The sequence below is a fragment of the Chiloscyllium plagiosum genome, unplaced genomic scaffold (assembly GCF_037043375.1).
Source record: "Chiloscyllium plagiosum isolate Xiang-an unplaced genomic scaffold, Cpla_swu_hap1 HiC_scaffold_5, whole genome shotgun sequence".
NCBI classification, from domain to species: Eukaryota; Metazoa; Chordata; class Chondrichthyes; order Orectolobiformes; family Hemiscylliidae; genus Chiloscyllium; species Chiloscyllium plagiosum.
The window spans coordinates 86,445,685-87,455,047 of NW_028270143.1; the positions used below are offsets into that span (position 1 = coordinate 86,445,685).

The window sequence follows — 1,009,363 nt, forward strand, 5'->3', positions numbered from 1 at the left end:
TCTTGATGAAGGGCTCTTGCCTGAAACATCAATTCTCCTGCTCCTCGGATGCTGCCTGACCTGCTGTGCTTTTCCAGCACCCCACTCTCGACTGTGATCTTCAGCATCTGCAATCCTCACTTTCTCCATTGCTCATGCAGAGCAAGTTAATGGATAAACAATTGGAAATTTATGCTTCAGTGTCTGAGGAGGTTTGTCGGGTTTGTGATGCAGTGAAGAAAACTATATTGGTTGCATTTCAGTTAGTGCATGAGGCTTATAGGTAAAGGTTTTGGAATTTATGAATACGCCTCAGCAAAGCTATATTAAACTCAAAGTGTTAAGCAAAGTAATATTGACAAATGGATTAGAGCATTACAAAGTGAAATCATTTATGAAACCCTTAGAGAGGTTATTCTCGTACAATTTTTAAAAAAAATTACTTCCTTTTGTAGAAAGAATACATGTTGAGGACCAAAGGTTTGTAACTAGTGGCTGATGATCATGAGCTAATCCATAGGACTAAAGATTTTTTCCATGACCCTTATAAATTCAAAAGGAACAGAAAATGGAAGAGTGAAAGGAGGGTAAGTCACCAAGGTAAAGAATGGATACTGGGAATTCCTGAAAGTCTCCTCAGATCAGCAGTCAAATTACTGAAGTTGGAGGTGAAAATTGATGGCAAGGTCTTTCCATTCTAACAAGGTGGGACACATTTGTTTGGAATGCTGCATGTTGAAAGGGAAATCATAGGAGCTTTTGGAGTTTGCAAAAATGAGTCTGAAAAGGAAATTCACAAGGAAATGCCAACAGATCAGATTATAGCTTTAAGACTATAAGACTGTAAGATGTAGGAACATAAGTAAGTCATTCAACATGATTCTATTCCACCATTCAACGAGATCATGGATGATCTGATAAGCCTGAATTCCAATTTCCTTCCTTCTCTCCATAACCCTTGATTCCATTAAGGATTAAAAGTCTGCCAGAGCCTTAAATATACTCAATGCTGCAGGCCTCAGAATCCATATGTTCAATAAGGTCGCCTCTCATTCCTCCAAATTTGAACGAGTACCGGGCCAACGTAGTCAACCTTGCCTCATAAGACAATCCCTCAACCTGGTATGAGTTGAATGACCCATCTCTGACTGCATCCAATGCCAGTATGCCTGTCCTTAGATAAGGGGCCCAAAACTGATCACATTATTCTTGTAGTCTGACTAGTGCCTTGTATAGATTTAGCAAAACCTTCTCACTTTCATTTTCCATTCTCTTTGAAATAAAGACCAACATTTGATTTGCTTTCCCTACCAACTTAGAAGCTAGCTTTTTGTAACTCATGGACGATGATTCAAATCTTTCTGCAGCTTTCTGCAGTTTCTCTATTTAAATAACATTCAGCTCCTCTATTCTTACTGTCAAAGTGCATAAACTCACATTTTTCAATAGTATATTCCATCTGCCAAGTACTTGCTCATTTGCTTAACCTGGCAGTGTCCCTCTGTATTCTTTGTGCCATCCTCACCACTTACTTTCCTACATATTTTTGTCATTTGCAAACTTGGTTATTGTACATTCACTTTCCTCATCAAAATCATTGATAAAATTGTAACTAACTGTGGACTCATCACTGACTCCTGCGGCATACCACTAGTAATGGGTTGCTATCCTGAAAATGTGTCCCTTATTCCAACTCTCTGTCTTCTATTAGTTAGACAATTCTCTATCCATGCTACCTCCTCCAACATTAATGTGTGTTATATCCTGTACAGAATGAGCAGAACAAATCCAACCCAGACAATTACACCTCATCAATTGACTCTTGATCATCAGTAAGTGATGGAAAATGTCATCAACAGCACAACCAATCTACACTTGTTTAGCAATAACCTGCTCACCCAGTTTGGATTCTGCCAGGACTAGTCAGTTCCTGATCTCATTACAGCCTTAGTTCAAAAATGGATAAAAGAGCTGAATTCCAGAGGTGAGATGAGAACGACTGCCATTGACATCACAGCTGCATTTGACTGAGTGTGGCATCGAAGCGCTTGAGCAGAAAATGGGCAGACAGGTGGTAGATAATTTCAATATGTAAAAATGCGAAGTGATTCATTTTGATTGGAAGAACATTGAGAGACAATTTAAAACTAAAGAACACAATTCTAAAAGTGAGTGCAGGAGCTGAGGGACTTGGGTGTATATGTACATTGGTCATCAAAGGTGGCAAGATAGATTGTGTTTCCTGATAAAGGGCTTTTGCCCGAAACAACGATTTTCCTGCTCCTAGGATGCTGCCTGACTTTCTGTGCTTTTCCAGCACCACTCTAATCTAGACTCTGATTTCCAGCATCTGCAGTCCTAACTTTTGCCTAGATTGCGAGAACAGGCAATAAAGCAAACAGTATCTAAGGCATTATTAATAGGGCACAGACAACAAGTAGGAGATTATGCTGAATTTATATAGGATACCAACCACAGCCAGTGTGTTACGTTCAGTTCTGGGAGCTGCAGTTGAAGGATGTGAAATCATTGGACAGAGTTCAGAAAAGATTCACAAGAATGCTTCGACAGATTAAGAACTTCAACTATGAGGACAGTTTGGACTGTTTCTCTTGGAGGAAAGCAGGCTGAGGAGATCTGATTGAGATATACAAAATTGTGAGGGGGCAGGACAGAACAGATAGATAAGGACATTCTATCCCCAATTGTGAACAGATCAATAGAGAGAAGGCACAGATTTAAAGTAATTAGAAAAAGCACTAAATAGTATATGAGAAAAATAATTTTCACACCACTACTGCTGCAGTGAGAGTGGTGTGGGGGTACTTTCAATTGAAGCATTCAAGAGAGTTAGACACTTATTTGAAGACTTTGGAGAGCTTGAGAAAGAAAGTGAGAAAAGGGCAATATGCAAATTGCTCATTTAAAGATTTGGTGTAGACACAATGGGCTAAATGACCTTCTGCATTGTAACAATTCTGTTGTCTATGAAGACTCTGTGGAATAGCACATCTCTGAGGAGAAAACATAATTAGTCTGACATTCTCAGCCACCAGCTCACCAGCATAGAAATTAAAATCTGCACTTGGTCAAACACAAGGAATAAGTGTGCTACAAACATGCAAGGGAGAAGGATAATTTGTGTGACAGTTCACTGGAGGACAAGGTTGTCTATGCGTTCTATTGCAGAGGACTCAGCTGAGAACTGTAATGCCATGTTTGACAAGATGATACTGATAGATAGGCAAACCAAAATGCTCAGTGCACTGCAATCCTGGCACAGAGCCTGTTATTACCATGAAGCATCATGGAGGAGACCAGCTGCAACTTGGCACAGGGATATGCACAGAGTTCAAAGTCTGTCCTTTCCTAGTTAGAATTCATGGCCACTTCCATATGACTATGTGAGAACCCATATGTAATTCAACATCTCATGTCCAATGTTTGTATTTCAGCACAGGCAGAGACCACCCAATAACTAAGTCCTGCAGACTGAGGTTATGACGTTTCTTCTCTTTATAATACAATTAGAGCCATGAAAGCTCAAATTGCAGCCATCTTGACTGTGGATACCAATGCTGGTAGGGGATAATACAGTGCAACAGCAGATGAAGAGGATTGCTGGAACACTACCCTGGAGGAGTGGTTGTGATTTCATTGATTTTTCTCGGACTTACAGCATTAGTGACTTTGCAGTTGCCTGTTTGTTTCCAGTCACCCACACCACTGCCACACATGCTGAAATCTGAAGGCATACTCCCAAGGTTCAGATTGCATGAGGGTTTCCTGCAAGGTAACCTTCAGTCTCTTCCATTGAAAATCAGCAGCCTTCTACCAGTGCCGTTGCAGTAATTGAAGTAGCTTTGGAGCACTGGATCTGATAAAGGCACAAAGGAAAACTGGCAAACTATGGTGCCACAATGCTAAATTTTGGAGTCTTATATTGTAAGAAATGGAAAAATCAGATTGTGCATTAACAAAATAAATAATTTTTAAAAACTTGTGCAAGTTAACGATTTAGTAATACAAACCTCAAATCCAGCATTCATCTTTGCTACTTCATTAGCAAGTTGCTGTTTAAAACTATTACGAAGGACTTCAATTCTCTGCAAAAATTAAAACAAACTAGTTAATTCAAAGAGCAATTCTGCAACAGTACTTTCCTTCCTATTGAGCTCAGGTTGGGACCTCTGGCAGTGGGGCAGTGATGGGGAGTGTGGGGGTGGTCTGGTGCAGCTGTAGGAAGAGAGTGAGGCAGGTTTGGTAGTGGGTAGGGTGAGATTATAAGACTAGGCAGCAAATAAATGCAGGATTGGGTTGGGTCCTGTGGTGTGGCTGGAATTGAGATTGCAACTGGTTGAAACTATATAAAAGAAAACAGTGCCATTAGAGCTCAATCTTGACAATTCCAGTCATGTAGGCCAATTAAGTTGAAGCAAACATGGCTAGACTTAGAAGCTGTGAATAGACAAGCATACAGTTGCCACAGCTGCTTCTGTTACTCAGAGATAATGTTAGTAGATCTGCATCATGCAAGAGATTGTAGGCAATGTTGAGGATGTCCAGCAGCCTATGGATTGGCCATCATTGCAGTGGCCATCGTTGAGTGTTTGGGTCAGTTCCACTAGTGAGCGAGGGAACTTAGGGGCAGTGCAGGGAAGGGAAAACTTAAAAAAGTCAGTAGCATGGTGGCACAGTGGTTAGCACTGCTGCCACACAGCACCAGGGACCTGGGTTCAATTCCAGCCTCGGGCGACTGTCTATATGCAGTCCTTAGATATGCAGGTTAGGTGCAACTGGCCATGCAAAATTGTTCAGAGTGTTGAGGGATGTGCAGGCCACATGGATTTGGCATAGGAAATGCAGTGTTACATGGATAGGGTAGGGGAGGTTGGTCTGGGTGGGACGCTCTTCAGAGGGCCAGTGTAGACTTGATGGGCTGAATGGCCTGCTTCTACATTGTAGGGATTCTATGGTACTGAATGCTACATCAAGTATATGACAGTATCTTGCATTTTTTCTTCTATTCAAGTTTTGTAACAAAAAAAAATCAATGCACATTGGCTCAACATACAGCCATAGACCTATGACAGATGAAAACTAATCACCCCAGTGGAAACAAAGACTTCAGTCAACCATTGCCAGGATATGATCATCTCTATTGCCAAGTGTTCCTGTAGTTTGAGGAAGCAATACTCTCAGAGGTGCAGGTTAACAATAACACTTTTTGTCGTGCATATTAGAACCACAACTTAATTTGCAACAGTTAAGCAAATGGAATAAAGAACTCTCTGTCCTGTTTTCCATTTCATCCTCATCCTTTTAGCCTAAGAAACAGCGCCAACAGTGCCACTAAACAAATGCAACATCAACCTCATCACAGTGTCCTTCAAAATTGTGTCCTTCACAAAGAAGTTCTTCTTCTAGGATTTAGCCTGGAGCCCAACCAACATCAGTGCACAATCAACCTGAGTGCCACAAGCACAGGCTTCACCAAAAATCCACAGGCCTGCATAACCTCCTCAACACTGCCTACAATGTCTTGCATGGTGTAGATCTACCAACATTATCTCCAAGTGACAGAAGCAGCTATAGCAACTGTATGCTTGTCTATTCATAGCTTTTGGGTTGAGCCTATGTTTGCTTCAACTTACCTAACCGATATAACTGGAATCATCAAGATTGAGCTCTTATGGCACTGTGTTCTTTTATATGGTTTCAACCAGTAGCAATCTCAATTTCAGCCTAAGTTTCCTCAGAAACTAGAAGGCTCAATTTTCTTTTAATATTTCCTTTTATAATTATGATATGTCAAAAAAAAGCTTTGAAACCCAGATTCAAATAAACCATAAATTAATCAATAAATTGATCCACATCAAACTTGTAGTTGGTCTGCAGAAATTGACCAAGCCTCCTCAGACATCATCTTTCCAACCCAGCACCACCTGTAAGTCCCATTTCAAGGACTCACTGTCCAGACTTGAGTATATCGCCTCTATTTCAGTGTCACTGAGTTAAAATCCTGAAATTCCATTCTTAATGGCTTTGTGGGTTCACCTAAACAAAACTGACGACAGTGCATCAAGAAGGTAACACTCCACTACCTGCTCTTGGGTCAGGCATTGGTGGCCAGACGTCTCTTGAATAAATTTAGAAAAATTGCTTTATGCACAGAATGAGTTGGGCTTTCATAATAAATGATCACTTCCATAGCCATATCTGTTTTAGTGCAATAATTAATCCATGCATCACTAACAGCTAAAATAAAGACTCAGCATGATTTATGGTGAAACCAATAAACCTCCGAGTTCTACTTGCCCTGACCATATAAATACATAGGAGGGCTTATGCCCGAAACGTCGATTCTCCTGTTCCCTAGATGCTGCCTGACCTGCTGCGCTTTTCCAGCAACACATTTTCAGCATATAAATACATAATACTCCAATATATTTATAACAAACTAACAAAGGAAATCAAATGTAAGTGTTACCTGTAGATACATATCTTGAAGATATGAAGTGTAGTCATTAATTCTATTATATAGGTCTAAAGATTGCTGCTTCATTTTCTTTTCGTAGTCTGCTTTTAGGAGCAATGTTTTGGATTGTAAACCTCTTTTAAGAATGGTAACATCCTGAGTAAGATACAAAGTATTACACATATTAGCATAATACTTTATCACATTAAATTAATTAGTATAAAAAAGGTTTATGACAAATTTCATAATGACCATGCTTCAGGAGGAAACTGGAAATGGGATTCATGAGAATGGCAAAGAGCTAGTACGAGAAAAATTAGTAAGTAGTGTAAAAGGGTTTTCAAAATATAAATAAGGTATAATTCAGAGATGAAGAGAAATTACTTCTCTCAAATGGTTGTGAATATGTGAATTTCACTACCGCAGAGTGTGGTGGTTGTTGGAATATTGAGTACATTTAAGGAGGACATTGCCAGATTTTTAATTACTAATGGTTGAAGGGTTATGGAGATCAGGCAGGAAAATGGAGTTGAGACCAAGTTGAGATCAGGCGAAATTAAATTGAATGATGGAGCAGGCTTGAGGGGCTGAATTGCTTACTCCTGCTCCTAGTTTTTTTTTCAATTCACGCACAAGATGTGCTGGTTAGGGCAGCATTTATTGCCCATCCATTATTGCTGCAAGCACAGTTAAGTGTCAACCACATTGTTGTGGTCTGGAGTCACATATAAGCCAGAGCAGGTAAGGATGACAAATTTCCACCCCGAAAAGACATTAGTCAACCACATGGGTTTTTTTTCCTGACAATCAAAAATGGGCCTGATTAGACCTTTAATTCCAGATTCTTTATTAAATTCAAATTCCACTATCTACCATGGCATGATTTGAACCTTGGTCCCCAGAACATTAGCTGAGTTCCTGGATTAATAGCCTGGCGATAATATCACTGGGCCACTGCCTCCCTCCAAGTCCTAATGCTCTTATTTTATGTCCTAGCTAGCCTGATCCTGACTTCGTGTCATTGTAGAAGTAAAGGGTTAGCTGGCAGTACAACTGTTTCTTAATATCTGCTATACATTGCTGAGACTTAGGGAGACTCATGTCAGAATCTTTTAGGGGTCTGAGAGCATGGATTATGATGACCTATATGTTAGAATTGAGCGATAAGTGTAGTTAGGCCCATGTCAGCACTAAGATTATCTTGATCTATCTTTAATGCTTTCCATAAGCAGCATGACAAGATTATTGCTCAGCAGTATTGATTGTTAAGTGCCTTACTAATGATACAACTCATTACATTAATATTCAGATTCTTACCAAATTTGCTAAACAAGCTAGCCATTGAGTAAACTCGACCAGGAAACCAGAGTGAGCACCTGGCAGATAAAGTTTATGACTTACTCTCAATGACCTCCATGTTGGAAATAGGCACCAACATCACCAGGCATGACCACACATACCCATATCCACAGATGTTGACATCTGCCATGTCACGGCCTTTATAAACTTATTGCAGGATGCACAGGAAACTATCAATATAAGGCTGCAGCAAGCTTAAATACATACTCTCAGCTTATTGACTGGACCTGACTGCATTACCTGGTTATCCATTTGCTTTCATAGCTTACCTGGATGCTCCAGCATTTTCAATTCCTTGCCTTTTTGTACTTTGACCCCCTTATCCAGAGATAACTCATGTTACTGTTATTTTGCTTTGCTGTTTAGCACAGACATAAAGCCAGGAAACTTGTCATAGTTGCCAACAGGCCTCAATCAAGTCAAGGAGAGTAGTCTTCACTCAGGGGTTCCCAGCACAGTAAGTCAAGGGCAGTCCAGGCCTTCTTCCAGGGAGTGGGGAGCGGGGTCACAATCAGGATTCTCACCTCAAAGGTAATACTGAATTACTACTGCCTAAGCTACAGGCAAACAAGAAAAGAAACAAGTCAAGGAATTAAATGCACAGCTCAAAGATTTGTGTGAGTAAAATGAATTTTAGTTAATGGGGCACTAGTACCAGCATTGGGGTAGACAGGAGATGCTCCAATGGGACAAGCTTCAGTTTACAGAGTGTTGTGCTGGAAAAGCACAGCCAGTCAGACAGCATCCGAGGAGCAGGGGAATTGATGTTTCAAGCAGAAGCTCTCTATCAGGAATTAGGGAGTAGCCCAAGGGGCTGAGAGATAAATGGGAGGGTGGTGGGCCTGGGGGTAAGGTAGCTGAGAATGTGATAGGTAGATGAAGTTGGGAGTGAAGTTGTTAGGTCAGAGAGGAGTATGGAGTGAATAGGTGGGAAGGAAGATGGACAGGTAGGACAGGTCAAAAGAGTGGTGCTCAGTTGGAAGGTTGGATCTGGGATAAGGTGGGGGAGAAGAAATGAGGAAACTGATGAAATCCACATTGATCCCATGTGGTTGGAGTCCCCAAGATGGAAGATGAGACATTCATTCTCCAGGCGTCGAGTGGTAAGGGTTTGGCGGTCGAGGAAGCCTAGGACTTGCCAATCTCTGGATACATTGCATTATCCTCTGCCATTTCCACCACTTACAAACAAACCCCACCACCAGGAATATATTTCCCTCCCTAACCCTATCTGCATTCCATACAGACCATTCCCTCCATGACTCCCTTGTTAAATCCATGCACCTCGACCAACGCACCCTCCCCTCCTGGCACCTTCCCCTGCCACCGCAGGAATTGCAAACCTGCGCCAATACAACCCCCCCCCCCACCCACGGGCCAAAGGAGCCTTCCACATCCATCAGAGATTTACCTGCATTTCCACACATGTTATCTACTGTATCCATTGCTCCCCATGTGGTCTCCTCTACATTGAGGAGACAGGATACCTACTTGTTGAACGCTTCATAGAACATCTCCGGGACCCATGCAAGAAACAACCTCACTGCCCTATGGTCAGACACTTTAACACCCCCTCACACTTGGCCAAGGACATGCACCGCAAAATCCTTACCACCCCTGGAGGAAGAAAGCCTCATCTTCCACCTTGGGCCTGCCAATTACATGGGATCGATGTGGATTTCACCGGTTTCCTCATTTCTCCTCACCCCATCATGATCCCAGATCCAACGTTCTAACTTTGCAATGCCCTCTTGACCTGTCCTACCTTTCTATCTTCCTTCCCACCTATCCACTCCACACTCCTCTCTGACCTATCACCTTCACCCCCAACTTCATCTATCTATCGCATTCTCAATTACCTTCCCCCAAACCCCACCACTCTCCTATTTATCGTTCAGCCCCCTTGGGCCACCCCCTCATTCCTGATGAAGAGCTTATGATCAAAATGTCAATTCTCCTCGGATGCTGCCTGACCGGCTGTGCTTTTCCAGCACAATACTCTTCGACTCTGATCTCCAGCATCTGCAGTACTCACTTTCTCCAAGCTTCAGTTTAACTGTGTTAGGACGAGTGACCTGGTAAATCAAATAATTAAGGTTGTGGATAGGGCTTTAAATTAGTTAAATAGGAGAGGGCTTTGGAGAGAAGAAATAGAGGCTTACAAACAAAAGGATTTGGCAGTATACAGGGTATCTATTTGAATAACAATACCGAGAGTGGGACTGGAAGGCATAGAGTGTACAAAAATTGAAAAACAGTAGTAAACAGGGCAATAAAGGGGAAAAATGGTGAAAAGACAAAGGTAATGGCGCTTTACTTGAAAACATACAGTATTTGGAACAAAATAAATGAACTAATGGCACAAATACAGGTTAATGGGTATTACCTTATAGCTATTATGGTTAGATGGAAACATAGAAAACAGGTGCACGAATAGATAGACCATTTAACCTCTTGAGTCCATACCACCATTCAACATGATCATGACTGATGAGGCAATTTCAGAATCCCACTCCTGCTTTCTCTCCATACCCCTTGATCCCTTTAGCTGTGAGGGTCATGTCCAGGTCCTCTTGAATATATATATATAACAAACTGGCCCCAACAACTTTCTGTGGTAGAGAATTCCATAGGTTCAGAACTCTCTGAGAGAAGAAACCTTCCTATTCTCAGTCCAGATTGGCCGATCTCTTATTCTTAGAACAGGAATATAGTGTTGAGATTGAGGAACAGCCATAATCATGATGACTGGCAGAGTCAGTTTGTTGGGGCAAGTAGCCTACCTTTGTTCTTATTTTCCATGTTTCTATTCTGGCCTTCTTTAAAGATCTACAAATCCAGCCCATGGTTTCAGAATAAGCAGTCAGTCGTGAAGCACTGACATAAGGTGAAATTACTTCACTCAAAGGATTGTCTCTCTGAAATTCTCTATCCCAGAGAGTTGTGGATGTTCAGCCATTGAGTTTATGCAAGGTGGAAATCACGAATTAAGTTGAATGGAGATTGTACAAGTATAGAAACTTACAGTTATATGGAACATTAATAAATGCATCTGGCACTTTACAAGCTGTAGTAATTGTAAAAAGGTCATCCAACTGGACCTCACAGAATATGAAATCTGAGATTGGAGCTGTTAATCTGGTCTAATCAGGGAGACCTGGCTGACGTAAAAGAATTAATGGAAGGTATATTGTTCCCCAAATGCCTTACTCATTGAGAGGCAGTGCTATTGTCAAAGGCTATGTATTTGTAAATAAAGGGTGATTAGTGATGTAATGCCTGCCTCTGAAGAGTTATTTCACAAGCATTACTAAACAAAAGTTGATAGTACAAGAAAATGTAGGTAAGGTGGATCAGCTGAGACTGGTAGTCTCTTGTGTTGCAGTGGTACTATCCCCACCTCTGAGCCAGAAGGTGTGTGTTCAAGTCCCACATGCTCCAGAGATGAATAATAATATCACTGAATAAGTTGATTAGAAAATTGACTGGTAGAGCAAGGACTTTTGTAATGTAGTGGTAGTGTCCTACTTCTGAGCCAGGAGGCCTAAATTCAAGTCTTATCTTCTCCAGAGGTATGTAATAACATATCTAAGCAAGTTGGTTAGAAAATACCTTGAGTGGTAGAGCTCGCTCAAAAGGATGACTGGCTTACTCATACTGAAGTTTAATTTGCTATCTTCTGGTACTATGGATCATTAAATTGCAACAATCGAGTAGTTATACACTTTGAGGCACAATATTATTGTTTTTTGAGAAGATCTGTAGCTCAGGTTGATGATAAGTATGTAAGTTAGCTCGCTGACCTGGAAGGTTTGTTTTCAGAATTTTGTCGCCATGATTAGGTAACATCATCAGTGACAGTCTCTGGTGAAGCGCCGGTGATATGTTCCACCTCTCTATTTATAGGTCTTAGTTTCTTGAGGTGGGAAGGTAGATGGGATCTGAGTTGATGTGCTTATTGATGGAGTTCTGGTTAGAATGCCATGCTTCTAAGAATTCTCATGCATGTCTTTGTTTCACCTGTCCTAGGATGTGTGTATTGTCCCAGTCAAATTGATGTCCTTCTTTGTCTGTATGTATGGAAACTAGTGATAGTGGGTTGTGGCTTTTTGTGGCTATTTGTTGGTGTTCATGTATCCGAGGGGAAAGTCTTCTGCTTGTTGATGTAGCCACCAAAAGATACACACATCTAAGGACAGGCGAAACAAAGATACGCATGAGAATTCTTAAAGGCACGGCATTCTTATCAGAACTCCAGCAATAAACACTTTGACTTAGATCCAAACTATCTTCCCTTGAAAAAAGAACCGGAAATGATATCACCCACATTAAGAAACCAATAAATGGAGAAGTGGGACATACCACCAGCACTTTACCAGATACTCTCATTGATGATGATACCTAATCATGGTGACGAAATATCTGAAAACAAACCTTCCAGCTCAGCGAGCTAACTTTCATATGCAAATATTATTTTCACTCTCAACTACCTAATTCTTTATTATCAAATAAGTGAATTATCTGAGCACATGCATTAAAAAACACAACTACAATCACTTTTTCATGTTCAAAACTTCGCCTTCCATGCTTTCTGTCCTTTTACTAATTTTGTACCCATGCTGTTGTTCGTTTACTACCATCTTATAGCACTATATTCTTTTATTGAAATATTAAACACTCCAGTCTCAAGGCTTAATACAATATTGAGTACCTTTACAAGTGACTCAACATCATTACTCATTTTCTTTAGTTCCAATATGTCACTGTCATCGGTTTGAGTGGCACGATCTGTTTTAAAGAAGCCAACCTTCAAATGATTTGATGGGCCAGAGCTGGAATGAAAGAGATAAAACATGTAACAGAAGCAATACTAAAATATTGCAACTTATCCATTCATGGGATGTACAGCTCACTGCCTAGACCAGTATTCATTGTTCATCCTTAATTGCCTAGTGGTGGTGAGCTACCTTCTGGAATCACTACAGACCTAATGCTGTAGTGTAGGTGCACCCACAAAGCTGTTAGGAAAGCAGCAACTGAATGTAGAACCCAAGGCAGTGAGGAAGCAGCAATGTAATTGGAAATCAAGATGGTGTGTGGTTTGGAGAGGAACTTGGAGGTTATGCCGTTCCTATGTAGCTGCTTTGAGCTGGTACAGGTCATGGGTTTGGAAGCTCTAAACCCAAGAGAGGCTTGGCGAATTCATGCAATACATCTTGTTGATGGCATACATTGCTGCCTCTGTGCATTAATAATGATAGGAGTTAACACTGAAGGTGTTGGATGGGGTGGCAAACAATCAGGCTGCTTTAACCTAAATGGTGTCAAACTTCTTGTGAGTTGTTAGGGCTGAACCCATCTGAACAAGTGGGGAATATTTTACCAGACTTGTGCCTTCTAAATGTTGAACAGGAAGTTAGTTATTGCAGCACAATTCCTAACGTTTTACCTGTTCTTGTAGACAATAGTTTGCATATTGCTGGCCCAGTCTGATAAGCAGAATGTTTTTAGTCAGGGACTCAACAATGGAAAGGGTGTTGAATGTCAATGGGATACATTTGGATTCTCACTTGTAGGTGATGATCATTGTCTGGCACTTGTGATGCAAACATTACTTGTGACACAAATGGTATTTAGCAATAATCAGCGCAAGCCTAGATGCTGTCCAAGTATTGCTGCTTATGGACATGGGCTATTTACTTATCTGAGTTGTGAATGGTGCTGAACATTGTACAATCATCAGTGAATATCCCCACTTTTGACATTATGATGGAAGGAAGGTCATTGATAAAGCAGCTATAGATAGTTGGGACTAGGATACCAGTTTAAGTAACTCCTGCAGTGTCGTCTTGGGATTGAGATAATCAGCCTCTAACATACATAACTATCTTCTGTTTTGCCAATTATGACTCCAATCAGTGGAGTCTTCTCCTGATTCCCACTGAGGCCAGTTTTCTTAGCGCTCCTTGATGTCATCCTCAGCCAACTATTGCCTTGATATCAAGGTCAGTCACTCTCAATTCATGTCTAGAATTTAGCCCTTTTGTTCATGTTTTCGGCCAAAACTGCAATGAGATCAGGTGATGAGTGGTCCAGATGGATCAAAACTGAGCATTGGTGAAAATATTATTACTGAATAAGTGCTGCTTGATAGCACTATTTATAACTCTTTCCATTATTTAGCCAAGAATCATGAGCAGACTGAATGGGATATAATGCATTAGTTGGATTTATCTTGCTTTTTCGTGTGCAGGGAATATTTGGGCAATTTTCCTCATTGCGGTTTAAATACTAGTATTGTCACTGAACTGGAACAGCTTTGCTAAGGCAAACCAGGGTTATAATCTTTGCAGTATCTGTTGGCTTTATTAATTTCTTAATATTACGTGAAGTAGTTAAAATATCTTTACAATAGTTGTCATTCAATCACAGCACAGACAATGCTGTTAAACCAAATAAATAAATTGGCAGTTTTCTAGGCATTACATAATTAATAGAATATGGGATCCTTCCAAAGAAAAGAAAACACAAAGAACTTACATTGTTCAAATGTCAGAGAAGATGGAAGTTAGGAAATGGAGTAAGGAAGGAGTAGGTTAGAAAATGAAAATTTAGAATGCTAAATGCAGAGAGAAGCACATTTCAGGTGACGCTGAAGACTTTCTCAGTTTAATCCCAAGCAAATTTAATTCATACTGAGTAGGTTTAATTAGGATAAATAATTTAACATAAAAAGTCTTAATTGCACGATAAGTGAAATGAATACTCAGTACGGGTTCTGATGCATTTTTTGGGTGGAGGGCATTAGGAGGGGAGCAGAGAAACTTTACGATATAAGCTTATGTTTTCCCACTATCTAGAAGTGTTTCCATCCCCTTGCATTGTTCCAATATAGATCTCACCCTGACTAACCAATACATGCATGATTAAAAGGTAATTAAGGTTTATTATCAAGGTCATTAGACATTTTGAAAGGTTGTGAAATTTCATCAGCAGTATATGAAATCTTGTCTTTTTTTGATTCATTCATGGGATATGGGTGTCATTGGCTATTGTCATCATTTAATGCCCATTCCTAATCACTATTGAGAAGGTGGTGGTAAACTACATTCATGAACAACTGCAGTCCACATTTTGTAGGCAAACCCACAAGACAGTCTGGGAAGAAGTTCCAGGATTTTAATATGGAAACTTCTATATTTCAATATTTCAAAGTTTAGGTAGTGAGTGGCACGGAGGGAAATGTGCAGATGGTGATGCTCTATGGTAGTGGTCATTGTTTTAGAAGTTATTAAGCAAATTGGTGAATTTCAGCAGTGCATCTCCTAGGTAGTACACTCTGCTGCTATTGAATGTCAGTGGTGGAGAGAATGGATGATCATGGCTGTTTTGAGCTGGATGGTGTCAAACTGCATATGCATTCTATCACACTCCTGATTTGTGCCTTGCAGATAATGGACAGGTTCTGGAGATAAGTTATTCATTGCAGGATTCCTAGCCTCTGACCTGCAAACATTATATGACTGGTCCAATTCAAGATGTTGATAGTGATGGATTCAGTGGTGCTACTGCCATTGAATGTCACAGGGCAATAGTTAGATTCAATCTTATTGGAGATGATCATTGCCTGACACCCTATAGCATGAATGTATTCAAAGAGACTTCTGACCACGAGAAAGAGCAAGTGTCATTGATGAAGCTGCTGGAGATGGTTGGGTCTAGGACAGTAAGTTGAGGAGCTGCTAGGGGCTTTTGTGGTGCAGCTGTAGTGTACCTACCTCTTGACCAGAAACCTTGAGTTCAAGTCTCACTTGCTCCAGGTGTGTGTAATAGCATCTCTGAACAGGCTGAATAGAAAATATCTAACCTGATAGAACTACTGCTGGCATGACTGATCTCCAACAACCACAACTACCTTCCTTTGTGCCAGGTATGTTTCCAATCAGCAGAGAGTGTTACTCCTGATTTGCATTGACTCGAGATTTGCTTCGACCCCTTGATTCTACACTCGGTCAAATGAAGACTTGAAGTCAGGAGCAGTCATTCTCCCCTTACATCCGGAATTCAGCTTTGTCCATGTTTGAACTAAGGTTGTTATGAGGTCAGGAGCTGAGTGGCCCTTGTAGAACCCAAACTTTCTGCACGTCATTGAATCATGAGTACCAAAGAATTCACATCCCTGGTCACTTTTAAAGAGCAACATGGACAAACATAGAGCAAAGGCTTCGAACTGTTTGCTTTTCACCTGTTTATGGAGCGATTGGATGGTGCTGGGCATGTCAACTAGCTGCTGCTGAGCTACCGTGGTTCGTTCTCCATACATTTGAGCTAGTCTGCTGGGCGCCTTCCAATTCAACTGCTCTAAATGGTCCTTCCAGGCTGTCATACTTGCACTTCACCGGGCATCCCAACCTGTGGACTGTTTCAGAGATAGCCTTTTAACTGAGGACCCCCGGGAAAATCGCACCCAACGTCTCGCTTGGTCATGACCTGAAATCAGCCGGACAGCGGCGAGAACGGGAAAATTCAGCTCATTGATCAATTTCGAGAATCCTCACCACATGGTATATAGTTGCAGGTACTGTTTCTGTAATGCTCACTGTAATGTATAACCTGCACTGAACTGTCAAGGTGTATATATGACCAAAAGACAGTTGAATTGTAACATTCCAGCGAGTGCCAACTACATTTCATTACAGCATGAAGACAATCAGCAATTTCGACGGGGGATGGGGAATCTGACAAGTGGCAAAAGGAAATGCGAACAGAAGGAACAAATATCAATTCTTCAATAGCTTTTTTTTGCTAAAGGACATAATTTTGACAGCAGCTTACACACACAGTGAGCGTTCAGGGGAGGAGGATCGAGGCTAACACAACTAAAAACAGCTCTGAAGAGTCACTGGACCCGAAACTTCAACTCTGCTTTTTCTCCACCGCTGCTGCTCGACCTGCTGAGTCTTCTCAGCAATTTCTATTTTTTGTTTAAAAACAGTTCTCCCGTCCGCGGACCATAACAAATCAGAACCGCCTTTACCCAGTGAAACGGTTGGTTCCGGACGAATAAGACAATAAGAGGACCAAGTCCTGATCATTGCTGTGCACTGACTGCAGAGGTGCATGAGCTGCATCAGTCGCCATTTCGCAACCAGCCGCTTCATTTGCTGCGGCTGTCACCATGGTAACCCTCCAGGGCGGCTGGAAGGCCCCCCCAATCCAAGACAGAGGTGTCCTTGAATATGCCTGAGCGAGAAATCACAGGCACAGAATACGCATGCGCAGTGAACGTTGGCGTCTTGTTGCTGAGCGACTGCAATCCGAGCTGGTCGATGTGTAAATAGAAATATTGTCGGTGCTCACTGCGCATTTGGGTTGTATCGAGTTTCCGACGTTCCGCTTTCATGAGATCAGAGTGGTTACAACACCAGACATGTTAACCTACAAAACCAGCGTACAACTGAAAAGTTGACCCAGCTGGTTGCGTCCCAAGGTGACGGAATACCTGCAATTCCTTTAGATTTCATGATGGCAGGTATTGTTCCCGAATCACATTTCAAAACGCAATCTGTTTTTAAACTGAAATGATATCTCTCACTGATGTATGACATACAAAGAGATGGAGGCACATTAGGAGGACCAAAGTGCTGGGATACAACTTGTATTATAAAAACAAAATGGTCTCAAGTTCAATCTTTGGGGTGTTTGAAGTAATGAGTGAGCTCTGAAGCAATATACCAGAACTTGAAATCACATTTTTGAGAATATGACGAATTATTACCTGCTTTTGGATGGTTTGAATCAATCCTGTCAGATATTATTACACACCTCTGAGACTTGAATATAGGCTTGCTGGTTTGAGGAAGAGACACTACTACCGCACCACAAGAGACCCCAACATATGTTCATTTTATTTAATATCTGAAAGTGTTATTACACCAAAGCACTACTTTTATTTTCAGGCACCACCAATAAAACACTTGTACAGACAATTGGATATTTAGATGTAAGCCCACTACAGGCAATGCAATCCATCAAAAATGAGGAAGGGATTAGCATACATTCTCAATTTGTTATTAACTAATTTTTCCAAATCAATCTCTTTAGTGATGTTATTACACACATCTGGAGCAGGTGGGACATGAACCCTGGCTTCCTTAGACAGGGAGGAAACTTTACCACTGCACCACAAGAGGACCCTGGCATATGCTTTCAGTATAGAGGGCTGAATCGGTGACACCTGCTCTTAAATCCTGAGTTCCTATATTTAAAGCATATGAACTGCATGGGAAAATGTGGAGAATTATGAGGTCATCCTCTTTGAATCTGAGAAAGACAATATGTTCATATTGTGGTGAGAGATTAAGAGCTGTGACAGAGCAAAGGGATTAAGTGTCCATATGCACATTACTGACAGCTACTGCACAGATACAAAAATAGAATGTTACAGCACAGCCTATGGCAGCTATTTGAAGGAGGTGAGCTATTCAGTCCCACAACCCAATTTTTCCAAATCACCCTGCAAATGAAACCTCCTTAAATACATGTATTTGAAAGCAGTTATGTAATCTGATTCCACACTCTTGTCAAGTGTATATTTTGGATCTTAAGAACTTTCTGCGTGAAAAGATTTCTCTTCATTGTTCCTCTGTATTTCTAGGAAAAATGCTGGAGATCAGAGTCAAGGGTGTAGTGCTGGAAAAGCACAGCATGTCAAGCAGCATCCAAGGAGCAGGAGAATTGACGTTTCAGGCATAAGCCCTTCATCAGGAATAAGGCTTATGGGCCAACGGGCAGAGAGATAAATGGGAAGTGGGGGTGGAGCTGGGGTGAAGGTAGCTGAGAATGCAATAGGTAGATGAAGGTGGGGGAGAAGCTGATAGGTTGGAAAGAAGGGTGGAGCGGATAGATGAGAAAAGCGATGGACAGGTCAAGAGGGCGGTGCCAAGTTGGAGGCTTGGCACTGGGATAAGGGGGGGGAAGGGGAATTAGGAAATTGGCGAAATCCACATTAATCCTGTGTGTTTGCAGGATTGCAACTCGGAAGACGAGGCGTTCTTCCTCCAGGCATCGAGTGGTTAGGGTTTGGCGATGGAGGAGGCCCAGGACCTGCATGTCCTTGGTGGAGTGGGAGGGGGAGTTGAAGTGTTCAGCCAGGGGGCAGTGGGTTGGTTGGTGTGGATGTCCCAGAGATGTTCGGTGAAATGATCTGCAAGTTGGCGTCCTGTCTCCCCAATGTAGAGAAGACCACATCGGGTGCAAAAGAGACAGTAGATGATATGGAGGTACAGATAAATTTCTGTCGGATGTGGAAGGATCCTTTGGGGCCTAGGTTGGAGGTGAGGTGGGAGGTGGGGGCGCAGGTTTTGCACTTCCTGTGGTGGCAAGGGAATGTGCTGGGCGTTGAGTGAGGGCTGGCGGGGGTGGCGTGGATCTGACAAGGGAGTCGCGGAGAGAATGGTCTCTGAAACATTGATAGGGTGGGGAGGGAGGGAAATATATCCCTCGTGATGGGGTCTGTTTATAGGTGGCAGAAGTGGCAGAGGATGATGCGATGTGCCATAGTGTTAAGGGTTTAGATGGAGAGGAATTTGTTAAGTGTGTACAAGAAAATTTTCTGATTCAGTATGTAGATGTACCTACTAGAGAAGGTGCAAAGCTTGATCTACTCTTGGGAAATAAGGCAGGGCAGGTGACTGAGGTGTCAGTGGGGGGGCACTTTGGGGCTAGCCACCATAATTCTATCAGATTTAAAATAGTGATGGAAAAGGATATACCAGATCTAAAAGTTGAAGTTCTAAATTGGAGAAAGGCCAAATTTGACGGTATTAGGCAAGAACTTTCAAAAGCTGATTGGGGGCAAATGTTCGCAGGTAAAGAAATGGCTGGAAAATGCGAAGCCTTCAGAAATGAGATAATGAGAATTCAGGGAAAGTATATTCCTGTTACGGTGAAAGGAAAGGCTGGTAGGTATAGGGAATGCTGGATAACTAAAGAAATTGAGGGTTTGGTTAAGAAAAAGAAGGAAGCATGTGTAAGGTACAGGCAGGATAGATCGAGTGAATCCTGAGGCAAAAGTGAAGACTGCAGATGCTGGAAAACAGAGTTTAGATGAGAGTGATGCTGGAAAAGCACAGCAGGTCAAGCAGCATCTGAGGAGCAGGAAAATCGACGTTTCAGGCAAAAGCCCTTCATCAGGAATCAGTGAATCCTTAGAAGAGTTTAAGGCATTAGGAGTATACTTAAGAGGGAAATCAGGAGGGCAAAAAGGGGACATGAAATAGCTTTGGCAAATAGAGTTAAGGAGAATCCAAAGGGATTTCACAAATATATTAAGGACAAAAGAGTAACTAGGGAGAGAATAGCGTTCTTCAAAGATCAGCAAGGCGGCCTTTGTGTGGAGCTGCAGAAAATGGGGGAGATACTAAACGAGTATTTTGCATCAGTATTTACTGTGGAAAAGGATATGGAAGATATAGAAAGGAGCGAAATAGATGGTGACACCTTGCAAAATGTCCAGATTACAGAGGAGGAAGTGCTGGATGTCTTGAAACGCATAACAGTGAATAAATCCCCAGGACCTGATCAGGTGTATCCTAGAACTCTGTGGGAAGCTAGAGAAGTGATTGCTGGGCCTCTTGCTGAGATATTTGTATCATCGATAGTCACAGGTGAGGTGCCGGAAGACTGGACGTTTGCAAACGTGGTGCCACTGTATAAGAAGGGTGGTAAAGACAAGTCAGGGAATATAGACCGGTGAACCTGACCTCGGTGGTGGGCAAGTTGTTGGAGGGAATCCTGAGGGACAGGATATACATGTATTTGGAAAGGCAAGGACTGATTAGGGATAGTCAACATGACTTTGTGCATGGGAAATCATGTCTCACAAACTTGATTGAGTTCTTTGAAGAAGTACCAAAGAGGATTGGTGAGGGCAGAGCGGTAGATGTGATCTGTATGGAGGTCAGTAAGGTATTCAACAAGGTTCCCATGGGAAACTGGTTAGCAAGGTTAGAAGATCTCACAGAAAAAGGGAGAATTAGCCATTTGGATACAGAATTGGCTCAAAGGTAGAAGACAGAGGGTGGTGGCAGAGGGTTGTTTTTCAGACTGGAGGCCTGTAACCAGTGGAGTGCCACAAGGATCGTTGCTGGGTCCTCTACTTTTTATAATTTACATAAATGATTTGGATGTGAGCATAAGAGGTAGTTAGTAAGATGACACCAAATTTGGAGGTGTAGTGGACAGCGAAAAAGGTTACCTCAGATTACAACAGGATTTTGACCAGATGAACCAATGGGCTGAGAAGTGGCAGATGGAGTTCAATTCAGATAAATGCGAGGTGCTGCATTTTGGGAAAGCAAATCTTAGCAGGACTTATACACTTAATGGTAAGGTCCTAGGCAGTGTTGCTGAACAAAGAGACCTTGGAGTGCAAGTTCATAGCTCATGGAAAGTGGAGTCGCAGGTAGATAGGATAGTGAAGAAGGCGTTTGGTATGCTTTCTTTTATTGGTCAGAGTATTGAGTACAGGAGTTGGGAGGTTATGTTGCAGCCACTGCCACTGATTAGGCCACTGTTGGAATATTGCATGCAATTCTGGTCTCCTTCCTATCGGAAAGATGTTGTGAAACCTGAAAGGGTTCAGAAAATATTTACAAGGATGTTGCCAGGTTTGGAGGATTTGAGCTATGGGAAAAGGCTGAACAGGCTGGGGCTGTTTTCCCTGGAGCATCAGAGGCTGATGGGTGACCTTATAGAGGTTTACAAAATTATGAGGGGCATGGATAGGATAAACAGACAAAGTCTTTTTCCTGGGGTCAGGGAGTCCAGAACTAGACGGTATAGGTTAGGATGAGAGGGGAAAGATATAAAAGGGACCTAAGGGGCAACTTTTTCACGCAGAGAGTTGTACGTGTATGGAATGAGCTGCCAGAGGATGTGGTGGAGGCTGGTACAATTGCATCATTTTGGAGGCATTTGGATAGGTATATGAATAGGAAGGGTTTGGAGGGATATGGGCCGGGTGCTAGCAGGTGGGACTAGATTGGGTTGGGATATCTGGTCAGCGTGGACAAGTTGGACCGAAGGGTCTGTTTCCATGCTGTACATCTCTATGACTCTGTGTATGGAGGTTGGGGGGGGTGGAAGGTGAGGACCAAGGGGGTTCTGTCCTTGTTGCTTTGGGAAGGTGAGATTCAAGGGCAAAGGGCAGAGGAGATGCGCTGGAGAGCATTGTTGACCATGTGGGAGGAGAAATTGTGCTCTTTGAAGAAGGAGGCCACCTGGGATTTTCTGTAGTGGAACTGGTCATCCTGGGAACAATTGCAGTGAAGATGAAGGAGCTGGGAATAATGGATGGCATTTTTATAGGAGACAGGGTGGGAGGAGATGTAGTTTAGTTTGCTGTGGGAGTCCATGAGTTTGTAGTAGATGTCTGTACTTAGTCAGTCGCTGGAGATGGAGAGTTCCGGAAGGGATGGGACATATCGGTCCAGATGAATTTGAGGTCAGGGCGAAAGGTGTTAATGAAGTTGATGAACTGTTCCATCTAAACGTGGGAGCACGAGATAGCACCGATACAGTCCTCGATATAGCGGAAGAAAAGGTGGGTGATGGTTCCGGTGTTGCTGCGAAAGATGGACTGTTCCACATACCTGACTAAGAGGTAGGCATAGCTGGGGCCCATATGGGTGCCCATGGCTACCCCTTTGGTTTGGAGAAAGGAGGAGGATTGGAAGGAGAAGTTGTTAAGGGTGAGGACCAGTTCTGCCAGGTGGATGAGGAGGTCAGTGGAAGGGTACTGGTTGGGATTGCATGAGAGAAAGAAAGGGAGGGCTTGGAGGCTTTTGTCTTGGCGGACAGATGTGTACAGGGACTGGATGTCCATGGTGAAGATAAGGCGTAGAGTGCCAGGGAAATGAAAATCTTGGAGGAGGTGAAGGGAATGTAGGTGGGGAGTTGCTGGACTAAGGGGGAAAGGACGGTGTCGAGGTTTGCAGGGATGGGACAATGGGACAGGAGCAGGCTGAGACATTGGGTCAACTGGGGAAGTCAAGTTTGCGAATCTTTGGTAGGATAGAATCGGGCGGTGCGTTGCACCCGATGTGGTCTCCTCTATATCGGGGAGACAGGACACCAACTTGCAGATCATTTCAGAGAACATCTCTGGGACACTCACACCAACCAACCCCACCACCCTGTGGCTGAGCACTTAACTGCCCCTCCCACTCCACCAAGGACATGCAGGTCATAGGCCTCTTCCATCACCAAACCCTTACCACCCAACGCCTGGAGGAAGAACGTTTCATCTTCTGTGTTGGGATCCTATAACCACACGGGATTAATGTGGATTTCACCAGTTTCTTCATTTCTCCTCCCCCCACCTTATCCCAGTCCCAAGCCTCCAACTCGGCACCGCCCTCTTGACCTGTCCATCGTCTTTCCCATCTGTCTGCTCCACCCTCCTCTCCAATCAATCACCTTCTCCCCCACTTTCATCAGCTTAGTGCTTTTCCAGCAGCACATTCTCGACTCCTCTGTATCTCTGAAGAGAAAATGAGGTCTGCAGATGCTGGAGATCAGAGATGGAAATGTGTTGCTGGAGAAGCACAGCAGGTCAGGCAGCATCTAGGGAACAGGAGAATCGACGTTTCGGGCATTAGCCTGAAGAAGGGCTAATGCCCGAAACGTCGATTCTCCTGTTCCCTAGATGCTGCCTGACCTGCTGCGCTTCTCCAGCAACACATTTCCATCCTCTGTATCTCTGTCAATTCTTATAGATCAATGAAATATGGTTAACAATCCACTTGCTGAGGAAACAATTTCTCTTTACTGTAAATGCCTAAGCAAATTCTTCAAAATATGGAGTAAGTCTGTTAGAGCTATCCTTAACTTTCACTGACGGAAGATCAATTCCAGTTTGTCTAATCTCTTGACCTGACAGAAATCTCTCATTCCTTGATGCCATCTGGTAGAACTCCTCTGTACTCTTTTCAGAGTCTTGATATCCCTATTAATATCTAGTGCCAAATTATATAAAATGGCAGGATTTTTGACCTCAGATATTTTTTTGAGTTGGAATAGTTGCCAGCAGGGCCAGCAGTTTCCACAAAGTGAGTATTCAACTGGCCTTATAAACATCATTTAAAGGAGGTTGACAGAATTTTCAATGGTCTCCAGTTTCGCACATCAGACTATGAAGCAGTCATCCATCAGCAGCTTCAGGCTGGCCTAGTGTTGTGCTTGCTGAGGTGTTTGAGCAACCACAAGCCACAATGTAGGTGGAATTGCCAGGTTCATTCCCACTGATTGCTGAATTTATTTAATAATTATAAATACAAAATGTCAAAGCAAGTGTGCTCCTTGTTGAAATTCCCTCTCTGTTACTTACCTGCCAATAGTGACTGCTGCTCCTCAAATTGGAAGGGCTCAGATTGGCCCTTTAGCTTCGAAACCACCTATATACTTCCCCTCTCCCAAACTGAAATCTGAAACAGGAATTGCTCAAGAAACTCAGTAGGTCTGGCAGCCTTTGTGGAAAGAAAGAGCTGAAAATGTGTTGCTGGAAAAGCGCTACTGCGCTTTTCCAGCAACATATTTTCAGCTCTGATTTCCAGCATCTGCAGTCCTCACTTTCTCCTTTGTGGAAAGAAAGCAGAGTTAACGTTTTGAGTCATAGAGTCATAGAGATATACAACATGGAAACAGACCCTTCGGTCCAACCTGTCCACGCCGACCAGATGTCCCAACCCAATCTAGTCCCACCTGCCAGCACCCGGCCCATATCCCTCCAAACCATTCCTATTCATATACCTATCCAAATGCCTCTTAAATGTTGCAATTGTACCAGCCTCCACCACATCCTCTGGCAGCTCTTCCATACACGTACCACCCTCTGCATGAAAAAGTTGCCCCTTAGGTCTCTTTTATATCTTTCCCCTCTCACCCTAAACCTATGCCCTCTAGTTCTGGTCTCCCCGACCCCAGGGAAAAGACTTTGCCTATTTATCCTATCTATGCCCCTCATAATTTTGTAAACCTCAATAAGGTCACCCCTCAGCCTCCAAAGCTCCTGGGAAAACAACCCCAGCCTGTTCAGCCTCTCCCTGCAGCTCAAATCCTCCAACTCTGACCCTTGTAAATCTTTTATGAATCCTTTCAAGTTTCATAACATTTTTTCGATAGGAAGGAGACCAGAATTGCACGCAATATTCCAACAATGGCCTAATCAATGTCCTGTACAGCTGCAACATGACCTCCCAACTCCTGTACTCAATACTCTGACCAATAAAGAAAAGCATACCAAACGCCTCTTCACTATCCTATCTACCTGCGACTCCACTTTCCATGAGCTATGAACTTGCACTCCAAGGTCTTTTTTTTCAGCAACACTCCCTCAGACCTTACCATTAAGTGTATAAGTCCTGCTAAGATTTGCTTTCTCAAAATGCAGCACCTTGCAATTATCTGAATTGAACTCCATCTGCCACTTCTCAGCCCATTGGCCCATCTGGTCCAGATCCAGTTGTAATCTGAGGTAACCCTCTTTGCTGTCCACTACACCTCCAATTTTGGTGTCATCTGCAAACTTACTAACTGTACCTCTTATGCTCGCATCCAAATCATTTATGTAAATGACAAAAAATAGAGGGCCCAGCACCGATCCTTTTGGCACTTCAATCTGAAAAACAACCCTCCACCACTACCCTCTGTCTTCTACCTTTGAACCAGTTCTGTATCCAAATGGCTGGTTCTCCCTTTATTCCATGAGATCTAACCTTGCTAAGCAGTCTCCCATGGGGAACCTTGTCGAACGCCTTACTGAAGTCCATATAGATCACATCTACTGCTCTGCCCTCATCAATCTTTTTTGTTACTTCTTCAAAGAACTCAATCATGTTTGTGAGATATGATTTCCCACGCACAAAGCCATGTTGACTATCCCTAATCAGTCCTTGCCTTTCCAAATACATGTACAAGAGGCAAGAGGCCCAGCAAACACTTCTCTAACTTCCCACAGAGTTCTAGGGTACACCTGATCAGGTCCTGGGGATTTATCCATCTTTAACCATTTCAAGACATCTAGCACTTCCTCCTCTGTAATCTGGACATTTTGCAAGATGTCACCATCTATTTCCCTACAGTCTATATCTTTCCCACAGTACATACTGATGCAAAATATTCATTTAGTATCTCCCCGATTTTCTGTGGCTCCACACAAAGGCCGCCTTGCTGATCTTTGAGGGGCCCTATTCTCTCCCTAGTAATCCTTTTGTCCTTAATATATTTGTAAAAACCCTTTGGATTCTCTTTAACCCTATTTGCCAAAGCTATCTCATGTCCCCTTTTTGCCTTCCTGATTTCCCTCTTAAGTATACTCCTACTTCCTTTATACTCTTCTAAGGATTCACTCGATCTATCCTGTCTATACCTGACATATGCTTCCTTCTTTTTCTTAACCAAACCCTCAATTTCTTTAGTCATCCAGCATTCCCTATACCTACCAGCCTTCCCTTTCAACCTGACAGGAATATACTTTCTCTGGATTCTTGTTATCTCATTTCTGAAGGCTTCCCATTTTCCAGCCGTCCCTTTACCTGCGAACATCTGCCTCCAATCAGTTTTTGAAAGTTCTTGCCTAATACCATCAAAATTAGCCTTTCTCCAATTTAGAACTTCAACTCTTAGGTCTGGTATATCCTTTTCAATCACGATTTAAAAACAAATAGAATTATGGTCGCTGGCCCCAAAGTGCTCCCTCACTGACGCCTCAGTCACCTACCCTGCCTTATTTCCCAAGAGTAGGTCAAGTTTTGCACCTTCTCTAGTAGGTACATCTGCATACTGAATCAGAAAATTGTCTTGTACGCACTTCAGAAATTCCTCTCCATCTAAACCTTTAACACTATGGCAGTCCCAGTCGATGTCTGGAAAGTTAAAATCCCCTCCCATAACTACCCTATTATTCTTACAGATCGCTGAGATCTCCTTACAAGTTTGTTTCTCAATTTCCCTCTGACTATTAGGGGGTCTATAATACAATCCCAATGAGGTGATCATCCCTTTCTTATTTCTCCAGCGACCCTTCTTCAGCAAAATTGTAGTTTATCCCTCTTCCCATTGTGGAACAGCAGAAATATGAAAAGTAGATCTTGCATTTCAATATTGCCTTTCATGATTATTAGACATCCAAAATCATTTTAAAGGAAATGAGGTACTTTGTAAGTATAATCAATAATGTCATGGACGAAATGCAGGAGCTACTTTGCATGCAGCAGGTTCTGACAGACAGCAATGTGATGATGACCAGATAATCTGTTTCTATGTTGTTGACTGAGGCATAAATATTGTGCAGAACACTGAGGATAACTCCTCTGATGTTCTGCAAGGTAGTCCCAAAGAACCTCTTGCATTCAGCTGAGAGGAGAGGACAAGAGATGCAGAGAATCAGTTTAGGGATAAATGGGTCATTTTCAGATTGGCAAAGAATAACTTGGAATGTCACGAGGATTAGTCGTGTGCCCTCAAGTACTTACAATCTATATCAATTACTTGGATAACGAGACCAACTATATGGTAGCTAAATTTGTTGATAACAGAGGACAGGTACAAAAAGAAAGTTGTCAAGAATACATGAACAGTTTACAAAGGAATTTAGAAAGATGAAGTAAGTATGTCAAACAATTGGCAAATGGAGTATCATGTAGGATAATGTAAATTTGTTCGCTGGGAGAAAGAAAGTAAAAGCAATATATTGAGACAGACGTCAGTATTTTTTGGCGCAGAGAGATCTATGATGCCCCCCTGTGTCACAATTGAAAATATAGGTTGGAACATTTGCAGTCTTCCTGTTCTCTGGCACCTGTCTGACCTTAAAGTAGCATTTAAGTATTGTGATGAGAGCTTCTGCTATTACAATGATAGATTCCCTCTGCATCCTAAACTGCATACCAGCTAGATTGAATAGTGTTTTGCCTTTGTATTAAGGAGGTTGGAATTTAAAAATTAAAAAAAAACGAAGCTTCTCTAATCAGCCCATGCAATTGGGATTGTATTATAGAGCCCCCTAAGAGTCAGAAGGAAATTGAGAAACAAACTTGTAAGGAGATCTCAGCTATATTCCCTTCAATATGGAACTTTGAAGAATAATATAATAGTAGTATGTAAAATAGTTAAGAGAATTGATAGTCAGGTGTACAGTAGTTCTGTCGTAGAACTGCTAACTCAGGGGCTTGGCGTAATAATCCAGAGAATGTGAGTTTAAATCCCACTATAGGAATTTGAAAAACAAAATTCTGTTTGAAGAAAACAGTGTTTAAGAAAAGCTGGCGATGGAACTGTTGAATTGTTATTAAAAGCTCAACAGGTTCACTGACTTTCTTTAAGGCTAGAAGTCTGTTATCCTTAACCAATTTGATTTATGTGTGAGTCCAGTTCTTCATCAAGAGGATTAATTCTTACCTGCCCTCTGCAGTTGATATTGTACCAAAGTGCTACTCAGTTGTTAAGAAGTAGGCTAACTAGCAATGCACAATAACTGCAAGTCTTGCCAGTAATGCTCACATCCCAAGTATGAATATTTTAAAAATACAGAGACATTTTTCTTCTGATGAAGAATTTTGGAACAAAAATCTAAATGTCTAAAAGTTAGAACTAAACTGAAAAGAAGTGAAATCAAAAAGCATGTTTTCACACAAAGGTTAGTGAAAATCTAAAACTTATACCTCAAAAATATCTATAGAAATTAGATTTTTAATTTGTTAAGTATGAAGAGATATTGAGCAAAGACAGATAACTGGAGTTCATCTTCGAATTAGCTGTGATTTAATTAAATGGTGCAACAGGCTCAAGGAGCTGCATTCAGTTTTACTCTGCTCTATCAATAGAAACAAGGCAGAGCATTATAATTTTTCAGATTAGCAGGAATCCTAGAAGTCCAAGAATAAAAGATTTCTATTTTCCAATAATAGCAGTATCCATTTCATAGGAGATGAGTCCACCTATTCATCTCATTAGCCAGGTGAATGATCACCTCCCAGTTGTAAAAACATTTTCATTTTAAGCTAGTATAGACTAGCATTATTTTGTACCTAAAGGCAAATACCTGAACTTGTGCACAAGCAGACTATCCTCATCATTGCTGGCATACATTGATTCTTTGTCTCAATGCATTAAATTTAAAATCTTCCTTGTTTCAGAGTTCTCCATACATTCATCCCACTCTAACCTCACAACCATTTCCAGTCATATATCCTTCCAGAATCATGGAAGCAGTCTAAGGATACAGGCTACATCATTTAGGTTTGAGATGAGACCACATTTCTTCACCCAGAGAATGAATTCTGTGTCACAGAAAGCAGTTCAGGCCAAAACAGAAAGAGTTAGATATTGTTCTTAGGCTAAAGGGATCAAAGGATATGTGTAGAAAGCAGAAATTGGGTAATTAGCCGAGATCATATTGAATGGTGGAGTAAGCTCAGGCCTACTCCTGCTCCGACTTTCTATGTTCACTTAGACCTATGACTTCAGTCTTCTGCAAATGACCCTTTCCTTGTTCTGCCATTGATGGAAATACCTTCAGGAGACGCAATAGCCTACTGGTATTATTGCTCGACAATTAATTCAGAAACTCGGTAATGCTCTGGGACCCAGATTCAAATTTTGCCATGTATGATCATGGAATTTGAATATATTAAAGAATCTGGAATTAAGGGTCTAATGATGACCATGAAGCCATCGTCAACTGTCAGAAAAATCAATCTTGTTCACTAATATCTTTTTAGGAAGGAAATCTGTCATTCTTACTTGATCTGGCCTGCATGTGGCTCCAGACTCTCAGCAATGTGGTTGATTCTTAATTGCCAGATGGGCAATTAGGGATGGGCAATAAATGCTGGCCTAGCCAGAGATGCCCACATTCGTGAATGAATGAAAAAAAAAAAGAGTCCTTGACTTTCCTCATTAAGAAATCCTCCTTAAAGGTATTTGCCTCTCCATTATTCTCTCCATTTTGAATGGCTTCTCTCATCACTTTCAATTACCCAGCTTTGAATCCCTCCTAATCTCATGTTCCATAGTTCAGGGTCTGTTATCTCATTGATTTCTATTTTAAAATGTCTTGGGATGTTTTGTATTTAAATGGGTCTGTGTTAATGCAAACTATTATTGTTTATTCGACTCCTTCTTCTTGATGTTTGGTAATGGGAAACCATAATATGGATTATAGCTAATCTCTGACCTTGCTGAGTTAAAGACATTAAACATTTTAGTAAATAATTGAACTTAATTTAATTCCATTAAAACAACACAAAAATTATGCTGTGCTGACAATGGCCAAACAGAGGAGTATACATATTCAAAGCTTTGTCCAGACAAAACCTTTGGACTGTAAATATTCTCAAGTAAGTACCAGCTACCTAAACAGCTAGTCATGGTTTATTGTCTAAGACAGCTTCAGACTGTCTAAAGTATAAAAGATCTGACATCTGTTTACTGACATCAACGTTTATTAACACAGTAGAAAAACTCTGGACATGGATCAACTTAAGCTATTTCCTGTGACTTTTTTTCACTAGCAAGCAATGAAATAAAATAGTATAATTGCATATACCTAAACATAAACATGCAAAACAGTGATAGCATATAAAAAAATGTATTTACTGAGAAAATGAACTTCATGTTTCAGTGCTGTAATCACCAAGCTGCCTGACCTGCTGCGCTTTTCCAGCAACACATTTTCAGCTCTGATCTCCAGCATCTGCAGTCCTCACTTTCTCCTGTAATCACCAACAACCATGAAACGGCTGCAGCCCAAGTATTTTAAGTGAATTTGATGTTTTTCAAGAGTGTTGTTTAAAAAGGTACAGAATTTGAAAGAACATGATGCAATATAATAATGTAATTTCTTTACAGAATAAAATGGGACTTTTTAAAGAAATGACAAATAGGCTTATTTTCAGTAAGAAAAAGAAGAAACCATTACTGGATCTGGTATTATGTAATAGAGTGGATACAACAGAGCTTGGACAAATGTGAATTAATTATTATGTGGAAGTGCTGGTGTTGGATTGGGGTGGACAAGGTTAAAAATCACACAACACTAGATTATAGTCCCAACAAGTTTATTTGGAAGTACTAGTTTACGGAATGCTACTCCTTCATTGTCTAAGATGATATGTCATCTTGTTTTATAAAACCTTAAGTTATCTCGTGAATGTGACTTAAAAGAAGTTCTGGGATTTACATATTAATGAACCAAAACCTGCAACCCATTCTAAAAGATGAAAGACTTAACAGCAATCTAGGTTTGTTCAATATATCATTTCAGTTGCATGACAATGTGATCTTTTGCTATAAATTCTGTGTCTTGTCATTCCTGCTCCACAGCTACCTGATGAAGGAGCAGCACTCCAAAAGCTAGTACTGTACTTCCAACTAAACCTGTTGGACTATAACCTGGTATTGTGTGATTTTTAACTGAATTAATTATTGGAAGCCAGCAGTTATTTCTTAAAGGCAAATCGTGTTTTACTAATTTGATTAGCTTCTTTGATGAATGGAGAGGATTCACAAGGGCAATGTGGTTGATGTGGTATACATAGAAGTACTAAAGGCAGTTAATAAAATGCCATTTGGACAGGAGGAAGATATATTGTGAAATTTTCCAGTAATCAGTACCAAGATCTTGATATACATTAATGACCTAGGCCTCACTATAACATTTGCAAATTTGCAGATGTCACAAAACTTGCAAGCATTATGAACTGTGGTGGGAAAATCTATTCCACAGTTGAACTGAGCTTTCGAAATTGGCACTACCTAGCCTTTTGTCCTTCACTCACCACAACATTTCTGCACCTGTTGGTTTACTTGCCTGCACCCTCACTCTCATATTTGTTAAACTAATCCTCAACAAGCTGTTAGTCTGTCTTTCCTAGGCCAGTTCCTTGTCCCCTACCCCACCATCACCACCACCACCACCACTACACCCCTCATCTCCACCCCCTTAAGTCTATGGAACGCAGGCTTAAAATGATATGATGTACAATTGATTTAGCCATCAACAACCAAGTAGAAACACTGAAATATAGAAAATAGGAGCAGAACAGACCATTTAGCCCATTGAACTTGTTCCACCATTCAATACATGCATAGCTAATCCTTTATCTCAATGCCATAAGCTTTCCACCACCAATGCACAGTGACAGAAGTGTGTATTCTTTATAAAATGCACTGCAGCAATTTGTCAAGGCTCCTTCAACAGCCCCTTCCAAACTGCAACCTCTACCACAAAAGGAAATGGACAGCAGATGCATGGGAACACCAGTTGAAGTTTTCACCACTGAAGTTCTCAGCCAGGCTATATATCTTTGACTTGGAACAATTGCTATTCCTTCACTGTTGCTGGGTGAAAACACAGGAACATTTCCTAACAGCACAATGGGAATACATACCTACACCACATAAATTGCAGTAGTTCGAGAAAGTAGGTCTGCATTACTTTTTTCTATTTTTAGGATTGGGAAATAAATTCTGGTCTTGACAGTGGAGTTCAAATCCTAAGGTGTTCTTATTATCATTCTACCAAGGGGAGCAGATTTTCCCTACCTCTTCTGTCTAGTCTCTTCTTGATTTTGAATTTCAGTATTAGATTTCCTCTTAACCTTCTCCTTTAAGGATAACAGTCTCAGCTTTTCCCACAAGCCTGGAACCATTCTCAAAACCATATCCACAAACTCCCTAAAACCTTCATGTCAATCCATGTGTGGATTTGTTGTTTTGTTTAGATGGTCTTGGGCTTCTTGTGCACTGTTGGAGCTGAATGAGCTCAATCCTGATGAAGGGATCTTGCCCGAAACATCGATTCTCCTGCACCTCGGATGCTCCCTGACCTGCTGTGCTTTTCCAGCACCCCACTCTCGACTCTGATCTCCAGCATCTGCAGTCCTCATCTTCTCTACATAAATATATTTGTTCCTTTCAAGGGAGCTAGTGGTGATGTACTAATATCACTGGATGAACAATCCAGAACTCCAGCCTAATGTTTTGGGAACGTGAGTTCAGATCCAACTATAGCAGATGGTGAAATTTGAAATCAATAGAATTATGGCATTAAAAAGCTAGTCTAACAAATTTCTAATCATTATCTATTGTCCTTAAAAGCCCATCTGGTTCAATTATGTCATTTAGAGAAGGAAATCTGCCATCCTCAACTAGTCTGGCTTACATTTGACTCCAGACCAAAGCCTTAATTGCCGTGGACAATTAGGAATGAGTAATAAATGTTAGACTTGCCAACAATGCCCACATCCCATGAACAAATAAATAATCAATAACTTCTGGGTTGACATTCAAAATTACAGAAGACAAAAATAAATATAACTTTTACCCCTTTTTACTTGCTTAAAGCTTGTTTAAGAAAAGGTCATGCACTTGAAATGTCTATTATTTCCCTCACCAAAGATACTGCTTGATCTGTTGAATATTTCCAGTTGAATACTTTCTCTTTTATTATATATGTAATACTGTCCTGGTACTCAAAGCATTTCAGGATGAAGTCCAAATAGGATGAAAACCTATTTCTGCTGAATATGATAGGTACAGAAATTGCGTAAAATTCAGCAAATTGTTTTTTTGTAGACCCTTAAATGCTTGCAGCACAGAAGGAGGACATTCAGCCCATTATATCTGTGCTCGTCAACAAGTATCTAAGTACACAAATCCAATTTTCCAACTCTTGGCCCATAGCTCTTGAAGCAACAACAATGCAAGTGAATATCTAAATACTTCTTAAATGCTGCAAGTCTTAATGACTCAATCAAACTTTCTGGCAATGAGGTCCAAACTCCCACCATATTCTGGGTGAAAATAAATTCTCCTCAACTGTCCTCCTGGCCTTCTACCTCATACCTTAAATCCCCCTAGCTATTGACCACTTAATGATTGGAAAAAGTGCTTTCCTTTTACTCTATCTATGCCCCTTATAATCTTATACACCTCTATCAGGTCCTGAGCCTTTGCTGCTCTAAAGAAACAAAAAACAGCCTGTCCAATCATTTCTTAGAGCTCAGAACCAACAGCCCTCGGAGCACCTTGGTAAATTTTCTCTGCATCCTCTTTAGTGCATCATGATATGATGAGCAGAACTGCACACAGTACTCCAGTTGTGGCCAAACCTGCATCTTACATAGTTTTAGTTTCAGTATAACCACCCTGTTCTTGTAGTTTCTGTTTAAGCTAATAAAGGCAAATATCCAATATGCTTTCTTGATCTTTTTATCTAACTGTACGGCTATCTTCAGGGATCATTAGGTATACACACCAAGGTCCCTCTGATCTTCAGTATTTTCTAGGGTCCTATCATTCAAAGCCTAAAACCTTGCCTTGTTAGTACTCCCCAAGTGCATTGCCTCACACTGTTCAGGACAGTTCTGCCCTGTTAATATTCTCCTGCATTTAACAGCTATTCTCTTTATTATTCACTACCATTTTTAATTTCATCTGCAAACATCTTGATCATATTCCCTAGTCCCTACATTTAAGTCTAAGTCATTAATGTACACCAAATAGCAAGGGTCCCAGCACCAAGCCCTGTGGAACCCCAATGGAAACAGACCTCCAGTTATAAAAGCATCCTTCCTTTTAAAGAGGAAAAGTTAAAATAATTAACCTTAAAATAGGGTTTGTTCACTGAATTAAATTATTCAATATTTTACTACTAAACCATCTGATTACACTATAAATATATACATATTTCATTTTATTGTTCGAGAAGTTAACATTTTAGTTAAACACTATCTAATTGTTCTGAAATCCATAATTAATATTTTAAACTATGATGTTCATCAAATTAAATATTGTATTATTATGCATTGTACATTTTATTTTCCATTAGGATCTTAGGTATCTCTAGGTACTGAGTTGTTTGTAATGGAAGTTGGACTGCTATGTCTGATAAGATTTTCTCTGTTGTTTTTCTTGAAGTATGGGCCAGGAACTGGTGGAAGGCAAGGGAATAATGTATGCTATCCGAGTTTGACCTTAATATTCAAATAGGATGATGAGTCTCTATTATGTCACTGCCAATAAAAGGTCTTTAGTCAGGCTTAGATAGTCTGGTCAAATTTGGCAGGATTACAAAACATTAATACATGCAAGATTTCCACTGTGAAAGGTGATGCACAATGATTACTTACAATCAGGTTATTTGTGATGCCTTTTAAATATTTGAAGTTTCAAAACTTATTCACTTGTCAAAAGCTGGCATTTCAAGCATTACATTGCTGAAAGGCATAATTGATTGAAAACATGTCTGCCTGCCTGTTGAGAAAGGACTTTTTTGATCTCACATGCAGGAAACTATCACTCCAGTTATAATAATTGCTGTGTTTTGCCTTATACAGTATTTAGATCATTCAGTTTAACCATAGTTCCAGCTGATTATGGCAAGGCAGAACTTTGTGACTGGATGGGTGTGCAGTGTGCAGAAGAAGCTTATCAAACTTCTCAATTTATAGGATTCTGATAAGTAAAAAAAATTCTATTTTGATAGCAGTGAATGATTTAAATTGTCAGAACCAGGTTTAAATCACCAAAATGTGCCATTTCATATGCTGGTTTCAATAGTTTGTATGTATATTTCTTTTTAATCATCAAGTTGAGCCTTTATAATGATCTGTAACAAAATGTTTTTCTGTTTATCAGATAAATTGCAGCTCAGTGTTTCCAGGTTTTTTTAGTGCAGGTGATGATAGGATGAATTGCAACTCTGGTGCATGTTACTCTCAGTTACATCATATATTATAGAGAAAACTTCTGGAATGAAATATTACTATTATGAAATAAGTATTCACATACTAATTTCTACAATTTTTAAAAATGGCAAAAATGTGAGAAGACAAGCTTTGGAAAGGGAATGTCTTGGTTCTAATTTTACATTATCTCCACAGTTTCTTTGTATCTTGAATAAAAAAAAAACTGGGAACCCTCCAACCGCAGGGGATGAACTTGGACTTCACCAGTTTCTTCATCCCCCCTCCCCCCACCTTGTCTCAGCCGGATCCCTCCAGCCCGGCACCGCCTTCCTGACCTGCAGTCTTCTTCTTGACCTCTCCGCCTCCATCCTACTCCGACCTATCACCCTCACCTTGACCTCTTTCCACCTATCACATTTCCAACGCCCCTCCTCCAAGTCCCTCCTCCCTACCTTTTATCTTCTCCTGCTGAACACTCTCTGCTCATTCCTGAAGAAGGGCCTGTCCCCGAAACGTCGAATCTCCTGTTCCCTGGATGCTGCCTGACCTGCTGTGCTGTTCCAGCAATAAAGTTTCAACTTTGATCTCCAGCATCTGCAGACCTCACTTTCTCCCCTAAAAAAAACAGGCAAAATAAGTAATATTTTATTTGGTAGCTATAAAATCTCAATCCATTTCTTAGTCATTATTGTGCCACAACACAAAATTCCAAATAGTTGGGCAAACATCAACAGCGAGTTACAATACTTTTTAATAAGGGCATAAGATATAGGAGCCAAATTAATCCATTTGGCACATCAAGTCTGCTCCACCATTTGATCATGCTCGATACATTTCTCAACCCAATTCTCCTGCCAGCTCTCTGTAAACTTTGATGCTTTTCTTAAACAGTAACATATAGACAATAGACAATAGGTGCATGAGTGGGCCATTCAGCCCTTCAAGCCTGCACCGCCATTCAATATAATCATGGCTGATCATTCCTAATCAGTATCCTCTTCCTGCCTTATCTCCATAACCCTTGATTCTACTACCTTTGAGAGCTCTATCCAACTCTTTCTTAAATGAATCCAGAGACTGGGCCTCCACTGCCCTCTGGGGCAGAGCATTCCACACAGCCACCACTCTCTGGGTGAAGACATTTCTCCTCATCTCTGTCCTAAATGGTCTACCCCGTATTTTTAAGCTGTGTCCTCTGGTTCGGCACTCACCCATCAGCGGAAACATGTTTCCTGCTGTCCAATCCTTTCATAATCTTATATGTCTCAATCAGATCCCCTCTCAGTCTTCTAAACTCAAGGGTATACAAGCCCAGTCGCTTCAGTCTTTCAGAGTAAGGTAATCCCACCATTCCAGGAATTGACCTCGTGAACCTACGCTGCACTCCCTCAATAGCCAGAATGTCTTTCATCAAATTTGGAGACCAGAACTGCACACAGTACTCCAGGTGTGGTCTCACCAGGGCCCTGTACAGCTGCAGAAGCACCTCTTTGCTTCTATACTCAATTCCTCTTGTTATGAAGGCCAGCATGCTATTAGCCTTCTTCACTACCTGCTGTACCTGCATGCTTGACTTCATTGACTGGTGTACAAGAACACCCAGATCTCTCTGTACAGCCCCTTTACCTAAATTGATTCCATTGAGGTAATAATCTGCCTTCCTGTTCTTGCCACCAAAGTGGATAACCATACATTTATCCACATTAAACTGCATCTGCCTTGCATCTGCCCACTCACCTAACTTGTCCAGGTCACCCTGTAATCTCCTAACATCCTCCTCACATTTCACCCTGCCACATAGCTTTGTATCATCAGCAAATTTGCTAATGTTATTGCTGATACCATCTTCTATATCATTAACATATATTGTAAAAAGCTGCGGTCCCAGCACGGATCCCTGCGGTACCCCACTGATCACTGCCTGCCATTCTGAAATGGAGCAGTTTATCACTATCCAATCTATAACTTTGCCCCCAATATCATGCGCCCTAATTTTACTCACTAACCTCCTGTGTGGGACTTTATTAAAAGCTTTCTGAAAGTCCAGGTACACTACATCTACTGGATCTTCCTCGTCCATCTTCAGAGTTACATCCTCAAAAAATTCCAGAAGATTAGTCAAGCATGATTTCCCCTTCATAAATCCATGCTGATTCTGTCCTATCCTGTTACTACTATCCAGATGTGCCGTAATTTCATCCTTTATAATAGACTCCAGCATCTTTCCCACCACTGAGGTCAGACTAACTGGTCTATAATTTCCTGCTTTCTCTCTCCCACCTTTCTTAAAAAGTGGTATAACATTAGCCACCCTCCAATCCTCAGGAACCGACCCCGAATCTATTGAACTCTGGAAAATAATTACCAACGCATCCACAATTTCCCGAGCCACCTCCTTCAGTACCCTGGCATGTAGACCATCAGGCCCCGGAGACTTATCAACCTTCAGACCTAACAGTCTCTCCAACACCAAAACCTGCAAATATAAATTCCCTTAAGTTCAGGTCCTTCAGCCACTGTTACCTCAGGGAGATTGCTTGTGTCTTCCCCAGTGAACACAGATCTGAAGTACCCATTTAATTCTTCTGCCAATTCTTTGTTCCCCGTAATATATTCCCCTGTTTCTGTCTTCAAGGGCCCAATTTTAGTCCTAACCATTTTTTGCCTTGCACATACCTAAAAAAGCTTTTACTATCCTCCTTTATATTATTGGCCAGTTTACCTTCGTACCTCATTTTTCCTCTGCATATTTCCTTCTTAGTAATCCTCTGTTGCTCTTTAAAAGCTTCCCAGTCCTCAGTTTTCCCACTTATCTTTGCTATGTTATACTTTTTCTCTTTTAACTTTATATGTTTCTTAACTTCCCTCGTCAGCCACGGCCGCCCATGCCTCCTCCTGGGATCTTTCTTCCTTTTAGGAATGAACTGATCCTGCAACTTCTGCATTATACACAGAAATATCCACCATTGTTCCTCCACGGTCATCCCTGCTAAGGTATTGCACCATTGATCTCTGGCCAGCTCCTCCCTCATAGCTCCATAGTTCCCTTTATTCAACAGAAGTATTGTCACTTCCGACTGTACCCTCTCCCTCTCAAATTGCAGATTGAAGCTTAATGTATTATGGTCACTACTGCCCAATGGCTCCTTCACTTCGAGGTCTCTGACCAATTCTGGTTCGTTACACAATACCAGATCCAGAATTGCCTTCTCCCTGGTCGGCCCCAGCACCATCTGCTGTAAGAATCCATCTCTGAGGCACTCCACAAAGTCTCTTTCTTGAGGTCCAATACCATCCTGATTCTCCCAGTCTACCTGCATGTTAAAATCCCCCATAACAACTGTAGTAACATCTTTGCGACAGGCCAATTTCAGCTCCTGATTCAACTTACATCCGACATTCAGACTACTGTTTGGGGGCCTGTAGATGACTCCCAAGAGGGTTTTTTTACCCTTAGTATTTCGCAGCTCTATCCACACTGACTCTACATCCCCTGACTCTAAGTCCCCCTGCGCAAGGGACTGAATATCCTCCCTTACCAACAAGGCCACCCCACCCCCTCTGCCCGTCATTCTGTCCTTGCGATAGCACGTGTAGCCTTGAATATTCATTTCCCAGGCCCTGTCCACTTGAAGCCACGTCTCAGTTATCCCCACAATATTGTATCTGCCAATTTCCAAAAGAGCCTCAAGCTCATCCATCTTATGTCTAATGCTTCGTGCATTCATGTATAGTATTTTTAATTTGTTACTGCTCTCACCCTTCCCATCAACCTCTATTTCAGTCAACCTTACAGCATGATCCCTTTCCGAGTTTTCTGCCTCATTGATACAGTTGTCTTTCTTGACTTCCCTTGTTCTAACTTTCCCTTCAATTTCCTTTTTAAACATCCAGTTTGTCCCCTCCCCCCCGCTACTTAGTTTAAATGTAGCGGTGTTGCAGTAGAAAACCTGCCTGCCAGAATGCTGGTCCCTAACCTATTAAGGTGCAAACCGTCTCTCTTGTAGAATTTATGCTTACCACAAAATATACCCCAGTGATCCAAGAACTTAAATCCTTGTTTCCTGCACTAGTTTCCCAACCACACGTTCAAGTCCAATATCTCCCTGTTTCTGGCCACACCAGCCCGAGGAACTGGAAGCAAACCAGAGATAACCACCTTGGACGTCCTGCTTTTCAGCCTTCTTCCTATATAGCTCTGTCTTGAATAAACTTAATGACGTGACCCCCACAGGCTTCTGTGGCATTGAGTTTCACAAAATCACCACCATTCTGGCTGAAAATATTCTTTCCCATTTCAGTTCTAAAGAGTTATTTCTTCACTCTCGTGCTGTACACTCTGGTCCTAGTCTGTCCTATGAGTGGAAATATCTTCTCCACGGTCCCTCTATCCAGACCTCTCAGTATTTTGTAATGTTTCAATGAGATCCCCCCTTATCCTTCAAAACTCCATGGAGACCCAGAATCTTTAACTGCTGTTCATCCCTTCATCGTCAGATCATTCTTGTAAATCTCCTTTGGTCCCCCTCCAAGGCCAGCACAACTTTCCTTAGATCAGAAGCCCAAAACTACTCACAAAACTCTAAATGTGGTCTGACCAGAGCCTTATACAGCCTCAGCAGTATATCCCTTCTCTTGTATTCTAGCCCTTTCAAAATGAATGCAAAATTGCACTTGCCTCCCTAACTGCCATCTGCATGTTAACCATAAGTGAATCCTGAACTAGAATTCCTATGACCCCTTATGCTTCAGATTTCTGACGCCTTTCCCTGTTTAGAATATAGTTTATGCCTCTATTCTTCCTCCCAAAATGCATAACCTCATACTTTCCCATATTGTATTCCATCTGCCAGTTTTTGCCCACTCTCCTAGCCTGTCCAAGTCCTTCTGCAGCCTTCTCGCTTCCTCAATGCTGTCTTTCCTTCCACTTTCATTGAGTCATCTACAAACTTAGCAACAATTCCCTCAGTTCCATCGTCCAGATCATAAATGAATAACATGAATGGTTATTGTCCCAACATGGACTGCTGCAGAAGTCCACTAGTCACTAGCTGCCATCCTGATAAAGACCCATTTATCCCCACTCTCTCTCTCCTGTCAGATAGTCAATCCTTTAGCTAGTTCTTGCATCGAACATCATGGACTCTTGTCTTATTTAGCAGCCTGTTATGTGGCAGTTGTCAAAGTCCTTCTGGAAATTCAAATAGATTAAGTCCACTGGTTCTCTGCTGTCTAACTGACTTCTTGCCTCCTCAAACAATTATAATGGATTTAACAAAGCCATAGTAACTTGGCCCTTTTTTACCATGCAATTTCAAGTAATCCGCAATCTCATCCTTAATAATAGACTCTAAAATCTTATCAATGACCAAGGTGGGGCTAATCGGCCTATAGTTTCCTATATACTGTGACCCTCTCTTCTTAAACAGATGTGTTATATTAGCCATGTTCTCGTCCTTTTGGACTCTCCCCGACTCGATTGATTTCTGAAATATCACAGCCAATGCTTCTACAATTTCCTCAGCAATCTCCTTTGGAAAGCTGTGCTGTAGTCCATCTGGTTCAGATTATTTCTCCACCTTTCAGCTTCCTTGGCACCTTCTCCTTAGTGATGGCTATTGCACTCACCTCTTTCCCCTGACTCTGTTCAAGTTCTGGTATGCTACTGGTGTCTTCCACTATGAAGTTTGATACAAAGTGCTTTTCAGTTCCTCGATCATTTCTTTGTTCCTATTACTCTTTCTCCAGCCTAATTTTCCAGCAATCCAATGTCCGATCTTGCCCCTCTTCTATCTTTTGATATCTAAAAATAGTCTTTCAATATTCTTATATTACTAGCTAGACTACCCTCATATTTCATCCACCTCCCCCCCCCCCCCCCCCCCCCCTCCCCACCACCACCACCTCCACATTGCATTTTTAAATTATCCTTTGCTGGTTTTTATAGGCTTCCCAATCCTCTGGCTTCCAATTAATCTTAACTGCATTGTATCTTCTTTATTTTGCTTTAATGCTGGCCCTAACTTCTCTTATCACCCATGGTTGTCTCATACTCCCCTCAATATGTTTCTTATTCATTGGAATGAATTTCTGCCTCCTGAACTACCCCTAGAAACCACTTCCATTGCTGCTTCAATGTCTTCTTCGCTAGGCTCCCTTTCCAATCAACTCTGGCCAGCTTATTCCTCACATCTTTGTCATTACCATTACTCAATTGAAATACAGGGTGAATTCTGTCATGTAACTGTACCTTAAGCTCCCTAATCAAGTCTGCCTCATTACATATCAGCAATTCCAGAATTATGTGTTCTCCAGTGGGCTCAACTACAAGCTACTCCAAAAAACCATCTCAGAGACATTTCACAAATTCCTTTTATTGAGATCCACTATCAACCTGGTTTTACTAGTTCACTAGGATATTGAAGTCCCCATGACTAATGTAATAATGCCTTTCTTGCATGCTTTTTCTATATCCTGATTTACTTTCTGCCCCACATCCTGACTACTGCAAAGAGACCTGTACACAACTCATCAGGGTCCTTTTTTCTCTGTTTGGTTCCTCAACTCTACCCACACAGAGCTGTTTGCATTAAATTGGGCAATGCAAATGAGGCACAACAGCAAGATGGAAAAATATCAAAAGATAAAAGCTGAGATTGATCCCTCTGTAACAACATAGTGCAAAACCAGGAATTTGGATCTATTTGAAGCTCTCAGCATTTCTGATTCTATCATCAAAACCTTATGAAAAGAATAACGGTTGCATAATATTGAATATTGACAATTACTTATACCACAATTATCTTGAGAAGAAATTTTGCAGAATACCTTTTTAAACTACAAATGTGCAATGATATAGTTGAGGTTGTGCTTGATATTTTGAATTATATTATTATAATGGCAAAATTTTCTACATATTGAAAGCAAGTTAATAATTGAAATTGTTTCTGTTCAAATATATTTTCACAGGTGAAGTGAGCAAAAGATAAACTAGTCATGGATTATTTAGTAAATCTGCATCAAAGGTCATGTCTTGAGATAGGAACTTGCAGTATTAATCTTCTAATTGCTGCATTACTTAGTTGATTCAGTTATAATTTCTACTTCATCTGTTCGTTAATCCACCATATAATTGTGTACTTATATGTCAGAAGAGTTTATAATGTGTGGTAAGCTAGTAAGGAAAGGAAACAATACGATTGGTTTCCTTGTCGTTTAATGAGATAGTGAGGTGAGAAAATCTTTAGCCATTTTGCAGATCATCCTGCTACTTATCACAATACTATGTTCATTTCAGTTTGCAATTTAGCTGATAATTTGACATGGATTTTCACAGAAGAGTATTAAAAATATAGAAAACAGATAAAATAGAAAAATGTGTACAGGGACCAGAATATCACCATACATTTATTAAGACAAAAATGTCTCTGGAGAGAGTAATTTTGATTGTAATGTGGGACCTTTCCTATGGTCTTCCCAATACTTACCTTTATTGGTCAGTGCATTGAGTATTGAGAGGTCATGTCGTGGCTGTACAGGACAATGATTAGGCACTTTTGGAATACTGTGTTCGATTCTGGTCTCCCTGCTATAAGAAGAATGTTATGAAACTTGAAAGGGTTCAGAAAAGAATTACAAGGATATTACCAGGCTGGAAGGATTTGAGGTACAGGGAGAGGCTGAATAGGCTAGGGCTATAGGGCTATTTTCCTTGGAGCGTCGGAGGCTGAGAGATGATTTTAGAAAATCATGAAGGGATTGGGTAGGGTATACAGAGTTAAAAATCACACAACACCAGGTTATATCCTTGAGTACTTCCAGGTGTCCATCACGTTCCTCCTCATCTGAACACACAGACGCGCACACAGACATTCACACACACCCTTACAGACACACACACTCCCACACTCACACATGCACCCCCTCACAAACTTAAGACACTCTGCACTCACTACACACACACACACACACATACACTTTCTCACACTCACAACCCACAATCCAGACAGACACACACAAAGACCCACATGCACACATATATTTTGTGGGGTGAATTTGTACTTTCAGGGTTACATTGTACTTTGCTCAAAAACTGCATACATTCATGTAGAACTCTGAGCTCAAAAACTGCATGAATTTATGTAAAACTCCGTTATCTCACTTTTTAGATTAGAATCAATCTAAACATCATGGCATACACAGAGAACACAGGGGGCCAACACCTTCAACATATTGTCTAGCTATCACCATTGTTAACAGCTAACCCGAGAATGCAACTTTTTAAAAAAAAGGTTTTGTGATTTACACATGAAAGAACTGAAACTATCACTGTATTCTAACAGATGAAAGGCTTAACAATCAATTTTTCAATGTATAATTTCAGTTACATCACACTGTAAATTTTTGCTATAAATTCTGTGTTAGGATTGAGCCCTCCATTATCACCTGATGAAGGAGCATCGCTCCGAAAGGTAGTGTGCTTCCAATTAAACCTGTCGGACTACAACCTGGTGTTGTGTGATTTTTAACTTTGTACACTCCAGTCCAACACCGGCATCTCCAAATCTTGGATAGGGTAAATAGCAAGGTCTTTTCCCCGAGGTAGGGGAGTCCAAAACCAGAGGGCATCATGTAATTTAAAAGGAGTTCTCGAATTTACATAATAAAGAACCTAAACCAGCAGATCCCATCCTAAATTGCGAAACGTAATCTAAGTTTGTTTAATATATCATTAACTCTGTGACACGGTAACCTTTTTGCTATAAATTCTGTATCTTCTGGTCCTGCCCCACAACCGCCTGATGAAGAGGCAACGCCTGGAAAGCGTGTGCTTCAAATAAACCTGTTGGACTATAACCTGGTGTTGTGTGATTTTTAACTTTGTCCACACCAGTCCAACACCGGTACCTCCAAATCATGTCTGAAGTTAGCATTAGAGAGTTGTTCTGGTAATGTCCCTAACACCGAACTATGAGGCCGGAGTTTAAGTCCCACATGCTCCCGAGGGGTACAATGACATCTCTGAATAGGTTGCTTAGAAAATATTTAGAAAATAGCTTCAGACCAGCAACTTGTGAGCTGAAGATATATTTCAGAACCTTTTCTAAAATCGGTTCCCGATCGTTTGCAAAACAAGCCTAATTTTAAACATCGCAGGAAGCTGCCAGAGAGAAAAATGTTTCACAGACTTAAGTGACAACAATTTCCTGTCAAAACACGTATTCAAACAAACAGACTTGACTGAATAACAATTATAACTCCGATTTTTGTAATTCTGAAGTGTAATATTATCTGGATTCATATTTAGACAAATATGAGGAAATTATTTCCTCTGCTGCTCTGCTGCTGTAGTAGCCTGATCCCGGGAAGAACGGCGCTGCTGGCAAATAGAAGAACCCAGCGGCATTTCCGTCAATTTTTTTATAAACAAGGGCTTGTGCCAACATTGGTACATCTTTCGACAAACTAGCTGAACAGAAATTAAAATCAAACACTGGGTAGCTACTGTATATCCAAGCCCAATATTTGAATACAATAGAATCTGCTTTTTAGAGGAGACTGAAATTCATAACGGAGAAGTTTTTTTGTCAGGTGCCTTCGAAGCCGGCATTTTACTTTCCTCATTGTCATTCTCTCACTAGCGTCCAGTACAACCATGATCGATGTGATTCGAAACAACACTTCAGATCATTCAATGAAATATTTCGTATTTGTTTAGGAAAAGGAACAACAGCCCATTTGGGGGTTGGGGCCAGAGATCTGCTAAGAACGTGACATATTGTGTGGGAAAAATGATTGTTGCCTCTTCTTGAACTGCAAGGCTGCTTTACGATCCAGTAATCTTCTCCCATTGACAATTGCTCTCGATCTATATGTTTGGCATTCCTTCATTCATTAACATCGCGATATTGGAAAAGTAAAAGTAGGAGCTGACATTCGGAAGCGAGGGCTAAAGTCATATCCCGTGACTAAATCAGAAAGGCTGGATTCTTAAAAGGATGTAAGCGCCACATTCAAACGTAGACTGTGAGCATCAGTATACCTGTATTTTTCTTCTTAACACAGGGAAGCACCAGGGTTAGGCATAGTATTAATAACAAGTATGGTCAATGAATATAATGAAATCCACGTCATATGAAGTTTTTTTTGTATGTGAGACGATGCTTGGAGGGCAGTTTGCTGCGGCATCAGCTCCTTGCCCCCTCAAGCAGACTTCCTTTCAGCAGGGATGGTATACTGGATATGATTTGCTGGGGTCTCAATTTAGTCAGAGATCCCAATGGATCCAGTCGTCAAATTGTTACTTTCTTCAAGCAAACATGTGATTCAGAAAAGACATCGAAATTGGTATTAGGCACAATGTGGGGGTATTCATTGTCATTTAACAAAAACATTACAGTTAATACAATAATAAGAAATGGTTCGGAAATAGGCCATTCAAACAATCGAGCCTCTCCCCAATTCGTGGCTGATCTGATTGTGGCTTTAACTTCACTTTGCTACCTGTCCACTATAACCCTTGGACCAGTGTTGATTAAAAAAAAGTATGTCTAACTCATTCTTCAGTATATTCAATGACCCAGCCTCCACTGCTGGCTGGGGAAGAGGATCCCAAACACTAAGGGTTCTCTAAACATGGATCATAGAATCCCTACAGTGTGGAAGCAGGCCATTCAGCTCATCAAGTCCACACTGACCCTCCGAAGAGCATCCCAGCCAGACCCAATCTCTACCCTTTAGCCTTGTATATCCCATAGCTAACCCACCTAGCCTGCACCCCTGGACACTTTAACATGGCCAATCCATTTAATTGTGTATTTTTGGACTGTAAGAGGAAACTGGAGCACCCAGATGAAATCCATGCTGACACCCACGCAAACTCCATACAGTCACCTGAGGGTGGAATTGAACCTGGGTCCCTGGCACTGTGAGGTAGCAGTGCTGACCACTGAACAACTATGCCCAAGATATTCTACCTCATCTTCATTTTAAATTGTACCCCACTAGTTCTAGGTTCCCCTGGGGAGGAAACATCCAGCTGCCAAGCCCACTCAGAAGTTCGCCTTATGTTTCAATAAGATCACCCCTCATCCAATCAATATAGACTCGTAACCTTTTCTCATAAGTCACCCTTCATCTCAGGAATCAGCTTGGTGAACCATATCTGAACTGTTTCCAATGGAAGTATATCCCTTCCTAAGTAAGGAGACCAAAAATGTATAAAATACTTGGCATGTGATGTTGCCAATGCCCCATGTACGTTTGTAGCGAGAAGCATCTATGCTTACAGTCCATTGCCTTTGCAAAAAAGCCAACATTCCATTTGCCTTCCTAAATACTTGCTGTACCTGTATGCTAACTTCTTGTGGTTCAGGATACACAGATTAAAGTGTACTGCAGCATTCTGTGTTCTCTCTCCATTTAAAAACATTCTGCTGTACTATTCTTCCTGCAAAAGTGGACAACCTCATGTTTTCTCATATTATACTCCAAATGGCAATAAGTTTGCCCACCGAATTACCTATCTAAATCCTTTTGCACGTCTTTTTATTCTCCTTAAAACTTGCTTTCCTACCAATCTTTGTACCATTAACACATTTGGCTACAATAAACTCTGCCCCTTCATCAAAGTCACTAATAGAGATAATAAATAAATCAAAATGTAGCATTGATTCCTGCAACACTTCACTAGTTACAGTTTGCAAAACTGAAAATGAGCCATTTATTCTTAGTCTCTGTTTCATATAGGTTACCCAATTCTCTGTTGTTATTAAATCAGTCCCAACAGCATGGGCATCTATCTTGTGCAGTAACTATTTTGTATCACACCCTATTAAATGTCTTTTGGAAATTCAAGCACATAACATGTTCTAATTTTGTTAAATTCACCTTGCTTATTGAAAGAATTGAAATGAATTTGTTAAACACAATTTCCTTTTCAGAAAACCAAGTTGACTTGACCTGATTATATTGCATTACAATTCTTCAATGTCCTGCTAAGACTTAATAGTATATTCCAGCAGTTTTCTGGAAATGACAGATGATAGATTCATTCACCTAAAAGTAATTAAACTCAGTCCAACTGTGTCAATGTACAGGCACCTAACTAAGGCTAACCTCAACATCACAGACAAGACATGCAATCACATTTCATTCCCACCTCATGCTCTCAAACTATTAACCCTTTCCTGGGTACTGCAGTTCTTACACACTAACAGGGATGCCTGTGAATAGATATACATACTTACAAAGTTATTCTGCACTCAATCTCTTTATCTCAATGCAGGATATGTAGCCATACCTTTGTCGTGGGTAGAGGGCCAAGATCAGCAGAGTGCCAAACACCAGGATCTTCATCTGATTCAAGGAATAGCCGATGTAGTTGGCTGAGGAAGACCAGAACTGTACCTATAGTGATTGGGAGAAATAAATGTGCCAGGACCCAGTCAGCAACATTGCACTCTGCTCTTCTTGGATGTGCATAAAGGTAAGCACTGGTCTGCTTAAGCTAATCAGCTTCTACACAAAGTATTTTTTCTCTTCAATTCTGCAGGCACAACCAGCACAGTATTAGGCCCAGCCAAGAGGCCACAGCTTGAACCCCTTTGCACCAGCACATCTCTGTGGAGGAAACCTTTGAATCCCATGGACTCACAGACAAAGCATACACTTGCCCTCTCCATTAGCATGGAGAAAGTCACCTCACTGGCCAAAGTAGCCTGAGTAGATTCTAGGATACAATCTGATGAGCACATCACTGTCATGTGTTTGCAACTGGTGAGGTAAGAAACACCTGAGGTCACTGAAACTGAGAACTTCTGGAGAGCTGACACCTGCTGAGCTCCAGAAGAAATGCCCCTCTACTTGACCGTAACTGCCATGCTCAATCTGCAAAGGCGAGCAGGGGAACATTGGCAAGTATGCCAGAGACACTCAGAGGATTAGTGTGAAAAATAGAAGATTCCATCCACATGTTCACTACTGTGGAGGCTGCAGCATACAAGCACTTGGCTACCTCTTGGAAAGTATGGCAGCCACCGTGAAATTGAGATCCAACAGAATGCTCATTTCCTGCCCAGACCTGCGCTCAGTTACTCTAGGCAGGTGCTCAGTAGCAATGGCAAGGTGATAGGGAGACAAGAAACTTTGACCTCACTCCAGGTGCTCCTTCTTCTCAAGCTAGCAGGGAGGAGAAAATATAGGCAAGAACACCATAGATTCCTCTAAGGACATTCCACATGTTCCCTCCCCCATCACCTCCCCTTGACCAGTGACCCTATTGTCTCCAGCAGCTGAAGCCAAGGAGATGTACCTGCACCTGTGCAGGATACATTCAATAGGCTGTTAGGTACATCTCAAAGTCTTCAAAGTCAACAGAGTGTACCTGTCAGCAGGCTTCCTATGGAGCTGTGAAAGATGCATCTGCACCTAGATGTAGTGGGAGAAAGAGGAGAAAAAACTGTTTGAGGGCACATCATTGGCATAGTGGTTCAATCATTGTTTATAATCAGCAGCTTTGAAAATATATATTTACATGCACTCTGTTAATATCTGTTCTAATCCAATTTTACCAGTAAGAGATAAAAAGATTCTCTTAAATTAAAAATGTGAAGCATCTTCCCCGAGAAAGAGGATGTGTTGCATTTCAATTGTGGTAGTGCTATTTCTTTAACAAAGTTATGTTGTCCTTGGGTTTTTTTCAGAGAGGTCTTAAAAGACACAGACTTTGAAAAGTCTAAGTTTGAAGGGTTTTGGGGCCAGATTGATTATAGTGAACAGATACTGCCTTAGGAAAAAGGCTTTTGAGTTAAAAAAAACTTGTACAATAAAAGGGGAGTGGCCAGTTCTCCCAGCTCAGCTTTTCTCTGGTTTGATTTGTCTTTTGACAGTTTGGCTATTCATTGAAAGGAGTCAGGCAGTTGTGAAGCTGCTGGACCCAAGAGAAGCAACTGGGTCCATGCTGACCCCCTCCCTCTCTGACCTCTCTCCTTTAAGAACGTGTGTGTTTGATTTTACCTTTTGTGCTAAGGGATGTTTATGAGGATTGTTGCAAGTATTTGGAACAGCATTACTAAGTTGGGATGATCTGTTGGGATTTTGGATAGTTAAGTTATTCGGTATTTTGTTCTGTTTTGTTTCTGTTTCATTCAGTAATCTTGTTAATAAATACTGTTTTGTTTAAAACTAAGTGGTTTGACCAGCTGCATCTCTCCTTGGAATATCCATTGTACACCTGTTTAAAACCACTAGCAAAGTTGGGGTCTGGGCTATTTTCTTGAAATGTTTTGAGGGGATCTGGCCTGGTCAATAACACAATCACCACACCTTGGTATCATCAGCAAAATGGGTGACTCAAGATTGCCTTATTCATTAGGGAATCACACATCTTCACTTTGGGGATTTGAGTCAGGGTACTACAGATTACTCTTGGTTGCACTCAGGGTGACAGTAACATCTAGAGGAGGAACCAGGACCAGGTATGACCACACATACACCTTATCGGAGTGGTGCCAGTGTCTGTCATATAGCTATATGCTCCAGGAGAGGAAGATTTGCCCCAAGTATGATGTTCTCAAAGCTACACTAAAACATATAAGGCTGTGAGATGAGCAAAGGCCAAATAATATGTACTGCAGCCAAATGTAGGGAACAGATCCAAAATTTGTGGCCGAAAGTAATTAAAGTGTTGTTAGTGATGATGCTGAGACATGACAAGGGTACAGAGAATTGCATTGTGCAGATTGAAGGGATAGAGAAGGTATAAGGCACATAGGGAGCAGCAACAGGATGTGGCATGACACCGTAGTATTCACAAAGGAGTAAAATTAATATGACACAAAAATCTTTAGTGCAAGGAACATTTTAGTGCAACAGTCAAGAGATGCATGATCAAAGAAGTGCTCAATATATCACAGTTATTTTAGAGCTACCATTAATCCAGGGCATAGTTGCATATTCTCTTTTGCTGTCACAGAGGTGAAGAGATCAGCACTATAGGTGAAAGGAACGTCAACATTTTATGTTGTAGTTAAATGAAAAAAAACTTTAAGGAATATGTCTTACATCATGCAGTGGGCTGACAGCCAACTGTGCAAATGAAATTCTCACATGAACAGAAAGCTTCTAGCCACCTCAGCCACACTGGAAGTGGGCTACTACAAGACTTTCTCTAGCTTGGTCACCTTTGATATGAAGGAGCCGGTGTTGAACTGGGGTAGACAAAGTTAAAAATCACACAACACCAGGTTATAGTCCAACAGGTTTATTTGGAAGCACTAGCTTTTGAAGCGCTACTCCTTCATCAGATACCTGTGGAACAGGGTCATAAGACATAGAATTTATAGCAAAAGATTACAGTGTAATGCAACTGAAATGATATATTGAATAAACCTGGATTGCTGTTAAGTCTTTCATCTTTTAGAATGGGTTGCAGGTTTCAGTTCATTAATATGTAAATTCTAGAACTTCTTTGAAGTCACATTCTCAAGATAACTTAAGGTTTTATAATAAAATATGACATCTCAGCTCAGACAGTGCATTAAAGGTGTGAGGTTAGCATCTGTCTGTATCACAATCTTGAGTCAGACTCGTTCCATTCCCAAAATAGGAATTTATAACATATTACATGGATTGACTGTCTGCAGGTTGTGCACTTTTTGAGCAAAATAGAATTTATCTGCAAATATAATTCTGCAAATGCAAATTCACTCCATAGACTTATGTGTGTGTGTGCATGCATGAGAGTGCGGGAGAGTGAGTGTGTGCATGTGACTGTGTGCGTGTGAGGATGAATGCATGTGAGAGAGTGTGTGTTTGTGTGTGCGCATGCTTGGTAAAGTGTGTGTGTGTGCGCGTGTGATGGAGTATAAGAGTGAGAGAGCGCGCGTGTGTGTGTATGGGGAGTGTATATGTGTGTGTATGAGAGAGAGAGAGCACGCGTGTGTAGTAGAGAGGGTCTGCGTGAGTGTGTATGGGAGAGTGTATAGTGTGGTAGGGGCACCTGTAGTGTGACATGAACTCAAGGTCCCAGTTGAGGACCGAATTTGATTACCAGCCTCTGCTCGGCCACTCTGCGTTGTTGCGTATCACGAAGTTCGCCTTCAAGGATGGTCACCTGAAGATCTGAGGCTAAATGTCCCTGACCACTGAAGTATTCCTCGACAGTGGTCACCTTTGCCATCTTTTTAATGGTAATCCTGGCCCATCCCAGGATTCTGACCCTCATCTTTCTCCTTTGATGTTTCTATTCACTCCCACTTCACCTCATCAATGACACAATCTCCCATTGGCAAGTTCAGTAGTGGAGGGCGCAGCACATCACTATAATGCAGGACAACCCCTTTGAAGTTTAGAACATAGAATATTACATCACAGTACAAGCACTTTGGCTCTCGATGTTGTGCCAAGCTGTGAACCCAATCTGAAGCCCATCTAACCCACACTATGCCATTCTCATCCATATGCCTATCCAATGACCATTTAAATGCCCTTAAAGTTGGCAACTCAAGAGTGTGTGGTGCTGGAAAAGCACAGCAGGTTATGCAGCATCTGAGGAGCAGGAGAATCGACATTTTGGGCAGGGGCCCTTCATCAGGAATGAAATCACTTTTTCCTTAAAGTTGGCGAGTCTGCTACTGTTGCAGGCAGTGTATTCCACACCCCTCCTACTCTCTAAGTAAAGAAACTATCTCTGACATCTGTCCTATATCTATCATCCTTCAATTTAAAGCTATGTCCCTTCGTGCCAGCCATCACCATCCAAGGAAAAAGGCTCTCACTATCCAACCTATCTAATCCTCTGATAATCTTATATGTCTCAATTAAGTCACCTCTCAACCTTCTTCTCTCTAACAAAAACAGCCTAAATCCCTCAGCCTTTCCTCATAAGACCTTCCCTCCATACCAGGCAACATCCAAGTAAAGCTCCTCTGAACCTTTCCAAAGCTTCCACATCCTTCCTATAATGCGGTGACCAGAACTATATGCAATACTCCATGGCAGCTACCTGGATATCTAGCTCAGACCTACAATATCTGGCTATTTTGATCACAAATTAGTTGAACATGCATAGTGCATCATTCTTTTCTATTGATGAGAGTTGCTGCTTCATTATTGGGTGCTATGATTGTTATGCAGATGCAATCGATTGCACCCTGAAACGGTGGGAAATTGGTGATGGAGAGTCCTAATGCCTTAGCTTTTTGATTTCCTTACATCAAGAAGCAAAGACATGCATTGCTGAACTCTTGTAAAGATCAGTGGCATCCTGAATGCACTAATGAGTTGAGGACTATGAAATGTGACAAAAGTTCCCAGTGGCTTGCTGAAGTGATCTGTTGACAAAGAAATTAAAAACAGCTTTAATATCAGGGCTGCTCAGAGGTGATTGCTACCCTAGCCTTGGAACCTCAGCTCATTGTCCAGCTGCTGGCATTGGTGTGTCAGGGTACCTTCGGAGTCATCTTCAGCAATGGCTGTCACTCACCTGCAGATATTTGTACATAAGCTTATAGATTCTGTTTCACTCAAGAGTTTTATGTGATGGTTTATGTCCTGTTGCTTCTCCCTCTGCAGGTTGTAGAGCAGCTTGTGCTCATTGCTGTTTGCTGCTGCTGTTCCTTTCCAGTTGAGGGAATGCAAGAAGAACTGGATCATCTCTGCCCTGGCTTTTCACTTTCAGTGAATAGTGAACTCTGTCAACAGTAAGTGAAAGCACATAGTTTTAGTGAAGAAGAGTTTTAGCTCTGACATTATTTTCTTGAGAAAATCCAGATTATGCTCTCACTGAAGTTGCTCTCGCACTTGGCCAAGGCCCCAGCCAAGAAATGTGATTCTGCATTGCTGTGTGACTTAAGAGGCCAACTCCTTGCCATCAATATTACAAGAGCTTGGAGGCATCTACTATTGATGTAATATCTACTAGCTGTACAATACACAATACCTATTAATGTGCAGAATTGTAATCCTGATTTCATCTAAGATGGCCCAAGGAAGTGTCAGTGTGACTTGACATGAAGCAACTGCCAGAAATGCCCTGGCAACTTCACCCCATACCCCCAACCAAACCTAACCAAAGACTTCTTCTAGCACCCTTTGTCTTTTGAATGAAGATATGCAATTGCAGTGTGATGATGTAGTGCAAATGACTAGGGGATCACTCGTGGAGAAGGTGAGGTTTTGAGTGATGCTTCTTGCTTCATTGACTCTTATTGATCTGAGAGATCAGAAGATCCCAATCAGGCCATAATATAATTTTGTTTTGCAGCAGAGAGAGGCGGGAGCTGGGTGGAAGTGAAGTTGGAGCGCAGAGGCTGTTAGGAAGGTGGGTGAGTGTTATTTAAGTACTTACCTCGAAGCCAGCAGCCTTTTTGCAGCAGAGAGCGGCAAGAGCTGGGCGGAAGTGAATCGGAGAGCAGAGGCTGTTGGGAAGGTGGGTGAGTGTTATTTAAGTACTTGCCTCAAAGCCAGCAGTCTTTTTGCAGCAGAGAGCGGCAGGAGCTGGGTGGAAGTGAAGTCGGAGTGCAATGGTGTTGGGAAGGTGGGTGAGTGTTATTTAAGTAGGTGTGTTCTAGGCCCCAGGTCCTACACAGTAGGGCCTCCCTCCCACCCTCCTCCTCTAACCTAAATTAAAAGTCCACAGATTTGCAACAAAACACGGGGCGAGGGAAGTTTCTGTTGAAAAAAGAGCGAGTCTTTGGCTCAGGAGTCTTTGACAAAGAAGTTGAGAGAAGTGATTACACCACAGTTGAAGAGGGTGAAGACATGACTGCCAAGCTGATTCAGTGTACTGCGTGCATGATGTGGGAGGTCAGGGATTCTGGTGTAGCTGGCTCATATAACTGTGGAAAGTGTGTACACGTTCAGCTTCTGACAGAGCATATTGCAGCACTGAACACTCACCCACCTCAGGCTCAGCCGAGAGAAGGAGATCCTTTCTGGACAGGACCTTCAGCGATGCTATTAAACCGAGCATACCAGAAGAGAGTAGAAGGGAGAAGATGATGAGGAAGGCAGAGATGAGACAATTGCAAGAGACCCCAGGGGAAGTACCTGTCAGGCGGTACTTGGAAACCGTAGAGACAGACGTCACTGCCAGTCCGAGAGGCAGTCAGGTCTGCCAATCAGAAATTGGTGTGGAGGCAGAGCCGAGGAGTCAGCCATCACACAGAGCCATGGTAATCGGGGACTCCATAGTGACAGGGACTGAAAGGGGTTTCTGTAGCAACAGGCGGGACTTGAGGATGGTGTGTTGCCTTCCTGGTGCCAGGATTAAGGACATCGCAGACAGAATGCAGGAAATCCACAAGGGTGAAGAGCCAGACGTGATGGTGCATGTCAGCACAAATGACGTTAGGAAGAAGAGGAGGGACATTCTACAGCGGGACTTTGGAGAACTCGGAAGAAGGCTGAAAAGCAGGACATCCAGGATGGTTATCTCCGGTTTGCTTCCAGTTCCTCGGGCTGGGGAGGACAGGAACAGGGAGATAATGGACTTGAATGTGTGGCTGGGGAACTGGTGCAGGAAGCAAGGATTTAAATTCTTGGATCACTGGAGTATGTTTAGCGGTAAGGATAAATTGTACAAGAGGGACAGGTTGCACCTTAATAGGTGGAAGACCAGCATTCTGGCAGGTAGGTTTGCCACTGCAACACTGCTGCATTTAAACTAAATAGCAGGCTGGGGGGGGGTGGAGGAGGGGACAAACTGGAAGTTTAAGAAGGAAGTTAAAGGGAAAGTTAGAACAAGAGAAGTCAAGAAAGACAATGAAATCAATGGAACAGAAAACTCAAAAAAGGATCATGCCGTAAGGTCAAGTGAAATAGGGATTGATAGGAAGGGTGAGGGGAGTAGCAAATTAAAAATATTATAAATGAATGCACGAAGCATTAGAAATAAGGTGGATGAGCTTGATGCTCATTTGGAAATTGGCAGTTATGATGTTGTGGGGATAACTGAGATGTGGCTTCAAGTGGACAGGGCCTGGGAAATGACCATATAAAGAGAAAAAGGGAAAAAATATAACATAGCAAAGACAAATGGGAAATCGGAGGATTGGGAAGCTTTTAAAGAACAACAGAGGATAACTAAAAAGGAAATACGCAAAGAGAAAATAAGTTACGAAGGTAAACTGGCCAAAAATATAAAGGAGGATAGTAAAGGCTTTTTTAGGTATGTGAAAAGAAAAAAAAATGGTTAAGACTAAAATTGGGCCCTTGAAGACAGAAACGGGTGAACTTATTATGGGGAACAAAGAAATGGCAGAAGAGTTGAATTGGTACTTTAGATCTGTCTTCACTGGGGAAGACACAAGCAATCTCCCAGATGTAACAGTGGCTGAAGGACCTGAACTGAAGGGAATTTATATTAGGCAGGAAATGGTGTTGGAGAGACTGTTAGGTCTGAAGGCTGATAAGTCCCCGGGACCTGATGGTCCGCATCCCAGGGTACTGAAGAAGGTGGCTCTAGAAATCGTGGATGCATTGGTGATCATTTTCCAATGTTCTATAGATTAAGGATCAGTTTCTGCAGATTGGAGGGTGGCTAATGTTGTCCCACTTTTTAAGAAAGGAGGGAGAGAGAAAACAGAGAATTATAGACCAGTTAGTCTGACCTCAGTGGTGGGAAAAATGATTGGAGTCAATTATAAAAGACGAAAATACGATACATCTGGATAGCAGTAACAGGATAGGTCAGAGTCAGCATGGATTTATGAAGGGGAAATCATGCTTGACTAATCTTCTGGAATTTTTTGAGGATGTAACTCTGAAGATGGACAAGGGAGATCCAGTGGATGTAGTATACCTGGACTTTCAGAAGGCCTTTGATAAAGTTCCACATAGGAGGTTAGTGAGCAAAATTAGGGCACATGGTATTAGGGGCAAAATACTGACATGGATTGAAAATTGGTTGGCTGACAGGAAACAAAGAGTAGTGATAAACAGCTCCCTTTCAGAATGGCAGGCGGTGACCAGTGGTGTGCCGCAGGGATCAGTGCTGGGACCGCAGCTTTTTACAATGTACATTAGTGATATAGATGAAGGTAGTAAAAGTAATATTAGCAAATTTGCTGATGACACGGTGAAATGTGAGGAGGATGTTAGGAGAATACAGGGTGACCTGGACAGGCTAGGTGAGTGGATGGATAAATGTGTGATTATCCACTTTGGTGGCAAGAACAGGAAGGCAGATTACTACCTAATTGGAGTCAAGTTAGGTAAAGGGGTAATACAACGAGATTGAGGTGGTCTTGTACATCAGTCAATGAAAGCAAGCATGCAGGTACAGCAGGCAGTGAAGAAAGCGAATAGCATGCTGGCCTTCATAACAGGAATTGAGTATAGAAGCAAAGAGGTTCTTCTGCAGCTGTACAGGGCTCTGGTGAGACTGCACCTGGAATATTGTGCGCAGTTTTGGTCTCCAAATTTGAGGAAAGACATTCTGGCTATTGAGGGAGTGCATCGTAGGTTCACGAGGTCAATTCCCGGAATGGCGGGACTATCTGACGCTGAAAGATTGAAGTGACTGGGCTTGGAATTTAGAAGGCTGAGAGGGGATCTGATTGAGACGTATAAGATTATTAAAGGATTGGACACTCTGGAAGCAGGAAGCATGTTTCCGCTGATGGGTGAGTCCCGAACCAGAGGACACAGTTTAAAAATAAGGGGTAGGCCTCTTAGATAAGAGTTGAGGAGAAACTTCTTCACCCAAAGAGAGTGGTGGGTGTATGGAATGCTCTGCCCCAGAAGGCTGTGGAGACCAAGTCTCTGGATACTTTCAAGAAAGAGTTGGATAGAGCTCTTAAGGATAGTGGAATCAAGGGTTATGGGGATAAGGCAGGAACAGGATACTGATTGAGAATGATCAGCCATGATCATAATGAATGGTGGTGCTGGCTCGACGGGTAGAATGGCCTACTCCTGCATCTATTGTCTATTTTCAGTCCTTCATGAAATCAGCTCAGAATTGGATGAAATTAGTTGAAACAAATTAAACTGATTGGAATCAAATTCAAGGATAACAGCCCAGGAGCACTGTAACAAAAATCAAATGTTCAAGTTAAACTAAAAAAAATTTACTTAAATTTTAGATGAAGGGTCACACTCAATCCTTCACAGTGCCAACTGACTGCAGAAGGCCTCAACTATTCTGGTGGCCATTACATGCTTTGGATTGTATGATGTACTCTTTTGAAGACCCACTGTAACAAAAGTGAAATGTTCAAATGACAAAATTTAAATTAAAATGCGCGGAGATAGTGTACTCCTGCCCCTACTGGTCAATAAGGCCTCAGTGGTTTTAGTGGGCACTATGTGATTTCAATGGTTGAGATATTTATTTCTTCAAATAACCTGTTTAGACATGTTATGACATGTATCCAGAGTAGGGGGACTTGAATCTGCTTCTTCTGGACAAGACGTAAGGGCATTGCCACTATACCACAAGACCCTTGCATTTTATGAGATTAAAGAAAAGTCAACCTATTCTGCAGTAAGTAAGACTTTGAACCCAAATCTTCTAGCCCAAAGGTGAGTACACCTCTAGGCTGCCACAAGACTCTTGGATGGTTTCAGGTAACAAAAAATGATCTTGAATGAATTTGTTTGGAGGTGTTATAACATAGGGACAGACCATAAGACTATTCAAAATAGGAACAGGAATAGGCCCCTTTCCCCAGAACCCTTGATTCCCTGTTGATCAAGAACAGGCCACTTTTGGAGTACTGTGTAGTGTTCTGATCACCCTGTTATAGGAAGGACATAATTAAATTGGAGAGAGTGCAGAAAAGATTTATAAGGATATTGCCAGGACTGGAGTGTTTGAGTTATAAGGAGAGGCTGGTGTGAGATCATTTTCAATAGTGACCGAGATCAGTGATTGGCAAAAATAGCCCCGTTATTGAGCATCCACAAGGGCACAGTTCGAGGCAGAGATGGAATCCAAAGTACAGCTTTACAGTAGCCTCTTTTATACACAGTTTTTACATACATTGAAACTTTAGCACCAAGGTGTCATATGGTTGTATCTATTGTACACAGGTTTGCGTGACATCTGTGCTGGGGAAGCACGAGACAGTTTAATGCTGGCAGTTACTCCTGATGGGATTAGAGTGTCTGTCCTGTCTGAGCTTGCATAATTAAGAGGTGTTAGTCCTTTTGTCTTTAAAATTAGTAATGTTAGTAGAAAAACTAGATCTATATGATCTAAATAAGTGAGAAATTATGTGTGCACTAAATAAAAGTATAGAGGAAATTAAAACTGATTTCCTGCAGTTGGATCATGAGATTTCATCTACCATTGCCGGTTTTTGACAATTCTTACTCATTCATTCATGCAGTTTCACAGAAGTGCTGTTTTGATAGTAAGTTTCTGAAAGGAGGTAGCAGCCTTATTTATTATGTTTATAAGTATAAATTTATACATTAATACAAGTCGATAGTCCTAAATAAAAGTTAGAAATAGATAGTACAGTATTATAGAAATAGGTTGTGTGTAAGGAAATTTCAAAGAAATAAAAATCAGCAAACTATAGGTTTGATGTCCTGCAGCCTATTCAGGTCCTGAGAGATGATTACTAAGGACTAATTAATATTATAATCTTTCTATGGTTTCGATGAGGTTATGGAGATACATAGTGAGCTGGCATTGTTCTGAGTAGATTACAGTGTTAACACTTATTTAGGGTAGCCTTTGATACAGAAAGAGGTCTAAACACTGCTTGCAGCATGGGGCTGTTAAGAATTGAAAGGTGTAAAGAAACAGTAATGGGTTGGCAGCTAGGAAGGAATGTTTAATTTAATTTATCTTTTGGAGCTGCTGGTGTTGGACTGGGGTCTACAAAGTTAAAAATCACACCAGGTTATAGTCCAACAGGTTTAATTGGAAGCACTAGCTTTTGGAGCACTGCTTCTTATCAGGTGGCTGCCACAACCACCTGAAGGAGCAGCACTCTGAAAGCTAGTGCTTCCAATTAAACCTGTTGGACTATAATCTGGTGTTCTGTGATTTTTAACTTTGTTTATCTTGTAGGAGTAAAATGTACTACAAAAATGCGGTTTTATGAATGAATGAATGAAATTGTGGTATAGTAAACTTAGACTGCTTGTGAGTGAGTTAGTAAAGAGAATCATAATACAATATCTCACACTGCATACGCTGGGACTTTTTTCACTGGAGTTTAGAAGGTTGGTGAATGACTTAATAGATGTTTATAAAATCATGAAAGGCATAGATAAGGTGACTGAGCAAAGGTCTTTTCCTTAGGGTGGGGGAATTAAAAACTAGGGGGCATATTTTTAAGAGCAAAAATATTTAAAAGGGACCTGATAATGCAAGTTTATCACACAGAGGGTGGTTCAGTATATGGAATGAACAGCTAGAGGAAGTGGTAGATGCAGGTACAGTCACAACATTTAAAAGACATTTGAACAAGTACATGAATAGGAAGGGTTTAGAGAGATATGGGCCAAACACAGGCAAGTGGGAGTAGTTTAGTTTGGGAAACTTGGTTGGCATGGATGAGTTGGACCAAAGAATCTTTTTCCATGCTGTGACTCTATGGCTCTAATCTATCCATCACAGCAATTAATATATACAAGGATTCTGCTCTATAGCTCACTGTGGCAAGATAGGGAATTCCAAAGACTCACAACACTTTGAGAGAAGAAATTCTTCCTCATCTTGGTGTTAAATGAGCACCTCTTTATTCTGAGACTAGACCCTCTTGTCCTGACTGTTCATTATGTGTATATAGCAGACAAATGGTTAGGATTGACTAATCACTAAAGTTCTGATTATTAGAATAGCACTCTAGGTGGCCTCATATTTCAATCATGAGCTCTGTTCCCATTTTGTTTCATGCCTGAATTTACAGAAGAAGAGGCAAAGAGATATTTTCTCTTGTTTAAGAAGTTGCTAGTTGAAACTTTATTGCTGGAACAGCACAGCAGGTCAGGCAGCATCCAGGGAACAGGAGATTCGACGTTTCGGGCACAGGCCCTTCTTCAGGAATGAGCAGAGAGTGTTCAGCAGGAGAAGATAAAAGGTAGGGAGGAGGGACTTGGAGGAGGGGCGTTGGAATCACATTTCCTATCACATTTCCAACGCCCCTCCTCCAAGTCCCTCCTCCCTACCTTTTATCTTCTCCTGCTGAACACTCTCTGCTCATTCCTGAAGAAGGGCCTGTGCCCGAAACGTCGAATCTCCTGTTCCCTGGATGATGCCTGACCTGCTGTGCTGTTCCAGCAATAAAGTTTCAACTTTGATCTCCAGCATCTGCAGACCTCACTTTCTCCCCTAAGAAGTTGCTAAACAACTAAAATGACCAAATAATGCATTGACTCATGTCTTCCAAAGTGAACTGACAAGTAAAGTAATGGATTTTTTTTCTACTCTTTCAGAAAATCAATAGTCAGATAACATGGCAGTTAAAACTGTTCCTGAAGTTTACCAATTAAGGTTTAGGACAGTAAAGCTGAAACCCAGTCAGACCTTTGTTGAATTCACTGAGGAAAAAGAAATCCCATGGGATCGATAGTTTTGCTAATTGAAGTTAGAGCAATCACTTGAAAATGTAATGGAAATCATGATTATGGAAGAATTGTGGAATAGCATTCCAAAAGGAATTAAAGACCGGAGTGTCAGGTACCAAAGATCAAAGAGGCCAACAGCTCTGGCAGATGTATATGACATTTTTCAGGCAGATAAATGTTCATATATTGTCATATTAACTGGAGGAGTAGACAAGAATTCGTTTTCAGAAAGAAGGCAGAAGTTATGCTAGTCAAAAAGATGAATCCTTACATGGGATTTGTGGGCCAGTCACAGGGACCATATGGACCGTCACAGCCCAGCTGATTTGACAAGATTAAAATGGACTTCATAATGGGCTATGCAGTTGGTATGGGCAGCAGGTGCACTTTTTGGCAGTTTCTCAAGCCTCGGTTTGGGACTGAGAGGCTGAGAACTGCTGGGTGATGTTGGGAAGAGTGGAGGCGCATTTGGAACCTTCATGGTGATTGGAATTAGATACTTCCTCTCTGTTGAAATAACGTATCAACTGGCTCTGTCCCCTTGATTATAAGCTGTATAATAATGGAGATTAAAGTGTATAATTTACAGTGTGAAGCCAATATGTTCTCATGCCAGTAGACAATGGGCAGCACACTGGTTCAGTGGGTAGCACTGCTGTCTCACAGCGCCATGACCCCGAGTCTATTTCCCACCTTAGGCGACTGTCTGTGTGGAGTTTGCACATTCTCCCCATGTTTGCGTGGGTTTCCTCCAGGTGCTCCGGTTTCCTCCCACAATCCAAAGATGTGCAGGTCAGGTGAATTGGTCATGCTAAATTGCCTATAGTGTTAGCCGCTTTGGTCAGGGGTAAATATAGGGTAGGGGAATGAGTGTGGGTGGGTTACTCTTTGGAGGGTCTGTGTGGACCTGTTGGGCCAAATGGCCTGTTTCATACTTAGGGAATCTAATTATTGTTAATACAGGGTATGTGAAAGTAAATTGTTGGAAGCAGAATAGTAAAACTGTGGCATTAAGACCAATGCTTAAGTCATCTTTTGAAAAGACAGTGCCACTAAAGGAAATGTTAAGCCAGTGGCACTGATGCAAATAACAGGAATTTCCACAAAGAGACTGAAAACAGTGAAACTTAGAATATACCCTTCGTGTCTCATGTTTTTAGAATGAGAATAGTTAGGGTTGCCAAGGATTATGAAGTGTTTTATATTTGAAGGAGAAGTCACCTCATAAGGTGTCCAAGAGCCTAAAGTGATTCCTATCCTGAGCGATGCTGGTTCAGCTCAGAACCTATTATTAGGAAAGGATTTAGATCTTTCTTCAGAGCATTTACTGAATTAAAATGTATTATTATGCAGTATTGATTTAAAGTATGTGTCTTTCCCTTTTCATATTGATTAGATTAGATTAGATTATCTACAGTGTGGAAACAGGCCCTTCGGCCCAACAAGTCCACACCGACCTGCCGAAGCGCAACCCATCCAGACCCATTCCCCTACATTTACCTCTTCATCTAACACTACGGGCAATTTAACTTGGCCAATTCACCTAACCTGCACATTTTTGGACTGTTGGAGGAAACTGGAGCACCTGGAGGAAACCCACGCAGACACGGGGAGAATGTGCAAACTCCACACAGAGAGTTGCCTGAGGCGGGAATTGAACCCGGGTCTCTGGCGCTGTGAGGCCAGAGATTGAAAGTATGTCTTTCCCTTTTCATATTAAATTATGCTTTGATAAAGGGATGATGGGTGATGGGAATTGTTCCTAAATTGCAATTTAAAAATATAGATGTTAAATTGGGAAATTATGCAGTTATCAGTATAGTTTTTCCACCATTTGTGAAGGTGTGCCAAAATTTTGAAGTTTTTCTGTGAATATAAATTATTTGCCTATTTGTAATTCAGTTCAAGAAATAACTAATTTAAGCAGAAGCTGTGTGATAAAGTTTACTGTTGTCTATTCAATAAAACGGGAGAAAGTGAGGTCTGCAGATGCTGGAGAGCAGAGCTGGAAATGTGTTGCTGGAAAAGCGCAGCAGGTCAGACAGCATCCAGGGAACAGGAGAATCGACGTTTCGGGCATAAGCCCTTCCTGAAGAAGGGCTTATGCCCGAAACGTCGATTCTCCTGTTCCCTGGATGCTGTCTGACCTGCTGCGCTTTTCCAGCAACACATTTCCAGCGCTATTCAATAAAACCCCTAGATCTCACACTAGTCAACTTTGAAAATAAAAGCTACAGGTCCTTGGCCAGATTGTAATGTAAATTTGACAAGCAAAAGTGAGGACTGCAGATGTTAGAGATTAGAGTCAACATTAGAGTGGTGCTGGAAATGCACAGCAGGTCAGGCAGCATCCGAGGAGCAGGAAAATCAATGTTTCGGGCAGGAGCCCTTCATCACGAAGGAGGCTGGAAGCCTCGGGGGTGGAGAGATAAATGGGAGGGAGTGGGGCTGGGGAGAAGGTAGCTGGGAGTGCAATAGGTGGGATGGTGGAAGGGGTAAAGGTGATAGGTGGGAGAGGAGGGTGGAGCGGATAGGTGGGAAGGAAGATGACAGGTGGCACAGGTGCTGGAACTGGGGTAAGGTGGGGGGAGGGGAAATGAGGAAACTGGTGAAGGCTGCATTGATGCCCTGGGGTTGAAGTGTTCCGAGGCAGAAGATGAGGCGTTCTTCCTCCAAGTGTTGGGTGGTGAGGGAGTGGTGGTGGAGGAGGCCCAGTACCTGCATGTCCTTGGCAGAGTGGGAGGGGGAGTTGAAATGTTCAGCCATGGGGCGGAGTGGGTGTCACGGAGATGTTCCCTGACTGCGAGAAGGCGTCCAGTCTCCCCAATGTAAAGGAGACCACATTGTGAGCAATGGATGCAATAAATGCATCACTTTTGCCTAGTTGATTTTAACCTTCCTGTGAATCCTCTTGCATGGATGCCTACCTTGAAGAAGTTCTCCTCATCTCTCTACAAAGATCTCAGTGAGTCTCTCTCTCTCTCTCTCTCACACACTGCAACCCCCAGGTCATCTCTTCTGTCTTGAAGTCCTCCACAACTACCTGGTCAGGTCCACGCCCCACCAACAGCCCACCCTCCCCTCCCGGCACCTTCCCCTGCCACTGCAGGAATTGCAAAACCTGCAACCACACCTCCCCCCCTCACCTCCATCCAAGGCTCAAAAGGAGCCTTCCACATCCATCAAAGTTTCACCTGCACTTCCACCAATGTCATTTATTGCATCTGTTGCTCCCGATGCGGTCTCCTCTACAATGGGGAGACTGGACGCCTTCGCGCAGAGCACTTCAGGGAAGATCTCCATGACACCCACACCAATCAACCCCACCGCCCCGTGGCCGAACAGTTCTACTCCCCCTCCCACTCTGCCGAGGACATGCAGGTCTTGGGCTTCCTCCACCACCACTCTCTTACCACCCAATGGCTGGAGGAAGAACGCCTCATCTTCCGCCTCTGATGTCCTCAGATTGAAGGGTTCTATGTGGACTTTACCAGTTTCCTTATTTCCCATTCCCCCTCCTTACCCCAGTTCCAAACTTCCAGCTCAGCCTCATGACCTGTCCCACCTGTCATCTTCCTTCCCACCTGTCCGCTCCCCCTTCCTCTCCAACCTATTACCTTTACCCCTTTCCTCCATCTACCTCTTGCACTCCCAGCTACCTTCTCTCCAGCCTAACCCCCTCCCATTTATCTATCCACCCCGAGGCTCCCTGCCTCATTCCTGATGAAGGGCTCTTGCCCGAAACGTTGATTTTCCTGCTCCATGTAAATTTGACAGTCTAGTCCAGGATTGTGAAACAAAAGCTGCTGCTTGACCCTGTCTACTAAAGTACCATCTGTGAGACAAAACTGCTGGCTGACTTTGTCACTGTTCCTTCAGTATTGCTGAATGAAAATCCTGGAACTCACTCCCTCATGGCATTGAAGGGGAACTACAGCAAGCGATTCATGAAAGGAGCTCATATCCATCTTCTCAAGGGCAACTAGGGAAGGGCAATAAATGCTACACTAGCCAGTGATGCCCACACCTCAGGAGTGATTTCTGTTTATAAAAAAGCATGCTTCACTTATGCAGTTGAGTTTCTGAAGCATCGAGTATGTCAATTGGGCAGAAGTTCATTGGGAAGTAGAAATTAATTCCAGCAACAAAAATGTATACAAATAGACTCCTTGGTACCTAATGTTGAGGAACTCATCTTGCCACCTAAGGCAGGAGGAATTAGTTACAAAAGTTTATGTTGACTGCAAGATCCTGATTTTCCGACTCTTGACAGATTAAGACACACACATCATTATTCTTACCACCTCAAGGAGTTGCAGATTGCACTCCTTAACTCTTTCTTTTTCGATCCATGCTCTTAGATTTTGACTTTTCCAACATTTTCTAATTTCATTGCAAAAAAATAACTGCATTTAAATAAAACAATTTGCAATCTTCCCAGTTGCAGCTATCGGAGAAGTTTGTATTATTGTTTCCAGCAGTACACTGAAACAATCCTGTCGTTTTTCATATTGATACTTATTGACACTGTGCCACCGTGGGCGGCACGGTGGCACAGTGGTTAGCACTGCTGCCTCACAGCGCCAGAGACCCGGGTTCAATTCCCGCCTCAGGCGACTGACTGTGTGGAGTTTGCACATTCTCCCCGTGTCTGCGTGGGTTTCCTTCGGGTGCTCCGGTTTCCTCCCACAGTCCAAAGATGTGCAGGGTCAGGTGAATTGGCTATGCTAAATTGTCCGTAGTGTTAGGTAAGGGGTAAATGTAGGGGTATGGGTGGGTTTCGCTTCGGCGGGTCGGTGTGGACTTGTTGGGCCGAAGGGCCTGTTTCCACACTGTAATCTAATCTAATCTAATCTAATTATATTCCCAATTATTCTCTCCCTTCCTGAAGATATGGACCTTGCTATGGTATGTTTCAGAGCCCAGTCAATCTATGGTAATTTTTCACATACCTAATATTCCAACTCTCGAGTCGTATCCAGTGCTGTTACTGGAAATTATTTCTGTTTCAGTGATCATGTAGTTGAACAACCACGACACTTACAGACCATGTCCGTAATGAACCCTATTGTGGGTTCTATGACAGAAGTGTGATACTCAAAAGATTTCCTGCCATTGATTGAAATTGCATAAAGGCAACTTGCGGAATATATGCAAAGTTGCAAAGATGAGAAAAGGTTTTTTTCTAATTGCTTTAATCAAAGCTGTCGTATGAAAGTGGACATTAAAATTTTAAGAAATATTTTCTGGCTTGACAAATAATAAAAGTGTAACTTCCATCTGTTTTGTACAAACCACAAAACATAAGTCAGGTTCTGTTTACTGGGGCAACGTTTAGTTCTCTATCTATATTTTTGCACCACTTAAGGGCAGGCAGACCATCCATCTTGTGTCTCAACTATCTGATCATGGTGGTGTCAGTTGCAGCTTGCTGGGAACAGTTTTACCTCCGCATTTGAAGGTTTAACATTCCCAATAGGAATGGAGCACAAAAATCAAACCTACATTCCAATGCAATGTTGTCGTTTTGGATAAGATAGTGAAGTGTGGGAGAAGGGAAACCATTTTGACTCTAGAAGCCATTTCCCCTAGCTAAATTACTGAAGCCATTCACAGGAACTGGCTGTGACAGCCATTTCCCTGAACAGAGGAAACACGTTAGTTGTGACCCAGAAATTCTCTCACTGACAATGCTGTTGTACCTCTGCACCCACCCTGAGGGGTCTCTCTCTCCATGGGAGCTCCAGCTGAAACAATACTCCTACAGACAAGATGTCACCAAACTATTTAATATTGATAGCTACTGACCTTTACCACTATGAACAGGATGCTACTCGATCAGTTTCAATTGTTCAACTACTGATCCAGAATCTGGTTTCCAGCATCTGCAGTCATTGTTTTTACCTAATTAACGTTCGAGACTAGTAATATTGCCAGCGACCTATTACCATTGTTCAATTAATCAATGTTGTTAGACCAGTATTGTTCTCAATAAATAATCAGCCGTTTGTAACCCTTTATAAACTGTATACAGTACACCTGAAGCTGAGCGGAGCGGTTATGACTCATCTGTGCTGAGCAGTCATTCTGAGCTGAGTGGTCATTGACCTCTTCCCACGATATCGGGAAATAAACAAATGTGCAAATTTCACAAGGTCTGCATAGAAGATTTATTGGAAACAGGACATTTCTCCGACAGTTTGGCGTAAGTCGTCAGGACCCCTTGCTTACAACGGGGCTCCAGAGCGAACCAAAGTTTTTAAAATTCGGCCAATTGCATGATCTTGACCTGAGTCGGAGGGTGCGGGGCAGATCCTAAGTTATGGACAGATGGTACGGCAAGATGGAAGAACAGAAAGATCGCCTCTCTAAATTTCTAAAAATTTTTGCCTAAAATTCAGCTGACTGCGTGATCCCATCCTGAGCCAACAGGCTGATCCTAAGTTGGGGAGAGACGCTAAGGCAAGTCGGGACCCGGGAAAGACGGCTGTTGAGCAATAATTCAAGTTCAAAATAGGGAAACCTTGAGAAATTGACCAGGGAGGCCTGTGTTTGTCTTGTTCGTTTGTCTTACCTGTTTGTCCTGTCAGTGTTCGTATTGTTGTCTGTTCTTTGCTTCCCGCACAACCGTTCACAGGTAAATGGGGTTGCAGAACTCGAAATCCTCGGGAGAAGGACTGACCCCCGGGGACGAGGCTACCTCGTCCCGCTGACACAGGGCGGTCCGCGCCCACAAAGAACACAGAAACGCCACGGTAAATATGTTTGCTAGAAGAACAAGGTAGGAAATCCTCTGGTAACACCAGGGTCACCGGTTGGCCCGGTATGGAAGGAAATGGGTGACAATAGATCGGTCATTCCCTTTACCTCCGATTTATATGGGTGGTCCCATGGAAATTGGCCATATGGAGGCTCCTTTAAATTGGAGAAAATGGAGGGCGGGTAAGGAGTCCGCTCTTGGGACACTGACTGTAGGATTCAATGCCTAGAAAAGTGGAAGGAAGTCGTGTAAGGGCACCAGCTCCCTAAAACTAAAAGCTGCTGTCAACTTTCAGACACGCTTGCATCTTCCGTTTCCACGCCCACTGCCGTATACCCCTCAATATCCTGAAGTTCCTTTCCCAACTCTGGAGCCAAACCCACTAGTAAGCAAGGTTGCTGCATTTGTTGACACACCACATCACCCACCCACTACTGCAAATTAAGGGGTCTCAGAGGCATCTGTTGTAGGGAGCATTTCAGGGACAGGACACTGAGATAAAGCAGAAACCAATCCCGCCTCCAACACCAGACTTACTCGCAGTATGGCCACAGCCTTGAAGCCCCAGACCCCCTGATAACCAGCACAGCCCCATTATGATAGGCACTACGCTCTCGACAAGCCCTGGACTCAGGCTGAGGTCCGAAGCATGCTCCAGGATGCCCCCAGCCGCTAAAACGCCCGGTACCATACCTCAATTGGCTACTACAAATATGTGAGCAGGTTATAGTCCAACAGGTTTAATTGGAAGGACACTAGCTTTCGGAGCGTCGCTCCTTCATCAGGTGGTAGTCCGAAAGCTAGTGCGCTTCCAATTAAACCTGTTGGACTACAACCTGGTGTTGTGTGATTTTTAACTTTGTACACCCCAGTCCAACACCGGCATCTCCAAATCATGACAAATATGTGATATCTAATACTGCTTACCGCAGGACTTCCAGGCTTTACTGTGGTTACGGGACTCACTGGGCCACTCTGAAGACTTCTACTGAATTCCCCGCCGAGCCATGGGTTAATGCAAGCGCAGCCTCCACCTGGCTTGGGAATAGCATTAAAGATGCCAACATGGCAGCTGCAAGGCAACAGGCAGACTTCGGGGAAGTTACTCATTGCCTGCAAAAAGCTAATAAGCCCAGCCTTGATTTCATTGCCCACTTCAAAAGACATTTGGGAGTTCTCAGCGGGCATCTCTTTGCCAGAGAATAAGTTAGCAGGACAGACCCTTGTGAATTGACACCTTCTTACAGAGCGCTTTAGGGAGCATCTCCGGGACACCCGCACCAATCAACCCTACTGCCCCGTGGCCCAACATTTCAATCCCCCTCCCACTCTCCGAGAACATGCACTGCCACTCCCTCACCACCTGACGCCTGGAGGAAGAATGCCTCATCTTCCACCTCGAAACACTTCAATCCCAGGGCACCAATGTGGATTTCACCAGTTTCCTCATTGCCCACCTTATCCCAGTTTCAACCTTCTAGATCAGCACTATCTTCATGACCTGTCCTACCTGCCAATCTTCCTTCCCACCTATCTGCTCCACCCTCCTCTCTGACCTATCACCTCCATCCACCTATTGTGCTCTTGACTACCTTCTCCCCAGCCCCCCTCTTCCACCCTGGAGGCACCCTGCCTTCATTCCTGATGAAGGGCTTTTGCCCGAAACGTCAATTTTCCTGCTCCTCGGATCCTGCCTGACCTGCTGTGCTTTTCCAGCACCACTCTAATCTATACTCTGATCTGTAGACCTCACTTTTGCCTTGTGTATTGAATCCCTCCCTGACATGCTCACGTCTACAAGTCCCACAACCTAACATGGCAAACAGCTGAGTGGGGAGATATACTCACCACTCTCAACAATTTAGACTGATAGGGACTGTTTGAGTGTAAGAGAGAGAAGGAGGCATACCCTTGGCTCATGCAGCCATGAAATCAGGAAAACCCATGGCCAAACACAGCAGCGTCAGGACTAAAGTAGGGATAAATGCAGGGCATGCGGCAAACTGGGTCACTGGGAAAGAGATTGTTGGTTAGTGGCCCCTCAACAGACAAAGGTTTCCACCCATACACCATCTTCACTTTCCCAATGAAACCATACTCCTCCTCAGAGACAGCCTAAGTGGACCGCCAATACTATGGATGACCTATGTTCCTGTGCCCCAGGAGCCCAGGGCTGCCACGGGAGGGAGGTTTTGCAGGTTTTCACACTCCCAGTCTGAAAATGCTATGGTGGATGTGGAAGTGGGGTGTCAGCTCATTTCAGTTTTGGGGGACTCCGGAGCCACACACTCATCTGCACCTCCCTCTGTGGACCTTCCCCTCCGTTCCAGTACTGTCTGCGCTATTGGTGTTTCCGGAGTACCCATAATAGAACCACTTTCTAATCCAGTGCCTTTTAGCATCGGACACAGCTATAATTTCCTCATCCTGTCCAGTGGCCCTCTTGGATCAACAAATCTTTTGTAAATTAAACGCTTCTATTCACTGCCCTCCCTGGGGTCTCACCTTAGAAATCCCTGATTCCCATTACTCTATGGTGCAGACTGCGATGACCACACTTCCACACTTGTCTTCCCCTTTTGAGACTGCCTACAGTTGGTCATGCCAGTCTAGACCTATCCGTGCCTTTCTTGACCCCTTCCTTTCCCTTTTGCTGAATGCCCATTTGTACCCTGTGACCTTCTTCCTGTGCTGGGTGGTTCAGACAAGCTGTTTCCTACACTAATTTCACCGTACTGTGTCCTTCCCACGTGAACCAGGGTCACCCTACTCTGCTCTTTCCGATCCCCACCTCACTGTGCCCTCTCAGCTAGCACTGACTGGCCTGTGTTTCATTGGTCCTGAGGGAGGAGCTGCAGAGGTTCTGCTCATTGCTGAGCAGACATCACTGTTTCACCACGACCCTGCCTCAGTTCCCCATGTTCCCTTTTCATTAAAGGTACCCTGGCATCCCAAGGACTTGGTAATCCATGGTAACCAGATTACAACAGTCGCCTCAGCACTTTGCACCCCCTTGACTCTGGAAAGACCTGGTCAGTTGCTTGTCTAGGGTTGGAAGAACTTTGTGCGCACTGCCCTCCCAATCCGTGGGGGTCGCCTTTACTATGCATTCCCCCATGCCAACCCTTTCCTATGAAAAAACCCTACTATTGGTTGACCTGCCAGCCTCACTGTGGGCACAGCATGCGGGCCTGGTCCTCTCTACCCTGCCACATACAGTCATGGTGAAGCAGGGAGCTGTTCTGCTGTCAATACGGCAGTACACTATCGCCAGCCACAACAGAGGATATCAAACCTGCTATCGACTTCCTCCTACAAGGTGGCATTTTGGTACTTATCACCAGCCCCTATACTTTCAATCCCAAAACCAGGGAGACCGGGAAGATGGTGTTTCGTCCAGGACCTAAAGGCTCTCCAGTAGTACCAGACACCAATGCCATTCTTACTAGTCTTCCTGCCTCTGCCACTTGCTTTTCTATAATTGATCTCTGTTCAGCCTTTTTCTCCATCAAATTGTCCCCTGACAGCCAGTACCTTTTCATCTTTACTTAGGGCGGTCACCAATATATATGGACCCGGCTTCCCCAAGGGTATACTGAGAGCCCCACGATGTGCGCCTCCGCAGTAGACTGGATGCTCAGAGCCCTCCAGCTGCCATGTGAAAGCATCTTGCTTCAATATGCTGATGATTTATTAGTGACCTCCACCTCCACTGATGCTTGCATGAAAGACACTGTCACCCTGCTCCACTGTCTGGCGCGGGATGGACACAAAGTTTCCATACAGAAAATGCAACTTTGCCAGAGAACAGTACACTACTTTGGCTACACACGTTCGCACAGCCTCAGAACACTGTCTCCAGATTGCATTGCAGCCACCACTAAGCTCTCCCCACCCACCACACGAACTGAGCTTTTAATCTTCTTTGGTATGGTCAACTACTGTAGACTCTGGATACCTGACCATTGTGCTTTGATGCATCTCTTCGTGAGGCGTCCCCCCAAAACAGCCAACAAATGTGCAATGGACACCTGAGATAGAACAAGCCTTCAAAGAACTGAAACAGTGTTTAATCTCCACTCCTGCTCTTGGTATCCCTGACTATACATGGCCACTTCAGCTCTGTGTGACTGAGAAAAAAAGGGATATGCATCCAGAATTCTCACACAGATGCATGGGGATCTTCAGCGCCTTGTAGCTTACAATTGCCACCTGTTGCAAGGGGAATGCCGGCCTGTTTACGAGTTATGGCGGTCACCACTGTAATGGTAGAAAAGTCCACCCCCATTGTGCTGGATTATCCATGCACTCTTTTTGTCCCACATTCAGTTGCCCTCCTGCTTAATTCAGCAGAAACTCAACATTTTACAGCATCCAGAAGAACAGGCTATGAGGTCATATTACCATCTCGTTCCAACCTTTCCCTTCAACGTGTTCCCGCTTTAAACTCCATCACCCTTCTTTCTGTCATTCAAGATCCCAGACAGAAAACCATGATTGTTTATATTTAATTCAGCATGTTGTAACCCTGCACCCGACCTCTCCAAAAACCATTGTAAAACCCTGACCTGATCCTCTTCACTGATGGATCCTCTTATAGGTCCTCAGATCATCAGATGTTAGTGGGCTATGCAGTCTGTACCCCTTTTGAAACACTCAAATCTGCCTTGCTGCCAGAAGGTACTTCTACACAGAATGTCGAGCTGTTTGCCCTCACTAGGGCCTGCATTCTTGCCAGCGGTAAATCAGCCAATATTTATAAAGACTCCAGATGCACCTTTGGGGTTGTCCATGATTTTGGTACTCTCTGGAAACAGAGGTTTCATTACCTTTTCTGGGAGACCCCTACAACATGCCCTCCCCATTGACAATCTGTTGGAGGCTATTCTTCTAACCTCTGCTATAGCCATTGAAAAAGCACTGCTCATACCACTGCAAACGATCCTGTAGCCCGCAGCAATATTTGCGCTGACCGAACTGCTTGACAGGCTGCCTTGACTCCCATCAGATGTGTGTTGCAAGCTCCCAGACTACAGAAGCTCCTGCAGCCCCTGATCTCTGAGGGAGTGCGGGCTGCACAGCATGCTGCTTCCCAGGTCGAGAAGGACAGTTGGGTTAGCATCGGTGCTAAGGGGTCCTCTACTCTATGACTGCTCATGCACCCTGATGGATGTATCATTTGCCCCAGTACCACTTGCATGTCCTGGCACTGGCTGCCCATGGAGTCGTCCATGCCAGTAAAAGGGGAATGATACAGGCTGCTGCCCAAGCGCTGGTCTCGAACTGTTTAAAATGCCTGCAAAACAATGACAGTAAGCCCATGGTCAGGTATGACCATTTGCCAATCCCAGCAGGACCCTTCACTCAGCTGCAAATTGACTTTGCGAAAGTGAGGATACCAGATGCTGGAGATACATTCCTCATGGAGGGCTCCTGCCTGAAACATCGATTTTCCTGTTCCTCGAATGCTGCGTGACCTGCTGTGCTTTTCCAGCACAACTCTAATCTTGACTGATGAATGGCACACTTAAAACTACCCTGATTAAAATTACCTAAGAAATGGGTCTGGCATGTCCCATGCGCCCTATACGCCTAATGTAGCTAGGTTAACCGAACTACGTGACTGACTCCCTTTGAGATCCTGATCGGAGACAATACCTATGGGGGCCAGACCCCCAAATTCACTGTGGATGTAGCATCTGACACTGTGGATGTAGCTGCTTACACAGGAGGCCCTGCTGGATTATACAGAAGTGGTTACTGCAGATGCTAGAGATCAGAATCAAGATTAGAGTGGCAAGGCCCATTCCTCGTACTCCTGACAAGATTAGAGTGGTACTGGAAAAGCACTGCAGGTCAGGCGGCATCAGAAGAGCAGGAAAAATCGACGTTTCAGGCAAAACCTTTCCTGATGAAGGGCTTTTGCCCAAAATGTCAATTTTCCTGCTCCTCGGATACTGCCTGACCTGCTGTGCTTTTCCAGCACCACTTTAATCTTGACCCTGCTGGACTATGTCCAAACACTCAACAAAATGATTACTCGCAATCATGATTTAGTAAAAGAAGCCATTCCCACACCTAAAAGTGGGCCTCTGCATCCTTTCCAACCTGGGGACTATGTCATGATAAAATAGTTTGAAACTAATTCTTCCTCTCCTAGGTGACAAGGCCCGTTCCTCGTACTCCTGACAACCTGAAAGGCTGTGAAGGTAGAAGGAAGGCCCAACTGGATGCATGGGACCAGATTCAAAAGAGCACTGCCCCAGAGAGAACCTGATATGCTGGAAATTAGTGCCTCGGTACAATCTCTCTCATGAACCCCCGGCTTTGCTCCTTACTGACACGACTAGAGGAGGTACACCCATAGGGTCCATCTGCTTGAGAAGCAACCATTCATCAGGATGGGATACTGGCATCAGCAGGTGTGCTCATTCCCTGCTTCTCACTGCGGCTGTGATTCAGACCAAACCAGATGGGAGCATACTTAACCTTAAAGTTCTCAAAAGAACAGCCAAAAACACCACATTCACTACCTTTTGGACTGGACTAAGACTGACCGTTTGAGAACCTATCATGGCACTGACTTCATTTGCGGCCACAAGGCCTACCCCTGGCTGCTGCTCCCCTGTATTGGGAACTGCTGTGTGGGGTATGTGGTCCTGTTTGGTTCCCATTCATACTCCCTTCAAGAAGCCATGGGCTCGCAGCAAGAGAGCAATTACCATGCTTGATCAGGTTCTTGCTATACTCCTCCCCTCTTATGTGGCTGACCGGAAGGAGATAGAGAGCCGGCGGATGACCACTACCCTGGAGAAAGTGGCAAACACCACAGAAACAGCCCTGGGCCAGCTTAACATAGAAGCGGTTGCCATTCGCACTGTTGCCTTGCAAAACAGGCTGGCCTTTGATTATTTGCTAGCCAAAAAAAGGGGGCACATGCACCCTCATCAGGCTCCAACTACTGTGCCTACATCCCCGACCCCAGTGAGCATATTACCAACCTCGCCCAACACATTCAACAGGCAGCCTCTGCGTTCCCAGTGGGACTTGTGTAGTGGGATGGGCTCCTGGCTCAGATCCTGAGGCAGTGCCCTGCTACAAGTATTTATTGTCCTTGTTACCTTTGTCCTTCTCACGTTCCTCATTATGTTCATTAAGTGGTGTTGTGCACACTTGTGTTCACTACTGCTGCCTTCTGTACTACTGACGATCCAGTTGACAAAAATTCACTTCACTGAAAGCTCCTGCGATGATGCAGAACCTCCGGACCCAGAACTCATTGAGTCTGACCACTCCAATTCTGAGGGCTACCCATCCGATTCCAAGCCTCCCCCACCAGACGACCACCCCCCCCCCCCCCCCCCCCCCGGCTCGGGCTACATTCCCCTTTTAGCCGAAGATCCCTTCCTGCTCCATTGATGGTGAAAAGAAATAAAGAGGCGATTGTGGAAGAAGGGAAACAATTTTGACTCTGGAAACCATTTTCCTGCTTAGAAGAGACGTGCTAGCTAAATTGCTGAAGCCATTCACAAGAACTGGCTATGACAGGATGCTACTCGATCAGTTTCAAGTGTTCAACTAATTAACGTTCTTAGTAATATTGCCAGCCTCCTGTTACAGTTGTTCAATTAATCAATGTTGTTAGACCAGTAGTATTGTTAGACTTTTCATATTGTTAAACGATCTAGCAGTCCTCACTTTCTCCTATCTATCGGAGTTAGACCTGTATTGTTCTGTAATCAACAATTAGCCACTTGTAACCCTTTATAAACTGTATATGTCTGTAGCTGAGCAGAGAGGTTATGACTCATCAGTGGTCAATCCAAACTGAATGGTCATTGACCTCTTCCCACAATATTGTGAAATAAATGTGTCAATTTCACAAGGTTTATTGGAAATGAAACATTTCTCTGACATGAAGGACGCCTCCATCTTCTCTCAAGTGGATGTAAAAGCATTATCTAATTGGGGATGATTGTATAGTAGTAATATTATTGGACTAATAACTCAAAGATCAGCATTGTCTTGAAATATCAGTGTAAGTTCCACATAATAGCTCTGATGCAATGATAGACATTGATTAATAGTTTAATGCCTACTGCACAATTCATCTATTGCCTGGTATGTTCTGTTCAGTTTATTGATTTGTTGCTGTGTCTCTAATTATAGTAATTACTGCTACTGTCACTCCACTAAGTAATTGATTTGTAGGCAGGTTTCCTGTTCATTGTAAGATGTTAGCTTTGAGGGAAAAGGGAAAAAGGTGTATGGCCACATGGGTTTAGGACTACGACTCACATGACGAACAAATATGAATTGAAATCTGTTGGGATGAATGGCCTGTTTCCATATTGCTTAGATGATATGGAGTTGGGGACCACATGTAGGGGTGTCAAAGTTTGCAGATGACACTAACATGAGTGCCAGAGCAAATGTGCACAGGACTGTGAAACTTTGCAGAGGAACACAGATACATTGAGTGAGTGGGCCAAGGTCTGGCAGATGGAATACAGTGTTAATAAATGTGAAGTCAGTCATTTTGGTAGGAGTAATAGTCAAAAAGGATTATTACCTGAATGGTAAAAAGTTGCAGCATGCTGCTATGCAGAGGGACCTGGGCATCCTTGTGCATGAATCATAAAAGAATGGTCTGTAGATACAACAAGTAATTAGGAAGGCAAATTGTCCTTCATTGCTAAAAGGATGGAGTATAAAAGCAGAGATCTCTTCCCTCGATCTCTTCATAGCCAACTGCCGCTGCGACATTAACTGCCTCAACCTCTCCACTCCTCTCACCCACTCCAACCTCTCACCCTCGGAACGTGCAGCCCTCCACTCCCTCCGTTCCAACCCCAACCTCACTATCAAACCAGCAGACAAGGGAGGCGCGGTAGTAGTTTGGCGCACTGAGCTTTACACTGCTGAGGCTAAACGCCAGCTCGCGGACACCTCCTTCTACTGCCCCCTTGACCATGACCCCACCTCCCACCACCAAACCATTATCTCCCAGTCCATCCATAACCTCATCACTTCAGGGGATCTCCCATCCACCGCCTCCAACCTCATAGTCCCACAACCCCGCACCACTCGCTTCTACCTCCTGCCCAAAATCCACAAACCTGACTGCCCCGGCCGACACATTGTCTCAGCCTGCTCCTGCCCCACCGAACTCATCTCTGCATACCTCGACACTGTCCTGTCCCCCTTAGTCCAAGATCTCCCCACCTACGTTTGGGACACCACACACGCCCTCCACCTCCTCCATGATTTGCGCTTCCGCAGTCCCCAACGCCTTATCTTCACCATGGACATCCAGTCCCTGTACACCCCCATCACGAAGGATTCAAAGCCCTCTGCTTCTTCCTTTCCCACCGTACCAACCAGTACCCTTCCACTGACACCCTCCGACTGACTGAGCTGGTCCTCACCCTGAACAACTTCTCTTTCCAATCCTCCCACTTCCTCCAAACCAAAGGAGTAACCATGGGCACCCGCATGGGCCCCAGCTATGCCTGCCTCTTCATAGGATATGTGGAACAGTCCATCTTCCACAGCTACACTGGCACCACCCCCCACCTTTTCCTCTGCTACATTGATGACTGTGTCGGCGCTGCCTCGTGCTCCCATAAGGAGATTGAACAGTTCATCCACTTTACCAACACCTTCCACCCCGACCTCAAATTTACCTGGACCGTCTCAGACTCCTCCCTCCCCTTCCTAGACCTCTCCATTTCTATCTCGGGCGACCGAATCAACACGGACATTTACTATAAACCGACCGACTCCCACAGCTACCAAGACTACACCTCCTCCCACCCTGCCCCCTGTAAAAACGCCATCCCATATTCCCAATTCCTTCGACTCCGCCGCATCTGCTCCCAGGAGGACCAGTTCCAATACCGTACAACCCAGATGGCCTCCTTCTTCAAAGACCGCAATTTCCTCCCAGACATGGTCGACGATGCCCTCCACCACATCTCCTCCACTTCCCGCTCCTCCACCCTTAAGCCCCGCCCCTCCAACCGCCACCAGGACAGAACCCCACTGGTTCTCACCTACCACCCCACCAACATCCATATACAGCGTATCATCCGCCGTCATTTGCGCCACCTCCAAACGGACCCCACCACCAGGGATATATTTCCCTCCCCTCCCCTATCAGCATTCCAAAAAGACCACTTCCTCCGTGACTCCCTCGTCAGGTCCACACCCCCCACCAACCCAACCTCCACTCCCGGCACCTTCCCCTGCAACCGCAAGAAATGCAAAACTTGCGCCCACATCTCCCCCCTTACTTCCCTCCAAGGTCCCAAGTGATACTTCCATATCTGCTACAAATTCACCTGCACCTCCACACACATCATTTATTGCATCCGCTGCACCCGATGTGGCCTCCTCTATATTGGGGAGACAGGCCGCCTACTTGCGGAACGTTGGCCTCTCCCCTCGACGGCCTGTCAACGTACTGAGTTAGGAAACCCTCCTGAACACACCTTACAAAAACAGCTCCAGAGCTGAAAATGTGTTGCTGGAAAAGCGCAGGTCAGGCAGCAATATAGAGGGAGACAGGCTGCCTACTTGCGGAACGTTTCAGAGTACACCTCTGGGACACCCGGACCAACCACCCCGTGGCTCAACACTTCAACTCCCCCTCCCACTCCACCAAGGACATGCAGGTCCTTGGACTCCTCCATTGCCAGGCCATAGCAACACAACGGCTGGAGGAAGAGTGCCTCATCTTCCGCCTAGGAACCCTCCAACAACAAGGGATGAACTCAGATTTCTCCAGTTTCCTCATTTCCCCTCCCCCCACCTTGTCTCAGTCCCAACCCTCGAACTCAGCAACACCTTCCTAACCTCTCCGCCCCCACCCCCACTCCGGCCTATCACCCTCACCTTGACCTCTTTCCACCTATCGCATTTCCAACGCCCCTCCCCCAAGTCCCTCCTCCCTATCTTTTATCTTAGCCTGCTGGACACACTTTCCTCATTCCTGAAGAAGGGCTTATGCCCGAAACATCGATTCTCCTGTTCCTTGGATGCTGCCTGACCTGCTGCGCTTTTCCAGCAACACATTTTTAGCTCTGATCTCCAGCATCTGCAGTCCTCACTTTTTCCTATAAAAGCAGAGAGGTCATGTTGAAGCTGTACAGCATGCTGGTGAGGCCACAGCTGGAGTACTGTGTGCAGTTCTGGTCTCCTTACTTGAGAAAGGATGTACGGGCACTGGAGTGGGTGCAGAAGAGGTTCACTTGGTTGATTCCAGAGTTGGGGTGGTTAGCTTATGAGGAGAGACTGAGTAGATTGGGATTATATTCATTGGAATTCAGAAGATTGAGGGGCGATCTTATAGAAACATAAAATTCTGAAGGGAATAGATAAGACAAAAATAGAGAGGATGTTTCCACTGGCAGATGAAGCTAGGACAAGAGTGCATAGCCTCAAGATTAGAGGGTGCAGATTTAGGACTGAATTGAGATGGCTGTTAATCTATGGAATTCCTTGCTCAGTGAAGGAGTTGATGCTACATCAGTAAATGTTTTAAAGCTAAGGTCGCTTTTTTTGAACAATAAAAGGAATTAATGGATACGATGAGAGCACGGGTAAGTAGATCTGAGTCCACAAAAAGATCAGCAATGATCTCATTAAGTGGCAGAGCAGGCTCAAAGGGCCAGGCGGCCTACTCCTGCTACTAGTTCTTATGTTCTTATGTAATTGCTATATCATTCTGTATTCCTATGACAATGCATTTTTGCTTGCTGCTCAACTGGTCTGTCGGTGCGCTCACTACAGCAACAACTAACAATGAATATAGCACATTTAACTGTTTCAAGGCACTTCACAGGAGCATTATAAATCAAAGCATGACCATGAGCCACATGAATATCTATTGGCTCACATTATTAAACTTCGTAAAAATAATGTGGAAATCTAAAATAAAAATAAAAAATAGTGCTGGCGAGTTTGAGCAGAGGAAATGCAAGAATGAGAGGAGATAGAGAGAAATTTCAGACCACTAGGCCAAGGAACTATTGCCACAAATGACAGTGCAATTAAGATTGGGCATGCATAAGAGGCCAGAATTACAGGCACAGATATCTCACTGGATTGTGGGATTTAAGAGATTACAGAAATAGGTTAATGCAAGCCCATGGATTAATTTCAAAAGAAGGCTGAGAATTTTGAAATCAGTTGATCAGGCACTTGGATGGTGCAAATGTTCAGGTCTTGTGCATTTGGGTATAGACTTTAATATAGAACAGATTGTGAATGGTGTTGCATGTTGTGCAATCATCAGCAGGTGTTTTCACTTTTGACCTTATAAAAGACAAAGGTCATTGATGAAGCAAATGAAGATGGTTGGGAACTACTCTTACACGGGGAGATGGGGGGATGGGGGGAGGGTTCTTGTGTGCAGTGATACATGGGCGGCACGGTGGCACAGTGGTTAGCACTGCTGCCTCACAGCGCCAGAGACCCGGGTTCAATTCCCGCCTCAGGCCACTGACTGCGTGGAGTTTGCACGTTCTCCCCGTGTCCACGTGGGTTTCCTCCCACAGTCCAAAGATGTGCAGGGTCAGGTGAATTGGCCATACTAAATTGCCCGTAGTGTTAGGTAAGGGGTATGGGTAGGTTTCGCTTCGGCGGGTCGGTGTGGACTTGTTGGGACGAAGGGCCTGTTTCCACACTGTAATGTAATCTAATCTAATCCCTATCTCTGACTAGTAAGCCTACATTTCAGGGTAGGCAACAGTCTGAACACTTCAACCCCAGGGCATCAATGTGGACTTCACCAGTTTCCTCATTTCCCCTTCCCCCACCTTACCTTAGTTCCAATCTTCCAGCTCAGCACTGTCCTACCTGCCAATCTCCCTTCCCACTTATCCACTCCACCCTCCCCCCGATCTATCACCTCCATCCCCATCCACATTCACCTATTGTACTCTTTGCTACCTGCTCCCCAGCACCCGCACCCCCCCCAACCATTTATCTCTCCACTCTGGAGACTTTCTGCCTCTATTCCTGATGAAGGGCTTTTGCCCAAAACATCGATTTTCCTGCTCCTTGGATGCTGCCTGACCTGCTGTGCTTTTCCAGCACCACTCTGATCTAAAGCCTGCATTTCAGTCCCACCTGCTCCAGAGGTGTGTCATAACATGTCTGAATAGGGCGATTAAAAATATCTACACTGAGGAATGCCTGCAGAGTGGTCCTGGAGCTGGGATAATTAACCTCTGACAACTACATTCATTTTCATGATAGATATAATTCCAAAGAATGAGGTATAACACTCAGTTTTGCTAGTGCCCTACTAGGGCAAATGCTGCTGTGGTGTCAATTGAATTTACTCCATCTTCAGCTCTTGAGTTCAGCTCTTTTGACCATGATTGGACAAGGCTATTTTAAGGTCAGGAATTGATTGTCCCTAGTGGAACCAAAATTGAGCTTCAGTGAATTGATTATTTCTGAGTCCACAACACCTTCCATCATTTTGATCATGATTGAGAATGAACTGATAGGGTGGTAACTGGTTAGTTGGATTGTCCTGCTTTTTGCAAATAGACATATCTGGACAACTTTCTATTTTGTCTGGATCATGGCATCATTATAGCTACACTGGAATAGCTTATCGAAGGGTATAGCTAGTTCTGAAGTTCTAGTTTTTGTTACTACCTCCAGATCAGATCCCTGTGGAACACCACTGGTCACCAAGCTCCAGGATGACTACTTCCCATCTACCACCACCCTCTGTTTTCTATGGGCCAGCCAATTCTGTATCTAGACAGCCAAATTTCCCTATATCCCATACCTCCTTACTTTCTGAATGAGCCTACCATGGAGAACCTTATCAAACACCTTGCTAAAATCCATATATACCACATCCACTGCCCTACCTTCATCAATGTGGTTTGTCACATCCTCAAAGAATTCAATAAAGCTTGAGGTATGACCTGCTCCTCATAAAGCCATGCTGATTATCTCTAATCAAACTATACTTTTCCAAATAATCATAAATCCTGTCTCTCAGATTTCTCTCCAATAATTTGCCCAATGTAAGACTAACTGCTCTATAATTCCCAGAGTTATCCCTATTCCCTTTCTTGAACAAGAGAATATTTGCCACCCTCCAATCATCTGGTGCTACTCCAGTGGACAGTGAGGATGCAAAGATCATCGCCAAAGGTGCAGCAATCTCTTCCTTCGTTTCCAGTAGTAACCTGGGGTATATCCCATCAGGCCCAGGGGACTTATCCATCCGAAGGTTTTGCAAAATTTCCAGCACATCCTCCCTCTTAATATCAACCTGTTAGAATGTATCAGCCTGTTTCACGCTGTCCTCAAAACAACAAGGTCCCTCTTATTAAGGAGTACCGAAGCAAGGTATTAAGGACTTCCCCTATCTTCTCCAAGTCCAGGCATAAGTTCCTTCCACTATCCCTGATCGGCCCTACTCTCACTCTGGCCATCCTCTTGATCTTCACACAAGTGTAAAATGCCAAGCAGTTTTCCTTAAGCCTACCGACCAAGGCTTTTTCATGTCCCTTCTAGCTCTCCTAAGTTCATTCTTCAGTTTCTTCCTGGCTACCTTGTGACTGTCTAGAGCCCTGTCTGATCCTTGCTTCCTCAACCTTAAGTAAGCTTCCTTCTTTCTCTTGACTTGATGTTCCACATCTCTTGTCATCCAAGTTTCCTTCATCCTACCATTCCTTCTTTGCCTCAGTAGGACAAATCTATCCAGCACTCACAGCAAGTGCTCCCTAAACATTTCTGTTGTGTATTTCCCTGAAAATATCTGATCCCAATTTATGCTCCACAGTTCCTGCCTAATAATTCGTACTCCCCCAATTACTTTCCCATACCATCTGCTCCTATCCCTCTCCTTGATTATACTAAAGGTCTGGGAGTAGTGATCACTATCACCAAATGCTCCCCCACTGAGAGACCGGAGAGCTGACCTGGTCTGTTGCCAAGCACCAAATCCAATATGGCCATCCTTCTAGTTGGCCCATCACATATTGAGGTAGGAAGTCTTCCTGTACACACCTGAAAAAAATTTGCTCTATCTAAACTAACATTCTTAACATTTTCCTGCAACTTGGATACTAAGTCTGTCCACTGGCATGATAACTGACCAAGGCTTCCTTTAATCTATAACAGGAGAAAGTGAGGACTGCAGATGCTGGAGACCAGAGTTGAAAAGTGTGGTGCTGGAAAAGCGCAGCAGGCCAGGCAGCATCAGAGGAGCAGTAGAATTGACGTTTCGGGCACAAGCCCTTCTTCAGGAATAAGGCTGGTGTGCCAAGCGGGCTGAGATAAAGTGGGGGGGGGGGGCTGGAAATACGATAGGTGGAAGGAGGTGAGGGTGAGGGTGATAGGCCGGAGAGGGGGTGGAGATTAGATTAGATTAGATTAGATTACATTACATTACAGTGTGGAAACAGGCCCTTCGGCCCAACATGTCCACACCGACCCGCCAAAGCGCAACCCATCCATACCCCAATCCCTACATTTACATTTACCCCTTACCTATCACTACGGGCAATTTAGCATGGCCAATTCACCTGACCTGCACATCTTTGGACTGTGGGAGGAAACCGGAGCACCCGGAGGAAACCCACGCAGACACGGGGAGAATGTGCAAACTCCACACAGTCAGTCGCCTGAGTCGGGAATTGAACCCGGGTCTCTGGCGCTGTGAGGCAGCAGTGCTAACCACTGTGCCACCGTGCCACCCACAATGAGATGTCGGGAAGAAGATTGCAGGTCAAGAGGGCAGTGCTGAATCCAGGGGTTGGGACTGAGATAAGGTAGGGGGAGGGGAAATGAGGAAGCTGGAGAAATCTACATTCATCCTGTGTGGTTGTAGGGTTCCCAGTCAGAAGATGAGGCACTCTTCCTCCAGGTGTCGTGTGGCCAGGGTCTGGCGATGGAGGGGGCCAAGGACCTGCATGTCCTTGGCAGAGTGGGAGGGGGAGTTAAAGTGTTCAGCCACGGAGCGGTTGGGTTGGTTGGTGCAGGTGTCCCAGAGGTGTTCCCTGAAACGTTCCACAAGTAGGCAGCCTGTCTCCCCAGTGTAGAGGAGACCACATCGGGTGCAGCGGATACAGTAAATGAGGTGTGTGGAGGTGCAGGTGAATTTGCAACGGAAATGGAAGGATCCATTGGGGCCTTGGGGGGGGGGGGAGGGAGGTGTGGGTGCACGTTTTGCACTATAACAGCCCTATCACCCACACCTGTCAGCCACATTTCAGCACAGGTCACATAACCCATTCATTTTTACCCTATTTTACACAATATCCCAAAACATTGTAATCTTGTAAACCTCATTATTAATATGTTTTAATTCCTTAGTATCTTTCCCTGACCTATTTGAAGTTATGAACAATAATTTCAATGATTTTGGACCAAAGAACTGAGTGCTATATACTGTTGATTTTTTTTGAGTAGGATTGGTAACAATTCTAAAATATTTAGAAGTGACAGAGTTCCAAGGAAGAGTCATATTGAACTTAAAATGTTGATTAGTTTCTCTCTCCACAGATGCTATCACACCTGCTGAGTTTATCCAGAGCTTTCTGTTTGATTTCAGATCTTCAGCATCCATAGTAGTTTGCTTGAATTTTATAGAAGCAACAAATATGTAAAGGCAGAAATCAGCTCATCCTCTTGCAGCTCTATTTCTGTTAGATTTGCTTTAGCCATCTGTGGGATTCATCTACTTGAGACAATTTTTTTCTAAGTGCTGCTCCAGCACAAATAAAATTAGTAATTCTCTACCAATGAAATAGCAATGCAGTAAAAGCAGCTCTTTCATAACCAGAGTCTCAACACATTTTCATATGACTCTTCCATTCTTCTGTAATTTCATAATAGCCCATTGAAAACTGGCTTAATGGCCAGTTTTAACATGTATGCCTTCTCCCCAGAAGTTCTATATAAGGCAAAGAATACCATTTGGAATGGATTATGCCATTTAATACTGGGAAGCAGTTGCTGCTTCCCATTACCGAATGGAGTTATGACAAATTTGCATAATGCACACAATGAGCAAATAGGCTGTGGTGAGATACCCCATGAATGGCAAATCATCTCAAATTGCTTAATGAAAGCAACATCTCGCACTTACACAATTGACTTTATAAGGTTACTGGATTTGCACATTAAACTCAGTACAGAAAGACATATGTACCATTTTAATGATTGGCAATCAACCTCTGACCTATAAATTAACAATAAAATATGTGGAACCTCATTACTCAGGAATTTCTCCAATTGCTGTTGTTTAAAATAGTCTGAAAATAATCTTACTTTTCCTGTCTCTCATTTCTCTGTCCGTTCAGTTTTCCTTCTTCTGGATTTCTTTCTTTTTATATGGGGACACTACATTTTTTTGTCCACAAAGCACCAATGTGGCCAATTGAATATTTAGAAGTAAAGCCTGTTAAAGGCAATGCTAACATCAAAAAGTGAAAGGGCTTTAGGGAGAGGAAGAGGGGATTACATTCAAATGGAATTGGAGGAGGATATAAAGCACTGTGTCCCACGTGGTACATGGATTTCTCTTTCTGTATCTGAATTGACACTGAATTCACCTAGGTTCAGTCCTTCCTGTTTGTTTCTCAATCCTTTAATCCTGTTGGTTATGGTGATACATTATTGGTCCCACATTACCCATTACCTCTGCTGTGAACTGAACAATTTTCGGACAAAAATTAAACAAACATGCCTAAGTCTGAGCACTTCAGGGATGGTGAGTGGGGGCTCTGGAGGAAAAGGGGAGAATTATCAGGGATAAGGTGGAGAACAGGTGAGGTAGAATGCTGGAAAAGGTGTGGAGACATTGCAAAAATGCATTGGGTGCTGGGCTGGAGAGATCTTTTGGGAAAGGAGTGGTGAGGGACTGGAGGAGAGGAGAGGGAGTTAGGGATGAGATGGAGTTGGGGAGGAGGTATTAGTGGAGAGACCAGTGCTGGGGTAGGGTGAGAATGGGGAGGTGACAACATTTGGCAGGATGCAAAAGGATCAGGTCAGGAAGCTGGATAAGGGGTGAATGGGGAGGAGACTGCAAAAAAAGTGAGGCAGACTGGACAAATGGGTGGTAATTAATAGAAGAGAGAGAGCATGGGGAGAAGGGTGAGTTTTAGAGGCAAGAGGCAGTAAGGGTGGATGTTAGAGGCTGGAAAAGGGATAGGAATGGAGGGACTTAGCGACTGCAAAAAAAGTCAGGGAGGGGCTTAGAGGGCAGAAAAGGGCGTGGAAATGGGAGAGGAAGGGAAAGATTAAGAAAGGGAGTATTGAAGGGGAAGAGAAGTAGCAGTGAAGACACCTGGAGAGGAGAAGAGACTCGGAGGTGGAGGTGAGGAAGAGACTGGAGGGTGGCAGCGAGAGGGGAAAGAGATTTGGGTTTGGCGGTGTTGGGGTGTGGGCAGGTGGTTAGTGAGGCGGAGGACGGTTTTACCAAAAGCCCTGGGGGTGCGGAGCTCACATTCCAACACGGTGGCAGTAAACAAGGTGAAGCCGCCCAAAAGGGGAGGACCGGGGCGGGGAACCGGAGCAGGAACCGAGTGTTTTCCAGAAAGGTCTCGGCCGAGACGATGTACCTTTGATGTGGAGAAACCTCTGGTCTTCAGTGGAGCGGCGCTGACGTAATGGGGATAAAGTTAGGCCCGAGTGTCGCAGTTGGAATTAGAGCGAGCAGGCGGGAGTGAGTGAACGAGGGGGATCCGATCGGATCCCATCGCCATCTTCTATCCACCGGTTCGGGCTGTTCCGGGAGCTGGTGATGACAGCGGCTATTTTTAACCGCCATCGTCAGCCGGAGGCCGCTATAAAAGGGGCCGCAGCTGCGACATGCACCTTTACAGCAGCGTGTTAACGCACTACCCCGGCGCCGCCTTCAAAGTGCCCACTGCAGGGGTAGAGAAAGCGCCTGCTGAGAACCCGAGTGTCGGAGTGAAGACTGAGCCCGCCTCTGCCGCCGCTTCCTCCTCTGCTGCCGCCGCCATGCCCGCCTTCTCGTCATGCGAACTGCTGCCCCCGGGCCCGGCTCCATCATCTGCATCCCCGGCCTCCCTCATCTACACTTCCACCGCCAGGATCCCCCTGCGGCCGCTCGAGAGGATGGTGCCGATCCAGATCCTGAGCGAGAGAGCGCAAGCCGAGCTACCGGCTCCAGCCCATCAGGGACGGGGCGCCTGGGCGGAGGACATCCTGGCGGAAGGATCGCGGAAAGTTTCAGCCTGGCCCCAGGATCGGATCCCGGGCGACGGCCTGCAGCGGCGGGCAGAGACGAACTTGCAGGCGGCCTCGGAAGGGCCGGAGACCGCCTTCGACCTGTCGGACGGTGAGAGCACCGAGCGGGGGTACCAGGACTGGGTCGGGCCTGGGACTGGGCCTGAGTGCCGGGCTCCGGAGGCCGATGAACAGCAGAGTAGCCGCCCCTGGCAACTCGACGGTGGCTTCAGGACGGTGGACCTGGTGGTGGAGAACAGGGCGGAGAAAAACGACAAGGTGGCGCGTTACCTGGCAGAGGTGGAGAAGCAGAACAGTTACCTGCGGGAGCGACAGAAGTACAGGTTCCATATTATTCCAGACGGCAACTGTTTGTACAGGGCCGTCAGTAAAGCTGTGTACGGCGACCAGAACATGCACAAGGAGCTGAGAGAGCAGACAGTCCATCACATCGCAGATCACTTGGACGAGTTTAACCCCATCATCGAAGGGGACGTTGGGGAGTTTTTAATCAACGCTGCCCAGGATGGGGCCTGGGCTGGTTACCCAGAGCTACTTACTATGAGTCAAATGCTGAACGTTAATATATACTTGACGACAGGAGGTAGCCTGGAAAGCCCAACCGTTTCCACCATGGTGCACTGTCTCGGCCCAGAAGATCAATCAAAATCCAGCATATGGTTGAGTTGGTTAAGCAATGGACACTACGATGCTGTGTTTGATCAGTCTCTACCCAACCCAGAGTATGAAACCTGGTGCACGCAAACACATGTTCAGAGGAAACGAGACGAGGAGTTAGCGAAGTCCATGGCAGCTTCTCTTTCAAAAATGTACATTGAGCAAAATGGATGTTTTTAAGTGATTTTTTTTCCTCCCTAATACTACTATTGAAAAAAGGTTCCGTTCAGAACCTAAGACTTTGTGCATAAGCTGATGAAACTGATATGAGCAAGCCTAGTAAGAAGTAGAAATGTAAAGGTTGTTAATATGGTTCTTATTTATATTTATATGCTTACACATTGATTGGGCTAACAGCACTTTAAAACGGATCATAAAATCAACTCTAAGTAACGCCTTAATTAAATGTGTGAATTCCTAAATGTTTTACCAAATGTTTGAGCTCAAACTAATGAAGGTTGCGGGGCACCTGAATTTTTAATCAGGTTTATTGGAAATAAGAGACCATAGGATTGAATGGGACTGCATTGTCTCATTAGGCAAGTTTTTTTAAAAAAAAATTTAAACTTCTGATGTTTGGAAACAACTGATGTTTAATCTCTGCTTTGGAGAGTTTTTTTCTGAAGAATGCTTTTTTTAAGAGACTTTTTATTGCAATTTTTTTTGCAATTGCTGGTTTGTTACTGTCATACCTCCTTCATTACGTTCTGTATTTGGTATTCGGGCAGGTGGCTGGTTGCCACTAAATTGCCACCTTGATTTTATAATTGGTTAGATAAGAGATTTCTGATCTTTATAGTTTAGCTATCATTACTAACATTTGTTACCATCTGTTTCTTACCATTTCACTGACTTTTTTTATATGCTGTCCAAGATGTATTGACTTCCTAAAGTGGTTTGCAGGGTCAAACTTGTAACCAGTTTGCAATTACTGTATTTGTATTGATTGTAAAGTTATTAATCAACATGGAATGAATAAAAGTTATGTAACATTTCTCAAGCAGTTATTAGTGTGAAATATTTATTCTCTCATTAGAAACAGAGGGCTTTTGCTATGACACTCCACTAAAACTTAATTTTAATATAGATTGAACTTTGTGGAAGAATATAAATAAAATCTCCAGTTTAAGATTCTAATTTCAACACTGGTAAAAGTGTTAGATTATTCAAACCAGAAGACCTTCAGTAATGTTAAGTTATATTGTTTTCTGTTCTACATTGGGTGATTGATTACTGATTTTTGAACAGTTCAGTATTAGTAAACCTAAAGAATGGAGGAAACATGTTCAGCTTATATGTGGATCTGTACTATATGGAGCAGCTATTTTAAAATTGGAGTAATTTTTCTGTACATGCTACATAATATGAAGCTATTTAAATTAATGCTTCAGCTATCAGTCTGGTATTTTGTACAGAGTACAGTGATAACCTCTACAAATGTTTAGCAAATATACTACACTCTGAATATCACATACTTTGTCATTAACTAAAAGAGTGACTTGCAATAAATAGCATTAGATGTACCATGTTATGATTTTAAAGGCACTCCCTGAAAGCATATGGAAGCAGATTCAGTTGTACGTATAAATGGGAAATGGATGCATGCTTGTAAAGCAGAGTGTTGCAAGCTAGGAGAAAGTGCAGGCAAATGAAATTCATTGGATAGCTCTTAGAGCTGGTTCAAGTCTTCTTTGCTGCATTATATTATATCTTTTTTTCAAAATAATTGAAATGAATTAATGTAAATAGTTTACGCCAGTAGAGGTTTCCCATCATATGCAAGTGTATTAGTTATGTTTTCATCTTCTAAAGATTTTTCTTTAATTCTTCAAGGCGATTACACCAAAAACTGGTTAGTGATGTAATGCTTGTGACTCATTTGTCAAGTGGCTGTTAACCACCTTTTGGAGATGGTAAAACAGTAACACTTCTATCTGGGCAACATGTACTCCATTGAAATGTCGATCAATCTTGTAATAAATTCTGGAGTCTCTGGCCAAAGGGATAAAACTGTCATGAGTAATATAGTAGTGGCTCTGTATTGCTTTGTGTAGTGTTATTAGCCATAAAACCAATTCAAGCAGAATAGCTCAACTCCTCATCTCACTGCAAGGCAGGTACCACTAAAATCATACAAGTGATCCCACAAATGTTTGTTAAATGGTAATTACAGCCTAAGGTGAATTTCTGAGGCTACTGACTATTGAAGTCTGTGAATATCATATGATCTTTCTCAAGGGTCTCTCACTCATGCATTAAGAACAAATTGAAGTAACAAAATGTCAAAGGCAAATAAAGTTATGAAAACCAGCCCTTGCAAGCTTAAAAAGATCGGCAGTCCTTCAGAATCTCTCAAGTTAGCTATTTATTTCTTCAACCACACAAACTGCTATATGTCACTTTTTCAAAATTCATACAAGTTATATAAATAGGGTTTTCATATATCAACCTTTATTACAAGTTGAGATAAGGCAAATGTAAGTCTATTAATGGGAGGGAAGTATATACTCATGTATGAAACATTTAATGATTATGATCTGTATTTCACTTAGGAAATAATGTTTTTAAAATAAAGGAAGCCTTATTTGAAGAGAAGTACAAATCAGTCTATCTCTTCTCCCTGCTTGGGCTATAATAATTTTGGAGTGGGAGGGAGGATTTGGTTGCATGGAAACTTACGGCAAAAGTTAAATGGGGAGGACCAAGAACAAGTAATAGGACATAGATTCCTGACCCTTTCCATACTAACTTCAGCCACAATGGATAAGGGAACAACTGTGAGAAAAGGGCAGGCAATGCAGAACTGAGGGTGTTGTACTTAAATGCAATAAGTATATGATAAAAGGTAATTAAGTTTGTAATGCAGATTCAAATCGGTAGGTCCGATGTTGCTGAAAGGGGATCTATAAAGGAAAACATGATGGAAATTGAGTACAATACTCCTAGAGAAATCAGGATGTGAGTAAGTAAATAAATCTGGAATAGAAAAAGCATGTAAGAACATCATTTCCATAATCATGGGGTCTTGGTGTGCAGTGTGACTGAAAATCAGGTTGGTAGTGGATCTCAAGAAAATAAATTTTTGAAATGCCTACGAAATGGATTTTGAAGTAGCTTGTGGTACACTCCACTAGGGAACGTATTCTGGATTTGGTGGTGTGTGAAGAGGCAGACTTGATTAGGGAGCTTAAGGTGAAGGAACCCCTAGAGGGCAGAGACCATATGAGTTCACCCTGCAATTTGAAAAGGACAAGCTGGAATCAGCTATAACATCATTACAACTGAGCAAAGATAACTACAAAGATGTAAGGGAGGAGCTGTCCTGGGTTGATTGGATGGGGAGCTGAAGAGGGAAGACAGTGAAGCAGCATTGGCAAGAGTGTCTGAGGGTTATTTGAACAAATTGCACAACAGGAATTCATCCGAAGCAAGCAGAATCATACAAAGTGGAGCATGAGGTAACCATGGGTGACAAGGGAAGTCAGAAACAGCATAAAAACAAAAGAAAGCATACAATGTGGTGAAAATTAATGGGAAGCCTTTAAAAACCAGCAAAGAATTAAAAAAAAGAAATAAGGTTGGAGAAGATGAAAGTTGAGAGCCAGCTAGTAATATAAAAGAGTTTTTTAGATATATAAAAGGTGGGAGAGGCAAGAGCAGACATTGGAATGCTGGAAAATTAGGCAGGAGAACAAGTAATGAGGAACATAGAAATGAACGAGAAATTGAATGAGTATTTTGCATCAGTTTTCACAATGGAAGATTGTGAAGCATACCAGAACATGAAGAGAGGCAGAGGTGAGTGTAGTGGTCATCAATAAGGAGATTTTGGCGATGCTGAAAGGTCTGAAAGTGGATAATATGGATCATATGGAATACTCTCTACCCCCATCCCCAACCCTCCAAAGAGTTCTGAAGCTCAAGGCTGAGAAGATTTAGAGATGTTGGTGATGATCTTGCAGGAATGACTGGAATCAGAGAGGGTCCCAGTGGATTGGAACACGGCTAATGTAACACTCCTATTTAAGAATGGAGGGAGACAGAAGGGAAACTCGGCCGGTTAGCCTGATCTTGGTAACTGGTAATATTTTCAAATTCATTATTATGGATGAGACTGCAGAGTGCTTGGAAGTCCTTGGTAAAATAGATCTGAGTCAGTGTGGCTTCATCAATGAAGGTCATGCCTGACAAATCTGCCAGAATTCTCTGAGGCGGTATCGAGTCAGTTACAGAACTGAGAGTCAGTGGACATAATTTATTCATATTTTTAAAGACCTTTGACGATGCTGCACAGGAGACTGCTAAACAAGATAAGAGTCCAAGATTTTAGGGGCAAGATAATGGCATGGATACAGGATTGGCTGACTGGCAGAAGTCAGGGAGTAGGGATAAAGGTGGCTTTTTCAGGATGGCAGTTGGTGACTAGTTTTGCAGGAGTCCATGTCATGAGTGCATCTCTTCAGATTATATATTTACAATCTGGACAAAGGAACTGAGGGCATTGTTGCTATGTTTGCAGATGACAAAAGAAAGTTGGAGGGGCAGGTAATGCTGAGGAAACTGGGGGTACTACAAAAAGATTTGGACAGGCTAGGGGAATGAGGGGCAAAGATGTGGCAGATGGAATACACTGTGGGAAAGTGTGAGGTTATGCACTTTGATAGAAAGAATAGAGACACAGACTGTTTTCTGAACGGGGAAAGACTTCAGAAATATGAAGCACAAAGGGACTTGGGAGTCCGAGTTCAAGATTCTCTTCAAGGTTAGTATGCAGATTCAGGTGGCAGGAAGGCACAAGCAGTTTCACATTCATTTCAAGTGGGTTGGAAGACAAGAGAAAGAATGTACAGCTATGGCTGTACAAGGTTCTGGTCAGACCGTGTTTGGAATTTGGAACACCTTTGTGCCCCAAATCTAAATAAGATGTGCTGGCATTGGAGGGAGTTCAGAGGAAGTTTACAAGAATGATCCCAGAGATGAAGGGCTTGTCACATGAGGAGCATTTGAGGACTCTCGGTCTGTACTTGATGGAGTTTAGAAGAATGAGGGGGAAATTTAATTGAAACTTACAGATTACTGAGTGGCTTTGATAGAGTGGATGTACACTGTATATCTCTGGCGTAAGAGTAAAACAGGGAAGGTGGTACAATGATGGCTAACAAGAGAATTAAGGGATGGTGTAAAAGCCAAAGAGAAGGTATATAAATTGGCCAGAAAATCTGAGGACTGGAAGAAATTTAAAATTCAGCATAGGAGGACATCTGGTTTCATTTGGAAGGGGAAAATCGAATATGAGAGTGAGCTTATAGAAAATATAAAAACTAACTGCAAAAGCTTCTGTAAAAAGAAAATGACTGATGAAGACAAATGTAGATCCCTTACAGAGGTTAGAATCAGGTGAATTCATAAAAACAACAAAGAGTTGGCAGACTAGTTGAATTACTTCGGATCTGTCTTCACTAAGGAGGATATAGGGGGAATGCTCGGGGACAGAGGGTCAAACATGTAGGAGGAACTGAAGGAAATCCTTATTAGTTAAGAAATGGTTTTGGGGATTTTGATGGCATTAAAACCTGAGAAATCCCCTGGGCTTGATGCCTTGCATCCCACAGTAATTGAGGAAGTGGACTTGGAAATAGCAGACACATTGATCAATTTCCAGCATTCTGTAGACTCTGGAAGACTTCTAATGGACTGGAGGGTAGCTAATGTAATTCCACTTTTTAAAAGAGAGAGAAGATGGGGAATTATAGGCCAGTTAGCCTGACATCAGTGGTGAAAATACTGGAGTCAATTATAATGAATGTAATAACTGAGCATTTAGAATGCAGTGATAGGATCGGTCCAAGTCAGCATGGATTCACTACAGGAAAATCATGCTTGACAAAGCTACTGCAACGTTTTGATGATGTGACCAGAGAGTGGACAAGGGTGAATTAGGGGATGTTGTATATCTGGAGTTTCAAAAGGCTTTTGACAAGGTCACATACAAATTGAAAGCTCATGGTATCGGAGGTATTGTATTAACACAGATAGAGATTTGGTTGGCAGATAGGAAGCAGGGAGTTGGAATAAATAGGTCCCTTTCAGAGCAATAGGCAGGGATGAGTAGGATTCAGTGTTCACAACATGCTTCCCACATCTAGCCTGTCCAGTCTTATCAGGATTTTATATGTTTCCAAATCTGCAGATGACACTAAGCTGGGTGACAGTGTGTTCTGTGAGGAGGAGTAACTTGGATAGGCTGAGTGAGTGGGCAAATGCTTGGTAAAGGCAATATAATGTGGATAAATGTGAGGTTATAAGTTTTGGTGGCAAAAATAGGAAGGCAGAATATTACCAGAATGGTGCCAGTTTAGAGAAAGGTGAGGTGCAATGAGACCTGACTGTCATGGTGGAACAGTCACTGAAGGTTGGCATGCAGGTGTAGCAGGCAGTGAGGATAGCTAATGGCATGCTAGCCTTCACAGTGGGAGGATTTCAGTATAGGAGTAGGAATGTCTTGCTGCAGTTTACGTCGCCTTGATGAGGCCACAAACCTTGAGTATTGTGTGCAGTTTTGGTCTCCTAGTCTGAGGAAGGACATTCTTGCTATTGAGGGAGTCCTACTATCGTTCACCAAACTGATTCCCCAGGATGGCATAATTGACATTTGAAGAAAGACTGCATTGACTGGGCTTGTACTCACTGGAACGTAGAAGGATGAGGGGGACATCTTATAGAAACATATAAAATCCTGATGAGACTGGACAGGCTAGATGTGGGAAGCATGTTCCCGCTGTTGGAGAGGTTCTGAACTAGGGGTCACAGTCTAAGAATAAGGGGTAAGCCGTTCAGGACTGAGATGAGAAAGAGTTTCTTCACTCACAGAGTTGTGAACCTGTGAAATTCACTACTACAGTGTTGTTGTGGTCAGTTCATTAGATATATTCAAGCGGGAGTTGGACATGGCCCTCACAGCTAAAGGGATCAAGGGGTATGGAGAGAAAGTGGGACTGGGACAGTGAGATTGCATAATCATCCATTATCATATTGAATTGTGGTGCAGGCTGAAAGGGTTAAATGGGCTACTTCTGCACCTATTTTCTAAATTTCTATGGTTTCAATAATAGGAGAGATGAGAACTCGAAGGTACCACTTCAGAGTGAAGGTATATGCCTTTAGAGCTGAGATGAGGAGGAATTTCTTCAGCCAGGATGGTTAATCTGTGGAATTTGTTACCGCAGAAGGCTGTGGAGGCTAAGTCAATGAGTTTATTTAACACTGAGATAGATAAGTTCTTGTTTGATAAAGGAATCAGGGTTACAGAGAGAAGGCAGGAGAATGGAGTTGAGAAGCATATCAGCCATGATCAAATGGCAAAACAGATCTGATGGGCCAAATAGCCTAACTCTGCTCCTGTATCTTATGGTTTCTTACGGTCAATTAAAAACAACATGCTTTGAAATTTGAAACTATTCAAGATACGAAGATCTGCTTGCGCAAAAAAAAACTATACATTTTTATCGTCTGTGAAACTGATTTTCTAAACACCGTATCTACAGGACGTGATCATATAATGTATTTATAGTCATAGAATCATAGAGATGTACAGCATGGAAACAGACCCTTCGGTCCAACCTGTCCACGCCGACCAGGTATCCCATCCCAATCTAGTCCCACCTGCCAGCACCTGGCCCATATCCCTCCAAAACCTTCCTATTCATATACACATCCAAATGCCTCTAAAATGTTGCAATTGTACCAGCCTCCACCACATCCTCTGGCAGCTCATTCCATACACGTACCACCCTCTGCGAGAAACAATTGCCCCTTAGGTCTCTTTTATATCTTTCCCTCTCTCACCCTAAACCTATGCCCTCTAGTTCTGGACTCCCCAATCCCAGGGAAAAGACTTTGTCTATTTATCCTATCCATGCACCTCATAATTTTGTAAACCTCTATAAGGTCACCCCTCAGCCTCCGACGCTCCAGGGAAAACATCCTCAGCCTGTTCAGCCTCTCCCTGTAGCTCAAATCCTCCAACCTTGGCAACATCCTTGTAAATCTTTTCTGAACCCTTTCAAGTTTCACAACATCTTTCTGATAGGAAGGAGACCAGAATTGCACGCAATATTCCAACAGTGGCCTAACCAATGTCCTGTACAGCCACAACATGACCTTCCAACTCCTGTACTCAATACTCTGACCAATAAAAGAAAGCATACCAAAAGCCTTCTTCACTATCCTATCCACCTGCGACTCCACTTTCAAGGAGCTATGAACCTGCACTCCAAGGTCTCTTTGTTCAGCAACACTCCCTAGGACCTTACCATTAAGTCCTGCTAAGATTTGCTTTCCCAAAATGAATTTAAATTCACCAACTGCTGTTGTGAGACTTGAATTTATACCTCACTAGCATTAGTCCAGGTTTCTGAAATACTAATCCACTAATTTGTTGATGGATTAGTATTTCAGAAACCTGGACTAATGCTAGTGAGGTATAAATTTAAGTCTCACAACAGCAGTTGGTGAATTTAAATTCATTAAATAAACCTGGAATAAAAGTCTAGTAGCATCAAAGCTCCACCAAGGAAATTACCAGATTGTTGTTAAATTATGTCCTTTAGGAAAAGAAATCAGCATACTCACTAGGTAATGTTTGAACAATAGTGATTAAATCATGCTTTACAGCAAATGCCCCATACCCCTCCAACATTATCCCTGGAGGTGTCAGCACTGTGGTATACAATTGAGAGCGAGTTACCCTGGTAGACTTCAATGATAACTCCAGACCCAATGAAGACCTCTTCAGCAAATAAGACCATAAGACATAGGAGTGGAAGTAAGGCCATTCGGCCCATCGAGTCCACTCCGCCATTCAATCATGGCTGATGCGCATTTCAGCTCCACTTACCAGCGTTCTCCCCGTAGCCCTTAATTCCTCTAGACAACAAGAATCTATCAATCTTGGCCTTGAAGACATTTAGCGTCCCGGCTTCCACTGCACTCCGTGGCAATGAATTCCACAGGCCCACCACTCTCTGGCTGAAGAAATGTCTCCGCATTTCTGTTCTGAAATGACCCCCTCTAATTCTAAGGCTGTGTCCACGGGTCCTAGTCTCCTCGTCTAACTGAAACAATTTCCTAGCATCCACCTTTTCCAAGCCATGTATTATTTTGTACGTCTCTATTAAGTCTCCCCTCAATCTTCTAAACTCCAACGAATACAATCCCAGTATCCTCAGCCGTTCCTCATATGTTAGACCCGTCATTCCAGGGATCATCCGTGTGAATCTCCGCTGGACACGTTCCAGTGCCAGTATGTCCTTCCTGAGGTGTGGGGACCAAAACTGGACACAGTACTCCAAATGGGGCCTAACCAGAGCTTTATAAAGTCTTAGTAGTACATCTCTGCTTTTGTATTCCAACCCTCTTGAGATAAGAGACAACATTGCATTCGCTTTCTTAATCACGGACTCGACCTGCATGTTTACCTTTAGAGAATCCTCGACTAGCACTCCCAGATCCCTTTGTGCTTTGGCTTTATTAATTTTCTCACCATTTAGAAAGTAGTCTATGCTTTTATTCTTTTTGCCAAAGTGCAAGACCTCGCACTTGCTCACGTTAAATTCCATCAGCCATTTCCTGGACCACTCTCCCAACCTGTCTAGATCCTTCTGTAGCCTCCCCACTTCCTCAGTACTACCTGCCTGTCCACCTAACTTCGTATCATCGGCAAACTTCGCTAGAATGCCCCCGGTTCCCTCATCCAAATCATTAATATATAATGCGAACAGCTGTGGCCCCAGCACCGAACCCTGCGGGACACCGCTCGTCACCGGCTGCCATTCTGAAAAAGAACCTTTTATCCCAACTCTCTGCCTTCTGTTAGACAGCCAATCCTCAATCCATCCCAGCACCTCACCTCGAACACCATGGGCCCTCACCTTGCTCAGCAGCCTCCCGTGTGGCACCTTATCAAAGGCCTTTTGAAAGTCTAGATAGACCACATCCACTGGGTTTCCCTGGTCTAACCTACTTGTTACCTCTTCAAAAAATTCCAACAGGTTTGTCAGGCATGACCTCCCTTTACTAAATCCATGTTGACTTGTTCTAATCAGACTCTGCTCTTCCAAGAATTTAGAAACCCCATCCTTAATGATGGATTCTAGAATTTTACCAACAACCGAGGTTAAGCTGATTGGCCTATAATTTTCCATCTTTTGCCTTGATCCTTTCTTGAACAAGGGGGTTACAACAGCCATCTTCCAATCATCCGGGACCTTTCCTGACTCCAGTGACTCTTGAAAGATCTCAACCAATGCCTCTGCTATTTCCTCAGCCACCTCTCTCAGAACTCTAGGGTGTATCCCATCGGGGCCAGGAGATTTATCAATTTTAAGACTTTTTAACTTTTCTAGCACTATCTCTTTCGTAATGGCAACCATACTCAACTCAGCCCCGTGACACCCTTTAATTTTTGGGATATTACTCATGTCTTCCACTGTGAATACTGACGCAAAGTACTTGTTAAGTTCTCCTGCTATTTCCTTATCTCCCATCACTAGGCTTCCTGCATCAGTTTGAAGTGGCCCAATGTCTACTTTTGCCTGTCGTTTGTTTTTTATGTACTGAAAGAAACTTTTACTATTATTTCTAATATTACTGGCTAGCCTACCTTCATATTTGATCCTCTCATTTCTTATTACACTCTTTGTTATCCTCTGTTTGCTTTTGTATCCTTCCCAATCTTCTGATTTCCCACTGTTCTTAGCCACTTTATAGGATCTCTCTTTTTCTTTAATACATTTCCTGACTTCCTTTGTCAGCCAAGGTTGTCTAATCCCTCCCCGGTTAATCTTTCTTTTCTTGGGAATGAACCTCTGTGCAGTGTCCTCAATTATACCTACAAACTCCTGCCATTTTTGCTCTACTGTCTTCCCGGTTAGCCTCTCCTTCCAGTCTATTTTAGTCAGTTCCTCTCTCATGCCCTCATAATTACCTTTATTCAACTGTAACACCATTACATCCGATTTTGCCTTCTCCCTTTCAAACTCCAGACTGAACTCTATCATATTATGGTTGCTACTTCCTAAGGGTTCCCTTACTTTAAGATCTTTTATAGAGTCTGGTTCATTGCAAAGCACTAGGTCCAGAATAGCCTGCTCTCTTGTGGGCTCCATGACAAGCTGTTCCAAAAAGCCATCCTGTAAGCATTCCATGAATTCCCTTTCTTTAGATCCACTAGCAACATTATTTACCCAGTCCAACTGCATATTGAAGTCTCCCATGATCAATGTAACCTTGCCTTTCTGACATGCCTTCTCTATTTCCCGGTACATGTTGCGTCCCTGGTCCTGACCACTGTTAGGAGGTCTATAGACAACTCCAATTATGTTTTTTTTGCCTTTGTGGTTCCTCAATTCCACCCACACAGACTCCACATCATCCGACGCTATGTCATTCAATACCATAGATTTAATTTTGTTCTTAACTAACAAGGCAACCCCACCCCCTCTGCCCACCTCTCTGTCTTTTCGATAAGTTGAAAAACCATGGAGGTTTAACTGCCAGTCCTGACCCCCCTGTAACCAAGTCTCTGTGATGCCTACTACATCATAATCATTCACTATTATCTGTGCCATTAGTTCATCGGCTTTGTTATGAATGCTACGAGCATTCAGGTAAAGTGCCTTAATGCTAACTTCCTTATCATTAGAGATGTTGGAAGTCATATGTCCTAAGTTATCCTTGCTTTTTACTGCATTCTCAGTCTGCCTCAATTTTAAATCCGGCTGGAAACATGCTATCCTGCTGCTTATCTTGCCATTTACCTCCATACTCCCTGTCGCTTTCACTTTCCCTTCCCCCCAACTCAGAAGTTTAAAGTCCTACTGACCACCCTATTTATCCTCTTCGCTAGAACATTGGTACCTGATCGGTTCAGGTGGAGACCGTCCCAACGGTACAGATCCCCCCTGTTCCAAAACTGATGCCAATGCCCCATGAAGTGGAATCCCTCTTTCCCACACCAATCCCTTAGCCACGTGTTTACTTGCCTAATTTTCTTGTCCCTATGCCAATTGGCACGTGGCTCGGGCAGTAATCCGGAGATCATGACCCTTGAGGACCTGTGCTTCAATTTCCTGCCTAGTGCTTCGTAATGCCCAAACAGGTCCTCCACCCTAGTCTTGCCTATGTTGTTGGTACCAACGTGGACGACAACAACTGGATCCTCCCCCTCCCGCTCCAATATCCTTTCAAGCCGGTCGGAGATGTTTCGCACCCTGGCACCGGGCAGGCAACACACCATGTGAGACTCCCGATCCGGCTTGCAAAGGATACTATCTGTCCCCCTAATTATAGAATCCCCTATAACCACTACTTGTCTATTAGCTCCCCCCTCTTGAATGGCCTTCTGGACCATGGTGCCTTGGTCAGTTGGCTCATTCTGTCCAGAGCCCTTTTCCTCATCCGAACAGGGAGCAAGAATCTCGTACCTGTTGGACAAGGTCAAGGGCTGAGGCTCCTCCACTCCTGAACTCCGGTTCCCCCTACCTGCCTCACTTACAGTCACACTCTTTTGTGTCTGATCACTAGCTGAATGTGAATTACTTAATCTCCCAGGTGTGACTGCCTCCTGAAACAAAGCGTCCAGGTAACTCTCCCCCTCCCGGATGTGCCGCAGTGTTTGAAGCTCAGATTCCAGATCATCAACTCTGATCCGGAGTTCTTCCAGCAACCAACACTTGCTGCAGATGTGGTCACTGCCGTTCACAATGGGATCAGCCAGCTCCCACATCGTACAGCAACAACACATCATCTGCCCAGCCATAGAGTTAAGAAGAATCCAAAGGGATTTTACAAATACATCAAGGACAAAAAAGTAACTAGGGAGAGAACACTCTGCAAGGCCACCTATAGGTGGAACAACAGGAGATGGAAGAGATACTAAATGAGTATTTTGCATCAGTGTTTACAGTGGAGAAGGACATGGAAGATAGAGAACATGGGAAAATAAATAGCGACATCTTGAAAAATCTCCATTTTACAGGAGAGGTGGTGCTGGATGTCGTGAAATGCATAAAAGTGGATAATTCCCCAGAACCTGATCAGGTATACCCGAGAACTCTGTGGGAAGCTAGGGAAGTGATTGCCGGACCCCTTGCTGAAATATTTGTATCATCGATAGCCACATGTGAGGTACCGGAAGATTGGAGGGTGGCAAACATGGTGCCACTATTTAAGAAACGTGGTAAGGAAAAGCCAGGGCACTATAAAGCAGTGAGCCTAACATTGGTGGTAGGCAGGTTATTGGAAGGAATTCTGATGGACAGAATTTGCATATTTTTGGAAAGGCAAGGACTGATTAGGGATAGTCAACATGACTATATGCTTGGGAAATAGTGTCTCGCTAACTTGATTGTGTTTTTTGAGGAAGTAACGGAGAGGATTGACGGCAGAGCAGTGGATATGATCTATATGGACTTCAGGAAAGCATTTGACAAGGTTCCTCATGTTAGACTGATTAGTAAGGTTATATCATATGGAATACAGGGAGAAGTAGCCATTTAGATACAGAACTGGCTTGAAGGTAGAAGGTAATGGTGGAGGGTTGTTTTCAGACGGGAGGCCTGTGCCCAGCAGTGTGCCGCAAGAATCGGTGCTGGGTCCACTACTTTTTGTCATTTATGTAAATGATTTGGATGTGAACATAGAGGTACAGTTAGTAAGTTTGCAGATGACACCAAAATTGGAGGTGTAATAGACTGCAAAAATTGTTATCTCAGAGTACAACGGGACCTTGATCAGGTGGGCCAATGGGCTGAGGAGTGGCAGCTGGAGTTTAATTTAGATAATTGTGAGGTGATGCATTTTGGAAATGCAAATTAGGGCAGGACTTGTGCACTTAATAGTAAGGTCCTGGGGAGTGTTGCTGAACAAAGAGGCTTTGGAGTGCAGGTTCATATTTCCTTGAAAGTGGAGTCACAGGTAGAGAGGATAGTGAAGAAGGTGTTTGGTATGTTTGCCTTTGTTGGTCAGTGCATTGAGTGTAGGAATTGGGTGGTCATATTGCGGCTGTACAGAACAGACTGTTTTTGGAATACTGCGAGCAATTCTGGTCTCTTTCCTATTGGAAGGATGTTGTGAAACTTGAAAGGGTTCTGAAAGATTTATAGGGATGTTGCCAAGGTTGAAAGGCTTGAGCTATAGAGAGAGGCTGAATAGGGAGCGACAGTTATTCCTGAAGCGTCAGAGGCTGAGGGGTGATATTATAGAGGTTTATAAAATTGTGAGGAGCATGGATTAGATAAATAGGCAAGTATTTTCCCTGGGATCGGGGAGTCCAGAACCAGATGGCATAGGTTTAGGGCGAGAGGGGAAAGATTTAAAAGGGACAACTTTTTCCAGCAGACAATGGTGCATGTATGCCAGCGGAAGTGCTGGAGGCTGATACAATTACAACATTTAAAGTCATTTGGATGGGTATATGAATAGGAAGGCTTTGGAAGGATATGGGCCAAGTGCTAAAAAATGGAATTAGATTAATTTAGGATATCTAGTCAGCATGGATGAGTTGGACCGAAGGGTCTGTTTCCATTCTGTACAGTTCTATGATTCTATGACTAAGAGGCAACCTCTTCTTAACCTCCATGTTAAACACCATTTGGAAGAATATTTGAATCAAGCAAGGGCACATAATCCCTTCTGTATAGGGGATTTCAAAGTCCATCAGAGAGTGCTTGAATGGAACTGTTACTGGTTGAGTTGCAAGCCCTGAGGGACATGTCTGCCACAGACCTGCAGCAGGTGATAAGTGAATCAAAATGAGGGAAAAATATGCTCATTTCACCAACCTACTTGATGCAAATGCAACTATCCTTGGCACTGTTGGTTTAAGTGACCACTACACAATCCTTGGTGCTTCGGAACAGGAGTAGGCCATTCTGCCCATCAAGCCTTCTCCACCATTCATTCTGGTTATGGCTGATCAAACTGTAAATGCCTTTTACACACTTGTACATCTCCATAACTGTGCATGCTGGTAATCAATAATATATCAGTGTCTACCTTAAACATACTCAGTGATTGAGCTTCTGTAGCCTTCCGTTGTAGAGAATTTCAAGGTACACAACCATCTGAATAAGACCATAAAACGTAGGAACAGAAGTAGGCCATTCAGCTCAGTGAGTCTGCTTTGCCATTCAAGGAAATTGTAGCTGATCTGATAATCCATTAAAAAAAACTGCAGATGCTGAAAATCTGAAGAAAAATTATAAATTGCTGGAGAAACTCGACAGGTCTGGCAGCATCTGTGGAGAGAATGCAGAGTAATGTTTCAACTCCAGTGACCCTTCATCAGAAGTCCTAGATATAACAGGAGGTAATGAGGGCAAATAACAAAGATAGTACATCAATCATGGATGACTTTAATATGTCACATGTATACCAGAATTAAGACTTCTAATATAGTCATAGAGTCCTGGAGATGGACAGCATGGAAACAGACCCTTCGGTCCAACCTGTCCATGCCGACCAGTTATCTCAACCCAATCTAGTTCCACCTGCCAGCACCCGGCCCATATCCCCCTAAACCCTTCCTATTCATATACCCATCCAAATGCCTCTTAGATGTTGCAATTGTACCAGCCTCTACCACATCCTCTGGCAGCTCATTCCATATACGTATCACCCTCTGCGTGAAAAAGTTGCCCCTTAGGTCTCTTTTATATCTTTCCCCTCTCGCCCTAAACCTATGCCCTCTAGTTCTGGACTCCCCGACCCCAGGGAAAAGACTTTGTCTATTTACCCTATCCATGCCCCTCATAATTTTATAAACCACTATAAGGTCACCCCTTAGCCTCCGTCGCTTCAGCCTCTCCCTGTAGCTCAGATACTCCAACCCTGGAAACATCCTTGTAAATCTTTTCTGAACCCTTTCAAGTTTCACAACATCTTTCCGAGAGGAAGGAGACCAGAATTGCACGCAATATTCCAACAGTGGCCGAACCAATGTCCTGTACAGCCACAACATGACCTTCCAATTCCTGTACTTAATACTCTGACCAATAAAGGAAAGCATACCAAATGCCTTCTTTACTATCCTATCTACCTGTGACTCCACTTTCAAGGAGCTATGAACTTGAACTCCAAGGTGTCTTTGTTCAGCAACACTCTCTAGGACTTTACCATTAAGTGTATAAGTCCTGCTAAGATTTGCTTTCCCAAAATGCAGCACCTCACATTTATTGAATTAAACTCCATTTGCCACTTCTCAGCCCATTGGTTCATCTGGTCCAGATCCTGTTGTAATCTGAGGTAACCCTCTTCGCTGTCCACTACACCTCCAATTTTGGTGTCACCCGCAAAATTACTAACTGTACCTCTTATGCTTGCATCCAAATCATTTATGTAAATGACAAAAAGTAGAGGGCCCAGCACCGATCCTTGTGGCACTCCACTGGTCACAGGCCTCCAGTCTACAAAACAACCCTCCACCATCACCCTCTGTCTTCTACCTTTGAGCCAGTTCTGTATCCAAATGGCTAGTTCTCCCTGTATTCCATGAGATCTAACCTTGCTAAGCAGTCTCCCATGGGGAACCTTGTCGAACGTCTTACTGAAGTCCATATAGATCACATCTACTGCTCTGCCCTTATAAATCTTCTTTGTTACTTCTTCAAAAAACTCAATCAAGTTTGTGAGACATGATTTCCCATGCACAAAGCCATGTTGACTATCCCGAATCAGTCAAATTGGATTCAGTCTCTCTTCATATATCAGTCCTTCCCTCCAAAGAATTAGTCTGGTAAACATTCATTGCTCTCCCTGCTTAGCCAGAACATCTTTCCAGAGACAAGGAGGCCAGTTCCCTGACATGGATAGAGAACCAGTTGACGGACAGAAAACATAGAGTAGGAATAAATAGGTCTTTTTCCGAATGGCAGGGAATGACTAATGGGGTAGCACAGGGATCAGTGCTTGAACATTATTTATTCACAATAATATCTCCATGTTTACAGAGGACACAAAGCTAGATGGGAGGGTGAATGATGAAGAGGATGCAGAGATGCTTTGGTGTGATTTGGAAAAGCTGACTGTGTGGGAAAATTCATGGCAAATAAAGTATAATGTGGATAAATGTGAGATTATTCACTTTGGTAGCAAAAATAAAAAGGTAGGTTATTATCTAAATTACGATGGTTTGGGAAAGGGGAGATTCAGTGAGAAGCTGGGTGTCCTCAAAATTAAGCATATAGGTGCAGCGGGTGGTGAAGAAGACAAATTGGCCTTCACAGTGAGAGGATTTGGGTGTAGGAGCAGAGGCTTGTTGTAATTCTGTAGGAACTGAGTGCAACCACACTGGAGTATTGTGTGCAGTTTTAGTCTCCTTATCTGAGGAAGGATGTTCTGGCTATGGAGGGAGTTCAATACGCGTTTACCAGACTGATTCCTAGGATGGCAGGACTGACATTTGAGGAGAAGTTGAAGGTTAGGATTATAGTTGCTTGAGATTAGGAAAATGTAAGGGTTATGGAGAGGGATATTCATAGAAACCTATAAAATTCTAACTACCAACAAGGTGGATGCAGGAAGGATATTCCCAATGGTGGATGAATCCAGAAGCAGAGGTCGTGCTCTAAGGATAGGAGGCAAACCATTTAAGACTGAGATGACGAGCGATTTCTTTACCGAGACAGTGGTAATACTATGGAATCGACTCCCATAAAAGATAGCTGATGCCAAAACAAGGTATGATTTCCAGAAGGAGTTGAATATAACACTGGGGGCTAAAGGTCTCAAAGAGTATGACGAGAAAGTGGAAACAGCTGGTTGATCAGCCATGATCATTGTGAATGATAGTGTAGGCTCAGAGGACCAAATAGCATATTCCTGCTCCTATTTTCTATGTTTCTAAAACATTTTTTTTGGCACAAGAACAAATATTGGAAGATGGAAGATTATTAAGATACCTGACAGAGATTTATTATGCTGGATCGCAGAGCCAGACCTGAGCATTCCAATTAAAACCATCTACGATACTACTTACTAAACCTTAGTCCCTCTAGTCACAACCAGCACAATGTGCAAAAAAGGGTGTGTCACCAGTCCAGTCCATCACAATCCCTTTCACTCTAGCCCAGGTGCTGTTCTGCTCTTGAAGTCCTCCTTAAATTGCTTCACCAGGTCACTGACTCAGAAAGTTATTATGTTCCTGAAATCTTGATTAAAGCTGCAAACATATCAATAAACTGAACTAAAAATATAATCTATTCAATAGAATAGCTATTTAAATCCGCAAATTTCTCAGCTATATATTGTCTAATTTAAAGTCACCTTGCTGATTTCATGTCAATCTTGATATTGAGTATAGTATCAACTTGAATTAGGTAGCATCCAACTGAGTTTTGTGACATACTTAAGTTGCCTGACAGTTGGGAAATAAAGAACATCTCCTGGTTAAATTGAGGACTAATACATTGTTGTCAACCATAAAAAGCAAGTCCGACATTCATAGGCAGAAATGCATACTGGGTTCTAGTACATTATTGAGTTGTCAGTTATGAGTGATGACTCGGGAATCTCATGATGCAAAACTGAGAATGTGATCATTTTGGAGGAAAAGATGGAAAGGCAAATATGAGGATAAGATTAGAGTGGTGCTGGAAAAGCAAAGTAGGTCATGCAGCATCCGAGGAGCAGGAAAATTGACGTGTTGGATGGGAGCCCTTCATCAGGAAGGGCTCCTGCCCGAAACATCGATTTTCCTGCATCTCAGATGCTGCCTGACCTACGTGCTTTTCCAGCACCACTCTAATGTCGACTTTGATCTCCAGCACCTGCAGTCCTCACTTTCACCAAGTATGAGGATAAGTCCAACAAAAAGTATGGCACAACATGTATGAGTCTAATGGCCTTTTTCTGACCCCAGTGTCAGGCTTCCCACAATGAATATTAAATCAGCCAGCAAACACTTCATTTCTCTCAATCAGATACTGATTTCTCCAGGGATTGTATGTATTTTAAAGTAGAATACAACTGGAACTGGCTTTCCGAGAATGCAAAGCACTCCAAATGTAAGGCAGCTGGCACCCAAATGGCTCCTTGTTACCTTTATCAATGAAAGGCTTCCATTCATTCAGTCTGCAAGTTGTGTTTGGCCATCATGGTCATTCTGCATGTCAGTTTCCATGGAGCATAATTGTCATCTTAATTTTCCAGCAGTCTTCAGAGCATATTTTTTGTAGTTGCTATAAATGGCAGCAAAGTTTGTAAATATTTGTTAAAACATGGAAGGATTACTCACTTTGAAGGAACACAGGGCCCTGTCCAGCAAGCAAGGGCACAAAAACAAAAACAGAAATTGTCAATCTCAACAGGTCTGGCAGCATCTATGGAGAGAAACCAGAGTTAACATTTTGGGTTGAGTGACCCTTCGTTAGAACACCTCAGTACAGGCAGGTTGTTGTGCATTCCCAAGAGACTGCAGGATCTATATATCTTCAGAATTATTAGGGTGGGAGAAAGAAACAGGTAGGATTAGCATCTAACATAATGAATGAGTGCTGAACATTGCTAAGTTTGCAGCTTCAGCAGTTTTTGTACAATAAAATGTGAGCAGCGCCTGGAATTGGTAATTTACCTGTAAAAGGGCCATTCACCAAACCAGCAGGAAAAGCTATATTTTTAACAAATGAAGTTAATATGTGTGGCATCCCTATTTATATATATTTATATCTCAGCATATGTTTGGGTGAATTGCAGCTTCATAAACTTATGCTTAAAGAACTATTGATCATGTAGAATGGATAATAAGTAAATCAGATCAGGAAACAGATACACAAAGAAGTATTTTAACAGCATAGCCACCGATAATGAGATTAACCCAAACAATGCAGTTGCTCTGCACAGGATTATTGATTCACACTACTGCACAAGACTTCTGTACGTTTTGGGAAATATAGGGAATGTGCATCACTGAATATAAACAGTATTATTGAATAATCAGGCAGTCTAGAACAATTTTCTTGGATTTTTGGCAGATTCTTAAGATAGCAACATAAAATCCTTTGAAGAAGATCACAGCAAATCTTCTGTCATGAATTTGTTTACAGAACTGGTCTCCTAAATGCAAATGAAATTATTTCAACATGGAATGTTTGGACTGGTTTATGTTCAAAATTGTAGATACACCCACATGCCAAACTATTTTAATTCACATTAATTTGCATGTACTTTGTTTAGGTACATTTTGGCTACACATATTCTGTATTTTGTTAGCATGATTATACTAATGTTTACAAATTACTCATTTGAATTTTTTAAAAATTCTACTTCTGCATTCATTTCCTCAATTGAGTTATAATTCCATCAATGCTAGCAGAATTCTAATAGCTTGTTTAGATCCGCAATCTTTACAGGTAGCAAGCAAGCACTTTCAAGTATCCATCAGGTCATACTTACATGTAATCTTAGTGCTTACCATGATTAAGTTGCAGAGAGTAAAACAGCTGTTGAACCTCCATACTTTGAACTGGTGGAACAAAGAATCATAGGAATGGTGGGAGTTTGGCGGTCAAAAGAATGATTGCATTACACTTGAACATTTTATTGTGAGTTGCACTGTTTGCTATAATTCTTATACAAAAATCTTATGACTTATTATATTTATCTGCACATAACTCACTTAATGAAAAACTTAACAGATCGCCCTTATGATTGGCCATTAATAAACAATGGATGTTTACAAACTCTAGGAGGTAAAAGGATTTGATGCTTTTTGCTTCTATATAAAGAGCAACTGTTCTCAAGATTGTCTCTGCTTTGCTTCTCTATGCATTTATTAAAGTGTATCTATTATTACTTGTCCCCAATTACATACAGAACACCATTCAAATTCATGAGGCTATTTGGTCAGATGATTCACTCCTCATCAAGAATTGTTGCTCAATGATTTTGACCCCAACTGCTCTTCCATCCACTTCTATCATATTCAATCTCTCCCCTTGTCTTATTGCAGGAAAAAGTAGCCAACCATTCTGATTGGTGTATTCACAGCTGTGGATAGGTTTGAGATTTCCCCATGAGTGAATAGGAAGCACAAAGGGCCAGAACATTACTCTTGGAGGATGACTTGATGAGAGTTGTAGAGTGGACATGATATATGCAATACTTAGTGTTGCAGTGCATTGACCTTTGTGCAATGAGTGTGCAATTGCAGAGTTCAATGAGTGCAGGCTTGTGAGTGTAAGGTAACATAGAGAAGATGGTGGCACTAACTATTGTGGAATGCAGAATATCATAGACCATTTTCCTGCACTGTTGGATATTCCTTTTAATCTAGGACACAACACTGACCCGGCTGCTAATCTGGGTCCAAGCTGACTGTGTCTGGTGGCCTCTTTGGCAATCTGCAGGAATAAGTACTCATTTCCTCTCCATCACTCAATCTACCAGCTGGACCAGGAACAAGACTTGACTTAAAGACTTTAGAATGCTGAATCTGTTGGCCTCTGATTGGTTGGCAGTTTCTGATGACCGAGACAATGCCGCGGTATGTAATATAGTAACATATTTGGTGTCACTTGCCTATCAGCTATTAATGAGCTGATTGGTAGTGAGTCAGGTGAGTTATCTTGCTGGTGGGCGTGGCATGGTAATCACTACCTAAACATTCTCACCCCACATTTAAAAACAAAGTCCACTGCTAGTTCTCTAATGGGCCATTGACGCCTACAGAAACTGTAAAGTTTTCCCCAAATTGCATGGGCCATAACTACTATTAAAATGTTGCACCAAGTGTTTCATAGACTTCAGTAATCTTTTGAGAAGAATGGAAAGAAAGATTTGCTTTTGGAAACAATTCAATTAAGTAAATTGACCTCCATGAGCCAGCTGGAGTGAATTCCCACCAGTCAGATTAGTATTCGCATCATCTTAGAGGCATAAAGATCAGTGTTGAAATTTTGTAGTGTTTGGTTTTGTGTGGATCATAGAACCATTCTCTGATTTATTTGTTTGAAAAATTGGTCTGACATATGTTGCTATTCTGAGTGATTGTATTTTAGAGATGTGAGTCTTGGTAGTTTGGTCTTTGCCATCCTCTTCATCATCACATATCTCCTGTTGTGTCATCTATTTCTGTAGTACACTTGCAGAAAGCAAGAGTTTAAAACAATAACGTTGAATCCCCTTAGGATTAAGGAGACAGAGATGACAGTATCTCTGTGGTGAATTAGAGATAACAGTGCGAGTGCTCAGTCAGTAATCTACCACTGTCTTTGCTTCCTTGCCTGACAGGGGGAATTCATCAAAGTCTTCTTCCTCCATATGCTATTCTTTTCCTTTTGAGCATTGGGCAACATGCAGTATGCTACCAAATCACCAGAATTTTCTGTACTATGTTGTACTGAAGCAAGTCCTTCGTCCAATCCTGACATTAAACTGTTGCTTCAAGATATATGTTTGTCAATTATCCAAATGGCCCTATGACTCTGGTTTTACCATAGGTATGAAGTTATGTTGGATTCATAATCCCTTGTTCCTTAGTATCCACTGTTTCCTGAACAAGTAATAGGGCAGAGAGTGTGAAAAGAGTCAGGAATCTAACTTCAGGCACAACAGATGAGGGAACAACTTTGAGAAGATGGGTAGTCAAAGCAGGACTGAGGGTGTTGCCCTTAAATGCATGCAGTATATGAATCAAGGTAAAGGAGCTTGTAGCACAGATTGAAACTGGTGTATACTGGCTGCAAAAGGATCAGTGCTGGGTACTAAATATCCAGGGATACCTGTGGTATTGAAAGTACAGGCAAATGGGCAGAGGAAACAGGATTGCCTTGTTAGTAAGAAATGAAATTAAATCAATAGAAAGAAGTGATATAGGTTGGGAAGGCATAGAATCTGTGTGAGTATAGTTGAGGAACCAAAAAGGAACTCCCTGATGGGAGTTGATTAGAGGTCTCATGGAAATTGTCAGGATGTGCTAATGAAAGTAAAGAAAATAAGGAGATAGAAAGGGCATGCAAAAAATGAATTGTTATAATAATTATGAGGACTTTGATATGCAGTTGGACTGGGAAAATCAAGAAGGATCTCTCAAGAAACGGAATTAGAGGAATATCTATGAGATTTGTTTTTGCAGAAGCTTATGGTACAGCACACGAATTCTGGAATTGCTGATATGTAATGAGACAGACTTATGGAGTTTAAGGTGCAGTGACTATAACATGATAGAATTCACCCTGCACTTTAGGAGGGAGAAGCTGGAATCAGATATAATTGGTATTCCAATGGATTAAAGACATGAGGGAGGAGCTAGTCAAAGTTGATTAGAAGAGGAGCCTAGCAGGAAAAACAGTGGAGCAGCAATGGTAGGAGTTTCTGTGGGTAACTTGGGAGGCACAGCAGAGATTCATCCCAAGCAAGATGAATCATACTAAGGGGAGAATGAGGCAACTATGGATGGCAAGGGAAGTCAGAGACAGCTTAAAAGCAAAAGAAAAAGCATAAGACGTGGTGAAGATTACTGGGAAGCAAAAGGATTGGGAAGACTTTAAAAACCAGCAAAGATTAACTAAAAAAGCAATAAGGGTGTAGAAGATGAAATTTGTGAGTAAGCCAGCTAGTAAGGAATAGTAGAGTAGTAGGTGGAAGAGAGGCAAGAGTGGACTTTGGACCACTGGAAAATGAGATTGTGAAGTAGTAATGGGGAGCAGAAAAATGGCGGAGGAACTGAACAGGTATTTTGCATTTCACAGAGGAAGATACCAGCAGTATACAAGCATTTCAAGAGAGTCGGGGGCAGAGGTGAATGTAATAGCAGTCACTTAGGAGAAGATGCTAGGGATGCTGAAAATTCCAAAGGTGGATTAATCCCCCAGACCAGATGGACTGCACACCAGACGTCTGAAGGAGATAGCTCAGGAGATTTGGAGGCGTTGTGATCTTTCAGGAATCAGTGGAGTCAGGAAGGATCCCAGAGAACTAGGAAATGGCTAATGAAACTGTTTAAGAAGGGAGGGAGACAGAAGATGGAAAACTGTAGGCCTGACCTTGGTTATTGTTAAGATTTTCGAGTCTATCATTAAGAATGAGATTGCAGAGTATTTGGAAATGCATGGTGAAATAGAGTTGAGTCAGCATGGCTTCATCAAGGGAGGTCATGCCTGACAAATCTGTTAGAATTCCTTGAGGAGGTAATGAGCAAGTTAGACATAGGAGGGCCATTGGATGTTATCTATTTGGATTTCCAGAAGTCTTTTGACAAGCTGCTGCACAGAAGATTGCTCAATAAGATAAAAGTCCATATTGTTAGTGCCAAGCGACTGGCATGGATAGAAGATTGGTTCACTTGCAGAAGGAAGGGAGTCTTTTTCAGGATGGCAGTCAGTGACTAATGGTGTTCTACGGGGATACAAGTTGGGACCAAAGCTATTCAGGTTATATGTTTATGATCTGGATGAATGAACTGAGGGCATTGTTGCTACGTTTGAAGATGACACAAAGATAGGTGAAAGGGCAGGTAGTGTTGAGGCAGGTGGCTGCAGAAGGATTTAGACAGGCTAGGAGAGTGGGCAAAGAAGTGGTAAATAGAGTACTACATAGTAAAGTGTGAGCTTATGCGCTTTGGTGGAAATAAACTATTTTCCAAATGCCGAAAGGTTTCAGAAATCAGAAGCAAAAGTGGACTTGGAAGTCCTAGTTCAAGATTCTCTTAAGTTAACATACAGGTTCAGTTGGTAGTTAGAAAGGCAAATACAATTTTGCATTAATTTCAAGAGGGCTAGAATACAAGAGCAGAGATGTACTGCTGAGGTTGTATAAGCCTCTGGTCAGACCACATTTGGAATATTATAAGCAGTTTTGGGCCTATGTCTAATGAAGGATATGACGACATTGGATGGGATCTAGAGGAAATTTACAAGGATGATCCTGAAAATAAAAGGCTTGTCATATGAGGAATGGAGAGGTCTCTGGGTCAGTACTCGATGCAGTTTCGAATTATGGGGGGCTTGGGGGTGGGGGGCGCGGGGGATGATCAAATTAAAACTTGCAGAATACTGAAAGGTCTGGATAGAATGGATATCTAGAAGATGTTACTGCTAGTAGGAGAGACTAGGAACTGAGGGAACAGCCTCAGAGTGAAGAGAGGGCCCTTTAGAACTGAGATAAGGAGAATATCTTCAGCCAAAGGGTGGTTAATTTGTAGAACTCAATGCTGCAAAAGGATGCGGAGGCCCGAGTTATTGAGTATATTTAAGACATTTGAGTACAGAGGAACCTCAATTAACCGAAGGGCACGGGCAGGGAGTATTTCGTTCGGTTAATTGAATGCTGGATAATCAATGCTGGATGACATAGTTAGCCACTCAGCGGGATCTTGCACTCTTGGTCAGATAATCTGAAATTCAGTTATTGAATGCAGGATAATTGAGTTTCCTCTGTATATAGGTTCTGGATTGCTAAAGGGTTACGGAGAGAGGGCAGGAGAATGGAACTAAGAAATGTATCAGCTCTGATCGAATGGTGGAGCAGACACAATAGTCTGAATGGCCTAATACTGCTCCTATGACTTATGGTCTTAAGGTCTCACTGGTTGACTCATATAGAATGAAGGAATTCTGACAACCAGCTGAGAAACTGACATTAACATTCCATTATTTTGTAGGAGTATCTTTGAGCAACTGCACATTCATTGAACAAAGTATTTTCCGAGTAACAAATGCACCTGTCTGATTCTGTTAGCTCCATATTTGCCCTTGTGCATGTAAGGAAAGCCAGCCACTACAGAGAACTCCAAAGCTCTGATAAATGCGAGGTGCTGCATTTTGGGAAAGCAAATCTTAGCAGGACTTATATACTTAATGGTAAGGTCCTAGCAAGTGTTGCTGAACAAAGAGACCTTGGAGTGCAGGTTCATAACTTCTTGAAAGTGGAGTTTCAGGTAGATAGGATAGTGAAGAAGTCGTTTGGTATGCTTTCTTTTCTTCGTCAGAGTATTGAGTACAGGAGTTGGGAGGTCATGTTATGGCTGTACAGGACCTTGGTTAGGCCACGGTTGGAATATTGCGCGCAATTCTGGTCTCCTTCCTCTCGGAAAGATGTTGTGAAACTTGAAAGGGTTCAGAAAAGATTTACAAGAATGTTGCCAGTGTTGGAGGATTTGAACTATAGGGAGAGGCTGAACATGCTGGGGCTGTTTTCCATGGAGCGTCGGAGGCTGAGGGGTAACCATATAGAGGTTTACAAAATTATGAGGGGCATGGATAGGATAAATAGACAAAGTCTTTTCCCTGGGGTTGGGGAACTAGAGGGCATAGGTTTAGGGTGAGAGGGGAAAGATATGAAAGAGACTTAAGGGGCAACTTTTTCACACAGAGGGTGGTACGTGTATGGAATGAGCTGCCAGAGGAAGTGGTGGAGGCTGGTACAATTGCAATATTTAAGAGGCTTTTGGATGGGTATATGAATAGGAAGGGTTTGGAGGGATATGGGCCGGGTGCTGGCAGGTGGAACTAGATTAGGTTGGGATATCTGTTCGGCATGGACGAGATGAACCAAAGGGTCTGTTTCCTTGCTGTACATCTGTATGACTCTATGATTCTGATAGCAGGCTATAGAATTGTCGACCGTATCAAAGAGGGATTTGCATTTATAACTATCAGACTAATATTGAGTAACATTCTCTACAGCATCCTGGAATGAACCTATGGCAAAAGTATTAAGGGGGATATTGACTTTCTTCATCACAGATAAGCCATGACCTGGTAGTCAGTAGATCTGTGATGAAGAAGACTGCAGAGATCTAAGACAACCTACTTAGAGAATTACAGGTTCATTATGTACTTTTGTATAGACATCTCAAGAAACTCATTTCAGGTCTATATATTCTCCCTCTCCATTTATTGTCTCCTGCTGCTCTTGTTCAGCACCATTTATGACTCCTTAGATACTGAAGCAGTTCATATCCAAATGTAACAGGATCTGGACAATATCCAGGCTTGGGTTAAATGGTGGCAAATAATATTTACATCAAACAAATTCTAGGCAATGACCATTTCCAACAAGAGACAATTTAACCCCTTGACATTCAATGGCATTACCATCACTGAATTCCCCACTATCAACATCCTGAAGTTGACACTGACTAGAATCTGAACGGGGCTTGTGATATACAGTAAATACAATGGTTCCAAGAGCAGGAGAGAGACCAGGAATACTGCAGCAAGTAACTCACCTCTGAGTCCTCAAAGCCTGTCCAACATCTACAAGACACAAGTCAGGCATGTGATAGAATACTCCCCACTTGCCTGGATAGGTGTGCATCTTCCACAGTGTTCAAGAAGTTTGACAGTATCCAGGAGAAAGCAGCTTGCTTGATTGGTGCCACAACCACAAACATAAATAATTAGTCTATAGTAACAAATAAACAGATTGAAATCATTAGCACATTACACTCCTAAACCTCTAGTCCTCTCATAAATTGTCCCTTGCACACACACATAAACATGTACACATTGACAAAGAAAAGAAAAACAGGTTATTGGCAGAGGTAGAAAAAAAATGGCAAGTAAGTTCAGTTATCTTTGCTTCACGGTGCCAATGCTGAGATGATCCTATTTTGGCTAGCCAGGCCCTTGGTGGTCAATTGTTTTCCTGGGGAAGCTTCCATTGGTTTGTAGGAAGTACAGAGATTGGAAAATGCCTCTGATTTATCACTGAAAAGTCACAGCTCACAATTCACAGCAAATGCTGCAAGAAAGTGTAAACTGAGTTATTTTACTGCAGAGAACAGGCAGCTTCTGCTGGGCAGAACAATAGTACACCCTTCTGTGTATTTCTCTCTGTGTCTGTGCATCTATAATGTTTTTCCAATTTCACCTGCTCAATTAGCTGAGAACCAATCAGCTTACTTGTAAACAACTTCTTCACTCCTGGTCATCTGCACACTGCTGGAACTAAAGAGAAACAGTTCTTTCACTTTGCCATTCATACTTTTTTAAATACATAAATAAAAAGAAAAGGTTCTTATATGCCTTTGACCTTAAGGGGATGAAACACTATTTTAAAAATGCATTTCATAACAAACATATAATACACAACAACAAACCAAATCAGTAGGGGGATGGGAACCCAAATTGTAGTTCGACGATAGAGGAGGTTGAAATTAGGGAGGTCCGAAATAAGGTTTCAGGGTCGCAAGAGAACACCAGCAAGCAAGAAGTTGATTTGAAGTGTGTCAATTTCAAAGCCAGGAGCATCTGGAATATGGTAGGTGAACTTGCAGCATGGATTGGTACCTGGGATTTCGATGTTGTGGCCATTTCAGACACATGGATAAAGCAGGGACAGGAATAGTTGTTACAGGTTCTGGGATTTAGATGTTTCAGTAAGAACAGAGAAGATGGTGAAAGAGGTGGGGGTGTGGCATTGTTAGTCAAGGACAGTACTATGGCAGCAGAAAGGATGTTTGAGGACTCATCAATTGAGGTAGTATGGGCTGAAATTAGAAACAGGAAAGGAGTGGTCACTCTGTTGGAAGTTTTCTATAGGCCTCCGAATAGTTCCAGAGATTTAGAGGAAAGGATAGCAAAGATGATTTTCGATAGAAGCAAGAGTGACAGGGTAGTTGTCATGGGGGACTTTAGTATTCCCAGTCAAAATTTGGAAAGTTTAGGTATGTTAGATGGGTCAGTTTTTGTCCATTGTGTGTAGGAGAGTTTTCTGACACAGTATATAGATAAACCACAAAGGGCGAGGGCGCATTAGATTTGGTACTGGGTAATGAACCAGGCCAGGTATTAGATTTAAAAGTAGGTGAGCACTTTGGGAATAGTGACCACAATTCAGTTATGTTTACTTTAGTGATGGAAAGGGATAGGTATACACCAGAGGGCAAGAGCTACCGCTGGGGGAAAGGCAATTAGGATGTGATTAGACAAGATTTAGGATGCCTAAGATAGGAAAGGAAACTGCAGGGGTTGGGCACAATAGAAATGTGGAGCTTATTCAAGGAACAGCTACTGTGTGTCCTTGGTAAGTATGTACCTGTCAGACAGGGAGTAAGTTGTCGAACACAGGAGCCATGGTTTACTAAGGAAGTTGAATCTCTTGTCAAGAGAAAGAAGGCATATGTTAGGATGAGATGTGAAGGCTCAGTTAGGGTGATTGAGAGTTACAAGATAGCCAGGAAAGACCTAAAGAGAGAGTTAAAATGAGCGAGGAGGGGACATGAGAAGTTGTTGGCAGATAGGATCGGGAAAACCCTAAAGCTTTCTATAGGTATATAAGGGATAAAAGAATGATTAGAGTAAGATTAGGGCCAATCAAGGACAGTGGAGGGAAGTTGTGCATGGAGTTAAAGGAGATAGGGGAAGTGCTAAATGAATATTTTTCATCAGCATTCACACTGGAAAAAGACAGTGTTGTCAAGAAGAATACTGAGAAACTGGCTACTAGACAAGATGGGATTAAGATTCTCAAGGAGGAGGTGCTAGAAAGTTTGGAAAGTGTGAAAATAGATAAATCCCCTGGGATGGATGGGATTTATGCTAGGATTCTCTGGGAAGCCAGGGTGCAGATTGCCAAGCCTTTGGCTTTGATCTTTATGTCATCATTTCTACAGGAATAGTACCAGAAGACTGGAGGATAGCAAATGTTGTTCCCTTGTTCAAGGAGGGGAGTAGAGACAACCCTGGTAATTATAGAGCCTTACTTCAGTTGTTGGTAATGTGTTCGAAAAGGTTATAAGACATAGGATTTATAATCATCTCAAAAGGAATAAGTTGATTAGGGATAGTCAACATGGTTTTATGAAGGATAGTCATGCCTCACAAACCTTACTAAGTTCTTTGAGAAGGTGACCAAACAGGTGGACGAGGGTAAAGTCATTGATGTGGTATATATGGATTTCAGTAAGGCATTTGATAAGGTTTCCCATGGTAGGCTACTGAACAAAATATGGCGACATGGGATTGAGGGTGATTCAGTGGTTTGGATCAGAAATTGGCTAGCTGAAAAAAGACAGAGGGTGATGGTTGATGGGAAACATTCATCCTTGAGTTCAATTACTAGTGGTGTACCACAAGAATCTGTTTTGGGTTCACTGCTATTTGTCATTTTTATAAACAACCTAGATGAGGGCATAGAAGGATGGGTTGGTAAATTTGCAATGACACTAAGGTGGGTACAGTTGTGGATAATGCTGAAGGATGTTGTAGTTTCTGTATCTGGTAGGACTTGAATCCAGGCTACCTCACTGACAGGTAAGGATTCTACCACTGCACCACAAGAACCCTCATATGTGCTGTTAGATTATCTTTGCATTAATAGATAAGCTGCAGAGCTGGGCTGAGAGGTGGCAAGTGGAGTTTAATGCAGAAAAGTGTGAGGTGATTCACTTTGGAAGGAGTAATGGGTGAAGGAATGGAGAGTACTGGGTGAATGGTAAGATTCTTGGCAGTGTAGATGAGCAGAGAGATCTCTGTGTTCATGTACATAGATCCTTGAAAGTTGCCACCCAGATTGATAAGGTTGTTAAGAAGGAATACGGTGTGTTAGCTTTTATTAGTAGAGGGATTGAGTTTCGGAACCATGAGGTCATGCTGCAGCTGTACAAAACTCTGGTGCAGCCACACTTGAAATACTGCATGCAGTTCTACTTATAGGAAGGCTGTGGAAGCTTTGGAAAGGGTTCAGAGGAGATTTATTAGGATGTAGCCTGGTATGGAGGGAAGGTCTTATGTGGAAAAGGTTGAGGGACTTGAGGCTGTTTTCATTAGAAGATGGTTGAGAGGTGACTTCATTGAGGCATACATGATAATCAGAGAGTTAGATCAGGTGGACAGCGAGAGCCTTTTTCTGAGGATAGTGATAGCTAGCATGAGAGGACATAGCTTTAAATTGAGGGATGATAGATATAGGACAGATGTAAGAGGTAGTTTCTTTACTCAGAGAGTAGTAGGGGCGTGGAACACACTGCCTGCAACAGTAGTGGACTATCCAACTTTACACACATTTAAACAGTCATTGGATAGGCATATGGACAAGAGTGGAATAGTGTAGATTAGATGGGCTTCAGATTGGTTTTGCAGAGTGGTGCAATATCGAGGGCCAAAGGGCCTGTTCTGCACTGTAATGTTCCAACAAGGTAAACTTAAATTAGATTAGATTAGATTAGATTAGATTACAGTGTGGAAACAGGCCCTTCGGCCCAACAAGTCCACACCGACCCGCCGAAGCGAAACCCTCCCATACCCCTACATTTACCCCTTACCTAACACTATGGGCAATTTAGTATGGCCAATTCACCTGAACCTGCACATCTTTGGACTGTGGGAGGAAACCGGAGCACCCGGAGGAAACCCACGCAGACACGGGGAGAACGTGCAAACTCCACACAGTCAGTCGCCTGAGGCGGGAATTGAACCCGGGTCTCTGGCGCTGTGAGGCAGCAGTGCTAACCACTGTGCCACCGTGCTGCCCACGAAATCTATTCATTCTTCTCCCCCTTTATACAATTCTAGAATTTCTCAAATTGTAGCCTGTTCTAACGAATTATATTTGGAAATAACATATCCTCAACTAGAAACTTTTTAATCAACCTGTTCAGAGACATTATTACACACTCTGGATCTGGTGGGACTTGAACCCAGGCTACCTAGCTGAGAGGAAGGGATTCTACCACTGCACCACAAGAACCCTCATATGTGCTGTTAGATTATCTTTGCATTAATATGAATGACTTTTACATTAAGTGGTTGCAACTAAAGTGTCCATCTGAATGAATGATTGTGCATTCTAATTTTTAAACTTCAGCAAAGATGAGTGGATTGTGATCATATAAATTAGTGTTTCCTTGTTTCCATGTCAGGTATAAACGGCAAAGTGCTGAAGAACTAACAACAATCCCAAATTCTTTTTTTTTCTGTGGAAGAGTACTCCTTCTGGTATTGGATGAGTTTCTTGGAGAAGTACTCCACTAGCTCTCTATCCCTGTAGCAACACCATACCCACCCCAAATCATTGGAGTCAACTACCACTCTGTAAGGTTTGGAAAAATCAAGGATGGCCAGTACTGGTTCATTTACGAAGCTTGTCTTCAGCTACTCAAATGCTGCTTCATATTCTGCTGATCATATTACTTCTGTTTGTTTCTTTGACAGACTTGTACAGCAATCATGCTAAAATTATGCACACATTTTTGGTAAATCCACACATTCCTAAAAACCTCTCAATTTCTTATTTAGTTTTAGGAACTGGGAATTCTGTGAAAACCTTGCAAACACCTGTCCTTGTCTAACCACATGTCTTAAGTAGGTCACTCTTGCTTTCAAAAATTAACTTTTTGCTAAACTTATCCCAAAACAAGTCAACCGTAATTGCTTAAACAGGTCTTGTCTTAAATGCTCTTCACTCACCTCACAATTTCGAAATCTAACTGTGACCTGATTTATAAGCCTCTGAAATGTTGCTGGGTCATTCCTTAATTGATCGACATCATCCAACATTGGTGTAATACATTTGGTATGACAAAGGTAGAAATTTCTTTAACTGTTAATGGTGCTTGTTAGTATCCCTTCAATAGATCAATCTTAGAAAGGAAAGAGGCACTGCCAATTCAATCAACACAATCTTCCGCTTGTGGAATTAGCACAAATCTATTTTAATGGCCACATTACCTTTCTATTACTAAGACAAAATCGGGTTGATCCACCTGGTTTAGGAACCTACACTATTGGTGAAAATTGCTTTGTCTAAGTTCAAACAACTGGTTTTTTGGCATACACTGAACTTTTGTTTCCTCATGAGTTTGATTTTCTGGGCTCAGCCAATAAGGATGTCCTTTTTATTGGCCCTAACTCTCCTATATCCACATCATGCAGGTGTACCATTACAGGTTAACTCGGACTTTCTTAGTAGACTTACAATGTCTTCCAACTGTCCTTTCTCTAAATATGAGAATACAATGTCTAACTCAGTCGGTATTTCCATTTTAACTGGTCAAATTGCAGGAGATTCACTTTGAGAACTGTCTACTCCCCCTTCTTTCAATTTCATTTGAGAGACTTTTAAAAGTTCCTGTGCTATCCTACATGCTCCTGCAAGTCTTTCTAGAAACATGGACATGTGATCCAACATTGATGATTCGTCTTTCTCACTCAAGAACTTCTCCCTAATCAATTTTAATGGACCCATAAACTCATGACTATAAGGCCATAAGATATAGGAGCAGAATTAGACCATTCAGCCCATCAGGTCCTCTCTGCCATTTGATCATGGCTGAAATGGTTCTCAATCCCATTCCCATGCCTTCTCGTCGTAATCCTTGATCTCATTAATTAAGAACCTATCTATCTCAGACTTAAAGACACTCAATGACTTGGCTTTCACAGCACTCTGCAACAATGAGTTACACAGATTTACCACTCTCTGGCTGAAGCTAAAGCATTGTTCCTTCAATATAAGGCTGTGCCCTCATGTCCTAGTTGCTCCTACTAATGGAAACATCTTCTACACATTCTCTCTATGCAGGCCTCTCAATATTCTGTAAGTTTCAATGAGATCCCCCTCATCCTTCTAAACTCAGTGAAGTACAGATCTAGAGACCTCAACAGCTCTTCACATGATGAGCCTTTCATCCTTGGGATCATTCTTGTGAACATCTTCTGTACTCCCTCCAAGGCCAACACATGCTTCCTTTATTATGGGGTTGAAACTGCTCACAGTATTCCAAATGCAGTCTGCCCAGAGCCTTATACAGCCTCAGCAGTATATCCTTACTCTTGCATTCTAGCCCTCTCAAAACAAATAATCATAAATCAATTCAAATGGACTAAATCCAGTAAATACACTTGGAATCTCTGGTAGTAAATCATAAAAGAAATATCCCAATCCAGTGGATATTTATGACAGTATGCCTTAAGCATGGTTTAGTGAGTTTGATTGTTACCTCTCCAGAGCTTCCTGTGTTTCCAGTCGACTTTTATTCCTAACTTGCTAATGATCTCCTGGAAAATTTTAGACATGAAGTTAGAACATTGATTAGAACACTGTACCTCAGTTGGTAGTCCATCATGATTAGATAGCTGCATGTCCTTTCCGTTACTATCCTCGAAGTAATCCTTCTTACAGGAATACCCGCTGGGCATTGAGTTGACATGTCCATATTGACAGGACATACTGAAGGCATGTTTTATTTTTGGTAGAGTTTCTACACAATCTAATAACATTTGGCTAAGAGGTTCTTCAAAACTTCATATCAGTATCAAAGGTGCTGGTCTGATTACATATTGAGGTTTTCCTACCACTTGACATGTGTGATATGTCTACAGAACTGCACCACATCATTATGATGTCCTAGCTATGGGAAATACCTGTTTGTAGATACCTGCTTTTTCAATATTCCTATACACTTTGCCATAGCAATCTCATGTTCAATTCACAATATCTCCTGACAATATCCTAGAGGTACCACTGTCTGATGAACAGCTATCAATTCTTCATCTGCAGATCTGAGAGTTCCACTTCCTCCACTGGCACACAAAACTGCCAAAGACATGGGTAACTGCTCAGCCCCAGGAAGAAGAGTATCCCATGGTCTTTGCCATTAATAATTGAATTCAAACATATAATCAGACTCAGAAATAGCAAATTGGATTTGTCAAAAACTCTTGGTAAAGTGGATTAAATTCTGAAGGAGTCCACCAATGTTATCTGTGCAGAGCTGTTTCTGGCATCTGTATAGTTGGTTTTCTCAATGGACAAGTTGATGATTGTCATGGAGACCCAGGTCCAGCACACTCAGTACCTGCTGGATACGTACACAGACCTGCACATCAATACTCTAGCTTTTAGTTCAGCACTAACTGCAAGGCAATAAAGGGGGACAAGGGACCTTGACCTCACCTGAAGTGCACCAATCAGTACCCTGTCAGAGTAGAAAACACACACAGGCCCCCCAGAAGTCTTTTCTCAGGACATTCCAAATGTGCCCAGACACTCCACTTCCACCCTGCCTACAATGCCCAACCCTGTGAGAGTTTAGGTTGAGAAGGATGAACTAGCATTAGGCCAGATGATTTCAGCATGCCTGGGCTCTCTGTCAACAACTGCTCCAGGATCATCCACTCAGAAGCCTAAAGGCCACAGTCTCCACCATAGGGCAGGCTTTCTCTACATCTCAGCTGGTTTGGGGGTAGTATACTGACACAGATAGAGGGCCTGTTGGCAGGTCTTTTAACAAAATAAAACTATGTATTCGAATTAATTTTGTAAAGTTTATAATTGTATGATCCTTTACACTCAAGATTGTGTAATGAAGAATATTTCACTATTCCACTCAATTTGCTCTGTATAGATTTTATAGTCCTCTTAGAACTTTATGATCTTCTTTATCTTTTTGTTATTAAAGTATAAAGGGTAAGATAAACTATTTCTCAGCTTTCAAACACATCAGAAACAAAAGAAAAACAAACATCAGATGACTGTAAGGAAAAGCAAATGGTCAGTGATATGTGTCTGATTAAATGGGAACTTCACCAATTAAGCAAACATTGAAACATGAGCTTAAGAATATCAATCATTAAGTTCCAATGGCATGTGTCTCCTTTTTTCTTCAGCAAAAAAGTAAAACAGTTTCAATACTTTTTTCATTGTAAAAATCATAAAGTGACAACAGCAAACTTATTAAATAGAAAGGACGCATGTATAGTTTACAACTTAAGGATCCAGTCAGGAGACAGTGGGAGGTGACATCAGTCAGCATCCATAACCCTTAAGTCAATTAGAGATTGATCATATGTCCCTTAAAATAATTAGCACAAAGTCTCATGTAAACTAAGACATTAAGAATGTAATGATATCAATGATCGTGATGTGGACTATGGCCTGCAAAGAAAAGTGACAGTTTACAGTGACCATGGCCTGAGAAGTTTGAAAGTTGAATCATCCAATGGGAAGTGGAAGGCCCTTGAAGCATTGGAAAGAGACCAGAGGCCAACTGTTAACTTGCTCTCTAAGCTGAATCTGAAAGCAAAAGCAGTAGTATAACTAGAGAAGTCACGGGGAGAAAGTGAGGACTGCAGATGCTGGGGATCAGAGTCAAAAAGTGCGGAGCTAGAAAAGCGGAGCAGGAGAGACAATGTTTCATGCATAAGCCCGTCATCAGGAATTGGGGGGTGGGGAGCAAAGATGCTGAGGGATAAATAGAAGGGAGGAGGGGGAAGGTGGGGTGGGGTGGGGCAGGGCTGGGGGGGTAGATAGCTTGGAAGGTGATAGGTAGATACAGGGGGGTGATGGTGATAGGTCAGAGCGGAAGGTGGAACAGATAGGTGGGAAGGAAGATAAACAGGTGGAACAGTGCAAGAGCTGACTTCCTTTAATAGGTATTATTTATAACCAAAGTAAAATTTCTTGATCGACTACACTAGATTGATTTTTACCATCTTATTGTTTTAAATGTCAAATAAAGAAATTTAATGTTGGGAATATACAGGATGTGTGTGACCCTGAACCCTCCAGTCATCAGGCAGCCGGACACGGATAATCATACCAATGTTGTTGCATCAGTTGCTGGAGGGAACATTAGGAAACAGTTCAGCAGGGAGTTGCTTGAAGTCAGAAATTTGGTGGATTCTGGAGGCAAGCAGCTCATTCAGTGGTATTGCAGAACTTGACAGGTTGGTGTGTGATGGTTTGAGCGAAATGGAATTGAACAGTAATGTGAAATACTGAAGTTACATGTGTGTTGGTTTGTCTAGGGAGTGCATCTACTGCAGGGAAGCCACAGCTGTCCTGGAAAATGGCACACAGGACCTGGCAGCAACCAGAAACTGAAGCAACAAGTGCCATTGATCATATGACAAGAGCCCTGACTGACCTCGATCCGACAGTGGGTGACCCATCACAGAACTCGGAGCTCTAAAAGGTACTAGTACAGATAAAAAGCAAAGAAAGTATTCTGAAGCAAATCCTGGACATCACCCAATACTTACCATTTGCCCAGATCAGTGGTGTAAGAAGAGAACACTGCCATTAATGTGGACTCGAGCATTCTAGTCATTGTTGTGCAATTGAATATACTAATCAAACAAGCACTTCACTTTCAGTCACCTTGTACTGTTTGTGGTTGCTGAGATGGCAAGTTTTAAGCATGGAAATTTGGAACTGGACCTCCAAGAGCACATAGCAACAGTGATGAAGGGCACTGAGAAAGGAGCTGAGCAATTCTCTGGGACTTCGGGCAGTACATGATGGCAGTGAGGAAGGGCAGCTGGAGAAGACAAATGGACTCTCATTAGAAAAAGATGCCCGAAACACAGAGGGAGTTAATGGGAAGTGAGAGGAGACAGACAAATGGAATTCCTCAGCTCAATATAACCCAGATATTCATGCTATGACTGTTGTGTAGATAGTTCTAGTTTATTCTAATTTATCATCCTGTTTATAATGGCCTGAGGCAGTAGAATAAGAATCCTTGCCTCATGATCTTTGTGCTGTCTGTGTTCTCAAGTCTTACATTATGGCACTGTTGAAAGAAGACAGAAGGAGGACTTTAATCAACAGAAAATAAGAAGAAAAGCAACCTAGTCAGCTGGAATTTGAAAGCCAGTATGCCATCGCAAATCAACCAGGTCCACAGTCTTATTAAGTGTCAATTCCTTTATGCTCACTTTGATAAACTTTGTGAAATTCTATGAAACTTGTGAAACCATCAGCCTATAATTAAACCCCAAATTTTACAGTAAGAGTGTCAATAAAGAGATTGAAGTTCCTTTTCACAGCAAGAAATTGCGTACCAGCCTTCTCTGCTTTAATTCGCCAAATATAGTTCCCAGCTAATAGACTCACTCTTGGTTGGGCCTTTAATCACCACTTCAACTGACAATTTTGGACACTTATCCATTCCTCACAATGCTGCTGTGAGGTGCAAGCTTAACCTTTCCTTTTCTATTCCTTTCTGCCCTCATATTTGTGAACTTCTTGGCAATGAAAATCCCACTGGAAGCCTGCTTTAACATCAGAATAAATCCAAAATCAGAGAAGCAGGATGGCGTTGGGAGCATGTCTGGAAGGCCAGATAGAAATCCTAACTCTTTAGCAGGCTTCCCCGGCAGCTATTCTTTCCAACATGAGAACCCTGCGTAGTGCTCAGCCTGTCACTCGATTGTTTGAACCTGGTTCAGTTTCACGCATTGATATTGGGACAGTTGGCACCTAATTTATAGAAATTCACTTCAATGTGGGCCCCCATGTATGTCTCTTCTTGTCCTACAGACAGAATGAATAGTGTGACTGGGAGATGGGGTGGATTTCATGGTTCTTTAGTAGAAGTGACTCCGTGGGATGCCGCTGATCAGGTTGGGATTCAAAATCAGGCTAGACCCAATGCTAGATATGAGGGAGCAGAGAAAACGTGAAGCACTTACAGCCCCCTGGATGGGCCATGGTCTGTCAATGGTTGAATCCCAACATTGATAAGAGGTAACACTTAAGTGGCCATCAACTGGTGATCTAAGGGTTTCAACTGAGTGATAGCCAGGTAAGTCTCCCAATATCTCCACCTGCACTGATAAAATTGCCGCAGGAATAGTGACTTTGATAGAGTGCACAATTTCATGGTTTCCTCTATGTCTACCATCTTGACCCAGGTAGAGGGAATAAAATTTAACTGCACATATTAAAAGTTATTGTTTTACTTTCTTCTGCTGCATGACCAAGATCAGTACAAAGAAAAATCACTAAAATAAACTGTCTCAATGATACACTGAAGTTCAGCCAAATGTTGCATGTTGTGTGGGATTCCAAGTGTATTCTTTGTCTTAATTTCAAAGCTGGCATATCAGTTGTTGCTATTTTTGGGTTGGGAAAAACTGGGGATTTAAGATTGCTCTTGGGAAGCAACGGAGTGTTGGAGGCATGCCTCAAATATTGGCAGACAGGTAGTGATTGGTTTTGAAGAGTGAATGTTGGGGAAGATTGTTAAACACCACAGGTTAAAGGTTGGGTAGACCAAGCCGAGGCATTTATAGTTCTAGTCAGAGTTTTGTTTCAACCTGCATATGACAAAACTCCAATGCCCTGATAATTTGCTCTCCAAGGAGCAATTGGGTAAATGGGCTGAGGACTGGCAGACGGAGTTTAGAGTCATAGAGATGTACAGCATGGAAACAGATGCTTCGGTCCAACCCGTCCATGCCGAACAGATATCTCAACCCAATCTAGTCCCTCCTGCCAGCACCCGGCCCATATCCCTCCAAACCCTTCCTATTCATATACCCATCCAAATGCCTCTTAAATGTTGCAATTGTACCAGTTTCCACCACTTCCTCTGGTAGCTCATTCCATACACGTACCACCCTCTGTGTGAAAAGGTTGCCCTATAAGTCTCTTTTATATTTTTCCCCTCTCACCCTAAACCTATGCCCTCTAGTTCTGGACTCCCCGATCACAGGGAAAAGACTTTGCCTATTTACCCTATCCATGCCCCTCATATTCCAACAGTGGCCTAACCAATGTCCTATACAGCCATAACATGACCTCCCAACTCCTGTACTCAATACTCTGACCAATAAAAGAAAGCATACCAAAAGCCCTCTTCACTATCCTATCTACCTGTGACTCCACTTTCAAGGAGCTATGAACCTGCACTCCAAGGTCTCTTTGTTCAGCAACACTCCCTTGGACCTTACCATTAAGTGTATAAGTCCTGCTAAGATTTGCTTTCCCAAAATGCAGCACCTCGCAATTATCTGAATTAAACTCCATCTGCCACTTCTTAGCCCATTGGCCCATCTGGTCCAGATCCTGTTGTAATCTGAGGTAATCCTTTTCACTGTCCACAACACCTCCAATTTTGGTGCCATCTGCAAACTTACTAACTGTACCTCTTATGCTCGCATCCAAATAATTTATGTAAATGACAAGAAGTAGCAGATCCTGCACCGATCCTTGTGGCCCTCCACTGGTCACAGGGCTCCAGTCTGAAAAACAACCCTCCACTACCACCCTCCGTCTTCTAACTTTGAGCCAGTTCTGTATCCAAATGGCTAGTTCTCCCTGTATTCCTTGAGATCTAAACTTGCTAATCAGTCTCCAATGGGGAACCTTGTCGAATACCTTACTGAACTCCATATAGGTCACATCTACCGCTCTGCCCTCATCAATCCCCTTTGTTACTTCCTCAAAAAACTCAATTAAGTTTGTGAGACATGATTTCCCACGCACAAAGCCATGTTGATTATCCCTAATCATTCCTAATCAGTCCTTGCCTTTCCAAATACATAATTTAGATGAATGAGAGGTATTGCATTTTGGTAATGCAAACAAGGACAGGACTTATACAATTAATGGTAGGGCTCAGGGTAGTGTTGCGGACAGAAAGACCGAGGGATTCCAGTACATAATTCTTTGAAATTTGCACATCAGATAGACAGGGTGATTAAAAAGTCTTCCCTTCATTGCTCAGACCTTTGAATATAGGAGTTGGGACATTATGTTGAGGTCGTTAGTGAGGCCTCTCCTGGAATACTGTGTGTAGTTCTGGTCGCCCTATTATAAGGCGGATATTATTAAACTGAAGGGGATACAGAAAAGATTTACCAGAATGTTGCCAGGAATGGAGGGTTTGACATATAAAAATAGACTAAAAAGGCTGGAATGTTTTTCACTGGAGTGTAAGAGGTTAAGGGATGACATTATTGAGGTTTGTAAAATTGTGAGGGGCAAAGCTAAGGTGAATGACAAGGGCTTTTTCTCTAAGGTTGAAGAGTCAAAAATATTTTTAAGGTGAGAGGAGAAAAATTTAAAAAGAACACGAGGGGCAGGCTTTTTACACAGTGGTTTTTTGTGGAATGAACTGCCAGAGCAAGTGGTGGATGCAGTTACAACATTTTAAAAGACATGTAGATAAGTTCATGATTAGGAAAGATTTGATGGGATATGGGCCAAATGCAGGCAGTTGGGACGAGTTTAGTTCTGGAACATGATTGGCGTGTACTGGTTGGAGAGAAGGGTTTGTTTCCATGCTGTATGGCTCTATGAATCCATAAGCTTTCACCCAATTATCCTTTAATTAACACATAGCTATTAAATATATTCTAGTTCCATGTGGTCTCAGACATTCCCCCCGTGCCCTGCTAAATAATAACAAGCATGGACTCACATAGCAGGGCTGATGGATCTGGCATTTTGTGTGCAAACGCAGACCTGCAGTCTGTCAAAAAGAGAATATGGGCACCAAGGCAAAATTGAGACTGGTGTGAGAGACACCCATAAAAACTGGGGACATTTACTAAGGAACTGGAATTTATATTGGTAGCCAGGTGATTACTAATAAATACTAATAACACATGGTTACCACAAACTAAGCAGATCACTAAAGTTTGAATCAGACTGATGCTACCAAATGAATATTGTTATATTAACTCCTTCTAACATCTTACTTTCTGATTTCTTTAAAATTGTGTACATGCAAAATGCAATTTCTCAGTATGTTGGTTTCACTTCAAGGAAACAGTTATTGCCTTGTTTTTGCCTTTCTGCTTATGCTGAAGTCATGTGCGCCAGCATACTAGCTGTATCAGAGTGAACCCTCAGGCTGCTTGTTGAGAACCCCCACTACATCCAAACAATGGGCCATCTGCAGTCAGAAACAATGTCCTGTATTATGTGTGAGCATTTGCAGTTCATATTCCAGCTCTGTGCATCACACTGGCATCCCAGTCTGACATAAGACATGGAAATCCAATGCAAATTGAAAAAAACAACAATTAATAGATTTTTCTTTAAAAAGTTAAGTCTCAGAAGTGTTAATGGGGTGGCAATAAAGACAAAACAAAATCAACATGAATTCTCTACTGTTAATACATTTCAAACAGCATACACCCATGCATATATTCTTCAAAAAAAGTCACTGAAAACATTTAAGTTATGAGAAAAGCCTAACCTGATACTTTAATAGTAACAACGTTTTCACTCAGTAGCATTTCTTATTCGAGATAACATATTCTTGTCTGGTACAAGAAGTACTGCACTCTACCTATTGAAATGAATAAAAGAACTCAAGACAAGAAAAACATACTGTTTGTGTTAGATTAATTTCATAGGTCAAAGCATTTCAATGGTGGGCCATGGCTGTTGAAAACCAAGTGGTCACACAGAAAGTTTATTCAGTAAGGCCAGAGGAGGTCGTAGGCTACACAAGGAATTGCATTTTTCCCATCCAGACTTATTGCTGAAGACAAAACAGGAGTCACAGCAACCGGAAAAGTCCGTAAACTTTTAACTTCAGGAACACATCTCAGGCGTTCTGGGCTTCAAAGACTCTGTTAAGAACAAAAATGCCATCAGACACAAAGCGCCTGTTTAAACCAATGATTGGGACCAATTCCTTTACTGAGAGATCAGAAAACACACTCAGGATTACGGCCCCTTTTTTCTTATGCATCAGTAAAATTGCTTTAACTAGCTGTCACACTAAATTTAATTGTCAGTCATGACTGACAAACAAATCAGACTGATGTTGAATCATTGAAATCTGTAGTGAGTAAAAGGGATAATTGCAAAATTAGTTTTGTTAATTAAGAAAACATGAGAAAATGTCAGTCATGGTCACTTATTCTTTTAATCATCAGATGTCTTTCATTAAAAGGATATTAGAATTAGGATATTTATTGTCACAAGTCCTCACATGAGAACAGTGAAAAGTTTACAAGTCGCCAGTTACAGCGCCATGTTAGGTACAAATGTACCTAGGTACAGATTCTTGAGTACAAATTCTTAGGAAAAAATGAGAAAAATAAAGAAATAAAAAATCCAGCATTACAAACCTTCATGCCAGCTTGGGAACAAAAGTACAACATCACAGGAATAAATTAGAAAAATAAAAAGTTCAGAATAACAGTCCTTCCAACCCAGTCCACACAAGCACCTAGCCTTCAGTCCTTGCCGGTCCTCGCCTCCAGACCGTGCCATGTATATGTAGTGAGTACATGCACAAACGTTGATTGTAATTGACAGAAGCAGCTAAATTTGCAAATACAATCTGACAACCAAGTCACTTGAAAGGTATTTGTTGCTCACAATTTCTAAATTGTCAATAGTTCACACCAGTAAAACATAATGTCATTCATTTTGTGTCAATTATTTAAAATGATTTTATATAACTGCAAAACATCTTCTCGAACAACAATTACTAATTAAATTTTCTCTTTGTGCATGTAGCATGGGCATAAAAGACTGCATAGCAGTTAGTTACACATGTGATTGATGGACTATATTGCTTTGATTATTCACTCTTCCAAACATTGCACTTAAATAGAAAGCTATATAGAAGCAATTCTAATTTACAAACACTTGAGCCATCTAGTGGCCATGTGGCTATCTGAATATGAAGACCCAATTTCCTTACTTTTCAGTTTGACCAGCTTAAAAATTCAGCCACTATATCAAAAGAGCCTTAGCTTAATTTTACTTTCAATACAACATAATACTTTTAAAAATTTATTCTTTTTGTTGTACATCAACCATGCACAAGAATTATTTCACTAAAACTTGCTTCACTCCCAGTGCCTCATTGATGTACATATTCACTAAAACTTTAATTTCTCTCTTTATTGCTTGTCAGTACCATATTGGCCATTTCCTGATTTTCACCTTAAATGCTTTACAAGTTATGCTAATTCTCTTGAGTGGGTGTTCCTCTCACCTTTTGTTCTGTTGCTTAATTTTTGAAAATCTTCCACTTGTAATTTCTTCCAACTCTGATAATACATGCTGTACCTAAAACATTTTGTTTATCTATTGTCTCCACAATTGATGACTGACCTGCTAAGCCTCTCTAACATTTCTGTTTTTATCTCCAAGAAGTGAGGTTTAGGCACCATTCTAGAGTAGCTTAAACTAATCAGAACACTTCTGTGCTTGGATCAAATATAACAAGATTATCATTCATGAAATTCATTAGAAATGACAATACAACAAGGTATTCGGCACAACAAATCCATATTGATGTTTACCCCCAACTCAAGAGACAGCACTAATTCCAAATAGTTGTTCAGTTCTCAGACACCAACATTCACTTTTCCTTCAGCCACCTATCTGATCTTTTTTTAATCTATTTCTTAACTGTGGCTATGATCTCTCATGAAATCTCTAAGTCCAGTATTATTTTTCCTAACTCCACAAACTTCTTTAGAAAAAAATCCTGTTTTCATTTTATATCTCTTACATGGTCTTGACCCTCTTCATCGTTGCAAAAATGTTTATATTAAATTTATTCCATCCTTCAGTTTTCAACCCTTCAAATAAATCTCTTCTGTTCTGATAGGATATTTCAACGATTTTATTTTGGTTTTAGTAAACTCACAATTATGTACTTAGTCATCATCTGAACATTGCAGATTGACTGACTGCCAAGATGAGGAATCCAGAAAATTTAAGCCCTCGCAACATTCATGCGAATCGACAAACTTTTGATAATACAAAGCTTAATACCATAAAGTACTGTCAGATCTTAATGACCTCTAGTCGAAGCAATGGATTTTGCTAAAGATTCAGGTTGTTGTTATTTTAGTGAATGCCCCTCCTAATACTGGGATTAGAAATTTTAATCTGAATATTTTGGTTATGGTTGTGGTCAATGAATCAATAATTGAGTCAACATTAAAATAAAAAAAAACATGAAAGCACAATAATTCTGTAAGCAAGAGAGGGTGAAGAGCAGCCACAGAGGAATGAGGCCAGAATTTAGGATACAATGGGATTTTACTACTTTTATCCATTGCTTGATATTCCAGTATGAGGAGACGGAGAAAAAATTGAATTAATTCTTGCCAACCTAATTCTAATTTAGATTAACAAAAACAATAGCCACATCACACTTTATTTTGCAAGATGAAAACAGAGTGACCTAAATCAGCACTGTGAGGTTTGTCTGCTGCTGAAGAAAAATCATTAATATATTTTAAAAAAGCAATGTTAATAATTCAACATAAAGTGATAATAGTTAGCAAGAGATGCAATGATGTTCATGCAACACAGTGGCACTTTTTTGTGTAGATTGTGGTACTCCATAATGTATGGCAACAACACTAAAAAAAGCTTTGCCAAGTACATTAACATGTCAAGAAACCTGTCACTTTGTTCCCTTTGGTTTTTTTCTCTTCCCCCACCCCCCCACACCAACACGCTCTCCCTTTTCCACAGAATTGTTGATTCCCTGCTGTGGTATAGTTCGACAAGCAAAGTTGTCTTCTGTCACTTCTCTCAAGTAGCCATTATTAACACATGAGCCTTGGCAGTGGGCTTAGTCAGGTTTTTCTACTATGGAAAGGGAGCAGCACTAACATTGAGCCCAATGCTAACATCCACATACGCCCACTTCTAGCAGGGGTCACTGCACAGCAATCAGGATCAGTAGCATGGTCAATTATAACTGCTCCCTATCCTAGGAAAGGTCAGACCAATTGTAACGTCTCTAGTGTAGCTCCAGTTAAGAAGAATTGACTGTGTGCTTTACTAATTTATAGAGTGAAACACTTGAACCAGCCAAAGTAATACTTTATTCAAAGATCCTCACAAAAATTATGACTTTTAGCATTAACCTAGCATAAGGTTTCACGTTATTGCTAAAATGTGATGACAATAGGAATAGAACTGGTCTGGTCTATTTTCAGACCTGAAAGCATAGATCAGCCCTGAGTAAGACTTATTTGGAATGCTCAGTGTTGAGATTAAACCTGGAGCCTCATTTCAATAATCTAGCTGAGCTGTTGGTACCATCATGGTACTTTAAGAAGTTAATCATTGCAGAAGATGAATTTTAGGCCACTGACCTCACTGATAGCTGGCTTCAGCTGCGTACAGTGGACAAGAGAGTGGGAGCTGTAGGAACTGGCTAATAGCACTGAATTTGAAAAGAAATGTCATTATTTAGGAGTAGCAAGCTGGGAATATCAGACATCAGCCCAAAATGTTGTTAGACAGCCATCCAAAATGCCCAAAAATTGTTTGAGACCAATATAAGATGTTTCTCACCTATACTTGAAGCATATGGCACAGCTCTGCAAAACTAGTCATTTGTGCTTCTGTTTTGCACCTGGAAAATATGTACAATGCAAAATAATTTCTTCACAAACCATTTCCAGAACAGAAATGTGCATGATTTTTTTCTGTATCAACATGATTTGTTGTTATCAAAGCAAGAATATTGCAAATGCTAGGTGTTGGGAATATAAACATGAAAATGTTAGAAATACTCAGCATATCTGAGTATGTTTATCAGAAGTTTTGATCACTAACGCACACACATGCACACACACACTGAGCAGCATGGCAGGATTCTCACAAGGCAACAGTGAGTTGCCAATTGTATGAGGCTGCATATCGGAGCTGCTTGCTGGTTCTTATAGCATTTGCTCACTTACCATCCATCTGCATTTTTGCATTATGTGTGCTTTGAATTGCCGTGCCATGGCTGTTCGTGTGTTGGTTCCATGGGGTTAGGGAGGCATATCTCAATGTATTGCACATTGAGTCATCAATCTAACACTTACACCATGTACCATGTCATTACGCAACAAACTCACTGCATGTTCATTCAACAAAAGGAAAGGTGGGATAGCACCGTCAGCTAGGGAATTCCAGTATTGTCAGTCACAGACAAATAAACACACCGTCCAGTGGTTTAGTCATGGTCAGTCATTCACTTGGTGTGTATTGTATATAGCCAGGGGGTCTGTCCCAGTACACTGGGAGATGTTCAGCAGTCAGTGTTGTCAGGCCAACACACAGACAAGGGAATTGCAGACTGTCAATCAGGAAGCTTCAAACACAGCGTCAATGGTCTGATCAGTCATGTCTAGGGGCTGCTCATCACAGTCAGTCAGAGGTCTGGAGCAAATTCACTCTTGTCTGTCGATCTTTCAGGAGGGTTCAAGGGAGTGTGTGTAAGGCAATGGTGGGATCACTGCAAGAAGATGTGGGGGAGTCAAGACTGAAGGTGGGAAAGCAGAGGCATTTATAGATGTGGGGACAAAGATGATGAAGGGGACAAACTCAAGTTGATTGGGTAAGTATGCAGACTAGCATCAGAGGGCATAGTAGGCTACAGGAGGGCAGTGGCAGTGACCATCACTGTGGCCTCCACAGAGGGAGCTTGAGGAGCAGAGAAGGCATAATTAAAGTGTAATGCTGGGGTTCGGGGAGGGAGGCCAAGTATGGGTGAAGTCATACTAGAAAATTGTTGAGACAATGCCAAGTGTGGATGGTGTAAATGCCAATTTGGTGGACAAAAGTGCAGGATCCATGTTTGATGGATGCTAGGACATTGTAGCAAAAAACAATTAAGCAACTGTTTGCAAAGCCTAATTGCATTTACTTTGCATCATTTAATCATCCATTTTCTATACATACAGAATGAAGGTGCTTAGTGGTCAAATATTTGTCAAAGGCAATATGCAACATGCAATTTGTGCTTGTAAACTCAACTTGGACCTCTCACTGATGTTGAAGTTAGCATCAATGAACTCTATAAAAGACCAGAGCTAGTAAAGGGGAAGTATTCTTCATGCAACTTCCAAGAATGTGCCCCATAATCTTGACATGCTGTGCTCTGCGCCATTGGAGCAGACAGTGAGGCAGTGTGTAGATTCTGAAGAACTTGGAGAATGGGTCAGCCTTCTACATAGAACATAGAGCACAGAAAAGTACAGCACAGAACAGGCCCTTTGGTTCATGATGTTGTGCTGAGGATTATTCCTAATCTAAAATAAAATAACCTAACCGCCGCACACCTCAATTCACTGCTGTCCATGTGCATGTCCAGCAAGCACTTAAGTGTTCCTAGTGACTCTGTTTCCACCACCACAGCTGGCAACGCATTCCATGCATTCACAACTCTCTGTGTAAAGAACCTACCTCTGACGTCTCCTCTATACCTTCCTCCTAATATCTTAAAACTATGACCCCTCATGCCAGTCAATCCTGCCGTGGGGAAAAGTCTCTGGCTATTACTCTATCCATGCCTCTCATTTCCTTGTATACCTTGATCAGGTCACCTCTATTCCTCCTACTCTCCAGAGAGAAAAGTCCGAGCTTAGTCAACCTCTTTTCATAAGACAAGCCCTCCAGGCCAGGCAGCATCCTGGCAAACCTTCTTTGCACCTTCTCCAAAGCTTCTGCATCTTTCCTATAATAGGGCGACCAGAACTGGACACAATATTCCAAGTGTGGTCACCAGGGTCTTGTAGAGCTGCAGTAAAACCTCGTGGCTGTTAAACTCGATCCCCCAGCTAATGAAAGCCAAAACACCATATGCTTTCTTAACAACCCTATCCATTTGGGTAGCAATTTTAAGGGATCTATGCACTTGAACACAAAGATCCCTCTGTTCCTCCACACTTCCAAGAATCCTGTCTTTAATCCTATATTCAGCATTCAAGTTTGACCTTCCAAAATGCCACACTTCACATTTATTCAGGTTGAATTCAGTGGGCGGCACGGTGGCACAGTGGTTAGCACTGTTGCCTCACAGCGCCAGAGACCAGCGTTCAATTCCCACCTCAGGCGACTCTCTGTGTGGAGTTTGCACATTCTCCCAGTGTCTGCGTGGCTTTCCTGCGGGTGCTCCGGTTTCCTCCCACAGTCCAAAAATATGCAAGTTAGGTTTATTGGCCATGCTAAATTGCCCGTAGTGTTGGGTGAAGGGGTAAATGTAAGGGAATGGGTCTGGGTGGATTGCGCTTCGGCGGGTCGGTGTGGACTTGTTGGGCTGAAGGGCCTGTTTCCACACTGTAAGTAATCTAATCTAATCTAAACTCCGTCTGCCATTTCTCAGCCCAGCTCTGCATCCTGTCTATGTCACGCTGCAGCCTGCAGTAACCCTTGATTAATCGACGGCAGCTCCAACCTTTGTGTCATCGGCAAATTTACTAACCCACCCCTCAACCTCCTCATCCAAGTCATTTATAAAAAACTGCGGGACCCCACTCACCATTGACCTCCAGGCAGAATACTTTCCATCTACAACCACTCTCTGCCTTCTGTCAGTCAATCAGCTCTGAATCCAGACATCAAAATCTCCCTGTATCCCATATCTCCTGACTTTATGAGTGAACATACCATGGGGAAAACTTATCAAGTGCCTTGCTGAAGTCCATATACACCACATCCATTGCTCAACCTTCATCAACCTTTCTCGTTACCTCCTCAAAGAACTCAGTAAGATTTGTGAGGCATGACCTGCCCCTCACAAAGCCATGCTGACTGCCTTTAACAACACTATGCTTTTCCAAATAGTCATAGATCCTATCCCTCAGAATTCTTTCCAAAATCTTGCTGACCACAGACATAAGACTAACTGCTCTGTACTTGCCAGGGATTTCCCTATTCCCCTTCTTGAAAAGAGAAACAACATTCGCCTCCCTTCAATCTTCCGGTATGACTCCCATGGAGAGTGAGGAAGAAAAGATCTTCGCCAGCGGCTTAGCAACCTCCTTTCTTGCTTCCTGGAACAACTTAGGACAAATCTGGTCTGGCACTGGGGACTTATCAATCTTAATGTTTGCCAAAATTTCCAGCATATCAATTTCATCAGTCTTAATCTGTGCAAGCCTGTTTCCCAGCTCCTCAAAGTTCTCATTCACAACAAAGTCCCTTTCCTTCATGAAAACCAAAGCAAAAAAATCATTTAGGGCCTCCCCTACCTGCTCAGATTCCATGCACAAGTTCCCTACACTATTCCTGACCAGCTCTACCTTCTCCCTGATCATTCGCTTATTCCTCACATATGAGTAAAATGCTTTTGAGGCCTCCATAATCCTCCCTGCCAAGCCTTTCTCATGCCCCTTCCTGACTCTCCTCAGTCCATTTCTGAGCTCCTTTCTATTAAGCCTGTGATTCTCTAAAGCTGTGCTCGATCCTTGCTTCCTCCATCTTATGTAAGCTGCTTTCTTCCTTTTGATGAGAAGCTCCTCTGTTCTCATCATCCAAGACTCCTTAATCTTACCCCTTCTTGCCTGTCTCAGAGGAACAAATTTGTGCATCACTCACAACAACTGCTCCTTAAACAGTCTCTACATGTCTGCTGTGCCCTTTCTGTGGAACCATTACTCCCAATCTGTACTTCCCAACTTCTGTCTGATAGCGTCATAATTTCCTTTTCCCCAATTAAATGTCTTCCCTTGGTAACTGCTCCTTTCCCTCTTCAAGGCTATGGTAAATGTGAGGCAGTTGTGGTCACTGTCACTAAAGTGTTCTCCCACCACGAGATCTGACACCTGTCCTGGCTCATTACGGAGCACCAAATCCAAAATGGCATCTCCCCTCATCAGCCTGTCCACATACTGAGTAAGGAAACCCTCCTGAACACACCTGACAAAACGGCTACATCCAAACCATCTGCACTAAGAAGGTTCCATGGAAATTGGGAAAGTTGAAGTCACCCATAACAATAACTCTGCTACATCTGCATTTTGCTAAAATCTGCCGGCCTATGAGTTCTTCAATCTCCCTACTGCTCTTAGGGGGTCTTTAGAAAACCCCCAGTGGGGTGGCTGCTCCCTTGCTGTTCCTAACTTCCACCCATACTGACTCAGTAGACAAACCTTCCTCAACAACCTTTGTTTCTGTAGCTGTGATAGACTCTCTGATTAGTAATGCTGCACCCCCTCCTATTTTTCCACCCTCACTATTCTTTTTAAATGTTCTAAACCCTGGAACATCTAGCAACCATTCCTGCCCATGTGAAACCCACATCTCCATTATGGCCACAACATCATAGTGCCAAGTACTGATCCATGCTCTAAGTTCATCACTCTTATTTCTGACACTCCTTGCGTTAAAACAAACACATTTTAACTGATCTATTTGTTCCATCTCATGAAAAACCTTCCCAATAGATGACTACATCCTGTAATTGCCCCATATCTAACTATTCCCCCTCTCAGATATGTAGCTCTGGTTCCCACCCCCCGGCCAAGCTAAATTAAACCCTCCTAAACCATGAGCAAATCTCAGACCCAGGACATTTGTGCCCCTCCAGTTCAGGTGCAACCTGTCCTTCATGTACAGGTCCCACCTTCCCCAGAAGGCATCCCAATGGTCTAAATACCTGAAGCTCTCCCTCCTGCACCAAGTGTGCAGCCATGTGTTAAGCTGCACTCGCTGTCTGTTCCTCACCTCACTATCTCATGGCACCGGTAGCAAACCTGAGATCACTATTCTACTCGTCCTGCTCTTCAGCTTCCAACCTAGCTCTCTGTAGTCACTTTTCAGATCCTCAATTCCTTTTCCTGGATACATCATTAGTGCCAATATGTACCACGATTTTTGGCTGCTCACCCTCCCCCTTCAGAATCCTGTAAACCCGATCGGCGACATCCCAGATCCTGGCACCGGGGAGACCATACCTTCCGGTAGTCCCATTCCCGACCACAAAATCTCCTGTCAATCCGTCTAACTATTGAATCCCCTACCACTAGCCACTTCTAAGGAGGAGGACAAGGCCATGGGATAGGACAAAGATGTCATTGTCCATGACAAAGCTCACCTGTTTCAGAGGCTACAAGCTGGACAGAACTTCATTAAGATCTGCTTCCAATAGTGGAGAGCTTAGTGCAGCAGATCACCTTGAATTGTAAGGTAGTCTTTATCATGATGCCGAAATTTGGTTTTGATTGTTAGAGCTAACTTCAGTCTCTAGTGGTTTTATTTGTTTTTGTTTTTGCTTTCTCAAAGTAAAAGCACATGTTTGGATTGGTCTGTTCCTTCCATGAATGTGATGTTCTCCTACTGGACAATGGCAACCTTTAAGTCTGCAGGTGGGCATTGGAAAAGTGTTGACTTAGAGGCTGTTCAGACAGGATTTAGCTATGGACTGGTAAAGCGTGTGGTGTGGTGGTTTAACTGGGTTGGCAATGAGAGAAATGCAATGTGGGCAGTATGACTTTGGGGCTGCTGTGCCTTGATATTGCCATTGAGGGGCAACATTGGATTGCTAGTGCTTGCCCAGGTGCACAGCAGACTTTCAAAGATGGCATGGGTGGAAGGAGCTTTTGCACCTTCATTCTCCTCTGATGGTAAGTTGTTCTGGGAACTGTGCCTAGTGATCTGGGGCTGGAATCAAATATCAAGGACACTATAGTGTTAGGTTAGGTAGTTAGTGCAACAAAATATGGTGTGCAAACTTGATAGGCCTCACAGCAGAAATTCCTATAAAAATTCAATACAGCTTTAACCAATCCTTGGATAAGCACATGGATGATGATGGGATAGTGTAGGGGGACGAGCTGAGAATAGTTCACAGGTCGGCGCAACATCGAGGGCCGAATGGCCTATTCTGTGCTGTATTGTTCTATGTTATATGTTCTATGTTCTAACTCTAACTAGCCCAAAAATGCATAAGACTTGGCTCATTTAGCTGAAAGATAGCTTTGAGCATAATTCCTGGAGTGAATTTTTCTGTTGCTCTTAATACATTTTAAAATATAGAGTGACATTATTGTTTTAAAAGCTAACTGATCTTTATTTTCTCTAATCCTAACTACCTCCATTTACAAAATAAGTATTGTGAAAATGTCAGCGCACACAGTAGAATAGAAACTGAAGATGGGGATGTAATTGATTGGAACACTGTCCTTTCATGTCTGAAATGTAATCCAGCCCAGATGAATGTTTATTCACTAATTGATAATCTTTCTCTAAGGAACCATAAGGATTTTTGATGTGGTAACTGGGTGTCCCAGCTTGTTAACACTAAGCGTTAATCAAAGGGCAGTGTGCCAATCTGTTTCACATGGTATTGTTTGCCTTAAGGAATATGTTAACAACCTTATTAGTTTGAACTATCAACATTTTATTTTAACCATCACTGTTATTGATTTCTTTTACCCATTAAATGCATTATCAGGATTTATACATGGCCTCCTGTAAAGCTGCATTAATTTGGTTATCAAGCAAAGCTGACTGACAGTATTTAGTAGTACCCTTTGTTTGCAATAGTGTTTTCATATTTTTTCTGTACTCAAATTCAAATGTTGAAGAAAATGTTTACCTAAGCACCAACATAATATGATTAAGTTAACATTAACTGATGAGAATATAAATTGAGTGGTTATGTATCAGCTGCCCTTTAAACACCTGGCCATTTTGCCTTTCTATGCCCTCTGAAATTAAATTTCCACGTACCTCTTAATTTTCCATTTCCTGCCAATGACTTAGAAGGGTGCTTGAATATGTTGTGGACTGTTGTTAGACACAATTTGGTGAGTTACGTTGAACTCTAAATATGGTGGTCAGTGTCTCAACAACTATTGTACTAGTGGCACCTTTGGTTTATCACACGAAAGAGAATTTGGTGAAATAGTCAGTTACCGGAATAAAATTGTATCATTAAACAAAGAAAATGTCAGTCAAAATGTGCCCCATATCGTGAAAGAAATTTCTTGTCGAAGAAAATGTTTTCTTGATTGTTGAGTTTAATGGATTTGATGTTCCACATGACTTGATTAGTTGAATCACTATTGACGCTGAGCCAATCGATAGATTTGCTAGGCTTTAGTGGTGCAGCGACAGTGTCCTTCCCTCTAACCCAGAAGATGTAGATTCAGGTACCACCTGCTCCAGAAGTGCGGAATAAAATCTCCAGATAGATTGCTTAGAAAATATTGGTTATGGATCTAAGCATTAAAACTCTTGCATTTTCTCCTGTGCCAATGTGTCATAGAGTCATAGAGTTGTGCAGCACAGAAACAGACCCTTTGGTACAAGTCACCTATGCTGACCAAGTTTTCCAAAGTAAATTAATCCCACTTGCCTGCATTTGGGCCATATCTCTCCAAACCTTTCCTACTCATGTACCTATGCAAATACCTTTTAAAGGTTGTAAATGTACTGCATGTATCACTTCCTCTGGCAGTTCATTCCACATATGATCTCTGTGAAAAAGGTGCCCCCCAAATCTCTTTTAAAACTTTCTCCTCTCATTTTAAAAGTATTTCCCCTAGTTTTGAATTCCCCCACCCTAGTGAATAGACCGTTGCTATTCACCTTATCTATGCCCCCATGATTTTATAGACCTCAATAAGGTCACCCCTTGCTCTCCTATGCTCCAATGAAGAAGTCCCAGCCTATCTCACCTCCTTATAACTCAAGCCCTCCAGTGCTGGCAACATCTAGTAAATCTTTTCTGAACCCTCTCCAATTTAATAATTTCCTTCCTATAGCAGGACGATCAGAACTGTACTCCAAAAGTGGCCTCTCCAAAGTCCTGCACAATCTCAACATGATGTCCCAATTCCTATGCTCAATGATCTGTGCAATGAAGGCAAGCATGCTAAATGCCTTCTTAACCACCCTGTCTATCTGTGATGCTGCTTTCAAAGAATTAAGGAGTTCAAAGAATTATATACAGTCAAACTTAAAAATCACACAACACCAGGTTATAGTCCAACAAGTTTATTTGAAAGCACTAGCTTTCGGAGCGCTGCTTCTTCATCAGGTAGCTGTGCTTCCACATAAACCTGTTGGACTATAACCTGGTGTTGTGTGATTTTTAACTTAGTCCACCCCAGTCCAGCACCAGCTCCTCCACATCATATGTACAGTCAGTTCTGCTTTAATGCAGTAGTTTCATTCTTGTACAATCACGTGTTATAAGAAAATCATGTAATAGCAGCACCATTTAAACTAATGGGGTCAGAATCACTTTATAACTGTGGGATTGTGTTCAAATAACGACTGAAATTAGTGAGTGGTGAAAATAACCTCTTTTATTCAGCAATCACAGCACAAGTTTGAAGCGGCAATAGAATCCCAAAATACAGGTCTTACAAGAGCCCCTTTATAGACAGTTCTTACATATATTAAAATTCCATTACTATGGTGGTACATTTTTTATCTCAAGTACACAAAGGTTTGAAGGGCTTCTGTCCTGGGAGACAGAAGATGAGTTAAAACATGTGCTGGCTGCTACTTCTGATGCTACTTCTGATTTGATGTGTGTCTGGTCTGCTTGCATAATTCGGAGGTTTTGTCTTTCAAGTTATCAAGTATTAGTAAACATACTAGGCCTTTTTGCTCTAAATAAATTAAAAATTGTACCTATGCTTAATAAAAGAAGAAAGAATATTAAACTGATTACTGCAGCTGGGTTATGAGATTTATTTACTATTTGCCGATATGAGTTTCAGTCATTCATGCAATTTCATGGAAGCGCTGTTTTGTCAGTTTGCGTTATAAAGGGACATTAGCCCAATTAAAAGGTATTTAACAGGTACATAATCTATTCAGATCCTGGATATGGTTGGCAAGGTTTAATTAATATAAGGTTTTGTGGAAACTTGACGGGGATGGTATTGTTCTGTATGCTACACTAATTCAGATGTACACACTGCTTGTAGCAAGGACTGCTAAGGTGTGAAAATGCAGTAATGGGTTCGAAAGGATTGGTTTTAAAATTTGGACACTACAGAACTGCAGTTTTATGAATGAATGAATGAAACCATATTATAGTAAATAACGGGTGAGTAAAAGGTTATGTATGAATGAACGGGAAACCGGTATTAATGAATATAGTGAGCTGGTGAGTGAGTTAATAAAGATAGTCTATAACACAATATCTCACATAATCAATACACGCTTTAATACTTCACGCTTTAGAAACAGTATCCCCAATTTGCCAATTATGTTATAGCAAATTTGTGTTAACGAAGCGTGTGTTATAGCAGAACAACCCGTATCTGAACCCTTAGGTCTCTCTGTTCGACAACACTACCCAGAGCCCTACCATTAGCTGTATAAGTCCTGACCTTGTTTGTTTTCACCAGAACACAACACTTTGTCCTTTATCCAAATTAAACTCCATTTGCCACTCCTCAGCCCATTGATCAAGACCCCTTGGTAATATTAGATAACCTTTTTTACTATTGACTGTACCACCAATTTTGGTGTCATTTGCAAACTTATTAACAATGACTCTTAAATCCTCATCCAAATCATTTATATAAACGACAAACGAAAGTGAACCCAGCTCTGATCCCTGCTGATCAGAGGTCACAGGACCCCAGTCCAAAAAACAACCCTCCACCACTAAACTCTGTCTCCTACCGTCAAGCCAACTTTATATCTAATTGGCAAGCTCTCCCTGAATCCCATATGATTTTATTTTACTAATTAGTCTACCAGGCAGAACTTTGTCAAAGGTCCATGTAGACAACATCTACCACTCTTCCCTCATCAGTCTTTTTGGTTACATCCTCAAAATACTCAAATCACATTTGTAAGACACAATTTCCCTCGCACAAAACCATGCTGACTATCCATAATCAGTCCTTGCCTTGCCTCTCCAAATGCACATAAATCTTTTCTCTCAGAATCTCCTCCAACAACTTACCCACCACTGACATCAGATGCATTGGTCTATAGTTCCCTTTCTTAAATAAAGACACAACGTTTGCCACCCTTCAGTCTTCTGATGCCCCACCTATGGCTGTAGATGATAAGAATATCTCGGTTAGGGGCCTTGCAATTTCTTCTCTAAATTCCCACAATGTTCTGGGATACACTTGAATAGCTTACATATATCATTACATACTGGAGACTATCTTGGCTGGTGAGACAAGCCACACTTCATACAACATTTGGTTGCTCCATTGGACCCACTGACAGTTGCAAGAGTTTTTCAGGTGCCAAACACTTGCAGATGCTGTTGACAGTTTGATATAACTGAATCAAACTTGCATTCTTCTTCCAGTAGAACATCAATGTTGTATTCTTTGAGTTGTCCAAAATAGCATTTCTGAAGGACTTGATGGGCATAGAGGCAAATGACCATTCCTATAAGCCTTCCAGCTAAATTAGGTTCTCTGAAATCACATTCTGTCCCTCTGTGTCAAAACGTGCCTACAAATTGGTCAACTGTTTCACCTAGATACTGGTGCTATTAACAGTATAAGAAGTCATAACAATATAAGAACATAAGATATAAGAGCATAATTAGGCCATTCGATCATGGCTAATATGTTTTTCAACTCCATTCTCCTGCCTTCTCCTTGTGACTCTTGAACCCCTCACTAACCAAGAACCTATCTATCTCTGTCTTAAATGCACTCAATGACTTGGCCTCTACAGCTTTCTGTGACAATGTATTCCACAGATTCAGTACCTACTGGCTAAAGAAATTCTTCCTCATTTTAGTTTGGATAAGTCATCCTTTTATTCTAAGGCTGTGTCAATAGACAATAGACAATAGGTGCAGGAGTAGGCCTTTCAGCCCTTCGAGCCTGCACCGCCATTCAATATAATCATGGCTGATCATTCCTAATCAGTATCCTCTTCCTGCCTTATCTCCATAACCCTTGATTCCACTATCTTTGAGAGCTCTATCCAACTCTTTCTTAAATGAATCCAGAGAGTGGGCCTCCACTGCCCTCTGGGGCAGAGCATTCCACACAGCCACCACTCTCTGGGTGAAGAAGTTTCTCCTGAGCTCTGTCCTAAATGGTCTACCCCATATTTTTAAGCTGTGTCCTCTGGTATGGCACTCACCCATCAGTGGAAATATGTTTCCTACTGCCAGAGTGTCATAATCTTATACGTCTCAATCAGATCCCCTCTCAGTCTTCGAAACTCAAGGGTATACAAGCCCAGTCGCTTCAGTCTTTCAGTGTAAGGTAATCCTGCCATTCCAGGAATTGACCTCGTGAATCTACGCTGCACTCCCTCAATAGCCAGAATGTCTTTTCTCAAATTTGGAGACCAGAACTGCACACAGTACTCCAGGTGTGGTCTCACCAGGGCCCTGTACAGCTGCAGAAGCACCTCTTTGCTTCTATACTCAATTCCTCTTGTTATGAAGGCCAGCATGCTATTAGCCTTCTTCACTACCTGCTGTACCTGCATGCTTGCCTTCATTGACTGGTGTACAAGAACACCCAGATCTCTCTGTACTGCCCCTTTACATAAATTGATTCCATTGAGGTAGTAGTCTGCCTTCCTGTTCTTGCCACCAAAGTGGATAACCATACATTTATCCACATTAAACTGCATCTGCCATGCATCTGCTCACTCACTTAACTTGACCAGGTCACCCTGTAATCTCCTAACATCCTCATCACATTTCACCCTGCCACCCAGCTTTGTATCATCAGCAAATTTGCTAATGTTATTGCTGATACCATCTTCTATATCATTAACATATATTGTAAAAAGCTGCGGTCCCAGCACGGATCCCTGCGCTATCCCACTGGTCACTGCCTGCCATTCCGAAATGGAGCCGTTTATCACTACCCTTTGTTTCCTATTAGCCAACCAATTTTCAATCCAATCTAGTACTTTGCCCCAATACCATGCACCCTAATTTTACTCACTAACCTCCTGTGTGGGACTTTATCAAAAGCTTTCTGAAAGTCCAGGTACACTACATCTACTGGATCTCCCTCGTCCAACTTCAGAGTTACATCCTCAAAAAATTCAAGAAGATTAGTCAAGCATGATTTCCCCTTCATAAATCCATGCTGACTCTGTCCTATCCTGTTACTACTATCCAGATGTGTCGTAATTTCATCCTTTATAATAGACTCCAGCATCTTTCCCACCACTGAGGTCAGACTACCTGGTCTATAATTTCCTGCTTTCTCTCGCCCACCTTTCTTAAAAAGTGGTATAACATTAGCCACCCTCCAATCCTCAGGAACCGACCCCAAATCTATTGAACTCTGGAAGATAATCACCAACGCATCCACGATTTCCCGAGCCACCTCCTTCAGTACCCTGGGATGCAGACCATCAGGCCCCGGAGACTTATCAACCTTCAGACCTAACACCAAATCCTGGCAAATATAAATTCCCTTAAGTTCAGGTCCTTCAGCCACTGTTACCTCAGGGAGATTGCTTGTGTCTTCCCCAGTGAACACAGATCTGAAGTACCCATTTAATTCCTCTGCCATTTCTTTGTTCCTAGTAGTATATTCCCCTGTTTCTGTCTTCAAGGGCCCAATTTTTGTCTTAACCATTTTTTTGCCTTGCACATACCTAAAAAAGCTTTTACTATCCTCCTTAATATTCTTGGCCAGTTTACCTTCGTACCTCATTTTTCCTCTGCGTATTTCCTTCTTAGTAATCCTCTGTTGCTCTTTAAAAGCTTCCCAGTCCTCAGTTTTCCCATTTATCTTAGCTATGTTATACTTTTTCTCTTTTAACTTTATATGTTTCTTTACTTCCCTCGTCAGCCACGGCCGCCCATGCCTTCTCCTGGGATCTTTCTTCCTTTTAGGAATGAACTGATCCTGCAACTTCTGCATTATACACAGAAATATCCGCCATTGTTCCTCCACGGTCATCCCTGCTAAGGTATTGCACCATTGAACTTTGGCCAGCTCCTCCCTCATAACTCCATAGTTCCCTTTATTCAACAGAAGTACTGTCACTTCCGACTGTACCCTCTCCCTCTCAAATTGCAGATTGAAGCTTATTGTATTATGGTCACTACTTCCCAATGGCTCCTTCACTCTTCTCTATGTCCACAGTATCCAAACCTGTCAATATTCTATAAGTTTCAATGAGATCAGCCTTTCCCTGCCCCCCCCCCCACCCCGCCCCACCCTCCGCTTCCAAATTCCATTGTGTAGAAACACAGAGTCCTCAAACACTCCTCATATGATAAGCTCAATCAAGCCTGCGCATCCTGAAAGTGAATTGCACTTTACGTTGGTCCTCTAAAATCTGAAAACTTGTGTGAGGACCCTCACAGTCATAATTAGAAAAACCAAAGGAATTTATTCTTCTTGAGCCTTCAGTATCTAAAGTAAGAAGTTTGACTCCTGTTGTTTTTTTGGCGAGTTATCTACTGATCGGTAAAATAAATATTGATTCTTTATTTAAATAACTAATATTCTGACAGAATATCAATGAATCACTAATTCATTTTTTTTGTTTACTTTCCATCTTTCTATTGTGTAGCTTCCTGTTTTTAAGAACTGAAAGTAAAATTCAAAATTGCAATATAATGCTTTTCCTGTTATTTATTTATATGTTAACTTTTCTTTACTGTATTACTAAATGCTGCTGCCCCATTGAAAATTGCAATTTTTTTATTTTATAGGCCATTTTTCTGCCAAAACAAAAGCAATAATGATATCACACACATCTTTTAAGATACTTCTGTGCAGTTTGAGTAAAGAAATGGCAGAATCGACTAATATCTGGACACAAGAAAGGCCTTTTTAGTACTTTTCTCTCTCTTGTTTGAAACTGTGTTTTGCTGTAGCATTAGTTTCTTAGATTTGAATTCTCCATTCAGCATATTTTAAACTGCTTTTTTCATTAGAGAAAGGGGTAGGGTTCCCACTGTACATTAGTGTTGGTTGTAGCTCTTTAATCTTGGTTATAGTTGTAACTTCAATTCTGAATATTGACAGACTGATGGGTGACTGCTACAACTACCACCCTTTTCAGCATTTTGTGTCAACTTACTGTCACTAATTCACTGTCATCAATGGCTTTTAATGCCCATAGACTGGCACCATGTCGTTTTTTTATATGTTACCCTGGATAACATATACCGCAGAGAGTTAAGTTCGTATTGAAAAAGATATCTTGAAATTTACTTACAACACTAACCATTTACATAGCTATAATGTCACAGACTTACACACAGAGTTGCGTTCTGCTCTTATTGATGTTGTATGTTACATGCACACATAGCTGACTGACTGGAAATAATATGCTGAATTGAAGATACAAAGAATGCGACTGAGGTGAAATGGGTATCTTGATACTGGAGAATGACATACCATGATGTGTTAAATGTTCAGGCCCATCTCTAAATGTGCTCTTATACAACAGTAGCAATAGAAAATTCTGGAAATACTCTGCTGATCGGTCTGCACTCCTGGATTGAAAGAACGGAGTTAACAGACTAAACTTCTCTCTGGATGCTGAGAGTCTAACATCAGGACCATAGTGGGTTCTTAGCCCTTGTCAAGGCTCCCCACTGCAATGCAGGTTCCTAGCTGATGATCAACCCACTTGTCATTCTTTTTTGTTAATGCATTTATGAGATGCCAATGACCTTAGTTGCCTGATTATAATTGAGATGGTGGTCGTGAGGTGAGCCTTAGGAACAGTGTACCTGAGACAGGAAACTCAATGTGAAAGCACGGAGCTCTGGATGGATTGCAATCTCACTGGAACAGGTAGGTGTGACTGAAGCAGAAATGCCAATTTGACACACCTCAAAAAGGAGGCTTTCTTGTAAATCTATTGGAAGTTTAAAATTAAAGAAACCCCACAATTTTTATGGCCATCTGTGTGGGTGGAAACTGCTCTACTTGAATGGTTTTGGCTGGCATTTTCACATTTGTGATTTATCCTAAATACCAATGAGAGAAGCACCGATAACCCACTGGGAGATTGCCTCCAAGTTATTGCTGACCATTTGACTCTGCAGGGAACAGGGCTTACTTTTTTTATCATTCTATTCTGACATGTAATGGCACACATCGTAAGATTGAACTCAGGCCTTCTAGACCAGAGATAGAGACACAATCACTGTGCCACAAGATCCCATCAACAAGACCACAGTTTTATTATCAACTTGTTCATACATGTTTTGACACAGCTCTGGAATAGATGGGACAGGAACTGGTCTTATGTTGGGAAATACCAGAGGTTCTGAAAATGGGCATTAAGTAGGGCATTAATAGGTCTCCATAATGTAGGCTGTCAATTCTCTTGGGATACTCAACACAGGGAAACACATCCAGAGATTGAACTGCATCAAAGAGCTGTTATGGCATAGCTATATTAGATTAGATTAGATTAGATTAGATTAGATTACTTACAGTGTGGAAACAGGCCCTTCGGCCCAACAAGTCCACACCGCCGAAGCGCAACCCACCCATACCCCTACATTTACCCCTTACCTAACACTACGGGCAATTTAGCATAGCCAATTCACCTGACCTGCACATCTTTGGACTGTGGGAGGAAACCGGAGCACCCGGAGGAAACCCACACAAACACGGGGAGAACGTGCAAACTCCACACAGTCAGTCGCCTGAGGCGGAAATTGAACCCGGGTCTCTGGCGCTGTGAGGCAGCAGTGCTAACCACTGTGCCACCATGCCGCCCACAAATATGAATTTCTCCACCCAGCTGACTCCAGCCATGTGTGACAAACTTCTACATAATGCTTTGTACTTGATGTCAATGACCTTTTGATTCTATTCTCCTTCACAGATGCTACATGGATGGCATATTTTGTTTTTAATTTTGATTTCCAGCATCTGTAGTATTTGGCTTATGATTTATCGATAACCAGTCTTATACATCTAAACATTTACAGTCACTTCTTCAATAACACAATGGTTGTGTTCTTGTGCAACCCTGCGTTAGCGAATTAATTTAAAAATGAAGACCAGAAATATCTCTTTTGTCAACAATGGTGTGTTATACAGAGAAGAAGCTGGTAAAAAGATAATTCCATAATCTTATATAGGTCGTTCTGTTATAAGGTGTGTTTTGTCGACGCAAGTTTGTTGTAACGTGACTGATGAACTGGGGCGCTGTTTCTGCAGCAAAAATGTTTAAAACATGTGTTGGCTGTACTGTGATTACAGTGCCAACTCTTTAAACGCTGCTTCTAAAGTGTGATTTTTCTCTAACGCGGGGTTGCACAAGAACACAACCATCGTGTTATTGAAGAAGTGACTGTAAATGTTTAGATGTATAAGGCTGGTTATAGATAAATCATAAAGTTTGCAGCATTGGTTTGAAGAATTACATGGCTTTCAGTCTGTGTTAAAAACAATCTAGCATGCAAATGAAAATGGAAGAAAGAGGATAGAATGAAATTAGCACAATTCCGTTACCCGATTACTTTGATTATTTCACTTCCACTAAAATTGCTTTAAAATGCTGTACTATTATTATTGATATTCATTTTTATCACCTTAGCCCTTACAAAGCGGAAAGTAATCTAAACAGCTACTAACACATGAGAATTCAATTAAAAATTAATTGTTCTTATGCTTCATTTCCAATTTCTTTATCTGATGGACTCATTATGGCACTTTACTCAGCAAATTAGGTCAGCAATCTGCTTGACAGGATCTCTGTCGCTGCAGAAGATGCAACAGCTTCTGGGAACTGTGCCAAAATGTCATTCACATTCCAAATGTTTAACTTAATTGACAAACATAAAATTCACTTTATAGAGCAAAAATGTTTCCTCGAACTATTATTTGAACTTAACAATTTTGCTGATAACGCAAAGGGATGGATGTTGGAAGGCAGTCGTGTACTGGTAATGTCTCTGGACTAGCAATCCTGAATCCCAGGATAATGCTGTGAGGGCGTGGGCTTGAATCCTACTACAGCAGATGGTGAAAGCTAATTCAGTTTTTTTAAAATCTGAAATTAATTACTAGGGCAATGGCAACCAGATAACCATTGTCAATTGTTATAAATGCCCACCTGATTTACTTTTAGGAAGGAAGTCTGCTATCCTCCTAGATCTACATAGATAGAACATACATAGAATATTACAGCGCAGTACAGGCCCTTCGGCCCTCGATGTTGCGCCGACCTGTCATACCAATCTGAAGCCCATCTAACCTACACGATTCCATGTACGTCCATATGCTTGTCCAATGACGACTTAAATGTACTTATGGACGGCACGGTGGCACAGTGGTTAGCACTGTTACCTCACAGCTCCAGAGACCTGAGTTCAATTCCCGCCACAGGTGACTCTCTGTGTGGAGTTTGCACATTCTCCCGTGTCTGCATGGGTTTCCTCTGGGTGCTCTGGTTTCCTCCCACAGTCCAAAAATGTGCAGGTTAGGTGAATTGGCCATGCTAAATTGCCCTTAGTGTTAGGTGAAGGGGTAAGTGTAGGGGAATGGGTCTGGGTGGGTTTCGCTTCGGCTAGTCGGTGTGGACTTGTTGGGCCGAAGGGCAACTGTAAGTAATCTAATCTTAAAGTTGGCGAATCTACTACCATTGCAGGCAAATCATTCCATATCCTTACTACTCTCTGAGTAAAGAAACTACCTCTGACATCTGTCCTATATCTATCACCCCTCAATTTAAAACTATGCCCACTCGTACTCGCCGTTACCATACTTGAAAAAAGGCTCTCCCTGTCCACCCTATCTAACCCTCTGATGTGACTCCAGAACTACATGTGACTCCAGAACTACAGACAATTGTTTGACTCTTAGCTGCCTTTGAGATGACAGTTGATTAGATTGGTGCTGCAAATGCACAGCAGGTCAGGCAGCATCCAAGGAACAGGAAAATCGACATTTTGAGCAGGAGCCCTTCATGAGGAATTCCTGATGAAGGTCTCCTGCCCAAAACATCGATTTTCCTGCTGCTTAGATGCTGCCTGACCTGCTGTACATTTCCAGCACCACTCTAATCTTGACACTAATCTCCAGCATCTGCAATCCTCACTTTTGCCTAGTTCAAGAGGTTTGCTAGCGTAGTTAGGGATGGGCAAAAACTGCTGATCCATGCTCATAATGCATGATTGAATAGAAAACAATTATTTACCAGAGTTCTGGAACTGTTGAGTGTTCCCTGATGGCTGAGCCTTTGAAAGATGACATGAGCAATCCATGGTTATGTTTGAATTAGTTGCTTTCGTGAGAACATTACTGTTAGTTCAGTGACCTTGTGTGAGGAAGAGGAAAGTCAGTCAGATTTCCTACTACTCATCATTATGCTGCAACTCCAGGTGGAAATGTCTTTGTCTTGGTGGAGATTGGAATTGTGACAGTGGCCTGAGCAAAAGATGCAATTAACAGTTGAGCATGAGATTTGATTCATAGTGATTCACCCACACCAGAAGAGCCTGTCAATATAGTTAAAACTCTCTGGTGGATGAACAGTGTTTATGAGACCAGACTCCATGAGTCAACATTCTTTTCCCTATCCTCACTAGTATAATTTATGGTTCCTTCTAAAACGTAAACTGTTTTTCTCCTTTTCAAAACTGTGTTATCACCCTCTCCTAAAATCCCAACCTCAATCTTTGTTCTTAAGCTCCCTTTCCTCCAGCTAATTACATGTTCACCTCTCTATGGAAACCTTCTGCTGAGTCTCAGGGCCATGATCTTTCTAGTGAAAATTACCCATTACATCATTTGTGATTTCATGTAAGGCAAGTTATGTCTTCTTCTCTGGATTGTTCAAGTCCATGGCATCACTTCTTCCTGCACAATTTCTCCTCAATGGCTCAGTTTTCACTTAGTTCCACCCCAATATGTCCCTGTATAGCTGGACAGATTTCCAACATGGCTTTTCTCTCCCATTTCTGGGAGTAATCACTGCTGAGCTCATTGTCCAGTCCCTTTAGCATTAAAAGTAATATCAACATTTGGCTAGTTGCCAAAAGTAGAGAATGTTGCAATTTCTAAATGCTGTTGTACATTGACACATTTCAGAAGTTATGACCCATGCCCAAGCAGTTTAAACTTCTGATGGGCAGATTGGCATCACGCAATCCCGCCAAGAATGTCTGTGACACTGACCTCGGTGTGGAGACTTGTGTTTGGAAATACACTGTTAATTTCTGGTGTAGATCAATGAGTAACCAAGTGTCTCTTCCATCTCCTATGCAGCCATCAGACACCTCACACCCACAGATATCACCTCCTGATTAGCCACTCCCCAATCATCCACCCCCTAACTACCTGCCATCTCATTACTCACACTCTGACCACCCATCCCCAAACTGGCTACCCCCCACCCAATGTAACCCTGACTATCTTTGCTTCCCAATTCGACTGCTCACTCACTCATTCACTCCACTAAAAGCCTTAAAACTTTCAACCTTGACCTGAATTGGTAGCTGGTGTCAAAATGAGGTCATGGTGTCTCTGCTACTTCTCTTCACCATTATTCTTGATGGATAGCTGTGCAGAAAGATCACCGCTGAAGCCTCGACAGGAAGACACAGCTGTAAAGATGGAAAAAGATAGAACCATAAGCATTGACAGTGTCATTGACTGAAAGATCTGATCTTGCTTCCTTGCCTCTGTTTTCTTTCCTGGTCAGAATTCTGCACTTTCTTCTACCCACTAGCCATGTATCTATTCCAAATTGTTTCTGGCCAGAGCCTACTGCTTTCTGTTTGCTACTCTGATTGCCATGATATGGAGGTGCTAGTGTTGGACTGGGATGGACAAAGTTAAAAATCACACAATACCAGGTTATAGTCCAACAGGTTTATTTGAAGGAGCAGCCCTCCAAAAGCTTGCATTTTCAAATCTACCTGTTGGACTATAGCCTAGCGTTGTGCGATTTTCAATCTGATTGCTAAGCCCTCTTTGAATCTATCTGTAGTCCACTGCCTATTATTTGGTCCTAGCCTTCCTGACACCTTCCATGATTGACCAAAATTATGACCTTTGTCAGTAAATCAGTGCATTAGCAATATCTTACATTATATCTTGCCTTTAATGCAGCAAAAAACATTTTAAGGCTTTTCACAGAAAGCACTATCAAGCTCTTGATATTTTAATATGTATAAATCTATCAACCTCAGTATTGAACAAACTCAATTACTGAGCCTCCACAGCTCTCAGTGGCAGAGAATCCTAAACATTCACCAACTTCTGAGTGAAAAATATTCTCATCTCTGTTCTAGATGGCTTGCCTCTTATTCGCAGTGCATCCCTTAGTCCTAGACCAACTCCAAACCAAGGAAAACATCCTTCCCCAATCTACTCTGTCAATGTATGTGAATTTTATATGCTTGAATGAGACCATGTCTCATTCTTCCAGACTGAAGAGAATATTGGCCCAGTCCATAATCTTTACTCAGGGGACCATCCCTCGATCCCAGGAATCAGCCTGGTGAGCCTTCATTGCCTACAGTCTAGAATATTTTTCCTTAGGTTAGGAGACCAAAACCGTACACCTTACCCCAAGCATGGTTTCACCAAGATACTATGTAATTGCAATAAGGCACCTTTGCTTCTACACTTACGTTCTCCTGTAAAAATACGATTGCCTTCTTAATTGCTTGCAGTACCTGCATGTTAAATTTTGTGGACTCATGACCAAGGACAGACAAGTCCCTTTGAAACTCAACAATTCCGGGCATATTCACCATTTAAAAAACAGCATTTCTGTCTTTCCTGCCAAGATGAATAACATGTTTCTCAACTTTGTATTCCATCTCTCAAATATTTGCCCACTCCCTTGAGAAATCAATAACTTACATTCTTATCTAAATTTGTACCTACCAACTTAGAAATACATTTAATCCCCATCTCTAAATCATTCGTATGCTAAATCATTGTGAATTGCTGGAATCCAAATCCAGATTCTCGCAGGACCACAATAGCTACAACATACCAACCTGAAAATGTTTCATTTATTTCTACTCATTATTTTTCATCTGGAGAGAGAGAGATAGAGGAGAGGAAAGATTTAGGAAGGAAATTTCAGAGATTAGGGCCAATTGAACTGAAACCACAGCTGCCACTGAGGAATTTATTAAATTTGGGGATGTGCAAGAGGACAGAATTGAAGGGTACATATAGCTTGTTACCTTACAGGATCATCGGTCTCAGTACCGTTTAAAAGGGCACGCAGATAGGCATTCATTCCCTGTAAGCCAGGAGTACTATTTTTACTGCTTGGGCAGCTTTTAGGCATTGAAACTGTTGCCAGCTCCTCTCCAGCAATTGACTGTGACCCTCTGCTATGTCTGAGTGCCAACAATAAGGAGCACCATGGTTCAGCAAGATCTCAATGTTGGTTTTCCTTTAGGACTTATGGGAAATACAGGTCCTGTTTCCCAGGAATGGCAGCAAGAAACCCTCTTATCTGACCAATGTGGTCTAACTCTGTCTAGACCACATTGGTCAGATAAGAGGGTTTCTTGCTGGTTAGAGGTAGTGTGGTCCAGAGAAGAACTTGGGTTCTATCCCAAAAAAGGATGAATGATCTACTGCACTCTGCAAACGTAAGTGGCACTGTGTAGCCACTGCAAGGTGACAATTACAAGTGTATTAAACAATATATTGATGCAGAGGAGGGTCAGCTAGGCTTCAGCAACGGATGAAGCTTGCAGTCTTAATGCATGGGAGCTATGTCATTGCAGCGTATGTTGTATTAGGTGGGGACCATGTGCATGTCAAATACTTAGTGAGAGGAGTTCAGAAGTTGTCATAAATGCACCCATAAATGGGTAATTCATCCATTGGGATAACATTCGACCCTGTATGCCTGTATTTGGGAGAAAGAGCTTATAAATGGCAGAATTCAAGAAAAAGGAGAAGGGATATTCAAATATTCACCCATTTTGAAGAAGCAGCTATCGAGCTTGCTTGGAAGGACTGGGATCATATAATCTGTACCAATGGAGAGATCAGAGTCTTAAAGTAATCCAGTGAAGATGTTTCCAGTCTGTTAGTGACAAATGGATACACAATTTTAATGCCTGAAACATTGCTGAGAATATAAATTTTCATAGAGTCATCAACTCATAGAGATATACAGCATGGAAACAGACCCTTTGATCTAACTCATCCATGCTAACCAGATATCCTAACCTAATCTTGTCCCTTTTGCCAACAGTTGGCCCATATTCCTCTAAGCTCTTCCTATTCATATACCCATCCAGATGTCTTTTAAATGCTGTAATTGTACCAGCCTCCACCACTTCCTCTGGCAGCTCATTTCATACGCGCACCACCCTCTGTGTGAAAAAGCTGCCCCTAAAGTCCCTTTTATATCTTTCCCCTCTCACCCTAAACCTATGCCCTCTAGTTCTGGACTCTCTGGCCCCAGGAAAAGACCTTGTCTATTTATCCTATCGATGCCCCTCATGATTTTGTAAACCTCTATAAGGTCACTCCTCAGTCTCTGATGCTCCAGGGAAAAAAGCCCCAGTCTATTCAGCCTCCCTACAACTCAAATCCTCCAACCCTGGCAAAGTCCAGGGTTTCATAGTTTCCAGTTTCACAACATCCTTCCGATAGGAAGACCAGAATTGCATGCAATATTCCAAAAGTGGCCTAACCAATATCCTGTACAGCTGCAACATGACCTCCCAACACCTATACTTAATGCTCTGTCCAATAGAGGATAGCATATCAAATGCCATCTTAACTATCCTATCTACCTGCGACTTTAGCCATAGATGAGCTGGAGCAGGTGGCTGAGTAGTTAAGGTGATGGACTGCTAATCCATTGTGCTCTGCATGTATGGGTTTGAATCCCATCCTTGTCAGTGCCTGCTCTTTGCCTTCCCTGGTAGTCAAGTGGTTAGGATTTGGCACTTTCACCACTGCGGCCTGGGTTCGATTCCAGTCAGGGTATGGGCGTTCTGCTCTGGTATTTTATTTGTATCATCGATAGCCACAGGTGAGGTGCCAGAAGACTGGAGGTTGGCTAATGTGGTGACACTATTTAAGAAAGGTAGTAAGAAAAAGCCAGGGAACTATAGACTAGTGAGCCTGACATTGGTGGTGGACAAATTGTTGGAGGGAATCCTGAGGGACAGGATTTACATATATTTGGAAAGACAATGACTGATTTGGGATACTCAGCATGGCTTTGAGCATGGAAAGTCATGTCTCACAAACTTGATTGAGTTTTTTGAAGATGTAACAAAGAGGATTGATGAGGGCAGAGTGCTAGACATGATCTATATGAACTTCAGTAAGGCATTCAACGGGTTCCTCATGGGAGACTAGTTAGCAAGGTTAGATCTCATGGAATACAGGGAGAACTAGCCATTTGGATCCAGAACTGACTCAAAAAAGACAGAGGTGGTGGAGGATTGATTTTCAGAGTGGAGGCCTGTGACCAGTGGTGTGCCACAAGGATTAGTGCTGGATCCACTGCTTTTCGTCATTTATATAAATGATTTGGATGTGAAATAGGAGGGCTGGTTAATAACTTTGCAGATGACACCAAAATTGGAGGTGTAGTGGACAGCGAAGAAGGTTATCTCAGAGTACAATGGGATCTTAATCAGATGGGCCAATGGACTGAGAAGTGGCAGATGGAATTTAATTTAGATAAATGCGAGGTGCTGCATTTTGGAAAAGCAAATCAGAGCAGGACTTATACACTTAATGGTAAGGTCCTGGGGACTGTTGCTGAAATTGTGTATATAACCATCAGTTAATTATTTTTGTTCTAACCATAAGATCATAAGAAATAGGAACATCAGTAGGCCATTCATCTTCTCGAACCTGCTGCACCATTCAGTAAGATCATGGCTAATCGAACGTTCCTCATATCCACTTTCCTACTCTTTCCCCATAACACTTGATTCTCCTACTGATCATGAATATGTATATCTCTGCCTTGAATATACAGAAGGACTGCGCCCTAAAGCTCTCTGTGGTAAGGAGCTCTAAAGAATCCCAACCCTCTGAAAGAGGAAATGCTTCCTCATTTCAGACTTCAATTGGCACTCTGAGACTATGCGTTCTGGTCCTATACTTTCCCATGTGGAAACATCCTTTCAGCAATGATCCTCTCAAGCTCCATTAGAATCTTATATGTTTCAATGTGATCACTTCTCATTCTTCTAAACTTCAGTGAATAGAGTCACAACCTGTTTTATCTTTGCTCAGGAAACAATGCCTCCATACCAGGGCTCATCCCAGTGAACCTTCTCAGAACTACCTCCAATGAAATAATATCTTTCCTTAAATAAGAAAGCCAAAACTGCTCACAGAAGATACAGAAGCTTAAACACATGTACCAACAGGTTCAAGAATAGCTTCTTCCCTGTTGTTGTTAGACAGCTGAGTGGACCTCTCTAATTTCAAATCTCATATTGATCTTGTTTTTGTGCACCTCCTGTGCAGCCGCAACCTTGTATGTCTTGCTCTGTCTCAACACTCTATGATCTGTATGTCCTTGTATGGTATGATCTGCCTGTACTGCTCACAAAACAAACTTTTCACTGTATTTAAGTACATGTCACAACAATAAATCAAACTAAATCAAATCAAATGAAACAGTTTTCCAGATGTGGTCTCATCAGCACCTTGTACAGTTGCAGAATTAGAATTTATTGTCACTGGTACTCAAGTACAGAAGTACAGGAGTACATTGAAAAGTGTATCAAGTCGCCATTCCTGGTACAAAATCTTAGGAATCAGTTTGAAAAATAAGAAATAAAGTTAAACATTACAGTGTTTTTAATATAATGTAGAAAAATAAATAAAGTTAAAAGTTAAACATTATATAGTCCTTATTAAATGCTCAGCCATGATGGGCTCACTCCTTGTGCTGACTCAACCTCCCCTGCAGATGCCAGGAGACTTTGGGCTGCCTGCTCTCAATGCCACCACTAGCTGTCTCATTGCTGACTGCCAAAGTCCAATCTGGGTCCCCAGCGTCTGCCATGCTCCCATCCTCAAAAAGCCGTGATGACACCATCTGCCAAAGTCCCACTCTGGACCCCAGTGAAGTCACAATGCTGCCACTGCCTCCACAAATGATCTCTCTCCAGAAGGTAATTAAGGAGAAAATAAGACTAAATAGCGAAAAAAAAAAGAAAAATGAGAAAAGAAGATGAGAAAAAGGAAAGCGATGGAATGGACAAACCTGAACGCTGCCTACTCGACTGCCATCTTGGGAAATTAAGTAAGTAAGACTTCCCTACTCTTATACTTCAACTCTCTTGAAATGAGATCTAATATTCCATTTGCCGTTCTGTTTACCTGCTGCACCTATGTGCCAGCTTCTTGTGTTTTGTACACAAGTACCTTCACCTCCTTTTTGTGTTGCAGCTTTCCGCAATCTTTTTCCATTTAAATAATACGCTTTCTTTGGTTCTCTCTTCCAAATTGAACAACTTTGCATTTTCCCACATTATAGTCCTTTTGTCTACTTTTTGCTCACTCACTTAACCAATCAATATCTCACTGTAAACTGTTTGCATTCAACTCAAAATCTGCCTTTCCACTTACATTTGTGACATCTGCAAATTTGTCTACACTACATTTGCTTTCTTCCTCCTAGTGGTTAATATATATTGTAAATATTTGCAGTCTCAGCATTGATCCCTGTGGATCCCTGTTGGTCATGAGTCACCAACCTGAAAAAGAACCTCTTATTCCCTACTTGCTGCTTTCTGCCTAACCAATTTGCTATTCATGCCAAAAACTACCTCCAGCACCATGGGCTCTTATCTAATGTTTTAGTCTTTTGTGAGGTGTCTTGTTGAATGCCTTGTGGAAATCCAAATACAACACATCTACTAGTTCCCCTTTATCCACTCTGGTTGAGCCCTCCTCAAAAAACTCTAATAAGTCAGTCAGGCATGATTTCCCTTTCATGAAACCTTGCTGACTCTGCTTGATTAAATTATGATCTTCCAAACCTTCAGCTATTACTTTGTTAATAATTGGTGCAAACACTTTTTCAATAATAGATGTTGGGCTAATTAGCCTCCTTCCCTTTAATGTCACATTAAAGTTTTCCTGTCCCCTGATACTTCTCCAGAATCCAACAATGTTTGGCAATTTGGAAAATGAATACAACTAATGCATTCCCTATCTCAGTAGCTACCTCTTTTAGAATCCTAGGATGAAAGGTATCTGGTCCAGGGGACATATCCTCCTTTTGCCCCATTAGTTTGTCTAACACGACTATGGCAATGGTACATAAGTTCTTCCCCATATTCTTTAGTATTAGTAGAATGTTCAAAGCAGCTTCCACCATAAAAACTGATGAAAAATATCTGTTTAACTCCTCTGGAATTTTCTTGGCCCCCAAAACTGTCTCCACAGATACATTTCTTAAGGGACCAATGTTCACTTTGACCTCTCTCTTCCTTTATGCATATTTAAAGATGCCGTTATTGCCAGTTATTATATACTTTGCTAGTTTGCCCTTGTAGTTTATTTTCTCTGTGTTTATTACTTTTTTAGTCCTCCTTTGCTGGATTCTGAATTTATCCCAGTCTTCAGGGCTGTCACTGACTTTAGCCTCCTTAAAATCTTTTCCTTTAAATTTAATACTTTCCTTAAAATTCCTTGGTTAACTATGATTGGTTTATCCCTCTCTGAGACTCTTACTTCCTTACTGGGATGTATTTTTGATGAGAAATATGAATTAACTTCTTAAGTGTCTGCTACCTCTTGCTTACTGTTATTGCTGCTAATCTGTCTGCCCAGTTTGCTTTAACTAACTCGATCCTCGTTTCATTGTAATTCTCTTTATTTAACATAAACAAAGTTATTTCCAACCTGAGTTTCTTACTCTCAAACTGAATATTAAATTCTAGCATGTTATGATCATTACTTTCTTGAGGATCTTTTACTCAGAAGTCACTTATTCAACCTGCCTCACCAGATCCAAGATAGTCTGCTCCATGGTCCTCTACTGCAGATCTTTCAGCAGGTGCAGAAAGAGGAGACAACCTACTGTTAGCTCCATCTTCACCTCTACCTCCACATTTGTCTCTGAAGTTCCAATCTGGTCTGGCCTACATGTGATTCCAGACCCACAAATTGTGGTTCATTCTGAACTGCCCTTTGAAATGATTGGTGATTCATTCAGTTGTACTAAATCACTGGGCAAAAGATGCTGGCTTTATCATTAAACATATCCCATTTAACGTTATTTTAAAAAACCCATCCAGTACTTTAAATATTGGCTCCTTTCTCCATTGATACACAGTGACAGATATATATGTCCCATAGGCAATCTGATATGCAACATCTCTTCAAGGATCCTTCAACAGTTCCTTTTAAACCTGTGACCTTTACAACTTGGAAGGACAAAGGCAGCAGAGGAACAAAGATTTGCTTGAAATTAATCTTCACTAATATCTGTGGCACCACTAAGCTTATTTTACGAACTCTCTGGCAAAAGGAGTCGGGGTGGCATTGTTTGATATAGATATTGTAGGTAAGGAATAAGGGTCTGAAATATTTGTACGGAATAAGCACAGTTAGAGAGAAAATATTAAATAGCCTAGTATATTTGAAGTAGTCAACGCTACAGGATCACATGAAATGTTTCCCAGACTGTTAAGTAAAGCAAGGAAGAAAATAATGAAGGCTTTGACCATTATTTTCCAGTTGTCTCTGATTACAAGTGTGGTACTGGAGAATTGGACAACTGCAAATATTGTAGATTATTTAAAAATGAAGAAATAGATAAAGTGAGTTATCATAGATCAGTCAATTTAACCTTAATGGTGGGAAAATTTATTGGAAATAATTTTGAGGATAAGCAAAAGTAATAATTTTAAAAGATAGGGAGTAATCAAATAACGTCAGTTTAGATTTAGTAAGGTCAGGTCACTTCTGACCAACTTGATTGAATTGTTGAGGAAACACAAGGAATAGTTGATGAGTGTAACACATTTGGCACAGTCTACATAGATTTCAGCAATGCCCCACCAAATACGCAGATCACATAATAAATGAACATGCAAACCAAGAGAAGGAACAATTTGAATCCAAAATTGGCTCAGAGGCAGAAAGCAATTTTTTTATTCATTCATGGATGTGGACATCACTAGTTGAACTGGCATTTATTACCCATCCATAATTGCACAGAGGGCAGTTAAGTGTCAACCACATTGCTGTGGGTCTGGAATCAAATGTAGGCCAGACCAGGTAAGGATGGAAATTTCCTTCCCTAAAGGACAGTGGTGAACCAGATGGGCTTTCCCCTGACAATCATCAATGGTTTCATGGTCATCGTTAGACTCTTAATTCCAGATACTTACTTTATGCAAATTTGACCATCTGTCACAGCAGGATTTGACCTCATTTCCCCATAATTTTACCAGGGACTCTGGGTTAATAATATAGCGATGAAACCATTAGACCATTTCCTCCCCATTGTTGACAGATTTCTCTGTGAGCACAGCAGGCCAGGCAGCATCCTCTGCTGTGCTTTTCCAGAACCAATCTAATCTTGACTCTTGTTTCCAGCATCTGCAGTTCTTGGTTTTAGCTAGATTTCTCTGTGACTTTTTGTTGAGTAGCTGTTATCAGTGGAGTTCCACAGGACTCAGTCCTGGGATTTTACTATTCATGGTACATTATTGTAATTTAGATTTAAATGTAGGGTACATGACTAAGAAATTTGCAAATAATACTAAACCTGCCCAAATGATATTAAGGAAAAAAATGTAGACTATAAGAACATATTAATAGACTGGTCAGGTGGGCAGAAAGGTGACAAAGGTAATCCATTCCATGAAGAGCAGAACTGAGTATTTGCAAAAGGTAAGTGCAGTGTAGTAGTACAAAATGAGTGACAGGATGCTAAGAAGTGTAACGCAACCAAGGGACCTTACAGTGCATATTCACAGGTCCCTGAAAATAGCAGAGCAGGTAGATTAAATAAGTTAGAACATGGAACACAGGAGACTATGGGAGATTTAATCAAGATGCATAAAATTGTAGGGAGCCCAGGTAGAATGGGTGGGATGAATCTGTTCACATTAGCAAAGAGGTCAATAATCAGGGGGTAGACATATAAAGTAATAGACAAAAGAATTAGAGTAGAGGAGAAATATTACATCAAACAAGTGGTGGAGTCTGGAATTCACTACCTAAAAGTATGGTTGAGATAGAAACCCTCAACACATTTTTTAAAAAACTTGGATATGTACATGTAGTCTGATAACTTAGAATGGATCCAAAACTGGAAAGTAGAATTAGGCTTAGACAGCCTACTTGGATAACCTGGGCTCCTTCTGTGTTGCAACTTTTCAGTTTAAAAGCATAAAATATAATCAATGTAACATCAAAGCTTTGACTCTTTATCAAAAGTTGGCATCATATCAAATAGGTTGCCAATTCATTAGCAAGTACACCATTCAATTTTCCCCTTGAAACAATAATTCTCAGTGTCTGGAAACAGCTCAGCATGGGGCAAAGTAATATTGATAGATTGCTCTTTCATAATGGGATGTGGTTTTTGCTATAAAAACCAATTTCACTTCCATAATAAAAAGACCCAAATGTCCCATTAAGCAAAGAGAAGCACAATGATTACTTTTCTCTGTAATTAAAAACTCACACTAAAAAAATTAAATTCCATTCAGTTTATTAGTGGGCCATAAATTATATACCAAAACAAGTATTCTTTCACTTTTGAGTGCATGACTGCACTGAATGAATCAATTATATATAAATATTTAATTTCTTGCTCAATAAACTAAGTTAGAAAACATGAGCCTTGAAACGATCTTGAATGGAAATTGAAAATTGTACTAAAATTTCATAACCATGTACTCTTAGGAATTGAGCCACTTACCATTTTCTTTCCTTTCAGTTTTCTCCCCCCTCTACATAGTATACCATGAGACTACAACAGTTCAATAATGCATCTCACCATGACTTTTTGAAGGGAATTAAGGATGAACAACAAGTGCTGGCCTTGCCATTGACATTCACATCTCATTAAAGAACTTTGAAAAATGCTGCTTCCATTTCTCACACAAATCGCATTTTTGCATGTGAGCCTAATTAATGCAAGGTAAGCGTAACCTTATTGTCATCTGTGTTCTACACTAGCATACACACAGTTTCTCACATGAGGCTACCAGATTAAAATCAAAATCAAACATAGCTTTCTACTGCCCTATCTCAGTGTACTGAAGCATATTGTAGTCTTTTTACTATTGTCCTCAGTTAGATTCATTGTCAAAGAGTCATACAGCATGGAAACAGACTCTTCAATCCAACTCATCCATGCCAATCAATTTTCCCAAAGTAAACTAGTCTAGCTTGCCTGCGTTTGGCCCATATTCCTCTACATCTTTCCTATTCATAAGGCTGTCCAAATGTCTTTTAGATGTTGTAATTGGTCCTGCACCTACCACTTCCTGTGGCAGTTCGTTCCACATATGTACCACCCTCAGTGGGAGAACTTGCCCCTCGGGTCATTTTCAAATCTTTCCCATCTCACCTTAAAAAATATGTCCCCTAGTTTTGAACTCCCCACTTTAGGGAAAAGACTTTTGCTAGTCACCTTATCTAATCTTCATATTTTTATAAATCTGTATAAGGTCAACCTTCAAACTCCTATGTTCCAGTGAACAAAGTCCCAGATTATCCAGCCTATCTTTGATTCCCAAGCCCTCTAATCATGGTAGCATCCTGGTAAACCTTTTTTTCCAATTTAATAATATTCTTATAGCAGAGCCACCAGAACTGTACATAATACTCCAAAAGTGACCTCACCAACAGCCTATACAACCTCAACATGATGTCCCAACTCTTATACTCAATGGTCTGAGCAATGAAAGCAAACATGCTAAACACCTTCTTAACCACTCTGTCTATCTGTGATGCAACTTTCAAAAAAACTATGTACCTGAACCCCTAGGTGTCTCTGTTTGACAACACTACTCAGGGTCCTACCATTTACTGTATAAGTCCTATTCTTGTTCACTTTACCAAAATACAATACCTTGCATTTATCCAAATTAAATTCCATCTGTCCATTTGCCCAACTGATCAAAATCCCTTTGTACTCTTAGATAGCTTTTTTCACTGTTGACTATACCACCAATTTTGGTGCCATCCTCAAACTTACTAACTAAAATATTTAGAGCTATTAACTCGACAAAGAGCAAAAATCAGATTTGAATCTCTTCTGCTCTGTATGAACCAGCACCATACCATACCATACTGAATGATTTCCATAATCAAGGAACTGTTACTTAAAAGGGGAATTTGAGTGATTCACAAGATTAGCAAGTTTCTCTTTACACCTGGTCCAATTCATTAAATCAAAATGGTTCTCTTTCCCTGTATGATGCTAAACTTCAAGCCAGGTTGTGAGGCCTGAGTATATGATTACTGCAAATGCGCCATTAATTATAAATAAATTGATAAATGTCTTCAGAAAGTCCACGATCATGAGTGTTAATAGTGAGATAACATTGAATGATGGGGGCTATTTTGGAATTTGAGGGTTATGTTATGTTGATTTAGAGACAAGTTATTGTGGACTGTAAATTCCTATAATTACAATAGTGTGGAAACAAGCTATTTGGCCCAATGGGTCCATACCGACTTTCCGGAAAGCATCCCAACCAGACTCACTCCCTACTACCCTATCCCTGTAACTCTGCACTTCCCATGACTAATCCACCTAGCCTACAATTTGAGCATAGCCAATCCACCTAACTTGCATTCTTTGGACTGTGGGAGAAAATTGGACCACCTGGAAGAAACCCATGCAGACACAGGGAGAATGTGCAAATTTCACTCAGACATCTGCTGGAGGCTGGAATTGAGCCCTGGTCCCTGGCGCTCTGAGGCTGCAGTGCTAACCACTGAGCCACCGTGATAGAGCACCTTTATCATTGCATAATCATTTCTGTACCTGATGTGTGAGATAAGGTTAAATAATATGTTATCAGCATTTGAGAATTTAATTTTTTAAAACAGGGATTGTTGGGTTTCAGCTTCCAGTCATGATCTTTAAGAGATAAAAATATCATTTGGAAAAGTTATCTAAGTACATCATTTCCAAAATCATGACTTAGATACCTCTGATGTTAATTGATGAATTGCTTACATTTAGGTGTTCATGACATACAGATAAAACAAACGATCGGAGACTGATAGATTAGTTTGAATTCAATTCATAGGAATCAGGATTCTGCTTCATCTTAACAGAAGAACAGTTCCATTCTTGCAGAAGACTTCCTAGCATTTTTGATTCAGATTAACAGCTTTGCCTTAGCAGCAAGGCAGATTCTCTAGGTTGTGAGAATTTGTAGATATCTCTTCGCTGTCAGAACTGAAAAGGAATCCAGCCCTTCAGAATGGAAAGGAAACGGATCATCAAAATTGGAAGGAAGTCTTTAAACCCATCTTGTAATGATCAGCAGTTCAAAAAGGAGAGCTGGAATGAATCAGTTAAGAAACAAAATAAAGAGTTAAGAGTAATGTTTCACTGGGATTGAGTATATGAAAAGGATGTTGCTATGAAAAATGGATTGTTTCACATTGACTTTCACACATATATAGTTTTTATCTTCTTTCTTTTAATTAATAAACTTAAATTCTTATGCTAAAAGAGCACTGGCAATACAAATATTACTAGCTACTAAATACCACAGCGATCAACTACAAAACTGAAATATAACATATCAGGCCATGTTTCATTTTAGGATCTGAGCTGTTTAGTATTATCATCAGCTGGGATCATAAAGTGGGGGGCTCATCCAAGAGAGGAATTCATTGAATTTTAGATAAATCTGTGAAATTTTAAAGTATGTGGGGGCACTACGCACAAAAATAGGAGTTGTTCTGAACTCTATTACATGTTGGACTTTAAAAGTTTTTGACTGTTACTAAGAAAATTTTGGGAGTAGAAACTGTAACAGTGGGTTATTTGGAACCTTTTAACAAGAGTTGACAGACAAGTTGAAGGCAGAAACAGAAGGAGGATCTTGTAATGATCACATTAAAGCATTTACTCAACATTTAGAAGAGAGAAGAAATACCCTGAAATTGAGATGCTGCCACTAGACTTAACTAAACTCAACTCAATTTTTTTTGTGTGTTGTTGAATAAGTTGGTTTCTTGTGTTAAAATAACATTTGAAGCCTTGAATGAATACGTTCAGTGACCAACTCCCACAGTAGACAACTGCAAGAAAAGATTTGCTACCTATCAGGAGAGATTTCATCTGGGTTCTTACTTGTCCAGGAGTTTCAATGATTGGGATTACAATATGTGAAATACTTAATATATGTGTGGGGTAAATGTGATAAAAAAATTCTGTTGTCCAGGTGTATGAATTGTCTGTGTGATGAATTATCTTGTCCGCCTAAACTATTTTATCAAGTCTACCCCAAACCTCTATAAACTGCTATTCTCAAGTAATGCTGGAATGTCTATAAGTGTACTGTAGAATAATTTGTTGATTACTTTTCCTTAATTATCCTTGAAAAGTGCCTTGTTTCTGGTCAGAATTCTTTTTATTTACTCATGGAATGTAGGTGTCACTGGCTAGGCCACCTTTTATTGTCCATCCCTAGTTGCCTTTCAGAAGGTGAAACTGAGCTGCTTTCTTGAACCACTGCAGTCCATTTGGTACAGATATACTCACAGTACCAGTAGCGAGGGACTGGCTGGATTTTGACTTAGTGGCACTGAAGGAAATATTTCCAAGCCAGGATGGGTGGTGCTGTTCCCATGTATCAGCTGCCCTTATCCTTCTAGGTAGTACTGGCCATGGGTTTGGAAGGTGCTATCAAAGGAGTTTTTATGAGTAGTTTCAGTGCATAGTATAACTTCTATACACTGTGTTTGAGATGTGCTGGCAATCAAGTGGGCTTCTTTGTCTAGAATGTCACCAAGTTTCATGAAGATTGTTGGAACTGCATTGACCAGGCCAGGGGAGAGTATTCCATCTCACTCCTGAGTCATGGTTTCTAAATGGTGGACAGTCTTTGGGGAGTCAGGAAGTGAACTACGGTCTGCAGAACTCCCAGTTTCTGAACTAGTATGTAGCCACTGGTCTACTGGTCAGAATGAATTTTACGTTTTATCAGACTGGTGAAACGGCCATTGGTTTTAAATTGTTTCTGGTTTAGTATTATGAACAATTCAGCCAGTTTTGTTTTTCAGTTAACAAGGAATAACTAGGTTATTGCAAAAAAGTTCTGCCACTAAAAATTTCATTAAATTCTACAAGGGCTTTTGATTCTTCACTTTTCATGACTAGACCTTGAAATTCTCTTTAGCTTTTTCATTGTGGACTATCTCATTGACTGCTCACTTTCTGGTGGCTCACCTTCCTTTTCTGAGACAATTTTCCCTGGATTCTGAAATTGTAATCCAGCACTTACTCATAGCACAACTGCAGCTTTTCTCAAACTGTGTAGATCACCAAGCCAGTTGAACAGTTATCCCAATGCCTTGGGTGGGGAGCATTTTGTTTAGATTATCGAATGTTCAGATAATCAAATGCCAGATAACACAGTTTAGCCAAGCATCGGGACCTAACGAACTTGTCCAGATAATCCAAAATTTGGATAATTGAGGTTCCTCTGTATTGCCATTAGGTATGCTGCCTGAGCTCTGATTGAACTCTTTTGCACTAAGTAATTACTGCCTATGAGTTTCCTTCACTCTTATTCACAGTTGCACTAAATTGTGAATGACACAGTTTTTTCCAAGTCCCCACAGATCTGAAGACATTTCCTTATGGATGAAGGTTTGCTTGATGAGCTGGAAGGTTTGTTTTCAGATGTTTTGTCACCATACTCGATAACATCATCCATGAGCCTCCAGATGAAGCGCTGGTGGCATGGTCCACTTTCTATTTATGTGTTTAGGTTTCCTTGGATTGGTGTTGTCATTTCCTGTGGTGACATCATTTCCTCTGGTGATGTCATTTCAGGTTCCTTTTCTCAGGGGATGGTAAATGGGATCCAAATCAATGTATTTGTTGATAGAGTTCTGGTTGGAATGCCATGCTCCTAGGAAGTCTCACTTGTGTCTCTGTTTGGCTTTTCCTAGGATGGATGTGTTGTCCCAGTCAAAGTGCTGTCCTTCCTCATCTGTATGTAGGGATACTAGTGAGAGTGGGTCATGTCTTTTTGTGGCTCGTTTATGTTCATGTATCCTAGTAGCTAGTTTTCTGCTTGTTTGTCCAATGTAGTGTTTGTTACAGTTCTTCCAAGGTATTTTGTAAATGACATTAGTTTTGCTTGTTGTCTGTATAGAGTCTTTCAAGTTCATTAGCTGCTGTTTCAGTATGTTGGTGGGTTTGTGGGCTACCATGATGCCAAGAAGTCTGAGTAGTCTGGCAGTCATTTCCGAGATGTCTTTGATGTAGGGGAGAGTGGCTAGGGTTTCTGGAAGGGTTTTGTCTGCTTGTTGGGGTTTGTTGCTGAGAAATCAGCAGACTGTGTTCATTATGTACCCATTCTTTTTGAATACACTATACAGGTGATTTTTCTCTGCTCTGTGTAGTTCCTCTGTGCTTCAGTGTGTGGTGGATCGTTGAACTACTGTTTTAATGCAGCTGCATTTGTGGGTGTTGGGATGATTGCGTCTGTAATTCAGTATTTGGTCAGTATGTGTTGTTTTCCTGTAGACGCTGGTTTGAAGTTCTCCATTGGCTGTTCGCTCTACTGTGACATCTAGGAATGGCAGTTTGTTGTTGTTTTCCTCCTCTTTAAGGAATTTTATGCCAGTAAGGGTATTATTGATGGTCTTGAAGGTTTCCTCTAATTTGTTTGTTTAGTGCTGACGAAGGTGTCATCCACGTAGCAGGCCCAAAGTTTGGGTTGGATGGTTGGCAGAGTTGTTTGTTCGAGTCTCTACACTACAGCCTCTGCTAAGAACCCGTGGGTGTTCCGTTGGTTTGTCTGTAGGCTTTGTTGTTGAAGGTGAAGCAGGTGGTAAGGCATAGGTCCACTAACTTGACGATATTGTCCTTGCTGATGAAGTTGGTGGTGTTTGGTGTATGTGTCTTTGGTTCTTCTAATAGTGTAGTCAGTGTTTCCTTGGCCAGGTTGATGTTGATGGATGTGAATAGGCTGTTACATCAAAGGAGACCATTATTTCATCCTCTTTTATCTTGGTGTCTTTGATGGGTGAAGCGGATGGACTGGCATGAGTCTTTGACTAAGTGTTTTAGTCTTTGGTGTAGTTCCTTGGCCAATCTGTAAGTTGGTGTTCCAGGTAGCGAGACTATGGGTCTGAGGGGGGCTCCTGGTTTGTGAATTTTGGGTAATCCATATAAGCGTTGTGTGTTGGATATGTCTGGTTTCATCTTTTGGAAGTTGGTCTTATTTATTTCTCCAGATTGCTGACGTTTTTGAATAGGGCTGTGATTTGATTCTCTAGTTGTGGGGTCGGGTCTATCACCACTTGTTGGTAAGTGTTGGCATCTGCAAGTAGTGCGTTCGCTTTCTCGGTGTAGTCTCTTTGATTTAAAATGATTGTTAAGCGTCCTTTGTCTTCAGGTAGGATAACAATGTTTTTATCTTTTTTTAGTCTTTCTAGCACTTTCCTTTCTTATGTATTGAGTGTGTTTCCTTCCTTTGGTGCAACTGTCTGTCTAATGGTTTGCTGGGTTTTCTCTGAGAGTTGGTTGTCTTGTTTTTAATGCTGCTAAGAAATCTTTCTTGTCCGCATCCTGGAAATTGTAATTTAATCCTCTTACTTAGACAGCTTTTTCAGTGTCTGTTAAGGGTCGGTCAGATAAGTTTTTTATCCATGCTTCTGTGTTGTCAGTGTTGTTACTTTGTGTAAGTTTGTCTAGTTTTTTTTGCAGGTCTAGTTTTTTCATTTTCTGTATTTGTCACTGTCTAATGTCTATGGCTTGTTGTACTGTGTCTATCCATTCATGGTCTGTTGCATTAATGAGGAAATTTCCTAGTTGTATTTATGAGACCTATTGTGGGCATCATTAATCATTTCTCTAAGCACACTGATCCGTTTTGCTGAAGAAGGGCTTATGCCCGAAACATCGATTCTCCTGCTCCTTGGATGCTGCCTGACCTGCTGTGCTTTTCCAGCAACACCTTTCTCAGCCCTTATATAGCCTCAGCAGCATATCTTTGCTCTTGTATTCTAGCCCACTTGAAATGAATGCCAACATTACATTTGTCTTCCTATGCCAACTGAACCTACATGTTAACCAATAGAGAATCCTGAACTCGGACTCTCAACTCTCTTTATGCTTCAGATTTCCAAATCATTAGCCATTTACAAAATAGTTACGCGTATTCTTCCTCACACTTTCGCATATTGTATTCCATCTGCCCCTTCTTTGCCCACTCTCCTAACCTGTCCAAGGTCTTCTGCAGCTTCCCCACCTCTTCATCACTACCTGTCTCGCCACCTATCTTTGTGTCATCTGCAAACTTAGCTACAATGGCCTCAGTTCCTTCGTCCAGATCATTAATGTATAATGTGAATAGGTGTGGTCCCAACACTGACCCCTGAGGAATCCACAAGTCACCAACTGCCATCCTGAAAAGACTTCTTTATCTCCACTCCCTGCCAGTCAACCAATTCTCTATCCATGCCAGTACCGTGCCCTAAACATGATGGACTCTTATCTCATTTAACAGCCTTCTATACAACACTTTGTCAAAGGCTTCTGGAAATTTAAATAGATCACCTGCACTCACCACCTCAAAGAATTCTGGAAGATTTGTTAGTCATGACCTCCTCTCGATAAAGCCATGCTGATTCAGCCGTATTTTACTATGCACTTGCAAGTAATCTGCAAGCTCATCCTTAATAATGGACTTCAAAATCTTACCAATGATCAAGATCAGGCTAATTGGTCTACAGATTCCTGGTCTGATTCCTTCCCGTCTCAAAAGGGATATTAGAATAGCCATTTCCCAGTCCTTTAGGACCTTCCTGACTCCAGTGATTACTGAAAGATTGCCTCCAATGCCTTCATAATTTCCTCAGCTTTCTCCTTCAGAACCCTATGTAGTCCATCCAGCCTGGGTGATTTATCCACCTTCAGATCTTTCAGCTTCCCTAGCACCTTTTTCTTAGTGATGGCCCCCGAGCTTCTTGAAGTTCTGGTATGCCACTGGTGTCTTCCACCACGAAAACTGATGCAAAGTACCTAATCAGTTCCTCAACCATTTCTTTGTTCCCCTTTACTACTTCTCCAGCCTCATTTTCCACTGATCCAATGTCCACTTAGCACCTCTCTTATGTTTCAAAAATCTAAAAAAAACTTACAATCTCCTTTGATATTACTAGCCAGTTTACCCTTATTTATCATTATCTCCCCTCTTATTGCTTTTTCAGTTGTTCTTTGTTGGTTTTCAAAGGCTTCCGAATCCTTTGGCTTCCCAAGAATCTTCACCACATTGGATGATTTTCCTTTTGCTTTTATTTTGCTAATATTTATTTATTATTATTTATAATTACTTGTTATGATTAACTATTATTTATTTGCTATTATGTTTACAGTCAAATGTAGTCACCTTTTGGAACTGACTGTTCCCTGAATGTTACAATGATTCCCAGATTGTTAGTTCCTATAGCGCAAAACGGATATAAAAAAGGAAGTAATCACAAGATCATGTAAAAATGCTGAAAATTGACAAACAATTGAAACATTTTTGCACTTTTTAAAATACTCTCTGGCACACTAACAAATAAAAATGGTTCTGAAGCCTTATCATGTGGTGTTCCAGATGCCAATAATAAGTTGTTGACAGAAGTCTTTGCATCACCTTCATGGATTTGGCATCATAAGGTTTTAATGTACATTTTTGTTTCAGTTCATGCTTTCATTTCAGTTTATTATGTTGCCAACAGAAGGATTATGCCCTGGGGAGAAATTTCTTATGTACAATGTACCCTCAGGAATATATGTTTCAAGAAACAATGTTTACTTGGACCAAGGAGAAAGTGAGGATTGCAGATGCTGGAGTATCAGAGTCGAGAGTGTGGTGCTGGAAAAACACAGCAGTTCAAGCAGCATCTGAGGAAAATAGCACCTGCTCCTCAGATGCTGCCTGACCTGCTGTCTTTTTACTTGGACCAAGTCAATTGTTGATAAGTCATCCATTGCAATATGCATCATAGAACATAGAACATAGAACAATACAGCACAGAACAGGCCCTTCGGCCCACGATGTTGTGCCGAACATTTGTCCTAGCTTAAGCACCCATCCATGTACCTATCCAATTGCCGCTTAAAGGTCACCAAAGATTCTGACTCTGCCACTCCCACAGGCAGCGCATTCCATGCCCCCACCACTCTCTGGGTAAAGAACCCACCCCTGACATCTCCCCTATACCTTCCACCCTTCACCTTAAATTTATGTCCCCTTGTAACACTCTGTTCTACCCGGGGAAAAAGTTTCTGACTGTCTACTCTATCTATTCCTCTGATCGTCTTATAAACCTCTATCAAGTCACCCCTCATCCTTCGCCGTTCCAATGAGAAAAGGCCTAGCACTCTCAACCTATCCTCGTACGACCTATTCTCCATTCCAGGCAACATCCTGGTAAATCTTCTCTGCACCCTCTCCAAAGCTTCCACATCTTTCCTAAAGTGAGGTGACCAGAACTGCACACAGTACTCCAAATGTAGCCTAACCAAAGTCCTGTACAGTTGCAACATCACTTCACGACTCTTGAATTCAATCCCTCTGCTACTGAACGCTAATACACCATAGGCCTTCTTACAAGCTCTATCCACCTGAGTGGCAACTTTCAAAGATCTATGAACATAGACCCCAAGATCCCTCTGTTCCTCCACCTCACTAAGAACCCTACCGTTAACCCTGTATTCCACATTCTTATTTGTCTTTCCAAAATGGACAACCTCACACTTGGCAGGGTTGAACTCCATCTGCCACTCCTCAGCCCAGCTCTGCATCATATCCAAGTCCCTTTGCAGCCGACAAGAGCCCTCCTCACTATCCACAACTCCACCAATCTTCGTATCATCTGCAAATTTACTGACCCACCCTTCGACTCCCTCATCCAAGTCATTAATAAAAATTACGAACAGCAGAGGACCCAGAACTGATCCCTGCGGAACTCCACTTGTAACTGGGCTCCAGACTGAATATTTACCATCTACCACCACTCTCTGACTTCGACCGGTTAGCCAGTTTTCTATCCAATTGGCCAAATTTCCCTCTATCCCATGCATCGTGGTGTAAATTTTTAAAATAATCATGCATTCTGCTTAGTTTTCCTAATATTTGTTATTGCAAATATGTGTATTAATTTCTTTTCTTTTATTGTAACCACAGGCAGAATTTTCTTGAGGAAGTTGAGTTCCCAGCACACAGCTCGAGAGCTGGTGAGTGCTGCAGTAGACTCCTAATGGCAAGGCTGTCCAAATCTATTGGCCAACCAAACATAAACAAGGATACTGAATGCTCTTAGTCTTGAATTAAGACTCTGACAGTTCTCACACTCGGCAACACCACATATGAAGCCATGACTGCTGTTGGAAGGATACCTAGTTTAGCAACATGTGAGATAAGTTGTGGTAGTGTTTGTTGTGAGGGTGAGGATCACAGGGAGAAGGGGTAAGGGGATTGGAAGCAAGTGTGTGGCTGTCAGCAGACAGTTCCCCAACTTATGCCAACTCTTTCAGATTTATCTGTCAGGAGTGAAAGGTATGCTTGTAGTTTGGTTGAACCAGCAGTGGGCAAAGGTCCTTGGGTGATTCTTAATTGATCACTCAATGTCCTCAATTTCTGGCAGGGCTGAGGGCCAACTGTAGACTCCGAAATTAATTTCAAAGGGGGTGGAAAGATGTCAGGGTTCAGGTTTGCTGCCACTCCATCTGATTAAGTAGCTGTGTGCTCTCCAACATTTTTGGGGTGTAATTTATGTCCTCCTTTGTTTTGATTCTGTCTTCACAAAAGAGGACACATATAATGTCCCAAAAATGTTGCATCTTGTGAGGAAGAGGACCTGAAGGAAATTGCCATTAGTAGCTAAGTGATGTTGGAGAAATTACAGGGATTAAAGGTCAATAAATCGCCAGGGCCTGATAATCTACCCAGTGTACTTAAGGAAGTAACCCCAGAAATAGTGGGTGCATTGGTGGACATCTTTAAAGATTCTGCAGACTCAACAACAGTTCCTATGGATTGAAGGTAGTTAATGTGACCCCCACTATTTAAAAAAGGAGGTAGAAAGAAAACAGAAATTAAAAAGCAACAGCTTGACATCGGTAGTGTACTAATGTGGATAGAGAACTGCTGGCAGCCAGGAAATGTTGAATAAGAATAAACAGGTCATTTTCTGAGCAGCAGTCAGTGGCCAGTAGGGTACTGCAGGAATCAGAGCTTGGATCTCAGCTATTCACAATTTATATTAAGCATTTAGATGAGGAAATTAAATGTAATATCTCCAATTTTGTAGATGACACAAAGCTGTGTGGGAGGGTGAACGGTGAGGAGGATGCAGACATGCTTCAATGTGATTGAGTGAGTGGGCAAATGCATTATGGATTAAGTATAATGAGGATAAATGTGAAGCTATCCACGTCTATAGCAAAAACAGGAAGATGATTATTATCTGAATGGTGATAGATTAGGAAAGGTGAAGGTGCAATGAGATCTGGGTGTTCTTGTACATCAGTAATTGAAAGTAAGCATTCAAATGCAGCAAGCAGTGAAGAAGGCAAATGATATGTTGGCCTTCGTAGCAAAAGGATCTGAGTACAGAAGAATGACTGCTTTGCTACAATTGTACAGAGCCATGGTGAGACAACACCTGGAGTGCAGTTTTGGTTTCCTTATCTGAGGAAAGATGTTCTGGCTCTGGAGAGACTGCAGCAAGGTTTACCAAGCTGATTTCTGGGATGGCAGGACTGACGTATAAAAAGAGACTGGATTGGTTAGGACTATATTTACTGGAGTTTAGAAGAATCAGGGAGAATCTGACAGAAACCTACGAATTTCTGTCAGGACTTCATAAGGATCACAATTTAAGGATCAGCACCATTCAGAACAGAGATGAGGAGAAATGTCTTCACCTGGAGAGCAGTGAGCCTGTGGAATCCTCTGCCACAGAAAGTGACTGATGTCAAAATATTGACTGTTTTCAAGAATGAGTTAATTATAGTTTTTAGGGTCAATGGGATCAACAGATTTGGATGAAAACTAGAATAATTGAATATTGAATAGTAGAGCAGGTTTGAAGGTCCAAGTGGCTTACTTCTGTTCCTATTCTCTATGTTTCTATCTCAAAGCTTGCCTACCTTGCAAACACAAGATTATGCCTCATATTCAAAATTATTTTTGTGATTGACAAGATGGATGTTAACATCATCAAATGTGCATTTTCCAGTTTCATACATCTCATATCAACATCACGAACAACAGACGTACCAAAGCCAGCTGAAAAATAACATGGAATTTCCTTAAGGAACTTAGATTTTTAAGCTAGGGTCAATGAATACAACAAATAATTTGAATGTGACACATTGTGATGCTTTCTGAAACTGATGTCAAACACATTGCTAGAAAAGCTTATTAATGGAAAAGAAATGTTTTGCATTTTGCATATCATGTATTTTATCAACTGCTTCTCATATGCACAAAATGTGTAATTTTAGCCAATCATTGACAGTAGTGTAAGTGCTACATGAGGAGATATTCCAGGAGGATAAAATATTGAAAATGGAGTTGGTAAAAATTGATAGAGCTGAGTAAGAAAGTGAAAACAAAGTGACCACCCTGATTATTTTGACATAGTTAAATCACTCTCCTTTCCCCACTCCAATTCCAGACAGCGCTTTAAAGAGGTAACAGAAACAGTTAGATGAGGGTAATGCTGTTGAGGTGGTGCACATGCACTTCCTAAACACATTTGACAAAGTGCTGTGCAACAGATCTGTGTGCAAAATTAGACCTCAATAAATAAAAGTTACATTCGCAAATGGATATGAAATTGGCTGTGACAGAGAACAAAGAATATTGATGGCTGATATTTTCTTTGACAGGAGAAAGGCATTTTAAGTGAAGTTCCCTTGGAATCAGTGTTAGGATCTCTGCTGTACTTAATATGTATTGATAACTTAAACATTGGAGTACAGGGCACACTTTCAAAATCTACAAATTATACAAAATTTTGTAAGTATTGTGAATGATGAGGAGGATAGTGTAGACGTTGAAAGAATAGACAGATTGGTGGAAAGGATGGACAAGCATCAGATGAAATTTATTGCAAGAGTTGTGAAGTGATTTATTTTCTTTGTAATGCCTCACTGGGGCAGTGCACTGGAAATCAAGCCTCACTATTCCTGGAGCCAAAACAAAAAATATGGTTTTAAAAAGTACCTACATTTCCCCAATTTACCCATCTTTTAGACCCAAGTTGACAGAAAGTATGGACCAGATTGCTGTATTTAACAAGAATAGCTATTTATTAATAAATAAGTTCTAACTATAGATAAAGAACTATGAAGTGTTGACATATAACTCTACAGGCTAAAATTCTAACTCCCTTCTAAACCCCTCCTACACACACATAGAGACAAAGGAATTTGTTGTTACTGGTAGAGGAGCAAGAAATACTGGGAAAACAGTTTAATAGCAGCAGTGCTTGTGATTTGTTGGAGCGGTTCCTGTTGTTTTCCAAATCCTTCACATCTCCAAGATTTTCCTCCAGGTTCTTTCACTTATCCATGGGAGGCATTGAGCAACTGATACACAAATGATAAAGCATCAGACTTATTGATTAAAAGCAAGATTTCAGCAACTGGCTTTCTCTAGCTTCAGGCATTTTACTGGAATGAGAGAGTGAGAGAGAATCATACTGCATCTCCTCTTCCAAGGGTCCAAGTGCTTCTCACCGTATCATTCACACCCAAAAGCCATTCAACTATCCAGCAACCAGAAGGTTGTTGTCAGAGTGATAATCTTAGGCATCTCTGAATCATCACCATTGCCCAAATCTAATCATTTACTGTTGTTAGCCAAAACTCACTTTATACACAGGCTGCAGCCATGTGCCACCTATGTCACCTCCCCCATTGTTTGCAAAACAACAATTTAATGTGACTTAGAATGAGTTTCAATAACTCACAGTTTAAAAATACACCACTTCTTCCTCAGTCCTTTGTTGTAACATAGTAATTTCCTCAACTCAATCCACATTCAGAAATAAAGTAAAATAAAAAGATGTAGTCTTCACACCATAGGAAGAAAGCTGAGAGACTATGTAATATAAAGTGTATAATTAAAAGGGGGTGCAGGAGCAAAGGGACTTGGGTGTATACAGTCATAAATTATTATAAGACTGGTTGAGAGTTAAAGCATATGGCATCCCAGGGATCTATCAATAGGGACATGGATACCAAAGCAAAAAAGTTACAGTAAAATTCTATAAAACATTGATTCTGCCACAAATGGAGTGTTATGTCTCGTTCTGGGCCCAATACTTTAGAAGGACTGTGATGGCATTAGAAAGTGTGCATAAAAGATTCATGAGATTGGTTGCATGGAAATGAAGTTCGGTTTTGTTGATAGATTGGGTAAGTTGGGACAGGAGGCAATTTGACAAGAGATATTCAAACCTGCAAACAATATGAACAGTGTGGACAGGGAGAAACTGGTCCCGGGATGAATGGAAAGCCAGAGGGCAAAAATTTAAGGAAAGAAAAGTAGAAAGTGGCAGAGAAACTTAGCAGATTTGGCAGCATCAGTGGAGAGAGAAACAGAATGAATACTTTAAGTGCAATAATACTCTTCTTCAGAATTAAGATAATTGTCAAAAGTAACATGACATAGTGAGTGATTAGGATCTGGAATGTGTTGCAAAGTCATGGAGGCAGGTTCAGTGGTGGCTTTCAAGAGGGAATTGGATCATTATCTAAAAAGGAAACTTTTGCAGAGCCACATGGAGAAGGCAGGGGAGTGGCTTCAAGTAAATTAGTTTTTTAAAGGATCAGCAAAGACATAACAAGCTGAATGGCCTCTTTCTGCTCTATATTCTATATTCTGATGTTTCTAACCACTTCTGTCCCATAACATTACTGAAAGTTGCACCTCAAGTATACTGTTCCAAATTGTGACTTCGACCTGCGAAATTTAATCAAACAAGATTATTGAAAGATATTGATACTTCTTACATTGGTTTGATCTGCGCAACTAGCATCTGCTATTTCTAGCATAAATATTTAACAGAGAGCATTATACCACAAAACACAGCTGGTCTATACTGTAACTCGAGTATCTTTTAAATATGCACCAGTGGTTGTATTTGAAACCTGAATGGGACCAGTGTTTACAGTCTGTCAAATGAACCATGTTTTTCACAATTGCATTGTGATTTGTGTCAAGATATAATTTAGCAACATTGAATTATCTCTGACTGTAGATGAAAAGTGAGTGTGTGATTCAATAAGACTCAGACTGAGAAATTGCTTCCATGTGAAGCACTACAGAGTTCAACCAATAATGTGGAACTTAATTGTGCCTAGTAAGTGTGTCAGTAGAAGACAAACACAAAGCCTTCAAAACAAGTTGATACATCTTAGCAAGTAAACTGAATGTTCCCTAACTTTGTTAGCATCTTTCATATTTGATTGCAACTTAGTAAGATATCGCATTTATAGCAACAAAAATGGATGTCAGAGTAAATGCTATCAAGGACTTCTCATATGCAGGAACACTGGAGCAGAGAGAAGATTAAAAAAAACTAATTGAAATTCAGGAAAGAAAACTTGTGATGAAACATGCAAAATAGATTAAAATAATTTGTTAATGGTACTTAGGTTAGAATTTGAGAATATTTAAAATACTAATTATTACCATTATATATGGAAATTTTCTTATCAATGTTGGTACAGAACTACAGCTAACTTTTGCAAATAGATGGTACTTTTATCTTGACCTACCTTTTACACAGGAGAAAGTGAGGACTGCAGATGCTGGAGATCAGAGCTGAAAATGTGTTGCTGGAAAAGCGCAGCAGGTCAGGCAGCATCCAAGGAGCAGGAGAATCGACGTTTCGGGCATGAGCCCTTCTTCAGGAATCCTGAATTCAGAATTCAGGCCATTGCTTCTCCATTGCCTCTTCTTTGGTAGTTAAGTTGAGAAAGTTAAGTGTGGTGATTGGCGGCAACATACTGAGATGCAAGGGGGACAATAAATACGTAGGAGTAACTCAATATAAGGGTGGGAGAAAGTTTGGTCTAGGAGAGTATAGGGTTCCAAGAGGCGGGGTATCTTTCGTCAACACTTCCTGGCTTTGGTGGGAGGTGTCATAACAGTGTTTGGCACGACTAAGCTGAAGGCCTAGGGCTCAGGGTAAAGTGGGAGATGAAGAGTTAAATGAAAGACTCAAATGGGAATGTGGGAAGGCTCAAACCTGACGGGGTAGACAGAAAGCCCAAAACAGAAATCCTTAGATTGACATGCTGAGCCAGAAGTGCACTGTCTGGAGCGATAGCTGTGTTGCCTTCCACGCTCATTTGAGTCACAAAAGTGTAATGAAATTTTTAAAAATGACTGCCAACACACTCAGAGTACGTTTTCTTTTGTCTGACAGAATGAGCTCCACTTGTGATTATATGAGGCCCTTCAAGTGATAATTGCATGAATAAAGCACTTACAGATTACGGGTTAAAGACCCATATAATCACAAAATTTTGCATGTGTATCTCATGTGGTGACCAACTTGCCAATCAGAAATCATGGGAAGAAGCAATCTTGGCCATGGCATTACTGACAGCCAATTAATTGTAGTAATCTCTGTGAAACGGACGTAACTATTGGTGACTGATAAAATGTCACCTATAAAATTTGCAAATACATTTCAAGGTGTCATAGGCTCCCCAAGGCCCTCGAGTTGCTTTCCTCATGCATTCAACTGTCAGTATTTCACATCATGCTCTTATATTCAAAAATGACAATATCTTACATTATGATGTGCATTAGAGAAAAAGCAGCACTCCTTCACACAGGGTTCTAAAATAAAGGAAGGTAGCTTCCCTTAGAATCATTTTTGTAGCCACTGCTAAAATAGCATTCGATCAAACAGGTAGTAATGTAAAGTGAAATATATTTCACAAATGTGTTATTCCACTTATATTGAAGGGTGTCCTTAGAAGCACTTCTTTTCTCTTTCCCTCACATTATGTTTAAGTGCAGTCTCAGGGTCCACAACTGAAGTGGAGGGAGCCTTCCCTAAAGTGAAGATTGTTCACCTCACTGTTTTGAGCAGATGGCCTGGAGGCATTTATGGCTAAGGAGCCCAGACATATTCCAGTATCCTGCCCAGATGCAGGCTTACCTTCACGGTTGAGAGTCGCAGACATTGTGAAGGTAAATTGGCCAGGAACCTCTGCAGTGCTTTGAGAAGAGACTTGTCCGGACTCTGTGTTTTCTCCTTCAGCTGTGTGCCAGCTGGCACTCGGCTGACTCCTTGTGAGGATGGAACAGCTGGTGTCCCTGTCACTTTGTTCATGATGTTGACCACACATGGCTACAGAGATGGAGTGCAGGTCTGTGTGCATCCCTGGCAGCCAACGGGTATCCTGCTGAATGTGATTGTCTGTGGCAGTTGCTACAAGGTGTTCCCTCTTAGCTGCATGATCAAGCATCTGCATGACTACTCTGAGGATCAGTGATTGATGTCCTGACACCATTCCCAGCATTGACTTCCAGCATTGGAAGTTGTTGCCATGCATGGAGCTTGGAGGTCTGTGTAGAAGAGAAACAAAATTAGAGGGAATGTAGCCACTAACCTGTCATTGGAGACATCATGCCAAATCAGCACGATACCTAGCATGTTGATGGACTCCTCCAAAGTTTGATCTATTTTCCCAAGACAGTTCAACAAACTTGCTTCTCCTGTCTCTCTTTTTGTGCATTTTAATGAAGTTATTAATGACTGACACCAGGGAGCCTGCTCTCCAGCGGCTTTCTGAATGCCAGCGACCTGTGCCTTTCTTTCGTGGCCAGCTGTGGAGACATGTGGCCAGCTGTGGAGATGTTCTCATGAGAATGTGTTCGTGATTCTAATCTAGCTAAAGTATCCAGAGGTGTCAGTATTTGAGCTGATGGAGAGTACAAGAGACAGCCTTGCCTCTTTGGAAGGATCTTTGTCTTCTTCATAGGAAACTGGCAGGGTGAGACTCTGTTCTCTTCAAGGCAGAAACTGTGTGATTGCCACTATGCCTTCAGAAGACAGGAAAGGAAATGAGTTGCACAATAGGAGCAGAAGCTTGAGCTTGTTAACAAATGTTCACAGTGGTAGTAGTGAGAAAGCAGCACAGCACTTGACAATGAACTTACTTGTTTGTCAGGACATGGAAATCTCAGCATCACCACATCAGCAATCTCTATTATCGCTTGCTAGTGGGATGAAAGTAGCTGAGGCTGTTAATTTTGGTGCAAGTGAAGGAAAAGGTGGTGAGGTGCCCTAAATAAATAAGTAAGAAACACAGAGAACAGAAAAGGTTAATAGGTTGGTGGGGATGGGGGCTGGGGGGACGGTGTGGGAATGGGCCGAATGAGAGACATTGAGGCAAGATGCTGCATGCAATAGTAAGGGTGGTAGACCTTGGTAGAAGATAGAAGAACAGTCGGGGAATTCCTAGAAGCATGGCACTCATCCACAAACTCCATCAACAAACACATCGACCTGGACCCAATATACCGGCCACTACAGCGGACAGCTGAAACTGACAACTGGAAGCGGCAGGGACAGGCCACTATAAATGTCGGATGAAACACTACAGAAGTGCTTCACAGGAGGCTCCCAAGCACTGAGGATGTCACCTAGACAGGGGATGAAACGTTTGCAACAAAAATTTCCAGCTTGACGAACAGAACCACAACAGAAGATAGGTGCAGTGGTAGAGATAGAGTGGGAGGTAATAGAGAGAAGATGGTGGCACTTGTCTCTGAATCTGTCATTTACCTTCTTCATGCACTGGCAGGTTTTCATCCAGAATGTGGAAACAACATGATCCTAGGTAGCAACTTTGGACCAGGCTGACAGAGTCTGGTGCTGAGAGTTCATCTGGCATTCCTCCGAAAAAAGAATGGCACTTCTCTCCACCAGGCAAAGTGAGGATTGCAGATGCTGGAGATTAGAGTCAAGATTAGAGTTCTCTCCACCACTCTATCCACCAGAATTTCTATGTTCCTGTTGACAAAGTAGGGTGCCAGTTCACATCAATCAGCCTTATCTTTCAGAGATCTCACATGCTAGTTTGCAGCATTTGAATGCTATGGAATTGAGCTTTAAATGTGGCACCAGCAGCAATACACTGAAAATTCAGCCAGCAGTGTTCTATGAAAATATGTCTAATCTGCAAAAAAAAAGCTTGAGCAAACTTGATTGATGTAATCTAAGGAAATTCCCTTATCAGTGTTATATCTGTACATGGACAGCAGTAGTTTAAGAAAGCAGCTCACCACCAACTCCTCAAGGGCAACTAAGGATAGACAATAATTGTCACCAGCTGTGCCCACATTCCACAAGTGGATTAAAAAAATGTCTTTGATCAGTTAATTCCTGAGATGCACAGCTGCACTTTAACTTCAATTCTGATGAGTATTCATGATTTATATTTATTTTTGGAAACTGAGATTCTAAAGTGGAAACAACCATAAATAGGTTTAAGTTTGACTTGTACTTCTGTATTATATGTGCTAAGAAGGAAGGGAGTAGTTTTAATTTAGTTAACATTTCTGTGAATGGTGTTCTGTTATCTGGAAATGAGCTTACATGTATTTAAATGAGGCCTTTAAAAAACACCTAAGATGAAAAGTTCAGTGCTTTAGAAAACTAGATCAGAAGAAAGGAAAAAAAATGGGCTGTTATAAATGGTGTTTTATGATTTGGGGATGCGGAGAGATAAACAAGCTTTCCTTTATAAAGAGATGCAGAACCATCCAGAAAATTACTGAGTGAGCAGGTGTCTTTCAGAGAGAAGACTTGTAAAAGTAGCAGTGTAGTTTAGCAGTCTGGAAATCAGTTCAGGCTGAAAAGAGGTCTTGTTTGGTTTAAAGGTCAGTAAGAATAAAGCTGCAGAAGATAAAAAGCTTTATGGCATCAGAGGAGAAGGCATCCTACTATGCTGTTAAACATATGATTATAAGAACACGTGTGAACTTTGTTAGCAGTTTGTTTAGGAATGTCGTGAAGAGACATTAACTGAAAAAGACTATCTCAGAATACAATGGGATCTTGATCAGATGGGCCAATGGAGTTTAATTTAGATAAATGTGAGGTGCTGCACTTTAGGAAAGCAAATCTTAGCAGTACTTAGACACTTAATGATAAGGTCCTCAGGAGTGTTGCTGAACAAAGAGACCTTGGAGTGCAGGTTGATTGTTCCTTGAAAGTGGAGTCGCAGGTAGATGGGATAGTGAAGAAGGCGTTTAGTATGCTTTCTTTTATAGGTCAGAGAATTGAGTACAAGAGTTGGGAAGTCATGTTGCGGCTGTACAAGACATTGGTTAGGCCACTTTTGGAATATTGCGTGCAATTTTCGTCTCTTTTCTATTGGAAAGATGTTGTGAAACTTGAAAGGGTTCAGAAAACATTTACAAGGATGTTGTTTGGGTTGGAGGATTTGAACTATAGGGAGAGGTTGAAAAGGCTGTATTCCCTGGAGCGTTGGAGGCTGAGGGGTGACCTTATAGAAGTTTACAAAATCATGAGGGTCATGGATAGGGTAAATAGACAAAGTCTTTCCCCGGGGTGGAGGAGTCCAGAACTAGAGGGCATAGGTTTAGGGTGAGAGGGGAAAGATATAAATGAGACCTAAGAGGCAACTTTTTCACACAGAGGGTGGTGCATGTATGAAATGAGCTGCCAGAGGAAGTGATGGAGGCTAGTACAATTGCAACATTTAAAAGGCATTTGGATGAGTATCTGAATAGGAAGGGTTTGGAGGGATATGGGCCGAATGCTGGCAGGTGGGACTAGATTGGGTTGGTATATCTGGTCAGCATGGACAAGTTAGACCGAAGGATCAGTTTCTGTGCTGTACATCTCTATGACTCTATGAGTGAATGCAGATGTTTACCAAAAGGAAACCAAATACAGCCATGACCGCTGAACAAGAAGTTTAAAGGGTGATTATTTACAAGGGTTATTATTTAGTTGGTACTTGCAAGGATACATGAGACCAAATGGAGCTAATTAAGGAATTATTAGGTGTGCACTGGCCTTGGTGTAATTGGAAACAAATAATCATTGGCTTGGAGTTTTGTAATGAATGAGTTCTGCCATGCCATAACTGGAAAGTGGTGTACTGATACTCATATCCCACTGTTCTACAAGCTGTCACAAAATGCATAATTATGTTAAATCCCGACAAGATCACTAAAATGCATAATTTCCCTAACTGACTGGTACTAGGGAAAAAACAATTTATAACAGCTTTTGTCAATATTAAAAAAAACTCAATTTATTGTAATCCTACCTCATGTTAACCAAGGACAGAAAATACAATATTTCTAAGCCTACGACTATGCAGCTTAAACGTTAAAACCTTTAAAAGCCCAAACACAAAAGCATGCAATCATAGTTAACACAGAAAAAAGAAAAATGGCTTAACACCAACATTATGGTGAAAAAGAGTGGACAAGATAAAAGCAATTCTAAAGGTCAACATGTCTACAATAACTCCTACCAATTTTTATATATGCACCATAGAAAGCATCTATCCAGATACATCACAGCTTGGTGAGGCAACTGCTCTGCCCAAGACCCCAGGAAATTACAGAGTTGTGAACACAGCCCAGTCAATCATGAAAACCAGTCTTCCTTCCATTGACTCTGTCTACACTTCCCACTGTCTCAGGAAAGCAGTTAACATCATCAAAGACTCCTCCCAGCCTGGTTATACTCTCTTCTATCCTCTTGCATTGTGCAGAAGATGCAAAAGTTTGAAAACATGTACTGACAGATTCAAGAACAGCTTCTTCCCTGCTTTTATCAGATTTATGGAAGGATCTGTCATGGATTAGAGTTGATCTTTCTCTGTAGCTGTAATACTATATTCTGCATTCTGTTCTATTAGGCTGGTGTATTTATGTAAGGTGTGATTCACTGTATTTTTGTACATGTGACAACAATAAATTAAATTTTAAAAATGCAGCCCAAAAAGAGAAAAGAGTTTCTCATTGTCCTTTTAACTTTAGAATGATGACACACTGCTGTTTCAAGAGTGATGGTCATTCTTTAATTCAATGATTGATCGGGGGGCCTAGTCTATATTTCTCCCACACAGAGTGAGCAGGAGAGATGGATACTTCCAATCTGTAGGCTCTCTGTTTGCTGTTTTCCTCTGCTGCTGCATTGGCACTTGGGTTTTATTTCACACACTGCAACTCATCTAATCAGAGGTGTTGTCAAGTACAATGTACTCAGTTTAGAAGAATCTATGTGCCACTCTATCTCAAACAGAAACAACAACATTTTGTCACACAGCTCAAAAAATACTTAATTTTCAAGCCACAAAACCTCCCTAGTATTTCAGTTGTGGCAGTTCAACTTCCATTTCAGTTTAAAGCCCGTGAAAGGAAAATACATAGTTTCTTACAGTTGGAATAGAATAAGATTAGGAAAGTATTTAACTACACTCTGTCTAACCAACATTTCATCTCTGGTACTTAATATTGGTAGCAGAAGATTATTAACTAACCTAAAGTAGTGGTATATGATTACACACCCCTATTTTCTGAATGCAAACATGATTAGTGATAGAGTAGAGAAGTCATCTGGACCTGTGTTGCTAATTTACTAAAGAAGAAATAAGGTATGGCCTCAGTTCCTTTGCTGCCATTAAATGATAAATAGCAATGTGTTGTTTTCAGAATTGGAGATGATTTTAATTATTAACTTTCAAAAATCATATCAAAAAATGATTTTCTAATTACTTATGAGATAGCTTGACAAATTCAAGAAGTGTGAAGATAGTTTCATTGAAAGAACATATATGGAATTCAGTAGATTATATTCAAGAATGGAGAAATTCAGTTTGAAAATTCCACAAACCCTGCTGGTGTTTAAGTTATTAGACTGCTAAAATATTCAGTTTAGATAGAGTCATAGAGTCATAGAGATGTACAACATGGAAGCAGACCCTTTGGTCCAACCTGTCCATGCCGACCAGATATCCCAACCAAACCTAGTCCCACCTGCCAGCACCCAGCCCATATCCCTCCAAATCCTTCCTATTCATATAACCATCCAAATGCCTCTAAAATGTTGCAATTGTACCAGCCTCCACCACATCCTCTGGCAGCTCATTCCATACACATACCACCCTCTGCATGAAAAAGTTGCCCCTTCGGTCTCTTTTATATCTTTCCCCTCTCACCCTAAACCTATGCCCTCTAGTTCTGGACTCCCCGACCCCAGGGAAAAGACCTTGTCTATTTATCCTATCCATGTTCCTCATAATTTTATTTAAACAAGATAGACTTCTTGTTTTAATGAAAGTTAAATTTGCAAGTAATTACACACTGTTTGAACAAACGTTGGAAGTATGAAATAAATTTCTTGGAAAACATCCCTTTCCAGTAGTATTCATAATGCAATTAGCCATATAATGCAAAATGAAGGAAACGATGTTAAAGGGATGGTGCAACCATCTAGATACAGATAGAAGGTAATAGTATGAAAGATGAATTTTTAAAAGAAATGAGAGCAGAAATGCTTTTGAAAATTTTTTGAAGCAAAGAGAACTTAAGACTTACAATTAAAGAATAAACCTCAAAGATTTCCAGGGTGTAGCCAATCACTCTTTTTGGTGTTATTTAAAGTATCATAGAATCATATAATACAGAAGGGGCCTATCAGCCTATTGAGTCTGTCCTGGGAAAAATACAATACTACCTACAACAGTCTCACTTTCCCACAAAGACAAACAAAGGAAGTGGGAAAAGTACTGAAATGCTTGGAATGAACCAAATAGCACCCATATTGTGCAGTACAGCAAAATTCCTATTAATCCTTTCATTCTCCAAACCAGAGGGCAAAAGAGGTGAATGAATTGGATAGTTTGGCAAAGAGATAGCATCGTTATGATGGGCCAAATGAAATTCTTCTGTCCTTTACAACTGTATGGTGCTGTGATTTTGCTGAAGGAGAAAAGAGACAAATGTGCAAACATTATTTAGCACAGTACATTGGTTCAAAGTGTTCAATGTAAATCACCTAGACATTGCAAGTTATATAACGAATGACCTTCAAATGCTTTAAAATTGGTTTCCCAGTTCAATGCACCATGAATCTGTTTAGACATTTTTTAGAACAGGACTGCTCTTGATCATTCACATATATCTTGTTTCCTATCAGTACACAACATTCAGTTACATGTCACTAACTTTGCAAAAATGCCTAAAGGTACTGGATCGCTGCTCTGTTCTATCAGTCATTAAAGGTCACTAGTGAATTTGCTATTGTTGTGGGAAATGAAAAGAAAGCTCATTGGGAAAAGATCCAAACAAAAACAAATAAAAGTGATGGGACTGGAGGGCAGAATATGACTGAAAATTTGCCCTTACCTTTCAGTGGCTCATCACTTAGCTGAAAATCAACATGCAATAGGTTTTACCAAGTTGTCATGAAGCATAAAGCAAAACGTAATTCTTCTGTGGTATCTCCTTGATTCCAGAGCACATATTTAATGTGCATGGTTACAATTTAGAGTAATTGAATTAGCAGGATCTTCCTCTGCCTTTGCCATGTTTCAGAAAAGTTATGGGAAGATGGGGACAAAATAATCTATAGAACTGAATATCCACTTGTATGGCTCCTGTGATATTATAACATAACATCTGTCAGACAGGTGGATGTGTGTCCACACATACCATAATTTTTAGCATGATCATATACTACTATATTGACATTCAATGAGTCCACAGTCAACTAAGGGAACTAAAATCTAGTAGCCATTCTGAACTATGCTATCCCTTCAATTGGTGCGTATATCTGAGCACAGTAGCAGTGATTTTTGTTTTGAAAAATGGTCTTTTATAAATGATGAACATTCCAGTGCAAGCAGTTACACCAGAAGGAACATTACCAAAAGAAAATCAAATGAGATTGGCATTAAATTGCATTTTTATTACAGGGACTTATCAACATATTCAAATCTTGATTATGTGATTGTACACACATTTGCATGGAAATTGTAAATCAGTGGTAATGATTTCTATTTAAAATGTGATTTATGTTGTTAATATTACCACAAATTTCTTTTTAAAAGTGAAAGCCAAGGATACAGAGAAATATGTAAGGAAGTTGTTCCAGGTTGCAATTAGAATGGGACAGATTCTAGGCACTGTACAGTCATTAGTTTTGCTAACATGGAGATGATGATCCTGGGATTGGAAAAGGGGTGCAAGTTTCAGAAAGAACTGATATGAGCACTTGGATGAAAGGTCTGATGTTTAGGAGCACCGAGAATGGTGCATCTGAAATTCCATGAGTCAAATATGCCGAACTTGTGCACCGTTGGATCGAATTTATACCAGCAACTGTGGTCGTTGTTGGAATAAGAACGACTTGTACATAAATACTCATTTAGAGTAGAGAAATATGGCTTTGACTATGAACTAAAATAAATTCTTACATGATCCAGACTTGGTGTTGTACAGAAAAATCGGTGCAGTTGGGTGTAATCAACATAGATGCAGGAGTTGCCTCAAGCTGCATCTAGTTGTACAAGAGCTAAACTTACCTAACCTGCTTTTCTAATAGTGAATGCTAGAAGTGACTTAAATGTGGGCACAGAATATTTAGCAAGTTATATTCTCTAGAACAAAATAAAATTAGGAATATTCCTCTGGATTGCATTTTGGTACTGCAGGTCACCATGGGTTCATGCACCACCGCCAACCACCTCCACCCATCCCATCATGTGCTTTAGTTCAATTCCCAGCCTGCGTTTCTCTCAGACCTATTTAACAGCTGGATTGACCTTTGAGCTGACTGAACCTTTTCAGACCTTGACCATTGTGCTGCTTTGGGATGTGCTTTTGGTGCCTGCAGGCTGCCAGTTTTAAGGGCAAGTATATTTTCTTGCCCATTATTAAGTGGTATGTTTGGCATCCTTCTACTTAGAGATGATGGACATGCAACGAATAATTCATTTAAGTGAGGTGCCTCCATTTGGTGTACCTTTGCTGATGGGTTGAATGTCAATCCTTGAAAGACAGATTCTGCCACAAGCTCCATATATGAAGTTGCCAAATGATATTGGACTTTTCAGCATTGGCATCTGTTACCAAACTCCCACAGCCACAAATCTTTCTGGTAGAATGCCAAATCACAGGAGATGTTGTTATTTCCCTCTTCTGCTAGCAAGTGACTCCTCGGTGTAACAATCAATGATGAGGGCCTTAGTGTGTACATTCTTGGAGCAGAGCCTTGGATGCCTTACTGGTTGTTTGTCTCTGGCTACATTACCAAACACAAGGCCTTTGGGTATGCAACTATTTCCATCTTGCAAACGGACCAAGCTACTGGAGCCATCTCTGTTTGTTACTGCCAACACACTTCTGATTAGTCCTAACACACTTGAAAGCTCTGTCTTTGAGAATACTGGCACATTTTGTCTTGCCAAGCTAAGCCCATAATACCTACAGATAGCAAAGATAAGAATCATTGAACTTTGCTTTTTGGAAGCTGCTCATGCTTCACAGCTATACAGCAAGATACTGATAACACAGTCCTCATAAATGTCAGCTGGATCCTAAGGCTTAGTTTCAAGTTAAATATATTTCGCGAATTAGCCAAAAGTGGAAGGTGCTTTCCTTATGAGTGTATCAAGCACTGCAACAAGAGCCAGATTTCCGTCACCATCTCAACAAGTAGCAGAATTTGTTAACTACTTCCAGTTGGGCGTTATTTAGTGTGATCAAGAAGGATATGAAACACAGTTTTCTGGAATTAGTCAGGGTTTAGTCATAGGACAGATAATCCATAAGTTTTTTTTTGTTGAGTTGTGAAAGAATGGCACAGCATCGTCAGATTAGAGGAGCTCCCTTATCAGGATTTAATGTGTTTTTGTCCTCTCTTTCAATCTTGCTAGATTGTAGATCTTGATGCCTGACCTGCAACTGTATCAGAGAGATGCCATTAAGGTTATGAGGAGTTAGTGAGGTTGCATGCAGCTAGTATCTGCTTGGTGCTGAGAAACATGGTGGTCCTCACAGACAGTGTGGGTTTATGTTGCCAAGTACCTGCTCTGATGTCCATGTCAAAGGTTCTCAATGTTGAGCTTGTTTGACAAGTTTGGTGAGAAAGAAAGCTGAATATCAAAGAGGTGGGTTGGGCCATTAGCAAGGCAATAACAAGCTGTAATCCCTTTTAATTGGCAACTCACTGCTGCTTGGTGAGAAACTCTCCTAATCACTCGGTTACAACATGAAAAATGGGAGTGAGATATTTCCAAAGTTGAGGCAGGCCTCATTGGATGTACCATATGATTCTGCCACATATCTTGCCATAGCCTATGTCACTTAGATTCTTTCAAGCTTATGGATCCCTATAAGAAAATTTGGAATCTGTTTTGATGGAAGTAAAAAACAACAAGGGGCAGCAGACATTGGTTTAAATTACTTACAATGGATTAATAAATAGCAGTGATAGTGTGGGGCCTGGCTTTAATCAGCAGATAAAAGAACGTATACCATGGGTAATGCAGTAGTCATGAGTGATTTCTTTCTGCATATATACTGGGCAAATTAACTGAGGATGAGTTTCTGGGAAGTGCTCAGTACAGTTTTCCAGAGCAGTATATTCAGGAGCCAACTAGAACATTAGTATTTTAGAACCACTATTTTGTAAAGATGAAGTGTTTATTAAGGAATCACAATATGATAGAATACCACATTATGTTTGAAATATAAGGAAAGAGTATATAGAATATGAATGTAATCTAGTAAAATACATAAACATGGACTGTAAAAGCTTCTACAGATAATAGGGAAAATTTTAAAATCTATTATAAAGGATGTGACAAAAGGACACTTGAATATTAATAAAAGCAAAATACCATGGGTACTGGAAATCTGAAACAAATACAGAGAATGCTGGAGAAAATCAGCAGATCTGTGGAGAGAGAAATAAAGTCAATGTTTCAAGTCTGATATGACTCTTCTTCAGAACTTGGATAATAACATTTCGATAATAATGATCTGATTGGGCATAGTCAGCATTGATTCACAAATAAGAAATTCTGTTGATGAACTTGGTGGAATGTTTTGAGAATGTTATGAATAAAATTGATAAAGAGGAGTTAATGAATGTACTAAGTTTGGATTTTCAGAAATTGTTTGACAAGGACCCCATAAGAGGTTGATAAGCAATATTAAAGCACATGGGATAGGATGTAACGAGCCAGCATGAATTAAGGATTGACTAACGGGCAGAAAACCGGGAATAAGAAATGGGTAATTCTCAGGTTAGCAGGCTGTGACTAGTAGAATACCCAAAGGATCAGTCTTTGGGCTTAGTGAATAGGGAAGAGCATGGCAGATGGTATATACTGTGAAAGGATTTGAGGCCATCCACTTTCATAGCAGGAACAGTTATTTAGAGTATTTCTTAAATAGTATGAGATTAGGAAGTGTACAAATGATGAAATGTACTTCATCAATAAGTCACTTGAAGGTTAACATGCAGATGTAACACACTATTAAGAAGGCTAATGAAATGTTAGCCTTTAACATAATAATAGTGTGGTCTTACTTGAATTATAAAGAAGCTTGGTTAGACAGCACCTGGAGTACTGAGTGCAGTTTTGATTTCCTTACTGCAGGAAGAACCTTATTACCATAGAGGAACTTCAGTGAAGGCTGCCAGACTTGTTCCTGGAATGGAGGAACCATGCTTTGAAGAGAGATTAAGCAAACTGAGTCTGAAGAATGAGAGGTGAGCTGATTGAAACCTATAAAATACTTAGACAAGGTAGAAGCAGGTTATTTGTTTCCACTGATTGGAGAGTCTGGTGCCAGAGGCCCCAGTTTTAAAAGAAGGGGATACCATTTAGCATCAAGATGAGGAGATTTTTATTTAACTCATTCGTTCTGAATCTTTGGAATTTTTTCTGTTGAGGTTCCATCTTTGACTATTTTTAAAGTAGAGTTTGACAGATTTATGATTATCAATAGCATAAAGAATTATGTGGATAGTGCAGATAAAAAGCACTCAAATTACTATGGTCGTATTAAATTGCACAGCAGGGTTGATGGCACTTGCAATGATTAAGTTGGGATTCCATCCTTTCTGGGCGCCCTTCTGATTGCAAGTGTTTATGGTCTTCTCAAGTTCAAGTGAAGAGGGCTCTTCATCTAATTTATTTATGACCGGATTCTGCAGGGGAGCATCAAGCACAGATTGGGAACTGTCTGTCTTTCAGGAGTAGAATTCACAGAAATGTTTGACCCAATGAGTTGTGTGTTTACTTCTGATATTGAGAACCTCACCATTGGCTGACTTCAGGGGATAGGAAGGGTGAGTGGCTGATCCTTTTGTATATATTTATCTAATATTTCATAGATTTGCATTATTGCAGGTAGTTTGGATTTTTTAACTCAAGTTAATTTTATGTTTGTTTCATGTGTTTGCATCACATTTTCTACTCTAGTATGGCTGTCATGGCTAATTTCAGAACATGCAGTGTTTGAGCTTTTTGGTTTATGCTATGCATTATGTAGGCTGTAGCTGTTGCATCAATAACTGATGCCATTCAGGTGAGTATAGATCTTTGACCATCCTTGTGGGTTTGACCTTTACCAAATGATGTTCTCCTACTTCAAAGATGAGCTCAGTGACTTACAATCTTCACTGATACCAAATGTACAGTTTGACATTCCCTGGTAAATCTTTGGTGGTAACTATCATTCTAACAGCAATGCAAAATGCTGGTATTTTGCATTTTTGCTGTGCAAATAATTGTTGAAGCGTGATGGGCTTTTGCATTTTGAACTGTGAAATCTTTGGGGCTGTATCTTTACTGCTGTTGCCTGGAGAAAGTCAGAAGTCACACAACACCAGATTGTAGTCCAGCAGGTTTATTTGAAATCACAAGCTTTCAGAGCACTGCTACTTTGTCAGGTGAAGTGCAGACCACATTGACTAGGGAGTGATTGGTGTTGCAATCTGTGTTGTGGAAAGTGAGGGTGTGGAGAACATTGGATAGATTATGCCTTCTCATGTTGACCAAGGCTAGTAGATACCAATACCTAAACATTGGGTGTCAACATATGATCCCTTGCTACAATGTCTGGTGTTGGTGATGAAGGGGTCATTCAGAGCACAAAGCTCAAGAAGGCATAACCCATTATTATTGATGTTGCCCAATCCATGAAGAATATGACTCATCCACCACAAATCACTGACTGCCTCCACATGTGCATTAAAGTTACCCAGGATGGGTGGCCTCTTCCTATTTGGAACATTCTCAAAACATTATCGAGAGAATTGTAGAAATGTTTTTAGTCAGACATGCTGTCACATAGAGTTGGTACAAAGGCTGATGTCATATTGATTGTTTATCCAGCAAATATAGATGATAGGTGGAGTTTGTTATACACTGCTTAACTGACTGTCAGATGTTGATCACATTGAAACCTGCACCAAATTCATGATAGTCTTCAGCATTCTTTCCCTGTGAATAGAATTAATGTTTCAAAAAGAGCCAGTAGCAGCTAATCTGGTTTCATGCAGAATGGCAATTTCAACACTTATGTTATGCTGCTTACTGTATGTAGATCATGGATGATTGTTTATACCTGTAGAGCATATTGTCCTCATGTATCACATTCCAAATAAACAAGTTGTCTTTTTGTGTTTTCTGTGGATCCCAGGCATGGTTTCTGGTAATGCAGACTTGTCTAGCATCTGCACCTCACCACTTCCCCATCTCTGACATCACAGTTTAGTATCCATAGAAAAGACAGAAAGCTATGAATCTGGCCTGGTCAATTGCAGGAGTTGCCAGAAGGTGCTAACTTGAGGAGAACACCAATAGTTGAAACTTTATTGCTGGAACAGCACAGCAGGTCAGGCAGCATCCAGGGAACAGGAGATTCGACGTTTCGGGCACAGGCCCTTGAAATGGTTAATGTGGCCAGTAAAGTAAGAGAACATCTTATTAACAGAACAATGACACCTATCTCAGCTCTGAGGAAGAGTTGTCCAGGCTCGAAACATTAGCTTGCCCTCTCTCCATGGATGCTGTCTGACCTGCTGTGATCTCCAGCATTGATGGTTTTCAATGACACCTACTCCTTGGAGAAACTGACCTCAAAACAATTAGGAAACGTCGAATCTCCTGTTCCCTGGATGCTGCCTGACCTGCTGTGCTGTTCCAGCAATAAAGTTTCAACTTTGATCTCCAGCATCTGCAGACCTCACTTTCTCCTCGAAGAGAACACCAATAGACCAATAGCACTCCATCCCAGACTTTGTTTGATTTACTCCTGTAACACTTGATATGTTGTCCATTTTGAAAGGCAGCAACTGGCAGGGTCCAGCCATACATCAGTGTGATCTTGTCGCTGTGGTAAGTGAAGGGATCAGATCTGGTTGCCATTTGTTACTTCCAGGCTGTTACTTCTCATCCATCCTGTCGTACGTCACTACTTCCAGGATCCTGTATTCAGTCTGACTTATTCATAAACCACTTTTTCACATAAGTCTGCACTTGAGGAATGGGGTTAAGTTTTGGAGACAAGAGGCTCTGAACAACAGCGTGAGATTCAATTTTATGGAGGGAAGGTGAGAGACCTGAGTGGGGTGCGAAGTGAATGGGAGTGACGTGTTAGATAAATTTATCAAATCAGAACAATTGCTAAAAAAAAGTAACATCAGAAAAATACAATGGAATGACCAACACTTTCTGGATTATGAAAGATGTAGGTTGCTTCTGTTTGTCCTTAATTATAAAATATTACTGAATCCAATTTGTCAATGTGGCCTTGGGCAGGATGACGTTTGCACATACACTTTCACTTCTATTATCATCAGTGCAGGATAAATGCACCAGCACATCTGCTACTTCACTCAACAGCTAAATGATCTCTTTTCATCTACAGTGTGTTAACTTCAATAAATGGAAACTAAATGCATCATAAAGGTATTATGTACAGCAGAATCTTGTTTTGGATTTGGTTCACAGAGTAACAAAAACACTCGGAGCAGAAAAATGTGGTGTATTGGAAATATGAATGTCCCACAGGGCTGCAGAGTGCTGCTCATACAAGACTCAGGTTTAAACATGCTGACGCTATTTGTGCAGACATGTTCAAAAATTACTTTTCCTTTTATTCAGTTGAAATGTATGATATTCTTATTGTACTAAATTTACAGATTAAATGAATTGCAAATGGGTAACCAATCAAAGATGAGCAAGTAAATGCATTGCATGAGTGTGTGAGAATATGCTGAAACATGTTCAATATAGACTGGTACAACAGATGAGAAATGTTGCTCTGAGGAATGGGTTTCAATCACTTGACAAACAGTATGGCATGAAATGGTTAATGTGGCCAGTAAAGTAAGAGAACATCTTATTAAAAGAACAATGACACCTATCTCAGCTCTGAGGAAGAGTTGTCCAGGCTCGAAACATTAGCTTGCCCTCTCTCCATGGATGCTGTCTGACCTGCTGTGTTCTCCAGCATTGATGGTTTTCAATGACACCTACTCCTTGGAGAAACTGACCTCAAAACAATTAGGATAGAATTAAACATATTTATAATGTTGAAGAGAGCAAAAGTAGAAAAAGGAAAATAAAATTGGATTTGAACAACCCAGGGTTTTGGAATAGGATCATGTCATAAGAAGTATTCTCGAGAGGGAAATTGTTGAAAAAGAACAGGAGAATTTTAAGTTCATGTATGATATTATTTTAATGTTCTTAAGTGAAGTGATCGGTAGGTAGAGAACTAGAGAATAACAATCAAATAAAGGAGCATAAATTTGAATCTATATTATTCAAAGATCATGGAGAAATGGGCGGAGTAATGGCACATGGAATTTAATCTGGACAAATACAAGGTGAAATATTTTAGAAGGTCTAATGCAGGAAGGAAGCAAACTGTAAACAGCAAAACCCTTAGAGGCATTCATATTTGATTTAAGCTTTTTTGTCATGCGTACTCAGGTACAGAAGTACAGTGAAAAGTATACACTGTCACCATACACAGTGCCATTTTAGGTGCAAAGGTACATACGAACAAAACTTGGGAACAAGTAGCAACATAGAGAAACAAAGTTAAAAATAAAGCATTACCATTATCTTAATATAAGTAGAAAAATAAAGAAATAAAGTTAAAAGTTAACATGACAGTCCTTCTTAACATTAAGTGGGAAAATAAAGGTAAAAGTTCAACAGTTTTTCTTAAGTGTTCTCTCTGCAAGGGCAGGGTGTCCTCTGCTTTGGCTTGCTCTCTCAGGCTTCCTAGTTTTGACAGCACAGATTCCGGGGCACCTCCTTCACTGACACTTCAGGCTCACTTTAACCACGTTGGGCTCAGGCCCACAGCCACTTCCACGCACTGGACCTCTATCCAACACTGCTCAGGATCCATGGCTGCTTCCATGCCCCCCACAATGGAATCATTGCTGCTGTTTCTCTCTCTGCTCCAGTCTCAGGTGATCGTCTGTGTAAACTTTACATATTCTCCCCATGTCTGTGTGGGTTTCCTCTGGGTGTTCTGGCTTCCTCCCACAGCCCAAAGATATGCAGGTTAGGGGGATTGGCCATGGTAAAATTGTCCATAGTGTCTAGGAATGCATAGGCGAGATGTGTTAGTCATGGTAAATGTGGGATTATGGGGATAGGGGACAGGTCTGGGATGCTCTTCAGAGGGTCGATGGGCTGAATGGTCTGTTTCTGTGCTGTACGGATTGTATGATTCTACAGCATGCAAATAGAAGATAAAATGTTGGGAAGTTAGTTAGAAATGCGGATACAAGACTGAGAGACAGTACTTATTTGACCTTCCAAGATCAAATAAGAGAGATGATGCTCCCAAGCTAATCAGCTTTATCAAGGAGTTATAGAAAGAGCATTGACTACATGTAACCTTTATATTAAAATTGATCAATAAACTTTATAACAATTTCTCAAAGTTAATATTATAGTCTTCTCTACTAAAGTATGTAAGGAGTATAAACTGCACAGCAGAATCAAACCAGAGAAAAACTAATTAAGAGTCTGACTCGATGGGAAGTTCTCCAATTAAATAAGGATAGAGACATGAGCTCAAGACATCAATCTTTGAATCCAGATTGTATTGAAATCTCTTTCTCTTTGCTAAGATAAATATTCTTTGCTTCATTGTTAAAGTCACAATAAAGATGAAGAGGATGGATCCATTGATAATTGACAACTTAGGGAGTCTATCAAGAGAGAATCGGGTGTGAATTCAGTCGAAGTCCATCACTCTTAAATTTATGTTTACCTTAGGCCTATCAGGGTGTAATTATGTAATTGATCATGTTATGCGGTATGGCTTGGAAAGAATTACTAGGGTGCTTGTGGTGCAGTGGCCATGTCTCTATGTCTATGTCTCGATGGCATGAATTCATGTCTCAACTGTTCCAGAGATGTGTAATAACATTCCTGAACAAGTTGATTAGAAAATATGTAGAAAAAAATTAGTAAGCAATGGCTTTCGATGACCAAGATGCAGATGGTGAGAAAGTATTTGAAGTCACCCCATTCCCATTTGGGAGAGGAATACCCTCAAAGTATTAGGAACTGTATTTGGTCCACTTGGGCCACAATGAGGAACAGAAAGGAACTAAAAATGAAGAATAGAAGGGACCAATAGCAGGCAAAAATAAATATGATAGGTTTCCTGTAACAACAAGTACATGTTAACAATATGAGATGCCAACGTGTACTAATATGATTAGATAATGTAATCACATGTATAAGCTTGAGGATGCTTTTGTCAATTGACAAAACTCTAGTCTGAGAGACCACAGCCAACTTCCTGGACAAACAGAACAGATGATGTGATGGGGAACCTAACAACAAGGACTGCATACTGAAACTGCTAGACTAGTGCTTGATGTTACACTTCACATTCAACAACCAAATATATGAACAGATCAATGGGACACCTAAGGGCTCACCCATCTCCGGGCTCATAGCAGAAACAGTGATGCAAAGACTGGAACAAACAGCCCTCCCACAAATCCAACCCAAACTCTGGATCAGGTTTGTGGATGACACTTTTGTAATAATTAAGAGAAAAAAGATTGAGAGCACACACCGGATTATCAACATCATGCTTACAGGGATCAAATTTACAAGAGAGGAGGAAACCAACAACCAACTCCCATTCCTGGATGTGATGGTAGAAAGAACACAGAATGTGGAACGCACAGCAAACAGGTACAGAAAAGCCACACACATGGACCAGCTCCTGAACTACAATAGCAACACACAAAATAAGCTGCGTTAGCACCCTATTCAAAAGGGCTACAACACAGGGCAGCACTCCCGACCTGCGAAGAGAAGAAGAAGATCTCCACAGAGTCTTCACCAAGAACAGATATCCTCGCAACCTCATCCGCAGATGCCTAGGAAAGAAACATGCCATGACCTAACACACTAACCACTCTACCTGATATAAAAAATGTCACAGAACTGGCAGCCAGATATCCCTGACCACTCGGATTCATGACAGACCATAAACCAACAGCCACACTCAGACAACTCACCAGAACAAAAAAAACCCTGTACCCATCATGTGCAAGACTAACGTAATTTACAAGATTCCATGCAAAGACTGCACAAAATACTATATAGGGAAAACAGGCAGAGAACTAGCAATCCGCATCCATGAACGCCAATTAGCCACTAAATACCACAACTAGCTGTACTGGTTGTTCACAAGGTCCACAAATTTGACTGGGACAACACAACAGTCATAAGACAAGCTAAACAGGGGACAGGCAGAGAATTTCTCATCCACAGACTCCATCAACAAACACATAGACGTAGACCCAATATACTGGCCATTTCAATGAACAACTGGAACTGGCAACCAGAAGCAGCAAGAATGGAACCAAATAAATTCCAGAAGACACATTACAGCAGCCCTTCACATGAGCTCCAAAGCACTAAAGATGTTGCCTAGACAGGGGACGAAATGTCTGCAATTCAACTCCCCAGCTCGGCAAACACAACTATGGCAACGAGCACCTGAGCTATAAATCCTTACAAAAACCTTGAGCAAGTTATGCAGCCAGGGTTGGACAAATATTAAAGTGAAAAGTGTATGACAGTTTAATTGGAAGGATTACTTGTAGCAGTCATCAATTAGAAGCTCTTGTCTGTAATAGTGGTATAAAACCTTTGGTCTTGTGATGAAGATTTGAGTTGTGCACCTTTTTTTGATATGTTCTCTCAATGGATGCATGAATTTGTTTATAAAAAAAAAGCCCGAGTCTTATCTGGTCTAAGAGGAAACAAAGTTTGAGTTTGATTTCCTGTTGTCACATGTACCAAGATACAGTAGAAAGTGTTGTATTGTGTGCTATATAGGCAGACCGTACCAATCAAAATGCATCATAGTCGCAGAACAGAGTGCCAAAAACAGTGTTACAGCCATAGAGAAGGTACAGAGAAATATCAGAATTAACATTTGAGAGGTCTGTTCAAAATTCTGATAACAGCCGGGAAGAAGCTGTTCTTGAATCTGTTTGTAAGGGAATTCAAACTTTTATATCTTCTGCTCAATGGAAGAGGGTGTGCGAGTATATAACCAGAGTGGAAGGGGTCTTTGATTATATTGGTTGCTTTCCCAGAGCAGTGGAATGCATAGATGGCGTCAGTGGACGGAAGGTTGGTTTGCATAATGAACTGGGCTGTGTTCATGACTCTCGACAGTTTCTTACAGTCTTGGGACTTCTAACAACAACTCTCTGTAGTTTCCTTGTAAGTTCATTCCTCTACATTGTTCAAACTAGTTAGTAGTCTTTAGATTACATCAAGGAATGTAATTATATCCTTCTTTTCCATAGCTCTGGCTAAACCAATTCTGTTCTTGAACCCTTTGAAATAACCTCTTTCTCCAATTCTACAATGCACTCTCAAACCAAAAATGCCACTCTTTCTCTTTTTCTCCTTTCCTATTTTTTTCTGAATGCCTTGTAATCCTGTTATCATCGCAACTCATAATCTCAAAAGGCAAGCTATGCTTATGACTCTCCAATTTACTAAGTACTTTCTATGCATTCACATGCATTCAGTGTAACCCTGAATTTGGCTTCATTATCCGCTCCCTTATGTCAATCCCATATATTAACTTACTTTTCTTAATTCCAATACCATTTACCTTTCCCAGTGTTTTATGTACCCTGGTATTAATTTCTAATATTCATTCTTGGTTCCCACAGTCCTGCTAAATTGGTTTAAACCCTCTCTAACAGCACTAGCAAAATGGGGCAGCACGGTGACACAGTGGTTAGCACTGCTGCCTCACAGCACCAGAGACCCGGGTTCAATTCCCGCCTCAGGCAACTGTCTGTGTGGAGTTTGCACATTCTACCCGTGTCTGCGTGGGTTTCCTCCCACAGTCCAAAGATGTGCAATTTAGGTGAATTGGCCATGCTAAATTGCCCGTAGTGTTAGGTGAAAAGGGGAATGTGTCCGGGTGGGTTGCTCTTCGGAGGGTCGGTGTGGACTTGTTGGGCCGAAGGACCTGTTTCCACACTGTAAGTAATCTAATCTAAACTAGCAAAATGCACTACAAAGAACTCAATCCCAGCTCAGTTCAAATGTCACTTGTCCAGCTCGTGGAGGCGCCTTCTCGCCAGACCCAGTCCCAAGAGCCTAAGCTCTTCTTTCTGCAATATCTTTCCAGCAACACATTCATCTGTCTTACCTTCCTATTTCTGTACTCACTTGCATGTGGCACCTCGAGTAATCCAGAGATTACTATCTTTGACATCCTATTTTTCTACCCAACTTCTTAACTTCTGATTACAAATCCCTTCCTACCAATGTTGTTACTACTAATGCAGAATGAGCTCTGTCTGTTTGCTCCCCTTACTCCCCAACCTCGACCCCATCCCCCAAATGCTCACCTGGACAACCATTCTAGAACATCCTTTACCGTAGCATTATGGAGGCAAGATACAATTCTGGAGTCATATTGACAACTGTACAATGCCTGTTTGTTCCCCTAACAAAAGAATCTCTTATCAGTAATGTCCTTCTACTTTTTCTCCTCCACTCCTGTACAACTGGCCTGCCCATGGGGCCACAGATGTCTCACTGTACTTTTCCATGGATCTATCACCCTCACCATTTTCAGAACAGAAAACCGGTAAGTGAATGGGCCCTCTCAGGACTCCTGCATTAGTGGCCTATTCTCCAGCACCACTAATCCAGAATCATGTTTCTCTTGGACTGTCTGGCAGTGACTCATATCCTATCTGCCTGCTTGTCCAGAACCTGTAGTTTGCCCAATCTGTGAATGTGTTAGCTACATAGCTTTCTACTTCCTCAGTGACTGTAGCCACTGCTCAAGCTCTGAAACCCAGAATTCAAACTTCTACACCTGTTAACACTTTCTGCAAATGAATTCATTTAGAAGGGACAGGTGGTGTTGCAAGTATGATCTGATGTGGATGTGGAGGAGGTCTTGGGAACACTACCACCTGCAAGTTCCCCACCAAGCTACTCACCACACTGACTTGGAAATATTTCATTGTTCCTTCAGTATCATGGGGTCAAAATCCTGGAATTCTCTCCCTAATGGCACTGTGGGTCCACCTACAGTATGTGGATGCAAGAAAGTAGATCACCATCGCTTTCTTAAGGGGCAGCAAAGCCTGGTAGTATTATTGCTAGACTATTAATCCAGGCATTCAGTTCATGTTCTGGGGACCCATGTTTGAATCCAGCCAATGGTGGAATTTGAATTAAACAAAAAAAACAATCTGGAATTAAGTAGCTACTGATGACCATGAAACAATTGTTGGAAAAAAAAATCTGACTCACTAATGTCCTTCAGGGAAAGAAATCTGCCATCCTCACTGGTCTGGCTTACGTGTGACTCCAGATCCACAGCAATGTGGTTGACTCTCAGTTGCCCTTTGAAATGGCCTAGCAAGCTTCCCACTAGTACCAATTGTGACAAAGACTCAACAAAGAAACAAAATGAATGGACCACCTAGCCTTGACCTCGGTACTAGAAAGACAACAGCAGAAACCCTGTCAACCATGCAAAGTCCTCCTTCCTAATATCTGGGGGTTAGTCCCAAACTGGGCGAGCTGTCTCTCAGCTGAGCTAAGCAACTGCCTGACATAGTCATACTTATGGAATTACACCTTAAAAACAATGTCCCAAACACTGCTATCACCATCCCTGGATATGTCCTGTCTCACCAGTATGACAGACCCAGCAGAGGTGGCAGCACAGTGGTATACAGTTGAAATGGAGTTGCCTGGGAGTCTTCAACATTTGACTTCAGACCCCATGAAGTCTCATGGCTTCAGGTTAAACAAAGGTAAGAAAGCCTCCGGCTGATTACCATGTACCGTCCTTCCTCAGCTGATGAATCAGTACTCTCCAATGTTGAACCATACTTGAGGAAGCTCTGAGGGTGACAAGCGTGCAACATGTGCAAAGGTTGGGAATTTCAAGGTACTCCATCAAAAGTGGTTTGGCACTAGCCAAGTGGAAGTGATCGGGTCTTAAAGGGCATAACTGCTAGACTGGCCCTGCAGCAATTGGTGAGGGAACCAACAAGAGGGAGAAACATACTCAACCTCATCCTTGCCAATCTGGCAGCTACAGATGCGTCTGTCCACAACAGTAACAGTAAGATTGACCACCGCACAGTCCTTGTGGAGACAAAGTCCCACCCTTCACATTGAGAATGTTGTGTGGCACTATTACTGTAAAAAATAGAACAGACTTTGAACAGATCTAGCAACTCGAGACTTGGCACTGTACGCTGTCAAGGGCAACAGAATTGTACTCCCACACAATCTCTAACCTCATGGCCTGACATATCCCCTACTCAATTACGGATCAACCCTGGGTCAATGGACAGGATAGGAGGGCATGTCAGGAGCAGTACCAGGCATATTTAAAATTGAGGTGTCAACCTCATGAAGCCCCCAGACAGAACTACTTGCATGCCAAATAGCGTAAACAGCAAATGACGGAGTGAAGAATTCCTACAATCAATGGATTAGATCTAGGCTCTCTCGTCCTCCTACATCCAGTGGTGATTCACAATTAAACAACTCCCTGGAGAAGGAAGCTCCCCAAAAACAGTTGTGCTGTTTAAATAATAACGTCACCTTCACAAAAATTTCAGGAACTTTACATGCAGTACGAGGACTTGAATGGCATTTCCATGCATGTGGAAACAGTATTCTACTCTCAGGGAATGTAAAAGATTTCTAGTATATTGTAGATTGATATGACATGTAATTTTTAAAATTTAAAGCTTTTCCGCTCTTTCCTGTACCCCCCACCCACCCTTTTCCTGTGGCAATAATTAGCTTCTCCTTGCTACAACTGTCTTTCCATTTGAACGTGGTTGCAACTGGAACATCTGAACGCAAGAGATAATCTGAGTGAACCTGTATTGCCAATACTTCCAGCAGCCAATTTTCTTACCATGAAAAACTTTGTTGAAATCAATTTAAATTTTATACTGTTAGCCTATTATCCATAATCTTCAAGTACAATAAATATAATTGTATATACACTTACAGGTCTGCAAATGGAAAAGAATGATGGGAAAAGAACATTTGTCCCACCAAAACCTTTCTATTCAGAATTGTAAAGCCTTTGAAATAGGGCCATCATCCCTAGGACTTGCATTTGTGCAATTTTCTGGTACTGTGGGGAAAAAATCTAAAGTCAATTTAGGAAGACAATATTGAAATTCCTCACCATTCCTGAATGCAAGCAAATCCCATAGTAACTCATGAGTTTTGCTAATCCCAGCTATTCTCATTTTATTGTGTTCTCTCAGGAGCTTGTTCAGGTCCCTTTTTGAGTATCTTGCCAGGATTCCATACTTTGTACATGCTGATCTAATCTGTCACTGGGCTGACAGCATTCTGAAAAGAAATGCTCCTTGTCATTTGCTCAGATACACAGTGGCTCAGTAGACAGCACTGCCACCTCACACCGTCAGGGACCCAGGTTTGGATCCCAACCTCGGATGACTGTCTGTGTGGAGTTTCATGTTCTTCCCTTGGCTACATTGATCTGCTCTAGTTTCCTCTCACAGCCCAAAAATGTGAGGCTAGGTGGATTAACCATGGGAAATGTGAGGTTATAGGGACAGGGTAAGGGGGTGGGTCAGGTTGGGATGCTCTTCAGAGGGTCAATGTAGACTTGATGGGCTGAATGGCCTGCTTCCACACTGTAGGGATTCGATGAACCCCATTTTCAATATGGAAGAGCCTAACAGATCACTGCAAAAGATAAGACTGAAGCATTTGCAGCAATCAGCCAGAAGTGCTGAGTGGATGATCCATTTCGGCTGTTTCTAGTGGTTTCCACCATCACAGATACCAGTGATCAGCCAATTTGACCCACTCCATGTGATATCAAGAAACGACTGGAGGCACTGAACAGTGCAAAAGCTGTGGGCCCTGACACTCTTCTGGCAATAGTATTGAAGATTTGTACTCCAGAACTTTTCACTCCCCTAGCAAAGCTCTACCAGTACAATTAAAACACCGGCATCCACCCAACAATGTGGAAAATTGCCCAGGTGTGTCTTGTTCACAAAAGGTAGGACAAATTAAACTCAGCCAATTACTGCCCCATCAGCTTATTCTCAGTCACCAGTAAAGTGATGGAAGGGGCATTAACAGTGCTATCAACCAATAACTTCTCAGCAATAACCTGCTCAGTGATACCCAGTTGGGCTCCATTAGGGCCACTCACCTGCTGACATCATTTCAGCCTTGGTTCAAATGTGGACAAAGGAGGTGGATTCTGGAGGTGAAGTGAGTGACCACTCTTGACATCAGGGCCTCATTCGACTGAGTGTGGCATCAATAAGCCCTAGCAAATCTGGAATCAATAGGTGTTGGGTTTAAACTCCCTCCACTGGTTAGGGTCATATCTGGCACAGAGGAAGATTGTTGTAGTTGTTTAAAGTCAGTCATGTTAGTTCTAGGATATGTCTTCATAATTTCCTTAGGGTGGTGTCCAAGGCCCAACCATCTTGCTGTCTCATAGAATCAGGCACCTGGGTTTGATTCCAGCCTCAGACAACAGTCTGAGCAAAGTTTGTATGTTCTCTCCAAGTCTGCGTGGGTTTCCTCCAGGTGCTCTGGTTTCCTCCCACAACAGATTTGGTGGATTGGCCATGCTAAATTGCCCATAGTGTCCAGAGGTGTGCAGACTAGGTGGATTAGCCATGGGAAATGTAGGGTTACAGGGATAGGGTGAGGGGACTGGATCTGGGTGCGATGCTGTTTGGAGGGTCAGTGTGGACTCAATGGGCTGAATGGCCTGCTTCTACACTGTTGGGATTCTATGATTCTACGATCTTCAGCTGCTTCATCAATGACTTTCACTCCATCATAAAGTCAGAAGTGGGGATGTTTGCCGATGATTGCATAATATTCAGCACCATTCACAACTCCTCAGATACTAAAGCAGTCCTTGTTCAAATGCAACAAGCTCTGGACAATACTCAGGCTTAGGCTGACAAGTGGCAAATAATATTTGCACCATACAAAAGCAGGAAATGACCATCTCCAATAATAGATAATCTAACCACCGTCCCTTGTCATTCAATGGACTTACCATCACTGAGTCCCCCACTTTCAACATCCTGGAGCTTATCAACTCAACTGGACTTATCTTATAAATACAATGGTTACAACAGCAGGTTAGAGACTAGGAATACTGTAGCGAGTAACTCACCTTAAAGCCTATCCACTGTCTACAAAGAACAAGTCAGGAGTGTGATGGAGTACTCCCCACTTGCCTGGATGGGTGCAGCTTCAATAAGCTTGACACCATCCAGGACAAAGCAGCCTGCTTGATTGGCATCATATCTATAAGCATCCATTCTGCCCACCACCATCTCTCAAAAGCAGCAGTGTGTGCTATCTGTAATATGCACTGTAGAAATTCACCAAAGATCCTTAGCATCTTTCAAACCCAAGGCCACTACCATCTAGAAGGACATACGCAGCAGGTACATGGAAACACCACTATCTGAAAGTTCCTCTTCAAGCCACTCACCATACTGACTTATCACACTACTACTTCAAAGTTGCTGGGTCATTACTTTGGAATTCCCTCCCTAAGGACATTGTGGGTCAACCCACAATGCATGGACTGCAACAGTTCAAGAAGGCAGTTGGCTACCATCTCTCAAGGGCAACCAGGAACAGGAAATAAATATTAGCCACTTCCCATGAGTGAATAAAGAACTAGGTTGGACAATAAATGCTCTCCCAGCTATTAATGTCCATGTCCCCTGAGTGAATGAAAATAGTTATTCCAGCTGTGGTCCAACTAATGTCTTGTATTGCATTAGCAAGATATTCTGTTTTGGATACTCCCCTCATTTTGATATAATGGCCAACATTCCATTTGCCTTCCCTAAAAGCCACTGAACTTGTACACTGTACTAGCGTTTTTTCATTCAAGCGAGGAACCCCAAAACATTCTGTAGTGCAACTTTCTGCTTTTAAATCATATTCAGCTCCTCTATCTGCCAAAGTGCTTAGCTGCATATTTTTTCACATTATTTTCAAATAGGCTTTCGTCTTGGCTGTAATTGCTATTAAATGATTTCTGAAATACTTTCAAATGCTCAATTTGTAACATTCATACAAGACATGTTTTTTTGATTGTGGTGTTCTGTAATGCTACGAGAAAAGAACTGAAAATGGATCTCTGATAAAATATCCTTCTTACAATCAATCCAAGTGTATTAGATTACATACAGTTAACTTTTACATTGCACATTTAATGAAGACAGTAAATGAGGTAAATGGTGTGAAATTCCAGATACTTATTTCATTTTCTTGTGGGGTTGCCCACCCTGACTGAAAGAAAAGCAGTTAAAAAGAATTAGCAATACATAGAAATTAATAAGCTGGTCCTGCTGAAGCTCCAGTTTGAAATACACATGATGAGTTAGACCAGTGTGTGCTATTTACTTGCTTTCCTTGCTTTCCTTTTGGGCACTGAGCTCTACTTCACTGGAGAACTGTGGAAGCGCAGGTGCGTAATTAGTGTCATGCTTCTGGGACAAGGTTCTTATTTTCTTCTATTTTGCATTCCCATGTTGACATATGCTACTTGTTATATGAACAATTTATATTTTATTAGCTGATTTTTGGCCTTGACATTATCTATTAACAAGGGCATCACATTGACTGGAAACTTTAAGTGATCTGTCAACATTAATCACCTAGTCTTTTTTTCCACATTTGCTAATGGATACCACATTGTGTACACATGTTTCATGTTTCCTGTAGCATTATGAATCATCATATTCTTATCCACATCAGTAACCATCTGTTATCTGTGGAGATCTCCATAAAAAAACATTCAGTTTTTAAAGCGTGGCTGACTACATCATTTTGTAGTTCACATATGGTGATAGTCGTAGTATTTCTAATTGGAGCACAATTTTTGATTTTTAGCCATGATTCTAAGTAACCTGATACAATTATGAGTTGCATATTGCTGTAATACAGCAAATTTATTAAAGCCACATATTTCATGAATAACAGAATAATAACATATTACCCATGCTCAAAATGTAAAGATTAATTTTCTTGCCCTTTGTCCCTGGAGACTGTTCATTTCCCTGATAGATAGGATCAGGAAAAGAGACCGTGGACTATATTTTCCAAATATGTTCTTTTCACATTGCCTTGGAATTTTGGGAGAATTCCTGAGGTGTCAGAATTGTGGTTCTTGCATTAGGTACTTACCATAGCTGTAGAACTAAGGTGATTGTTTCATGCAGTCAGTGCTTATCCATTATTGCAAATATAGATCGAATCTTTAAATGTGAACAGCCAATCTTACCATCACTCATTTCAAAACGTGAAGGGAATGGTAGGTATGATAGCATTCCACAATTTGTAGTTAGGTGATTTGTTGATTCTCCTCATTAAAAAAGTGTCTATGATAGCTTGAGGAAACAAATTTTCAGTGCCCCAGAGATGGAAAACACAAATAAATCTACCAATTAGATTGATGTATTCATCTCCTTCCAAGTCATTTTTAAAAATAATTTTAGTGTGAAATGGCTGTCTTGCTTATTTTGATTCTCTTTGGTTGTTTGGTTGTGATTGATATTCATACAAAGAAAAATCAAACATAGATTTGTCATAAGGGTGCTACAAAAATACAATGAGTGTTATATAGAACTCACTATCGCATGGCGTGGATGAAACAATTTGCATCGATGTATTTAAAGAAACACTGGGCAAGCATATGAGAGAGAAGGGATTAGAGAACTATGGTTATGAGAGAAAATGGCAAGTGTCTCAAGTAGAGTATGGACACTATCTTGCACTGGTTGGGCCAAATGGTCTTTTTCTAAGCTGATTAGCCTATGTAATCTTGCAAAATTTCTCCAATCTCTAATACATAGCATTTTACAAATCTCATACTTGTATTATTGGATATAATTCCCTACAAGTTGTCATTCTCACCTTCCAGCATTAGCTTTCTACTTGACCTCACAGCAGCATGCTTTGTCATATTTATGGTACCCTGGATACATTACAGGTGGTTCACCTATAGCACATGTTTCTACAACACAAATTGGCTCTAACATGATTGCAAAATTTAGACCGATATTTGTAGAACTTGAACTTTCCTTACCTGTGTTGACTATAACATGATTCCGGCCCCATTAGTTTAAATGGTGCCAGTATTGCATGATTTTCTTATAAAGCGAGTTCGCACAGGAACTGAACAATGGCGTTATAAAAGAACTATCTGTATTAAACTGAGTGAATGCAATTTGAGAAAGACATTTGAAACAGTTAAATACCTTTCATTGTCGATGGTTCCAATCCAGCATGAAAATAGTCACATCTTTGCAATTTGAGGTGCACTTCAGTCAGTGGACATCAATTCATATCCACCAGTGATATAGGATCCAGTGGACTTTGGGGCTCAACTCAATAATGGAGTTGGGGAGGTGAGGAAGAGATTGTTCAGATTCAGCTGAATGTCAAATTAGAATAAACTCTTAAATGTCAATACTTACTTTTTGTTTAACAAGGGATTCAAAATAATTTATCTTTTATATTTATTATTTTGATCACCTATTTCTTATTTTTACCACATAGTTTATCTGACACATTTACAGCAACCTAATAAAATATAGTGAGTTCAATCTTTGATACAATGTGTAAACATCTCGATTCCTCTATCTTTTGTTCATTCCAATAAACCATGAATAAGTTTTGATCAGCAAAAAATAATTGCTGTCACATTAATTGACTGACTCAGAGAGCTCAGATATCCCATATTCAATTCCAGTTGGTGCAAAACTAGCTGATCTTAGCCTTCCTGATAATGAGTGTTATTATAGCCCAATACCTCAGCGCTAGAGAGGTGTGAAAAGTGGTGTATCTGAGGGCAAGTCAACCAAGTTTCTAGACCCCAAACAGAAGTCCATGATACCTGATAAGGAAATTAAGAGGAAATGTTAACATTTATAATACTTAAAATTAAAGACTGACTCTTAAAAATCTTCCCAGTATTAATTGGATGCACTCTGTTTCAATTTATATCATTTAATTACTTAACTTCTTTCTTTGCTATAGACTTGCATGTCTCGTGTAAAGTCTAATTGAAGACAAGGGTATATAAACACAGAATGTACATTGCATTAGGGATATTAAGTTGATGAAAAATTCCATAGAACTTTGGGTTAGACTGTTAGTTCCACTGACAATCTGTTTAAAACTATAATTTCTTTTACACTTATTTAAAATTTGCTCAGTTTCTGAGTGTCATGTGGTCAAAATTTAACCAATCGCATTAGAACTCATAGCTATCCAGGATTATGGATGATTTGGAGATGCCAGTATTGGACTGGGGTGTACAAAGTTAAAAATCACACAACACCAGGTTATAGTCCGACAGGTTTAATTGGAAGCACACTAGCTTTCAGAGTGTCGCTCCTTCATCAGGTGGTAGTGGCCATCGGGATTATGGAGTGTGGCAGAACTGACAGTAAGATTATTATGTTTGTATCTGTCCAACACATTTGGGGAAATCAAGCAGTTTTGTGCAGTCAGGGCAGGAATATACTGGACCAATTGACTAAACCAACATAGAGATAACAATTGGGGCAGCATGGTGGTTCAGTGGTTAGCACTGCTGCCTCGCAGCAACAGGGACCCGAGTGCGATTCCAGCCTCAGGCGACTGTCTGGAGTTTGCACATTCTCCCTGCATCTGTGTGGGTTTCCTCCGGGTGCACTGGTTTCCTCCTACAGTCCAAAGATGTGCAAGTCAGGTGAACTAGCCATGCTAAATTGCCCATAGTGTTAGGTGTATTAATCAGAGGGAACTGGGTCTGAGCAGGTTGCTTTTCAGAGGCTTGGTGTGGACTTGTTGGGCTAAATGGCCTGTTTCCACACTGTCAGGAATCTAATATAATCTAAAATTTGGCCATTGTACAATTGTTGTTTGCCATAATGAAGAGTGATATATATCTTAATTGGTCAATTATGGTGTTTATACCACATACAATTAAGGAAACACAAACAACCTGTAGGATTGCATGGACTGGGGGGACAGTGAAAATTACTACATATAGCCAGATGTTGAAGCACACATATAAAAACATTCAAAATACCAGTCACTACAAAAGGAAGCTACAGGACTGATAAACTAAATCATGCAGTTTTAGAATAAATAGTTTTTCACTGTCCTCAATTTAGAATCTTAATAGATGCTCTATCATATATTTAGTTGTGCAATATAATTTAGAGAAATATTAATCAGTTCTGAGGAAAGTCACTTTATATGATCAAAATTCTTTAAATTGATTTTCTATTGGAAGATTATTTTAATAAACTCTATGATGTGCTGCAAAAACACTGTGTGAGCATACAGAGAAGATGCTAGTAACATAAATATTGCACATATAGCGACTTAATCGAGAGTGACCATAATACTGTAAGTTTTAAGATACTCATTGATAGGGATAACAGCAGTCCTCAGGTGAAAGGTGTTAAACTGGGGAAGGTGAACTTCAACAATATTAGGCAAGAACAGGAGAATTTTGATTGGAGGCGGCTATTTGAGGGTAAATCCACATCGGACATGTGGCAGTTTTTAAATGGCAGTTGATAAGAGTTCCTGCGAGAATGCAATATATGTTATGGCAAGTTAGGTGATCCTTGGTTGACTAGGGATGTTATGCTGGAAATGTGTTGCTGGAAAAGCGCAGCAGGTCAGGCAGCATCCAGGGAACAGGAGAATCGACGTTTCGGGCATAAGCCCTTCTTCAGGAATGTTGCCAGATGTTGAAGCACACATATAAAAACATTCAAAATACCAGTCACCACAAAAGGAAGCTACAGGACTGATAAACTAAATCATGCAGTTTTAGAATAAATAGTTTTTCACTGTCCTCAATTTAGAATCTTAATAGATGCTCTATCATATATTTAGGGATGTTATGGCCTTGGTCAAAAGTCAAAGTAACCTTACATAAGGTCTAGGAGGATAGGAACTGACAAAGCCTTTGAAGTATATAAGGAAAGTGGGAAAGAACTTAAACAAGGAATTAAAAGGGCTTAAAAGGGGTCATGAAATGTCATTAGCAAACAGGATTAAGAAGAATCCCAAGCTTTTCTGTATATATATATATATATATATATAAGACAGGGGAAGTGTTAGCCCACTCAAGGCCAAAGGAGGGAATCAGAAGAAGTAGGTGAAGTCCTAAACTATTACTTTGTGTCATTAGAGAGAAAGAGAAAGAAAGTGGTGGAGGATGATCTCAGGGAAGGGAGTGTTGAATTTCTAAACCAAGTTGCTATTAAAAAGAAAGAAGTGTTATGCGTCTTAAAAAGTATTAAGGTAGATAAGTCCCTGGGTCCTGATGGGATCTATCCCAGAATATTGAGGAAGGCAAGAGAACAAATTGCTGGAGCACTGACAGACATAGTTTAGATTAGATTAGATTACAGTGTGGAAACAGGCCCTTCGGCCCAACAAGTCCACACCGACCCACCGAAGCGCAACCCACCCATACCCCTACATTGACCCCTTACCTAACACTACGGGCAATTTAGTATGGCCAATTCACCTGGCCCTGCACATCTTTGGACTGTGGGAGGAAACCGGAGCACCCGGAGGAAACCCACGCAGACACGGGGAGAACGTGCAAACTCCACACAGTCAGTCGCCTGAGGCGGGAATTGAACCCGGGTCTCAGGCGCTGTGAGGCAGCAGTGCTAACCACTGTGCCACCGTGCCGCCCCTTTGTAGCCTCTTTGGCTGCAGGTAAAGTCCCAGAGGATTGGAGAACAGCCAATGTTGTCCCATTGTTTAAGAAGGGTAGCAGGGATAATCCAGGAAATTACAGATCTAAGTTTCATGTTGGTGGTTGGGAAATTATTGGAAAAGACTCAGGGACAGGTCTACATGCATTTAGAAGCAAATGGACTTATTAGCAATAGACAGCATGGTTTTATACAGGGGAGAACGTGCCTCACTAACTTGATCGAGTTTTTTGAGAAGGTGTCAAAGATGATTGATGGGGGAAAAGTGGTTGATGTTACCTACATGGGCTTCAGTAAAGCCTTTGCCAAGATCCCTCATGGCAGACCGGTGTAAAGGTGAAGTCACGTGGTGTCAGAGGTGAGATGGCAAGATAGATACAGAATTGGCTTAGTTGTGGGAGACAGAGGGTAGCAGTGGAAGGATGCTTTTTGGAATGAAATGATATTACTAGTGGTGCTCCACAGAGATCACTGCTGGGGCATCTGCTGTCTGTGGTGTACATAAATGATTTGGAGGAAAACATGGCTGCTCTAATTGGTAAGTTTGCAGACGAGACAAAGATTGGTGGAGTTCGGATAGTGAGGAGGACCGTCAGATGATACAGCAGGATATCGATCAGTTGAAGGCATGGGCAGAAAAATGGCAGATGGAGTGTGAGGTGATGCATTTTGAAAGGTCAAGTACAGTTGGAAATTATAGAATGAATTGCAGAATGTTTAGGAGTATTGATGTGAAGACGGATCTGTGTGTGCAGGTCCACAGATCACTGAAGGTGATAGATAAGTTTGTAAATAAGGCCTCTGGCATGCTTGCCTTCATTGAAAGGTGTATTGAGTATAAGAATAAGCAAGTCATACTGCAGCTGTATCGAATTTCAGTTAGGCCACACTTGGAATATTGTGTATAGTTCTGGTTGCCACACTATCAGAAAAATGTGCATGCTTTGGAGACAGTACAGAAAAGGTTTACCAGGATGATGTGGGAGGATGTAGCATAGGAATGATCAGGAGACTGAAAAGGCATGTAAGAAAGGCACCAGTACAATAATCACAGGGAACTTCGATATACAGGTGGACTGGGAAAATCAGGTTTGGGCAGATCTCAAGAAAAGGAAATCATGGAATGTTTGCGAGATGGTCTTTTGTAGCAGCTTGTGATACCATTCACTAAGGAGCAGGCATTTCTGGATTTGTTGATGTGCAATGAGCAGACTTGATTAAGGAGCTTACATTGAAGGAACTCCAAAGGGGCGGTGATTATAATATGATAGAATTCACCCTGCAGTTGGGAGGGAGAAGATGGAATCAGATGAAATAGCATTTCAATAGACAATAGACAATAGGTGCAGGAGTAAGCCATTCAGCCTACTACTGCACCTACTCCATTCAACCCTTCGAGCCTGCACCGCCATTCAATATAATCAATATTTCAATTGAGTAACGATAACTACAAAGACGTGAGGCCAGAGCTGTCCTGGATTGATTGGAAGGGGATGCTAGGAGGGAAGACAGCGGAGCAGCAATGGCAAGTTTCTGGGAGTAATTTAGGAAGCACAGCTGAAATTCATCCCAAGCAAAAAGAAGCATATTAAAGGGAAGACAAGGCAACCATGAGGAAGGAAGCCAGGGACAGCAAAAAAGCAAAAGATAAAGCATTCAATGTGGTGAAGATTATTGGGAAGTCAGAGGATTGGAAAGCCTTTAAAACCCAGCAGAGGATAACTAAAAAAAACATTAAGGGAAGAGAAGATAGAATATGAAAGTCAACTGGCTAGTAATATAAAAGAAGATTACAAGAGTTTTTTTAGATATTTAAAAGGTAAGAGAGAGCCAAAAGTGGGCATTGAATTGCAGAAAATGAGGCTGGAGAAGTAGTAATAGGAACAAAGAACTGGCAGATGAACTGAATAGGTACTTTGCATTTGCTTTCACATTGGAAGACACCAGCAGCATACCAGAACTTCAAGAGAGGCTGGGGTTAGAGGTGAGTGCAGTGGCCACCACTAAGTAGAAAGTGTTAGGGAAGCTGAAAGGGCTGAAGGTGGATAAATCACCTGAACCAAATGGACTACACTCCAGAGTTCTCAAGGAGATAGGTGAGCAGATTGTGGAGGCATTGTGATGATCTTTCAGGAATCACAGGAGTCATGGGGTTTCCCAGAGTACTGGAAAATGGTCAATGTAACACCTCTGTTTAAGAAAGGAGGGAGGTGCAAGACAGGAAACTATAGTCCAGTTAGCTTGACCTCAGTTGTTGGTAAGATTTTAGAATCCATTATTAAGGATGAGATTGCAAAGTACTTGAAGGTGCATGGTAAAATAAAGCTGAATCAGCACAGCTTTGTCAAATCTGTTAACATTCTTTGAGGAGGTGACAAACAGGAAGAGCCAATGGACATGATCTATTTGGACTTTGAGAAGGTGCCGCATAGGAAACTGCTAAATAAGATAAGAGCCCATGCTGAAAGAAGCAAAGTACTAGCATGGATCGAGGATTGGCTGACTGACAAAAAGCAGAGTAGCAATAAAGGAGTCTTTTTCAGGATGGCAGCTAGTGATTGGTGGAATTCCACTATTTTAGGACCACAATTATTCATGTTATACCATAACAACCTGAATGAAGAAACTGAGGCTTTACTGCTAAGTTTTCAGATGATATGAAGAAGGTGGAGGAGTAGGTTATGTTGAGGAAGTGGGTGGCTACAGAAGGACTTGGGCAGACTAGAGATGTGGGCAAAGAGTGTGTGAGTATGTAGGAAATTGAGGTTATGCACTTTGGTAAGAAGGATAGGGATGTAAATATATTCTAAATGGGGAAAGGCTTTGCAATTCTAAAGCACAAAGGTACTTCGGAGTCCTAATTCAAAACTCTTTTAAGGTTACCATGTAGGTTCATTAGCAGTTAGGAAGGCAAATGCAATGTTAGCATTTATTTCAAGATGGTTAAAATACAAGAGCAGAGATGTACTGCTGAGGCTGAAAAAGGGCCTGGTCAGACTGCATTTGGAATATTATGATCAGTTTTGGGCCTCAAATCTAAGAGGGATGTGTTGGCATTGGGGGAGTCTATAGCAGGTTTACAAGAATGATGCTGGCAATGAAGAGTGTATCATATGAGAATCGGTTTAAACTCTGGATCGGTACTCGATGGAGTTGAGAAGGATGAGGGGGCATTTGATTGAAACATACAGAATACTGAGATACCTGGCTCGAGTAGATGTGCAGAAGATGTTTCCAGTAGTAGGACAGACAAGATTCCAAGGGCACAGCCTCAAAGTGAAGGGATGGCCCTTTAGAACTGACTTGAGGAGAATCTTTTCAACAAGATCATGGTTAATCTGTGGAAATCATTGTTGTAGTGGGCTGTGAGACCAAGTCGTTGAATGTATTTAGGATTGGGAGAAAGTGAGGACTGCAGATGCTGGAGATCAGAGCTGAAAAATGTGTTGCTGGAAAAGCGCAGCAGGTCAGGCAGCATCCAAGGAGCAGGAGAATCGATGTTTTGGGCATAAGCCCTTCTTCAGGAATGAGGAAGGTGTGCCAAGCAGGCTAATATAAAAGGTATGGAGGAGGGACTTGGGGGAGGGACGTTGGGAATGCGATAGGTGGAAGGAGGTTAAGGTGAGGGTGATAGGCCGGAGAGGGGATGGGGGCGGAGAGGTCGGAAAGAAGATTGCAGGTCAAGAAGGCAGTGCTGAGTCCGAGGGTTGGGACTGAGATAAGGTGGGGGGAGGGGAAATGAGGAAGCTGGAGAAATCTGCATTCATCCCTTGTGGTTGGAGGGTTCCTAGGCGGAAGATGAGGCGCTCTTCCTCCAGGCATCGTGTTGCCATAGTCTAGCGATGGAAGAGGCCAAGGACCTGCATGTCGCATTTCCAACGCCCCTCCCCCAAGTCCCTCCTCCCTACCTTTTATCTTAGCCTGCTTGGCACACCTTCCTCATTCCTGAAGAAGGGCTAATGCCTGAAACGTCGATTCTCCTGCTCCTTGGATGCTGCCTGACTGTTTTAAAAAATTCTCAAGGTCAGGTTCGTAGGAGAGTAGTCTGACACAGAACAAACGACCAAGAGGCGAGTCTGCTAGAATATGAGCATTTTATTCCCCGCAGCGTCGCCACAACCAGGTCTCATACTTACAACGGGTCTGGCTTATACTCACTCTACATGTTACCGGAAGTGGGAGCCGTCAGTTCTCGTAGAGCGGTTGCCAACAACCCACGCTCGGCGGTTAAACGTAACCCCGGAGCAGACTCCCGGGTCTGGCTTATACTCACTCTACACGTTACCGGAACTGGGAGCCGTCAGTTCTCGTAGAGCGGTTGCCAACAACCCACGCTCGGCGGTTAAACGTAACCCCGGAGCAGACTCACCGAACTGGAGACTTTTCCAGCTGATATACTCTTTTCCAGATATAAACATTCATGTGAACAGCAGAGCAAGGCTAAAAAACACATTCCATTCTGGTTACATACAGATAAGAAGATTCACACGGGGAGGTGTGTAATAAGATTCACACGGGACTAAGCAACACCTCCATTCCGGTTAGATTCACACATGTATTGGGACATAATTTTTAACCGTTTCACCACATTCCACTGCTTGGCCCAATACATGTGTTACATTATGATTCACACATGTATTGGGACATAATTTTACACCACATTCCACTGCTTGGCCCAATACATGTGTTACATTATGCTTAATTCAGTTCAATTCGTTTCAGTTCATTTCAGTTCAGTCAATTCAGTGTAGTTCAATTCAGCTCAGTTCAGGTCTGTTCAGTTCAATTCAATTGTGTTCAATTCAGTTCCGTCCATTTCAATTCAATTTAGCTCAGTTCCATTTTGTTCCGTTCAATTTGATTCACTTCAGTTCCACTCAGTTCAGTTCAGTTCAATCCCATTCAATTCTGTTAACTCCGCTTCAGCTTTTTGGACATGCCCACATCCTCCGCTGTACCCCAGGCAAGGGGTTCTTCGGCAGGACTGGGATCCTCTCAAGGGTGGACAGCAGCGACCCTGGGGTTCCTCCGGTCGCCCCCCACCATTTCTCAAACAAACTGCCACGTCATGCCACGGTCCATGCCATCCCGGGACGGCCGGGACCTCCACAGTTTGTTCTTCTGGTTTCTTAGTCTTTTTCCAAAACATTGTTCTGTATCAAAATCTCTCCTCAATTGCGATTGACCCTGCTCGCAGCGCCAAAATGTTTTAAAAAATTCTCAAGGTCAGGTTCGTAGGAGAGTAGTCTGACACAGAACAAACGACCAAGAGGCGAGTCTGCTAGAATATGAGCATTTTATTCCCCGCAGCGTCGCCACAACCAGGTCTCATACTTACAACGGGTCTGGCTTATACTCACTCTACATGTTACCGGAAGTGGGAGCCGTCAGTTCTCGTAGAGCGGTTGCCAACAACCCACGCTCGGCGGTTAAACGTAACCCCGGAGCAGACTCCCGGGTCTGGCTTATACTCACTCTACATGTTACCGGAACTGGGAGCCGTCAGTTCTCGTAGAGCGGTTGCCAACAACCCACGCTCGGCGGTTAAACGTAACCCCGGAGCAGACTCACCGAACTGGAGACTTTTCCAGCTGATATACTCTTTTCCAGATATAAACATTCATGTGAACAGCAGAGCAAGGCTAAAAAACACATTCCATTCTGGTTACATACAGATAAGAAGATTCACACGGGGAGGTGTGTAATAAGATTCACACGGGACTAAGCAACACCTCCATTCCGGTTAGATTCACACATGTATTGGGACATAATTTTTAACCGTTTCACCACATTCCACTGCTTGGCCCAATACATGTGTTACATTATGATTCACACATGTATTGGGACATAATTTTACACCACACTGACCTGCTGCGCTTTTCCAGCAACACATTTTTCAGCTCTGTATTTAGGATTGGTAAGGGGTCAAGGTTACAGGGAGAAGGCAAAAGAATGGGGTTAGGAATGGAGAGGTAATCACCTAGTGGTATTATCACTGGATTGTTAATCTAGAAACCTAGGTAATGTTCTGGGCAACCGGGTTCGAATCTGGAATTAAGAGTGCAATGATGACCATGAATCCATTGTCGATTGTTGGAAAAACCAATCTGAGTCGTTAATGTCCTTTAGGGAATGAAACTGCCATCTTTACCTGATCTGGCCTACGTGTAACTCCAGGCTTACAGCAATATGGTGTCTCTTAACTGCCCTCTGTGATAGGCAATAAGTGCTGGCCTAACCAGCATTGAGCTCATCCTGTGAATGAATAAAAAAACAAACTTATCCACCACGATTGAGTTGCAGAGCTGACTATAACAGTCTAATTCTGCTCCTATATCTTGTGGTCTTAGTGAGCTTAATTCTGCTGTAAACATAGTGAAGCTGAAAATACTCATCATTATTTGAGGTTAAATCTGACATCAACTTGACTGGAGATCATCAATTAAAAACAAGAATCTGAGGGTTATTATCTGGCTTGTGCAACTCTAACGGCTGCATGGGTGTACTTTATTGCTGACCAATTAAATGTTCCAAAGAAATAGAAAATGGCATATCAAACAAACATTTGGTGCCGTGCATTCATCATTCAGAGCAAAAGCCAGATTGACTCCACATACCCAGCCTATTTCAAAACATTTCAAATCCAAATTGTTGTAATGTATAATCACTCTCTAGGAGCAGCATATTATTCAGGGCAATAATCTGCTGACATTGGGAATATTTATAATTAATCTGTCATTTAACAACTTTAAATGATTAATAACACCAAACTCACGAGAATAAACTCATGTTTCCAAAAGAATGTTTTGTCCATTCAATCTTAATTATCATCTGGTTGTCAAAGAGGATGCTTATGTTTCAATTTCCAAAAATCAAATGTACAGAAACAAGCCAAATATGAGTATGAATTGATGACAATGCAATTATAAATTTGCATTACAGACACAAAAAGCTGTCTTCCTCCTCCCCTAAATACGAGGGATCAAATATAAGAACCAGGATGATGCCTTTGTCGCTTCTTAAATACAATGGAAAATCTGTAAGAGGCACAGTTTTAAAATATAGCTTTCACATTGTATTTTCAGAATCCCAATGGTTCTTTCGAATCCTCTTTCAACTGTTACCCTGCCAGCTGACGACAATTAGAAAATGACAATTGTAAACAAATTAAAGTGGATAATGTGTAATAGTTTTAAATGTATGTAGTATTGCTGAATGGCATTGTTTTAATAAATCTTTTACCAACCAATTTAATATATATTAAAAATGGCAATCTCAGGCATAGCTCCATTAAAATAAAAGGCATTGGTGTCTACTTTTTGTGATTACCAGTTCAATCATACTTACTTGAAGAGCATGCATCAGTTCCAGAAAGATTTTGAGAACACTTGGAATGACACAGGGGCAAGATGTTTTTTAACATCAGATTACTTAAAACATAGAAGAGTACAGCACAGAATAGGCCCTTCGGCCCGCAATGTCGTGCTGATTTTTTTATCCTACTCTAAGATCAAACTAACCTACACACTCTTCATTTTACTATCACCCATGTGCCAATAGTCACTTAAATGTCCCTAATGTATCTGACTCCACTACCACTGCTGGCAGTGCACAGCACACACCCACCACTCTCTGTAAAGAACCAACCTCTGACATCTCCCCTGAACCTTCCTTCAAGCACATTAAAATTATACCCCTTTGTGATAAACATTTCCACCCTGGGAAAAAGTCTCTAGCTATTCACTCTATCTATGCATCTCATCTTGTACACTTCTATCAAGTCATCTCTCATCCTTCTTCACTCCAATGAGAAAAGCCCTAGCTTTCACATCCTTCCTATAATGAGGCAACCAGAACTGAACACAATATTCCAAGCGTGGTCTAACAAGGGCTTCACAGAGCTGCAGCATAACCTCACGGCTCTTAAATTCAATCTCCCTGCTAATTGAAACCAACATGTCATATGCCTTCTTAACAACGCTATCAACCTGGGTGGCAACTTTGGGGGATCTATGAACATGAACCACAAGATCCCTCTGTTCCTCCACACTGCCAAGTATCCTGCTTTCACTCTGTATTCTGCATTCAATTTTGAAATGAATCAATTCACACTTTTCCAGGTTGATCTCCATCTGTCACTTATCAGCCCAGCTCCGCATCCTGCCAATGTCCAGTTGCAACCTATAACAGCCCGCCACACTATCTACCACTCCATCAACCTTCATGTTATTGGCAAACTTCTTGAACAAGGGAATAACATTTGCCACCCTCCAATCATCTCTCACTACTCCAGTGGACAGTAAGGATGCAAAGATCATCACCAAAGGTGCAGCAATTTCTTCCCTCACTTCCCACAGTAACCCTGGATATGTCCCATCTGGCCCAGGGAATTTATCTATCCTTATACTGTTCAAAAGTTTCAGTACATCCTCCTTCTTAACATCAGCCTGTTTGAGCATATCAGCCTGTTTCATGCTGTCCTCACAAAGTTCCCTCTCACTAGTGAAGACTGAAGCAATGTATCCATTAAGGACCTCCCCTACCTCCTCCAACTCCAGGTATAAATTCCCTCCACTGTCCTTCATTGGACCTACCATCACACTGGCCACCCTCTTGTTCCTCATGTAAGTGTAGAATGCCTTCGGTTTGCCTTAATCCTATCCACCAAGGCTTTTTCATACCCCCTTCCAGCTCTCCTAAGTCCATTCTTCAGTTCCTTCATGGCTACCTTGTAACCTTCTCAAGCCCTGTCTGATCCTTCCTTCCTCAACCTTAGGTAAGCGTCCTTCTTCCTCTTGACTAGATGGTCCACATTTCGTGTCATCCAAAGGTCCTTCACCATACCATCCCTTCTTTTCCTATCCAGTACTTGCAAGTGCTCCCTAAACAACCTCCACATTTCTGTCATGCATTTCCCGAGAATATCTGTTCCCAATTTATGCTTCACAGGTTCTGCCTAATAGCACTGTAATTCCCTCTCCCCCAATTAAATACTTTTCCATATCATCTGCTCCTCACCCTCTCCATGACTACAGTAAAGATTAGGGAGTAGTGATCACTATCATTGAAATGCTCACCCACTGAGAGATCTGACACCTGACATGGTTTGTTGCCAAGCACCAAATCCAATATGGCCTTCCCTCTAATTGGCCTATCTACATTAGAACTAGTTAGAACCTACTAGGAACTAGGAAACAACCATTCAGCCCCTCAAGACTATTCTGACACTCTATTCAATCTACCAGGCTTATTTCCATTGCTTGCAACAATAAAAATTGATTGATCCAAGTCCTGCACCATTAACTTAAAATTAAATATTAAAAACTACACATCATTGGGTAGAAGAGACTTCTGAATAGAAGATAATCCTAGAATCATTTAATGAGTTACTAAGGCACTTTGAGCAATTAAGAGAAGTGGGGAAAAAAAATCAAGTATATGAGACACAGGTAGGAGGGGAAGAAACAACAATAGTTTATTGTGAAAGTGCTTCAAACTCTGCAGGTCCTCATCAAAGCCATCTAGACATTTTTGTAATCATGCTTTTTGATGTGGAGTCTTGGATCATTACCTACGAATTTTATACAAGGGACTCCTGTTACAGCTACCAAAGCCTGGAGAATGGGCTGATATCTAATGATTCAGAGTATTGAAGTATACTCTTGAGCTTCCCTGATTTTAATTATTCGAGCACAGATAGCTGTGCCTTCGGAAACCAAGGCCTTAAGCTGTGTGATCTCTTCTCTAAAGCTCTTCAGCACTCCACTTGTCTTTCCTCTTTTAAATGTACATCTGTTAATGTTTTCAGTCGAGAGTGTGGTGCTGGAAAAGCACAGCAGGTCAGGCAGCATCCGAGGAGCAGGAAAGTCGACGTTTCGGGCAAAAGCCCTTCATCAGGAATGATTTGAGTCCAGTATGATGGAATATACCTTTGTGTTGTTCTTGACATTTTTCTTAGATTTGCTGGTAACAAAGACCAAATTGGAGTTTCCTCTGGAAGGTCTAAAGATACATTGTGTTTCTGAGAAGATTTTCTTATCCACAAGACAATTGTACAAATGTATGAAGTCACCAATCCTCTAACAGAGTTTAATCTATGTACCACTAACTTCTGCTTTCTACCTCATTAATTTGTTTAGTACAGTATATTACATCTCCTTCAGTAATAAAAGGTTTATTGAGCTTTCAAATACACAAATACTATTCCTGCTTTCATATATGTTCTTACAAAATAACCTCTGTAGAGTTATACTCTACTGTTGGAGTTTGTATCACGTTTCATTGACATTTGCTCTTTCCAGCTGCAAACTTGAACTTCAAGTATTTTATTTCCTCAAGTATCCAGAAAGTTAATTATCCATTCTAGGAAACCACTGGACAGTCTAGAAGGGTTGGCAACTTTAACAGTGAGTAGGCATCTCACTATTTTTACTCACTGTGTATTTCACACTTATTGACATTAAATTTCATGTACCATCAATCATGCTGTTCATTTACTAGAGTCGAAGTATGAGTCACGTGAGTAACGTAGCCAGAGGAAAGCAGAATAAGATTAGAACATGTAACCAACTCAGTGACATAATGCTAGGTTAATATGATGGAGAATATGAAAGCAAAGTTCTACAGATCTGCAAAATGCAAGAATATTATAAGATGCCTCACCTGTTGAGTGTTTTGACTATTTCTATTTTAGGTTTCAAATTTTCAGTATATATAGTCTGTTGCTTTTGTGATATTAAAAGCGGAGTTGCTCATTTGCCCTCTGGACTCTTTCCTTTAATTATATATGAAGAATGACCTTCTTTCCTTTGTAAGTTCTAAACATTTGAGATTTCACACTGCTTAGCACATGTATTATCTCAAACTGTTCTCCATTGTTTTGAAATAATTGAGTTGGATGTATTTAAAACATAAATTGCAATACATCACCTCCTAATAAGATGACTGCAGCCCTTTTGTCAAACCAAACACAAATTATTTTTAAGGCACAGCTTTGAATAAGAAAATATATTTAAATGCTAGTGTTAAGTGCAGATGTATTTCCAGAAAACAGCTCTTCAGTTGTCGATATCAATGCTTTAGTTTGGAAAATGGTTTAAAGAACAATGCTGTAAATTGACGAAAGTAATCAACATTAATAAAACCAAAACATTTCAAATATTTTGTACGATAAGGTTAAAGGCATGATAACAACACTCAGCACACTTCTACACTCTTTTCAAAGTATTCACGTGACATGCAAAAAAATGTTGCTGTGATTGTGATCTTAGTAAAATGTATCTCAAATGAGTTTAATAAACCCAGAAACTCAGTAAAGTTTTGGAAACTCCACTAAGGTAGTCAACATTTAAGATTGAAGGAAAAGGGGTAGGAAAGCAGCTCTTCTGCTAGAATTCTCTCTTTAATTTTTAACCTTCATTCTCCTCCAACCATCTCCAGTCAATTGTTTGCACAATTTCCAATGATTATCCTACTTGAACAAAATACAAGTGTCAACTCTGTAGGATTGTCCTGGAATTCCTATGAAATAAAATAATTGTCCTAAACATCATAAGCAACTGAATTTTTTATTCTCTTCCTCGACCCATTTCCAGTGTTTCCATTATAAAATTACAATGACAAAAGTAGGTAATATCCTTTAATGCATAGTTAAATAGCATGTCTAAATTTTCTCCCTCTGTCACCTTTTGAAAGTGCTGCTCGGGTGCAATTCCACAGGCACTAATCACCCACTAACCTCACACAGATGTTTTTCCTTGTGAGAAGACAGTCAGCACTATTTAAGGAATGGTCCAGTATTTTAAAAATATGTTCTTGAAGAAGTAACAAGTGAGATTGATGAGGGTAATGCATTTGATTAGTCTGTTGAATTTTAGCAAGGCTTTTGATAAGGCCTCATATGTAATCTGGTCATAAAGTGCAAGTCCATGAGATCATTGGGACGGCATGGTGGCTCAGTGGTTAGCACTACTGCCTCACAACGCCAGGGACCGTGTTCACATCCAGCCTTGGACAACTGTCTGTGTGGAGTTTGCACATCCTCCCCGTGTCTGCGTGGGTTTCCTCCGGGTGCTCCAGTTTCCTCCCACAGTCCAAAGATGTGCAGGTTAGGTTGGCCATGCTAAATTGCTAGGAGAAAGTAAGGACTGCAGATGCTGGAGATCAGAGCTGAAAATGTGTTGCTGGAAAAGCGCAGCAGGTCAGGCAGCATCCCCCATAGTGTAAGGTGTATTAGTCAGGGGTAAATGTAGGGGAAGGGTCTGGGCGGGTGACTCTATGGAGAGTCGCTGTGGACTCGTTGGGCCAAATGGTCTGTTTCCATACTGTAGGGAATCTAACCTAATCTTAAAAAAAAGTTGTGTGCCAAATTCACTTATAAATAATAAGAAAAAAATTGTCAATAGATAAAAGATAAACCACACAGAACTGTGGATGGTGGAAATCAGAAACTGCAGGAAAATTCTGGACCATGTGGTGGCATGGTGGTTCAATGGTTAGCACTACTGTCTCATAGTGCCAGAGACCTAGGTTTGATTCCATCCTCAGGGGACTGTCTTTGTGGAATTTACACATTCTCCCTCTGTCTGTGTTGGTTTCCTCCAGGTACTCATGTTTCCTCCCACAATCCAAAGATGTGCAGGTTAGGTGGATTGGCCATGCTAAATTGCCCTGCAGTGTACAGGCTAGATGGGATAGGAGGTCAGGCAGCATCCGAGGAGCAAGAAAATTGATGTTTCGGGCAAAAGGCTTTTGCAGAGATAGGGTGGGTCTGGGTGGAATGCTCTGCAGAGGGTCAGTGTGGACGCAAAGTGCTGAATGGCCTGCTTTTGCATGGTAGGGATTCTATGAAACTCAGCACATCTGGCAGCATTTGTGGAGTGAAAGCAGAGTTAATGTTTCAGGTCTAGTGATCTTCTTGAGAACTGTCAATAGATTGATTTCCCTATTGATCAGGAATCTAAGGTTATATGGAAAGGGCAAGAAAATGGATGTGAGAAGTATCAGATTAGCCGTGATCCTATTAAATGGCAGAACAGGTTTGAGGGACCAAATGGCCAACTCCTGTTCCTATTCCTGATGGTCTTATGTTCTTGATAGATGTTTTTGTAACTGGAAAGTTATTTCCAGTGGATTTCTGTACAATCACAGCTAAGTCCCTTTTTTGTGACATGTTTCAAAGTTTTGGACTTGAATGTAGGCATACAATGAAAATGTTTGAAAACAATACAAAAATAGGCCACATACTTGATAATTGAGAAGTAAAGGAAATTGGGGGAGATATAATGGAAGTGTACAAGATTATGACAAGTTTGTATAAGGTACATTGTGAAATATAGTTTCAATTAGTTGACAATACTAAGGGCGAGAAGATACAGATTTAAGGTTTTATGCAAGGGCTGCAGAGATAAACTTAGGAGGAACAATTTTACACAGTGAATGCTAATGACCTTAAATTCACTACCCACAACAGTGGTGGAAGCAGAAACAAATATTTTAAAAGGAATTTGGATAGGCACTTGAAAGAAATGAACTGCAGGGTAGAAAGGATCTGTGGTGCAATGGTAGTGTCTCTACATCTAGACCAAGAGGTGCAGGTTCATGTCTCAACTAACCTGGAGATGTGCATAATATGGCCAAACAGGTGGACTAAATATAACTACAAAGATTGAGCAGAAAGCCAGCAAGGACTTGATGGGCTAAATTGCCTCCTCTTTTGCTGCGATTAACTCTGACTCTAAAGCTAAATGCTGAGGAAACATACAAATAGATTAGTCAGATGAGATAGTAGCAAATAAATTTGAATCAAGGTATGTATGAGGTAATGCATTCGTGGAAGGCTAACAATGCAAGAGAAAACACATTAAGTGGTAAGATACTGAGAACTGTACAGGAATAGAGGCATGTTGGATCCTGGAATGTGGCTATTATGGGCAAGGAGGCATATACAATATTCACCCTTATTAGCCGACACACAGAAAATAAAAGCTGAGAGGTTATATTGGATCTGTATAAAATACGAATTGGACCACTGCTGGAGTACTATGTGCAGTTCTATTCACAGTAAGAAACACATGATTGAACAAGGATGATTCAACCACCAACCTTAGAAGTACAACCTCATAGCTTTGTGTAAATAAGTTTTAATGTCTTTAGTTCTACATTGTTTGCACTTTGAATCACCAGCTTCTCATTTGTGACCTCTCAATGGAACATGCTGTTCATGCTACTCAGTCGCAAATGTATCATCATAGTTAACCTGAAGCCAATAAACCAGTAGACTGAGCTAGTCAGAAGGTGAACTTTATTAATCTGCTTCAAAAATATTAAGTAAACAAAGCAATATACACAAGATGAAGGCAGAAACCAAATATAGTGTCACTTTAAATTTCTCACAACTGTTGGATCATGTATAACTATGAGAATAGCCATAAGAAATCAAGAGCATGTTCACTACCATAGACTCAAAGCCTTAACTGACATTGGCATTACAACAAATATCAGACAGCTTAGATGGCCTACAAAGGTGGTTGCAGTATTTGTTTCTTAAGAATGATAACAAGAATGTAATGATACTCAGTGATAGTCTTTTACAAAATCAGCTGCCAGTTGCATCATGAACAGATTTTGTCCACAAATATATCCGAATGAGATTCTCGGCAAAACAGATTATCATATGAAGTGACAACATAGTTTCTTGACAATCTTAGGATGTTCCAAAATACTTTAAAGCTGATGGAGCTATTTTTGAAGTATAGTTACTGTTGTATTGTGGGAAAAACAATCATCTGTTTGCACAAAGCAAAGCTTCATAAAGAATAAAATAATAACTACCAAGTATTGGTTGAGGAATTACTGTTGTCCAGGACACCAGAGACAGAATCTCTCTGCTTTTCTTTGATCAGTGCACACAGCACTCCCCCAGCAGTGCACTGGAGTAGTGGCCTAAACGTGCTCCAGCCTTTCAAGTTGAACTTGAACATAAATCTTTTGACTCACAAGCGAGATTTCTACCAGCTGAGCCACAGCTGACACCAGAAATGGAAGGTGAATGCTAGCTAGGGAATATAAATGCCCTGATATTCTTAGCTGCGAAATAAAGAAAATGTCACTGCTCAGAATCATGCACAAATGCTTCCTGTAATGATAGCAAGAAATATATAATAATCCTCACTAATTTTTCTTTTCATTTTTTGAATTGCTTCTTTGTCTTTTTTACTGTGTAGAATATTTAGCTTTAATTCTAAATTGGATAGGGCTACAATCAAGCTAAGCTAAGCTTTAATTCCAAACTAAACTGATGTTACAACCAACCCTTGGGTGAGGTTTCTCAGTTGGTTATGGTTCCAGACAGGATACCCCAAATACATTCCTGAGTGAGGTGGGATAAACTAGCTCCCCTCTTTATTCATTTACCCCTCCTTGTTTGGTTATAAGGGTTTTTTTTTAAAATCCCTCATGTATGGATGTCTTTCTCCCAGACCAAATGGATTTGTATTTTAAAAGGAGCCAATTTATCTAGAAGAATTCCAGAAGAACTGGAATTTCTCTCAGATACGCAGGTGATGTAAGTTTTCCAGAGAAAGAATGCACATCAGTTGATGTGTGAATGCAGGAATATGACAATGATGTTAATGGCTTATTGAAAGGAAATAAAAAAACAATAGCAATAAGGTCTATAAAAGTTTGTGACACTGAAAAGCAAGGTGATTCATTGCTAAGAGTCTGAGATTAGAAGGAATTCAAGAGAGATGTCTTCACTTTATGCTCATTATACAAAACATCTCAGTCTCAACAAAGCTATTATGTAAAAACAACACAGTTTTGGCTCAGTTAGAAAGGAAAATTAACCAGAGTTGGATTATTATTGTGAAATATATTGCTGTAGTTTTATGCTGCAATTTTAAATAAGATCTATTGCTTCCTCGGGACATTGAAAATAATTTGAACTACATTTTTACTGTGAAAAACTACAAAAATAATGTTTTATGATAAATTTTAAGATGCAGTATTGTACAAATTTCCATCTCTGAAAAGGTCAGTTTAGCAAACTTGCATTTGACAACACTTAAAGTCAGTAACAAGTGAGGGATTTTTCTAGCTGCAGAAGTTTGTCTCACCATTGCATATTTTTCTTTCTAAATATTCACTGTCAAAAATACAACAAAAACTAACTTCCTCATTTTGACATTGAGCATGATGTCCTGTTTATATACAGGCCTGTGGGATACAGATAAATAGTAATATCTGCCCAGGTTTATTATGTGATTTGGATGTGGCACCATAGCATATCATCCTGATAATAAATTTTATGTTGCTTCCTACCAAAATATGTGACTTCTTACTTCTCTGCATTAAAGTTCAGGGGCCTGATGGCTATGTCTTCCACCAGCCTGTCAGCTGTGGCAGAAAGTTAGGAAAATTTAAAGCCCTGGGAGATAGAGGAATGTGGTGAGTTAGACTCAAAATTGGCCCAGTGACAGGAAACAAAGGTCATAGATCATAAAGTCATACAGCACGAAAACAGACCCTTCAGTGCCACCAGTCCATGCTGAACTTAAACCCAAATTAAACTTGTCCCACCTGCCTGCTCCTGACCCATATTGCTCCAAACCTTTCCTATTCATGTACCTATCCAAATGTTTTTTAAATGTTGTAATTGTACCCACATCCACCACTTCCTCAGGAAGTTCATTCCAGATGTAAACCTCCCTCTGTGTAAAACATTTGCCCCTCAGGTCTTGTTTTAAATCTCTGTCCTCTCACCTTAAAAATATGTCCCCTAATCTTGAAATACACTCCCCCCCCCCCCCCCCCACCACTGAGGGAAAAGACACTTACCATTAATTTTATTAATACCTCTTATTATTTTATAAACTTCTATCAGGTCACCTCTCAACTTCCTATGCTCCAGTAAACAAAATGGTCCCAGCATCAACTGAGGTTTTTATGAATGGAAAACGTTTCCAGCAGTGTCCTATAGGGCTTGGTGTTAGGTCCCTTGCAATTAAAGTTTATACTCAAATGATTGAGAAGTTTTCAGATAAAACAAAAATGGCTGGTGATAGTGAAGAGGCTGTCAACTACAAAGAGATATTAATTATTTGGTTGAGTGGGTGGAAAAGAGACAAATTGAATCTAAGGCAATGGAATACACAGTTAATGAGGGTAGGCAGGGGGATTGGTTTGGAAGAGGTAAATGATGTGACAGACTTTAGAGTATATGCCCACTGGTCCCTTAAGGTGGTAAGGTAAGTAAATAAGATGGTAAAGACAGCTTGCTTTCCTTCATTGGGCAAGATTTTGAATAAAAGAACAGAGATGTAATGCTGGAACTATATAAAATTTTGGTTATGCCATACCCTTTGTTTTGTGTACAGTTCTATTGATCACATTACGGGAAGGACATATTGCTTAAGAATACAAAGGAGATTTACAAGAATCTTGCCAGGAATTGAAAATCGTAGTTATGAACAAACATAGGCAGCACGGTGGCTCAGTGGTTAGCACTGCTGCCTTACAGTTCGAGGGTCCCGGGAGTGACTGTCTGTGTGGAGTTTGCACATTCTCCCCGTGTCTGTGTGGATTTCCTCCCACAGTCCAAAGATGTGCAGGTTATGTGAATTGATCATGCTAAATTGCCCATAGGTTAGATGCATTAGTCAATGGGTCTGGGTGGGTTACTGTTCAGAGGGTCGTTGTGGACTGTTTGGGCCGAAGGGCCTGTTTCCACACTGTAGGGGCGGCTCAGTGGTTAGCACTGTTGTCTTGCAGCGCCAGGGACCTGGGTTCGATTCCAGCCTCGGGCGACTGTCTGCGTGGAGTTTGCACATTCTCCCTGTGTCTGCCTGGGTTTCCTCTGGGTGCTCCGGTTTCCTCCCACAGTCCAAAGATGTGCGGGTTAGGTGAATTGGTCTTGCTTAATTGCCCATAGTGATAGGTGCATTAGTAGGGAGTAGGTGAATGGGTCTGGCTGGGTTACTCTTCGGAGGGTTAGTGTGGACTTATTGGGCCGAAGGGCCTGTTTCTGCACTGTAGGGAATCTAATCATAGAGTAAGCTAGGGTTGTTTTCCTCAGAACAGAGGAGACTGACAGTAACTTAATTGAGGTGTACAAAATAATGAGGGATTTGGATAGAATGACCAGGGAAGACCTGTTTCCCCTAGTAGAGGGCACAGATTGAAGGTAATTGGTCAAAGGATTTCAGGGGAAATGAGGGAAAAAATCTTTTCACCAACAGTGCACATCCAGAATTTGCTACCCAGTTTGGTAGCTGAGGTGCAAACTCACAACATTTTTTAAAAAATCATTCATGCAACGTGAACATCACCGATTGGGCCAGTATTTATTACTCATCCTTAGTTGCCTTTGAGAAGGTGGTGGTGAGTTGCCTTTAAAACAACTGAATCTCCACCTGAAATGTAACATGCAAGACTACATATCAAATGCTAGCAGATGGAATTAAAACGGGTAGTTAATTTATTCAGATGGCACAGACACAATGGTTTGTGTGGATTTTTATTGTTCTGTAACTCTTCTGTGGTTCTATGGTCTATGTCCTCCTGAAGTTTATCACTATTGCTCTCACAGCTTGCAATGTTCCTAAGTTTCATGCCATTTACAAATTTTTAAATTGTAACTCATATATCCAATGATAGATCTCGAATATATATAAAGAAAAACCATGGTCCTACAAAGACTCATGAGGAACTAACTGTACAGCTTTCTACAATCTAAAAAACAACTGTACATCACAACTGTACTTTTCTTTCCTGTCACTCAGCTGATAGAGCCCCTTCGTCAAAAGACTTTTAGGAAGTTTATGTACATAACATCACTATATCACCCTTACCAAACATCTCATCTTTGTCAAAAACTCAATTGAGTTAGTTGCAATTCACCTTTAACTTGATGCTTTCCCACTATGGCCCTCAAACTGATTGTCTTTTAATTGCTGGGTACATATCTTTAAATTTTTTTTAGAATAAGATTAAGATTTCACTTCTTCAGCCCTCTCGCAGCAGCGTCATATCAAAGGAAGATTGAAGGACAACAAAGTTAAAGGCTGCAGACAGATCAATAAAGATGAGGTGGGATGCTTTTCCTTTGTCACCATCACCAACTATGTAATTTGTGACTTTGATAAGTGTTGCTTTGATGCTTTAGCAGGGATGGAAACCAGAGGGATTCAAATATGGAAATCCAAATAATTGGGCACTGATGGTTGTGGTAAGGTGCATCAGTAAGGCTGAGCAGGATTTAAACTAAATTGGCACAGGGATTGGGCACCAGCATATAAAATCAGAAAAGGAGGGATACAATGTATAAAAAAGTAAATGCATTGGATAGTACTACAGAAGGCAATAGTTCCTCATTAAATAGGAGCAGACTAAGAAGAACTGTTTGCATGTATATAAACACACAAGTGTGCTGAATAAAGTTGATGTGGGGGAGCTGGTGTTGGACTGGGATGAACAAAGTTAAAAATCACACAGCACCAATCTATAGTCCAACAGGTTTATTTGGAAGCACTAGCTTTATTCAGCTTTATTCAAGTGGCACGGTTTGCATGGTATTTTATTGTTCTATGGTTGTATGGTCTATATCCTCCTGAAGTTTATCACTACTGTTCTCATAGCTTGCAATGCTCCCAGGTTTCATGCAATTTACAAATTTTGATATTGTATCTCATTTTTCCAAGGATAGATCATGAATATGCTTCCACATATAAACCTGTTGGACTATAACCTGGTATTGTGTGATTTTTAACTGAATAAAGTTGATGAGAGTCAAGCCTCAAATAGCCATGTGTGAACATTCTGTAGTGACAACAATGAAATCATGGATTAAAAATAATAAAAGGTGAACTCTTAACATATTCAAGGATATTAATGGTTCAGAAAAGATAGGAAAGGAATAAAGAGAGGCAAATGTTGGCAGTTGTAAAGTTGGGAAGAGACAATAGCTTTGAGTGGGCAAGGACAGAGTGCACTTGGTTAGAGATGAGAAGCAAAAATATGATGATCATATTACTGGTGATATTCTATAAGCCTCTAAATAGTGAGAGATAGAGTAACAAATGCAGAGGATTATTCATATATCAATAGGGACGATACTATGGAAAAGGCTAAGAAGGAGAAGAACTCGTTGAAATGTGTTCAGGAAAACTTTCATGGCCATTATGCACTCGCTCCAAGTAGGAAGGAGGCATCTGGAGCTGGGGAATGAGATAGGATGAGTTGACAGAGTGTCTCTGGGTCAAAAATAGAGCAAGAGTAATCATCAATAGTTTAGATTGCTAGAAGAGAAGAGAAAGTAAATATCTAAAGTAGAATTTCTAAATTGGAAGTGATAATGACAACATAATGACGAGAGATCTAATCCAAATGACACAGAAACAAAGATTAAATGGAAAATCTATAATGGAGCAATGGCTGACCTTTAAGGAGATGATTCAGGTACAGTCTGGATATATTTCAACAAGGGAGAAAAATACGAGAGCCAAAACTAGGGCTCCTTAGATGACAAGGAAAACAGAGAACATGATGAAACAATTATAAGTGTGTATTATTCTGTCGGATGAGTTCCTGAAATGAATACCAGGTAAAAAATATCAAGCTAAAAAGGGAAGTGAAGAGGAAAAGAAGACTGGCAAAGATGAAATAGAAGGGAGAATAGTATAATAGAATGGCAGTTAAAATAAAAGGGAGCTAAAATATGTTCTACTGGTTTTTAAATAGTAAGCTGGTAATGCATGTTTAGAAGAGCAAGGCAAGGCTTAATGAATGTTTTGTGTGGGTGCTGTTAACAAAATATTGGTAGAAATAGAGATGCTAGAAGTAATGTATTGATTGAAAATTGATAGGAATGACATGCTGGAAAATGACACACTCATTTGAGAAGGAGCATTCCTACTCGTTACAGGCTAGTTAATTTAAAACCAATGACTAAGGTCTTCGAAATAACAATCACGGGTGGGGGAATCACCAGTTAATAATGAAAGGTATATTAATTAACAAGAGCTTTAATAGATTTTGATAAAACTAGATCATGCTTAACTAACTTAATTAATTTTTTTGATGGGATAAGAGACATGTTTAATGAAGGCACTGTAATAGATGTTGTCCATGGATTTTAAGAAAGCCTTGGACAAAATACCATACCAAAGGCTCATCAACAAAATTGAAACACAGAGTATAAGCCAGTGTCAGCATGGAATTGAAATTGTATCAATTTCAGAATATAGCAAGTTGTGAAAAATAAAGCAGAATGTGCTGGAGAAACACATGTCTGGCAGAATCCATGGAGTAAGAAAACAAGTTAATATTTCATATCCAGTAGGACTCTTAGGATCTGAAGAGAGTTGGAAACTTGATGGCTTTAAGGTGTTGAAATATAGTAGTGAGGCAGATTGAATAATGGAAAGTGAAGGAAAAGGGGTGGCAGGGGGAAAAGTAAAATAAACTGTGCCATGGACAAAGCGCAAAGGAAGTGGTAATAGTTAGAGAGAAGTGACAAAGCATTGGTCCACAGTAGATGTTAAAAACAGAATAAATGTCAGCTCAGTTGAAGAAAAGTATGACAAATGATTGTTTTTTAGGTAGAAGGATGTTAAGTAATGGTGTATCCATGGTTCAGTAGGAGGCAATGGGCAAGTGTGTTATCACAGGACAGTTAATCCAGAGACCCAAGTAGTGTTCTGGGGACCCAGGTTTGAATCCTGCCATGGCAAATGGTGGAATTTGAATTCAGTAAAAATCTGGCATTAGGAATCTAATACTGGTCAAGAAACCATTGTCAGGGGCTAAAAAAAATTTGGTTCCCTAATGCCCTTTAGGGAAATAAACTGCATCCTAACCTACATATGATTCTATGTGGTTGACTCTTAACAGCCCTCTGGGCAATTAGGGGTGGACAATAAATGCTGGACCAACCCTGATGCCCAAATCCTATGAATAAAATTTGCATACTGAAATACAGAGTAAAATTTCAAACTTCACTGAAGATACAAAAATTCAAGGTGGCATTGACATTGAAGATGATACCAAAGACTGCAATAGAACATAGATAGGGTATAGAATGGGTAGATGTGCCAAATAGAATTTAGTACAGAAAGGTGTGATGTGATATATTCTGACTGAAGTGATAGGGAGAGGCAAAATGGACTAAAGAATGTACAAGGACAGAAGGTGTTTACATGCATTAATATTCAAAGGTTATAGGGCATCCAGAGTGTAGATTTTTGGCTTCATAAAAAATGGGTTTTGCGCACAAATGTTGAGTTATCAGCAGTTTAGTAAAATCATTGGTGAGAGGAGTTTGGACAAGGTATGATCAGAAGTCAGAGACAATGAGAAAAAAACATTAGGTTAGGGGATCCTCAAAGTACGTTTGGCTTTCAGTACCAGATTTAAATTAGTCAAGTAGCTTTCTCCTTGCACCCTTAGTTATGCCCTTTCAACCTCTCCGTTAAGCTGCAATAAAGATTTTATGTTTTTTTTAGATCTCCTATAGTGTGGAAACAGGCCCTTTGGCCCAAGGAGTCCACTTCGACTCTCTGAAGAGTAACCCACCCACAAGTATTACCCTCTGACTAATGCACCCAACACTATGGCAATTTAGTATGGCCAATTCACCTGGCCTCACATCTTTGGACTGTGGGAGGAAACCAGAGCACCCGGCGCAACCCACATAGACACAGGGTGAATATGCAAACTCCACACAGACAATCGCCCGAGGCTGGAATCGAACTCGGGTCCCTGGTGCTGTGAGGCATCAGTGCTAACCACTGAGCCACCATGTCACTGTTCTTTTAGAATACAAGACTATACCTCTTGTGAATAAAAATATAATTAACCAATGTCTACTGTAACAGTAAGGAGCCAATTATAAAGTTTTTGTGTGAAAGAATACTCATTAAAAAGGAAAATTAAAGGAATATAGAGTTTAAAATTTTTGATGCCTTTAAGGTATCAGAGTTTGTTGTGGAATAACAGTTGCTAATTGATGTCTCCAACCATCAGCAATAGCTGACATTACATTGTCCTTTGAGTTCCTGTTGTGATGATGTTTCTTTTTATTCAGTTTCATTACTGGGGATTTTCCCTACTTGAGAAGCCAAGAGAACACTTTCTCCAATGATTTTAACTGCAGTTAAAAATCTATCTCCCTGTACTACCAAAACAAATTCCTTAAAACGTAGACAAAGAAAATAGGAGCAGTAATAAGCCATTCAGCCCTTCAGGCCTGTTCCTCCATTCACTGTGAGCACGCCTGATCATCCAACTGTGTACTTAATTTCTGTTTGCTCCCAATACATTTTGATCTCTTTAGCTCTATGAACTATGTCCAATACCTTCTTAACAACATGTCATGTTTTGGCTACAACTGCTTTCCATGGCAGAGAATTCCATAGGCTCACTATTTTCTGAGTGAATAAATTTAGTATTAATTTTGCATTTGGTATAAATAGAAGCTGGTTTCCATGTCTGAGAGCATCGTTTCCAATCTTGATAATCATAGGTGATGTTTCATCTCTAATATTTTAAACCTGCCAGACAGGTGCAAATCAAAATAGGCAATGAGGGTTTTCTCAAGACTGACAGTGTGGATATGTTTGTGTCCTTTGATTAAATGTTAATTTCAGTTCATACAATTTAATTTATTCCATATTGGTTTCATGAGGTTTTGCTAACATGTGGTCAAGTGATTACTATAGCCATTTTAAATGTTTTGTCATTTTATCAAAACCATTTCAATTGATTAAAGCGGCAGGAATTAAATTCAGTCAATGGAATTCAAAAATCAATACCCATTTTATTTGGCACCATCATGAATCCTTCCTTATAAGAATTTACTAATCTCCATTGGATTGAGAAAACATAAGCATTTTATGCAAAGTATGCATTTTAATACTTTTTTACATGATTTCCTGATATTTTGTCTCTTTGTTGTACTTAATCATTTCCCTACAGGCTTGCTAATCTGTAATAAACATTGAAGGAAGTATAAACCTGCTGCTTGTTCAGTCAAGTAACAGTTTGCCATTTTAAAAAAGTACAGGTTTAAATTAATATGAATTTGGGTGTTCATATTTATTTAGTGCCCTCTAATTCAAATCATGCTGTCTTTGTACTCTGCAAACACTTCACTTTTAACAAGCCTTGTCAAATTCATCTCACACAGTGTACAAGTATTCAGTAAATTATTTTAAGTAATAACATGTTCCATTTGGCAGTTAAATGCATAAATATGCAAGAACAAATAAATAGTGAAGCAAGAAATCACACATTAATGGACAAAGTATCACAGAACAAAACACAGTCTTAAGTTGTGAATGCTGGATTATAAAAGACAGTTCAGTTTTAACCTGTCTTCATTAATTCAAAGTAAAATAGAGTAATTTAGAGATTGGGATGGGAACGTCTACATGATCTGTCCAGAGCCTAGCTAATTGTGAGTTGTGCTAATTATAAAGGAGAAGGAAATTCAAACTGAAACTTATATCTAAGACAGATACAAATAACACAAGTCGGAGAAGTAGATAATATGGCTCCTTGAAGCTACTCCAACATTCAATATGACTATGGCTGATCTTAACCTTGGACTCCATGTTCTCATTGCTCCATATCCCTCAATTCTACCTAACACCAAAAACCTGTCATTCCCAACCTTAACTGTTTTCAGAAATGGGGTGTCCACATCTCAGTTATAAATAATTGACCTCTTCTCTTAATGCCTTGACACAAAGGAAGTGGCAACTGACTATATTGCTATCTAGATTCTGTTATATTGAGAGATGTCACCCAGGTTATGATTTACAGCATGTTCTGCTATGTCAAATTGGAAAATAAAGGATTAATTTTGGGTTAATCGCCTCTCAAAAGGCTGGTGTGGAAGGATCCCATGTTAAAGGAAACAAGCATTGCAGAAAGTTAATTACCACAGAATCACAAAGTGGATATTATGCCACAGTGGGTTAGATGAGGGGAACTTTGTTTAAAATGACACTGGAAGATTCAAGATGCTGGAACAGGGAGTAGAGATCCTATTAAGCCAGGAAGAGTTTGAGATGTTAAAACAAGACTATCTTTCAGTGACATAATGCATATGTAAATGGAGATATTAGATTAGATTAGATTAGATTAGATTAGATTAGATTAGATTATTTACAGTGTGGAAACAGGCCCTTCGGCCCAACAAGTCCACACCGACCCGCCGAAGCGTAACCAACCCATTCCCCTACATTTACCCCTTTTCCTAACACTACGGGCAATTTAGCATGGCCAATTCACCTGACGTGCACATCTTTGGACTGTGGGAGGAAACCGGAGCACCCGGAGGAAACCCACGCAGACACGGGGAGAATGTGCAAACGCCACACAGTCAGTCGCCTGTGTCGGGAATTGTTGGCATTAAGTTTACAAATAACATTTTCTGTAGTATATTGCATTAGTTACCAACTAAATAATATCCAGTTAATGTTGATTTCAATTTGTCTTTATAGTCAAAGTCTTAAAATGTGATATTTTCTAATATAATACATTGCCTGGTCACTTGAAGTTTAATATGTCTGTTTAAAACTTATTATTTTTCTAGTGATTACAATAAAATAAAAGAATGTTAAACTTAAAAGATGAAATGTTGTTAACTAACAAAGGACAGGTGCTCACTATGCTCTCTACATTATATACTGATTACAAAGATAATTAGGCTTTTCAGGTTTTTAAGTTTACTTTTACTTAGTGCTGTTTTATGCATTTCAAAATGAACTCTTTAGCATTTATTTTTAGCAATTGAAATTAAGTATAAAACATTTAAGAGTTCCTTCTGAACATCATAATTTATGATGGATATGATAAAACAAGCATCAGTTAGGGTCTTTTCATTCTGATTGGTCTGGAAGCAACTGGCCATTAAAATAACAAGAAGTTTATTCCCATCATTGACAAGAGATCACCTCAAAAGCTATGGAAGATGTAGATGGTTCACTGGGCTCCAGATTTAGTGAGGAGTACAAAGAAATCAGGCATTCTCCAAAATAAGTTAAATGTTAACCATATTACCAAATGATCTACAATCAGATGATATTCCATATAGGGGGTCTTTTCTGTCTGCTGAAGAGTACTACAAAATGCCAGCTGGGTTCTTTGAAGATTTCAGAATGTATGCAATTTCAAACACATGCCGTGAGCCTCAAGGAGCACTGAAAAGTAATCAACCTTTAAGATGAAATTTAGTTCATAGACAGGCAGTGCAATAGGGTTCTGGTTCAATGGATGGCACGTATGTGGCTCTGAATATCATCAACAGCAAGGGTTTGATTCTTGTTCTGGGTGAGGAAAAGAATGGTAAACCACTAATTATAAAGCTGCCAAAAATAATGTTCAAAAGCATCAGTAGACAATTAGCAAAAGAATTACCTTTGGTCAGAGCACTCATGACTGAATGAGGCACAGCAATAACAATGACAATTTATTCCTTTATTTGAATACAACTTTTGCAAGTTTGCAAGTTTTCCTGAAGAAGGGCTTATGCCCGAAACGTTGATTCTCCTGTTCCCTGGGTGCTGCCTGACCTGCTGCACTGTTCCAGCAACACATTTTCAGCTCTGATCTCCAGCATCTGCAGACCTCACTTTCTCCTACAACTTTTGCAAGACAAGAAATCAAATACCTATTCCATAAGAATAAATAAACTTCATCTCAGAATCACTTCAAATTGCAAGGATAATTTAGGCTGATTTTTTAAGTGAATAAATGTAAATAACAAAAACATTTAATCAACAAAAAGAACTAAATAACTGGTTATTGACATAATGGTCTATTTATACGGGCTGAATGGACAAATTAGGCGCATAGTTTAATTATTGAGCTATATCTTAAACATAAACCTGCAGACCTAAAGTTAAATGGAGCACAATTCCATGATTCTTTTTCTTGCTTTTCTTGGAGTTGAGAACACCAAGAACATAGAACACTGCAGAGGACAAAAAAATTCAGTCACAACATATCCATCAGTACAGTTTCTGGTCGAAGCATTTTTGTTACTTATCATCATACTATAAAGAAGGGCCATAATCTGCTATGATATTCAATCCATGCAATCCAAGTTGCTCACTAACATTTGTCAATTGTCAAGTCAACCAGTTAATAAGATATAAATTCTATTCCTCTTGCTCCTTCTCTTTAATGCTCCGCTACTACATTTGAATTAATGTTCTAATTTAAAAGAAAAAATACCATACTCCTGGGTAACTTTAATAGTATCTCATTATATGCTCAACAATATTGTAGGCAATAAATGCGTAAAGGGATTATAGAGGCTTATCATTGCTTGAGATCCAAAGATTGTTAACCGAAGTAATAGTAACACACATTAAAATGCTGTTTTCACTGTACATGAATTTGTCATTGAAACGTAGGTTTCCCTTTTTTGCAGCTATTGACATTTTTTTAGCAGTTCAGGCAGGCAGTCTGTGTTGTAATTGATGACAAAAACCAGAATGTTTAGCAGATTGCATTGTTAAACCTATGACAGTGAGTTGGTGGAGAAGACTAAAGTCAATTGTTGTTCAGTTTTAATTTTTTCACAGACAATTATTACAAATGTAAATATTCTAACATTACAACCAAAAGTGTCAATAAGTTTCTCTTTAAAAGACTAATAATCAAATATAGAAACATAAACATTGCTGATCTCTTTAACTGGTATTGTGATATGACAGCAATTGAAAGAAAATTATAAAAGGAAACATGTCAAATCAGAATACCATTCCTGCTATTAACGATTCACTCCAACCTCTACAGAATCTATTGTCATGGAAGCTCCAGTACACAATTGGACACTGTGTTTTCCCTCTCCAGCAGAGGTGTTGGGGAGCAGCACAGTGGTAGTGTCCCCTCTTGATCAGAAGGTCTGAGTTCAAGTCCTACTTGCTAAAGTTGTGCATCAAAACCGTTTCATTAAAATACCTTTTATTTTGAATTACCCCTTTGGAAAGGTCTCATGGTGCAGTTGTAGTGTCTCAAACTGTGGTTCAGAAGTTTGAGGTTCAAGACCCAGCTGTGCTGGAGGTGTGTCATAACAAGTCTGAACTGATTGATTGATTATGTCCCCAGGGTAGCAAAGCCTAGTGTTATTATCATTAGACTATTAATTCAAAGTCCCTTCTAATCCACTGGGGACCTGTGTTCAAATCTTGCTATAGCAGATTGTGGTATTTGAATTCAATAAATCTCTGGAATTAGGAATCTAATGATGACCATGAAGGTATTAATAATTGGCAGGGGAAAATCCCAGCTGGTTCACTAATGTATTTTAGGGAAGGAAATAGCCATCCCTACCATGCCAGAATACAGCAATGTGGGTTGATTCTTAAATGCTTTCTGAGCAATTATAGATAGGTAGTAAGTGCTGGCCTAGTCATCAACACCTACATCCCACGAATAAATAAAGAGTAATTTCTTTTTGCATTAGTCCCTGAATGCCATTCACTGCATTATTCATTTGTGGGATGCTGGCGTCACTACCAAGGACAGTATTAATTGTCCATCCCTAGGTGCCTTTGAGAAGGTGATAGTGAGCTGCCTCTTGAATTGCTCTACTATATGTGTTGTAGGTAGACCCACATGCCATGAGGGGGTGAGTTTCACAATTTTGGTACTGCAACAGTGAAGTAATAGTAATATATTTCCTAGTCAGGATGATGAGTGGCTTGCATGGGAACTTGCAGATGGTGATTTCCAACCTCTGGAATTATTTGGAATATGAGAGTGGGAGGACTTTCTGACCAGCAATTTAGGCCTTTGGCTTATCAGGCTTAGGTAGGATGTTACTGCAAAGGTATACAGAGAATGTTCAACTGAAGGTGAAAGGAAAAATACATTCGAACCATGTCCATTAGGTAGGTGGTGAAACACACAGTGAAGCAAAGCTACAATTTCAGACAGTATTAATCATTGGTTTAGATGTTTGTAAAAGTTAAAGGCACAAAAGCGCTCTGTTATTCATATTGAGAAAGAATAGTGGGTTAGTAGATGTAATGTGTGTTTCACATTCAAAATACTGAAACAATTACACCAATTTCTCAGTAACTGAGCCATCTGCCTAAAATATGATTTGAACAAAATTGTTAAATATTTCACAGTATAAAATTAGATTTAATTATTCAATTGACTTGTCTCTTTTAAAGATACCCCTAAGTGTTTTATTTCGATTGTAACCTGTCACCAAAGCCAAAGCTTTGTTCTCACGGAACAACTGAAAATTTCTCTAATGCATCTGTGCACGTGTGATTTATAGAAAATTTTCAGTACATGCCAATAAATTTCTGAATTTAAGTAGAACTTTGAAATGTTGAGATTGAGACAGACAAAGATCTTTTCCTTTTCCTAAGAGACTGCAAAACACCCTTTCTTTCAAGGACATTTAAAATTTAATATGTCACCATTTTTTCCCAATATAAACTATACACTAATGGTCATTACTAACACCTTTGGATTATTTCATTGACATTTATCGATCAAAATAAAAGAATTTGAACAAGCATATATTCTGTTTTTCTTTAATGGAAAAGTCATCATATTTAATTTCCTTCTCCTAATCTTTGATGTAAACTGGCTGGAAATTGAAAATGAATACAGTAGAATCTCGATTATCTGAACAAGAAGGTTGGAGAGGATTTTGTTCAGATCCATTGGAAATAAGCAGTAATTTGAGTGTAGGTTATTGAACATTTCTCAGTTATACGGCAAGGCACTGCATAATGCCATCGAACTGATAACTGAATGCTGAGTTCCCTGATGCCATTTTTACGGGACCTTGAGATTGTGTTCGGATAAGCCAAAATTTGGATAATTGAGGTTCTACAGTAATTGGATTTCTTTTGGTTGACAAAGGCATAAAATACTGCAATTTATGCAAGTTGTAAATTTGCTCGCTGAGCTGGTAGGTTTGCTCTTTGACGTTTCATCACCATACTAGGTAACAGCATCAGTGAGCCTAAGGTGAATCACTGGTGATCTGTCCTGCTTTCTGTTTGTGTGTCTTGGTCTGTTACGGTCGGCGATATCATTGCCATTTTTTTTCCCCAGTGGTTGGTAAATGGGGTCCAAATGATGTGTTTATTGATGGAGTTCCAGTTTGAAAGCCAGGCCTCTAGGAATTCCTGTGTGTATCTCTGTTTAGCCAGTCCTAAGAGGGAGTTGAACTGGTGTCCTTCTTCAGCTGTGTGTAAGGATACTAAGTGATACTCGTAATAGAAAAGACATAACCAACTATCACTGGTGTCCTTACACACAGATGAAGAATGACACCACTTCGACTGGGACAACCATCCTAGGACAGGCTAAACAGAGACATGCAAAGAATTCCTGGAGGTCTGGCATTCAAACCAGAATGCTATCAATAAACACATAGATTTTTGATCCCATTTACCAACCTCTGAGAAAAAAAAAACAGAAATGATATCGGCCACCTTAACAGACCAAGACACACAAATAGAAAGCAAGACAGAACACCTGTCCTTCACCGGAGGCTCACTGATGATGTTACTTAGCATGGTGATGAAACATCTGAGAATAAACCTACCAGCTCAGTGAGCAAACTTACAATCTGAATAAAGTATTGTTTTCAAAAACCATCCTCTGCTGAGAAGGACATTACATGCTTAAATATGTATTTGTTTGTATACATTGTCTAAATAAACGATCACTTTGAAATTTTAGTTTGTTTATGGCAACTCATTTTCATTAAGGATTCCACAAGTTGGAATGCAGACAAAGTATCAAGACAGTACTGTAAGTACAATAGCAAGCTCAGGGTATGAAATACACTGATTGGATACCTAATAATGCAGAATTCTCAAAATGTAAGAGTAGAAAATGGTCCTAAAGAGTCAAGAACAATTTGGGCTCCATTCCTCTGGCCTTCTCAAGTTCCAGTCTCTGTTGTATCCGATTTCTTGTATTTTCATGGACTCAAAGGTTTTCTTCTCTTGACTCCCACAGAACATGCTCCATGACTGCATCCAATACTGATAAGTGAATGTAACTAATGTTGCAACACACTGTTTATATCAAACCTTCAACGCAAAAAAAATTGATTCATCATTGATGAAACTTTGATCTTAAATAAGTATATACTCAAAATAAGGAAACACAAAAAGGGAGCATGTTCAATATGCCAGATGCTGATACATGAACCCAGAGGAACTGGTTGTCTAGTGGTATTATCGCCAGAGTGTTAATCCAGAGACCCAGGTAATGCGCTGGGCATCTGAATTCAAATCCCAGATGGAGAAAGCCATCTGATTCACTAATGTCCTTTGGGGAAGGAAATTGCCATCCTTACTAGGTCTGGCCTACCTTTCACTCCAGACTCTCAGTAATCTGGTTGACTCTTAACTGCTCTCTGGGCAATTAGGGATAGACACTGAAAGCTGGCCCAGTCAGCAATGCCCTCACCCCATGAATTGATTAAAAAAACTGCATTTGTCTGCATATACTCCAACAATACAAAATTATTAAATGAGACAATTAAATCAACAGAAATATTTGCAATGACTCTGTAGGCAATGTAACAAACCACATTTACTTGAACTTATATTTCATAGGATAGTTTTTTGCCATCTTTAGTTGGCGCACTCAAATAGACAAGCCTACTTAAACAGAAAATTATATGTGCAAAACTGCCGAGCTTAAAAAACAAGACATGAAAACAGAGATGCCCACATCCTTTGAATCAATAAAAAAATGAAGTTCCCATGCGCATGCAGTTTACTGTTGGTAAAGATAAAGCTGCACTGAATTTGTTAATATTCCAGACAAATTTGTAAGTTTGAATTTCTAATTTGAATGTATGTCTGTACGCATATGTGTATGGGTGCATATATATGTACGCGTGCAAAGTAATATGTTAAGGAGATGGAAGAAATCTGGAAGGTAGGTAAGGGGAAAAATTATGCTGTTATCTTGGAGACAGTATATAAAATGAAACATTGCTCAGGCAGAAACATAAAAAAGATTTGACAAATGTTATAGAGAGATCCAGATAATGCTCTGGGCACCTGAGTTCAAATCCCAGATGGAGAAACCCCCTTAAAACATTTCAAGAAAGTAGCCCAGACCCTAACTTTGCCAGTTATTTTAAGCAGGTGTAACATGGATATTCCAGGAGTGATGCAACTGATTAAACCACTTAGTTTTAAACAAAACAGAATGTATCTACAGGATTACTGAATGAAAGACAAAAAGAGAACAGAATACAGAATTATCTGAAAATGCAACAGATTATCTCAATTCAATGATGCTGTTCCAAATCCTTGCAACAATACCTATATACACCCCTTGGCACAAAAGGTAAAATCAAACACAGCGTCTTACAGGAGAGATGTCAGAGAGAGAGAAGGATCAGCCTGGACCCGTTTCTTTATGTCCAGCAGCTTCACAATTGCCTGACTACTTTAATGAATAGCTAGACCAAACCAAACCAGAAAAAAGCTGAAAAGATTCCTGAAGAAGGGCTTATGCTCCTTGGATGCTGCCTGACCTGCTGCGCTTTTCCAGCAACACATTTTTCAGCAGAGAAAAGCTGAGCCTGGAGAAGTGGCCACTCCCCTGTCATTGTACAAGTGTTTTTTATTTAACTTAACAGCCTTTTTTCCTGAGGAAGTATCTGTTAGCTGCAGTCAAATTAGCGCTAAAACCCTTCAAACTTAGACTTTTCGGATTCTGTGTCTTTTATGACCTCGCTGAAAGAAAAACCAAAATCTTGTTAAAGGAGCAGCATTGTCACACAAAATTTGTAGGTCTCAATTTATTTTAAAAATTTGTGTCCAGGGTTTTAATAAAACTAGGAATAACATTTCTTCCCTTTTGATTTTGAAAGAGGAGAACATCAAGAGACCAGAGAAAAAAAAGATTGAGGAGTAAAAGATGACAGAAAGAATTGAGATCGAAGAGGACAAAATATGAATAAAGAAAAAGACAAAGGGGTTGTTGAATTTTGTAAATTATTTCAGAACATAAGTTGTGAAACTAAATAGATCATAATTCTTGTGTGAAAATAACTGCATCAGTAGAGGATCAAGTTATAAAGTCTCATCAAATATGTAAATGAAATGCATTAATTTTAATCTGGGGTCAATGGTCTGATATTTTTGCAGCAAATCTGTGTGATACAACTACCGTAAAGAGCTCCTCCTTTATCACTGTAAATCTCTCATTTTCTTATGATGTAGGGAAGGTTTCTGATGATGATTAGGCCTGAAATACAAGGAACTCTTGCACTGATATCCTGGGTCTAGGGTTAGGCCTCCATCAACCACAACCATGTTCCTCTGTGCTAGGTTTGACACCAACCAGTGCAGTTTTTTTCTCTCTGCTTGTCATTGCCTTCAATCTTTTCATGCCTCAGTTAAATGGCCATGTCCACCATACCTCATTTACCTTATAACTCTCCTGACAGCATTTCCATAATGGGCCTTCTATAAACATTCTCTCATTCAAACCCTCACTTGAAGCAAGTCACTCACCATCTCTCACTCCAAGTTTTCATTAGTTGGAGCCTCCACATTTATACGCTAAGCCCAAGAGCTACGGAATTAGTACATACCAAACTTGGTAATATCCTGTAAAGCACAACCACACTTTCTTCTTCACAGCCAAATATTTTGGTTACTCCACAAGTAACTTGGAGATCAACACCAACCGTTCATTGCTAAAGTTAAGAAGTAATACATAAAAAATAAGATGTATTTTCCAAAACACTAAAATTATCTCAGATATCGACACATTATCCAACCTGCCCACCTTCAAAATGCCAATGCAATCCTTTTCCTGATCCCTGCTACTTTACAATTCATCTCACATTTCCCTCTCAAACTTAATTCTAAGAAGCACTTCCACACCAACATCTAATCATTTAACTACTTAGCTTTGATCCAGGACTGTGCGATATGCCCATCTGACAGTCACTTTTAAAACAACCATCATCCCTCTATTTCTGCCCCCTTCCTCCCAAAACAAATGCTAATTCTGAACTTGTACAGTCTTTAACCTTCCATTTTGTCCAAATTCATTGAAAATATAAATACCTCCAAGCTATGAGCTCACCTTTCCAACTTCAGCAATTCATGCCCTTCTGTGACACAATTCAAAAACATGGGCCTCACTTCCTATTTTGCTAATACAGCCAATCTTACATCATCACTTTTTGAAATCAACCTCACTCTGTCAGCCCACCTATCGAACATCAAATCATGGATGAACCATAATTTCCTAACTGACCATCAGGAAGATTGATTCCATGCACCTCCTTGACTACTTTCCACAACTGAACCATTCTATTTGCCACTGAACTAAGTCATTCTACATATTTTCACAACAGTGCTCATCCTATTGCCATTAAAACTATAATGCATTTAAACTCTTATCCAATGTTTGGCCAACTTCTAACTTCCATGGCATTTTGTTTATTCATATTTTCACCACCTTCATCCTGTTCATCCATCACCTCTCCCTCATTTAATGACATTGGCTTCCCATTTTCCAAAAGTTAACATTAGATTCATCTGCAAATTTCACTGCACCATCAACCACAATTACCTCTGGTCTTCTAGACCTCCTTTCCTATAGTTAAAAGAGTCTTAGAGCTCTAACTAGGTTTGAATCCACTTGTTCAAATGCTCCCAACAAAGGACTGACATTCACCCAATTTCCTCTCCAAGCTGTTTTACAGTGTTAAAGGAAAACATGAATTCAATTTGCTGTTTATTGATCATATTAAATAACCTATCAAAACAAAATTGCTTGGCTCTATTGGAGGGATCATAAGCATTGTTTAATATGCTATTGTTCTTCAATGAACATGGAACTCAAAAAGCTCAGTTTATGGATTTCGGAAGTTTGTCATAAATGTACAATAACAATCACTAGTTTGTAATACTAATGATTGCACAAATTAATCAGTTTATCTCTTTAAATTCATATATACATATATTTTCCAGAATCCTTCCTTTGGTTGCTGAGAACAATAATCTAATTTCAACAAATATTTAATATGAGTCAAACTTCTGCTCAGTAAAATTGACTGCAATGTCAATTTAACTTAAATCAATTCCACACACATTTACTTGACATGTTACATATATTGAAATACCAGGAGATTCACAAGAAATTATCAAAACAATCTTACATTTCTCCAGTCCTTTAGGCACAGCACCCAACCTGAAACCAATTTTGTTTTAAAAATTGCGACTGGAAAGTATTTCCTTTGGAATGAATTGTTCATTTGAAGGCTTTTGATTGTTTATTTGTTAGTGGTTCCATTGGGAAAATAGTAATCTATCTGGTATTTAACTATATGGACTCATTAGAGCCCAGATATAACCATGTTTCAAATGGCTCTTACGATGTGGTATTCATGTCCCTACCTCTGGACCAGAAGGTCTGGGTTCAATTTCACCTGTTCCAGAGAATTACTTGGACAGGTTGATTATAAATATCTATAAGCCTTTATTAACAGGACTCTTATGGTGTAGATGTAGCGTTCCGAACTCTGGGCCAGAAGACCAGTGTTAAGCATCATCGCTTGGAAGCAAGTCATAACATGTCCAAAAAGATTGATTAAAAATATTACACAACTTTAAAGTGAGGGGAGATAGGTCTAAGACATATGTCAGAGGTAGTTTCTTTACTCAGAGAGTAGTAAGGGTATGGAATGCTTTGCCTGCATCGGTAGTAGATTCGCCAAGTTTAAGTGCATTTAAGTCATCATTGGACAAGCAAATGGACATACATGGAATAGTATAGGTGGGATAAGCTTCAGATTAGTATGACAGGATGGCGCAACATTGAGGGCCGAAGGGCCTGTCCTGCGCTGTGATGTTCTATGTTCTAATTATTATTTGGCATCATACTAAGTTAAATAGCCTGGTTAGAGTCTTACTGAGGATGTTGGTCAATTACAGATCTAAAAACAGCTAAAAATGTCATGCAACTTATTAATTCATGCTTTTCATTACTAGTCGATGGTCTTTTTTTGATTATGAGATCAGGTTCTGCTGCAATATTGTCATAGTTAAAGAATCTGCTGCCATTCTGGTTAAATGGTGTACAAGTCAGGCAAACGTTCCTTAATGTGCAAAGTGCCATTTTAGCACTCAATGGGACACCCATGCTCATTCCACACAGTTCCAGTTGGTAGTCCAGGTGAAAAAAACCTCTGAGAAACAAAATAAAGGAAACAGAAAATTCTGGAAAAGCTCAGCAGATTGGACAGCATCCACGGGGAGACAAAGAGTTAACAGTTTGAGTGCAGTATAACTCTTCGTCACTAAGAAGACTGACTCAGAAGTGCCACAAAGAAGTTCTTAGATTTGAAGAAAACTCATATCAGACTCTAAATGTTAACTCTGTTACTCTCTCCACAGATGCTGCCAGATCTGCTGAGTTTCTCTGTTCTTATTTCAGTTTCCAGCACCAATAGCATTTTGCTTTCATTTGCATCCACGAAAGCAACCTGGACAATCAAAGTACCTAGTTCCCTCATTACTGAGAAAAGCCACTCATCCCTAGATCAATGGTTCCCAACCTTTTCAATACCAAGTTACACTTCAGTGAGACAAACAATGTCACAGTGCATTCGCTTTTATCATAATGCATGTGTGGTTTTGGAAGTCTACGCATGCGTGACTCTGGAGGCTCATGCATATGCAGTTAATAGGGGCACTTGGTATTAGCTGATACTACCTTCTCTAATAGAAACCAAGGCTCCAGAGGAGATGGAAGCCTCAACACTCAGATAAAATGCCGCTTTCCAAACATTTTGCAACCCATTAACACCTTATCCCAGCACACCAGTTGAAAAACATTTTTCAGCCTCAGCAATTTGCCATGCCAATTGATGGTATATTGCCCAGGAATGATTTTTTTCTCTCTATAGCTAAGAGTTCTGAAGTTATAAGAACTCTGACACTTGTAACTGATCAGTTAGCCAAACTCCCAGAATCTAGGAGGTACCAACCCTACCTATCTAATAATTCAAACACAGCCAACACCTTTCCAACACAGGATTCTCTTACTATACAATCGTCATCAGTTGACTTGTCCTTAAATCCTCTCCATGTTGTCCTTTTTTACACTATCTCTCAGAATAAATTTTGTTAAATATATGCTGCATCCATATTCCCCTTCCCTCAGGCTCCATTCACCTTTGTGGTGTCAGACTGCTTATCTTAGGCATGGCAGAGTCAACTTCTGATTAACTAAATACAGGGAATACCTATGCCATCATCTTCATCTCCCATTATAAAGAAACATTCGCTCCCTCCAAAATTGACACTCAGCATAGAATCCCTATAGGGCAGAAAGAGGCCATTTAGCCTATGAAGTCTGCATGGACCCTCTAAAGAGCATCCCATCCAGATTGAGCCCCCTGCTACCCATTCCCATAATGCTGCATTTCCCATAGCCAACATATCCAGCCTGCACAATTCTGGGCACCATGGGCAATTTGACATAGCCATGCCACCTAACCTGTAGATCTTTGGACTGGGAAGAAACTGGAGCACCTGGAGGAAACCCATTTGGACATGGGGAAAACATGCAAATTCCACACAGTCACCCAAGGCTGAAATTGAACCCAGATTCCTGGCACTGTGAGACAGCAGTTCTAACCAGTGAGTCACTGTGCCACCAAATTAGTATATATCTTTAACAAGATACACTGTAAGAATTCACCAAGACTTATTAGCCAGTACCTTCCAAACCCATGATGACTTCCGTGTAGAAGAACAAGGCAGCAGATACGTGGCAAGTTCCTCTCCAAGCCTCTAACCATCCTGATATTATCCCTTCAATTTTGCTGAGTCAAATACCTAGAACTCCCTCCCTAGACTTTGTAGGTCTACCTAGAGCAGTTCAAGGAGGCAGCTGACCACCATCCCGTCAAGGGCAACTAGGGATGGGCAATAAATGTTGGTTCCACCAGTGATGCCCACATTCTATGAATGAACTAAAATAATACCTGTGTATAGGAAAATGGGCTAGACGAGGTTGAAGATATATGAGAGAAACTGGAAGACTATTCTGGGAGAGCTGGAGCAAGTAAGCAACTGGAATAAAGCAAATAAAGAATGGGGAAAGTAAAAAAGACAAGGGAAGAAGTTTTGATTTGAAGGGATAAAAGTAAAGAAAAAAAGCAACTGTGGACAGAAGAATCTTAGCTGATCTTAAACTTCATGGTAAAGAAATCCATGAACATCTCATAAGGTTTTAGAAATGATGGTGAAGGGTACAGAAAAGTATTTTAAAATTGTGAAACAAAAATTTGCAACTTAACAGTGAATTATGTCAGTATTCTTTAAAGGTATAAGAAACAAAACTAATGCCAATCTATTGTATGAACCTAGAGTTAATTATTGACCTCAAATAATTTTGGATGACCATTAATAACAAAGATACCAGAAGCACAGCACAATTTTGTTGAGACAGCATTTCCTCAAGAGAATTAATAACAATGAATCAAATCATTTTGAATGATGGGAACATTACAAAAATGTCAAACAATTTCAGTGATGAATATGATACATTGAAAATGAAACTGCACCAAATGGCATTTAATAGATATATAATAATTCCTTCCAAATAAACCTGAAAATAATGTTTACATTTCACACAAAAACTTTTATTTACATTTTATATGCTCGACCTCATGTATATTTGCAGAATACTATTTAATGGGATAACATTGGTACCTGAACATACAATAATTTAGAACTTAACATTTCTCTCAACTTGCTGGTTTCTTCTGCTTACTCATCCTGATATTCCTTTCCTTTAAGCAGTACTGTGTACCAAGATGAATAACGGATTGATGTTTAAAATGAAGTTGGGTGAACACAGTCGGAATGGAAGGAAAGACAATTTAATCACGGCAATACAAAACCAAAAGAAAACAAAAAGGCCAAAACAATATTCACAAAATTTTTTAATGCACCTTCGATAGAAATTACTGAATCAATTCATTTCGAACGAAACGACTGTTAAGATTTCGAAATGAATAGCAATGAGGCAACAATTTTACTTAGAGTTTTTTTAAAGTGCGTGCTATCTCGCTAGAAACTTAATATGCATACAGTCTGCCTCATTGAAGACACGCCCTACATTCTTCCTTTCCTATCACTTTTTAATAAAGACACATTAAAAACAATTTTTAAAAACACATATCTAGGCCCTTTTTTTGCATTTACATGGAACAAGCTTACAGCAACTGGTCTGAAGGTGACGCAGTCCAACTGCAATCCTGTTATTAATAATTAGTGAGAGCACGCAGCTGAGCAGAGCGCGAGTGCCCACCTCCCCCCTTGTACCTCGCGAAGCCCCCATCTCAGCAACCCACTCGCTGTGAACAGCTGGCCAGGTGAATGAAGGCAGCTTCCGCGAGGGCAGCGGGCGGCGAGCTGAATGGGCGGGCCTGGGACTGCAGTCCTAACGTGAAGCGAGCGCGCTGCGCTGCACTGTGACAGCAGCCGCTCCTGGAATGAGACCGAACCAGGCATAACGTGAGAGGATGACAGGACTGCCATTCTCCCGAGTTCCGCAAAGCGTTTCTTTCGCTTCTTGCTGACTTGACACCCCACACAAATACCCACATACACTTAATACCAAACAAAAAAGGACGGGGTGGAAGAACACTCGACTTCTCCGTGATATATATAATATATATTGAAAATCACCACGGTCATGTCTGGAAATCGGGTTCAGTTCGCAGGACTCCCACCTCCGAGAGATGCACAGGATCGCCACGGAGTAGCACGTAAGTGTATTTTCTTGGGGAAGATAAAGTTTTGTCTTATTCTGAGTTTAGGCATGTTTTATTGGCAGAAAGAAAACTGTTAATCCTGCCTGTGACCTTCTCGCATCCTTAGCGAGTGGATTTGGGTTGAAGGAGTGGTGGTGGTTTAGGATATTGTGTTTTACTGAGCTTTTGCAGACTTAATCGACCGAGAGCTACTTCTAACTTTACTTCAGTGCTTTAACACTGAACAGTCTGTCACTGCGTTCTGGTATTTTCAAAGACGCTGTTTAAATTCCAGTGTTTAAGATTTATATCTGTCCTCAGCCCTATGATTTACTGTACCGAATGTACAAGTTACACATTTTATCATGTCTTACATTTATTTTACATTTAGTTTATTCTCTCTTTGACAAATTCAAGCTTATTGGAAAACAAAACATAAGGTATTTTATCCTCATTTCCGGGACTGTTCCTTTTCTATGTTGTGTATCTATGCCAATCTGCATAATTTTTTCCCCTGTGATTTATGCACATTCAACAACAAACAGCCTGGTAAGTTATGCTTCAAATTGCCAATATTTCTTTCGATAGCTTCTGTACCTGTGTAGCCACTTTTCCCAATAGAAAAAGAAAAAAAATGCCTTCCCAAATATTCTGTGACTGTTGTAAGTTAAAGTTGTTTCAATAACAACACCAAATTGTACTACTTTACACAATACTTAACATAGTAATATCACAGGATTACTGCAAACAAACATTTGACAGCAAGTAACATAACGCAGTATTGCAGTGAGTATAAAAAAACTTGCTCAAATGGATAGATTTTCAGGGGTATCTTAAAATAAGAATGAAAGGGTCAGGGAGGGTATTACAGTGCTTCAGACCTTGGCAGTTGAAAGCATAGCTACTAATAGTGAAGTTATTAAAATCAAGGAAGCTTAAGAGGCCACATTCAGAGGAGTGCCAATATGAGGTTATGATACGGAAGCAGCTTAGAGTTGGGGCAGAGTGAAGCCATGAAGGATTTGAAAACTGAGATAGCAATTTTAAAATTGATGTATTGTTTAACTAAGACTACTGTAGGTCAATGAGTACAGGGCTGATGGGTGAATGGAATTTGGTGTGAATGTTTTATTTTTATTTATAACATTGAAGTACAGAAAGAAGTTGCTCTTGTGGGTTGCATGTGTCACTCATGATCATATAACTGTTGAGTGTTAAGGTGAGAAAATTTGTGTAATGTACTGACTGATTAGTCAATATGGTGCTTGTAACTATTATGGTCCTGTACTAGTGGTATGTAACAGTTACTGGAATTATAATGAAAAGTTTTATTTTCTTCCGATAAGAACCTAAAATAAAGTTAATTTATTATTATTTGGAAAGTTAAGACTAGATAATGAAGAAATGAAATGAGATTGTTCAATGATTTGTGCTTACACGTAGAATTAACTCCATACCAGCTTCATCATTACCGAGTTTACGTTTTACCTAAGCTTTTAAAACTTTGTATTTTGAACTGCTAAACAACCAGCAAGAAGTCATACAGTCATAGTCATGCAGTCATACCCCATGGAAATAGATTCTTTGGTTCAACCAATCCATGCTGAGCATAATCCCAAACATGACTAGTTTCACCTGCCTGCTCCTGGCCCATATCCCTCCAAAACATTCTTATTCATGTACTTTTTAAATGTCTTTTTCAAATGTTGTAACACTACATTTTTTAAGGAGATTCAAGAATTTCAAATATTGAAATATATAGTTGTCTTATTTCATGCTATTTTTCATCTCACATCTAATATCCATTTGACTGATCACTCCAACTGGAAGTAATTATTTTATTTATGCAGCCGTGATTGTAATGCCAGCCATTTCCCATGATTTAAAGTGAAGGAATATGTAAAGAATTGGACCATGTCAAGAGTAACATGCATGGTTTTGACTCCCTTATTTGAATAAAGGATAATTGCATTAGATACAGTTCAGAGAAGGTTCACTGGACTTGTTCCTGGGATGAGACTTGAACAAGTTGGGTATGCACGCATTGTTGCTAAGAGAATAAGAGGCAAGCTTATTGAAACATTTAAATTTCAGGATCTTGTTAGAGTGGATACCAGGAAGATGTTTCCACGATGGCAAAACTAGAATTGAGGACACAGATTAAAATAACAGGCCTCACTTTATTGACTGAGATGGGGATGTTATTTAATGAGATCATTAAATGTGGAATTCTCCTCCCTAGAAAGCAATGGCGTCACTGAGTTAATTCAAGGAGATTAATCCACGTGATATCAAGAACTGGTTGGAGGCACTGACCAGTGCAAATTCAAGGGCCCTGATGACATTCCAAAACTTGCCATTCTCCTACCCAAGCTCTTTCAGTACCGTTAGAACACTAGTATCTATCTGATAAAGTGGAAAATTGCCCAGGTATGTCCTGTACACAAAAAGCAGGACAAATCCAACCCAGCCTGTTACTGATCCGTTGGTCTACTTTCGATCATCAGTAAGGTGACGGAAGGTATCCAAAATAGTGCTATCAATCAGCACCTGCTCAGTGATGTCCAGTTGCGGTTCTACCAGGGCGACTCAGCTCCTGGCTTCATTACAGCCTTGGTTCAAACATAGACAGAAGGGCTGAATTCCAGAGATGAGAATGACAGCCCTTAACATTAATACTGCATTCAATGAGTGTAGCATCAAGAAGCTGTAGATTAGATTAGATTAGATTCCCTACAGTGTGGAACCAGGCCCTTCGGCCCAATCAGTCCACACTGACCCTCTGAAGAGTAACCTACCCGGACCCATTTCCCTCTGACTAATGCACCTAACGCTATGGGGCAATTTAGCATGGCCAATTCACCTGACCTGCACATCTTTGGACTGTGGGAGGAAACCGGATCACCTGGAGGAAACCCACGCAGACACGGGGAGAATGTGCAAACTCCACATAGACAGTTCCCCGAGGCTGGAATCGAACCTGGGACCCTGGTGCTTGTGAGGCTGCAGTGCTAACCACTGAGCCACCATGCCACCCAAATGAGGGCTCGTCCGGGAAGTGAAACTGGAATCAATAGATATCAGGGACTGACTTTCTGCTGGTTGGAGGCATATGTGGCACACAGTAAGTTGGTAGTGGAGGTCAGTGATCTCAACTCCAGGCCATCCAGGATAGTGTCCTAGACCCAACCATCTCCAGTGCTTCAATGACCTTCCTTCCACCATAAGGTCAAAACTGGGGATGTTTGTCAATGATTGCTCAGCAGGGGAATGGGAACCTGAGGTTAATTCCAGTGCACAGAAGGGTGAGAGTAGGGAGGGCATGGACAGAATTTTACAGTAACAGGAATGTGCTGACAGATAGTAAGCTGGTTTGAAGTGTGTCTACTTCAATGCCAGTAGCATCTGAAATAAGGTAGGTGAGCTTGCAGCATGGATAGGTACCTGGGACTTCGACGTTGTGGCCATTTTGGCGACATGGAAAGAGCAGGGTCAGGAATGGATGTTGCACATTCCAGGGTTTAGATCTTTTATGAAGAACAGGGAAGGTGGTAAAAGAGGGCAAGGTCCTTGTTAGTCAAGGACAGTATAACGGTGGCTGAAAGAACTTTTGACGAGGACTCATCTGCTGAGGTTAGAAACAGGAGAAGAGAGGTCATATTGCTGGGAGTTTTCTAGAGGCCTCCACAGAGCTCCAGGGATGTGGAGGAGAGGATCATCAAAACTATTCTGGTTAGGAGTGAAAGGAACATGGTGGTCATTACGGAGGACTTTAACTTCCCCAACATTGACTGGAAATGCTGTAACTCTAGTACGTTGGATGGATCAGTTTTTGTCCAATGTTTGCAGGAGGGTTGCCTGACACGTATATCAAAGAGCTGACAAGAGGGGGGGCGGCCATACTGGATCTGGTGCTTGGTAATGAACCAGGCCAGGTGTTTGATTTAGTGGTAGGTGAGCACTTTGGAGAGAGTGACTATAATTCGGTTATGTTTAGTTAAGCGATGGAAAGGAATAGGTACATGCCAGAAGGGCAAGAGTTATAGATGGGGCAAGAACAATTATAATGTGATTAGGCAAGACTTAGGATGCATGGAATGGGGTAGCAAAATGCAGGGGATGGCGACAATTGAAATGTGGAGCTGGTTTAAGGAACAGATATTGCATGTCTTTGATAGGTATGTCCCTGTCAGGCAGGGAGGAAGTGATAAGGTAAGGGAACCATGGTTTACTAAAGAAATTGCAACTCTTGTTAAATGGAAGAAGGAGGCTTATGTGACGTTGAGACAAGATGGTTCAGATGAGGCAATGGAGAGTTACAGACTAGCGAGGAAGGGTTTAAAGAGAGAGTTAAGAAGAGCAAAGAGAGGACATGAGCAGTCTTTAGCAAGTAGAATAAAGGAGAACCCTAAAGCTTTCTATAAGTATCTGAGGAATAAAAGGATGACTTGGGTAGGCAAAGGGCCAGTCAAAGACAAGTGGGAAGTTGTGTGTACACTCTGTGGAGATTGGAGAGGTGCTAAATGAATATTTCTCATTGGTTTTCACTCAGGAAAAAGAGAATATTGTAGATTAGAAGAATGAGGTATGGGCAATTAGACTAAAATGATCGAGGTTAGTAAAGAGGAAGTGTTATAGATTCTAAAAGAAATGAAAGTAGACCAGTCCCTTGGACCGGATTCTCTGGGAAGCTAGGGAGGAGATGGTGGAGTCTTTGACTTTGATCTTTTAGTCGTCATTGTCTACAGGTTTAGTACCAGAAGACTGGAGGATTGCAAATGTGTTGCCCTTGTTCAAGAAGGACAGTAGAGATGGCCCAGGTAATTATGGACCAGTGAGCCTTACGTTTGTTGTAGGAAAGGTTTTGGAAAGGATTATGAGAGATAAGATTTATAATCATCTAGCAAGCAACAGTTTGATTGCAGGTAGTCAACATGGTTTTGTCAAGGGCAGGTCATGTCTCACAAACCTCATTGAGCTTTTTGAGAAGGTGACCAAGCATGTGATGAGGGTAGGGGAGTTGATATGGTGTACGTGGACTTCAGTAAAGCCTTTGATAAGGTCCTACGTGGTAGGTTGTTGGAGAAAATGCGGAGGCATGGGATTGAAGGTGATTTAGCAGTTTGGATTAGGAATTAGCTTTCTGTAAGAAGGCAGCGAGTGGTGATTGATGGAAAATATTCACCCTGGAATCTGGTTACTAGTGATGTGCCACAAGAATCTGTTTTGGGACCACTGCTGTTTTTTTATAAATGACTTGGACGCAGGTATAGGTGGATGGGCTAGTAAGTTTGCAGGTGATACTAAAGTCGGTGGAATAGTGGACAGTGTGGAAGAATGTTGCAAGTTGCAGGCGGACTTGGATAAACTGCAGAATTGGGCTGAGAGGTGGCAAATTGAGTTCAACACAGATAACTGAGGTGATGCACTTTGGGAAGAATAACAGGAAGGCAGAATACTGGGTCAATGGAAAGATTCTTGGTAGTGTGGTTGTGCAGAGGGATCTTGGAGTCCATGTACATAGATCCCTGCAAGTTGCCACCCAGGTTGATAGTGCTGTTAAGAAGGCATACGATGTGTTAGGTTTTATCGGTAGAGGGATTGAGTTCCAAAGCTGTAATGTCTTGCTGCAACTGTACAAAACGCTGGTGCAGCCGCACTTGGAATATTTTGTACAGTTCTGGTTGCCCCATTACAGGAAAGATGTGGAAGCAATGAAAAGATGCAGAGGAGATTTACCAGGATGTTGCCTGGTCTGGAGGGAAGGTCTTATGAGGAAAGGCTGAGAGACTTGGGTCTGTTCTCATTAGACAGAAGAAGGCTAAGAGGGGATTTGATATAGACGTACAAGATGATCAGAGGTTAGATAGAGTAGACAGAGAAAGTCTTTTTTTCTAGGACAATGACGTCAGCTTGTACTGGGGGCATAACTACAAATTGTGGGGTGATAGATTTAAGACAGATGTCAGAGGCAGGATCTTTACTCAGAGTGGTAATGGCATGTAATGCCCTGCCTGCTAATGTATTTAACTCAGTCACATTAGGGGCATTTAAACAATCCTTGGATATGCACATGGATGATGATGGGATAGTGTAGGGGGATGGGCTTAGATTAGTTCACAGGCCGGCACAACACTGAGGGCAGAAAGGCCTGTTCTGCACTGTATTGTTCTATGTCCTATGTTCCATGTTCAGCACCATTCATAACTCCTCAGATACTGAAGCAGTCCATGTTCAAATGCAACAAGATCTGGGCAATATCCAGGCTTGAACTGACCAGTGGCAAGTAACATTTACACCACACAAATACCAGACTTTGATCATTGCCAATAAAAGATAATCTAACCACAGCAATTTGACATTCAATGGTTGATTACCACCACTGAATTCCGCACTATCGGCATGCTGAGGGTTGCTGTTGACGAGAAACTCAGCTGGACTCACCACATAAACACAGTGGCTACAAGAGCAGGTCAGTCTACAAATACTATGCACCTGGCACCCACCTCCATCCCAAAGTAAACCTGTCAGTTATCTACAAAGCAGAAGTATGGAGTGTGATGGAATGCTCTCCACTTACCTGGATGGGTACAGCTTCAACAATGCCCAGAAACACCTTGATGATACCATTCGGGACAATGCAGACTGCTTGATTAGCACTACATCCACAAGCATCCACTTCCTTCACTTCAGTAGCAGCAATATGTACTAGCTACAAGATGCACTGCAGAAATTCACCTAAGATCCTCAGCTCGCACCTGCCAAACCCATGAGCACTTCCATCTAGAAGGACAAGGGCAGCAAGTACCTGAGAACACCACCATGTTCAAGTTCCTATCCAAGTCACTCACCATCATTCCTTCACTGTTGCTGGATAAGAATCCTGGAATTCCCTCCCTAATGGTCAACCCACAGCAGGTGGACTGGAGCAGTTCAAGAAGGCAGGTCACCACCTCAAGGGCAATAACTGCTGCCCAGCCAGCAATATCCACATCTCGTAAATGAATAATAAAAAAAGTGCAGAGGCAGAGTTAGTTTATTTTTATCTACAAGAGAGTCTAGGTCTAAATGAAGACAGGGAGGAAAGTAGAGTTGAGACCACAACCAGATCAGTAATGTATGGATTTCCTTTTAGATTTTGCAATTACTTGAAATAAATCATGTTAATTTATATTGCTATCAGGTCCTTAACCTGTACCAACATGCTTCATGGGAAATGGATTAATTCTAAAGTGTAGTAACTGTTTTTTAAGTAAAAAAGCAGGAGTCAGTGGTTTTCCCCCAAGGATGCTTAAGGTTTTCTTGAGAGCTACTTTTGGTTTTTGGGATTTTTTAAAATCTTATTATATACAGAGTCCGTAATACTATTTTGTCCCCTAGTTCCTTCATAGGTTATCTCAAATTTGGATTGTAAGTAAATTTTCCAGTTTACAATAATAAACTAAGATCAGATTCATCTCAAATTCTAACTATTTGACACAATGAAACATAAATTGCTCAGCTATAAGCAAAACAGCATGGTGTAAAATCTACAGAAAAAGTTAACATAAGGAGTGAGACTTCATGTTGTATTCCAGTTCAGAAAGTCACTGACAACTTGGATTTTTTTTCCTCAAGTGCAGTACAAAAAACATGCTTGTCAATCAGTTGTGCTTTATGGCAGCTTTTTAGAAATGTCAATTCAAAATACAAAGTCACTGAACAAATTTAGCAAGGGAACAAATGCAGGACAGAATGCAGAGCCAACAGCAGCTCCTCCCTGACTGACAGCAACCTCAACAGCTAGTACCTGCACTTCTGCATTCATTGGCTAGTGCACAAGAGTCAGTATATCAAGGGTGCTGTCCCTACCTAGTTGACTGCTATTGAGTTCCTGGAGTCGGCTGCCAATATGGCAGAGGACAAGAAAAAGACCCACGTCATCTCCCATGATTTCCAACTCAGCATCTGCATGTTTTAAAGAAAATTATCCTACCTCTCGAAACATTAAGTCTGTCTGTTCACAGATGCTGCCAGACCTGCTGAGTTTCTCTACTTCAGGATTGTCTTAAGGTAAAATTGTCTTAAGGAGGGGGAGTTACATTTTTGATTAGGGAGAACATCACGGCAGTACGAAGAGAAGACATTTTTGAGAGTTCTTCCACTGAGTGTAAATGGGTAGAACGGATGTTGGGGAAAAAAAGGTGGCGATCACTTTGACAGCCCCCCAGTAGTCAACAGGAGATTGAGGAGCAAATATATAGGGAGATCAGTGATAGTTAGAAGAATAATAAGGTTGTAATAGGGGATTTTACCTTCCCTAACATCGACTAGGACTGCCATAGTATTAAGGGCTTGGATGGAGATGGATTTGTTCAGCAGGTTTAGGAAGAATTTCTCACGCAGTATATGGATGGCTCGACTAGTGTAGGGGCAATACTTGACCTCCTCTTGGGGAAATAAGGCAGGGCAAGTAATGAAAGTGTTAGTGCAAGTACACTTTGGGACCAGTGATCGTAATTCCATTTGTTTTAAAATAGCTATGGACGTGCAATTCTGGTCTCCTTCCTATCGGAAAGATGTTAAGAAACTTGAAAGAATTCATAAAAGATTTACAAGGATGTTACCAGAGTTGGAGGATTTGAGCTATAGAGAGAGGTTGAATAGGCTAGGGCTGTTTTCCCTGGAGCATTGGAAGCTGAGGGGTGACCTTATAGAGGTTTACAAAATTATGAGGGGCATGGATAGGATAAATAGACAAAGGCTTTTTGCTGGGGTGGGGAACTCCAGAACTAGAGGGCATAGGTTTAGGTTGAGAGGAGAAAGATACAAAAGAGACCTAAGGGGCAACTTTTTCATGCAAAGGATAGTATGTGTACGGAATGAGCTGCCAGAGGAAGTGGTGGAGGCTGGTACAATTGCAACATTTAAAAGGCATCTGGATGGGTATATGAATAGGAAGGGTTTGGAGGGATATGGGCCGGGTGCTGGCAGGTGGGACTAGATTGGGTTGGGATATCTGGTCGGTATGGACAATTTGGACTGAAGGGTCTGTTTCTGTGCTATACATCTCTATGACTGTGTGACTAAAAGGATGGGTCTGCCCCATGAGTTAAAGGTCTAAATTGGGGCAAGGCCAATTTTGATGGTCTCTGAAAGGAACTTTCAAAATTTGATTGGGGAGGCTGTTTGTAGGCAAAGGTTTTCTGGTAAATGGGAAGCTTTCAAAAGTGAGTTAATGAGGGTTCAGTGCCAGCATGTTCCTCTTAGTGAGGAGTAAGGCTGGCAGGAGTAGGGAACTTCGGATGACTAAAGTTATTGAGGCCCTGGTCAAGATAAAGGAGGAGGCACTTGATATGTATAGGCAGCTGGGATCAAGTGAATTCCTTGGAGTATAGATGATGTCAAAGTCCTCTTGAGAGAAATCAGGAGGGCTAAAAGGGGACATGAGATAGCTTTGGTAAATAAGGTACAGAAGAATCCAGAGATTCTGCAAGTACATGAAGGGCAAAAGAGAAACTAGGGCCACTTAAAAATCAAAAAGCTAGGCTGCATGAAGCCTCAAGAGATCAGTGAGATCCTAAATGAATATTTCTTGTTAGTATTTACCATCGAGAAAGGCATGGATGCTAGCAAACTTGGGGAAATAAATAGTGATGCATTGAAGAGAGTCTACATTCCAGAAGTGTTGCTGAAAGTCCTAAAATGCATTAAGGTAGATAAATCCCCGTGACCTGATGAAGTGTATTGCTCCTGTGGAAGGCTAGGGAGGAAATTGGGGTGCCCCTAGCAGAGATATTTTTATAATTGACAGCCCCAGGTGAAAATTGGAGAGTGGTTAATGTTGTCATTATTTGAGATGCTGCAGGGAAATGCCTGGGAACTACACACTGGCAAGCCTAAAGTCTGTGGTGGATAAGTTGTTAGAAGGGAGTTCTGAGGGACAAGATCTCTAGGCATTTAGAGAGGCAAGGACTCATTTGGAATAGTCAGCATGGCTTTGTGCATTTGAAATCTTGTCTCTCGAATTTGATTGAGTTTTCTTGAAGGGGTGACCAAGAAAGATGAGGGCAGTGCAGTAGACATTGTCTACGTGGTTGTTAGCAAGGCCTTTGATAAGGTACTGCATGGTAAGTTTATTGAGTAAGGTTAAGTCTCAGGATCTAGGGAGAGCTAACTAATTGGATACAAAATTGGCTTGACGGTGGTGGGCGAGGATTTTTTTTTCAGACTGAAGGCCTGTGAGCCAAATGGATCAGTGCTGGGTCCACTGTTATTCATTATCTATATAAACGATTTAGATGAGAATTTAGGAGATATGGTTAGTACGTTTGCAGATAACACGAAAAGTGGTGGGATAGTGGACAGTGAAGAAGGTTGTCTGAGAATGCAGTGAGATCTTGATCAACTTGGCCAGCGGTCTGAGGATTGGCAGATGGAGTTTAATTTAGATAAATGCAAGGTGTTGCATTTTGATGTGTCAAACCAGGGTCAGACTTATATAGTCAATGGCAAGGTCCTGTGGAGTGTTAAAAAACAAACAGATATAGGGGTACAGTTTCAAAGCTCCTTGAAAGTGGAGCCACAGTAGACAGGATGGTGAAGATTTATTAGAATGCTACCCGGAACTGGAAAGTTTGAGTTATGAGGTTGCACAGGTTGGGATTTGTTTTCCCTGGAGCATAGGACACTGAGAGGTGATTTTGTAGAGGTCGATAAAATCATGAGGCATAGCCAGCAGCTTTTTCATATGGTAGGGGAGTCTAAATCTAGACGGCGTAAGTTTTAAGGGGAAAATGGAGAGATACAAAAGGGTCCAGAGGGGCAGTTATTTCACATAGAGTATGAGAAATTTCTAGAATAGGTTGTTGAAGGTAGTGGTGGAAGTGAGTACAGCTTTGTCATTTTAAGAAACATTTAGACAGGTACGTGGATGGGATAGATATGAAAGGATATGAACCAAATGCAGACAAATGGGGCTAGTTTAAATTGTGAAATCCAGGCGGCATGGGCAATTTGAGCCAAGGACCTCTTTTTATGTTGTAGGCCTCTTTGACTTTGACTCTATAATGATTTGAAACTTTGAATACTGAGAGATGTAGATAGAGTGGACATGAAGACACTTACATTGTCTTAAGGAATCACTGAGTCAGGAAATTGTTTGCATTATGATTCCCCAGGATTAGGGCATTCACATTTATATTATCTCTGAGGATGACCTTATCCTACCATTATACCTGGGGTAACATGTGGTTATGGGGGGGGTGGGGGGGTGGGGAGCTGGCCAGAGTATCTGTGAGCATTACCAACTGACCTGTCTAAAGGAGATGTGTTTCCTATGTTCGGGGCCTCTTTGACTCAACTTCACACGGCTACGAAGAGGGTCAAAGGGGTCACCTAGCTTGTACAAGCTTTAATAAACTTTAACTGTTTGCAGAAGTTGGTGTGTGCATATTGCACCTTGTGTGTGAAACTTCTGGAAAAGAACGGAACATTCTAAGCATAGTACAGCCAAGAAAATACTACTTGAAGCATACTGTTCCAGTACATTTTGAACTTTCAGTTAGTACTTTAACATTTTGATTAAAATGACTACTCTAACTACAGGTCCTTCAGTATTCTTTTTTACTCTCTAATCAACCTGTTCAGAATGTTATTACTCACCTCCAGGAGCAGGTGGTACTTGAACCTAGGCCTCATAGTCAATGGGTAGAGATGTTACCACTGCACCACAAGAGCCTTCCTTTGGCATTCTAAGCTCCAAACAGTCCTGAGACTCTGGCAAATACCTAATTAAGTGGAGACATTCACATTTGAGAAATTCGCACCTATCTTTGGTGACCTATCCAGGAAACAAAAGTGATACAATATACCAGCTGGCTTATTTTTCTGTTTCATCATGAACAAAGGAAACATCAAAACTCAACGTACTTATGGTGATTTCCCTCCACTAATCTAGATTGAGTGAACTGCAAACTGTTGAAGGTCAACACAGGAATTATAATCTATACGCTAGTTTTTTTCCTCTGGAAAAAAGACTATGAACTTCTACAAGTCACACGAAGAGTCATTTTGTTGCCTACTTTTAAAGTAAAAGCAATAATCTGCTCTGTGGAGTTCCATCATTGACATCGAAGGTTAGACAAGTTAGTAAATAAACAGTAATACCTTGAAAGCAGGAGAAAGGTTTCCTTTCCCACAACTACACCATCTCACCCCTCCCACACCAACCCCACCTCAAATTGTTCCAACTTTGAGTTCACCCGTAAATCATGCTCTTAGAAATTCAGCTACTAAAAGCCTTGTGGCTTACTAATACTTGTCTGCTTTAAAAGATCATTCACTTTAATTAAAGCATTAGAGTCTTAGAGTCCTGTAGCACAGAGACAGGCCCTTTGGCCCAAAATGATTCATGCTAACCATTAACTAAAACTACAAGCTTGCCACAAAAGAGACTCATAACTTTTCTTTTAAAGTCATCGGGATCTAATTTTGTGATACTTTGAATAAGGTATCATAGTTCAAACATGTGTGATTTTTTTTTAAATCTTGGAAGTCAAGCTTTCTGCTGTAAATTATTTAATTGACAGTCACTCTGAGGACAAGGAAATAACACCCCTTACTTAATATACATTCTTCACAGTAAGCAAAAACACATTTTGTCCATGATAAAATGGAGCAAATACAGCAACTAATTTGCATATGGCAACTTCATGTAAATGGAAATATGACTGGCCAGGTAATCTGTTTATTGGAAAAACTCAGCAGATATGGCAGCCCTTACAAAACTTTTAATATTTGGAGTATGTTATCTGCAGTGTTTTATTATTTTTGAGAAATTTCCACCAAGATATAATAGTTTCTGGCCTAAAGTCCTGTTGAATTGATGATGTACAAGGGCATCTCCTTTCCTTTTAATAGAAAGGGCTAACTTTGCTTCCAAATGGGGACTTTTCAGTAGCGTTTATCTATTTTTGTTGATGATACATTCCAGGAAATAGACTTCACTTATCCTGACATATGGAATTGCTCATTATTTGACTTGTAACACATTGGTCATTTGTTATTCATCCTCTGTCCTACTAAGAGAAAAGATGAAGGGAGTTGTATGCAGATTTCAAGAATATTCAGGTCTCACTGTCATATTTGTTAAACTGCCTATTTCATTTGACAAAGAACTGCTTGTTGTCATGGGAATAAGGTTAGTCTGTGGAGATAGAGAAGTTACTGCTAATTTGCATCCAGGCAAAGCCCAAACCCATGGCATTTTTCTAGCAGAGCGTATCTAACAAATGAGCACTTTTTAAAATCTTCGTGATTCTTAATTTTAAAATAAATCTTGTTGATATTATAATGGTTGTTTGATCTTTTTAAGTTATGATGTCAGTAGTTTAACAGATTATAAAACTTTTTCTGTTATCTTAGTCAATAACTGCATTGGTGCAAGTCTCTAAGTGTTCAATAAGGATTTATAATTTAGTGCATACAGCATGAAAGCAAAATCAAAAATAACCATGTGGTAGTGGCATGTTTTTTTTAATACATCCTGGTTACATTTGTGGTTTTGAATCTTTCCTGTTGACCTGAACAATAAATGCCCAGACTGCACATTGCATGTGTCTATTTGAGTTATGAATTAATGAACCAACAGGATTAACTTTAAAGTAATTTAAACACGAGCATCACAGAGAGCCTGAAAACAGTTCTGAAAGAAAAGCTGTACATATTTTTAAAAGACAAGTGTTTTATTCATCCCTGTACTTAATTATGTTCTGTATAGAATTCCATAAATAGTTTGATTTCTGTTCAAATTAAAACTATTAACTTTAAATCAGCTGCTTTGGATCATTTCAGAATAAGCAGCAAAAGTTTGTTTTTTGACAATCTTGAATGACATTCTATGTAATCGCAATGAAAGTAAACTTACGTCTGTAAGATGTAGTAATAGAAGTGGGCCATTTGGCCCATTGCATCTGCCTGCACCATTCAGTTAGACCATGACTGATCTGATAATGCTCAACTCAACTTTCCTGCCTTTTTCCCCCAAAACCTTTGATTCCCTTACCCATTAAATATTGGTCCATCTCTGGCTTGAACATTGTGACTCAGGTGAGTAGTATCAACTGATCCACAGCTAATGGTATGTCTTCAACTGATTGCCTTTGGCTCTGGAATTCCCCCTCGTAAACCCCTCCAAACTCTTCTATAATCTGCTATAAAAGCCATGGCAACAGTTGTTGGACTAGAGTTATGCATTGGGACTATGCAGAATCCCTGTAACAGACTCCATGGGAATTTCCCAGGGATTGGAGATTCCAAAGGGAAATTCACTTGTTTTTGGAACCATCCAAGAAAGTGTGTTTAAAATTGCGGAGTTCCAGTTCAGTTAAGAAAGTGGTTATCCAGGAAAGGCTAGAGGATTACAAAACTTACTGTAACTCCTGAGTAACTATTGAACTGAATACACCACTTGCTATTCACTCCATGACTACACCCTCTAGTGACCTCTAACAATAACCCTCCTGACCAGATCCCCGTTCCCCAGCAAACAGAATTCCACATTGTCCTGGGACAGCTTTTAACCTGACCCTTCTGTGTGACATCCCATGCTTTTGGACCCAACAGCTACTCAATTCTACTGGTCTCACACCACCAAGGAGGCAATACCTAATGGAATTATCACTGGACTTTTAATCCAGATACCCAGATAATGTTGAGAACCCAGATTTGAAATGCATGACTGATAGTGGAATTTGAATTCAATAAATATCTGGAATTAAGAGTCTAATGATCACCATGAGTCCATTGTTAATTGTTTGGAAAAAAAACCCATCTGGTTCACTACTGTCCTTTACGGAAGGAAACTGCCATCCTTACCCAAACCGCCCACATGTGACTCCAGACTCTCAACAATATGGTTGGTGTTTAACTAGCCTCTGGGCAATTAGGGATGGGGACAATAAATGGTGGCTGGTGATGCACTCATCCCATGAATGATTTTCAAAGAAAACTCCGAGCATTCAGCCACTTATCTGGCAAACTCATCCCACATTTGCTTTACTTTGCCTTTCACAGGAAACTGTCAACATGACTATGCTGCTGGACATTGAAATCATAGAATATGATGCATTATTGATATCAATGTTGGTATTGTTTCCATAGTTAATTTTTTCAGTGCTGAAATGGTGGATTCCTAGACCAATTCGTAACAATAGGCCCTTATGTTGGAATCTCCAGCACAGAAGTCATCTAATGTTAACTGCCTAAGACTTGTTCAATCAGAGAAATAATAGGTCCAACATTCGTTTTTGATCAGTAGGGGAAGATTTTGGGGAAAATGCAGCAAAGTAGATATGAGGAATGTCAAATCAGCCATGATCATCTTGAATGGTGGAACAAGCTTGAGGGGTCAAATGGCTTACTTCTGTACCAATTTTTCATGGGTTTGTGCTTCCTTAAGTGCAAATTGCTTTGAGTTTTTTTTGGAGGGATCATGCCATGAAACCCAGTGTGCAATTCTGGTCTCCCTTCTTTAGGAAAGATGTTGTGAAACTTGAAAAGGTTGAGAAAAGATTAACATGGATATTGCCAGGGTTGGAGGTTTAAGCTATAGGGAGGGACTGAATAGGCTGGGGCTGTTTTCCCTGGAGTGTCAGAGGCTGAGGGGTGACCTTATAGAAGTTTGTAAAATCATGGGCATGGATAGGTTAAATAGACGCATCTTTTTTTCTCTGGGTAGGGGAATTCAGAACTCGAGGGCATAGGTTTAGGGTGAGGGGAAAGATTTAAAAGGGACCTAAGGGGCAACTTCTTCACTCAAAGGGTGGTGCATGTATGGAATGAGTTGCCAGAGGAAGTGGAGGAGGCTGGTACAATTACAACATTTAAAAGGCAACTGGATGGGTATATGAAAAGAAAGGGTTTAGTGGGGTATGGGGCAAATGCTGGAAAATGGGACTAGATTAATTCAGGATATCTGGTCGGCATGGACGAGTTGGACTGAAAGGTCTGCTTCTGTGCCGTACAGCTCTATGACTGAGTAAAATCTCTGGATCTTAGCAAACTCATCTCATGAAGAACCTACCATATTGGTATGGTACCCTTCTCATCCGATTCTATCCCCACCTTACCACATGCAATTCCTGGAAGAACTTGCCACTCACAAGATCTCTAAAAGACTAGCGTCCCTTGTGCCTGCTCTATCTTTAAAAAGCACTGTTTGTAAGTGTTGGCAATTTGTTTTTGCCCATCACCAGCATTATAATGATACTCAATCACAAAGTCACTCTGTTTGTGGCACATAGCTGGCATGGCTGACTTGCGCGCACACACACACACAGCCCGATTCTCCCACCCTTGTCACTGCTTTCTTTTATTCATTCATGGGATGAGGGTATTGTCAGCTGGGTCAGTATTTATTGGCCATCCCTAATTTCCCAGAGGGCAGTTAAGAGTTAACCATGTTGCTATGGAGCTGGAGTCACATGTAGGTCAGACCAGGTAAGGATGGCAGTTTCTTCCCTAAAGGGCATTAGTTTTAATCATTACACCAGACAGTTTATCTGTCATTAGCTACATTTCAACTAAACACCCTGTCTACGTCCCTACTACACAGTCTCTTACCTGCAGCCCGCATCTTGTCATTGTCCAATAAGGGAACATATCACATTCAGGCAAACAGATGGTCAATTCCAAACAGGAATGTTTATTTACAGCCAGCAAAATTAAATAAAAACCAGGTGAATAGAGGCTGCAAGTCCTGTCCACAATGCAGACCAAATACTTGACTAAGTATTATTTTACATCCATGATGTTCTGCTTGCATCTACTGGAAGCACCCCTCAATCATGTACTGCCTGGCTTGTAGTGTCCAATGACAATGTTTTCCGTCTTCTAATGAGGAGAATGTTCCCCTTCCAATTCCTCAACACAGATCGCCTCATTGTGTCCCGCACAATTGGAGTGAGCAAAATGCGAGGAGGATCTAGAGGCTTTTTCTAGACTATTGTGGAGGCCCATCTCCAGACTGGTCAGAGCAGTAGGACTGCCTCTTCAGCATCCCAATTATCTGCTCCATCATGGCCCTAGTTGAAGCATCGGCAGCACGTTGCAACTGCACTTTGTTTCAATTAGTTTCAGATCTGTGATTGCAGCGGGCAGCCATTATCCTTATAAGACACCTGGACCCTCGAACACAGCTACAAGAGAGTGCTCCAGGATGTAGGCATTGTGACAGCAACCAAGGTAGGAGGCACATACCCCCAGGAAATATAAAGATGATCATGGATGACCCAAACGTGAATTGAATCAAAAGTAGGGCAGAGGCTAAGCATCTTAGTGAGTAAGTTTCCAAAGTCTATCCGCAATTTACAGAGTACAAGTCAGGAATGTGATAGAATATTCCTCACTTGCATGTATGAGTGCAGCTCTAAGAACACTCAATAAGCTTGACACTATCCAAAACAAAGCAGCTTGTTCATTGGCACCATATCCACCAACATTCATCAGTGCGGAATAGCATCAGTGTGTGCCAGCTACAAAATGCACTGCAGAAATTCATCCAGGTCCTTAGACAGTAACTTCCAAATCCATGACGGTTCCCATTTTGAAGGTCAAGGGCAGCATCACCATCTGTAATAAAAACCGAAAAAACTACTGATGCTATAAATCAGAAACAAAAACAGAAGTTTCTGGAAAAGCTCAGCAGGCCTGCCAACCTGTGAAGAGAAATCAAAGGAAATGACTCAGTCCGGTGATCCTTGTTCACCTGATGGTAGCTAGGAAGGTGTCTGTTTATATGCAGCCGATAGGGGATAAGGAGCAAACGATAGGTGGGGATAGAGCTCAGAGAGAGGAGAACAGTTGGACAGACAAAGGAGTAGGTAACAATCTAGCTGGGATGGTGAATAGTTATTAATGGAGATTGTTAGTGGCTAACAATAGGTAGTGTGCAATAGCAGACTCTGATTACAAGGCTTGGTATGTGTGGTGGTTCAGGCCCGAAAATTATTGAATGATGTGTTGCTCTTCCAGCTTGTACTGAGCTTCGCTGGAGCACTGCAGCAAGCCTGAGACTGAGATGTTGGCCAGAGAACGAGGTGGCAGGCAACTGGAAGCTCAGGATCTTTTTTGCGGACAGAATATAGATGTTCTGCAAAGCGGTCACCCAGTCTAGGTTTCGTTTACCCAATGTAGAGGAGACCACATTGTGAGCGGTGAATGCAGTAGACTAGATTGTGAGAAGTGCAGGTAAAGCTCTGCTTCATGTGGAAGGTATATTGGGCCCATGGATACAGAGGAGGTCGGAGATAAATGAGCAGGGGTTACACCTTCAGCGATTGCAGGGGAAGGTGCTTTAATGGGGTGTTGGGAGCGAGGGAAGAGTGCAGAAGGTAGACGAGGGAGAGGGAGGGAATATGTGTCTGGTGGTGACATCTCGCTGGCGGTGGCATGACTGATGATCTTCTGAATATGGATGCTGGTGGGATGGTAGCTAAGGAAAATAAGAATCCCTCCACTGTTGCAGGAGAGAAGACAATGGGTGAGGGGGGAAGTGCAGGAGATGGGTCAGGTCCGGGTGAGGGTCCTGTCGACAATGGTGTTGGGAAATCCTCAGTTGAGGAAGAAGGTGGACATCACAGAGGCTGCTTTCTTGAAGTTGGCCTCATAAGAACATGTGCGTTGGAAACAGGAACTGGGAGAATGGAATGGAGTCTTTACATCCTTGTACCCCATTTCCTGTATAGTCCGGGTAGCTGTGGGAGTCAGTGGGTTTATAGTGCATATTTGTGACCAGTCTATCTTCCAAAATGGAAACAAATGTTGAAGAAGGGAGGAGTCAGAGATGAACCAGGTGAAAGTGAAGGCGGGCTGGAAATTGGAAGCAAATTCAATTAAACCCTTCTAATTTGGGGAGAGAGGGAAGCAGCACTGATGATCTCAATATATCTGAGAAAGAGTTGTGGGTGGGGGCCAGAATAGGACCTGAACAAGGAATGTTTCAAGTACTCCTCAAAGAGATAGCCATAACTGAGGCTGATGTGGGTACCCATGGCCACCCTGTGACCTGAAGAGTTAAGAGAAGTTGAGGGTGAGGACGAGCTTGGCCAGGTGGAAGAGGATGGTGGTGTATGGGGACGGTTCAGGCCTCTTCTCCATGTAGGAGCAGAGAGCCTTGAGACCCACCTAGTGAGGGATGGATGTGTAAAGGGATTGCATATCCATTGTAAAGAGGAGGCTGCTGGAGTCTGCAAACTGGAAATTCTGGAAATGGCATAAAACATCAGAGGAATCATGGATTTATATGGGCAAGGACTGGACCGGGGAGTAAAAACTGACTCAAAGTAGGAAGACACTAGGAGAAAGTGAGTACTGCAGATGCTGGAGATCAGAGTAAAAGAATGTGGTGCTGAAAAAGCACACATGATGTGGAACTTTGAATTACTTGGAAATATTATGAACTATGAGATGGATAGTACAAAACTTTCAAAAGCAGGTTGGTTGACTAGACAGACAAGTGGTAGCTGGAGTTTAAAGCAGAGAAGTGCAAGGTACATAGAAGTAGTATTGTTTTGGGTTTATCGTGTTTTTTTTCCTGCAAGGCAAGGTTGGAGACTGAAGAGGCTGTTTCTTCCAGCAGCCAAGGCCAAGGGGTATAAAGGCCATTAGAAACTTCCTGAGTTGAATTTGGTAAGCAGAAATTATTATTGGGTCCATGTGTAAAATGAAGATCCAAATTCACAGATCAACAATGGAATCCTTGCAGAGAAAGTGACCTCTTGAAGTTTAAGGCAATTGGACAACTGAAGAGAAGCAGTGAATTCTTGAGAGTTCCACCACACCTTGCCCCAGGGGAAGGGACACATTCCTCAGTGCTGGAATATATATGGAAACTAACGAGGCGAATGCAAAGTGGTGATACGTTAAACATTCTGTGCTGAAAAATGTTAACAAAATGTCAAGTTAAATCAAAATATTACTAGCCTTATGTAATTCTGATTACAGTAAAAAACAAAGTTTAAAATGTGGAATTTTGTGGTGCCACTGTTTCAGGAATTAATTGGGAATTAATGATTTTTGAGAAGACTTGTAGCTCAGGTTGAGGTTCTGGATGTAAGTTTGCTCGCTGAACTGGAAGGATCATTTTCAGATGTTTTGTCACCATACTAAGTAACATAATCAGTGAGCCTCCTGTGAAGCACTGGTGTTATATCCCACTTTCTATTTATGTGTCATGGTTTCTCAAGGTGGGTGATATCACTTCCGGTTCTTTCTCAGAGGATGGTAGATGGGTCCAAATAAATGTATTTATTGATGGAGTTCTGGTTAGAATGCCAGGCCTCTAGAAATTCTTGTGCCTGTCTCTGTTTAGCTTGTCCAAGGATAGTTGTGTTGTCCCAGTCAAAGTGGTGTCCATATTTGTCTGTATGTAAGGATACTAGTGATAGTGGGTCATTTCTTTTGGTGCTGGTTGCTGTTCATGTAGTCCTAGCATGGTATTTTGTAAATAACATTTGTTTTGCTGGTTGTTTCTATGGGATTCTTTTAGGTTCATTAGTTGATGTTTGCATGTTGGTAAGTTTGCGGGCTCCCATGACGTTCAGGAGTCAGAGTAGTCTGAAAGTCATTTCAAAGATGCCTTTGTAAGGTAATATGGCTAGAGTTTCTGGGCACATTGTATCTGCTTGTTTGGGTGTTGAGAAATCGGCAGACCGTGTTTACTGGGAACCTTAGGGCGGCACGGTGGCACAGTGGTTAGCACTGCTGCCTCACAGCACCAGAGACCCGGGTTCAATTCCTGCCTCAGGCGACTGACTGTGTGGAGTTTGCACGTTCTCCCTGTGTCGGCGTGGGTTTCCTCCGGGTGCTCCGGTTTCCTCCCACAGTCCAAAGATGTGCAGGTCAGGTAAATTGGCCACGCTAAATTGCCCGTAGTGTTAGGTAAGGGGTAAATGCAGGGGTATGGGTGGGTTGCGCTTTGGCGGGGCGGTGTGAACTTGTTGGGCCGAAGGGCCTGTTTCCACACTGTAATCTAATCTAATCTAATCTAATCTATTCTTCTTGAATATGCTGTGTAGGTATTTTTCTTCTGTTCATGGTTCTTGGGTGCTGCAGTGTGTTGAAGAAACCAGATACACAAATAGAAAGTGGGACATAACACCAGTGCTTCACAGGAGGCTCACTGATGTTACCTAGTATGGTGATAAAATGTCTGAAAATGGTCCTTCCAGCTCAGTGGGCAAATTTAAGTCCATTAATTGGGAGTGTTAATGCTCTCACCTTGAAATCATAGGTTCAAAGAACCAATGCAAAGAGAGGGACTTTGGCGCATATGTATTTAAACCTTTGAAGATTGGAAGTCTGATTGAGAGCTTCTAATAAAATATTTAATAATCTGAGTTTTAATAAAAGGGCCAGAATGTTAACACTCACTGGGAAACATGCTTTCAAAAAGCTTTGTGTTCAACAGAGTGCAGAAAAGATTCATGAGAATTATTTGAGATCAGGAACTTCAGTTACGTAGAAAGGTTGGAAAAACTGAGACTGTCCTCCATGGAGGAGAGGGGATTTGATAGAAATATTGAAAATCATGGGGGGAGGCAGGGTTTGAAGAGTAGATAGGGAGAAAAGCTTTGCTTCTTAGTGGAAGAATCCAGAACCAGAGGGCACACATTTTCAGGTCATTGATTCTTGATCCAATGATAACATGAGGAAAATCTTTCTTTCGTGCACAAATGGTTAGGATCTGGAGTGTGGTGCCCAGATAGATGTAGACAGTTAGTTGAGGGTTTCAAATAGAAAGTAGTTGTTAGCAGAAAAAGAGATGTTTCCAGGGTTAAAGATAAAAAGTTGAGAAACCGCATCAAGTGATTTACTCCTTTAGCAACCAAGCACAGATGCAGTGGGAAGCATCGTCTTCTGTTCTGTAACCGTCTACAATTTCAACTGTTGGGGTAGGGACTAAGATTGTGATGGATAGGTCATATATAATCTTCAGCAGTTAGCAAAACTTACATCATGCCTTTAAATTAGATGTTACACCTCAAGTAATCAAAGATGGATGAGGTAATCCAAGATGGAGGATGGGAAAAATTTCTGGCTGTAACAGCTGCTCCTTTTTTGAGGTTTTTTGCTGGAGGTGATTCTTCGAATTCTAGGAGCAGTAATTACTGTTTTATATGCTGTTGCATTGTTTTGGAACTTTGGGGGAAAAAAAGTCAAAACAACAGCAGTTTTAAAAGGAAGAAGTACAGACAAAGGAAGCACATGGTGAGGTCAGTGCAGGAGAGAGAGAAAGAAAGAAAGAAATTGACACCACAGTGAACCTGTACAGTACTGCCTTTGCTGTATGAATTCATGTATTGCTGGACATCGGAGTGCGTCTGGGAAAATTAACAAACAGTGAAATTCACAACTGATCTTGGAGGAACTGTTTGGGCGAAGTTCACAGCGCAGAATCAGATAAGTTAATTGCTTTAAGTGGCCTACAGAAAGTCTACAGTAGTGAGTAGAGTGAGTTCTTTCTTGATTGTATGTTTTTTGAGATCTGTCTCTTGATTAAACTTAAAATATAAGCCTTAACTATTAATCTAACCTGGGGCAGTGTTTTGAGGGGGCTAAGACGGTGTTATTTTCTGGGTCTATAGATTGTGAAGGAGCAAAAATGGCCTTTAGTAGAGTGATATGTGCTTCTTGTCAGATGTGGAAGTTTAAAGAGAGTTTAAGGGTTATTGCGGATTGTATCTACAATAAATGCTGTTGGTTGCGAATCTTATCAGATCGAATGGATTGATTGGAGAGACAGAAGCAATGAGGAATTTGCAACAGCAACAGTCTGTGATGGCTGGCAGTTACAGGAAGGGGGGAATGTCTCAGATACAGTTACATAGATGGGTTAACTCCAGGAAAGGTAAGAGTGGTAGGCACCTAGTGCAGGTGTGTTCTGTGGCTATACCCATTTCAAGCAAGTATACTGTTTTGGAAAATATAGGGGGTGACAGATTCTCAGGGGAACGTAGCACAAACAGCCAAGTTTCTGGTATTGAGACTGGCTCTAATGCAATGAGGGGTACGTCGGGTTTCAAGAGATCAATTATGAGAGAATTCTCTAGTCCGAGGTACAGACAGATGTTTCTGTGGCCAGCAGCGAAAAAGCAGAATCGTGTGTTGCTTCCCTGGTGCCAGGATCAAGGATGTCTCAGCGAGGGTGCAGAATGTTCTCACTGGGGAGAGGGGCCAGCAAGAGGTCATTGTCCACATTGGAACCAACAACATAGGAAGGGAAAAGGTTGAGATTCTGAGGGGAGATTACAGAGAGTTGGGCAGGAATTTAAAAAGGAGGTCTTCGAGAGTAGTAATATCTGGAATACTCCCGGTGCTACGAGCTAATTAGGGCAAGAATAGAAGGATAGAGCAGGTGAATGCATGGCTGAGGAGCTGGTGTATGGGAGAAGGATTCCAGGATACAAATGCTACAGGAAGGACAGAAAAGGAGGCAAGAGAGGAAGTGGAGTGGCGTTTTTGATAAGAGATAGCATTACAGCTGTACTTGGGGAGGATATTCATGGAAATACATCCAGGGAAGTTATTTGGGTGGAACTGAGAAATAAGAAAGGGATGATCACCTTATTGGGACTGTATTATAGACCCCCTAATTGTCAGAGGGAAATTGAGAAACAAACTTGTAAGGAGATCTCTGTTATCTGTAAGAAGAATAGGGTGGTTATGGTCGGGGATTTTAACCTTCCAAGCATAGACTGGGACTGCCATAGTGTGAAGGGTTTAGATGGAGAGTGTGTGTACAAGACAATTTTCTGATTCAGTATGTGGATGTTCCCACTAAAGAAGGTGCAAAACTTGACCTACTCTTGGGAAATAAGGCAGGGCAGGTGACTGAGGTGTCAGTGGGGGAGCACTTTGGGACCAGCGACCATAATTCCATTAGATTTAAAATAGTGAAGGAAAAGGATAGATCAGATCTAAAAGTTGAAGTTCTAAATTGGAGAAAGGCTAATTTTGACGGTATTAGACAAGAATTTTCTAAAGCTGATTGGGGGCAGATGTTTGCAGGTAAAGGGGCGGCTGGAAAATGGGAAGCCTTCAGAAATGAGATAACGAGAATCCAGAGAAAGTATATTCCTGTCAGGGTGAAGGAAAGGCTGGTGGGTATAGGGAATGCTGGATGACTAAAGAAATTGAGGGTTTGGTTTAAAAAAAAAGAAGGAAGTATATGTAAGGTATAGACAGGATAGATCGAGTGAATCCTTAGAAGAGTATAAAGGAAGTAGGAGTATACTTAAGAGGGAAATGAGGAGGGCAAAAAGTGGACATGAAATAGCTTTGGCAAATAGAATTAAGGAGAATCCAAAGGGTTTTTACAAATATATTAAGGACAAAATGGTAACTAGGGAGAGAATAGGGCCCCTCAAAGGTCAGCAAGGTGGCCTTCGTGTGGAGCTGCAGAAAATGGGGGCGATATTAAACGAGTATTTTGCATCAGTATTTACTGTGGAAAAGGATATGGAAGATATAGACGGTAGGGAAATAGATGGTGACATCTTGCAAAATGTCCATATTATAGAGGAGGAAGTGCTGGATGTCTTGAAACGCATAGAGGTGGATAAATCCCCAGGACCTGATCAGGTGTACCCTAGGACTCTGTGGGAAGCTAGAGAAGTGAATGCTAGGCCTCTGGCTGAGATATTTGTATCATCAATAGTCACAGGTGAGGTGCCGGAAGACTGGAGGTTGGCTAACGTGGTGCCACTGTTTAAGAAGGTTGGTAAGATCAAGCCAGGGAACTATAGACTGGTGGGCCTGACGTAGGTGGTGGGCAAGTTGTTGGAGGGAATCCTGAGGGACAGGATGTGTGTATTTGGAAAGGCAAGGTCTGATTAGGGATAGTCAACATGACTTTGTGCATGGGAAATCATGTCTCACAAACTTGATTTGAGTTTTTTGAGAAAGTAAAAAAGAGGATTGATGAGGGCAGAGCGGTAGATGTGATTTATATGGACTTCAGTAAGGCTTTTGACAAGGTTCCCCATGGGAGACTGATTAGCAAGGTTAGATCTCATGGAATACAGGGAGAACTAGCCATTTGGATACAGAACTGGCTGAAAGGTAGAAGACAGAGGGTGGTGGTGGAGGGTTGTTTTTCAGACTGGAGGCCGGTGACCAGTGGAGTGCCACAAGGATTGGTGTTGGGTCCGCCGCTATTTGTCATTTACATAAATGATTTGGATGTGAGCAAAAGAGGTACAGTTAGTAAGTTTGCAGATGACACCAAAATTGGTGTTGTAGTGGACAGCAAAGAGGTTACCTCAGACTACAACAGGATCTTGACCAGATAGGCCAATGGGCTGAGAAGTGGCAGATGGAGTTTAATTCAGATAAATGTGAGGTGCTGCATTTTGGGAAAGCAAATCTTAGCAGGACTTATACGATTAATGGTAAGGTCCTAGGAGTGTTGCTGAACAAAGAGACCTTGAAGTGCAGATTCATAGCTCCTTGAAAGTGGAGTCGAGGGTAGATAGGATAGTGAAGAAGGCGTTTGGTATGCTTTGTTTTATGGACCAGTGTATTGGGTACAGGAGTTGGGAGGTCATGTTGCAGCTGTACAGGACATTGGTTAGGCCACTGTTGAAATATTGCATGCACTTTTGGTCTCCTTCCTATCAGAAAGTTGTTGTGAAACTTGAAAGGGTTCAGAAAAGATTTACAAGGATGTTGCCAGGGTTGGAGGATTTGAGCTATAGGGAGAGGCTGAACAGGCTGTGGCTGTTTTCCCTGGACCGTCTGAGGTTGAGAGGTGACATTATAGAGGTTTACAAAATCATGAGGGGCATGGATAGGATAAATAGACAAGGTCTTTTCCCTGGGGTCGGGGAGTCTAGAACTAGAGGGCATAGGTTTAGGGTGAGAGGGGAAAGATATAAAAGAGACGTTGCAACGTTTGCAACATTTTAAAAGGCATTTGGATGGGTATATGAATAGGAAGGGTTTGGAGGGATATGGGCCGGGTGCTGGCAGGTGAGACTAGATTGGGTTGAGATATCTGGTCAGCATAGACAGGTTGGACTGAAGGGTCTGTTTCCATGCTGTACATCTTTATGACTCTAAGAGCTTTTGTATTCCACTAATCATTTTGCATTTCTCTTAAAGCGTGTTCGGCAAGCTTGAATTTAGTAATGTGACACATTTAAGCATGAAAGGGCTTATTGTATATTCTGTTCAATTGAAAACAAAACATCCTGGTGTCAAAAGCATGTGGGCCTTTTCCTGTGGCTGTGTGTTGTCAAAGAAAGGATAATCATGTGGCCTCAGGTTAATAGACTCCTTGCTGAAGGAAACTTGCTTTTTACAATTCATTTGACTTAAAAATTGTCTTGGAGAAAAACTTTTAAATTAGTTTAGTTTTGTAACTACAATACTTGATATTTAAATTATATAATTAGCTTTATATAATTTCTTAATTTAGATTGACAATTGGTAAGATTTGGTTCCTGATATTGTGGTATAGTCTGTTGAGGAGACTCATGTTATATGAGCTGAAAATGTGTTGCTGGAAAAGCGCAGCAGGTCAGGCAGCATCCAGGGAACAGGAGAATCGACGTTTCGGGCATAAGCCCTTCTTATGCCTGAAACGTCGATTCTCCCGTTCCCTGGATGCTGCCTGACCTGCTGCGCTTTTCCAACAACACATTTTCAGCTCTGATCTCCAGCATCTGCAGACCTCACTTTCTCCTCATGTTATATGATACCTACCTCTGGAGGACAAAGGAAGACTGTAAAAGATGATGCTGTTTTTAAAGTGACAGTTTGGGGAATTAACCAGGAGAAAATAGGAACTGATATCAGTAAGATAATCTTGAACTCTTAAGAACCTAATCACACATTGGCTAGTCAATTTGAAAGTAATCACATACTGTTCATGCATTGGTATGGCATTTAAGATGCCTCCAATATTTTACTTGATGTAGCAACCCTATATTATCTCAAGTAACATAAATTTAGATGTAAATATTATTACTAAAGATTTATTAATAAAATTAAACTTATTGTTTACTATATTTACATCTCTATTAGCAATGTGTTATAGTAAGCCAGGCAATTAACTTAGTGGTGTTTCGTGTTTTCTTACCCAGCTTTTTCTCATTTATCTAATTAAAAGTTCTAATTCCAAAACCCATGAATCATGAAATTAAAGTTCCATAACACTTGTTACTATTATAGCTAAAAGTCACGTACAGACATCGCATTCAGATCAGTGTCAGGTTATCATTAAGCTATCAAATTAATATTAGCATCATGGCGCTTACTATTGACCAGAAATGAACTGTATTGACCAGAAAATAGGCTGTATTCACCGTGTAAATACTGGGGCTACAAGGCCAGATCAGAGGCTAGAGATTTAGCAGCAAGTAACTCTTCTTAACTCCTCATCATCAATAATGCATGAGTCAGGATTGTGATGGAGTACTGCCCACATGTCTGGATGAGTGCAGCTCCAACAACACTCAAGAAGCTTGACACCGTCCAGGATAAAACAGCCCACCACATCCACAAATATTCACTTCCTCCATGATTGACACTCAGCTGCAATGTTTACCATCTACAAGATGTACTACTGAAATTCATGAAGGCTCCTTAAACAAAATCTTCCAAACCCAAAACTACTTCCATCTCGAAGCAGCAGATAGTGGGAACCTCACCACCACCCTCTCAGCCTCTGATCATCCTGACTTGTAACCATATTACCATTCCTTTAGGGTCAAATACTGGAACTCTGTCCCAAACAACATCTAACTACAGCACGTGAACTTCAGTGGAGCAAGAAGTCTAGTATGGATAGGACTGTACAACTTTATGGGATCGTTCATTTCCCTAGAATCAAGTGCAAGCCATCTATATGGCATAGAGGTATCCACCCATGTAAGGAAACATCTCCAGCTTAGGGTTCCTTTTTCAGGTCATTCGCTGCCCTGACTTGGAGATATCACAGTCATTGCTCAAACTTGAAACTCCCTCCTTTAAAAGCACTTTAGGTGCACATGGACCAGTGGATAGCAATGGTCCATGTGCAGCTGGCCTGTCTCCACCACCTTCTCAAGGGTAATTATGGATAAGTAATAAATGCTTGTGTTGCCAGTGATGCTTAAGTTCAAGATTGAATAAAGTCTGCATGAAAGGGTATTTATTCCACTTAATGTTCAGTTAATACCCAAGAATCATCCAAGGTTAAAACTTGATGAGAAAGAGGTTGTTACAAAACTGTAAGCCTGTGATATTTGTCTCACCTTTAATTTTTGCAGTGAAGAAAATCAAAGAAATGGATGACATCTAGGTGACAAACTATACTTGTTATTCCTATGGTGAATAACCCACACTGTCTAAGAGTCAGTGTATCCTGGTCGCAAGTATGGGAAAAGAGTGGGAGGGGGGAAAGCACTAGTGAACCCTAATGAGGTTGTTCAACTCTTTTCCAGCAGCAGTGATCAAAAGTTTTGTGTGCGAGTAAGTTTGTATTTTGTGAAGATTCCCTGCAGATGGCCTGATTTACATTTGTGCAAGATGATTCCTGCGCCATGTCTGCCTTCAGTTTTGAACATGGAAAGATTGGAGGTCTACATTTGGAATGTTGTGCATTCTTCCTGATGTAGAGCTACTGTCTTGGTACAGATTGCAAATGTATGGTCAGTTGCTTTACAAGCATCGCAGTAGTATTGTTGAGACATGCAATAATATTAGAAAAGGAGAATTGTGCACGATCCCTCCAATCAATTTGTTGCCCAATCTACGCCTGAAGATTGCATTTTTTTAAGCTGCACAGAAATTTCCATTTAGTTATTTTGTTTGTGTTCATTTTCTGTGGGCTTTTAAGCCAACTGAGTGCAAATGAGTAAATCGAAGAAGCCTTTTACAAATTTCTCTACAGGCCATGGGACATGCAACCTTTAATTAATTTCAAGGAAATTTGAAGTTACAAGATTAGTTTGTATTATAAGCAGGGCTGGTCCTGCAACTAGTAACATTAAAACCATGAAATGTATATTTCTAAAATATTAAGCTATCTTTTGTTTTTAAAGATGCCAACTAGCCTGTGTGTGTGAAGTACAAAAAGTTGGATAAAAATTATATATGCAAAGAGTTTGTTTATAAGAATTGACTATAATCATTGAGGAAGGATAATCATGAATTATTACTTTTAACTGTTATGATCTTGCCAGCATTTCTGTTTTCTTTCTGGGAAACAAAGTTGACTTCAGATCTATTTATGCACACCATTCAAAAATGTTTCTGCAAAATTCAGTACTATTCAGAATTTTGTAACTTAATACTTTGGAATCTGTCCACTACTGGGTTAGTGAATTCTTAGAAGAATGCATATACTGTAGTTTGTTTTTTGCTGAAACTGCATGATGTCATTCTTACTGGTAAAGAAATGCACAGTGAAATTGGCATAGCATCTCAGGCTTTCAATGAATTGAAGTTCACTTTTTAAAAAATTTTTGCTCACCATTCCTGAGTTCCTCTTTCATTCATAAATCACAAAGTTATGGGTTTAAATTCTTTTCAAGAGACTTGGCACATAATCTTGGTTGACACTTTGTGCAGCAATCACTCACTAATGCACTTGCCAGAGTTGATTTAAACATTAAACCAAAGCTTGTCTGCCCTTTTTGGGTGGACGCAAACTATTTCCTGGTATTGTTTGCAAAAAAACGGGCATTTTTCTTCTGCTGGCCAAAATTTATTGCTTAACTAACATCTGAAACAGATGATCTGGTCTGTTACTTTATTACTATTTGTGGAACTTTGACTGAAATGTTGGCCTGTTTTTCCCAAATTAATACAGTAAATATGCTACAACAGTACCTCACTGCTATAAAGGATTTATGGGACTTCCTGAGTGTGTAAAATAATCTGTAGAAGTTTCTTTGTTGTCAGTTTGGAATGCTTTGTGTTAGCTTGTTTTTCTCACCATGTGCATTTGTACGCTTCCACTTTTGTGATTTTTGTTTGGTTTTATGAATAAAGTTTTCTTTTATGTTTTTAAATGTAAACACTTGTGGGTCATGAAGCTAGCAAAGAAACTTTCTGTACCTATTCGTAGCGCATCTTTCATTCATTATAACGTACAGACCTCAGGACCAACATCTGACCATTAATTTGCAGGAAAAAAAGACAATTTCCCTTTTTCTTTTGTCTTGCACAAGCTTGAGATTAGTGTTATAAATGTTACCTCCACTTGATTTGCAGGCAATGACATTCCCCACAATAAAACTCAACTAAAATCCTTTGACATTTAGTGACATTACCATCACCAAGCTCCCACCATCAATATCCAGCATGACCCCATTGATGAAAGGATGAAGAAAACAGTTACAGAAATTTAATGACGACAACAGGTCAGAGATTGGATACTCTGGCAAATAGAGGATTGATTAGGGAACAGTGGCGGACATGATCTATATGGACTTCAACAAGGTTCCTCATGGTAGACTGGTTGGCAAGGTTAGATCATATGTAATACAGGCAGAACTTGCCATTTGGACACAGAACTGGCTCGAAGGTAGAAAACAGATGGTGGTGGAGGGTAGCTTTTCAGACTGGCGGTCTGTGGTTAGTGGTGTGCCGCAAGGATTAGTGCTGGGTCCACTGCTTTTTGTCATTTATATAAATGGTTTGGATGTGAACATAGGGGAAATAGTTTGTGTATTTGCAGATGACACCAAAATTGGAGGTGGAGTGGACAGCAAAGAAGCTTACCTCAGAGTGCAATGGGATCTTGATGAGATGTGCCAATGGGCCGAGGAGTTGCAGATGGAATTTAATTTTAGATAAATGTTGAAAGTAAATAGACAAGATCTTCTCCCTGAGGTGGGTGATTTCAGAACTGGAGGGCATGGGTTTAGAGTGAGAGGGGAAAAGATATAAAAGGGACATATGAAGCAACGTTTTCACACAGAGGGTCTTGCTTGTATGGTATGAGCTGCCAGAGGAAATGGTGAATGCTGGTACAATCACAGCATTTAAAAGGCATCTGGAGGAGTATATGAATAGCAAGGGTTTAGAGGGATGTGTGTCAACTGTTGGGAAATGGGACTAGATTAATTTAGGATATCTAGTTGGCATGGACAAGTTGGACGGAAGGGTCTATTTCCATGCGTATGTCGCTATTTCTCCATGGCTCACTTGTCACTTCCTTGTGACTTTTTAACCATCCATGCATCAAAAGTCAGGCACATGATGGAGTATTCTTGACTTGCCTAGGTGAGTGTAGCTGTGACAATATTCTAGACACTTGACGTTATTCAGTACAAAGTAGTCCACATGATCAGTTCAGTCTCTTCTTTGTATATTAATTTTTAAAACTGTGATGCAGCAACTCACTACTGCAGCTATTTCAAAAGTATCCTTAAACAACTGACCTTCACCACCTTTTGAAGGACAAGAACAGAAGATGCTCTGAAATGTCTTATGCCAACCTGACTTTGATAAATTGTGAAGATGCATGAAATTTGTTTATTTTTTGAGGATCTTGGTTATACTGGAAGGTCTTTTGTAACTTCTGTGCTGAGAATTTGCATCTTTCAATAACTAATTTCAGAAATTTCCAAAATTTACATTGAAGAATCGTACAGCTATTTCGCATAGATACCAATGTATTCATGCCTCTCACCCAGTTTATATAAGTTGGTTCATCGCCATCCATTTTCTGATTTGGGAAACCCTAATGTTGAACAGCTGTTTTCTAATACTTCCCCAGAGAAAACTATACTGGAACAAATACTGAGCATATTGCGATGAATCATCACTTGTTTGTTTTATTAGTTGCTTGCAAAGTATTAGAAATTTTTTTTTTTTAGAGGTTATACTATGTAGAAAATAAATACATGTTGACACTTTAAGTAGTTGGGTTTGTATTTCTCAATGTATTTATTTGAACTATATAAGCATTTCCTGGGTGTTTCCATAGAATGCTGCTCGTGTCCATTTTTGTCTTTTAGATGTGTCTAGCATTATGACTAAAGCAAAATTGGCACACTTGGTGTGTACCTCCATGATGTGTTTGTCATTATTTTACTATCTTGTTTCTCTTGCTTCCCCATTCCAAAATATTGATTTTGAATTGAGTACAGCCTCACAACTAGATGCTATCTCTGTTATCTTGCCAAAAGCTTGATTCACACCACTTCCACTCCCTCCACCACTGACTCAGTAGCAGCAGTGTGTACCATCTAAAAGGTGCATAAATTCACAGAGGCTCCTCAGATAACATCTTTCAGTCTGATGAACATGTCCATCAAGATGGAAAACGGCAGCAGACACATACGAATACTACCACCTGCAAAGTCCCCTCCAAGCCATTCCCCATCCTGAATTTGAAATCTACTATCAAGGGACTGCAGTGATTCACGATGGTGGATCACCACTACCTTCTCAAGGGTGACTAGCAATGAGTAATACATGCTGGCCTGGCTAGTGACATCCATGTCCCATGAGTAGAAAAAAAAGTTATATTGCATGTTTAAACTTGTGCATCCCTCATACATTTTGTCATGAGGGAATCACAGCTAAGCTCAGTCCTACCCTTGCTTAATGTCCACATGTGAGTACAATTCTATCAAAGCTCATTGGACTAGTTAGTTTGCATTTGGAATATTGCGAGCAGTTTTGGGCCCCAATTCTAAGGAAGGATGCGTTGCTATTTGAGGGGATCGTAGAATCGTAGAGATGTACAGCATGGAAACAGACACCACGATCCTAACTCATTTATGCCAACCAGATATCCCAACCCAATCTAGTCCCACCTGCCAGCACCTGGCCCATATCCCTCCAAACCCTTCCTATTCATATACCCATCCAGATGCCTTTTTTAAAATATTGCAATTGTACTAGCCTCCACCACTTCCTCTGGCAGCTCATTCCATACACGTACCACCCTCTGAGTGAAAAAGTTGCCCTTAGGTCTCTCTCATATCTTTCCCCTCACACCCTAAACCCATGCCCTCTAGTTCTGGACTCCCTTATCCCAGGGAATAGACTTTGCCTATTTATCCTATCCATGCTCCTCATGATTTTATAAACCTGTACGAGGTCACTCCTCAGCCTCTGCTGCTCTAGGGAAAACCGCCCCAGCCTATTCAGCCTCTCCCTATAGCTCAAATCCTCCAACCCTGGCAACATCCTTGTAAATGTTTTCTGAACCCTTTCAAGTTTCACACATCCTTTCGATAGGAAGGAGACCAGATTTGCATGGAATAATCCAAAAGCAGCCTAACCAAAGCCCTGTACAACCGCAACATGACCTCCCAACTCCTGTACTCTTTAGTCTGACCAATAAAGGAAAGCATACCAAACGTCGCATTCACTATCCTATCTACATGTGACTCTACTTTCGAGGAGCTATGAACCTGCACTCCAAAGTCTCTTTGTTCAGTAACACTCCCTGGGACCTTACCATTAAAGGTATAAGATTTGCTTCAACAAAATGCAGCACCTCACATTTATCTAAATTAAACTCTATGTGCCGCTTCTCAGCCCATTGACCCATCTTACAAGAATGATCCTGTGGGTGAAGGGCTTGTCATTGAGGTGTGGTTGAGGGATCTGGGTATATATTTGATAAAAACTTACAGAATACTGAGAGGTTTGAGTGTAGTGGACATGGAGAAGGTATTTCCATTGGAGAAGAGATTAGGACCCAAGGGCACAGCCTCAGTGAATGGATGACCCTTTAGAACTGAGATGACCAAGAATCTTTTCAGCCAAAAGGTGTTAATATGTGAAACTCATTGCAGAAGAGGGTTCATTGAGTATATTTAAGACAGATGGGTTTCTCAACCCATTCCCCTTAACCCATGATCCCATTACCAATGAAGAACCTATCAGGTTAGACTTGATGGGCTGCTCCTATATCTTGCTGTTTGGTACCGGGAATATTAGTACTTATATTTGTTTCTTTCTTCCTTGCTCTATTCCCTAACTGAAGGGAGCTGCTACTGATTTAGTGTTCCTTACCAGCTGCCGTGACATCAACAAACAGCAGTCAGAATTGAACTTGGAACCAGCCTTACATTCATGTTTTAGCTAGTCATTAGAGACACGTGGTGAGCTATTGGAGGGAATGAAAGATGTTGTAACTTTCATTCAAGAAGTATTCAATTCTTAGTGATCAGCAGGAAACTTAGCTGGTACATCGTGATCCTTGGTCATGTTGGTTCTTTAGTAAACTGAAATCTGTATGGATAGGGAATGGAAATATCAAGCTGCAGAAAATGACATTGGGGGCTGTGTATAGACCCCCAAATGGTAATGAGAGGAAAGGCATTAAACAGAGTATTGTGTACAGTTCTGGTCACTGCATTATAGGAAAGACGTGGAAGCTTTGGAAAGTGTTCAGAGGTGATTTATGAGGGTGTTGCCTGGTATGGAGGGAAGGTCTTATGAAGAAAGGCTGAGAGACTTGAGGCTGTCTTCATTAGAGACAAGAAGGTTGAGAGGTGACTTAAACGAGACATATAACATAATCAGAAGGTTAGATAGGGTGGACAGTGAGAGCCTTTTTCCTTGGATGGTGATGGCTAGCTTTAAATTGAGGGGTGATGGATATAGAACAGGTGTCAGAGGTGGCTTCTTTACTAAGCGTAGTAGGGGTATGGAACACCCTGCCTGCAACAGTAGTAGACTTGCCAAGTTTAAGGGCATTTAAGTGGTCTTGGATAAACATATGGATGAAAATGGAATAGTGTAGGATAGATAGGCTTCAGATTGGTTCCACAGGTCAGTGCAACATCGAGGGCCGCAGGTCCTGTAATATGCTATTATGTTCTATGAACTTAGAGACAATGATTGAATTCAGGCTGAGGGAAAAAAGTCCTTTTGGCCTATTTCCTCTCATCTGGCTGCTAGTTAGCTTACTTTTAGCATTGACAGTGAGTCTGCAATGTGGGTGACTTTAGGATAGTTCTTCACCTATGACTTTCACGGCACAATAATACTCAAATACAGGCTGGTGCACACAGCCATTCAGTCCACTAGCATACTGTAGTGGAACTGAAACTGATGCTTTAATCCCTGTTCTTAAAAGAAAACACACAATGTGTTTTGTATTTTGGAAAATAATCCTCAGGGAGTGGCTTGCTGTTGAGCAGTGCATCAGCAGCCCTTCATTATCTCTTCATTCGCAAGATCACAATTCAGTCTGTTTTGACTTGGCTGTCTTCTCTCTCTCACTCCTCCTCCTGCACCTTTTTAAAATGCTGTTGCTTGATGTTCACTTTGCATCCATAGCCTGTATACTCCATGGGCTTCTCTGTCCAGACAACCACTTAATTTATATTCACAGTCACTTTTAGCTGTATCAGCCCTCTTTTTAAATTGAAAGTTAAAAACAATTATCCTGAACTTCGGGATCGTGATGCTCATGACACAGTTCTGTAATTCAGTGCTTGTGAAAGTTTTTCCTTTTTAAATATGTATGATATGTAAATTCATTTCTACTTCACTGGCATGTAAATTTTTTTCAGTGTATAATGATTAGAGAATTAGTCTCATATTAACTGCAAGAACGGCCTGCTCACACTATGAATAGGAAATAACTGTCAAATGAAAAGTCCAGTATGAACATATAAGCATTATGCAATTGTTATACATTGGTTCTGAAATTTTAAATAGTGGTCTTAATAGCTCAACTATTTCAGTTACTTGTCACTGCTGAGAGTTTAATATTTCAAAAGTTAAAAAATGGTTGAATGCTGAGCAAGTTGACATGGGTAGGCTATGAATATCACCTTGGGCTTTAGTTGAATTCTTGTGTTTAACCTGTTCCTACACTAGCTGAAAGCACTGTAATAATATTCTTATGTAATTTAAATGCAATCCGAATGAGATATGTAGATTATATTTACTTGAAGATCTCTAGTAGGTTTATTTGCAGCTAAACTAAATACATCGAATACAAAGTAATCTTCATAAGAAGTCTGTGCTCAAGTGCTGCAGTGCAGAAAGCCTGTAGCATGTTACAACATTTGGGGACTTGACTCATTTGTATGTTGATCTCTTAAAGGTACATCATTTCAATTGTGATAACATAATAAGCATATGTCTATCCATCTGGGAATGCTGAGGAAGTTCTAGAGATCCAATGAGAGGTTCAGTGGTGATTTGAATGGAGTGATAGTGAGGTAATGTTGCAGAACTGGTGTTAGATGCTGCTGATAATGAATTGGGTTGGGATCTTGGCATTTGAGGCTGCTCCTTGTCTTGTTCAGCCTGAGCTATTTGTGTTGAGATTTTAGCAGGAGCTTAGCAAAATAACTTTGATTATGTTGGATATGTCATCACCTTGAACAATGGTGATGGTGAACTTTAAAAATGGTGATAAAGTGGAGCCAGATATTGAAGGATATGGAAACTGACTTTGCTCCTATAGATTGTTAATTTGATAGAAATCAAATTCATTTAAAGCATCTGAAAACTCCTCACTTCATGCCAGCTTTGAATACCTGTTATACAGCTGGATTTGATTAATAAAATTTTTAAATTGTTGCTTGGTTCCTTGCTAATCTTTCAAATAAAAAAATTCTCATGACGTGTAGGGGGACGAAACACATGCATTTAAGTAATATCTTTCACAACTTCAAGGTGTCTCAAAGTAATTGAGAACTTTGAAATTAAAACAAATTGCTGGAAAAGCTGAGGTCTGGCAATATCTGTGGGGAGAAAGAGTTAATGTTTCATGTTTAATGATTCTTCATTGGAACACTTTGAGTGTAACTGCTGTTGTACTAAAAGACACACAATTATTGCCACAGCAAGCTTCAACAAACAGCAAATTAAACTAAACCAGATAGTCTTTTAGGGGTGTTGATTGAAAGATAAATATTGGCCAGGGCACCAGTGATAACATGACCTGGTTTAAGATATTGACTTGGATGAATTAAATTGTGGAGAGGGTATAAGGAGTATGCAAAGAGATTTAATTAGGTTGAGTGAATAGGCACATTTTGGCAAATGGAGCAGAATGTAGAAAAATATGAACTTATCCACCTTAGCAAAACAAAAGTAGAAAAGCAGTATTCTTTGAATGGAAAGAACATCACAAATCTATGGTACAGAAGTGACCAATTAAATGAGTCACAACAGTTAGTATGCAGGCTCAGCAAGTTCTTTTTTCTTTTTAAATTCATTTTTTTGTGGGATGTGGGCATCGCTGGCTGGCCAACATTTATTGCCCTTCCCTAGTTGCCCTTAAGAAGGTGGTGGGGAGCTGCTTTCTTGAACTGCTGGAGTCTACCTGCTGTGGGTTGACCCACAGTGCCATTAGGGAGGGAACTCCAGGATTTCAACCCAGCCAGCACCAATATATTTCCAGGTCATGATGGTAAGTGACTTGGAGGGGAGCTTGGAGCTGGTGGTGAGCCCATATATCTGTCAAGTGTCTTGGGTATTGTTGGGGCTGTGCTCATCCATGCAAGTGGGGAGTATTTCATCACACTCCTGACTTATCCCTAGATGGTGGACATGCTTTGAGGAGTTTGAAGGTGAGTTACTCGCTGCAGTATTCCGAGCTTCTGACCTACTCTTGTAGCCACTGATTCCAGTTGAGTTTCTGGATAATGGTAACTCCAAGAATGTTGCTAGTGGGGGATTCGGTGATGGTAACGCCATTGAATGCCAAAGGACGGTGATTAGATTGTCTTTTATTCGTGATGGTCATAGCCTGTCATTTGTGTGGCGTGAATATTACTTGTCAGCCCAAGGCGACAAATAATTCAGATCTTGGTTGCATTTGAATGTGGACTGCTTCAGTACCTGAGGAGGCGCAAATGGTGCTGAACATTGTGCAATCATCAGAGAATATATCTCCACTGCTGACCTTATGATAGAGGGAAGTTCATTGATGAAACAGCTAAAGATGACTGGGCTGAAGGCACTACCCTGAGGAACTCCTGCTGAGATGACTGACCTCCTACAACGACCATCTTCCAATGCGCATTAGGAAGATCATATTATCATTTATAACAAAGAAAGTGAAAGAGGTTAATTTTTTTTAAACCAACCTGTTTTTTCATATTATGACAACTGCCAGAGGCAGATTGGTTTTGTGTCTGAACATTTTAGTGTCCTTAGTTCTGGACTATCACTGTGCCGCAAAATATATTTTTTAATCCACCTGCTCAGTTATGTTATTGTACAGATGAGATTTGAAACCAGGCATCCTGTCTTAGAGGAAGGGACATTATCATAGATAAGAACCCTCACTATACCACAGAATTAAACTGGAGAAGATTTGCGACAACTGTGCAGGGTCTTAGACAATCCGAACTGCTATTGGCAGTTTTGCTCACCTTTAGTTAAGAAAGGATGTGCAGTAATTGCATTAAAAGCCATCCAGAGAAGGCTGTCCAATGAATCCTGGGATTAAGGAGTTGATTTGAAGAAAGGTTGAGAAGTTTTGGCTGATACTCCTTCATGTTTAGAAGATGGGGATGTGATCTTTTTAAAACGCCAAATTCCTGAGTGGACTTGACAGTTAGATGGTGGGAGGGTGGTTCAATTTACACTGAAGAATCAGTCCACTTTTCTCAAAAGCTACAGTCAATATTATCTTTTCAGATTTGTCATAGATTTATATTGAATTTCAATTTTCCTCATTTAGCAGTACATAGTAGGAACACATTTAGATCGAACAGCAATAAAGTTATAAAAAGAAAAGCCTTAGTGAAGCACTTCGTTGCAAAGAAGTAGAATATGTATGGTGTTCCAAACAGTGATAGGGTCATAAACCTACCATCAAGTACCTAAAAGCATATTTAGGTAACTGGAGAGTAATCATAAATATCATGGGATGTCCATGTCTAGAACGCCCCTTTAAAAACAAGCAGTCTCTGGAGTCTGAGACAGTTTTGTGCGCTCTGCAAAAGAATATAATCATATTTTCAAGGTTTAGTACTGTCCTTTATTGGGATGGCAAAGAGAAAAATTATCATTGATAATTTGCAGTTCCATCTAATGAATTGCCATTTCACCAAGTTTGGATAGAAACAAGTAAAATGCTCACATTTTATGCAGCAGTCCCTCAAAATTTGTTCTCAACCTAGCCACTTATCTCCATTTTTCAGTTGTCTGGTCACCAATGATACTTACCTGCTAATAAGTAAACAGCATTAGGTTGGCTTGGACATGACTGATGATAGAAGATTTAGAGCGGAGGTCAAATGCTATTGTAATCATCCGAAATAAACAATTTGTAATACTCCAGACCCCTGTTCAAGATTGACCAGATAGCAACATTCATTAGAAATCCCGTGGTGTAGAAGGAAACAAAGGGATACTTGCGCATGGAGCTAGAATTCTTTATACTTAGTTCGACACACAGATTAAAAATAGAAACATTTTAAAATTGGAGCAGGAGAAGATGAGACGTCCCATCAAACCCATTCCACCATTCAATATGGCAATTAAAAGACTTCACAAACTAGGGGGGTACAATCTGTCCATACTCCATGACAGTTACAGATTCCAGGCATCCATTTCTTAGACATACATTCAGTGACCCGGCCTCCACAGCCTTCTGCAGTATAGAATACCACAGGTGAGCCATCTGAGTCAGGAAATTTCTCCCAATCAGTCCACAGTGGCATATAGCAAATCCCAAGACTGAGCCTCTTGTTCTAGACCTCCTAGCCAGGGAAAACATTATCTCTGTCAATTTTATCCAGTCCTGTCAGAATTTTAAATGTTTGAGAGATCCCCTGTTCTTCTCCTAAACATCAGAACTGTTTGCTGTACTTGCATGCTTTCTTTCAGTGACTGAAGCACTAGGACACCAGGGTCCCTTTGTACTTCAACATCTCGTATTATACTCTTGCACTCTTTTTCCTCCTGAAGTGGACAACTTCTCACTTAGGGGAGAAAGTGAGGACTGCAGATGCTGGAGATCAGTGCTGAAAATGTGTTGCTGGAAAAGCGCAGCAGGTCAGGCAGCATCCAAGGAACAGGAGAATCGACATTTCGGGCATAAGCCCTTCTTCAGGAATGAGGAAAGTGTGTCCAGCAGGCTAAGATAAAAGGTAGGGAGGAGGGACTTGGGGGAGGGGCATTGGAATTGCAATAGGTGGAGGGAGGTCAAGGTGAGGGTGATAGGCCGGAGTGGGGTGGGGGCGGAGAGGTCAGGAAGAAGATTGCAGGTTAGGAAGGCAGTGCTGAGTTCGAGGGTTGGGACTGAGACAAGGTGGGGGGAGGGGAAATGAGGAAATTGGAGAAATCTGAGCTCATCCCTTGTGGTTGGAGGGTTCCCAGGCAGAAGATGAGGTGCTCTTCTTCCAGACGTCGTGTTTTGCATTTAGAACATAGAACATAGAACAATACAGTACAGAACAGGCCCTTCGGCCCACGATGTTGTGCCGAACATTTGTCCTAGCTTAAGTACCCATCCATGTACCTATCCAATTGCCGCTTAAAGGTCACCAAAGATTCTGACTCTACCACCCCCACAGGCAGCGCATTCCATGCCCCCACCACTCTCTGGGTAAAGAACCCACCCCTGACATCTCCCCTATACCTTCCACCCTTCACCTTAAATTTATGTCCCCTTGTAACACTCTGTTGTACCCGGGGAAAAAGTTTCTGACTGTTTACTCTATCTATTCCTCTGATCATCTTATAAACCTCTATCAAGTCACCCCTCATCCTTCGCCGTTCCAACGAGAAAAGGCCTAGCACTCTCAACCTATCCTCGTACGACCTATTCTCCATTCCAGGCAACATCCTGGTAAATCTTCTCTGCACCCTCTCCAAAGCTTCCACATCTTTCCTAAAGTGAGGCGACCAGAACTGCACACAGTACTCCAAATGTGGCCTAACCAAAGTCCTGTACAGTTGCAACATCACTTCACGACTCTTGAACTCAATCCCTCTGCTAATGAACGCTAATACACCATAGGCCTTTTTACAAGCTCTATCCACCTGAGTGGCAACTTTCAAAGATCTATGAACATAGACCCCAAGATCTCTCTGATCCTCCACCTCACTAAGAACCCTACCGTTAACCTTGTATTCCGCATTCTTATTTGTCTTTCCAAAATGGACAACCTCACACTTGGCAGGGTTGAACTCCATCTGCCACTCCTCAGCCCAGCTCTGCATCATTTCTTGCGGTTGCAGGGGAAGGTGCCGGGAGTGGAAGTTGGGTTGGTGGTGAGCCCCGCCCCTCCAACCACCACCAGGACAGAACCCCACTGGTCATCACCTACCACCCCACCAACCTCCATGTACAACGTATCATCTGCCGTCATTTCCGCCACCTCCAAACAGACCCCACCACCAGGGATATATTTCCTTCCCCTCCCCTATCAGCGTTCTGAAAAGACCACTCCCTCCGTGACTCCCTCGCCAGGTCCACACCCCCCACCAACCCAACCTCCACTCCCGGCATCTTCCCCTGCAACTGCAAGAAATGCAAAACCTGCGCCCACACCTCCCCCCTTACTTCCCTCCAAGGCCCCAAGGGACACTTCCATATCTGCCACAAGTTCACCTGCACCTCCACACACATAATCTATTGCATCCGCTGCACCCGATGTGGCCTCCTCTATATTGGGGAGACAGGCTGCCTACTTGCGGAACGTTTCAGAGAACATCTCTGGGACACCCGGACCAACCAACCCAACCACCCCGTAGCCCAACACTTTAACTCCCCCTCCCACTCCACCAAGGACATGCAGGTCCTGGGACTCCTCCATCGCCAGACCATGGCAACACGACGGTTGGAGGAAGAGCGCCTCATCTTCTGCCTGGGAACCCTCCAACCACAAGGGATGAACTCCGATTTCTCCAGTTTCCTCATTTCCCCTCCCCCCACCTTGTCTCAGTCAAATCCCTCAAACTCAGCACCGCCTTCCTAACCTGCAATCTTCTTCCTGACCTCTCCGCCCCCACCCCACTCCGGCCTATCACCCTCACCTTGACCTCCCTCCACCTATCGCAATTCCAACGCCCCTCCCCCAAGTCCCTCCTCCCTACCTTTTATCTTAGCCTGCTGGACACACTTTCCTCATTCCTGAAGAAAGGCTTATGCCCGAAACGTCGATTCTCATGTTCCTTAGATGCTGCCTGACATGCTGCGCTTTTCCAGCAACTTCTCACTTAGTCACATTATCGGACATCTGAGAAGTGAATACCCATTCCTCAATCTGTCTAAATCACCCTGAACTCTACATCCTCCTCATCATTCACAATCTCACTAAGATTAGTGTCATCAGCAAACTTTGGAAAAATCGTGATTTGATTCCTCCATCCAAATTGTTGATACCTATTGCAAATGCTAGGACTGGTAAGTTTCTTCTGTATTACCTCTCATTTTTTTTAAATTTCAAGTTTCCAATATCTGCAAGAGTTTGGTTTTACAAGATTGTCTGAGTTGTTCATACACTAATAAGCCAATTATAATTCAAGATGCCTCATCATTCTTCGAGGGCAGTGGGTGCCTAGGGTTAATATGTATGGGTTTTAACCGTTTGATGCATGAGAAGACAAAAAGAGAATTTTGGGGTCCTCACTCATGAATCAACAGAGCAGGAGACCTGTGCCCAGTCATCCAGTGTCGCAAATTAGCATCCCAAAGTGGATAAGCAGAATGCCGTGCTTTCATGCAATATCATTCCGCTTGTACTTGATATAATAATCATAAGATGAAGGAGAGTCAATAAAGTCTGTTCCAAATTTAATGAGATTGTGGCTGATCTGATACTCCTCAACTCCATTTTACTGTTTTTTCTCCATCACCCTCCATTTTCCACCGATTAAACATCTTTCTCAACCTTGAATATACGTAACAACTTAATGTCAACAGCACTCTGTGGTGAAAAATTCCACAGATTCACAACCTCAGAAGAAATTCCTCTTCATCTTTATTAAGAAGGTGTGACCTTTTTATTTTGAGATTATGCCTTCTGGTCCGAGACTCTTCCACATGATGAAATAGCCTTTTTGGATCTACCTTGTCAAGTTCTCAGAATTGTGTATGTTTTAATAAGGTTACCTCTCATTCTTCTCTATTCCAATGAGTACAGACCCAATCCACTCAACCTTCTTTCTTTGGACTGCCTCCAATGCTAGTATATTCTTCCTTTCAGTTAATGGACCCAAATTTGCCTAATGCATTGACTGGCTTTAACAAAGCCTCCCTATTTTCATATTCCATTCCCTTTGAAATAAAGACCAGAATTCCATTTGCTTTCCTTTTTACCTGCTGAAATTAGGTGATAGCTTTTTGTGATTCATTAGTGAGGACTCCAGAATTATTTTGTTTGATAGCCTTCTGCAATCTTTCTCCATTTAAATAATGTCCAGTTCCTCTATATTTTCCTGTCAAAATGCATAACCTCACATTTTCCCATATATTTGATCAGCCAGTCATCCTATCTATATCCTCTACAGACTATGTGTCATCCTCGCCACTTGCCTTCCTGCCGCCAAATTTTTGTCGTTGACAAATTTGGCTGCAGTATATTTTTCCTCATCCAAGTCATTAATGTAAAGAACTGTAGCCCTAGCACTGATTCCTGAGGCACTCTGGTTATAGGTTGCCATCCTGAAAATAACGCTTTATGCCAACTCTGTCTTCAAATAGTTAGCCCATCCTCTATTCATGCTAATATACTATCTGCAACACCATGGGCTCTTATTGTAATAAGTAGCTTAATGATTGATAAGGTACCACACACCTTCTGAAATTACAAATTACATATATCTTAGTCTCCTTGTTACTACTTAAAACCATTCTAGTAAATATGCCAGGCAAGATTTCACCTACTTGAAGTCATACCAACTCTGGTATGCTTTTCTAGATGTTCTGCCATTACATCCTCTACAATAGACTCAAACATCTTCCAGATAATAGGCCAGTTAGCTTAATGTCTATAATTACCAGGTTTTATTTCTCTCCTTTCCCTTTCAAATAAAAGCATTGGCAGTTTTAAGATTCTCAGGGATTTTTACAGAATCTAAGGATTCTGAGAAGATTACTACAGGTAGACAACCTTTTATCCAAAATCTGAAAAGCTCCAAAGTCCGAAGGTTTTCTGGTGAAGTTTTTTTTCTCATTAGCAAGGTTGTTTGGAGTGCAAACAGTTAACCCAAGTTGACAACCACTCAATGCGTGTCACTCAGATGTGACGTGGGTGGGCATGGCCTAGCACTGGCAGGCCTTAATTCTGTTTCAGGGCGTGTTTTACTCTGCGAGTCTGCTCTGCTCCTCCAGCAAGGTTTTAAAAATTTCACTATGAAATTGTCTGAAATTTGAAAAATTGACTTCCGCAAACCAGCTGGTCCTGAGCATTTCCGATAAAGGATTATGCACCTGTACCAGTGTTGCTTTATTTTTGTAGCCACTTCCTTTTAATATCCTTGAATGTATCCTATCAGGTCCATGGGATTTCTCAGTCTTTTGCCTCATTAGTTTTCCTCACACTATTATTTTAGTGATAGCTATTGTATTTATTTCTTCGATTCCTTTTGCCCTTGAATATATAGTAATTTTGTAATGCTGTTATTATCTTCAACTGTGAAGACTGATGCAAAATATTTTGCAAAAACTCTTGTACCATTTCCAGAGTCCTCATTTCATTTCCCTCGCCTCATTCTCTGGGGAATCTACGTTCACTTTGGCATAGATTCTATAAAACTTGTGAAAACGTGTTTGTACTTGAAATAGTCCTGTAACTAATAGAGTCATAGAGTCATAGAGATGTACAGCATGGAAACAGACCCTTCGGTCCAACCCGTCCATGTCGACCTGATACCCCAACCCAACCTGCCAGCACCCGGCCCATATCCCTCCAAACCCTTCTTATTCATATACCCATCCAGATGCTTCTTAAATGTTGCAATTGTACCAGCCTCCACCACTTCCTCTGGCAACTCATTCCATACATCTACCACTCGCTGTGTGAAAAGGTTGCCCCGTAGGTCTCTTTTATATCTTTCCCCTCTCACCCTAAACCTATGCCCTCTAGTTCTGGATTCCCCGACCCCAGGGAAAAGACTTTGTCTATTTACCCTATCCATGCCACTCATAATTTTGTAAACCTCTACAAGGTCACCCCTCAGCCTCTGGTGCTCCAGGGAAAACAGCCCCGGTCTGTTCAGCCTCTCCCTATAGCTCAATCCTCCAACACTGGCAACATCCTTGTAAATCTTTTCTGAACCCTTTCAAGTTTCACAACATCTTTCCGATAGGAAGGAGACCAGAATTGCATGCAATATTCCAACAATGGCCTAACCAATGTCCTGTACAGGTAAAAACAAGGACTGCAGATGCTAGAAACCAGAGTCTAGATTAGAGTGGTACTGGAAAAGCACAGCAGGTCAGGCAGCATCTGAGGAACAGGAAAATCGACGATATACTGTAAGCCGCAACATGACCTCCCAACTCCTGTACTCAATATTCTGACCGATAAAGGAAAGCATACCAAACGCCGCCTTCACTATCCTATCTACCTGCGACTCCACTTTCAAGGAGCTATGAACTTGCACTCCAAGGTCTCGTTGTTCAGCAACACACCCTAGGACCTTACTATTAAGTGTATAAATCCTGCTAAGATTTGCTTTCCCAAAATGCAGCATCTCACATTTATCTGAATTAAACGCTATCTGCCACTTCTCAGCCCATTGACCCATCTGGTCAAGATCCTGTTGTAATCTGAGGTAACCCTCTTTGCTGTCCACTGCACCTCTAATTTTGGTGTCATCTGCAAACTTACTAACTGTACCTCTTTCATCCAAATCATTTATGTAAGTGACAAAAAGTAGAGGACCCAGCACCAATCCTTGTGTCACTCCACTGGTCACAGGTCTCCAGTCTGAAAACCAACCCTCCACCAGCACCCTCTGTCTTCTACCTTTGAGCCAGTTCTGTATCCAAATGGCTAGTCCTCCCTGTATTCCATGAGATCTAACCTTGCTAATCAGTCTCCCATGGGGAACCTTATCGAACATCTTACTGAAGTCCATGTAGATCACATCTACTGCTCTGCCCTCATCAATCCTCTTTGTTACTACTTCAAAAAACTCAATCAAGTTTGTGAGACATGATTTCCCATACACAAAGCCATATTGACTATCCATAATCAGTTCTTGCCTTTCCAAATACATGTACATCCTGTCTCTCAGGATTCCCTCCAACAATTTGCCCATCACCGACGTCAGGCTCACTGGTTTATAGTTCTCTAGCTTGTCCTTACCACCCTTCTTAAACAGTGGCACCACGTTAGCCAACCTCCAGTCTTCCGGCACCTCACCTGTGACTATCGATAATACAAATATCTCAGCAAGGGTCCCAGTAATCAGTTCTCTAGCTTCCCACAGAGTTCTAGAGTACACCTGATCAGGTTTTGGGGATTTATCCACCTTTTCCCATTTCAAGACATCCAGCACTTCCGCCTCTGTGATATGGACATTTTGCAAGATGTCACCATCTATTTCCCTACAGTCTATATCATCCGTATCCTTTTCCACAGTAAATACCCCTGATGCAAAATACTCATTTAGTATCTCCCCCATTTTCTGTGGCTTCACACAAAGGCCACCCTGCTGATCTTTGAGGGGAGAAAGTGAGGGCTGCAGATGCTGGAGATCAGAGCTGAAAATGTGTTGCTGGAAAAGCGCAGCAGGTCAGGCAGCATCCAAGGAACAGGAGAATCTTTGAGGGGCCCTATTCCCCCCCCCCCCCCCCCCCCCCCTTGTTACCTTTTTGTCCTTAATATATTTGTAAATCTCTTTGGATTCTCCTTAATTCTATTTGCCAAAGCTTTCTCATGTCCCCTTTTTGCCTTCCTGATTTCCCTCTTAAATATACTCATAATTCCTTTATACTCTTCTAAGGCTTCACTCGATCAGGAGCCATATAGCTTTATAGTGATGCTTTCAAAAGACCACCTAAAATTGCAATTGACGTAGAATCACAGAATAGTTAGTGCTGAAGGAAGCCATTCGGCCCATTGTGTTTGCTTGGTTCTATTATCTGATGCCAACCAACTACCTGCACACTATTTCTATCTGAATAATCATCCAACGCCCTATCAAATGCCTAAATTGAACCTGCTTCCACAGCATTTCTATGCAGTGCATTCCTCACTGAGAAAACGTTTTATTTATTCTATCCAGCCTGCTTATGATTTTAAAAATATCTATCAGATCTCCCATCAAATGCATTTTCTCTAGATAGAATAGTACCAAATTCTTCATTCTAATATCATAACTGTAGTTTCTCAATTCCAGAACCATCCTTGTAAATTGCTTCCGCACCCTCTCCAATATATTCACATCTTTCTTATAATGTGGTGACCACAACTGCACACAAAATTCTAGCTGACATAAGGATCTTTTACAATTTCAATATCATCTCCTTGCTCTTGTACACTCTGTGTTCCTATTGACAAAGTCAAGAATGCTATAAATTATTACTGTTGACTCCACTTGTCCTGTCACCTTCAATGATCTGTGCACATATACAGCCAGTCTTTCTGTTCATGCAACCCTTTATAATTGTACCCCCATTTTGTAGTCTTTTCATGTTCTTCTGACCAAAATAAATCACTTCACACTTCTCTGCATTGAATCTCTTCTGCCACCTACCCACTCATATTAGGTGCTTCAATAAACGTGCACCACAGTACCTTCGACTTCCAATCAGATGCCACAGCACAGCACCTGTAGACTAAGGTCAGATCTTGGAGCAGGAGATTACTTTTAGGCAAATAAAGGCATGCTACAAATATCAATAACTGCTACTGTAGAGGTCACTACACTACATCCTCCTCACAACAGAAGCAGAAATGATAGTGTTAGTCTGTTTACGACTAATCGTTTTCAACTAACAGTAACAAGCTGTTCTGAAGAATGGTCACTGGACTCAAAATGTTAGGTCTGTTTCCTCTCAGATGCTGCCAGACCTTGAGTTTCTCCAGCAATTTATTTTTATTTTATTTATTTATTATTCTCCCAAAAGGCAAGACTTAGCTACAAGTTTGAGATTCTCATGTCACTGCAACTTTAGTGGGAGAATTAATGCATTGGAAAGTGAGTTTTAAATAATTCAGTGATATTCTTTTGTCCTTGAAGCTGATTTTTCATAAGAGATTGCTTTCAAAAGGAGAAACAACAGTACTACACTCAATCTAATGATTAATTATATGCCTGTCTGCTGAGCACCCATGAGTTCAAAACACCATTTCAATCAATGGGGTTTCTAGTATGGTTGAAACTATAATATTGAATGCAATCACTGTTGCACCAAAAAAAAACAAAGCATGAGCCTGCTCTGCCAGTTTGATAACTTCATGGCTGATCTGATTGTGGCCTCTACAGCAGTTTCTTGTTTGCCCCTCATGACTCTCAACACCATTACCAATCAAACAAATCTCTCTAACTCAGCCTCTAATTCAATGACGCAGCCCACAATGCTATTTGGGGAAGATAATTCAATAAAGGAATGATCCCTAAGAAAATATTTCTGTTGGTATTCATCTAGAACGGGAGAATCCTTTTTTTTTAATGTGTCACCTAGTTCTAGAGGAAAGTTGAAGGAAAAATACGGAAAATACATCAAATCTACTTGGGTAAAATGGATCAAATGATAATGCTTCAGAATGAGTGAAAATTCAATGCTTTAGAAGGGAAGAAAAATTACTTGGTGCTTAAGCAAATTTCATAAAGAATAGATATGCATATCTTCCATCTTTTGGGTACGAATTTATCTTCCATGCGAGTTCTTTAATCAAGATCCTGTTTGTCTGCACAGGTGTAGGCAAAGGTATCTATAGTATAATTTAAAAACAGCAGGTGTTTTTCTGAATCTTTGACAATATTCACCTTCAACTAACACATTTTGTTTTTTGAGAAAAGTTATTTGGTTTTGCATCTTATTTGTGGGGGCTAGCTGCCATGGATACCTACAAACCATTGACTGTATTTTAAAAGAAATTCATTTCCTGTGACTTGACATTTTTGGGTGCAAATCCATTTGTTTTTAATTGCTTTGCTCCTTTTGAGGCTTGAATCTTTCTGCTGGTATATATAATGCTTTTTTTTACCTTGGATCACCATAAATTGGTGGAATGTTTGAGATCAATCCCTGCAATTCCTAAACTGTATGGGAATTGTGTAACCATGTATGCAATAAATGCCTCCTGCTGCTTGAACTTCACCTTGAGTTTGAGTTTTAGTGGTTGGGATCGTTTGCAAGACAGGCTGTGCATTTTCTGGGATGGACAACCCACATCTATAAAGTGTTCAGGACCAGAAGTAGGCAGCTTTTTTTTTTGAGGGGTAGGAGGTGGGGGTAGGAGGTGGCAAGAAGTTCAGGAATCCTACTGGAACATGATGTTTATTAACTGATTTTCACTATTGATGTGAGGGTGACTCTGCCTTGAAGGATTGCAGTCCATAGGGCACCTTGAGTAAATTATTTTATGCAGAGGGATAGAATAGTATAGGAATGCAGTGTTCTCGGCAATTCAATAGGTGAGACAGACAGACAGGGTGTGCTGCAGTGTCTGATATACATGTTACGTGCTATGTTGTCTACCTGGTTCTAGGACAGCATTGTGATAAAATAGAACATTTTAATGGAGAGCAGCTAATCTCTCTGGCAAACATTCAAATTAATGACTTTCTAAGAAAAAAGAATTGGATCCTGCAAATCGGTTTTGGGTACTAGAGAGGAGGTTTAAATCATTGGACCCCAAACCTAGTAATCCTTGGATTCATCCCCTTGTAATGTGCTAGTGAAGATTAAATGTTGTTAAGTAATTGGTCATAGTTTACAAAGGAATGTTGGTGCCCCTTTCCATTAAAGAGGGGCAATTAGTTATATACAGCTTCAAGGCCATTACTTCACAAACATGAGGTAATATAGGAACACTGAAATAAGGTAAAATAAAGGTATTTGCAGCAATGGTGAAAGGAGGAAAGCTTTCTGGGACAGGAGAGACCTGGCCAATTTGAACAAGTTGTACCTTTCGAACTGGAAACTAATTCCCTGTGAGGAAGCTACCTGATACAGTGGAGAAGGTTGCTAATTTGCTATGGGTTACAGACTTGAAACATTAACATTGTTTTCTATCCACAGGTGCTGCCAGACCTGTTAAGTTTCTCTAGCAATTGCTATTTTTTCCAATTTGCCATGGGGATGGGCACAAGAATAGAACTTGACAGGATGTTCATAATGCATAGAAGACTGAGAGAGAGAGAAATAGCCCAAGAGTAAATAAATTTTAAATACATTTTCAGATTGTCAGAGGGAGAAGACAAGGGGCAAATGCAAGGCAGTAAAAATGGTTGAGTACATGTATGTTAATGTACACAATGTGATAAATGTGCTGGGTATGGATTGCTATGTGTTACTTTAATTTTGTGAACAAAGCTGGCTCCAAAAAGGAGAATATTAGGAACTCTTTCTAGCCACAATGTGCTTGGGAGAGATAGTGAGGGAAGACTGGAGAGAGGTGGCAGGATTAATTGAAGAAACACAATCCTGAAAGGAGATGTAGGTGAGGATCCAACGACAGATGTTTATAGAGTCATAGAGATGTACAGCGCAGAAACAGAACCTTCAGACCAACTTGTCCATACCGACCGGATATCCTAAACTAATCTAGTCCCGGTTGCCAGCACATGGCCCATATCCCTCTATACCCTTCCAGATGCCTTTTAAATGCTGTAATTGTACCAACCTTTTCCACTTCCTCTGGCAGCTCATTCCATACAAGGACCACCATTGTCCCTTAGGTCCCTTTTTATATCTTTCCCCTCTCACCCTAAACCCATGCCCTCTAGTTCTGGACTCCACTATCCCAGGGAAGAGACTTTGTCTATTTATCCTATCCATGCCCCTCATGATTTTATAAACCTCGATAAGGTCACCCCTCAGCCTCCGACACTCCAGGGAAACCAGCCCAAGCCTATTCAGCCTCTCTCTATAGCTCAAATCCTGCAACCCTGGCGACACTCTTGTCAATTTTTTCTGAATCCTTTCAATTTTCACAACATTCTTCTGATAGGAAAGGGACCAGAATTGCATGCAATATTCCAAAAGTGGCCTAACCAATGTCCTGTACAGCCACAACATGACATCCCAACTCCTGTACTCAATACTCTGACCAATGAAGGAAAGTGTACCAAAAGCCGCCTTCACTATCCTATTGACCTGGAACTCTGCATTGAGGGGCCCTATTCTCTCCTGAGTTACCCTTTCGTCCTTAATGTATTTATAAAATCCCCTTGAATTCTTCTTAACCTTATTTGCCAAAGTTATCTCATGTTCCCTTTTTGCCCTCCTAATTTCCCTCTTCAGTATACTCCTACTACCTTTATACTCTTCTAATGATTCATTCAATCTCTCTTGTCTCAACCTGACTTTTGCTTCCTTTTTGTTCTTAACCAAAACATCAATTTCTCTAGTCAACCAGCTTTCCCTACACCTACTAGCCTTTCCTTTCACCCTAACAGGAATACGCGGTCTCTGGACTTGCATTATCTCATTTTTGAAGGCTTCCCATTTTCCAACCATCCCTTTACCTGCAAACATCTGCCCTCAATCATCTTTGCCTAATACCGTCAAAATTAGCCTTCCTCCAATTTAAAACTTCAGCTTTTAGATCCGGTCTATCCTTTTCCATCACTATTTTAAAACTAATGGAATTATGGTAGCTGGCCCCAAAGTGCTCCCCCACTGCCCTGCCTTATTTCCCAAGAGTAGGTCAGGTTTTGCACCTTCTCTAGTAGTTACATCCACATACTGAATCAGAAAATATTCTTGTTTACACTTTTAACAAATTCCTCTTCATCTAAACCCCTAACACACTGACAGACCCAATCTATGTTTGGAAAGTTAAAATCCCTGACCATAACTACCCTATTATTCTTACAGATAGCTGAGATCTCCTTACAAGCTTGTTTCTCAATTTCCCTCTGACTATTAGGGGTCTATAATACAATCCCAATAAGGTGATCATCCCTTTTCTTATTTCTCAGCTCTACCCAAATAACACTCTGGATGTGTTCCCAGGAATATCCTCCCTCAGTACAGCAGTAATGCTATCCCTTATCAAAAACGCCACTCCCCCTTCCCTCCCCTCTTGCCTCCTTTCTGTCCTTCCTACAGCATTTTTATCCTAGAACATTAAGCTACCAGTCCTGTCCATCCCAGAGCCATGTTTCTGTAGTTGCGATGATATCCCAGTCCCATGTTCCTAACCATACCCTGAGTTAATCTGCCTTCCCTGTTAGGCCCCTTGCATTGAAATAAATGCAGTATAATTTATCAGTCCTACCTTGTTCTGCGCTTTGTTCTAGCCTGCCCTGACTGTTTGACTCACTTCTTTTCCTAAATGTACCAGTCTCAGATTGATCTCTTTCCTCACTAGCTCCCTGGGTCCCACCCCCCCCACCTTACTGGTTTAAATCCTCCTGAGCAGCTCTAACAAAGCTCCCTGCCAGTATATTAGTCCCCTTCTAATTCAGGTGCAATCTGTCCTTCTTGTACAGGTCACTTCTACCCGAGAAGAGATTCCAATGATCCAAAAATGTGAATCCTTCTCCCCTGCACCAGCTCCTCAGCCATGCATTCATCTGCTCTGTCCTCCTATTCCTGCCCTCACTAGCTTGTAGCATTGGGAGTAATCAAGATATTACTACTCTTGAGGACCTCCCTTTTAAATTCCTGCCTAACTTTCAATATTCTCCCTTCAGAATCTCATCTTTTTCCCCTCCTATATTGTTAGTTCCATTGTGTACAATAACCTGCTGGTCCCTCTCCCCTTTGAGAATATTGTGCACCCTCACTGAGATATCCTTGATCCTGGCACCAGGGAGGTAACACACCATTCTGATTTTTCACTGCTGGTTGCAGAAACATCTGCCTGTGCCTCTGATTAGAGAATCCCCTTTCACAATCGATCACTTGGAACCCAACGTACCCCTCATTACATTAGAGTCAGTCTCCATACCAGAAACTTAGCTGCTTGTGCTACATTCCCCTGAAAGTTCATCAACCCCTACATTTTCCAAATCAGCATGCTTGTTTGAAATGGGGATAGCCACAGAAGATTCTTGCACTGCCTGCCTACCCCCTATCTTTCCTGATATTAGCCCATCTACCTGACTGTGTATCTGCAGCTTTTCTCCCTTCGTATAACTGCCATCCATCACACCCACTAACTCTTGTAAGTTCCTTATTGCCTCTAACTGCCGCTCCAAATGATCCATGTGATCTGATTCACAACCAAAGATATTTCCTGCAGACACAATCATTTATTCATGGAAACTCCCTAAAATCCCATATTCAACAGGAAGAGCATATCACTCTACTGAAGGCCATCTTTGGTCCTTCACAATCTACAAATCCAGAAAATATCACCATCTTTTTGCTCTAAAAAACAATGCTTCAGGCTAACTTAGTACTCATGGTTTATATTTTTTAAATTTAATCAAGACAGATCTCAATAAAACATAAAATCAAGAAAGAACCCACTCTACTCACTGCTGTTGACTTACAGCAAGATTACACTTAAAACCTAAGCAATTATCTGTTCCTGTGCTGTAAGCTTTCCCACACAGGTCAGCTGTGAAGTTCGCTGTTTGTTCATTTTTCCCAGGTGCACTCCAATGTCCAGAGATACATGAACTCAAACAGCAAAAACAGTAACTGTGCAGATTCACTGCTGTGTCGGTTAGCAGTGTAGGTTTCTTTCTCTCTCCATCACTGACAATGTCACCTGAACTATTTCACATTCTGCATTTATGCCAACACCAATTTCTCTGATTGGTCTCTTCAGCCACTTGTACAAGTACACCATACATTTGCTATATGTTCACAATCTTGCATAAATGGAAAGATGCTAACAATCATTCCTTGCCTCACAGTGCCAGGGACCCGGTTTCGATTCCAGCCTCTGATGACTGTCTGCAGGAGTTTGCACGTTCTCCCTGTGTCTCCGTGGGTTTCCTTCGGGTGCTCTGGTTTCCTCCCACAGTCCAAAGATGTGCAGATTAGGTGAATTGCCCATTTCAAATTCCCCCATAATGTTCAGGGATGTGAAGGTGAGGGCCGGTGTGGACGTATTGGGCCAAATGGCCTGTTTCCACTCCAGGGATTCTATGAATACACTGGGTTCAATCCCAATCTCAATTGTTAGCATCTTTCCATTTATGTAAGATTGTGAATGTATTGCAAATGTACAGTGCACTTGTACTAATGGCTGAAGAGACCAATTGGAGAAATTGGTCTTAACTATTTCACATACAGCATTTATGCTATCAGGTGATGTTGTTTGTGATTTTGCATGCTGGCACTTGTTGCCAAGCTGCTATAATAGTTGATCAGCATGATGATCCTTGTTAGCTCTCAGCTGATTTTTTTTTTGCTATTTTCCTCTGTCCTCAGCTAGTGTCTCCCAGGCATGAAAATGAATGTTTTAAGGCCCTAATGCCATGCACCTTTGAGGCAGAGCTTGGACATCCTACTTGTCTGCTGGCTCTGGTTACAAAGCAAATTTCTACGTATGCAACCCTTTCCCTCCTGTAAGTGTGACCAAGAGTGCAAAGTCTCCTTCACTTGATAAGATACATGGGAACTTTGCCTTTGAGAGGATTGCTGCACTCCTGACATTGTCCTTTCATCAGATATTATGAATTTGCTGCCCGTAGAAAAGGTGGAATTTGAGCTGTAGATCATATATATTTGGTAGTCAGACGGGGTTGTCCGAAAAGTCAGCTTGATGCTACTCGTTCCATACGTGTTTCGCCAGGCGTCCAAAGGTGGTGGCTGCTTATATGCATTCCGTTTATTTTTGGTCACCATGGACCCAAAATGACAGAATTTATTAGTCTCTTTCAGCAGCATGTTTTTTTTTTAATTGTGATCAAGAGTGGGTATTTGATGTATTGTTCCATAACTATAGTCTTGATGATTAATCATTGAGAAGAACAAGCTATAGATATGGGAGAAATGATCCATGAGCCTTTGTTGAGTTTCTATGCAAGTGACTAGCACGACGTCAGCAGTGTGCTTTTCCCAAGGTGTGCTGTATTTTTGTTTTCACTTTGTCTGGATGGTTTGTAGATCATGCTCTCTGTCCTAGTAGTCATGTAAAGCCACCTTCCAACCTGTACAAAAATCAAGGATTTGGATCATGGAGAAGGAAAATTGCTGAAAAATGCCTGTCACCCCATATAATAGTTATTCCCTCTGGTAATGATGAAGTGGTCGCAACAAGCTTAGGAGTCATAGAGTTACAGAGTTGGAGAGTTGTACAGCAGGGGAACAGACGCTTCAGTTCAACTTGACCATGCCGACCAGATATTCTAAAAAAAATCTAATCCCATTTGCCAGTATTTGGCCTACATCCCTCTTATACCCTTCTTATCCATATACCCGTACAGATACCTTTTAAATGCTGTAATTGTACCTGCCTCCACCACTTCACCTGGCAGCTCATTCCATACACGCACCACCCTCTATGAAAACGTTGCCCCTTAGATCCCTTTTCAAAGGGATTCCCCTTTCTGTAACCAAATGGCAGTTCTCCCTGTTTTCAATGTGATCTAACCTTGCGAAGCAGTCTACCATGAAGAACCTTGTCGAATGCCTTGCTGAAGTCCATATCAATCACATCCACTGCTCTGCTCTCCTCAATCCTCCAAAGATCACTAGTAGCTAGTAACATTGCACAGTGGGATTATGGGTTGTGTGGGAAGGGAGTGGACTATTGGGGCTCTGCAGTATTAAATTTTTAATAGCTTAACTTCAATGCTGTTATAGATAGAATGGGACAGATCTTACTGATCGCTTAAAGAAACATTTGGTTATAGAGTCAAACCAATGGTCCTTTTCAGGATCACTGGTAATTGCTATTGAACATTTTCTTGGGAGTCTTTGTGGGGTCAGAGGGAGCAGGAATGTTTGTGGCTCATTGCTAGCTGCTAGTTAGGCAACACCTTAATCTTGATGCTCTTTTGTCCTCCCACTTTGAATTGCTAACTTTCCTAGGTGACTCACTTATGTTTCCCCTGATGATCAATGAGCACTATTTATTACATTATATTCCACTTACATCAGAATCTGAAAATGCTTCAGGGTCTCCAGATGTTTCGGGCAGCAAAAGTTGAACCAATTTCATCAATTTTACGTTTAAAATTGTATTCTATTTGTTTCTGCATTTCGCTTTGCTTAGGTTCCTTCTCTTGGTATTTACTTTTGTTTTATCACGGATGCTGGTCTTTAACCAATTTGACATGATAGCAAGAAATTGTTGAAGGCACTGGATGCTGCAAAGGTTGTAGACCTGACAACATTCCAGGAACAGTGCTGAAGACATGGGCTCTAGAAATAGCCAAGGTCTTAGCAAAGCTGTTCCAGTGCAGCTAAGATGTTGTTATCTCCAAGACAATGGGAACAGTCTACATATGCTCTGTGCATGTAATGCAGGACAAATCAAACCTGGCAGAAGTGGGTACTGCAGATTCTGGAGATTAGAGTCAAGATTAGAGTGGTGCTGGAAAAGCGCAGCAGGTCAGGCAGCATCCGAGGAGCAGGAAAATAATTCCTGATGAAGGGCTTTTGCCTGAAACGTTGATTTTCTTACTCCTTGGATGCTGCCTGATTTGCTGTGCTTTTCCAACACCACTCTAATCTTGACACAAATCGAGCCTGGGCAACTACTGCCCTATTAGTCTAGTCTTGATCATCAACAAAAAGCTGGAAGAGGTCATTAGTCATATAACCTCCTCTCTGACATCAAGGCAGACATTATTGAATACAACATTATTGAGCCCTAGCAAAACTCGAGTCAATGTGAATCTGGGTTGGGGGAGGGGGGAGGAGTCGGGATGTAAATTTCTGCTGTTTGGAGTCAAACCTAGCACAAAGGAAAATGTTTGTGGTTGTTGGAGATCAGTCATCTTGGTCTGGGAACATCACTAGTAGAGTTACTTAGGCTCAACTGTCTTCTTTCCATCATAAGATAGAGTTTGGGATATTCACTGCAATGTTCAGCACCATTTGCAACACTTCAGATACTGCAACAATCTCTGTTCTAATGCAGCAAGACCTGGACAACATAGGCTCAGACTGCCGAATAATAATAACTTTTGCGCCATATAAATAATGGGCAATGACCATCACCAAAAGCGAGAATCTAATAAATACTGGCTTAACCAGTATTGCCCATTTCTCATGATCAAATAAAACTCTGTAAAGAAATAAACTTGCAATTACTTTTAACTAAAGATATGGTTTAACATTTGTGATTATTTGAGTTGTAACAATTAGAATCATAGAATCCCGACAGTATGGAACAGGCCCTTTGGCCCAACAAGTCCACACCAACCCTCCAAAGAGTAACACACCCAGACTCATTCCACTCCTACTCTACATTTACCCCTAATTCATGTGCCTAACCTACACTATGGCAATTTAGCGTGGCCAATTCACCTAACCTGCACATCTTTGGATTGTGGGGAAAATCCAAATGGACACAGACAGTTGCCCGAGCCTGGAATCGAACCCAGTTCCCTGGCGCTGTGAGGCAGCAGTGTTAACCACTAAGCCACCATGCCACCCATATGGTCTGCAACACTGTCAACATTACAAGGTGCTGAAACTTGGTAATTAACTGTAAAACTCTTTGAGAGGCTCAATACTTCTGAAACGCAAGATATAATTGCAAGCCCTTTTTTTTTCAAACAAACATCCCAACAGACCGTAACTTACCTTCATGAGATTTTTGAGATCGTGGGACTGTTGGGTATTGCTTTAAACTCAGCGTATTTATATGTATGTTGCAACTTGTCTCATCTGAGTGAGAAGCTGATGAGTGCAATCAAATCCAGCAGTGCTCCTGCTGACATGACTTATGGGAGCCTCCGGGAATTAAGTCCCTAATTGGCATTGGACACTATGTCTCTGGGAAAGCTGGGGTGGGGCACTGAAGTGCTGCATGTCCCTCAGTGGGGCAGGGGTCCCTACCCTGAGTGTTTGTTTATTTCTGGCAGTGCCATCAGGAGCGGTGGCTGCTGTTGCTCATTCCTTCAGGCCAGGTATCATTGTCAGAACTGGAGCAAAAGGTAAGAAAGAACAGGATGGGTCGTGGAGGTAAAGGATGCTGTTGAAGATTGGGAAATAATTATAGGACAAGATGGGCTGACTGTCAAAAGGCTTCCCCTCTTCTTGGGGCTGGTGCCCTTGGTCAGAATAGCTTTGAATGAACTCCATGTCCCTCTTCCCCAACCATTAGGCCACCAGCAAACTCATCAGGGTTTCTTGGATGGCCTCCTGCTTGGTGGGAATCCTCTCCCTGCTCCTGGGGATTGAATACCAACCGCACTGGGACGAGGCCCTTAAGTGGGCATTACTTGCAAAGTTAAAAGGCCTCAATTGGCATTTACGCAGGAAGGCAGCCTGCAAACTGATCACAGGCCTCCATCTGCATCTAAGCTCCCTCGGGGCAGGCCATTAGACACTACCCAAAGCAATCATTCAGTTCCCTCTCAGAAGTTATTAATGAATCAGTTTCTGTCATCCATTCACATTGTGATATGCCAATCCTGCTGACTCGTGTGAATTTTCTTAAATCTGTGCTTTGGTTAGCTACAAATCTGACAACAGTTTCTTCATATATGATAATAACATATCATGACATTTTTCATCTAGTTCTTGATTCTGAGAATGAGAGCGTGAATTTAGGAAAATGTATTTAAAAATTCTTTGACATTTTCACAACTATACAGACTTGAAGAAGGCATGATTTTAGCTTTACAAAATGTTCACATTTCTTGAAATTATAGCATGTGGTGCATTTGGAATGTTTACTTTTGACAATAAAAATTTATGACACCAGCTTGAAGCTGTGATTTTTTTTTTAGTTTTATTATCCAGGCTGGTGAATTCATGTCGAAGAAATCATTGCAAGTTGCTTAAATTTTTAATGGTTAATTAAAAAAAGAGTGAAAACTGTTCAAATGCATTAGCAAAAATAATGGTCTTTAGCACATGGATGAAAATTGAAATGAAATCTCCTTGATGTGTTAAAGTGAGTTGTGCAAAAATTCATCAAATAATTTATAATGGAGAAAGAACAGAGCATCAATTTTCAAGCTCAGGAATATGAAGTGAACAAAAGTGAATGTGTGTGAGAAAATGTAATCATGCCTCATTGACAAAGCTAAATTGCCAAAGGAAAGGGTCTTTATGTGCTTAAAGTATTAGTCTAACATAAAGAATGTTTTAGATGTTAATCTAATTGGATTAAGACAATTGTGGCATAATAACATATGCAGCAGAGAAATCAAAAATGCATTACAGTATTACTACATTCAATTCAATAGTGTCATTATTAACTGCATTTCAGTTACAGCTCTAGAATTGCATTTAAACTTTGATTTTATGAATAAACAAAAGCACTGAAATCATTGCTTTCTCTGGTCCTACATAACTGCGGTTATTTAATATATTTATCCCATTCATATGGTCAGCACATCTTATGATAACTAATTACTTATGGTAATTAGTATGATCTCTCTTCCAGTTAAAGCTTTGGATAGATTAATCCACTGGAAACTTCTGCAGAAGCATACACTTTGGCTTCCTTCATTAATGAAATGGAACTCGCAGGGTTTTGTACGTCAACTGTTAAATTGGATTAAATTGTTTTACTTGTGCATTTTAGTAACAACATACATTGAAGAATTATAAATAGAAGCACTAAAAAATATTGCACATACTGCAATCTGAAATAAAACAGTGTTTTGGGTTTGGACGGCAAATAAGGAGAGGAAAACCGAATTAATGTTTCAGGTTTTTAAAGGTCACAGACTTCAAATACTCTTGGTGGGGGTTAAGTTGCAAGGTGTATGTTTGTAATATTTTTATCTATAAATAAACTTAAGACTGAGGAAAGAAAATTAGTATTGTTCGCCAACTGGCTTTCTAGTATGTAACATTAGATATCTTAAAATCTGCAGTAGAAATTGAATAACTACTGCAAAGGAGTTTCTATTTCAGTTTAGATTAGAATATCAGCATTCTGTTTCTTGCAGTGATTCTGTCTATAAAACTCAGAATCATATGATATAGGAGAGGCCCTTTGTACCATAGAAACTATACTGCTGAAAATACGATGCCACCTCCTTGTACCGCTTCCCGGCCTGAGGCCCGCAGCCTTGAATCTTATGACACTTCATGTGCTCAGCCAAGTACATTTTTTTAAAGGGTGTGTTTTTTTTTGTCAAATCCCTCTAAACCTTCTATCTTTCACTTCAAAATTATGCCCCCTTGTTATTGACCTTTTTGTCTAAGAGGGACAGCTGCTTTATATTCACCCTGTCTAGTCCCCTCATAATCTTGTACACCTCAATCAGGTTCCCCCTCAACCTTCTCTCCTCCAAAGAAAACAATCCAATCTTATGACTAAAGGGCTGACCCTTTAGAATAGAGATAAGGAGAAACTTCTTCAGCCAGAGAGTAGTGAATCTATGGAATTCACTGCCACAGAAGGCAGTGGAGGCCAGGTCATTGAGTATATTTAAGAATGGAGATAGACAGGTTCTTTAGTATCTAGATTAGAGTAGTGCTGGAAAAACACAGCAGGTCAGGCAGCATCTGAGGAGCAGGAAAATCGACGTTTCGGGCAAAAGCCCTTCATCAGGAATAGAGTAGGTATCACTGGGGTCAAGAGTTACGGGGAGAATGGGGTTGAGAAACTTGAGCCATGATTGAATGGTGGAATGACTCAATGGGCTGAATGGCCTAATTTCTGCTTCTATGTATTATGGTCTTATCCAGCCTCCCTTTATAATTAAAATGCATCATCCCAGGCAGCATCAGAGTGAATCTCCTTTGCGCCCCCTCCAATGCAACCATATCCTTACTGTAGTGAGGTGACCAGAACTGCACATAGCACTCCAACTGTGGCCTAACCAAAGTTCTGTACAGCTCCAATGTGAACTCCCTGTTCTTATAATCTATGCCATGACTAATTTAAAGTTAAATGTCCTGTATATTGTCTTAACTACCCACTTAACCTGTTCTGACACCTTCAGGGATCTTTGAACAAGCACCTCAATATCCCTGTGTTCCTCTGTGCTTCCTAGTGTCCTGCGATTTGTTGAGTACTCCCTTGTCTTGTTCCTTCAAGAGTTCATCACATCATATTCATCAGAGTTAAGTTTCATCTGCTACTGATCTAGCCATGTGACTAATCTTTTTATTTTCTCCTGTAACCTAATATCTTTTACTCACTGTCAACTACTCAACCAATCTTTTGAGTCAATTGCAAACTTGCTTATTATTTTACCACTTCCCTCACTCCCCCACAGTTTCATCTGCATCATTTTTGAATATCACAAACAACAGGGTCCCAGCACTGATCCCTTGGTACTCTACCACAAACTAGGCCCCAGTTACACAAAGCCTACTACCACCACCACCATCACTAAGTGATCCAACTCACCAACTTACTGGATTCCATGAACTTTTACCTTTTTCATCAGTTTCCCATGTCAAAAGTCTTGCTGAAATCCATATAAATGATGTCAGCTGCTCTATCCTCATTTAGTCACCTCCTCAAAAACTTCCACCAGATTTGTTAGGTGGGACCTCCCTCTGACAAAGCCATGCTGACAATCCCTGTTCAAACTTTGCCTCTCTAAATGGACTTTAATTTTCTCCTTCACCGTTTTCTCCAATCGCTTCCCTACCACTGATGTTTGACTCACTGATCTATAATTCCCTGGTGTTCCCTGCATATACTGCACTTCATTATGCTTAGCTTTTTTCCCCATGTCCAATATTTGTGTTTGTATTTAACCTACATGACAAAATAACATTACCATTTCCAGTAGTATTAACATCTGGAATACACTGTTCTTTTGTAAATAGAGATAATAAAAGTTTGGATGCAGGTTGTTTAGCTCATATATTGCAATTAATCCCATGTTCGCAAGAGATGAACTGAGGAATTGCCATCTATTTCTGTTAGTTCCACCTTTGAACTAGCACTTAAAATATATACAATGGTAATTCCTTACTCACCTTTTCCTGTGCCTTCAGAGCAAGGAAATAAAATTTAGAAGTAAGAGTGTATTATGTAGGAAATTATAAGATGAATCTGCCAGTCCATTGGGTGGTACATTTCTAAAACCTCCCTTCTAAATCGCACTTAAACTATCAGTAACAAGAAATGAATTCTCGAATACAACATTAGATGTAAAAGCTTCTTTCACAACCAGTGGAGTAAAAATACTTTATAGTGTTGGCATTTCTATACCAAAATAATTTACATTTTTGCTACCCCTTTGGGATGTATGATCTTCCGTTCTTTTTGTTTGAAATTAAATTGCTGTTATAAATATCGTAGCTAATAGTTTTATAGAAGCTTCATGAGGGTTGTACAATAAATGCTGTCAATAATGCACTGGCCTCTCCTTTGCTACAATTTGTTTTGGCATCAAGTAAAGTCCCTTAAACAGGGGGGTTACATTAGCGATTTTCCAGTCCTCTGGGATCCTCCCTAACTGCAGTGATTCATGAAAGATCACCACTCATCCCTCCACTATCTCTTCTGCTATCTTCTTCAGAACTCTTGGTTGTAGCCCATCTCATCCAAGTGATTTATCCACCTTCAGATCCTTACGTTTTTCTAGCACCACCTCCTTGGTAATGACCACCGTACCTGCCCTCGAATCTCTCAATGTTTTGAGATATTACTTGTGTCTTCCACTGTGAAGACTGATGCAAAGTACTTATTCAGTTCCTCAGCCACTTCTTTGTTCCCCACTGCTATTTCTTCAGCATCATTTTCCAGTAGTCCAATGTACACTTCTGCCTCTCTTTTGCCCTTTATATATGTGAAGAAACTCTTGCAATCTTTTATGTTACTGGCTAGTTTACCCTCATCTTTAATCCTCTTCCTTCGTTTATTGTATTCTGTTGGTCTTTGTAAGCTTCCCAATCCTCTGGCTTCCCAATGCCCTTTGCCACATTTTAAGCTTTCTCTTGCTTTTATGCATTCCCTGACTTCCCTAGTCAGCCATGGTTCCCTCATCCTCCTTTACCATGCTTCTTTTTCCTCAGGATAAATCTCTGCTGTGTCTCATGAACTACTCCCAGAAACACCTGCCATTGCTGTTCCACTGTCTTTCCTGCAAGGCTCCTCTCCCAGTCAGTTCTACCCAGCTCCTCCCTCATGTCTCTGTAGTTGTCTTCATTCAATTGTAATACCCATTGCAATTTGAGAAGTAGAAGGTGGAAGCAAATGTAGAGTAAATTCAATCATATTATGGTCACTGCCTCTGAGGATTCCTTAACCATAACTTCCCTTATCTAGTCTACTTCACTGTGCGTTACTAAATCCAGAAATGCCTGTTCCCTAATGGGCTCTACCATCAGCTGCTCCATTAAGCCATCTCCTAGACATTCCACAAATTCGCTTTCTTGAGATCCACTATCAACCTGATTTTCCCAGTCTACCTGCTTATTGAAATCCCTCATGCTCAGTGTAACCTTACCTTAAACGTCTTTTATGTCTCTTGATGTATCTTGTGCCCCAAATCCTGACTGCTGTTTGGAGGCCTGTACATAGCTCCAACCATTGGTTTATTTACCTTTTTCAGTTTCTTAACTCTCCTCACACAGATTCGACGTCATCTGATCCTACTTAGTTTCTTACAATTGACTTAATTTCATTTCCTACTAATAAAGCAGCCCCACCCCCTCTGCTCACCTGCCTGTCTTTTTGATGGAATGTATACATGAGTCATAGAGATGTACAGCATGGAGACAGACCCTTCGGTCCAACCCGTTCATGCCAACCAGATATCCCAACCCAACTGAAGGGAATTTATATTTGCCAGGAATTGGTGTTGGAGAGACTGTTAGATCTGAAGGCTGATAAGTCCCCGGGGCCTGATGATCTGCATCCCAGAGTACTGAAGGAGGTGGCTCTAGAAATCATGGATGCATTGATGATTATTTTCCAGAGTTCGATAGATTCAGGATCAGTTCCTGTGGATTGGAGGGTGGCTAATGTTGTGCCACTTTTTAAGAAAGGAGCGAGAGAGAAAGTAGGAAATTATAGACCAGTTAGTCTGACCTCAGTGATGGGAAAAATGCTGGAATCAGTTATAAAGGATGAAATTACAACACGTCTGGATAGCAGTAACAGGATAGGTCAGAGTCAGCATGGATTTATGAAGGGGAAATCATGCTTGACAAATCTTCTGGAATTTTTTGAGGATGTAACTCTGAAGATGGACAAGGGAGATCCAATGGATGTAGCGTACCTGGACTTTCAGAAAGCCTTTGATAAAGTCCCACATAGGAGGTTAGTGAGCAAAATTAGGGCACATGGTATTGGGGGCAAAGTACTGACTTGGATTGAAAATTAGTTGGCTGACAGGAAACAAAGAGTAGTGATAAACGGCTCCCTTTCAGAATGGCAGGCGGTGACCAGTGGGGTACCGCAGGGATCAGTGCTGGGACCGCAGCTTTTTACAATATATATTAATGATATAGAAGATGGTATTAATAGTAACATTAGCAAATTTGCTGATGATACAAAGCTGGGTGACAGGGTGAAATGTGAGGAGGATGTTAGGAGATTACAGGGTGACCTGGACAGGTTAGGTGAGTGGACAGATGCATGGCAGATACAGTTTAATCTGGATAAATGTATGGTTATCCACTTTGGTGGCAAGAACAGGAAGGCGGATCACGACCTAAATGGAGTCAAGTTATGTAAAGGGGCAGTACAAAGAGATCTGGGTGTTCTTGTACATCAGTCAATGATGGCAAGCATGCAGATACAGCAGGTAGTGAAGAAGGCTAATAGCATGCTGGCCTTCATAACAAGAGGGATTGAGTATAGAAGCAAAGAGGTTCTTCTGCAGCTGTACAGGGCCCTGGTGAGACAGCACTTGGAATATTGTGTGCAGTTCGGGTCTCCAAATTTGAGGAAAGACATTCTGGCTATTGAGGAAGTGCAGCGTAGGTTCACGAGGTCAATTCCTGGAATGGCGGGACTATCTTATGTTGAAAGATTGGAGTGACTGGGCTTGTATACCCTTGAGTTTAGAAGACTGAGAGGGGATCTGATTGAGACGTATAAGATTAGATTAGATTAGATTAGATTACTTACAGTGTGGAAACAGGCTGTTCGGCCCAACAAGTCCACACCGACCCGCCGAAGCGCAACTCACCCATTCCCCTACATTTACCCCTTTACCTAACACTACGGGCAATTTAGCATGGCCAATTCACCTGACCTACACATCTTTGGACTGTGGGAGGAAACCGGAGCACCCAGAGAAAACCCACGCAGACACGGGGAGAATGTGCAAACTCCACACAGTCAGTCGCCTGAGTTGGGAATTGAACCCGGGTCTCTGGCGCTGTGAGGCAGCAGTGCTAACCACTGTGCCACCGTGATTATTAAAGGATTGGACACTCTGGAGGCAGGAAACATGTTTCCGCTGATGGGTGAGTCCCGAACCAGAGGACACAGCTTAAAAATAAGGGGTAGGCCGTTTAGGACAGAGATGAGGAGAAACTTCTTCACCCAGAGAGTGATGGGTGTGAGGAATGCTCTGCCCCAGAAGGCAGTGGAGGCCCAGTCTCTGGATTCATTTAAGAAAGAGTTAAATAGAGCTCTCAAGGATAGTGGAATCAAGGGTTATGGAAATAAGGCAGGAACAGGATACTGATTGAGGATGATCAGCCATGATCATAATGAATGGTAGTGCAGGCTCGAAGGGCAGAATGGCCTACTCCTGCACCTATTGTCTATTGTCCAATCTAGTCCCACCTGCCAGCACTCGGCCCATATCCCTCCAAACCCTTCCTATTCATATACCCATCCAAATGCCTCTTAAATGTTGCATTTGTACCAGCCTACACCACATCCTCTGGCAGCTCATTCCATACACGTACCACCCTCTGTGTGAAAAAAGATGCTCCTTAGGTCTCTTTTTATATCTTTTTTCCCCTCTCACCCTAAACCGATGCCCTCTAGTTCTGGACTCCGCGACCCCAGGGAAAAGACTTTGTCTATTTATCCTATCCATGCCCTTCATAATTTTGTAAACCTCTATAAGGTCACCCCTCAGCCTCTGACGCTCCAGGGAAAACAGCCCAAGCCTGTTCAGCCTCTCCCTATAGCTCAGATCCTTCAATCCTGATAACATCCTTGTCATCTTTTCTGAACCCTTTCAAGTTTCACAACATCTTTCCGATAGGAAGGAGACCAGAATTGCATGCAATATTCCAACAGTGGCCTAACCAATGTCCTGTACAGCCGCAACATTGCCTCCCAACTCCTGTACTCAATACTCTGACCAATAAAGGAAAGCATACCAAACGCCGCTTTCACTATTCTGTCTACCTGCGACTCCACTTTCAAGGAGCTATGAACCTGCACTCCAAGGTCTCTTTGTTCAGCAACACTCCCTAGGACCTTACCATTAAGTGTATAATTCCTGCTAAGATTTGCTTTCCCAAAATGCAGCACCTCACATTTATCTGAATTAAACTCCATCTGCCACTTCTCAGCCCATTGGCCCATCTGGTCCAGATCCTGTTGTAATCTGACGTAACCCTTTTCGCCGTCCACTACACCTCCAATTTTGGTGTCATCTGCAAACTTACTGACTGTACCTCTTATGCTCGCATCCAAATCATTTATGTAAATGACAAAAAGTAGGGATATTCGACTCCTAATCCTGATCCCCTTGCTGCCATGTCTCTGTGATGCCCACCCCATCTTTCCTGCCAATTTTGATCTGCGGCACAAGCTCATTTATCTTGTATTCTGCACACATTCAGATACAACAACTTCAGTCCTGTATTGACCGTCCCTCTTCTCATTGTCATTCGTTTATCCAGCATGCTTGAAGTTTGATTCCTGGTTTATATGCTGGAGACTTTAATAACCCCTCCTGAATTCTCCTTTCCTTTCATTTTTTCAAAGGACTCCCAATGTAGAAAAATTACTACTGTCAAGTGCCATTTTATGGCATGTCTTCTCTCTGTTCTAGAGCGTGCTGTTGTTAATGGCAGATATAAAGATTTGGCAAGATCTGGTTAATATTATCCACTGAAAATGGATGTGTTCTGCTACATTGATGTTTGAATATTGAGCTGATGCTATCACGCTGCTTAAAGTTTGCAATAATGAAAGGCTCTTGCTGTACTTGAATGTGAATTATAATACATAATTGCTGCTACTTTTGCACCTTAGGCAGTCATAGTGGACAACAGGTTCTATTACAGGTCAGCAGAATTCAACATCTTTGTCTGTATATTTTGAATAATACATACATAATCCATGAATGCATCCTGTCATGACCAGAGGGCATCAAGAGAAATCCCAAAAAAAAACATATTCTCCTTTTATATTTTAAGGCTTAGATTCTGTTGCTTTTTTAAAATGGTCTCACATAGATGAAGCTAATCAAAAGATTGTATTCTTAGAAGTTTCTGAAGCCCCTAGATTGTATAGATATTCATAACTCCATAAGGTATAGGAGTAGAGTTAGGCCATTTCACCCATTGAGTCTGCTCTGCCATTTGGTCATGGTGAAATAACTCCACAGAGGTTGATATCCCGTCACCAAGTTACCTTTTTTATTTATACATGGAAACACTGATGCAGTTCCCTCAGAGTCAGCTCTGAGTGTCAGGATGTCTGACACTCTTGTTTTTTTTTTCTTTTTTTCTCATTTTCCTTTAACCCCCACACTACCACCTAAGTGCGGTAGTGCTTATTTTATCCCCAGCACCCATGGTGTGTGTGTGCAGGTGTGAGACACAGTGGAAGACACAAAGTGCACCAATCTTTATTCAATTTCCACCACCAGGAAGATAGGAAAACACCCGGGTGGCCAGTGACAAACACTGCCCTTCACATCAAAGGGCGACACTCTTGTTTTTATCGGTCAGCCAGGACTTCCTGATTGGGACTGTTAATCTGCTCCAATCAGGACACTCTTCTTCTCTGATGTCCACCTGGCTGACCTCATTACAATCAATACACAGGGTTGATTTGGAGATGCTGGTGTTGGACTCAGGTGTACAAAGTTAAAAATCACACAACACCAGGTTGTGCTTCTAATTAAACCTGTTGGACTATAACCTGGTGTTGTGTGATTTTTAACTTTGTACACAGGGTTGATTTGTTTCTCAACCCATTCTCTTGCCTGTAATCCCCAATCTCCTTAGTCAAAGGGGCTGCAGATGAGCTTTCTGCTTATAGCCAGCTCTGGACAATGGTAAACATCAATATTCATTGTTCTAAAATGAGTGCTGATGCTTAGTTTTCTCTTCACCTCATAATGGAATGCCTAATAAGGGAGGTAAAGCCACACCGTTAGCTTAATGACTTTCCAATTGGTCTACAAGGTATACATGATGTGCTTGAGCGCAGCAGGTCAGGCAGCATCCAAGGAGCAGGAGAATCGACGTTTCGGGCATGAGCCCTTCTTCAGGAATGAGGAAAGTGTGCCAAGCAGGCACAAATATCATTTCCTGCATCCGCTGCACCCGATGTGGCCTCCTCTATATTGGGGAGACAGGCCGCCTACTTGCGGAACGTTTCAGAGAACACCTCTGGGACACCCGGACCAACCAACCCAACCACCCCGTGGCTCAACACTTCAACTCCCCCTCCCACTCCACCAAGGACATGCAGGTCCTTGGACTCCTCCATCGCCAGACCATAGCAACATGACGGTTGGAGGAAGAGCGCCTCATCTTCCACCTAGGAACCCTCCAACCACAAGGGATGAACTCAGATTTCTCCAGTTTCCTCATTTCCCCTCTCCCCACCTTGTCTCAGTTCCAACCCTCGAACTCAGCACCACCTTCCTAACCTGCAATCTTCTTCCTGACCTTTCCGCCCCCACCCCCACTCCGGCCTATCACCCTCACCTTAACCTCCTTCCACCTATCGCATTTCCAATGCCGCTCCCCCAAATCCCTCCTCCCTACCTTTTACCTTAGCCTGCTTGGCACACTTTCCTCATTCCTGAAGAAGGGCTCATGCCTGAAATGTCGATTCTCCTGCTCCTTGGATGCTGCCTGACCTGCTGCGCTTTTTCAGCAACACATTTTTAGCTCTGATCTCCAGCATCTGCAGTCCTCACTTTGTCCATACATGATGTGCTTGTCTTTGTCTGATCACTGAAATCTAATATACAGAGGAACCTCGATTATCTGAAGGACGTGGGTGAGGAGTATTTCGTTTGGCTAATCGAGGCTCTTCTGTAATTGAATTACTTCAGCATCCAATTCTAGATTTCTACGTCCGTTGCTGTTTCTCCTCCAGAGAGAGAGCAGGAGCTGAGTTGGCAGCCTGCAGCAGATCCTACATCTGTCTCCAAGCTGCTGGCTGGAAAGAAGCCTTCACTTTGCCTGTAGTAGTAAAATGACTTGGCCCAGTTCAACAAGGAATCTATTGGACATTGACCTCTTGGATTTAAAACTACTTGAGGAAGTTATTATTGGATACTGGCCTCTGAAATTTTAACTTCATTGAACTAATTTTAAATACCATTGCATTTACCAGTACTTGGATGTACCAGTGTTGGACTGGGGTGGTTAAAGTTAAAAATCTCACAACGCCAGGTTATAGTCTAACATGTATATTGGAAGCACTATCTTTTTGAGTGCCACTCCTTCATCAGGTGGTTGTCGAGGTTAAGATCATGCTCACAGAATTATAATGGGATATGCTAGTTTCTGTTCTTTGATATGTAAATCCATGAACTACTTTTAACTTAAATTCTCAAAATAGCACAGCTTTTTAAACAATAGGTGTGAAGTCTGTCTGTGTCCCAATGTTGTCAGACTGACAAACCCTCTTATAGTTTTTGAGTTTCACATGGATTCATGCAGTTTTTGAGCAAAATAAAATGTAACTCTGTAAAACAAATTCACCCCATAAGCTTATATATGTGTGCATGTAGGAGTGACAGATTGAGTGTGTTTGCGCGTGGGTGTGAGTGAATGTGATAGTGTGCGTGTATATATGTGTGTAAGCTTGGTTACGTGTGTGTGAGATGGGGTATGTATGAGAGGGGGTGTGTATGTGTGTGTATTATGCAGTTGCTGCACCTGTAGTGTGACATGAGTCCAAGATCCTGGTTGAGGCCATTCCCATGGGTACCTAACGTTGATATCAGCCTCTGCTCAGCCACTCTGCGTTGTTGCTTGTCCTGACGTCCACCTTGGAGGATGGTTACCCGAAGGTACGAGGCTGAATGTCCCGAATAGCTGACGTGTTCCCCGATTGGGAGGGAACAGTCCTGCCTGGTGATTGTTGTGCAATGTCCATTCATCAGTTGTCATAGCATCTGTTCGGTCTCGCCAATGTACCATGCCTCTGGGTATCCTTGCCTGCAACACATGAGGTAGACCACATTGGCTGAGTCACATGAGTATTCTGTCGTACATGGTGGGAGGTGTCCCCACGTGTTTCTTACAGACAAACTTCACACCTATTGTTTAAAAAGCTGAGCTATCTTGAGAATGTAATTTAAAAATAGTTCTGGGATTCACATATCAAAGAACAGAAACCAACATATCCCATTATAAAAGATGAAAGTTTTAATCAAAGATTGTTTACTGTATCACATCTCCATGACACTGGACTCCTTTGGCTATAAATTCATGATCTTAACCTCCACAACCACTGATGGAGTGGTCCTCCAAAAACTAGTGCTTCCAAATAACACTGTTGGACTCTAACCTGGTGTTGTGATTTTTAACTGCATTTACCAACATTTGTAATTTGCAACCTATCTCCTGTCCTCTCATCCTTGAATTTCTGGAGGGCTTGTACATGTGAATGGACTACCAAAGCACGTTTATGTTTTCAACTTGTTAATAAGTACTATTTTTTTTCATTGTAAAGCATTTTGCTGTGGATTTATTTCAAAAATTGGAATCTAAAATCTGAAAACCAGGATATCAGCCAACCTCGGTAAAGGACAGAAGTGAAAAGGGAAAGGATTAGATCAAACAATACGTCCATCTTCCCATTGCAATTTCAAAACTATCATAAATTGAATTTGCCCCATTCTTCCTTGTCTGTGACAATCCATTGAACATTTAGATATCATTCAAGGGTATTTACAGCACATAAATAAGCTGTCACTCACAACCTATCTGTCCTTATTCATTCAAACCCATAAACATCCTTTTCTCCCTTGTGATCTTATCTAACATTCCCTGAAGTGCAACTATGCTGATCACCTCAGTTACTAATTGTAATTAAAAGGCAAATTATGTTTAACTAACTTGAAGTTTCTTCAGGTCATAATTAAAGTACTGTGCAATAGACCTTTATGAGCGAAGTTATAATCCATGGAATAAAAGGGACAGTTGTGACCTGGATCCAAAATACATTACTGGTATCCAGCAATGTGGAAATTTGTTCAGGCATGTTCTGCACACAAAGCAGGACAAATTCAATCCAACCGATTACCACCCTATCAGTGTATTCTTGATCATCAATAACGTAACGGAAAGGACTGTTGTTGATCCTATCAAACTGTATTTACGAAGGACTAACCTGCTCACTGATCTGAAAATGTGATTATTGGACTCTGAGTTAGCTCTGTTCCTCTTTCCCCAGATGCTGCTCAATCAACTGAGTTTCTTCAGGGTTGCTTAACTACTGATCTCATTGCAGGTTGGTCCTAACATGGACAAAAGATCTGAAGTGCAGAGTTGTGCTGAGTGTGACTGCGTTCAACATCAAGGCAGCATTTCATAGAGTATGGTATCAATATTGATTTTCACCAGTTTCCTTATTTCACCTTCTTCCCTCCAACCCGCCCCCCACCTTATCCCAGATCCAACCCTCTAACTTGGCACGCCCTCTTGAACTGTCCCCCACCTTCATCTACCTTTTGGATTCTCTGCTACTTCTTCCCTCCAGGCCCCTCATTTATCATTCAGCCCTCTTGCGCCCCCTCCCCCCATTCCTGATGAAGAGCTTATGCTCAAAATGTCGACTTCCTGCTCCTTGGATGCTCCCTGACTTGCTGTGCTTTTCCAGCACCACACTTTTTGACTCTGATCTCTAGCATCTGCAGTCCTCGCTTTATCCCATCAAGGACCCCTAGCCAAACTGAAGTCAATGAGAATTATGGGACTTGGGTGTGGACCTAACTACTAAATAAAGTCTCACTGAACATGAAGAAAGAAGATTGTGATTGTTGGATGTCAACCATCTCCATGCAAGGACATCACTGCTGGCATTCCTCAGGGTAGTGTCCCAAGCCCATCTGCTCTCTCCACTTTCTTTTTCTTTTCAATTCATTCACAGGACTTGGGCATTGCTGGCTGGGCTAATGTATATTGCTTATTGCTCATCCTCAAACGTGGTGATGAGAGCCGCTTTGAATTGCTCAATTCTTTTTCTGTAGCCAACCCCAGAATATGTTTGGGGAGAGCATTCCAGGAGTTTGACCCAATGACACTGAAGGAATGATGTATTTTCAAGTCACGATTGTGAGGGGTTGAGAGAGGAATATTCAACTGTTTCATTAATGACCTTCCCTCCAAGGTTTCGGTCAGAAGTGCAGATGTCCACTGATTATTCCACAATGGTCAGCCCCTTTTACAACTCCTTCGTCCATGTCCAAATGTAGCAAGACCTTTCAACATTGAGATTTAATTTGATAAATGGCAATTCAATCCATACTAGTATAAGGCAATGACTATTTCCACCAGAATAGAATCCAAACTTTTTTTGTCCTTTTTGTTCAATAGCATTACCAATACTAACTACCCTAGGATGAGTGGAATCCCATAGTGGTCTGTGCTGGACTGTCAACTTTTGAACTCAATACTCTGACCAATAAAGGAAAGCATACCAAACACCTTCTTCACTATCCTATCGACCCGAGACTCCACTTTCAAGGAGTTATGAACCTGCACTCCAAGGTCTTTGTTCAGCAATACTCACCAGGACCTTCCCATTATGTGTACAAGCCCTGCTAAGATTTGCTTTCCCAAAATACAGCACCTCACATTTATCTAAATTAAACTCCATCTGCCAGTTCTCTGTCCATTGGCCCATCTGATCAAGATGCCGTTGTAATCTGAGGTAACCTTCTTTGCTGACCACTACACCTCCAATTTTGGTGTCATCTGCAAACTTACTAACCATACCTCTTATGCTCACATCCAAATCATTTAAATAAATGACGAAAAGTAGTGGACCCAGCACTAATCCTTGTGGCACTCCACTGGTCACAGGCCTCCAATCTGAAAAACAACCCTCCACCACCACCCTCTTGTCTTCTACCTTTGAGCCAGTTCTGTATCCAAATGGCTAGTTCTCCCTGTATTCTGTGAGATCTAACCTTAGTGGGCGGCACGGTGGCACAGTGGTTAGCACTGCTGCCTCACAGCGCCAGAGACCCGGGTTCAATTCCCGCCTCAGGCGACTGACTGTGTGGAGTTTGCACGTTCTCCCCGTGTCTGCGTGGGTTTCCTCCGGGTGCTCCGGTTTCCTCCCACATCACAAAGATGTGCAGGGTCAGGTGAATTGGCCATACTAAATTGCCCGTAGTGTTAGGTAAGGGGTAAATGTAGGGGTATGGGTGGGTTTCGCTTCGGCGGGTCGGTGTGGACTTGTTGGGCCGAAGGGCCTGTTTCCACACTGTAATCTAATCTAATCTAAAAAAAAGATCGAACGCCTTACTGAAATCCATATAGATCATGTTCACCGTTCTGCCCTCATCAATCCTCTTTGTTAATTCTTCAAAAACTCAATCAAGTTTGAGACATGATTTCCCACACACAAAGCCACGTTGACTATCCCTAATTAGTCCTTGCCTTTCCAAATACATGCACAATGACTTGCCAACTACTGACTTCAGGCTCACTGATCTATAGTTCCCTAGCTTGTCGTTACCACCTTTCTTAAATAGTGGCACCACGTTAGCCAACCTCCAGTCATCTGGCACCTCACCTGTGACTATCAATGATACAAATATCTCAGCAAGGGGCCCAGCAATCACTTCCCTAGCTTCCCACAGAGTTCGAGGGTACACCTGATCAGGTCCTGGGGATTTATCCACTTTTGGAGTTTCAAGACATCCAGCACTTCCTCCTCTGTAAAATGGACATTTTTCAAGATATCACCATCTATTTCCCTATATTATGTATCTTCCATGTCCTTTTCCACAGTGAACACTGATGCAAAATACTCGTTTAGTATCTCCCCTATCTCCTGCAGTTCCACATATAGGCTGCCTTGCTGATCTTTTGAGGGGTCCTATTCTCTCCCTAGTTACCCTTTTGTCCTTAATGTATTTGTAAAAGTCCTTTGGATTCTCTTTAACTCTATTTGCCAAAGCTATCTCATGACAACTTTTTGCCCTCCTGATTTCCCTCTTAAGTATACTCCTACTTCCTTTACACTCTTCTAAGGATTCATGTGATCTATCTTGTCTATAACTGACATATGCTTTCTTCTTTTTCTGAACCAAACCCTCAATTTCTTTAGTCATCCAGCATTCCCTACAACTACCAGCCTCTCCTTTCACCCTAACAGGAACATACTGTCTCTAGACTCGCATTATCTCGTGTTTGAAGGCTTCCATTTTCCATTTACCTGCAAATATCTGCCCCAATCAGCTTTTGAAAGTTCTGGAATAATACCGTCAAAATTAGCCTTCCTCCCATTTAAAACTTCAACTTTTAGATCCGGTCTATCGTTTTACATCACGATTTTAAAACTAATAACATTATGGTCACTGACCACAAAGTGCTCCCCCACTGACATCTCAGTCACCTGCCCTGCCTTATTTCCCTGGAGTAAGTCAAATTTTGCACCTTCTCTAATAGGTACATCCACATACTGAATCAGAAAGTTTTCTTGTACACACTTAACAAATTCTTCATCAAAACCCTTAACACTGTGGCAGTCCCAGTCTATGTTTGGAAAGTTAAACTCCCCTACCATAACTACCCTATTATTCTTACAGATAACAAAGATCTCCTTACAAATTTGTTTCTCAATTTCCCTCTGACTATTAGGGGGTCTATAATACAATCCCAGTAAGGTGATCATCCCTTTCTTATTTCTCAGTTCCATCCAAGTAACTTCCCTGAATGTATTTCCGGGAATATCCTCCTTCAGTGCTATCTCTTATCAAAAACGTCATTCCCCCTCCTCTCTTGCCTCCCTTTCTGTCCTTCCAGTAGCATTTGTATCCTGGAACATTAAGCTGCTAGTCCTGTCCATCTCTGTAATCACTATATATCCCAGTCCCATGTTCTTAACCATGCCCTGAATTCATCTACCTTCCCTGTTAGGCCTCTTGCATTGAAATAAATGCAGTTTAATTTATCAGTCCTACCTTTGTTCTCTGCTTTGTCCCTGTCTGCCCTGACTGTTTGACTCGCTTTTTTGCTCAATTATACCAGTCTGAGTGATCTCTTTCCTCACTATCTCCCTGGGTCCCACCCCCACAACTTACTATTTTAAATCCTCCTCAGCAGCTCTAGCAAATCTCCCTGTCAGTATATTAGTCCCTTTCAATTTAGGTTCAATCCATCCTTCTTGTACAGGTCACTTCTACTCCAGAAGAGATTGCAATGATCCAAAAATGTGAATCCTTCTCCCATACACCAGCTCATCTGATTTTGTGCTGCTGGCCACAGAAACGTTTATCTGTGCCTTGGACTAGAGAGTCCCCTAACACAATTGATCTCTTGGAACCCCTATAAGCATAGTTTCATGAGCAAGAGAATAAAATAAAAAGATGACTTCGAAGGTGGTAATCTCAGGATTACTGCCAATGTCACATGCTGTAATAGAATAGTGTTTGGAGAGATGGTATAGGTGGGTGGGATTAAATTCTTGAGGCATTGTGACTGATTCTAGGATCTAAACAAGCTGGAAGAGTTGCATCTATCAGGACCAGAATCATTTACCTTGCAGGGATATTCACAAGTACTGAGGAGAAAAGGTTTATGCCAGAGTGACAGGGGGGATAGGTACTTGAGTAAGGGGACAAGAGTGAGGGAAACAAGGATGGAAATGAAAGAAAAATGGAAAGCAGGGGAAACCAGAGCTAGCAGCAAATAGGGCCATACTACATAAAATGCAAAAATGTTAAGACAAATCAATCTAAGAGTAAATATCCAATGCCTGGAGCATTTAAAATAAGATGGAAGAATCAATAGCACAAATAGTTATAAATGACTGATATGATGGTGATTATGGAGACATGCCTGCAGGATGACCAGGACTGAGAATTGAATATTCAAGGATATTCAATATTTAAGAAGGACACGCAAAAGGGAAAAGGAGGTGAGGTAACATGTGTTATTAAAGGATAAAATCAGTGCAAGAGTGAGAAATTATCTTGGTTCTAAAATGTAAATGTGGAGCTAAGAAACCACAAGGGGTGGAAGGCATTCATCAATGTTGCCTTTGGGCCTTCAAATGGGAGTTGTAAGGCAGAGGATAATCTGAAACAGGAAATTAAGGCTTTAAGTAACAAGAGTGCTACAGTAATCCTGGCTGACTTCAGTCTACAAATAGTATAAGCAAACCATAGTGGTGGATGAATTCTTGGAGTTTATTCAAGGAAGCTTTTTTTAACCAGTATAGCATAGTAATTTATTGTTACATGTATTTTTGAAAATACAGTAATGTGTTTGTCACCATAATTAATCTAGCATCATTTTAATTACATTAATTATAAATAAAAACACAAAAAGTTAAGACAGATTTCATTTTCTGTTCCAACCATGATTTCATAAGTGGCTCTGGAACACTCCTTGCTCCACAGCCATCAAAGCTGTCCCTGAGGCTGCAACACTAAGGAGGAAGCACGCTGAAGCAGGCCCTGCTGCTGCTGACCAGACCCAGAATGTCACCTCTGCCAAAGCTCATTGTCACCGATATGCCAACTGCCACCATAACCAGGAGACTGGTCCTCCAGAGTTGGGACAATGGACCATCCAAATTAACTCCTGAGGATTGAGGGATCATTCACACCGCTGCCATTGCAAACACCACTGAAACACTGTTGCAAAAGAACCAACCCCAATCTATCAGTGCTGAAACAGTTGCTCAGCTTGTGACTGCCATAGCCACAAGGACTGAACTGGATCCGCTGCATAACCATTCCCTGCAACCTCTTTCCACTACCATAGTCACAGAAAGAAGAAAACATGAATTTGATTAAAAAATTAAATGAAGAAAAATTGAACTAAATGGATGCAATCAGTCACGTATAAGAGAGCGGTCAGACTGAGAACCCAAAAACCATCTACTCTGTCGCCTCCACCATTTTGAAATGTTCTATGAAAATGTTTCATTAAAGCATAAATATTTTGTGCTGTACAATAACTACTGGGGATAAATTAATGGAAATCACAATTCATGCAGAGGAATGGGATGTAAGTGAAAAAGAGTTTTTCAAATGTTGCACAGCTAGGTACTTCTGGAATGTCTTGCTTCACTGACCAGATCCAAACCAAAGAGGGCAGGGAGCAACTTACGTAACATTCAACAGACTACTGTTTCAGCAATGATTAACATTTTATTGCACAGGGAATCTTCTGCAAAATGGATGACCAGCACACTGCTTCATACAAGCACAATATATTAAGCGTCAACATATGCTGTTGGGGTGTACTTGGGGCAGATTCTATTAACACCATTCCCTTTCTACAAGTCTTGGCTGATTTGTTGAACTAAGCATTTCCCAACAAGGCTGTGATTCATTTCACAGCAACTGAACAATTAGGTGGACAATTTTTAGAGGAAGTGTTGTCTTAAGAGAGTGGGAGTGAAACAGTTTTAAGGTTTGATTCATTATGCATTTGTCAGAATTCACTGAAGGGCTTCATTCTTTGCCAAAGACACTCTATAATTGAATAAATCAAATCAACTTAACATTAATATTTTTAAAAGGCATCTCACAGCAAGCATAAAATTACTGGAAGCAAAGAACAATTTCAATGTACTTTGAAATATTAAATCATCATTGGTTTGTAATTACGCTGTGTTTTTTTTTAACAACAAAGAATTGCCAGATCATTCCTTCGCCAGAAATTTACAGTTCCGTTCTCTGCACTTCCATTGGACTGTACCTGCCACTCATGAACCAAGCTTGTTGGTGTGCCTTTCTAATTTAGTATTTGCAATTTTAATAGACACCAGCACAAGAGGAATACTAATAATTGGTGTAGTTTTCAGCTTTATTCATCCTTTACAAAGTAGGGATTAACTTGAGGGTCAAACAGATACCAAGAGGTTCAGGAAAATCTTGGTGAAAGTAATATGTTTATTTTACCCTACCAAAATATGGTGATATCCCTTCTCGAATTCAACATTCCACAGTACATATAAACGAACAAAGCTACACAAGATGCCAGGCACTAACCATCTTCAACAAGAGATCATTTCACTCTTGCTTTTTGGCATTTAATGGTATTATTGTCACTGAATGCCCAACTGTCAACATACTGGGGTTACCATTGACCAGAAACTGAACTGGACTTGCCATGTAAGTATAGTGGCTACAAGACCAGGTCAGAGGCTAGGAATCCTGCAGTGAGTAATTCACCTCCTGACTCCCCAAAGTCTGTCCACTGGTCAGAACTGTGTTGAAAAACTTACTACTTGCCTGGATGAGTGCAGCTTCAATAGGACTCAAGAAACTTGACAATATCTAAAAAAAACAGCTTGCTTGATAGGCACCACATCCATAAGCATTTATTACTTCCATCACTGTTCAGTCATTGCAGTGTATCCCATCTACAAGATGTACTGGAGAAATTCATTAAGGTGTCTTACATGGCATTTTCCAACACCATGATCACTACAATCTGGAGGATAAGGGCAGCAGATACACAGGAACACCACTTGCTGTCCTGGCTTGGTTTCATTCACTATTGCTGATTCCAAATCTTGGAATTCCATCCCCAATGATATTGTGGGTCTATGGACACCAAATAGACTGCAGCAGTTCAAGAAGACCGGTCTCATCATTTTTTAGGTCAGAGTGGTGCTGGAAAAGCACAGCAGGTCAGGCAACATCCGAGGAGCAGGAAAATCAATGTTTTGGGTAAAAGCCCTTCATCAAAAATAGAGGCAGGAAGTCTCCAGGGGGGAGAGGGTGGGGCTGGGGAGAAGGTAGCAAAGCGTACAATAGGTGAATGGGGATGGAGGTGATAGGTCAGAGAGGTGGGTGGGGGAAGGTAGCAAGACTATAATAGGTGAATGGGGGTGGAGATGGAGGTGATAGGTCAGAGGGGAAGGTGGAGTGGATAGGTGGGAAGGGAGATTGGCGGGTAGGACAGGTCATGAGGACAGTGCTGAGCTGGAAGGATGGAACTGGGGTAAGGTGGGGGGAGGGGAAATGAGGAAACTGGTGAAGTCCACATTAATGCCCTGGGGTTGAAGTGTTCCGAGGCGGAAGATGAGGCGTTCTTCCTCCAGGCATCGGGTGGTGAGGGAGCAGCGATGGAGGAGGCCCAGGACCTGCATGTCCTCGGCAGAGTGGAAGGGGGAGTTGAAATGTTGCGCCAAGGGGTGGTGGGGTTGATTGGTGCGGGTGTCCCGGAGGTGTTCCCTGAAGCGCTCTGCGAGGAGGCATCCAGGCTCCCCAATGTAGAGGAGACCACATCGGGAGCAACGGATACAATAAATGACATTGGTGGATGTGCAGGTAAAACTTTGGATGTGGAAGGCTCCTTTGGGACCTTGGATGATGGTGAGGGGGGAGGTGCGGGCATAGGTTTTGCAATTCCTGCGGTGGCATGGGAGGATGCCAAGACGGGAGGGTCGTTTGTTGGGGGTGTGTGAACCTGACCAGATAGCCACGGAGGGAACGGTCTTTGCAGAAAGGGGTGGGGAGGGAAACATATCCCTGGTGGTGGGGTCTGTTTGAAGGTGCCGGAAATGTCGGCAGATGATGCGGTTAATACGAAGGTTGGTAGGGTGGAAAGTGAGGACCAGGGAGATTCTGTCCTTGTTACGGTTGGAGGGGCAAGGTTTGAGGGTGGAGGTGCGGGATGTGGATGAGATGCGTTGCAGGCTGCGAAGAACTATGCCATGTTCTTCGCAGCCTGCAACACATTATCAATGAGGACGAGCACCTCGCCAAGACCTTCCCCACGCCTCCACTTCTCCCCTTTAAACAACCACCAAACCTCAAACAGATCATTGTTCATAGCAAACTGCCCGGCTTTCAGGATGACACGATACAACCTGCAAGACATGTCAGAATGTCGACACAGATACCACCATTGCACGTGGGGACACCTCCCACCATGTGTGTGGCAGGTACTCATGTTTTATATCTCATACGCTGCAAGCAAGGATGCCCTGAGGCATGGTACATTGCCATAACCTCTGCTTGATCTCGCCAATGGTTGAATGGACCTTCCGGGACGTTCAACCTCAGACCTTTGGGTGACTGTCCTCCAAGGCGTTCTTTGGGACAGGTAACAACGAAAAGTAGCCGAGCAGAGGCTGATAGCCAAGTTCGGTACTCATGGGGATAGCCTCAACCGGGACCTTGGGTTCATGTCACACTACAAGAGACCCCACTGCACTACACACACTCTCACACACACACGAACACACAAATATTTACGTTTGTGGGGTGAATTTGTACTTGCAGAATTACATTTTGCTCAAAAACTGCATGAATCCATGTCAGATTCTGTAAATCTTTTTTTTGTTAGAATCTGTCTGAACATTATGGCACAGACAGTCTCACACAGGGCACTTCACAACTTCAATGCATTATCTTGACTGACATGACACCAATTGTTAAAGTTCACTTGAGAATGTAACTAATAAAGTTGTGCGATTTACATATGAAAGAACTGAAGCCAACATGTTCATTGTAAAAGATAAGAGACATAACAAACAAATCAGGTCTTTTTCAATATATAATTTCAATTACATCACATTGTAAGCTTTTGCTATAAATTCTGTGACTTATGATCTTAACCTCCACAACCACCTTATGGAGGATCAGCACTCTGAAAGCTAGTGTTTTCAAATAAACCTGTTGGACTATAAAAGCTAGTGCTTTCAAATAAACCTATTGGACTATAACCTGGTGTTGTGTGATGTTTAACTTTGTACACCCCAGTCCAACACCGGCATCTCCAAATCCTATTCAGCTGTTGACACCCTACTCACACCGTTTGACAATTCTGATCAGCTGCAAAGGCTTGTTATTCAGTCTGTCAACACTCCACTCACACCATTTGTACTATCTTTTGACACTCCTAATTACCTGGAATTATCTTGCAATGATCTCCGTATCTATAAATTCTGTGCCAAATGTCATTGTTGATGTCTCTTTATATTTTTATATGTGAAACTGGGATTTGAGGTTTGTCCTCATGTCCCTGTAAACTGTTTGAACGGTAGGGTTTGGGGCCTGGCTTTGCTTCTCCTCTCCCTTGTAAAATTGCTGTCTCTTGTGTAAATGTAACTGTTTGTTGTAAACTGTTTTTGTAATTTGTTTAATAAAAAAAAATTCTGTGCCTGTGTGCTTCCCTCCACAACCACCTAATGAAGGATCAGCACTCCGAAAGCTAGTGCTTTCAAATAAACCTGTTGGGCTATAACCTGGTGTCATACAACTTCTGACCTTTCTGGTATTAACCTGAGTGTCTAGATAACTAGTTCAAGTGACATTGCCATTTCCACTATCTTGCCATCTTTTCACAACATCAAAAAGAGTGGAAGGTACTGGGCTATTGGAGAAGGGGTGTGGGGTACATTATTACTAGAGAGAACTGTTGCAGACACAGGAGACTGAATGAATTACTTCTGTGCTGCGATTCTGTGGCAATTTGTAGTATTGAGAGTCAGGGGAACAAGGTTAATCAGATATGTGAAAGGGATGAAAGGTTTGTAATAAAAATGGCAATTAATTCCATAAATTCAGGAAATTTGAAGACATTTACCTGGATTTCAGTTCTACCTATACTGGAAGTGGAGGTAGACCTAAACTGCAAGATCTAATTTTTGCTACAAATTAAAGAACAGTGGTAGGAAGAAACAATTTGGCCCATTGATCCTGCGCTGGCATAATTTCTAACCAATTAATCTTTTGAAACCTTCCATATTGCAAATGCATTAAATTTTCAAGGCGTGGAATATATATCGTCAAGCAATGTTGCTTTTTTTAAAATAGTATAACTCATGTATACAAGGAAAAAAAACTTGTGACACTGCAGGCTTGTGATGTGGGGAGAGGTGCTAAGTAGCCAAATGGTCGAGAACCAATTTATTTTGGATATTTTCTGATCAATCAAGCAGGTGGATTTGAACCTAGGTCTGTTAACACAAATAACAGCCCTCAACCATTTTACATATTTTTAATCAACCTGTTTGGACCTGTTATGACAAGTCTCTGTGGCAGGTAGCATTTGAACCTGGATCTCCTGGCTGCACCACAAGCACCCTCAACCATTTCATTTTACGAATAGAAATTCCATAATGTTTATTCCAATTGCCAGGTCTCCTTCACCAATAGAGATTAAGTGGTAATTGATCTTTTGCTCAATACGCTCATGCTTACCTAATACAGTAGACATTGTGCACGGAGGCACCATATTACATTAAACATATCTGCATCATTGCAGCACAATCATACATTGTCTCTTACCTGATATATACATTTCTTAAAAAAAAGTTTATCTTCAAATGCTGCGTTTCAAAATGTATATCATTACTATGATTTTATCTTTATTCTGTAGAGCTAGCCACTTTTTGAGTATACCAATTTTTAAAATTCTCTCATGGGATGTGAGTGTCCCTGGTTGGCCAGCATTTATTAACAATCTTTAGTTGCATTTTGAGAAGATGCTGATGAGCTGCCTTCTTGAACTGTTGCAGATCATGTGCTGTAGGTTGACCCACAATTCCAGACTTTTGACCCAGTGACAGTGAAGGAACAGCAATATATTTCCAAGTCAGGATGGTGAGTGGCTTGGAGGGGATCATGCAGGTGGTGATGTTCCTTTATATCTGCTGCCCTTGTCCTTCTAAATGGAAGGGGTCATGGATTTGGAAGGTTCTGTCTGAGGAACATGGGTGAATTTTTGCAATGCGCCTTATAGTACACACTGAACGTCCATGATGGGGTGAGTCAATGCTTGTGGATGTGGTGCTAATCAAGCAGGGTTGCTTTATGCTGAATGATGCCCAGTATCTTGTGTGCTATAGAGCCATAAAGTCAAACAGCATGGAAATAGACTCTTTGGCCTACTCCGACCATAAGATATAGGAGCAGAAATTAAGCTGTTCAGCCCATTGAGTCTGCTCCACCATTCAATCATGGCTGATAGGTTTTTCAACCCCATTCTCCCACTTTCTCCCAGTAACCGGGGCGGCACGGTGGCACAGTGGTTAGCACTGCTGCCCCACAGTCAGTCGCCAGAGACCCGGGTTCAATTCCGGCCTCAGGCGACTGACTGTGTGGAGTTTGCACATTCTCCCCGTGTCTGCGTGGGTTTCCTCCGGGTGTTTTGGTTTCCTCCCACAGTCCAAAAACGTGCAGGTTAGGTAAATTGGCCATGCTAAATTGCCTGCAGTGTTAAGTGCAGGGGTAAACGTAGGGGAATGGGTCAGTGTGGACTTGTTGGGCCGAAGGGCCTGTTTCCACACAGTAAGTAATCTAATCTTAAAAAAAAACCCTTGATCCCCTTGATATTCAAGAACTTATCTATCTCATTCTTAAAAGATGCAATGACCTGGGTTCCACAGCTTTCTGTGGCAGTCAATTCCATAGATTCACTGCTCTCTGGCTGAAGACATTTCTCTTTATCTCCGTTTTAAAAGGTCTTCGCTTTATACAAAGGCTGTGCCCTTGGGTCTTCCCAACATCTGCTCTGTCCAGGCCATTCGGTATTCTGTATGTTTCAAATAGATCCCGTCCATCCTTCTAAACTCCATTAAGTATAGACACAGAGTCCTCAAACATTCCTCACACGTTAAGCTTTTTACTTCTGGGACCATTCTCGTGAACTTCCTCTGAGCACGCCCCAGGGCTAGTACATCCTTCCTGAGATATGGGGCCCAAAACTGCACACAATACTCCAAATTTGGTCTGACTAGAGCCTTATAGAGCCTCAGAAGTACATTCCTACTTTTATATTCAAATCCACTCAAAATAAATGCCTTCATTGCATTTGCCTTCCTAATACTGACTCAACCTGCAAGTTTACCTTGAAAGAATCCTGCACTTGAATTCCCAAGTCTGTTTGCACTTCAGACTTCTGAATTTTCTCCCCATTTAGAAAATAGTCCGTGCCTCTCTTCTTCTTCCCAAAGTGCATGACCTCACACTTCCCCGTGTTGTACTCCATCTGCCACTTCTTTGTCCACACTGCTAACCTGTCTGTATCCTCCTTGCCTCCTCAATGCTACTGGTTCCTCAACTTATCTTTTGTATTGTCCGCAAACCTAGCCAGAATGCCCTTAGTTCCTTCAGCTCGGTCGTTAATGTATATAGTGAAAAGTTGTGGTCCCAACACTGAGCCTTGCAGAACACCACTTGACATTGGCTGCCATCCTGAGAAGGACCCTTTTATCCCCATTCTTGCTTTCTGCAAGAGAGCCAAGCTTCTATCCATGCTAGTATTTTGCCTCTAACACCATGGGCCCTTATCTTAATCAGTAGCCTCCTATGTGACACCTTGTTAAAGGCCTTCTTGAAGTCCAGGTAAATAAAGTCCATTGGCTCTCCTTGGCCTAACCTGCTAATTACTTCCTGAACGAATTCTAGCAGATTCATGAGCTCTTGATGAAATCATTGTTATGGACCAGGCCAGACCCCTCAAAACATTTCAAGAAAGTAGCCCAGACCCTAACTTTGCCAGTTGTTTTAAGCAGGTATAACGCGAATATTCCAGGAGGGATACAGTTGGTCAAACCACTCAGTTTCAAACAAAACAGAATTTATTTACAAGATTACCGAATGAAACACAAACCTAATAACTTAATCTATCTGAAAACCCAACAGATCATCCCAACTTAACGATGCTGTTGCGAATACTAGCAATTATCCCCATAAACACCCCTTGGCACAAAAGGTAAAATCAAACACAGCATCTTACAGGAGAGATGTCAGAGAGAGAGGAGGATCAACATGGAGTTGCTTCATTGGGTCCAGCAGCTTCACAACCGCTTGACTGCTTTCAGTGAATAGCCAGACTGCCAAAACTAAATCAAACGAGAAAAAAGCTGAACTGGTAGAACTGGCCACTCCCCTTTCATTGTGTAAGTGCTTTTTTTTTAAACTTACTGCCATAGGCAAAAGGCAATTATCAGTTAGCTATCATCAAACTGGCCCTAAAACCCTTCAACTCCAGACTTTCTGGAACTTGTGCTTTTACAACCTCCTGAAAAAAAATAAGAACATCATAACCTTGTTAAAGAAGCAGCAGCATCACACCATGCTGACTTTGCCCTATTTTACCAAACACTTTCAAGTATTCCGAAATCTCATCCTTCACGATGGATTCCAGAATCTTGCTCACGACCAAAGTTCGGCTCATCAGTCTGTAATTTTTCGTCTTTTGCCTTATTCTCTTTTTAAACAGGGACATTACATTAGCGATTTTCCAGTCCACTGGGGCCCTCCCTGATTCTATCAATTCCAGTAAAATCACCACTAATGCCTCCACTATCTCTTCAGGTATCTCCCTTAGAACTCTGAGATGTAGTCCATCTGGTCCAGGTGATTTATCCACCTTCAGGCCATTCAGTTTTTCTAGCATCTTCTCCTTGGTGGTGGCCACCATGCTCAGCTCTGCCCCCCTCACGCTCTTGAATTTTTGGGGCATTACACAGTGAAGACTGACACAAAGTAATTATTCAATTCCTCAGCCATTTCCTGTTCCCCAAAACCATCACTTCAGTGTCATTTTCCAGTTCTGCCTCTCTTTTGCCTTTTTATATCTAAAGCAAGTCTTACAGTCTTATATATTTATTGGCTAGCTTACCCTCATTCAATATTCTGCCTCCTTATTTCTTTTTCTTGTTGCCCTCTGTTGGTCTTTGTAAGTTTCCCAATCCTCTGGTTTCCCACTGCCCTTTGCCACATTATATGCTTTCTCTTTTGCTTTCATGCATTCCTTGACTTACCTAGTCAGCCATGGGTGTGTCATCCCCCCTTACCATGCTGCTTTTTCCTCAGGATGAATCTGTGTCTCCTGGATTACTCCAGAAACCCCTGCCATTGCTCCTCTCCTAGTCAAGTCTACCCAGGTCCTTCCTCATGCCACTGTAGTTGCCTTTATTCAGCTATAATACCATTACCTCTGATTCTATCCTCTCCTCTCAAATTGCAGAGTAAATTCTATCATATTATGATCACCACCTCCTTAGGATTCCTTCACCTTGAACTCCCTTATCTAGTTTGCCTCACTGCACAACACTAAATGCAGTATTGCCTGTTCCCTAGGGGGGTCCACCACAAGCTGCTCCAAAAAGCAATCTCGTAGACATTCTGCAAATTCCTTTCTTTGCCATCCACTGCCAATCTGATTTTCCCAGTCCACCTGCATTTTGAAATGATTGCTATAACTTTGCCTTTCCTACACTTTTTTTTTAATCTCCTGGTGGATTTTGCACCCTAGCTCCTGACTACTGTTTGGAGGCCTGTATATAGTTCCAACTATGGTTTATTTACCTTTGTGGTTCCTCAGTTCTATCCACACAGATCCTATACCAATTGACCCTAATTTGTTTCTTACTGTTGCTTTCATTTCATTCCTTACTAATAAGGCGACCCCAACCCTTCTGCCCACCTGCCTATCTTTTCTATAGGATTGATTTCCTTGAATATTCAGCTCCTAATCCAAATCCTCTTGCAGCCACGTTTTGTGATGCCTGTAAACTAGTCCCACTTGCCTGCATTTGACCCATGTCCCTCCAATCTTTCACATTCATGTACTTATCCAAATGTCTTTTTAAGATTGTAACTGTACCTGCATTCATCATTTCCTCTGGCAGTTCATTTCACACAGTAACCACTGTCTGTATAAAAAAAGTTGTCCCTCTTTTCCTTTTTTAAATTTTACTCCTCTCCTTTAGAAATATGCCTTCTAGCTTTGAATTGCCACACCTTGGGGAAAAGACCTTTACTATTCACCTTATCTATGCTCCTCATGATTCTATAAACCTCTATAAGGTTACACCTCAACCACCTCTGCTCCAGTGGAAAAAGTCCCAGCCTATCCAGCCTATTTTTATAGCTTATACCTTCCATTCCTGTATTAAATCAGATTTCTGACTTTAAACTTATAGCTAGTGGACAAGTATTGTGGAATCAGAATGGAAACTACTCATGGCAATTTTCCTGGTTTTTGATCTCATTTTGTAGTGTCAGTATTAATATAGATAGTCCAGTTTAGTTTCCTGTCGATTATAACACCAGGATGTTCATAGCATGAGATTTAGCGATAGTGATGCCATTGAATGTCAAGGGAAGATTGTTAGATTCTCTCTTATTAGAGATGCTTATTACCTGGCACTTGTGCAGCGTGAACATTTTTTGCCAATTGTCAATTCTGACCTGGATGTTGTCCAGGTTCTATTGTATTTGCATATGGACCACTTTGGTATCTGAGAAGACACAGATGACACTAAACAGTTTGCAGTGATCAGTAGACATCCCCACATCTGACTTTATGATGGAGAGAAGGTAAGCGAAGAAGCAGCAAAAGATGTTTGGGACTAGGACACTACCCTGAGTAACTCCTGCACAGATTTCCTTAAGCTGAGATGACTGAACTCCAGCAAACTCAGCCATTTTCATTTGGATGAGGTGCAATTCCTACCAGCAGAAAACTTTCCCCTGAATATAGGTGGAAATCTCAGAATCAGGTACTGTCTGCACATTTTAAATGATTCCTAAGTCACTTGGGCTCAGCAAAAATCTACACCTAGCAGTTAAGTCAGTTCACCATCGTATTAAATTATGCAAATTATGAAAGATGCCTACTTCCTGGGTACCTGTCAAATAAGATATTGAGATCCACACATGAAACTCTGGATAACTTGCTGCTGATGTCAGTCTTGATGTCAGCCAACTTTTAAAGAGGTGCAACTCATTCATATTTTGCTTCCTTTTTGTGACTGTATGGTTCAATAACAATTTGCAGGTGCTTTGGTCTGTTTGGAAAATATTCATTCAGAATATTGTACACATTGGAACCAACAATACAGGAAGGGAAAAGATTGAGATTCTGAAAGGAGATTACAGAGAATTAGGCAGGAATTTAAAAAGGAGGTCCTCGAGGGTAGTAATATCTGGATTATTCCCAGTGTTACGAGCTAGTAAGGGCGGGAATAGGATGATAGAGCAGATGAATGCGTGGCTGAGGAGCTGGTGTATGGGAGAAGGATTCACATTTTTGGATCATTGGAAGCTGTTTTGGGGTACAAGTACCCTATACAAGAAAGACAGATTGCACTTAAATTGGAGGGGTCTAATGTACTGGCAGGGTGATGTGCTAGAGCTGCTCGGCAGGATTTAAACTAGTAAGGTGGGAGGATGGGACCCAGGGAGATAACGTAGAAAGAGATCAATCTGAGCCTGGTACGTTTGAGAACAAAGGCGAGTCAAACAGTCAGGATAGGTAGGGACAAAGCAGAGAACAAGGTAGATAAATAAACTGCATTTATTTCAATGCAAGGGGCCTAACAGGAAATGCAAATGAACTCAGGGCATGGTTAGGAACATGGGACTGGGATATCTTAGCAATTACAGAAACATGGCTCAGGGATGGACAGGACTGGCAGCTTAATGTTCCAGGATACAAATGCTACAGGAAAGACAGAAAGGGAGGCAAGAGAGGAGGGGGAGTTTCATTTTTGATAAGGATGGCATTACAGCTGTGCTGAGGGAGGATATTCCAGGAAATACATCCAGGGAAGTTATTTGGGTGGAACTGAGAAATAAGAAAGGGATGATAACCTGATTGGGATTGTATTATAAACCCCCTAATAGTCAGAGGGAAATTGAGAAATAAGTTTGTAAGGAGATCTCAGTTTACCTGTAAGAATAATAGGGTGGTTATGGTAGGAGATTTTAACTTTCCAAATATAAACTGGGACTGACATAGTGTTAAGGGTTTAGATGGAGAGGAATTGGTTAAGTATGTTCAAGAAAGTTTTCTGATTCAGTATGTGGATGTACCTACTAGAGAAGGTGCAAAACTTGACCTACTCTTGGGAAATAAGGCAGGGGAGGTGACTGAGGTGTCCATGGGGGAGCACTTTGTGGCCAGCGACCATAATTCTATTAGTTTTAAAACTGTGATGGAAAAGGATCGACAGGACCTAAAAGTTGAAGTTCTAAATTGGAGAAAGGCCCATTTTGATGGTATTAGGCAAGAAATTTCAAAAGCTGATTAGGGGCAGATGTTCGCAGGTAAAGGGATTGCTTGAAAATGGGAAGCTTTCAGAAATGAGATAATGAGAGTCCAGAGACTTTATATTCCTGTTAGGGTGAAAGGAAAGGTTGGTAGCTGTAGGGAATGCTGGATGACTAAAGCAATTGAGGGTTTGGTTAAGAAAAAGAAGGAAGCATATGTCAGGAATAGACAGGATAGATCGAGTGAATCCTTAGAAGACTATAAAGGCAGTAGGAGTATACTTAAGAAGGAAATCAGGAGGGCAAAAAGGGGACATGAGATAGCTTTGGGGTGAAGGAGAATCCAAAGGGTTATTACAAATATATTAAGGACAAAAGGATAACTAGGGAGAGAATAGGGCCCCTCAAAGATCAGCAAGGCAGCCTTTGTGTGGAGCCGCAGGATATGGGAGAGATACTAAATGAGTATTTTGCATTAGTATTTTCTGTGGAAAAGGAGATGGAAGATATAGAATGTAGGGAAATAGATGGTGACATCTTGCAAAATGTCCATTTTACAAAGGAGGAAGTGTTGGATGTCTTGAAATGCATAAAAGTGAATAAATCCCCAGGACTTGATCAGGTGTACCCTAGAACTCTGTGGAAAGCTAGAGAAGTGATTACTGGGCCTCTTGCTGAGATATTTGTGTCATCAATAGTCACAGGTGAGGTGCGGGAAGACTGGAGGTGGGCTAACGTGGTGCCATTGTTTAAGAAAGGTGGTAAGGACAAACCAGGAACTATAGACCAGTGAGCCTGACATCTGTGGTGGGTAAGTTGTTTGAGGGAATCCTGAGGGACAGGATGTCCATGTATTTGGAAAGGCAAGGGCTGATTAGGGATAGTCAGCATGGCTTTGTGTGTGAGAAATCATGTCTCACAAACTAGATTGAGTTTCTATGAAGAAGTAACAAAGAGGATTGATGAGGGCAGAATGGTAGATGTGATCTATATGGACTTCAGTAAGGCGTTCGACAAGGTTCCCCATGGGAGACTGGTTAGCAAGGTTAGATCTCATGGAATACAGGGAGAACTAGCCATTTGGATTCAGAACTGACTCAAAGACAGAAGACAGAGGGTGGTGGTGGAGGGTTGTTTTTCAGACTGGAGGCCTGTGACCAGTGAACTGCCACAAGAATCGGTGCTGGGTCCACTACTTTTCATCATTTATATAAATTATTTGGATGTGAGCATAAGAAGTATAGTTAGTAAGTTTGCAGATGACGCCAAAATTGGAGGTATAGTGGAAGCGAAGAAGGTTACCTCAGATTACAACGGGATCTTGACCAGATGGGCCAATGGGCTGAGAATGGGCAGATGGAGTTTAATTCAGGTAAATGCGAGGTGCTGCATTTTGGGAAAGCAAATCTTATCAGGACTTATACACTTAATGGTAAGGTCCAGAACTAGAGGGCGTAAGTTTAGAATGAGAGGGGAAAGATTTAAAAGAGACCTAGGGGACAACTTTTTCACACAGAGGGTGGTACGTGTATGGAATGAGCGGCCAGAGAAAGTGGTGGAGGCTGGTACAATTGCAACATTTAAGAGGTATTTGGATGGTATATGAATAGGAAAGGTTTGGAGGGATATGGGCTGGGTGCTGGCAGGATTGGGTTGGGATATCTAGTTGGCATGGACGGGTTGGACCAAAGGGTCTGTTTCCATGCTGTACGTCTCTATGACTCTAATATCTTTCATTGTTAGAACTGCAGTCATTTAGGCAAGTGGGTAGTATTCTATCACGTTCCTAACTTGTGCCTTTTAAATGATGGTATACAGATTTTGGGGACACAGGAGGTGAGTTACTCATCAGTGTTCCTATCCTCTGTTCTACACTTGTAGCTACTGTATTTCTATGGCAAGTCCTGTAGAGTTTGAGTTGAGAGAAATTAACAATCAATCGGACAAATTTGTTGCTGCTATGTTCAGTCACTAAGAATGTTAGCTTCACAGTGACTTGCTGAATATGCCCGTCACTTTTTCAATTTTTCTTTTTTTTTAATGCACTTGCTCTGCTTGGGAGCAATTTTTGATCTCCTACTCAGTGATTATTTACTGGTGATCTGGTATGCAAAATTGATGTATTAAAAGATAGAATTCGGTGTTTGGTAAAACCACTAACCTAGAAGCATAAAACTTCTCTCAACTATCCCACAAGTTAAACATTAATTTACTTGGATGTTGACCTTATTCATGACCGGCTGCCTTCCACCTCGAGTGACTGAACAAAGTAGTTAATAGATACTAGAAAAATGAGATCTTTATTTCCTTCCCAACCTCAAGCAAAGCACTGCTTAATTTTGAATTCAGAAGGAAAACTATGATGTGCCAATTGAGCAACCGTGCTGCATTTTAAAAATAACAATAATTTGTGACTTCTGTGCAATTTCTAGAATCAGGATCACAGCCAGAGATGATGTTCTTTTTACAGAGGAACGACTTCATTGTGTAGTCTGTTTTCAATATTCAAATAACCTTGAATTTTCCAATCTTCCCTGGAATTCTGTCAATTGATTTCCTTAGTTTAAATATCAATTTTCCTCCCCACAGGCAGATTTAATTTAAAAAGAACCTTGCTAACGTTTAGGATTTTACTTTATCCAAATGATATCAGCAGGCAACTTGCATTACCAATGCGTTAGAAACAGCAAGCTGAGCACAAGTGAAACAAAACTTGGCATCCACACTAGCTAACTGATAATACATCAAATTGAACTAAATTGTAAGGCGAACTTACTCTGAAGCCTCTGCAGAAGCAGTATAAATATAGATTTGATCTGTGTGTGTTCCTTTCCCAGTTTTACCATTTCAAAGACAAATTCGCATATGTGTCAAACAAACCAGAAAATGTTGAATCTACTCAGCAAATCAGGCAGCATTTGTGGATATTGGAAATTAGTAGATTTGAAGTACTCATTACGTTTCTTTCTCTACAAGTGCTACCTGAACTGCACACATTTTATTGAATTCTCTGTTTTTATTTAAGATTTCCAGCATCCTCAGTATTTTGCTGCGAATTAATTTACCAGACTTAGGTATATTTTTAATTTTTTTATTCATTCATTTGCTGTGTACTACCGATGCTGTGTCAGTTTATTTTAATCAGGAAGTGAAGGTATGTCCATTAATTATTTTTTTAAGAAAATGTTAATTACAAACTGTGCAGATTTTAAGTGATTCCTTGTATAGCTATATTTATGGAATGAAAATATAATGCAGTTGCAGGTTTGCCTGCTTATGCATAATTTGCATCAAGTTGCTACAGAAAGTAATCTAGGTTTTAGCTACTGAGATACAAATCTCTTTCCATGAATAGCCTTAATTATTATTTTGAACTTAAAATGAACCCAATAGATAGATGTGATATTCACATTTATATGTGCAAAAATAGTTTTCGCTATTACAGTTCACCAGCCAAGTAGCATGATCTGTAGCTCACTGAGGTTCATACTTATTCAATTGAAATGTCTGAAAAGCAGTTTAATTTAGAGCTGTCACCGAATGTTAAATATTCATTACAATGTAGGTAAATGTTTGCTGGCTAAGTTTGTGGGAGAGGTGGAAATTCGCAACATTCAAAGCAGAAGACTGTAACTGGAGAACAAAGATCTATTGTATCCATCATCTTCAGTTAGTACTTGTATACTGTGGGAGAACCAATGTTTATAAGTTGATGTAAGATTTAGTTAAATTTACCAGCAATGATTTCTGAGGTTACAGTTTTTGTTCCAGAAAACATTTTTCAAAAGTAGCTTTTCTGTTCAATAATCAACTTTAAACTTGAAATGTTCTTCCCCAAATAGTGTCAAGTCAAATGCTCAATGGCATTTGAAAAGTATGTTTGTTTAACTATTAAACAAGCTTGTGATTTGTGATAGATTTTGTTTAGAACTTATAGTCATGAGACAATTTTGACTCTCAAATATGAAGTGGAATTAAAATTAGTTAACAAAATACAAAACACCATGGCTGCTCAAATTCTGAATTGAAAACAAAATGATGGAAAAAATCAGTTCATACAGCATCTCTGGAGAAAAAGTTGTCTCAGGTCTTTTGACGAAAAGTGGTGGAAGCAATTAATACTTCAAATCTGCCTTCATTGGTGAATGGCCTGTGAACCATTTACAAAATTAAAATTGACCTGAATTTCATTTTATTGGGTTTAGTCAATTTAGAATGAAAAGTCTTCAAGCTTCTATGAGATGTTTGAGATGGTTGTTAATTCTACTCTCACCTCGTCTATGAATGATTTGGAGATGCCGGTGTTGGACTGGGGTGTACAAAGTTAAAAATCACACAATACCAGGTTATAGTCCAACAGGTTTAATTGGAAGCACATAGGGAGGGCCTCAACCAGGACCTTGGGTTCATGTCACATTACAGGTGATCACCATTGCACTACACACACACACACACACAGATATTCCTACACACACACACTCTCACATACACACGGACACAGATACACACAGACGCGCACACAGACACCACACACACCCTTATAGACACACAGACTCCCACACATGCACCCCCTCACAGACTTAAGACACTCTGCACTCACTACACACACACACACACACTTTCTCACACTCACAACCCCCACCCCAGACAGACAAAGACCCACATGCACACATATATTTCATGTGGTGAATTGTTTTGGTACTTTCAGAGTTACATTGCACTTTGCTCAAAAACCACATACATTCATGTAGAACTCTGAGCTCAAAAACTGCATGAATTTATGTAAAACTCTGTTATCTCACTTTTTAGATTGGAATGGACAGAGAACACAGGAGGCTAACACCTTCAACATATTGTCTAGCTATCACCATTGTTAACAGCTAACCCGAGAATGCAACTTTAAAAAAAAGGGTTTTGTGATTTATACATGAAAGAAGTGAAACTATCACTGTATTCTAACAGATGAAAGGCTTAACAGACAATCAGTTCTTCAATGTATAATTTCAGTTACATTACACTGCAAGTTTTTGCTATAAATTCTGTGTTACGATCGAGCCCTCCACAATCACCTGATGAAGGAGCGTCGCTCCGAAAGCTAGTGTGCTTCCATTAAACCTGTTGGACTATAACCTGGTGTTGTGTGATTTTTAACCTCATCTATGAAGGCAGTGTTGAAAGTCATTGAAGACTGTTTACTTCTTATTACACTAGATGGAGCTGCACCTCCAATGGAGACTTGCAACTCATTCTAAGCAGGTACAAATTTCTGTTTGATCTGAAGTTATTCCACGTCTGCACTTGAAAGTACAAACGATCAAGTATGAAATCATTCTTATCATGCAGATTTATTAGTCTGGACATGAAATATTTAAGAGAAGTCTACCCCTTTAAAATAAGATAGATTTGTTACTGGTTTGAGTGAGTATCTTTGCTGCCTCTTTCTCTGTGATCACTGAGGCATATTGGGGTCATGTTGGTCATTCTGTTCATGTCTGCAGGGAAAACAAGTCTGAATTAGTTCAGTAAAACATGACCTTGTGGACATCAGTTGAGTACAAACCAAGGGGATAATGTTGGAACTGGATTGTTTAAGCACAGCAGAATTCAATGTATTTAGAACCATTTAATATCATAAGGCAAATCATAAATTGAAGGCCAATTCAAATGTCAAAAACTTTTACTTCAAATGTTTCAAAAATATTGAATGAATGTATGTTTTATGATTATTTGGGGACCAAGTGAATTTCAATTGAAAGTTGAAGTATTAATACTAGAATCTGATTAAAGTACTGAAAATGTGTTGCTGGAAAAGCGCAGCAGGTCAGGCAGCATACAAGGAACAGGAGAATTGACGTTTCGGGCATGAGCCCTTCTTCAGGAATGAGAAAAGTGTGCCAAGCAGGCTAAGATAAAAGCTGGAGGGAGGGACTTGGGGGAGGGGCATTGGAAATGCGATAGGTAGAAGGAGGTTAAGGTGATGGTGATAGGCCGGAGTGGGGGTGGGGGCGGAGAGGTCAGGAAGAAGATTGCAGGTTAGGAAGATGGTGCTGAGTTCGAGGGTTGGGACTGAGATAAGGTGGGGGGAGGGGAAATGAGGAAACTGGAGAAATCTGAGTTCATCCCTTGTGGTTGGAGGGTTCCTAGGCGGAAGATGAGGCGCTCTTCCTCCAGCCATCGTGTTGCTATGGTCTGGCGATGGAGGAGTCCAAGGACCTGCATGTCCTTGGTGGAGTGGGAGGGGGAGTTGAAGTGTTGAGCCACGGGGTGGTTGGGTTGGTTGGTCCGGGTGTCCCAGAGGTGTTCTCTGAAACGTTCTGCAAGTAGGCGGTCTGTCTCCCCAATATAGAGGAGGCCACATCGGGTGCAGCGGATGCAGTAAATGATGTGTGTGGAGGTGCAGGTGAATTTGTGACGGATATGGAAGGATCCCTTGGGGCCTTGGAGGGAAGTAAGGGGGAGGTGTGGGCGCAAGTTTTGCATTTCTTGCGGTTGCAGGGGAAGGTGCTGGGAGTGGAGGTTGGTTTGGTGCAAGGTGTGGACCTGACGAGGGAGTCACGGAGGGATTGGTCTTTTCAGAACGCTGATGGGGGAGGGGAGGGAAATATATCCCTGGTGGTGGGGTCCGTTTGGAGGTGGCAGAAATGACGACGGATGATACGATGTAAATGGAGGTTGGTGGGGTCGTAGGTGAGAACCAGTGGGGTTCTGTCCTGGTGGTGATTGGAGGGGCGGGGCTCAAGGGTGGAGGAGTGGGAAGTGGAGGAGATGCAGTGGAGAGCATCGTCGATCACGTCTGCGGGGAAATTGCGGTCTTTGAAGAAGGAGGCCATCTGGGTTGTTCGGTATTGGAACTGGTCCTCCCAGGAGCAGATGCGGCGGAGACGAAGGAATTGGGAATATGGGATAGCGTTTTTACAGGGGGCAGGGTGGGAGGAGGTGTAGTCTAGGTAGCTGTGGGGGTCGGTCGGTTTATAGTAAATGTCTGTGTTAATTCGGTCGTCCGAGATAGAAATGGAGAGGTCTAGGAAGGGGAGGGAGGAGTCTGAGATGGTCCAGGTAAATTTGAGGTCGGGGTGGAAGGTGTTGGTAAAATGGATGAACTGTTCAACCTCCTCGTGGGAGCACGAGGCAGCGCTGATGCAGTCATCGATGTAGCGGAGGATAAGGTTGGGGGTGGTGCCAGTGTAGCTGTGGAAGATGGACTGTTCCACATATCCTATGAAGAGGCAGGCATAGCTGGGGCCCATGCGGGTGCCTATGGCCACTCCTTTGGTCTGATTAAAGTACCATTAGTTTATTCACAGGAAAGTTTATGATTATATGGTATGAGTTTGAGATGAAAATGTCTACTCTCTGATTTTTCCAACTACTGATATACACCTATCCAGTTGAACACTACTATCTGGTCATCATATCTACTGTGGGTTCTGAAAATAGTAGCTTGAAGATGTGTATTTCATCTCACAGAAGAACAGAAACTTCCCAAAAAGTTCAAGTTAGTTGTAACGAAGTGTGTAATTACCTCTGCCTCGTATATCTACTGCTTACTAAATCTTTTCTCAACTTATAACCTAAACTAAGGCAAAATAAGTATTTATTCTGTGATTTTATGAAGTTGAGGAAGATTTGAGTCATAAATTCATAGAGATGTACAGCATGGAAACAGACTCTTCGGTCCACCTCATCCATGCCGACTAGATATCCCAACCCAATCTAGTCGCACCTGCCAGCACCTGGCACATATCCCTCCAAACCATTCCTATTGATATACCCATCCAGATGACTTTTAAATGTTGCAATTGTACTAGTCTCCACCACTTCCTCTGGCAGCTCATTCCATACACGTACCACCCTCTGTGTGAAAACATTGCCCCTTAGGTCTCTTTTATATCTTTTCCCCTCACCCAAAACCTACTCCCTCTAGTTCTGGACTCACCCACCCCAGGGAAAAGACTTTGTCTATTTATCCTGTCCATGCCCCTCATGATTTTATAAACCTTTATAAGGTCACCCCACAGCCTCCGACACTCCAGGGAAAACAGCCCCAGCCTATTCAACCTCTCTTTTCTGAACCCTTTTAAGTTTCATAACATCTTTCTGAAAGGAAGGAGACCAGAATTGCACTCAATATTCCAACAGTGGCCTAACCAATGTCCTGTACAACTGCAACGTGATGTCCCAACTCCTGTACTCAATACTTTGACCAATAAAGGAAAGCATACCAAATGCCTTCTTCACTATCCTATCTACCTGTGTCTCCACTTTCAAGGAGCTGTGAACCTGCACTCTAAGGTCTCAGCAACACTCCCTAGGACCTTACCATAAGTCCTGCTAAGATTTGTTTTCCCAAAATGCAGCACCTCATATTTATCTAAATTAAATTCCATCTGCCACTTCTCAGCCCATTATCAAGATCCCGTTATAATCTGAGATAACTTTCTTCACTGTCCACTACACCTCCAATTTTGGTGTCATTTGCAAACTTACTAACTCTACCTCTTACGCTCAAATCCAAATCATTTATATAAATGATGAAAAGTAGTGGACCCAGCACCGATCCTTGTGGCAGTTCACTGGTCACAGGCCTCCGGTCTGAAAAACAACCTTCCACCATCACCCCCTGTCTTCTACCTTTGAGACAGTTCTGTATCCAAATGGCTAGTTAGAACATGGAACATAGAACAATACAGTGCAGAACAGGCCCTTCGGCCCTCGATGTTGCGCCGACCTGTGAACTATTCTCGGCTCGTCCCCCTACACTATTCCAAAATCATCCATGTGCTTATTTAAGGATTGTTTAAATCTCCTTAATGTGTTTGAGTTGACTACATTAGCTTGTAGGGCATTCCACTCCCTTACCACTCTCTGTGTAAAGAACCTGCCTCTGACATTTGTCTTAAATCTGTCACCCCTCAATTTGTAGTTATGCCCCCTCGTACAAGCTGACATCATCATCCTAGGAAAAAGACTTTCACTGTCTACTCTATCTAATCCTCTGATCATCTTGTATGTCTCCATCAAATCCCCTCTTAGCCTTCTTCTTTCCAATGAGAACAGACCCAAGTCTCTCAGCCTTTCCTCATAAGATCTTCCCTCCAGACCAGGCAACATCCTGGTAAATCTCCTCTGCACTTTTTCCAATGATTCCACATCCTTCCCGAAATATGGGGACCAGAACTGTACACAATATTCCAAGTGTGGCCGCACCAGCATTTTTAGATTTGATTAGATTAGATTAGATTAGATTAGATTACAGTGTGGAAACAGGCCCTTCGGCCCAACAAGTCCACACCGACCCGCCGAAGCGCGACCCGCTGAATCGCATCCCGCCCATACCCCTACATTTACCCCTTACCTAACACTACGGGCAATTTAGTAGGACTATTTGTTATTCCTTAGTACTAAATACTGCTATACATTGTAATCCTAGATATACCTGCCTTTGTCTTATAGTTACATTAGGTAATGATTAATCTATCTATCTTTGTGTCCATGTTGTATACTGGTATGGTATCTTCCAGAATATCTAATGTGTTCTAACTCTGCCCTCATTGCGAATTATACTCAGTAATTTTGCAGCTCTGCGACATCACTATGTTGCTCCAAGGTCCTGGTTCCCTTGCGCAACAGTTCATTAAAACAAATACAGGTGCAGATGTAGAAACCCCTTTGTTTGGTTAATACTTCAAGCTCTAAAGTTGCCAACTCACTTAAACCCTTGTGTATCTGATTCTGTGGACATCCTGATTATATTCTACATTCCTATAGAGTCCTTCATTGAACTTGTGCTTCTGCTCCTATATGGATGTATTTTCCCTTCTTTTCTACTTTTGTAGCACAACATTAGTTTGCAAATACGTTGGAAAGATTTCATTAGCACCGATTAAGGCTGATGAATGACAAAATACTTTTTTTAAAAAAATCTTTGCTGTGAGAAAATTTAGAATTATGCCAGAAAAGTTCATGCGAATGGTAAAGTTTGTAATTTGAAATCATCAGTCTGACTATTTCTAACTTGCCTCTTTGAATAAACTCCAATCACAAATCCTTGCAACATTTTGCAACAGAGAAACATTATGATGTCTAGCTCAAAGCTCCACTTCATATCTGTTTGCAAATTTGAACTTTCTTAATGGACCTATAAGTGAATCTGCCACAGTCACTTCAAAGGATGATGTTTTTTGACTTGCAATTAATCATGGCAAAGAAATATCGCCAATAAGCTGAGAGGTGATATGGAAGGTCAGGTGCCAACCCTTGAGAGACAGTGCTTATTTCAGTGGCAGCACAAAGTTTCACCTTAGCAGTAAACATGTTTATTACAAAAGAATTGGATTTATTGCTTTGTGCCTCAGAACTGAACTGGTAACTGTTGCTTTAACTTACGAGGGATTGCATGCAAACGTTTAGTGAATAAGTAGGATCCTGTCAATTCACTGATCTGTGAGACAGGATTTAACACTTCATTTTTCAAGGGATTGCCTTGAAGTTTAAACAGTACTTTTGTACCTACTTATAACCTGTCTCCTCCCTTAATCTTTAGCCTACAGCTCTCCAGTTTTCTATGGCATCTGCATTCTGTAATTATGGTATCTTGATTATCCCTAATTATTACTTGCTTGCATTGGCAGTGTTGTCTTCAGCTGCCAAGGGTCTAAGTTCTGGAATTTCTTCTGTAAGTCTCTTTACCTAGCTACTCTCCTTCATCCTTTTAGGATTCTCTTTAAAATCATTCTTTTTGACCATAAGTTATTGATCATTTGTCCTGTGGTTCTGTCAAATTTTCCTTGCTGTTTTGAAGTTCCTTTGGCATATTCACCACACTAAAGGCACTGCATCAACCCAATGTGGCATTTGTTCATTTTGAACGTTTATTTTGTGCACTATCTTAAGGGAAGCATGACTAAATTGTTTGAAATTAACAATAAAATAAATTATCACAACGATTTACACTTATGATATTTAGCCTTGTATTGTGCTATGTCTTCACATCAAATTCCATTGGATGTACCATTGTTGGCACTTGCATCAAAACTCAGAACCTTCTAAAGAGATGAATCCAGTCGAATTGTTTTGAACAAAAGGAAACTTTCTTAGGAATGAGATCATAGATCATAGATGTTTCAGTAAGTAGGCTCCAGTTAAACGAGGAAATTGATTTTCCTTGGTGAAAGAAACATCCTACCCTCCAATTTGCAAATTAGTCTTTGCTTTCAAAAATCATGAAGTCCAACTATCATTGGACTGCAGGAATGTTTACATTAAGGCAGAAATGCAACATGAGATTTTTATTGCTGATTAAAACAATCAACCATTCCTTGCTGATGGAGTTATTGACTAGGTCTCTAGTTAATCTAACTTACATTGTTCCTCAGAAGAGGACATCATTTTTAAAACACTTTACAAGATAAAATACACCAACCTGACTATTGCATCCACTTCCAGGGACTTGGGCAAAATGTATCTGAATCTACCATTTGGAAACTGAATGGTCTTGAATACCGAGCAATGTCACTATTACTCAATGAACAAGTTAACAATCAAGAGGTAACCAGGAAGGAAAAATAAACAAGATTTTCAGAAGAGTAAATGCTCGGCAACAAGAATCTGTTTCAACTTTTTATACAGAATAATACAGAATTGATGCTGGTCATGCCAAACCTTCACAACTTTATACTTAAGCATAACAGAATCTCTTGGAAATAACTTCAACAGGGGTGAAGTACATTATTTTATTCACTGATGTATATCCATGTTCTTGGTGCACCCTTGAAATATTAAGTTACTCAGAGAATAATCTAATGGTGACCTTTAGAAATAAAGGTTAATATTTTGCTGCAGTTGTTGGAACAGCTGAGTAGTCTCACTCCAACAGCCTATTGATCACCTAAGAGAGAGGATATTCCCATGTTCATTATTCCATTTTCTAACATCCCAAGGATGATTCACAAGGCCTGACAAAGCCAAGATAGTAGTGACTTCATATTGATTGAAAAGAATTTGATCCACAGACCTGCAGAGAATGAGTGTTCAGCATCTAATTCTGATTCTGAAAATATAGAAGCCATCTTCTTTACAATCTGAAATCCTGGTTCAAGAGGAGTTGGAAGAATGAATATTAAAAGTATCAAAAAACATTGTTTTTCATTTAATATTTCAGTCATTTTGTAAAATAGCATTTTGTCTTATATACCCAACCTGGCAGCTGACCAGGCCATTTTTGAAATGTTTGATAAAGAACTGTCAATCACGTTAAAACGAAAATCACTGTTTTGTAATTGTTATCAATATAAGTTTCTGATTCACAAAAAAAAACACTGCTTGACTGGGATAGTGTAAATTTTAAATCCAGTACTGATTTTAAATTTCACAATTGTCATGCCTGCTGGGATAGTGCACTGGAAATAAAGTCCTGCTATTCTCATTCATCACGATCTTTAAAGGTTTTATCAAAGTAGTAAAATTCCCCAATTTATCAGCTTTCCTGATAATGGCACAGCAGGTACAGGAAAACTCTGAAACTGGTTGAAATTCTGCCAAGCTGGCAGCAAGTTTAAAAACTAATCATACCCTTCTCTGTTGCTGGGTCGAAATCTTGGAATTCTCACCTAACAGTATTGTGGACCTACTAACAGCACATGGACTGCAGTGGTTCAAGAAGGCAGCTCGCCACCAACTTCTCCAGGCCAACTGGGGATAGGCAATAAATGCTAGTCACCCAGATATGTCCACATTCTATGAGAGGACGTTTTTAAAAAAAGCAGCCAGCAAGTGGATTGGAGGAGTGTTATTTGTGTGCTTTTTGCATTTGTCAGTTGTCCGTGTCTGTGGATGAGAGATGCATGTGACTGCTGGCCATATATCTTGCTCTGAGATGCTGTTTGGTGCTGAACAACATCGAGGCTCCTCAGTCAGTGGTGAGTTGAAGTCACTGGGTACACACTCTGGTTGCCATGTCAAGAATACTCAATGTCTGGCTTGTATAACGCATTTTGTAAAATAGTAAGCTGAATATTAATGAGGTGAGTTACTCCATCTATTGTGTTTAAGAAACTTTCATCCTCCTTCATTATCAACTCTCGTTGCTCCATAGTAAATGTGTAAAAGGTACGGTGAGATGTTCCTGAAGATGAGAGAGACCTCTTAGGATTTTTCACCCAATTCGACCACAAGTCTTGCCATAACTCATGTTGCTCAAATCCACTGCAAACAATGATCACAGTGGGTCAGACAGCATTCATGGAGAGAGAGCAAGCTAACGTTTTGAGTCTAGGTGACTCTTCATCAGATCTACATAAGATTCTAGCCAATAAGTAAAAGAAACGGTTCTGGATAGGATGCAGAAGGAGAGGGACCTTTCCCACGAGTAATTGTATATGATTTATTGAAGGCATCAGGATAGGTTGAGGGAGCAAGTAAAAAGGCATATGGAATCCTGGGCTTTATTAATGGAGGCTCAGAGAACCAAAGCAAAGAGGTTATGGTAACCTTTTATGTGACATTGGTTTAACTGGAGTATTGCATCAAATTCAGGCTGCATAATTTGGGAAGAGGCTTTAGAGAGAATGATTCCAAAGATTAGGGGGTTTAGAGAGAATGATTCCAAAGATTAGGGGGTTTGGGTATTTTGACTGGAGAATTAGCAGTTGCTTTCGCTTAAAGGACCGAAGATTTGGTACAGGTGAACAAAACCATGATGGCTCTGGATAGGATAAACAGGAAATGACTGTTTACGTTGTCCAAATATTTAAAAAACAGAAGTCATCTGTTTAAAGTAAATAGCAAAAGAGCCAAAGGCAATGTGAGGAAAAACTTGTTTGTGCAGTGAATGAGTTGCTGGAAAAGCGCAGCAGGTCAGGCAGTATCCAAGGAACAGGAGAATCGACGTTTCGGGCATAAGCCTTTCTTCAGGAATGAGGCAAGTGTGTCCAGCAGGCTAAGATAAAAGGTAGGGAGGAGGGACTTGGGGGAGGGGCTTTGGAAATGCGATAGGTGGAGGGAGGTCAAGGTGAGGGTGATAGGCCGGAGTGGGGTGGGGGCGGAGAGGTCAGGAAGATGATTGCAGGTTAGGAAGGCGGTGCTGAGTTCGACGGATTTGACTGAGACAAGGTGGGGGGAGGGGAAATGAGGAAACTGGAGAAATCTGAGTTCATCCCTTGTGGTTGGAGGGTTCCTAGGCAGAAGATGAGGCATTCTTCCTCCAACCGTCGTGTTGCCATGGTCTGGCGATGGAGGAGTCCAAGGACCTGCATGTCCTTGGTGGAGTGGGAGGGGGAGTTAAAGTGTTGGGCTACGGGGTGGTTGTGTTGGTTGGTCCGGGTGTCCCAGAGGTGTTCTCTGAAACGTTCCGCAAGTAGGCGGCCTGTCTCCCCAATATAGAGGCGGCCACATCGGGTGCAGCGGATGCAATAGATGATGTGTGTGGAGGTGCAGGTGAATTTGTGGCGGATATGGAAGGATCCCTTGGGGCCTTGGAGGGAAGTAAGGGGGGAGGTGTGGGCGCAAGTTTTGCATTTCTTGCGGTTGCAGGGGAAGGTGCCGGGAGTGGAGGTTGGGTTGGTGGGGGGTGTGGACCTGACGAGGGAGTCACGGAGGGAGTGGTCTTTTCAGCTCTGATCTCCAGCATCTGCAGTCCTCACTTTCTCCTGTGCAGTGAATGGTTTGGATCTGAAATGCAGAGCCCAAAAGTGTAGTACATCAGATTTAACTGTGGCTTTAAAAAATTAATTGGATCATATCTAAAGAAGAAAGGAAGTGAAGGTAGGTCAATGGATCTAACTGAGTTACGGCAGAGAGCTGGAACAAAATACAGAGTGATCTCCTTTTATGCTGCGCCCACTCTATAATACTTTGTATATGCACTTGCATGCTGAGCCCAGGAGCAATTTCTTAAAAAATCATCTATTCACCTGAATGAAGAATACCTGGCTGATTTACAAATGTGATTTTTATTTAGAGTTGACAGTTCTTACAGCTTGGATGCTGCCTGAACTGCTGTGCTCTTCCAGCACCACTAATCCAGAATCTGGTTTCCAGCATCTGCAGTCATTGTTTTTACCTAGTTCTTACACTAACTCTTCCTTGGCAATTAATCCACCATGTAGCCTTCACCAACTTAACTGGTTCTCAAAACATACTTTTAAATCTGACAAAAAAAATCTAACTCTCAATTACAGAATAGGAGACCAGAATGTCCTGAAAAACAAATTCCTTCAATGTTTGTGATCAGTCATCATTAGCAGTAAAATTCCTCTAGTCAGTAATGAATAAGTTGGTAAAAAAAACACAAAGCAGAAACTATAATTTCACGTTCTGAGCAACTTGTGACAAGAATAATATATTTTCCTTTCCTTCTCCCACTCACCCATCCTGGTCTGCTTTTCAAAGTGATTTTGACCCTCATCAATAACCAGGTTGGCCAAAACTTAATTAAGATATCTTTAAAAGCCTTTCAATTTAGAATTATTGAACCTTGCAGATAGGATTGCAAGAAATAAATTTTCGTATTTAATAACATCGAGTTTTAGTTGCTTCAGTTCTACAACTAATATTAATTCCATGCATGTACTAATCTGTATTCAAAATATAAGTAATTGAAATACAATATAGTGTATCTATTTAGTGTAAATGAACTAGTGTAAAAGAACTTGCATTGATGTATAATTTTTCAAAAAAGTTATGTAACATGTTCGACTGATCCATTAAGATTCACGTGCTCCTGGGCACAAATGCTGTCCTAACCATTTGGTAATATTTCTGATTGACTGCTTCAACAGATGGACTTGTTAAATTTAGAATTGCATTATTTTGAGTTGCATCTGTTGAAATGTGCCATGTTTGTCTGAGTTTTAGGAATCTTTTTTCTTCAATGTCTACCTTGAATTTTATTCTTCAGTAAAACCAGTGTGTGCAGCTGGAAAAAGAACGGTATCATTTAAACTGTACAGTCATTCATCACTATCTCCTTACCAGTACCTCTGTTCATATTTAATTTATGCTCCATACCAACTGACCAATTCAGTATGTTTTATTTCTAGATAAGCCAATTTCTTTTTGCTGTTCTTTGTCCCTTTTCTGCTTTTGCAGAAGCCACAATATGTAGTTGCCCACTCTCCTCCCCTCACCAAACATGTGCAAACGTGGTTTGGCATCTATGTTGCTATTATTGATACACCAGAGTGGAGATTTATCCTGCAGTTTACCATAATGTAATGCTATAATTATTTCCATGCTCTAAGTACTGCTGTCTTCATCTACCCATACAAATTATTTTTTACAGTAAAGTTCACTATTTGAACCTGCAGTAAGAAGCATGAAAACAGTTATGTAAAGTATGAACTTGTATTTGTATTACACCTTTCATAAACTTTGTCTATAAAGCAAATTGGCATATCTGATGACCACATAAAATTAAATCCAGAAATCCAGAAGTTGCTGCAGTATCATGATTCTAGTTTTTCCATTGGGTACACAATAAATTATAAATTAGAACTGATGAGAACTTGCCAATTTATTTATTAGTTTTGTTGTAACAATCTTTGGAAAAAGTTACCTTTTGCTGAGTGAAGTGCAGCTGAGCTTCCAATAACATTTAGAGCTCATAGTTACTTCAAAACAGGCTCTCCAGCTCTAAAAATCTTATCATTTTATTCTGTTCATTTGATCATGGCTATGCTGGCTAAGCCAGCAATTGTTGCACATCGGGCAGTTAAGAGTCAACCACATTGCTGTGGATCTGAAGTCACATGTGGGCCGACTAGGTAAGGATGGCAGTTTCCTTCCCTAAAGGACATCAGTGAACCAGTTAAGATTTTCTTGACAATCGACAATCATTATCACTATTAATTTTGGATTTTTATTGACTTCAAATTCCACAACCTGTCATGGTGGCATTCAAACCCAGATTCCTAGAATTAGTGCATTAGTCAAGGGAAGATATAGAATAGTGGGGCAGGGGAATGGGTCTGGGTGGACTTGTTGGGCTAAATGGCCTGCTTTCATACTGTAGGGATTCTATGAATTACCTGGATCTCTGGGTTAATAACCAAGTGATAACACCGCTAGGTCATCACCTCCCTAGTTGCAGACAGTCAAATGTCTCCATTCTAATATATTGTACTTTTATAAAATTGTTTTTAAAAGTTTGATATTTTCAGATTCTACCTTAATCCTATGTGTTTACTTCCATCATTTATTTCATACATTGACTAGTCTGTGTTTTTACAGAGTCATAGAGTCAGGAAGTTCATTCCAAACATGCACTACCCTCTGTGTAAAGAAATGTCTTTTTTTAAAACTCTCTCCTCTCACCTTAAAAACATACTCTCCTAATCTTGAAATCCCCCATCCTAGAGGAAAGCTGACTACCATTAGCTCTGTCTATACCTCTCATTATTTTATAAACATCTATCAGGTCACTTCTCAACCTCCCAGCGTATCCAGCCATTCTTTATAACTCAAAGCTTTCATATCCAGCAACATCCTGTTAAACCTCTTCTGAACCCTCTCCAGCTTATTAATATCCTTATATATTTTGCTTCCAGATTATTTGTCTGAGAATGCTTTTGTCAAGTCCATGTCATGATGGGCTGTTCACTCTGCTTTTTGACATCAACTGTTGCTGAACGCCTGTAAGTCCCTTTGACATTGCGTCAGACCACAAAAGATTGCTAGCTATCTTATTGTATTGTTCTCATGCAACCGTACAAGCATACTCAATATCAAGAGCAGCAGGTAAAATAGACAATTTGATACATTTAGTTACAGTATTTAGCTGTTGCCTTTATTGTCAGCTTTTTCAGGACATCAAGCAATAGCTGCTGCTTAAAGTCAAATCAACTTGAAATCATTAAAGGTAGCAGACTTAGTTTGCATGTAGTAATCAAGATCTCATTATAAATGCATAATTGTGCAGATCTATTTCTAAATCCAACAAGTGAAATCTTCCAAAATTTGTACTTTGATAATTTACTGTGACAATATAATTAGTTTTAAATCTTAACTGTTAAGAGTATGAATAGAAGAGGAAAGCAGTTGAATCTTAATCATATCTTGTTTTCTTGCTATTTTTATGCCATCTACCCTTTCATGGAGTTCTAACTGTTGCACCTATGAAGTGGTGATCTATTTGTAAGCATACCAGTGATGCCAAGCTTTTGTTTTATTCCAGCATGTAATGAGGTACAATATATATGTTTGGTTATTTATTGATTTGCACAGTCATTAGACTGTTTTCCTTGTATAGTTTAGACTTATTAGAATGTAAATTATGTATCTCTGTCTGTCTTCTGGCAGATTAGGAATAAAAAATTTACAATCAATGTTTTTTTAAAATTCATATAGTGCTGTTAAAATAATAACATTGGGAGACTATGTAGCAGGAACCTATGCTCCAAACCAATGTGAACTAATATATTTTCCTCTTTGCTATAAAGACTTTACATGGTATCAACTGAGGCAGTCTCCACACTTTCCAGTGTATGTGAACACACAACATACATTATTGTTCAACTAAATAGACAGTGAATTGACTGATTTTGCTCTGACATCCTTTTTTAAGAATAATAACATGAAATGCTTCACATTTGTCTTCTGATATATAATTAAATGTTAAAATCTATCTGCCCAAAAATATTAACAGTTACCCTAGTGCTGTGCATGAAAATGTATTCCAGATAGAGGTGCCACGATCCCTTACCATTCTCAGAAAGCTGATACTACTGTGGCAGCACAGTGGCTCAGGGGTTAGCACTGCTGCCTCACGGTACCAGGGACCCGGATTTGATTCCAGCTTTGGGTGACTGTTTAGAGATCTCCCTCTGTCTGTGTGGGTTTCCTCCCACTGTTCAAAGATGTGCAGCTTATGTGGTTTGGCCATACTAAATTATCCAAGGTGTCCAGAAATGTGCAGGATTAGCCATGCGAAAAACAAGATTACAGGGATATGGTAGGGGGGATGGGCCTGGCTGAGATGCTCTTTGCAGGTCAGTGTGTACTCGTTGTAGAGAGTTGTAGGAATCCCCATACTGTAGAGATTCTATGTGCATTGTAGAGAGAAGGGAACTGTACATCTGTAATTTTGACTTATTAAGCATGTGTAGAAGCATTGAGCTAGGTTATAGCAACGTCAGTTTGCGTGAAACTGGAACATGAATATGTTGGGGTAAAAACAATGACTGCAGATGCTGGAAACCAGCTTCCAGCACCACTAATCCATGAATATGTTGGGTTCCAGGGAAGATTCCTCAGATGAGATATCCTTGCTTACTAACTTCTGTATATAGTTAGTTCAGTAAAGAGTATTAATGTTCAGTCACGAATGTAGATCTTGCATTTTTATAGTTACTACCAGCCGTTCAATTTCAGGTGAACACAATTGTCATTGTTAGCAATCACTCACTTGTGAGTACGTTTGTCTGCCTAGGAAGTTCCAGCTCACTGGTCATAGGATCTCTGGGTCCTAGTACAGCTGATGAGCCTGATCCTAGAGCCATATGTCCAACCACACAGTTGACAGGAGTTTCCAGGAGGTCCTTAGCCTTGAGATCATTGGATTCCTTTCTCCGGTTCCTTTCCCATAATCTCTCTTGCTGACGTGTGTTCTTGAATAATCATGTCCCTTCACGTAGGGGTTTCCTCCACGTCGGTTTCTTCTGGAAGTGGCTGTCCCATGTGTTGATATCTATGTTGCTTTCCTTGAGGAAAGCCTTCAGGAGTGTTTGAAGTACTTCGTTAGTTCTTCTCTCGTTTGAATGCCTCCCTTGACTGGGTGAAGAAGATTTGCTTTCGGAGTCAGAACGCAGGCATCCAAAGTACCAGTGGTGTTGGTTTTGGATGATTATGACTTCAATGCTGGTGCTATTGCTCCTTCAATGACCTTGATGTTAGTACACCTGTCCCCCTGGATGTTGCAGAGAACCCATCTCGAGCAGTGTTGATGGTACTTCTCAAAGGCTTTGAGGTGGTGTCTAAATGTAGTCCTAGTTTCGGAGCCATATAGAAGAAGGATCTTGGAATCAGCACACATCACAGTCATCACAGATTCTCATTCTTTGGTCTCTGTCTGATGTTCAAAGACTCAAATCCTTTACCAATACATCCCAGGGCAAGTTCTGGTCCACTGCTCCATTAACATCAAAGGAAAAATCTTCCCAAATGTGGAAGATTTCCCCAACCTTGGGAGACACCTCTCATCTAAGGCTGATATCTATGTAGAGATCCAATGTAAAAACATTAGGCTCAGGAGCTGAATTAGGCCATTCCATTTGATCATGGCTGATATGTTTCTCAACCAATTCTTCAGCCTCCTCCCCATAACCCTGATCCCCTTATTAATTAAAAATCTTCACTCTTAGGTTGTGCCCACAGTTCCTAGTTTCTCCTATATCATCTTCACATCCTTTTTTTCCAGGCCTGTCAATATTCTGTAAGTTTCAATCAGATTCCCATCCCCCTACCCCACCTCCATCATCCGATTAAACTCCAAGTACAAACCCAGAGTCCTCAACTGTTCCTCAGTCCACAAATCCTTCATTCCCAAGATCATTCTTGTGAACCTCCTGTGGACCCTCATCAATGAAGCACATCCATTTTTAGATATGGGGCTGAAAACTGCTTTCAATATTCAAGATATGGTCTGAACAGAGCCTTGTACAACCTCAATAGTACATCTCTGCCCTGTTAAAATGAATGCAAACATTGCATTTGCCTTCCTAACTATAACCGAACTTGCACGTTAACCATAAGACAATGTGTCCTAAGTTCTTTTGTACTTCAGATTTCCAAAGCCTTTCCCCGTTTAGTAAATGGTCTATGCTTCTACTCTTCCTACCAAAGCGCACAACCTCACACTTTCCCACATTTATTCCATCTGCCACTTCTTTACCTTCTCTCTCTTAGCCTGTCCAAAGTTAAAAATCACACAACACCAGGTTAGAGCGCTGCTCCGTCATCAGGTGGTTGTGGAATATAAGATTGTAAGACACAGAATTTATAGCAAAAGTTTACAGTGTGATGTAACTGAAATTATATATTGAAAAAGACCTGGAATGTTTGTTAAGTCTCTTATCTGTTAGAGCCAAATCCTTCTGCAGCTTCCCTGTTTCCAACACACTACCTGCCCCTCCATCTAGCTTTGCATTATCTACAAACTTAGCAACAATGCCCTCAGTTCCTTCATCCCAATCATTAATGTATAACACAAGTAGCTATAGTCACAATATTGACACCTACGGAACCTCACTAGTCATCAGCTGCCCTCCTGAAAGAGACCCCTTATCCCCTACCCTCTGCTGTTCAGCCAATCCCCTCTCCATACCTATAACTTGCCCCTCACACCATGGACTTTTAACTTATTTAGCAGCCTCATGTGTGGCACCTTGTCAATGGCTTTCTGAAAATCCAGATAGATCCTGTCTTCTGGCTCCCCTTTGTCTAAAGTCCTCAGATTTGTCAGGCATGACTTCCCCTTGATAAAGCCATCTGACTCCACCCTATTTTACCATACACTTTTAAGTACTCTGCAATCCCATCATAATAATGGACTCCAATCTGCAAGTGTCACCTTTATATTCCCCTAACAAAATACTGTGGATGTTGAATATTTAAAACGTATTCATACCCGATTCAAAAATTTTAACTTTGTTTTTCTTTCAACAAATGCTGCCATACCTGTTGAGATTCTCCAGAATTCTTTGTGTTTGTTACTTTATACTCCCCATTCATCATTTGGGAATCTGATGCTGACTATCATGTGGGTCCAGTGGTTTGACAAGATGTACTTGATTGACATTGAGTGGGCCACTTTTGGAATTTTGCATTCAGCTTTGGTTTCCCTGCTACAGGAAGGATGTTGTGAAACTTGAAAGGCTGCAGGAAAGATTTACAAGGATATTGATGGGGTTAGAGGGTTTGATCTACAAGGAGAGTCTGAATAGGCTGGTGCTATTTTCCCTCGAGCATTGAAGGTTGAGATTTATAGAAACTTTTAAAATCATGACTCTACATGGGAAGTACTTTGTGCCTGTGATATACTGCATCTGTTTGATGTCTGGGCGTGGAATGTCCAACTTAACAATGACTTTGCTTTATATAGCATGACAATAGAAAATTATTGAACAACATCTGGCATGAGTCACATTTGTCATAGAGGACATGTGACCACAGGTATTAAGGAACTTGCTCATGGGACAAAAAGGCAGTCATTTGAAGTGGTTTCGGGAGGATGAACTTCTGGTTGGACTGTGGGGTTCAGGAGTGGAAGAGGTTACTTGAAGAGATAAGAAATAGAAGGAAGCATAATAAAAAAAGAAAAAAAAATGGCCATAGATGGGCAAAAATAAAGAATTAAAGGAAAGCAGAAATGATAGCCACAGATCTCCAATAGCGGTAATAATGCACATTAAAATGAAACAAAATGAGGGAGACATGTATGACGGTCACTTGGCAAATTTTAGGATAGAAATCCCCTTTTAATAAATCGATAATAGAGATGAGAGAAGAAATTTTGACAGCGAAGTGTTTTGGAAAGATTCTTGACCAGATGTCAAGACATTTAATTAGGGAGGTGAGTTGGAGTTGTACAGGATGTTGGTGAGGCCACTTTTAGTATACTGTGAACAGTTCTGGTCACTCTGTTATAGGAAGGATATTATTAAATTCGAGGGAGTTCAGAAAAGATTTACCAGGATATTATCTGGACTGGAGGGTTTGAGTTATAAGGATAGGCTGGAACCTTTTTCACGTGTAGGAGGTTTGTAAAATCATGAGGGGCATAGATAAGGTGAATAGCAAAGATCTTTTCCCTCGGGTGGGCGAGTTCAAAAGTAGGGGACATCTTCTCAGGTGAGAGGAGAAAGATTTAAAAGGGGCAACTTTTATACAGAGGGTGGTTCATATGTGGAATGAACTGCCAGAGGAAGTGATAGATGCAAGGAGAGCTACATTTAAAATACATTTGCACAGGTACATGAAAAGGAAATGTTTAGTGGAATATGGGCCAAATACAGGCAAATGGGATTAGTTTAGTTTGGGAAACTTGGTCAGCATGGATGAGTTGGATTGAAGGGTCTGTTTCCATGTTGTATGAATATGTGACTCTAAGAGCTTAGACTTTGTGCACATCTTCAGCAGGAGAAACCATTGTTGCAACCACAACGTGCATTTTTTTCAATGACTCTTGGACAAGTCTGGTAATCTACATATACTCTTGAGTGAAGACATCAAGAAAGATCAGTTTGTTTGACTTTTGCCATGTAAGTGATCAAGAAGCAAAGGCCATCCTAGAATTTATTATTCAGTGTTGCTGGTCATGGTAGAGATATACACACAAATGAAAATTACTTACCTGTTGCTCTGCCAACACAGTTAAATACCATCAGATCATTGTGAACACACTGGAAAACCAAGCTATTTTACTGGCAAAATGATTCATGACAACAAAGCCTACACTACGTTTGCACTGTTCTTTTCCATGGCCAGCCAAAAGAATTTATTACCGGCGCTGATACCCTCGAGTTGAGCTTGCTCATGTAGTGGAGTATTGCTGAGTCAAAGAATAGCACATTGTACCAGCCAGCCCTCTACTAAATCTGCAGCTGTTTTTTCTAGGCTATCAGCTGTGGTTTGTCCATGAGGATGTCTTGGGACCATTTGGCAGGATCTAGCAGATGTCGATTGGGTGTGTCTGTTTGAAGGAAAATGAACGACTGGCAAATGGGAGGTTTTTAACAGTGTGATCTCAAAAGTCCAGTGATAGTAGCCATTTGGTTACAGAACTGGCTCAAAGTTAGAAGACAGAGGGTGATGGTGGAGGGTTGTTTTTTAGACTGGAGGCCTATGACCGGTGAAGTGCCACAAGGATTGGTGCTGGATCCTCTAACTTTTGACATTTACAAAAATGATTTGGATGTGAGCATAAGAGGTATAGTTAGTAAGTTTGCAGATGACACCAAAATTGAAGGTGTAGTGGACAGCGAAGAGGGTCACCTCAGATTACAACAGGATCTTGACCAGATGGGCCAATGGGCTGAGAAGTGGCAGATGGAGTTTAATTCAGATAAGTGCGAGGTGCTGCATTTTGGGAAAGCAAATCTTAGCAGGACTTATACACTTAATGGTAAGACCGGAGGAAGTGTTGCTGAACAAAGAGACTTGGAGTGCAGGTTCATAGCTTCTTGAAAGTGGAGTCACAGGTAGTTAGGATAGCGAAGAAGGCGTTTGGTATGCTTTCTTTTATTGGTCAGAGTATTGAGTACAGGAGCTGGGAGGTCATGTTGCAGCTGTACAGGACATTGGTTAGGCCACTGTTGGAATATTGTGTTCATTTCTGGTCTCTTTCCTATCGGAAAGATGTTATGAAATCTGAAAGGGTTCAGAAAAGATTTACAAGATGTTGCCAGGGTTGGAGGATCTGAGCTGTAGGGAGAGGCTGAAGAGGCTGGGCCTGGAGCATCGGAGGCTGAGGGGTGACCTTATAGAGGTTTACAAAATTATGAGGGGCATGGATAGGATAAATAGACAAAGTCTTTTCCCTGGGGTCGGGGAGTCCAGAACTAGATGGCATAGGTTTAGGGTGAGAGGGGAAAGATATAAAAGAGACCTAAGGGGCAACTTTTTCACGCAGAGGGTGGTACATGTATGGAATGAGCTGCCAGAGGATGTGGTGTAGGCTGGTACAATTGCAACATTTAAGAGGCATTTGGATGGGTATATGAATATGTAGGATTTGGAGGGATATGGGCCGGGTGCTAGCAGGTGGCACTAGATTGGGTTGGGATATCTGGTCGGCATGGACGGGTTGGACTGAAGGGTCTGTTTCCATGCTGTACATCTCTATGACTCTATGATTCTAATAAGACCCTATGGGCCACTGTAATGAAAATCTAAAATATCAAAATAAACTTGGTAATTTAACACATAATTTAGGGAGACGTAATGTACTCCAGCCCTTGTGGTACTCTCTGAACAAGGTAGATCTGAAGTATAATGGTGGACTTAGTGTGCTCCCTCTCCAAGATCACCCATCGATTGAATGATGCATTAGTTAATTGGACAGAAAAGTATATGACATGCTGGAGGCAGTTACCGTGCCTTCAGCTGAAGTGTTGCTTGATTCATTTTCTTCTTCTCCGAGTCCATCTTCAATCTAAAGGCCCTTTGGCTAAGATCAAGTGTCTGTTCTTATCAGGATGGGTGTCGAGTTGCAAGTCATCAGAGCTAGTGGAGATCATCGCTTGATCATGATCGGACATTGGAGATCGTTTGGTTGTGCTGACCTGCTCTTGGTGGATCTTCATGCTGGCTTCAGCCTAACGCCAATTCATGGACCAGCCAACCTCAGAGCTATGGCCTCAGCAGCTGCCCGCAGCCCCAGCCAGGGCATTCGCAACACAGTCAGGGTGACTGTCAAGAAGGTGGAGGAGCGTACACCTGTCGATTGGACGGTGTTCATCAAAAAGATTTTGCTCGAGTGCTGTGGGTTCGCCGCAGCGGACGTGTATGCCTGCAGGATTTTCCTGGGGCAGGCTACTTTGACGTCACCTGCAGGAGCGTGAAGCAATGCGAGCAGCTCCTGAAGGTCTTCAAAGAAAAGGAAGGGGAGCCGCTGTTCTCCATCTTGTCAGGGGTCCCGTTGTGTGTACATCCTGCACAGAGGGTTTGGGTTGTTACGATCCATATGTACAACCCCTATGTTCCAGTACCGATGTCCTGACGTTCCTGAGAAGATTCGTGCAGGTTGAGGAAGAAAGCACCGATGTGGTTGACCCTTTCAGGATCTGGACCAGCAAACGATAGGTCTTGGTAACCCTGAGGGTTGATGCCAGTGGGAACATCCTCCACCCACCCTCCAGCTTTGCTATCGGAGGGAGCAGAGGGTACCTGACATACGCAGGGCAGCCGAAAGTGTGCCGAACCTGCAGGAGGTCAGGCCACATGGCAGCGGACTGCAAGGTCACGATCTGTCGGAACTGCGAGGAGGGGGATCACCCGACCAAAGAATGCAAGGAGGCCAAGAACTGCAATCTGTGCGGAGAGACGGGCCACATGTACAAGGCCTGCCCAAGATGAGGGGCCACCACCTACGCGCAGATGGCCGGGGGTGCACCACAAAAGAACAGCAAGGGAACAGTGTCTGGGGGCACACAAAAGGAAGGACAGACCGGAGCGGAGCAGATGACAGCCACCAGAGAGGTATAGCTGCCGATCGAAGCTCCTACAGGACAGACAGACGAGGAAAAGGGAACGAAGGCGCCAGATCAATGGATTCCTGTACAAAACAGGAGGAAGAAAACCCGCCAGGCTGCCATAACCTCCGAGAAAAGGGGGAAATGGCAGCTGCACAGGGAAGACACGGACAGCTCTTCGGATGATGAAGATGGGCGCAAGGAGGGTCGTCACCAAAAGAAGAGACAGAGCGCTGCGGGGAGAAAGGAGGGCAGCACCTACCAAACAAGAAAGGATGAACTTCCTGAGGCAATAGGAAAAGACCGGCCCCCACCGCCACACAGCCACAGGTTACTGGGAGCAGCGACCTTCTGACAGCCCCGCTGTCAGATATAGAACCGGACTGCGCAGACCCTGGCCCCAGCCCGATGACACCAGAGCGGACAAATGGGCCCAGTGAGGAGCGGGACAGCTACCTCAGCCCCACCAGGGTCCAGCAGTTTGTGTTCACCACGAGGATGCAGACAGCTACCGCAGAGGGCAGGACCAGAGGCAAATGGACACGGGTAACCTCACAACCTGTTAAAAATGGGGTTAAAAATTGCAAGTGTTAATGTGCGCAGCATAAAATCTGCTGCGCAATGTGTTTCAACGTTGGACTTCCTCGCCAACATCAAAGCCGATGTCCTGTTCCCGCAGGAGTGTTGGACACCACACCTCAGCAGTTACAGGAGATGGTCGAACTTGTGGGCCCATGGGCCGTCAGTTTGGTCGGGGGGCAAAGATAACTGCTCCTCAGGCCTGGTATCTTGTTGCGAGGAGGCAACTTCACCATCTCTGAGGTTAAGGAGGTGGTGGGCGGGCACCTCCTCATCGCTGATGCTATGTACAGAAACGCTCCCTTGAGACTAATCAACATGTACGCCCCAGCGGGTAAGGGTGAACGGTTGGCCGTCCTGCAGTAGCTTCCACTGTTGCTGGCTATGTCCAGGCCGGTCATTCTGGCTGGAGACATCAACTGTATCATTGATGCAGATGGACGATCCATCGGGGGGAACAGTAAACTGGACACCACGTCCAGAGCCCTGATGGAAACGGTCAAAGATGCCAAGCTGCACGATGTCTTCAGCACACCTGAAGACGGAGCGCAGGGTAGATACACCTGGTCACGGGCAGATGGGTCTATACGCTCAAGGATAGATTACCTGTTTGTGTCCCAAACGCTCTCGGTCAGATCCACCGACGTCAAGCCGGTGTTCTTCTCTGACCACTGCCTCCTGCTGGCCGACTGTTACCTACAGGATGAGCAGCGGGCTGGTAAGGGAACGTGGAAACTGAACACTAAGCTGTTGACCCCGGGAAACATCGAGGAGCTCAAGAGGGACTACGCAGGTTGGAGAACTGTGAAGCCCATCTTTGAGTCCCCAGCGGACTGGTGGGAAACAGTAAAAGGGAACATCAAGAGGTTCTTCATCCTCAAAGGTGTTCAGGAGGCGAGAGAGAGGCGGGGAAAACTGTCCCAACTCCAGGAAAGTATGCACAACCTGCTGCAGACGATGGGGGTCAATGTCATGGAGGACCTCCAGGAGACGAAGGGCCAGCAAGCCTCGCTCTTTGCCTCGGAGGCCTCCAAGATAATCTTCTGGTCCAGAGTCCGCTCCATGGAGCAGGATGAGACGTGCTCACGTTTCTTCTTCCAGAAGGTGCACAAAGAGAGCTCCGTGCTCAGCAGCCTGAAGGAAAAAGATGGCTCGGTAACGTCATCTCAGGCTGACGTCATGAGTATCAGCAAATCCTTCTATACCAGTCTGTATGACTCGAAGCCAACTGACAGCACGGCCTCCCAGTCGTTCCTGTCCTCTATCACGGAGGTCTTAGAAGACAGAACACGAGAGAGGCTGGACCAGCCGCTATCTCTGGATGAGCTGACCAAGGCCCTTGAGTCCTTCCAAAAGAATAAAACTCCCGGAAGCGACGGCTTACCGGTCGAGCTCTATTCTGCTCTTTGGGACTTGATTGATTAGGACCTGCTGGAGGTGTATGTCAGTATGCTTCGGGCAGGTACCATGAGTGAATCCATGAGAAAAGGCATCATCACCCTCATCTACAAGCAGAAGGGGGAGAGGGAGGAAATTAGAAATTGGAGACCAATTTCACTGTTACACACAGACTACAAAATCTTGTCCAAGGTCATTGCCAACCGGGTCAGGTCTGTTCTGGGATCGGTGATTCACCCTGACCAAACCTGTGCTGTACCGGGCAGGAAGATCGCTGAGAGTCTCGCACTCCTCAGGGATACGATTGCCTACGTGCAGGACAGGGAGGTGAACACCTGCCTCATCAGCCTGGACCAGGAGAAAGCCTTTGACAGGATATAGCATACATATACGAGGGACCAAAAGAGAAAATGCTGGAAAATCTCAGCATCTGTAAGGAGAGAAAAGAGCTGTCATTTCGAGTCTAACTGACCCTTTGCTTTTATCCATATCTGAGGGATGTTTTCTCCAAAATGGGCTTTGGGGAGGGAATCTGTATTTGGATCAGACTGCTCTACACCAACATTGTCAGTGCAGTCTCAATCAATGGGTGAGAATCAGATAGCTTCCCAGTCAGATCTGGAGTCAGGCAGGGCTGCCCCCTCTCTCCTAGGTAAAAACAATGACTGCAGATGCTGGAAACCAGATTCTGGACTAGAATGGTGCTAGAAAAGCACAGCAGTTCAGGCAGCATCCAAGGAGCAGTAAAATCAACGTTTTGGGCAAAAGCCCTTCCTCAGGAATACAGGCAGAGTGCCTGAAGGGTGGAGAGATAAATGAGAGGAGAATGGGGGTGGGGAGAAAGTAGCATAGAGTAAGATCTTGTTTGTGTGTTGCATAGAGCCATTTGCCGAGTCTATCAGGAAGGCTGCGAGCCTGAGAGGGGTGACTATTCCTGGAAGTGGGGGCCTACAGGTTAAAGCCTCCCTGTACATGGATAACGTCAGCGTTTTCTGCTTGGATACGCTGTCCGTGCACAGACTCATATGCATCTGTGACCAGTTCAAGCGGGCCTTGGGGGCCAAGGTAAACCGAGGCAAGAGTGAGGCCATGCTCTTCGGGAACTGGGCTGACCAATCCTCTATCCCCTTGACCGTCAGGACTGACCACCTGAAGGTGCTGGATATTTGGTTTGGTGGGGCTGGGGAGTGCTTCAAGACCTGGGAGGAGCGGATCAGGAAAATGAGGCAGAAACTAGGCAGATGGGAGCAACAGTCGCTCTCCATCGCCAGAAAAAACCTGGTCATCAGGTGTGAGGTTCTGTCAGTATTGTTATATATGGCACAGGTCTGGCCTATCACCAGAACCTGTGCCGCCGCAGTCACCGGGGTCATCTTCCACTTCATGTGGAGATCAAAGATAGACCGGGTCCGAAAGGGACACAACGTATAAAGACCTGGGCATTGGGGGAAAAAACAAGCCCAATGCCACCCTCACCCTGTTGGCCACCTTTGTGTGTGGCTGCATCAAGCTGTGCATGGATCCCCGGTACACAAACACCAATTGTCACTACGTACTGAAGTTCCACTTGTCCCCGGTGTTGCGAAGGATGGGCCTGGCCTCGCTGCCGCGGAACGCTCCGAGTAGTTTGATCGTTCCGTACCACCTGTCCTTCTTGGAGAAATGTATGAAGAAAAACACCTTTAACCACAAGTCCATCAGGAAGTGGTCAGCACGCAGTGTCCTTGAGACCCTTTGGGAAAAGGAGAGGGCGGATCCTATCAAGCTGTTCCCTGAGCAGACTGTCAAAGTCATTTGGCAGAATGCCTCATCGCCACAACTTTCCAACAAGCACCAAGACATGGCTTGGCTGGTGGTGAGAAGGGCTCTGCCTGTGAGATCCTTTATGCACGCCCGGACTCTCAGCCGCACCGCACGCTGCCCTCGAAGCGGCTGCAGGGGGGACGAGACTGTCACACACCTTCTTCTGGAACGTGCCTACGCAGAAGTCTGGAGAGGAATGCAGTGGTGTTTGTCGAGGTTCGTCCCGAGCAGCGCCGTGACGTGGGACTCTGTGCTCTACGGTCTGTTCTGGGACGCACACCGAGACGAACATCAACTGTGCCTGAAGAATCATCAACTCAGTGAAGGACGCTCTCTGGGCGGTCTGAAACCTGTTGATCTTCCAGCTGATGGAGTTGACCCCGACTGAGTGTTGCAGACTGACACATTCCAAGGTCCAGGACTACGTGTGAGGGATGCGCTGAAGCTTGGGGCAGCTGCTGCCAAGGTGTGATGGGGAAAGACCACCATGTAACATCTGCCTGCCTAAGAAGAACAGGGGGCCCACCCAGTCATTTGGGATCCGATGACGCAGAAGAGCTGGATGGTAAATGTACAGACTTGTATATAGGAAAAATAAATTTCGATGTCTGTATGTAACGCAATGTAATGTGTGCACAAGAATGGCATGACCAATTGTATAGAGATCCAAATAATTTTATGAATAAAGTATATTTTTGAAATTAAAAAAAATGTAAAGGAGACAGCTGTCTGGTGAACATTGCTACCAATGAGGACTGCTGGATGACTCTGAGACTGGCTTACTCTTGCTTCTATTTTCAGTATTTCTCCACATCTGTTTTCTCTTAGAAAAGTGGACAAGTAGCATAAGATGAAAACAATTTCTTTGACTGGCTAAAATGCTTGTCCATGATTAGCATTTCTTCTAATTGACACTGAAGAGTTTTGTATTGTTTCAAAGCCAGAACAGCAGAAACATGCAGAATGAAGAAGTTTTGGTAATGCTTGTGATGGTACAAACTTTCCCTTTGTATAATTAATTATTTGGCAACATGACTATAGGCTATTGTGCTATTGCTGAGAAAAGATGCATACAAACTGGAAATCATCAACCATGGTTTTACCAATTCCTTGATTGAAAACACCGATTCTGAGTTAATGGGCACACGCTGTTTCAAGATCATTTGTAGGCCTCAAATTTGGAGTTGTTTGTTCTAGCTGGAAGAGAAGTTTAAATGGCTGAAACTGTTCTGAGGTTGAAATGGCCTTTGTCCACAAGCCCAGAAAGATTTTTTAAAGAAAGAAATCCAAAAGGATTTTAGCAGACTGGAATAAACAAATTGTGGAGATGCATTTTAGAAGTACCCCTCCTGTAGTGACCTGGGCATACTTGATATTGATGTTGAATCCATTCAGTTTAGGTTTTGTTTTAGCACAAAAATTTACCAATTAATTAAAAATTGAGAAAAAGCAAAAGGCACAGTTAGATTGAGAGGCAGTTTCATTGTTTTATTGATATTGTGATTGTTCAGAACTGCATTTAATGTAAAATGAAAAGGCATGCTGGTATAGTTGAAAATGCGTTTTCATTTCCCTTCCTGGTGATTTTATTCTCTTTGCCATCCCTTACTCTCAACAGAAAGGCACTTGGTGGATTCAATAGATGGGTGCCATTTTTACTTAACCCAAGTGGCCTTTCTCCTAAGAAACTCAACAGGAGCTATTGAAAGGTAGTTGCTGTCATCTTGTAGGAAGAAAACCACCTCACTGGCACTAGTTGTTTCCACAACCTCCACTTGTGGAGCTTCTGAAATTATCTGAAAGGGTACTTCCTGCCAAATTTTCAGTTACTTCCTTTTGATTTCTATCTTTAAAACATCATGAAACCTTTATTGTTCTTGATTTTAGACAATGTTAGACAACTTGCGTATCTGAGTCTTGTTATGTACCAGGCCAGACCCCTTCAAGATATTGTAAGAAGGTAGCCTAGACCCTAACATTTTCTTATTTTAAAGGCAGATGTGAAATGGATATTCCAAGTGATGCAGGTGGTCAAACTACTTGGTTTTAAGCAAAACAGAATTTATTTAAACACTACAGTTGAAACACAAGCAAAAGAAAATGGAGTTTAGAATAACTTAATCATTTGAAAACTTAACTAAAGAGCTGTTCCAATCCAGTAACATTCCATAAACACACCCCTCGGCAAAAAGGTAAATTGAAACAGATTCTTAAAGGCAGAAGGGAACAACTTCCAAAGAGATTACAGAGAGAAAGATCAGTCAGGAGTCACCTGCTGAAACTTGGAACCTTTCCTGGACATTAGCATCATGTGACTGCTACAGCTAATCTAAATTAGAAAAAAACCTGAATTTGGAGAACTGGCCACTCCCCTGCCATTGTTAAATTTAACACTTCAGCACCTCTGCCTTTATAACCGCTCTTGAAAAAAAAGACAAAACAACATTTGTAAAGTGACAGCATCGTAACAGTCTCAACTTGAAGAAATTAGCCTGATAATTAGCTGCTTGAACCGCATTGGCTGAACTTTTGAAAGATTTGGAAGGTGTAGTGGACAGTGAAGAAGGTTACCTCAGATTACAACAGGATCTTGATTAGATGGACCAATGGGCTGAGAAGTGGCAGATGGAGTTAAATGCGAGGTGCTGCATTTTGGGAAAGCAAATCTTAGCAGGACTTATACACTTAATGGTAAGGTCCTAGGGGGTGTTGCTGAACAAAGAGACCTTGGAGTGCAGGTTTATAGCTCCTTGAAAGTGGAGTCGCAGGTCGATAGCATAGTGAAGAAGGTGTTTGGTATGCTTTCTTTTATTGGTCAGAGTATTGAGTACAGGAGTTGGGAGGCAATGTTGCGGCTGTACAGCACATTAGTTAGGCCACTGTTGGAATATTGCATGCAATTCTGGTCTCCTTCCTATCAGAAAGATGTTGTGAGACTTGACAGAGTTCAGAAACAATTTATAAGGATGTTACCAGGGTTGGAGGATTTGAGCTATAGGGAGAGGCTGAACAGGCTGGGGCTGTTTTCCCTGGAGCGTCGGAGGCTGAGAGGTGACCGTATAGAGGTTTACAAAATTATGAGGGGCATGGATAGGATAAATCGACAAAGTCTTTTCCCTGGGGTCGGGGAGTCTAGAACTAGAGGGCATAGGTTTAGGGTGAGAGAGGAAAGATATAAAAGAGACCTAAGGGGCATCTTTTTCACGCAGAGGGTGGTACGTGTATGGAATGAGCTGCCAGAGGATGTGGTGTAGGCTGGTACAATTGCAACATTTAAGAGGCATTTGAATGGGTATATGAATAGGAAAGGTTTGGAGGGATATGGGCTGGGTGCTGGCAGGTGGGACTAGATTGGGTTGGAATATTTGGTCGGCATGGACGGGTTGGACCGAAGGGTCTGTTTCCATGCTGTACATCTCTATGACTTTATGACTCTATGTACCATTTGAGGCAAAACACTTTTGATCTATACATTGCACTGGGAGAAAGCAACATAAAGTATTATAATCTGTATGTTGTCACAGTATGGAGAAGCACAGTGAGATTCATTGAAATTTAGGAAACAGTATTAAAAGTGTTGACTCGTGATTTATAGATCTTAGTAATGACACTAAGTCTTCGTCTTGTGGAATAAATTAGGGTTGCATAACTGGGGCGAGTTATTGCATTTGGAGCTATGGGGTCTGAATCCTACCATGGCAAATGGACTCAGTTGATAGATCTGAAACTGAAAGGTGGTCTAATCATGATCAGGAAATCCTTGTTGATTATTGGCAAGTACCATGTGGTTCACCAATGTCCTTTAGAAAAGGAAACTGCCATCTAGTCTGATCTTCATGTCACTCTAGAACCACAGCAATATGGTCGATTCCATACTGCTTCTGAAATGGCCCATCAAAGCCAAAACAAAGAAATGAAATCAGACATACTACTTAACATTGCCTCTGATTCCAATGAATTGGTCAAACTCCAGCCTGACAATCGTGCAAAGTCCTCCTCGCTGTCTGGTGATCAGTGCCAAAATTGGGAAAGCTGTCTCACAGATTGATCAAGCAACAGCCTGACATAGTAAACTTGTGTCATCATTCCTTACAATGTCTCAGATAATGCTGGTAGGATATACCCAGTAGAGTTGGTGGCACATTGGTAAACATTTGGGAGGAAATTGCTCTGGGAGTTCTCAACATTGATTCTCGATCACATAAAATCTCATGGTGTCAATTCAAACGTGGGCAAGGAAGGCTCCATCTGATTGTCTCATACAGCTCTCCTGTTTGACTGATGAATCAGTAGTTCTCCATGTTAAACACTACTTGGAGGAAACATTCAAGGTAGCAAGTGTGCAAAATGTACTTTGAATGGACTACTTCAATGTCCGCCACCGGAAATGGTGGCTGCACCACTGCTGGCCAGTTATCCAACTCCTAAAGTATGAGCTGCTAGACTGGATTTGCAACAGGTGGTGAGGGAATTTACAAATGAAAAACATACTTGACTCCACCTTCACTTTCTAAATCTATAGGAGATGTATTTGTCCATAACAGTATCCGTAAGAGTGACCACTGCACAGTCCTTACAGAGAACAAAACCCACCATCACAATGAAGCTATCTTCCATCGTGTTGTCTATATTGTATGGGATGGAATTTGAACAGATCTATCAGTTTGATTGGTAATCCATGAGTTGTTGTGCACCCTCAGCAGAATTCATATTTAAACACATGTAGCCTTTTTGCAATCTCCACTCCGCCATTACCACCAAATTGGGGAGTAACCCTGTTCAACGGGGATTGTAGGAGGTTCTGCCAGGATGAATATCAAGTTTCCTAATGATTAGGCGTAAGTTAGGTACAGCTACAACAGAAGACTATTTGTGTGCCGAGCAGCATGTGATAAATAGAGCTAAGTAATTTCTCAACCAGTAGACGAGATTGCAGCTCTGCAGTCCTGCCATATCCAGTTGCGAATAGTGGTGGACAATTAAATAACTCAGAGGAGAAAGTGAGGACTGCAGATGTTGGAGATCAGAGCTGAAAATGTGTTGCTGGAAAAGCGCAGCAGGTCAGGCAGCATCCAAGGAGCAGGAGAATCGATATTTCAGGCATGAGCCATTCTTCAGGAATGAGGAAAGTGTGCCAAGCAGGCTAAGATAAAAGGTAGGGAGGAGGGACTTGGGGGAGGGGCGTTGGAAATGCGATAGGTGGAAGGAGGTTAAGGTGAGGGTGATAGGCTGGAGTGGGGGTGGGGGCGGAGAGGTCAGGAAGAAGATTGCAGGTTAGGAAGGTGGTGCTGAGTTTGAGGGTTGGGACTGAGACAAGGTGTGGGGAGGGGAAATGAGGAAACTGGAGAAATCTGAGTTCATCCCTTGTGGTTGGAGGGTTCCTAGGCGGAAGATGAGGCGCTCTTCCTCCAGCCGTCGTGTTGCTATGGTCTGGGGATGGAGGAGTCCAAGGATCTGCATGTCCTTGGTGGAGTGGTAGGGGGAGTTGAAATGTTGAACAACGGGGTGGTTGTGTTGGTTGGTCCGGGTGTCCCAGAGGTGTTCTCTGAAACGTTCCGCAAGTAGGCGGCCTGTCTCCCCAATACAGAGGAGGCCACATCGGGTGCAGCGGATGCAGTAACTGATGTATGTGGAGGTGCAGGTGAATTTGTGGTGGATATGGAAGGATCCCTTGATGTCTTGGAGGGAAGTAAGGGGTGAGGTGTGGGCGCAAGTTTTGCATTTCTTACGGTTGCAGGGGAAGGTGCCGGGAGTGGAGGTTGGGTTGGTGGGGGGTGTGGACCTGACGAGGGAGTCACGGAGGGAGTGGTCTTTCTGGAACGCTGATAGGGGAGGGGAGGGAAATATATCCCTGATGGTGGGGTCCGTTTGGAGGTGGCGGAAATGACGACGGATGATACGATGTATATGGAGGTTGGTGGGGTGATAGGTGAGGAAAAGTGGGGTTCTGTCCTGGTGGCGATTGGAGGGGCGGGGCTCAAGGGTGGAGGAGCGGGAAGTGGAGGAGATGCAGTGGAGGGCATCGTCGATCACGTCTGGGGGGGAATTGTGGTCTTTGAAGAAGGAGGCCATCTGGGTTGTATGGTATTGGAACTGGTCCTCCTGGGAGCAGATGCGGCGGAGACGAAGGAATTGGGAATATGGGATGGCATTTTTACAGGGGGCAGGGTGGGAGGAGGTGTAGTCCAGGTGGCTGTGGGAGTCGGTCAGTTTATAGTAAATGCCCATGTTGATTCGGTTGCCCGAGATAGAAATGGAGAGGTCTAGGAAGGGGAGGGAGAGTCTGAGACGGTCCAGGTAAATTTGAGGTCGGAGTGGAAGGTGTTAGTAAAGTGGATAAACCAGATATGATCGACGATGCTCTCCACCGCATCTTTTCCACTTCCTGCTCCTCTGCCCTTGAGCCCCGCCCCTCCAATCGCCACCTGGACAGAACCCCCCTGGTCCTTACCTACCACCCCACCAACCTCCATATACATCGTATCATTCTTCGTCATTTCCACCACCTCCAAACGGACCCCACCACCAGGGATATATTTCCCTCCCCTCCCCTATCAGCGTTCCAGAAAGATCACTCCCTCCGTGACTCCCTCGTCAGGTCCACACCCCCCACCAAACCAACCTCCACTCCCGGCACCTTCCCCTGCAATCGCAAGAAATTCAAAACTTGTGCCCACACCTCCCCCCTTACTTCCCTCCAAGGCCCCAAGGGATCCTTCCATATCCGCCACAAATTCACCTGCACCTCCACACACATCATTTACTGCATCCGCTGCACCCGATGTGGCCTCCTCCATATTGGGGAGACAGGCCGCCTATTTGCGGAACGTTTCAGAGAACACCTCTGGGACACCCGGACCAACCAACGCAACCACCCGTGGCTCAACACTTCAACTCCCCTCCCGCTCCACCAAGGACATGCAGGTCCTTGGACTCCTCCATCCCCAGACCATAGCAACACGACGGCTGGAGGAAGAGCGCCTCATCTTCCGCCTAGGAACCCTCCAACCACAAGGGATGAACTCAGATTTCTCCAGTTTCCTCATTTCCCCTCCCCCACCTTTCTCTGTCCCAACCCTCAAACTCAGCACCACCTTCCTAACCTGCAATCTTCTTCCTGACCTCTCCGCCCCCACCCCCACTCCGGCCTATCACCCTCACCTTAACCTCCATCCACCTATCGCATTTCCAACGCCCCTCCCCCAAGTCCCTCCTCCCTACCTTTTATCTTAGCCTGCTAGACACACTTTCCTCATTCCTGAAGAAGGGCTCATGCCCGAAAGGTCGATTCTCCTGCTCCTTGGATGCTGCCTGACCTGCTGCGCTTTTCCAGCAACATATTTTCAGCTCTGATCTCCAGCATCTGCAGTCCTCACCTTCTCCTACAAGTTAGTGAGGTACAACCTCCACTGCTCAAAACCATGCTGTCTATCACTAATATGTCCATTTGTTTCTAAATGCATATGAGAACCTTTTCCAATAATTTCCTTATCACCTACATGAGACTACACAGGTGTATAATTTCCTGGATTATCGTTGCTAGCCTCCTTAAACAATGAGATTACATTATCCTCTGGGATCTCACCTGTGACCAAAGAGGATACAAAGATGTCTATCAATGCTCCAGCAATTTGTTCTCTCAATGTTTGGGGATAGAACCCATCAGGACCTGGGGATCGTCCTACCTTAATATTTTTTAAGACACAGCACCTCTTCCATTTTAATAGCAACTTGGCTAGAAATTCCATACTCCCTTCCCTGAGATCATCCTCCACCAATTCTCTCTCTGTGGTGAATAGTCATAGAGATGTGCAGCACAGAAATAGACCCTTCGGTCCAACTCATCCATGTCAGCCAGGTATCCCAACCCAATCTAGTTCCACCTGCCAGCACCTAGCCCATATCCCTCCAAACCATTCCTATTCATATACCCATCTGCCAGAAGTATTGTTTAGGACCTCACCTACCTCATCTGGCTCCATATATAGATACCCGCCTTTGTCCTTGGGTGGGCCACCCCTTTCCCTGGCTACCCTCTTGCTTTTTCTATATGTACACAAAGCCTTGCGTTTTGCCTTAATGCTGTTTGTTGACGACTTTTCATGACCCCTTTTAGCCCTTCTAATTCCTTGATTAAGTTCTTTCCCACTTTCCTTATATACTTCAAGGGCTTTGTCAGTTCCCATCCTCCGAGACTATCGGTATGCTTCCTTTTTCTCTTTGACCAGGGTGATAATATCCCTGGTTCTCCAAGGTTCACATTACTTACCATACCTATCCTTCATTCTCACAGGAATGTGCCGCTCATGAACTCTTATCAACTGTCATTTGAAATACTCCCACATGCCCGTTGTGGATTTACCCTCAAACAGCTGCTTCCAATCAAAATTCTCTTGTTCCTGCCTAATATTGTTGTAGTTTGCCTTCACCCAAGGACTGCTGTTATCCCTACCTATGAGTATGTTAAAACTGGCAGTATTACGGTCACTACTCCTGAAATGCTCCCCCACTGAAACTTCACTCACCTGGCCAGGCTCATTTCCCAAAACCAGGTCCAGTATAACACTTTCCTTGATTGGACTGTTCACATATTGTGTCAAGAATCCCTGCTGAATGACCTTAGAAATTCTGCCCCATCCAAGCCCTTAGCACATAGTGAGCCCTGGTCAATATTGGTGAAGTTAAAACCACCCACCACAACAACCCTGCAGCTTATACATCTTTTCAAAATCTGTCTACATATCCCGTCCTCTATCGCCTACTTGCTGTTGGGAGGCCTGTAGTACACCCCCAACATTATGATTTCATGTTTCCTATTCCTGACTTCTACCCATATTGCCTCGCTGCACAAATCCTCTGATGTATCCTCCCTCAGTACAACTATGAGATATTCCTTTACCAATAGTGCAATTCCCCCCCATCCTTTTTACATGCCCTTCCATCACACTTGAAACATCTAAATCCTGGGACATTCAGCTGCCAGTCCTGTCCCTCTTTCAGCCAAGTCTCCATGATTGCATGATTGAAGATAGTTCTGGTTGTTAGTAGTCAATCATCTCAGGCAAAGACATCACTGCTAGTGTTGGTGTCTGAGGCTCAACCATCTTCAACTACTTCACAAGACCTTACTTTCATTATAAGGTCAGAGGTGGGGATGTTGGCTAATGATTAAACAATGTTCAGTGCTATTGCAACTTTATAGATGTTGAAGCAACTGATATGCAAATACAGCAAGACCTGAACAATATCTAGGTTTGGGCTGACAGGTGGCAAGAAACATTTGCTGTACAAGTGCCTGGGCAAAATGAGCAATTCCAACAAGAGAGAATCTAACCATCACACATTGACATTCAATGGCATTACCTTCACTGAATCCCCAACATCCTGGGGGTTACCATTGATCAAACACTGAAGTTTATCAGCTGTGTAAATACTGAGGCTTCAAGAAAGGTCAGAGGTTAGGAATCCTGACTCATCAAAGGCTACCCACAACCCATCTGCAAGGCACTAGTCAAGATTGTAATGAAATACTTTCCCCTTGCCTGGATGAGTGAAGCTTAACACGATCCAGAGCAAAGCAGCCCAATTAATTGCCACATCATGTAGTAGCTTCAAACTTCACTTCTTCCAATACTGATGCACAGTGGCAGCAGTGTGCATCTACGTGAAGCAGTAAAACAAGTCACCAAGGCTACTTTGACAGCACCTTCCATACCAGCAACTTCTACCACCTAGAAGAACAAGGACAGCAAATGCATGAGAATACCACCAAGTTGCCCTCCATGACTTGGAGATGTATCACTATTTCTTCACTCTCACTCTGGGTAAAATTCCTGGAATTACCTTTCTGACAGCACTGTAAGTCTATAGTCTTTCAAGAAGGCAGCTCACCACCACCTTCTCGAGGGCATTTGGGGATAAGCAGTAAATACTGGCCCAGCCAGTTATGCCTACACACTGTGACCTAATAATAAAACAAGTTGCTATGAATTATTTTTCTGATTACATGTAACAAAATGATGAGGAAAAGCAATCAATACATCCACCAGATTTACTTAAAACAGTTTCAGTTTTGCTTTCTGTGGTTGTATGTTTCTTTCCTTCTGGTTGGAAACCAAGGTAAATTTGTGACTTGTGTCAGGTTCCTACTGAAGCATAATGATCTTAAATTTGTAATACATTCTTGGTATGTTCAATTACTTCTGCTAGGTTGACTGAGGGCGAAGCAGGATTTTCCTTCCATTAATCTATGTACAAAGATTATTGTAAGAAGCAAAGCCCACGGGGATTTTTTTCTCTTCGTAGCCTACAGGAAGATTCTGAAAAGAACATCTCATTACTTTCCCACTTTACACTAGCTTCTGTTTTCATGCCATGCATTCCATAAGAGAATGCAATTTGTTCAGTGGCTTGTAATTACTTTTTGTAATTCATCCAATAGAATGATACGTTTATTTGAATTTTTTAATCAATTTATGAACTAAAACATTGTACTATGTTAAAAATTCTACTCATTGATGACTTGCTGCAAACAGCTGAAATTGCTTACATTTCTATGTTTCATTGTTGTGACATCCTTTATATCAATGTAAGTCAACAGTGTGATTATACAGAATGGTGCTGTGGATGCTTAGTGCTGTTGAGAAACTCAGCCCTGTTTTGACAAACAAGAATGTAGGTTCCTTTTGCACATGAAATTAACCCATGAATTGGTGAGAACTACTATTTGCTCTTACTATATTGGTCATTTTTTACATTAGCAGTGAGTAGTCCTTTTTTATTTAACAGGAGGGCTTCCTGACACAGTATGTAGACAGGTCAACAAGGGGCGTAGCCACATTAGATTTGGTACTGGGTAATGAGCCCGGCCAGGTGTTGGAAGTAGGTGAGCACTTTGGTGATAGCGATCACAATTCTGTTATGTTTACTTTAGTGATAGAAAGGGATAGGTGTATATTCCTGGGCAAGACTTACATCTGGGGGAAAGGCAATTACGATGCGATTAGGCAAAATTTAAGAAGCATAGGATGGGGAAGGAAACTGCAGGGGATAGGCACATTAGAAATGTGGAGCTTATTCAAGGAAAGGCTACTGTGTGTCCTAGATAAGTATGTACCTGTCAGGCAGGGAGGAAGTTGTAGAGCGTGGGAGCTGTGGTTTACTAAGGAAGTGGAATCTCTGGTCAAGAGAAAGAAGAAGGCTTATGTTAGGATGAGATATGAAGGCTCAGTTAGGGCGCTTGAGGGTTACAAGGTAACCAGGAAAGACCTAAAGAGAGAGCTCAAAAGAGCCAGGAGGAGACATGAGAAGTTGTTGGCGGATAGGATCAGGGAAAACCCTAAGGCTTTCTATAGGTAATTAAGGAATAAAAGAATGACAAGAGTAAGATTAAGGCCAATCAAGGATAGTAGTGGGAAGTTGTGTGTGGAGTCAGAAGAGATAGGGGAAGCACTAAATAAATATTTTTCGACAGTATTTACTCTAGAAAACAACAATGTTATCGAGGAGATTACTGAGATACAGGCTACTAGACTAGGTGTGATTGAAGTTCACAAGGAAGAAGTATTAGAAATCCTGCAGAGTGTGAAAATAGATAAGTCCCCTGGGCTGGATGGGATTTATCCTAGGATCCTCTGGAAAGCCAGGGAGGAGATTGCCGAGCCTTTGGCATTGATCTTTAAATTGTCATTGTCTACAGGAATAGTGCCAGAAGACTGGAGGATAGCAAATGTGGTTCCCCTGTTTAAGAAGGGGAGTAGAGACAATCCTGGTAATTATAGACCAGTGAGCCTTACTTCAGTTGTTGGTAAAGTGTTGGAAAAGTTATAAGAGATAGGATTTATAATCATCTAAAAAAGAATAATTTGATTAGGGATAGTCAGCACAGTTTTATGAAGGGTAGGTCGTGCCTCACAAACCTTATTGAGTTCTTTGAGAAGGTAACCAAACAGGTAGATGAGAGTAAACCTGTTGATGTGGTGTATATGGATTTCAGCAAGGCGTTCGATAAGGTTCCCCACAGTAGTCTATTGTACAAAATGCGGAGGAATTGGATTGTGGGAGATGTAGCAGCTTTGATCAGTAATTGGCTTGCTGAAAGAAGACAGAGGGTGGTGGGAAATGTTCATCCTGGAGTCCAGTTACCAGTGGTGTACCGCAAGGGTCGGTGTTGGGTCCACTGCTGTTCGTCATTTTTATAAACGATCTGGATGAGGGTGTAGAAGGGTGGGTTAGTAAATTTGCAGACGACACTAAGGTCGGTGGAGTTGTGGATAGTGAAGAAGGATGTTGTAGGTTACAGAGAGGCATAGATAAGCTGCAGAGCTGGGCTGAGAGGTGGCAAATGGAGTTTAATGCGAACAAGTGTGAGGTGATTCACTTTGGTCGGAGTAACCGGAATGCAAAGTACTGGGCTAATGGTAAAATTCTTGGTAGTGTAGATGAGCAGAGAGATCTCGGTGTCCATGTACACAGATCCTTGAAAGTTGCCACCCAGATTGATAGGGTTGTTAAGAAGGCAAACAGTGTTTTAGCTTTTATTAATAGAGGGATCGAGTTCCGGATCCATGAGGTTATGCTACAGCTGTACAAAACACTGGTGCGGCCGCACTTGGAGTATTGTGTACAGTTCTGGTCACCGCATTATAAGAAAGATTAGATTAGATTACTTTACAGTGTGGAAACAGGCCCTTCGGCCCAACAAGTCCACACCGACCCGCCGAAGCGCAACCCACCCATACCCCTACATTTACCCCTTACCTAACACTATGGGCAATTTAGCATGGCCAATTCACCTGACCTGCACATCTTTGGACTGTGGGGGGAAACCGGAGCACCCGGAGGAAACCCACGCAGACACGGGGAGAACGTGCAAACTCCACACAGTCAGTCGCCTGAGGCGGGAATTGAACCCAGGTCTCTGGCGCTGTGAGGCAGCAGTGCTAACCACTGTGCCACCGTGCCGCCCACTAAAGATGTGGAAGCTTTGGAAAGGGTGCAGAGGAGATTTACTAGGATGTTGCCTGGTATGGAGGGAAGGTCTTACGAGGAAAGGCTGAGGGATTTGAGGCTGTTTTCGTTAGAGAGAAGAAGGTTGAGAGGTGACTTAATAGAGACATATAAGATAATCAGAGGGTTAGATAGGGTGGACAGGGAAAGCGTTTTTCCAAGAATGGTGACAGCGAGCACAAAGGGACATAGCTTTAAATTGAGGGGTAATAGATATAGGACAGATGTCAGAGGTAGTTTCTTTTGTCAGAGAGTAGTAAGGGTATGGAATGCTTTGCCTGCAATGGTAGTAGATTTTCCAACTTTAAGTACATTTAAGTCGTCATTCGACAAGCATATGGACGTACATGGAATAGTATAGGTTAGATGGGCTTCAGATTGGTATAACAGGTCGGCGCAAAATCAAGGGCCGAAGGGCCTGTACTGCGCTGTAATGTTCTATGTTCTATGTTAAGTTACCATTGTCAGAATTAACACTATATTTTTCACATTGGAAAATAGGCCTTCTTATTAATAATAATTATAAAATAATATTTGGGTAAATATTTGATTTTTTTTAATTGGAGAAGAAGTTGATCATTTTCCAAAACATAATGCTGCCTTGCAAGGGAACAGCTCTGAAGATCATTCTCTCTGCTTTATTTAAAAGGACATACTTGGAATAGTTTTTGGATCTAACTAATGTCATGGGTTTTCTTTTTAAAGCATATTTCTAATACATTTAGAGGTACTGTTCATCTTCAGAAAGGAAAGCACATTAACCTGTATTTACATCATTAACTCTTGCTCTCTCCTGACCCTTGAAGGAATGGTTGTTGTGCAGTCAAGCATACATTCTGCATCCCTCCAGTAATACAGTTTATTGGTTCATTTAATGATATATTAAAAAAAGTCCTGGCAGCCCTTCAAACTAATGATAAAAGGCTATGAGTGCATAAAACCCTCAGAAATCCGTTGTCAGTTGTCAGCTGTTCATTCATGTTTCTGTCTTTGTGCTTGCAGGTCTAAGTTTATATTGATTTGCATATAGAGTCATAGAGAAGTACAGCATGGAAACAGATGTTTGTGGAATATTTTTGTCTTGACCGTTTAATGTCATGCTAATATTGATGACAAGGAAATTGCTCAGGTTATTGACTTTTATGAACATTCTTGTGCAATCATGCCAAGATTCAACATTAATCTGTTACAAAATAAATTAGTTTCTCTATCTTCATGCAACAGTGGTTCTTAAAATTTAGTCAGTCACATCCTATTTGGTGGAATTGCTCCTGTGACCTTTCCCTGGTAAAATATTTGAAAATAGTCATGGAAGGTCGAAAGGGGCCAGTTTTCAATTAGTATTTATCAAACATCTACTTGACATGCAAAACAATTTTAAAAATACATTTATGATTGTTAAATGTGCAATGACAAATTTCTGGTGCAGCATAGGAAGGCAGCAATTCATTTCAGTGCATTTGATAAAAGCTTGTATTCTTACATTTGTGGCTTTTTTAAAAACCATTCTTCCCCTTTCAAATTATGTTTTCTTAAAAGTAAACAGGGAGTATAATTTTTTTTTCTATATTGGACTTTAAGTTTGCCTTCCACATCTCACAAAAGCAGTATTTCATACAAGGAGCTGAAATTGATGTATTTTAATGACTATAAATGAAAATTAGTCTTGAAACTTAGTTTTGAGATTTCAGTGAATTCAAAACAAGTTGTGTGATTTATGATTTTCTTTGCTTCTGTTGCCCCATCATCTGAAACCAGCATTTCAAGTCTGCACTGGATTGCTGAATCAATTTAGGGTGGCATGGTAGCTCAGTGGTTAGCACTGCTGCCTCACAGTGCCAGGGATCCAGGTTCAATTCCCACCTTGGGCAACTGTCTGTGTGGAGTTTGCACATTCTTCCCGTGTCTGCGTGGATTTCCTCCAGGTGCTCCGGTTTCCTCCCACAATCCAAAGATCTGCAGGTTGGGTGAATTGGCTATGCTAAATTGCCTGTAGTGTTAGGTGGATTAGTCAGGGGTAAATGTGGGGGAATGGGTCTGGGTGGGTTGCTCTTCAGAGGGTTGGTGTGGACTTGTTGGGCCGAAGGGCCTGTTTCCACACTGTGGGGAATCTAATCTAAAGCAAACTATTGGTGCAGTATTAAAATATAGAAGTTGAACATTAAAGTTGATGCAATGTTGTTATTCAAAAAAATCTGGATCGTTATTTTCCTCAAAAAATCACAAATAATAAAACTCTCTCTACTGAAAGATGTTCATATAATATTTTATATAACAATAGTTTTTATTTTATTTATGTGTTTCTGAAGCCTTGAAGTAAAAATTGACTATTGGAAACCAGATGGCACTCTGAAGCTATCTGGAAAGACACTGTGATAATGTTCATTTTCAACAGTTTGCAATACAGTTTGCTGAACTACATTATTATGAAGCCCACCTTGCCACTGTGGTAATTTTGGACAATCATTCATTTTCCATGAGTTTACAGCTGTTATTAATTTTATATGTTATGAATAGATGGTGCTACTTGATCTATACAATATAGGTGTACGAAGTTGTGGCTTTATGATGAAACTGTTATTTTTGATGGTTTGACATTCCTTGTGTCAAAAGTTTAGAAATTCAGAGTACTTGAATTGCCAGACAACTTAGTAAGGGCAGTTTCAGTCAAAGTATTCAAAAGGACACTACATTTATCTGAAAAGAAAGAATGTTCAGCAATACAGGATGAAAGAAGGAGATTTACTCATTAGGAGAGCTGGTGCAGTCTAGATGGGCTGAACTGCCTCCCTCTGTGTGATATCAATTCTGTAATTCTGCAACTTTCTTTAAGTTTTCCAAGAGATTTTTGTTCTGCACAGCAGATCATTAAGAAAATAATTGTGTGATCAGTAGAACAATTTTGATTCTTTGTCTTAAAAGTCTAACTGCATATGGTTTTGACTAAATGTTTTCAATTGATCTGGAATGACTAGTATGGCTATATTCAATAGCATTTGTGTAACTGTCAGCAAGTGAATCTTGACAGATGCAAGCATTTGATAATTATAGACTAAATCCTAACTGCCAATTACAGAAACAGAAGATATTTTGAACAACTTTGTAGCTGATTGTGAGAGCTGGACTGTCAAAATAAATGATGATCCATTGCTTTCTGACTTTACATCTGGTTTATTTTTCCTGTCGTACCTGAGGAGGCCGGTGAAGGTGAAATTTCTGGTATGCTTTGGTGCTGCCCAGTGTCTAGTCTCTACTTGCCGAAGGGTTTAATAATATCTGACAGAGCATCTGTTCGTGGTACGTGGTGAAACCCACCAACAGCAGACAAGTCATCGGCTTCATCTCAATACATCCACATTCCACAGGTCTGATAAACTGTCTGTGAAATCACACAGTGCCTTTTTGTTTCTATTAGTGATGTTGAACTGTTGCACTGCATTTCAGCTCAGTTGAACCATACACACTATGCTGATGGCTTGCATCTAGCAGATGCCTGCAGGATTTTTTTCTGGATGTAAAATTTGTATACAGAGCATATTGAAGGAAAGAAGGAGTAGGACAGAGAACAATGTCCAAGCCATCGAGACTGGCCAGACCTTCATCAGTCAGTACAACTTCTAAGCTATCTGCAATAAATAAAGAAGATTCCAGCTACAGATCAAAGACAGGCAGCTTGGGTGAAAAGCTGCAGAGGATGGGGAGTGAAGGTACCCTGAATAAAGCACAGCAAGTGCAAGTAACACATGTTACTGCACAGAAGAAAAGTTGCACTCTAAAAGGTAGAATTGTTGAAATGGAAGGAAGGAGAGAATGAGGTCATATTCAGAATTATCTTTTGAAGATGATTAAAGATATTTAGAAGTTAATATTTAAGATAAGTTAATTTCTGTGGAACTAGATGAAAATGCCAGTGAATAGACATAGTCAAACTGTATTGATACAATTGAATGTTGCAGTAAATGAATATTTAATTGATGTAAGTATACATCATAATTCATTAAGTGGTTCAACTGCAATAAGTCTTAATAATATTTATGAAGTAAACTGGATAATTTGGAAATTCTTCCCTTTCACACAGTTGTTTGATAGCAGTCTTTGATAGAGTTGATTGTGTGAGTGCAAGGAATTGATCGGAATTATTGATCATTTATTTATAACTACATAGAATGACAGTGGATTTTCTATTAACTTGTATTGAAAGACTGGCGATTTTCTTTGTTGAATAGACCCACTACAACTGTAAAATGTATTTCACAACACTGAGGAATGTTAGCATGCTGCAACATATTTTAGTAACTCAATATTTTAAACTTGCTGTTATTAAGGAATCTAGGCAAGTGCCCTATGCTGGTCGTTTAATGCAGTTTTTTTTACATAGGTTTTTATCTTTGAAACTTTAAAGGTGAAAAGATAATTCTGTTCTTTCACAAAAAATATTTTTAGATTGAACAGAGAAGTTATTTAATTATACCTTTCACTTTGAGATTCATTTATGAGTTATTGTTGAATCATCAAATGGCTCTTTGGATCTTTTTCATTTTTAGTGGCATTTTAATAAGTACTTCCAAATAGTTTTCCATCAATTTAACAATGATAAGCTATTAAGTATAAAATTAAATTTAAAGTATGTTCATCTAAACTTTGTTACTTTCAGTGGATTTTAAACATGTTTCACCTATGCCCTGTTTCCACACACACTCATAATTGATTGCAGTTGCAGAAGTTGATTCAAGAGCAATTTGAAATTAAACATACTCTTACATATAACTTAAATGCATACTGAATGGTTAAAATGTATAAAGTCTTTATCGTCCAGGGGTATTTTAAACTTGCTGTGACTATCTTAGGTGAATGCTTTCAGCAATATTCAATCATTTTACGGAACAATTTCTACTGTGCAAAGCAATTGGTCCATCACAATCCATCGGTTTTAAAATGAAAATTGCCCAAACTGTTTGTTGAAAAATCTAACAAAGAGCCAGGCTTGTAATGCTGGAAAGTTCCAAAGCTGAAACCTTTGAAAACCAGCACCCACTTTCATTTATTTATTTTAACTTTTAACACACAATGCCCTCAAAGTGTTTATAGATTTATGAGGAAAAGAGGTAATGAAGGTCTATTAAAAATGTCTGTTTTAAGCTGGTACAGCAGGTTTCAGGAAATGAAGATGTTTAGTAGCTCCGAGGTAAGGAGGCATTTAAGATTAAAGTAACCTCAAACTTTGTGGCAACAAATGAACTTAATGTGGGGCAGTAAGAACAGAATTATGAGCATGTTGAACTGGGATAGAATAAGAGTAATCAAGTTTTAAAATAGTTGAAGAATGCAGAAGATTGACGCTAAAGAACAACTGGAACCAAATTAAAGAAGTGGTAATTAGTTAGACAGTGTCATGCTTGGAGTTTAACACCTTAAATATTTTAGAAGGGTGAGGAGTTCCATACTTATCAGGCTCTACCCCTAAGGCAGAGTAGAAAATGCTGTGATGAGTCCTGATTCTGTTATAGCAAGAATATGAAGAATGAGATAATGATTTATTTATTGTCACATATATTTCAAAAATACAGTGAAAAATGTATTGCCGCCACAATCCAGTGCCATTTTGAAATGCAATAAAGATAAAAAGAAATGATTTCACAGTCCAAAGATGTGCAGGTCAGGTGAATTGGCCATATTAAAAATTGCCCATAGCGTTAGGTGCATTGGTCAAAGGGAAACGGTCTGGGTGGGTGACTCTTTGGAGGGTCGGTGTGGACTTGTTGGGCTGAAGGGTCTGTTTCCACACTGTAGGGAATCTAATCTAATCTAGTGGCTCCAGGGGTTTTACAAGGTCTCTGCAAACTGTTCTGGTCCTTAAAATGTCCCCACTCCGGGAACAGCAACACTCTGGGCCTATACTGCGAGAGGTCCATGCTCTGGGCATCACCAGGATTCCGGGTCCACACTGCTGATGCTGCAGCCACTGCCCCGCCAATACCACTCCAGCCTCGAAGATGAAGAAGAAATGAAAAAGAAAAGTAAAAACACAAAAGCTACAGGGAGAAAACGATGCTGCTGGCCTGGAGTGATGGGTTCTGATGACCATGCTGGTACCACCTTAGAAATTGAAAAGCGGAGGAGTATGTGGAATGGACGTTTGCAACTTGGAAAAAATCATAAACTTAAGATGTGCATAAATGAGACGTTTGCAAAGTAGTGAAACTTGAGACCAGAGATTGAGTAAGAAAGCAATTGCATGATGGGTTTGAATTTTAATCGTATCATAAGCTTCACTGACCTGACATGAAGATTGAGGGCTTGAATAGAATTGTGCTTTTAACCATGAAGTTTCACAGCATTTGTAAAATTCATTAATGTGATGTCAGTGCACTGGCTGTTGACCATCCCTAATTCCCATCAAACTGAATAGCTTGCTAGGCCATCTCAGTGGACAGTTAAGAGATAACCAAAATGGATATGTGTATGGCAACACATATAGGCCAGACCAGGTAAGGATGGAAGGTTTTCTTCCTTATTGGACATTAATTAACTCAATGGGTTTTTAGCGACAGTCAGTATGTGGTAGCCATTGGTAGCTTTTTGAATTGCAGATTCGGATCCATGTTCCCAGAACATATGTGTTCTTTGGGTGGAATTTAGTTGCAGTTTAAAACTGGAAGACTACAGAACATATGAATTAGGAACAGAAATGGGCTATTTGGTCCTTCATGCCTGCTCCACCATTCAATAAGATCATGGCTTATTTTGTTTGTGTTCCAACGTCCACAATCTAAAGCCCCAATTAATTTTTTCTTCCCTTATCTTACCAAGATTCTATCTACTCCTGCCTTCAGAAAGAAAGACTCTTAATCCTGTTAGGGTGAAAAGCAAGGCTGATAGGTGTAGGGAATGCTAGATGACCAGAGAAATTGAGGTTTTTGTCAAGAAAAAGAAGGAAGCATATGTCAAATATAGGCAGCAGAGATCGAGTGAATCCTTAGAATATAAAGGCAGTAGGGGTTTACTTAAGAGGGAAATCAGGAGGGCCAAAAGGGGACATGAGATAGCTTTGGCAAATAGGGTTAAGGAGAATCTAAAGGGATTCCAAAAATACATTAAGGACAAAAGAGTAACTAGGGAGAGAATAGGACCCCTCAAAGATCTGCAAGGCAGCCTATGTGTAGAACCGCGGGAGATATTAAGGAGTATTTTGCATCAGTGTTTACAGTGGAGAAGGACATGAAAGATACAGAACATGAGAAAATAGATGGTGATGTCTTGAAAAGTGTCCATATTACAGAGGAGGGGGTGCTGGATGTCTTGAAACTCACAAAGATGGATAAATCTCAGGACCCGATTAGGTGTACCCTAGAACTCTGTGGGAAACTAGGGAAATGATTGCTAGGCCCTTTGCTGAGATATTTGGGTCATCGATAGTCACAGGCGAGGTGCCGGAAGACTGGAGGTTGGCTAACGTGATGCCACTACTTAAGACAGGTTAAGGGAAAAGCCAGAGAACTGTAGGCTGGTAGTCCTGACATTTGTGATGGGCAGGTTGGTGGAGGGAATCCTGAGGGACAGGATGTACATATATTTGGATAGGTAGGGACTGATTAGGAATAGTCAGCATGGCTTTGTGCATGGGAAGTCATGTCTCATAAATTTGATTGAGTGTTTTTGAAGAAGTAACGAAAAGGATTGATGAGGTCAGAGCAGTAGACGTGATCTATGTGGACTTCAGTAAGATGTTCGACAAAGTTCCTCATGGTAGACTGGTTAGCGAGGTTGGATCACATGGAATACAGGGAAAAGTACCATTTGGATACAGAACTGGCTGAAAGGTAGAAGACAGAGGGTGGTGGTGAAGGATTACCTTTCAGACTGGAGGCCTGTGACCAATGGTGTGCCACAAAAATTGCTGCTTGGTTTATTGCTTTTCATCATTTATATAAATGATTTGAAAGAGAACATAGGAGGTATAGTTAGTAGGTTTGCAGATGACACCAAAATTAGAGGTGTAGTGGACAGCAAAGAAGGTTACCTCAGAGTATAACGGGATCTTACTCAAATGGGCCAATGGGTCGAGAAGTTGCAGATGGAGTTTAACTTAGATAAATGTGAGGTGCTGCACTTTCAAAAGGCAAATCAGGGCAGGACTTATACACTTAATGATAAGGTCCTGGGGAATGTTGCTGTACAAACCTTGGAGTGCAGGTTCATAGTTCCTTGAAAGTGGAGTCATAGGTAGATAGGATAATGAAGAAGGCTTTTAGTATGCTTTCCTTTATTGGTCAGAGCCATGAATGTAGGCATTGGGAGGTCATGTTACAGCTGTACAGGACATTGGTTAGGTCACTTTATAATATTGTATACAATTCTTGTCTCTCTGCTCTCAGAAGGATATTGTGAAACTTGAAAGGGTTCAGAACGATTTACAAGGATGTTGCCAGGGTTTGAGCTGTAGGGAGAGGCTGAATAGGCTGGGGCTGTTTTCCCTGGAATGTCAGAAGCTGAGGGGTGACCTTATAGAGGTTTATAAAATCATGATGGGCATGAATAGGGTAAATAGACAAGATATTTTCCCTGGGGTGGGGGAGTCCAGAACTAGAGGGCATAGATTTAGAGTGAGAGGGGAAAGATTTTAAAATGACCTTAAGGGCAACTTTTTCACATAGAGGGTGATGCATGTCTGGAGTGAGCTGCCACAGGAAGTGGAGGAGGCTGGTGCAATTACAACATTTAAAAGGCATCTGGATGCGTGCATGAGTGGAATGGGTTTGGAGGATATGGGCCAAGTGCTGGCAAATGTGACCAGATTAATTTTGGATATCTGGTCGGCATGGACAAGTTGGTTTGTTTCCATGCTGTACATCTCTATGATTCTATAACATTATTCTGGGATTTTGGCTTATTAGTCCAGTGACATTACCACTATGCTACTGCCTCTGATCTATAACTGATGTAGAAGAGTGTGGTTCTGAAAAAGCACAGCTGGTCAGGCACATCAGAAGAGCAGGAAAGTTGATGTTTTGGGCATAAGCTCTTCATCAGGAATGAGGCTTACGCACAAAGCATAGACTCTCCTGCTCCTCAGATGCTGCCTGTCCGGCCGTGCTTTTCCAGCACCACACTCTTCAACTCCGGTCTCCAGCATCTGTCATCCTCATTTTCTCCTATAACTGGGGTAGCTTTATAGATAATGGAGAGTTTGAAGATTGATTTCAGGGTACAGGTATAGAAGGACTAAGAATAATAAATGAAGGAGTAGTGGTGGAATCACCAACTGAAAATGGATTTTACAACTACCAAATGTGTGAGGCAGCGAGAAGATCATAATGTGGCAATTCCCCTTGTGGTTATAAGGAGAATAGGTCTTTCAAGCACTAAGGACGTGTGATCTGAAGGAAGGTCACAGATTTTAAAACAAAATGGGACCAGACAATGAATAAAGTTTTTCATTTATACAAAGGAGAAACAGTCATGAAATCTCAGAAGTTCGTGGAAAGAGGGAAAGATGATGGGTCAGGTGTTCAGTCATGTCATTTTGATGCTGGACAAGTTCTTCATAGTCTTGGGCAATATCACAGAAAATGTAAGTTCAAATCCCATTTTTTGAGAGAACTTGAATTCCATTTTTAAATGTAATATATGATTTAAGCCTACAGATGTCCCAAAGAATATAAAGCAAGGTTTTGTTATTCCACTTGAATCATAATTTCCCTTCATGCTTGGAAAGAAAAGGCTAAGCTAGGAAAACAGAGAACCTTTATGGAATTAAGCCTGTAGTTTCCATCTGGTTGAAGAAATCATCTATCTGCTCTCCCATTCTCCATGAATCTTCTTGCTGTAAAGATACCTATTTTTGTTCCACAGGGTCTGCTTTCCTGCTCAAACCTCCTTGCTCTGTGCCCTTCCTAACTGTTGCAAATTACTGCTGGAAACCCGAAAATAAAATGAAGCAAAATCTGGTACCAAAAGTTACTATGCAGTTCCCTGAGTGTCATTCGTGAAACAACTTTTTTTTAAATGTGTGTTAGACATGGAAACCTATAGCGTGTCTCATTTCGTACATGTGTGGCTCCATCCTGGTTGATTCTAAATTAAAACAACAAGATATTACACTTATATAGTGTCTTTAATGTTCCAAAGTAAAACCTTCCAATGTAATTCACAGGAGTGTTATCAAACCCAGCTGGATAAGGAAATGTTAGAGCCGATTTGGGAAAGTGGGTAGTATTTAAGATCCTTGAAATGAAGGAAGAGATATTGAGAGAGGGAATTCCAGGCATTGGGTTCCTTGGCAACTGAAAGCAAATTAAAGTTGGGGATGCTGACCTTGCCAATGATACCTACAGCTCATGAATTAATTTTACATAAAAACTAGCATGTATTCATCCATATCAAACTGCAAAGAGTTAACTCCATCTGTGAACACCTACAGGCACAGACCTCCTTGGTTCAAAATGAACAGCTAGAGTCCAAAAACATGATTATTTGTTGTGCAGGCACAACAACGGAAACTTTGAGTGGAAACTAGATAATTGGGCAGCATATAATAACATAAGGGGAAATGTATGTGCCAAGTTTTATGATGTGGGAGACTCACAGGCATTATAGATCAAAGAAAAATGGGCAACACAGGTAGTAAGATAAGCAGTGCTGAAAGATATGCTGCTAATCATTCCTGCCATGCAAGAACATTGAAGCTGATGAATAATTTGAGCGTTAACAACCACTTCCAGAATTTCAGCAACTATTGAGAAAGCTAAAGAATACTTCTGTGTGTGTGCAGCCATCATGTCTTATCGTTTCATTAAGCAGCTTGTCTTCAATTCTGTTCCTGCAGTCCTATCTATTTTTACTGAGATAACATAATCATGCCATGCTATTTTCTTGAGCTAAGGGAGGGTTGACAGCATGGTATTCCTGTCTAGAAAGGCAGAAGGAATGACTTGCTAAAAAGTAAATTCAGTCAGCTGATAAGTTGAACGTTTTTACAGCTAAGATGTAGAGGTTTGGATTTACAGATTAAACCACATCAAAATCTAAAGAGTAATGTGAAACTCCAATAATCTGTGTTTATATTCCCTAGCTAGAGCCTTGCTGTCAAACAATAAGCATATAACAAGACTGATTTTCTTCAGAAATTGTAGATATTTTCAAGTCTACCTGTTCAAAAATGTTATTAAACATCTTGAAGATTTATTGGGACGTGATTTGGAGATGCCGGTGTTGGCCTGGGGTGTACAAAGTTAAAAATTACACAACACCAAGTTATAGTCCAACAGGATTAATTGGAAGTACAGTAGCTTTCGGAGCACCGCTCCTTCATCAGGTGATAGTGGAGGACACAGTTGTAAGGCACAGAATTTATCGCAAAAATTTACAGTGTGATGTAACTGAAATTATACATTGAAAAATACCTTGATTATCTGCTGAGTCTTTCATCTATTCTAATACCATGATAGTTTCACTGCTTTCATGTGTAAATCACAAAACTGTTTTTTTAAAAGTTGCATTCTCTGGTTAGCTGTAACCAGAGCTGTAGGTGGGCGGCACGGTGGCACAGTGGTTAGCACTGCTGCCTCGCAGCGCCAGAGACCCGGGTTCAATTCCCGACTCAGGCGACTGACTGTGTGGAGTTTGCACGTTCTCCCCGTGTCTGCGTGGGTTTCCTCCGGGTGCTCCGGTTTCCTCCCACAGTCCAAAAGATGTGCAGGTCAGGTGAATTGGCCATGCTAAATTGCCCCTAGTGTTAGGTATAGGGGTAAATGTAGGGGTATGGGTGGGTTGCGCTTCGGCGGGTCGGTGTGGACTTGTTGGGCCGAAGGGCCTGTTTCCATACTGTAATGTAATCTAATCTAAAAAATTGGTGTTAGCTAGACAATATGTTGAAGGAAGGTGTTAGCCCCATGTATTCTCTGTCTATGTCATGATGTTTAGATTGATTCTAATCTAAAAAGTGAGATAACAGAGTTTTACATGAATTCATGCAGTTTTTGAGCAAAGTACAATGTAACTCTGCAAGTACAAATTCACCCCACAAAATATATGTGTGCATGCGGGTCTTTTTGTATGTCTGTGTGTGTGCCTGTCTGTCTGGGTTGGGGGTTGTGAGTGTGAGAGAAAGTGTATATGTGTGTGTAGTGAGTGTAGAGTGTCTTAAGTCTGTGAGGGGGTACACGTGTGAGTGTGGGAGTGTGTATGTGTGTGTCTGGGATGGGGGGTTGTGAGTGTTCTGTGAGAGAGAGTGTATATGTGTGTGTGTATGAGTGTAAAATGGTCTAAGTCTTGCCAAGACATTGCCCACACCTCCACTGCTTGCCTTTAAACAACCACCAAACTTCAAACAAATCATTGTGCGTAGCAAGCTGCCCGGCTTTCAGGACAACTCCATACAACCTTGTCACGGTAAGTGCTGCAAGATGTGTCAGAGTGTGGACATGGATACCACCATTACACGTGGGGACACCTCCCACCATGTACGAGGCAGGTACTCATGTGACTCAGCCAACGCTGTCTATCTTATACGTTGCAGGCAAGGATGCCCTGAGGCATGGTACATTGGGGAAACCGAGCAAAGGCTACGGCAATGGATGAATGTGCACCGCACAACAATCAACAGGCAGGAGTGTTCCTTCCCAGTTGGGGAACACTTCAGCGGTCCAGGACATTCGACCTCTGACCTTCAGGTGACCATCCTCCAAGGCAGACTTCGGGACAGGCAGCAGTGAAAAGTGGCCGAGCAGAGGCTAATAGCTAAGTTCCATACCCATAGGGAGGGCCTCAACCGGGACCTTGGGTCCATGTCACACTAGGTGACCACCATTGCACCATACACACACACAGACACTTTTACAAACACACACACACGCACTCCTATATACACACGGACACACATACACACAGACACGCTCACACACACACTCCCACAGGCATCCTCTCAGAGACTTAGGCCACTTTACACTCATGCACACACATATACACGCTCTCTCACAGACACTCACAACTCACCATCCCAGACACACACACTCCCACGCTCACATGTGCAACCCCTCACTGACTTAAGACACTCTACACTCACTACACACACATATACACTTTCTCTCACACTCACAACCCCCAACCCAGACAGACAGGCACACACACAGACATACAAAAAGACCCGCATGCACACATATATTTTGTGGGGTGAATTTGTACTTGCAGAGTTACATTGTACTTTGCTCAAAAACTGCATGAATTCATGTAAAACTCTGTTATCTCACTTTTTAGATTAGAATCAATCTAAACATCATGGCATAGACAGAGAACACATGGGGCTAACACCTTCCTTCAACATATTGTCTAGCTAACACCAATTGTTACAGCTAACCTGAGAATGCAACTTTTAAAAAACAGTTTTGTGATTTACACATGAAAGCAGTGAAACTATCATGGTATTAGAATAGATGAAAGACTCAACAGACAATGAAGATATTTGTCAATGTATAATTTCAGTTACATCACACTGTAAATTTTTGCGATAAATTCTGTGCCTTACAACTGTGTCCTCCACTATCACCTGATGAAGGAGCGGCGCTCCGAAAGCTAGTGTGCTTCCAATTAATCCTGTTGGTTTATTGGGACAACTGTGACCACAGTCATGATAGTTTTAACCAAGATTGTGTTTTAAGTCTTTTTTTTGTAATCCTCAAATATGTGAGAACCAACGTAGTTTTGTAAGCAAAGGTATTTGTTTTGCTATTTTTGAGTGAGGTTTTACAGATTGGAATGTACTTTTTAATTTTGATTTCAGGTTAATGAGATTATTTCCCTTCTTTTCCCTCTCCCTCCTTTTCCCTCTTCTTAAGATCCTTGAGGTTTTGAAGTGTGGTTTGACATGTTTTTCAACGTCCCAGCACAAGAATTACACTGGCTAGGAGCATGTTATAGAAATTTGATCACTTGCTGCCATCAAATTTCCATCCTTTAGAATTAACAAACAGAAAAATATTTACGGCTTGCGCCTGCATTTCAAATGTTGATTCTGGTAAATATGGTCTTGCGCTTGGCCTTTGATATCTTACTGTGGTGAGTGTTTTCAAAGTTGAAACTTTATTGCTGGAACAGCACAGCAGGTCAGGCAGCATCCAGGGAACAGTGTTTTCAAAGCACAACCAGAGGGGCTTTGTTTAAGAGACTACATTGATCATTGCTCACTAAAAATAGAAGATACTTGACCTGTAAATGTACAGCAGTCGATTACGTAGTATTAAAAGCAAAAGATGTTGGAGTGTGCAAATAATGGAAATAACAGAAGTTGAACATTAGAAAGCTTGAGTAATAAGGAAAATCAGATGGATTCCATTTACTCAAAAGGACTATTTATTGAATACATTGAATGTCATTGAAGCAGATAATATAAATAATTTGAGCTGATTAATTCTCATATCATATTGAGAAGTAATGTTTTATTATGCTTTGCACATTTATAGTGAATTTGAAAACATTATGCTTGGCAAACATTTATTAATACAGCATAATTTTTTGCATTTGCTAAACTATCTCCAAGGTAACCATATCCCTCAGTAAAGAATGTTTCAAAACTGTATGCAATACCTTGCTGTAGCTTCACCAATGGCCTATACTGTTGTAGCAAGGGCAGTACTTATTTTTACATTCTATCCATATTGCAATAGAAGCTAGCAATCCCATTTGCCTTCATAATTATTGCTGTATCAGCATGCTGATGTCTTGTGATTTGTGGCTGAGGACTCCCAGATTCCTCTACAGTGTGGCATTCTGCAGTATCTCAATACCTGAATAATCTGCTTTTCCACTATTCCCTCTGACCTCATGGTTTCTCACATTAACCTTCATCTGCCAAATTTCTGTCAACTTGCTTAAACTATCTATATCTTTGTGCAAGCATGTCCTTCTACATCTGGTTCCCATTCATTTACCCTGCCAGTTGTAACCTCTAAGAACTCTAATAAATTGCTATTTCATAAAACCATGTTGACTCTGCTTGATCATATAATGATTTTCAAAATATCCTGTGACTATTCTTAAAAATTGATTCTAACAGTTGTTCCAATGACAGATGTTAGGTTAGCTGCCCTTAGTTTCCTTCTTTCTGTCTTTCTCCCTTCTTAAATAGTGGTGTTACACTTGTGGTTTTCCAATTTGTTGGAATTTTTCCAGAATTACCTTTTTATTGTTCCATCCATTAATGCCCAAGATTAATGATACAGGTATGGCCTTTATAGTCAGCTCTGTTTGTTTTCTCGCAGTGCTGTCCCTTACCCCTCAAGCTCTATATATGTGTTGTTTTTATTTTATTACTACACAGCATATCATACCCACCTAGTGTGTAACTGCTGGATATAAGTGTATACAATTTTGTGTGTGTGTGAGGAAGGAATAGAGGTGGATGACTTTACAGCAGTGGAATAGACAGTCTTTCTGATAGATATTATAGTTAATATTAAAGTTATCAATATTACCGATGTTAAAGGAATTTAAGTGCTTAAGAAGACTATCGTTTTTTTATTTCTGTTCCTTTACGCAATATGTGTATCTCTGTCAAGGCTGGCAATTTTCACCCATTCTTAATTGCCCTTGAAAAGACAGTGGCGAGCTCCATCATGACCCATTGTTGGTGTCGGTACACCCACAATGCTGTTAGTGAGGACATTTGAGGTTTTGAACTCCGGAACTGTGAAGGAATGGTGATTTATTTCCCAGTTCAGTTTTGGAGGAGAACATACAGGTAAACCATTTTTGTGCTCTCTCCAAGGCCACCACATCTTTCTAGTAATGTGGTGACCAGAACTGTATACAAAAGTCCAAATATAGCCCAACCACATTTCTATTCAGCTGCAACATGACATGCTAATTTTTATACTCTACACCTCAACTGATGAAGGCGAGCATGCCATATGCCTTCTTGACTATCTTACCCACTTGTGTTGAAAATGTGTTGCTGGAAAAGCGCAGCAGGTCAGGCAGCATCCAAAGAGCAGGAGAATCGACGTTTCGGGCATGAGCCCTTCTTCAGGAATGAGGAAAGTGTGCCAAGCAGGCTAAGATAAAAGGTAGAGAGGAGGGACTTGGGGGAGGGGCGTTGGAAATGCGATAGGTGGAAGGAGGTTACGATGAAGGTGATAAGGTGAGGGTGATAGGCCGGAGTGGGGGTGGGGGCGGAGAGGTCAGGAAGAAGATTGCAGGTTAGGAAGGCGGTGCTGAGTTCGAGGGATTTGACTGAGACAAGGTGGGGGCAGGGGAAATGAGGAAATTGGAGAAATCTGAATTCATCCCTTGTGGTTGGAGGGTTCCTAGGCGGAAGATGAGGCGCTCTTCCTCCAGCCATCGTGTTGCTATGGTCTGGCGATGGAGGTAATCCTGTCTGTGGATCTTGGCCTAGATGGGTGCTTCCAAAGAAGCCTTTGGTGATTTGCTGCATTCATGCTATATATGGTAAGCATTGTTGCCACTGTGAACTGGTTGTGAGGCGATTAGATTTTTAAAAAGGTGAACAAGTGAGGTGCTTTGTACTGGATGGTGTCTGACTCCTTGATCACGAATAAATTATCTCAGCTTTGAAGTGGGATGATCTGAAAGCATTTGTAAGGAAAATGCTGACTATTGAAATGTAAAACAAACATGCTTTTAGTGATCTTGTGCAATAGACATTAGTTGTCAGTGTTCCAGAGTTGCCATTTTAGGAAGAGACGAAAGTACATTTGAAGGTACTGTGAACAATGCTTTAAAAAAAGCAATGGACAAAATTATGCACATTAAACTAAGATAGTTGCTGCTGTATGGTTGGGAGCTGAACACAAATGCTAAATGTACTGGTTGGCAATTGACTGGTTAGGACTGGACAAAGACAAAGATGAATCATGTTATTATTACTGCACAGATGGGGGACGTCAATTCATCATGACCCCAAATAAGAAGGCAGGAACTGGTTACCTTTCTTTATTTTTCCCTCTCTTTTCAATCACAATAAAGTCAACTTAAAGCAAAGGATCCCTTCCCCTGTGGATACCTTTCACAATTAAAATATACAGTATTCGTTTTAAAAAAGACAATTTAACCTAGTTTTCCTGAGTTAGAGCATCAGTGAGTTTATGAACAAAACGTGAGGAAAGGTAAGATTTGATATGCACAAATTGCAAATGAGAAGTGAGTAAAAATATAACTGCTAAAAATGATTACACATCAGTCTTTGGTTTGTTCATGTGAAGAAGATGGTGAAATGTTGCTGCCATTAAGTTGGATGCTTGGGTTGTGTTGTCTCTGGTAGTTAAGCAGCTGGTCTGGAGATTTTGGGTTCTGAGTGTGATGTTCCATGGTCTCTTTCAAAGCTAAGTGTAATCCACAAAGGAATTTTTTAGGTAGTTACTGCATTTTATCCTCAGCCATTTTTGGTTTGAAAGTTCCTTTTAAAAGCAAATCAAAATAGCATATTTTACTGAAGTTCAATATGCCTGTCAGTAATTCAGAGCTGTGATCCATTATCATGATGAGCTACAATTTGTTAGCTTATGTTTGGAACAGGTGAATCCAGGTGAAAGAGATGGTTTTGCAGGATGTGGTCAAGAAAACCAATTAGTTGTCCTCAACTCTGTAGCAAAGTCTATACCACACTTGGTATCAGATGTGACAGTATAAGAAGCAAAATATGGGTGATGGGGGAATGGCGTTGTAGATACCAGTTACCATTGTAGTTTTGTTACCATTGATGATTTTGTCATAACATTTATTACATAAACTCAATTGGAAAGATAAGCTCATATGAAAAGAGGGACCAGCCAATGACGAAGAGAAACCTGAAACACAAAATATAAAGAACAGTACAGCAAGATGACATCAACATATGATACCTGCCTAAACTAAAGGCTTTTGCCTCTATGTGGTGCATATCCCTCTATACCCTGCTTATTCATGTTTCTGTTGAGATGCCTCTTTTGTATCTGCTTCCACCACCATCTCTAGCAGCACATTCCAGGCACTTAGCAACCTCTGAGTTAAAAACCTTGCCTTTCACATCTTCTTTAAAGTTATCCCCTTTTACCTTAAATCTATATCACCTAGTACTTGATATTTCTACCCTGGGAAAAAGTCTGATGCTATCTATTCTATCCATGCCTTTCATAATATTGTAAACTTCTATCAGGTTGCAACCTATCCTTTGATGTTCAAGTGCAAACAAATCAAGTTTGTCCAATCTCTTGTCTTAGCTATTATCTTCCAAACCAGGCAACATTCTGGTAAACCATTTTTGTGCTCTCTCCAAGGCCACCACATCTTTCTAGTAATGTGGTGACCAGAACTGTACACAAAAGTCCAAATATAGCCCAACCACATTTCTATTCAGCTGCAACATGACATGCTAATTTTTATACTCTACACCTCAACTGATGAAGGCGAGCATGCCATATGCCTTCTTGACTATCTTACCCACTTGTGTTGAAAATGTGTTGCTGGAAAAGCGCAGCAGGTCAGGCAGCATCCAAAGAGCAGGAGAATCGACGTTTCGGGCATGAGCCCTTCTTCAGGAATGAGGAAAGTGTGCCAAGCAGGCTAAGATAAAAGGTAGAGAGGAGGGACTTGGGGGAGGGGCGTTGGAAATGCGATAGGTGGAAGGAGGTTAAGATGAAGGTGATAAGGTGAGGGTGATAGGCCGGAGTGGAGGTGGGGGCGGAGAGGTCAGGAAGAAGATTGCAGGTTAGGAAGGTGGTGCTGAGTTCGAGGGATTTGACTGAGACAAGGTGGGGGCAGGGGAAATGAGGAAACTGGAGAAATCTGAGTTCATCCCTTGTGGTTGGAGGGTTCCTAGGCGGAAGATGAGGCGCTCTTCCTCCAGCCATCGTGTTGCTATGGTCTGGCGATGGAGGAGTCCAAGGACCTGCATGTCCTTGGTGGAGTGGGAGGGGAAGTGTTGAGCCACGGGTTGGTTGGGTTGGTTGGTCCGGTTGTCCCAGAGATGTTCTCTGAAACGTTCCGCAAGTAGGCGGCCTGTCTCCCCAATATAGAGGAGGCCACATTGGGTGCAGCAGATGCTGTAAATGATGTGTGTGGAGGTGCAGGTGAATTTGTGGCGGATATGGAAGGATCCTTGGACTCCTCCATCACCAGACCATAGCAACACGATGGCTGGAGGAAGAGCGCCTCATCTTCTGCCTAGGAACCCTCCAACCACAAGGGATGAACTCGGATTTCTCCAGTTTCCTCATTTCCCCTCCCCTCACCTTGTCTCAGTCCCAACCCTCGAACTCAGCACCGCCTTCCTAACCTGCAATCTTCTTCCTGGCACTCCGCCCCCACCCCCACTCCGGCCTATCACCCTCACCTTATCACCCTCATCTTAACCTCCTTCCACCTATCGCTTTCCAACGCCCCTCTCCCAAGTCCCTCCTCCCTACCTTTTATCTTAGCCTGCTTGGCACACTTTCCTCATTCCTGAAGAAGGGCTCATGCCCGAAACATTGATTCTCCTGCTCCTTGGATGCTGCCTGACCTGCTGCGCTTTTCCAGCAACACATTTTCAGCTCTGATCTCCAGCATCTGCAGTCCTCACTTTCTCCTATCCACTTGTGTTGCCAATTTAAGGGAACTGTGGACCTGTATGCTTAGATCCTTCTGTATGTTGATGCTACTAAGGGTTCTGCCACTTACTATATACTTCCCAACTGCATTAGAACTTCCAAAATGCATCACCTTGCATTTGTCCATATTAAACTCTATCTGCCATTTCTCTGCCAGGTGTCCAGCCTATCTATATCTTACTGTGCCCTCTGGCAATCTTCCTTGTGTTTCGCAGTTCCTCCAATTTTTGTGTTGTTGGCAAACTTACTAATCAGGTCACCTACATTCTCCTCCAACTCAGTTGTATATGTATTACAATTAACAGGAGTCCCAGCCCTCCCTTGCGTGGAGAACCACAGGTCACAGATCTCCAGTCAGAAAAATACACTTCCACTGCCACTCTGTCTTCCAATTTAAGCCAGCTTGGTATCTATGTTACCAGCTCACTGCAGATCCCATGTGAATTCACATTTTGTATTAGCCTTCCATGATAAACCTTGTCAAAGGCCTTGCTACAGTCTGTATAGACAACATCTATCACCCTGCCCTTATAATTATTTTTATGGTCACTTTTTCAAAAAATTCAATCAGGTTTGTGAGACATGACCTTCTCTGCATAAAGCCATGCTACCTATTGCTAATAAGTCAATATTTTTTTCAGATGAGTAAACACTATCCTTACAAATCTTCTCCAGTAATTTCCCTACCATTGACATACGGTTCACCAACCTGTCATTCCCCAGATTATTCCTATTGCCCTTTTTAAACAAACGAAAATCATTGGCTATTTTCCAGTCCTGTTCGACCATGCCAGTGACAGAAGAGGATACAGGGATTTCATATAAAGGTTAGATTTCCTACAGTGTGGAAACAGGCCCTTCGGCCCAACAAGTCCATACCGACCCTCCGAAGAGCAACCCATCCAGACCCATTCCCCTACCCTATGTTTTTTTTTAACCCCTGACTAATGCACCTAACACTACAGGTAATTTAGCATGTCCAATTCACCTAACCTGCACATCTTTGCAGGAGGAAACCGGAGCACCCGGAAAAAACCCATGCAGACACGGGGAGAACGTGCAAACTCCACACAGACAGTTGCCCGAGGTGGGAATTGAACCCAGGTCCCTGGTGCTGTGAGGCAGCAGTTCTAACCACTGAGCCAACGTGCCGCCCTCGGTAAAGCCCCAGCAATTTCCTCACCTGCCTGACTTAGCATTTTGAGATCAACCTATTATGCCCTGGGAACTTGTCTACCATAATGCTTTTCAAAACACCCTATGCCATTTTTTAATATTGTAATACCCTAGCATAACCCTCCCAAGGCTCATCATGCCCTTCTCCTTTGTGAATAACAAAGCAAAGTATTCATTAAGAACCTCACTGACTTCCTCCGGCTCCATGCATGAATTCCTTCCTTTGTCCTTGAGTGGACCTACCCTTTCCTTAGCTACACTCTTGCTCCTTGTATATGTATAAAATACCTTGTGATTTCCTTAATCCTGTTTACAAAGACATTTCATGGCCCCTTTTTGCCAAATTCCATATTTGTGTCTTTTCCTGCTACCTTTGAGGGCTATGTCTGCCTTTAGTTTTCAAAACCTTACATATGTCTCCTTTTGTTTTTGACAAAGCTCTCAATTTCTCTTGTGATCCAAAGTTCCTGAATCTTGCTGAAATTATCCTTCATAGGAACATGCTGGTCCTGAACTTAATGAGCGGAACTTTTGGGTGGCACAGTGGCACAGTGGTTAGCACTGCTGCCTCACAGCGCCAGAGACCTGGGTTCAATTCCCAACTCAGGCGACTGACTGTGTGGAGTTTGCACATTCTCCCCGTGTCTGCGTGGGTTTCCTCCGGGTGCTCCGGTTTCCTCCCACAGTCCAAAGATGTGCAGGTCAGGTGAATTCCCCGTAGTGTTAGGTAAGGGGTAAATGTAGGGGTATGGGTGGGTTGCGCTTTGGCGGGTTGGTGTGGACTTGTTGGGCCGAAGGATCTGTTTCCACACTGTAAGTAATCTAATCTAATCTAATCTTAATAAATTGGCCTTTAAAAGATTCTCACAAGCCATTTGTAGATTTATCCTCAAACAGCCATCACTAATCTACATTCCCCAGTTCCTGTCTAATATTGTCATAGTGAACCTTCCTCCAATGTAATACTTTCGCAGGAGGACTACTCTTATCCTTGTCCACAAGTAACTTAAAATTTAGAATTATGGTCACTGTTGCCAAAATGCTTCCCCACTGAAACTTCAATCACCTGGCCACCTCATTCACCAATACCAGGTTGACTATGGTCCCTTCCCTAGTTGGACTATTTACACATTGATTCAAAAATTCATTCTGGACACCTAACAAATTCCACTCCATCCAAGCATATGGCACTAAGTGAATCCCAGTGAATGTGGGAGAAGTTAAAATCGCAAATCACAACAACCCTTTTGTCCTCACATTCTTTTCATAATCTGTCAACATATCTGTTCTTCTATCACCTGCTGGCTGTTGGGAAGCCTATCGTACAATCCCATCAGAAGTGATTTCACCCTTCCTGTTACCTTTATGGGCTAAGTGGATGAGCACTACAAAGTACCCACCCTCAGTATGGCTGTGATATTCTCCCTTTATCATTAATGTAACTCCCTCAACTCTTTTACATTCGCACCCCGCAACAGTATCCAAGATGATATATCTGTTTGAGAGGGAAATGACCTCAACAGTCTCCTGCAATAGCTGCCCGTGATTCCTTGTCTTCTTGGTGGTCCCCCAACTCATCTCTATCTGTGTAGCCCTTACTAGTAGCATGACCAACTCACTAAACCTGCTACCCACAACATTCTCAGCCTCATGGATGCTCCATAGTGAGTCAATCTGCAGCTCCAGGTGCTCATGCAGCTAAAACTGGAGCTGCAGCTGAACACACTTCCTGGATATGTAGTCACCATGGACAGTGGAAGTGTGCCTGATTTCCCACAAAATGCATTCCACGGGCCAAATTCTCCTGCTAATTTGAACCTCATTGACTAAATCAACCTTACCAACAACAGACAATAATCCAGGAACTGATTACACAACCCGATCCACTACTCATCAAATTCTAGTCTCTCATTCCCACTCTCTATTCCTAGCAGACTACAACTACAAAAAGTAAGTACTTTATCTTTCTCCAGATGCTATTCACCCCATCTGCAAACCTTGTTCCTGAGCAGCCAAGCCTATGTTACTTTTAGGTCCACTCCTCGATTCAGCTCCCCGTTCGCTCTGACTGACATCACTCTGCAGATATTTATCCTGCTGCCGCTGCTGCTACTCAAGCCCAGGTTTGCTTTCTTTTGCACTGTTGCTGATGCTGATGCTGCTTGAACTAACCTTGGTCGAGGCCCCTCGCCTCAGGTATTTATCCATCTGCCACTGGAACTCACATTTAGACAGATCAACACCACCATATCCAGAGGGGGAGATACTCAACCACCAAACTCAGAGGGAGACAAGAATGATAACCCATTTTTTGCTAAATTCTCCAACAATATGCAAGATGTTTTTCATTTTTGAAGACAAAGCAGCCTGCTTGTTTGGAACCACATTCACAAGAACTCACTGTCTTCACCACTAAAGCATAGTGGCAGCAAAGTGTCTTATCGACAAAATGCTTTGCAGCAATTGATCAAGGCTCTCTTAGACAGGAGCTTCCAAGCCCATGACCTCTGCCATCTGGAAGGACAAAGGCAGCAGAAACATGGGAACACCAGCACCTATTGGTTTCCCTCCAAAACATTCACTCTGACTCATCCCGACTTGGACCTATATCACTGTTACTTCAGTGTCACTGGGTCAAAATCCAGAAACTCCCTCAAGGGGTTGGGTGTACCTACACCAAGTGGACTGCAGCAGTTTAAGAAGGTTATCACCAACAGCTTCCCGAGGTTAACTAGGAATAGGCAATAAATTCTGCAAGTGAATTGCGGAGTGGACTCGATGGACCGAATGGCCTTACTTCCATTCCTATGTCTTATGTCTTATGAAGCACACTTCCCATAAATGAATAAGATAAAATCGTCAAGTAGCAACAGGAGAGTTTTTCATTTCTTCAGTCTGTTATAACCCTTTTATGTTAATAAAAGCTGAGGTGTTTGCTCACAATGAGGTATGTGCTTTATAATCAGCTTTGAAGAGTAACCCACCCAGACCCATTCCCCTACCCTATATTTACCACTGACTCATGCACCTAACACTATGGGTAATTTAGCATGGCTAATTCACCTAACCTGCACATCTTTGGATTGTGGGAGGAAACCGGAGAACCCGGAGGTAACCCACGCAGACACAGGGAGAATGTGCAAATTCCACACAGACAGTCACCCACGGCAGGATATTGTGATTGTGTGAGAAATGAGATTAAAGTTGCTGAACTTGAAATACATGCAGTATTCATGCAAATGCTAAAATTGGAAAAAGGCTTTAAAGGAGCAAATAAGATTCATTAATAAAAAAAGTGGACTAAATGTTTTGGTGGGAGCAGAGATAAAGTCAGTATGGCAGTAAGTCAAAACACAAAAACAAATGCTGTGCTGAAAACTGATATTTGAAAGATAATTGGCTGTAATGCTTATAAATATGCATCTAATGCAATACATATCATTTGATAAGGTACCACCCTAAAGGTGTCTTGTAAAAGCCCATGATGTTGAGGGTCATACTTCAGCACTGATGGAGGATTGGCTAACTAATAGAAGGCAGAATGTTGGGATAAAGGAGGCATTTTCAGGATAACAGACTGTAATAAGTGAAATATCATAGATATCAATGCTGGGGCCCTAATTATTGACAATATGTATTTGTAACTTGGATGAGGGTTGTGAATGTACTATTGTTAAGTCTGCAGATGATATAAAAATAAATTGGAAGGTGGGTGGTGACGATGACAAAGAATCTGCAGAGGAATACAGAGGAACCTTGATTATCTGAACGAGATGGGCGGGCACTATTTCATTCAGATAATTGATTATTTGGATAATCGATTTTACCTTAAAAAAGGGAAGCCATACTGATCTAATGCTGGGCTGTACTGGAGAATGTGCTTAAATCTATAATTTTAATGTATTTAGCGCAAGATGACACAAATTTCACAAAGTAAAGCAATGATAACATGAGAAAACTTCTTAAAATGCAGCAGTAGTTAGCATTTGGCAAGGAGTGGTGAAGACAGCATTACCTGTAAACAGGGTCCCGAACATCTTCTACAATCGTAAGAGCATTTGTCAGTTTCTGGGAACTCAGTGTCACGACAGAAAGGCAGAAGCACCGCCTTGCACATGCGTTTACGTTCTCAGCCATTTTTTTCATGAATGGCCTGGTAAAGTGACGGGAATACCTTGTAAAACACTTACTTCTGCAAAGGGCTGTGTAACAACCCTTACCTAAAAAGTATCCAGTCGCTGATGCTTGAGCTGCTTGTGTTTTTTTGTTTTTGCCAGCGTTTTCACACGTCCTTCAGTACAGGCAAATCAATTACACTTACCTCTTTGATGTAACGTTTTTGCGGGACCTTGAAATCTTCTTTGGATAATTCGAAATTCGGATAATCGAGGTTCCTCTGTATAGGCAGATTAGTTGAGTGAGCAATAACTTGTCAGATGGAATATATTGCAGGAAACTGTTGAGGTTATGTACTTTGACAGGAAGAATAGAGGAACTGAATATCATTAAATTGGGGAAAGATGCAGAATACTGCAATACTGGGATTTTGTGCATCAATCACAAAAAAATAGTTTTCAAGTTTAGCAGATAATAGGGGAGACAAATGGAATTTTGGTCTTTACTTCAAAGGTAATGGAGCATGAAAATAAAAATAGTACCATAATGGTCTGATAAGAAATGATTCGAGTAGAAAATATATTATTTTAACGTAATTGTGTGTTTATATTAATACAAAAATCCAACACTCAATTTGTTCCTGAGAAGCTACTAAACCATTGCGGTAGATATTTTTGGCTGCATTCTAAGGGTAATGAATGCTAAACTTACTGAATACAGAGTCACTGGTTTGATATTTGTACTATGATTCAAATTTGGACTCCAAAACAAATAGCTGAATAAAAAAAAACTGACATTTAATTTTAGTTTTCCTGTCTTCTGTGTGTGTTTTTTTCAATTAAATTGCTACTTATATTCACAGGCTGTACAAATATTTAAGTATGAAGCTAAATCTACTTTTTAACTGATCCAGTTATGGCATTCAGCGAGGAATGTTAAAAAAAATCTTGAAAACAAGCACATGCCCATTTGAAATGACTGTTTATCGTATGTTCTTTCACATTAGGCATTCTATCCTTTGCTATAGTTGATGATTCAAATATGCAAGGATGAACTGAGTTGTGTTACCAATCAATTCTCTCTCCTGATTATTAATTCATGCTGAAGATATGTTCAACCCACAAAGACTTAAGTGAAATCAGAAACCTGGGAATATTGAAATGTAGAAACAGGAGTAAATCATTCTAGAACCCTATTTTGTAATATCCCCGTATATCATGGTGTCGTTAGTAATTAGAAATGTATCGGTCTCTGTCTTGAACTTAATGATTGACCCTCCGTAATCCTCTGGGGTAGAAAATTCCAAAGATTCATCATCACCTGAGTAAAGAGGTAATTCCTCCTATCATTACAAAATGATTGGTCTTTTATCCTGAGACTGTTCCCCTCGAATTTAGACTCCAACACTAGAGGTTGAATCTTTTCTGCATCTATTCTGTCTATCTGTTTAAGAATGTTGTAAGTTTCTCTGAGATCACTTCCCATTCTTCTAAACTCCAGGAAATACAGGCCCAGTTTACATGATCTCCCCTTGGTGGACTATCCCATCGTGGTAGGAATCAGTCTGGTGAACCTCCATTGTACCCTCCGTCTATGGTTTAGTATGTCCTTCCTCAGATAAGGAGACCATAGCTGGACACAATGCCCCAGATGAAGCCTCACAGGTGTTCTGTACAAATGACGTACTCTTGCTCTCATCTTTCAATAATCTCACAATAAAGACTAACATACATTTACCATCTGAATTGCTTGCTACGCCTACATGCTAGCTTTCCGTGAATTATGAGCTTGGACACTCTGGTCCCTTTGGACATTCAACCTCTTCCAATTTCTCATCATTTAAGAAATACACTACACTTTCACTCTTACCAAAATTAAATTAATATTCACATTATATTCCATTGCCATGCTGTTGAGCACTCCTTGAGGTGTCTTTGCATCTTTCACACAACTCACCTTCCCACAAAGCTTTGGATCTACGGTGTACTTGGAAATATTACAATTAGCCCTGATATCCAAATCATTGATCTAGATTGTTAGCAGGTCGAAGTTGAAACTTTATTGCTGGAACAGCACAGCAGGTCAGGCAGCATCCAGGGAACAGGAGACCCGACGTTTCGGGCACAGGCCCTTCTTCAGGAATGCCGAAGGTCGAACCCAAGCACTGATCCTCATGGTACTCTACTGGTTACAGCCTATCAACCTGAGAGTGATCCATTCTCTGTTTTCAACAATTTAACCCAATCCTCCATCCATGTTAGGATATTACCCTCAATCCACATGCTTTAATTTTATTTACTGACCTTTTCTGTGGGTCGTTATCAAAAACAACACATCCACTGTTTCCCGCACCCCCAATACCACACACCTTATCAACTCTGCTGGCAACATCCTCAAAATAGTCTTATCAAACATATTAACCTTTTCTTAAATCCACATTGATTCTGTCCAATCAGGCAATTATTTTCCAAATATCCAAGCATCATCTATGAAAATATGGCCTGATTTTCTAAACTGTCAATAGCTACCAAGCATATTTTTTCAAAATCTTGTTGTGTTTTCAAAGAAATGCATCTTCATTGCTAGACCATTGCTACCAGCGCAAAATACATGCATTATGTTAATTTTAATCTATCTATACTGATTATTGCATGACCTCTTCACCTAGTTCATTAATTTTTTTTAGAGTGACCTTCATGCTTTACACATTAAGTTTCCCAAGATCCATTCTTGCAGTATTTTGTCCTCTGGAGACTTCTCCACAGAAAGCGATTAAAGAATGCATCTTGGAGCATTTTTAAAGCCTTTCACAAATTATTGAACTGTGGCAGAACATCTTATTCTGTACGATATAGCATAAATCTAGAGATGGGTCAGGCAAGGAAATTGAAAAGCTGAACCTTGCATTTAAGGTTGATTGAATGTCCACTGTGGACCTTTTCTCTTGAAGCTAGTTAGAATGTCAAACTTTGCAGCTTTTGTCTTAATGGGAGTTTGTAGATCAAAAATGCGACCTGATTCTGTAAGTGTGTTTTTTTCTGATCAAACGAATCTCCTAATTTAAGCTATTTGTCACTTCCAGTGTCTCATTAATTTGTGTTTGAATAGATTTTTAACTGCTAATTTTGTCTTCCATTTACATTCCTTACAACTGCCAGAGAAGACAAACCAGAATTCCACCATTCTCCTGCAATCTGAGGATTGTCCCATCTGTACCTGCTCGTTGTTCATAGGGAATCTTTGCATGAGGTTTTGCTAGAGGGGACAGTTCAGTTGTCCTCTGACTGGACGTGATTTGCTGCCAAGTCCAAGTTCTGGCTTCCAGGATCCTAGTCACACTTTCTTTCTGTTTCAACTATCCTCTGATTTCAACCTACTTTACAGTTTTTTTTCATGAGATGTGGGTGTCATTTGCTAGGCCAGCATTTATTGCCTATCCTTAATTTCGCTGAAGATCTTGGTGGTGCACTATTTTCTTGAACACTGCATCCTTGAATATGAGTTCCCTGTCACAGAATTCTGAACTTCCGATCAGATGGCCTGATAACTATGTTTGGTCTTAACTTTCCTGTCTGTAATTACATTAGTTGTTATCTTGTACTTTTGCAAACATAGAAGACACAGCACAAAGAGGCCAATCAGGCATCTAACTGTTGTGCTATTCACCTATTCCATCTGTCTTGTCCCCATCTTTCAGTATATATTAATCTATTTTTCTATCATGAACTTGTTGAATTTACTTTTGAAAGTATCTAAGCTATTTATTCTAACCATGCATGTGTTCCACTTCAAGCTTGTAAAGAATGTATCTTTTCTCTACTTTTGCATTGATTAATGACTCCTGGATTTATAATGGATTCACTCTACATCTATCCTATCCTTTTTTCTCTAGTAGGCTCCTTGGTGTGCGATGGATGGTTACCATGGAGTCTGAGTAAAGAGAGAGAGAGAGAAAGGCAAAGGGAGAATAGAGCCATAGAGTCCTAGAGATGTACAGCACAGAAACAGACCCTTCGGTCCAACTCGTCCATGCCGACCAGATATCCCAATCCAATCTAGTCCCACCTGCCAGCACCCAACCCATATCCCTCCAAAACCTTCCTAATCATTTACCCATTGAGATATCTTTTAAATGTTGCAATTGTACCAGCCTCCATCACTTCCTCTGGCAGCTCATTCCATACACCCTCTGAGTGAAAAAGTTGCCCCTTAGGTCTCTTTTATATCTTGTCCCTCTCACCATAAACCTAGTTCTGGACTCCCCCACCCCAGGGAAGAGACTTTGTCTATTTACCCTATCCATGTCCCTCATGATTTTATAAACATCTATAAGGTCACCCCTTAGCCTCTGACGCTCCAGGGAAAACAGCTCCAGCCTGTTCAGCCTCACTCTATAGTTCAAATCCTCCAACCCTGGCAACATCCTTGTAAATCTTTTCTGAACCCTTCCAGGTTTCACAACATCATTCCGATAGGAAGGAGATCAGAATTGCATGCAATATTCCAAAAGAGGCCTAACCAATGTCCTGTACAGCCACAACATGACCTACCAACAGGAGAAAGTGAGGTCTGCAGATGCTGGAGATCAAAGTTGAAACTTTATTGCTGGAACAGCACAGCAGGTCAGGCAGCATCCAGGGAACAGGAGATTCGACGTTTCGGGCACAGGCCCTTCTTCAGGAATGAGCAGAGAGTGTTCAGCAGGAGAAGATAAAAGGTAGGGAGGAGGGACTTGGAGGAGGGGAGTTGGAAATGTGATAGGTGGAAAGAGGTCAAGGTGAGGGTGATAGGTCGGAGTAGGGTGGAGGCGGAGAGGTCAAGAAGAAGACTGCAGGTCAGGAAGGCAGTGCCGGGCTGGAAGGATCCGGCTGAGACAAGGTGGGGGGAGGGGGGATGAAGAAACTGGTGAAGTCCAAGTTCATCCCCTGCGGTTGGAGGGTTCCCAGTCGGAAGATAAGACGCTCCTCCTCCGACCGTCGGGTTGTTGTGGTTTGGCGGTGGATGAGTCCAATGACCTGCATATCCTCGGTGGAGTGGGAGGGGGAGTTGAAATGCTGTGCCACAGGTTGGTTGGGTTGGTTCGTCCGGGTGGCCCAGAGGTGCTCTCTGAATCGCTCCGCAAGTAGGCGGCCTGTCTCCCCAATATAGAGGAGGCCACACCGGCTGCAGCGGATGCAGTAGATGATGTGGGTGGAGGTGCAGGTGAATCTGTGGCGGATATGGAAGTTTCCCTTGGGGCCTTGGAGAGAAGTGAGGGGGGAGGTGTGGGCGCAAGTGTTGCACCTCCTGCGGTTGCAAGGGAAGGTGCCCGGAGTGGTGGTTGGGTCGGTGGGGGTTGTGGATCTGACAAGGGAGTCGCGGAGGGAGTGGTCTCTACGGAAAGCTGATAGGGGAGGGGAGGGAAATATATCCTTGGTGCTGGGGTCTGTTTGGAGGTGGCGGAAGTGACGGCGGATGATGCGCTGTACATGGAGATTGGTGGGGTGGTAGGTGAGGACCAGTGGGGTTCTGTCCTGGTGGCGGTTGGAGGGGCGGGGCTCAAGGGCGGAGGAGCGGGAAGTGGAGGAGATGCGGTGGAGGGCACCGTCGACCACGTCGGGGGGGAAATTGCGGTCCTTGAAGAAGGAGGCCATCTGTGTTGTACGTATTTTGAACTGGTCCTCCTGGGAGCAGATGCGGCGGAGACGAAGGAATTGGGAGAATGGGATGGCGTTTTTACAGGGGGCAGGATGGGAGGAGGTGTAGTCCAGGTAGCTGTGGGAGTCGGTAGGTTTGTAGTAGATGTCCGTGTTGATTCGGTCGCCTGAGATAGAAACAGAAAGGTCTAGGAAGGGGAGGGAGGAGTCCGAGACTGTCCAGGTGAATTTGAGGTCGGGGTGGAAGGTGTTGGTGTAGTGGATGAACTGTTCAACCTCCTCGTGGGAGCACGAGGTAGCGCCGATACAGTCATCAATGTAGCGAAGAAAAAGATGGGGGGTGGGGCCAGTGTAGTTGCGGAAGATGGATTGTTCCACATACCCTACGAAGAGGCAGGCATAGCTGGGGCCCATGCGGGTGCCCATGGCTACTCCTTTTGTTTGGAGAAAGTGGGAGGATTGGAAAGAAAAGTTGTTCAGGGTGAGGACCAGTTCGGTCAGTCGAAGGAGGGTGTCGGTGGAAGGGTACTGGGTGGTACGGCGGGAAAGGAAGAAGCGGAGTGCTTTGAGTCCTTCGTGATGGGGGATGGAGGTGTACAGGGACTGGATGTCCATGGTGAAGATGAGGCGTTGGGGACCGGGGAAGCGGAAATCCTGGAGGAGGTGGAGGGCGTGGGTGGTGTCACGAACGTAGGTGGGGAGTTCTTGGACTAATGGGGACAGGACCGTGTCGAGGTATGCCGAGATGAGTTCGGTTGGGCAGGAGCAGGCTGAGACGATGGGTCGTCCGGGGCAGTCCAACACCTACCAACACCTGTGCTCAATACTCTGAACAATAAAGAAAGCTTACCAAACACCTTCTTCACTATCCTATCTACTTGCGAGTCCACTTTCAAGGAACTATGAACTTGCACTCCAAGGTCTCTTTGTTCAGTCACATTCACCAGGACCTTACCATTAAGAATATAAGTCCTGCTAAGATTTGCTTTCCCAAAATGCAGCACCCTGCATTTATCTAAATTAAACTCCATCTGCCACTCCTCTGCACATTGACCCATCTGATCAAGATCCTGTTGTAATCTGAGGTAACCTTCTTCGCTGTCCACTACACCTCCAATTTTGGTGTCATCTGCAAACTTACTAACTGTGCCTCCTATGCTCACATCCAAATCATTTATATAAATGACGAAAAGTAGTGGACCCAGCACTGATCCTTGTGGCACTCCACTGGTCAAAGGCCTCCAATCTGAAAAACAACCCTCCACCACCACCCTCTGTCTTCTACCTTTGAGCCTGTTCTGTATCCAAATGGCTAGTTCTCCCTGTTTTAGGAGATTGGTGTAAAGCAATTGAAAAAGAATGAAAAGTAAAAGTATTTTGACTTTTAAAAATTCAGAGCCCATATTCTGCATCAGCAGTGATCATTAATTAGTCTGTTGGTTAGTCTGTGGATGATGAGAGGTTAACTTACCCTCTTGAGCATTCTTGCTTGTCCATCTCCATCCTTCTTCTTTTGCCTATGTGGGCAGTCCTCTGCACCCTCATCCCAGATGTTGATGTCAAAGTCAGTCTTCAAGTAAGCTTTCAGGGTATCGTTGAAATATTTCTGCTAGTCTTCTGGTGTTCTTTGAACAGTTCTGAGCTGGGAGTAAAAACTGAATTTGCCAGAAAAGCTCAGCAGATGTGGTAGCATCTGTGGAGAGAAATCAGAGTTGATGTTTTGGGTCCAGTGACCCTTCTTCAGAAATGGGTAGCTTTGTCAATGGCACCATCGACGAAACCTTTATTCACTTGATTGATGATTGAGAGTATTCTGACAGGGCAGGGATTGGCTGGGTCAGATTTATCCTGCATTTTTGTGCCCATTTTCAACATTGTTGTGGATGCTGTATTGTAGCTGTATTGGAACAGTTTGGCTAGGGGTGTAGTTTACTCCAAAGCACAAGTGTTCCATAGTGCCACGGGTAGAATGATGCCAGGGCCCATAATATTTGCAGCATACAGTGCCTTTATTATATGGAGTGAATCAAGTTGGCTAAAATCTGGCATTTATGAAACTGGGGAATTCCAGAGAAGGCCAAAGTAGATTATCCACTTGGCAATTCTGTCTGATGCTTGAGCCTTGATTTTTACACATATGCTGTGCTTCCTCATCAATGAGGCGAGGTACTTTTGTAGCAACTTCACCTTCTGTTAGTTATTAATTGTCCACCACCATTTATGACTGCGGTGACAGCTCTTTAGGGCTCAAACCTGATCAGTTATCCCTGTCTATTCATTCTGCTTAGATTGTTCAGCAGTAAGTTTGCAGATGACAGCAAAATTGGAGGTGCAGTGGACAGCGGGATCCAGTACAATGGGATCTTGATCAGGTGGGCCAATGAGCCAGGATTGACAGATGGAGTTTAATTTAGATAAATGTGAGGTGCTGCATTTTGGAAAGTCAAATCAGTGCAGGACTTACATACTTAATGGTAAGGTCCTGGGAAATGTTGCTGAATAAAGAGACCTCGGAGTGCAGGTTCATAGCTCCTTGAAAGTGGAGTCGCAGGTAGATAGGCTAGTGAAGGTGTTTGGTATGCTTTCCTTTATTGGTCAGAGCATTGAGTTATAGGAATTGGTAGGTCATGTTGAGGCTGTACAGGACATTGGTTAGGCCACTTTTGGAATACTGTGTGCAATTCTGGTCTCCCTGCTATAGGAAGGGTGTTGTGAAACTTGAAAGGGTTCACAAAAGATTTACAAGGATGTTGCCAAGGTTGGACAATTTTAGGGAGAGACTGAATAGGCTGGGGCTGTTTTCGCTGGAGCGTCGGAGGCTGAGGGGTGACCTTACAGAGGTTTTACAGACTCTTGCATGATGGACGTGGATATGGTAAATAGACAAAGTCTTTTCCCTGGGGTGGTGGAGTCCAGAACTGGAGGGTAAGAGGATAAAAATTTAAAATGGACCCAAGAGCAACGTTTTCACACAGATGGTGGTACGTGTATGGAATGAGCTGCCAGAGGAAGTGGTGGAGGCTGGGACAATATAGCATTTAAGAGGCATCTGTATGTGTATATGAATGGGAAGGGTCTAGAGGGATATGGGCCAAGTGCTGGCAAATGGAACAAGACTAGTTTAGGATATCTGATCAGCATGGACAAGTTGGACCAAAGGGTCTGTTTCCATGCTGTACATCTCTATGAATCTATGACTGTAAGTAGTTGGCTTTTATACCTAGGTTTACCTAGGTGCTGCTCCTTGCTTGACTTCCACCCTTCATTGGACCAGGTTTGATCTCCTGACTATGGGATTACCTATTGTGGTTGAATATCAATTCTACCACTGGTAGCCCCCAACCCCTCATGGATGCTCAGTCTCGAGGTGCTCAATATGATTGAAATCTATCCTGTTCAGCATAGTGGTAATCCCAAACAACACAGAGAGTACCTTCAATATGCCTGTACAGTAGGCATTCCTACAAATACTATCATGGACAGATGCATCTGCTACAAGCAGATTGGTGGGGATCAGAATTTATGTTCTTCCCTTTTGGTGGGTTCTTCATTACCTGCTGTAGGCCTAGTCTAGCATCTATATTCTTTGGGATTCCGTTAACTCTGTCGGTAGTGGTACTACAGGACTATACTTCATGATGGGCTTTGAAGACTCCACCTAGAGTACATTCTGTGCTCTTGCCGTCCTCCATGTTCAGCATGAAGGAAATCTGATCATCAGGTGTGTGTGTGTGTGTGTGTGTGTGGCGGGGGTAGTGATGGGGCGATTCTGCAGTTGGTGGCTATTCAATATGAGGTTTCCTTGCCCATGTTTGATCTGATTCAATAAGAACATGAGAACTAGGAGCAAGAACATAGAAAAGTACAGCACAAAACAGGCCTTTCGGCCCACTGTGTTGTGCCGAGGATTAATCCTAATGTAAAACAAAATAACTTAACCTACGCACCCCTCAATTCTCTGCTATCCATATGCATGTCCAGCAGTTGCTTAAATATCCCTAATGACTCTGCTTCCACCACCACCGCTGGCAAAGCATTCCATGCATTCACATTCCTCTGATGTCCCCTCGATATCTTTCTCTTAATATCTTAAAACTATGACTCGTCGTGCCAATCAATCCTGTCCTAGGGAAAAGTCTCTGGCTATTGACTTTATCCATGCCTCTTATTATCTTGTATACCTCAATCAGGTCACCTCTCTTCATCCTTCTCTCCAGAGAGAAAAGTCCGAGCTTAGTCAACCTCTCTTCATAAGGCAAGCCCTCCAGTCCAGGCAATATCCTGGTAAACCTTCTTTGCACCCTCTCCAAAGTCTCTGTATCTTTCCTATAGTAGGCTGACCAGAACTGAACACAATATTCCAGGTGTGGTCTCACCAGGGACTTGTAAACCTGCAGCAAAGCCTCAAGGCTCTTAAACTCGACCCTCCTGTTAATGAAACCCTCCTGTTAATGAAATGCTTTCTTCACAACCCCATCAACTTGGGTGGCAACTTTGAGGGATCTATGTACTTGAACACCAAGATCCCTCTGTTCCTCCACACTGCAAAGAATCCTAACTTTAATCCTATATTCAGCATTTGAGTTCAACCTTCCAAATGCATCACATAGCATTTATCCAGGTTGAACTCCATCTGCCCTTTCTCAGCCCAGCTCTGCATCATGTTAATGTCGTGCTGCAGCCTGCAATAGCCCTTGATACTATCAATGACACCTCAAACCTTTGTGTCGTCTGCAAATTTACTAATCCACCCCTCAACTTCCTCATCCAAGTCATTTATAAAAACTACAAAGAACAGGGATCCAAGAACAGAGCCTTGCGGGACATCACTCAACACTGACCTCCAGCCAGAATACTTTCCATCTACAACTCCTCTCTGCCTTCTGTCAGCCAACCAATTCTGGATCCAGATAGCCATATCTCCCTGTATCCCATACCTCCTAACTTTATGAATGAGCCTATAATGGGGAATCTTATCAAATGCCTTGCTGAAGTCCATATTCACCACATCCACTGCTCGACCTTCGTTGACCTGTCTTGTCACCTCAAAGAACTCAATAATATTTGTGAGGCATGACCTGCCCCTCATAAAACCATGCTGACTGCCTTTAATCACACTATGCTTTTCCAAATAGTCATAAATCCTATCCCTCAGAATTCTTTCCAAAACTTTACTGACCACAGACATAAGACTGACTGGTCTGTAATTACCCGGGATTTCCCAATTTGCCTTCTTGAAAAGAGGAACAACATTTGCCTCCTTCCAATCCTCCGGTACGACTCCTGTGGAGAGTGAGGAAGCAAAACTCTTCGCCAGTGGCTTAGCAACCTCCTTTCTCACTTCCCGGAGCAGCATAGGATAAATCTGATCTGGCCCTGGGGACTTAGCAGTCTTAATGTTCGCCAAAATTTCCAGTACATCAACTTCATCAATCTTGATCTGGAAAAGCCTGTATCCCAGCTCCTCAAAGTTCTCATGCACAACAAGGTCCCTTTCCTTCGTGAAAACCAAAGCAAAAAACTCATTTGGGGCTTCCCCTATCTGCTCAGACTCCATGTACAAGTTCGTTATGCTATCCCTGACTGGCTCTTCCTTCTCCCTGATCATTCTCTTCTTCCTCACAAATGAATAAAATTAGAGGTTTTCTCTAATCCTCTCTCGTGCCTTTCTAGCAAGCCTGTAATCCTCTAAAGCTGTGCTGGATCCTTGCTTCCTCCACCTTACATAAGCTGCCTTCTTCTTTATGACAAGAAGCTCCTCTGTTCTTATCATCCAAGGCTCCTTAATCTTACCCCTTATTACCTGTCTCAGAGGAACAAATTTGTGCATCATTCACAACAACTGCTCCTTAAACAGTCTCCACATATCTGCTGTGCCCTTTCTGTTTAACAATTGGACCCAGTCTGCACTTCCCAACTCCTGTCTGATAGCGTCGTAATTTCCTTTTCCCCAATTAAATGTCTTCCCTTCGTAACTGCTCCTTTCCCTCTCCAAGGCTATGGTAAATGTGAGGCAGTTGTGATCACTGTCACCAAAGCGAGATCTGACACCTGTCCTGGCTCATTGCCGAGCACCAAATCCAAAATGGCCTGTCCCCTCGTTGGCCTGTCTACATAATGTGTAAGGACACTCCTGAACACTCCTGACAAAAACGGCTCCATCCAAACCATCTGCACTAAGGAGGTTCCAGTCGATATTGGGAAAGTTGAAATCACCCATAACAACAACCCTGCAACATCTGCATTTTTCCAAAATCTGCCAGCTTAGGAGTTCTTCAATATCCCTACTGCTATTAGGGGCTCAGTAGAAAACCCCCAATGAGGTGACTGCTCCCTTGCTGTTCCTAACTTCCACCCATACTGACTCAGTCGACAAACCTTCCTCAACAACCTTCATTTCTGTATCTGTGATACACTCTCTGATTAGCAATACTACACTAAGCAATTCAGCCCTTGAGCCTACTCCGCTATTTAATACGCTCATGGCTGATCTTATCTCTGCCTCAACTCCATATTCCTGCCTATTCTTCATAACCATTCAATCCATGAATAATCTGTTTATCTCCTCCTCAGTTTAACTCAGTGTCCTGGCATCCACCTCATTCTGAGGTCGTGCATTCCACAGATTCATGACTCTTTGTGAGATGTGTCATCTTTTATCTCTGTTTTAAATCTGCAACCCCTTATCCTAAAGCTATGATGAGACTTTCCCACAAGGGGAAACATCTGCTTTATATTTACTTTGTCAAACAGCTTTAATACCTTGTAAACCGCAATTAGATTTCCTCTCATACTTAGAGAGCATAGGCCTAAACTGCTCAATCTCTCGTTATAAGACAAACCCCTCAGCTCTGGTCTCAATCCTGTTCAAATCCTCTGTCTCTACATTTATCAACTCCTTCAGATCCTACAATTTTCATCCTCCTGTTCACATACCTCCCTCACTCCCCTCCCTCTCAGGATGGAAGCCGATAGCTAGTGGAGTTCCACACGGGTCAGTGTTGGACCACAACTTTTCTTACATACATGATTTGGATGAAGGAACTGAGACCATTCTGGCTAAGTTTGCAGATAATACAAAGATATGTCGAGGCAGGTAGTATTGAGAAGGCTGGGAGGCTGCAGAAGGATTTAGACAGGTCAGGAGAGTGGGCAAGTAAGTGGCAGATGAAATACAACATGAGAAAGCATGAGGTTATGCACTTTAGTAGGAAGAATAGAGGCATGGACTATTTTCTAAACGGGGAGAAAATTCAGAAATCTGAATTGCAAAGGGATTTGGGAGTCCTAGTCGAGGATTCTCTTCAGGTAAATTTTCTGGTTAAATCAATAGTTCAGAAGGCAAATACATTGTTGTCATTCATCTTAAGAGGATTAGAATATAAAAGCAAGGATGTACTTCGGAGGTTTGATACGGCTTTGGTCAGACCACTTTTAGAGTATTGTGAGCAATTTTGGGCCCCATATCACAGGAAGGAGGAGGTTCACGAGAATGGTCCCAGGGATGTAAGGCTTAAACATATGAGGAATGTTTGAGGGCTCTGGGTCTATTCTTCATAGAGTTTTAAAGGATGAGGGAGGATCTGATTGAAACTTTCAGAATATTTGACAGCCTGGATACAGTGGGCATTGGGATATGTTTCCTTTGTCCGGAAGTGAGGAGCCAAGGGCACAATCTTAGAGTAAAGGGAAGACCTTATGGAATGGAGATAAGGAGAAATGTCTTTAACCAGAGAATGATGAATCTGTGGAATTCATTGCCACAGAAGCTGTGGAGGTCAGGTCATTGAGTATATTTAAAACAGAGATAGATCAATTCTTGGTTGCCAAGGGCATCAAAGGTTAGAGGGAGAAAGTGGGAAAATAGGCTTGAAAAACCTATAAGCTATGATAGAATGGTGGTGCAGACTCAATGGGCTGAATATTGTAATTTCTGCTCCTATGTCTTGTAATCCAGGGAATCTCTGAACTGCCTCTAATGAAACATAAATCCCTTTTCAACTAAATGGACCAAAACAAATGCAGTATTCCCGGTGCAACTTCACTAATGCTTTGTACAACTGCAGCAATATTTCCTTACTTTTATACTCTATTCCTTTAGTAATAAATGCCAAAATTCAATTTCCTTTCCTTTATTACTTGCTGTAGCTGCATACTAGTTTTCGGACATTCATGCACAATGACACCCAGATTCCGCTGTACTGAAACACTCAAGTTTCTCTCCATTTATATTAATTTATCTTTCTATTCTTCTGACTAAAATGGATAAACTCTCACTTATCCATGTTAAACTCCATTTGCCAAATTTTGGCCCATTCACTTAACCTGTCTATGAACACTTGAATTTGTTTTATTGCAACTTACTTTTCCACCCATTTCAGTGTCACCTGTAAATTTGGCTATAGTATCTTCTATCCCCGCATTCAAATTAATAATATAGATTGTAAATAGTTGGGTTTGAGGAACGAACCCTGTGGCATCCCAATAGTTACACCTTGCCATACAGAAATAGACCCACATATCCTGAGTGTCTACTTTCCGTTGATTAACCAATCCTCTGTCCAAGCTAATAAATTACCCCAACCCAATGTGATCTTATCTTGTGTATACACCTTCCTTATCAAATGCATTCTAGAAGTCCAGTTATAATGCATCTACAGGATTCTTATTGTCCACTTTGCTAGTTATATCTTTGAAGAACTTTAGCACATTAGTGACATATGAATCCGTGCTGACTCTGATGGCTTACGATTTGCTTTTCCAAATGATCTGTTATTATTTCCTCAACAATGGATTCTGACAATTTCCAAATGGCAAACATTGAGCTAACTGGTCTATAGCTGCCTACTGTCTGCCTCCCTCCCTTTTTGAATGAGGTATAATATTAGCATTTTTCCAATCTACTGAAGTTTTTTTTAAGCATCCAGGGAATTTTGGAATATTGTAAGCATTGGATCCATGATCTCTGCTGCCACTTCTTTTAAGACCTTATGATGTAGGCCATCAGGTCCTGGGAACTTGTCTGTTCAATGTCATTCGTTTGCTCAGTACTTTTTCCCAAGTAATGACTTTGTTTTTGGTTCCTCCTTATCTATAACCTCTGTATTCCTTTTTCCTATTGGGATGGCACTAGGGTTCTCCACCATGAAACTGAGGCAAAATATTGATTTAGTGTCTCCTCCATTTCTGTGTTTCTCACCATTAACTCCCAGTGTCATCCTCCAAGGGACCAGCATTCACTTTAGCTAAACTGTTCCCATTCATTTACTTACAGAAGCTTTTGCTCTCTGTCTTTGTGTTTTGCGCTGGTTTTCTTCCATAATTTACCTTTGCTCTTTTTATTACATTTTTTGGCAACCCTTTGTTGATCTTTGCTGCTTGTCACGGCCAACTGACATCATGGACCATGCGTGCCTCTTGGGAACATGGTTTGGAGTGGATGAGTTAGACCAAAGGGTCTGTTTTCATGCTGTGAAATTCGCTCTGAAATATAAAACATCTGAGAATAGGAGTCTAAATTCTAGCTGAATTATAGTTACTTTAAGAAGTGTGCTTAAAAGCACTACATTTCTGTACAAACATTCCAAAATATGTAAGTTAGTTTACAAATGTTTGGAAATATTCTTAGATTAGTAATTGTTATATTTTGTATGACATTCCATTCTTTCATATATTTTCTGATGTTCTTGTTGGTAATAAGAAAGTAGAATGCATTTTGTAATTGTTTCTAATGCAGAAGTTTCAGTTATTTTGCATTTATGTTGTGCCTTTCAGAACTGTTGTGCTCCAAAGTACTTTACGATTAAATGCTTTTGAAGTATTGCTCCTATTGTAAGAAATGTGACAGCCAGTTTGCATACACCCAACTCCTTCTAAAGTTCAATGAAATAAGCAACCAAATTATTTGTTTTAAATGTTGATTTGAGGGATGTGTTGGCCTGAAGATTTTTACACTCCTCTTTGAATACTTTCTTTGCATCTTATACATCCATCTGAGAAAATGACGTCTTCGCTTTACATCTTATCCAAAAGATTGCACCTGAAAAAGCCAAGCACTTCCTTAGTGTTGTTCCTCAAGCTCCTGTCTATGTTATATGCTTAGGTTATTAGATTTGGGCTTGAATGCACAGCATTTGGGGCAGTACTATGGCTCAGTGGTTAGCACTGCTGCCTCAGTGCCAGGGACCCGGTTTTGATTCCAGCCTCGGGCGACTGTCTGTGTGGAGTTTACACATTCTCCCCATGTCTGCATGGGTTTCCTCCGGGTGCTCTGGTTTCCTCCCACAGTCCAAAGATGTGCAGATCGGGTGAATTGGCCATGCTGAATTGCCCATAATATTAGGTGCATTAGTCAGAGGGAAATGGGTCTGGGTGGGTTAGTGTTCAGAGGGTCGGTGTGGACTTGTTGGGCTGAAGGGCCTGTTTCCACACTGTAGGGAATCTAATCTAATCATATCTAAGTGTCAGTCTACTGTCACATAATGGTTGACATCAGTTTCTTAAATCTGTGCTTAAATTTGTTATCATGCAGCATTTTAAATATATTTTTAGTCTAAATTCAATAGAATAACTGGCACTGCAGCATTTCACAAGCAGAATTTTCTAGCTGCTTTATTGGCTGTGTCTTGTCAAATTTGTGGTAGAATAATTGAATTTCTCCATCTCCTAGAAGAATACAAAATTGGATGGTGATTAAATTTTGACTCATTATGATCTGTGCCAAAATGTGGTTTTGAAAAGTAGATCAAAACCTCTCAAAGACTGTTAAACAACATAACATTACCATTACATTATCACTAACATTATGAAATTTACTTAATTCTATTACTATTAATTGTCCTAAGTATATCAGGATGACAATGAACCAAATAATTAAGGCTCTAATACTGATCATCAGTGGGCTAACTGCTGAACTAGATAAACTGTGTCACCAATATTCATTCCAGTTTCTATTTTTAAATAATTAAATTTAATACTCCCTATAACATATAGTGAGTAATAGTACATAGAGTGTGGAATTCTTAGCTGATTGGAGGAGAGGGAATTTGGCATTCTATGAAATAAAGTACATTCTATAATTATGAAATTAAACCTCTATATTAACAGAAAAAAGCAAAATGTTCAATTCCATTAGATTAGATTAGATTACATTCCCTTACATTCCCTTACATTCTAGGAATTTTAATATTTTAATTAAATTTATTTCTGGCATTACTGACTCTTTTGGATGAAAGTTTCCCCGAGCTTAATATGAAGAATTACTAATATAGATAATAAACCTTATTTATTATGATATCAAGACTTTTAATATTTTCAGCTTTTTTTTTCCTATCCAGACCATTTTATTTAATTGTATGACAATTTCATCTCCAATCATGAGCATTGGAATGTATTTCTTAACCATCTCATTGTATGTTAATAGTTCGAATATAGAGTTATTTTTTGGAGTTATTTCTGGTAGGTTCAGAAACAAAGCATTTGTATTTTACCCTATCAATGACATGCCACAAAATAAATGTCCAATGGTTACTGTGATGAAAGATATATCATTCACATATATTATACCATGGTGCCAATGAGTGTGAATCATTTCTATGAAGGATTTTAAGTGACCAGCTATAAAACTTTTTAAAAGATATCTCGAGCCAGATTTCATTCTGGGATCTGACATCTCCAGCAGTTAGCGAGTTTAGAGAAGATTTGTAGGTCAGGTTGAGGTTCTGGATGTACATTTGCTTGCTGAGCTGAAAGGTTCATTTTCAGACGTTTTGTCACCATACTAGGTAAGATCATCAGTGAGGTAAAAACAATGACTGCAGATGCTGGAAACCAGATTTTGGATTAGTGGTGCTGGAAGAGCACAGCAGTTCAGGCAGCATCCGAAGAGCAGCAAAATCGACGTTTCGGGCAAAAGCCCAAGAACTGCTGTGCTCTTCCAGCACCACTAATCCAAAATCCAAGATCATCAGTGAGCCTCCGGTGAAGCACTGGTGTTATGACCCACTTTCTGTAGTTGTGTATTTGGTCTGTATGTGTTGTTTTCTCAAATAATCAACTACAGAAGCAATCATCCCAACCCCCACAAACAAAGCTGCATTAGAACATTATTTTAAAGAGCCACCACACACTTCAGAACAGAGGAACTACGAACAGCAGAGGAAAGCCACCTATACAGTGTATTCAAAAAGAACACAGTCCATCAATTTCTCAGCAACAAACCCAAACAAGCAGACAAAATGCATCCAGATATCCTAGCCGCTCCCCTACATAAAAGCCATCTCAGAAGTGACTGCCAGAATACTCAGAGCTCTTGGCATCATGGTAGCCCACAAACCCACCAACACACTAAAACAGCACATAATGAACTTAAAACACCTGATACAGACATAAAGCAAAGTAAACGTTACTTACAAAATACCTTGCAAGAACTATAACAAACACTACATTGGACAAACAAGCAGAAAACTAGCCACCAGGATACATGAACATCAACTAGCCACAACAAGACATGATCCACTCTCATTAGTATCCTTACATACAGATGAGGAAGAACACCACTTCGACTGGGTCTACATATCCATCCTAGGACATCCAGAGACACACACGAGAATTCCTAGAGGCGTGGCATTCTAACCGGAACTCTATCAACAAACACATCGATTTGGATCCCATCTATCTCCCTCTGGAAAAAAAACAGAAAATGACATCACAATCGGAAATGACATCACCAGATTCAGTGACGTCATCAACCCAAGGACACCTATACACATAAATAGAAAGTGGGTCATAACACCAGTGCTTCACTGGAGGCTCATTGATGATGTTACCTAGTATAGTGACGAAATGTCTGAAAATGCAGCTTCCAGAACAGCGAGCAAACTTACATCCATCTCCAGTAGTACCAACAGCTCGGATCATAATCATAGTGGGAGAATGGGACCAGCGAAGTAATGGAAGTAGAAAGTGCAGAGGAAATTGGATCGGCATTTCAGAGAAATGTCAATGACACAGTACCTGCTGCGAGGATGTTTCCACTCATGGGAGAATCTCAGATCAGATCTTATCATCTCAGGTGTGCCAGTTTAAGACTGAGGTGAGGAGGAATTTCTTCTCTTGGAGGGTTGAGATTTCTTTGGAACTCCACGTCACAGAGAGCTGTGGCGGCAGAGTTCTTGTGTATATTTAACATTGAGATAGACAAATTCTTGATCAGTAGGGAATCAAGAGTTATGGGGAAAAGATAGAAAAGTGGATAGGAGGAATGTCAGATCAGACATTATCTTAGTGAATGGCAGACCAGGTGTGAAGGGCAAACAGCCTACTCCTTTTCCTAATTCTTATAGTTTTGTAGCCAGCTGCGAGGGCATGTATGCTTATATTTTCAACTTGGCAAATGCAATATAATGTGTATAAATGTGAGTTTATCCACTTTGGTGGCAAAAACAGGAAGAGTATTATCTGAATGGTAGCAGTTTAGGAAAAGGTGAAGTGCAATGAGACCTGTCTGTCATGGTGGAACAGTCACTGAAGGTTGGCATGCAGGTGCAGCAGGTGATGAGGAAAGCCATTGGGTATGTTGGCCTTCATAGCGAGAGGATTTGAGTGTTGGAATAAGGATGTCTTACTGCAGTTGTACAGGGTCTTGGTGAGGCGACAACTTACATATTGTGTGTGCAGTTTTGGTTTCCTAGTCTGAGGAAGGACACTCTTGTTATTGAGGGAATCCAGCGAATGTTCACCAGACTGATTCCTGGGATGGCAGGACTGACACATGAAAAAAGATTAGATTGAAAGGGCTTGTACTCACTGGAATTTCGAAGGATATGGGGCAATCTCATAGAAACATATAAAATCCTGTACAGGTTGGGTGTGGGAAGTATGTTCTCATTGTTGAACTGCAGAACTACGTGTCACAGTCTAAATATAAGGGTTTAAGCCATTCAGGCATGAATGAGGAAGAATTTCTTCACTGAGTTGTGGACCTGTGGAATTCTCTGCCACAGAAGTTTGTTGGGGCCAGTTCATCAGATATATTCAAGAGAGAGCTATATCTCACCCTTGCAGCTAAAAGGATCAAGGGGTATGGAGAGAAAGCAGGAGTGGGATACCAAGATTGCATGATAGCCATTGTCATATTGAATGGTGGTGCAGGCTCGAAGGGCCGAATGGCCTAGTCCTGTATCTGTTTTCTATGTTTTTATGTTTCCTTTGGATAATTGCCATGTTTCATATTAGCTTGAATCTATGTAGAATATTGGCTTTATAACCATTAATATCATTTATAGAACAAACTTTATGTTGATTGCATGCATTGAAAGTGACAAGTGGGGTTTGTAATCAAAAGGCATGCCAATTTATTTTAAGTCTTAACTTTTCCTTTGTCACTCAGTACTGATTGCAAAATACTTTTTGAAAAATTCCATTAAAAATTCACAATTCTGCAAATTGTTCTGAATGAATAAATGTCTGTTAGCTGAACTAATTTTAGTTTCAACATTTATTAGTCAGTGGTTCTAATAAGGAACTGTAACTGCAGTTTTTCCTGTACCTAATATCACCAATCACTATCAGACATAAGCAAGTGTAGAAGACTTCAGTTCTGTGTCACGGTTAGCTGTAGAAGGACCATTGTCTGGGGCAGTTTTAAACTTACCAGTATTCATCAAAATGTAGACTGCAGTCCTGCTGCAAAGGCACTTTATACATGAGCTACTACCTTTAAATTTTACATTTAAAACGTCTGATGAAAAATAAGAGCTGAATACTATAAACTGTTTTGTGGAATCCAGATTAGGTTTTTTTAGATTAGGTTAGATCCCCTACAGTATGGAAACAGGCCCTTCGGCCCAACACGTTTGCACCAACCCTCCGAAGAGTAACCCACCCAGACGCATTCCCCTACCCTATATTTACCCATGACTAATGCACCTAACACGATGGGCAATTTAGCATGGCAAACTCACCTAACTTGCACATCTTTGTGATTGTACGAGGAAACCAGAGCACCCAGACGAAACCCACGCAGACACGGGGAGAACATAAACCTCTAACCAAAGTTATTTGATGGCAGTTAGTTCTTTTTCTCAAAATTCCCATTTAGAGAGGGGTTTAGTTAATATTGCATATAAAGGGAGAGGAAGAAGAAAATATTAGGAGCAACAAAGTTATCCAGAAATGTGCACACAGTCGAAAACTATTATTAATTCATTAAAACAATTGTGCAGTTGTTCCGGGCTGGCAATTGACTACAGTAGGGTAGTTCAAACCATGGAAAGATCAACAAATGAAAAATATCTTACTGTTCTCCATGAATTAGCAATAACAAGGGTTTAACTGTAATATGGACACAGTGCAACCAAGCAGGTCTAATTTCAGTTTATTTGCTGCCAGTTCCTCCAGAAGATCAGATAGATCATTACTGCAAGGCTGATTTCTTTGAGCATAATTACATGCTGAGATTGATCTGCTAATTTAGGTGGTGAATTAATGTTTCAAGGCTATATTATGTGGAGCTGAAAATAAAATCTTCATTACTTCTGCTTGTTTTGTCAATCATTTTAACTCTTGCCTTTCTGATTACTGCTACTTCTGTTACTAGAAGTTTGTTTCTGTTTGCTTACTCTATCAAAACTATTCGTGAGAACACAGGGATAGGAGAAGGCCATTCAGCCCACTCAAATTGGTTCTGCCATTTAATACGATCATGGCTAATCAAATGCCTTTTATCAACACTGTCTCCATAAACCGTTATGCCATTGGTCATCAGAAATCTATCAATTTCTATTTCAACATACTCAAAAATAGTGTTCCATGGTTCTAGAGTCCCCAACCAGTGGAAATATCTTACCTGCATCCACCCTGAATATCTCTTGAAGCATTTTGTAGATTTTGATAAGATCAACTCTCTTTCTTTGAAACTTTAGAGAACTCAAGCCCAGTTTGTTGTATCCCTCTTCATAGGACAGTCCAGATGCACTCATTTTATGACAATAATATCTTTTCTGATGTAAGGAGACCAAATCTGTACACAGGACTCCAGGTGCTGTTTAATCAAGACCTTACACAATCGAGGCAAGACTTCACATCCTGTACTCATCTTCCTACTTTCAAGGTGAATATTCTTTTACCTTCTTAATAGCTTGCTGCATTTGCACTCTACCTTTCAGTGATTTATTGATAGGGATATCTGGGACTCTTTGTACATTAAAACTTTCAAATCTCTTATATTTAATAACTACATTATACATCTGTTCCATGTGCCAAAGTGGATTAATGCACATTTTACCACATAATATTGTATCTATTATGTTTTTGCTCATCACTAAGCAAGTCCAAATTTTCCAGAAGCCACTTTCCTGTATTGGTCAGAGTATTGAGTGCAGGAGTTGGGAGGTCATGTTGCGGCTGTACAGGACATTGGTTAGGCCACTGTTGGAATATTGCATGCAATTCTGGTCTCCTTCCTATCGGAAAGATGTTGTGAAACTTGAAAGGGTTCAGAAAAGATTTACAGGGATGTTGCCAGGGTTGGAGGATTTGAGCTATAGGGAGAGGCTGAATAGGCTTGGGCTGTTTTCCTTGGAGCGTTGGAGGCTGAGGGGTGACCTTATAGAGGTTTACAAAATTATGAGGGGCATGGATAGGATAAATAGACAAAGTCTTTTCCCTGGGGTCGGGGAGTCTAGAACTAGAGGGCATAGGTTTAGGGTGAGAGGGGAAAGATATAAAAGAGACCTAAGGGGCAACTCTTTCACGCAGAGGGTGGCACGTGTATGGAATGAGCAGCCAGAGGAAGTGGTGGAAGCTGGTACAATTGCAACATTTAAGAGGTATTTGGATGGGTATATGAATAGGAAGGGTTTGGAGGGATATGGGCCGGGTGCTGGCAGGTGGGACTAGATTGGGTTGGGATATCTGGTCGGCATGGATGGGTTGGACCCAAGGGTCTGTTTCCATTCTGTACATCTCTATGACTCTATGACTCACTTTGTATCTTCATCACAACACATTTCCAATTTGGCTTTGTATCACCTGCAAATTTGGAAGTATATTTAGTTCCCCACGTTAAAATAATTGATGTATGTTACAAACAGCAAAGTCTTTATGATCTTTATGGTACCCCACTAGTTGCAGCCTGCCAATGTGAGAATGACATTAAAATTTAAAAAGGAGAAATAGGAGAACATGCAAATGGATCTTGAAATAACTCCACAGAGGCCAGTATCACAACACAAATGCAACCTTTATTCACATGTGGAGAGTCCTTGACACTTATACAGCTCCCTTAGAGCAACCAGGAATGCTAACACTCCTTTTTTTTTAAATTTTTAAAAAACATTTTTTTTTCTTCTTTTTCTTTTTTTTTCAACACTCCTGTTCTTACCTGTCAGCCAGGATTCCCTGATTGGACCAGATTAACATTCCCAATCAGCAAAATGCATATTCTGCAAGGTCCACCTGGCTGACCTTGTTACAATCACTACATTTATTCCCCCTTTGAGTCCGAGAACATGGATCAGTTCTTTTTTTATAGCTCCTCCAGGCGCATTTTAGTACTGGGTCAGGTTCCTCCAACTCTGCCTCTGATGTGGGTGACAAGGCGCAGTGGCTTGCTTCTTGGGCCCTGAGCTTTTTGGAAGAAATTCATCCTGTTCAGGCAGCAAAGGCATTGAGGTGGCAACATCTGCCATATCCATCTCAGATTCTGCAATCTCTTCAACGCTCGAGGGAGAGGGCAAACCCAAGGATTCCAGAGCAGTTGGAAAGGCTGCCAAGCAGCCGGGCACATGCTGCTCCTTCACCGTTTGCAAATTTGCAGCTTTTATTTGGCCCACATGCTTGTCTAGGATCATCACGCCTACCCGAACTTTATACGTCTCTGGATCTGACCTCACATTGACCATGTTCTTACCCATGTGGTGCCATTCCAATTTTCCTACATCAAATATCAAGTAAAGTGTCTGTGTTGCTTAGCTGAGTCTTGTATCTGATATTTGGCTTTCCTGACGCTATTTCACCCTCTTCCCCTTGAAAATAGTCACATAGCCAAGCCCTACCTTTTAGGGAAGTGAAGAAACAATTATCATTGTTTAAGGTGTTGGCACAGTATATCCCAAGCGAAATCTGGTATTGACGTGATGCAACACCGTGTGGCATCAGGGTAGTATAGCTCATATATGAAAAGGAACATCCAATAGTGTATGCTTCCAGGACTTTAACATTGGTGGTAGCTGAACCAGCTGCTTCTCATAAGTGACTGGAAATGAAATTGTGTCCTTAATCTGTAAAGGTTCCCCGGTATAGGTTCTCAGTCTAGCCAAGGTCTTGAGGGCTGGAATCCAGAGCGAATTTTGTTAATCACAGAACCAGAACCGGCCATGCCAATATCTACCTCCATTAGAACTGGGTGACCAGTTAACCAGACGTTTATTTTTGGTTCTGATTTGGATATAGCTAAGTAATTTAACTGTTCCAATCCAGGTGTAGGTGAGCTTTCCAAGGTGTGCACTCTCCCTGATATGGCTGAGTTCTCTTACACAATTTGGGTGTAGTGGGACACACTTGCTGTCTCAAATCCATATACGAGTAGCAAGAATAACGGCCTGCTGTCCCGGATCTGGAAGAAAATATTAACTATTTGGCCGAGGCTTGGCTTTGTTTTGGGGTTTTGCTGTGGGCTAACCTCGAATACCCCAGGATATGTTCTGAGTGAGGCTATGCAATTGCTTATTCTCAAGTAGTGATCCCCAAGCTCAATCAGACAGGCGAGGGTGTCCACTTCCACCCTGCAACTCATATGCTCAATTGCCGCATTTTCCAATGATTAAGCCAGTTGTTGTTTGAAGTCCAATCGGCCTTCACTAGAAGGCATTTTTGCCTGGTTACATAATTAATCCTACATACCAAATTGTCTGTCAGCATCTTATTAAGGGTTAAACCAAAGTCACATGTCTCTGCCAATCATTTAACCTGGTCAAAAATTCCAAGACAGATTTCCCTGGTTCCCAAGTAAAACTGATAGCATCTCAGAAATAGAGGAGGCTTGAGGTCATAGAGTCCTAGAGATGTACAGCATGGAAACAGACCCTTCGGTCCAACCCATCCATGCCGACCAGATATCCCAACCCAATCTAGTCCCACCTGCCAGCACCCAACCCATATCCCTCCAAACCCTTCCTATTCATTTACCCATCCAAATGCCTCTTAAATGTTGCAATTGTACCAGCCTCCACCACATCCTCTGGCAGCTCATTCCATACACATACCACCCTCTGAGTGAAAACGTTGCCCCTGAGGTCTCTTTTATATCTTTCCCCTCTCACTCTAAACCTATGCCCTCTAGTTCTGGACTCCCTGACCCCAGGGAAAAGACTTTGTCTATTTATCCTATCCATGCCTCTCATAATTTTGTAAACCTCTATAGGGTCACCCCTCAGCCTCCAACGCTTCAGGGAAAACAGCCCCAAATTGTTCAGCCTCTCCCTGTAGCTCAGATCCTCCAACTCTGGCAACATCCTTGTAAATGTTTTCTGAACTCTTTCAAGTTTCACAACATCGTTCCGATAGGAAGGAGACCAGAATTGCATGCAATATTCCAACAGTGGCCTAACCAATGTCCTGTACAGCGGCAACATGACCTCCCAACTCCTATACTCAGTAGTCTGACCAATAAAGGAAAACATACCAAATGCCTTCTTCACTATCCTATCTACCTGCGACTCCACTTTCAAGGAGCGATGAACCTGCACTCCAAGGTCTCTTTGTTCAGCAACACTCCCTAGGACCTTACCATTATAAGTATAAGTCCTGCTACGATTTGCTTTCCCAAAATGCAGCTCCTCACATTATCTGAATCAAACTCCATCTGCCACTTCTCAGCCCATTGGCCCATCTGGTCCAGATCCTGTTATAATCTGAGGTAACCCTCTTCACTGTCCACTACACCTCCAATTTTGGTGTCATCTGCAAACTTACTAACTGTACCTCTTATGCTCGCATCCAAATCATTTATGTAAATGACAAAAAGTAGAGGGCCCAGCACCGATCCTTGTGGCACTCCACTGGTCACAGGCCTCCAGTCTGAAAAACAACCCTCCACCATCACCTTGTCTTCTGCCATTTGTAATAACTAAATCCGTCAACTCTTCAAAGGTTTTAATATTTGGTGCCTCAGGGAAAGTAACACTCCTAATAACTGAAAAAGCTCCAGGTCTAAAAGCTGTCAGGAGAATTTCTCATTGGTTTTCATCTGCCCCAATGTTATTGCCTGGAAAAAATGATGCATTCTTTCCACACACTGGTCCCAGCCTTCAACATCAGGATCAAATGAGTAAATCTTACCAAATAACTGGATGATGCCAGAAATGCTGAACTCAATGCAAAGATGACTGTTGTGAGCAAATTTCTTGAGGACTGTGCTTTTCTTCATTAGGTGACTTGATGAAGGAGCATCGCTCCGAAAGCTTGTAATTTCAAATAAACCTGCTGGACTATAACCTGGTGTTGTATGACTTGTAATGCAATCAGTGCAGATAGATAATAGCACATCCTTCACAACAACCCTCAACCCCACACAGCCCTCTCCTGTATCCCCTCTACACTCATGAGAATGTCCCCAGATGTCATCAAAACACCAGCTACAAGTTTGCTGACAACACCCATCGTTGGAGGCTGGTATCGGGAGTCAGAGTATAGGAAGGAGATAGAATGCTTGGTGTTGTGGTGCCAAGATAGCAATCTCTCCCTCAACAAAGCTAAAGAGCTGATCATCAACCTCAGAAAGGAAGGAGAAGGACACGCCACTACCGACATCAATGGAGGTGAAGTGGAAAAGGTTGACAGTGTCGCATTCGTAGGAATGAATATCATTAACAATCTGTTTTGGTCCTCTCACGTAGATGTGACAGTCAAGGAGGCAGAACAACACCTCTTCTTCCTTAGGAGGCTAAGGAAATTCAGCATGTTTTATAGATGCACCATAGAAAGCATACTATGCAAATACAATCATGGCTTGATACGGCAAATGCTCTGCCCCGGATCGTAAAAATCTACATAAAGTTGTGAACATAGCCCAGACCATCATGCAAGCAACCCCCACCGCTTCCCCCCCACCCTCACCCCCACCCCCACCCCCACCCAATCCATGGACTCCATCTACATTTCTCGTTGCTGAGGAAAGGCAGCCAACATCATCAAAGACTCCTCCCAGCCAAGTTATACTCTGTTACAAACTCTTCTGTAAGGCAAAAGCTTATGCACATGTACCAATAGGTTCAAGAACAGCTTCTTCCCGCTGTTATTAGACTGCTGAATGGCCTTCTCTAATTTCAAATGCAATGTTGATCTTGCTTTTATGAACCTCCTATGTAGCTGTAACCGTGTATGCCTTGCTATGTTTAAACACCCTATGATCTGTATGTCTTTGTATGTTATGATCTGCCTGTACTGCACACCAAACAAAATTTTTCACTGTATTTAGGTCCATGTGACAACAATAAATCAAATCAAATCAAATGAGAAGTAGTATCCCTACTTCTGAACCGGAAGGTCTGGGGGTTCAGGTTCCACTTGTTCTTGACATATCTGGCCAAGTTGATTAAAAATACCTATAAATGTGCAAAGAAAGGTCATAGGTCAGAATATTGAATATAATATAAAAAGCACAGCAAAGGACAATGAAAAATTAATAGAGGGAAAGATTAAAATCTGAGAAAAAGCAGATCTGATGTATAGAAAAATTAAGAGTTTCTGTAAACATTTAAAGGGAAGAGTTACAAAATGAATATTGGTCTGATGGAAAATGGGCAAATCAAAACAGCTGCAAAATACCTGTTCAATTTACAATGGAGAATATGGGTAGTATTCCAGAAGCAGCTAAGAAATTGGAAGGGAAGGATGATCTTTGGAATATGACAATCACCAGGGAAGTGGTACTGATTAAATTGTTGGAACTGTATGGTGATAAGTGCCAGGGTCCAGATGGACTTCATTTGTGTCATAAAGAAGTGACTAATGGGACAGTTGATACATTGTTTTAAATTTTCTAAAATTCGTTGGATTGGAAGACAGAAAATGTAATTCTTTTATTCAAAAAGGGAGGGAGACAGAAATCAGGAAACCACCAGCAAGTTAGCTTAACATCTGACATAGGAACAGTTTTAGAAACTATTATTAAAGAAGTCACAATTGGACACTTGGATAAGTTCAAGGTAATCAGGCAGAATCAACACAGTTTTATGAAATGAAAATCATGTTTAACCATTTTTGTGGAGTTATTTGAGGTGATAACACACATTGGATAAAAGGATAATGGCTGATGTACTGTGTTGAGATTTCTAGAAGGCATTTGATAAGGTACCACATCAAGGATTATTGCAGAAAATAAATATCATGATATAGGGAGCGGCATATTGGCATGCACAGAAGATTGACTAGCTAACAAGAAACAGAGATTAGGCATAAATTGGTCTTTTTCAGGTTGGCAAAATATAACAAGTGGCATATGATAAGGATCAGTGCTATGACTCCAACTGCTTGCACCTTATGTAAATGACTGAGAGGAAGAGACAAAGGTATGTGGTGACATAAAGATAGGTAGGAAAGTAAACTGGGAAAGGACATAGGATGCTACAGAGGGATATTGATAAGTTAAATAAGTGGTCAAAGCAATTGGATGATATGAGAAAATATGAAATTGTCTATTTTGGCTGGAAGTATGAAAAAGAAGCATATTATCTAAATGGTGAGAGTTTTCATTGCTTTGGGATGCAGAAAATTCTGGGTTTCTTAGTACATAAATCTCAAAAAAAGCTAGTGTGCAAGTTGCAAGTAATTAGGAAATCTAATAGAATCTTTACAATCGTTAGGAGAGGAATTGAATAAAAATGTTAAGAGGTTATACAAGGCACTGGCGAGATCACATTTGGATTATTCTGTGCAGTATTGGTTTCCTTCACTTAAGGAAGAATGTAACTGCATTGAATACAGTTCAGTAAAGATCTACTGGACTGAGCCCTGGAATGGACATGTTGTCTTATGAGGAAAGGATAGACGGTTAGCTTGTATCTTGTAGGTTTGGAATTCAAAAGAGAGATGACTTGATTGAAATACCAGATCCTGAGAGATCTTGACAAGTTAGGTGTGTAAAGGATGTTTCCTCCAAATGGGAGAAAATGGAACTGGAGGTCACTGTTTCAAAGGCAGGGTTGCCCATTTAAAACAGAGATGAGGCAAAAGTTGGAGACAGTAATGACTGCAGATGCTGGAAGCCAGAGTCAATAGATATGAAGCTGGAAAAGCACAGCAGATCAGACAGCATCTGAGGAGCAGGAAAGTCAACGTTTTGGGCCGATATCCTTCTTCAGGACGAGAGAGGGGGTGTGAGGCGGGGGAAGGATAGGTGGGATGATGATAGGTGGATGCAGGTAGGGCGTTATTGTGATTGGTCAGTGGGAGGAGTGGAGCGGATAAATGTGTTGGAAGATGGACAGGTTAGGACATGTCAGGGAGGTAAGGGCGGAATGGGGCTAGACATGGGATAAGGCTGGGGGAGTTGGCATTTTGAAGCTGGTGAAGTTGATGTTGAGGTCATTGGGCTGTAAGCTTCTCAGGTGAAATATAAAATGTGTTGTTCCTTTAGATTCCATTTAGCCTCAATCTGACAGTGGAAGAGGCCAAGGATGGGCATGTCGCCGGGGGAGTGAGAGGGAGAATAAAGTGGATGGCAAGCGGAAAGTTTGTTAGCGGGTGCAGAGCACTGATGCTCCACAAACCATTCCCCAAGTCTGCTTTTGGTCTCCCTGAAATGGAGGAGATCACATCAGGAGCAAATGATGCAATAGATGATGTTGGATGAAGTGCAGGTGAATCTGAAAGGATTATTTAGGGCCTTGGGTGGCATTGAGAGGGGAGGTGTAGGGGCAGATGTTGCACCTCTTGCAGTTGCAGGGAAAGGTATCAGGTGTGGTAAAGAAGTTGGTGGGGAGTGTAGATTTCATGTTGGAGTCGCAGAGTGAGTGGTCCCTGTGGAGAAGAAAATACATTTTTGGTTGCGGAAATGTCAGAGGATGATGTATTGAATTCGGAGACTGGTGGGTGCTACTTGAGGACTCAAGGAACTCTATCCTTATTGCTGTTGGGGGAAGGGGGTTTGAGGGCAGCAGTGCGGGAGATGGAGGAGATGCCACTGAGGGCATCCTTAATTACTGAAGAGGGGAAACTACGGTCCCTAAAGTGGGAGGATATCTGGGATATCCTGGAGTAGAGTGCCTCATCCTGAGAGCAGATGCAGCGGAGGCAGAGGAATTGGGAGTATGGGATAGCATTTTTGCAGGACGGTGAGTGAGAGGAAGTGTAGTTAAGGTGGGAGTTCGTGGATTTGAAATTGATATCAGTGATGAGTCAGTTTCCAGAGGTGGAGATGGAGAGATCCAGGAAGGGGCGGGAGATGTCAGAAATGGTCGAGGTGAATTTGAGGATGAGGTAGAAGTTGATGAACAGCTCAGACTCATGGGAGCATGAGGCAGCACCGAAGCAGTCATCAATATAGTGGAGGAAGAGGTGCGGGATGGTGCCAGTGTAGTTGTGAAAGAGAGACTGTTCCATGAATCCTACAAAGCGACAGGCATACCTTGAGTCCATGTGGATGTCCATAGCTACCCTTTTGGTTTGTAGGAAGTGGGCAGAATCAAATGAAAAAAACTGCTGAGGGTGAGGACCTATTCTGCCAGGCAAATGAGTGTTGGTGGAGGGGAACTGGTTAGATCTATGGAAGAGGAAGAAACGGAGGGCTTTTTGGCCCTATGTGTGGGTGATACAGGTGTAAAGGGCCTGTATGTCCATGATGAAGATGAGGTGTTGGGGGCCGGAAAATGGAAGAGGTGGAGGGCATGGGTTGTGTCTCGAATGTAGATAGGGAGTTCCTGGACCAAAGTGGAAAGAACAGAGTCAAGGGAGGATGAGAGTGGGACTCCCACTCAAAAATGTAGGCACGGAGGCAGCAGAAAATGGCCATAGGGCAATTAAGATGAGCCCTTTACTGAAAACTGACTGCTCAGCCTTAGTGAGGGGGAGGTCCAGTGGGGATAGCAGGTTTTGGGCATGGAGCTGGGGTCAGTAGCAGGGGTGGAGACTTCTCCGGAGTGGGTGTGTGAGTTGGAGGAGTCGCATGAACAGAAGCGGAAGTAACCCGATGGACGATGATGCCTGCAGTCATGTGGTCCTCAATGTCAGTGGAAGCAGCAGTCAGGCAAAAGATTTTCCTCTGAGGGTTGAGAGTCTTTGGAACTCTCTTCTGAAAGGCAGTGGAAACAGAGTCCTTGTATATTTTTAAAGCAGAGATGGATAGGTTCTTGTTAAAAAGGAGGATGAAAGATTATAAGAAGTTGGCAGGAATAGGGATATGAGATTTGTTTGTTTGCATCTGTGCAGCATTTTACTTTCCCTTTCAAATCCTCCTCCGAACATAAGCAAGTGTGGTTAGTTACTTATATGTTCATCCTTTGCTGGATCATTAGTAGTTTAGCTTTTGTGTTAGCTTTTGTCTGGATGCTGAAAACTCTGAAACAAACAGAAGCTTGAAGAGATGTTTAAATATGTATAAAGTCAGGAAGCATCTATGGAGACAATAGACTGTCAGTTCTTCAGAGACCAACCCTTTTGAGTTCTTGCCTGTTCTCTCCAGAACTGCTTTCTTCTTGTTTTTATTGATGCAAGTTGAGTCAGCAATATAAATCATGAAGTCCTTGGTAAATTAAGGACTGATTAGTTTCTTTCTTGTTTAATGTCTTCCATTTCAATTTTCTTGTGACATTTTTATGTGGCCATCTGTGCAGAGGAAGTCTTTGCCAGGGTAACACTGTCCTCCTGAACCCAAATCTTAGATATTCATTGGTAACCTTTGCTACTGTGACTTCAATTTATTTAATGTGTACATTACAGAAAATAAAGGATGTCATCCAATCATTTTGCAAACTGTACAGAAAGCTGATTAAATTTACACCTGAACTGAGTTTACACGCCATTGATACTGTACCTGCTATTTCCTTTATTTGTCCTCTACCCTGCTGAAATTTAAGTTGCAGGGGTCACTAAATTTGTTGACTGTATGAAAGCTTAATAGAGTATGCCACTGGTGATTACAGGAGCACCAAACTGCTATACAGTTTCCAGTTTTGAAGCTTACACTAGCTAATGTGGCCTGTTTTGATACTCCGAATTTGAGGTTCAGAGTTGGGTGGAGAGCAGTGGATGACTCACTGGACTTGAAATACATAGGTAATGGAAATAATATTGATACTTTGCTTTCACAGTTAAAAATAAATGAACAGTTCTAGCTTTGAACTTTCATAAACTCACAGAATCATACATTGCAGAAGAGGTCATTCAGCCCATCAATTCTGTACCATCTAAACTACATAAATCTACAAAGGGCCCACTTTCTGACATTATGATGTTTCAGGTGCTCAGCAAAATACGTTTTAAATGTTGAGCGTTTACCTGCAGTGCATTCCAGAACTCCATGACCTCTGGGTGAAAATAATGTTCTTCAAATCCACTCTAAACCTTTTCCCTTCCACCTTAACCCCTTTAGATTAGATTAGATTAGATTACTTACAGTGTGGAAACAGGCCCTTCGGCCCAACAAGTCCACACCGACCCGCCAAAGCGCAACCCACCCAGACCCATTCCCCACATTTACCTCTGCCCCGAACACTACGGGCAATTTAGATTCCCTACAGTGAGGAAACAGGCCCTTCGGCCCAACCAGTCCACGCCGAACCTCTGAAGAGTAAGCCAGCCAGACCCATTTCCCTCTGATTAATGCACCTAACACTATGGACAATTTAGCATGGCCAATTCACCTGACCTGCACACCTTTGGACTGTGGGAGGAAACCGGAGTACCCAGAGGAAACCCACGCAGACACAGGGAGAATGTGCAAACTCCACACAGACAGTCTCCAGAGACTAGAATCAAACCTGGGACCCTGGTGATGTGAGGCAGCAGTGCTAACCATTGAGCCACTGTCCCTTTGTTACTGACTCTCCAACCACCCTTTCTATCTCCCCACCAACCACCCCCATCTTATATGCCACAAACAGATTTCCCCCAAACCTTCTCAGCTTCAAAGACAGTAATACGAGCTTTTCCAGCCCCCTTTCCATGGCATTCCATCCCAGGCAACATCCTGATGAATTTTCTCTGCTCCCCCCCCCACCGCCTCCTGTGCAGTAGGTTCAGTTGGCAATTAGGAAAGCAAATGCAATGTTAGCATTAATTTCAAGAGGGCAGGAATACAAGAGAAGAGATGTATTTGCAATATTGTGAGCAGTTTTGAGCCCTGTATCTAAAGATGGATGTGCTGTCATTAGAAAGATTCCAGAGGAGGTTTACAAGAAAGATCCTGAGAATTAAGGGCTTGTCATATGAAGAGTGGTGAGGACTTTGGGTCTGTATTTGATGGAGTTTAGAAGGGTGTGTTGGGATCTGATTGGAATTTACAGTATATTGAGAGGACTGAATAGAGTGGATGAGAAGATGCTTTGACTTGTAAGGGAGATGAGGATCCGAGAGCACAGCCTTAGAGTGAAGGGACAACTCTTTAGAACTGAAATGAGAAACATCGAGGGCCGAAGGGCCTGTACTGCGCTGTAATGTTCTAAGTACTTCTTCAGCCAGAGGGTAGTTAATCTTTGGAACTCATTGCCGCAGAAGGCTGCGGAAGCCAAATCATTGACTGTGTTTAACTCAGAGATAGAAAGATTCTTAATTGAAAAGGGAATCAAGGGTTATCGGGAGAAGTTATAAGACTGAGGTTGATAGCCTATCAGCCATGATCACATGGCGGACCAAGCTTCATGGACCAAATGGCCTAATTCTGTTCCTATGTCTTATGATCTTACGGTCTATACTGAGAGTTTAGGGCCAGTGTGTTCCTCTTAAGGGAACACTGGATATCAAGGGATATAGAGAGCTTGATAAAGAAAACGATGGAAGCATATTTCAGTACACTAAAGAAAGGGTAGGTCCTTCAAAAGTACAGAAAATATAGCAGGTTGCTTACAAAGGACATTAGGAGGGAAAAGAGGGGCCACAAAATATCTTTAACAGATGGGGTTCCAGAAATGCCCAAGGCTTTTTCTAAGTATATTACAAGCAAGAGAACTACCAGGGAAAGAGTAGGACATATTAGAGATCAAAAGTGCAACCTATGTATGGACCAGTTAACATATGTGAGGTCCTAAATGAATACTTCTCATCTGTATTCACAGACGAGTTAGACATTGTAGCTGGCGAATATCATTTAGGATGGTGAGGTTCAAGAACATGTTAAGAATAAAAAGGAGGAGGTATTTGATGTTTTAGCAGGTATATATGTCCATAGAACTACAGGACCTGATGAGATATATCTCGGGCTGCAATGGGAGGCATGGGAGTAGATTGCTGGGGCCTTGGCAGATCCATTTATGACATTGCTGGCCACAGATGAAGTTCCAGATGATTGGAGGATAGTTAATGTGGTTGATTTCCGTAAGACGGGCAGCAGGGATAGGTCAGGTAATTGCAGTTAGTCTGATGTCAGTGGTCTGGAAATTATTGGAAAATGCGTAAAACACCTGAAATCAGGCCATTTTACCAACAAGTCCACACCGACCCTCCAAAGAGTATCCCGCCCAGACCCATCCCCTTAACCAATAGCCCTACATTTCCCATGACTAATGCATCTAACCTACACCTCTATGAACACTATGGATAATTTAGCATGGCCAATTTACCTGACCTGCACATCTTTGGACTGTGGGAAGAAACTGACGTACCCGAAGACACAGAGAGAATGTGCACACTCCACACAGACAGTCACCTGAGGCTGGAATCAAACCTGGCACCCTGGTGCTATGAGGGAGCAGTGCTAACCACTGAGCCACCGTCCCAACCAGGACAGGGTAGGACAGGATTAATCAGTATTTGGAAATGCAGGGATTGATCAAGGATAGACAGCATGGATCTGTTAGAGGGATTTCCTGTGTGATTAATTTAATTGAGTTTTTGAAAATGTGACTAAATATATTGATTGAGGATAGTGCAGCTGATATGGTTTATATGAATTTCATTAAGGTATTTGACAAATCCCACATGAAAAACTAGTCCAAAAGATATGAGCCCATGGGATCCAAGGCAAGTTGGCAAACTGGGTCCAAAATTGGCAATTAAATACAAGGTAAAGGGTGATAGTACAGGATTGTTTTTGTAATTGGAAGTCTGTGAACAGTGGTGTACCACAGGGTTCGGTGCTGGGACCCTTATAGTTTGTTATGTACATTAATGATTTTGATGTGAATGTAGATTGTATAATTAGTAAGTTTGCAGATGACATGAAAATTGGGGTGTCATTGATAGTGAGAAGGACAGTCTCAAGGTGTAGTCTGACATTGATCAGCTCATAAATTGGTAGAGCAATGGCAGATGGAATTTAATCCCAATAAATGCAAGTGATACGTTTTAGGAAGTCTAATATGGGAAGGATATACACTGGAATGGCAGGTGCTGAGGGAGTACTGAGGAGTAAAGGGACCTTGGCGTACAAGTCCATAGATCCCTGAAGGCGGCAGTTCGAGTAGAGAGGGTGGTGAAGAACACACATGAAACTTGCCTTCATTAGCCAAAGCATAGAATATAGGAGCAAGGGAATTTTGTTATAATTTTATAAAACGGTGGTTAGTCCACAAATGGAATGCTGTATGCAGTTCAGGTTGCCACATTTATTGGAAGGATATGATTACACTATAGAGGGTGCAGAGGAGATTCACTAGGATGTTGCCTGGGATGAAAAATCTCAGTTATGAGGTGAGACTGGATAGACTGGGTTTGTTTTCATTGGAGCTGAGGAGGCTGATGGGGGATCTAATTGAGGTGTACAAAATTAAGAGAGGTACAGACAGAGTAAATCATGAGAATCTCTGTCCACATGGCAGACATGTTTAAAAGCTGAGGGGATGAGGTTAGGGTGAGGAGTAAATGGTTTAGACAAGATTTGGGGAAAGGTTTTTTTTCACCCAGTGGGTGGTAAATGTATTTTTTTAATTCATTCATGGGACAAAGATGCTGCTGGCAAGGTCAGCATTTATTGCCCAGTGGGCAATCACATTGCTATCAGTCTGGAGTCACATGTAGGCCAGACCAGGTAAGGATGGCAGTTTCCTTCTCTAAAGAGCATTTGTGAACCAGATGAGTTTTGCTGACAATTGACTCATAGTCATTATTGCACTCTTAATTCCAGATTTATATTGGATTCAAATTCTACTATCTGCAGTGACAGGATTCAAACCCAGGTCCCCAGAACATTACCTGGGTCTTTGGATTAACAGTCTAGCGACAATACCACTAGGCAACATTTTCAAATGTACTGAACATGCTGCCTGAGCAGATGGTGGAGGCAGGTATACTCGCAACATTTGAGAAGCGTGTGGATGACACGCTTTAGGCAATTGACCACGTGCAAGTAAATGGGATCAATGAAGTTTGATGTTTGTTGGTTGGCATAGACATGGTGGACCAAAGGTCTTGTTTCCATGCTGGAAGACTCTAAAATGCTGTATTCTGCATGACAGTGTAGTGCAGGTGGAATTTCAGTTATCAAATGAACAAGGCACAGGTGCACACAATCCTTGTTCAATTGTGATAACGATGAAGAGGACCCTTTTGTGGTACAAAGGTATTATCCCTGCCCCTGGACTTGAGAGAGTTGTGTTCAAATCCTATCTGCTGCAGAGGTGTGTAATAACATCTCTGAATAGGTTGATTTGATAAATAGGTTAAAAAGACAAAATAACCCTACTTTCCCTCATTTTTGTCAAGAATATCTTTATTTAAGTTGATTATTTTAGAGCACATGCAATGACCACTCATCTCACACAACCCACCTGTATTGGAGGAAGTTTCAAATGATAGCACAGGATAAAATCAGATAATTTTTTTCCTGTTCATCATTTGTGGAATGTGGGCATTGCTGACTGGCCAGCATTTCTTGGGTGTCCCTGGAAATTTGTGAATGTTATTCAAAGCGAAAAGGCTAGGTTGACTAAAGGAGTTTTATTCATTCGCTGCTTATTCATTTTGTACTGTCAACCTTTGAATCTGAATCTGAGAGAATCCTTATGCTGATTGCATACATGGTGGATTTTAAAAGTTAAAAGTTAATTTTTAATAGAAAGTAATTGTTTCTGGTGCTTAGGAGCATCTTAAGTTAGTCACTTAAATATTCAGGTACAATTGTATGACCAACAATATTATCAAACCATGTGATCAACTCTAAATGGAAATATGTGTCTAGGAGTGAACAAAGCTTTCATGTCATTTTGGTTGTTAATGAACCAATCAAGCACAATGCAAATGATAGAACGTAAGATTAAATCTAAAGACTTGGCATCGGAATGTTATCCCTGCACAATGTTGTTACTTTTTTGTGTATAAATAACTACTTGAAGGTTTGTACAATGCAAAACAATGTTCCATCAAGTTATATCTCAATTATCTGTTATGTCACTTGAACGGTAGAAATTAAAATAACAAAAGAGCTTTGGTTTAACTGTTATTTAATGAATTCCAGTTTTAGCTGTCATTAAAGGAGTCTTATCTTTCTGACCAGTGAAACCTTTCTCAGCTTCAAATATCACAGAAAAAGGAAAGAACTTGTGCCTTTAATGACTGGTTCAATGTGCCGGTAGGAGGTTTAACAGAGATATGTGAGGCAAGTTTTTCACTCAAGGGTTGGAGAATGTCTGGAATGCACTGCCAGAGGAGGTGATGGAAGCAAACATAACAGCAGCATTCAAGAAACACCTGGACAAATACTTGAATGGAGGGATACAAATCCTGTAAGTGAAGACAGTTTTCATGTAGAAGGGCAAAATGTGTCGGTGCAGGCTTGGAGGGTCGAAGGGCCTCTTCGTGTGTTGTATTGTTCTTTGTTCAAGACAGCTCAAAAAGAAAGACTTTTTGGACAGCGAACTACTTCAAATTATATAGTTTCTCCTGCAATTGAATACTTCATGATTGCAATTAGGGAATAAATTATTAAATTGTTGGAACAAATAATTGAGAAATAGGTATTAGTTAAAATCTAGTCCTTTATTGTTATTATAAGAAATCCTCCCAAATGCAGCCATTTATCACAATGTGTTTTTGCAACTCAAGTCCATCTTCCAACAACTACCATATTAGAATTCTAATCTCAATACTCCTGAATTCATTATGCTGCCTCTGTCTATCACCCCTTCCTCCAATCCTCTTTTGGTAACCTTCCTCAATCCTACAATTGCCCTTCCCATTAAGATCACATCTGGCACCTCTACTCTATCTTTTCTTTTCTCTGTAACTTTGCCAATTATGCTACACCACATTCACTCAAAGTCAGTACTATTCTTCAACATTACACAACACTCTGCTCTTCACTGTTGTAATGAACTTGGTGAGTTGTTACATTCATAAGAACATGCATATTAAGTGGATTTAGCTTATTCAGCCCCTCAAACCTGCTCTGTCATTCATTAAGATCACAGCTGGTCTGATCATTCCAAATTCTGGTCTATCCCTATCTTTATAAAGAACCTTTCTACCTATGCCTTAAACATATTCATAGACCGTGCTTGAATGTCTTTTGTGGAATATAGTTCCACAGACTCACAATTGCCAGAGATAAAAAAAACTCACCTCTTTTAAATGGGAACCCCTTACGTTTAAATATCTTCATTTTAAATTTTGCTGTGCTGCATTCTATTGCTTCTCGATTTCTCTCTTACTGAATTCAAAAATGCAGTATTTTTAGACAGAAGTAGAAATTGCTGGAAAAGCTCAGTGAGCTTTTCCAGCAATTTCTAATCCAGTCTCTGATTTACAGCACCTGAGTTCTTTTGGTTTTTAATGCAATAGTCTTATCTCACTCTCAAACTGAGCCTTATGATCTTTCTCTGAATCTTCTTCAGGTAGTACTTAATACATACTCCATGCTCCTTGCAGGTACAATATTATTCCTGTCGTACCCAGTGCCTACTTAGCAAATTGTCCTTTGTTTAAAAGTTCACAAAAAAAATGTGGAGCCATAAATATATTAATTAATATTTGGATCGCATCTTTCAAAATGTAAAAGAATAAATTTGTGATCTCAGTTGAGAGCAATAACGTCTTAAAAAAACTGAACTTTGAAATTTCAATTATTTACTATAAGAGTGAAGGGGGTGGGGGGGGTGGCGCTAGTGAAGGGCTTTCTGATGAAGGGCTTATGTCCAAAGCATCGCTTCTCCTGCTGTTCGGATGCTGCCTGACCTGCTGTGCTTTTACAGCACCACACTCCCGACTCTGGTCTCCAGCATCTGCAGTCCTCACTTTCTCCCCTAAGAATGAAGCCTCAAGGTTCCATGTTTAATCAAGAAAGAGATAATGATGTTTGAACAAAGCAAATGCTAAGTATGAAAATAAAACAAAGAACTGCAAATGCTGGAAATCTGAACAGAAACAGTAATTGCTGGAGAAACTCAGCAGGTCTGGCAGTTTCTGTGGAGAGAAAGCAGAGTTAACATTTTGAATCCGATGAGAAAGGTCACTGAACTTGAAACATTAACTCTGCTATCTCTCCACAAACACTGTCAGACTTGCTGAGTTTCTACAGCAATTCGTTTTTGTTTCAGAATACTAAATGCTACTGGGTACTTCCTATAATCTAAAATCCAGAATTAGCTTGAAATCAGATCAGAATGAGATAAAATTAATTAACAGATAAATTTGTGGTGGTTGATAAACTATACATTACACATTTAATGACATGCACAACTAAGATTGATCTTATGAATTGGTTCACCAGTCAACACCATGTATGACATCAATCTTGGTCACAAATTCCCTCAAAACATGAGTACAGTCTTCACTGCAAATAGCACATGTCTATAGAACTTTGTTTATGATTTCTAGATGATATAGATCTACCAATATTATCTTCAAGTTATGCACAGCTCCATCAACTATATTTTTGCTTATGCTCAGCTTCTGGAATCTATTCTGTTGTCTTCAATACTGCACTACAATAATAATTGGTTAAACACTGATGGCTCTACCTCTATTTGTACAGTTTTAACAAGAATTGGTTCAGAGACTAGGTTTTCTTAAAAATTGAGAGGGCCAGTGTTTGTTTTTCAATGTTCATTTTTCAATTAGGATCTATCTCAAAAATACAAGCTTTGTAAATACAGATCAGTATGAAGATTTTAATCTAACTCAAATTTAACAATATCCATTTGTAGCATAGAGAGAGATCTTTGTTCATATCTAAATACAACTTCTACAGATGCACAATTGAAAGCACACTGTCTGGATGCATAACAGTCTGGTATGGCAACTGCCCAGGACCATAAGAAACAACAGAAGGTGGAGTGCACAGCCCAGACCATCACGGAAGCCAACCTCCCATCCATGGACTCCATTTACACAGCTCACTGTCACATAAAGGATCCAATGCACCCCAGTACTGATTTCCTACAACTTCTGCTGTCAGGCAGAAGATACAGAAGCCTGAAAATACATACACCAGCAGGATCAGGAACAGCTTCTTCCCAGCCATTATTAGACTGATGAATGGACTCTCTAGTCTCAAATAATTCTGACCATGCTAACATTGCTCTCACCTAGTGAATACCCTGTACAATGTAGCCTGTGTGCCTCTATCGAAATCTTTCTGATCTGTACATCCCTGATTACTATGATCTGCCTGTACTGCTTGTAAACAAAGCTTTTCACTGTACTTTGGTACACATGACAATAAATAAATCAAACTAAATCAAATCACAAACTTCAGCTTTTCTTACAGCATATAAAGAGTTGTGTTAAATCGAATACCTGTCCTGTCAGGTTGGAGTCTACAAACTGTAAAATTATCGTTAACAGTTGAACCTCAAATACGACTTGCATGCAATGGATGAAAATTTGACATAATTCCTTGGTTGGCTCCTTTTCACATGGTGCTCTGGAGAATTATATTGCAGCTTCACTTGAGAATGATCAGACCAGCCATGATCTTATTGAATGGCAACATGGACTCAGGCTGAATGACCTACTTCTGCTTCTATGTCGTACGTTTGGCTTTATTGAATCTGAATTCATCCATTTCTGACAACATTCTACTTTGAATTGGTCAATGGTTTCATCTGGCTGTTGCTGGTATGACTTGAACACCAGTCTGTTTATCCTGAAGTTGACTCTGGATAATTGATTGGAGGATTTGATTCTTTGCAACCCTTTGTTTCCCAAAGCACTAAGACATTTGACTGCCTGTTTAGCTTTATTAGCTATCTGTTGAACACTAAAGTGAAGATGATTTTTAAAAAAAAATCAGGAGTAAGCCATTCACCCTTTTGAGACTGCTCTGCCAATCAGTAAGATCATGGCTGATCATCCAACTCTACTCTGTTCCTGCTCTCTCCCCTAATCCCCTAAGAACTACAGCTAACTCCTTCTTGAAAACATTGTGTTTTGGCCTCAGTGTTCTGACCAGGAAGCTTTTCTCCACACCTTTTGACACTGAGCTTGAGACTGGGTGATAGACATACTTAGATTATTATTAGTTTAGATCAGAGTGGTGCTGGAAAAGCACAGCAGGTCAGGCAGCATCCGAAGAGCAGGAAAATCGACGTTTCGGGCAAAAGCCCCCGATGAAGGGCTTTTGCCCGAAACGTTGATTTTCCTGCTCTTCGGATGCTGCCTGACCTGCTGTGCTTTTCCAGCATGACTCTGATCTAAACTCTGGTTTCCAGCATCTGCAGTCCTCTCTTTTGCCTTAGATTACTCTTACACTACAAGTATGTTTGACTGGCTGACATGATAACTCGTTGACTGCCTGCTGACTTATTGAATGTTTGGAAAGTATGATAGTAGCCACTTATATTAGAATGTCGAATACTGTGATGACATCTTGCTGTCTTAAAGTCGTAGTGCCTTTCTAAGCACTGTGCACTAATGCAGAAGCCAAAATATCAATACGCTTGGACTAGTTCAATTCTGAGACAGTGGTAACCTCCAAGGTGATGTTCATAGCAGATTCAGCATTTGTAATATCGTTAAACTAGCCCTATACTCTCTCAAATAATTACTCACAAATACATACACACACACACACACACACACACACACACCAATGGCACACTTTTAATCCCTTTTTTGTGGTCATGAAACATATTACAACTATTTTTCCTCTGCCTTGTTGTGAACAGGTTATCGAGAAAGCTACCTATAGTCTGCAAAATAATTTTAACTTGTGCGCACCTTAGTTATATTAAACAGAGGTTGGATGCAGAATTTTCCTGCAGCTTTACAATATACTTTCTGACTGTAAATATCTGAAACGTTAAAGAAGATTCCTTTACTGGACAAGGAGAAAATCTTTATTTTCTACTTTTGTGTATTTCTGATGAATAGGTAGCAATTTATAAACTATTTTTGTTGCATCTGTTATTTATTTCAGATCTACAATATCTCCTCCTTTTATCCATTTCCTGCAAGTGAAATGGATCATAATTAAGTCCTAAGATGGGGACATTGCTGGTCTGATCAACTGTCACACAAATTAAATTTAAATTTAGGACATTGATACTTCTGCTGTTTATCTGAACCTTCTGAGATTGAGTGTGTAGGGTAAGTGCAGTAATAGAAGCTATATTAATCCTTCAGGTGCTACTATGAAGAATCAGATTTGAACTCTAAGGAAATCCTGAAAAGACATAAATAGTTACTATAAAGGATTTAGAATAGATATACCAATATGGCATAGCCTAGCTGTTTGCATATTCCTGTCTATATTCTCACATGATCTTCCCTGTTCTGGCAGGAATATTGGATATCTACAACTTGTTGGGGCATACCTTCTTGGTTTTGGTAGGATGTAGAAAGCTCTGCACTCTTGGGCAATGACAGTTACTGCATACTGGTAGGTTACCCTATGCGGTGTTTAGCCATAATTCATCAATTAGCGCTAATCCACCAAATTTAATGCAGAAATATCAAGTGAAGGAAGTATATAGCCCAGAAGGGAACCTGCTGTTAAAAGATAATGCTGAGTTGAATATACCTTCAAATCCTCTACAAGGTTTAGCTGTAAAGTCCAAAAGCTCTTTTTTTTCGCAACAAACCATGTTAAACCACTAATGGGAAGTGCTTTTATGTCTTCCTTCACAAATTCATTCATAATTAGTTCCCAAGCTGCTACTTTTGCATATTGGTCACATTGTGCCTTTGATTAGTTGTATAATATCAGATTATACCTGTGTGTCTTTTTGAACAACGTGCTTCACTCCCTTTAATGCAAAACTGCAGTTCCGGTTCCCTTGGGTAAAGCGTCAATTTGTTTCTAGTTTTTAGCACTGGAGGTAATTGCTTCAGACCTCATTTTCTTTTCAGTTGCTGTTTTTCAGTGCAACATCCTCCTGATGGTGCATTTAGTGACATCTCCATGGAAACCTAATGAAATTGGTGACGTGCAGAAAAAAAGAATAGCAAAGAATTTCCAGTTACATCAGTAGTTCTCTAATTGTTTGTGATTATCCTTGTAATTTGCATATTTTCCAGAGAAGCAAGATTAATTTAAATCATGACCATTTGTCTCTTAAAGAAAAAAAGCTAGTCCCAAAAGCTAGAGGCAACAGCTGAACTTTGTCATCTCCTTAGGTAATATCTTTCCCAGCTCAGCCTGTGAAAAGTCCAATATGATCTAATTATCTACTTTATTTGAACACATCTCAACAATAGTTGGAGTTAAGTTATGAAATCATTACCAGTTAGAAATAATGTCATCAAAATTTTACATCCTTTTCCACTGTTGTAGTTTTCATGGGTTTCATCTTGATACATTTGAATCAGGTTAGAACTAGATGGTATTGTGATTTGAGATGGGTCAGATCACCAGAGCAAGATAGGAATGGAGCATTTTGTTAAAATTTCAGAACTGGGCACTGTTTTGTTTGTTTTAGATAAAGTCTGAGGTGAGTTGGCTTTCGTTATATCAGTACACTGTCTGTGGGGTGCCATTGCAACTGATTTGATTGTTCATATTTGTAATTGTTTATGGGGAGCCTGTGACATGGCTCAGCCAACTCTAAGTGTGCGTCACTAATTGCCCTTGAATAGGTGGTAGTAGACTGTCTTCTCAAATCACTACAATCCATGTTGTGTAGATATACCCATATTATTTTTTGGGATGGAGTTTCAGAATTGTGACCTAGTGACAGTGAAGGAAAAGCAATATTATTCTAAATTGGTATAGTGTGCCTTGGAGCGTGTCCCTTTTATTTGCTGCCCTTGTCCTTCCAGCTGTTGGATGTTCCAGGTTTGGAGCCTTGATGAGTTGCAGTGCATTTTGTAGGTGAGGCACACTGGTACTGTTGTATTGGTGGTGAAAGGAGTGAATGATGAAGGTGTTAGATTGGGTACCAATCAATGAACTGTTTTATCCTGGATGGCATTGAGCTTCTTGAGTGTTGTTGGAGCTGCAGTTATTCAGGCAAGTGGGGAGTATTCCATCACACACTTGATCAATGTTCAGTGCATGGAACAGACTTTGAAGAAACAAGAAGTGAGTTATTCACCACAAATATCCCAGTTTCTGACCTGCAGTTTTGACCACAGTGTTTATCTGCTGGTCCATTTCAATTTCTGTTCATTGATACCCTCAGCATATTGATAATGGTAATGCCATGTCAAGGGGGTTGACTTAGATCTTCTCTTGTGGGAGATCGTCATTGCCTGACACTTGCGTCACATGAATGTTCCTTGTCACTTACAAACCCAAGCCTAACTATTATTCAGGTCTAACTGAATATGGACATGGAAGGTCATTGATGAAGCAGTTGGTGATGGATGGTGGATAGTTGACAACTGAAGTTGGGTATTGGATCAGAGTGATGCTGGAAAAGCACAGCAGGTCAGGCAGCATCCGAGGAGCAGGAAAATCGACATTTCAGGCAAAAGCCCTTCATTAGGAATAGAGGCAGGAAGACTATCTCTCCACCCTGTACTATAAATGTCCTTCTCTGAAGGGCATTAATGAATCAGATGGTTCTTTTTAAAACAAAACCTGATGGTGTTAGGGCTGCCATTACTAAGACTAACTTTTCATTCCTGGTTAATTAATCAATTGGATTTTAAATTCCATCTGCTGCCATGGCGGGATTTGAAATTTTGTCTCTGGAAATTACTTGTCTGCTGACAAGGTAATGGAGATTTTCTCAATGAAGCTGGTCATAGGAGAAAAGCAAACTGACCATCATTGTGTTGGTGGCAAGAGGGAGGGGAGGAAGCAATACCGGTGCTCGCTGTTGTAGACATTGATACAGTAAAATCTAGCATTTTAGGTTTTCTGAGTAATGAGTTGGGGAAACCTATATTATTTAATTATGCTGTGTGTTTTATTTGAATAACTGGTATTTCCACTGGCTTTCCATGTATTATCTTTTCCAAAATGGTGTTCCTCTCCCTTTACTCCAACAATTGACTTTGGAACCTTCTGATCCTCTGTCTTTCTGGAGTATCAAAGCCATTTTCGAATTTAGTGGCCAGTTCGGGGCAATATCTCAGAATATTACTTTTGTCATTATGGTGGGTATTAGTGGTTCTTGGGCTTTAAGGTAGGATTTGGACCTTGGTTGAGCAAGCAGACATCACAAAAGGGTGAAAGATAGCAATGGTGGGAGAGGGAACCTTGTGGCCAGTTTTTAGGAGATTTTGAAATGGATAGTGGTGTAGATAGTGCCACCACTTTTTTGAAGGTGCAACAGTGCAGCCTGTCAAGTAGGTCATTGTCACTGGCTATGAGTTTATAGAGTCATAGAAATGTACAGCATGGAACAGACCTTTTGGTCCAACGTGTCCATGTCCACCAGATATCCTAAATTAATCTAGTCCCATTTGCCAGCACTTGGCCCATATCCCTCTAAATCCTTCCTATTCATATTTAAAGGCATCCAGATGCCTTTAAATGTTGTGATTGTACCAGCCTCAACTGCTTCCTCTGCCAGTTCATTCCATACACGCACCACCCTTTGCTTAAAAAAGTTGCCCCTTAGGTCCCTTTTCAGTCTTTCCCTTTTTTCCTTAAACCTATGCCCTCTAGTTTTGGACTCTCCTAACCTGGGAAAATGACCTTGACTATTCACCCTATCCATGCCCCTCATGATTTTACCAACTTCTACAAGGTCACCCCTCAGCCTCCAATGCTCCAGCCTATTCAGCCTCTCTCCATAGCTCAACCCCTTCAACCTGACAACATCCTAGTAAATCTTTTCTGAACCCTTTCAGATTTCACAACATTCTTCCTATGGCAGGAAGACTAGAACTGCATGCAGTATTCCAATAGTGGCCTAACCAATGTCCCACCATGACCTCCCAACTTCCATATTCAATGCTCTGACCAATAAAGGCAAGCATACTAAATGTCTTCTTCACTATCCAATCTACTTGTGACTCTACTTTCAAGCAAGTATAAACCTGCACTCCAAGGTCTCTTTGTTCAGCAACACTCCCCAGGACCTCACCATTAAGTGCATAAGTCCTGCCCTGATTTGCCTTTTCAAAATGCAATACCTCACATTTTTGCTAATTTAAACTCCATCTGCCCATTTGCCCATCTGAACAAGATCAGTTTGTACTCTGAAGTAACCTTCTTCGCTGACCACTACACCTCCAATGTTGGTGTCATTTGCAAACTTACTAAACATACCTCCTATGTTCACACACAAATCATTTATATAAAATGACAAAAAGCACACCATTGGTCGGAGACCTTCTGTCTGAAAAGCAGCCACCCACCACCATCCTCTGTCTTCTATGCATTAATTTTGGCAATGCAGTTAGAAGTAAGTAACATGAATAAAGACTTCTATTTATATAGTGCTTTAGTTCAACAGCTTCAGATAAGCTGTTGTTTAAACAAATGCACATAAACAACGATGTGACTATTCCCAGAAACTCTGTTTTTGTTTGCCTGAGGTTTATTGCGGGATAGCTATAGCCTAGGCCACTGGAGATAATTTGCTTGCTCTTCAAAATAGAACCATGTATGTTTCCATCCTCTGAAATAGACGGATGATGCTTTGGTTTAGTATCTCATCCGAAGGACAGCAACTGTAATAATGCAGCACTCCCTCAGTGTTACAGCTGAAGTACCTGAATAATGTGACACAACATGTTAGAGAAACTAAATATTACTTGACTGAATGTGAGTATATGAGAGGAAGAAGGGCTTATGCCCGAAACATCGATTCTCCTGCTCCTCGGATGCTGCCTGGCCTGCTGTGTTTTTCCAGCACTACATTTTTCAACTCTGGTACTTCAGCATCTGCAGTCCTCACTTTTTCCCTCCTGAATGTGAGTATATGTAAGACTAAAATAGATTGATATAGTTCCAGTTACCTTTATTCAGTAATTATACAAATGCTTTCATCTACATACAAAAGCACCATATTGTGCCAAAATGTCATAAAGCCCTTCACAGTTGGTTACAGTTGAAGTATGCTTGGTGACTGTTATGTAGGGCATTTTCTCAATATTTTCCAATCTTTTTCACTGATACAGCTTAATTAGGCCTCTGTCAACAGGATTTTGATTCCTCAGTGGGGAAGAACATTTCTTCATTTCTGACCTAGATGTTTCAAACGTCCATTTTAAGTAATAAGAAGCTAGGAACCGTGTTCTTCCTATGTTTATTGCTTTATAATCTTTGTGGAAGAAAGCATATTGTATCAATTAGAATTGCATCATTTATGATGCTTAATTTTTCTTGAGCTAAATTAAATCAATATTAATTAAATTAATCTGTTTCTTTTCCTATATTCACAAATTGGCATTTGATTGAGTATTTTGCTAATATTATTTGTGACAGTAAATACAATGAGACATATCAAATCAAAATGTTGCTGTGGTCTTTGCTAGAGTCTCCTGGTAATCATCAGTTGAATTAAAACTGTGGTTTTGGCAGATGCTTGTGCTTCACATTTGATTTGGAGTACATCTTCACTAGTTGTATGAAAAACTCAGCAGGTTTGGCAGCATCTATGGAGAGAAATGTTCTGAAGAAGGGGTCACTAGACCCAAAACGTTAACTCTGATTTCTCTCCACAGATGCTGCCAGACCTGCTGAGTTTTTTTTCAGTAATTTTTGTTTTTGTTTCCGATTTCCAGCATCTGCAGTTCTCTGGGTTTTTTAAAATCACTAAATTGATTTTGGAGTGTTTTCCTGACCGATTGAATTTTCACTTGCATAACTATTTAAATGTTTGCAAATTGTTTTATGTATGTATGACCCATTTATTTATAATATAATTTTACTTATTTATGTAAAATTTAGATATGTATGTAATGTTTCTGCACTGCTGAGGCTAATCTGTGCCTGTAGTGTTCTTCTGAATATAAGGCAGCAGAGTACAGATGGTTGGGTTTTGGATGAGTTGCTGGTTTGGGTTTTGGATGAGTTGCTGGTTTGTGATTTCATCTCATGCTTTCTCTCTGCCTCTGGTACAGGTTGCTTTCAAAGGAGACTGCATGAGAGTCATAGATTTTTACAGCACAGAAAGAAGCCCTTCAGACCATCATGTCTGTGAGGGTTGTCAAGTGCCTATCTACTCTAGTCCTATTTTCCAGTACTTGGCTATATGTTATGGCACTTCAAGTGATCATGTCAATACTTAAATATTGTAATGCTTCCTGCTTCTCTCCTATTTTAGGAAGAAAGTTCTTGGGTGAAAAGATACTTCTTTAAATTCCCTCTGAACCTCCAGCAGTTTACCTTAAATCTCTGCCCTCTGGTTATTGATCCGTTTACTAAGGAGAAAAGTTTCTCCCTGTCAACCCTATCTATGTAGCTCATAATTTTGTACTTCTCAGTCACACCCTCCCTTGGCCTTCTCTGCTGTAGGAAAAAGAACACCATTTTATCTGATCTTGCTTTATAGCTGAAAAACGCAATCCAGGCAACAACTTGGTGACTCTCTTCTCCACCCTCTCCAGTATACTTTTATCGTTTCAATGTGTGTCAACCAAAATGTACATTATTCCAGCAGTGGCCTAAATAACATCTTGTACAATTTCATTAAACGCTCCTTGTTCTTGTATTCAGTGCCTGACGATTAAAGGCAAGTATTCTGTATGCCTTACAAATGACCTTATCCACACAAATCTGTGGAGATGGAAACCAAGGTCTCTCTGTCTCTTTGTGCCTCCTAATGTCTGCCATTTATTCTGTACTTCCTTGCCTTTGTCATCCTCTAAAAATGCATCATCTCTCAATTTTCAGGAATAAATTCCATTTATGACTGTTCAGTCTATCTGACCAGCCCGTTTATATCGTTCTCTAGTCCACGGCTTTCCTCCTTGCTTTTTACCACACTGCCAATTTTTCTGTCACCTGCGAATTTACTGATCAAAGCTCCTATGTTCATATCTAGATCATTATAACATGCACCAAACAGCAAAGGTCCCAACACCTGCAGTACTCCACTGGACATAAAGTTTCCAAACTCAAAAATAACCTTCAATCATTACATTCTGTTTCTGCCACTACACTAGCTTTGTACCCAATTTGCCAAATTGTCCTGGATCCTAGGGGCTGTTTACTTCTTGACCCATGTCCCATTTAGGACCTTGACAAAAGTCTTACTGATGTTCATGTAGACTACATTCACTGCTCTCCCCTAACCCACATACCTAGTCACCTCCTCAAAAGAATTCACTCAAAGCCGTCAGACGTGATGTCCCCTGACACCCATGCTGACTATCCTTGATTAATCCTTGCCTTTCCAAGAGGAGTTTAATTCTGTCCTTCAGAAATTTTCCCAGTTATTTTCCTACCACTGATGTTAGACTCACTTGACTACTTTTGCCTGGTTTATAACTACTATCCATCTGAAATAATGGCATCAGATTAGCTGTCCTGCAGTCCTCTGACAGCTCTCCTATATCTCGAGAGGATTTGAAAATTCATGTCAGAGGCAGTATTAGCTCCATACTTGCCTTCAAAAGCAACCTGGGAAACATCTCACTGGGTCTGGGGACCTATCCAATTTTAAGCCTGCTTAAACCACTAGTACCTCCACTCTCTCAATTGTAATTTGTTCACGTTTATCACAGTATTTTTCCAATTTTTCTATATCTACACCATCCTTTTTACCATAAATATAGATGCAGAGTGTTATTTAGAGCCTCACCTGTCTTCCAGCTCAACCCACAACGTCGATTCTCCTGTTCCACTTTCCTCATTCCTGAAGAAGGGCTCATGCCCGAAACGTCGATTCTCCTGTTCCCTAGATGCTGCCTGACCTGCTGCGCTTTTTCAGCAACACATTTTCAGCAAAATAAAGCCATAGCAATGTCACACCACGAGTGTTCTGGAATTTTTCCTCCCACAGTTTACCTTTACAGGAACGTGTTAGCTCTACATTTCCACTACTTCTTGAAAGTCTCCCATGTCTTGGATATAGATTTTCCAAAACGTTGCTCCCAGTCCCTCAAATAAAAACCTTTATTTCTGGTTAATCTTTGTCCTTTTCCATGACTACCTTGTTCATACTGATTTACGGTCACTATCTACAAAATGCTCTTCCATTGATATTTCTGCCACTTGCCTGACCACAATCCCGAAAATTAGGAACAACATTGCCACTTCTTGTAGAACTTTCACACTTTGTCTATCCCAGTTAACATTTAGGAAGTTAAATCTTCTTTATTACCTTAATATTTTTATGCTTCTTTGAGGTTGCTCACATATTTGCTCTCTTACTATTGCTTCCCCTTATTATTACTCACCTCTCTTACTATTTGAGAGTAGGTGGAGGGAAATCTGGGAAAGCAGTTCCACGATTTATTCACAAGATCTGTTGGTTCTTTTTGATCTGAAGGTTTCTTCATGACTTGCATTTTGTGAATGCTTCCACTGCTTTGTAAGGGGCAAAACCCAACTTGTTTACTTATGAAAGGTCTCTCACTTATTCAATTCAAAGTCACAACTTCAGCACCAGCTGAGAGAAAGATAATCTCATTTTCTTCAGATTTAAAGTGTCTTACTGCAGACCTGGTTTCTCTTCTGGTCTGATTAGTTTCTCTCTGTATTCGCAGCCCAAGCTGGTTCACCTAAATGGCAACCAATCATGTTGTTGGCAGGCAATGGACCTTTGTCATTAGAATCATAAAATCCTGATAGTGACCATTCAGTTTATCAAGTCTGCACCAACCGTCTGAAGAGTATCACACCCAGACCCAAATCCACCTCCCATCCTATCCCCATAACCCCACAGTTACCATGGCTAACACACCAGTCTGCACATCCCTGGACATAATGGACAATTTTACCATAAACAATCCACCTAACATGCACCTCTTTGGACTGTGGGAGAAAACCAGAGTACCCAGAGGCAGATATGGAGAGAACGTGCAACCTCCCCACACAGTCAGCTAAAACTGGAATTGAATCAGGTCCCTCGTGCTGTGAGGCAGCAGTGGTAACTGAGCCACCAACAGTTATCAATCTGCTTCACATGTAAACAACCCCTTTATTCCAGTTTGTCAATAGATGTCAAATTGCTTGCTTGCAAAGCATGCAGCCATTCATGCAAATCCTTAGTTTAAACAGTTTCTTTCATTTAAGTCCACAGTTTTAAGAAACTACAGAAATAAAAATATACATAACTGGTTGTTGTGTTTTTTTTATTTGTATGCATCAAATGCAGCAATCCTGGATGAATTTTCTCCAAGACTCAGTCAATACCAAAATTTATAAAAGAAGCCTTCAGCATGTCCTTGTAGCATTTACTTTGACTACCATCAGAGTGCACGTCACACTAAAACTTTCCACAGGAATTTACTTTGTAAACCAATGTCAGTCTTTCTGACTACATGACCAGCCCAATTCAGTTACGATAGTTTCAATACAGTGTGGACGCTTGACAGGCCAGCTGAAGTGAGCATCTCAGTGTATGGTATTCTGTCCTGCCAGCTAATCTTCAGAGGCTTTGAGAGGAAGCTCAAGTGAATTTAGTTGAGCTTCTTGATATGATGATTGTACACAGTCCAAGTCTTGCTTGCTCAGAGCAGAGTAAACTGACTGGTACAGTTTTCTTTGTACTTATCGAAAGGCTGAGGTGGCCACATGCACTGAAGATAAATTCATGCTATGTTGAGTCCTGGCTGCTGATTCATGTACAGGCAGTCATCAGCAAACAGGAAATTGCAAAGTGTGTCCTGGGAATCCTTGGCCTTTGCTTGGAGTATTCTCAGATTGAACTGCTTCCTGTCACTATAATATCTGATTTCGATGACAGCGTCAGAGAGCATACAGAGAAAAACGTACTGAAGAAAGTTAATGTGGCATGCAGCTGTGTTTAAGTTCTTCAGTAACTGAAGCGTGGATCAGAAAAGCCACCAACATCCAGGACATGCATGATCAAGCTGTCATGGGACTGCCAAATTGTTATGATGAATTTCTCAATGTTGCCAATTTTTTCATAGCTTCCACAGTTCCTCATGGTGACCATGTGAAATATTTTGGTTAAGTCAACCCACGTGGTGCAGAGGATTGTGTTCTGCAATTGGCATTTTTCATGGAGCTGTGTAACTTCGAACATGTTAGTGGTTTCTCAACCTTTTGAAAATCTACACTCTCTGGCAACACATCTTGGTTGTGGAGTTACCATGGCTAACACACCAGTCTCCACATCCCTGGACATAATGGACAATTTTACCATAAATAATCCACCTAACATGCATCTCTTTGGACTGTGGGAGAAAACCAGAGTACCCATAGGCAACACATCTCGGATCTGCCCTCTTGAACTGTCCTACTTGTCCATCTTGCTTCCCACCTGTCCACTGTACCCTCCGCTCCACCCTATCACCATTAACCCTCCCCACCTGAATCCACCTATTGCCTTCCCAGCTACTTTCCCCAAGCTCACCCCCCCCCCTACTATTTATCTCTCAGCCCCCCTTCCCTCCCACCACAAAACATCAGAAAAATGATCAAAATGATAGAAAAGATGTGGCACAGAAAGAGGCCATTCAGCTCATCATCTGTGCTGTCTGAAAAACATCTAGCCGCCCATTCCAATCCCATCTACCTCGTCTGTGGTTTTGCATATGATAACACTTTGGGTGCAGATCCTGGGATTTATTTTAATGAACTGAGTTTCTGCCTCTCTCACCAAACCATGTAGTGAATTCCAGACACATACTACCCTGGGGTAAAAAGCTTCTTCCTTGATTCCCCTTTAATTCTTCTACCAATGCTCCTAATGATTGATCTCTCAACTTGGAGTCTTTATTGCCTACTTTTTCTTGCCTGCTCATTGTTTTGTATATCCCAACTAGTCATCCCTCATCCTCCACTGTTCTAATGAAAACAGCCCCAGCTTTAAAAATCTTTTCTCATTTTCCTCATTTGCAATCTTCATTCCATGGCATCAGTTTTTGTTTGGACATCAGAGTCAATTTCACCAGTTCCCTCATCTCCCCTCTCCCACCTCATCCCAGATCCAACCCTCCAACTCGGCACTGCCCTCTTGAACTGTCCTACCTGTCCATCTTGCTTCCCACCTGTCCACTCTATCCTCTGCTCCGCCCTATCACCATCAACCCCCCCCCCCACCTGCATCCACCTATTGCCTACCCAGCTACTTTCCCCCAAGCCCACCCCCCTACTATTTATCTCTCAGCCCCCTTCCCTCCCATCACATTTCCCCTGATGAAGGGTTTATGCTCGAAATCTCAATTCTCCTGCTATTCGAATGCTACCTGACCTGCTGTGCTTTTCTAGTGCCACACTTTTCGACTTTGATCTCCAGCAGCTGCAGTCCTCACTTTCTCCTTTGTTCCTTTTCAGTAGAGCCTCAGTTTTATATCTCAACTGACAGACACACTTCCAACAGTGCTTTACTTTCTCATTACTGCCTGCAGTGTGGACCTGGATTGAATTAAACCTGAACTTTCAAGTCTCGACTCAAAGATCTGAGTGTCCCTCCTGAAACAATGGCTTTTCTAAATAAAATGGTAGGCAAGCTCTTATCTTAGAAAATAGAAAACAATATAAGTAATTAATAAGTAGCTGCACTATTGAGAGGAATGTTTCCGACTTGCAGAACCCATTGCCATATGGAGGCACGGTGGCTCAATGGTTAGCACTACTGCCTCACGGTGCCAGAGACCCAGTTTCAATTCCAGCCTCGGGCGACTGTCTGTGTGGAGTTTGCACATTCTCCCTGTGTCTGTGTGGGTTTCCTCTGAGTGCTCCGGTTTCCTCCCACAGTCCAAAGATGTGCAGGTTAGGTGAATTGGCCATGCTAAATTGCCCATAGTGTTAGGTGCATTAGTCAGAGGGAAATGGGTCTGGGTGGGTTACTGTTCGGAGGGTCAGTATGGACTTTTTGGGCCGAAGGGCCTGTTTCCATACTGTAGAGAATATAATCAGTCTCTCAACAATGCTTCCCCTTTCTAAACAAATTTGCCTTACATCTAAACTCGCACCTTTTTTTATGTTTTCTTTACCTAACCATATGGCTTCTCTGAATTCATTTTGTTTCTGAATCAGACTTGTTACCTGCTTAACCCTATTCACATTAAATTGTTGAACACTAACTTCCCTTCCTCATCCCATGCTAGGTGTCATTGTATATCTATGAAAGTACAATTCTCTTCCTTTCATCACTCATCATATAAAGCAAAACATTCTTGACTTCACCTCTTTTCCATTCTCTCTTGTTTCATGCCTTCACATGTTGGTTTGGGCTTCAATTTTAATGCCTTTGCAAAGTGCTTTACAACTTGGGTTCACCATGCTATATAAATGTAACTTCAGGTAATAGAACCCTTTGCTACAGGGAATGGTTGAGGTTGAGAGTATACAATTTTAGAGAAAGTTTCCTACTTATTTTAAGTAGTTGCCTCTAATTGGAAACTGTAAGCAGTGCCTGTTGCATTGAGTTTTTGGAAGGCTTATTGCTGTGTGGACAAATGAGATTTTTGGCTGTATCTTACAAAATCCACCTCATTAAGTAACTTACTCAGCCCTATAGCATCCCTCATATCTGATTCTATCCCCACTTTACCACCTGCTGTTCCTCGATATCCGCTGAAAACCCAGCATTCGTTAAATTTAAAAGGTCACTGTGCACATGGAGAGACAAATATGGGCAGTCAGCTGTTGCCCATCACTAGCAACATAGAGTCATACAGATGTACAGCACGGAAATAGACCCTTCAGTCCAACTTGTCTATGCTGACCAGATATCCTAACCTAATTCAGTCCCATTTGCCAGCACTTGGCCCACATTGCTCTAAACCCTTCCTATTTATATACCCATCCAGATGCTTTTTAAATGTTGTAATTGCACCAGTCTCCACCACTTCTTCTGGCAGCTCGTTCCATTGATGCACCACCCTCTGTGTGAAAAGGTTACCCATTAGGTCCCTTTTATATCTTTCCCCTCTCATCCTAAACCTATGCCCTCTAGTTCTGGACTTGCCCACCACATGAAAAAGACCTTGTCTCTTTACCCTATCCATGCCCCTCACAATTTTCTAAACCTCTTTTAGATCACCCCTCAGCCTCCAACCCTCCAGGGAAAACAGCCCCAGCCTATTCAGCCTCTCCCTATAGCTCAAATCCTCCAACCCTGGCAACATCCTTGTAAATCTTTTCTGAACCCTTTCAAGTTTCACATCTTTCCGATAGGAAAGAGACCAGAATTGTACGCAATATTCCAAAAGTGGCCTAACCAATGTCCTGTAGAGCCACAACATGACTTCCCAACTCGTCTACTCAATGCTCTGACCAATAAAGGAAAATGTACCAAAAGCCTTCTTCACTATCCAATCTACCTGTGACTCCACTTTCAAGGAACTATGAGCTTGCACTCCAAGGTTTCTTGTTTCGTAACATTCCCTAGGACCTGACCATTAAGTGTATAGGTCCTGTTCTGATTTGATTTTCCAAAATGCAGCACCTTGCATTTATCTAAATTAAATTCCATCTGCCACTCCTCAGTCCATTGGCCAATTGATCAAGATCCCATTGTGCTGAGGTAACCTTCTTTGCTGTCCACTACACTTCCAATTTTGGTGTCGTCTGCAAACCTACTAACTATACCTCCTGTGTTCATATCCAAGTCATTCATAGAGAAACAATGGACCCAGGGCCAATTCTTGTGGCAATCCACTGGTCACAGGCCTCCAGTCTGAAAAACAACCCTCCACTGCCAGCCTCTGTCTTCTACCTTCAATCCAGTTCTGTATCCAAATGGCCAGTTCTCCCTGTATTCTCTGAGATCTAACCTTGCTAACCACTCTACCATGAAGAACCTGTCAAATGCATTACTGAAGTCCATATAGATCATAGTCTATATTAGAGTGGTGCTGGAAAAGCACAGCAGGTCAGGCAGCATCCGAGGAGCAGGAAAATTGACATTTCAGGCAAAAGCCTCCATATAGATCATATCTACTGCTCTGCCTTCATCAATCCTCTTTGTTACTTCTTCAAAAAACTCAATCAAATTTATGAGACATGATTTTCCACGCACAAGCTACGTTGACTATCCCTTGCCTTTCCAAATACATGTACATCCTGTCCCTCAGGATTCCCTCCAACAACGTGTCCACCACTGATGTCAGGCTTACCAGTCTATAGTCCCTGGCTCGTCCTTACTACCTTTCTTAAATAGTGGCACCACGTTTGCTAACCTCCAGTCTTCTGACACCTCATCTGAGACAATTGAGAATACAAATATCTCAGCAAGGAGTCCTGCAATCACTTCCCTAGCTTCCCACAGAGTTTGAGGGTACACCTGATCAGGTCCTGGGGATTTTTCCATTTTTATGTGTTTCAAGACATCCTGCATCTCCTCCTCTGTAATATGAACATTTCTCAAGATGTAACCATCTATTTCCTCACATTCTATATCTTCCTTATCCTTCTCCACAGTATCATATACTGATGCAAAATACTCATTTAGTATCTCCCCCATCTCCTGCGGCTTCACACATGGGGAGCCCTGCTGATCTTTGAGGGACCCTATTGTCTCCCTAGTTACCCTTTTGTCCTTAACATATTCATAAAAACCTTTGGATTTTCCTTGACCCGATTTGCCAAAGCTATCTCATGTCCTCTTTTTGCCCTCCTGATTTCCCTCTTAAGTATACTCCTACTGCCTTTATACTCGGAGGATTGACTCAATCTATCATGTGTGTACGTGACATATACATCCTTCTTTTTCTTAACCAAACCCTCAATTTCTTTAGTCATTCAGCATTCCCCACACCTACCAGCCTTTCCTTTCACCCGAACAGGAATATACTGTCTCTGGACTCTCATTATCTCATTTCTGAAAGCTTCCCATTTTCCAGCTATCCCTTTACCTGTGAACATCTGCCCTCAATCAGCTTTTGAAAGTTCTTGCCTAATACCGTCAATATTAGCCTTCCTCCAATCTAGAAGGTCGGTGAAGTAGTAGACAGTTTGGAAGAATGTTACAGGTTACAGGGGGACTTGGATAAACTGCAGACTTGGGGCTAAGAGGTGGCAAATGGAGTTCAATACAGCTAAATGTGAGGTGATGCACTTTGGGAAGAATAACAGAAAGGCAGAGTACTGGGTTAATGGAAAGATTCTTGGTAGTGTGGATGTGCAGAGGGATCTTGGAGTCCATGTACATGTATCCCTGAAAGTTGCTACCCAAGTTGATAGTGCTGTCAAGAAGGCATACGGTGTGTTAGGTTTCATTCGTAGAGGGATTGAGTTGCGGAGCCGCAATATCATGCTGCAACTATACAGAACGCTAGTGCGGCCACACTTGGAATATTGGGTACAGTTCTGGTTGCCATATTTCGGGAAGGATGTGGAAGCATTGGAAAAAATGCAGTGGAGATTTACCAGAATGTTGCCTGGTCTGGAGGGAAGGTCTTATGAGGAAAGGCTGAGAGATTGGGTCTGTTCTCATTGGAAAGAAGAAGGCTAAGAGGGAATTTGATGGAGACAAAGAAGATTATCAGAGGACTAGATAGGGTAGACAGTGAAAGTCTTTTTCCTAGGATGATGACGTCAGCTTGTTGAGGGGACATAACTAAAAATTGAGGGATGACAGATTTAAGACAGATATCAGAGGCAGGTTCTTTATGCAGAGAGTGGTAAGTGCGTGGAATGCCCTAATGTAGTCAGCACTGCCACATTAGGGAGATTTAAACAATCCTTAGATAAGCACATGGATGATGATGGGATAGTGTAGAGGGACGAGCTGAGAATAGTTCTCAGGTCAGTGCAACATTGAGGGCCGAAGGGCCTATTCAGCGCTGCACTGTTCTCTGTTCTATGTCTTACCTCACTATTTCCCTAGGTCCGCACCCCCCACAACCTCACTAGTTTAAATCCTCCCGAGCAGCTCTAGCAAATTTTCCTTTAGTTCCCTTCCAATTCAGGTGCAATCTGTCTTTCTTGTACAGGTCACTTCTACCCCAGAAGAGTTTCCAATGATCCAAAAATATGAAACCTTTTCCCCTACACCAGCTCCTCAGCCACACATTCAGCTCTATCCTCCTATTCCTACCCTGACTAGCTCATAGCACTGGGAGTAATGCAGATATTACTACCCTTGAGGACCTCCTTTTTAAATTCCTGCCTAACTTTATATTCTCCCTTCAGAATCTCATCCTTTTCCCTTCCTATGTCATTAGTTCCAATGTGTACAGTGACCTCCTGCTGGTCCCTCTCCCCTTTGAGAACATTCTGCACCCTCTCTGAGATATCCTTGATCCTGGCACCAGGGAGACAACACACCATTCTAATTTTTTGCTGCTGGCCACAGAAACGTCTGTCTGAGCCTCTGACTAGAGAGTCCCCTATCGTAATCGATCGGTTGGAATCTGACGTACTCCTCATTATGTTATAGCCAGTCTCGATACCAGAAACTTGGCTGTTCATGCTACATTCCCCTGAGAGTCCATCAACCCCTACATTTTCCAAAACAGCAGACTTGTTTGAAATGGAGATATCCCAGAAGACTCCTGCCTTACCTGTCTACCCCTCCTACCTTCCCTGGAGTTAACCTATCTACCTGACTGTATCTATAGCTTTTCTCTTCCTAAAACTGCTATCCATCACACCCCCTAGCTCTTGTAAAATTCCTCATTGCCTCTAACTGCTGCTCCAAGCAATTCATGTGATAGGATTCACAACTAAAGACACTTCCTGCAGACATAATCATCACTGACATGGAAACTCTCCCTCAACTTCCATGACCGACAGGAAGGGCATATCACTCGACTAAAGGCCACCTTTGCTCCTTTACAATCCACAAACCCAGAAAATAGCACCATCGTTTTGCTGTAAAAGACAGTACTTCAGGCTAACTTAGTACTCATGGTTTATATTTTAAAAATTTAATCAAGAGACAGATCTCAATAAAACATACAATGAAGAAAGAACCCACTCTACTTACTATTAGATTAGGTTCCCTACAATGTGGAAACAGGCCCTTCGGCCCAACTAGTCCACACCGACCTTCCAAAGAGTAACCCACCCAGACCATTCCCCCCCTGATTAATGCACCTAACTCTATGAGCAATTTAGCATGACCAATTCACCTAATCTGCACATCTTTGGACTGTGGGAGGAAAATGGAGCACCTGGAGGAAACCCATGCAGACATAGGGAGAATGTGCAAACTCCACACAGACAGATGCCTGAGGTTGGAATCGAACCTGGGACCTGGCAGCAGTGCTAACCACTGAGCCACCGTGCCGCCCAAAAGTCCTAGTGTGGGGTTTGGGGTAAGAACATGGGAGAAGATAACACAAAATACGAGGGAAAGTTTTAATACGGTAGAGTGGTAGTCATTGACCACCCTTGCTTTAATGGAGAGGGACAGTGCACGACTATGCCTGGCATGACAACATGGTATGCTAGGGCTCAAGGGTAAAGTGGGGAGATGGGTAGTTGACAAGTTGACCTGGAATGTGGGGGAGTGCAAAACCAATAGGTCTGGCAGGGAATGCTCCCAAGAAGCAAATGGAGGTTCTCTAAGTGTTAAGAAGTTGATCCTGAGACTCTCAGTGTGAAACGTGACAGTGTGCAATGGAGCTCCAAATGGCTGCGACTATACCCAAGTGGGTCAGCTGTTTCATTCTAACACTGTGAAGGAGTGTGCCATACTTTGGAGCAACATGAGGCCCTTCAAATGGCAATAGAATTAAACATATGGTCATATAGTACAGGTAAAAGTCATTAAATAAGAGAACCTTAGATGTTAAACTACTGTGCGGACTACAAATCCTGGTTCAATGTATGCTTGACCGAGGGCACTGTCCTGTAGTTGTTGAACACCAATGACCAGGGTGATGAAGTGTAGGTTCATGTGTGTATCTAGCAGGCACTGAATGGGCTGTACCTGGAAACCATTGAGGAGGTGATGGTCCAGTATTAACACTAGACTAATAATCCAGAGACTGGATTATGTTCTGGGGCCGTGGGTTCAAATGCTGCAAAGTCAAATGGTGGAAATTGAATTCAATAAAAATCTGGAATCAAGAGTCTAATGACCATTATTGATTATCAGGAAAAAGGCTCGTCTGTTTCAGTATTGTGCTTTTGGGAAGGAAATTGCCATCCTTACCTGGTCTGGGTTACATATTCTCCAGTTCTAGACTCCCCCAAAAGAGGAAACATCCTCCCAGGATCAACTGCATTAAGACTATTCAGGATAGAAACATTTTTGCAGTGGCAGACTATCTGGCCCTTTGCACCTGATCCAACATTCAATATGTACATGGCTGATCATTGAACTCGGTACCTTGTTCCTTCTTTCTTCCCATACTCTTTGATCCCTTTTATCCTAAAAACTATATCTAACATCCTCTTCAAAACACTCCATGTTTTGGCCTTCTGTTGCAGAGAATTCCACAAGCTCACTGTGGATGAAGGGATTTCACTTTATCTCAGTCCTAAACTACCTACCCCATATTCTTAGATTATGACGATAGATTGAGAACTGAGGACTTGTGTTCCCGAGAGTTCATAATAAGAATGAGAGGTGATCTTATTGAACAGTAAAGATTTTTACAGGATCAGATAGGGTATAGATCAGATATTTCCCTTGGCTGTGTTGAGAATCAGAGATATAACCTCAGAACAAGTGGTAGACGATTTAACACTGAAATGAGGAAGAATTTCTTCATTTGGAGGGTGAATACTATTTGAATTCTCTATCCAACAAGATTGTGGAGTCTCAAATATTTAGATTTAGATTAGATTACTTAGTGTGGAAACAGGCCCTTTGGCCCAACAAGTCCACACCGACCCGCCGAAGCGCAACCCACCCAGCCCCATTCTCCTACATTTACCCCTTCACCTAATACTACGGGCAATTCAGCATGGCCAATTCACCTAACCTGCACATTTTTGGACTGTGTGAGGAAACTGGAGCACCTGGAGGAAACCCACGCAGACACGGGGAGAATGTGCAAACTCCACACAGTCAGTCGCCTGAGGCTGGAATTGAACCCGGGTCTCTGGCGCTGTGAGGCAGCAGTGCTAACCATTGTGCCACTGTGCCACCCACAAAGTATGTGTAATGACATCACTGGATGCAGAGAGTCCTGGAAAATGGCCTTGAGGTAGATAGAATCACAGAATGATAGAGCATGGATAGATGGGAATGCTGTAATGTTAAGGGCTTGGATGGTAAGGAATTTCTTATATGTGTTAAAGAAAATTTTCTTTATGAATATGTTGCTAGAGAAGGAGAAAAACATGCCCTTGGGACTCCTCCATCGCCAGACCATAGCAACACGACGGTTGGAGGAAGAGCACCTTATCTTCTGCCTAGGAACCCTCCAACCACAAGGGATGAACTCAGATTTTTCCAGTTTCCTCATTTCCCCTCCCCCCACCTTGTCTCAGTCAAATCCCTTGAACTCAGCACCGCCTTCCTAACCTGCAATCTTCTTCCTGACCTCTCCGCCCCCACCCCCACCCCGGCCTATCACCCTCACCTTGACCTCCTTTCACCTATCGCATTTCCAATGCCCCTCCCCCAAGTCCCTCCTCCCTACCTTTTATCTTAGCCTGCTGGGCATACTTTCCCCATTCCTGAAGAAGGGCTCATGCCCGAAACATTGATTCTCCTGCTCCTTGGATGCTGCCTGACCTGCTGCGCTTTTCCAGCAACACATTTTCAGCCTTGGGAAATAAGGCAAGGCAAGTGACTGACTTGTTTGTGGGAGAGCACTTTGGGGCTAGTGATCATAATTTTATTAGTTTAAAATAGTTATGAAAAAGGATAGGCCTTGTATAAAAGTTAAAGCTCTTAATTGGAGTAAGGCAAATTTTGTTTGTATGAGACAAGAACTTTCAAGAGTTGATTGGAATGGACTGTTCACAGGTAAAGGGATGACTGGCAAGCAGTCTGGCTTTCAAAAGTGAGATAATGGGAGTTCAGAGACATTATGTTCCTGTTAGAGTGATGGATAAGGCTGGTACAAGTAGGGAACAATGTATGACTACAGATTTTGAGATAGAATACAGGAAAGAGAGTGCTTGGTGATGTGGTGTAGAGGTAACAATCTCTCCCTCAATGTCAGCAAAACTAAAGAACTCATCATTGACTTCACGAAGCAAAGAGGAGGGCATGGCCCTATTGACATCAATGGAGTTGAGGTGGAGATGGTCAACAGCATCAGGTTCCGAGGTATGATGTTCTGTCCTGGACCACCAATGTAGATACAACAGTCAAGAAGGCACAGCAATGTCTCTTCTTCCTCAGGAGGCTAAGAAAATTCAGCACGTCCATAAGGTCTCTCACCAACCTCTACAGATGCACCATTGAAAGCATTCTGTCTGGATGCATCATGGCATGGTACAGTAACTGCTCTGCCCAGGTCTGTAAGAAACTATAGAAAGTTGTGAACATTGCCCCAGTCCCTCACGCAAGCCAAACTTCCATCCACTGACTCCATCTATACTTCTTGCTGCCTTGGAAAGGCAGCCAGCATCATCAAAGACCCCTCCCACCCTGGTTATAATCTCTTTGAGCTTTTCTGTCAGGCAGAAGATACAAAAGCTTAAACACATGTACCAACAGTTTCAAGAACAGCTTCTTGCCCACTGTTATTAGGCTGCTGAATGGTCCTCTCTTGGTCTTTGTGCATGTCTTTTGCAGCAGTAACTTTGTATTCTTCGGTCTGTTCAACCACCTGTGATCTTTGTATGTTATGATCTGCTTGTACTGTACGCAAAACATTTCACAGAACCTAGGTACATGTGACAATAATAAACCAAATCAAAATATTGAGGCAAAAATCTGGTTAAGAATAAGAAGGAGCCATGCATTCGGTATAGACAACTGGGATCAAGTGAATCTCTTGAAGAGTGTAAGGTTATAGGGGATTCTTAAGATGGAAATCAGAAAGACAAATGGGAATTTGAGATAGCCTTGGCAGATAAGGTTAAGGATAATCCAAAGAGATTCTACAAGTTCCTTAAGTGCAAAAGAGAGAAAAGGGCACTTTAAAGATCAAGTCCATCAATGTGTGGAACCACAGGAGGTGGGAGAGATACTAAACAAATATTTCACATCATTTTTTACTGTGGAGAAAGAAATGGAGGCAAGGGAACTCAGGGAAATACATTTGATGTCTTCAAAACAGTCCACATTACAGAAGAGGAAGTGCTGGAGGTTGTAAAAAAAACATAAAGGTGGATAAATCTCCAGGAACTGATCAAGTTTATTGAAGCATTTGATATATGGAGTAGGCTTGATGTTATGAAATTGTCTCAAATGTGCTCTGTGAACTCATTTTTCAGGCTACATTTACCAATCTGATTTATCCAATGTACAACTTTATTAATGTAACCCAGGATTATTATAGAACCCGTGGATGCTGCCTGACCTGCTGCGCTTTTCCAGCAACACATTTTCAGCTCTGATCTCCAGCATCTGCAGTCCTCACTTTCTCCTTATTATAGAACCCTTCTTACATACTATATTTATTTCTTCATGAACAATTCTCTGAATGAAGGAAGTCCTCTTCATCCATGTCTTGAATAAGAAACACCTTACTTTAAACTGTATCTTTTTGTTCTGGATTCCCTTATGAGAGAAAACATCCTCTCCGCATCTACCTTGTTTAGCCATTTCAGTACCATATATGGTTCAATGAAGTCTCATTATTTCTTTATTTAAATTTAAATCAGTATAGATCCAACCTGCTCAATCATTTCTCATGAAACAATCCCTTCATCCCAGGACACTTAATGAACTTTATCTGAGTTGTTTCAAATGTAACTATCTCCCTCAAGTAAGAAGCCAAAATTGTATACATTGTTCCAGGTGCCTTCTCAATGGCTAAATGCATTTTTTTAGTTCACATGTTAGAGTGTGGGCATCACTGATTCTGTCAGCATTTATTGCCTGTCCCTAGTTGCCCTTAAGAAGGTGGTGGTGAGTTGCCTTCTGGAACTTGCAATTCATATGCTGTAGGTGGATCCACACCTGTAGGGAGGACATTCCAGGATTTTGACTCAGAATATTTTAAAATTGTTCACCTAAATGTTTAGCTAAACACTCAAATTCTGACCACTAAAGTACCAGTCAATCATTAAAAATACAAAACCAATGAATGCAATACTTTGGTGATGGTAAGCACTGAATATCAGGTTGTACGTTCGCTCGCTGAGCTGGTAGATTTGTTCTCAGAAGTTTCATCACCATGCAAGGTAACATCATCAGTGAGCCTCCGATGAAGCCCTGGTGTTCTGTCCTGCTTTCTATTTATGTGTCTTGGTCTGGTGTGGTGGGTGATATCATTTCCAGTTCTTTTTCTGAGAGGTTGGTAAATGTGCACCAACTAGCCACCAAAAGACATCACTGATGATGTTACCTAGCATGGTGAGCAAACACACAACCTGAGCTACAAACCTTCTCTAAAATCGCAAACTAAATGCTTATCCTGAATTACATGTAAATAATCATTAGGTTCTGTTCTCTAGGCTGGTTGTGACTTTGCATCTTCAAGATTTCTCTTTAAGTTTTGTCATGTGCTTATCACAATTGTACTGTATACATGCTCCTTGGGTCTCTGATTAATTACTGTAGTTCGTTTATTTATGTAATGTACCATTTCCTTTCCCCATCTGCAACTAATTCCCATACTGATTAAACTCCTGTTGCTACTTTGTTTTGAAGATACCACCCTTAGAATATATATTCTTGTCAGCTATTGACTTGAGTTCCCCATATACAGGAATGCACTTCTTTTGACATTCAAGGTAGTCTCTTGTAATACTGGTTTGCCTTTGTCAACGCTCGGTTATGTTATCTGATGCTGCCTGGTTTGCTTTGTTCTTCCAGCCTCCTGCTTGTCCTGATTCCGGTTGTGTTAAGCAAAGACTCTACAGCTCACTTGCTGGTGTCTGCGCTGCTTCCCCCAACCCCCTTCATCTAACACTGCAGTTTGACCTATTGTCTTAGACATGTCTTCCTGTGTCACTAGCAGTGGTTTGTTCTAGAATAAAATATTTTCACTTTTCGTTGTGGTCTAATAATTCATATTAACAGAGGCTTGGAATAGAAAATGTGTTAGCAAGTTCTAAAGAAATTCATGATGTCTCAAAAATTACAACTTTCCTGCCAAAATAACTTAAGATGTGTTTGTGTATTAAAGGTTGGTTCACGTAGCTGAATTTGTATGAACTTCAGGAGTTATTTGAGATTTGTATGAATGACAAATTGCTTGTAACATCAGTAAAGAATGGGAAATATTCGTGAAATCATCATCACCCTTTTTTACAATAACAGCTTCAATACAGATTTATGTAAACCTATGAATATATTTGTTTTGTTTCAAATGCTACAGTATAGAAACTCTAGTCTAAATACATTGCTGTATTTTAAACTCCAACAAGACAAAAATAACCTGTCTGAACTGCTCCCCTGTGGCTTGCCTGGTGCCTCTTTAATGAGTCACCCACTAGAGTCTGACTCAAATAGAGTTTCAAACTTCAACCTCAAAGCCAAAGTAACAATAGATGCCTTCAACCTGCTTCCTGTCAGATTTGTAGTCTCAAGAGTAAATCTTTGATCAGCAATTGTTTCATGGTGGATGTGATCAGTAGATTGGAAAACATTAATGAGCCTATTCATCTGTAGCGGGTCCTCCTTTTTGAGTTGTTTACAACCAGTGGACTTAGGAACTTAACACACAGATTTCACCTATTCCAATTTATGCCTTCATGGGAAAGCACTGAGTGAAATCCTCCGTGATCCTTCCAACCTGAGTTCCCAAGGACATTTTATGTTCCTTTAAAGTTTCTTTATTTGCTGTGAATTAATATTATCTGGATAATAATGCATCTTGTCAGAAGGAAGAGTTTCAAAGGGGCATGGTGACCTTGTTCAATGAAGTTTGGTTTAACCAACTGCGTAACAACGTTGATTGTAATAGTAGCCTCAGACGAAAAGAAATCTGTAATCTTTTGCCCCTGTGGTCCTTTCAAAGTGCAGAGAAAATCTGTCTTTGGGGATCATTTCCAGATTGCTGTGGAAGTTAAACGCTGTCAGCTTGTCTGCTACATTCTTAAACTATTCCAGGAATGTGGGTATGTAATTAACCTATTTAGCCTTTTATATTCTTGCCGATGACCTGACTAAAACTTGCATTCTTTCTTCCGCTGAAATATTTATACAATGATTGAACAGGCATAGTGTATTTATTTTTCTCTGTGATGCTCGCAAAGGCCTTCAGTTATGCACATCATCTGGATTTACTCAGACTTTTAAATGAGACAGCTTTTCTTCCACAGACTGCATTGCCAGAAACACCCCCCCAAAAAATCTTGCTTCCTGTCTGATTTGTCCAGGGCTTTTAAACAGAGCTCCCTGGTATTAGCTTTGCCAGGAATGTTTTCAGAACTACTGACATCCTTTACGTGGAATGGAAACTAAAGCAGCCTGTGAAAGTGAGACATAAGGCATGCTTCCATCGGCTTACTTATTTGAAGACTTGCCTCATCAACCTAGTTGTTAGCTATTTGTGAAGAGGAGTGTCTTGACTGTTTTGGGCTTAACCTATAATTACATTCTGTATGTAATTATTTTCAGCTGGTGTAAATGCAAAGGAATAAATATAACTAAAGTTAGCGGCCAAATTAATGTGGCTTAAAGGCTTTATAATAAAGTTTCAAAATGCAGACAATGAAGACTCCGTTGCCAGTTAAAGATAGAAAAGCAGTATACTGAGGTAGAAATTCACCTTCCTGAAATTTGCTTTTACTGGCACTTACATGTGACTTTCACAGCAACGGCATAAAAACTGCTAGTAATCCTGCAGTGACTGGAGCTTGACTGCAAGTCGAAGCATAAAGCAAATTCTGCAAAAATGATGAGTAAGTAATCCGATTACATTACTGATATAGGCTGGGGAAAAAAAAGTATCTTTCTAAACTGCTGTTCCAGGAACTCTTTGAGAGGGCATATGTGTAATGATTCTGTTATTTATCTACTGCCTTACAGATCTTTTAAGCTGATAGAGTAACAAACTGGAATTTGAGAGTCTGAATGTACCATTCCATCCTACTATCCATAAAGGATGTAGCACATTAAATTATGTTTGAATGCACTGTAGGAAATCTTTTTGTTCTGCAGCCTTTTGTGTCACAAATCAAATGTAAATGAAGTGCTGGGCTTGAATTGTTTTTTTCAGGAAATATGTATAATTCTAGCACATTTCTTTATGTTTGCTGACAGGGGACACAGCCTTGGAATGCTGTGCCTAATGAGTGCTAAATCTCTTGAGGAAATCTCTTGAGTAGAATGTTCTGTCTTTGAGGATGTAAAACAGGGAACAGTGCAGTGTGTGTTGTGGGATGGGGGAGGAGCTCTCAGCATGCTAAAGGGGAACAGGAAGAAGTTGTTCACATTAGGGATACATTCCCAGCATATTTATTGCATGCATGGAATGTGCAATTAACTATCAAACATTAGTCAAGACTGGGCACAAGCACTGAAAATTGGCTCCAGTCAAGCAATTTGTAATTGATGCAAATATTGTCATTGTGCATGTTGTCGACTAGTTAACAGAAATATTTAGAATTGCATGCCCCTTTGAGCACATTAAGATTCTTAGCTTTGATTATTTGCAAATTGTCCAACTGTGCTAATGTTTAACTTTTTGATGGAACCAGAACATTTAATTACAAACCTTTTCAGCTTCAGCAGTGAGGAGCACATTTGTTTTATTATTTTAGTGTTTGACTTTGCAAGTAGTAGGATTGTCATAAACTCTTTAAATTATTGTTTTGCTTTGAATGAAAGTGTTTTAAGAACTGATGTTCTGAGGGGAGAGTTACAGTATACTTTCTCCTAACTCCATCATCTTTCCAAGGCTTCTGCCACTTTAACTAATGGTTTGCATTTCTCCAAATAGATTATGCTACCCAATAGAACGTGAAGCTGTTGTTGGTGCATTTGAGTGCTGTGTTCATGTTTTAAACACTGCCAAAACTTGTCAGTTCTTCTAGTTGGTAAAATGGTCAGTTAATATTATATTAATTTGTCAGCTGTCCCGTAATTTGAGAATCTTATCTCCTCAGGATCAAGAGTTTCTACCTGGGTTTTCACTTAAAGAAACAGACTGATTCTTGACTCAAGGGAACAAGGACAGGGTAGCCCACAGGATACAGGGATCTGAGCTGTCAGATTTCCTTCCTTTCCGGTCGTTGCCTTCTCTGTCATCACTTTTGTCTCATCAATAGGGCTACGCAACTCAATGTTTGATACAATTTGTTGGACAAGCTGCCATTTTTGTTGGTAGCCATTTCCTCCTGGTCATTAAACTCCATACCATTGTCTTTCAAAGAGAGTTCAAGAGAGTCTTTGAAGCATTTTCTTTGTCCTCCCTGTGATATTGGACTTTTGAGAGAATGCACCTAGTGGAGTAGATGGTTTTCAGATTTTCAATCACAGTTTCTAGTCCACTAAATTTTACTCTGGAGGATTTTTGTTTGAATGCTTATGGACCTATCTTCAGAAAGAAAAATAGCATTCAAGAGAGAATTTAATCATATTGTGGAAACTATTAAGGTATATCCTTCTTGTTCATAGCAGTGAAAATCCTAACGCACGTTCTCCTGAATATATATTTCCTGTTGCTTCAGAATGCAGTTTTAGACCTTCCAAAGGACCTTCTGACTCGGTGTTTGTTGTCAGTAAAATCCAAGCAAAATGTCAAGAAACACACCAGAAACTCTTAGTTAAATTTATTAACCTTAATAAGTAAATTGAGGCCTTGATGATTGTGTTCCAAAGATTTAGATGTGCAACAAACTTCATGGCAAATTTATGATTGTTTCTTGATATGACTGCAGCTGCATTAAAATAGAACATAGAACATAGAAGAATACAGCGCAGTACAGGCCCTTCGGCCCTCGATGTTGCGCCGATCCAAGCCCACCTAACCTACACTAGCCCACTATCCTCCATATGCCTATCCAATGCCCGCTTAAATGCCCATAATGAGGGAGAGTCCACCACTGCTACTGGCAGGGCATTCCATGAACTCTCGACTCGCTGAGTAAAGAACCTACCCCTAACATCTGTCCTATACCTACCCCCCCTTAATTTAAAGCTATGCTCCCTTGTAATAGCTGACTCCATACGTGGAAAAAGATTCTCACTGTCGACCCTATCTAAACCCCTAATCATCTTGTACACTTCTATCAAGTCACCCCTAAACCTTCTTTTCTCCAATGAAAACAACCCCAAGTGCCTCAGCCTTTCCTCATACGATCTTTCTACCATACCAGGCAACATCCTGGTAAACCTCCTCTGCACCCGTTCCAATGCCGCCACATCCTTCCTATAGTATGGCGACCAAAACTGCTCACAATACTCCAGATGCGGCTGCACCAGAGTCTTATACAACTGCAACATGACCTCAGTACTCCTGAACTCAATTCCTCTACCAATAAAAGCCAGTACGCCATATGCCTTCTTCACCGCACTATTTACCTGGGTGGCAACTTTCAAAGATCTGTTTACATGGACACCAAGATCCCTCTGCTCATCCACACTACCAAGTATCCGACCATTAGCCCAGTACCCCATCTTTGAGTTACTGTTACCAAAGTGAATCACCTCACACTTAGCTACATTGAACTCCATTTGCCACCTTTCTGCCCAGTTCCTCAGCTTATGTATATCCCGCTGTAACCTGCCACATCCTTCCTCACTATCTACAACTCCTCCGACTTTCGTATCATCTGTAAACTTGCTCACCCAACCTTCTAACCCCTCCTCCAGGTCATTTATAAAAATGACAAACAGCAATGGTCCCAAAACAGATCCTTGCGGAACACCGCTAGTGACGGCACTCCAAGATGAACCTTTGCCATCAACTACTACCCTCTGTCTTCTTCCAGCCAGCCAACTCCTAATCCAAACCTCCAACTCACCCTCAATGCCATACCTCTGTATTTTTTGCAGTAGTCTACCATGGGGACCTTATTAAACGCCTTACTAAAATCCATATACACCACATCTACTACTTTCCCCTTGTCCACCTCCTTAGTCACCTTCTCAAAGAATTCAATAAGGTTTGTGAGGCACAACCTGCCCTTCACAAAACCATGCTGACTATCCTTGATCACATTATTCCTATTCAGATGTTCATAAATCCTATCCCTTACAATTCTCTCTAAGATTTTGCCCACAACAGAAGTGAGACTCACTGGCCTATAGTTACTAGGGTTATCCCTACTCCACTTCTTGAACAAGGGAACCACATTTGCTAACCTCCAATCTTCTGGCACTACTCCTGTAGACAACGAGGACATAAAAATCAAGGCCAATGGCTCTGCAATCTCCTCCCTTGCTTCCCAGAGAATCCTAGGATAAATGCCATCAGGCCCAGGGGACTTATCTATTTTCACCCTTTCCAACAGAATTTCCAACACCTCTTCTCTACATACCTCAAAGCCATCCATTCTACTTAATTGTGACTCAGTATTCACATTGACAACAATGTCCTGTTCCTGATTGAATACTGATGAAAAGTATTCATTCAGTGTCTCCCCAGTCTCTTCAGCCTCCACACGCAACTTCCCACTACTATCCTTGACTGGACCTATTCCTACCCTAGTCATTCTTTTATTCCTGACATACCTATAGAAAGCCTTAGGGTTTTCCCTAATCCTGCCAACTAAGGACCTTTCATGTCCCCTCCTTGCTGCTCTTAGCTCTCTCTTCAGGTCCTTTCTGGCTACCTTATAACTCTCAATCGCCCCAAATGAACCTTCACCCTCATCTTTACATATGCCGCCCTCTTCCATTTAACAAGGGATTCCAATTCCTTATTAAACCACGGCTCCCTCACACGACCCTTTCCTCCCTGCCTGACGGGTACATACTTATCAAGGACACTCAATAGTTGCTCCTTGAACAAGCTCCACATATCAATTACGCCCTTGCCTTGAAGCTTACTTTTCCAAGCCACACATCCTAAGTCATGCCTCACTGCATCATAATTTCCCTGCCCCCAGCTATAACTCTTGCCCTGTAGTGCACACTTATCCCTCTCCATCACTAGAGTAAAAGTCACCGAATTGTGGTCACTGTCCCCAAAGTGCTCACCTACCTCTAATTTTAACACCTGGCCTGGTTCATTACCCAGAACCAAATCCAGTATGGCCTCACTCTTGTTGGCCTATCTACATATTGTGTCAGGAAACCCTCCTGCACACATTGGACAAACACTGACCCATCTAACGAACTTGAGCAATAGCTTTCCCAATCAATATCAGGAAAGTTAAAATCCCCCATAACAACCACCCTATTACTTTCACTCTTCTCTTGAATCATCTTCGCAATCCTTTCTTCTACGTTTCTAGGACTATTAGGAGGCCTGTAAAAAACTCCTAACAGGGTGAGCTCACCTTTCCTATTCCTAACCTCAGCCCAAACTACCTCAGATGGCGAGTCTTCATCCATCGTCCTTTCCACAGCTGTAATACTATCTTTGACAAGCAATGCCACACCTCCCCCTCTTTTACCCCCACCTCTGACCCTACTAAAACATTTAAACCCTGGGACCTGCAACAGCCAATCCTGTCCCTGTTCTACCCATGTCTCCGTAATAGCCACAACATCGAAGTCCCAGGTACCAACCCACGCTGCAAGTTCACCTACCTTATTTCGTATACTTCTTGCATTGAAGTATACACACTTCAAGCCACTTTCCTGTTTACAGGCACCCTCCTTTGAAATTGATGCCATGTTCCTAACCTCTCTACACTCCAGGTCCTGCACCCTAAAGCTACAGTCTGGGTTCCCATGCCCCTGCAGAGTTAGTTTAAACCCCCCCCAAGAGCACTAGCAAACCTCCCACCAAGGATACTGGTGCCCCTCAGGTTCGGGTGCAGACCATCCTGTTTATAGAGGTCCCACCTTCCCCAGAAAGAACCACAGTTATCCAAATATCGGAATCCCTCCCTCCTGCACCATCCCTGTAGCCACGCATTTAACTGTTCCCTCTCCCTATTCCTCGATTCTCTATCACGTGGCACGGGTAACAAACCAGAGACAACAACTCTGTTCGTTCTAACTTTGAGTTTCCAACCTAGCTCCCTGAAAGCCTGCCTAACATCCTCAGCGCTCCTTCTACCTATGTCATTGGTGCCAATGTGGACCACGACTTCGGGCTGCTCCCCCTCCCCCTTAAGGACCCGGAAAACACGATCAGAGACATCACGTACCCTTGCACCTGGGAGGCAATATACCAAACGTGAGTCTCTCTCGTTCCCACAAAACCGCCTATCTGTGCCCCGAACTATCGAGTCCCCGATTACTATTGCTCTGCTCTTCTCCACCCAAGTGGAGTTCTGAAACAAATTTAGATGTAACACTCTTTAATCTTTGTCTTCTTTCTGCCAGAACACAATTGCTCACAATAGACTCTCATGATCCACAGTATACAGATGACTGCAGTTTCATAGCTGACTCTGCACCAGATTTACAAGCCATTCTCAAATAGTATTGCTGAACAAAGAGACCTTGGAGTGTCGGTTCATAGCTCCCTGAAAGTGGAGTTGCAGGTGGATAGGATAATGAAGAAGGCGTTTGCCATGCTTTCCTTTATTGGTGAGAGTATTGAGTACAGGAGTTGAGAGGTCATGTTGTAGCTGTACAGGACATTGGTTAGGCCACTGTTGGAATATTGCGTGCAATTCTGGTCTCCTTCCTATCAGAAAGATGTTGTGAAATTTGAAAGGGTTCAGAAAAGATTTACAAGGATATTGCCAGGGTTGGATGATTTGAGCTATAGGGAGAGGTTGAATAGGCTGGGGCTGTTTTCCCTGGAGCGTCGGAGGCTGAGGAGTGAACTTATAGAGGTTTATAAAATCATGAGGGACATGGATAGGATATGATTTGGGGAAACTGAGCAAAGGCTATGACAACAGATGAATGGGCACCGCACAACAATAAACAGACAGGAGGGTTCCCTCTCAGTTGGGGAACACTTCAGTGGTCCAGGACATTCAGCCTTGGACCTTCAGATGACCATCCTGGGACAGACAGCAGAGAAAAGTGGCCAAGCAGAGGCTGAAAGCTAAGTTCGGTACCCATAGGGAGGGCCTCAACCGGGACCTTGGGTTCATGTCACATTACAGGTGATCACCATTGCACTATACACATACACACAGATATTCCTACACACACACACTCACATACACACGAACACAGGTACACACAGACGCGCATACAGACACCCACACCCACCTTTATAGACACACACACTCCCACACTCACACATGCACCCCCTCACAGACTTAACACACTGTGCACTCACTACACACACACACACTTTCTCACACTCACAACCCCCACCCCAGACAGACACACACACACACAGACAGACAAAGACCCACATGCACACATATATTTTGTGGGGTGTATTTGGACTTGCAGAGTTACATTGTACTTTGCTCAAAAACTGCATGCATTCATGTAGAACTCTGAGCGCAAAAACTGCATGAATTTATGTAAAACTCTGTTATCTCACTTTTTAGATTAGAATCAATCTAAACATCATGGCACAGACAGAGAACACAGGGGGCCAACACCTTCAACATATTGTCTAGCTATCACCATTGTTAACAGCTAACCCGAGAATGCAACTTTTAAAAAAGGTTTTGTGATTTACACATGAAAGAACTGAAACTATCACTGTATTTTAACAGATGAAAGGCTTAACAGACAATCAATTTTTCAATGTATAATTTCAGTTACATCACACTGTAAATTTTTGCTATAAATTCTGTGTTACAATCGAGCCCTCCACTATCACCTGATGAAAGAGCGTCGCTCCGAAAGCTAGTGTGCTTCCAATTAAACCTGTTGGACTACAACCTGGTGTTGTGTGATTTTTAACCATGGATAGGATAAATAGACAAAGTCTCTTCTCTGGGTGGTGGAGGGCAGCTACTTCAGTCTTTTACAAACTGTGACAGTAAAGACCTCTGCAAGTTAGAAAACTCTAGGTATGCTGAGAAGATGTTGTCATCATACTCTTGCACTGTACAGGGATCTGAGCTGTGTCAGCAACACACAGACCATAAGAAAAAGAAACAGAAGTAGCCCTTTGAATCTGCTGTACATTCAGTGACATCATGGCTGATCTGATGATCCTAAATTCCACTTTCCAGCCTTTTCCTCGTAACCCTTGATTTCCTTACTGATTAAAAATCTATCAATTCCAGATAGACATTTACATAACAACACAGTCTCAACAGACCTTTATGGTAAAAAATTCCACAGATTCGTCACCCTTTAGGAGAAGAAATTCCTCCTTATCTCTGTCATGAATGTGTGATCCCTTATTCTGAGATCATGCCCTCTGGTGCTCGAGTTTCCCTCAAGGGAGAAACAGCCTTTCCGCACCTATTCTGTCAAGCTCCATACGAATCTTCTTTGTTTCAGTGAGGTCACACTTGTTCTCCTATAATCCAATGAGTACAGACCCAGTCTACTCAACCTCTCCCCATAAAATAGCCCCTCCAATCTCTGATATCAGCAGCCTTTTGAACCTACTCTGGACTTCCACCAATATCTGTACATCTTTCCTTCGATAAGGACACCAAAACCATTCACAGTATTTCAGCGGTCATCCAAGTAGTGCCTCGTAAAATTTTAGAAAAACCTCCCTGCTCTCAGACTCCCATTTCCTTTGAAATACATGCCAACATTCCATTTGCTTTCCCTTTTACGTGAAGCACAGGGATGTTATCTTTTTGTGATTCATGGACAAGGGCTCCCAAATCCTACTGTTCCATGCATTTCTGCAGTCCATCTCTATTTAAAATTCAGTGCTTCTATTCTTCCTACCAAAGTGAATAACCCTCACATTTCCCATTATATTGCATCTGTCACATTTTTGCCCACTTGTGTAATCTGTTTATAACACTCTGTCAACTGTTTGTGTCACCCTCACCGCTTGCCTTCTCACTACTTTTGGCTATAGTACATTCACTTTTGTCATCCAACTCATGAATACGTATTGTAAATAATTGTGGCCACATGATGGAACCCTGTGGCACACTACTAGTTACAGGTTACTATGCTGAAAATTCGTCCCTCCCTCCTTTATCCAACTCCCTCTCTCCCATTAGTTAACCAACCCTGTATTCATACAAATGCACTATCTACAACTCACTGTGCTCTTGTTTATAAAGTAGCTTGATGTGTGGCATCTTATCAAATGCCTTCTGAGAATCCAAATATATTATAGTCCCTGTTGCTTCCATATCTATCCTCCTTATTACCTGCTCAAGGAATTAGAGTAAATTTGTCAGTCATAATCTCCTCTTCATGAAGCCATGCTTGATTATATATCTGAATGCCCTGCTATTTATGTCCTTCATAATAGATTATAACAAATGTTACCTGTTTTTGACTTCTTCCCTTTTTAAATAAAGGTGTTTCATTGGCTGTTTTCCAATCCTCTTGGACTTTTTCAGAATCTAAGGAGACCTGGAAGATTCCTGCTATTGTATTCAGTTGAAACTTTATTGCTGGAACAGCACAGCAGGTCAGGCAGCATCCAGGGAACAGGAGATTCGACGTTTCGGGCACAGGCCCTTCTTCAGGAATGAAGGCCCTTCTTCAGGCCCTTCTTCTGCTATTGTATTCACCATCTCTGTAGCTACCTTTTCATGCTGCAACTATACACAACCCTGGTGCGGCCACACTTGGAATATTGTGTACAGTTCTGGTCGCCCCTTTACAGAAAGGATGTGGAAGCATTGGAAAAGGTGCAGAGGAGATTTACCAGGATGTTGCCTGGTCTTATGAGGAAAGGCTGAGAGACTTGGGTCTGTTCTCATTGGAAAGAAGAAAGCTAAGGGGGGATTTGATAGATACATACAAGATGATCAGAGGATTAGATAGGGTAGACGTTTTCCTAGGATGATGCCATCAGCTTGTACAAGAGGGCATAACTATAAATTGAGGGGTGATAGATTTAAGACAGATGTCAGAGGCAAGTTCTTTACACAGAGAGTGGTAAGGGTGTGGAATGCCCTACCTGCTAAGGTAGTCAACTCAGCCACATTAGCGAGATTTAAATAATCCTTAGATAAGCACATGGATGATGATGATGATAGGATAGTGTAGGGGGACGAGCTGAGAATAGTTCACAAGTCGGCACAACATCCAGGGCCGAAGGGTCTGTTCTGCGCTGTATTGTTCTATATTCTATGTTCTACCTTGTTTAATATCCTAATGGTCTTTAACCTCATTGGTTTCCCTAGCATTTTTCTACTGGTAATAGATATTGTATTGATTTCCTGTCCTTTTGCCCTTTAATATTTAACAATTTTGGAATGCCAATAGTATCTTCTACTGCCAAGAACGATGCAAAGTATTTATTCTATTTCTCATTTTGGAATGCCAATAGTATCTTCTACTGCCAAGAACGATGCAAAGTATTTATTCTATTTCTCAGCCATTTCCTGGATCCCCATTATATTTTTTCGAGCCTTAATCTCAAAATGGCGTATGTCTACTTTGGCTTCTTTCTTCCTTTTTATAAATATTCAAGTTTTATACATCTAAGAAACTCTTTTGAATATCCTGATATTACTTGCAAGTTTACCCTCAAAGTGTTTTTTCTCTCTCTATTAATGTCTTTGTCTTTTGGCTTTCAAAACTCTCCCAAATCCTCTGGCTTACTAATTTTTGTCACATTGTATGTTTCCTTTTCTTTGAATCTGATGCTACCTTTAACTTCCCTGTTTAACCATGGTTGACTTATCTTCTGAGAATCCTTTCTCCTTAGGGGAGTATGTCTTTACTATGAGCCAGGAACTGTTTTCATAACATTTGCTGTTATTTCTCAATTATCTTTGCTGCTCAGTCCACTCCAGCCACCACTGGCATCATTTTTTTCAAGCTGAGCACAGTTGTTCCCAACTTAAGTTCCTCCCTCTCAAATTAAATGCTAAGTACCCACCATCTTATGATCACCATTTCCAAGGGAATCTTTTGTATTATTTATTAAACCTCTCTCATTACACATCACCAGATCCAAGCTGGTGTCATCCCTGGTTGGATCCACAACGTATTACACTTGCAGGAAGTGCACCCATCTCCAGCTCCTCCAAGACCGTGTTAGGGAACTGGAGCTGGAGTTGGATGAACTTAGGATCATTCGGGAGGCAGAGGGGGTCATAGATCGGAGCTTTAGGGAAGTAGTAACTCCAAAGATGGCCGATAGATGGGTGACAGTGAGGGGGACTGGGAGGAAGCAGCCAGTGCAGGGACCCCCTGCGGCCGTTCCCCTCAAGAACAAGTATACCGTTTTGGATACTTGTGGGGGGGACGACGCACCAGGGGTAAGTAACGGGGCTCAGGCCTCTGGCATGGAGCCTGACTCCGTTACTCAGAAGGGAAGGGTGGAGAAGAGCAGAGCAATAGTAATTGGGGACTCGATAGTTCGGGGCACAGATAGGCGGTTTTGTGGGAACGAGAGAGACTCACGTTTGGTATGTTGCCTCCCAGGTGCAAAGGTACGTGATGTCTCTGATCGTGTTTTCCGGGTCCTTAAGGGGGAGGGGGAGCAGCCCGAAGTCGTGGTCCACATTGGCACCAATGACATAGGTAGGAGGAGCGCTGAGAATGTTAGGCAGGCTTTCAGGGAGCTCGGTTGGAAGCTCAAAGTTAGAACGAACAGAGTTGTTGTCTCTGGTTTGTTACCCGTGCCACGTGATAGAGAGTCGAGGAATAGGAAGAGAGAACAGTTAAATGCATGGCTACAGGGATGGTGCAGGAGGGAGGGATTCCGGTATTTGGATAACTGTGGTTCTTTCTGGGGAAGGTGGGACCTCTATAAACAGGATGGTCTGCATCTGAACCTGAGGGGCACCAGTATCCTTGGTGGGAGGTTTGCTAGTGCTCTTGGGGGTGGTTTAAACTAATTCTGCAGGGGCATGGGAACCCAGACTGTAGCTTTAGGGTGCAGGACCTGGAGTGTAGGGAGGTTAGGAACATGGCATCAATTTCAAAGGAGGGTGCCTGTAAACAGGAAAGTGGCTTGAAGTGTGTATACTTCAATGCAAGAAGTATACGAAATAAGGTAGGTGAACTTGCAGCGTGGGTTGGTACCTGGGACTTCGATGTTGTGGCTATTACGGAGACATGGGTAGAACAGGGACAGGATTGGCTGTTGCAGGTCCCAGGGTTTAAATGTTTTAGTAGGGTCAGAGGTGGGGGTAAAAGAGGGGGAGGTGTGGCATTGCTTGTCAAAGATAGTATTACAGCTGTGGAAAGGACGATGGATGAAGACTCGCCATCTGAGGTAGTTTGGGCTGAGGTTAGGAATAGGAAAGGTGAGCTCACCCTGTCAGAAGTTTTTTACAGGCCTCCTAATAGTCCTAGAAATGTAGAAGAAAGGATTGCGAGGATGATTCAAGAGAAGAGTGAAAGTAATAGGGTGGTTGTTATGGGGGACTTTAACTTTCCTGATATTGATTGGGAAAGCTATTGCTCAAGTTCGTTAGATGGGTCAGTGTTTGTCCAATGTGTGCAGGAGGGTTTCCTGACACAATATGTAGATAGGCCAACAAGAGGTGAGGCCATACTGGATTTGGTTCTGGGTAATGAACCAGGCCAGGTGTTAAAATTAGAGGTAGGTGAGCACTTTGGGGACAGTGACCACAATTCGGTGACTTTTACTCTAGTGATGGAGAGGGATAAGTGTGCACTACAGGGCAAGAGTTATAGCTGGGGGCAGGGAAATTATGATGCGGTGAGGCATGACTTAGGATGTGTGGCTTGGAAAAGTAAGCTTCAAGGCAAGGACGTAATTGATATGTGGAGCTTGTTCAAGGAGCAACTATTGAGTGTCCTTGATAAGTATGTACCCGTCAGGCAGGGAGGAAAGGGTCGTGTGAGGGAGCCGTGGTTTAATAAGGAATTGGAATCCCTTGTTAAATGGAAGAGGGCAGCCTATGTAAAGATGAGGCGTGAAGGTTCAATTGGGGCGATTGAGAGTTATAAGGTAGCCAGGAAGGACCTGAAGAGAGAGCTAAGAGCAGCAAGGAGGGGACATGAAAGGTCCTTAGTTGGCAGGATTAGGGAAAACCCTAAGGCTTTCTATAGGTATGTCAGGAATAAAAGAATGACTAGGGTAGGAATAGGTCCAGTCAAGGATAGTAGTGGGAAGTTGCGTGTGGAGGCTGAAGAAATTGGGGAGACACTGAATGAATACTTTTCGTCAGTATTCAATCAGGAACAGGACATTGTTGTCAATGTGAATACTGAGTCACAATTAAGTAGAATGGATGGCTTTGAGGTATGTAGAGAAGAGGTGTTGGAAATTCTGGAAAGGGTGAAAATAGATAAGTCCCCTGGGCCTGATGGCATTTATCCTAGGATTCTCTGGGAAGCAAGGGAGGAGATTGCAGAGCCATTGGCCTTGATTTTTATGTCCTCGTTGTCTACAGGAGTAGTGCCAGAAGATTGGAGGTTAGCAAATGTGGTTCCCTTGTTCAAGAAGGGGAGTAGGGATAACCCTAGTAACTATAGGCCGGTGAGTCTCACTTCTGTTGTGGGCAAAATCTTAGAGAGAATTGTAAGGGATAGGATTTATGAACATCTGGATAGGAATAATGTGATCAAGGATAGTCAGCATGGTTTTGTGAAGGGCAGGTCGTGCCTCACAAACCTTATTGAATTCTTTGAGAAGGTGACTAAGGAGGTGGACAAGGGGAAAGCGGTAGATGTGGTGTATATGGATTTTAAAGTAAGGCGTTTAATAAGGTTGCCCATGGTAGACTACTGCAAAAAAATACGGAGGTATGGCATTGAGGGTGAGTTGGAGGTTTGAATTCGGAGTTGGCTGGCCGGAAGAAGACAGAGGGTAGTAGTTGATGGCAAAGGTTCATCTTGGAGTGCCGTCACTAGCGGTGTTCCGCAAGGATCTGTTTTGGGAGCATTGCTGTTTGTCATTTTTATAAATGACCTGGAGGAGGGGTTAGAAGGTTGGGTGAGCAAGTTTGTGGATGATACGAAAGTCGGAGGAGTTGTAGACAGAGAGGAAGGATGTGGCAGGTTACAGCGGGATATAGATAAGCTGCAGAACTGGGCAGAAAGGTGGCAAATGGAGTTCAATGTAGCTAAGAGTGAGGTGATTCACTTTGGTAACAGTAACCAAAAGATGGGGTACTGGGCTAATGGACGGATACTTGGTAGTGTGGATGAGCAGAGGGATCTTGGTGTCCATGTACACAGATCTTTGAAAGTTGCCACCCAGGTAAATAGTGCGGTGAAGAAGGCATATGGCGTACTGGCTTTTATTGGTAGAGGAATTGAGTTCAGAAGTACTGAGGTCATGTTGCAGTTGTATAAGACTCTGGTGCGGCCGCATCTGGAGTATTGTGTGCAGTTTTGGTCGCCATACTATAGGAAGGTCGTGGAGGCATTGGAACGGGTGCAGAGGAGGTTTACCAGGATGTTGCCTGGTATGGTAGAAAGATCGTATGAGGAAAGGCTGAGGCACTTGGGGTTGTTTTCATTGGAGAAAAGAAGGTTTAGGGGTGACTTGATAGAGGTGTACAAGATGATTAGGGGTTTAGATAGGGTCGACAGTGAGAATCTTTTTCCACGTATGGAGTCAGCTATTATAAGGGGGCATAGCTTTAAGTTAAGAGGGGGTAGGTATAGGACAGATGTTAGGGGTAGGTTCTTTACTCAGCGAGTCGTGAGTTCATGGAATGCCCTGCCAGTAGCAGTGGTGGACTCTCCCTCATTATGGGCATTTAAGCGGGCATTGGATAGGCATATGGAGGATAGTGGGCTAGTGTAGGTTAGGTGGGCTTGGATCGGCGCAACATCGAGGGCCGAAGGGCCTGTACTGCGCTGTATTCTTCTATGTTCTATGTTCTATATTGTTCCAGGAAATTGTCCTGAATACAGTCTATGAATTCTTTTTCATGGCTTCCTTTCCCAACTGATTATCTCAATCTACATGCGGATTAACTTCACAAATGATTAATGTACTGCCTTTGTTACGTTCCCACATTATCTCTTGACTTATTCTCTGTCCTATTATACAGCTGCTGTAATGGGGTCTGTGGACGACCCCCAACAGTCTTTTTCCCCTTTTTTATTTCTTGCCTCCATCCACATAGACTCTACATCTTCTGATTCAAGATCATTTCTTAATATCGTATTACTTCATCCTGTACCAACAATGCTATCTCACTACCCTTTTCTTCCTACTTGTCCTTTTGAAAAATCACATATCCCTTAATATTTAGCTTTTCTGGCTTTGATCTACTTGTAGCCATACTTGTGTAATGACTCCAGGATTGTACCCATTAACCTGCATTTACATTCTTGGGTGTAAGAAGGATATGGCAATATTACATTACAACTGTTTGGATGATATTTAGAGTGCTACAGGGAGGGACAGAGCATACAAACATAGAAAAATACCAATAAATGGGGTCTAAAGGGGGAGGAATTGTGAAAAGGCAAAATTATTTGCTCTTTATTTGAATGAGCCTAGATTCAGATAAAAATAAATGAATTAAGGGAACAAGTACAAAAAAAGCTAAATATTCAGGACTATGTAGTTCTTTGAAAGGACAGGTCAGAAAGGAAAGGTTGATTGAGTAGCAGTGTTTATATGCATTTGAATAAATACGATAGCAAGGAATGGATATCATGAGAGAAATTCGGTCCGTCCTCACGTCCTCTCTGCCCCCCATGTCAATGAATTCTGTAAGCGCCGCGATGTTGAATTCATTTTTCTGTTGCCTCAGCCTCCATGCCTACTTTTCCGGTGGCAACCCCCCCCCCTCCAAGGACTCTTTCTCTTGCTTCCAATATACTCCAGCCTCTTGGACACCCTGCTTCAGCATCCTACCTGCCCTCAATCATTTCATCTCCAACTGCCGTCACGACATGAACTGCCTCAATCTCTCCACCCCCTCACTCACTCCAACCTCCCGCCCTTGCAATGTGTAGCCCTCCACTCCCTCTGCTCCACCCCAACCTTACCATTAAACCAGCCAACAATGGAGATGTGGTGGTAGTATGGTGCACCAACCTCTACATTGCTGAAGCCAGGTGCCAACTCACTGACACCTCCTCCTATCCTTCAACCACAACCTCCCATCCCATCACCAAACCATCATCATTTTAGGGATCTCCCATCCACAGCCTCCAATCTCTTAGTCCCCCAATCCCACAATGCCTGGTTCTATCTCTTGCCAAAAATCCACAAACCTGACTGCCCCAGTTGACCAATTGTCTCCGCCTGCTCCTGCCCTACTGAACTCCTCTCCACTTATCTCGACACCGTCTTGTCCTCCTTGGTCCACGAACTTCCCATATACATTCAAGGCAACATCCATACCCTCCATTTCCTGCATGACTTCCGATTCTCTGGCTGCCAACATCTCATCTTCACCATGGACATCCAGTCCCTCTACACCTGCATCTCCCATGAGGAAGACCTAAAAGCCCTCCATTTCTTCCTCTTCCACCGACCCAACTAAACCCTCTCCACCTACTCACTCATTCAATGGGCAGAACTGGTCCTTACCCTTAACAACTTCTCCATTCAATTGTCCCACTTTCTATAAACCAGAGCGATGGCTATGGTAGCTGTATGGGTCCCAGCTATGCCTGCCTTTTCATTATACACGTGGAACAGTCCCTCTTCCATAGATGCACTGGCACCATCCCCCACCTTTTTCCTCCTCTACATTGATGACTGTATCTTGGAGTCCACGAGGAGCTTGAACAGTTCATTCACTTCACCCACACCATCCACCCTGACCTCAAATTTACCTGGTCCATCTCCGACACCTCCCTCCCCTTCCTGGACCTCTCTGTCTCCATCTCTAGCGACCAACCCCACCATTAATAGTGACATCTACTACAAACCCACCGACTCCTACAGCTACCTTGACTACAACTCCTCCCTCTCCACTTTTGTAAAAATGTGATCCCCTACTACAAATTCCTCTGCGTCCAATGTATCTGCTCTCAGGATAAGCAATTCAACTCCAGGGCATCCCAGATGTCCTCTTACTTCAAGAACCATAATTTTCCTCCCATTTGATCAATAGTGCCATCAACTGTGTCTTCTCTATTTCCCGCACCTCTGCCTGCGATCCCCATCCCCCACCCTAACTATGACAAGGATAGAATCCCCCCTCATCCTCACATTCCACCCAACCAATCTCCAAATCCAGTGCATCATCCTCCACCATCTTCACCACCTACATTCAGACTCCCACCACCAAAACTAGATTTACCTCCCCACCCCTAACGGCATTCTGTAGGGACCAGTTCCTCACAACTACCTCATGAGGTCCATATTCCCCACCAACCCCCTCTCCACACCTGGCACCTTTCCCTGCTGCCATAAGAGGAGCAGAACCTGTGCTCACACCTTCCCGTTCACCTCTGTCCAAGGTCCCAAAGGATCATTGCAAATCTGGCAGGGATTTATTTGTACATCCTCCAACCTCATTTATTGCAATGATGCTCTCAATGTGGTCTCCTCTAGATCAGAGAGACGAAGCACAAATTCGTGGAATGGTTCAGGGAACATCTCTGATCTGTATGCACCAACCAACCTCACCTTCCTGTGGCCATCCACTTCAACTTCCCTGATGACATGTCCATTCTGGGCCTCCTCCACCACTTTCACAAGGCCACCTGTAAGCTGGAGGATGAACACCTTATCTTCCATCTCTGGAGCCTACAAAAACATGGCATGAACATTGAATTCACCACTTTCCCCTCTCTCACCCCATCCCAGATCCCACCCTCTGACTCATATCTGCCCTCTTGACATGACCTACCTGTCCACCTTTCTTCCCATTTAGCTGCTCCACCCTTCTCACCCACCTATCATAATCACCTCCTACCTTTGCCCACCTATCACTATCCCACCTACCTTTTCCCCTAGCCCCACACCCCATTTATTTTTTAGTCCCAGTCCTGAAGAAGAGTTATTGCTCTGTCTTGCTCCTCGGATGCTGCCTGACCTGCTGTGCCTTTTCCAGCGTCATGCTTTTTTAACTCTGACTCTCCAGCATCTGCCATCCTCACTTTCCCCTAGAAATTCCATCAGCAATGGTTTCTCCTAGCATAATGTGAGGACTATTGATTCAATAGTATTTGGTTGGTCCCTTTATAAATGTGGTGTAATTGTAAAACATTTTGTTTTACTGAAGAATTAAGTGTATTCAGCTCTTTTTTTTAAACCTGACACACCTAGACAGATCTGTCTCAAATTATCTTTCCCGGCTTTTACTACTGAACAGAACAGCAAGACCTTCAGTGCAGTGTACACTTTGATTACCAAATCTGTGTTGAAAGTCTTCCTCTGGGAAAATATACAGAAAACATTTTTTTTCAGCTTTTGTTATGCCAAGATCTAATTAAGATGAGAAAAGACATGGTATCACTATTCTGAACAATGTGTGCAATCTATAAATCAGATTGTCTAAGCTAGATAGGGATATTAGCAACAGATGCTGCATATAAATTCAGTCTTGTTTTCGAAAAATTGTTTGGGAATGTGCTAGTGTAGCTGAAATATAACAATGCAAATTTATAGTAACTGCTGCAACAGGGCTAGAATTTATAAACGATTGCAGTTTTTAAAAGTGACTGGTAATCTGATTATTGAAATGAGTGAGCTTTCCGCAAAGTATAGTATTTTGTGTGGAAACCTAGTCGCCTCCAGCACTGTTAACTCGTTCAATTTTCTGGCGATGTGTTAATGGATATTCAATCTTTCTGTTACCTTCCACAAGTATTACACAACCTTTGTTTTCATTAACACGTTGCTCATATGATAAAAATGAACAGGAAGACCTTCACTGGCTATATAAGGGGCATAGCTAAAGTGAGTGTGGGGCCCTTGGAGGATACGACTGGGGAATTAATAATGGCAGATAATTTAAACCAATGTTCTACATTGGCATTCATGGTAGAAAACACTGTAAACATCCCAAAGGTATCAGATGAGCAAGGTGCTAATGAAAACCAAGGTTGTGTAATAGCCTCTATCATAAGGCACAAAGTAATTTTCAAATTAATGAGACTGAAGTCAGGCAAGTTGCTAGGATTTGTTGGCCTGCATCCAAGGGTTTTTAAAGGAAACTGCTCCTGTTTCTCGTGCTCTTATTTATAGAACTATAAAAATATTTCTGTATGAAAGGAGGCTATTTACAAGAGCACTCACCTAATTCCATTCCCCCATCTTCTCCCTGTAGCCCTACAAATTTGTATCCATCAGATAATTATTCAATTTGCTTTTGAAGGTGTTCATTGAGTGTGCCTCCACCACACACTGGGAAAATCCTAACCACATGCTTATGTCACTGTTTCTTCTTTTGCCAATTGTCTTAAGCCATTAGTGACCCTTCTGTAGTGACGCTTTGCCAATCGGGGCTGTTTCTTTATACCGCATGTCTCCAGACTCCTCATGATTTTGAAAGCATCAATGAAATACCCTACTAATCTTTAGGAGAAAATTACTGCAGATGCTAGAATCTGTACAGCATGCCAGACAGCACCCACTGAGAGAGAGCAAGCTAATGTTTCGAGTCTAGATGACTTCATCAGAGCTGAAATGTCGTATGGAAGGGGAAGCATTTCTGCTATAGGTTGGGGATGAGGGTGTGGGGGTAGTTGGCAAGAAACAGAGCTAGATTAGTTATATAAATCTTGTGGCTACAATAGCAGATCAGAGGCTAGGAATTCTGCAGTGAGTAACTCCCCTCCTGACATTCCAATGCCTGTTTATCAACTTCAAGGCATAAGTCAGGTGTGTGATGGAATACACCACATTTGCACAAGCGAACAACATCTCACCTTCAGACGAGGCTCTTTACAGCATACTGGACATAATATTGAGTTCAACGTCTTCAAATTATGAACTATTTCTTTCCTTTCTTTTAGCTAGTTACATTTTATTATCATGCCCTCTCTCCCCTCCCCCCATCCCAGTGGGACTGTGTCTCCTTTCAATCTGGCAGGAGACACACCACGGTTCTGTCATTCTCACATTCCAGTCACTTAATCTGAAACTATCGATATCATTTCTCCACCAGCACCCAACATCCACTACGCCCACACCCCTCCCCCACCAAACCATATCATAAATACTGTCCTCTCCACACTTCAGATTAGCTCTGATGAAGAGTCATCTAGACTCGACACATTAGCTTGCTCTCTCTCTGTGTGGATGCTGTCTGACCCGCTGTGATCTCCAGTGTTTGTTGTTTTCACCCTACTAATCTTCTGTTGTGAGCATAGCTCCAGCTTCTTTAAAGTATCCATGTAAATGAAGCTCCTTATCCCTAGAGCCATTATAATGACACCTTTCTCCATCCTGTCTCTAATACTTTCGTACCATAGCTGAAATGTGGTGCCTAAAATTGCAAGCAATCCTCATGATGAGGGAAGAGCGGTGGACATGATCTAAATGGACTTCAGTAGGGTGGTCAACAAGGTATCTCATGGTCAACTGGTTCACAAGTTAGATCACATGAAATACAGGGAAATCTAGCCATGGCGGTTTCCACGATCTTTGCTTTCATAGTCATGCTGTGGCAATGCATAATTGGGCTTTCAGACTTGGAAATCAAGACACCAAAGGTGTTCTAAAAAGCTCTTGTTGGTAACTAGCGAAAACTTGGTGTGAACAATGGAATTGTGAATAGCCCCAGTAATTAATATATATTGTGTTGTACTATTGTGACTGCTAACTTGGCTCAGTGTTCATTATAACTCTAGTGTTGTTTAACATTTCCTGTTTAAAATAACATTACTAGCAGGTTTGTACCAGATTGTCGATGTAGATATGAGTCTTATTTCATTTCATTTCCACCACCTCGTCTCCTTCTGTGGCATTGACTATTCTCCCAAGGTACAGTTCTATAGAGGTAGTCTACCAGTGATGTCTCATCCAACTGGTCCATTGACTGTGGGGGATATTCCAGGTGTGCATCACCCTTGTCCACACTCGAGGGTCCATAAACATTGCACGGTGGCTTAGTGGTTAGCACTGCTGCCTCATAGCGCCAGGGACCCGCGTTTAATTCCAGCCTCAGGCGACTGTCTGTGTGGAGTTTGTACATTCTCCCTGTGTCTATATGTGTTTCCTCCGGGTGATCTGGTTTCCTCCCATAGTCCAAAGATGTTCAGTTTAGGTGAATCGGCCAAGCTAAATTGCACTTAGTGTTCAGGGATGTAAAGGTTAGGTGTGTTAGTCAGGGGTAAATATGGGATAATAGTGTTTGCGAATGAGTGTGGATGAATTACTTTTCAGAGGGTTGGTGTTAACTTGTTCGGCTGAAGGGCCTGTTTCTACACTGTAGGGATTTTATGATTCTATTTGGATACAGAGTTGGCTCGAAGATAGAAGATAGTAGTGGTGAAGGATTACTTTTCAGACTGGAGGCCTGAGACCAGTGCTGTGCTACAAGGGATTGGTGCTGGGTCCACTGTTTTTCATCATTTACGTAGATGATTTGGAGATTAACATAGGAGGTATACTTAGTAAGTTTGCACATGACACCAAAATTGGAGGTGTAGTGGACAGCGAATAGGATCTTGATCAGATGGGCCAATGGGCCGAGGAGTGACAGATGAAGTTCAGTTTAGATAAATGCGAGGTGTTACATTTTTGGAAAGGCAAATCAGAGCAGGACTTAGACACTTAATGGTAAGGTCCTAGGGAGTGTTGCTGAACAAAGAGACCTTGAAGTGCAGGTTCATAGCTCCTTGAAAGTGAAGTGGCAGTTAGACAGGATAGTGAAGAACAGTTAGATAGTCCTTTTTTGGTCAGAACGTTGGGTACAGGAGTTGGCAGGCCATGTTGCAGCTGTACAGAACATTGGTTAGGTCACTTTTGGAATATTGCATGCCTCACAATATTCCAGAAGTGAATTTTGGAAGGATGTTGTGAAGCTTGAAAGGGTTCAGAAAAGCTTTACAAAGATGTTGACAGAGATGGAGGATTTGAGCTCTGGGGAGAGGCTGAATAGAGTGGGGCCGTTTTCCCTGGAGCATTTGACACTGAGGGGTGACCTTAAAGAAGTTTATAAAATCATGAGGGCCATTGATATGGTAAACAGACAGGATGCTTTTCCTGGGTAGGGGGAGTCCAGAACTAGACGGCATAGGTTTAGGGTGAGAGGGGCAAGATTTAAAAGGAACCTAAGGGGCAACCTTTTCATGCAGAGGGTGGTGCATGTCTGGAATGAGCTGCCAGAGGCAGTGTTGGCGGCTAGTACAATTGAAACATTTAAAAGGCATCTGGATGGATATATAAATAGGAAGGATTTAGAGTGATATGGGCCAAGTGCTGGCAAATGTGACTAAGTTAATTTAGGATATCTGGTCTGCATGGAAGAGTTGGTCTGTTTCCATGCTGTACATCTTTATGACTCTTTGACTCTTAAGTTGTGGTCCAAGCAGTGTTTTACTTAGGTTCATTGTAACTTTTCTTTTCCATCCTACACCCTAATTTACAGTACAGCAATTTTTATGTTTTATTAACTGCTTTGTCTACCTGCCCTGCTATCTTCAATGACTCCTGCACTTGATTCCCTGTTTCCCCCATTTTAAATTGTACCCTTCATATTACTTCCTCTCATTCTTCACATCATCTTTTACCATTTCACACTTTTCTGCATTAAATTTTATTTGTCACCTGACTACTGCTTCCAGCCCCCATTATCTTTTTGAAGATTATTACTATCCTTGTCACAGAAACATGAAAAATTGATTAATATTCACTATTTTTAAAAGGAATATTTGAAGTCAGCAAAATATGTTGCTCTTCTAGAATGTTATATCCATTTGGACTATCCGCTCCCCAGAAACTAATAAAAAGGACAAATATTATCTTACAGAAATGAAACAGAATTATTTTGAAATTCAAATAAGAATTCACCATAATGTTAATAACTTTATATGCAGCTATTGGAAGCTGAGTTTAGTCTTCCCTTAAGAAAATGTCATCATTGTGCAGGGCAAATATTAACATTTAACTAATAAAGACAAAATGTAATGATATCTTTTAGAAGCAAGATGGTTCAAATAAAATCATTTCTTGAAGTCCCCAGTAATTTTTTGTTTCTTGCATAATTTTGAAATATCAATGTGAATATTAGTTTTGATTGCCTAGATGGCAATCAACCAACTTTTGAACCAAAGACATTGGTAACATTGTCCATATTTAGTAAATAACATAGTTCACTTTTGAAAGTGAGTTAAATTGCTGTAAATTTGTTCAGATTTTTTCACCACGATGACTTCGCCTTATATTAAATGTGTTTACTTTTTTATTCATTTAGGGATTTGCATGTTGCTGGCTGGGCCAGCATTTATTGCCCATCCCTAGTTGGCCTTGTGAAGGTGTGGTGAACTGCTGCTCCTGAACATCGGTGATGAAGGGCATGAGTATTTGTGATGTCAGTGCGAGTTAAGTAGGCAGCTTTGTGCTGGATAGTGTAATGCTTTGAATATTGTTGGAGGTACAAATCATTCTAGCAAGTGTGGAGTATTCCATCACACACCTAACTTGTTATTTGAACTTGGTAGACAGGCACTGGTAAGTTAGGAAGTGAGTTACTCACTGGAGAATTCCTAGCCTTTGATCTGCTGTTACAGCCAAAATATTTATATGACTAATCTAGTTCTGTTTCTTGCCAATCATAACCTCCAGAATGTTGATAGTGGAGATTCAGCCGTAGTAATGCCACTGAATGTTCAGGGGTGATGATTACGTTCTCACTTGTCGGAGATGGTCATTGTCTGATACTTCTGTGGCACAAATATAACTTGTCTGTCCAAACCTGAATATTGTCCAGGTGTTGTTGGATTTGGCATAGACTGCTTCAGCATCTGAGAAGCTGTGAAGGGGCTGAACATTGTACAATCAGCAAAGATCCCCACTTCTGACTTTGTGATGGAAGGAAGGTCATTGATGAGGTAGCTGAAGATGAGTACTGTCCTGAGGAATTGCTGTACAGATGTCCTGGAAATGAGTAGATTGACCTCCAACAGTCTCAAAAAATTTCCATTGCATCAGGTAAGACTCCAGGAGTGAAGAGTTTTCTCCCAGACTTCCAATGGCACTAGTTTTGATGGATCTGCTTGATGCCATACTAGGTCAAGTGCAGTTGTGATATCTGGGACAATTGCTGTCGCCACCTAAACTTCAGTCCAATTATCCATCTATGAACCAAAGCTGTAATGATCTCATTTGTTAAGCCAAGTATCAGTGAACAAGTTATCAAGTTAACAAGTGAACAATGATCCCTTCACCACTTTATTAAGGATTGAGAGTACTCTTTGGACAATGTTTTATTAGGTCTTTACAAAGACTGTTTTATTTATCCTGCTTTTTGTGTCTAAGACATACCAAGTTAATTTTCCACATTGTTGAGTTCATGTTAGTGTTGTACTGGAATAGTTTGATGGGAAAATCCAGTGACTAACCCTAAGAAATATTCCTGGAATTAAACAATTGCATCTGCTTACACCCTTTCAACAATATTGAAATGTACGATTTTAAACTGGAAAAGAGCCCTTTGTATGTTGAAAATATACTCCCACTGTTTGCATATGCTGCCCTCATGATTTTTCCCTTTCTCTTTGAAGGTATCTTGCCAATTACAGCTCTATTTTGTTACTGAAAAATTGAATGCAACGCATATGGTTTGCTGAATATGTGGACTCGCTTTCAACTTAGCAGCATGACAAATCAAACAGTGTTAGCATTAATAGCAATTAGAAAAATGGCTTGGTATGCATTGAAATCTGAGAAATAGATTTAACAATTCCAAACACAGCTGTCCCTTTGTTTATACTTCTATAAAACCATTTTGGTTTTAGATGAAACTATGGCACTTGGTTTAAAAAGGGAGTTGTTGGATTATACACTGGATTCTAAACTTTTGAAGATAGAGTTGTATGAAGATCGTCATATAATCAATCTCACTCTGGTGCAAGGGAAGTATCACTGTCAGAGGGTAAGAATGGAAACCATGTCATTTCAATTGAGTCATTTTTAGTTGCTTATATCAACCTCAGTGATCTGTGGAAAGTTTCTTAGTTTCCTGATTGATACTGAAGAGTTTAACACTTTTGCTTTAAGTTCAAAGGCTTTCTTTGATATTACAATAGATTGGTTTGTAAACTTAAATTAGAAATGGTCTCCTTGATTTAGGTAAAGTTTTCCTTTAACAGAAGCTGGCTTCTTCTATTGTGAAGACTTTAATTCAACGAATTAAATCTCATTTGACATGTACATCTGAAATGGCTTTTTGTAGTTGTTAGAATCAGATATTGTTGGTTGTTTCTCAAAATCTGGTTAATGTATTCAAATATGTTTAAAGGCAAGTGATTGATATGAGCTATTATATTATCTTAAAGTTGTGTGAAATACTAATTGATGAGAAGTAAATAATCTAAAAATGTTGGTTTTGACATCAATGCTGTTAGGTAGGAAAATACATTCTGAAAAATTATGGTCTTGAATAATATTGAGGAGATGCTGGAGTAAAAGTGACCAGAATTAATTGTGCAATGTTTAAGAATATTGTCAAGAAAAGAATGAATGCAATAACTTGAACTAAATCATAAGTTGTATTTAGAGTCATAGAGTCATAGAGATGTACAGCACAGAAACAGATCCTTCAGTCCAACTCATCCAGGCCGACCAGATATCCCAACCTAATCTAGTCCCATTTGCCAGCACTTGGCCCATATCCGTCTAAACCATTCGTATTCATATACCCATTCGTATGCCTTTTAAATGCTGTAATTGTACCAGCGTCCACCACTTCCCCTGACAGCTCATTCCACACAAAGGTTGCCCTTTAGGTCCCATTTATATCTTTCCCCTCTCAACTGAAACCTATGCCCTCTAGTTCTGAACTTCCCCACCCAGGGAAAAGACCTTGTCTATTTATCCTATCGATGCTCCTCATGATTTTATAAACCTCTATAAACCTGTGGAACACCACTCACCACTGACTTCCAGGCAGAATACTTTCCTTCCAGTAAGGGTGACTGCTCCCTTACTGTTCCTAATTTCCACCCATACTGACTCAGTAGGCAGACCCTCCTCGACAATGGTAACTTCTGTAGCTGTGATACCCTCTCTAATTAGTAATGCTACACCCCCTCCTCTTTTTCCCCCCTCCCTATTCTTTTTAAATGTTCTAAACCCTGGAACATCCAGCAACCATTCCTGCCCCTGAGAAACCCATGTCTCTGTTATGGCCACAACATCATAGCACCAGGTACTGATCCATGCTCTAAGCTCATCACTTTTATTCCTGACACTCGTTACATTAAAGCAAACACACTTTAACCGATCCCTTAGTTCTTTCCCAGGAAATTCCTTCCCACTGGCTGCGCTACCTCTTGTTATTGCCTCATCTCCATCAACTCTCACCATCGGTATATAGCTCAGGTTCCCACCCCCCTGCCATACTAGTTTAAACCCTCCTGAACCACTCGAGCAAACTTTCCGCCCAGGACTTTGGTCCCCTTCCAGTTCAGGTGCAACCTGTCCTTCATGTACAGGTCCCACCTTCCCCAGAAGGCATCCCAATTATCTACATATCTGAAGCCCTCCCTCCTATACTAGCTGCGCAACCACGTGTTAAGCTGCGCCCGCTCCCTGTTCCTCGTCTCGCTATCTCGTGGCACCGGTAGTAAACTAGAGAACACTACTCTGTCCGTCCTGCTCTGCAGCTTCCACCCGAACTCCCTGGAATCACTTTTTATATCCTCAATCCTTTCCCTGGCTATATCATTGGTGCCAATATGTAACATGATTTCTGGCTGTTCGCCCTCCCCTTTCAGAATCCTATACACCCGATCAGAGACATCCCAGACCCTGGCACCAGGGAGGCAACATACCTTCCAGGAATCCCGATCCTGACCACAAAATCTCCTGTCAATTCTCCTAACCATCGAGTCTCCTACCACTAGCGCTTTTCTATTCTGCCCACTTCCCTTCTGGGCCACAGTGTCAGCCTCAGTGCCAGAGAACTGACCACTATGGCTTTCCTCTGGTAGGTCATTCCCCCCAGCAGTATCCAAAACGATATACCTATTGCTGAGGGGAATGTCCACAGGGGATTTCTGCACTGTCTATCTCTCCCCTTTCCTCCCCCTGACTGTAATCCATCTATCCTTATCCTGAGCCTCAGGAGTGACCAACTGCCGGTAACTTCTCTCAATTACCCACTCAGCCTCCCGAATGATCCGCAGTTCATCCAGCTCCAGCTCAAATTCCCTAACACGGTTTCCAAGGAGCTGGAGTTGGGTGCACTTCCCGCAGATGTAGCCAGTGGAGACATGTGTCATGTCTCTCACCTGCCACATTCTGCAGGAGGAGCAAGCAACTGCCCTAGCATCCATATCCCACTTATTTGAACGCCCGCACAATACTAAACAAGAAACCTTAATTCAATTGCTGTAAAATCAAGCAATAAAATTATATTCAATATAACTATTCAAAAATAGTTAGCTTATTAATTAATAAATGCTAGTAGAAGTAATAATGCAACATCTCACACATACACACAAGAAATAAGAGGTGAATCAAAAAAAAGTTTAAAAATATATACAGCTCAGTCTTTGAAATGCCCATGAAGCTGAAGATAGTCAAACAGTGTACCCAGTGGAATGAATGTAACTGGTCATATTGAAGTTGGTAAATGAACAGTCAATTTTGAGATTCTTGGTTTTATAGATTGATTAAAACTCTTTTATCCTGCTTCTCTTAGCTAACAGCCAGTGAGATGGAGGTGTTTCCTTTTCTTCACCTGCAGTGCAGGCTGTTTAAATGGCTCATCTCAGAGCTGTGATTCTTATAGCACGTTATCCCACACAGTAGGATGCAGCCCACTAACACGGGTTAGGAATTTTAGCATCACTGGAAATTTATTTTGCAAGGATCATACTCAAAAGAATCACTCTTAAAAGAACAAGTATATTTGGAAGCACACTACAGAGTTCATGCCAGCAGATTTACTGTTGACACGATCTTCACCATAAGCCAACTTCTCTAAAGAGAAGTGCAGATAACTAGCTATACTACTTTAGCTAACTTTTATATCTCAATAAAGCATTCAACATCATCAGAGTAGGACTCTACAAGATTTTGGGGAGAATTGGCTGTCCAACCCCTTTCAGTACAGAAGAAAAGTCACATTTGACTTGAAAGGAACAAAGCTGCCAAATGATATGAATCATGACTTGGAGGTTAAAAATCGCACAACACCAAGTTATAGTCCAACAGGTTTATTTGATTCATAGAGTCATAGAGATGTACAGCATGGAAACAGACCCTTTGGTCCAACCTGCCCATGCCGACCAGATATCCTAACCCAATCTACCAGCACCCAGCCCATATCCCTCCAAACCCTTCCTATTCATATACCCATCCAAATGCCTCTTAAATGTTGCAATTGTACCAGCCTTCACCACTTCCTCTGGCAGCTCATTCCTCACACGTATCACCCTCTGTGTGAAAATGTTGCCCCTTAGGTCTCTTCTATATCTTTCCCCTCTCACCCTAAACCTATGCCCTCTAGTTCTGGGCTCCCCCACCCCAGGGAAAAGACTTTGTCTATTTACCCTATCCATGCCCCTCATAATTTTGTAAACCTCTATAAGGTCACCCCTCAGCCTCTGACACTCCAAGGAAAACAGCCTCAGCCTGTTCAGCCTCTCCCTGTAGCTCAGATCCTCCAACCCTGGCAACATCCTTGTAAATCTTTTCTGAACCCTTTCAAGTTTCACAACATCTTTCCGATAGGAAGGACACCAGAATTGCACGAAATATTCCAACATTGGTCTAACCAATGTCTTGTACAGCCGCAACATTACCTCCCAACTCCTGTACTCAGACCTCTGACCAATAAAAGAAAGTATACCAAATGGCTTCTTCGCTATCCTATCTTCCTGCGACTCCACTTTCAAGGAGCTATGAACCTGCACTCCAAGGTCTCTTTGTTCAGCAACACTCCCTAGGACCTTACCATTAAGTGTATAAGCCCTGCTAAGATTTGCTTTCCCAAAATGCAGCACCTCGCATTTATCTGAATTAAACTCCATCTGCCATTTCTCAGCCCAGTGGCCCATCTGGTCAAGATCCTCTTGTAATCTGAGGTAACCCTCTTCACTGTCCACTACACCTCCAATTTTGGTGTCATCTGCAAACTTACTAACTGTACCTCTTATGCTCGCATCCAAATCATTTATGTAAATGACAAAAAAGTAGAGGACCCAGCACCGATCCTTGTGGCACTCCCTGGTCACAGGCCTCCAGTCTGAAAAACAACTCTCCACCACCACCCTCTGTCTTCTACCTTTGAGCCAGTTCTGTATCCAAATGGCAGGTTCTCCCTGTATTCCATGAGATCTAACCTTGCTAATCAGTCTCCCATGAGGAACCTTGTCGAACGCCTTACTGAAGTCCATATAGATCACATCTACCACTCTGCCCTCATTAATCCTCTTTATTACTTCTTCAAAAAACTCAGTTAAGTTTGTGAGACATGATTTCCCACACACAAAGTCATGTTGACTATCCCTAATCAGTTCTTGCCTTTCCAAATACATGTACATCCTGTCCCTCAGGATTCCCTCCAACAACTTGCCTACCACCGACGGCAGGCTCACTGGTCTGCAGTTCCCTGACTTGTCCTTACCACCCTTCTTAAGCAGTGGCACCACGTTAGTGAACCCCCAGTCTCCCAGCACCTCACCTGTGACTATCAATGATACAAATATCTTAGCAAGAGGCCCAGCAATCACTTCTCTAGCTTCCCACAGAGTTCTAGGGTACACCTGATCAAGTCCTGGGGATTTATCCACTTTTATGCATTTCAAGACATCCAGCACATCCTTCTCTGTAATCTGGACATTTTTGCAAGGTGTCACCATCTATTTCCCTGCAGTCTATATCTTCCATATTCTTTTCCACAGTAAATACTGATGCAAAATACTCATGTAGTATCTCCCCCATTTTCTACAGCTCCCCACAAAGGCTGCCTTGCTGATCTTTGAGGGGCCCTATTTTCTCCCTACTTACCCTTTTGTCTGAATTTATAGCACAAGTTTACAGTGCGATGTGATGCAGTTTTTGAGCAAAGTAAAATGTAATTCTGCATGTACAAATTCACCCCACACCCTTATATGTGTGTGTGTGTGTGTGTGTGTGTGTGTGTATGGGGGGGCGGGGTTGGGGGGGGGGGGCGTTGGTGGTGACAGTGGCGGTTATGAGTGTCTGTGAGAGATTGTGTGTTTTAGGAGTGTAAAGGGGTATAAGTCTGTGAGAGGGTGTCTGTGGGAGTGTATGTGTGAGCATATGAGAGACGGTCTGCGTGAGTGTGTGTGCCTCTAAGTATGTGTGTGTGTGTGTGTGTGTCTGTCTGTCTGTCTGTGTGTGTGTCCGTCTGTCTGTGTGTGTCTGTCAGTGTGTGGGTATAGTGCAATGGGGTCACCTGTAGTGTGACATGAACCCAAGGTCCCGGTTGAGGCCATCCTCATGGGTACCGAACTTGGTTATACATTTGCTCGGCCACTCTTTGTTGTTGCCTGTCTCAAAGTCCACCTTGGAGGACAGTCACCCGAAGGTCCGAGGTCAAATATCCCAGACTGCTGAAGTGTTCTCCGAATGGGAGGGAACACTCCTGTCTGTTGATTGTTCTGCGATGTCCGTTCATCCGTTGCCATAGCTTCTGCTTGGTCTCGTCAATGTACCATGCCTCAGGGCATCCTTGCCTGCAGCATATGGGATAGACACCATTAGCTGAGTTGCATGAGTACCTGCCACGTACATGGTGGGAGGTATCAATGCTCTGACACGTCTTGCAGCATCTACCATGACATGGTTGTATTGTATCATCCTGAAAGCCAGGCAGTTTGCTACGAACAATGATCTGTTTGAGGTTTGGTGGTTGTTTAAAGGCGAGAAGTGGAGGTGTGCAGAAGGTCTTGGCAAGGTGCTCATCCTCATTGACAATGTGTTGCAGGCTGCAAAGACCATGGCGTAGTTTTTCAGCTCCTGGGAAGTACTGGACAATGAAGGGACCCGGTTGGTTACAGTTCGTGTCTGTCTCCTGAGGAGGTCATTACAGTTCCTCGCTGTGGCACGTCAGAAATGCCGTTGATGAGTTGAGCATTGTATCCCGTTCTTATGAGGGCATCCCTGAGTACGTCCAAGTGCCCGTCATGTTCCTCCTCATCTGAACAGATCCTGTGTATGCGTAGGGCTTGTCCATAGGGGATGGCTGTTTTAATATGTTTCGGGTGGAAGCTGGAGAAGTATAACATCATGAGGTTACCTGTGGGTTTGCGGTAGAATGAGTTGCTGAGGTGCCCATCCTTGATGGAAATACATGTATCCAAGAATGAGACAGATAATACAGAGTAGTCCATGGTGAGTTTGATGGTGGAATGAAATTTGTTGGTACCACTGTGTAGTTTTTTTAGTGACTCCTCACCATGGGTCCAGAGAAAGAAAATGTCATCAATGTACCTGGTGTACAGTGTTGGTTGGAGGTCCTGTGTAGAGAAGAAGTCTTGTTCGAACCTTTGCATGAAAATGTTGGCATACTGGGGTGCAAATGTGGTTCCCATGGCTGTTCCATGTGTCTGGATGAAAAATTGGTTGTCAAAGTGAAGATGTTGTGATCGAGGGTAAAGCAGATGAGCTGTATGATGGTGCTCGGAGATTGGCAGTTGTTGGTGTTGAGTACTGAAGCTGGTGCCGCAATGCCGTCATTGTGGAGGATGCTGGTGTAGACTGCTCTATGCCAGAATCCCCCACCTCGCCAAGACCTTCCCACACCTCCACTTCTCACCTTTAAACAACCATCAAAACTCATACAGATCATTGTTCATAGCAAACAGCCCGGCTTTCAGGACGATACAATACAACCTTGTCACGGTAGACGCTGCAAGACATGTCAGAATGTCGATATGAATACCACCATTATGTGGGGAGACACTTCCCATCGTGTACGTGGCATGTAATCAGGCAACTCAGCTCACGTTGTCTATCTCATGCGCTGCAGGCAAGGATGTCCTGAGGCATGGTACATTGACGAGACCCAGCAGAGGCTACGGCAACGGATGAACGGACACCGCAGAACAATCAACAGACAGGAATGTTCCCTCCCAGTCGGAGAACACTTCAGTGGTCTGAGACACTCGACCCTCAGTACTTCGAGTGACTGACCTCCAAGGTGGACTTTGGGACAGGCAGCAACGAAAAGTGGCTGAGCAGAGGCTGATAGCCAAGTTCGGTACCCATGGAGATGGCCTCAACTGGGACCTTGGGTTCATGTCACACTACAGGTGACCCCACTGTATTATACAGACACACAAGCACACACAGACACACACCTATACACACACTCATGCAGACGGTCTCTTATACACTCACACATACACTCCCACACACACCCTCTCACAGACTTATACCTCTTTGCACTCACATACACACTCTCTTACAGACACTCAACTCCTCCCCCCACCCATCCGCACGCACACACACACACACACAGCCACATGCACACAAACACATATAAGTTTGTGGGGTGAATTTGTGCTTGCAGAATTACATTTTACTTTGCTCAAAAAATACATGAATCCATGTGATTTTGTAAATCCGTTTTTTAGATTAGAATTAATCTGACCATTGTGGCACAGACAATCTCACAGGGAAGCTCACACCTTAAATACATTATCTGGGCCGACATGACACCAATTGTTATAGTTCACTTGAGAATGTAACTTTTAAAAAAAAACGTTTTGCGATTTACATATGAAAGAACTGAAACCAACACGGTCATTCTAAAAGATGAGAGACTTAACAAACAATCCAGGTCTTTTTCAATATATAATTTCAGTTACATCACACTGTAAACTTTTGCTATAAATTCTGTGTCTTGCAATCTTATTCTCCACAACCACCTGATGAAGAAGCAGTGCTCCGAAAGCAAGTGCTTCCAAATAAACCTGCAAGACTATAACCTGGTATTGTGTGATTTTTAACTTTGTACACCCCAGTCCAAAACCAGCATCTCCAAATCATGACTTGGAGGTGACTTGGTATGAATCATGTAAGTATTCTCTCAGTGCAATTTGAAGTGGCGAAAGGGTGAAATGTAACCCTGTTTAATGAGGGTTGTTTTTTCGCCAACCATTGCATTAAAACAAGTCATGTAAATTAAAGTGAATGGCTTAATCTAACAGCCCATGACAATAATGGCTCCAAAGGGTGAAGATTGTAATTTTGCACATATTTGAGTGAATTGAAGTATCCAACTTAACTATCAATTTGATGTGATTTTATGGAGGTTCCAAACTTTCAAATCCAAGTCGGTAGGAGACTATATGCTGGGATGTCTTGTCAGTTGGAAATATTGGGAAGGAGGTGGAAAAGTGAAGATATTTATCTGTGGTTAATGGCATCTCTTAAAGTATAAGGACATATCACTTTCTGATTTCCAGCATTGCCCAGCACTCAAGTTTTAGTAATTCTTAGCTCTCAGCCAGTGTTTTAATTCCCATTCAAGAAATTTTAAGCACATGAGCTCTGGTGACGTTTTAGCACTGAGAGTGCCGCATTTTAAGCATGCAGTCATTTCAACAAGATGTAAAAGATTAATTGTAAAACGGTTGTAAAAGATCCCTTAGTAGTACTCAATGGAAAGTAAGGCTTTACTCCTGGTGTTCGTACTAGCATTTATTCCTGAACCCAATTTTACAAGAAAGTAAAACAAAGAACTGCGGATGCTAAAGATCTGAAACAAAAGCAGAAATTGCTGGAAAAACTCAGCAGGTCTGTCAGCATCTGTGAAGAGAAAGCAGAGTTAATGTTTTGAGTTCAGTGACCCTCCTTCAAACTGATAATGGTGAGGAAAAGGTGGTATTTATGCTGATGATGGGGGTGAAGGTGAAAAGGAGTGACGAAATAGGGAGCCCAGAGAGCAAGGAGGTTAGGTGGATTAAAAGGATGGTTTATAGTGAGTCAGCAAAGGAGAAAAGCTGATTATGGAGACTCTTTGATAACTCTGAAACTCCTTCCCTAATGGTGTCAATATTGAAAATAAGTTTGTTGTGCTGAAAGCAGCCCATGTCATGATAGGTTGTGGGGATGGGTAATAGATATGGAAGGAGATGTTCAGGCCCAAAGTTATTGAATTGAATCATGAGTTTTTAAGGCTACAGGGTCCCCAAGTGGAAAATGAAATGCTGTTCTTCCAGCTTGTGCTGAGCCTTACTGGAGCACTGCAGCAGCCTGAGACAGAAATGTTCGTCAGGGAATACAGTGCTGTGTGGTGTGTTGAGTTGGCAGCTCAGGGTCTTTTCTTGTGGACAAGCCCTGGGCTGCTTTCACCACAGCCAACCCCTTTTCACCCACTTACTGTCACCATTATCATCTTATCTACTTCCCTGGCTAACTATCCCTTTGTTTGCCTCACTTACTTTCTGTCTCTCTCTGGGCTCCATCTCCACTGATCCTCTCACTCCTTTTCCACCTCCACCCTCTGTTTTCAGCATTAATACCATTTTGTCTATCAATAATCAGTTTTGAAGAAGGTCATTGGAGTCAAAATGTTAACTCTACTTTCTCTGCGCAGATGCTGATAGATGTGCTGAATTTCTCCAGCAATATTTGTTTTTGTTACAAGAATATAATTCTTTTGGCTGGAACATTGCTGTTCTTGGGCTCTTGAGTGCTGAATCTCTCCACAACAGTGACTAATTTATAAAAGCGCATGAAGCTCTTTGGGACACCTGGAGGTTATGCAAAAGTTATATAAATGCAAGTACTTTTTAATTGTGGGATGCAGATATTTAAGTGATAGCTTTAATATTTGCACTCTTATAGTTTTATAATGAGCTTCTTAGTTTTATTGGGAATTGCAAATGACATGACTGCATTTTTTTCTAATCAAAAACACTTCTCTTCAGCCTTCCAGGGCAATCCTTGAAATAGATGTTGGAATTCAGTTCATTTATGATTATTCCTTCCCTCAAGATTGCTCTGGTAATGATTATGTTCATCAAATCAGACAAGACTTTCAAACAGCAGATGAGTCAGCAAGTCCCATGAGTTCTGGTGCTTGCCTTGTAAATTCTGATAGCATTCTCTGATCCAAAATGTTCCAATGATAGTTGCAGTTCACTGGCTTGAGGTTACAAGTGAATGTTAGAATTATTAGGTGTTTCTTTGGTTGCTTTGTTTCAACCGTTTCTGGTATGGATATTAAGGCTGTAATGTGTAGTTGCACTCACGTTGGTAGATTTGTCGGACTTCATGCTGTTTTATGCAATTGAATAGCATGGATTCCTCAATGGTACCTGATTACTGAATGGCATGAATCTTCTAAGCAGCAGAAATGACAAGTAGATTGCCATGTATTCTTAAATTCTCCCCACTCAACACTGCTGTGCATTTCGTGCAGGGTCTTCCAATCTTGATTTTCACAGAAATAACCAGCATAACGTCCCTCAGGAAACTCTGCTGGAGCATAGCAGAGTCAAGAAGAAGACAGAACATGCCCGCTTTTTATGGCATCAGTTGCTCTATGGTATGTTTAAAGTTGCAGTGTTTGAATGGTAATGAATGAGTGATGGGTGAGTGGAGGTTTGGGTTAGTGTGGGATAGATGAGCTAGTTACTATGGTGAGTAGTTGGTCAGGTGGAGTAGTAAGTTCAGGGTGTGGTGGAGATAAAAGGAGGATTGTGGGTTTGACTGGGGACTCAGTTGTGAAGTTGCCTAGGCGTTGGACTAGATTTAAATCTAACATATCCTGGGTAGCTATCTATTAAGTATTATTGAAGTGTCCGATGACTCTAATTTAGATGACGATATATGTGAAGGGAAGCAGGAGAATTGCCCGGTAATTATTTTAAAAATATATGCTTTGTTGATGCATTATATCCATTGTATTTTGTGCAATTATAGCACTGTTTTCTTTTGGATAGTGTTTTTTTGTTGATATTAGGATAGGGAAGTGTTTTCAATGTTGGCATGGCCTCCTGGAAGAACTTTAACATTTTTCTATATATCTACGCTACACCATATTAATGGGTGAATATCTGAGTAATTATATTCTTGAGACAATACGTAATGTATACTTATTAAACAATTAAACTAATTCTGCTTTCAGACCTGTTATTGGTCAATGTCATTTTGTTTTGGGAGATCGCTGTGGGGACATTAACTACTATATTTTCTACTTTATAATGTCAACAACACTTCAGAGTACTTCAACAGCTGGAAGCATTTTGGACATGTTGAGGTCATGAAGAGTACTGCATAAATACCTATTTCTAATGAAATTAACTGCACACAAGTTATCACATTCATGTATCTCATTCTTTCTTCTTATGAGAGGCTGAGAAGGTTTTGGTTAGATGAGTTACTGCTTTTAAAATTGCTGCAGAAACTTAGCAGGTTTGGTAGCGTTTGTGGAGAGAAAGCAGAGTTAACATTTTGAATCCAGTGACCTTTCTTTAGAATTTTTAGAGTTACTGTTTGTGATCAGATAAATTACAGTACCCCTCTGTTCTTGAAATAATTTCCTTGCATGGGTGGATTTGAATCATTGTAATAGTTTCTTCAGAAAGTTATGAATAGAGTAAACAGAAACAGAATCTTGCAACAACTTATTTGGCCGTAGGTAGATTGGTTTTTCTTTTCCTCCTTTTATAAGCCGTGCTTTTATATGTAGCAAATTTCTGATAGTTTAATCATCTTCTAGACGTTTCAAAATAATGAAGTGTTTTTAAGCAGACTGAAAACTGCCATTTGTCTAATAAGACTGTATCTGAAGATTATCTCCTGTAGAGATAAGGAATAGATTAATCTACTGAAGATGGAGAAAGAGGGAAAATGTGCAATAAGCAATGGAATGGATAAACTGTAAAGTGGATTTGTGGAGGTTTAGGATGGAGTAGTGTACAGGAATTGGAGGCATTGAAGAGAGGGGCTCCCTTCATCTAAAACTAGCACTACCATTGGATAGCAGTGTGTTGCAGGAAGACGGGAAAGATAAGAGACTGCAAGAGAACTTCAATCCTGGGGTGCAGGCAGACTATATCAACTTATATTTGTATAGCACCTCGAAAAAACTTTATTATTTTAAACCAATCTTAAACAAAGCATCTTTCATTGAAATGTCAAGCAGCCTTTACTTTATATCAGTGGATAGGCAACCTCTGCTCGTAAACCAGGATCCTTCTTCAACAGTCCAGGATTTCAAGCAGTTTTAAATACTGTTCTAATTGTGTTACAATAACAGTAGGGCCTCCAACAGGATTGGTACTATTAAGAATGACTGATTGGAATTTAGCGCATAACAACAATGGCATGGGATAACCACCACCATGTAATCTAAGTAAGAAATAGAGGATGCCATTGTCACAACCAAACACTCCAGGCAACATCCATTCACTTCAGTCACAAGAAGGAGAAAGAATATTTTATTTTAAGGGGGTCGGGGAGTCCAGAACTAGAGGGCATAGGTTTAGGGTGAGAGGGGAAAGATATAAAAAAGACCTAGGGGGCAACGTTTTCACGCAGAGGGTAGTACGTGTATGGAATGAGCTGCCAGAGGATGTGGTGGAGGCTGGTACAATTGCAACATTTAAGAGGCATTTGGATGGGTATATGAATAGGAAGGGTTTGGAGGGATATGGGCTGGGTCTGGCAGGTGGGACTAGATTGGGTTGGGATATCTGGTCGGCATGTACGAGTTGGACCGAAGGGTCTGTTTCCATGCTGTACATCTCTATGACTCTAAGATCAGCTGTGCGCCAGGGATACCTCACCTTACTGTTTCAGTTCTAGAAACAACATCAGTACTGAGTGTCTGTCCAGAACAGATTTTCAAGATCAAAGCAAGTGCTAAAAGCCAAATAATTTGCAGGATGTCCACAGGAGATGTTTGTGATTTTTGTTATTGGAACAAATCATGTGATTCATGTCTGCAATAAAATCGCTTTGTTGCTTTTGCACTTTGCAAGCTTAGTGTCCAAGGATCGTGTTAACCGCATAATTACTTCAAGGTGAGTAGCAGAACAGAGGCTTCCAATGGTTGTAAGATTGAGAGAGATTACAAAGAGGAAGGAGTGAAGTCATGGGATTTGTAGACCAGGGTGAGAGGTTTTAAAATTGGGACATTGGTTTTTGGATGACAGTGTGAGCCCAGGATGATGGATGAGTCAATTTGGTTCAACTTAAGATGAAGGCAACACAGTCATGGGTGTGCTGTAATTTGTGAACATTGGAAAATGTATGTTTGACCAAGCGAACATTGGAATGATCAAACTGATGAATGAAAGGATGAGAATTTCAGCAGCAGAAGAATTGACTTTAGATAGAAAAGTGCCATGTTAAGAAGGTTGAAGAATGTGGTTTCGGTCTTGAAGCAGATATAGAACCTATCTTGGGCCAAATAGGACAGCAGGGTTGTGAATGATCTAGGTTAGCCACAAGACGGTGGCTAGGATACAGTATAGAGCTGGTGCCTGGGGAAAGGCAGTTGTGACTGAGGCATAGTCAAATGAGCAGTGTTAGTTATGTAAGGACACTGAGTCATCGGGTTATAGAAAATGGAAGCAAACCCTTTGGTCCAACTTATCCATATTGACCAAATATCCTAACTTAATCTAATCCCAATGCAAGCATTTGGCCTATATCCTTTCTATTCATGTACTCATCCAGCCACCATTTAAATGTAATTAAAACTGCCTCCACCACTTTCTCTGGCAGCTCATTCCATACAAGTACTACCTTCTGCATGAAAAAGTTGCCCTTAGGTCCCTTTCCCCTTTGTACTTAAATCTATGCCCTCTAGTTTTGGACTCCCTTCCTCTGGGAAAAACACCTTAGGTATTCACCCTATTCTTGAGTAGTTATCATTAATGTGTTCTCAGAGCTGATTTAGAGTAGTGCATTTTCTATATTAGACAAAGCTGGGGTTGAGTAGTGCTAACTGTCATCAGCAAGGGCTACCCATGATACAAAGCAGGATTTCATTATCTCAATAAAAGGTGAATTTATTAACATCTATCTCCTGTAGCTTTTAATTTAACCATGCCTGCAAAGTTCTCACGCAAAAATGGAACATTGCACCTTTGCAGCAGATGCTTGCTGTACCTTTTTTGTGTTTATTGGAGAAACTGATGGTGGTTGGCATCTGATTCCATTTCCCATAACACCTGAATGGAGAAATAATCTTCCTTCTCTTTTAAGTGCAATCAAAGAACCATTAGCAAGATATATGATTGAATTTAGAGTCAGCATAATGTGTTATGATAATGGGGGCTAAGTAGATGTTGACTGTGGAGGCATAAATGTACAAGTTTTTTGTTTAAACTTTTATTTGCCCTTGAGTTATGTAATCTATTTAGGCACACATTTTGCATTAAAGAATTCCTAGATTAGATACAGCAGTGGGAGATGCAGATTGTAGCGATTGTAACGAGATCAGTCAGGTTGGACCTTGTAGAATATGAGTTCCCTGATTGGGGCTGTTAATCTGGTCCAAACAGGGAGTCCTGGCTGATAGATATAAACAGGAGTGTCGGGGTTTCTGCTCACTGTAGGAGCCGGTTCTGAACTAGCTGGGTCAGTGTCACATACTATGCACATGTAAATACAGGGTAACGGGACACCAGCCTTTGTGGAGTTATTCTACAAACCAAGGTTCTTTTATTTTCTACCCCAGAAAATTACCTCAAATCCAACCTAACAGTGCACTCACTTCAACATCCCCGCTCCTATCCCCTACCTCCCATGTCACACTTGATACTTTTCCCACACCAGTCAATTGGTCTTTCTGAACTCCTTTACAAGTGACATGACAAACATTTATAACATCACTTTGTACTGGTTTTGGACCCAAATCCCAAAGCTATTCCCAGAGGATCATTGCTCAATCTGTAAGGTCTCCTTGATCCAGGGTTTTCCTTACTTACACACTGCTGCTCAATGACATGATATCCATTTTCTATATAAATGCTAAGGACACCAACCTCTACCAAGTCTCAGTTCCTACAACAGTATGTCCATTGTCATTATGTGTGTGACACTGAAAGGGACACAAGGGAGCCACTCTGAAGACAGTGAAGCTCTCCTCTAAGTATATTGCCCATTGTATCATCTCCATTTACCCAAGGTTATGTTACAGCTCTTGGTCACTTCAAATAGACAAATCACTGGGGTGTGTGCAGGGAATTAAAATCAGTCAGCTTTCATGCTACTGAGGTCAATGTTTCTTTTTTCTTGGGATATGAGCTGGCTGGGCTAGCATTTATTGTCAATCCATAGTTGCACTAGACAAGGTGATAGTGAGCTGTCTTCTTGATTCCTTGCAGACTTTGAGTTGTAGTTACACCTACAGTGTTGTTAGGAAGGACAAACAGGACATGCCTGCTTCAGTATCTGAGGAATCACAAATGATGCTGAACATGGTGTAATAATTGACCAAGTCCCCACTTCTGACCTTATGATAGAGGGAGAAACAAATGAAAAAACTGTGGGTGCTGGAAAACTGAAACAAAAAACCGAAATTGCTGGAAATTTCAACAGATTTGGCAGCATCTGTGGAGAGAAATCAGCAAATGTTTAGGGTCCAGTGACCCTTCTTCAGAACTTATGATAGAGGGAAGGTCAATGATGAACCAGTTGAACGTGGTTGGATCAAATACACTTCTCTGATGAACATCTGCAATGATATCCTGAGGCTGAGATGATTGACCCCCAACAACCATAACCACCTTTTCTTTTTGGCAGGTATGATTCCAATCAGCAGCAAGTTTTCCCCTTAATACCCATCAGTTTTGCTAGGTTTATTGATGCCACACTTGTTCAAATGCTGTCTGGATATCAATGGCAAACACTCATATCACCTCTGAATTTCAGCTGTTTTGTCCACATTTGAACAATGGCTAAAATGAGTTCAAAAGCTGAGTGGTCCTGACGGAACCAGGACTGTCAGTGATTCCCTTTGCTCATACCACTTGAAAGCAGTGTTGACAATCTGTTCCATCACTTTGACCGCTGATAGGGTGGTAATTGGCTGGGTTCGATTTATCCTGCATTTTGTGCACAGGAAACAGCTCTTCAATTTTCCACATTGTTAGGTAGATGCTAGTGTTGTAACTGTACTGGAACAAGTTGGCTGAGGGCATCGGTAGTTCTGAAGTGCAAATCTTCAGTACTATTTGCAGTATCCAGTGCCTTGGGCTTTTCCGATATCAGATGGAGTGAATCAAATTGGTAAAAGACTGGTATCTGTAAAGCTAGTGACCTCTGTAGGAGGCTAAGATGGACCACTCATTTGCCATTTTTGGCTGAAGATGAATAGAAATACTGTAGCCTTGTCTTTTACACTGATGTGCTGGACTCCATTATTGGTGAGGACAAGACTATCTATGGAAGCTGATTCTTGGACTCTCAAATTCTTAGCATTCACCTGTACTTGTGTTTTTGTTTTGCTGCTGTTTATCTATTATTTACTCTCTATGCTATTTAACTATGTGATCTGCCTATATTGCTCGCAAGACAAAGCTTTTCACTGTGCCTCAGTACACATGACAATACATTCAATTCAATTCAATTCAATTCCTGTTATTTGTTTAATTGACCACCACCATTGAATACTAGATGTGGCAATACTACAGAGCTTAGATCTGATCTATTGATTGTGGAATTTCTTAACCATGTCCATTACTGATTCCACTGCTTATGCAAGTAATTCCATGTTGTAGCTCGATCAGATTGATACCCTACTTTTAGGTATGCCTGTGGTGTCCCTGGCAAGCTCTCTTGTATGCTTCACTGAACCAGGATTGATTTTTCAGCTTGGTAATACAGCTATTGTGGTGAGTACAATGCTGCTGTTGGCACACAACATCTCATGAATGTACAATTTTGAGTTGCTAGATCAGTTTTAAGTCTTTCCATTCACAACAGTGGTAGTGCAAGACAACATGATCATAGAATTCTAGAATCTTTACAATGTGGGTGCAGGCCATTCGGCTCATTGAGTTCATATCAACCCTCTGAAGAGCTTCCCATCCAGGCCCACCCTCCTACCCTATCCCTCTAACCCTGTATTTTCCATGGCTAACCTACCAAGCTTGCACATTATTGGATTGTGGGAGGAAACCCACACAGACACGGGGAGAACATGAAAACTCCACACAGACAGTCACTCAAGGGTGGAATCAAACTCGGCACTCTTGCGCTGTAAGGTAGCACGGCTAACCACTGAGCCACTGTGTCGCCCATGATGGAGGCTATTCCCACATTGTCTATGCTGTGGTCACTCTTACTGATGTTGTCCTAGATAGATGGTGATGGCCTCTTTGTATTATCCCTAGATTATTAATCCTGTGACCCAGGTTTGAGACCCACCAATGGAGATGGTGGAATTTGAATTTGATAATAAAAATCTGAAATTCAAATTTTAAATCCATTGTCAATTGTTTGGAAAAGCCCATCTGATTCACTAAAGTTCCCTTTACCAGATTTGACTTAAATGTGACTCCAGATTCACAGCAATGTGGCTGACTCATAGCTGCCCTTTGGGCAATTAGGAATGGGCAATAATTGCTGACTATCCAGTGACACCCACATCCCATAAAAATAAACATGATCTATAACAGATAAATTATGAAGGCAAGTGAGTTTTCTTTTGTTCCCTCACCACCTGCTGCAGTTACAGTTTAGCAGCTATGTCCTTTAGTTCATTAATCATGCTTCTAAGTCACTCTTGCTGATGGATATTGAAATCCTCACCTAGAGTAAATTTATGTTTTGCACTCAATGCAGCCATTGCTTGCCCCTTCCCATTCCTCATTAAAAATCAAATCTTCAATTTCATGATATCCCTTGCTGTTTACTCAGGCTGAATCAGAGTGCATTATCTCAGCATGCTGTTTTAATCAATCTGAATTCATGCTAGAAAGGAAAAATAATGAATTGTGCAAAAATGCAAAGGCAATGACTATAGTACTTAAGTGCGCAGCTCGAGCCCAAGATGAATTGGGAGGCAAATTGACGTCATGGAGGTATTTCAAAAGTTTAAACAGACGTGCAGATTGCCATTGAATAGTTCTCTAAAATGCAATAATAATGAGGAAAGGGTCAGATATATTTTGTATACAAGAGAGAAACATTTAGATATTTTCAATAGCTGAGAGATTAATGAGGACTGCAGTAAAGATTCATAAACAGTGTGACAGCACCAGAGACTGTATTCCCCGTTGTAGCCTTCAAAATAGGGTCTTCTAACTCGTTTCGTGTTTGGGGAAAGGAGGGTGCAACTACAAATGAACCAGTTAAGAGGGTTATTTATGTCAGAATGGAGCAACATTTGACTCTGCATTTGACCATCAGGTTTGAAGTAATCTTGTTGCCTTCATGGATGATAGCAGTGGAAGGGGGTGGATACAGTGATCATAGTACAATATAGTATGAATAATATAGTATGAATAGTATAGTAAATGGTCATTGTACCAGTGAGATGGCTAGATCTAGGAACAAGGTCCTAGAGAGAGAACATGAGCAGCTAGGAGTACATTAAAAAGCAGAATTTTAAGGTGAATAATACTTGCTTTATTATCTGCGTCACGTGCAAAATGGCTTACAGTATATACGTTAAGAGAGCATGCGTGGCTCAGCACTAGTGTGGCAGCAATAGTTTTCAATCAGAGAGGCTATGGCCTAGCAGTGTTATCACTAGACCATTGATCAAGAAACTCAGCTAATGTTCTAGAGCCCAAGGTTTGAAACCCAATACAGCAGATGGTGGAATTTAAATTCAATAAACAAATTCTGGAATTAAGAATTTGTTTTTGTTCTCTCATGGCATGGGCACAGCTGGCTGGCCAGCATTTATTGCTGGTCCCTTGCTGCCCTTGAGAAGGTCGTGCCTTGAACCACTGCAGTCTGTATGCTGTAAATTGAGCCACAAAGCCATTAAGGAGGCAATTCCAGAATTTTGACCCATTACTATTGGGAATGTTGTCAAGGTCCATGGTCTTTGCAGCATTCTGTGCATCCAATCTTGAAATCACATGGAGTGAATCGAATTGAGTGAAGACTGGTGTTTATGATGCTGTGATGGATCATCCACTCAGCGCTTCTGGCTGAAGATTGCAGCAAATGCTTCAACTTCATCTTTTGTGTTGGACACTTCATCATTGAGGATGGGGATATTTGTGCAGTCTCATCCTCTGGTTAGTTGTTTATTTGTCCAACTTCATTCATGATTGAATGTGGCAGGACTAAAAATCCTAGATCTGATGGATGGGTTGTGGGATCGCTCAGCTCTGTCTATCACTTGGTGTGTATGCTGTTTGGCACAGAAGTAGTCTTGTTTGGTAGGTTAACCAGTTTGACACCTTTTTTAGGTACACTTGGTGCTGCTCCTGGCACGCCATCCTGCACTGTCCATTGAATGAGGATTTATCTGTGGTAGAGTGGGAGATATGATAGTCCATGAGGTTGCAGAATGTGCTGGCGAACAATCTTAATGGCCCACTGCACTTCATGGATACCCAGTCTTGTGTTGCTAGCTCTGTTTAAAATCTGTCTCATTTAGCATAGTGGGAGTGTTGCTGAACAAAGAGACCTTGGAATGCAGGTTCATAGCTCCTTGAAAGTAGAGTGGCAGGTAGATAGGATAGTGCAGAAGATGTTTGGTATGCTTTCCTTTATCGGTCAGTGTTGTTCACAGGAGTTGGGAGGTCATGTTGCGGTTGTACAGGACATTGGTTAGGCCACTGTTGGAATATTGTGTGCAATTCTGGTCTTCTTCCTATCGGAAAGATGTTGTGAAACTTGAAAGGGTTCAGAAAAGATTTACAAGGATGATGCCAGGGTTAGAAGTTGTTTTCCCTGGAGCGCAGAGGTTGAGGGGTGTCCAAAGATGTGCAGGTCAGGTGAATTGGCCATGCTAAATTGCCCGTAGTGTTAGGTAAGGGGTAAATGTAGGGGTATGGGTGGGTTGCGCTTCGGCGGGTCGGTGTGGACTTGTTGGGCCGATGGGCCTGTTTCCACACTGTAATGTAATGTAATCTAATCTAATCTTATAGAGGCTTATAAAATCATGAAGCGCATGGATAGGTTAACTAGACAAAGTCTTTTCCCTGGGGTGGAGGAGTCCAGAACTAGAGGGCATACATTTAGGGTGAGAGGGGAAAGATATAAAAGAGACCTAAGGGGCAACTTTTTCACACGGAGGATGGTGTATGGAATAAGCTGCCAGAGGAAGTGATACAATTGCAATATTTAAAAGGCATCTGGATGGGCATATGAATAAGAATAGCTTGGAGAGATATGGGCTGGGTGCTGGCAGGTGGGACTGGATTGGATTGGGATATCTGGTTGGCATGGACAAGTTGGACCGACAGGTCTGTTTCCATGCTGTACATCTCTATGACTCTATGACAGTGCTATACGACACATGCTGTTAATGTGAGGATGGGATTTTGTCTCCACGGCAACTATGCAGTGGACATTCTTACTGATCCTGTTATGGATAGGTGTGTCTGCAGCCGGCAGTTTGTCAAGGATGGGATCAAGTATATTTTTCCCTCTTGTTGGTTCCCTCAACATCTGCCACAGTCTAGCAGCTGTGTCCTTTAGGACCTAACCAGCTTAATCAGTCATGCTACTGCTGGGCCACTCTTGGTGGTAGATCTTGATATCCCTCACCTAGAATATGTTCTGCGCACTTACCACCCTCAGTGCTTCCTCCAAGTGTTGTTCAACATGGAGATGCACTGATTCATCAACTGAGGGCGGACAGTACGTGGTAATCAGCAGGAAGTTTCCTTGTCCATGTTTGGCCTGAAGCCATGAGAGTTCATGGGCTTCAGAGTCAATGTTGAGGATTCCCAGGACAACTCCCTCTTGATTGTGTAGCACTGTGCCATCACCCCTACTGGTCTGTCCTGCTGTTGGGACAGGACATATCCAGGGATGGCGGTCCTGGTGTTGACATTGTCTGTCAGGCCTAACCAGCTTAATCAGTCATGCTACTGCTGGGCCACTCTTGGTGGTAGATCTTGATATCCCTCACCTAGAATATGTTCTGCGCACTTACCACCCTCAGTGCTTCCTCCAAGTGTTGTTCAACATGGAGATGCACTGATTCATCAACTGAGGGCGGACAGTACGTGGTAATCAGCAGGAAGTTTCCTTGTCCATGTTTGGCCTGAAGCCATGAGAGTTCATGGGCTTCAGAGTCAATGTTGAGGATTCCCAGGACAACTCCCTCTTGATTGTGTAGCACTGTGCCATCACCCCTACTGGTCTGTCCTGCTGTTGGGACAGGACATATCCAGGGATGGCGGTCCTGGTGTTGACATTGTCTGTCAGGTATGATTTTGAGAGTGTGACTATGTCAGGCTTTATCTTGACAAGTCTATGGAACAGCTCTCTCAAATTTGATGTTTGTTCCCAGATGTCATAAGGAGGACACCGCAGGGTCGATAGGGCTGTTTCCACCATTGTCTTTACTGGTGCCTAGTTTGTTGAGACCTCACAGTGATTGAAACAACTAAATGGCTTGCTAGGCTATTTCAGAGGGCAGTTGAGAGTCAACCACATTGCTGTTGGTCTGGAATAACATGGATAAGACCAGGTGAGGATGGTAGATTTCCTTCCTCAAAGGACATCAGTGAGCTTAATGCGAATTTCCTGATGACCATGAAACCATTGTCAATTTTCGGGCAAAAAAAACAACGTTCACTAAGGATTCTCTTCCAGAGAAGGAATCTGTCATCCATATCTAGTCTGGCCTACATTTGACACCAGGGCCATTACAATATGGCAGACTCTCAAATACTCTCTGAAGACTCAACAAGATGGTGGCATTTCTGTAGAACTGCTGTGGACAGCAGTGGACAGCTCTGCCTAACAGCCAAAGCATACTGGTATTTTTTACCATCCCTGGCCAACATATGTGGTGGAATTATTAGTTTAAAAACTTACAGAACACGTATTTGTTAATATTTGGGAGTGGGAAGGATGCCAAAGGGAAAAGGAGCGAGCAAACAGCAGCAGGGAGGACACTCCCCTGCAGCACCAGGCATACCAGAGACTGCAGCAGCAGTAGCCTCTCCTGAACCCCCCCCCAGGACCTGACAGACTCACAGGAATTGGCTGCGGCGATGGAGAGACTAACCTTGAAAGTTGCGGCTGCGATTGAGGAAATCCGTGGGGAGATTCGTGCCCAGGTCCAACCTATTGCATCCATGCTGCAAAAGCATGAGCAGGAGATCCAGGGCCTCGGGGAGAGGTTGGAGGAGGTGAAAGATCGAACTAAGGCTTCGGAAGCTGCAATGGAGTCCTCATCCAGTTGGATCCAGGTGATGGAGCGAGAGGTGCAGGCCTTGCGAAACCATATCGACGACCTCGAAAATTGAGGTCGGAGGTTAAATCTCTGAATTGTCGGGCTCCCTGAAGGTGAGGAAGGTGAGCAGCCATTCAGCTTCTTTAAAAACTGGCTGCCCAAAACACTACAAAGAAAACTACAAACTTTTTGGGCCTTCACATCGAGTCCAGCAGGCTGCAGATTGAAAGGGCGTATCAGGTTAGAGTGCACAAGTCAGGGCCAGTGCAGCACCCTGTAGTGCACTTCCACTCATATAAGGACAAGCAAAAAGTCATAGAAGCTTCCAGATCCCTGGCAAAAGATCCACAGGCACTGCTGTACAAGGGGTCAAAAATCATGTTTTTCCAGGATTTTTCAGCAGCTGTAATTCGAAAGAGGAAGTCCTTCGATGAAGTTAAAAAGAGGCTGAGGAACCTGGGCATCCAGTACTCCATAAGATACCCCGCAGTGCTTCGTTTCAGTTTATACATTTGATTCGGCGGATAAGGCTAAAAACTTTGTGGACACTTTAAGATAGACAGACTGGCCTGAAGAATATGGTTAATGTTTGTTCTCTTTTCTATCTTTCCCCATGTTTTCCCTTCCTTTTTTTTATTCCTTTCTTTCTCCCTAATAATTTCCTTTTTGGAAAAGGGGAAAAAGACTTTGGAATAAGTTGTTCCTATTTTTTTTAATAACTGGATTTTCTGATAGGAAATTTTGTGGATGTTCTTTGTTGTCTCTCCCTTTTTTTTTGTCTGTTCTGCTTCTCTTTTAGTCACAAGTAGGTGACATGAAGCCAGGGATGGGTGGAGTGCTCATCTGACTTTGTCTTTTTTTCTGTTGATTTAAGGATCATCTCCTTATTTTTTTTCTGGCCTAAGGCTGGGACACAGTCTGGGGTTGAAGGAGCTGTGAAGGAGGGGATGGGTAGGGTGAGTGCCCCCTATGGGCAGAGGGAAGAGTCTTCCATTCAAGGTTTTCTAGTTGGTTTTCTTTGTAGTTTTTTTGGGTAGTAATAGTTGTTTGTAGTTATCATAGAGTAGTTTTTGTATATATAGTTTTTTGATTCTATGAGTCTTTATTTACTTATGTTCGGCGCTTTGTAAGCAGGATTCTCCCTCCGAGGGGTTCAAGGTTCTCTGAAAGGGGATATGGCTTAGTGTCTTATTAAATGGTGCACCTGGAACATTAAGGGAAGTCATTCGCCTTTTAAAAGGAAACAAATGCTTTCTAGCCTTAAGAGGGAAAGGGTTGATATCACTTTATTGCAGGAAACCCATCTTGATGATGGGGAACACCTGAAATTACAACAGGGGGGTTATGACTAGGTATTCTTTTCATCCTTTACTACTAAAATTAGGGGAGTGGCGGTACTTATCCAGAAAAATCTTCCGTTCACATTATTAGATCAGGTGAAAGATGTGCAGGAACGGTTTGTGATACCTAAAGCCCTGATACATGGGGAGGAATATGGCATTTTAAATGCCTACTGTCCTCTGGCGCATCCCCTCAAATTTTTGATTAGTACTTTCTCTAAGTTGAGTGCTTTTGGAACACGGCACATTATTATGGGGGGCGGATTTTAATTGTCTTTTGGATCTGACAGTAGACAGGTTGCCTTGTGGGCCCCCAACTATTTTTTCGCAGGTCAAGCAGGTGGTTGACTTATGCGAGGAGTTGGGGCTGGTCAATATTTGGAGATGTCTTCACCCTACCGGCAGGACTTCACCTTTTTTTTCAAACCCACATAAATGTCACACGAGGATTGACCTCTTTCTGACTCCCTCGGCCCTTCTGGATTTGATTATGAGTTGTAAAGTTGGGAATATAGCTATCTCTGATCGCACAGCAATATATTTGGAGGTTAAGGCCAAGAGTGAAGGGCTAGGTTTGCGGCACTGGCATTTGGACCTTTTTCTCCTTAAGGATTCCAAATTTGTGGAATACTTTTTGAAGGAGTTTCAGAAATTCTTGACTATCAACTCAGGCACGGTTAGTAGACCGTCCATGCTATGGGAGACTGCTAAGGCCTTTGCTAGGGGATTAGCTATTTCCTATTTGGCTAGTCGGAAACGACAGAGGGAGGAACATCAGCGTCTACTTGAGACTAAGCTACTGCGGATCACAGCCCTCCGGGCTGCCTTGAATTCAATACTGACACAAAACGCAAAGAAAGAACTTGCTTTTGCTACAGAGGCTGTTCGAATATGGGATAGGCCAGGGAAGTATTTAGCGTACCTGACTAGGAAAAAACGTGTTCCCCAATCCATTACTGCAATCAGAGACAGTGCCGGGGTCCTTACATATGATGCTAAAAAGATTAATGAGGCTTTTTGGAGCTTTTACTCTGAATTGTATCAGTCTGAAGGTTGCAAAGACAGGAGGGCTAAAATGGAGACCCTTTTTAAGAACCTGGACCTCCCAGGGGTAACCTTAGAACAGGCCTCTCTCCTTAATGCCCCCTTGACAGTTCAGAAAATACAGGACGCAGCTAGGCAACTCCAAAGTGGGAAAGCGCCTGGCCCTGATGGTCTTCCGGGTGAGTTTTATAAGGAGTTTATAGGGATTCTGTCAGGGCCGATGTTGGAAATGTACAATCACTCCTATATGCATGAATGCCTACCACTATCTTTGAGAGAAGCTAATATTTCCTTAATTCTTAAGAAGGGGAAGGTTCCTGAGGATTGTGCCTCATACAGGCCCATCTCTCTATTAAATTCAGATTTCAAGATTCTGTCCAAGATCCTGGCGCTGAGATTGGAAAGGGTGTTGCCCCATATTATTAAAGAGGATCAGACAGCTTTTATAAGGGGCCGTAGGTCCTCTAATAATATTAGAAGGTTGCTGAATGCTGTTCAGGTTTGTCAGCAACGATCGATTCAGGGTTTGGTGATTTCCTTAGATGCAGAGAAAGCATTTGACCAGGTGGGATGGCCATATCTTTTTATGTCTTAGAACAGTTTGGGTTGGGTGGAGTCTTTGCTTGGTGGGTTTTATATTACCACTCTCTGCCGCAGTCATCACCAATGGGGTGAAGTCTGGGAATTTTAGAATTGGTAGGGGTAGTCGGCAAGGCTGCCCCCTCTCACTGTTGTTGTTTATGTTGGTGATAGAGCCGCTGGCAGAGGCCATTCGTCAGAATAGCCACATAACCGCTCCGGAAGTGGGATCGAGGGCACACAAGATTTCACTTTATGCGGGTGATGTTCTTCTGTTTTTATTGAACCCGATGACCTCTGTACCCCATTTGGTGCAATGTATCAATTCATTTGGGGCTATTTCAGGATATAAGATTAACTTGGCAAAATCAGAGGCTATGCCTTTGGGGAACCTTAAGGATGTGACAGAAGTTGAAGGTGGCTCTAAATTCCCTTTTCAGTGGTCACGGGCAGGGTTCTGGGACCTAGGCATTTTTATTATCCCCAAGTTTGATCTGTTATTTTGGATTAACTTTGCTCACTTGCTCGACAATATTAGGTGAGATCTCCAGAGGTGGGAGGCTCTTCCAATTTCATGGCTGGGCCGAATATCTCTCATTAAGATGAATGTTCTTCCTCTTTTGCTTTATCCCATGCGTATGCTCCCTATAATGTTTCCCCCAGGTCAGTGCTGCGGAAGCTTAAGGATGGTTTGGTTCCTTTGTCCGGCATCATGGGCGGGCCCTCATCAAACTTACTAAATTGCAGTTGCCTCAAGGAGGGGGAGGAGTTGATTTCCCAGACATCAGAAGGTATCAATTGAGTTACCTGCTGTCCTTGGATAGGTAATGATCCAAACTCAATATGGCTGGATATTGAGGCCTCCCAAGCAAAATGCCCTCTTATTAACCTGTTGTTCATGGATAAGATGAGGACAGTTATGGACCACTGCCGGAACCCCATTGACATTAGTACAGTCAAGGCATGGAGGGCGATGCGTCAGAGTGAGGGTTGTCTATCCAAGACATCGCTATTTACACCTATAGTTGGCATGCCAGGGTTCCGACCAGGTATGATGGACTCAGGGTTCAAACTATGGGCGGCGAGAGGAGTTTCTAGTTTGGGAGAGTTGTTTGAGGGGGAGGTTATGATGTCTTTTGAGCAACTGAGCCGCAAATACGGGTTACCCAGCAGAGATCTTTTCCAATTTTTCCAGGTTATGGATTTCATCCAGAAGAAGACTACGCTTCTCACTAAGCCCTATAAGCCCAATACAGAGAGGTTGTTGCTATGCTCCACAAGCACCCTTTTGGTTAGTGCCCTCTATCGCCTGCTGGGTAGCCGAGCCTGGCAGGATATTATCCAGTTATGTGAGGTCTGGGAGCAAGAGCTAGGAGTGGAGATCTCTTCTGAAACATGGGAGAACATATTGGAGAATACTTGGAAGATCTCAATCTGTAATAGGACATGTGCTACACAGTTAAAGGTTCTGCACAGGGCTCATCTGGCACCAGACCGTTTGGCGAAGTTTAAAAAAGGGGCATCTTCAGTGTGCCACAAATGTAAATAAGTGTAGGTACTCTTACCTATTGCTTCTGGACATGCCACTGGCTCCGTGTTTACTGGAGCACTGTGAGAGGAGAGATAGGGAGGGTATTGAGGACTGAAGTCAAAGTAGACCCGATATCTCTCCTCTTGGGTCTACCAAATTTACTATCTTTAGACGGGCATGGGAATAAACTATTTAATATTCTTGCATACTGTGCACGGAAGAATATTCTGATGAACTGGGTGTCTGAGAACTGGGCTTGCTGGGATGGCAGAAATTAATTATGGAGCACATTCCCTTGGACTGTTTTACAACATGGTGCACCACACAAGAGACCATTTTTATAAGACATGGCAGCTCTACTTGAGTTATTTTGTAACAGATTTGTCAGTTGTCGTAACTAGGGCGTTTGTTTAACCAGGATGGTTAGATTTTTTATAGATTAGATTACTTACAGCGTGGAAACAGGCCTTTCGGCCCAACAAGTCCATACTGACCCTCCAAAGAGCAACCCACCCAGACCCATTCCCCTACATTTACTCCTTCACCTAACACTACGAGCAATTTAGCATGGCCAATTCACCTAACCTGCACAGTTTTGGACTGTGGGAGGAAACCGGAGCACCCGGAGGAAGCCCATGCAGACACGGGGAGAATGTGCTCCACACAGACAGTTGCCTGAGGTGGGAATTGAACCCGGGTCTCTGGTGCTGTGAGGCAGCAGTGCTAACCACTGTGCCACTGTGCCGCCCACCAGCCCTGGGCCCTGGAGGGAGTCTCCTGAGTTAATATGGGTATATATACAATGCTCCCGTTCCTCTGTTTGGGAGCTTTGTGCCGAGCATAGCTGTTCTGAATTTTGTGGGTTTTTTTGCTTTTCTTTTTTTTTGGTGTTTCTTTGCACAATGTTGTTTTGTATTAGAGGGTAGGTTAATAGTTAGGAGACAGTAGTTGTATTGTTTTTGCGTCTGTTTTCTTTTTATTATACTGATATTTGTTATTGATTATATTTTTCAATAATTTTATATGTTTGTAAAGTTAAAAAAAAATTTGTTAATAAATATATTTATTAAAAATAATACTCTCTGAAATGGCCTAGCCAGCTCAGCCACTCAGTTGGATCATTTAAGGGCAACTAGGGACAGGCAATAAATGCTGGTCAGCCAGTGACGCCCAATACCACAAGTAAATAAACAAAAGTAAAAATATTCTTGGAACACTGAAAGCAGTAGCAGAGAACAAGGGATTTATATGATTGTGATGGTCTTTGCCTGAGCTGTTGTTCTGACAAGTTGTATAACTAGAGCAGTTGAGAGGACTTGATTCAAAATAATAAGGTAGAGGGGAGGGAACAAGTTTTGGAGGATTTAATTAATTAAGAGAAGATGAGGCAAGGGAGCAAGGTGGTAATAAAGGAAATGGTTTCTGTGCATCCCGTTGCTTTGCTAACTGTGACTGTATTCCAAAGCCTTAAAAAATCTCATCTCCAGTCAAGCTTTTGATAACTCTGAATTTTCCTGCACTGACTGGCGCCTGTTCCTTTCTTCCGCTGAAATGTTTTAAACAATTTTTCTGCCTTAAAGGTGCTGTGTAAATTGGTACTGATGCTTATTAATAATGGCACAGAGATCAGTTGGTGACTAGCCAAAATCACATTGTTTTAGTTTTGTGTGTGAATTACAGTCTTGTTTATAAAAGCCCAGGTCATGTGGCTGGGTAGTTGTGATAGTGCATTTTTGGGATGTTAGAAGTAGCTAATTCCAGATGATTCCTTTTTGGCAAATAGAGAATAAATATTTCATCTTGAATGTAGGTGTGAAACTTGGTACGACGGATTTGGCTGTCTATTATACATTCCAGTCCAACTTTACATTCTGATGACTTCAGAAGGGAGGAAAGTCTTCATTCATAGTTCTGTTGTGTAGACAAAGTTGAAATGCAGGAATAATAGCAAAAGACAGGATAGGTAAAGATAAACTGTTTCCACCAGTTGGAGATTCTAGAACTAGTTGGAACAGACTTATAAATTAGGGCAAGACTATTCAGGAGAGATGTTTGGAAGCATTTCTAAATGTAAAATGTCGTAGATATTTGGAACTGTCTTCCACAATTGGTCATGGATACTAGGTCAGTTGTTAATTTTGAATTTGAGGGTTTTTTCTCAAGCAAAAGTATTAAGAGTTATGAGGTCATAGAGTCATAGAGATGTACAGCATGGAAACAGACCCTTCGGTCCAACCTGTCCATGCCGACCAGATATCCCAACCCAATCTAGTCCCACCTGCCAGCACCCGGCCCATATCCCTCCAAACCCTTCCTATTCATATACCCATCCAAACGCCTCTTAAATGTTGCAATTGTACCAGCCTCCACCACATCCTCTGGCAGCTCATTTCATACACGTACCACCCTCTGCATGAAAATTTTACCCCTTAGGTCTCTTTTATATCTTTCCCCTCTCACCCTAAACCTATGCCCTCTAGTTCTGGACTCCCCAACCCAAGGGAAAAGACTTTGTCTATTTATCCTATCCATGCCCCTCATAATTTTGTAAACCTTTATAAGGTCACCTCTCAGCCTCCAACGCTTCAGGGAAAACAACCCCAACCTGTTCAGCCTCTCCCTGTAGCTCAGATCCTCCAACCCTGGCAACATCCTTGTAAATCTTTTCTGAACCCTTTCAAATTTCACAACATCTTTCCAATAGGAAGGAGACCAGAATTGCATGCAATATTCCAACAGTGGCCTAACCAATGTCCTATACAGCCGCAACATGACCTCCCAATTCCTGTACTCAATACTCTGACCAATAAAGGAAAGCATACCAAATGCCTTCTTCACTATCCTATCTATCTGCGACTCCACTTTCAAGGAGCTATGAACCTGCACTCCAAGGTCTCTTTGTTCAGCAACACTCCCTCGGACCTTACCATTAAGTGTATACGTCCTGCTAAGATTTGCTTTCCCAAAATGCAGCACCTCGCATTTATCTGAATTAAACTCCATCTGCCACTTCTCAGCCCATTGGCCCATCTGGTCCAGATCCTGTTGTAATCTGAAGTAACCTTCTTTGCTGTCCACTACACCTCCAATTTTGGTGTCATCTGCAAACTTACTCACTGTACCTCTTATGCTCGCATCCAAATCATTTATGTAAATGACAAAAAGTAGAGGGCCCAGCACCGATCGTTGTGGCACTCCACTAGTCACAGGCCTCTAGTCTGAAAAACAGCCCTCCACCAACACCCTCTGTCTTCTACCTTTGAGCCAGTTCTGTATCCAAATGACAAGTTCTCCCTGTATTCCATGAGATCTAACCTTGCTAATCAGTCTCCCATGGGGAACCTTGTCGAACGCCTTACTGAAGTCCATATAGATCACATCTACTACTCTGCCCTCATCAATCTTCTTTGTTACTTCATCAAAAAACTCAATGAAGTTTGTGAGACATGATTTCCCACTCACAAAGCCATGTTGACTATCCCGAATCAGCCTTTGCCTTTTCAAATACATGTACATCCTGTCCCTCAGGATTCCCTCCAACAACTTGCCTACCACCGACGTCAGGCTCACCGGTCTATAGTTCCCAGGCTTGTCTTTACCGTCCTTCTTAAATAGTGGCATCACGTTAGCCAACCTCCAGTCTTCCGGCACCTCACCTGTGACTATCAATGATACAAATATCTCAGCAAGAGGCCCAGCAATCACTTCTCTAGCTTCCTACAGAGTTCTTGGGTACACCTGATCAGGTCCTGGGGATTTATCTACTTTTAACCGTTTCAAGACATCCAGCACTTCCTCCTCTGTTATCTGGACATTTTGCAAGATGTCACCATCTATTTCCCTACAGTCTATATCTTCCATATCCTTTTCCACAGTAAATACTGATGCAAAATATTCATTTAGTATCTCCCCCATTTTCTGTGGCTCCACACAAAGGCCGCCTTGCTAATCTTTGAGAGGCCCTATTCTTTCCCTAGTTACCCTTTTGTCCATAATATATTTATAAAATCCCTTTGGATTCTCCTTAACTCTATTTGTCAATGGTATCTCATGTCCCCGTTTTGCCCTCCTGATTTCCCTCTTAAGTATACTCCTACTTTCTTTGTACTCTTCTAAGGATTCACTCAATCTATCCTGTCTATACCTGACATATGCTTCCTTCTTTTTCTTAACCAAACCCTCAATTTCATTAGTCATCCAGCATTCCCTATACGTACCAGTCTTCCCTTTCACCCTGATAGGAATATACTTTCTCTGGATTCTTGTTATCTCATTTCTGAAGGCTTCCCATTTTCCAGCCGCCCCTTTACCTGTGAACATCTGCCTCCAGTCAGCTTTTGAAAGTTCTTGCCTAATACCGTCAAAATTGGCCTTTCTCCAATTTAGAACTTAAACTTTTAGATCTGGTCGATCCTTTTCCATCACTATTTTAAAACGAAGAGAATTTGTTGGCCCCAAAGTGCTCCCCCACTGACACCTCAATCACCTGCCCCACCTTATTTCCCAAGAGCAGGTCAGGTTTTGCACCTTCTCCAGTAGGTACATCCACATACTGAATCAGAAAATTGTCTTGTACACACTTAAGAAATTCCTCTCCATCTAAACCTTTAACACTATGGCAATCTCAGCCGATATTTGGAAAGTTAAAATCCCCTTCAATAACTACCCTATTATTCTTACAGATAGCTGAGATCTCCTCACAAGTTTGTTTCTCAATTTCCCTCTGAGTATTGGGGAGCCTATAATACAATCCCAATAAGGTGATCGTCCCTTTCTTATTTCTCGGTTCCACCCAAATAACTTCCCTGGATGTATTTCCGGGAATATCCTTCCTCAGCACAGCTGTAATGCTATCCCTTATCAAAAATGCCACTGCCCCTCCTCTCTTGCCTCCCTTTCTATTCTTCCTGTAGCATTTGTATCCTGGAACATTAAGCTGCCAGTCCTGCCCATCCCTGAGCCATGTTTCCGTAATTGCTATGATATCCCAGTCCCATGTTCCTAACCATGCCCTGAATTCATCTGCCTTCCCTGTTAGGCCCCTTGCATTGAACTAAATGCAGTTTAATTTATTAGTTCTACCTTGTCCCTGCCTGCCCTGACTGTTTGACTCACTTCTGTTCTCAGCTGTACCCGTCTCAGATCGATCTCTTTCCTCACTATCTCCCTGGGCCCCACCCCCCCCACCTTACTAGTTTAAACCCTCCCAAGCAGTTCTAGCAGTATATTAGTTCCCTGCCAGTATATTAGTTCCCCTTCCAATTTAGGTCCAATCTGTCCATCTTGTACAGGTCACTTGAGGTATGTGAAGTTAGGTCACAGATGAACTGTGTTCTCATTGATTGGCAGAACAAGCTCAAGGGCTGTATGATGTACTCTTGTTCCATGTTCCTATGTTTTTGATTACGCTGTAGCACAGACACTTGGCATGCAACATAGACATCTGCTTTCCAGGATCAAAAGTTGAATTCTTTTGTAAGTGAGAAATACTAGACTACAAAGGGAAAATAGAAAGTTTACTTAAAAGCTGCCGTTCTACAGAACAAAATTGCTGAAGTAAATGCTCCTTCCAATAGTTATATGATCTCCAAATGTGTGAATGTATGAATTTATGGACCATTTTGAGGTTGTGAATAGATATTTAGTCATATCACAACTGAGCTATCAATCAAATCTGTAGATTTCAACCTAAAAATTCTAGCCTCCTGAGCATCCTAATTTTGATTTCTTCAACAGCCATCCATTCAACCACAAAATTCCTAAACTCTGGAATTCCTTCCAAGATCTTTGTTGAGTCACTTTCCCCTTTTTAAGATGCTCCTTTAAAACCTTCATCTTTAGCTTTCCTACTATCCCCCTTGAGCTCGATGTCAAATTGTGTTTGATAATTTTCCTGTGAAACATCTTGGACTGTTTAACAATATAAAATAAACTATATAATAGTAGTGTTGTAAATAGTAGTGAACATGCCACTAAGTATTATGATTTAACTCAAGTAGGGCTATCTTTATATTTTATTAAAACTATAATTCAAGGGAAAAGGCAAATTGGTTTTATGTTAAATGTGTAGTAGTCATAACATGAAACTACTCCAAAATTGAGATTTTGAAATGCTAAATTAGATTTTCTGAATATATAATTTTTATGTGCTAAATCTGCCAGCATTTATGAAAATTGTTACCATATTTATGTCAACTAAAACTTTCTGCAAGGTACAAACAAAATGTAACATTGCCCAGATTTCCTTTGAGTTTCCCCGAACTCAAGGAAAGAAAAATGTATTGCCTTGTACTACACAGCCATTCTCAAGCCTCATATTTCTGTATTTTATAAGATTCTGGCAAGTGGTCATTGAAAGGTAAAGATTATTTTGTTCTCTTGTTTTCTCCTGATGCTTGCATCCTTGACTGCCCTAAGCATCTTTTGTATCTGGTAACTGGGTATCGTGCAGAGAAACCACTAAATGATCGTAAAATAAAGTACAATTTACGATGCTTTTGATTTTCCATAACACTTGGAACATTCAAACTGTGCACACATTGTTATTCTGTCAAAGCCATGTTATTTGTATTGGATGCATTGAAAATAACAGTAAGCAGTATTTTTAAAATTCCACCAGATTGAGGGTGGTCTGATAGTGGATGTCACAAGATATTAATCCCCACACTGTCTTGTCAATTTTTATATTTCTATATCTGTATTGCACATTCTTGCTTATGTATGTGGAAAATTGGGGGGGAATACCTGAAAGTTTTGAATTTTTAGCATTTTACAGCGAATGAATGAGGGTCCAGATCGGAAAAGGGAGAACTAAAACTGGCGTTCTATAAAACTGCAGTAAGAATCATTTTCATGTTTGCACACTGTCAGAAATGTCTCTTCAATGAAAGCAACATTTTCAAGAGACCTGTCAGTGCCCATTCAGTGGTTTGGTATATATGAAATCAAGACAGAAGAGTGACCAAAAGACGTAGGAGCAGAATTAGGCAATTTGACCCAATGAGTTAGCTCTGTCATTCAATGAGATCATGGCTGATCTAAGTCCTCAACTCCATTTTCCTGCCTTCTCCCATAACCCTTGATTCCCTTACTGATTAAAAATCTATCTCAGCCTTAAATGCATCTGTCCTTGACAGCTACCTCCAGAAAAGACTTCCAAAGATTTACTACCCTCCGAGAGAAGAAATTCCTCTCATCTGTATTAACTGGGTGACCCTTTTACTCTGAGATTGTCTCTTCTGGTCCTAGACTTTCCCACAAGGGGAAACAGACTCTCTGCGTATGCCTTATCAAGCCCGGAACAATCTTGTGATCTTATTCAAACATACCTTTCATTCCTCTGAATTCCAAAGAGTACAAGCTCAACATACTCATAAGAAAATCTCTCTATACCTGGTATCAACCCAATGAACCTTCTCTAGACTATCTCCAATGCCTTAACTTTCCTTCGATAAAGGGACCAGAACCGTTTACGTTATGCTGGGTGTGGGCTAATTGGCGCTTCGTATCTTTTAGCTATTCTTTCCTACTTTCATATATCATTTCCTTTCAAATAAAGACCAACATTCTGTTTGCCTCACCCTATTACCCATGCCTCTCATAACCCTATACATCTCTATCAGGTCCCCTCTCAACCTTCTTTGCTCCAAAGAAAACAGCCTGAGCTTATCCATCTTTTCTTCATAACTAAATACTCCATCTCAGGCAATGTCCTGGTGGATCTCCTCTGCACCCACTCCAGTGTAAACACATCCTTCCTATAATGTGGTGACCAAAACCAGAAACAGTACTCCAGCTGTGTCTTAATGAAAGTCCTGTACAGCTCCAACATAACCTCCCTGCTCTCATAATCTATGCCTTCACTCATAAAGGCAAGTGTTCGGTACACTTTTTTAACTTCCCTATTAACCTGCCCTGCCAATCAGGGATCTGTGGACAGGCACTCCAAGATCCATCTATTCTTCTTAGTTTCCTTGTGTCCTGCCATTCATTGAATACTCCCTTGGCTTGTTATTTCTTCCAAAGTGCATCACATCACACTTATCAGAGTTAAGTTCTACATGCCCATATGATCAATCTTACTATATCCCAAAGGAACATAACAACATAAGAAATAAAAACAGGATTGGAACGTTCAGCCCTTCAAGCCTGCTGCATCGCTGATCCTACATTCCTCATGTCCACTTTCCTCCCCTTTCCCTGTAACTTTGAGTCCCCTACTGATCATGAATCTATCTATCTCAACTTTAAATAAACACAAGAACTGTGCCCACAGCTCTCTGTGCAAGGTGTTCAAAAGACTCTCAACCCTCTTTCTTCAACTCAAGTCCTCAACTCAGTCTTATATTAGCACCCCTTTAGTCTGAGATGATGCTGTCTGCCCCTAGAAGTGGAAGCATCTTCTCCGTATTTACCCTGTCAAGCCCATTAAGAATCCTGTATGTTTCAATGAAATCACCTCTTATTCTTCTAACCTCCAGTGAGTAGTATCCCAATCTATTTGGCCTTTGCTGATAAGAAAGTCCCTCCACACCAGCAATCATCCTGGTGAACTTTCTCTGAACAGCCATCAATGAAATGCTATCATTCCTTAAAAAGAGGAACCAAAACACTAGCACCTTGTACGGTTACAGTAAGATTTCCCTACCCCTTTACTTCAACTCCCTTGAAATTAGCGCCAATACTCCTATGTGCTAGCTTTCTGTGTTTCATGCAGAAATACACCCACGTCCCTTTGTGTTGCAGCTGTCTGCAGTTTTTCACCATTTAAGTAATATGCCGTTCTCCCTTCCAAAACGAACAACTTTACATTTTCCCACATTATACTCCATTTGCCAACTTTTTGCCCACTTACTATATCTCTTGTATCCAAAGGCCTTCTTTCTCACTGTCCGTCACCTGCCAATCTTCATGTCGCCTGCAAAATTAGTTATCATGCCTCCAAAATTCTCAGCTACATTGCTTATATATATCACAAACAAGAAGGGACCCAGCAATGTAGAGTAGGTCTCCACTTACACAAACAACCTTCCGCTCACTACCAACCACCCTCTGTCTCCTGCCACAAAAACAATTTTGGAATCAATTTCGAAGTTACCCTGGATCCAGGATGCTTTTATCTTCATTGGTCACCTGTGAAGGTCTCCTTATTGAAGGTCTTGATGAAATGCATATACATTACATTAATACTCATATACATACTTGTTCACCTCCTCAAAATTCAATGAGATATGTTAGGCATGACCTCCTTCTGACAAAGCTATGTTGATTACCCCTGATCAAATCTGGCCTCTTTAAATGGAGATGAATTTTCTCCGTAAGTTTTCTGTCACTGATATGAGACTCACTGCTGTTTCGTTCCCTGGTCCATCTTTACCTCCCTTCTTGAAAGGTGGAAGCACATAAGCTGTTCTGCCGTCCTCTGGCATCTCACCTGTGGCCAGAGAGGAATTATTTTTCACAACGATACAATAGTTGCATGATGAACAGTATTATTACCGTCTTAATTTCAGATTTTAATTTAAATTTACTGAATTTAAGTCACCCAGGTTGCAATGATGAGAATTAAACCATATGTAAAAAGCAGAAGCCCTGATCTCTGGGCAACCACCAATCATTCTCAGTGATAATTTTCTGTATTGTGAGATTTGAAGTTTGCTGAGGAAGAATAGTTAAAACCTCGAAGGTGAGCAAGAAAGCAATTAGTTGTCAGTACAATTTGCTACAATATTATGCTATTAGTTATTCATTGCTATTTTAGTTAAAGTAAATTGCATAGTATATTTAGACTAATCATATGCATGACATGCCATCCATGATACTTCATAATTAGTAATTACTGATTAGTTTGGATTTGTAGGTGATAGCGAGTAGAGAGAAGCAGAGGTATTGACTTGCCTACCCACTGACAATGTCTGATGAATTTTGATTGTGCCACAGAACTTTGGGAATTAACCTATTTAGATTAAATGGAGTACACACTCCATCCTTGATTTAAGAATGATATTGAAAATGTTCTTGATATGCTGACCAACCACTGACCAAGGTCAGTGTCTAAAGAATATGTGACCACCTTAGATTTTACAACATTTTTCAACACATTGATAGGGATAGAAGTGGAGGTCAGAATGGACATGAACCACACCTATCATCCTGAACTGAAGGACAGCAATACATTGTTGATGGGACTTTTTGGAATTAACCTGATGTGCTCAGAACTGTAATTTTGAATTTTTCCTGAATATGCTATTAGAAGTAGAGCCAGTTCTTCTACCAAAGTGTATGACCGCAATGTCAATGTATCTTCAAACCATTACAAGGTTCTAAAGGTGATAGGATACAGGAAAAATATTCTTTGGAAACCATTTGTAACTTTTCATTTGACATTTAGCAATGGGAAAGTTGTCTAATATTACAGACAGAAACTGTCATGTTATATTTTTTGGAGCCATCATCATTTACATATGAACGTACATTGTCATAAAATAACTTTGTCTATCTACACCTTCCAAGTCAGGTACTTCATTGACAAGAATTATAGCACCTCTCAAGTGAGATGTAAGGAGGCATTTTGATAAATTGTGTTTGTCCTCTTCTATGTTCATTTAAGCTTGTGACTAAACACATTTTAAAGTGAGGAGAAATGTGATAGGTTTGAAAATAGTGAAATGAATGGATAAGGTGGAATTGACAAATTTTTATCCTGGGATTTTTATCTTGGAATGGGGAAATTCAGAAACATTGGCACAGCTAGTGATTAGAGAAACCATTTTCTCCCCTGCCAAAGAGCGAATATGTACAACAAACCGAATTAAGTGCTTTCTGAGTTAATTGATACCTTTTATAAAGCAACAGTGTTGATATTTGTTCTGAGATAGAATTGAGGATTATAGAAATATTTAACACTGCTTGACTTTGTTCAAACAATTTCTTAGGCAGCCAGGAAGGAAATTCCTTCTGTGAAGAAGTGGGTAACATGTGGTGTGGCTCGGAAGCCAGATTGAATAATTATGGGGTTCTGGGTGGAGGAGGTTTGATGAGTTAAATTGTTTCCTCTTGTGTTAAACCACCTTCTGTTCAAATAAATTCCTCTAAACACATGCAGTTTGTTTTAAAAAAAAAGGCTCCAATTGCACAAGTATGATGAGTACATTCTGGGTAGTTATTGAGGACACCTAGCTCAAATCGAAGCATTAACAAAATACAGATACACCTCTAACTATGAGGTCCACACATTATGGCTCATTGTTTATTGCACTAATATAGTAAACCAATATCATCATATTAGATCAGCTTTTGAGTAATTTTATTGATTTGCTGTTTGTGGATGGTGGGATGTAGACTTAGTTACACAGTTTTAATTTTTCTCCTTTTTTGTGAAATCAACTATCCAGAATTATCTTGAGGCAATACAGACATAGGGGATGGAAATTCGTCTATGCATTATCTATTGGGAAGCAAAAAAAAAATTCTAACTTGGTATTCTAACTGTGTGGGGCTGAGCTACACACAACACATGAAAAGCACTTCTCTGTGGAGAACTGCTTTGGAGTAGAGAACACTGAGAAAGTTCACATGTGTGTTTTGCACAATAGCAAGTGGCTGGACAGAGAAAGTGTTCAGAAAGTCTGAACATTGCTTTGTTTAAAAAGTAATGAATAGCTTCTTTTAGACAGCACTTTAATGTATGAAATTTATCTTTTGGAGGAGGAAAAAGATGATTTATAGTTCTAAATGGAAAGGAAACAAGTTATATTTATTATACATAATGATCTGACATTTAATTCCTGATGTAGACATATGTCTTTTTGTCTACAGAAGATTTTTTCCCTCTACCTTGTCACACCACACTTTCTATCCACCAATTTTTTCCAAAATTGGGCTTTTTGCCAATTTAAATCTTCCTTTCTCGGAGACAAGGAGCCAGGTGGCTTGCAGTATCTTTACTACCTTTTCAAAGTTGATTTATGCGTGTGTAAGGATTGCTGTAAAACACACCTGGAATCTGACTTAAGATGTTATGATATTGCTGTAGAGCTCCTTAGCATAATTTATCATTATGGTGTCTGATGCCTCATTCTGCATTTTACAGCTTGTGTAACATTTTGCATGAGGTTTGTTCTTTTTAAAATTTCTTTAATTGCCGAGGAGCTTTATTAAGTCACTTCAGGGGGATAGGCCACAAAATTAACTCTCATCTTGTAGAAGATATTCAAGGCATTATTTTTCGTAAATCACAAAAGATTACCTGCTTGGAAATGTAAGGGGAAAAGTGTTTTGGTTATAATATTGAAACACAGTAGACTTTGGCTCATCATTCCTGGGATGACCAGAAATCATTTTTTTACTGGGATGGCCATGGTTTTTAATTAAATAGCCTGATATCCCAACAATTTCTTAAAAACAGTTCGAATGTCCTGGTCTTCTCCTCTTTCCCATTTTATTTTGATTTATTCTGGTTTAGTTTATTTAAAACAGTAAATCACATTATAAATTATGAAGCAAATATTACAGTAAGCCAACTAGTTTCTATGTGTGTAGCATGCAGATCTACAGCAGACTAACTGCCATGCACAGTCACAACATTGTATATATTCAGCACAAGGAGTTCTTAAGGATGAGCTCTTCTAAAAGTACCCACATACAACATTATTTGCTTTTCCAAAATAGGTGTAATATCCCAGTCCCATGTTCCCAAACATGCCCTAAAGACATCTGCCTTACCTGTTGGCCTCTTGCATCGAAATATATGAAATTTAATTTATCAGTCTTGCCTTGTTCTCTGCCATGCTCTTTCCTGCCTTGACTATTTGACTTGCTCCTCTTCCCAACCCGTACCAGCCTCAGACTTAGTGCAGAAAGATGATCTCTTTGGGTCCCAACTGTTCCCCTCCCCCCCAACTAGTTTAAAGCCTCCTGAGTAGCACTAGCAAATCTCCCCACCAGGATATTGGTCCCCTTCCAATTCAGGTGCAAACTGTCCTTCTTATACAGGTCACCTCTATCCCAGAAGAGATACCAATTATCCAAAAATGTGAATTGTTATTCCCTGCACCAGCTCCTCAGCTATGCATTCATCTGCTCTACCCTACTATTCCTATTTTCACTAGTACGTGGCATCAGGAATAATCCAGATATTACTACCCTCATGGACCTACTTTTTAACCTCCTACCTGATTTTCTCTAATCTCTCTTCAGCACCTTGTCCCTTTCTTTTGCTATGTCATTGATACCAAAGTGTATAACAATCACCTGCTGGTCACTCTCCCCTTTGGAAACATTCTGCACCCTTTGTGAGACATCCTTGACCCAGGGAGACAACACACCATTCTGATTTCTTGTTGCCAGCTGCAGAAACATCTGTCTGTGCCTCTGACTAGAGAGTCCCCCCTCACAATCAATCGCTTGGAACCTGATATACCCCTCATTGCAGTAGACCTAGAAACTTGGCTGTCAGTACTACATTCCCCTGACAGTCCATCACCCCCTATATTTTGCAAGACAGCATGCTTGTTTGAGATGTGGATAGCCACAGGAGACTCTTGCATGACCTGCCTACCTCTCTTACCTTTCCTAGAGGTAACTAATTATCTACCTGTATCTATGTTCTTTTTTTACATTCCTGAAACTGCAATCACTCATACAGTGAGTTGGTAAATTGTCCACCATCATTCATGCTTGGATATGGCAGGACTGCAGAACTTAGATCTCATCCATTGATTGTGAGACACTTAGTTTTGTCTATCATTTGTTGCTTATGCTGTTTGGCATACAAGTACTCCTGTTTGGTAGCTTCATGAGGTTGACACCTCATTTTTAGATATGCCTAGTGCTGCTCCTGGCATGTCCCCCTCCATTCTTCATTAAACCAGGGTTGACTGCCTCCTTGATAGTGATGGTTGAGCGGAGGATATGCCAGGCTATGAGATTACAGGTTATGCTGGACTACAATTCTGCTGCTATTCATGGCCCACAGTGCCTCATGGATGCCCAGTCTTGCATTCTAGTTCAATTTGAAGTGTTTCATTTAGCACAGTGATAGTGCCACACAACACAATGGAGGTTATTCTCAATGGGAATTCGGAATTTCATTTGCACAAGAACACTAAGTTGGTTATTGTTATGGATATTGTAATGGAAGATACATCCGCAGCCAGTAGATTGATAAAGATGAGGTCAAGTATGTTTTTCCTTCTTGTTGGTTACCTCACCATCTACAGCCGACCTAATCCAGCAGCTTTGTAATTTAGGACGCAACAAGCTCAATCAGTAGTACACTGTTGAGCCATTTTTGTGATGGACTTTGAAATCTGAACCCTCCACCCCACCCAGTACATTTTGCATCCTGGCCCCTCCACAGTGTCCTCCAAATGGTACTTAACATAGAGGAATATTGATTCATCAGCAGGCTGTTGAACCTGAAGCTGTGAGACTTCATGGAGGCTAGAGTCAATGTTGAGGACACCCAGGCAATTCCCTCCTGACTGTATAACACTGTGCTGACACCTCTGCTGCAAGTGAGACAGGACATTTCCATGGATGGGTGATGTTAGTATCTGTAAGGTATGATTCTGTGAGTATGCCTGTGTCAGGTTGTTGCTCGACTAGTCTGTGAGACATCTCTCCAAATTTTGGCACTAGTCTAGACGTTAATGAGGACAACATTGCAGGATTGACAGGGCTGTTTCTACCATTTTCTTTATTGGTGCCTTGGTCGATGTCAGGTGGTCTGTCTAGTTTTACCTCTTTGTTGAGTCTTTATTGCAATTGATATCATGGAGTGGCTTTCTTGGCCATTTCAAAGGGCAGTTGAGAATCAACCACATTGCTGTGCTGAACTAGAATGCAGTCTGGAGTCACAATTTGGCCAGACAAGGTGAGGATGACAAATTTCCTTCCCTGAATGTCATTACTGAGCCACATTGTTTTTTTGTCTGACAATTGACAATGGTTTCATAGTCATCAGTAGATTCTTAATTCCAGATTTTTTTTGGTAAAATTCACTTTACACCATATGCCATGGTGAGATTCAAACTTGGATCCCCAGAACATGAGCTGAGTTTCTAGATTAATATTCTGGTAATAAGGCTACTAGGCCATTGCCAATTACCTTGACTAGATTGTTAATGTATAACTGCAATGGTTCCAACGTGGACCCCTGCGAAACCCCACTATTCACCGGCCGCCATCCTGAAAAAGTCCTAATTTTCCTGACTCTCTGCCAGTCAGCCAATCCTGTATTCATTCCAGTATCTTAACAATGACATACAATGTCATTGATTACTGTGAGTATTCAACGGTATCTACAAAGTCATCATCATGCGATCTGGCCAGGCACCAAATGGACTGCAGTAGTTCAAGAAGGCAGTTCATCCCCACCAACTTCTCAAGTGGTGATGGGCAGCAAATGCTGTCACATTCAGAAAAGCTCATATCCATCAATGAATCAACAAAAAATATTAGAACACTACCTATGTGTTAATTGAGTTTATGAGAATGAAAAAAATAATTCTAAAATCAAAAGGTAGCTCCTGAAAATCAAAGAAATAATGCATGAAATTCTCAAGAGAAGTCCTTGAAAGAAAAATTATTTTGACCCCCCTACATTACAATATCACCCAGACTCCTGCCATTCGTTTCTCAACATTTCAATCAACATGGGATCAAGCTTTCCCCTATCTTTTTCAATGCGCCCTGAATTTGATTTTAAAAATCTGCACAGCTAAATAATTTTTAGACTGATTCTGTGAGCAATCCGAAACTAATCCTGCTGCCTTGTTCTTTCCTCCAAGTCCTATGCCCTTCACTGCTTCAAATATTGCTTTGAAAATCTGATACTTTGAATTGCTTAATTCTGGAGCATTAAGATATTGTATGGCCAGTGGTGATAAATAAAAACCTATGTTGTTTAATCAACTGAAATGATGTTGAGTGCAGATGGTAATTTTAAAACTTGACATGCTGAATGGATAATCCTTATTAATCCTGAACTAATGATATACAAACTTGATTTCATAAGGAGTCATTTAATAATATAGTTTTTAATAACATAGTGCTGCATACCTGGGTTAATGGTGAATATTAGATTTAACAGTAAAAGCTGAGGAGATAGCAGTTAGATGTTTTGAATCTGTGGTAGAGTTTTACTTCAGGCAACAACCTGTTTATGTTGGGAAGGATAACTGTTTTTCTTTTACAAGTATGGAAATAGTGAAAGATTTTTAATGGAATTAATTGATAGTTGAATCTGCGTATGCTATCAAAAAATAATGAGCAATTTTTTTTTTTGCTTCTGAGATTCCCCTCCCATTTAAGAAAATGTCACATGAAAAGTATGTTATGACAAGAATTTTTTAAAAATTTACTTTGTAAACCATGGTGACAGTGCTGGCTGCTGTCAGCTGGTTTTTAAAAATCAGCAATAAATCACAGACCATGTCGAAGTACAGAATGTCATAATCTCTCAGAAGTGCTCTGCACCACAGCTCCAGACTAAATTCCCACTGGAAGGCAGTGCATTTTTCTATACATATGTATATGTGAATGGCACCCTTAAAATTTGGAGCACGGGACTGTGTTCCCAGTGGTGCAGGCAGCGGACAATTTGTTTAGGCACTTGGGCCATGCTTGGCTCTGTCAGCAACTATAGTGGCCAAGTAGCAGTCAGTCACAAAGGGCAAACTGTGAAATCAGTTGAATATTTGCTAACATTCCGATTAATTCTTATCCCATAGCCCCACAAATGGGGTCTCCCTTCTGTTCCATGATTAGTGTTTTATTCAAACTTAATCACTTTTGTTTTCTATCTGTATTTTTGTTTTTGCTGCTGTTTACCTATTATTTGCTTGTCTATGCTATTTAATTATGTGATCTGCCTGTCTTGCTCACAAGATAAAGCTTTTCATTGTGCCTCAGTACACGTGACAATAAATTCAAAATGTTCTCCCTGTGCCATGACAGCAAGTGCACAATGCAATTTTACAGCATACTTGTAGCATTTTTATTTCTGTTGACCATGTTCAGCTCAATTGTTGTAAGATTTTTAATTACTGTTAGACCCAGTTATACTGTTGAATTCATGTTACTATCTGGATAACAAAATATGTCCATGAAACTTGATTTGTTTTCATCATTTGTTCTCCACTTGTCTGTTCCTTTCTTGAAAATGTTATCACTTTGAGCACTAGTCACTCTGGTCTTGTTTTTCTAGTGTTTTGTTCCTGCACCTTTATGATAAGTGACAAACCTTCTCTGAAAAATAGGTTGCAATGCATATTAAAATTAGGACACAACTGTGAGCAGAGCTGTGAATGCTCACTCCACTAGATTGTGTATTGTGCCTTTCTGGCTAGTATATCATTGAATGGATATGACCATATGAAAAAGGAACCAGAGTAGGCGATTCGATCCCTTAAACTTACTCCACCATTCAGTAGGATCATGGCTGATCTGACATTCCTCTCATTCACTTTCCTGCCCTTTCCCTGTAACCCTCAATTTCCCCTACTGATCAAGAATCAATCTAGTTCAGCCTTAACGTATACTAGGATTCTGCCCCCCCCTCCTCCTCCCCCCCCACCCCCTCCCCACAGCTCTCCTTGACAAGGAGTTCCAGACTCTCAACTCTGAGATGGAATTCTTCCTCATTAGATTAGATTAGATTCCCTACAGTATGGAAACAGGCTCTTCAGCTCAACAAGTCCACACCGACTCTCCGAAGAATAACCCACCCAGACCCATCTCAGTCTTAAATTGGCACCCCTTTATTCTGACACTATACCTCTGGTCCTAGACTCTCCCATGAAGGGAGAAGTCATCTCAGAATTTACCCTATCAAGCCCTTTGAGAATCCAATGTTTCAATGAGATTGCTTCTCATTCTTCTAAACTCCTGTGAGTAGAGTCTCAACCTGATAAGCCTTTGCTCATAAGACAATCCATCCATTCTAAGAATCAGGAGAAAGTGAGGACTGCAGATGCTGGAGATCAAAGCCAATAAGTATGGTACTGGAAAAGAACAGCTGGTCAGGCAGCATCCGAGAAGTAAGAGTTGACGTTTTAAGCATAAGCTCTTCATCAGGAATACTAGGAATCATCCCAGTGAACCATCTCTGAACTGCCTCCGATGAAATGAGAATAAAACAAAGAACTGCGTATTCTGGAGGTCTGAAATAAAAACAGAAATTGATAGCAGAATAGGTCTGGCAGAATTTGTGGGAAGAAACGAGTTAACATTTCAGTTACATTTCTTTTGTTGTTGTTTGAAATAAAATAATATAATTCCTTCAATAAGGGGACCAAAACTGCTCACAGTATTCCAGATGTGGTCTCACTAGCACTTGGTGCAGTTTTAGTAAGACTTCCTTACTTTTATACTACTGCCCTCTTGAAATAATGTCCAGCATTCCACTAGCCTTCCTGATTACCTACTGAATCTTTGAGCTAGCTTTCCGTGTTTCGTGCACAAGTACCCCCAAGTTCCTTTGTGCTGTAACTTTCTGCAGTTTTTCTCCATTTACATAATATCCCGTTCTTTTGTTCTTCCTTTCAAAATGAACAACTCCACTTTTCCTCATATTATTCTTCATTTGCCAACGTTTTGCCCACTTACCTAATTTATCGATATCTTTGTGTAAACTATTTGTCCCTGTCTAGCATCCTGCCTTTCCATCGATTTTTGTATTGTCTGCAAATCTGATTACATGACAATCACTTCCTTCCTCTAAGTCATGAATAGATATTGTAAACAGCTGTGGTCGCAGCACTTAACCATGTGGAATGCCATCAGTCACAGCTTATCAACCTGAAAAAGAATCTCTTCTCCCTTCTTGTTGTTTCTTGCCTATGAGCCAATTGTCTATCTATATAACATACTACCTGCAATGCAATAGGCTTTTATCACAGGATTAATCTTTCATGAGGTGCCTTGTTGAATGGCGTTTTGAAATCCAAATACAACACTTCTACTGGTTCCCCTCTATCCACTCCAGTTGAGACTTCCTCAAAAATCTCTATTAAATTAGTCAGACCTGACTTCCCTTTCATGAAACCATGCTGACTTTGCTTGATTAGATTAAGATTTTCCAAAGGTTTGCTACTCCTTCCTTTATAATTGATTCCAATGCTTTCCAACAATAAATATTCGCTTAATTGACCCACAGTTACCCGCTTTTTGTCTCTCTCCTGTTTTGAGTCGGGGTGTTGCATTAGCAGTTTTCCAATCCTCTTTTCGATAATCTCATAATTTCTGGAAAATTACATGCAATACTTCTATTATCTCTGTAAAATCTCTCTTTTAGGATCCTAAGATGTAAGGCATCAGGGCTAGGGAATTGTCTGCCTTTAGATCCATTAATTTGTCTAATATTGCTCCTTTTGTGATGGTAGTGGTACTTAATTCCTCTGCTGTATTCTTTAGTATTAATGGGATATTTGAAGTGTCAACAAGGATCAGTGGTGGGACCTTTGTAGTTTGCAATATATATAGAAATGATTTGGATAATAATGAAGGTGGTCTGATAAGTTTGTGGGCAATGTGAAAATTGATGGAATTGTGAGGAAGGTTGCTAAAGGATACAATCTGTTGGAAGGTTTGTTGCAGAAATGGCAGATTGCTTTTAATCCGGCCAAATATGAGGTGATGCAGTTTGGGAGGTCAAATGCGAGAGGAAAATATACCTTTAGGAGCATTGATACACGAGAGATCTTGGGGTGCAGGTCCATAGCTCCCAGAATGGCAGTACAACTCAATACGATGGTCAAGAAGGCTTTTGCATGCTTGCCTTCATTAGTTGAGGCATTGAGTATAAAAGTTGGCAAGTCATGTTGCAGCTGTACAAAACTTTAGTTAGGTCATATTTGGAATATTTTATGTAGTTCGGGTTGCCAGACTTTGGAAGGATGTAGAAAGAGTGTGCAAAAGAGGTTTACCAGGATTTTGCCTGGTTTACCTATAAGGAGGGGTTGTACAAGCTTGGATTTTTCTGCTAGAACATTGGAGGCTGAGGGGTGACCTGACAGAGGTATATAAAGTTACAAGAGGCATGGATAGGGTGGATAGTAGGAGTCTTCCTCCCAGGGTAGAACTGTGAAGTACTAGGGGGCATAGGTTTAAAGTGAGAGGGGGAAAGTTTAAAGGAGATGCGCGAATGCAAGTATTTTTACGCAGTTTAGTAGATGCATGGAACACAGTCAGAGGAGGTGGTAGAAACAGATATAATGCAATATTTAAAAGACATTTAGACAGACAAATGAATGAGCAGAGAATGGAAGAATATGGACCATGTACAGGCAGATGGGTTAGTTTAGGATGACATCATGATCAGCACAGATGTGGTGAGCCAAAGGGCCTGTTCCTTTGATTTACTGTTGTATGTTCTATCTTCCGCAGTCAAGACTGATGCAAAATATCTATTAACATCTCTAATATTTCCTTGTTGCCTATAATCATCTGCCCAGATTGGGCCTATGTTCACATTGACCTTTCATTTCCTTTTTATATATTTTAAAAAGCTCTTGTCAGTTTTTATATTCCTTGCTAGTTTGTCCTTATAGTTTATTTTCTCTATCTTATTATCTTTTCGTCATCTTTTGATGGATTCTGAATTTATACCAGTCTTCATGGCTATCACTGACTTTGTCCTCCACAAATACTTTTCCTTTCAACATAATACTCTCTTTCTTGGTTAGCCATAGTTCATTGGTTTATCCCTCTTTTAGAATCTTTCATTTTTACTAGGATATATTTTTTGCTGAGAATTACGAATTACCTCCTTAAATGTCTGCTTGCTTACATCATTCCTGCTAATCTATCTGACCAGCTCACATTTGCTAACTCTATCCCCTTTTCATTGCAATACTCTTTATTTACGTTGAACGCAAGTGTTTCTGAACCAAGGGTCTCACTCTCAAGCTGAGTATTAAATTCTATTATGTTATGATCACTGCTTCCTCGTGGATCTTTTGACCTGAGGTAATCCATTAAATCTATATCATTATCCATTACCAGATCCAAGTTAGCTTGCTCCCTATTGCCTCTAAGCCCTATTACTCTAAAAAAAACTATTCCTAATGCACTAATGAATTTGTTATTGTGTTTTTTTTCCATACAATTATTCTGTGATATAGGGCTACATGGGAAAAGTAATTTTGACAGAACCATTAGTATTGTGCAAATATTGGATCTGTGATTTTTAATCTAGAGATCCATAAGCAAACTTCACATAAGAGAATCTCTACATTGTAGAAACAGACCATTCGACCCAACGAGTCCAAACTGACCCTCCGAAGAGCATCCCATCCAGACCCATCCCCCGACCCTGTCCTGTAATCCTGCATTTCCCATGGCTCATCCACCTAGTTTATATATCCCTGAACACTGGGTAATTTACCATGGTCAATCCACCAAACTTGAACATCTTTGGATGAAATGTCCAAATATCCAATGGATAAATGTGGTTAAAATTGGTATGTAGCACTTATCACATGGTAGCTACAAGAAGTTCTATTTAAATATATCCAGAATGTAATTAAACATCACAAGAATGCCTGATAGAAGCATTATAAAACAAAATATGATAATGAAACACAGAAGGAGATGTAAGGGCAGATAGCCAAAAACTTGGTCAAAGAAGTAGATTTTAAGGAATGTCATAAATGCAGAAAGAATGCGGATTCCACAGTTTAGGACATTATACCTGAAGTATTGTCATACTTAACTTGATAAGTTACATGTGTAGTATGCAATTTATACCAGTGGTCAATTTGTTGCTGTAACTTTGAGACATGTTTTTCATTTTTGATTGCATTTGTAATGGAATCCCTTCTCTTACAATGCAGTAATTGAGGATAGAATTTAAAATTCATATTAGCTTGGTCAACAGCTGCTAGAAACTGGTGAGGTATATAATGGACTACAAACCGGAAACTAGAAGTGTAAATTTAGCACTCCTGTCTATTTTCATGAGTTTGTTTCTTTTAGAATGATTGATGATTTTGTTTCAAGTGCGCAAACATAATCTCTTTGACAAGGTCCAAAGAGCAAACCGATTCAGAAATAGAAATAGGGAACGGTTTTGCGAAAGGAATCCAACTGACTCACTATCAAGTTAACCTCTGTCAAAAGTCATAGTGGTAACAGTACACAAGCTGTCAAAAGGTGTTTCTTTTCAACAATTTGACATACAAAGTTGACAAAGACCAAGTTAGTGGAACTGCACATCCATGATATTCATAAAATTTGTGCTTATTATGATTGAGAATTTTGCTTCTTCCAGCCTCTCTCAGCCTCCTCCATTGCCACAGTGAAAAATATCCCCCTCCGACATGTCCATCCTCAGTCTCCTCCATTGCCACAGTGCAAAATAATTGATGAGACTAAATGTAAGCTGAGGGAACGTTTTGCCAAGGTATCTCAGCCGGGCCCATATGGAGTAACCTGACCTCCCAGTCACTGCTCATTTTAATTTCCCTACCCACTCCCTGTCTGACATGTTCACTCTCAGCCTTCTCCATTGCCACAGTGAAAAACCCCAAACAATCCTTCCAGGTGAAACAGAGGTTCACCTTCCTCTCCTCCAATGTAGCTTATTATATCTGGTGTTTCTGATGTGGTCTTCTCTACACCAATGAGACTAAACATAAACTAAGGGAATGTTTTGTCGAGCATCTCAGACAGGCCTGTAAGGGCCAGCCAGATCTCCCGGCTTTTGCCCATTCTAATTCCTCTTCCCATCCTCTTTCGACATGTCCACCCTCAACCTCCTCCATTGCCACAGTGAAATTGGGCAGCCTACAGCTCGGAGGACTGAACATTGAGTTCTCCAATTTCAAATAACCTTTCCACCCACTCCCTGACTCCCTTTCTAGCCCCGCCTCCTCCCTTCCATTCCTCCTACTGACCCTTCCTTCCAGATGCCAACTGGATTCATTCCTCCCATTCGATCAACCGGGTCATACCCACCACCGGTGCTCACCTACCTGAACATTCTATCCCTCTCCCCACCCACAACCCATCCCACCCCCTCCCCCCACCCCCACTTTATCTGCAGCTCTCCCTACCCCCATGTGCATTCTTGAAGAAGGGTTATACCTGAAGCATTTATCTCTCCACCTCCAGATGCTGCCTGGCTTGCTGTGTTCTTCCAGCCTCCTGCTTGTCTACCAACTTCCAAGTTTACAGTTTGTATGTTTGAGAATATTTTAATGTTTTTATCTTTCAATCAAAAATAGTTGCTTACTTAGCCTTCACTAGTCTGCTGTTGATGTGTGAACTTGTGTATATACAGATTTTATAAACCGTGGAATCAAATTTCTATCACCTCCCAAAACGTTAATGACACGTATTGCCCTTGAACTATAAGGTGATTAGAACCTGTGATATATTTTCACACCTGATTAGGAATTTCCATAAAGGTGTGATTTCCAGTACTGGCTCCAAAAAAGCCTACTTGCTTTCATTGAACTTGCCATGAAGATCATATTAGTGTACTTGAGCAGGAGAATCTCCTTTGTGAATTTGTGAGAGTCAAGTTATGGATTAATAGCAGAAGTAGACCGTCAACTTTGGTCCTCATTCATTAGGATCACAGTTGATTTTTGACTTCGATTCTAGTTTATCTGCCCAGTCTTGCTGTAATAAGACATGGACAGCTTCAGAATCTGAGAATTCGTGAATGTGCTGAACATTCTGCAATCATGAGTGAACATTCCCACTTCTGACTTCACTACAGAAAAATGGTCATTGATGAGGCAGCTAAAGATCATTGAAGTGAGGACGTACTAGTGCCAAGCTTCTTCAGTGCTTTTTAAGCTGCACTAATCCTGGCAAGTAGAGAGTATTCTGATATTCTCTCAAATGTATGCTCCTGAAATTTCAAACAAATGATGGACAGGGTTTGAGAAGCCCAGAGGTATGTTGCTTGTTGTAGAATTTCAAACTTCTGCCTTGTTTTTGTAGCGACGGTATTTATTCAGTTAATTTTCCACCCACTCTCCCTCCAGATAAAGAGAGAGTCAATGATGGCAATGCTGTTGAAGATGATTAGATTCTCCTGTATAGGAGATTGCCTGTTGAATGTGGTGCGAATGTTAGTGGCTACATATCTGTCTGAGCCTGAATGTTTTCTTGGCCTTGCTGAATGGATTGTTTCAGCTGATGAATGACAAAATGATTGCAGTGGTATTGCTCATAGCCTGATGTCTGCAGGAATATGAGAGAAGATGGTGCTGGGGCTAGGCAATACATAGTTGTGGTTGAATACTTTGATTTTTCACCCATAATGAAGAAGAAACATAGAAAATTGGAATAGGTTATTTGGCTCTTTGAGCCTGCTCCAGCAATATGTTCATGCCTGAACATCCAACTCTGTACCCTGTTCCTGCTTTCTCTCTATACCCTTTGATCCCTTTAGCCCTAAGAACGGTATCTAACACCTTGAAAGCATTAAGTGTTTTGGCCTTAACAGTTTTGTGGAGCAAAGAAATCCAGAGACTCGCCAGTCTCTGGGCAAAGAAATTTCTCCTCATCTCAGTCATAAATGACCTTCTCCATGTCCTTTGACTGTGAGCCATAGTTATAGAGTCCTCGGTTATCAGGAACATCTTTCCTGTGTTTATCTTTGTCTATTCAACAAGAATGAATAGAATAGAATAGCCTTTATTGTCACTTGCACTCGAATTAATGCAGTGAAAAGTTTGAAATGTCCTACAATGGGATCTTGATCAGATGGGCCAATGGGCTGAGGAGTGGCAGATGGATTTTAATTTCGATAAATGTGAGGTGCTTCATTTTGTAAAGGCCAATCAGAGCAAGATTTATATAGTTAAGAGTAAAGTCCTGGGGAGTGTTGCTAAACAAAGAGACCTTGGAGTGCAGGTTCATAGTTCCTTGCGAGTAGAGTTGCAGGTAGATAGGATAGTGAAGAAGATGTTTAATGTGCTTTCCTTTATTGGTTAGAGTATTGAGTATAAGAGTTGGGTTGCAGGACACCAGTTAAGCCACTTTTGGAATACAGCATTCTTTTCAGGTCTCCCTGCTACAGGAAGGATGTTGTGAAACTTGTAAGTGTTCAGAAAAGATTTACAATGATGTTGCCAGGGTTGGGGGATTTGAGCTATAGGGAGAGGCTGAATAGACTAAGGCTATTTTCCGTGGAGCATTGGAGGCTAAGGCGTGATGTTTTAGAGGTTTATAAAATTATGATGGGCATGGATAGGGTGAATAGCCAAGGCATTCTTCCCTGGAGTTGCGGGAGTCCAAAATTAGTGGACATAGGTTTGAGGTGAGAGGGGAAAGATTTGAAAGGGACCTAACGGGCAACTTTTTCACACAGAAGATGGTGCGCATATGGAATGAACTGCCAGAGAAAGTGGTGGAGGCTGGTACAATTACAGTATTTAAAAGGCATCTGGATGGGTACATGAATAGGAAGGGTTTAGAGGGATATGGGCCAAATGCTGGCAAATGGGACTAGATTAATTTAAGATATCTGGTCAGCGTGGACAAGTTGTACTGAAGGGTCTGTTTCCATGTGATATATCTCTATGACTCTCTGCCTTCTCTCTGCAATTATATCCACAAAGTACTTAACGGACAGACATTTAAATTTATCCCGACAAAGAAGTGAAGGGAAAGATGTTATTTTCTTTACTCCTAAATCATGGTCATTTTTGTAAATTTTGATACATTTCTAAAATTCATGTCACTATTCACAAGCCAGTAATTCATTATGTGAACTCTAAAATATTGCTGTTTTCTTCTTCTGGTCAAAGAATAGAGTCATAGAGATGTACAGCATGGAAACAGACCCTTCGGTCCAACCTGTCCATGCCGACCAGATATCCCAACCCAATCTAGTTCCACCTGGCAGCACCTGGCCCATATCCCTCCAAACCCTTTCTATTCATATACCCATCCAAATGTCTCTTAAATGTTGCAATTGTACCAGCCTCCACCACATCCTCTGGCAGCTCATTCCATACACGTACCACCCTCTGTGTGAAAAAGTTGCCCCTTAGGTCTCTTTTATATCTTTCCCCTCTCACCCTAAACCTATGCCCTCTAGTTCTGGACTCCCCGATCCCAGGGAAAAGACTTTGTCTATTTATCCTATCCATGCCCCTCATAATTTTGTAAACCTCTATAAGGTCATCCATCAGCCTCCAACGTTCCAGGGAAAACAGCCCCAGCCTGTTCAGCCTCTCCCTGTAGCTCAGATCCTCCAACCCTGGCAACATCCTTGTAAATCTTTTCTGAACCCTTTCAAGTTTCACAACGTCTTTCCAATAGGAAGGAGACCAGAATTACACGCAATATTCCAACAGTGGCCTGACCAATGTCCTGTACAGCTGCAACATGGCCTCCCAACCCCTATACTCAATACTCTTGTTTGACTTGTCCAATTGCTGTAATGCAATAAGCTTATATCCCTGTACCAAATGTTCTGTTATGTGACCCACTGTTGTAAGAAATTATGCAATAGATTTTAAAGTTAAACTAACCAACTACTTCAGTAAAGTGTTCCTGGAATATCTGAACTTGTGATTTCTTATTGGTATATTTTGATAAATGAATCATAAATATTAGCTATTTTGAAATGCATTTATGTTTGCATCAATATTTCAGGTGAAATGCCATTTCCTTTTTATTCTTTTGACCAAATTTGATGCTGAAGTTTTTTAAATGAAATATTGAATTATTTTTGCTTAGGTTCTATTTTTAGAACGGTACACCACATGCCTAGAACTAATGGTTATAAAACATCTTCAGTGACTGCAGTAATTATGACAATGTTCTTCCAAGTGGCTGGAAACGGAGGCCATGGACTAGTGAGATTTGACAGCTGTTAATTTATAGTGATCTAATTGCATGGTGGTATTGCTGGATCAAGTTTGGAAAGGCTGTACTTTCTCCATTTCTCTGGCCAGTTCTTTCCACAGGAAACAAATGCTTTTCTGAGTATCTATGATACCTAGATACAGTAGATTTCGTGAGTTTGTTCTATAGGGTAGGCTTATAGTGGAAGCTACATTAAAGATATTTGCCCTTTATTCTGGCTTTAGGTAAATGACTTCTCAATCTCGCCTTCACCCGGGGCATTGTGATGCTCAAGTTAAACTCACTACCAGTTGTCTCTCGCTAATGAGAGACTGGGCCTTTTGTCCTCTGGCACAATGGTGACTTTACCTGAGGTAAATGCAACTATTTAACAAGTTTTTGGGAGTTCTGTCTGTTTTGCACAGGAACAATTTTCTATTTATACAATAAGATCGTCTTGATGCAGAATTATATTCCAGAATACTAAACACCATTTTTATTGGGTCTGAAACCATTTGGACAGTAGGGAGCCATCTCTTTGCGCTCCAGAACTGAGTGGGACATCCATGAAGATTGTTATCCTTATTAACTTGAGTCAAATTGATTAACATACAGAGACAATTCCAGCAGGGGTTCACATCTGTTATTTGTGCATGCACATTTAATGGAAATTATCTAGCAGAGATCCATGCTGGGTGGGCAGTCATCACTACAATTGTTCATATAATTGGCCAGCTGCCACATAAAGAGTGAGTTAGAGGTCAGGCAGCTGAATTCTGATTTAAGAGGGAAGTGCGCAGCCTGCAGAGGCTTACTGCTAATACTGGAAAGTGAATGTAACATTATAGAGGCAAAGGCCTCTTCCAGAACAGTATTGCCTTTTTCATTCACCATTTGTTACCTTCAGCAAATCAGCCACAAACATATGATGAATTGAAGTTGTTCATTCTTAGAGATACATGATTGAGATGTGTTCAAGTTCAGTTGCAGCAATATGTGCCATCCTCAAGATCAGTATTTGTTATCTGTTCCTAATTAAGTAAGAGAGTCAATCTCATGTCTGTTAGACAGAAGCCACAAATTAGTCAAGCCATGACTGTTTTTCAGAATAGAACACAGATAGAGCATAGAACAGTACAGCACAGAACAGGCCCTTCAGCCCACGATGTTGTGCCGATCATTGATCCTCATGTATGCACCCTCAAATTTCTGTGACCATATGCATGTCCAGCAGTCTCTTAAATGTCCCCAATGACCTTGCTTCCACAACTGCTGCTGGCAACACATTCCATGCTCTCACAACTCTCTGTGTAGAGAACCCACCTCTGACATCCCCTCTATACTTTCCTCCAATCAGCTTAAAACTATGACCCCTCGTGTTAGCCATTTCTGCCCTGGGAAATAATCTCTGGCTATCGACTCTATCTATGCCTCTCATGTATACCTCAATTAGGTCGCCTCTCCTCCTCCTTTTCTCCAATGAAAAAAGTCCGCGCTCAGTCAACCTCTCTTCATAAGATAAGCCCTCCAGTCCAAGCAGCCTCCTGGTAAATCTCCTCTGAACCCTCTCCAAAGCATCCACATCTTTCCTATAGTAGGGTGACCAGAACTGGATGCGGTATTCCAAGTGCGGTCTAACCAAAGTTTTATAGAGTTGCAACAAGATCTCACGACTCTTAAACTAATCCCCCTGTTGACGAAAGCCAAAACACCATATGCTTTCTTAATAACCCTGTCCACTTGGGTGGCCATTTTAAGGAATCTATGTACCTGCACACCAAGATCCTTCTGTTCCTCCATACTGCCAAGAATCCTATCCTTAATCCTGTACTCAGCTTTCAAATTTGACCTTCCAAAATGCATCACCTCACATTTATCCAGGTTGAACTCCATCTGCCACCTCTCAGCCCATCTCTGCATCCTGTCAATGTCCAGCTGCAGCCTACAACAGCCCTCTATATTGTCTACTACACCTCCAACCTTTGTGTTGTCTGCAAACTTGCTGACCCATCCTTCAATCCCCTCATCCAAGTCATTAATAAAAATTACAAACAATAGAGGCCCAAGGACAGAGCCCTGTGGAACACTACTCACCACTGACTTCTACTACCACTTGCTGTCTTCTGTTGTCCAGCCAATTCTGTATCCAGACAGCTAAGTTCCCCTGTATCCCATTCCTCCTGACCTTCTGAATGAGCCTATCATGGGGAACCTTATCAAATGCCTTGCTAAAGTCCATATACACCACATCCACAGCTCGACCCTCATCAACCTTTCTAGTCACATCCTCAAAGAACTCGATAAGGTTTGTGAGGCATGACCTGCTCCTCACAAAGCCGTGTTGACTGCATTTAATCAAGCCATGCTCTTCCAGATGGTCATAAATCCTATCCCTCAGAATCCTTTCTAGCATCTTGCAAACGACAGACGTGAGACTTACTGGTCTGTAATTGCTGGGGATTTCCCTATTTCCTTTCTTGAAGAGAGGAATTACATTTGCCTCTCTCCAGTCCTCAGGTACGACTCCAGTGGAGAGCGAGGATGCAAAGATCTTCATAAGTGGCGAAGCAATCGCATTTCTCGTTTCCCGAGGACAAATCTGGTCCAGGCCTGGCGATTTGTCAATCTTAATGTTTGACAAAATTTTCAGTGCATCAGCTTCCTCTATCTCTATCCATTCCAGCATGCACACCTGCTCTTCAAAGGTTTCATTCACTACAAAGTTCGTTTCTTTCGTAAAGTCAGAAGCAAAAAACTCATTTAGGGCTTCCCCTACCTCCTCAGACTCCCTATGCTATCCCTGATCGGCCCTACTCTTTCTTTGACCATTCTCTTATTCCTCACATAAGTGTAAAATGCCTTTGTGTTCTCCCTAATCCATTCTGCCAAGCCTTTCTTGTGCCCCCTCCTGGCTCTCCTCAGACCATTTTGAGCTCCTTCCTCACTTGCCTGTAATCATCTAGAGCTGAGCTTGACCCTAGCTTTCTCCACCTTATGTAAGCTACCTTCTTCCGTTTGATGAGACGCTCCACCGCTCTCGTCATCCAAGGTTCCTTTATCTTACCCCTTTTTGCCTGTCTCAGAGGGACATATTTATTCATTACTCGCAACAATTGTTCCTTAAACAGTCTCCACATGTCTATAGTGCCTTTACCATGGAACAATTGTCCCAGTCCATGCTTCCTAACCCATGTCTAATCGCATCATAGTTTCCTCTTCCCCAATTAAATATCCTCCCATTTTGCCTAATCCTCTCCTTCTCCATAGCTATGTAGAATGTGAGGCAGTTGTGGTCACTGTCACCAAAATGCTCTCCCACCACAAGATCTGATACCTGCCCTGGCTCGTTTCCGAGCACCAAGTCTAGATGGCCTCTCTCCTCGACGGCCTGTCAACGTACTGAGTTAGGAAACCGTCCTGAACACATCTTACAAAAACAGCTCCAGAGCTGAAAATGTGTTGCTGGAAAAGCGCAGCAGGTCAGGCAGCAATATAGAGGGAGACAGGCCACCTACTTGCGGAACGTTTCAGAGAACACCTCTGGGATACCCGGACCAACCAACCCAACCACCCCGTGGCTCAACACTTCAACTCCCCCTCCCACTCCACCAAGGACATGCAGGTCCTTGGACTCCTCCATCACCAGGCCATAGCAACACGACGGCTGGAGGAAGAGCGCCTCATCTTCTGACAATAGACAATAGACAATAGGTGCAGGAGTAGGCCATTCAGCCCTTCAAGCCTGCACCGCCATTCAATATAATCATGGCTGATCATTCCTAATCAGTATCCTGTTCCTGCCTTATCTCCATAACCCTTGATTCCACTATCTTTGAGAGCTCTATCCAACTCTTTCTTAAATGAATCCAGAGAGTGGGCCTCCAGTGCCTAGGAACCCTCCAACCACAAGGGATGAACTCAGATTTCTCCAGTTTCCTCATTTCCCCTCCCCCCACCTTGTCTCAGTCCCAACCCTCGAACTCAGCACCACCTTCCTAACCTGCAATCTTCTTCCTGAACTCTCCGCCCCCCACCCCCACTCCGGCCTATCACCCTCACCTTAACCTCCTTCAACCTATCGCATTTCCAACGCCCCTCCCCCCAGTCCCTCCTCCCTACCTTTTATTTTAGCCTGCTTGGCACACTCTCCTCATTCCTGAAGAAGGGCTCATGCTCCTTGGATGCTGCCTGACCTGCTGCGCTTTTCCAGCAACACATTTTCAGCTCTGATCTCCAGCATCTGCAGTCCTCCCTTTCTCCAAAAACAGCTCCATTCAAATCTTCTGCTCGAAGGAGGTTCCAATCAATATTGGGAAAGTTAAAGTCACCCACTACAACAACCCTACTACGTCCACACTTTTCCAAAATCTGCTGACCTATGCTTTCTTCAATCTCCCTGCTGCTATTGGGGGGCCTGTAGTAAACCCCTAACGAGGTGACTGCTCCCTTGCTGTTCCTAATTTCCACCCATACTGACTTGGTAGGCAGATCTTCCTCGATAATGGAAGCTTCTGTAGCTGTGTTATCCTCTCTGATTAGTAGTGCTACACCCCCTCCTCTTCCCCCCCCCACCCCATTCATTTTAAATGCTCTAAACCCTGGAAAATCCAGCAACCATTCCTGCCCCTGACAAACCCATGTCTCTATTATGGCCACAACATCATAGCACCAGGTACTGATCCATGCTCTAAGTTCATCACTTTTATTCCTGATACTCCTTGCGTTAAAGCAAACACACTTTAACTGATCCCTTGGTTCCTTCCCAGGAAAATCCTTGTTGAATTGTTGAGTTTCTACAGTAATCATGCTTAGTTGAAAAAGAGAAATGGGCTGTCGTTTGATCCCTTCTCTGTTACTGTTCTCTCTGTGTGCTTCCACATTTGAATCTGTGGGATCACTCTAAAATAGTGTGAAAGCAGGCTTGGCCTTCTGAAGGACAGTGGTGTGTATTCTCTCAAGCGTTTCTTGATGTAGGCGAGGTTCAGTAAAGATTTTAGTTTTGTTTACTTGGTAGTTTGTGTATTTTACAGATCAGTTCTGTCAGAATGTGACCCACCTCATTACATAGAGTCATAAAGTCAGAGAGGTACAGCATGGAAACAGACCCTTCGGTCCAACTTGTCCATGCCGACCAGATAGCCCAACTCAATCTAGTCCCACCTGCCAACACCCAGCCCATATTCCTCCAAACCCTTCCTATTCATATATCCTTTTAAATGTTGTAATTGTACTAGCCTCCACCACTTCCTCTGGCAGCTCATTCCATGCACATACCACCCTCTGCGTGAAAAAGTTGCCCCTTAGGTCTCTTTTATATCTTTCCCCTCTCACCGTAAAGCTATGCCCTCTCGTTCTGGACTCCCCACCTCAGGGAAAAGACTTTGTCTATTCACCCTATCCATGCCCCTCATGATTTTATAAACCTCTAAAAGGTCATCCCTGCCTCTGATGTTCCAGGGAAAACAGCCCTATCCCTATAGCTCAAATCCTCCAACCCTGGCAACATCCTTGTAAATCTTTTCAGAACCCTTTCAAGTTTCACAACATCTTTCCGATAGGAAGGAGACCAGAATTGCATGCAATATTCCAAAAGTGGCCGAACCAATGTCCTGTGCAGCCGCAACATGACCTGCCAACTCTTGTACTCAATGCCCTGACCAATAAAGGAAAGCATACCAAACACCTTCTTCACTATCCTATCTACCTGCGACTCCACTTTCAAGGAACTCTAAACCTGCACTCCAAGGTCTCTTTGTTCAGCAACACTCCCCAGGACCTTACCAGTGGAAACATTTTGGCTTCTGGCTTTCACTTCCACTGTCAGTACTTTCTTTCTTGATTTGAGGAGAAGATCTTAGCATATTCCGTTTTTATCCATTCCTTACCTTGCTTGCTGCTTGCTTTCCTTTCACTCTTCCATTTTCTATCACTGTGGAATTTAAGGGGATGGAAAAAGGTTTAATTTTATGGATTAACTCATAATCATCCAACATTATTACTGCCTGTCGGTAATAGCTGCAACTCTTTTGTCCTCAATATGAGGTTCTTTATTACAGAAGGTAGTGAGTTGATTCCTCAAAGAGAATAATTTCTCAGACAGCTTCTAATTCTTTTGTCCACCATCAAAACTGCTCTGCCTAACACTTTTGAATTCGCTGCCTAGGAGAAAGTAAGAATTGCAGAGGCTGGAGATCAGAGTCAAAAAGTGCAGTGCTGGAAAAGCACAGCAGGTTAGGCAGCATCCGAGGCGCAGGACAGTCGATGTTTCAGGCATAACCCACATTCCTGATGAAGGGCTTATGCCTTGAAACTTTGATTTTCCCGCTCCTCAGATGCTGCTTGACCTGTTGTTTTTCCAGCACCACACTTTTCGAATTTAATGCCTAGGTTACTTCCTTAAATTCCGGAATGTTTGTTTACATACCTCAAGCATTAACTTGGTATTGTGAGTAAATCTTATAAGCTATCTTTATTTCAGTTACTTATTATGAAATCTCACAAACAATTAAGTACTAAAATAATGATTTAAACTTTATTGTATGTAGCAATAAAAATAAGATCCCTCAATAAACAAGTTAAGCCTCACAACCCAACTTGGTTATTATCTGATCAATGGAAGAATTTGGCCATGATTCTAATTAACAGTGTCTGATTCTGGAAGTGTCCAGGGTTCGATCCTTGCGCAGTGTTGTTCTTCAAAGTTCTGCTCAAGGTGGAGTTCTGGTGTTCGATTATTGGACAGATTTTTATCCTACAGATCAATGTATGATATTATTGGTGAATTTTTTAAAAGTCCTTTCATCAAATTCCTGCAAGTCTGCAGCTTGCCTTCTTATCAGAAGCAGTTTCTTTGTTCCTTATTACATTTGGCCATAACTGTTAAAAGAAACAGTCTTTCTGCAGTAAACTCCTTAAATTCTTCTGCACAGCAATCTTTGTCCTTTGTAACTATAAAGTATCCAGTTTATCAAGGAAGTGTTGAAGCAGATTTTATGTAATCTCCTACTCCCTCCTTTTCAAGACATGGCTAATTGTTTTCAATTCCTAAATAAATTGGCCCTTAGTTGGCCCTTGTTGTAATACTTTATTCCAGACAGAGTTATTGCTTCTGCTTTCTGTGTGTAACAGTTTATCTTGTTGATTCTTTCAATCCATGAACAGGTATTAAAATTCTTGTATGCAGCCAATATAATCTTCTTCCCTATGTCATAATCCCCCAAAAATTCCTCTGACAGTGAAGTATAAACTTCCTGTGTTTTCCCTGTCGACTTTCTCAGCATAAGCAATGTCTTGTTCTTCTTTGCCCACTTCATTTGCCTAGTCATTTTTCTCAAATGATCTGGATGGGTATATGAATAGGAAGGGTCTAGAGGGATATCGACCATGTGCTGGCAATTGAGACTAGATTAGGTTAGGATATCTGGTCGGCATGGACGAGTTGGACTGAAGGGTCTGTTTCTGTGCTGCACATATCTATGACTCTAAGACATGAAGGATTGTCTCCAAATCCTTTTTGTCAAGTTTTGGTACAGCCTGTACAAACTAAAACAGTTCCTTACTGAACTTCAAATTCTGGCACAGATTCTCCTCACCAGAGCCTGCATCAGCATCTGATAACTCCTGTTCTACCTGTCATGTTAAAACTTCTTTTCATATTCTCTTACTTTCTCCTTTCTTTGCAATTCTAATTCTAGCTTTCTCATTTTGATTCTTTTCAGTTCCATTGCCCTTTTATCTTTTTCTGTTTTTTCCTTGTCCCTTCCTTACATCTCTCGTTTCTTCATTCTCTCCTCATGCTCATGCTGTTTTAACTGTAACTGATTATCACCTGATACTGAAATGTTAATTCCCAAAGTACTTGGTCTCTTTTTGTATTTCTTCTAAACCCAAGCGCCTTGTTCCATACCTTGATTATCGCCTCTTTCTAGCTCTGCCAGGCAAATGCTACCTCCATTTTAACCGCCTTTAAGACTACCAGCAATAATTCTGCCATCTACAGGAAATCCTTTGCCCTTTCTATTGTCATTTCTGAGTGCAGTACAGAAGCTAGTATTTTAATTCATCTGTATTGTTTACAATGTCACACCCAAATCCTTGTATCAGATTCCAGTGCAAATCCAAATATAATTTTGGTCAAGAACTCCCACACTTTATTACGACTCATTGGAGTAGCATGCCATAAATCGAGCCACAGTAATCCTGTAGTTGTATCAAATACTAAGGTTTGATTTTAAATGCGTATGCATCCCCTTAGTGGGCGGCACGGTGGCACAGTGGTTAGCACTGCTGCCTCACAGCACCAGGGTCCCAGGTACGATTCCAGCCTCGGGTGACTGACTGTGTGGAGTTTGCACATTCTCCCCGTGTCTGCGTGGGTTTCCTCCGGGTGCTCCGGTTTCCTCCCACAGTCCAAAGATGTGCAGGTCAGGTGAATTGGCCATGCTAAATTGCCCGTAGTGTTAGGTAAGGGGTAAATGTAGGGGTATGGGTGGGTTGCGCTTCGGCGGGTCGGTGTGGACTTGTTGGGCCGAAGGGCCTGTTTCCACACTGTAATCTAATCTAATCTAATCTAATCAATTTTCCTGACTTTCTGACCAAGATTGATAGAAAGCATGGGCCAGGTTTCTGTACAATCCAAAAATTATTATTTATTTCAAGTAATGAGACTATTGCTACAGGTAATCAGATATAAACCATTGGTGTACAACACTACTAACTAAAGCTCTAATCCACTTATAAATTCCCTTTACATACACACACACTCACAGGTAAACAAATGGGGAAAATAGATTATTACTGGAAGTAGAAATATAGAAAAATCAGTTCAGTCATCTTGGCTTCACAGTTCCAGTGATGAGATGATCTTTTTTCAGCTGGCTCGCCCCCTTGTTGTTTAGATGTCTTTCACTGGATGCTACCACAGTTTGTAGGAAGTGCAGTGTAACTAATGCATTTAGGAAATGTCACTGACTTATCAATTCAAAAGTCACATCTTACAGCAACTGTTCTTGAAAAGGTCACTAGTTTCTTCAGGCTTAAACTGAGTTTTTGACTGCAGAGCAGATACATCTTCTGTGCTGAGACAAGATCTGTACACTCCCTTTTCTCTCTCTTTGTCTCTATAACTTGTTTCCAACTTGAAGATATTCAACCAAAAACAGTTGTTGACAAGGAAAATGTCACTGTCATTGATAACTGTTACTGTCTCGATGGGGCATCACAGTGGTTAGCAATGCTGCCTCATAGTGCCAGGGGCTCAGGTTCGATTCCAACCTCGGACGACTGTCTGTGTGGAGTTTGCATGGTCTCCCCTTGCCTATGTGGGTTTCCTCCAGGTGCTCTGGTTTCCTTCCACAGTCCAATAAAATCCAAAGATGTGCAGGTTAGCTGGATTGGCCATGCTAAATTACCCACAGTGTCCAAGGATGTACAGGCTACATGGATTAGCCATGGGAAATGCAGTGTTACAGAGAGAGGGAAGGGATTGGGTCTGGGTCTAGGTGGGCTGCTCTTCAGAGGGTCAGTGTTAACTCATTGGACCAAATGCCCTGTTTCCACACTGCACGGATTCTATGATTCTATTTAATGCAATGATAAAAGACTTATTAACCAATCTGAACAATAATCCACCTAGACCCATTCCCCTACTGCTCTACACGGGGAGAATATGCAAACTCCACACAGATAGTCGTCCGAGACTGGAATCGAACCTGAGCCCCTGGTGCTTTGGGGCAGCAGTGCTAACCACTGAGCCACCGTGCCACCCCATGAGCTCTATCAGTACATGCACTCAGCTCCAAGTTGTTTGCAAGGTGAACCTCCATTACTATTTGTTATAGCAGTTGTTTATAATGCCTGCCATTGGGTTACTTGCTTTGAAAACTGCAGCCAAAGTTCTTTTTCATTTCAGTCCACAGTTTTTAAAAATACAAAATAAAAAAGACACCATCTTAACAAATGTCAAGACAGTTCTTTAAAAACTCTTTGGAGATGGCCTTTGCCCATTGCTCATGTGGTGTAAACATTATCAATCTAATGGTGAACTTTGCAAGGTCTGGAGGAATGAGGGCATGACATAGAGAAGCTCAGCAGGTCTGGCAGGAACTGTAGAGAGAGACAGCGAGAGAGAGGCAGAGTTACCATTCTGAGTCTGCTATGACTTGTTCCAAACAGAAGAAGTTTTCAAGTCATGCCAGACTCAGTGTTAACTCTGTTTCTCCATTCACAGATGCTGCCAGACCTACTGAGTTTCTCTATGTCATGCCCTCATTCCTCCAGACCTTGCAAAGTTCACCATTAGATTGATAATGTTTACACCACATGAGCAATGGGCTGTCACATTCACTGTCTTTGTTTCAGATTTCCAGCATCCACAGTATTTTGCCTTTATTTGCCAGTAAGGTTTGCTTCATTGTTTGAGGATTTGCAGCTAGAACTGAATCCTGCAACCATGAGTAAATATTGTTTTTCTGATTTTGTGATGGGACGGACATTGATAAAGCAGTTGAAGATGGTTGAATTTTGACCCTGTCAGAAGGAACTCCTGAGGCAGCAATAATTGGCATCCAACAATACAATAACCATCTTCTTTTGTATCAGTTATGAATTCAAGTCATTTATTTATTAATGACTTCTGTTTACTGAGGTTCCTTGATGTCACAGTGTTAAATTGTACCTTAACAGTACCTTACTGCAAAATAGCAATGAAGTAATGTTCTACCAGTAGCGTACTTTTGCTGCAGTGTGCACTATAGACATGATTCATTCCAAAACTTAACAAGATTATCTGTTCCCAAACCTTTGACACATACTACTTAAAATAGCAAGAACAGGCGTAGGATGGGAACAAATCTAAGTACCCCATTAAACCATAAACCACTATGACTCTGGTATATACTGCTATTCTTTTATCACTGCACCAACATCTTGGAACGTTCTTATGATTTGCAACATTTACGAAGGCCTGCCGTCATTACCTATAGCGTAACCAGGGCTCAGTAATAAATACAAACTGAAAGAACTGCGGATGGTGTATATCAGAAACAAAAACAGAAATTGCTGGAAAAGCTAAACGATCTGGCAGCATCTGTGGAGAGAAAGCAGAGTTAACATTTTGGGTCAAGTAACCTTTCCACAGAACTGATTGTAGCTAGGAAAATGTCACTTTACCGCAGAGGATAGGGTGGCGGGGGAGTAAGTGGGGATATAGCCCACAAAGAGAGAACAGTTGGACAGACAAAGGAGTGGATAATGAGCTGGCTAGGAGGGTGAATAGCTATCAATGGGGACTGTAGCTTTTTTACCCTCCTATGTGGATTGTTATCCACCCCTTTTGTCTAGACAACTGTTCTCTCTCTTTGGGGTCTTTCCCCACCTATCAGTTTACTCCTTACCCCCTCCCCCCAACCTATCTTCTGCATAAGTACTGACATTTTCCAAGCTACATCAATTCTGAGGAAGGGACACTCGATCCAAAACATTAACTCTGACTTTTTTCCACAGATGCTGCAAGACCTGCTGAGCTTTTCCCGCAATTTTTGTTTTTCTGCCTTGTCAGCAGCACCCACGCAATGAAAATAATTTGGAAAAATTCTCATATGGTTAGTGAGTAAATATAGTCAATGTAATGGTACACTATAGTGAGCATTAATAATAGTAATTTTGACTAAATATTGCTTTGCAAAATCAGACACTTGAAGTTTCATAGACAATATTTGGAGTGGTTGTGGAAAGGCCATAGCAGCAATACGTTGTTCTCCTATATGACACATATAATAAATATTTTGCATAATAATGTGAACTTTTGAAATCTGTTATTTATGCTTGTTTGGTGAATAAGCACAAACAGACGTTGCAATTCAAAAAATATTTTCACTTTATTAAATTCATGGTTAACACTAAACTAATGTGTTATGCTGTTCCAGAAATAAATTTAATATTTTGCAATGTGCAGGAGATGGGTTTTATGAAGAACATCCTCGTGTATATACTCCTTTTTCAACAGCCACATGTACTGCTTTTTAAAAAGAAATATTTTGATTTAATATAAAGGATACCTTATTTTCTGTTCAAATGATTTTATCTGTGTGCAAAATGTTACCCAGAAGTCAAGATTAGATTAGATTACGTAGAGTGTGGAAACAGGCCCTTCGGCCCAACAAGTCCACACCGACCCGCCGAAGCGCAACTCACCCATACCCCTACATTTACCCCTTTTAACCTAACACTACGGGCAATTTAGTATGGCCATTTCACCTAATCCGCACATCTTTGTGACTGTGGGAGGAAACCGGAGCACCCGGAGGAAACCCACGCAGACACGGGGAGAATGTGCAAACTCCACACAGTCAGTCGCCTGAGTCGGGAATTGAACCCGGGTCTCTGGCGCTTTGAGGCAGCAGTGCCAACCACTGTGCCACCGTGCCGCCCACTAAGTCAATTATCGATTTGTACACCGACTAAATTTCCATTTCGAATATACATTTTGATTTGGCTGCACCCATGGACTATCTATTTTTAGGAAGTAATTGCTGAAAACAAATGCTGGAAAGGATGGGAAATTAGGGGCTTCTCAAGTCAGTTAGAGCTACTACAAAACCAATTTAAATGCAGCTGTGTTGCACACTAGCTTCTGTTCTTTAACACGTTTTCCTAGACCTGCAACAAAAAAGGAATTTCAAGGATTCAAAAAGGATTCTTTTTGTGAAGAACTTAATATTTTCTCTGTTCAACTTACTATATCAGCTTTGTTGGGGTTGCCAATCTTGTGAGATTTTCCTGGTATCTACAGGAATTTAAGGATGATCTCTTGAATATCACTATGAGCAAATATTGAGATAATTCAAAGGAAAATTATTTTATATCATTGGACATTTTACCTAAAGTATTGGAGATTCAAAAATGAGCTGGTTGACCAAATAAAGCATATGGAGGTGCTTTTGGCAGGTCATGTGAGGAGTGGTCATCCACAACAAGCTTCCTTGGACTCTTCATGTGGACGCACTGGTTACAAAGGCCCAACAACATCTCTTCTTCCTCAGGCAGCTGAGGAAATTTGGCATGACGGCGAATACCCTTGCCAACTTTTATAGGTGTGCCATCGAGAGCATTCTGTCTGGATTTATCACAACCTGGTAGGGCAACTGTACCATTCCAGATCGGAGACAGTTACAGAGGTGAACTCAGCACGGACAATCATAAAGGCCAACCTTCCATCCATAGAATCCATCTACCAGGTCCACTGTCAAGGAAAGGCCACCAGCATTCTCAAAAGTCCATCCCACCCTGGCAATGTTTTTCTACAACATCTACCATCGGGGAGAAGGCACAGAAGTCTGAACACACACCAGTTGGTTTTGAAACAGTTTCTACCCTACCATTGTTAGAATACTGAATGGACTCACAAACTCTTAACATTCGCCTGTACCTGTATTTTTGTTTTTACTGTTGTTTTCCTATTATTTACTTATCTATGCTACTTAACTCTGTGATCTGCCTGTATTGCTCGCAAGGCAAAGCTTTTCACTGTGCCTTGGTACATGTGACAATAACTTCAATTCAATTCAAGCAAGATACATGAGAATGGCCTTGGAAGATTCTTTCAGGTACCCTGTCTCTGTGGACACACAGACACAGTTCTCACTACAACTGGCTCCTCTGATATTTAGTGAGATGTGGTTTCTGATGGCCCATTACTGGATGTTGGACAAGCAGTTTGTCAATTTAAAGAGAGTGGAGGGGTCAAGAGGAGGGAACTTGAGTTAAAACCAAATGAAATCAGTGTACATGTGGAGCCTTTTTATGGTATGTGGATGTCATTAGCTAGGCAAGCATTTATTGCCCATTCTGAATTGCCCTGGAAAGGTGCTGATGAATGTGCCTTTTTGAAGCACTTGCAGTCCACATTGCGTAGTAACACCCACAGTCCCATTAGAGAGGGAAATCCAGGGTTTTTTTAAAGATTGGATTCCCTACAGTGTGGAAACAGGCCCTTCGGCCTATCAAGTCCACACTGACCCTCCGAAGAGTAACCCACCCAGATCCATTTCCCTCTGATTAATGCACCTAGCACTATGGGCAATTTAGCAGGCCAATTCACCTGACTTGCACATAGAGTCATAGAGATGTACAGCATGGAAACAGAACCTTCGGTCCAACCCATCCATGCCGACCAGATATCCCAACCCAATCTAGTTCCGCCTGCCAGCACCTGGCCCATATCCCTCCAAACCCTTCTTATTCATATACCCATCCAAATGCCTCTTAAATGTTGCAATTGTACCAGTCTCCACCACTTCCTCTGGCAGCTCATTTCATACGCGTACCACTCTCTTTTATATCTTTCCCCTCTCACCCTAAACCTAAGCCCTCTAGTTCTGGACTCCCCGACCCCAAGGAAAAGACTTTGTCTATTTATCCTATCCATGCCCCTCATAATTTTGTAAACCTCTATAAGGTCACCCCTCAGCCTCCAACGCTCCAGGGAAAACAGCCCCAGCCTGTTCAGCCTCTCCCTGTAGCTCAGATCCTCCAACCCTGGCAACATCCTTGTAAATCTTTTCTGAACCCTTCCAAGTTTCTCAACATCTTTCTGATAGGAACGAGACCAGAATTGTACGCAATATTCCAACAGTGGCCTAACCAATGTCCTGCACAGCTGCAACATGACCTCCCAACTCCTGTACTCAATACTCTGACCAATAAAGGAAAGCGTACCAAACGCCTTCTTCACTATCCTATCTACCTGCAACTCCACTTTCAAGGAGCTATGAGCCTGCATTCCAAGGTCTCTTTATTCAGCAACACTCCCTTGGACCTTACCATTAAGTGTATAAGTCCTGCTAATATTTGCTTTCCCAAAATGCAGCACCTCGTATTTATCTGAATTAAACTCCAAATGCCACTTCTCAGCCCATTGGCCCATCTGGTCAAGATCCTGTTATAATCTGAGGTAACCTTCTTCGCTTCCACTATACCTCCAATTTTGGTGTCATCCACAAACTTACTAACTGTACCTCTTTTGCTCGCATTCAAATCATTTATGTAAATGACAAAATGTAGAGGCCCCAGCACCGATCCTTGTGGCACTCCACTGGTCACAGGCCTCCAGTCTGAAAAACAACCCTCCACCACCACCCTCTGTCTTCTACCTTTGAGCCTGTTCTGTATCCAAATGGCTAGTTCTCCTTGTATTCCATGAGATCTAACCTTGCTAATCAGTCTCCCATGGGGAACCTTGTCGAATGCCTTACTGAAGTCTATATAATCACATCTACTGCTCTTACCTCATCAATCTTCTTTGTTACTTCTTCAAAAAACTCAATCAAGATTGTGAGACATGATTTCCCACTCACAAAGCCATGTTGACTATCCCGAATCAGTCCTTGCCTTTCCAAATACATGTACATCCTGTCCCTCAGAATTCCCTCCAACAACTTGCCCACCACCGACGTCAGGCTCACCGTTCTGTAGTTGCCCCGCTTGTCTTTGTGACTGTGGGTGGAAACCGGAGCACCTGGAGGAAACCCACGCAGACACGGGGAGAATGTGCAAACTCCACACAGACAGTCGCCCGAGGCTGGAATTGAACCTCGGTCCCTGGCGCTGTGAGGCAGCAGTGCTAACCACTGAGCCACCATGCTGCCCCCATGATCTCTTTCTGTTGAAGTACACTTGAGTTTTTGTGAATTGATAAATATTTTAGTTATCATTTTGATTGATTGTGCTTTTCAGTTTAGTAAGATGTTCTCATATATTCAAATTGGAAAGCAAATGTGACTCACTGCTCCCCTGTGAAGAGAGATGAATAGTGAAGAGGAATATCTGCAAGCAATTCCTTTTGGTTGATACCAACAATTTTAGCAAAGGCCAGGCAGCAGTTTATCATCTGCCCTCAATCTCTGTTCCTCTGCAGTGCCAGACCAAAGGAAACTAAAAGGGAGAACATATTTTCTTGAGCTGCATGTTTTGATTCTTAATTATCAGGACAAGGGCATTGGATTGGCAAATATGATTTTAAAGCGCATTATAAAGGCAGGTCAACATAATGCTAAGTTGAAACTTTATTGCTGGAACAGCACAGCAGGTCAGGCAGCATCCAGGGAACAGGAGATTCGACGTTTCGGGCACAGGCCCTTCTTCAGGAAAAAGACCTACTCAAGCTGCATCAGCATTTGACTCAGCAGTACTTGGAGTATTGTATTGAGTATTTGTTACATGACTGGAATGTTAAGACTCTGTCTCCCCTTTCCTTATCCAATGATGTATCCTGTCTTGGTAATCAAAGCATCAGGATAATAGGCATTACTGGAGTTAGAGAAAAGACACGCTCAGAGGGGTCATCATTGGCCTTTGTAAAACATGAAAGATTCACATTTTGTCCAGTTTGGTAGATTATTTGCAGTGGAGATGCTTCAGAAAAGATGTACCAGGATGTTGCGAAGACTAGAGTGTTTGAGTTATCAGGAGAAGCTGGGACATTTTTCACTGGAACATAGGAGATTGAGGGGTGACCTTTATAGAGTTATATAAAATCATGAGTCAAATAGATAAGGTGAATAGCAAAGGTCTTTTACCAGAGGATGGAGGAGTTCAAAACTAGGGTGCATATTTTTAAGATGACAAGAGGAAGGTTTAAACCTGACCTGAAGGGCAACTTTCTCATGTAGAGGGTGGGTTCGTATGTGGAATAAACTGACAAGAGTTTTTTCCCAGGTGGAAGGTAAAAGTTGAGAAGATATGTAAGCTGAAATGTAAAATTAGCATCTGAAAGAGGTAGCAACAGACATAGTGGATGTTTTGGTTGTAATTTTCCAAAAAAATCATTGGATTCTGGAGAATTGGAAAACTGCTAATGTGACCCCCCCCCCTACTGAAACTGGAAGTGGGGGAGGGGGCAAAATTAAGTAAGTATAGCCCAATTAGGCTAACATCTAATGTTGGAAAAGATTTGGGGATCAATCATTAACAAGTCATAATAGACCATTTGGAAAATCATAATCTAATCACAGAGTCAGGAGAACATGTCTGACTTATTTAGAATATAGAACGTAGAACATTACAGCAGAGTACAGGCCCTTCAGCCCTTGATGTTGTGCCAACAAGTTAACATTCACTTCCTGCATGTTAACATTTAGATTAGATTAGATTCCCTACAGTGTGGAAACAGGCCCTTCGGCCCAACAAGTCCACACTGACCCTCTGAAGAGTAACCCACCCAGATCCATTTTCCTCTGTCTAATGCACCTAACACTGTGGGCAATTTAGCATGGCCAATCCACCTAACCTGCACATCTTTGGATTGTGGGAGCAAACCGGAGCACCCGGAGGAAACCCACGCAGACACAGGGAGAACGTGCAAACTCCACACAGACAGTCACCTGAGGCTGGAATCGTACCTGGGACCCTGATGCTGTGAGGCAGCAGTGCTAACCACTGTGCCACCGTGACATGTAACATGACACCTGGCTCCCTCTGTACCATGGATTTCTGCAGTCTCTCTATTTAAATAATTTAGCTTTTCCATTCTTCCTGCCAAAGTGTGCCATCTCATACAAATATCTCAGCAAATGTAACTACCATATACTCTACTCCTTCATTGTGGCCCAGCTTTGATCACTATAACACTCCACAAGTTATAGTTTGTCAACCTGAAAGTGACCCATTTATCCTGATTTTGTTTATTTTTATTAGTTGGTCTTCTATCCATGCTAATATATTACCCTCTGCACTGGAAGCTCTTATTTTATATGGTGGCCTTTCATGTGGCACCTTATGAAATTCCTTTTGGAAATCCAAGTGCACTGCATCTACTAGTTGCCTTTTAGCAACCCTGTGTGTTACATCTTCAAGGAACTCTAACAGATTTGACAAAAACTATTTCCCTACCATAAAAGGGATGGCACAATGGTTCAGTAGTTAGCACTTCTGTCTCATAGCTCCAGGGATCTGGGTTTGATTCCAGCCTCGGGTGACTGTCTGTGTGGAGTTTGCACATTCTCCCCGTGTCTGTGTGGGTTTCCTCCGGGTGCTCTGGTTTCCTCCCACAATCTAAAGCTATGCAGGTCAGGTGGATTGGCCATGCTAAATTGCCCATAGCGTTCAGGGATGTGTAGGCTGGGTGCATTAGTTGGGGGAAATGTAGAGTAATAGATGTAGGGGTCTGGATGGGATACTCTTTGGAAGGTTGGTGTGGACCTGTTGGGCTAAATGGCCTGTTTCCACACTGTAGGGATTCTAATTCTAAAACTAGGTTGACTCTACCTGATTGCACCACAGTGTTTTTTTCTTAAATGTCCCGCTACTACTACCTTAATAACAAATTCTAGCATTTTCCAATAACAAATGTTAAGGCATCTGGTCAAATGTTTTGTGCTTTTTGCCTCCCTACTTTCCTGAACTGAAGTATGATATTTGTAATTTTCCAATGCTTTGGCACATTTCCAGAATCTATGAACTAATGCATTCAGTATCACTGCATGCCAAGTTCTAAAAGAAAGTGGCTGGAGGAACCTTAAGGTACTGACATCACTGACTACTTTCATTTTCTAATTACTTTTACTCAAATTGATTTGGCATCTTGATCTTTCAGGCGAAGATAATTTCTCACTACCATGCTGATGTTATTCCTTCTTAACAGATATCCTACCTCATTCTTTTTCCTTCCTATCTTTCTGAAATATCAAATACCCCTAAATATTCAGTTTGCAACCTTTATCATTTTGCAACCAAGTCTCTATAATGGCCATCATATCATACCCATTAATTTCAGTTAGTGCAGCCAATTTATCCATCTTTTTATCTGAACACATGCAACATTCATGAAGTGCCATATATTCTGTCTTTTTGCCATTTTTTTCTACTCTGACTCGAATTGCTGGCACATTCCTATTCTTGCTCTGTCCCTTCATGCTATATTCTGGTTACCATTACAGCTCTTGCTACTCTGGTATATTGTCATTTCCTTTCTCTTTAAATTCCTAAAATCTCCTCTTATGTGAACCCTGCCTTATCTCATGCTTTTGGATTTAAAGCCAGGCTTATTATTAACCAGGATCCCTGGGCAGTACTAATGAAGATATAAAGGATCACCCAGTGGTACAGCTCTGTCTTTCCCCAATATTGGCTCCAGTGCCTGATGCATTATAATGTCTGAAGTTCAGACTCCAGCTCATTAACTTGGAGTTTAAGGTCATTGAGCTACAAACACATTAAGATGTAGTTATGTGAATCACAGTGGTGTCCAGCAATCCCACATATTATAGTTGCAACACATCCTCTGCCCTACCATATTCATTACGTTGTGATGGTACTGTGCCTTCAAGAGAGCTGTTCTTTTTGTACAGCTTCTTTTGCAGAGATGTGTTTCCACAGTGGTACTGGGATGTCTGCTTCAGATAGGCAGTTAGTAAACAGCTTAGAGTTATCTCAGAGTGTTTCTCTTTAGTTAGGCAAAAGAAACATGAGAGGGTGGAGTCAGGCCTCACATACACCCAGGAAGGTGTTTACTTTTGCTTTCAGCGAGTGAGAAGGTTTCTGTTGTTGAGCTAACAGCTTGAGTTCTGTACTGCTAGGGTTTTAGACCAGAGGCTTCCTCTTAGAAATAAGGAGAGACAGTCTGTTACTTTCAGTGTTTCATTCTGCTGGACTGGAGAAAGGCAGCACAGGAGAATCTTAACCGTTTTGCAAATTTACCTTGCTGAGGTTGTGTTTATGGGATGCAGGCTATATTAGAACAGTTGATGATTAGTGGTTAATTATTACATAATCTCATTAAGTATTCAAATAGAATTAAAGTTATGCAAATTCTTTTTCTTATTTTTAACAGCGTCGTAAGCATAAAAAATGGTGTGATTAAAGCCTAGTGATGAACCAATTTAATCGCATCTGGAAAACAGGACTTTCCACTTCTCTTTAAATAAATATAAAAGTTGGGGTTTAGGCTACCTCTTTACTATTTTGGGTGCGTAAGTTGGCAGGGGGTGGGGGGGAACAATATCTGGCTGGTCCAAAGCAAGTTGTATTTAACTACTTAAGATTTCAAAATTACAGATATCACAATAATGATTGCTATTTATATGATATCCTCTAACTAGTTAATCTAGAAGATCAATAAAACGTGATTGTCTCCTTGGGAGCTCATCCAAGCAGCTTTAATGAAGAATTTGGTCCAATTTCAGGAGTCCACCTTTTGACATTTGAAAATAGACCTTAAGGAATTTTAACCTTCTCTAACTTCAATGCATGCTTCACTTACTGGAAGAAATGTTATCTTCACCTGTTCTTAGTATCTCCTTCCTTGACGGTCTAGTTGAGATAAGGTACTCAGCACCATATCAGTACACAGGCAAATCATATTAGGGTTTTTTCGGGAAGTTTCAACCAGAGAGGACAGAGGGAAATGTATAGATACGTGCTATTGGACTTCCAGAAGGCATTCAACAAGGTATCTCATAAGATTAGATTCCCTACAGTGTGGAAACAGGCCCTTCGGCCCACACCGACCCTCCAAAGAGTAACCCACCCAGACCCATTTCCCTCTGACTAATGCACCTAACACTATAGGCAATTTAGCTTGGCCAATTCACCTAGCCTGCACATCTTTGGACTGTGGGAGGAAACCCACACAGACACGGGGCGAATGTTCAAACTCCACACAGACAGTCACCTGAGGCTGGAACCGAACCTGGGGCCCTGGTGCTGTGAGGCAGCAGTGCTAACCACTGAGCCACCGTGCCGCCCAAAAGGTCAAGTCACAAGGAAAGAGTCTGTAGTGTTGGAAGTGATGTATTGGCATGGATAGACAATTGGCTTATGATTAGAAATAGTGAGCGGGGATGAATGGGAAAGGGGACTATGCAGCAGGACCTGGGTGTCCTTGTGCACCAGTTATTGAAGGTGCAGCAGGCGGTAAAGGAGGCAAATTGTATGTTGGCCTTCAATGTGAGAGGTTTTGAATACAGGAGCAGGGATGTATTGTTGCAGTTATACAAGCCTTGATGAGATCACACCTAGAAGATTGTGTGTAGTCTTGCTCTCCTTTTCTGAGGAAGGATGTTCTTGTTCTCGAGGGAATGCAGCAAAGATTTACCAGGCTGATTCCAGGAATGGCAGGATTGACATATGAGGAGAGATTGACGAGGTTAGGAGTGTTTTTGCTGGAGTTCAGGCAAATGTGGGAGGGGGGTGTGTGTATGGGGGAGGAGGAGTTTCATGAAGGCTTTTAAAATTCTAACAGGATCATACAGGGTAGATGCAGGGAGGATGTTCCCAATGGTGGGTGTGTCCAGAACCAGGGAGTCACAGTCTGAGGATTCAGAGTAGACCACTTAGGATGGAGATGAGGAGACATTTCTTCACCCAAAGAATGGTGAGCCTGTGGAATTCATTACCACAGGAAGTAGTTGATGCCAAAACATTGAATGTATTCAAAAGGCAGATAGATAGAGCACTTGGGGTGAATGGGATCAAAGGTTATGGGGAGAAAGCAGGATTCGGCAGGATTGAGTTGGATGATCAGCCATGATCGTAATAAATGGTAGAGCAGGTGCAAAGTACTAAATGGCCTCCTCCTGCTCCTATCTTGTATGTTTCTATGATTAGTTCTTTGCCAGGTTGGTGACCTGTGGCCAGTGTGATATCACAAGGATCAGTGCTGGAACCACAACTTTTTATAATATGTATTAATGACCTGGATGAAGAAAGTGAATGTACTGCAGCCATATTTGGAGTCAACACTAAAATAGGTGGAAAGGCAGGTTGTGACAGGGATACAGTTTACAGAGAGATTTTGATAGATTAACTAAGTGGGCAAGAAGTTGGCAATGTGAAAATACTAAGTTGTTCAGTTTGAAATGGAGAACAAAAGAACAGAATATTATTAAAATGGAGAAAACTACAGAATGCTGCAACACAATGAGACTGGGGGGGGGGGGGGGGTGGAATTGTGTATGAAATACAAAGCTAGCACACAATTGCGGCAGGTAATCAGGAAAGTTAATGGAATGTTGACCTGTATTTCAAAAGGATTGGAATATAGGAGTTGCGAGTCTTACTGCATTTGTACAAGGTTCTGGTGAGACCAAATCTGGAGTATTGTGAGCAATTCTGGTCCCTTCACTTAAGCAAAGATATCAATTCATTAGGTTCACTAAGATGGTTCTTGGTGTGGAGGGAATGTCTTAAGATCAAAGGTCAAATAGATTGGAACGCTCCCCACTGGAGTTCAGAAGAATAAGTGGTGATCTCATTGAAACGTGTAGGATCTTTTAGAGGCGTGACAGGGTAAATGGTTAGAGGATGTTTCTCTTCATCGGAGAGTCTAGGACTAGATGATATAGTCTCAGAATAAATGGGTGCCAATATAAGACTCAGATGAGAAGGAATTTTTTTCTTTTAGAGTGTTGAGAATCTTTGGAACTCCTTGTCACGAAGAGCTGTGGGGGCAGAGTCCTTGTGTACAAAGGAACCTCAATTATCCAAATATCAATTTCCGAATTTCGGATTATCCATAGAAGATCTCAAGGTCCCAATAGAAACATTAAGGTGTTTCCAACACTGATCGCATCTTTTGTTTACAATGATTAAAAATTTACCAGGCTTACTGAAATGCTGCCGAGAACAGCCCTGGGCATCGATGGGAGCCCAGGCACCGTCTCCAAATGACTGACCGCCCGCCCTCTGTCTCTCCCCACACTTTCCCTGAAGTTCTACATGGGGTATAGCTTAAACCCCCCTTCCCCAGATAATCTCTCCAACATTGGTAAAAACAATGACTGCAGATGCTGGAAACCAGATTCTGGATTTGTGGTGCTGGAAGAGCACAGCAGTTCAGGCAGCATCCATTTCGAAGCTCCTTGGATGCTGCCTGAACTGCTGTGCTCTTCCAGCACCACAAATCCAGAATCTCTCCAACATTGTCCTGTGCACTAGATGGGGTGTGGGGGTGTAGGGTGGGGGTAAGAGAGGCTTCAGCAATGCTGCTAGTCTCTTACACAAAAGTGTGTGTCTGCTCAAAAACAAACCCTGAGCCAGAGGGGGAGCAAGGCAGGCAGAGCGAGGAAAAAGGAAACTTTAGAAAACTCCAAGCCCGAGAGGAGAGGCATTGAACCAATTAATGATTAATCAATTATCTGAATGAAATAGTGCCCGCCCATCCCATTTAGATAATCGAGGTTCCTCTGTATGTAGTATTTAAGGCTGAGGTAGATTCTGATCGATAGAGGAATCAAGCGTTGCGGGGAAAGGGCAAGAAAGTGGATGTGAGGAATGTTGGATCAACCATGATCATTTTGAATAGATGAGCAGGCTCAAGGGACTAAATGGCCTCCTTCTGACATTTCTAATGGACATGTGGTCTAATCTCCCCAATGCTGTTCATCATACTCTCTTCCTGGCAGTGCTCATTCTCTCCTCTCGCAATCCGATGGTACACACTCTGCCATCACTGTTAACCCCACCAACCTCGAAGTGCTCACTGCCCTTTCCCCCCTCTCCACACTATTCACACCCTAGAACATAGAACATAGAACATTACAGCGCAATACAGGCCCTTCGGCCCTCGATGTTGCGCCGACCTGTCATACCAATCTGAAGCCCATCTAACCTACACTATTCCATGTACGTCCATATGCTTATCGAATGACGACTTAAATGTACTTAAAGTTGGCGAATCTACTACCATTGCAGGCAAACTATTCCACACCCTTACTACTCTCTGAGGAAAGAAACTACCTCTGATATCTGTCCGACATCTATCACCCCTCAATTTAAAGCTATGCCCCCTCATGCTCGCTGTCACCATACTTGGAAAAAGGCTCTACCTGTCCACCCTATCTAACCCTCTGATTATCTTATATGTCTCTATTAAGTCACCTCTCAACTTTCTTCTCTCTAATGAAAACAACCTCAAGTCCCTCAGCCTTTCCTCGTAAGACCTTCCCTCCATACCAAGCAACATCGTAGTAAATCTCCTCTGCACCCTTTCCAAAGCTTCCACATTCTTCTTATAATGTGGTGACCTGAACTGTACACAATTCTCCAGGTGCGGCCGCACCAATGTTTTGTACAGCTGTAGCATAACCTCATGGTTCCGGAACTCGATCCCTCTATTCATAAAAGCTAAATCACTGTTTGCCTTCTTAACAACCCTGTCAACCTGGGTGGCAACTTTCAAGGATCTGTGTACCTGGACACCGAGATCTCTGTGCTCATCTACACTACCAAGAATCTTAACATTAGCCCAGTACTTTACATTCCGGTTACTCCGACCAAAGTGAATCACCTCACACTTGTCCGCATTAAACTCCATTTGCCACCTCTCAGCCCAGCTCTGCAGCTTATCTATGTCTCTCTGTAACCTACAACATCCTTCGTCACTATCCACTACTCCACCGACCTTAGTGTTGTCTGCAAATTTACTAAACCACCCTTCTACGCCCTCATCCAGGTCGTTTATAAAAATGATGAACAGCAGTGGACCCAACACTGACCCTTGTGGTACACCACTAGTAACTGAACTCCAGGATGAACATTTCCCATCAATCACCACCCTCTGTCTTCTTTCAGCAAGCCAATTACTGATCCAAACTGCTACATCTCCCACAATCCCATTCCTCTGCATTTTGTACAATAGCCTACTGTGGGAAACTTATCGAACGCCTTGCTGAAATCCATATACACCACATCAACCATTTTACTCTCATCTACCTGTTTGGTCACCTTCTCAAAAAAATCGGTGGCACAGTGGTTACAACTGCTGCCTCACAGTGCAAGAGACCCGGGTTCAATTCCTGCCTCCGGCAACTGTCTGTGTGGAGTTTGCTCACTCTCCCCATGTCTGCGTGGGTTTCCTCCAGGTGCTCTGGCTTCCTCCCACAGTCCAAAGATGTGCAGGTCAGGTGAATTGGCCATGCTAAATTGCCTGTAGTGTTAGATGAAGGTGTAAATGTAGGGGAATGGGTCTAGGTGGGTTGCTCTTCGGAGGGTCAGTGTGGACTTGTTGGGCCGAAGGGCCTGTTTCCACACTGTAAGTCATCTAATCTGAGGGTGGCACGGTGGCTCAGTGGTTAGTACTGCTGCCTCACAGCACCAGGGTCCCAGGTTCGATTCCAGCCTCGGGTGACTGCATTTGTGGAGTTTGCACACTCTCCCCGGGTATGCGTGGGTTTCCTCCCACAGTCCAAAGATGCGCAGTTCAGGTGAATTGGCCATGTTAAATTGCCCATAGTGTTAGGTGCATTAGTCAGAGGGAAATTGATCTGGGTGGGTTACTCTTTGGAGGGTTGGTGTGGACTGGTTGGGCCGAAGGGTCTGTTTCCACACTGTAGGGAATCTAATCTAACTCAATAAGGTTTGTGAGGCACGACCTACCCTTCACAAAACCGACTGTCCCTAATCAAATTATTATTTTCTAGATGATTATAAATCCTATCTCTTATAACCTTTTCCAACACTTTGCCAACAACTGAAGAATAATTTGATTAGGGATAGTCACCCTGATGACATTGAATTTCCTTTGAAGTCCCTACAATTCTCAACCATTTCCTCTCACACCCTGGTGGTTCTCACTGCTACTCCTCCACACCTCTAACACCAGGCTGTTATCTCTGTAACTCCCTACAGTTTAACCCCACCCACCCCATCTTTCTGGCTTTGGGCAACCACCACACCCCCGCCCCCTCCCCCAACATTGAAACAATGTTAGCCCTCTTACTTGTAATTCCTATAATGTTAATCCTATCCCTGCACGCTGTGTTCACTGTCTCGCTCACCTCTTACACACTCTGACAATGCTAATGTTTAAGGAGAAAGTGAGGTCTGCAGATGCTGGAGATCAGAGCTGGAAATGTGTTGCTGGAAAAGCGCAGCAGGTCAGGCAGCATCCAGGGAACAGGAGAATCGACGTTTCGGGCATAAGCCCTTCTTCAGGAAGGGCTTATGCCCGAAACGTCGATTCTCCTGTTCCCTGGATGCTGCCTGACCTGCTGCGCTTTTCCAGCAACACATTTCCACTGCTAATGTTTACAACATCAGCTGGATAGTAACTCAGCTTCCAGTAGACAAGTTGGGAGGGGGAACCCCTGGTCAAGAAGAGGATGGATTTGGAGGCATGAGCATTGTATGGAGCGGGGTTGGTCTTGAGTATTGTTGTTGCACCGGGCAATCACTGTCAGCATTGTCCTTTGACAATGTCCACTCTGGTTAACTTACTTCAGGTTGTGCTCATCAACGAGCTATACACATTCTAGGAAAATAAACAAAAATAGAAGTTGCTGGAAAAACTCAACAGGTCTAGGAAAAGTAAAAATGAGTTCTGAGGAAGGGTCCTGGACCCAAAATGTTAACTCTGATTTCTCTTCACAGATGCTGCTAGACCTGCTGAGCTTATCCAGCAACTTCTGTTTTTGCGAGGAAAAGTAAAGCTGTGTAAAAGCCAGATACATATACAGGAAACAGCCCAAATCTCCATGGCTCTGGAAGTCTAATCTCATTTGTCATGCAGCCTGAGCACAGTGAAGTTAGCCAGCAGATGATTTAAACATTCTGCATAAATACTGTCAGTGTGCAGCGAAGGGGCTTTCTCAGGGTCCCAAGCCACATTCGTGACTTTTGTTGAATATTGTGTCATTTCCCATAGTAGAAGACTCAGAGCAATGGGGTTAATTTTGGAAATCTTTAGGAAACAGTGAATATTGACATGATGGATGGAGTTTACATAATTTCAAGTATTTTAATTCTGTTTTAATTTAATTATTAACATACACTGTAGGATGCTGACCTTTTAACATTGAAATGCCTGGGTGATGAGTTGGATGGCTTACCAGAAGACTAATGTAGTTGATTGTAATTAAATGACTTAATCATTAGTGATTTGTCTTGGTATTTTAAAATGTGCTATTTTGACAAGGGCTCTATAGAGACCAGGCTGGCTTTTGGTTGACGTTACTTCTAATACCCACTCTGAATCACTTGTTAAGAACAGAGTTACAGGAATTATTAAAATGGTAGAATAGTGCTGCCTCTGCTATTCTTGCCATGACAGCTATTGACCTTCTAATCATCCTAGTAAGAATACGGCCTTAACTTTGAGGAGAAAGTGAGGTCTGCAGATGCTGGAGATCAGAGCTGAAAATGTGTTGCTGGAAAAGCGCAGCAGGTCAGGCAGCATCCAGGGAACAGGAGAATCGACGTTTCGGGCATAAGCCCCATTCCTAAAGAAGGGCTTATGCCCGAAACGTCGATTCTCCTGTTCCCTGGATGCTGCCTGACCTGCTGCGCTTTTCCAGCAACACATTTTCAGCTACGGCCTTAACTTGTTGTGCAGCCCTATCCTGACCCATAGCAGTAAGAATTAGGAGTGGGCTGTCTCTGGCAGTAAAAGTGTTATTTATCTCTCTGAACTTTTTGACACACCAGGGCTTAGACAATCTGGCCACCCACCTGATTTGAAATAGCCTGTTTCCTTGTGAGTTCCTTGATAAACTGATTATAAAAACCTACCTTAATTACATTCCATGAACTTGACTTTCACACTATTACTTGAAATTTGGTCTGCACAAATTGTGAAATAATAACCACTTAATTATGCGTTCAACACAGGTCATGAAGAGGTAACGGTTAACATAGAATTAAATATCTCTATTCATAGTAATTGTTGAGTATCTTTTGGCAAAGAGCAATAGTTGTTTCAGTTCTGGCACTTCCTGAGGCATTTCCAGTATGAACAGTTTATAAATATTTTCAGGAACCATTCTGGCAATGAGGGGAAGCTGTGTGCGTTTAAATTCTAAGTAGCATTCTAAATATCTGATTCTTCAGACAAAGTCATATTTCATTTTATGCCAAATCATAAAAAAGATTTTAAGTGACACCAAGAAGTGAAACTGTAGGCGGTTATGAAGAAACATGAATATTTGGGGGATGATTAAAGCTGGTAATAGATGTTAAGTGTTTGTAATTGTTTAATTTGATGATTATATTGGAACACGTTATTGTGCTACGTTCATGTATTATATTAGTTACACAAATAATATCTCAGTTTTCAAAGATGAGCACTTTCATTTTCATCAGCCTTTTTCATCTGCTTATATTCATGTGTCTCTTTCATTTCAAGTGGAAAAGCTAATCATTCTGTTAAAATTCACACAACACCAGGTTATGGTCCAACAGGTTTATCAGAAAGTACAAGCTTTTGGAGTGCTGCTCCTTCATCAGGTAGCTATTGGGGTAGGATCATAGGACACAGAGTTTATAGTGAAAGATCAAAGTGCCATACAACTGATTGGATGTATTAGACAAACTTAGATGTGTGTCAAGTCTTTAATAACTTAGAATGAGAATGCAGGTTTTGATTGATTAATATGTAAATCCCAGAACTTCTTTCAAGTCACAACTCCTGAGATAACATAAGGTTTCTTCAGTACTATAAAAAATTGATGACATCTCAGCTCAGGCAATGCATTAAAGGTGTAAGGTTAGAGTCTGTCTGTTTCCCAATCTGGAGTCAGGCTGGTTTCATTTCCAAAGTAGGAATTTATAAAACATCACATTTACTGACTGACTGCCTACCAATTGTGTGCTTTTTGAACAAAATAGAATGTATCTGCAAATGCAGATGCATCTCATAAACTTATATGTGTGTGTGTGCAAGAAATATATAAGTCTAATGGGGTAAATTTGCATTTGCAGAATTTTATTTGCAGATTTATTCTATTTTGTTCAAAAGGCACACAATCTGTAGGTAGCTAATGCGACGTTGGAAATAAAACCAATTTGTCTCCAGGCTGGAATACAGACTCTATCCTTACACCTTTAATGCTTCGCCTGAGCTGAGATGTCATCTTTTATTTATACTGAAAAAACCTTAAGTTACCTCAGGGGCAGTGACTTGAAAGAAGTTCTGGGATTTACATATTAATCAATCAAAACCTGCATTCTCATTCTAAGTGATTAAAGACTTGACACCCACCTACTTTTGTCTAATACATTGCATCAATTGTATGACACTGTGATATTTTACTTCTAAATTCTGTGTCATGTGATCCTGCCCCACAAGCTACCTGACAAAGGAGCAACGCTCTGAAAGCTTATACTGTACTTTCAAATAAACATGTACTGTATCTTGGTGTCATGTGACTTTTAACTTTGTCCACCCCAGTCCAACACCAACTACTCTACATCATGGTTATTCACTTTGACTTGACTGAGGCCTGCAGACAGCTATGATATGCTTCCTAGCTTTCTGTCTGCATCAAATGGCCAGCCACAATAGCTGTAATAAGGGCCTGGTATCTCCAGGTGAAGGGGCAAAGAGCAAAAAAGCAAAGTAAGGATGCTGTTAGCGTTCAGGTGGGTGCAGAGTGAGTGAGTACCATGACAGAAAGCAAAGAGCCTGGAGATATGACTTGATCCAGTCCATGAGCTGGATGCATGCTAATGAGTGCACAAATCCTTGCTGAAGCATTTCAATTATAGTTCCCAGTTGCAGCATTGAGGTACAGAAGTGACCTGTAAGTTGATTAGAGATATGCCATGAGGGATGTTAGAGGATGCACCTGGTCAGATGCCAATATCCATGGACATGGTGCATGTGGCCTGTTCCCATGGAGATCCCTTGAAATGTCCATGCTCAGTTTCCACGATGGAGGTCATTTGGAGCAAACGATGAGCTGAATGCACCAGATGATCACTTTGGTTTCCTTGTCGAGATTTCTCAACGTCTAGCTTGTTTGGCAGCAAAGGAGTCTGAATATTAATGAGTTGAGTTGTGGAGCTTAAAAGGGTGTTTGACAAGCAATAATCCCTGTCATTTGGCATCTTGCTGCTGCCTAGTGAATGTCTCACTGCATCACATGTGTAAGGTATAAATGCTGGAGCAGGATATTGGGATGATCCTTGTCACATGTGTTGCCTGATTCACTGTAGGCTCAGACTCCTCACACACTGCTGTGATCTGACTCGGATCGGTAGCATTTCCTTTGAATATGAAAAGCATGTTTAACATGAATATAAAAATTTAAAAGTTCAAGCACACAAATCCTTGTGAAACTTTCTTCCCCTTGCATATCAAAAACAAATTGGCCATAACCATCATACTTGCAACTGTTTGATCATCACACAGAATTGATGTAACTTCTGGCAGAGAAGCTTCACCATGTGCTGTGACTTGCAGCACTGAAGATCAGGTTTACTTAGGGTTAATGGTTCTTCATGACCTTTTCCCTTGAAAGTCATGATCCTTGCACCCAATTCAGTACTCAGTTTAGTGGACCTTGAAAAGTCCTAGAATTTGGGTTCCAGTATTTGGTTTCATTTCTGGCCAGAAGGAAGTGTGAGTGGCATCAGTTTACTTTTTGAAATAAATGTTCGGTTATTCCAAGGTTTTCTTTATGTTTTGTGAGAGCTTTCAATGTGAGGATTTCTTTGAAAAAAAAAATCTATTCATTATTCAACGTGGGCAACTCTGATTTCTTGCATAAAACTTTTTTGCCTCTAGGAACTTACAAAAGAACTCTGCTCAGTTTTTAAAATATGGAGTTTGAATAGTCTGTCTAAAAATATTATCTTTGGTTTGGGTTCTGGAACATAATGTTATGACCCCTGCTAATGTTAACATTGGACAGGTCAGATCCTAGAATGAAACCTCACTTGTTAGATCCAAACTTTTTATTTTCTATTGTGGAGGTCAGATACTGAATACATTTACAACAGGCTCCCTTTGTGCATTTAATGCTCAGAATAAAACATTTATTATACAAGAAAAACATGAAGAGACATTTCTCACCAAGAGAAATGTCTTCACCCAGAGAGTGGTGAGCCTGTGGCATTCGTTGCCACAGAACGTGATCGAGGCCAAAACATTAAATGTTTTCAAGAAGGAGATGGATATTGTTCATAGGACTAAAAGGATCCAAGGATATGGAGAGAAAGCAGGAAGACGGTACTGATTTGGATAATCAGCCATGGTCTTATTGAATGGTGGATCAGACTTGAAGGGCCATTTGACCCACTCCTCCTTCTACTGTATTTGCTATGTTTCTATACTTTTAGGAATTACATTGCATTAGACAAAACAAAACATACTTACTCACAAAGATTGGAATGATTTCATTATAGATATCAGAAAAGGATTCAAATAACATTATATCTTTTGTCCCAGCAATATCCTTACAAACACCCAAACCTCATTGAAAGTTTACCACTTTCTCCACACTAAAACTCATTGTTTGGGCAAAGGCTGGTACAACTGCCACATGTTTCCTTTTGACAGATTTCTGTGCAGTCCTGAGATATATTTTTTGACTTCAGCTAATATCTCCTCCCATGGTAACCAATACAAATAAACTAAACCCACTGTGATTTCAACTTCTGAGTAACTATAAGAGTTTCCGAAACTATAATTCCTGCAATCTTTGCTCTCTGACATATATGGCACAGAGACCAGATGCAATTTTGGATTGTTTGCCTTTCTCTGCATATCATTTGACCCCTGTTGGCAAGCAGCAGCACAGTTCTGTTTTACCATTTTTAAGGCACTGAACTGTTCACTTTTTAAGAATTGTGCCTAAAGTGAAAATTCTATCTTGTAAGTATACAGAAGACTTTGATTACTTTTAGTATAGGTGCTTAGTTTGCTTAGAACTGCACTGTGTGTCTCCAAATTTGAGAAAAGACATTCTGGCTATTGAGGGAGTGCAGCGTAGGTTCACGAGGTCAATTCCTGGAATGGCAGGATTACCTTACACTGAAAGACTGGAGCGACTGGGCTTGTATACCCTTGAGTTTCGAAGATTGAGAGGGGATCTGATTGAAACGTATAAGATTATGAAAGGATTGGACACTCTGGCAGTAGGAAACATATTTCCACTGATGGGTGAGTGCCGAACCAGAGGACACAGCTTAAAAATACGGGGTAGACCATTTAGGACAGAGCTCAGGAGAAACTTCTTCACCCAGAGAGTGGTGGCTGTGTGGAATGCTCTGCCATAGGGGGCAGTGGAGGCCCACTCTCTGGATTCATTTAAGAAGGAGTTGGATAGACCTCTCAAAGATAGTGGAATCAAGGGTTATGGAGATAAGGCAGGAACAGGATACTGATTAGGAATGATCAGCCATGATTATATTGAATGGCGGTGCAGGCTCGAAGGGCTGAATGGCCTACTCCTGCACCTATTGTCTATTGTCTATTGTCTAGTTTGATATAATGTAAATTCTGTTTTGCATTTACGATGCCTAATTCATCAATTCGAACAACGAGTGAATTCAAATTTAAAATCAGTGATCAAAGAGAACACAAGATTATGGTATCACTCATTCTTTTCTATGTAAAGTCATCAAATTGTTTATTACACACACGTATATCCTTCAGTGGCCTATCCTACCTTACAATAGTGTCATTTAATCCCCAGTTCTGTTGTGGAAGTCTTGGATGTTGACCTTCTGCCGAGTTAAATTGTACGCGACCTTTATTGGTATGATAGGTTATGATCAAGATTGGATGATACTGTACAACTAACCCCAAAGCTGCTTCAACAGCACAAATACCACCTAAAAAGAGAAGGACTGTAGGTGAAGGGGGAAAACAAAAACTGCGATTCTCCTTCCAAACCACCACCTTCCTGACTTGGTGTTGTATCGTAATTCCTTCACTGAAACTTTGTAAAAATCTTTGAATTCCCTTCCTAACAGCACTATGATGTAGCCACCTTCCATGAACTGCAGCCATTCAGGAAGGAAGTTCCTCACAACTGTCATGAGGACATTTTATTTAAAAATGGAAAGAGACAAAAACAGATAACTACAGACTGGTTAGGGTTCTTGTGATGCAGTGGAAGTGTCCCTATATCTGAGCCAGGAGGCCCAGGCTCAAGTCCACCTGCTCCAGAAGTGTGTCATTCCCATCTCAACAAATTTAGTGGAAATTAACTCTGAGAAAATGTTAGACATTATTATAAAGGATATAATAGCAGAGTATTTACAAATGCACAATATGATCAAATGGAGTTAGTTTAGTTTCATGAAGGGGAAATCATGTCTGGCAAATTTGCTAGAGTTTTTTGAGGAGGTAACCAGCAGGATAAATAAGAACACAGGAACTAGGAGCAGCTAAAGGCAATTTAGCCCCTCAAGCCTGCACTGCCATTTAATACAGTGGCTGAACTCATCTTGGTCTCAATTCCACTTCTTTGTCCATTCCCCACAGCCTTTTAACACAGTATTAAATAAGAGCCTGTCTACCTCCTCCTTAGGTAGATTCATGACCTTTTTAGAGAAGTAATTCCCTTATTATTTGTTTGAAATCCTCTACCCCTTAGCCTAATACTATAACCACTCATTATAGATTGCCCCACAAATGTCCACTCTTTGTCTAATTTGTTAAATCTACTTTAGTTTCTTATATACCACAATTAAATCTCCTCTCATTGTTTAAACTGTTGCGAGTATGGGCCTAAACTGCTCAATCTCTCCTCATAAATCAAGTGTTTCATCTCTGGAATTAATCTAGTAAACCTTCTCTAAATTGCCTCCAATGTAATAACACCCTTCAACAAGTAATGGGACAAAAACTGCGCAATACTCCAGATGTAGTCTCACCAGTTTCTTATACTATTGCACCAATACTTCTCTGCTTTTATACTCTGCTAAATTACTACCAAAATTCCCTATTACCTGCTATACCTGCATACAAGTTTTCTGTGACTCATTCACAAGGACACCCAGATCCTTCTGCACTCAAACATTTCTAAGTTTCTCTCCATTTAGGTAATAAATTGCCTTTTTATTCTTCCAACCAAGATAGATAACCTCATACTTATCCTAATTAAACTCCATCTGCAAGTTTTTGGCCCATTCACCTCACCTATCCATATGCATTTGTGAATTTCTTATTTCTTTATTGTAAACTTACTTTCCTACCGATTTATCCAAGTTTGGCTACAGTAATGATTTTTAAATTTAGATTTTATTGTCATGTATACTGAAGTACAGGAGTATAGTGAAAAGTGTATAATATTGCCACACAAGCTACTATTTTATGTGCAAAGGTACTGAGGTACAAAAAGCTTAAGTTCAAAGTAGTATTAGAAGCAGAGTTAAAAAGTTAAGCATTACCTTTATAGAATAAGTAGAAAAAAATAAAGAGAAAAGGTAATGGTTAACATTAAAGCCTTCTATTAAACTAGTTAATAAAGGAATTAAAGTAAAAGTTCAGCAGTTTTTGAGTCCTTCACTTATCTTGCTGCCTGGGCGACCTCAGCTGCCTATTCTCGACACTGTCACCATAGGTACCGGGGACCTCCCTCACTGCTTCCCCTTGTTGGGATGCGATGCATTCGCTGTTGGTACTGGAGCTGCCGCCTTCACAGTCTCTGCAGATGCCTCGGGAATGTGCCCAGGGAGGACCCACTTGCACGCTGAGCTGAGAGACCGCCGAAACACCAGGCAGAGATCCACCGGGGGACCAAGTTGAGACCTTCCATGAGCTATCAAGAGACCTGGCAGAGACCTGCCATGAGCCATTGAGAGACCAGGCTGATATAACCCCACGAGCCACCAAGAGATAAGGCTGAGACTTGCCTTGAGCTGCTGAGAGACTGGGTCAACATAACACCATGAGCTGCAAAAGACCAGGCTGAAACACCGCCATGGGTACCTTACCAAATCCACACTGAGGTCAGGAAGAAACCAAGAGAAAAAGAAAGAAAAAGGAATGGAAACGAGAAATAAACGGAAGGGGTGGACAAGCTCCAGCTGGAGCATAATGGAGGGTTTGGGACAGCACCATTTACGATGTGAATGAGGGTCTGATTTTTTTAACCAGGTAAGTGGAAAGAGTGGACTCAGGCAGCCGCATGATTTTGTCATGTGCTGGTTTGCAGGCATCATTACACCCTCCAAAGCATTTTCTCTGATGTCAGGTTGGATGGCTACCTGCTTGCAAGCGGCAGCTGGGCTTAAGTTCATTCAGAGACCAGTTAAGACCATCACCTAGCATTTTCCATGAGCCTGCAAGACCCATATTGTCAGGTACATGACGGTTGCTTGGAGTCATACTTAATAGTATGACTCATTCCTGAAGAAGGGCCTGTGCCCGAAACGTCGAATCTCCTGTTCCCTGGATGCTGCCTGACCTGCTGTGCTGTTCCAGCAATAAAGTTTCAACTTTGATCTCCAGCATCTGCAGACCTCACTTTCTCCTCATACTTAATAGTACCTTGAAATAATATTGGAAATAAATAGCAAATTCTGCAATCTTGTCTCTTGATGCAAAACTCGCTACACGCAGGGAAAGCACTCTCATCTTGCTAACTCAAAATGTGCAGTGAACAGCATGGAACTGACTTGTAGTTCTGTGATATAAGTTTGAGGCCTTTGTTTTCAGGGCCTAGTTTTGTTTGCATTTCTGGGCATTGCACATATGATGTTTTCTTGCAGATGGGAGGGAATGCTGAAGAAAACTAGAAGTTAGTTGTGAGGAGGATGGTAACAATTGAGGAAGACCTAAACTGGTGAAATAGACAGACAAATACCAGATGGAATTTAATATAGAGAGGTGTAAAATGAAACAATTTAGGAAGAAGAAAGAGGAAAGATAATATGAACTAAATGGTCTTAATTTTCAAGGAGATGCAGGGACAGAGATTCAGGATTACACATGCACCTGTGTTTTACCTTTTGGAGACTTGTGAAGAATGACACCCGGCTCTTTTAGACATCAGCATTTCCCAGTTTCTCACCATTTAAGAAGTCCAATGCAGCTTTATTTTCTGTACTAAGTCAGACAATGGCACATTTTTTCAATTTGAATTCTAACTGCAATGTTCTTGGCCACTCACTTAGCTTGTTTAAGTTCTCTTGAAACCTCTTTGCATCCTCCGCACCACTCATATTTCCAGAGAGTTTTGCACCATCAGCAAACTTTGAAGTGTAATGCTTGTTCCCTACATCAACAACATTGATATAGGTTGTAAATCGCTAGCCACCATCTGCTTATGATTCTTGTAATACTACATAGTCGCAGCCTGCCAACCTGAGAATGACCCCTTTCTGTTGATGAAACAATTCTCGATGATTGTCAATATATGGAGGAGGGTGTTGAAGTTTCCCCGTTAAGAGTCAGGAAATGATTCTGTATATATGATAAGAAGCTACTGTTCAATGGAATTGCACATGTGATGGTGGCTTGTTACAGCCTCAGCCATAAACGAGCGTATGATGTGGGCACTGCTCAGTCCATTAACTCTTAATTACTGCTTTGGGACCATAGGTAAACTACTTTCGTAACTTACAATCTTCAATGATGTCAACCAGATGCTTTAATGACAAAACCACATATTGTTTACATTTTCTGAGAGGAAATCACCGCCTGCTGGGTGGGTGCAGATTCTAAAAGAGAAAATGGAACTGAATTTGAAGGAAAGCATTCATTCTCGTCTAAAATGATTTGGCTTTCTTTGAGTGGAGATTTAATTGCAACTGTGTACAATGCAATTTCTAATATCTCTGTTAAAAGCCTAATGTAATTTTAACTTCTAACTTTAAATCCACCAATTTATTGGTCAAGTCCATCTTTCAAAAGTCTACTCATACATTGGGGGAAATGAATGAAAATTGCAAGAGACCATAAAGCAATTTATAATTTAGCTACACACAATGCACAAAGGAAATATTCCCAAAAAGTGTATAATTTGGCAGGAATACTTTCTGAAAATCAGTAAATTATTTCTATGCAGCTAAGGCAATCTGTTCATATAAGATGATTGAAAAAAAAATTCCTTTTCGTTTAGTCACAAATTATAATTTTATGAGCTGCAATTGTGATGCAGTTGTGTTTATTTCTAGTTATTCCATGTGTTGACTCAAATCCAAAGAAATGTTCCATTCTTGCCAAAAATAAAATAAATGTTGACAATGCAAAAAACATGGTTACCCTGAAAGAAGAATGCAGTTTGTCTGTCAGTAAAGCGTAATAGGACTGAACAAATGTAACATTGGCTTTAGTTCACACATAAACCTGTTGTGCTGGAGTTACTTCAGTTGGCATTTTACATGTCATAGATAATCGACATAAGCCTTATGTTCAGAACGTGACAAAGTAGGCTTTTAAATTTCTTCATTTCGTTTAGTGTGTTGAAACTAATTGGTACTTTATTTCTTATCTGCGTTTAAAGGCAGACTTTGCTTTAGCTTTTGCTGTTCAAGTTGCAAGACTGATTGTTGATCTGTGAGGTACTGCTGTGGGAAACCAGGAAAGAGTTGGGTGTGTTGAAAAGATAGACACCTGTTGCACAGCTAACAGAGAGCAGCACAGGGATTAGTCAACCAGTAGCTTCTTTCAGTAATACTGAAGCCAACTATTCCACTGAGGGCCATTACTGTTAAATAAAGGATACTTATTACTGCCGATAGCCAGTTTATTTTACGTGTTTGGTCAGATAGTTTGACGAAGTGCTATGTTTATAAAGTGCTTGAGAAAAGTAAACTATGTTTCTGAGGTGTAGGTTTCCGTAAAACATTTGTTCCAGTCTGGACAAAATGGAGCAGAATTCAAACTATGAGCCTAAGGAGTGTCTGAAAGAGCCAGACAGCAGACATGTTGTGGGTAAGAAAGCAATTCCCTATATGCATAGACTACGGTATTATGCTACTAGCAATTTTTCTTGTAAGCACCAAAGTTCAGTACTACATAATTCAGAAATGATCTTCAAAAGTACTAGTAATTTGCTGATTACGGATTATAGCTGTATGCCAGTGTTGTTTGTTTAGTAGGAAGCTATCTTAAAATAGCTTGAACGGTATATGGCATGTTCATGGTGATGTCAGAGTGTAAATTGAGTAACATGCACAGCAGATGAGATAGTGAGCAGTGGCTGTGCTTTCCAAACTAAAGGAAAGTGAGCAGTTGAAGTCAGCATTAACTATTGCATTGCATCGTGTGCGTTATGCGACATGCGAATGAATACAGTAACCAATGCTCCAACCTAAGATGATAAAATCAGGGAAATCTTTTTCAACACAAGTAAAAGAGCTGTGACTGAGCTTCACCTGGATTAGTGCCAAATAATTTACTGGTTTATTTTGTAGTCTGGAGGAGCAGAGTGGCTCCGTTAAATCTGGTTTTACATTCCTAAAACACTAAACCTAATTTAAACATTTAATCTTATACTCCATTCCATTCAGCAGACACATTATATCCTTTTAGATGTGTTGGTAGTAGTTTCAGATTTTGGATGTACTTTTGGTAAAACCATAAAGCGTAGGAGCAAACAGCCATTTGGACCATCGAATCTGCTTTAGGATTCAATGAACTCACGGCCGACCTGGTAATGCGCAATGCTATTTTCCTGTCTTTTCCTTATGACCGTTAATTCCAATACTAATAAAAATCTGTGTCTCAGCATCTACTACGCTCTGGTAAAGAATTCTACAGATTCACTATGCTCAGAGAAGAAATTCCTCCTCATCTCTGTCTTAAATGTGTGATCCCTTAAACTGAGATTATGTTTTCTGGTCCTAGACTCTCCCACAACGGAAAACAACCTATCTATGTCTACCTCTCAAGGTCTCTAAAATTCTTATGCTTCATTAAGTTTACCTGTGAGTATTCTAAATTCCTTTGTGCATAGGCTTAACCTACTCAACCTCTCCGCAGAAAGAAAATCCCTCCATACCCAATGTCAACCTCATGAACCTTCTCTGGGCTGCCTCCAATGCCAAATAAAGGAACAAAACTGTAACAAATGCAGTACATTAATCATGGGTGAGTTTAATCTTTATGTAGATTTGAGATAGTCAGATAGGCAGAGGAGACATGAGGAAGAATTCATAGTTTTGGGATAGTTTCCATGAACAGTATGTTGTGGATCCAACCAGGGATCAGGCGATTTCGATCTGGTGATTTGTAATGAGGCAGGTTTAATGAATGATGTCAGTGTAAAAGATCTTCCTCAGCAGTGGTGACCATAGCATCATAGAATTGAGCATACAGTTTCAGAGGAAGGAACTTAGGTTGGAAACAATTGTGCTAAGCTTAAATAAGGGTAATTACAAATGAATGAGAGCAGAGCTGACTGGAGTGGACTGGGAAAGGTGTTTACCATTGCAAATGGCTGAGGGACAATAGCAGACTTTTACAAAAATAGTTATGGCTCACAGCAAAGATAGAATTTCATGAGGAAGAAGGATTCTCAGAAGGAGATACGCCAACTATGGTTAACCAGGGAAGTTAGGGACAGCAACAGATTGAAACATAACCTGGCAAAGATTAGCGGTAAACCAGAGGACTGGGAAAATATTTTTAAACCACAAAAGACGACCGAAAAATAATAAAAAGAGAGAAAATAAACTTTGAGGGTAAACTTGCAAGTAGTTTCAAGACGGACAACAGAAGCTTCTTTAAGTGTATTAGAAGTAAACGTTCCTGAGAGAATGAAGGCTGGAAATAATATTGGAAAACCAGGGAATGACAAAGGAGTTAAATAAATACTTTTTATCAGCCTTCACAGTAGAAGAAACTAACAGCATTTCAACATTACTAAATATTCAAGGGGCAAAAGGAGGAGAGGAAACAAAAACAATAACCATCCTTAGAGAAAAAGTGCAAGGGAAACTAATGTGTACAAAGATCATTAAGTCTTCTGGAGCTGATGGAATATATCCTGGAATATTAATGAAAATAGCTCCAGAGATTATGGATGTACTGGCAGTAATCTTCTAAGAATCCTTAGATTCTGAATATGTCCCAGAGGATTTTGAAACTGCGAATGTAATAGCGGGAAGGAGAGGTAAAGAAAGATAACTATAGACCAGTTAGCTTAACTTCTGTTATTGAAAAAATGTTAAAATCTACCGTATATACTTGTGTAAAAGTTGAATTTTTAGACTATTTTTAAAGGTTCAATTTACAGGGTCGACCAATATACAATTACTAGTTTTGAGAGCTGAAATTCATGCTGCATTTTGAAATACCATACTATTTAACAGAAGTCGATTTGATCGCACAACTAATCCCAGGTATAGAAGAAAAATACAGTGAATTACGGTAAAGGTAATTACCGGTTAAAATCAAGAGAAACAACAATCAATTATTGGTAGAAACTTTTATTTATATATACTGGTACAAAAATTTAACGTGTCAAAGATTCATTGAAATCCTGCAAAGATCACACTGTTCAACATCATCATGGCCTGGTATAATGGCACACAAAAAAGGAAACATTTCTTAAATTTTGAATGTGTAAGCATCTTGAAATTTCCTGCCAAATTCCGTGACCCTCCCATTTACTCGTATGTTATCAACCTCAGCAACATTAACAAACTTGTCAAAGAATTAAAGATACGTGTGGCTAATATGTCTCACTTTTATTCAGATATAATGGCATACTTAAAATGATTCACTTTTTAATGATATTAACTTTTGAACGTATAGTGACCAAAGTGCGATAAGTACTGATAGACTGAGTCCGGGTCTGAATGAACAATGAATCAAAACGTGCTGTAGTAAACCAAGTGAGCTAAGCTATCTCATGTTCTTTTTGTTCTCCTGATTTCTTTCTGAATTATACTCCTACTGTCTTTTAAGGGTTCTTCTAATTCACTCGATGTATCCTCTCTATACCTGACATATGCTTCCTTCTTTTTCTGAACCAAAACCTCAATTTATCTAGTCATCCAGCATTCCCTATACCTACCAGCCTTTCCATTCACCCTAACGGGAATATACTGTCTCTGGACTCTCGTTATCTCACTTTTGAAGGCTTCCCAATTTCCAGCTGTCCTTTTACCTGCGAACATCCCAGTCAGTTTTTGAAAGTTCTTGCCTAATACTGTCAAATTTAGCCTTCCTCCAATTTAGAACTTCAACTTTTAGATCTGGTCTACCCTTTCCATCACTATTTTAAAGCTAATGGAATTATGGTCACTAGCCCCAAAGTGCTTCCCCACTGACACCTCAGTCATCTGCCCTGCCTTATTCCCCAAGAGTAGGTCAAGTTTTGCACCTTCTCTAGTAGGTACATCCACATGCTGAATCAGAAATGTTCTTGTACACACTTAACAAATTCCTCTCCATCTAAACCCTTAACACAATGGCAGTCACAGTCTATGTTTCGAAAGTTAAAATTGCTTATGATAACCACCCTATTATTCTTACACATAACTGAGACCTCCTTACAAATTTGTTTCTCAATTTTCCCACTGACTATTAGGGGATCTATAATACAATCCCAATAAGGTGATCATCCCTTTCTTATTTCTCGGTTCCACCCAATAACTTCCCTGGATGTATTTCTAGGAATATCCTCCCTCAGTACGGCTGTAATGCTATCCCTTATTAAAAACAGCACCAACACTGCCCCCCCCCCCCCCCTCCCCCCCCCCCCACCTCCTCCTCCCTCACCTCCCTTTCTGTCCTTCCTGTCGCTTTTGTATCCTGGAACATTAAGCTGCCCATCCCTGAGCCACATTGCCGTAATTGATATGATATCCCAGTCCCATGTTCCTAATGATGTCCTAAGTTCATCTGCCTTCCCTGTTAGGGTTCTTGCATTGAAATAATGCAGTTTAATTTATCAGTCTTATCTTGTTCTGTGCTTTGTTCCTGCCTGCCCTAACTGTTTGACTCGCTCCTTTTCCCAACTTTTCCCAATCAGTCTTAGATTGATCTCTTTCCTCACTATGGGTCCCACCCTCCCATCTTACTGGATTAAAACCTCCTGAGCAGCTCTAGCAAATCTTCCTGTCAGTATATTAGTCCCCTTCCAATTCAGGTGCAATCCGTCCTTCTTGTACAGGTCACTTCTACTCCAGAGGAGCTTGCAATGATCCAAAAATGTGAATTCTTCTCCCCTGCACCAGATCCTCAGCCATACATTCATCTGCTCTATCCTCCTATTCCTACCCTCACTAGCTCATCGCGCCGGGAGTAATCCAGATATTACTACTCTCCAGGGCCTCCTTTTTAAATTCCTGCCTAACTCTCTATATTCTCCCTTCAGAATCTCATCCTTTTCCCTTCCTATGTCATTGGTTCCAATGTGTACAATGACCTCCTGCTGGTCCCTCTCCCCTGTGGAACCTTCTGCACCCTCTCTGAGACATCCTTGATCCTGGCATCAGGGAGGCCACACACAATTCTGATTTTTCTCTGTTGGCGACAGAAACATCTGTCTGTGACTCAGACTAGAGAATCCCCTAACACAATCATCTCTTGGAACCCGACGTACCATTGGGGCCATTTTCAATAACAGAAACTTGGCTGTTCGTGCGACATTCCCCTGAGAATCCATCACCCCTACATTTTCCAAAACAGCATGCTTGTTTGAAATGGGAATAGCCACAGAAGAGAGAGCTTTGGCAAATAGGGTTAAGAAGAATCCGAAGGGTTTTTACCAACACATTAAGGATAAAAAGGTAACTAGGGAGAGAATAGGGCCCCTCAAAGATCAGCAAGGCAGCCTTTGTGGAGAGCCACAGGAAATGGGGGAGATACCAAATAAGTATTTTGCATCAGTGTTTACTGTGGAGAAGGACATGGAAGATAAGCAATTTAGAGAAATGGATGGTGACATCTTGAAAAATGTCCATATTACAGAGGACGAAGTGCTGGATGTCTTGAAATGCATGAAAATGAATAAATCTCCAGGACCTGATCATGTGGACCGGAGAGCTCTGTGGGAAGCTAGGGAAGTGATTGCTAGGCCTGTTGCTGAGATATTTGGATCATCGATAATCACAGGTGAGGTGCGGGAAGGTGCGGGTTGGCTAATGTGGTGCCACTGTTTAAGAAAGGTGGTAAGGACAAGCCAAGGAACTATAGACTGGTAAACCTGACGTAGTGGTGGGCAAGTTGTTGGAGGGAATTACATATGTTTGGATAGGCAGGGACTGATTAGGGATAGTGAACATGGTTTTGTGCGTGGGAAATTATGTCTCAAACTTGATTGAGTTTTTTGAAGAAGTAACAAAGAGGATTGATGAGGGCACTGCAGTATACGTGATCTACATGGACTTCAGTAAGACGTTCGACAAGGTTTCCCATGGGAGACTAGTTAGCAAGGTTAGATCTCATGGAATACAGGGAGAACCAGCCATTTGTATTCAGAACTGGCTCAAAGGTAGAAGACCAAGGGTAGCGGTGGAAGGTTGTTTTTCAGACTGGAGGCCTGTGACCAGTGGAGTGCCACAAGAATTGATGCTGGGTCCACTACTTTTCAACATTTATGTTAATGATTTGAATGTGAGCAAAAGAGGTACAGTTAGTAAGTTTGTGGATGGCACCAAATTTGGAGGTGTAGTGGACAGCAAAGAAGGTTACCTCAGGTTACAATGGGATCTTGGCCAGATGGACCAATGGACTGAGGAGTGACAGATGGAGTTTAATTTAGATAAAGGCGAGATGCTGCTTTTTGGGAAATCAAATCAAGCAGGAATTATACACTTAATGGTAAGGTCCTGGGGAGTGTTGCTGAACAAAGAGACCTTGGAGTGCAGGCTCATAGCTCCTTGAAAGTGGAGTCACAGGTCGATAGGATAGTGAAGAAGGCGTTTGGTATACTTTCCTTTATTGGTCAGAGTATTGAGTACAGGAGTTGGGAGGTCATGTTGCGGCTGTACAGGATATTGGTTAGGCCACTGTTGGAAAATTGTGTGCAAGTCTGGTCTCCTTCCTATCAGAAAGATGTTGTGAAACTTGAAAGGATTCAGAAAAGATTTACAAGGATGTTGCTGGAGTTGGGAGGATTTTGAGCTATAGGGAGAGGCTGACTAGGTTGGGGCTGTTTTCCCTTGAGCATTAGAGGCTGAGGGGTGACCTTATAGAGGTTTATAAAATTATGTGGGGCCTGGATAGCATAAACAGACAAAGTCTTTTCCCTTGGGTGGGGGAGTCCAGAACTAGTGGGCATAGGTTTAGGGTGAGAGGGGAAAGATATAAAAGAGACTTAAGAGGCAACTTTCTCATGCAGAGAGTGGTACGTGTATGGAATGAACTGCTCGAAGAAGTGGTGGAGGCTAGTACAATTGTAGCATTTAAAAGGCATTTGGATGGGTGTATGAATAGGAAGGGTTTGGAGGGAAATGGGCCAGTGCTGGCAGGTGGGACTAGATTAGGTTGGGATATCTGGTCGGCATGAATGAGGTGGACAGAAGGGTCTGTTTCTGTGCTACATCACTATGATTTTATGCCTAAGTAGAGTTATGAATGAATGGATGGATACAGACGCAATAGTAAACAAAGAGCGATGAGTAGAGTTACTGGTGTGAATGAATGCTATTTCATTTAAGTGGGCTAATGGGAACATGCAGTTTCCTTTGTAAGAGGTTTATAGTTCGATATAGTAGGGTTGACTTTTACATGAGAAAAATGTAAAATACAAGATTTTTTGGCCAAAAATAAGGGGTCGACTTTTACATGAGATTGAGTTTTACACAAGTATATATTGTAAAGGATATGATAGCAGGGCAAATTACATAAGAAAAGTCAGCATGGCTTCATGAGGGGGAAATCATACCTGACAAATTTACCAGCAATTTTTTTGAAGAGGTAACAAGTAGGGTACCTAAACAGGAGGCAATGAATTTAATATATTTGGATTTTCAGACTGCTTTTGGTAAGGCTTCACACATTAGGCTACTTAACAAGAAAACAGCCCATTGTTTTGGAGGCAGTATATTATCATAAAGACCCTTACCTTCCAGTTGCCTGCCACTTCAGCACATTACTGGCCAACAACTCTCCAGTGCAACTCAGTATGAGCTTGAAGAACAGCACCTCATTTTCCCCTTGGGAACTCTGCAGTCTTCTGAATGTAAACACAAGTTCAACAGTTTTCAGGCTTAAGCACACACCCCCCCCCCCCCCCCCCCCCCCCGCCCGGCGACACCACCCCATCATTCCCTCAATCCCCACACACCAGGCTTTGTTACACACAACCCATTGTCAACTACTAACATTAGTAGCTATTCATTCTCCTAGACTGTCCTTTACTCATTCCTTTGTCTGTTCAACTGTTTTTCCTCTTTCTTTGGATTCTATCTCTACCTATTGTTTACTCTCACCCTCCCCCCACCCTATCTTCTGCATAAATACCAATCCTTTTCTGGCTACCATCAGTTCTGAAGAAATGTTAACTCTGATTTCTCTCCACGGATGCTACCAGACTTGTTGAGTCTTTCTAGCAATTTTATTTTGTTTCTGATTTCCAGTGTTCGCAGTTCTTTTGGTTTTCATTATGTGATCATGGATTGGTTAACTAATTGAAGACAGAGTTCGGATTACAGCAGCATTTTCAGAATGGTAACTTATAACTAGTGGTATGCCACAGGGATCAGAGTTGAGGCTACAATTATTTGAAGCATATGTTAATGACTCGTGAGGAAATTTAATTTACAGTAGTAAAGTTTACAGATGACACAAAAATCGGTGGAAAGTGGTGGTGGGGTGATGCAATGACTCTGCAAAGGCATATAGACAGGTCAATGCATGTGGGGAAATGGCAGACATGTTGAAAGATTACTTTGCTTCAGTATTAACAATAGAAAAGGAGGATAGCTTGCTGGAAACCCTGAGGAATTTAATCAAGAACAGGGACTAAATAAAATTGACATCAGTGAAACATCAATAATGAGGGTGACTGCCTGTGTGGAGTTTGCACATTCTCCCTTTGTCTGCATGAGTTTCCTCTGGGTGCTCCAATTTCCTCCCACAATCCAAAGATGTGCAGGTCAGGTGAATTGGCCATGCTAAATTGTCCACAGTGTTAGATGCATTAGTCAGGGGTAAATTTAGGGTAGGGTAATAGGTCTGGGTGGGTTACTCTTCGGAGGGTCGGTGTGGACTTTTTGGGCCGAAGGGCCTGTTTCCATACTGAAGGGTATTGAATCTAATTTAAACAGTGAGAAATCACCCGAACCTGGCAGTTTCCATCCGAGGGTGTTAGGAAGTAGGGGAATACATTGTAGATGCCCTAACTATGATCTTTTCGAGGTCCCTGATCCAGGAGGCATTCCTCTGGTTTGAAATTGGAAAACTCAATGTTGAGTCCTCCGGGCTGTAGGCTGCCCAGGTGAAAGATGAGGTGTTGTTCCTCCAATTTGCAGTTTGATTCGTTGTGGCAAAGGAAGAGGCCAAGGATGGTAATGTTGGAAAGGGAGTGGCAAGGGGAATTGAAATGGGCACTGTCTGGGAGGTCCAGTCAGCCCCTGCAGGCCCAGTTGAGATGATCGGCGAAACGTTCCCTTAGGTTATGTTCGGTCTCCCTGCTATAGAGAAGACCACATCGGGAGCATCTGATGCAGTAAACTAGGTTGGGGGAGAGGCAGGTGAACCTCGATCTCACCTGAAAGGAATGTTTGAGGCCCTAGTTGGAGGTGAGCAGATTTTGCATCTTTTCCGGTTGCAGGGGAAGGTACTTGGAGGTTTGCGCAGGGGGGTGGCGTGAGCAGTTGGGTGTAGAGAGTGGGGTGAACCAAGGATTAGCGAAGGGAACAGTCCTTATGGTAGGCACACAGGGGTGGGGAGGGGAGGATGTTCTTGGTGGTGGGGTCTAGTTGAAGCTGGCGGAAGTGTTTAAGGATTATGCATTGGATGCGGAGACTGGTGGGGTGTTAGGTGAGGACAAGGGGGATGCTGCCTTTATTGCGTGGGGGATGTTTAGAGCAGTGGAACGGGGAATGGAGGCAGTGAGGTGGAGGGTTGTCTGGTAGACAGAGGGGAGAAAAGCATGTTGTTGACAGGGGTAAACAATTACATTTACAAGACATCTGGATAGGTACATGAATCGGAAGGTTTAGAGGGATATGGGCCAAATCCTGGCAATGGGACTAGATTAATTTAGGATATCTGGTCAGCATGGAGGAATTGGACCGAAGACTCTGTTTCTGAGCTGTACAGCTGTATGACTTTTGTTTAGCAAAATTATTAGGGGATAATAGACAATAGACAATAGGTGCAGGAGTAGGCCATTCTGCCCTTCGAGTCTGCACCACCATTCAATATGATCATGGCTGATCATCCTTAATCAGTATCCTGTTCCTGCCTTATCTCCATAACCCTTGAGTCCACAATCCTTGAGAGCTCTATCCAACTCTTTCTTAAATGAATCCAGAGACTGGGCCTCCACTGCCCTCTGGGGCAGAGCATTCCACACAGCCACCACTCTCTGGGTGAAGAAGTTTCTCCTCATCTCTGTCCTAAATGGTCTACCCCTTATTTTAAGCTGTGTCCTCTGGTTCGGCACTCACCCATCAGCAGAAACATGTTTCCTGCCTCCAGAGTGTCCAATCCTTTAATAATCTTATATGTCTCAATCAGATCCCCTCTCAGTCTTTGAAACTCAAGGGTATACAAGCCCAGTCGCTCCAGTCTTTCAGTTTAAGGTAATCCCGCCATTCCAGGAATTGACCTTGTGAACCTACGCTGCACTCCCTCAATAGCCAGAATGTCTTTCCTCAAATTTGGAGACCAGAACTGCACACAGTACTCCAGGTGTGGTCTCACCAGGGCCCTATACATCTGCAGAAGAACCTCTTTGCTTCTATACTCAATCCCTCTTGTTATGAAGGCCAGCATGCTATTAGCCTTCTTCACTACCTGCTGTACCTGCATGCTTACCTTCATTGACTGGTGTACAAGAACACCCAGATCTCTCTGTACTGCCCCTTTACCTAAATTGATTTCATTTAGGTAGTAATCTGCCTTCCTGTTCTTGCCATCAACGTGGATAACCATACATTTATCCACATTAAACTGCATCTGCCATGCATCTGACCACTCACCTAACTTGTCCAGGTCACCCTGTAATCTCCTAGCATCCTCATTACATTTCACCTGCCACCCAGTTTCGTATCATCAGCAAATTTGCTAATGTTATTACTAATACCATCTTCTATATCATTAACATATATTGTAAAAAGCTGCGGTCCCAGTAATGATCCCTGCGGTACCCCACTGGTCACTGCCTACCATTCTGAAATGGAGCCATTTATCACTACTCTTTGTTTCCCATCAGCCAACCAACTTTCAATCCAAGTTAGTACTTTGCCCCCAATACCATGCGCCCTAACTTTGCTCACTAACCTCCTATGTGGGACCTTATCAAAAGCTTTCTGAAAGTCCAGGTACACTACATCTACTGGATATCCCTCGTCCATCTTCAGAGTTACATCCTCAAAAAATTCCAGAAGATTAGTCAAGCATGATTTCCCCTTCATAAATCCATGCTGACTCTGACCTTTCCTGTTACTACTATCCAGATGTGTTGTAATTTCATCCTTTATAATAGACTCCAGCATCTTTCCCATCACTGAGGTCAAACTAACTGTTCTATAATTTCCTGCTTTCTCTCTCCCACCTTTCTTAAAAAGTGGTACAATATTAGCCACCCTCCAATCCGCAGGAACTGATCCTGAATCTATCGAACTCTGGAAAATAATCACCAACGCATCCACGATTTCTCGAGCCACCTCCTTCAATACCCTGGGATGTAGACCATCAGTCCCTGGGACTTATCAACTTTCAGACCTAACAGTCTCTCCAACACCAATTCCTGGCAAATATAAATTCCCTTAAGTTCAGGTCCCTCAGCCACTGTTACACATGGAGATTGCTTGTGTCTTCCCCAGTGAACACAGATCTGAAGTACCAATTCAATTCTTCTGCCATTTCTTTGTTCCCCGTAATATATTCCCCTGTTTCTGTCTTCAAGGGCCCAATTTTAGTCTTAACCATTTTTTTTGCCTTTCATATACCTAAAAAAACTTTTACTATCCTCCTTTATATTATTGGCCAGTTTACCTTCGTACCTCATTTTTCCTCTGCGTATTTCCTTCTTAGTAATCCTCTGTTGTTCTTTAAAAGCTTCCCAGTCCTCCGTTTTCCCACTTATCTTTGCTATGTTATACCTTTTCTCTTTTATCTTTATATGTTTATTAACTTCCCTCGTCAGCCACGGCCACCCATGCCTCCTCTTAGGATCTTTCTCCCTTTTTGGAATGAACTGATCCTGCAACTTCTGCGTTATACACAGAAATCCCTCTCAAATTGCAGACTCAAGCTTATTGTAATATGGTCACTACTTCCCAATGGCTCCTTTACTTCGAGGTCCCTGACCAATTCTGGTTGTTGCACAATACCAGATCCAGACTTGCCTTCTCTCTGGTCAGCTCCAGCACCAGCTGTTCTAAGAATCCATCTCTGAGGCACTCCACAAAGTCTCTGTCTTGAAGTCCAATACCATCTTGATTCTCCCAGTCTACGTGCATGTTGAAATCCCCCAAAACAACTGTAGTAACATCTTTGCTACAGGCCAATTTCAGCTCCTGATTTAACTTACATCCGACATCCATGTTTGGGGGCCTGTAGATAACTCCCAAGAGGGTCTTTTTACCCTTAGTATTTCTCAGCTCTATCCACACTGACTCTAATCCCCTGATTCTAGGTCCCCCAGCGCAAGGGACTGAATATCATCCCTTACCAACATGGCCATCCCACCCCTTCTGCCTGTCAGTCTGTCCTTGCGATAGCACGTGTAGCCTTGAATATTCATTTCCCAGGCCCTGTCCACTTGAAGCCACGTCTCAGTTATCCCCACAATATCGTACCTGCCAATTTCCAAACGAGCCTCAAGCTCATCCATCTTATTTCTAGTGCTTCGTGCATTCATGTGAAGTATTTTTAATTTGTTACTGCCCTCACCCTTCCCATCAACTCCTATTTCACTCAACCTTACAGCATGATCCCTTTCTGAGTTTTCTGCCTCATTGATACAGTTGTCTTTCTTGACTTCCCATGTTCTAACTTTCCCTTCAATTTCCTTCTTAAACATCCAGTTTGTCCCCTCCCCCCCCCCCCCCCCCCACTCCCCAACCCCCATTCCTTATTCTATTAGTTAGCCAATCTCTTATTTATATGCCCTGACACTATCCCCTCTCATCTTATTGAATAGCCTTATGTATGGCACTTTATTGAATGCCTTTTGAAAATCCAGATACTGTTAGTTCCACTTTACCTATGTTGATTATTTGATCCTCAAAGAATTCTAATAAATTTGTCAGGCATAAGTTTCCCTTTATGATTAATATTCTGCTCTGACGTTCTTTATAGTGGATTCTAATCTTTTCCCAATGGTAGATATTAAACAATTGTTACTTTTATTTTGTATTCCTGTCTTTTTGAATAAGGGTGTTATATTGGCCTCTGGCCAATCCTGTTGCACTATTCAGTAATCTAAGGATTATTGGAAGATTACAACCTGTGCATCCATTATCCCTGTAGCTATTTCCCTTTAATATCTTAGAATGCACCTCATGAGATCCAGAGGTCCTTTCAGCCTTTAACACCTTTCGCATCCCTTGTACTTTTTCTCTAATATTAGTCATTGCATTTATTTCGTCTCCTCCTTTTGCTCATTGATTAATTAGTAATTTTGGCATGCCATTAGTTTTTCATGTTATGAAGATGGATGCGAAGCGTTTATTCAACTCTGCTGCCATTAATAGTTCGTCATTATTATTTCCCCAACCTTATTCTACCAGGGGCCAATGTTCACTTTGAGCACTTTCTTCCTTTTTTAGATATTTAAAGGAACTCTTACTTCTATTTTTATTTTACTTGCTAATTTGCCCTCAAAGCTTATTTTCTTGCTCTTTCTTTTTTGTCATCTTGTTTTGATCTTTAAAACTTTCCTAATCTTCTGGTTCATTATTGTCCTTTACCATAATGTGTGAGATTGCTTTCAGTTTGATATTATCCATAATTTTGTTTGTTCACCAGAGTTATTTTATCCCCTTCCTAGAATCTTTATTCCTCACCACGACAAGCTATTTTCTTAAGAGGCTGCCAATGTTCTTTCTACTGTCTTTTTTTGCTAAACTGATTTCCCAGTTCACTCCAACTGACTCTGTCCTTGTACTTCTAAAGTTATTCCTGAAGACTTCTTCAGGAATGACTTCTAAAGTCATTCCTGAAGAAGGGCCTGTGCCCGAAACGTCGAATCTCCTGTTCCCTGGATGCTGCCTGACCTGCTGTGCTGTTCCAGCAATAAAGTTTCTACTTCTAAAGTTAACCATATTTAAATTGAGCACAGTTGTTTCTGTCCCAAGTTTTTCACTCTGAAACTGAAAGCTATTTTTAGGAAAAGAGAGAAGGTAAAGGTGGGACACCTGAACCCATCTAAAGGAAATACTTTTGCTTTAAAGTCCATCAGTAATCACCAATCCTATTCTGATTAGGGAAAAGCAATCAACCACCTCTTTCCTTTTTGCTTGAGGTGATCAACCCTAGCACTCTATTGTAAGTCACATTCAGGTTTGTTGGCTACTTATATATTGCTCCCAATACAAAAGGTCTATCCAAGTGACAATGAAGACCCAATTTTATTGGTTTCTTCGTTAAGCTGCTGTTTCTCTGGAACACTTGGAAACAAAACTGGGATGGCATGGTGGCTCAGTGGTTAGCACTGCTGCCTCATGGCGCCAGGGACCCGGGTTCAATTTCTGCGTCGGATGACTCTCTGTGTGGAGTTTACACATTCTCCCCATGTCTGCGTGGGTTTCCTCCAGGTGCTCTGATTTCCTCCCACAATCCAAAGATGTTCAGGTCAGGTGAATTGGCCATGCTAAATTGCCCATAGTGTTAGGTGCATTAGTTAGGGTAGATATAGATTAGGGGAATGGATCTGAGTGGGTTACTCTTCAGAGGGCCGGTGCGGACTTGTTGGGCCAAAAGGGCCTGTTTCCATATTCTAGGGAATCTAATCTAATCTAAAACCTCTACTTAAGGCTGCCAGCTGCAGAACTTAGATTTTAGTTTAATATTAACTTCAAACTACAAACAAGATTCAGCTAACTTATGTTTGTGCAAAATAAAGATTCGTACAGTTTTACCTAATAAATGCAAACACTTATTCCTAGACTGAACTGAATAGAGTGCAGTAACATTTATTGTGTTTTATTTAATTCACTCATGGGATATGGCCATCACCAGCAAGGCCAACCATTTTCTGCCCTTCCTTAATTGTCTCAGAGAAGTGGTGGTAGGCCAACCTCTTTAACTGCAGCAGTCTTATGTGGTGAACATTATTCCCACTTTGCTGTGTGGGAGGAAATTCAGGATTTTGACCCAGCTACCATGATGTAATGGTAATTTATTACCAACCTAAGATGATGTTTGACTTGGAGGGAATTATTCAAGTGCTGGTGGTCCTTTTGTATCTGCTCCCCTTATTCTGTCAGCAGTATAAGTCTAGGGTTAGGCAAGTGCTGTAGAAGGAGACCTCGCATATTACTGAACTGAATCTTGCACACATTACTGCCACCATGTGCCAGTGATGGGAGGAGTGCATAATTCATGTGATGGAGAGGACAGCAATGTAGTGGGCTCCTTTTGTGTGTGGTGTTGCGTTTCTTGGCTGTTGGAATTGCAGTGAAGTAGCTTTGAAGAACCTGGTAGTAGGTCACTTGCTGCTGAGTTTCCACGCTCTGATGTATTATTGTAGCCACAGCATTTACGTGGTTGATGCAGTTAAGTTTCTTGTCAATGGTGTGTCCAGGATTTTGGTGAAGGAGAATTTGATGATGGTACTACCAATGAACATAAAATGAAGATGGTTACCTTCTTCTTGCTGGAGGTGGTCATGAAGGTGGAATAAATATTATTTGTCACTTATCTGTCCAAGCTTGAATGTTGTCTAAGTCTTATAAAAAATCTTAAAGTAAGGGAACACTTAGGAAGCAGCGATCATAATATGGTAGAGTTCAGTCTGCAGTTTGAAAGAGAGAAGGCAAAATCGATGTAATGGTGTTACAGTTAAATAAAGGTAATTATGAGGGCATAAAAAAGGAACTGACGAAAATAGACTGGAAGCAGAGCCTAGCAGGGAAGACAGTAGAGCAAAAATGGCAGGCGTTTGTGGGTAAAATTGAGGACACTGTACAGAGGTTCATCCCCAAGAAGAGAAAGATTATCCAGGGAGGGATTAGACAGCCATGGCTGACAAAGGAAGTCAGGAAATCTATCAAAGAAAAAGAGAGAGCCTATAAAGTGGCCAAGAGCACTGGGAAATCAGAAGAGTGGGAAGGCTACAAAAACAAACAGAGGATAACAAAGAGAGAAATAAGGAAGGAGAGGATCAAATATGAAGGTAGGCTAGCCAGTAATATTAGAAATGATAGTAAAAGTTTCTTTCAATACATAAGAAACGACAGGCAAGAGTAGACATTGGGCCACTTCAAACTGATGCTGGAAGCCTAGTGATGGGAGATAATGAAATAGCAGGAGAACTTAATAAGTACTTTGCATCAGTCTTCACAGTGGAAGACATGAGTAATATCCCAACAATTAAAGGGAGTCAGGGGGCTGAGTTGAGTATGGTTGCCATTACAAAAGAGAAAGTGCTAGAAAAGCTAAAAGGTCTTAAAATTGATAAATCTCCTGGCCCCGACGGGCTACATCCTAGAGTTCTGAGGGAGGTGGCTGAGGAAATAATGGAGGCGTTGGTTGAGATCTTTCAAAAGTCACTGGACCCAGGGAAAGTACGGATGATTGGAAGATCGCTGTTGTAACCACCTTGTTCAAGAAAGGATCAAGGCAAAAGATGGAAAATTATAGGCCAATTAGCCTAACCTCGGTTGTTGGTAAAATTCTAGAATCCATCATTAAGGATGAGGTTTCTAAATTCTTGGAAGAGCAGGGTCAGATTAGAAAAAGTCAACATGGATTTAGTCATGCCTGACAAACTTGTTGGAGTTCTTTGAAGAGGTGACAAGTAGGTTAGACCAGGGAAACCCAGTGGATGTTATCTACCTAGACTTCCAAAAGGCCTTTGATAAGGTGCCACACGGGAGGCTGCTGAGCAAGGTGAGGGCCCATGGTGTTCGAGGTGAGCTACTGGTATGGATTGAGGATTGGCTGTCTGACAGAAGCCAGGATGAGGTGGGGGAACACCTTTTCCCATCCTACCTCATGCAAAAATGCCATCCCGTATTCCCAATTCCTCCGCCTCCGCCGTATCTGCTCCCAGGAGGACCAGTTCCACCATAGAACACACCAGATGGCCTCCTTCTTTAGAGACCGCAATTTCCCTTCCCACATGGTTAAAGATGCCCTCCAACGCATCTCGTCCACATCCCGCATCTCCGCCCTCAGACCCAACCCCTCCAACCGCAACAAGGACAGAACGCCCCTGGTGCTCACCTTCCACCCTATCAATCTTCGCATAAACCAAATCATCCGCCGACATTTCCGCCACCTCCAAACAGACCCCACCACTGGGGATATATTTCCCTCCCCACCCCTCTCCGCCTTCCGCAAAGACCGTTCCCTCTGTGACTACCTGGTCAGGTCCACGCCCCCCTACAACCCACCCTTCCATCCTGGCACTTTCCCCTGCCACCGCAGGAACTGTAAAACCTGTGCCCACACCTCCTCCCTCACCTCCATCCAAGGCCCTAAAGGAGCCTTCCACATTCATCAAAGTTTTACCTGCAAATCCACTAATATCATTTATTGTATCCGTTGCTCCCGATGCGGTCTCCTCTACATTGGGGAGAGGGGGCGCCTCCTAGCAGAGCGCTTTAGGGAACATCTCCGAGACACCCACACCAATCAACCAAACCGCCCCGTGGCCCAACATTTCAACTCCCCCTCCCACTCTGCCGAGGATATGGAGGTCCTGGGCCTCCTTCACCGCCGCTCCCTCACCACCAGACGCATGGAAGAAGAACGCCTCATCTTCCGCCTCGGAACACTTCAACCCCAGGGCATCAATGTGGACTTCAACAGCTTCCTCATTTCCCCTTCCCCCACCTCATCCTAGTTTCTAACCTCCAGCAACACTGTCCCCTTGACTTGTCCGGACTTGTCCGACCTGCCCAGCTCCTTTTCCACCTATCCACTCCACCCTCTCCTCCCTGACCTATCACCTTCATCTCCTCCCCCACTGACCTATTGTACTCTATGCTACTCTATCCCCACCCCCACCCTCCTCTAGCTTATCTCTCCATGCTTCAGGCTCACTGCCTTTATTCCTGATGAAGGGCTTTTGCCCGAAACGTCGATTTTGCCTGTCCTCGGATGCTGCCTGAATTGCTGTGCTCTTCCAGCACCACTGATCCAGAATCTGGTTTCCAGCATCTGCAGTCATTGTTTTTACCCTGTCTGACAGAAGGCAGAGAGTTGGGATAAAAGGTTCTTTTTCGGAATGGCAGCCGGTGACAAGCGGTGTCCCGCAGGGTTCAGTGTTGGGGCAGCAGCTGTTCACATTATATATTAATGATCTGGATGAAGGGACTGGGGGCATTCTAGCGAAGTTTGCCGATGATACAAAGTTAGGTGGACAGGCAGGTAGTACTGAGGAGGTGGGGAGGCTGCAGAAGGATCTAGACAGTTTGGAAGAGTGGTCCAGGAAATGGCTGATGGAATTCAATGTGAGTAAATGTGAGGTCTTGCACTTTGGAAAAAAGAATACAAGCATGGACTACTTTCTAAACGGTGAGAAAATTCGTAAAGCCAAAGTACAGAGGGATCTGGGAGTGCTAGTTGAGGATTCTCTAAAGTTAAACATGCAGGTTGAGTCCGTGATTAAGAAAGCGAATGCAATGTTGTCAATTATCTCAAGAGGGTTGGAATATAAAAGCACTGTTGTGCTACTGAGACTTTATAAAACTCTGGTTAGGCCCCATTTGGAGTACTGTCCAGTTTTGGACCCCACACCTCAGGAAGGACGTACTGGCACTGGAGAGTGTCCAGCGGAGATTCACACAGATGATCACTGGAATGGTAGGTCTAACATATGAGGAATGGCTGAGGATCCTGGGATTGTATTCATTGGAGTTTAGAAGATTAAGGGGAGATCTAATAGAAACTTACAAGATAATACATGGCTTGGAGAGGGTGGACGCTAGGAAATTGTTTCCATTAGGTGAGGACCTGTGGACACAGCCTTAGAATTAGAGGGGGTAAATTCAGAACAGAAATGCAGAGACATTTCTTCAGTCAGAGAGTGGTGGGCCTGTGAAATTCATTGCCACAGAGTGCACTGGAGGCTGGGACGCTAAATGTCTTCAAGGCAGAAATTGATAAATTCTTGATGTCACAAGGAATTAAGGGCTATGGGGAGAATGCGGGTAAGTGGAGTTGAAATGCCCATCAGCCATGATTGAATGGCGTAGTGGACTCGATGGGCCTAATGGCCTTACTTCCGCTCCTATGTCTTATGGTCTTATGGTCTTATTGTCGGATGCAATCTCTGAAGATTACATTACCTGATGATATGCAAAATGGAAACAAAATGCATCCCACTTCTGGTCGTGTGTTGAAAGGAAGATCATTGATACAGCATTTGAAGAAATTTGAGCCTAGAACACAACTCTGAAGAACTCCTACAGTGATATTCTAAGACAAGTTGATTGATCACCAAAAACTATGGTAATCTTTTATTACATTATGATGAAACATGCCAGTTTGAATGCATTACCCTTTAATTTTGGTGAGCATAAATTTTACTAGCTCTCTTTGTGCCAAGCTGGGTCACTGGCAATCACTTTTGCCTCATGCCTGGAATTGAGTTCTTTTGTCCATACTGGGACCAAGGTAGTAATGACATTTGCAGCTGCTTGGTCCTAGCACAGCTGTCACTAAGCACAGGTGAACAAACCATTGGGAAGTAAATATCAATTGATGACATTCTTGCTGTCCACTTCTCCTAAACTGCCATACTGTGGATGATCAAGAATGGTCCAATGGTTCAGTAAAGGGATATTACCTGCTTTTTGTGGACAGATCATAAGCTGGTAACTTTTCATTTTGTAGGGTAGGGACACCAGTATTTTGATGTGCAGGAAGAAGTGGCTTGAAACACAGCTAGTTCTTGAGCACACATATTCAACACTTTTGCCAGTACGTTATCAGTGTCCGTTGTGTTTATTGTATCCAGTGTACTCAGCTGACTCCTGTTATGAGGAATTAATCAAAATGGAGGAAGCTGAATTCTGTGATGGTTGGCTTCTCTCTCTGCATGTAGCTAAAAGTGGTTTCAAATGCTTGAGCCATGAGTTTTGCAGTGGCATGGTGGATCTTGCAACGCTTCTGCAAATCCAGTGATGGGATAAGCATTCCACTATCCATGCCCCCTTTCAGGCTAACAACCCCAGCATCAAGGCACTGACTACTGTCAATCAGCTGCATTGGATAGGCCAATACCTAACACAAGACTTCCAAAACAAGCTCTCTACTACAAGCTTCACAACACATGCTGTTATTGGGAGGGCAAAGGAAATATTTCAAGGGCATCCTCAGAGCTTCACTGTTTCACTGACTTGAAAAAAATCTCTTGCCTAAGCCAACCCAAACTTGAGAAGAAACATCCATGAGGATGCTAACCATTTCAAACATTTCTGACAGGCTCAGATGGCAACTAAGCATTAAACCATCAATGTGCTTGAAATCCAGAGCATCTTACTTACCTGCCTCTTCAAATATCACTTGCCACACATGTGGCACAGTATGGAAGAGATGCCAGACTTTCAGCAGATATTTGCCGAGTGGTGGATTGCTCTGGGAACAATGCATGGTAAAATGGGGCTGGATACCTGTGTGATATTTAAAATAGAGGCCTAGTAGGTAATTAATCAATGTGTTTGGTGAGATATGGTGAGAAAACTTGCTCAGCCTCGCAGTGAAAAATCCTCAAACACTTGATGCAACTTATATTTAGTCTAAAAAATGTAAAGATTCAGCCCATTGTCTCTGAATGTAAATGTAGGGGTGAGCAATACCAGTTGTTATTTGTAATTTCTAGCAGGAGTGACTAGAAATACAAGCTTGGCAGATTTATTTCCCCTTCTTTCTTTAGCTCAGGGGCATTGAGCATATAGCTCTAGCTGAGTATAGCTAATTTGGCAAAGATCTGTGACCAGGGTTTCTACTTTCTGGACTCTGGTTTAAGTTTTACTAACAATGCTATCAGCAGAGCTAGTTTGAAGTTTGTGTCTGGAGCCATTTCATTGTGTGTATAATTTTGTATCTATACAGTAGTAAAGAAATTCTGTTTAATATTTAGAATACTTGAAATGTTAGACCTACTTATTATACCGAGTGAAGAAAATGTTATTATCTAAAGTAATGATGCTGCTTGAATTTCTGTATGTAGCAAAATGTCCCAAGGCATGAGGCATAGGAATTAACTTATGAAGCAGTTTATACAGATTTGTTAAATTAAGAATTGTGGATTATATTCCACCAATGAAGGAAATGGTTTGAGTTTCTTTGAGGGTTATCTCAATTTTTTTACAGATATGCAAAATTAGAAAGCAAGGGAAAGGAACAAGCTGTGTGAAGTAGTGACCACATAACATACCCCACAGTGATAGAACTGCATACTAGTGATCCTGAATTTGTTGCAACTTTGCTTTGAGCATTAGGTCTCTTGTATTAAAATTATTGATCACAAACTGCTGTGAATAAAAATTTGGTTCATGTGTTTATTGTACTGTAAGGGGATTGAGGGTTACGGGAAGAAGGCAGGCAAATGGGGTTGAAAAACATATCAGCCATAATGGAATGCACCAAATAGCCTAATTCTGCTCTGATATTGTGTGGTCTTATGGTTTTGTGAAGCCATCAGATCTTCATTTTCAGAGCTGTCATTGTTTTCTTCAGTAAAAGCTTTAAGCCTGAAGAAAATCAGTTGATTTTTCCTTCAGCAGTTGCTGTAAACTCTGACTTTTAAATAACAAGTCAGAGACCTTTTAAAATGTGAACCAGTCACCCTGTATCTCCTGAAAACAAGTGAAAGCATCTCGAGAACTAAGACCGAGAAGCAATGTTCTGATCAGCACAAGAATCATGTTGTCATCATCAACCTCATGAGTTAGGGACATTTGTACTACCCTTCCATTCTTCCCCTCCCCCCTCATATCACGCATGCTTTATTTGTGAGTGTGTGCGCGTATGGAGGGGAAGGTTATAAGGGGATTAAGAGTTTTAACTAGTAGTTTTATGTAATCAAAGTGTTTTTTATTCATTTGCGGAATGCAGGCATCGTTGGCCAGCATTTGACTGTCCCTAATTGCTCTTAAGAAGGTGGTGGTGAGCTGCCTTCTTCAAACACTGCAGTCTATCTGCTGTGAGTTAACCCACAATGCCATTAGGGAGGGAATTCCAGGATTTTCACCCAGCAACGGTGAAGGAACAGCAATATATTTCTAAGTTAGGATGGTGAGTGGCTTGAAGGGGAACTTGGTGTCTCCATATACAGTATATGCTACCCTTGTCCTTCTAGATGGAAGTGGTTATGGGTTTGGAAGGTGCTGTCTGAGGATCTTTAGTGAATTTCTGCAGTACATTTTGTAGATAGTATACACTGATGTTATTGAACGTTGGTTGTAGAGGAAGTGGATGCTTCTGGATGGAGTGCCAATCAAGTAGGCTGCTTTGTCCTGGATGATGTCAAGCTTCTTGAGTATTGTTGGGACTGCACTCATCCAGGCAAATGGGAGGCATTCCATCACACTCCTGACTGGTGCTTTGTCGATGGTAGACAGGCTTTGAGGAATCAGGAGGTGGGTTACTCACCACAGTATTCCTAGCCTCTGACCTGCTCTTGTAACCACTGTGTTTATGTGATGAATATAGTTGAGTTTTTGGTCAACGCTAACCCCCAGGATGGTGATAATGGGGGATTCAGTGATGGTAACACCATCGAATGCCAAGGGGCGGTGGTTAGATTGTGTCTTATTCGTGGTGGTCATAGCTTGGCATTTGTGTGGCGTGAATGTTACTTGTCACTTCTCAGACCTTGTTGCATTTGAACATGGACTGCTTCAGTGTCTGAGGAGTTGTGAATGGTCCACAACATTGTACAATCATTGGTGCACATCTCCACTTCTGACCTTATGATGGAGGGAAGGTCATTGATGAAGGAGCTGAAGATGGTTGGGCTGAGGATAGTACCCTGAGGAATTCCTGCAGAGATGTCCTGGAGCTGAGATGACTGACCTCCAACAACCACCAGTATCTTCCTATGTCTCAGGTACGACTCTAACCACCAGAGAGTTTGCCCCCTGATACCCAGTGATTCCAGTTTTGCTTGGGCTCCTTGATGCCACACTTGGTTGAATGCAGCCTTGATGTCAAAGACTGTGAATCTCGCCTCACCTCTGGAATTCAGCTCTTTTTTTTCCATGTTTGAACCAAGGCTGTAATGCAGTCAGAAGTTGAGTAGCCATGACAGAACCCAAACTGGACATCACTGAGCAGGTTGTTGCTGAGCAGGTGCTGTTTGATAGCCATGTTGATGACACCTTCCATCACTTTACGACGATTGACAGTAGACTGATGGGGCAGTAATTGGTTGGGTTGGACTTGTCCTGCATTTTATGTTCAGGACATACTTGGGCAATTTTCCAAGTATGGGGAGATGTCAGTGTTGTAACTGTACTGGAACAGCTTGGCTAGGGGAACAGCAAGTTCTGAAGCACAAGTCTACAGCATTATTGCTGGAATGTTATTAGGGCTTGTAGCCTTTGTAGTATCCAGCACCCCCAATCATTTCTTGATATCACGTAGAGTGAGTCGAATTGGCTGAAAACTGGTATCTGTATTGCTGGGGATCACTGGAGGAGGCTGAAATGGATCATCCACTTGGTACTTCTGGCTGAAGGTTGCTGTGAAAGCTTCAGCCTTACCTTTTGCACTGCTGTGCTGGGGTCTTCCATCATTGTGGATGGAGATATTTGTGGAGCCTTCTCCTCCACAAATTATTAATCATCCACCACCATTCACAACTGGAGATGGCAGGACTTCAGAGCTTAGATGTGATCCATTGGTTGTGGGATATAATTAATAATTGTTTACCTGCAGCTAGAGTCTATTTGTTTGTAATTAATAGTAATTCTTCCAGCCCTGTTCAAATCATGTCAGGCTCAGGGTATTTAAGGAAAGCTCAACTTCTTGGATTTATGGGTGGCACGGTGGCTCAGTGGTTAGCACTGCTACCTCACAGCGCCAGTGACCCAGGTTCGATTCTAGCCTCGGGTGACTGTGCAAACTCCACAAGACGTTCTCCCCATGTCTGTGTGGGTTTCCTCCAGGTGCTCCTGTTTCCTCCCACTATCCAAAGTTAAATAGGTTAGGTGAATTTAGTCAGGGTAAATGTAGAGTAACAGGGTAGGGTCTGGGTGGAGTACTCTTTGGAGGGTCAGTGTGGACTTGTTGGGCCAAATGGCCTGTTTCCACACTGTAGGGATTCTATTATTCTTTGATAGTTTCTGTTATTTAAAGTCTTTTAAAATTACTTTTTAAAGTCTTCAACTTCTGTGACAACTCTGAGAATAAAGTGCCGTCCCAGTGAGGCACAGCAACACACAGAAATTGTACTTTAGGCACCAGCTTTTGGGGAAAAGCAGACAGAAACAAGTGGATTTGTAAGAACAGAACTGGATGTCTTGTCATAGAGGGTTTATAGCATGGAAAAAGGCCCTTCGGTCCATTCTGTCCATGTCAGCCATTAAAGCATATATCAATTCTAATCTCACTTCCAACATTTGGCTCCTCGACTTGTATGCTATGGTGTTTCAAGTGCTCCTCTGAACAGTTCTTAAATGTCTTGAGGGTACATATCTCTAACTTTTGAGATATTGAGTTTCAGCTAACAACAACCCTCTGGGTGAAAACATATTTCTTCAAGTCTCCTGCAAAACTCCTGCACCATATCTTAAAACTGTGTCCTCTGGTTATTGACCCCACTAGTTAAGAGAAAAGTTCTCCCTAACTATGTTATCTATGCCCCTCAGAATAGAGTACAATTGAATAGCCTGTATTGTCATATATACTCCATGAGTATAGTGAAAAGTTTATATGTTGCCAGTTACAGCACCAACAAAATTATCTCGGCACAGCTTCTTTTGTTACAAGATTTTAGACAATACAGAAATAAAATGCCCAGCATTACAGAAAAGTGTTCAGTACAGCAGACCACGCTGGCTCTTAGCTTCTAGTCTGCACTGGGCTCTGGCTCCACATGGCGATGGCGAGACACCTTGCCACCACAATCAGATTCCCCTTTTGCCTTCTCTGCTCTGAGGAAAACACCCCAGTCTGGAGTGAAAGTTCATAGCTCCTTGAAAGTGAAGTCATATTTAGATAGAATAGTGAAGATGAAGTATGGTATGCTTTACTTTATTTGGTCAGAGCATTGATTGCAGGGGTTGAGAGGTCATGTTGTGGCTATACAGGACATTGTTTAGGCCACTTTTGGAATATTGCTTGTAATTCTGGTCTCCTATCAGAAGGATGTTGTGAAACCTGAAAGGATTCAGAAAAGATTTACAAAGATGTTGCCAGGGTTGGAGGGCTTGAGCTATAGGAAGAGGCTGAATAGGCTGGAGCTGATTTCCTTAGAGCATCGGAGGCTGAGGGGTGACTTTATAGAAGTTTATAAAATCATGAGGGGTTTGGATAGGGTAAGTAGACAAGGTCATTTCCCTGGGTTGAGGGAGTCCAGAACTAGAGGACATAGATGAGATGAGATGAGATGGGAAAGATATAAAAGTGACCTAAGGGACAGCTTTTTCACACAGAGGGTGGTGCGTGTATGGAATGAGCTGCCAGAGGAAGTAGTGGAGGCTGGTACAATTGCATCATTTAAAAGGCATCTGGCCGGGTATTTGAATAGGAAGAGTTTAGAGGGATATGGGCCAAGTGCTGGCAAATGGGATTAGATTAATTTAAGATATCTGGTCAGCATGGACGAGTTGGACTGAAGGATTTATTTCCGTGCTGTTTATCTCTGTGACTCAAAGCTCAATCACTGCAACCCAGTCAACACCATCTCAAGTGCAGTCATATCCGTCCTATAATGTGGTGACTGGAACTGCACACAGTACTTCAGCTGCGACTAATATTATATACAACAAACATTGAGAAACCCAGCATTGCTGACAGCATCTGTGTGGAGAGCAACAGAGTTAATGTTTTGAGTCTAATGTGACTTCAGGAGGAGCGCTGAAGAAGAGTCTTATTGGGCTGAAAACTTTAATTCTGTTTCACTCTCCACAGATGCTGCCAGACCTGCTGAATTTCTCGAGTGTTCTCTGTTTTGTTTCAGATTTCCATTATCTTCAGCATTTTGCTTTCAAAACATCATATATAGCTCCATCATAACTTCCTTGTTCTTGAATTTAGTGCCTTCACTAATAAAGGCAAATACACCAAATGTCTTAACCAACTTATCAACCTGTCTTACTTCCTTTAAGGATCTATGGACGATCACAACAAGGGCCCCTGAAACATTGTGGTTCCACGGGTCTTACTATTCAACATGTACTCTCTTGCCTTGTTAGTCCTGAAATACATCAGTTTGCACTTTTCAGGATTAACTTCCATTTGCCACTGTTCAGGCTATGTGACCAGCTCAGATTGTATCATGTGTAGTCTAAGCCTTTCTTCCTCACAATTTACCAACTTGTATGTCATCTGCAAGCTTATAAATCATACCTCTTGCGTTCATGTCTAGATCATTAATATACAGTGTAAACAGCAAGGGATTCTGCACTGAGCCAATTTTAGATCCAATTTGCCATGTTGCCAAGCTAGATTTTGCCAAAAACTCAATTGAGAGTTAATCATTATTAGTTTTTTTAAATTCACATAACCTGCATTCATTGCCCGTCCTTAGTTGCCTTGAACTGAGTGACTTGCTCAGGCCATTTCAGAGGTCAGTTGAGAGTCAACCACATTCTGTGTGTTTTGAATGACATGTAGGCCGGAGCAGGTGAGGATAGCTGATTTACTTCCCTGAAGGACATTAGTGAACCACATGGGATTTTCCAACAATTGACAATGGTTTCACGGTCACCGGTAGATTCTTAATTCCAGATTATTATTGAATTCAAATTTCACCATCTACAGATTCCAAGAACGTTACCTGAGTTCCTGGATTAATAGTCTAGTAAAATACCATTAGGCCATTAATTCCCCTTGGATGTGACTTAGGACATGGAGTCACATATAGACCTGGCATTCCCCTCATGTTCCCTGATCCTCCCCCTCTCTTAAAACCCTCCCCCCCATCTGTCTCTCAGCCTTTGTCTTTCAGCCACTCTCTCTAGACCTTGCTTTCTCTCTCACCTTCTTTCTCTTTCCCTCTCTCTCTCCGTCTCACCCTCTCTCTCATCTTCCTCTTCTTCTCACCCTTGTTCTCCTCTCTCTCGCCCTCTGGCTCTCTTTTCTCACTGTCTCTCTTTACCCTTCTGTCCCCTCCTCCAACATCCCCTCCTTGCCTCCATCTCCCCCTTTTTTCTTTCACCTATCCTCCCTCTCTCTTGCCCTCCTTCCCCCATCTTTGCATCCCTCCTTCCCCCCCCACCCCCACTGCCATCCCTACTTCTGTATCTTCCCTCTAACACTTTGTGATGATGAAAATTGGACAAACATCCATTCACTGAAAACTCAAAAGAATTGACAATTTTTGCCACTGTTGAGGGCACAAGTCATCAATTAAATAACCATAGCCTTAGATTAAAATATAGCACATGAAAGACTGAGGGTTTTTTAAAGGTACTGTACATTTCTTGATCTTGTATTTTGTACTAGACACTCCTCCCCCTCTTAAACTTAACCTTTGTTTGCTTTTGGTGTTGTATTTTATCATTTTTCTTGGAGTGAGGTAATACGCATCAAAGAACCAATGCAGGCATGATGGCCTGAATGGCTTCCTGCACTGTGACAATTCTGTCTTTATGTACTTAGTAATAAAATTCCTCTTCCTTTCACTCAGGAATATCTTATGATTGGCTCTTTAATTTGAACAAGTATTACGTTTTAGTTAAAGGATGATATTGCTGCTTTTTAACATAGAAATCATGTTGCAGCTAGCTGAAAGTGCAAAAAAAAGGGAGCTGATTCACCCCTCCCCACTTGTATGTAATAGTTGTCTAAATCTGGGGTGCCAAGTGGCTGTGACTCCTGCATTTGGAAATACCCTATCATAACAGGAACACATTGCAGTTTCCTCCTTATTCAAAAAGCTGGTCATACTCTGGCTAATTTTTGCAAAAACAAGAAAGGAGAAAAATAATGTTTCTAGGTAGCTAATTACTATATCACTCTTGTGTGACTTATGTTATTTGGCTCCTAGACCAATTATGCATTGATTTTAAAATTTGTCATCCTTATTTTCTAATCCTTCCATGGTCCCTAAAGCCTTTTGAAACCTTTACATCCCTTTAATTCGGGCCCCCCCGAGCATCCCCAACTTTAATCATTCCAGCAGTGATGACTCTGCCTTCAGCTAATTTGATCCTAAGTTCTGCAATGCCCTCTTTAAACCTCTCTGCTTCGATTTCCCCCCCAGTTTAATATGTCACTGTACAGTTTGGTGTAAGATGTTCATTGAAGTGGTAGCACTTATCCCATCATGACTGCACCAGCTGTCTAAATGAGCAATGCATTTGATGCTATTCTATTGCCATCTCCCCAAAATCCATCACATTGTTCTTTTTCAGATAATAGTCTAATTTCCTTTCGACTGTTTCAGTAGAACGTGCCTCGACCACAGTCTCAAGCAATGCATTTCAGACATTAACCACTTGCTGTATCAAAAAGTGTTTATTTGTGTTTGCTTTTGCTTCCTTTCCCACTGCAAGTTCAATATAACATGGATCAATATACAGAAAATTTGATTATAGTGCAGGATTTTGTGACTCCCAAATAAAATAAATCTTTACTTGATTATATAACTATATAGTCCAGCTCCTTTTCAATAAAAGGTACTATACATTTTCTTTGTGCACAATTCCAATGAAAATTTAATGGAATAAGTAATTTAGGGTGTAAGTTTTCATATTTAACAAAACTTGGATCTAAAGCTCTTTATTTTTGAAAGATTCAGTACAGTTCCAGACAGAAACAGACCCATGGAACAAACCAGCCATTAAATAATAAATTCAAAATCCAACAGGATGGCTAGTGCAAAAAATAAACTACAAATCACATAAGGTCAAGGGGAGGCAATGATCTAGTTTATTATAGCTGGACTGTTCATTCAGAGACCTGGATAATTGTTCGAATCCCACCATGGCGGATGGTGGCATTTGAATTCAATGAAAACAGAATCTGGAATTAAGAGTCTAGAGATGACCATGAATCCATTGTCAAGTGCCCTAATGTCCTTCAGGGAAGGAAACTGCTGGTGTACATGTGACTCCAGACCCACACCAATATGGTTAACTCTAAACTGGGCAACAAATGCTGCCCTAGCCCACAATGCCTTCATCCCATGAATGAATAAAAAGGTGAGTAGTTTTTCAGTTTCTTTTGTGTGTTTAAGAGAACGTGGGTAATTCTGGCAATATCAGCATTTATTGCTCAGTTGTAATTACTTTGAATAAAATAGTGCTTATCTGCTGTTCTGTGTGCAGGAATACCCACAGTGATATTAGGAATGAGCAGATATATAATTCCGAATTAGTTTAACGTGATCTCCAGCAGCAGGTGACGCCAGTGAAGGAGGGCACTGTGTATGAAGCTCAAGCAGCTGTCAGAACCTTCACCAACCAGTGGCAGTGGTGAGGAAGGGTAACACAACAAGTCAAATGGACCTTCGCTGGAATAAAAAATGTCTTTCTCGGGAAGAAGGGCTGATAGCAAAAGGGGTCAGACAGACTAGGGATTCCTCAGCCCATCGGCTTCATTCCATGTAAATACTTCCTTGTTTACACTCAATTTCCCTTCATGCTTGTAATGACCTGATTCCAGTCTGATAAAGAATTCTTATTTCATGATTTTGGGGCAGTCCATGTATTCAAATCTCTTGTTACATCAGGATGGTATGTGGCTTAGGGGGAGATCTGTAGGTGATGGTTTCCCAGGCCTCTGATGCCCTTGTCCTTCTAGATGGTAGAGATCTTGTGTTTGGAAATGGTATCAAAGGAGCCTAGTTGAATTGCTGCGGTGCATCTTGTAGATGTATATATTACTGCTACCATGATTGGATGATAAAGGAGTGAAAGTTCACAGCGATTCATGAGGTGCCCATCAATTGGGCTGCTTTGTTTTGGGTCATGTCAAGCTTCTTGATTGATATAGCTCCAAATACAATGCAGGCAAACGGAGAGTGTTCCGTTATACTCCTGACTTATGTCTTGTAGATGATGGTCAGGTAATGAGGATACAGGAGATGAGCAAATCACCACAGATTTCCTAGTCTTTGACTTGCTCTTGTAGCCACAATATGTATATAACTGGTCCAGTTCAGTTTCTGGTCAAAGGTGACCCCGATGATGTTGATTATCAGATCGTGAACTCTCAGGCCTGACTTCCCCAAAAGTGCACTCACCACTGACTGAAAGCCAAAAACTTCTAAGTATCCGAGGCATTTGCCTGAAAGAAGCAAGATGTGGAGGTGCTGGTGTTGGACTGGGTTGGACAAGATCAAGGGTCAGCGCTCCGAAAGCTGGTGTTTATAAATAAATCTATTGGACTATAACTTGGAGTTGTGTGATTTTTGATTTGAAATAAGCACTGTTTACCTTGAATGTGGAAACCAAAATTCCACATATTAGAATCAACATAATTTAGTTATTATAGAACATAGAACATTACAGCGAAGTACAGGCCCTTCGGCCCTCAATGTTGTGCCGACCTGTCATACCAATCTGAAGCCCATCTAACCTACACTATTTCACTATATGCTTGTCCAATGACGACTTAAATGTACTTAATATCTGGAGAAGTCATACCCTGAACATGTATCACAATTTTTCTATGTCTACACTAGGTCTTACCTCCCACAGCAGTGACAGGGTTCCTTCTGGACCTCACTTACCACCCCGTCAGCATCCACATTACCTACAATTTCTGCCACCTCCAATGGGAAGCCACCACCAGCCACACATTCCACTCCATTGTCAGCCTTCTACGAGGATGTTTCCCTCAGGACATCTTGGTCTATACCTAGTGCATTCCCAATCTGTCACCAAAATCCACAGCACCTTCACATACAATTGTAGAAGGTGCAACACTTCCCTGTTTACTTACTCCCTCCTCACCATCTAAAGCCCCAAATATGCCTTCCAGGTGAACTAGCAATTTACCTGCATTTCACTCAGTATAGTTTACTGTAGTCAACACTTACAATGTGATCTGCTCTACATTGGGGAGACAAAATGTAGACTGGGTGACCGCAGAACGTCTATGTGATGTTCACAAAAATGACCCTGAGCTTCCTGTTGCCTCCCACTTCAACACACAATCATGTTCCCTGGTCAACATCTCTGTCTCAGGCTTGCTTCAGTGCACCAACAAAACTTAGCGCAAGTTGGAAGAACAGCATCTCAATTTCCACTTGGGGAACCTCACAGTTTTCATACTCAATATTAAATTCAATAATTTTAGGGCCTGAGCATCTTCTCCCATGTTCTTACCCCAAGCCCCACACTTGGACTTTTGGGCAGCACGGTGGTTCAGTGGTTAGCACTGCTGCCTCACAGCACTAGGGTCCCTGGTTCAATTCCAGCCTTGGGTGACTGTCTGTGTGGAGTTTGCACATTCTCCCTGTGTCTGCGTGGGTTTTCTCCAGGTGCTCCAGTTTCTTCCCACAGTCCAGAGATGTGTAGGTCAGGTGAATTGGCCATGCTAAATTGCCCATAGCATTAGGTGCATTAGTCAGAGGGAAATGGGTCTGGGTGGGTTACTCTTTGGAGGGTAGGTGTGGACCTGTTGGGCTGAAGGGCCCATTTCCACACTGTAGGGAATCTAATCTAATCATATGGGCTACTACCACAAATAATCCATGGTAAGCCACTAATAGTCCCCCTTAGCAGCTATTCATTCTCACAGACTGACTTTTACACATTCCTTTGTCTGCCCAATTATTTTTCCTCTCTCTGGGCTCCATCTCCACATATTGTTTACTGCTCCTTCCTCCTTTCATCCCATCTTCAGCATATATATCAGCCATGCTGTAGCTAAAATCAGTTCTGAAGAAGTGGCACGTAATAAATGGGTCACTTTTGGATTTACAGAATTTAGTAGGGGAGTGCCACAGGGATTAGTGCTGGGGCCTTATCTACTCACAGCTTGAATGAATGGCATGATGAAAAGACTGAGTGTATGTCCAGAACAGTCTGGGGCAGAGTTTAATAATAGAGGTCTTCAATTTAACCAAAAGCAAATCACTGCAGGTGCTGGAAATCTGAAGTAAAAACAGAACAATCACATTAAACATACAATTTTAACTCTTATTCTTTTTTTGACAGATGTTCCAGATCTGCTAATTTTCTCCATCATTTTCTATTTTTATTTCAGGGTTCCCATTTAATATGGAAATGAGGAATATATCCCTGCTCTTGAGAATCCAATAGACTTTGAAATTCTTTACTCCAGTGGAGGCCAGGTCATTGTCAAATACTACCTTGAATATGTTTAACTTTTGATTGACAAGGGAGTCAAGGTTATGAGGGGCAGGTGGGAAAGTTGAATTCAGGCCACAATTAGATTAGCTGTGATCTTATTGAGTATAGTGGATTGGGCACGAGAGGTCAAATGACTGCCTCCCTTTTCTTCATGACCTTATGGATTCAGTAGCATGACTTGTTGTACAATATTGATTCATCAGGGCAGGGTTCAGTACAAACATTTTCAATAAGGTATTTTATTATTATTTTCTAGCAAAAAAGAATGAACAGCAGATATGATAGATTCCATGCAGTACTGACAGCTGCCTCCATAGGCAAAGAAAAGTCTTGCAGAACAATTTAATTTTATGGCCAGCCACCTCAAATGCCCTTTTGTGCAGAGAGGCTTTAACCAGTCCTTATTTTCCAGCAATCTGACAACTGATTGCTTTCATTCTGATTTTTTAAAGAAACTTTCTATGTGCTGAGGAATTGACTGAGAGCTCACAATGCCCTCCTGAAGCTTGGCTGCTTTTCTGACCTTTTAATAAACATTGCATTATAATTTGTGTCATGCGGTTTTTTTTCTGAATTTTTGCCAGAGAGGAATCTAAGATTACCAAAAGCAAAAACATTCCTGTAGCTATCAGTGGGTTAGAAGATGAGCTATCAGCAAATTTCATTTTTAACTGAAACCAGACTTGAACTTAAAACGACCAAAACCTACACTCCACATCAAATTAAAAGCTCTAATGCCTTGAAATTACAAATCAATAGTTTTGTAGCCTGATCGGTGACATTAAAAGAGAGGATTTTGATTGATAAGACTTGAATGAGCTTTTCTTTTATATTTTGTATGTTCCAATCACTTATGTAATCATACTTTTTAAATCCATATGCTCATAATTAAGTGAACACTCTTCTTCATTGTTTAAGGCCAAAGATTTAATCACTAGAGAGGCTTTACCATGATTGTTGTAGTGCGCAGAAGTGAGGCTGTGTGAGGTAGATGGTCATTAACTAGACACTTGCATGACAGCTAAATAGACCTAAAAAAGACATAAGATTGTTCCTTTCCCACAAATGTCATATTGAACCACTCACCAAAAAACTGAAACAATTCAGTTATGGGTGAGATACATCACAATTTTTCATTCAATATGTCTCAATTAGCATTCTATACATCTGAAATAACCAATTGGTTGGCACAGTGGCTCAGTGATTAGCACCACTGCCTCACAGCATCAGGACTTGGGTTCAATTCCACCCTCGGCAACTGTCTGTGTGAAGTTTGACCATTCTCCCCATGTCTGCATGGGTTTCCTCTGGGTGCTCCAGCTTTCTCGCCTTGTCCAAAAATGTGCAAGTTAGGTGGATTGCCCATAGTGTCCAGGGATGTGCAAGCTAGGTGGATTAGCCATGGGAAATGCAGGGTTACAGGATGGGTGGGTCGAGGTGGGATACTCTTTGAAGGGTCGGTGTGGAACCAATGGGCCGAATAGCCTGCTCCCTCATCATAGGGATTCTATGGTTTTCATAAAGCTCTGTTTTCCTTTGTTAAGCATAGTACTTTATTGGTTCTGTCAGACAAGACACAAGACTTGCATTAATATGGCAGCTTTCACGTCATCCAAAAAATCTTTACAGCCAATAATTTTGAGTTATCAGTGAGATCTCATGAAATAGAGATCATTCAACAACAGCATATATTTTTGTAATATTTATGGAGCCCCTTTAATTTATAAAAACATCTAAGCCTTTTCTCAGGATGAGTATGAACCAAAGTTTCGCACCAAACCAAAAAAGGCGATATGAAGGAGATGCTATTTTTTGAAACTGATGTGAGGTTGTTAATTGTTAATTGCCCCTTGAGAAGTTGGTGGTCATCCACAACTTTCAATTGCTGCAGACTATTTGGGATCAGTGCACCTACATTGCTGTTAGGAAGGGAATTCCAAGATTTTGGTTGAAGAAGAAGTTTTTAACTATTGTTTTACAGGAGGAAAGCAGTGTTGAGAGATTTAGTGAGAATTCTGGAGCATAGGGCTATGCCAACTAAAAGGGCTATCCATGGTGGAGCAACTAAAACTGTGGATGCTCAGGACACCAGAATTGGAGGAGTGTGATATCAGAGGGTTTTTGTGCGGTCATGCCCGCCTGCTTATTCTGTATGAACTCCTCATACTGCAGGATGCTACCACCAACCTGTTTAAGTGTAGGAAATTGCAAGACCTGCTCAGTTTAATGCAGTAGAGGAGATGACATACTGGTCTAACTAAAAGAGTCTTTTGTAACTAACCAGATATGGATTATTGCACGTGAGCAACTAATTATAGGTTTAGTCGATATATAGCTATTGTTACAGAGATGGGAGAAAGTGAGGACTGCAGATGTTAAAGATTAGAGTTGAGAGTGTGATGCTGGAAAAGCACAGCAGGTCAGGCAGCATCCAAGGAGCAGGAGGATCGACATTTCGGGCATAAGCCCTTCATCAGTCCTTCCTGATGAAGTGCTTATGCCCAAAACGTCCATTCTCCTGCTCCTAGGATGCTGCCTGACCTGCTGTGCTTTTCCAGCACCACATTCTTGATTATTACAGATAAGTTGAGAAAGACCCAATTAGATCTCACTCCTTAGATCCTATGGTGTTCTATGCAAGTCCATGTGGCATCGTCATATTGGTGGTGCAGATGGCACATCTCTATATTGACCATTTCAAATCCATAGGTAACTGGAGAGGATTAGAGAATTAAGGAAGGACATGATGATCGAGGAATTTAAAGACCAGAATGAGAATTTTAAAAATGAAACATTGCTTAAGTGGAACCAGTTCAGATCAGTGAGACGGGCAGAGTTGGTCAATGTTGAAGAGATGGAAATAGGCGACCTCAGTGTTGACACCGATGTGTGGTAGGATGCCCATCTCTGAATCAGATATAACACCAGGATTGCAAACTGTAACCTCAGACACTTGCCTGTGAAATCATTGTAGTCAGTGTTGAGAAGGGAATTTGTAATGGCCACTGAAAGCAATTGCTTCAGTCTTCATAATGTTTAATTGGCAGAGATTATTGTTCCTCCAGTTCTAGAGAGGTAGCGGAGTGATAGAATTACATATTGAGTGTACCTGTGGAAATTGATTCTGTGTCAGATGGAACAGGGGTAGGTTAACTCAGTTCAAAGATGACTGGTTTGCAAAGCAGAGTGATGCCTGCAGCATGGGTTCAACCCTTGCAAGGGCTGAGATTACCATGAAGGAGCCTCCTCAATCTTTCTCCTCGCCTGAGGTGTGGTGACCTTTGTGTTAAACTACCAACAGTCAACTCTGTCTAACAAGAGAGCAGCCCTATGGCTGAGAGAAAACATGGAAAGAAACAAACAGATGCTTGGCATCATGCAAAAGTGCAAATATAAGTGATCTTCTTCAAGTTAAATACCTGAGAATGAAGCAAAACTAATGCAGCTCTATTGGATTGGAAAGGGCAGGGAGTCAGTGGAGAAAGCTGATCAACCATGTCAAATTCTGCTGACAGTTCAAGAAGACCGAGGAGGGATAGTTTACCTTTTGGCACAGTCATATAATATGTCATTTATGGCTTTGATGTGAGCATTTTTGGGGAACTGTGGTAATAATGGACATCTTGATTAGTGGGTTTTGTCTTGACATTCAGAGAAACTGAGCATGAATTTGAGAGATGAGAACATGTTGAAAAACTTTGGGAGAGGAAAGGAAATAAGTGGTTTACTATACTGTAGATTATATGTAATTGTAGATTTTGTATTCCAGTCAGTAACATATTTTGCAAGGTCCAGTAGGTGGTGCACCACATCAACTTTGGAAAGTTGGGTAAACTATTTAACTCCATCTGGCCATGTGATACTTGGAGTCACTGATAATATTTGACTCCCAGAATTAATGTATTTTATTGGAAGAACATTTTATTCTTATATAAAATCTATAAACCAGAAAATTCATTGGCATTTTTTCTTTAGTTGTATTTTAATCTGTGCAGCTGGTGTAACTGGATGTTGTCATAATAGTGAATATTTTTATTTTCAGTGCAGCTAAATCCACACAGAAAGGCACCATATTACAATATTTTCATGGGGTTGTGTTTGAAAGATGAGAATGCTGGGGTCCTCTCAAGAGTTATTTGTTACCTTTGTCTAATACAAAAAAAAATTGTTTGATTTAAATACTGATTTAGTTTTAATCTCGATGTTTGTGAAATTGAGTTGCACTTGCTGAGAGCATTTCACACTATCTACCCAACATAAATATTTGGTTAAATCCATTTTTAGATTCTTTGGTTCCAGTGTAAGTTGAATAAGGACTCCAGTTTGAATAAATGAATATGACTCTGGTCGTTGCACTCCAGAGCCCAGGACGTATACTACTGTATTTGTTGTATCCAGAGTCTTCACATTGGCAAAAAACAGAATAACTATGTAGACTGTAGAATTAAAGCACAATATCTGACTGACAGTAGACTGAAGGTCCCTGCCAGCAAAAGTTTTGAGTGTTTTTGTAGCTGCAACAGCCATCCCATAATTAACATACTTCTATTATTAAAGCATTATGCAGAGCCAAGTGCACCCTGGTATCGTGTGATCAGTATCCATGTTACAAACAGTAGTGAAAGAACACGTCTGATACTTCTGCTTTCAATTAGTTGATCACTGAATAAAATTTTTCATCAGCTAATATAACACTCCCCAAGCACCCAACAAACTGTAAATTCAGTAAATAAAGGCAAAGATCAATAGTAGAGTGAAATCTTAGGCGTGTAATATGAGACAAGCAATTGGAAACCCAAGTCGTTAAGAAGGCTGAGACCTTTTGGCAACAAGGGTCCAATTGGAATGTAGTGTCAACATAAATCAAAGTTGACCAAATGTATGTCTAAAGGTGACTAGCCTGAGTTAACATGCCTTTGCTCTTCCTTTTAAACTGGTTTTACCATTTGTAGAGACCTTCCTTTCTTCTTCCCAATTGTTATCTAACGATACTGAAATTTGTTGTTACTAACTCAGCCACATTGTACTGTATGGTTGTGGAGAGATATGAAGCTTGTCCTGTTCATGGCAAAATCAGGAGTATGTGAAAGAATTCTGTTTGACGTGGAGGTCTCAAGAAATATTTCAGAAGATGCTCATTAGTATTGAATAGAACAAAAAAAAATAGAAAATGAGCAGAAATCGGTAGAAGCAATCAAGACTGAAATTATATTTTGGACTCGTACATTACAATAAGTCAAATAACCTACTCACAGTGTTCATATTACGTCCTTCCTCACTTCAGTAAGGCACTCGACAAGGTTCCCCTTGGAAGACTGGTTAGCGAGGTTAGATCTCATGGGATACAGGATACAGGAGGAATTAGCCATTTGGATACTGAACTGGCTCAAAGGTAAAAGACAGAGGGTGCTGGTGGAGGTTGTTTTTCAGACTGAAGGCCTGTGACCAGTGGAGTGCCACAAGGATCAGTGCTGGGTCCACTACTTTTCGTCATTTATAGAAATGATTTGGATGTGAGCCTAAGAGGTATAGTTAGTAGGTTTACAGATCACACCAAAATTAAAGGTGTAGTGGACAGTGAAGAAGGTTACCTCAGATTAAAATGGGATCTTGATCAGATGGGCCAATGGGCTGAGCAGTGGCAGATGGAGTTAAATTTAGATGAATGTGAGGTGCTGCATTTTGGGAAAGCAAATCTTAGCAGGACTTATACACTTAATGGTAAGGTCCTAGGGAGTGTTGCTGAACAGAGACACCTTGGAATGCAGGTTCATAATTCTTTGAAAGTTGAGTCTCGGGTAGATAGGATAGTGAAGAAGGCATTTGGTATGCTTTCCTTTATTGGTCAGAGTATTGAGTACAGGAGTTGGGAGGTCATGTTGTGGCTGTACATGATATTGGTTAGGCCACTGTTGGAATATTGCATGCAATTCTGACCTCCTTCCTATCGGAAGGATGTTGTGAAACTTGAAAGGGTTCAGAAACGATTTACAAGGATGTTGCCAGGGTTGGAGAATTTGAGCTACAGGGAGAGGTTCAATAGGCTAGGGCTGTTTTCCCTGGAGCGTCAGAGGCTGAGAGATGACCTTATAGAGGTTTATAAAATTATGAGGGATATGGATAGGATAAATAGATAAAGTCTTTTCCCTGGTGTCAGGGAGTCCAGAACTAGAGGGCATAGGTTTAGGGTGAGAGGGGAAAGATATAAAAGAGACCTAAGGGGCAGCTTTTTCACGCAGAGAGTGGTATGTGTGTGGAATGATTGGCCAGAGGAAGTGGTGGAGGCTAGTATGCTTGCAACTTTTAAAAGGCATCTGGATGGGTATATGAATAGGAAGGGTTTGGAGGGATATGGACCAGGTGCTGGCAAGTGGTACTAGATTGGGAGCGACACAGTGGTTAGCACTGCTGCCTCACAGCGCCAGAGACCCGGATTCAATTCCTGCCTCAGGCAACTGTCTGTGTGGAGTTTGCACATTCTCCCCATGTCTGCGTGGGTTTCCTCCGGGTGCTTCGGTTTCCTCCCACAGTCCAAAAAGTGCAGGTTAGGTGAATTGGCCATGCTAAATTGACCATAGTGTTAGGTGAAAGGGTAAATGTAGGGGAATGGGTCTGGGTGTGCTGCTCTTCTGAGGATCAGTGTGGACTTGTTGGGCCGAAGGGCCTCTTTCCACACTGTAAGTAATCTAATCTCTAACTGGTTGGCATGGACGAGTTGAACCAAAGGGTCTGTTTCAGTGCTGTACATCTCTATGACTCTACTGTCCTGTTCTGACACCACTACCTTGATAAATTATTATGATCTCTCTACCTTAATTAGTTTCTTCAGTTTTGGATTATTTATTGCTTTGGTTAGACCCCTGGCATGCGACTCTTATACCTATTGTGTTATTCCAGTCAGATAAAAACCGAAAGAACTGTGGATGCCGTAAATCAGGATCAGGGTTGCTCGGGGTTTCAGGGGTCTGGTGGCATCTGTGAAGAAAATCAGAGTTAACGTTTCTGGTCCGGTGACCCTTCCTCTAGTTTTTCTCCACGCCTTCCTCTCGTTTTTCTCCACGCCTTCCTCTAGCTTTTCTGCCTTACCTGCTGGTCTTTTCCAGTGGCTTCTGTTTTTGTTCTATGTTATTCCAGTCATTTAGTTTGTCTCCAGCACCACTTTATTTTTAATTTTTTGTAATTATCTCTCTGCCCCTTCTAATCAGATTGTAGGTCATCTGTTCACTTTGTTATTCATCTTAAATCAACACTGTCTAACACTCTTGGTCACTTGCAGAGACGTATTATTTGACAGTCCACTTACACCATTTGTATAGTCATTTGCTCTTTCTGCCCTTGATCTCTCTGCCCATAATTTCTGTTTCTGTGTGTTTCCCTCTCACTTCACCTGACAAAGGGACCATGCTCCTAAAGCTTGTGATTTCAAATAAATCTGTTGGACTATAACCAGTATCTCCGCATCAAAAAAAAATGAAATTGCAAAGACACAGTAATCTTGTGATAAAAGAAAGATCTTGAAAAATGTTGAGAGTTATCTGGAGAAACTCAGTAATTTTTTATTGCTTCGAGTGCTGTCATCAAATGAATGCAGTACAGTCCACCATATCAGTGCAGGACCAGTATCTTTTTTGTGTTTTTGTGCTGCAGCATGTCGAGAGATTTTGCAGCTTTAGCTTGGGATGGGCAGGTGAGTGGGCATTCATCGAACACTTCAGGATAATTAATTTCCTTGGCTAAAGAACTGTTGCATCGATAATTGCCTTGTCTATCCTAATTCCGCTGTGTGGTGTATGGTAGAATTATTAAGTCCCTGCAGTTTGGAAAGAGGTAATTTGGCCCATTGAGTCTGCACTGACCCGCTGAAGAACATTCCAGTCAGATCCAATCCCCATCCTGTCCCCATAACCTCACATTAATCAAGGCTAATCCAACTAACCTGCGGAAGGTAACCAGAACATCTAATGAAAACCCACGTAGACATGGGGAGAACATGCAAACGCCACATAGATAGTAACCCAAGGCTGGAAGTGAGCCCAGATCCTTGGCACTGTGAGGCAGCGTTGCTGATCACTGAGTCGTCATGGCACCGGTAGTGGTGTCACTATGGTTTCAGTTTCCATGGTTTTCTTGCTGGAGTTTCAAGGTTGGCCACAAATAGGTGAGGGAAGAAAGCCTCAATATCAGGCTAGTTTGCATCACTGTGATCCTCCTCATCCTCAGTGTCTTGCACAATTGATGTCAGTTTGGATAGAGCATAGCAGAAGCTGTTGGAAGTTATGGTTTTGTCAGCGTCTTCCACACCTCCATCATGACCATACTCTCCAGGGTTCTTATCAATCACCTCAACAGTGTGAGAGATTAGCTGCCTTTAGTAGTAGGTTTTTAGATTGCTAATCACCCCGATCCATTGGTCGTGATTTTTGAGAGCCAAGAATTAAATCCAGATAACAATTCCGGATCCCAAGGCTTTCCTTAGAGTCATAGAGATATACATCATGGAAACAGAGCCTTCGGTCCAACTCGTCCATACTGACCAGATATCCTAAATTAATCTAGTCCCATTTTCCAGCACTTGGCCCATATGTCTCTAAACCTTTCCTATTCATATACCCATCCAAATGCTTTTTAAATATTGTAATTATACTAGCTTCCACCACTTCGTCTGGCAGCTCATTCCATTCATGGAACCAGCCTTTGCATGTAAATGTTGCTGCTTAGGCCCCTTTTACATCTTTCCCCTCTGACCCTAAACCTATGTCCGCTTGTTCTGGACTCCCTCAACCCAGGAAAAAAGACCTTGTCGATTTACCTTATCCATATCCCTCGTGATTTTATAAACATCTATAACCTCTATGAGCAGAGATTGAGCAGGTCAGGCCTATACTCACTAGAGCTTGGAAGAATGAAAGATCTAATTGAGGTACATAAGATGCTAGGGGATTAACAGAGTAGACGTAAAACAGACATTTCCCCTTGTGGGGCAATCTAGAATGGGAGATCATAGTTTTAGGCTTGGGATGGCAGGTTTAAAACAGAAATGAGGAGAAATTAATCCATTTTAAAAGGTCATGTATCTGTAGAATTCACTACTGCTTCCAGGATACTGAACAAATATAAGAGGAAGATGGACAGATGTTTAATTAGTAATGGATTAAAAAATTATGAGGCGTGGTACTGACCATAGTAGTGGCATTCTTCTTGCTCTGCTTTCCTCCATTATACATTTCATCTTTAAACATTGAACAGTGATCTGGTTAAATAATCCATAATAAATGATAGAAGTGTTCCTTACTTGTTCAAGTTGCCTGAGGACCACTTTTCTGGCTGATCATCTGTTATTCCTGCCATAACTATTGCACCCTCCCCACATTCCACTCAGAGGATGACGCTGTGCATTGTCTTAAATCAGTTCAGCCATCCAATGCTGCAGGTGATCCAACTCTTTTGCTGGAACAACTCCTTTCCTGCTGGATTAAACCTGAGTTGGGAACATTCTGTGCTTGAGCTGCCTTGAATTACATTGGCAGAGCTTCTTCAATGTTAGGAAGGGGTCACACATTTAGGACAGAGATGAGGATTGTTTTTCTGGGGATAATGTATCTGGAGGTAGGGAATTCTTTACTGCAGAGGGCTGTTGAGTCTGGTTCATTGAATATATAAAGGCTGTGACAGACAGATGTTTAATCAATAAGGAAGTCAATGGTTATGGGGAAAAGGCAGGAAAACAGAGTTTAGGATTATCAGTTCAGTCATGACCTAATTGAATGCTAGAGAAGACTCAAGAGGCTGAATGGTCTGCTTCTTCTGTACCTTATGGTTTTAGATATCATTCTCATCAACTTCTTTGTCAGAGAGAATGCCCTCTCGTCAGACTGATCCAAAGTTTATGACCAACAGGCAGGAAACTGAGATATTGCTGCTGTTTTCACCAGTAGAGAGAGCTGCAGATTTGAGGGGCAGCAGAGAGTTGACTGAGAAGGTATATTTACAAGAAGCTCTTGTGTGTATGATAAATCAAAGCAAGACAAAAAGTAGAAAATAGGATTAAAGCTAAGATTGTGAATTGGACAATTTCATGCCTCCGCTTCAGAGCAATCAGACCATTTTTAAAAGTCAGATATAGGTGTCTTTGGGAAATCTGCCCAAACAAGGCTGTTTTGATGTTAGCTAAGGAGATTTTGAAGGAGTGCCCAGTTTGAGCGATGGTTGTCTCTGGGGAACTCTGAAGTGGAGTTATTTTTGCAGATAACCTGAGGACCAATTCCATTGAGTGAGAAACCTGATGTATTGGAAGCCAAATTTGAAAGATTGAGGTTGCACGTGGTGTCATATATATATGAGAAGTGATGCAAATGCTTGTAAGGTCGTGAGATGTTACCTTTGCAAATCCATCTGTAGTTTGATTTCTATGTTACTTGTTAAATAATATTTAATTTAAATTGATTTGCACTTGTGTTAAATAAATGTTCGAAAGTGTGAAAATTTGTGGGTAATTTCTTAAATTGTTGCATGGTGGAGGTCTTTTTGGTAAATTTGATTATTTTGGTTCACAGTTCACTAGTTCATGAATTGTAACAATGTTCATATACTACTGATCAGGTTTACGCACTTTTTCAAATAACTTCCTTAAGACATGGTGTACTTTATCACCAATCCCTCATTTTCCTTTGGCATTTGCTCTATATTCACTTCATTAACAGAGTTAAATCATTCTCTTTTCTTCCCCTCCCCCTGCATCCAGGTGCACAAATGCAAACACAGCTGCCAGAACAGTCCATTCTATACCCAGCAATCCATTATCCATGGCCTCTAAAACGCCTTTATCTCAATGTTGAAAAGCATTGGACATTCTATAATGCAATCTTGTTTCATGAACGAAAAGCTTCAAATGACAGAAATATTTCTGAACCAGCTCCAGTAAGTTGCATGCAACAACAGAGCTTTAAAATTCCAGTATTAAATCCTTTATTATTTTAATGGAAATATTGAAGGAAGTAGTCTCCAACCAAATTTCACTTTGAATATCTGGTAAGTTACTATTGAAAACAATATTTATACAAAAAGCAATACCTCAACTAGGTTGTTTATATATCATTTAATAGGGTAAAATGGTCACATGAATGATGTATTGAAAGAGATCTGCTTCTCCTATGTCTGTTTTCATTAGATGGAAGAACAAAGTTTAGCAAAGATCATAGAGTTATGTTTTATTTTAAAAATCCAAAAAGAAAGTCTGAATTTTCCAATTGAAATTTAATACAGAAAGCCACAGACAACCTGTTTATTGAAAAGTCTACCCAGTCCATTCTTAAAGCAAGATTCTGATAATTTATATTTCCTACTCATCAAGGTGAATTGAGGAAAATTTCAGTGTAAAGACCTCAGATTTTACATTTGTGTGCAGTATATCCTTCACCAGTTCCCAAGGTTACAATTTGCCCACTCAACTTGGAAATTCAAAAATTCACACTTTTGATAATTTGATTCAAATCACTTTTTTAAAACATAGAGACATTTAATTGGAAATCTATTCCACGACTCATTTTTAAAATCATGGAATAGGGTTATCACTGGTTAGGCTGGCAGTTATTGTCTATCTCTAGTTGCCCTTGATAAGGTAGTGGTGAGCTGACACCTGGAACCACCACAGTCCTTGGGGTGTGTGTACTGATATTGTATGGCATAGATTTCAGGCCTGATAGACCTGCATATTTAAGATTGTTACATGACATCACAATGTGTGACCTTCTGATAATAGTCTGCCACTTATGTAGGTGGGATGTACAATAACATTAGAGTGGTGATGGAAAAGCACAGCAGGACAGGCAGCATCTGAGGAGCAGCTTTTGTCCAAAACGTTGATTTTCCCTGCTCCTTGGATGTTGCCTGATCTGCTGTGCTTTTCCAGAACCACTCTAATCTAAACTCTGGTTTCTAGCATCTGCAGTCCTCACTTTTGCCTGTACAGTAACATTAGTCAGCACAGAATCCAAACTGTGTCTCTAGGTCAATGACTCTGTAACTGTGTAAATATTTAGTATCGTCAATAAACTTTGAGACATCTGTCTCAAAAACAAGCTGACTCCCTCTAGGATATGTTATGCAGACTAAAAAATGAAAAAGCCAGAAAGCACATCAGGTAAACTCACAATGCAGTTAGGAGCATGTACAAGGATTTTTACCCAGTGACAGTGAAGGAACATTGATATATTTCCAAGTCAAGATGATGTGTCAGTTGGTGTGAACTTGCAAAGATGGTGTTCCCATGCATCTATTGGCCTGGATGAGGTGCTGCAATGTATCACTTAGATAGTATGCATTGGTGACACTGTGCGTCAGTAGTGAAAGAAGTGAATGATCAATATAGTAGATGAGGTGCCATTCGAATGAGATGCTTTGTTCTGAATGGTGTTGAGTTTCTTGAGTGTTGTAGGAATTGCACCCATCCAGGCAAGTGTAAAGTATACCATCACATTCCTGACATGTCTTTGTAGATGTTGGACCCACTGAGGAGTTAGGAGGTAAGTTACTTACCATCACAAGTCATCTCATCAATGTTTATGTTCATCCATTTACCTGAAATTGTTGGCATTGGTTGATTACTTATTTTCTACCTTGATTCCCCATCTGCTCTGATCCTCTCAATCAATTTTGCCTCCTGTTTATTATACAGGTAGTTCGTCTATAACACGGTGGTTGCGTTCTTGTGTAACCCCACATTATAGAAAAATCGTGCTTTAATTGTTGGCCAACACGTTTTAACAGTTTGCATTTTAGAAACAGTGTCCTCAATTGATCACAGCAGTTCAGGCAGCATCTGAGGAGCAGTAAAATCGACGTTTCGGGCAAAAGCCCTTCATCAGAAGGGCTTTTGCCCAAAATGTCGATTTTACTGCTCCTGGGTTCGAATCTGCTCCTCAGATGCTGCCTGAACTGCTGTGCTCTTCCAGCACCACTAATCCGGAATCTGGTTTCCAGCATCTGCAGTCATTGTTTTTACTTGCTCAATTGATCAGTTGCGTTAACGAAACACGCATTTTTGCAGAACAACCTGTATAATGTTATTTATTCTTTTAATGGTTATTGCATTTACATGACTCAAATTCCTTCAGATCAGTGGCTGTGAGCTCCAATGATCTTGTAGTATTTAGTCTGATTAACTGTTTTGTTCGACTCCATATGTAACAGCAGGCCACTGAAAATCTTGCTTCGTTCAGTTTGTTAAAAACTCAAGATGTTCCTGTCTTATTCAGAAATAACCAAACAATTATCACCTCTTTGTCCTCTTTCAATACTCTTGGCTTTATATCCTTTGACACCAGCTGGAAATCCACACCTCTGTTATTTTTCAAGGTTTTTCAGAAAGCTCTTTTCTTTTATTATTTTCTTTCCCTCACTGTTATCACTCCTACATGATACTCCTGTTTCATGGCATGTGACCTGAGGATATGTAGATTGCATGTTTCATCTTAACATTGAGGCATGACACACATGCTACAAAACGTGTTCTGCAATTTTTAGCTGAATAATTTGATATAAACCCAGACATTGATGTATCTGTGATTGTACTTGTTAAAAAAAAATCCGTAATTGCTCAGATTAAAGTTGAGAGTCCACCATATTGCTGTGGATCTGGAGTCACACAAGTAGGCCAGATCAGATAAGAATGGCACTTCCTAAAGTACATTAGTGAACCAGATGGGTTTTTCTGACAGTTGATAATGGTTTCATGGTCATCATTTGACTCTTAATTCCAGATTTTTATTGAATTCAAAGTCCACCTTCTGACATGGCATGATTTGAACCTGGGTCCCCAAAACCTTAACAGGGATTCTGGATTAATAGTCTTGTGATAATACTACCTGTGAGCTGTAATAAATGCTGGATTCTTCAATACAATGTTATTCATGTCAAGTTTCTGAGGTTAACGTAAGCGTTGCCATGTTAGATAAGTACACTTGCTTGCTGGAGGCAAAATGGAGTATAGGAATGTGAGTAAGCAATTCAGCTCCTTGAGCCTGTTCTGCTGTTCAATGAGACCATGGCTGATCTGTGGCTAAACTCCACATACCTGCCTTTGGCCCATGTTCCTTAATACCTTTGCCTCACAAAATTTTCTCTACCTCAGATATAAACTTAACAACTGATCTGGCATTTGAGGAAGAGAGTTCTAAATATCTCCCACCCTTTGAGTGTAGAAGTGCTTGCTAACATTTCTCCTGTACGGTCTGGCTCTAGTTTTTAGACAATATTCTAGAATCCCTGACCAGAGGAAATAGTTTCTCTTTTATCTACTCTGAGTTTCCTTTTAATATCTTGAAGACTTCAATCAGATTACCCTTTAACCTTCTAAATTCTAGAGAACAAATGCACCTTATTTTCTAATCTGATATGTTGTGACTTGTGGTCTTGATATTGCTTTTCATTGTGGATTTCTACGTTTTATCCTGGTTTCTCAAACTAACTCTTCTAATGTCATAGTTTGCGAATGGAGGCTTTCCTTTGATTTAATTAACAAAATCTGACCATTTTTTGAAACTGGCACATAATACATTAAATCCGACAGTAATATTTATTTTGGATCATGTGTTATGCCAAAATAGATGGGAAAGTGAGGACTGCAGATGCTGGAGATCAGAGCTGAAAATGTGTTGCTGGAAAGGTGCAGCAGGTCAGGCAGCATCCAAGGAACAGGAGAATCGACGTTTCGGGCATAAGCCCTTCTTCAGGAATCATTCCTGAAGAAGGGCTTATGCCCGAAACGTCGATTCTCCTTTTCCTTGGATGCTGCCTGACCTGTCAAAATAGATACCAATTACATAAAATAAGAAATTCACCAGAGAAATGAATTTGAGGTCTTTCTGTTTCATGAGTGGAGTAAACTAGTGGAACTCAATTAAAGCTTCTGATAGCACCTTGTAGGTGCAAGAAACAAGAGGGTCCCCAGCAGTGTTACAGCTGCTCTCAAAGGGAAATCAGAGGAATCATGAAATCTTCATGAGGAATACAGAGTTTAAAGGACTTATTAATCACCATGAATTTGGAAGATCTAAGTGCACTGCTGATTCAATTTGAAATATCTACCTGTCTGTCATTTAAGGGTAATTTGTAGTTTACATTTGACCATAAATAACCTCTTAATTCATGTTTAATTCATGTTAATCTTGGATGTTAGTATATATTATGCATGGTATTTACTGTTTTTTAAGTCTGGTATTGTAAACGTTGTTTGCGTAAAGGGTGTATTTCTTACCAATTCACGTGAACAGGAAGTTAGTGCCATCGATATCATCCTTGGGCATCCATACCAACCTGTCTACCTGTGAGGTCATTTTCAAGGAACAACGTACCTGAATCCCTAGGTCTCTCTGATCAACAACACTCCCCAGTGCCCAGAAGGAGGCCACTCAGCCCATCATGCCCATAGTGCCTGCACTGACTTTTCAAAAGAATGTTGTTACCTATTGCCAATCTCCTGACTTTTCCCCATGTCCCTGCACACTATTTCTATCCAAATAACCATCCAATGCCCTCTTGAATGGCTCAATTGAATCTGTCCCCACCATAATTCTGGCAGTGCATTCTAAACCCTAACTATTCGCTGGATGAAAGTGTTTTTCCTCACTTCACCCTTGTTTCTTTTGCATATCACTTTAAATCTGTGTCCTCTGCTTCTCAGTCCTTTTCTTAGCAGGAACAGCTTCTTCCTATCTACTCTGTCCAGATTTTGAAAACTCTTCTCAGCCTTCTTCTCCCCTGAGGACAACAGTCCCAACTTTTCCAATCCATCCTCATCACTGACATTTCTCATTCTGGAACCATTGTGGGAGTCTTTCTCTCTGTCTCACTCTCTTTCTCCCTCTCTTTCTCCCTCTCTTTGTCTAGATCTTTCTCTCTCCCCTCCACCCCACTCACATCCACTCTGCGACTCTCTCTCTCTCTCTCTCTCTCTCCGTCTGGTTGATATCCCACAAGCAACAATGATAAATAAAGGGGAGTTATCCTCACCCTGAAGGTTAAGAAGGAAGATAAAACCCTGCAGTTTCAGCACCTTCTACAAAATAATTAACACCCCCATCCCATTCCAGTCCCAGACCTTACAGCAAACCCCTCACCCCCCAACTCCCACCCCCAGAGGCAAGAACCGAGGTCCCAGTCAATCTGAACAATCCCCTCTGATCCCCTCACCATCCCAAACTTTTCTCAGACAAAACCGGGGGCTGGAAGGATGTGGTGACCAGAACTGTACACAGTGTTCCATCTGTTTTATTAAGTTTTAACAAAATTTCCTTGCTCTTATATTCTATGCCCTGGCTAATGAAGGCAAGCATTTCATATGCTTTCTTCATCACCTTGTCCAACTGATATTGACACCTTCAGGGACTTGTATTATACCCAAGACAAATTTTGAGGGGAGGGAGATGGGACTAAAATGTGGTCTCGTGAGATTCTTCTCTTGAGAATGGAACACTTCATCTCTCAGTATATACAACATCTCAGCAGAAAATGTTGGAAATATTCAGCAGGTAAGGCAGCATTTGTGGAGAGTCTGAGTTATTAGTTCAGGCTAGTGACATTTCTTTAGCATTTGAAAATATTACAGATGGAATAGAGTTTAAACAAGCACAGAGAGGTTGTGGGGGGGAGGAAGTCTGACACAGAAGGAGGAAAAAAGACAAAAGATTTGTGATAGGGGGGAAGGTTCAAATGGCTGAATAAACAACAGAATCAATACCAATGACCTGCTGTCCCAAAAAATCATGAGCAATGGCTATAATCTGAAATTATTAAACTTTGATAATGATTCTAGAGGTTTGTAACAACAGAATGTCTAAATACAATAAAACGTGGTCGTCTTCAAGCTTCTGTTGAGTAAGAGATTGATGCCTGAGAATTAAGAATTAGATTGAAATGGAAGATTAAAATTACAGAACCAGACCTTTGGGATTACTCTAGCAAACTGATCTGGTGTTAGTCAATCTGTCTTTGTCTCCCAAATGTAAAAAAGACTGCATTATGAACAATGAATGGAGTTTATTATACTGAAGGAAGCAGAATAAATTGCTGTTTCCATCTGATAGGAGTGTGTGAAACCTTGGACAATGAGAAGGGAGAAGATGTAAGAGTAAGTGCTGTTGTATGTGCTTGCACAGGCAGATACCATGGAAAGTGGGGGCAGATGCTGGTGATGATGGAGTGGTGTCAAGGATGCCACAGTGAGAACAGTATCTTTGGAATGCGCAAATAATATCTGTTCTGGTTAAACATGAGAGAAGAGACAAATGACAAGTACTTTGTAGCTGGGAGAAAATTAACAATGCTGTTGCTTATTATTTTAACTATGTTCCTTTTATTTTTCAGATCATGGGAAGACAAATTTGCGTGTAACATCAGCAGATGACGCTGAACGCATTAAAGCAAAGCAAAACTTTGCTAATGGAAATAACCGTACTTCAAGTACTAAAATTGTTCGAAACATCCCACGAAGACACACTGTAGGTGGAGCTCGCAGTTCAAAAGAAATACTAGGAATGCAGCCATCAGAGATGGATAGGAAAAGAGAGGCTTTTTTGGAACATCTGAAACAGAAATATCCCCATCATGCAAATGCAATCATGGGGCAACAGGAACGCCTTAAAGAACAGGTATAAAAACACTGTCCACTTTATTGCTAATTATCTTCCTTCAGTATTCCACACCCCCTCCCTCTGAAGGCACAAATTTCCCCTTGAGGTATGGTGCCAATTTCCCTCCAGGATCTGTCCAATTAATTATTGTATATGTATCAGTTTTGATGGCAATCATCAGCAAGCTATTTGTCAAATGTATTTTTTCACCAAAAATGTTCTGTGATGCACTGATGCCACAGACTCCAACATCCATCCTCATTATTTACTTATGTAAATGAGTGTACACAGCCTTGGTGTCTTGTTCAACTCAGACTTGAATGGCAATCTCACATTTGATAGAAAAGTAAGATTGGTTCCTTTAGAAATTTTACAGCTTTCTAACTTCAACATTGATTGCAACAATGAACTTTGCCTACTATTTTTCTTTATATTTGCCATGTGCCATTCCGAGTTTTATTTTTCATGTTTTGCTTTTGTGAGGAATTGTTCTTTACTCTGCTATTCTCAGTCACTCCAGACCAATGCTTTGCTTTGTTTTACTACATCCATTGCCAGTCCCCTTGTTCCATGACATCTTTCTCATTTAATCTTTCCTGCTGTCTACTCTATCCAAGGCCATCATTACTTTTATTCTTCTTCCCCCCCTCCCCACACTTTCAACTCTTCATGTTTCTACCTTCACTCAATTCTGTGGAAGTCATATTTGACACAAAACATTAACTTTGTTTCTCTCTCCACAGATGGATCTGCTGATGAGCAGTTTGTTTTTATTTCAGATCTCTAGAATCCATTGTATTTTGCTTTTATTGTCATTTACTTTTCTCTCTGCAACATTACTCTGCTCTGCACTTACCTGATCCTGAAACTCATTTTCACACATCTGTCACTTTGACACTGAGTGGAGTCCCTGCATCCAGTCAGCATTGATCAGTCAACCAATATTATAAAAACAATTATCTTGTTGTCTATGTTGTTACAATCCCCATAGAGACCAGTTAAAAAGAAATTTGAACTCAGTGACCAGCTTAAATGAATTGAACAAAACAATTTCAAGTTTTAAGACTTTTCTTGTAACCAACAAAATAAAATCTGTATCAGCTAAACATTATGTAGTACTGCTAATAAAATTCTATATTATTGCAAAGACATCTTTCATTCTTAACATGACTAATGTCCCAATTCCCATTTATATGTTACTTCACATTCTCTACAGAATTATAGTCATCACAGGAACCAATCTGAAATTATTCCTAGCTTCTAACGGGCCTGTTTGTTACTGAGTACTAAGTGTAGAGTTGTTTCTCCCAGCCTTTCTAGAATCCCTGATTTGGCTTCCAGCTGCATCATGCCTGCACCAACTCTTCAAACAAGCATCATTACCTAGTACCAATCTCTTGCTTTCTCTCCCCATAACCTTAACATTATTTCTATACAAATAATCATCCAATGCCCTCTTGAATCCCTCAACAATCTTGTTCAAAGTAACCATATTCATCATGAAACACTTTGGGATCTTCTGCGATTGTGAGAAGTGCTGTTTGAATGTAACTCTTTTTCTTTCTGGGTTTTGAAACAGTTTACACAAGCTTCACAAATTTCTGAATTGTGCCTGACTTGTTGTATATTCCTTTGTGTGTCCCCTGATCCATGGCTTTTGCTTCATCTTGTGCTTTCTCACCCTCACCACTTTTGCAGATTTTATAGCCCTGCTTTGTGGAGATTCCTCCCAAAAACAAACCTCATTACTACTTTACTGCTTATGTTTATGACCCTCCTTTATCTTTGCAATCAAGCCTTTCATTTCTTATCTTGACTTCCCTATGGAGCTCCGGTGACAGCTTTTGTCATTTTGATTGTTTTATAACAGAATAAATGTGAATTACTTATGTTTATAAATTTATGTCCGTATAGTGACCAGTAGTGGGGATCAGTTTCCTTCTCCTCAACATGGCCACCAGTTCAGTTGTAGTTGTGGAACTGGCATTATTCTGGCTGATGTCAAGTAACTTGACAGACTGGGGATCGATCCTGGGAAAGCCTAATTTCTACTAAACAAAGCAGGTTAACTTTGACTGTTAGAATTCATCCAACCAGGTTTATGGAGAAATTTCTGGCGCACTACCAAGTGAACAGGATATGTTTGTGTTAAAACAAAGAAATCACACGTGATATACACAACTTCACTTTACTATTGAGTACATTGATTGAGTAGCTGCCATATTATTTTGTCTGACCAATCTGTACACTGTTTCGAATACAAAGGAATGGATTATTTGAATCATAGTAACAAAAATCTTCATGTTCAGTTCGAGCCAAGTGTGGATCTAGGAGCAGTCATTGGTTCAAAGACTTTGGTCATTTAAGTGATGCATTTGAAATGTTGGATTGCCTTCAAACCAAAGCAAAAAAAGATTCTCTTTACCAAATCAGAGATGAGTAATATGACCTCTCATCAGTCTATGCTCAAAATTGCCAAGTTCCAGTGAAAATTGTGATGAAAGTGTTGTTCACAGGTAACAAGTCTGGATTGACACTTTACTGCAGAACACTTTGGTCCCTGTAAGCACTGTTTGTATGTCATGATTGATTTTTACAATCAAAACTACCACGGTCATACTGTTTTCTGTCCATTATTTTCTGTCTCTTACATTCATTTGTTTTTCTTCATTAGTTCTCTTATTTCATTAAACTTCAGCTGCATCCAGAAGATTGAGCATCTGAAAGTCTCAAACAATCCTCTCTCACCAGTCACTCAGAAATACGCTACAGTCTGTACTGATGTATTACTAACTCCCTTCTCAAATTATTACTTGCAGAATCTGTGACTCCTCCACACCTAGTCATCTCTATCTTGTCTGTGCTCATTAGATTATTGAAGATATTAGGAAGTTTATTCCTGTGGCCCTTCTTGGTGTTGGAAAGCCCCCACCCTCCCCCTCCACCAGCTATGAACGTTTCTAACCAGTGAAGTTGTGACATAAGAACTATTCCAAACTTAATTAATATGATATGTCATTTTAAAATAATCAGTAAGGTTGCAAACATTTCCTGCAAATAGTTTTGTTTTAGTGACATGTGCTATGCTTATTTATTTTGACTTGGATAAAACTTAAAGGAGAATGTGGACTCTGTGCATCTGCATGTAAAGTGTAACAATACCTCTTTTACAAGGTAAATTTTGCCAGAATTTGGTTTTATGTCAAAGTTGGCAAGTTTCCTGGAGCATATCTCTTCGTGGGTCTTAGTGGGCTTTCTCTCACAATTCTCCAAAACTTGCCTCATTATCTATGCACCATGCCTCTATCATGCCCCATTTGTCTTACCTTTCCACTTGCCACTGCCTGGACTTCCTGGAATTCTTGGCCATGGCACATTTTAAAAGCTCAGTTGTGCAGAAGATCAAACACTGCTAGCTAGGAGTTGCCCTTCACCATGCATATAGTGGGAGGGAAACAAATACAAGATACTTCTGAGGGTAGAAAGATGGCATAGATGATAATGCACTGCAAATGCAAGTGCACATTTGCAAATGTATTGCTATTTAAGAAACAATCTACACAGCTTACCCATCCTTATCCTCATTCCATCTTTTAACCCCGCATAAGTACAACTCTACTATCAATGTTCGGTATAACCTACAGCTTAGTTATTCTAACCACAGCCAGCCTGTCAAAGCCTGGGCAGATGTGACCATCAATGATCCCCACTTCCACTGTAACTATCACCCTCCCCTCCCACCTCTAACCCCCTTTGACTTAGATTGCCCTGACCACCAGGAGTGATTGTGCCCCACCACCTGGACTGATTTGAAAGAACAGCCCTAACTGTTGACTGACCAGACCCCTGATTGACCTGTACTCAACTCCCTGAATGATTGTAGCCGAGTCCTAGAATGTAGAGGTTAATTTCTGTGACCCTGACTGTCTAAGCTAACTCAGCATGTCCAAGCACCTGAACTGATAGTGGATGCTGTCTTTGACTTGCTGTGTCTGGATCCCCTGACTGAAGGCTGTCTCCCTTGGGCTGTCTGAGGTCTAATCTCTATTGGTTGAAGCATACGCTTGTTGGTTGCTGGAACGTGGTATAGGTATGAGATTGTCATTGCACAGTGCAGTACAGCAACATGCCCCTCTTTTGACTGATCACAGATGTCAAACATGACAAGAAGACTGGCTTTGTATCTGATGAAGGGCTTTTGTCTGAAACGCGATTTTCCTGCTCCTCGGATGCTACCTGATCTGCTGTGCTTTTCCAGCACCACTCTAATCTAGACCCTGGCTTTGTATCTGAGCTAAACAGCAAAGCAAGACAGAAGTACTGTGAACCTTTAAGCCTAGCTGAGGGGTCAAACTACAAAATGGCTACTTAAACTCAGACTAGAAATACAATATTTTGCTTTCATTTTAAGTTAAGTTTATTGTGCTAAATATTATTTTTTCCACCTCACCCATGTTGACAGGTTTTATACAATATATTCCTATTTGTACCTAAGATGGCAAGTACTTAGGTTTATCATATTGCATATTTAAAAAGGCTGCATGAAAACTTGAAAGAATGACTGACATATTTTGTGGTTTTAAAAATGTTGATTTTTGTCCCCCCCAAATTGGATTATCTTTTGTTGTGATATTTATCTGGGTTTATTTTTCTCCATTGAATGGTTTTCACAACATTCCTAATCAATGCCTTTTATATGATCTTTCTTCAATATTTAGTCATAAGTTTCTTTCCAAATAATAAAACCAGAAAATATTGCATGTCCCCACTTTTCCAATTACAAATGCAACTAAAAGCCTTTAAGTGAAAACAAATCCATTCTTTACTAACAAAACTAATTTTTGGTCTGCTGTTAAGATATTGGAATGGAACCAGACTGAGCTGTAACATCTCTGTGTTCAGTCTGGCACCCTGAAGAAACCTACTCAATGACCTAAGAATGCTCTGAGAAACAGAAAAATAAAACAGAAGTAAAACAGCAGAGAAAACATTTTTCCTCACTTTTTGCCCAATACAGTATTGGCTCAATATCTAATACCCTTCTTTTGGAAAATATCCTGGAATATTTTAACAGCCAAGGAACTGAAGACATGAGAATTCACTGCTTCATTATTTCAAATTACCTAATAATTTGAGCTTCCTAACATTTTTTTTAACATATATAAAACTCTGGTGTTCATTTACGTTCTTTCAAAATATTACCCTGCGACATTTTTGACAGATGCAAAATTAATGTCACAACCTTGCACCATCCTACTTCTGCAAACTGTTTTAGCCCTAATTCTTTGCTTTTGGCCTTCAGTCTTCCAATGTTGGGTTTGTTTTGTATCTCCACAGTAGGCCAGGCAGTATCCAAGGAGCAGGAGAATCGGCGTTTCAGGCATAAACCCTTCATCAGGAATGATGAGTTCCTGATGAAGGACTTATGCCCAATACGCCAATTCTCCTGCTCCTCGGATGCTCCCTGACATGCCGTGCTTTTTCAGCACTACACTCTCAACTCTGATCTACAGCATCTGCAGTCCTCACTTTTTCCCTCTGTTTTGATTCTGTACTGCACCCCAGCCTTGATGGTAGTGCCTCAACTATTTCACTGTCCATTCTATAGTAATGTTCCCAAATCTATCCATTTTGTTACATTTCTCTCACCTTCAAACGTTTTCTCAAATTTTGCTTCTTCAAGGCATTTTTTGTTACCTTCCTGAACTCTACTAGAAACTGTCACCTGGCATCTCAGTCCTTTTGGAATGAACATTGGATGTTTCTTTGTATTAAGGACGTGTGTTCTTGGTTGTTATTCCAATTCCCACAGTTTTTGCTTTTGTTGTCAGTCATACTATGAGTTGATTTCATTGTTCCTTATTTAGCCAGAAGGCAAGCTAAGAGGCAGAATTGATTTTCTGGCAATCTAACTGGATCTTATTGGATGTTTATTATTCACCTTTTTCTACAATGCAACAGTTTTTATTTATATCATAACTTTAGCAACCTAAAATGTCCCAAGGCACTTTGAAAAAAAGTTATGAAACAAAATTTGACATTGAACCATTTACGAGGCGTAACTTAGAGGTTAGAGGTGTAACTTTTAAAAAAAACTTATTCTACGCGTTAGTATTTAAAGAAAGGCTTATATTTGAAGAGAAGGATAGAGACTTAGAGAGCTTTAGGACCTAGACAGCTATCAAAGGTGGAGGATTTAAAATAGAAGATGCATAAAAGGCCAGAATTGAGGGACTGTAAATATGTTTGCGGGTGTCAGGGTTGAAGATGATTACGGAGATGGGGAGAGATGAGGCCTTGGTGGATTTAAAAACAATGGAGAAAATTTAAACCAATACAGAAAATGCCAGAGAAATTTAACAGGTTTGGTAGCATCTGGGGAAATAGAAACAGAGTTAACCTTTCGAGTCCAGTATGACTTCTTCAGAACAGAGTTTAAAACAAAATTTAAAAGTGAGGTCGTGATGAATAGGAGCCATGGTAAATCAGCAAATGTATGATGGGTGAATGCAATTTGATGCAATTTAGGATGTGGGCAGCATTGCTTTGAATGATCTCAGGGTTATAGGAAGTGGACAGGAGAACATCGGAATTGTCATGCCTGGACTGAACAAAGGCATGAATGTGTGTGTTAACAGCAGACAAGCTGAGGCAAGAACATAGTTGAGCAATGTTTATAGATGTAGATATACATGATCCTGATGATTGCAAGTATTTATAGGAAAGTCATCCCGAATCTAGGTATGACACCGATGTTGTGAACAGTCTGATTCAGTTTCAGGTAACTGCCAGGCAGAGGATTGGAGTCAGCAATGACACTGACCTCAGTTTTCCCAATATTGAGTTGGAAGAAAATTTACCTCCTTGAGTTTTGAACCCAGCACCAGCAGTCTGAGAGGGGATATGATTGAGACGTATAAGATTATTAAAGGATTGGACACTCTGGAGGCAGGAAACATGTTTCTGCTAATGGGTGAGTGCCGAACCAGAGGACACAGCTTAAAATAAGGGGTAGACCATTTAGGACAGAGATGAGGAGAAACTTCTTCACCCAGAGAGTGGTGGCTGTGTGGAATGCTCTGCCCCAGAGGGCAGTGGAGGCCCAGTCTCTGGATTAATTTAAGAAAGAGTTGGATAGAGCTCTCAAGGATTGTGGAATCAAGGGTTATGGAGATAAGGCAGGAACAGGATACTGATTAAGGATGATCAGCCATAATCATATTGAATGGTGGTGCAGGCTCGAAGGGCAGAATGGCCTACTCCTGCACCTATTGTCTATTGTCTATTGATGGTTTAAAAACATTGGATGGTAGAGAGAGATGGTAGTATGGGACAGTAGAATGTACATGTGGAACCTGGGATTGTGATTTCAGATGATGTCACTAAGGGGCAGCATATAGTGGGATGAGGGGAGATAGGTTCCAAGTATGCACATCGTACAATTTTAACTGCAATCAGGAGTAAGCTGAATATTTACCATGTTCAACAACATTACTGAGTGTATAGAGATTTAAAATTTATATTAGCTGATTTTCATTCAGTAGTATTGGCTGGATTAATATCCTGTCTTTTCTTTGGGAGGCTTATATCTTCATTGAAGCAATGGTATGGTTACCTCTCTCACCCAAGGCACATAAAATCACATTATGGGAAACTCTCTAGTTTGAACTTGATTTCAACTAATTTGTAGGGAAAGAAAAGCTATGACTTCCTGACATTCTATCTCAGACTTTCATTTCGTGTTGACTCTGAAGATATTGCAGATGCAGGAAATCTGCAATATAAACAGAAAATGCTGAAAATATTCAAGGTCAGGTAGCATCTGTGGAAAGTTTATGAACTAATTTATTCGAGGATGATCATTTGTCTGTCTGTGTGTGTTAGTGTGTAGACGTGCAGGGAGTTTCAGTTTAAGCTGAAAGTTTCTTTCAGGTTTTAACTCAATTCCCTTTTGAATTAGCATTTAGTTTATTTTTTGACTGTTACAGTCAGACTTTATAAAGTACGTAAACTGAGTACATCAATTTTCCAGAAAGAATGCAATCAAGCAAATACTATAGTATAAAATTAGAAAATTTAAATATCTAGTAAACATGGTTAATCATGACAATATTTGCATATTACTGTTCTTCTTTGAATAATTATTTTGGATTTTGACATTATGTCCCTTGTCAGCCTTCTGCAGAGACTGTTTCCTCTGGGAAACCCTGGTCGACTCCTCCTTCACTCCCAACACCCTCCATATAGCCCAATGGCACTTTCCCCTGCAACCACAGAAGGTGTAACACGTCCGTCTACTTCCTCCCTCCCCAATATCCCAGGGCCCAATGCTTTACCTGCACTTCATTCAATCCAGTCTACTGCACTTGCTGCTTACACTGTGTTCTGTTCTACATTAGCGAAATGAAGCATAGACTGGGTAACCGCTTCACAGATCTTCCACATTTTGTCTGTGAAAAAGATCCTGAGCTTCCAGTTGCCTGCCAGTTTAATACGTCACCCTGTTCCCTGGCCAACAGTTCTGTCTCAGGCTTGGTGTAGTGCTCCAGTGAAGCTCAGCTCAGCACAAGCTGGAAGAACAGTACCTCATTTTCCATTTAGGAACTCTACAACCTTCTGGACTTAATACAGAGGAACCTCACTTATACGAATATCAGATTATCCGGCAAGATTGCAAGGTCTCGATGCTTGGCTAAACTATGTTATCCGGCATTTGATTATCTGGCATTCAATTAACCAAACTAAATATTCCCCGTCTGTGTCCTTTGGATAATCAAGGTTCTTCTGAATCATGTTCAACAACTCTAGGGTTTGAGCTTCTCTCATGACCTTACCCCAACCCTTCCATCCTAGGCCTTGTTACCAGATAGTCTGTTATTACACATCACACATTGTTAGCCACTAATAGCCTCCATTAACAGCTATTCACCCTTCTAGCCTGATCATTATCTACTCCTTTGTCCATCCAATTGGTCTTCTTTCTCTTTGGGCTTTATCCTACCTATCATTTAGTCCTTACCCCCTTCCCCATCCCACCTTCTGGAAACCAACATTTTCCTAGGTACCATCAGTTCTGAAGAACGGTCACTGGAACTGAAATGTTAACTCTGATTTCTCTCCACAGGTGCTGCCAAATCTGCTGAGGGTTTCCAGCAATTTCTGTTTTTGATGTTAACGTTATAAATGTCTTTAACAGGCTCAAATATTACACATAGAACATAGAACAGTACAGCACAGAACAGGCCCTTCAGTCCACGATATTGTGCCGACCATTGATCCTCATGTAAAGTAAACCTAATGTATGCACCCTCAAATTTCTGTGACCATATGCATGTCCAACAGTCTCTTAAATATTCCCAATGACCTCGCTTCCACAACTGCTGCTGGCAATGCATTCCATGCTCTCACAACTCTTTGCATAAAGAACCCGCCTCTGACATCCCCTCTATACTTTCCGCCAAACAGCTTAAAACTATGACCACACGTGTTAACAATTTCTGCCCTGGGAAAAAGTCTCTGGCTATCAACTCTATCTATGCCTCTCATTATCTTGTGCACCTCAATTAGGTCCCCTCTCTTCCTTCTTTTTTTAAATGAAAAAAATCCGAGCTCAGTCAACCTCTCTTTGTAAGATAAGCCCTCCCATTCCAGGCAGCATCCTGGTAAACCTCCTTTAAACCCTCTCCAAAGCATCCACGTCTTTCCTATAATAGGGCGACCAGAACTGGACGCAGTATTCCAAGTGCGGTCTAAGCAAAGTTTTATAGAGCTGCAACAAGATCTCACGGCTCTTGAACTCAATCCCCCTGTTAATGAAAGCCAAAACACCATATGCTTTCTTATCAACCCTGTCCACTTGGGTGGCAATTTTAAGGGATCTATGTACCTGCACACCAAGATCCCTCTGTTCCTCCACACTGCCAAGAATCCTGTCTTTTATCCTGTACTCAACTTTCAAGTTTGACCTTCCAAAATGCATCACTTTGCATTTACCCAGGTTGAACTCCATCTGCCACCTCTCAGCCCATCTCTGCATCCTGTCAATGTCACGCTGCAGCCTACAACAGTCCTCTATACTGTCAACGACACCTCCAACTTTTGTGTCATCTGCAAATTTGCTAACCCATCCTTCAATCTCCTCATCAAAGTCATTAAAAAAAATTACAAAAGAGAAGAGGCCCAAGAACAGAGCCCTGTGGAACACCATTCACCACTGACTTCCAGGCAGAATACTTTCCTTCCACTACCACTCGCTGTCTTCTGTCGACCAGCCAATTCTGTATCCAGACAGCTAAATTTCCCTGTATCCCATTCCTCCTGACCTTCTGATCGGGCCTACTATGGGGAACCTTATCAAATGCCTTGCTGAAGTCCATATACACCACATCCACCGCTCAACCCTCATCAACTTGTCTAGTACACAAATTCCTTATAGAGTAAGGAGAATGAAGACAAAGAGAATGAAGACAGAGAAACTCAGCAGGTCTGGTAGCTTCTGTAGAGAGAACATTTCATGTCTTCAGCTTCTCTTCTGAAGAAGAGTCATACTGAACTTGAAATATTAACTGCCTGTCTCCACTGATGCTGCCAGACCTGCTGAGTTTCTTCAGCATTCTGTGTTGTTTCAGATTTCTAGCACCTGTAGTATTTTGCTTTTATTAAGGATAATTGGAAATGGTCTAGATCACTAATCATCAGTCCATGTGTTATTCAGTGGCATTTTGATTTAAAATGTCTATAATTTTGAATAACTGCCAAAGCGTTCCTAGGGTAAAGCTCTGTTGCTAGTAATTTTTGTTATTCATTGAGCAAGTTATTTCCTTTCTGTGATAATGAAATTATAAATAAAGTTAACATCTGAGTCAATATGTGATGTTAACTTTAATATGGTGTTTTTTGTTGCCCAATAAATAGATTGTTTTTGTATTCTTTCATGAGATATAAGCAATGCTCACTAGACCTGTATTTATTGGAACTTCTGCAGTCCCTGAAGTACACCCACAGTACTTTTGGGAAGGGAAGTCCATGGTTTTGACCCAGTGACAGAGAAGGAACAACAATGTAACTCCAAATCAGACTAGCATGTGTCTTGCAGGGAAACTTGTGGATGCTGTTCCCATGCATCTTCTCTCCCAATCCTTCTAAGTCAGTCATGGCCGATCTTTGCATGGAAGTGGGGCTGGGTAATTTGAAGTTCTGTCATCCTCCAGGATCACATCAGGAAATGTGAATTTGATCAAAAAAATTTCAAAATCAAGAAATTGATAAAGTAAATAAGTAATTGATAGAAATGACCATTAAAAATTGGCAAGTACCAGATCTTAATAATGAAGCCAAGTTTTGCATTTTTTAGAGTCGGAGAGTCATCAGCATACAAAATTACCCTTCAACCCACCATGTCTATGCTGACCAAAAAACACCAAACTGTACTAACCTCATTTGCCTGAAATCGGTCCACAGCCTACGACGTCCTGGCATTTTAAGTGCTTGTCCAGATGTTTCTTAAATGTTGCAGGAATATCTGCCTCTCCCACCCTCTCAGGCAGTGTGTTTCATGTTTCTACCACGCTCTGGGTGGAAACACTGAGATCCCGTCTAAATCACTTACTCATCACCCTAAATGTCTGCCCTCCGGTCTTAGACACATTAAGAAGCAGAGCCAAAGAGTGAAAGAGAATCAGCCCACATTCATGATCACTATGGAGGGGACAGAGACAGTGCTGAGCTCTGAAGTTAAGTTTAACTAACACAGATGTTACGTCACCTTTGGTAAATTAGCCTAACTGGAATTCACATGGAAGTGGGGATTTAAAGTGAGTTGACGTTCAGCTTGGTGATCCCTTCTCCCACAGCCTGTTTTCCCCCTCTCCCGCTCCCTCACCCATACTCTTAACCCTTCCTCTCTCTTTCTCATTGCTTCCCCCATCTCTATTTCCCTCTGCCTCTCTCTTAACCCTTTCACTATGTCTTATTCACTGATCTTAAAAATAACTTTTTCGCAAAAAACAAATCTTTTCAGGGAAATGAATGTCCATTAACAACAAAACTGCTTTAGGAAGTTGTTGAAAAAGCCTTGTAGCCTAAGTTCTGTACCATGACAACACCACAGGTCATCGACCTAGCAGTCTACTGCATGAACTTCAACATGTACCACCAGGCTGACTACCTGCTAGGCAAGTGTCCACGAGCTACCAATCCTCACTGGGTTGCCCATTCTGCACAGCCAAAGCCCAGGCGCCTTCCAATGGCAGCCCCTGGAAGTAGTTCCTGCCCGCCTCATCTTTGGCTTTCAGCAGTGGCAATGATCTGGGCTGGCTGTCCTTGACCAGTCAAGAAGAGCTGCTTAAGCTGGAGTAGCCCCCTTTGGTGTTACTCAACTCTGATGTTGTGGCCATCCATGACGTTCCAGACAAGATGACTCTCATGCACTATGTGCCCAAGAACTTCCCAGGAAGTAAGAAGGGCAAGGTGGGTTGGCAGAACCCCCATCCTCCACAATCCGCCCCTAAACAACCGTCTCATGAAGATGCCCAGGGACAGGCATGATCTGGGTGAGAGGACCACCCCGCCCAGCTCCAAATCTTACTCCTTTTTGTCTGTGAAATAAAGTGACCCTTAGACATCTGAAACAAAACCAGAAACCAGAGCCAGCCCACAGTCTTACTACCTCACCTCCAGGTCTCCTGCTGCTCACTGCCGTCACACGCTGGTTCTCTCCTAGATTTTCTACAGTAATAGGCTCATAATAAGCGTGGGGCAGCACAAAAGAGAGAGAAAGGGTTTCTGTTTGCAGGGGTAGCACCTTGCAAAATCTGTGAATGAGCTGTAAATTGTACAGACATGCAGCCTGTGGACTGTAAATTACACATCCCTTTACTAGATGATAAAGGTCTATGGTTTGGACCAGTTTTCAAGCTTCCATTTGCATTAATCATCAGCAGTTATGATAAAAGCACATTGGGCTAAGAGTAACTTGGAATTGTAAATTTGGATGTAGATTGGTGTAATTAATGTTCCCATGCAATCTTCAATTACAAATTTTAAAATTAACTCATGATGGAGTTTTAGTCCAAATTGAAGGTAACTTTAATAATGTCAGAGTCTCTTACTAAGATTTAATTTGACTTATCTTAAATTGCACCCAAGCAACAGCAGTCAATATTTTATTGCTGTTGGGCTTCTTGCCCACTTTATCAGCTAGCCATTAGTTAATCACTTTTTAATATGTGCTGGTATTGCAGAAGAAGTGTAATCAGAACAGAAAATAACTAGGCTGTGTAAGATTGCTAAAGCCTGTGTGTAGATTGTATATCGTGTAACACGCATTAGGAAATGACTGCTTCCTATTCTCGGCATTAAAATTGTGGATAATATCTGTTCATTGGCATATAAGCAAAGTACTGTGGATGTTAGGAATCTGAAATAAAAACATTTAGTGCTGGAGAAATACAGGCCCTAAAATTATTGAACTCAATATTGCATTCAGAGGAGTGCAGGGTCCCCAAGCAGAAAATGAAGTGTGTTTTTCTTGCAGCTTGCGCTGAGCTTCGCTGGAGCACTGCAGCAAGCCTGAGACAGAGATAATGGCCAGGCAACAGGGTGGAGCGTTAAAGTGGGCAAAAGTGGATACTGCAGATGCTGGAGATTAGAGTCAAGATTAGAGTAGTGCTGGAAAAGCACAGCAGGTCAGGCAGCATCCGAGGAGCAGGAGAATCAACGTTTCGGGCAAAAGCCGTTAAAGTGGCACACAACTGGAAGCTTTTGTGGGCAGAATGTAAATGTGAAGCAGTCACCCAGTCTATGATTAGTTCTGAGGAATGGTCCATCGGACCAGAAATGTTAACTTTGATTTCTGTTCACAGATGCTGCCAGATTTGCTGAGCTTTTCCGGCAACTTCTGTTTTGTTTCTGATTTACAGTATCCGCCGTTCTTTCGGCTTTTATTCTGCATCTTTAGTAGGTATTCTGTGTATGAAGTCTACCAGAAAAAATTGACATCATTTTTCACTCCAAAGCACTTATTTGTGATGATCTGAATTCAAAAGCATTTAATATGAGATGCAAAGCATTTATTCATTGATTACCTGACATCTAGTAGTGATCTATTGAAATCAATGACCACAAAATGAAATCACACTGTACACCAAAGATATTCAGTTGCAAACATTTATTTTGCTTTAACATGCTCTATTGCATTCAACTAAAATAATTAGAACTCAGCTAAAGAAAAAGTACGCTGAAACAAAAGCTTGATTAATGATTAAGCGATCAAGAGAAGAAAACTCAGAGATCAGAATTTTTCTCAAGTTGTAGCTATGACTCATAGTTGTGATTTAAGCATGAAATGGAAGAACATAAACAAGTCTCCAACATTTTTCTAAGTCCCAGTTGTAAGTGTAATTGTTTAATGTAAACAAATCACTGCAGTAATCATTATAGTGTCATTCGTATTGGTTACAATGCCTTCTGTAACTACTATAATTAGTTATTATATAATAGTGTTTCTATTGTTATGTATTGCTATAGTTCTCCCTTCTTCACTCCACCCCCCCCACCCATTCTAGTTCCTCTGTTGTCCTGAATCCACATTTTCTCTCCTCCCCATTTCTCCCACCTTGTTTCCCACTCTCTTCCTCCATTCCCTTTCTCTCATCCTAACCCATTCTGCTCTATTCCTCCTTTCACCATCCAACTCTGCTGTCCTTCCCACTCTCCAAATTCTGAGGCCTCAGACCCTCTGCTTTCTCATCCGTCCTGCTCTTATCTACCTCCAATCTGCTCTATGCGTTCTCCTTTCTCCTCTCCTTCACTTCCCACTTAGTCCTCTCATCGCCCGACTCATCCCACTGCCCTCAGCTCTTCCTTTGCTTCTCCTCTTCCCTTCTCCTTTCTTCCACCCCTCACCCCCACTTCTCTACTACCCCCTTGACTGCCACATCCACCTCTATCCCTATCCCTCACATTCTCTAACCCCAGCCCCCTCTCCCTCTCCTTCCAAATACCCTCCCTCTTTCTTCTCCACCCTCCATTTTCACCTGTCTTCCATTTCTCAACCATTCTCTACCCTCTCACTATCTTTCCCAACCCAGAGTAGTAGTCAAAAATACATTTTCCTTTGTGCATCTAATGCTTTTTATGCTCGGTATGAGCAGAAGGTCAGTGAGACAGTGTCACCTGCCCCAATAGTCCAGACGCACCTGTTCCCTCAGTCATTGCTGCAGACGTTAGATCAGCCTTCTTGAGAGTGAACCCATGGAAAGTGCCTGGCTCAGATGGTGTCCCCAGCTGTGCACTCAGATCCTGTGTGGATCAGCTGGTGGTTGTATTCACTGACCTCTTTAATCTCGCCTCACTACAATGTGAAATCTGAACTTTAAGAAGACCACCAGTACCAAAGAAAACACATGCAACGTGTCTCAATGACTACTGCCCGGTGGCTCTGACCTCCACAATTATGAAGTACTTCAAGAGGTTAGTCATTGTTTACATCGACTCTGGTCTCCCAGCCTGCCTTGACTTCTTGCAATTTGCCTACTAGCCTTTTACTCATTCCTTGGAACATTGGATTAAAAGGATACCTACATCAGGCTTCTACTTATTAACTACAGCTCTGCCTTCAACACTAGAATCCTAGCCAAACTAATCTCTAAACTCTGAGATCTATATCTCCTCACCACCTCTGCAACTGGATCCTCAATTTGCTGACCCACAGACTGCAATCAGTGAAGATAGAAACAACACCTCCCCCATGACAATCCTCAATCCTGGCACCCCACAAGAATGCATACTCAGCCTCTTACTGTACTCCCTTATACTCAAGACTTTCTGGCCAAATGTCATCCAAACTCCATCTACAAGTTCACTGACAACACCACCATTGTAGACAGATATCAAACAATCAAGAGACCAAATATAGGAAAGAGATAGAATACTTGGTGACATGGTGCAATGACAACAATCTCTCTCAATGTCAGGAAAGCTAAAGAGCTGATCATCGACTTCAGGAAGCAAGGAGGAGGACACACATCAATGGAGCTGAGGTGGAGATGGTCGAAAGCATCAAGTTCCTAGGTGTGACGATCACCAACAATCTGTCCTGGACCACCCATGTTGATGCCATGGTCAAGATGGCACAGAAATTTTGCACGTCCATAAGGACCCTCACCAATCTTTACAGATGTACTATAGAAAGCATTCTATCTGGATGCATCATGGTTTGGTACGGCAAATGCTCCGCCCATGACATAAGAAGCTCCAGATAGTTGTGAACGCAGCCCAGACCATGACACAAGCCAACCTTCATCCATTGACTCCACCTACATTTTTCATTGTTGCGGAAAGGTAGCCAACATCATCAAAGACCCCTTCCACCCCAATTATAATCTCTTCCAACTCTTCTGTCAGGCAGAAGATACAGAAGTCGAAAAGTGTGATGCCAGAAAAGCAGAGCAGGTCAGGCAGCATCCAAGGAGCAGGGGAATCTACATTTCGGGCATAAGCCCTTCATTAGGAATTCATCACTCCCAATGAAGGGCTTATGCCTGAAACATCAATTCTCCTGCTCCTTGAATGCTGCTTAACCTGCTGCGCGTTTCCAGTGCCACACTTTTCAACTCTGATGTCCAGCATCTGCAGTCCTCACTTTCTCCTAGAAGATACAAAAGCTTAAATATATGTACCAACAGTTTCAAGAACAGCTTCTTCTCTGCTATTATAAGACGATTGAATGGCCTCTCAAATTTCCAATCTAATATTGATCTTGCTTTTTGTATGAGGGCATGCAAGGAGCAGGAGAATCAACGTTTCGGGCATGAACCCTTCTTCACGTCAATTCTCATGCTCCTTGGATGCTACCTGACCTGCTGCGCTTTTCCAGCAACACATTTTCAGCTCTGATCTCCAGCATCTGCAGTCCTCACTTTCTCCTTGCTTTTTGTATACCTTCTTTGCAGCTGTAACTTTGTATTCCTCTCTATGTTCAATCACCCTGTGATATTTGTGTCTTTGTATGTTATGATCTGTCTGTACTACTGTTTGCAAAACAAAACTTTTCACTGAACTTAGACACGTGATAATAATAAATCAAATCAAATCAACTCTTTCCTCTTTTCTTCTTCATTTTCTTTTTCTCACTTCCTGTCCTCTCTTCTCATGTCACTCTTGCCCTCCCCTTCTCCCACTTCTCCAATTCCTTTTCTTCCCTCCACTCCATCCCTTCTCTCCCTCCTCTAATCTCATTCTCCCAAAGACCTTGCTCACTCTTCCATTCTCTGACCTCCTCTCTTCTTCCCACTGACTTCTCTGTCTCTCTCTCCTTCTTTGTCCTCCTTTCTCCCACTTCCCCCCTTTACCCTCTTTTCTCCCTATCCCTCACATCCTCTCCTTCCTTCCTCCTTCATTCTCCCTCTCCAACCCCATTAGCCCCACCTTTCCCCCTTTTGCCCTTCTCTGATCTTTCCTCCCCCTCCTCTAATCTCCCCCCTTTTCTCCACTTTGCCTCTTCTCTCTCCTTTGACTCTTTTCATCCTTGTGCCTTTCCCCCTCTCCTTCCCCTTTTCTTCCACTTTCTCATCTTGCCCCTTTAGGCGTATAACTTGCAGGGTTGTCTGGTTTCCTCAGGTAGCAGCTGAATGCTCAGTTTTTTTTTCTGGTAGACTGGTAGTGTGAGCAGAAACAATCAATGTCATTAATACAGCATGAAAAGGAAAGGCTTTTTTGCAAAGCAACTAGTGAAAACTGGACAAGCTTGGATTCTTATCTCCGGAGAAGTTAGACTCCATAAGATGTTGGAGCAGAAGTAGTAAATCCCAATGTCTCTGGTCTGCCATTCAATGAGATCTTGGCTGATCTGATAAACCTCAACTGCACTTTCCTGCCTTTCCCTATAATTGTTGATTCCATTTCTGATAAAAATCTGTTTATCACAGCCTTGAATATATTTAATCACCCATCCTTGACAGCCCTCTATGGCAAAGAATTTTGCAGAGAAAATAAATTCTTTCTCAACTCTGTTTTGACTGTTCAACCCCTTGTTCTGAGATTATGCCCTCTGGTGCTAGTCTGTCCTACAAGGGGAAACAGTTTTTCTGTTTTTACACTGTCGAGTCCACTAAGAATTTTGTGTGTTTCAATAAGGTCCTTTCTAATTCTTCTAAATTCCAGTGAGGACAAGCCCAACCCACTCAGTCATTCCTCATAAGGTAGTGGCAATATATCTGGTATCAGTCGAGTGAACTTCCATTGAACTATGTCGAATACCTGTATATCTTCCTTCAGATAAGCGCCTCAAAATTATGCACAATATTCCAGTGAAAATCTAACTAGCACCTCATTTCATTTTAGCAATCTCCCTTCTTTTAGCAACCTCCCTCCTTTTATATTCCATTCCAACTGGAATAAAGGCCAACATTCCATTTGAGGACTCTCAAATCTCCCTGTGCTGTGTTTTCTGTAGTCTTTCTCCATTTTAATAATATTCAGCTCCTCTAGTCTTCCTGCATAACCTCACATTTTGTCAAATTATATTTCATCTGCTAAATGTTTGCTTTCATTTATCCTGCCTGTATCATTTTGCAGACTCTTTATGTCATACTCACCTCTTGCCATTCCACCAATTGTTATATCATCCAAAAACATGGCAATAGTACATTCGCTTTCTTCAATCAAGTCCCAAGTCATTTATATATATTGTAAATAATTGTGGCCTCAGCACTGATAATTGTGGCAATCCACTAATAACAGGTTGCCATCCTGAAAATGCCCCTCTTATTTCAGCTCAGTTTCCTATTAATTGGCCAATCCTTTATCTAGACTAATATACTACCTCCATCACCATGGGTTCTTATCTTATGAAATAGCCTAATGTGTGGTATCTTGTTAAAAGCTACCTGCAAATCCAAATGTATTACATTCGATGCTTTCCCTTATCTATCCTGTTTGTTACTTACCTAATAAAGTCTAATTGCCCCTTCATGCAGCTATGCTGTCTTTGCTTGATCATATTATGCACTTCTAAATGCTCCATCATTACACCCTTACAATTTCTCAATAATTAAACTAACTGGCTTAAAATAATTTTTTTTTAATCTCCTTCATTTTTAAATAAAGATGTTATCTTGAAAGTTTTCCAATGCTCTCTGACTTTTTCAGAATCTAATGATTCCTAGAAAATTACAATCAGGGTAACACTATCGCTGGAGCTATTTCCTTTAATATCTAAGGATATATCTCATTAGGCCCAGGGTACTTAGCTTCATTTTCCTTTAGCTTTACTTTCCCTAGCACTTTAGTTTTTCACTGGTGATAGTTATTGAATTTATTTCTTGACCACTTTTGCCCCTTGATTATTTTAGAAAGCTATTATGAAGACTATTGCGAAGTGTTTGTTTTGCTCCTCTGCAGTTTCCTAGTTTTCCATTATTTCTGCATTCTCATTCTCTAGGGGCCTTATGCATACTTTGGCTTCTTTTATATTTAAAGAAGCTCTTGCTGTCCTTCTTGATATTTCCTGCAAGTTTACCATCAAAGTTTACTTTTTTCCCTTTTTTATTTGTCTGTTATTGGTTTTTAAAACATTTCCAAACCTCTGGCTTACCACTAATCTTTGCCCAATTGTGTGTTTTTCTCTTTCAAGTTGACACTATCCTTAACTTGCCTGATGAACCATGGTTGGTCATTCACTTCCTTCTTCCTCACTGGAATATGTCTTTGCAGTGAGAAAAGGGATGATCTAATTGAAATGTTTTGGATCATTTAAGTATTTGATGGAATGAAACTATTTTCATAAAAAAATCTGTCATTACTTCTCTTTGCTACTGAATTCCTTTCCCAGTTAACTCCAGCCAGCTCAGCCCTTATTCCTTTGCAATTACCCTTATTTTTTTAATAGATATTTTTATTAGAAATTTAACATTTTTACAAGTTTACAAAAATAAACAAAACTCTCAAATATAAACATTGATATACAATTAAATCAAATATACAATAGCCAAAATTTAACAAAAGAAGAAAGAGAAAAAAAAATACCGGAAAAGAACAAAAAACAAAACTCAACTATCTACTAATCTAACCTATAACTAACCAGAGTGTATATTTAAGTCTCTTACATGCTCGGAATGTGTTAATATCAGATGTAATAAAACCCGTATTCGTGTGGGATTCCTCTCCTAAGGGGCCCTGGACCAGCCAGGTTTGTAATTTCAATTAAATAAAAGCCCTTGTTAGGATAGCCGAGATATCTGTATTTATGTAATTCAAAAAGGGCTGCCATATTTTATAAAATAATTCGGTCTTTCGGTGCACCATATTTGTAAGGAAGTCAAGGGGAATACATTCCAGAATTAATCTGTGCCAATTTGAAAGTCCAGGGGGGCCCTCAGCCACCCAGTTCACCAAAATATTTTTCCTTGCACAGAAAGAAAGAATAGAAAATAGTCTCTTCCCGTACATGTCCAGGGAGGGAAAGTTCGAAAAGCCCAAAAGGAGAGATACAGGGTCCACTTTAATTTCCGTTCCTAAAATTTCTGTCAGGGTACTTGTTACTTTAGTCCAATATCTACGGATCTTATGACAGGCCCATAGGCAATGTACAAGAGTGTCCACCTCTATTTTGCATTTGGGACAATTGGAGATGCTCCTGCCTTAAATTTTGCCAATCGAACCGGTGCTATATGGGCCCTATGAAGTATCTTCAGCTGGATAGCCTGGGTTCTGTTACAGATAGTAATTCTTCTAGCGTTTTCCCAAATATCATTCCACGTTTCTATAGAGATTTCTAGTCCCAAATCCTGATCCCATGTTTTATGCAGATTATCCATATCTCCCGATACTTCATCATGTAGTAAATGATAAATAGTACTGACGGAAGATACCCCCACTGGTCATAGGACACTACATTCTCTATCTGATTTATAAAGGCTATCTAATAACGTAGTCTTATTCTGTATATAATCTCGAATTTGGAAGTATCGAAAGAGGTCTCCATTAGGTAATCCGAATTTCTGACGCAGCTGTTCAAAAGACATCAGGACCCCATCCTTAAATAGGTCCCCTAGACATGTCATACCCCTGGATCTCCAGAGTTTAAAAGTGGCATCTGTAAACCCCGGATGGAATCCCCATGCTCCCACTATCGGTGCATAGGGGGATGTTTTATGTCAATTGCCCTCATTTTGCCGCATTATATTCCAAGCCTTAATTGTGTTTAGTATTATAGGGTTTTTACAGTGATCTGCAATGATTTTCCTCTTAGTCTGAAAATAAAAGGTTAATAAGTGGGTATTTTACTTGAGAGGCCTCGATGTCCAACCAGATTGATTGTGGATCAGACAAGACCCAATCAGCTATGTAACTTAATAGGGAACTTAACTGATATTTCCTAAAGTCTGGGAAGTCCAATCCTCCCCTTATCTGTGGAAGCTGTAGCTTCTTCAGCTTACTGAGGGGCCGTCTATGATTCCAGATAAAGGAACCCAGCCAGCCATATAATTTACGTAGAGCCGTCCTCAGCAGCATCACCGGAAGCATTCTCATAGGATATAGGAGACGGGGCAGGACATTCATTTTGATTAGTGCTATTCTACCCAACCAGGAAATTGGAAGGTCTCCCCATCGCTGGAGATCCTGCCTTATCCTTTCCAGTAAATGCACAAAATTAACCTTATACAACTGACCAAATACTGGAGTAATAAAAATGCCTAAATATAAGAAGCCCTCCAGGGACCAACGAAAGGGAAAAAGGGATCCGTCCACTAAATGGGGTGTCATAGCACCCATTGGCATAGCCTCCGATTTTGAAAAATTAATTTTATAGCCTGAGAATGCACTAAATGTAATAATAACTTGGATTAGGCGAGGTACGGACATCAGAGGATTACTGAGGAATAGAAGAACATCATCTGCATAAAGGGTAATTTTATGTTTACCTGTACCAATCCTCGGGGCCGTTATATTAGGATCAGCTCGTATAGCTTCTGCTAGTGGTTCAATTATTAGCGTGAATAACAATGGCGAGAGGGGACATCCCTGACGGCAGCCCCTACCCACACTGAAGCTATCCGAACCTAATCCATTGGTAACCACAACTGCTTTGGGATCACTATACAATGTTGAGACCCATTTGGTAAACACCTGTCCAACGTCAAACCTTTCTAATGTGTAAAACAAATATGACGATTCAACCCTATTAAATGCCTTTTCCGCGTCTAATGAAACTACTACTCCTGGTATCTTTCCCTGATGGCAGGCTTGAATCATATTCAAAACCCTTCTAATATTATTGGATGATCTACGGCCCTTAATAAACCCCGTCTGATCCTCCTTTATAATATGTGGCAGTACCCTTTCTAGTCTCAGTGCTAACGTTTTACAAAGGATTTTAAAATCTACATTTAGCAAGGACATTGGTCTATATGATGTACAATCTTCTGGATCCTTTCCTTTTTTAAGGATAAGAGAGATATTTGCTTCTTTCAGCAAAGGCGGGAGACAGCCCTGACTATATGCATAGTTATACATGTCCATAAGTGGACCAGCCAATATTTCTGTAAATTCTTTATAGAATTCAGCTTGAAAACCATTTGGACCCGGTGCCCTACCACTCTGAAGTTGCCTAATTGCATCAAGTATTTCTTGGACTGTTAGAGGAGCATTTAGGACCGATACCTGTTCCGGAGTTAGGCCTAGAAAGGTCAAATTTTTTTAAAATGACTGCTTCCTCCTCGTCCTATCTTCACAGTCCTGCGATTTATATGACTGAGAATAAAATTCTCTATAGATCGCATTAATCTTTTTATGATCATGAGTCAGAATACCCGTACTTTTCTTGATAGACGTAATAATCTGAGGGGCCTTTTTTTTCTTTGCAAGAAATGCTAAGTATCTACCCGGTTTGTCGCCATATTCATATAACCTTTGTTTTGCAAATAATATTTCCCTCTTAGCCGTTTGAGTAAGCGTAGTGTTTAGAGCTGTCCTAAGAGCCATAATCCTTTGCAATTTAATAATAGAAAGTCTATCAGTGTATGCTGTTTTCAGCTGCTTTTAAGCGAGCTTCAAGCAGACGCTGTTGTTCTCCCTTCAATTTCTTCTGGGTCGCTGAGTAGGAGATGATCAAATCTCGCGTGTAAGCTTTGATGGTCTCCCACATCATTGACGGGTTGCTAGCTGTACCTGAATTACTTTCTAAAAAAGTTTTAAATTCTTAAGAGAAGTACTTTACAAATTTACTATCTTTCATTAGGAAGGGGTCCATACGCCAATGCCGAGGGGATGTCCCATTGTTCCTCGCCTTAGTTTCCATATATACAGCAGCGTGGTCGGAAATTGCTATATTACCTATTTTACAGGATGATATAGAATTTTAAAAAATCAAGGGGGCAGAAAACATATCAATTCTAGTATGACATTTATGTGGATTGGAGTAGAAAGAAAAATCTCTGCCCTGTGGATGAAGACATCTCCATACATCTACTAATCCTAATTCTTTGTTCAGATTCATCAATTGTCTAGATCTGGGAGATACTCCTGCAGTACTCTTGGGAATCCTATCTATTTCCGGATCCATAATACAATTAAAGTCTCCCCCTATAACTGTAGGACGGGCACCAAAAGCCATCAATTTTGAAAAGGCTTCCGTTATAAATTTAAAGGGATGTGCCGGGGGGCAGTACAAATTTAAAATCCCATATTCCTCTCCACTTATGAGGGCTTTAATCAAAATATATCGTCTAGATTCGTCTTTTATCTGCTTTAGGATTTTGAAAGGGAAATTCTTCCGAACAAGAATAACAACTCCCCTGCTTTTTGAGCTAAAAGAAGAAAAAAAGGCCTGATCAAATCCACCCTGTCGTAATTTCAAGTGTTCTTTATCCGACAGGTGTGTCTCCTGTAGGAGAGCTATATCAACTCTTTCCTTCTTAAGATTTGATAATATTTTCTTCTTTGTGACTGGCGAATTACTCCCATTGACATTCCAGGTGCACCACTTAACTGACTGATCAACCATAATCATCTGGGCAAATCCGAGACCCCTCGGGAGGGGAATCCCTATCCGGAACATCCTGAGCATAGAGCGTATAAAATTTTCAAAAATAAAGCCTCTCTAATACACTCACACCAATACAATAAAAAACGATTTCTAAATAAAAAAAATATAAAACGTATCTAAGTGGAGATTTTCCCCCTTATTCCCAGGGGGTGTCACTTCCTCTCCAAAAGTCCATCATATCCTCTCCCAACCAATGCTCCACCCTTGACCCAGGCACTCCTCAATAAAATGAGGAGAATTCAGATATAATACAAGGCTGGAGTTAACAGTGAGCATCCTACCCCCACCCATACCAACACCTGGATATATTTGGTAATGTTAATATCATATATAAACATTTTAACTATAAAATTACAACCTCAACAAATAATTTTTAAATATACTAATACAAAATAACAAGGGAGAAACAACCCCGCTCCTAAAGACAGAGGTAAAATTGAATAAGGTAACCACCTCCCCCCACCAACTTTAACCAAAGCCCCCAGCTTATATATATATATATATATACACACACACACATACACACATACATTTACATATATACACACACACACATATACATACATCCCACATATATACATAAAATAATAAAAGAAAACAACCCCAAGGGGGGGGAGAAAATCAAATCCCTCTCCCCACCCCCCCCATGATAATATTAATCAGTAAAGTAAGAAAAAAAGGGGGGGACATAAACCAAAGCGGGGGGAAAGGCAAACCAACATCCATTATGTCTTACAGTTTATCTAAGAGAGTCCAAGAATTCCTTAGCCTTTTCTGACGATCCGAAGTTATACACGGATCCTTCATGGTTAAAGTGTAGCGTTGCTGGGTAGCGTAAGGAGTACTGAATATTTAAGTCCCTTAAACGCTTCTTCGCCTCGTCGAATGCCTTCCTCTTTCGGACCAGAGCTGGGGAAAAGTCCTCGAATAACATGATCTTGGATCCTTTATAGATCATGGCGAAGGGATCTTTTCCAAGATTTCTAGAGGCTTCTAGGAGTATCTGCCTCTCCTTGTAGCTCTGCAGCCGGAACAGAACCGGGCATGGGCGCTGGTTCGAGCCGGGCCCGCGTATTGCGACCCGGTAGGCCCATTCCACCCTCACCTGGCCTGATCCAGCCTCCAGATTTAAAAGCTGTGGCAGCCACTTTTCGAGAAACGCTGTAAGCTGGCCTTCCTCTTCCCGTTCGGGAAGGCCCAGCAAACGAATTTTATTTTACCTCGATAATCGAGGTCGTCAATGTAATTCTCTAAGGTCCGGACTCGCTGTTCGAGAGTCCGGACCCGATCCACGGCCAATTGCGCTGTAGTTTCGGAGGTCGCGGCCTTTAGCTCCGCCCCTCCGACTCGGCGCTCGATCTCCTTAATGTCTCGGTCGTGCTTCTGCAGCACGGCCGAGAGTGAGTCCCATCGACTTCGGGACTCCTCGATAAAAGCGTCGATCTTCGCGTCCAGCTCGGAGATCATCTCCACAAGGCCTGTCACTGTAGGTAAGTCCCCCGGGGTGGCTGTGGATGCCTCTGCTGCAGCTGGACAGGGTGGGAGAGGGGTTCCTGCTTGCTGAGAGCTGCGAGCTCCCTTCCCTTTGGTCATTTTTACTAAATATTAGACTGTTTAAATGTAATACTAAGCAACTAATTCAATTAAACAGCTATTATGAATGATTTGGTGAGTGTGATGGGGGTGGGCGACCCACTTTACCCAAGTCTTGGGAAGAGCACTATGGACTCAGACTTACTGGGTCGCCGCCATCTTGGATCCCACGCAATTACCCTTATTTCAGCTCAGCCAGTTGTTACTCACCCAAGTGCCTCCCTTTCAAACTGAATGCTAAATTCTACCATATTATGGTCACTATTTCCTGTGGGATCATTTATTCTGATATCATTTATTTAATCTGCCTTATTACATATCACCAGATCCAAAATAGCTTGATGCCTGGGTGGATCCACAATATTGTTCTAGGAAACAGTCTAAGTTCTTTCTCACGGTTTCCTCAGCTAATCTGACTATTTTAATCAACATCCAGATTGAAGTTTCTCATGATGCATGTATTGCCTTTGTTAAACAGCCTCATTATCTTTTAAATTCTGAAAGGTAGACAAAGAGAAGTCACTGGTGAGATAGTTTGAAACTAGAAGTCATACTTATAAATCCAATAAAAGATTTTTTTAAAAAACCCTTTATCTAGTAAATGATTAAATATTAGATTTGCTACCATATGGTGTGATTGAGGCAAATGGCATGTATACCTTTACAGGGGGATTCAATGCAGATTTACTGTTGCTAAAAGGATTAAATTATCTGAACAGGTTGCCTGGACAAGCCTTGTATTCTGTTGTATGTAGAAGATTAAGGGATGATCTAATGGAAGTGTTTGGGATGATTCAAGGATTTGATAGGATAGATAGAATGACATTATTTTCTATGGTGTGTGTGTTCAGAACAGAAGACAGCGCCTTCAAGTTAGAGCCAGCCTATTAAGAGTTCATATCAGAAAGGATTTATTAACAGAATAGGTAGTGGAAATTTGAAAAACTGTCCCTACAAGCTACCAAAGAGACTCTTCCAATTAAAAGTTTCAAAACTGAAGTTGCTTGATTTTTGTTCGGCCATGATATTAAGGAATATTATGAATCGGAGCAGATGACTGGAGTATAGGTACAGCTTAGCCGAAACTTAAGTGAAAGGTGAAACCAGCTCAAAGACGGTTTGCCCTACTTCTAGCCCTATGTCTCTGTAAATGAATAATGTCAGGCAGATATTTTGAGATTAAGCTGGGTGAGAGGTGGTTTATGAATTTTTACTGAATGGACTGTATCTCCACTATAAATCTGATGATGTTGTAATTCTGTGAATCACTGTAGGATTAATTTAAATCCCTGGAACCTGATCAGGTGGACCCTTGAACTCTGTGGGAAGCTAGGAAAGTGATTGCTGGGCCTCTTACTGAGATATTTCTTTCATCGATAGTCACAGGTGAGGTGCCAAAAGACTGGAGGTTGGCTAACATGGTGCCACTGTTTAAGAAGGGTGGTAAAGACAAGCCAGGGAACTATAGACCGGTGAGCTTGACGTCGGTGGTGGGCAAGTTGTTGGAGGGAATCCTAAGGGACAGGATATACATGTATTTGGAAAGGCAAGGACTGATTAGGGATAGTCAACATGGCTTTGTGCGTGGGAAATCATATCTCACAAACTTGATTGAGTTTTCTTTGAAGATGTAATAAAGAGGATTGATGAGGGCAGACCGGTAGATGTGATCAATATGGACTTCAGTAAGGTGTTCGACAAGGTTCCCCATGAGAGACTGATTAGCAAGGCTGGATCTCACAGAATACAGGGAGAACTAGCCATTTGGATACAGAACTGGCTCAAAGGTAGAAGACAGAGTGTGGTGGTGGAGGACAGTTGTTTTTCAGACTGGAGGCCTGTGACCAGTGGATTGCCACAAGCATCGGTGCTGGGTCCACTACTTTTTGTCATTTATGGAAATGATTTGGATGTGAGCATAAGAGGTACAGTTAGTAACGATCCGCATCCACGAACATCAACTAGCCACGAAACAACACGACCAGCTATCCCTAGTAGCCACACACGCAGACGACAAGCAACATGAATTTGACTGGGATAATACTACCATTATAGGGCAAGCGAAACAAAGAACAGCCAGGGAATTCCTAGAAGCTTGGCACTCATCCACAAACTCCATCAACAAACACATAGATCTGGACCCAATATACCGGCCACTACAGCGGACAGCTGAAACTGACAACCGGAAGCGGCAGGGACAGACCACTATAAATGCCGGAGGAAACACCACAGAAGCGCTTCACAGGAGGCTCCCAAGCACTGAGGATGTCACCTAGACAGGGGACGAAACGTTTGCAACAAAAACTTCCAGCTCGGCGAACAGAACCACAGCAGTTAGTAAGTTTGCAGATGACACCAAAATTGGAGGTGTAGTGGACAGCAAAGAAAGTTACCTCAGATTAGAACGGGATCTTGACCAGATGGAGAAAGTGAAGTCTGCAGATGCTGGAGATCAGAGCTGAAAATGTGTTGCTGGAAAAGCGCAGCAGGTCAGGCAGCATCCAGGGAACAGGAGAACAGGCCTTCCTAACCTGCAATCTTCTTCCCGACCTCTCCGCCCCCACCCCAGTCTGACCTATCACCCTCACCTTGACCTCTTACCACCTATCACATTTCTGACACCCCTCCCCCAAGTCCCTCCTCCCTACCTTTTATCTTAGCCTGCTGGACAAACTTTCCTCATTCTTGAAGAAGGGCTTATGCCCGAAACGTCGATTCTCTTGTTCCCTGGATGCTGCCTGACCTGCTGCGCTTTTCCAGCAACACATTTTCAGCTCTTGACCAGATGGGCCAATGGGCTGAGAAGTGGCAGATGGAGTTTAATTGAGATAAATGCGAGGTGCTACATTTTGGAAAAGCAAATCTTAGCAGGACTTAAACACTTAATGGTAAGGTCCTTAGGGAGTGTTGCTGATCAAAGAGACCTTGGAGTGCAGGTTCATAGCTCCTTGAAAGTGGAGTCGCAGATAGATAGGATAGTGAAGAAGGCGTTTGGTATGCTTTCCTTTGCAATTCCCTGCCCAGTTAAGGCTACCTCCTTGAATGTTTTTAAGGCAAAGATGGATAAACTTTTGAACGTTAAGGAATCAAGGGTAGAGTGAGCAGGTGGGTATGTGGAGCTAAGTCCACATAATGATCAGCCATGATCTTATTGAATGGCAGACAGACTCAAGTGGCCAGATCAGCATATGCCATTAAAGGACTATTTATGAGGAGATTTGGTAAGAAGCTTGTTTGCATATTTGGCTTAATTTAAGAAAATACCTCTCATATCCCCAGAGCAAAATTTTGTATTAACAAAATGTGTTCATTATTTTTCTAAAAGGCAAAGATTTTTTTCAAAAAGATTAATCCTCTATTATCCACCAGCTCATCATAGCTCCAACCAGAATCATTTCCACAAGTTATGACAAGCTGTCCAATTTCAGTGTAAGCAATACATGTTAATTTTCTCACACACCTATGTATTTCCCACTAGGTGTTGAATTATCCAAAACTATCCGATACCAAAATGCAAAACTTGTTTATTTAACTTGCTTGCAATAATATAACAATTCTTTCAATCTGAATTGATAATATTATTCTGCAGGGTAAAAAGACAGAGGATGTGCAGTTTGTTTTCAACAGTGTGCTTTGTCATTTTAAGTGGAGAAGCAGGTCTGACAGGTAGGCTTTGGCATGCACTCAGGTAGAGGAGTGCTAGTAACCATGGATTCTGCTGATGTCACAGTTGAAAGGGCATGTTGGTGCAGTTTGTTGCATATGTGCCTGTGAGGAAGCCCTGTAGGCTGGGAGGGAAGTTAATACAAGCATGTTCCTTCAGATTGCCAAAGTAGTTAGTTCGTTTCATGCATGTAGTAGGTGAAACTTCTGTCCTCTGTAGGATTACCCTGAAATACATGGAAATATTCTGAAGCATTTGGAGATACAGAACATCAATCAGGATATCACAAAGAAGCTACAGGTATAGAGAGATTGGTTGTTAGTGCTTTGAAGTATAATTAATTTGCTTGCTTTGAAGTACTTCAGGCACTTTTTCTGTTAGACATTTTTTTGCATTCTGTCCTTTTGAAGATATTTCTCAACAACATTCGGACTTATTGTCACAAGCTATGCTTACAGACAAAGTAACATCACTGTTTTTTCAAAAGTAAACTGCTTTCCGTAGTTAAGTAGAAACTAGAAATGTTAATTGACTTTCCTTTTGCGTTTCTCATTTACCACTCAAATTCACAACAAGCAAACAACTTCATTCCAGTGATGAAGCCCTACTGGGCAATTCTGATTATAAGTTGTGCTGGAGTGTTAACTCTGTTGGTTATCGTGTAAAAAGGTTACTTCAAGGCCAAATGGGAGGAGTTTGAGTAATTAGGGTCTAGCAATAGATAACTGAGGTTCTAAAATAAAAAAAGTCAGTTTGCAGACACCTGTGGAGTAGAAACACCACGTAGAAATTTGATCAGCAGTATGCAAACTCCCCGAGGTGAGTGCCTGGATTGATGCCACGTATTTTAGCCATTTTAATTTCACTTAGACTTGCTTAAAGTGCAAAGTGGATGAATTGAAGATAGTGATAGTAATAAGTCACAAGTAATATTTTTTCAGTGGTAAAGTTCATAGAAGCAGCTGTCTCAGGATTGTTTTGAAGTCTGGCAGTGGTAAAAAGATCTAGGCTGGTACCATCTTTTGTGATTATATGGATAGTACAGAGATTCCATCTAAGTTATGGGATTTGATCAATGACCTAAAAACTGAACAGCTGCAGCTCTGATTATATTTCAGTCCAATTAGGATTCCATTTACACAGATATACTTCAATTCTCTCCACAGTCTGTGTTGTGTGGCCAATTTACACATTTGGAAATGTATTATTTTAGTATTGATAGTGAATTTGTGAGATATTATCAAAATGGAGCATGTTTTGGAGCTTCCTGATATCTAAGCCTATTCATATTACTTCAGTTTAAAATGGCATGTTTCATGTGATGTGCAAAGTAAGCTGTTGACCTGAGAACTATATTTCAAATTCGCTATTGCATATTTTAATGTGATACATTGATTTCAGTTTCTCAGCAAATTTTGTTACTTATTAAAACAGACAAGACAAAAATGGTTCAGTTCCTTTGCAAGATCAATGATGTTCTTGTTAATATGGTAGACTTGTTTTTTGTAGTGGATTGAGATAAAATAGTGTATTTTTGATTCTTTTTAACAAAGAAGGACCCCCTTGAGCTTTTGCCCCTTCCTTTCATGTGTTTTTCTGATTAGATAACTGCTGTATGTTGTGGAAATAAGTAAGTTGTTTCCTCTGCAGTGGGAGGTCACTTGATGATCTGCGGATGTGTTCAGCTGTTTGGCTTCAAGTAAGTTTATGTTTTCTGTTCTGAGTCAGTTAGTTTTGTATCACAGAACTGAGAATGATCAGGTAAAATTGAAAGGGCTGTTAGATTTTTTTTGGTTAGTATGCTGTTAACCTGAACTATATTTCAGATTCAAATTGCATATTTTAATGCGATACTTTGATTGAACTGAATTAATGGAAGGTGAGAGGTTGTGCTTTTTGTTATTTAGTGTAGGCACAGATTCCTTGTTGAAGTTTTGTTTTTCAATTAGCTGCTCTAATTTGCAGTTGTTATAACAATAAAAATTGTTCGACTTAAAATCTTGGATTTTTTAAATTCAGTAGGTGTCTTTATATTACTGGAGATGTCTCTGAAAGCAGTAGGTGCTCTGTTTGTCAGTAAACTGGTCAGTATGATAATAAGCGATCATGAAAGCAATAGTAATGCAAAACTATCAATGTAAGGGTACATTGCAGTTAATATCGGGCAGTGAGTTACAGTTGATATTTTGATGACTTAGTAAGAAATTGGATACTAATACAGAGACTAGATTGTTCAAACGATGATCAATATTAGCTTGCAGTGACAAGGGATGAAGAGACATGATTTGAAGACTTAACAATTTTCATTGCAGATGATATCATATAGTACATTTGTATTTTTAAAAGAAAAAGCATTGTCGTCTATATTTGTGGTATCACTATTGTGCCCATGCCAATACTGCTAATACCTCTTCCTTCTCAATGTTAATTTATTCAAGTATATCACAGTTCCCCTCCCTATTTCCTGGACCAACCGACCTCGTCCATTATGAATATAAATGAATATGAGTATTCATTTAAAACTTCACCTTTGTCTCCCAGCTCCACAATTATTCAGTTCACATGTGGCATAAAAATTGGCACTATGGTGGTTCCTGTTTTGGGCCCTAAGGGGCACTGCTCTTTCCCTGGTTTTCTCCTGTCCCTCATATACTTCTAAACTGCCTGTGGTCTTGCCATAATGTTATCCACCAGTTATTTTAATGTAGATTTTCTGGCAAGTATCTGCTTCAAATCCACTTTGGCCAGATCCTGCCTTACCTTATTAAAATCAGCTTTCCCCAGATTAGAACCTTTATCCTTATCCATAACTAACTTAAATCTTATTGATTTATGGTTACTATTACTGAAATGTGGAGGACTTCCTCCTCAAAGGAAATCAAGGGTTCTGGGGAAAGGGCAGGAAAATGGACGTAAGGAGGGTCAAATCAGCCATGATCTTATTGAATGGCGAAGCAGGCTTGAGGGGTCAGAAGGCATACTTCTGTTCCTATTTTGTATGGTCTTAGGAGATTTTTTTCTGCCAACACGTAGAAAGTCTTACAACAGAGGGAGCAATACTAGACCTAATTATAGGAAAATAAGTCAGGCAAATGGGGGAGCATTTCAGTAATAGTAAAAGTTTTTAAAAACTTCCCACTAACCTTCACCATATTGTGTACTTTCTAGAAGACAAAATAGCAATGGAAGGGTGTTTTTTAGATTGTAAGCCTATGACCAGTGATGTTCCGCAGGGATCAATGCTGAGACCCCTGTTGGTTATAGTATATGGATATATAATATGATTTGGAGCAGAATGTAGATGGTCTGATTGGGAAGTTTGTGGATGACATAAAGACTGGGAGTGATGCAGATTGTTAGAAGGATTGCCAGAGGATATGGATAGGTTTGAGACATGGGCAGAAAAATGGCAGATGGAAATTAATCTGAGCAAATGTGAGGTGATGCATTTTGGGAGATCTAATGCAGATGGGAAGTACGCATGCAAATGACAAGAAGGCATATGGCATGCTTGCCTTTATCAGGCAGAGCATATAGCAAAAGTTGACAAGTCATGTTGCAGCTGAATAGATTTTTAGTTAGGCCACAATTGGAATATTGTGTACAGTTCTCGTTGCCACAGAGGCTTTGGGGAAGGTACAGAAATAGTATGTTGCATGGTTTGGAGGATATTGGCTATGAGGAGAGATTGGACAAACTTGGTATGTTTTTATTTGAATGTTGAAGAATGAGGGATAACTTAATAGAAGTTTACAAAATTATGAGAGGTGAGGATACAATGTGTAGTTAGTGCCTTTTTTTCAAGGTACAAATGTTATTTATTAGGGGACACAGGTTTAAAGTAAAAGGGAATAGATTTAAAAGAGATGTGAGAGGCAAGTTTTTTTTGCACAGAGGGTGGTAAGTGCCTGGAATGCGCTGCCAAAGGAGGTTGTGGATATGGATACAATAACAATGTTTAAGTTCCATCTTGACAGAAAAAATGAATAGGCAGGGAACAGAGGGATGCAAAAAGTATAGAGATAACAAGTTTTTAGTTTAGAAAGGCATCTTGTGTCAGCTTTCTCTTGGTGGGCTGAATGGCCTGTTCCTTTGTTATACTGTTCTTTGTTTGTTAGAGTAAGCCCTTCCCAATTTAACAAATTGTTTTTGATTATTTTGTTACTGGGCCTGACACTTGGAGAAATGATCTTTAAAGATTTAAAGCTGACTTTCCTGTGTTCATTCGTAGTTCCTAGTTGTTGTTTTGAAAAGAAGAGAAGTTTATATTGCAGAGAATGGAAGCTGAGCACCAAAATGTGCTCCTTCAATGCCTCAGGCTTATGACTAGATTTGAGAAATACAAAAAAAACGCTAAACCTCCACTCACACATTAGTGTGTAGTAATTAAAACAATTGTAGGGCATTCCACCTAGAATACTCTATTAATAATAATTATTAATCATGTTAATATGAATTAGTGGGAGCTAGGATCACTGGCAAGTGGTGTTGAAATCATATGGAACATATGCATTGAACTAGAAGAATTGAACTTTGCCAAGGTGCAATTTACTTTTTGCAAACAACATTGAGCTGTTCTCTGCATTATCTAATTGTTAAAATGTTGGCAATGGATTGGCTGTTCAAAAGCACTGGAAGTCAACTGTTTTCAACACAAACACAAAGCACATTTAGTGGTCCATTTTCTGAATTGTACTGACAATCAAATTAGGAAGACGTAATCGCTTTATTGTGAATCGTTTCTGTAGGGAAATGTATATTGTCATAACAGAAAGTCACTTACTAGTTTTCAGGCTGTCTCAAGATTAGAAAATATGCTGACAAATTGTAGTTGTTATTTCCTTGGATTTACATTATTAATTAATTACGAAGTTGAAAAAAATCCAGGTACAAAAATATGAATTGCCTTGACCTCTTCAGAATTCACAGTAAGGCTCAACTTGAAATGCCTCAATTGCTGAGACTTGTCATAATAAAACAATTACAGCTTCACAAATATTTTGTTTGTCTCATGTCTGAGACGTTATTTTTCCTGTATAGGTACAGCAGGCAATGAAGAAAGCTAATGGCATGCTGGCCTTCATAACAAGAGGAATTGAGTATAGGAGCAAAGAGGTCCTTCTGCAACTATACAGGGCCCTGGTGAGACCGCACCTGAAGAATTGAGTGCAGTTTTGGTCTCCAAATTTGAGGAAGGACATTCTGGCTATTGAGGGAGTGCAGCGTGGGTTCACGAGATCAATTCTCGGAATGGAGGGACTATCATATGCTGAAAGATTGGAGCGACTGGGCTTGTAAACACTTGAGTTTAGAAGGATGAGAGGGGATCTGATTGAGATGTATAAGATTATTAAAGGATTGGACACTCTGGAGACAGGAAGCATGTTCCTGCTGATGGGTGAGTCCAGAACCAGAGGATACAGTTTAAAAATACGGGGTTGGCCATTCAGAACAGAGTTGAGGAGAAACTTCTTCACCCAGAGAGTGGTGGATATATGGAGTGCTCTGCCCCAGAAGGCAGTGAAGGCATTGGATAATTGCAAGAAAGAGATGGATAGCGCTCTTAGATAGTGGATTATGGGGATAAAGCAGGAACAGGATACTGATTGTGGATGATCAGCCATGATCATAATGAATCGTGGTCCTGGCTCGAAGGGCCAAATGGCCTACTCCTGCACCTATTGTCTATTGTCTGTATCTATAAGCTAGAAATCATTATTGTGGGAGCAAATGGAACACAAGCAATAATGAAACACAGAACATTTGCAATATCCAGTCAATGCTGTAGAACCCACAATGCTGTAGAACAGCATTGACTGTAAGATCAACCACAAAACATTCTTTTATTTTATAAATTGTGGATTTAAGGTTTTGATTTTTAATTGTGATCTGATTTTTGTCTGATTGTGTGTTGAGACAATTTAGTAATTTTGGAGTGAAGAGACAGTTATTTGATGATATATTATGGATTCAGACAGTATTCATGATTTCTGATTCAATGGGAACTCATAATGCCCAGCAGTGCAACAAATCAGTGTTTACAAGGCTATTAGTGACGTGGTTCCTGATGAAGGGCTCCTGCCCGAAACGTCAATTTTTCTGTTCCTTGGATGCTGCCTGACCTGTGTGCTTTTCCAGCACCATTCTAATCTTGACTCTGATCTCCAGCATCTGCAGTCCTTATTTTCGCCTCTTAGTGGTGTGGTGACCAATGTTAGAACTACTATTGAGAATCTCTCATTTTCAAACATACTTTCTAAGTATTAACCATAGCACGGTCATAGAAAATTTACTGCTAAGCCATCAGGTTTGGTTGGGGTTAGTGTTAGGGTCGGGGTTAGAGTTAGGGTCCCTTGCAAGGGAACTTCAACATGGAAATTCCAATATTTATTCCTCTTGTAACCTCAGAAGAAGGTTAAAAATCACACAACACCAGGTTATAGTCCAACAGATTTATTTGGACTGTGACCTGGTGTTGCGTGATTTTTAACTTTGTCCACCCCAATCCAACACCGGCTCCTCCATATCATGGCAACCTCAAGAAGATGCCACCTCAATTGACAGTGCTGCTGAACTGCTAGCTCTCTGATCCTGGGTTCCCTCCAACCCTCCAGCCATTTCCTCAAAACAAAATACATTGAACTGAATGTGATTTTTTTAAAAATGAGGCCCAGACTATTGCTTACATATGTTTTCAAAATTTGCTTTTGAAAAGACCTTCTTCAGTTAGTCAAACAGTCCTCTGGAATGCCTGTAAATAGGCAGTTCAAAGGTGTCTTGTGCCGCAGAACTGAATGGAAACATTTGAACTGAACTAACTTTTATGGTGGTTAGTTTCTATGATGCATAGAGGATGCACCTGGACAGGTGTCCCTTTAATACTGAGTGAAGAGAACGAACCAGCTGTATTTGGCTTTAAACTTTCTGACTGCATTAAAGCCTGCGAAAAAGCTTTTAAATTTTTTCCCCATCAAATGCATATAAAAACAGATCTTCCTCTTGCTCCAAACAGCTCCTCTTTACTAGGCATCTGAAATAATTAATGTGATGTCTATCACAATTCTAGATGTGACTACACCTTACAGACACTTACTGTCTATGTGACCAGCACATCTAACAAGTTAAACAAGAATGAACGTCTGTTGGGTTAACTTTCTGCCACTATCTTATTGAATTTCCTCTTTTACCCCGTCATCCAGTTGTTTTCTTAATGTCTCCCCACCACCATCCCTCATGCTGTACCCATGCTTTACCAATACATTTAGGGGAAGCATTTCTTGTCTCAAAATCAAACTGGTACAACCAGTTTTGTGATACTGCCAGACCTGATGGCACAGGACACTGTATAAACCATTCATTAGCTGCAAGCTTTAGTGATCCCCAAATGCTGCTTGCTTGCTTTTCCGAGATATCTGTTTGTGAACTGCATGTAGATCCAATCTCTTTTGACCTAGATGAGCCAAAAATGGAAGACTATAAGAAGACACTGTGATTCGGAGCAATATAGATGTTGTCATTTGAACCTCGTTTAATTTTCTCTGCTTGGTAACTCAAATTTTAATTTAACTTCCTGTATTGTAGAAATTTTCACCACATCTAAAAGAGTTAATTTTCTGAGGTACTCATTCATTGCTTCAGATATTACTTTTCATGGCTTATGCAGTATGCATTCACACACAACCTTCAGTATTGCAACCTTCATCATTGCCACTTAGCAGCATTACCTGGATTTGACTTCAATCTATTCATCACAGGAGAACTGCAGAATTTGGTATTTTCAGATCTGTACTGCAGAACTTAGAATATAGCGCAAATGTGGACTTTGGAAGTTCAGGATTCAAAAGGCAAAACCAAACAGGAGATGGGAAGAGAAGAAATGTCAAGGTCATAAGCTAATGTCCCAGTTTGTTGTCCCTCCTGGGGAGTGCTAAAAATATTTTAAATGATTGACCAAATTGTTTCATTGACATGCGTCACAACTCTAACAGATTGCAATTAAATTAAACCAGGTTCTGTTGTCATTTTTTCTTTTACATTAGTTGCACTTCCAGTTAGTTCTTCTCCCGAGCAGAATTGTAAGACAAGACTTCTGCTAACAGCAGTTTAAACACGCCAAAGGGAGTGGCTACCAAAAGAGTTGGACGTCTTGCTTCTCTCCATTCTTGCATAGCATATAAAACCAGAAGCTTGGTGAAGGTGGAGCTATTGCCACTAACAACTCTTCAGTTTATCAATTCCTAGTCTGAACAAAGGATTTTTAAACAGTTTACGGCATTTACTCAGTCTTGAATAAAATCCAAACCTTAAAAATGTTCAAATCTAACTGTCTCAGGGGACTTATATGTTTAGAGCACAGGGAGTCAGATATCTCTGTTACATTCCTACAAGCAGGACTGTGATAAAGGCAAGACTCTGCTATTACTTTTAATCAAGAATTTTGGCATTGTTGCAGAAATGATAATTACTATTAAAATGTTACAGAAGCCTCTACAAAACCAAAAAAAGTAACTACATTGAAGTAGTACAACTAAAAATTTAACTATCTTAAATACCTGTCAACAGTATGTGTAAAAAGTGAGGGATGTTAGAATATATGTTTGTACCTGTGCTCTACATCAGGAATTGACTTGCAGTTAATTAGATGATTTCTTCAGTTTGGAATGGCTTTTGAAGACCGAGCAAAACAGTGGAGATTGGGAAGTCAGCACAATTAGAATAAACATTGAGGCATTGTAAGCGAGCTAAGAGATTACCATACTCATATCACTGATTTAGTGCTGCGGAAGATAGTGGAGAAGTGCAATTTGGCTGCAATCCTGTACTTGAGCAAGTATCCACTTAAATTCTCTTGTAATAAAGACTGCAAAGGGGTAACAGTCCACCACTAAATTAAAGCCTCCACCTTATACTTTTTAATACTAGAATTCTTGGAGAACTGTCCTTTTTAATCTGTTTCATTAAAGTGTTACGTGACAGCTTGGATTAAACTTTGAGCACAGTAAAGCCCGTCAGTGTTGCGAGGGTTTACCAGATTCAGTTAAATTCCCACTGGTCTTGGCTCTATCTGGATTAAGTGTGACCTTAATTGTAAAACCAGTTCAGTGCAGGAAATTGCACTCGGGAAGTGCACATGCTTGTCAGAAAAAGTATGTTTACAAGGATTGGTTTCCCTTGCCTCAATCTGTATTTATTCTGAGAAATAATAAAAGCAGATCAGTGTGATGAGAACCTATTTCTGTGCTTGTGTGTGTCACTAGCTGACTGCACCAATCCGCTATACCAGGCACATTGTTGCCTTTTGTAATCTCATTACTTCTATCACAGGTTTGTTTTGGCTGTAGACAGAGTTTGATTGAACTCTTTGTGGAGGTGGTGTTCTGTTTAGTCAGCAATGAGTAACAACATTCCTTGTTAGTTTGCACAGTCGAGTACACATTCACAGTTCACGTAGGAAGCTCTCTCTGCTGGGTGTGTCTGTGTCAAGACTAATGAGACACAGGCAAAGTTATCATGTAAGTTGCTTTTTCTTTAAGTTACTTGGTGCAAATGCAATCAAGAATGCTCTTGCCTCATAGATAAGACACAATTTTACGCTTAAGTGATCAGTATGTTTAGGACTTCAACAGTTTTACGGTTCAAGTCATTATCTGTTTTAAAATTGATTTCTTAAAATATGTCATTTTTGTCATGGCTTCGTTCTTGGAGCTGGATTTCACTCAATGTATTTTTTTCCGTATTTTGTCTCTATTCTGTTGACTGTCCCATGATTATTTTCTTTATGTTGCACTTGTATGCTGGTTATTTTGTTTTGCTCCCCCGTGGACACAGCCTTAACATTAGAGGGGGTCAATTTAGAATGGAAATGAAGGAGCCATTTCTTCAGCCAAAGACTGGTGGGCCTATGAAATTCATTGCCACAAGCGCAGTGGAGGCTGGGCCGTTGAAGGTCTTCAAGGCAGAGAGTGATATATTCTTGATCTTGCAAGGAATTAAGGGTTACGGGGAGAGTGCCGGCAAGTGAAGTTGAAATGCCCATCAGCCATGATTGAATGGTGGAGTGGACTCAATGGGCCGAATGGCCTTACTTCCACTCCTATGTTTTATGGTCTTATGGTCTTTTTGATGCAATTGACAATGGGACCTTCTTGAGGTATTTTTCTGCCTGCCAGATCTATGTTAACTTTCAGTGATATTCCCTTCTAATTGTTGAATAATATCTCTGTTCCAGTACATACTCCCTGCTGCCCTTTGCCTCAACCAACAGGTGCACCCGAGCAGGTGTCCTGTGCTTGGCATCCATTAATGCTGCCCTGAATCAGGAATTGAGAACTACATTATACTGTGGCTCAGATTCAAGAACTTGAAACAATTGCATTCTCTGTAAGGAGATGCTGTTTCATTTAGTCTCATTTTATTTCCATCCTCCCCATTCTCCTGGTATGCACAGATTTTGTTTCCCTGTCCCCCAAATCATCAATCCTAGCATTTGTCATGCTTCTCCTCCTCTTCATGCCATTCATTTTCTCTCCTGTCTCCCTGTTGCAGCTTTAATCTGAGTGAAGTTGCTGAAGAAAATGGTTCTGGGTCAATGTTCCAATAAGATTTTCTATTCGCAGCACAAAACTTCCAAACATTTCCAGTGGCAAAAGGATTTGGGTATGCAAAAGCTTTGGTAAAGAGGAACATCATCAATGACAATGTGTTTTTCTCTTAACTAACATTGTCATATGCACTGTGCCCTTGAGTGTTGCCTGCCAGTGTGAAATGCTGGCCTATATGAGCTGCTGTAACATTGATGGTGCAAAATTTGTTTTGGCTATAGTCTAAAAATGAATGCTTCTTTATGAACAGGATTTAATATGCATCTCATTTTATATGTGATTTAGTAACATTATATTCCCATTACCAACTCAACTGCTGACCATTCCAAGTTCAGATCCTGACCTCAACAATGGCTAGGCAAAAACGAGGACTGCAGATGCTGGAAACTAGAGTTTAGATTGGATTGGTGCTGGAAAAGCACAGCTGGTCAGGCAGCATCTGAGGAGCAGGAAAATCAATGTTTCGAGCAAAAGACCTTTGTCAGGAATCAACAATGGCTCCCTCTTCTAAGCTACTGACTATTCTTTCTCCAAACTATCATCATCAGACCTTGAATTCTGTGTTCGTACAAACTACCCCTCCATGTCTAATCTTCCTTTCCTCTTCAAAGTCTTTGAATATAGGTACAGTGTAGTGTAGATAAATGTGAGGTTACTCACTTCAGTAGCAAAAATAAGAAGGGAGATTATTTGAATGCAGTTAAACTGAGAGTGAGGAATGCTCAATTAGGAACTACATTATACTGGGTGTCCTCATGCACCAGTCGCTGAAAGTGTGCTTGCAGGTTATGCCTCCAGTGGTTTCCAGCATCACAGATGCCAGTGTTCAGCCAGTTTGTTTAGAGTCACTGGATACTGGGCCCTGACTACATTCCTGCAATAGTATTGAAGACTTATGCTCTCGAACTTGCTGCTCCCCTAGCCAAGCTCTTCCAGTACAGTCACAACACTGGCATGTACCCGGCATTCTGGAAAATTGCCTAGGTATGTCCTGTACTCAAAATGCAGGACAAATTCAACCCCTCAGTCTCCTACAGTCATCAGTAAAGTGATGGAAGTTGGCTTCAACAATACAAAGAAGCAGCATGTACTCAGCAATAAACTGCTCACTGATGTCCAGTTTGATTTCTGTCAGGCCCACTCAGCTCCTGACCTGGTTACAGCCTTGGTTCAAACATGAACAAAAGAGCTCAATTCCAGCGGTGATGAGGGAGTAACAGCCCTTGACATCCAGGCTACATTTGACCAAGTGTAGCATCGAAGAGCCTTAGCAAAAGTAGAATCAATGGGAATCAGGGTGCAAACTCTGCACTGGCACAGAAGAAGATGGTTATGAGTTTCTCTGCAGAGCTTCCTCAGGATAGCATCCTAGGCCCAACCACCTTCAGCTGCTTCATCAATAACCTTCCCTCCATCACATAAGGTCAGAACTGGGGATGTTCACTGATGAGTGCACAATGTTCAACATGTTTTGTGACTTTTCAGACACTGAAGCAGTCCATATTCAAATGCAACAATTACTGGACAATATCCAGGCTTGAATTAATAAGTGGCAAATAGTATTCGCTCCATACAAGTGCCAGACAATAACCATCTCCTTCAATAAGAGATAGTTATGACTAGAAGAGCATGTCAGTGGCTAGGAATACTGCAGTAAGTAACTCACTTCCTGACTCCCCAAGGTTTGTCCACTATCTACCAGATGCAAATCAGGAGTATGATGGAATACTGCTTGGATAAGTGCAGCTTCAACGACACTTGAAGCTTGACACCATGCAGGGCAAAGCAGCCTGCTTAATTGGCACTACTTCCACAACCATTCACTCCTTCCTCCACCAATGCTGAGTAGTAGCAATGTGTACTCTCTAAAAGATGCAGAACAAAATTTTACCAAAGATCCTTAGACAGCACCTTCCAAGCCCATGACCACTTCCATCTAGAAGACAAGATAGATGGGAACATCATCACCCGCAAGTTTCCCTCCAAGGCATTAACCATCCTGACTTGGAAATATATAACTGTTCTTTTAGTATTGGTGGATCAAAATCCTGGAATTCCTTTTCTATGACATTGTGGGTCTGTCAACAGTACATGGACTATAGTGGTTCAAGAAGGCAGCTCACCACCAACTTCTCAAGGAATGGGCAATAAAATGCTGGCCAACCAATTCAGTACTCAGACCTCTTGGCATCATGGTATTCCACAAACCTAACAACACATTAAAATAGCAGCTAATGAACTTGAAAGACCCGATAAAGACTACAGGCAAAACTAATGTCATTTACAAAATACCTTGCAAGAACTGTAAAAAAACAAGACATTGGATAAACAGATAGACAACTAGCCACCAAGATACATGAACATCAACTAGCCACAAAAAGACATTAATCACACTCACTAGTATCCTTACATATAGATGAGGAAGGACGTTACTTCGACTGGGACAACACATCCATCCTAGGACAAACCAAACAGAGATCCGCATGAGAATTCCTAGAAGCAATCGGAATTCTGTCAACAAACACATTGACTTGGATCCCCCAAGAAAAATAACATGTTATGATGTCACCACAGGAAATGGCATCACTACAGGAAATGATATCACTAACCCAAGGAAACCTAAACATATAAATAGAAAGAGAGCCATGCCACCAATGTTTCATCTGGAGATTTACTTATAATGTTACCTAGTATGGTGACGAAATGTCTGAAAATGAACCTTACAGCTCAGCAAGCAAACCTACATCCAGAATGCTGGAAATACTGAGCAGATCTGTGAACTGCACAGAGGCCAGTATCCCGTAACAAAGTCACCCTTTATTTACACGGAAATAGTACTTGACACTGGTCCAGCAGCCTCAGAGCCAGCTCTCAGCGTGAACAGGATGTCTGACACTCCTGTTTATGTCTGTCAACCAAAGCTCCCTGATTGGGGTTGTTAATCTGGTGCTAACTGAGAACTCATTCTATGAGGTCCATCTAGATGACCTCATTAAAATCACTACAGTGTGAACATTACTGTGCAGAGAGAAGGAGAGTTAATGTTTAAGGTCGATGATTTTTTCATTAGAACAGCTTTGTCCTCAAAGATGTTGCCCAATCTGTTGAGTATTTCTAGCATTTTCTCTTTTCATTTTTCCTTTCTGCCCCTATTTGGGCCTGTCCACTACATCTACATTTTCAGACTGCTTATCTGACATCCAATCCTGGATAGGAACATAAGAACAGGTTTGGGCCATTCAGCCCAGTTGAGCCAACTTACCATATACCTATTATAAGGATTGAAGCAATATTTTTTAGCATGACCTGACAATTGATTCCATTCCTAATCTCATTCATTCAAACCATTTACAAACTTCAGCCTGAGCTGGGCTTCCGACCCTATTTCATCGCCACCATTTAGCTTGCCTATACCCATCTCCGTAACATTTCCCACTTCAGCTCATTAGTGTCTGAAATGTTCATCCTGAAATCCTCACCTTTAATATCAATTATTCTAACAGTCTTTCTAAAGTTATCAGTTTTTGTCCTCCATAACTCTCACTCCAGGAAAACTCCCACCTTTATTTAGTTTCGCACTGACATTTACAGTCCTATACCTTTATTCTTTCTAATTAAGCTCCATTAACTTCTTTTCTGCTAACTATTCTAGTGTAAAATTTTCAATCCCACTGGAACATTCAAAGTTGATAGGCAAGAGTTTCCGATTTGGTCCTTTGAACTTGCCTCACGTAATAATGGATGAGCAGCCTTGTCATGTCCTCCTTTCCACTGCAGCCCTCTTTACCTCCTTTCCAACTATCCATTTCTGTGACTTTGGGCTCTTGTACCTCTCCCACCTTTTCTCCCCACCATCAGAAACCATGCCTTCAGTTACCCAGTTTGCACTCTCTCGAATTTCCTCCTAGAATCATCCCATTCCAGAATTGCCAATGGGATTGTAAAGTGCATCAGGATACCATTTCCATGCTAATACTGATATATAAATTCAGGGTCAAATAATTGTTGAAATTGTTGAAGGAAGGTTCAGTCCTCCTCTTTGTGTAGACCCATTAAATTGATAAGACATCCATTTAGTATTTCATCTGAATGATAACATCTCCTGCAATGTAGGAGCAATATTTTGAAGTGTCTGTATGGATTGTATTCCTTAGTTCTGCAGTGGGGTCTGTACTTGTATAGTCTGAACTGTAGAAAACAAGAATATACATGAATTTAAGTTTTATGCTTCTCAGGCCATGCTCGGTGTGGTCCAATACATCCATCCAAGCAACGTTGTATGTAATAGTGTACCATTGTCAATCTCAAATATTGAATGGCACATACACTTTTACACTTTTTTTTATTTTTAAATGACATGGTACCTTCTCAGTGTTCTCTGAGAACAGTATTTTATAATTAATGGTCCTTTTATTAACCTTGTTTATGTGAACACATATGTTTTTGTTCTCAACATTAAGTTTGCAGACTGCTAAATCATCTTTCATTGCTCTCTCCTATTCTGTCAAGCGGTGTAATTACAGGGTAAGAACTAGTCTTAATTATTTTCATTTTTAATTAGCAGTGCTGGAGATGGGAATATAGACTGTTTGTTTGTTTTGCTAGAGAATGCCAATTTATCACAGTAAGTAAGAACAATGAGCTTGATTTTAACTGGGAACATGTTCTAACAGATGATAAAAAAAGCCACCATGGGAGCTCAGTGTGAGGCCAAAGCTACTTTTATTTCAGGCCTTATTTACACAAAAAAAGACTATGTTTGCTGTATCCTCCACCTCTCACCTTTGCTACACCAGTCACCATCAGAAGTAACATCAAGAGTGGTAGGTGGGAGCAGCAGAATATCAACAGAATCAAATTCCATGCATAAAGTAGACATTGGAGTCATGCTCACATTTGAAATATCATATGCACAAAAAGTATTATCACTTCTTTTTCTGTCCATATATTCTCTCCATCTGTGTCTCTTGACTGCACACATTGTTTTTTTAATTCTCCCTCACAAATTGTTACATTAATTGCACAAGCTGTGAATCTGGCAGCAGCAATTGAAAGCACATGACAGCCCAGCCTTTTGTGAAATTCCATTTCTGTTTTAATTCAGTCCAAGTGTCTGATTTAGAATAGCCTCAGTGCTATTTGATGCTCACCAAAGCTTTGAATTAAACCGTATGGTAACAAAGGAAATCGATTACATAGCTAGAGACTTTGTGTGGGTGCATTTGATTATTATGTATATTTGAAAACCAAAAGTGATAGTAAACAGACATTCTGACATTCGGGTCAAAAACTATGAAATCAGTCAGGGACAAACTAAGTGTTTTTAGGGTGAATTTTTGGTAATCGATGTTTTTTGATTGTAGTCAACAAAAATTCTTTTGGAAGGTGTACAAATTTTTTTGGAAGTTGAGTGAAACCGAAACACACTTAATTTCAGAAAGTATGGTCTTAAAATGAGATAATGCTGTATTCTTAGTACCCTCTCACACAAGGAAATTTACTCTCAACTAAATGAAGGTATGCTCCATTTGAATGCTGTGAGTCAAACAAGGAGAAAGTGATGATGTACCTTGCTCAAAAATGAAGAATGTCACAGCTATCCAACTCCATTTTTAATATTATATTTTGTGAAAGCAATTGCAAGTATGTTTTCTTTTGTTTGTTTTCCCCTAAATGATTTGTTGACTCCACTCATGTTTGCGGATGAACTGACACGTAGAAGGGCTTTCACCGTCAATACGGATTCTCTAATCTGTATGGTAATTAAATGCAGTCCTCATAAACTTGTGTTATCTTTTATGAAGTTAAAAATCACACAACATCAGGTTATAGTCTAAGATTTATTTGGAATTACAAGCTTTCGGAGTGCTGCTCCTTCGTCAGGTAGTTAGTGGGACAGAATTTATAGTAAAAGATCAAAGTGTCATGCAACTGATGCGATGTATCGAACAAACCTAGATTAGTTGTAGAACACTTTGATCTTTTATGATAAATTGTGTCCTATGATCCTATCCCACTAGCTACCTGATGAAGCTACTCTGAAAGCTTGTACTTCCAAATAAACCTGTTGGACTGTAACCTGATGTGTAATTTTTGGCTTTGTCCACCCCGGCACCTCCACATCATACCTTTAATGAGATGATGTGGACTTTTAGATGATGTGGCAATTTTAGATGGGTGTTAAGAATCAAACATATTGTAATGGTTCTAGAGTCACATGTAGACCAAATTAGGTAAAGCAGATTCCCTTTCCTGAAGGACATTAATGAAATGGATATTTTCAAAATGCTGGCTTTTTCAAATTCTTTCAGATGATAAGGGTGACACTAGCAAGGCCAGCATTTGTTACTCATCCCTACTTGCCTTGGCTGCTTGGCCATTTCAAAGGGCAGTGAAATGCCAGCAATATTGTGTGGTTCTGGTGTTAGACTTACCCCAAACCAAGTCATGTTGACAGATTTCATTTTCTAAAATACATTCGTGAATGAGTTGGATTTTTACAACAATCAATTATTGTTTCATGCCATCATTATTGAGCAAATATTCCAAATGTATCAACTGAATTTAATCTCTGTCAACTGATTTGAATCCAAGTTACCAGAACATCAGGCTAATCCTTTGGGTTCCAGTGACATTACCGCTATGCCAGCATCTCCCCAAATACTTACTAAGTTCTAAGTTTAGAGTTTATCTTTCCGAGATCAGTTGTTAGTATTAATCATCTTTCTTTCTTTCTTAAAAAATTTTAAACAGTCTGACTTGTCTGCCAGATGCCCCCTTGCACCTAATATGGAAAAACCCCAAGGCACTCTCCATAGACATGCTGTGACATTCTCTAGGTGTCTGTCCAACATGTAACCCTCAGCCAATTGCATTAAAAAAACAAATAATCTGATAATATATTGCGTTCTTGTTTCTGGCATATTTCAGTCCTTAAATTGACTGCTAAGTTCCTTCAAATCACAACAGTGATAAAACACAAAACTGCTGTCCCTTTTATGCACTCTGGGAAGTCTTGAAATGTGCTCAAAGTATTGTCAATTTATTTTTTCCCTTAACCTTAAAATCAAAAGGCTTAGTTGTAGGCTATAATTTCTAAGCCATTTGGTAAATCACTGTCAGTGTGGAGACTGGGATGAACATTTGACTTAATTTTACACTTCAAGTATTTTGTTTTGCTCTTTACAAAACTCTGCAGATATTCACAGATCTACATGGGTGTGTATATCACATGGGAAAAAGTGAAAAAAACAAGGATGTAGCTGCCAAATTACCCATCTTACTAGTATTGTGTGATAGTTATTTATAAAAGTTAGCATGTCTGTACAGGCATACATCTGATGATCACTTGCATAATAGGAGAGTGTTCAAAGAGATAAATTATGAATGTGAGAAAAGGTACTTTAAATATCTTCACACCAGTTGCTGTAGTTGGAGCACTTGATTTCATTTATATGACATTTGCAATATTTAAAACCAGCTTGTAGGACATATGAACACACAAATTAAGAAAGGGGTGGGCCACTCAGCCCCTTAGGCCTGCTCTGCCATTCAATAAGATCATGGCTAATCTGATTTTAACCTCAAAATTCATGTTCCTCTTTCCCCTGATAACTTTTCAACCCCTTGTTTACCAAGAATCTATTTACCTCAGCCTTCAGAATGAGCTGCTTTTGCTGATACATAGGTCTACATGATGACGTCTATGCTTGGAACTGTGCGATCCCACTGAGTGTACATGTGTTACCCACAGTGCTGGTGTCAGCAAGCACAGCCTAAAAAAATTCAATGACTCTGAAACTCTCTTCCTGAAAGGATGGTGGAGACAAAGACCCTTGATTTTTTTTAGTGATCCCGAGATCTAGATTCTCCGATAAGAAATATTCTCTCCAGATTTACTCTATCAAGACAGTTCGCGATTTTTATGTTCCAAGCATGTCATCTCTTACTTTTCCTCTTCTAAATAAGTGAATACAAGCCTAGTCTGTCCAAATTTCCTCATAAAACAACTTGTCCATTCCAGGTATTAGTCAACTAAATCTTCTCTGAGCTGCTTACGACTTATTTACGTTGTTCTTTAAATAATGTTATGGACCAGAACAAACCTCTTCAAAATATATTAAGAAGAGGGTTACTTTTCGGAGGGTCGGTGTGGCCTTATTGAGCTGAAGGGCCTGTTTCTACACTGTAGGGATTCTAATAACAAAGGAGCATTTCTAAGATAGCCAAACTACCAGGCTTGAAACAAAATGCAATTAATTTTACACAATGGTTAAATACAAACAATAGAAAGAAGAATTGGAATAACTTAAGTCCGCTGGAAATCTTAACAGACTAATAGATTATTTAATCAATAAACAGTAACTGTTCCAATACAGTAACATCCTGTAAATATACCCATGGCAAAGGGAAATTCAGTAAAATACATTGTCTCGTATGCAATTCTAGCAACAAGAATAGAATGCAAGCTTTTAGCTGTAACAAAGAAAGGAATAACAACTTCCACATCCAGCTTCAAGACTCCAGAAACTGCTGAAAGCTAAAATTGAAATCCTAGTTCTGTGGGACCTTGACCCCTACTCTTTAATGCTTCTTCTATTGTTTTAATTTTAAAAACAATACAAGCTGGCTGGGCTCAGAGTAGACAGCTCTGCTTCAAACTTACAACACTTGCTTTGAAAAGAAGCATGATAGAACACATCCTTTTTAGATCACATCTTGTACCAATAAGGTGACCAATTCTGTACACAGTACTGCAAATGTGCTCTCATGAGTGGTCATAGTCATAGAGTTATAGTGATATACAGCACAGAGACAAACTCATCAGTCCAACTCATCCATGCCAACCAGATATCCTAAATTAATCTAGTCCCATTTGCTAGCACCTGGCCCATATCCATCTAAACCATTCCTATTCATATACCCAACCAGATGCCTTTTAAATGTTGAAATTGTACCAGCCTTCACCATTCCCTCTGGTAACTCATTCCATATACGCACCACTCTTTGTGTGAAAAAGTTGTTGCTTATGTCCCTTTTAAAACTTTCCCCTCTGCAAACTTACTAACCAAACCTTCTATGTTCACATCCAAATCATTTATATAAAAGACGAAAAGCAGTGGACCCAGCACTGATCCTTATGGCACACCAGTAGTCACAGGCCTCCAGTCTGAAAAACAATCCTTCACCACCACCCTCTGTCTTCAACTTTCGAGCCAGTCCTGTATCCAATTGGCTAGTTCTCCCTGTACTCCATGTGATCTAACTTTGCTGACCAGTCTACCATGAGGAACCTTGTTGAACACCTTACTGAAATCCGTATAGACCACGTCCACCAATCTGCCATCATCAATCCTCTTTGTTAGTTCTTCAAAAAACTCAATCAAGTTTGTAAGACATGATTTCCCATGCACAAAGCAATGTGGACTATCCTAATCAATTTTTGCCTATCCAAATACAGGTAAATCCTGTCCTTCAGGATTCCCTCAAACAACTTGCCCACCACCGATGTCTCTGTATGACTAAAACATAACCTTCTTACTTTTGAATTCAGTTACCCTTATGATAAATGATGGCATTCTACAAGGTTTCCTAATTATTTGCTACAACTCCACACTATGCTTTTGCAGGTCATGCACAAAGACACTCAAATCCATCTGCATTTCAGAGCTGTGAGATCTGATAGCTGACTATCTCACTGAAATATCTCACTATGATATGCATTAATACATTATAATCCATTTGTCACCTCTTTGTGTACTCATATAACCTATCTATTCCTTTCTGTAACCTTTGTCGTGTCTTGTTTGCAACTTATTTCACAACTTAGTTTCCTACCTATAAATTCTTGAAATAATCACATTCATAATGGAGCAAGACTTCTCTTTTGTCATTCAGACATCAAATTGCAATTGTAAACCTAATGGAATAACTTGGTACCAATGAAAGAACTGAATTTAACATAATGAATTAACTTAATTCTGGTGGGAGCAGATGACAATCCAGCATGAGACTGATTCAAGAGTCCTGACAGTTTTTGACTGCTTGGCCATTTTTGGTGAAGATTGTTGCAATTTCTTATCTTTGATTCAAGAATGATATCTAGCCAGGGTTGCAGTTTTCTACCATGTTTCTTCATATGAGTCTCTTTGGGTGCATGTAACAGGATATAGAGTCATAAAGTCAAACAGCATGGAAACAGATCCTTTGGTCCAACCAGTCCACACTGACCATGTTCCCAAACTAATCTAATCTTGCCCTCCTGCGCTTGGCTCATATGCGTCCAAACCTATCCTATTCATGAACTTATCCAAATGTTTTTAAACATTGTAATTGTACCTGCATCCACCATTTTCCCAGGAAGTTTATTCTACACATGAGCCACTCTCTGTGTAAAAAGGTTGCCCCCATGTCATTTTTAAATCTTTCTTCTCTCACCTTAAAGATATGCCCCATAGTTTTGAACTTGCCCCACCTTTGGGAAAAGATCCTTGTCATTTGCCTTATTTATGCCCCTAATGATTTTATAAACCTCAATAAGGTTACCCCTCAACATCCTACACTCCAATGAAAAAGGTCCCAGCCTATCCTTACATCTCAAACCCTCCCTTCCAGTAATATCCTGGTAAATCTTTCCAGATCCTTTCCAGTTCAATATTATCCTTTCTATCCAACTGCATCCAATACTGTAGTAGAGCCCTCACCAATGTCCTCCACAACCTTAACATGACATTCCAACTCCTATACTCAATGATCTGAGCTATGAAAGCAGGAATGCTAAATGCCCTAACTATCTCATTTATCTGTGATGCAAATTTCAAAGCATGATGTACCTGAACCCCTAGGTCTCTGTTTTGTGACATTACCCAGAACCCTACCATTAATTGTATAAGTCCTGTCCTTGTTTGTTTTACCAAAATGCAATACCTCACATACATCCAAATTAAACTTCATCTTCCACTCCTCAGTCCATTGACCCAATTGATCAAGATTTCTTTTAATATATATATGTTATGTAATCTGTAGTCCAGAATGTTGTTGCTTTCTTTCCCTCTCTACTACTGCTCTGTCTCAACATTAAGGTGTTGGAACATATGGGGTAAATTAAATGGATGGACGAGTTATTGTCATCGTGAAGGGCTGGAAGAAAACTCCTTCAAGTCGTTAATGATGAAGTTGTGGGGTTGTACCAAACTTAAGTGGATGAGAAACTGAATATTAATAATGGAAAGATACCATTGTTCACAAAAGCATTTGCTCGAAACCAGTTCCATGCGCCCTCCTAGCAACCACCCAGTAAAACCAGACTGTTCATAACCCTGGTGTCACATTTGACCCAAACAAGACCTTCCAACCACACATAGCATCACAACCTATTTCCATTTCATAGCATCACTTTTATATATTGCTAGTCGCATAACATCATATAATGTGACAAAATATTTAATTGGAGTTGCACAAAACAAAATTAGACACTGAGTCATAAAATGAAATATTTGGCAAGGTAGCCAACTATTCAGAGATAGCTTATTAAAAGAGGAAACAGAGGTAGTTGATATGAGAGGTTTATGTAGGCAATTCCAGAACTTAAGACCTAGACAGCTGAAGGCACAGCCTCCATGGATGAAGCAATTGAAATGACGAATGTACAACAGGGCAGAATGAGAGGAGTGCAGATATCTTGGGAGAAGAGTATAGAGGTTGGGAGGCCAAGGTCTTGGAGAGATTTGAAAATGAGAAAAAGAGTTTAAAAAGCAAGACATTGCTTGACCAGGAGATAGTGTAGATTAGTGAAATAAGCATGATAGGTAAATGGAACTTGGATTGAGGAAGGACACAGGCAGTTAAGGTTTCGAAACCTCGAGCTAGAAGGCAAAATATAGGAATCCAGTTTTTACTGATTGGGCATAGTCTAGTCTAGAAATAACACAAGGATCACATAAGGGTTTCAGCTGCAAATGAACTGAAGCAGTGACTAGGTTGGGTGATGCTATGAAATGGAAATAGGTTGTGATGCTATGTGTGGTTAGAAGGTCTTGTTTGGGTCAAATGTGACACCAGGGTTATGAACAGTCTGGTTTTATCCTCGGGTGGTTGCTAGGAGGGCGCATGGAACTGGTATCGAGCAAATGGAGTTTTCGAGCAGGGACAAGGTAATGGCTTCAATATTCCTAGTATTTGTTTGGAGGAAGTTTTTGTCACAGCTATAAAGGAAGTGACATACACAGCAAGAATGGTGTGAGAGAAATGTTTTGTGGACGTAATGACTAGGGGTGGGGAGAATGTGATTGAAGTGTCTGTGGTGCTAACAAAGTGGACTTGCTTTGTGGTGTCTGAACATGCGTGTTTTTAATAAATTATCTTGGATTTCTAGTTGGATTCTTCAACATCCTGCCAGTTTTTATCAGAGGGCTGGCAGTGATTTGAAATGCCATATGGGGTGACATGCAGACCATGGCAGCACTGTCATTTTTATTTATTACTGGAACTCCTGATGGAATTGCATTTACTGCCAAAACCAGACTTGAACATTAGCAGCAAATGGAACTAGTGCATTTTCATTGTCCCCCTGCTGTGTTTCCTCCAGCTGGGAATGGGTAGTATTGCCCCAAGTGGCCAACCAGGCCTCATGGAATATATGATGCAGTGGCTAGTGCTGCAGTGAATGGGGTGAGAAAGATGAATGTACAGTTGATGGAGTGACCCCATGTTTTAAAGTGATTGTAGCAAATTGATTGTCTACCACACACTGTTTAGGTTGTGCCTGGAATCCTTTCATTTTTCTTGTGTTTGTGATTTGTTCATTTGTTAAGTGTTCAACAGACGCAATTTTAAAAACCCTCATAAGAAGTAGGCATCACTGGCTAGGTCGGGATTTTATTGCTGTGCTTTGTTGCACCTGAGAAGGCAGTGGTGAGCTGCCTTGTTGAACCGCTGTAGTCCATGTTCTGTAGGTAGATCCACAATGCCAGTAGGGAGGGGTCCATGATTTTGAACCAGTGACAGTGAAACAAAAGCAATATATTTCCGAGTCAGGATAGTGAGTGGCTTGGAGGGGAACTTGCAGGTGGTGGTATTCCCACATATCTACTGCCCTTGTAGTTCTAGATGGTAGTGTTTTGTGGGAATGGAAGGTGCTAAGGATCTTTGGTGAATTTCTGCAAGAACATACTGCTGGTACAGAGCGTGGTGATGGAGTGATTGAATATTTATGGATGTGAATCCAATCAAGTGGGCAGCTTTGTCCTGGATGATATCAAACTTCTTGAGTGTTTTTAGAGCTGCACTCTAAAGTGGGGATAATTCCATCTCATTCCTGATGTGTGCCTTTAGAGATGGTGGATAGGCTTTGAGGTTTTAGGAGGTGAATGCAAAACTTTTAGCAGCAACCGAAATACAATGCACTTCTTGATGTAAACAGAGGGTGTTCCAACAGTGGAAGCAAGGCATGGAGTCTGTCATTGTCCAGGTGCATGTTTGCAAGCAGTGGGGCTGGTGAAGAAGGAAGTTGGTCATATGCTGGAGTATAATGCAGAGATTAAAGCTAGGCTGGGGAAAGAATGCTGGACTGCAAGAAGAACAAGCTATGGGTGGGGAACTAAATGAATTAGTAAACATTCTTGTGTGTGTGTATATATGTGTATATATATATATATATATATATGTACATATTGTTTGCCCTTTTATTTTTGATAAAAATATTTCCTCATACAAGTGTGTGCATAAAAAGTCCCATTGTTGTCGATGTTTTGTGGCTCCTGAATGTCTGAAAATGTAGATGCTAGAATTATGTCTTTCTAAGATTCCGAATGTTTGGCTCTTCCAGTTCTTGCGGCTTAAGTGGTTTTGATCATTTTTGATAGACAAGTTTAACTTTGAGTAGAGGGAAGAAAGCAGAAGACTAGATTGCTCAGGAGCTCAGTGGTAATGTTTGGTGAAGATCAGGGAAACAATTCGAGACCTGTTTCTTGAAATTTGAGCAGCTGCTGCAATAATCTTCATTTTTGCCTGTCTAAACATTGAGCCCATCTTCTTGTGTGTGTTGGGGCGGGCGGGGGGGGGGGGGGGGGGGGGGGGGGGATGCGGGTTGGGAGGGATGGCATTGACTATAAACTTAAACTTGGTGAGGATGTATGAAGCTTTTCTTGAGCCATTTCCAAAAAGCATTTTTTAAAATAATCGTGGGTGAGGCCAGTCTTTAGCTCTGTGTACTGCACAACAAGTGTAAAAATAGCAATTGAATGATCAGTCACAATCAAGCAGTTGTTAGTTTACGGTACTTTTATTGCTCTCAGGCTTGTTGTGGGTCTGGTCTTTGGATTAACCTAGTGTTGGGCTAGAAATATCATTTTCTTTCAATTGATTCTAACTGGAAGTTGTGCATTTGTGAATCTGTACCTTAATATTGCTGTGGCTGGCTGAGTAAGAACTGCATGTTGGGAGCTATTGGCATTAAAGCAATATTTAAAATGGTTTTAGCAATTTTATATGAAATGACTTATTCTCAAAATCAGTTGGGAAGATTGTCTCTTTATGCCAATGGCCCTGATAGTGAGATTAAAAGGCTCCACACAAATTATCTGATTTTGATGTCTATTATTTCACTATCTTGGCACCCCCTTGTTTTAAAAAGAGAGTGTTTTCACTACACAGGGTTAGTTGTGGGATTTCTTGCCATTCTGTAGAGAAACCAGAAATGCTGTTGCTTTTACATTAAATATATTACTGAGTCATGTAGTCATTATTTGTACTGTGCCTTCATTTACCATTGGTATGTTCGCAGGTTACGGTAACGACATGCATCATTGTTCTTGTGGCAACAACAACTTTCATAAAGCATCCCAAAAGTTTTTAGAGGCCTGTATCAAATAAAACTTGACATTAAGGCACATAGGAAATATGAGGACAGTTGGCCATTGTGTAGATTTAAGGAGCGTTCACAAGGAGTAACGATTTAGGAGATTACTTTTTTAATTCATTCATTCAGTCATGGGATATGGACTTCATTTGGCTGGGCCAGCATTTAGTAACAATTCGTGACTGCCCTCGCAAGGGTAGTGGTGAACTCAATTTTTCTTGCAAATGTTGTCTTGCTTCCTCCAAACCTATGTGCAAGCTCTGAAGGTTGGCTTCAGCAGCCAGGGCAACCTTATGTGATAAACCACTACAGTAGCTAGACCCACAAAGGGAGGGAGTTCCACAATTTTAACCCAGTGACACTGAAGGAACAGTGTTGTAATTTCCAAGTAAGGTTGGTAAGCAGCTTGAAGGGGATTTGCATGATGTGATATTCCCATGTACCTGCTCCCTTATCTTTCCAAATGGTAGGTGTTGTGATTTTGCAAGGTGCAGTTAGGTGAGTTAATGCATTGCATTTTGTAAATGGTAATAGTTACTGACTTGGGAGACATGGTCTAAGAAGTGTTGGTGAATTTCTGCAGTTCATCTTGTAGATGGCACATACTGCTGCTGCTGATACTTGGGGGTAGATGCTTGGGGATGTTGTACTAATCAAGTGGGCTGCTTTGTGCAGGATGGTGTGTTTCTTTTGTGTTGTTCAAGTTACAGACAAGTAGTTAGTATCCATCACATACTTGACTTGTGCCTTTTAAATGGTGGACAGGCTTTGTACAGTTGGGAGAAGACTTATTTGTGACAGAATTCCTAGTCTCTGACCTGTACTTGTAGTCACATTTATATAGCTAATCCAGTCCAGTTTCTGTTCAATAGTGACCTCAGAATGTTGATATTGGGGAATACAGTGACAGCAATGCAATTGAATGTCAAAGGCAATAGTCAGTTTCTCCCTTGTTGGAAATGGTCATTGCCTGGCACTTGTGTTCACAAATGTTATTTGCCACTTGTTAGCTGTAACCTGAATATTGTCCATTTGCTGCATTTGGAAATGGACTGCATCAGTAACTGAGGAGTCACAGATAGTGACTAACATTGTACAATTATCAGTGAACATCCCCACTTCTAATCTTACTGTGGAATGAAGGTGGATGAAGCACTATGGATGAAGCAGCTGAAGATGGTTGGATATTATCCTGAGGAACTCCTGCAGAGATGTCACCTCAGCATCAGGACTAATCTTCAACAACCACAACCATCTCTCTTTGTATCAGATATATCTCGAACCAGTACAGAGCTTTTCCCCCGATTCCCATTAATTCCAATTTTGCTATGGCTCCTTTTATGTCACATGAGGTAAAACGTGGCTTTGATGTCTAAGGCTGTCACTTAACCTCATCTCTGGAATTTGGCTTATTGCCCACATTTGAATCAAGGCTAGAATGAGGTCAGGAGCTGGAGAAACCCAAAATGAAGGTCAGACAGCAGAATATTGCTGACCAGTGCTGTTTGATAGCACTTTTGAGGACACATTCCATCACATTATTGATGATTGAGTGTAAACAGATGGGGTGATAATTGGCTGAGTTGGATTTTACTCATTGTATTGGTCATACCTGCATAACTTTGAAGATGCCAGTGTTATAGCTCTAATGGAAGAGCTTGGCTATGTTGTGGCCACTTCTGGAGCACACGTCCTCAGTACTGCTGCCGAAATTTTTCAATGCCTATTGCCTTTGCAGTATTCAGAATAGTGATGGAAGTGTTTAGTATGCTTCCTTTATTGGTCAGTGCATTGAGTATGGGAGTTTGGATGTCATGTTGCAGCTGTACGGGACATTGGTTGGGCCACTTTTGGAATACTTTATTCAATTCTGGTCTCCTTGCTATAGGAAAGATGTTGTGAAACTGAATGGGTTCAGAAAAGATTTACAAGAATGTGACCAGAGTTGGGAGGGTTTGACCTTTTGGGAGAAGTTGAATAGACTGGGGCTATTTTCCCTGGAGCATTGGAGGCTGAAGGGTGACCTTTGTAGAATTTATAAAATTATGAAGGACATGGATAGGGTGAATAGTCAAAGTATTTTCCTTAGGTTGGGGAAAACTAGGGAGCATATGTTTAAGGTGAGAGGGCAAAGATTTAAAAGGGACCTAAGGAGCAACATTTTCATGCAGAGGTAGTCATGTCTGGAAAGAACTGCCAGAAGAATTGGTAGAAGCTGGTACAATTACAACATTTAACAGGCATCTGGATGGTTATATGAATAGGAAGGGTTTAGAGAGATATGAACTCAATGCTGGAAAATGGGGCTGGATTAATTTAGATATGTGGAAAGAAATAAAAGGATATTACTTTCCAAAGCAGACATTTTGGTATCAGATTTTATATTTTAAATGCTTGTGAATGGCCAGTTTTGAATCCCAACTATCTGTTTTAAAATTGTATGGGATTCAGAACCAGCCATTCACTAAAATATAAAATCAGATACCAAAATGTCTGCTTTGGAAAATAATATCCTATTATTTCTTTCCACATAACCATTTGCCTTATTACAGGGATACATGCAAGGATTCCTGATGAAGGGCTTTTGACCGAAACATTGATTTTCCTGCTCCTCGGATGCTGCCTGACCTGTTGTGCTTTTCCAACACCACTCTGATCTAAACTCTGATTTCCAGCATCTGCAATCCTCATGTTTGCCTTTTGAATACAGGCCCAGTTGAACCAATCTCTCCTCATAAGACAGTTCTCTCAGCCTCGTGGACATCTGCTGCACTCCCTCTATTGCAAGTATATATTTTCTTAGTTGGGGAAACCAAAACTCATTCAACATTGCCTGGTCTGTGAATTACTAGTCCAGCAACAATAATACTACACCACTGCCTCCCCAACTCCAGATCTGAAGGTCTCGCCAGCTGAAGGCATGGTGCAAATGATGAAACAATTAAAATTCAGAAAGTGCACAAGAATTGGAGGAGTGTAGAGATCCCAGATGATTGTGGAGTTGGAGGAGGTTATAACTAAAGTAAATGGGCAAAGTCACAGAACCAAACCAAGATGAGAATCTTAAAATTGAGGCAATACTCAACCAAGATCCAGTGTAGGTCAGTAAGTGTAGGCATGATAAACAAATGGGACTCAAGTGTATGATAGGGTACAGGCAGCAGAGTTCAGATTTTGTCAGATGCAAACAAAGTGTTGGCTAGGGGGAATATGGAAATTGTGAAGTAACAAAGGAATAGGTGAGGATTTCAGTGATGCTGAAGCAGTGCAGAGTTGGGTACTACTATGGAGGTGAGTATCTCTAATCTTGGTGATGGAACAGTAGGTTGTCAGGAAATCATCTTGGTCATATACAGTGCAGAGTCTTCAAATGATCTGGTTTTGCCTCCGGCAGTTATCAAGGATAGGAATGATTTTCATGGTGAGGGAGTGTGCTCCATGATGGATTGTGAAGGGTATAGCTTCAGTCTTCCCAAAATTTAGTTGGAGAAAATTGAACCTGCTCTGCAATTCAATAAGATATGGCTGATCCGTTTGTGCTTCAAATTCCATTTTCCTATTTACCCCTGATAATGTTTAATTTCCCTGCCGAACAAAAATCTGCCTATCTCCATTTAAAAATACTCAGTAGTCCTGCCAGCACCACCTTCTGAGACAGTATTTCAAACGCCAAAGAAAGATCTCAACTCTGCCTAAAAGAGCAACCCCTATTTTTAAAACAATGCCTTCCATTTCTAGACTCCCCCTTAAGAGGAAACACCACTTCCATATCCACCTTGTTAAGACCATTCAAAAACAAAATACCTAAGTAGAACTTGGGATTTCCTGCTGCTAACCAGAGATCTTTGGTGCCAGATGTCTGAAAGACGCCACTGCCAATGATGGTCATGTCACCTGTTTCCCTCTTTAGCATTGTGTCAATTAATATTTCCACTAGAACTATAAGCTGTAAATATAAAAGTAGCAGATAATTGTTCTAGTGCTCGTCCCTCAACTAGTGAAGGCAGTTTTTATACCAGAGTCAAAATGTGTGGCGCTGGAAAAGGACAGCAGGTCAGGCAGCATCCGAAGACCGGGAGAGTTGACATTTCGGGCATAAGCCCTTCATCAGGAATCATTTATGGGAGTGACAAAGGCATGGCTTTAAAAACAAAAGCTAGTTTGGACAGATTGAGCTGTTCAACAAATTCTTTGTATATTAAGGTATGATTACCTTAGCTTCTTAATCCAGTTATTACTGCTGAGTTAATACTTGTTTCAATTGCAGCAGCAAGCAAGTGTGGTTTAATTAAATGTCATGAATCTGGATTCTCACCAGTCACCTATCCACTCCACCCTCCCCTCCCTGACCTATCACCTTCATCTCCTCCCCCACTCACCTATTGTACTCTATGCTACTTTCTCCCCACCCCCACCCTCCTCTAGCTTATCTCTCCACGCTTCAGGCTCTCTGCCTTTATTCCTGATGAAGGGCTTTTGCCCGAAACGTCGATTTTGCTGCTCGTCGGATGCTGCCTGAATTGCTGTGCTCTTCCAGCACCACTGATCCAGAATCTGGTTTCCAGCATCTGCAGTCATTGTTTTTACCTCTAAGTTTGGACTGTCAGGTTAAAATTTGAAAAGCCTTGCACGTTTTACCTTGCATCTTATGTTATTGATAACCATGATAACACAGATGTGCTCGATATAACTAACGGACCTGCATCACTAAAGAAAAGTACGGATTAGTTGGTCAATCATGTCTGTCAGTAAAACCTTTCTTTTTGCAAATTACACATTGTATTTACCTGGATAACTGAGAGTTTTAAGTAATGAACAAGATGTAAAGCACTGCAGCATCTGGAGTTAAATGATCATGAACCACCTGGAAGCCCGTGTACACTTTCCTTTATCTATTTACGGGTGCAGGTCTCGCATCCTGCATTGATGACTCTGTTCCACCTTTTGAGTGGGATATTTACCTTCAGGAAAGGAAGTGATGTCTAAGACAAAACCAACTGCAGGCCTCTTCATGTTTGTTAGTATCTTGTGGGAATTAGCCACCTAGATGTTCCAAGATACAAGGGAAACACAGATTTAAGATAAATCTTCTTTTCACGATGTACAAACTGATCAAAATGCGTTGCAAGATTTTGATCCCCTTATGTGGTTCAGTGTCAAAATTATGCCTAACAACACTTCTATAAGGTCCCATATTTTATCATGTTAAACCACTGTATAAATGCAATATGCTGCTTTGGTTAGTATCTATTGAAAGCAAACATAAGTTATGATGTTTTTGATGGGGACCTTTTTCAGATTAGAGCAGAGGTCACCTTATACTAAATTTGTTCAACTGCTAATTTTAGCTCCTTGCAATTCTGTTGGAATTTTAATGAAGTTTTTATATTGCCATTGTGTAGAATATATAGTTTATAAAAGCATCTATTTAAATGAAATGTGTATCATGATGAATTGCATGCAATGACCTTGTCTGTTTTGATGTAAATGGTTTGTATGAACAGCGTGGCTTATCTGCAATGCCCATCATCAGACTTCAAAGATTATTTTTTCCCTGACTCCAGCAAAAACATAATTAAAGTGCTGAGGCTCAGTGATATTTCTCATGTCAAAGGCTCTGCAAAGGATATTGTGTCGACTCTCTGGTTGATGGATTTTCCAGGTCTAAAGCCAGGCAAGATGGAGGAAGGATTCTGAGCTTTACTCTGTTGCTGATGAAAATTCATAGAAAATCATATTCACCTTTTGAGCTTGCATGTATCCCTGTAATAAGGCAAATGGTTATGTGGGAAGAAATAATAGGATATTATTTTCCAAAGCAGACATTTTGGTATCTGATTTTATAGTTTAGATGCTTGTGAATGGCCGGTTCTGAATCCCAACTATCTGTTTTAAAATTGTATGGTGACAAACCCTGTCTGCATCTCCAATTATAAATAATGACCATGTCTGCAAAAGTAACAGTAACTGAAATGCAGATTTTTATTGAGAGCTGTTGTTTTCCACTGGGCTGTAAATATGTCTGTGTGTATATAGATATAAGAAACTTATCCAAAGAGCATGAGGAAGAATTCTTAAGAGTGTATTCAGGACAATTTCCTAGAACAATAAGTTGTGGATCGAACCAGGCATCAGGCTATTTTAGATCTGGTTATGTGTAAGGAGGCAGGTTTAATAAATGATGTCAGAGTAAAATATCCCACAGGAAATAGTGACCATGATGTGGTAGCATTTCACTGTCTGTTTGAGAGGAAGGAACATAGGTTAGAAACAACTGTGCTAAGGTTAAATAAAGCTAATTACAAAGAAATGAGAGTAGATGGAGTGGAAAATGAGTTTAGCGACAAAGATGGTTGAGGAACAATGACAGACTCTTATGAAAATAGCTCATATCCCCCAGTAAAGACATATTCCAATTAGGCAGGGGATCCTAGGAAGGGAATAAGTTAACCAGGGAAGTTGAGGATATTTAAAATTACTTTGTGGTATATGGGCATCACTAGCTGGCTAGCATTTGTTGCTTGTCTCTAATTGTACTTGAGAAAGTGTTGGTGAGCTGCCCTCTGCACTGGAGAGGGAATTCCAAGATTTTGAGCCAGTGACAGTAATGAAACAACAATATATTTTCAAGTCAGGATGGTAAATGCCTTGGAGGGGATTTTGCAAATAGCAGTGTTCCTAAGTATCAGCTGCCCTTGTCCTTCTAGATGGAAGTGGTCATGGGTTTGGAAGGTGCTGCCTAACATTCTTTGGTGAATTTCTGTAGTGCAACTTGGAGATAATACACACTGCTGTTAATGAACGTTGGATGCTTGGATGTGGTGCCAATCAGGCAGGCTGCTTTGTCTTTGATGATGTCAAGCTTCTTGAGTGTTGTTGGAGCTGCACTTACCCAGGTAAGTGGAGAGTAGCCCATCACGCCCCTGGCTTGGCCTTGTAGATGGTGGATGAGCTTTGGGGTGTCACAAAATGAGTTACTTGCTACAGTATTCCTAGCCTCTGACCTGCTGTAGTAGCCATTGTTTTTATATGGCTAGTCCAATTGAGTTTCTGGTCAATGGCAAACCCTACCCACCAGGATGTTGTTAGTGGGGGATTCGGTGATGGTAACACCATTGAGTGTCAAGGGACTAGATTGTCTTTTATTGCTGATGGTCATTGCCTGGATTTGTGTGGTGCGAATTTTACCAGCCACTTGTCAGTCCAAGCCTGGATGTTGTTCAGATCTCATTGCAATTTGAGCATGGACTGATTCAGTATCTGAGGAGTTGTGAATGGTGCTGAATCATGGATGAACGTCCTCACTTCTGACCTTAAGATGGATGGAAAGTCGATGATGAAGCAGCTGAAGATGGTTTAGCACAAAATCACTGGCAGTGCTGTCCTGGAGCTGAGATAACTGACCTCCAACCACCACAGCCATCTTCCTAAGTGCCAGGTAGGACTCTAATCAGCAGAGAGTTTGCCCCGATTCATATTGATTCCAATTTTGTTGGGGCTCCTTGATGTCACATTCGGTTGAATGTGGGCTTGATGTTAGGGGTTGTCACTGTCATCTCACCTCTGGAATTCAGCTGTTTTGTCCATGTTTGAGTCAAGACTGTAATGAGGTCAGGAGCTGAAAGGCCCTGGCAGAACCCAAACTGGACGTTACTGAACAGGTGTTGTTTGATAGCCATGCTGACGACACCTTCTATCACTTTAATGACTATGTCAGGCTGTTGCTTGAGTAGGAGAAAGTGAGGACTGCAGATGCCAGAGAGACAGAGTCAAAAGGGGTGGCACTGGAGAAAGCACAGCAGGTCAGGCAGCATCCAAGGAGCAGGAGAGTCATCAGGAATGACCTGATGAAGGGCTTATGCCCAAAATGTCAATTCTCCTGCTCCTCAGATGATGCCTGACCTGCTGTGCTCTTCCAGTGCCACACCTTTCAACTCCGTTGCTTGACTAGCTTGTGAGACAGATCTTCCAATTCTGGCACTAGCCCTCAGCTATTAGTAAGGAGGATGATCAATATAGGTTAATGGGGCAGTAATTGGCTGAGTTGGATTTGTCCTGTTTTTATGTATAGGACATACTTGGGTGATTTCCCACATTGTTGGGTAGATGCCGGTGTTGTAACTGAACTGGAACAGCTTGTCTAGAGGAGTGGCAAGTTCTGGAGCACAAGTCTTCAGTTCTGTGGCGGAATGTGGTCAAAGCCCATAGCCTTTGCCCTATCCAGTGCCTCCAAATGTTTCTTGATATCACATGGAGTTAATTGAATTGGCTGAAGGGTGATATCTGTAATGCTGGGGACTACTGGAGGAGGCCAAGATGGATTGTTTGGCTGGAGATTCCAATGAATGTTTCTGCTTTATCTTTTGCACTATGTGCTGGGTTTTTCTATCATTGAGGATGGGGATTTGAGGAGTTTCCTCCTCCACTGAGTTATTTAATTTTTGCCACCATTTATGACCTGATGTGGCAGCACTGCAGAGCTTAAACATGATCCTTTATTATGGGATTGCTTAGTCCTGTCTATCATCTGTTATTTATGCTGTTGGTATGCAAGTAGTCATGGTGAGTAGTTTTACCAGGTTGACCCCTCCATTTTTGAGTCTGGCTAGTACTCATGCTCTCCATTGAACCAGGTTGATCTCCTGGCTTGATGGTAATGGTTGAGTGGAAGATATGCCAGGCCATGAGCTTACAGACTGTGCTGGTTACAGTTCTACTCTTGATGGCCCACAGCATCTCCTGGATGCCCAGCCTTGAGTTGCTAGATCTGTTTGAGGTCTGTCCCATTTAGCATGGTGATAGTACCATACAACATGATGGAGGTTATTCTCAACGTAAAGGCTGGACTTTGAATCTACAAGGACTGCGTGGTGGTCACTTTTTCCAAAACTATCATGGACAAATGCATCTGCAGCCAGCAGATTGGTAAGGATAAGGTCAGATAAGTTTTTCCCTCTTGTTGGTTCCCTCACCATCTGCCGCAGACCCCGTCTAACAGTTATGTCCTTTAGGACCCAACCAGCTCAATCAGTGGAACTGCTGGTGAGCCATTTTTATTGGTGGACATTGAAAACCCCCACCAAAGTACATTTTGTGCCCTTGCCATTGTTCAACATGGAGAAGCACTTATTCATCAGCTGAGGGAGGACCGTACATAGTAATCAGTGGGAGATGTCCTTGCCCTTGTTTAATTTGAAGCTATGAGATGTCATGAGTTAATATTGAGGACTCCAAGGGCAACTCCCTTTTAACTGTATACCAATGTGCCGCCACCTCTGCTGGTCCTGCTGTTTGGACAAGACATATCAAGGAATGGTGATGGCAGTATCTGTGACATTGTCTTCAAGGTATAATAATAGTGAGTATGACTATGTCAGTTTGTTGCTTGACTAGGAGAAAGTGAGGACTGCAGATGCTGGAGAGACAAAGTCAAAAAGGGTGGCACTGGAGAAAACACAGCAGGTCGGGCAGCATCCAAGGAGCAGGAGAGTCGTCAGGGATGACCTGATGAATGGCCTATGCCATCACCATTCCTTGATATGTCTTGTCCAAATGGCAGGACCAGCAGAGGACTTTGCAGGGTTGATGGGGCTGTTTCTGACATTTTTTCCAGTGCCTAGGTAGACACCAAGTGGTCTGTAGGATTTCATTTAGTTGTTGAGTCTTTTGTAGTGATTGATACAACTGGGTGCTTTCTAGCCCATTGCAGTGGGCAGTTGAGAATCAATCACATTGCTGTGGGTCTGGAATCACATGTAAGCGAGGCCAGGTGAGAGTGGCAGATTTTCTTCCCTGAAAGACATCAGTGAGCCAGGTGGAGTTTTTCCTTAATCACCAATGGTTTTATGATCACCAGTAGATTCCTCATTCCAAATTTTTTAAATTGAATTCAATCTATCATAGTGGAATTCAATCCTGGGTCTCTAGAACATTAGCTGAAAAATGTGTTGCTGGAAAAGCGCAGCAGGTCAGGCAGCTTCAAAGAAGCAGGAGAATTGATGTTTCGGGCATAAGCCCTTCTTCAGGAATGAGGAGGGTGTGCTAAGCAGGCTAAGATAAAAGGTAGGGAGAAGGGACTTGGGGGAGAGGCGTTGGGAATGCAATTGGTGGAAGGAGGTTAAGGTGGGGGTGATAGGCCGGAGATAAGGTGGGGACGGAGAGGTCGGGAAGAAGATTGCAGGTCAAGAAGGGGGTGCTGAGTCCGAGGGTTGGGACTGAGATAAGGTGGGGAAATGAGGAAGCTGGAGAAATCTGCGTTCATCCCTTGTGGTTGGAGGGTTCCTAGATGGAAGATGAGGCGCTCTTCCTCCAGGCGTCGTGTTGCCATGGTCTGGCGATGGAGGAGGCCAAGGACCTGCATGTACTTGGTGGAGTGGGAGGGGGAGTTAAAGTGTTGAGCCACGGGGCGGTTGGGTTGGTTGGTGCGGGTGTCCCAGAGGTGTTCTCTGAAACGTTCCGCAAGTAGGCGGCCTGTCTCCCCAATGTATAGGAGGCCACATCGGGTGCAGCGGATGCAATAAGTGATGTGTGTGGAGGTGCAGGTGAATTTGTGACAGATATGGACCCTCTTGGGGCCTTGGAGGGAAGTGAGGGGGAGGTGTGGGCGCAGGTTTTGCATTTCTTGCAGTTGCAGGGGAAGATGCTGGGTGTGGAGGTTGGGTTGGTGGGTGGTGTGGACCTGACGAGGGATTCGCGGAGGGAGTGGTCTTTCCGGAACGCTAATAGGGGAGGGGAGAGAAATATATCCTTGGTGGTGGAGTCTGTTTGGAAGTGGCGGAAATGACGAAGGATGAATAGATGTATTTGGAGGTTGGTGGGGTGGTAGGTGAGGACCAGTGGGGTTCTGTCGTGGTGGCGATTGGAGGGGCGGGGCTCAAGGTCGGAAGAGTGGGAAGTGGAAGAGATGCGGTGGATAGCATCGTCAACCACGTCTGAGGGGAAATTGCGGTCTTTGAAGAAGAAGGCCATCTGGGTTGTTCGGTATTGGAATTGGTCCTCCTGGGAGCAGATGCGGCGGAGGCGAAGGAATTGGGAATATGGGATGGCATTTTTACAGGGGGCAGGGTGGGAGGAGGTGTAATCTAGGTAGCTGTGGGAGTCAGTCGGTTTATAGTAAATTTCCGTGTTGATTCGGTCGCCCGAGATAGAAATGGAGAGGTCGAGGGAGGGGAAGGGGACGTTTACTATACCGTCTCAGACTCCTCTCTCCCCTTCCTAGACCTCTCCATTTCTATCTCGGACGACCGACTCAACGGGGACGTTTACTATAAACCGACTGACTCCCACAGCTACCTAGATTACACCTCCTCCCACTGTGCCCCCTGTAAAAACGCCATCCCATATTCCCAATTCCTTCGCCTCCGCCGCATCTGCTCCCAGGAGGACCAATTCCAATACCGAACAACCCAGATGGCCTCCTTCTTCAAAGACCGCAATTTCCCCCCACACGTGGTTAACGATGCTATCCACTGCATCTCCTCCACTACCCACTCCGCCACCCTTAAACCCCACCCCTCCAATCGCTACCAGGACAGAACCCCACTGGTCCTCACCTACCACCCCACCAACCTCCAAATACATCGTATCATCCTTCGTCATTTCCACCAGCTCCAAACAGACCCCACCACCAAGGATATATTTCCCTCCCCTCCCTTACCAGTGTTCTGGAAAGACCACTCCCTCCGCAACTCCCTCGTCAGGTCTACACCCCCCACCAACCCAACCTCCACTCCCGGCACCTTCCCCTGCAACTGCAAGAAATGCAAAACCTGCGCCCACACCTTCCCCTTCACTTCCCTCCAAGGCCCCAAGGGATCCTTCCGTATCCATCAGAAATTCACCTGCACCTCCACATACATCATTTACTGCATCCGCTGCACCCGATGTGGCCTCCTATACATTGGGGAGACAGGCCGCCTACTTGCGGAACGTTTCAGAGAACACCTCTGGGACACCCGCACCAACCAACCCAACCGCCCCGTGGCTCAACACTTTAACTCCCCCTCCCGCTCCAACAAGTACATGCAGGTCCTTGGCCTCCTCCATCGCCAGACCATGGCAACACGACGCCTGGAGGAAGAGCGCCTCATCTTCCACCTAGGAACCCTCCAACAAGGGATGAACGCAGATTTCTCCAGCTTCCTCATTTCCCCTCCCCCCACCTTATCTCAGTCCCAACCCTCGGACTCAGCACCCCCTTCTTGACCTGCAATCTTTTTCCCGACCTCTCCGTCCCCACCCCGTTTCTGGCCTATCACCCTCACCTTAACCTCCTTCCACCAATTGCATTCCCAACGCCCCTCCTCCCTACCTTTTATCTTAGCCTGCTTGGCACACCCTCCTCATTCCTGAAGAAGGGCTTATGCCCGAAACATCAATTCTCCTGTTCCTTTGATGCTGCCTGACCTGCTGCGCTTTTCCAGCAACACATTTTTCAGCTCTGATCTCCAGCATCTGCAGTCCTCACTTTCTCCAGAACATTAGCTGAGTCTCTGGCTTCGTAGTCTTGCAATAATTCCACTAAGTCATTGTCTGTCCCGAATAGCATCAAATTGGAAGGAAAAATAAACCGACAATGCAGCACAGATTAATGGTAAGCCATAGTATTGGAAAAGTTTTAAATACCAATGAAAGACAAGCAAAACTATAATGAGGGAGAAGATAAACTTTGAGCGTAAATGGGAAAGTGCTATCAAGATGGACAGCAAGTGCTTCTTTAAACGTGTAAAAAGGATGAGGGAAGCCAAAGTGAACATAGACTCTTTAGAGAATGAAGTTGAAGAAATAATAATGTGGAACCAGGAAATGGCAGAGAGTTGAATTAATACTGTGCATGACATGATCTCATTGAATGGTAGACTAAACTCAATGGGTTAAATGGCCTACTCCTGCTGTTACATCTTATGGTCTTTTGATTGGCTACCCAGAGTTGTTGATGTTTTTTGGAAGTGTTGAAATTTTACTATTTATTAAAAATGAAGTTAGCAGCCCCTCCCAAAAAGGTTCATATTATTTTGTTTCCCAGCTAGATATCTTCCATCATGCACGCTGTTTACAAATTTTTTTCATGTCTTTATGGTGGTCTTAGCTTATTGATAAAATATAATTTGGAACACAGAACATGATTTTGTGTAGGGAAGATCATGTCGTATCAACTTAATAGAATTCTTTGAGGAAGTGACAAAAGTTGATTGATGAGGGAAGGGCTGTAGATGTCATATACATGGACTTCAGGAAGGCATTTGATAAGGTTCCCCATGGTAGGCTGACGGAGAAAGTGAAGTCACATGGGTCCAGGATGTACTACCTAGATGGGTAGAGAACTGGCTGGGCAACAGGATACAGAGAGTAGTAGTGGAAGCAAGTTTCTCAAAATGGAGAACTGTGACCTGTGGTATTCCACAGGCATCCGTAATGAGACCATCGTTGTTTGTGATATACATAAATGATCTGGAGGAAGGTATACATGGTCTGATTAGCAAGTTTGCAGATGACACTAAGATTCGTGGAGTAGCAGAAAGTGAAGGGGATTGTCAGAGAGGACAGCAGAATATAGATAAATTGAAGAGTTAAGCAGAGAAATGGCAGATGGAATTCAACCTGGGTAAATGTGAGGTGATGCATTTTGGAAGACCCAATTCAAGAGTGAACTATATGGTAAATGGAAAAGCCCTGGAGAAAATTGATGTACAGAAAAATCTGGGTATTCAGGTCCATTGTACCCTGAAAGTGGCAAAGCAGGTCAGTAGAACAGTTAAGAAAGCATACAGCATGCTTTTCTTCATCAGACGGGTATTGAGTGCAAGAGTTGGTAGGTTGTGATACAGCTGTATAGAAGTTTGGTTCGTTCACATTTGGAATACTGCGTACAGTTCTGGTCACCACATTACCAAAAAGATGTGGATACTTTGGAGATGTTGCAGAGGAGGTTCACCAGGATGTTGCCTGGGATGGAGGGCGCTAGCTATGAAGAGAGGATTAGTATTATTTTCATTAGAAAGATGGAGGTTGAGGGGAGAACCTGATTGAGGTCTACAAAATCATGAGAGGTATAGACAGGATGGGTAGCAAGAAGCATTTTCCCAGAGTGGGTGATTAATTACTAGGGGCCACAAATTCAAGGTGAGAGGGGAAAAGTTTAAGGGAGACCTGCCGGGAAAATTCTTTACGCAGAAGATTGTGGGTGCCTGGAATGCATTGCCAATGGAGGTGATCAAGGTGTGCACGATAGCATCATTTAAGGTGTATCTAGACAGATACATGAACGGGCAGGGAGCAGAGGGATACAGATGCTTAGAAAATAGGTTTAGATTAAGGATCTGGATCAGTGCAGGTTTGGAGGGCCAAAGAGTTGAAAATGTGTTGCTGGAAAAGCGCAGCAGGTCAGGCAGCATCCAGGGAACAGGAGAATCGACGTTTCGGGCATAAGCCCTTCTTCAGGATGCTTATGCCCGAAACGTCGATTCTCCTGTTCCCTGGATGCTGCCTGACCTGCTGCGCTTTTCCAGCAACACATTTTCAGCTCTGATCTCCAGCATCTGCAGACCTCACTTTTTCCCTGTAGGGCCAAAGAGCCTGTTCCTGTGCTGTAATTTTCTTTGTTCTTTGTTCTAACATACACCAGAGGATCTAAGCTGTGCTAATTTGCAAAGCAAATCCCTGAAGAGAATTAGAATTTTCATTCCCAAACTGGGACACCTATTGCTTTAGTTATGGATATAGTTCAGAAGTCAAATTGGAAATAAGCGTTTCCATTTTCATTCAATACTCTAGCACTTTAAAACTTTTTTTTTTTAGTGAGTGTTGTGAATTGCAGATCTACAGTTGTATATTTACCCATGAGTTCAGGCAAATGATGTTTTGGTCTAATCAAATAATTAGATTTTGGAGCTCTACTGTTGTCAAGTGTTAACAGTATCATGATGTCCATTTTACTCACTGGAACCTCTCATGTAATGAATTTAATGGAGCATATGGAACTCAGAAGTGTCAGTACTTTTTTTTAAAAAGGAAGAAACATTTCCTGATAGTCACTTAACTGTAAAAGCTACAAAGGAAGACAGTTGTTCTTCCAACAGTGTACCTATTTCCTGTCTTGTATAGTGTTAAACAGAGGATCAGCTATTACAGAGGTCTATTCATTTTCGTAGAATCTCCACTGTAGTGACAAAAAATTAAGATTGCACTTTTTATCTGTCACTCATTCTAAAAAAAGGGCTAAGTAATAAATAAAGATCTTCCTTCATAGCAGCTAATACCATGTAGTGAATAATGAGGATGTTTTTGTCCTCCAGCAACAATTAAGTTAGAATAGATATGATTAGAATTGTCTTGTGAAATACGGTGTATCAATTGGCATCAAAGTAGGTGCTAACTTTGTTTAATTTTAGAAAGAAATTTACTTTTTGTATAACATCTAGATTTATCTCTTAAATGCTACAAAGCATTTCAGGTGATTTACTAACAGGTCTGAGAAGGAAATATTCTGCCCTTGGCTGGGCTGACCTATACATGGCTCCATTTACACCAGCTTGGGGTAGGGTGAGTTGGAGGTCTTGACTATTGGAACACAAAGTTACAATGGGACATTTTAGATACCCCAATATCTGGCATCCCATGTGTGGGTTTCTTGCTGTTGGGTTTCCAATATCTGAATATTTTGCTACCACCTTACCTTCACCACCTGTCGGGATGTGCTTTCTCTTGGGATGAGTATTTTGTTTCATTCTAAAACCAAAGCAGAAATTGCTGATGAAACTCAGCCTGTCTGGCAGCATTTGTGTGAAGAAAGCAGAGTCTAGTCTGATGAAGAGTCACTGGACTTGAAATTTTAACTTCCCACAAATGCTGCCAGACCTGTTGAGTTTCATCAGCAATCTCTGCTTTGGTTTTAGAAGGTAACAAAATACTGGTCTCGAGATAAAGCACAGATAAAATTTCAAGTCCAGTGAGTCTTCATCAGACCAGACTCTGCTTTCTTCTCACAGATGCTGCCAGACCTACTGAGTTTCATCAGCAATTTCTGTTTTTGTTTCATATATCTCATAATCGCAGTTATTTGATTTATTTTGTTACTTTCTACTTGGTCAGTCTTGGTACCATTCAGCCGCAGCTGAATTGTTGCCTTATAATCCATGTGTTAAAAATTATTGTCTCCTCATGACTGCATTTTCTGTCCCATGTAAAACTGCTGCAATGTATATTATACATAAAGCGTTGTACCATCGAATTACTAGTTTGAAATCAGTGACTGGAGCTATAGTTACGGAATCACTATGCTTGTGTTTGGGACATGTCATTCCCTTTTACTGTTACTGCTTACTGAGTAATGAGTAACATGATAACTTACATGAATGATTGATTAATTGTTGGTAAGTTTGTCATTGGCTTTCACTGTGTTGTTAAGAGTGTTAAACAGACAGAATGCATGCAGTTTTCAAACGATGGGCAATGTGGATTTTAGTTTCTCCACATTTTCCTTGATTATTCCTACATTCTGAAAGGTTTTGTGTTGTGTAGGATTCAACAGGTAGCTGATTCTTTTGTGGAGAAAGTGAGGGCTGCAGATCAGAGCTGAAAATGTGTTGCTGGAAAAGCGCAGCAGGTCAGGCAGCATCCAAGGAACTGGAGAATCGACGTTTCGGGCATAAGCCCTTCTTCAGGAATGAGGAAAGTGTGTCCAGCAGGCTAAGATAAAAGGTAGAGATGGAAATGTGTTGCTGGAAAAGCGCAGCAGGTAAGATAACAGGTAGGGAGGAGGGACTTGGGGGAGGGGCGTTGGAAATGCGATAGGTGGAGGGAGGTCAAGGTGAGGGTGATAGGCCGGAGTGGGGTGGGGGTGGAGAGGTCAGGAAGAAGATTGCAGGTTAGGAAGGCGGTGCTGAGTTCGAGGGATTTGACTGAGACAAGGTGGGGGGAGGGGAAATGAGGAAACTGGAGAAATCTGAGCTCAGACTGAGACAAGGTGGGGGGGAGGGGAAATGAGGAAACTGACTGAGACAAGGTGGGGGGAGGCCTCCCTCCACCTTGTCTCAGTCAAATCCCTCGAACTCAGCACCGCCTTCCTAACCTGCAATCTTCTTCCTGACCTCTCCACCCCACCCCACTCCGGCCTATCACCCTCACCTTGACCTCTCTCCACCTATCGCATTTCCTACGCCCCTCCCCAAGTCCCTCCTCCCTACCTTTTATCATAGCCTGCTGGACACACTTTCCTCATTCCTGAAGAAGGGCTTATGCCCGAAACATCGATTCTCCTGTTCCTTGGATGCTGCCTGACCTGCTGCTGATTCTTTTGATCCTTGTTTAGTTGTTGTGGCTACTTTTTACTTTGACTGTATCAAGGTGAGATTGTACAGACTAGCAGGCTATTTGATGATGGGGTCTTTAGAGCTGAGCCTGAACCAATTTTCATTTGTATCGATTGATCTGCCTGTACACCACACAAAACACCTTTCACTATATTGTATATATGTAACAATAAATCAAAACAATCTGCCTTCCAATAATAAAAGACATGTATTTTCTTAGCAATAGGCAAATTATGTCTTTTGACTATTCTGACAGGTCCTACTGTAAAGTGGCACAATTTTAATGCTTACCAATATTTATTTCTTGAGCAAAGATCGCAAATGCAGATTATCTGATCATTATAATATTATTGTATGTGGGACCTTGCTGTGTTCAGATTAGCTATTACTTTTCAGTGAGGGTCCCAGAGGACTGTAAAATTGCTAATCGCTTATTTAAAAAGGGAGGGAGGCAGATGATGGATCATCAAGGGAAGATCATGCCTGAAATTACTTAGTCTCTCTGAGGTGAAAATGAGCAAGTTAAACAAAGGGGACAGAAAAAAAGAGATCTAAAGGTTCAAGTTCATAGTTCCTTGAAGGTGAAGTCACAGATAGGCAAGGTATTAAAGAAGGCATTTGGTATGCTTTCCTTTATTTGTCAGTGCATTGAGTATTGGAATTGGAATATAAGTTGTGGCTGTACAGGACAGTGATTTGGCCACTTTTGCAATATTGCATTCAACTCTGGTCTCCCTGCTATAAGAAAGATGTTAAACTTGAAAAAGTGCAGAAAATATTTACAAAGATGTTGCCAGAGTTGGAGATTTGAACTGTAGGAAGAGGCTGAAAAGGCTGGGGCTATTTTCCCTGAAGTGTCAGAGGCTGAGGGATCATCTTATAGAGGTTTAGAAAATAATGAGGGGCATGAATAGGGTGAATACCCAAGGTCTTTTTCCCAGGGTAGGGGAGTCCAAAACTAGAGGTTATAGGTTTAAGGAGAAAGGGGAAAAATATAAAATGGACCTAAGGGGCAACTTTTTTTAGACGATGGTATGTGTATGGAATGAACTGCCAGAGGAAGTGGTGGAGGTTGGTACAATTATAACATTTAAAAGACATCCACATGGGAAATGAATAGGAAGGGTTTAGAGGGATATGGGCCAAATGCTAGCAAATGGGACTAGATTAATTTAGGATATCTGGATGGACCAAAGGGTCTGTTTCTGTGCTGCACAACTCTATGACTCCTCTTTTAATTTAAAGTACATAACTTACAGGGTGTGATACCCTCTTGAAATATAGCATCCAGGTGACTCTCCCCGTCTCTGATGTGTCACAGTGTTCAAAGCTCAGACTTGAGCGCATTAACTGAGCCTGAATTTCTTGAATAACCAACATCCATGACTGATGTGGTCACTATGCACCACAATCGAGTACACCAGCTTGCCTGGCTCAACATCTCCAAATCATTTAATTCATTTTTAATTTGTATTTGTATTTGTAAATTCCCTACTCATCTTTAGTGTTTAAGCTGTAAAATATTTCTGCAATTTACCTTTTAATCTGAAAGCAATTTAGAATAGCTACTTACTTAGTTACCAGTCAATGAACGTACAACTTCTCTGTGATATCAATCTTTGTTTCATTACACTGTTTCTCATCCCAGAATCACTTGTCCACCAGCCCATCTCCTGCCTCTGCCATCTCACTATCTCTGTCTCTCTGGGATTTCATTAAATTTGTCGGCCTGAGCCATGGCCTCTGTTTTTATTTCCTGCTCCATCTCAGTACCCACCCCTGCTGGCTTCTGTTTTCCGTTATTCCTCAAATTCTCTGAGACCTTTCTTGGATATGAAAGAGCAGAAGTTTTAACCAATAAGAAAAGAGGGTGTACTGATCACCTTCCTCTCTCCCACTTTCACCAAACTCCAGTTCCACTCTAATGCAATAAAGCAGCACTTCCAGTGCAGTTTTGGTGTATCTGCATCCGTAATATACCTGATAAGTTGGTGCACTTCTGGGGCAAATGCTGTATATGTTATTTCCTAATGTTAGTGCACTGGAAACTGAGACAAGGTTGAATACTTAGGCAAAAGTGAGGACTGCAGATGCTGGAAACCAGAGTTTAGATCAGAGTGGTACTAGAAAAGCACAGCAGGTCAGGCAGCTTCCGAGGAGCAGGAAAATTGACTTTTCGGGCAAAAGCCCTTTATCTATTCCTGATGAAGGGATTTTGCCCGAATCGTCGATTTTCCTGATGAAGGGATTTTGCCCGAAACATCGATTTTCCTGCTCCTCGGATGCTGCTTGAAGGTTGAATATTTGTTTTACATAAACTTTTATGCACTGTAATCTTGTATAATAGCTCACTAGCAATAATGGACTAAACAACTACAAGCTAACAGTGTTTGAGTAACTTTTGTTTTTAACCATGTTGTTTAGAGAAGAGCTGAGGACTAACCATCTTGATTGTGTAACTTTAATAAACTTAAAGAACAGCCTTTTGGGCTTCTCAGAGACCCCAAAAGGCAGGACTGGTGTTGACGAGTTCATCTGGAATGAGATTGCTTTCAGCTGGGTTAGCGCTTAGAGCCATTGAACCACAGACAAAATACAGCACTAAAAGAGGTCATTCAGCCCGCCATGTCTGGACTGGCTGAAAAAATTAGCTACCCATTTTTGTCCTACTTTCCAGCACCTGGTCCATAGCCTTGCAGTTTAAAGTGTCTCAGGTACAAATTCAGGATCCTTTCTAATTAATTGTGTTTACGCTTCAACCTCCATACCGGACAGCACATTACAGACCTGCTGGTGAAAAAATATTTCTTCTTGTCTTTCTACTAATCACTGTGACCCCTAATACTTGACCTCTCCATTAGGGGAAACTGGTCTTTCCTGTCCACTTTATCACAGACCCTCATTATTCTGTCTAGCTCAATTAAGTCTCTCCTCAGCCTCCTCTGTTCTAGGAAAAACAACTAGTCTACCGAATCTTTCTCCATAACAGTAATGTTCAAGTCCTGCCTTCTGGAGGAGTAAGAATGCATGTTTTTATTCTAAAATCACACCAAAGACAAATCATGCTTTGAAAAATATTCTGATATTCTGTTTAAATATGTCCAATTCTCATATCTTGTCTGCCTTAAATATATTTTGCTTAGGTACCTTTTTCATTCTGACATGGGATCTAGGCAGGCAAGACCAATGTTCGCTGTCCATCCCTAACTATCCCTTGAACTCAGTGACTTGCTGGGCCATTTCAAAGGGTAGTTGAGGGTCAATCATATTTCTGTTGATCTTGAGTCACATGTAGGCTGACTGGGTAAGGATGGCAAATTTCCTTCTCTGGAAGACTGATTAAAAAAAACTACTTAATTGGTACTGTACCTATAGTTGCATGGTGAAATTGTCTTTATTTGGAACTTGAGCTACACAATATGAAAGCTTTTTTTGTGCAACATCCAGGAATCTTTCTATTTTCCTGTTTAATAGTCCTGATCCTTTATTTCCATAAGCATTTCTGTATCTACAGCCAAGTGACCATTCTTCCATTGTGACATGGGAAATTTAAGCCAGTTGGCTATATCAGGTATCATATCTAAGGTAGATGTATTCACTCTATGTTCATATGTACCTCCTGGATGCTCTTTCCAGATTATCTGGATAGTGATCAGGAACCTGAATAATGGCAATTTGCTTCATTTCCAATCCAGGGTGATGATGCCAGTTTTACTTCAATTGGTGCCCTTGGTGAGGTCTGGTGACTCAGTACAGTCAGTTAGCCATGAGACCTTCAGCTTAGTATTTCATCATGAAAGTACTGAAGCAAACATATTCAAATGTCTGAACAAATACAGTACTTCTATGAAATGTGACTAGGTAGACCGGAAAAGACAATGCCTCGAACATGTTTCTTCTCCAATCATTAATGCACATTTTTAGGAGTTTTATGCACATCCAATGTCTATTTTGCAATTGTGTTAATTGATTACATGTTCCAGCTGAAAGCTTGTTTATCATCAATCAAACAAATAACACAAGAGAAAGAGTTGTTCCATCTCTGGATGGTGAGGTGAAGTATTGCTTTTACCACTGTGTGATTCTTGTAACGGCACTGAGCATTACAGCATGAACTTTTCGCTGAAGTGAAAACAGGTAGGTTCAATCCCACCAATTCACAAAAGCATGTTTTAGTAGCAAGGGGTGAAAATCTGCACCTGTGTCATTTCCTACAGGTAGGGAAATTGATGGAGGTCACTCTAGCTCGGGTGGTTGTCATGTTATGCCTCACAATCAGTATACTTTTAAGAGACATGCTAATGATATCATCGCTGTTTCATAACATGTGAAAGTATTAAAAAAGTCTCGTACACTATTATATTGGGATTCTCACTTGGAGAATGCACTTTTGTGCTATCCCAGACACTTGTATATCTGTGAATGTAATAATTATATTATCAGTTGTAATAAACATCTGTTGAATCTTTCAGTGCTATGTTATAGAGTCATACAGCATAGAATCAGATCCTTTGGTCCAACTAGTCCACAACCAGAACATAAACCCAAAGTAAACTAGTCCCACTTACCTGCTCCTCTCCCATATCCCTACAAACCTTTTTTATTCATATACTCATCTAAGTTTCCTTTAAACATTGCAAATATGCTCACATCCACCACTTCCTTAAGATGTTCATTCCACATGTGTTAAAAAAAATTGCCCCTCATCCTTTTAAATCTCTCTCCTCTCACCTTAAAATATAGAACATAGAACATAGAACAGTACAGCGCAGAACAGGCCCTTCAGCCCACTATGTTGTGCCGACCACTGATCCTCATGTATGCACCCTCAAATTTCTGTGACCATATGCACGTCCAGGAGTCTCTTAAATGTCCCCAATGACGTTGCCTCCACAACTGCTGCTGGCAACGCATTCCATGCTCTCACAAATCTCTGTGTAAAGAACCCGCCTCTGACATCCCCTCTATACTTTCCTCCAACCAGCATAAAACTATGACCCCTCGTGTTAGTCATTTCTGCCCTGGGAAATAATCTCTAGCTATCAACTCTATCTATGCCTCTCATTATCTTGTATACCTCAATTAGGTCCCCTCTTCTCCTTTCCTCTAATGAAAAAAGTCCGAGCTCAGTCAACCTCTCCTCATAAGATAAGCCCTCCAGTCCAGGCAGCATCCTGGTAAACCTCCTCTGAACCCTCTCTAAAGCATCCACATCTTTCTTATAATAGGGCGACCAGAACTGGACGCAGTATTCCAAGTTGGACGCGGTCTAACCAAAGTTTTATAGAGCTGCAACAAGATCTCATGACTCTTAAACTCAATACCCCTGTTAATGAAAGCCAAAACACCACATGCTTTCTTAACAACCCTGTCCACTTGGGTGGCCATTTTAAGGAATCTATGTACCTGCACCCCAAGATCCCTCGGTTCCTCCACACTGCCAAGAATCCTATCCTTAATCCTGTACTCAGCTTTCAAATTCAACCTTCCAAAATACATCACCTCGCATTTATCCAAGTTGAACTCCACCTGCCACCTCTCAGCCCATCTCTGCATCCTGTCAATGTCCCACTGCAGCCTACAACAGCCATCTATACTGTCAACTATACCTCCAACCTTTGTGTCACCTGCAAACTTGCTGACCCATCCTTCAATTCCCTCATCCAAGTCATTAATAAAAATTACAAACAATAGAGGCTCAAGGACAGAGCCCTGTGGAACACCACTCACCACAGACTTCCAGGCAGAATATTTTCCTTCTACTACTACTCGCTGTCTTCTGTTGGCCAGCCAATTCTGTATCCAGACAGCTATGTTCCCCTGAAACCCATTCCTCCTGACCTTCCGAATGAGCCTACCATGGGGAACCTTATCAAATGCCTTGCTGAAGTCCATATACACCACATCCACAGCTCAACCCTCTCAACGTTTCTAGTCACATCCTCAAAGAACTCAATAAGGTTTGTGAGGCATGACCTGCCCCTCACAAAGCCGTATTGACTGCATTTAGCCAAGCCATGCTCTTCCAGATGGTCATAAATCCTATCCCTCATATGCCCCCTAGTCTTGAAATCTCCCATGCTAGAGAAAAGATACCTAGTATTAACCCTGTCTATACCCCTCATGATTTTATAAACCTCTATAAGGTCACCTCTCAACCACCTGTGTCCCAGCAAATCCAGCCTTTCTTTATAATTCAAATCCTTCTATATCTGGCAACATCCTGGTAAATCTCTTCTGAACCCTCTTCAGCTTAATATCCTTCCTACAACTGTGAGACCAGAACTAGGCACAGTAAACCAGAAGAAGCCTCACCAGTGTTCTCTACAACCTGGACATGACTTCCTAACCCCAATACTCAAAGGACTGATCGGTGAAGGCAAGTGTGCTAAAATCCTTTCCAACCATCATATCTATATGTGACACAAACTACAAAGAATTATGTACTCAAACCCCTAGGTCCTTCTGTTCTACAACATCACCAAGGCCCTACCATCAATCCTATAAGTCCTGCCCTTGTTGCAATACTTCACATATATCTGGATTGAGCTCCAATAGCCATTTTTCAGTCCATTGACCCATTTGATCAACATCCCTCTGTAATCTTGGAAAACCTTCTTCAATAAGAGAAATTGAGGACTGCAGGTACTGAGAGTCAGAGTCGAAAAGTGTGGTGCTGGAAAAGCACAGCAGGTCAGGCAGCATCTGAGGAGCAGGAGAGTTGATGTTTCAGGCATAAGCTTCCTCACTGTCTACTATGCCACCAATTTTGGTATCATCTGCAAACTTACTAACCATGCCTTCTATATTCTCATCTAAATTATTTATATAAATGACAAATAAAAGAGACCCAGAATCGATCCCTGTGGAACACCACTGGTCTCAGGCCTCTAGTCTAAAGTGCAATCCTCCAACCTTACTCTCTGTCTCCTGCCATTAAGCCAATTATATATCTCACTCTGAATTCCATGTGACCTAGCTTTACTAATTAGTCCAGCATGCAGAACCTTGTCAAAGGCTTTACTACAGTCCAATTAAACAATTGCCATCACCAATCTTTTTGGTAACTTCCTCAAAAAACTCAGTTAAGTTTGTAAGACATGATTTTCCTTGCACAAAACAATGCTGACTTTCCCTAATCAATTTTGCCTAACTGTCTATAAATTTTGTCCGTTAGAATCACCTCCAACAATTTATCCACAACTGAAGTCAGGGCTCACAGAGATCTCTCGTTCCCCAGTTTTTCCTTACAACCATTCTTAACAAAAGTCTAACATTAGCCACCCTCCAGTCATCAGGCACCTCGCCCGTAGTTATAGACGATGCAGATATTTCTGCAAATCTTAAACCTAGTTTATTATGCTACAAGAGATTACATAAATATTGCTGAATCAGATGAAAGTACCCTGCTGGAAGCAGCATCAGAAAAAAACTTAGCAGTGGGCTGCCTGTCCTCTGTACTAGAGGGGTCAGCTCAAAAGGATTAAGGGATAGAGAGCACTTTTCTTGGAAAAGGTTGACCATTAATAAGAGTAAACAGATGATCTTGCTACATTTATGAGAAGGTGAATTTTGAGAATGTGAATAAGTGATCATTAGCTCGTTAGCATTATGATACAGCAGTGAGGGCGATATAATTTGGCACTCTAGTGCTCTCGGTAATGGAACTGTTTACATTTAAAATTGTGAAGGAGCGATAAGGTCACAGACATCTGCTGGCTGTGACTTCTATCTTCATGTTATAAAGTATCATTAGATTCAACTCTCACTTTTTAGTGTGTTTCAATAACTTGTAAAGGACGAAATGTACTTTAATTACTGTTTATTCTGACATTGAATTTACTGAACACTTTGATGTAAAGCTACAGTTTACAAGGCTATTTACCATTCCTTGTATAAATGCCAAGTGCCAGTAAGAGTTTCTATAATTTATCTATTCATTCCACATACATATTCAGTTGAATTAATGTCTTGGAAGGCGGTTGGTGAGTGATGTCAAGTATATTTTTGTTTCGATGGTATTGGGTTGATGAAATGGCACAATAAGTAAAAAAAACTGAAATGGGCCGGGAGCTGATCATTCATTAGATTGAGACCTGAAATGAATTCTCAGTATTTTTTGAATGGAATCTGTTGAAATGTTTTGACATGTAGCTAAGCCTAGCGATAAAAGGGAATTTTAAGTGTTGAAGAAATTGACTTATTTTGCTGCTTGCTAGACATGAGGAGTGACAGATCAGTCTGAAATGTTCCTATCAGCAAGTTGCTTCTGACGCCTGAAACTGCTACTTGTGTCTGGAGGGTAATCAAAGCAAGAACAAAATATTGCAGTGCAACGGATCAGTTAGCATCTATAATGTGAAAAAGGAGTATAGCATTTCACGGCTAACTCTTGGCATATCTTTAGGACTACCTCTCATCTAAGGCTGACTGACACAGAGATTCAGCTCTGTGTCCAAACTGCCAGCATCACCTATGGACTCATCTAACGATGAGCGCCTTTGACTATGACTTCCATGCTAATACTATGATCCTTGCGTATAGGGCAATTATCTGTCCAAGTCTTCATTATGGCTTCAAAAGAGGATTGATTTTATATAGATTCCACGTCAAGACCGTTGAGAAGTGTAGTATTTGAAAAGAATTCTCTGCATCAGCTGGTGTATTATAGGTAGTGTATAAATGGTGTATTTGAAGGAGCCAATATCACCAGCATTGAGGCCATAATTCATCTGAAGGCAGCTTTGTTGCGCTAGACACCTGCGTTCCAACTCCAGAAACAAACCTTCTTCGCCCAGCTCAAGGAAGGCACACAAATGAGAGGATGGAAAAGGTGTTTCAAAGATCCCTGAAGGTCTCAGTCAAGAAATGCAACATTAATGTCAACATGTGGGAAACCCTTGTTCAGATGAAACTGACTTTGGAGGAAGCTCCTGTTGAAGGGGTACAATTCTTTGAGGAAGAGGAAATATGGAAAAGCAACCAGAAAAAGGAATGGCAGTGATTTCAAGGCCAAGGTCCAATTCCATCCTTCAGAAACACCTGCATTGGAGGAGCAGCAGTAGGATCAGGCTCATCAGTCATTCAAGGACCTATAGAACCCATGACCAATGACACAGTGGGCAACTGCACTTGTTAATGAGTGATTGCCCTTCATTGGAATGGATCTTTTTTAATTGAACGACTTTCCTTTCTTTTTGTATTGTATATCATCTTGTTTTCATGTGTGCTTATTGAATCAATAGAGTTTTATAATCAGAGCTTGCAATGTATACAACTATTTTTGTGGGAAAAGAATATTTTGCAAGCTATTGCCCTTGGGCTGGGTTTTGAATCAATAGAGGGCGAATTTTGCGGTCAGGCACAAGAGACTGATTTGTAATCCTCCCATTTTTCCTAATTGACAGCACCATGCTTGAATGTCACATCTGGCCTTTTGTTTTGGGAGGCAAGGCTCCATGCTGGGTGTGCAAGAATGTAAAATTTATTCATAGAAAGTTATTAAAATATGGAATGAAATCGATAAACATCAGGCAAAAGTGCAAGTGGAAGATGGGTTATATATCTGATAATTGCAAATTGAGAATTCTACACAATACACCTACTACTTTTCATTTATCCTGAGGCACCATTTACTGCTATGTTCAGAGTTTTTAATTTTTCCAGTGTTTATTACAAATAATTAAATACAAATCACAAGTTAATCTTCTCTGGTTTGATGTATCATTCCTCTTCATTCACATCTTACAGTTGACCATATTTGGGGGATTATCTTGATGACTCCTGGCTTGCTCCATTCACTCCATTCATCATTTCCCTCTTGGATTCTGCCACCATGACATCTCCTCCTATCTCAGAATTTCTTTGCAGATGTTTATTCAGTCAAAATTAAATACTTGCCATCCATAAGGAAACCAAATCAACCTCTCTATCATTGGATTTGCAACATAGTGAAATTAAAGCATTCAATGACCCTCAAAATTGCTCAATTGTTCCTAACCAGACTTTATGAATAGTAGAACTTGGACACCAAGTTTATAACTTAAACAAAAATTAAAAGTGTATTATTAATAATGTAATTTTAGCAGAGTACAGATAAACAACAAGGTAATCTAATGAATGTCTATAATCTGAAGCTGAAACTTTGATTCTAGAAGCATAGGAAGAAGAGAAGGCTGTTTAATCCCAGGTATTGGTGAGACTACATTTACACAATTGTGTGCGGTTCTGAGAAAGCTAATCATTTCTAGAGAATCAGTTCAGAGAAGACCATAAGACATAGGAGTGGAAGTAAGGTCACTCTCAGCCCATTGAGTCCACTCTGCCATTCAATCATGGCTGATGGGCATTTCAACTCCACTTACCCGCACTCTCCCCATAGCCTTTAATTCCTAATGAGATAATGACGACATTTAACATCCCGGCCTCCCCTGTGCTTGTGACAATGAATTCCACAGGCCCACCACTGAAGAAATGTCTCCTCACTGCCGTTCTAAATCGACCCCCTCTAATTCTAAGGCTGTGCCCGTGGGTCCTAGTCTCCCGATCTAACAGAAACAAATTCCCAGCGTCCATCCTTTCTAACCCATGCATTATCTTGTAACTTTCTATTACATCTCCCCTCAACCTTCTAAACTCTAATGAATACTTTCCCAGGATCCTTAGCCGTTTATCGCATGTTAGACCTACTATTCCAGGGATCATCCCTGTGAATCTCCGCTGGACACGCTGCAGTGCCAGTACGTCCTTCCTGAGGTGTGGGGCCCGAAATTGGACACAGTATTCTTTAAAAGGCCTAACCAGACCTTTATAAAATCTCAGTAGCACATTGCTGCTTTTATATTCCAACTCTCTTGAGATAAATGATAACATTACATTTGCTTTCTTAATCACAGATTCAACCTGCAAGTCAACCTTTAGAGAATCCTGGACTAGCACTCCCAGATCCCTTTGTACTTTGGCTTAATGAATTTTCTCACTGTTTAGAAAATAATCCATGCCTGTATTCTTTTTTCCAAAGTGCAAGATCTCACACTTGTGAGAAGATTCACTTAACCGATTCCTGGTATGAAGGGTTTATGTTCTGAAGGAAGCGTGGACAATTTAGGTCTATATTAATTTAGACGAATGAGAAATAATATTGTTCAAACATGTACAGTATAAGATCCTGAGAAAATTTGACAAGGTTGATGCTGAAAAATATTTCATCTTGCAGGAAAGAATGGAAAAGAAGGCAGTTTAAAAATTAGGGCTTTTTGATTTAGGAGGGAGGTGAGTAATTATTTCTAAGAGTTGCAAGTTTGTGAAATTTTCTTCTCAAGAGAACAGTGGAGGCTGGGTCTTGAATATTTTTAAGTCAGAATTACATTCTTGATTAAAAGCAGAGTCATAGCGTGTAGGGAATGGGCAGGAAAGTGAAACTGAGATCACAATTAGATCAGCCATAATCTTATTCAATGATGGAGCTGAATAACCTAATCTTTTTAATTTGTACATTTTCATCTATGTTCATATGTTCAAGTCACAAATTAATCATACGTAGTTTGATGTATCATTCCTGTTAATCCACCTCTTCACAGGTTGACCATGTTCCTCTCCTTAAATTCCTTTCCTCTTCTGTTTAGTAAGTGGGACTGACCTTTCTTGGTTTCCCTTTCTCAATACAAGCCCAGCTAGACAAACTGCAGCAATGGCTCCTCCTCTTCTCTCCCATGCCTCCACTTCTGGAATATCAGAAGGCTCTTACCCTTTTTTCCCTCCACTTGCTCATTTATGACATTGTTCAGAGACATGGGGTCAAGCAATGGCACCCAAATTTATCCCTCCTCCACATCTTTTGAACATTTTGCTGCCTCATGTTGTCAGCCTGAGGGTTGGATATCCAGCCCTGGATGAGCTGCATAATTTTCCAATTAAACATTCAGAAGAGCAAAATCATCACCTTTGACTCCTATAACAAATTTCATAACCTTGCCACTGATTCTGTCCCTTTCTTGATCACTGTAAGACTGAACTGGACCACATTATGTTTCAAGCTTCGTATCTAACTCTACATTGAGATTCTGATTGCATATCCTTTCCCTAAGACAGACTGTCAATTTCCAACTGTGTAACATCACCCAGGACTGTCCTTGCCACAGCCAATCTGCTGCTGAGACCCTTATTCATGTCCTTCCTAAATGTCTTTGCACTTTCTTTTGCTAAGCTTTTATATACGTCTTCTAGTATTCTCTTCTTCAGTTTGGCATCAATATCTATCTGACTATAGTTTAATACGAAAGTAAATACAAATTGTTTTTGAGGGAAGATGGTCTGTATGTAGTAAACTGAATGCAGCCAGACATATTGTGTGGTCTGCAGGTATGGCAACAAGGAACAGATGAGGACAGAGCTGAGAGCCCGTCAGCTAGTGGAAGGAAGGCTTTGCAGGTAATCAAGGTTAGGAGTTCCAGCACAATTGGTAGGAGGCCAGGACTGAGGAGATCCAAAACCATTATAAGGGCTTGGGGGAAGCAGTCTTCTTCATCTTCCTGATCAAAAGGAGTTTGAAGAGATGCAGATATTTAATGATTACCATGGCTTCCATCTTGGGTCTGTTGCCAGATAGCCCACAACAAGGAATATCCTAAGTGTATAATTGTTTTTTAATGTCATAGGCTGCAATAATTGAATGTTAACGAAGTTGTTCTTCACCTTATGTGGGAGCCACGTGTCTGGGCTGACTTAGGATAGTAAAAAATTGAACAGGAAAGATGGTACTTTTGGGCCAGGAGTAATCATTCCTACTGGGAGGTGTGATTAGAGGGGTGTATGTGCAGAGATAGTGGTGGAATGGATGAGAAGGGAAAGAGTGAAACCAAAGGCTCAGGTGGACTCGTTGTTTGTTTCTGGATTTTTTCTCCTGTGTGCTGATAACCTTAGGGGGTGGAGTTGGTAGCGTGAGTCACCTGCACTGCTGAGCCAAGACCTAGTTTCTTAGTCTGAAGCTATTTTAAGGTTGTTTTCAGATTAAATTTAGATGCTGAAATTATAATATGATTTGACTTTTCTCCTCCCTCTTTTACACCTGTTCTGAAGCCACTCGCTCTTGCTAAAATGTAGCTCCATCCATCGATTCACCAACCGTAGTGTCATTTTTCAAACATGAGCCTCAACTTGTAGTGAATCCTCGATTTTCAGTTGGTGATATTCTGATTCGGGCCACAACCCATTTAGTGAGAATGAGTCTAGGTTCAGATGAGAACAATGATACTCGAAAAGTAGAGACTCTTCAGGCATTTAAAGATATCATTGCTGATCCACTGATCACAAAAATTGTTCTAAGTAGGATTATTAGATAATGATCAGAAGCAGTAAATGTTGCTAGATTCTTCCCCTCCTTATCTGAGCAACCAATTGTGGCAGCTTAATTGCTGCCAACACAGCTGAGATCAACAAACCTTGAAAAAACTGGGAATTGAACAATGTTCGTGTGGCTTGGTGTTATCTTCATGAGTGCCTTTACTCATTGGGGTGAAGCTCTCAAATCATCTTTTTGTTTACTGTATACAAAGTATAAGATTAGGCTTTAGTCACAATTACTCAAATTTAGTTTTAACTTTATTTTCTAATTTTCTCCAGCATGTCTCTGTGGCTAGTTACTGGGGAATTCTTTAGTTTCATGGAATATTTTACTTGAATCTCTTATTCCCTGCACAGGAGCACTTTTGATTCATGTGGTGGGGAATTTCAGGAAGTGATGCATATTCCTCTGTGGGCATATTAATAAACGTTACAACATTGCCTTGCCAGTTCTGCTTTGGATCCTTATTGCCAAAATTATTTTGTAAATCAAAAATTGTTTGGATAGTAAATCTGTTATTAATTGTTTCATGACAGAATTCTTAGCAGAATTCCAGAGGTGAACACTGGTCCACACTGAAACTTGTATTTGAATTTCAAGACTTTGCCAAGATATCTACATCAATATGTTGCTTATAACTTCTGTAGACTTATATTTGATCAAGGATGGATGCCTGTTTTAAAAAATTCTCAAGGTCAGGTTCGTAGGAGAGTAGTCTGACACAGAACAAACAACCAAGAGGCGAGTCTGCTAGAATATGGGCATTTTACTCCCCGCAGCGTCGCCACAACCAACGGGTCTGGCTTATACTCACTCTACATGTTACCGGAACTGGGAGCCGTCAGTTCTCGTAGAGCGGTTGCCAACAACCCACGCTCGGCGGTTAAACGTAACCCCGGAGCAGACTCACCGAACTGGAGACTTTTCCAGCTGATATACTCTTTTCCAGATATAAACATTCATGTGAACAGCAGAGCAAGGCTAAAAAACACATTCCATTCTGGTTACATACAGATAAGAAGATTCACACGGGGAGGTGTGTAATAAGATTCACACGGGACTAAGCAACACCTCCATTCCGGTTAGATTCACACATGTATTGGGACATAATTTTTAACCGTTTCACCACATTCCACTGCTTGGCCCAATACATGTGTTACATTATGATTCACACATGTATTGGGACATAATTTTACACCACATTCCACTGCTTGGCCCAATACATGTGTTACATTATGCTTAATTCAGTTCAATTCGTTTCAGTTAATTTCAGTTCAGTCAATTCAGTGTAGTTCAATTCAGCTCAGTTCAGGTCTGTTCAGTTCAATTCAATTGTGTTCAATTCAGTTCCGTCCATTTCAATTCAATTTAGCTCAGTTCCATTTTGTTCCGTTCAATTTGATTCACTTCAGTTCCACTCAGTTCAGTTCAGTTCAATCCCATTCAATTCTGTTAACTCCGCTTCAGCTTTTTGGACATGCCCACATCCTCCGCTGTACCCCAGGCAAGGGGTTCTTCGGCAGGACTGGGATCCTCTCTCAAACAAACTGCCACGTACATGCCCACATCCATGCCATCCTGGGACGGTCGGGACCTCCACAGTTTGTTCTTCTGGTTTCTTAGTCTTTTTCCAAAACATTGTTCTGTATCAAAATCTCTCCTCAATTGCGATTGACCCTGCTCGACTACGCCAAATGTTTTAAAAAATTCTCAAGGTCAGGTTCGTAGGAGAGTAGTCTGACACAGAACAAACGACTAAGAGGCGAGTCTGCTAGAATATGGGCATTTTATTCCCCGCAGCGTCGCCACAACCAACGGGTCTGGCTTATACTCACTCTACATGTTACCGGAACTGGGAGCCGTCAGTTCTCGTAGAGCGGTTGCCAACAACCCACGCTCGGCGGTTAAACGTAACCCCGGAGCAGACTCACCGAACTGGAGACTTTTCCAGCTGATATACTCTTTTCCAGATATAAACATTCATGTGAACAGCAGAGCAAGGCTAAAAAACACATTCCATTCTGGTTACATACAGATAAGAAGATTCACACGGGGAGGTGTGTAATAAGATTCACATGGGACTAAGCAACACCTCCATTCCGGTTAGATTCACACATGTATTGGGACATAATTTTTAACCGTTTCACCACAATGCCCTCGGAGGCTGTGGAGTGAAAGGAACTGATGGAAAGTTCATAGTAGATAGTAATCAACTATATACCTATGGGGCAACATATAAATGAGAGCCCACCAATGTTTTTTATGTATAAATGTGCAGGGAGGAAAATTTCACCATTCTGAAGATATTCTGGCTGACTTGGAGCAGGTAGAAGCAGAGAGACATGGGGATGGTCCATTGGAAGTGAACCATGGATGAGTGGTGATGGAGGAACATGGAGGTCCACTATTACAAATGCTACACTGAGGTGAATAGTGGCCAATATTTACGACAATGTTTGGTGACTTAACCAAAGTCACCTTGCTGACAGTTGTCGCAATAGAATAGAAAGGCAATGAGTTTGTGTCAGATCACATGTTGACTTTTGTAGTTTATAAATTAAGTTAATAAATCCTATAAATCAAATTATCATGTGTCTTGATTTTTTTTTGGATGGCTAATACTTGGATCTTCAGGTTTGTGCGCTATCATCACATCCCTGGAATTTTGAATGATCTCCAATATTCCTTTAACTCTGTTCCCTCCACTTGTAGACTTTGAAATGTTTTTGGAAAGTGGTCACTTTTGCAAGACAATAGTGTATATATTTTAAAGAGTGAATAAACATCACTAAAAAGAAATGTAGTCTTGCATTTATCAGGACAAGGATTCAAGAAACAAAGTTTGAAAGGGAATTCCTGATGAAGGGTTTATGCCCGAAACATCAATTCTCCTGCTGCTCGAATGCTGCCTGACCAGCTGTGCTTGTCCAGTGACTCTGATCTCCAGCATCTGTCATCCTCACTTTCTCCTTTGAAAGGAACCCCAACATATACAGTATGAGAAGAGGATGCTGACTGGTTGGCATGGAGAGGCAATTGAATCTGTTAACTTTCAATCATAGCTAGCTGATTAATGTCAGACAAGGCAGGTAGGCTGTGATTTTCAAATACCTTTTTTGTAAGTTATCTAGGAAGGGGGAAATTAACGACCAAGATTCCAGACTGCTCTTTTGCACCTCCTAGTGGTTAGTCATAGATCACCAGTGGCAGAAACTTGGAAGCTGCCTACTCCAATTGATGAGATCAAAGAGAATCCAAAGAGAAAACAAAAGACTTTTCAGAGGTATCTAAGTAGTTAATTGTTAAGAGTATGTTATTTCACAATCTAGAGTAATAGTTGAGGAACGTGTTAATTGATTTGCCAATAATAGTTCATTTTTAACGACAGTGCCAAGCTTTCATAGAAAATAATTGTAAAATTTGACCATATTGCATGGATTGTTAGATGTCTGTCTGCTACATAAACAGCTGGTTGTTAAGCTTTGTTGCAGGAAATGTATATGTAGTTCATCCTAATACAATTTCTAGGTTGTCTAGACAGGGGAGAAACAAAAGCTTCAGTGCAGGCATTTGCTTGTAGAGGCTAGCCTGATCTTTTCTCTTCTGTGGTGTCACAACTCTGAAAAAAGCAAGCCCTTTACTTCAGTACTTGCAAAAACCCACAAGAAAGGTGCTTCTTTTAAATACACAATATTGAATATTTATCTTAAAACAGATCCCAACTGGATAAAACTCAAGGACAGAGCTGTTTGCTTTTGCAATGTTTCAAGCCTGTGGTGGGAAGCCCCTGGTTAAATTTCAACAGTATTCAGAATTCTCGAGCAAACTTGTGAGTCTTGTAACTTTAGCTCCAAGCAGCCTAATTCTTAATGTAAATGAGTATAGGAAGAAGTAATGTGAATTCCTTAATAACTTAGTTTAGAAATAGTTAAGCATATTTATTATCCCTACTTGGCTGAGCCTGACCCTTAAGTCCTAGGCAAATCTCAACTGAACCTCAAACTCAGGCCATTCTAGACACCATCAATATGATTCAATTAGAATCCCTACAGTGCTATAGAGGGCATTTGGTCCATTGAGTCTGCACTGGGCCTCCAAAGAGCTAACCTACCCTAACTGATAATCAACCTAGCACACTACAGAGCAATTTAACATGGCTAATCCACCTAAGCTACACATCTTTGGACTGTGGGAGGAAACCAGAGCACCAGGTAGAAACCCACACAGACACAGGGAGAAAAAGCAGACTCCACACAGACAGTCACCCAAGGCTAGAATCAAACCTGGGTCCCTTGTGCTGTGAGGCAGCAGTGCTGACCACTGAGCCATCATGTCCCCCTCAGAAAGGAATTGCCTTGACAACACAGCACAGAACCTCATTGCCCCTCATATTTGTTAGAAACCCTGTCGATATTAGTATAGTTAAAGTATTTTCTGTTCTTTGGTTTCTTTTTCAACTGTACAGTTGAAAGGGGATTTGAAAGCTCAGGCCAACAAGGACTTGAAGGCTGGTTTAATGTTTTTAGGACTTTAATTGAAATTTTACCATAGTAGCTGATGGAAATTGAGTTTCAATATTAATCACTTTATTTAAATAAATCAAAGTTCAAATCTTGTTTCAGTAATAGTGATAATGAAACTATTATCAATTATCATAAAATTCCGCCTGGTACATTCGGTAAGCACGTCAACAATCCTTTGTCTGACTTATGTATGATTCCAGACCAAGAATAACATTATTAATTCTTGATTTAAAAAAGCACTCTACTTCTTCTCAAGGGACATTAGAAATGGGCTACAAACACTGTCTTTGCCCACATCCTATGAAGAAAAAACTGTAATTTGTTGCAGAAAGACAAGAAAGAATATGCTATTTGAGATTGATTACTGCAGGCAACAAATAGCAAGTCAGAATGTTTCAATCATTTAAGACTTTGGGGTAATGATTGTCTCTGCCCCTTTCTGAATATGCCTAGGTCCATGTAAAAGTTCCAAGTTCAAGGTAATGAGCAATGGCCAGAATTGGAAGCCATGGATTTTCAATGATAATATTGGAAGTGTCAAAATATCAAGTGACTGTGGCTACTTACAAATGGAGGATCTTCCAAGCAGAGGAATTATACTTCCTTTAAATACGTGTGAGGAAGGCAACAGGAAAGTATCTCATATTCTTCTTAGTTATATTATTCATTCCAGTACAGTACTTACTGTACACTTATCATGGAATTAACATATAATTTGTGAATAATAAAAGTAATGATTTGCATTTCTATATGCATCTTAAAGGAGCAATGAAAATTGGATTTGCGTAGATGTTTCAGAAGGAAGCTCCAGAGCTTAAGCAACAAAACAGAATTGACTGGAGAAGCTCTGCATTTCCGACAGCATTTGTGGAGGGAAAACAGAATCAATGTTTCAAGTCCAGTGACCCATCTTTAGAACTTTGGTCCCTACCTTTCAAAATTTTGACATTGCTTTCTCTACATAAATGCTGCCTGACCTGCTGAGTTTCTCCAGCAATTTCAGTTTTTGTTCCTGATTTCCAGCATCTGCAGTTCTTTGTTTTTGTCCAGATCTTAGGCCTCAGCAGCTGAAGGCATAACCACCCATAGAACTATTAAAATCATGGATGCAAAAGATGCCAGAACTAGATGGGTGCAGATATGAGTTGTAGAGCTGGAGGGGTTTACAGAGATGAGAGAGAATGAGGCCATAAGGAAGTTTGAACTTAACAACAAATATTTCAGAGTTAAGGTGTTGGGCTGGGGCCAATATAGATCAGTAAGCTCTGCGGTGATGGTGAACTGGACTTGGTGCTAGTTAAAATGATTGCTCAACTTTTTTTGTCGGAAAGGTCATATATTAAGGATGTGAATTGGTTGCTGTACTATCTAGAGATATGTATATCATTTTGAAGAGCATAATGTGTACTCCAATGTTTCAGAAGGAACTGAAACCTAAGCCCTTGTTGACCAATGAGATGCTAGTTCCTGTTATTCGAATATTCGAGTATACTCAACCGCCCACAAGGACCACTCTCTATTCTAAATTCTGCACAACTTCTCAATTTGATAGTGTTACCATCAACTGTGCATATCAAGAAAAATCCAAGTTTAGAAGGAAAAATTGAATATTCTGCAACAGCCTTCTTAATGAAATTATTATGATGTTAATACATTAATTATTCCTTACTGGACATGAGCAACACAGCTTTTACTAGGTTTTGATATTTTTGAATGGTCATTTCACTGAATTGCAAAGTAGTATCATCACTGTTAAATGAATGATTACCAGATAACTGACTGAAATTGGTCAAAGTTGGAGAGTTAATGCAAGTGGTTTGGAAACCTAACTCAAGCCTTGAGGAGGAATTATTCATGATATTGAACATTCTGTTTAGCATTAGGAGTATAAAATAACATTCTAAACAAGTTTTCTCACTTATAGACAACACATAAGAATTCATGTAAATGTTAAGCGCATATAATCACTGGTGTACTTTTATATGAACTTGAACATTTCATTAAAAATCTGTAAAAAGATTCAAGGAAGTAATTTATATGGACAGGTTATTGGATATACTTTAGTGTTTGGATGTTTTACATTTAAGAGGAAATTTGTTGAACATATTTTAATGCAGAAATAGCAATCGTAACTTCTTGTCTTCATGAATTGTCTGTGACTGGGTTCATTTGATGAGCAGCCAACAGATCTGGTAATTGGGTTCTTCCCATTGGATCAACCATGTGCATTCATAATCATTGATTTGTTGTCACCTGATGTGTGTTGTCTGTTCCCCAGAGGGCGAAAGAGAACCTGTTGTAATAATGGGTGTCTTTGTTTGAATGATGTGAATTTTCATAGTTGTTTCAGGGATTAGTAGTGTTGGAATGGTGGCATGAAAAAGCCTCTTTGTTTTTGGGATTTAAAAAATAATCAGTGCAATGATTTCCTGTTGGTTTGAACTTATGTTTGGTGATGTAAAAACTATAAAAAAAACTTAGTTCTGCCTGAACTGGTAGTATCAGCACGAAAGTGGTCTGACCTGTAAATGGTAAGAGGTAAGTTCTGGTCAAATGAATCCTGCCTTGTAAGAAATGAAGGATGGTTGCATCTGTTTACTTTTTAATCCTGTGTGGTGGATGAAATGAATTTACATGTACTAATAGATGAACTTCACATTTTGTTTTGAGTTTCAGATGAATGGAATGTTTTGCTATAGATTCTAGACCTAAACTTTAATTATATGTTTTTTTTTGTCAAATGTTTTCTGAATATCTATACCTGATGCCATTTACGCTACATCAGCAATCTCCACCTTTGTTGGTTATTGCAGGCCTTTTAGTAAACATATGTTTACTATTAACCCATGGTTTTTCAAATTATGATTAATTTTCAGTTAGGCATAAATAATTCTACTTTTGATCTAAACATTTATTGAGGGTAGATGGGGATGTGAAGTTGGCTGCATAATCAAATTAGCTGTGGTTTTGAAGTGGAGCAGGCAAGAGGGGGTGAATGGTCTACTCTCACTCCTAATTCATATCTTGGACTCTTTGTGCAGAAGCAAGAAAATGTATTTTATGATGAATAACTACATTTTGTGGGTGTTAGATCATTTCTCATCTTAACTGATGTGAAAGTAAAATTACAACAAGTCCCTTCAACTGCTAAAATCAAATTATCAACACTTCCTCACCATTTGTAGCCTGAGAATGTCTTGTAATTGGAGTTGATAGATGGGCAATTTGGGGCAACAAGGCTGTGATTTCCTGAACCATGCTGTAGATGTCATTTAAGGGCTCTTGTGATGCAGCAATGGTATTTTCCCTACCTTTGATTCAGGAGGCTTGGGTTCAAGCTCCAGAAATGTAATAACATCTCTGAACAGGTTCATGTGCAAGTATTTCTAATGTCAGTCAAATAATATACAGCCTGTCCACCGGTCATCAACCTGCAACATTTAACTTTGTTTCTGTTTTCTAGAGGTGCTGCCTGGCTTCCTAAACACTTTCTAGTGTTTTCTCTTTTTCTCAGATAGATGGGGCATCAACTATGTGGAAAGATCAGAACAGCAGGGATTATTCTGAAAGCAGGAAATGTTAAAGATGAATGAAGTGACTTTCAAAATTCTCAAGCTCTGAGAGGGCAAAAAAGAAGAAATGGTTGCCACTGGCAAAGTTTGCTAAGCAGTGCTTTTGTTCAAAAGAACCGACAGGGAGATGAGAATTCCTTTGCAGTGTTGAGTTATTGTAGTTCATGCAGCCTGTTGGGTGAAAAATGTGTCATAGCTATTTTCAATTACTTAATTTCCTTTTGAAAGTTATGAACAAGTGTGGGGAAATGGGGTTCGTTGGATATCTCTCTCAAAGATGTTACACTGTCTAGATGGATTAAATAGTCACCTTCTGTCCTGTTAAGATCTCGTGGAATAACTTTGTGTACATCCAGTGATGTTTTTGGTTTGTGGAAAGAAACTTTTGTTACTTCTAGTATTTTGTTCACATGTTTTAAGCCTCCAAGATAATATCCCCATTCCTGTAAAATGTTGAGTCTGGTGTTTCCTTGGTGGAGCTATAAGCCGGTAGGTGATTTATCTGACAGCTGTGATACTTCTGTTTTTGTACAAGTCTCCAGGCTGCATGAAACGTGGACGTGCATAATAGGAGGATTTACAACTTCTGAGCTGCAGTTTTTTTTAACATTATGGGCTTCAGTGCTTACAGCGTGCAGGGTAAATGCCATTGTACTGAAAGAAACATTTGTTTAAATTTCATTTAAAAATTGGCAGGTGTGGTTGTGTTGCAGTGACGTTAAATTGCAACAGATAACTAATGCTATGTAGTTTTTAGTGTATGAAAGTCTATTTTACTAATTGCACATTGCTGCTTGACATTTCTGATTTTCCTTTTCTCCCCCTCTGGTACGTGTTCAAGAAAATGTTTTAGTATCAGTTATTTACAAGGGTTTAATTTAATTACAATATGAAATGTAGAATCTATCTAGATACTTTACTGAAGGAATGCAGGTAGTACACACTCTCTGTAGCTTCAAATGTAAAAGAAGTGCAGCTTTCTGTATCTCTTGAAAATATGACCCTTGGCTAATACAAAACGTGTGCGCAACCATACTGTTTGAACTGAAAATTTGAGCTTGCCTGTCATGTGCTTGTTTTAACTGTCTGAGTTCATATATCATCTGTATGGTATAAGAACTGTATAGTCTAGCAAAGCAATAATGGAGCACAGCACCTTGAAATGCCCAAATTTAGAAAACCTTCAGACTTTTTTTTAAAGTGGTTTCGTTTCCAAACACTACTGTCTTTAGTGTTTGATTGCATGGTTCATGCAATGCAGGAGGATTGTGGTTTTAGTTGTATCCTGCTATCTGCTGATTGGAACTTTCCAGAAATTCCAGTCAACTTGTGCCAGTGACAAAGGTTTAGACCAGCAGAATATGTTCTAAAATTTAAACAAGAATGTACAGCTTCTAAAACAATTCATGATCTAACTGTAATGTCTCGTGGATATGCACTCTGTCCTTAATTATAGGTTTTTGACAACTTCCCCACGAGATCTTGAACTGACACTTCTTTAATTTCCTGGCTTTTTTTCATGTTTTTCTTAAATAACGAATTTTATGACGTCAAAATTCCATTCTGAAGGAATATCATAGTCAAGCCTAATCTATTTAGCACATTTTTCATCATGAACTTCTGTTTTTCAGTTGAGTGGAAGACTTGGATTTCTTGTACTGTATACTAGAGGAGCAACAAGACTAATATTGCTAAAATCTCAGCTGAGATTATCTAACGTGCAGGGATAGAGTCTGCTCCTGTGTAATCTGTGAGCTAGTATCATACTGGGTGGTACATGTGCTCACTTAAGTCATCAGGAACCTATTTCATGTTTCTCTTTCTTTAGGCAGTTGCTTTTCATTTAAATCTGTGGTTGGAGATCACAAAGCATGATTGAAAACAAAATTAACCCAGTGGTGCAGAGTATGATACTTTAATTTCCATCACTAATTCTTCAGTTGAAGTTGTACTCTTTATGATGGCTAACAAGTAATAACAGCCTATGTAAGTCTGAGTTAACATGATTACTGGTTTTTGAACTGAAAGGTTGATTACCCTGCAACCACTTAATTTTTTGGATACAGTTATAAAAATTGTTCTTTTGACCCTTCTCTAACGTGCTGAATTTTATTTCAAATGTAAATTAATCCCAAAAGATTTTTCATTTTTGCAAGATTGGTGTAAGATTCGTAATTGAAGCAACATAGCTGATCATTCATTACTAATTGTTCTGTATTAAAAGACCATATTTGCAATTTCCCCATAACCCTTGATTGCCCTATTGATTAAGAATCTATCCATCTCAGGGATGGAAGGACTCTGCCCCCAGAGATCTCTGTGACATGGAGTTCCAAAAAGGACATGCAACTCAGAGAAAATTCCTCCTTATCTCAGTCTTAAATTGACGCCCCTTTATTCTGAGACTGTCGTCTTGTCCTAGACTCTCTCATGAGAGGAAACATCATCTCATCGTTCCAGGAAACCCAAAAAATATAATTTTAACATAAGTTAACAAGTTCAACGTATTTTGAAATGTGAACATAAATGGAAAATGCTGAAGAAATTGAGGAACTGCCAGCATCTTTGGAGATGATGTGCCGGTGTTGGATTGGGGTGGATGAGGTCCAAAGTCACATGACACAAGGTTTTTGTCCAACAGGTTAGATTAGATTAGATTAGATTACATTAGATTACATTACAGTGTGGAAACAGGCCCTTCGGCCCAACAAGTCCACACCGACCCGCCGAAGCGCAACCCACCCATACCCCTACATTTACCCCTTACCTAACACAACGGGCAATTTTAGCATGGCCAATTCACCTGACCTGCACATCTTTGGACTGTGGGAGGAAACCGGAGCACCCGGAGGAAACCCACGCAGACACGGGGAGAACGTGCAAACTCCACACAGTCAGTCGCCTGAGGCGGGAATTGAACCCGGGTCTCTGGCGCTGTGAGGCAGCAGTGCTAACCACTGTGCCACCGTGCCGCCCACCCTGTTGGAATATAACCTGGTGCCATGTCACTTCCAATCTCATCTTTGGAGAGAGGAACAGAGTTAACTTTACAGTCTGACTCTTGCTTTGGAAAAGTGAAGGAACAACAATGTAGTTCTAGTACAGAATAATGGTGTATGTTTTTTAAAATTCACTTGTGACCTCTGTCAACACCTCCAAACAGATTGTTTTTAAAAAGTTCATGTTCTGTATGTAAAACTGTCTGGTCTGTTTTCACACTTCAATATTTTATTACACTCAATGTAATTGATTGAATCTGAAACCCTTTGGAATGTTCTGAGTTGTCATGAGATGGTATTTAAATGGACACCGGGGGTTCTGGCTTAGTGAAGCAGCTGAGGGGGCCAGGATTGCAGGAGCCTCAAACTTTTGCAACTGATCAATAAGTTTGAAATTCTTTCAGGTTATTTGGATGAACTATTTAACTGGTTTCCTGTATGGTATTACATTCATGCAGATGGGGGAGCAAATTTAATGTGGTGGTATCAAGAGATAGTCCAATAGGGGTATTGACACCATTCTCTCCTCGCGCTCTCCCCCCCGCCCCCCGCAAGAGCAAGAGTCCAGAAGGCATTATTGCTCATGGCTAGAGAGGAACTTAGAGCAGATAGGGGAGGACCCAATTATGTAGGTACTGATACACTCGGCAAGTCAAGGAAAATGTTCTATGTAAGAAGTATGAGTTGCTAATGGCAAATTAAGCGGTCAGCACTCAGTAGTCAGAATCTCTAGATTATTATCTGAACCACTTGTCAATTGCCATTGGGCAACTCTGATTAGAGAAATGAATGTATGATTCAAAGACTGGGAGTAATGGATTCTGGTTTATAGGGCAGGTGTAGCAATCCTCGGGAAAATGGGGCCTATACCTATGGGATGATCTGTACTTGAAGTATGCTGAGGCTTGTGTTTTCTTATATTGTCACACAGCACAGAAACAGACCCTTCAGTCTAGCTTGTCAACACTGACCAGACATCCCAATCTGATCTATTTTCATATTCCTCTAAACCCTTCAGATACCAATCCAGATGCCTTTTTTTAAAGTTGTAATTGTGACTCCTCCACCACTTTACACTGGCAGCTCATTCCATACACCCACCACCATCTTTGTTTTAAAAAAAAAAAAACCTGTCTGGTCTTAAATCTTTTCTCCTCTCACCTTTAAATCTATCCCCTCTACTTTTGGACTCATCCCAACCTTGGAGAAAGACCTTGACTATTCACTTTATCCATGCCCCTCATGACCTCAGCCACCACAAGGTCATCCCTCAGCCTCCCAAGTTCCAGGGAGAAAAAGCCCCATCCTATACAGCCTGTCCCAGTGACTTAAACCCTCCGGTCCCACCAACATTCTTGTAAATCTTTTCTGTACCCTTTCAAGTGTAGCAACAACTTTCTTATAAAAGGGTGCCTGAATTATATGCAGGATTCTAAAAGGGGTCTCACCGATGTCCTGTACAACCACAAAATGACATCTTAATTCCAATATTCAATCTTCTGACCAGTGAAGGCAAGCTTGCCAAATTTCACCTTCACAACCCTGTCTACCTGCAACTCCACTGTGCATGTGCACGTGCACTGCTGAGTCTCCAATTTTGGCAAGAGTCTCCAATTTTGGCAATAGTCCCCAGGGCCTTACCATTAGGTATATATGTCCTATCCTGATTTGCCTCATTTATCTAAACTAAACTCCGTCTGCCACTCCTCTGCCCATTCGCCCATCTAATCAAGGTCCCGTTATAGTCTTAACCTTCTCCACTGTCTTCAATGCCAGGTTTTTTTAATGTCATCTGCAAACTTACTAACCATACCTCCAAATTCACGTCCAAATCATTTATATAAATGATGAAAAACAGTGGACCTAGCATCGATCCTTGTGGCACACCACTCGTCACAGGCCTCTGGTTCAAAAAGCAACCATCCAACATCCTCTGTCTTCTACCTTCAAGACAATTTTATATCCAATTGGCTAGCTCCCCCTGGATCCCATGCGATCTAACCTTAATAACCAGCCAACCATGTGGAACCTTGTTGAATGCTTTACTGAAGTCCATAAAGACAGCTTCTACCACTGTCGTCTTCAATCTTCAAAAAAAAATTCATTTAAGTTAGTGAGACACAATTTCCCTTGCTCAAAGCCATGTTGACTGTCCCTAAACAGTCCTTGCCTATTAAGCCATATAAATACTGAAGTAAAGAGGATTTGAAAATAGCAAGGGATCAAATATGGTGAATGTAATAAATTAAAGAGTAGAGATAAGGCAATATTCATTTGTAAGGGATGTGATAAACACATTGGTAGTTTCCATTCCTTGCCCCAATCTAGAGAAAACCAATAATAAGGCTGCAGGTTATTTAATAGAATTGAATAATTTGATAGAATCCATACAGTGTTGCAACAGGTCCTTCGGCGCAACAAGTCCACACCGACCCTCAGAATATCCCACCCAAACCCATTCCCTGTTACACTGTTTTACCCCTGACTAATGCACCTAACCTACACATCCCTGAACACCATGGGCAATTTAGTTTGGCCAATTCACCCAACCTGCACACCTTTGGACTGTGGGAGAAAACCGGAGCACACCCACGCAGACACGGGGAGAATGTGCAAACTCCACACACAGTCATCTGAGGCTGGAATCGAACCTGGGTTTCTGATGCTGTGAGGCTGCGGTGCTGACCACTGAGCCACCGTGCTGCCCCAGACCTGCGGCTTCACATCTGCCTGACTGCTTTCAGTGAATAGCCAGACTACCAAAACCAAATCAAACCAGAGAAAAGCTGAGCTGGGAGAACTGGCCACTCCCCTTTCATTGTGCAAGTGCTTTTTTTTTTCAAACACTCGCAAGCCTTTTTTTTTCTGAGGTAGTATCTGTTAGCTATAATCAAACTGGCCCTAAAGCCCTTTTACGATCTCTCTGGGGAAAAAGAAAAAGCCAAGAGCAACATAACCTTGTTAAAGGAACAGCATCACAGTTACAAAATCTAAAAAATACCTAAAGACTCTATCAGAATGCAGGTAATATTTGAACAGATGAATAAATAATGCAAATAGAAATAAAATTTATCTGAGAGCCATTAGAGAAATACCTGTGGATGATCTTGATTAGGACCTGACTACTGAAGAACACATGAAATTTAGAAAGGATAGGAAAGCTGGAAGGATGGCCCTGTTCGTGGAACAACGAGGAATAATCTCAAAGAGAGATGAGTAAAGTTTGCATCTCCTATTGTCAAACCAATTTTTTTGATCTTACTGAAATCTGATATCTATCTCAAATATACCTGAAATAATAAAAACAAGAAGCCACTTATGGGACCCTGACAGCAAGTACTCTGTCAGATGGAGACTAATGGGGTTTGTCAGAAAGGTACAGTGATAATCATGGGAGATATTAATTTATCAATAGACTGGAAAAATCTAAATGGGCAAAGGTAGTCTAGATGTGTTCATACAATGTTTTTGGAATAGTTTGGTAGAATAGCATGTGCCAAACAGATAGCAGGCTGTACTAGACCTGGTATTGTGTAGTAAGGTATGATATGTAATAATCTCACAGGTAACAGCAATCCAATATAATTGAAATTATATGTTCAGATTTGAGGAACAGAAGAGTGTCCAAAACTGATGTTTTAAACTTGAATAAGGACAATTCTCAGGGCATGAAGTCGGACCGAGCTAAAGGGAACTGACAAATTAAGTAAAGCCCTATGTAATTTGAGATGTGATAGCAGAAAATGCAGAATAAATACATTATATCATCCACAGTCAGTCAAACAAAGTTTTAAAAAGTAATTGTGTTTAAAGAAAGATAAATCATTATGCATGTCAGAACATTAGACATGATGTAAAAAAACAATGAATAACCAAAAGGTTCAAAAGAAGGGGAAAAATTGAGCAAACGATAGGTGGAAATATTTAAAACAGTACGAGTTTCTAAAGATTGTTTAAATCTTTTCATTTTTAAAGAAGGGACATTTGTCTTATCGAATGAGTGTGGGGATTTAACAAAGGACAATTTGCAGCAGGCTTCACTAGCAGAGGACTTTAGTAACATCCCAGAAATAACTGTAAATCAGGAAATGGGAGGGAAAGAAAACTGCATAAAAAACATTCACCAAAAATGTGATTCTGAACAAATTGTTGGAACTGTGGGCTGATGAGCCCCTGGGCCCTGGTGGACTTCAGTTTAGGGTCTTAAAAGAGATGGCTAGTGAGAGTTAATATATTTGTTTAAACTTGCCAAAATTCTTTTATTTCAGGGAAAGCTCCATTACGTTGGAAATTACCAAATGCAACTCCCTTTTATTCAACAAGGAACAGACAGAAAATAGGAAGTTAAAGACCAATTAACATGTCACAGGGAAAATATTAGAAATTGTTATTAAAAATATTTTGGCAGGGCACTTAAATTTAGGTAGTCAGGTAGAGTCAAAGTGGTTTTAAGAAAGGTACTTCAAGTTTAATTATAGGAGTTCTTTGAGAAAGTAATGGACTGGTTGTACTAACAGGAAGCATGGGTCTTTTTCGATTGGCTAGGCTTTAGTAAGATGTGTCACAGGGTGCTTTGCTGGGGTCTCAAAGTTTAGCAAATTACTTGGATGATGGGACCAAAGATTCAGTTACTAAATTTGCTGATGAGACAAAGGCAGGAAATTAAACTGAAGAGGATGTAAGGTTATTACAAAGGGAGAGAGAATGAATGGGCAAAGATTTGGAAATAAAATGTGGATTGTCCATTTTTGATAAGAATAAAAAAGAGGCGTTTGGGTGTCTAAATCTACCTTTTTTATCCTACTTATTAGATTAGGTGTTTTAGATTAATACGTGGAAAGGATGGCTTGCCTTATGAGGAAAGATTGAAATTTGTAAGACTGAAGAGCTTTGACAGGGTAGATAGAAATGATGTTATGGCTTTTGAGAAAGTTTAGGACAAGGGAATTATGAAGTAAGGATTAGCCTGTTTAAGACAAAAGTGAAGGGAAATTTGTTTCTTGCAGAGGGTGACATGATTTTGGCATTCTCTCCTTCTCAAGGTGATAGGAACAAAGTTTGTGAATACTTTTAATAGATTCTTTATAAACTAAGGGTTAAAAATTTCTGAAGATAGACAGAAATGTCAAGTATGAAACTTTATTGCTGGAACAGCTCAGCAGGTCAGGCAGCATCCAGGGAACAGGAGATTCGACGTTTCGGGCACAGGCCCTTCTTCAGGAATCCTGAAGAAGGGCCTGTGCCCGAAACGTCGAATCTCCTGTTCCCTGGATGCTGCCTGACCTGCTGTGCTGTTCCAGCAATAAAGTTTCAACTTTGATCTCCAGCATCTGCAGACCTCACTTTCTCCTCGAAGAAATGTCAAGTAACCACATCGTCTTTATTATTAGTGGTCCAGCAGACTTGAGGTTGTGTTCTCTCATGATCTGTCTCTGCCGCACCCACCAGTCTCAATAACCACTTCACATCCACCCTCTCATCTTCCCTTTACCCCCCCCGCCAAAAAAAAATCTGAGATAATTTTGAAGCTTTGAAATGGGGTCAGAGAGAAAATAGTTGGGAAATATTGCTCTTTCTGGAGTAATACATTTGTTTGGTACGCTTACCTCTTACTTCGTTAGTGAAGCTCAAAAAAATAGTTTACACATCGACTTATCAGTATATTATGTTTTGCTGTGAGCACAACATTTTGTAAATAGTCCACAATAGTAACTAATAAGTGTATGAGGTATTAGCCAGAATTGTGCATGATATCAGCCTCTGCTTTCAACACTCCCATTACACATTTCATATGTTTTTAATAAATCAAGCTAACCTGGTATAAGAGAGTAATGAAAGCAATCTGTTATATTTTCTACCAATAAAAATGACATTCAAGCACTAAATGATCATAATTTATGTACTAAAACCTCTTTGAAGGTTTGGTGCATACAAAATGAAGGCAGCGTCTGTACCATTTTTTGAAATCCACTGTTATTTGAAGGGTGCATCTTTTATAACTTTTTTTTGTTTCTCTCCTTTTAGAGCAAAAGTTAATTTTGATTTTGTGTGTAATTGTACTGCTTTGAAATTCTGTCTTGCTTACTATAGGATATGCTATTTGGGCACTGAATAAGAACATTTTCTAAATTTGCATACAACAAAACAGAAATATCAGCTTTTAATATAGCCAAAGGTCCTAAGTGTAATGGGATGGCGATCAATTTTTAAAAAATTATTATTAAGATTGACTAAAAGGTTGATCAAAGCAGTGTGTTATAAGGAGATTTTAGTGGTAGAGTGTGTTAAGGAGTGAGCTGAAGAGCTTGGAACTTTGACAACTGTGCCATTCACTGTCCACGAAAAATAAAAGAATTGAGGGATACTCGAGGTTAGGGTTAGTGAAACTGTAGTTTTCAGAAGGTTGTAAGGCTGGTAAACATTTAGAATAAGGAAAGGGTGTGGTTTTAAACACAACTGGTATGATGGCAAAATTGATGCTCTGGGGGCCTGACCATGTAAATCAGTGAAGACAGGTATGCAACTCTGTGTCTGTGTTATATGATCTACTCCTTGTGTTAGAGTCATGGGGAGTCAGACAATTTATAGTGAATTTGTGGATTCTCCGTAACATGAACGCACACAACACATGCACTATGCCTGTAAATCCTGGACCGGGTGAGACATGGCATCACTTCTTTCCTTCATTTACTGTCCAGTTACAGTTTAGTCATCCAGCAGCAATTGGAAGGATGTGAGCAGGAGAATTTTGATGAGCTCAATTTTAGAAATGAGCAGGCTAATATGGTGACATTGAAACAGTTAAGGAAGCGATCAAGGTCCTGATCAATATTTCAATGGCAGAATAACTTAGGTTTTGAGCAGAGTTGGATGATATTACAGATATGCAAGTTGACTTTCTTTCTGGCAAGGATGAGGTTTGAGGCTTGAGTTAATTTGGTTTCTGAGGCTACACATAGTCTGGTTCAATGTATGATAGTAACCATGTATGGCAGTGCAAGCAGTGTTGACAGTGTGGAGTTTGTGACAGGCTGAAGGTAATTTTTTTTCACTGTTTAACTAAAGGGTGGGTCAACCTTTCAGTATAGGATATTGGGCCACCAGGCTGTCAACACATACATTTGATGAACTGCATCATGGACAGATGGAGCTGAGTATTGAGCATTTGTGCTTCGCTCTATTCTCTGTTCAATATCGTCCAAAAACAAAGATGGGGGACAAGCATTGTCAAGTACAGTTCCTTCACAGACACTGAGATAAACAAGTGTTTGGGGTAATTGGTGGAAATATGCTGACTATGATTATCTAAACGTAGAAACAAACAAGATGCGTCCCATTAAGCTGGAGATGGAGTTAATGTGGTGAAGGATTGCTAGCAATGTGAAATGCTGAAAAGTGGTTAACCGAAAGAGAAGGGGTTGTGCATAGTAGCCCAAGTTGCTATCATTTGAGACTTTGTTTACATAGACCATAGAACAGCTGGAGTTGTGGATAGTATGGAGGGCTATTGTAGGTTGCAACGGGACATTGATAGATGCAGAGCTGGGCTGAAAGTGGCAAATGGAGTTCAACCTGGAAAAATGTGAAATGATTCATTTTTGAAAGGTCACATTTGAATGCAGAATACAGGGTTAAAGGCAGGGTCCAAGGCAGGGTCCATGTCCGTAGATCCCTCAAAGTTGCCACCCAAGTTGATAGGGCTGTTAAGAAGGCATATGGTGTGTTGGCTTTCATTAGCAGGAGGATTGAGTTTAAGAGCTGCCAGGTTATGCTGCAGCTCTATAGAGCCCTGGTTACACCACACTTAGAACATTGTGCTCAGTTCTGGTCACCTCATTTATAGGAAGGATGTGGAAGGTTTAGAAAGGTTGTAGAGGAGATTTACCAGGTTGCTGCCTGAACTGGAGGGCATGTCTTATAAAGAAAAGTTGAGGGAGCTAGGGCTTTTCTGACTGGAGTGAAAGAGGAAGAGAGATGACTTGATAGAGGTGTATAAGATAAGAGGCATAGCGTGGATAACCAGAGACCTTTTCTCAGAGCAGAAACGGCTATCACAAGGAGGCATAATTTTAAGGTAATTAGAGAAAGGTTTAAGGGAGATGTCAGAGGTAGGTTCTTTAAACAGAGAATGGTGGGTATGTGGAATGCACTGCCAGCAGTGGTATTGGAGTCAGATACATTAGGGACACTTCAGTGACTCTTGGATAGGCACATGAATGATAGTAAAACAAAGGGTGTGTCGGTTAGTTTGATTTTAGGATAAAAGGTTGGCACAACATTGAGGGTTGAAGGGCCTGTACTGTGCTGTGATGTTCTATGTAGTACAGCACAGCAAAGGGCTCTTCGGCCCATGATGTTGTGTTGAACGTGACGCCAAATTAAACTGGTCTCTTCTTTCTGCCCTTTGGTCCATATCCCTCCATTGCTTGCATATTCATGTGCCTATCTAAAAGTACCTTAAATACCCCTGTTGTATCTGCCCCATCACCCCTGACAAGCACATACCAGACTCCTACCACTCTGTTTTAAAAAGAGAACTTGCCAGTCACATCTTCTTTTGAACTTTCCACCTCTCACCTTTTTAAATGCATGCCCCTGGTATTAGAATTTCAACTCCGGGCCTCTCTGTATTTCAAAATTTTGTGGCATTCTATCCAGTCTTCCCTTAGCCTCCTCTGCTCCAGAGGAAACAACCCACGTTTTTCTAGGCTCTCCTTATAGCTCATATCCTCTAATTGAGGCAACAACCTGGTAAACCTCTTCTGTACCCTCTTCAAACCCTCCATATCCTTCCTGTAGGCAAGGAGAATTGAATGTAATACTAAGTATGGCCTAAAGCTGCATTATGACATCCTGACTGCCTTATTCAATTCCCTGACAAGCATGCCATATGCCGCCTTTACTACCCTATCTACTTGTGTGTCCACTTTCAGGTAGCAATGGGCTTGAACCTCAAGATCTACCTGTACATCAATGCCATTCAGGATCCTGCCATTAGCTGTATACTTAACATTTGATCTCCCAAAGTGCAGCACCTTACACTTACCCAGATTAAACTCCATCTGCCATTTCTCCACCCATATCTGCAATTGATCTATATCCTGCTGTATCCTTTGACAACCTTCTACGCTATCCACAGCTCCACTGATCTTTTGTGATGGCTGCAAACTTACTAACCTTACTTTGAACTGAAGTAAAGCCATGGTCTCAGCAGAAATTCGATTGGAGTGGTTTGAATGTGGAATTGGAAGGAAAATGCAGATATATTTTGGTCACAGTATGATTTTGATGATTAAAACAGTCAATTTGGGGATGATGCAGATCAAAGGTTTTCTGAGCAAGGCTGACCCTCATTTCCCCTTCCCCCACCTCACCCTAGTTCTAAACTTCCAGCTCAGCACTGTCCCCATGACTTGTCTGGACTTGTCCTACCTGCCTATCTCCTTTTCCACCTATCCACTCCACCCTCTCCTCCCTGACCTATCACCTTCATCCCCTCCCCCACTCACCCATTGTACTCTATGCTACTTTCTCCTCACCCCCACCCTCCTCTAGCTTATCTCTCCACGCTTCAGGCTCACTGCCTTTATTCCTGATGAAGAGCTTTTGCCCGAACGTCGATTTCAAAGCTCCTTGGATGCTACCTGAACTGCTGTGCTCTTCCAGCACTGCTAATCCAGAATCTAGTTTCCAGCATCTGCAGTCATTGTTTTTACCGACCCTCTTGATAGGGTACGTTATTGCCTGAGGCATGACCTCCTTTTATAATGTAAGGAACCTAATAATGGGACAAGATGAACAATTCAGAATGGAGTGGCTAGCAGCAGGTGGATTTCATGAGCTTTACTGGGGGATAAGAGATGATAGATGAGAAGGATGCTGGTTCGTGGTAGATTAGTGAGTGAACCAGAGGAAACTTGAATGCGTAGTCTGCATCTTGATGACAAAGATGCCTATATGATTCTTGGAGGTAAATGCTTCAGCAGCAGGAGATGATTACTTATGGAACTATGGTGTTTTTACTGTCCAGGATGAACTTGGAATAATTGACAGTTTTTGGCGTGATTGTACTCCATATCCAGCCAAATGGGCATTGGATTGCTATGCTAATTTTGTGTCAAACACTGCAGTTTCTGTGCCTCAGATTTGAAGGAATGGAGATAGGTGGCATGTTTGAGAATAAACAGGAAAGAGTAAGGTTTTACTGGATGCAAGGATTTCAAAGGGAGTAATTGAGGACATCATTAACTGCAGTAGTACCTTGGTAACAGAATGCCACAAGCTAGATGTTGGATTCAAAATGTTGTAATTTGGGATGAATGCAAAAAGTAGGTTTAGAAGGATGTGAATAGTGACAAATAGGAGTGGGTGGTCAGAGATAGTCATTGTCAATGAGCAAGGTTTAGGAAAGTTTGTATAGATGGAGAATTTGAAGGTCAAGCAGGTAGGCAGTAAAATCAAAGGAAAAATGGCAGCATTAATAAGTTGAAATTTGAAATCAGCAAGGATGTTATTTTCTTCTGTACAGAAGCTAAATGAGCAATGATGTCCCAGAGAAGCTCAATTTAAACAATTCCTATGTTAGACTAACAGTTGCATTTAGGGCAAGGTAAACAAGAGATGGATGTTTCTCCTTTAGATTTGTATAGTTATATGCAAGGGAAAACAGAAATTGTCTTATGCGTTGAAGGTGCTTAAACCATTGACTTCCCTAACAGTGCTTCCATGTACTATGTAATATGATGCAATATTAGTTATAAATCTTCCCTGTTCAACAGTTAAATACTGGGCTGACTGGGTATCACGCCATAAAAGGAGATTGTAATTCTCTGAGAGCTGGTTGTTCCTCCGAACCTGAATTTCTATTCTCTGTTTTAACTGTATAGTGTTTCCTCACCCATGACATTAAGTTGTACGTTTTAAGTTTCTGATTATCATGGGATTACTTTTGAAAGCATTTTGACCATTTCTGGCTGTTGTTTGTCAACAGTTTTGAATTAATTTTGTAAAAACCATGGACTTGGAATTTCTTTGCAGCAAGTAAAGAACTATTCGTGTTGAAGTACCTGCCTGCAGTGGAAGGGTTTACTTTGGTGTCTGGTATGTTTTAAATTATGTATGAAATAAGAAAGGGCAAATGAATATTATTTAATTTCTTTGTCATTCCCATTTGGATGCTTTGATTTATAATGTGCTGGGTTTCTTATGGACGCTAGTAAAATGCCTTAAATGATGTAATGTTATACAAGCTTATTTAATGTTTGTATCAAATGTTTTGACTGTTGCCCCAAAAATGAATGTGACTTGTTGGTAATGTTCTTTGTAACTTGCAAACCGTATCTACAATGGTATTTACAAGTGTTTGGAGCATTCCTAGGCTATGGATTAGTACTGAAAATGTGTTGCTGGAAAAGCGCAGCAGGTCAGGCAGTATCCAGGGAACAGGAGAATCGATGTTTCGGGCATAAGCCCTCCTTCAGGAATGAGGAAAGTGTGTCCAGCAGGCTAAGATAAAAGGTAGGGAGGAGGGACTTGGGGGAGGGGTGTCGGAAATGTGATAGGTGGAAAGAGGTCAAGGTGAGGGTGATAGGTCAGACTGGGGTGGGGGCGGAGAGGTCAGGACGAAGATTGCAGGTTAGGAAGGCGGTGCTGAATTCGATGGATTTGACTGAGACAAGGTGGGGGGAGGGGAAATGAGGAAACTGGTGAAATCCGAGTTCATCCCTTGTGGTTGGAGGGTTCCTAGGCGAAAGATGAGGCGCTCTTCCTCCAACCATCGTGTTGTTGTGGTCTGGCGATGGAGGAGTCCAAAGACCTGCATATCCTTGGTGGAGTGGGAGTGGGAGGGGGAGTTTAAAGTGTTGAGCCACAGGGTGGTTGGGTTGGTTGGTCCGGGTGTCCCAGAGGTGTTCTCTGAAATGCTCCGCAAGTAGGCGGCCTGTCTCCCCAATATAGAGGAGGCCACATCGGGTGCAGAGGATGCAATAGATGATGTGTGTGGAGGTGCAGGTGAATCTGTGGCGGATATGGAAGTTTCCTTTGGGGCCTTGGAGGGAGGTGTGGCAAAAGTGAAATGCTTTTTCTCATGTTGGCTTCATAAGTAAGCTGCCTTTTAAATTTACTTTTCCATTTGTAATTCAAATGGCCTCTGGGTTGAATGTTTGTATTTTTAAGTTAATTTATTCAATTATGGGATGTGGGCATCCCTGGCTGGTCAGCATTTATTGCCTGTCCTTAGATTCCCTTGAGCTGCTGCAATCCATGTGCTGCCGATAGACCCGCAATGCCCTTATGGAGGGAATTCCAGGATTTAGTTCCAATGATGCTGAGGAACAGCAGTATATTTCCAAGTTTAGGATGGTGATTGGTTTGGAGCAAAACTTGCAAGTGTTGGCATTTCTGTCCATCTGCTATCTATAACTTTTTTTTTCTTATAGGTGGAAATGGTCATGGATTGAAAAGGTGCTGTCTGAGAACCTTTTGGTCAATGTTTGCTGTGCATAGATAGTGTATATTGTTGCTACTGAGCTTCGTTTGTGGATGTGATGCCAATCAAGTGAGCTGCTTTGTCCTGGACGGTAACAGGCTTCTTGAGTGTTGTTGGAGCAGCACCCATCCAAGCAAATCAGGACTAGATGATGGACAGACTTTGGGGAGTCAGGAAATGAAGCATTCACAGTAGCCATTCCTAGCCTCTGACCTACACTTGTTGCCACTGTTTGTGGTAAGTGTAGTTGAGTTTCTGGTCACTGGTATCATCAAATGTTAGTGTGGGATTCAGTAATGGTAACACCATTGAATGTCAAGGGGCAGTAGTTTATCTTATTGCTGATTGTCTTAGCCTGGCATTTGTGTGGCATGAATGTTACTTGCCACTTGTCAGCCCAAACTTGGCTATTGGCCTGCCCTTTTTGCATTTGAACATGGACTGCTTCAGTATCTGAGGAGTCGCGAATGGGTCTGAACTGGACATCCTCCCTTTTTACCTTCTTTACTGGTGGAAGGAAGGAAGCTCATTGAAGTAGTTGAAGACTGTTGAACCAATGACACCACCCTGAGGAACTCCTGCAGACTGAGATGACTGACCTCCCACCAACCATGACCATCTACCTTGACACGGTCCTGTCCCCCTTAGTCCAAGAACTCCCCACCTACGTTCGGGACACCACCCACGCCCTCCACCTCCTCCATGATTTTCGCTTCCCCGGTCCCCAACGCCTTATCTTCACTATAGACATCCAGTCCCTGTACACCTCCATCTCCCATCACGAAGGACTTAAAGCCCTCCACTTCTTCCTTTCCTGCCGTACCAACCAGTACCCTTCTACTGACACCCTCCTTCAACTGACTGAACTGGTCCTCACCCTGAACAACTTCTCTTTCCAATCCTCCCACTTTCTCCAAACCAAAGGAGTAGCTATGGGCACCCGCATGGGCCCCAGCTATGCCTGCCTCTTCGTAGGATATGTGGAATTGTCCGTCTTCCACAACTACACTTGCACCAATCCCCACCTTTTCCTCCGCTACATCGATGACTGACTGTATCGGCGCTGCCTCGTGCTCCCACGAGGAGGTTGAACAGTTCATCCACTTTACCAACACCTTCCACCCCGACCTCCAATTCACCTGGACCGTCTCAGACTCCTCCCTCCCCTTCCTAGACCTTTCCATTTCTATCTCGGGTGTCCGAATCGACACGGACATTTACTATAAACTGACCAACTCCCTCAGCTACCTAGACTACAACTCCTCCCACCCTGCCCCCTGTAAAAACGCAATCCCATATGCCCAATTCCTTTGTCTCCGCTGCATCTGCTCCCGGGAGGACCAGTTCCAAAACCGTACAACCCAGATGGACCGCAATTTCCCGACAGACGTAGTCGACGATGCCCTCCACCGTATCTCTTCCACTTCCCACTCCTCTGCCCTTGAGCCCTGCCCCTCCAAACGCCACCAGGACAGAACCCCACTGGTCCTCACCTACCACCCCACCAACCTCCATGTACAACGTATCATCCGCCGTCATTTCCGCCAACTCCAAACGGACCCCATCACCAGTGATCTATTTCCCTCCCCTCCCCTCCCCTCCCCTATCAGCGTTCCGTAAAGACCACTCCCTCTGTGACTCCCTTGTCCGGTCCACACCCCCCACCAACCCAACCTCCACTCCTGGCACCTTCCCTTGCAACCGCAAGAAATGCAAAACTTGCGCCCACCCCCCCCCCCCCTTACTTCCCTCCAAGGTCCCAAGGGACACTTCCATATCTGCCACAAATTCACCTGCACCTCCACACACATCATCTATTGCATCCGCTGCACCCGATGTGGCCTCCTCTATATTGGGGAGACAGGCTGCCTACTTGCGGAACGTTTCAGAGAACACCTCTGGGACACGGACACCCGGACCAACCAACCCAACCACCCCGTAGCCCAACACTTTAACTCCCCCTCCCACTCCACCAAGGACATGCAGGTCCTTGGACTCCTCCATCGCCAGACCATGGTAACATGACGGTTGGAGGAAGAGCGCCTCATCATCTACCTGGGAACCCTCCAACCACAAGGGATGAACTCAGATTTCTCCAGTTTCCTCATTTCCCCTCCCCCCACCTTGTCTCAGTCAAATCCCTCAAACTCAGCACCGCCTTCCTAACCTGCAATCTTCTTCCTGACCTCTCCGCCCCACCCCACTCCAGCCCATCACCCTTGCCTTGACCTCCCTCCACCTATTGCATTTCCAAAGCCCCTCCCCCAAGTCCCTCCTCCCTACCTTTTTATCTTAGCTGGCTGGACACACTTTCCTCATTCCTGAAGAAGGGCTTATGCCCGAAATGTCGATTCTCCTGCTCCTTGGATGCTGCCTGACCTGCGCTTTTCCAGCAACACATTTTCAGCTCTGATCTCCAGCATCTGCAGCCCTCACTTTCTCCTCCATCTCCCTGTATGCCAGGTTTGACGCCAGCTAGCAGAGACTTTGCCACCAATACCCATTGATTCCAATTTTGCTAGGGCTCCTTAATGTCAAGGGCTTTCTCTCTCTCTCTCTTTCTCTTTCTCTCTTTTTCTCTCTCTTTTCTCTCTCTCTTTCTTTCTTTCTCTCCCTCTTTTTCTCTCTCTCTTTCTCGCTTTCTCTCTCCCTCGCTTTCTCTCTCGCCCTCGCTTTCTCTCTCTCGCCCTCGCTTTCTCTCTCTCTCTCGCCCTCGCTCTCTCTCTCTCTCTCGCCCTCGCTCTCTCTCTCTCTCTCTCGCCCTCGCTTTCTCTCTCTCTCTCGCCCTCGCTTTCTCTCTCTCTCTCGCCCTCGCTTTCTCTCTCTCTCTCGCCCTCGCTTTCTCTCTCTCTCTCGCCCTCGCTTTCTCTCTCTCTCTCGCCCTCGCTTTCTCTCTCTCTCTCGCCCTCGCTTTCTCTCTCTCTCTCGCCCTCGCTTTCTCTCTCTCTCTCGCCCTCGCTTTCTCTCTCTCTCTCGCCCTCGCTTTCTCTCTCTCTCTCGCCCTCGCTTTCTCTCTCTCTCTCGCCCTCGCTTTCTCTCTCTCTCGCCCTCGCTTTCTCTCTCTCTCTCGCCCTCGCTTTCTCTCTCTCTCTCTCGCCCTCGCTTTCTCTCTCTCTCTCGCCCTCGCTTTCTCTCTCTCTCTCGCCCTCGCTTTCTCTCTCTCTCTCGCCCTCGCTTTCTCTCTCTCTCTCGCCCTCGCTTTCTCTCTCTCTCTCGCCCTCGCTTTCTCTCTCTCTCTCGCCCTCGCTTTCTCTCTCTCTCTCGCCCTCGCTTTCTCTCTCTCTCTCGCCCTCGCTTTCTCTCTCTCTCTCGCCCTCGCTTTCTCTCTCTCTCTCGCCCTCGCTTTCTCTCTCTCTCTCTCTCGCCCTCGCTTTCTCTCTCTCTCTCTCTCGCCCTCGCTTTCTCTCTCTCTCTCGCCCTCGCTTTCTCTCTCTCTCTCGCCCTCGCTTTCTCTCTCTCTCTCGCCCTCGCTTTCTCTCTCTCTCTCGCCCTCGCTTTCTCTCTCTCTCTCGCCCTCGCTTTCTCTCTCTCTCTCTCGCCCTCGCTTTCTCTCTCTCTCTCGCCCTCGCTTTCTCTCTCTCTCTCGCCCTCGCTTTCTCTCTCTCTCTCGCCCTCGCTTTCTCTCTCTCTCTCGCCCTCGCTTTCTCTCTCTCTCTCGCCCTCGCTTTCTCTCTCTCTCTCGCCCTCGCTTTCTCTCTCTCTCTCGCCCTCGCCCTCGCTTTCTCTCTCTCTCTCGCCCTCGCCCTCGCTTTCTCTCTCTCTCTCGCCCTCGCCCTCGCTTTCTCTCTCTCTCTCTCTCTCTCGCCCTCGCTTTCTCTCTCTCTCTCTCGCCCTCGCTTTCTCTCTCTCTCTCGCCCTCGCTTTCTCTCTCTCTCTCGCCCTCGCTTTCTCTCTCTCTCTCGCCCTCGCTTTCTCTCTCTCTCTCGCCCTCGCTTTCTCTCTCTCTCTCTCGCCCTCGCTTTCTCTCTCTCTCTCGCCCTCGCCCTCGCTTTCTCTCTCTCTCTCGCCCTCGCTTTCTCTCTCTCTCTCGCCCTCGCTTTCTCTCTCTCTCTCGCCCTCGCCCTCGCTTTCTCTCTCTCTCTCGCCCTCGCCCTCGCTTTCTCTCTCTCTCTCTCTCTCTCGCCCTCGCTTTCTCTCTCTCTCTCTCGCCCTCGCTTTCTCTCTCTCTCTCGCCCTCGCTTTCTCTCTCTCGCCCTCGCTTTCTCTCTCTCTCTCGCCCTCGCTTTCTCTCTCTCTCTCGCCCTCGCTTTCTCTCTCTCTCTCGCCCTCGCCCTCGCTTTCTCTCTCTCTCTCGCCCTCGCTTTCTCTCTCTCTCTCGCCCTCGCTTTCTCTCTCTCTCTCGCCCTCGCCCTCGCTTTCTCTCTCTCTCTCGCCCTCGCCCTCGCTTTCTCTCTCTCTCTCTCTCTCTCGCCCTCGCTTTCTCTCTCTCTCTCGCCCTCGCTTTCTCTCTCTCTCTCTCTCGCCCTCGCTTTCTCTCTCTCTCGCCCTCGCTTTCTCTCTCTCTCTCTCTCTCGCCCTCGCTTTCTCTCTCTCTCTCTCGCCCTCGCTTTCTCTCTCTCTCTCGCCCTCGCTTTCTCTCTCTCTCTCTCTCTCGCCCTCGCTTTCTCTCTCTCTCTCTCTCTCGCCCTCGCTTTCTCTCTCTCTCTCTCTCTCTCGCCCTCGCTTTCTCTCTCTCTCTCTCTCTCGCCCTCGCTTTCTCTCTCTCTCTCTCTCTCGCCCTCGCTTTCTCTCTCTCTCTCTCTCTCGCCCTCGCTTTCTCTCTCTCTCTCTCTCTCGCCCTCGCTTTCTCTCTCTCTCTCTCTCGCCCTCGCTTTCTCTCTCTCTCTCTCTCTCTCGCCCTCGCTTTCTCTCTCTCTCTCTCTCTCTCGCCCTCGCTTTCTCTCTCTCTCTCTCTCTCTCTCGCCCTCGCTTTCTCTCTCTCTCTCTCTCTCTCTCGCCCTCGCTTTCTCTCTCTCTCTCTCTCTCTCTCGCCCTCGCTTTCTCTCTCTCTCTCTCTCTCTCTCTCGCCCTCGCTTTCTCTCTCTCTCTCTCGCCCTCGCTTTCTCTCTCTCTCTCGCCCTCGCTTTCTCTCTCTCTCTCGCCCTCGCTTTCTCTCTCTCTCTCGCCCTCGCTTTCTCTCTCTCTCTCGCCCTCGCTTTCTCTCTCTCTCTCGCCCTCGCTTTCTCTCTCTCTCTCGCCCTCGCTTTCTCTCTCGCCCTCGCCCTCGCTTTCTCTCTCTCTCTCGCCCTCGCCCTCGCTTTCTCTCTCTCTCTCGCCCTCGCTTTCTCTCTCTCTCTCGCCCTCGCTTTCTCTCTCTCTCTCGCCCTCGCTTTCTCTCTCTCTCTCGCCCTCGCTTTCTCTCTCTCTCTCGCCCTCGCTTTCTCTCTCTCTCTCTCGCCCTCGCCCTCGCTTTCTCTCTCTCTCTCGCCCTCGCTTTCTCTCTCTCTCTCTCGCCCTCGCTTTCTCTCTCTCTCTCGCCCTCGCTTTCTCTCTCTCTCTCGCCCTCGCTTTCTCTCTCTCTCTCGCCCTCGCTTTCTCTCTCTCTCTCGCCCTCGCTTTCTCTCTCTCTCTCGCCCTCGCTTTCTCTCTCGCCCTCGCCCTCGCTTTCTCTCTCTCTCTCGCCCTCGCCCTCGCTTTCTCTCTCTCTCTCGCCCTCGCTTTCTCTCTCTCTCTCGCCCTCGCTTTCTCTCTCTCTCTCGCCCTCGCCCTCGCTTTCTCTCTCTCTCTCGCCCTCGCCCTCGCTTTCTCTCTCTCTCTCTCTCTCTCGCCCTCGCTTTCTCTCTCTCTCTCGCCCTCGCTTTCTCTCTCTCTCTCTCTCGCCCTCGCTTTCTCTCTCTCTCGCCCTCGCTTTCTCTCTCTCTCTCTCTCTCGCCCTCGCTTTCTCTCTCTCTCTCTCGCCCTCGCTTTCTCTCTCTCTCTCGCCCTCGCTTTCTCTCTCTCTCTCTCTCGCCCTCGCTTTCTCTCTCTCTCTCTCTCTCGCCCTCGCTTTCTCTCTCTCTCTCTCTCTCTCTCTCTCTCGCCCTCGCTTTCTCTCTCTCTCTCTCTCTCGCCCTCGCTTTCTCTCTCTCTCTCTCTCTCGCCCTCGCTTTCTCTCTCTCTCTCTCTCTCGCCCTCGCTGTCTCTCTCTCTCTCTCTCTCGCCCTCGCTTTCTCTCTCTCTCTCTCTCGCCCTCGCTTTCTCTCTCTCTCTCTCTCGCCCTCGCTTTCTCTCTCTCTCTCTCTCTCTCGCCCTCGCTTTCTCTCTCTCTCTCTCTCTCTCTCGCCCTCGCTTTCTCTCTCTCTCTCTCTCTCTCTCTCGCCCTCGCTTTCTCTCTCTCTCTCTCTCTCTCTCTCGCCCTCGCTTTCTCTCTCTCTCTCTCTCTCTCTCGCCCTCGCTTTCTCTCTCTCTCTCTCTCTCTCGCCCTCGCTTTCTCTCTCTCTCTCTCTCTCGCCCTCGCTTTCTCTCTCTCTCTCTCTCTCTCTCGCCCTCGCTTTCTCTCTCTCTCTCTCTCTCTCTCGCCCTCGCTTTCTCTCTCTCTCTCTCTCTCGCCCTCGCTTTCTCTCTCTCTCTCTCTCTCTCTCGCCCTCGCTTTCTCTCTCTCTCTATTCAACCAAGGCAACAATGGAGTCAGGAGCTGAGTGACCATGGCAGAACCCAAACTGGGTGTCTCTGAGAGCATATTGCTGAGTAGATGCTGCTCAGCACTGTTCCTGACACCTTTCACCACTTTACTGATGGTCAAAGTAATTGGGGCGGTAACTGGCCGGATTGGATTTGTCCTTTTTTTTGTGGACAGGATTTAGCTGGGAAATATTCCACATTGTAAGGTAGATGCCAGTGTTGTAACTGTAGTGGAACAATTTGCCTAGAAGTGCAGCAAGCTCTGGAGCACAAATCTTTAGTACTCCTGTTGGAATGTTGTCAGGGTGTATAGTGTTTGCAGTATCCAGTGCCTCCAACCTTTTCTTGATATCGCATGGAGTGAAGACTGGTATCTGTAATGCTAGGGACCTTTGGAGGAGCCAAGAGGGATCATCCACGCGGCACTTCTGGCTGAAGATTGCAATGAATGTTTCAGCCTTATGTCTTGTGCTGATGTCTTGGATGTTTTCATCATTGAGGATGAGGATGTTTGTGGAGCCACATCCTCCAATCAGCTGCTTTAATTGTCCACCACTATTCTTGATTGGATGAGGCAGGACTGCACAACTTGGATCTAATCTGTTGTTTGTAAGATTGTTTGTTTAACTGTGTCTATCTAAGTCTACTACTTATCCTTTTGTCATGCAACTAGGCCTGTTTGGTAGCTTCACTGGGTTGACTCTTCATTTTTTATGTATGCTTGATACTGCTGCTTATATGCTGTCCTGCTCTTTCCATTGAACCAGGGTTGAGCTCCTTGCTTGATGGTGAAGGTTGAATGTGGGATATGCTGGGCCATGGCATTGCAAATCATGCTGGAGTACAAATCTAGTGGTGTTGATGCCCAGTCTTGAGTTGCTAGATCTGTTTGAAGTCTATCACATTTTGGTATTATAATAGTACTACACAACATGATTGATGTTATTCTCAATGTAAAAGTGGGCCTTCATATTCACAAGGACTGAGATGGTCGTTCTTATCAATGTTGTCATGGTGAAATGTATCAATGGCTGGCAGAATGGTAAAGGTGAGGTCAGGTATGTTTTTCGCTTTGATTTTCTCACTACCTGTCACTGACTGTAGCAGTTATATCCTTAAGGACCTGACCAGATTGATCTAGAGTCAAAGTTGAGGTCTCCCACGGCAATTCCCTCCTGACTGGGATGTATCTCTGTTGGGTCCATCCTGCCACCTGTGATAAGATAGACACCACCATCATTATCCCTGGATATGAAATATTGTCTGTAAGGAATATTTCCATGAGTATGACTGTCGAGCTGTTGCTTAGCTGGTCTGTGAGACATCTCTCCCAATTTGGTATGAGCCCCCAGATGCCAGTGAGGACAACTTTGCAGGATCGATGGGGCTGTTCATTGTTGTCTTTTCTGGTGCCTAGATTGATGCCAGCTGATTTTGGTAGCTGAGGTGCAATGAGAATAGCCTGATAGACTTTTTTTTTGTTTCCTGGATGTTTGTTTAGCATTCTGTATTATACAGTTGTGAATGTGTTGACTGTGTTTCTGCCATGGTGTGCGCACGCAAGTGTTATCTGCACATTACAACATGATGACTGAGGTTGGGATGATCTTGGTTCTGGACTGGAGGCAGTGCAGTTTGAATAGCTTCCCACATCGTGTAGACCAATTCCATCCAGCAGGAATCATTATGGGCATAGTATGGAAATTTGCAACAAGGAATTTTGCAGGAGAGGTTTGATGACCCAGTCTTGTTTGATTCCAGTTTTGCATTCAGTGTCAATGGTGGACGAATTGGTAGGGATCCTAATTTGCATGCTATTGCACAGATTGTGACTTATTTCTACAAGCAGCCAAATTTGAGGTAAGTGGTCCATAGTTCCTCCTAGTTGACATTGGCCTCCTTTGATCTAATAAAACCATGTAGATTGCTACTGCTCTCTGCGCTTTGCTTGGATTTGGCTTGGCTTGGCTTATCTTGTTATGAAGGTAATGTCTACTCAATCTGCATTGCAACTCCAAGAGGAATCTTTTTGGCCACTGAGAGGTGATTAAGATTTCTCACAATGACCTTCCCATGCAAAGGAAGGAAAACAGGTTCCAGACAAGTATCAAGATCCAATGAAACTCATTGACCTAAAGAACAGATGGTGGATGGAGATCGCACAAAATCCAGAAACTGGCCAACAGCCATGACATGAGTCTTTTTCTCTTTTTGTTTTTTTTTTTAATCTCCCCACATTAAGTCTGTTTATAGCTGAACTATCCAAGGACCTACTCCACTGAGAGATAAGAACAGAGTGGAGTTGTCAAAAGCAGGGAGGGGGCATGTTAAAGATTGCCACAGTCAAGAATCAGCCGTTTATGTGGGTGCTCTCCAACACCTCCCTCACTACATTACTTGTCGCCAGCTCCACACGACCCTATCCCAGCAGGATGTGGAAAAGGCCACCTGGCAGCAGCAGACAACCAAGAAGGTTACCAGCACAGATGGAATCCCTGCTGGAATATTTAAAATATGGCAGAGAAGCACGCTTGGAATATATGTATAACCTCAGCTGGACAAAATACAGCCTGCTTCCATACCTCCAAGATTCCATAATTGTGACCATCTTCAAGAAAGGAAGCTAGACCAACTGTACTAACTACAGAGGGATTCCCTGCTGTCTGCTAGCTGTGCCGTAGCTACCCACCAATTTCAAGGGTAATTAATAATGGACAATAAATGTTGGCCTAGCCAGAGATTCCTACAACCAATGATCAAATAAAAGCATTGCAATGCGAGGACTGAAAACTGTTTAAATGTTTCAGCTGTTTTCGGAGTAAAGCTTGTTGTTCCTTGATCAATACAATATCTTAATAGAGATGAATGAAGATATTTTGTTTCCAAAAGAATTGTGTGTAGAACTTTTTGATGTCTTCACTCAATAAGCTCCAGTGAAGACTTGTGAAGATGTTGCCATAATGTTGTTTATATCAACTTTTCTGCATTCAAAGTAGTTTTGCATCAAATTCAAAACTGTACCATCAAATTCATAATCTTTATTCAATTTTTAAACTTTAGCTGCTGAATAAAACTTTGTATTTGTTATTCAAGCCAAGAAAATACAGACTTTCATAACTCCATTGCTAAGTCTTGATATGTAAAAAAAAAACAATTATTGCCTCTTGTATGCTGTTTATGTTCAGTGATTTGCAGCCCCATGACGACGACATAAGGTTTCTCCAGACTCTTGAAGCCTTTGTACAACATCCTTTATGCAGAGCAATTTAGAATATTGAATTTACTTCTTCCAGGTTGATATCCTATTTAGACTGAAGTGAAAGCTATGCAGATTGAAGTATACGTTAGAATTAAATGAAGGATGAAAGGGGTCTTGTATAATTACAAATGTGGGCCATTTGGGCAGTGTGTTCTTGTTTTGTGCCCTTTTTCTCTTTCTTGTGACTTTTTTTTTCTCTCTGGCATCTTTGTTTGGTAAGTCTATTTCAGAACACTGGCGCATGCGAGCCAGGAGAACCTCATTAATCTGCACTGACAATTTTTTTTTGTAGTCAAAACACTTGTCTGAGACAGCAACAAGTAAAGTTACCAAAGGAAGAACCAGTTTTTTTCAGCACTGTAAACAATGAAGTTTTATTCAACAGTCTGCTTTCAATGATACTTATGGGATACTGGATACTGGCTGAATGCACCTACCAAGGGAAGATTAGCAATTAGGGCACCATGGAAGCCCAATGTTTGTGACACAATTTTCATGCTGACTTTTAAAAATGAACACTATGTACAGTAGACACCTTTCCATATTTAAATGAATTCTATGCCATGCTTTGAATCCTAATTGGATTTCTGTGGTACAGGCTATGTGCTGTATCTGGTCGGTCCCTTTGTGCCAACTAATGATGACTAATCCAGCTTTCTTGAAAAGGACCACTGGAGACTGCTTCACATGAAGGTCAAACATTCTGGAGTGGAAGTTGTGAATTTTGTAAGATTTGAGAGGAAGCACAAATTAGCCCATCTCCCAGTCCCTGTTCACAATTTCTAACTCAAGCTACTGCATGCCTTTCCCTGCTTCCCTACCACACACGCACCCGCTTGTCACCAGTGGATTTTTTTTTAGTTCATCTGAATTACATTTATATTACCTTTTTTTATCTAAAAATGATTTAACAAATCCTGGCACTTTTGGATTTGGCAACACAGATACTTTGGAGAAAGTGAGGACTGCAGGTGCTGGAGATCAGAGTTGAAGAGTGTGGTGCTGGAAAAGCACAGCTGGTCAGACAGCATCTGAGGAGCAGGAGAATTGGTGTTTTGGGCATAAACTCTTCATCAGGAATATTGAAGGGATTATGCTCAATGTCAATTCTCCTCCTCAGATGCTGCATGACTAGCTGTGCTTTTCCAGCACCACACTCCTCAACGCAGATACTTTGTCAAATTAGGTGCTGCTTGACTGAAAACCCATGTACGTAAGCGATCGTGGGAGTAATAGGAATGTGAAACTTAGTGAGAATTAAAATATTAATGTGCTGTCTGTGAATTCACTGCAGACATTCACCAAAGAGCTTTTTAGATAGCGTTCCAACTCAACTGCTACCATTTAAGACAAAGGCAGCAGATACATGGCAACACCACCATCTGTTTATTTCCCATTCTGGCCATTCACCTGGCTTGGAAATCTATTGCTGTTCCTTCTGTGTCACTTGGTAATGGCATTACAGCACATGGACTGCAGCAGTTCAAGAAGGCCACTGAAGGCCTCAAGGCAAATAGGTATGGGAACAAATGCTAGTCTAACCAACAACACCCATGAAAGAATTTTAAAAAAGATTTAACAGTGGAGGTTTGGACAATCATAACTTGAAGACTGGCTCTGATCAGCCAGAAGTAAAGTTGATGAGCAAAGGTATAAATGAGAGCAACAGGTGTTTTGAGACAGGGCAGTTCCTCACAGGTATGTAGTCAGGACCTCTGCAAAGTCAGATATAATACTACCAAGATTGTAAATAGCCTGATTAATCCTCCGTTTCAAGAGCTGTGGAAATGAGTTTCTGATGTGGACTGAAAAAAATCAGTCTTCCCAATATTTAATTAGCAGAAACTTCTACTTGTCCAGTAAGGCATGTCAGTAAAGCATCGTGACTTTTTGGAGTGAAATGAGCAAGAAGTGATGAAGAGGAGGATCTGAATATTGTCTGCAGGCATGTGGAAAATCTTGGCACCTCAAATATGTCACTAAGATGCAGCACGCTGATCAGAAATACAGGGACTTGTGATGTTGGGCAGAACTGTAAAATTGCTTCTATCTCAATATGTATTTCACATTTTCTTACTCCAATGATTTCCAGTATGTTCAGTTTTTGCTTGTGCAGTTAATACACTTGTATTTGTTAACATTACCATTAATTTCAGAGACTTTTCTGAATTAGAAGTCTGCCACTTTGAAATAATATTGTTTCATTCTTAGTGTGAAGTTGTTTGTTTTCTTAGTAACATTTGGAGTTTAATAAATGCTCATCTGTTACAGTGCAAACTCAACATTTCCAGATGTGATTATTTTTCAGATTTTCTAATGTGTATATAATGTAATCCTTAATGAATTAAAGGAAAACAATCATGAAATGAATATTATAGATTTCCACTAGATACATAAGGGCACTTTATTCAAACATTTTACTGATGTATGTATCAGTTAAGTATATCAATAACAAGTTTGGATCTTTTGAACTTATTCTGGATAATTTTTTATTTCAAAAGACAGACACTTGACACTTGAACACACACAAGCTAGGAACAGGATATTTGATCCCTTGAGCCTGTTCTGCTGTTCAATAAGATTTTGGTTGATCTGTCTGTGACCCCGACGACTTTTTCTTTTCCTGGTTACCCTGTATTTGTTGATTCCTTTTGTTAACCACTCTGCACCTGCCTTACAGTTCAGCAATGTCTCAATTGTTGAGCCACGGCAGATAGCAAGCACAGGGTAAAATGGGACTTGCTATGATTAAGATGTAGGCAGGGTATTTTTGATGACCTCCAGTTTGGAGGTTTGAAGATGGGAGATTGGTCAGCACAGTACTGGATCTGTAGAGCCTGGATGTGACCAAGGACTAGATGAGGGTTTTTAGCAGCATTGTTGTAACATATCTGAGCAGGTTAATTTAAAAAAAATCTACATTTGCCCTTGTCAGAATGTGAAGCACAGGTGATTTTAGTGGTCATGGATAATAACTGAAAAGTATCAGTGTGATTTGGTGGTGGGGAAAAACAAATCGTGCCATTGTTTTTACACCTAGAAGTGCTCTTACACACAATCTTAAGGCTGTGCTGCCTAAACTTAGAAAATTTAAGAAGTTTAAAGAAGGTCTATCTTAGTTCACATTTTGCATTAATCTCAATGTAACAATGATTAGGGGACGTGGCCATCTCCTACTGTAAGGCTTCCAATGGAAATGTGTTGAATGAAGGCATTGTCATTGATCTAATGGTGTGGAATACAAATGTTTTCACTTTACACTTTAAAAAGTTGCAACAAAATTTAGTCTTTCCACAGCAAAACATGGTAAGGGTGAAAAGGGTGATCGTCAATAAAGTAATGGAACAATGGATTGAGTCCAGATTGAGTTTCTTACTCATGGAGGGGAAATTTACTAATGGCAAGTTCAGAGACCTGTGAAAACATGAACATTGCAGTTTTAAAATTCACTTCATGAAAAGACTTTCTGTTGTAATATTCACAAAGAGTAATGTGATGGATGAAATGATGCATAAAATCTTACTAGATCAATCAAATTGCAAGTTAATGACTGCACTGGCACAGGCAGTTGGATTTGTTTCAGGTGATTAGAGGATACAGTCTTCATGTGACTTCAGGAAAGGGATGTGTGGAGATGGAGGACGTGGTCAGAATTGCTTCAGTTGCTAAATATGGGATGTCAGTGGAAACAGAGACCTTTAGCAGGGTAGAAATTGTTTAAATTGCAGATGTTTTATTTTGAAACAAGTATCTCCCTTTTCATGACTGCAATCAGTCTTGAAAGTTCTGTCCATGTAAGACATGCCTTCCATTAGAAAGAAACACTAGGATTTAAAGGAACCTCACCATTGTTAACGTGCAGTCTGATCTGTTTGGCAGCTGTCATTGCCTTGGAACTCTTGACTGCAAAATCGCATCCTGAAATACCATCAGAGGTAATGATTAATGTTTTAGGAACACTTGCCCTAACAATTAGTCTTTGGGAAAGATTGCAAATGATCATCTATGCTGGTGATTGATCCCTGCCTGAGAGGGGATTATGTTTATTCCATTTTTTTTAACTGCACTTTTTAATAGGATGTGATGGTTAGATAGTAATTATCCAACATGGTAATTAAACTGTTTCTCTTGGTTAATTGAGATTGCTTATAAACTCTGCCTCCTACCAGCTATTCAGATTCTGAGACTCTCTGTACAATGGATCACAGACTGACTGGCTGAGTTGTCATAATGCATAGAAAGGGCTATCATTGCCCAAAGGCCATTTGCCTAAATTGGGACATGGGATATATATTTCATAAGGGTCAAGAACATGGAGGGATGAGAGTACCAAGAAATGTTATTGGTAATTTAAACATTGGGTAAATATTCAAGATGATGGTCAAGAAGTGAGATCCATGGACAGATGGAATGGGATACTAGAGTAGACAGTAAGAATGTGTGAGCGCTAACAGCGAGTCTGAGTGATTCTTGCACAAGAAAAGCTATGATACAACAGAGGAATCTCCAAACGCATCCAAATATAAGTAGAGACCACAGCTTGAATGGAGTCTGCCCGCAATATGTCCAACCCTGCTCCCCGTGTGCTCCCGCTGCCAGCCCCCCCCCCGGCCTTCCCGCATTGGACACCAACTGTGAGATGGCTGCTGCCTTTTGAGCGGAGAGTCTCAAAATAACACACACAGACACACTTTTTTTACTTCAACTTTTTGACAACTTCCACCTTTGCCCTGCACAAGATTATGTTAGCGAGATTATCTGCGGAGGGGTGGTTTAGGGTAAACCCTTGTGTAGAAGTCCATGGAAAGTGTGGGGAGAGAGGGGGGGACAGGTAGTCTGACATTTGGAGATGGTGCCTGAGTTCCCATCGATGTCCAGGACTGTTCTCAGCAGCATTTCAGGAAGCAGAAATCATTGTAAACAAAAAAGTGCAATCAGTGTTAGAAACATTATATCGAAGAGGTGTTTCCATCAGGACCTTGAGATCAGCTTTGGGTAATCAGAAATTTGGATAATTGAGGTTCCTCTGTATTCTGCCTCTGAAGGCAGTGGAAGCAGGGTAATTGAATATTTTCAATGCTGAGCTAGATTCTTGTTAGGCAGAAGAATCAAAGGTTATCAGAGATAAATGAGACTGTGAATTTTGAAAGTCAACAGGTCAGCCATGATGCTTTTGAATGTCTCAAAGGGCCAAATGACTTATCTCTGCTCCTCATTTGCATGTTGTGACTAGCGATGTAGTGTTCTGGAAACCTCTTGAAAGCACACCAGAATTATAAGTCTGGCAATGAATTGGAATCCTGCAGTGGAGTCTGGAACATTGTGAAATGTGAGTGTAATGTGTATTCACACCATCAAACATCATTTAAGTGCTGTATTATTTTCAATGTAGTGAATTCGTTATTTGAGATCTGTTTTTAGAAAAACAAATTGGAGAAACCCAGCATCTGTGGAGAAAGTTAATGTTTCGATCCAGTGCTCTACTTCAGAACTGAAGGCAGCAGGGAAATGGTGTGTGTTTATGCCAGTGAAGAGATGGGGTTGGGGGAGGAGGAGAAACGATATCTGGAGATGGATCCCTGAGTGAGTGAGTGAGTGACAACAGACAACAGACCCAGTAAAAAGGAAGGAAACACACTCCAGACAAAGGAAAGCACTAGAAGGACTCAAATAAGATAAAAACATTGTTATCCTACCTGCGAACAAAGGAAACTTGACAACTATTTTAAACCAAAGAGACTACATTGAGAAAGCAAATGCACTGCTTGCAGATATGAACATTTACCAACAGGTGATGATAGACTTGACCCCACAGCTAGGGAACTAAATTACAGCCCTACTCAAAATAAATAAGATAGGCTTCCCAAAAATGGAATTAGACAGATCCAACACACCACGCTTCTATGGATTACCCAAAATTCAGAAACCAGGAGCCCCCCTCAGACCCATAGTCTCACTACCTGGAGCACCAATGTTCAGCTTAGCCAAAGAGCTACACCAAAGACTAAAACACTTGAACCAAAGACACATACACCAAACACCACCAACTTTATCAGCAAGGACAATATCATCAAGCTAGTGGACTTATGCCTTACTACCCACTTCACCTTCAACAACAAAACCTACAGACAAACCAACAGAACACCCATGGGATCACCGATTATCAGGGTTCTTAGCAGAAGCATTAAGACAGAGACTCTAACAAACAGCTCTGCCAACCATCCAAACTTTGGGTTTGCTATGTTGATAAAACTTTTGTTGTCATTAAACAAAACAAATTAGAGGAAACCTTCAGGACCATCAATAATATCCTTTATTGGCATAAAATTTTCTAAAGAGGAAACCAACAATACACTGCCATTCCTAGATGTCACAGTAGAGCGAACAGCCAATGGGGAACTTCAAACCAGCATCTACAGGAAAACAACACGTGGACCAAATACTGAACTACAGAAGCAATCATCCCGATACCCACAAATAAAGCTGCATTAGACCATTATTTCAATGAGCCACCACACACTGCAGCACAGAGGAACTACAAAGAGCAGAGGCAAATCACCTATACAGCATATTCAAAAAGAACGGGTACCCAATGAGCGCACAATCCACCAATATCTTGGCAGCAAACCTCAACAAGCAGACAAAATGCATCCAGAAACCCTAGCCACTTTCCCCCTACATCAAAGACATCTCAGAAATGATTGCCAAACTACTCAGACCTCTTGGCATCATGGTAGCCCACAAACCCACCAAACACACTAAAACAGCAGCTAATGAACTTGAAAGACCCCATACAGACAACAAGCAAAGTTAAATCTCTCTCCTCTCACCTTCAACTCTATCTATACCTCTCATTATTTTATAAACATCTAATAAGGTTGCCTCTCAACCTCCTACTCTCCAGTGGAAAAAGTCCCAGCCTATCCAACATTTCTTTATAACTCAAACTTTCCATACCCGGCAGCATCTTGGTAAGTCTCTTCTAAAGCCTCTGCAGCTTGATAATATCCTTCCTATAACTGGGCAACCAGAACTGGACACAGTATTCCAGAAGAGGCCTCACCAATGTCCTGTACAACCTCAACATGACTTTCACAACTGTACTCAAAGGACTGGGCAATGAAGGCAGCTGTGCCAAATTCCTTTTTAACCACCTTGTCTAAATGTGATGGAAACTTCAAAGTATTATGCACCTACACCCCTACTACCTCTGTTCTACAACATTACCAAAGGCTCTACCATTAATTGTATAAGCTCTACCCTTGTTTATTTGTCAAAATGCATTGCTTTGCATTTATCTAGATTAAATTTTATCTGCCTTTTTTTAATCTATTGACCCACTTAATCAAGATCCCTCTGTATTCTTAAATCTTCTTCACTGTCTACTATACCTTGCCATCTGCACACTTGCAAACCATGACTTCTGTGTTCTCATCCACATCATTTATATAAATGAGAAACAAAAGTGGACCCAGAACCAGTCGCTGTGGAATATTGCTGGTCACAGGCCCCCAGTCTGAAAAGCAATCCCCCACCATTACGGTCTTCTGTCGTTAAGCCAATTATGTATCCAATTGGCAAGCTCACCCTGAATCCAATTTGACTCAACTTTAGTAATTAAACTAACATGCAGAACCTTGTCTAAGGCATTACTAAAATCCAATAAACAACATCTTCTGCTCTGCCATCATCAATCTTTTTTGGTAACTTCCTCACAAACTCAATCAAATTTGTAAGACATGATTTTCCTTACCAAAAACTATGCTGACTATCCCTAATCAATTTTTGCCTGTCTAAATGTCCGTAAATGCTATCTTTTATAATCACCTCTCTCAATTTACCCATAGCCAGTCAGACTCGTAGGTCTACAGTTCTCCAGTTTCTCTTTGCAGTCATACTTAAAGCTATAACATTAGCCACCCTCCAGTTATCGGACACCTCATCTATAGTGCAAATATTTCTGTGAGGGGTCTCGTAATTTCCTCCTTTACTTCCCATGACTTTCTGGGATACATTACATCAGCTCCTGATGATTTATCCGCCATTTTTATATTATGAAACCATGCATTGTTTGTTTGCATATCTGACAAAAGTACTGTAGCATTATGAACATCCTGTACTTGCAGATTATTCTACCTGTCATGTAGCTCTGATTCTGTTGTTAACCATAATAACACAATTCTTTTGCTAATGTCCCTATGTTGTGCAAACATTCTGCAAGCAAATGAATGTTGACTTTGGGTTTTTCTTTTGTCTCTCCTGGCAGATGGTATGAGAACTGGCATGGGCGGGGGGGGGGGTGGGGGGAGGAATGGGGCAGTGATGGCGGTGACTGGTTGTTTGTTCTGTCCATCACAGGTGTACAGCAGGCAAGGAAATGGATTAGATGGGCTTTTCCTGCCTGCCATTTCAATACAAAAATACATTGCTGGGTTATTTTATACTGAATCAATTTTTAAACAAGTTTTCAGTTGATCTATTCACAAGTTTCTTCGAATTACTCTCATCTGACAAACATGCACAAACAGGAATGATTAGAAGTATCCTGAATGATGAAATTTGTGCAATTGCCAAGAAATTTGCTCTGACATTTTAAGGCTAAGTTCTTTCTTTTTGCTGGATGTCAAGGTAATAGGTAGATTTGTGATATTAATCAGCTGTGAACTAATTAAATGGCAGAGCAGACTCATGGGGTGAATTGTCCACTCCTATTCTTAATGTATTGCATTTAAAGAAATGTGTAATTAAGTTGAGTCAGAGCTTATCATCCTCTAAAGAGCATGATGTTGAAAGTGGTATGGTAGTTGAGTGGTTATGCTAATTGATCAGAAACCCAACTAGTTAACTATGCAGGTGCACATTATTACACGTGCTGGAATCTGAATGAAAACCAAAAACGCTGGAGATCACAGCTCTGAAGAAGAGTAATTAAGTCTTGAAACATTAGCTTGCTTTTCTCCATAGAATGCTGCCTGACCTGTTGTGATCTCTGGCATTTTTTTTGTTTTTGGTTAACTATACATTTGCATCGTTTGTTTTTTAAATTGCTTTTTTTTTATATAAAACTGATATTTCTGGTGTGAAGTGACAAAAAAATGTTGCATCAACTGGACTATATACTTAAACCAGACTACATATGGAGGGTATACATGACTTATTTTGTTAACATGTGAAAGACTGCAGGCTTGTAGAGTTCCACATGAATATGTTCAACTGAGAGATTCAAGAACAGCTTCTTCCCATCTGTTTTCAGACTTGTGAACAGACCTCCTTTATTGGAGTAGACCTGCTCTCTAGCTGTAGCACTATATCCTACATTCTGTTCTATTACCCTATGTATTTATGTAAGGTATGATTTGTATGGTTAGAATGCAAAACAATTCTTTTCACTGTATCTCAGTACGTGATAACAATAAATCAAATCAAATTTGTTTGGCTTTTTACTGCCCGCTGAGGCTGAGCAAGTTGTTCGGTTATATCCAGCTTTAGAACAAAGATCATCACGTTCTCAAGGCAGGTAGGATGATTAACCAAGTGAATGCATTTTGAAAGACAGTCCGCATCACATGCTGAAGGTTACTTTGCTGTCATTGTATCTATCAATGTATTGGTTGTAACACTATTTGTCATCCATACACTGTTCAGAACTTGACATCATTCTCATTGAGGAAAAAGTTCTCAAGAAAAGACTTTTGCAGGCATCTATTTAATTTTATGCAAACATGATTCAAAGTTCATAGACCATATGTTTTAAGTGTGCAAGCTTATGCAGGCTGAATTATATAAATAATATCTTTTCCCATGAAAGTCATTGTTGTAATATTTTGATGGAAACTTGTTATTCATGCACAGACACTGTATTAATTGACTTAACCATCAGTTTGCAAAAGTATGTGTTGAAATTTTGTTGCTTTATTAAATTTTCCTTATACAGACTTGTGACCTGGAAGAGTATGTCTTATTTAAATATCTGTTCTGCTGGATAACTTTAATTCTTATTGTCAAAAGGAGAGTTTTTGTTTGTTGTGCCCATCTCTATATTGAAATGTCATTTCCTAAAAGTTTCTGATTGTATTTCAGGGAAAATAACTTTCTTGATTCCATTTTTGTACTTTTGCATTTGGTTCCATTTTGTGTTTTTATTCAAGATAGCACATTCTGTGCTCACCTGTTCAATTAATAGAATTGATAATGCAATACAAAAACTTTAGTATTTTGGTTGTGAATCTAAATTTTATAAAAGTCGAGACTGTGTGTAGGTAAGTGCTGTACAAAAAGCTGATGTGAAGCACTCTGCATTTGTTACATTTTACATTTTTAAAATCACTTATACAGGATTCATTTCTCAGATTTAATTTTAGAAATGTTTTTCTGCCTAACCCTCATTTTTATTCTTTTTGTCAATCACAGACTTTGCAATGCATGTTGGCCTCTCTTCAGTCAGAGCTTGATATGCAAACATTCTTGATGAAAATTGAGATATCTCAGCGAGTTAGTATTTCATTTCCTTTTTTTTTGCTTTCAGTTGACAGTAAGTGTGCCTGCATCTCCTAACACAGTTTAAAATTGTCAAAACAATTGCACTTTGGGTTGGAACTGTCTGCTTGTCTGATTGGAGCCTAACGACTGATGTAAGCTCCACAGGATTACATTAATGTCTGGCAATTTAACTTACAGCCTCCAATGGTCTGATTTTATTTTGCAAAATAAATTGAAACACTTCAGTTTTAAAACTGGACGTAAGGATAAAACAGTTAACTTTGGGACACTAACTTGCATGGATTAGAAGTTTTGGATTTGTACCTGTGGATTTCTCAAATTCCAACTGGGCTGTCAGCTTAGCATTCCGTATGGGGACTAGGCATTACCCTGAGTGGTAGTCTGAAAGATGGGAAGGAATTGTCTGATGCTGGTGCTCTAACCAGCAGCCAAGGTCTGGAGGAAATTTGTCACCAACGTAGTGTTGTCATTTGAGCAATGGCGTGGAAGGGGGGGAGCCAAGTGTATATTTTGAACCAAAACAGGGAATATTATATTTTAGACTGACACATCTTTACTTCCTTTTGTAGTTCCAAACTATAATTCAAATCCAGGAGGAGTGTTATGTTTTCTCTTTTTAGTCCTAACTAATTTAACCTACTAAACATGGATGATATGACTCATGAGTGATCTGATTTTTGTGTTGAGATGCATGTGAGAGTTAAACATGCTTGCTTCTTTGGGGATTAGCCGCAGGAGTAGTTAGATTTTGAGTGACTTTTAAAATTTGTTTTAAGAGCTATCCATATTTTCGTTTCAATAGCCATTGTTTCTTGGCAATGTATTATAAGCAGATCAGTTGAATCATTGTTCTGTCCCCTTCAATTTCTTTCATACAGGTGAAACTTACAGTTAGAATCTGTAGTTATTATTTGAACCAACATGATCATCTTTCACAGTCATTTCGTTCTTTAAAAGTTACTTAGGCGCAAATAGTAGTTGAGGGTTCTACGAATACTGGATGGATGAATGAATGACAATTTGTAACATGCTAGGCAAGATATTTTAAATTGGTTTTCCCATTCCCAGTTTGTGTTGGATGCAATTATGTGTATCCAACATTGATCATCTTGAACAGGAAATGATTAAATAGTCCACTTTCTAACACCAACTATGGTTGTGATGAATTGAAGGCTGTAATTGTCAACTGAGCTATATACTGAATAAAAAATACTGTTGCTTGGAATTTCTATTCCTGATTTCTTTCTTCCCCACCCCCACCCCACTACAAATCAGCAAAAAAAAAACTAATGGTCGTTTATGCCAAACTGCCAGTATGATAGGCCCTTTGTTAGTTCATGACTGAGACAAGTGTCTTGAAGTTTATTAGCAACAACTTGCATTTATATAATACCCCTATAATATCTCAGACCTGTATATCATCCGCTTCTGTGCTTACTGTTGTGGGTATTTATTACTTAAGCATAACAGATTGAACATGCCACACTGACTCCGTTGTATTTACAGAATAATTGAGAGCAAGGCAGGTACCCTTTTAAATGAGAACTTGTCATGTTGTGATGTTGTGTGACTGTTTGTTTAAAGTGTACACTTCTTATCCCGTTGTGAATCTCTGCAACAACAATCGTTTGCACTGAAGTCCTGGTAAAAGGTGGAGAGAATTGCCCTTCAGAAAGGTTATTCCTATATGAATAAGCTGTAAAGCTCTATTTTGGGAACACACAATAGCTGTGTAACAATAATGAAAATATAATTGAACAATTTAAAATTTCATGAACTAATTTAAATGTGAGAAATAATCTGATTGTCCATGCAGTTGCTGAATAGCACATTGATTTCCAAAAGTGCCAGCTCAGGTTATGATATTTATTTACTACATGACAGGGAATTTAAAATGTGAAATGTTATGCAGGCCTTTGATGTAGTTCCTTGGCATATTCTTTGCTGTTGTATAGAAGTACATAGCTGGTTTATGTTGCAATTTCTAATTCTTTACCTTTTTTGTACAAAATCAGATTGGCCAATTTTATATTTACCTTCATTATTCCCATATCCACGTGATGTTCCTTTCCGTCAACTATATAGTTGGACATAATCCTTGTTATAATTTCTTTTATTTCAGCCACGCTTTGAGGCAGTGGAGATTGTATGGTTTACTGAAAATAGAGAAACAAGATAATAGCCAAGGTCAATTGCACTACATGCACACCATCTGTTGAACAGCTTTCAAAATGGCATTCAGAGATGTCCAGATGTAGTAGTTCATTATTCCATTCTTTTTTAATGGTTCAGTTTCTTTTGATGAAAAGAGCAGGAAAACAAAGCCTTGTGATTGTAGAAATATGTCTTTCCATTATTATTTAGTCTTGCTATCTGAAATAACTCCTCGAAGGCCAGTATCCCAACACCAAGTCACCTTTCACTTCCATGTGCATTACCCCTGCTACCTTAGAGCCGGCTCCTAGAGGGGTAGAACATCTGACACTCCTGTTTATACATTTCTTTTTTTTAATCTCCTAATTATATCTTTTTTTTTGTCACCCCCCCCACACTACCGCCTAACAGTGGTAGTGCGTATATTTTCCCCAGCACCCATGATGTGTGTGCAGGTGAGAGACAGTGAAAGACAGCAGGTTTATACATCTTTATGACGCTCCTGTTTATTTTTTTTATTCAATTTCCACCACCAGGAAGATAGGAAAACACTCGAGTGGCCAGTGACAAGCACTGCCCTTCACATCAAAGGGCAATGCTGTGTGATCAAAACAGTGAAGGGGAGGGTAGGGACTAAATCAAAATAGAGTTGGAGGGAGAAATAATGCACTCCACTCCCTGCGGCGCCCATCTCTCCCTGAACAACTCCAGGGTGTTGGTGGACACCGTGTGCTCCTTCTCCAAGGAACGCTCCTGTTTATCCCTGTTAGCCAGATCTCCCTGATTGGACCAAGTTAACACCCTGAATCAGGGAACTCCTATTCTATGTGGGCGGCACGGTGGCACAGTGGTTAGCATTGCTGCCTCTCACTGCCACTGCCCAATTCCCGCCTCAGGAGTTTGCACATTCTCCCCGTGTCTGCGTGGGTTTGTTTCGGTTTCCTCCCACAGTACAAAATTGTGCAGTTTAAGTGAATTGGCCATGCTAAATTGCCTGTAGTGTTAGGTGTGTAGGGGAATGGGTATGGGTGGGTTGCTCTTCAGACGGTTGGTGTGGACTTGTTGGGCCGAACGGCCTGTTTCCACACTGTAAGTAATCTAATCTAATCTAAATCTATGTGATCTACCTGGTTGACCTCATTTCAATCACTCCACCGACCCTTTGCCTCGATTGGAGATTCACGGTTCATAAAGTTAATTCAAATGCTCAATCAAGCATTAGTCTTACAGGGGAGTATAGACTAATGTCTAAGCATACTCCCTAGTATTTATAACATTCACCTTTCACTCATTAGACCAATTCATCCCAGTAAAGGGGACGGGCATTTGGTTTTTAAGTAATGGTACTTCTGGATTATGGATTTGCTGTTGCAGATTTTAGTGTAAGGTCTGAACTCTGCTACATTCCTTGCCAAAGTTGCTGTCTGGCTATTGTGAAAATGTATCCATTCAAAAAATATTTCAATTGAATCTGAATAAAGAGTATGGCTGCAGGTTGATTAGCATGAAATGCTGTTACTTCTAACAGTGCATGCCATTCAGAAATTGCGCTTGTCTTGTTTTCAGGTTTGTAATCTGAACTTTGGTTACATGAAGATCTTTTGTGGTATGACTTTTATAGTAATGTAAAAAAAAATCCCTGTTTATCTTCTTGCAGAGTAGAAGCCCAAAACATTTAAGAAGCTCCCAGCCTGGTCTCGGGGACCAGGCTGAACATCTCTCTGTCGCCTCAGCAGATTCCTTCGAGGCAATGGCGGAACCAGAAGCGTCAAACACCTTTAACAGAGGGACCCGTTTGCGAGCAAGTCTACCAGTTGTTCGATCAACTAATCAGACTAAGGACAGATCGTTGGGTAAGGTTCCTTTTGTTGATCAAACTCTGTGTAGTGCATTTTTATTTGCCATTCCACTTGATGAATTATGTACCACTGTTCGTCATGACAGCCGAAAATATTGTATTGCATGTTTGCAATGATTCTTTGTTACATAAAGTCAGGATTAAACCAACAGGGTGCTGTATTACTAGATTCCATGCAAGTTGTGCAAAATGCTGATTGGGTGTAATTTGGATTCTGCACCTTATATGGATGGATGCCATTGTTTTCTTTACTTCAAATTGAGAAGTTCTGTAATGTTACTGTGCTGCTATACAGTACTTTGTGAAAAGAAATGCCAACATTTTTTTCTCTTTGAAAGCTAATGAGGCCTTCTAAGGTGAATGGTATTCAAGTTGGAGAGGTCTATTATCTTAAGTGGGTAAAACTTGGCTTGGTTTTATGTGAATCTTGAACAATTGTATTACCATAATTTAAAATGAATATATCTTCTGTAATTAATATTGGCAAGCTTGAAGTCCATTAAGAAAAATCCATTTCAAGACAGAATAATTGCTGTGACCTGCAAAATTATCTTAAAATTACACCTTACATGTTCAACCATATCCCTATAGATCTATGACTATCTAAGCCGAATGTAACTGAAATGTTAGGACTTAGTATTGTCCATTGCAACAATTGAAAGTAATCATCAAAGAAAGATGTTAATGTTAGTATGTTATAGTAATAGGTTTTGAAGGCATTGCCTATTCTTAAGTCATTAAAATTAATTATTTGCAGTATTTACTAAAAGAGCAAACATGTTGTGGCAGCAACACGTTGGACCAAAACTACCAAATACAAATTGGGAAAGTGGGTAATAATGAGTTGAGAATTTTTATAGCAAAATATTTTTGCATCCAGTTTGAATTTTCATACTGTGCTACACTGTTCCTGTTCCTGGTCATGCCATTCCATGCCTTAAATTTGCACTCCACTTTTAAGCATGAATGTCCTATTTAATTGACTATATTTTTATCCCAATGAACCTGCCTGCCTTCTGAAAAATTTAGTGTTGGGTTTTATATAGGCTGCTTAGAGAAGGAAGGAAGGACACTTGTGTAACACTGATGCGGAGTGAAACCTTTTTTGATTTATGTCAGATGTCATTGGAGAGCTAAAAACAGCAAAGCTTGGTAACTGACACCTGTGACATGCCTTTGACCTTCATTTCTCAAGTTTAATTGTTGTACTTAATCTCTTTTTATTTGACTTTCTGAACAAACAGATTTGTTGGTCAATAGTAAATCCCTGTCCTATGGTGAAATTGAAGCGGGGGAGGTCATTTTAATGAGATAAGACGGTCTCTTCCTCTCTCTCTTTCTCCCCTCACCCCCCAAGTATCCTGATTAATTCAAAAGGATAATAATTCTATCTGATTGAGGAGCAAGGCTGCAGGTAGATTAACATGAAATGCTGCTACTTCTGACAGTGTATAATGTTCAGAGGTTATGTTTGTCTTGTTTCCAAGTTACATAAACATGGTGATGAATTGGATAGTCATATAAAAACCCTTGTTTTTCTTGTTGCAGTGGAGAGGCCACTTAATGTGGTGTACCTGTCTTGAAAGAGACATGCAGGGCTTTTGTCAACTCTCCAGCCAGTAGGTGACACTCCTGTTGTCTCCATTAAAATGCAGACTTTTATTGGGAAATATAACAAGAGACTTAATGACATGACTCCGGTAATCTCCTGTTATAGAAGTACTATGTAGAAAAGTGGTGTTCCAAAAACTTTCCAACTATTTGTGGTAATGATGCTCGAACCAAGATGTGAATATATGAATTTTCCCTTTTTTAGTAAGGTGCTAAAGTGCTAAGCTCATTTCATCTGAATTCTTTGTAGCTAATGTAGGGAAATTAAACTTTAAAATTAAGTTGGATTTGAAACCAGCTTTGGAGATTAAAAAAGTGTGCTAGCAGATCACATTAACCCATAAGGTATTTTCCAACGTTTAATTGGGTGGGTAGCTTCATGTTTCACTAGAGGCAGTGAGTACGCAAAAGTCAACAGATACTTTCCAGATGGGATCATTCAACTGAATTGCTTTGAATCCAACAACTCTGAAGTGAGTGAGAAGTATCCAATTTCAGGATATATGTTTTCTCACAACCTCTCTGTGATTTAAACTGCAATGTTGCGTTTAACCCAAACTCTCATGGAATTGTAACCTTTTGAAGTACCGAGGGATTGAGGTCTGTGAGGAGCTAGGCTGAAAGAGGAATTGAGACCTGAGTAGATCAGCCATGATCTTTATAAAAGTATAGGTCATGCTTGACAGACAGTTGCTCCACTCCTGTTTGTTTTTGATGTTGCTCCGAACTCCCATTCTCCCCACCCCAGCCGCCAACCCCCCTCTATCCTGGGCAACCCTCTGTGCAGTCTGAGCTTGCAACTATGGAAGAGAGAATATTTTCATGTCTAGAAAACTCAGTCTAGATTGTTGCCTGTCTTTAGATTACACCATTACATTGAGATTATTATTTATTTTGAAATCAACAGGCATTAGTTGTGGCTTTCATCCTTGGGATGCTGTCTAGTAAAACGTGCAGTTTGGTCTGGGAAAGGATGCAGAGGTAAAACAAACAATGTCTCTATACAGATGAGAAACACAATTTCTGGCCCCAATTAGAGAACTTGAAACATCTCAGTGTTATTTGAGGGTGCAATATATCTTGTTACGAGGATAATAATTAATACATGTTGATATTAAAAATGTGGTAAAAAAAATCTCTTTTCTTGAAAATTGGTTAGTTTAGTGGCTACAGTATTTTTGTCATTTTTCAGGCCTGGATCTCTTTTTTTTTGAAAAAAAGTGTATGTGAGACAGGATTCATTCTTAAAGGATTCTGAGTGAAGTGTGTTTAGTCTTGGCCTGATTCCTAGGGCATGCGGTCTAATACCGATTTGACACTAATTCACTGTTTCTGAATTATTGGCTTACTCACTGGGGGAATGAACTCAACATTTTTCCTAAAATTAAAAAGTATGAAGAGAATCTAAGTATGAAGTAATGTCTTAAAATCTATTTTTTAAATGTTTGGGATTAATGTGCAGTTTTTCCTCAATAGCAGCAACATTCAGCATATTTTAATGTAGTAAAACATCCTAAAGTGCTACATAGCATTATCGAATATCATTTGAAAATAAATCTAATTCCGATGTGGTATTTGAAGTGAGCCTGATTCATGCCATGCTGTTTTTAGTAGCTTCCAGGTAATAATGTAATACTTATCCTTTCATGACTCTTTCTATTTACTGTTGTTGAAATGCTAACACGATGAGCAGGAAAACGTGCAAATATTTAATTGCCTATTATAAAGATAATCACTGTACATCAGTATGCAAAATGAGAATAAATGCTGAGTCGTCTTTAAAATTTGTCAGTTGAATCTCTCAACTTATGATTTTGATACTGGTTATTTGATCAAAGAATAAGTTTTTAAGGAATGTATTAAAGGGGAAAAGAGGTGACCAGGCAGAAGATAGTTTTAACACAACTCCAGTGTTTGGGGCATGTCATCAAAGCATACATCTCCGGTCATGGAGCAATTCATATTGGGGGCACTCAATTTGTAGAGTTCACTATGGATACTTTTGAAATTGCATAAATACCTGCACTTGGAGATTTTCTCCAACTGAAGTTGTTTTTGCTAATATCAAATAGATGGTCCAACAAAATGCAAATACATATTTTAACATCTTTTCAAAAGATGTAAAATTAGGAAGTACTTTCTTTAGGTAATGCAATGTCTTATGACATAATAAGCTTTTGAGATTTTGGTGCTTGAATAAGCTTTACATGTCTAAACAACACCAAAACAACGGCTATGGCATTGATTTCCTGTGTCTTCAACTTCAGAATTTGAAAGGATCAGAAAATGTAGGTAAAGCTATATATTTTTTAAAAAAGGTAGTAATGTGTATTGAATGTAAACGTATAACCATAGTATGACAGTTAAACTGAGCCCATTGGTGTCATTTCTTTGAGAGCGCCAGGTGATGTTTTTTCATTTTTTATTATTATTATTGAAACCTGTAAAATCTACAAACAGAAACTGGTGATATAATTATTTTATTTGCTTTCATCTACTATGATAGACAGGCAGGGGGCTGGAAGAACACAGCAAGCCAGGCAGCATCAGGAGGTAGAGAAGTCTTCCTTAAGCCAATATTTTATCCAAGTCAACTCTGACCCTCATTCCAGAAGTTTCAATTCTCAATCAGCAAATGCTGTCTTTGCTAGTGATGCTCGTACACTGAATAAATCCAAAATAAATCCAGTACCTAGAAGCCCAACTCTGAATACTGATCATGCACTAAGTAAGAACTTCCTAATAATAGCCCTAAAGATTAAACATTAGTTATTTAAAGTCAGTTCAAACTTGCCTCCTTGTCTTGGACTTTTAATAGGGCAATTGGTGAAATAGTGGTACTGTCACTGGACTAATAATTCAGAGGTGGAGGGCAATGATCTGAGGACATTGGTTCAAGATTCCACCATGACACCTAGAGCAATATTGAATAAATACAATCTGAAATTGCAAGCTAGCATTAAACTGATTATTAATTACAGTTTTTTTTTTTAAAACATGTTTACTAATGCCTTTTACTGCCACTTTTACCTGATCTGGCCTACATGTGACTCTAGATCCATTAGAGATTTCTGTAGTGTTCCCTTAGATGGCCTAGGAAGCTATTCAGTTCATGAGCAATTACGGATGGGCAATGAATGCCCACATGGCAGAAAAGATCAGAAGAGTAAAGTTATATATTATAAATTTGAAGAGAATTGCCACCATCTTTCCAGCTAAAACTTTTATTCAAGTGCTTCCTCAAAAACCAGGCCTCTGACATTATTGATCAACCTCAGCTCCTCTCTGCAACATCTTGCATATTGAAACATATCCCTTGTGTTTCAACAATCTCAAATGAGACATACCATTCAAGGTATGATCTGACAGAACCATACAATTTGATCATAGCCCTTCCAATGTTTTCTTTTATTTTGACTATGTCGTTTAACTGTGCATTGGTTTAATTGGTCAAATTAGCTTTTGTCACTGAGTTTATTAAGACTCCTAAGTCTTTTCTATTTCTTGGCTCAACAATTTAACATTCTTATTGGCCACGAAAGGCATAATAAATACAAAGCTGGAGAATCGACGTTTCGGGCATGAGCCCTTCAGGAATGAGGAGAGTGTGGCAAGCAGGCTAAGATAAAAGGTAGGGATGAGGGACTTTGGGGAGGGGTGTTGGAAATGCGATAGGTGGAAGGAGGTTAAGGTGAGGGTGATAGGCTGGAGTGGGAGTGGGGGTGGGGGCGGAGAGGTCCGAAGAAGATTTGGTCTGGCGATTTCAAATGCAAAACCTGTGCTCACACCTTTTTCCCCCCCCCTTACTTCCCTCCAAGGCCCCAAGGGATCCTTCCATATCCGCCACAAATTCACCTGCACCTCCACACACATCATTTACTGCATCCGCTGCACCCGATGTGGCCTCCTCTATATTGGGGAGACAGGCCGCCTACTTGCGGAACATTTCAGAGAACACCTCTGGGACACCCGGACCAACCAACCCAACCACCCTGTGGCTCAACATTTCAACTCCCCCTCCCACTCCACCAAGGTCACGCAGGTCCTTGGACTCCTCCATCGCCAGACCATAGCAACACGACGGCTGGAGGAAGAGCACCTTATCTTCCGCCTAGGAACCCTCCAACCACAAGAGATGAACCCAGATTTCTCCAGTTTCCTCATTTCCCCTCCCCCCACCTTGTCTCAGTCCCAACCCTTGAACTCAGCACCACCTTCCTAACCTGCAATCTTCTTCCTGACCTCTCCGCCTCCACCCCCACTCTGGCCTATCGCCCTCACCTTTACCTCCTTCGACCTATCGCATTTCCAATGCCCCTCCCCCAAGTCCCTCCTCCCTACCTTTTATCTTAGCCTGCTTGGCACACTTTCCTCATTCCTGAAGAAGGGCTCATGCCCGAAACGTCGATCCTCCTGTTCCTTGGATGCTGCCTGACCTGCTGCACTTTTCCAGAAACACATTTTCAGCTCTGATCTCCAGCATTTGCAGTCCTCACTTTCTCCTATAATAAATACAAAGTCTTCCTTCCACATACAAAATCAATTAGTAAACTATGTATGGGTTTTACTTGGAAAAATAAAATTTTTGTTGCAATTTCATCTTCAATCTCGATATTCTGTCCAATTCATGAAACTTCTCTAGTTCCATTGCTTGAATCAATTTACGATTAGTAAATTGAGTCTAGATTTTAAAAAAAACCTGTTCAAGGATGGTATTTGGAACAGGTGGGGCCCGAACTTGGGGTTTCTTGGCTCAGAGCATTTATAGCCCATCCTTAGTTGCTCTTGAAGTGGTGGTGATGGTGAGCTGCCTTCTTGAACTGCTGCAGTCCACCTGCTGTAAGTCACCCACAATGTGACTCAGAAGAGAATTTCAGGGAATTCTGCCTAGCAAAAGGAGAGCAAAAGCATGAGAGTGCTCAACCAAGCAAGATTAGAGCTCTGGAAAATTTTGAATGGCAGTTCTGGCTTAGTGAAGCTGTTTGTGAAAACTCAGTGCTCCATTCATGAAAGCTGAATGACATTAAAAAGACCACCTGAGCGCTTAGAAAGGTCAAGGCCATTGATCAGGTGGAATCCTGACATGGAATCTTTGCATAGATACATGGCTTCTTTCCTCTTATCTGGAAGGAGTTCAGCATAACTATAGGTCAATGTGACATCATAATTGTTGTTATCTTCAAGAAAGGGGACAAAACCTGATTGTAGTAACTACAGAGAGGTTTCCCAATTTCCTGCAAAATGGAAAGTCATTGCAAAACTCCTACTCCTTCAACCAGAGTCTGGAATTACAAACGTCCATCAAGTGGCACTGAGGAAATGATCAAAACAAGTCTTAAAAGTAAATGCAGACAGCAGCAGTAACCTGACCTTTTTCAAGCTCTCAAAGCCTGTGACTCAGGCAGAATCCAGACTATAAACGAATATGCTACAGAGCCTCTGGCTTCAGGACCTCATTACTGCTTTCGTTCAAATATGGACCAAATAGCTAAACTCCAGATGGGAGGTGACGGTGACTGTCCTTGGCATTAAAGGCATATTTGACCAAGTGTGACATAAAACACCTTTTCAAAACTGGAGTCAAAGGAAAAAAAGAAGAAAAGTTACTAGGTGGAGTAATACCTGGCACAAAGGAAGATGGTAGTGTTTGTTGGAAGTTAGTCATCTCAACTCTGTAAGGTGACTGCAGAGGCTTCTTAGGATAATGTTTGGTCCCAAACACATTTAGTTGCTTTAATAACTTTCTTTGCATCGTAAGGTTAGAAGGTTATTAGTTGATTGGATAATTTCCAATTGCAACTCCTCAAATCCATATCCAAATACAGCAAGCCTTGGACACTATTCAGGCCTGGGCTGACAAATGTTAAGGAAGTGTCAGACAATGACCATCTCCAACAACAAAAAACCTAACCATTGTCTCGATATTCAATAATGTTTGTCACTGAAACACTCATTATCAACATCACTGGGAGTTACCATTGACCAGGAACTGAACTGGACTTGCCATATACCTACTCAGGCTTCAGTAGCAGGTTAGATACTCCAGAATCCTGACTCACCAAAACCAGTCCACCACTTACAAGGCACAAGTCAGAAGTGTGACGGAATAATCCCCATTTGACTGGATAAGTGTAATTTCAACAATACACTCAAAGCTTGACACCATCCAGGACAAAGCAGTCTGCTTATTTGACACTGGTCCACATCCCGCACCTCCGCCCTCAGACCCCACCCCTCCAATCATCACAAGGACAGAACGCCCCTGGTGCTCATCTTCCACCCTACCAACCTTCGCATAAACCAAATAATCCGCTGACATTTCCGCCACCTCCAAAAAGATCCCACCACCAGGGATATATTTCCCTCCCCACCCCTTTCCGTCTTCTGCAAAGACCGTTCCGTCCGTGACTACCTGGTCAAGTCCACCCACCCTCCCAACCTGGCACCTTCCCCTGCCACCGGGGGCGGCACGGTGGCACAGTGGTTAGCACTGCTGCCTCACAGCGCCAGAGACCCGGGTTCAATTCCCGCCTCAGGCGACTGACTGTGTGGAGTTTGCATGTTCTCCCCGTGTCTGTGTGGGTTTCCTCCGGGTGCTCCGGTTTCCTCCCACCATCCAAAGATGTGCAGGGTCAGGTGAATTGGCCATACTAAATTGCCTGTAGTGTTGGGTAAGGGGTAAATGTAGGGGTAGGGGTATTGGTGGGTTTCGCTTCGGCGGGTCAGTGTGGACTTGTTGGGCCGAAGGGCCTGTTTCCACACTGTAATCTAATCTAATCTAATCACCGCAGGAACTGCAAAACCTGCACCCACACCTCCTCACTCACCTCTATCCAAGGCCCTAAAGGAGCCTTCCACATCCATCAAAGTTTTACCTGCACATCCACTAATATCATTTATTGTATTCGTTGCTCCCGATGCGGTCTCCTCTACATTGGGGAGACTGGGCGCTTCCTAGCAGATCGCATTAGGGAACATCTCTGGGACACCCACACTGCCCTGTAGCCCCTCCCACTCTGCCGAGGACATTGAGGTCCTGGGCCTCCTTCACCGCCGCTCCCTCACCACCAAACGCCTGGAGGAAGAACGCCTCATCTTCCGCCTCGGAACACTTCAACCCCAGGGCATTAAGGTGGACTTCAACAGTTTCCTCATTTTCCCCTTCTCCCACCTCACCCTAGTTCCAAACTTCCAGCTCAGCTCTGTCCCCATGACTTGTCCGGACTTGTCCTACCTGCCTATCTCCTTTGCCACCTATCCACTCCACCCCCTCCTCCCTGACCTATCACCTTCATCCCTTCCCCCACTCACCTATTGTACTCTGCTACTTTCTCCCCACCCTCCTCTAGCTTATCTCTCCACGCTTCAGGCTCTCTGCCTTTATTCCTGATGAAGGGCTTTTGCCCGAAACGTTGATTTCGCTGCTACTTGGATGCTGCCTGAACTGCTGTGCTCTTCCAGCACCACTAATCCAGAATCTGGTTTCCAGCATCTGCAGTCATTGTTTTTACCTCGTTGATTTTAACCCTACTGCGAATCCTCTTGCAAGGATGCCTGCCTTGAAGAAGTTTTCCTCCTCTCTCTACAAGAATCTCAGGGAGTCCCTCTCCCACTGCAACTCCCAGGTCACTTTCTCCGCCCTGAAGCTCTTCAACCATGTCGTGAAACAAACTCGCTATCACAGCCACATTTGCTTCCTCAGTGCCTGCCTCTGTAACCAACTCATCCCACATGGACTCCGGACCACCTTTAATCCAGCAGAGTTTGGACCTGAACAGGACAAACAGATTCAAAAACACCAGCAATGGTTCTCCTTCAAGATCCTCCGCTCCACGCTTGCAGCAATGTGCCAGCACTTGACCTCTCTACAGTCATCCCTGCCTCAGCTGAGGGCCACACTCTCCCAGAATTGTAAAGGACCCACTCTGTACTACATCCTCAGGAGAATTCATATTCTCCACAAACAGTGTTTCAATTCCATCTCAAACATCAAAAACTATAAGTACAACAAAATTTTATCTACCCACCTCCATAACCAGCGTTCCTCAAATATTCCAGAAGATTCCCCTGGCCTCGGAAACTACTCAGACTCCATTAGCCATGTGGCTGATGCAGCTGCCACCCCCACGCTGATTGTCACTTTCGCACCCATCATGACCACTCCCACAACCACTTCCACCCCTCTCAATTCCTCATGCATCACACGTGACATCACTTCCGCCCCTCACATCATCGCTGATGCCACACGCTCAGTGACGTCACCACCACTTCTGCCCCACCAGCGCCACTCACCTGCGTTCTGCTGACACACCTCCCACAGACCTCAGTCACTATCCCCACCCTCCAGAACCCCGAGGGGAACTCCACCCCCATTCCCCCCACCGCCACACCCACTCCAGTTACTGGCTCCGCCCCCACTCCCAGCTCCACACCCACACCAGATCCCAACCCTGCCGAGTTTTCACCATCCCTCCAGACCTCCCCCTCACTGAGGACGAACGATCAGTCCTCAGAAAAGGACTCGCCTTCATCCCCCTTTGTCCACGCATTAATGAATTTAATACACGCTGTGACATCGAACAATTCTTCTGTCGCCTCCGCCTCCGAGCTTACGTACACAATCAGGATTCCCGCCCACCTTCCGGGGACCCCTTCGCCCACCTCCAACACACTGCATCCACCTGGACACCCCGCGTTGGCCTAATACCTGCTCTTGACCTCTTCATTTCCAACTGTCACTGGGACATTAACCGTCTCAACCTGTCTACCCCCTCCCCCACTCCAACCTCACCCTCATAACGCGCAGCCCTCCAATCCCTCTGCTCCAATCCCAACCTCACCATCAAGCCAGCGGATAAAGGAGGTGCAGGGGTAGTCTGGCGCACTGACCTCTACACCGCTGAAGCCAAACGCCAACTCGAGGACACCTCTTCCTACTGCCCTCTCGACCATGAACCCATCACCAAACCATCATCTCCCAGACCATACAGAACCTCATCACCTCAGGAGATCTCCCACCCACAGCTTCCAACCTCATAGTCCGGGAACCCCGCACTGCCCGGTTCTACCTCCTTCCCAAGATTCACAAGCCTGACCACCCTGGCCGACCCACTGTCTCAGCATGCTCCTGTCCCACTGAACTCATCTCTACTTACCTCGACACTGTCCTATTCCTCCCCCCCTCCCCCCCCCTCCCAGTCCAGGAACTTCCCACGTACGTTCGAGACACCACCCATGCCCTCCACCTCCTCCAAGACTTCCGTTTCCCCGGCCCCCAACGCCTCATCTTCATCATGGATATCCAATCCCTCTACACCTCCATCCGCCATGACCAGGGCCTCCAAGCCCTCATTTTGTTCCTCTCCAGACGTCCCCAACAATACCCTTCCGCCGACACGCTCATTCGTTTGGCCGAACTAGTCCTCACCTTAACAATTTCTCCTTCGAATCCTCCCACTTCCTCCAGACCAAATGGGTAGCCATGGGCACACGTATGGGCCCCAGCTATGCCTGTCTCTTTGTTGGCTACGTATAACAGTTGATCTTCCGTAATTACACCGGCACCACTCCCCACCTCTTCCTCCGCTACATTAATGACTGCATTGGCGCCACCTCGTGCTCCCGCAAGGAGGTTGAGCATTTCATCAACTTCACCACCACATTCCACCCTGACCTTAAATTTACCTGGACCATCTCTGACACCTCCCTCCCCTTCCTGGACACCTCCATCTCCATTAATGATGACCGACTTGACAGTGACATTTTTTTACAAACCCCACTGACTCCCACAGCTACCTGGATTACACCTCTTCCCACCCTACCTCTTGCAAAAATCCCATTACCCAGTTCCTCTGCCTCCGCCATATCTGCTCCCAGGAGGACCAGTTCCACCACAGAACACACCAGATGGCCTCCTTCTTTAGAGACCGCAATTTCCCTTCCCACATGGTTAAAGATGCCCTCCAACGCATCTCGTCCACATCCTGCACCTCCGCCCTCAGACCCCACCCCTCCAACCGTAACAAGGACAGAACGCCCCTGGTGCTCACCTTCCACCCTACCAACCTTCGCATAAACCAAATCATCCGCCGACATTTCCGCCACCTCCAAAAAGACCCCACCACTAGGGATATATTTCCCTCCCCACCTCTTGCTGCCTTCCGCAAAGACTGTTCCCTCCGTGACTACCTGGTCAGGTCCACGTCCCCTTACAACCCACCCTCCCATCCTGGCACTTTCCCCTGCCACCGCAGGAACTGTAAAACCTGCGCCCACACCTCCTTGCTCACCTCTATCCAAGGCCCTAAAAGAGCCTTCCACATCCATCAGAGTTTTACCTGCACATCCACTAATATCATTTATCGTATCTGTTGCTCCCGATGCAGTCTCCTCTACATTGGGGAGACTGGGTGCCTCCTAGCAGAACGCTTTAGGGAACATCTCTGGGACACCCGCACCAATCAACCACACCACCCCGTGGCCCAACATTTCAACTCCCCCTCCCACTCTGCTGAGGACATGGAGGTCCTGGGCCTCCTTCACCACCGCTCCCTTACCACCAAATGCCTGGAGGAAGAACGCCTCATCTTCTGCCTCGGAACACTTCAGCCCCAGGGCATCAATGTGGACTTCAACAGTTTCCTCATTTCCCCTTCCCCCACCTCACCCTAGTTCCAAACTTCCAGCTCAGCACTGTCCCCATGACTTGTCCTACCTGTCTATCTCCTTTTCCACCTATCCACTCCACCCTCTCCTCCCTGACCTATCACCTTCATCCCCTCCCCCACTCACCTATTGTACTCTATGCTACTTTCTCCCTACTCCACCCTCCTGTAGCTTATCTCTCCACGCTTCAGGCTCTCTGCCTTTATTCCTGGTGAAGGGCTTTTGTCCAAACGTTGATTTCGCTGCTACTTGGATGCTGCCTAAACTGCTGTGCTCTTCCAGCACCACTAATCCAGAATCTGGTTTCCAGCATCTGCAGTCATTGTTTTTACCTGCTTGTTTGACACATCGACAAAACAAACATTCACTCCCTCCACCACTGACAAACAGTAGGCAGACACACTGCTGCTATGAGATGTAATACAACAATTCACCAGTGCATCACTTTCTAAACCCATGGCCACAATCTTGTAGAAGGGCAAGGACAAGGGCAGTAGATACAGAAGAACACCACTACCTGCAAGTTTCCATCCAAGCCATTCACCATCCTTACTTGGAACCATCTCACCATCCTTCACTGCTGTTGGGTCAGAATTCTGGAACACTTCCCCCTAGCAGCCTTTCGGGTGTTCCTACATCAAAACGTTTGCAGTGGATCAAAACAGCAGCTCACCATTACTGTCACAAGGTTAATTAAGGATGAGTAATAAATGCAAAGCGTGTGTAAATAAAATTATGTTTGAGATTCAGTCTAAATAATGGCCCAGTTTCTCTTTAGCCTCATTGATGACAAATGTGTGTTATCATGGTACATAAAGAGCCAAAATAAACTGCAGATGCTGGAATTCAAGATAGACAGGCAGGAAGCTGCAAGAACACAGTAAGCCAGGCTGCATCAGTGAGTGGAGAAGTCGACGTTTCAGGTGTAACCTGAAGTGGCTTAAAGAAAGGAAACAGCGAGTCGTGAGCAAATGTTTATTTTTCAGTCTAGACGGTGGTGGATGGTTGTGTTTCCCAAGGTGTAGTGATAAGATTATGTAATTGAACATAAAATAATTATACTTTGGAATATGGAGAAAAGCTTCAAAATTTTGGTGACTTGATAAATTTTGGAGGCATTGCAGACAGTGAGGATGATGCTGATTAATTGTAACAGGACATTGTATTAAATTCCAATTGCTATCCTAAGAGGTGAGGTGATGCTCTTTGAAAGAGGGAATAAATAAGTGGAGATAATGTAGACTTATTGGTGCAATTCTAATATATATGCAGGAACAGAGGCACCTGGGCTTTCATGTGCAGAGATCATTGAAGGTGGCAGCACATATTGAAAGGGTGGTTAGCAAAACATATGAAATCCTGGACTCTAAATAATGGTTTGAGTATAAAATTAGGGAAGTTATGTTACTTCTATAGAAGACTGGTTATGCCACAACTAGAGTTTTGCATCCTAACTGTAACCCTTTCTGATCTCTCACTTTTTAAAAAGAATCTGACTCTGACTAATTGCCTTTTTAGGTAAGTGGTGCTGAGTTGTCTCTTGAGCAATTTCAGTTCCCGTAGTGAAGGTGCTCACAATTTGCCCTTGGGTAGTGAGATGCTGGTGTTTAACCCAGGAATGATTAAGAACGTACTGATTATATTTTCAAGTCAGAATGGTGTGAGTGTTGAAAGGAAACCTGGTGACTTTGGTGATTTTAAACTGGCCGAGCAAATCGGTCAGTTTAAAATCTATGTAAGGGGCTTTTTTTCTTTTATAGGCAACAACATGGGACAAAATTGATAATCGTAAGGACAAGTACAGATTAATTAAAGAAAACCATGTTATCTTGCTGAAGGTTTGTTGTAAAATGGATTGATGTATACACGAACTTTCAACACTTGTTGCAGATGTCTGAACAATGTTGAATAAAGGGAAAAGTAGCAACATGGATGCCAAATTGGCTGAATGACCAGGAACAGAATGCAGTACTGGTTAATGGGTGCTTTTTGAAATGGTAACAAATTTTGTAGTGAAGTATCCCAAGTGACCCTTGCGTTTCCTAAAACTCTACTGCAGGGTACAATTTTTCAAAATTTTTGAATGCTACAAAACGTGGAAGCTTTGTGATCTCTGAGAAGCAAATAGGCAGCCATTCCACTAACTTGATGCTGGCTGATGAAGTTCAATACAAAGTAACATGAAATGCTTTATTTTGGTTGAAAGAAAATTGAATGGCAATGTTAAAGAGTGCAGTTCTCCAAAGCAGGTCAAGAACACTGGCCTGATTGTATATAAGACCATAAGACATAGGAGTGGAAGTAAGGCCATTGGATCATCGAGGTAAAAACAATGACTGCAGATGCTGGAAACCAGATTCTGGATCAGTGGTGCTGGAAGAGCACAGCAATTCAGGCAGCATCCGAGGACAGGCAAAATCAAGTCCACTCTGCCATTTAATCACGGCTGATGGGCATTTCGGCGCCACTGACCTGAACTCTCCCTGTCGCCCTTAATTCCTTGCGAGATCATGAATTTATCAATCTCTGCCTTGAAGACATTTAATGTCCCACTGCGTTCCGTGGCAGTGAATTCCACAGGCCCACTACTCTCTGGCTGAAGAAATGTCTCCTAATTTCCATTCTAAATTGACCCCCTCTATAGGTAGTTAAGCCATTTTGTGGCAGGCCTAGTTGGGAAAGTAGTTAATAAACTGTATGTAATTGGAAGGTTAATGGGAATGGAGTTTAAGAGCAAGGAGGTTATGCGGAACTTGCATAAAACTCTAAGCCTCTTTTGCATTATATCCAACTCTGATTTCCGCACTTTGTTAGGATATGAAGGTTTGGAGAGAGTGCAAAATCAATTCAAAAAGTGTTTACAAAGATTAGGAATTTTGTCCCAAAGATAATTGGGAGAAGTCAGTATTTTCCTTGGCGGGAAGGAGGCAGAGAGGAGAGGAGATAAAGGCATTAAGGGGCCTGAACAGAGGAGATGAAGAGATGCCACCTTTTAACATTAACAGTACAAATAAACGTGGCATTAAATATCAAGGAGAAATTGTTAATCTCTTTGGAGAAGAGCAATGCAGGGTACTAGTGGAGCACAGATATTTGTCTGCATTTATTTGGATAATATGCAGGCTCATGCTGATCTCGCTGTATTTAGATGTGGACTGCTTCATGATCTGAGAAGTTCTAAAGAAATAACTCTGCAAACAGTGAACATCACTTCTGACCTTTTATGATGTACAGGTAAGTTATGTAGACCACTGGGTATTTTTAGTTAGTGTGCAATTCAGTAATGTACTTGTCATTTTTTGGAAGCCTGCCTAAAGCCAGAGACTGTCACTTATTATTCACAGCAACTTCATGCTTGCACGTCAAACAAATTGTTCTTAATTCCTCCCTGTCAATATTTTACATTTTGGTATTGCCATGTACATAATGAAGATTTTGACGATGATTGGGGAGAGCACTATTTTGGGGAGTGATCGGGAAGAGGAAGACTCCATAAGCTGGAAATTAATTTAAGTTGATTAGAGACTTTCATGTCCCTCTGTACAAATTGGAAGCCTGCCATTGGCAAGTACATTTGTTCCTTCCGTGTAGAAGGTGAAACTGCACAACAGAATCTGGAATGAATCTGGATTAGTGATGCTGGAAGAGCACAGCAGTTCAGGCAGCATTCAAGGAGCTTCGAAATCGACGTTTCGGGCAAAAGCCCTCCTTGGATGCTGGCTGAACTGCTGTGCTCTTCCAGCACTACTAATCCAGAATCTGGTTTCCAGCATCTGCAGTCATTGTTTTTACCTCCCTAGAATCTGGAATGAAGACCACCCAGGTGATCAGAACAGTGGCCTAGAAATTCCAAGGCAATGCATCCATGTTTTGGGCACCTGATGAATTCCCTCTCCTCAAATGTGGTGGGCAGGAAACCTGTCCATTTTGGCTGGCAAGATGGTATCCGTCGTAATGAATCACATCTCTCCAGTAGCATTTGTATTCAAAACATAGAATGCCATGTACACAGGAACTACCCTGATTTTAATGTTTCTTCCAGCCTCATTCCATGTTGAACTTGCACAGTGACATCTGGAGGAGCAATTCATCACCTAGAGATATTTTAAATGTGCACAACTGGAAGGTTTAGTTGTCTTGTCATTTTCAGGCTGCTGGTTAATTTCTGGACATCACATTGTGCTTTGTCATTCTCGAAAGTACAATTTGTCTGCATTGTTGGATTGTGATTGCTGATTCATAAATACTTTGACTGGACTCATGTGTGGTCTCATTAAGTTATCTTGAGGGCTGGATGACAAGTAGAAACAGTAAAGAATAGAGCAGATGCAGCTGCCACAAGAGCGAGGAGGTGGAGGCCATTATGCAAGAAACAAATTCAAAGCAACTATTTGGGGAACATTCCCCCTGCACTCAGTCCAGGCACAACTGTACCTCTTCTGTGGAAAGTTCATACTGAGATTGGGCTTCAGCACTGCTGCAGTTTTGCTTGAAAGTAAGATGCAGGAGTGAGGTGACATTTTGTAATCTCTTGTTAACAGTAATTTTCCCCTGAGCTGTTACGGTCGCTATGTAAGCCATCTGAAATTACTTCATTGGACAGAATGGTCTCTATGCTTGTCAGATATCTTGATACAAGTAGGAAATGGATTTTCTGCAACATTTGCCAGCCTACCCAGAGAAATCTGAGACAATGCACCTAACAACATTGCTTGATTATATGCCCATAAGTTGGCTTCAGTAGGCTGCACTTTTGAAATGAATCCTTTGCAGCAAAAGTTGCAAAGCTCCACTAACAAGTTGGCACCAATTCATCTCATACCTTTTGCCTGACTCTTATGTAAGTTCCTGGTGACACATCAGATAAATACTAATACAGAATAAAATTATTTACCAAAAATTATAGCTTTATTTTTCTTTCTATATGGATGGTGCTTGACTCAGACTAGTTCACAAGTTTTGAATTTTTATTTTCAATTTCTAGTATCACAGCAATTTATTTGGTGTTTGTTTAATATTAATTTCACCTAAAGCGTGCTGTGTTTTGGTGATTTTTAATGGTCCCTTGAGAGACTATCTTTCGTGTGTGTGTGTGTGTGTGTGTGTGTGTGTGTGTGTGTGTAGTATTAAATGATTAATGTTTTCCCTGCATTCACATATTTGATTTCTAATAGAAAGGGTCCTTTCTCTTCTGCAGAAAGCAGAGGCACGTTTTTGGATTGTAACTGCTGTCACCAATACTTTGTTATATCAGTACCTCGAGTTTCCAAATTTGAGAGGTTTAGTTAATACTGAGGAAATTGTAACAAAAGTCAAGAATTTGGAAAATGATCTAATAGGAAATGTCTTTGAAAAACAAGTGAACAAGTGCAACAGAGGGATCCAGGGTTTGGATAAATAAATTGTTCAGATTATAGGTTAATACAGATGATTAAATAGAAGCACTGGGGTTAATTTCTAAACATAACCAGAACAATTCATAAGTTTAATACCTGGACAGCAAAGTAATTCTTGTCAGGCAAGATTGACCTATTGGAATTGTTTAAGACTGTCACGATGATAAAAGTAAACATTTTGATCATATGTTTTATAAAAACTTAGTCTGCTATGGTTTTTGAAAGGGAAAAAACCAACTTGAAATGACCATAGCAGTTGCCTGATCCCACAGGTCAGTCAAGCGTCATGAAATCAATCTGAACTAAAATCAACATTTTTAGTTAAAGACACAAAAACTAATCTTCTCAATCAGGAATGAGAATGGCCTCATTCTCTTTGATTTGTGTCTTGATGAGAATTTTCAGATATTGGAATTGTAAGCAAGGTTCTATTAGCAAACTGTAAAAAGAAGCTCCACAGATGAAATGCACAAAAACAAACTTGTATTTCAAAGAACTGTTTTTGGCAAAGCAGGCAAGTTCTTTTTGTAATTGTAGAACTGAAGCTCCTGTAACTGTAGCACTCACCAATGATGATCCAAAATACTAAATACGCTGCTGTAGTTTCAGGTTAATACCTGACATCACAAGGGTACCTTAAGGATTTTAAACTGTACATTCCTTTAACCTTACTGGACACTGTGCACCTGCATTTGCGTATGTGGCATGACATTTTATTCTGGGTTATCAGATAATAAAACTGGCCTTTCTTCAAGAAAACCTTTGTAATGGATTTCTTACTGCTGCTGAACCATTTAGTTAATTGTTTTAATTGGAGAGAGGTATAACCACATGTGAGAAAAGAAGATCAGCCTTTGTTCCAGCTCTCTGAAAGGAAGAGCGAGTTCACTCCACCCTCCTCATCCAGTTGTAACAGGGTATGGCGGACGTAGAGAAAATGTTTCTATTTGTGGGGAGTCCAAACTAGGAATCAAGGTGGCAGCTGCTGATGAATCCAGTAAGGAATTCAGGATGGACTCCTTTATTCAGAGTGTGCTTCAAATGTGGAACCTACTAATTTCCTGAGGTAGTTAAAGCAAATAGCATTAATGCACTTGAGGGGAAGTGAGGTAAACACAAGGGAGAAACAAACTGGAGAGTATTTTGATCGAGTTCGGTCAAGCAGGTTGGGAAGTAGCTGATGTTGATGATTAAAACTAGCAAAGACCAATTGGACTAAATGACCTGATTCCTGTGTAGTTACATTCCTCTGCTAATATTACCAGTTATGTGATTTTTAGTTGAACAATATTGTATCTTATTTATTTGAAGATAAGAGTGTACGCAGTGTTAACTAGGAGGCTATGTACACATCTGTCCTCTACGACTGCTGCAGTATTGAGTGCAGAGTCATGGGACTGCCACACTACATCCTGTATCAGTGAATGTTGTCACAACAGTTCACCTAAATTCAATCCTCAGCAACCCACATTGCCACCTTTTATTGTGTGAGCTAACAAAACCTTTGGTCACCATTAGTTAGCTTTGCTGTCACTGTTCTCTTTTATGTTTCGGGTGAGGAATTGTAGGATCCGAGACACCTGCTTTGTCTCCTGTTTTGAGAAAAACCACCATGCAATCTAATGAATGGAGGCTGTTAGGCAAGATGTAGGGCAGCACGGTGGTACAGTGGTTAGCACTGCTGCCTCACAGCGTCAGAGACCCGGGTTCAATTCCCACCTCTGGCAACTGTCTGTGTGGAGTTTGTACATTCTCCCAGTGTCTGCTTGGATTTCCTCTGGGTGCTCTGGTTTCCTCCCACAGTCCAAAAATGTGCAGGTTAGGTGAATTGGCCATGCTAAATTGCCCCGTAATGTTGGGTGAAGTGGTAAAGGTAGGGGAATGGGTCTTGGTGGGTTGCTCTTCGGAGGGTCGGTGCAGACTTGTTGGGCCGAAGAGCCTGTTTCCACACTGTAAGTCACCTAAGTAATCTAATCTAATGTAGCTAACTGCAGCAATTGGATTAGAGTTAGAAACTCTGAGGATACTTAGATTTTAGATCTGGCTCCTTCAAGATGCAGAACTATTCTGCCCTTCTCCACACAGCTCCTTTGCTGCATTGTCAGATTGGGTGTAGAATTACAGAATAAAAAAATCTATGTTAATCATTAGATGATGCAGAAGAAAATTGTGCAATCACTTGGTTTTAATAGCAACTAAACCAGTTTACTAGTTCAAAACAATTCAATCAGGAATTTATAAGCACACAGTGAATGCAAGATAAACAAGTTGATAACTTTTTATCTGAATATCATATGGTTTCAGGTCAGACCGGTTCCGAGACTTATTCTGTGTGATACTTGCTTTCAGTGGTTAGTACTTTTGCCTTTCTGCGCCACGGTCACAGGTTTCCTTCCAGCCTCTGTGAACTATCAGTGTTGAGCTTGCATTTTCGCCTGTCTGCATGGGATTCCTCCCACAGTTCAGAGATGTGCAGGTTAGGTGGATTGGCTATGCTAAATTGTCCATAGTGTCCAGGGTCATGTAGGGTAGTGAATTAGCCATAGGAAATGCAGGGTTACAGGGATAGGGTAGTGGTGGGTCTGGCTGGGATGCTGTTTGGAAGGTCAGTGTGGTCAAATGGCCAGCTTCCATATTGTAAGGATTCTATAATTCTAAAGCACTGATGGTTTATACTTGGCTGCCACCTATCATCCTTCCTATGTTTCAGTATAGGGAGCTATTCGATGTCAATGTGGAGGATGGATCATTTCTCCTCTGCAGAAGAAACTCTTTTTGATAAATGAAAGTAGTTTGCACAAACTTTTAGGCTTGCTTATGTCATAAGCAATAGTTAATAAGATACTTGCATCTCCATCAAGAGACTGCATGGCAGAGCAGTCTGACTGAACTGCTTGATGGTCCACACAGTGCACATTATGTATCAGAATGGACTGCTTCAGTTATCTCATAAATATGTATTTTACTTTCTGTATTTCATGCAACAGTCAACCTGAAATGTTAACTCTTTTTCACAGATGCTGCTAGACTTGCTAAGTATTTCCAGCATCTTGTGTTTCACTCAAGGGTTTCTTGTATAAAAGTTGTCAGAAGAAAATTAAAATAGTCTTTGGATTTACAGCATGTATCTTAGCCACACTTGCATTTGTGATATCTAAGATGTGACAGCTGCTATCTGCCAGATCATATTGAATGCATGTAGCATTTTAGATAAGCACAGTCTCCTGTCCACATGCTAATTGGACAGCTACTGAAAACCGGATTCTTCAGAGACCGTTCTCTCCACTCTTCCCTCACTTTATTAAAGGAAATTAAAGCCAACTATTGAAATTCAAATGTAAACTGTGGCTGAGAAAAAATAGGTTACAAATTGGAATTTAGGATCTTTTTCTTTTCGTGCAGTTCAGTGTTTTAAGCTCCACGGCTGAACCATCCAGTGTGTGAAATATTTATTTTTTTACTGCTGTTCACTTGTAACAGTACTGGAATTGAACAATTACAATGTACCTATTTTTGACTCCATCTACATGATTAATACCTTTTTTTGGTCTTTAGGTGTGCTGTATCTTCAATACGGAGATGAAGTGACACAGTTTGCAATGCCAAATGAAATCACAACTATGGATACAGTTCATGCACTCTTCGTACGTGCCTTCCCTAAGCAGCTCACAATGAAAATGTTGGAATCTCAAAATGTAGCTGTATATATTAAGGATGAGGCAAGAAATGTCTTCTATGAACTATCTGATTTAAGGTAAGCAAATGGTGTCAAATGTTTTTGTTTGCAGAGGATACAACATACACATCCAGACATGCTGCAATCTTTTGAAGTATGCTATTCAGACCATGAAAGTGGCATCTGAATGTTAGGAAAAGCATTTTTATTATGTCGCTTGGATTCGGTTGTCTTGCTTATCATTATTGAAGTTTTCCTATATATATATGAAATCTTTCGATACACAAGTAGGAATTTATTTTGATCAAACTAGTCTCACCTATTTTTAGAAATTTCAGTTGAAGTTTCCAAAGCTGTCATAGTATAATTTAAAGAATTAATGCCAAAATCTATTTGCATTTAACTGTGACAAAGTATCCCCCTACTGTATTAAGCTGCAAAGTGCCTTTTCTTTGGTGAAGTGTTAACCTTTTGTGGATCCTGTAGTTTCAAGACACTAAACTGGAATCAACTGATTTTGGCATAGCTTGAAAACGTAACAATTTGAGGCTGAATGTGAAGTTTCTGGGATTTGTTTGCAATGGTTTACATTTGGAATCCGTTTAACTAAGCCTTTAATCAGCTTTACCATGAAGTCTTGGTGAGGCAATAATTTTCCATTTTTTAAACATTGTCAATATAAATGTCCCAAACTTTGGAATTCCTATGAAAACACAAATTATGTTTGCATAGGACCCTCAGTAAACAATTGAATTAAACAACTCTTCCTAGTCTTTGAAATTGACAATATCTCTGTACTACCTCTAGTCGCAATTCAGGTACCTTGCTGTCAGGAACTAGGGAAGTTATAATGGGGGAGAAAAGTGATGCAGACAAGTTTAAATACATATTTTGGTTCTGACTTCACAAAGGAGTACAAGAATAGCATCCTAAAAATGTTGGGGATCAATGAATGATTAATTGTCACATTTGACAAGGGAGATAAAACAGAAGAGTGTTCTGTCACCACAATCTGGCACCATTTTCAGGTATAAAAGAATAAAAATAAAGTGCTTAAATATTTGACTTCATCTTCATGTCCCATTTACTTGCTCACTCCTTGCTATCCAATGCCCCAGGCACATCTTTCCGATGAAGCAATGATTTACCTGCACTTTATTCAATCTAACCTTCTATATTCGCAGCTTACAATGTAGCCTCCTCTACACTGGGGAAACAAAACATAGGTGCTCTGCAAAGTGGTCAGTCTATGTTCTGTCAGCAAAAATGACCCTGAGCTTCCTGTTCCCTGCCAATATTTCTGACTTGGTCTTGCTGCAGTGCTTCAGCAAAGCCAGTGCAAGCTGGAAGAACAGCATCACACTTTCCGCTTGGGGACCCTAAGGGCTTCATGACTGAGTCATAGATCCTTTGGTCCAACTCCTTCATGGTGACCAGATATCCTAAATTAGTCGAGTACCATTTGGCTCATGCCCCTCTAAACCCTTCCATTCATGTAGCCATCCAGATGTTTTTTAAAATGTTGTAATTGTACCAGCCTCCTCCACTTCCTTTGGCGGCTCATTTGATTTGCCATACCAACATGCACCTCGTGTTTATCTAAATTAAACTCCTTCTGTCAATCCTTGACCATTTTCCCTTCTAAGTTTTACTCTGAGGTAACCTCCTTCACTGTCCACTACACTGCCAATTTTGGTGTCATCTGTAAGCATACTAATTGTACATCCTATATTCCGATCCAAACCACTAATATAAATGGCAAAAAGCAGGGGACCTAGCACCAATCAATGTGTGGCATGCCACTTTGATACATTCAATATAGAGTTCCCTAATTTTAGGGCCTGAGCACCTTCTCCCATGTCCTTACCTCAAACCTTTTATGCAGTGAGGGCATCACACGGGCTGCTGTGATAACCAACTCATTGTCAGGTACTAACGGTCCCTATGAGCAGCTATTTATTCTCCCAAGATGACCTTTACCCATTCCTTCCGCCTCCATCCCTCTCTGTCTTGGGTGCTCTTCCTTCCCTTTACTATTTGCAATTGTTCAGCACAGGGGTTTATAGAATTTTAGGTGCCTATTTTGAGGACAGCTGTCCAGAATTTACAGGTGAAGGTAAAGATGTTTTCAGTTCAGGGTAGCCCGACTGAAGATATCCCAGTGGCTCCTGTTTGCTTGTATTTGGCTCTTGATTAACCAATCACCTGACCTTGTCATCTTATCTGAAACTTGCACATGTTGCTGAATCTCGGGCATCTCTGACAGCTTTTGTGAACAGAACTTTCTTCTTTCAATAGTTAGCCACATTTGAGTTCAATCTCTTCAGCATTGCCACCAGGACTTTAATGCATGCCACTACTAATTCACTATCAAAACCTTCCGTTTCACTTTTTTAATAAAAAGCTTTGCTGCATCACCACGATTTTCCTGCCCCCTCTCAATACCATAATCATTCCTGTGTGTATGACCTGTAAGTTTGCTCAACCACTGGTGTTTGTACCTTGCACAGAAACACTATTCAAAAGCTTGCTAAGCTTTTGTTTTACTTAGCAGAATGGAGCTAAGGGGAAATTTCTTTTCTTTGCATCTTATTCACTGCTTTGTAAAGATGTACGGAGTGCTCTGTCAATACAAATTGTTTTTGTAAAAGTTCCATTAAGATGTAAATACACTCTGACCACCATCATGTCCAAGTCACTGCATGTATTTAGACATAAGGGTGAGAGACCAAACCTCACATAAATATAGCTTTGAATGCTTGTGAATTGCAGAGTAAACAAATAAAACCCCATGTAAACAAACGGAAGTCAGAAACTCGAGATTCACCCTAGAGTACATACTTTAACACTCTAAGCCTCCTTATATTCATCTGATTCAACAGTTTGTTTTAAGTAGGAACCCTTTCAAACATCACTTCCAGATGGTCCTGGAATCTGGGCAAACAGTAGAAATTTCAGCTGAAGTATAGGATTTTTAGTGTAGCACAGACTAAGTTGTGTACATGAAGTGTGCTCTTGCTAATAAACCATTCATATGGTGTTAATGTTACAGTCTCAGCAGGTTATAAATATTTTTCCATCTAATGGAAATCATTTTTGAACATCTTAATATTTTAGAGGTTTTCAGAGGTAGTGGTATAATGAATAGGGATATCCATAAAATCTCACTGGTTGGAAATGTGCTGAAGCCAATGTTTACAGCATTTTTCTATAAGTGGGGAGGCACGGTGGCACAGTGCCAGGGTTCCAGGTTTGATTCCAGCCTTGGGTGATTGTGCAAACTCCACACAGACACATTCTCCTCATGTCTGTGTGGGTTTCCTCCGGGTGCTCTGGTTTCTTCCCACAGTCCAAAGATGTGCAGGTCAGGTAAATTGGCCATAGTGTTCGGTGCATTAGTCAGAGGGAAATGGGTCAGTGTGGACTGGTTGGGCCAAAGGGTCTGTTTCCACACTGTAGGGAATCTAATCGGATTGGTATTGAGGGTTAAGATCCCTGAGTTTGCATATGATACTAAGCAAGGGAGAATAGTGAATTGTGAGTCTGATGCTGAGCACCTTCAGAGGGACTTAGACAAATTGTCCAAATGGGCAGACACCTGGCAGATGAATTTCAATGCAGAGAAATGTGGGATAATGCATTTTGATTAAAAGTACAGGCTCAATTGTACAAAATTGAGGGGAGTACAGGAGCAGAGGGACCGTGGGGTTCATGTACATAATTCTCTGAAAGTGCTCAGGCAAATGGAAACGGTTGTTAAGAAAGCTTGTAAGATCCTTGGGTTTATAAATAGGGTAGAGAGTATAAAAGCTAGGATGTGAGGCCACACCCCTACAAGTCATTGGTCACATCACATTTGGAGTATTGCGTTCAGTTCTCAGTATCTTATTTAAGGAAGAACATTAAAGGCCTTAAAGAATCCCTACATTAAATAGGGACGTATAGAATCCCTACAGTGTGGAAACGCGCCCTTCGGCCCAGCAAGTCTACACCGACACTTTTGAAGAGTATCCCACCTAAACCCCTTCCCCATTACTCTACAGTACCCTTGACTAATGCACCTAACCTACACATTCCTGAACACTGTGGGCAATTTAGCATGGTCATTTCATCTAACCTGCATAGATTTGGATTGTGGGAGGAAACGTGAGCACCCGGAGGAAACCCATGCAGACACTGAGAATGTGCAAACTCCACACAGTCACCTGAGGCTGAAATAGAACCTGTGTCCCTGGCACTGAGCCAGCAGTGCTAACCACTGAACCACCATGCCACCTGGGCAGAATGCAAAGGAAACTTACTAGAATGATGCCAGGAATGTGGGATTTTAGATACAAGGAAAGATTAGAGAAATGGAGCTTATTTTCCTTGGAGTGGAGAAGATTAAGAGGGGACCTATTGAGATGTTCACAATTATGAACAGTTTTGACAGTTCTGATGCCACTCAATGCCAGTAAATAGACGTCACAATTTCAAGATTCAGCAAGAGAGCTACGGGCGACTTCACTACATGGGGGAGGTGGATTCCATAGGCGGTTTCAGAAGACAGCTGGATATATATTTGAAAGTATTGGATTAAGAGGACCACATATAAGACTGGAGAATGGAACTAGCTGGGTAGTACTTCCAGGAGCTCATACAGACATGAATGTCCTTCTAATTCTATGATTCCATGTAAAATACATTGGATGCTTTCAGCAAACTTTTCTTGTTCAGGTGTGTCTATTTGAACACCAACACACCCAAGCTCATGATCAGATAATTCTAAATACTTTCAGTGGCTTCTTGGGTATCTTATTGAAACTGTGCTGCCATCTGTTTTCTCCTATTAAAAAGCTATATAAAGGAAGAATTAACAAACATGACAAAAGATTTGAAATTTTGTATTCCTCAATTGCTAAGTTAAGGAAATATACCATTTTTGAGTTATTGAATTCTACAGGTCAAGTGTATCCGTGACTATAGGAATTTTTTCTGAGTATTCTGTTCTGTTCCATTTAGTACTGATTTTTGCTGTGTGACAAAGTGGAGTGCAAAATAAAAATATGCAAATTAGTTACTTTTATGAATTGATAAAACCCAGAACTATGTGACACACAGCAGTGTGTTACGTGACCTTTGGTTCCCATGTGCCAAGTTGTTGATCAAACTTGGTAAATTAAGACCAGCCATAGCTCTTAAAATGTCCTCACACCCTTGCCTTCAAGAGGGAAGAGGAATTGATTATAGCCTCGAGCTATTCCTATGTACTTTGTCCCACTTCCTGAACTCTTTAAATATGAACAATGGAAAACTTGTGATCGTATGTTCCTACTTAGAGGTTTGTTCCTGATGCATGAGAAAACCTACCTGTGGGGGAGGTTATAAACTGCATTCATTTGGTTTTTTATAAATTCTTACTCCTCGCTTGCTCTTCCCTACCTCCCCAGACATTCTCATTCTCATTCTCTTCTGATCTTCCACCCTTTTAAAACAACACTTCAACTACTCAATTATTCCCTCACCTCTTCCATTGCCACAAAATCAATCACTGTTGTTTACCTCTGCTGTCCCTTGCCACACACTCACCTGCCAATGCTATTCCCTTCTCTTTTACTTCAGAATTCATAGGGCTTCAATTTGGGAATGACTTGTTCATCATTTTGTCTGATCATTCATCACCTAGAATTTCTTCAGCTTTGGCAGGCATAACTGTGTCTTGCTTTCTTTGGTGAAATGATTCATTTAGAGTAGCACAAAACATTGCTACTAAACAAACCATTGTTTGTATTACCCATTTTTATAAAATTCTATCAACTTTTGTCACAGATGACTTGAATTTACTGATATCCTTCTGAGTACCTTCTGGTACATGATGGCTTTTGAAATAAATGGGAAAAATAATGCAGTGAATTATTTGATGACTTTCAACATACATCAAAGTGTTCAATTATTTTTGTTAATTAAGTTACAGAAAAGGATATCTATTTGGCCCAAGTAAATTCATTTATTTATGAAAGTCCTGTGGTCTTTGGTGTATTATCAAAGCTACATCACTGCAGTTGGATGCGTGTTGCGTATGCTAGTCATGCTGAATAAAGAAGAATATTGTGATATCAAGCAATTTTTACCTTTCACTAGTTTATATGTCTGTCCCCTTGACTTTTTGTTTAATTTTTTACATTTCAATTGCCTTTATGTCCTGTTTCCTTACCAGGCTGAGCACAAGTTCTAATCAGATCTTTTTTTCATGAGGGAACCTTGAGGTATTTTATGATGCAACTGTAATATTTGCATGTTCTCATTGTATTTCTGAGCAGCTGGAAGACCAACATGTAATCCTTTGCTTAGTGACCTTCCAGCCTTCAAGATTCAACATTGAGTTTAACAATTTTAGAGCATGAACGCCCCCCCCTTCATTGTCTATTACTTATACCCATGACCCTAGGTCCCATCATGAATGGGTTGCTTTCAAAGTACCCAACCCATTTTCAATTACTCATACACCCCATTATCATCTATCTAGTTTCTCTTCTTCCCAGGTTGACTATCAACAATCCATTTATCTGGCTACCATTTGTTCTCGCCCCGTCTCCACTTATTTCTCCTTTAACACCATTTTTTTTAGTTGCTTCTAGATTCTGAAGAAGGACTCTATTAATTCTATTTTCTGTCCACAGACACTGCTAGATCTTCTGAGTTTCTCCAGCAATTTCTATTTTTTTGTTTTCCGATCTCTGGCATGTACAGTTGTTTGTTCTATTATAATGGAAACTACCTGTTTAGACTTGTCCTATAGTACAATAAGTAAAATCAACTCTTTGTATAAAAGGAGTTTAAAAGTCTAGGACAATTAGTAGTGACTTCAAGGCTTAGGTGATATTACCTAGTTAGACTGTTCAGAGATGTTATTACACGTGTCTGAAGCAGAACCCGAGGTAGGGGCACTACCACTGCACCACAAAATCCTTCAAAGGGTACTCTTCCTTATGCTGCAACCTTCAAATCATCATCTCTAAAATTCATATGCTTGTCATTGTCCAATTAATCTCTAACTCTGATTGTTTTGAAGGTCAAATTTGTTCCATGACTCCTAGTGTAATTCCATGGTAGGTTAATTGATGCAATTTGAAGACTTGCATATAGTGCACAATTTGTTGTTTTCTTCAATTTCTCTATTGTGCTATTCTACCCACAGCTCAAAATAAAGCACAAATCAATTAGTGGTAGAGGAGGTTTGTAAATGTGAGAACTGCCTTTAAAAAATTGCCATTGAGAAACCATTTAAGAGCTGAAAATAATCAGATCTAAATGGCCAATTAGGAGAATCTAAAAGGAAAGAACCATATTGCGCGCACAACTGCCTTTTGTCTTCATTGTTTTCCCCTCAGCAGTTAAATTCTTTAAAATGTCCAAAGTAATACTTAATTACTGCATATTAAACATTTCTTCGCAACAACATTGTCATATTTAAATGTGGAATTCTTTCATTTATTTTTAGTATCCTCCTAAGTTTTCAGCTTCAGGCATCAGCCTTTCAAAAAGAAAATCTGGACTTTATTAAGTACAATTTTGCATTTGAGTCCCTGGACCTCCCAGTAAAATGGAAAACTGTAAAGTGATTTCAAAGAAACTACTATGAAATATATGAATATATTTTCTGTTTGGTTCTCAGATTGTTTCTTTTGCTTGATGTCTGATTGTTTCTAAGTTTGTTAAGCTTAATTAAGTTCTCTTGCTAAAGGGAATACAACTTACAAAACAAATTCCTTCACTGAAGTTGGTCATCTCTCTCTTTTCCCCTTTCATTCTGCAGCACTTGATAGAAACTGTCTCAAGGATGAAATTGAGAAATTTTTTTGAGGAAACATTTCTGATTTAAGAATAGCTTGAGCTAGAGTTGTGTATGTATTTTATGAAAGCTGTCCGTGATCCCATACTCTGGTCCCCCATTCCTAGTGGTGTCTTTCAAAATAATTTATTTATACAATTTTTCACAAAAAAAAGTCCAATTTTGAAATTGTTCCTCTTCATTCCCCTACAAAGCTCCTAGATCTTTTCCTTTAATCATTCACGTGATGAGGGGATCACTGGCTAGGCCAGCATTTATTGCCCATCCCTATTGGCCCAGAGGCTAGTTAAGTGTTAACCAAATTGCTGTGGGTCTGGTGTCACAGGCACCCCAGACCAGGTAAGAATGGCAGTTTCCTTTTCTAATCGACATTAGTGAACCTCTAAAAATTGACAATGGATTCATGGTCATCATTGGGCTCTTAATTCCAGATTTTTACTGAATTCAGGTTCCACCATTTGTCTTGGTAGAATCCAAACCTGGATCCCTAGAATATTAGCTGGGTCTCTGGATTTAACAGTCCAGCAATAAAACCACTAGGCCATCACTACTGCTGGATCCCATGGAATACTTACCTCACTTTTCTGTGTTCACAGTATTGACAAACTGTCTGCGCTGCAGTCTTGCCAAATTCCAAGATTCCCAGCAAAATGTAACAAAACCAAAAGACTACCTCCTACTTTCGGGAGGCATTGCTAAGCCTTGAGACTCTTTGTTCTGGTGCAGCCATTTTTCCAACCTTTATCCAATCCTTCTCAATTGCTCGAATTATTTTCATAGTTTCTTGTTTCATTCATTTCCTGTTGCCTATTTGCAAATCCTTCAGCTTCTCACCATGATATTGCCAAGCTCTAGAAGCTGCACAAGTTGTAACAAAGTTTTGGATGTCCAACTCCATGTTCTTGACAACTAAGTGAACCTCTTCTGATGCATATTGTGTCCTCTAATCTGCTCTGTATTTCTAATTTACAGGGTTAACTCTATAGATACAGAAATGCATGCTCACAATGAAAATCATGGATTGCAGTTTTTTTCAGAAAGTATGTTGGAGAATTTGAACTGGCTGGTTGGGAAATTCATTCTGTGTTTTAATACGTAATCTGTACACTCACATGTACACGTTAATGGCAAGAATTCATCATTTGGCCCTTCAAGATTACTGTGCTATTTGACAAGGTCATGGTTGGTCTGATGATCTCACCTTCACTTTCTTGCCTACCTCCAATATCCTTGTATTTTTGACTAACTAGGAAATCTAGCCCTGATGAAGGGCTTTTGCCTGAAATGTCGATTTCCCTGTTCCTTGGATGCTGCCTGAACTGCTGTGCTTTTCCAGCACCACTCTAATCTAGAACCTACTAACTAGGAAATCTATCTACCGCTGTCTTAAAATATTCAACGATCCTCTGCCCTTCCACTAATCACTGGAAAAAGAATTTCTAGTTTCTGCTTCCTCAAAAACAAATTCTCATCTCAGTATTAAATGAGATTCTGCTTATTTTTAAACTGTTCCCCCTTAGTTCTGGCAACCCAGATAGGAAATTATTCTTTCAGCATCTACCATGTGAAGTCTCATCAGGATTTTGTGCGTTTCAATAAAATCACTTCTCATTCTTCTGAGCTCCACTGGATAGAAGCACAACCTGCTCAACATTTCCCACATAACAGGAATGGACCTTCTCCACACTGCTTCAAATGCAAAAATATCCTTTCTTAAATAAGGCAACAAAATTGTATACTTTATTCAAGTTGTGTTTTCATTGCCCTGTACAGCATCCTACTTTTGTATCCAATTGTCCTTGTAATAAATAGCAGCTTTCCAAATCACTTGCCGCATCTGCATGCTCACTTTTTCTGATTCATGCTCCAGGATATCCAGATTCCTTTGCACCTCAGTTCTGCAGTATCTCCAATTTTAATTTTTCTTTTCTATTCTTCCTGCCAAAGTGAGAGCAAGTTCACATTTCCCATATATTACTTCACTATCAAATCTTTGCTCACTCACTCAATCTTTCTAACTCACCTTGTAGACTTCTGATGTCCTCTTCATAACTTACTTTTCTACTTTGTCGTCAGCCAGTTTAGTTGCCACTCAGTCAGCAAAGTTATAGGGTCATAGAGATGTACAGCATGGAAGCAGACCCTTCGGTCCAACTTGTCCATGCTGACCAGATATCCCAACCCAATCTAGTCCCACCTGCCAGCACCTGGCCCGTATTCCTCCAAGCCCTTCATATTCATATATCCATCCAGCTGCCTTTTAAATGTTGCAATTGTACCAGCCTCCATCACCACCTCTGGCAGCTCATTCCATGCACATTTCACCCTCTGTGTGAAAACGTTGCCGCTTAGGTCTCTTTTATATCTTTTTTCCCCCCTCACCCTAAATCAATGCCCTCTAGTTCTGGACGACTCAACCCCAGGGAAAAGAATTTGTCTATTTATCCTATCCATGCTGTTGATATTGATTGTAAATTGTTGAATCCCCTGATGCCTGTGGCATTCTACTTATTACATCTTGCCAACTTATTCTGACTCAAATTAACACTCTGGTTAGCTAACAAGAAACAAGAGTCAATCTTCTCTCCATGGTAACATGTTATCCTCTATACCACAAGCTCTTGTTCTGTTTAGTAACGTTTGGTGTGGCATCTAGTCAAATGCCTTCAAGTACACCATTTTTACATTTTGCTTGTAACTACTTCAAAGTGCTCTTAATAAATTTGTCAAGCTCCGTTTCCCTTTCACAAAACCATGTTGACTCTGCCTGATTTTGTTTCAATAAGCACCCCTGCTTTAACATCCTTAAGATTAGATTCCAGCATTTTCCTGTGACTAATGTTAGAGGAACCATCCTGTAGCTTACTGATTTCTGTCTCCCACTTTGTAGACAGGAGTTCTATTTGCAGTGACATGTAATATCTGCTTTTTAACATCTATCGTTGACGTAAGTAGTTTAAATTAGAGACAAACACCAAAATCTATTCTGATATGTACTTGACCAAAATTAAGAATTAATTAATTTTCCTCCGTAGGAAACCCTTTTCCTCTTTTTATCTCCTTGCATAATTGAGCTTAGTTTAAGTCATGAGCACCCAGAAAGGAAAATTGAGATTAATTTTTGCTACTTTAATATAAAAAATTGTGAAATCCAATACTGTCCACTAAGGTTTTTAAAGTAAGTTATGAATGTTATGAACAACATATAGGAAGATTATCAGAAGGCTGTCTATTTGTTATGAAATGACACAGCATTACTCAACCCAATATGAAACAGATTCTAATCACTGGACACCTAGCTATGCATTCTGCAAAATAATGGTTGTTTTAATCATAATTTGAATGTTTAGAATCCTGTCAGATATTCACAGCTTAAAAGTATTTTGTCAACTTTTTAGATGACAAAGTCCTAAATATTTCTACATTATTTATGTGAAAATATCTGAATTTCAAAAGCATAGACGTATTTGAACAGATTTGATGTCCTTTACCTTGAATATCATCTCTTTGAACACTATGACTCTTCTGAAATTGAACTGAAGCCAAGGCTTCTCATTACAGATGAGAAATAATCTGTTGCCTGTGATGTTGAGTAAAATAATTATAATCAAACTGTGAGGAATAACTGAGTTTCATACTCTGAGCCAGGTACATTGGGATATATTATCCTTAGAATGTGTATTGGAGATTTCGTGCTTGCACATAACCAGTTGTGCTGTGAGGTTATCACACGATGAGGAATTTGGAGTTGCTATATTCTGTTTTGGGCCTGTGTAAATTGGAAAGTACCTGAATTTTTGGCCTGGGTAAATTGGCAAGTACTCTAATTTCAGTAAGCCTTAACACTTGATTTGATCTCCATATAAGTATACTATGGCCAAGCTGATGAGCAAAGATTTAAATTGTCTCTGAAACTATCCACAATCAGATCTGATGTGCAGTATAGTTCTTTGGATAGCGTTTGCTACTGGACTGAAAGGGTTTGTTTTGCCTGCTCCAATGTGAACCCAGGCTAGTGGATCTATTCCATTAATTTTTTTAATTGCCAATATGAATAAGTAGGTTTGATTGACATTTTCTTCAGACTGAGATAGAGTGAAATGAAAGGATTTGATGATGAGGCTGATTGTAAACAAAATAGAATTCTTGAGGGAAGAAGTAAAAGTAACAAACTAGGAAATACTTGGTTAAAAAGTAAAACGTTTCTATAAACCACACTAATGAACATACAAGATGAAAAGATAGGCAAGAAAAATACATGTAAACTATACAAGAATTCTTCAGATGAATGGCACAATTAAATTGGAAAAGGAACGACAGCTCAAAAGAAGGGCTGAGAAGTGACAGATGGAGTTTAATTCAGATAAATGTGAGGTGCTGCATTTTGGGAAAGCAAATCTTAGCAGGACTTATACACTTAATGGTAAGATCCTGGGCAGTGTTCCTGAACAAAGAGACCTTGGAGTGCAGGTTCGGAGCTCCTTGAAAGTGGAGTCGCAGGTAGATAGGATAGTGAAGAAGGCGTTTGGTATGCTTTCCTTTATTGGTCAGAGTATTGAGTACAGGAGTTGGGAGGTCATGTTGCGGCTGTACAGGACATTGGTTAGGCCATTGTTGGACTATTGCGTGCAATTCTGGTCTCCTTCATTTCGGAAAGATGTTGTGAAACTTGAAAGGGTTCAGAAAAGATTTACAAGGATGTTGCCAGGGTTGGAGGATCTGAGCTACAGGGAGAGGCTGAACAGGCTGGTGCTGTTTTCCCTGGAGCACCGGAGGGTGAGGGGTGACCTTATAGAGGTTTACAAAATTATGAGAGGCATAGATAAGATAAATAAACAAAGTCTTTTCCTTGGGGTGGGGGAGTCCAGAACTAGAGAGGGCATAGGTTTAGGGTGAGAGGGGAAAGATATAAAAGAGACCTAAGGAGCAACTTTTTCACGCAGAGGGTGGTAAGTATATTGAATGAGCTGCCAGAGGAAGTGGTGGAGGCTGGTACAATTGCAACATTTTGGAGGCATTTGGATGGGTATATGAATAGGAAGAGTTTGGAGGGATATGGGCTGGGTGCTGGCAGGTGGGACTAGGTTGGGTTGGGATATCTGGTCAGCAGGGACTGGTTGGACCAAAGGGTCAGTTTCCATGCTGTACATCCCTCACTCTATAATAGGAATCTGTTTGAACTGGTTTGTAAGGATACAAGTATCAAGAAGATCCTGGATATTATTCAAGTCACTGTTGTTATTGTTAGCATTTTTTTAATGTAATAAAACATCCCATGATGCCTTTCAGGAGCATTGTAAAACAAAACATGACATCACCTGAGCTGTATGATATTGGTTGCTTGGTCAAGAAGCTAGTTGTAAGTATCTTAAATGAGACAAAGTAAAGTAGATATGGAATTCCAGAGCTTAGCTCATGGGCAACTAACAGAATGGATACCATTAGTGGAGCAGTTACACTGGAAATGCACACAGGGTTACAGTGAAGAGTGCAGATACCTTGGTGAATATTGAGTTTGGATGTGAATGCAGAGATTGCAACAAGCGATGTCATGGAGGGATTTGAAAATAAGAATAAGAATTTTTAAATGAAGACCGCTAAAGCCACAAGGAAACAGGACTTGCAGTGTGTTAAAATACTAGGAGCAGAGTTTTGAATGATTTTAAGTGTGAAGGTGATGTGTGGGCGGTCAGCCAGCATTGGAATAGCTGAGTGTAGAAGTAACTATAAAAACTTTATTTTGTATATAATTTGGATGTTAAAAATGAGCAGATAGGTTTTGGTCAACTGTGAAGGTGATTTTTGTTTTGTTTTTAAAAGGGTCAGTCATTTAGAACAGTGACCTAAATATGTCATTTCTAGTAAGGCATGTGACTTCAGTCAGATGTCTGACCGGATACGATGGTGCTAATAGAAGGAAAATGAATACTAAGTTTACAACAGCTCCGAGGCCATTGGATTAGCTTTTGTCTTCAGTCAGAAATATCCAAAGTTGAATTTATAAGAAAAGCAGTTTGCTCCTAACAGGAGAATCAAGTTGTCAGTCCAGGGCGATCAGTTTTTTTTTTCTCAATATTTCTTCATGGGTTTGGCTATTTATGACAGGATCTGCATTCATTGCCTTTCTCTAATTGCCCCTTGAACTCAGTGGCTTGTTTGGGCTATTTCAGAGGGATTTTAGTATTGGGTCTGGAGTTGCATGCAGACCAGACCAGGTAAGGATAGTACATTTCCTTCCCCGAAGGATACTAGCAAATCAAATGGGTATTTACAACAATTAACCTAGTTACATGGTCACTATTAGACAGATTTTTTTTTTAAATTAAAGGCCGTGAAGACCATTACTTTGTATATTCTCTATTTTTGATTGTGAATTGAAATGGGAAAAGAATTGTTTTGAAAACCAAGGACTGTTGATGGACTTGCTTTTTAAAAACTAACTTTTAAATGCTGTTCAGACCTTTGCTTGCTGCAGTTCTGGGGGAAGGACTGCAGATGGTGCTGAAGTTAGCAGATGTATACAAAGTAAGATTTGGCAGGCAAGATGTAGCTGATTAATCTGTGTTATGGTGACCACTTATCAAACATAAAAGCCTTCTGCCTCCCAGACAGTTGAATCATTTGTGAGTATAAATGTTTGTGCAGAAGCCACCAGACCTCTGAAAAGGAAAAGCTCCATTAATTCTTTGCGACCCTGAAGGAAGCCAGTTTATTTCCCTTCACCAGTTTCTGTAAACTGTGACTTTTAACCAACAAATCAAAGACATTATAAATGTGAAGTAATGAAGCAGTTGTTCTTTGCTTCCTGCAAGCAGGTGAAAATACTTGGATAAGTTAAATAAACCAATTAATTGAAATAGTAAATAATTTTTAGAAGCATTCACTAGAGGAAGTGTACTAACCTGCTTTCTGATGACATGCTATCCAAATTCTGCAGTAAATCACTCTAGGTGTTAAAGTAGAATAAAGAACAGTAGATGTTGAAGATCTGTAACAGAACCAGAAACTGGTGGGGAACCTCAATGCATCTGACAGAGTTGATATTTCAAGTCCAGTCACCCTTAGAGTTCTGAAGAAGGGTCACTGAACTCAAAAACTTAACTGTGCTTTCTCTCTGCAGATGCTGCCAGACCTGAGTTTCTCCTGTAGTTTTGTTTCAAACTCTAGGTTATGATTGAATTCCAAAGTCAATTCATGCAAAACTGTAGCTTTCCAGGATTATTCACCACTGCTTAGAGGGGTACTTTCTTATTCAAACAACTAACGAGTAGACAACTGCAGTGAAAACCAAATAAAGAGCAAAACACAGCAGAACTATCCAGAAGCTTTTGTAAGGCACATTCATGGCTTCAAAATCGCAGTCAGAACTGGTTCACTTTTCTTTTTCCTCACTTCTACTAATGTTGTGTAATTGGCTGGCCAGCACCAACCTGACCTTGATTGACCAATCATTGCCAGCTCTGAGTCTGGAATGTCTGAGCCAAAACACTTGTCGTGTTCTTTGGACAGTAATTAACCTGCAATTATCTTTCCAGGCCAGTTCTCATAAACAAACATCAGTTTGGGGGTTTGCTCTGTTTTTAATGCAAGTTGCTGCTCAAAGTTAAAAGTTCAATTTTCAACTGCAGCTCACAGTTCCAAACCAAAAATAAAAATAAAGGTCTTAACAATAGGTTGGATAGACACAGATCTGGCAAATGGAGATCAGTGTAGAAAAATGGGAAATCATTTATTTTGGAATGAAGAATAATAAAGATGCCTATTATCTAAATGTTGAGAGGTTGCAGAGGTCTGAAATGCAGAGGGGTGTAAGTGTTCTAATAGGATTGTATGCAAGTATAGAAAATAATCAGTAAAACTAACTGATTTTTTTATTGTGAGGGGAGTTAGTGCAAGGATGGGGAGTTATGCTTCAGTTATACAATCAGTTGTCATTGGCAGTCCCCTCCCATTGGCGATGACTCTCTCAATTCAGGATAAGGCCACCGGTAGCTATACAGATCGATGCAGCTTCTGTAGGCTCTGTTACATTTGGGGCAGGTGGTGTTGGGAAGGGGTGGGTAGAGCATTGGAGTGGCTGTGTACCCCTTCTGTTATTTACACCTGGCTTCCACTTTTTGTCAACAGCATGTCTTGAGATACTCCATACCTTCCCAGATGCTGCTCCTCTACTTTTTGGATGGTCTTGGACCAGTGATTTCTAGGTGTCACTGGGCATGCTGCACTTTGTCAGTGAGACCTTGAGGGTATCACTGAAGCACTTCCTCTGTCCATCTGGGGCTCACATGCCATTTTGAAGTTGGGAGTAGAGCACCAGCTTGGGGAGTCTCGTGTTCATCAAGCGGATGATGTGCCCAGGCCATCACAGCCTTTGATAGGTGGTCAGTTCGTCGATGTTGGTATACAGGGCAATGTAAGACTGCATCTAGAGTATCGTGCAGTACAGGGCACAGTCCTTACAAGTGTTGGAAGCTATTCAGAAAATTTACTAGACTATTACCTGGGATGAGGAAATACCAGACAGGCAGGCCTGAGTCCCCTGGAGCATAGAGTCGAAGATGACTTAATTGAAACAGAAGGATCCTGAGGGGACTTGACCAGGTGAATGTGGGGAATATGTTTTCTCTTGGAGAATCTAGAACTAGGCATACGTAAGATACTATTGGACTGCATAGTCTTCTGAGAGGATATCACTGAATTTCATTGACAAATCAGTATTCCAGGTTTTAGGGAAGAGTGAGTGAGCCAGCCAGTCTTTATGGTTTACCATGTGGATGGAAGTGCATGCTCAGATTGAAGTGGCCAAGTTTATGAAGATTTAAAAGACTGGAAAATCTGTCTAGCTTTAGCTACTTGGAGGAATCTTAGCATTTTCTTGCACTGATAGCCAGCTTTGGATTTAAGAGTTGCCAGGCTGATTAAGGAATTGGGGAAAAATACCTGAAGAGTTAAGATTTGCTTTCCAGGACATTAGACTATGATTTGCAGGAAAGTAAAGAATAACTGCAGCAGCAGATTTTTGGTCCGTTTCAATGTTAAAAATAGGATAGTTTCTGTAATTTAGAATGCAAGTTGCTTACTGCAATGTTAAGCTAATGTTGCCTTAAGTTTGCTTTTTTTTATGGTAGACATCTTTTAATGTGAAATTTGAGTTGTCCTTTCAGCTCTTCAGTAGAAGTTCAAATTTCTTAAAACGTTAATGGTTTGTTTGGTAAACAGAACTGAGTGATGGAGACGATATAGGATTCGAACCTCAGTTCAAGGTCCAGTAGCATAGTGAGATTGAGAGTATTGGGGAAATACAGAAACAAGAGATTGAGGGAAAATCAACCCAAATGTTTGGTTTGGGATCATGGTGAGGGAAGGGGATGGGATGGTGTAATCAGTAAAGTGGATTAGAATTTGTATAAATAGTTGCATTACCTGAACAAAGGTGTGCTAAATATAAATGGTGTCAAATCTAGCCCAGATACTTTGTACTAATTTACAAAACAATTAAGAATAATGTTCACATCTAAATATCTTTAAGATCTGGTAACATGAGATTGCAGCTGGAATATTTCTTCTCAAGTCAGGAGACTGAAATGGGGCAGAGATCATATTTGCTAATGAGCTTATTAGAGTAAACTTTTACACTGTTGTCTGGGCAACTTGAGGAATTGTGCTGGTCATCACTGTTTTGCACACTGAGTCATGGTACCTAATATGTCAAAACCACCAACAACTATGGAAACATCTGTAAACTGGCTGACTTGGGATTTATTTTTCTGCTGTTAGGGATGATTGTGGACTCTTAACCAGGTTTTGGGGAGGATTATCTTCAATCCTAAAAGTAGGAAAATAAGTCAAACATGCTATTTCTTATCTTTTGGGGCATTCCTAAAATGGTCTGCAGTCAATCAAGCTATTATCTGAAATGTAGTGTCACTTAATGCAGGCAAAATTGTAAATATTTGAGTAAAATATTCATATACCCATCCAGATGCTTTTTAAATGTTGTTATACCAGCCTCTACCACCACCCCGGGAGCTCATTCCATACATGCACCACTGTCTGTGTGAAGATGTTGCCCTTTAGGTCCCTTTTAAATCTTTTCCCTCCCACCTTAAGATTATGCCCTCTAGTTTTGAAACTACCTGGGGTGAAAGACTTTGGTTATTTACCCTATCCAAGCCCCTCATGATTTCATTAACTTCAGCAAGATTACCCTTCAGCCTCTGATGCTCCAGGGAAAACAGCCCTAGCTACTCAACCTCTTCCTATAGCTCAAATCCTCCAACCCTGGCAACATCCTTGTAAGTCTTTTCTGAACCATTTTGAGTTTCCCAACATCCTTTCTATCATAGGGAGACCAGAATTGCACGCAGTATTCCAAAAGTGGCCTAACTGATGTCGTGTACAGATGTAATATGACATCCCAACTCTTATACTCCAGTGCACTGACCAATAAAGGCAAGCTTACCAAATGCTGCCTTCACTATCCTATCTACCTGCAACTATACTTTCAAGGAACTAAAGTCCTTTTGTTCAGCAACAATCCCCAGGACCCTACCATTAAGTATATAAGTCCTACCCTGATTTGTCTTACCAAAGTGCAGCATCTTACATTCATAGACTCAGATATACAACATGGAAACAGACCCTTCAGTCCAACTCATTCATGCCGATCCAATATCCTAAGTTAATCTATTCCCGTTTTCACAGCACTTGGCCCATATTCATCTAAACACTTCCTAAACATATACCTATTGAGATGCTTTTTAAATGTAGCAATTGTACCAGCCTCCACTTCCTCTGGCAGCTCATTCCATACACACCAACCTCTGCATGAAAATGTTGCCCCTTACATCCATTTTAAATCTTTTCCCCTCTCACCTTAAACCTATGCCTTGGACTCCATCTGCCACTCCTCAGTCCACTTGCCCATCTGATCAAGGCCTCATTGTACTCTTGAGGTAACTTTCTTTGCTATCCCCCTATACTACCAACTTTGGTGTCATCTACAAACAACATAGAACGTTACAGCGCAGTACAGGCCCTTCGGCCCTCCATGTTGCCTGTGGAACCAAACTGAAGCCAATCTCAACTGCACTATTTCATTTTCATCCATATGAGCATTTAAATGCCCTAAAATTGGGGGGTCTATGACTGTTGCTCACCCCTTTTGAGTAACGAAACTACCTCTGACATCTGTCCTATATCTGCCATCCCTCAATTTAAAGCTACGTCCCTTCATGCTAGCCATCACCATCCATGGCAAAAAGGCTCTCACTGTCTATCTAACCCTCTGATTGTTTCTGTCTCAATTATCTAACCCTCTGTTTCTGTCTCAATTAAGTCACGTCTCAAAGTCCTCTCTTAAGCACACAGCCTAAAGTACCTCGGCCTTTCCTCAAAAGTCCTTCCGTCCATACCAGGCAATATCCTAGTAAATCTCCTCTGAACCCTTTCCAAAACTTCCATGTCCTTCCTATAATGTGGATTTACTAATCATTCCACCAATGTTCGCATCCATGTCATTATCCTTCAAACTGACAAACATTATATCTGAAATACCTGAGGTTTACTGTATTATCGCAGACTCCGTGATGTCTGAGTAGTCAGTTGAGGGTGCAAGTAAGAAAGCTCTCTGCTGGTAAGTATTTAACGCAAAGTTGCATTGTTATTTAAGTAATTTATTCTGTAAGTAAAGTATATCAGTGTATGTACGCTCTGCATTACATTTCTATTATGTAGTGTGTGCTTTCCATTGATTATATGGACTGATTTGATTTATTATTTGATCAAATGGCACACTTCTGGTTCTGTAAGTGTCAGTTAATAAAAGGTTTGCTGCATTTGTTTTAAAGGCAAATGAGACACTAATTAAAACATGCTGGTATGATGTAATTGCTATCTCTGAGACCTGGTTGAGAGAGGGGCGGAATTGGCTGCACAATATTCCAGGATAAAGGATTGTCAGGTATGACAGGGAAGGAGTTCAAAGTAGAGGGTATGTCGATATTGATCAGGGAATTGATCACAGCAGTGAGGAGGGGTAACTTCTCAAAAGCTTCTCAAATGAAACATATGGGTAGAACCTGATCTAAAATGGAGCAGTTACATTGTTGGGAGTGTATATAGGCCTGGAGGAAGAACGCCTCATCTTCCGCCTCGGAACACTTCAACCCCAGGGCATCAATGTGGGCTTCAACAGCTTCCTCATTTCCCCTTCCCCCACCTCATCCTAGTTTCAAACTTCAAGCTCCGCACTGTCCCCTTGACTTGTCTGACCTGCCTAGCTCCTTTTCCACCTATCCACTCCATCCTCTCCTCCCTGACCTATCACCTTCATCTCCTCCCCCACTCACCTATTGTACTCTGTGCTACTTTCTCCCCACCCCTACCCTCCTCTAGCTTATCTCTCCACGCTTCAGGCTCTCTGCCTTTATTCCTGATGAAGGGCTTTTGCCCGAAACGTCGATTTTGCTGCTCGTCGGATGCTGCCTGAATTGCTGTGCTCTTCCAGCACCACTGATCCAGTGTATATAGGCTCCCTAGCAGTCTGAGAGAGAGAGATGTGCAGATCTGCAAACAAATTTCTGAGAAGTGTACAAGTAATAAGGTAGTAAGGGAATTCAACTTTGACATTAGCTGGGGTAGTCACAGGGTGAAAGATTGAGGGATCAGAATGCTTAAAATGCATCCAGGAGAGCCTTTTTAAATAAGGTCCAACAAAGTCATGGTAATTTTAGATAATGTAACCAGGCAAGTGGTTGAAGTATCAATCTGGAAGCATTTTGCAGACAGTGATCATAACTCTGTTAGATTTAAGATTACCATGGAGAAAGACCAGGATGGGCCTGCAATTACAGTTCTAAACTGGGTGAAGGCTGATTTTAATAAGATAAGGTGTGATTTGGCCACAGTGGACTAGGAGCAGATACTTTTGGGTAAGTCTGTGTCAGAACAGTAGGACACAGTCCAGAAGGAAATAAGGAGATAGGGTCAACATGGTCCAATGAATAAAAAGGAGGTGGGTCCAGCAAATCCAGTGACCCCTGGATATCAAGGGGTATACAGGATTGGATAAAGATGAAAAGGAAGGTTTATAGCAGATACTGAGGGCTGCAAACAGCAGAAGCCCTTGAGTAATATAGAATGTGCAAGAGAAAATGTAAAAAGGAAATCAGAAGAGCAAAAAGGGGGAATGACAGAATAATGGAAGGTAAAATAAAAGAAAATCCTAATTAATTTTGAAGAACATTAAGAATAAGAGGATAACTAGATTAGTTATAGAGTAGGCGAAAGTGAGGTCTGCAGATGCTGGAGATCAGAGCTGAAAATGTGTTGCTGGAAAAGCGCAACCGTTCAGGTAGCATCCAGGGAACAGGAGAATCGACGTTTCGGGCTGAAGAAGCGCTTATGCCCGAAACGTCGATTCTCCTGTTCCCTGGATGCTGCCTGACCTGCTGCGCTTTTCCAGCAACACATTTTCAGCTAGTTATAGAGTAGGGCCCATTTAGGATCACCATAGTATTGTGTGTGGAATCAGAGGGCATAGGTAGACTATATTTAAAAAAAAAAAGAAGGAGCAGAATTAGGCCATTCGGCCAATTGAGTCTGCTCCATCGTTTTGACCATGGTTGATATATTTCTCGATCCTATTTTGCTGCCTCGTCCCATAACACTTCATCTCCTTACCAATCACGAACCATCAGTGGTTCCTCGCAGAAGAGGATGACTCCCTTCCACTCTGTGTGAGCCCATAGGTGACTGAATAGATCAATGCAGCTACTGTTGGCTCTGTCAGACTGGGGCAGGTGGTAGTCATGGGAAGGGGTGGATGGGGTATTGGCTGGTTTTGCTTAGGGGAGTTCCTATCTGACCAAGTTATTTGAATTTTTTGAAAAGGTGACCAGGTGTACAGATGAGGGCAACACATCTAATGTAGTCTACTTGGACTTCAGCAAGCCTTTTGTTGAAGTCCCACATGGAAGTAAGATAGTGAAGGTAAGAGCCCATGTGATCCAAGGAAATCCAGCTGATTGGATCCAGAATTGACTGAGGAAGCAGAGGGTGATGGTTGAGGCTGTTTTTGTGACTGGGAGCCTGTCACAGTAGGTTCATGGATGATCTGAAAATTAGTGGAGAGTGGAGGATGTTAGTCTTAAATTACGCAGCAGGATCTAGCCATCTGATCAGATGGACTGATGAGTAGAAATTGGAATTCAATCTGATGTTCTTGGAAGGACAAACAAGGCAAGGAAATACATGTGAGATCAGGAAGCACCTAGGAGAGACCTTGGTAAGCATGTCCACTAGTTCCTCCAAGGTAGCAGAACAGGTTAAGATAGTATATGAGAGATATTTTCTCATCAAACTGATCAGCAATGTCATTAGACATGTCTAGAGCAGATGGGACTTGAACCCAGGTATTGCAGGTCAGTGTTCAGAGCACGAGCACTATGCTCCAGAGGCATAAACTTAAGGGGCAGGAGGTTTACAAGGGACATAAAGAGAATTCTAAGAGATTATTGTGCAAGACTGAAGCACATGGGATTGGGGCAAGTGAGAAGGGTAGGAAACTGGTTGGCAGAGAGGAAACTGAGTAAGAATTACTGGGTCCTTTTCAAATTGGTGGGCAGTAACTAGAAGGGTGCCACAGAGATTGGTGCTGGGACTCCAGCTATTCACAATATATTTTGATGATTTGGATGAGGGAACAAAATGTAGCCTCAAAGTTTGTAGATGATACCAAGTTGGGTGGGAGGGTGAATTGTGATGAGGATGTGCAGATGCTTCAGCATGGTCTGGACAGATTGGGTGTGTGGGCAAACCAATGGCAGATGCAGTGTAAGTTTTAATAAATGTGAGGTTATTCACTTTGGGAGCAAAAACAAGAGGCAGATTACCACCGGAATAGCTGTAAATTGGGAGAGGGGAGTGTGCAGCAGGACCTGGGTGTCCTTGTGTACCAATCGCTGAGGGTAAACATGCAGGTGCAGCAGATGATATGTTCGCCTTCGTTACGAGAGGTTCTGTACAGGAGCAGCGATGTGTTGTTGAGGTATTCAGGGCATTGGTGAGGCCACACCTGGAATATTATGTGCAATTTTGGTCTCCTTTTCTAAGAAAGGATGCTCTTGTTCTGGAGGGAGTGCATTAAAGGTTTACCAGGCTAATTCTGGGCATGGCGGGACTGACATATGAGGAGAGATTGACAAGATTAGGTTTGTTTCTTCTGGAGTTTTGTATTGAATTAAATTGAATTTATTGTCACATGTACCAAGATGCTTGAGGGGGGATCTCATCGAGACTTAGAAAATTCTAGCACGACTGGTTAGGGTAGATGCAGGGCAAATGTTCCTGATGGTGGGTGCGTCTAGAACCAGGGGTAACAGTCTGAGAATTTGGGGTGGGCCATTTAGGACAGAAATAAGGAGACATTTCTTCAGCCAAAGAGTGGTGAGCCTGCGGAATTCATTACCACAGGAAATAGTTGATGCCAAAACATTGAATATATTCAAGAGGCAGCTAAGTATATAGCACTTGGGGTGAATGAGATCAAAGGTTATGGGGAGAAAGCAGGATTCGGCTGTTGAGTTGGATCATCAGCCATTATCATGATGAAAGGCAGAGCAGGCCCAAAGGGCCAAATGGCCACCTCCTGCTCCTATCTTCAATGTTTCTATTATTTTTTCCTGCAGAGGTTGGTGGGAATCTGGAACTTGCTGTTTATAAGGTTGGTAGCTGTAGAAACTCTCAACATTTTAAAAGTATTTAGATTTACATTTGCAGTACAAACCATACACGGCTATGAGTCAAATACTGAAAAATAAGGATTAGAATTGTTAAGTGGTTTTTGACTGAAGCAGACTCAAGGACATGTCCATATGCTGTAGACCTCAATGACTCTGACTCTTTGGATTTTCTCCCAACTTTATTTTCATATTATTTCCCAATACTCTGATAACTAAATAAATTTTCATGTGAACAGCTTGGTCTGATGCGAATGTTTACACATTAGTAACTGCAGGAGTTACTAATGAAAATAATGAGCCGGAGCTCTTCGGTGTTCCTGAGCAGATTAAAAGGCAGGTAAAGGCTGCTGAGTTTAGGGATAGCTCTAATTTTTGTCTGAAGCTGATTTTTCTTTTTGAAAAATTGGTGCAAATTATTTTAATTTTAAAATGTCTTACAGCTACAGCTGAAATGATCAGACCACAGGGTTTGAACGTGACTTTTGCTCAATGCTTTACCTTGCTACTTTCACTTCATCACATTTACTTGTAGAATTTTGCAGGATTGTTTTGTCTTGCTGGTTGAGTTCATCCATAACAATTTCTTGAAAGTGGCATCTGCCTTTGATTTCCTGCCAGAATATAGTTGTACTTGTGCTTTTGATGTGTTAATGTATGTACTTTGCAGGATTGGGTTTTTACTATTACTGTAGGCAACTGCATGTTCTGACTGGCAGATAATTGAGAGCAATCCTATAATTCATCATGAAGGGTAGAGAAGGAATGTGCTTGCCAACCCTGTAATTTTGCATTTCACTTGCTTTTTAAGTAATTACTGCTGAAAGTTCAACCCACCTTTAAAAGGGATTAATTCACTCAGATAAAGTACAGTGGCAAATGAACAAGCAGGCATGTTGGTCTTCAAGGCAAATTTCTGTTTAAAGCTTTAAAGCCTTTCCCAGATGACTGCTTCAGTTGACTGTATTGTGGCAAATTTGGTAAGTTTTTAAATCATCTAAAATGTTTTGGGTTGTTTTAAGCTGCACTAGTGTTGATGTTTACAGGGACGCAACTAAAAGCTCTCTCATCTGTACTTAGTAACTATGTATATAATAATATAGCTGTGAGATTCCTGCAAAGCAGTTGTGCGTTTGAAGATTTGCATGATGTCTTCTCCCACAGAATCAAAGATCAGAATTTTTTTTATATACTTCATATTATCAGTATTTAATTCTCTTTCTCCAACACTTTTTTTTCCCCCCCATGTTGTATGGGGTAGCATTTACTGATACAAATGACTGGAAGGAAGATCAGCACTAGAGACCTGGCTGCAGGGTAACATAGATTGGGACCTGAATATTGAAGGGTACATTTAGAAAGGACAGGGTGCTATGTAAAATTGGGGGATAGCTCTGGTAATTTCTGAGGGTATTCGCACAGTTGTGAAGAATGACCCAAGTTCCAGATACAGGATGTGGAAACAGTTAGGGTTGAGATAAGTGATTTCTTGTCTTTTTCATTGATGAGAATGGTGTACAGACCCCTAACATTAATGACAGGGTAGAATGGTGTACAAAGAAATAATGGCAGCTTGTCAGAACTGTATGGTGATAATCATTGGGGGTTTTATTTTACAAATAGAGTAAAAATCACAAGGCAAAGGTAATCTAGATGGGGAGCTCATAAAATGTTTACTGGACAGATTTTTGGTGCAGCATTTGTCTGGAGCCAACCAGAGAGCAGACTGTGCTAGACCTGATTATTGTCAATGAGATTGGATAAGGTAAAGACCTTCTGATGAAGGCATTAAGGCCCTAAGTAACAATAATCATAAAAGATTGAATTTTACACTTAGCCTGAGAGAACAAACAGTGGATACAGGGCTAATATTTTAAGTTTAAATAGGAGCAATTAGTGTGTGCTAAAATGAACTGGCAAGTTAAGTGATGATGGATAGATCCACAATGATGCATTGGCTGACATTTCAGAAGATAATTCAGAATACCCCAAATAGATGCCTTGCAATGAGATTTAAAAATTCTATCGAGAGAACCTTTCATCCTTGGTTAACTAAAAAAGTTGAAGATAATATTAAACTGCAAGAAAAACAAATAATTGTGTAAAGGTGATTGGGCAGGTTAGGGGATTCAATGGGATATATATACTTTTTAAAAAGCAAAGAATGACTAGTGAAGTGTGTGTGATTGTGTTGCAAGTGAGTCTGGGGATTAATAATGTAAGTAAGGAGATGGCATGTGAATAGGTATTTTGCGTAGAGAATACAAGTGATATCTCAAATACCTGTAAGTCAGGAACGAGAAGGGAGGGCACAATTCAATAAGATCTATCACCAAAGAAGTGGTACTATGCAAATTGTTGGAGCTGTGACTGACAAGTCACATGGTACTGACGAATATCATCCTACAGCCTTAAAACAAGTGACTAATGAAAGTATTTCTCCTGATTTTAATTTGACAAATTTCTAATTTTTGAGGCAATTTACATTGGATTGGAAAATAGCAAATGGACTCCTTTTTCAATAAAGAGGAATGGAGACAAAGCTAGAAACTACAGGCCAGCTGTCTTACCATCTCTATCATGAGGAAGATGTAGTAAGCTAATATTAAATCCATTGTAACAAGGCACTTAAAAAAAAAAAATCAATCTGATTTAAGCAGAGTCAGTATGGTTTTGTGAAAGGGAAATAATGTTAAACCAATTTACTGGAGTTCTTTTGATTACAGTTATGACATTTGAAAGCCATCTGTATGGGTGCATGAATAGGAAGGGTTTAGACGGATATGGGCCAAATGCTGGCAAGCGGGACTAGATTAGTTTAGGGTAGCTTGTCGGCATGGACTAATTGGACTGAAGGGTCTGCTTCTATGCTATATAACTCGATGGCTTTAAGTGACATCTCTGCCTAAAGCGGAACCAGCAGTTATATTGTACATAGATTTCTAGAAGTCATTTGACATGGTTAAACATCAAAGGTTATTGCAGGAAATGAAAGCTTATAGTTTGGTGGGAAGTGATCTTTGATAGAAGATTGGCTAGCTAATAGGAAGCAGTAGGCATAAATGATGGAATAAAACTGTGCCACAGGGATCTGTGCTGGGGCCTCCACTTCTTACAACTTATATGAATGACTTGGATGAAAGGACTGAGAGTATGATTGCTAACTTTCCTGTTAACACAAAGATGGGTACAAAAGTAAGTTGTGAACAAGATATAAAGAGGATATGTTGGGATATAACAGATTAAGTGAGTGGGCAGTGATGTAGCAAATAGAATTGAATGTGGGGAATTGTCCATTTTTACTAGAAAGAATAAAAAATAAGTATGTTAATGAAATGGTGAGATATTGCCAATCTCTCTGATCTGAGTAAGGAGTGTCCTCATGTTTGAATGGTATGCAGGTTCAGCAAGTAGTTAAAAAAACTAATAAAATGTTATCGGTTGTTACAGGAAGAATTAAATACAAAAGTGGGGAGTTTATTCTTTTATACAGGACATTCGATGAGGCTAGGTGTGGAATGTTTTTCCAACATTGGTTTCCTTATTTAAGGAGGGATTAAGGCAGTTCAGAGAAGGTTTACTTGGCTAATATCTGGAATGGGCAGGTTACCTTATGAGGAAAAAGTAGACAGGCTCATATCTGTGGAATTCAGAACAGGTGAGAGGTGATTTGATTGAAACTTATACTGAAGAGTATTGACAGGAAGCATATGGAAAAGATGTTTCTTCTTGTGGGAGAGTTTATAATTGTGGATCATTATTTAAAAATAAGGGGTCACCAATTTGAGAGAATGAGAAATTATTTTGGAAGGTCATGGATCTTTGGAATGTGTTCTAAAAAGGCAATGGAGTTTTAAGGTTAGATAATTTTAAGGAAGAGGTACATGGTTTCTTGATGAGCAAGAGGCTAAAAAAGTTACCATATTGGGTAAGGAAGTGAATTTCCTTTAATTGTTCAGGTTGCATTTTCTGACTGTTGTTTGCCTCAAAAGAAAATCTTATAGCAGTAATTTTCTCTTTTTAGTGCAATGTTAATGTGGGAGTGCAAAGGTTAGTAACGGTGACCCCAGGCTGGTGGTGCAATAAACTTGAATCAAATACAACAACAGCCAAGGAGATTGATAGCTACTTGATGAGTACTGTTTTGGGAAAAAAAATGACATGCAGGACAATACTGGTGGTGTACAGTGTCAATGTGAGTGTGCTCATGGTTCTGCACAAACAGTTACCCCATGATTGGTTTAATAGTTGCCACTCTTTTCTAAAATTGCAGTTCTTTTAGAGGTGGTTTTTCTTTTGGATAACTTTTGCTAAGAATTCTTCCACTTTATCTACTCTCATTATTTAACAAATGTACTAATTAAGTTATAATAATGGGCAGTCTGTGGGTGACTGGGGCAATTTGTCAGATCCCCACCTGTTTTTGTTTATTGAATGCTTATCCTTAAAGTTAATGTGTGTTTCCACTCAAGTATCCAAATCTTATTGGTTTTCTGATGCTGCCTTTTGCCATTGTGCCATTTTTAAACATTGTTTAAAAACTGGTAAGTGTATTGCTACTCAAAGGATTGCACTATGTCTGCTGGTTATTGCTGTCTATTTATTGTGGACATTGGAACCTAGTCAGGAATTACTTGCTGTGTTGTTAAGTCTCTGTTTAGTCATAATTCCCATGTGACCTGGTGGGTGGAGAAGTGTATTAAGGTAGAATTTTTCTACCTACAGCTCAGGAGAGCGTGGATTTCTAATAAAATTATTTTATTAGTGAAGTATGTTATTGTGGTATCCATTTTGTATTGAAATTGAGTTCAAGGTTTTTGAAACAATGACAGAAATCAATCTTCTGTCATCTTCCATAATAATTGATGTATTTGATTCTAGGAGCATTCAAGATCGTGCACTTTTAAAGGTTTACCACAAGGATCCTGCCCATATTTCTTTGAATCATTCTTCGAGGGCTGTCAATGGAGATGTAAGGGTAAGTACAATTGTGGTTATATAACTAATGTGTTTGTATGCCTGAGAGAAATATTTGCTTAAACTTCCTGACTGATCTCATTGGGATGTTTGTGTGAAGTTCAGCTGGCTAAAAGTTCACACAAGATTGTATTTATGTGCAAATGGTTGACTGGGCAATGCAAAAATATCATTTTGCAAGCTTTGGTCTTTCTCCGTCCTTTGGATATTGTGTAACTCCACTCCCACTGCATCTGTTTCCACTTTTGTGATAATGATAACAGGTTTTTTGTTGAGAGCAAACTGGTTTGTAAACTACTCCTTTTTGAACTGGTGGAGCTATTACAGAGACATGTCTTTTTAGTTTTGCCATTTATGAAAAGAAGTTTCCTTAAGTTTATCTAGTTTAGAATGCCACTGATTTTACACTAATGCCTAGTCCTGTGAGTCATAGCATTACAAAGCACTACATAAACTAGTTGACAGGTCAGCCACCTGTTCAATGTGAAGGGGAAGGAAGGACAGTGAGAGGTTTGAATTGTTCTAGACAAGGTGTAGCAAATAACATTAGTGATTACTGCCCACTTTTAACCTTAAGGGTAATTTCCACGACTTTTCTGAAATTTGGTAATAGTACTGAGGTTAATAACAGTAAAGTAAGTTAATGTATGTGGCAAACAATATATCTTCAGACATTGTGTAGTAGCTGCCAGAGTGCAGTGTTAGCTGGCAATGTATTAATTAGTTTTATCTTGCCTGCCTAATTGACAACTGTGTGAAAACTCAACTGCGTTTTACAATTTGTGTATGTGAACTTGTCAATATTTCTCTCCATATAAAAATCAATTAAGGTTGTTTTGTTAACAAATTAATTTTGTTAAAATCAGTTAGCAAATTATATTTAATTAACAAGCAGAACCAAAGGCCCCCTTTAATATATCCAGCAGCACTGTACGCAGGTTTTCTTTTCATCAGAATCCGAAGTGATTACATCAGTGTGTATTGAGTTCACAAATGCCCTTGTGTTCTCTGATATTGCATGTACTGATACTCCTTGCCAGATAGAAACATGTGGAGCAGTCAGAGCTCGTTGGCTTTTTTAAATGTGTGTTCAGCAATAGATTTTAGGTGTGGTCTTGTAGCTATTTCAAGACCATAAACATATCATTTCTTCTTGCTCCATGTTTGTATTCATATGTGGTGAGCAGCAGTGAACTGCTTTCATCGGCTGGCTTCAGAGGTGAGTTTTCTGCACATTTACCACAACCTTGATTGTGTTTTCTGAAAGGAACATTCCAGAAGTTATTGTTGGAATCTGCTCCTACGCAATCTGGTTGTGAAAGAACAAACACTTTTTTTTCATTTTACATCTGCAGTCCATTTTAAAATGAAGATTTAGCAACCAGAAGAGCCAGTCAGTGAAGGTATGTGCACTTATGAAATTAAATCGGCAGTTGTCGAAAACTGAATTGATGTTTCTGTTTTGAGGGGGTGGCAAGGTTAAATAAATCTGTTTGAATGACGGTCTATATTCACATTGGCTTGGCAGTAGCAGTAGATTGTTGCAATACCTGCACAAGAGTCTGCAGAGAAATTAAAGTGATCATGAATGTCTTTGATCGGGGCTAACAACAATTTGTCAAGGCATCTGTATGCGATTCTCACGCTGAAATATTTGCCTTGTGGAGTTTACTAACAACTTAAATTGAAAATATATCCCAAGTTTTAATTCATGTTCAGCTGGTGTGGTTGATGTTATTTTGATTTGTTGTTTTTGCAAGATTGTCATCAATGTAAATACCTTGAAGAGATAATGTAGGAGTTCTATAATAGACCATGTGCTCAGTTGAAGAAGTTGAGCTAAATGAGACAAGGAGAAAGTAAAATTACTTTGTGCTCCTTTGAAATGTTCCAGGTTTGTCTTTTTGGTGACTTGCTTTTTAAGGTGGGGGGGGGGGGAAATCACATTGTATTAACATTCTAACATTGTTGGCAGGATGTCTCATTTGGCAGACATTCAGTACTAGGCTAAATCTAGACTAATGATTTTCTTACTCTTATTAATACTCTGTCACTTTTTAGCCCTTTTTAAATACATTAACTCTAACATACCTAGTTGTGCTCTCTTGCTTCCCTCAAGTGGCCATTTTTTGCATTTGGACCTGGGTAATGAATATTAACTGAGATAGTCTGTTTAGTTCTCTTGCTCCATTATTCAGAATCATGTGCATTTATGCAAGTATCTATGACCTGGTAAAACATCGCGAGATGCTTCACTGGCATCAGCAAATAGTATTTGACCGTGGCAGAATAAAATCCAATCACAGTAATCTTGCAGCAAGTGAATTTTAGTAGCTCAGCATAAATCAACACAAGGACCTCCCCAGTCTGTGATTCAGCTGTGATCTTGCTAAACTTGCAAAGTCATTGAGGGAGACCTGATATCAATTTGATCCTCGCTGTGTAGAATTATTCTTGATCATACTGATTTCTTTATATGTGAAATTTCAAATGCATTGTCATACAGTGGGATAGGTTCTAGTTGGCAATATAAACAGAGTCTTTTTCAGAATTTGAGTAAATTAGATGTTTACTGTGCAAGTTTACTTTGGCTTGTGATATATTTAAAGTTGAAATTTTTTTGGCTAGTTAATAACTAATTAGTAAGCCAGCCTGAAGTGAAAAGGAAAGCAAAATGCAATGACTGCTTAAAGTTGGAAATTAAAATGGAAACTTGAAGTTCAAGGTCTGGCAGTATAGAGTTCTCTCTCGAGTTAAGGGTTTTGACTTTTCGTAATGAGAAATTTTGAAGTAGGTGAAATGGGGAGTGGGAAGGAGAAAATGAAAAGGAAAGGACAGTCATTAGAAAAATGATAGGTGACATCTGCAAGCTGAGGGAGCCAGGTCTCATCTTTCGATGTGGCACTGTTACTGCCTTTGGACCAGAAATTGAAATCAGCAGCTTGAAGACATAATCTGTGCATAGCTCTCTCGCCGCCATTTTGTTCTGTAGTCTTTGCCTGTGTCGACCTTGATTATGTTTTGTTTTGCTTTCAGTTGTCAGCTATTCATTATCCTGTCACTTCTAAGTCCTCTGGATCTGACTTTATTTCTTTATCTAATTGCTACTCCCACCTGCCTCTGCCCTGCCAGTTGTCTTATCATTTAAAATCTCAAGTCCAGCCTTCTGATAAACTTTCCTTGTCTCATTTTCACCCTCCTGTGTATCACTCTACCCTTCCCAGCTTTTATGAAAAATCATGAGTTGAAAAACTCACTCGATATTGCCAGATCGCAGTGTTTGGGCATTTTCTATTTTCATACAATACAATAAAGTGTAGGTTTTTTGTGACGAATGGTGAATTAAATAAGATTAGGGAAACCTGGCAGGAGTGGTGGTGTACTGTGACTGCAGAATGTGGGAATCTATGGAATGCACTGCAATTAAATTTGCATTTGCATAAAATTTCTGCAGCTTTTGTAATTTTGGCTCAGTTACTGAGCTAGAGTCTGAAATACATATTTAACTGGCCATTGGGTATGGCTAGAGTTACTGGAAAACTTTGTTCCAGAAGGCAGTTGAACCCCTCGGGTTACTCAATTTCAGAGTTGGTCAGTGGTGAATGACGGGAGTATTTGAGCCATGCCAATATGGGAAACCTATACAGGGGGACCCTTGATTATCTGAACGTGATGGGCGGGCACTGTTTCATTCGGATAATCGATTATTTGGTTAATCAATTTAAATGCTTTTCCTCTGGGACTCGAGTTTTTAAAGTCTGTTCCCCAGTCAGGAGAGTAGCAGGAGCACCCCTCAACCCTGTGCACACCCGGGCCCTCTCTGGGGCAGCTGGACTGGACACCAACAAGACTGCTGCTGCCTTTGTGGGGTAAGTCTCCAAATAGCGCGTGCACGCACACAGCCACAGCCCCCCACACAACATTTTACTGCAACATTTTGACAGTTTCCACCTCTGCCCTGTACAGGCCAATGTTGGAGAGATTATCTGGGGAAGGGGGGGGATGTTTAGGGTACACCCCTGTGTAGAACCCCAGGGAAAGTGTGATAGAGAGGGAGGGCAGGCAGTCAGTCATTTGGAGACTGTGCCTGTTTAATCCCTGTAAACAAAAGATGCGATCATTGTTGGAAACACACATTTGATGTAACGTTTCCTTTGGGTAGTGATAGAGGAACCTCAATCCCCGATTTGTATTCAATTCACACACACTGTGTGCTACTTTTGTGAATGAGGGGAATCTTTGGGTGGAAAGAGGACTGACCAGAGCACCAAGGTGGAAGACTCGTTGCAACTGAGGGGACAGAAAAGGAAGGTGACAGCATTAGGAGACATTTTGGTCAGAGAGATGAATACAGTTCTCTGTAAATGTGACCATCTGTCCAGTTCCAAAATTAGATCTTCAGGCCGGTAAGGAGCCTGGATCCTCCCTGTCCCATTCCAATTGTAATGGTCCATGTGGGCAACCTTGACATATGTCAAACTAGCAATGATGCTCTGGTTGAGAATTTGAGTTGGGTTCCAAATTAAAATACTGACCATCAAAGGAAACTATATTTGCTTATTAGTGGAGCCATGTGCCAATTGGCATGTGTCGTGCAGATTAGAATTTCCATTTGAGGCCCAAGAATGAGTTGGAAGAAGTTGTTTCAATTCATGGGGCACTGGAAAGATTGAAATGTTCAGATTAAACCAGGCTGGGGTCAGATTCCAGGCCAATCGCATAACTAGCGCTGAGCACAAGTCTTTAAAGGAATCTGTGGAAGGGATATTTGAAAATCCAGAAGAGTTCAAGGCACCTGAATTCTTCAGCAATGTTGTTGTTAAACACCAAGCAGAGGAGCTGAGTGGCCTGGTGGAAAGCAAACTGGGCGTCACTGACCAGCTTATTGTTGAGCCATGCTGCTTGATAGCACGATTGATGACCCCTTCCATCACTTTACTGATGTTGAGAATAGACGGAGCAATAATTGGCTGGATTGGATTTGTCCTACTTTTTATGTACATGACATACCTGGGCAATTTTCCACATTGTCAGATAGAGTCCAGTATTGTAACTGTACTGGAAGAGTTTGGTTAGGGGAGCAGCAAGTTCTGGAGCACAAGACTTCAATTCTATTGCTGGAATGTAGCCTTTGCAGTATCTGGTGTCTCCAGTTATTCCTTGATATCACGTGGAGTGAATTGAATTGGCTGAAGACTGGTATCTGTAATGCTGGGGACTACTGAAGGATGCTGAGATGGATCATCCACTCGGCACTTCTGGCTGAAGATGGCTGAAGCATTTGCAGCATTATCTTTTGCACTGATGTGCTGTGCTTTTCCATCAATGAGGATGTGGATGTTTGTGAAACTGCTGCCTCCTCTGTGAGTTGTTTAATTGTCTACCACCATTCACGACTGGATGTGGCAGAACTACAGAGCTTAGATTAGCTCTGTTGGTTGTGGGATCTCTTAGCTCTGTCTGTCAGTTGTTGCTAATGCTGTTTTGTATCCTGTTGGGTAGCTTCACCAGGTTGACCCCTCATCCACGGTATGTCTTGTGCTGCTCTTGGCCTGGCCTGCCCTCCTGCACTTTGTTAAACTAGGGTTGTTTCCCTGGCTTGATGGTAATGGTTGAGTGGGGGATATGCTGGGCCATAAGGTTGAAGATTGTGCTGGAGTCCAATTCTGCTGTTGATGGCCCATAATGCCTCCTGGATACCCAGTTTTGTGTTGCCAGATCTGTTCGACGTCTGTCATATTTAGTACAGTGGTAATGTCACACAATATGGCATTGTAAAGACAGGACTTCATCTCCATAAGGACTGTACTGTGTTCACTCTTAGCATTGCTGTTATGGGAATATGCACCTTCAGCTGGTAGATTGTTAAGGATGAGGTTAAATGTTTTTCCCTCTTGCTTCTCTCACGACCTGCTGCTAGATTGGGTCTGCACTGTCCTTTGGAACCAACCAGCTCAATCAGTAATGCTGCTGCCGAGCCACGCTTGGTGATGGACATTGAAATCCCCCACGCAGAGTACATTTTGCACCCTTGCCACCCTCAGTCCTTCCTCCACATGGAGGAGTACTGATTCATCAGCTGAGGGAGCACAGTATGGATAATTAGCAGGAGGTTTCCTCGCCCATGTTTAACCTCAAGCCATGAGACCTAGTGAGGTCCAGATTCAATGCGGAGGACTATAGGGACAACTCCCTCCTGTTTATTCCACTGAGCTGCCATCTCTGCTGGATCTGTTCTGGAACTCTGTTGGAACATTGTCGGGATGGTAATAGTGGTGTCTGGGATATTGTCTGTAAGGTGTGATTCCGTGAGTATGAATATGTCAGGTTATTGCTTGACTAGTCTGAGAGATAGCTTTCCCAAGCTTGGCACGAGCCCCCAGATATTAGTGAGGAGGATTCTGCAGGTTGATTAGGTACTAACCTCTGCTGTATTCATACCACCTTTGGAAGCAATTTATTGTTTTCTTTCTCCTAGATTCACTCGCAGCAGGGCAGGAGGACATTCATCCCATTGCGTCTGTGCCAGTTGTCATAGAGAAATCCAGTCATTTGCATTCACTTGCCTGATGTCTGTAGCCCCGTGCATATGTTTATTAAAGTGCCCGTCCAGTTTCTTTGTGAAATCATTGTTTGTGCTCCCATCAGCTCTGGATGGCCAGAGTTCAATTTTTTTGAATGTTCCCCTGATTTCACTTTCCCAATTTACAGTATACTATAGATCTTCTCTAGTTTGAGGAGTAAAGTAGGAGTAGGCCATTTACCCTGTTGAACCTGCTCCACCATTTAATTAGATCATAGTTGATCATCTACCTCAATTCCACTTTTCAGCACAAACTCCACATGTGTTGTTACAGGTATTGAGAAATATGTTAAATGTCTTTCTCAAACAATTGAGGTGGATATTTCAAAGATACCCCACTCCAGGTGAAGAAATTTCTCCTCACCTCAGTTATGTGTGGCCTACACCTTATCTTGGGCCTATGTCCTCTGGTTGTGTTTCATCAATTGGGAAAATTCTTATCTACGTATCGCCTGTCATAGCTTGTGAGAATTTTGTAACTTTCAACGAGATCACCTCCCATTTTTTTCAAAACTCTAGCAAACGCAGGCTCTTTTTTTTTCCCTAGCCTCTTGTCATAAGAAATCTCACCATTCCAGGAATTAGTCCGTGAACATTCACTTCCTGTATGTAAGGTGCATCCTTCGATAAGGAGAAAATAAATCTACATACAATGTTTTGGGTGCAGCGTGTACCAAGGCTGTATGTAATTGCAGCAAAACCTCTTTGCTCATGTACTCAAGCTGTCTTACAATGAAGGTCAACATACCACGTTAGGGAAAACATAAGATGCTATTATTAAAGTCATTACAACAGAATAATTGGATAAGATCAAGCTAATAAGCAGTGCCTTGTCAAAGGGAAATCCTGTTTTAATTGATTTATTAGAGTTCTTTTGAAGAAGTAAGTTTCACTATAGGTTAAGCAGAATCAGCAGATGTGTTGTGTTTAGATTTTGAGAGGCATTTGATAAGTGCTGCATCAAAGTTAATTGTGGCGAGAAAGAGTTCATGATGTTGAGGGTCTCACCAGCATGGATAGAAATTGGTTGACTAATTAGAAGCAGAGGATAGAAATAAGTGGGTCTTTTTCAGGCTGGCAGAATGTCATGAATGGTGTACTGCAAGGGTTGGTGCTGGGGTCTCAACTCTTCACAATTTATGTCTCGACTAATAAAGGCAAGTATCCCATTTGCCATCTTGACAACTTTATTTACCTGACTTTGCTACCTTTAAGGGACCGGTAAGCTCCCTCTGATCCTTAGGTGCTTTCCAGTCCAACTGTACATAATGTATTCCCTTGCCTTGATTGTTCTGTCCCAGTGCATCACCTCATTCTTATCCAGATTAAATTCCATTTGCTGTTGATCAGTCCATCTGCCTAATCTGTCTATATGCTTCTGTCATCTAAGGTTATGTTTCATACTATTTGCCATCCAACCAATTTGTGAATCTGCTGTTCAACCCTCCTATGTTTCAAGTTTAAATCATTCATATAAGTGACAAACATCAAGGGGCCCCAACACTGATTTCTACAGCACCCCACTAAACAGACATCCAGTCACCTAAATAGCTCTTGACAATTACTCTCTGCTTCCTGCCACTCACCCAATTCTGAATCCAATTAGCTAAAATTCCTTCGATCCCATGGGCTTTTACCTTTATCAGTCTCCCTTGCGAGACCTTAACAAAAGCCTTGCTGAAATCCAAGTAGACTGTTGAATGCATTGCCCTTGTCTACACTCCTGGTCACCACTTCGAAAAATTCAATCAAGTTACAAAACCATACTGACTTTTCTTGATTAATCTCTGAATCTACAAGTGCAAATTAATTCTGTCCTTCAGAATTGCTTCCAATAGTTTTCACAAAGCTGAGGTTGGCTTGACCATTCTGTACTTATTTATCTCTTGCGCCCTTCTTGACTAAGAATATATCATGATCATGTGGTGCAGGATGGATTCTTGCAGTATCCACTAATAGACTGCCATCCTGAGAATGACCTTTCCATTCCTATTTTGTTTTCTGCCAGTTAACTAATTCTTAATCCATAACCATATGTTATCTGCTTTCCCAATTACCTGAACCTTGAAGAAAAGCAATGGAAATTGGATTAAACTAGCTAACTAACTAATTACAGCTTCCTCAGTGGAAGAAACATAAACTTCCAGTAAATTTCAGTCTAATGCAAATGAGACTTGACTAGATTTCTAAGACTGACCCTGAAAATTTGCAGGCTTGCTCTCCCCTTTTGCACAATCTCCCTTCCTCCTCTCTAATAACCATAGAATCCCTAAAGTGTAGAAGTAGATCATTTGACCCATCTCAGCCACATTAGGGAGATTTAAACAATCCTTAGAGAAGCACATGGATGATTTTGGGATAGTGCAGGGGGACGAGCTGAGAATAGTTCACACGTCGGCGCAACATCGAGGGCCGAAGGACCTGTTCTGCGCTGTATTATTCTATGTTCTGAGTTCACACTCTACCTGCGAAGGCCATCACACCCAGATCCCCCTTATCTCCGTAACCCTACATTTTCCACAGCTAATTCACCACGTTTGCACATTGGGCAATTTAGCATTGCCAATTCACCTAACCTGCACATCTTCGGACTGTGTTAGGAAGCCAGAGCACCCGGAGGAAACCCGCACAGGCAGAATGTGCAAGCTCCACACAAACAATTGCTCAAGGCTGGAATTGAATCCGGGTCCCAAGCACTGAGCCATTGTACTGTCCCTTCCTTCTGTTTTCCCTGCAGTCCTTACCTTTTCAGTTGTTATTACTTTTGGTTCTAAATAATTCCATCACTTTTGCTTTTCAATCATTATATTGCTTTTGTCAAACTTAACTTAGCCTTTAATCAGTTTGCATTCTTATTTCTTTTCATTTGTTGCAGTGATTTTGTGTTCTAACTATCAAGTATGATGGCAGAACAGATGTAACTTACCAGCCAGCATTGATGAAACTAAAATGACACTATTATTATGGATGGGGAAAGTGACTTCACCTGACACAGCAGAGTATGAAACGTTCTACACTGACGCAAATTTGCATTGACTTTGACAGAAAAGCCTGGTGTAATTTGCTAGACCAAATATTGAAGTAGAGTATTTTCTTGAAGGAAACATCTGTCTGTGCCCTGGAATGGATTCTGTATGATTTTCTTTAATATATTTATTGTCGTATTTTCAATTGGATTTTGGTTGGATTTGCTCAGCAGTGGTGGTTGGTATTTGATTTTAAAAGTGCTGGCCAGCAAATTGTCTGAGAATTGTGTTGAATTTTAATGTTGCTTGACATAATTTGTACAGAATTTTAAACTAACCAAATACTTTTTTTGTACTGCTGGGAGAGAAACAACATATTCAAAAGTTTAAAATGTAATCAGGACATGCAGAATGTATAACATGTAGTTTAATATTTGGACTGTGAGCCTTCAGTGCAAAAGTGCTGCTATGTTATAGTTACAACTCTTGGCAATAGGAATTTAGTCCAGATGTAGAAGATAAGACTTGTATAAACATCAAAGTATTGAATCTCCGTGCAACCTTTCATGTCAGACCAGCTTGTATGGAACTGGCTGCAATTGGCTAAGTATTTTACTGGCAAATATACTCAGGAATGAATGGCACTTCATGGCAACAAATAGATGAAATGATTTAGAGGTGGACTTGAACTAATTTGGTGTTCTGGACTTAAACACAGTGTGTGAATGAGAGAATTTGCATTTTTATACTGCTTTAACATGACCCTAGGGAGGCCCAAAGCTGTTGCAAGCATTTAATGACACGCAATACAGACATTGTCATCAATTATAGGTCAAAGCCAGTTTTAAAATAATTAATTAAAATAATCATTAAATATTTCTATTAATGAGCTGAGCAGTGCATTGGCCAAGCTTTCACCTGTATAATTTGGATTCAAATTCACAACCCACACTCACATGGCAATTGTGTGACAGTCCCATGAAATATAATTTTAGGCAGTTCCAATTCAACACTGACCCACACATTTCTATTCTGGGTGTGGCACGAGTTAACAAACAGCTTTTCTTTATTATCTTTCCCTACTGACTAATCTTACCCGATGTGATTTCAAGATTGAGCTTATCGTCTGTGCAGAGACCATCTGACGCTTGACGCAAGATATACCCATCTGTCTTTTAGGGAGGGAAATCTGATTTGCTTACTTAGTCTGGACTGAGATTCCACATCCAGAGCAGTGTGGATGACTCTTAACTGCCCTTTAGGCAATTAAGGATGGGTAGTGGATGCTGGCCTAGCCTTCAATGCCCTCATCATATGATAGAAAAAGGGGCAAGACAACGATGCTTTATTTGACATCCAAATATACTATCTACCCTTGACCGACAGGGGACTACAGTAGTATTTTTTCAAAATAGTAAAACTGTGACCAAAGCTAAAGCAATTGGATTTAGGTGGTGACAACAACAACAATAATGATGGCAAGCTGACAAAAAACATTAAAGGTCAGTGGTTGACTCATAGAATGACACAGCCAATCCCACCTCTTCCAGAAAACTATCCAATTACATCCAATTTCTCATTGTTGCCCCATATCCCCTTTATTTTAAGATGCTTTCTCATATTTTTCCAATTGGATTTTGAATGTAACATTTCAATTTGTACCCAGTGACCTTTTGGGCAGTGCATTTCTAAACCCAGGTTTATTATATAAAACAAAAAAACTTGTTGCTTCTGATTCTTTTTGTCAGTCACCTTGATGCTGTGTCCTCAGGTTACCAAAGATCCTCCTCCTGGAGACCGTACATTTAAAATAAAATCAAAGTGCTTTTGAAGATCTTTGTCAAATCTCCTTAACTGCTCTGCTGTACTCCCTCCTGCCTGGTACCAATCTACTCCAACCTTTTTCACAATCTCTTACACTTTGACATTCTCGTTTGAATATGCTGCTTATAAAAGAACACCTTATTCCACTATAGACTAATCTTGATATTTCACTTTCTTCATTCTTATTAGAAGTTAGGATCCCAGATGATTTTAAAATAACCTTGCTAATATGTCACCTTAATGCTTAACTACAGTATTCCTCAGTTCTTGTATCCTCTTTTAAACATTCTTTAATTTGAATCATTGAATTCTTATCTTCCTCCTAAAAATGCCATTGCATACTTTGCATACAGTTTTATTGCCTGCTGTTTTGCATTTCACTGATCCACCTGTTTGCCTGAAGTCTCTTACTGTCTTCTATATATCTAGTAGTATTAGAACTGTTGTAGAGGTTGTTTTGTTTCCCGTAACATCATAAACTGAGTGTGTGGTTATCATGCAACACCAGGTTTATGGTCTAACAAGCTTTAAATAAACCCGCTAGACTATAACCTGGTGTCGTTTGACTTCTGATCTTATCCACCCCAGTCCAACACCTCCACATAATGGTGATCATGGAATTGAAAAATCCATCAGATATTTATTACAGCTGTAATGTACAAAACATTCTTCTGATAAGTGTCTGATCTAATAGGTTATTATGTTATAGTAGAGGAGCGTGATTTCAGTAGTGTCTTGCTTCAAGTGATCTGAGCTAAGATGGAGTTTGATCTTTTATACACTCAACTCAAATGTGACAAATGTGATACTGTGAACAGATCCATTAAAGGAACACTGACATTTTCACTGAGACATAACAACAGGACCTAACAATACCAGTGTATAAATAGAAGCTTCCTACCCTCTTGAATACCTGTAAAATGTTACCATTTACTTTGAATGCCACTGCATTCTTCCTTAAGTGAAATTTTATCTGCCAAGGGTTTCTCATTTCATCAATCTATCAGTTTCCTGAAGTCTGTTACTATCCTCTACATATCCAATAGTAAAACCTGGTATCAACATCCTAGTGGTAACCATTGACCACATGAATGCTATGACTGCCAACAGCTGGTTAGAGGTTGGGAATTCTGCAATGAGAAACCTGTCTCTCCCAGGCCTATCCACCTACAAGGCAGGTGCCTGTGATGGAGCTCTCCACTTGTCTGAATGGGTACAGCTGCAATAACACTTCAAACTCGATGTCATCCAGAACAAATCAGTCTACGTGGTTGGCGTCCCATCTATCTTGCAGTTCCTTCATTGTTGCTGGGTCAGAATCCTGGAATTCCCTTTCTAACAGCACTGTGGCTATTTCTACACCACCAGAAATGCAATTGTTCAAAAAGTCAGCTCCCACCATCATCTGAATGGCTATCATGATGGGCAATAAATGCTGGTCCAATTAATATTCCACTAATGAAGTAAAACAAAATTGTTCCTACCATTGAGTGGTCATAACTTCAATCCCTTGGAGCGCCTCTGTTATATTTTAGCCACTCACTCTCCACTACTATGGGGTTAAATTTTCCATCAAGTGAAAACCAAAATATTGACTGCATGAATATAATTCTGATTTTAAAAAGTCTCTGACCAAGAATATAAATTCTGTTTCTTAGTTCACTTCGCTGCCTGAGTGAGTTTTAGCATTTTCTGTTCTTATTCTTGTGTGTAAGGATATAGGGATATTATGATACTTGTTTGACGAGCTGGTGCAGGCACGATGGGTCAAATGGCTTCTTGTGCACTGTAATGATTCTGTGATTATCATTATTGGGATATGCTATAATACACTTCCTGTGTAGGTGGGACTTGAACCCAAACCTTCTGACACAGAGGTAGGGATCCTACCACTTCACCACAAGCACCCTCTAAATTCAATGTTAGTGTTTGAACCATGTCTCCCATTCAGTAACATAGTGTTCCAGTGTTAATGACAATCTCCTCTTCTGCTTTTGTTACGGATTTCCAAGAATTGAAGTAATTCGCTTTTGTATAAATTGCACTGTCATCAATTGACTTGATTCCATTCTTTTAATGAATAGTTAAGATAATCAAATATAATTTGCCTGTAATAAATCTGTGCTGACTTTTATTTCTTGGTTCATGCATTTCTAAGTATGAATTAATTTTGTTCTGGGTTATTGTCTGAATTTCCTGATCAATGATGGCCGTTTTACTCACCTTTTTTGCTGCTGGATTTATCCTTCTTACCCGCTATTTATAAGAAGTGTGACAACGCAGTTCTGCAATCCTCCTTTGCCACCCCCACATCCAAGGATGGTAGCTGGCACTTCTGCAATTTCCACACACACTCTTATCTTTTAATCTTCAAATGTTTCAGTTGGAACTTTTCAACTTTGAGGATTATCAACCTTTTAGGTGTCTCTTCTCATCCATTTTTGCCTTTATCCTGTGTCACTTCTGCCTCTTCTTTTACATCAGTAAAAATCCTATTTCTAGTGAAGACAGATGCAGAATACCTCAGCCATGCATCCACAAGGACATTTTGTTTATTGTGCCAAAACCCCTCCATCCATCCTTTTGACAACTCTCCTCCTATCTGTGCTGAGTGAAAGAGATCAAAAGGTTCAGATGTAAACATCATAAACAAACAAGATAGATTAATGAACTCATTAGAAAATGCAAATAAAGTGCTGGAGTTTATGCCTCGAGGGCTTGAGTTTGGAAGGCTGTGCTGGGGGTCTATGTGGATGGCATAAATAATAAGTTGATAACTAATAAAACCATTAATAATTGCCCAAAGACTGATTGGAATGTGGAAATCGCCATCACGAGGAATAGATAGGATCAATGGCATACTGATTTATAGGAAAGATACATACTCAAAAAAGAAACGAGGTTTTGCCTCCAGAGCTGGATGGGGCCAAGTGGAGTGTGCATACTGGCAAGGACTAGTTGGGTTGAATGGTTAGCTGATAATTCTAAATACTTGAATGAATCACTAAAATGCACCCTTTTCCGCAAAGCAGTTTGTTAAGCCCAATTTTTAATAAGAATTTGAATAAATGTATTTTCAGTTGCATCCTGTGGTTTTTATTTAATCGAGTAGTGAAGAGTGGCATGCATCCCCCTAACTGCCATCTGTTGCAATCATCTTTGTACTGGTACCTCAAAGCCTACTTATTAGCTTGCCACTTTAAATCTGTTCACTTTGTTATTCCAAAGTGCTAAATAGTTTCCTGTTCAATTCTATAATTTGGTATATTTACTATAATTAAAGCGTAGCCAATACCAAACATTTGTCTGGTTTGGGGGATTCTTGGCTCATTACAGTTCGTCTGGCACTGCCTCTCTTGCAACTTGTTTTGAATGGTCCAATCCACTAACTAAGTAGTGCTATGAATCTGTTGGTCTGTGGGGAGAGAATTCCATCTGTTTCTTTTGAAATCTACTTTTGTATCGGCTTTTGTCTTTTTATAGTAAAATTCCTCTGTGCACATTTCTATCAAACTTTTTGAAGCTGGTTATGAATTTTACTGATCATGGGTTGTGCTTTAAGGGTAAGAAACCTAAGGGGGGGGGGTAATTTTACAGATATTACACCTGGATTACTATTACTATTAATACATGGAAAAATCATGGGCGGCGTGTGTCCAAATGTCCAAGCCTGCATTTCTGGCAGGCAGCGAGCCACATTGAGTGTGGATTCATTACATTGCCACTGATTTATAAATAATAAATTCATCAGCTTAACTTAGAGTGCTAGAGAATAAATGTACTACATCAGTCTGATTCAATACATATTAGAACCCCAGGTACACTCGTCAAAATGATGGGAATTCCATTTAAGATGAAAAATGATGTATTTTTGTGATGAGGGTCACTAGAATTTAAGTATTTAAAAACTTTTATTGAATATACTTGTGGTTTCCTTGAGGGGGTGGTGAGTAATACAGTATAAAGCCATAGAAGCCAAAGTGTCCCAGCATGGAACTCTGGTCTGTTCTAAGTTAGCTATTTGTTTTGTGCGGCAACAGATGACTTGCTACAAATGACTTCCATGACCCGGAGCTTTGGAGGGGGACATTTCAGCTCAGCCATTGCTTTTTGATGTGTAACCAGTGACCACTGCTGGGGTGGGTGATATACATTTGTGACCTTTTATTGTATGCGTTCACATTGGAACAATGTTTACTTTGGAAAGGAGCAGAACAGTTGTCAATACTTGTAAAACCATTTTCAGCATGAATCACCATCGCCATGGAGATAAAATAGAGGAATAAATGTGGGAGGAATGAACAAGGGATCATGGAGCAGTAATCTGCAATGTTTTGATCCAAAATTACATTTGAACAGTTTGGTTCTTCTTTTGAATCTCATTTTTAGCTTTATTGAAGCAAGAAATATGCAGCAAAAATTCCAATAGTTGATCTTGTACTGCCAGGTTCTCCATTGTAGCTAGCTATTGTGGATAGGTCAAGGAGATGTTTTTTGTCTCAGTGACTGTGTGTCTGCCTGTCGCACTCTCGCGCTCTCGGTCTCTTGCTGATAAATGAAGGACGTATTAGAATTGTTCTACGATGCTTAAAATCTAATATACTGAACTGCAAAATAAGCAGCAATAGTGGATAAGTGCACTTCAGGAAGTAGGATAGATTTATTTTTCTGTTCATCTGTTTTGAAGTTTGCATCTTTCGTTTTGAGGTGCTCACAAAAATATACACAAATTTATTAGAACATTGAAGTATGACTCATAATATACATCTAGAGCATCAAAGAGTTTTTTGCTGAAATAACAGCAAATTCAGAGATAACAGTTCTACCTTTTTTAAGTTTTCACAGTTTGAGTTTTCAGATGGAGTTCCTTGTGTTCCTTCTCACTCAAAAATCCAGGAATTAATATGATGATGGAGATTGCAAACTAAGTACATTACCAAGGAATTTTCTTTTGCTACGGATCCCCCCAACCCAACCCCGCCTTTCCCTGCAATTACACACTTCATTAGACATTTAACAGTTTAACTCTCCAGTTGCACCGACTGAAATTGAACTATTGCGTTAGCATATCTTAAATTTGATTAAGACTGATTGATTGTCTGAATGTGTTAAATAAAATGTGGTGTAGGTCTCTACTACAGGGCTACACTTTAAAAGCACTTAATTGGTCATAAAGTGCTTTGGACATTTTTTTATGGTTGGGAGATCCACAAATGGAAGCAAGTTTATTTTTTCCACCTGGTTTATTATTGAAGTTTTGGTTTAACTCTGGAAAACCTGTTGGCACCTTTTTCATTTACATTGTTACTATGGTGCTTGATGGGCCAAAGTTCTGGCATGTTAGACTTATCTTGCGAGACCACACCAGGCATCACTATTCCAGAGATCCCCTCTCTTTCTTTTTTGCTTTTGGACCTTCTCTCTTGGACCTCTTTTTTTTTTTACTCACTCCTGCTTGCATCTCTCTCTGTTGCCTAAGTGTCATCTTTTTTCTTTCATGTCAGAGTCCTAGAGATATACAGCATGGAAACAGGCCCTTCGGTCCAACTCGTCCATGTCGACCAGATATCCCAACCCAATCTAGTCCCACCTGTCAGCACCCGGCCCATATCCCTCCCAAACCTTCCTATTCATATACCCATCCAAATGCCTTTTAAATGTTGCAATTGTACCAGCCTCCTCCATTTTCTTTGGTAGCTCATCCCATACATGTACCACCCTCTGCGTGAAAACTTTGCCCCTTAAGTCTATTTTATATCTTTGTAAACCTCTACAAGGTCACCCCTCAGCCTCTGACGCTCCAGGGAAAGCAGCCGAAGTCTTCTAAACATCTCCCTATAGCTCCAATCCTCCAACCCTGGAAACATCCTTGTAAATCTTTTCTGAACCCTTTCAAGTTTCACAACATCTTTCCGATATTGCACGCAATAATCCAAAAGTGGCCTAACCAATGTCCTGTGCAGCCACAACGTGACCTCCCAACTCCTGTACTCAATACTCTGACCAATAAAGGAAAACATACCAAACGCCGCCTTCACTATCCTATCTACCTGCGACTCCACTTTCAAGGAGCTACGAACCTGCATTCCAAGCTCTTTGTACAACAACACACCCTAGGACCTTACCATTAAGTGTATAAGTCCTGCTAAGATTTGCTTTCCCAAAATACAACACCTCATATTTATCTAAATTAAACTCCATCTGTCACTCCTCAGCCCGTTGGCCCATCTGATCAAGATCCCGTTGTAATCTGAGGTAACCTTCTTCGCTGTCCATACCTTCAATTTTGGTGTCATCTGCAAACTTACTAACTATACCTCTTATGCTCACATCCAAATCATTTATATAAATAATGAAAAGTAGTGGACCCAGCACCGATCCTTGAGACACTCCACTGGTCACAGGCCTCGGTCTGAAAAGCAACACTTCAACACCACCACCACCACCACCACCCTTCATCTTCTACCTTTGAGCCAGTTCTGTATCCAAATGGCTAGTTCTCCCTGTATTCCATGAGATCTAACCTTGCTAACCAGTCTCCCATGGGGAACCTTGACGAATGCCATACTGAAGTCCATATAGATCATGTCTACTGCTCTGTCCTCATCAATCCTCTTTTGTTACTACTTTAAAAAACTCAATCAGGTTTGTGAGATATGATTTCCCATGCACAAAGCCATGTTGACTATCCTTATTCAGTGCCAGGCAGCATCAGAGGAGCTGGAGAATTGGTACTTCAGGCATAAGGTCTTCATCAGGAATCAGACAAAGGGCATTAGATTACTGATGAAGAGCTTATGCTCAAGATGTCGATTCTTCTGCTCCTCTGATGCTGCCTGACCTGCTGTGCTTTTGCACCACCGCACACTCTACTCTGATTTCCAGCATCTGCAGTCCTCATTTTCTCCTAACCATATTCGGTCTTTGCCTTTCCAAATCCATGTAAATCCTGTCCTTGAGGATTCCCTTCAACAACTTGTCCACCACTGACGTGAGGCTTACCGGTCTATAGTTCCTTGGCTTGTCCTTACCACCCTTTCTTAAATAGTGGCACCATGTTAGCCAGCCACCAGTCTTCTGGCACCTCACCTGTGATGATCAAATATACAAATATCTCAGCAAGGAGCCCGACAATCTCTTCCCTAACTTCCCACTGACCTCTCCATACATCTCCCTTTGTGTATGTGTGTTCCGATCCTGCCTGGCACTGTGACTCAGTTTCATATAGTTATGCATAGTCATCCACGCACATTCTTGCCAATAGCTAATATAATGCAACAAAATTCCAGTAAAAGTTTGATCTGCTCTAAAGGTGAATTAATCAAAGGATTTGGGCTTTGAGATAAACACACAACATTTGAGGACAAGGTAATTTCTTTCCCAGAGCAGAAGCTTATTTATGAAGTTGAGATAGCAGAGAAAAACTGTTGCTATTAGCTAGTGGTGTAACATCAGGATTTAAAGTTTTGGGCAAGAGCGATAGGGAAGTTGGTGGTGTCGTGTAATATCTAGTAATCCATAGGTTCATGCTCCATCACAGCAGATTTTGAACTCCGTTAGTAAAATCAGAAATTAAAAGCCAGGCTCAATAATGGTGATGTATTGTCATAAACAATTTAGTTCACTTTATGGAAGGAAATCTAATATTCTTAACTGGTCTTGCCTACATGTAAAAACAGATCCATGGCATGACCCTTAATTGCCATCTATTTTGCAAGCCATTTGATTCGAGATAGTTCTGGATGGGCAGAAATTACGACTTGCCAGCAATATGCACCTCTAATATGGGGAATGCAAAATAACCTGTTTGTGCAACTGTGATGATACTGTGGCTTTAAGAGGTGTATTTTGTCCTTTTTTTTTAAATGAAGAACGGTTGAGACCGAGGTGACAAGTGGTATGCTCAAAGCCAAAAATGTAAGCAGCTTGTGAGCCTTGGGTTTTTTTCAAGTTGGAACAATAGAAGCAGCCTAAATGGGTGGGGTCAAACTCCCACAATACCAGGATGTTTAGTTTAATTTTCAGCAGTTGCTGGGATCTTGAGGTTGGATGTGGAAGCTCTTATTCCTCTCTGTTACAACTAAAAGCTTGTTTTCTCTTTCTGCTGTTTGCCTCACATGTAATTCTATGTCTTTTTTCTGAATTTACTTCTGCTAAGGATGTTACTATATTGGTTTGTGGAATGTTACTATATTGGAACAGTTAATATATTATATATTATTAGTGTGTTAAGCATTTTGGTAGAGTTACAATCAAGCTAATTCTTCTAAGGAATGTTATTTTATCAGTGTTTTATCAAAATAAAGTGTTTTGCATAAATTTGATTTGGAGATGCTGGTGTTGGACTGGGGTATCACCTGATAAAGGAGCGACACTCTGAAAGCTAGTGGGCTTCCAATTAAACCTGTTGGACTATAACCTGGTGTTGTGATTTTTAACTTTGGTCAAATTACTCAAATTTATGCAATCAAATTGCATCTGGAATGCTATGCCTTACACTTACCTTTTTAAAATAAGAAAACATTAGGACCTAGGTTACCTTCTTAATATATTTTGAGGGAGTTTGGTAATGACCTGGAATTCACTGACACTATTGGTGATTTTGAAAATAAATTGAGGGTAAAAATAAACGTGCAGGGCTTTGGAGAAAAAGCTACGTGGACTAATTGGGCTATGGCAGGCTCTTCCTCCCTCTGAAAACATTGAAGCTAATATTGTTTTGCATAGTTTTAAAGATGTCTTCATTTGACACCTTTCAAAATTTGAAAGTGTCAAAGCAATAAGTCTTACTGTATGTTCATGTTTTGTATTAACAGTTGCCTGCTTATGCCATGGTTGCTGCTTTTGTTCAAGGACATATTGAGTGACAAGCTTATTAAAACTTTCTGGTAATGAATGTACTGTAGGTCACAATATATTTTGTGGTGTGATTCTAGTTATCACTGCAGTATAAAGCTGGACCAGTTCCATTAATTTTCTGGCTGTCGTCTTGCAGCTTTTGCCAAAATTTGCTGCCTTCAGACAGACAAACAATTTTGCCAAAACCCATACCTTTTTGTTCAGTCTGATGTTTTTTCTCTTATTCTATGGCACAGTGGATTTCTAAAACTTCACCTTCCCAGCTATTGGCATTAATTTGAAATCCTTTCACATTTACAAGGACTTAAATTTGCATGTGTTTTGGCATAATTTATGTATTCCATTTAATCATCAAACTTGTTTCAAAACTAATAACTGGTGTTTATATTAAAGAGTTAACATTTTGTACAAACTACTTTTGAAGATTATAATTAATTTGACAGTAATTTATGACCAAGAAATAAGAATTCAGTCAATCTCTCTCCTGTTATGGGTTAATTCATTTGACTCCAAGCTACTTTTGAAAACAGGTGTTTTGAACTTGAGAGTAATGTAGACCTTGTTATCTCACTGATGTATTAGTATGTACACAGATTGCTGATTGCATGAGAAATGTGAAGGAGCTGAAACTAGAATAAAGCAGGATTTAAATGTAGAAGTATGGTTTAAGCACTTTTTGAACCTGACATGTACCCAGTTTTTATTCAGGTTACACTGGTGTGACAATGTATCTCAAAACTTTGAATCATGAGTTAATGAAGCTGTTTCACGTTGCTACTGTGTAATGGCTATCCAAATGATATTTTCCACTGGCACGAAGCTGCCTTCAGCCCAAAAATATATCTGCCTACCACACCAGTGAGCAATGTTACGGTATTAGTGTGTGATTCCAGGTATGTAAGCCATTTGTCCCAACTGTAGGCTGGAGCTGACAAATCAAGCAGCATGTTCCTTCGCTCCTAATAGGCAGAGTACAGCTCATACTCAACCAGACCATTGTGGAATAAGACCATAAGAAATATGAGCTGAATTAGGCCATTCAGTCTATTGAGTCTTCACTGCAATTTGATCATGATTGATATGTTTCAACATATTCTCCTGCCTTCTCCTGTAATCCTTACCAACAAGAACCTATCCATCTCTGTTTTAAAAGCTCTCAATGATTTTGCCACAGCAGGCCATGGAAACAATGAGTTCCACAGATTAACCACCCTCTTGCTGAAGAAATCCCTCCTCATCTCTGTTCTAAAGGCTCGTCCCTTCACTCTAAGGCCGTGTCCTCTGATTCTAGTCTCTTACTAGTGGAAACATCTTCTCCACATGCATCCTATCCAGGCCTATCAGTTTCCATGAGATTCTTCCCTCATCCTTCTAAACTCCATCGATTACAGACCCAGGGTCTGGAAATGTTCCTCATAAAACAAGCTGTTCATTCTCGGGATCATTTCTGTAAACCTCCTCTGGAACCCCTCCAGTGCCAGCCCATCCTTGTTTAGATATGGGGCCCAAAGTTTTTCTGACCAAGGCCTTATACAGTCTCTGCAGTAGAACTCTGCTGTTGTAGACAGTAATCTTTGCATTTCGTGGTGATAGCCTGACCAAACCTGTCTGGTCTGAGAGCTAAAATGAACTTTTTAACTATTCTTGTTGAATCTTTATGCAACAGTTGTCCAGTCAATCAATATACCCTTCTCATGCTACACATTGGGGCAGCATGGTGGGTTACTGGTTAGCACTGCTGCCTCTCAGCGTCAAGGACCTGGGTTCGATGCCAGCCTTGGTCAACTGTGTAGAGTTTACACATTCTCTGTATCTGTGTGTGTTTTCTCCAGTTTCCTCCCACAGTCCATAGATCTGCAGGCTAGATGGATTTGCCATGCTAAATTGCCCAGAGATATGTGGGTTAGCCAGGAAAATGCAGGGTTACAGGGATAGCATGGAGGGTGGGTTTGGATGGGATACATTTTTGCAGGATTGGTATGGACATGATGGGCCAAATGGCCTGCTTCCACTCTGTAGGGAATCTCTGCATAAATGCTGCCCCTTTTTCAAGTTTCCTTTTTGCATTCTAGTTTTAATGAATGGAAAGAAATCTTCTTTGCCTTGTCTCATTGACCTTAAATTTAGGGCGACATAATACATGAGTTTGAGTAGGTGTCCATTGGTATAGTCAAAATGCTGAAGTGTTGGCAGAGGCATGCTCTGGGTAGGGCGACGCAATCTCATGTCCCTCACCTGGGAAAAGAAACTCCTGCTAGGGATTTTGGGGTGGTGTATTTGTGATTATATTCAAGAAAAGAGACGTATGGTTATCGTAGCAATAAAGAAATCACCCTGTTGTCTATTGAGGGAAGATCATGGAAGATCCTCTCCACTGCCTTCTCCCAATGGCTGAAGAGGTCCTTCCAGAGTTGCAGTACAGTCTTCACCATCCAAGAGATGCCATTAACATAATTGTTGCTGCACAGTAAATTCACATTATGTGTAAGGAATTGTACAAACTGCTATATTTGCTTTTACAACCTCAAGAAAGAGAACTTGTGAAATATCCTCCCTATACTTGGCTGTCTTCTATATGACATGCAAGCCGCAATCCTTTCTAGCAGAGTTCCAGGTCTTTGGCAACTCTTTCTCTAAGACACATGACAAAAATAAGCCTTTTACAAAAGGCCTCTTCAAACCATTTCCGACAGCTCAACATGGATTCCTGAAACATCGATTCTCCTGCTCCTTGGATGCTGCCTGACCTGCTGCGCTTTTCCAGCAACACATTTTTCAGCCCACAGCTCAACATATCTTCCATCGATTTACGATCTAAAATGAGATTCCAGAAAGCATGGACCAATTTCCATACCTTGGGAGTTCCCCTTAAAAGCAGATATAGATGACAGAAGTCATTATCATCTCCAATGGAACAACTTTGACCAACTGAGGAAAAGTGTATTTAAAATCCAAGATTAAGATCACTGTTACCGGGCAGTAGCAATTCCTGTAGATGCTGTGAAGAATTGGAAAACCTACAGCAGGAACCTCGGTGCTGGAGAACTCCAAGCAACAGTGGCAAAACTGATGCTCTAAAGTAGCATCTTCTAAACCAAACATACCTTCTGAAATATGTATTAACATATGTGATTGTATGAATTTCCAGGTACAGAGACCACTACTGTTATTGTAAGGTTTCACTAAATGTCAGTTATTTTAAGTGACCGCTTAACAAAGTGGGTTTTCTGTGATGTGTTAAGTGACTGATCCATTGTATCAGTAGGCATGAGTGCCTTAGGTGCCCAAGTTTGAATTGGATGAAAAATGTGGAATGATGCCAAGGAAATCATCCACTCCTTATTTTTATAACCACTAAACGTGATCAATTCATTATGGAAGTGAAATAACTCCACAAAGGCTGATATGCTCATCAAACAAGTGACTATAGAGCTTATTCTATACAGCCATTCTTTACATGTGCATAGTAAATTACTGATTCAGCTAGCTCAGAGCCAGCTCCTAAAGTGAACACAACCTCTGACACTAGTGTGTGTGTGTATGCATGATTATGCATGTGGTGGTGCATGGCATGGTGGAGGTGTTGTCATAGAAAAAAAGCCTATTAATTTCCCAATATTCGTCTTGAGTAAATCATGAAAGAGAATGTTGTACATTGCTCCACAGGACAAGTATTCCTCTACCTAGTTCACAATTCCCAGGTACAGGACATCAGAAAAACTCTTAATTCCCTTCCCTGGGATTTATAACTGGCCCTGTATCTTTTGATAGGCCCAATCCCAGCATCACCATTATTGAGGCAGAAGTGGATGTCTCTCTACTTCCATCTAACTGCTCTGGTCAATAGCTCAATGTTGTCTTCTGATCCTTTACCAACTAGCGCTTTAGACTCTTGGACTAAAGAGGTTAAAATTGAAGGAAATGTGCAGATCTGTAACTTTTAGCCATGATCCCCTTGCCCCCTCCTAGGGAAGACACAGCTTTAAACGTTTAAAGGAGATTCAGGAAAAACATTCAAAATTAAAGGAAATGTCAAGGCTCTAGAACAGAGCAATACTTTGGGTACTAATAGAGTCAAGAAGGGGCAAAGAGTGTGACAAAAGAGTGTAAACAGAAGATCCTTGGGAAAAGTTGATGAGCAGAGAGATTTTGGAGTTCAGGTCCATTGTACTCCTGAGGTGGCTGTGCAGGTGGATACAGTGGTCAAGAAAGCACTGTATCATTGCTTTAGAAAGTATGCTTGCCTTCATCGGACGGGGTATTGAGTGTAAGAGCTGGCAGGTCATATTAAAATTGTACAAGACTTTGATTTGGCTGCATTTAGCATAAGGTATACAGTTCTGGTAACCACATTACCAGAAGAGGGTAATGGAGAGGGTGCAGAGAAGGTTTACGAGGATGTTGCCTGGTATGGAAGGTTGTAACAATGCAGAGAGGTTGAGTAGGTTAGGATTGTTTTCATCAGAAAAAAGGAGGTTGGGGTGGGGTGACCTGATTGAGGTCTACAAAATCATGAAGGATATACAGGGTGGATAGAGAGAGGCTTTTTCGCTGGGTGAGGAATTCGATAACGAGAGGTCACGTATTCAAGATGACAGATGACAAGTTTAAGGGTGATACACGCAGAAGTACTTTACACAGGGTGGTAGGTGCCTGGAACACGTTGGTAGTAGAGGCAGGCACAACAGATTCATTTAAGGTGTGTCTAGACAGATGCATGAGTAAATGGGGAGCAGAGGGATAAGATCCTTAGGAATTGGGCAGTAGGTTTAGACAGTGGATTTGGATTGGCACAAGCTTGGAGGGCTAAAGGGCCTGTTCCTGGTCTGTAAATTTTCTTTATTTAATAGTTAAGACAGTGTCAGAGAGAATTAGAAAAACTTCCAGTCTTAAGGCATCGTATCATAGTCATAGAGATGTACAGCATGGAAACAGACCCTTTGGTCCAACCCGTCCATGCAACCAGATATCCCAACTCCATCTAGTCCCACCTGCCAGCACCCGGCCCATATTCCTCTAAACCCTTCCTATTCATATGCCCATCCAAATGCCTTTTTAAATGTTGCAATTGTACCAGCCTCCTCCACATCCTCTGGTAGCTCATTCCATACATGTACCATCCTCTGTGTGAACTAGTTGCCCCCTAGGTCTCTTTTATATCTTTCCCCTCTGACCCTAAACCTATGCCCTCTAGTTCTGGACTCCCCGACCCCAGGGAAAAGACTTGGTCTATTTATCCTATCCATGCCCTTCATAATTTTGTAAACCTCTATAAGGTCACCCCTCAGTCTCCGCTCCAGGGAAAACAGCCCCAGCCTGTTCAGCTTCTCTCTATCGCTCATATCCTCCAACCCTGGTAACATCTTTGTAAATCCTTTCTGAACCCTTTCAAGTTTCACAACATCTTTCCGAAGGAGACCAGAATTGCATGCAATATTCCAACAGTGGCCTAACCAATGTCCTGTACAGCCGCAACATGACCTCCCAGCTCCTGTACTCAATACTCTGACCAATAAAGAAAGGCATACCAAATGCCGTCTTCACTATCCTATCTATTTGTGACTCTGCTTTCAAGGAGCTCTGAACCTGCCCTCCAAGGTCTCTTTGTTCAGCAACACTCCCTAGGACCTTACCATTAAGTGTATAAGTCCTGCTAAGATTTGCTTTCCCAAAATGCAGCACATCGAATTGAACTCCATCTGCCACTTCTCAGCCCATTGGCCCATCTGGTCCAGATCCTGTTGTAAATGAGGTAACACTCTTCGCTGTCTACTACACCTCCAATTTTGGTGTCATCTGCAAACTTACTAACTGTACCTCTTATGCTCACATCCAAATCCTTTATGTAAATGACAAAAAGTAGAGGACCCAGCACTGATCCTTGTGGCACTCCACTGGTGACAGGCCTCCAGTCTGAAAAAGAACCCTCCTCTACCACCCTCTGTCTTCTACCTTTGAGCCAGTTCTGTATCCAAATGGCTAGTTCTCCCTCTATTCCATGAGATCTAACCTTGCTAATCAGTCTCCCATGGGGAACCTTGTCGAACACCTTACTTATAGATCATATTTACAGCTCTGCCCTCCTAATCCTCTTTGTTACTTCCTCAAAAAACTCAAATCAAGTTTGTGAGACATGATTTCCCATGCACAAAGCCATGTTGACGATCCCTAATCTGCCTTTGCCTTTCCAAATGCATGTACATCCTGTTCCTTCCGGATTCCCTCCAACAACTTGCCCACAACCGAGGTCAGGCTCGCTGGTCTATAGTTCCCTGGCTTGACTTTACCACCCTTCTTAAACAGTGGCACCATGTTTGTAAACCTCTATAAGGTCACCCCTCAGTCTCCGCTCCAGGGAAAACAGCCCCAGCCTGTTCAGCTTCTCTCTATCGCTCATATCCTCCAACCCTGGTAACATCTTTGTAAATCCTTTCTGAACCCTCACCTGTGACTATCAATAATACAAATATCTCAGTAAGAGGCCCAGCAATCACTTCTCTAGCTTCCCACAGAGTTCTAGGGTACACCTGATCAGGTTCTGGGGTTTTATCCACCTTTATGCGTTTCAAGACATCCAGTACTTCCTCCTCTGTAATATGGACATTTTTCAAGATGTCACCATCTATTTCCCTACAGTCTATATCTTCTATATCCTTTTCCACAATAAATACTGATGCAAAATACTCATTTAGTATCTTCCCCCAATTTCTGCAGCTCCACACAAAGGCAGCCTTGCTGATCTTTGAGGGGCCCTATTCTCTCCCTTGTTCACCTTTTGTACTTAATGTATTTGTAAAAACCCTTTGGATTCTCCTTAATTCTATTTGCCAAAACCATCTCATGTCCTCTTTTTGCCCTCCTGATTTCCCTCTTAAGTATACTCCCACTTCCTTTATACTCTTCTAAGGATTCACTCAATCTATCTTGTCTATACCTTACATATACGTTCTTCTTTTTCTTAACCAAATCCTTAATTTCTTTAGTCATCCAGCATTCCCTACACCTACCAGCCTTTCCTTTCACCCTAACAGGAATATACTTTCTCTGGATTCTCGTTATCTCACTTCTGAAGGCTTCGTATTTTCCAGCTGTCCCTTTACCTGTGAACATCTGCCCCCAATCAGCTTTCAAACGTTCTTGCCTAATACTGTCAACATTGGTCTTTTTCCAATTTAGAACTTCAATTTTTAGATCTGGTCTATCCTTTTCCATCATAATTCTATTAGATTTAAAATAATGGTCACTGGCCCCCACTGACACCTCAGTCACCTGCCCTGCCTTATAGCATTAAATTAAGTGGTGGTAGGTATAGGACAGATGTTAGGAGTAGGTTCTTTACTCAGCGAGTCGTGAGTTCATGGAATGCACAGCCAGCAGCAGTGGTGGACTCTCCCTCTTTGTGGGCATTTAAGCGGGCATTGGATAGGCATATGGACGATAGTGGGCTAGTGTAGGTTAGGTGGGCTTGGATTGGCGCAACATCGAGGGCCAAAGGGCCTGTACTGCGCTGTATTCTTCTATGTTCTATTTCCCAAGAGTAGGTCAAGTTTTGCACCTTCTCTAGTAATTGGTAGAATTGCTAGAAATGAATCAATTTGGTCTAATAGTCATCGTGAGAACTTGCTGCAGAGTGACCAAGTTTCGGAATTGCATATTCTAGAAAGTAAATGTTTTTTTAGAAGAGATGGACAAACTGGAAAAGGATGATGGGTGGACTTAATGATAGTGAATGGGATAATGACAGTGGGGAGAAAGGATCTTTGATCAGGAAATTAAGTAGGAGAATCATTTTGATTGACACTAAACAAAATGGGGCAGAAACTTGATGGTTATTGTTCAGACATTTGTGACAGATACTGTTCTACACCACAGATTTTATCAGGAAATTAGGGGCACATATAATACGGATAATACAACAATCATGGGGGTGGGGGTATTTAAATTCTCAAACTAGGCCAACCAAATATGCAGAAATAGAAATGGGTTTTTGAGATCTGTTTCTGGGATCTTGCTCTGGAGCAGGAAAGTGTGCAATACTAGAGCCAAAATTAGAAAGGTTTAATTAATTATCTTGTTGTGAAGGGGCCTCCAGGAAATGTGAATATGGTCCGAATTTTGCATTGAGTGGAAACTGCAGAGGCATTAGTCATAATCTTTCAGCCTTCCTTAATCTCAGGTGCCAGAAGACAGGAAGATTGTGAGCATCACACCTCTATTTAAAAGAAGGTTGGAAGGATAGGCTTAGTGATTACAGACATAAAAGTTTAACTTGCATAGTGGGAAAGCTTTTAGAAACAATTATTTGGGATACAACTAATAGTCACCTGGAGAAAGGTGATTAGGAAGAGCAAGCATGAATTTCTCAAGGTGCAATGGTGTATAACTAACTTGCTGTAGGTTTTTTTAAGAGGTAAGAGTGTTGATGAGGACATGGTTGTTGATATGGTCTTTCTGAAGATGTGTGGCATAATATTGAACAATAGACTTGTGTTACAACACAGGGTAAACACCCCCACCCCCACCCCGCTAATTTAAACGAGTAACACAGAAAAGATTTGTCCCATGCAGTAATCTGAAATTCGAGAGGCCAAGAACTATTTAAAGTAAAAATTTAACAACTTTGTTTCTTAAAGTATAACACAATAATTAACAACCAACTTTTTATAACTCCTCTAACCTATCTTTTACTTTCTCATCTATAATACTGGTGCGATAAAACCCCCGAGTAAGATTTACCAAAATTCAAATTTCAAAACCAGGCAGCTGTCGAATCTTCGCTTTCTATCTTCCTCTGTAGGTTTTCTTCTTCTTAGGTTTTCTGTTTCACTGTTTGTTGACAGATAAATGTATCTTTAAGAGAGCTGATTTTCCGGGCAGTCGGCTTGGCAGTTCTCCCTGAACTGTTCACGTTTTCCTGGTCTTTTACCCCCAAAGCATCGAATTGTTATTGGTTTTTAATATTGTCAGTATATTAAATTCAAACTTGTTTGGAGTTTTGGATTTTTGGGGGTATAATTTAAATTGTTCGAATTGGAATTTATTTTTGTCTCCAGGCTACCAACTACACGCTGCTGGACCAAAAGGTTACATTGTATCTTGTTCAGAATACTTGATGCTGTCAGGTTGTTCTGCTAGCTTTCAACTCTCTTAAAGGTACAGTACACTTCTACACCTTCATAAACACGTGAGAAAAATGAGAAGCCATGGAATAAAGGGACAGTTGCAAAATGAATACAAGATTCGCTGATTAATAGGAAGCCAAGTAATGGCCAATGGATATTTTTTGAGCTGAAGAAAGGTTTGTAGTGGAGTTCCCCAGGGAGTGGCATTGAATCTGTTGCTACTCCTGCGATTATATGAATGATCTAGATCTTGGTAAGCAGGGAACAACTTCAAAGTTTCTAAATTATAGAAAACTTAGAAGCATTATAAACTGAGAGAAGAACAGTGTGGAATTCCTCCAAACTTATCTAAGTTCTTTTGAAGTGGGTGGATAGGTAGCAGATGAACGTCAATGCCAATGAATGTGCTATGATGGGTTTTGATAGGAAGAACATGGGCAAATAATACAAAATAAGAGATACAGTTCTGAAGAGGGTGATGGAGCACGGCGATATGGCTATATTTTAAGGATGGCATGGGGGGTGGGGTGGGGGGCGCGAATGTAATGGTGGTATCTATTTGGGAATGAGATGAGGAAAATATTCTTCACTGAAAGGGTTGGAACTCTCAGAATTCTCTACCACAAAGTTTGCCAACCATGGATATTCTCAATCCACTCAAGTAGGCTCTTTTTAAAAAAAAAATGGACCGGCTTTTCTCCCAATACTTGGCAATCTTTGCACACACTCTCAACTTCATTTGTGCAAGTTCATTTGTGTTCTTTTTGAGTGTTGGTATTTTATATTAAACAATGCGAAATTTACATATTTTCACTTTAAGGGTATTTAATAAGCATTGTATTGTTATACTGAGTAATAGACCAAAAATCAATAAAGCTTTGTATTTATTTTGCATCACTCATGAATTTGGGATGTCCAACACCACTCTACAGCTGATGGAATGCTCTTAAAGATTATAATGAGGGCAATGGGCAATCAATTTTGTATAATTTTTTTTAAAAATTGATACTTGGGATGTAGGTATCATTTCAGGGTTTGTATTTACTACCCATATTACTGCCATAGTCCTGGGGTGCAGTGTAGTGTCCTAGGCCCAACCATCTTCAACTGCTACATCAATGACCTTCCCTCCATCATAAGATCAGAAGTACAATCATCAGTAAATATTGTTATTATTTCAGCACTATTTACTACTTCTCAAAGACTGAAATAGCTCATGTCCACGTGCAGCAAGACCTAGACAATATCCAGACGTAGACTGATAATAGCAAATAATATTCATGCTACACAAGTGTCTGACAATGACTGTCTCCATCAAGAGAAAATCTTATCATTGGCATTAGCAGTACTGCAACCCCCACTATTAGTAATCTGGGACCTACCATTTGAGCAGAAGCTGAACTGGATCGCTCGTATAAATGCACTGACTACAAGAAGGAACAGGTCAGAGGCAAGAAGTTCTGCAACAAGTAACTCACCACCTGTCTCCCCTAATGCCTGTCCACCAACTACAAGGCACAAGACAGCAGTATGAAAGAATACTCTACATTCGTCTACACGAGTGCAGCTGCAACAATAATCAAGACGCTTGAAAGCATCCAGGGTACAACCGACTGTGTGTTTCTTCTACAAAGCCATAAAAAAAACTTAAGTTTTAATTGTATTATGTAATAATATGTTTTCCTCTGTTCTTTTGAAGATTTTGGGCTGTGATGTAATGCAATAGTACAGCTGTTTAATTAAAACTATATGCAAATCATTATTTTGGAACTACATATAAATGGGAAATACTGATGCTTCAATACGCCACTTTCAACATTCACTTCTACCTCCTGAGGTACGTGGCAGCTGTGTGTACCACCTAGAAGATGCATTGCAGGAATTGCCTTCCACAGCTCTTTCCAAGCTTTGACCTCTACCATCTCAGAAGAATAATGGAAACCGATTCATGGGAACACCATCACTTTGAAGTTGCACACAATCTTGACTTGGACTTCCAAAGGACACTGGCCTTGCTAGTATTGCCTACACAGTATCAACAAATTTTAAAATGGATAACACTAAGCAATTTTTTTAAATTTAACAATAGTTAAAACCCTTAGGTAATGGTTTCCAGTAAAGCAAACATAGTGTAAAAGCTATGTCGTTGTGGTCTCTGCACATCTTGTTTTACAATTGCATTACGCTTTTTGACTACCAGAAATATGTACAACATTACTACTGCACTCTGTCTACTGAACTGATGTTCAGTTGGTAGCATCCTCAACTGAGTCAGAAGTCTGCACATTCAAGTCTTATTCCATTGAGCACAGAAGTATGGACTGACGTGTGCTAGGTGCTTCGCTGTCAGAGGAGCCATCTTTCAGATGAAATTTCAAACCTAAGTCCACTTGTGTCAACGTGAAGAATGTCATGGCAGCTCCTCAAAGACATGCAAGGGAATTAGCCCAGTGTCGTAGTCAATGATCATCTTTAATCAGCATTAGTGCTTTAAAAGAAATCAGTCTGATCATTGTTGCACTGTAGCTTGTGGGTATTTGCTGTGATGCTTCTTTGTGTATTATAACATTGGCTAGAAAGCACTGTGGAATGTCTAAGCTCCAAGAATTAGTTTGTTGAACTGTGACTGGCTTGTTTTTGTTCTTTCAATGAGGAAAGGATACTAAGCATGAAACTTAACTGTCGATTCAAAGTAATCTAATGAGCTCATCTGGGTGTAAAACGGGTTTTAAATCTTGGTTTGAGCAAGTATTTATTCAGCAGGAGGTTAGTATGCAGCAGAGAAAACAATTTACTTCTGCACTCCAGGGCACAGCAAGGTGTATGATCACAAGCTGAGGCTTACTACAATCACCAACTGTTTGCTGAAAAAGTCTATAAATGCATGTGGTGATACACACTGCCTTTAACTTCACATATTTCATGTGACTTAAGCTTGACATTGGGAAGATGTTTGTACCTATTCTAATGGGTTGTACGTACTTCTCTACCCCACAAATTGTGCCAATCTGCATAGAATTGTACACATTTATTTTGTCTCGTTCTCCAGAATATGGTGTTGGGCATGAGCTCCTACCAATGTGCTTAAGTAATGAAGCACTTTAAGAAATTAGTGGCAAAGAGCAATTCTTCACATTGATTTATTTGAACATTTTTGAGGGAGGTGCTTTAAATGATGTTGGACCCTCCCACTGGATCATGAGCAGGCATTAGGAGCTCACTAAAGGCAAAAATTAGGACTGCAGATGCTAGAATCAGAGTCTAGATTAGAGTGGTGCTGGAAAAGCACAGCAGCATCCAAAGAGAAGGAAAATCGATGTTTTGGGCAAAAGCCCTTCAACAGGAGAGGTAAATGGGAAGGAGGTAGGCTAGGGAGAAGGTAACTAAGAGTGCAATAGGTGGATGGAGGTGGGGATGAAGATGATAGGTTGGAGAGGAGGGTGGAGCAGATAGATGGGAAGGAAGATTGGCAGGTAGGACCGGTCATGAGGATGGTGCTGAGCTGGCAGGTTGGCTCACTGTAAAGGCAAGTGTCAACAAAGTGACAGCTGTTGGGGAATCAGCCTTCCCGTGCCTTAATATTGCCCCTCCTTGGTATCTTTCCTTGAATGCAAATGCATCTTGACATTTACAGAATCTGATTAATTGACCAGTTGAAGTAGTTTCCTAGACTGTCAGTACCAATTAAAATAGTTGGAATCATGTGAACATTTTAAGTTTCATTAAGTCTACCTATCATTTAACATGCTTACAAGTTCTTGTGATGAAGTTATTCAGGATAACTAAATTAGCTTCCAATATAATTTCTGCCAGGTATTCTATTTCATGTAATTATAAAGGTTAAAATACCAATGTACGTAATCAGTGTGGTTTCCTTTCTCTGACTAACATTACAAGATTTAGTAATATAATTTCTATATTTGGTAATGAGCTTGAAGTAACACCACCGTTTTCAAACGTTCGGTTCATTTAGATTTGAGCATATCCTATTCAGCTTGAGAGACCGGGTCTTAAAACTCCACAAAGCCCTGATAACCTTTTAAGTTTTAATGATACAATGTAATATGTTTTTCTTCTGTTCTTTTGAAGATTTGGTGCAATGAAATAGTACAACTGTATATTAAAACTGTATGTAAATCATTGTTTTGCAATTCTACATGAAAGCACCAGTGCTTTTGTGCAATCAGTTACTTTTGTGTTAATGAGCTAAACCCTGACTTAAAAAAGGGTTCAGAAGTGGTTTTGAAATCAAACCACCAAAAAAGTGCTGTTTTGGCTGGTTATGAAAGCATCTGTTAAAACAGATGCAAATACTGCGAAAACATGAAGGCAAATGCAATTCAGCGTCCAAGCTAGGAGAAGAATATATTTTCTGTAGGCTATAATCATTTGTAATTTGCTGAAATTTAATATATCTTGTTTGGCATAACTGCCTCCTGTACCTGTCGAACATAACCATGGGAATGATAGTTCATACAGAAGGTCTTTCCACTGTTGCCAAAAGGGAATGAGGTTAGAGACAAAAAACTGCAGATGCTGGAATCCAAGGTAGACGAGCAGGATGCTGGAAGAACACAGTAAGCCAGGCAGCATCAGGAGGTGGAGAAGTCAATGTTCCGCTCAAGTCCTTGAAAAGGGTTACACGTGAAATGTTAACTTTTCCATCTCCTGATGCTACCTGACTTGCTGTGTTCTTCCAGTCTCCTGCTTATCCAAAAAGGGGAATATAAGCAACGTTGTATTTTACATGTTCATCCTGTGAATTAATTTTCACAAATTTGATTATTCTTAACATTGATTGCAAACGATGCTATTTAAAATGCGGAGCTCTCCCACGTCCAAGTACCAACACGATCAAAGGCACGCAAATGCTATAATGAGTTAATTGTTACTTTGAAATGTATATTTTTACTGTTGTTCTTTTGTCAGAAAATGTCATTTGTGTCTGTAGCTAACAAAATGAAATGGGGAAAAGATGGATTGAAATACATTTTTTAAGCCATTAATCCATGAATCTTGATGGTTCACCTTTTTGCTGAGGTATTTGTATGTGCTTCAATTGCCATTAAGTTTTCCTGTCATCTCGTTTTAGAAAAAAATTGGAGTATGTGTCAATGAGCGAACAACACTTTTAAGTATCACAGGTGAATGATACATAAGAACTGTGATTCAAGAATTATGGTTAATTTGTCATGTGGATTAAACACTTTAAGTTATTACTGAATTCCCTGACATGACTTTAGTGAATCAGAGGATAGTTTAAATCAAGAAGCTGTTAAAGTCACAGCATCACTGATATGCTCCTCTGAATTAGAAAAGGTGAATTCAGTGCTAAAAAGCAGGATTCTAGAGTTGCTGCTTTAGTGTTTGGGAATCTTCTCATATAATTTTGATTTTATTTTTGGCTAACTTGTAAATGTGCTCCTGATTGCTATTTGAGGAAGCTCCTGTGCTGCCTCCCCCATTGACTATGAATGAGCAAACATGGAGCCCATGTTTGCTTCAAGTTTTTCACAAGCCGTAACAGAGGTAAATTGGAGGAAATTGAGGAATTTGCTATTTGAACACTGACCTATGCATTGACTTCTGGAGCAATTAAGCAAATCTGGGTATGGTTGGCATTGGGGTGTGATTTGTAAGGATAGCTTAGTGTTTAGTACCACTGGGACAGAATCTGAAGTATTACTAGAGGACTTTTGTGATGTGACTGTTTTCTTTTGTGGGAGGTGAAATCTTGTTGTTTGGCAGCAGTAGGCAAGGGGGTGATGTCTCAGGAAATTGGAGTGATGGATGTTGGATGGATGGGTTTCAACAGCATTGCAGGAAGATGTTTGGGCACAGTAACATTGGAGGGAACCTGGTGTCAGCAGTAATGTGGAGAGACCTAAATGAATGACCGCGTATATAAATGATTGGGCCATGGGGAGGGGGCAAACCTTGTGGTAAGTACTAGGGTTGGACAGTTATGGAAATTTGAGATGTAGCATCTGATTAAATTGTATTTGATAGAGAAAAATAAATTGAGGCTGGGAGAATTTGGTGCAGGGTTGCTGAGGATACTAGACAATGTGGGTTTTGTTTTTAATGCCCTTTATGTTGCAACGTTCATGGTGTCCCCAATCAATGGTTGAGGCCCATAGCCAGTTTAACAAATATTTTTAAATGTTTCTGATACTTCCTGTAACTTCAGAAATTTCCTTATATTATGTTCTGCTTTAATTTTCTCACATTATGTTGGGCAGCTGTGCAACTAGGTAAATGTTGCATCCTGCTTGCTGCAGGTCATACTGAAATATGACCAGGCTTCAAATCTGCATCCATTCGTACTGTATGTTACAAGAATAGCTGTGTGTCATATAACCCTTCAACACCTCTCTTCTTTGGAATAAAATCTCTCAGCCATACAATGGAAAAAAGATTATTTCAAGCTAAATTATGTATTTTCTTTTATTTCAGATGCAAAGGGAGATGGTTCACACAAAAGATGCTCCTCCATCCTTTCGACACCATGGGCCTCTTCCTCATGGACCACCAAGTTCACCACCAATACCTCAATCAATGCCACCGTCTCCATCTAGAATTCCATATAATGGAGGGAGAACCATACCTATGCCAGGCAGTGCCACTGTTCCCAGGGACAGACTGTCCAATATGCCACCATCAAGGTCCATCTCCCCCAGCCCAAGTGCCATCTTGGAAAGAAGAGATGTGAAACCAGATGAGGATTTAAGCGGTAAAAATGTTGCCCTTTTCAGAAATGAAGGTCTGTATGCTGATCCTTATATGTATCTTGATGGGCGAATGAGTATTGCTTCATCCAGCACTGGAATTCCTGGGGATGTCCCAGACCATATCCTATATCACCGCCCTTCATTGAGGTCTGGCAATACATATCCAAGCACCAATGTGCAGGCTGACCTAATGGAGCAGTCGCTATATAGAATAAAGCCAAGAAAATATTCTGACAGTTATATTCCGTCAATTGTCTCCAAAACACCCCCACCTTCTCCTCAGAAGATCAGTGAAATGCGAATCATGGATATTCATGGACAGAGTTCCCATCTGAGTCATCCTGTTCAACTTGATAGGTCCTGTTCCATACGGAGCTCCCTTAGGAAGGATTCTGGGACATCTATAGCTATGGAAGCAGCAGCTATCAAGGCGCGCAGTGCTGCTTCCTCGCCCTCTGTTTCAGACGTCATCCCATTTTCAGCTGACAAGCAAATGTCTGGGTACAGCAGCACTTCTGCAACACCGAATGACCCAGAAACCAGGTAAGGGGGAACAGATAAATGATTGCAGATAAGCTGTTCAAGCTGATGACTGCTGTGATTCGGTAAATTTCATGCTTGCAGATGTATTGTGAAATAATAAACTAACAAAACAAGTTAGTTTTTCTTTACTACTGTGATTCAAGTTTAAGTAAATTTATTAATACTAAGCATGTTTTGTCAACCTTACTGAATTCAGAAGACACAGACTAAATGATGGCAATGTAATCCTGAGCCTTGAGTTGACTGTTATCAAGGTGAAAAGTTGCGGTGTTAGAGTAGTTGGCAAGCTGGTTACAAAAAAAAATTGGGTTTAAAATTAGTTATTCGAATTAGCAAGTATAATATAGGATGTATCTGTATCAAATGGACTACAGCTAGGGATGAAAAATAAATGCTGGCATTGCCCACATCCCATGGATTAATTGATTTTAAAAATCGGCATTTCGTGTGGATTGGTGATTTGACTATTTTTACATAAATGATTTGTACTTGGGTTTCATAAATATAGTTTTAATATTTGTGAATGACACCAAATTAGAGGGGCATGGTCAATATTGAGGAAAACTGAAACAAAAAGCAATATATTTGTAAGTGTTCAGAATGGGCAAATGAATTTCAATGTAAACAAGTGTGGGATAATATGTTTCAGTGGGAAGAAAAGAAGGCTATGCCTTGCTGTCAGTTTCTAGGGTGGAGGGCAAAGAATCTAGGAATACACATTCGCAAATAGTTCTTTCAAAATCCCTGACTGACTATAAAATGCAAGCAAAACACTTGGGTTTATTTATTGTTGCCTGCCTCTGAGGGACAATTGTATACACATGCACGAAGATATAGCAGAGACACTTAGATCTGTATAAAACACAATTAATTTATTAAGTACTTAAATAAATAACACACTTTTAACTGCCAGAGATATCTCAACCACTGTCTTTCACCACCCTGATTTTTGTAACTAACCCCAAATGTTATTATCCGGGAGAGTTGGCAGGCTGGCCAGGCTGGAACTCTGCTCGACTGTCTTTACCATACCTCCTGACATATGGGGTACTTGCAGCGTTAATCTTTGAAGTTTTGCTGAACAATCAGGGATTTTCTGGGTTGCTTTGTACACCAGTGTCTGTGCCATGTGACTAGTTCTGAATATTTTGTCCAAATGCATGCTTTATTTAGTAGAAACAGCAGTTACTGATTACCTGTAGTTTTAACTCCTAACAGACCTGAATGACTGAGCATAATTCCACCACAACTCAGTGTAAAGCCTCTTATCAGTTCCTGTTATCTTTAGCCTTATCCAATATTATAAATAAATTTTTGGTCAAACCTTGATTAAACTAAGATTGGAACTTTCTATTGTAGAGCGTGTGCCTAGTGTTGTGTACTGTCTCTGATCACCAAATTGTTTAATTGTAGCATTACACCTTCATCTTCCAGATCAGAAGAAGCAAATAATTACCAAGAACCTTTATCCAAATCATAATGTACAGTGAAACTTTGTGACGTGTAATTACTTTGAAAGTCAGAACACTGACTAGATCACATTGTGTACAGTTTGGGTGGTTTGTACTTTTTACTTTAACTACTTTTAATAGACAAAAGTGCTAAGCAAACAATTTAACTTATTTCTATCATAAAGTATTATCTATTTTATCTTGGTGTAATGGTTTGGGATGGGGTAACAAACTGCCCACTGATCTCCATCAGTGGTGGTCCTGTCAACCACTTGAACCATGTGACGAAAACACTTTGGCGACGACTCAGTAATTTTTCTTTATGTAGATTCAACAGCACCATCAACACGTAGCTATCCTCGGGGAGAGTGCATCATAACATTCTTCTTGGCCACTGACATGTTCTGGTTACAATCTCTACCATATGCAGTTCAGTCACATTGATGTGACTTAATCTTGAGAATTAGCGAAATTGGCAACATCATTATGGATGTTGTAACAAAGCCAAAATTCCCTGACATGCATTCTCATCATTGCTGTACCTTCTCTCATCTCATCAAAGGTAGTAGACCTTGCATACTGCTCAGGCTCTCTGATCTGTGAACTGTAGACTTAAGACTTAAGTCATGTTGGATGGAAGGAACTTACCATTTTAAGAGACATCTTCAAGACTGATGGGGTGAGATTTGCAATTATCCAACAGGAGCAATATATTTATTGAAGGCAAAATTTTCTTTGGCACAATATTCCCTTCAGAAAGAGAACCATTTTTGATAGAGTGCCCTTGAAATTTAGGTGTTCTTATCGAAGTTTAGTAGTTTGGGCCTGAACTAATTAGAGGTTAGAAGAATGGGAGGTGACCTTGTTGAAGTTTACAAAATGCTTAGGAGACTTAACATAGTTGCAAAACAGTTGTTTTCCCTTGTGGGAGAATTTAGGATCTCAGTAAGGGGTTGCCCATTTATGACCAAAATAAAGAGGGATTTCTTCTCTCACATGGTGGTGGCTCTGTGGAATTCTTTATTGAAGCGGACTTAGAAGCTAGGGCATTAGTATATTCAAGGCTAAGGTTAGAAATCTTTAATCAGTAAAGGAATCGAGCGTAGTGGGGAAAAGTTAGGCAAGCAGAGCTGGGGATAATCAGATCAGGCATGATTTCATTGAATGGCTGACCAGATTTGATGGGCTGAATGGCCTTCTACTCTTCCTGTATCTTATGGTCCTATCCTCCTCTTGTGAAATGTCCATTCTCTGTGACATGTGTTTCCCAAAAAAGGCTGTTTGGTTAACATTGTAAATTTGTTCGTTATGTAACCACCTTTAATAGCTGTCCTCAAATTAGTTTTTGTTTTGGATGGCCATCAAATCAAAAAGATTCTGCCACTTGTTTTGATCTTTGATCCAAAAATCCAAGAATCTTGCCATGATATTGTTCTTCCTGCTTATAGGCGACTCACCTTGCCAGCATTTAAAAAGTGTAACACTTGGCACTCTTCTTGATTTTGTGAATATTGCCATGGATTGTTTTAACTCTCCATGGGGTAGTGTGTTAACTATTCATTTTCCTGCTTCAAAACATGTTAAAACTGAGAGGATAATGGTTTTTCTTGATCTTTTTGTTTGAAGCACCTGGTTCATTGGGCATTTCTGGCTTATGTTCAAAAGTAATTGTAACACTAAATCAAGTGTGGGTTTAGGGCTTTGAAATACCTCCTCGGTCTTTCCTGCTGTCTCACTTACTTTAAAATGGTTCCTGTGGTTCACCTGCTGCAAACAAGTACTGTTATTTATCACTCAACCAAGCACCGAGACAAGGAAAGCAAATTTGTTTCATCTGTGTGCAACCCACAATCCAAATCAGTGTCAGTGAAGAAGGGTGAATCAAAGAGGTAGACTTCTTGCCTGCAGAAAATTCTTTTCTGAGAACAGAAGGTTCCTTGATTACATAATTGAATCATAAGGCCTGGTGTTGCCGGTGTAATCATTTGGTCTGACCTTGCTATCATTCCTGATGATGCACACACAACCTGGAAACGGCAGATGTTGAGAGGGAATGTGATCTGAATTGGGGATGTGGAACATAAAAAATACAATGTTAAATCAAAACTGCATGCGGTTGTGGAACTTTAAATGAAGGTTACTGTAGTTGAGATAGTAGCTATGAGGGAAAGTACACTAATGTTGTAACAATATCCCAGAGTTCATCATCTTTATTTAACTCTGGACAAATTCTACTGCATTTCATGAGGATAAATTTAAATAAAGCATTAACATCTCTAAATGCAACTGTGCACTTAGTGAGGGAGAAAGGGATGAAGATAAACATACCAAGCTGATAAATTATTTTCTCTCTTTTGTGTCTTGATATTGTACCAGGAAGAAAACACTCAGGCCAAGTGTAAGTCACTGCTGGCTGAGATTTAAATGCTGATACTGCAATGTGCAGGTTCATAAAAGCCTCTGTTCCTACTTCTCTGAAGTCTGTTGAAAGAAATAATGGTGATGGCAAGTTTCAAGTATGCACAAAAATAGCTCAGGAGATTAATAACCATGCTCATAAATGTTCACTGAGAGAAAGCCATTTAATAGCTCGTTAATCATAAGTGACAGTCTAGCCAGTATAAATGTTCTATCAATGTTGCTTCAACTACTTAATGTATTTGTGTGCTATAAACTTTTCCATATGAAAATCCATAACAGCATCTTCTAAAATTGGGAAATCTCTTGCATACTTCAGAAGAGAATGAAGTATAAAATATTCAGCAATCTAAACGATGAACTCATGGCCTCATAAGACTTTATTTTAGTATTGTTTCAAATTCTTGGTTAAAGATGTTTGAATTTAACTCGGACGATCATGTGGAGAATTGCATGCAAGTGCTCAACTGAAAAATTGTTTAAACTATATATTCATTGGATTTGATGGGCTGCAAGCTTCACTGAACTAGATCTTTTAAGTTTTCCCAATGGTTGCTTCAGTGAATTGATCCTGTACATAGCTGAGTTACAGACCAATGCACTCCAAAACAGTCATTGGATTTCAGCAAGCAGAAACACGTGGATTCCTCCTCCACCCTACCTGCCTTTGTTTATTCAACAGTTCAGGGACACGGAGTCAATTGGTAGTACCATCACCATTGTTGTAGAATAAATGAAATAACTTGGCAAAGATCAGGGTACAAACATGAGGCTTCCTTTGTCTACACACAATGTAGTCACTGTGTCTTCAATATAATAGAATCCCTACACTGTGGAGTGTTTCTCAACATGTAAGTAAGTGATAAATGCAATATTATATGTTCTAATGATTGAGGTAAAAGAAGGCAATGACACTGTGGTCCCAATTCAAATAAATGTTCCAGTTAAAGGACGTGAAGAAGCTTTCAGTACTGTAAAGGTGATTTAGTGCAAGCCATTGATGAGACCAACATGCTGAGTTGTATCAGGTTTTTGTTTGTTTCTTCTATTCTTGGATGGAATATGGACATCAGTGGTAAGGCCAATGTTTGTTGCCTTTCCTTAATTGCTTTTGACTTAACTGACTTGCTAGGCCATTGCAGAAGGCAGCTAAAAGTTTACTAGTCAACCACATTACAAAGAAGATGGAATCGCATGTAGGCTAAACCAGATAAGGTCAGTTTTTTTTCCCTTATGGATATTAAGTGGACGGGTTTTCACAAAAGTCAATGATAGCTTTGATTATTTTTATTCAACCTAGTGTGAGATGTTGTAACTCCTCTTATCAGGTGGGACTTGAACCTCACCCTCCTGACTCAGAGAGGGTCAGTACTACTACACTGCAAGCACCTCCTTGACCGTATTCTCATGGTCACCGATATTGAGACTTGTTTTCAATTCTAGATTGTAGTAATTGAATTTCAATTCGATCAGCTGCTGTGGGATTTGAACACGTTTCCAGAGCAATTAGCCTGGGCCTTGATACTATCCCAGTGACATTATCATTCCACTTCCATTTCTCCTTTTGCTGTGTTAATGCAATCTAATGGTGAGATTCTATGAGGGAATTTTCTGCTCCTTTGCGATAACTTGAAAAATATACAAAATCACTGAACAGACTTATTTTGCATTCTAGACCTGTACCTTTTGGCATTTGTGGAACAGAACCATTGATAGTTGAGGCATGGTCCAAACCTCCAAACTATCCCCCAGCAGTGTCAAGAGGAACATACTTAGATGTATGATTAGTCTTCATTCCCAAGTTAAGACTAAATTTTCTTTGTCATCTTTGATAAATTTGACTGTTTCCATTTGTAATGGATTTGAGTTCCTTCATTTTGTATTAGCAATTTCTGATTCTCTCTCAGCTTTTATTTTCTTGTTTAGTGAATGTGATCTGAGGAGTCATGACCTTTGCTGACAACCCAGAATAATAGTACCCAAAAGATTGTTCAGTTGATCAACTTTTCCTTCATCTTGAAGTCAGCACAATATTGAGTCAAACCATAGGAGGAACGAGGCAGGTTTTATGTTTTGTGCAGTATAATCGTAGCTGTATTAAAATGATGGGTGTGTCTTGTTTCCCAAATTGCATTTTGTTTTATCCTTTTATTTTCATCTTAGTCTTTTTTTGAAAATAATTTTACTTCCTTGAACTAAAAGTTTTTAATAATCCATGACATACTTGGAGAACTTGAGTAAGTGGTGAGCATGTCTCTGCATAAACCATTGTCTGGTGAGCAATAAATGTTCATTGCATATGATCAGGCAATGATATATATTGTAATTCAGATACAAGGTCCTGGAGTTTAATCCAACCATAGTTAGTAGGAGGGAGTTAGATTAAGTGCATAGAGTGCAAAAAAAATTAATCTGCTACCTGGATGTTTTTGATGGAGGCAACTTAGATCGAGCTCCCACTATGTAGTTAGCAGTCAGATGTAGAGAATGAGTATTACTGAAAAGGCACATTTTTATCTCTCTCACTGCAGGATGATTTGATAAACATTTTCTCCTTCTGAAGAAGCATCACTGGACTCTAAACGATAAGTTTGTTTCCTTTCCACAGACCTAGGAGAAAGTGAGGACTGCAGATGCTGGAGATCAGAGCTGAAAAATGTGTTGCTGGAAAAGCGCAGCAGGTCAGGCCGCATCCAAGGAGCAGGAGAATCGATGTTTCGGGCATAAGCCCTTCTTCAAGCTTATGCTCGAAATGTCGATTCTCCTGCTCCTTGGATGCTGCCTGACCAGCTGCACTTTTCCAACAACACATTTTTCAGCTCTTTCCACAGGCCTGTTTAGTTTTTCCAGCAATTTGTTTTTGCAATACTGTAGAGACATGGGTTCGAATCCCACCATGGCAGATTGTGAATTTATATTCAACAAAAATAAATTCAGGAAGTAAGAGTCTAATTCTGACTATAATATGATTGTCAGAAAACCTATCTGGTTCACTTGTGACCTTATAGACAGAAACTGCCTGCCTTACCTAGTCTGCTCTGCATTGCACTCCAGACCCACTGCTATGAGGTTTACAGTTAATTGCCCCAGGCAATTAGGGATGGGCAATAAATGCTGGCCTAGCCAGTGAAGCCATCATCCAATGAATCAATAAAAACAAAATTAGAAAAGTATTAATTCTTGGTTATTAGATTAAACAAAACTGGGTAGGATGTTTAATATTTCTGCTCTTTGAAAATGTGATTTTTTTAAATTCACTCGTGGAATGTGGGTATCATTGGCTGGGCCAGTATTCATTGTCAGTTGCCCTTGAGAAGTTGGTGAGTTGCTGACTTGAACAATTGCAATCCATTTGGTGGAGGTATACTTCTCAGTGCCATTAGGGAGGCAGTTCCAAGGTTTTGATTGAGCAGACTATAGACATGAACACCACCTGATATGGAAGTGTATGTTCCTGTTTTATCTTTCCGTAATGTTTATTGTCGTAAATGCCTATAAAAGAATCTGGATTTGTCAATTATCTTTGCATCTTGCAGTAAACCACCAATTTTCTCCATCTGTCAAAGGCATTAAACTCACTCAAAATCACTTCCCAGAGTTAAAATTAATCTTGACCAGCCAAAGTGTACAAAATTCTATTATAGAACAGTATAAACCATCAGACCAATGTCCCACAGGTGGGCCGTTTCCACATGATTGGATTTCCCTGGGATAGACTTGATTTATATGATGATTTTGGAAGTATGAAAGGCCTATTACTTTCAAGCTGTGATTGGATTTTCTTATATATGACCCATCTCCATCATCCTAATTGCCATTGGAATGATAATACTTTTTTCAACTATCATTTTTTAAAGTAACACCTGTATAGAGATTTTTATGTTTAAATATTGATTGTCCTTTGCTGCTCAAACTTTTTCTCCTTACTGTTGCCTATCATGTATGTAACAGCTTTCCCAATCGAGTTACCTCATGTATTTTTGCTACGTTTTGCGAAAATATTCATGCAATGAACTGACTACTGTTTGTACTCTGAATTGTTTGAGTTGCTTCTTTCAACAAAGTTACAAACCCAGTGCTTTTATCAACCAGTTAGACTTGTAGAACTATTTTTACTCCAAGCACTACCTATCATATTAATACCATCAGTACCAGCACTCAAAAGGGAAATGCTACTAACCTTAAGGCAGCTAGAGGTATGGAAGGTGATGGTGTAATTGCATTATCACTGGATATTAGCCCACAGACCCCAAGTAATATTGTAGGGACCTGGATTTGAATCCCTCCTCCTCAGATGGTGGAATTAAGAATTGAATGACCTTGAAATCATTGTCAATTGTCAGAAAAGCCTGTCTGGTCACTCATGCCCTTCAGGAAGGAAGTTGTCATCCTTCTCTGGTCTGACTTGCATGTGCCTTCAAATCCACAGTTGACTCTTAATTGCCCTCTGTGCAATTAGGGATGGGCAATAAATGTTGACTTAACTGATACCACCCTCAATCAATGAATGAATAAATAAATAATGCGGATTTACTCGATTGTCTACATCTTAACAGGCTTTTGTTAAAATATATAAAGGCAATGAGCTTTACTTGTTCAGGGTATCACATCATCATTCTGAATCTTCATGTTTAAAATATGGCTTATTATTTAAACTTGTTACTCAAACTTATTATTCAAAATTGTAATGTAAATATATATTTGTGGGATAGGTCTTTTCATAGACTGTAGTCTCAAATGGGTATCATACTTATTTAACTGTTGTACTGTTAGTACTGAACTGAATCATGGTTTTCTTTTTAGGGAGCGAATGAAGGCTATGGAGAAGCAGATTGCTAGTTTGACTGGTCTTGTTCAGTCTGCGCTTTTCAAAGGGGGTAATAATGCCAAAGAAGTTCCTGGGTAAGAAAATGGAGTGATTTTGTACATCTTGCTGTTTATGTAATGATTTCCACGCCTTAAAGAATTGTGACAATTGTATGTTGACGTAAAATAAAACTGATATATCAATTTATGTCCATTTTTCTGTTTCAGTGAGAAGATAAAAGCTACACCACTTAGCAGTTCTGAGGCACAAGGTATTTGTTCTTCATTCTGCAATATTTAAAGCTACACGGTTTTCAAAAATGTTTGTAATGTTGTATAGGTATTGTTAAACATGAATAAATGCATTGTTGTGCATTCCCACATTCGGCACCCAATGAAAACCTGACTGGTTAAAATTTTCAGCTAATAATTTTAATGCAGGAGATGAACATGATCAAATACAAACAAAAACAGAAAATGCTGAAAATACGGAATAGGACTGGCAGCAGGGAGAAATATTGTTAGTATTTCAGGTTGACAACAGTCATTGGAATATCTTCTAACACTTGTTCATAATCATTGAATAAATCATCAAAGCTTCTTGGAGCCTTCCAAACTGTAAACACTACCACCTGGGCAAAGGCAATTGATACGTGGGAATATCATCTCTTGCAAGTTCCCCTCCAAAGCCACACCATCTTGACTTTGAACTATATCATCATTCCTTCACTATTATTGGATCAAAGCAGGCCAAGAAATTGGCTCATCACCACCCTCTCCAGGGCTTCTCCAGTGACATCCACATCCCATGAACAAATATGTATGAAATATTCAACTATTTTGTCTAAACCTCCAGAGCTGGGTGACATGGTTTTAGTTTAATGTAACATTTGAGAATTATTGATGTAATAATCTGGTACTCCCGTTGGTACTGTATTGAAGCATTAGGCTGAATTCTGTGCTGAAAATCCTAAAAGAATTTCAAGTGTAACTAACTGAGTGAACTTGACAGTAGTTATCAAAACATCATGCACAATTATGCAGGTTAGGTATGTTCTTCCAGTTGGGCAAGGAAACTGGATAAAAAGATTTGGTCGCTTAATAAAAAATATATACACACCCATCAAAACCATAGAACATAAGAGCAGGAGTAGATCATTTGCTTTGATTCAGTGTCATCATGGCTAATCACTCAACATGTTCTAATTTTGTCCTCATTCCTTTTTATCCCTCATCTCTAACAGTCTCAAGCATCTCTGCAAGACCTCCCATCCTGGAAATGGGCTACCTCCAAGGTTTTAAAGAAAATAAAATTAAGATTATGTTGCAGAGATGCTTTTGCACTGTTTGTGTGAAATTGCTTTTTTTCTTAGTTTGAGCATCAGTTTTTATTGAAGTGTCTCGGAATTTGACCAGGACAAAGTCTAGGTTATTTCCATGACATTGAAATCAGCCCAAATGTCATTGTTTGTTCACCCTGTTTGACGCTGCAGCACAATTAGTAAACGTGCAGATGACGGTAACTGAAAATTTAATAAAATACAACATAAATTACTGTCTTGTTTTTCTGGCTTGGGATGAAAGTATTGCTAATTTAATTCCAGAATTTAATATTGTCCAAAGTTTGGTTGCACTTGGCACTTTGTTTTAATTTATTTATAGGAAGAACGCTGACCTATTGTATACGTGTTTGTTGCCAAGTTTCCAATATCCTTTACATTTAGTTACTAAGATCCATAGATATATGTTTACTTGTAAACTTTTTTCCCATGGGAAAACTAAGAATCTGCAGCTACAACATTGTCGTGAGACGTGGTGATCCTTGGCCCCACAAATGGAGCAAAAGAGTCAGGCAAATGGACAACAATTGGATCAGTGAAAGGCTAGTTCAAGTACTTTTTTCTACAAGTAGAGTTATGCAGTGTTTTGCTGAGGTAGATTGCCTCATTATTTTTGACAGGTTTCATTGTGAAATAACAGTGGGCATAGGAGAAGGTAAGGACTGCAGATGCTGGAGAGAGAGTCGAAAAGTGTGGTGCTGGAAAAGCACAGCAGGTCAGGCAGTATCCGAGGAGCAGGAGAGTCGATGTTTCTGCAAAAGCCTTCTTGATGAAGGGCTTGCGCCCAAAATGTTGATTCTCCTGCTCCTCAGTTGCTGCCTGACCTGTGCTTTTCCAGTGCCACACCTTTTGACTCTAACAGAGGATAGATGAAGGGCAGCACTGTGGCTCAGTGGTTAGCACTGCTGCCTCAGCACCAGGACCCCAGTTCAATTTCTGCCTCGGGGGGGTCTGTCTGTGTGGAGTTTGCACATTTTCCCCGTGTGTGTGTGGTTTTCCTTTTGGGTGCTCCGGTTTCCTCCCACAATCCAAAGATGTGCAGGTCAGGTGAATTTGCCATGTTTAATTGCCCATAGTGTTAGGTTCATTAGTCAGGGATAATTATAGGGTAGGGGATTGGGTCTGGGTGGGTTACTCTTCGGAGGGTCAGTGTGGACTTGTTGGGCCAAATGACCAGTTTTCATAGTGTAGGGAATCTAATTGAGGGTAATTTCAAAATTATTAATGTCCCAAATGAGAGACTTGTAACAGGCATAGTGATGCATTGAAGTTAATGTAGGGTCACATGAATATGGAGATAAGTGGAGAACATATAGGTGAAAATGACATGATTAAAATTAAATGGGGTCTTGTATTGAGATTTTTCTCAGTTGTTGCTATTATTACCACAAATCACCTGGACTCGGAAACCAAAGAAACATTATTTATATTTTTAATTGCGATTAGAGTAAAACAATTGTGGGGTGGGGTGGGGAATACAGTACAGATCTGATGGGTTCAATAATCAATTTTTCTTGTAATTATGGAATTGTTCAGTATAGGAGGTAAATCACTTCACCACTCATGCCTGTCAGGAGTGAGGTTACCAACTTAGTCCTGTACATCATCTCTTTCTTTCTATAATATCAAATTACTTTTTATTTTAGAATTCATATGTATTCTGCTTCCACCGCTGTTCCTAATAGGATGTCCATGTACAAACTTAGATAAAATAAAATCCTGCTGAATTCCCCTTTCATTCTGTGAATGATGATTTTGTATTTGTCTTTCAATTACTGACTCGTCACTTGGTTTTGCCCAGCCCCCTATTTGCTCTACTAAATCCCTCTGAAATGCCTCTTTGATTTATTCCTAATCTTACTCTAATGGGAAAAAATGTCAGTTTCTCTGTGTTCGTGTATGTTCATTTATACTCCTTTTAGAAGTGACTATTGCCATTCACTGCATTATGAGTAAAAGATTTGCTGTTAAGTTGCTGACGAGCAGATAGTTTGAGGTGTGGCTCTTTGAAGTGTGTATCATAAATGCAAACATGTATGTTCCATTAGATCGTGAAAGTTAGGCCACTTTTGGAATATTGTGTGCAATTCTGGTCTCCTTCCTATCAGAAGGATGTTGTGAAACTTTAAAGAGTTCAGAGAAGATTTACGAGGATGTTGCTGGGGTGGAGGATTTGGGATATAGGGAGAGGCTGAATAGGCTGGGGTTGTTTTCCCTGGAGCATCAGAGGCTGAGGGCTGACCTTGTAGATTTATAAAATCATGAGGGGCATGGTTAAGATAAATAAACAAGGTCTTTTCCCTGGGGTGGAAGAGTCCAGAACTAGACAGCAGAGGTTTAGAGTGAGAGGGGAAAGATTTTAAAAGAGACTTAAGGGGCAACATTTTCACACAGAGAGGATGGTGTGTGTGTATGGAATGAGCTGTCAGAGGAAGTGGAGGAGACTGGTACAATTACAACATTTAAAAGGCATCTGAATAGGAAGGTATATGAATAGGAAGGGTTTAGGGGGATATGGGCCAAGTGCTGGCAAATGGGACTAGATTAGGTTAAGATATCTGGTCGGCATGGACTGAAGGGTCTCTTTCTGTGCAGTTCATCTGAGTCTGAGTGGAGGCTTAAAGTGGGTGTATTTTATGTATTTAAGACAATGTTTTAAAAAGATAAAGCTGCAAGATCTTGATCAAATGGGCCAAGGAGTGGCAGATGGAATGCAATTTAGATAAATGTGAGCTGTTGCATTTTGAAAAGGCAGATCAGGTCAGGACTTTAATGGTAGGGTCCTGTGGACTGTTGCCAAACAAAGAGACTTGGGTGCAAGTTCACAGTTCTTTGGAAGTGGAGGCTCAGGTACTCCGGGTAAGAAGGTGTTTTGCACACTTGCCCTTATTGGTCAGTGACTTGAGTGTAGGAGTTGAGATGTCATGTTGTGCCTGTCTAGGACTTTGGTTAGGCCATTTTTGAAATACTGTGTTCAATTCTGGTCGCCCTGATATAATAAAGATGTTGTGAAACTTGATAGGGTTCAGAAAAAATTTACAAGGATGTTGCCAGGGTTGGAGGGTTTGAGCTATAGGGAGAGGGTGAATAGGTTGGGGCTGTTTTCTCTGGAGCATCTGAGACTGAGGAGGTGACCTAATAAAACCATGAGGTGCGTGGATAGAGTGAAGTGCCAAAGTCTTTTTCCCAGCGTAAGGGAACCAAAAACTAGAGGGTATCGTTCTAAGGTGAGAGGGGAAAGATTTAAAAGGATCCTAAGAGACAATGTTTTCATGCAGAGTTAGTGAATTTATGAGCTGCCAGAGGAAGTGGTGGAGGCTGGTACAATTACAACATTTAAAAGGCATCTGAATGGGTCCATGAGTAGGAAGAGTTTAGAGGGACATGTGCCATATTCTGGCAAATGGGACTAGATTAATTTAGGATGTCTGGTCAGTGTGGCTGGGTTGGTCTGTTTCTGTGCTGTATAGCTCTGATTCCATGACTGTCCTTTTTACCTGAGTGAGAGACTACTTTAATGTCTCAAATGTTCTCCCCATCAAATCATTATGTGAGATAATATAAACCAGATTCAGTTTCATTCTGCTCTGCTGTCATTGTTGTATTTTCAGTTCCTGATTCAGCAGCCTTGTAAATTTGTCAATGAGACTAAATGTAACTTAATATTAGATTTATGGGTATTTTGAGCTGTGGGCTCGAGCTCATGAAGGGTTTCTAGGCCAAACTGATTTTACTTGGGAATCTTAGCAGCCATTAGAAAGAGACCGCTGACTTTCTGCCTGGATTAGTTTGAAGCTCAAGTGCCTCAGATGATTATCATCAAATAATGGTGAAACTGATTGAAGAGTGGTTGCGATGATGGTGCTTTAATTTTGATATTATTCTCTGATCATAAATCAGTATGAAATATATTTTCCATTTTTAGTTGTTTTCAAAATCAGACATGGTTAAGTCTTGCATGCTTGAGCAAGATTTACAAATTATTTCCAAGTCTTGGATGGCATATAAAATCTTTTAGTATCATGTTGAGCACATGAGATTAGTTCAGAATGTTACTGTGTTGAAGTAATTCCGATTGTTACTGCAAATTATCTACAAATGTAACATTTGGGTACTAATTATTTCAGTCACTAGATGTAATTCCATATAAAATATAAAGCAATGTCCTCTTCTAATGGGTTGCATTACTAAATGTCACTCTCAACTTTGAACGATTTGAATTATGACTAGTTCTGCAGTCTGGTGTGAGACATTTGACATTTAAAGGGATGTTTGTGCTTTGATTATTTAATTTTATATTTGATTAATGATAAATTGGAACTTGCATCCAAGTGGATGTGTTCCTTTAGACAGTTATGATTTCTTTTATGAATCAAATTTGTAATCTCTAACAGCCATACTTAGATCTTTTCCTGAAAAGGTTTGTTAATGCTAATGAGGTGATCTTCACTGCAGGTGCAACAAGTGCAGTAGCACTGAAGAGCTCTGGGATTACTTCAGATTCTTCCAGTGTTGTCCAACCTTCCCCGTCATGTCAGCAGCAAATTCAAAACAATGTGTTTGATTTACGGAGAAATATTTTTGATCTGCGGCAGCAACTTCAACATTTGAGACAGTCGCAGGTATCTGTTCAGTTTCTAAGTGAATAGATGTTACTATGCTACCGTGTTTAACCGTTTTGTTTTTTTGGTTGTAATGAAATTATGGTTTTGATATTAAGAATGTTTATTGTACTGCATTTTGTGCCCAATATGCTTGCTAGAAATATCACATACGAACATATGAATCAGAAGCAGAAGTAGGCTGCATGTCCCTTGAGCCTGCTTCACCATTCACTAAGATCATGCCTGATTTAATTACACCACATTCTTAACTATCCAAGATGGATTCTTGATGGGTGAAATACTATCTGCTGCATTAAATATATTCAAAGGCTCTGCATCTATCACCTTTTTTGAGGGAGAGTTTTCAAAGGCCTAATGACCCTTTCGAGAGAAATCTTTCTTCCTCTCTATTTTAAATCGATGACACCTTAATTTTAAATAGCGTGTCTTAGCTCTATTCTCTCTCATTAGTGAAAACATTCTTTCTGCACCTGCATTGTGTATGTTTCAATCAGGTCACTTTTACTCTCTCAAACTCCAGATTCAAGCCTGACTTTTCCAATCTTTTCTAATTAGTGTGGAAAATCCTCCCTGAACTACTTCCAATGCAGTGATATCTTTCTCTTAAGACCAATGCCGTACACAATTCTCCAGATGAAGTCTCTCCAATGCCCCATGTAACTGGAATGTAAGGTCTATATTTTTTCTTCTCTATTCCCCTTCCAAAATGTAACATTCCATTAAGCCTTCCTAATTACTGCTGTACCTACAGACTAAACTTTTTATGATATATGCAGCAGGACACCCAGATTCCTCTGCATCTCAGAGCTCTGCAGTCTCACTATTCAGACATTTTGTTTATGCTTCTTGCCAAAATGGGACAATTTCATATTGTCCTACATTCTATTCCATTTGCCAGGACTTTGCCCACTCACCTTTAACCTAATCTATATCCATCTGTAGCCTCCTTTTGTCCTTTTTCATGATTTATTTTCCTACCCATCTTTGTCACCAATAAATTTGGCAGCCATACCTTCAGAGCCCTCATCCAAGTTTATATAAATTGTAAACCGAAAAAAAATCCGACCTCCGCACTGATTCTTGTGGTGTGCCACTGGTTACGTCATGCCAACCAGAAAATGACGACCTATTTATGACTACTGTTTTGTTAGGTAGTCAGACATCTATATCTGATAATATGCTGCCCTTACACTGAGTGTTTATTTTCTGCAATAAGCCTTTGTGGTACCTGATCAATGTCTTCTGGAAGTTCCTTTTTTACCCACCGCACACCTTTCTTCCTCAAAGCATGCTAATAAATTTGATAAACATGCTTTCCCTTGCGATACATACCTGGTTATCCTCCTAGTGTTCTATTCTAGTTGAGCAGCGTCTTGATTTTAAAGTCTTATTACAATTTTCGAATCCTTCCATGTCATTGCCTCCCACAATATACTCAAAACATTCAATATAACCTACCTCTTTGATTAAACTTTTGTATCTGATATTCAGGGGCTCAGTGTATAATGCTCCTATTAAAAAACTTTGTTTCATTATATCAAGGTATGATATAAATATGAGTTGCTGCTGTTTTAGAATGGGTGTAAGCATGAAGCCAATGCCTGTCTCCTGATATTTTTGCTGTTGTATCCATGGATTTATTTGGATTTCCTTAAAACTAAAATTGGACAAAAAGTCTTGTTCAATGCAGTTGTTGAGAAAAAATATACCTCTGCCATTTTCTTTTTGAGATTAAATTGAAAGTATAAATTTATGTAATATATCCTAACTCCAAACCGAGCCGACAGTATGAAATAAGTAGTTAGTCACCTGAAAGGCAGATTCTGACCTATTGTTGAAACTATATGAAATTAGTAGTAGTGATGTAATTGCTGTCTGCTATCATGTGGTCATTTCATGCTCTACTGGAATGGAATTATGCAAAAGTCTCTAGATTTGACTTGGAGTCATAGAGATGTACAGCATGGAAACAGACCCTTTGGACCAGCCCGTCCATGCTGACCAGATATCCCAACCCAATCTAGTCTCACCTGCCAGCACCCGGCCCATATCCCTCCAAATCCTTCCTATTCATATACCCATCCAAATGCCTCTAAAATGTTGCAATTGTACCAGCCTCCACCATATCCTCTGGCAGCTTATTCCATACACGTACTACCCTCTGCATGAAAAAGTTGCCCCTTGGGTCTCTTTTATATCTTTCCCCTCTCACCCTAAACCTATGCCCTCTAGTTCAGGACTCCCCGACCCCAGGGAAAAGACTGTGTCTATTTATCCTATCCGTGCCCCTCATAATATTGTAAACCTCTATAAGGTCTCACCTCAGCCTCCGACGCTGCAGGGAAACCAGCCCCAGCCTGTTCAGCCTCTCTCTGTAGCTCAGATCTTCCAACCCTGGCAACATCCTTGTAAATCTTTTCTGAACCCTTTCAAGTTTCACAACATCTTTCCGATAGGAAGGAGACCAGGATTCCTGAAGAAGGGCTTATGCCCGAAACGTCGATTCTCCTACTCCTCGGATACTGCCTGGCCTGCTGTGTTTTTCCAGCATGACATTTTTCAACCAAACTTGACCTACTCTTGGGAAATAAGACCGGGCAGATGACTGAGGTGTCAGTGGGGGAGCACTTTGGGCCCATCGACCATAATTCTAGTTGTTTTAAAGTAGTGATGGAAAAGGATAGACCAGATCTAAAAGTTTAAGTTCTAAATTGGGGAAAGGCCAATTTTGAGGGTATTAGGCAAGAACTTTCAAAAGCTGATTGGAGGCAAATGTTCGCAGGTAAAGGGCTGGCTGGAAAATGGGAAGCCTTCAGAAATGAGATAACAGGAATCCAGAGAAAGTATATTCCTGTCCAGGTGAAAGGGAAGGCTCGTAAGTGTGAGGAATGCTGGATGACTAAAGAAATTGAGGGCTTGGTTAAGAAAAAGAAGGAAGCATATGTCGGGTATAGACAGGATAGAGTGAGTGAATACTTAGAGTATAACGAAAGTAGGAGTATATTTAAGAGGGAAATCAGGAAGTCAAAATGGGGACATGAGATAGCTTTGGCAAATGGAATTAAGGAGAATCCAAAGGGTTTTTGCAAATATATTAAGGACAAAAGGGTAACGAGGGACAAAATAGGGCCCCTCAAAGATCAGCAAGGCGGCCTTTGTGTGGGGCCACAGGAAATGGGGGAGGTACTAAATGAATATTTTGCATCCGTATTTACTGTGGAAAAGGATATGGAAGATATAGACTGTAGGGAAATCTTGCAAAATGTCCAGCTTACAGAGGAGGAAGTGCTGGATGTCTTGAGATGGTTAAAGGTAGATAAATCCCCAGGACCTGATCAGGTGTACCCGAGAACTCTGTGGGAATCCAGAGAAGAGATTGCTGGACCTCTTGCTGAGATATTTGTATCATCGATAGTCACAGGTGAGGTGCCGGAAGACTGGAGGTTGGCAAACGTGGTGCCACTGTTTAAGAAGGGCGGTAAAGACAAGCCAGGGAACTATAGACCGGTGAGCCTGACGTCAGTGGTTGGCAAGTTGTTGGAGGGAATCCTGAGGGACAGGATGTACATGTATTTGGAAAGGCAAGGACTGATTCAGAATAGTAAACATGGCTTTGTGCATGGGAAATCATGTCTCAGAAACTTGATTGAGGTTTTTGAAGAAGTAACAATGAAGATTGAGGGCAGAGCAGTAGATGTGGTCTATATGGACTTCAGTAAGGCGTTTGACAAGGTTCCCTGTGGGAAACTGATTAGCAAGGTTAGATCTCATGGAATAGAGGGAGAACTAGTCATTTGGATACAGAACTGGCTCAAAGGTAGAAGACAGAGAGGGTGGTGGTGGAGGGCTGTTTTTCAGACTGGAGGCCTGTGACCAGTGGAGTACTAGAAGGATCGGTGCTGGGCTCTCTACTTTTTGTCATTTACATAACTGATTTGGATGCGAGCATAAAAGGTACAGTTAGTAAGTTTGCAGATGACACCAAAATTGGAGGTGTAGTGGACAGCGAAGAGGGTTACCTCAGATTACAACAGGATCTGGACCAGGTGGGCCAATGGGCTGAGAAGTGACAGATGGCGTTTAATTCAGATAAATGCGAGGTGCTGCATTTTGGGAAAGCAAATCCTAGCAGGGCTTATACACTTAATGGTAAGGTCCTAGTGAGTGTTGCTGAACAAAGAGACTTTGGAGTGCAGGTTCATAGCTCCTTGAAAGTGGAGTTGCAGGTAGATAGGATAGTGAAGAAGGCGTTTGGTATTGGTCAGAGTATTGAGTACAGGAGGGAGGTCATGTTGCTATTTTTCTAGTCCTTGTCATTTTGTTTGATTTGCTGAGTTGTTTGTATTTTTGCCCGTGTATAGATATTAATTGTTTGTAACATTTGAGTGGTCATCCTGAAAGTCAGTAATGGTGGTATTTGTCACGAGGCTCAGGTATTGTGTGGTGAATCACTTCTCCCTTCCACAATCAAAGGCCTCCCTCAAAATCCTTTGTAGAAAATTTAGAGAAACTTGGAGAAAAGTGTCTCAGAATCACAGACTTGTTATAGCTTATCATTTCTGCACCAGTTCTCTGAATGAACAACTCACTTGGTGCCATAATCCTGCACATTCTTTCGTCTCTCTTTTCAACTTTTGTACGTCTGCAATGAACATGATTCTATCACACTGTCTAGCAGTGCATTCCAGATCCTCACCACTCTGTTATTAGCAAATTGTAATTGTCTAGCATTAAATATATGTAAGTGTACAGTTTCATGGTGGCAAAATTCATTTCCTTCCTCAGGTGAAACATTACTGCTTTTGGTTGAAATCACAGCTATTCTCAAACTATCCGATTATTCCAGAGAGCGTATATATGGTTTGTAGTATGGAGTCTTAAGACCATAATCATATTGGTTTGTTTGTATAGTAATAACATCTCACTCATTGGTGAGCTGTGCTTCCTGATCAACAGCATTTTGATATTTCAAGCAGTTAAATAACATTAAATTTGATGGGTTTAGAACCAGTTGTGTAAGGCTGGTGAATAGGCTATTAAACATCCTGTCCCTAATTGTCTGGAATGCATTACACGTAGTCACAACATGTGTACTGCTAAGACAGCCATGTAGATTGAAATAGTTAAATAGTGAGGATTGTATCGCAACACATGATGCATTAAATCCTTGGGATATTGAAACCAAAATGTGCAACATGCCAATCACCATTAGATTGTGGAAGAAAAATGAAATATGAGAATTGTGATAGAACATTCCTGTTTTGTTTCTTGCTGTTGCCAAGTGGCCTGAGTGCCCAACAATGATCATTTCCATGGTTATTTTCACTGAGTTTTAACTTGTTAGAATATTTTGGACTGATCAGCGTAGTATTGGAAAACATTTAAGTGGATAACCAGGCTGACAGGTTCTTTACTTTGTGTTAGATACCTGACTGCAACTAGCCAAAGTTGCATGCATCTGTAAGTTCCTGATTTTGTGGATAATTGAGGAGGAGTGGCGAGGTTCTGTGCAATAGTTGAAGTGCTATGAGTGCTCTCAAGCAAGCAATGTGCATCACTCAGAACTCCCTGAATGGTTTAATTCTTTATCTTATATTTTCTAATATGAGTGCTTTTGTACATTTATCTTTGATTAGATATTTTTCCCTGTTTTATGTTTTTTTTAAGATTTGACAGTTTCTGGCCTGACCAGCATTTTATGCCCACCTTTAAGATGATAATGATCATCTTTCTCGAAATGCAACAGTTTGGTGTTGTAGAGGTACCCAGAGTATGGCAATATAGTTCCAAGTCAGGATGGTGTGTGGCTTGGATGGGAATTTGCAGATGGTGGTGTTGCCATGTGGTGCTGTTCTGTCCTACAAAGCCATCAGGGTCACAGGCTTGGAAGATGGAGGTGCTGTGAAGGAAGCTTGGTAAATTGTAGTACTGCATCTTGCAGATAATGTTCGGGATAGGTTAGCTCAGTTGTCTGAATAGCTGGTTTTTGGTGCAGAGTGAAAACAACAGTGTGGGTTTAATTCCCACACGAGGTGAGGTTATCATGAAGAACTGTCCTTCTCAACTTCTCCCATTTCCTGAGGTGCAGTGACCCTCAGGTTAAACCACCACAAGTTCTCTCTAATGCTTATGGCACAGTGGAACTATGGCAACTTTACCTGTAGATAGAACTTCTGATGCTATGTGCTGGTTGTGAAGGACGTGAGTGTTGCAGGCAGTGGATGGTGTGCTTTTGAAGTGAACTGCTTCATCTTGGGCGATGTCAAGCTCCTTGAATGTTGTTATTTGTCCAACAATGTAGCGAGTATTGCATTAATACTTGATCTGTGTCTTGAACAGGGTGGAAAGAACTGGGGAGCAGGAGGGAAGGTACTCCCCACAAATCTTTCCAACCTCCAACTTGCTCCTGTAGCCACAGTATTTATTTGGTTGGACCAGTTAGTTTTCAGTGACCCCAGGATGTTGGTGGTAAAGGATTTCATAATGTACTTGATCATCAAAGAGATTGTTAAATTCTGACTTGTAAACATTCATTGCCTGGGCACAAATGTTATTTGAAGTCTGTATATTGCTTAACATTTTGCTTTGTATGAACAATTGCTTCAATATCAGAGGAGTTGTAAATGGTACTGAGCATTGTGCATCATTAGCAAATATCAATTAGGATTGTGATGCTGGAGAAGCACAGCCAGTCAGGCAGCATCCATCCCTGATGAGCTTGTGCTTGAAACATCAATTCTCCTGCTCCTTGGATGCTGCCTGACCGGCTGTGCTTTTCCAGCATCACACGTTTTGACTCTGATCTCCAATATCTGCAGTCCTCACTTTCTCCTAATCAATTAGAATTGTGCAATTGAGGGATGACCATTGATGAAGAAGCAGAAGATCTTTACTCAGGGTAATGACTTTTCTAACTCTGCAACAATGTGGTGGGCTGAGATAATTGACCTTCACCAATCATAACTACTTTTCTGATAGTTATGACTCCAATAACCTACTTCCTCCTGGATTCACATTTGACTGCAGTTTTGATCTGACTGCTTGAATCATATAATCCCTACAGTATGGAAGCAGGCCATTCGGCTCACTGAGTCCACACTGGTGTTCTGAGGAGCATCCCACTACCCTACCCTACTTGTTGACATGGTTAAAAGACTGATTAGCTAACTAGCAGCAGAGTAGGAATAAATGGATCTTTTTCAGCCTGTCAGGATATCACTAATGGCATGGTTCTGGGGTTGATATTCAGGTCTCAACTCTTTACAATTGATAAATGGTTTGGATGAATGAAATGAAAATATAATAGCTGAATTTTCTGTTGGCACAAAGATAAGTAGGAAACTGAGCTGTGAAAAGGATATTAGGAGTCTACAAAATGATATAGAAGTTCATGGAATCCCTACAGTGTGGAAGCAGGCCATTCAGCTCATTGATTAGATTAGATCACTTAAAGTGTGGAAACAGGCCCTTCGGCCCAACAAGTCCACACCGACCCGCTGAAGCGCCCACCCACCCCGACCCATTCCCCTACGTTTACCCCTGCACCTAACACTATCAGCAATTTAGCATGGCCAATTCACCTAACCTGTACATTTTTTGGACTGTGAGCACCCGGAGGAAACCCACTCAGACACGGAGAATGTGCAAACTCCACACAGTCAGTCACCTGAGGCGGGAATTGAACCCGGGTCTCTGGTGCTGAGGCAGCAGTGCTAACCACTGTGCCGTGCTCACTGATCCTCCGAAGAGCATCCCACCCAGCACCCCTCTCTTCTTTCTGTAACCCTGCATTTCTCATGGCTAATCAACCTAGCCTGCACCCCTCTGGATACTATGTGCAATTTAGCATGGCCAATCAACCTGACCTGCACATCTTTGGACTGTGGAAGAAAACTGAAGCACCTGGAAGAAAGCCCCACACACATTGCAAGAATGTGCAAACTCCACACACACTTGCTCAAGGGTGGAATTGAACCTGGGTTCCTGGCATTGTGAGGCAGTGGTGCTAACCACTGCATCGCCATGTGAAACCCAGTCAAATGCTGCCTTGACATCAAGGTAAGTAACTCTTGCTTCACCTCTACAATTCACTGGAATTTTTGAAGTTTCTGTAGCATCAATTGCAAAGAAATCATTTAGAGGAGGAATTGGCAATGTTTAGTCGGTCAGAGCGCATCTGTAGTGATATTAACCTTTTGGGTGATGGTCTTTGTATTTCCAGAACAGCCTTTGTATTTTTGGCTTTCAGTCCGTATTTTAAAAAAAGCAACAATTGAATTGATTCCTGCGAAGATGAGATTGTTCTGAGAGTTTCACGACACAGGGCCTATATATTCTTTTTGAGTTTAGAAGAATGAGAGGTGATCCCATTGAAGCGAACAAATGTCTTCAAGGACTGTGCAGCATAGGTGCTGGAAAGTTGTTTTCCCTGGTGTGGATGTAGAGTCTCTAGAACGGAGGCTGCAGTCTCCGAATAAGAGGTAGGCAATTTAGGTTGGAAATGAGAAGCATTACGTTGTAATTATGAAGCAACACTAGGCTGTCCAGCGAAGAGTAAAACTGCATGAAAATTCAGGAGTGGTAGGAATGAAGTTGGGTGCACGTGGAGGGGAACTAGTTGCATTGACTTCATCTCCAAAATTTTGATGGTAGAAGATGATTGGAGAAAATCAAAATACAAAAGTAATTGTTTTACAAATGTGTTATATAATTTTACTTGTTATTGATTTGACAATTATGAAAATTTTACCATTTAATTGAAGAATAAGAAAATTGATCAACCTGGGATTTGTTGTGTTATAAACTATTTGTAAGGATGTTATGGCAGGTGAAACAACTTTCAAATACAGCAATAATTTCTTGCCATTAACACTCTGGCTTTCAGTTTAAAATGGTTTTGTTGCATTCAAAGTTAACATAGTCCTATACTCTTTATAAACTCCTTTAGAAAAATCTTAAACTTTAGACAGGAGTCAAAAAGGAGAGAAATCATTATGTTTGATTATATACTTCAACTGGAATTTTATGTTTAGTATGAATGAATCAATGATGTCTGCCATGTTTGGACTGCAAAATCTGACAATAGTGGGAAGATGGCAAGGTCAAATGCATTGTTTTCTGAGTATGAGTGCTGTACTATTGTAAATATTTTTAGTGAAAACAAAACAATAATGCATATGAATGAATAGTAAAATACTTTTAGCTCATCACATGCTGTTGAATCAACTGTGTCTGGGTTCCATGGCTTTTTTTGTCCTTGGTTGTTGTGATCTTACAGGCTATGGATGGTTAATTTTTAGTAATTGCTTATGAATAATTCTGAAATGGTGATAACGCATGTAGTGAAAAGTCGGCCAGTTGTTAAAATTAAGGACCTTAACCTTTTTTGCAATATAATGCTCTTTAATTACTTTAAATTGTACTGTGAAATCAATAACCAACTGACACTGTGATCCGAGTTCATTAATTCACCTTGCTGTCTGTTGTAATAAATGTTAACAATCCTTTGACACATTTGCTGATCTAATTGAATGTCAACCCTTGACAAGGTTTTCATCAATGTGCATTAGGATGCAAATGATGACCACAATAATTCTTCATTAACTTAACCTGTTTGAGTTGTGCAGTGCAATTAATGCTGAATTATAAATCTGAAAGTTGTTGCCTTTTAAGTCAAAGGTTTGTCCTTTGATCAATACAGAACTATTCACTGCAAGGGAATTTCAAGGAAAAATGAAGTTAAGGCTGATCACCATCATCTTAAGGGAAATCTTAAGGGATAGGCAAGAAATGCACAGGTCCATGAGAGAATTTTAAACAAAACCATACAAATGTGGAGCGAAATAGCTGTTTTGAAAAATGAGTGTGCTGTGTATAGAGAATAATACTTGATCAACATCTTTCATATCCTTGGCATACCCCAAACAATTATGACAACCAATGAATTACAATTTCTAATGTGTTATTTTGAGAAGTGTCTGTACTCACTGATCTACATTGGGTCCTAACCAGACAACGCATGGCTTTAAAAAACAATCATCTTGGTATTCTGTTCTATCTATGGCGTTGTCTTTCTGTCTACAACCTGATTCAATTCTACAAACATGCAGCATCTTCACATTCCTCCAATTGTGTGCTCTTACACATTTCTGTATTTATTCGCTCCGCCATTGGTGGTTGTGTCTTCATCTGCCTTTGTTCTGAAAACCATTGCCTAAATGCCTCTATCTCTGGCTGCCCCATTAAACCAAGCTATTCCATTATTAAAACTAGCATCGACACTGTTCAGGAAAATCATTGGAGGAAGGTGATGGTGTAGTGGTATTGTCACTGTATTAGTAACCCCAAACCCAGACTAATGTTCTAAAGATGTAGTTTCAAATTCTACCATGCCAGAGAGGTAAACGTTGAACTCGATAAAAATCTGGAATAAAAGTTGGCCAAATCATGATCATTTAACCATTATCATATAAATTCATCTGGTTATTAATGCCCTTTTAGGGAAGGAAATCTGTGTTTACCTGGTCTGATCTACATATGACTCAGAATACACAAAAATGTGATTGCTTCTTAACTGCCCTCTGAAAAGGCCCAGAAAACCACTCCGTTCAAACTCCATAAGGAATTGCAATAAATGCTATCAGTAATGCTATAGAATAGCGTGTACTCCGAGATAGATCTATTCATCTGGCATTTGCCAGTTGTTGAATTGAATTCTGAGATGAGGTAAAGGTGATTGGCTTTGCCTTTGCCTTTGCCATGAAGGCAGTGTTTGACCAGGCATGGTATCAAGGAACTGAGCAAAATTCTACTCTGGGAACATGTTTTACCATCATACCATCTAGCAGGTCATTCCTAGCGCACAGGCAAATGATTGGTCTTCAACCACTGGGGCCATCTCACCCTAGGACATCTCCACAGGATAGTGTCCCAGGCTGAACTATCTTAAGGCTGCTTCATAAATGACTATCTCTCCAAACTGATGATGTTTGCTGATATGGAGTATCAGTACCTTTCCAAACTACTTGGGTGCTGAAACAAACAGTGCATTTGAATACTTTCCACAGGTTTTGATTAGTGAAGCTTCAACAATGCTCAATACCATCCAGGACAAAGTAATCTGCTTTCGTGGCACTTCATCCACCATCTTCAACATGTACTCCCTCCAACACTGATGCACAGTGTACCATCTACAAGGTGCATTGTAGCAACTCACCAAGACTCTTTCAACAGCACATCCAAAAACCACCTAGAAGGACAAGGGCAGGCAGTGTGTGAAAACACAACCTCATACAAATTCCACTTGAACAGACAAAATCCTGCCTTGAAACTGTATTACTGTCCTTCAATATCTCTGGGTCAAAATCCTGGAATTCTATGTCTAGTAGCCCTTTAGGTGCACTTACACCACTTGGACTGCAACAATTTGTGAAGCCAACTTCCCACCACTTTGTGAGCAATTAGAAATGGACAATACATGCTGCCCTTACTAGTGATCCTGTCATTTCCTTAAATGAAAGTAGTTCTAAAGACCTACTTCTGACTAGACTATTGCCAACTGTCGTGTTATTGTTATCTTATGTAGCTGGGTGTCAGATTATGTTTGATAATTGCTTCTATAAAGCTCTGTGGAGCAGTTTACAATGTTAAAGGTGCTATATAAATACAATCATCGTCAATATTGTCATAAAAGTTTTATTTAAAGATCAATTTCCGGTGGGACCATAGGCTGAATTGAAGTAAGTTTTGCAATCAATCATTCCAAGTTAAATATAAACTTACACAAGCATAAAGTTATGCTTTCTGGGTTCAAAGTTTAACAATTATGTGAATTTAATCATTGTATTGATGAGAAATGGAATTGAACTATTAGATCTCGTCTTTTCCAATCTTAATTCAGTTAATTGTAGCTGGTAGCCACTGGAGAGATCTGCATTCAGATAGCATGACAGCCTTGCAAAAAAAAATGTAGAGTCAGTCATGTTCCTGTGTATTCCAGATCTTTATTAAGACACTGAGTAACTCTGCTAACTAGGGCCAAGAATGATTTTGCAAATACTTTTCTGAACACATTTAACGACCTTGTATTGGTGCTTTCGATTCTACTTGACTAGAAATGCACCATGTTTCAATGTAGAGTAGTACAAGATGTGAAATTTGCAATGAAGTCTTTGCTCATGTGAGAATGGTATTTCATCATCTGCAGCCTGTGTCAGCGGTTGTTTTAACAATAGAATTGATGTGTACATCATTTTAGATATGCTTGAAGATATACCTAATAGTCTGACAGTATGTTGGATTGTGACAGCATTCCATGACAAATTGGGAGATGTGGTTTGTTTTGAGCAAAGCAACTCTTGGAAATTGCACAATTTTTAGGGTTTAAGGCACATTCTATCCTTGACGACCCAACTGTGAAATTTCTCAAAGATGGGTGGCATTCCATGTGGATGCTGTTATATGTATACAAGTTGTCATATCAATGGAGAATTTATCTTGTAGTTAGTACACACGAGGAGTGTTACTCATGTATTTAGTTTTTGTGTGGAGGGCATTGTATCAATTGCAGCCCATTTGGAACTCGATGCTCTATTTATGTGGCAAATGGTGATTGTAAGTCTAAGTTATTTGAACAATCAGCTCAGAACTTTGGAGTGTTGATCTAGTTTACTCCAGTCAATCAATCATTTATGATTTGGTTCAGAGTATAAATTGACAGCATTTGGAACACAAGCTAGCCCACATGTATTCTTTTTTCCACAACTTGCTCACCCATTCTGCTTTTCTTGTATGCTTTCAAGTGACTTATACACTTAATGGTGAGAGCGTGGTGCTGCAAAAGCACAGCAGGTCAGGCAACATCTGAGGCGCAGGAGAATCGATATTTCGGCATATGAGCCGGGCTTGTGGGCCGGGGGATGGGATTTGGGGGGTGGGGGGTAGGTAGCTGAGAAGGTAATAGACCGGAGAGGGGGGGTGGAGCAGATAGATGGGAAAGGCAAATGTTGCATCATCCTCTACCACTTCCACCACCTACAAACTGATCCCACCACCAGAGATATATTTCGTCCACACCACTCCCCTCATCTCTGTCCAAGGCCCCAAAAGGATCCTTCCACATCCAACAGAAATTTACCTGTACCTCTACCAATGTCATCTACTGTTTCTGTTGCTCCCAATGTGGTCATCTCTACATCGGGGAGATAGGATGCCTTCTTGCAGATTGTTTCAGAGAGCATCTCTGAGGCACCTGCAGCAAGTAACCCCATCACCCCGTTGCTGAACACTTCAACTCCCCCTCCCACTCTATCAAGGACATGCAGGTCCTAGACCACTGCCACCACCAAACCATTACCATCTGATGCCTGGGCAAAGAAAGCCTCATGTTCTGCCTTGGGACCCTGCAGCCACACTGGATCAATGTGTATTTCAACAGCTTCCTCATTCCCTCCCACCCCCAACATTGTCCCAGTCCCAAGCCTGCAACTCGACACTGCTCTCCTGACCTGTCCATCATCTTTTCCATTTATCTGCTCCACACCCCTATCACCTTCTTCCTCACCTTCATCTACCCTATTGCATTCTCAGCTGCCTTCCCACCCCCCTTCCATTTATCTTTCAGCCTCCCCGGCCCACAAGCCTCATTCCTGATGAAGAGCTTATGCCCAAAGCGTAGATTCTCCTCCTTGGGTGCTCGCTGACATGCTGTGCTGTTCCAGCACCACTCTCTCGACTCTGATCTCCAGCATCTGCAGTCCTTGCTTTCTCCTTATACAATTAATGGTCAGGTCCTGGGCAGTGTTGTTGAACAAAGTGACCTTGGAGTGCACGTTCATAGTTCCTTAAACGTGGAGTTGCAGGGAGATAGGATAGTGAAGAAAGTGTTTGGTATGCTTGCCTTTTTTTGGTCAGAGCATTGAATATGGGAATTGGAAGGTCATGTTGCAGCTGTACAGGACATTGGTTAGGCCACTTTTGGAATATTGTGTGCAATTCTGGTCTTCCTCCTATCAGAAAGGTGTTGCGAAACCTGAAAGGGTTCAGAAAGGATTTACTAGGATGTTGCCTGGGTTTGAGCCATAGGGAGAGGCTGAGGCTGTTTTCCCTGGAGCATTGGAGCATGAGGGGTGACTTTGGAGAGGTTTATAAAATCATGAGGGGCATAGGGTAAACAGACAAGGTTTTTCATCTGGGGTGGATGAGTCCAGAACTAGAGGGCATAGGTCTAATGTGAAAGGGGAAAGATTTAAAAGGAACTAAGGGGCGCAGAGAGTGGTGTGCATATTGAATGAGCTGCCAGGTGAGATGATGGAGGCTAGTATAATTACAGCATTTAAAAGACATCTGGATGGGTATATAAATAGGAAGCGTTGAGAGGGATATGGGCCAAATGCTGGCAAATGGGAGTGGATTAACTTAGGATATCTGGTTGGCATGGATGAGTTGGGCCAAAGGGTCTGCCTCTGCCTCTGCCACTGCCACTGTGGAGCACTCAGAACAACAACATTTTAATACAATAAATGCCATACTAGTAGGAGGATTACTTGATTAAGATTTGGCTCAGCAATTATGGAAATGCCAAAGGCACTCAGACATGAGAGGCCGAAACAAATGCATTTGCACAGCTGAAAATGTAACTTGTATGTTACAGGAAAAGAAAAGCTGCAGAAAAAGAGCAAAATCACAAGAGCCTGTCAGTCAAAATACTGATTCCAAATGTTACATGTAGAATGATAACCAGTAACAAAATGGTCAGTTCATAGACCAATCGAAAAATGTTATGAAGGCAATTTGGCTCTAATTTTGATCTTTTTAACTGATTGATTGAGCCAGCTAGCTGAAACGTTTAACAATTTGATTTTTTAAAAAAGTTACTCTGTGAATGGTAGCTTTTTAATATGATTAGGAATTTGAATGGATTGATCTGGAAATTGCTGCAGTGGTGAAATTTGTGGCAAACAGCATGTTATTTTTCCTGATCCTTCAGTGCCAGATTCATTGTGCAATCTGCAGGAACAAATAATTAGAGTACACTTCAGTCAGCATACAGCAAATCTTGAAGTCGATCAATGGTTAGTTAAAAATTCATTTCAATTGTAGATTTTCAATGGAAACCTCGGCTTGTAAATGGGATAATTCAGCATGACATGGAATTACAATGTTAACCATGATTTGGGAAAAGAACACAATTAATCTCTACTAATCTTCAAAATGGAGTTGGCAGAAAGCATTAGAAAAGTTGCAGTTTATTTCTGCTGATTGTGACTTGGGGAAAGTTTTTTTTTAATGAAATCCAACCATAAAACGGTTGCAGTGCAGAAAGAGGCTATTAAATGTGTTGTGTCTGTACTGGTTGAATAAACTTCCACCTGTTCTAATCCAATTTATCAGGATCTGCACCATTGCCTTGCAGTTTACATTGTTTTAGATGCAGATCCCGGTTCCTTTTAAATGAGCTTAGAGTTTCCTACTTAGCCATCAACTTGCAGCAAATTCTAGGCTCCCCCAACCTCCTGAAGGCTTATCTTCAACTCCCTTCTGTTTTAAATCTTTGTTCCACCATAAGTGACCTTTCCCATCCACTCTATCTGAGCTCCTCCAGTATTTTATCCACCTCAATTAAGTCACCCCGAGGCCACCTCAGTTCTAAGGAAAATCACCCTGGTCTATCCACTCTCTCGTTATAGCTGCAATTTTTAAACACTGCCAACATGCTTGTAAATCGCTTTTGCTCTCAAGAGGACCATGACATCCTTCCTGTAAGGTGACCAAAAGTATGAACACAATTCCAGCTGCGGCTTAACCAGTGTCTTATATCGTTCCAACATTACATCCCTGCTCTTGTGTTCAATAGTTCACCCAATGAAGTAAAGCGTCCCACACACCTCATTTTACCACCTTACCTACCTGTCCTGCCACCTTCAGGGTGGACATGTTGACGGTCTCTCACTTCCTCTACCTCCCTCAAATCCTCTCCTTGATTGTGTGTTCCTTTGTTTTGTTTTTGTCCATCTCAAATAAACTTCTCCAGACTGAATTCTATTTGCCCCTTTTTCTGCCCAGTCCATCAACCATTAATATCTTCTTGGAGTCAACAGCGATACTCTTCATTCACAATTACCCAGTCATTTTTTTGTCATCAGCAAATTTCCAAACAATACCCCTTAAAATATGTCTCTCATTTAAATTTAAATTAAGAAATCCATAAAGCACAAGAATGTGGTATTCTTCGACTGCCTCTAGACAGATTAGGAGGATCAGCCTTGATAAATGTGGGATTCTGGGGATAGGTGGGGACTGGGCCTGGGTGGGATGCTCCTTGGAGGGTCAATGTAGATTGGAAAGGTCAAATGGTCTCTTTTTGCAGTAGTTGGGAACTGAAAGGAAGGTAATTAGTTGAACTAATCATGGTATTTTCATGTCATTTCTGGTTTCTCTGAGATTCAACGCCTCATTATATTTTCAAGAATAATTATATTTTGAAAACCTTTAATTCCATAGATAAGCTTTTAAAAATATGCCAAGGGCAGGTGTGACACCTAAAGGTACCTGCGCAAGTATTTCATTTTCCAAATAAATATCTCTAAGTCTCACTGGTGTGCCTGCTTGTGTCAGCCTAGGTTAATTCTTTCTGGCTCAAGGGATTTTGCACTGGCTTCCTGGAAGTAAGCTGCCATTGAAATCATATAAACCCCTCTGCTTGTTCTAAAAATTCTTATATTGCAGTTCCTTCACCTTTACTTAATCATCAGATTAACAGAGAGGCTGCACAGTGGCTCATGTAGCCATTCAGACTAATAGTGAACAGTTAATTATTTTAAGATAAACTAAGCCAGAAAAGAATTAAATGCGATGGTGCTGCATTTAAAGTTATATCTAGCAATAGGAAAAGCTGTTCTTTTATTTTTAGTCAGTGTCAAATGTTGCGATGAGTTCCCTAAATGCTATGCTATTAAGTAAGACTTATGAACCATTCATGTGAACCATGACAATCATTGCTGATTTGAAAGTTAAGTTTTATGCATCTTTTGCAGTGCACTAGGCCCTGAATACTGAGTTGTCATTTTAAAATATTCTCACTTGCTGAATCACTGTGTCTCAAATAATACGCATTATAGCAATCCTTGTTTGGTTGATTTAAAAAGACCTGTTTTATCATAAACAAAAACAGAAATTGCTGGAAAAACTCAGCAGCTGTGAAGAGAAATCAGTGTTAAAGTTTCAGGTCTGGTGATCTTTGCTGTTTGTTTAGAAAACTGAATAAAAAATATTCCCCATTCATTTTATAAAAATCTTGTTAACTAACAGATGGCCAGTTGATGTGCTTGCATGTGAAGCAAATGATTTCTGGAATCGTGCAAAATTTGAGAAAACTAAATTTCTGATCTTGGGGTTTGGGAAAGCAGTTTTCGCCATGAATGTTGTCTTTACAAATCCAATATTGGCTTCCTGTCTCATCAGTGCACCTATAATAACTAAGACTAATTAATCAATTTGACAGGGGACTCCAATACTTGAATGAAACAGAATTATAGGTGTCAGCTTTAATTACTGACATGACATTTGGAAACTAATCTGACTAGTAATTGTTCCATCAGTTCTTACCAGTGAAATGACCATGTGGCTTCTGAGTTCATAGAATTGTCACATACAAATTCAATTAAGAGTGTGAATCAAATGAAGATCCAACTGTAGAGGGTGCTCATTAGGATTGGCTTCTAGGGGCAGTAAAGCAATTTAATTTTCAGGGATATTAGGCAGGCAGAGAAAATTGAACTGAATTCTTTTCTGCTGACAGCTCGAGAACCAGGAGATGCTCAGAGCAATGTTCAAGAAAGCGGAGTCTGAAATCAACAGCAGAGTTATTGAAGCAATGAAGAGAACAGAGGATCCACTACAGCGACAGCGTATAATGGTGGAAGAAGAGAGACAGAAGTACTTGGTTGATGAGGAGAAAATAGTACAGCAACTATGGTACGTCAGCCATTTATAATTGCATTGTGTTTTAGGATGTTCCCTCGTTTTGTTTTAAACTTTGTTTTTAAATTATTTGCACCCTATCCTGTGTTGTTTTGGAGATGTGGGAGTTGGTGTCTCTTGTTTCAAATTTGAAATTATACTTTTGATTTAAATTCATGAATGCCTAAATTTCCTTAGAAGGAATATGTTATTGCTGTAATGGAATTGAGATTGAAGTGACAAGTGACAGTGAATAACTACCTAATCTTGTGGAGCTCAAACTAGGCAAAAGGGGAAAAGATGATGTTCCGGTCCTGTTCAATATCTGGTCTGTGCCTCATTAGCTGATTTGATAATGGGATAGGAATATGGATGCCTTGACTGGTCTTATTGTCCTGGATTAAGTTGAAGAACATCTGGGCTCTGCTTCAATTTCAGATGGGAATAGAAAAAAAGAGGCTTGTGTTTATTTGGCAGTTTTCATGACCACTGAATACTTGCAGCAGTTTACAGCCAACAATGAACTTTTGAAGTGTATTCACTTATGTAAGAAACAACAGCTAATTTGCACAGTGATCTCCCACAAATAAAAGCCTAATGCTGACAGCTAATATATCTTTGTGATGCTTGTTAAGGAATAAATATTCACCAAGGCATCAGGGATTAGTCCTCCACTAATTGTGGAAGTAGTTGTATGAAGTAGTTCAATGGGATCTTTTATATCAACCCAGGAAAGCAGATACAGTCTTGGTTTAGTGTTTCATCCAAAAAGACAGCATCTCCAACAGCAGAATTGCGAGTCTCGTGATACTTAGAGTTTGACTTTAAGCCAATCTCCAAGATTCTGGATTTAGTTTTTTAGTTTTGTGGTTGATGTTTCATTGTTGAGGTAGCAATCAGAAAACGGAGGAGGCCTATCCTAGTCTGAATCAAGAAAGAAAAGAAAATGTGGCAGTTGGTGGGGGAGCTGGGAGATTGAAACTGAAACTCCCTAGTTAACATAAAGTTTGAGTAACATATTTGACATCAAAGAAAATTATTACTTTTCTTCAGATCATTGGCTTCAAGTAGTTGTGACCTTTTTGTATTGCCTTCTTTTGAAGTTGTTCAAAATTAAACAAGCCACATGCATTGTTTTTGCAGGAATTTAGTGATCTTAATCTTAGTCAAAGCCAGAATTTTGTTGCTGAAAATAACATAATTTCACATATACTGAGCACAGTTGGATTTGGTGAAAATACTGAAAGTTAAACCATTTGCATGTATGCTTCCTTGTATCTTGAAATAGGATGCAAATTTTCCTGTTATAACACAATGGCTTCACTGTTCTTCTCAAGCGCTATTTGTAGTTATAAAAACTGCAGGGCTGCCTTTAACAATGGAATATTACAGTGATAGTTTTATAGCCATATTATCTGGTGTATTATTTACAAATCTAACCAGGGTGTTTGGTGCTAATTGAATGGATCAAAAGATTGAATGACTGATCTATTTGGCGAGATCTTTCTGGAAAGATGTAACTCTGGGCGTGATCCAAGTCAGTGGGGGAGATGAGGACAAAAGTGGACCTTGGATGAAGATGTTAAATTGGAGGAAGGCCAACTATAACTAAATTGCACAAGAATTGGAGAATGTGGATTGGGAGCAGCTGTTTGAGGGTAAATCCACATCTGCCATGTGGGTCTTTTAAAGACCAGTTGATTAGAGTGCACGGTAAGAATGTTCCTGTGAAAATGAAGGACTGGTGTGAGAGAATTCAGGAACCTTGGATGACACGGAAAATTTATCAGCTTAGTCAAAAAAAACCTACCTAAGGTCTAGACAACTAAAGACAGACCAAGTCCTTGAATATAGAGAAGGTCGGAAGGAGCTCAAATGGGGAATTAAGAGGGTGAATTTCCTTGGCAGGCAGGGTTAAGGAGATTCCCAAGGCATTTTATACACTTATTTAGGAGCAAGAGGGTAGCTCGGGAAAGAGTAGGCCCACTCTGGGATAAAGGAGAGAGGTTGTATATGGAGCCAGAGGAAATAGGTGAGATCCTTAATGAATGTGTTACATCTCTGTATTTATCAAAGAGAGAGACATGAGGAATACGGAGGTCAGGAAAAGGTGTGAATACTTGGGCTGGTGGTCATAACCAAAAGAGGAAATGTTGGGTGTCATGAAAGTATTAAGGTAGACAGGTCCCTAGGGCCAGAAGGGATTATTCCAGGATACTGTGGGAGGCAAGGGAGGAAACCGCTAGGGCCTTAACAGATATCTTTGCACCCACTTTGGCCTCAGGCAAGATTCCATAGGACTGGACAGTGGCCAGAGAATGACTTGTTAGTGATAGGCAGCATGGGTTTGTGTGGGGAAGGTCATGTATCATCAACTTGATTGAATGTTTTGAGGTGGTGACAAGAATGATTTGAAGGAAGGACTGTGGCTATTGTCTGCATGGAGTTTAGTAAGACATTTTAATAAGGTACCTCATGGTAGGTTTGAACAAATGGTAGAGTCGCATGGATTCAGGGTTCAGATGAAGGGCTTTTGCCCGAAACATAGATTTTCCTGCTTCTCGGATGCTGCATGACCTGCTGTGCTTTTCCAGCACCACTCTGATCTAGATGAAGGGTTTTTGCCTGAAACGTCAATTTTCCTGCTCCTCTGATGCTACCTGACCTGCTGTGCTTTTCCAGCATCACTCTGATCCAAACTCTGGTTTCCAGCATCTGCAGTCCTCTCTTTTGCTGAGTTACGTTACAGCCAAATGAAACTTTAATTAGGCCACGTTTGAAATACTGTGTGCAGTTCTGGTCACCACACTACCAGAAGTACATAGATGCTTTAGAGACGGCACAGTTTACCAGGGTGTTGCCTGGTAACTTTGGTTATGGCTGGAGAGCTTTAGTTATGAGTAGAGGCTGGTTAAATTTGGGTTGTTTTCCATGGAAAGATGGAGGCTGAGGGGCGACCTGATAGTGGTCTACAGAATTATGAGAGGCATAGGTACATTGGATAGTCAGAGGCTTTTTCCTAAGGTCTGAAGGTTATTTACCAAACAACACAGGTTCAAATTAAGAGGGGTAAATGTTTTCACACAGAAGCTTGTGGGTGCTTGGAATGTACTGCAAATGAAGGTGGTGGCAGCAGGTACGTTAGCAACATGTCTTGATAGACACCTGAACGGGAGACGAACAACTGGATAGATACCACGTATTGGCAAAAATAGTGGGTTTAAATAAGGATTAGGAATCAGTACAGGCTTGGTGGGCCAAAGGGCCTGTTCCTGTGCTGAATTGTATTGTATGAATTAGACTTGTTTTTATGTGATTTAAGTTTTAAATCTTTTGCCCACAAAGCTGCTAACAATGCAAACAGTGCCAAAGTAATATAATCGAGTTCATCTCTTCGCTTTATTTTTCATTAAATTCTAGGTATAACTCGGTGCTGTTAAAAACCATTGAAAGTCAGTTTCAAAAAAGGAAATATGGAGTTTTAGTAACTCTTTTTTTAAGCATGATAACTTTGAGAAGATGATTTGCAGCAGTGGCATTGGTCTTTACCCATCTACATTTCTTCTATTTCATCGGACAAATAATCTTATACTACTCACATCAACTAAAGCTATTTATGCAAGTGCTTCTAATTGAAGTGCATGCAAAAAAAAACATTCTGTGTAAATGTTAGACTTGAACAAAGACAGACTTGTGAAGCTCCAAACATCAATTAACCTTGATTCATTTGTTGCATTTAAGCATTTCCATGGTTGCTAAATCTTGATTTTTTTATTAAATGACATACTACTGTGACGTGTGAAGATCTCTCCAAGTTTTGAATTCAGTTATCAATCAAAATGTCTGCCTTTTCCTGGGGGGTGGGGATAATGAGACAGAATCAGCTGGTCAGCATCAGCAGCAGGCGTCATTGTGGGTGATGGAATGCAAAGAAAAAAGTGCCTTCAGTAGCAGTTTTTAATTATTTATTATTTAGAACTTGTATAACATTGAATCTCTATTGCTTGTTCAGATTATCTTTTGCATGTTGATCTATTTTTTCTAGCGATCGTGGGATTTCCTGTTGGTAATCCATGTGCCTACTGGGTCACATATAATATGCTCTGTTTATTTGGAGGCTTAAAATGCCTGTTCAGTCGTGCTCAAAGCACGTATTTTGTTGCTTTTGAGTTTTGAATATAACTGAATTGTCTATCTCCCATTCTGGTCACATTCTACTTTTTGTTACTAACATTATTCCGCCAGTCTCGCAAAGAAACCACGTTGGGAAGACACTGATCAATATAATCAATATTATCAATGTGTTGACCAAGCTACTGTATTGGAATTGACCAGATATGAAAGTATACTTGGGCCTCACCTTTGCAAAACCATAGTTATTTAAAAGCTGGGGCTCAGTGATCCCATGCCACATCTGAAATGGCAAAAAGAAATCAAAAGTCTGGTCATCAAACAGGAATCTGATTTCATTTGTATCTTCAGCATACATTCCATAGGTTTGTTTTGAATAAAAATGTAATGCTGGAAATACTCAGCAGGTATCAGCATCCTTGGAAACAGAATTTGTATTACTGTTTGTTGTTGATGGCACTTAACAAAAACTTAAATGTTAGAGATGAATAGATTTCTAAAATAACTTTGTTTTTATCCACAATTTTTGCTCTGTTCTGCTCCTTATCCATTTAATTGTATCTGCTAATTATTTATTAATAGTATTTAGTTGTTTACAGGTTGCAGACATTAATGCGGGATTAACTAATGCTCCTAAATATAGGAATAAACAAATTAGTTATTGGGTTTGGTAGTGGATGTTTATATAGTGTTACTCTGTTTATTAAAAAAAAATTCACTTAGTTCTCATTCAATCCTGCACCACCTGATTTTCTGGTTTAGAATATGGCAGAAGAGAGCCCTGCCTAATGGCAAATGAAAATGCTAAAGTCAGTGTAAAATGTCTGGACGTGATTACTGTCCAATATTCTCCAAGTCTGTATGATAAGTCCAGTGGAGAAATGAAGTATGTATGAAACATGGATTACCTCTCTACAAATGATGAAAGGTTATTGGACTCGATGTTATATCAGATTTGGCAACATCTATGGAGAGAAAAAGAATTTCTTCAGCATCCATGTTTTTTATTTATTCATTACAACTTTGACATTGTCACTTTGATCAGAAATTGGAAATAAAGTACTTTTGAGGCGGATGCCTGTCAAGTGAATAATTAAGATCAGGGCCGCCTTTGAGGGTTTACGGACAAAATCTACAAGAATGATTTGTTAAATGAGAATGAGGCATGATCAGTATTTGATAGATTTTGAAAACATGGCCATTCCACGGAAGAACATATAATGAGCATCAAATTGAATTTTGTTTATTTTTTAAATTCAATTTGAGATCCATGACTTGGTACTGGCATTTCTCAGGAAAGGAGAGCTTGTTGGAATAGATATCATTAAAAAAATACTCCTGGAGAAATAATTATTCACTTCAGTCTTCATGGAACAAAGAGATACTTTGCAGTGACACAAGAAAGGAAGACTCACTAGTTACCAGCTTTTAAAATTGCCAGCTACTTAATGATGCAAAAAATCATGGACAGAGATAGACAGAATGAGAAGGAAAGCAACTTCAGCTCATCGGCTGTTGCAGCAGAAAGAGAAGCTGGAACAAAAATAAAAGTGAAATAAATCCCAGGAATGCCCATAATTCTGAGGAAGTGGCTGAAGATAATGATGAATCTGGTCAAATTGTTCTAGTCATAATGAGTTTAGTCTTGTGGTGAATATTATTTGTGAACTACTTTAACTGTGCAGCACTGGATAATGCTTGTACATTAACAGTATGTGGGACAAATTAATTGCAATGCTGATGTTGATTCATTTATGTTGTAAAGATCACTGTAAAGTTAAGTAATATAAAAGTACTATTTGCTCTGGTATTCCTGATAGCAGCACACTTTTCTAAAAAGCATTGTAATTTCATGTAATATACAGTATTTGGTGTTAGCCATTTTATAAGTAACAACATAGTCTCTTCTGAGTTAAGTTGAATATTGATAAAGGCACAATGAAAAGATTTACAAGAATGTTGCCAGGGCTGGAGGGTTTGAGCTATAACAAAAGTATAGGGAGAGGTTGAATAGGCTGGAGCTGTTTTCCCTGGAGCGTCGGAGGATGAGGGGTGACTTTAAAAGTTTATAAAATCATGAGGGGCATAGATAGGGGAGTCCAAAACTAGAGGGCATAGCTTTAAGGTGAGAGGGGCAAAGATTTAAAAGGGACCTAAGGGGTAACATTTTCATACAAAGGGTGGTGCATGTATGGAATGAGCTGCCAGAGGAAGTGGTGGAGGCTGGTACAATTATAGCATTTAAGAGGCATCTGGTTGGGTGTATAAAAAGGAAGTGTTTAGAGAGACATGGGCCAAATGCTGGAAAATGGGATTAGATTAATTTAGGATATCTGGTTGGTGTGGACAAATTGGACCAAAGGGTCTGTTTCCATACTGTACATCTCTGACTCTATGACTTGATATGGAGCATGATGAGGCATTTATTTTTGGAACAGTCAGCTAAAGTTGCTTGCTTTCTCATTCAGTGTATCTCTGTTCATAATATTTTTGTCATCATTAAGTAGCTAGGCATTTTTAAAAGCTCGTTATTATTGAATCTTCCTTTCTTGTGTTACTGCAATCTTTGTTCCCTGAAGACTGAAGTGAATAATTATTTTACTAGGAATATATCTTTTTAATGATATCTATTCCAACAAGCTTCCTTTTCTGTCAATTTCTATTTCTATTATCCTCAGTTTTTTCCATAATTCCAAGAGAATTAGAAAAAAACAATTTTCCTTGACTGATGATGAAAGCTTACTTAATATCTCACTTTCAAAAGTTAAATAACCCGGTAGAAAATGCAGGTGTGATGCATTAAGATTGTATGAGGTTAATGAGATTTTTTTTTTAGAAATGTGAAATCTGTATAAAACAAGTAGTATCAAAACCCAGTGCAGTGTACTTTGTAAGTGGTCCAATGACATATTACCTCAATGAGGTATTTACAATGGGTGGAAAGTTGTTGTACAAAAATGGGGATATTTTCATCCTGCATCTGATAGACTAAATATGGTCATCAGGTCCATCTTCAGTACGGAGGCAGTGAGGTCTGCAGATGCTGGAGATCAGTTGAGTGTATTGCTGGAAAAGCATCTTCAGTAATGCAAAGCAAAAATAAAATGATTATTACAAACAAAATCTTAGCCTGGGGTGCTGGTGCAATTTCTGACTAATAACTGTGAGAAATTAGCCCATGGTGAAAATATGAACATTGTGGTCATGAACAGCACAGCTGAAAGTCATTTCATGATGGTCTTTGAAAGGAATCATGTCAATTATCAATTCATTTCATTGATAGCAACAAGGTCACAGTAAAGTTTTAGAACCGAACTAGCATTCGAAGTCTTCATAACCATGAAGCTTAGAATGCCTTCAACAAACTTGAGGTTAAACTGAGAGGCGAAACAAAGGGAGTTAGTCTGATGTTTATTTTTAGTTACTGGATAAAGCTCTGTTTCATCAATGAATTTGTGCTGACAAAGTATTTACAGATTGGACTTAAAAGGCTAGTTATTAGGTGGTTTGAACAGTGACTGAATGATGCAGATTTTAGTAGCTTCTCCCACTGTTGAAAATGTAAATTTAAAAATCTTTTCAGCCCCTTGACCATGTGTTCTTGGGGATGCAAGTAAATGAACATAGGTGCATTTCTGTATGGCATTTTGGAGTGAAGTTGTTGTAAAACTTGACAAAGGCAACAGATGCAGAAGGAAATTAATTGAAACATAACAAATGGGTCTGTGGTCTCAATAATGGGTTATTTTTCAGTGAAATGCATTGCCCTTAAACAAAAGGTCATGTCTAACTAACACAAGATCCTACTTTTGTTTTAACTGGTATCATGAAGTAAAGTTTCAGGCATCTGCCTGGTGCATGCTGAAGATTACTTATTGGCTGGTTCTGTGGAATTTGAAAAATGTCATCTTAGATTAAAACAGAATTTAAGTTTTGAAGTTAGGCTTTTGTGTTTTTAAATTTGTAGCTTTATATAGTTAATCAGATGTGGAAAATTGTTATAACATTGTTTGTAACAGTATTAACCCATTTAGTTATTCAAGATCATCATGGAAATATGTTGTTGCATTTAAGGAAAAGAGAACAATTGCACACTTTCACCAATTCAACTAGGTGTGAATTTGTTGACCAGACCAATTGCAAGTTTGATGTGTTGGCATTAAATAAGATGAAATCCTCTAAAGTAGAGAATATTTTCGGGGTAAACAAGCATTAAAAAGGTGGTATCTACAGAAATGTGTCATTACCTTCCTGCCCCTGGAAGTCTCAAAAAACATGCATCTAATCATTTTTAATGATACATCATATGCTTCCTGTTGCATATTATAGTGCAGCTGGTTACACAATATTTTGGATGGGAGTGAGAACGCAAAATGCTATCCTTAACTTAAAAAGCTAGGAAAATAAAGAGACTGTTAAAAGTACTTTAGTGAATAAAATACTGGCACTTGTGGAGACAGTGGTGAGAGGAGATAGATCTATTTTAGGTGAGATGCCACACACTGGATGCACTGAGTGCATACATTGTGGCATAAAAGACTCCCAATGAAATATGGACATGAGAAAAAGGTGATAGATTGACTGCTGGCTTGAAACAAATGCTTTAGTGAAATGAAATCTCGTCTTCATTTAAATGGATGGCTGCAGTTTCAGTTACTGTACAATTTGCAAAAGAAACACAGCAAGTTGCTGGGCATTTAAGAAGACACATGTCTCCCAGTGCAATGCTTGCAAAGAATGAACGGAAGATCTTTTCTTTTGTTTTGAAATTTTGGTTGTGCACTTGGAAGGAGATCATTTAACGCAAGTCCATATATCTCTCCATTGAGTAGTCTCTTTAAAACTACACTCCTACCTGATATCTATAGCCTTGCACATACTCTTCCTGCAAGTGCACATCCAACTTTCTTGGAATCACTTATTATTCTACCTTTTCATGGGAGATCAGGGTTCAATTTTAAAAATTTACACTTGTTTGTTTTTGCATCTCAAATTTTATGATCTTTTGTATGGATCTCTTTTCTAAATGATGTCTGTCTTTTGCTTCTTCTTGTAAGTATCCCTCAATCGGTTTTTCCTGTAGTCTACACCTTTCAATTACCATTACTTTGTCCTTAATAATTGCATCATTTTTGCTTTGTCTTTCTATCTTTGTATCTATTTTGTCTAACTTAATGACTTGCCTTTGTATCAATTGGTACTTTTTAAAAATTTCCAGAAACACATTTCCCATTCCACTTTCTATGTTCTCCTGGAATGTCTAACAATCCTCCTTCTCTTCTATCCAAATGCAAATTATTTTGCTGCAAATTCCAATGTTGTACTCCCTAAGCCCTAGTGTAATCACTAATTTATTTCAAAAAAACTGACCCAAGACTATGTGAATTCCAATCTTTTCCCAATCTGAACCGGATGAAAGGGGAGACAGACAGATAGCACTGTCAACAAAAGCTCTTCACTATACCAAAAATCTCACTGACTGACAACAGTGGGTTTTGGGTAGGAGTTGACAGCAACTCTTGTAATTTTAGAAAATTTGATGCAAAGACAACAATAAATCAATGCAAAAGCTAAACATAACCATCTTTCTAGGAATAGAATGAGCATATTAGAAATCAGGTGAGTCAATTTTTAGTTGTATACAGACGGTTGACATTAACTGTGGTTTCACATATTTAGCCAGTAGCAACACACTGAAACTGGTGAGTTAGGGTAGGAATTTTTGTAAGGGTCTACCTCTCCTTGATGTAAATGCTTAAAGTGTTTATAAAGATTAGCTTCCATTCTATCCTTCACCACCAGGCTTTGGAGATTAGAAAGGTTGCCCATGTATGAGAGCTCAATTTTACAGAAAGCTGCTGTGTAAAGCCCATTGTTTGTTTGTCTATTTCGGAAACAATGAAAATGACTTCAGGTTGTGGGATGTGCCAGGATGTGTTGAAAATTTCAAAATGCTGCACACTCAAGCATTTGATGGGTGGTGCAGTATTTCCTTCTGTGGCTAATACACAGGAGGTTCGGCAGACTTCCCAGACTTTGTTCTCTGTGTTGCCAATTGGTTTTGTTCCATCTTGCTTTGAAGTGAGCTACTAAGATTGAAGTTTACATCATCAGTCAGTCTCTCCCTTTCTGTATTTGTTGAGTCATGCAGTCCTGGCTGGCTTGTTTTCTTTTTAATGCTGAGCACCTGAGAAACCATAATTATGTGGTATGCACTCCATTGATCTGATCCTTCACTCTTACAACCTCTGCTTTAGTTCTTGTACAAGTTTCTTAATGAAGGTACAACTCAATTTCTTCACATCTTTTTTTTCCTTTCCACATGTGTTAATGGGATTTCCCTTAATTTTCCTCCCGCCATTCTCTCATTTACTAAAAACTTCCTGCTCTGGTCTATTTATGTCATTGGCGAAGTTCACCCAAGCAACCATTCTTTCACAAGAACCGTAGACTGTTCTGGCACGCTATTGCACTACGGTAGGCTCCACTCTATGCAATCCTATACTTAATCTCCTCCCCCCCCCCCCCCCCCCCACCCAGCACCCCCAACCCACTCCAAACACTATCGACACCACTTCCCCATTCATACCCCACCCCAAACCAGTATTAATAAGCACACATAAATGCCAAATGCACTCCAGCAGGTATCACTCTAAAATTCAGGAGCATAAATTCTGCATCTGTGGCACTGATACCAGTTGGAGAACTCAGTAGCTGTTTCACATGTGGTTTGCTAATTCACTGAAAATTATATCCTCAACCAAAGTCCTTCCTAATCTATTTCAGCATCGTGTTGGAAAATGGATTTACAGTGTTTGATTGAAGTGAGGGTTTGAAAATCCATATGAGTTCACTAACTTCTGTTCTGAATTTATAATTTCCAAACTGGCGGTGTCATTTTCTCATTCTGGCAAACTTTTTTTTTATTGCAATTCATGGTGAGCTGGCTTCCATGACCAATGCCATCTATTCTCATTCAATTCTTCATTCTTTGACTCATTGCACCAGTGCTCTGCGATGCCTATATCTCAGAATTGTGTGGCACGAGAGATGGAAGTGCTTGCAGAGGATCGGACTTTGTGATGTTCATGTTGCTGGGATCACATCCAACATCCCAGCTCCGCAGCACTTGAAACACTGCAAGCCAGGAATTGCCCCACATGCTATGGTCCTGTACTGTTATCCCCAAGGAAATGGCACAGAGAAGTTGGTTCCTCAACTCAGCAACACAGACCTAGAGGTGCTGATGCTGCTTCTCCTACTGGTTGTTGAAAAAGACCATGCTACCAGACTTAGCTAGTCTGGATCAAGATGGCAGCCTAGGTCAGGGCAGCTTCCTGCAGAGAGGAAGTCAAAGAACTTCAGTCCTCTGCAACAGTAAGTGCTGCCAGCTTCTCGTCAGGCGCCCACTCACTCTAACTTTACCACTGCCCACTCATCTCACCAAGACTCACGGACAATACTCTCACTATTGTATGCATCACCTCTGCTTAATGGCCCTTGCACACCTCACTTTCCCAATTAATAAATTGTTCCTGGCCTCTGCACTTCCTACTCAATCAGTGGAGACTTTTCACTATCTCTTGTGCTCATCAGCACCACTAACTGCTCTTCCATCCATTGCATCTCCTTGCAGGAAAAAAGTGTTTTCATTGCCTTACACCCCAACTGATGTCTCCACAGCACCAGGATCGATTGCACCTGACCTGCAGGACTGACTGTAGCTGAACTCTAGACTGGAGTTTAATGAGGGCTTGATTGACTGTGATGGTACCCCTTATCTGACGGACTAGTTGCACCTTGACTGCACCAAGGACTGATCATTGACTTTCAGACGTGGCCAGCTGTTTGAAACACATGCTGTGCTTTTGCCAAGTGAGTTGCTGGCAAGTACTGTAAATGTGAAATTGATATTGCAACAACCCTACCGCTGCATATCCTTTTCCTTTTGACTGTTCAGAATTCCAAATTGTACTAAGTTGCCTGCCTTTCCGTTTGTACTAAAAATTAATACAAAGACATAGAAGCTGGTAGTTTCCAAAAAACACTAATCTGATGCAGTCAGTATGGTTACAATGAGATGCACATGTGAGCAAAGCAACCTGGCAGAAGGATGTAAATTGTAAGTGTCCTGGTGCTCCAAAGTGAAGCCCTGTTGGGCTAGTGTAGTGCAAAGGTCAGTCTGAAAGCAGCCATGAAAATGTGGTGAGGTTGATGGTTTGACAATGCTGACTTGCAGGTATGAGGGCTGGAAGAGGATGGGGCATCCGTGCAACATGCAGGAAAGTGATGGAGAAGGTGAAGTTCTCTGAAAGTCCAGAGAAACACATGGTGAGCTACTGCCATCAGGTAGCCAGTCCAGCTGCCATGTAGGGAGATAGTGAAGTCTAGTTTCTTACGGAAGAGGAGAATTGGGAGCTGCAGAGAAATAAGTGACTTCAGCTAATTGGTTTGCAAGTGCATGAAATTTACTCCATTCAGTGATTTTTATAAAAATTGTAATAAAACCTTTTTTTTCCTCAACATCTTAACCTAACTGCAATTAGTGTCTCAGTTTTATTTAGCTCAAGAAACAAAAGAATGTAAAATGCTTTTATACTTTTACCATGTCTCATAAATTAAATGTATAAATAGTGGCTTGCAATTTGGGAGTATTTAGAAGGGAACTCAGTGGAGCCAGGAAAGTTGAACTTAGAAGACCAGTGGGAGCCATGGCTGCTCAGCATCATGTGACTAGGCTCAGCCTTTTACCCTGTTTTTACTTGATAGAAGATGTTAACACTATTCTGACTTTTGCAACCACTTGCGCATTCCAGTGTCAATGACGGGATGGCTGAATGCTTTTGATGTAAAAAGCTTTCTCAGTTAAGAGAACAGCTGGAATCTGCACATAAACATATGCTGGCAATTAGGTAACAGATCCAAGAGACGTGGGATTTGGGGGTTGAAAACATTTTGAATTGGACATCGGTGAGGCATGCAGCAGATGAGCACTCAAATGGAGGACATTAGTGGGAGTATTAGTTGAAAAGTGTTCTTGAGGGAAAAGGAGGAACCAGAAATGCAAAAGGCATATCCAAAGATGATTCAACAATTGAGCAAAAAATACAACTAAATTGAAGTGATTCTAGCCTTTTCTCAAAAATATCTCTCCTGTTGTTTGCTTTTAAGCAGCTGGATTGGAAGATAAAATGAGTACTTTTGGAAGTCTAAATTTAAAAGCTTTAACATCCTCAGGCATTTTATTCGAAGAATTATGATTTTACCCATTTTACCCAGTAGGCTAGTCGCATCTTGTGCCGACCTATATGTAGTCTATTCCCTCCCACAGTCCAAACTTATTCAGTTGGACATACTTTATTCCAGCTTAACTTGGTGCTGTTCTCTGGCCAGGCCACCATGATCTTAATATCCTCACCCAGTAAGTACTAATAGTGATCAATTAATTTAGAAAAGAATAGTGCCACTAACTGGCGATTGGGACAGCCCTGCCTTTGCTCTCCACTCTCTGGCGGGAAACTTGTGTTCATCACTTCCCACAGCAAATATTAGGAACCAAGTAATGCATTGTAACGGTGACCATCCCCAGTTCAATAGACAACATTGTCAAAATTAGAGTTCGTAGTTTGAGTCGATCACTTGTTGAGAATAATCTGGGTAATGATTTGACTAAAGTTAAGTGTTTGTTGCATTGTTTACATGCATTTTTCTGCAAATATTTATATGCATTAAAAATAGAATTTAGCTGTAGCATTCCAGTTCTGTAACTGGCAGTACAGCTATTTGTAAGAAGGTCTCCTTGTTGGCAGGCTTCTAAGGCAGTAATCTAGTGAGATTCCAATGAGAAATGAACAGTGATCATGATACTTGAAAATAATTAGCTGGAATTATCCTTTAACCTGCTAATGTACCGTTACTTGCCTTTATAATGATTCTCCTAGTTATAGATCTTGTTTTCTGCATTTTTTCCCCTGATTTGTGGCAGGAGGTCTCAACTAGTGCAGAGAAATGCAATACCTGACTATTTTGGACACAGGACCAATTTAAATCTGGGCAGGGACGGTTGGATGAAGGAAAGCAGCTACGAAGGTGCTGTGGGGATCACTTTACCCAAGGCAGAAGATTAAGTATTCTGGCTAGAGTATGGTGATGGAAGAGGCCCAGCAATGTCCTTGGTGGAGTGGGTGGGGGAGTTGAAGTGTTCGGCCATAGGGCAGTGGGGTTGTTTAGTGTGTGAACTTACCTCTGCGTAGCTTGACACTGTGCAGGATCTCCCCACGCACATGTTGGACACCACCCATGCCCTCCCGTTCCTCCATGACTTTCATTTCCCTGGCCCACAATGCCTCATCTTCACTATGGACATCCAGTCCCTGTACACCTTTGTCCGCCATGATGAAGGGCTCTAAGCCCACCGTTTTTTCCTCTCCCGCCGACCCAACCAGTATCCTTCCAATGACACACTCATTCGATTGGCTGACATGGTCCTCACCCTCAACAATTTCTCCTTCGAATCCTCCCACTTCTTCCAGACCAAAGAGATAGTCATGGGCCCCAGCTATGCCTCCCTCTTCGTCAGGTATGTGGAACAGTCCATCTTCCACAGCTACACCACCACACCCACCTTTTCCTCTGCTACATTGATGACAGTATTGGCACTGCCTCGTGCTCCCACGAGGAAGTTAAACAGTTCATCAATTTTACAAACACCTTCCACCCTGACTCCAGTTCACCTGGACTATTTCAGACACTCCCCTCCCCTTCCTGGATCTCTCCATCCCATTTCCGGCGACCGACTCAATATGGACATCTACTTCAAACCCACCAACTCCTACAGCTACCTAAACTGCACCTCCTCCCACCCTGCCTCCTGTAAAAATGCTATCCCTTATTCCCAACTCCTCTGCCCCTAGCAGGATGAACTCCACCATAGAACACCACAGACCACAACTTTCCCTCCGACATGGTCGTCAATGTCCTGCAGTATTTCTCCTTCACTTTCCACACCTCCACCCTTGAACCCCATTCCTCCAATGTAACAAGGTCAAAACCCCCCTGGTCCTCACCTTCCACCCCACCAACCTCCGGATACATCACATCATCCTCCACCATTTCTGCCACCTGTAAACAGACCCCACCACCAGGTATATATTTCCTTTCCCATCTGAGTTCCAGAAAGACTATTCCCTCCGCAACTCCCTTGTTAGCTCACGCCCCCCCATCAACCCACCCTCCACTCCTGGCACCTTCCACTGCCACCACAAGAGGTGCAAAACACAGCAACCCACCCAGGTCGTCTCTTCTGCCCCATCTTTTCCTAATGATCCGGGGACCTGGGTTTGAATCACACCTTAGCAGATGATAAAATTTAGATTCAATTTTAAATTGAGAGTCTACTGATGAAACCAATATAGATTGTCAGGAAGAAAACATCTGGGAAGGAAACTGCCATCCTTACCTGGTCTGGCCTACATGTGATTCTGGATCCACAGTAATGTGGTTGATTTTTAACTGCCCTCTGGGCAATTAGGGATCAGCAATAAATGCCAGCCTACATCCTGTGAATGAATAATTTTGTCTTAAATTGGTGACCCTTTGTTCTGAGACTGTGCTCTTGGTCCTAGATTCTGAATGAGATGAAACATCCTTTCAGCATTTGCGTCAAGCCCCTTAAGAATCCTGTCTGCCTCAATGAAATCACCTCTCATTCTTGTAAAATCTCGTTAGTCTTTGTTTTAGTTTTGCTTGTAGAATAATCCCTCCATATCGGAGATCATTGGAGGCAGTTCAGAGAAGGTTCACTACAATGAAATTTTATCTTCCCTTAAATAAGGGAGTGAAAACTGCTCACAGTTGTCTGAATGTGGTCTCACCAGCACTCTATACAGTTGAAGTTCTCGACCCTTACACTCCAAACAATATTCCATTAGCCTTCCTGATTACCTGTTGCCCCTGTGTGCTAGCTTCCTGTCTTTGCTGCAGCCTTTTGCAGTTTTTTCCATTTTGATAATATTCTGTTCTTTTGTTCTGCCTCACACAATAAACAAATTTGCATTTTCCCACCATACATACTATTTGCCAATCTTTTGTCCATTTACTTAACCCATCAATGTATTTCTGTAAACTGTTGGTATTCCCCTCATCACTTGCCCTTCCACTTGTTTCAGTATTGTCTGTAAATTTTGCTGTAGGTGTCCACTCTCTGCCTCCATGTCATGAATATTTATTGTAAGTAGTTGAATCCAGGTATGGATATCTGTGGAACACCACTGGTTGCAGGTCACCAGCCTGAAAAAGAAGCTCTTATCCACATTTTCTGATTCCTGCCTGTTAGCCAATTCTCTATCTGTGCCAATTTACTACTTTTAACATTATGGGCTCTTCTCTTTTCACCAGACCTTTTGTGAGATACATTGGCAAATGCCTTCTGAAAGTCCAAGGACAACACATCTACTGGTTCCCCTATAATCCACTCTGGTTAAAACTCGCTTAAAAAAACTCAATAAATTAGTCACACATGAATCAAGCAATCTCAGATCTTCCAGTGTGAAAGAAGCAGCAGACTATAAAGTTCATTTTAAAAAAAAAGCTAGAGAAGTGGCATGTCAAGATGAAGATGCCATTTCTCCAACCTTTTTGTTTTCTACATAAAAATGATTTTACAGCCTGGCAACCAACATAAGGATTGCTGCGTATGGTGACTTATGAATGATCCTGATCCCAGACAAGTTCAGTGGGGCTTGCTTGGAGTCCTTACCCCTACCACTGAGCCAAGTCTAGAGGTTGTCTGCTAAGCTCTAGTGGGCTGTGAAAATCCAGTCCTTAATTTCCACAAAAGTTTGGTCTCTTTTGTTATGTCTTACAGTCAGAATGTCAGTCTACCTTTTAAGAGGTATCATTATTGTGTCATAGCATATGACCTGTATGAGGATCTCATACCCCATCTTGCCTCTGATCATTTGAAGCATGACACTCACTTGAAAGTGGCTTCTCTGCTGTAAACGTAATCACTTATTAGATTAGATTTTATTACAGTGTGGAAACAGGCCCTTCGGCCCAACAAGCCCACACCGACCCGCCGAAGCGCAACCCACTCCTACCCCTACATTTACCCCTTACCTAACACTACGGGCAATTTAGCATGGCCAATTCACCTGACCTGCACATCTTTGGACTGTGGGAGGAAACCGGAGCACCCGGAGGAAACCCACGCAGACATGGGGAGAACGTGCAAACTCCACACAGTCGCCTGAGGCGGGAATTGAACCTGGGTCTCTGGCACTGTGAGGCAGCAGTGCTAACCACTGCCTCAGTGGCAGTTATTCTTGATACAGACACTTGTGTGCCTGTTGTCTGTTGTAGTAAATGTCTTTGGATTCACCAGTACTACAGTATCCAGTCCCACTTTCTTATGATACGGGCGTAGCATAATCATTGCATCATGGAGATAAATGCATGCCATTCTGAAGGGTATCCCTCAGCAATAATGCAACCATTGGATGCTGCAAAGAGGGTATGTTATGATCTTACTGTATGGGTCAGTAAGGATGAAATGAATGGGCTTCCTTATCTCTTATGTTGTGATTTTATATTAAAAATACAATCTTGATCTTTAGTCAGTTCACTTATCCTGTATTTTGAGCTTGGAATCTTTTGCTAATCTGAAGTGCATTTCAACCAATGTTATTTTCTTTACAAGTCTAAATCCGTGAATTAAGCCTACTTTTTCCATCAAATCAAATGTGTGGCAATGCTTTGATGTTATTCCTACCATTTCTACACAATGTATTTACTGGAGTATTTTCTATCATGACATTTTTGTGTACATGGTAAGGTGATTGGGGCAAATTTCAAATTCTACCCTCTTTGCCCCAACACACAGAATTGTTGCTGTACAAAAAGCACAACAACCAACTGGGAGGCCCAAGGCCAACCTAAAATTGATCCTTTTGAATTTTACTTATTTGGATAAACTGTTGGCACCATTTGCAGCACGTTAATTCTGGATCACTCTGCTTGCCAGCTCTCTGGTAAATGCTGGGGATCATGTCCATTCACTAGCAAGAAGAGCATTTCGGGGTTGGGAGGGACATTCCTGATCAATTTGGCTCTCTGATTTTAACAAGAAACCTTTTGCAACTTGTTATTTCATTGACCAGGCTGCATCTGTGTAAAATCTGAGTGATGCAGCATTCTACCTGGTCTGGGTCTGGATACAGTCAATGAACAGCAGCCTAAATTCTCAAAGGCTAGCTAAAACTAACGTTGGGGCCCTTATCAGACACGAATGACGGACTCATGCCTGTTTTACAAACTCTGTTGCCAGAGAATGACTTTGGATGTTTTTCCAATGTTCCTGGGTCACAGAGCATAATCTTGTGAAACTTAGTCAACCAGAAAGAGGCCTGCAATCAATGCACCGTTCACTCTCTGTCCTTGCTGTCAAAATTGTGATTTCTAAGTAGAACTAAGGGGAGCTTTAATAACAGCACTGATTGTCTCTGTTTTATAGCATTAATTGAATAAAGCTGCTGTGTTGACAAACATTGTGTTCTCTATGCTTGAAGACTTTGTCTGTAAACTAACCAAGCACGTGAAAGAACAAATCATGAATACTAGCAGTTGCAAATATTGGGCCTATTCCGGCTGATATAATTAATAAAACCTATTCAAGAACAAATAAGAGGTACTTTTTACTCTCGATAGTATTTTCTTCTGGCAATATTGATTCATTGTTGTGTTCCACCCACCACTGCCAGCTGCAAGCAGTTATTTATGTTTGAGCTTTGACAATAACTAGCAGCATGGACATTAGCCTGCCCTTTCCTGATATTTTGCATGTGCCTATATGTACTTTCTGGCTAGGGTTTGTGTATAGTGACCAGTAGAGGGAGCCCAACCTGAGTTGTGTTTTGCTCTTTGGAGCTGGAATGGGAGCAGCAGAGAAAAAAGGCAAAAAGGGAGATGAGACCAAATGCTTTGCCCAGAATCCTCACTCAAGTTATTGGACTCGGGACAAACTGGATGTCTGTGATGTTATCTTAGCTGTGTAGATCAGTCTCTAGTTGAATAAGCTCCATGCATAAAATTGTCTTTTAAAGCAAATTATATAACTCTTTTAAAACAAGTTGAATTATAAACTTAAAGTACCAATCCTCACCCTCCCATCCTGCTGTAAATAACAGGTGTGTGCTAAATGAAGCAAATTATAACCTTGTTTGAAGTAGTTCCTAACTGAGCAGAATTTTAATTAAGTTCAACTGACATGGAGCTAGAGCCAGATGTAAGTAAAGGACAGTCATGCTTACAAATAAGACTTTCCCAAAGAAATCAATGCTGTCTCTATGTGACGGGACATTGCTTAGAGCGATGCTTTGTTAAAACTGACAGAATGGAATGCCCACTGCAGTGAAATATACCCCTTGGAAGGAACTGGTTATCAACCAGCTTCAGCAAATAACAGGTATCATAGCATTGTGTTTGAAGGCAGAACCCACTAGTTGTGATAATGAGCAAATTGAGGAAAAAAATGTTCCTGTAGATAGAAATTTCACTATCTAATCACTGCATCAATTTAGCCAACAAATTATACAGTTAAGAATGGTTAAAGTTGACTTTGCAGTTAGGCCGAGTCTGTTGCTTATTTATGTTGAAATGCAGCATTTGAGTTCAGATTTGTTTCTGATCAGGTGCTGCCCTCTTGTGTTCAATGAAAAATTTTACTTTCTCCTCTTGGATTTTCTCCCTCAAAGTTGCTAACTCTGGTTCCTATAAATTCCTATAAATACTTCTGTGTGGTTGGTCAAGATACTCCTACCCCCAATGACTTTAGTGCCAGAATGGTCAATCTCTTTAGCAATAGCAAAGAACTGCAACTGCTGAAAATCAAAAACACAAAGTACTCAACACTTAGGTGGTCAGGCAGTGTCTATGAAGAAAACAGACCTAGTAGTGTTTCAAACATGGAACCTTAATGGTTTTATCCTGAAGGCTTCTGAAAGCACACCACTTTTTCTCACATTCCTTGAAACCACATGGTGGGAAAATGTTTCACATGGGCAACAAGAACATCGAAGCAGTTTCACTGTCGAAAGTTGAAAAGCAGAATTATTACTGCTCTAATTTCTTTTTTTTTGATGTACAGTGGTTTAGAGAAATCCATAGATGGCCTGAGTAAGGATGCCTCTTCAACCCAGCAAACAATCACATTAAAAGATGTGGAGGAGGGTGCAGTTGCTCTGCGTCAGGTTGGAGAATGTCTGGCAGGCCTAAAAGGTAAGGTACTGTATAAGAACATTGGGAATGCTGACAAAAGCAACGAGGTAAAATGATGCATAACCACCACACCATTCATTGCTGACCAACATCAGTGCCTGATCTGCCAATATCTCTGCCAAAACACGAGAAGTGTTTAAAATAGCCTTGTATTTTAATTATTTATAGCTTCACCACTCCCTTCCTACTGGACAACAACCGCCATGGTACTCTTCTTTCTTAACCCTTTTATGCTTCTTTCACTGCACTGGTAGTAGTTATGCATCAGCTTCATAGGGTTCATGTGTTGAATTTCAATTTCTATCTTCTCCCACTGCTGATAACCACCCGCTCCCAAAATTCCAGCTTCCTTAACAAACAGCCCTGAACCAATTTGGCCTCCTATAATTATGCTTTCATTAAACGCATTGGGATGTTTTTCTATGTCAAAGGTATTCTATAAATTCAAATTCTAACAATGTTTCATGTCCTAAATTCTTTAGAGTTCTATTAGGTAGATGACAGAAAGTTCTGGGAAAACACAAAAGGTCTGGCAGCATCAATACAGAGAGAAACCATTAACACTTTAAGTTGAGTATCGCTTCTTCAAATCTGGATTTGAAGTATTGTCTGATTCGACTTGAAATGTTAACTCTGTTTCTCTCTCAACAAAAGCTTCCTGACCTGCTGAGTGTCTGCAGCACTTTGCTTTTATTATAGAGTTCAGCATCTGCAGACTCTTGAGTTTGTTTTGTACTTTTTTTTTCCACTAATGTGTACAGTTGCTTGCATTGTTGGTGTTGCCTCCTTTATTTCTAAATACAACTTGCATTCGAAAAGGAGCTTGTCAAAAATTGTAGAACATTGTGAATCATCAAATATCATTTGTGATACTTTGGCAACAGCACAACAAAATAAGTGTGGTAAGTAGCTATTGGTATCATGCTTTATCAATAAGCTGCACCATCTCTGATATTATTATGTTGTACTTGGAGCACAGAAATAGGCCATTCCGCCCACAAGCTCTGGGCAGAATAGTTGGGTAAAGACAACTGTTAATGTTGGGAAGGCAGAAAACCAGCTACATATAAGAAGCATTCTTTTGACCTTGTTCTTGGTTTGTAAAGTACCAGAAATGTTCCTTGTGTACGTACAGTTTGAAAGTTTCGGCTTGTGTCTTTGTTCCAGCCGAGTTCCCCACTTTGCAGAATAAAATGCGGGCAGTACTCCGTGTGGAGGTAGAAGCAGTGAAGTTCTTAAAGGAAGAGCCTCACAAGTTGGAGAGTCTACTAAAGAGAGTCAAAAGTATGACTGAGGTGCTCACAGGTTTAAGAAGGTAACTGCTAAAAGAACAAAATCTTTGTTATATGTATTGTATTGTGGTCACCATTGTTTAACAAAATATTTTTCATTTGCCGAGAAATATTGCTATTTGATTACAGGCTGTTAATTAACATTTTGGTATAATGCTTTATATCTGAAGAGGGCTGGGAAATGGTAATTTTTCTGCAGTTGAGGAGCAGCTAGTCAATGCCACATCAAAAGCCAAAGGCAAAGCTTGTGTTAATATAGAGGGAGAGATGAAAAATAGATAGGAGATGGGAGATTCTCCTATACACAGTTATTTTACATCTGCAACTTGCCTTTACCATCATAAATACCTCCCTTGTCTTGTGGTCTGGGTACCCTCACCAGCTGTTCCACTTGCTGCTCCTCCCTCTCTGTTAGCAGCATAAAAATCACTACTTTCTTGCACTGTTCAGTTCTGAAGACTTGAAACCTTGTCACTGTTTTCCACTTCACAAATGCTGCCAGACCTGCTAATTTTTTTCTTGAGTATTTTCTGCTTTTGTTTTAGATTTTTCAGCATCCATAGCATTTTGCTTTTATTTGACTATTGATTGCCCTGTTTAGTTGTCTTTTGAGTCCTTCTATATTGTGAAGACTTAGCTATGAAGAATGATATACATTCTGATGACTCTTTTGTGCATTGTCACAAAAAATATGTTGTGACCATTTTGGAGATGTGGATAGAGCAGGGACAGGAATGGTTGTTGCAGGTTATGGGGTTTAGATGTTTAAATAAGAACAAGGAAGATGGTTAAAGAGGGAGAGATATGGCATTAGTCAAGGACAATGTTACAGTGACAGAAAGGATGTTTGAGGTTTCCTCTACTGAAGTAGTATAGGCTGAGGTTAGAAACAGGAAAGGAGAGGTCATTCTGCTGGAAGTTTTCTGTAGACATTCGAAAAGTTCCAGAGATGTAGAGGGAGGGATTGCAAAGATGATTCTAGATTAGAGCGAAAGTACAGGGTAGTTGTTATGAGGGCTTTAGCTTTCCAAATATTGACTGGAAATAGTTTGAGTACTTTAGATGGGTCAGTTTTTGTCCAATGAGTACAGGAGGGTTTCCTGACACAGTATTTAGATAAGTCAACAAGGGGCGAGGTCGCATTGAATTTGAATTTGGTACTGGGTAATGAACCCAGCTAAATAGAGTCATAGAGATGTACAGCATGGAAACAGACCCTTTGGTCCAACCCATCCATACCGACCAGATATCCCAACCCAATCTAGTCCCACCTGCCAGCACCCGGCCCATATCCCTCCAAACCCTTCCTATTCATATACCCATCCAAATGCCTCTTAATTGTTGCAATTGTACCAGCCTCCTCCACATCCTCTGGCAGCTCATTCCATACGTGTACCACCCTCTGCATGAAAATGTTGCCCCGTAGGTCTCTTTTATATCTTTCCCCTCTCGCCCTAAACCTATGACCTCTAGTTCTGGACTCCCTGACCCCAGGAAAAGACTTTGTCTATTTATCCTATCCATGCCCCTCATAATTTTGTAAACCTCTATAAGGTCACCCCTCAGCCTCCAATGCTCCAGGGAAAACAGCCCCAGCCTGTTCAGCCTCTCCCTGTAGCTCAGATCCTCCAACCCTGGCAACATCCTTGTAAATCTTTTCTGAACCCTTTCAAGTTTTACAATATCCTTCCTATAGGAAGGAAACCAGAATTGCACGCAATATTCCAACAGTGGCCTAACCAATGTCCTGTACAGCCTCAATATGACCTCCCAACTCCTGTACTCAATACTCTGACCGATAAAGGAAAGCATACCAAACGCCACCTTCACCTGTGATTCCACTTTCAAGGAGCTATGAACCTGCACTCGATGTTAGATTTGGAGATAGGTGAGCACTTTGGTGATAGTGACCACAAATTCAGTCACGTTTACTTTAGCAATGAGAAGGGATAGGTGTATACTGCAGGGCAAGAGTTGTAGCTGGGGAAAAGGCACTTATGATGAAAATTAGGCAAGATTTAGGATGCAGAGGATGGGGAAGGAAACAGCAGGGGCTGGCACAATAGAAATTTGGAGCTTGTTCAAGGAACAGCTACTCTGTGTCCTTGATAAGGATGTGCCTGTCGAGCGAGGGAACAGTGTTTTACTGAAAAAGGTGAATCTCTTGTCAAGAGGAAGAAGGAGACTTATGTAAGGAAGGCTCAGTTAGGGTGTTTGAGAGTTACAAGTTAGCAGGAGGGACCTAAAGAGAGAGTTAAGAAGTGCAAGGAGGGGGACAGGAGAAGTCTTTGGCAGTTGGGATCAAGGAAAATCCTAAAGCTTTCTATAGGTATGTCAGGAATAAAAGAATGCTTAGAGTAAGGTTAGGGCCAGTCAAGGGCAATGGTGGGAAGTTGTGCGTGGTGTCCAAGGAGATAGGTGAGGTTCTTAAAGAATTTTTTTTCTTTTTCCTGTGTGAATACTGACAATGTTGTGGAGGAGAAACTGAGATTCAGGCTATTAGACTAGATGGGATTGAAGCTCATGAGGTATTAGCAATTCTGGAAAATGTGAAAATAGTTAAGTCCCCTGGGCTGGATGGGATTTATCCTAGGATTCTCTGGGAAGCCAAGGAGGAGATTGCAGAACCTTTGGTTTTGATCTTTGTCATCATTGTCTACAAGAGTAGTGCCAGAAGACTGGAGGATAGTAAATGTTGTTCCCTTGTTCAAGAAGGGGAGTAGAGACAACCTGGTAATTATAGACCAGTGAGCCTTCCTTCAGTTGTGGGTAAACTGTTGGAAAATATTATAAGAGATAGGATTTATCGTCATCTAGAAAGGAATAAGTTGATTAGGGATATCAACATGGTTTTGTGAAGGGTAGGTTGTGCCTCTCAAACCTTATTGAGTTCTTTCAGAAGGTGACCAAACAGGCAGATGAGGGTAAAGCCTTTGAGGTACATATGGATTTCAGTAAAGCATTTGATGAGGTTCCCCATGGTAGCGTATTGCAGAAAATACAAAGGCATGGGATTGAGGGTGATTTAGCAGTTTGGATCAGAAATTGGTTAGCTGAAAGAAGACCGAGGGTGGTGGTTGATGGGAAATGTTCATCCTGGAGTTCAGTTACTAGTGGTGTATTGCAAGAATCTGTTCTGGGTCCACTGTTTGTCATTTTCATAAATGACCTGGATGAGGGTGTAAAAGGATGGGTTAGTAAATTTGCAGATGACACTAAAGTCGGTGGAGTTGTGGACAGTGCCAAAGAATGTTGCAGGTTACAGAGGGACAAAGATAAGCTGCAGAGCTGGGCTGACAGATGGCAAATGGAGTTTAGTGTGGAAAAGTGTGAGCTGATTCACTTTGGAAGGAGTAACTGGAATAGATAGTACTGAGCTAATGGTAAGATTCTTGGTAGTGTGGATGAGCAGAGAGATCTCAGTGTCCATGTGCATAGATCTCTGAAAGTTGCCACCCAGGTTGATAGGGTCGTTAAGAAGGTGCATGGTGTGTTATCTTTTATTGATAGAGGGATTGAGTTTTGGAGCCATGAGGTCATGTTACAGCTGTACAAAACTCTGGAGCGGCTGCACTTGGAGTATTGTGTACAGTTCTGGTCACCGCATCATAAGAAGGATGTGGAAGCATTGGAAAGGCTGCAAAGGAGATACCAGGATGTTGCTTGGTATGGAGGGAAGATCTTATGAGGAAAGGCAGAAGAACTTGAGGCTGTCTTCATTAGAGAGGAGGAGGTTGAGAGGTGACTTAATAGAGACATATAAGATGATCAGAGGAATAAGATAGGTTGGACAGTGAGAGCCTTTTTTCTCAGGTGGTGATGGCTGGCACGAGGGGACTTAGCTTTAAATTGAGGGGTGATAGATGTAGGACAGAGGTAGGTTCTTTACTCAGAAAGTAGTAGGAGTGTGGAATGCACTGCCTACAACAGTAGTAGACTCGCTAACTTTAAGGGCATTTAAATGGTCATTGGATAAACATATGGATGATAATTAAATTGTGTAGGATAGATGGGCTTCAGATTGGTTTCACAGGTCGGTGCAACATCAAGGGCCGAAGGACTTGTATGGTGCTGTAATGTAATGTTTCATGTTCTATGGAAGACTCTGAACAGAGATTTCTTTAATACTTTGAGTCATTAAAAAATGTAGTTAGTCTTTGATCCCAACCCTGCTCACGAACTCCAGCATCTAAGAATTCCTTCAAATTTACCTATTTGTAGTCTTTATAAAAACTGCTATTTCTCACCTCAAAAGTCTTTATACTCTTTTAATAGCCAGGAACGTGTTTATGCTGATCTTGTGTGTTATACAGCTTTTAAACTTGACTATAGAATTTCTTTGTCAAATCTTAAAAGTATTTTAAGACTTTTGTGCAGTCATTTGTGCAAACCTGAGTGCATCTATTTCCTCTGTATTGGAAACAGTAGACCTAATCTCTGTCAGGATGTCTGAGGGTCACGCTATCCTAGCATTTAGGAATTTGTAACTTAATTGAGTTATTATTGAGGAGGCTAATGGGTTCAGACAGGCACAGTAATAACACTAATGATTTCAGAACAGCTTTTACCAACACTCCTGAGTTTGTAGACAGCACTGATACCATCTTCCCAACTCCCTTAGACTTGGATCATGATCTTCCATAGTTTAATGCATGTGATCTGCTCTCTTCCTTCAGTCACTTATGACTGCTTGCAGCAGGTACATGCACTGTGGCTACAGAAACGAAGCAGACTGGTAGTTTACTACTTACTCTACAGGATTACAAAGCTTAGATGGGTGTTACAGAATCAGAGTTGTACAGCATGGAAACAGACCCTTTGATCAGCATGGATGGGTTGGACCAGATATCCCACCCAATCTAGTCCCAGATATCCCAACCCAATCTAGTCTCACCTGCCAGCACCTGACCCATATCCCTCCAAACCCTTCCTATTCCTATACCCATCCAAATGCCTCTTAAATGTTGCAATTATACCAGCCTTCACTTCGTCTGGCAGCTCGTTCCATACACGTACCACCCTCTGTGTGAAACATTTGCCCCTTAGGTCTCTTATATATTTCCCCTCTCACTCTAAACATCTATAATGTCACCCCCACCCCTCAGCCTCTGATGCTCCAGGGAAACAGCCCCAGCCTGTTCAGCCCCTCCCTGTAGCTCAAATCTTCCAACCCTGGCAACGTCCTTTTCTGAACCTTTCAAGTTTATCAACATCTTTTCGATAGGAGGGAGATCAAAATTGCACGCAATATTACAACAGTGGCCTAACCAATGTCCTGTACAGCTGCAACATGACCTCCCAACTCCTGTACTCAATGCTCTGACCAATAAAAGAAAGCATACCAAACGCCTTCACTATCCTATCTACCTGCGACTCCACTTTCAAGGAGCAATGAACCTGCACTCCAAGGTCTCTTTGATCAGCAACATTCCCTAGGACCTTACCATTAAGTGTAAAAGTCCTGCTAAGATTTGCTTTCCCAAAATGTAGCACCTCGCATTTATCTGAATTAAACTCCATCTGCCATTTCTCAGCCCATTGGCCCATCTGATCAAGATCCTGTTGTAATCTGAGGTAACCCTCTTCGCTGTTCACTACACCTCCAATTTTGGTGTCATCTGCAAACTTACTGACTGTACCCCTCATGTTCGCATCCAAATCATTTCTGTAAATGACAAAAGGTAGAGGACTCAGCACTGATCCTTGTGGCACTCCACTGGTCAGAGGCCTCCAGTCTGAAAAACAACTCTTCACCACCACCCTCTGTCTTCTACCTTTGAGCAAGTTTTGTATCCAAATGGCTAGTTCTCCCTGTATTCTGAGATCTAACCTTGCGAATCAGTCTCCCATGGGGAAACCTTGTCAAATGCCTCACTGAAGTCTATATAGATCACGTCCACCGCTCTGTCCTCATCAATCCTCTTTGTTACTTCTTCAAATAAAACTCAATCAAGTCTGTGAGACGTGATTTCCCATGCACAAAACCATGTTGACTATCCCTAATCAATCCTTGCCTTTCCAAATACATGTACATCCTGACCCTCAGGATTCCTTCCAACAACTTGTCCACCACTGAGGTCAGGCTCAGTGGTCTATAGTTCCCTGTCTTGTCCTTACCACCCTTCTTAAACAGTGGCACCACGTTCGCCAACCTACAGTCTTCCAGTACCTCACCTGTGACTGTCGACTATTCAAATCTCTCAGCAAGAGGCCCACCGATCACTTCTCTAGCTTCCCACAGATTTTTAGGGTACACCTGATCAGGTCCTGGGTATTTATCCATCTTGATGCATGTCAAGACAACTAGCACTTCCTCCTCTGTAATATGAACATTTTTCAAGATGTCGCCATCTATTTCCCTGCATTCTATATCTTCCATATCCTTTTCCACATTAAATGCTGATTCAAAATACTCATTTAGTATCCCCCCCATCTCCTGTGGCTCCACAGGAGGCTGCCTTGCTGATCTTTGAGGGGCCCTATTCTCTCCCTCGTTACCCTTTTGTTCTTAATGTATTTGTAAAAACCCTTTGGATTCTCCTTAATTGTATTTGCCAAAGCTATCTCATGTCCCCTTTTTGCCCTCCTGATTTCCCTCTTAAGTGTACTCCTACTTCCTTTATACTCTTCTAAGGATTCATTCGATCCAGCCTGTCTATACATTACATGTGCTTCCTTCTTTTTTCTTAACCAAGCCCTCAATGTCTTTAGTCATCCAGAATTCTTTACACCTACCAGCCTTTCCTTTCACCCTGGCAGGAATATACATTCTCTGGACTCTCGTTGTCTCATTTCTGAAGGCTTCACATTTTCCAGCTGTCCCTTTACTTGCGAACATCTGCCCCCAATCAGCTTTCAAACGTTCTGCCTAATACTGTCAAAATTGGCCTTTCTCCAATTTAGAACTTCAACTTTCAGATCTGGTCTACTTTTTCCATCATTATTTTAAATCTAATAGAATTATGATCACTGGCCCCAGAATGCTCCCCCACTGACGCCTCAGTCACCTATCCTGCCTTATTTCCCAAGAGTAGGTCAAGTTTTGCACCTTCTGTAGTAAGTACATCCACATACTGAATCAGAAAATTTTCTTGTATACACTTAACAAATTCCTCTCCATCTAAACCCTTAACACTATGGCAGTCCCAGTCTATGTTTGGAAAGTTAAAATCCCCTATCATAACCACTCTATTATTCTTATAGATAACTAAGATCTCCTTACAAGTTTGCTTCTCAATTTCTGTCTGATTTATTAGGGGATCTATAATACAATCCCAATAAGGTGATCATCCCTTTCTTATTTCTCAGTTCCACCCAGATAACTTCCCTGGATGTTTTTCCAAGAATATCCTTCCTCAGCACAGCTGTAATGCTATCCCTTATCAAAAATCCCACTCCCCCTCTTTTGCCTCCCTTTCTATTCTTCCTGTAGCATTTGCATCCTGGAACATTTTAAGCTGCCAGTCCTGCCCATCCCTGAGCCATGTTTCTGTAATTGTTATGATATCCCATGTGCTGAAAATGTGTTGCTGGAAAAGCGCAGCAGGTCAGGCAGCATCCAAGGAACAGGAGAATCGACGTTTCGGGCATAAGCCCTTCTTCAGGATATCCCATGTTCCTAACCATGCCCTGAGTTCATCTGCCTTCCCTGTTAGGCCCCTTGCATTGAAGTAAATACAGTTTAATTTATTCCTCCTACCTTGTCCCTGCCTGCCCTGACTGTTTGTTTGACTTGCTTCTGTTCTCAACTGTACCAGTGTCAGATTGATCGCTTTCCTCAATATCTTCCTGGGTCCCAAACCACTGCCCCCCCAACTTACTAGTTTAAATCCTCCTGAGCAGCTCTAGCCAATTTCCCTGCCAATATATTAGTCCCCTTCCAATTTAGGTGCAATCCGTCCATCCTTGTACAGGTCACTTCTACCCCAAAAGAGATTCCACTAATCCAACAATGTGAATCCTTCTCCCATACACCAGCTCCTCAGCCATGCATTCATCTGCTCTATCCTCCTATTTCTGCCCTCACTAGCTCGTAGCAATGGGAGTAATCCAGACATTACTACTCTCGAGGACCTCCTTTTTAAATTCCTGCCTAACTCTCTCTAATCTCCTTTCAGAATCTCAACCTTTTCCCCTCCTATGTTGTTGGTTCCAATGTGGACAATGACCTCTTGCTAGCCCCTCTCCCCCGTGGGAACATTCTGCACCCACTCTGAAACCTCCTTGATACTGGCACCAGGGAAGCAACATACCATTCTGATTTTTCGCTGCTGTCCACAGCAACTTCTGTCTGTACCTCTGACTAGACCGTCCCCTAACACAATTCTCTTGGAACCCAATGTACCCCTTGTTGCATTAGAGCCAGTCTCGATACCAGAAACTTAGCTGTTCATGCTACGTTCCTCTGAGAATCCATCACCCCCTACATTTTCCAAAATGGCATACCTGTTTGAAATGGGTATAGCCACAAAAGCCTCCTGCCCTAGGTGCCTACCTCTCTTACCTTTCCTGGAGTTAACTCATCTATGTACTGTATCTAAGACTTTTCCCCCCTTCCTATAGCAGCCGTCCATCATCTACTGTTGCTGTTGCAAATTCTTCATTGCTTCTAACTGTGTCTCCAACTGATCCATTCAATCTGATAAGATTAGCAACCGACAGCATTTATGGCAGATATAATCCGCAGTAACCCTTAAACACTCTTTAAACTCCCACATCTGACAAGAAGCACATATCACTCTACTAAAGGCCATTTTTGCTCCTTCACAATCTACAGACCCAGAAAATAACACTGTCTTATTCCTCTACAAACACTGCCCCAGGTTAAATTAATAGTTTATAGCTTATATTTTAAGTTTAATCAAGAAACATATCTCCAAAAACATTTAATCAAGAAAGAACCCACTCTACTCACTACTGCAGACTTTCTGTAGGCCACACGTAAAACAACAATTTACTTATCTGATTCTGTGCTGTGAACTTCGCCCAACAGTTCCTCACTTTTTTTACATTTTAAGTATTGAATGTTTTCTCAACACAGTTGATGCATTAGTTGCTGGTTCATTTTCTATGTTGTTTCCTATGAAAAACCAGGTCATTGAAGAGGGAGTCCTGGAATATTGCATAAATTAGCCTCTTGTCTACTTTATGGAGGAACACATCCTCTTTGCAGCCATTAACTTGGTTAGATGCTATACTGTTTAGGCTTATTGGGTTGCAAATTTGATTTTCTTTCTTCTGTGTTAATATACTCATGTCGACCACCTTGAGTCTGAAGAGTTGCACTCATCAAGGCAAGTATGGACTATTCCTTCATACTCCCTGACTTGTTCCTTGAAGATGGTGGACAGAATTTGGGGAGCTAGGAGTTGAATTACTTGACCCACAATTCCCAGCCTCCAACCTGTTATAGCCACAGGATTTATGTTACTAGTCCAGTTCAGATTCTGATCAATGGTAACCCCCAGGATGTTAACAAGAGAGGATTCAGTAATGGTAATACCATTGAGTGTCAAGGAGAGATGATTAAATTCTCTCCTATTGATTATGGTCATGGCCAGGTACTTTTGTGTCTCAAATCTTATTTGCCACTTATCTGTCCAAGTCTTGCTGTTTGTGGTCATGGAGTGCTTCAGTTTCTGAGGAATGGTGTATGGTGCTGAGACTTGCTCAATTGTCAGAGAACATCCCCACTTCTGATGGAAGGAAGGTAATTGATGAAGCATTTGAAGACGTATGTCCTCAGCCACTACCCTGAGGAAGCAGTTAGATTTCAGGGTGGATTTGATTGAAATCCAACAACCATAGTTATCCTTTATTGTGCTAGTTATAACTTCAAACATTGGGGAGTTTCTCCCACATCATATTGACTTCAGTTTTTCTCAGGCCGTCCTGTGGCCATATTTGGTTAAATGATCCACTGATGTCAAGGCTACTCACTCTCATCTCACCTCTTAGAGTTCAGCTTTTGCATCAGTATTTGGACTGGAGTCAAGTGGCCCTGGCAGAACCCAAACTGAACCTTAGTGAGCAGATTACTGCTGTGTAACTACCATTTGATAGCTCTGTTGATAACACCTTCCATCATTTTAAGGTTTGAGAACAGACTGATGGATGGTAATTCTGTGTGGATTTGTCATGATTTTTATGGACATGACATATCTGGGCACTTTTGCACATTGTTGGTTAGGTTTAATGTCAAAGCATAACTGGAACAGTTTGATGAGAGATGCAGCTAGTTCAGCAGTACACACTGCATACTGTTACTGGACTGTTATCATGGCCTGTACCTTTGTAGTGTCTGGAGACTTCAGCCATTTTTGACATCACATGGAGTGAATCAAATTGGCTGAAGACTGGCATCTGTAATGCTGAGGACCTCTGGAGGAGGCCGCGATGGTTTATCTTCCTGACAAATGCTTCAGCCTTGACATTTCCACTGATGTCCTGGGCACTTCTATTATTTAAGATGAGGATGTTTGTAGAACCTGTTCCTTCAATGAGTTGTTCAACTGATCACAACCATTGATAATTGTCATATGCTGAGTAAAGTATTAGTCCATCAATACCTATAGTGAGTTGAAAGAAATACAATAGATATCACTTCACTATTTAAATGTAAAGTTTGATTATGTTGAAGTTGCACCCTAAGGGAGTCAAGAGTATTCTTTAAGAATGTCTTTTTTTATTTGTTTTGTGTAAATGTATGACGAACCAAATGCTTAGGTCTTAAAATGATTCACTTTGTTCACAGACTTGTAACTGAAGACCTTTCGAGAGGAACAGAATCCAAACCTTCATTGCAGAAAAGCATCACAGAAACTGTGACCACAGTTTCGGAGTCTGAAATGTCCAAAGATTCTCCCTTGCAAGTTCAGGAGTATACTAATTTCGTGCAAGCAACTGGGCCTCAAAGCCCCTCAGGGTCACTGCATGAGGTACAGAATTCTGTGGTGAAATCAGAGTCACACATGGTCGTCCACCAGGTCCAAAGTTCTCCTGTCCAAATTCACCAATCTCATCACTCCTCAGTGTTATTGCACCCTACCCAAGGTCCTCTGATTATGCCCAAACAATCCCAAAATGCACCAGTTACCGTTCAACAGGTTCAATCCTCTCCAGCTGTGACAAAACGATCCCAAGAATCAACAGATGGAATAACTCCAATCCAAAGTGCTCCAGGTCACCAGTTTCAGAGCTCATCATCAACTACTCAAGTTTCTTCTGGTCAAAATCTCTTCATTGATGAAATTCATGCTGCAAGTACCAAAAAGGGCATTCACCGGAAAATGACCATAGAGGTATTCTTGTGATTAATTTCTGAATTGGTCATTAAATGGCCTCCACTTTGTCGGTCCTTTTTTGAGTTTTTTTCCTTTGCTTTATCCTTGTATATTCTTAACCCAGTTGAATTGTACTTAAAGCTCAGAAGCTACATTTTTATTTTTGACTATAGGCAGCAGAGAGAGAGTGGGAAGAAAAAAGACAAAATATGAATCAGTACGATGAAAAAGAATTTGAGCGACTCCTAGAGGAGGCACAGGCAAACATGATGAAAGGAATCCCAAGCTTGGAAGTAGAACCTGAACAGAAATCAATTACAAAGCTAGAGGAACCAGATGGGTTAAAACAACCAGGTATGCAGATTAACATCTTGATTGAAAAAAAATGTAGGTTGAGGTGTTTTAATTAGCTGATCTCAGAATTGTTGTGTTGTAGGAGAGGCCATTCAATCCATTGTGTCTGAAATAGCTCTCCATATATACATCATATCTTAGTATGTTTCCCGGTCCTTTCCTTGTAACCCAATACATTTACTTATGTTTAAATAATCATTTGAGTTCCCTTCTGAATGCTTGGTTGAATTTGGCTCCATTACAATTCCAGGAAGTACATTCCAAAACTGAAGCAGTCATTACATAAGGTTTTCTTGCATTGTACTAACTACTTTCGCAAATCACTTTAAATCTCTTGATCATTTTCACTGGCAGGAAAAGTTTCTCTCCCTGTCTCCTCTGTCCAGATCTTTCATAATTTGGCTGAGGTTTTAAAAGTTGCCTGTTAGCCCACTCCCCTTGAAAGAAAACAGGCCTAACTTCTCCAATCTCCCTTCAACTGAAGTTTCTCATCTCGGAAACTATTCTCATAAACCTTTTCTGCACTCTCTCTAATACATTTGTATCCTTCCTAAAGTGTGATATCCAGACCTGTGCACACAAAACCATTCAACTAATATCTTGTAGAGCTTCAGCAATGCGTCCCTGCTCTTGGATTCCACACCCCTATAAATAGAGCTGAGTTTACTACATGCTTTTCTATATGTTCTCTTGTGTTCTCCTGCATGTTTAATAACTTATACACATATACATTTGGGTCTCTCTGCTTTTGTACACCCTTTTGAATTATGCCTTGTATTGTATATTGTCTCTCCAGATACTTTGCACTAAAATGTATCACCTCATAATTTTCTTTTTAAAGGTTTAATACTATGCTCCGCTCAGTTTACAATGCTTCCAAATGTTGTATGATCCATTAAGTTTAAAATTGTCCCCTCCACTCGATCTAGATAATTAATATACAACGGGAAAAGCAAAGCTTCTAATATCTATCTTTGGGGAACACCACTTCAAACCTCCTTCCAGACTGAAAAATATCTATTATTCTGTTTTCTATCATTCGGTCAATTTTGCATCTATGTTGTTATTGACTCTCTCATTACCTGAACTGTTGCTTTCTTGAGTGTTTTGTGTGGCTTTCGTTGTTGAGGGTGTTGTGCTGGAAAAGCACAGCAAGTCAAGCAGCATCCGAGAAACAGGAGCATTGATGTTTCGGGCATAACCCCTTCATCAGGAAGGGCTTATGCCTGAAACGTCTATGCTTCTGCTCCTCGGATGCTGCTTTTCCAGCACCACTGTCTCAACTCTGATCTCCAGCAGCTGTAGTCCTCACTTACCCCTTTTTTTTTGTGGCTTTGAATTTTATGGCTTTTATAGGTTCATGCTAATCACATCAACAGCGTTACTTTCATCAACCCTCTGTTTCCCACTTCATGGAACTCCAGATGGATAAACATGATTTTGCTTGAAAAAAAATCCATGCTGGATCCCTAATTCACCCACATATCGTATATACTCAAGTAATACGCAATCTCATGTAAACGTCGATGCCTTATTTTTGGCCATTACCTGTATTTGGAATTTTCCATGTCTCATGTAAAAGTTGACCCTAGTTCTTCACTGATAACAGATCAATGTTTGAGTCAGTCTGCTGGCCATCACATCTCCCTCCAGCTTCCCAATCTGCTGGTTGTTTTGTTCCGCTCTGCTCCTGGTCTTCCAGTCCACTGGCTGTTGTAATTCTGAAAACCCAGAGTGGAACACCATAATTTGTTGTTTTTCTTTATTTGATTAGAGATCAAATGGGCGTCTGTGAATGATATGGTATGAATTTTGACAGGCATGAATTTCAGTCCCTCAAAAGTATGATCCATATAGTCGTCAACACCATAAATTTAACCTTAAAAAGAAGTCAAAATAATTCGACTTGAATATATAGGGTATGTCCATGTGATAATTGGACATATCTCCTCTGGGCAAGATATCTTGTCAATTATAAGTGCCAACAACTTAGTTAATGTTTTCTACTTATCAGCTTTGAACCCTTCACCTAACTGAGTTTTGTCCTCAGTGCCGTGGCCTGGGTAAGGTCTGCTCCTTTGTTTAAAAACAATGCAAAATATTGATTTAATACTTCAGCCGCAAGTGTAAATCTCCTTTTTGGTCTCTAATCAGCATTGCTCCTTTTTTACATCGTTTCATTATTCATATGCCTAAAAAGACTGGGATTCTCCTTTGCTGGCTTCCAGTCTTATTCAAAATCCCTCTTTGCTGCTCTTATTTGTTTTCTCACTTCCCTGCTGAGCATTGTGTTCAGCTTGGTTCTCAATTCTATTTTGTTCCTGTCCTCTGTGGTAAGTGTAATTTTTCTACTTAATTTCTAACTCGTTTGTCATCCGTGAAGTTTGTTATATGTTTATCCTACCTTTTCATTTTGAGGGCATATTCTTTGACTGTGCCCTCTTTGAAGATAGCCCATTAATAAACTACCATATCTCTGGTCAACATTTGGCTCCAATCCATCTAATCTAACTGTTTTTGTCCTGCTGAAGTTGGCTCTCCTCCAGTTATGTTCCATAGAATCCTTACAGTATGGAAGTGGGCCATTCAACCCATCGAGACCACACCAACCCTCTGAAGAGTATTCAACCCAGAATTCACTACCCAGAGCTAACCCAGTCTGCACATCCCTGGACACTATAGGCAATTTAGCATGGCCAATCCACCTCAGCTACACACTTTTGGACTGTGGGAGAAAACGGAAGCATCTAGAGAAAATCTACACACACTGAGAATGTGCAAACTGCACACACAGTTGCCCAAAAGTGGAATCAAATCTGGGTCCCTGGTGCTGTGAGGCAGCAGTGCTAACCACTGAGCCTCAATTCTATTACTACTTCTCACTCTGCAATGCCCATTTTCCTTTTTCTTATGATTCATTGGTTACTGTTTTTGAATTGATCCCCCACTGACACTTAATCTGCTTAGCCCCCTTTGTTTCGAAGTATCAGATCTTGTTGGACTGGAGGAAATTTTCCTGAACACGATCTAAGAACAGTCAACACCAAAGTCACTGACCTGTTCACAGAAATAATAAGTGATTAAAGGATAGGGTTCAGAGTAGAGTAGTAACAAGTTGTGCTGTAAGTAATAAAGTGTCATTAAATAAAATTACCCTACTTTCCTTTAATATCTACCTCAGTTGGAAGTAAATAAAGGTTTGAAATAATCTCAAGAACCGGTGATGCAAAGGACAGCATACTGACAGCACTGCTTATTTTCCAAATCTTTAAAGACCTGACAACAACAAAAGGGTAATATTTAAGCCTGTTTTAGTCTGACCCCTGGATGATGATTCTTGACATCAATCTGCCTACTTGCAGTCAGTACTGATTTTGAAGTATTTTGAATCTAGTATAATGACACATTCTGCGTTGTCTTTTGCAGAAGAGATAATACTGCCTGAACAAGGAAATGAGAAATCCATGAAATCTCCACCACCACCACCACCTCCTCGCAGATTCTATCCACCTGGTTCTGGCCTGACGACTACAAGATCAGGAGAAGTTATATTTACAGCCAGGAAAGAAGGCAACCCTGTTACTGTAGGTATTTGCTTTTGGGTAATAAATAATTCTGTGAATCGAACTATTTATTAAAGATTGAACAGGGTGGGGAAATTCCTGATGCATGAAAGTAATCTCAACCCAGTTACAGATGCTTCTATTGAGTATCTATATATCACACATAGATGAGGACTCGAACTGTTATTTTTCTGTCTTTCACTGCAGGGATCCTCTCAAAACGAACTATAATTACCTCCTGTTAAGTCTGTAACATCTGATCAGATGTACTTTCAACCCCATTGTTGTGTAGTTTCATCTTTCTCTCATACAGAATTTGCAAGTAATCTGCTCTCACAATTCAGTCATTGTTTCTTTTGGTTGGCCATTAGGCCTGTCTGAAAGTATTGACAAAATCTATTTCTTGCTCCCTTGTGGGAATCTTTGCTTGAAGATTTCTCTCCACTCCCCAGCTGGATTTGAGAACCATCTCGAGAAGGTAATGTAGCTGCAACACCCTACCATTCTATTAGCAAGTGTAAGCACCTATACAGGTGAAAGTGAGGACTGCAGATGCTGGAGATCAGAGACAAAATTAGAGTGGTGCTGGAAAAAGCACAGCAGGTCAGGCAGCATTCGAGGAGCAGGAAAATCGACGTTTTGAGCAGGAGCCCTTAGTCAGGAGAGTTCCTGATGAGGGGCTCCTGCCCGAAACGTCGATTTTCCTTCTGCCTGACCTCCTGTGCTTTTCCAGCACCACACTCATCTTGCCTAAGCACCTATACAGTGTCACAATTCATACCAATTAGCACTGCAGCCTCACAGCACCAGAGACCCGGGTTCAATTCCCGCCTCAGGCGACTGACTGTGTGGAGTTTGCACATTCTCCCCGTGTCTGCGTGGGTTTCCTCCCACAGTCCAAAGATGTGCAGGTAAGGTGAATTGGCCAAGCTAAATTGCCCGTAGTGTTAGGTAAGGGGTAAATGTAGGGATATGGGTGGGTTGCGCTTCGGCGGGTTGGTGTGGACTTGTTGGGCCGAAAGGCCTGTTTCCACACTGTAATGTAATCTAAATCTAAATCTAAATCTAAAGTGTGGAAATAAATGTATCCAACACGACTCAGCAACAGTTATATCTAGAGTTTCCCAATTAATAAATTACCAGTAGTCTTAAAGGTTTATAAATATTGAAGATGGTCCTGGCTGTGCTACTTCTCTCAAACACTATCTAAGAACAAAAATAGGCCCACTTTTGTCACATTTACTATCAAACAAATCGAAAATAATACCGATAAAGAAAAAGATACTATTTCTAACTATTTCATTCTTTCAGGAAACACTTTATTTTTAGAATCCCTACTGTGTGAAAGCAGGCCATTCAGCCCATCAAGTCCACACCGACCCTCTGAAGAGCATCCACCTAGCCCCTCCCCTGTATCTCTGCATTTCCGATGGCTAATCATGGGATGATGTCATTTACATCAATGATTTGGATGCGAGCATAAGAGGTACAGTTAGTAAGTTTGCAGATGACACCAAAATTGGAGGTGTAGTGGACAGCGAAGAGGGTTACCTCAGATTACAACAGGATCTGGACCAGATGGGCCAATGGGCTGAGAAGTGGCAGATGGAGTTGAATTCAGATAAATGGGAGGTGCTACATTTTGGGAAAGCAAATCTTAGCAGGACTTATACACTTAATGGTAAGGTCCTAGGGAGTGTTGCTGAACAAAGAGACCTTGGAGTGCAGGTTCATAGCTCCTTGAAAGTGGAGTCACAGGTAGATAGGATAGTGAAGCTGATGTTTGGTATGCTTTCCTTTATTGGTCAGAGTATTGAGTACAGGAGTTGGGAGGTCATGTTGAGGCTGTACAGGACATTGGTTAGGCCACTGTTGGAATATTGCGTACAATTCTGGTCTCCTTCCTATCGGAAAGATGTTGTGAAACTTGAAAGGGTTCAGAAAAGATTTACAAGGATGTTGCCAGGGTTAGAGGATCTGAGCTACAGGGAGAGGCTGAACAGGCTGGGGCTGTTTTCCCTGGAGCGTCGGAGGCTGAGGGGTGACCTTATAGAGGTTTACAAAATTGAGGGGCATGGATAGGGTAAATAGACAAAGTTGTTGTGGTTCTGTTCGCCAAGCTGGGAATTTGTGTTGCAAACGTTTCATCCCCTGTCTAGGTGACATCCTCGGTGCTTGGGAGCCTCCTGTGAAGCGCTTCTGTGATGTTTCCTCCGGCATTTATAGTGACTTATAGTGATACGAACAACTCCGGTTCCTGCATGAATGCCAAAAGAATAGAATCCTTCCACCATGTGTCAGATACAGACCACAAGTCAACAACCCACAAGCCAGGGACACAGCCAGACAGAACGGATTCGGGATGATCCCGGTAATGATTACAGACGCTCACAACAGACTTCACAAATACAGACAATAAATTGCGCCCCCAGAATCGTTAATTTCAAAAACCACCAAAGAGGAACGGACCTGGACCATAGAACAGACCGTCACTATAGGACAGAACAGGACCATACACCGCAAGAAAACGGCACTAAAAGGGAAAAATGGCCAAACTAACACACAACAGAGAGGACACCACAACACGCACCTGGGTTAGAAACCTCTCCCACAGACAGCTCACAGACACGGGAAAGAACAATACTGGCCAAGGAACTCAACTACAACCACAGGGATGCCAAGACAGCAGAGTTCCTAGCAGCACTAGAATGCACAGTCAGGAACAATGGACTGACAGAAGAGACACAAAAAACAGTGAGACAAAGTATCGTACCTCTGAATCGCTATAAATGCCGGAGGAAACCTCACAGAAGCGCTTCACAGGAGGCTCCCAAGCACTGAGGATGTCACCTAGACAGGGGACGAAACGTCTGCAACACAAATTCCCAGCTCGGCGAGCAGAACCACAACAACGAGCACCCGAGCTACAAATCTTCTCACAAACTTTAAATAGACAAAGTCTTTTCCCTGGGGTCGAGGAGTCCAGAACTAGAGGGCATAGGTTTAGGGTGAGAGGGGAAAGATATAAAAGAGACCTAAGGGACAACTTTTTCACGCAGAGGTGGTACGTGTATGGAATGAGCTGCCAGAAGATGTGGTGGAGGCTGGTACAATTGCAACATTTAAGAGGCATTTGGATGGGTATATGAATAGGAAGGGTTTGGAGGGATATGGGCCGGGTGCTGGCAGATGGGACTAGATTGGGTTGGGATATCTGGTCGGCATGGACGGGTTGGACCGAAGGGTCTGTTTCCATGCTGTACATCTCTGACTCGAATCCAGCCAGCCTGCACATCCAAGGTACTGTAGGCAACTTAGCATAGCCAATCTGCTTAACCTGCATGTCTTTCGCCTGTGGGAGGAAACCCAAACACACAAGGCAAATATGCAAACTCCATTCATACAGTCATCCAAGGCTGGAATCGAACCCAGATCTTTGGTGTTGTGAGATAGCAGTGCTAACCACTGAGCCACTGTGCCATCCCAAATGTCATCCACAAATTCTTGAAATTTTGCACTGTTCATTAATCTCTTTAATATATTATGAGGAAGAACTGAATTCCTAACATTAATTCTGGGGAACTCCTTTAAAAACGTTTTAAAATTCTAAAATTGTTCACCACTACTGTTTCCTGCCACTCAGCCAATTCCATTTTCCAAATTTTTTAGCTCAAACTTTGCCCACAAGTCTGTATTGTGGCACCTTCTCGAATGCCTCTTGGAAATCCTTGTACACCACGTTAATGTAATGAATTGAATTGAATTTGCTTTATTGTCACGTACTCATCGTACAGTGAAAAGTTTATAAGTCACCATCTTAGGTACAAAGGTACCTAGGTACAATCTTTAGTTACAGAATAGAAAAATGAAAAAAAATGTTACAGCTATACGCAGTATAAGCACAATTATATAGATCAGAAAAACAAGAAGCAAAATTAAAAAGACAAACATCAGTTTCTCTCCAAAGTCTCTCTGCTGCAGAACAACATGGGAGGCCTCCACATGGTCTGACTACTGACTACTGCTGGCTCTGGCCTCCTTGCTCTGATTGCAGTGTTCCCACTCGGGCTGCTGGTCACCAATGGACCGGCTCCATTTGCTGTGATCACTGTTTTGGGCTGCCAATTGCCGAGCCTGCTTCAGAAGCTGGGGCTGGGTGTCAGAGGCCGAGAGGAGAGAGGGAGAAAATAAAGAAAAAGAATGGGTGGAGCAGACAAGCTCCGGCTGGAGTGTCCTATTCCACCGCCATCTTAATGAACAGGTTGCATATTTGGGGCACATCTTTTTGGGTTTTCCTATCCCTAGCTGAACAGAAGCATGGCAAGATGTCACTTCATTAGATTAAATTATCTTTTTCATGCACATCTTGATGTATTGGCTGATTATTTTTGTTGCTGCATCATATCTTCTGAGTTGATGCTAGTTTTCCTTCTTTCATTGAAGGCAGGGATTTTCAGAAGGTTGAAATATTAACTTTCATCAAAGAACTCCGTTAGTTAAACATAATTTGTCCTGAAAAATCTGTGGCAAACCCTAATTCTAACCTTTCCAGATCCTGGCCCAAACTACTTATAAAATCCATCCCAGAGTTGATGTTTCAAGTCAAATATGATTCTTCTTCAGATTGGGATCCCAAGAAGAGTTACGTTGAACTTGAAACATAACTCTTTTTCTCTCCAAGTTTTAAAATAATAAAATTAAACAGAGTATCAACTCTGGATAAGAAGGCCAGGTTCCAAGGAACTGCCCAGTGGGAATGCCAAAGCAAAACAGATGGCTGACCAGGGCTTGCAATTCACCAGTTTTGTGAGCCAAAGCTGGAACCATAATAGTGCAGTTACTACACAATACACTTACCACACAAACACTGAGGCTTGCACTTATGCATATATAGTTTTGACTTTTTATACACTGACATCCAAAGTTGGTTAACTGTTGTTCTAACAGATTCTCCTCTCAAATGAAATCAATTTTGCTTCAGCTTTTTACTGAAAAAGGTTTGTGCAAAGCTGGTTTTCATTGTGAATATTGCACTTGACAGTGGTCTGAAAAATTGTGGAAAATGGAAATTTGTTAGTGTGTCTCATTCCTTCTCAAGCTGTCATGTGAATGCTCAACCTCAAAAAGGGTAGCTTCCAAATTGAAGTGGCAGTTTTTCTATTATAGATTTAGGAATCTATTCACTTATCACACCACATCAAATATGTAAACAGCAGGATAAGATTGAAAACCATGGCATTCAAAAATGAAAAACCTGAATATTTCCATAACGCAAGACCTTGCTCCTTAGACCAGTTGGGTAGCTCTCTCGCTTAATATCTGCATTCAATGTACAGAGATCCAGTTAATGTCAAAACATTGAAACATATAAATTAGGAGCAAAAGTGGGCCATTTGGTCCCTTGAGCCCCTCAGCCATTCAATAAGGTCATGTTTATGTTTTGAATTCCATTTTCCCATCTATTCTCAATAGCCTATGATTCCATTTCCTAATGCAAACCCATCTACCTTTGCCTGAGCAATATTCAGTGACCCCATCGCAACTCTATCCTGAGGCAGAGAGTTCCAAATTATCCTCATCTCTCTCCTAAAAGGATGCTCCCTAATTCTGTACTCAGAAAGAAACATCCTTTCTATGTCAACTTTGTAACGGCTGTTAATATCCTTTAATCAAGTTGCTGGCTCTCTTCTGAACTCCAGTAACAATAGGCCCAGTCTGTCCAATTATTCCTTAAAGACAATCTGCTTATTCGAGATATTAATCTCGTAAACCACCTCTGAACCATCTCCCTTGCATTTTAGACCTTTCAAATAAGGAGACCAAACCTGTGTAGCATATTTGAGATATGCTCCCACCAATGCCCTGTATAACTGAAGCATAATCTCCTTTCATTTTTGTTCAATTCCTCTATTAATAAAGGCTAACGTAAGACCATAGGAGCTGAAATTAGGCCATTCAGCCCATCAAGTCTCCTCCATCATTCGACCATGGCTAATAGGTTTTTCAATCCTATTATCCTGCATTCTCCCTAGAACCTTTGATCCCCTGATCCAATCAGTCATCTTGCTTATGTGCTGTACCTGCAAGTTAACATTGTGACTCCTGCACACAAAGACTTAAAATGCCTCTGCACTTCAGAATTCTGCAGTCATTCTCTGTTGACGTAATACTCTTTTTTAAAAATTCTTTCTACTAATGTTCTCCTCTCCATGTTCCTCATTGTACTTCATCTGACAGATTTTATCCACTCACCCAACCTATGTCCATCTGTATCCCCCTCATGTAGCCTCGCAACATATTTTTTTACCTATCTTTGTCGACTATAAATTTCGCCTACACGTGAACATATATAAGAATAGGCCACTCAGCCCTTTAAGCCTGATCCACCAGTCAATACGATTATGGCTGGCCTGATTTTAACATCAATTCTACACTCCTGCATGCCCTTGATAATCTTTCTATCCACATGGTGATCAAGAATCTATTTACCTCTGCTTTAAAAATGTTTAAAAGTTTTACATCCACTACCCTTTTTGGAGAAGCAAATTTCAAAGAGACTCATCTGTCTGGAAGCAAATAAAATTTCTTCATCTGTCTTAAATGGGAAGCCCTCTATTTTTAAACCAGTACTCATAGTTCTAGATAGTCCCACAAAAGGAAGCACACTTTCAATATCTGCCTGGTCAGGTCCCTCCAGGATCTTGCGTGTTTCAACTCAGTCGCCTCAATGAGCTGAATGGCCTACTTCCACACTTGGGATTCTGTGAACTTCTATATCACTTGAAGACTCCTAACATCCTTTTCATTGCTCATTTTCCTAATTCCACTCCCTCTCCCACTCCACCAAGGACACGCAGATGCTGGGCCACCTTCATCGCCAAACCCTAACCACCCTACACCTGGAGGAAGAATACCTCATCTTCTGCCTTGAGACCCTACAACCACATGGGATTAATGTGCATTTCATCAGTTTCCTCATTTCCCCTCCCTCCACCTTATCCCAGTCCCAAGCCTCCAACTTGGCACTGCCCTCTTGACCTGTCCATCGTCTTTCCAACTATCCGCTCCACCCTCCTCTCTGACTTATCACCTTCTCCCCCACCTTTTATCGACCTATTGCATTTGGAGCTCCCTCCCCACCCCCCCCACCCCCATTTATCTCTAAACCCCCCGGCCCACAAGCTTCATTCCTGATGAAGGGCTTATGCCTGAAATGTTATGCTCCTCAGATGCAGCCTGACCAGTTGTGCTTTTCAAGCACCACCTACAAACCTTTTATCCATGTCAATATGTTACCACCTACACAATGAGCTGTCACTTTCCATAATTTCTATTGATGGAAATGTTTGGAAATCAAAGTACAATATGTTTTGTGGTTCCCCTTTATATACAGCACAAGTTTCTTCTTTGAGAACTCCAATGAATTAATTAAACATGATTTCCCTTGCATTCAACCATACTGACTCCTTCATAATTATCTTGAGTTTTTCTGTTGATGTGCCCAGCCATATACTCCTCGATGATCTATTCTAATACTTTCCTCATGACAGCATCATACTAACAGGGATATGCAGTTTCTGTCTTCCTCCCTTCATAAATTGGTACCTTATATTTCTGCTTATCAGCATAATGAAACGTTTCCCAAATCTAGTGATATTTGGAAGATTTACACCAACACATCTACTTTTGTATTAGCTACCTCTCAAGTCTCTAGGATAAAGTCACTCACTCCTGGGTATTTGTCAGCTTGCACTTCCATTGTTTGCTCAGTATCACTTCCCTAATGATTTATAATTTCACCAATCTCCCCTCTCCCTCCTTCCTGATTTACCAACAAAGGACAATATAGCACAGGAGTATGCCCTTCAGTCCTCTAAGCCTGCGCCAACATGTTTTGCCCTTCCATACTAAAACTGTCTTCACTTACAGGATCCATATCCCTCTCTTCCTTTCCTATTCATGTTTTTGTCCAGGTGTTTCTTGAATACTGCCTTTGTGTATGCTTCCACCACAACCTGTGATGGTGAATTCCAGGCACTCTCTGCCTCGCACGTCTTTTTGCTTCTCAACCTCCTGCATTCCAGTGGAAACAAACCCAGTCAATCCAACCTTCCTTCATAGCTAAAATCCCTCATACCAGGCAACATACTGGTAAACCTTTCTCTGTACCCTCTCCAAAGCATCCACATTCCTTCTGGTAGTATGGTGACCAGAACGGTAAACAATATTCAAAGTATGGCCTGATTAAAGTTCTATGAAGTTGCACATAACTTGTCTATCCTTCTCAATGCCCCTGCCAATGAAGGCAAACATGCCATAGGCCTTTTATTGCTACCATACCTACTTGCGCTGCCACCTTTAATGATCTGTGGACCTGCACACCCTGTTCCCTCTGCATATCAATACTCTAAGGGTTCTGCCATTCGCTGTATAATTTCCACCTGTACTGGAACTTCCAAAATGCATCACCTCACATTTGTCTGGATTAAACTTCACCTGCTGTTTTGTTGGCCAGGCCTTCAACTGATCTGTGTCTTCTGACAATCCTCTTTTCTATCTGCAACTCCCTCAATCTTTGTATCATCTGCAAACTTACTAATTAGACTGTTTTCCTCCAAATCGTTAATGTAGACCATGAACAGTAAAGGTCCCAGGACTGATCCCAGTGGGACACCACTAGTCACAACACTAGCATCCTTCCACCACTACACTCTGTCTCCTATGACTCAGGCAGTTCTGTATCCATTTTGCCAGCTCACCCCGATACTATGTGACTTCACCTTTTGTACCAGTCTGCCATAAGGGACCTTGTCAAAGGCTTTACTTAAGTCCCTGTATACAACAACAACTGCTTTTCCTTCATCAATCATCTTCGTTGTCACCTCAAAAAATACGATCATGTTCGTGAGGTATGACCTCTCTCATACAAACCATACCGTCTATTGTTAATAAGTCCATTCACTTCAAAATACATATAGATCTTGTCCCTGAGAATCTGTTCCAATAATTTCTCAGCACTGATCTGAGGCTCAAAGCCTTGTAATTTCAAGGTTATCCCTGTTATCCTTTTTTAGCAATGGGGTAACATTGACTACCTCTATGACTAATGTTTGTGGCATCCTCTGTAGTAATGTATGTTTGGCAGCATCCGTGGAGAAAGAAACCAAGTTAGTATTCCAGGGTGATGACCCAACACTAGAACCTACTGATATAGGGCCATTGACCTGAAATGATCACTGTTTTTCTCTCTTACAGATGCTGCCAAATCTGCTGAGTCTTTCTAGTATTTTCTGTTTCTGGGCCATTTTTTCTAACTTCAGCATTTTGTTCAGGATATAGATTTGTTGAATTTTTGGAGTGTACCATAGAACTGTCATAGATATGGTAATGTGTAAAATGATTGAGAGAGTTTTCATTTTGAAATGTTCTTTCTTTGTTTTCCGCTGTGCATTTTGTGCTGTTAGGCAAAGATATGTAGGAACTGGTGAACTGGAGTAAGCACATCCAGTTCAGACATCCAGAGTTGGGTGTAGTTAGATGCAGAGTAAAGCTCCTGCAACTTGTTGCAGTACTGTGTACCTGCGATCTAACTTCAGAAGAGCAGCACCTCCTGCACCTGTGTGATACTTTCCATACCAGTCATTCTTAATGTCTTCGAGTAAGATTGTTGCATGTGGCAATTTCCAATAGAACATTGTCATTTTTATTATTTGATAGCCTGAAGAGAATAGTTCAGCACCCCTGAAGTCACCAAGAAGTCCTGTGGAAGTGAAAGAATTGGCTTTGACTTCTGCCCCAGTAGAAGCTTCTGCTGTCAAGGAAGATGAGGATGAGGGAGACCGGATAATGGCAGAACTACAGGTAAATAATAATTATCAGTAGAAATAAAACAGTGCAAAAACTTTTTGTAACCTGTTTAAGAAACCAGTGCAGATGTCAAATTGCTTAAAGTTTTTCCTGGAGTACTCAGCATTTTTGCAATGCAAATAATGAATCTGAGGTTATGGATAATTTAGACATTAACGATAAGACCAACTAGCTAGAAAACATTACTGTAAGTCTAGGAGTCCGAAGAGATAGGAGAGGCATTAAAAGAATATTTTTCTTGTCAGTATTCACACAGGAAAAAGACAATGTTGTCGAGGAGAATAGTGAGATACAGGCTATTAGACTAGACTGGATTGAGGTTTCATAAGGAGGACGTGTTAGCAATTCTGGAAGTGTGAAAATAGATAAGTCCCCTGGGTCAGATGGGATTTATCCTAGGATTCTCTGGGAAGCTACGGAGGAGTTTGCAGAGCCTTTGGCTTTGCTCTTTATGTTGTAATTGTCTACAGGAATAATGCCAGAAGACTGGAGGACAGCAAATGTCACTTTGTTCAAGAAAGGGAGTACAAACAACCGTGGTAATTATAGAACAGTGAGCCTTACTTCTGTTGTGGGTAAAGTTTTGGAAATGATTATTAGAGGATTTATAATCTAGAAAGGAATAACTTGATTAGGGATAGTTCACAGTTTTGTGAAGGGTAGGTCATGCCTCTCAAACCTTGTCGAGTCCTTAGAGAAGGTGATCAAACAAGTGGATGAGGCTAAAGTAGTTGATGTGGTGTATATGGATTTCAGTAAACGTTTGGTAAGGTTATTGCAGAAAATACAGAGGCATGGGGGTTGAGGGAGATTTAGCAGTTTGGATCAGAAATCAGCTAACTGAAAGTAGACAGGGTGGTGGTTGATGCGAAATGTTCATCCCGGAGTTCAGTTACTAGTGGTGTATTGCAAGGATCTGTTTTGGGTCCACTGTTTGTCATCTTTTATAAATGACCTGGATGTAGAAAGATGGGTTAGTAAATTTGCAGATGGCACTAAGGTTGGTGGAGTTGTGGACAGTGCTGAAGGATGTTACAGACTCCAGAGGGATTTAGATAAGCTGCACAGCTAGGCTGAGGTGGCAAATGGAGTTTAATGTACAAAAGTGTGGTGATTCACTTTGGAAGGAACAACAGGAATACAGAATACTGGGCTAATGGTAAGATTCTTGGTAGTGTGGATGAGCAGAGAGATCTGAGTCCATGTGCATAGATCCCTGAAAGTTGCCGCCCAGGTTGATATGGTTGTTAAGAAAGTGCATGGTGTGTTAACCTTTATTGGTAGAGGGATTGAGTTTTGGAGCCATGAGGTCATGTTGCAGCTACACAAAACTCTGGTGCAGCTACACTGATTATTTCAGACAGTTCTGGTCACCGCATTATAGGAAGGATGTGGAAGCTTTGGAAAGAGTGTAGAGACAATTTACCAGGATGTTGCCTGATATGGAGGGAAGGTCTTATGAGGAAAGGCTGAGGGACTTGAGGCTGTTTTCGTTAGAAGAGGATTAAGAGGTGACTTAATAGAGGGATATAAGATGATCAGAGAATTAAATATGGTGGACCGTGAGAGCCTTTTTCCTTGGATGGCGATGGCTAGCACAAGGGGACTTAGCTTTAAATTGAGGGGTGATAGATATTGGACAGATGTCAGTGGTAGTTTCTTTACTCTGCGTAGTAAGGGCACGAAATGCACTGTCTCCAACAGTAGTAGACTCGCCAGCTTTAAGGACGTTTAAATGGTCATCAGATAGGCATATGGATGACAATGGAATAGTGTAGGTTAGGTGGGCTTTTTAGATTGGTTTTGCAGATTGGCCGAAGGCCCTGTTCTGCGCTATTATGTTCTAATCTGATGCTGCATAATCGAAATCCAAAGCTAGACAGAAGGTTTTCAAATTCCCAGGGTCAGTTCTAGCATTGTGGACTGCACCTGGTAGAAGAGACAGAACGTGGGAATAAAGAGAGCTAAAAAAAATTGGAGAAGGTTGCTTTGAGACAGGTAGTTTGGGAATAGCATTGACCACAGGCTGAGAAGAGATCGATCTCAGTTAGTCCATGGAGGAGATCAAAGGGGCAAAACAAAAGCAACTTATCCTGAAATTAATAAAATGAGAAACACTGTCATTGTATTTATGCATAAAATCATTTATACTGTTTTTCATGATGGGTCTTTAGAAGATTTAAAGTAACATTGCTATTTCAGCAGCTGATGATGTTTTTATTTTGCAGTCGTGTCTCAGGTCATAGTGTGGTGGAAATTATTCTGATGTATAGATGAACAATCAAATCCATTGCAATGGAGTTAACTGAAAACAAGAGAATACAGTAGAAATAAGTTTACATGGGCATGCTTATTTTTAAATAGTATTTGCTTTCAGCTAGCAAATTTGATTCAGTGGTAACTGGTATAAAATTGATAGGCTAGGTAGGGAGGTTAAACTATTCAACTGACTCAGCTGACAAACATAGTTGGCATAACATTTTAACACCCTGTTCTTCTCACTTTTGTGAAAACATCAGTAATTTACTACATTTCATTGCCATTTACATTAGAGCGGCTGTCTGGGTGTATAAATGGCAACTAAGTGCTAAACTGCATCAATTTGAACACTTATGGAGTCATATGTGGCCCCTGGAATGTTGTGCTTTACCATGAATTCTCCTGTATAATTTGCTTTGATTTTGTGTAGATGTGTTGAATTTTAAAGACTTCAGGATCAGAAACAGCCAAAGTATTAAATTGAAGTGCACCAAGCAGTCTCTGTATAGAGGCAAACCAGCAATCTAATAAACCAATAGCAGAGCTGTTGAAGGCATCAAAACAACTATTAGGGGGTAGCTTCCTGGGGTCCCTTTTGATCATGAGTTACTGATGACAGCCAAAGTTAAAAATCACAACACCAGGTTACAGTCCAACAGGTTTAATTGGAAGCACACTAGCTTTCAGAGCGTCGCTCCTTCATCAGGTAGTAGTGGAGGGCTCAATCCTAACACATTATCACCTGATGAAGGAGCCCTCCACTACCACCTGATGAAGGAGCGATGCTCCGAAAGCTAGTGTGCTTCCAATTGAACCTGTTGGACTATAACCTGGTGTTGTGTGATTTAACTTTGTACACCCCAGTCCAAAACCGGCATCTCCAAATCATGATGACAGCCAAGTTTGGATCTTGGGTTAGGTTAATAATGGGCTGGCTGCAAATAATCTTTCACTAACATCAAGTAAGGGTCTTTGGTCATGTTTATGAATTTAGAAAGCTGACTTTCTATGCTGGTGTGATTGCTTTGCTACTTTGAGGCACAATTAATCCATCACTGCTGAGTTTTCTTTGCAATATAAAGCATACATTTAGCAGCAAAACAATAGGTCACGTAGAACTGTTGAAGGGATACAGCATCGACGCAGACTGATTGGCCTGTCATGTCTCAGATGGTCGTCAGCACAAGCACCTCAATCTTACTCCCTCGCCCTTTCCTGATATCCCTGCAACAATTTCCTTTTCAGGAACTGATCCCATTCCTCTTTGATAATTATGGTTGACACTGCCTCCACCTTGCTTGCAGGTAGTATATTCTGGAACCTAATGATTCTCTGCATTAAAAAAAGTTGTTCTTAACCTTAAGTCAATTTCCACTGTCTTTATGATCCTTCTGACAGTGGGATCAGTTTATCTTTGTGCAATTCATCTAGATCCCTCATTAATTTGAACATCTGTCAAATCTTGTCTCAACCTTCTTTCCTTAAAAATAACAGCCCCAGCCTTTCCTGTGTACCCACACCCTCATCCCTTCTTTCATTCCCATCAATCTTTCTGAACACTTCCTAAAGCCTCCTCACCCTTTCGAACAACTGATGCCCAGAGTCAGAAAAAAATCTACCAATTTGAGGCTGAAAGTGTTATACAAAACATTTATTGTAACTTCCTTGCTTCTGACCTGTATTTGTAAATCCTGTATGCCTGTTTCAAAGAACCATCTTCTAATATAGACAGTCCAATAATGAAAATCGGCATTAGTAAGGTTTTAGCAATGATAAAATATGGGAAAGGGAAAAGAAAAGCTTTTGTAACTGCTCCATTTTCCTAGAAGAGAGAAGAAACCGTGAAACCTGTGAAAGAGACATTAGTGATGTCTTGTATATTTCAAAATGGAGCTCCAGTACAACTAGTATGTTCACTTACCGACATTACTTTTTTAAAAAAATGGTTATTCCTCAGTTACAAATTTTTATTAATGTATCTTCCTTTGTTCAGTCAGACACCGTGCTGATAGTTTGAGAAAAGCAAACTGCTTGTGAATGATGAATTGTGCTGTTTAAATGTGCTTCCAAAGAAATGTCAGTACATTGAGTAGTTTTGGTACAGTCTAACTTGAGTGGGGGAATTGTATTAGCTATGTGTTTGAAAGGATGTCCACATCAGAACTTGTTTGTCAGCTGGTTACTTGATCACACTTGATACAACATCATTATGAATTATTCATGGATGTTTTCACAAACTTTTTTTTGCACGTTATTCTTCCTGGCACATGTGCTGCGATTTGCTTGACAAGTGCCGTTTGCTGCTTAACATGACAAGGAAAGCTGGGACCTCCACTTGAATGCTGTATTGTGAAATGCCTGTCAGCCCAATTTACCTGCAGTGGGTCTTTGGTGTATTGGCTGATGTGAATAAGAAGTTTGCAGCACCTGTTGTGTTGTATCCCTTTCTTTACTTTGATGGCAAAATTGTTATGCCTGTCTGTCTGAGTGTACTAGGTACATAATGCTTTCGTAAAGAAAGCCAAATTGTGGTGTGAATAAAGTCTCAACTGGCTATTTTGCACTGTGTATGGAGAAGCTGGAATGAATGCTTATGGTTGAGTTAATCTAATAAATGACTTGGTAGCATTTCATTAGCATTGTGCTGCTCGTTTCTACATATGATGAAGATATCAAACAAAACACGTTATTAATGCCTTTTGAAGTACTTAGCAACACTGGGATTTATGGTTAGAAAATACACAAATGCATTTTATTTCTGATTCCATCCCAAAATCAAAAACAGTGAGTGATGTGATAAAAAGTTTCTTGTAAGACTGAGAAGCAAGTCTGCACAGGCTGTGTGGGGAGTTCACCCTCACTGCAAAATTCTCTCTTAAATGTTCTAAAATAAGTCATTAAAGAGGGTTTTCAACTCCTACTTAATTAAAATAATTACTTTACCATTTTGCGGATATAGAAATATCTTTTGAAAAACAATTTAAATGCAGATTATGCAATGATGCCTTTGAGAGCTTTGAAAAATGATATTCTTGATCAGTGAGAGTTTGTTTTGTTGTATAACCTGCCAATTTGTGACATGAGAGCCCACGCCTTGCTTCTGGCAAAATGTTTTTTTATATGAAGATTGAATTTATGAACTGTTGAAACATATTATGTATGTTTGAAAAAAAGTCACTGAAACCAATTTGTATAGTTGACAAATTGTCAAGATGACCATAAGCCAGGGGAGTTAGAAATGGCAAGAAACACAAGTCAGTAGTATTAGGTGCATTAGTTAGAGGGGAATGGGTCTGGGTGGGTTACTCTTCAGAGGGTCAGTGTGGACTTGTTGGGCCGAAGGGTCTGTTTCCACACTGTAGGAATCTAATCTAATCTAAAATGCACAGGTACTCTAACGGGAGAGTGCCAGTATCTCCACAGATTTGGATTTCTTCCAGGAGGCTGTGCTTTTTGATGGCATTGAGTAGACAAAGATTCTTTGCCCACAGGGAGTGAAGTCAGCCATTGATTCTGAGCACTGATATTGAAGCCGCTTTGGATGATGCCCAGAAACAGGTTAGGCAGCTAACCCAGTGATCTTGTCGATTCAGAGATTAATAACATGATCATCAAACTGGAGCAAAAAATGAACTACAGACGAATATAATTATTTCAAAATATAAAAATTGGAGAAAAGATGTTATAAAAATGGCTGTCATTCAAAATGCAAAGCAAAACACTTGGACAAAAGTATCACTGACTGGAAGCTGTGCAGACTTTGATTCCCAACAATTCGATGGATGAACAAAGATAATGGAGCCTTTGTATTCACGTTGTCTTAAAAGTAAATTCCTTTCTTTCAAATAGTATCATTTTGGTGAAAAGTGTTGTCAAGACTGATTTAAAGTGCTCACAGGCAGCTGGGGAAAAAACTTCTGCAGTAAACCTGTCACAAAGAGAAGTGTAGCTAGAATACTGTAATCCTCTCTAGAAATTCCACCAAATGCAGTGCAGTATGATTGTAATCTATGTTATGACTTCTAATGCTTTCCTGATTTGTGTGTCAGATTTGCATTTCTTATGCTTTGTGTTGGTATTTTTATTTGTATTAAATTCAATTTTCATTTTTTTTCTCTGAATATTGAATTTGTGTTCACTAATATAAATTTACATTGTCTTAGAAGATTGGTCTGCAAACTACTAACATTTGAAGCTTGGTGTAATATTACATATGGAAGCATTAGATAAAGGACAATGCACAACAATTTAAATTTACCTAACCTGTTTGAAGATAGTTTTTGGAAAACTTCACTTTCACAAGACCGTGTCATTCAAACAATCCACATAGTTAACATTTTTCACTGTGTCATAAAACCTGAACTATACAGAAATGGATCTGCCTTTTGTGGCACAAATGAGGCCATACATCTGCAGTGCTATTTCCTACTTTCATAGAAATCGTAGAATCCCTACAGTATGGAAGCAGGCCATTCAGCCCATCGAGTTCACACCGATCCTCTAAAGGCCATCCCACCCAAGATCCATCCCTCTACTGCTGCATTTTTTTCATGGCTAACTCACCTAGGGCACTATGGGCAATTTAGCATGGCCAATCCATCAAACCTGCACATCTTTGGACTATGGGAGGAAACTGGCGCAACCGGAGGAAACCCATGCAGACACAGAATGTGCAAACTCCATACATTTAGTCACCTAAGGGTGGAATTGAACCAGAGTCCCTGGTGCTGTGAGGCAGCAGTGCTGACCACTGAGCTGTTGTGCCACCCCAAATTATAAAAAAAACTCTAGCATTTTTTCCCCTCCCACTTAGCCAAGAAGATTGAGGTCAGAGCGGTAGACATTGTTTACTTGAACTTTAGTAAAGCCTATGACTAATTGGTAGACTAATTAGTAAAGTTAGATCACATGGGATTCAGGGTGAGCTTGCTAATTGGATACAGAATTGGCTTAACAAAATCAGACAAAGTTTAAAAATCACACACCAGGTTATAGTCCAACAGGTTTAATTGGAAGCACACTAGCTTTTGGAGCGACATATAACCTGGACTATAACCTGTTGGACTATAACCTGGTGTTGTGATTTTTAACTTTGTACACCCCAGTCCAACGCCGGCATCTCCAAATCAAAATCAGACCGTGTGATAGAATGTAGAACAGAGAACTGTACAACACAGGAAGGGGCCTTTCACTCATCAATGTTGTGCTGAACATGATGCCAAATGAAACAAATTCCTTCTGCCTGCCCTTGATCCATATCTCCATTCCTTGCATATTCATGTGCTTATTTAAAAGTCCTTTAATGTACCTACCTCCACCACCACCCTGACAATGCATTCCAGAGTCTTATCAGACCCTGTGTTTAAAAAAAAAGTGCACCTTGCGTCTCCTTTGAATTTTCCCTGCTAACCTTTAAATGCATTTGACATTTCAACTCAGGTTTTAAAAAAGAAGATTCTGACTGTCCATCCTATCTGTTTCTCATAATTTTATGGACTTTTATCAAGTACCCCCCCTCAGACTCCACCGCTCAAGCGAAACCAGCCCAAGTTTTTCTAGCCTCTCCTTATAGCTCATACCTGAAAATGTGTTGCTGGAACAGCGCAGCAGGTCAGGCAGCATCCAGGGAACAGGAGAATCGACGTTTCGGGCATAAGCCCTTCTTCAGGAAACTTATGCCCGAAACGTCGATTCTCTTGTTCCATGGATGCTGCCTGACCTGCTGCGCTTTTCCAGCAACACATTTTCAGCTCTGATCTCCAGCATCTGCAGACCTCACTTTCTCCTTATAGCTCATACCCTCTACCCTTCCTGCTAAACCACTTCTGCACCCCCTCCAAAGCGTCCATATCCTTCCTATAATGTAGTGACTAGAATTGAATGCAGTACCCCAAGTGTGGCCTAACCAATGTATCATAAAGCTGCTACATGACATCCTGACTCTTGTACTCAATTCCCCGACCAATAAAGGCAAGCATGCCTTATGCCTTCTTTACCATCCTATCTACTTGTGTGGTTACTATCAGGGAGCTATGGACTACAACCGCAAAATCCTTTGCACATCAATGCTGTTCAGAGTCCTGCCATTAACTGTATACGTTTCCTTGACATTTGATCTCCGAAAAGTGTAGCACCTCAATATCTGCCCATATCTGCTACTGATCTATATCCCGCGGTATCCTTTGAGAACCTACTACACTATCCACAACTCCACCGATTTTTGTATCATCTGCAAACTTACTAACCCACCCATCTACATTTTCATCTAAATCATTTATGTATATCACAAACAGCAGAGGTCCCAGTATGTATCCCTGTGGGACACCACTAGTCACAGACCTCTAGCCTGAATAACACCCACCACAACCTTCTGCCTTCTATGGGCAAGCCAATTCTGAATCCACGCAGCCAAAATACTCTGAATCCCATGCATCTTAATCTTGTGCTGAGCCTACCATGATGGACCTTGTTGAAAGCCTTACTAAACTCCATGTAGACAACATCCAGCGCTCTACCCTCATTGATCACCTTTGAATTTTTCGAGGAGGTGACAGTCAAGTTAGTAAGACGTGACCTGACCTGCACAAAGCCGTGTTGACTCTCTCTAATTAGGCCATGCTTTTCCAAATGCGCATAAATCCTATGCCTAAGAATCCTCTCAAATAGCTTCCCAACCACTGATCACTCGTCTGTAGTTTCCTGGATTATCCTATTTCCCTCCTTGAACAGAGGTACAAACATTAGCTACCTGCCAGTCCTCCAGGACCCCTCCAGTGGTTAATGAGGATATAAAGATCTTGGAGGAGAAAGTGAGGTCTGCAGATGCTGGAGATCAGAGCTGGAAATGTGTTGCTGGAAAAGCGCAGCAGGTCAGGCAGCATCCAGGGAACAGGAGAATCGACGTTTCGGGCATAAGCCCTTCTTCAGAAGGGCTTATGCCCGAAACGTCGATTCTCCTGTTCCCTGGATGCTGCCTGACCTGCTGCGCTTTTCCAGCAACACATTTCCAGCATATAAAGATCTTGGTCAAGACCCCAGCAAACTCTGCTCCTGCCTCTCTCAAGAACCTAGGGTAGTTACCATTGGGCTGTGTGGACTCATCCACCTTTAATGCTCTTCAAGAGAGTCAATACCTCTTTTCTTGATCTACGAAGCATATTAGCATGCTCCACACACATCTCACAATCCTCCATGTCTTTCTCCTGGGTGAATACCGATGCAAAGTACTCCTTTAGAATCTCACTCACATTCTCTGCCTCCAAGCACAAGTTCTCTCCTTTACATTTGAGTAGTCCTACCTTCCCCCTAGTTATCCTCTTGTTTTTCATGTATCTATAGAATGCCTTGGTATTCTCTTTAACCCTACTTACCAAGGTCATTTCATGGACTTGGAGGGTTGTTTTTCATACTAGAGGCCTGTGACTAGTGGTGTTTCACTGGGATCAGTACCAGATTGACTGTTGTTTGTCATTATCTAAATGATTCAGATGAGAATATAGGAGGCGTGGTTATTAAGTTTGTGGATGACACCAAGGTTGATGGTAGTGGATATTGAAGTAAGTTTTCGAAGATTACTAAGACATCTTAATCAATTGGATCACTAGACTGAAGAGTGGCAGATGGATTTTAATTTGAGTAAATGTGAGGTAATACATTTTGGTAAAACACAAAAATGCAGGATTTGTACACTTAAAAGTATTGCCTTGGGTAATTTTGTAGGACAGAGACCTAGGGGTTCAAGTACATAATTCTTTAAAGTTTGTATCACATGTACACAGTGTATTAAAGAAGGTGTTTTCGCATGCTTGCCTTCACTGCTCAGACCTTAGAGTATAGGAGTTGGGTTGTTGTGTCGAGGTTGTAGAGGGTGTTTGTCAGGCCTCTTCTGGAGTACGGTTCCAGTTCTGGTCATTCTGTTATAGGAAGGATATTGTTAAGCTGGAGAGGGTTCAGAAGAGATTTTACCAGGACGTTGCTGGGAATGGAGGGTTTGAGTTATGGGCAAACGCTGGATAGGCTGGGAAATCTTTCACTGGAGCGTAGGAGATTGAGAGGTCACCTTTTATAGAGGTTTATAGAATCATAAGGGGTGTTGATGGTTAATGGCAGGTGTCTTTTCCTTAGATTGGAGTATTTCAAGACTAGGGGGCATGTGTTTAAGGTGAGAGGAGAAAGATTTTAAAAAAGACGTAAGTGGCAATTTTGTTTTTATGCTGTGGTTTGTATGTGGAATGAACTTAGGGGAAATGGTGGATGTGGGTACAGTTGCAATGTTTAAAAGATATGAATAAGAAATATTTGGAGGGACATGGGCCAAGCACAGGCAAGTAGGACTTGTTTAGTTTGGGATTCTGGTTGGCATGGACTGGTTGGATCGAAGGGTCTGTTTCCGTGCTGTATGACTCTGACTCTACACTTGTTGCAGTAAATTCTCTGCTTCTTATATAAAAAAAACTTAATTCTCTTTATTGAACTTAAAGAGCTTACAAAAGTCCTGCACAGAAGGCAATCTGTGCACTTGAGGAATTTTTGAGCTCCAGGCAATGGGTATGAAGTGAGGAGGGGTGAGGGAGAGGGAAACATTTTTTTGTATCCTGATCAGATGTGGTAACAACATGTGTTAATAGTGGACTTCAGAAATCTTATTCATTTCTAAAAGAATGATTCTGAACAAATTTAATCTATATTTCAATTTGTAAGGTGTTTTTTTTTTAATCTAAAGCTAAGTTGTTACCTGTGTAGAAAATACTATAGAATGTGTAAACGTGGAATTCAAAGATGACTCTCCAGGTCCCATAGCAATGGGGTCAGCTTGGGAGAGATGTTAGCGAACCTATGTGCAGTGCTTTTCAATATGATCCCATATGTTGATCAAGATGAGTTAGAGGGTATGCTGATTTGGAATAACTGCAAACAATTACAGATTGGACAATATTTACCAATGTCTGTGACACTAAAAGCTTGAAGTATTATGAATGATTCAACTCTGGTTCATTGTGGAATGATTTCTATCTGTTGCCAAAAAGGGATACCTCACCATAGAGATTGTTATTCAGTATTGTTGCCAAGTATCTCATTTTACACCTATGTACAGTTTGTACCATAAAAAATAAAATGTTTAACAGAATTTGTGATGTTCTGAATGTAACATTTAATGCATAAATTCTATTTGTATACAAATCTGTTGTAAGAAGGTGACCCATTTAGCTGTCCTACATGAATTTAACATTGTTTAGTACTTAGTTCAGCAACTTGATGTATTCTATAAATGGTAACTTTCTCCCTTCCAACCCACTACAGTCATGAGCTGCAATGGTTCTAGAAGATAGCTCATCACCACCACCTCAAGTCCAACTAGGGATGGGTGATAAATGCTGGCCCAGCCAGCAATGCCTACATCCTACGAATGAAAGGAAGAACCTGCCTGTTTAGTAACTTTTGTTTTTAGACAATAGGTGCAGGAGTAGGCCATTCTGCCCTTCGAGCCTGCACCACCATTCAATATGATCATGGCTGATCATCCTTAATCAGTATCCTGTTCCTGCCTTATCTCCATCACCCTTGATTCCACTATCCTTGAGAGCTCTATCCAACTCCTCCTTAAATGATTCCAGAGACTGGGCCTCCACTGCCTTCTGGGGCAGAGCATTCCACACAGTCACCACTCTCTGGGTGAAGAAGTTTCTCCTCATCTCTGTCCTAAATGGTCTACCCCGTATTTTTAAGCTGTGTCCTCTGGTTCGGCACTCACCCATCAGCGGAAACATGTTTCCTGCCTCCAGAGTGTCCAATCCTTTAATAATCTTATGTCTAAATCAGATCCCCTCTCAGTCTTCGAAACTCAAGGGCATACAAGCCCAGTCGCTTCAATCTTTCAGCATAAGGTAGTCCTGCCATTTCAGGAATTGACCTCGTGAACCTAAAATAGCCAGAATGTCTTTCCTCAAATTTGGAGACCAGAACTGCACACAGTATTCCAGGTGTGGTCTCACCAGGGCCCTGTATAGCCTTTACACCAATTTGTGATATCAGGTTTTATTTCAAACAAATTGTAGTTTTGAGGCAAACTCTAAATTTGCCCTATTGTCTGTTGTAAATTGTATGAATGGGAGTAGTTAATTTGGTGCTTCAGGCCTGCTCCACCATTCAATAGGATTATGGCTGGTCTGGTTTTGGTTTCCGCTCATTCTCGCCTGTCTGCACCCAAAAGACATTGACTCCCTTGTCCATTAAAAATCTGATTCTGCCTTGAATATATTCAAAGACACAGCCTTCAATACTTTCTGAAGAAGAGAATTCCAAAATGTAATTAACTTTGGAGTAAGACCTTTCATTTTTATGTTCTGTCCTCTTGTTTTAATGTGCCCAACAAGAGGAAGCATCCTCCCAGGATACATTTTATCTAGTACCCTCAAGATCTTTTAGTTTTCAATAAGATCAACAGTCACATCCAGTAAATATTGGCCAAATCTGTTTCAACCTTTCTTCTAAATGTAAACCCTTCATCACAGATACAGTCCGAGTGAGCCTTCTCTGAACTCCTTCTAAAGCAGTTTTATTTTTCCCCAATAAAGAGACCAAAACTTACACACTACTCCAGATATAGTCTCAACAACACACACTCTGCAGTAGCAGTGAACCTTCCCAAAGCTTGTGTTCCGTTCCCTTTTTATTAAAAGTAATTGCCAATTGGAAGTTGATCTTTGGGGAAAAAATGCATTTATAAAGTATCTATCATGACGTCAGGTTACTGCAAAGTGCTATACATTTGTTTAAGTACTTTTGAAGGGTTGTTGTAATGCAGGAATCACATCAGCAAATATCAGCATAACTGCTCCCAAACAGCAATGCAGTAATGGCCACCTTATCTGTTTTAGAGTTGCTGGTTAACCGATAAATACTAGTGAGGATACTAGAGATAAAAGTCACAGGGCTTTTTCCAGGACAGTCAGAGGCTCAGTTTTACATCTCATTGAACGAGATGACCTCCAACAATACAGTCATCTGTCAATAGCTAAGGTCCTCATTATTTGCTAATTTGTTACCCACATATCTGTATATTCAGGATGTTGGCCCCAAACCCCAAGGCCCCCCCCCCCCCCACCTTTTTTTTTTGAAATTCCTAATGTCTCATCTGACCTGCTTTGGTCTTTTGCAGAACATAGGGGGGATATCTTTTGTTATCTGCAGGAAGTCCATTGCTTCTATCTCTTGCAAATAATGAAAACTGAGTTTGCTGTATAGGAGCTTCATTCTTAAAGCCAGTCTTCGGAGTGTTGCCAGTTGAGCCACAGCTGACATCATTTGCAGACTTTGTTGATATTCAGTAAACTTAAAACGGCTATCTTTGCATTTAAACTTTTCACAAACTTGGTCATTGTTGACGTTGAGCAGTCTGCTGTTGAATTGGTGATACCGTGCCCTGTGCTTGTTGATTAAGTTTTGAAGTGGGTGTAATTTTTAACCTCACAGCAAGAATTTGACCTCAGATTTTGATTTTTTTTTTGTGCCTGAGCTTCAGTAGTGGAATTCCTAGATTCTGCACTAAAATGATATGATTTTTAGCTAACTTCATGTACTTTAATCTCTCAGGCTTTCCAGAAATGTTCAGTTACGGATGTAAGTTCAAAAACAGTTGTTGAACAACCGAAAGTTGAAATCCAAGCCAAAGATGTAAGGTCCACAGCTTTATTATCAGCCAAAGAAAAGAAGGTAACATCAATGGTTACAGATTATGATCTTGCTGTGCTCCAATCTTTTCTGCTTCAATACTAATCAAATATCATCTCTGTGCTCTGATTTCTAACATTCTTTGAACCCTATATGTTTCCCTATATGCTTTAAGTAAGCTCTAAGGTGATTGTGTACATTTCAATGCTGAGTAACACTACCCTTTACCAGATATTAATTTTTTTCTATTAAGTGTTAATTAAAATTTTCTCCTTTAAAATTGGGTTAAATACTAAAATAAAATGATTTTAAATGCTTTATTTTAATTCTGAACACTGGCCAGAGAAACAGATTTCCAAATTGAGGCAGAAAATGATACTGCTGAGAAGGTAGAAGTTGGCCCGCTCTGCGGGTTTGGGGAAGTAAAATCTATTGCATGAACCCACTTCTCTCTTCCACCTTCTTCCCTTCAATCCGTTACATTGATTTTATTTATGATACAAACATAAGTAGCAAATTATACTTGCCTTGCAATTCCATATGGTGGTAAGACAAGGAAGCTCCCAGTCTTATTGCTCTCTAACTCCCATGTTTCATTTTTATTTAAAGGAAACGATGCAGTAATTGCAAAATAGAATGTACATGTTTCTCTAGGTCTATTAAAATAGAATTAATTTATTGAGTACCAAAAATGTCCAACACTATTGAATATGCATTTAGTTGTTTCTGTTGAAGCTGTTTATTTTTTACTCATTAGACAATTTGCAAGAAATAACCAATCCCTCTTCACTAAAAGCTGCTCACGTTGTATCATTGGTTGTATCATTTATCTGCTGCTCTCACCCAGTCTAACCTGTCCCCTTCTGAAATTGCTGCACTTCACTCTTAGGTCCAACCCTAACCTTGTTATCAAACCCACCAACAAAGGTGGTGTGGTTGTAGTCTAGCGCACCGATGTTTTTCCTACGGAGGGTCAATTCCAACCCTCGGACACTTCTTCGTACTGCTCCCCCCCCCCCACCCCCCAGACCATGACCCCACATCCAAACATCAAGCCAGAGCTGTCATTGACCTCATTACCTCCAGAGATCTTGCTCCCATTGCCTCCAACCTTTTCGTCACCCAGTTCCAAAAATCCGGTTTCTACTTCCTTCCCAAAAATCCACAAACTGGATTGCACCTGGTAGGCCCATCGTATCAGCCTGTTCCTGCACCACTGAGCTCGTTTCCTCCTAACTTGACTCCATCCTCTCTCCACTTGTCCAGACCTCGCCCACCTACATCTGCAATTCCTCCGATGGGCACTCCACCATATTGACAATTTACAGTTCCCCTGACCCTAACTGTTTCCTGTTCACTATGGATGTCCAATCCCTCTATACCTCCATTCCCCAATCTGCAGGCTCTCAGCTTCTTGCTCGACCAGAGACCTGAGCACTGCCCATCCCCCACCATTTCCTCTGCCTGGGTAAACTTATTCGCTCACTGAACAATTTCTCCTTTAATTCATCTCACTTCTGCCAAGTCAAACAAGTGGCTATGGGCACCCACATGGATTCTGGATCAGTGGTGCTGGAAGAGCACAGCAATTCAGGCAGCATCCGAGGAGCTTCGAAATCGACGTTTCGGGCAAAAGCCCTTCATCAGGAATAAAGGCAGAGAGCCTGAAGCGTGGAGAGATAAGCTAGAGGAGGGTGGGGGTGGGGATAGAGTAGCATAGAGTACAATAGGTCAGTGGGGGAGGAGATGAAGGTGATAGGTCAGGGAGGAGAGGGTGGAGTGGATCGGTGGAAAAGGAGCTGGGCAGGTCGGACAAGTTCGGACAAGTCAAGGGGACAGTTTTGCTGGAGGTTAGAAACTAGGATGAGGTGGGGGAAGGGGAAATGAGGAAGCTGTTGAAATCCACATTGATGCCCTGGGGTTGAAGTGTTCCGAGGCGGAAGATGAGGCGTTCTTCTTCCATGTGTCTGGTGGTGAGGGAGCGGCGGTGAAGGAGGCCCAGCACCTCCATATCCTCGGCAGAGTGGGAGGGGGAGTTGAAATGTTGAGCCACGGGGCGGTTTGGTTGATTGGTGCGGGTGTCTCGGAGATATTCCTAAAGCGCTCTGCTAGGAGGCGCCCAGTCTCCCCAATGTAGAGGAGACCGCATCGGGAGCAACGGATACAATAAATGATATTAGTGGATGTGCAGGTAAAACTTTGATGGATGTGGAAGGCTCCTATAGGGCCTTGGATGGAGGTGAGGGAGGAGATGTGGGCACAGGTTTTACAGTTCCTGCGGTGGCAGGGGAAAGTGCCAGGATGGGAGGGTGGGTCGTAGGGGGGGCGTGGACCTGACCAGGTAGTCACGGAGGGAATGGTCTTTGCGGAAGGCGGAGAGAGGTGGGGAGGGAAATATATCCCTGGTGGTGGCGGAAATGTTGGCAGATGATTTGGTTTATGCGAAGGTTGGTAGGGTGGAAGGTGAGCACCAGGGGCGTTCTGCCCTTGTTGCGGTTGGAGGGGTTGGGTCTGAGGGCGGAGGTGCGGGATGTGGACGAGATGCGTTGGAGGGCATCTTTAACCACGTGGGAAGGGAAATTGCGGTCTCTAAAGAAGGAGGCCATCTGGTGTGTTCTATGGTGGAACTGCTCCTCCTGGGAGCAGATATGGCGGAGGCGGAGGAATTGGGAATACGGGATGGCATTTTTGCAAGAGGTAGGGTGGGAAGAGGTGTAATCCAGGTAGCTGTGGGAGTCGGTGGGTTTGTAAAAAATATCAGTGTCAAGTCGGTCGTCACTGATGGAGATGGAGAGGTCCAGGAAGGGGAGGGAGGTGTCAGAGATGGTCCTGGTAAATTTAAGGTCAGGGTGGAATGTGTTGGTGAAGTTGATGAATTGCTCAATCTCCTCGCGGGAGCACGAGGTGGCGCCAATGCAGTCATTAATGTAGCGGAGGAAGAGGTGGGGGGTGGTGCCGGTGTAATTACGGAAGATCAACTGCTCTACGTAGCCAACAAAGAGACAGGCATAGCTGGGGCCCATACGTGTGCCCATGGCTACCCCTTTGGTCTGGAGGAAGTGGGAGGATTCAAAGGAGAAATTGTTAAGGGTGAGGACCAGTTCGGCCAAACGAATGAGAGTGTCGGTGGAGGGGTACTGTTGGGAACGTCTGGAGAGGAAAAAATGGAGGGCTTGGAGGCTCTGGTCATGGCGGATGGAGGTGTAGAGGGATTGGATATCCATGGTGAAGATGAGGCGTTGGGGTCCGGGGAAACAGAAGTCTTGGAGGAGGTGGAGGGCGTGGTGGTGTCTCGAACGTATGTGGGGAGTTCCTGGACTAGGGGGGGATAGGACAGTGTCGAGGAAGGTAGAGATGAGTTCAGTGGGGCAGGAGCATGCTGAGACAATGGGTCGGCCAGGGTGGTCAGGCTTGTGGATCTTGGGAAGGAGGTAGAACCGGGCATTGCGGGGTTCCCGGACTGAGGTTGGAAGCTGTGGGTGGGAGATCTCCTGAGGTGATGAGGTTCTGTATGGTCTGGGAGATGATGGTTTGGTGATGGGGGGCGGGGTCATGGTCAAGGGGGCGGTAGTGTTCCCCTCGGGGTTCTGGGGGGTGGGGATAGTGACAGTGGGGTCTGTGGGAGGGCGTGTCAGCAGAATGCAGGTGAGTGGCGCTGGTGGGGGTGGAAGTGGTGGCAGACACGGCAGTAGGGGTGGCGGAAGTCACTGAGCGTGTGGCATCGGCGATGATGTGAGGGCTGGAAGTGGCTGTGGGAGTGGCCATGATGGGGGCAGAAGTGACATCATCAATCAGCGTGGGGGTGGTAGCTGCATCAGCCGCATGGCTAATGGTGTTTCCGAGGCCAGGGGAATCTTCTGGAATGTTCGAGGAGCGCTGGTTGTGGAGGTGGGTAGATAAAATTTTGTTGTACTTAGTTATTGATGTTTGAGATGGAATTGAAATACTGTTTGTTGAGAGTATGGATTCTCCTGAGGATGTAGTACAGAGTGGGTCCTTTGCAATTCTGAGAGAGTGTGGCCCTCAGCTGAGGCAGGGCTGACTGTAGAGAGGTTCGGTGCCGGCGCATTGCTGCAAGCGTGGAGCGGAGGATCTTGAAGGAGAACTGTTGCTGGTGTTTTTGAATCTGTAGGTCAGGGAGGAGAGGGTGGAGTGGATAGGTGGAAAAGGAGCTGGGCAGGTCGGACAAGTCCGGACAAGTCAAGGGGACAGTTTTTTGCTGGAGGTTAGAAACTAGGATGAGGTGGGGGAAGGGGAAATGAGGAAGCTGTTGATGGGAGGGTGGGTCGTAGGGGGGGGCGTGGACCTGACCAGGTAGTCACGGAGGGAACGGTCTTTGCAGAAGGCGGAGAGGGGTGGGGAGGGAAATATATCCCTGGTGGTGGGGTCTGTTTGGAGGTGGCAGAAATGTTGGCGGATTATTTGGTTTATGCGAAGGTTGGTAGTGTGGAGCACCAGGGGCGTTCTGCCCTTGTTGCGGTTGGAGGGATTGGGTCTGAGGGCGGAGGTGCGGGATGTGGACGAGATGCGTTGGAGGGCATCTTTAACCACGTGGGAAGGGAAATCGGATGCTGCCTGAACTGCTGTGCTCTTCCAGCATCACTGATCCAGAATCTGGTTTCCAGCATCTGCAGTCATTGTTTTTACCCACATGGATTCTGCCAGGACCTTGAAAACTTCATTAATTTTGCCTCGAATTTCCACCCCTCTATAACTTTCACATCGTCCACTTCTGACGCATTCCTTCCTTTTCTTGACCCCTCTGTCTCCATTCTCGGGAATAATCTGTCCACTGCCATCCACTACAAAGCCTCTGACTCCCATAGCTACCTTCACTACAACTCTTCCCACCCACATCCTGCAAGGATTCTATCCCACTCTCCCAGTTCCTTCGCCTGTGTCGCATCAGTTCGGATGATGCCACCTTCCAAAACAGAGCTGCTGACATGGCTTGCTTCATCCATAACCATAGTTTCCCGCACACTGTGGTTGACGTGGCCCTCAACCGTATCCAATCTATCACACGTGCTTCCACCCTTTCCCCTTCCCATCACTCTCAACACCGTGATCAGGTCCCTCTTGTCCTCACTTTTCATCACACCAGCCTCTGCATTCAAAGGATCATTCTCCACCATTTCAGCCAACTCCAGTAGAATGACACCACTAAACACATCCTCCCCTCACTCCCCCTGTCTGCATTTTACAGGAATCATTCCCTCCTGGACACCCAAGTCCATTCCACAATCACCAACATGATTCCCCTTCTCCACTTCACCTTCCCATGTAGCCGCATAAGATGAAACTCCTGCCCCTTCACCTCCTCCCTGCTCACCATCCAAGTGCCTCAACAGCCTTTACAGGTGAAGCAGCACTCCAATCTTGTGCATTGTATTCACTGCACCCTATGTGGCCTACTCTGCATTGGAGAAACCAAACACCGACTGGGTGACCGCTCAGCAAAACATCTCCAGTCTGTACACAAGCATGACAAAGGCCTTCCCATAACTGGTAATTTTAGTACAGCATCATGCTCGCTTGTCCACATGTGTGTCCACGGCATTCTGTAGTGTTCCAGTGAAACACAGCGCAAACTGAAGGAACGACATCTCATCTTCAGACTAGGCACTTTACTACCTTCACTTTTATTTTTGAGTCCAACATCTTCAGATTGTGAACCATTTCTTCCTTTTCTTTTAGCTTGTTAGCATGTCTGCCCCACCCCCCAGCCCAGTTACTGTCCTTGCCAGTCTGGTAGGAGACACACAATTGTTCTGTATTTCTCTCATTCCAGCCAGTTAATCTGAAATGATCAACATCATTTCTCCACTAGCACCCTACATCTCCTCTATCGTCACACCACTCTTCCCATCCCTGCCTCAAACTGTAGCATAAATGTTATCCCTTCCACACTTCCCTTCAGCTCTGATTAAAAAAAATCTAGACTCTAAGCATTAACTTGCTCTCTGTCCATGAATGCCGTCTGACCCACTGTGATCTCCAGCAATTGTTGCTTTCAGTAAAGAGAAAACAATATGTTTATATTGTATTTGAAGAAAGAGCTAATTGGCAAATGGACTCTCTAACCGAGGTATTGCCATGGAAAATGCTTCAGTTAGATTGCCAAGTTTGGTTTGAATTCAAATAGATGACTTATCTTTAATTGGTCAATGCATTACCTGGTGAAATGAATCAGGGAATGGCTAATCCCTGTTTTGATGAGTTGAAATATATTCACAATGTGTGACCTTGTTCCTTCTCTCTGCAAAGGAGAGGACTGTATGAATTAATATATACAGCTTCCACTACAAGCAAGTGCATCAAACTATGAGCCTGACTGAAGATCTTAAATTGGGTGTGCTAAGAATAATGTTTACTATGTAGACAGAGGGGAGAAAAGACAAGCACACATTGGTTTGTTCCTGCTCCACAAAACAGGGGACAGCCAATCTCTGATTATTTTTTTCAACTATAATTCACAGCATGTGGGCATCATAGGCTGGCACTGCATTCATTGCCAACTCCCAGTTGCCATTAAGGAATGGTGAACTGCTTTCTTGAACTGCTAGTGTCCATTTTGTGCAAGTCTGCTCTGTTAGACTGGGAGTTTAAGGATGTTGACCAAGTAACACTAAGCAAACGGTGATATATTTCTAACTCAGAATGGTAAGTGGCTTGAAGGGGAACTTGCAGGTGGTGTTCCCATGTATCTGCTGTCCTTGTCATAGAATAGAATAGAATCATAGAATCCCTACATTGTGGAAAGAGACTATTCAGCCCATCAAGTTCATTTCAATCCTCTGAAGAGCATCCCACCCAGACCCAAACACCTCTACCCTTGGCTAACCTACCTAGTCTGCACTAACCTGGACACACTTTCTAATTTCAAACCTTGCTTTTGTGTATCTCCTGTGCAGTCACAACCTTGTAGGCCCAGCTGTGTCTAAGCACCCTATGATCAATATGTCTCTGTTTTTTTATGATCTGCCTGTACTGCTCTCAAAACAGAACTTTTCACTGTGCTTGGGTACAAGTGACAACAACAAATCAAATCAAAAAGGTGCTGTGGAGCATTTTAGCATAGTCAATCCATTAAGCTGCACGTCTTTGGACTGTGGGAGGAAACTGGAGCACCTGGAAGAATTCCATGCAGACACTGGATTCCACGTAGCTGCCCAAGCATGAACTGAACCCTGATTTCTGGCGCTATGAGGCAGCAGTGCTAACCGCTGAGCCACTGTGCCACCTTCTTTTAGATGGTGGACGTGGGTTTGGTAAATTTCTGGAGTACACCTTTTAGATAATACATATTACAGTTGGTGCTTACTAGCAGCAAAGGGTATGGATAAGACCATTTCAAAAAAGGAACTGGTGTGGACTATTTGGCTCCTTGAGCTGCTCCACCATTAAATAGGATCAAATCTGACGACATTTTTCATATCCACTTCCTGCATTTTCCCTGTAACCCTTAATTCCTCCACTGATCAAAAATCTAACTACCAAAGCCTTAAGTATACACAGGGACTCCACCCTAAAGGCTCACTGTGGCAAGGAGTTCCAAAGAGAGAGAATCCTCTGAGAAGAAAGTTTTCCTCATTTCAGTTTTAAATTGGCACTCCTTCTGAGACTATATTCTGTGGTCCTAGACTCACCCATGAGGGGAATCATCCTCTCAGCATTTGCCCTGTCAAGCCCCTTGAAAATCCTATCTGTTTCAATGAGATCACCTCGCATCGTTCTGAACTCCCAGTGAGTGGAGTGATAGAGTTTAGATGTTTGTGGAGATAGTGCCAGTTAAATGGGCTGCATTGACCTGGATAGTATAAGTTTCTTTCGTGTTGTTGGAGCTACTGTAATCCAGGCAAGTGGGGAATGTTCCATCACACTCCTGACTTGTGCCTTATTGATGTGGCAGGCCTTTGTAAGCCATGAAATGAATTCTTACTGCAGGATTCGGTCTCTGAACATCTTTTCTAACCATAGTGTATATAGCTAGTCCAGTCCAATATCTGGTCAATGATTAACCAATGATGAGGGGGGATGCAGAAATGGCAAATCCATTGAATTTCAAGAAATGATGATTAGATATTCTCTTTTTGGATACACTCATTGTTTGGCACTGGTGTTGTGCAAATGTTACTACTTGTTAGCTCAAGCTTGAATATTTGTACATGACCTCTTTTAGCATGAGTTGTGAACTGAATTTTGTCTAATCAGCAGCAAATTTCCCTACTTAATGATGGAGGGAAGGTTAACGATGAAGCAGCTGAATATTGTTGGGGCTATGATACTACTCTAAGGAACTGCTCCAGTGAGGTACTGGAGTTGAGATGACTGACTTCCAACAACTGCAACCATATTCCTTCATGTAGGTTAAATGCCTTTTACCAATCAGAACCAATATGCCAGGTTTAAATTTGAGCAAAGTTTGGTAGTTAACTGTAGTCATCATCTAAGTAGTGTATCCTCCATAGAAAGACCTCTGCCAATAGTCCTCTTGCCATTAATCAAAACACTCTTCTCCTAGAATATAAAACACACTGGTATCTTTTCATAAGAAATATCAATGAATTATCATGATGTATACAAGATAAAAAATTTCAACAAAATTTCTTTATTCAACAGTACTTACATTCTATTCTACCAATCAATTATTTACTTCAAACCACTTTCTGTGAAATTGCATAAAATGCTAACAAGAAAAGGTTTTCCATGTGAGTAGTTTTAGTCTTCCTTATTTGTAGCTCATCAGCAAGGATGTTGCCTTTTATCGTTTATTAACTCTGCATGGGGATCCATTCAGTCATATTGGATCGTTTAAGATACAGACTGGTGTCAATAGCATGAGCTCAATTCCTACACTGGTTCAGGTTAAATCTCAACCAGTTGTCTCTGTGTAATGAGAGAGCAACTGCTTTGTGGTGACTTTAGTTTATTAATGAGCTGTTTGAGCATTTAAAAAAAAATGAAAACATCCATAGTGGAATAATAAATAAAGTAAATCCACAAGTATTGTATTTAAATTTACCCTGCTTTGGCATGCCCACTATATTCATCATGTGCTGATAATTATATCATATTACTTTTCCTAAAGGATTCTGCTAGTTTGCCAGCAATCAACACACTAAACTTGTGGGATTTTATTGTCAGCAGGTAGAACTGTTTTATTTGCCTGAAATATTCTTTTATCAATTTTCTTTATCGGGCAGTTTTCCTAGTTCTCTGCTACAATCCTAATAAATTGGCAAAGGATAGTGTGTCACAACCCACTTTGGAAAGTGTGCGGATTCTGAAGCCCCCCACTACTCCCAGCGCCATCACAAAAGTTAAAGGTTTAATCAAAGTGCTCAAAGTTTGCAATTTACCTACCTTATGGACTCAGTTTTATTGAAAATACTGACCAGCTTTTTGTAATTAACAAGAAACTACTATTCAGGCAAACAAATTGTGAATTATTAACATTGCTGTAGTATGTATTAAGCTGAAACGTACTTCCTAAACCTCTACGTACATACGTAGACAGACATAAACAAACAAACAAACACGAGTTTTGTAGATTGCAGAGGTACTGTGCAACACAGTTCAATAGCACCAGTGCACAGAATTCAATGAGGTTTCCACTTCGCTTCCTAAAATTTTCTGTTCTTGAGCTTCTTCTTTCCAGATTATTTTTAGTTCTTTGCGGAAAACATCAGGCAGTTGGCATCATTAGGTGGAGGCAACAACTTGGACATTTAGTAAATTTAAGGAGGAGATACAGAGGATGTTTAATTGGTAGTGGGTTGCATAATTAGGAGAAGCTGTCAGAAAAATGGAGTTGAGACCAACCGGAGTCAGCCCTGATCACAGTAAATGATGGAACAGTTTAGAGTGGCTGAATTGCCTGATTCTGCTCCTCGTTCTTTTGTTCTTGCATCAATTGGTGGGAGAGAATATCTAGATATCTTCTGGGTCGAAGAGAAAGAGAGACTTGGCAGTTTGAAGGTTTCACTCCCTGTATTGTAAACACACAAGCTACTCACCCGCCCAGGAACCAGATTCCTGATGAAGGGCTTTTGCCCGAAATGTCGATTTTCCTGTTCCTCGGATGCTGCCTGACCTGTGCTTTTCCAGCACCACTCTAATCTAACCTCTGGTTTCCAGCATCTGCAGTCCTCCCTTTTGCCCAGGAGTCAGAGGCTTGTCACCTTGCTAACCACTTCTAGCATCTGCAACCGGATTGCATAAACCAATCAGTAATCAAAAAAAAGTAAAAGATGTAGTATTTACAAGTAAAACATCAGAGATTGTTTTGCTTTGAAATATTGTACATTATTGAACCCTTGGAATACTGTGGATCCAATAATGGAGCACAATGTTTGCATGAGTTGAAAGCATCCAGTTTGCAGTATTTTCTTGAATATCATAACTGTGATATATTAATTCCATAATACACATCAAGACTTAAATGTTACACAAAAGCAAATATTTTGAGGCATTCTTATGACAATCTCCAACCTGGATGATTTAATTAAGGTAGTGTAAAATATCATGTACTTATTTGAGATAATTCATTTGCTCATGCTGACTGTTCCTTTATTGCCAGTGCTCTTTTGAGATTTTGTGGGATCAAAAAATGATCAATGCTGAGTATCAACATGAATATTTGCTTTTGGTTTTCTCAGTGAATTACATTCCATTGCAAGCATGCAAATTTAATTGCACTAGCCCTTTGTTTTCTAATGCTTTAGAATGGTAGAACATACTAAACTGCTCCTAAAATAAATTCTTACTTTGGCCAACATGCTATAGAGTTTGAAATTCTTTTTCTATCATCCCAAGGAAACTGTATGAATTGGGGATAATTTTATATTGGAAACAACCTTGATTTTTCTGGCTGATCAGGCGATCTCTTCTTTTGTGGTCCACTCCAGATTTATACTGGAAATGCACATCAGATTAACCTTCTCGTTTTAAATAAAGTTTGTTTGCTTATTTTCTGAACCAATTTGTCTATTGTTATCACTGAAAGATAGAGGCACCAGTCGTTCATTATTAAATGAGTTTGAATGTTGATAAAATGTATATAAAACTGATTTACATTTCAGTTTATATAATTTAAATTCTACAGTAATGTGTTCACTGAATCACTCGATCATAGGTAATGATGTAGAGGAGTCTTGTACTCCGGGCATTAGCAAGAAATGCTGATTTGTCTCATGCAAATCCGAAGAGTAATATAAGAAAGTGAAGATTTTCAAAATAAAACAAAGTAAATATGCTAGAAATCAAACACTTAGTGTATTAAAATGTGTTTTAGCTTAATTTTAACTGCATAAAATGTAAAACCATGCACAAATGCTGAATGAATTAAATGAAGTATGCAATAGGAGACTATACTATAAAACTGGTATTGTCTGTGGTTTCTCTGTTTCAATTTTAATTTAAGAAAAACACATTACTTTTGATTCTTATACTTGTTGCAATTTGTGGGAAGTTAGTGATAATCATGGCTACTAATTCAATGCAATCCCTATTATCTGAAAGAACATGACAGTGCTGTATTGCACAGCATGCGTTCAAGTTGTATTACAAAATAGCTACTGAATCTAATTCTAGAAGCCTACACATTTATTTTCAAAACAAAACCTTAACTTTGTTGTTTTGTTAGTTCAGATAATGGGCATTTAAAATGATGCTTGTTTGATCTCAGTGCGGAGTTTTGCATTTGTAATGTATTTTTAAACATCTGTGCTTTCAATTTTGAACAAACTTTATATAAAATGCTGGAATATAAATTGAAGTATTTTAATGTTTTATTATATACACATATATGACATTAAAAGATGCTTCAATTCAAGCCTCTCTGTTTGCTGCATAAAATTACTGCTGTAAGAGGTGCAGTCACAATAGAAAATGCAAAGGAAGGATTTTGGGTGCTTAAAACCAGGTTTTATTGATTTGTTACAGAAAATTCAATGATATTCATCCAAAATCAAGAATAACTATCAGCTGTGTTAGATTAGTCTACCAATGCCTTTACTGAATACTGATTTCTGCCTACATTTCTGGTGATAGGTAATGTAGATAACGATAAAATGATTAACCAATATTAAATAGGAAAACATTTGTAAACTAAAGGACTCTATTTTATTTTACAAAGTGTTATCACAGATGTCTAACAATTTTTCAAACTTGCATCATATATTTGGCTTGCTGTGTGTGGTACAATACAAATTTCTATGAAGATGGCCTATTACAAAATGTAACTTTTAAAGGAAGTTTGTTTTATTTGCTTCTGTTAGCTTGGCAGTTGAGCACCAAGGTGTTACTATTACTGTTTTGGTTTCAGAGCTTTGACTATTGGTGATATTTGGTGCTGCCATTGTATTAGAAGACCTAATGCTAAGGGCTGTTTGGATTTTGGATTGCGGTGGCTAATGAAAGACTTGCTTATTCTGTAATCACTGATTTTGCCAGTCTTTACATAATTTTGGGGTTTTCAGTTATGATATGCCTGTTTTGCAACACCAATTTTAATTCACATGCTTATTCTGGCATGTCTAAAAGAATAATGGCTCTAAGCCATTTTTGTTGGTTGGTTTGAGATTTTCAGTTATGTGATGTAATGCATTTAGTGTGAAGCACAACAGGTGTGTTATAAGTGGCTGGCTGTCCAATATGCATTGCAGACCTTAAATTGTAGGTAAGCTGCATTGCTTAAGTTATTTGTTATGCAATAACTTGTTAAAATGAAATATCCTAGCAGAGATCAGGCATTGCCGATGAACAAGCCATAGCCACGGAGAGTGAAGACCAGGCACTGCTGGATTCCACAGTGGTAAGTAACTTAAAATGGTGATACTTAAGAAATTTTTTATATTATAAATTACTAACCTCTGTTATGTTCCATAGTTATTTTGATTGGAAGAAAATGCAAAATATTCTTGAATTTGTAGACTTTCTCTTTGTTTTTTCAGATTCCTAATGATGCACCGATGACTTCCAACGTGTTCATATTTCATAATGTTCATTCTCAAATAGAGTTGCAGTCACTCAATGACACTTCTGTGCCTTCAACGTACCCAAAGGATACATCAAAATACCTAGAAAATGAAGAGACACCTATGCCAAACAAAATGCATGTTCATCAATCTGTTGTAAAGGAGCAAAATTCCACTCGAGAGAGAGAGTACGTGTCTGCTGTGGAAAAAAAAGAATCTGATACAGATTTTAAAACAGAAAGTGAGCTCAAACATTTTATTTCACCATGTACCAAACTGTCCACTCCACAGGTGAATATTTCAACATCTGAGGAGGTTGTTGGACAGAACATTCTCTCCCCACTTATGAGAGCACACATGACAGTACCTGCGGTACAACATTGCACTACAATTCTGGACCAGCATGATTCAGTTTCTAATAAGTTTGGTCACCAAGGATGGGAAATGCCATCTGCAGACCCGAGTTATCAGAAGGAAAGTTACAGCCAACAGGTGATATTGAGACCAAAGAACAAAGGTACTGTCAGATATTTGGAAGATGTCGATTCCTCAAGTTCCTCTGGAGAAGATTCACCATCAAGTGATAACATAGCATTTATGATTACAAACACTGAGGTCCAGGCTCTGTCCAGTGGAGAGGTCATTGACCTAGTGAATAAGAAAGGAGAAGATATACAGACTCTGAATGTGGATGCAAATAGAGAAATGACAGCAGGTCAGGAGGCCGGGTGTGAAGACTCCATGCTTTTCACAGACAAAAAGCCAGTAATTATTATCTTTGATGAACCAATGGACATCCGATCAGCTTACAAAAGATTGTCAACAGTATTTGAGGAATGTGATGAAGATTTAGAGAGGATGATGGCAGAAGAGAGAATAGATGAGGAGAGTGAAGTTGTGGAACACTCCAATGATACAAAAACATTATCCGAATCTGGAATGAATAATGATGAACTACATTCAAACAGAATTTCTTCCACTCCGGATTTGGCAAATAATTCAGTATGTAATAAATCCAGTGGTCACGACCACGATATCCAACTTAGTTCTGCTGAAATTAATGCACCGAAAGAAAGTAAATCTGATCCAATAGAAAGTGATGACACCAAATCAGCTTGTGCAGAAAGCTTGCTTACAAATAAGGCAGATAACAAGAAGAAGTTTAAATTCAAATTCCCTAAAAAACAACTCGCAGCGCTGACCCAAGCTATTAAAACTGGTACAAAGACCGGGAAGAAAACCCTGCAGGTAGTGGTTTATGAAGATGAAGAAGAACTTGATGGAACAGTGAAACAGCACAAAGAAGCTAAACGCTTTGAGATTGTACAAGCAAATTGCAAAGATGAAGCCTCTACCAAAACCATGCAATCAAAGCAACATAACTCCACTGATGTGATACCTAATTCTTTCAGAACCGATCAGATTCGAAAGAATACTTACAAGACCTTAGACAGTCTTGAACAAACTATCAAACAATTAGAAACAACAATCAGTGAAATGAGTCCAAAGGAAGAAGACTACATAAACTACCCTTCTCAAAGCTCTGAATTATCTCAAGGGGCTATGTCATGGAATGAAATCAAATCTACTGAACAACTATTGCTTTCCTCTGCAAAGGCACCTCAAAATACCAAGACCAAACCACCACTACTTCCAAAAATCTCCACAAAAACCAGTGAATCACAGGTGTCCTATCGCATTCTTTATTATCTGCTTCATGCGGGTGATGTGACTTCACTTTCTGGCATTTAACAGCTGAAGCATAACTGTTTAATGGTTTGGTGGACAGTGGTGTTGGGAAAAGCTATTGTTAATTAATCTGATTGCAATTTGATTTTTGTTGATTTCAAAGTATTTTGACGCTTTGGTCTAACTGGGTGTTTGAACTTCAGGTAATGTAAGCTTCTTACAAAATAACTTCTGGTTTTCTGCCTCTGCACCCTCTAATCAAGCTTATATCTGGTAGAGATGGGAACTGTAACTCTGTTCACTGTGCATGGGAAGGCAAATTGTTTTTCCTAACAGGATAATGGTGATCAGTGTAGATACTACGAGATAACCAATCTTTGTGTTTTCTGATCTTCTGGACATCTGCTAATCCTCATTGTGATTCATAAAGTTCACAGAAGTAAGAGCCTACTGTGCCATGTTTTAATATGATGTTTAACTTTCTTCCAGAGTTCACATCTGATGTCCCCAAGCAGCAGAATGCCAGTTTCCGTAGGATCAAAACTAAGGCATCAACAAGGAACTACTGAAAAGGTGACAAAACAAAAGCTTCAGGACCCCCAGCGACAGTTCCGACAGGTAGTTTTATTCTAGACATCTGTCCAGAAAATAATGAAGCAATTATAATACTTGTCAATTTAATTACATCTGTTGACATTAAATTTCCATGTTGTTATATCTCATTTCAATTGTTGAATTAAATTATGAACCCGGACCTGGTATCAGCTTCTTAATCCTGATGAACTCTGTGATATGTTCTGTGTCATTGTTGTAATAATGTATCTTCCCATTCCTCTGTCAGTAACTTCTTGGTGATGTATGTCTGTATCCTTCTGTGCAGTAAACTATTTAACAAGTAACTTGCTATTTTGCTATTGTAATGTTTCCAATTTATTTTCTAAGAGGATTTTAGCATGTAATTAGAATGGCTGAATTAACCGGACCATAACCAGTACTGACTCATCTGAACTAACTACTGTGGAAATTTATATCAAGTGAATGATTTAAGAGTATGAATTACTGGTTAATTAGACACTTTTCATGCCTGCATTCTAATAGTAGAAAAGCATGGTTTTAATAATCCTTAATATTCATACTTTTTTCTTTTATTTTCTTTCTTTCCACATTTATATGTTGTGGGATTTACCAGGTCCGTTAAACTCCTGCAAGGCTCACGAGGATAATAAGGTTCTGCACTGTTAATTCTTTTGTCTGCCTGGGGCTATTGTGGAGGCCCCATGGTTAAAATGTTGCTGGCTTTCTGACAAACTTTATCTCCTGCCATCTTTGTTTGCAGGCTAATGGAAGTGCTAAGAAAGCTGGTGGGGAGAGTAAGGTTACCTCTCCTACTTTACCTGCTTCTAAGATCCCTGCCCTATCTTCTAGCTCTGGGAAAAGTAGCTCTGTGCCTGGTCCAAGCAATGACAACACTAATCATCTCAATACTTCCAGTAAATATCCCTTATCTACTGCTAATTCTGTCGCTCCAACTGCTGGCCGTAATGTTCAAATTCCATCTGTGTCCCATATCCCTTCTACATCTAATGGCTCCCTTAAGCTTCATGCTCAGAACTCTGCCTTAACAGGCAGAGGTCAGCCTCTTTCATTCCCACTACACACTCCAAATGGTAGGCCCTCTCCATCATCTTCATCCCCTTCCACCTCCCCAGTTTCTCCCACCTCACTGACTCAAGGTGCAAAGAGCATCCGGACGATCCATACCGCTAGCTTCGCAAGCTACAAGCAACAGAACGTGAACCAGAGCAAATTCACCATGGCCGCTGTCAAAGAAACTGCATAGAGGCAGCACGTTGGAACCCGTCCATCTTTCATTTTCTTTTGGTTTTCAATAATTTGCAGCAGGATGCTACTAATTTCATAATGATTTTGTAAAGTTCCTCAGTGTGCATTCAGCAGAGTCAGAATTAACAGGTCTTTGTACATTGCAAATGCCAATTGATATTCCTTGAAATCATGCAAGGAATTGTGAAGGACACCTGCATTGTTTCTCTTGTAAATAATTGTTCTACCTAACCAGATTTAAAATCAGGTGGTATAATAAAAAGTTGCACATTAAGACATTATGAACCTAATAGCGAAGGCATTCATCTGCTGGCAATTTTATTTCAAACACATTGTTTTGAATACAGAGTACTTTTTCAATTTGCACAGTTGATATTGCTTTAACTATTGTAAAGTTTGAATAATGAACATTTGGGGTGGTGACTCAAGACTCACATATAAACTATTCCACACCAAGACCTTAAGAATATGGATGGAAAAACCTGAAGAATTATACCAGATTTAAGATGATATTCAGTATAGGTCTAAAGGTGAAAAGGTAACTGCACATACATAGTTTGCACTGAATTATACCTACTCAACATATTTGTTTTTGGATATCTCACTATATTAATATGCTATAAACACTTTTATTTAATAGTTGTTTCTTAACCGTTGGCAGTTGCATTTCCTCTGCAGCTAAGAATACTAGGTCAAGAGTAGCTGCCTGTTGCTTAATGTATGATCTTTCGCAATTTTTTAATAACCATACTTAGCACACATTTCATTGAGGCAAAAAAGTAATCAATATTCCAAATAAGTCAGCAATTTCCATGATTGAAAGTGCTTATAAATAATTAATGTTTCACATGGCGATGAAAAGGGGCAGGTAATGCAGTTTAAACATATGATTTGGATGAATGCGAGACTAGTGTATTGTTGTAGATATTTTCTCTTGTACTGCCATTCCCTCAAAAAATAATAAAGACATAAGTATTGCTTTTTTAAGAGTGACGGGTGAAAAACTGTTTCCTATTTTGCATCAATGTTTATGTATAACTGACTTTACTTTCTAATTTCTCAAGTTGTGTTTTTCTACCCCATTTAATAGTCTTTAAAATCTAGTTGTAAAATTGTTTTCTAAAACTGATTTTGCCTATTTTTCAGGAAAGTCAATGATAGTTTGTTAGTTGCAGTTGCTTATTAAGGATTGTTAACCCACACTGAGAGTTGTAAAACTGGTATATTTTGTGTGTGTGTGTGTGTGTGTGTATTAAGCTATACATATATAGATATATACATACACACATATATCTGCTTATAAATCTGCAGGGATGCTTATAGTTTTCACTCTAGTACCAAAGTTTGTTTATTTGCATGCCTTTTTATTAGAAGATATATTTTAAGAAACAAATGGGTATATGTGATCTATAAGATGGGGCATGTTTGCACATCCAGAGGTTTTTGTACAAAGTTTTGTTATTTGTAAAACATATTATATTGTAAAAATATAGCATTGTGGTGAACTGCAGACTCTAGCCTTGTGAAGAAGCAATGAAATAAAAGGCTGCATGCTTGTAGTTCTGTTTCTTTTATTGATGAATAATAAACTTAGCAAATTTCCTTTCGAAGGATGTTATAATTGTTGCTTGTGGTTAGCAGATGAAAGATAATCATTATTACATCTGACTGCTTTGGTATTTTTGTTTGAGGTGACTTACTAGGCAAGTTGCTCCAGAAATACTACTACTATCCTACTGAATCCGATAATTGGGAAGGGAATATTCAGCACTTTGGGAAAATCAGATTTCCAATTATAAATGCATAACAACTGATACAACAGAGTATCAACATGTCGCTGCCATTGTTGGAAAAGCTTTGAAAGCACCCATAACGTACATTACAAAGTGATAATTTACTTTAATGGAAGTAAACTAATCCCAATAAATTTGATTATCCTTTTAAATCAATAACACAAGCTTAAAAATAGGAGCAGGAGTAGGCTTTCAGCCCTTTGAGCCTGGTCTGCCAGTCAATATGACCAAGGCTGATCATCCAACTCCGTACCCTGTTCCTGCTTTCTCCTCTTAGTTCATCAAGTAAATGGATCAAAGATTAAAATGGTAACTCAGTGGTTAGCACTGCTCTCTCACAGCACCAGGGTCCCAGGTTCAATTCCAGCCTTGGATGACTGTCTGCGTGGAGTTTGCACATTCTCCCTGTGTCTGCGTGGGTTTCCTCCCACAGTCCAAAGATATGCACGTCAGATGAATTGGCCATGTTAAATTGCCCATAGTGTTAGATGCATTAGTCAGAGGAAAATGGGTCTGGGTGGGTTACTCTTCAGATGGTCAGTGTGGACTGGTTGGGCCAAAAGGCCTGTTCTCATTAACTCCTCCTTGAAAACATTGTGTTTTGGCTTTAATTGCTTTGTGTTAGAGAATTCCACAGGCTCACCACTTTGGGTGAAGAAGGTTTTAACTCAGCTGAGTCCAAAATTGTCTACCTTGTATCTTTAAACTGAAACTTCTGATTCTGAATTCCCTGGCCATTGGAAACATCCTTCCTGCATTTACCCTGTCGCGTCTTGTTAGAATTTTATAGACTTCTCTGAGATCCTTCCTCAATCTTCTCAGCTCCAGTAAATATAGTGCAAATCAGTCCAGTCACTCTTCATTAGACAGTCCTGCCATTCCAGAAATCAGTTTGGCAACCTTCGTTGTACTTCCTCCATAGCCAGAACATCCTTCCTCAGATAAGGAAACCAAAGCTGCACACAATACTCTAGGTGTGGTCTCACCAGGGCCTTGTAAATTGCAGCAAGGCATGCCTATTCCTATACTTGAATCCTCTTGCTCTGAAGGCCAACATACCATTTGTTGTCTTCACCTGCTACGTCTGCCTGTTAACTTTCACCAACTGTTGTGCAAGAAAAGCAGCTCTTGTTGAGCCTTCCTTTTTCCTAATCTTATCACCACTACTTGTTAATCTGCCTTCCTGTATTTGCTACTAAAGTGGATAACCTCACTTTTATCCACGTTATGTAACATGCATTTGCCCACTCACTCAACTTGTTCAAATTACACTGAAGCATTTCTGCAACCTCTTCAGAGTTCACCCACCCTCCCAACTCCTGTACTCAATACTCTGACCAATAAAGGAAAGCATACCAAACGCCACCTTCACTATCCTATCTACCTGCAACTCCACTTTCAAGGAGCTGTGAACCTGCACTCCAAAGTCTCTAGGACCTTACCATTAAGTGTATAAGTCCTGCTCTGATTTGCTTTCCCAAAATGCAGCACCTCGCATTTATCTGAATTAAACTCTATCAGCCACTTCTCACTTCTCCTTTTCCACATTAAATACTGATGCAAAATACTCGTTTAGTATCTACCCCATCTCCTGCAGCTCCACTCAAAGGCCGCCTTGCTGGTCTTTGAGGGGCCCTATTCTCTCCCTAGTAACCCTTTTGTCCTTACTGTATTTGTAAAAACCCTTTGGATTCTCCTTAACTCTATTTGCCAAAGCTATCTCATGTCCCATTTTTTCCCTCCTGATTTCTCTATTATGCGTACTCGTACTGTTTATATACTCGTCTAAGGATTCACTCGATCTGTCCTGTCTGTACCTGACATATGCTTCCTTTTTTTTTCTTAACCAAACCCTCAATTTCTTTAGTCATCCAGCATTCCCTATACCTACCAGCCTTTCCTTTCACCCTGACAGGAATATACTTTCTCTGGACTCTCATTATCTTATTCCTGAAGGCTTCCCATTTTCCAGCCATCCCTTTACCTGCGAACATCTGCCCCCAGTCTATCTCCAATTTAGAACTTCAACTTTTCGATCTGGTCTGTCCTTTTCCATCATTATTTTAAAATTAACAGAATTATGGTCACTGGCCCCAAAGTGTTCCCTCACTGACACCTCAGTCACCTGTCCTGCCTTATTTCCCAAGAGTAGGACAAGTTTTGCACCTTCTCTAGTCAGTACATCCACATACTGAATCAGAAAATTTTCTTGTACACACTTAACAAATTCCTGACCATCTAAACCTTTAACACTGTGGCAGTCCCAGTCTATGTTTGGAAAGTTAAAATCCCCTACCATAACCCCCCTATTATTCTTACAGATAGCTGAGATCTCCTTACAAATTTATTTCTCAATTTCCCTCTGACTATTAGGGGGTCTATAATACAATCCCAGTAAGGTGATCATCCCTTTCTTATTTCTCAGTTCCACCCAAATAACTTCCCTAGATGTATTTCTGGGAATATCCTCCCTCAGTACAGCTGTAATGCTATCCCTTATCAAAAATGCCACTTCCCCTCCTCTCTTGCCTCCCTTTCTGTCCTTCCTGTAGCATTTGTATCCTGGAACATTTAAGCTGCCAGTCCTATTCATCCCTGAGCCATGTTTCTGTAATTGCTATGATATCCCAGTCCCATGTTCCTAACTCATATTCCTGAGTTTATCTGCCTTCCCTTTTAGGCCTTTGCATTGAAATAAATGCAGTTTAATGCAGTCCTACCTTGTTCTCTGCTTTGTTCCTGCTTGCCCTGACTGACTCACCTTTGTTCTCAACTGTACCAGTGTCAGAATGAAATCTTTCTTCACTATCTCCCTGCCCACAGAAGACTCCTGCCTACCTCTCTTACCTTTCCTGGAGTTAACCCATCTATGTGACTGTATCTGAGACTCCACCCTCCCCTTTCCTATAACTGCCATCTATCACACCCCTTTGCTCTTGTAAGTTCCTCAGTGCCTCTCCAACTGATCCATTCGATCTGGTAGGATTCGCAACCAATGGCACTTATTGTAGATATAATCCTTAGTAACCCATAAACTCTCCCTAAACTCCCACATCTGACAAAAAGAGCATCTCACTACTAAGGGCCATTTTTTGCTTCTTTCAATCTACATTCCAGAAAATAGCACTGTCTTATTCCTCTGCAAAACACTGCTCCAGGTTAAATTAATACTTCTGGCTTATATTTTAAGTTTAATCAAGAGACATAAATCAATAAAACATATAATCAAGAAAGTACTCACTACTGCAGACTTATTTTAAGGCCGCACTTAAAATCCACTTGTCTGATTCTGTGCTGTGACCTTTCCCAAACAAGTTCCTCCAAGATCAGTTTTGAATGTCACTTTTCAATTTTTCTAGACTCACTCCGATGTCCAGCGATACACAAATTCAAATAGCAAAGTTCCAAAACATTGCAACAGCATATACAACAGTAATTGCTGCACCTGGAATTCAAGGAAATCACCTCCAACACCTAGAGCACCTCAATAAAGGAGCAGCTGTGTTACAGCCAGAAATTTTTCCCATCCTCCATCTTGGATTACCCAGAATCTTTTTGATGGGATTATGTTGTGTTGATTTCTGTGGACAGGTTATATCTCGTCAATGTTTCACTTTGTTATTGATTCAAGTTTTGTAATTGTACTGGAACAGATTGAATAGTGGTGTGGCTAGTTCTGGAGTTCAGGTCTTCAGTACTACAGCTTATAGCTTTTTCTCTATCTTGTAGGATTATCTGTTTCATGATATCAGAGTGAATCAAATCTGTGATGCTGGAGGTCTCTGGATCATTGATTATTAAGTCTGGTAGAAGGTAGTTGCAAATGCTTCAGCATTTGTGCTGACCTAATCCATTGTTGAGGTTTGTAGTACTTGTGGAGCCTTTTCTTCTGGTAAGATCTTTGTCCACCACAATTTAGTACTGAATATGGGCCACATGACAGAGCTTTGGTTTCTCCTTTGATTGCAAGACCACATAGCTCTGTCTATCATGGACAACGTCACCAAAATCAATTTTTAGTGAGTCCTTTGTTGCTTCTCACCACCCTCTTGTACCTCATGTATTTTGTGGAAGTTTGAACTTTGAAAACATTAGCAAGTTTCTTTTCATATACAGTATGGGACTCAATCAGTCCACTTGCAAAACACAACGTTGTATCTATTGTAGGATTTGATTCAACTGTTTGACTTTTAAATTTTGTTCTGGTGTAATTCTAACATTGTCAGGCTAGCAATGTGATTCATTTATGTGTGCTAAAAGGTCCATTTACTTTCACACTCGGCCCTTGACGAAGAATGTGTCCACACATGGCACCTTTTCAACAATCAGAGGTGTGGAGACTATCCATCTCTGCTGCACCACCATGATAAAGCCCTGACCAGTCAGCCAAGCTGCTTGGTTTAAATTTAATTAGTTAAATAGTACAATTAAGAGTTTCTACAGCTCTCCATGCCAAGCATTACTCAATCAATTGTGATGTCCTTTTGTGCTGTACAAATTGTTGCTTCCTTTCTTCCCTTGATTTTTCTTGAGTTTTACTCCTGAGTGCTAGATGAAAAACCTTTGGCTTCATGTCTCTACTATGTTTTAATACCTGAGTCCCTCTGCTTGCTGCCTCCAGCTTTACCTTGTGATCTTACCGTAGATCAGGCAGAGCACTTCCCAATTTCTTGCTGTCCCACTACTGGTGCCAATGTCCCATGAAATGGAACTTCTCTTTCTCACTTCCATTTCCAGTCATGTATTTGCTGAGAAGTGCGAGGGAGGAGTGGAGGACTGCTGGGAAGGTGAGTGTGACAGTTTAAAATACTTACCTCTGGCATCGGGGCCTCCATTTGCTGAGAAATGCGACTGAGGAGCGGAGGACTGCTGGGAAGGTGAGTTTTTAAAAAAAAAAAAAAAGTTTTGAACAGACCGGTGAGGACAGAGGGTGGAGAGAAACGGGTTGCTGGGAAGTTTTTAAGTAGGTGAGATCTAAACCAGAGATCCTACACAATAGGGCTTCCCTCCCACCCACCACCTCTAACCTCGCTAAGAGTCTGTAAACTCGGTAAGTTTTCAGGTTTTCTCTTTTTTTTCCCCTTCTCTTGTTTTGTCCCGCGTGGGCTTTCAGATTAGCAGGGTATGGCCATTAGGGCAGTTGCATGTTCCTCCTGCAGAATGTGGGAGGTGAGAGATACGACACATGTCTCTGCTGACCACATCTGCGGGAAGTGCACCCAACTCCAGCTCCTCAAAAACAGAGTTAGGGAACTGGAGCTGGATGAATTGCGGATCATGCGGGTGGCTGAAGAAGAAATTGAGAGGACATAAAGGGAGGTGGTCTCTCCCCAGACATAGGATGAGGACAGCTGAGTTACAGTCAGGGGAAGGAAAGGGAACCAACAGATAGGGCAGAGATCCCCTGTGGCCGTTCTCCTCAGCAATAATTATACCGTTTTGGATGCTGCTGGTGGGGACGGCCTACCAGGGGAAAATCATAGTTGTCAGCTCTCTGGCACTGAGCCTGGCACTGCGGCTTAGAAGGGAAGCGGGGAAAATAGAAAAGCGCTAGTGGTAGGGCACTCGATAGTTAGATGGATTGACAGGAGATTTTGTGGTCAGGAACGGGACTCATGGAAGATATGTTGCCTCCGGGATATCACCGATCGGGTTCACAAGATTCTGAAGGGGGAGGGCGAGCAGCCAGAAATTGTGGTACATATTGGCACCAATGATATAGCCAGGAAAGGGATTGAGGATCTGAAAAGTGACTACAGAGAGCTAGGTTGGAAGCTGAAGAGCAGGACGGCACGGTGGCCCAGTGGTTAGCACTGCTGCCTCACAGCGCCTGTAGACCCGGGTTCAATTCCCGACTCAGGCGACTGACTGTGTGGAGTTTGCACATTCTCCCCGTGTCTGCGTGGGTTTCCTCCGGGTGCTCCGGTTTCCTCCCACAGTCCAAAGATGTGCGGGTCAGGTGAATTGGCCATGCTAAATTGCCCATAGTGTTAGGTTAAAGGGGTAAAGGTAGGGGTATGGGTGGGTTGCGCTTCGGCGGGTCGGTGTGGACTTGTTGGGCCGAAGGGCCTGTTTCCACACTGTAAGTAATCTAAAGGACGAGTAGAATAGTGATCTCAGGTTTGCTACCGGTGCCACGAGACAGTGAGGTAAGGAACAGTCAGAGAATGCAGCTTAACACATGGCTGTGAGGCTGGTGTAGGAGGGAGGGCTTCAGATACCTAGACCATTGGGATACCTTCTGGGGACGGTGGGACCTGGACATGAAGGACGGGTTGCACTTGAACTGGAGGGGCACAAATGTCTTGGGTGGGAGATTTGTTTGTGTGGTTCGGGAGGGTTTAAACTAGTTTGGCAAGGGGTGGGAATCAGATCTACATATCTGAGAGGGGGTAGTTGTAGATGGGGCAGTGACAGGATGTAGTGAATCTATTGGGAAGGTTTCTCACATGATGAAACAAAAGGATTAGTTAATGTGTGTCTGCTTTAACGCAAGGAGTGTTAGAAATAAGAGTGATGAACTTAGAGCATGGATCACTTGGGGCTATGATGTTGTGGCCATAATGGAAATGTGGGTTTCACAGGGGCAGGAATGGTTGCTAGATGTTCCAGGATTTAGAATCTTTAAAAAGAACAGGGAGGGTGGAAAAAGAGGAAGGGGTGTAGCTTTGCTAATCAGCGAGTGCATCACAGCTACAGAAATGAAAGTTATTGAGGAGTGTTTGTCTACTGAGTCAGTATGGGTGGAAGTTAGGAACAGCAAGGAAGCAGCCATCTCATTAGAGGTTTTCTACAGACTCCCTAACAGCAGTAGGGAGATTGAAGAACTGATAAGCTGGCAGATTTTGGAAGAATGCAGATGTAGCAGGGTGGCTGCTATGGGTGACTTCAATTTTCCCAATATTGACTGGAACCTCCTTAGTGCAGATGGTTTGGATGGAGCCAATTTTGTTAGGTGTGTTCAGGAGGGTTTCTTTACTCAGTATGTAGACTGGCCGACGAGGGGAGAAGCCATTTTGGATTTGGTGCTTGGCAATGACCCAGGACAAATGTCAGATGTCGTGGTGGGGGAACACTCTGACAGTGACCACAGCTGCCTCACATTCTCCATAACCATGGAGAGGGAAAGGAGCAGTTACCCTGGAAAGATATTTAATTGGGGAAAAGGAAGTTATGACGCTATCAGACAGGAGTTGGGAAGTACAGACTGGGAGCAATTGTTCCACAGAGAAGGCATAGCAGTCATGTGGAGTGTTTAAGGAGCAGTTATTGCGAGTGATGCACAAATTTGTTCCTATGAGACAGGTAAGAAGGAGTAAGATTAAGAAGCCTAGGATGATGAGAACAGAGGAGCTTCTCGTCAAAAGGAAGAAGGCAGCTTACATAAGGTGGCGGAAGCAAGGATCGAGCCCAGCTTTAGAGGATTACAGGCTTACTAGAAAGGAGCTCAGAAATGGACTGAGGAGAGCCAGGAGGGGGCATGAGAAAGACTTGGCAGGGAGGATTAGGGAGAACCCAAAGGCATTTTACTCATATGTGAGGAATAAGAGAATGATCAGGGAGAAGGTAGGGCTGATCAGGGATAGCGGAGGGAACCTCTGCATGGAGTCTGAGCAGATAGGGGAGGCCCTAAATGAGTTTTTTGCTTCGGTTTTCACTAAGGAAAGGGATCTTGTTGTGAATGAGAAGCTGGGATACGGACTTGAACAGAGCAAGGTTGATGAAGTTGATGTGTTGGAAATTCTGGCGAACATTAAGATTGATAAGTCCTCAGGGCCAGACCAGATTTATCCTAGGTTACTCCAGGAAGCGAGAAAGGAGGTCACTAAGCTGCTGGTGAAAGTCTTTGCTTCCTTACTCTCCACGGGAGTCATACCGGAGAATTGGAAGGAGGTGAATGTCGTTCCTCTTTTCAAAAAAGGTAATAGGGAAATTCCTGGCAATTACAGACCAGTCAGTTCTATGTCTGTGGTCAGCAAAGTTTTGGAAAGAATTCGGAGTGATAGATTTATGACTATTTGGAAAAGCATAGTGTGATTAAGGGCAGCATCCTGGTAAATCTTCTTTGCACCCTCTCCAAACCCTCTGTATCTTTCCTATAGTAGGGGCAACCAGAACTGGACACAATATTCCAAGTGTGGTCAGCATGGTTTTGTGAGGGGCAGGTCGTGCCTAACTAATCTTATTGAGCTCTTTGAAGAGGTGACAAGGCAGGTGGATGAAAGTCGAGCAGTAGATGTGGTGTTTATGGACTTCAGCAAGGCATTTGGTGACTTTCCCTGTAATAGGCTCGTTCATAAAGTCAGGAGGTATGGGATACAGGGAGTTTTGGCTATCTGGATTCAGAATTGGCTAGCTGACAGAAGGCAGAGAGTGGTTGTAGATGTAAAGTATTCTGCCTAGAGGTCAGTGTTGAGTGGTGTCCCGCAGGACTCTGTTCTTGGGCCTCTGCTCTTCGTAGTTTTGATAAATGACTTGGATGAGGAGATTGAGGGGTGGGTTAGTAAATTTGCAGATGACACAAAGTTTGGAGGTGCTGTTGATAGTTTCAAGGATTATTGCAGACTGCAGCATGACATAGGATGCTTAGCTGGGCTGTTAAATAGCAGATGGAGTTCAACCTGGATAAATGTGAAGTGATGCATTTGGAAGGTTGAACTCAAATGCTGAATATAGGATTGAAGACAGGATTCTTGGCAGTGTGGAGGAACAGAGGGATCTGGGTGTTCAAGTACACAGATCCCTCAAAGTTGCCACCCAAGCGGATAGGGTTGTTAAGAAAGCATATGGTGTTTTGGCTTTCGTTAACAAGGGGATCGAGTTTGAACCGTGAGGTTTTGCTAGAGATCTACAAGTCCCTGGTGAAACCACACTTGGAATATTGTGTCCAGTTCTGGTTGCCCTTCTATAGGAAAGATACAGAAGGGTTTGGAGAAGGTGCAAAGAAGGTTTACCTGGATGCTTGCCTTATGAAGAGAGGTTGACTAAGCTCGGACTTTTCTCTCTGCAGAGAAGGAGGAAGAGAGGTGACCTGATCGAGGTATACAAGGTAATGAGAGGCATGGATAGAGTCAATAGCCAGAGACTTTCCCCCAGGGCAGGATTGACTGGGACGAGGGGGTCATAGTTTTAAGATATTAGGAGGAACGTATAGAGGAGACATTAGAGGTAGATTCTTTATGCAGAGTTGTGAATGCATGGAATGCATTGCCAGCTGTGGTGGTGGAAGCAGAGTCATTTTAGGGACATTTAAGTGCCTGCTGGACATGCACACGGACAGCAGTGAATCGAGGGGTGTGTAGGTTAGGTTATTTTATTTTACATTAGGATTAATCCTCAGCACATCGTAGGCTGAAGGGTCTGTCCTGTACTGTACTTTTCTATGTTCTATTCACCTCCATATTCCCTACCAAGTTTGCATATGGTTCAAGTAATAATCTGGTTATTAAGGGTTAAATTTTCCTAGCCTTTGGAAGGCAGGTTGAAGGTAGTAGCAGTGGGATGGCTGGGAAAGTATCAGTGAGGTGCAGCAAACAAAAGTCTGAAGCATTTTCACCACTGAGGTTGTGTTGGCTATATACACCAGGGTGGCCAATTTATATATTTAAGACACCAGTCAAGGACAATGGTACCAGCTTGCAGTATTTTTCCAGAGGTGAAAATGCCACCCTGCCATGTATGAAGACTGCCTCCCTGAAGTGGATCAGGGCGCAATCTGGGATAGAGGCACCATCCCTCAAAACCTGGCTCCCAAACACCCAACCCTGTGATTAATCCACTCCCAAAGTGCTGGTACTGGTGTTGGCAAGTGGAGTCTCGGGACTCTCATTGTACTGTTGTCCACAGGAAGGTTGCTCAATGTCTCTGGAGATCCCCTTATTTTTTTCAGTTCTTAGGTCTCGATACTGTCCAAATAGGATTGTTTTACTACTATTCCCAATTGTTGTTTCCCCTTGCAATTGAATTATCTGCCTACCTCTCTAATATTGCTTTAGATCAAATGTGTTTTAGAAGTACTGGCAACATGCCAGCAAGCGTACATTTGACATTGTTGATGCTACTTGCAGAAATTTAAGATGGAGAGGACATCTGCAAATATACTTTCCTAGGTCAGTCTCATTGGCCACAAACTGCCACATATATTACAGTGCAAGCACATAACCTGCCCAGTTATTTGGTTGAGTGACGTATCTATTCACATTACATTCCCTTAAAACCTCACCTAATTCACAAATGCCTTTTATGATGGTTGTGTTAGAGCCAACTGCATGCATACAAAGGAGGATAATAAAAGCTTTTTTAGGTATTTGAAAGGGAAAAAAATTGTTAAGACTAAAATTGGGCCCTTGAAGACAGAAACAGGGGAATATAATTACAGGGAACAAAGAAATGGCAGAAGAGTTGAATTGGTACTTCAGATCTGTGTTCACTAGGGAAGACACAAGCAATCTCCCTGAGGTAACAATGGCTGAAGGACCTAACTTAAGGGAATTTATATTTGCCAGGAATTGGTGCTGGAGAGACTGTTACGTCTGAAGGCTGATAAGTCTCCGGGGCCTGATGGTCTACATCCCAGGGTACTGAAGGAGGTGGCTCAGGAAATGGCTCAGGAAATCATGGATGCTTATTTTCCAGAGTTCGATGGATTCAGGTTCCGTTCCTGCGGATTGGAGGGTGGCTAATGTTGTACCACTTTTTAAGAAAGGTGGGAGAGAGAAAGCAGGAAACTATAGACCAGTTAGTCTGACCTCAGTGGAGGGAAAGATGCTGGAGTCTATTATAAAGGATGAAATTACGACACATCTGGATAGCAGTAACAGGAAAGGTCAGAGTCAGCATGGATTTATGAAGGGGAAATCATGCTTGACTAATCTTCTGGAATTTTTTGAGTATGTAACTCTGAAGATGGACAAGGGAGATCCAGTGGATGTAGTGTACCTGGACTTTCAGAAAGCCTTTGATAAAGTCCCACATAGGTTAGTGAGCAAAATTAGGGCACATGGTATTGGAGGCAGAGTACTGACTTGGATTGAAAATTGGTTGGCTGACAGGAAACAAAGAGTAGTGATAAACAGCTCCCTTTCGGAATAGCAGGCGGTGACCAGTGGGGTACTGCAGGTATTAGTGCTGGGACTGCAGCTTTTTACAATATATATTAATCATATAGAAGATGGTATTAATAGTAACATTAGCAAATTTGCTGATGATACAAAGCTGGGTGGCAGGGTGAAATGTGAGGAGGATGTTAGGAGATTACAGGGTGACCTGGACAGGTTAGGTGAGTGGACAGATGCATGGCAGATGCAGTTTAATGTGGATTAATGGTTATCCACTTTGGTGGCAAGAACAGGAAGGCAGAATACTACCTAAATGGAGTCAAGTTAGGTAAAGGGGCAATACAAAGAGATATGGGTGTTCTTGTACACCAGTCAATGAAGGTAAGCATGCAGGTAGTGAAGAAGGCTAATAGCATGCTGGCCTTCATAACAAGAGGGATTGAGTATAGAAGCAAAGAGGTTCTTCTGCAGCTGTACAGGGCCCTGGTGAGACCGCACCTGGAATATTGTGTACAGTTCTGGTCTCCAAATTTTAGGAAAGACATTCTGGCTATTGAGGGAGTGCAGCGTAGGTTCACGAGGTCAATTCCTGGAATGGCGGGACTATCTTATGTTGAAAGATTGGAGTGACTGGGCTTGTATGCCATTGAGTTTAGAAGACTGAGAGGGGATCTGACTGAGACGTATAAGATTATTAAAGGATTGGACATTCTGGCAGCAGGAAGCATGTTTCCATTGGTGGGTGAGTCCCGAACCAGAGGACACAGCTTAAAAATAAGGGGTAGGCCATTTAGGACAGAGATGAGAAGAAACTTCTTCACCCAGAGAGTGGTGGGTGTGTGGAATGCTCTGCCCCAGAAGGCAGTGGAGCCCCAGTCTCTAGATTCGTTTAAAAAAGAATTGGATAGAGCTCTCAAGGATAGTGGAATCAAGGGTTATGGAAATAAGGCAGGAACAGGATCCTGATTAAGGATGATCAGAATGAATGGTGGTGCAGGCTCAAAGGGCAGAATGGCCTACTCCTGCACCTATTGTCTGATCGCTTTTTTTCTTGCTTGATATGCTTTTTAATGACATCTCTGTGAAGTTTCTTGGGATTTTTCAGGAGGTGTAAAGGGATATAAAGTTGTGGCTGTTTGTTTGTGAAAGGGCTTGATTTTTTTTCATTGGTTGAGTCACCTGGTGGATAGTCTGTGGAGGGACAGTTTGCTTTTCTTTCACATTTCATTTGTGAGAATGAAAAATGTGCTATTTACAGTCATGTCGTTGACATTTCAAAATAATCATACCCTTAACTGAAACCAGTAAAGAATATTAAATAATCCTCTTAATATTTGTTTTTGCACTATAGGAGGTTTTGGAGTTTAATTTCTGCTCATTTAAAAAAAACTTCAATGTGACTTCACTGGTGCAACTGTAACATAATTCTCCTTGGGAATGTTCACTCCATTTATGATGGTCTGATAGTTACATGGTCAATATTGATTGATTTGATTAAAAGATTTTTTAGTCCAGATACTGTGGTGATTTTGAACTCCTATTTTCACGTAACCAATAATATAATCATCATGCTACCAATCCTGCGTGCTGTAAGAACAGGATGTTTATAGCTCAGTTGGAAATAATTTGGCCACTGTATCTGCCAGATCTTAAACCCCCCAAACGTCGCATCCAATCTGAGATGAAATAATTACTCTTTGGTTTTTAAAAATATTTTAATATCAACATGCATCTGAAGTGGGTTTGGGTTCACTGCAACAAACATGAAGGGCTGAGGATGCTGGAAAGAGAAAAACAAATAACTGATGAAACTTAACAGGTTTGGTAGCACCTGACGGAGGAGAAAGCAGAGGTAACATTTCGCGTTCAGTTTCCTCCAGCTATTTCTGTTTTTGTGTGGGTTCACAGTGCACAGATTTTGGTTTGTTGCAAATACAAGGCGGGCTCATTTCTAGCTGTGGGCCGTGTGCACCCTCTAGTGGTTATGCCGACTCTCTAGCAAAAGCATCGGTTCTGCACCAGTAATGCTTGCACTTACTTACATTGAAGGGGTTTCAGAATATTCAGTAGTCGTTACCATACCGTGCATGAGAAAAGTTAGACCAGGACAGACTCCTCTTTTAATGCTAACAGGATTAAAGCTCCAAAGCCTTTCAGGTAAGCGGGTGGTTTAAGTGGGTTGGGGAACCGTCAGATCAAGTTATTAAAGAATATAACAAGTCCTCTCCCTCCCCCACAGCTCTGCGTCTGCGACTTGTGGCAGTGACCCAGCTACAGAAATCAGCTTATCAGAAAGTGAAACTTCCCTGCCAATTTTCTCGCATGCTCCGTGCCTCAGGACCTGAGTGTGGGCGAACTATCAATGACCTAGCCGATTTGGCCAATGTCACGGCTGATCTGATAATCCTGAACTCTCTTTCCTGCTTTTTTTCCAATTACCTCTCATTCCCTTGCTGATTAAAAGAATCTATCTCTGCCTCAGTAGCCCTCTGGTAAAGAATTCCCCAGATTTACTAAACTCCGAGAAGAAATTACTCATCTTTATAAACCTGTAACCCTTTGTGAGATTATGTCCTCTGGTCCTAGACTCCCCTACAGGGAGAGAAATAATATTTCCAAATCCCGCTGGTCACATCCTGTTTTACTTGTATGTTTCAACAAGGTTGCCTCACATCCTTCTAGATTCCAGTAAGTACATGCCCAACCTACTCAATTTCTCCTTGTATGACCACCATCCTGGTATCAGTATTCTCTGGACTGCCTCCAAGCCCAGTATCTTATAAAAGAGGTCCTAAAGTATTCCAGCTGTGGGCTAACGAGTACCTTCTTAAGTAAAAAAGGAGGTTTTTTTTCTACAACTACATTCCATTTGAAATACAGGCTAACAGCAGAGGAAAATCACACATACAGTGTTTTCAAAAAGAATGGGTACCCAATGAACACAGTCCACTGATTTCTCAGTGATAAACTCAAACAAGCAGACAAAATGTGTCCAGAATCCCTAGCCACTCTCCCTTACATCAAAGACATCTTAGAAATGACTGCCAGACTACTTAGCCCCCTTGGCATCATGGTAGCCTACAAACTCATCAACACACTAAAACAGCAGCTAATGAACGTACAAGATCCTATACAGACAACAAGCAAAACTAATATCATTTACAAAATACCTTGCAAGAACTGTAACAAACACTACATTGGACAAACAGGCAGAAAACTAGCCACCGGGATACATGAACATCAACTAGCCACAAAAAGCCACGACCCACTCTCACTAGTATCCTTATGTACAGATGTGGAAGAACATCACTTTGACTTGGACAACACATCCAAAGGTCTTGATTAATCTTGACAAACAAATGAACAAAATTAGTCTTGAATAACTGATCAAAGTTAGGGATGAGAGGCCCAAGTAAAGAAAACCTCCCTGTGCCTACACTTAAAGGGGAACCCACCTTCCACATCAGGTATTCCCCCAAGACCCCCCATAGGCATCGCCTCCAACTTTGAAAAATTGATCTTGTAACCTGAGAAAGAACAAAATGAATTAATACAGGGTATCAAACAGGGCACCGAGACCAGCGAGTTCAAGAGAAAAATAAGAACGTCATCTGCATATAATGTAATCTTATGCACCTTCGAGCCCATCTTTGGTGCAGCTATATTAGGGCCCTCATGAATGGCCTCCACCAACAGCTCAACCACTAATGTGAAAAGCAAAAGGTGAAAGGGGACAGCCTTGCCGATTGCCCCTACCAATGCTAAAATTGTTAGACCTTATACATTGGTGAGAACTGACGCCAAAGTATTACCATGAAGGACCCTTACCCATCGAATAAATGTTTCACCCAAGCCAAACCGCTTTCGGGTATAAAAAAAATAGTCATTCCACCCAATCAAATGCATCTAAAGAGACCACCAATCCTTGAACCAGTCACTGCTGGCACACTTGAATCATGCTAAGCAACCTAACATTATTAGAGGATTTTTAAAATCCTTTCGGCTCAACAATCCCCCACCAACCCTCTGAAGACTAACCTACCCAGAACCATTCCCCTACTATCCTATATTTACTCCTGACTAATGCACCTAACCTACACATACCTGAACGCTATGGGCAATTTAGTATTGCCAATTCACCTAACCTGCACATCTTTGGACTGTGGGATGGAACTGGAGCACTTGGAGGAAACTCGGACACGGGGAGAATGTGCAAACTCCACACACAGTCAGCAGAGGCTGGAATTGAACCCAAGTCCCTAGCGCTGTGAGGCAGCAGTGCTAACCACTGAACCACTGCTTGTCTGCAACCCTCTATAAAGCCAGTCTGACCTTCTTTACCAATAGAGGGCAACACACTTTCCAATCTCAATGCCAAAGTCTTAGACAAAATTTTATAATCAGAATTTATGAGCGAGATAGGTCTATAAGAAGCACAATCCTCCGGGGCCTTCCCTTTCTTGAGGATAAGAGAGATATTAGCTTCTCTCAAGGATGGCGGGAGGCAGTCACGGCTATATGAGTAGTTATACAGGTCTAGCATCAGTCCTGACAGTATGTTTACAAATCCTTTCTAAAACTCACTGGGAAGACCATCAGGGCCAGGTGTCTTTCCACTCTGAAGTTGAATCACTGCCTCCTATATCTCTTGTGCTGTTAATGGAGCACTAAGGAGAAATGCCTGCTCAGCAGACACCCCCGGAAGATCCAAGTTCCTGAAAAAAAGACTCAATTTTATCCCATTTATCTTTAATATTCAGACTGATACAGTTCAGAATAGAACCTCCGAAACACTTGTTTGTAATGCTAAAAAGAACAATGCAGAGTCCCTTGCCCTTCCCTGATAGAAGCAATAGATTGAGAGGCATTCTTCTTCCGAACCAGATATGCCAAATATTTACCCAGCTTTGCAAAGGAAAGTTCCTTCCTGGCTGTATGCTTTAGCATGGAGTTTAAAGTGGATCAAAGGGCTGTGAACCACTGCAGCTTAGTCACTGATTGCCTTCTGTAATATGCCGTCTCAGCTGCCTCCATTCGTGCCTCGAGCAGGCAAGCTACCCTTCCGTTGCTTCTGACTGGCCAAGAATGCTAGAGGGATGATCATCTCATCGGCCTTAGCAGGCTCCCAAAGAATGGACGGATTACAAGCTGTACCCGAGTTGGTGGCCAAAAATACTTCAAATTCCCTAGAAAAGTACTCACCGAACGTGCTGTCCTTGAGGACAAAGGGAGCCCTTCACCAGTACCGTGAGCTCATTGCATTCCCCTTAATCTCGACCACTAAATATACTGTTGCGTGATCAGGGATGGTAATATTTCCAACGGAACAAAATACCATCAAATCTAGGAGAGCCGCAGGAGTTAGGGGGGAAAAAAAAACAATCCTTGTGGCATTTACGGGGATTGGAAAAGAATAAAAAGTCCCTGCTTGTAAGGTGGAAACATCTCCAAAAGTCTACCAACCCCAGTTCCACACATAGATCACCCAACTGTCTAAATTGTGGAGAAAGCTTTGGGGGGCCTTTCGGCCTTCTGTCCAGCACAGGATCCATAAGGCAATTAAAGTCCGCCCCCCTTAATAATATCCCGCAATGCAAAGGCTATCAGCTTAGTTGTGCATCAATCAGAAATTTAAGAGGTTGGGTCAGAGGACATTCAAAAGACCATATTCCTCGCCATGTATTTGTACCTCAAGGATAACAAACCAACCATAATCATCTTTAACACAATCTATTAAATTAAATGGAAGAATCTTCCCGACGAGTATAGCCCCCCCTCCCCCCAGTGTTAAAGGACAAGAAAAACACCTGATCAAACCCACCCTGCTGTAACTTCAAGTGTTCCTTGTCATTAAGGAGAGTCTCCTGCAACAGGGTAACTTCCATGCATTCCTTTTTAAGGCTTGACAACACTTTTCCCTTTTAACTGGCGAATCGATTCTTGTAATATTTCAGGTGCACCATTTAAGAACACTGCTAGCCATGATCCTTTACAACCACCTTTGACCTGCCAAGAGGAAGAAGTCAACTTATAGCACGCTGGGCATTTACAAAAGACCGAAGTCTATTTATGAAAAACCAGAGCACTAAACTGGGCGGCATGGTGGCACAGTGGTTAGCACTGCTGCCTCACAGCGCCTGAGACCCGGGTTCAATTCCCGACTCAAGCGACTGACTGTGTGGAGTTTGCACGTTCTCCCCGTGTCTGCGTGGGTTTCCTCCGGGTGCTCCGGTTTCCTCCCACACTCCAAAAGATGTGCAGGTCAGGTGAATCGGCTATGCTAAATTGCCCGTAGTGTTAGGTAAGGGGTAAATGTAGGGGTATGGGTGGGTTGCGCTTCGGCGGGTCGGTATGGACTTGTTGGGCCAAAGGGCCTGTTTCCACACTGTAATCTAATCTAATCTAAACTAACTACAAAACACAAAAGGTGCTTACACATCTCCATTCCCCCATCCAGCTCGAGCCGTACCCCCAACCCAAGCAATAGAAGGAAACAGACAAAATAAGCACTCTTGTGGAAGAGTGGTGCTGGAAGACCACAGCAGTTCAGGCAGCATCCGAGGAGCAGTAAAATCGACGTTTCGGGCAAAAGCCCTTCATCAGGAATAAAGGCAGAGAGCCTGAAGCGTGGAGAGATAAGCTAGAGGAGGGTGGGGGTGGACGTAGACAAAGTAGCATAGAGTACAATAGGTGAGTGGGGGAGGGGGTGAAGGTGATAGGTCGGGGGCGGGGGGAGTGGATAGGTGGAAAAGATAGGCAGGTAGGTCAAGTCATGGGGACAGTGCTGAGCTGGAAGTTTGGAACTAAGGTGAGGTGGGGGAAGGGGAAAAGAGGAAACTGTTGAAGTCCACATTGATGCCCTGGTGTTGAAGTGTTCCGAAGCGGAAGATGAGGCGTTCTTCCTCCAGGCGTCTGGTGGTGAGGGAGCGGCGTGAAGGAGGCCCAGGACCTCCATGTCCTTGGCAGAGTGGGAGGGGGAGTTGAAATGTTGGGCCACAGGGCAGTGTGGTTGATTAGTGCGGGTGTCTCGGACATGTTCCCTAACGCGCTCTGCTAGGAGGCGTCCAGTCTCCCCAATGTAGAGGAGACCGCATCGGGAGCAACGGATACAATAAATGATATTAGTGAATGTGCAGGCAAAACTTTGATGGATGTGGAAGGCTCCTTTAGGGCCTTGGATGGAGGTGAGTGGGGAGGTGGGGGTGCAGGTTTTGCAGGGGAAGGTGCCAGGTGGGTTGTAGGGGAACGTGGACCTGACCAGATAGTCATGGAGGGAACAGTCTTTGCGGACGGCGGAAAGGGGTGGGGAGGGAAATATATCCCTGGTGGTGGGGTCTTTTTGGAGGTGGCGGAAATGTCAGAGGATTATTTGGTTTATGCGAAGGTTGGTAGGGTGGAAGGTGAGTACCAGGGGTATTCTGTCCTTGTTACGGTTGGAGGGGTGGGGTCTGAGGGCAGAAGTGCAGAATGTGGACGAGATTCTTTGGAGGGCATCTTTAACCACGTGGGAAGGGAAATTGCGGTCTCTAAAGGAGGCCGCCATCTGATGTGTTCTGTGGTGGAACTGGTCCTCCTGGGAGCAGATACGGTGGAGGCGGAGGAATTGGGAATACGGGATGGCATTTTTGCAAGAGGTAGGGTGGGAAGAGGTGTAATCCAGGTAGCTGTGGGAGTTGGGTTTGTAAAAAACGTCAGTGTCAAGTTGGTCGTCATTAATGGAAATGGAGAGGTCTAGGAAGGGGAGGGAGGTGTCAGAGATGGTCCAGGTAAATTTAAGGTCAGGGTGGAATGTGTTGGTGAAGTTGATGAATTGCTCAACCTCCTCGCAGGAGCATGAGGTGGCGCCGATGCAGTCATCAATGTAGCGGAGGAAGAGGTGGGGAGTGGTGCCGGTGTAATTACGGAAGATCAACTGTTCTACGTAGTCAACAAAGAGACAGGCATATCTGGGGCCCATGGCTACCCCTTTGGTCTGGAGGAAGTGGGAGGATTCGAAGGAAAAATTGTTAAGGGCGAGGACCAGTCGGCCAAATGAATGAGTGTCTCGGTGGAAGGGTACTGTTGGGGATGTCAGGAGAGGAAAAAATGTAGGGCTTGAGGCCCTGATCATGGTGGATGGAGTTGTAGAGGGGTTGGATATCCATGGTGAAGATGAGGCGTTGGGGGCCGGGGAAATGGAGGTCTTGGAGGAGGTGGAGGGCGTGGGTGGTGTCTCGAATGTATGTGCGGAGTTCCTGGACTAGGGGGAATAGGACAGTGTCGAGGTAGGTAGAGATGAGCTCAGTGGCACAGGAGCATGCTGAGACAATGGGTTGGTCAGGGTGGTCAGGCTTGTAGATCTTGGGAAGGAGGTAGAACCATGCAGTGCAGGGTTCCCGGACGATGAGGTTGGAAGCTGTGGGTGGGAGATCTCCTGAGGTGATGAGGTTCTATATGTTCTGGGAGATGGTTTGGTGATGGGGGGTGGGGCCATGGTCGAGGGGGCGGTAGGGAGAGGTGTCCTCGAGTTGGCGTTTGGCTTCAGCGGTGTAGAGGTCAGTGTGCCACTGTGCCCACCCCCAACTATATACCAACACCAATTCTAATCAGAGGAAAATAAACACACCAACAGCTTCTTCAAAGGTAACATTACAAGAAACCTAGCAAGAGAAAAAAATCATTTTCCATGTCTATAAATCCATCCGAATTATTTTAAAGTGTGTGAGAAGTTTTTAATTTGTTCTAAGAAGTCAAACGATCACTCCATCTCTTCGTTAATAATACGAAGCACCTCTGGGTATCTCATCGAATATTGAACACCAAGGTCCTTTAATTTTCTCTTGACCTCATCAAATTATTTCCTTTATTGGATTGCTGCAGCAGAAAAATCCTGGAAAAAACATTATCTTAGTTCCCTGATAAATCAGGGCCTGTGGATCTTTCCAAATCCATCTTAGCAGGACTTACATAAGGTAAGGTCCTAGGGAGCATTGCTGAGCAAAGAGACCGTGTAGTGCAGGTTTATAGCTCCTTGAAAGTAGAATCACAAGTAGATAGAATAGTGAAGGCGGCATTTGGTATGCTTTCCTTTATTGGTCAGAACATTGAGTACAGGAGTTGGGAGGTCATGTTGCAGCTGTACAGCACACTGGTTAGGCCACTGTTGGAATATTGCATGCAATTCTGGTCTCCTTCCTATCGGAAAGATGTTGTGAAACTTGAAAGAGTTCAAAAAAGATTTACAAGGAGGCTGCAAGGATTGGATGATTTGAGCTATAGGGAGAGCTTGAGTAGGCTAGAGCTGTTTTCTGTGGAGCGGAGGCTGAGGGGTGACCTTAAAGAGGTTTATAAAGTCACGAGAGGCATGGATAGTATAAATAGACAAAGTCTTTTTACTGGGGTGGGGGAAGACCAGAACTAGAGGGCACAGGTCGAGGGTGAGAGGGGAAAGGCATAAAAGAGACCTACTGGGCAACCTTTTCATGCAGCATCCGCTGCACCCGATGTGGGCTCCTATACATTGGGGAGACAGGCCGCCTACTTGCGGAATATTTCAGAGAACACCTCTGGGACACCAGGACCAACCAACCCAACCGCCCCGTGGCTCAACACTAACTTCCCCCTCCTACTCCGCCAAGGACATGCAGGTCCTTGGCCTCCTCCATCGCCAGACCATGGCAACACAACACCTGGAGGAAGAGCGCCTCATCTTCCTAGGAAGCACCTAGGAACCCTCCAACCACAAGGGATGAATGCAGATTTCTCCAGCTTCCTCATTTCCCCTCTCTTCCCACCCCCCCCCCCCCCCACCCTTATCTCAGTCCCAACCCTCAGACTCAGCACCGGCTTCTTGACCTGCAATCTTCTTTCCGACATCTCCGCCCCCACCCCCTCTCCGGCCTATCACCCTCACCTTAACCTGCTCCCACCTATCGCATTCCCAACGCCCCTCCCCCAAGTCCCTTCTTCAGGAATGAGGAAGGGTGTGCCAAGCAGGCTAAGATAAAAGTTAGGGAGAAGGGCTTATGCCCGAAACATCTATTCTCCTGCTCCTTAGATGCTGCCTGACCTGCTGCGCTTTTCCAGCAACACATTTTTCAGCTCTGATCTCCAGCATCTGCAGTCCTCACTTTCTCCTATGGAATGAGCTGCCAAAGGAAGTGGTGGAGGCTGGTACAATTGCAACATTTAAGAGGCATTTGGATGGGTATATAAATAGGAAGGGTTTGGAGGGATATGGGCCGGGTGATGGCAGGTGGGACTAGATTGGGTTGGGATATCTGGTCAGCCTGTACAAGTTGGACCAAAGGGTTTGTTTCAATCTCTATGACTAAGATTCCAGGACTCTCTGCTTGCTCCTGTAACTTTGAAATTGTACCAGGACCAGGGCACTGATCCAGACCTGATCTGTGCACCGTAACCTGGTGAGCTCTGTCAACCTTCACCCGGTCTGCGTCGGCATCGCAGCCAAGAAACTCTGGCAGCCAGTCTTCAAAAAAGCTTGCTAGCTGCCCACCTTCCACTTCCTCAGACACCCCATCAACCTAGATTATTTTCCTCTGACCTCGATTTTCCAAATCATCGACCTGTTCAGTCAAGGCATGGACCTGTTTTATGAGGGTCTTGATCTGCCACGCCAAGGACCTGACCTCTGTCTCAGACGTTGCGGCCCACCATTCAACCTCTTCAACTCACTTCCTGAGCTCTTCCAACTCCTTCTCATGCTTTTGTAGCATGATCGAAATCGGCTCTAGCCAAGTACGATTGTCTTCCAACAATCCCTTGATCATTCCTCAGATCGCCATGAGTTCTTCAGTGACATTCCGCTGTGCAGGTACCTCTTTCTCTGCTGCCGAGAGGGGAGCTGCTGCATTCGCAGTCGCGGGTTTGTCCAATGTCTTTGGCAAGTGTCCCATGTTTTGGGGCTTGGCTGTATGAGTCATAGAGATGTACAGCATAGAAACAGACCCTTCGGTCCAACCCATCCACGCCGACCAGATATCCCAACCCAATCTAGTCTCACCTGCCAGCACCTGGCCCATATCCCTCCAAACCCTTCCTATTCATATACCCATCCAAATGCCTTTTAAATGTTGCAATTGTACCAGCCTCCACCACTTCCTCTGGCAGCTCATTCCATACACGTACCACCCTCTGTGTGAAAAAGTTGCCCTGTAGGTCTCTTATATCTTACCCCTCTCACCCTAAACCTATGCCCTCTAGTTCTGGACTCCCCAACCCCAGGGAAAATACTTTATTTACCCTATCCATGCCCCTCATGATTTTGTAAACCTCTATAAGGTCACCCCTCAGCCTCCGATGATCCAGGGAAAACAGCCCAGCCTGTTCAGCCGCTCCCTATAGCTCAAGCCCCCCAACCCTGGCAACATCCTTGTAAATTTTTGCTGAACCCTTTCAAGTTTCACAACATCTTTCTGATAGGAAGGAGACCAGAATTGCACAATTCCATGCTGTGAACTTTGCCCAACAGTTCCTCCAAAATCAGTTGTGAATTTCACTGTTTGTTAATTTTCCCAGGTGCACTCCGATGTCCAGCGATACATGAATTCAAACATCTAAGGCACCAACTGTGCAGGTTCTCTCTCTCTCTCTCTCCTGCACTGTCCTCACCATGTGCTTCCTTTGTCTGTTCTTCTCCCTTTTAAAACTGCTGTCGGATGCTTTCCTTTTGTCATCCCCACTCACTCAAAAAGGATTTACAGTAGAACCTCTACTATATGAACATCAACCATCCGAATCCTGGACCATCTGAACAAAGTCCCAAGGCCCTGCCAAAATAACGAGGTAAAAACAATAACTGCAGATGCTGGAAACCAGATTCTGGATCAGTGGTGCTGGAAGAGCACAGCAATTCAGGCAGCATCCAACAAGCAGCGATGAAGGGCTTTTGCCCGAAACGTTGATTTCGCTGCTCGTTGGATGCTGCCTGAATTGCTGTGCTCTTCCAGCACCACTGATCCAGAACCTGCCAAAACAACACCAGGCAACCCAGCATTCAGTTATCAGTTAAATGGCATTATGACGTGCACTGCCAGATAACCAGGAGATATTCGATAACTGGCACTCAATCAGCTATCGGCTAACTGGCACCATGATGTGAATTGCCGGATAATCTAGAGACACTTGAACAACCCGCACTGGTGGATTACCACATGTTTCCAGCCACCTGAACTTCCCCCGCCCACCTTGCTCAATCAAGGCTCCACTGCAAATGGATTTAAACGGTGTCACAATGGTTTTATATCAATTTTCTCCAAAGAAAAGTGTGTGTGTATGGGGTGGGGGAGTGGGGAAAGCGCGTTAAATATCACTACTACTGGTTTGGGTGTAGAGCTCAGCAAGACAGATCTACTCAGATCACCACCATCTTGGTTCCCTTCGTGGCCACTGTTTTACTTTGCTAGACCTCACTTTTCAATATTTTATTTATGCTTTCAGCCCATTGCTTCTATAGCCATTGGGTCTGTTTCCAACATCACTGTGCCAAAAACTGAAACCAACTTATTTTTGAAAACTAGCAAATGGATTCAAGGACACGGAATGTGTAAGGAATGGGACTGTTGGTTGAAGTGTTTTTTTTTTACTTCTCACCAGACCTAGCCCCTTCATCAGCATCTCACAGCTGCTCAACTTGAGGCTGTTCCATCTTATCTACTGCTGCTGCAAACTATAAAACCCTTCCACTGTGCTAATGACAACAAGTGCATACTATCGATTAGCTCTCCAGAAACCCTGGAGACAGCCCTGTGCGCTGAGATCAGCTGATAGAGAACAATTTTGGACTTTTCAAAATACAGGAGGGACTAGACTATTAACCCCACAGGGTATTGATTAAATTTTTGTCATTATGAAATAGCTCCTTTGTGAATAACAGGCTAAAGTTAGGGTGTATTAGTAGCTGTGGAGCTCCTTCCCTAACTTACTACGGTTACTTCAGTATTATAGGCCTACACCACAAGTGCCACTTTTAAAGTTTTCTTTCAGGAGATGTGAGCATCACAAGCAATTATTGATCATTTTTAAATGGATGCCCACACTAAATATTTTAGTCAATCTTCATATTTGGGCAGTGTATGGCAGCTGAGCATTTGGCCACAGCTGTAGCAGAGAATGGACAACAGGAGTTCTGTGAGGAGGGGTGGGTGAGGTGAATACAATTACTTAAAAACAATTTCAAATAGTGTCTTGAACGTTATGTTAATGACAATATAATGCAGAGCAGAAAAGCCGTGAAACAACAGTTTAGGAAGGGTGGAACAGTTTGGTCAGGAAATGGGTTCACAAGGGATAGGATTTAAAATATGGACAAATTTAGATTTGAAGACTACTGCTGAGGTAATGGGCAGCTGAATCTTGAATGATAGAATGAAGGATCTAAGAGGCCAGGAACATCCAAGAGAACCAAAAGCCAAAATCAAAGTATTTAAAATTTGAGAGACTCCATAGTTCAGCCTGGTCACAGAAATAAGATAAAAGGGACAGGGCTACAGGGTTACAACTCAAAACCAGGGACTTTAGAATGAGAGAAAAATAAAAGCTCCAAGGAATTGAAATTCATAGGACAAAGTTGCTTTGTCTATTTTGCAAGATTTAAGAGGAAGATAATGCCTTAAAAAGATGATTTTTGACAATAACAACTATCATAGAATTGAGAAAGGAAATTAGTTTCCAATCAGATAGTGGAAAAGTGTCATTTACATTGGTTCAAAATTAAGCAACAATTTTAAATATTGATTATTTTAAAATTCTTTAATGGCCTTGTCACCTCCTTAATTGTGTGCAGTTTTGGTCGCCATACTATAGGAAGGATGTGGAGGAACTGGAACGGGTGCAGAGGAGGTTTACCAGGATGTTGCCTGGTATGGTAGAAAGATCGTATGAGGAAAGGCTGAGGCACTTGGGGTTGTTTTCATTGGAGAAAAGAAGGTTTAGGGGTGACTTGATAGAGGTGTACAAGATGATTGGGGTTTAGATAGGGTCGACAGTGAGAATCTTTTTCCACGTATGGAGTCAGCTATTACAAGGGGCATAGCTTTAAATTAAGGGGGGGGGGGGTAGGTATAGGACAGATGTTAGGGGTAGATTCTTTACTCAGCGAGTCGTGAGTTCATGGAATGCCCTGACAGTAGCAGTGGTGGACTCTCCCTCATTATGGGCATTTAAGCGGACATTGGATAGGCATATGGAGGATAGTGGGCTAGTGTAGGTTAGGTGGGCTTGGATCGGCGCAACATCGAGGGCCGAAGGGCCTGTACTGCGCTGTATTCTTCTATGTTCTATATTAATCTCCAATCTCCTCCAGCCCCACAACCCTGAGATATCTGTCATCCTCTAGCCTCCTGAATATCACCCATGTTAGGAATTACAAACTATGCCTTCAGCTGCCTCAACCCGAAACTCTGGAATTGCAAAACTAAACCTTTTCCACATCCCTACTCTGGTTTAAGTCAGTCACTTTTTAAAACCCAACTTTCACTCGGCTTTTAGCCAGCTTCGCCAATATTTCACTTGGCTTACTGTTAAATTTTATTTTGACAATGCTTGTGAAGCACCTTAGAATGTTTTACTATGTTAAAATCTCTATAGAAACTGCTGTTTTTGGGCCTGTAGTATCATTTGCATCAGAGGCACAATTGCCTGTTAGGCCTCCTCCTGAAGCTCGCTGTTGAAAAATTATTCAAATTTTGTCCCACACCAGAGCATCTTAACTGCCTCCCATGTTGTAAACTCAACTGCAAAAAAAACATTCAATAATAACTTACATTTGTACAACTTTTGAACATGGTGAAAAGTCCCAAAATGCTGTACAGGATCATTATAATGGAATAATCTGAAATTTTGGTACTGTGATATTGGGACAAGTGACTAATGTACGATCAAAGAAGTAGGCTTTAATGTGTGTTGAAAGGATATGGGCAGACAACTTTAAGGATAGAAATGCTTATGTTCAAAAGTACAGACAGGTCATTCATTTAAATATTATAGTAATAAAAGATCCCAACATGTTTACTGTTCAGGAAAATGTTCCATTAGAAAATACCCATTGTGATCAGGCTGACGATACAAGTCTAATGATAACCATTCACATGCAACAGGCAGGACCAGTTAAAATTATTTGGGATGGGAGAATAACACCCGGAAACGCCAAATTTCTTTCCAAAATCCGCATGGGAAATTTTAGGTTGAATAAACTAACTATTAAATAATAGCTTATCTGGAGTTTCGTGACTACAAGAGAATAATTAAACTACTGTGTTACAGAACCACCTGTTTTAATTTTACGTTCTTCATTTTTCCTAAGATTAGTAGACAAAATTAGCATTATTATGTGCAATATTGCTCACGTGAGGCACCTTATGTTCCTGAAAGTTATTGGTGATCTTATGTATTATTACACGGTCAGTAATCATTATGATGCAGTGTGCTCAATGACATTACATTTTGTGATTTACCCTTGGTGTATTATGCAGACATGCATGTTCGTGAAACTGTTGCCTGAAAAGAATGAGGAATGCACAATTTTGGGAGAAATGCACAATTTCCTCTTCAGTTAATGGTCCAATTCTCCTTCAAAATACAGTTAAATATGGCTGCACCACACTATCAGGCAGTGCATTCCAGATCCTAACCACTCATTGCCTTAAAAGTCTTCCTCCCATGTTGCCATTCCTTCTTGAAAATCACCTTAAATCGTATCCTCTGGTCGTCAATTCAACAACCAATGGCAATGATTCCTCTCTATCCTGCTCTGTTCTCACAATTTTGAATACCTCTACCAAATACACACACAAACTTCTCTTCAAGAGGAACAACCTCAACTTCTATCTATTGTTAAATAGTAGTTCCTCACCGCTGGAGCAATTTGAGATTAATTTCTGCACGCTTTCATACTTTCACATCCTTTCTGAAGTATGGTGCCCTGAACTGTACAAAATTCTTCAGATCACAACTTCCTCACCTTTTTGTACTCGATACCCCAACTGACAAAGCCCAAGATACCATATACTTTGTTAAACACTTTCTCAACCTCTAGTCATTTCAATGAAATAGGCACGTATACCACCCTCAGTTCTTGCATCCACTTTAGAATTGTACCCTATATTTTATATTCCTTTACCTACAAAAGTAAATTGTTTCACACTTTACCACATGATTACCCATTTCAGAAACCTATATCAGAAGAAGAAAACAGGAATGACCAGTAAGTTCTATTAAGACAAACAATAAGAAATTAAACAAGAAAGTGCTTCTGAATCCAATAAAACCAAATCCACAGAAACAAAAAATTTATTTCCAGTGCTTCCAGGGACATTTACAAACCATTTGTCTCTATCTGTACACAGGCTAAATACAATGTTGAATCTGAGAAAACAGTTCTCATGCACAGTTAAGACTCTCTTTGGAGATGATGAAAAATGAGCAAGGGAGCAGTTTCTCCAGAGACCGCTATCTACATGCCTATGTTACAAAGCTTTTCTCAAATCTCAAATTTGAAAAAGCTACACATGAAATTATATACACATTTAAGTATCTTTACAGAAACTTTAAAAATTCAAGTCCAATACAAAGACTGTATTAAAAGTCTGATTTTAAAAAAAATGTTAAGATTCAACTGGAATGCCTATCATGTGGAAGCTCTATTTGTTCGGTTAATAAAATCTGGAAAATTATCTTAATTTTTTTTTGTCTTGTTTATAGATAAAACTTCATTTGTTCACAGTAGATTTCTAGTATTTTTGAACTAAAAGACAATATGGCACCCTATCTAAACCAATTTTCTTTTGTGAGATGAGGCACTTTCTTAAGCAACTGAAGTTCAAACAATTAAGTTCCAATAAATGTTTGAATTGCTCGCCTTTATAAGCCGATGTAAAATATATGCAGCAGTATCCAATTGTAGAGCACGTAAGATGAATGTAGGAATTACTGATCATGCTATGAGTAGTTTATGGAATTTTACACTGCAAGGTTTCAGCACTTGATGCTCTTTTGTACTGAATTCATAAATTCATTTTATACAAAAGTTTATCATTTTTCTAGCCATCAGTATCTGCTGTAAAGAGCTTCCACAGCATCCAGCACAGAAACCAGCCTGTATTATAGGCAGAGTATCCACCATTTCAGAATTCAAGTAGAGAAATATGTACAGGAGTCATAAAAAAAAAATCAGTATACTGTTTGATGAGCAATTTGCTGTACAATTTTTCGCAGCACTAGACATAAATAATTGCAGACCTACAAGTACTGATAGAAGCGAGACTTGACTACTTGATTACTGGATATTTTATGGGGATGAGCATCAACAGTTGTACTAAAATTGCTTTTTCCCTTGCTTTGGAGGCTTTCACCGTTCACTTGGCCTATTGAAGGTAGTGGGCTCGATGATGCCGAAGGAGAAGGCTGGCTGAGTTGGGGCAAACTACTACAGCTGCCTGCATCTTCTTTGGATGATGCATGCAACTTTGAGTTTGTTCCTTTGTCTAAATTAATGTCCACAGTTCTTGGCTCAGAGGCCTTTTCTGTGTGCAAATCTGACGTGCTAGTTCGTAAGCGCTCACGTGCGAGCCACTCTGTAATTGAGAGATCCTGGGATTGGCATTTTGGTTTCAGACGGTCCACTGCTGATAAGTGCGACTCATCTCCCCCACTCCCTGCACTACTTTGAGAATACTGTTCTTGTGCTTTCCACGCATTTAGAACACTGAGCTCTGAAAAATCCCTATTTCCTCCCATAGTGTGTCTTCGTCTAATGTTTTTTCTTTTACTGGTCTCTGAAGAGCTTGACTTTTGTAGGCCAACCCCAAACATGTCATCTGCAGAAGTCTTTAGCCGTAGTTTTAAACGCTCTGTGATTTTCAACTTCCAAGCAGGCTCGACCTTATCATGTTCATTTTTTATGAATGAAGCCAGACTGCTTGTAGATTTCCCTTTCTTCATCACATCAAACATTTTGTATGGTCTAGTTGACTCTTTCTGCTCCTTTGTATCACTTGTTACCTCACTATCACCCTTCAATCGAAGAGACCTTTTCTTTGATAGTGTATCACACTCAATTAGCTTATGTGAACTGAATGTTGTCCTAGCATCTAGCCCTGTTGTTGAACTTTCTTCTGTTCCAGTCTTATCACTTCCTTCAGAGTTTCTCCTGATATTCATTGCTGTATTATGTTTCATTACATGTAGAACGTTTTCAGGTGCACAACTTGCAGCAAAAACAGAAAAGTCACTATCACTATCTGTTTCTACATGGTGTCCTTCACTAACAAGTTCACTTCTTTCATCGTCAGCCTCATCACCTTTGCTTTCTATCACTGACTGGACTTCTGCATTCAGTATGTGGGAGTCTATACCTGGAAGGTACATTACAGAAGAAGTTGTGGAATAGTCTGATGTGATGGAACTTACATCCGCAGATGCTGCATCAATGTTTTTGACTTCTGACTTCTTTGACTTACTTAAGTAAGCTTGCTGCAGAGAGACCAGAGGTGAATTGCTGATTGTGGAAGCTGAGAAAGTCATATCAATGCGAGAGTTCATATTACTGGCAGAAACCTCAGCAGTAGAAATAGGCATTGTGCTTGAAATTAATTGTGAACTGAGACAACTAACATTAGGCAAATCTGTGCATTTTTGGCAGTATGCTGGGAAGTCTTGCTTTCTGGGGCTTGTTTCATCTACTGTGACTTCTTCTCTAATTCCATACTTTTCAATCAAGGCCATAGAAAAGGTCCGATTCTTTTCATCTTTACTGTCTTTCTCTTGCTGCTCAACATACCAGTCACTTTGTTTTCCCTTCTGTTCAGCAAAGTCAATTTCATTTTCAGATTCTCCTTTACTCCCTGGTTTCTTAGTTGCAGCGGTTTTGGAATGGTTTGACACTTCTTTCCTGGAAAATACATTTTCCAATTCATCATCTGAACTGCTTTGTTGTGGCTTTATATCCTTTTTCTTTCTTTTACGGCTGGCTGCAGCAAAGATGGATGACACAAGCAAATCCCTGCTGTACTGATCCTTCCCGGATCCCCAAGAACCCTGTTAAATGGAAAGGCCAGTTTTTTTTTGGGTGTGAGGGGGAGGGGGGTGGTCAAGAAAGACAAAAATTGAAATTTATTAAACAACCTTTCTCCCCTGTTAGGCACACTAAACAATGGCACTTTACAAACATATTACAACCATGATTATAAATATTGTCCTAATACCCATATTGAATAAAAAAACACAATTTAGAATTCTCTGACGTCATTTCACAGTATTGTTCAGATCTTAAAAAGATAGGCAAGAATGCAATGGAAGCCAACCCCAATTTCTACTATTTTTTTTAGGTGCTGTGTAATTCTTTTAATTTGAATACACCAGTGACAGAAGCAGCAACTGAAGAGTCAGTTACGTTGGAGTTTGGAGACAGGAAGGATGAAAGGGTGAGGAGAGAGGAAGGAAAGAAGCAAGAGCACTTTTCCGGTGTTTCTTGGTTTACAGAAATGATCACAGTATAAACAGGACAGTTCTTTGGACCAAATTTGGCTCCAGGGATCAACTATAAATAGATGCAGAAGATACAGTTACACCATGTCATCCCTGACAATCCAATATTTAATTCTTACACTCTCTGGAATATACCTTTCCAAATAAAGTTACAATTGAACAGCAATGAACTGATTAAGGCAAAACAATTTTTACTTAAACCTTTGAAGATAACTTAAAATTGTGGAAATTTTACAGACTCATGTTACAAACAGATGACACTGCAAATGTTTCAAATTCAGAAGCTTGATATTTCTCCATTAGCTTGGATAGCCCTTTAATAATTTGTAACCTGGTGCCAAAAGGTAGTTTTGCAAAAGCAACATCTCAACTTGATTTGCGTTTGCAATCCAAGTTTCTGCATTGTTCAAACTCGTTCAAATTTTGCACATGATCTAGAGGCTCCTACGTGACTGCATAGGCCCTTACAGACCACACTATTTATACTTGGGTTTAGGATGTACACAATGATGCAAATTATAATGTAGATAATGTAATACCTTACCGAAAAAGGTATCAAAACAAAAAAAAGGGTGGAAGTCCAGTTAACAGGAATCGTATTTATCATTTGGAAACTGTTAATCCCATTAAAAAGGACGCAATAGCAGAGCATTTAGAAACACATAATATAATTAAGCAGAATCAGCATGACTTTATGAAGGGGAAATCATACCGAAGACATTTATATAATTCTTTAGGAGATAAAATGCAGGGTGGATGAAAGAGAACCAGTAGATGCAATTGTATTTGGATATCCAAAAGATTCTGATCAGGTACCACAAATAAGTTAACTACTTAATAAGAGGCTGCAGTGTTGGGATTGTATATTAGCATAGATAGAGGACTGGCCAACTTATGGAAGACAAAGTTGAGATAAAGAAGTGCCACAGAGGTCAGTACTGGGGCTACAATTATTTATGGATGGATGAAGTGAATGCTCTAATGCCAATATTTCAGATGACAAAAATAGCTAGTATGTCAAGTAATGAGGATGACACAATCTGCAGAGGGATAAGGATAAGTTAAATGGGTTGACAGAAACTTGGCAGATGAAACATTATATTAGAAAACGTAAAGTTATGCACTTTGCCAAGGAAGAACTATTTAAATGAAGAAAGACTGCACATAGCTGCAGCACAGAGGGATTTAGATGTCAGTGTATAAATCACAGAAATGCTAGTATGTAAATTCATCTGTTTAATAGGGAAGGCAAATCAAATGCGTGCCTTTATTTCAAAGGGAATGGAGTGTAAAGATGAGGACTGAGTGTGTGTTGCTGGAAAAGCACAGCAGGTCAGGCAGCATCCGAGGAACAGGAAGATCAACGTTTCGGACTGGAGCCCTTCATCAGGAATGAGGCTGGGAAACTCAGGGGTAGAGAGATAAATGGGAGGGGAGTGGGGCTGGGGAGTGCAATAGGTGGATGGAGGTGGGGGTAAAGGTGATAGGTCAGAGGAGGATGGGAAGATAAGTGGGAAGAAAAATAGACAGGTGGGACAGGTCATGAAGGCGGTGCTGAACTGGCAGGTTGGAACTGGGGTAAGGTAGGAGGAGGGGAAATGAGGAAACTGGTGAGGTCTACATTGATGCCATGGGGTGAAGGGTCCCAAGGCAGAAGATAAGGTGTTCTTCCTCCAGGCGGTGGTGAGGGAGTGGCGATGGAGGAGGCCAAGGTCCTGCATGTCCTCGGCAGAGTGGGAGGGGGAGTTGAAATGTTCAGCAACGGGGTGGTGGGGTCAATTGGTGTGGGTGTCCCAGAGATGTTCTCGAAAGCACTCTCCAGCCCCACCCCTCTTGCATTTATCTCTCCACCCCCCGAGGCTCCCAGCCTCATTCCTGGAGGGGGGCTACGGCCCAAAACATCGATTTTTATGCTCCTCGGATGCTGCCTGACCTGCTGTGCTCTTTCAGCACAATTCTAATCTTGACTTCAATTGACAGCTGCTCACCACACCAGCAGACCATTAATGGTAAAGTAACATGACCATTGATGAGAGTGTACCTACTTCTGGTATAAGAGGCCCAGCTTCAAATCCCACTTGCTGCAGACACATGTACCAACATCTCTACACTGATTAATTAGAAATAGGTGCTAAATAATGGAAATCATACAAATCAGACTATAGGTTCCTATATACCCTAAATTTTGGGTGAAATGTGATTAAATCCACAAACAGGTGTAATCAGTCCAAGTGTGCCATTTTGACCTGGGGGATGTCTTGTGTTGTGGGTGGTTTAATTTTTGAACGAATAAGGGATCATGAAAATACAAGTGAAACCTGGAATGTACACTTGGATTCGGGTAACATCTGTGCAAAACAACATGGATAAATTTCAAACAAGTATTAAGTAAATTGATCGTGAGAGGAATGATGAACAGAGATAGAGATTGCTTCTTGAGCTTAACATACAGACAAGTAGTCCAATCACAAAGTAATGTAAAAAGTAAAAATTGGCTGCAGTATGTTCTCTCAATTAGGAATTCAACTTCCAAGAGAGCAGTTTAATTGAAAGAGTTTCATGCGGCAGCCACCTTGACACTATAACCAAAAAGGCTAATGGAATAAAGGTCTTTCATCTCAAGCTGTATGATGCTTCATTTCATGTTGTCTTGGTCAGATCCTATTTGGAGTACTACATTCTGGTCATCTGCGAAAGATGTACTTGAGGAATATAGCATAGGTGCCGGTATTGGACTGGGGTAGACAAAGTTAAAAATCTCACAACACCAGGTTATAGTCCTACAGGTTTATTTCGAGGCACTAGTTTCCGAAGCACTGCTTCTTCATCAGGTGGTTATGGAGCAGAATCATCTTCGAAAACCAATGCCTCCAAATAAACCTGCTGGACCATGACCTGGTGTTGTTTTTATGTTAAAAATCTCAATGTCACAAGGTGTTTCACAGGCACATTACCAAACAAAATTCTGACAGGTCAGAAAAAGATAGATGGAGGTTGGGGCAAGATCGAAGTCATGGAGGACTATGAACACAATGCTGAGAATTTTAATACTGAGGTATTATTGCTCTGGGAGACACCACAGATCCGCATACAGAATGGTAGATGAGCAGTTAGTTATAGTAAAGGTAGCAACTTATGGACGGTTCAGAGAGCGAGGTAAGAGGTCAGTCAGGAAAATACTGGAATAGTTGACACTGGAAGCAGCAAAGATTAAATGAGGGCTTCAGCAGTCGATGAACTGAAGCAGAGACATTTACAAGCATTATTACAGAAGTGGAAATTGCTGGTCTTGGTAATGGGTCAGAGGTTCAACCTCAAAGTGGATATGGAGACAAATGGAGCTTGTGAGGAGGACCACAAGGTGGAGGGTTGAAATATAAAAGCAGCGATGTGCTTCTGAGACTTTGTAAAGCTCTAGTTAGGCCCCATTTAGAATACTGTGTCCAATGTTGGGCCCCACACCTCAGGAAGGACATACTGGCACTGGAGCGTGTCCAGCAGAGATTCACACGGATGATCCCGGGAATGGTAGGCCTAACATATGACGATCAACTGAGGACCCCGAGATTGTATTCATTAGAGTTTAGAAGGTTGAGGGGAAATCTGATAGAAACTTACAAGATAATGCATGGCTTAGAAAGGGTGGACGCTGGGAAGTTGTTTCCGTGAGGTGGGGAGACCAAGACCCCATTAAAGGGGGTCAATTTTGAACGGAAACGAGGAGACATTTCTACAGCCAGAGTGTGATGGGCCTGTGGAATCATTGCCACGGAGCGCAGTGGAGGTCGGGACGCTGGGTGTCTTCAAGGCAGAGATTGATAAATTCTTGATCGCGCAAGGAATTAAGGGCTACGGGGAGAGTGCGGGTAAGTGGAATTGAAACATCCATCAGCCATGATTAAATGGCGGAGTGGACTCGATGAGCCAAGTGGCCTTGCTTCCACTCCTATGTCTTACGGACACTCGGCTTGGAAACAAATATTGGCCCAGCCAATGATGCCCACATTCCATGAATAAATTAAAAAGCAATATCTTGTACAGCTAAAACGTGAACTTGCTATTTCGTATTCAATTCCCCTCATAATAAATGATAAATTTATTTCTTATTTGTTGCCATACCTGTATATCAACATTTTGTGATTCATTCACTAAGAAACCCAGATCTCTCTGTACTGGAGATGACTCAATTTAAATAATTTTTGTTTTACTGTCAAAATGGACAGATTTTCCCACACTAGCCTGACTTGTTCACTCCTTCATTTATATCCTTTTGTAGCCTCATGTTTTCTTCATAACTTACATTTCTTCAAAATGACATTTCAGACTCTGAACATTAACCCTGCATCTCTCTCCACAGATGCCACAGGACCTGGTGAGCTTCTCAAGCATTTCCTGTTTTTATTTCAGATTCCTAGCATTCACAGTATTTCTCTCTTACTTTCCCACCTATATTTATGTCAACAGCAAATTTAACAACCATAACTCTGATCCTTTCATCCAAATAATTGAGAAATGTTGATGGAGGAGGAGAAGAAAGGGAGATAATTGTAGTGAACTGTTAAAATGACTGAACAGATGTGAAAGAAACTAAGCAAGATACCATCATTCAAA

General features: G+C 41.3%; 4 protein-coding genes and 2 pseudogenes across 28 annotated transcripts in view; 3 read left to right on the forward strand and 3 right to left on the reverse strand.

Annotated features, from left to right (window-relative positions):
• LOC122550035 (uncharacterized) overlaps positions 1 to 86,585 on the reverse strand; it is a 342,505-nt gene extending 255,920 nt beyond the window's left edge. For 3 of the 12 annotated variants that reach the window (XM_087987408.1, XM_087987404.1, XM_043690454.2), the window contains exons 1-5: positions 86,461 to 86,585; positions 53,054 to 53,261; positions 12,528 to 12,648; positions 6,470 to 6,613; positions 4,011 to 4,085 (exon numbers count right to left, since the gene is read on the reverse strand). In XM_087987408.1, the coding sequence (XP_087843534.1) occupies positions 4,011 to 4,085; positions 6,470 to 6,613; positions 12,528 to 12,648; positions 53,054 to 53,223 (510 nt within the window). In that variant the 5' untranslated portion in view covers positions 53,224 to 53,261; positions 86,461 to 86,585. Of the gene's footprint in view, positions 1 to 4,010; positions 4,086 to 6,469; positions 6,614 to 12,527; positions 12,649 to 15,683; positions 16,003 to 16,061; positions 16,748 to 30,475; positions 30,562 to 48,952; positions 48,997 to 53,053; positions 53,262 to 67,672; positions 67,830 to 76,430; positions 76,612 to 86,460 lie in introns of those variants that run through there. The other 9 variants (XM_087987403.1, XM_087987402.1, XM_087987407.1 and 6 more) reach the window with 9 other exon arrangements.
• LOC122550037 (reactive oxygen species modulator 1 pseudogene) lies at positions 61,358 to 61,643 on the forward strand (annotated as a pseudogene).
• On the forward strand, positions 86,163 to 88,772 carry otud1 (OTU deubiquitinase 1). Its single transcript, XM_043690461.2, has one exon. The coding sequence runs from the start codon at positions 86,711 to 86,713 to the stop codon at positions 87,947 to 87,949; it is 1,239 nt and encodes a 412-aa protein (XP_043546396.2). The 5' UTR covers positions 86,163 to 86,710; the 3' UTR covers positions 87,950 to 88,772.
• A 164,465-nt stretch (positions 88,773 to 253,237) lies between these two features.
• Positions 253,238 to 974,026, forward strand: LOC122550039 (sickle tail protein). Of its 13 annotated transcripts, none has more exons than XM_043690462.2 (22): positions 253,238 to 253,522; positions 642,486 to 642,769; positions 771,993 to 772,073; positions 775,894 to 776,089; positions 797,322 to 797,520; positions 825,895 to 825,991; positions 861,801 to 862,618; positions 871,291 to 871,389; positions 871,522 to 871,565; positions 877,089 to 877,255; positions 895,056 to 895,231; positions 915,492 to 915,622; positions 916,790 to 916,937; positions 927,668 to 928,214; positions 928,370 to 928,550; positions 931,977 to 932,134; positions 941,831 to 941,974; positions 955,832 to 955,951; positions 968,652 to 968,726; positions 968,866 to 970,575; positions 971,068 to 971,196; positions 971,915 to 974,026. In XM_043690462.2, exons 1-22 carry the CDS (start codon positions 253,450 to 253,452, stop codon positions 972,416 to 972,418), a joined length of 6,081 nt encoding a protein of 2,026 aa, XP_043546397.2. In that variant the 5' UTR covers positions 253,238 to 253,449; the 3' UTR covers positions 972,419 to 974,026. The 13 variants fall into 13 exon arrangements, with proteins under 13 accessions (XP_043546397.2, XP_087843554.1, XP_087843550.1 ...); XM_087987428.1 differs by lacking the exon at positions 253,238 to 253,522 and adding an exon at positions 389,391 to 389,684 and having other exon boundaries at positions 971,768 to 972,052; XM_087987424.1 differs by lacking the exon at positions 253,238 to 253,522 and adding an exon at positions 389,393 to 389,684 and having other exon boundaries at positions 968,655 to 968,726.
• Positions 503,497 to 504,378, reverse strand: LOC148149972 (uncharacterized; annotated as a pseudogene).
• Positions 974,027 to 1,001,539: 27,513 nt separating the features above from the next.
• arhgap21a (Rho GTPase activating protein 21a) overlaps positions 1,001,540 to 1,009,363 on the reverse strand; it is a 256,035-nt gene continuing 248,211 nt past the window's right edge. For both annotated transcript variants that reach the window (XM_043690469.2, XM_043690471.2), the window contains exon 25: positions 1,001,540 to 1,004,302. In XM_043690469.2, the coding sequence (XP_043546404.2) occupies positions 1,002,506 to 1,004,302 (1,797 nt within the window). In that variant the 3' untranslated portion in view covers positions 1,001,540 to 1,002,505. The remainder of the gene's footprint in view (positions 1,004,303 to 1,009,363) is intronic.

What these genes read in the sequence shown, in the direction of transcription:
- LOC122550039 (XM_087987423.1), top strand. Translation starts at nt 389,474, where the DNA reads ATGTCCAAGCCATCGAGACTGGCCAGACCTTCATCAGTCAGTACAACT. An exon ending in AAATTGAGATATCTCAGCGA is followed by an intron (nt 772,074 to 775,893) that starts GTTAGTATTTCA and finishes ATCTTCTTGCAG; the next exon opens with AGTAGAAGCCCAAAACATTT. An exon ending in TATCAGCCAAAGAAAAGAAG is followed by an intron (nt 955,952 to 968,651) that starts GTAACATCAATG and finishes GAAATATCCTAG; the next exon opens with CAGAGATCAGGCATTGCCGA.
- otud1 (XM_043690461.2), top strand. Translation starts at nt 86,711, where the DNA reads ATGCACCTTTACAGCAGCGTGTTAACGCACTACCCCGGCGCCGCCTTC.